The sequence below is a fragment of the Phocoena phocoena genome, chromosome 5, assembly GCF_963924675.1.
Source record: "Phocoena phocoena chromosome 5, mPhoPho1.1, whole genome shotgun sequence".
NCBI lineage: Eukaryota > Metazoa > Chordata > Mammalia > Artiodactyla > Phocoenidae > Phocoena > Phocoena phocoena.
This window is the reverse complement of record NC_089223.1, coordinates 135,078,738-136,224,686: the sequence shown is the minus strand read 5'-3', so window position 1 is coordinate 136,224,686 and position 1,145,949 is coordinate 135,078,738. Positions and strand designations below refer to the sequence as shown.

Sequence of the window (1,145,949 nt, the reverse complement as noted above, 5' to 3'; positions counted from 1 at the left end):
CTCCATGGGGGTGGCTCTGCCCCATCTCATACCCTCCTCCTGGGACCAGCAGGAGGCGGAAGCACAGTAGGGCAGAGGGAGCCGCCTTCAGCCTGGACTCAGGACTGGAACATTGTCACTTCCACCCGCGTGCCATGGCCAAGCCAGCCGCGTGAGCCAGCACAAAGAGGAGACCCTGGCGAGGGTGAGGCTACAGGGGGAGCCCAGACTCAGTTCATCCCACAGGTGTGCACACCTGGGCCTGGGAGGCCACTGCCCGGTGTACCCCTCTCTCTGGGCGCTGATGTTGGAACAGTTTGGGAGCCACTGGCCGGGGGCAGAGAACCTGGCTCCAAGTGTGTATCCCCCGTGCCCTTGACCCTGGCGTTCACGGGTTTTCAGGGCCTGGCTCTGCCTCTCTGCGACTCTTCCTGAGAATCAGTCCGGAAGGTTCCAGGTGGGGCTGGAACACCATCTCGCCTCACCCCCTCCCACCACATCCTCAGAGGAGAAGAGGGGCTCATCCCGCAGGGCCCAGGAGGGAAGAGAACTGCTTCCCCAGCCCCAGCCAGTCGTGGCCCCGGGATGGGACGTGCAGATCCGAAATTAGCATGAGTTCCTCAGGGTCCTGGTCCTCTGCTTTCAGACCACACCGGGGACCTTGGAGAGGTCATGGGGCAGGAAGCTCCCACGAGGCCGGGCGCCACGGCCGTGCCTCCCCATGGGTGCTGGCCACGCTGCCTCTCCTGTCCCCTCCGCCCAGAACCGACGGGCAAGGGGCAGGGCTCAGGCGCCCCCTCCACCCCTCGGCCCTGGGAACCACCTGAGGCCATGGGAGAGAAGGCCAAGGGTCTCTGGACCCCTGGACCTCTGTGGGTAGGGGAGGGGTCCCCACGAGCCAGGGGCGGCCTCCCAGGGGCCCGGCTGCCACTACAGATAGGGGAGCAAGGTGCGGTGGGAGCCGAGCTCCATGGGGGCGTTGGTGTGAGGGGAGGAGAGCAGTCAGCTGAGGGTTGGGCAGATGCCTGGAGAGGCACGAGCCAGGCCCTGGGCTGATTTCTACCCAAGGGTCCCAGGGGCCAAGAAGCCCCTACGCCAACGTGCCCATCTCCTGGGAGCCTCTTCTTGCAGTGTTGTGGCAGATGGTCCCATGCACAGGTGTCCTGGCCTCCGGCCAAGGTGGACAGGAAGCACCAGGCCCGTGGGGGACCCTGGTGGGGGGGATGCCGGCCCTGGGGAAGTGTGGCCCAAAGGCAGAGGGCTGGCCCCCTGCCGGGCGCTCTCCCAGGGAGCCAGCGGGCTTGGGGTTCGCGCCCACGCTGTCCTTGGGTGGGGCTCGTGGGAGGGAGAGCAGGTCCTTCCGAGGGTCCTTGTGACTGTCCAGTGCCGTGCTGTTTCCAGAGCCGAAGCAGCACCTGCCCAGTGGATGGATGGTACCCACAGCTCCTCCTGCTACAATTCTTTCAGACGCCTGGGCAAACCCTCAGCCTCCCTCGTTCTCAGGGTGACACCCATGCTTTGCGTTGGACTGTCCGTTGCCCTGGCCCCTGCCCACCTCCCACCCCAGCTCCGTGTAGCCGAGGGCGCCCGTCCTCCCGGGAATGTGGACTGGCCTCGCCCCCTTTCCAACCTCGCACAGGCCGTTCCCTCTCTCTGGCTCACCCTTCCAGCTGTTGAGCAACTAGCCGCCCCTTGGCCTCTGAATCTCCCGGGGTTCTCTCCTCCAAGGGATCCCCTCGACCCTCCGGGAGCTCGCTCTGTGTTACCCTCGATCGGGCACTGGTCACCCACCATGCTGCCCCTCGTTCCCCGTCTGACTCTCAGGTTGGGAAAGTAAGGACATGACAGTTCCTGTCTCAGGTGTGGTGCAGGGTATGGGGCTTGCTGAGTGGGGACTGCTGTCATTGTCACCGACACTGTTGTCGTTTCTGCCCTGTGCTGGGCACGGGCCGCAGGGCGTAGATAGCTGCAGAATAAACGATTGGAGAAACTCTTCTCACTTACAAGCACGAGGGGCTGCCATTCTCTGCCTGGGATACATCATCTGTACCCACTTGCGGGACCCGTGGGCCTGGCGGTGATGCTCTGCAGCCCTGGGGTTTGCTGCAGGGGTACTGGTTACCATGCCCCGTCCGCTGGGTGGAGAGCTTCAGGCTAGTGTGAGTAATGAAAGTCAGATCAGGCCAGGAAAGTCCCCGCTGGCTGCCAGCACCTGCTCCGACCCTTCAGAGCCGACGGGATGAGGTATTTTCTGCTGGGTGCTGGTGGAGGGGTGACGCGGCCCACCCAGGGCCTTGGCAGGCAGAGTGGTGGGAAATGTGACTCGGGCTTGAGGGCGTGGGCCTTGGGGTCCTGGCCCGGGTTCACTAGGCTCGGTTTGCACCCATCACGTGCATGATTAGCCAGGATAATGCCTGCGGGTTCTATGCTGTGGCGTGCTGGGGGCAAGGCGGTGCTTCCTGCTTACGTAGCTGACAGGTCACATCGCATTTCTGCCCCAGGAGATCTTAAAGCCGACTCTAGCAGAGGGGCACCGAGGAGAACGGGGGTCACCTAAGGGACCAGGCTGTCAGCCAGACCCGGGCAGGACCCCAGTGCTGCCTTCCATGCCCAGCGGCCTCCCGTTGGTCTCCCAAGCGTCCCAAGCCTCAGTTTCCCCTCTGGCACGCTGGGGCCGTGGAGTGGGTTAAGTAGGTCGGCCCCAAACCCGTGTCCACCTGGAATAGGGTCCACATGTGACCTTATTTGGACTAGAGTCTTTGCAGATGGAATTAACATAAGGATAGAGATGAGGTCATCCTGGAAGAGGGTGGGCTCTAAATCCAGTGACTGGTGTCTTTATAAGAGACAGAAAAGGACACACAGAGACGTACAGAGAGACGTCCATGTGAGGACAGAGGCGGAGATGGCAGTGATGTGGACACAAGCCCCCAGAAACTGGCCGATATAGGGCAGCTTCCTCCCCCAGAGCCTTTGAGAGAGCGTGGCCCTGCCTACGCCCTGGTTTCGGGCTTCTGGGCTTCAGGCTTCCGGGCTGGGAGAGAATAAATGTCTGCTGGTGAAGCCCCCAGCTTGTGGGGCTTTGTCGCTTTGTCAGGCAGCCCCAGGACACGGGTACTGGCTGGGAGGGGCTGGGAGGGCTTGCGGGCTGCACCTGGCACACGGGACAGTAGATGGTCCCGGCCCTCCCCCAGTCCCTCCCCCACTGCCTTTGCAAAGTCCCTTTCCCGGACGCCTGGGAACAGGTGCATTCTGGAGCCGGGTGGGAGTCTATTTCGGTGTGCTGGGAAGGGCTTGGCCCGTCCCTCCTCGGGCATGAGGGTGGGCAGCTGCCACGTGACCCTCTGGCATGTCCCTCTGGAGCCATGTTGGCCTCAGAGGCTCGAGCCCTCGCCCAGCTGCCACCGGCAGCCTCCAGGGTCCTGGCCCTTCGGGTGGAGGCCACAGTCCATGGGGATGCCCGGAGGAGGGACAGGTAAGGCCCACACTGCCCTGTCCACTGGGACCATCAGCCCAAGAGGATGGCTTCTTTTCTAACTAGAAGTCTCCAGTCCCCCAGATAAGCTCGGGGTCCAACACGAGGGGGGCAGCGTGAGCTCTGCCTCTGTTTATAAAGGCACAGAGGACCGGCGCTCACGCACGCCGACTGTATGCCCGGCCCCGGGGACTCTCTTGTGAACTCCTGATGACAGCCCTGTGCAGTGACCCGTTTTACAGATGAGCAAGCTGAGACTGGGGGAAGGGGAGGGTCTGGTCCAGCGTTGCACCGTGGTGAGTGTTGCAGTTGGATCCTATAGTCTGGCCGAGTCCCCGGGCCCTCGGCCTCTGCGCCTTCCCGCCTTCCCTTTCTTTCCTTTAAGGCGGTTCTTGGTTCTCGACCAAGGGTGGCTTTGCTCCCTGGGTGGACTTTGGCAACATCTGGAGACACTTCTGATGGTCACAGCTTGGCGGGGGTAGGGGTGCCACAGGCACTTGGGGGATGGAGGCCACGGACGCCGCTCACCACCTGGCAGTGCACAGGGCGGCCCCACAGAAGAGGGGTCCAGCCCAAAATGTTAGTTGGGCCGAGGCTGAGAAACCGGCCTTAAGGAATATCGTAAAAGACTTCAGTCCTTCCGGTGCTGACGCAAAGAACAGGGCCCACCAGGCTAGTTGGACGGAAACAATAAGTAACTTGTAATCCACTCAAACCCCACCTGTTGACAGGTGAGAAAGCTCTGGGGCAGGGTCGGGGTGGGAGAGTGAGATGGCGGAGGGGAGGGGGAGGGACAGGGAAAGGAGCTTGGACCCCCAGAAGCAGAGAGGTGGGTGGAGCCTCCGTGAGCCCAAGGTGTGCAGGGGCTCCAGCCGGGGTCCAGCCTCCAGGCTGAAATGCTCCCTGGTCCTCAAGCCTCCGTCTGGGCACGAGGCTCGGTGCCCAGTGGACCCCTCCTCTCTGGGCAGCCACAGCAGAGCCTTGCCCTCACTGGCGTCCTCCTTTCTGGCTGTGGAGTCTGTCCAGAGGCAGGATCCGGGACCCCTCGTCCATATGTCCCCGTCAGCATCCCACACGCTGAGAGATTCAGGAGATTTTTATTGAAGGAAGCAGCTCTGGGGTGGGGCAGCAGCAGTGGCTTTGAAGCCAGACCAGTGAAGCTTCCAGCCCTGCCTCTGGCCTGACCTCACTGTGGCCCTGATCAGGGTGCTTCCCCGCTCCGGGGGGGCTCAAGGACCCCCTCTGTAAAATGGGGGTGATTACATTCCTCCCTCCCAGGGTGCTGTGGACCAGCATCGCAGACCCTCCATCTTTGTCCCCCCAAAGCGTATAGCTGTGGGTGGCCCCTGGCCCGGCCAGGCTCAGCCCCCCATGGAGGTCTCACTCCAGGACTTAGAGCACCAGTTGGCTTGGGGTCAGGTAACATCCCCCAACCTGCTCAGTGTACTGGATTGTTCTGAAAATAGCGGCAGATTCCAGGAGCTGAGACATGTGACGATGTTCATTTCTCAAATGGAATTTCCATGCGGTGGTTGGGCAGGTCTCCCCGCTCAGCTGAAAACGCAATGCCCTTCACTCCCTGCTGTGCTTTCGCCAGATGATGGGCAAAGGGCAAAACAATATAATATTAAAAATTGCACAAACCCGGTGAAATACGCACTGTTGTTCCCGATTCACCGATGAAGAAATGGCATCTTGTGATAAAAATAGCAGTAAGGGAAATGTGATTCTCTTTATGTAAGATTATAATAAGAGCTAAAAGTAAAAAAAAAAAACTACAAAACTTTTAGAAGAAAATGTAAGGATAAACCTTTGTGATCTCGGATCGGGCAGTGGTTTTTTAGAAATGACACTACGTACACAGACAACAAAAGAAAACATAGATGAATTGGATTTCGTCAAAATTAAGCACCCTTGTGCGGCAAAGAACGTTATGAGGAGGATGAAAACACAACTCACAGAATAGGAGACAATATTTGCCGATCATATGTCGGATGGGAGGCTTGTATCTAGAATATGTAAACAACCCTTATGACTCAGTCAGAAAAGAACCAAATTCAATGGACAGACAAAGGATCCGAACAGACATTTTTCCAAAGAAGATATTCAAATAGTGAAGAAGCACATGAAAGTATGTTCAACATCATTAGTCACTGGGAAGTGCGGATCCAAAACCACAGTGAGACAGACTTCACACCCACCAGGGTGACTGTGATGAAAAGGACCAGCGGTAACTGATACTGGCAAAGGCGTGGAGAAGCTGCTGGTGGGAAGGTGAAAGGGTTCAGCCCCTCAGGAAAATAGGCTGGCACTTCCTCAAGTGGTTAAACAGTTACCGAATGACCCAGCAAGAAAGGGAAACGTGTCCACACAAAAGCGACGGTGCGTGACGCTCAGAGCGGCTTACCTGGAACAGCCCCAGAGCGGACACAGCCCCCAAATCAGCGACTCACGTAGTGGAGAGTTACTTGGACATAAAGAGGAATGAAGCACTGACACCTGCTGCAACGGGGGTGGACCTTGAAAGCGTTATTATGTATATATATCTGTAGGATACGGGCTCCCACGCCGCGGTGTCTCACGGCACACAGCCTGGAGAGTAAGGGTGCCTGGCGGGATTAGCTCAGCCCTCACAGACCCTCTCGGTGGGAGTTGACAGCTGGGGCTTGGGATCCTGCAGGCCTGGGTTCCAGTCCCAGCTGTGCTGTGTGCCCGTTTCCAGCTCTGTGACCCGGATCATGGGTGGGAATCGCCCAGCGCAGTGCCTGGCCCTTAGTCTGGGCACAAGAGCTGAAAGACAATAGGTATTGTCACTCAGACTATGAATTTTCACCCCCGCAGGGCCCTGTACTGTGCTCCGACTCACCGCATGCATTCCCTGTTTCCCATTAGGTTTAAGGAACCTTTACGGGGCATCTTCTGTGTGCTGGGCCTGAGGCATACATTGTTGGTCCAGTGGTGGCCGCCCTGGCTCACGGCAAGGTGACACCAGGGACACGCACTGGCCTGGGAGCCCAGAGACCCGAGCCCCGGTCCTGGCCTGGCCTCAGACTTGCCATCTGTGGCTCTCCCTGTGTGTGGGGAGAGGGGATGGGCCCAGGTGCCCACTAAGCCCTGACCTTCCGGAATGCTGCCCGTGAGATCCTCAGACACCTCTCCGGTCAGGAAGGGCTGCTCTTCCGGCGATGAAATAACACCCTCCAGGGACGTGGGTGGCCAGGGCACCTGGACCAGCTGCTAGAAGCTTCAAGAGTCTGTGCGTTGCTAGAAACTCAAGCTGAAGGTGACTGGGCGCCCCTGTGGGCAGCCTGAGCTTCCAGGGGGCTGTTCGCTGCCGTGTTCTCCCAGCTTCTGCCTCTGGAAGGACCCCCCCCACCAATCCAGCACACACCACCCCTGCCAAGCCCCTGCCACGTGCCAGCCTCCAGAAGCCCAGCCTGGGGCAGCGTCACTGGCCCACTCTACAGAGGAAGACAGGCTCAGACTGGAAGCGGGGAGCCGGCACATCCCAGGCCCTGCTCCAGCTCTTTCTCCCCACAGGGCTGGTTTCCTGGGGCCACCGTAACAAATAATAGACTTTATTCTTGGACAGCTCTGGAGGCCAAAAGTCCGAGATCAAGGTGTTCCCAGCGTGGCTTCCTTGGCTTGCAGATGGCCGTCCTTCCCCCTGTGCTTCATACCATCTTCCCTCTGTGCGTCTCTGTGCCCTAGTTCCCCGTTCATAAGGCCACAGTCGTATTGCATCCAGACCCACCCAAATGGCCTCACTTTAACTCAGTCACCTCTCTCCAAATCAGGTCACATTCCGAGGTGCTGAGGGCTAGGACTCCAGCACGTGAGTTTGGGGAACATAGTTCAATCCATCACAGATGAGTGCCTTTCTGTGGCCTCGTAGGAGCTCCCCCAACGTTTTCCAGCTAACACACTCTAAGAGTGAGGGAGACAGGGCGGCTCGCTGGTTTTCCTTTTCCTGCCACCCCTCCTCTACCGCCCGACCCCCAGCCCCAGCCCGGAGTAAGGCTCATTTCAGGCTCAGTGGGGCTGCTTGTGACCCCATGGCCATCACTATATGGCTGAGAGTGACTTTGTCCGAAGGCTCCCCTGCTTCAGGACAGGCAGAGTCCTGCGGCTTCAGGGACTCTACCGCACCTCACGGGGTCCCCCGGGGGTCTGAGCGGAGTTGGCTGGAATCTAGAAGCCAAACTCTTCTCACTCAGCTAGAAATCCCTTCTGACTCTTCGGCCTCCCGGGGTCAGTGGAATTTAACCTCGTGAATGTCCCCCCACCTCTCGGTCATGGGGGGTCTTGGGACCCTGACCTGCCAGAAAAGGACCCAAGCATCAGTACCGCCACTGTGGGCATGGAGACCCTGGATTCATTACCCCAACTGAGACACGTTGGATAGAATAATTGTGCTGGGACAGCAAGCAGCGCCCAGGATGGTCCAGGGGAACTGGGTCGGTATAGGTCTTTAGGGGGACCCGGCAAGCAGACAGGAGCCTCCAGGGGTGTCTCCACCTGGGGAGCCCAGACTACCTTCTGCGAGTCAGAGGCTTACTCACCATTGTGGAGAGGTGACCTGACTTGTCCAAGGTTGCACAGTCCGTGACCCAGGGGGACGATGGGCAAGTCCCCTCACCTGCTGTGCCTCGGTTTTCGCACCTGTAAAATGGGTACATGTTCTTACAGGATCGCTGTGCTATGGGAGACGCTCAGCACACAGTGGATCGGTACAGAAGAGGCCCTGGACGGGGGCCTTGAAGATTGAGCTGGGTTTTCACAGGCAGCGATGGGCAGACACAGCACCCCCAGGAGGGCATGGTGGGAGCCAAGGCTGGTGCTGGGACCCCTGAGGACAGCTTTGGGAGAGAGTCTGTCTGACCCCCACTCCATCACAGAGCTGTGGCTGCCCTGTACAGATGATAGGCGAGGCCCAGGGGTGAATGGCCGCCCAGAGCCCTTGGCCCACAGCTGGCCTCCCATTGCCCTCACTGGTTGGACCTTCAAAGCCTCCTGGGAAATCCACGGTGGCTCCTCTTCCTGGTCACTGTGGGGTTATCATGTCTGGCTATGGGGGTCCCCGCATGAAGCAGGAATCTGGGGTTTTCCCCGCAGTGACTCCACCTGAGCTCTGCCCTTGGTCACCGGGGGCCAGGACAGCTGACCTGCAGTCTAACCTGGCATCTCCCCGGACTAAGCAGCTGGCCCCAGGCGCCTGGGGGATTTAAGCGAGATAGCCTCGTGGGAACTGGCTAGGACAGCTCTGGTTGAATTTGGAGCAGGCAGGACCAGTTTCTGGAACCAGACCCAGAAGGTAATAAACTTGTCCCAGTGCAAAGAGAGCTCAGAGCTGTCTTCGCTGGATGGAGGACAGATGAATGACGTGCCTGAAGAGTCAGAGTGGTCTGGCAGTGCAGGGACAGCCTGAGACCCTCACAGCCAGCTGGCTGGGTCCAGGCCACTGATGGCCTTGGTGAGAACAGGTGGGAACAGAGAGCCGCGTACTGGCTCCTGGTTATAATTAGCAGTCAGCCCTTAAGGAGGCTAAGATGGAAGTAATGACGTGTGATTTGGCTTGATTTTCCAACACATAACGCTTGGGAGGGTGGGAAGTGAGCTCCCGGCCTATTCCTGAACCTATAGAGGACATCCTGAGGGCAGGGGAGACAGAACCCCTAAGGCCTTTGTGTCATTAACTCCATGTTTAGAAAACCAGTCTAAAGAAACCCCTGTGCTGGAGGGCGTGCTAGCTGCAAGGATGCTTGTGGCCACGTGGTATGTGAGAGCCGTCTCCCAGCCAGGCCTGGCTGAGTACATCTTGCTCTGTCTGCACTGGTACCCAGTCCTAGGGAGCCGCACTTCTCAGACCTAGCCCCTGGCCCTGGGGGACTTCAGGCCAGAGAGGCAGATGGCCAGTCGGCAAGGGCCACCCAAATTGGTCAGTATTGTGGTGGAGATGAGCACAGTGATGTGTGCTTGCTGCTGTCCCAGAAGGCACCTGTGCATCTTGTGTCACCTCCTCCTGGAAGCCCTCCCTGACTACACACAGGTTCACCTCCCCACCGCCCTGTGCCTCCCGCCATAGTTATGTGCTCATTGTCACGGTTAGAAAGAAAGGCCTGAGGGGAGGCGGGAACGGTGAGCCTGGGAGCCGCTCTAGGCAGATGGGACTCTCAGGAGAGGGTGTGATGCATGGTCTTCCAAAGCTTTCAACAGTAGAACAGAGTCATACAATGTGGAAACCCCAAGCCAGCTGTTTGCATAATACAGGGAGCAGGGTGGAGAGCTCTACAAAAGCTCCCCGGCTGATGGAGCGTGGGTTCCAGTTAAATCCCCAAGGATGCAGGGAGCTCTACCTCCTGATATCAAGGTGGATTTGCCTCAAGAGCAAACCCTGGAAAACAAGCTGAACGTGGGCTGTTGGTCTTTGGCCAACCCAGCAGTGCCTGCTCAGGGGTCCAGCATTAACTGGGCCCTTCGAGAAGGGACAGGACCAAATGCAGAGCCTTTGAGGGAGAGTGGAGATAAACAGTTGAAAAAGTCCCCAAGGACTACAGAACGACGTGTGCTGTGCTGTCTGGGAGGTGAGACATGAGATGAATCGCTGGAAGAAGAGGGGCACCTGCCCCCTCCATGCCCACTCCCTGGGCCCGGTATGTCCCCTCTCCTGCCGCTTGCCTACACCCGTGCCTGGCCAGTTTGCATACCCGCCTCCCCGGATGCCCACCAGCTCCTCTGTTCCTGTTTGGTGAACAGGTGAGCCCGTGGTTTGGGACTTGCAGACCAGCAGGTGGCAGAGGGGATGGTGGCATCAGACACCAGAGGGGAGACCCCAGCTGAGTCCCTAATCCAGCCCTGTGGCTTTGGGAAAATCCCCGTGCATCTCTGAGACACCGTGTCCTCATCTGTGAAATGGGGGTGATAGGCCATTCCTGTGGGGTGTGGTATGGACCAAATGATGGCCAGGGCTGGGTCTGTTTTGTTCCAGTGGAATCCGGGCACATAGTAGGTCTCAGACATTTGTTGGGTGAATGAATGAACAGCAAACAAGAAGAAGCAGAGCTTTATTGTTTGGTGTTTGGAGTTGAACGCACTTTGGCCGAGCACCCTGCAGTTTTGCCGTCAGAATGAGGTCGAGGTGACCTGCGGTTTCCGTGGTTAGGGCACCGGGAAGGGTCAGGGTAGACGCTCCTTGGCACCGTGAAGGGTCAGGGTAGATGCTGCTTGCCAGGAGAAGGCAGGGCCCGCCATGCTCCCTGCACAAGCGAGGATCCCGTGGAGGAGAGATGGTGGACACCTGTTCAGGTGGCATCACAGCTGGCTCCCAGGTCCCATGACAGGAGCACATGGCACATTTGCTTGTGTGTCTTCACTGATGCCAGCTTGGTGAGTTACTATGAACAAAGTGGGAAACCGCACCCAGGTGGGTCTGTGCGAATGGAGTGGAGGGGAGAATGGAGTGTTTGGTGGGTAACCCGGCCAGAGGCGAGCTCCCCCAGCTCGCTGGGCAGAGGGTGTTGAGGCCCCATCTATCAAAGTAAAGAAACCTACAAGCCCCCTGACGCTCTTGCCCAGTGTCCTGGGGGTCTGCCCACCAGGATGGACATGGAGCTGAGAACTTGACCTTGGCAGTGATGCCTGTGGGGCTCAGCCACCATGCCTGCTTCCCAAGGCAAGCACCAGCGAGGCCCAGTGCTGGATTTGGGTGGATCCCATTTGGAACATCAGGACTGGCCCCAGCTGGGCCAAGCGCAGGGGAGCAGAGGTCAGTGTCGAGAAGCCCCCACTGATCCAGAGATCGCCATCAGACCCTCTCTGGAGGGAGCAGCTGTGTCACCTGCACCCCCTCACAGTCCTTCCCTCCTGTGCCTGCCTTACCCAGCAGGCGCCCAGGTGGTCGCTGGCCTCATGTGTGTTCTCATCTGACCCAGACAAGGGTCCCACGTTTAGGAATACATACCCCCATTTTATAGAAGGGAAGACTGAGGCTCTGTATGGTCATGTTGGCCTGCCCAGGGTGACAGCCAGGGAGGGGGGCAGCTGGGGTCAGTGCAGGCTGCCCCCCCTTCCTGCTCATCCACCCAGCCGCGGACCGAGGCCAAAGACAAACCTAGGACAAGCTGCCGAGGAGGCTGCTGAGGGAGCAAAGGTGTGGCCCCCTCCCGACAGCCTCTGCCCCTCCCCACCCCCAAGTCACGGGTCTGCCTCTGAGACCCGGAAGGACGAAGCCAGCAGCTGTTGGTCCCCACACCTGTCAGGCATTGTACCAGAAGCTTTCTCCACTTCACTGGGTTCTACATGACGCCTCCTGAGACCAGGCTCCAAATTAGTCGTGAACACAGAGGCTTCTCAGAGCTCAGCTCTCAAGGTCACACAGCTGCCCCTGGATGGTGGGTGGGTTCCAAACCCGGCCCTGCCGGCCCCCGTCCTGGTTCCTCCAGGCCTCGTGTACCTGGGGGCAGATCAGGACTGTACCCGGAGGAATTATAGAGGCGGGATCACAGCGACTGCCAGGGCAGACCCGAGGAAGCCACGTCCCTCCACTGTGAACGTGAGCTCTGTGTTCATGTTACCGGTAATCGTTCTTTTCTTCCCAGCAAGGCTCCCCAGGCTGGGATTTCACTATCCCGGGGGGATTAAGTAGTCACGGCCCCAGGTGATTGATCCTTTACCATTTGACTTTATGTTTTACGTTATTATTATCATCGCAGTCAGAGACTTGTTAAATGAAATGTTACAGCCGATCCAGAAATCGTAGAGAAATGAGCCTGCTGCCTTCAGGGTTAGGTCTGGAGTGTGGTAGTTCGTGTCTCTCTCCGTTTCTTTCTCTCTTTTAAGTTTTTTCTTTTTAATAGACTTTATTTCTTAGAGCAGTTTTCAGTTTATAGAAAAATTGAACAGAAAGTAAGGAGTTCCCATATACACCCCACCCCAAATCCCCAGTTTCCCCTGTTAGCATCTGCTGTTGTGTTGTAATGTTTGTGTGTGCTCCATTTGTTACAACGGATGAACCAGTTTTGATATATTATTATTAACTAGCGTGCACGGTTTACGTCAGGGGTCGCTCTTGGTGTTGAGTGTTCTCTGGGTTTGGACCAGCGTGTAACGACGTGTATTCACCCCTGTGTACCACCTTATCCCTGTACTTATCCCTCCCTCCCCACCCCTCACAACCAACGATCTTTTACGGTCTCTGTGGTTTTGCCTTTTTTGATGACGTCATAGGGTTGGAGTCACGCAGTGTGCGGCCTTTTCAGACTGGCTTCTGTCACTTAGCAGCATGCATCTGAGGTGCCTTCCGATGGCTTCATAGCTCACGTCTTGATAGTTCTTGATGTAATGTGGTCTGGCCAGAACTGTCGCATCCCTGTCTAGGAGCCCACTCCTGTCCTGTCCTGGCACGTGAGGGTCCCGATCCCTCCTTGTTGCAGTCATGTACCAGCTGGGCCGCCGCTCCTTGGCCCCAGTCCACTCGCCGGGCGGCAGCAGCAGTGACCACAGCACTGGCTCTGACGGCTGCTGTGAGCACCAGTCCCCTTTGCAAAGCACCCAATCGGGCAGCTGCAGGAGGTTCGAGGAGTAAGTCCATCCTGAGGGGTAATAAGGCCCACACCTCAAATCCACAGGATTCTCAGGCTGTGATCCCAGGGCCAAGGGGGCAGATGCGGGTTGGAGGGAACACCTGCGCGGGTGGTACCTGCACAGACAGGCCCCCTCTGTGCAGTGTCTACTTCCCACCACCAGGGGGCAGCACCCTGCTCTCTCGCCCTGCCACCAGAGGCCCCAGCAGGTTGTGGAGGTCGCGCCAGGCGGGCAGAGTTGGTGCTTCCATAAAAACGATCCTCTTAAAGCAGCTTTCACCCCAAATCAAACAGCATTTCCAGTAACCAGGAAACTGGTGATGTCAGGCTGTGTATCCTTGAAAATGACAGTGGCTATTGTGTATTGAGCATTTATGGTCCGCCGGACCCTGGGCTGCTTGCTGGACAAACATTTCTTTCCACGGTCCTAGCATCCCCTGGGGCAGATGCTGTGAGCAGAGGGCGGATGGCAGATGGACAGACGGTTGGGAGTTCCAGGTTACTGCATGTAGGAGGTGAAGCCCGTCTGCGCCCAGGGCTCTGACACCGATCCCCCACCTCCACGCGGGTGGTGGGTAGACCTTGCCTGGCTCTCCATGGAGACATGAGGCACATGGTCCTTTGTATGCGTAATGGATGAAAAGATAATAGTGTTGAAGATCTTTGCGGCCACGCCCTCAAATCCTGATTTAGCCTCAGTGTGGACAGGGTGACTCAGGGCCCCATCAGCCCCATGTGAGCCCTGGGGCTGCCCTTGCACAGCCATGAGCCGGCTCCACCTGAGGTTTCAAACTTCAAGTCCAATGGCTCGTTCCGCACAGGGAGTCCTAAATTCCAGCCCGGGACATCCTTGCTCTCTGCCCCCTTTTACCCATTTTACTAAGTACTGGATGAGGCAGTTCTGTGATCGTCGTATGTTGCCGCTTAAACCAGAGTGGAAATGTCAGCACAGCTCCCAGGACGGCAGACAGAGCTCTGGGGCCCTCTCTGGGCTCTGCACGGTCCCGTCTGCCGTCTGGTCCTGACGCCCTTGGAAACGCAGGCAGGCCTTGACCCTGGGCCTGGGGTACTAAGGGCGACACCAAATGATTCTTTTTTGCCCATCGTCTCCTTTTTGGCACCTGTGTCTCCAGGCTGTGTGGCTTTTGTCCCCAGACAGCTGACACCTGCTACCCTTGGGGTCTTCAGAGCCTCCTCCTGGAAGGCCTGATGTCCCCAGCGTGGCCCAGGTCTTCCTCCACGGTCAAACTCCCCACCGCGGATGGGACCCAGAGGAGGGAGCCCTGTGCTGCAGAAGCGGGGCTCCCGGGACGGGACAGGGTCTGGTGGGCCTGGGGGGCAGGCTGGAAACTGGATGGAGAAATGTCCTCCTCTGTCTGACAGCCACTTCCTCCGTTTTTACAAGAATGAGGAGACCTTCTGGGGCTGATACTCAATCAGTGCTGGTGTTCAGCGATTTTGTAAATGTGTGTGTGTGCATGTCTGTCTCTCTGTGTGTGTCTGTGTGTATTTGTGTGTCTGTGTGTGTATCTGTATGTCTGTGTATGTGTGTATGTCTGTGTGGGTGCATATGTATAGTTGTGTCTGTGTATGTATGTGTTTGTGTGTGTGTATGTATGTGTATCTGTGTGTATACGTGTGTGTGTCTCGTGTGTATCTGTGTGTGTACGTGTATGTATGTCTATGTGTATGTGTGTCTGTGTGTCTCTTTGTGTATGTGTCTCTTTGTGTATGTGTATGTATGTATGTGTGTCTCCGTGTGTATGTGTGTCTCTGTGTGTATGTACGTGTATATCTGTGTGTCTCTGCGTGTGTATTGTGTGTGTATGAATGCGCTTAACTCTCCAATGAAGTGTGGTGTATCTGGGGCATCCCAGGTGGCGGGTGTCTTCTGGGCCCGCATCACCTCCCCTGGGCCCCCCTGTGGCTCCAGCGGTGTACAGGTGGGTGGTGCACCTGGGCCTGCGGACTCCCTGCCTCAGGTGCCCGCGGCTCCCTGGCTCTTTCAGCCTCTGCAGAAACCTCAGAACTCATTCAGCCCAGGAAAGGGAGACAGGCGTTCCAGCTTTGGGGCAACCCTCACCGGGGCAACGGGAGCAGGACCCGTGCCCCGGCCCCCTTCCTTCTGAGGGACACCCTGGAGGGGCTCCAAGGGGGTGTCCAGCTCAAAGCATGCCATCACTGCCCCCACTCCTTCCTGCCACCCGGGGTCCCCTAGGTGCACCACCTGCACCCCGCCCTTGCCTCAGCCTCAGGTCAGTGACCCCAGACCAAGAAGGGAGCGTGGGACTGGAAGATGTGGATCTAAGCGGAGACCCGCGCTTGTGAAAGGCAAGGGCTGTTTGCTCTGAGCTGGCTGGGCGGGGGGTCAGCCTTCGTCACGTGCCTGGCGGAGACCCAGAGGCAGGCAGAGGAGTGGGCGAGCTTCCCAGTGGAGAAAAGGGGGCTCAGGGACCTCTGATGGGGGCTGGGGGGCTGCTACAAGGGGTGTCCCAGGAGACTGGCCAGAGGCAGGCTGTGCCTTCTTGGGCTGGTCCTGAGTGGGGGGTGGATCGGGCTGCTGGGGCCCCGTCGTGGGCTGTGCTCTCTGCCTGCGGCTCTACCGCCTCCTTGTGCTGGGACAGAGCTGGTCCCCAGCCCCTAGGCATCCCCCTACCACAGCTCTGCCGCTTGGCTTGCAGCTGGTACTCACCTGGCTGCCGCCACTCCTGGGCTGGAGCTCCCCGAGCACAGACCCGCCGTGGGCCCCAGCGTCCCGCACGCCGGCCTCCGCGGGCACCTTTGCAGGATGTGGGTGACGGCCCTGCCTAGACCCCAGGAGCCCTACAGTCGGGCCCTTTGACCATCCACCTGACCTGTCCCTCTGGGGGTCTCCAGTGCCTCCTCAGCCATCCTAGGTCATGGCTGGCTCTAAGGTGGACAGTGACAATATTCAGGTCCCTGTCCCCAGGGCACAGAGGGGATTCAAAGCGAGCTCACAGGAGGATGTGGTTACTGCACTCTCAGGAGAGAGGACCTGGGTCCCTGGCTGCAGAAGGACTGGCCAGCTCACCAGACCCCTGAGGGCCACGGTCGTGCCAGGTCAAGGCCGCAGGGGCATTGGCTGCCCTTTGGGAGGTGGGGGACAGGACCGCTGTCGGGGTCTCACATTACCTGACCTCCGCTGGTCCCCCGAAGCCCTGTGGGTTGTGCTGGGAGATGCGTTGGGCCCCGAGTCCTCGCACGGTCGCTGATTTGCTCACCGGTGCCCGGCGTGTCCCACTTTCTAACACAGCGCCTTTTCCCCACAGTGTCGGAGCCCCAGGCTGCCCGCAGTGCCCCGGAGAAGCCGACCAGCACGGCGATCCTGTGTAACACCTGCGGGAACGTGTGCAGGGGGGAGGTGCTACGGGTGCAGAGCAAGTACTTCCACATCCAGTGCTTCGTTTGCAAAGGTGAGCGCCGACCCGTGTCCGCGATGGAGCCAGGCACAGCCCTGCCGTGTGGCCGAGCCCGCCTCCCAGCTGCCACGCTGGGCCCCAGAAGCTCGTTAGATCTGGGATGCTGGAAAAACCGATCCCAAACCTTCATACGACAGCGTGATCTTTTCAGCGTGGCCCGTGTCCCCTATGGGGGTGACGGGGGCATCTGCCCAAGGGGGAAGGTCAGAGGACGAGGTCCAGGTCCCGGGCAGTGTCCTCGGATGGCCGTAGCCATGTCCGTGATCCACTGGCCAGAGCAAAGTGGCCACCTGGGCCCCGTAGCCACACGGTAAATGGCCGTCACTGGTGGCGTGAACTCAGCACTGCAGGGTACGCAGGACCTAAGCTGGGCCGCGAACCTCGGGCGCCCCTGCAGCCTCCCAGAGCGGGACTGGGAACGTTACTGTTCACTCCAAATGAACACGGCTTTTTCTCTGATTATGAAAAATGACATGAATATCACTAAATTCAGATAATACCAAAAAGATAAGAAGAAAGTAAAAGAAATCACGTGAAATCCCTCTATCTGAGCCAGGCTTTGCTCAGAGCATCCTTCCAGCCTAACCTTTCTCCCTACGCTCAAGTTACTACATATTCTGTCGTGCACAATGGGGTTTCGTGTATTTGCATTTAGTTTCCTGAGGATAAATGGAAAGTAGCATTTTGGGGAAGGGATGGGCAGATCAAACCAATTTGACACAGTGTCCAAACCCAAAGAATTGGGAGTTTTAAAGAAAGGATTCTGTTAATGGCCCTGCAAACCCCTCCTTACCTCTGGACAGCAAGCAGTGTCATCACAGCCTGCTTTCCTGCGGGTTTGAAACGACGTCCAGAGATGCACAGACATTCGCATGTGGGCCTCGACGGGCCGCGGGGGCAGTGAGCCCCTGGGCTTTATGGGCAAAGGTGGGAAATACGCCACATGTAAGATAATCCAGCGATGTGGCTTTTATCAGCACCACGGGGCCCGTTAACTGCCTGAGTCCCCTCAGCCCACCATGGCCTCAGGAGGCCCTACTGTGTACCAGGCCCGGCTTTGGAAAGCGCGAAGTAGGAAGGCGTGAGATTTAGCTTTGACAGGTGAGGTCTGGTGAGGAGATCAATCTTCCAGCTCGCCGGGAATAGTGGTGGGTGTTAGTGGTAGAAGCCGAGTGCTGGGAAGGTGGCCCACCGGGAGGGATCTGGGAACTTCCAGAGAAGGCTTCACGGAGGAGGTGGCGTTTCAGCTCTAAGTTCAGCCAAAGGAAGAAGAGGAGAGCTGGGCCGTCGGAGGCGGCCAGGCCTGTGCCCGCGGTGTGGGGCGCAGTGTGGAAGGTGCAGCGGGGCCGAAGGAGGGGGACTGAACCTCAGGGGCTGCCAGGGAGCCTGCTGGTCCTGCCGAGGAGGCTTCCTTCTCTCACCTTCTGTCACCTCTGCTGAGTGCTTCCTGGGAGCTCAGTGCTTTCCGTGTGTTTTCTTCCAAAGTCCTCCAGTATTAGGGGGGCTGAGGCGTTGTCTCCACTTAAAGATCAGGAAGCAAGGGTGACGTGTGACTCGCCTGGTTGACACCTGTGGGAGCAGCTGGCGAGAGTCGGGGGAGCCCTTCCCACGAGCCTCAGCTCTGCCCCAGACCCGGCGTGGAGGGACGGGGTGCAGGGCCCCCAGCAGGGTCTGCATCCCAGTGAGGAGGGGGCGGACACGCATCCGCCCACCCACAGATTCATTCTGTGCCAGGTGCCGTGTCAGCCTGCAGGCATAGCGGGGCCCCTGCCCTCAGCAGGTGGCATGTCTGCTTCACCTGCTGAGGGGTGACAGGGAGCATCTGAGATTTCCTGCAAGCTTTTGAGAAGTTGTGTTTTGTGAAGCTTGAGGATTGCATAGTCTTAGATTGATCTTTTATCCAGGCTCTCATGAAAATGCAAAGTCTGTGAATCATTGAGGGTGCTCTTGGATGAATAAAAAAGAAGACCCAACTTATAGTGTCTTAAGTTACATGGATATGGATCATCTTAACAGGAATTCTGGAGGTAGCCTCCTCACCCCCAGAGCTGGTTAATTTAACAGCTCAAAAAAGTCATCAAAGACGAGGTTCTTTTTCCACTCCCCACCCCCAACTCCCCCCCCCAATCTTAAACATGTCAGCAGTAACTCTCCTCGTGGTCTTGAGATGGCTGCTGTAGCTCCAAACATCACATCCTCACAGGTTGACACTCAGCCCTGGGGAAGAAGTTGGGCAGGGGTGTGCACAGGCAAAGGGGCCCTCCCCCTGCATGATTACTTCGATTGGGTAATCAGGGTAATCTCCCTTCGATCAGGGAGGAGAACCTTTTCCCTGGAAGCCCACACAGGCTTCCTGTATGACTCGCTGGCTAGAACTAGGTCACACATCCACTCCACCAGCAAAGAGTAATGGGAGGATGGGGACTGACTGACTCCAGCCATGTTCATCCCTGGGTGGGTGTGTTGCCAGGCCAACCGAAGGAGGGTCTGTTAGCCCAGAAGACAACTGTGTCTAATTCTGATCCGGGAGATCCCGATGTGTTGGGTTCCTGCCACCCAGGGACTGGCTTGATGTGCCTTGGTTTACATCTCAAAATCTGAAAGTTAAACCTGAAAATCTGTGAAAGAAATCACATAATTCTCCAGACCGTCTTGGCTGCCTCAGGCTTGGGCTTTGATGCCAGAAGGTCTGGGTTCAATTCCCACCTCTTCCACTCCCAGCTCATGTGGGTCTTAGACATGATTTTTAGCCTCAGTTTCCAGTCAACAACCCGATTGGGCACATACTCCGTGCTGGGCAGTGTTCTGGGTGCTTGGGATGCATCCATGAACAAAACAGACATCCTTGTCCTTGCGGAGATCACATTCTAGGGCAGAGAGACAGACAATAAGCACTAGATAGAATAAACAAGCAAATTTCATCCTACGCTGAAAGCGAAGTGCTAGGAAGGGGAAGACAAAGAGCAAGATAAAGACGGGGCTGGGAGTGCCGGGGAGTTACTATTTTAAATTGGGTAATCAGGGCAGGCTTCGTGGAGGAGGTGACCTTTGCTTGAAGACTTGAAGGAGGTGAGGGAAGAGCACTGCAGCCAGAGGGAACAGCCAGTGCAGTGACACTGAAGCAGGGAAGTGTGCCTGGCAGTTTCCAGGACAGCACGAGGCCTGTGTGTCTGGAGTAGCATGAGGAGGGGGAGTGGGGGAAGGCTGGGGGGAAGGGGGTCCTCGTGAGGACCTGGGCTCCGACACCGCGAGAGAAAAAACACAGGAGGATCCTGTCCATTTTAGTTTCATGGACCACTGGATGCTGTGCTGATGAGGGGAGGCCAGGGCAGGGTGGGGAGAAGGGCCTGGGCCCCAGCCTGAGACCACGGCAGCTTGGACGAGAGTGTGAGGGGGCGTCTGCTTCTGGATTGTCTTGAAATCCAGCCAGCTCTAGTTTCACAATACAAAATGGGAATCTGTGTAAGATAGAAACATAGCAACATGCAGCACATAGCACATCCTCAAGAAAAAATGAAATCTGTTACCATTGCTACAACTGAAATTTGCACAGGAAAACAAATCTGGTTCTCTTGACCTTTTATGTGTAGTGGAGTTCTGCGCTTTTAGAACTTTTGTGGCGGGGGGCCGCACCACGCAGCATACAGGATCTTAGTTCCCGGAGCAGGGATTGAACCGGCGCCCCCTGCCAGAAGGTCTGGGTTCTGGAAGCGCAGAGTCTTAACCACTCGACCGCCAGGAAAGTCCCTAGAACATTTGTTTTCAACCAGGATCTTTTGTAACCCTGCTCGTGGTGCCTTGGAAACAAGGGCCCCGACTCTGAAATGATGAAAAGATGAGGCCACAACCATGTGTGACCTCAGGAAAGCAGGCGTTTTCTGATCTGTGTGGCAGCAGGACTGAGCGCGCTCATGGCTGCAGAATGAGCCAAGGAAACAGGAGGGAGGGAAGCCTGTGTGTGTGTGTGTGTGTGTGTGTGTGTGTGTGTGTGTGTGTGTGTGTTGGGGGAAGAGGCCACCAGCTCTGCCTGTAACTTGGTAACAGCAGGTGGGGTTGTCCACAAGGACACAACCCCATGGGGACCATGAAGAGACACACCCAGAGCTGGTCTTAGTGACTGGGGGTGACAAGGGAATGGGGCAAAGGGATTGCGTTCCAGGGACGTTTATGAGAACAGGCCCACATGGCAGAATTGTGGAAAGTCACGGCAGGAAGCCATCTCCGGTGACGTGAGCCTGTTATTTCCAGATGGAGTATCTGAGGCAGAGGTTAGGTCAGGACCTGGGCTGGCAGGGACCACGGTGCCCTGAGCCAGCTCCCTCCAACTCACATGAACGCCCTGGGGTTCTCGGGCTGCTTTGTGTTTTAACATCAATCACTCTCTCCTCTTCCCAGACACCAGGACAAGAGCATCCCTGAGCTGACCACCCCAGGGGAATTGCCGTCCGTATTTGGGTAGAGAGCCTTCCAATCTTCTCCTTTGTAAGAGTCTTTTCAATCTGAAGTCCTGTCATATATTTACTTCTGTGTCCCAATTTATCCTCTTTAAGGGACTGTGTAAGCCCTTTCCCCATCATACATCCTTCAACATCAATTTCAGTATATACCCAGATTCCTTCAGATGCCCGGCCTGCAGCAGACTTAGCCATTCCTCAGCTCTTAAACGTTTACATGGATTCCAGCCCGGCATTGGGCTAGTCAGTTTCCTATGCCTCATCCCATGAGTGATCAGTATGGTTAACCCTTTGTTACAGATGAGGACTCTGAGATTCAGAGAGGTTAAGTAACTTGCCCCAGGTCACACAGCCAGGAAGCAGCAGGAGGAAGCATTCATGCTCAGGCTGCCTGTCTCTAAAGCCCAGCGTTTATTTACTACATTATACTGCAGTGATGCTGTAGCCAACACCATGCAAGAAAGCTTCCGTGGAGGTTCATGGTCAGTTCCTTGGGACGGAGTCCCAGAGAGAGACGACTGGGTCAAAGGGTAGGAGCGGTTTTCACATTCCTTTGAGTCGATGCCAAAGGGTATTCCAGAAAGTGGTACAGATTGTCTTCCCACCATGGCCCGCCCCCTCCCGACCGTTTCTCAGAAGTGACCACAGTGACCGCCAAAGATAGGGGGCGGGTTGCTCCGGGTCACCCACAGCTGCTTGGTGCCCTTCACTGGGTCTCGGCTACTTGGACAGACAGATGGAATGTGAGGAGAATATATTGTCTTGATGAGGACGTTCAAAATTATTAACGAATTTGGACTCTTGATTTTCAGCAGGCAGAGGTCTGGGTTTACTGTCTGGCCCCAACCTTAGTGGACCCAGGCAGCTACAATCCGGTCAGTAGCAGAGATGACTGGGGCCGGGCAGGGAGGACGTAGCATTGGCCGGGCCCAGCTCTCGGGGCAGGAAAGCTGCTTTAATTCAGTCTCCTGGTGCCTCCGTGATGTAGATGCAGGTTATAGTGGGGCACTAGATCCCTCTTCACATTTTTCTCCTTCGAAGGACAGTCAATACGGTCATATCTTTAGGAAGATTAGAAAATGAGCCCTGGAGCTCGCACGCCACCAGAGAGAAGCCTGTGCACCTCAACGAAGATCCTGTGTGCCGCAACTAAGACCTGACACAGCCAAAAATAAATAAAATAAATAAACAATAAATCTTTAAAAAAAGAAAAGAAAAAAAATGAGCCTAGTACCGGAGCCAAGGGTGTCCGTGAACCAGCCCATCACTCAAGGGCTGAATTGTTACACGCAGCGTTTACTGAAAAAGACACTAATTCTCCTACAGAGGCCTCAGGGAGCCTGTTCTTCCCGAGTCGGGGTACATCTGCTTGGCCTACGCTGTGGTGGAAGATTTTCTTTTTTTAAATAAATGTATTTATTTTGGCTGTGTTGGGCCTTTGTTGCTGCACGCAGGCTTTCTTCAGTTGCGGTGAGCGGGGCCTACTCTTCGTTGCGGTGCACGGGCTTCTCATTGCGGTGGCTTCTCTTGTTGTGGAGCCCGGGCTCTAGGCGCACGGGCTTCAGTAGCTGTGGCTCACGGGATCTAGAGCGCAGGCTCAGTATTTGTGGTGCGTGGGCTTCAGTAGTTGTAGCACGCGGGCTTCAGAAGTTGTGGCTTGCGGGCTCTAGAGCGCAGGCTCAGTAGTTGTGGCGCACGGGCTTAGTTGTCCACGGCATGCGGGATCTTCCCGGACCAGGGCTCGAACCCGTGTCCCCTGCATTGGCAGGCGGATTCTTAACCACTGCACCACCAGGGAAGCCCTGTGGTGCAAGATTGAACAAAGGGTTTTCACTCTCGGGCTGGGTGAGAGGATTTAGAGCTGGGCACCGGCCTCGGGTCTCCTGGGGTGAGTGACGTCAGTAAAACGATGGCCTGAATGGTGGCCCCACACGACTTGGGGCTTATGTCACGCTAGCATAGGATGCGCCTTTGTGCTGCCCTTCTCACCTCTGAGTAAGCCCAGATGAGGACTTGGGGGCCCAGAGAGATCAGGGATTTGCCCAGGGGCACACAGCATAGTGCGCGAGTGGAGCCTGCATCCCCCGGGCAGCCCTGGAGTCTGGGCTTTCAGCTGCTCAGCTTTATGTCCAAAGAACCAACAGCTCCTTGGCGATGTGGAAGGAAGGATTTCCAGCCACTCTGGTGGCTGTAACCGGGCAACAGCACGGGCAGCCCTGTGGCCCAGGTGAGGGGACGGGGACACCCGGGAGAGGCCCGCCACCTCGCCCTGTGTAGGGGTGGGAGCTGAGCTGAGTGGGTCCCACCTGGCAGAGCCACCCGGAGCCCCCAGGTCCTGGGTCGTGTGCACTGACCGGTGCATAAGCTGAAAGGGCACTGCTGACCAGACCAAGCAGACCTGACCCCCGGGGACCCCAAGACCCTTGGAGATTCAGACTCCCACACTTGCTCTTCCCAAACTGACCAGCCTGAGAAGCCACCTGCAGTGGAGGAAGGCTGCTCGGCTGCCCTTGCCTTCCAATCCCCCAGGGCACCAAACAAGGTGGAGTTTAAAAGTCGGGGCTCCCTTGATCAGACACCAGGAGCTCCCCTCGACCACCACCATCCGTGCCGTCAAGGGCTGCACTGTGAAAAGCTTGTCCTCTATCCACGTAATAATAATTTACCAAAATTTACAACATACGTATTGTTTTGATAGCTTTATACTAGTAGCAGTCATAACAACACTACCCAGAATAAGCTATTAAATATTTAGAGCCTTGTGGCCATAAGAAATTCCTAATAAATCAATTTCCACGTAGACGGAGGGATTTTTGTTGCAGAGAGCCATAGGCGCCTTCCACCTCTAAAACACGTCACATGTGCACGCAGTTCTGTGGGGGAAAGAGATGGCAATAGGCTTTCCTAGCAAACGAGGAGCAAGGTGAAATGCCTGCTTTTACTCAGAGCCTGTCTCTGGGTTTTGTAAACAGAGGTCAGTGGTCTTGCTTCGGCATCTACGATCTACTAGTTAAATTTAAAGATGCCAATCCTCACAGTTCACCAGAAACTACAGCCTCTGCAATCAGTTAGTTTTGGTGAAAATTTTTAGGCGTTGATTCAAAGATGGGCTACATGGTATTCCAAGGCTCTGGCTAGGGGGCTGCAACCCACAAAGACCCCGCCCTGACGGGCTGGCAGGCTGGGTCTCCGCAGGGAGGGCGCAAAGGCTGCTCCTTCTGGAGCCAAGCCCGGTTCCCATGTGCCCTGGGGCCTGTCCTGAGGGCAGGCACTCCATCCTCCGCCTGGCAACGTCCCCCTGGTCCTCCCTGGGGCAGGAGGTATATTAGGGGTCAGTGTGAGTGTGCCCGGCCTCTCTCCCTTTTGCAGGGGGTCTGGCCTCGTCCATGTTGGGGGAGACGGGTGGAGGGGGGTCAGGAAGCCTCACTGTGGTCAGAGGATCCTCCCACCCAGAACAGGGCCTAGCACGCGGTAGGTGCTCAGGTGTGAACCGCCTCCCCATCTGTTGTTTTCCTGCTGGGAACAGCCCACCTGGAGGAGCGGGGGTTGGGGGGGGGCTCCTGGGGCATCAGCACTGCATCCCTGGTGGGCTCAGGAGGCGAGGAGGCGCTGGGCTGGCCCCTCAGCACAGTCTGCTTCTCATCCCGGGTCCGTGCCCCTTTCTAGAAGCTTCCACGAGAAAAGCCACTCGTCTCCAGGCTGAGGGGCCGGAGCTGGAGTCTGTGCTTAGGGCCTGGCCCCCCGAGGGTTCAGCGAGCCACCCTGAGTTCGCACCGAAGCCTGTGTGTAGTGAGGGATACGCCTGGGGCCTGTCGGGACTGGGGAGCTGGTGGTCACCTGCTACCTCGGCCCCTCCCGTGTGTCCCCAGAATGCGGCTGTGACCTGGCCGAGGGCGGCTTCTTCGTGCGGCAGGGCGAGTACATCTGCACCCAGGACTACCAGAGACTGTACGGGACCCGCTGCTTCAGCTGCGATCAGTTCATCGAGGGCGAGGTGGTGTCGGCGCTGGGCAAGACCTACCACCCAAACTGCTTCGTGTGTGCCGTCTGCCGGTGAGTGTGGGACCTGCAAGCGCTCCTCCCCAGCCCTCCCTCCTCCCGACCCCTCCCTCCCTCCTCTCTCCCTCCCCCTCCCTCCTCCCCTCCCCCCTCCCTCCTCCCCTCCCCCTCCCTCCTCCCCTCCCTCCTCCCTCCTCCCTCCCTCCTCCCCCTCCCTCCTCCCCCTCCCTCCTCTCTCCCTCCCCTCCCTCCTCCCTCCCTCCTCCCTCCTCCCCCTCTCCTCCCCTCCCTCCTCCCTCCCTCCTCTATCCTCCCTCCCTCCTCCCTCCTCCCCATCCCTCCTCCCCCTCCCTCCTCCCTCCTCCCTCCCTCCATCCTCCCTCCCTCCCTCCTTCCCTCCCTCCCTCCCTCCTCCCTCCTCCCTCCCTCCATCCTCCCTCCCTCCCTCCTTCCCTCCCTCCCTCCCTCCCTCCTCCCTCCTCCCCCTCCCTCCTCCCTCCTCCCCCTCCCTCTTCCCTCCCTCCTCCCTTCTCCCTCCCTCCTCCCTCCTCCCCCTCCCTCCTCCCTCCTCCCCCTCCCTCTTCCCTCCCTCCTCCCTTCTCCCTCCCTCCCTCCTCCCCCTCCCTCTTCCCTCCTCCCTCCTCCCTCCTCCCTCCCTCCCTCCCTCCTCCCTCCTCCCTCCCTCCATCCTCCCTCCCTCCCTCCTTCCCTCCCTCCCATTGTCTCATATGGCTGGGAGGGAGGCAGGACCCAGCCAAGGGATGGCAGGTGGACCCTGGCCCTGCTCTGAAGCACACCTTCATCCAGCCGCACACCTTGCAGGCCCCCACCCCTTGCCTGCAGCGCAGGACCAAGCCCTCTTTCTGGGATGCAGAGGCCCGTGGGTTCTGAGACTGCCAGCACGAGGCCTCTGATGGCTTCTGGAGAGGTGCTCTCCCCCCGCCTGTGCCTTCTCGGCCCCCCCCCAACCAACCCCTCTCCTGTCTGCAGCCTCCACCTTGTCTCCTCTCATGTTGGTGCCTGCAGTGTCCATGCTTTGGCCTCTCCGTGCCCACCCACTGTCGCTCCCCTCTCCTTCACCGTCCTGGCACATCCCACCTGCACACCCTGCCTCTCTGTACCCAAGTCCCTGATCTGTAGGTGGCACTGGCGCCCAACCCACCAGGCACACGGGCCCCAAGCATGGGCGTCTTCCCAGGTTGCCCCCCATGAACTTCCGAAATCGGCCCAGCCACTGCCTTACTCAGAACCAGAACTCACCTCCCTGGAGTCCTGCCAAGGCCTCCACACTGGGGTCCCTGTTTTCCCTCTGCCTGTCACTCCTCCACCCCACCCCCATGGCCTCCACGAGAAAGTCTGAGCCTCCCAGCCTGGCTGAGAGGAGCTTCACAGTCTGTTCCAGTCCCTTCATTCCTTCATTCATTCATTCGTCCAGGCTTTTCTAAATGCCTACGTGGGCCAGGCCCCAGGCTGGCTCTGGTGACTTGGAGCTGCATTAGCCCAGACCCTACGGGTGCAGCATCTGGGGACACAGCAGTGCAGCAAGAGCCACCTCCCCCAGCCTCCCTCCGGGAAAGCAGCCCCTCCCTCTCCCTCCTCGCGGCTCCCCTGCACCTGGGCCCTACAACCCTTCTGTGGCACCGTGTCCCGGAGCTGCTTGAGGGGAGCACCACGTGGGCAGGGACTGGAGCTGACTCCTCCGGCGCCTGCCGCCTGCCACGGAGCAGGTGTCCAGTGAATGGCCGCTAGAGACAGAATGAGGTCCTCAGCCCCGGCAGCAAGGCTACACCTGCTCCCCTCTCTGCCCTGCACCTCTGGGGCTTGGGGGCAGCAGCAGGCAGCCCTCCCACGTGGGCGTCCTGCCTCCCCCCTCCCCCCTCCCTCCCACCCACCACAGCCCCAGACACATTGCTCCCAGGGGGAATGTTCTGTCTAGAAAACAAAGAATGAAACCCCCAGGGTTTATTCTCTGTTCTCTCTGTCTCACCGCACCCAGTGGAAAGGGGACTTGTTGAGTGTTGTTACCGCTGTTTACTGTAGTTGTGGCACGTGCTCTAGGCGGAAAGGGAAGCTTTTGTTGGGGGTGGGGGTGGGAGGAGGTACTGGGCCAGGAAGGAGCAATGACAAGGGACATTTCTAACGGAAGAGTCACCGTGTGTCATTGCAGCGTGCGTGGGTCAAGGTTCCCCCAAGGATAATCTGCATGTTTGATTTCTGTGCACGTAGCTTAGAGACAAGGGGTGACATAATCACAGTGGGTTTGAAAGATCACCTCTGTAATCCGATATTTTAAAAATAATATCTGACAGCTCTGTCGTGCTGGAGTCACTGGGCCTGGACTTATCCACCCACTATAAAAAACTAGAAAACTGGAAAAAATATACAAAACAACTGTTTTGGGATACTGGGGCACAGGCAGCTCAGGACTAACAGAGGGAAGACGAAAGAAGGGACCCCTGTGACCACCCAGCTCTCTGCCTGGAGGCTGTTTCTTGAACCAGAGGACAAGAGGGAACCAGGTAGGGCATGGCATCCTCCCCAGGTTAAGAGACAGTGATGTGAGAGGCAGAAGAGCATAGCAGAGGGGAGAGAGCTATGCAGAACGAGACCTCAGGAGAGCTGCATAGAGGTGCCTTTGACTCTTGGGCTAAATACGAAGCCATGTAGACGGAGAGGAAATTTCACAGGGTTGGGTAAAAAATGACCAGGTTGCTGTAAGCTAAACATTCCCAGGGCTGGGAGACATTCGAGTTCTGGCCAGGTGGAGATTCCTTGTGGAACACCCAGGCATGCAGTGGGGACACCAAAAGCATCATGCCTTATTAGCGGAACTGAAATCGCCCTAGAATGAAGGCATAAACCTGCTTGAAGTTCAAGAACAAGCCTCAAAGAGATCACGCTGGTCTGCAAGTGAGCTAACTGCCTGCCAAAGTAAAGTATAACACTCTTTGTAGAAAGAGAAGAAAACCCAGCCCTCAACAACATAAAATCGACAAATGTGACCGGTCATAAGAAGCTGGAAAATGTGACCCAGGGCCAGAAGAAAAATCGGTCAGTAGCAACAGACCCAGAAATGAGATCAATGGTGAAACTAGCAGACGATGACTTTAAAACAGCCGATGTAAATATATTTAAGTATTCAGAGGAAAGCATGAACATAAGTAGGGGCATTAGAGAAGGCATGGAAAGAAACCAAATGGAAATTATAGAAATGAAAATGGAAATTTCTGAAATAAAAAATTCCCTCAGGGCTTCCCTGGTGGTGCAGTGGTTGAGAGTCCACCTGCCGATGCAGGGGACACGGGTTCGTGCCCCGGTCCGGGAAGATCCCACATGCCGCGGAGCGGCTAGGCCCGTGAGCCATGGCCGCTGAGCCTGCGCGTCCGGAGCCTGTGCTCCGCAACGGGAGAGGCCACAACAGTGAGAGGCCCGCGTACCACAGGAAAAAAAAAAATTCCTTGAAAGGAATTAGCAGTAGATTATATATTACAGAGGAAAAGATGGGTGAACCTGAAAACATAACAGTAGAAACTATTCAAACTAAAGCAATGACAGGAAAAAAGACTGAAAAATATGAAAAGAGACTCAGTGATCTGTGGATATAAGTTTTTCTGTCTAGATTGGGAGCGGGGAAGACTGAAAGTTTTTGAAGAAATAATGGCTGGAAAATGTCCACATTTGATGAAAACTATAGACTCGTCTCAGTGAATCCCAAGCAGAATAAACACAGCAAAAACCTACCAACTTCATCATAATCAAACTTCTGAGTGACAGTGATAAGAAGAAAATCTTAAAAGCAGTAAGTGGGGAACAAAACAGCCCAGTATGTAAAATGGAACAGAAGAATGCCTGCAGACTTCTCATCTGAAACAATGTGAACCAGAAGATGATGGAACAGCGTCTTTAAAGAGCTGAAAGAAAACAATCTATCAAACAGGTCTATACCAAGCCTTCCCGACACAAAAACTTTCAGAAATGAAGGCATGACTGCCAAATGCTATTGCATTTCTTTTGGGGGTGATGAAAAATGTCCTCAAGTTGATTGCGGGGATTTGATTGTGCATTCATGACTCTGAATACACTGAAAACCATTGAATTGTACACATTGAATGGTATGTCAGTAAAGCTGTCACACACACAAAATGAAGGCAAAACACTTTTGCAGACACACGAAAGCTAGGATTTGTTGCCAGCAGACCTGCCCTATAGAAAAGTGAAGAAAAATAATATCAAAAGACGTCAAGAAAATGAAAAAGCAAGCCATCAGCGTGATAGAGGATATATATCTGGTGAAACACAGGTGTCTACAATATATAAAGAACTTCTACAACTCAATAATAAGAAGACCAAAAAAACTATTAAAAATGAGCAAAGGAGTTTAGCAGATACTCCACAAAAATGTATGTAAATGACCAATAAATGAAATGATTACATTAACATCACTAGTCATCAGGGGAATTCCAATTAAAACTCGTTGAAATACCATCCAATGTCCTCTAGGATGACTCACAGTAAGAAGATGGGTAGTGTCAAGTGTTGGTGAGGATACAGAGTGAAAGGAACTGTCACAGGTCTCTGGTGGGAAGGCAAAGTGGTACAACCTCTACAGAGAGCAGTTTGGTAGTCTCTTGTGAAGTTAGACACACAGCACGTGGCCCAGCAATTCCACTCCTAGGTATTTACCCAGGAGAAACAAAAGCACACGTCCACACAGACTTGTCAGCAAACGTTCTTAGCAGCTTTATTTGTAACAGTCCCACACTGGAAAGAATCCAGATGTCCTTGGACATGAACAGCTCATCCGTGCAAAGGAGCAGCATTTGACGATCAAAAAGAACAAACCAGTGGTGTGTGCAGCCGTGTGAGTGAATCTCAAAAAAAACACGCAGCAGAACAAGACGTCAAAGACTGCGTACCGTGTGATTCCATTTATATGCAGTTCCAGAAAATCAAGTCAGATCCATGGCACAGGATGCCGATCACAGCCGCCTGGGGCCGGTGGGGGGGGATGAGCGTGGACGGTCACAGCAGGCTTTTTACAGTGGACAGAAATGTCCCATACCATGACTGTGGTCCTGGTTACATGAGTGTGTACATCTGTCAACATATACTTCAATGAAGTTGAATTAATAAAATAATAGCTACCATTCATTCAGCCCCTCCTGGGTCCCAGGCATAATGCTAGAACTTTCCACGCTACAGGTCAGATGCACGGATGGGTGAACAACAGCCTGAGACACAGGTGTCCTTAGTCCCATTTTACAAGTGAGAAACAGGAACTCGGAGAGGTTAGGCAGCTTGCTCTGGGTTACACAGCCGGAGATTCTCTCCGAGCGCATCCAGGGATGGCAAGGGACTCCCGCTGTGGCCCAAGACCCCCCATTACCAAGGCGGCTGCAAGACAGCAGGCGGGAGAGAGGTAGACCCCAGCACTAACCACGCATGATACAGCGCATGGCGTCAGGTAGCTGCCAGGGCAGCTGAAGGACGGAGAGCGGCAGGACCATCTTGCAAGTCTTGGGACGGGGGTCAGCTCAGCTTATATAGGTCCTTGCTCCCTATGAGCTGAGACTGGCTGGCTGGGGCCCTGCTGAATCCGCCTAGGGCCCTGAACGCCAGCCCCACAAAGTGGGGGGCTTCGGCGGGGCTTTTTCACGGGAAGGCTTGGCAGCCTCATGGGTCAGAAAGCTCTTCTGGTCGCAGAGTCGGGGCTGGACTGGAGCCGGCGTGACCCAGGCAGGCTCCGAGAGGAGGCCCTGCGGGGGAAGGCGTCTGAGCTAGGCCTCCAGGGGGACCTTCAGTTATTGACGTGTTCACGTACCGGCTCATTCTTTCACTGACAGTGACCTGTCGAGCACCTGGCTGTGCCTGGCCTTGTCCAGTCCCGAAGGAGGCAGGGGGGACACGACGAAGGCTTAAGCCAGAGGACGGGGCGTGCCCTGGTCCAGATAATTCAGAGACTGCTGCCCGCAAGGCTCAGGTTCTCTTGCCGGGCTGAACTGGGGGAGGAGGTGGCCCAGTGGCAGTAGGTGGCCTGACCCTAGCTCACCAGAGGCAGGCACTCGATCCACCTCTGTCACCAGAGGGGAAGTTCCGGGGCTGAAGCAGGTGGGCCGGCTCTGCTGCCCCCTCTGGCCTCGCTTGGGCAGCCCAGGGCCGTAACTTCACCTTGCCCCAGGGCTGGGACTAGGGTGCGGCCAGTGGATTATTCGCTTTGGATGCAGAGTTTAAGGGGAGGCCAAAAAAGTGATCAAGGTAAATGATATTTTAATGTGATATTTTAAAAATTGGAATTAATGCAAAAAACAAATCCATGATGAAAAAAATGCCAGACTTTAAAGACGGAATCCAGCATACAGTCTTGCATGCTCCTAGCGGCACTGCTTTCTGAGAGACCCAGGTAGGCAAATCACGGCGCTTTGGAGCCAGACAGGTCTTGGTTTGAGTCTGGTTCTGACGGGCAGCAGCCATGTGGCCTTGGAAAAGTCAACTATCCTCTCTGAACTTCAATTTTCTCACCCATAGAGAAAAACGAAGCAAAGACCAACCTGGGCAAGCATCTTAATGGTGATAGACGAGGCAGGCATTAAGGAATCTGTCATAGAACCTGGCCTGGCACCTAGTAGATGCTCAGTAAACGGTGCCGTTGCCATGAGTATTGAACTGACAAAGCATCCTGGGCGGTCAGAGGAGGCAGGGTTGGATGGAGGAGGCCAATGGCTGAGACTGCCCAGTTGATCGCCATGTGCAAGCACTGGCCGGCCCCCACTGCTCTGGCCCACTGCACCGTGATTCTGCCTGCCGGTGCCGATGAGGAAACTAAGGCTAAGATGGCCCAGCGGGGCCAGCGGGGCCATGGCAGCACCTGCACCTGCATGCAGACACCCAGCGTCCTGGGCCTGTGGTCCCCGGGGAGGTGACGGCATGGTGTCTAGGATGGGGCTCCCCCCACCCAGGAGAAGAGCCAGGAGGTGGTCCTGGCTGGTAATGCACTGTCTTATTTCAGGTTGCCCTTCCCGCCTGGGGACCGAGTGACCTTCAACGGCAAGGAATGCATGTGCCAGAAGTGCTCCCTGCCCACATCAGCGGGCAGCAGCGTGCCCCTGTCCCAGGGCCTCTGGAGTAAGTGGACGCAGAGCGGCGTGGCGGAGGGGGCTTGGCAGTGCTGGGTGGCAGGCCTGACACCACTGGGACCAGAAGTAGTGGAAGCGAATAACTGTGGATGAACACAACGAAGGGAACCAGGGCCAGGCGTCTCTGGGGTACTCCTGCCTCTAAGCCTTTGCTCAGCCTGTGCCCTCACAGCAGTCGCAGTTGGTGAGGCTGTTGCTTTGGGGTCTGCTAGGAGAGTTCTCCATTCAAAACTTTCTCTCCAGCTGAGATCTGGATTGATTAAATTTTTGAGAATTTGCTTCAACAAACAGCCCTATTATCATTAAGCCTGAAATAGTAATCAAAAAACTGTAGCAAAATTTGAAAAGGCAGGGATTAGTTTGAAGAGTTTGTCCAGAGCTTCCTGGCAGCCAAAGTAAAAAGGGAAATATGCCCAATCACAGACTCATTGTCTGAGACTTTTTTGAGATTTTTTAAAATGTCATGGGCAGAAAGGCTGCCCTCTCCAAATGGAAATTTATTTTAAAATATCAAATCTGTGTTTTCAAAGAACAAATGCTGCCCTCACCCCCAGATGGGTCTGTAACCCACCCCTTCTATAACCTATCCCTTCTCGCAGTCCATGGTGATAATCCCCAGCTTAGAACTGTTTTTGTGCCTGGAAGGCATTAAACATTCATCACCAGCTCTTGGCTTCTGTGTGGATGTCTGCATTGTCTTCCCAGATCCCACCTCCTTTTGTCCCCAGAGCAGCCTGGCCAGGCAGGAGTCCCTCCCTCCTTCTGCAGGAGCATAAGTGCCCTGAGCCTGGTGGAGAGCAGCGGAAGTGCTGGGTGCCCAGTGTCCAGCTAGGGAGGGGTGGGGCTGAGGTTTGAGCCAAGACCTTTAAAGTCCAAAGCAGGGGAGCCCGCCCTGCTGTGACCAGAGGCTTTCTGAAGAGGTGGCCTTTGTTCTGAAACCTAAAACACAGGTTTTCGTTAAGTAGGCATTGAGGGAAGGGCACTGCATGAGCTGGGCCCAACTGCCACCCCCGTGTGAGTGGACAAGGTGGGTGCTGTGTGGGAGCAGGGAATGGAAGTGAAGAAACCAGGCGGCAAAGCCATGCCAGGGAGCTCCAGCTGCATCCTGGAGGCAACGAGGAGCCATAGATGGCTGTTGAGGGAGGTAGTGCCGAGGTGGGTTGGGAGCATGCTAGGAATGTGAGCCTGCGCAGCGTGGTCTGCCCTGCAGGTGGTGGCAGCTGGGGGAGGGACGCGGCCCTTCTTGCATAGACAGGAAAGCTGCAGATGGCCACCTTTGGGGGCCGCCTTCCCTGGGGGAAGCAGAGAGTGGCCAGCTGCTCCCGTGGAAGTCAGGCTTGGTCCCAGGGACCTGAGCTTCCCTCTTCCGCTCATTGGCCTGAGCCTGTTGCTTAGTAACAGGATCAGCGCTTCTTGCTGGATGCCCACGCCTTCCCCGGGGAGGGGTGCACCACTCCTTCTGGGTGGCCAGTTCCTCCGCCGCACCTGAGCTTTCCACGTCGCTTCTGCCGTGGACTGCCTCCCCGACTGCCCTGGGGGGAGGGTCTCCTCCCGGAGAGCCCGCTGGGCGCCCGTCCAGGCTCCCCTTTTCCAGGCTCCTCCCGGACTCTCCAGCTCTGAACCGGTTGCTGGTTGGAGCCGGTCACAGGGCAGCCCTCAGAGAGGCCCAGCGCCACTCCAATCAGGACGCAGCTCTGAGCCCGGCTGTGAGGAATAGACCCCGCCACTCACCACCTGGGTGCCCTGGGCACGCTGTGTCCCCTCTCCAGGCCTTGGGAGTGGATGTGGGGTCAGCAGTGGGTATGGGCAGTGGCCCGGAGGGGCAGCCTGGTGTCGCAGCAGCCAGGAGCTGGGAATGTGGGACCTTGGACCGGGGCAGCCCTGTCCAAGCTGAGGAGCCCCCGTGACCCGTTCTTGGGCTTGACTCCACCTGCTGGGGCCCAGCCCAGCCAGGACGGGGTCACGCTGGGAACCTGGGATCACACTCGGAGCCAGGATCAGGAGGCCCACCGAAGTCAGGAGGGAAGGGGCAGGGCCCTGGCATCCAAGGCCTCTGCTGGCTGTGTGCCCATGAGGGGCCGTCCTGTGGGTGGGGCGGGTCCTCAGGCCTTTGGACGTGCATCCACCTGGGCTGTGGCCCTTGGAGCCTCTGTGTCTTTCGCCCATGTGGGGTTGCACTGTCCATGTGATCAGGGGTGGGTGACGGGATCAGAGCCCCGGTCCCTCTTCTGGAAATGGGGTGAGCCTTTCTTGTGGCAAGGCTGAGGTTAAATGAGGGGGTGACGTGGAAAGATGAGGAGGGGCTGGGCCCCATGGGGGGAGCAGGCATGCAGGCTGCCTTGTGGGGTACACTGGCTGCCTTGTGGGGTGCATCTGCCTTGTAGGGTGCTGTAGCCCCCAGGAACCAATGTCCCTCCTGGCCGCCACTCCCCGCCCCCAAGCCACTGCGTTGCAGTCAGGGGGTCGAGTCGCCAGTTCAGTACAGAGCCCAGTGGGTGGGATGCACTTGAACCTTTTTTATCTCTCCCAGCAGATGCTCGCAGCCCCTCCTGCTTGGCCCAGGCTCCTTAGAGAAATCGCAAGCCAAGCCCGTAACGTCTCAGGCATTTTAAAGTTAGAGCCCAGTCGGTTCCTTGCCATCAAAGGTCAATCTCAGATTCGACCCACACCCCCTCCCCTCCCAGTTAGATCTGAGGAGGACAGTGGGCGAGGGAGTCTGATCCTGCACCCCACTCCCAGCCCGAGTCCACAGCTGGGGCTCAGAGAGGCCCCTGACACGTCCTGGGTCCCATGCGAGTTAGTGGCAGAGCCGGGCCTTTGAACCCATGACCGCGTCTGCTAGAGGAGGGAGCACTTGAGGGGAAACAAGGAAACTTTTTGGAAGGTTCTAGAAGGGTCATGCTGGGGAAGGGGCCCAGGTCCATCCTGTGGCTGTGATGGCAGAGCCAGGCCCAGGGTGCGAGGATGAGTGGATGGCAGGCTTTGGCCCTTCCAGGCCAAAGTGTGCCCCCCTTCTGCCCCCGGGCAGTGGGGACACACTCCCTCAAGGACGTCTGCGCGTTGACAGCTGTTGTCGAGTGGATTCATCACAGATTCACCTGTCATTTGCAAAGCCCTGCGAAGCTATGCTGAGCTCCAGATGTGTTTAGAAAATGATGATTGCCGTTTCCATGACAACAGTCCTCGCACCTGGCCCTGGCCTCCACGTTCATGGCTCACTATTAGTGAGACTCTACCCCGAGTCTGTGGGGACGAGGAGGCGGTGTGGAGGTGCGGACCACGTCCCCCCTCGGCGGCAGGTGGCACGTTTGCCCGGAGCCTTGGACCCTGCCCTGGGGGAAGGCACACTGCTGATACAGGAAGAGGCAGAGCGGGGGGCTTCCTGCAGGGAATCGGCCCCTCACGAGGTGTCCCCCTCGAGACAACAGCGGTAATAGTTCGAGCGTTCAGCTCACGTGTGTGTATTCATTCCTCAAATGCGTCCTTCACACCACAGGCCTGTCTCTGTTAGCTCGTGACAGCTGCGTGAGGCTGGTACTGTTACTACCCCCATAAAATGCATCCCTGTGTTAGTGGGCACAGAGACGTGAAGTGACTCGGTCACTGTCACACAGCTGGCGGGGGCAGCCTGGCTCCAAGGTCCGTGTTTCCAGCCACTGCCGTGCCCCGCCTCTCCCCTGGCCCCGTGTGGTCCGGGATGCTCCTTTGCTTTGCCTGTCTACGAAGACCTGGACCGAGGCTCCGAGCAGGCTGTCTCCACTTCAGTGCTGTTGACACTTGGGGCCTGACGATTCTTTGTGGTGGGGGCCGACCTGTGCCCTGGAGGGTTTTGAGCAGCATTCCTGGCCTCCGGGCCCCTGGGGCACGACCCCCACCTTCCACGCCCAGTTGGAAGGACCAGAATTGTCTCCAGACACAGCCCAAAGCCCCCGGCAGCAAAATGGCCCTGGTCAAGAGGCGCTGGCACGGAGCGTACCGTGTGTGCCCGCGGTTACCCGCTAGGTGAGGGCCCAGAGTCAAAGCTGCACGGATCCAGCACTGGGAGGCGGTGTCGGCCCTGCTCTGCTGGGGACGGACTGAGGGGGCGGGAGGGGAGGGGTCTTGATGCCTCCTGAACTTGAGGAGGGAGCTTCCTCTTGGCTCCGATGCATTCAGGCGTTCGTTCACTGAGCTCTTCTCTGCCGCCAGCCTGGCTGGGCTCCAGGATCCTGAGATGGCTGGGAGGTCCCCTCTTCCCTCCCAGCCCTGGACCTTGGGGTTCGAGCCTGTTCTTCGGGTCTTTTCCAAAGTTGCCAGTGGATTTGACGGTGTGGTAAATTAAGAAATCTAGAGTTTGACCAACAGTTCTGTAGATATTAAATATTTTTTATTCTTAAAGATAACGTGATGCTGGCCTCTGCCCAGAAGGAGAGCAAATCCCTGTCAGAGCAGAGTCTGGCGAGCCCGCCGTGCGTCGGGAGTGTCCCGGCAGCATCAGCGCCTAGACGTGCGGGCTCTGCTGTCTTCATATGAGATCCGTCATTGAATGTGACTGCCCCGCCCCACCCCCCGGCTGGAAACAGGGCTCCACACGGAGAGGAAAGAGGCTTGTCCAGTGTGACCCCGAGGAGTAGGGCCAGGATTGGAGCCAGGCTGCTGGACCTTGGGCCCCATTCTTTCATCTAGGGTTGGCGGGGGGGTCCCTGCCTGGCTGAGCCCGGAAAATGCTGAGTCCCTCAGGGCACCCCCTGCTCGCCTCTCCTCATCAGGGCCCTTTGGGGTCCCCAAGGCCCCACCCTTGTCATGTCCCCGACACACACAGATATACACAAAAATACTAGACACACACACACATAGAGACACACGTGCAGCCACACACAGACAGACACACGCAGAGACGGACAGACCTACATACAGACATACACACATTTATGCACAGACACAGACACACACAGACTCACACAGAGACACACATGCATACACACAACACATCACACACGCAGGCACTAACACGCACACACATAGACACACTCATGCACACACACCCCTGCACACAGTCACATACAGATATACCTGTCTGCACACAGACATGTCACACATACAAGTGCACGTAATCAGACACAACACATGCACATAAGACACACGTGTACGTACTCGATACACATATGTGCACACACACGCACACCCCAGGCAGGTCATGCTGCCTGTCTCTGCCCCTGACGTTGCCCGGCCTGCTCCACCCCCTGGTCCTTCAGTACACGTGGCACTGACTGTGGGAGCCCCCGGTGTGGCTGCCCGTGGCTGGAGGGGTCGGGAGGCAGCAGGGCCGTGTACTGAGCACCCGAGACCCTGTGGGGGGGGGGGGCTTGATCAGGGACGGGCATGGCTGGAGGGCAGCGGGGGGACCGGTCAGGGGCCCAGAACAGGCTGGGGGCCATGGGAGGGAGAGCCCCCATCACCGGGGATGAAGGCGCTTCCTGGGGCCTGGCTCCGACCTGGGCTGAGACCGGGAGCACAAGCGCGGGTGGTCAATGTCCTATGTCCGGGATGTGGCACGGCTGGCCACAGAAGGAGCTCAGAAGCCGGGGCCGGAGGGCTTCCTGGGAGGGGCACCCTGGCAGGCGAGCGCTCAGAGGACAGGCATCGGGGCTCCAACCTCTCTAAAGCGGCACCTTTCCTGGTGGGGGCGCACAATTAGGTTCAAAGTCCACCTGCCAACAGAGCAGGACAGGCGAGGCCACCCAGAGCTCCTGCCATCATGGCACCCTGCTGCCCGGGCCATGCTTGGGGCAGTGCCCACTGCAGGGTGCCCCTGTGCAAGTCCACATCTGCTTCCGCAGGCCTAGACGCCCATCTCTGGAAGGTGGGGCCTCTGTCTAGTTCATCCTGGTATCCCAGGCGCGCGGCCCAGGCTGCACGCAGTCGGCACTCGATGCGCGCTCACGCTGGCCGTCGTGTAACGGCTGCGGCTGGACGGTTCCGTCTGTCCCGTCCCCAGGCCCGCTCTCACTGCCCCTGGGGTGTCTGAAGTCCCAGCGGTGCAGGGCCGCCACCCTGCGCCTCTCGCCCACGCCCACGAGGATGACGGCTGTGCTCCGTTCTTTCTTCCAGGTTGCAAGGGCTGCGGAGTGGAGATCAAAAACGGCCAGTCCCTGGTGGCCCTGGAGAAACACTGGCATCTGGGCTGTTTCAAGTGCAAGACGTGCGGGAAACAACTGAACGCGGAGTATATCAGCAAGTGAGTGGGCGGGGCTCGCTGACCTGTCACCTGGGGGCGGGGCAGGGCTCGTCCTGTGCCCACCCTCCTGCCAGCTGCTCCCGTCTGTGCCAGGGGAAGAGCCCCGGCCGGGCCCCTCTCCCTACCAGCCTTGCTTCCTCAGTGTGGTTTGCAGAGACTCCCATGCTCTTTCTGTTCACTGGGACAGAGACTTTAGCGCTCCCGCCTTTGACCTTGTAAAACACCTCCCCACACCGCCCCTGGTGTCACCCTCGCCCGTGGAATTCGCCCCTCTTGCTGGTGCCTGCATCCCCTGCAGAATGCAAAGTGGACGTCAGCCGAGGCCGTCAGCAGAGCAAGGAAGAGAGGGCTGACCGGGCTCGGGCGTCACGGGTGTGACAGCACAGCCCCGTCTTCTGCCGCGGGGCCATCGGCAGCTCCCGCTGGCCGACACGGGGTCCCTGATGTGTCCTCAGGATGCGGCGGTGGCTGCTTTGGGGTGCGGGGGGAGCACCGTTATCCAGAGGCAGTGGGGAGGGAGCTTCTGGGGATCGGGCCCTGAGCAGAGGCAGCTGGTCTGCCAGGTGCATTCTAATCCCTGGAGATCAGGAAACTGAGTCGGGTGAGCCCCCAGACAGCACCGGGGAGGGAAGGGTTACAGGCTGAGCTCAAAGGAGCAGCTTCTCTGAGTGCAGAGCGGCTCCCTCCTGCCAGTTAGGGGCTTTTCTGGCAACTTCTATCAAAGGCTGTGCTAGTTCTTGACGCTCTGAGGGAATAGAACCATCGCAGGAATTGACTGGGGTAAAAGACTGCTGCAACAAAGCTTCAGAGAATAAAACCCGCACACATACATGCACGTGCACGCATGTGCCCGCGAGAGCGGGTGTGCACCGGGGGAATCCGAACCGGGTCGCCGCGTGTGCCGGTGTCAATTTCCTGGTGGACCTTGTACTCTAATTCTGTAAGATGTGAGCCTTGGGGAAACCTGGGGAAGGCCGTCCTGGTTTCTCTGTCCCGTTTCTTACAACTGTGTTTGGATCCGCAATTATCTCAAAATCAAACATTGCCAGTGAGAGTCGCCACATCAAGACGAGCCTCTGTCCAGGCTGGGTCAGGCTGGGGGGGGCGGTGGTTTCTGGCTGCTTGGGCCAGGACCTGTTGCCTCTGTCATAGTAAAGGGAGGGGGTGAGTGACACGCCAAGGCAGCCTTGGGGACAGAGCACTAAAAATAAAATGATGCCCAGCCCCCAGGGCGCTGCAGCCCCTCTCACCCACACAGCGTGCATGTTACTTAGCAGCCTCTGGAACAGCCCGGAATTTGTGATGAGGGCGTGGTGGTGTTGCCATGGAGACGTTATCTTTGAACCTCCTGGATTTGCTGCATGTACAGCCTTTTTTTGGGAGAGGTTGGGGCCCTGAGGTCAGGGCATTTGAAGGTGGACCCTAAGGGCCCAATATACATGTCCCCTCCCCTGTGGAAGGAAGGGCTGCTTCGTTTCGGAGGCTGCAGAGAAACACCGGGACCTCACCCCTCCTGCCGTCATCTGTGTGACCCAGACAAGGTCCTGAGCTTTGAGGAAAAGAGGGCGCCGCTAGCTGCAGTCTCCCAACAGCTTGAGGAATCTCACCTTCTGTTAGCAGCTGAGCAAAAATCAAAACCAAACTAGGGCTCACACGGCAACTTCAGCAGTGCGGGGTTGGGGGCGGGGGGGCGGGGATGACGCACCAGAGTAACGCCCCCGACCCTGCACCCGCCGTGCCAGTCGCCTCCACATCCGAGTCCCATTGGGCTGGACCTGGGGCCAGGGGGACAGCCCCGGTTGGCGATGACAATGACAGTGGCCTCAGCCACCGGGTGCCAGGTGCCGGCCATACCTTGTCTTCCTTAGACCTTGCACTTACCGATCCCACTTTACAGCCAGGAAGCTGAGGCCCAGACAGGTTAAGTGGCAGCTGGGACTCTGGGCGTTTGAGTGCAAGCCTGATCACTCACCACTGCCCAGCAGGAAGCACTGGCACCACCTCCGACACCGTCACTGCCACTCGTCCCGTGGCGTTGACCCCATAGTGATAATTAATGAGCTCCAACCGCAGGCCAGATACTGTCCAGGCCTCGTGTCTGCGTTGTCTTCCGTCCACCACCTGCAAACCAGCTTCTCCTTACAGTTCAGTGAAGGGGGCTCGGCATTTAGGCAGCCCGCCCGCGGCTGCCCAGATATTCATGAGCAGTGCCCACGAGGCGTCCCGCTTGTCCCAATTTCCCAAAGCCACAAGCCACGCCCGTGGCGCGTAGTAAGCCCGCCATTGCCGTGCGTGGGGAGCGTGGACGCGTCGCTCCTTCCTGCACAGCCTGATGTCCCTCGCCCCTCGGATTTCGAGAGCAGGAAGCTCCCGGCCATGCCCGGGAGTGTGAGGGTCGGTCCCAAGGCACACCTGCCACTTGGCATCTTGTCACCCTCAGACCTGGTCTCCAACGTGGGCGGCTTTGTCACACCCCCTTGTCGGCTCACGTTTTTCTCCAGCGCCCCAGACCCCTTTCAGAACGAGCAGGAAGCCACCCAATGCGTAAACAGACTATTTCCCACCCTGGATGTTAAACACCTGACAGAATGAACTGGAAGGAAGAGCCACGTCTGCGGAAACGTCTTTTATTTCCCAGACGCAGCTTTGATTCCTTGGGCTCAGCCTTTGGAGCCCTCCACCAGCCCTCACTCGCCCCCTGGGCAGGCGGCCCCACCTCTTGCACCTCAGTTTGTCCACCTGTGATATGGGATGATCTTTGTGGTATTTCTCTTGGGGCTGCCCTGATGACCGAGGGGCCGTGCTGGTGCCCGTAAGTGCCCCATACACGCTGTTCAAGGGCTGTGCTGTTACCCAGAGTAGGAGGAAGTGGGCGTTTGCCCCTTGGACGTGGCCGCTCTCGTTGGCGAGGACTCTGAGGGCTTGGGGGTCCTGGGGGTGCCCCCGCCGTCCTGACTGCCGGCTCTGTTGCAGGGATGGGCTGCCCTACTGTGAGGCCGACTATCACAGCAAGTTCGGGATCCGTTGCGATGGCTGTGAGAAGTACATCACGGGGCACGTGCTGGAGGTAAGGAGGCCAGCCTGGAGGCTGCAAGCATGACACTCGCCCGCTCTAAGTTCTTCTCTGGGCACTGGGGTCTGCCCGCCCCCTAGGAGTTAACAGAGAGGATAAGAAGGTGCCTCTCGTGGCGTCTGTGGTGTATGTTTGTGCAGGAACCCGCACCCCTGAGCCTCTGCCTCCCAGCTCTGCCAGAGGACACCTTCCAGGGTCTGCCCAGTGAGTGCCACCTCCTCCAGGAATATTTCCCTGCAACACTCTCTCACCTGTGCCCTTTACACGTTGACAGAGAGGTGGGAAGAACTTGCGATCCTGGTTCAGCCCTTTGGCATCTAGATGGGAAATCTGAGGCTTGGCGGGTTGCAAAGGGAGCCCGGGGGGCAGGGCTGGGTCCACAGAGGCGGACAGGTCACCCAGCGATTTCAGGTTGGGGCATTTCTGGGGTGCTGACAGGTGCGTTTCTTGGTCTGGGTGGTAGTTACACGGGTGTGTCCCTTTGTGAAAATAACACGTGTTATGCACCTTACTACATTTGTTCAGTAAGATCAATTCCATGGGGTGAACAGGACCAAACCCACCCCCCTGATGCTCTGGCCCAGCCTGCCCCTCCACCCCACTCTGCAGCCCCTCCTGGGCTCTGCACTGGGGCGGGTGGATGGGCCATCCCTTGGCGAGCATATGGTCTGTTGGGGAGGGCAGAGGTAACCAGAGGACCTGGGGTGTGGGGAGGGGGCAGAGCAGTGGGAGAGGAGGGGCCCTGACCCAGCCAAGGGGCTTGGGAGCCTTTTCCAAGGAGGTCACAGAAGCAGCCTCTGGGGGTGGGAAGACAGGTTGGGGTCTGAGGCCGCAGGGCCCAGGCCACCCTCCCAGACAAGGGCTTCTGAACCCTGGAAAGCCTGGGTCGGATTTGCATACTAGAGAGCTCCCTCAGGCTGCCGCTGAGGCTGGACTTGAGGCCGGAGCCCGGGAGCCCAGCCGTAGGGAGCTCAGAATGCCTTGGTCAATTGCATGTTGAGCACTGAGCTGCTTTTCTTGAAATTACACTTGACATCAGAGCTGCAGGGAGAGAGTTGCCCCAGGGCCTCAGCTCCAGGTAGCCGGGAGGGGAAGGGGGTGGCCACACCCACCCAGGGGCAGTGAGGCCCTCCCCACCACCTCCCCATTTCCCAGATGCCACAGCGGGGATGGTCCCAGGCTCTGTGCAGAGCTGTGCCCTTCTATGCCCAGAGGCCCCTGCGGGGGGGCTGTGATTACACCCTCATTGACTGTAGAGAGTTTGCAAAGCACAAATAAGGGGGGAAGTCACTGACATGCGATCATATGTAGCTGAACTCTGGCTGGATTCCTTCCAGTTTTTTCTCTCTCCACATGTCAGAGTTGGCATCAAACCATTTATACATCATATCCTGATTTTTTTCCACTCCCACGTCCTATTTAATAGGTCCCTGTGTTTTTGTCTTGTGTTTTATGGGTCTTTTTGTAAACAGCCTTATTGGAACGTAGTTCACTTCACACGTGTAAAGTGTGTGATTCGGTGGCTTTTAGTATCTTCACAGAGCTGTGCACCCATCCCCACAGTCCATTTTAGGACGTTCTCATCACCTCAAGGAGAAGCCTGTACCCCTTAGCTGTCCCTCCCCTACACCCTGAGCCCGTGGCAGCCACCAGTCTACTTTGGTCTCTGTGGAGTTCCCTGTTCTGGACGCGTCCTATAAATGGAATCATCCACTACGTGGGGTCCTCTGTGATTGGATCTGTCTCACAAGATAACATTTCCAGGTGCATCGCACGTAAGAGTGTTTCAGCGTTGCATCGTATTTCGTTGTAGGAATAGACCAGAATGCTTTAGGCTGATCATTCATTGTTGGACGTAGCACCGTTCTCCACTTTTTTACTACGATAAATAACACTGAGATGAACATCTTCTTTTATTGCATTTCTAGTTTTCCTTAAGATTCATTCACAGAAGTGTAGAAACTGAGCCAACAGCCATGCACTTTGTCAGGGTTCTTGACACATAAATTGCTTTCCAGAAAGTTTATTCTAATTTACGTGCTTATCAACAGAGAACGATCTTTCCCATCTCCCACCCTGGGTGTAATCTTTATGAAATCCTATGTCAAGCTGATGGGGGAGAACGTGGGACCTCGCTGTGGTTTGCTTCCCTCCCACCCCTAGTGGTGCCGGGTCTTCTTTGTCATTTTTAGCCAATCAGAGTTCCTGCGTTTCGGTTATCTTCCGTCAGCATCGCCTGTTTCTACACTGGGGGCTCCATGTCTTTCCGATGGAGCTGGGCGGGTGGTCACGTGATGAGACTGTTGACATCTCACCTCCTGAACACCTTGTGTGTTTTTCTGGGGTACTGATCACGCCTCGTGTTTCTACCCCCATCCTCCGAACGTGCACGAAGGATGAGTCCTCCCCCTGTACCCCACGGTGACGTCTCACCTGGCCCTCCCGTCTCTCCAGCGCTCTCTCCTCACCCAGACCCTGCTGCAGACCCTGCTCTGGGGGAGTCTGGGCAGCCGCCACCTCCGGCAGCAGCACTGAGGCTTCTGGAGGATGCCCCGGCCAGGGCCCCACCTGCCGCAGTGCCTGGCAGTTCAAGCCTGTTTCTCTCTGTTCCCCCAAAAGACTGTTCCAGACCTTCCTCGCTCTCCTGGGCTGCTGCCCTCCCACCCCAGCCGGCCAGCCACAATGACCTTGTCTAAGACTTAACAGAGAGAGGGTCAGACGTCACTCAGGGCTGTCTGCGAAGCTTCTATCCCACCCGCTCCTGCCCTTCCTGACAGAGGCTCTGTCTCTCCTCCCAGCCACAGCCCCCAACCCTGTGCTCTGGTCCAAACCCCGCCTGCCTCCTCTAGAGCCTTACCCTGCCATCTCCTTTCCTCCCTGGGGGCCGCAAGGCATCCTGCTGGTGGCTTGTTGAAACAGCTCAAGTCACCCCCGTTTAAAGAGGCTAGAAACCTGTCACGCTCACCTGTCCAGGTCCACCAGCCGCTGCACCGTCTCTTCAAGCCGCTCCCCAGAGCACCGGCCCCCTCCCGCCCTGCTTGGTGCCCTCACTCTGTGGGCCCGTGTCTGTGTGTCTGGGAGAGCGTGTGCCGGGCTATCGGCCACACGCAGGGCCGAGCGCACTCGAGCCCAGGGGGCCCAGGCGGGCTCCCGGTGCCTGTTCTTGGCCCGACCGCCTGGCATCCCCCTGCGTAGATGTTGCTTTGTGCTCTGTTTCACACCACGCTGTGATACCTGATGGCCTTAGCGGGGAGCATCTTAGGCTCTGTGGGCTGAGCAGTTGTCGCTGCAGGTGTGTGACTGTAGCCTGGCCCGCTTCCGGCACCCTTTGGGGTGGGCGGGACACGCCAGCCCCGGCCCTGGCGGCCCGGTCACCAGAACCTCCTCGGGGATCCGAGGGGTCGTGTCTGCGGAGTGTCCCCCAGCTCAGCGCCGGCCACGAGGTAGCTGCTGGGGGCTGGAGGATAAAGAGCCTCCCAGGGAAGATGAATGCTTTTGTTTTCGCCCCTGCGGGCGGCGAGCTCCGCGGTGTGTAGCAGTTGAGTCAGCGGGACCTGCACAGCTCTGAGATTCCTCCCCAGCGAGGCGGCAGCTGCGGGCAGGCGGGCGGGGACAAGCCGGCTCCACAGAAGGGAGCAGCCACCGTGCTGGCACCACCTGGGCTCGGCCCAGAGCGTGCTGGCACCCAGCTGGGTGTGCAGTGGGCTCTTGAGGGGCGGCAGGTGGCAGGGGACAGGACCTGAAAAAGAAAGAGAAGGATCCAGACCGCTGGCTGGAGGGTGAGGGCATCTCTGTGCCCCCGCTCTCTGCCCCCGTCCTCACGGTCACACTGCCTGTTCCTGCCAGCCTGTCCCGGGAGCGGGGCTAGACAGGGGCCGAGGGGCCGACTGCTCCGACTGGGCTGTGGTGCCCGGACCCCGTGCAGGTAGGAAGCTCTCTGGGCCGATGGGGAGGCCACACTGGCGGCAGGTGGGTGGGATTGCAGGGAGCGGGGCAGATCAGCCAGGTGCAGGGCCCCCAAGGCACCTGCCACCCCACCCGGCTTTGCCTCCTAAGGTGTTTCCTCTCTGCAGCCTGAGTAGGGGAGCAGCCCGGGCCTCTTCCCCGCCCCTGCGGGAGCCCTCAATCTGTGCCGCGTCTGCATGCACCGGGCCCGGTGCCATCTTATGCTGGGCGCCCGCCCGTGAAATGTGCATTTGGTGGTAGTGCAGTTCCCCACACTCCCTCTGTCACTCTAAATATTTAACATCCTCCACTGCATGTTGTCTCGCATCCTGCGTGTCTGGGGTGTCTGTCCTGATGAGCCAGCTCCATGCCGGGTCTGGGTGTGGGAGCATCCTGGGTCCGGTGGGGACCTGGGAGGGGCTGACACAAGCCTCTTCCCCGTCGCGGGGTTGGCTGGCTGGGGCAGGGGGTGGGCAGGGCAAGGAGCAGAGGTAGGGGGCTGGGAGCAGCCCTGCTGCAGTGCTGGCTCCTGGGGATGGAGTCTCTCCACAGAGAGAGCTGGAAGGTGGCTGTGCATTGCCAGGGGACGGTGGTCTAAGCAGATCAACCAGCCCAGGGTTGGACGAGCGGAGGGGGTGTTGAGTGAGAGGGGGTCCCTGGCTGAGTCCCTGCCATCACGTTGTTCTCTACTGGTTCTCACAGTATTAGCAGGAACAGGTGGGCGGGGGCGGGGAATGGGGTGCATCTTGGCCAGCCCCATCCTCCTTATAACCCTGGCGGGGCCTCTGTCTGAGCCCCACCTGCCTCCTGCAGCCTGGCTGTCTCCATGGTAATGAGAAGCCCAGGGTCCCTCTGGGACCACTAATTAATCCCTCCCTCCCTTTGTTCCTTCCTCTGTGCTTCCCTCCCTCCCTCCCTCCTTCTTCCCTTCCTTCCCTTCTCCATCCACTACTCACCTTCCTGAAGGCTCACTGTGTCCCAGCCTGGCCTGGGGGCGGAGTTCCTGGTGAGGACGGTGGCAGGGGTCCCCCTGCCTGACCTGGAGGAGCCCTGGAGGGAGGGGGGCGGCCAGCTGATAGTTTCTCCATTTCAGATGGACCCTCTCCTGCGACTCCCCACGCTGGTGTGTTTATTTCTGCCTCTTTTCTTTTCTCCTTGGCACTTCCTTTTCACCCTCCTAAGCCAGCAGGACTTTTATCACTGGGAGAAAACAAACCCTGAGTTCCGAACAAATAAAGGCGTTTCCTAAGGACAGAGGTGAAGTCAGCTTCCCAAGACCCCAGCTTCTCACTCCCTTTTTAAAACTTAATGAACGTGTTTATTTTAAAAACACTCTCAGAGGGAATACCTGTTTATCCTAAAAGAAAAATCATCCATAATGCATGTCATCACCCAGAAAAACTACCGTTAGCATTTAGACGTCATCCTTTTGGATCATGTGCACACAAAGACACACACGGACGCACACACACACGAAGACACACACAGACACACGGACACACAGACACAGAAATACTCGCAAACTTATACACATAGACACAGACACACACAGAGATACACACGGATACAGACACACAAATACACAGATACACACATAGAGACACACACAGGGACACAAAAATACACACGCATACATACGCAGACTCACACACACACACAGGGACACACAGACACACGCGGACTTGCCTTCAGCCTGATGCCACGCCCCTGCTCAGCACCCAGCAAGGATCAGTGTGTTCTGTCCTTGCCCTTAACCATTGGCCCGTCAGCACATTCCCAGGCATCGGGGTTGAAGAAGCCCGGCAAGGGCGCCACACCGACGTCCTTACTGCAGGACTTCTCAGAGCCTTGATAGCTGACGTGCCCGGAGGTGGAGTATGTTACTTCTCTGCTCCCACACTCACTGGTCAGAACCCCCCTGTCCTCTAGGACCCCGTTATGCATGCCTGGTGGGTACTGTTTTCTCGTTCAGAACATCTTTATGGGACAGCCCCTCTGCGTGCAGCTCTGCTCTAGGGCCTGGGACAGCAGAGAACGAGGGGACAAGGCTTAGTCCTGGAGCGGTCACCCGAGTCCTGGAGCTGGGGCAGAGAGAGGAACAGAGCCCAAACACAGTCAGGGAGCCACGCCAGCCTCCATGTGGTCCCCCAAGACCCCGAGCCCAGAGCGAGCCTGTCCCGAGGCCTGTGGCATCAGCAATGGGGAGGAGGCAGGGCTGAGTCAGGGGTTCTGGGGAGGGTCTTTGCTGACATGGCACAGAGCTGGAGGGCTGCCAGATGTTCCCCCCTCCCCCGACTGCATCCTTCCTGCTACAGATCTTGATTAGCTTCTCGGTAAATTGCATTTGATCCGTGCACTCTGGAGAGCAGGCCTTTCAAGATACGGTTCCAGTTCTGGTCATTCACGAAGGAGACTAAAGCTTCAAACTGGGGGCTGTGCCAGGAGCAGCCACTGGGAGCTGGCTGGGCTGGGGGATGTGTGCCCTGCAGCGGGGACCCAGGGGAGGGCCCAAAAGCAGGCGGAGGCACAGCCGCTTCTCCAGGGAATGGAAGAGGCCATGGATGGCTTTAGGGAGGAAAAGTGGGTGCCTGCTTCCGATGGGGTAGGGGAGGTCCATCCCTCCGTGCTTCCCACAGCTGGGGGAGGGGGGAGGGGTTGGTTGCTTGTCTCTGCAGGGAGGGGAGGGAGTTGCTGCAGCCCAGAGACACTGCCACATCTCCACGGTGCCAGGCCGGTCCCTAATGTCCACGGTAGGGCCGCGCTCAGTGCCCTCCACTCTGCCTGGGTACCGCTGAGGAACAGCGCTCGCTCTGTGCCCCCGGAGGCTGCGTTCCCAGCGAGCCTGGTTCTGTCTGATTAAAGATGACAGCCGCTTGTCAGAAGGCACAAGACATCGTTTTCAAACCACACACCGCAAAATCTCATGGGCTTTTGATACACTTTCAAAATCTGCGCCATCTTGAGTCCCACCTGGGTAAGGGGCTGTGCTGCCTCCCGGGCTGGGGGCTGGGCTGATGGCACAGATGACTGAGGCCCTTCTACGACAGTTGTAGGGAGGGAAGGGCTCTGACGGAGCAGGGGCTGCTGCTGGGTTCCTATCACGTGGAACGCCCCGGCCACCGTGGCCACTGTGAGACAGAGCAGAGCAGCAGTGGGGGTTGATGCAAGGGGTGAGGACACTTTTATTTTGGACTTCACGAGCCTGTCTCAGTCGACTTGGGCTGCTATGCTATGAACTGCGAGGCTTAAACAACGGCTGTAGAGGCTGGAAGTCCGAGATCAAGGTGCCAGTGCACTGGGTTCCTGGCTTGGAGAGTGTCACCTTCTCCCTGTGTCCTCCCGTGGCAGAGAGCTCTGCTGTCTCATCTTGTAAGGACACGAGTGTCCTTATAAGACATCCTGGGGGCCCCACGTGGCTTTTCATGGCTGAATAATCTGCCGTTGTGTTTATCACACTCACATTTGGACATTTGGGCTGGTTCCACCTTCTGGCTACTGGGAATAATGCTGCTGTGAAGATTTATGTACGCGTTATCGTGTGGACCCAGGTTTTTTATCTCTTTTGTTCTCTTCCTTTTTCCTAAATACCTAGGAGTGGAATCGCTGGGTTGTATGGTAGTTCTGTGTTTAACTTTTGGAGGCACTGACAGTGTTTTCCACAGTGGCTGCACCGTTTTACGTCCCCACCACCGACGTGCAAGGGTTCCAATTTCTCCGTATCCTCATTAGCACTTGTTATTTTCCCTTTTGTTTTGTTTTAATTACAGTCGCCCTCGTGGGTGTGAGGTGGTGTCTCATTGTCGTTTGGATTTGCCTTTCCTGAATGACAGTGATGCTGAGCATCTCTGATTTGCTTCTTGGCCGTTCCTGTCTTCTTTGGGAAAAAAATGTCCGTCCAAGCCGTTTGCCTATTTTTTAACTGAACTGTTTGTCTTTTTGTTGTTGAGCTGTAAGAGCTCTTTATATATTCTTATCCTAAACACGTATCAGATCTGTGATTTGCAAATATTGTCTCCCATTCTATAGTTAACCTTTTCACTTTCTTGATAACGTCCTTTGATGCACAAAAGTTGTCAATTTTTATGAAGTCCAACTTATCTATTGTGTTGTTGCAGCTCACGCTTTCTGTGTCATATCCGAAAATCCACTGCCAAATCTGGGGTCAGCAAAATATACCCGTGTTCTCTTCTGTGGTTTTATACTTCTGTGGGAAAACTCTCTTACTGGCATGTAACACACAGAGGAGTCCGTGAATCTCACACACTGGACACACCCAAGCCACCAGCACCCAGACCAAGAAAACACATGCCCCGCACCCCAGACGGCCCCCTGGGGACCCCAAGGCAGCCACCACCCTGACTCTGACCGTATAGATTCATTTGCCTCGTTTTGAACTTTGTAAAAATGGAATCGGCTCCGCGGTGTCTGGTTTCCTTCCTCAGCCTTGAGTCTGTTCTAGGCCTCCAAGTTGATTGCTCAGGGTGTGGGGTTTGGGGGTGCGTGGGCATGGGGTGCACACCACAGAGTCAGGGACCACCCCCCCCCCCCGGCTGGGGACAGAGGCCACAAAGGCCAGACTCCTGGGCGCCAAGCCTGGCTCCACCCGCTCCTGCTGTGTGACCTTGCTCAGCTTCCTCCACCTCTCTGTGCCCTGGTGGAAACAAAGGTGGTCATGAACCTCACAGGCTGTCACAGGATGAAGGCCAGTCAGTGTGTAAAGCGGCTTCTTGCCTCTCCCTGTAGAAATAAGCTGTATCCCCGTCGCTGCTGTTTTGGGAGACCAGGGGCATTTGCCAGCTGCTGGGTTGGGGGGTGCTTTCCAGAGGGAAGAGTGTGGATGCTGGGCCGGCCCCTGGCGGTGGCCGCAGGGCTGTTTCTCTGCTCAGCCTTAATTCTCATTGGTCGGGCTGGGGTTTCAAGCCTGTCCTCTTACAGACTGTCCCCACGGCTTTCTCTCTCCACCTGACTCACGTGTAGACATGCTGTGTAGACAGCAGTGTGTGCTTTCTCCCCCAAGTGGCTGTCACAGAACTCCTGCTGTCTGATGTCAGGCACCCGACCCAGAGTGAAGGGGGTGCCTGCCTGAGGAAGGCGTGAGGACAGGTCAGAGGCCACAATGTTTAAAGCACGTGAGTCCTCAGTTGACACCTGGGACCTGATAGCAGGTGGTTAAAGCTACAGCACTGTTCCAATCCCCTGTTGGTACCTCAAGGACGGAGCTGCTCTGACCGCTCGGCATTTTAAGGCTGAAATGGCAGCTTCACCCTTACTCTGCCTGGGCCTGGTGCTGCAATGTGACCTGCTCCCCAGATGGATTCCTGAGACTAGGGGTTCCTGCAATGGCCCCATGCCAGGCCCTGCCCTCGAAGGCTCACTGTCTAGCAGGGAAGACTCACCCGAAATAATTGTCAAACCCTGTGAAAACGGGGCTGTGGGAGCCCAGAGCAGGGAAGCAATCGGGGGAAGCTTCCAAGAGGAGGTGGCGTTGGAGATGAGATCGGGAACATTCCAGGTGGTCCCAGGTGGGAGAGTGGGGAGGGCAGTCCTGGTGGAAGGGGCTGCAGGTGCAAAGGCCCGGAGGCCGCAGAGCCGGCAGGACTGAGCACTCAGCATTCTCACGCTTCCCCGAACCATCCCTTTGCCTGGAGACACGGGTGGGCCACGCAGACTGACACCTCCGGTCCCACACGCAGGAAGGGAGTCTGTTCCGGATTCTTCCTCCCTGATACTCAGGGGTCCCCTCGGGCCTGGTTTGCCCCAAAGGCACCGGTGGGGAAGGGAAGGAAAGTGAGGTGCTTGTGATGAATTTGCACCCCGTTACTTACTGATTCAGGGGAGTATCTCTAATTCAGTTTCAGAGAGTGGCAATTAACCTTCGCATCTCAGGAAAGAGTGAGGGGGTCACATCCACATCTAGCGGCAGGCTGCAGCTCCACCCCACCCAGGTGAAGGAACGGTCAGTTACAGTCATACCGAACACGGTATTTTGGGGTGATTTTTTTGGTACCATGTAGAAATAAGCCAAACTTGCCAATGTCCTTTGTTTTGGTTATTTCGGTATTAATATTTTAATCGATTTGAATGGGTTTCAAGAACGATAAAAACTGCAAAACGCTCATTGAGAAAACTGAGCGATACAGAGAGACAAAAAGAAAAGGATCTATCCCTTTCACCCCACCTGTCCTGTCCCTCCATCTGGGGAAATAACGTTAGGTCCTCCCTCCCCGCCCCACCAAGATACAGAGGTGCATGGGACCTGGCCCCCCTCTGCCTCCTGGGTGGGGCAGACCCATCCACCACTGAGCCGGGAGGAGCTGGCGACACAGCTGCTCTCCCGGAGGCCGGTCTCTGCTCCCAGGCGTGGCCCCAGCAGGCAGGGGCCACATTCACACACCCTGGACGGCCTGGGGCACCACCGGTCCCGTCCCATCCCCCTGGGTGTGGGCTCTCCACCACACAGCCCGCCTTCCTGCCTCACCTGAGCACCTGCGTGAGGACGAGCCGTGCCCTGAGCAGAAATGCCTGTGCTTTGTGCTTTTTGCAGGCGGGGGAGAAGCACTTCCACCCTCTGTGTGCGCTATGTGTCGGGTGCGGCCGGATGTTCGCGGAAGGCGAGGAGATGTATCTGCAAGGTAAGAAGGAGAGAGCGTGCTGCTCGGGACCCAAGGGCACCCAACAGGCGGCCCCCGGGCCCACGCCCCGTGCCGGGTGTGCCCTGGCGTGTCAGCGAGCTTTCCCGCTAGTTAGGGAACGCCGCCCCCCAGCAGGGATGGGGGTCCAGGGCCCAGCAGGCTCTCCCCACAGAGCACCCACCAGAGTCGGCAGAGTGACAGCCTGCCCGGTTTTGCATCATCCATCCACGTGATGTCCGTGAACCTGAGATGGACGCAATAAGCGAAAGGCCAAATTCAAGAGCAAGATGCGGGAGTGTTGGAAATTTGGGTCCCACCAGCCAAACGGAAATGGATGTGGTCTGTGGTCGCTTCAAGCCTGTCCTGAAAGCCCCTCAGCCCAGGGTCCATGTCTCAGGGCTTTCCCCCGCACTACCCTCCCTTGATTGATGAGGGAGTGTGGAGACCACAGGCCGCTCCTGAGGCTTTTCTCCTGGTCAAGGGAGTCGCCAAAGTGTCGGTAAAGAGAGTTCTGGAGAAAAACATAGCCAACCTTCTAACCCATTTCGTGGCATTTCATGGGAAATCCCCAACCCATTCACCATTAAAATAATAATAATAACCATAGAATAAAGGCGAGACGTTCTGTGGCCACCAGACCTGGAGAAGCAGCAGGTGACAGCCAGTTGCCCCCTCCCTCCTTCTGCAGTGACCCTGTTCAGCTTGTTCCTGCTTTTGTTCAAAAAACCACCAACGCTCAGACCGGAGCACCCAGCTCCCAGCTATTGCTTTACATGTTTATTCACCGGGGTCCTAGGAGTTCTCCTTCGAGCTACACTTAGTTTTATCATCTTGAAGACCCACCCCATCCCTGTGGCTTATTCATTCCCAAGCCTTGATAAAGAAAGATTATTTGGACACTTGTCAAAACGGTAGGAAGATGGTATATTCAGGACATGGCAGAAGGTGGGAGGGGAGTCAGGCCAACTCCGAATTCACAAGGACAGGGGATTTATAGCCAAGGAGGGGGTGGGGATTAGGGGGGGACGGGTGGATGGAAAATTACCAAGAGGAAAGGCCGAGAAGGATTCCTGCTGAAGACAGGCCAGCGGCCTAGACGCAAAGTCAGTGGTGGGGCTGAGGCTCACCAGTGCCCTCGCTGAAACTGGGCTCGCAGGTTGAAGGCCTTCCCCGAGGGGCCTGGGCAGGTTGGGTTAGATGCTGAGACGCCCTGTCTCTGTAGTCACATTGTCTTTTCAAGGACGTCAGTGTCTCCGTGACCCTGGAGGCAAGCTGAGTAGGGCCAGACGGGCCATTGGATGACCTCACCCGGCGTCCTTCTAGGGCCGTGTGCCACACAGGCCTCCCTTTCTGAGACTGAACCTCGTGGAGTGACATCAGCCAGGACTGCCTGGTCCCCAGTGTCCCCTCTTGTTCTTCAGTCTTGAGAGCTTATGAAAGGGGTCCTTTACGTATGTCTGGGTGGGGAGGGGTCACCCTGCCCGAGGCGCCCACGCCCACTCTAAGTGGCACCTTCAGGACGTACTGACGCCTAGCACAGTGACATCGAGCCGGCAGCTTGGGGACACGAGCTGGCCATCAAGGGGACCCAGTCTCAGAACAAAGATGCTCTTCATGGCCCTGGGCTCCCTGTTTCTAATGCGGGACCTGCCCTGACTTTCTGTGGGATGTCGCAGCCCAGCCCGTCCCCTCCCAGCCTCTTTCCCAGTCTGTGCCGGAGGGTCAGACCCGGTTGGTGATTTTCACGCCCCACTCCACGGAGCACCAGAGTCCCACGGTGAGGGGCCCCTTTGGGGCTCTGGCCCTGCCCTGCACGGACACCCCGAGACCCTCTGCCTGGTCCACCTGGATGCTGGGGCTCCAGGAGGGCCTATTTGACGGGTGAATCCCATGCAGTAAAAGTTCCAAGGGGCAGAGGTCCCAGTGAGCCCTTTGGCCTCCGAGGGAGATGAGGTGCCCCCCCGCCAAATACCAGCACTGCCACCCAGCCCTGGACTCACCTTCCTGTCCGCAGACTCAGTGAACATAGGCGGGGGAGTCTGACTCTCACTAATTTTCAGGGAGACCCAGATTAAAATAACGCGTTGATGTTATTTTTCCCACTGGGTTGACGAGGGTTAAAAGGAAAGACACATCCCCATGCTATGGAGATTGAAGGAAAAGGGCGTCTTACCTGGCTTGTGGGCGAAAACTGGGAAATTGCCAAGATGCCCCAAGAGCCTTAAAAATGCCCACACCTGGGCTTCCCTGGTGGCGCAGTGGTTGAGAGTCCGCCTGCCGATGCAGGGGACGCGGGTTCGTGCCCCGGTCCGGGAAGATCCCACATGCCGCGGAGCGGCTGGGCCCGTGAGCCATGGCCGCTGAGCCTGCGCGTCCGGAGCCTGAGCTCCGCAACGGGAGAGGCCACGACAGTGAGAGGCCCGCGTACCACAAAAAAAAAAAAAAAAAAAAAAATGCCCACACCCTCTGAGCCAAGACCCCACTTTTAGGAAGCCCTCAAGTAAATCAGAGAGATGGCGTGGAACTCATGTACAATGGACTCCCCGCACCTTTTTTTTTTAATATAAATTTATTTATTTGGCTGCATAGGGTCTTCGTTGCTACACATGGGCTCTCTCTAGTTGCGGCGAGTGGGGGCTACTCTTCGTTGCAGTTGCGGTGCGCTGGTTTCTCATCGCGGTGGCTTCTTTTGTTGTGGAGCACAGGCTCTAGGCACGCGGGCTTCAGTAGTTGTGGCGTGCGGGCTCAGTAGTTGTGGCTCGCGGGCTCTAGAGCGCAGGCTCAGTAGTTGTGGAGCACGGGCTTAGTCACTCTGCAGCATGTGGGATCTTCCCGGACCAGGGCTCGAACCCGTGTTCCCTGCATTGGCAGGCGGATTCTTAACCGCTGCGCCACCAGGGAAGTCCCTCCCTGCAACTTTATTTAGAAATAAAACTTTGGAACTAACAGGCAAGGAGCAGATAGAGACATTCTCATCAATCCGTACGATGCAATATTATGCAGCCCTTAAAGTTACAGTTTTGATATTTGATTACGGGGAGAAATACTAAGACACTTCTAAGCAAAAATCGCAGGATACAAAACTGTGTACCTACGTTGTATTTAATATGTATGTGTGCGCTGCAAGACAGCCCGACCCAAAGTGGGTAGGAGGTTACAGATGATTTTAATTTTCCTATATATCCTTTTTTAGGCTTGTTTAAATTTTAATCAAAAAAACAGCTATTACCTTTGTAATCAATCATAAACAATGTTTTTAAAAAAGGAAAGCTTATGCACAAACCAACCAAGGCCCGGTCTCTCTGGGAGCTCCGGGTTGGTGCAGCTATTTTCCCAGGGAGGAGCAGAAATAAGTTCCCTTCCCCGGCGTTAACTCACGTGACCTGGAGGCTTTGCAGGCGGAAAAGGGGTGTAGCTCCTTTCTGCCACCACACTTTTAAGCCCCTGCTGTGTGCCGGGCCCCTACTATGTCCACTCTGTGTGGCTTGTTCGGGGGATGTGAGAATGGGATGGACAAGGCTCCCACCTCCACGCGGGGCATGGGCTGTCCTGGCAGTGGTGGATGTAAACGCGGACACAGCAGCCGTGGCCACCCGCAGAGGGTGTGTGAGTGGAGTACGGATGGACGGAGGGAGAAAGGGGGCCGGGCTGAGGTTCAGGGAGGCCCGAGGGGGGAAGCAAGTGCTCTGGGCCCTGAAGTTATTACCCCTATTTAGTTATATTAAATTCTGCCAAAGGCCTGAACAGGTGGGATTATTGTCGGCCCTGTGTGCAGGTGGGAAAACTCTGAGACTCGGGGAGGTCGAGTTTGAATTAGAAAAGAGCAGGGCCCTTGGGGTCCTTGGGGTGCTTGGTGACCTGTTACCTTGAGGGTGGCGCCTGTAGCTGTGGAAGCTGGGCGGGGCCGGCATGAGCGAGACAGCTCAGACACCCCGCGAGTGAGTGCGGGGTCGGGCCCCCAGCCTGCAGCCCTCATCTTCACCCCACACCTAAGGTTCCCACCTGAGGGTCCCCGAGGAGAGCCCTGCCCCAAAGCCCTCATTCCCCAGGCAGGTCCCACTGGGCTCCAGCCCCCCACTGCGCCCATGGCTGGGCCTGGCCACTGCCCACCCGCACAGAGAGGAGCTGGTGCAGGTCGCACGGCAGCCCCTCTTCTCTCGCCTGCCTCTGAATAGAAGCCACCCGCAGAGCCCCTCCTCGGAGAAGCCTCGTCTGGGTGCCCGGGGTTCTGAGGGACCCCATGGGAGCATCAGCTCGTGGTGGGTCGTCTCCTATCTGTTTCATGTCCTTCCCCTCCCGGTGGGGCTGTGAGCCCCCGTGATCGGCCCCAGGCCCAGCCCTGACCTGTGACTCCGGCACAGACGAAGGGGAGTGAGGGTCCGAGTGTGGACGCCAGCTCCCTCCTCCTGACACTCCGCACGGCCCCTGCATCTCCGGAAATAACACTAACACTTCCCTCTTGGGAATCTGTCCACAGGCTCCTCCATCTGGCACCCGGCATGTCGACAGGCAGCCAGAACTGAAGACAAAAGCAAGGTTGGTGGAATTCAGTCTCTTCCGATGTCTTTCCCCCGGCTTTTGCGCTATCATCACACGGTTAAGAGGACGCTGGCTGCGTCTGCAGGCTTGCCGGCCAGTCCCACCAGGCTACGGGGCAGGTGGCCCGAGGCCTGGCGAGGTTGAGGTGTAAACAGGTAGATCTGCTGCTGGGTGGGACCAGGGCCCTTCCCGCACTGGCCCTGCCGACCTCTTCCTTTGTTCAGTGGACACTGATGGTTGCAAAAGTTTTGGGATAACGGCAAAGTTAGCGGGTCTCCAAACAGTCCCAAGACCGTCCATACTTCTGACGCCAACGGCTAGTTCGAGGGGCCCTCACAGTTGCCCGCAAGTTCATTAATGTTTCTGAAGGGCTCACAGAACTGTTACAGCCCCGGTTATGGTTTATCCCGGCAGGGGGCAGGGGGAGATACAGAGTGAAGTCAGCCCAGCATGGGGCAGGGTCCAGGAGGGGTCCGGACACACGGTGCCATCGTCTTCTCCCCGTGGAGTCCAGACTCGGCCCTTCCCAGTGACGGGTGACAGCGCACACGGAGTATTGCCAACCAGGGAAGCTCCGGGGCCAGAGACCTTATCGGTGCTCCATTAAATGACTGATTGGTTGGTTGGTTGGTTGATTGGTTGCCATGTGGTTGATTTCACTCTCCAGGTGACATGACCCAAGACCACCAGAATCATAGGGTTGGTCTTTCTGGCATGGCCAGCCCCACTCTAAGAATTTTGGGTGCAGTTAGCCCCCTCCCTAAACAGAGACATCCTATCGGGTACGATCACCTTCCAGAAACTAGAGCAAGACCACCCTCTAGGCCAGGCCAAATTCCTTGCCCCTCAGAGGCCCTGTGCTGGGCGCCAGGCTGCAGGTGCAGGGTGAGAAAGGAGGCCAGCATGCCTCTGACCCTTCCGGGGCTGGCGTCCCAGAGAGAGGCAGAAATCAACGCCTCGGCAGGTGGATCATGCAGCAGTGGTTGGCGGGGCAGGAGAGCGGGGGAAGGACCGACCTCACCTGGGATGGTTGGGGGGGTGGGGGTGCAGGCGGTCCTCCAGAGGAAATGAGCGAGAGCTGAGCCAGAAGATGAGACGGTGCCAGCCCTGAAGAGAGGAAGAGGGAGTGGGGTTCCAGGCAGGGTGGGGGTTCATGCAAAGGCCCTGGGGCAGGAACAGGGCAAGCTCCCTTTGGCTTGGGTGGCGGTGGGCTGAGCAGGGGAGGGGTCCCGCTGCCCCCGGGCTGCCGCGCCTCCGTGCTCACTGCTCCCTTTCTCCCCTGCGCCTTCGCAAACGCGTTCCTTCGGCCGGAGATGCCCTCTCGTGCCCTTGCATCACGCATTCTGGCAAACTCCTCCTTTGGGTTTTAAGATTCACCCAGAACGTCAGCCCCTGAAGACCTTGCCAACTCCTGCTCCTGCCCCGCGTCCACGGCTCACACCCCGCAGGCAGCTCCCTCTTCACTAAAAGCCTGGAGGAAAGGCTCCAGTCTCTCCGTCCTGAATTCCCGGCTCCCACACGAGTCCTGGCAGGTGACACACTCAAGCGTTTGTGGGTTGAAGGAACGAAGTGAATACAAGTGAACTGCAGCCCAGGGGACCACAGGCCCTCGAGGGGAGGTGTGTCAGCCAGCTTTGCTCTGTCAGGCACTACCAGGCCCTGTGCCAGGGGGCCCCCCACCCCTGCAGGACCCCCACTGGGAGTCACGCCCTGCCGGGCCCCGGGATAGCGCAGATGGTCCGCGGGCGGCAAGTGGTGTGTGACCCACAGGACTTCTGGCCCGGCCTCAGGACGCCAGCAACCCCTGGCTTTCCACTCTGTCGCTCATGTGTGGTGTCCCAGGCATGCCAACCCTTTTAAAGCCACCAGACAGGCTACGGATGAGCCGGGTGGCGGTGGGCCCTTGAAGACCCTGGCTACTCAAATGTCGCATAGCAGCGGGTCTGCATCCGTGTTTGGGAGATGGACAGGGAAACTGCTGCGGGGGGCAGGGGGACGCACGGGGTTGCTAGCGTGGCTGTGTGTGGTGTGCAGAGTGTCGCTGGGATCACTGCAGAGTTCAGACCCAGCCTTCTCGGACCCAAGCCCGTGGGATACCCAGAATTCCTTTCGGGGGTGAGGGGCTCGCTCTGCTGGTGGCAGCTCTGGGTCAAGAGGCCGAGGTGACCGGGGTCCCTGGGTGGAGGCGGGGAGGGGCTGAGAGGAGCAGAGGCTGGAGGGTCAGGCAGGTCCCCCGGGAAGAGCGTGGGAGACCGGCCGATCCGGGGGTCTCGGTGGCTCCCTGCGACTCTCCGGCAGCTGTGTTTGGCAGGAGGGACCGTTGCCCAGAGGAATTCTGCTCCAGGAGGAAAGGGGCAGAGCTCTGCCGTTGAGCGTGCTTTGCTCTTTACTGTGGACGCTGGTTCTGTTCGTTGAGTCCTTCACTAATACCTTGCACTGTGGGAGCGAGGGGTCAGGGCTGCAGAGTCCCCCCACCCTTGGCTGTGGGGGGTGAGCAGAGCCAGAGCAGAGACCTGTCCCCAGACCTAGCAGACACCGCGGGGGCTCAGGGCTTGGGAATTCCTGGTGGGGCTGGATGGAGACCCACCTCATGAGCTTTGGCCCACGAGACGTGATGGGGGCATGGGCTGGTGGAGGGGACCCTCCTCGTACCGGGCCCTCGGGCTGGGTGGGACCCAGCCCAATTCAGCACACTCTTGCCAAGCCCGTTCTGAAAGAACTGAAGAGGGAAATCCTCACATTCTCTTTAGCAGTTGATTTCAGTGGGTTTGGAAGCCGCTGCTTTGGGGGCATCTGCCCCTTCGTGATTCATTCATGGCACTCGGCTTGCGGCACCGAGGTGACTAAATCTCAAGCCCTGCTGTTCCTGATAGAGGCGGGAACAGGTGGGCTTAGGTGCACGTTACGTCCGAGGGCCGTGGGGACCGTCCTGCTACCCCTGGTGTGTCACGGCGACCTGGGGAAAGGTGACCCTGAGCCGGGGTGGGAGGGCTCCGCGGAGGAGGACCACGTGCCCTGGGTCCTCTGTGTCCCCAGAGCCTCCCCTGACCAGATCAGCGTGCCCAGCACCAGCCCCTGGATTCTGGACCCACTGTTGAGCTGGCCTCAGGCTGCTGCCAGGCCTGGTGGTAGCAGCCACCTCTGCTCCCAGCCTGGAGGCCACTGGCCCAGCGGAAGCGAGGCTCTCTGAATGCTGCAGGCTGGCAGGACAGGGAGGAAGGGAAGGCTTGTTACCCCGGGGGCTGGTCATTGCCCTGGACTTGGCTTCCTGGGCTTGTTTCCACAGATGCTTTGGGAACATTTGGGGCAGAGGCCAGCAGCCTGACAACAGTTGCCCTTCCGTGTCCTGGGACAGGATCCAGGCCCCAGTCATGCCCTGCTTGTCCCTTGTTTCACCCTCCCCGGGTCCCAGCCCCACCTCCGCCCCTCAGAGCTTCTTCTGTCTTGCCCGGGAAATGAGAATAAACTCTGGGCCTGGTGGGCCGGGCAGTGAGTGGGCACATCAATGGGTGGACAGGGCAGTGAGTGGATAGGGCAGTGGTGGGCGGGGCAGTGAGGGGGTGTGGCAGTGAGTGGACAGGGCAGTGGTGGGCAGGGCAGCGGGTGGGCGGGACAATGAGTGGACAGGGCAGTGGTGGGCAGTGCAGTGGATGGGCAGGGCAGTGAGCAGGACAGTAGGTGGACAGGGCAGTGGGTGGATGGGGAAGTGGTGGGCAGGGCAGTGGGTGGGCGGGGCAGTGAGGGGGTGTGGCAGTGAGTGGATGGGGCAGTGGGTGGACAGGGCAGTGTGTGGACGGGGCAGTGGTGGGTGGGGCAGTGGGTGGGTAGGGCAGTGAGGGGGTGTGGCAGTGAGTGGATGGGGCAGTGTGTGGACAGGGCAGTGGTGGGTGGGGCAGTGGGTGGGTGGGGCAGTGAGGGGGTGTGGCAGTGAGTGGACAGGGCAGTGGTGGGCGGGGCAGTGAGTGGACAGGGCAGCGGGTGGGCGGGGCAGTGTGTGGACAGGGCAGTGTGTGGACAGGGTAGTGGTGGGCGGGGCAGTGAGGGGGTGTGGCAGTGAGTGGACAGGGCAGTGGTGGGCGGGACAGTGAGTGGACAGGGTAGTGGTGGGCGGGGCAGTGGGCGGGCGGGGCAGTGAGGGGGTGTGGCAGTGGGTGGGTGTGGCAGTGGGTGGGTGGGGCAGTGAGTGGACGGGGCAGCGGGTGGGCAGGGCAGTGAGTGGACAGGGCAGTGGTGGGCGGGACAGTGAGTGGACAGGGTAGTGGTGGGCTGGGCAGTGGGTGGGCGGGGCAGTGAGGGGGTGTGGCAGTGGGTGGGTGGGGCAGTGTGTGGGCGGGGCAGTGTGTGGACAGGGCAGTGTGTGGACAGGGCAGTGGTGGGCTGGGCAGTGGGTGGGCGGGGCAGTGAGGGGGTGGGGCAGCGAGTGGACAGGGCAGTGGTGGGCAGGGCAGTGAGTGGACAGGGCAGTGGTGGGCGGGACAGTGAGTGGACAGGGTAGTGGTGGGCGGGGCAGTGGGTGGGCGGGGCAGTGAGGGGGTGGAGCAGTGGGTGGGTGGGGCAGTGGGTGGGCGGGGCAGCGGGTGGGCGGGGCAGTGGGCGGGCCGGGCAGCGGGTGGGTGGGGCAGGCACAGATGAATTTCCCTGGGCACTCAGGTCCCCTTGGAGATAGTTCTCCAGCCAGCTGACTGCTTCCGGCCCGGGGCAGGGAGAAAGCTGTACTTTTCTGTATTGTTCGCTGCCTGCAAGGTGACCAGTGTGCACGAACCAGCCAGCCCGGTCAGCTCCGGGTCAGCCCAGCGGGTCTGCTCAGGGGGCCATCAAGCCCTGAGAAATGCAGCAGAGGTGGCGTCGCTAACTCCCCCTGAGTCCGGCCTGTGGGTGGAGGCAGCTCCACCGTCATGTGGCAAATCCAGACGAGAGCTAACTCACTCGTCTGGAGGGCTGCCCAGCAGTCATCTAACTGGTGCCCCTCACGCCAAGCCCAGTGGGCTCCAGGACCCCCGGGAGCCAGCGCCATCTCTGCGTCCAGCAGCAGGGGCCGGCACCGGAGTCCGTGCCAGGCCGAGCCAGGAGAGGGCGGGCAGTCCTTCCGCACTGCCCGGAAGGCCTCCCTGACTGCGTGCTCCCCCGGGGGATGGGTGCCCCCCCAGACAAGGACGTGCGTCTGCTGAGCGTGCCCAGGGAAAACCCGTCGGAAGGCTGTGGTCCTAACTGCCCGTCCCCAGTGCATCGTTGGGCAGTGGATCACGTGGTCATTCAACACACAGCCACTGAGCACCTGCTGTGTCCCTTCTGGGCTGGGTACCGGGAACACAGAGGTGAATAAGACCAGCGGGTCCCTGCCCTACAGGAGGGCCCACGTCCTCTGGCGGGGGAGACAGATGGGCAGGCTCCAGGGTGCAGAATGCTTGCCTGTGACAGGGGGAGGGACGGGGCCAGCTTCCCGGAGCTGAGACTTGGCAGGTGTGCGGGAGAGTGGGTCCCAGGGCCCCGACCAGAGGAGCCGCGATCTGCTGGGGATTGCATGAGGGTTTCAGAGCCATAGCAGGGGCGGCCCCGTGTCAGCTGAGTGGCTGAGAGGAGCTCCTTGCGTGGAGAAGGTGTCCGGGGACAGCCGGGTATGCTCCAGCTCGGGTGGCAGCAGAGCGAGCCTGGACTGACCGGGCTGAGACCCTGGCTGCAGGTCTCCACGGTTACCATTTCAAGAGCCCATGTCCTTCCCCACCCCCACCCCAAACCCGGGGCACAGAGGTCCGGGCTGCTTACTGCGGGGGCACCTGGGGGGAAGCAAGAGCCCCTGCGCCGACTGTGAGGCCGCTGAGCAGGGAGAAGACAGGCTTGTTGAGATGGTCCCAGAGGCCCAAACACAAGGACGGGGTGACTGAGCATGAGTGAGAACGTTTTAGTGGAATTCGCAGAGGCTGCCGGGGTGGGAGAGCAAGTCTTGGTGTTGGACTCTGCCTCTGTGCAGCTGTGTGACCTTGAGCAAATCACTAGCCCTCTCTGAGCCTCAGCCCCTAGGCTTTAAGTTGGAGACGAGTGGGTGCTGACCCCTCACGTGGTGTCCATGCAGCTTGTTTGGGACCTTAATGAGAGCCAGGCGCCCCCGTCACTGTTGTAGGACGATGCTTCCCGGGACCAGGCTGAGCGGTGGGGACAGGGCTGGGTGAGCTGCCCGGCCCTTTGCTGGTGTGAGCAAGGCCCTGGAGGACACAACTGGGTATTGGGTTTGATGGTGAGGCTCCTTGGAACGAATTGGAGTCAGGGTAGGGAGAAAGTGAGAGAAAGCCCAGGTCTCCTGACTCTGGGAGAATCACCTGGACTTGGCCCCCTCGTGTCTGGGCTCCCTGACCTGTGGGACGCGGGGACGCCCTGGCCCTCTCCGGGGCTGGGAACCTGGCACAGGGAGGAGAGCACCGTGCCACCACCCACCTGCCTGCTCGGGACCCTGAAACATGCCAGAGCAAACCCAGGCGCCCGCTGCCGCTCAAAGAACCCAAGCCCCCTTCCGTCGGGGTCGTGGTGGCAGTGAGCCGGTGCTGCCCCGCCTGTGCCGGGAAGTGTCCCTCTCGGTCTGGGGGACAGTTCTTGTGTCACTGCTGCAGCTCTCAGCTTAGGGGCACTTTTCTTTTAAAACGACCGGTGTTTGTCGGCTTTGCAAAGAAGGGGCTTCCTGCCGTGAGCTGGAATAAACTGAACTGAAATAAAAGTAAGGACGATTTACCAGTGCCAAGCCCCTAGCAGGCTGTGCCTAAGTCCTCAGAAACAGAAAGCACCTTCCAAGCAGCTTTTTCCGTTTCATAGAGAAGGAAGCTGAGAGTCAAAGTTTTCTTTCAAATGTAGTAAATGTGTACGTACATCATTTTTGCTGGTAAAATAGGCAGCCTGGCCACAGGGACAGTGATAAAACAGACCCAGTGTTACTGGCCTCCGACGGTGCATCTCCTTTGCAACAGCACTTGACGTTGTGTTTTACTGGGGGTGGCCGAGCCTCAGGGGTCTGGCTGAGCTCCTTGAGGGACCCCAGCCCCTGCCTGCGAGGGGCCCGGGGAAGCAGGGCAGGCCTCAAGAGGATGCCAGGGTGATAACTGGGGCAAGGAGAGGGGATGGACCAGCTGGACGAGTGACCGAGTGCAGAGATGACCACGGAGCGTCACCCTCTCCCTCTTCTCTTTCCCTTCTAGATACAGAACCAGGCTCCCAATCAGGTTTACCCAGGCACCACCCCCTATGCCTTTCAGGTTTGTCCCTCCCACTACTGTGTCGGCCTCACATCTGGTCCTGGTGTTGTTCCATTCTCGCTGGTGTTGTGCTGAGTGTAGCCAGAGCTGGGGGTCATCCACTTGGCGGGGGTCCATGATGGGCGTTAGTGTCCTGGGGCTGCCATACAAAATGCCACAGACTTGGGGATCTTCAACAGCAGAAATGTATTTTCTCACAGTCCTGGAGGCTGGACGTCCAAGATCAAGGTGTGGGCAGGTTGGTTTCTCCTGAGGCCTCTCTCCTGGGCGTGTAGAGGGCCGTCTTCTCCCTGTGTCCTCACACGTTATCCCTCTGTGCATGTCTGCGTCCTAGTCTCCTGTTCTTATAAGGACACCGTCAGGTTGGATCCAGGCCTGTCCTAAAGACTCCGTTTAAACCTAATTGCATCCTTAAATGCCCTGTACCTCCAAATACAATCGCATTCTGGGGTACTGGGGTGTTGACTTCAACGTATGCGTTTTGGAGAGATGCAATTCTGTTCATAATGCGGCCCCTCCCAGGCTGCTGGCACCACTGCAGCAGGTGTGGACCACTGAGAGGGGCTGGACAGAATTCCAGGGGGTGGGAGGAAGGGGCCTGCTAAGAAAACAAGAAAGGAGCCGTGAGTGGGTAGGGAGATGGGGGCGCTTTGTGAAGATGGGTCCCATTTAGACGGGGCAAGTGGGAGGTGTGGAGAGTTAGGTACGTGGGTGGTCCCGGCAGGGGTGAGGACTGGACCAGGAGAGGGTCCAGGAGCTACCCGGTCACGCCCGACAGGTGGGGATGGACACAGGTGCAGCGAGAGGGGTGGGAGCTGGAGAAAGGCAGGGTCCTCGCAGTGATGGGGGGCCTGACGTGGGGGAGTGGAGGAGATGGACTGTCATCTCGGGGATGTCACCTCGGGGATGCAGGAGTCATGGTCAGAACCGAGGGAGGAGGGGCGGGGGAATGGTCCCAAGCCACAGCAGGCACGCGAGGAGCAGGCCACAGACGTGACGGCCGCCGAGTCAGACAACAGAGGCGGGGCTGGCGGAACGAGCTGCGGTACCTCCCCCGTAATCCACATGGAGAATAAGGTCTCCGAGCAGCACGGTTCCGCCTTTGCCGTTGGAGCGCGCAGAAACACGGAAACTGCATCGCTTGCTCTCATCCTCCGAAAAACAGATAATGTTGACGCCGTGAAAGCTTGGTGATCACGGGAGCGATTCCGGCCGGCGCTGAAAGCGTGGCTGTTTGCTTGCAGCCAGGGTCACCTGCTGTGTCCTCTGATTACAGCTGTGCTGTCGTTCATTCAAGCCTACATGCTTATTTGAAGAATTCTTTCAACCTGCAAATAAAAAGTATCTCGAGAGCCGGCATTTCTGTTGAGTGTCATTGCCTCTGAAAGGTTCTCCGCGTTGACAGTCTGCTTCAGCCTCCTCCTGTCTCCTCCTCTCCTAGGAAACCAGAGCCTCTTCAGAGAGCATCATTTCCGTCCCTGCTTCCAGCACCTCAGGGTCTCCGAGCCGCGTGATTTATGTAAGTTGGATTCTCTCTGTGGAGAGTGGGGAGGGGCCCCGGGGCCTGGGGTCGTTGCTGAGTGTGCCCTCGGAGTGGGGGGCCGGGGCCAGCACCCCCCGGGGGCCGAGGGAGCGATTGGTGCAGACCGTGAGGCTGGGTCGCAGCCTCCAGTGTGGATGTGCTGTGCGACCACGGCCGCCCCGTGATGTGGCGACAGGTGCGCAGAGAGGTGTGCTCACAGCTGTGGTCACAGAGGTGACGGTGAGCCACATCCGCATCGCCACAGCCAGGACTCACCTGCGTAAATAACGCTCGGGCCCGTGTCGCAAATAACGGTGCCGATCTGTGCCTGCTGCTGTGGGAAGTTCCTAACGTGTTTTTAGAAGAAGCATGTGAAGGGCAATACGTGTTATGTGATCCCATTTTCGTTTGTGCGTGTATGTATTTGTGTGCACATGTGTGTATGGGTGTGTGTGTGTGTTGTGGGTATGTGTGTGTGTATGTGTGTGTACGTGCACATACAAGTCTAAAAATGATTGCGAACATTTTAACGAATAGTTAGTAACAGTTACCTCTGGGTGGGGGGATTAGAAATGGAAGGTGATGGTTGTAATTATTTGCTCGTTTACTTGTCTAAGCGGCGAACTCCATTGCCTGGGAAAGAGCCTGTGCGGGGTGGGGGAGGGGAAGGGGGCGAGCCCTGGACCGGGTGTCCTGGCCCAGCTGCACACCCGAAGGACAGCCGGTGACTTGGGACGAGTCGCCTCTCTCATCCCCCCGCAACCCCGCCAGGGCCTCATTTTTCTCTCACACGATGGAGATGGGATTCGCTCTTCTCAACACTGCTTTTCACTCCCCAAACTCTCATTCTAGTTGGGCTAGGGCCATTCCTGGCCCTAATTCCGATAGGTGGTAATAACAAGGGTTCTAGTCCGGAGGGTAAATCGCAGGATGACCCTTTGCAGATGCAAACACGGAGGCTCAGAAAGGCAGCGTGAAGTCACCAGGCAGCTGTGTGCCCTTGGGCGAGATGTTAGCCTCTCTGAGCCTCTGGGAGCTCACCTGTACCTGGGGACCCACAGTGCCTGCTGTCCAGGGCCACTGAGGCACCGAGTGGGAGGCCCCGGGCACAGCCCTGGGCCCAGAGGGAGGACAGGAAACGCTCGCCCGCTGGGATTACTGTTATGACGTCTGTGCTCGTTTGCCGGGGCCACCGTAAAGCACCACAGACCAGGGGGCTTCAACCACACAAATGTATCTTCTCACCATCCTGGAGGCTGGGAGTCTTGAGTCAAGGTGTCTGGAGGGTTGGTTCCCTCCGAGGCCTCTCTCCTGGACGTGTAGACGGCCGTCTTCTCCCTGTGTCCTCACGTGGTCGTCCCTCTGTGCACGTCTGTGTCCTAATCTCCTCTTCTCAGAAGGACACCAGGCGTACTGGATCAGATCCCACCCTAGTGACCCCTTTTTACCTTAATCACCACTTTAAAGGCCCATATCACCAGATGTAGTCACTTCTGTGGTGCTGGGGGCTAGTGGTTCAACATAGAAATTTGGGGAAGCACGATTTAGCCCCTAATACCGTCATCATCATGAATAATAATAATAATGACTGTTGTTATTTGAATGAGAGAGTATCTGTGAAGCACTCGGCATGCGGCCAGGCATGGTCGTGTCCCAGACTGCAGCTACTGCTGGCAAACTGCTCATTAAACATGAACTATTATTTTTTGAACAAACTGGTGTTTGTAAGAGGCTCAGGTACGGTAGTGACCGTGTAACGGTGCAGTGAGCAGTGACCAGAGTCCCTGGGCTCTGTGATCACTGTTACTGTAAAGGTCATACAGCGGTAAGCAGTGGAGCTGTCTTTGAACCCAGGTCTCTGCCACCACAGAGCTTGGGTTCTTCCCAGGGAACCCCGCTGCTCAGCGCTGAAAACCAGCCCTGCTGGGTCCCTTCTTCCACCTGGCAGTTCTCAGCGCAGCCAAGTCCACGCCCCTTGATCGGGTCACATGGCCTCCCCGCCCTTGGGGAACACGAACTTGCCAAGGATGATGGTGGGCAAAGAAGTTGCCCACCAGCTGGGTGTACCTTCAGCCGAGGTAGATTCCAGCTGGTCGCGCCGTCCCAGCTGAGACAGACTTCTCGCTCAGCTAACACGAGTGTGCTGGATTCCAGTTTAAACAGAAGGCCTTGAAGTGTACACACTGCTATATTTTTTAAAAATTAAAAGTTTAAAAAAATAAGTAAATAGAAGACCTCGGGCGAATTAATTTAATCCTGTCTCCTGAGTCTGAAGCACCAGTTGTTAGTTTGACCCTCCAGAGGTGCCTTGAGTCCTGGGTACCAAGGAGTGCACTCTGCTGTGTCCTTTTGCCTCTCAGCATCCCAGTTAGATGCAGCTCAGAGAGGTGCAGAAGCTGGTCTGTGTCACAGCCTCTAAGTCATGGACCCGCCATCCAAGGACCTGCATCCATCTCTAACACATGGACGGACTCCCAGCACCATGGCCAGCGCCCAGCCGGGAAACGTCCCACCCTGGCCATCCCTCCCAGGTCAGGGTTGGTATCAACACCAGCTGGCAGTGCACATCCATGCAGTTCCTTCACTGAGGAGACGGGAGTCTGGTCAAGCAAGTGCCCTTCTTATCTCAGGCTCAGCCCCTCTGCTCTTCCTTCCATCTCCCTGTTGGTACCTCCTGTCACCCTACCGGTCACCCGACTCTGCTCAGCGCCGGGCACACTCAGGACCTCAGGACGGTGGTCCCAATCCGTGCACCAGCTCGGCGAGCTTAAAAGGATGCCAGCCGCCTGGTACCCGCCTGCTGTGGCATGGTTGTTCTCAAATGCAGCCTCCTCTCCCTGCCTCTCCCTTCCTGCCCATCAGGAAGAGATCGATTCCCCGCGATGTCCCTGTGTGCAGGAATGGCAAGGGAATTTAGCATGCGATGTGGCTACCATCTCCCACACGGGCTGTGAGCTCCTGGCGGGCAGGGGCCGTGCCTCACTCACCTTAGTATCTAGGATAAAACGTGCACACAGTAGGTGCTCAATAAATTGTGGGTTTTTAAAAGTAATCTTTTCACCGCCTTTTTCTTTATTACAAATGTAACCCACATTTATTAGCAACAAAATAGTGATTGGTGCAGAGGTGAAAATGAATACCATTTATAATCCTCCCAGCCAGAGTAGCCACTGTTAATATTTTGAAGCATGCCCTTTAGGTTTCTTTTCCTCTGTGTGCGTGTATTTTTTTTTTTTTAACAAAATGAGGTCACATCGGCTATATTGTTTTGTAACCTTTCTTCGGCATGGCGATAAAGCGGTGAATCGGCATAGCGTAAAAGCGGCATCGTTAGGTTGTATCATCGGTAGGATTATGTTAGAGCTATAACATCGTATACGGTCATATCTTTTTATTAGTTGTTATGCTGGTTACAGTGTAGGAGAGAAGAAAGCTAAGGGAAAACACTTGTACTTACACGCACTCCAGTGGCCTTCCGCCAATGAGACAACAGAGCCCGTTGTCATGGCAACCGCCCCAGGACTGGATGCAGGGAAACGCATCTGTGAGCCCCGCTGGGCAGGACAAGTGCCGAGGAGCCAGGAGCACAGCCACCTAGCCGGCCAGCTGGGGGCGGGCAGGCTTCTTTCTGAGCAGGGTCGTGTTGGTGGCAGTGGGCATCGTCGGGCTGCCTCCCTGATCCCCTGTGTCAGGGCAAGGCGGGCGCTGTTAACTGTGCACCAGGGCACTGAGCGCTGCGATCACAGCAGGACAGAGGTGGGTGGGCGGACATAGCCTCCACGGTGACCTGTGAATGCCGGCCTCTCCCAGCCCCTCGGCAGCATCGCCCTTTATATCGAGCTGTGTTGATGGTCACGAAATCCAGCAGATGGACAAGGCCCAGGTGGTATTCCCATTTTCAGGGGGAGACAAAGACCCAGAGAACCCAGCTGGCTTTGGCAAACGTGCCATCGATTTTAGCTCAATTCGGCATGCCTGCCCCGAGGACCTGTGCCGTGTCAAGCATGGAGTTAGGGAGAGGGACTCCATGGTGAATCGGTCCTGAACCCCCAGGAGCCACCAGCCTCAGGAGAAAAGGAGACAGATGCGCCAACGAAATCAGCACCTTTACTCACAGGAGAAGGGGAGGTGGTGGAGGGGAAGCGTGCTGAATCTGGAAGGACCAGAAGATGAGCCGGGCAAAGAGGCCTGGGAAGGGCATTTCGGAGGGAGGAAACAGCATGTACCAAGCCCTCGTGTAACCGAAAGTGCGGTCCAGCTGCTCGCCGCTCCAAAGCCAATAAGGAGGCAAGGCTGGTGGAAAGGAAACATTGCTCTATTTTGGACGCCGGCAACGAGGGCGAGGTAGAGGAGGACGGACTCCTGTCCAAAGGCTGACTCCCCCCGCTGACGATCACTGGGCAAGAGCTTTTGTAGACGGAGGGAGGGGCTCCACGCAGAAACAGCACAGGCAGCTCTGCCCGTCGTCTTGAAATTGGCCATCAGTCGTCCGACCGGCGTCATCTCGATGGCTTTAAGTACACTTAGTCTTCGGTTCCAGGGTCAGTTTATTCCCGTTTCCTTGAGGCCAATTCTTGGAATTGTGGCCACTTATGTCATGGCTACAGTCTGGTCATCATGTAGTTAACTTCTTCCACCTGGTAGGGGTTTCAGTATCTATAAGGCAGCTCCCAGGATACGGCTCAGAATATTATCTGTAGCCCTTAAGGAGGAGCTAAAGGTCTTTGACTTTGCTTAATGATTAAACTATTATCGTTTGGTCTCCTTTGACGGTTTTCCTTTGTTTCTGCATCTTCTCACTTCTCTGATTACACTTATTCTTTGGCTGAAGTTTTTCTACCGACAAAAGGCAGGCAGAGGACATGGGTGGAAGCACCATAGGGTCCTGCTCCGTTTCACTCAGGCTGTGGGTGTTCTGGAAACTGTAAGGGGTTGAGCGTGACAAGGGGCATGGGTGGGGGAGTGAGAGGCTTGGATGAGCAGACACACAAGGGCCAGATCCCCAGGGGCCTGAGTTCAGATTTCCCCGGAAGGCAGAGAGGAGCAGCTCAAAAATGCTGATCTGGCGGTATCACAGTTACAAACGACAGACTCAGGGTTTGAACTCAGGTCTTCTGAACGTTGCCCAGGGTTCCCAAGGGAATCGCCAGAGAGCTGAGACATCAGGTGTTCACTCTCTCAACCTACGTCACAGATGGCAGGGATTGCCCCTAGCATACCCAACGACTCACGTGAGCCTTGGAGTTGGTGGTCAGGGAAGTCTTCCTGGAAGAGGTGGGCTGCCGGACTTCAGAGGATAAAGGAAAGCTGGAGGGTGGAGGCTGAGCCTGGCACACTGGGGGAACAAGGAGGAGACACCTTATGGTGAATGGGCTGGAAACATCAGGGCCGAGTTTGGAAACTGCAGTGAGGGCTGTGTCACCCATCCCAGAAGGGGCTGCCGGAGGATGTGAGCTGGAGGACGACGGGGTGCAGCTGGAGTTTGAGCGACGTGGCCCTGGCGGGGAGGAGAGCCATGGTGGGGAGGAGAGCCATGGTGGGGAGCATGGCTCTGGACTCAGACAGCCTGCGTCTCCTCCCTGGCTGTGTGACTCTGGGCAAGTTACCTGGCCTCTCTGGGCTCCGGTTCTTCCTCTGTGAAGAGGACGTCCTGTGAGCGCCCCCAGTGCTGTCCAGGGTGGAAGGTGTAGTGTCATGCTGCTGTTGGTGGTGTTTGTTAGAAGAATTGCTGGTAGGACAGCCCCCCCAGAGGCTGTGGCTGGATAGGGACGCGGGCAGTGAGGGCCTTGACCAGAGCCGCCTGGGTCTGGGAAGGGGCAGAGAGGAGGGCGGTGGCAGCGTTGACCTGGCCGGGGGCACCGAGGGAAGCCAAGGTTGAGATGAGCGTTCCTGCTGGGTTTGGGGGTCGAGCCAAGCCAGCGGGGGCAGCCCGAGTGGCCAGCTTTTCCTGTGGCTGGCAATGCCAGGCTGAGATTAATCCTCAGAGGGGACCCGGGGGAAGGAGGTAACTGGTGTGTCAGCTCCAGGAGGGATGGGAGCCTGGGCATCCGCCACACCAGGAACTGGCTCGTGCTGGGAGCAGGCCGGGGACTCACGTCCTCTCTTCCGTTGGGCTCGTGGGCCATAAACATTCCGCCGGCGCTGGAGGGGTGCTGCAGGGACATGGGGACCGAGACCGGTGTTTGGGGGGGAACCTCGGCCCTGCTGTGAGAGCCAAGCTGAGGCGGCCACCCCGCTCCAAGGCCTGTCCAGTCAGTCACGCGCCCCCGGGCAGCCCCCGGAGCCAGGAGGAGGGGCCCGCGGGCGGTGCAGGGGAGGCGGGGCCCAATCTCAGGGGAGCGAGCACCCAGGTGGACCTCACCTAAGCAGATGTGGTGGCTCCTGAGTGTGTGTGTGTGAGTGGCTGGGTAGGGAGGTGTGTACGTGTGCACTGGGTTGTGAGGGTACGAGTGAGCGTGTGGAGGTGCGGGCGTGTCAGTGTCTCCCCTCCACAGCTGTAGGCGGGCATGTTCCCTGTGTGCGTGCATATGTATATTGTGTGTACGGGTCTGCATGTACGTGTTGGGTGTTTGCACGTGTGTATTTTATACGTGCACACGTGCGTATGTGCGTTGCACGCATGCAGGTATACTCGCGCATGCATCCATGTGTGCGTGTGTGTGTCTACATGTGTGTTTTCTGTGCCTACACACGTGTATTTGTTTACACGTACATGTGTATGTATGTATGCAAGCATAGATGTGTGTGTGTGTGGTTGTGTGTGTATTTAGACCACGGGCTGAGTTCTCACTGTCTGCGGGGACGCAGGTCCGTGTGCCATGAGGCTTCCCCATGCCTTTGCCCCCCGGCCCCACCTCTACCCACGGCTGCCGAGCGACCACGCCTCCAGGTGTGGGTCTGACCACCCCCTCGACTCTTTCCTTCCTCTCACAGGCCAAGCTGGGTGATGAGATCCTTGACTACAGAGACCTGGCCGCTCTCCCTAAGAACAAGGCCATCTACAGCATCGACCGCCCCGACATGATCTCCTACTCGCCCTTCATCAGCCACTCGGTGGGGGACAGGCAGAGCTGCAGCGAGGTACGGCCCGGCCCGGGGCCAGCCTGCGGGGCGTGACACCCATAGCCGGTCCCCTTGGCGTCCGTCCCCACGGCCGTCCGGCGGCCGCAGCCTACTTTACCCCCTCAGATAACCTGCGCCTCCTCTTTAAAGAATCCCCAGTGTGCTCTGGCCCCGAACTGCCCCTCGCAGACACACTGATGGGCCCCTTTGGCGGGCGCAGAAAGCAGGAATCTCGCTGGCGATCAGGAAAGTGACAGGAGCAAAGCGAGAGTCTCTTTATTTTCTTAAGTTGGGAAATGTATCCTGTTCCTTTGTCCAGAGCGCTCCAGGCCACGCTCCGGCTCTCCCCGCCCTGGCCCACTCCTCCGTCCCTTGAGTTCCCCGAGCTGGCTTAACCCCTGGTTGAACCCCAGACGACTTCTTCCCCTCTGTCCCGTGGGCAGTGTCCTTTGCTGGGCCTTCCTAATCACGGCCGCTCCTCTCCAGTTACCCTGGAATTTGCTGGTGAAGTCGCTTTTTCTTTTTGAGACTTCAGTGTGACTGGGCCATGGGAGTACCTGGGATGGAGAGGAGGCGCGTTTTGCCAGCTGTCGGCCACGTCTGTGTGCCGGTCACGTGTGGTGGCCCGGCATGGGCGCCCCACTCGGAGTCTCCCAAGGTGTAGCCGAGGCTCTGGGGCGCCAGGCTCGATGATGGGGTCGTGCAGGCAAGCCCAGCCTAGCAGACACCTGCTGCGGTCCAGCAGCTGGCGCAGCTGCGGGGCATGAGGGCAGGGCGGGGACAGCCCAGGGCTCCAGGGGTCCACGGCACGCTCACCGGTCATGCTGTAGTGGCTAGCCCTTGTCACTGATATCACAGTCATCACCCGTCCCTCAGGCCCGCTCTCACTCTGCACTGACACCGGGCTTCTGCGTCGCCCCACTTCCTGTGGCCCGGCACTTTGGGAATGACCGTCCCAGGATGTAGATGAGAAGACGAGGGTGAGGGAGAATGAGGGTGAGGGCCCAGGACCGTGCTGCTCACGGGGGCAGAGCTAGGGCTTGGGCCCTCGTGGCTGACCTTGGTCACTGCTGCCTCCGTGCCAGCTGCGGCCATTGCCCAGAGCGAGGTACTGGGGTTCTGTCCCTCCTCCATCTTGTGGGACCTGGAGGCCTCTGCCCTCCGCAGGCCCTGCCATGGCCCGGCTGGGAGGCTGCTCAGAGGTGTTCTCTGTGGGAGCCCTTCTGTGGGTAAATGGCGGAGTGGGCCACAGAACGTGGGTCAGTGCGCTGAGTTGAACAAACCCTGGCCTCGGGGCCGGACCGCTTCCCCTGCTCCTCTGGAACTGCAGCCTTCCAGCAGTGCATCCGAGTGTGGGAAGCTAGCAGAGGGAAGGGCAGTGGGCTGGAAGCACAGAGATCTGCCAGGCTTTCTGAGTCTCAGTCTCCCCTTCAATGAAATGGGAAGATTGGGAAACACTTTCCCCTTGCCGTTCTAATGGTACAAGAAAATGTCCCCAGTTGCCAGGGCTCCTCCTTGGAAACTCTCCACAGCGTCTTCCTACCTGTCCAGGAGAGGGGGAGACAGGTGAGCTTTCCTGCCTGGAAGCCCCGTTTCCAGAGCCCCTTCTGCCAGGCGCTCCCTCCCTAAGTCCTGGTAACACGTCTGTAGGTGGCAGGCGGTGCTCACCTGCTCCAGCGGGAGGTGCCTGGCAGTCACCACTCCCCAGGGCCCCGGTGACCCCCGTACCCCGCACACTGGTCCTCACCCCAAGCCCCGAGGCTCAGAATCGCACTTCCTTTCTCTGGGTCCCTTTTCTCTCTCCGGAAGAAACCCAAGGGTGATGGGCTCGCAGGGTGTGGCCACCCAACGCCCGGAGCCAACAGTCTTCCCTTTGGCAATGGGTCCTCGTGGGGGAGAGGCAGGGCAGGGGCGGGCCAGGATGAGACAAGGTCCAGACTCATCCGCAGAGAGGACTGTCTTGGGGACCTTTTCCTCGGGTGCCATGGACTGTGTGTCTCCAAAAAGGAGGTCTTGGGACGTGTGTTGGGTCTCGTGCTGGGGTTCCCTGCCGTATGGAGGAGGGTCCGTGGTGCAGATGAGCCTGGGCCGGGGTGCTCTCCTCCCTGAGTGACCACCAGGCACCGGGCCTAACGGGTAACTCTGTGTTGTGTCCACAGTCCCCGCGGCTGCTCTCGCCGACGCCGCCCGAGGTAACCGCCCCCGGCCCACCCCGTTTGCTCGTGGCGCTGCCACCCGGATGGTAAAGATAACCAACCGGGGCTCCCCTGGAGGGTCTCCCAAGCCCTTGACTGTGGCCTCTGACTGTGGCATCAGGCCGTGACCCTCTGAGGCTGGGGCTTCCTCCCCGGCGTTGGTTATTTTTATAATCATATCTCATCTGCATGCTTCCCTTGTGTCTGCCGGCCCTGCGATACGGACACCTGGGACACCTGTGTCTGACCTGAGGTCTGGGTCACGGCTTTCTTTAGAGAAAAAGTCCAGGGGCTGGGTTAGCCTGGGCTACGTCATGCGCCTCCAAGTGGGACTTATGGGAATATCTTGGGTCCTCGAGGATAAATGTGCTGAAAGCATTTCTCTATCAAATAGCATGGACTAGCAGCCCGCTCTTTTTTCTTGTTTCTCAAAACTGATCCGCGACATAGACAGCCACCAGTCAGACTCCAGTCTGCATGGGCATCAGACCTTGGGTCCAGGAACGCGACAGCCAAAGCCTGCACGTGGGCAACTAGCACCGAGCTGCCACGCCCATGTGTGGCCGCGAGCCCCGGGCACAGTGCAGGCGAGAAGATAGGACATCTGTATGATGTAAACTGGCCAGCGGGGCTGTGCAGAGGGTTCCTGGGGATGGAGGCTAGACTGCAGGGCTGTAGCCATCCCAGGGGAGAGAGTGTGCCCATGGCCGGGATGGGCCAGGCCGAAGGGGCTCGGGGTGAAGCATGGGTGGGGCCTGGCAGGTGTGGTCCCAGCGTGAGGGCTGCCTGAGTGGAGCGTGCAGGTGGGCACACAGGCAAGCTTTAAGGACAGTGGCTCCGTGGGTTCTGCTAAAGAGCAAGCCCTAGGAGGCGGGAGGTCAGCTTGGAAGGGCGTGGGAGCCGTGAGCGCCAGACCCAGACTCTTCCATTACTCATCCCACGCTAGCCTGGAGGGGCAAAGCGGCAGCGTCCACCCCACGGCAGGACGCTGGCCCGTGTCGTGACTCAGGCCAACGTGCCGAGCTGTGGCAGGCGGGCGGTCTGCTCTGCCCCCGTGCCACAGTGCCACGCCATCTCATGCCACCTGTCACCTGCCCTGACCACCCCAGACAGTGGCCATCCTGCTTGAATGGAGTCTGCGTTGTCAGTGCTGTGGGTCTGACTCAGCTGGGCTTCTGGGCCGGGACGGGGGCCTTCTTCTTACTGCCCGCACCTGGGGAGCCCCCATCAAGGCCGGGGGGGAATACAGAATCTCAGTGGTTCTCAAACTGTGTTCCGAGGGGCCTTGGGTGCCAGGAAGGATGGGGTGAGAGGGGATGTAGGTGGATGCAGGTGCCTCTGCCTCCTCTGTGGGAGCCCCAGCTACAAGGAGGGGCTGCTAGAGGCGTGGGCGGGACCCTGCCCTCCAGTACCTGGCAGGCACGGGGACAACGCTCAGGCCGAGGGGAGTGTCAGCACCAAGGCCAGCCCCCCGTCTGGCTCTTCAGATGTGCCCTGGAAGGTGGGGGGACTGCGTCCTGGGGCCGTGTTGAGTCAGCCTCTTGGGTCAGGAGAGCAAACGCTGAGTGGAGGGCAGAGGGGTGGGTGGATACGGGTGGGCGGTGCTCTCGGCGCCGGGGTTCACCAGGCTGTCTTCTCCCAGGGGTATCAGGATGACCGCTCCTACAAGCAGTGCCGGACCTCCAGCCCAAGCTCCACCGGGTCGGTCAGCCTCGGCCGTTACACCCCGACCTTGCGGTCGCCCCAGCACTACAGCCGTCCAGGTACACGCCCCCCGCGGCCTCTTTTCCCCCCGTGAAGCTGGGCTTCTTGTGGCTTTTCCTCTTATGAGTCTGTCTCTTACTTTAGCACCTGGAGAAACGACCGACAGGGCGTGGGATTGCCAGTGGGTGATGGAGAGCCCGTCCTTTTAATGAATGCAAAGGCCCTCTCGTGCCGGGGCAGGGAGGTTAAGTGCAGAGGCAGCTGGTTACCCCGTTGGTTAGAGGAGCCGTCCTGTGAAGCACACAAGGCAGCGCTGGGCACGTAGAATCCAGCTCATGTGTCAGTAGCAAGAGATGTCAGGAAGGTAAAACAGCACGAAGGCCAGGAGACCAGGGGTCACTTAGCTCCAAGCTCGCGTGGTTCTGGGAAGGTTTGCACTACGGAGACAAAATCAACGCACAAAAGCTAGAGTCAGCATACGCATTGACACTTCACCGGTAGCTGGGTTAGTGGCCCCAAAGACAGCTGTCCCCAGGGGCCACTGCCAGCCCCCTCCCAGTGGGGAGAAGCCCGAGGAGGATCCTCTACCCCATCCCACCTCATCCCCCGCCTGGCGCCCAGCTATGTATTCCATTCCTTTCCCTTTTAAAAATCCGCGTTGCCCTCAGTGTGTCCAAGCCACAGGGACTCCACACAGAGGCTGCTTCCTGAGGGATTTTTGCAAAGCATCTCCTCCTCGGCCAGCTGTTGCATGGCTCTATCCTCACCTCCATGGACTCAACTCTGATTTTTGCAGCCCTTGTGGAAAAATCAAAACTCATTCATTTGCAAAGTTATTTTCATGGACTCCCTGCAATGTGCCTGGTACTTACTGCTCAGTAGATGTTTGGAAAGTGGGTGAGTGAGTGAATGAATGAATGAATGAGCGAGTGACCAGGTGACCAGGTGACCAGGTGAGCCCAGGAGAAGGGCTGTCAGCCTCTGCTGACCCCTGCCCACCATATTTGGGTCTTCTGGCCTTGTTGGTTGTGCCTGGTCAGGTGGTCACCCCAGAGCTGAGACCCAAATCTCTCCTGGCCAAGGCCGGGGCACGTGTCAAGTGACAGAGCACTCCCCGGTCTGGCCATCTGCCCTCCACGTGGGCCCTGGATCCCAAGGAGCCCCCTAAGTGGGGCAGTGGGCAGGGCTCAGGGGCCAGCAGCTCCCACCCAGCAGGCCTGGGGGCGCTGCCACCCTGACCCCAGAGGGCAGGGCTTCCTCACTCGGAACCCGGGGCAGACTGGCCCAAAGTGTACTTAGCGGCGCCCCTTCAGGTGCCTCAGAAAGGTGTGCATTCCTCGAGAGAGGAAGCACAAATGTTCCTAGCAGAGCGGGGCCTAGGAATATTTTGCGGCTTTGTGGCCCCGAGCGCAGGGCCGACTCTGACTTGTTCTCTGTTGCCCGCAGCTGGTACTGTGAGTGTTGGTACCAGTAGCTGCCTGTCCCTGTCCCAACACCCAAGCCCTACATCCGTGTTCAGACATCATTACATCCCCTACTTCCGAGGTAAGGCGCTCAGGGCTGCGGGCTGTGATGCAGGGCCGGCCGTGCGTCTGTGTCTCGCTGTCCTGTGTGCGCCGCATGGCTTCCCCGAGCCCGTGTCTCACGCCCATGCTCCCCGCTTTGCGTCTTGTGTGTCCAGCTCTGTCGGCGTGTACACGTTCCCAGGAAGTAACTTGTGTCAGGGAGCAAGCAGCGAGGCAGGAAGAGGGGTCTCGGACCTACCCAGCGCCCACCCTTGGGCTGGTGCCCAGAGCCTTTCCCTAAGTCATCTCCTTTTCTTTCCCGTGTCAGCTCGGCAGGTGCGGGGACCGCTAGCCGTGCTTATCGGGAGCAAATGCTAAGGCACAGAGGGTGGAGATGTCCACGACCTCAGCTCCTGGTGGCCGGGCGGGAGGCATACCCCGCACGGCTGCAACTCCTCCCAGGGCGCAGACCTACCCGCCTTCCCCACCCATGCCCGGGCACGCGTGTGTGAGTCACACCAGGAAAAGGACCAATTCCTTTTCAGTCCGTATATTACGGGCTGAATTACGTCCCCCCAAATTCATATGTTGAAGTCCCAACCACCAGTGTGACTGCGTTTGGAGAAGGGGTCTTTAGGAGGTTATTAGGGTTACGTGAGGTCATACAGGTGGGGCCCTAATCTGATAGCGTGGGTGGCATTTAAGAAGAGGAACAGACGCTCTCTCTGCACGCGCTCAGAGGAGAGGCCACGTGAGGACAGAACAGTTGTCTTCAGCCAAGAGGAGAGGCCTCACCCAAAACCAAGCCTTGCCAGACCTTGGTCTGGGACTGCCAGCCTCTGCAGCTGTGAGAAATGAATGTCTGCTGTGTAAGCCACCAGCTGTGGTCCTTTGTTACGCAGCCCTAGCTGATTAATACATCATGGAAAGACTCCCAGGGCACGAGAGGAGCAGCAATGATCTCTTGCTGATTCCCCCAGACGCGTGTTAAGGTCCCCGTTCCTTACAGTTGCTGAGTGGTGAAAGTTTCAAGAGAACCTTCTGTCCCCGAGGGGCCAAGGGAGGACAGCTCAGCTGGATTATTCCATCATTGGATGGTCACCTGGCAGGGCTCCTTGGAACTTGGACCGTTCTCATTGTCATCATCACCTGTTTGCCTGACTCCATCAGCCTAACTGAGAAGAGAACCCCTGGTCATCGGAGTGCCTTCCTCTCCTCTTAGTGGACCTATCCCCACAGTTCATGGCCTGTTCTGGACGTACTGACTCTTCTGAGAAGCAGCAAAGCCCCAAATCCTGTGAGCGGGAGAGCAGCGCACAGGGCCTCTTGCACACCCACGTGGCACAAGGGTGTCGCGTGGCCGGGGTGTGCCCTCACCCAGAGGTGGACCGAAGACTCGCTGCAAACTGGAGTGAATTTGACCTTTGGACAAGTCACAGCAGGTCACCAAGGAGGGATGCCTCTTCTTCCTTTGCTTGAAGGTCAGAAGAGCACAGGGCTTTCCTCCCGCCTGACGTGGCCCTGCTTTGGGGTCCCTGGCAGAGGTGCGGCCCAGAGGCGAGGCCAGACGGCAGGACCCTTGCCCTCTTGGCTGCTCTAGCCTCGCGCCCCGGGGCAGCCCCTTGTGAGCTGGGCTGGCTGCCTGGGGGCGGTTTTGCCTACGTCCGTCCAGGCTGGGGCAGGAGCCAGAGCAGACCCGGTGACGGTCCCTCCGCCGCCCCTCAGGGGCCTCCACCTCGAGTTCTTACTGCGTCAGGCGACCTCAGCCCAGGACGGACCCCCTGGGCAGCTGCCCCCGGCCTGCAGCACCGCATCCTCAGCCACGTGAGAGAGGGCCAGGGAGGGAGGCCGAGGGAAGGGCAGCCCACTCACCTCAGGTAGGGGCAACGAGGCCCTTCCTTCCATCCTGTGCTGCGGGCAGGCGGGGCAGGCAGGCCCCCACCCCACTGCCCACCAAAATGTGGTTTAGAAACCACATTTCTAAATGTCATAGCCCTTCCAACGGTGTCCCTGAGGTCAGGGGGCACGGTGCCCTGCGGTCTGCTCCAGGTGGGCACTGGCCCCGCGGTGGGCAGGGCTCTGCTCCGGTTCCCTCCTGGCTGCTTTGGCCCCCAGTTCTCTTTTTTTTTTTTTTTTTTTTTTTTAACATCTTTATTAGAGTATAAATGCTTTACAATGGTGTGTTAGTTTCTGCTATATAACAAAGTGAATCAGCTATACGTATACATATATTCCCATATCTCCTCCCTCTTGCGTCTCCCTCCCACCCCCCATCTCACCCCTCTAGGTGGACACAAAGCACCCAGCTAATCTCCCTGTGTGATACAGCTGCTTCCCATTAGCTATCTATTTTACATTTGGTAGTGGATATATGTCCATGCCACTCTCTCACTTCGTCCCAGCTTACCCTTCCCCCTCCCCGTGTCCTCAAGTCCATTCTCTACGTCTGCGTCTTTATTCCTGTCCTGCCCCTATGTTCTTCAGAACCATTTTTTTTTTAAGATTCCATATATATGTGTTAGCATACGGTATTTGTTTTTCTCTTTCTGATTTACTTCACTCTGTATGACAGACTCTAGGTCCATCCACGTCACTACAAATAACTCAGTTTCGTTACAAATAACTCAGTTTCGTTTCTTTTTATGGCTGAGTAATATTCCATTGTATATATGTGCCACATCTTCTTTATCCATTCATCTGTCGATGGACACTTAGGTTGCTTCCATGTCCTGGCTATGAACTGCAGTGAACATTGTGGTACATGACTCTTTGAATTACGGTTTTCTCAGGGTATATGCCCAGTAGTGGGATTGCTGGGTCATATGGTAGTTCTATTTTTAGTTTTCTAAGGAACCTCCATACTGTTCTCCATAGTGGCTGAACCAATTCACATTCCCACCAACAGTACAAGAGGATTCCCTTTTCTCTACACCCTCTCCAGCATTTATTGTTTGTACATTTTTTGATGATGGCCATTCTGACCGGTGTGAGATGATATCTCATTGTAGTTTTGAGTTGCGTTTCTCTAATGATTAATGATGTTGAGCATCCTTTCATGTGTTTGTTGGCAATCTGTATATCTTCTTTGGAGAAATGTCTGTTTAGGTCTTCTGCCCATTTTTGGACTGGGTTGTTTGTTTTTTTGTTATTGAGCTGCATGAGCTGCTTGTAAATTTTGGAGATGAATCCTTTGTCGGTTGCTTCTTTTGCAAATAGTTTCTCCCATTCTGAGGGTTGTCTTTTCGTCTTGTTTATGGTTTCCTTTAATGTGCAAAAACTTTGAAGTTTCATTAGGTCCCATTTGTTTAATTTTGGTTTTATTTCCATTTCTCTAGGAGGTGCGTCAAAAAGGATCTTGCTGTGATTTATGTCATACAGTCTTCTGTTTGTGTTTTCCTCTAAGAGTTTTATAGTGTCTGGCCTTCCATTTAGGTCTCTAATCCATTTTGAGTTTATTTTTGTGTATGGTGTTAGGGAGTGTTCTAATTTCATTCTTTCACATGTAGTTGCCCAATTTTCCCAGCACCACTTGTTGAAGAGGCTGTCATTGTATATTCTTGCCTCCTTTATCAAAAATAAGGTGACCATATGTGCATGGGTTTATCTCTGGGCTTTCTATCCTGTTCCATTGATCTATATTTCTGTTTTTGTGCCAGTACCATACTGTCTTGATTACTGTAGCTCTGTAGTATAGTCTGAAGTCGGGGAGCCTGATTCCTCCAGCTCTGTTTTTCTTTCTCAAGATTGCTTTGGCTATTCGGGGTCCCAGTTCTCTTTGTTCAGAAATTAGACAAAGCCCCCTGCCCTCCTCTCTGGTGCAGGATGCAGGGGAGTCTGGCACCCATGGCTCTGCCCCCTGCCAACTTCAAGGGCCGTCTGTGACCTCAGGAGCCCCGGCCTTTTGCCAGGACTCACCCCTGGGGAGACCAAGGCTCAGGGACAGGTCGCTGGGCAGAGCCCAGAGGCAGGCCCTCGTTCACCAGGTGCGTCCACCTGCCGGCCGTGGGGCCACCACTTCTCCCCGACACCTCTCACTGAGGCCCACGGGCTCTGGCGCATCCCAGCCCGTGGGCACTCTGCAGCCAGCTGTGCCAAGGACCGCCTGCCTTCTTCTCAGCTGGTCACGGGACCTGGCATCCACCCACGCTCCGCGGAAAAGCCTTCCCTGGTCTCTCCTCACAGCATCTTCAGCTTCTTTGGCTCCTTAGGTGGAGATTTTCCCTCTGGACGGCACTGTGGGTGGAGGGCTCACCAAGGAGAGGCCAGCGCTTGCCCTGATCTGGCCAGATGCCGCTCCTTCCCACCCACCCCCATCCCAGACACACCTTCCCACCGTGTCCTGGTGCCCGGGGCCACCCTCCTGCCGGGACCTGCGTGCAGTGTAGGTGCCAGTGACAGCCGTTTACGCTTTAGTATGAATTTCAGTCCCCAGCGTCTCCCAGGACAGTGTCGGGTTTAAGACTGACTTCGCAGCTGTTAAGGAGAGAGGCCGCGGGACCGCAGGTGAAAACAAGCGGAAGTGATGCTGCCGAAATCGCCTTGCTGGGCAGTGACGGGAAGCGACTGCCGAGCCTGCTCCCGGCAGGGCGTGAGAGCGAGAGGAGGGGCTGCAGATGCGGAACCTCAGGTCAAGGCCACTCCCCCACCCACCCGCTGCGCCCGTAGCCATCTCTTCATCTCGCCCCCATTCTGGGGCCCTCCACCTGGTGGCTTTGGCTGACTCAGGTGGCACGTGGCAGTGAGAGGGGCAGGTGGAAACCCACCCACGTCTTGGTGACCCGTGGGGTCCCTGCAAGGGGCTGGGGGCCGGCCTCGCCTCTGGTCACCTTGAGCAGACCCACAGGAGCAAGTGAGGGGGCTCCCGAGGGCAGAGCTGGGATAGCTGAGCAGCAGAATGAAGGACGTGGTGTTGGATCGTAAAGCAAAGTACAGACGTCCGCGCGTCCACACCGATACAAAGGAACGACTGGACAAATAAGTAACTGGGGGAGAAGAGACAAACTCCCGGCAGAAGAATCCCCAATCATTCACGCGGACCCTCCACCCTCCAGGAGGGGCCCCCCGCCCCGTGTCAGGTGTGGGCTGTGCACGGCGGTTCCCTCCCAAGGAGCACAGAGTGGGGGTGTGGGAGGAGCTGGACGGGGAGAATCCTGGCCAGCACGACCTCGGCCGTGCGGTCAAGGTCAATCGCAGTGGTCGGCCACGTGGTTGGCGGTGCCCCTGACGTAATGGGAGGGGGGGGCGCCTCCCCTCTGTGCTCTTCCTCCCAAACCGTGAACTCCGTCCAATCATGAGAAAAGCATCCGACGAACCCCAGCTGAGGGACAGCCTGCGAAACACCGACCAGCACTTCTCAAAACTGCCAAGGCCGTGAAACGCAAGGAGAGTCTGAGGAACGGTCACAGCCCAGGGGAGCCTGAGGACGCGTGAGGACCAGTGTCGCCTGGTGTCCTGGACGGATCCTCAGATACAAAAGGGGAAAACGGGTGAAACCCAAATAAAGTAAGGCGTTTAGACAACACCTGCGTGGCAACGCGCCGGTGGTACGTAAAGTAACGGAGGGAATACTTGGGGTCCGCAGGAAGGCTCCGTGCTGCCCGGAACTGCTTTGCAACAAGGCATCAATCTGGACAAACAGGCAAGGTGGCCGCTCACCGGCCAGGGGCTCCCCGGCTCTGAGAGGTCCCCTTCCCGGCATCCTCGCGTCTCCCTGAGGATGCTGAGGGCCCCTCCCTGGCAGAGGTCAGAAGCGGCCTCTGTCCTGACCCATCTCCAGGAGAAGCCACGCACCTCGGCCCGAGGGGCTCCGTGCCTTTTCAAAGTTGCCGCTCAGCTGGGTGACCTCTGGCTTTCCCCCATCCCCGGTGACATCAGTGGTTGGGGGTTTTGCCCCCAAGGCCCACGGGATAAGCTGGCCCTCAGAGGAGCACCTGAGGCCGGGCCTCACCGGGACACCGGCCGCTGCAAAAGGCAGTCGTGGTGGCGTGGCCGCCGGGCTGTCGTAAGCAAAGTGCTGCGGGAGACCCCACGTAGGGTCTATGTGAGGGTGCATTTGATGACGATTTAACAACACAGTGAACGGGCAGGCAGGTGCGTGTCCAGAGGAGGGAATGGTCAGCTGGGCTGTGTTCTCTGGAAGGGCTTTGCACTTGAGCCTTGACCCAGGAAGGGTCTGCACAGGTGGGGAGGGCTGGAAAGGAAGTCCAGAAGGGGATGGGAGGCAAGCAGAGGCATCCTGGGTCAGGTCCAAGGTCTTAGGAGTTCGTTGACCGGTGTAGAGGCCCCTGGATGGCAGGTGTAAGGTGGGCCTGAGAGCCCAGTGTGGCCACCGCGTGGTGCCTCCTGACCCTGGTGAAAGCCGTGGGCCTCCTCAGATACGTGTGTGCGTATGGGCGTGCACACGCGTGCGCACACACACAGAGTTTTGCCTGTGAGGTCAGACACTGCACGGTGGGCCAGGGGACTGAGGCGGGGGAGGGGGCGCGGGCAGGAGTCCCGTGACATGTTAGAGACTCCAGCCACCTGGGCAGGGGTGGAGAGAAACGGGCCACTGGAAGCTGGGTCAAGACGTGCCCGGCACAGCGGTGCCGCCTTAAGTGAGCGTCCTCGGCTGCCCCGGGATCCGAGCAGATGACTGTAAAGCCCCTGCTTCCACCACGCTCCGTTGCCCCTGGAGATGCATGAGCCACGGCCGGCAGAACGGATCTGAGGTTTTCTTTACGTGCCCGTGGGTGTGGTCTCCCCGGGTGCAGGAGTCTGGCCTGGCTCGAGGCTCCAGGAGGCTCTGTGCCGTGCTGGAAGGTGGCAGCTAAGGGAAAAGCAGGGTTCATGCCCCGAAGAGGGGGGCAGTCATCTACCTGAAGCTCCATCCACGCCGACAGGCGAAGTTGGTGCCGCCCCCAGGGAGATGCTCAAGCTGTAGTCAGCAGCCCCCGTGTGGCCTCAGCCTGGTTCAGGCCGTGGCTGTGGTCTGCTGAGCCCGCCCCACCCCGCGGGCCCCCCTTTGCCCTCGGCGCACCCCTCCGCCAGGCAAGAGCGTCCCCCACGAGCCCGACTACTGCGTCTCCCCCCATTAGCCCACCTCCAGGTTGGGCCCAGCGCTCCGTCTGCCTCATCACCACGTCACCTCGGGGTCCTGCGGCTCCCAACCGGGGGTATTTTCACGCCAGGGGTGTCCGCTTCCCTTTGCCAAGCTGTCACATAACGCGGCGAGGGTTTCCCGGGGCTGAAGGGGAGGAAATGCCCTGTGCCTTTGCGTGTCTCGCTAAAAGGAGCCGTATGCCTTTCGTGCCGTGTCCGACGCCCGTCACCCCCTGTGTACCATCCCATCCCTCAGCAGGCGTGGTGGGGGGCAGGTAGGATCGGCGGGTGACCACGGCTGTCTAAATTTGTGACTTGATAATCCAACCTTGTTCGCAGAACAGAAATGACAATCCCGACGGGATAAAACTCGGGGCCAGAATCAGAGGACTCTTTCCATTTAACTGGGCAAAAAAAATTGCTTTATTTGGGAACAGGGCAGCTGATTAATACCAGTGGTCTCTTATTCTCCCATGGCTGATCGGATTTTACTCAGTGGCTCTTCAGGACAGATGTAGCTGAATTCTAGCCCTTTCATCCCGATTCTGAATGGCTAGTTTGTGAATTCTCCAAGAAATCAGCATCTTTTTACGCAAGGATACTCAGGACGTGGGCGTGGGGGGATGCTTACTTTTGGTGAATTTGTGACTTTCTGGGCTCCAATGGCAGCCACGGCAGAGCAACAGTGGGCTCTACCCGCCCCAAGGAGAGGGAGCTCTGCCGACGGCCAGGCCAGACTTTGCAGGAACTGGGAACCAATACGGGCTCTGCCCGGGGCGTACCTGTTCCCTCACCACGGGGCCAGCGAACGGGGCCCCTCGAGGTTGGATTAACAAGCCGTGGGGCCCACCTGGAGGTGTCGGTGAGGGTCCCTCTCCCTGGGCAGCGGGTTCGGGCGGCCCCGCCGGGCAGCGGAGAGGGGCTCACTTTCATGCTTGAAATGCTCTCCTCTGCTTTTCCCTTCCCGCCTTCTGTCTGCCGGCTTTGCTTTCCCGTCTGGAGGCAGTGAAAGTGGCCGGAGCACCTCCAGCCTCTCCGTGCTCTCAGACAGCAAGCCTCCCCCCTCCACCTACCAGCAGGCTCCTCGCCACTTCCACGTCCCAGGTAGGCGCCCAGGACACACGGCCGCTTGCCAGGCAGACCGTCTGTCCGCCCCTGAGCTGTCGGGGCAGGGGGGTGGGAGCGGGCTGCCATGCCTCTCGGGGGTGGCGTGCTCCCCGAGCCTCCCCGTCTCCCTCACCCCTAAATTCCGAGATGCTTTAAAAGTCCACAGATGGGTGTGCGCATCCCCAAACTGGCACGTGTTTGAGTTTCTCCCGAATCTCCACAAGCACCAGGGAGGCGTGGCTGCCCCCCTGAGAACGGGCTGGAGAGAGGGGGGCTGACCGGGTCACAGTCGTCGCTGGACGCCCGCTCCAGCCGCCTCTGTCCCTCTGCCCCCTTCACACGGCGGGTGGCATCGGGGCTGAGCGAGGCTGACGTGCAGTGTGAGGCCTGGGTGCCAGTCTCCGGGGCGGGAGCCAGATCCCTGCTGGGGACTCTAAGCCTGGGTGACGGATTGCTGCTGACGCAAAAGCGGCAGGATGGAAACCATCACAATTTGCTCGCTTACCCTGCTGTTCTCTCCTTTTTTTTTTTCTTTCTTCTTTCCCAGACACTGGCGTCAAAGATAACATCTATAGGAAACCCCCCATCTACAAGCAGCATGGTACATACAGTCGGATTCCTCTGCTGCTGTGTTTGCCCTGCATGCCTGTCAGTGCCTTTGCTACTGAATGCTTCCTGTCGTTGTGTTCTGACACGTGATGGGGAGGGCACCTCGGAGGCCCCGCAGTCTAAACATTGGGTGCAAGTTTGCCGGTAGGCTCCCGAGAGGCCCCTGCATAAATTACAGCAAAGGGTGTGTCCTACTGAGGACACCTCTGTGTGTCTAAACCCGGGGCTAACACACGTGGGCCGGGCTGGGGCTGGGGATTTGTAACCAAGAGCTGGTCTCGGTGTGTGGCTTCAGGGACGCTACTTTGAGAGAGGCAGCCAGACTGACTTTAGCCAAGATGATGAGGGACGGAGGTGCTTGGACCACAATCTGACGCAGCCTGGTCTTTGTAAAACAGGACAAACCAGAATCAGTCGTTTATTCCTCCATGAGAATTTAAGTCCTGTGTTCTTTTTGTTTTTGTTTTTGTTTTTGCGGTGCGCGGGCCTCTCACTGCTGCGGCCTCTCCCGTTGCGGGGCACAGGCTCCGGACGTGCAGGCTCAGCGGCCATGGCTCACGGGCCCAGCCGCTCCGCGGCATGTGGGATCTTCCCGGACTGGGGCACGAACCCGCGTCCCCTGCATCGGCAGGCGGACTCTCAACCACTGTGCCACCAGGGAAGCCCGAGTCCTGTGTTTTGAGAATTTCTGATGATAGAATAAATGACTTAGCCTTTGGTTAAAGGGATTTCCTGCATCAGCAAATAGGGGCTGGAGATGCTTGGTTCCAAGGGCGTCTCTCACCCCCCAGTTTCCCTCTCAGGGGTGACCAGCCACCTCTGCTCCCCCTGAGCCTGCAGGGGACAGGTGCACAGGGAGTAGAAGGCTCCAGGTCTCACCTCTGTTTCGTCCCAGAATTTCTGGTGATTTGGGGCTTGTTGCTTCACCATCCTGAGCCTCTGTTTCCTCATCTGCAAAACAGGACCGACCCTCCACTCGGCCCTTTTCGCAGGCTGGTTGTGAAGACCGGATGGGATAATGAACGTGGAGTCCTGTTCTAAACTGTCGAATGCGGTGCACGTGATGGGGGTTGTTATTAAGACGCTAGAGAGATGGGAAGAGGGATCCCCATACTTAAAGTCCTTGTCCAGATGCACCCAGAAAACAGCCACGTCCCCCGTTGACAACTGGATGGACGCTGTTGGGTGGAATCCATAAAAGTGTGTTTTCTGTGACTTACTGACAAATCCGTGCTCTAGTTGCGCGTGTGTGTTTTATAATTTTCTCCTTGACTGCAATAGGCCCTATGCCTTGTGTATTTCTTCCTCTTCCCAAGAAAGAAAAAGATGAATGGGAACTCCTGGGTTTCCGCAAGGCGATGCCTTTCACCGTTGCCTCTCAGTCGGAGAAGCAGGGAGCACAGATCTTCCCGAGGGGTCGGAGAGGGAGGGACGCGTAGACTCCAGGGCCCTCAGAGGTGGTCCAGACTAGCTCCCTGTGTTACCAGTGGGGAAACTGAGGCACAGGAAGGCAGGAGCAGGCGCAGAGCGGTGTCTTTCCATCGTGGCACCCATACTGCAGCCAGGAGGCTGTGCGTACTGTCCGCGTCCACAGGAAGGACTGCCTGACTCGGCCTTTTATCAGCCACTGGCTAACACATCACGTCCACACACAGGGTCGGAGGGCCAGCCCCTGGGAGGGGAATAGGCGGTAAGTCAGATTAGGAAATTGCTCACAAGCATCTGACGGAGCCCGATCTAGGACAAAGGACTTCTGACAGTGAGGCCCTTAACCAAATCGTGCAGTGGAGATTCGGTTTCTCTTCTTTGGCCATGCCGCACGGCACACGGGATATTCGCAGTTCCCCGACCAGGGATCGCACCCGCGCCCCCTGCAGTGGAAGCGCGGAGTCTTAACCACTAGACTGCCAGGGAAGTCCTCGTTTACTCTTACCAGGGGCAATCTTTGTGTTTCTTTTTTAATCTGGATAGAAACACCTCTTCTATCCAAAGGCAAGTGAATTCCTCTTTGACTGAACCCTGAACAATGACCCAGACCCTCTTAGCATTCTAGAATGTGGGTTTACTGATTATTTTATGAAATAAACTTTATAGAGCGCCTGCTCTCTGCCACGCGCTCAGCCACGTCGTGGGGATGAACGTGAATGCAGTCTGTCCCTGCTTGACTATAAATGGGCCATGAGTGAAGTTGGTACAGTGTAGTCCTCTCCACCAGCTTTCCTTAGACAACCGTCAGGTCATAACGGATGTGGGACTTCCCTGGCGGTCCAGTGGTTAAGACTCCGCGCTTCCACGGGAGGGGTTTTGGGTTCCATCCCTGGTTAGAGAACTAAGATCCCGCATGCCGTGTGGCACGGCCAAAAAAATAAACTAAGGACATAATGGATGTGATGGGATGCATTTGATTTCCAATAGATTTGAGATGTCTTAATTTTACAAGATTTGCCCCATCGAGCTGGACCATATCCGGGCAGAAGTGCATTGGGGTGGGGGGCATGCATGTGTGCATCATACATGTGTGTGAGCATGCGTGTGTGTGAGCATGCACGTGTGTGTTTAAAGCCCACGTGCAGCCAGCCACCAACCCCCGTCTCAGCAAACTGACCGTCCCCTCATCTGTCAAGGGAGAGAAGCACACACCTCAGGAGAACCCATCCTTTTAGCAGCCAGACTTTCCGGAAAAAGACTCCGGGTGACGATGTCGAGTTCCTGGACCATTTAATTAGCTTAAGATAATATTCTCAGTGAGTTTTAAAATGTTACGCTTTTTAATTAATGTATTTACTTTTCAACTTTTTATTTCCAACTCATCAAAAGTTGTTGTTTTTTGTTCTTTTTTTTAATTAGCAACACTCCTCTCTGGTGCTCTAGTCCCTCTGGTGTTTTTGGGAAATGAGCCTCCAGCGTGAGGATGGTCAGGCCTGGGGACTCAGCGGGGGTGGAACCCTGACGGTGAGGACCAGGGTTAGCTTTAGGATCAGCAGTCAGATAGCTGCCACTGGATGCATCGCGTGTGCTGGGGTTTCATCTCAACACAGCCCTGAGGCGGGTATTATTATAGACAAGGAGACTAAGGCCAGGGCCACAAAGTGACCCGTCCATGGCCAAGTCGTACCGGGTCTGCCTGACCCCTGAACCCACCACTCTTATTTTATATCATTTTGCATCATTAGAGACCAATAGTGTCTTCTTAGATTACCTTAGTTCCAATTCTACTTGGTTACAATTTAATGGCTTCAAAAAAGAATAAGAAAGGGAAGAAAGGAAGCAAAGGAACTGAATGGGAAATAAGAACGAAGGGAAGGAAGAACCACATCCCGTCGGGCAGAGATGCTTCAGGACCAGCGGAGGGCGTTGGACGGGCTGGGAGGTGGGGTGCGGGGGACCTCCCACCACCCGCTAAAGGTCCAGCTGCTATGGGGACATTTTGGGTGTCTTTCGAACGGTCCTGAATCAATCGCAGTGTTGAACCCAGGACTCTTTGGGAGGCAGACAGGATTCCAGCCGCAGCTGCTCCCCTGCCAGCTCTGCCTCTCGCCCTGAAGAATGGGGTTCTGGCTTCGAGGGGCTCTGCATGAGGCCCCGTGATGCTTGGCACAGAGCAGGGACTTTCCTCTCAATGGAGTGAAGCTGGCCCAGTTTTTAGACTGTTTAAAGTGAATTCAAGAGGAAAAAGTAATGTCTCCCCCAAATTTCCCAGGAAGCTGACTGTCCAGCTGCAGGGACAGACGTTTTGTTTCCTTGGTAAGCGCACGTGAGCCGTCAGATGGCAGTGTGTGCGGAGACGCAGGCCCAAGAGGCGGGGGTGGCGTCTCACCACCTCCCACACCTGCAGACGGTTGGGGGCTCGCTCCCACCTCCCAGAGCTGCCCACCCACGCCAGACGGTAAAGGCGACCCATGTAGCCTGTACTCTCAGCTCTTTCTTTGCCGCCTGGTTTAAGACGGGAATTAATCACATCTCATGTGTCTCTGGGATTCCTTTGTAGTGGGGTCGGGTCTCATTTTGGTTTGGGAGTGGGAGGAAAGGGAATGGCCCTGTATCCAGAAAGAAAATTAGAGACCTCCCCCTCTCATTGGGACGCTCTCTATAAAGGTCCCAAGGGACGCAGGGAGTCAGACGTCAGCCTTTCCCAAAAGGGTACTCACTGGTAAATACTTTCCAGGGCTCGGAAGGAGCTGCCTTGTGTGATAGGAAAGACACACGCAACTCGACTTCTCTGCTTGTCCTGAGTTGATCTGTCTTTTCCCGAGACTCTGGAACGGCATGTTACAAATTAGCGGCCCGGTTAGCCTCTCGTTTTATTCCTAATATTCCAAACGTGTAAGCTGAGCTCCCCATCATGTGACAGCACCTGCGTGTTATCTCATGCGATCCTCGTAAATTGGAGGCGGGGGGCGTCATTTGCCCATTTTACAGATCAGGAAACTGAGGCTCAGAGCTGTTAAGGAAGCAGCCCGAAAATAACACAAAGCTCCGGGTTCCTCTGTTTTCCTAGCCGTGCTCCATTTCTCGAGAGAATCCGTTGGGTGTTTTTGCGGACTGGCAGAGACTGGGGCTCTGGAAAGCCCTGGGTTTGAGTCTGGTTAGCGTGTGCACACCTCGTGGAGCTGGTGGCGTTTGCAGAGAAAACTGGCTAAATCTTGGTGGGATATCCCCCTTTTTGGAGGTGGGGCCCTTCGTTAAGCCCTGGGGTAGCTCTACAGGCAGAGTTTGTCTGGCCCAACGTGCTCCCCGAGGCTATGGAAAGTCCTCGGACCCAGGAGGGCCGCTGTGATCTGAACTCCTGGAATCTCACATTCCCAAAAGCCCTTTGGTGGGAGCCACTTAATTGTGTTTGCATCTGCAAATTACCCCAAGTGTGGCTGTCCGTTCGGCCCATTCGGGGGCCTCTGTGGGCTGTTCAAGCATCCAGCTAGCTTACTTTTACCAGCAGACCTGGCCCTGGAGGCCTTCTCTGGGCTGGACAAGGGCAGTGGTCTTAGAGCTCCAAGTAGCCGCCGGCCCGATGTCCCTGGGGCGACAGCGCAGCTGCCAAGAGTCCCGGCCGATGCACGGTCAGACGCTCAAGGCTCCACTGCCTGGCGACAGCCGTTGTCCAGGAAACGGGAGAGCCTACACTGACGGGCATGCGTCCCTCTGAGCCCCCTGCTCCCTGCCCCTCCTGCACGGTGCCCCGCACGCAGGCTTGTCATCACTTTGCCTCTGCAAGTAGACCCGGCAGGGTCTTTATCTTCACTTTGAAAACCACTGTCTCTCCTGGGAGACGGAGAAACAGGTGGCCGTCGGGAGTAATGAAATGTCAGTGCATCCAGAACCATCTTCACTTGTGGCCTTATCTCGTCAAGGTCCTGTAGCCCAATCCCCAATTTCCAAGCTCTCGGGCCTGATGTCAGTCTTGTCCTTGGTGGTGCACAAGGCAGGGTGCTCCAAAAGGCTAGAAGGTCCGAGCCCTCCGCAGGCTGCAGGTAAGGAGCCCACCCTTGGCATGTCCTTACTATGGCCTCGGTCTCTGTGGCAGGTGGCGAAGGACACTGGGGTCTCTCCTCTCATCGTTCCTTGCATGGGGGTCAGTGATTTAGCTTGGGAGGCACAGGATGGGTCTTTACCGAACTGTATGCGGAGAACTGTCAACCTGCCCTCGTGTGATTTATCTCATCATGCTTGGTTGGAGATAATGTCAGCCCGGCTGGGTGACAACCCCCCATCCCCAAACAGGCAAATGGAGAATACAGACACCTCTTGACTCAGCTCTAGGTAGTCTGCTAGACAACAGACGTTTGCTTGCTCTGTTCTGTCGAGCACACCTCTGGTTGTACGTTGTACCCTCTTTACTGCTCTGCGTGGAATTCTCCCAGTGGCATAGCTCACTCACCTTTTTGTTTTGCGAGCAGTGAGGTGGGGCAGACAGAGGAAGGGCTTAGAGTCAGACGGCCTGGGTTCACATGCCAGCCTCTGCCACCCGCTGATCCGTGATCTTGAGAAAGGCGCGTCCTGTCTCTGAGCCTCAGTCCTCTGATCTGTGAAATGGGTCAGGTGGGGATGAGCAGTAATGTCCGTGACGCACCCAGCTGAGTCTGACCCAGTAGGGGCTGGATCGCCGGGCCCTTCTGTTCCTTTGAACTTGGAAGATAGAAAGTATGTTCTTCGAAATGCCAAGTGGCCGCAGGGTGGTTGGCTGGAATGTAAATGAGGCATCACTTCGCACATCTGCTCTTGATTTAGTACATCCTGTGCGAGGCCCCAGGCACTCCCCAGGCCACATTCCTGCGGGGACCTTCGCCAGCTGGTCTGGTTCCTCAGCCCTTAAAAGTACGAGTGCTGGCGACTTTTCTTTGATTATTTTCCATCTTTGAGCATGACTGTGAAGTGGGAACTGACACATGGAAACCCAGAATCTGTGGTGCGCTGCCCTGACATTGATTTTTCCCTTCCAGCCGGGCGGCGATCAGATGGGGAGGACGGAAGTTTCGACGCGGATAACAGGAAGGTAATGCAGGGGCAGACCTGGTTCTGTGGGGACTACTCCAGCTTCAAGCCTCAGGCTCCTCCCCTTAGGTTGTGCTCCTTAGGGATTAGGCAGGGCCACTCGGAACGGGGACCAAATCTAAGAGGTGGTGCCGCCAGCTCCCTCACAGTTAGGACCAGCACGCCTACTACCAAAGTCCTCATTCTATGCCGTGTAACTTGGTCATGGTTCTAGAACCAAGGAGATGTCTGATAAGAAAGGAAAACAAATCAAAATGCATATTTTAGGGTTTGGCCCATGGGCTGAGTTTGCCCGCCCACCCTGGCTCAAGAGGTAAGACCCCCTTTGCTTGTCTTTTAACGAAGGTAGGTGTGTGTGGAAAGAGCCCAAGGCTGGCTTACCCTACTGTCCCCTTGTGAAGCCATGTGGGCCCTGACCTTCCTGAGCCTCCGTTTCCTCCTCTGTAAAGTGGGGCGATGCCACTGCAGGTGACCCCAAAATTCACTTCTGTTTTCTTTTCTCAGCAGAAGACCAACTGGCTGCTCCTCAAGGGGGACGGAGACACTAGGACCAACTCTCCAGACCTAGACAGCCAGTCTTTGGCCCACAGTAGCGGGGCTGATAGAGGCCCTCTCCAGACGATGCCAGGGGACAACATTTACTCACGTGAGTGGTTCTTTTGAGCAAGGAGCTGTCAGTGTGGCATGAAAGTCCTTACAGAAAAGGGGCCCACAACCTCGAGCCAATCCCCCCCAGAACTAAGCCTTGCTCATTAAAAACTACGAGAGCAAACCCACAGACAGAATGGCAAGCCCGCTAGGAAGCAGACCAGTAGCCGTGTGTCGGCTTCCCTTGGTGACACCCTGATTCAGCCAGCCTGCTGCCCAAGGGCCACGCCAGCGTCTCCCGGAACTCTCCAGAGCCGGCAAGAGGGCAGAAGGCCAACTCAGGCTCCTGGGCTCCTTTGGGAAAAGGGCTTTTGCAGGCTGCCAGGCTGGAAGTTGAGGGCCCGGCTCCCTCCGGAGCGGACGGGAGCATGGTCCAGGGGGGCGAGTCCAGACTCGGAGCCGAGAACGGCATTATCGTGTCTCCTGTGCTCATCTTGGGCGAGGGGCCGGGACTCCTCAGGGAGTGCAGGAGACGAAGACCCCGTCTGCCTGATCCGGGGGGTCGTGAAGCTGCAAGTAGGCGTGACCTTCAGATGCCGGGCCAAACTCCCCATATAACATTCTTCACGTCCAGAGGCTGTAAATTATAGGCGGAAACGACAGCAAGCTGCCTTCTGATGCCCGCGGTGGATGGTGGGCAGAGTCTTTGGGTCTCAGCAGCTGTGGGTGGGTTTCTGTGGACAAGCTGGAGGCTTAGCTTGGAAGCAGAGGCCAGGAGGGGATGGTTGTGGACGTGAGAAAGCCAAGGAAAGACACTGGCTTTGCCGTAAGACAGACCTGAGTTCAAATGTTGGCTCACCACTCGCTGGGCCCCATTTTCACCTGTGTGCCCGGCGGGGTCATTAGAGACCCGGAGGAGGTGCCACGTGTGCAGCCAGCACTTGGCCGGGCCCGTAGTAGATGCTCATCGTCATCACCACCATTCTCGTGACTGTAAACCGTCTCGCAAATGAAAGTGCGTGTGTTCCGACGTGGGAAGAGGGTGAGAAGCGTGGAGGTGATCACTTGGTAAAGAAGATGTCTAAACAGGGAAAGCGTGTGTCGTTTTGTGTGTGATCTCTGTAAGCAGATGTCTGTGTGCCCCGGACCCCGTCCGCCTGGGCCTCTGCTCTCTGAATAGGATCCAGAGCCGGAGCACAGGGCTGACATCCCCGTTGGAAGGTCACACCGGAGAGTCCCCCAGAGGGTCTCGTCCAAACGGAGACGTGCTTCTCCTGCTTAGGATCTGGAAGGGCCGAGGCAGGCTGCCCATCCCACCAGCGGCAGAGTGAGGGGTGAGGGGTAATGCAGGACTTGCATGTGGCCCCTGGACACTGGCCTTGACCATGGCCTTGTCTGTTTGGAACTTTGCTTTTCCTAATGCAATTGAGTTTGGAAGGTGGATTGCTCCTGTTTCGCCAGCCGGCCAGCAGCCTCCAGTAGCCCCCATGCCTTGAGGGCACCAAAGCGTTAGCCCCGGGACTCGAGAGCACCCAGGAAAGGACTGTCTTGGGTCCTCAGGGTGGTCTTTTCTAGCTTCAGTCCTTCCCTTGCTGGGAGGTGGGTGGGCCTACATCTGCAGCTCCCCGCGCTATCTCTCCTCGGGGGGGCAGCTGCTGTCCCCTGGGAGTCCCGCTTACCTTCTGGTCTGCCTGTGGCTTGGGGCTTAGGGCGGTGGGGACACCATCTGGGGAGAAGCCTGGGCAGGAGACGGGCTGCCCCGTGGGGACCTCCCCGTGCTGCGCTGACCCGTTCGTGTTTCCTCACCTCTGTGCACTGCTTCCTCATCTGCACGTGCCGGACGAGGCGCCCTGCGGTCGTCCCAGGCGTCCCCCAGGCGGTAGGCCCTGTGAGACCCCGCGCGAGTGTTTTGGCCAGTCACACGCCTTCAAGGTCTGTTTGTCAGCCCCGTTCCTTGCTGCTGTGTTCCGATCACAAGCTGCAGGTGTAGCCGCGGATGGGAATGGACCGCCTCCCATCCAGGTGCGCCCGGCCGGCAGGAATTGGAAAGCCTATGCTAGAATTCGTGCTCTAACTGGGGCGAACCCTCTGAAGTACAAACAACCTATGTGTGTGTGTGTGTGTGTGTGTGTGTGTGTGTGTGTGTGTGTGTGTCCTCCTCCTCCAGGGATGCAGGCTCACGATGGCCATGACAATGGTTCTGTCATCCCTTCGCTTTCTACACATGTTCTGACGTCAGTTCCTCCGAACGGGAAACCCACTGTGTCTAACAATTGCAACTGTGCCTTTATTTCTGTCCTGGTGGCATCGCCTTGTTTCCCAGTGTGCATGGAAGTAGCAGCGAGGACACAGGCTGCTGTCGTGCCTAGGTCAGGCGTGGCTTGCTATCTGCCGGCCTCTTGAGACATTTGGACGGGATGGGCACACTCTTAAACTGAGAAGAGAGGGGTATCCGCCTTCTTTTCTCGGGTTCCTTCCAATCTCACCATGTAGCCCCCAACCGTGAGTCCGTCGACACCAGTTTCGTTTGCAAACAACCGTTAATGAACCAAGTGTTTGCATGTGGCAAGGCACGCCTGCCTGCATCCCTGGGACATCCATCTGTAGCGCACCCGAGGAGGGTAGGATTGTGACACTCAACACAGTGGGCGCTCAATAAATGTTCGTTGAATTGAGATGCATTGAATTCAACGGGTATTTATTGAGCGCCCACTGTGTGCCAGACGCTGTGTAGGGCACCGAGGGGGAGACCGAGAAGAGCAGCCCCTGACCCAGAGACGCGTGCAGGGAGCTGGGACAGGCAAAGACGCCGTTGAGAGCAAGCGCGCACGCACCCTGCCGCCGCCTGCCTGGGGTCCTCCGTGGGCTCTCCGGGGCCACGCACAACCTCATCCCACTCATGACACCATCAGCACATCTCACCTGAGACTGAATTCACCATTCAGTCATTCACCAACCCCTTCACCAGACATTAACTGAGCACCTACTATGTGCTGGACACAGGGCTAGGCAGTGGAGAGGAGGCGGCGAATATGGCCCAGTGCCTGTTCCCCAGGGAAGCAGACAACTGACAAACCAGTGTGACATCCCTCTCCGCTATGGCAGTGGTTCTCAGCCAGCACTGACAGCCCCTCCGAAGGAGGTGTCATTGAAATCCACATTGTATGGCAGACAGCTCATTTTCCTTTATGCTACACTTAGGGCATTATCTGGACTATGCATGTAGGAGGTTATATTATTGACGAATCTGATTTCTGCACAGGAAAGGGATGGTATTGATTTTCTGTTGCAAGAAGAGGGTCTTGAGTCTTACAGGATGAGATTCACTGCCCCAGCAGAACACGAGGTGGTGTGGGCCCCCCTCCCCTGGTCTAGACCCTGTGGACCGGCCTGCTGCTGCTATGGGTCCCACCTTCCTAACCCTTCACGTCCTGTCCTCCCTTCTGAGGTTCCCCACATCCCCTCCAGGTGGTCACAGGTGTGTTGAAGTAAGACAAAGCCCCAGGCCAGCTGGAGACCCTTCCCTGAGGGCTCAGTGACCCGTGGAAAGGACCCCACCCTGCCAAAGGGAATAAGGCCCTCCCTCAGATCCCAGCACGTGAGGGGAATTAGGGTGGGCTTGGAGGTCGGGCTGAGGAAAGCTCCGCATTAGAGACCAAGGCACTGCAGATGGTTGGTCCCGTGGGGACCACTGCACGCCCACCCTGCCTGTGGTTTTGCGGTTTTACGTCACCCTCTGTGTGTCTGTCCCCATGGAGTCCCGTCCCCTTGTCTTCGCCTGCTGCCCACCCAGTCCAGGCCTGGTCTGGGACTGGGATCCGAGATTGCTTCCTGGGTCACCCACCCCCAGTGCCCACCAGTGTGAAGCTCGGGAGACAGCACCTCTGTTCCACTTTTCCTTCCCTGCTGGCAGGAGGAAAGCGGGTTTGAGGCCTGGCCAGAAGTGGCTTTCCTCACCCCCTGTTAAGTCCTCTGGAGTTTCCAGGCAAGAAAAAGTCATTCTCACATTTCTTAGTCCACGGCTGAAAGAGAGAGACCTGATTCGTTGTCTGCCAACTCCATGAGAATTTTGGGGGGGTTGGCCGTCCTCAGTCTGGGCATTGGGACCTGAGGACCCCAGGGGCAGGATCCATAAGCACCACACTGACGGGACCTCAGTCCTGGCCCTCATTTTTGGACAAGCAAGAGAAGGCCCAGAGACAGGGTGTGACCACTGAACAGGTCCTGGGGCCGGAGCAGAGGCCAAACAGACAGCACCCCAGACCCAGGAGCTGACGGTCCAGAGGAGGCGGGGACACAGACAGAAAGCACGTTAGAAAGTAAGGCCTATGGCGCGTGCAGGTCGGGGGGCCAGGTGCTGCCGATGGCTCGGGGAAGGGAGATGCTAAGTGAGCAGGCTCGAGGGCTGCAGGCTTGAAGGGGTAGGTGTGGGAGTGAGCCCTCCTGACAGAGGTGAAGCCTGGCTGCTGGGCTCTGCGGAAGGGCTGGAGCCTGGGATGCGCAGGGTCACAGAGGGCTTTATGGGCCTTGGGAGGGCTTGGCCTGGCCTCGGAGTGGAGGACGCACCTAGGGGTTCTCAGCAGAGCCCTGGCCGCCTCTGACTGAGGTTTCAGCTGGACTGTCGGGGCAGGAGGGGAATTGCCGTCATCCAGGCTGGGGGAGGGTTCTGGGGGAGGTAGTCTTTTGGGGGTGTCCTGGGGTGTTCTGAGCAGCAGTTTGGGAAACAGGAAGCCAGTGGGGAGGCGGGAGAGGGCAGCCAGAAACAGCTGGTCTGTGCGTGATGCTGGGAATTTTCCTCTCTGTCTGCTGGGGCCCGGGGTCGGTGCGCCAGGGCCGTGAGCAGGAGATGAGGTGATGTGTTTTATGTGTTCAGACACGGACGGACAACTTTGCAGAGGATAGACTGGAGGCTGCTGGGCTGGGGCTCAAGGGACTGGGGTGTCCAGATAAGCCATGAGGAGGCCCCCCTGAACAGTCTAAACAGCAGGACTGGTGCAAGCAGTCGAGGAGGGGTGGGGCGGGGGGCGCGGAATCAGGAATGACCGGGGCGTCCTGGCGCAGGTGGGTGGAGGTACCTCTGTTCGCAGCTGGGCAGGAACAAGGTGGGTTCTTCATGTTGAGGCCCAGGGATGAGAGAGCCTGGGCCAGCAGAGGGGGCGGGGGAAGGCTGGGAGGGAGAGGCCCGAGGGAGCTGGAGGGCTTGTGTCCGGCACCTGGCATCCAGCAGGTGGCTGGGACTCCCCTGGGGCAGAGCCCGCTGAGGAGGGCATGGCCTGCCTGGCCTCCAGCTGGAGGGACAGAGTACCCTCTTCCCCCTGCTCACGTTCGGCCCCAGCAAGAGCAGTGAGGGTTCCAGACGTCAGGGAGGGGACCTCGGCCCAGGAGAAGCCACCTCCAGGTGCGAGAGGGGGGCACCAGGACAGAGCCCTCTGCCGTTCCCTGGGGGCTGGCTGGGACTCTTCGCTTTTAGCAAAGGTCCCTGTGCCCCCCGTGATGGGCAGGCTTGCCCCCAGCTGGGGAACTGGACAGGGTGTGGCCTCAGATTTGTGGGCAGAGGCGCAGGCAGTGCCTGAGACCCTCAGGTGTCCGGGGGAAGGAGCCCACGTCCCAAGTCACAGCTCTCAGGGCCTCCTCTGTCCCCCTACACACAACTCTGCCCAGGTCTTGAGATGTTCCCACCCACCTGGGAGCTTTGTTTCCCTTCCCCCGACCCCCGCCGGGAGCACCTTATCTATGACCCTGTGTGTCCTTTTCTCCCCTGAGGACTGTTAGCTCCTGGGGAGCAGGGTCCAGATGGGCCCCCCGTGCCTCCCCCTGTGCCCACAGCAGCCCCCCAGTGAGTGCCCACGGGGTGGTGGGTGCCCAGGTCTTCCCTCCTTCGTGGGCCCCAGTGTGGTGGGGGCTGGGGGGGGGGGGGGCGACAGAGTGCATGAGATCACGTGAGGGGTCAGCAGAGATGGCTAGATGCGGGTGCGATCCCGCTGGGTTGAATCCTAGCCTCTCACTTGCTATGTGACCTTGGGTACGAGAGCAAACTTCTCTGAGTTTGGAATTGCCTCATCTGTAAAAGTGGGGATGTTCCAGTCCTCCTGGCAGGCGGCACCCGGGTTTCGGGGCTCAAACGTGGGCATCCTATGGGCTGAGCCCCGGGGTGTCACACAGAGCTGGTCAGATCCACAAGCCAGCCATGGTGAGTGGACCCCTCTCGCTTGCTTCTGAAGTCTGAAGCTCAGACGGCCCAAGGGGCCTCCTGTTCATGTTCCTAGGGGCTGAAGGGGGTCCCAGCCCCTCCTTCCTCAGACGGGGTTGCCGAGGCTCAGAGAGGGGACCCGAACCTGCACAGGGCCACGCAGCTGCAAGCTTACATATTCGCACATCAGTGAACTGAAAACCGTTCACCATCCCGGTGAAACTGACAAAGATCTGCCCAGAGAAATGGCTTCCTGACCGTTGTCCACAAAGCATCCTGGATGCTCTGATGAGCCGTGTGCCTGTAGCTGCACCTGGAATAGTCATCCACCTGCAAGGGGCCTCTCCTTGCCCATCCGTCCAGTGGTTCCTCTAACCTCTGACAAGCCAGCCCAGAAGATGGACAGACGCAAGGAGACCCAAGATCAATCCCAGCAGAATGCTGAGGGCAAGGTTGCCATGGGTGGGCTTCTGGAAGGAGGTGACGGGGAGACTAGTTAGGCTGAGCTTGGACATGGGGCGTGGGCAGGTGTCCAGTGGTTACAGGGCCTGATACAACTCGGGGTCACGAGTACCCAGCTGCCACCTGTCCAGGTCTGGCACACCTGCCTTCTCCCTGTGTGCCTTCTCTCTCTAATATACACACAGCACACACTCTTAAGGCCAGCCAATGCCACAGGCCAGGCAGGTCCCTAGAAGACTCCCACGCCTGCAAACCCTCACCAGGGCTGGAGCAGTAACCAGGGTTACTGGTTCCCGAAGCTAGGGTCCTGGGAGATTGTCTCATCCTCTTCGTGAGTAACAATTTGATATTATACAGGTCACTTAATTTCACTAGGCCTCAGCTTCCTGAAATGTGAAATGGGCTCATGTGTAATGCCTTGGCTTGTGACGGTCAAGAAAATCTCTGAGTACGTGAAGGGACCTTTTAAACGGGTGGTTCTCAATCTTGGCTACACATGGGATCCTGGGACCTCAGAAATCTACTGATGGCTGGTCCCATCCCAAGAGAGGCCAATTCTAATGGGTCTTGATAGCATCCCAGGGATGTGATCTCTCCCTGCTCTTTCCCACTCAGTACAACTGAAAGGCCCAAGAACAGTAGGGCAGTAGACAATCACAGAACTCTGGAGGGTAGAGAGAGGAAGGTGGACTGGTCAGAGAACTGAGGACTTGAGGAAATATGCGGGACCAGTGTCTCTCACCTCCCATGCAGTGGACAAGGTGACCAAGTAGATGACTGCCCTCCCTGGTACCCAGCAGAAGGCCCACTGGCACCCAGCAGCCTAGAGAATAGGCCCAGGGAAACACTCTCCATCCATGGCTGGTGTCTCCCACCCCCACCTCGGGGTACGGGGCAACCAGGGAAGCACCTTTCACCCCAGGTTGCTACCAGAAACACCAGGTGGACGGAGCAGACCAGAAGAGCACTTTAACTAAACTGACTTCGGACTCACAGCCCATAATAAGCCATGCCCCACATGTTAAACCTAAGCACAGGGACAGCCTGCTGACATGGAAAACTTAGCTAGGATCCAGGTCTCCCAACATAACATCCGAATGTCCAGGATGCAGTGGAAAATCACTCATCACACCAAGAACCGTGAAGGTAACTATTTGAATGTGAAAAGGCAATCAACACATCCTAACACGGAAAAGGATCAGATATTGGAATTATCCTGAGAAGGATTTTTAAGGCAGTCATCGCAAAACTGCTTCAACAAACAATTGCAAATACTCTTGAAACAAATGAAAAAGGAAAAAAGAAAATCTCGCAGAAGAAATACAAGTTATAATAAAAAGAATCCAATGGAAATTATGGGAAAGAAAAATAAAATAACCAAGATTCAAAAATTCACTGGATGGGTTCAATAACAGAATAGTGGGATTTGTCAGAGGAGAGAATCGGTGAACTTGAAGATAGAACTACAGAAATTATCCAACTTAAACAGCAGAGAGAAAATAGCAGAAAAGAATGGACAGAGCCTCAGAGACCTGTCAGACAACACTTGTATCACTGGAGTCCCAGAAAGAAGAGAATGGGTCTGAAAAATATTCAAAGAAATAACGCCTGAAAACTTAACAAATTTGGCAAAAGCCATAAACTTCACACGCTCAAGAAACTGAGTGAACCCCAAGTAGAATAAGTTCAAAGTAATCCACACCAAAACACACCATAATTAAACTTTCAAAAACTAAAGACAGAAAAAAATAATACTGAAAACAGCCTGAGAGAAAAGACATATTATACTCCCTACCGGGGACACCAACGCAAATGACAGCCAACTTCTCCCCAGAAACCGTGGAGGCCAGAGGAAGATGGCACGTATTTAACGTGCAGAAAGACATTTGCTGTGGATGTGAATTCTATCTCGGATGGAAATATCCTTCAGGAATGAATGGAAAATGGAGGCATTCTCAGACAAAGGAAAACTAAGACAAGTTTTCACTCGCAGACGTACTTGGCTCAAAGCAGTTCTCCAAACAGAAAGGAAGTGATAAGAGAGCTCGGAAATTCAGAAAGGAAGAACATCAAAACAGGTTAAAATAGGGGTCAGTATAACAGACTGTCCTTCTTGTGATGAGTTTCTTAAATCATTGATGATCGAAGCAAAAATTGTTACATCATCCGATTTGGAAACTCAAGGCAGGTAGAAGAAAGAGCGAAGACAGTCATAGTTGATGAGTGAGGAAGATGAAGTGGCCTGAGTGGAAGTAAGGTCTCTACACCTACTGTGAGACCAGAGGCCGGCAGCCTGAGCACTGGGGATTTTAGAAGCTGGCTAGGTGATTGCAGTGCATCCGGGTAGAGAACCGCTGGTTTAGAGCAGGTAAGGCTGGAGGTGAGGGCATAGTTGTTCTCGGGGCCCTAAGGGTTTCCAAGCCTTAGTGTGTATCAAAATGCCCTGGAGGGCTTGAAAAACACAGACCGCTGGACCCCAGCCCCAGAATTCTGAGTCTGTAGGTCTGGGGTGGGTCCCGAGAATTTGCCTTTGTAGCAAGCTCCCAGGCGTGGCTGGTGAGCTTATTATTGGAGACGCCACTTTGAGAAGACTACGCTGGCATCCCCGACTGATCAGGAGCTCCTGGGTCTCAGCTGAGGGTCACTTAGATCCTCAGCCCGACAGCCTCACATGCCCAAGTGTGCCTGGCTCTGGGTGTAAATTGGGAAGCAGGTGTGTCCTGGAGGGACCTCAGGACTGTAAGTCAGGAGGCCCTTGTCTTGTGTTCCAGGGCTGGGTGACCTTGGGCAGGTCCCTCTGTGTCCCCGGGCCTCAGTTCCCCTTCTGTGAAATGGGAGGAGCTGGCTAGGTCACTTACCTGGCGGAGCCCAGGGCAACCAGGAGGGGCGAGGGATGCCCGGCAGGCCTGGCCCGAGCGTCTGGCCCCGCTACTCTCCCTCCAGCTCCGCTCTCCTCTGTTTCATGTATTGGAGTTTTCACATCGATTTCCTGTGACAAGAGGGCTCCTTGGCTAAAACCAGTTTGAGAACCCTGCCCTTGATGTCGTGAAAGGCCCTTCCTGACACATCTGGAACCTTCCCACAGACTACCCTGGGACAAACAAGTCCCCGAGGCAGGTCCCCAGCTGAGGCCTTTCCTACGGGTGTGACCTGTACAGAACGTCTTCTCTGACCCTCCACCCCACAAGACAGGCGCCTGGATCGACCAGCATTCTGTGCTCAGAAGCGGGCCTCCCTGGAGTGGGCGGGTGGGTGGAGGGACAGGCAGTTCTGTGCACGGCGCCCGTCTCACCTTTGGAGGCTCAGTCCTCCGGTTTACAGCCTCGTGAACACAGAGGGGTGGGACCCGCCGACCGCTCTGAGCCCTCGCGGGCAGCCTGGTGGCTCCCAGGAGCCAGTGCTATTGCCTGAGCTGTGGGGCACAGGGACCCCCAGATGCAGCAGACATGGCCCCTGCTTTGTACGGGCCCACAGGCTACGGAAAGACAGTTCAGGCAGCCGGGAAAGGCCTCCTAAGGGTGCTTCTGAGGGTGGTGGAGGTCCCCTGCCCCTCCAGGGGGCCCAGGCTGTGCCCCTTGGCCTCCCTTCTGGGGCACATCCCACACAGACTTCTGAGCCAGGAGTTTCCGCTCTGCTCTCTCCAGACGTGGCATTGAAGCGGTTCACTGGGAGGTCTCAAAGTCCTGGGCTCCCCAGAGCAGCCAGGGATGTGGTCAATGGAGGGAGACCAGGTGTGGGGTTCCCACAGGGAATCCAGGGCCCAGTGTCTCAGACTGGCCCTTTGAGAAGCTAGAAATTAGGATTTTAATGTGAAATCCCCCAACTGCAGACAGCTCAAGGGTTTTGATAAAGTAGTCTGCAGGCCGCCTCTGGTGGTGCTGGGCCTCCGCTGGCCGCCTCTGGTACAGGTTAGCACAGCCCTACCCTGCATGGGGGCCCCTTCCTCCCTCTGCCCCCCGCTCTCCTGGTCAGCCAGGTGAGGAGCTTGGCCCGGTGATAGAGGCTTCCAGAGAATGCAGGTGCCTGCCAGGCCGGGTCGGGCTCCGTGACGTTCCTGGTGTCATGGGCGGGCTCCGGGACGTCCCCCACTTCCTGGCTTCATCCTCAGTCAGTGCCCTGGGGATAGAGGTCTCGAATGAGGCAGGTGGGATTTTCAGGGCCGTCCCATGTCACCTGCGCAGCCCCGCCGACCTGGCTGCATGCGTGACAGCTGTGCTGTGTCTGTTTCAGGGTTCCCCTATTCCAAGTCTGACCCTGTCCCAGGACATGGCAAGAATGGCTTGGACCACCGGGTAGGTACTCGGCCCCGCACGCCCTCCCCAGCACATGCGTACTAACGGCCACCGTGAGCTAGGGTGGCTCCCACAGCTTGGTGACCACACGGCCAGGAGGACGGGCCCTGGGGACCCTGCTCACCCACCCACGTCTGCCTGCTGCTCTACCCAGGGCCAGACCACCACCCGGCAACACCCCTCTTCCCCTCTGCTCCCAGCCCCCAGCCCCCAGGGAGACCTCAGTGTCGGGGGGCAGGGGCAGCGGGGCCACCCAGAGGAATCAGACCCTCTGTAAGGCCCTCCTGACCGTCCTTCTCCTGTGACCTAGAGCCTATAAGGATCTTAAAGGATGGAGGGGTTTCGTGAGCCATGTGGGCCCAGAATCCACTTCCTTCCCTGGAGCGCCCTTCCTCCCCAGCCCCCAGTGTTAGTACCATCACCATGGTTACCACTGATGATGCCCTTAGCACTGTGACCGTTCCGGGGGCCACACCGAGGGGCCAGCTTTCTCTGCCCACTCCCAGCCGAAGGCTGCTTTGACTGCCCCCTTCCCAGCTGTCTGAATCCGGGGACATGACAACGTGAGCCCAGACAGCGTGGTGCCTGACTTGTCCCCCGCAGCTGGGCCCTCGTGTTTGTCCCTCTCCCCACAGCTTTGCTAGGTCTCCAGTGAGGACCCCTCAGGTGGAGCAGGCGTGATGACACCAGAACCCCGCCAACCCCCCGCCACACACACACACACACACACACACACACACCACACACACACACACCACACACACACACATACACCACACACATACACACACACACACCACACACACACACACGCACCACACACACACATATACACACACACACACACACACACACACACACACACACACAGCCCCAGGAGACGTGCTACCATTGAGGCAGCCTTTTCCCAGTCGGAGGAAGTTTGTCCACAAACCGAGGCCATTCACCCCCCAAGAGAAGCCACTCAGACCTCAGTCCCCGTGTGTTGCCCTGGGGCAGTCCCAGCAACAAGTGTGTAACGCAGGGGACAGCGACCCCTCAGGCAGATCTCAAATCCAGGGTCGAGGCCATGGGGCACATCCAAGAACAGGGACGCCACCACGGAAGCTGCGGGTGTCCTCGGGCCTTTCTGTCATTCTCGAGCTCTGTGGGCCCTGCTGCTGTGTGTGTCCGGGGCCCAGGTGCTTCTGCATGGTTTGCTCGAGGGAACCCCGCCCATCCCACTAACCAGTCCCCCCGCCCCCCCGCCGTTTATTCAGAATGGGCCGAGCTGGAATGGCACGTAGCGTGCTTCTCTGAATTCCCTTGTAAGGAAGGATGCAGGGGACATGAGAAAGCAGGAGTCCACAGCGCCGGGGAACGTAGATCCTTGGGCTCAGCATGAGGGTCCGGAGGGCAGTAGCACCAGTCAGAACGTTCTCTGTTCACCCGGCACGGCTGTGCTCTGACTCCGGGGCCGTGAGTGCCGAGGTCACGGACTGGGCCATGTCCATGCCGAGGCGTTCCACCCCCCAAGCCAAGTCCTGGGGTTTCTATCAAAATGTGGGAGACAAGAGCCTGAACGTCAGCACTTCCAGGCTTGCGTCATTGGGGGCGGGGTTATGCATCCTCTAGGGAGAGTCCCTTCTTGGTTGCCAGGCTGGAAGGACGTGGGTCGATGGCTCCCAGCACCTGTGAGGAAGGCGTGGCCTCCGGAGGCTCCACCCCCAAGGTGTCTGGGAGCAGCCTATCCAGACACTCTGGCGGGGACACCATCTTCAGGCCTCTCCTAGAGCTGAGAGCAGACTCTAAGCTTTCCAGAGTCGAGAGCTGAACCCTCCGGGAATGTTTCCCCTGCTGGCCTCAGGGTGGGGAGCAGAGTGTTAGAAAGCCTGTGAGTGAGGCCTTCTGCACATCTTGGGGAGTCGATAAAGATGGAGTTCATCACCACATGAGGGTTTTTAGCGTTCCACATTACAATATCCAGGAGATGGATGAAAGTTATTGCTGACTTTTTCGGAGGATTCTTTTTTCCCTACTCATGTTCTTTCCTATTTTTTTTTCTTCACTCTTTCTAAGACTCTAATGTAATCGTACGCCTGCTTCTCAGCTGGGAAGCCAGGTGATTTGAGGACCAGTCTTTTACAGCTCAGCCATGTCAGATGAAGTTGTTTCTGAAAGGATTCCAGGTGACCTAAAGTAAAAGCCCAGATGCAGAGTGACCAAAAACCCAGTAACACCAAATCCCAAAGGAGAGGAAAAGAAAGCAGTAGGAGAACATTACATCAGAGACACACAGAACACTGTATGGGAAAAACCACCGACGCTTAGCTGTGAGCTTCCTGAGCGTGACCGGTTGTGTAGTTCTCTTATTGTCAAATGGAAGGAAGGAAGTCAATAAATCAGGGGAGGCAGAGATGTGCCTGGTTCTTGTTCTGGAAGGGATTTGTCACAAGGGGCCAGCACCATATGTCCCAAAGCTTGTTAAAATGTCCTGATAACTAGCCCGCCACAGAGCCTGACGCATGGTAGATAGTCACACCTCTCTGTAGAATAAATAGGGAAACAGCCACCTACTAAAGGCTTTCCTGTGGATGAGACAGCATTGGTTCCAACAGGTGCCACCCGGTCTGCTATTAAGAGACTGACCGCTGGTCACCGACAGATCCACACGGTAGCCCCTTGGAAGGAGTCCCATTTTGAAAAACCCTGATGCTAAATAAGAACAGACTGAATTTTCCTACTAAATGACAAAAACTGTCAGGTTAGATTTTTTTTTTAAATAAAAGAAGAAAAGCATGTATCATCATGAGATGAACACAAATTATTTTTTAATGGATTAGAAGTCAAAGGATGGGAAAGAGATACCAAAATCACAAGTAGAAGGGAAGCATGAGTGGCAGTATTAATGTCAGATAAGGTAGAAGTTAAGGTTAAGATGAATTAGTAGAATTTGTGGTAAAAAGAAAGAACACTAGCTCGTGATGACACAAGTTATAAAGCAGTTAACGGCATTCATAAATTTAAACGTGCCAAGCAACGTGGCAATGCCAGAGACCTTGATAAAACACAAGTATGGTAGGTCATTTGAACATGGCTCTTTTGAAATCAGACATGGATCTAGTGAAGGAGAAAAAAAGTATGGAGATCAACTTAATAGTGCAAACAGCGAACTTAATCTAATAGGCATATGAAAAAAATTCGTATATTTTGAATCGGGTTTTCACATATCCATAAAACATTAATAGAAAGGTTCCTGTATGTCACTACAAAGAAGACCTTAACAAATTTTAAAAGTCGGATATGCTGGAAAGAGCACATGCGTTATCATCAGGCAGCCCCGAGTTCAAATCCAAGCTCTGCCACTTCCTGGGTGTGTGTTTGGGCAAAAGTTACTTAAATTCTATGAGTCTCTATTTCCTAGTCTTTAAAAAAAGTATCCTTACCTCTTAAGGTTATTGCCAGGACACATAACGTTATAATTGTGAAATCTTCTAAGTTCTACAGCGTAGTTCCCAAACGAATAGTTATTATGAAAGCTAGTCTCTACTCCTTCTTACTTCCACCTCAGTGGCTAGTGAGTAAAATGACACACTCCAGTTTGAGCTTTAGCAAGAAAAGAACAATGGTGAGATGGCCACGATTTCCTTCTCACCGTTATCAATCCCAGTATAATTTTTGAAAAGTAAAATGCACGGGTTAAATTTTTTACAGTTGCATATATTAGCTGTGTGACCTTGGGCAAGTTGCTTCACGTCTCTGAGCCTCGGCTATTAAATGGTGATAATGCTCACCACTTGGCATTTAGAAGGCCAGGAGTAGAGAGCTCTTTCCCTGCTCTGGACTGACACGGTGAGCCCCCCCGCTCCACCCGGGGGACGCCCCACCATCCCTCCTGAGAGCCTCTGTCTAGTCTCAGAGCCTGGCGGACCAGAGGAAGCCGGTTCTGCTGCCCGGAGGTGGGTTTCCAACTGCCCAAGGTGGTGGCGGTGGCCGTGGAGATTACAGCCTGTGATGCAGGGAAGCGGGCACTAGGGAGCGGCATTTCTCTTTCGTATCGCAGCCGGGCCAGGTGGGAGGCAGGTTTGCCTTGCTTTATGCAGGAGCGTCCCTAACCAGGCAGGTGCACGGGGTGTCCTTGTCAGTGGCCTGAAAAAATGTCTGCAAATATTGCTCTTGAAAACTCCCAAGGGGAATCATTCAGTCAAGTGGAGGAGGTGCAGGGTCACGGAGAGTCACCGGTGGGTGAGGGGCTGCCGGGCTCTGGTCCCAGTGCTGGGACTAAGGTGAGGCATTCAGGGCACTTACCAAAGGACTCAGTAATCAAGGTAAACAAGGTAATACAATGTTTTGAAAAATCCAAATTAATGAAAAAAATCCATGATGGACAAAATATCCGAAATGTAGAGACCAGCTCCAACCCTCCCCTTAGGTGCTTACCCGCCTCGCCGCCCTCGTCCCGGCGTCTCTGGGCCTCAGTTTCCCCTGTTCAGGATGAAGGACTTTGGACTCGGTGCTTTCGGAGGCCTCGTCCTGCCCCCGCGCTCGCTAGGACTCTGACCAGCTCCTGGCTTATCACCTCCTGCAGTAAATTAGCGCTGAAAGCTCTCTCCCTGTAATACAACCCAAGGGTGAGGAATATAATCCCTTCTTTAACTGCAGAGCTCTCTCCATGGAAATTTAACCCCTGTGCCCAGTTCCAGAAGCGCTGGCCAAGACCCCTGACCCCGTGTCAGACTCTGTACCAGGTGCCAGGGATACGGGCACAAATAAAACATTGTTCTCCACCGTGGGCAGCGGATGCAGGGCCAAGACAGAGTCGGACAGGAGAGGGACTGACTGACCCTGCGGGGCCTCAGCACCGGCATAGTGGGGCAGGAACCCTCTGTCGAGGTTTGCAGGATGACTTTTTCAGGTGGGCAGAGGGAAAGAGAATTCCAGACAGCAGAGTTGGCTGCTGGTGCCATGGACAGGTGAGGGAGGCACCTGAGACAGGTGGCCGGGTCCATGCCCCCTCCAAATACCATCCCTGGACCTCATCAGCCATCACAGCCACAGTGATTGTATGGGGTGCAATCCGTACGGGGTGCTCACGACACTAGGGGTCTGTGCTGGGGACATTACAGACACCGGCCACCTGAGTCCCTGGGGACAGTGCGTCTGGAGGGAGCAGAGCCGTAGCCCTAGTGAGCCGCCCTCCGGGTCCAGGCCAGCTGCGGGCCGAGGGGCCGGGCGCCCTGGAGCTGTCATCACAACGGGAAGGAGCTGGCTGGACAGGCAGGGGCAGCTCAGGCCTGAAGGTGGCGGGAGGTATGTGAGCAAACCCGCCGCGTGGGAAGCCGGCAGCCCCGACGAGTGTGGGCGGCCACACGGCCCTTCCAGAGCCCGGCCTCAGTGGGCACCGTGGGCTGACCCTCCTCCCCGGCCAGGCCGCCAGGAGCCCGGCGACAGCCTGTGCCCTGCAACCTGCCCCCTGCCGCCCTCTCTCTTTCTCTTCCAGAATGCCAATCTGGCCCCTTGTGGAGCAGACCTGGATGCCAGCTGGGGCACGCGAGGTACAGGAAGCGGGGACCCCGTGGGTCTCTGGCTGGGGCAGGGGTCGCTAACAGGTTTCCACGAGTCTCGTTCTGAAACCACGCCCGACCAGGGCCGCTGGCAGAAGGCTCTGAGCATCGTGGAGTCGGGGAGCCTGGGGCAGTCATGTCCCTGCCTCTTCCGGTCAAGGATTGGTTTACCTCCATTCTAAAGTTGCCGGCGATGTTCCCTCTCCTCTCCCCTCCCTCCGGTGCTCCCCATCTCCTAACTCAGAGGCTTCTCCATTTCCTGACCCAGGTGTTCACCTCTTGAGCACTGCCAACCCCCCCCCCCCGACTTACTTGTCACTCCGGGTCACCTGGGGAGAGATCTGTGTTTGAATGTCCGTCCCACGCCAGGGCTGAGGCCAACCCACACCTACTGTTAAATTCTATAGCAATAAAGGAGGCAGAGACACAGTGAAAAGCCTGCGGGTCTGAAGTTGGGTCAGATGCTGCCCCAGCCCTGCTCTCCGTGTGGCCTCCCAGGGCTTCACACCAGCAGGGTGGCCTGCAGGGAGGTTGGTGTTACTAGAGAGACCCGGTCACGTGGCAGGCGCCTGCCCAAGGGCTCTGCCAGCTCTGAGCCGCCGGGCCCCGCGATGCCCACTCGTGATCGTCACCCGAGGGTGACCGGAGCCTGCTCTCTTGGGCTGCTTCGCGCTGGATGTGGGAGTGGAGGGAGCTCTAAGTGGCCTCCAGGGCCCCGGGCTCAGAGCCGGGGCGGCCGGGACCCTGCATGGCACATGGGGAAATTCAAGAGCCGGCCCCCCGGTGCCCAGCCCCTCGCCAGGGTCTCCCTCCCGAGACAGGCTTGCCTGTGGCCGAGATCCAGAGATGCTGCCCTGTGGTTTCTGCGTGCTCACGGAGGCCTCCCATCCGTACGACTTTAATTTTTAACAAGCCGCTTTTAGTCTGGAAGGAAAACCTTTTTAAAAAGCTAGCACGCGGAGCTCTGTATTGAAAAGGAGGAGCTAAAGGGTCATGAAGGAAAAACAGTAAGAGGCAGGGGGGTTCGACCCCAGCAAGGCTGCCTGTCTCCACGGGGGTAAACCGAGGCAGGCCCGGACCACCAGGGAGACAGCAGCACGGCTGAGGGAGAACACAGTGCCGCGTCTGGCTCCCAGTCTGGCCTGCAGCCTCCCGACCATGCCTGCTGCTCTGGCTTCCCGCCGGAGATCCCAGAGCCCGTCCCCCCGCAGCTCGGAGGATGCCGCGGGAGGGGATGGAGACCGCGAGGCCCGGCCCACCGCAGGGTGGGGGTCCTGGACGGGCTTGCTTCCACCTTTGGGCCGAGCTCGTGCGTGTTCTAACCCGGCCCCTGTGGTCTCTGCTTTCTCTTACAGAATACAAGGTAAGAGGGGCCGCCCGCTCCCGCGCTGACCTCCAGCTGCCGAGCTGTACCTGCCCAGGTTAAAAGTTCCTTTTGTGCTTTCCCTGTGAAATGTGTGTGTCAGATGCAGACGCAAGTATGTACCTCTACGCTGGCCTCGGGCTCGGCTCTTCTGTCCCCGCACATGCTTACTTCCCGGGTGAACCCGGACTTTCTTCTCCCCGCAGATCTATCCTTATGACGCCCTCATCGTCACAAACCGAATCCGCGTGAAGCTGCCCAAAGACGTGGACCGGACGAGACTGGAGGTGAGAGGGGCCCCCAGGGGTGGAGGGTCACGTCTGCCGAGCGAGTCTCTGCAGCTGCCTTGACACCCACAAAGTCGAAGTTCGTCGCCCCCCAGGTCCCCGTGGTGACCGCGCAGTGCCCGGCGATGAGCTTGGAGTCAGGTCCCTCGTTGTTTCAAAGACCGGAGAACGTGGTCATGTACCCAACAAAGCTGGCTGTGCAAAGGGGGAAGCCTTCGTCACTGTGCTTATAACATTCGCCTCTTCCCTGAGCGCTGATATTCAGAAAATCAGCCCAATTCATGGCTTCTCGTTTGACCACACTCACCCCGGTCTTGAATAATACTGAGCTCTGGGAGCAAGTGTATGTTTACAAGACCCGCAGGTCAAGGGCACAGACATCTGTTGACCGGGCCCCACCATGAGCCACGGTCCCAAGTGGCCAGAGTACGTGCTTCCTCCATCCTCACTGTCTTCCCAGGAGGAAATCAGTGGCCAGCAATGGACTTCACCTCCCGAGCCATGTCAGGAAGGTGTCACTGGGGTGAGGGGTCTGGAGGCTCCTGAAGGCCCAGGGCCACCCGCCGCGCCTGTGCCCCGGGGCTGGGGACACCTGAAGCAGAGTGTGTGTCCGGCCAGCGCCAGCCCCTGCCCTGCTGCCTCTGTGGGCGGGGGTTCAGGTGGCTGGTGGGAGGGAGCCGTAGGGGCGTGAATGTGGCTGAGGGGCACCAGCAGTGCCCCAGGGCTCAGGAGGGCTGCCAGGTGGGAGCCAATCTGAAAAGAAACGCCGTCTCAGGTGGTCCAGACAGTTGCTCTGGAGCCCTGATCTCCGCCCTTTAAGATGAGGGTATTGATATACACTGGGTTGGTGGCTGTACCCACGAGAGGTCACATAAAGCCCCTCCCCCAGGGTACAGGGTAGTGGTGGCAAGGAGGGGACAGGGACGCTGGTGTGGCTGCAGCAGTGGGGGGAGGCGTGTCCATTTTGTCTTCTCTGTTGCAATAGTAGGAACTTGGCCCGAAGTGGTTTAAGCTAAAAGGGAGTTGCCAGCTCCTACAACTGACGGGTCCCTTCGGGTGGGGCTTAATCATGTCTCCAGACCCAGATTCCCTCCCTCCATCTCTTGAATGTTTCCTCTGTGCCTGTTGGCCTGACTGATGGACAGATGTTCACCTCCCCTCCCCCGGGCTCAGCGTCTGCAGGGAAGAGACTCGGGGTGCGGGGGCTCCTAGAGGGGCTCTGAGACCTGGGACCTAGGGAGGGTGATGCTGGGCTCACAGCAACAGCAAAGGCTTAGCTGCAGGGAGGTGGGGAGCTGAGGCCGGGGAGGGGAAGCGCCAGAGCCAGCAAGCCCATGGATGCTGTGGTCAGGCAGTGCAGTCCACCCGCTGAGTCTTGGAGTCCCCAGGGTGTGGGGAGCATCTTGCCAGCAAAGGACCGCAGAGCCAAATGACCCCAGGGCCTTTGCTCAGGAGGCTGGCCACTTAGCAGGACACTTGGACCTCACCCCATAGAAGACGAAGGACGACTGGAATGTTCTGACCTGTTAGGAGGTGTGCGGGTCATTCCCGGGGCTGGGGGCGGGGCAGCGGGACCGGCTAGGAAGCTGGGGTGTGAGTGGGGGGCAGGGAGAGCACGTGGAGGTGCTCCGAGAGCAGGAATGCACAGAGCAGGCCCCGAATCAAGCTTAAGGGATGCCTGCCCTGTGATCTGGAAGACGAGGCCCTAGGCAGCCTCTTCCGGGGCCTCACCCGTGGCAATCCCCGCTGCCTCCGCAGGGGACACACTCTGGCTCCTGCTGAAGGTGAGCCCTTGTTGAGGGTGTGGTCTTGTCCCACTGCCGTAAAGCAGGAGGGTGTCGCGGCTGGGTGACTCAGTCAGGAGCCGCCTGAAGGGGTCCCACTGTTCTGCTTGTTTGTTCCTTAAGCGTGGGTGCCCTGAGGGCTCCTGGCTCCCACCGTGGGGGTCCTGACGCAGCAGCAGCCTCGGGGCCGCCCGCCCCTTGGGACTTGCTACTTCCCTCTTGGGTCTGGGGTTCGCTTTAACCAACTCCCATACCCCAACCCTTATTTTCCTACAGTACAGAGAGAAGGTGCAAAATATCAAGTGGTTAATACATGCAAATGTTTCCCTTTTTAAAAAGAAAAAACCTTGGAGGACGGGGTAACGGGTTTAATCACCCAAATCTCCAAGAACACACCCAAGGGTGCGTCTCTCTGTAATCATTCTCTTCCTGATCTCAGGCAAGCCGGGAGGCAAACTGGAAGCGTTTTCACAAACGGCATGTCCCACAGCCTTCAGGGTTTGGAGCTGGGGTGTGAGCCAGGAGGGGCTCAGAGGGGCTATATCCCAGCAGGAGAGAAAGGGACACCGCTGTTTTTATTTCAGGGGAGAGAGCTTTATTTTTAATATAAAAGCAGTTCATAACTCTTGTAAAAGTCCAGAAGAACACAAAGAACGTAAACATTACATGGAATTCCCCTGCCGAGTCAAGACTCCTGTTAGCTCCGGGGCAGACATGCTTCCGGAAATCTCTTTTTTTGCACAAATACCCAGAGATAACTGAATTCTCTCTTGGATAAGTAGCCTCGTACTGTTTATGCAGTTTGACATCTGCTTTTTCTCTCTTAAATGTTATGTGAACATTTTTCCATGCCATTTCATGGGGAACTGCCCGTCCTTTTCGATGGCTGCGCGGTGGTCCCGCATCCCGTTCTGAGGCCGAAAACTGTATGTCCCAACCTGGGTGGATTTGATGAGGAGTATTCTAGCAATGGTTGGTGGGGGGGGTTGCTGATAAGATTAGGGTGTCTGCACTCCTTTAATCTGGCCTCAGGTGGTCTTTTCTGGAATGAAGAATACTGACATCTTCCATTTATTGGGGTTCTAGTTCGATAAAGAGCTCAAAATATATTGTTATATGTATCCCTCGAGGTGGAGCCAGCGTTTCTTGGCCGATCTTCCCTTGTTTCTGCAGGCCGTCCCTTCCCTGATTAGCAACTGTTCGAGTCTTCCCTTTGGAACTCAGGGAAGGTCATGGAGGCTGGAGTCTGTTCCCTACAAACAAGAAACGGGGGGCACAGAAAGGCTTCCATGCCCAGGAACTGCACAGTGTCTTGCTCAGCTTCAGTTCCACACCGGGGAGGGTCCCAGGGGCCAGGCTGTGGAGTGACAGGCCGTTGGCTGGGGCTCGGTCACATGGCACAGCTGCAGGTCTGCTGTGTGCTCAGCAAGGGGAGAAGATGGATGTGGGCAGACAGCTGGCGGTTCCCACACACCTCTGTAGGGTCGGTCCCTGGAAGGAGGACCACTCTGTCCGTCCTTTACCGCCAGAGTGCTTGGTTGAGTCTCACTGGTTTGGTGAACACGTGCCAGGCATTGAGCTGGGCCCTAGGGGACACACAGTGAGCAGAAACCAGCATGAGCTCTGCCCGTAGACTCAGCTGGGTGGGAGGTAGACGTCAATCAACTGATGACCCAAATGAGTGTGTGAAGTTATACACCAAGGTAAGGGCTCTAAAGGAGAGGAGGGTGGGCCTGTGAGCATTTAAAAGGGGGTAAAAGTTAACTGGGTGCAGTAAGTGTGCCTGCGTGTGTGTGTGTGTGTGTGTGTGTGTGTGTGTGTGTGTGCGCGCACACGCACTTGCACCTAAGGTGAGTCATGGCAGGTAGGAAGAGAATTCCAGGAAGAGCACACAGCAGGTGCAAAGGCCCTGGGGCAGGAGGCAGCATAGGCTGTTTGAGAAGGAACTAGCTGTGCTTGAGTGGGTGGTGGGTAGGAGGGGCCAGGCCTCTGTAGGGCCCTGAGCCACGTAAGCAGTTTGGTTTCTAGGAAAGGCAAGGCTTTCAAGTTGCAGGACGACCTGATTATGTAAGTAAAACAGTGCCCGAGGCTGCACCGTGAAGCCTGAATTGGCCGTGTGGATGCAGGGAAACCGTTCTGGAGGTGGTTGGGTTATCCGGGCAAGAAATGATAGCATCTTGGAGAGGGTGGTGGCAGTGCGGAGGTGAGAAGCAGGTAGATTCAGGCCCTATTTGGGAGGTCAAAGTGGGAGGGGCAGGGACACGCCTGGCGTGACTCCGGGCTGTCGGGATGGGGTGCTGGGTAAGTGGTGGTCACTTGGTGCAGCAGGACGAACCCTGCTTCTGATAGCGTTTGTCGCTCTGGCCTCTGAGGCACAGACAAGGGAATACAGGATGCTCAGCCTGACAGAGAGGAAGGTGCCATATAGGCCCCCGGAAGCCCATAGTAGGTGCTCAGTAAAGGTTGGTGACTCATGGAGGTGTTTGGAAGGAGTGTGGCAGTCCTCCGCTGCTCTGGAAGTGCTGTCACATGGAAGGCAGTCAGATGACTCGTGTGATCCCAATGCGCAGAGCCAGGTTCGGGCTTCCCGGGGAGACCCGTCCGGGGCCAGTTTTACACCATCCCCGAGATCCAGCACTTTCTGTCCTGGGGGGTCTGGGTCCCAACGCCTACCCCTGGCACCCAAGGACCTCATGCCTTGGAGGGTCTCAGATCCTTCCTGCGTTTGGCTGTGCCAGGAGCTTCCACTCTGAGGGGGAAGAGCCTTGCCTGCCCCGGGCAGACTCAAGTGTCCTCTTACCTGAGGCCACTCCTGCAAACCTCTGTGCTGCCCGACGTTTGCCGAAAGACTGGCCATTTTGCTCGTGTATCAGCCTCTTGCCATCCAAAGGTGGCATCCTGGTGGAGGGAGAGAGCACTTAGGGTCGGGATGACCTGGGTGTGAACCCAGTCTCCATAATGTCTAGCTGTGTGACCACAGACAAGTTACTTAACCACTCTGAGCCTGACCCTTACTTGTCAGATGACATCGCTGTTGCCTGTCCTGCTGGGTGGTTTGAGCATCTATTCAGTTGTTCAGAAGTAGCCGTGAGCACCTGCCGTGAGCGAGCCCCAGGCAGGTGTGATGTGCACATGGTTTCAGTTATTTTGTCCATGTTGCCCCCAGTTTACCAACCTGGGAACCGAGTAGGCCAGTATGGATTAGACAAAGGTTTCCCCGGGGATGGGGTGCTATGGGCTGGCCAAACAATGATTGCTAAGAACTTAGTGGAAGAGCAAGGTGGCTGGCTGTGAATGGAGGTAGGATCAGCCACAGGCTTAGGCCGCCAGGAGAACAGAGGTCCCTCCTTGATGCCCGATATGGGGAAAAAACAGGATGTTTGAGAATTTATCAGATTTGGCTTATTTACAAGCCCTTGATCACTAGGCTGTCCCAAGCACTTGACACGTTCCTGTACTTGGTTTTCACAAGTTGGTGCAGCAGCTACAGAGGAGGCCTTGGTGGGAAGGGGTGGGGGTAGGGGAGCTGGAGGACATCCCCAGGCCCTCAGCTTCTGGGGGACAGACCTGGGGTTCCAGCTAAGTAGTCACACAGGGCCACTGTGCTGTGCATCTTCCTGGATTAATTACAGTATTAAAGTGAATTTCTAACCACCCTTCCTTGCCCCAACCTCCCAGAGCACACATTTGGCTCCTTAGGTAGGAAAGTGTATCAGCCAGGGCCTTCCAGAGAATCAGAACCAAAAGTGTATCAGCCAGGGCCTTCCAGAGAATCAGAACCAAAAGTGTATCAGCCAGGGCCTTCCAGAGAATCAGAACCAAAAGTGTATCAGCCAGGGCCTTCCAGAGAATCAGAACCAACAGGATACAGGTAGACAGACGGACAGACAGATATGGACATAGACATGTATTAAGAAATTTAATTTAAGGAATTGGCTTCCCGAGGGGCTGGCAAGTGTGGAATCCGCAGGGCAGGCCAGCAGCAGGCTGGATGGACACTCGAGTAGGAGCTGACAGGTAGAAGCAGAATATCTCCTTCTCCAGGAAGCCCTCAGTGATTGCCTCAACGGAGTGGATGAGGCCACCACATTATGGAGGGTCATCTTCACTTAAAGGCTGATTGTAGGCATGACCACATTGACAGAATACCTTCCCAGCCAACCCTAGACTAGTGTTTGGCCAAACAGCCGTGCACCAGGGCCTCTGACTCATGCAGAGAGCAAAGGCTGCCGGCTGAACAGGTTTGGAAGGAGGGTGTGTCCAGGCGAGTCCCCAGGGTCCTCCTTTCCGAGTGCTCAGCAGGGGCAAGGCTGAGCGGCTCCTCTGGGGCCACCTCTGCCAGACCCTGAGGCTAAATGCACACCTGAGTTTGCTCAAGCAGGAAAAGCCCAAGTTGTTGGAATTTGCCTGAAAAATAAGGTCCTGCAGTTAAAGAATACGTCCTTTGTTTAGACCCATCCAACCGGTCTGATAAGAACCTGACAGACTGATGGTGAAGTGTGGGTTCCCAGCCACTGGGTGTGCCTGGGAGATGGGTCTGCCACAGCCTCTGGGACCCTGGGGCCTCCCAGGAGAGGCTCACAGGAACAGTCCTCCAAGGCCAGGCCAAGTGGCAGGGACTTAGGGGTGGAGGGCGGGGAGGGAGGGGGGAGACACAGTGCAGAGTAGGGCAGGCAAGTGGAATGGGCTCTGAAGGAGGAGAGAGGAAGCTGGGAGGCAGCGTGGCCGGCAAGGTGAGAGCACAGATTTAGATTCAGGGATGCAAAGAGCACAGATTGTCCGTGGATGAGGATGGGAGACAAGCCCATCCTGCCCTACTGGAGCTGAGAACCAGGTGAGATCAGCAGTGGCTCCGTACTGAGGGACACACATGGCCTGGGGCCTGCTCGCTTGGCTAGTGCAATCCGGGAGGGTCCTCTGGAGGAGGGGGGCATTTGAACTGGTACCTGTAGAAGAAGGAGGAGCAGCTCTGTGCAGTGGAGGGAGAGCATGGCATGTTCCAGAACCCGTGGGTGCCCACCGTGGAGCAGAACGGTGGTGGAAGAGGTGGGCAAGGACACGGTGAGGCAGGGCCTCGGGGCCACCTGGCAGCCACGTCACTCCACATCTCGGAGCCTCCGTCCCCGTCCTTCCCCATACACTATGCACACATCACGAGCCTGTGATGGAGAGCTCCCGTCCCTCACCTGGCACAGAGGAGCAGTCTGCAGATGGCAGGGATCATTGTCATTATGGTGATGCTGTCGTTATGGTGATGCTGTTGTTATGGCGATGACGTCAGGGACCTCCGGCTAAGACGGCAGAAGCTTCAGAGCATGGACCCAGCTCAGCAGGGCAGGGCTCCCCTCTGCAGACAGGGCCTCCTTGTACAGTGTGTGGGGCAGGGAGGCACTGTGGGACCCAGGCCTCAGAAGAAACGTGGGCCCTTGCCGGTCCAGGATTCTCAGACTGAGCGGGTCTGGGGCCTGAGCCCACCCGATCAGCCCCCACTGGAGCAGGGGGCCTGGCAGCGGCCAGCGGGCTGGTAAAAATGAAAACTAGAATCTCAGGGCAGGTGACGATGGCAGCAACTGTCATGAAGTCCCTTCCCAAGCCTGGCCAGTGGTCCTGCATCAGTGCAGGAGGATGACGGGGTTCAGAGTCCAAACTGGGATCCCCGAGTAGGCCTCCTGGACCCGGACGCCGCGTGTATGAGTGTGCGTGATTCTACCAAAATGGGCCACTGCGTCATCGTTTCGGAGGGTCCGTGACCCAGAAAAAGTGGGGCTTTCTGCCCCAGAGGGACAGCATGCATGGCCCGGCTTCCAGGTACACAGGCCTCGGTGGGCCCGTCTGCCAAGGGGAGGGGTAGCCCCCCCCGCTGCGTGGACCTGCTGTTCTGAACGGCACGGTGGTCTCAAGGAACAGCAGGTGACAGCTTCTCAGAAAGAGCCCTGGACCCCCCTCCAGAAGGTCCGAGTTCTAATGTGCCACTTGCAGGCTGGGTGACACGGGAGACGTCCCCGTCTGTGGCCCGGTCCACGTCCTCTGGGCACCACCAGCTCCCACACTCGTTGCCTCCCTGGGTGTGAGTGCACGTGTGCGTCTGGCACAGAGCCGTGTGTGCCCTGGGTTCCCGGCTGCCGTCCCTTGATGAGCCCTTGCTGCGAGCAGAGGTTAGTGGCCGTTACTGATTCCTGTATTCAGGGAGCCCTTGGCGATGGAGCCAGGTTACAGGCTTAAGTCAGATCATGTCCCTCAGAAAACTACCTCTGGCTGTAAGATGCTGGTGGCATGTCATCAGTGCTTCACAAGGCATCAAGGCCTCCAGGTCCCAGGCCCTCGAATGGACTTAATTGTGCTCTGACCCACCTGCCCGGCAGGTGTGAGATCTCTGTGGGGTGGGCGCACCCGGTTTATTTCTGCGTCCCGGCACCTGAATGAGGAGAGAGCAGAGCGCCTGCATAGGACCAGCCCTTCCCCTCCCTTCTCTCCGCTCACCCTATCACCCAGGAGCGCCCCATGCAGGGGCCCGGGCACACAGGCCCTCTCCCTGCCCAGGGGTGCGCGTTACGGAGGGACCCCTAGTGCATCCGGCTTGCTCAGAGATCAGGGGCTGCTACGGCCGCTCGTGTTGTTATATTTTCAGGAATTTCCCACGCTGGTTGTTAAACCAGCCATTACTGAAAAACAAATGATGTAAACTTACGATTATAAAAATTACATTTAAAGCAAAGGTGATAAATACTCAACACTCCCTCCTCCCTAGTCTCTCGACTACATTTTACTACCATCTGTGCTCTCGAGGTTACTTAACCGCCATTGCATCTGTGCGCGGGAGGAATCATCTGTGCTCCGGGGCATCTCTTTCCAGCTCTGCATTCAGTGGCGTCACGTTGGAAGCTTGAAACTGGCCATGGTGTATTTACACCACGGAAAGGAAGCTTGCGGGTCTGGGAGCTTGGGGTGACGGGTGCAGTCAGGAGAGACTTCCTGGAGGAGCTGACACCCAAGCCCAGGTCTGGGGAGTGAGTAGGGGTTACGTGGGCAGAGGAGGAGGGCCCGGCATTCCAGGCAGAGGGAGAGTGGGCTAAGGCACAGACAGGATTATTCCGATTTTACAAACATCACAACTGAGGTCGTGTCGCTTAGCACAGCTGGACAGGCCTGGAGCCAGGACCGGATTCCTGTGTGTCTGGCTCCTGAGCCCGAGGTCTTTGCACGATGCTGCCCTGGAGGGTGACACATAGGCGGACCCCTGGCAAAGCGTGTGGGACCTCTACCATGCTGCAAAAACGTCCTCCTCCCCAGGGGCTCTCCCCAGTGCACCCCAGAAGCGAGGCCATCCCGGAACGTCCCTCGGCCCAGGCACCACGCCCTGGGCTGCCTTCCTGCCGGCTCAGGAGGGAATCTGGCCGTGCCGTGCCTGGCGGGGCAGGGAAGCCTTCCGGAGCCAGCGGCCGGGGGAGTTGGGCCAGGGTCAGAAAGCCGGCTCTGGCCTCTGGGGTCGGCCGTGCTCTGCCACGTTCCTCCCGCTGTGGCAGGCACTCGGGCGGGCAAGAAGAGCCCTGGATGGGGGGCCCTGACTCTGCCTTGACGGACATTACCAAGTTCCCAGCTGCCCAGGAGCGGGGGCCTTTAGCCCCTTCTTCCCTGGGAGGCCGTGGGATCAGCCAGGTGTGGTGAGATACTGGAGACCACAGAGCTGGAGCTGGGATGGCTGAACAGATCCCTCTGCCAGGCCTTCCCCATGTGACCCTCTCCTGCCCTCCAGAGCCCTCAGGCAGCCAAGTTTTGTTCTCAGCCTACGGATGGGGAAACAGGACCAGAGCCCGGGGGTCCCTGCCAGCCCCCAGGACTCGCCCTTAGCCTGAGTCCCCAAACCCAGCTGCCATCAGCTGCTCTGGGAGGCATGTGACACACGCGGGCTCCTGGGCCCCTAAGGCTGCCTTGGGAGGTTTTGGGGGGGCAGAGGGGAGGGTGCAGGCACTCTCAGATGTGACAAGCACCCAGGGTCATTGTGACAGGCCTGCGGGCTTGGGAACCCAGCTGGGACACCGTGCAGCACCCCTCCCTCCCTCCCGCCTCCGGCTGCCTCCCCGGCAACGTGGTGGGCTCCTGTGGCCAGGTGGGGGCCAGGCGCGGGGAGCAGGGTTGGGAGCGCCAGCCCCAGAGGGTCCTCTCCTTTGCCTCTCCTCCTGCCCGCTAACCCACCACATGTCCCCAGTTCACAGGTCCCCAAGGTCGGGTGTCCCCTTGCCCGTAGAACCCAGGTTCCTGTACAGCTTTTCGGACTCAGTTCTCAGGGCATCTTGGTCTGGAGGCTAGAGGATGGGCTGCATGGGACCTGCGGGGGGTGCCGGGGGTAAGTGACTCCTTGGGCCCCCTTCCCACCCCACGCAGGCCCTGCTGTGGTCCCCCTGCCGCTAGCGGGAGGCTCCCGGCCGGTGAGCACAGGGTCACCCTCACCGCGCCGCTCTCCCCTTCCCAGCTTAGAGCGCGGTGACCTGTGTCGCTGCTCTCCCTTCTCCTCCCCTCTGTGTGTCACCGCCTGGGAGACCCAACCCCGGAGACACCCGGTGGCCCTAAAGCAGGAGATCACAGGCTGCAGGGGTGCTGGGCATCACCCTGCCAGCCCGGCCCATGCCTCCCTGGGATCCCTGTTCGCTGTCACCTCTGGGCCCCTTCCCCTTGCTTCCACCTCCCAGGGCCCGGCCCTGGAGGCCAGCATCTCGCTCAAGCCTCATCTTTCTCTGCCCTGCCGCGCTCCCATTAACCACCCACAGCCATGCCCCCCGGGGCCTCAGGACCCCGGCCTGTGTCAGGCTCCCGCTCAACACCCAGCCAATAACAGGAGACACGATTTTCCTTTTCTCCTTCCCGTTGGGCGTCTTGGTTGACCCACAGTACTTGGGAAGGTTGTGACACGGTACCTGGAAGTGGGTGCCGCTGTCTGAAGTGACAGTTCTGAGTCCCCGTGGGCTGGGTTGTGGATTCCCCAGATCGGCAGGAAACCCCAGTGTCAGTGCCATGCAGGTGGCTCGTTTCTGGCATATGCCAGCACGTTCTTCCTGGTTGCAGGTGCGAGATGGCAGCAGGCAGTTCACGGCCCTTCCCTGGCGGAGACTAGCTTGATGGTGTGTGTGTGTCTGTGTGTATCTGTGTATGTCTGTGTCTCTGTGTGAGTGCGTGTCTAGTATGTCTGTGTATATCTACGTGTCTGTGTGTGTCTGCATGCCTGTATATGTCTGTGTATGTCTTGTGTGTGCGTGTGTGTTTGTGTGTCTCTGTGTGTGTGTGTCTAGTATGTCTGTGTGTACCTATGTGTTTGTATATGTGTGTGTGTCTCCGTGCGTGTCTGTGTGTGTCTATATATGTCTGTGTCTGTGTGTGTCCCCCATATCCTGCCAGCAACTGGGCTCCAAAGCCCAGGGCGTGCCACACATATCTGGTGATTTTTATGCAGGACACAAGTGGCAGTGACTCTGATGTTTCTGCTTTCCGTAGTTAACCATGTGTTTTCACACCGTTTTCTCTCTTGATTATCACAGTAACCTTTAGTATGAGGTGTTTTGTTTTAAATTTAAGGAAACCACTCTTTGAGGGGCAACAATTGGGTTTTTTAAATTATAAAAGTCACAATTTTAACCATTTTAAAGTGTATGACTGAGTGGCGTTTAATACGTTCTCAAGGTTGTACGACCTCCACTACCTCTATCCAATTCCAGAACACTTTAATCAGGAAACCGCGTACCACTGACCAGCTCTTCTCCGGTCCTTTCCCTCCCCAAGACCCCGGCAGTGACTACTCTGGTTTTGGTCCCCGTGGATCTGCCCTTCCTGGATGTTTCGTATAAGTGGGATCAGCCTAACGGCCGTGTCTGTGTTTCAGCGAACATCAGAGCTTCACGACTTTTTATGGACGAGCCGTGTTCCCGAGTCTGAATGGAGCTCGTTTTGTTTATCCGTTTGTCCTTCGATGGGCAGTTGGGTTGTTTCCGCTCTTGGCACTTGTGGGTGATGCCGCTGTGAACGTGGGTGTGCAGGTGTCCGCGTGAGTCCCTGGTTTGGGTCGTCTGGGATCTGCTTGGGAGTGGATCTGCTGGGTCGCACGGTGATCCTGCTAAGTACGTGGAAGAACGGCCATACTGGTTTCCACACAGCCACACGGAAGCCACACTTCTCAAATGGGGGCCAGAGGGGGATTTGAACCGGCTCCTCTGGGGCCGGAACCTGACCCCCGCTCCCATTGCAGACTGTCCCCCACCTCCTTTCCGTCTTCCCCTCAGCCCTCCCAGGCAGGAGGGGGACGGCCTCACTCCCCCTGGGAAGCCCTCCCGGGAGATGGTGCCGTGCCCACCTGAGCCAGGTCTCGAAGGACAAGGAGTTACTCAGAGCCTGCTGAGGAAGACAGATGTGGGGTTGATGGGAGCAGAAACCTGCAAGGAACAGTCTAGAATTCGGGTGGCGGTCAGGGGAAGCTCCACAGAGGTTGCTGTATCTTGAATCATAACAAACGTGCCCAACACACACTGGCCCTGACCGTGGCCGGGCTCAGCCCTGAGAGCTGACCTGCACTGACCCACTCACCCACACACCTCTGGGGTGGTTGCCAGGGTGACCCCACTTACAGGTGAGTAGACTGAGGCTCCAGAGGCTAGCTGGCGCAGGTGCCCTTGACACCGTGCCGTTCAGCTTCTCCATTGTGCCCCCGGGATCGGGCTCAGAGAGACAAAAAACTCACTCACGGTCACACAGCAGAGGAGGGGAAGAGGGAGGATTTGAACTGAGGCTCCTTTGCTCACCTTCCACACCTCAGCGTCCTCATCTGTGAAATGGGGGCGAAATAAACCACTCACTTCCGGCTCTCACACGGCGGCCATGAAAATTAAATGAAATCATGAATGTGCCCGCATGTGCAAATCTCGTGAAATCTCAGCCAGTTCCCGGCAGGAGGAAGTCCTCTCCCGGGTGTGCTTTCAAACTTTGTCTGCAGTGGGACACGTGTCTGTAGGTGTCAGGAGGCAGGGCTCTGGCCCCACTTCTGCAGCTGGTCACCAGCCTGGGGCCCTAACCGGATCTCTTTCCTCTGGGCTTGGTTCTGTCCACTGCAAAGCAGAGCGATGGGGATGCAGAGGGAAGGTGGGAAGCCCGAGGGCCCCGGGTGCGCTGAGGGGACCACCGCATCCTTGCTGCAGATCCCGCCTCAGGGGCCGAAGTTGCTGACTGCTCCCCTCTGGGTTTTCATTTTTATTTGAAGAGACACTTGTCGCCCGAGGAGTTCCAGGAAGTGTTTGGGATGAGCATGGAAGAGTTTGACCGCCTGGCCCTCTGGAAGAGGAACGACCTCAAGAAGAAAGCCCTGCTGTTTTGACGCTGCCGAGGCCCCTGACCACGGGCACGCCTGCGGGAACCACCAGACCCCTCCTCTTGCACTTGGCTTTGGCTTCTCTGTGTCTACGGTGGACGGTGGGCGCCTGGAAGGGCCAGGCTGGGCCCTGGGGGTGGGAGGAGGTCCCAGAGCAGGTGCAGCACCCCACCCCCCCGCCCCGTTTCTGCCAGCAGCGCTCCCGCCCGTAGTTTAGGGCCCAGACGCCTGGCTTTGCACTACTCCTTCCCCGCTGTTGCTTGCCATCACGGAGATGCTGCAAGGTCACTGCCCCGGAGATGGAGGAACAGACAAGTGCAGCCCACCCCCCAGGCCTCCGGGCAGTGCCCACCCCACGCTGGTAGGACAGAGGTGATGGGACCGGAGATTTGAGGAGGCCTGTCAATGACAGGGTCGTGGGTGGGTGGGCGCACGGCATGGCCCCCCTCACCCGCTCAGCCTCAGGAGGCATGGCCTGGCACATGGGCCCCCCACCCCCGAGGCAGGGGGAGTGCCACCCAGGGCTGCAAGAAGCATGGGGGCTCGGTTTTTACGGCCTTTGTGATGAATCGGTGTTTAGGGAGGAACTTCAGTCTAAACAGGCACCTTCTGCCAGGGCCCCCCGTGCACTGCATTTTTCTTCCAGATCATCCCTTAGATGCCTAAATGATATCTTTAGAGTAACACAAAAGTTTTTATTTTATTAAAAAGTAGAGCCTACTTAAAGACGCCATATATAAAGAGTTTAATTCTATGGTCCCACTGAAGGGGAGCACCTCCAGCCTGATTCTCCACTGTTCGCATCTGTGTGGTTTTGGGTTTGGGGGGTGTTCCTGACACACAGGACTCCTTGTCTGTTTTCTTTGTGCTTTTTTGCTTTTTGACCTGTCATACAGGTACCCCGAAAGGCAGACCCACTCCCCACCCCCCCCCATAATGCTGTGTGTAATTACACGTAAAGTACAGCCACCACTGTTTTTCTCGCTGTCATTTTCCAAGTCTTGGAGAGAAGACATCCTCCCCTGACGGCCAGTGCCCCAGAATGAAGGATTTCCATGCCCTCTTGGTGACGTGGCCAGGGGTGTCCCACCTTCCCCCCTTCTCCCTATAAAACACAGACACCCCCAGGGAGCGGTGCTCGTGCCTGGTCCTGAGACCGACAGCCAGACCCTCGGGGAGATGGGATGGGAGGTGCCACCTAGATCACAAAGTCAGCAGGGCATCCACGGCAGGAGGCCGGCGGGTCCCCCGCTGGAAGGCATCCTGCTTGTGATTAGGTGTGCGCTAGAGCGTGGTGCCTGACACGGAATGTTTGTCAATGCGTTGAGAGGCCTGTGAAACACTGCAAAAGTGTCCCCAGAGTCTGTCCCCCTCCCCGTCTTTGTGAAGCTGCATCTTTCTGTGTGTCCTCGATGTTCCCATCCGTGAGTCAACGTCAGTCACTCAGCTTCCTTTTGGCCCCGTAACACGCCAGTCCCTCTGCGCGCCCGGCTTCTCACCAGCCCAGCTTGGCCAGGGAGCGGAGTTCTCAGCACCTAGTACGCTTCCCTCCACTTTGCGATCTGAGCCCTGGCCACTGGAAACCCCCAGTTTCTCACGAGTGAACGTCATGTCGGACTAGGGGAGCCTGGAAAAATAAAGGATGATGTATTGTAACTTGTGAAAGTGAAAAGCCACTTCTTATAAAGGTGCGTCATTTCTAGGAATGGACCCCCTTCTGCCGACAGTCGTTGGGGACAGCGTCTGCCGAAAGTGGTCACCCCGGAAGCCTGCACAGAGCCGGGCGGGACGGCCCCAGAGTTGGCATCGGGAACGCCCTGGGACAGCGCTCTCAGGGGCAGCGCCTAAGGGTGGGGCCCTCTGCTTGCTCTAGAGCCCCTCAGCTAGGCACCAGGTGCTGACGGGAGGGATGCTTATGCCTGTCCCCGGTCAGCCTGGGGAGACAGGCCGGCAAACAGACAATGACAACAAGACTGACCCTTTGGAGAAGGTCCAGAGGAGGCCCCATATACACCCCAGAGGTCAGGGGGCCGGGCTCTCTGAGAAGGTGTTGCCAAACTAATTCTTGACAGATGAGGAGGTGTTCCCAGAGGCCAAGGGAGGGAAGGGTGTTCCAGGCAGAGGGAACAGCGAGAGTGGACCCTGAGCCAGAGGCAGCTTCCCCGGTTACGGAAACTTGGGTCGCTGGTTATGGCTGGAGCACGTGGCCGAGGAAATGAAGAGAATGAAGGCCGGGCTCCCTCCAGGGAGGGCCCAGCAGGTTGGCAGATGTCATCCTGGGATGAAATGCTTTATAATCTCTACCTTTGTTTGCTCAGACCGCTGTAACAAAAACCAGAGACTGGGGGCTTAAACAACAAAGATTTCTTTCTCTTGGTTCTGGAGTCTGAAGTCTGAGATCAAGGTGCTGGCATGATCGGGTTCTGGTGAGAGCCTGCTTCCTGCTTACAGAGGTGTGGGCTGTGTCTTCACAGGGCAGAGAGAGATCATCTCTCTCCTCATCTCGCTCAGCTTCTCAAAGGGCACTAATCCCATTGTGAGGGGCCCACCCGCACAACCTAATCACCTTCCAAAGGCCCCCTCCTAATCCGTCACACTGGGGATTAGGGCTTCAGCATATGGATTTGGGGGGACACACTTAATCCACAGCAGTTTCTAATCTTATTCCAATGACATTAATGACTCTCATAAAGACCCAGAAGCCTGTCCACGTGTACACAATCTGCCTCATTTTAGTACACCCAGGTTTGCAAGTCAGAAACCAGCACATTCCTTTGTCCCCAAGGACAGCCTGTCAGAGGTCCTGGTTCCACCCTGAAGCATCTCTCTGTATCTCTCCATCTCAAGCAGACACTGTCACGGAATTATCCAGATCAGAAAACATCCTGAGAGTGGAAGATGGCCCAATGACCCTTACCAATGACCCAGGGACTCAGCATACACCTGGCCTGTCCCAGGCAAACTGGACATGTGGTCACCCTGACCATACTCCCTCCACCCTCACCTCTCACCTGGGTGAACCCAGCTTCCCCATCAGCCTTCTGTCCCCACTCTCACCTCCGGACCCGTCATTTTTCACAGACAACCAGAGTGATGCTTTGCAGCCATCAGTTGGATCATGTCAAGCCTCCAACAGCACCTTCTATGACCCCCCGCTCCCCCCTCCCTGCTCCACACGGGATTGGCCTCTGCCCCATACATCACAGCCACGCTGCCTTACTTCGGCACAAGCCCTCCGCTTTTGCACACACTCTCCTCCCTCCTGGAGTCGGGGGTGTGCTTCTTCTCCAGGCAGGGCCCCTCTCACCCCTCTTGGTTTGGCTCTGAAGTTCCCACCTCACACAGGCCCCTCTGCTGACTCTAGGAATTTCCCCACCGATGCCCGCCCCTGTGTCAGCACATTCTTCTTTTTTTTTCTTTTTTTCCCAAATCACAGTTTCACTTTGATTTGGAGACATCTTGTATTTTCTCTCTTCTTTTAATTTTGTTTTAATTTTGAAATTTATTTTATTGAAGTGTAGTTGATTTACAATGTGGTGTTCATTTCCGCTGTGTGGCAAAGTGATTCAGTTATACCCATACGTACCTTCTTTTTCGTATTCTTTTCCATGATGGTTTATCACAGGATATTGAATATAGTTCCCCAGCACATTCTTCTTATCTGTTTACCGATGATTTCCCTCCAAGAGGGCTGGCGGTTTTATAACAGTGCTCTGTGACCCGTCATTGGAATATTTGGTAAGAGGACTGGAGCCCAGAGTTCCTCCTGGTATTGGTGCTTCTAGAGCAGCACAGCCCAATAGAACTTTCTGCAAAGCATTCTGTACCCACGCTGTCCAGTATGACAGCCACTAGCATTTGAAACGTGACAGGTGTGACTAGGGAATTAAGTTTTAAGTTTTCATTAGTTTAAAGGTCAGTTTAAGTAGCCACGTGCGACTAGTAGCTGCCGATTAGACAGTGCGGACCTGGAAGATTAGACACTTCCAGTGTCCTGGGCGGGAAGACCGGCTGCTGCTGGAGGCTCGGGACCTGTCATTCTGGCTAGTGGAGTGTCCGTTCGGTACCTGGTGTGTAGGGTCATTTAGAGTACATTTGCTGAGCCCCCGTCTGCGCCTGGCACTGTCCCGGGTGCTGGAGGTATGCACAGCCAGCCCGTGTCCCCCAGAGCTTACATCCCCACCTGAGCCCCAGCTGTCTCAGGTTCTAAGGAGCTGCCCACCCCAAAGTCCCAAGCCAAGTCCGGCCCCGTTCTCCACGCCAGCCTTGGTGTCTGCTAATGGCACCAACCTTCCCGAATTGACCCCAGCCTGGGCCTGTGTCAGGAGCGCCGAGACTGATGGGGCCGGGAGATGTCCGCCTACAGGCCTCCTTCCTGGACCCTTCTCCCCAGGGCAGCTGTGCCTTCTAAGCCGCTGGAATCTCAACCCAGTGCTTCAGAATTCACTGCTTTGAATGTGAGGATGAAGAGAGGCTGGCAGATCACGCAGCCCATGCTAGGGTTTGGCTCAGAAGTGACACGTGTCACCACCAGTCAGGCCCATTGTTCAGAGTTAGTCACGTGGCTCCACCCAGCTGCAAAGGCATCTGGGAAGCACGGCACCTGTGTGTTGAGAAGGGGAGAGGACCCGCTCTATTGGTGGGCACTCCCAGCTCTACAGCCCAGGCTCCCCGAGGCCTTCTTGTCTCCATGTTCAACCCCTCGTGCCTTCAGTGGCTCTTTGTATGAATCGTCAGGAGGCCCCCAGCTGCCCCGGTCACCATCCTCTGCAGGTGAGCTGCCCTCACTCATCAGTGCCCAGCTGCCCACCAGCAGCACATGGACCCCAGTCCCTCCGAGGCTTTGCCATGTTCCGTGCCCCCTCCTTAGTGCGCTTTACCCACAAATCACCATGTCCTGCCCACGACCTGCTGTAACCAGGTAACCAGACCAAGAATGGCCCCTGAGCGCCCTGCAGAGCAGACTCCCTGGTCACCCTGTGTGACATTTCTTCCCCAGCCCCAGCCCGAGAGGCTCCATTCTGCGTGGAGATGGTCTACCCAGTCAGCGCTCTCTCAGGGAGCCAGACTGTGAGATGCATGAGTCAGCCGGGGGGTGCACAGAAGCAGGGGACACCCAGCCACAGCGCAAGCCAGCAGGGGCCACGCGGTAAAGAGAGGGCGCAGAGAGAAGTCGGTCAGGAGAGCAGGAGGGGGAAGCAGGAAGGAGATGGAGCTGGAGTGGCCCGTCACAAGCGTGAAGGACATCGTGAGTGGCCCTGGGGGTGGCTTGGGGCTGGCCTTAAGCCCACCCACCCCTGCTCTAAGTTCTGAGCCAGGTGAGAACCAACAGGAGACGGATGAGGAACCAGGGACTGTATCAGTTTCCTTAACGCACCAGAGTCTGAAGCGCCAATGCAGAGCTTCTGGAACAGCTGAGTTGGAAGACGTTGCTTAGTGTGTTTTAGCTCAGAAAAGTCTGCAAGAATGGTCCACGTCCTACCCGACCCGCACCTGGACCTAAGGTCCCACCGGCTGACAACTGGTGGCACAGGGGTTGGTAGAAGCACCCTCACCGGCCAGCACCACCAGGAGGGGGCCTGCCTGTGAGCCCGCCTTCCCGGGGAAGCAGAGGGAGAAGGGCCTCCAGGCCCATCCCCAGGACGCAGGCCTGGGACCTGGCTTGGGCACAGCTCCTGCGGGAGGTGAAGAAGTGAATAGCGTCCCTTTACAGATCTCACTGTCTGTCCCGCCCTGTTCTGAGCACCTGAGGTCCTCACAATAATACTATGAGGCGGACCCTTCTGTAATCCCCACTTTGCAGATGAGGAAACTGAGGCACGGGGAATGTCAGATAAAAGATCTAAAGCCCGCCCTCTGCATTTGGATAAGGGGCGTGGTCTCCCGGGCGCCTGACCCGAGATTCCTGGGCAGAGTTTGGGCGCAGGTCGCCCTCAGACCAGGCCCGCAGCTACTCCGTCTCACCATCCAGAGAAGCCTCGGTCTTTGTGGACAGTCAGGGACACTCTCGATCCCTAGACAGCCCGCCGGCCCCGGCCCCGAGGGCACTGAGTGTGCCCTGCTGCTCAGTCTTCGGCAGGTGGAGGGTGGGCTCCTTCTGGCTGAGCCCCAGCTGCCCCTCCCACTGCCACTGCCCCCGCCTCTCCCCGCCTCCTCCAAGGCCATCACCCCCACCTTCCTTCTGCTCCTTTCCAGGCCCCCCTGCCCTACATCACCTCCACCCCTTGCCATTGTCTTTCTTAGTTCCCAGGCTGCCGCTCCAGAGGGAAAGCTGTCCACTAAACAGGTGAAAGTTGGATCATTCCAGAAGCCAGTTCCCCTGGCCCCTTGTCTCCCCCTCCCCAGCCTCCACCTTCCCCACCTTCAAGAGTGGGAGAAACCCTGGTATTGGGTAAGTCATCCACCTGGGCTACGCGAGCCAGGATCTGGCCCAGTTCCCAGCCCACGGGCTGAGAGGGCACCTCCCCACGTGTGAGAGCACTTCTGACAAATTAAATGAGAAAGGAGATCAGTGCCTCCCTGGTGACCGTCAGAGGCTGACAGGCTATTACTGAACCAGGTTTCATGAATAATAGAAGCTTCCTTTTCTCCTGTCTGCAGCCTGAGCGCCATGAGCCCTCCTCACCTGCACATCATTTCTGAGCGCTCCACGGAGCAGGTGCCACATCCTGCCCGTGCTTCCCGCCTCCAACACACCCAATCTCTCTGTCCTAATACTTACGTGCCTTGTCATTCCTCCAGTCCACCCTGTGCTCAGAGGCCCACAGCAGTTGGTCTGTAGTGCAGGCTTGACTGTGCTATCTCCTGCCTGGACACCTCACCACAGGGACGTCCGTGGCCTGTCCTCCGACTCCTTCATGGGCACCATGTGGCCACTGATTCCCTCTCCAGACTCTTTTACTCCTCCATTCTGGCAGCCTTATTTCTTGAGCATCATCTTCTCACCTCCCTCCCAAACATGGCGCCCTTAGCAAGGGCTCTTTTCTTTGCCCCATCTAGCAAACTCCTATTCATCCTCCAATACCCAGCTGAGATGTCATCCTCTCTGCAAAGACTTCCATGATACGACCCCCTCCCCAAACTGTTACCACCCTTCCTTCCATTCAGATAACCCTGTTTATGAACAAATATTACTGAGTTGGGTGTGACAAGGCAGAGATGAAGAAGATACTGTCCCTGACCTCAAGAACTGATCACAAACCCATGGAAGAGATGTGCTATGGACTAAATTGTGTCTCTCACACACACACACCCAAATCAATATGTTGAAAGCCTAACCCCCAGTGTGACTGTATTTGGAGATGGGCATATAAGGTGGTAATTAAGGTTAAATGAGGTCATAAGTTTGGGGCCCTAATCCAATAGAGTCGGTGCCTTATAAGAAGTTTTCTTGCACAGGCCCTAGAAAAAGGCCATGGGAGGACACAGGAGAAGGTAGCCATCTACAAACCAGAAAGAGAACTCTCTCCAGGAACTGAACCTGCCGGCATCGTGATCTTGGACTTCCCAGCTTCCAGAACAATGAGAAATAAAATAATGTTGTTTAAGTCCCTGTCTGGGTATTTTGTTACGCGGCCTGACTGACTGGTACAAGGGCCACAGGAACAGGCAACAGCAGCACAGGTAGAAGTGCTGTGATGGAGGGTGGGGGCATGGGAAGGACCCTAACTGGGAGCGGGGCGGGCATCTGGGAAGGCTTCCTACTCCCAGCCCCACTACAGCTGAGTTCAGAGGGGTGAGCGGGAGTTGGCCAGTGAAGGCCGGGGTGAGGACGGGTGGAAGAGGCATTCTAGGCCGAGGACACAGCACAGCAAAGGCTTAGGACCAGAGTCTGCCTGGAGCCTCCAGGAGCTGCACAGTGTATCTGGGGTTTGGGGCCCTCCCTGCCCAGGGCTCCACAGTAGCCTGGCTGTGCCTGGGATACTTTCCACCTCAGCTCATAATGACCTGTACACCCTGCCAGGGAGACGCTGCCGGGCCCTGCCTGGAGGCCTGGGGCCAGTAGGATCCGTGGATCGTCTGGAGGCTCCTATGAGACCATTTGCATCTCTGGCCTTGGGCTCTGCTCAGCCTACGTGAGGGGCAGGCCTGGAGCCCCAGGGAGTTAACCCACCTCCGGGGCAGCCCTTAACCAGTGAGGCTCCCCAGACCCTCCCCCATGGGTGGGACATCTCCGAGGTTGTCCACACTGGGCTTGAGTTCCCGCTGCCCACGGCGGCCACCTGCTCCTGGACACGCCTCCCTTGGCACCTTCCTTACCTTCCCCGACCCTTCCCTCCTCCACGCTTAAACCGTTTGTACAGAGTTCTGGTTTCTGGGGTTACTTCTGGGGACACCTGTCTTCCATCAGGCCGCCCCTGCTGGGGGGCGGGGAAAGAAAGGTCTACTCTTACAGCCAGCCTAGTGCTCTGGCCTTCCCAGGCGTAAGCAGAGTCACGTGGCACAACCGTGCAGGGCCACGGAGGGAGCGTGGGTGATTGGCACCGCTGCTGTTGCAGTAGGGCAGGGGCCCTGCGCCGTGGCCTCACCCCCACTGCTGATCCCAGACTCACTAACACACAGACCTCTTTCTCTCTCTAGCCTATAGAAAACACTTTCCGCATCTCATGATGGATCCTTCTGGGGTACCCCCAGGAAGCTTGGTAAACTAGGTAGTAGTATCTCCGTTTTACACCTGAGGCAACCGAGGCTCAGAGAAGTTAGATAAATGGCCCAAGAGCACACAACTAGTAATCGGCAGACTGGGATTCAGACCAAGCCCATGTCTGTATCCTCTGTTATTGCCGTGTTGGAGAACGAATTGCATGTCAGGCGTGGGGCTAGGAGTGTTACATACCTTATCGTCTAGCTTAACGAGCACCCATTTTACAAATGAGCAAACTGAGGCTCGGAAACATCAGGTGACTTATCTAGAGTCATATGGCCGCTTAGCAGAGGTGCTGGGATTCCAGCCCAGGACCACCGAGCTCTAACCCTCCTCCTTCCCTACGTCCCGCGCACAAGGCTCAAATTCAGCAACTTTGAACGATGCCTGTTATGTGCTTATTTTTTTCGATAAAGAGTCCCAAGGGAAAACTACTTATTGGTACAAGTTTCTGTGTGAATCATTTCCTTGTGTAAAGATGCACAGCTTACCACCGCCAGAAGACGAACATTGAATGAATGCACGCGTGCACCAGTGGGTTCACATTCGATCAGCCACATTCATCCTAGTCCAGAGCAGAGCGATGGTGGTGGCGTAGAGGACCTCGGAGACCAGTCAGTCCCATATGGGGATACGTTTAGGGCTTGGGGGACAAGGGCACCCCTACCTTTATTTTGTCACTGGTGGGCTGGCTGGTCAGAAATCTATGTAGGTACCAACGTGTGACTTAAACTTTTTAAAATAGTAAAATACAGCTTGGTGGCTTTGGTTGAAGTGGCTTAATCCACTTGCTGGGTCAAAAAAGCATGTAAGGCTCTGGACAATGTGGTGAGAATACTGAGAGATTTAGCAGGTCTCTCCCCTTCTGTACCAGTCCCTTCTCTGCACTCCAAGCTGATACAGACAGGGGCCAGCACCTGCTTTACGGACCAAGAACTCCTCTCGCCCCGATTCTGCTCACACAAGGCTAGACTTCCACTGAAGGACAGGGAGAGAGGCCAAGGGATGAGCGTCATGCTGCAACCTGGGGTAGTGGAGGTGCTGGGCGGAGGACTGGCCTCTGGACATCCCTGTTTAAAAAGTCGCAGGCTGACTATAGAGAACAGTATGGAGGTTCCTCAGAAAACTAAAGATAGAGCTACCATATGATCCTGCAATCCCACTCCTGGGCATATACCCAGAGAAAAATACGGTCCAAAAGGATACATGCCCCCCAATGTTCATGTGTTTTCATTAGCCAAGGCATGGAAACAACCTAAATGCCCATCAATAGAATGGAGGAAGAGAATGTGGTACATATATACAATACTCAGCCATTAAATGCCCATCAATAGAATGGATGAAGAGGATGTGGTACATATATACAATACTCAGCCATTAAATGCCTATCAATAGAATGGATGAAGAGGATGTGGTACATATATACAATACTCAGCCATTAAATGCCCATCAATAGAATGGATGAAGAGGATGTGGCACATGTATACAATACTCAGCCATGAAAAAGAATGCAGTAATGCCATTTGCAGCAACATGGGTGGACCTAGAGATCGTCATACTGAGTGAAGTAAGTCAGGCAGAGAAAGAGAAGTATTGTATGATATCGTTTACGTGCAGAATCTAAAAATAATGATACAAATGAACTTATTTACAAAACAGAAACAGACTCACAGACTTAAGAGAAGGAACTTCTGCTTATCGAGGGGGGGAAGGGTGGGAGGGAGGGATAGTTAGGGAGTTTGGGATTGACATGCACGCACTGCTATATTTAAAATGGATAACCGACAAGGACCTACTGTAGAGCACAGGGAACTCTGCTCAATATTATGTAACAACCTAAATGGGAAAAGCATTTGAAAAAGAATAGATACAGGTGTATGTATAACTGAATCGCTCTGCTGTACACCTGAAACTAACACAGCATTATTAATCAACTCTACTCCAATATAAAATGGAAAGTTAAAAAAAAAAAGTCCCAGGCTGTAACTGCCACTAGACATTTCCCAGCAACCAGCTTCCCGCTACGGCCCCTTTCCTCTTCTCTGCCCGCTGCCCTCACCCCTCTGCCGTCTTCATTTCCCCTTCTCTGGGGGTGCTCCCAAATGCAGCTGCCCATCCGTTCTTGTCCAGAGCAGTTTAGCTCTCTTTGTTTCTCTGCCTCAGCCCCTCCACTGATGACCAGTGGGTCTTTATAATCAAAGCTAACCTTCAAGGTGGCTTCCCATACAAATATATGTGCTTTTCTCTGGGAAAGGACTTTTGAGGTTTGCTCTTAAAGCACTATCTCCGCCCCCTTCCTTTGCCTTGGGCTGCTCCCAGGAGAAGAGGTTGGAGGGGCCAGGCCTTGAGGCAGAGACCGATAGAGATGCTTTTGCCGTGATGCTGGGGAGAGATGCAGCCTGGGAGGAGGTCGTGCCAGGGAGGCTGGGGTGGAGGATATGAGTACCAGAAGGAGATTCAGCAGGACCTGCTGATTGGGCTGGAGGATGAGGGGCCAGGAGGAGTGCAGACTGGACCCTGCTTTCCCACGTGGCAATGGGAGAGATGGTGGAGGGGTGAGGAAATGGGGGGGACAGCAGGTTTGGGGTGCGTGGAAGAAGACAGTTCTGTCTACTGTATGTCATGCATGAGGTACTCACCTCCAGGGGGACGTGCTCAGGAGACAGCTGGCCGTGAGGCTCAGTGGATGTCTCAAATGTCCTCACGGATGTCTGCGAGGGGTGAGCAGAGTCACGGGCTTGTGGGAGACTGTCCCGGGACATGGTACTGAGTAAGCAGAGTAAACCTTTCAGAGTTTGGTGGAGAAGAACAGAGTACAGAGGAGAGTAAGGAGGGGCAGCGAGACGTGGGCAGAGGACCAGGAGGGTGTGGTGTGACCGAGCTCAAGGGAAGAAAGGGGGTCCACGGAGGGAGGGATGCAGAGAGCAAATGGCGAGGTGAGGGCAGTCCGGTAGGACCCAAGGGCATCCTTTGGGTTTACTCCCAACGAGTTTGTTGATGACCTCGACAAGGAGAGTCATGTGAGGTGGGGGTGGGGAGGTGGACAGCAGGCAGAGTGGACCGAGGCTTGGGGAGGAGGCATCTTGGGAATACACATCTGAGTCCGCATGGGGGAGAGGCTTGGGGCAGTGGCTGGAAGGGTGAAGGGTGAGGCAGAGGGAGGGCCTGTTGGCATGGATGATGGTGTAGGGGATGTGTTCTTCTTTTAATGAGACCTGAGCATAAAAATACCAACGGGAAAGAGGCAGGGGTGTGATGGAGGGAGAGAGGAAGTGAGAAGAGAAAGAGAAACCAGTATGGACTGGAATCACGTCCAGTCTTCCAGGCAGACTGGAAACGATTTGAATCTCTTCAACCCTATGAGACTAACTGACTAATTCAGCAATTATTGAGTGCCTACTATGTGCCGAGCACTCTTTCGGGATCTCAAGATACAACAGTGAACAGGATAGATAAAAATCTGGAGCTTACCTTCTATCTGGGGTGGGAAGAGCAGACAGACAATACATGCGTCAGGAGAGGATAAATACTAAGGAAGAAACAAACAGGATAAAGGGAGAGAGTGACGAGAGAGGGTGTTTTTTATACAGGGTGGTCAGTCCTGGGGGAGGGGAAGTCCCTTCTTCCATAGTGACAGGGAAGGAAGGAGGAAAGGAAGGCTGAGACACTGCTTAGTTTGTGTCCGGAATAGGCTCAGCATAAGCACAAGGTCTGGACAACACGTTTTAACCCTAAATTGTTCCAATCAAATAACACATTTCCATCAAGCATGTACAATGGAGCCAGGTGCCTTGTGGGTACCAAGGAGAGAAGTATGAATCAGACACAGCCTGCCCTGGAGGAGCTTGCTGTTACATGGGAGAGACGGATCTGGAAACAGACCATGACGGTGCAGGGTGTTAAATGTAATAGTATAGGGCAGGTTGTTCAAGCAGCAGCGAGATCATGGTAGAGGCAAGGAGGCCTTCCTGGGGAGTGGAGGCAGCTTTACAGAGGCGATGACATTTAGCTGGGTCTTGAAGAATGAGTAGGAGTTTGCCAGGTCAGAGTTTCAGCTGGAAAGGAACTTACATCTATAAGGTGCCTACTAGGTGCCAGGCAATTTACATATAGGATCTCATTTAATTCCCAGAAAAATCCAGCATGGTGGGGATCATGCATATTTGACTGTTGTGTCTACTGAGGCTCAGAGAAGCTAAGAGACTTGCCAAGGTCATACAGGTGTTAGAGCTGGGTTTCAAGAGATGGTTGTTATTACTCTCAAACTTATTATTTCTCCAAACACCAAGCCACCATAATAACTTGATGGACCAGTGTTTGCAAAGGCACCAAGCAGAGCAGGAGAATGACATGCTTAGGACCAGCCGGGAGGTGGCTCTTTTCCCATCATGCCATGTGCATGAAGGAGACAGAAAACAGTGCATGTAAGTGGTTGTAGCTTTTGGAGGAGACGGATTAACAGTTTTGTTTTGTTTTTGTTTTTTCTTTCAACATTATGAGACTGTTATCCCATTGTCTTTTGACTTCCATTATTTCGGGTAGGAAGTTACCTGTAAGTCTTATTGTTATTCCCCAGAATATGGTGTTTGTTTTCTGCGCCTGCTTTTAAGATTTTATTTTATTTCATTTCATTTCCTTATTTTATTTTATTTTCCACCACGTGGCATGTGGGATCTTAGTTCCCTGACCAGGGATCGAATCTGTGCACCCTGCCGTGGAAGCGTGGAGTGTTAACCACCAGACCGCCAGGGAAGTGCCAAGATTTTATTTTAATCACGAGTTTTCAGCAGCTTGGTAGGCAGCCTCTGAGAAGACCCCCAATGATCCCTGCTTCCTGGTGTTCCCCCCCTTGTGTGGTCCCCTCCCATCGAGTGTGGGCTGGACCTTCTGACTTGCTTCTGGTTGAACACAGTGAAGTTGATGGTGTCTTCCGGTAACCTGTGTAGCTTCCATCTCAGGTGTTCTGGGGAAAGTCAGCTGCTGTGTTGCGAGTGGCCCTGCATAGGGTTCACATCTTGTGAGGAATGTGGCCTGCAAGAAGCCATGTGAGTGACTTGGAAACAGATCCATCCCCCAGTCAAACCTTCACATCAGACCATGGCCCCAGCTAACAGCTTGGTGGCAACCTTGTCAGAGACCTTGAACCAGAGGCCCCCAGTTGAGCTGTCCCAGATTGCTGACCCACTAAAACTGTGAGATAATACTTATAAGTTGTTTTAAGCCTCTAGGTTTTGGGGTAATATGTTATGTAGCGATACATGACCCGTGCGGCAGCCCTGTGGGCTTTCAGTGCCTTGGTGAACTCACATCACATCCTAACCTGGGCTTGGATTTCCCACAGGTGCCCAGTTGCCATAGATGATATGTTCTCCCTCTAGGCTCCGGAATCTAGGAAGACTGCATCAAAGGTGTCATGGAAATGCACCTTACCTTGTGACATAAATAGTTTGTAATTAACTTTCTTCCTCAAGAGATGTGTTACTGGAAGAATCTGGAAGAGATCTCTGGTCACTAACCCTACCTCATAGCCCTTCACAGTATCAAACTAGGTCATGAACTTCTACAAAGAGTGTTGGCCCAGCTCTTGGATCAATAAACCTTGATTTATTTTCCCATCAAATGAACACTCTCTTTACATCAGAAGGGCTGTGGTGGCAAAGAGGGATTGGACTTATTTTCTGAGGTTCAAGAGGTTCCAAAATTTCAGTTTTATATAGGGAAAAACTTTCTACTAGTCAGAGCTGTGCAATCATACCCTGACTGGTTTAATGGGTAGTGAGTTTCTTGTTAGTGGACATAAGCCCAAACAGGATGACCACTGATGAGGAGGGATGGTCAGGCTGAGTTTATTAATTTGACAAATGTTTCTTGAATGTCTGTACACTTCAGTTAGGAATTCTGTAAGTAACACAAAAATTGACTAACAGTGGCTTACATCAATAAGGTTTTTGTTTTTCCTACCTAATAGAGAATCTGGAGGTAGATGATTCCTGGTCTTGATTCAGTGGCTCAGAGGTAGGAGAGTCAGAATCTCTCTGATTCTGACTTTTTCTTGTCGTTGTGAGATGGCTGCTACAGCTCCGGACATCACATGTGTGTTCAAGGTACTAATCCCTGCTGCTTAGAAAAAGCTGTATCTATTCCTTTCCTGGCAGAGAAAAATCTTCCCTAGAAGATGTGCTGGTAAATCTTCAATTACCAGCATTCTAGGGGATGGAAGGAAGGAAGAAAGTCCTGACTTGTACCAATTACCAATTTCTGTGGTATAAATTCTCCTACCACATCTGATTTCAAGCTACCAACATGACATTGCTAGCTGCCGGTATGGGAAGAGATGACTGTAGCACACCATCATATACTATTTCTACTGTACAGTTACGATAGATGTAAAATCCTCAGTGGCATAGATCATTGTAAACTGCAGTGAAATATTTAGGAAGGAAGGAATTTTCAGTATTTATTATCTTGGCTTTTAATATGATTTTCATTGTAAGTTTATATAATTTAATTTTTGGGTAATGATTGGGTTTAACGGACTTGCAAAATTCCTAAACAATGAGCAATTGGCTCTCATGGTCTGGTCCACATTGGCTCCAGGCCACCACTGCTGGAAACATTTCTTCCAACTTCCCCTGTGTCTCACTGGCCAGGACAATAACACATGGCCACCTTGGGCTATAAGGGAGGTTAGGAAGGCAGAAAACTATTCGAGTGTCTCTGATGGAATATGCCCAGGGAAAAGGGGGCTGGGAAGGACAGTAGGGCCAGCCGACCCACTGATGGATTGGTCTACCTTTGACCAATTGCCTTAGAAGAAAACTGTGAGGCCATTTGAAGCACAACACACTCCATTTCTGTTCTCATGGGGCTTTCATGCTGGTGGCAACAGAGTGATGCTGAACAAATTAGTAGAATGGTGATGAACGCCAGAAAGAAGTACAGGGGGATATGAACGTATGTATTGGGGAGGGGACCTAGTATTAGTTTTTTATTGTTTCATAACAAATAACCACAAATATAGCAGCTTCATGTAACACACATTTCTTAATTCAGTTTCTGTGGGTTGGAGTGTAGCCCATGTTAGCTGGGTCCTCTGCTCAGGGCTCACTCAGTGTTTTGTCTGGGCTGCATTCTCACCTGGAGGCTTGACTGGGGAAGAGTCCTGCCAAGCTCTTTTAGGTTGGTTCCAGATGTCGCTTCTGCAGGCCTGCCTGACCGGGGGCCCAGCTCTTTGCTGGCTGTCAGCTGGAGGCGATGCTCAGGTCCTACAACCATCCACAGGTGACTTCTCCAAAGCCTGTAAGTAGAACCTCTCCTTATAGTCCAAGACAAATTCTTTTTTTAAATTAATTTTTATTGGAATATAGTTGATTTCCAATGTTGTGTTAGTTTCTGCTGTACAGCAAAGTGAATCAGTTGTACATATATCAACTCTTTTTTTAGCTTCTTTCCCCAAATCGGTCATTACCGAGCACTGAGTAGAGTTCCCTGTGCTACACAGGAGGTACTTATTAGTTATCTATTTTATACATAGTAGAGTGTAGATGTCAATCTCAATCTCCCAATGTAACCCTCCCCCGCCTTACCCCTGGCAACCATGTTTGTTTTCTACATTTGTAACTCTGTTTTGTAGATAAGTTCATTTGTACCCTTTAAGATGAATTCTTATGTAATGTAATATGACCCGGGGAGTGACAATTCATCACCTCTGTCACCTGTATTGGCCAGAAGGTGTCACAGGTTCTGCCCGCAGCCAAGAGGGGGAGATCATACAGGGGTGTGACTCATTGGGGGTCACCTCAGGGTGTGTCTGCCATGGTTGTACTTGGCGCAGAGGTGGCTACAAAGCCTTCCTGGGGAAATTGACACTGAAGGTGAGACATTGAAGGGTCAGTGGGAGTTGGCCAGGTAGAGGGAGAAAAGTGTGTCAGGCAGAGGGTAGCATGAGTAAAGAGGTCTGGGACTGGGTGCTGTCCTTTGCAGTAACTACTTCCCTTTCTGAGATTTTTTGTTCCTGATCTCTGAGTACATCCTCCAAACATGGGGCCTGGCTGAAGGGGCATAGGGAAGTTTCTTATCTCCAGGGAGGAATTTGGCAAATCAGACTGGAAACCGGGCTTTCAGTGGTGTGCGTGTGCACGCGCACGTGAGTGTGTGTGTGTGTGTGTGTAGGGAAATGGGGATAGGGTCTGCCCCAGTCACTGTCAAGACCTTATCCATGCATCCATTCCTTCTACCAGCAACCCTGAGTGCCTTCAGGGTGCCAGGCTCTGTTCTGCACAAGAAATGACTCAGACCCCTGCCTTGTCCTAGAGAGGTCACATTTCACTGGAGGTGGGAGGAAACCACTCATATGGAAACCTCCAGCTGGTGCTGTAACTAAGGTGGCCACGGATGCATGGGGATGCAGAGAAGGCAGGCCTGGCGGGTGGGGGGTGGGGGAAGAACGTAGTCCAGGAAGATTTCAGGTTTCAAGCTGAGCACCTGGGCAGATGGTTGAGGCCATTTACTGAGAAAGAAGAACGTGGAGGGGCAGGTGGGGGGCATTGAGTAAAGCACTTTGTTTTGATGGTGAGACATTTGAGATGCCTCCTGGGCGTCCAGCTGCGTAGGCAGGGGAGGTCAGGGCTGGAGATACAGAGCTGGCCAGTCACCGTAGCCTGTGGATGGTTGAAAGCCTGGGAGAGCCTGAGATTCTCGGTGGGAGAGTCCATGCCCGAGCCTAACACCCCAGCACCGAGAGGTTGGGCAGAGAAGGGATGTATCCCGGAGACTCCCGGAGGAGCCGCTAGTGATGGGGAGGAAAACTGGGAATGCGGGGTCACACGACGCCCAAAGATCAAAAAGACGGCGAGGACAGAGGTTTTATGGATGATTGGTACTTGGATATACGGGGGGTGACAGGTGGGGAGAGGGGAGCATTGCAGATGCGGAACAGCGTAGCCACAAAAGCTTTGAGGTAGGAAAGGGAAACAGCTCTGCTCTGCTCTGCGCTGCTTCATCGTGGGTTAAAGTGACTCCGAGAAATCTCTGGTCCTGCCTGACGGAGCTCCTTAAGGGAGGGCCAAGTTTGCCTCTACTCCACTCCGACCGCACACCTTACGGGCTGCGAAAATGTTTGTTTAATGAATAAAAGATGAACGAGTGAATGGGACTTTGTGACGTGGGGGGCAGGTGGTCTCGCTCCTTGGGCCTCAGTTTCCCTTTCTGTAAAGCAGGCCAATCCGATAAACTTGAGTTCCGGGTTTGGGATGAGCACGGCTTGCTGAGCGGATTCCAAGTGGACTTTACGCCCGGCCTCCCCGGGTCGGACCGGGTTGGACCGCGAATCCGCTCGCTCGGGTCTGGCCCCCGCGGGACCCAGCAGCCCAGCCCTGGAACGGCCCCGCCCCACCTCCCTTTGTTTCTACAGGCCCCGCCCTCTGCGCTCAGCTCCCTCTCCATTGGTTGGGGGGCGGGCCCCGAGCGCCGGGCGCCGCCGGGGGCGGGGCGGAGGGGCGCGGGTGGGGCGAGTGCGCCTGCGCGTCGCCCGAGCCCAGTTGCAACCTCTCGCCGGCAGCTGCTCCTCGCGGAGCGGGAGACGGAGCCGGACCCTGAGCGCGAGACGGGCTGAGACGGCTGCGAGGCGGCCCCGCCCCGGGGCTCCATTGTTGCGGCGACTCCGGCTCTGCGGGCTGCTCGGCTCCGTCTCGCTCGGCCAGGGCACCTCCGGCAAGGAGTGAGTGCTGCCCGGGAGGCGGCCTGAGGTGAGGCGGCGGGCGGCGGGGCCGGGCCGGGCGGGGGTCCCCGGCGGACATGGGTTCCGGGGCTGGGAGAGGGTCCCACGGCCGGGCGGAGGTCCCGGGGCCGGACGGGGTCCCAGGCGGCAGGGGTCCCAGCCGGGCGGGGGGGCTCCTCGGGAGGCAGGGGTCCCGGAGCCGGGCGAGGTTCTGGGCCGGACAGGGGTCCCAGGCCGGGCGGGGGACTCAGGCGACAGGGGTCCCAGGCCGGGCGGGGGTCCCCGAGAGGACTGAGGTCCGCGAGCCGGACGAGGTTGCCGGACGGAGGTCCCGGGGCTGGACGGGGGTCCCAGGCGGCAGGGGTCCTGGGCCGGGCTGGGGTCCCCGCCGGGTGTGGCAGGTCCGAGAGGGGCGCCGCAAGGTCGCTACCCGAGTTGGCGGCCGCCGCCCTGGGCGATTGTGGGACGGGGACGCAGAGGGGGACTGACCGGGCCGTCGCGCCTCTGGGCGCCGGGCATGGTCTCGGCCTCGGGGTGGCACCGAGGGGGCACCGCGCCTGCCGCGACTCCGCGTGGATCCGCGCGTGAAGCCCCGCGCGGGGCCCTGGTGACCCTGAGGGTGGGGGACTGTCTCGGTCCCCACTTACTCCGTGGAGTGGCTGGTTCGCTGTGTCACCGAAGGTAGCTCTGCGTGGGCCCTCTCGCGTGGGGATCCCGGACATCCTGAGAGTGGGAGACTGTCTCTGTCCCCCCTCCCCTTCACCCCTGGTGTGACTGGTTCGCTGTGTCTCCTTGAGGGTGACCGCGTGGACCCTCGATCGTAGGGATCCTGGGCACTCTGAGAGTGGGGCCTTTTCTCGCTCCCCACCCCCATGACTGGTTCACTGAGTGTTTGTGTGTCACTGAGGGTGGCTCTGCGTGGACCTGCGCGCGCGATGTCCTGGCCACCCTGCGAGTTGGAGGGCTGTGCCCCGTCCCCTCCCCCCGCATCTCGTCGGGGTGTGATCAGTGCGGGGGGCAGGCTCCCCTCCGCCCCACGCGTGCGTGCGTGTGTGTTGGGGGTTTCATGTGTTTCGGGGCGTCTTTGTGCGGGTAGTGGCGCCCGTCGGGCTGTAGCCGGCTGTGCCGTGGGGCACGCAGATGGCCTGCGTCTGACAGCTGACCCGCTGTTTTATTTATTGCCTTATTTGCCACTTGAGCAGAAGCGGCTGCACTTCCCCGGGAACCCGCTCCTCTCCCCGGCCCGGTCCCCGGGGAGCGCGGGGCTGTCACCGCGCCTGGGGACCGCGAGTCAGGCCGCCGCGTTTCCTGCTCAGGCGCGAGGCTTGGCCGGCCCGGCGGGAGCCGGCTCTGATTGGAGGGAGCCTGGTCCCTCTGCCCGGCGCTTCTTGATTTCTTCCGTTAGGATTGGGGAAAAAAAAAAAAAAAAAAGGTCTGGAAAGCCAGATTTAACTTTGCAGCTCTCTCAGCGCCTGGAGAGTGGAAGAAACTTTCCCAAGAATTTGGCGGGCTGGAAAGTGCGTTTGAAGGAGGGGAATCCACACCCACGGAATGAGGCCAAGGCAGTTACAGTTAGAGGTCAGGTTTACAGAAGGAATAGCAGGGGTGAGGTTGTGGATCGGGAGACTTGGATTTCAGCCTGATGGCAAGAAGATCTGCTACTACCCTGCAGGCTGTGTGTCTCTCAGCCACTTAAATAAACTGGGGTCATTCACTTACCCTTTTATCAAACTTATGAAAACACCTATTATGTTCCAGGGATGATTCTTTTCCCTGGGGAACGCAAAGTCTAACAAGCCTTGTTAGACTTGCAAGTCTAACAAGACTCTGAAAAGTCTTTTCCTTTTCAGAGTGTTCTGGTCCAAGACAGAAAACTGAGCTATAGGCACAAGTAGCTCTAATGCCCAAATGGAAATTCTTTGTGAACAAGATTGTGTATAAATAACAGGAATGCAAGATGAAAATGTGGTCCTAACTGCAGCTGTCGCTGTTATGAAGTCCAGACAGCCTGCAGGCCTTTCACTCTGACTTCTCTGCCCTCTCTCTTCCTTCTGCCCTACGCCCGGCTCCAGGCTTTCACCCGTTCTTAGAGTCTCAGTTTAGGTGAGTTCTTTCTGAAGTCTTCCCTGACGTCCTCATGCCCAGCCCTCTGAGAGCTGTGGTCTTCAAGGACAGGGTGGTTTGCTGTAGTACCCAGAGAGGAAGAGGTGTATCAAAATGAGAGGTCCTTCTAAATGAGAGGTCCTTTTTCCGTACCACGGAGCCAAGTCTTTCCTGTGATTTAAAATCTGCAATTCTTCAATTCTCCTAAGGGTTTTTAGATTAACATTTGCTGTAACTTCCTAGTGTTTGTTGTACAGTGTAGAGTACTTGATTTGAATTTATTTGGTCTGATTCTGGCTCTGGAATAAAGTTGCCATTTGTTCCTGCAGAACCACTAGGTTTCAGTTTCCTCACCTTTGAGGTTTTTAAACGAGGTAAGAACCTTGTCAGCCCTAAACCTTTAAATTCTTTCAACCAAATAAAGCAGAGGAAAGTTCTCTTAGTGGCAGTTGTATAAATAATGGGGATCTTTGAAAATGTAGATTCTAAAGTAGAAGTTCTTTTTCCTTCTTTCCTTTTTTTTTTCTTTCCACAGTTGCATGGGTGTATACTTTGTCTCAGAGTTGAAGGAGCAGGTCTATGATGGAAGCCTAGGCAACTTTTTTAAAAAATAAATTTATTTATTTATTTTTTGGCTGTGTTGGGTCTTCGTTGCTGCGTGCAGGCTTTCTCTAGTTGCGGCGAGCGGGGGCTGCTCGTCGTTGCGGTGGGTGGGCTTCTCATTGTGGTGGCTTCTCTTTGTTGCGGAGCACAGGCTCTTGGCATGCGGGCTTCAGTAGTTGTGGCGCATGGGCTCAGTAGTTGTGGCACGCAGGCTCAGTAGTTGTGGCTCATGGGCACTAGAGCACAGGCTCAGTAGTTGTGGCACACAGGCTTCGTTGCCCCGCGGCATGTGAGATCTTCCCGGACCAGGGCTCAAACCCGTGTCCCTGCATTGGCAGGTGGAGTCTTAATCACTGCGCCACCAGGGAAGTCCCTAGGCCACTTTGTGATATTGTCTTGCATCTTCTTCATAACCACATTTTGCTTGCAGCATCTGTGCTCTATCAAATTGCTTTGAAGTTTTCCTTAATGAAACTGTTGGATGCAGAACTCTTGGCAGGAGCACTCTGCTAATCTTTTGAGTGTCACATGAAGTCGGCCAACTGCAGGCTTCTTTTATGCCGCAGTCGCTAACAGAGATTTTAATTCGGAGACTCTGAAATAAGTGAATTTTGGGAGTACCTTGAGTAAGTGTATGTGGCTTTGTATAATGGTTTCAAGCATAGTTTAAAATTATTACTTGCAAAAATTTACATATGTTAAATGACCTATAAGGAAGCGCTACCTCTAAGGACTCTAGTAATAAATCCTTCAAAATATTAATCTCCCAATTTATCTGTTTGGCAAGATGGGAATTTGGAGTGCTCGATTATTTTGAAGCCACATGTCTGTCAAAAGGATACTCGATTTTCTCTGCTGTTCTTTGTTTCTTTGTTTGTTTGTGTTTTGGCTGCACTGCACAGCTTGTGGGGTCTTAGTTCCCCGACCAGGGATTGAACCCAGGCCCTCGGCAGTGAGAGCACAGAGTCGTAACCACTGGAGCTCCAGGGAATTCCCTCTCTGCTATTCTTATTTGGATCATTACAGGGATGCAACATAGACGGTAGCTGTTTGGTCAAGGAGTGATGCCATCAAATTATATTTTCATGTTAGGTAGGATTTTTGTCCTTATTTTGATTTGTGGTCTTTAATTAATTTTTAAAAAAGCGCTCTGTTACATACTGCATGTGGTTTGTTCTGTTAGGGATCTTATATTTTGGGAGGGGTCTTCAGAAATGCAAATGGATTTTCTTTGTGGTTTCTTTAGATTGTGTTTTTTCTTTGAAGTTTTCCTTAGACTGTCTTAATGTTTTCACTGAAAACTAGTTAATACTTGTTCTGCAAGAAGGCCTGATTTTTATATGGATTAAATGAAAAGGGTGTTTCATGGAAGAGAATGCCTGGGGATGGAGAAGATAGCGTTTGAGCTCTGCTTTTCCATGTTGTTCCTCTTGTTCTTTACTGGAGGAAGAGGGTTAACCAGTTCTTCCCTGGTGGCCTAATCAGAGCGCTGAATCCACCCCACCTTAAAGAACCGATGGTGCTTTCGCCATTTTTTAGATGATGATATTCTATAAATCATCTTGTTTAAGCATTGTTTGCCTAGAACTAGAAATTCAGTGATAAATTTTTTCTTAGACTATAAATCTAAGTCTTTGCTGTTACTTCCCCCCCATCCCACATCACCTACCGAATGTTTTTTTTTTTTTTTTTAAATTAATTAATTAATTAATTTTTGGCTGCGTTGGGTCTTCGTTGCTGCCTGCGGGTTTTCTCTAGTTGCGGCGAGCGGGGGCTACTCTTTGTTGCGGTGCGCGGGCTTCTCATTGCGGTGGCTTCTCTTGTTGTGGAGCACGGGCTCGAGGCACGTGGGCTCAATAGTTGTGGCACGAGGGTTCAGTAGTTGTGGCTCGTGGGCTCTAGAGCACAGGCTCAGTAGTTGTGGCTTGCGGGCTCTAGAGTGCAGGCTCAGTAGCTGTGGTTCACGGGCTTAGTTGTTCCGCGGCATGTGGGATCTTCCCGGGCCAGGGCTCGAACCCCTGCATTGGCAGGTGGATTCTTTTTTTTTTTTTTTTTTGGCAGGCGGATTCTTAACCACTGTGCCACCAGGGAAGCCTTACCAAATGGTTTTTTCTTCTTTCTTTTCCATTTTAAAGATCTTATCATGTACGTGTCTATCATTGCTGGCTACATCAAAACCGTTTTGAATGTTGACAGGATGTAATATGAATAGTGTAGTAAAGATAACTCACTCCTGTTCTTTTGCGCAGGAAAGCTGGCCCCAGTAAGGCTTTTGTTAAGTCCAAGTACTTCTCTGAACTAAAGTTCCCTCACTTGTAAAACGGAGTTAATCGTTGGTAGTACCTGCTCTATCTAGCTCAAGAGGATAAAATAAAGTCATGAATGTAACGTAATTTTGTAAGTTGTAAAATATTATGTTGTCAAGGATTTAAAAAAAGTGCTTCATTAAGAATGTAATGAATCTGGGTTTTTTAAAACTCCACATGTTTAATGTACAGATGATCCTTAACTTGAAGGGTGTCAGGCAACTTCATTTAGGATTGTTTTCTGTCTTTCATTGGCCCGTGTTGTTTGATATCTTAGCCTTTTGGGGGAGCATCAAATTCAAGTTTCAGAGACGTTAATCTTTTGTAAGTAAGGCTACTGAATGTGCAGAAACGTAGCCTTTAACAGTCTGTCTCATACGTTTGTTCCTATGAACCTTTCTTTAATGAAGCATAATTGCTGGGCACTTTAGTTCCTAAGTGCCCTGTCTTGAGGGCTGGCCTGTTCACCTCTGAAACTTTCAGCAGAGTGAGCAGCAGGCATCAGGGTGAACCTGACCTCAGCACCACAGTGTCCTTGGCCTCCTGTCCTCAAGCCACCTTGGAAACTGCAGTGCACTTTACACTTTAGATGCAGATGGCACGTTGCACCGTCATGTAGTTTGACAGCCATTCAGATAGATTACCCGTGATGTGCCCGAGTATGGGCTACATGCAGAGATTCGAAGGTGGGACCCAGTGCCTCACTGGAGAATCGCTGGAGGCTCACAGTGTAGCGGGAGAAGCAGACCTGGTATCCCTCAGTGCAGGTGGTAGGTGCTGCTAGGGGTACGCAGGAGAGTTTGGGAGCCGGGTTGGTTCACACAATCCAGCATTTATTCTCCTACGTGGCACTTCGAGTTTGCCAGGCAAGACAGGCAGTGAAAGGTTTATAAATGAAAGGAAGGGCAGTGAATGACCTGAAGCCTAGACTATGTAGATATTCCGGGCAATTTATAATTCCCCAAATCTGCATTTATCAGAACAAGTCTACGGTCTGTTGTTTTGGATGGAGTATGGCCATCCCTGTCTTTTGATTTAAGGAAGTCAGTTGACTCTTGTTGAACGTTGATGATGTGACAGACACTGCTGGGTATTTTCACATATATCACTGTATGAGTTTCCTGCTTCTGCTGTAACAAGTTGCCCCACACGGAGTGGCTTAAAACAACACAGATTTATTATCTTACAGTCTGTAGGTTAGAAGTCTGACTCGGGTCTCACCGGGCAAATACAAGGTGTCTGCAGGGCTATGTTCCTTACTGGAGAATCTGGAGGAGAACTGCAAGAAAGCTCATTCAGATTGTCCACCGAATATACCGATAGTAGCTGGCCCTTGTAGGACCGGGGACCCTGTTTCCTTGCTGGCTGCCAGCTGGGAGGCTGCCCCCAGCTCCTAGAGGCGTCTTCCTGGTCCTTGCTCGGAACCCCCTGGTTGCCAGAGCCGCGCCAGCTGTCTGATGTCCCCTCTGCTTCGTCTCTCTTCTTCTGCCTGGAGAAAGTTCTCTGCTCTTAAGGGCTCATGCAATGAGTTTGGGCCCACCTAGAATCCCAGGATAATCCCCCTGTCTAATACCCGTCTGAGGTCTGTAGCGAAGCCCCTTTAATGTGACAGATGTGACAAATCACAGGTTCCAGGGGATGCACACGGGCCTCCCACAATTACCCAATCCATTTATGACAGCGTCCAGTGACACTGTTATTGTCACCCTCAGTTCACAGAGAAAGAAAAGGCATAGATATTTTAAGCAAATTGGCAGAACCGTTAAGATCGCTGTTAAATGGCAAGACAGTTCTTCTGACTCGACATGGAGCTGATGGTGGGGTTTATAGCAGCAGGTCAGTCAGAAGCAGAGTAAACTTTGTGTTTTGGAGTACTTAAATGGGCCACTCTGATTACAGAAGTTTCACCAAGAAGTCATCAGAGTAATTGCTTTGTTAGAAAAAACACCCACCTGGGGGATTTGGGATGTGAAGGACTCTTCCTCACGGGGTGAAGAGTGCATAATTCCATGTCCGGTTCTAGAATGGAGACAGCTGAGTCAGCTCAACGGGGATTCACATTCCTGAGCTTTAGAGAACCTGTTTCAAGGCTGAAGCAAAGTGCAGTAAACGGAGTTCATACTTTAGTTGATAGTTAGGAACGAGGTGCATCTTGTGGCCAAGGAAACCGCAGGTGATGGTCACCAGCATCGAAGACCAAGCATGAGCTCATCTGATCGTGTAGGTGTTTTTAATAGTTTTTCATTAGGATTTCTTTTTTTTCCTTCTATAAGAAAGCAGAATCTAGAAATCCTAAGGCTTTTAACCTGGCCTTCAGGAATTTACCAACTGCCTGATACCCTTTGCAGAAATGTTGTGTGTCTGTGCCTGTGTGTGTGTGTACTGGGGGGAGGATTTATAGCTTTCCGTTCTTTTTCGAAGGGGTTGGATTCCAAAAAGTTTCAGAACATACCGCTTAATCTGATATTCTTGCCGGTCAAGTATCAGATTTTGTTTAAAAATTAAATACCCCATTTTAAACAAAGTTATACAGGCGCATAGTTTTAAGCGTCCAAAGTTCTACAGGATTTAGAACAAAAACCCAGCAGTCACTACCCCACCCTTCTCCACCCTGATTCCTGCTCCCCAGAGGCTTCCCCTTTCAACATTTTAGCTATTTCTTCCAGATTTGGGGTGAGAGACATCCTGCTAAGGAAAAAGGCGATTTAGGTCACCTACCCACTCCTTTTTGCACTGCCCACTTCTTTTTTCCTCTGTCCTCTCACTATAATTACGTTAAAGGTTTTGGTTAAATATTCAACAGCACTTATTATGATTATGGAAACATTATTCACAGCTGAGATATGTAGTCGATTTTGATTACATTTCCCTTCTTCTGCAGTTTTTTTTTCTTTTTCCTAGAGTTGAGAATTGCCCTGCTTTGTTTTGCTTCGTTTTCTGTGCTATCACTTCTCCCCCTCCACCCCCTAAAGTTGCAGTCTCCTCTTTGTATATTCACATACCACAGGGCGTCATCCAGTTTGTCCTTTTCTTTAAGGGATGATTCTTCCTGAACCGCTCACCAGCCTGCTTTCCTCTAAACCGGTTGCTTCCTAGACCTGCTGCACATTCCCTGTCACCCTGAGAATTCCTTTCACCTCTTTCCCGGGTAGGATGCCTCCTAAAGTTTCCTCTCGATTTTGGTTGAGTGTGTTCACCATAGCTTTACAAGAAATAATTGTTTTTGAGATCTCGTATAATGTTGGAATATTTTACTCTCGTTAATTGATAGTTTGGCTGAGTATAGAATCCTGGGTTAGAAATCATCTTCCTGAAGAATTGGGAAGGCACTGCTCAGTTGACTTCCAGCTTCATTGCGACAGGTGATGTGTCCAGAGCCATTCCTTTGTATGTGACCCGTGTTTTCCTCTGGGTGAGTTTTTAGGCTCTTGTAGATATTCCTCGAGTTTGCAGATGTCGTGGTGGCCACGCCGTGATGTGGATCTTGTCTCATTCATTGTGATGGGCACTGGGTGGGCGTCTTCCGTCTGTAGACTGCTGGTCCTCTGTTCTGATCCCGAATCTCCTTAAATGTCTTCTCTTTTCCCATTTCTTTGTCTTTTTGTTTTCCTTTTTGGGATTTCTCCAACTTCTCCTCTAAACCCTCCTCTGAATTTTGGATTGCTCTGATTATTTTAATTTCAAAGGCTCCTTTATAGTCCCTGAAAATATTTTTCAAAAATACCGTCTTCCCTTGTTTCGAGGACGTGGTCAGAGGTTTTATTACACCTGTATCCTGGAGGAAAGGTTTATCTTTTCATGGTTTTTCAGCTTGATTATCTAATAAAGCCCGAAGGATTTGAGAGTAGTTTCATGATACTTCCGTAGTTTGAAAGAAAAATTTCTGTTCCACCCATTATCTATTCTTTAATATGGAAAAAAGACTTAATTTTCAGCCCTTGGTGGTATTCGAAGGTAGCTTTTTTTTTTTGGCGGTGCCGAGTGGCATGTAGGGATCTCAGTTCTCAACCAGGGATCGAACCCGTGCCCCTCTGCAGTGGAATTGCAGAGTCCTAACCACTGGACCACCAGGGAATTCCCTAGAAGGTAGCTTTTGTATGTCCTCAAACACCTCCATTGAAAACACTTCTTTTCCATCCATGCCCACGCTGCAGCTGACTTCGCCTTTTGTTTTGTATACTTAAGATCGTCCGCTTAGTTTCCTGTGAGGAGCCGCCGCCCGTGAATTCAGGGTTTGGAAATCCAGTTTCCTTTTACCTGACCCAGTGTCCATGGTCTATGCAGCGTCTCTGGGGGCAGTAGCATCGAGAAGGCTCCTTTTTGTGGGTTGTACTTTCATCGTAAGTTTATCAAGAAAAGGAAAAAGTAGTAGTAAAAATGATGGATTCTTGCTCTGGATGTTAGAAAGTGGTGTGACAAACGAGGGTTTTTTTTTTTTTTTTTTTTTGGCCGTGATGCACGGCTTGTGGGATCTTAGTTCCCCAACCAGGGATCGAACCTGGGCCCTTGGCAGTGAAAGCGAGGAATCCTAACCACTGGACCGCCGGGGAATTCCCAAACGAGGGGTATTTTTTGCCATGGTAGGTGGAGCTAGGTTTGGGGACTGTCATCTAGTCTGGACCTTTCTGTCAGAAGTTTACAGAAATGGCTTGTTGGGAGCGGGACACGGTGCCTCCTAGGCAGGTATTTGGTGAAGAGGTTTGCGGCGGATGTCTGAAGAGAAAGGAGAATACATCTGAAAACTGTTCGGGAGCCATAATTTTGGAATGACTTTTGAAACCTGTACAGGGTTTTCCCAAACTTTGACAGCATGTGATTCCGAGTTCCTTTAACTGTGAGAGTCAGGATGGCTCTTGAGGACGTGGGGCGTGATGCTTTCTTTTTAAATCCCCTCTTCCCATGAATACAGATTTGTGTGTTGGGAGGTCCTAAATTATGTGAGATTTTTCTCTCCAGATGGGTTGATTATTTGAGTTTTCCTGTGCTTGAAGTGTGACCCTCTGTCTTAGTTTGTTCAGGTTGCCATAGCAGAATGCCATAGACTGGGTGGCTCATAGACAACAGAAATTTGTTTCTTACCGTTCTGGAGGCTGGAAGTCGGAGATCAAGGTGCTGGCAGATTCGGTGTCTGGTGAGGACCTGGTTCACAGCCAGCATATTCTTGCCATGTCCTCGCATGGTGGAAGGGACAAGGATGCTGACTGGGGTCTCTTTTTTTTTTTTCTTTTTTTTGTGGTATGCGGGCCTCTCACTGCTGTGGCCTCTCCCGTTGCGGAGCACAGGCTCCGGACGCGCAGGCCCAGCGGCCATGGCTCCCGGGCCCAGCCGCTCCGCGGCATGTGGGATCTTCCCGGACCGGGGCACGAACCCGTGTCCCCTGCATGGGCAGGTGGGCTCTCAACCCCTGCGCCACCAGGGAAGCCCTGGGATCTCTTCTATAAGGGAACTAATCCCATACAGGGGGACTCCACCCTTATGACCTTTTCATTTCCCAAAGGCCCCCCTCCAAATACTGAGACACTGGAGATTATTGGAAGTTTCAGTCTGTAGGACCCTCTAAGAAGCTCAGACGTGCTGTGTCTTCACGATAAGGGAGACCAAATGGTTCAAAAAGGCTAACATTTGTAGTCTTTTGGAGTTTGTATCACCACCCCCGTCACTACCGGCACTGTTTGCTGAGTGCTTACTATGTCCTAGGCACCGTGCCAGACACTTTACATCTGTATCTCTTCTAGTCTGTTCAGCAACTTTGTGGGGTAGGTAGTGTTCTCAATTTGCAGTTGCCAAAATGAGACGGAAGCCTCGTGGTGGCCAGGGTTAACAATACTGTATTGTGTATTTAAAAGTTCCTGAGAGAGTAGATCTTGCGTTCACATCACACACACACACACACACACACACACACACACACACACACACGCAAAAATGGTAACTACGTGCAGTGATGGATGCTAAGGAGACTTACTGTGATCCTTTCACAGTACACACACATGTCACATCGTTATGTTGTCTGCCTAAAACGAATACAATGTTGTTAGTCAGTTACATGGCGATAAAAACAATGAGATGAAGAGACAAGGAGGAACTCGCTCAAGATAACGTAGTAGCGTGTGGCACGGCCTCTTTCTTTGTTAGGGCTTTCCAGCGACTGACACCAGGTGACTGGTGTGCCCGAGAGCTGTTCCAATGCAACCTCTCAGAGCCGGCCAGACCTAGCTGCGCAAAGACGGCTGCCACCAGCACTGAGAGACGTTTCACCTGAAAAGACAAGACCCGGGATATTTAGTGTGTCCCCCGAATGGGATAACCTCCCGGAACGGAAGGGTTTCTACTGATTCCCACCCTGCCTCCTTCCCGAGACTGGACCATCCTTCATACCACAGCAGGAGGGATTTCTGAGGCCTCTGAAATACTGGCCATCTGTCAGCATCCATTGGGCCTTAGGGAGGGTGGTCAGCATCACAGGCCCTGTTGGACCGGGACTGGCGTTCCGGCTCTGCCACCCAGTCATCAACAGTGTGGAATCTTGGGGTGGTCCCTTAACCTTCCATGAGCCGCTTCCATAGGAGGGCAGTACAGTACCTGTCGCCAGAGGAAAAGGCCAGGATGGCCGGGCTGCCTCTCTGAGGGAAGCAGTGGACGTTGGGGGGGCGGGGGGGCGTCCGGTGAGCACTGAATGGAACGAGGCTGACTGGCCCTGTTGATAGTAGTTACAGCCTTTCCTCGTGAGGAAGCTGATGGGTTCTCCTGGCCAGGCCACCTCGAGGTAGGAGCCAGTGAAAGAGCTTAGAAGAAGGTTACTTTGGGGAGAGCCTGTGGAGGAACGAAGGGGGTTTGTTACTATAAATAGGTGAAGGTTGGGCTCTTCGCTAGCGGCCAGATGCCTGCTTTATCTCGGGACTCCCTGAGTCGTGCCCAGCAGAGCTGGGGGATTGTGTCAGAGTGGGATCGGTGGCAATTTCAATTCAGCTAAAGCTGCCGTTTGAAAAATGCATCGATATGATGTGAGAAAACTTGGACTGCAAAGCAGAGCTGAGTCCAAGTTCTGGGTCTGTAACTTGAACTGTGACTTCGTAGGTAAAGGGAGGTCCACAGAACCCAAACGTTTTGTATTATGACAGTAAGAAAGGGCTTGGAGCGTCGGCATTGGTTGTGTACCAGCTCATTTAAATGACCTCGAAGCATTTACACTGGAGCAAGACTTGATTTCTGGAATTTCGATTACTTTACCTTCCTGGAACAATCTCATTATGGTTCGAAGATTTGGGGGGTCAAAATCGCATGGTCCAGCTACCTGTCTTGGAGCAAATTTAAGCACACACATTTGTTTAAATATTTCGGGTGATACAGGCATAGACACATAGAGTAAAATGCTGAAGTCTGCACCCCTCCAGGGTAACCACTGTTACTAGTGAAGCTTATATTCCACACGTTTTTTGTGTATTATAAATATAATGGGAGTATACATATGTATTTAATAATATCTACCGTTTATTCGGTATTCAGGACGTGTCTATGGAGTTCCCTCTCCATGCCAACTCATTTTATTTTTAGAGCAGCCTTTTATTTTTTTAAATTTTTATTTATTTTATTTTTGGCTGTGTTGGGTCTTTGTTGCTGCACATGGGCTTTCTCTAGGTGAGGCAAGTGGGGGCTACTCTTCTTCGTGGTGCACGGGCTTCTCATTGTGGTGGCTTCTCTTGTTGCGGAGCACGGGCTCTAGGCACGCGGGCTTCAGTAGTTGTGGCACACGGGCTCAGTAGTTGTGGCACACGGGCTTAGTTGCTTCGCGGCACGTGGGATCTTCCCGGACCAGGGCTCGAACCCGTGTCCCCTGCATTGGCAGGTGGATTCTTAACCACTGCGCCACCAGGGAAGTCCCTATTAGTCACAGCCCTATTACTGTGACTGTTTTACAGTGAGGAAACTGAGGCACAGAGCGGCTGGGGGCCTTGTCCACATCACACAGCCAGGAAGTGTTGGAGTTGGGGTGTGAGCCCAGGCAGCCTGGCTCCAGAGCTCTGAGCGATCATTCTAGATTGCCCATGGAGACCTCATGCTCGCACACCTTGCCTCTAGCGAGAGTCCACGTGATATTTGTCAAGGGGGTGTGTCTACCTGAGGTTTCTTTACCTCTTTAAGCCTGAGCCCAAATCTTGGAATTGTTCTAAACACTGGCTGGGACCCCTTGAAGACTGAACAGAGGTGCTCTGCAGGTTAGTCTAGCTGGTGGGAAGGTGGAGGGAGAAGGGGTAATATTGCCAGAGAGAGAGGCCAAGGTAGCTGGGCTCACTCCTCTGACGAAGAGGCCCTGGAGCAGCCTCAAGACCTGGACCCCTTGGACAGAAGAGGAAGAAGGAGACCTTTACCTGTGATGGGTGACCTTGACTGCACGAACAACCTGTGTGCTGGTCCTTTTCCTGGAGCAGATGATACGAGGTGCCAATAAACCCAGCTTCTGACCCTGCCAGGGCAGGGCAGGTATTTGTCCAGCCCCCTGTGAACATAAGTAATGTTCTCACATTCTCACAGCCAGCCCAGTGTTCCAGGACTGCTTTCTTTTTTTCTTTGGACAAAAGTTCAATTTGTCTCATAGGTCCCTTTCTGCTTATAACAGCGTCACAGATTAAAGTTTTGTTTTTGGTTCTGAAGTGGATTTAGAGTTAATAAAGTCTGCTAAAAATACAACTATGGGGTTGTGTAGAAAAATTACTTCCTTATTATGGATCATATAATGTGAGTTAGAAGTGACCCATACCCAGTCGAACAATGGAAACAAATCTTGTCTTTTGGTAGCACTCTGGATACCACTGCGACTCGTGTGAATAAAAGGTACCCAGGTGCGGGGGTCACCAGTCTTCTCTTGGGGCGTCTTGTGTTTCTCCTTGTGGGGGAAGGTGGGCTGGGAGGAGGGGGCCCACACCTGCTGAGCACCCAGTACTCGTCAGCTACCTTACGTAAGTGTCCCATTTGATACAATCTTAGAGGTAAATATTTCTATTGCAGATGAAGACGGAGGCTTAGAGATGTTAAGTTGCTCAAGGTCACATAATTATAAGTGGAAAAATGAAATTCTTGATGAACTCAGGGGTTTGAGCTCAAAGCCCTTGATCTTTCCTTAACACTTGGTTACTTCCCTGGACGGCGGGGGAGTGACTGAGAGCTCAAGAAAGTGAGGTTTCGTGGAAAGAGGGCCTGGTGGACAGGAAGTCTCTCCAGACTTGGAATCTGCCTCACTGGGCTTCTAAATTAGGGGCTGACCATCTGGAGGGAAGCCCCTGGTTTAAGACTTTTCTTTGTGGAAATAGACAAAGAGCAGCCACATGGAAAAGGCAAAAGCTTTTTATTCAGAGCTGGCTTGTGGCAAGGGAGTCGGCCACGATCACTTGAGCCTGGCGGAGACCCAGAGGCAGGCAGAGGCGTGGGCGAGCTTCCCAGTGGAGAAAAGGGGGCTCAGGGTGCCTGATGGGGCTGGAGGCCTGGGGGAGGGTCTTCAGGGTGACTGAAGGGGGGGCATCCCGGTTGACTGGTCAGGGGGCAGGCGGGGCCTTCTGCGGTTGGTCCCGAGTCGGAGGCAGGATGACGATTAGGGAGGCCGTCAGTATTGATCGAGTCCTGGCCGATTGTCCAGCGGTGGCTGTTTGGCCTCCTGGCTTGTCACTAGAGACAGCAGTCTGCCCTCCTGCGGGTCCGTCTCCCAGCAGGCTGGCTCCCGGGGCGGCCCGAGGGTCAGAGCCCTGCTTTTATATGGTCTGGCCATTGTCATTGTATATTGTCTTTCATGTTTCTCTTGCTGCTAAAAATATTAAATGAAAAATTAGATGTGTTAGGAGTTGTTTGGATGTCACGCCTTCAGGAAGAAGTTCTTCACACTCACATTCAGAGTGACTCTAAACTGTTGGGCTTGATCCTATTTTAAAGACTAGAGAACTGAAGCTAAGAGAGATCGGGCAGAGCCCACAGTAAGTAGATGGTTAAGCTCAGACCTGAACTTGGTCTTCTAATTGCAAGTTTTGTTTTCTTTGGAGGCAAGCTGGTATGAAATATATATTGCCTTTGACAAGATAATACTTACTCTCTATTTAGTCCTTCTCCTAGATTATAAGCCTTTTTTGGGGTGGAGATTTTTTGATTTAGAGAATTTTTTATTGAGAGTCTAGGACAGTCCTGAAAAGGCAATGCAGATCATAAAATAATGTAGATTTTCAGCTTTTTACTCTCAAAACATATCTAAATTGTCTTTTGATGTTGCAAACCTTCTGCTATAAAGATATATTCTAAGGGAGAAGTCCAGGCCACTTGTCTTTTAAGGATTGCAATTTTCTTGGTAAGAGAAAGAGAACTTTGTTAGTAACCCTTTTAATTTGGGAAGGTCTTCTGTGTTCAGTGAACTATATTTTCCGTATGAGTTAGAAGATTGTCTTGAGACACAAATACAGCTTAGCAATGAAGTTCACTCCCTTGATAATTAAATTATCTTTCCTTCTTTCCTTTATCCATTATAGTGATAGCGTAAAATCTGCTTCTAAAGCCACTGGGTTTTGCTGTCATCCAGAGAAGGGTGACCCCCAAATATGGAGCATTGGATACCAAATTATAAATTTGGTCCAAAAAGATTGTGCATGGTTATTTTGATATTGTCAAACTTCCCACATATACGAACTGAATAATGGAATTCATATATGAATTGATTGTGTGTGTATGAGACTATAAACCTATATTTATTTATTTATGATGTAGGAATCTAATAACGCTGTGTAAGTAGCCTTTCTTACAAATTCCAGGTAGCCCTCTTATTCCAAAAATGGGGAAGTTTTGCATTCACCCTTAAAGTGTACACGCGCTTATCTGATAGCTCTGTATTTTAACAACGATGGTACTAGCGTCATGGATCTGTTTTGCATCTTTCCTACTCAGGTGGGGCTTCTTTGTTTGGTTTTTGTTTTGGTTATTGAGCTCCTGATAACCTGTGTGAGTTCCCTTCCCCATCTTGGCCACATTCTTTTTGTGATGGGTCATCCTTCTATCTCATTGGACTTTACTGTTTTTGTACCAGTGTGAGTTCAGGGCTCTGGGCCGAGCAGTTTCGTGAGAAATCATCCTCATCTTCTATAGTGGTGCATGTGTTCAAGGCAGGAGAAACAGCAGTTTTTATGGGACCGCTTATCAACCTGGGAGTCCCGAGACCTGGCTTTGCCCTGCTTCAAGCAGGTAACTAGTTGAGTTACCAAAAAAAGCCAGGTCCGTTCCCTGGTCTGTGTCTCTGTAAGTAGAATGGCAGATGGTGTGTTTCCTAAGGTGCCTTCCAGCGTGGTCAGCCGCTGACCTGTTCTCTGCGCCGTGCCAAGTACAGTGGAAACAAAAAGGAAATGTCAGGCGCATTTGTAACCACTAGGGTTGCAATCTAGTTTCAGACACAGGACGGAAGCTGACAGCGCTGGGCAGGGGTATAGACCGAAGGCATTTGGAAGGGCGGTTCCAAATCCCTCAGGGTGCTTGATGTGACCTGAGGAAGACACATGCAAAAAGGCACGAGGTTGCTGAGAAAAATCTCAGTGTCCGTGTCCTGGATTATCTCACCAGCGGGAAGGTGGAGGACGGTGTCCTGAGTTTGCAGAAAGATGTGCTGTGGTTTACAGGGGCTTGCCCAGTCTGGACTCGACACTTAGGTTCATTCAGTTTTGTCCTATGTTTCTACCTTCCTGATGCACCCCCTTGTTTCTCCAGAAAATTTGCAGTGAATTTTTTGGAAAAACTTGATAGAAGGAATAGATGCTCACTGAAGGTAATTGAAATAGTACGTAAGATGAAGAGCAAAGGTAAATCTTTCTTTTCTTGCTGTCTTTGGGGCTATTTTTTTTTTGTCTTTTGGCTGTGTTGGGTCTCCATTGCGGCACGCGGGCTTTCTCTAGTTGCGGCGAGCGGGGTCTACTCCTCGTGGTGTGCGGGCCTCTCATTACGATGGCTTCTCTTGTTGGTGAGCACGGGCTGTAGGCGTGCGGGCTTCAGTAGGTGCAGCACGCGAGCTCAGTAGTTGCAGCATGTGGGCCCTAGAGCACGCGCGCTTCAGTAGTTGTGGTGCACGGGCTCAGTAGTTGTGGCTCGTGGGCTCTAGAGCGCAGGCTCTGTAGTTGAGACACACGGGCTTAGTTGCTCCGCGGCATGTGAGATCTTCCTGGACCAGGGATTGGACCCGTGTCCCCTGCATTGGCAGGTGGATTCCTAACCACTGTGCCCCCAGGGAAGTCCCAGGGTGAGCACTATTTAACAACTGCTGGATTTCCTTTCAGCTCTTCTCCAGTATACATGCAAATATATATGTACATTTTGGGGATATTTTTAGAAAACAAAACAGTATTTGATACATGCTGTCCCACGGCTCTGCCCCAGCAGTACACAGGGACAGCCTTTTATGACGATACATTTGGACATGATACACTCCTTTTGCCCTTGGAGAGCCAGGTACTAATAGCTCATGACAGCCGGCATTTACTGGGCATTCGCCGTGGCCAGGTCCTGTTTGCTAAGCTTGCCACACGAATTAGGTCTTATGATTTTTCCCAACAGCCCTATGGATGAACACTGTTATTATTAAACATTTCACACGATAAAACTGTAGTCGAGAGCAGCTAAGCTGCTTGCTCAAGCTCGTGGCATTATTTCCAAGAGAGACAACACATTTTTAAAAAGTCTTGTTAAATTGAAGTAATTTACATTTGCTCCTTTCAGGAAGTATTTATTGAGGCATCCTGTGTGTTGGGTGCTGTCCTGGAAGCTTTTCTTGAAAGCACATTTGGGATGGGGTAAGGGGCAGATGTCCACAGGCACGGGGCCCCACTTGTGCAAGGAGGGAGGGGCCCTGTGGGGAGCAGAGGGCACGGGGAGGGGGTCTCTGGACAGTGCTTGCGACATCCATGTTTGCGCCAGTCTGGCCCAAGACCCAGTTCTTGTACAGATGCTTCCAGAGAGACCTGATTTTGATTTCGATATGGCTCACCTGAGACTGAGTGACCGTTGATTTAAAACTGCCTGAGTCATGGCCTCCAAGATTAGTGCTGGTGCCCCTGTAGCTGGCCTGCTGTCACCCCCCAACTCCTGTGGAAGGGGAGTCACCCAGGGACTAGCGTGATGTGCCTGCAAGCAGCTATGTGGGTGTCTCCTAGTAAGTGGATTTGATGATGTTGTGATGGATCAGACTCTCCTGCTCTTTCCCACTCGGAAGAAAATTTTTCACTTGTCTTTGGGTTTTGCTGCGGGGCTGCAGGGTTAGAGCAGGGCCTGGCATTTTGCTGGTTGATACACATGTTCTGCGAGCGCAATCACAGAGCTTTGGGAAACGTGGAAAGAAGTAGCACTCAGGGTAGCGGGGTCATTGGTTATAACTGTTCCTGTAGCAGCGGCATCAGACTTGCACACAACAGCGTGGGTTTCTGCTCTGTGCTTTCCCTGCTGTTTTGGCAAGTTTGATTTGGGTGTCTCCCGTACAGAAGCCATGACGTCAGCTTCTGCCATCAAGTATTTATAGCAGTTGGCGCCTCCTACGTGGGTCACTTTTTGTGCCGTGATTTCTGTGAGGAAGTTGTGGCTCTCCTGTCCAAAGCCTGCTGCCCGTTTCAAGGTGTTCCCGACTTCTGAGCCCCTTGGGAGATGGTGCTCTGGATAGAGGAAGTACCCCTCCCCGTTTGGTGGCCTCTGATGACTGTGCAAGTCAACAAGGCCTGTAATGAGTGTCGTCCGAGCATTTGCGAGGTGCCAGACCCCTGTCCTTCCTGTGCCTCCTCTTCCTTCTCCCTGTTTTCTTTCTTCCTTTCTTTCTTTTTTTTTTTATAAATTCATTTATTTATTTTTGGCTGTGTTGGGTCTTCGTTTCTGTGCGAGGGCTTTCTCTAGTTGTGGCAAGCGGGGGCCACTCTTCATCGCGGTGCGCGGGCCTCTCACTGTCGCGGCCTCTCTTGCTGCGGAGCACAGGCTCCAGACGCGCAGAGCTCAGTATTTGTAGCTCACGGGCCCAGCTGCTCCGTGGCATGTGGGATCTTCCCAGACCAGGGCTTGAACCCGTGTCCCCTGCATTGGCAGGCAGACTCTCAACCACTGCGCCACCAGGGAAGCCCCTTTCTTTTTTAAAAACATTTCTTATTAAAAATTGAGCAAGTATTTTGGTTTCCTTCATTTGCTGTTCTTTGCTAATTGCATGTAGAGTGAGCCTGGGACAGTGAAAAAGTTTTTATTTTCCTTCAATGATGATAATAGCTACTCTTTTTTTTTAAAATTATTAATTAATTTATTTATTTTGGCTGCGTTTGGTCTTTGTTTCCGTGCGTGGGCTTCCTCTAGTTGCGGCAAGCGGCGCCACTCTTCATCGCGGTGTGTGGGCCTCTCACTATCGCGGCCCCTCTTGTTGCGGAGCACAGGCTCCAGACGCGCAGGCTCAGTAGTTGTGGCTCACGGGCCTAGTTGCTCCGCGGCACGTGGGATCTTCCCAGACCAGGGTTTGAACCCATGTCCCCTGCATTGGCAGGCGGATTCTCAACCACTGCGCCACTAGGGAAGCCCGCTACTCTTAACTGAGAGGCTGACCTTGTACCAGGCTTTGAGAAGTGGCTTTCAATCCTCACACTCAATCAGCTGGGGTAGGTGGTGCTTACCCCCAGCTACTGAGGCGGTGTTTAGCTCAGAGTGCTTGAGAGGCCCTCCCAAAGTCACACAGCTAGAAAGTGGCAAAGTAGAACTAAACACAGATTGTCTGCGTCAGACAGATGGTCTGATTCCAAAATGGGCTCTTAAATCCTGGGGCCAAAGAGCTGAACTTGGATTGGAATTGCTATGAGGTAGAGGGCCTTTTTGTATCTTTGTTATTGACCCTAGACATTTCCTTGAACTAAACTTTCCTGCCTTCGATAAATACGAAGTATTTGAAAGTTTAAATTTCAGCCCTGAATTTTGCAAGATAGAGAAATAACACTTTAGGTTTGCTTTGGATATAAATATTTATTATCCAGTCACAGGGCTGTACAATGATGACCTTTTCCCCCACAATTAGTGGGAAATAAAACCCTAATTAATAGACACACATACTAATCATTTTAATTTTTATACATTTTTAGCTGTTGTTCAGGCTTTGCTTGTGGTACGCATGTCACCAGGATCTGATATCATAGGTAGAAATCAGAATATTTAGGAAAAAATACTTAGAGTTATATTTTTCAGACTTTCAAGCTAGACATTTTACATTGTTCAGTATACAGTTGCGATTAAAGCTTCACAAAACAGTACTTACCTGTAATATGGATGACGCAATAGCGTATTTTTAATTGCATTAAAAAAATGGAGCTCATTGCCTGGAGCAATTGGACATCCACAGACCAACAAAACAAACAAAACAAAACAAAACCTTGACCTAAACCTCATCACACCTTATATACAAAAATTAACTCAAAATGGATCACAGACTTAAATGTAAAACTATAAAGCTCTGAGGAAACAAAAACATAGAAACTCTTTGAGATTTAGAGCTAGGCAAAGAATTCTTCCTTGGACTTGACACAGAAAACACAGCCCGTGAAAGGAAAAACCGATAAGTTGGATGTATTGTAGACCACAGAGAATATAGCCAATATTTTGTGATAACTTTAAATGGAGTATGATCTATAGAACATTGAATCACTATGTTGTACACCTGAAACTAATTTAATATTGTAAATCAACTATACTTTAATAAAAATAAATAAATCAAACATGTCAGTTATCTGTGCAGAGGGAGAAGGAAAGACTGTGTTAAGAGGATGTAAAGACAAGCTACAGACCAGGAGAAAATGTTTACAAACCACATGTGATAAAGGACTAGTATTCAGAATATATATTTTAAAAAACTCGAAATTCAACAGTAAAATAAACAATCTAGTTAGCAAATGAGTAAAAGACATGGAGACATTTCATCCAAGAGGATGTACAGATGAGAAGTACGCACATGAAAATGTTTTCAACATCGTTAGCCATCAGGGAAGTGCAAATTAAGACCACAGCGAGGTATCACTACCCACCTCCAGGAATGGCTAAAATAAAAAATAGTGACACCACCAAATGCCGGTGAAGGAACATAAAGTGGTGCAGCCCCCCTGGAAAACAGCAGTTTCTCAAAAAAAACTAAACATGCGGGATAGTTAGGGAGTTTGGGACTGACATGTACACACTGCTATATTTAAAATGGATAACCAACAAGGACCTACTGTCTAGCACAGGGAACTCTGCTCAATATTATGTTAACAACCTAAATGGGAAAAGCATTTGAAAAAGAATAGACACGTGTATATGTGTAACTGAATCACTTTGCTGTACCCCTGAAATGAACACAACATGGTTAATCACCTATGCTCTAATATAAAATAAAAAGTTAAAAGACAACCAAACAAACCAAAAACGAAACATGCAACTACCATAGGACTCCGTATTTACAATCCGGGACAGATTTCTCCAGAGAAACGAAGACTGATGTTCACCCAGAAACCTGAACGTGAATGTTCATAGCAGCTTTATTCGTAATACCCAGAACCTGGAGGCAACCCAGATGTTTTCAGGGGCTGAGTGGGTTCATCCCTGAAGGGCTGTGGCACATCCGCTCCCATGGAACAGCACTCTGCAATAAGAAGGAACATATTAATACACACAACAAGCTGGATGAATCTCCAGAGAGTTACACTGAGTGAAAAAGAAAGCCAGTTCCCAAAGATTAAATAAGTATAGGAGTCCATTTATATATAGCATCCTTGAAATGACAAAATTGTAGAAATGGTGAACAGATTAGTGGGCCAGGGGTTAAGAAGAGGGGGAGGAGGTGGTTGGGGAGTGGGAGTGACTCTAAAAGGGCAACGTGAGGAATCCTTGTGGTGCTGGAAATGGTCTGTAATTTGACTCTTCTGATGCCAGCATCCTGGTGTGAGGTCGTACCACGGTTTTGCAAGATGTTACTGCTGGGATAAATTGGGCAAAGAGTATGTGGGATTACGTGTATATGTATAAGTGAATCACTTTGCTATACCCCTGAAACTAACGCAACATTCTAAATCAACTGTAGTCCAATATAAAATAAAAATTAAAAAGAAAAGTGTATGGGATTTCTTCTTCTTTCTTACAACTGCATGTAAATCTACAATTATTTCAAAATAAAAAGTTTAATTATTAAAAGCATGCTGGCTGCTGAGCATTCAACTGATTTCATCCTTTACCGGAAAACTCCTCTAGAGGAATTTAAATAAGAGCTTTTGGCTTTTTGAAAATCATTAAGGCTCTTCTGAGATTTTATTTGCTCATTATAAAGAAATCAAACAATGCAGAAAAGCACACACGTGAATGTTTTAAAAATCACTCCAGGGCTTCCCTGGTGGCGCAGTGGTTGAGAGTCCGCCTGCCGATGCAGGGGACGCGGGTTCATGCCCCGGTCCGGGAAGATCCCACGTGCCGCGGAGCGGCTGGGCCCGTGAGCCATGGCCGCTGAGCCTGCGCGTCCGGAGCCTGTGCTCCACAACGGGAGAGGCCACAACAGTGAGACGCGCGTACCGCAAAAAAAAAAAAAAAAAAAAAAAAAAAATCACTCCAATCCCACCCTTCGGAAATTACCATAAATTTGAAAAGTGTAATATTTCCTTCACCACACATTTAATTTGCTTTCCTTCTGACGGCTGTCATGGCAGTGATTACTCTCATTTTGACATTAGGAAATCAAGGCTTGGAGAATTTAGATGACTTGATCAAGGGCAAATGCGGAGTAAGTGGCCAGGAGCAGAGCTGGCTCCTCTGCGTTAAGACCCTTCCCAGTATCTTGTCTCGGGCCAGCCCTGCCCGTCCCTCTCCTCGTCCCTGGGAACAGTGATTCTCCAAGTCTGGTGCGCCGGCCCCCGCATCTCTGTCACTTGGGAGCTTGTTACAAACGCCCCCACCTATGGAATCAGAATTTTTGTTTTGATAAGGCCTCTGAGTGGTTCTGAGGATACCCTGAAGGGTATCGTCTTGGTGATGTTTGAACAGCAGGCTGGTGCATGTTTAAAAACAGAAAATGAGGGGCTTCCCTGGTGGCGCAGTGGTTGGGGGTCCGCCTGCCAATGCAGGGGGCACGGGTTCGTGCCCCGGTCTGGGAAGATCCCACATGCCGCGGAGCGGCTGGGCCCGTGAGCCATGGCCGCTGAGCCTGCGCGTCCGGAGCCTGTGCTCCGCAACGGGAGAGGCCACAACAGTGAGGGGCCCGTGTACTGCAAGAAAAAAAACAAAAAAAAAACCCCAGAAAACAAGAATGAACTTTTGCCACTGCTTCTGCTGCTCCTTCACTGCGCTTACTTCTGTTGTGATTCATGGATTGTCTGGTCATGTGTGTCTCTTGTTCGGTTCTGAGCTCCAGGTTGTGTGTAACAGGTTCTGCGGGGTCATTCAGGCACTCAGATAGCTGTTGACTACATAAAGGTGCCGGTGAACTTGACATTTTGATGATCGCTTAGTTTCTGTCCCAGCCTCCTGCATCTGGAGACTAGCCACCTAATGGTGGTTGCCACTGAGTTCATGTACGTGCCTTCCTTCCCTTCCACAATTTTAAGTGTCCAGTCTGGTCGGTGCTGGACTTGGGACATCAAAAATGATCGCACGTGTCCCTCACCTCGAGTTGCTCCTGCATCTCAAATGCAACCTATCCACATCGTTCTTCCAGACCTGCTTCTCCTGCCTGGTTTGTTTTTACTCAGTTTATGGTATCCTTACTCATCCGTCTTTCAGACTAGAAACCTCCATGTCCTTAATCTCCTTCTTTCACCTCTGGGTCTAATTGGACCTCACCGTACATTTCTTTCAACTGTATTTTTTTCCTCTATCTAGCCTCACTGGTATGGCCCCGGGCTAGAACTTCATCGTTTTGCATTTGTTGTAATAAACATTTAATTCCTTCTCTGACTCATCAGAGAATACTTGCCGCACTGCGTTTCCACATTGCCGCTAGAATGATCTTCCCGAAACGCAAACAAGCTCAGCCTATGTAACCATCTCAACAAGTGTATGCTTTTTGTTAGAAATTTTATTACCTATCTTTGGGCATCCCAAGGATTCTAGGGAGACAAACGTGCTCATGTCTAAGATCATGTAAGAATCCCCGGAGGGACCATGTGGGATGTTGGCAACAGTACTGGTTCTAGAATTGACACATACATGCCGCTGTATTGAAAATGGATAACCAACAAGGACCTACTGTAGAGCACAGGGAACTCTGCTCAATATTCTGTAACAACCTAATTGGGAAAAGAATTTGAAAAAGAATAGATACATGTATATGTGTCAATGTAACTGAATCACTTTGCTGTACACCTGAAACTAACACAACATTGTAAATCAACTCTACTCCAATATAAAATAAAAACTTAAAAAAAAAAAGAGGCCTCTTGTTCTGGTTCTTGTCCTCTTTGCTGGAAAAGTTACTTGATTTCTGTGAGTTTTGGTTTCATTCCCTTAGAATAGGGCTGTGATGAAACCTACTCTGCAATCACACAGGGCTGCTGGGAGGAGCAGAGGAGACGCAGGGCGGAAATCCTTTGCAGCCTGTAAAGCCTTCCGTGCATGTGAGGGGCGGAGCGGTGTCAACAGCATTTCTGGAATAATTGTATGAAATGCTTTAAAGCACGGTCGTAGGTCTGCCTGATGACACCCGTGGGTGCCTCCTATGACAGGGGAGGCCCAGCTCAGCTCAGAGTCTCTCTTGTTGCAGCGTCAGAGATGCCCAAGAGGATGCCCCTCCCCCGCCCTCAGCCTAGAAAAGAGGAGGCTCTTTCCTGCCTATATTTGGTGGCATCAGCTCAGTGCTTTAGGGACGATGGGAATGAGCGGTGGATTGTGGAGAAGAGAGCTCACTGCCCACTAGCCAGTTAGCCTGCACCCCACGGTGATGGGGCGGGGTGGGGAGAATGGGGAGGGGAAGTCGCTTCATGGTAACTTGCCAAAGGCTTTCTGAACCCGTCTGCGCACAGAAGTGACCAGCATGGAAAGTAAAAGGTCCGTTAGAGGCAGATGGACTGTAATAGCCCCGTACATTTATGGCTTCTGCGGCCTCAAAACAGCCCGTGGCAGAGCTGCCAGGACTTGATAGCTTTCTGGGGAATGCTGGGTCAGCCAAGGGGCTGGGGAAGGGAGGGAAGACCGTCCATGCTCTGCTGCTCTGACCTGGCTGTGGTTACTGAAAAGAGACTCCTAAGTGGGATCTCTCAAGTCCTTTTCTTAACCACTTTAGGCTGCAGTCATTTTCATCGGTAACAGCAAAGGGCTTCTCTGACAATTAGATGCGATAATGCAGTAATGTATGTGGAAGTTTAGGAGGCTTGCAGGAAATGAGCTTGAATTAGGGGCAGTGGGGAGCATTTGGCACATAGAAGGTACTTCAGATATTTGAGGAATGAATGAATGAATGCATGAATGAATGTGCAAATGAATGATAATCCCTCAGCTGTTGGGGTGAGAACCAGAGCGTGTGTGTCCCGCTGTCCCAGGCTACTAAGTAGGATGGGTGCTTAGTTCTCTGCTTTCCCTTTGGACTTTTTAAGAATGGGAAAAGGTCCTTCCTTGAGTCATTTTTCTGGTCAATGGCAGAAGCTCCTTTTTATCACTGTTAGACTCTGGAGCTTGAAGTCACACCTGTCTTCTTTTATACTTGACCCTCTCATTTAACTGTTGGCCACCCTGAGACCAGAGAGGAGGATGGACTTACCTATGGTGACATTGCAAATTGGCCCCAGGGCCAGGACCAGAGTCCCCAGCCCCTTGATTCCCAACAGCTCTGTTTTCTGTACTGTGCTGCTTTTCTGTTTCCGTCCTTGACAAGACGGTAAATCTAAATTGTACTGTGCTCTTTTAGCGGGGAGGGTGCACTTTAAGAATGGCAGGCGGCCCAGACCTGAATTTTTCTTTCATGCTGTGTTCTCATGGCTCAGAGTTAATCCCTGGCTACTGACGGGGAAGATAAAGGAAGTTGTTTTGTATGTAAACTGATACAAGAGTATTTTTCCACCTGGGAGTTTATTTGGTTTGGACTGGAATAAATCTCTGGCACTGCTTTCTTTATCCTAAAAGCAGAAAGAGCTGTAAACACTTTTTTAGGGGGTTGAGCCCGACTTGTCTTACTTGACCTGGGTCCCTAGTGCTTAGAGTCTCAATAAGTGTTGGTGAACTGGGCGGAAGTGTGCGAGCGTCAGGGCGGTGGCTTGCACCGCCTCTCCTGAAATGGAGGGTGCACGCTCACTGCACACCTGTTGAAACAGAATGGAGCCTGGGCATCTGTAAGTTTTAAAAGAGCCCCAGGTGACTGTGGTAGACAGGGTTGAGAACCCCTGTCCAAGGTGAGTGGGAGTCCTAGGTGACACAAGTGTTTTCTGCTTTCATCAGCTTAGAAGGGTTTTGGGTGCTTTGGGGTGATTAAAGAACATTGTGCAAATAGATGTGGAACTTACATAAACGCCATATCCTGCTACCATCTGCCATGGATATGTTTACCAGTCCCTCAGTTTATTCTGATGTCTACGCGTTCTACTTTCTCTTCACGAAATAACAATTTGGCAGTTAGTTATGCAGGGCTACTACAAGTCTGGTTTGATTGGCATGGAATGACCTGGGGTGAAGTGCTGTGTAGGTATTTGTTGCACTCCTGTCTGGTCCAGCTCTGTGCCCAGCAGCTGATAAATATTACCTCTAAGCAAGGGCTGTGGAGTCAGGCTGCCTCGGTCTTGCTGACCAGCCGTGCATTTTGGGGAAAGTTGTTAAACTTGTCTGAACCTCACTTTCTTCCTCTATAAAATGGGAAAACAGGTGTCACTATCATCTCACAGGATGGTTCAGAGGTTTAAGTGCAAACATGTATATAAGTGCATAGCGTAGCGCCTGTACCTAGCACGTAGTAAGTGCTCAGTAAAGTTGTCATGATTATGTCATCCCATCATAGTTTTTCTTTTTTTATTAGGTTTTTTTTTAATAGTTTAGTTTTTCAGTGTACGTATTCAAAGTTAATAAATTTGTCAAAGATAATTCATCCTTAGCCCTTGAACCAAGGATTTCTCTAGTTTTAACTGGTAGGGTTAATTCACCACTTAAACACGGGCCTCTTTAGCACCTTGTTTCAAACGAGTGTAGCCAAGGGATTTCACAACTGGAACCTTGCGTCTGAACGCTGATTTTAATCCGTATGAGTGACCAGTCCTGGAGCTCCATTTGTTTCTTTGGTTTCTTCCTGGACACTCGTCTGCGGTGAGTTCTGGTACTGAGGGGATGGTTTTATTGCGGCTTCCTTAGTAACCTTAGGGAATATGATCTCATGCTGTAGGAAGCGCTGAGATGGTGTCATTTATGTACCATCTGGGCAAAGTTATGTGCTTCCCATGGCTACCTGTGCTTTTTCTTCTTAGCTCTCTCTTGTCAGGCTGATATTTTTTTTGTCCGTTCCCCATTAGACTCGAAGTTCTATTTGAACCAGGACTCTGGTTGTTCTTGTCACCGCCAGGTCCTCCGTGCTTAGCAATGTCTCGCACATAGTAGGTGCTCACTAAATATTTAGCGGATGATAATCCAGCTTAACACAGGATAGATCCACAAGTTAAGATTTAAGCTGTGTGGTATGAATCCGACATCCACCCAACTTAGTACATCAGTTTTGTTAATGCAAGTTGAAAATGTTTTAGTAGCTAACTTACTTCAGTAGTCATTTATTGAGGGTCATACAGGGCAGGCATTGGGGATAGAAGGACGATATCTGATCCCTGCCCTCACGAACAAGCGGTCTGGTGAGGTGGATGGACACACAGCTGTGATATAAGATGGTACGGGGCACACTGTGTGCCCTTGGAGCAGAGGGTAGGGATTGTGCTTTATGAACACGGGTGACAAGTCCAAACACAGTGGAAGTCACTTGTTACATATTCATGCTTGCATATTTTACAGGAAGCACCTACCTTTAAGTAGGTGCTAAATAAACTCTCTGATGGCTTTAATATGGATTGCATGGCTTTTGGCTGGGTCTCGTTTTTCTTTCCTTCGCTAGGAAAAAAAAACACAGGGTAGCATTGCTGCAGGAGCTGTGGACCAGAGGCTAGGCGAGTAGCTTTTGTTTCTGGCTCTGTCACTAAACCAGACTATTTGCTTCCGTTACCTGGGCACCAGGAGGGCTGGGTCATCTGATGTCGAAGCACCTTTGAGTTCTGACTCTGAGACTGATCCTTTCAATCCATCTTCCTCGGGAGTGGAGAAAGGACAGGGCAATTTGGGAACTGTTTACCTCCGCTCCTGGGACTCTGCAGCCTAATTTTGGGTGAAGGTCGCCGTCAGCGAGCTCAGGGAGAAGCATCCGCGAGCTGTCTGCTTGGAGCTCAGCTGCGAGGGGTCCGCAGTGTCTTAACTTTCCTCGGCGTTAGTGGAAGCAGCGTTGAGGTCCGGGCGTTAGCGGGTGCTGAACGCGTTGAAGCAGAACTCACGGAATCTCTGCCCTGAATGTGTTTTCGGGATTCCACCCAGCGTGATGTCTCTGGATTCAGCACAGGAAATTGAATACCATCATGTGACGTTCGAACGCTCTTTTACCTTCGCTACAGGAATGTGCAAACACAGCCGCTGAGTCTAGCGGAGGCAGACCCCTTCTCTGCTCAGCCCTGCTCTAAGTTTGGGTAACTTCAAGCCCACGGAGGAGATAACACGTGGTCTTGTGTGTCAGCTCGCTTCTCTCTTGGAGACCTTGGAGGGTGTGACGCAGTGCCAGGCGTGGGCTGTTTGCACCCGAGCCCTAGACCCCGGCTGCATGTTCCGTTGCTTTCGGTTGGGAGAAGGCGGGGGTGAGGGAGGGGAGGCTCTCGTCTTAGCTCGGTTTTACATGCTTGTTATTAATGGTAACCATGGTTTCTTACATTTGTGTTTTGCTTCATAGTTCACTAGGAATTTTTGAATCCATTATCTCATCTTATCCTCAGCAGTTCTGTGAAAAAGGCAGGTCCGCGTTCATGCCTCTGTTTTCCAGTGACTTTACCGTGACTTGCGGAAGTTGAGAGCCTTGATCGAGGTCGTGGGCTGAGTTAGCGGCCGAGCTGGGAGTAGATCTCGGACCTCTGGTGACCCCGTTCCTTCCTTGCTGTCACGCCAGTGCTCTGCACCCCATAACGGCACACGTTCGGGTTAGTCTTCTGTGTGTCCCTTACATCTGGGGAGGGGTTCTGGGAGGTTTCAGTTCAGTTCAGAGCCTTTCGATGTCCCGTCCTCTGTCTCCTTCCTCCCGATGCGTGGGCATCCCTGAAGGCCGCAGGCTGACCTTGTGTGTGGGGCTGTGTGAACCTTCTGAATGAGCTGTAGACGGGGGACCCCACCCGGTGCCCACCTCCACATGCCCGGCTTGGACTGACCTGAACATCACTCTCGTTACAGGAATGAGGTTTGGTGTGTGCTAGGTTCTTTTCTTTTTGATTCAAGCTAGTGAGGGCCAAAGTGGAAACCAGTGATGGCAGTGAGCGAGCTGCCTTAAAATCGTGATATAGAATCTTCAGCTCCCCAGTGTGAGCTACTCAGGGCCACGGCCGGGTCACGTTCATCTGTGTCACTGCCGCAGTGCTACCTGGTGTCTGGGTCGCAGTCAGCGTGTGATCAGTGCTCTCTATGCCTGAGTGTAAGGCCGGCAAAGGTAGTAAATTTGGAAAACGGCAAGTCAGTTAAAGGAATTTTTACCAAAGACTTTGCAAAAGAAATCTTTTTAGAAAAGTGGACCTGCTTCTCGGTTGGGATTTAATTTCAGCTCCGAAAAGCAGCTGTGTGCCCAGAGGGCTCTGGGGTTTCACTTCGTGACACATGAACTTAATTCGATGTTGTATGACTTTGTTATCCTTTTGTGGCTTTACTGGACCTTTCTCCCAAATGCAGTAGATTTCTTCTATAAAATCACACTTCCTTTTTGAGAAGTGTAACAGTAATTTTATGGGACGATCTCCTGCTCGTTCAACCCGAAAGATGACGACCCGCCAAGAACCAGACACACTGCTTTCGGCTCTGGGAATGGGGTCTGGTTTCCGCCTCCGCAGCCGAAGGGAGAGGGATGCTGTCAGAGCTGAAAAACAAGACACGTGTCTGCGTCCTGGTCCTTCCGCATTGCCGTTCCATGCCCCTAAGCTGGCATCTCTTTCAGCTTTGAGGAGCTGAGTGGGTGTGTGTACACAGGCTGTAGGAAGTAAGGTGTCCTGGTTTTCTCCCGCCCGGATCTCTGACTTTGGATAAGTCACCTGGGGTCACTGAGTGACCTTCCCTTTCTGTCGTGCTTTCCTCGAAGGGTTTTTGGAAGAGTGAGTGAGGTAATAGGTGTGAAAGTGCTTTGTACTTTCTAAAAAATTGAAGTATTGTTGATGAACACAACTATATTAGTTTCCGCTGTGACGTATAGTGATTCAGTGTTTTTATAGATTACACTTCATTAAAAGCTATTGGAAGACAATGGCTCTAATTCCCTGTGCTGTGTGTACTTTTAAATTTTGGAAAATGTCAAGCCTGTGTGTATTTTTGAAGCATATGTAATTGGCTGGGCTCTGGGCACTTGGATCTCAGGACAGTCCCACCTCCCTACTGGTAAGGGCGCCTCCTGGGCCTTAGCTGTTGTGCAGACAGACAGTACGGTTCGTGCCTCAACACCTGCTTTCCGTCTGGGAGTCTGGAGCTTGACACACCAGGCAGAGGGGGCCTGTGGGACCAGCCGCCACTGAGCTCTGCACTGGGTCTCTGACGAGCTTCCCTGAGGGAAGCTCCACTGGGAGAGGATTCTGGAAGATTGTGCCTGGTTTCCTCTGAATTTCGCCCCGTGTGCCTTGTCGGTTTGCTGACTCGCTTTGTACCTTCCCGCTGTAACAAATCACAGCTCTGAGTGTGCCTGTACACTCTCTTGTGAGTCCTCCTAGCCGACCGTCGACCCTGGGGGTGGTTGACAGAGGGAGGTCCTTTTCTTTTCTAAGCATTAATAAATATGTAGATGTTTTTAATAAAATGGGTATTGTATCTTTTTGAGATCTCTTTTATTCAACAAATACCAATGAGCATTTTATCATATCATTAAATATTCTTTCAGAACATGATTTATAATTATCTCAAATTGCGTCTTAAAGGTTTATGTGATGTTAGGAGTTGGAATTTTCCAATTCATAGCGCTATTATAGGTAATGAAAATCCTTGTTTGTAGAACTTGGTGTTCATCTGTGATTATTTTCCTGGGACAGATTGTTCTTGGAGTGAGAAGGTGACAGGAGGTGATCACGTGTGCGATCTGATAGATATGCTACGTTGTTCATCAGAAAGGTGGTCTCCGTCCACACGGGCAGCGCTCTCCGTGCATCCTCGCTGATACTAAATATGATCATTTAAAACAGTTACTTGTCCATTTGATAAATAACTGATGGTATATTTTAACTTGCATTTTTGAGTGTCAGCGAGGTTGAGTGGTTTGTCATGTGTTCGTTAGCTCTTTTTTCTAACTCATCTGTTCAGATCTTTTGGATCGAGAGTAGTGGGATTTTCCACCTTTTGCCCCGATATTTTCTGCCTCTTATTCTGGGCTGAAGGCCCTACACCCTCCCTCTGCTGTGTCTGCTGTATGCCTGCACAGCTGGACGTCCACGGCCGGCGCTGGAGAAGTGGGCTTTGGTTAGGATGAGAAGCGTGGCATCTGTCACCCACTGACTCAGCGCATCCTTAAAAAAGAAGGCAGCAAGTGTGCATCGCGGTTAGTATCTGCCGTGGGAAAGAGCCAGTGAAATCCCGGGGACAGCAGTGATGGCGGTGGCAGCTCTTGGGAAGAGACTGGACAGGAGGAGGCCGTCTACATGTCACTGTTGCTGTAATGGTGTCAGTATCTCCACCAGGATGGCTCCACGCCTTTATCAGGAAGTATGAAAAAGACCCACAAAGGGAGAACCTGAATAAGTGAACTAATCCCGCAGAATTGTGAAAACAACTCAGGAGATGGTTGAGGGCAGAAGCGAAAAGTCAGTTGTGCTGAGGATGTCTTCAGGGGGAGTATAGATCCCGTTACGGCTGGGTTCTGCGGAGGCACATGTGGCTGCCGGAAGATGTTAGGGTCGGCGGCAAAGTATGACGCAGGCCTGCACCAGCTGCCAAGGCGCCCCCTTCTGGCTAAAGTGGCCTGGCCTTTTACCTCCTTTCGGGGGACAGGCGTCCGTCCCCACGGACCGTCTGTTACTGTGCTCATTTGAGGTGGTCTGGAGGTGCCTCGTGGGTTGTGGGAGTGTTGCAGCTAAAGCCCCCTCAGGCCCCTTGGGTGATACAGCAGGGATAGCGTGTAGTATTCATCCCACGTGTGTGCAGTTATTCCTGAATGCGAGGAGGACGCGCTGGAGGGACACGTGACGTTCTGTTACCATCAGCTGCCTCCGAGGATGGGATCGGGATTGGAGATTACAGTGAAGGGGGAGATTTCCCTGTCTTGTGTAAGTCTGAATGTTTATTGTGCTGTTTTATAATTCTCTGAGTCTCGACTACTTTTAAGTTTTGATAACATTTGCGACTGAAGCAAGATTTACTTTTGAAAATTTGAAAAAAAATACTGAATAACCTGTGACCATGGAGAAAATACGTGGTTGCCTGGTATTTTCCTCCTCGGTTTCCTCACCTATAACGTGGGGATGATGTGGGACTGATTCAGTAGGGTTGGAGCGAGAGGAAACTCAGAGCCTGGCACCTTGTCAGTGCACAGTAAACGTTGTTATTATTTCAGGTTTTAGAGGAAAACGTATTATGGGCTGTTGCCGTGTTGGAAAGAACTTGAACTCGATGCCGTATAAATCGTGTGGTGGAGAAAGCATCACGTTAGGCATCAGGAGACTGCAGCTGTGTAATCTGGGCAGCTTTCTGGATTCCCTGCTCCCCCGTTCTCTCACCTGTAAAAGGGAAGCATGTCTGTGTTGCAGGACTGCGGGGGAGGGTTACAGGACACGTGACAAACCTGAAAGTTGCCTGAGGTGATGGAGCAGGAAAACGCAGGAAGCAGTATTTATCGGGAGAGCAAAGTTTTGCCTGTGTGTGTGGCGAGCTGCTGCCTCCTGTTTTTCACGCGTCAAGGGAAGAGGGGTGGCCTCGTGCAATCCATCTGACAGCCGTCTGATGTGGCCACTTGTCGTTTGCTGTCATCAGAGCAGCAGTTGCCGAAGGGACAGCTTGCCCTGATCTGCATACTTGGGTGTTTGTGCTGTTTGTAAACAATTAGAAAAGACGTGGAAGCCTGTGTACGCAAGCCGGCAAAGGCAGCGGAACACGGACCGTCTGTTAGCCCGGGTTGCACGTGCGCGGGCATGAGGCAGTGAGATAAACAAACACGCTTGCCCCTATTTAAAAGTTTCTCTTAAAAAGAAAAAAAAAGGCATTCAGCCATCGGCCATACGGTTTCGAGATTTTTCCTTGAAACGTGTGAGTCGGACTGTCAGACATCTGAAATCTGAAGCTGTTTTAAAACATTGCCCTAATTTTGATGAGTTCCCCGCCACCGCCTCAGCACACATACACTTTTTTTTTTCCGTTGTGAGGAGGGAAGGATGGAGGGGAGGAGAGTGTCAGTTTGCGAAGGCTTTTGTTCCAGTCGGTCTGTCCTGTCCTCCCTCTGGTACCCTGTTCCCTGTTTACATTTCACACCGTGAGCCTCTCGGGGTCTTGTCCGGCGGTAGAGACATTTGTTCTCCCCTTTCCGGCTCTGTTTTTTCCTAGAGCATCTCTCACTCTCTAGGGTGTGTTTTGGTTTGTCTGTCTCCGCCTCTCTGAAGGCCGAGATCACTGTCTGTTGTGTTCACGGCTTTGTCACGGTGCCTGGCAGTAGATTAATCAACACTTGAATGAATGGGCTGAAAAAAACCTGTTCTTCTTCCTTCTGCCACGTCATGAAAAATGCTTTTGGACAAAGCTGTCTGAAAGGGAACGGGGAGCAGTGTCAGCAATTGGGGTTCTGCGGGTGGCTGCCGGATGGCTTTTCATCCCAGATACTTCACCTGGAGAAAGGTGTGTGGCTGGAGTACAAGCACGGAGAGGGGACCTTTGGGAAATTAGCTCAGTGCCCCAGCTTTGCAGGTAGGGCTGTGATGTTGCCGTCTGTGTTATGTGAAGAGCGGCTGGAGCCTAGAATCTCAGGCTTATAAAACCCAGTGCAGGGCTTCCCTGGTGGCACAGTGGTTGAGAGTCCGCCTGCCGATGCAGGGGACGCGGGTTCGTGTCCCGGTCCGGGAAGGTCCCACATGCCGCGGAGCAGCTGGGCCCATGAGCCATGGCCGCTGTGCCTGCGCGTCCGGAGCCTGTGCTCCGCAACGGGAGAGGCCACAGCAGTGAGAGGCCCGCGTACCGCAAAAAAAAAAAAAAACAAAAAAAAAAACCCAGTGCAGATGAAAATCAAGCTTGAGGCACAAGAAGGTGATTTGCCCAAGGTCACCCAGGTAGAGTTGGGACCAGGACCTATGCCTGTCTTCCCAGAACCTTTTAACTGCTCACCACACGCCCTCTTTACTGCTAAAGCCATCCGCCTTGACTCTGAATATGTAATAACAAGGGAGAAGATGTTCTCAGGTGTCCCAGGATGCAGAGAAATAATGTTCACAAAACTTGTATCCAGAGTGAGTGGCGGTTTTCCACAATTCCTTTACATTTCACAATGTGTTTCATTTTCTCATAAGTTTTACAAAACAAATAAGACCAAAGAAGGAGCTGGGGGAACAGCAACTTTAGAAAAAGGAAAATAATCAGATCAGAGAGTTACAATTTCTCTTTTATTCCCCCCATCTAGAGCTTGAGGCTCTGTCTGAGGTACAGCTGGGACCTGATGAGCTACTGTGTGGCTGGTCATCTTCCACGATTTTAGAACAGCAGATGCGGCTCCGACCCTGCCCTCTAATAGTGGTCTTATTAATTTTAAATTGAGATGACGGGGGAGCAGATGGCGAGGGGTGGTGCGTATTTAGCTGTTTGGCCATCGCTAGCTGTTACTTCCATGCATTGCACTGGGATTTGAGACTGGCTGAGCCCACGGAGCACTGGTGATTATCCGTCCCCTCACCAGCTGGGCTCTCTTTCGTCGCCTACTGGGTGCAGAAGGATTGCTTCTGTAGTAGTTAGTAAAGATAGATTGCTGATTGTTTTGAAAGCATGAAAGTTTATTTGCACCACCCCAAATTCCGAAGCAGAGCTATGCAAAGGTTGTCTTCTCTAGTGTAGTTCAAATCTGGGTGATTTTTAAAAATTACATTAGCAAACAAAAGTCTTCTTTACTCGTTAATCGTGTATATTATTGACGTGAGTGAGGTATACTCCACTGCAGAGGCCCTGGGACTTCGTTGACACGAAGATGTGAAACTTCCAACATAAACTGGATTCTCTAAACGATTATCCGGGCATGACGCCGTGCGCCAGAGACATACGTTTATTAAAGAGATCTCCTTCTGTTTTGTCTGTGTTCACAGTTTACGTCAGTGTTTAAAAAACAGCAATAGAACTAGTCCAGCCCCCTGCTCATACCTCCATAAAATCCAAGGGAGCTTGCAGGGTGGCGCGTTCCCTGCCTCTCAGAGTTGGATGGCTCAGTCATTGAAGGTCCTTTCCTGGCCACGCCCCTTCCCCCTCCACCTCTGCGCTCTCGTCAGAGGGATGGCGCTGCCGCAGTCTTCCGAGGCCCTGCAGGCCCGCGGGGTGAGGCATGGGGCTGCTGCAGCGCCCGCAGACCCGGCGGAGGTCAGACTTGCCGCTGCCGCTGCCTCTGGTCCTTGTGTAGCACAGTAAGCGTACGTCGTTCCGCCAAACAAGAGATGAAGGTGGTGGGAATGGGATCTCTTCATCACAATGCTCCGGGTATTTTAATCGTGGATGGAAAGCCATGGAAGAGTCTGTGATACCCGACATTTGATGTCAGAAGGAAGTCAGGGATGTGGAATGAGAATAGAGAAAGTTCCGGTGTAACAGGTGCACCAGCTTCCTTAGATGAGCCCTTCTTCCACCTCCTACGAGGCAGACACGGACGATTGCTCTATCTCACATCTTACTTATGACTTTGCCTTATAATCATGTGCAAAGTTACGTGATTCAGTGATACTTGTAATCATCAAGAATGTCCTTCTTGCAGGTTCTGAGAGGTCAGGATTTATTCAGTGTTAATTTGATATTGAGAGCTTTATTCCTGGTCAGACGTGTAAGTTAGATGTTCTCCTGGCAGGGTTGCTGCAGGTGTTCGCTGTGGCTCAGACTTAAGGGAAGTACATGAGTTTGGACACAGTTTAAACCATGAGTAACTGAAACACAGCCAGGTGCTTTGGGCCGTATTGTTTACTAATCACTGTTATGCTTCTCAATCAGGCCTAATGAATTCTTTTTTTTTTTAACATCTTTATTGGAGTATGATTGCTTTTACATTGTTGTGTTAGTTTCTGCTTTATAACAAAGTGAATCAGCTATACGTATACATATATCCCCATATCTCTTCCCTCTTGCGTCTCCCTCCCTCCCACCCTCCCTATCCCACCCCTCTAGGTGGTCACAGAGCACCGAGCTGATCTCCCTGTGCTATGAGGCTGCTTCCCACTAGCTATCTGTTTTACATTTGGTAGTGTATATATGTCCATGCCACTCTCTCACTTCGTCCCAGCTTAAACCCTTCCCCCTCCCTGTGTCCTCAAGTCCGTTCTCTACGTCTGCGTCTTTATTCCTGTCCTGTCCCTAGGTTCTTCAGAACCTTTTTTTTTTTAGATTCCATACATATGTGTTAGCATACAGTATTTATTTTCCTCTTTCTGACTTAACTTCACTCTGTATGACAGTCTCTAGGACCATCCACCTCGCTACAAATTACTCAATTTCCTTTCTTTTTATGGCTGACAGGCCTGATGAATTCTTGAGCCTTCCTACACACACACACACACACACACACACACACACACACTTTTTTAAAAAAAGTCCATAGCCCCCCGCCCCCCTCCCCCACTTATTTTAAAAACGACCGTAGCCCGTTGGGTGGCCACTATCATTCAGGCCCCTATTTGCCATCTCTGGTTCAAATGTATCCCAAGCCAGTGTTCCTTCTGTTTCTCTCTCACTGCCCTGGTATCACCAGTCCGCCTGCCTCTGACATCTGTCCTCAGCTCTTGGAAGCCACGGGGGCTGGGCGCGCCTTCACGATTACCAGGGTCTTATCCCGCCCTGGGGATGGGCGGGAGTCATCAGAGGCTGGGGCTTGTTAGGTGCATGTGCTATTTGTTAATGATGAGATTTTATTTTGTGCAGGAAACTCACAATGTGCTTAGTAGGGTGGGAAATGTTTTTGACTTCTGCCCTTCTTAGGGAGAGGGAGCTTGTGAACCACCCTTGCTTCCCACAAGAAGAATACGATTTGCATATCAGCACATCCTGTATTCCTGCAGATGACTGACCGCTGTTCTTGACCTCGTCATTCACTCAGCCACTGCTGAGCAGTGCGTGTGGTCCTCCCATGGTAGGTACTCTGCTAGGCTCTAGGACCAACCCTCACGAAACCATCGGTGCAGGGAACTAACATGCACAACGGTCAGATCTTTGTAAGTGCCGTTGTGGGGATGCTGCCAGGTGCACGACAGCTCAGGTATCACCTCATCGAGGAGGTTACACATCTTGTCAGCATGCTTCCACGGCTCTGCACACCCTGTAAAGTGCTCAACACGTTGTTTTGGAATTCTCTGCTCATGTATCGCTCCTTTCTGTTCAGTTGAGAACTGTCTAAGGACAGGCTGTGGGCTATGGATCCAGTTGTTTTTTTTTTTTTATTCACACTGCCTAGCACAGTAGGACAAGATAGGCAAGGGCTTGTTAGTGTTTCATGAAACAATAGATGGGCTTAAGGGAGTTTGTCCCCAGGTTGGCTGGGGGGGACACAGGATGGGTTCACAGAGGGAGATAGTGGGTTTTGGTTGTTTCACAGCTCTCCCATTTGAAATAATTCAGACTTACGGAAAAGCTGCAAAAACAGTGCAAAGAATTCTTGTGTGCTCTTCACTCAGATTCCCCAAACATTTTACAACATTTGCTTCTTCTCCGTCTGTCTGTCTGTCTCTCTCTGTCTCTATTTTTTTTCCTGAAATGTTTGAGAGTGGAGGATAGGTTACAGGGGTGGGGTGCAGAGGTGGAAGAGAAGAGATGAGTTGGGAGCCTTTCCAGATGCAAGAAGGTGATGGCTTGGGCCTGGCTGGGAACAGCAAGGGAAGTGAGAAGTGGAAGTGGTTAGGCCTGGTCCATATTTTGAAGGGAGACCTTGTAAGATTTGCTGATGGGTTGGATGACACGAGTGAGAAAAAGAAGTTTTGAGGATGGCTTCAGGAATTTTGGCCTAAGTAACCAGAAGACCAGAGATGCTGTTACTGGGATGCCGAAGACATGGGGGAGAGGGAGGGGGTTTTGGCAGTTTTTTGGGGGGGCATGCTAAATCTGAGGTCCAAGTGCAGAGGCCATGAAGTGTTGGGGCGAGAAGACAGAAAGCAGGACGCCAAAGAACACGGGCAATTCATAAAGATAGAATCAGCTGCTTTTATCATTAAGCGAAACAATACTCTGCACTTAGAGCGGCTCCAAAGCTCAGCTCTGGATACCTGGGGTGAAAGCTGCCGTCTCTATACATTTTCCCTCCAGTAGTAAACGGCGGGTATTCAGCTTGCATCAGCCATCGCACTGAGCTCGCTCTGACCTCCTGGTTTTCGCAAGTTGCCATCAGTTTCCTCTGACCTCTTGTTTTCATGATTTGTTGTCACCACCGCCTGTCCTTTGCCCCCCCACATGTGATGTGCCATCTCCTTCAGCATCCCGCAGGAAGGTTAGATTCAGTTCAGTTTCCCCACAGAAGGCGGCTGGAAATAATGAGTTTGGAGTTGAGGGCGAGGTCTAAACTGAAGGCAGACATTTAGGGGTGACCACTGTAGTTAAAATCATGGGCTTGGAGGAAATCACCCGGGGACTGAGTGTAATTAGGGGAGAAGAAAAGCCCAAACTTGGGTCACTTCAACATTTGGAGATGGGAAAGATGAAAACAGCAGGGGAAGCAAGGCGACAGAAGTAAAGGAAGGGGTGCCCGGAAACCAGGCTAGGAAGTGTTTCCAGAAGGGCGGGTGACAGGTACGCCGTCAGACGCCGCCAGGTGGATGAAGTGAGGGTGGGGCTTGTGGTGGGTGCCACTGGTGGCTCTACAAGAGCTGTGTCAGGAGGGTGAGGACAAAGGGATGATGGAGCCAGACAGAGAGGGGGACGTGACGTAGACGTCTCTGTGGAGATGGTTGGTTTGACCGAGTAAGGCTTATTTTAGATGCTTGGTCATGGTGGCGTGTAGTATGACTTAGTATATCTTTTAACCTCTGGACCCTCACCCTGGGGAGCAGATCAGCATCCTTTAGCCAGAAAGCTAAATGTGTATTAAAAAAATCTCTTTTAATTGTGGGTTGGAGGTGTTTTGGGCTTTACAAAGAAAATGGGGCTCTTTGGTTTAATTCTAAAAATAAATATTTTCTAGGAGGATACACATTTTATTATGTAAATGGTAAGGTGAGAGAGTGGGTTTTTTTTTTTTTTTTTTTTTTTTTTTTTTTTGTGGTATGCGGGCCTCTCACTGATGTGGCCTCTCCCGTTGTGGAGCACAGGCTCCAGACGCGCAGGCTCAGCGGCCATGGCTCACGGGCCCAGCCGCTCTGCGGCACGTGGGATCTTCCCGGACCGGAGCACGAACCCGTGTCCCCTGCATCGGCAGGTGGGCTCTCAACCACTGCGCCACCAGGGAAGCCCCAAGAGAGTGGGGTTTTTAATTGAAGCAAAGATTATTGAGCTGGTAGTTGCTAAAACTGCTAATATTTTTGAGAGAGAGAGACGTTGTTAATGAGATGTCAGTCTGTTATATGTTGGTTCTGTGTGCTTAGGTAAGTTATTTATGCTTTGTGAGAGTTTTGTCTTCTACGAAATGACAGTATCTACCCTGCAGATTAGATTGTTATTAAGTTTTTTTTAATGACTTGTTTGGAAGAGCAGTTCTCCTTAGGTTTATTTGTGGCTCATGAAATATACAAGGGAGAGTAGATTTGGTTTCTCTGGGGCACCAGCAGCTATAGTTTATTGAGCGCTTACTATGTGCTGTGAATGCTCTGTATTAGGCAAGCTATTTAAAAAAGAAACAACAAAAAACCCCCTAATACCTGTTGACAAGGCTCTGCTCACCCTCATTTTTTGGAGAGAGGGGTGATAATGTCCCCATGTACTCAAGGCCGCATCCAGGTAGCGGTGGAGCAGAATTTCACCCCAGTCCCTTCAGCACCAGAGTCTGTGCTCTCTCGCTGCACGGGGACCACGCTGTCCCCCCAGTCCAGCGGATCCCTCCCGGATCATGTGCATTCTCTGGGCGCTGCGGCTCCAAACCCTGAAAGCTCTTGTGAGACCACCCGTCTTCCTTAATTGGCTTCCATTAACACATGGACATATGTCACCCAGACGGTGCCCACTCCCTCCCCATCCGCACATCACGGTGCCGGGCCCCATCTGCCAGGGGAGCAGGGGCCGGGACACAGACGGCAGTCTTGCCGCCTCCCTGGGGGTGAGCCCGGCAGCCCCTCCTTCCCCTCCAGTTTGAGCCTCATTCTGTACCTGCTGTCAGGAGCCCTGGAGGCTTGCCCTCTTCTGCTGTCAGAGAGACCAGGATGGAAGAAGAGCCCGGGGCCTCAGCGTCTCATGCTGGCATGAGGTAGGAACCAGATTAATTCAGAAGCCCAACTTCAGGCTTGTCCATTGGAGGCCTGTCACATAAGGGGGCCGTGAAGGAAAGGATGATGGACCGGATTTCCATAAGGAGTGGAAACAGTTACGGAGGCTGGTGGATTCAAACACAGATCATCCTCTGTCTCCCTGTGACGCAGCGTCAGCGTTAATAGCAGGAAAACGACTGCACTTGGGCAGTGGACTGGGCCTCTCGTTTCTGACTGGCATCCCTGTGTTCTAGCTTTTACTAGGCCTGCCTTAAAATACAGTCCCCCCCCCATTTAATGCATGCTTTATTGGTTGTAAATATTGGTACATATTGAAATTTTAAAATTACTGCACCATGATTTTTTAAAATGAGTTTTTTCTTGTCCCTCTTATTGGACCTGTCACAAGTTGACTAAGCGCTTCAATTATGCTGTGTCCCTATGAGGAGAAGCCCCCTAAAATGCAACTCTTATCTGTCCCCGAGTTTGCACTGGTCTAGTTGCTTCTGCAATGTTGGAATTGTTTCCAGGGTCTTGGATTTGAGGTTTTCCTTTTCGGAGTTTATCTCCCTGAATACCCAGATCAGAGGTGAACAAACGTTTTCCATAGAGGGTCACATTGTCAATGTTTTGGGCTTTAGGTCGCTGTTGCCATCACTTCACTGTGCTCTCCTGGCGTGAAAGCAGCCTTAGACAATACATAAATGCAGGGGCGAGGATGTGGCTCAGTAGAACCGTATTTACAGAAGTAGCTTCCGGCCAGATTGGGCAGTTCCCCTCCACCCCCCGAGTTGAAGAAAGGAGCTCAGGGGCACTGTAATTCACAAACCTGCAGGGTTATAAATGACAGCTATCCTCCAGATTGGGCAGTTCCCTCCACCCCCCGAGTTGAAGAAAGGAGCTCAGGGGCACTGTAATTCACAGACCTGCAGGGTTATAAATGACAGCTATCCTCCAGATTGGGCAGTTCCCTCCACCCCCCGAGTTGAAGAACGGAGCTCAGGGGCACTGTAATTCACAGACCTGCAGGGTTATAAATGACAGCTATCCTCCAAAACAACCTGGATGAGGCTGAGGCTAAGCTTATGCATACATGGAAGCCGGGTGGCCCGTCGTTGTAGATCTGGTTGAACCTGACCGTTCGGAGAACGTCACCCAGATGCAAGCACGTCTTTGGGGGGGTTGTGCTCTGTGGAGCTCCCTCCTCTCCTGCCTGCTTTGCCGGTGCTTTGGATGGGGGTTCTGTTGAGGCCTCTGGTGCTCGCGGAGGCTGTGGCGGGAGGGTGAGTGAGGCAGCGACGTTCCCGCTGTCTCTTTAAGGAGCGTTATTGCTCTCCACGTCTGCATTGGACACGCCCTTTCCTTGGTGCATCAGAGTCAGTGTGGCTTAGGGCCTGGCTTCTCTACGTGGGAGCCGGGGACTGGGAGCTCCTGAGAAATGCAGGCTCTCAGGCCCCCCCCCCCAGACCTGCTGAGTCGGCATCTGCATTTTCACCAGTCCGCTCGGTGAGCCGTAGCCCATGAACGTTTGAGAAGCGCCAGTTTACAGTATTCCCGCCTTGAGGACGGAAAGGAAGCGCTGAAAAAGACCCTTTCGTCTTCACCCTTTAGTATTGAAAGTGTAATCAACTGTAGAGCTGTGAAGGCAGTCCTCCGTCTTTTCTGACATCCTATAAGTGTCATAATTGACCTTCTCCTGACCGGAAAGGGATGTCATGGCCCACTAGTGGCGTGGTGTAAAAATTCTAGACTCGTTAAAGGACCCCCCCTCGCAGCATGACCTGGGCAGATCCCTCCACCTCTCTGGGCCTGAGTGTCTCCTGCGTGGTGCACGACAGTTAGGACAGGCCGATGTGTAAAGCTCCTATTGGTTGCAAGTATTCTGTTTTATCTTTTACAGGCAGTGTGCTTTGATCCTTCTCCTGCCCCCGCCATCTCGGGGAGATTTGGAGATTTCCGTTCCCTGTTCTCATATATGCCCCCCTCCTCCCTTTCCACTTTTGACTGATGCGCTGCAATTTCAGCACAGCTGGCAGGGGTCAAGGGTGAGATCTAAGATGGGCTGTAATTGTAGAGCTTCGGAATTGCTGAAAGGAAAAGCCAGCATGCCGAGGAGTCGCCGTTTCCGTTTGTCGTTATGACATAGTTCTGGGGAGTTGCAGGCGGTTGAGGCTTGCTCACTGGGAAGGTCTAAAGTCTTGGAGGTATTGTCAGCATCCAGGAAGCCTCTGCCTCGACTTCATCCACCAGATCCAAAGGTCTAGCTTCAGATGACTTAATTAGGGCGGGCTTTTTGATTCAAATAAAGTAGTGGCTGCAGAGATGCTATAATCCAGTTGGAAGTGTGAAATGATGGCGTTTTATAGGAAATACCTTTTGCCTCAGTTATGGGAAACACGATATCTTAACAGCTGGCAGGGCATCGCAATGACCCTGGACCTCCCTCCCCTCTCCCCTGAGGGAGTGCAGAGCTCTGTGAGCAGCTTTCTCACCCTGGCACCTCTTGCCGCTCCTTCCTCCACAAAGCCCGCTGTCCCAGTGGTCACTCTGGACATCTGCAGAGCCTTAGGTGTTCCGACTGGGCAGCTGGTGGCCGCAGCGCAGGCTGGCAGGGCAGCCTTTCATTCTGAGCAGAGAGGCCTCAGTGTCTTTTTAAATGACGCTTCTCCATTTAGAGGTGGTGCCAGGGCCCCTTTTGTGCCCGAGGGCTTGAATTAGCACCGTCTCCAGGGGCTTTAGGGGCAAGGCGGTGTTATAGGAAGCACACTGTCGGAGCAACCAGACACACGCGTGTGCCGTCAGCTGGGCTGGGGCCTGGAAGTCCCTGTTCCTCCCTGAGCTTCCAGGGCTGCATCTGTGAACCCAGAGTTTTAGGTAAGGAGCCCTTGTCATGTCGGGAGAATTCAGCCAGTAGGATGGCAGACGCTTAGCAAATGCTTCAGCCCCTCGCCGCCTCTGTGTGAAATTGATCACAGGAGGGATGCGTGCTGGGGGTGCAGGGCTGGGGGCTGGGAAGCATCTCCCTCACTGCACACCTGGCCTGAGTTTCGCTTCCTCGCCGGGTCGTTGGGGACCCAGGGGTGGCACGTGGCCTGTCTCCCTGCCTGGTGGAGAGGGACCGTGAACTCATGTAGTCAGACGTCTCCCCTCCACCTGCCCAGCGGAGAGGTTTGCACTGCAACAGGGTCTTGTCACCTCTGGAAGGAGATAGAACTGGTTGGGGTGAAATTTGTTCCTTCCTCCCAGGGGTGTGGGCTGCGTTCATCCACCTCACGGGTAACACGATCGTAAAGCCTGTTGTTTCAACGAGACCATGTTTATACGTCCAGCCTTCCTTTCCTTTGCGCTTTGTTTGTATTCCTTCTTCTGATGAGAAGGAAAACTCATTCATGAATAAAGATACAATGCAACTTTATGGTAACGAAGAGAACTTGGCTCATTAGAGCTCTCTGAGTTTCTGCCTAAGATTAGGAACCCCGCTTTCTTCCTTGTAAATGCAGAATTAGCTCTCCATGTCCTAAGCCAGTCCAGTGCTCTTACGCCCTGTTTATTGCTGTTGTGTGGCAGAATCTTTTCTTAAAATTCCATTTACCTAGATTTTCTTACAATTCCATTTATCCAGGGTTATCAGATGAAATCTGCAGTGTCTTCTGTTTAATTTTACTTCACCTTCACTAGTTAGGTTTTTTTTTTCCCTCTGACCCTTAATTCCCACCTTGAATGTGCTTACCTTCAGCCCAGGGTCTCCGTCCATGGAGACACAGGAACGTGTCCATCACCCGCTCAGACCAAGGCAGCCACTGACCTGCTTTCTGTTAGTGCAGATTAGTTTTGCTGGCTCTAGAATTTCATAAAAATGGGATCATACAAGTATGCCTTTTGTGTGTCTAGCTTCTTTCTCTTAGATTCTTTTTTGAGATTCCTCTGAGTTATGCATTGGATAGTTTGTTTCTTTCTATTGCTAAGAAATAGTCCATTGTATGAATACTTTGTAATCTGTTACCGGTATGTCTGTTACTGGCTGTTTAGGTTTTGTGCAGTTTTTGGCTGGATGAGTAAAGCTGCTAATGTTTTTGCGTGGACACGTGCAATAATTTCTCCTGGGTAGATACCTGGCAGGGGAATTACTGGATCACACAGTAAACGTCCACTTAACTTTATAAGAAACTGCTAACTTTCCTAAAGTTGTACCTCGTGGACTCCCAGCAGGAGAGTGAGGATTCCGCTGCCCAGGCTTGACATGAGCAGTCCTTCCGCTTCCCGCCATTCTGGTGGATATATAGGGGTACCTCGTGATTTAAATTTGCATTAACCTGATGATTAATGATGTTAGCATCTTCTTATGTGCGTATTGGCCATCTGTGTCTTTTTGTGTGTGTGAAATGTATTTAGCTCCTTTGCCTGATTCTTTAGGCAAAGAATTAGGTTGTTTATCTGTATGCATTCTCAGAATTGCGAGTATGTGTCGATATAGGTGCTCTGTCAGCCACGTGCATCGCAAATACGATTTCTCTCAAAAAGTCCAATTTCTTAATTATTTTCTTTTATGTGAGTATTTTTGGTGTCCTGAGAAATCTTGGCCCACTCCAAAGTCATAAATAATTTCTCCTATGTTTTCTGCTAGACATTTGAAGTTTTACTTCTTATGTTTAGGTTTCTGGTCCATTGGAGTTCATTTTTGTGTATGGTGTGATGCACGGGGTGAGTTCAGTTTTTCCCACTTTGGGATCCACTCCTTGAGCACTATTTCTTCCAAGACTGTCCTCTCCTGTAGAATTGGCATCTTCGTCAGCAGTCATTTGGCCGTTTGTGTGGAGATTTCTTTCAGGACTTTGTTCTGTTCCGCTCATCTGTCCTGACGCCGAACCACACTGGTTGGTTATGTAGGTTGTACTGAGCCTTGAAACTAGGTGATTTGGGCTCTCCAACATTGTTCTTTTTTCTCCTCAGCGTTTGGCTATTCTAATTTGTTTCATTTTCACGTATTTTAGAATCAGCCGGTCAATGCACTTGTGCAAAAAAAGCTGCAGGGATCTTGACTGGGATTGTGTTGGGTCTATAGATTAATTTGGGGGGAGAATCTCTCAAATCAATGACTGCGGTATCTCTCCTTTTGTTTAGATCTTCACTATATTTTTTCAACAGCGTTTCATGGTTGTCAGTTTATAGGCCTCTCACTTATTTTGTTAAATTTATCCTTAAGTATTTCATGTATTTTAATGCTATTATTATAAGTAGTACTGGATTTTCTTTTTCTTTCACTTTTCAGTTGTCCCTTGCTAGTGAGGAGTTTATTGTTTTATAGACAAATTGAAAAATAAGTAAACAGATGGGGGCATTCCCTCTCCACTGAGTTGGTTTGGGAAGGCTCTGCAGAAGAGGTGGCATTTGGTTGCACCTACAGAAATCTCGGTTGGTAGAGAAGGTGAGTGCCAGGGCGAGGGTGTTTCAGAAAAGCGCGCGCTAAGGTCAGGCGGGAACACAAGGAATGTTCTGAAAATGAGTGGTAGCTGGATCAGGCCACACCAAAACACAAAAGGTGGAATATGGCAGGTGATGAGTTTTTAAGGACATTGGGGCCAGATTGACAAGAGGTTTACTGCTGGACAAGGTTAAAACTTTATTCAGTGGGTGCTTGGGAGCCCTTGTGTGTTTTTGAGCCCAGGAAATAAGCCATTCTTTTTTTTTTTCATTTATTTGTAAAAAATCATAGTAAATATATATAACAAAATTTACCATTTTAACCATCTTGAAATATATAGTTCAGTGGCGTTAAGTATGTCCGTGTTGTTGTGAGACCATCACTACCATCCATCTCCGGGACTTTTCCATCTTACCCAAACTGAAACTCTGCACCCATTAAACAGTAACTCCCCATTCCCCCTCCCCCAGCCCCTGGCATCCACCATCCTACTTTCTGTCTCCAGGAGTTTGACTACTCTGGGGGCCTCATAAAAGTGGAATCCTACAGTATTTGTCCTTTTGTAACTGGCTTATTAAGTTAGCATTATGTCCTCAAGGTTCACCCCTGTTGTAACATGTGTCAGAAGTTCCTTCCTTCTTAAGGCTGAATCATATTTCATTGTCTGGATAAAACACATTTCATTTGCTCATTCATCTACCGATGGACACTCGTGTTGCTTCTCCCTTTTGCCTGTTGCGTATACAGAGCCGTTCTTAAAAGCAGAGGACCTCTGACATGAAGTAGGGATTTGGAGCCAGAAACTCTGACGCGGAATTGTTGGTGGGTGCTTTTTTCATAGTATCCATCATAATTTCTGGCTGTTTTTATTTGCATACTGTTTGTCTCTCTGATGTGAATATAAGACCATGTTTGTCTTGCTTAACATTGTATACCCCACGATTATGCCCTCAGGTATTTTTGCGAGTTTTTTTTAGTAAATATTTTAAATATCTTACAATAAATAGAGCATCCATTTGCATTTTTCTTTTCCATCCTCCTATTGCTGTCATTCTCCATATCCTTTTTTTTTTTTAACGTCTTTATGGGAGTATAATTGCTTTACAGTGGTGTGTTAGTTTCTGCTGTATAACAAAATGAATCAGCTATACGGGTACATAGATCCCCGTCTCTCCATATCCTTTTGACGGAGTGTGCCTCTTCCTTCTCAAGTCCCTCACTACACCAGTTCATCCGTAGTGCCGCTGCCAGAATACATCATCTTTTCCGAGATAGAGCTCCATCGGTGGCACTTTTCCTGACAACCCGTGACTCTGTCTTTCATCGGTAATAGTTCTGTGAGTCCAGATGTTTAGCTGCTACTCTAGATTGTGAACCCTTGGATGTCAGAGACTTGCCTTTGAAGACATTGAGTGCAGTGTCTTAAACAAGCTCACGTTTAACAACTTGTTACTAAGTTAAACTGAACTGATGTAAGTGGAATGAAAATATTTGCTCTTGATATCTTATTTAAAACTATTGTCAGCAACCAGCTTGGATTTTGTCAAGTCTTCTTTTTATTTATTTATTAACATCTTTATGGGAGTATAATTGCTTTACAGCGGTATGTTAGATTCTGTGTCAAGTCTTCTTATAGCAGCCTAGGAATCAGGCTTCATGAATCAGGAAACCTGGTTCCTGTGGTGTTGTCAGGTTACACAGATGATTATGATTAATAAAAAACGTGTCCAGATCTAGGTTTTGTCTTTTACTTTCTACAAAACAATAGCACGATCTTTCTGTTAAGGCTTGCATCATCCATCCCTGTATTAGTCTGACCTTTGAGAATCACGATAATTTCCGGAAAGAATTTGTTCTGTGGATTTTCATACCAGTGCCTTTGGGGACTTCTTGCTGGCTGCGTATAACCCATAAGGGAAGAGTCTCAGGACTCAGAATGTACATGTACGCACCTACCCTTTTAAAGGCACAGACTTTCCCTTAGGATATTGATAAAGCTTTTAAAGATTCAGAGTCAGTGCTGCAACGAAGCTGTGTTTGTCCTAAGTCCTATTCAGAAACCTGACAAGTAGAGAAGAGACCTTATTTACTTTCTCTTTGCAGATTCAGGTTAAACTAGCCTTGATCGAATGTCCCTGAACTCCGGGGCTTTTATTCACAGTGGCTTCTGGATTCTCTGCTGCAGTCTTGCTGACACAGAACTGTTATTATCCCCGAGTTACAGACCGGGGCCCCAGGAGTCAAAGAAGCTTAGTGGTTTGTGCTCAAAGTCATCTGGTCACTCCAACAGCGGTCGCCCAGAGTTTGAAGGAATTTTAGATGTAGTCTAGCCGAGGGAAGCTTTCCAGCCAGACGGCATCTACCGCTGTGCAGCTTTTCTGAGATTTCTCAGATCAGCTTTTAGGCAGCCCATTTGGATTATCTGCGGAGGCTGTGGAAATATTTGGAAGAGTCTGCATGAAGAGTCTTAACTGCAACCCTGGAAGGGAAAATACGCAAGTGCTTTGCCCGAGTGTTGGCCACTTGGCCCAGTGCCACGCCAGTCCTGCCCCTAAGCCTCTTCCAAGTGCTCTCCTGCCGTGTCTCTGCAACCTTAGCAGAACAGGGCCCTGACCAGGTGCTGGTCAAACTGAGACCGTGAACTTGTCAGAACCATTCTTTTAACCGCTTTTGATGTGCACGCACATCTAAGAACATCCCGGGAGACGCGGTTTCTAACTGTGAGAGGACGATCCATGGCATTTTCCTCTGCAACTTTCTCCTCAGAACAAACCTCAGGAACTTTGTCTATTATGGAGATCCAGAAACCAGCAAGCGAATTAATTCACCAAACGCATCCTGAGTGTCTGCTGTGTTCGAGCTTCCACGTCAGGCAGTGTGCTCAGCGTTCTAGGTACAGAGAGAAGTCAAACGTGGTCCCCGACTTCAGCCTGCCTCGTGACGGGTGGAGGGAGGGGCAGATTAACCCGTCGTTACAGCATGAGGTGAGGACGGCGATGCAGGTGGCCTAGAGTCTCCAAGGGTAACTAGGTAAGAGGTCGCTGGTAAAAGACGTGCGTGGGGTGTATTGGGGACGAGACAGGGACCAGACAGGGACGCACAGGGTTAAGGCACAGCGCAGAGAGCAGCAGTGCGAGCCGAGGTCCAGGGCAAAAGCAGGCCTGGTGTATGTGGGAAACTGAGTCGTTCAGAAGAGCTGCGGGTGGGAGGTGGAAAGAGGCGTCTGGAAGAATAAGCAAGGGCGAGTTAAGATTCTGCTCCAAGGTCAGGAGAAGTCATTGAAAAGAAGAATGAGTGTCGGAGTCAGGGCACGTTTCTGAGGCGCCTGCCGCGTAGCCCGGCGGTCCTCAGTGAGAGGGATGAGATGGGATTTTATGAAACCAGTTCTCCAGGGTCCTGACCCTGGACCCAGCCTCTGGAGACAGTCAGCATAAAGGGCAGGTGCATGGCGGGCCAGGGAGTTTTCATTGGCCCCAGGAGTTTATGGGATGCACTGTCTGTGTGAGTTCTGTGCAGGGCGGGTGGAGGAGATGCAGTCCGTAATTCAGTCCTTATTCTAGGCGCTCAGACTTTTATTTTCTTATAGTCTCATCAGTCAGTCTTGTCTTTTATGTCTGATTTTGAGTCAGAGTTAGAAAATCTTTTCCCATACCAAGGTTACAAAGGAGTTCACCTACTCTTTTTTCTAGGACTGGAATGGTTTCGTTTACATTCTCAGGTATCTTTGGTGTTTTTTTCTGGTGTAAGATGTACTTAATTTTATCTTTTTTTTTCCCCCCCAAATGGCTACCAGTTGTCCTGACCCCAGTCATCAAGAGGTCCATCTTTTCCCCACTGATTTGAGATACTAGCTTTATCATAGGCTATATTTCTATATGTATTTGGGTCTATATCTGGACTTTCTTTTCTATACTATTGATCTTACTGGGAATTTATGTATTGCTATAACACCATTTAAATGATAAAACTTTTATATTATGTTTTAATAGAGGATATGGCTGGATCCTCTTCATTGTTCTTAGGCATCCCTTATTTTTCCCTGTGAACCTTTTAGAATCAATTCGTCTAGTTCGAGACACAAAACAAAACAAAACAAAATTTGTTATATATTTATTGGACTTGCATTAGATTTAGCTGTTACCTCGGAAAGAGTTGCCATCTTTTGGATGTTAAGTTGTTCTGTTCAAAGGCAAGGGGTACTTTCCGTTTGTTCAAGTTTCCTTCTTTGTCTTTCAGGAGTGTCTTAAAATTTTTCTTCTGTAAGTTTTGCATGTTTCTTGCTAAATTATTTTAAGTATTTCACTTTTTTAGTTGCTTTTTTAAATGGAATTTTCTGTTCCATTTATACCTTCCGTTTATTGTTTGGTATAAACATCACGTGCAAAAGCAATAGTTTTTATATATCCGACTTTATTAACATTTTTTGGCAGTAGTTTTATCATGGATTCTCTTGGGTTTTCTAGGTATACTTTCACATCAGCTGCACATAGAGATAGCTTTATTCTTTTCTATTCTGAAGTTTCTAATTGCATTGGCTAATACTTCCAGTGCAGTGTTAGAAGTGGTGGGGGAAATGGGCTTCCCTGACTTGTTTGCGACCTTACTGGGAATGCCCGCAGTGTTTCCTCATTAAGTAAGATGCAGTTTTTGTTTTATGTTGATGTCTTAGTCTGTTTGGGCTGCTGTAACAAAATACTACAGACAGGGTGGCTTATAGACAGCAGAAGTGCATTTCTCACGGTTCTGGAGGCTGGATGTCCAAGGTCAGGGTGCCAGCGTGGTCCAAGTTCTGTTGAAGGCCCTCTTCTACAGTCGTTGCAGACGACTGTCTTTTCGTTGTGTCCTCACATGGTAGAAGGGGTGAGAGCACTTTCTTGGGCCTCTTTTGTAAGGACACTGATCCTGGTCATGGGGGCTGCACCCTCATGACCTGGTCACCTCCCAGAGGCCCCCCTCCTGACGCCGTCACACTGGGGGTTGGGATTCAACAGAATGGCAGAGGGGATGCAAGCACTCAGCCTGTAACAGTTAGTGCATGCATTTCATCAAACTAAAGAAGTACGTATCAGTTCCCATTGTGTTGACTTAAAAAAATCAGGAATGGGCATTGAATTCTCTTGAAGGCTTTTTCATCATTTGTGGATGATGAGAATCATATGATCTTCCTGTTAGATCTATTAATATGTATATTAGTAGATGTATATTAGTAGATCTTGTAATGTGGAGTCATCCTTGCATTCCTGGAATGAATTTCATTTGGTCATGTGTGCTATTAAGGTAGTGTTGGTTTCTGTTTGCTAATATTTTATTTAGGAGTTTTGCACTTGATATAAGTAAGATTGGTCTTTGGTCTTCTTTTTTGTGCTATCTCTACTAGGTTTAGGCATCATTTTTTTTTTTTAATTTATTTTTGGCTGCTTTGGGTCTTCGTTGCTGCACAGGCTTTCTCTAGTTGCAGTGAGCGGGGGCTACTCTTCATTGCGGCGTGCGAGCTTCTCAGTGCAGTGGCTTCTCTTGTTGCGGAGCACGGGCTCTAGGCGCGCGGGCTTCAGTAGTTGCGACACGCAGGCTCAGTAGTTGTGGCGCACGGGCGCAGTTGCTCCGCGGCATGTGGGATCTTCCCGGACCAGGGCTCAAACCCGTGTCCCCTGCATTGGCAGGCGGATTCTTAACAACTGCGCCACCAGGGAGGCCCCTAGGCATCATTTTTATACCTACTCCTAAAAAAGAAAGAATTGGAAAATTGTTTATCTGTTTCCATCTTCTGGACCGATTTATGTATTGATAGTAGTCTTGATGTTTAAGGTTTGGTACAATTCCCCTGTAAAACCATCTGGGTCTGGTACTTTTTTTGTGAGGACAATTCTTTGATAACTTTCTTTGCTTTCTCTGTGTAAGCTTTCTGTAATTTGGTAAATAGAGTTTGGTAAATGATATTCTTTTCTACGAAATTGTCTGTTTCACCTAGTTTCAAATGTATTTGCATAGAGTTGTACAGAATAGTCTTTCATGACTTTTCTTAAGGCGGAGGTAGATATTTAAGGACTTGCTAGTTTTAGAAGACAGAAGTCATGGGTCATGTCCACTTGCTGTGTTTGTGGATCCCAAGGCTTAAAGTAAAGTTCTAATAAGATGAGCATATGCTATAATAATGGTAATAGCTACCGTTTGTGAAATGCTTGCCTCTGTATGGATATCAGCTCATTTTAGCCTCATTACAATCCTGAGGTACCTAATAATCATCTCATTTTAAGGATGACATAATTTGGGGGAGTTACCCACTCTTCCAAAATAGAAACAGACTCACAGACAGAGAAAACAAACTTATGGTTACCAAAGGGGCAAGGGAGGGGGGAGGGGTAAATTAGTAGTTTGGGGATTAAAATGTATACACTACTATATATAAAATAGATAACCAACAAGGACCTACTGTATAGCACAGGGAACTATATATAATTACATTTCCATAAAAAGTTTTTAAAAATGGCCGTAGCCACTCACCAGGCCAGCGTTATCTCAACGTAATCCATGGAGTGATTCTCATGAAATAGTCAAAGCAGGGCCTTTGGAGTCAGAACTGCGTTCAGATTCGTTCTGTGGCGTTCCAGCCGTGTGGCTGTGAGCAAGCATGTCATCACCTGGAGAGGCTCAGCCACTTATTTGCTTAGCAACCTTAGGCAACCTCCCCGAGCCTCAGTTTCTTCGCCTGTAAAATGGGGATAAGACCGGCTTCTACCTCCTGGGGTTGTTGGGAACACACACGAAGTCACACGTGTAAAGGGACTAGAAGTGTCCCATGCCTGTGATTGCCGTGTAAACATTTGCTTAAAGACAAGCAAACAGGCGGGCCGTGGCTTCTAATTCCCCCGTGTAGGGGGCCGATCACGTCTTTGCAGCATTATTGTGAGAATTAAATAAAGTGTCATGTGTAGATGCCTAGGACAATGCCTTTCACACAGCAGATTCTCAGAAACTATTAATTCTCTTACTTTATTAATTTGCTCACCAAAAATCCTTGCATGCTTTCTAGTGGCTTGTCCCGCTAGGCTGCTGTAAGGTACTCGGAGACAAGCAAAGCATAAAGCCTACTCTTAACCAGCTGACTAGCTATATTGAGAAAAGAAAAAAAAATAACACCTTAAGGTCACTCCGTACCCGGTTATCAGTACAGCTGGTAAGAGACAAAAGAATTCAATAACTTGGGAGGATTTTTTTGGGGAGGAGCTTGTGGAGGATGTTGAATTAGAGAAGGCTAGAAGAGAGGGGATGTGAGTTTAGGTGTTTGAAGGGCCTGTTGAGGGTAAAATGTGGTTTGTTTAGTCCATGCAGGTCCTAGAAAGGAGGAACTTTTCTAACAACAGCATCTCTCTGATTTGGGGATGTTTTGCTTTCTGAGGTGCAAAGAGCTTTGTTTGACAATCTTTTGGGTGCAGTTTCAGGTGAAAAGAAAACCACACAGTAGCTTAATAAACAATGAAGTGAAAATTCATTAGAAGGATGTAGATACCTCAGGGAATTCAGTGCAGCCCAGGTTCACAGGTAACTGAGAAAAGTCCAGGAAGGTCTCAGGAATCCTTCCAGTGCCCTGTCTGTGCGGCGCTTCCTCTCTCTTGCCTCTGAGTATCTGTGTGTGCTCCTGAGGGTGTTAACTTCGTTCTTTCTTCCTCTATTAATGACTTTCCCCTGCTGGCACATACATGCCGAAACGTGGCAGCTCCGTAGCTCCTGAGTTTACTCGTCTTCAGTTCAAGAGATCGCAACTGACTAAGAGTTCCTGTCCCAGGCAGTATATACAGGAAGGAGACTCTGATGGACCAGTTTGGGTTAAGGTGGTCCACTTATGACCTGGGAGCAGGAGGTGGCCTGCAGGGCCCGGTGGTGTAGATGTAGCTGCCAAGGGTCCAGCTTGTAGCTGAGGGCGCTGCTCTCTGAGGAGCGTGGGCCGGGCAGGAAGCTGACTATGGTTATGATAAACTCCCAGCCCAGAGGGGTCTCCGTAAAATCCCCGATGGGAGCTCTGTAAGGGAGGCTCAGGTTGAAGACGAGATAGGACAGATGCATGCAGTCTTTGGTCCTCTTCAGATATTTTGATGCTGCTAGGTGAAACCCAGGTGAAATCCTGCAGGATAAACATGATTTGGCTACATGCAAGAGAAGCATTTTTGATGAGTATACGAATGCGGATGGAGAATGGGTTCTGGAAGTTTAACATAGACCCATAAGCATTTTTAACGTTTTTGCTTATAGCTTTCAGCAGCCCTTCCATTTCTGGACAAGGTTGATTTTGTTTTTATTGTGGTAAAATATACATAGCATAAAATTTACCATTTTAAACCTTTTTGAGTATACAATTCAGTGTCACTAAGTACATTCACATCACCACCATCCGTCACCAGAACTTTTATCGTCCCTAGCTGCAACTCTGTCCCTGGCAAACGCTCATTCCCCATTCCCCGCCCTGCCCCAGCACCTGGCACCTACCGTTCTACTTCCTCCATGAGTTTGGTGACTCTAGGGACCTCATAGAAGTGGAAGCACGCAGGATTTGTCCTTCTGTGTCGGGCTTATTTCACTCAGCGGAATGCCCTCAAGGTTCATCCATGGTGTGGCATGTGTCAGGATTTTCTTCCTTTTTAAGACCGAATAATATATCACTGTATGGATGGACCACATTTCGTTTATCCACTCATCCATCAGTGGACATTTGGGTTGTTTCCACATTTTGGCTATTACGAGTAACACTAGCAGCCCATCATTTTTAAAGTATAGATGAGATTGTTTTCCACTTAGAGTCATCGGGAAATTGTTCTCCTAATGAAAAAGACCTTAAAGGCTAACTTAATCCAGCCCCTTCATTTCATAGAGGGGAAATTAGGAGATTGCCCAATTAGGAAAAGTGAACGGCCTCGGACACATCTCGCCTACTTTGAACTCATTTGCAGTTTCTCTGCCCACTTGTCTAAAATTATGAGAGCTTTGGTAGCTATAAAAGGGTGGCCTCAGTTAGGATCTTGTGTTCTGGAGTGTGTTGTAGACTTGTGGAATTGTAAATTTGGGAAGAATTCCATAGACCAGTGGTTCTTGAACTTTTTTGCTTAGGACTTTTTGGCCTCAAAATATATATTGAGGACTCCAAGAGCTTTTATTTATGTGGTTATATCTCTAGATGGTTATCCTATTAGAATTTAAACCTGACAGATTTTTAAGATATTTATTAATATATTTATGAAAAGTAACTGCATTACGAGATAATCTGTGAAAGAGTGGCATTGTTTATATTTCTACAAGTATCTTCAGTATCCGGCTTAACAGAAGAAAGCTGGATTCTCATATCTATTTCTGCATTCTGATTGTGATGAACCGCTGTTTTGGTGGAGGTAGAGAAAGACGATCTGGCCTCACAAAGCTACGTACTTGGAAAAGAGAAGAGTATTTTAGTGCCTTTTCAGAAAATTGTGAATATTCTTTGATACTACACCAAAACTCAACAAGTGGTAGTTTCTTAAGGTTAATTGCAACGTGGAATCTGGCGCTGTATCAAAGAACACTTCATTTTCTGTTACATGAGGATATTTCAGCTTATTTTACACATTAGATGGACCTTTACCCACGTGGGCTTTTATGACATCATGGTTTCCTGAGTTGTGTAGAGCTTCCAAATGTCAACACACTGCTTTATGCACCAGGAGATGAGGTACCCAGTGTCGTTTCTGATCTCATTGGAAAAGTCTCTGTTGAGAAGCTGTCATGTTCCTAGTGGTGGATACACGTGTTCAAAATTCTCTTTTCCCGCGGAAGCTCAAATTGTGCCATTGGCAACAAATGCTGTCATTGTTTACCTGGACGTGATAAGCTTACTTTGTTCATTCTTGAGAAAATGTCGCTCACATACTCAACTCTGAATAATCGCGGTCTGTCTATCATTTCTTCTTTGGTGCCTGCATGAAAACAGTGGCTTAGTGTAACTCACAGCTCAGAAGGTTGTACACGTGCTTCTTCTCTAGACGACCGCGGTACTTGAGTCCGCAAGAGAAGTGTTTCATGCGTGCTTCCCACCTCACCACACAGCACGTGGTAGAGGTGTATCCTCCAGGGTTGAGATCTAATGAAAGCAGTGATTTTTACTGCTTCATCAAAGACACTCTTAAGTGAAAGTAGCATTTTAAAACTTTTATTTATTTACTTATTTTTACTGCGAGTGTGTAAGTGAAGGATACAGTATAGCATAGTTTGGTGTCACTGCTTTGACTTGCGCTAAGATGCCAGAAGTTTAACCACCCCTTCATTTGCACCATTAGCGCAGGAAAAAGTGAATAATGTCATATGTTATGAAAATAGTTTGACCTCGCGGACACCCTGAAACGGCGTTGGCATCACTCAGAGGTTCACATCTTGGGGTAAAAATTGCTGACGCCAGCCCCCTGGTGCAGTCTTGTGGGTGTCAGAGGGGAAGTCTGCTGTAATCCCAGAAAGAAAATACACGATGGAAGTCAGGGTCTGAACTTACATCGAGGTCCCCCCCCGGCATCATGTGGTAACTGTAAAGCGCTCGCACTCTTCCTGGGGAGGGAGCCAGCCCTGCAAAAGCACAGAGTGGGGTGTCGCGTTCCCACGTCCTATAGTAGTTATCTGAAGCCTCTTTGGCATTTTAAACTCCCGTCTCCTTCCTGACACTGAAATTTAATATCACGCAGTTGACAGCAGATGATGCTGTCAGGCTCTTGGGTCGTGACTCCATCTGTTGGCGGTGTGGCTCTGGGGCTTCTCCCAGCCGAACACCTCTGCCTCAGAGCAGAAGTGATGGAGGAGCCCGTTTGTCTAGAAGATGACGCGTGAATCTTTTAGACGCCCCGGTTTCAGCTAACTCGTGTTTCCTGTTGGAAAACAATATTCAGCCGTCAAGCTAAAAACGAAATACTTCGAGTGAAATTTAGCATTCCTGTTTCGACATTTGCAAATTGGTGGGTCTCATAGAACCTTCCCTCTCTCCTTTGTTTTCAGCAATGGAAGAGTTAATCGTTGAACTTCGTCTCTTTCTCGAACTCCTGGACCATGAATATCTAACCTCAACTGTCAGGGAGAAAAAGGCAGTTATCACAGACATTCTGCTGAGGATACAGTCATCCAAAGGTACGTCTCATTCAAACCGCAAGCCTTTCTTCTTCCAGTCTCTTTTTGCCTCGAAGCCATCTTTAATTCTCATCTTTCCAAAACACATTCATGAATGTGCCAGGTACTGTGTTAGTCTCTGCGTTTAGAAAGATAAAGACCTTAAGGGGTTAGGCTTAAAGTAGGTGTGTTGGGCGGGTCCCTAAGAGCGCCCCAACACTGGGGGATTTGCTAGCAGGACTCAGCATGGAGTTGTACTTTCTCGTGCCTGGGATTCATCACGGGTAGTAAGGATTCAAGAAAAGATTATAAGGGGAAGAGACTCAGGCCAAGCCTGGAGGGGCCCATGTGGAGGCCACTCATGTTCCTTCTCCCACGAGGGTCACACAGATCACACTCTTCCCTCAGCAACAAAAATGCAGCAGCCTTCGTGCAAGGTTTCTGTTCAGGGAAGCTCCCTGGAGACTCAGCGCCCAAGGACTTTACTGGGGGCGGGTCACATAGGCACCCTCCCCCTGGCACGTACCAAAATCCCAGACACCCAGGAAAGCAGGTGTATTAGTCAGGGTTCCCCAGAGAAAGAGAACCGATAGGATAGAGGGATAGAGATAGAGATAAAGAGGAGATTTGTTGTAGGGATCGGCTTCTGTGATTACAGAGGCTCAGAAGTTCCGCAGTCTGCCCTCTGCGTACTCGAGACTGAGGAAAGCCAGTTCTGTGATTCAGTTCGAGCCCAAAGGCCTGAGCGTCAGGGGGACTGATGGTTCAAGTGCTGGCCAGAGAACTAAGAACGCCAGCGTCCGAGGGCAGGAGAAGATGGGCGACTTGGCTCAAGCAGAGAGAGTGCACCCGCCCTTCCTGGGCCTGTTTGTTCTGTCCAGGTCCTCAACAGGTTGGATGATGTCCACCCACACTGGGGAGGACCATCCCCTTTTGAGTAATGCAAATGCTAATCTCTTCCAGAAACATTCTCACAGATACACCCAGAAATAACGTTCTACCAGCTCTCTGAGCATCCCTGAGCATCAGGTTGGCACACAGAATTTGCCATCACAGCAGGTGTTTGGCGTGAGATCATGTTGTTTGCCCAAACAGTCTAGGCAGAGTAGACCAACCTTATTGATTAGGGGATGGTGGGAACACTTCTGAAAGCCACATTCCCAGATGCCAGCCCTTGTAAAGACAGCAGCCTCAGGCCTGCTGTGTTAACTCTTCTGTGCACAGTGGGTAAGACAGAATAGCAGGGAGAGGGCATCAGTGTTAAGAGAACACCCAAGAGGAGTGTCCAAACCAGTTTAGTGAGAGAGAGAGCGGGGAGGGGGGCGGCTGGGGGCAGTTCTTGGAGGATATGGTGTTAGAATCCTGACGGCTGGGTAGCAGATACCTGGATGAGATGTAGAGGTTTATTGTAAACAGCTTCACTGAGATGTAATTCACATACCACGCACTTCACCCATTTGAATGTACAATTCGTTGATTTTTAGCATACGAAGCCATGATTTGACACGGTAGATTTGCCTTCCAGAAAGCTCACCTTGTCAGTCTGGGCAGTGGGTTCAAAGATCTGGCTGCAGATGGAACGAGAGCTATGTGAGGCCCCGGGTGGATGGTGGGACCAATCCCTGAGGTAGGAGTGCAGGATGAGGACCATGTCTGAGGGGCAGTAGGATAGATAGAGACAGTGACAGAGATAGAGATAAAGATAAAGACGGAGATGAAAGTTCGCTTTGAAATGATGTTGCCGCTTCCCTGCCTGGACCCTTTCAGTATCTTCCGTTGCCCGTGGCTGAACCCCAGGCCCCTGTGACGCGTGGTCACGCCTGTCTACTGTACAGTCAAAGGGGCTTTGCTTTCTGTCTCTGCCTGTTACCCAGTCTGTGACCGCGAGCAGGTTACTTAATCCCTCGATGCTTCAACCTCCTCACCTGTAAGAAGGGCGGACAGTAGCACCCACCTCGGAGGGATGTTGTAGGATTGACGAGATCATATAAAACATTTCCAGGCGGTGCCTGACGCGTGGCAGACGCTCACCAGCTATTGACTGCTCTCTCCTCCTGTTGACTTTACTGGTAGAAGGAGCATTTCTTGCGACCTCATCTCCTCTGCGTACACCTGTTTCCCAGCCAGGAGTTTGGGAACACTGCAGTTTGGGCCTCCTACCTCCGGCGTTGCCGTTTGCTTTCTCGTGACTTCCCTTCCGCTCTTGCTCTGCCCAGTGAGTTCCGACCCCTTTTCTCTCCGTGCTTTGTTCTGGATGTTATTTTCCAATTCACTGACTTGTCTCTTCAGCTCTTTAATTTGCTTAAAACTCAGCCACGGATTGTTTGATGGTAGAGTTCCCATTTGTTCTTTTTCTTTCTTTCTTCTCTCTTTTTTATTGTTTCCAGGCCTCTGCCAAAATTCCGGTCTTGCTGTCGCTTCCGCAGGTCAGGGTCTTTGTCTTTTCCCAGCCTGCAGCGTCGTGCTTGACCCCATCATAGGTGGTCACTGTTGAGCAGTTATTTTTCTAGATCTAGAAAGGTGAGTCCTTGGCATGTAAATAACACTGTGCCCAGATTAAAGTAGTTTCCTCCCCTTTCCTGCCTTCACTGGTACAGTGCTCACCACGGTTTCTGAGAGTCTGTTGTATGTTTGTTTGTCTTCCCAACTTGAATATGATGCCCTGAGGGTATGAGCTTATTATCAGCCTTGTCAACAATAAGCGTGTCTGTTACAGCATCGGACCTTAGGAGGGTACTTGATGCAGATTTACTGATTCCCAGGAAAGCGTCTGCCCCCTTAGTACGTGGGTCAGTATCAGTACTAACCTGAGTGGACGTTCAGGAGAGGCAGCTCGCCTTTGAGAGGCTGCCTGGCGTTGGAAAGGATGTCGACCTTGGTGCCTGCTCCGTCATTTCTACCTGTCCGTGTTCCAATTAAGTACTTCAGCCTTTTGTTCCAGCATAGATCCTTCACCTGTAGAATGGAGAAGAAGAATACCTACCTTGCAGGACTGTTGTAAAGGATTAGAGAAAATAAAGACGTATTTGCGATGTATTCAGTATGGGGCCAAGGAGGTGGTAGCTGCCAGCCGTCGCCACCTTTGTCTTCCTTCTTCTCCTCATCCAGTTCTGTGGTTTTGGTTGGTACAGGTTTTGAAGTGAAAGATCATACTGCGAAGCCAGAGACCCCCAGCAGCCTGCCGGCCCCTCCCCAGATGCCTCTGCCAGAGATCCCGCAGCCGTGGCTGGTGAGTTCAAGTCCCGCCATCACAAGAATCGCCAGATGTCTGTGTTACTTTTGGTTCCAGGGGCAGGTGATAAAAGCCCAATTCTGGAAGAAAGGAGGCCACGTGTTGCCCAAGGCACTCCTTTGAGTGTGTGTTTTGGATGCTAGTAATGGCTAAGTGGGAGGCTGTAAACGTACCTTCTCTTAGGAGGCTGATGGCTCTCTGAAAATCGCTGGAGCTACAGGTCCATGGAAATCTGGTGTTAAGTTGGATTTTAAAAAACTCAGATGATTTAGCAGGCAAAACAGTGACAGTAGAGCGTAGGGACTTGCCCCTCCTTCTGGGTTAACTCTGAATTTGAATACCTTAGCCTGAAACTTTAACGCTCACTGCTATGCTTCTTCTGGGATTAAATATCTTTTCTTCCCCCCAAGAAGAAAAATATGTCCATGGTCCAGGAGTGTGTGTTTTATTTGATTTTCTGCATCCACAATTGGTTTTGGAGTTCTTTTACTATTTTTGCAATCTGGGGATACTCACGTACGCCACTCTTCATGGACCATTCAGCTTTTTCTGCCTTCTGCTATTTTCTAATTTGCTTACTCAGGGAAATTAGGCTTTTATTCAAAATCAGAGCAAAATCAGTTACTTAGCAACTCTCTTCTTAACATTTGCTTTCTCTATGAATCATCTGATTTTCTCTCTACCAGGAAAGGAACTGCAGGAAAGCAGGGCCCCATCTCATTTGTTTCTGTTCTGCCTGGGCCCCAGCACATGGCTGATGTCCAGCGAGGACTCAGTAATTATCATTGTAAAGGAGATAGAAGGGAATCAGTGCTTACTGGGTCCCTACCACCTGTCACAGATCATGTTTGCTCTTTTTTTCACTTATAATTTCATTTAATCCTTACAACCTGACCTCAGGGAACCCCTAAAATACCCCTAAACGTGTGAATAGTGTGTATTTCCATTTTCCAGAAAAGGAAGTGTGGGTCCAGTGAAGATGTGATTGCTCAAGGGCAGTAGGAAAGGCAAAAATACGATTTTTTGTAACGTATTCTTTTGACTTCAAATCCAGCCTTTTCTCAGCAATACTATTTGGGGAGGTATGGCAGCAACGCCGATGCCAACGTGACTCACCGACGGGAGAAGGTTTTCTTAGGAACCTAAGCCTGTTCCCGAGCTGGGCTCTGGGGAGGCCGCGGGGTCCAGGGTGTGGATGGGAGCACGGTTCCTGCGTCCAGGCACCAGCTCTGACACTTACTGTGTGAGTTCAGACCGCGGCTTTCACGTCTCTGTGCCTGAGATGCCTCATTCTGAAACGAGTGTAATAATAGTGCCCACTTAGTGCGATTCTTGTGGCGATGAAAAGGGTTGATGGGCCTCCAGTGCTTGGGATAGATGCCTTGCGTCTGTTAAGCCCCGTGCGAGAGCCAGCTCTTACTTTGTGGGGCTGTGCTTCTCAGACTTCCGGGGAGCGTGTTAAAAATGGACATTCTGATATGCTGGTAACGTGAATTATATCTTAGATATATTGAGTTAAAGAAGATGTATTAATAAGACCAATTTCATCCGTTTCTGTGGTACTAGAAAAATTTAAATTACGTATGTAGCTCACATATGTAGCTTGCTTTATTCTTTTGTTTTATACATTTAATCTTTCCACTGTGGAAAGCATATTGAATATATGATTTTTATATGCTGTTTTTATTTTTTTAACATTATTTTTCCTTTATAAACTTATTTTTAATAATTGCTTTCCATTTTTAAGAAATTCTTCCTGTTTCTTGTAGAAACTGTGACTCAATTATAGCTCTTTTTCATTGTCTCATTTGATGTTTTTAGATATAATACAGAATCATAGTATTAATCCTGTTTACTGATATATTGTTTGTCTACAAGGTAAAGAACGAGATGTGAGAAACCGGTGGTTCGTGAAGCTCCTGGTTTTTGTGCTCTGGTTTACTTTTATTTTTCTTTCTAAACTGACTTCATGATCTGTCTCAATACGCTGTGTCTCGTATTTCATCAGCGCAATGCAGGTTGGGAAAGGTGTTTCAAGACTGAAGGTGAAATGCAAACCTCTCGAAGCAGCCGGAACAGTAGCGATGGTTATAGGAATTTCATGGACTGTTCTTTAGTGGTACATGAAGTGCCATCCAGCCGGCCTGGACTAAAATGCTTGTCTTTGATGTGCCAGGCCAGGAGGAGTGAATCTCAGTTTCAATGCCAGTTTCAAACAGGGTACTCATTGGATGGTCAACATCTTGTACCATTTTTGACGGTTGAATAGTCAATCCCTTTCTATGGATTTTTCCTCGAATGCAGTTTAGTCTTCATCCACTATTTTCTCTCCCTCTTCTCTCCTTGTCTCCTGCCCATCTTTGGCTGCAGCGTGGCAAACTGCTGTGGTTTTAAGGTGGACGAGAAGCCGTCCTACCAGTGGAGTCGGAACTGGTAGCTGGTTAATTAAAAATGTTGGTTCAAGTGAGGAATTCTAAAAGGGGTATCGTGTGCTTTAAACATTTCAGATTTAAACCAATCATTTTTGAGTAGGAGTTTGACCAGTGGGTAATTCCTCCCTACTGGTGCCCGACATGGGTGTCAAGAGAGTTTTCCAAACTCAGCCTCTAAGCCAATGCTGTTTCTTGATATAAAACTCCTCAGACCTTGATGTAGGGCCAAGAGCTGCGTCCTTTGAGTGTGGGGCTGTGGGTTGTCTTTTCTGCATAATCCATACCTGTGATACAGGACTAATAATTCCCAGTTTTTGTTTCCTTAAAGTGGAGTTAAATTCAGACACTTGCGAAACGATCTGGTCTTTAGAGTCCCTAGAATTTTACCAGGGCCGCTCTTTTATAGCTGACTTGGCCACTCCTAATTGAATAACTGTGTGTTTTCTTTTTTTGTAGTTTGTCTTGACTGAACCTTTCTCAGGCATCTCAGAGAATCATCAGCTCTACTTTTGCACTTGTTTTTTCACTGATTTATTTATGTAGTAGCTAACCAAATAAAGTAAAATAAATAACTACAAGTGTAAGAATGTAAAGAACAAAGCTGACTGTTGGCGACAGTGCAGACTCAGCCGACGGCACTGTTTCGTAGGCACTCTGGAGAGGAGCCCGTTGGCCACGAAGGGTTAGCATTTTATGGATACCCGTCAGGGCGTCCTACAGACAGAATGAAGAACGTCTGTCAGCTCAGTGAGTCAGTGAAGTGGAGAGGGGTTGAGACAGCTCTGCTGTGTTTTCCTGGTAGTTTATCAGGGATTTCGTTATTCAGCAAGTAAGCCTGTCATTCAGTAAATTGCCTTTGATGACGTGGCTTTTGTCCAGTTGGTCACTCGCTGCTGGCACGTTGACTTCCAGGGGAATTAGCCGGTAGTGGACAAGAAGTGGGATTGGGTAGGAGGCTATGCCAGGCAGAGGGCGTACCACAAATTAAGGCACAGACCCGAGAAAGACCCCGACGACTAGAGCATTACAGGCCCCTCTGCGTGGCTGAATAATAGGATGTGGGTGCGCCGTCCACGGGTGAGGCCGGAACGCGCCACAGGGGTTAAACCTCGAGGGGCCGTGGGCCTGCAGAGCAGTTTGGAATGGTCCTCAAGGCAGCTGTGAGTGACCGAAGGATTTGTCTTTGGTGTAAGACTTAGGATGCTCCAACCGGGTATTATTTCTTACTCATTTGAACCACGATTGCAGTTTTTACTCTTCCATGGCATGTATTGAAGGAATACTGCCTTTTATCACAGCCATGTGTGTTACAGTCTCTGAGAAATGAGTCCACTTCTATCTTTTTATCCCTTTTAGTGCCGAGCAGTGCTTTATGCAGTTATTGTTAACTATCTCTTGACATCCTTTTTTTCTTCTGGACCCTCGAGAGGCTGGGCAGGAGGGTGGGGTCACACTGGCCGCTTTCCCGAGTGCGCTCGGCACCCTTCACCCCCCATCTCGGGCCTGGCGCACCCCTGACTGAGAGCCCTCACCCGGCTCTCTGCGGCGCTCTCAGGCATCAGCGCTCCCCTCTTGCTGGCTGACACCCAGGCGGGCCCCCCACACAGGTGTGGCAGAGACTGGACAGGTCTCTGTGCCCCGGTTGGCTGGTGAATTACACTCAGGTGGTAGCAGTAAAAGAAAAAAAAAAAGGGATCCAGTGGATCTCTAAAATGTGTCCGTTTTGCATAACTGAAACTTTATACCCATTGATCAGCAGTGCCTCATTTTGACATTCTCTTAATTAAACTAAACTTTAACCTTTTGGAGACGATGCTTGCTTCTCTCCTCCTTTGTGTTCCTCATGTGACAAAGCAGAAGGTGCCGACAGCCGCTCAAGGTCAGGAGCCACGTCAAAAAGTCCGTCTTGTAACGTTGATGACGCTTCTGTACAGGAAGGGAATAGTGCGTGTTTCTGTTTTGCTCTTGGAGTCAATGCGGCTGCAGCCCAGGGTCCCGGGCGAACCGGCGACCCCTGCAGTGTGGCCGGTGGAGCTTGGGCCGGGCAGCGGGAGTGTTGGGTGTGCGCCCCGTGGAATTCAGAACTTCCCTTGACCTTTGAGAGCGAGGTGCAGTGTGCAGCGTGTTTACAGACCCATCCGCCTCCCTTGCTTTCCAGGGGAGATTGGAGCGGGCCAAAATATGCGTATGCATAATGAAAACATTTCCGGGAAGGGCTGTGCTTCTCGACAGATTTTGGGTTTTGTTTCACACCGAGAGCTGTGCAGCTATCAAAGGGACGGTACTGAGTTAGCATGCAGCCCGTGCTGAGGGAGCATTTGCGAAGGCGGCCGGTTCATCCGGAAATGGGTCCCATCTGTGTTGACATTGGCCGCCAGGCCCCACCGCCCAGCCCACCAGCCGGCTCCGATCCAGACAGTCGGGAATTGTGCTTCCTGCCCTCCCCTCCTCCGCTTAGGGGAACAGTGGGTCTACGGGACAGGGAGACTTCAGACCTTCCTGGCTGAGAGAAGAGAGCAGGGAGACCCCTTTGGGGGCTGTATATGCTCTGTATGATAGCCCAGCAAGGCATTTTCTGGAAATATCTCTGATCATTTAAACGGCAGACGGTTGCACTGTGTTTAGGTGGGGTAGAAGACACAGTTTAGTGTTTGGCTGTTTTAAGGCTAGACCTTATGTAAACGCGACGCCTTATTATATCAGCAGGTAGCAGCAAGGTCGTGTTTTAAAAAATATTTATTTCTTTAGGCTGCGCCAGGTCTTAGTTGCGGCATGCGGGATCTTTAGTTGCAGCATGTGGACTTCTTAGTTTCGGCATGCGGACTCTTAGTTGCAGCACACAGACTCCTTAGCTGCGGCATGCATGTGGGATCTACTTCCCCGACTAAGGATCGAACCCAGACCCCTTGCACCGGGAGTGCAGAGTCTTACCCACTGCACCAGGGAAGTCCCAGGTCATTTTTTTATTGTGGTAAAATACACATAACACAGACTTTACCATTTTAACCACTTGTAAGTATCCAGTTTAGTGGTGTAAAGTACGTACGTTGTTGTGCAACCATTGCCACGATCCATCTCCACAACTTTTCATCTTTCCAAACTGAAACTCTGTCCGCAGTAAGCAATGCCTCGCACCCCCGTAGCCCCTGGTAACCAGCATCCTACTTCCTGTCTCTAGGAAACAATGATGTTTTGGTCCCAGCCCTTACCACCTGCCTGCTGATGGCATTTTATCCTTCCTAAAGTACTTTCACAGCAACTTCATTATCTCTATTTGACAGATGGGATTATGAGATTCTTTGAGATTGAATGACAAAATCAGGTATTTTATCAGTTGCAGAGTTTCGACTAAAGCTCAAGATTTAAAACAACAAAACCATCCCGGAGAAGTCAGATGTGATCCTTTTAGTGGCCATGAACCATCCTGTTCCTTTTCTCCTTGTCTTTCGATCGCAGAGTTTAGTGTCACGTCTCATTCCCGTGGCATCTTCATCTTGGATTTATTCCGTGTCCCATTGCCACTGCTGTTGCACTGTCCTGCCTTCCCTGTGGGAGCCCGCCTCCGGGTAGAGAAGGAAGGGAAGAACATGTGCCCCATGGGCTCTCATTCTTAGTCGTGTATAAATAAAACTTGAGAAAATATGTGTGAATAATTTCCCAGTGTTTACTCAAGTGCTGTTGGAATGCAAATTAAATAGTGATCAGAATGGAAGGGGGTGTCATTTGGATAAAAACTTTTATTTTGCCAAGAAGAGTATCTGCTCAAAATTCTGGACGTTAGGATTGAAACCATGTTTTGCACTTGAGGCCGTAAGCTTTTGCTATCTGTTGACAATCCCTCCCTCCCGTCCTCGGGAAGCTTAGGTGATGCTGTGGAGTGCTGCTACCGTATTCTCTCAGCCACAAAGGGCTTTGCCGATACGTGGCAGAGCTAGAGCGTGAACCCTCCCTGTCTTCTGTCAGATCATATCGTTTTTAGCTGCTACTCTTAACAGATTTTAATCACTGTAACCAGAAAGATAGAATCTGGATGTGTCACTGTATGTACAGAATTAAAGTCAGAAAGCGATTCCAAATTCTAGGCTGGCATTTTTCTCCGCTAAAATTAGGTCTCAGGTTCATTGGTGTGTCTGGTGCAAAGGACTGAGTGATTAATGGGGGCCGGAGGAGGGGAAGGTGGGGGGCAGCAGCAGAGAGGAGAGGGAGGAAGGGCAGAGTGGGCATGGAGGTAGAGCCGGTGTGGACGTGCCTTCCTGAAGAACGCACGGATCCCGTCGTGCTGCGGGAGCCGGGAGCATCGGGTTGGATCCAGTGGCCTTGGTGGGTTGCACGGTTCCTTCCCTGCATCCGGTCTGGCTCGGCCGCCGCAGCAGTAAGCGCTCGTCTGTGCCCACCCGGCCGACTCCTGGCTTCTCCACTAAGAAGCTCTGCAGCACGGGGGTGCTGGGCAGGGTCTTGCATCCCCCTCAGTCTCCTCGTTTGTAAAATCAGAATCAAAATACCAGTCTCTCAGCGTTGTTTTCTCAACAAGAGAAACAATATGTAAAGTGTTCCAGAACAATGCGTGACACACGGAAGGCAGACCGTAAACAGTCATTATTATTATTTTGTTGGAATAATAGCAATAACAGTCATTGTATTTATGCCATATAATTATATCTTAATATTTATTATTACTAATGGAAAAAATTTTCTATGAGGCTTTTCCTTAAAGTAGCAAAGACAAATATTGTGTTGGCCAAAAAGTTCGTTTGGGTTACGTGAACGAACTTTTTTGGCCAACCCAATACTAATGGGCTTTTCTTTCCAAAAAGGTAGAAATTAAATTATGGCCAATGTTGTGAGCCAAGCAAGCCTGTCGATTATATTCCTATCCAGTTGTAAGTGTTGGTCTTCTCTAATAAGACGCTGACACCTTAAAAGAGAAATTTACAATGCCTAAGGCAGATAAGATTTCCTGAAAAAAAAAGTCACATTCACGTAAGCATTCATTCGTGGGAGAAATATTTCAGTGAATAAAGGTTATCTAGTAACCGGTACCATGCCGTTTCTACTTTCCTGTCTAGGGCTCAGCACAGATCAGTCATCCCTTGAGGAAAACAGTTTCTCATCCTTCTTTGTCAGTACCTGAGAAGGCTGTGAGGGTTAGACTTGAGTCCCGTATTCTGTGAGCATGTGTTTTCTGAGAGCCAGTCCGGGAAGACTCTGGTGACCAGTGCCAGACGGTGCCGAGCTTTGTGCGCGGACTGGGTCTCTTCTAGCATTGAAGGGAAGCTGTCAGATCCAAAGTAGAGTGACGCCACGTGGGTGTGTAGCCTTGCTGTCAGAAGGTACATCTGAGTACGTGCTCTGGCCAGAGATGACAGTGTCATCAATCAGGTAGCAGGGACCCAAAGTCAACTCTCACTACAGTTTAGAAATGTGTAAAGTTGGCTTTGTTGACTGATGACCTGCAACCTTACAAGGATACTACAGTTGGAATCTTAGGGCCGGGATGGACATCAGAGGTTATATGATCCCACGCCCTCATGTACAGGCAGGAGATTGGTACCCAGATACAGAGGAAGGCTGCATAACCAAGGCCGAGGCTGGAGCTAGGCCTGCCACGTGCCAAGTATTGGAACATAGGTCTTCACCCTACACGCTAGTTTCCTGCCTGTGCCCTGGTTTCCATGACCCCCTCTGGAAACTTGCCTTCCTCATTTTGTACTGTTTAAGATTCCTGTGAATTGTGATTTCAGCGAATTCTGACCTACTGGAAGGGATCTGACAGAAGTTTTTCCCTCTGAAAGCAATGGTGCTAAATAGCGGTTCTGATCCACCCATGGCCTCTGTTCTCTTCCGTTCTCAGCGGCATCTTTCCTATTCGTTCATAGGATATAGGTGGTGTGAACTAGTTAGGAAAGGGAAAACATTTTTTCTGTCTCTCCTTCATTTGCCCTTTAACAGACCATCAGATCTCTGCCCGTTGTCTGGAACCCCTGTGGCAGAATTTCAAGGGCAAATGGTATTTGGGCGTGGAGTGTGAGATCCTTTTTGGAGAAAGAGAGTGCTTCTCTATAAGTATTATTTTTTGAGGGGTATTCCTTCAAATGAAAGTCATTTTTTTTCCTGATTTTAAAAACAATATTATGTAGAAAATGCAAGCTATATGGATGTGCATGAGAAAGCAGTAACCTTGTGTTAACATTTTGGTGAGTGACCTGCCCCTGTATAGACGTGAGTGTGAGTGCAGCTCTGATAGAAAGGCTAACAGTGCACCTGTTTTCTTCCACTTGGCAGTATCTAGTAGAGATTTTTCAAGTAAATGACTGCAGATGTGCACTATCCTTTTACATGTCTGCCCCTGGCTGTGTCAGGGTACCTAAGCATTCTTCTCTCAGGGAATGTTTAGATTGTTTTTAACTTGGGAGGGAAAAACTTCTGTTGAACACCCTTATACGTTTTTGCTTGTATGACCAGTTCACCTTCTTGGCATATATTTCTAGAAGTGGAATTGTGGATTTAAGGGCATACGTATCGAGTGGGTGTGTCGAATGCACGACCACCAGCAGGGTCTGAAAGTCTGCTGCGTCCCATCAGCTGAGAGTCAGCGCCTGCCTTACACACCTTTGCAGCACTAGGAAGGGGCCTGTGCTAATTCGTAAACGTTTGTTCGATCCAGCCACTTGTAATGCTTTTCTAGAAACGTGAATAATCCGACTGTTTCAACATACTAAGGGGAAGTTGAAACACCCTCATTTCATGAGTAAAAACACTCAGGGAATCAAACAGCCCCCTTCCCAAAAGCACCACGCGGAGGCTTTAACCCTGGCCTGGACTCCTGTTCAGACCTCACGCGGGGAGGACAGTGTGTCAGGTTACATTGTAGGCACCACCTCTCCTCTCCAGATGATAGGAGTGGATGTGGTCCAGCGTGAGAGCACAGGGTGATGGCGGGTGGGCCTCAGCCTGGGGAGGGGAGTGCAAGGGGATCAGGGCCCGGGGGTGGAAGGGAGATAACTGCCTTCGAGGATGGGAAGGAATACTGCGCAGATGACCTGGAGGCAATTATCTTCCTTCATCTGGCGAGAGGAAGGAGTGGGTTGAGTGCACAGCGGTGATTAGTCATTCGCAGAGGACTTCTTGGCTTCAGACTTGAGTTACAGGAGAAGTGGTGGAGTTTCATATTCTATGGAGCATTGTTCTTGGAAACTGCACGTGGTCGATCCTCAGTTTGGGGCCTCTGTTCTCTTCCACTCTCAGCGACATCTTTCCCGTTAGCTTATAGGATATAGGTGGTGTGAACTAGTTATGAAAGGGAAAGAGAGCGAGAAACAGAATATGAATATGAAAAAGCTCTTTACTGGACAGATCTGGTGCTCGAGAACCCCAGCTGGTCATGGGCCCGTGTCTGATCTTGAGCGTGAGGCTTTGGACTCCGCGCCTCACTTCCCATATCTGTAAAACATCGGGTGATGTAATATCGACCTTGAAGGATCCCTGGGTGGATGACTGATGTAGCTTGTAACCAGTGCAGAGGCTGCTTAGGGCAGTGACGGGAAGATAGCAGGCGTTTGGAGGATGTTGGCTTTCGTGCCCTTCACCTGTTTCTGTTGACCTAAGGACCAGTGAGGGATGGAACGAGCAGATCCCATACATGTTCACGGGAAGAAGAGGTGGGTCTGCTTTCGAGTCATCGGGGACTTCGGAGAGAGTGGTGCTTCAGCCCGTCTTGCTCGAATCTGGGTGGTCCTGAGCCTGCCAGCTCTCCATGCTCTGAAGTTACGGCTTCAAAATCAGGGTGCCTCCGTCTCAGAGTCTGTCAGATTCCTTCTCCAGAGAATAATTTCCAGTTTCTTTTAGAGGTGGGCTCATAGGTGATTTCCTCTTCTCTTTTTTGAAAAGTTTCCCTGGCACACACGAGGAGTGTGGTGAGATTGTGGGGAAACATACTCACGTGTTCAGCCGCTGTGTCCCTGGTGCTTGCCCTGTCATGAGCATGGGCGGACCTGAGCCGTCTCTGTGCCCCTCGGGGGTCTCCGGTGTGGGATGCAGGCCGTGAAGGGGAAAGTCAGCTTGGGCATCTGGGAGGGCGGTGGCGTGGGGCAGAGGGGAGGAGAGACGCCTGTCTCTGCTCTGGGGGAGGGGTCTGCAAGGGCCAGCGCGCGTCTGGTGACAGCCGGCGGGTCGTGTGGGTCGAGTGGCGTGGCCAGGGCCGGGTTGAGGGTGGCCGTGAGCGGGCGAGCAGTGGAGATCCCGCCAAGAGCGGAACTTTGGGAGCTCTGTGGATCATGTTCTTTTTCCCCAGGGACTTTACAAAGGAGGGAGGAAAACGCCCATCGACACCTGTTAGGTGCAGACCCAGAATTTCCCCCTAATGATCGTGCTCTGTTGTTTCCCCCTTTCTTCGCTCAGCCGCCTGACAGCGGGCCACCACCACTACCGACATCCTCGCTCCCGGAAGGCTACTACGAGGAGGCCGTGCCGCTGAGTCCCGGGAAGGCTCCGGAATACATCACTTCAAGTGAGTGGCCCCCCGACCTGCCGGGCTGTTGGGGAGCCCTCCCGCTTTTCGGGTGAAGGGGGGTAGGGGCGTTACACAACACCATGGAAATGTGGACTTCAGGAAATTCTGAACCCAAGGAGAGGGGGCTACAGAAAGGGTTTTGAAAAGTCTAAGGTGTCCACCAAGTACCTTCGGTAATTTCAGATTGTTGTCTTTCTTGTGACTCAGATTTCTTGTGAAATCTTGTTGCTGTGGGAGCATGCGTCAGCCAGTGAAACGTGTTCCCTGTGGTCAGAAGAGAATGACTTTCTGAGGCATGTTTTCATGGGGTCCCTCCCCGCCACCGTGACCAGGGCACGTCCCTCTTAGGCTGCATTCGTGGTGCCACCGAGAAAGCGTGTCTATAAAATAAATACAGAGCAAGCAGGCATCTCATCGTAGCTGTTTGTTTGTTTTCAATTTATTTTTTATTGAAGCGTAGTTGAATTACAATGTTGTGTTAATTCCTGCTGTACAGCAAAGTGACTCAGTTATACGTATATGTACATCCTTTTTCCTATTCTTTTCCATTAGGGTTTATCCCAGGGTATTGAACCTAGTTCCCTGTGCTGTACAGTAGGACCTTGTGTTCCATCTACTAATCACAAAACCCCACTGCAACCCTCCCCCACCCCCCCTCCCCCTTGGCAACCAGTCTGTTCTCTACGTCCCTGTTTCTGTTTCACAGACAGGTTCATCTGTGTCCTGTTTTAGATTCTACATGTAAGTGATGTCACATGGTGTTTGTCTTTCTCTGTCTGACTCACTTCAGTTAGTAGGATCATCTCTAGTTGCATCCACGTTGCTGCAAATGGCATTATTTTGCCCTTTTTTATGGCCGAGTCATGTTCCACTGCATATGTGCACCACATCTCCTTTACCCCTTCATCTGTCGACGGACATTTAGGTTGTTTCCTGTTTTTTGGTTCCCCATTCATACAGGTTTTACAAGAATGCTTTGGCCTACGTTAGGGCCGTCGTGACGTGATCGTTAGCTGCCTGCCGGCACTCAGAAGTGCCCCTTTGTAGGCAGCCGGCCTTCACAGGCACAGAAGGGCAGTGGCGTTGAGCACCTGTTGCAACTACGTCTGGAGTTTGTTTTCAGATCCTTGCCTTTGCTTTTGCTCCCGATACTCTGGCAGCAGGCAGCGTGCTTTGTCTCGCCATGAGGCAGATGTGGTATATCTGAGTGTGCTGCCTTAGGGAATCCAGCTTGCCTTTCCTGTAACACATGCGTGAAATGGGGAGGGAAAGCGTGATCTGCTCGTGTCACGGAGAGGCCTCCGTGTCTCCGCATCTTATGTCCCGTTCTCCCACCTCCTCCCTCTGCTCACGGAAGCGCTCTCCGTTGTCGCCGTCAGCCTCCCCTGAAGTCTCTGCTTCGTGCAGACTTGGAGTTTTCTGATCTTTCTCTCCCCTGGCAGCAAACAAGCAGGGCCATTTCAGCAAAGCGGAATCTAACTTGATCGTTCCAGGAAATACCCCCAGGATATTTTCTGACCGTGAAGAGGGACACACAGAAGCCAGGCGAGCGGGACCTTAGGCCCTGGAGGGCAGTGGCCTTTCCCGCTCACTCGTGCCTGTTTGCTCTGGAGCAGGCCGACACAGCCTCGACCCAGCATCAGTAGATACTTGAGGGCCTCTTAGTGAATTCTGAATGAGAGAAGGGACAGTTCTGACAAGGAGACTATGAAATACTGGGTTTTGAGATCCGAATATTAAATATTTAAATTTCTCTTTCATTTTAGAACCATTTGAGAAAAATGCATTCAAGTAATTTCTAAGTGTCCACTGTTTCAGAAGATAGTAAATTAATGAGAAAACACGGAAAATTAAACGGCTTGATATAATTCAAAATTTCAGTGGATTCCTGTCTTTCTGAAAACAATGAATAAAGGAAACCAGTTGCTGATGAGGGTATTTCCCACCGTTGGGAACGTTGGGTCCCAGCCTTCTCCCACCTTCCTTGTCCCGCTCCAACATACTTTCAAGACTAGAGACCAAGAGTAATTCTGTTTGACTTGCGGGGACCTTTGGTCATCTTCGGTCCGAGAAGGCCCACGCGACCGGTGTGTCGTGTCCTTAACTGCTGAGGTCGGGCCCCTTTGGTTGAGCTAAGCCCAGAGGGAGGGCCATGGAAGGACTGCTGCCTGGGGAGGGACAGTGGGTCCGCAGTGCCAGCACTTCGCTCAGACGTCTGTGCCTGAGCCTCGGCTGCCGGCCAGGACCCTCAGCGTGGGGAGCCGTGGCAGGGTCTGCGGCCGGGTCGGGCCAGGGTCGCGCCGCCTTCGCTTACTCATGGGTTTCTGGCAGCTTTGTCGAGCCCCGAGTCAGGCCCGGTTTACTGGAGAAGCAGAACCACGTCGTGGGGCAGGGGCGCGTTGTAGACGCGAGACCCTGTGGGGTCGTGGGAACTGGGGCAGACGCGTGCCGGGGGTCTGGCCGGCATCAAGGGGAGCTGCACGAGGCCCGGGGGCGAGGAAGGTTGCTGGGAACCCCCCTGCCTCTCACTCCCCGACGCGGGGCCCCGTGCGGGAGGCCGGACCGCGGCTCCATGGAGCCGCACGCGCCTGGCCAGGACCCAGAGGCGGCCGGGCAGGGGACCCTGTGGGAGCGCCGACGAGGAAGCCCTGCAGCCCAGCACTCGCGAGCGCAAGCTGCAGCGCCTGGCACCCTCCCGATGTCCAGGTTGCTCACAGACTTCTCTTGTGGCCAGTCCTAACCCAGAAGCATCCAGCAAAGGGAGCATGGGGGGATGCATCCCAGCCTTGCCGAGTGGATACAGCGTAAAAGCACCACCATTGCTCCTGGGTCGGCTTGACATCCATGCACCTCTCTTTACCCGCAGTGGATTTGCAAACGAAGACGGGGGCAGAATTGTGGTTCAGTGTAACACGGTTCAGCTATGACTGGTGTGACGGAAACTCCCCGACTCCCAGAGGGTATGACATCCTCTGTCCACTTTGGGGTGACCTCGTTCTCTTCTGGCCAAGTCACACTCTCCCCTTTGGGAGCCTGCCACTAGAAGATGAAGCCAGGGTCAACTGCTGTTAGCACTTCTCTGTTAGATGGTAGGGGATGTGAGAGGGGAAGAAAAGGATTCGATTATACGTACACAGATAGATCAAAATATGGACAAGAACCTCGTAAAGGGTTCAGTCCTCATTTCCACAAACGGTCCGTGGTCCTAGCTGGTATTTATAACTTCCTGCATGTCCCCTTTGCCTTCAGCAAGCACCTTGGTTGATGGTCCAATACAGTGGCTCAGCTTTCCTTCCTGAAAGGTCTGGGCTCCAGCAGGACTACCTGTACCGGACAGTGGCTGTGTCCCGCTGACTCGAGTGCTAAGGACATCCCAGGGATCTCCTGGACCTGGACGTGCTCTTCTCCCCATGTGTGGTCACAGCTTCTTGGTGGGCGGGACCAGTCACCCAGTCACTGCAGGGACCACTAGTTTGTCTGTTGTCTCCACTTCTGGGCCAGTGGAGCCATTGCTGTGTCCCTTAGAGGGGACATTCTGCCCCTAGAGAGTAAGACCTGTGGCCAGCAGAGCCAAAATTTCCAGGAATGGAAGCAGAATTTTAGTGAGCGGATGCCTAGGGGTAATAGTGAGTGGAGTCACTACCATTTCACCCCTGGGTTCCCAGACCTGTGCTTGGAGATATTCTGGAAGATCCCACCCCCAGTCCCACAGGTGTGACCAATCAGGCCGGGCCTGAAACGGAATATTCTGACGGGACTGCGCTGGTCTCTGCTGCGTTGGCTGCTTGTGGGTGACGAAGACAAGGCAAGACCAGTGAGCTTCGTGAGCGCAAACCCATTGCCGTCAACTTCAGCTGCTGTAAAATGAGTGCCTTGGTCAGAAGCAAGGTTTCAAGCCCACGGATGGCGCTTTCTGCAGGAGCACCGTAGACAGCGGGTTTACTTTATCCCCTCCAGTGAGAATAAAGCACTGCCCCTTCCATGGTGCACGTGGTCCAGGGATAACCTGTGAGTAGGCGGCTGGCTGACAGCCCAGGGAACAGTGTCGTGTGCAGGCAGGACACTCACAAGTGCCAGGAGTCAGACGGCCCTTGCTGAGAGGAAGTCCCTGTTGCCGAGTTCCACGTGTCACCTCCGCCCCTGACACCAGCTGCCTGTGCAGGAGTCCATTTGCACAAGAAATCTGGGCAAAGAAGCTCACTGACGTCTATGTAGTGGGTCGTGTGGTTACCTGATGGTGATTCTGGCGAGGTTGCCCTTTGCTAAGCACCCACCCGATGTGCAGGTGCTCACCTCGGGAGCCCGACTCACAGCCCCTTCCGCAGACCTCCTTGCTGCCAGTCCCTCTCGAGTCTTGACCGTCCAAGCAAATGCCAAGGCGTGCCCACGAACCAGTGCAGAGAGAATAGGGGCACAGGCTTCCGAGCCACTCGCTTTTGCCCCTCGCTTACGTCTTCAGGGCCCGATGGAGCCCAGCGGACACACGCCTGCTTCGATGCGATGCCACTTGCTCCTCGGTGGGTTGGATGACCCGGAGCCCTTGCGGGGCAGCTCAGGTTGATGGTAACCTGGTGCTCCGCGATCAAGTGTTCAGACTGTGCTAGGGCAGTGGCGGCGCGCCTAAGGTCATCTCTCAAAATGAAGTGGTTCTCAGCAGAGGCTGCCAACGCTGAGCCCTGAGATCCTGCGGGTTGGCACTGAGCTTCACCTGTGAGAGCCTGCCAGAGGCTTCTGTTTCCAATTTCTAGAGCAGGGTTTGAGCAGAGGAGAAGAAGCACCACGAGGTGGAGTGGGAGATTGACTCCAGGGGTTCGACCTCACACGATGGCGGAGCTGTTGAAGGCATGCCCGAGCACCTGGTCAGAACGGCCGTCGGGAAGGGGAGCTAGAGGAGATAAGGACACGCCGTCGGTGATTCTCTGCTCTCCTCCCCAGCTCTGTGTCTGTCTTAGCCTTCCACGGGGCCCTCGTTACCTCCTAATGAAATCCCGACCCCAGCCCTGACACCGGACCCCTTGACATCCTGTTACAGCCCCCAGGAGGAACCCTGGACTCTGTTGGTCCCAAGAGACTTGCCAGTGAGCGGGTCGTCCTGTGGGCTCAGACTGTGGCCCTCGACTGCTTGGCTTGCTGCTCAGTTGGCTGACGTTCTTGTAACGCGATTCCATCAGTCCTGCTCTCTCAGAAGAAGGTGGGCCGTGAACCTCCTGTCTCTTCAAGGCGTGGATCTCAACCCCTGGGTAGCCAGGGGCACGGTCTACTTTTTCAGTTCAGAATCAGGTTTTCACTTCATCCTTCATCCGGATGGGGTCTCGGATGAGTCACTGATCTCTCAGCATCCTCGTTCCTTTCCCCTGAGATAAGGATACTGCTCTGTGCCCTCCTCCGGGCGGCTAAGACGGCCAGCAAGGCAGAGGGTGTAAGTGCAGAGCTGGCTTCCTCTTTCCACAGCCTTATCCCACAGCGCACAGACGCAAGTATGAAAAATACTGCCTGACACATAGTGAGCGCTCAGTAAGTACTTGTTGTACGAATGGAATGAAGTGTTCCCGTTTCTCACTGATTTAGTCATTAATTCTTCTGTTCCTTCAATGTCTACTGAATTTGATGTTCTAGAAAGTGAGCTGAGCGCTGAGGGGTTCACACCCCGCCAGGCTGTTGTGAGCAGCATCTTTCCAGGATAACTTAGGACTTGCTCCACCGCCCGTCTGAGATCTCTCAGTGAGCCCTGGGCCGTGGAGTAGCACGTGGTCTTTCACAGTCGCATACTTCCCTCCCCATGTGCTGAACTTAAAAAACCTTTTATTATAAAATATATTTATCAAAAAGTGCATAAGATATGACTTGCCAGAGTTACCTCTTCGGTCGTCCTAGTCTCTTGCTTAAAATCTTTCCTTGACTACTTTATCAGGATTTAAAATTCGATCTAAACTACCAGTCTTTCCATTCCCCCCCCCCCCGTAAATAATTCTTTGTGGGGAGATTAACATGCAAGTGTGACCACGGAGTACAGAGCACAGCCCGGTTTCCAGGAGTTCTGCTCTGTGCAAGGTCAGCCTTTTCTGCCCCTTCTCCCGTCGCGTGCAGCCGGCTACTTCATCCATGGTTTCTCCTTATCTGTCGCTCATTCCTCGTCTAGGTGTTCATTCCTCACGTGTGTTATGAAAGCAGATGTATTCCAGATGTGTCCGGGGGTTGAGGGGAGTGCAGAGATGAATCAGACACGGCCTCCAGGACCTTATGATCCAGCAGGGCTGAAATTAATAAGATCACTCATAGTCACTAGTATTTATTCATCACTTTTAAGAAGCCAGCCGTCCTTCTGAGGGCTTTGCATTGAATTTCAGTCGATCTAACAGTCCTCCCTTCTGTAAATATTTGTTACTGGCCCTGTGCCAGGTAGTTTGTTAAGTGCCGGGACAATCACATCCAACGGGGTGGCCTCCCTTCCTGCAGGGGACTTAACAGCCTGATGTGGGACAGGCAGACAGACAGAGGTGACAATACAGTGAGATAAGTTTTGTGTTGGGTAGTGTGGAAGCAGAGGGCAGGGGCATTTCACCTGCTGTCTTAGCTCTGGCTGCCGTAACAAAATAGCATAGACTGGGTGATAAAACAGTAGGCATTTATTTTCTCAGAGTTCTAGAGGCTGGAAGCCCACAATCAGGGCTCTGGCGTGGTCGGCCTGTGGTGAGGGCTCTCTTCCTGGCTTATGTACATCCACCTTCGCCCCGTGTCCTCACACGGCAGGGAGAGAGTGCGGGATCTCCCTCTTTCTTTTCTTCTAAGGGGATTACGACCTCATTTAACCGTAATTACCTCCTAAAAGTCCTGTTGCCAAATGCAGTCACACTGGGGTTTGAGCTTCAACACGTGAATTTGGGGGGCACCCAATTCAGTCTATAGCAGTCAGTGCTGGTGATCCAGAGAGGGCTTCAGGGAGGAGGTGCTGTAAGTTAAGTCCCGAGTGATGAGAGCACGTGTCCAGGCAAAGGCAGGAGTCTGAGTGGGATGAGTGCGAAGCCTGGGTGAGAGCAGCGTGTGAGACTCCGAGGTAAGGGAAAGTGGGATCTAGCTGGGAGACTACAGACAACCTGGTATTTAAGTGTTGGTGCGTGGCAGAGCCAGAAGGAGGTGTGAACCTTTCTGAAAATCCCACGGATGACCTGAAGGAGAGGGGTGGCCTTGGGTTGGATCTCGAACCTTAGGAAGGGCTTGTGCGTGTGGCGATGCCAGGAAGGAAGAGCACATTGCAGACTTGAAAGGACTTTAACGTGAAGGTGTGGGTGGGAGTTTTCTTTGGCGAAACTCTCTGCGAGATGGGGGTCATGGTGCCCGGCAAGAACGCAGCAAGGATTCGACAACGTAGGGTCTGCAGGTGCTGGGCCCGTATAGAAGAGTCCAGAAGTGGTTTTTGTAAATATGGCATTCTTAGTCACTTCAGTTGAAAACTCTTCGTTGAGTTTCCGCTGCCCAAGCCGTAGTTATTTTTCCCTGTTTTTACTAACTAACGTTTCCCCAGTTACTCGAAGGCAGAAGCCTCTTTCTCGTTTATGAATATAATAATGTACCCTGCAGCCCGTAGGTGGTCCTCAAGATGAGGCTTTTGTAACCAGGTTTTTTACTTTTATTTCTTACTTTTGACAGATTATGACTCAGATGCAATGAGTAGCTCTTACGAATCATACGACGAAGAGGAGGAAGACGGAAAGGGGAAGAAAACGCGGCACCAGTGGCCCTCGGAGGAGGCCTCCATGGACCTGGTAAAGGACGCCAAGATCTGTGCCTTCCTGCTGCGGAAGAAACGCTTCGGGCAGTGGACCAAGTTACTCTGCGTCATCAAAGACACCAAACTACTGGTAAGGCCTTGCGACTTGGTTGCTCTTGTGTAGAGTCGGTAAGATGTGGCCGGCCGTCTCACTGGGTGGAATGTACACCCAGGCGGGTGGTGGTAACATCGGCGGGAGGGAGAAGGAACAGCGGTCAAGGGCTGGCCCGTGATGGGCCGTCAGTGAGCCCTGGCCGAGGCTACCATGGCTTTAACGCTGTTGGTTTCGCCAGCCCCCCTGAAGCAACCAGCGGGCAAAACCATCCCCATCTGGAGCCAGCGTCTGCGGTTCATGTCAGTGGAAATGCACGCTGCTTTAACTTGCCGGAGGTCGCAGGGTGGATTTTCTCATTTGTAGTGAGTCAGTGAATTCCTCAAAGCCAGGTCATCCAAGTGGGCCGGGCAGGCCAGGCGAGGTCTGGGGGAGAGTGCCCAGGAAAGGAAATTCTTTTGGAAAGCAAAAGGCTGACTCTTTTTTTTCTTTTCTTGTAACTCAGAGAGGCAGAATAGAAAGACAGAGTAAGTAACAGAGGAACGGAAACAGGAGGACAGAGACCCTTTGCTGTAGGCGTTAGTCTACCAGGGAACCCAGTAAGGAAGCAAGAGCCTTTGAGACACACCGTCTGTCCCTCCTCCTTCCTTCCCAGCTGTAGAAACCATGGCTGGTTATTGGCATTGTGAATGTTAAGAGTGTGTTATTGTATTTTGTTTTCCCTTCAAATTAACCTTGGGGAAAAAAAATCACTCAAAAGTATATTAAAACAGAACACATGAGAATGTATGATTCTGTACCTCACTTTTCAGTGGAGCAGATAACCCCCTTTTAAAAAAATAGTCTCATCTGTGAATTATGGGAATCTGATTTACTAGATTCTTAGGACATTGTATGTTTTTTAATTAATGGTTTTGTTAAAAAAAATTTTTTTTTTTGAGCAGTGCAAGTACATGTTTTTTCCACATGTGTGGCCTGAATTTCTCCCAAATTTAGAATATGCCAAAAGTGATGATGCCATGGGGGAATTTTAAAGTAAAGAACGAAAGAAAAAAAAGATGAGAAAGATTAATATGGTCCGTATTTACAATCTGACATAATGGCTGCAAGAAGTGGATATATTATATAAACATTTTAAAACTATACAGTCGACTCTCATGTAAAACGCGCTGTGGGCAGCTTGTGGTGGAGGGTAGGGTCAGCGGACATCGGACCCTCTGCCCGGCCCCCACTCCACCACCCCCGCTCTCGTCTCCTCCCTCCCTGCCTCCTCATCTTCTGTTTCTTGCATCACCTACCGGGTTTCCCATCTTCCAAACCGGGATGATAATGCCTGCCATTTAGAGGAGTCGTAAATATTTAAGAAGAGATTAATGGAGAACCACGTGAAAGCACCGTCTTTGATGAAATGCAGAATCAAAGTTTCATTACGAAGCAGTTTTTCGTTCAAAAATGACCTATGATCCAACCGCCCAAATGACCCCTGTTGATGGTGAAAAAAAAAATCGACAGAACAGAAAGCCGGCCTCTTCCCCTAAGTGCTCCTGGCCTGTCTTCACACAGGCACCACCATGACCAGCTGTTTTGAGTAGCCTTCCAGAACCTGTTCGTTTCTATGCCCAGGCAGCTCTCTGGTGGACGCTATCGTGTGCCCAGACCCCTTCAGTTCCCTCACTTGTGGGGACGGCTGCCGGCAGACAGCTTCCCAAGGTCACGTCCCTTCCCAGGGCGTCTGCATCCCCTGTGATGCCTGAGTGTGAATGCCCCGCCTCGTGGGACCAGCCTGCAGGCGCTGTCCAGCTCCAGAGCTCCCGTGCGGTTCTTCAGGGCCTTGTATTTGGACTGCACTGAAGCTTACCTTCTTCCTCTACCCAGTCCCTGTCCTCATACAGGTATAGCTCTTAAATAAATGCCCCTTAATAAATATCCCGTGTGCTGCTCTGTTTTACAGTCATCTTCCCTGGGAATCCAACCTGCAGGGAGCTCCAGACGTTACTGTATGGTATTACTGATAACATGTCCATTTTGAAGTGTTTAACTTAAGCAAAAATACAAGCTATAAAATTTCCTGGGACTCCCCTGGTGGTACAGTAGTTAAGAATCCGCCTGCCAATTCAGGAGACACGGGTTCGAGCCCTGGTCCGGGAAGATCCCACATGCCACGGAGCAACTAAGCCCGTGCGCCACAACTACTGAGCCTGTGCTCTAGAGCCCGCGAGCCACAACTACTGAGGCCCAAGCGCCACAACTATTGAAGCCCGCGGGCCTAGAGCCCGTGCGCCCCAACAAGAGAAGCCACCGCAATGAGAAGCCCGCGCACCACAACGAAGAGGAGTCCCTGCTCGCCACAGCCAGAGAAAGCCCGCGCGCAGCAACGAAGACCCAACACAGCCAAAAATAAATAAATAAATTCATTTAATTAAAAAAAAAATTTCCTTTCCAATTCCTTCTACTGTTAGTTTCCTTTTCACTTTTTTTTTTGCACATACCGAGAATGTGAAAAGTCTGGTAAATGGTAAACATTCATAGCAACCTGAGATTAGTTGTTTTTGGTGTATTTTTTTCTTCCTTTTTAGGCAGGGTGGCCATCAGTTTTACTTCTTAAAAAAGTGGGTATCTTCCATACCTGTGCCATTAAGGAGCCAAGGTCTTAGAACTGTAAAACAGGAAAGGGCTCTAGAAATCATTTCTGAAAAGAAGTATCTGTTCATTCATTCCTTCGTCAGTAGATGGATTAGGGTCCTGGGTGCAGGCTCTGCACTCACAAAGTTTGGGGCTAGAGCCCTGCCTCTGCCACTGTTCGGGATGCCTGATTTTGGACTAGTTTCCCAACCACCAGAACCTCAATTTCCTGATCTGCAAAATGGACAAACGTGACGATTAAATGAGATGTATGAAATGCCTCACATAAGGTAGACACTCAATATTCGGTAGCCACTGTTATTATTGCTAATTATTTAATAATAATGTAATTCAATAAAATAATAATAAAAACAGCAATAAATCATTTCACAAAAAAGGAAGCAGGCTCAGAAAGCTTAAACGACTTGTGGGAACCCAGATTAAATTAGTAGCAGAGCTGGGACCCAGATGCCTGAACTCTTAGAGCACGTATTGCCATTACGGGCTGTGCTTTTGGTCCCCAGTAATGCAGTGAACCCTGGGCAGGAGGGGAAGCCTTTGGACAAAGATCTGGTTTGAGAGGTCTAGATCAAGCGAGAGTGATGGGAACTCAGTGTCCGTGTCCCCACAGCACTGAAAGCTCTAGGGCGAATGTCAGTGATGCAGACGGAGCAGCGTGCGTTTTGGACCCTCTACTCAACCAGAAAGCACAGCTTTGCAGACATTTTTGTCCGTTATATGTTGATATGTATACTCTTCATAAAATCATTCACCTGTCTTTCAGAAGGAGGATAGGGATGGGATAGGAGGACACCAAACAACATAGGCTGTGGAGTAAAGTATCCGAGGTCCTGTCTGCCAATAGGGCGGCAGCGCCATTTCAGCAAATCTAGTATCTTCGTGTCGCTTAATGGGGAAGCTCCACTAGAACATAAGCTCCATCAGAGCAGGGACTTTGTTTCCCACCGAGTCATCTCCTGGGTGCTTGGTAAATTCTGCTGAATTAATGAGCAGATGTTTTTGCACGCACATGGAGGGGAGGTGCTGGTGTGGAGCGGTGCTCTCTATGTGAGTCCCAGTGTCTGCAGGTCGCTCTTCCAATCTCTGAGTATCTCCACCCTTCAGTCGGACCTCCAGGTGCTTCGCCAGTACTCCTGTTTTCATTGTGCCGGAGTTTTATCAGTGTTTCTGCTTGGACTTCCTTACAGCCTAACTTTGATTTCTCCTGTCCAATGCAGTGCTACAAAAGTTCCAAGGACCAGCAGCCCCAGATGGAACTGCCGCTTCAAGGTTGCAACATTACATACATCCCAAAAGACAGCAAAAAGAAGAAGCACGAATTGAAAATTACTCAGCAGGGAACAGACCCACTTGTTCTTGCTGTCCAGAGCAAGGAGCAGGCCGAACAGTGGCTGAAGGTAACTTGTTGCTTTTGTTTCTGAGACGTTTTCTTTCCCAAACCTCTTTCTGAGATCTGTTTTATTGAATTTGTACTTTTTGCCAAGCGTAGGTGAACAGTGGATTAACCTGAATAGTTTTGCCTTTGATAGTGGAATATTCTGATTACTTTGAGGTTAATCACTTTAAATTTTGTCTTCAAAAGGCAATATACCCCCTGTTTACAGGCTGCTTCTAGAGGTTTCTTTTTTTTCTTTTTAACATCTTTATTGGAGTATAATTGCTTTACATTGTTGTGTTAGTTGCTGCTGTATAACAAAGTGAATCAGCTGTACGTATACATATATCCCCATATCTCCTCCCTCTTGTGTCTCCCTCCCACCCTCCCTATCCCACCCCTCTAGGTGGTCACAAAGCACCGAGCTGATCTCCCTGTGCTATGCGGCTGCTTCCCACTAGCTATCTCTTTTAGGTTTGGTAGTGTATATATGTCCATGCCACTCTCTCACATTGTCACAGCTTACCCTTCCTCCTCCCTGAGTCCTCAAGTCTTTTCTCTACATCTGTTTCTTTATTCCTGTCCGGCCCCTAGGTTCTTCAGAACCTTTTTTTTTTTTTAGATTCCATATATATGTGTTAGCATACGGTATCTGTCTTTCTCCTTCTCACTTACTTCACTGTGTATGACAGACTCTAGGTCTATCCACCTCACTACAAATAACTCAGTTTCATTTCTTTTTATGGTTGAGTAATATTCCATTGTATATGCGTGCCACATCCTCTTTATCCATTCACCTGTCGATGGACACATAGGTTGCTTCCATGTCCTGGCTATTGTAAATAGAGCTACAATGAACATTGTGGTACATGACTTTTTTAATTATGGTTTTCTCATGGTATATGCCCAGTAGTGGAATTGCTGGGTCATATGGTAGTTCTATTTTTAGTTTTTTTTTTTCTTTGCGTTACGTGGGCCTCTCACTGTTGTGGCCTCTCCCGTTGTGGGGCACAGGCTCCGGACGCGCAGGCTCAGTGGCCATGGCTCACGGGCCCAGCCGCTCCGTGGCATGTGGGGTCTTCCTGGACGGGGGAACGACCCTACGTCCCCTGCATCGGCAGGCGGACTCTCGACCACTGCGCCACCAGGGAAGCCCTATTTTTAGTTGTGTAAGGAACCTACATACTGTTCTCCATAGTGGCTGTATCAGTTACATTCCCAGTGCAAGAGGGTTCCCTTTTCTCCACACCCTCTCCAGCATTTATTGTTTGTAGATATTTTGATGATGGCCATTCTGGCCAGTGTGAGGTGATACCTCATTGTAGTTTTGATTTGCATTTCTCTAATGATTAGTGATGTTGAGCATCCTTTCATGTGTTTGTTGGCAATCTGTATATCTTCTTTGGAGAAATGTCTACAAAGCTACAGTAATCAAGACAGTATGGTACTGGCACAAAAACAGAAATATAGATCAATGGAACAGGATAGAAAGCCCAGAGATAAACCCACGCACATATGGTCACCTTATCTTTGATAAAGGAGGCAAGAATATACAATAGAGAAAAGACAGCTTCTTCAATAAGTGATGCTGGGAAAACTGGACAGCTACATGTGAAAGAATGAAGTTAGAACACTCCCTAACACCATACACAAAAATAAACTCAAAATGGATTGAAGGCCTAAATGTAAGGCAAGACACTATAAAACTCTTAGAGGATGACACAGGCAGAACACTCTATGACATAAATCACAGCAAGATCCTTTTTGATCCACCTCCTAGAGAAATGGAAATAAAACCAAAAATAAACAAATGGAACCTAATGAAACTTAAAAGCTTTTGTACAGCAAAGGAAACCATAACCAAGACGAAAAGACAACCCTCAGAATGGGAGGAAATATTTGCAAACGAAGCAGCTGACAAAGGATTAATCTCCAAAGTATACAAGCGGCTCATGCAGCTCAATATCCAAAAAACAAACAACGCAGTCCAAAAATGGGCAGAAGACCTAAATAGACATTTCTCCAAGGAGGATAGAGCTTTCTCTTTTACTTTGATTTTCTGGTTTCACTTTATTGTGTCTGGATGTCAGTTCTTTTTTATTTATTCTGCTTGGGATTCCCTGGGATTTTTAAATCTGTGGATTGGTATTTTTCTGTTTTAGAAAAAATTTTCAGCCATTTCCCTTAAAATATAACTTTGCGCATTTCCTCCTCTCCCCCAACTAATTTAAATATGTGTTAGACTTTTTCACTATATTCCACTTTTACCTTCTCTTTGTGTTTTACTATCCTTTTTTTCCCTTTAGTCTGGTTAATTTTTTCTTGTTACTTTCCTGCTCACTATGTCTCTCTTTAGCTGGATCTAATCTGCTATTAAGTTTGTTCCCATTCACTGGATTCTTAATTTTGTTTATGGTAGTTTCCAGTTCTTGAATTTCTGGTTGTTTCTTTTTAGGAATGTTTGTTTGGCTTTTCTCTCCAATAACAAGCACATAACAGACATAATTGTTTTGACAGTGGTTTTGGTTGAGTTTGGACCTGGTTCTGTTATCTGTTGTGCCTCTTCTTGTTCATGTCATTTTGTCTTCTTGCATGCCAGGTTATCTAACGATCATGCTGGGCATTATATTTGGAAAAAAATATTATAATCATTTTTAATAACAGCTTATTGAAGTATAATTCACATTTCATGCAATTCATCCTTTTAACATATGATTCAGTGGTTTTTAGTATATTCACGGAGTTGTACAACTATCACCATAATCTAATTTCAGCACATTTTCGTGAACCCAAAGAGAAGAGCTGTCCTCACTATGCTAGCAGTCATTTCCCCCAGCCCCAGCCCCAGACAACCACTCATCTGCTTTCTGTCCCTACAGATTTGCCAATGCACTCATACAACATATGTCCTTTGGTGACTGTCTTCTTTTACTTAGCATAATGTTCTCAAGGTTCATCCATGTTGTATATGGATTAGTATCTCATTCCTTTTAATTGCTTTTTGTGTCATTTCTAAGAAGCCATTGTTTAATCCTAGGCCTTAAGATTTACACCTGTATTTTCTTGTAATAGCCGTATAGTGTTAGCTCATAACTATAGTCTGTGATCCATTTTGATGTAGTGTTTGCTTGTAGTGTGAGGTAGGGGTCCAATTTCATTCTTTTTCTTGTGGGTGTCTAGTTGTCCTTATAGAAATAATTTGATTCTCAGCACAGTGGTTTTTTCTATCCAAGAGCATTTGCCTGTGCCACATGCTTGAGGGGGCAGTAGGTCTCCAAAATCAGTTTAATTTAATTTCAGAGCTTGAGATTTTCAGAGCCATCCAGGTGACTTGAAGTCAGCCTGCAGTCCATTCAAGGGCAGCCTTATTTATTTATTTTTTTTGCGGTACATGGGCCTCTCACTGTTGTGGCCTCTCCCGTTGCGAAGCACAGGCTCCGGACGCGCAGGCTCAGCGGCCATGGCTCACGGGCCCAGCCGCTCCGCGGCATGTGGGATCTCCCCGGACCGGGGCACGAACCTGTGTCCCCTGCATCGGCAGGCGGACTCTCAACACTGCGCTATCAGGGAAGCCCAGGCAGGCTTATTTTTATTACAGTCTTACTCCAGCTACTAATCTTGGGGCCCTAATATTAAGCGTGAGGGTTTTGCCAGGGGCCTCATCCTTGGCGAGCCCTGGACTCCAGCTTTCGGTCCCTATTCCGCCAGAGCTGTCAGAGTGCTACCTAGCTTCTTGGCTACCTCCTCTGGGGGGTATCAAAGGCAGTCCCGGCTGCTGGGCTACTTCTCCGGATTCCCATATACTTCTGGATCATGACCGGGTAATTCCACACTATGATAATAGCTCTTTCTTGCTCTTAGGAAGATGCTGTGTTTATTTCATCTTGCTTTCCTCATTGTCTTTATCAGGAGAATTGGTCCAAACCTTCTAGTCCATCATTGCCTGCTAGTACTTGCTTTGAAAAACCGGTTGGGAGTGGGTAGGAAAGCCCGATGAGACATTTTATAACAATGGTTCTTGTAACATGCCAGCATCCTTTAAACTTTGAGCCTCACTTCCCTCTCGTCCCCCAGGAAAGTATAAGGGTCAGACTCTGTGATGACAGCAATGATGGTTTCTGTTGGGGCAGAGCACATAGATGTGGCTTTTCTCATCCCTGTAATTTGGGAGATGGAGCAGAGCATTTTTTTTTTTTAATGGGAGTCCTGTGATCAGGAGTTACTGCTGCTGAATTGGTTTAGCCTTCCAGACACAGAATCTTAATACGTTACATGTCAACCACTGGTGTTACCAAAGTACTTTTCCATCATTATTATCTCTTAATCCTCAAAACCGCTGCCTGAAAAAGGTGTTACTATTGGCCATTTCATCTCACAGGTGAGATACCAAGTCCCAGGTAGACGGGATGTCACAGTGATCAGCCAGTGATGGGGCCAGGAGTTGACGTCTGAATTTCCTGGCGTCATTTTCATTTTCATTCTGCTGGGCCGTCTTGACAATTTGCCATTCTCTCTTTTTATTCCTCACTTCTAGGTTCTTAGCACCATTCCTTCAGTAAGGAGGGAGAGAATGAGGAAGTAAACGAGGAGCCTTATATGTGATTCTGTTTTCTTCACCTGGTCCCAGTCTTGGTTACCTGTATCCGGCCTTCTGCATTTTTGTGTTTACCTGTTCCCTAGTGGGGAACCCAAGAAGGGACACTCTGAAACCTAAGCTTTCTTCTCTTTTCCATCTGTTCTCACAGTCTGTTGAGTATTTTATGCGTACTAAAGAGCAGCTCCCTTGTTAATGATATTGGTCTAACATGAAGTCATCTAGCGTTCACTGGGCTTTACTGTTTCACTGGGAAAAAGGAATGAGCGGACAGTGCAGCTCACAAATAGACAAAGACAAAACTTTTTCAAGATGTCAGGTGCTGACGGGGTGAAACAGTCTTACAGCTTATTTCAGCAGATGTGAGATACAGGTCACAGGCCCTCAGCTAATTACAGAATGATGACTGTCAATGGGAGCTTAACTGCAAAAACTTTTTAGCATTTGCTGATATTGCTTTAAAAAGAAGTAAATACTTGGTAAATTATCTTTTTCTAAAGGGTTTCACTTGATTAATTACTCCACTTAATGTTTGTGCTTTACTTCCATCGCATATTGTAATACAAGAACCTAAGAAGTCTTGATGAGACATGGAAGTCTGATGACAAAACTGCTTTCAATCAATCAGTTACAGAATTTTAATTTTTTAAAATCAGCAGAGACCTGAGACGTTTTCGTTTAGTTTCATCCAGATATTGTTGTTAGATTGGCTGCCTTATCAGAATCAACTGGAAATTAAAAAAAAAAAAACCCAATAAACAAAAAAACAATCCTAATCCCTAATGATTAGATTCATTTGGGACCTAAGAACTTTTTTTCTTTTTACTCTATATCTTTTACCCTTTTTAAGATCCAAAAAGCCACAGGTGTAATTGAAACATGCCTGCCCTATTAATTCTCTCTCCCTCGATTGTGTCTTTTTATTCTTTTTGAACCATTTATAAGGGCTTTATCATTAGTAAAGATGTTAATCATTAAAAATAAAAATTCTCTCCGTCTTCCAAGGTTACTTGTATCTTGAATTTGGTCTTGATTATTATCTAGGTATACTTTAGAAATACTTTTTACTTACAATGTCTGTCCTCATAAACAAGAAAAAATGACGTTATTTTTCATGTTTAAAATTTCCACGGAAATGGCTTCAGACTGCACGTGTTCTGCAGCCAGCTGTTTTCCCTCATTTGCTTGCACCCTCTCACCGTCACGGGCAGTGTTCGGTGAGCGTTCTCGTGCGGGTCACCTGGTCTCGGTGTCCTGGTTTCTCTAGGATGGAGACCGTATGTTGGAATGGCTGGTGTTGATATGTGCACACCTTCAGCATTACCAGAGCCTTGCAAATTGTCCTCCAGGGTGGTTTGTACAGTTGTCGTTCTACCAGCAGTGTGTGAGAGCAATCACTTTGTACGTCTCCTTTGAGTTTCTTTGTACCTATGCAGCAAATAGAAATGCAAATTTCAATACCCGTCCCCCCACCCTCATAAAAAGGGTGCAGAAACAAGGTTCTGCACCTTGGTTTTTTTTCCTAAATAGAGTATCTTGGAGACTTTTTTTCTCCAAGTTAGAGGATAGAGCACTTTTTCCCTTTTACAATACATAGCATTTCATTTTATAAATAGAATATACTTAAAAAAAATCTTATCTTCTCTTTGTGGAGATGGGGCTGTTGTCATTCTTTTGGTGTGACAGGGAGCTCTATAATGTTAATCCTGTACCCACATCGTCTCACAGTTTTGCTAGTCTGTAGACTGTATTTCCAAACAGAGGAATTGTTTGCATGAAGGTTATAAGCTATTGGAATTTTGAGATACAGTTGAATCACTTCGTAGGTTTACCAGTTTCCCTTCCCACCAACAGTGCGTTTCCCCCCACCAGTGTGAGTGCCTTTTCCTCCCAAAAGCATGTGAGTGCCTTTTCCCGCTACTGTCCTGCCAGCAGCCTGCGTTATCAACTTTTGAATTTTTGCCAGCCTGATAAGGGAAAATGATATCTCATCTAGTTTTAATCTGCATTTCTCTCATTATGAGTGACATTGAGCATCTTTTTATAGGGTTCAAGAGCCTATGGCTGTATTACTGTTTCCGTGAACTGTCTGTTTATATCCTTTGCCCTTTTTGTAGATATTCTGCTCAGAAATCTATTTTTAAGGAACCTCCCGATGCCCGAGGCCAAGCCAGGTTTGGTAATCACAGCTCTAGCTCAGCCTACTCATTTCCACTTGGATAAAAGTCCTCATGGAAGAGAGCATTTGAGAGCAAGTAAGTGTTTCTGCAGGCAGATATAGGCTGTTAAGGCAAATGGCATTCCACAGCCATTTTCACTAAAGTTTTATTTGACTCTTATAACTGCTTCTGAAATTCATTATAATAAATATAAAGGAGCCGGGAAGGAGAAGGTGATGAGCCAGCACTGTGTAGAAAGACAGTGTCGCTAGAGCGCAGACTGGAGTCCGACGCCGAGTTCTGACCTCAGCCCCGCCGTCACTCGCTGAGTGTCTTAGATGAGCTGCTTGACTTCTCCGTGCCTCAGTTTTCTCATCTATGAAAATGCGAGGGGTTGAAAGTAGTGTCTGCTTTGTAGGGTTGTGAGGCTGCAACCATGTTAAGATATAAAGTGTTTAGAAGAGCACCTCGCCTGTATGAGCACGTATGTAGGTGCAAGCTGCTGTTATTGGTGGTGTTAATAAACATACGAGCTCCTGTTGAAATCTGTTTGGAAATCAAGATGACAGCAGGATGTTTTTAGGGGCCAGAGCTATGAGTGTTCACAGCCCTTCCTCCCACCCTCCTTTGCCCAGACCTGCAGGGAGTCTGGGAAACATCTTCCTGTGTGCCCATAGGGAGGAAGCCATGTGCCAATCATCTGCCGTATCCCCTACTGCAAATAAATTAATAAACATCCCAAAACAACTCTTAAAGGTCTATACCAAAGAGAATGTTTAAGGGAAATTGGCTGCGCTGTAGACACCACTGTCCTTTTCTAATGAGAATCCGTGAGAGCCCTAATGCTGACCTTGGTAAACTGCATCCGTCCTTTTCTTGCTTTTTTCGCCCATTCCCTGCTGGGTAATGTAGGGGTTTTACAGCACCTCCTGGTTTCAAGCAGTTTTAGAGGAATACAGTTGAAAAGAGTTTTCAGCATGATTTAATGTGCTAGGAGACTATCGTTGTGGTTTTGCCAGACTTCTCAAGGAGGATCACAAACAAGTTTATTGTATACTTTAGCTCATAGAACCTGACCCTGTGTGTCCTTGAAGAAAGGTTGATCTTAGTTCTCCGACCAGAGATCAAACCTGCGCCCCCTGCAGTGGAACAGTCTTAACCACTGGACTGCCAGGGAAGTCCCAAGAAAGGTCTTTCGTACTCTCCCAGGCATCTCCCCTTACTTTACTTTGTTTCTTCCTGAAGAAAGGCCTCCATGTAGTGTCATCATTTCCTTTCACCCTAAAGAAATTAATAAAATAAAATGATTTCTTGTAGAGCAGACCTTCTGGAGATAACTCCTTTCAGCTTTTTGTTTGTTTTTTTCTTCTCCTTTCAGCTTTGACTAGAAATGTCTTTATTTCACCTTAACTTTTGGTGAGAAGTTAGCCATCACTTGTATCAATTGTGCCTTTGAATGTGATGTGTCATTTTTTTTTTTTTCGTGGCTCCCTTTAAGATTTGCTTTTTTAATCTTTGGTTTTCAGCACTTGACTGAGGTGTCTGGGTGTGGCTCTATAGGTTTTTATCTTTCTCAGAGCTTTTTTTTGGTCTGTGGGTTGATGTCTTTCATTGGTTTTGGACCATTTTTGGCTATTATCTTTTCAAATATTTTTCTGGCTCATTTTTTCTCTCCTCTCCTTTTAAAATTTGTTGGTACATGTTAGGTCATTTGGAATATCCCATGGATTTTGGATTCTCTGTTCTGTTTTTCTTCACTCTTCTGTGTGTTTCATTTTGGGTGGATACTTTAGATTTACCCATCCTCAAGTTTACTGTCCTATCCTCTTCTGTGTCCAGTGTGCCCTTAAGCCCATCTTATGAATTATTCTTTTGTGACATCCTATTTTTCATTTCTAGCATTTTTCTTTTGCTTTTTTTAAAAAAAATAGTTTCCATCTCTCTTCTGAAATTCTGTATCTCTTCGCACATGTCTTAATGCCTTTTTCACGATCTGTTTTGACTTCCTATCATAGTTATTTTAAAGTGTTTTGTAATTCTGAATCATCTCTAGGACTGTTCCTATTGAATTTGTCTCATGAGTTTACATTGTATTCCATCTGCTTTGTGTAAAAGAACAGTAGAGACTGAAGTAATTACTGTTCCCTCCAGAAAAGGGTGTGCCCCTTCTCCCGTCTGCTGCTCGTAGATGGGCTGCCTCCATCTCACTAGTTGAGGCAGATCTGGACTGGGCTGCAGCTTTACTTTGATTCACTTTGCTATTGCCTTCACATGGTTTCAGAGCTGGATCTGGAATTTTCCATCAGCGTGGCTTAGGTTCTGAGCTATGGTGGAAGTCTGGAGGTCTCTGTGTGCTACAGACACATGCTAGCTTTCTGGACCAGCTTGGTTTTCTTTTTGGCCTGATGCTGGCCAGCTCTTTGGTTTGCTGGGGTATTCTCTCTGTTCTCTCTGAAAAATTCTCTCTGAATTTTTTTAGAGCTCACCCACCTTGTTTTTGTTGTCAAGGTGAGAGTGGTGGCCTGCGTGCCTTTCTATGTGGCAACCAGAAGTCAAGATACCATGTGCTGCCCCTTTTTCTTCATCAGTCTTGCCAGAAGTTTATCTGTCTTATTAGTTCTTTCAAAAAAACCAAATTTTTCCTCTGTTGATTTTTCTCTATAGTACTATTGTTTTCTATTTTATTAAGTTCTCCTCTTCTTTCACTTTGTTTTGGCTTAATTTTCTGTAATTATCCCAACTTCTTGAATTGTGTACTTAGATAATTGATTGTTAGCCCTTTCCATATGTGTGTGTGTGTGTGTGTGTGTGTGTGTGTGTGTGTATGGATTTAAAGCTATGCATTTCCCTCTAAGTACAGTTTTAGCTGCATCCTCTATTTTGATTTTTTGTGTGTGTGTTTTTATCATTCAGTTTAATGGTTTTTTTGTTTTGTTTTTTGGCTGCAGTGGGTCTTTGTTATGGAGCGTGGGCTTTCTCTAGTTGCAGCGAGTGGGGACTACTCTTTGTTGCGGTGTGTGGGCTTCTCATTGTAGCGGCTTCTCTTATTGCAGAGCACGGGCTCTAGGCGCATGGGCTTCAGTAGTTGTGGCACGTGGGCTCTAGAGCGTAGGTGCAGTAGCTGTGGCACACAGGCTTAGTTGCTCCGCGGCAAGTGGGATCTTCCCAGACCAGGAATCGAATCCGTGTCCCCTGCATTGGCAGGCAGGTTCTTAACCACTGCACCACCAGGGACGTCCCCTATCATTCAATTTAAAATATTTCCTAATATCTGTTTTGATTCCCTTTTTTACTAATGGTTTATTTGGGAATATATTGCTTAGTTTCCAAGTATTCAGTGATTTTTTTAAAAATTACCTGATTGTTTTACATTTCTAGTTTAATTCCACTCTAGTCACAGAACTTTATATGGTTTCACAAAGTAGAAATTTATAGACTTGATGTATTGCTCAGCATGTAGTCGGCTTTGGTAAGTGTTCAGTGTCTACTTGTAAGGGATGTGTATTATGCATTTGCTTGGTGTACTCTTCCATATATGGTTGTTAGATCACCGTCATTAATTGTCATGTTCAAATCTTCTATATCCTTACTAATTTATTTATTTGTTTTATCAGTTACTCAGAGAGAGAGAGATGTGGGAATATCTACCACTTTGATTATGAATTTATCTATGTCTTTTTTATTTCTGTTAGTTTTTGCTTAGTATTTTTGAGGCTATGTTATTTGTTGCATACAAAATTTAAATGGTTATATTTACTGGTAGTTAAAACCTGAAATGTCCCTCTTCCTCTCAGTGTTTCTTGACTTAAAGAATTACTCTCTGATTAATCTCTAATTATCTTCCTTAATGGTACCTTTTGATGAACAGGAATTGTTAAATCTGAAATCTAGTGTATCAGTCTTTACTTCTGTAGTCAGTACTTTTTGCATCCTGCCCACCCCCCAATTTTAGCATATTCCAGGTTACCAAGATAGAACCTGTATTTTCTTCCAGAATTTTACTGGCTCAGTCTTACATTTAGGTCTCTGATTCATGCATATTGGTTTCCATGTACAGGATGACATACGGGAGTCAAGATTCATTTCCTTCCATATGCATAGTCGGTTGTTTTAGTACCATTGAAATGGACTTAATTGCCACAATTGGAAATCAGTTGATTGTGTTATGTGTGCGTCCTTTCTGGGCTCCTTGTTCTGTTTATTCGTCTGTTTGTATATTCTCATGTCAATGCCACATTGTCTTGACTGCTGCAGCTTTAGAGAGAGCCTTGAAACCCGCTAGTATGTGGCTTCCAACTTTTTTTCCCTAAATGATTAAAAACTTTGAAATCATCATTTTATGTGTAAGAAGTCAATGCTGTCATCATGTTTTTTTTATTTCACCTTGTCAAGGCCACATCTTTATGATTGAAGTAGACTCTTCTTCTTAAAGAACTATCGTAAAAGAAACAACCCTTCTTTATCTTGATGATAGCGTGTTAGGGTGACAGAAGATTGAATGAAAAGTCTGGAAATCTGGAGTAGATTCTGAGAATGCCTTTAACTCATTATAATATTTTTGGTCAGCAAACTCTTTCCCCTTTATCTATCAAGTGGAAATAATACTGATCAGAATGGTCAAAAAGCTAGAATGAAAAAGTTATATAAACGCACTCTTAGAACTGTAACAAACACTTGAAATTGGTGATTTATTAGTATCACGTCTTAGGATTCCTTCTGTGAAAATTCTAACAACTCTCTGTCATGAATTGCCTTGTAAAACAGATGCCAAGTCTTTTATTCATTTAAACTCCTCTTCTCCCGTACTGTCCTAAACCTATTATCCAGGTGTTCAGTATTTCGAAACGTGGCTTCAGTGTAACAATTAAAGACCTTTTTGGTAAGTCACACGCGCTCCCTCTGTCAGGTGTGAGAAGCCTGGGGCCTTTGTTGGGCCAGTACAGGACTTGACAGACGCTTCTTCAAGGATCGTTACCAAATTTGTTTCTGTCCTTTTGGTCTGCAGCTTCCATTACCAGCAGCTCTTGCCAGAGTTCCCCCTCGGTGTGTGTGTGCACATGCTGCAAACATGAACCATCTTGTTGGGGTCACTCGGAAGACAAGAGTCAATATTCCCAGAAATGGAGCGGTCAGATTTCCTTAAAAAATGTGCAGAGATTGTGTTTCTGGAGATGCAGGCTCAAGTTAAAAGCAAACAAAAATACCACAGAACATATAACAATTTGTATTTTGAGGGATTTGTGATTCTGAATTTGGATCCAGTTCTCTTTAATACGTATTAAACTTCTCACAGAACATGGCTCTTTCAAAAGAAGTATATTAGTGTAAAAACCTCATTTGCAGCTATTTGAGAAATCGGGTGATAAACCTTTTATTTACTACTTCCGAATGAACTCTGCAGGGGCAATATGGCAATAAACAGCAATCAGAGAAGAAAGACAGTTCCGTGAAGATAACCTGAAATAATCCAACCGTTTGATAAAACCCATGGAAAGAAAGACTGGTTTCTCTCATTGATCTTTTCAGCAGTGCCTTTCTCTGTACCTGGGATGTAACTACTGTTATTAAACAGTCTCATGTTGCTGGGATACCACGAATAACCCCACCTGGCCCCAGGCGTGCTGGGTCTCCTCTGGTCTACCGAATCCACCTCATTCTGTTCTCTCCACGAGGAATTCAAGTTCTAGAAGGGAGAAACTAATAGGGAGGAAGGGGTATAGTTTATCTATGTACAGCATTGTAAGCATGCGGGTATTTGGGTTGACTTCATCGGGAAAGGCTTCTCAGAGGGTTGACTGCATTTCGTGAGCTGGCTTTGAAGGCTCGGTGAGCTCCCCTGGCTTCGGAGCTTCAGAGATTCCTCGGTTCCCCAAACGTTTGTTTGCGGGAAAAACAGGACCTGGTATGGGCCGGGGGAGAGTGGAGGGGACAGCCCAGCGCCAGGAGTGGGAGGAAGTTGGTGAGGCTGGGGTGTGCTGTGCTGCAGGCATGGCTTTTAGCTGATGCTCTTTTTCTTTCTCTCTCTCTCTTTCTTTTTTAAATTAATTCATTCATTAAATTTTTGGCTGCATTGGGTCTTCGTTGCTGTGCGCTGGCTTTCTCCAGTTGTGGCGAGCGGGGGCTACTCCTCGTTGCTGCGTGTGGGCTCCTCATTGCGGTGGCTTCTCGTTGCGGAGCACGGGCTCCAGGTGTGTGGGCTCATTAGCTGTGGCTCTCGAGCGCTAGAGCGCAGGCTCCGTCAGTAGTTACGGCGCACGGGCTTAGTTGCTCCACGGCATGTGGGATCTTCCCGGACAGGGCTCGAATCCGTATCCCCTGCATCGGCAGGCGGATTCTTAACCACTGCACCACCAGGGAAGCCCTCTCTCTCTTTTATTTTTTAAAACCTCCCCATCCCTGAGGATTTTAGGAATCTATGCAGAGGACTAGGGAAACTTTGTTACAAGGCTTTACTTTTCTCATGTGACGGCCTAGTCTCTTTCCTTCTGTTTTTCATTCACAGCTTTTTTTTTTTTTTTCTCATAGGGAATTTCAGGTCGAATTTATCTCTTCATTCCCTCCTCTTTTTCTTTCATCAAACTTTTTTTTAGTCGCTGTTATGTGCTAGACATTGGGAATGCCAGCCTAAGTGAGACGGAGCCCCTTCTCTCAAAATGAGCCCGGCTTGATAGAAAAAGCAGACCTGCGGGTCCAGGATGCCCGTGACCAGGGCCTGAGTGCAATGCGTGGCCCGTGGAGGGGCAGCTGCATTGTGTTCCATGCGGGAGGGTCCGAGCAGGCTTCCTGGTCACGGGGGACCCAGGCTGCTCATGAAGGATGAGTCCTGTCCAGCCGAGAAGGGAGCACACCTTCTCCAGGAGATACCTGAGATCTGACTGGAGCTTCATAGAGCCTTCCCCCTTTGAAAAAAAGAAAAAAAAAAAGGAAAGAAAACAGACAACTGTGTTTTGCATAAAAGCTTTTGCCAGAGATAGGTTTCTGCAGGTAGTGTTTTGTGGGGTTTAGCCTTCTAGTCTGAAACAAGGACCTCGAGACCCTTAACAGCGTGTGTACAATTGAATGCATTTTCGCGGGAAGAGAGCACACGTTGGCATCCTCGTTGAGCTGTCCCAGTGGGCGTCACTTTCACACGTTGTGGGCAGAGATGGAGGCTCACAGCCTGGGTGGCTCAGCCGTGCCTCTGGAGCTGGTGGTGGCACTGAGGCTTCAGCCCCAGCTCCCGTCAGATGCAGAAGCCCAGGAGTTTTCCATTGCAGTATACCCTTTCCCAAGAGGGAAGAAAACGTCTCATCCTTAGGTCAGATAAAAGTGTGCCTTGTCAGCTGAAGGCTTGATAAACACAGGGGAGGTGAGGGAATAAAGACCTGCTGCAGAAAAAGCAGCAGTGAAATTAGCAAGAAACGCAAAACTGAGGGAACCTTTTCTGCTCGGAGACATTCAGGAGGTGCAGGTCACCTGGTTGGTGTCACCTTTGCTTACGTTTTCACACCTCAGACTCAACAAGGAGAAAAACATTGCAGCAAGCTCTCTGGGTTTCTTCTTTTCCTTTTTCTCCTGTTTTATTCTGCAGCGTGGACCTCACTCCATTGCTTTTTCGTAAAGCAGCTGGGCAGCAGGATGGCTGGAAATGCTGTGCCGGCCTCCCGTCCGTTCCTGGCTCCCATCCCAATCCCAGAGCAAGCCAAGGGAATCTGGATGTGTCTGCTGAGATCGTATTGCAAAGTTACTACACAGATAGCTGGGGCTTTGGCACTGCTTTTTTATTTTTTTCTCAGAAGGCACTTGGGTCGAACCCAAATTGCAGCTTCGTTCCAGAAAGAATAGAAGACGTTTTGAAGGCTTTGCCTGCTAGCTCTTCCTTCACCAGAGTGTAAGCTGCATCAGCCCGGGAGCTTGTCTGTCTTGTTTGTCGCACGTCCCCAGTGATCAGAACCATGCCCAGCTCCTTGCAGGAGCTCAGGAAGGACGGGAGGGACAGTGGGCGGCCGCAGAGGTGGCCGTGCTTGCCAGTAGTGCCGCAAGATGGTCCTGACACCTGCGGGTCTGGGCCAGGATCCCTTTCTGAGCTCTCAGCGTAAACCGTACAGGTGCTGGCAGCGATGGTGCTGGTGACAGTGTACACGTGCAGGTGCTGGCTGAGGCATCTTGCAGGCAGGGTCACGCTCTCTCTTCACTCAGCCATAAATACAAGGCAGGTCATGTTGATGCGCCTTCCTTTGCTAGTGAGGATGCCGAGGTGAGAGAGGTGACGCCTCTCAGCCAGTACTGCTGTGCCTACCTCACAGAGCAGTCAGGCGCCTTCTCAGACTCCTACTGCCGCCCGCCCGCGCCGGCCTTCCTGCGGCCTCCCCTGCTTCTCTAGAGCCCAGCCCGCCCCGTCTCTGCAGAGTCCTTCCTCTGCTCAGCTCCTCCCTAGGTGTCCCCTCCGGCCATGCCCACCGCCTCCCTCCCTCCTGCTCCCTCTTCTTGGAGGTGAGCTCTTCTGGTTTGCTTCTGGCTTCCCTGTCCATCGCAGCTCAGACTCTTCCAGCTGCTTCTCTCCTTTGGCCCCACCCCATGTACTGACTGGCTCGAGGTCTCCTCCTGGGTCTCCGTCCTGCTTTGTCTCACCCTCCGCCCGTTGGCTCATTCCATCCATGGCCATGAGCACCAGCCTGTTGACAGTGATCCCCTGGCTCCCGCTGGCCTCTCCCAGCCCATCTCCTGGCCCCTGGTACTCTGGGTCTTCCGTAAACTCTTCACATCCACCACAGGGCCTTGCACCTTGTCCCCTCTGCCTACAGCCCTTTCCGCCGGTTCTTCACGTGGCTGCATCCTTCTGGTCATTGAGCTCAGCTTTCAGCTTACATGTCATCCCAGGAAGGCCTCTCTTGATCTAAGTCAGCCACCCCTTTTTGTTAAAGACTCTCTTCTATTCTTTGTAGCGCTGACTGCTGTCTCACCTCCAGTTTCTGGTGATATTCGTTGTTTATCGTGGTACCTAACTTTTACTGGAGCGGAAGCCCCATGAGGGCAGGACTCTCACGTACACCGTTCCCTTCCGTATCCCAGAACCTCTGTCAGTACCAGGACGGGATAGACATTTGGTGAATGATGAGTGAAAGAATGAACAAACGAGTGCCTGGCATCCTGGAGCTTAAATCCAGATGCCTCTGACCCCTCGGAACTTTCCTACCGCACCTCCTGCCTCTGCTTGGACCCTTGTGTAACCATCTCTGCCCTTGTGCACTCACCACAGGTGGTCAGAGAGATCTACAGCGGCTGCAGCGGGCCGGCAGACTCGGAATGTCCTCCCCCCTCCAGCTCCCCGGTGCACAAGGCAGAACTGGAGAAGGTAAGGGGCGTGTTTCTTTCTAGGAATTAACCTTGCAGTTAGCTTGGGCCTTCCTCGGAGTTTACATAACACCTCTGATACTTTAGCACTTCTGGTTGAAAAAAGGAAAAAGGTAATGCAGCCCTGCTTCCTCTCTGCCTGCTCTGTACGAAGCTCACGCTGGCTGTTTTACGGACTGCATGGTTAGTTTTATTCTTCCCAGCTGTAGATGCAGGAATGGCTGTAAACGTGGCACAGGATCTAAGGTGATCAAGGTCACCTGCTGTTACACAGGCAGCTCTGTGTTCTTCTGGAATACAGCAGGTGCTTCGTCAGTGCACCTTCCCAGAGGTTTATTCCCAGCAGACGGGTAACACTTCCTGTCCTTCTCTGCTCTGTACTTGGGCGCCGTGAGCACGCAGCAGGTGGGTAGGGCTAGCCCTCCTGCCAGAGCACGTGAACCCGCCACTCCTGCTGTCTGCCTCTGATGGAGCTCTGTTGCCTGTATGTGCAGAGATCTCGCTTCCATGGAGATCCCTGGCTTTGTGCCCCACCGTGTTCTGTCGGTAGCCTCTGTCTCAGGAACTTTCTGCGCTCCCTGTTTGGCCCCTGCCCTACTGGTGAACAGATCCTTCTTTGTCTATTCTTGTTTTAGGCAGGGTTCTCCAGAGAAACAGAACCAGTGGGGTATGTATGTATGTGTGTGTACACAAATTTTATATATATTATAAAATATACATGAAATTTCAAGAAAGATAAAATTCCACATATACAATTATATGCATACTGAGAGATTTATTATGAGGAATTGGCTCACAAGGTTATGGAGACAGGTGAGTCCAAAATCTGCATCATGGGGCCTTAGGCTGGAGACCTAGGAGAGCTGATGGCGCAGGTGAAGTCTTTTGGAGGACTGCCCCCCACCACCCCTTGCTCGGGAGGCCCGTTTTTTATTTTTTTAATTCAGACCTTCAGCTGCTTGGGTGAGACCCACCTATACTGTGGAGGGCAATCTGCTTATTCAAAGTTCACCAATTTATTTTTTTATTTTTTAAAATTTATTTTATTTATTTATCTATTTATTTAGTTTTGGTTGTGTTGGGTCTTTGTTGAGGCGTGCAGGCTTTCTCTAGTTGCGCGAGCCAGGGCTACTCTTTGTTGCGGTGTGCGGGCTTCTCATTGCAGTGGCTTCTCTTGTTGCGGAGCACGGGCTCTAGGCACGTGGGCTTCAGTAGTTGTGGCACGTGGGCTCAGTAGTTGTGGCTCGCGGGCTCTAGAGCGCAGACTCAGTAGTTGGGGTGCACGGGCTTAGTTGCTCCACGGCATGTGAGATCTTCCTGGACCAGGGCTCGAACCCATGCCCCCTGCATTGGTAGGTGGATTCTTAACCACTGCACCACCAGGGAAGCCCCAAAGTTCACCAGTTCAAATGTTAGTTTCATCCACAAACACCCTCCAAGTTGACGTATAAAGTTAACCTCACAACCCTCACCCTGATATTGTGACATAGTAGGCCTATTTCTCTTTTTTCCTGATTACAAAACTAATGCCTGTTCACTGCAGAAAATTTAGAAAGTAAAGAACCAGAAATAGGATGGATAAAGTCACTTAGGAGTCTAGAGCTCCTCTCAAAGCTCTGCATGTTTTTAAACCAGTTTTCTTCTATTCATGTGTTTCTTTTACAGTTTGGATAATCTGATGCATAAAATTTCTTATGCTGCTTTTTCCTTTTTTTCTTTTCAGTTAACCTTTATACTATTAGTTTTCCAGGTTTTTGAAAACACATAACATGCAACGAGCATGTTTGCATTTTCATCACCTGAATAATATCAAACTCATATAACTCTGTTATTTATATACCCCCCCACTAGGCTCTCTTTTTTCTTTTTTGAGTCGTGTAAAATAACCTGACACTTTTGTGTAAATCTTTGCTGCTTCTCTGACTATGACCTGAGAAGAGAGTCCTAGAAGCTGGCTTACTAGACCAAAGGATAGAATTTTTAAAGATTTTGATTCATGGGACTAAGCAAGTTTCTTTCGAAAAGTTTGATCCTGTTCTCTTTCTCATCAGCAACACGTCGGGGCTCCTTTCACCCACTCACGCGGGAGTTGGCAGTTCTCTTTTACTGTCTTGGTTTCTAACGTGGCACTGTTAGTGCCTGGCCGGACCTGTTGACCCAGATCCCAGGGGCGCTTCCTGGCCTGAGAGCTGGGCTTTTAGTCCTTCTGTCACTGGAATGTGGCACACACTAGGATCCCGCTAAAGCCATAATTCTTTTACTTTGTCTCTTGCCGGTACCACTGGGGGTTACTGGCACCTGCCTGCCATCTTGGCCCAGCACTGCCTGGACCTCTTATCACGAGGTGAGCGCGTGTGTCCCTGTGTTCTGGTATCATCCGGATACTTTGATTGTCTCCCCGCTGGCCAGTCTCTATGACCCTGGGGTGTAATTTGAGGTTCTGAGGAGGGGTGTTCTGGAGCCACTTCCTTCACTGTGACTCCACAGGGTCTCTGGTTGGAATGGAAGAGGTTCTGCTCAGAACTATGTTTCTTCTCCTGAAACTAACCTGGAATCCTAACTAGGCTCCTCAAACCCGTATATTAGGATTAAAATAATTACGGGTATCCCTGTGCCCTTTGATGGCTTTGATAGTAACTCATCTCTCTGTGTATATTCTGACTGTATTGTTGTGAGCAGATACTTGACACTCGCCCAGTTATTGGTGAATGCTGGGAGGAAATTAAATGAATGGTGTAGGATTTATTTCTGGAAGGATAACGTGGCTTGGTGAGGGGGAATCTTTTATGTACTCCTAATATTTGGTTGGCCAGAAAAGTTAGTTCGGGTTTTTCCGTAAGATGTTACGGAAAAACCCGAACAAATTTTTTGACCAACGCGGTATTTTTTTCAAAATTATTTGCAAGAAAAAGTGATTTGATTGAAACAAGCTTGGTACCATAGCGTGTGTTAGTATAACCTCAGAGGCTTTTTTCTTTGCTCTTTCGATGTTTTTAAAGCTGTTGTAGCAAACCAACCAGGTAGTCCGTGTTATAGTTGGGCCCTGTCTCCAGATTATTAGGAATGTGGCCCACATTTTCTTTCACTTTTGAGATGATGTTTGATTGATCATGATGCAACACTTGGTCAGTGTGGCCATTGTAAGAATAACTTAATCTTTTGATCCTCACAGAAACTGTCTTCAGAGAGACCAAGCTCAGATGGGGAGGGTGTTACAGAAAATGGAATTGCTGTGTGTAATGGAAAAGAACAAGGTGAGTTCTGTTTGTGCCAAAAATATATAAAACAAAACAAAACAACAACAACAAAAAAACCCCAAACAAAAGCACTGCAGCCAGGTCTGTAAACTCTGTATGGAAAACGTCCTCGGTAGTTCAGTTATGCAGATGTTATCATTCCGTGTTACACTTGCAGAAATCCAGAGAAACCCGTTTGGTTGATACTACTCCTCCATGTCTTTCTTTCAGTCCTACCAAACGTTGGCCTAGGTTTTCTCCCTACTGTTTTGATATGGGACCTGCATGTATTTTAATTTATGACTTACAGCAGGTTACTTCCTCACCTGATTTATCACTGAGACAAATTTGCACTGGGGGGCCGCCAGCATCTTGCTGGGAGACGTGATTTTCAGGGAAAAGAGCTTTGGATGATGAGACCGGGAACCCCCGTGCCCATCCCAACGCTGCCTTTGCTGGAGAGCGAGATTGTGAACAAGTTTTTCCTCTTTGGTGAGCCTCAGTTTCCCCATCCTTAAAATGAGGAGGCCAGACTCACAGATTTCTGATCTTTTTAAAAAAGATTGTCTGGGGCTTCCCTGGTTGCACAGTGGTTGGGAGTCCGCCTGCAGATGCAGGGGACACGGGTTCGTGCCCCGGGCCGGGAAGATCCCACATGCCGTGGAGCGGCTGGGCCCGTGAGCCATGGCCGCTGAGCCTGCGCGTCCGGAGCCCGTGCTCCGCAACGGGAGAGGCCACAACGGTGAGAGGCCCGCGTACCGCAAAAAAAAAAAAAAAAAAAAATTGTCTGAAAATATCTTTATTTCACCTTCATTTTAAAAAACCTCTTTTTTAATTGTGGTAAAATGCAGATAACATGAAATTTACTGTCTTAACCATTTTTAAGCCCAGTTCAGCAACATTAAGTGTCTTCAGTGTTGTGCAGCCGTCCCCACCATGGGCCTCTAGAACTTTCTCATCTTGTAAACTGCAGCTCTGTCCCCACGAAACACTAGCTCCCCATTCTCCCCTCCCCCCCGGCAGGTGTCTTCTACCTCAGAGACACACAGAGGTCTCCTGGCCTTAAACCGAATAGCAATCCCGGCCACGAAGAACCTTGGAGCCTAAATCATCTGGGCTATTGTGATATTTCAAGGTTCACGCCAGAGGGTTGTGATCTCTGCCTTGGCCCATGCGATTCTCTAACTCGGTTGTATCTTGAGCGTAATTTTAGTTCTCTCCATCGGAAGTTATTCAGTGGAAGGTATCATCTGTGTCTTCACAGGGCACATTATGTGTAATCAAAGCCAGGAAAGCTATCTTTAAGTTTTGCCCTGAAACAGAACAACATACAATCTGAGGGTTCCTGCTCAGACGCTGAGGCTCAGCGGGCATTGCTTTGGCTGGTCTCTTTTCTTGTTTGTGATTTCCTCTCCCAGTGTCCCTGCATGAAATTAGGTCCTACAGAATGATATATATATGTCTAGATATACAGGTAAGTGAACATGTCTGATATTCTTCTGTTTCCTTTTAACAAGAGCAGCCTTCTGTGCTTTGTAAAGGTGACCTTGGTTCAGACACTTTTTGCCTGGCAATGGTGCTTTGCCTATAGTAGACCCCCAGTGAATAGTCACTGAAGGAAGCTAACAGCTTAAATACATTCCGACCGTCTACCGTAGCTTTTATCCTTGCTGTGCTGTCTTGATTAGTTTGCACTTGAGAAGTTCTAGTAATGTTCCCTTGATCCCAGCCATGTCGTGACTCAGACAGATTTCTCTGCTGGCTGCATGGAAGAAATCCCCAACTCCTGCAGTTTCTCCTAAATGTTAGACTGTCAACTGTACATGGACACGATCCAGATTCTGTGACCAAAGCCACAGGCAATGACTCTAAAACTCTGGTTTCTTCTATCAAGGTGTCAGGCCCTGGCACGTAATGAGCCAGTATGGTGTGATTTGGGGTGAATTTAGTAGAGCTGCTACGGGTACTGCAGCTGACGTGAGCAAAGAACATTGAGTCCCTAGGGCTGATCTGTATGGAAGTGACAGCTGTCCCCAACTAGCATTGAGCACGTGTACCATTTAATCGCAGGTTAACGGGTCTGTTGGTAGACATAGCATATCAGTAGTTTGATGGTATTCCTCCCACCTGCCTGAATACCAAAACACCTAGACTCCCATTTATGTAGGATAAGAGGGAACCATCTGGGTTTATGACATTTACGGCTTTAAATGCTGCGAATTAGCTTTGCTTCAGTGCCTGTCAACACCGCCCCCACCCCAGCGCGCCACGTTGACAGTGATGCCATTTAAACTCTGCAGCCTTTCTGTTGTACACTTCAGTGAGTTGAGAGTTCTGAGTTTTTAGGTTTTCCTTCATAATTCTATTATATGTGCTAAGTTTTGACTTTTGTTTATTGAATGGCATCAATATATTCTTGTGATTTCTTTCTCACGTTCCTACATCCTTTGGCTTTTTCTTCCAAGGACAGCCTCACTTTTCGCTTTTGCAAAAAAGCAGTGGACACTCAAGGAATTAAAAGTCTTCATCATGTCCTTTCTTTGTAGCCAGAGTCCAGCAAGTACTTTCCCAACAGGAGCAAATCCTAGTAAAATTGGAAGTAAATCTAACAACCTGGCTTTCTCACTTGTCACTTTGAGATGCAGGGAAGGACTGATTCATGCTGCTGAGCTTTGCAGAAGGTCCCTTCTGGGCACTGAGTGTCCTCGTTGAGAGAATCTTCTTTTCTTAAAGCTTATTAGCTTGAGTGGGGTTCTGGTCAAAGATCAACTTCAGGCTCTTTAGAAACAGCTAAGAAAGGTCATCCACTGCTGCTTTCACTATGGGTTTGGTTGAACTGAAGTCAATGATACAGGTATTCCAACCTCGGACTCCATGTCTGATGGCAGCTGGGGAGGAGATGTGCCTTCAGACCAAGAGATTAAAGTGGTTTCTTGGTGCTTTATTTTACAAGGGGTTGCGTGTGGTGGGAGAGTGTCAGGAGCGGGTGGGAGTGACAGTCCTGTGTTTCTAATATGACCTGATTTGTTTAAAATAACATAGAAGTGCTTGTATTAGTCAGCTCAGGCTTCCATAACAAGATACCCCAGACTGGGTGGCTTAAACAACAGAAGTTTATTTCTCACAGTTCTGGAGGCCAGAAGCCCGAGATCAAGGTGCCGTCAGTGTCGGGTGCTGGTGAGGGCTCCCTTCCTGGCTTGCAGACGGCCACCCCTCACTGTGTCCTCATGTGGCCTTTCCCCACGAGTACACCAATCCTGTCGGATCAGGGCCCCACCCTTAAGACCTCATTTAACCTTCAGTGCTTCCTTAGGGACCCCATCTCCAAATACAGCCACACTATGGGGTTAGGGCTTCAGCATGTGAATTCTGGGGAGATGCAAACATTCAGTCCGTAGTGCTGATTACCCTGAAGTTTAGTGCGGCTTCTTTTTAAAACTATAATGTAGCACCTCCTGCCTCAGACATTGTTAACTGTCGTTTCTTTCTAGAGAGGAAATAAGTGTTCAAGCACAGTGACTGGCCTCACGGGACCTCACTGTGTCCGTGGGGTGGGGTGGGGGGGAAGAAGACCTGCAGAGCCCAGATGAGGCAGACCCGGGTGAGGGTGGATGCGTGCTGGCCTCGTTCCCTGGGCGCGGGGTGGCTGGCAGAGTGGAGCTAGAGAAGGGGACGGCTTCCCCGCCCCCCACTGAGAGCAGCTGATGTGGTAGAAAGGAGGGGGGAGGGCGTACGCTTTTAGAGGGTAGGTTTAGGAATGAGGCCCATAGTTTACAATCTCACATCCTTGAATCCTCTTCCTCTGAAGTTATCCTGTGTGATGTTCGTGCATGTTCTGTGTCCACAGGGAGAGGGGTGGGGAAGGAATTCTTGACTTTCATTACATTTTCCGAAAGGTCCGTGCCACCCTCTGAGTTACAGAGGGGTGAGGGGTCCTCCTGGAGAGGACCGAGCAGGGGCCGTTGCGGGTCTCGGGGGTTCAGGTGATGGTGTCTGGCCGTGATGCTGTGGGTCCCTCCAGGGCCCTCCCAGCCCATCCACACTGAGCGAGGCCCTTGGCCCCAGCACCAGGCACAGAACAGCCCTCAGGTGACAGCTCGCCTGCCCAGAAGTGCTCTGGCGGGAAGGGTCTTGTCCCTCAGTCCTGGACCATCCTTAGCACCCACTGTGGTTCTGCACCCGGTCCCCACCCCCGTGATTCTGTCGGAGGTCGTAGACAAAGCCCGCAGGAGCTGGAGAGAGCAGATTGCCGCCACGGGTCAGGTACAGGATAGCAGCCGGCCGCTGGCGCTGTCAGCTGGGGTCCCCGGACTGTCGTCAGCTGGGCACGTAAGTCCTTGTGCACGGCTGTGGCTTCTCAGGCCCTGTCCCCGCCTGCTGTCGCTTACCAAAATGTGGGTTCAGAGTTGCCAGACTTTCCCGTTCTCCAAGGGGAGCCAGGAGTCATTCATCTTCATGCAGAACATTCATGAGTTTTGTGCATGTGGTTTAGCACTGCAGGCCAAACAGAACACACGGGGCTGGAATGCAGGCTGCTGGTCTAACAGCTCTGGGTGGGGCGGAATCCCACGTGAGTCTGACAGGGCAGTGAGGGGCTGGTGGAGGCTCGCTGAGTCCCCCTGCCCCCTCACCTGCCGGACCCCTCCCTGTGCAGGCCAGGTTGCAGCTGCCCAAGCCTGTCTTGTGTTTCTAGACGTGTCCGGCTCCTTCCAGCATCACAGGCTCTGTGTTAGCTGATGCTTTTCTTGCCCGGACGGCTCTTCCCTCAGGTTTCTGCACAGATGCTGCCTTGTACTGATACTTAGCTCCTCTGCTTCCTGACGGCCCGGTCACTGTACCACGTAACCCTAGTTTAGGTCTACAAAGGCCTTTCCATCATCCGACCTCCTTCAGGGGTGTGTGTGTGTGTGTGTGTGTGTGTGTGTGTGTGTGCGTGCGAGCACATGTGTACATGTGTGTGCGTGTGTGCGTGTGTTCTCAGCCTGCTGTGGAACACAAGCTTCCTGGGAGTGCCTGTTTTCTGCTTTGTCCTCTTGTATCTAGACGAGTAGCTGATGCACGGCAGGTGCTCAGTAAGTAGAAATTTGGGGAAAGAAAATCGGCCATGAGTCATGCTTTATTTTGATGTTTCTTTTCAGTTAAAGTCTATCGTTGAAACATGCTTTTTTGTCGTCACCTTTCTTCACAGTTAAGAGGAAAAAAAGTTCCAAATCAGAGGCCAAGGGAACTGTGTCTAAAGTCACTGGGAAAAAAATCACCAAGATCATCGGTTTGGGAAAGAAAAAGCCATCGACAGATGAACAGACCTCCTCAGCGGAGGAAGATGTGCCTACTTGTGGTAAGACGGGGGTGCGTGGGGTTGCCAGGTCTGCACCCTCTCCCCGAGCACGCGGAGACCCTCTCCGGGGACACCTCTGTATCATGTTCTTCTAAGTCTTACTGATTGGGCTCTTTGACGTTGGGCTTGTGATCAGTTAAATTGTGGAGAATGGATTACATTTCACTGCTTATTAGTGAAGGCCTTGCAGGCGTTTGAGATGATCTCTGAAGTTCTCTCAAAACAAAAAACAAATTCTCTCTTTGATCCCATGAGGTTCTTCCAAATCCCTTTTTCTTTTTTTAACTTTATCTTTTGTTGTATATTTATTTATTTAGTTAGTTAGTTAGTTGCACCGGGTCTTAGTTGCGGCAGGCGGGCTCCTTAGTTGTGGCTCAAGGGCTCCTTAGTTGCGGCATGGGAACTCTTGGTCGCGGCATGCACGCGGGATCTAGTTCCCGGACCAGGGATCAAAGCCGGGCCCCCTGCCTTGGGAGCACGGAGTCTTCACCACCGGACCGCCAGGGAAGCCCCCAAATTCCTTTTAAGCGTCTTTAAAGGGAAACGTACGCATGGGCGGTTGGCCAGCGGAGGCGGGTGTGTAACATGTGTAAGAGCGTTTACAGGGTCCCTGGCAGCCCCTTCCCTTGGCCTGACGTCACACGACTCACCTTTCTGGGGCTGCTCCACTTCTCAAGCTTCCTCCTCAAGTGCAGTCGGGCCGGCTGACCCCTCCCCTCGTGGGTCTTCGTCCAGTAAGTGTTCTCTGGGCAGCTGCTGGCAGTGGGGCTGCGTCAGCGGGGCAGGGGACGCGACGACCAGATGACTCCTGCGATCCCACTGCATCCAGTCTAGCCCCCGAAGGGCGGCCTGAGGCAGGGGGTCACAGAGACAAACGTGTGGTGACTGACTCTGATCACGAACACGGCGGGGATACGAGAGGGGCAGCGGGAGAGTCTGGCGGGGACGTGACTTACACGGAGGCGCCTCAGGGAACACCTCCCTGGAGAAGTTAGACCATACGTGCGCGGTGTTTCCTAGGCAACCATGTTTATGAGAACCGTGCGACCCCTTTAAGGAGAAACGCTTTAGAGGCTGAAAGATGGATATTTAGCCTTTAAGAAAAGTAAGAAAAAGAAAAATAAGAATGGGCTGTACTTTCCCTTGCGGACCACAGGGCGCATCACACGTCAGTCCCGTAATGCCTTTTATGCGTGCCCGCTGTTTACCTCTCTCTCTCTCTTTGTTCCCTCTCTCGTTGAGCATCTCTTCTGTCCACGGTTCTGGGTTACTGAGGATGCCAAAAGACAGCAGCATTTAGATGCTGCCCGTTAGTGCCTAAGTTGGGCCACACATGCAGAAATGCATTTGTTCAGCCGATATCACGCCCCAGGGTGTGGCTTGTGCTGAAAGAGCGCCGTGAGCTCGGAGCTGTGTGGGTGGGCAGGAAGGGTCGGTTGTGGAGTGCAGCCCAGGTAGACTTGGGGTGGGGGGCCTCCCGAGGGAAGGGCAGGGTGGACTCCCAGCTCCCCACAGGTGTGATCCTAGGAAGTCGTGATAGACTTTTGGTGACACGGTAACCCCCCTGGGGTGCTGTGCAGAAGTGCGTGTGGAGTGGAAGATGGCTGGGCGGGCCGCCTGTGGGTTGAACTGGGAGGGGAGATGGTGGCCGCAAATGGAGGCCAGCGGTCTGGGAGCCCCCGTGCATGCAGAGGTCGTGAACTTGCCCCTGGTCCGACGGCAGTGGGGTCACAGAAGCACGCTGACTGATGCTCTTTCCACTGAGAACAACCGCCCTGCGGAAGCTGAGCCAGCTGGACAGAGCCCTGGCGGGAGGGCAGCTGCAGGGGGGCTGTGGATGCCGGGGGCCTGTGGCCCTCTGCCTTTCCTGGGGCGGCTCACAGCACTGGGTGATCTGCGGTTGTTTCCCGCTGTCATTAGCCCTGGAGAGGAGATAGGAGTCAGGGGTTAGAAATGGAAAGAGGGAATTAGCCAACAAAAAGGGAACTCCTTTTTTAGTTTTTTGGGGTTTTTTTTCTTAAAACTGCCCCAGATCAGCAAAGGAAATAGAGGTTCTTTCATGAAAAACAAGTAAACATTCATATGGAAGACAACTTAGCAACTGTGGTCCAGACCCCTCATTTTACAATGAGGACACCGAGAACTCGGGAAGGTCGTGGGACTTGCCCTGAGTCACACGGCCAGCTGGGGACAGGGCCAGGCCCGCCGGCCAACCCTGTCGCTGTCCTGAAGCACAGGTCTCCCCCGTCCCCCTCCCGTCCCCCAGGGCTCGCCACCCTCGTGACTCCTAATGAACAGCTGTGTGGGCACTTGGCCTAAAAGCACAGTGGAATTGCTCAGAGAGCAGGCCTGGTGGAGCTGCAGCCCCGCATCCTCACCTGAGGGTTTCTGCCAGGCTCTCCGTGGACGTCTTTCGCCTCCACGAAGAGAACATCCTCTGTGCACAAGGTTTTAAAATTGTCATCTAGTTCTTTGCTGGGCCGGGGGACAGGGGAGGAGCCTGTGGAGAAATCGAGGGGGAGAATGACTGTCTTCAGTTACGTTAGGAGAGCTGCAAAGTCTCAGGCAGGAAAAGTAGCTGGATGAAGGCCCAAGACCCCCATCCTGCCCAGGGTGCCACGCGGACGGGGCACAGATGAGAGCGTCCCCAGGGCAACTGGGAGCTGAGTCCAAATCCCAGCTCTTCTGGGAGATGCAGCCCGGCCAGCTGGGGCTCTGGGTGTGCAGGAGAAATGCCGGCAGGTAGGAGAGGGCTCTCTGCAGGTTTCCCGCAGGCGGGGTGGGAAGAGGCGCCCACACCAGCCCCCCACTCCGCCTGTCCCGCCTGGCTCTCACCCCTCTCTCGGACCCTCAGCCAGCGGGTGCTGCCCTCAGCAGCAGCCGGGTCCACTCCACAAACAGCCACTTTCACAGGATGACCTGAGACTTGCACACAAACCCGTGAGCAAAGATGGGTCCTTTATTTTCCCATCTCCAGTGCTCAGGAGTTCCGGAAGTATCGTCACCGTATAAGGGCATCGGGAGATGCCTTTCACGTTTTTCTGTCTTCCCCAGCCCGTTTCCGTCTGTTGTTTGGACTCGTCCGCAAGCCTCGCGACTGTCCACCTTCTCCTCTGGATCCCTGCAGGCTACCCCGTGGGAGTTTGGAAACCTTGGATTAATCGTATCCTCCTGTGCTCAGTCAGTTCAGGGCCTCTAACAATCTCGTCTCACTGAATTTTCCAATTTCTTGTTCCTCTCATTACTGGATTAAGATGGAGGTCGAATTCACCCACCAGTTGTGTTCCCAGCACCGAGCACACAGCCTGGTGGATAATAGCAGCTCAGTAAACACTTGTTAATTGAATGAATTAACTTAAGCAAGTCACACACACTTCTCTGAGCCTCAGGTTCCCCACCTATGAAATAGGCTTATACTTAAACTACTTTCTTTTCCTTAGAATTGAGGATAAAATCATGAAACATTAAGCTCATTGCCTACTTCATAATTTATGCTCCGTAAATGGTCGCTATTATCATTCATTTGTTCACCTGAAAAAAACCTAAGCGTACCAGACATAGTCAAGCGGCCATGAGGGCAATGCCGATGAGTGGCACTGAAAATACCGATAATAGAAATACAGAAGCTGAGTGAAAGGCGTGGTCCCCAGTTGTTAGGATGGAGGGCTTCCCGAGGCAGGGTAACCTGGGCTAGTTGGAAGGACCTTCTGGTTATCTCTGGGGCCCCTTCTGGCTCTAATGGTCAGTGACTTTGTGACGTTTTCAGCAGTAGGATTTTTGGTGGATGTGCAGGAAAGTTATATGCCTCTCACTTTCTGTCGTAATCCACCCGACAAAAGGTCAGGTGACATTTAATCAAGGGGGAGGACACGTTCTTGACGTCAAGGGTGTCTCGGGTTCTTTGGGTGCCCGCTGGAGGACGCGTGCCTCTGGTGGAAGGGAGGGTTTCGGCGTCGCAGGGCGGGGGTCAGCTCTCTGAGCAGCCCCTTTCCTCTCAGCCGGTCACAGTCTGAGGCTGGCTAAGATGAGACGGGCAATTCAGTGAAAGTCCTCACAAAAGTGTGACCAGAGCACAGGAGACGCTGCCCTTCCCGTCCTAGAGAAGAAGTCAGTGGACGCGGGCCCCCCTTCGGCCAGGCGGCCCTGTCTGCTCGTCAGCAGCTGCTGGACCAGAGGCGCCAGGTCCCCACGCAGCTGACCGCGGGAGCGTTCACATCTGTCCCCTCCTCCTGTGGTTGTGTGTGTTTGGTCAGCCTCAGGCCGTCCTCATGAAACCTCATACGCACTTGTCACCAAGCTTTTGCAAGAGGCCTTAGAGTTCTTGCTTTAGAATTCGGAGCAAAGATAACCTCAGAACATCAAACCGAAATTCCCAGATGGTTACGATACCGTAACATCTCACCGTAACATGATAGGTGGGAACAGACAAACAAAAAATCAAATGATATTGGAATCACCTTATTAGCAGGGCGCTGACCTGACCCAGGCGAGCCTGCGAAGGGGCCCGGCTGCTCTTTGGTGCCACCTGGTGGTGGGTGTCTGCTCAGGCTGATCGTCTCGGGGCTGATGGGGTCCTGTGTCGGCAGGGATCCCATCACAGCCTAGCCATCACAGCCTAGCCGTCGTGGCGGGGAGAAAGAATATTAGGGGATATGGGACCTGCCCTCTGACTCCCGGGTGCTTCGGTGAGCTGCCTGCCATGTCCCTGCGTGGTCTCTCCCTCATCCGGGGTCCCTACCCAGAAAGTAGGAATTTCAGCCACCTCTTTGGAGAAGGCGGTGAGCCTGCTGGGGGAGGCCAAATGCCAGATATGGGCTTGTTTCCGTGGCGTTTGCTCTTTACAGAAACAGGCCTGTTACCCACTGTGATTCTCGTTTTGCTTTTCCCTTTTGGGCAACTGTAACTCATTATGAGGAAGGCGTTAAAATATGGTAATTTCCTTTGAAGTCATGCTCTAACTAAAGTGTGGATCTGTCCAATGTAATCATTCCTTTTGTGACTCACATGTCAAGAAACCTATGGCATTTGGTGACTTGGTCAGGGAAGAAAACCTGATGAGCACCTTCCCCTCTTCAGGAGATGTGTCATTCGCGTGGCTGGCCGAGCCGTACTCAGAAGCTGCGGCCCCCCTGCGCTGGGGACCGATGCACCCACGTGGTGAATTCTAAGAGCCAGAAGTCCTGTGGAAGTTTAGAGGAATCCCCTCACTGTTACTGAGGAGGCAGGTGTGCTTAAATTCCTCAATACACATCTTGGCATCTCCTTCCCCACTGTGACCCCCGCCATCTTCTGCAACAAGGACAGGCCCCTACAGTAGCTTCTGAGGTTTTCTGTGACCAGGTCGCTAGACGTCTCAAGTCTTAGTTCACCACGCTCCCCGCTTCTCCAGGCCTGAAGGGATCCTCCCACCCCTTAAGGCCCAGCTGAGGACCCGCCCCGGAGCACACGTAAGCCTCCACTCTGCCAGCCCCAGTGGTCACGTCCATCAGTGCCCTGGGCCTTAGTGCTTCCTTCTACAAACTGTTCACTCGCCTGTCGACCTTGTGTGCCCAAGTAGACTAAGTTCGTGGAAAGCCATCCATGCTTCCATTTGTCTCTTCTTAATTGTACGCCATCATACTGTCCATAGACCACGTGTGTCCATTCGTGCTCGGAACGTATTTACGATGGATCCGGTTGCCAGCTACTTCCAAAAAATCCAAAGATGTGGGCCTTCAGCGTGATTAATGACTTATAGACGGAGATATTAAATAGTTCTAATAGCTGTTACTCAGATGTTCAGATATTACATTTGACTATATGTTTTAAGTAGAGCTTAAAAAAAAAGAATAAGTGGATCAGAAGAACTATGTCATTTCCAAATAGTATTTCCCAGAATGAAAACAGTTCTTTCTCTTCCATCTTTAACTGTCCAAAGGGCTTCAGGTCGGTCTTCGCTGCATAGCCGTGAACAAGAAGGAAGGAGATCAGGGTGTGAGCCTCCTTTTTTTTCTGAACTCTGCTTCTCCAGCCTGTCTTCGCCTCCCTCCAGTCCCTCCTAATTGTGCAAAGCGCAAGGAACTTCAGGTCCCAGGCACTTAAGCTCATGGGCTCACTTCTCCATTTTCTCTGTAATTTTACAAATATGGCAACTTGTGTCCCAAACGGAAGTTTTAGTCCCAGGTACCCTTTAGGATATATTGGTAGAACTGATTTACATTCAACTGAACGTACATTTTTTTTTTTTGGTTTGTTTTTGTTTTTTGCGGTACACGGGCCTCTCACTGTTGTGGCCTCTCCCGTTGCGGAGCACAGGCTCCGGACGCGCAGGCTCAGCGGCCACGGCTCACGGGCCCAGCCGCTCCGCGGCATGTGGGATCTTCCCGGACCGGGGCACGAACCTGCATCCCCTGCATCGGCAGGTGGACTCTCATCCACTGCGCCACCAGGGAAGCCCTGAACGTACATTTAAGTATTATAAGCATTTTCCTAGTGAATTCATTGAGCTATTATGTATAGTAATGTCTATGCATAAAATAGCATCATTCTGGAACCTCTAACACCCCTGTTTGGGGTTTTGTTTTCATTTAGTTTTAGCCTTTATAGCATTTATCCATTGCTAATAAAGGAGCAATAGGCGTCGTCCAGATCCCTTTTGGAAAAAGACATTTAGAAAAATCAAGATCAGAGAGGATTTTATTTATTTATTTATTGAGCTGTGCGCGTGTGCGTGTGTGCACACGTGTGTGTGTGTGTGTATGTGTGAATCGAAAGAGCAGCCGAATGACTTAAGGAATCCTTGTTTCACTTCTTCCTTGTTGACCTGGACTCTATATGCTGTTCCACTCACTTCCACCGTCTTCCTAGCGTTATGGACTGCTCAGAAGTCACCCCGTGAAGTCTGTTTGTCCTGCCTTGTTATTTCCAGAAAAATGCACTGTATGTTTGTGACAGGTGAAAATGATCAGTTTCTTGTATTTGAGGTGATTTCCTTTTTTTAAAAATGAGGGCAGGGCTTCCGTGTTGGCACAGTGGTTGAGAGTCCGCCTGCCGACGCGGGGGACGCGGGTTCGTGCCCCGGTCCGGGAGGATCCCACATTCTGCGGAGTGGCTGGGCCCGGAGCCATGGCCGCTGAGCCTGCGCGTCCAGAGCCTGTGCCCCACAACGGGAGAGGCCACAGCAGTGAGAGGCCCGCGTACCGCAAAAAAAAAAAAAAAAAAAAATGAGGACAGCTCTTCTTGTAATTCCATCACATTCCATCCGTAATGCGCTGAGATGTAGTGCAGCCTCAGAGACATGGATGACAAAACTCCACATGCGTCAGACTCAGGCCTTTAGACTTCAGCAGTCAGACAGCATCCTCCCGTCGGAGGGCACTGAGGAAGGGCATCTCTGGCCTCTGGGCAGGAATCGCATCCTGAGGACTTGCCGTCATTTGCTGGAATACTTCCGGGGGTGGGGAGCTTGTCACCTCCCAGGGCTGCCTGTTTTGTGGGAAGCTTTCATTTTCAGGTAGTCTTATTCCTCATGTTAAGCCAAAATCTGCTGTCTTGTCACTTTTGCCCTGGTGGCATCATTTGCAGCTACTCGGAATGAACCCGAACCCTTTCCGGGGTGAGGTCCCTTCAGCTATTTGAGGACGGCAGTGTGTCCTCATAGCCTCTCTCCTGCCAGCCACTGATGGCGCAGTGACCTCTCGTACGCCGGGCAAGCTCTGGGTTCCCTCCATGGTCCTCAGCACGCACCACACAGTGCATTCGGGCTCCTGTCTCAGCCCCCAGAGCTGATGGAGGTCAGTCATCTCGCAGTGGTGGCTCTTGTGGCTCCCAGGAGCCTGCACTTGCAGACGTGCTGTGTGCAGGGTTCGTTCCGTCTTCGTGGCCTCCTGGGGCGCATCCTTCCTGGGGAGGCTGACGGGCCTGCTCTCGTTGCAGGCTACCTGAACGTGCTCTCCAACAGCCGCTGGCGGGAGCGCTGGTGCCGCGTCAAGGAAAATAAGCTCATCCTCCACAAGGACAGGGCCGACCTGAAGACCCACATCGTCTCCATCCCGCTCCGTGGCTGCGAGGTCATCCCAGGGCTGGACTCCAAACACCCCCTGACGTTCCGGCTGCTTCGCAACGGCCAGGAGGTGGCCGTGTTGGAGGTGGGAGCCACAGGGCATTTGCTCGCGGTGGTTTGCCTTCTAGGGTCCGGCCTGGACACCCCGTCAGGTCCTCACAGCCAGCTGATGGCAGCTTTGGTTCTGTCCTGTCCCACGTGTCCTGCTTTTCTTCTCCGAGGGGCCCCAGCTGTGTGGACGGCACAACCAGTTCTCTGCACAATGTCCACGGTAGACTGCCTGCCAGGTCACCTCCTTGTCTGATATCCTCTCTGTTCGTGTTTGCGTGGAAGTTCAGTACACAGTTCCAGGCAGTAGATTGCTTTCTAAAAGTGGCCACAAAACGACTTGTTTTAAAATTTCCAGTAAAACTTCTCCCCTAACCGTGGTCTGCCTCTGAATTGGTGGCATTTCCTTCAAGCTGTCCTTTGGAATGTTCTGGGCTTCTTCACCGATGGAGCAGGTGTTTTTTGACTACCACTTGCCTATCGACAGTGGCCAGAGAGCCAGATTACAAAAGAACAAAAAGAACACCTTTGGTTTTTAAGAACCCTTGGCTTTGCATGCGTTTTATTGTTTGGTTGCTTTTTCAGACCTCCTTATTCACAAAAGCAAAAAAAGGCAATTCAAACAAATTTCTTAGCTACACACTTAAAACTTTCACTTTTGAAATTAAAAATTTTTATTTATCGTCTGTTATTAATTTATTTCTACCCAATATTAATTCAGACCTTTTTTCCTTTGTCTTTTTTTTTTCACTTAGCATTATCATGATTAAGATACAAAGACACACACGCATACATATGTATGTCCACGCATACACAAATATCAGAGTGTAGAATTTCTGGAGTACGTGTAAGTATATTTATGCTATACAGTTGGTAGAAATGAGGATATTTTCGGTTTGGTGGCATGGCTGATGTGTGTTTTGAATTAATCAGATGCAGGGCCTAATCTAAATGCAGTGTCACTGACCAGTGAAGGAAAGGGCGTGGGCTTGTGACCAAGATCAAAGGGGCCCCTTTAGCCAACCTAGAAGGTCTTGGTAGGAGATAGGAGTTAGTTTCAGAGACTGCTTTCTTTTGGTGGGGACAAAAAGAGATTAACAACATAGTTCTTTCTCACACAGGGCTCCTTGCCCGATGGTTTGGATGGTTTGAGATAACAGGTCGAAGGGCCAAGCCTGCCCTTGTGGCTGACTTCCCAGATGGGAGGCCAGGCCTGGCTGGGATCAGGATATCTGGGCCCCAGTCCTAGTTCTGTTGCAGACTTTGATCACAACCCAGTCTGTTTTTCTCTCTCGGCTTCTTTATTTGTCTGTAAAACAGAGCATTGGGCTAGAGTCGGTGTGCTTTGTAATCATTTATGAGGGCTGAAAGCTGTAGGGTGGATGAGGGTGGAAAAGAGCCAAAAACGTAAATGAGGAAACTGTACACTTGATGCAAACAACTCAGGTGTCACGTGAGAGCTCTGGCAGCAGATCTGAGAGAGGCTGCGAGGACAGGAAGGCACACGCTGTGGGTTGGCACACGCTGGATTCGGGGGTGAAAAGTGAGACGTTGGCCTGGACACCGGGTGGTGACAGGAGCCCCCATGGGGAGGGCAGGGGCAGGGGCAGGGGAGGAGCTGGGTGAGAAGGGCCCTGTCCTGTCTTTGCTCCCATCCCTGTAGGTGCAGCCTCATGTCCCCAAAAAATGGGGGGTGTGTTTCATTGCCTTTTCCCTATTCCAGTTATTGAATCAAACACAGATACACACACACACACACACACACACACACACACACGTAACCACACTCAGTGTTCCAACATAAGCAAAGAGTTTGCCTGAATCAGTTAGGAAATGCAGTGATCTGACCAGTAAAGTTGTATTCTGTACTTTTTCTAAGACCATTTTATCTTAACTTTTGAGATAATTTCAGAATTACAGAAAAGTTGTGAAACTAGTACAAATAATTCCATATACCCTTCACCCATATTCCCCAAATACTAACATTTTACCATGTTTGATATCTCTTGCATGGTCTCTTCCCCTCTCTCTCCCTCTCTCTCTTTCTCTCTCTCTCTATCTCTGTGTAAATTTTTTCAGAACCTTTTACAGACGTGTTGCCCCTTTATCCCTAAACACTTCAGTGTGAAGTTGCTCAAAATGAGGGTATTTCTTTACTAAAACCACTGTATAATTATCAAAATCAGGAAATTCACACTCATGCAATACAATTATCTGACTTACAGATTTTAATCAGATTTTCCCAGTTATCCCAATGATGTCCCTTGTCAGCGGAAGAAAACCCCAGGTGGTGTGTTGCATTCAGCTGCAGTCTCTTTGGCTTTCTCTGTCTGGTTTCACGACATTGATACTTTGGACGGGTACAGACCATTATTGTGTAGACGGTCCCTCAGTTTGGGCATATCTGCCATTTCCTTGAAATTCGAATCTGGGGTAGGCATGCTTGGCAGGGGCACGTGGAAGCAGTGGTGTGTTTGACACTGCATCACTTAAGCAGGTACGCCCATCAGTTTGTCCCACAACTGGTGATGTTAACTTTGATCTCTCAGGTGGGATGTCTGCATGGCTTCCCCACTGCAAAGTTACTGTGTTTCCCGTTTGTCTTTAATAAGCTTCATGTGGGGAGATTCTTTGAGACTCTTTCAATATCCTCTCACTCACAATTTCACCCACTAATTTTTAGCATCCGTGAATGACTCTTGCCTGATACAGTTATTAAAATGACAGCTGCTAAATGGGGACTTTCTAATTCCATTATTCCTTCTACACTTATTAGTTAGTATCTACTATAAGGAAGATTTCCCTTTCTCTCAATTAATTATTCATTCATTTATATATATATGTATATCAGCAGGGGTTCGTAGATTATTGTTTTAATCAGTGATTATTATCCTTTATTGTCATGATTTATCCTGGTCAAATGAACAGAGTTGGTCAGCAGAAAGCCCTTCGAGCCACGTGGCCTTTGCTATGTCCCTGTGATAAAGACACCACAGTCCGCGGTACCCTTCTTTCTTTGAGCTCTTTCCTTATGTTATGATGCAACAAGATGTTCCGGGCTCATCTTGTATTCTTCTCTGCCCCAGGCCTCTTGGAATCAGCCGTGTTCCGAAGAGCTCTTAGTGGACAACTCCTAGTGGGTAATGGTGTTTAGAAACCAGGATCTGGGTAGAAGGTGTGCTCAGAGTTACTGGGGTGTCATTGCGCCTGGCCTTTTCAGTAGTCATAGGAAATTGTGTGTATGTGTATGTTTGTACATACGTATATTCAGGCATGTTTCTGTGTTATACATATTACACACATGTATGTGCATATATACATGTGTATACCTGCATGTATACCTATTTATATACTAAAAGCCACAAGATCGTAACTAATACTTCTAATTTTAGTCCAACACCACAGAGTTATTATTTTTTAAAAGCCTACGAGGAATTTCTTAAACAATGAAGAAAATAGTTAACAGTGTAATAGTATCAATAACATCTTAGATATTATGTTAACATACTTTTAAAAATGCTTAAATGAAATAGTTATAGATACATGGATATAGATTCAGTCGTAGATACATTCTTGACTTAGATTTCGTTTGGGGGAGGACAAAAGACCAGTGAAGAGAGCATATTTGTGATTTTTTTATTATCCAAGCACTCAAATCAATTCATTTCAATTTAGCAAACATTGATTACATTCTTACTCTCCGTAAGGCATGTAATTGGAATCCATTCACTTTGTCCATGGCCGCATATGATACTGTTGCTTGTACAGTATCAGTAGCCAATTCTATCAGCACACAAAAAACAACTCCTTCCTTGTCAATGGCTCTTCCTCCCGAGAGCCTGCCATGGGGTATATATGATTACTTGTATTCTGATCAGTGTTCAACTCATCAAGGTTATAATGATGAAACCCAGTTTTCTTTAAGTCTTGAAGCTAAACTTACACATCTCTCTTTATATAAAAAATTTGTAATTTTTGCAAAAAGCTAAATATTTATTTTTTCTTTGACATTCAGTTAACTCACACATTTGATAGCTCAGTTTCCCCTAAACTTTAAATATGACTTATACAGTTGATTAGCCAATAGTATTTAGACATTTGAAATACCATTATGAATGTAATGTAATTGATTTTCTAAATCACATAAGAAGGACGGCTTAAAATTTTAATGAACCCAATCTTAAAGATATATTTCAGACTTGCAAATTAGGCAGATGACATCCGGGGAGCATTTCAAACATCTTAAAGAATGACATGCACAAAGCAGCCCAACGATTATAAACATTACACCTATATCACAACTAATATGAAAGTGAAAGTAGGTTAATATTCTGTACCATCTAATCAGGGAAATAAAATTGCCCTTCCAGGCCCATTCAGGAGACCACAGCAAGGGCTACTGGTCACCAGAGTCGGTGACCTACAGGGGCCGTGGCCTGGTGTGGTTTCCAGGTTAAGCGGCTGTGGTTAGAGGGGCCTTTCTGCTTTCCAGATTTTGTTGCCAAATTAAGGAGCCTTTCTAAACGGCTTCTTTTAGCCGAGATTTAAATGATTCCATTAATTCCCATGTCTTCCACCCTAGTGCCTTTCCCCAAAATAATTGGGAGGCATCTTAGGACCTCGAGTTTTTATTTCCTTGGGAATAACCATTATGCAGCTTCCGCATTAAGGCTTGGAGTGGACGCGGTGTTAATCCCGTGGCTCAGGTAGTGGCTGCCTCCTTGTCTACATCCTCAGGTGCTTCGTGTTCCACCGCCTTTCCTGTTATGTTGTCTCTTTTTTGACATTTTAATGAAAATGTTAAAACTCTTTACTGTTACTTAAGTAAAATGCACTTTTCCCCCCTTCACTTCAACAGGCATCTTCTTCTGAAGACATGGGCAGGTGGATTGGGATTTTGCTGGCTGAGACGGGGTCCTCCACAGACCCTGGGGCCCTGCACTATGATTACATAGACGTGGAGATGTCGGCCAACGTCATTCAGACGGCCAAGCAAACCTTCTGGTAAGATCCACCGCCGTGCGAAGCGGCACTGAAATTAAACAACTTTATTTTTTCCCTAATTTTCTTTTCCTTTTATGTAAGTGTATAGCCTTCAAGGGGGGGGAAAAAACAGCTGAAGACTCTCCTTTTTGTATAATATTAACCCAAAGTTTGCTGAAATGTTTGTCATTTCAACCATCTGTGTTTTCTGTTAGAACAGGGGTTGGGAAACTTTTTCTGCAAAAGGCAAGATAGTAATATTTTTGGCTTTGTGGACCAAATGTTCCCTGTTAAAACTACTCAGCTCCGCCACTGCAGTCACACACGTAAATGAATGGACATGTGCCAATAAAACTTTATTTGCAAACACAGGCAGTGGGCCAGATTTGACCCATGGGCTGTAGTTTGCTGACCCCTGTATTAGGGGAACAGTTCTATAAAGCATAAATAATTCGACATATTGCTGTAGTGACGACTGAGTTTTCAGAGCCATCAATCATATACTTTTAAAACTTAAATGTGATTGTTTTTAAAGTGCTGTTATGTACAAAAACGTCCTTTTAAACTATGAATATTTCCTTAACATAATGACGGCAAAGAAAATTATAGCAGCAGTCCTCAAAGTATGGTCCACAGACCCCTGGGGGTATTCAAGACCCTTTCAGTCAGTCCCAGAGGTCAAAACTATTCTCATAATAATGCTAAGAAATTATTTTTCTTCTTCGCTGTAGTGACATTTGCATCGATGGTGCAAAAGCAACAGCAGGGCGGTGGTGGGGGATAGATTGGCAGGTGCCTTAGGACCATCAGTGGTCACTCCACACTGTGCCGTGACCATTGCCACTCGCTTGTAGTAAAAGGATATGCTGTGTTCACTTAAGATGTCCGTGATGGGGACTTCCCTGGCGGTCCAGTGGTTAAGACTCCATGCTTTCACTGCAGGGGGTACGGGTTTGATCCCTGGCCAGGAAACTAAGATCCTGCAAACCATGCAGCGCAGCCAGAGGAAAAAAAAAAAAAAAAAAAAGATGTCTGTGATGAAGCAGTACAATGATTACTTTTTCTGTGAAGGGCCAGATAGTAGATATTTTTATGAAATCTCTCGAGTACGTGTCTTTTTAACATTTACATAGTGGGCAGGACACACAAAGCACTTACATTGACTGAACTGTCGTGTTGTCTTGAGGAGACGCTCTTGTAAGACTGAGTTGCTAACTCAACTAGCCGCTCCCTAACCACACCACCATTTTTTCACTTTTACTTGAAAGAACAATTAACGGGTGAACTATGGTTATTCAGACGTTAAAGTATTTGCAGACACTTTTTCAGAAATGAACCGAGTGAGCCTCTCCCCTCGAGGAAAACGGTTGGCAGTGTTTGTCGCCTGCAATGGGGTTGAGCTTGCACTCAGAAATGAGAATCTGGGGAGATTTGTATCTGCCACTGTGAGCTGACAGCTTCCCCGTACTCAGACTTTTCTGATAAGATTGATGGTGATGTTGAGTGTGGTTTTTTTGATACAGTATAGTGAAGATTCTACATGGCAATGAATCATTAAGAAATTACTACTTGTCAAGTTTTGGTGTAGCATCAAAGAATATCTACCATGACCTGGAAAAGCTATGAAAATACACCTCACTTTTACAACTAGATATCTGCGGGAGGCTAGATTTTCTTCGTATGCTTCAACCAAAGCAACTTGTTGCAACCAGTTGAATGTTGAAGCACGTGTGAGAATCCAGCTGTCTTCTCTTAAGCCAAACATTGAATAGATTTACAAACATGTATAACTACCACTTTTCTCACTCATTTTCTTTTATTTTGGAAAATATAGTTAATTTTTATAGAAATGTGTTTAAATGTGGTGGATTTATTCCCATTATTTTTAAATGAATAAAAATGAATACATTTCTGAGTTTCAATTTCAAGTACAGTGAACACTGATAGCAAACACCCACATAAACCAAAGCTCTTTGGGAGTCTTCAGTAACTTCGAAGGATGTAAAGACTAAAAACACTTGAGGATTGCTGATGTGTAGGAATGGATCTGTGAAATTAAGAAGTGGCTGGTTCCTATTTCATGCTGTCCACTGTCTAAAGCAGGGGTTGGTCATACTTTTCTGTGAAGGGCAAGATGGTGAACATTTTCAGCTTTGCAGACCCCATGTTCTCCACCGTGACGACCCCTCTCTGTCGCCACGTTCAGCTCCGCATGGCCAGGCAAAAGCAGCAGGACGGTCCTGAAACCAGCAGACGTGGCCACGCTCGGCAGGAGTTTGCTGATCCTTGGTATAAAGCCGTGCCCGGGGGATTACGAGGGGACGCACTGGGCTGGAGGAAGGAAATCGGGTTCTGGTCCTGCTGCAGTAGTTACTAAATGGAAAGTCTGGGCAAGTCATTCCTAAGCTGTTAGTGTTCCAGCTTCCTTGCGTGAAAACAGAGTTTAGGCGACATGATGTCTGAAACTTCTAGCTGCCATAGCTCTGATCCCTTGATTCCCCCTTCTGTTTCCTTCGTCTTTAGAGAGTCTGGATTGGGGCTGAGGAGAGGCAGATTGAAACAGAGCAGGTGATGGAGTTACACAATCAGCAGGTGATGATAAACGTTCTATCAACTTCCTACCCTTTGAGTAGGAAGAAGATAAACTCAAATGTTTACGCTATCATTTGCCTATTTAATAAGAACAGCGCCATCTAGTTTTTCCACCCAAGTGGTGTTTATGGGAGATTGGAGCGTTCTTCCTTTGTATCTTGAATGAATGTTTATCTAATGATTGCCTGGGACATCCTGGGGTTGAGTAAAACGAAGATAACGTTTGCCCATCTTAGGAATCAAGCCACCATGTTACACCCAATTGAGGTAAATAGCCTTGAGAAAATGAATTAATCTTGTACGACTTTACTGAGAAACCTCCAGTAATGCTGGAGGACTTCTGAAGCACAAACTGCTTATTCTCGCTACTGTTCTTTTGTGTGAAAACCAGGGTGACACAGTCAAGTGCTGACTGTTCATCCTCGTTATTTTTTCCATAATAACATTCTATCTAATCAGCAAGGTGTAGGTAAATCACAGTGAAACTCCTAATCGTGCAGTAAGTAAAGCACATTTAAAGTAGCTTTTTAAGAAATGTAATATCCTTAAGTCCAGTTTTGCAAAATCTACCCATCTAGAGTGACATAAGAGAAAGGAGCTTATGGTTGTTAACCGTACTATTTTGGACCTTATTAGTTTCCAAAAAGCCTCTCCTAAGTCCACGTGTAACTTCAGCGATAATAAGCAAACTGATGACCACATCTAAGAGAAACCCTGACTAAAAATATTTCCCCTAGAGCACAAATGAGTGTGGAATATTCATCTAAACCAAACGTGGGAAGGTCACATTTTCGAGAAAGGAGTGTAGATTGCAATTCTGAAAACGGATTTATTAAAAGTATGCATGTAATGAGTTTGTGGCTGCAGGAGTCTTTGCTACCCCATTAAAACCTTTATAGGAAAAACCTTTATAGGAGATGTCACTTAGCAATAAAGTTTATTTTTATTTATTAGTTTTCTGCCAAACCTTCTGTAAAAATTGAGAGAAGAGATTTAACAAGGAAACAGCGTTCAAACTATAAAATATGGTAGCTTGCCAATGTGATAAATAATCTCAGGTTGAATTAATTTTTGCCTTTATGTAAATTGTCAGCCAGTTAATGAATCTTCTCAGGGTTATTAGGGGAAATTTTTGTACGTTGGATTATGTCTGAGGGAGAAAGGTCAATGGTGTATTTTGGGAAGAGGACAGTAAAAGAAATAATAGTCATGTAAAAAGTGGTCTGTTTAAGAGTGTTAATAATGGTAAGCATTTGAAACATGCTTTCCTGCGGCCTGTTTTTAAATGAGATGTATATAGATGATATGATACAGGGCAAATATTCTGAAAGTTTCTTCTGGAACTCTTTTCAAGTCGTGCTGGGTTGGAACCCCATAAGAAAGCTGTGACAACATTGATGGTGATAAAAGCGGTAGATCAGTGTGGACACAGAGAGGGGAGCAGGCAGACTGACAGGAAACCTTCACCTTGAGTCACCCTCTCATCTGAATCCCTGGGAGGTTTTATTCTAAAGTCTATTTCCTGAAAACATGACTGAACCTTGAAGGTATTAACGCTAAGTGAAATAAGCCAGACACAAGAGGGCACATACTGGGTGATCCACTTAGGTGAGGTACCAGAGTAGGCAAATCCACAGAGGCAGGAAGTGGGGTGCTGGGTGCGAGTGCCGGTGGTGGGGGAGACAGCGCTTCAGCTCTTTGGGAAGATGACAGGTTTGGGAGGTGGGTGGTGGTGATGGCTGTACAACGTGTGAATGTACTTAGCACCCCAGACCTGTACACTTAAAAGTGGTTAAGATGGTAGGGACCTCCTTGGTGGCCCAGTGGTTAAGACTTCGCACTCCCAATGCGGGGCGCTGGGGTTTGATCCCTGGTCGGGGAACTAGATCCCACGTGCCGCAACTAAGACCCGGGGCAGCCAAATGAATAAATAAATAAATAAAATATTTAAAGAAACGTTAAGAGGGTGACATTTCTGTTATGTATATTTTACCTATACTTTGTTTTTTTCTGTCTTACGTTTTTGGTTTAACAAGTGGCATATGGTCTCTTATCTCATTTCCACTTTCCTATTTGGCTAACAATCCTGTTTTAGGAAGAGTGCCAGGCCAGAAGCTGAGGGGCCTCTTACTCGGTCTTGGATCCACTCGCTGTTTCAGGCCCAGAGACTTGGTCTGGGGGCCCAGATCCCTCTCTGTGAGATGAGGGGCAACCTAGCTGGTGACCGAGGTCTCTTCCAGCTGGGACAGGACATCCTGTGTGTCTGTGACCTCCCCTTACGTTCCGTGGGTCAGAAGCATCCTGCTGGTGTCTGTTCCAAGTGAGTGAGCATCTGTCCTGCCCCTTCATGGTCCACGCTCATTCCTGGCATCTGTGTCCCAGTGTGGGTGCCAGGCTGGGCGCCAGAAACCAGAGACACAGACCAGGCAGGAGACAGTCCCTGGGCAGGGGGTCCGTCTGCCAGGACGTGGAACAGATCCAGGTATCAGTGCTCACGGGCAGTGGAGCGTCCTGGGACCACAGGCATGGGGAGGGCGTGGTCATCCCATGTCCTGCCTCTCACATGACCAAACCCTCACCCCCAAAATACCCTCAAACGGGATGTTTAAACCAGCAAACTACAAATATGTATCTAAAAACAAGGAGAATCTTTCGTTCTTTCTTTACTGTACATTTTCTTTTCCTAAATATATGTTGATATATATATATATATATATATATATATATATATATATATATTTTTTTTTTTTTTTTTTTTTTTTTTGTGGTATGTGGGCCTCTCACTGCTGTGGCCTCTCCCATTGTGGAGCACAGGCTCCGGATGCGCAGGCTCAGCGGCCATGGCTCACGGTACCAGCTGCTCCGCGGGATGTGGGATCTTCCCGGACCGGGGCACAAACCCGTGTCCCCTGCATCGGCAGGCGGACTCTCAACCACTGCGCCACCAGGGAAGCCCTGATATATTTTAAGTATAGGATAATGATATACATTTTTGTATCAGAAAAAAGCAGGAAGAGTTATTTTGTAAATTAAAGAGAATACCGTGTCCAGGGTGGGACTCGCCGTGCGTGCCGCGTTGTCCCAGCAGAGGGACACCTGAGCCGCCTTCCTGCAGCCAGGGCTGGGTGAGTGGAAACTGCAGCTTGAGCCTGGGGGCTGACCCTTCACGGCCCCTTCCTCTCATTCTCTTCAAAACCAGAAATCCCAGTGTAGTTTTGTTGTAAGACCTCTTGTCAGAGAGGCAGTTCTCACCTCCCCTCTTACTGCCTTCACTCTTTCTCATTTGCTCTCTTTTATTCATCTAGTTACCATAGAAATGTAAGATCCCAAGAAGAAGCAAAATTGGAAAAAAAACCCAAAACACTATTTTTTTCATTTCAGGCTGTCTTAGTTTTCCCAGTTAGGAGAAACGTGTTATCGAGGTGGTTTCTTCCCTAGGCATTGAGGCTTTTCGCTTACAACATCACGAGCACACCATTCAGGCATTCCTTCCTCCTTCATTCCCGTGTTCATTCAGCATGCAGCTCGTACTTGCCGAGCACCTTCTGTGTACTGGATGAACAGAATTGGCAAAGGCCGTGTCCTCCTGAAGCTCACGTTCCAGTGAGGAAAGCACACAGTAGACGCACAATCGTGCAACATGTTAGGTGGCGATTAGTGGTAGGAAGGAGTAGGGGACAGGACAGGGACGCAGAGGTGGGAGGTTGGGGTCATCGGGAAGTTCCCACCGAGACCGAAAGAAGGAGGGGTCTCAGAGAAGCGCTGTTGGCCAGCGAGCGAGAGCTGCCAGGAGCCTGGGGTGAAGGCAGCGGACATGGCGCTCGGAGCCTCGCAGGCCACGCAGCCCTAGATTGTTCTCGGAGCCACCGGGGCTTTGAGCAGAGCCGTGACACGAGGGATGGAGGTGGCCGCCGTCAGAGGCTCCCAGAAGTTCAGGGCCGTGCAGGGCAGAGGGGAAGGTGGGTAGTGATGCTGAGCAAACACTGAGAACTCAAGAAATGCTGTGGGATAGACGTTCTAAAATGCTTATAGAACAGGTCCGTGGACTTCTGAAAAAAGCCAGAGAGCAAATATTGATACTTCAGTTTTGCAGGCCAGATGGTCTCTGCCTTTGAGAATTAACAGGCTCATGAAAGAGGCACGTGAAAAATAAAGCAGCCACAGACGATTCGTCAGCGAAGAGTCCAGGTAAAGAAAGGTGTTCCAGTAAATCTCTGGTGACAGAAGCAGGTCGCTAACACAAATGGGTTATTTGCTGAGTGCCGGGTGTGTGCAGGCCTTGCTCTGGGTACCCGGCAGGGTCATCATGGGTCCGGGCCGCAGTCCTCCGGGCAGGTGGTGTCCTGTCCTACAGGTGAGGAGTCTGCCCCACGGCTGTAGGAACACGCGATCCTGCCTGGGTCCTGTGCTGACACTTCTGTACCCTGCGGCCTCGGACAGAGCCTGAGCATCCATCAGAGCTCCTGGAAGCCTTGGTGATCAACTGGAAGGTTGTAACTCGTTTGCTCTCTTTCAGTTTCATGAACAGGCGTGTTCTGTCCACTAATCCGTATGTAGGGAGCACCGCCAACGGCTACGCACACCCCAGCGGGACGGCGCTGCACTACGACGACGTCCCCTGCATCAGCGGCTCGGTGAGTGCGCCGCGTGCAGAGCGAGGTCAGCCGTGCGGGAAGGCGGGGGTCTGCGGATCTCTGTGACTTACACCCCTGCTTTCTGTCCAAATGAGAGAAAGCTTTCTTACGCTCTGGGGCAAGATGAAAACCCCACCCCATCTCTCTCCTTTTTGACACCCTGTTCATCTTAATCCGCGTGTGAACACGCAGGTAATCGGGCACCAGCAGACAGTTTGTCATTCCTGTCAATGCCATTAAACACCGTCAGAAATCACCATCGGAAAGGAGACCGCAGAGTAATGACCGTACTGCCAGCTCCAGACACTGTCCCGCATCCTCCGGGTGGGGTGCGCTTGGAGCTGGGGCCCCCATCTGGTGGAGAAGGAGGGGAGCCTGGAGGAAGGAGCGCGTTCAAGTGCAGATTACCGTGAAAGGGGCTCATGTTAGGACTTGGGTGTCGGGGCGCGGGCACACATTGAAATCCCGTCCCAGCTGCAAAGCCCATGGGATGGCGTCCCCTCTGAGTCTGGGGTGACTGGGACATGGGTCCTGTCCCACGGCAAGAACACATTAGGCCCCTTGCCCCTCCCCATTCTCACCACCACCTTCGCCTCAGGGTCTGCAGGGCTGGAGGGGCTCTGGTACCCACTGTGGCCGTAGCCGTCCACCCTGCAGAGAGTCTCGTGGGAGCCACACACTCGGGGAAAGCCCGCGGTGGCCCGACAGGAGCAGGTCCCAGTCCAGTCTCTGCGCCCTGCGTCCTGGTCGCTGTGCCCTTACCAAGAGGGCCCGGCTCTCGGCCTCTGCTTGCTGGTCTCGGTGGAACCTGCCCTCGTCGTAGACCCGACCGCCACCTCATCCTCGTGGGACAGTCTGCTCCTCTGAGCCTTGATCTCAGCGCCAGCTTTTTTGGAAAGATAAAACACGCAAACCTGTCTCTGACTCTTCTGCCCGAAGGCCCACTCGTGTACCTTTCCCCAGAGGGGTTTCTCCCCGTGCACGTGGTTTAGAGAAACCGTGGACCTACCCAAACGCTGGTCTAGTTCCCCCATCCCTTCATTCCTGTGAATACTACACAGGTTCAGGCACCCCCAGGAATGAGCTTTCTTTAGGTCATGCACAGCTTAAGCTGGTTTAGAAATGAAAAGCTGCCCTTCTCCAAGGCTCTGCATTTAGGAATCGTTTCTGCGTGTACATCGCTGGGCGGACGGCATAGGTGATTAAGACAGAACGTCCAGTGTGCAGCGTTTGTGGCTCATTTGCTTGTTAAGGGCTTCCTTAAGGTTCAGGCCTCTCTTTAAACTGTTGTTCTACTTGCTGGGCTCTGTGACCGGGCCCTTTGTTTTGCGAGAGCCTGCACTTCTCAGTTTTATAAGGTTCATACATTTGAGCCAATACCTGACATTTTAGCAATGTTTCAACTTCAGTAATTCTTACCCATTCAGCGTTCCCCCTGAGGCCTAGATGAAAGTGAATCTCAAAAAGGATCTTCTGACGGGCACACACACACTTTTAATCTAGAAGTTCTTTGGTGTTTGTTTTCTAAGTCTTCCATGTGACTTAATCCTTTGGTATTTTAGGAAAATGATGGTCTGGTCTAGACCATTTTAATAACCCTGGACAAATATATGCTAGGTTGTCATTATGAAACTCACATCCACGTTCGTCTACATGTAACATTATTTTTAGGTTGTAGATGGGTCCCCGGCATCACAAAAATAGACACACTGAAGTGATTGCAAAGGGATAAAAAGCACTCTTACTATGAAATTTTAAACCTTTTCTATTTTCATAACAAAAGGCTGTAATTACGTCCTGGCAGAAAGGAGCTCAGCAAGAAGGATATAAAAATAGAGTAAGATAACTATAGTATATGAATTAATATTTTCTCTTTTTTGAAAAAAATGAAAGCAATTCCTTTAAAACTTAAGAGAATCTGGCTGTGGTTGTCAGTTTCGGATTTAATTTATACTTTAATGTCCATGTTCTAAGGTGGCTTGTAGCTATTTTAATCCTTTGTAAAAAGGTTTTTCCACTAAAGTAATGCCATTCTGTCATTTATAGTTTGAAACATCCTATCTTCTGTGATTATTCGATTTCTTTCTTTTAACAGCCTGTGTCTTTGGTTACTGCGCTTTCTTCAGGCATAACCAAGTGTGGAACAGGGGTGACGCTGACAGTCACCCATACAACTTAAATCCCCGATGCCCGCATAGCAGGCTTGGAAGGGTCCAGAGGTGTTCTGGCATCGAGCCCCTCGTCCTATCCTGGAGGAGCCTGAGGTTCAGACCCCAAGCAGTGTGTAGTTATGAGCATAGCTCTAATCCAGCTCTGCCTCTCAGAGCTGTGTGACCTCTCTGCCTCAGTTTCCCCCTACTTCATAAGATTGCTATGAGAATTATGTGAGTCATTTTTACTGTGAAATAAGATAAGGTGCTTTGGGGACTTCCCTGGTTGTCCAGCGGTTGAGAATCCACCTTCCAATACAGGGGATGCGGGTTTGATCCCTGGTCGGGGAACTAAGGTCCCATGTGCCACGGGGCAGCTAAGCCCGTGTGCTGCGACTACTGAGCCCACACCTCACAACTAGAGAGCCTGTGTGCCGCAACTAGAGAGAAGCCTACACGCCTCAATGAAAAGCCTGCGTGCCACAACTAAGACCCAACGCAGCCAAAAGAATAATAATAGTAATAAAATACAGATAATAGTGTCTGTCAGTATTAAAAAAAAAAAAGGTAAAGTGCTTTGCTGGGATCTTAATGTGTTTTCTCAGTAGAATCAGAGCCCCCGGTCTCTGGACAGACCCCAATCCAGCATTCCTTTCGTCACATCACATTGCTTCAGCTTTCTGGGTCAGGAGGACTTCCGAAATCCAGTTCTTTAAAGAAATGTCAAATATATATATATATATATATATATATATATGTTTTACCTGCTTTCACAAACAAAACAAACAAAATTATCATAAGCCAATGGCCCTGGGAACGATTTAAGGAAAAAAGAATCCTTAAGTCCCCAAAGGTAGAAAAGTTCTTCTGAATCAGTCCACTTAGTTGAGTGTGTGTGTTTTACTGGGGGTATGTGCACGTTTTTTGGGGGTGCTTGCTAATAACATCTCAATGTGCTTTGCTTCCTGTGGCCGAGGCTCTAACGACAAGCTGTGTGTGTTACAGTGGGGACCCGACGGTGGCTTTCCCGCTCCCCGTGGCCGAGGCCTGGGAGAAGAGGCGCTCTATGATAACGCGGTCCTGTACGATAACTTGCCGTCTCCGAAAATCTTTGCTCGGTACCCTCCTGCTGACAGGAAGGCCGCTAGGCCATCTCCTGACAAGCTGTCCTGTAACCACTACAAACACCCTGCCTCTTCCGGCCCGCCGGCCTCCCCGTCTGTCACTAACACCTCTTCTCTGGGGAGGGCATCTCTCGGGCTCAGCTCACAGGTACAGCATCTCATTCTGTCTTCTAGAATCGCCTTAAGTCACGGTCCTCTCTCAGGGCTTTGCAGTGAGAGTCTGTTCACCAGCTTGTGGGCAGTGAACCCCATCAAGGGTAAAGCGCAGTTTTTTCCCTCAACTAGGATAGAATCTGCAAATACACAACGTTTGGCCACCCAGGAACAGATTAAATACAGTAAGTCCCCTACATACGAACCTTCAAGTTGTGAACTTCTCAAAGATGCGAACGTGCCCCTGTGTGCCAGCTGTTGTACTGGGCTACTGTCCTTTCCAAGGGACTGTACTGTAAGATGAAAAATGTGTTCTTTATTGTTTGTGTTTGTTTCTTATGTGTTATTTGTGTGATTATAAACCTATTATATAAACCTGTACAAGTACTGTAAACCTATTACAGTACAGTATTTTTAGCCGATTATGTTCGTTGGGTACCCAGGCTAACTTTACAAACAAATTGGACTTTACAAATGCGCTCCTGGAACAGAACTCATTCGTATGTAGGGGACTTACTGCACACCTAACCAGCTCATGGTTTACGTTCCGTATTTCTTTGCCTGTGCCTGGCTCTCTTTCCATTCTTGGGAAGTTCCCCAGTGAATTTTGTGAATTACGGCAGTTAAAGGCAAAGATGTTAAAGAGGACAGGGACGGTGGGACAGTAAACGTTTTCAGAATATTTTTGAGCTGCCAGTTCCTTTCCTGTGTTTCCATAACACGTAAGTGAGGAATGGTGGGCTTCACGTGGCAAATGCTTTTCGGGCTTTAAACATTAAATAGGATTATTCCGAGAACTACAGTATTTTCCCATAATGTACACCCTAAAACCAAGTAGATAATAAGGATTTTGGATTATAATTGAATGGTCAGTAACCTTGATATTGAACTATTGTCCATCTCACACCTCGTACTGGTGGCAAAAACGGTAACATTTCGGTGTAAATATAATTTCATGTTTTCATGCATGTCAACCTAAGATTTTCTTACGCTTTGAGTAAAGATCTAAGCGCCACATGGAAGAATGTTCTACAAGCATAAAGCAGAGGGGCACATCTTTAGTTATTTTCTTTTCCTTCCCTTTTTGGAGTAATCTTAAGGAAATGATGAATGCCAAGTAAGATTCTCGAAATTCAGAGAGTTATAGCAGTTCTTCGAAACCAATCCATTTCATCAAAGTCACGTGAGAAGATTTTTGTTTGTTTGTTATTTATAACGACTGTTAGAGATTCTCATTCACTGAATCCGAGGGGCCCAGGCCGATGTATGGTCAGACATGGGAGCCATTGGCTTCTAGTTTTTTTGAGTATTTACTAAAAGGTCTGGTAGGTCATGTGCTTCCCCCACTAAGTGAATGTGTCTCTGGCGATGTATTTATCTGTCTTTTTATTGGTATTAGAGTTCCCTTGGGTAAAAATTACGGGACGAAATATACTGTCTTGTACATTTGGATTGTCCCAGATTAGTTTGGAATCAGTCATTCGATATGTGGTTCATGTATGTTTGTATTTTGTTCATTTTTATTTTAAGTAGGAAACACATTTGCAAGCCGTTTACCTTTAGCTGTCGTGTCCTCATTTGGCCGTTTGAATGGGGGACCTACTGTTTAATGGAGAGAGCTCACACTCCCTACACACCTACCGTATGTGGGCTGTAGGTGTGTGTGCTGTGTCAGTTAACCTTCTGAGGAACCGTGTGGGAGACATCAGTATCTTTATATTTTTAAATGAGCACACGGAGGCTCAGAAAACGTTAATGACGTGCCCAGCGTCTCCTGTGACGGAGCGGGAATTTGAAGCTTCCAAAACCCAGGCCCACAACAGTAAGAAACGTGGTACGGCAGAGAGGCTCGGGCTTGGACGTGTACAGTCAGCCTTTGCCGTTCGGCTGGACTTATGACCCAGCCAAGGTACACGTGCATCACTTAAGCAAAATGCACCATGGGTCGGCTTGCAGCCACCAAAGAAGTGAGGGGTATGTTGAATTTTTTTAAAAACCCTGTGGTTAGTTAAAATTTAGTTCATGCTGTTGCTATATTTTGCCTCGTTTGCTTCCTTCCTCAGACCCCGTCAGTGAATCAACAGGTACTTATTTATCCAATTAGGACATCAGTATAGAAACCCCGGAAGTTGAACTCTTAAGTGCACGGCCATGCTACTTCCCCGAAGAGCGCTCCACCAAAATTAAAGCTGTTGATCTTTGGAAACACAGACTTTTAGTAAAATGTCAGCCGAATGCTCTCAGATACCCACTGTCTGTGCCAGTGTCTTGGTCGGCGTGTGTGATCTCCTGGTCGAAATAGGTGACTTTTGGTGCGTTCCAGCTGAAGACATGCTAGTGTACCTCGTTTGTTTTGAACCTCGGTGCTAGAACCTTCTTAGCTGCTCTGGGAAAGTCACAGCAGTGCAGTGTTGGGAAACCAGATTGGTTTTCTACTACCCGCATTTTTTTCTGCCTGTGCTCCGTTCTACTTGAAGAGCTAGGGACTGAAACAATTTACTGCAAAAACCCCAAGGTTTTTGTCTGTTTGTTTTTAATTCTCTCATTTGTTTATTTCAACAGTTGAAGGGTAAAAAGCCGCCCCCCGTGGCATCCAACGGGGTTACAGGAAAAGGCAAGGCTCTGAGCAGTCAGCAAAAAAAAGCTGATTCAGCGGCTGGCGTGAAGCGAACGCCTTCAAGTAAGTTGAACCTTCGATTTCCCACGTTCTAGCTTTGGGTGCCGTGTGCAGAGTTGGGGCTGTCTAGCCACCTTCCTCCCTCACCTGAGCAGGCGGAGAATGCCAGGTTGGGGGGCCAGCTGGAGAGGTGGTACCATTTGCATCCGATCCTTCCTCGTTTGCTGGATTGAGGGATGACCACGGTTTTTAGCCCAGCTTTTGTTTTATAACCGTTGCATATACAAGGAAAGACAAAGCTGGCTTGACTGTAGAGTTGGCTGTGCGCACTTCCGTGTGAGGCAGCTTGCGGGCGCAGCTCGTAATGCTGCTGAGAGTGGCCCTGGACAGTGGGTCGGGACACCTCGGTTTGTGTCCCTGATCTGAGTGAGTGAGTGACTTGGGTTGAGTCACATAGACTCTCTGAAGCCAGCCTCTGCGTGTTAGAGGCGTAGACGTTTCTGAGGCTGAAATAGTTGGGGTAGCTCGTGTACCTCAGAGCACGGGAGACTGTCAGGGTCTGTAAGGAATGAACATTGTGGTACATGACTCTCTTTGAATTATGGTTTTCTCAGGGTATATGCCCAGTAGTGGGATTGCTGGGTCGTATGGTAGTTCTATTTTTAGTTTTTTAAGGAACCTCCATACTGTTCTCCATAGTGGCTGTATCAGTTCACATTCCCACCGACAGTGCAAGAGGGATCCCTTCTCTCCACACCCTCTCCAGCATTTATTGTTTGTAGATTTTTTGATGATGGCCATTCTGACAGGTGTGAGGTGACACCTCATTGTAGTTTTGAGTTGCGTTTCTCTAATGATTAGTGATGTTGAGCATCCTTTCATGTGTTTGTTGGCAATCTGTATATCTTCTTTGGAGAAATGTCTGTTTAGGTCTTCTGCCCATTTTTGTATTTGGTTTTTTGTTTTTTTGATATCGAGCTGCATGAGCTGCTTGTAAATTTTGGAGCTTAATCCTTTGTCAGTTGCTTTGTTTGCAAATATTTTCTCCCATCCTGAGGGTTGTCTTTTGGTCTTGCTTTCTTGACACAGCTCACCTGCGCTTCCCTTCTCCTCGGACACACATTCAAGCAGCCAGTTGGGCCAAACCCTCCTCATCATCCGTTTACTGGGCTTCTTTTTTCACCTTATTTTTCTGGCAAATCTTATTTCGCTCATGCAGTTGGGTGTATTTATATTCCCTTAAAATTTGAGTGTTGTCCACCAGGGGAGGGGCAGGTGGGGGGAGGGAGTAACGTGTCTGAAAAGCTGTGTTATGTGAGACCTGAACCGCAGGAAATCTCTGTCTGCATAACATCCCTCTCTCTCTCACCACCTGTGCTTATTTTATTTCTTAGATGATGCATTCCTGTGTTTTATGAGGGCTTCTGTAGGGAATTTTTATTAACTTCGGTGACATCCAATGACGAAAAAAGGGGAAAATCATTGTGCTCCGTGTTTTTGCTGAGTTCTGGCAGTTGCTTTATAGCCTGGACGGGGTTCATTGCATGGGGACCAAATGACGTGGAAGGTGGTAAGCGATTGCACACAGGTTTGTCAGGGAAACATCTTAGATCAGAAATGAGTGGACAGAGTTTGGACTGTGCTCTGTTTATAGAACATGTGGTTACCCAAGCCACTAAGAGCAGGGATTTTGTTTCAGGTTGTTGATTTGGTCACCCTCATGCTGCGATCCTTTTAATATCATTCTGTGGGTGGGGTTAGTTGGTTTTAGAGAGGGGAAGATGGAGCGGGGAGTGATGACCTTGTACCTGCCTTCATAACTTGCAGTTTTCATGCAGTCACGATGGTTTGCATTGTAAGAATCGGCGAATTCGGTGTTTAGGACAGGCGCTAGAAATCGTTAGAAATGGCTCACCATTGTCTGGCAGAGTGGACAGGGTTCCGGAGGCTCCGTTATCACTGCCAGGGATGAGAGCTGCCAGGGAGTGTCCACCACGGCCCGGGTATCACATGATTCTGTTAGGTGGGTTTTAGTACATGTATCGAATTTTTTTTTTTAACTCCACAAGCTAGGCCTTAGCACTTCTGCTTTATAGAGGGTGAAGCTGAGCCTTCGGGGGATTAATTGCTTGTCCACAATCATGGTCTCTTTCCTGGTCAACTGCCTTTATTATTAACCATTACACCGCCCTCCATGGCTTCTCCCCAGAAGTCGTTTCTAGTCTAATAAGGGAGTCAGACATGCAAATAAACCAGCATGGTATATACCATGGAATGTGAGCTCACAGGTGCAGTAGGTGCAGGAGGCCTTGGGTCGTCGTCAGGTTTGAGCCGTTCGCTGTCAGAGGCCGTTGGGAGGCCACAGAAGCTGCAGAATCGTGAGCCCTTATTGCTATTGAAAGGCCAGAATAATTCGAGGACAAGAGCGTTGGGTCGGGATTTTAACGCACTATTAACTAGTAGTGTGATGTTGGCCAAATCTCTAAATTTTGCTTAAGGCTGGTTTCCTCTTCATTCATTTATCCACTCACTTTATTTAATGAGCATTTACATAGTGCCCATTCTGTGCTTGCTCAGAGCTCTGTATAAGTGTTACTTTAATCCTCATAACAGCCCTGTGAAGTACCTGCTCTTATTACCCCCATTGCACAGATGAGGAAACTGAGACACGGAGAGATGAAGTGCTTTGTTGAAGGTCACAGCTCAAGTGGCAAGCTGGGATTCCCACCTGGGCGGTCGGGCTGCAGACACTGCTCTGGGTGCCCCTCCATTTTCTCATTTCCTCAGTCACTCACACAGCGACTATCTATCGTGTGCCCCATCCATGCCAGGCACCCACCCCGCTGGAGGTGGGGATAGCGCCGTCAGGTCAGCAAAAGAGTTGGACGGCACAGTTTTAAGGGTCAGACGTGACAGTGTAATGGAAGTGTTTTGAAAACTACAGAAAACTACACACATCAAGAGATTGTTTCTGATGTTGGTAGACGCTCTCTTTTCAGATGACAGAATGTTTTGTTCACTCTCGATCTTGCTGAAGATTATATGTTGCATGCCTCAAAGGGAGGCATTAAAGGAATTTCCTAACATTCTATTTTCATTTTAAAAATTGGTTTCAAAGGGGCAGTGGTTGAGAGTCCGCCTGCCGATGCAGGGGACACGGGTTCACGCCCCGGTCTGGGAAGATCCCACGTGCCGCGGAGCGGCTGGGCCCGTGAGCCATGGCCGTTGAGCCTGCGCGTCCGGAGCCTGTGCTCCGCAATGGGAGAGGCCACAGCAATGAGAGGCCCGTGTACCGCAAAAAAAAAAAAAAAAAAAAAAAAAATTTGTTTCAAAGAATATTGGATAATCTGAAACGGTCACTTTTCTGTTTGGTTCAAACCTGTCCTGCTGTCTTTCTTGTTGAATTAACAAAGTGACTAGCTTTGAGTTTATTTCACTGAGTAGGCTGATTAAACAGGCTTTATCATCTACTTGGTTAAACCTAATTTCCTGTTGATGCTTTTTCTTTTCAAGATGCTGACCAGTACAAATATGGCAAGAACCGGGTGGAAGCGGATGCCAAGCGGCTGCAGGCCAAAGAGGAGGAGCTGCTGAAGAGGCGGGAAGGCCTGCGGGACAGGCTGGCCCAGCTGCGGAAGGAGAGGAAGGGCCTGAGGGCCGCCATCGAAGTGAACACCGGTACGAGGGGCCTGCTTCTGCTGGCGCCAGAGTCTAGGCTTATCCTCTTGCGCCCTCGGGGTCTGAACCTCGTGAGGCTCTCCTCTAAGTAAGACCGTGTCATTCCATGCAGTGCTTCTTGCAGTTCGGAAGCCTTGGTGGTAAGCCCAGGGCAGGTGCCACAATGTGGAATGATGGACCAGGCAGGAGGAGGCCGGGCCTGGACCTCAACTCGCTGGCTGAGGCTGGGTAGGTGCCGGGGAGCTGTCCCAGCCTTGGGGGCTGACGGCAGAGCTCGTTGGGAGCACAAGCCTCGGGGCTCAGGAGTTACGGTCACTGTGTGTGAGGGGCGGTGTCTCAGCAGGAGGACGGGTAACACTCAGAAGCCCAGCTGAGAGGTCTTTGCGTGGGTAGAAGGAGCCCTCCGTTCCCTGAGGAGGGACTGGTGAGGGCCAGACCGTGATGGATTCGTGGAAGGGACCCGGGGAGGGGGGACAACCCCAGAGAGGAAAGAAGAGGGAGACGCGGGTGAGGACCACAGCCGTGTCTCTGGATCAGCCCGTCTGTCCTCCTTGGCAGGAGCTGGCCGTGTGGTTCCTGGCTCCGGCGCTGGGGCTGCTGAAATGTATGTCTCCTCAGCTCAAGACTGAGTCAGATCCTGGGGCAAGGCCGACTCTCTAGGTTTCAGTGTCCGGCCTCGGGGGTTAAGGAGGAGGAATGTAGAGACCAGGATGATCCCGAGAGGAGGAACCTGCTTTCCAGCGCTTCTGTGCCGGAGGAGTTGGCGTGTTACAGCAGTTAGTCGTCAGGTCCAGCCTTCCCTGACCTCGTGCCTATACGGTTTTTAAGAAAGAAAGTGCTTTCAGAGTTTAAAGAACGTGAGGCTGGGTGTGGGCTGAGCCTGTTCGAGACAGCCTGTAGGAGGGTCAGGAGGCGGCAATCTCCCATGAGGCCCTGCCCCCGGGGGATCAGAGGCTCCGTCAGAGAACTGGATGGGAGCCTCCAGGTCGGCAGGACAGGAGGAGAATTTCTCCCCACCGTTGTTTCCAGTTTGTAGGACAGAGAAGATGCAGAAAGACGAGATCAGCTTTGGGCCTTGAAAAAGAGATTGTCGCCTGCTACCAGGTGGTCGGCCAGGGCTGTGCTCTCAAGTCGATTAACCCTCTGGATCGCTTTCCTTATCTGCCCGGTGGGCAAATTGCCGGCCTTCCTGTGCCACTGTAACACGTTTCCAATATGATGAGTAAAGCGAACGTGCTGTGGAGATGCGAGCTCTACTGTACTGTGACCATAGGGGCAAGTAAGCCGACTCAGAGTAGAGAAACATATTCGGACTTGCAAGTCGGTGGCACCTTTGGAAGCCACGTAGGCCAAGTTCCTCATTTTAAAATGAGTGTATTCATATGTACAATGGAATATTACTCAGCCATAAAAAAGAAATGAAGCTGAGTTATTTGTAGTGAGGTGGATGGACCTAGAGACTGTCATACAGAGTGAAGTAAGTCAGAAAGAGAGAAAAACAAATACCGTATGCTAACACATATATATGGAATCTAAGAAAAATAAAATGTCATGAAGAACCTAGGGGCAGGACAGGAGTAAAGATGCAGACGTAGAGGATGGACTCAAGGACACGGAGACGGGGAAGGGTAAGCTGGGACGAAGTGAGAGAGTGACAGGGACATATATACACTACCAAGTGTAAAACCGATAGCTGGTGGGAAGTAGCCGCATCGCACAGGGAGATCAGCTCGGTGCTCTGTGACCACCTAGAGGGGTGGGATAGGGAGGGTGGGAGGGAGACGCAAGAGGGAGGAGACGTGGGGATGTATGTAGATGTGTAGCTGATTCACTTTGTTATAAAGCAGAAACTAACACACCATTGTAAAGCAATTACACTCCAATAAAGAGGTTAAAAAAATTTTTTTAATGAAATGAGGGACTTCCCTTGTGGCGCAGTGGTTGAGAGTCCGCCTGCCGATGCAGGGGACACGGGTTCGTGCCCCGGTCCGGGAAGATCGCACATGCCGCGGAGCGGCTGGGTCCGTGAGCCATGGCCACCGAGCCTGCGCGTCCGGAGCCTGTGCTCCGCAACAGGAGGGGCCGCAACACTGAGAGGCCCGCGTACCAAAAAAAAAAAAAAAAAAAAAAAAAAAAATGAGTGTATTGGGCCCAGACCCCAAACTCCTGGCATTTGTGAGAGTCAAGGTCCTGTGCTTCCTGGTCCGTATTCTTCCAGCTGCAGCAAAAGAGAACAGTTAGGAAGGGACCCTGCTCCTTCCAGGAAGAGCTGGATTTGAGTTTTGTGGGAAGGACCCTAGGCAGGGGAGCTCAACCCCCAGATTGTGCAGAGCTCCTTTCAGGGGCACCGCATGTCCGTCCTCTGTTATCTTGAAACCTTTGTCTTCGGCTGGAGCAGTCGTGTTTCTCTGGGATTTCAGGCAGGAAGACCCAGGTGATCCTGGAAGAGAAGCTGAAGAAGCTGGAGGAGGAATGTAAGCAGAGGGAGACGGAGCGCGTCAACCTGGAGCTGGAGCTGACAGAGGTCAAGGAGAGCCTCAAGAAAGCCCTGGCCGGCGGGGTCACCCTGGGGCTGGCCATCGAGCCCCGGCCGGGGACGTCGAGTCCACAGGTAACGCCTGCCGGCGCCCGGGAGAGAGATGGGGGTCGCTTCCTCAGGTCACTGCTCCTCCGTCGTCCCCAGCATCAGCACCGCAGAGACGCAGCTCCCATGTCCATTTCAAACGCTCTTCTTGGCTGTGTTTTAAGTTCATGGACGTGGAATTGCCTTATGTCTTTCACTGAAGTTTTTCAAAGGTGGTGGAGACACTGAGGCTCTTCTTTCCCGCCTGTGCAAAGTCTGAGTGTAACAGTACAGTTCTTTTGATCTCTCCGGAGCCACGTCCTCACTTGATGCCAGTGCATTAGATAGAAACCTTTGTTCAGTGTGGTGGAGTTTTACAACACGTCTAGCGTGTCTGTCCTGAGAATGATGCCAGGTGCTGGGGACACGGAAATGAGTGAAACCGTCCGTAACCTCGGAATCTAACAGAACGAACGAATTAGACACAAATTAGCACCTCGAGTGATTTGCTGCCCACTGTCATTGGAGAACTTGCTCTTTTCCACGAGCTGTTCCGTTGAGTCAGACGTGATGGCTTCTGTTTTCCACATGAGGAGCCAGAGGCCCAGAGAGCTTTTGCCTAAGAGCACAGCCCTGGGCCAGCTCCTCCCGCGTCCTGGGGCTTGGGGGGACCCACAGGCAAGGTTTCTGGGTTACGGGTGTGTGGCACCACTGAGGTCCTGTCACCCACCCTCACCGCCCCCCCAGGCAGTGGTCACCTCATTCTCCCATTGTCTGCAGAGACCATCTCAAAACTTCTCCAGTCGCCGGTCCCTCTCCAGCGACCGCCCCTCACTTCCAGAGGATTCCCCCCTCCACCCCCAGACCTCTTGGCAGGGCAGATTCCAGAGGCAAAGTGCGGGCTTCCACCACCAAAACCGTGACATCAACCGAGCCGCCCGCCCTTTGGGGCACAGCACAGCACAACAGGGAGTTGAGGAAAGCAGGCTCTGTGAGCAAAGAGGCCAGGGCTCGAGACGACTTCCCTTCCGCAGGCCTCGATTTTCCATCTGTGAAATGTGGATGGTGCTGTCGCCTCCTGCGTGGGCTCGCGTGTGCGAAAGCTCTGGGCATGGTGCCTGGCCTGCGAAAGTGTCCATCCACTCGTGTGTTCACCAGCTCGTTGATATGTAGTCACTCATTCAACAAATTAGATACATGTGTGCTGTGCCCATCTGTGTGCCGGAAACGGTTCCAGGTGCAGCAGTGGACCTCGTGGGTGAGAATCTCTCTTTCCGTGGAGCTCGTATTGTAGCAAGGGAGGACCGCTAGGCCAGGGAAAGACACTCACATCAGGCACTGAAAGGTGCTGGGGGGAGCAGTCCAGCAGGGGCTTTTCAGCGTCCGGCCGAACCAGGGACCGAGGGTGTACTGAGGTGGCCACTTCTACCCGAAGAGTGGTGGCAGGGCTGTGAGTGCTGGCCCATGCGGGGCAGGGGTCTGTCCCAGGGGCCCCCGGGGACCCGTGTCGGAGGCAGACTGGAGGCAGGAAAGCCTCTTGACCTCCCAGGAGGGGCCTGAGGATTCGCTGGCATCGCCATCCTTGGTCCCATTGGATGGAGATGTGGCTCCAGATCCACCCCCTGCTGACCTCTCAGGCATCTGCCACGCCCTCCTGCTGTATCTTCACCTCTCCCCCCTCCTCGCTTCCTTCAAAGCATTGACAGAGTCTGTAGTGTGTCCCATCTTACAAAACAGATTCTGCCCCAGCCCCACGTCCCCTGCAGACGCTGTCCTGTGTGCCCAGGTGTCCACTCGCCCACCTGCTGCGGTTTGGCTGCCCTGGAGCTGCCTCCCCTGACGTGACCTCCGCCCTCACCTCCCCAGGTCTGGACGTCTCCGGGCACCGCTCACCGCTCTCTGTGTCTGGGGTGACTCTGCATTCTCCGGGGCTCTCTCTGCCCCTGTGAGGGTCTCCCCCTCGGCCCCCTCTCGTCAGCTCTCCTTCCTTTTGCCCTGTGCTCTTGAGGGTACGGGCCTGGCTTGATGAAGCTCCTGCTGTCAGGCCACGGGGCCGCTGCTCCCTTCGCAGGGCCCCTCTTCGGACCTCGTGCCACGCTCTGCCTTCTCCCCACCCTGACCACGTCCTTGGGCCAGCAGCTCATTAGCTGTCCTAGGGGAGCGCCGTGGGCCGCCCTCCTCAGAGCCCAGCTTAGCCCCCCGGGGGTGGGCGGCGTGGTCCTCTCCTTCCCACCGGCCACGGCACCCACAGCCCGGCCGGCGTGGCCTTTGGAGGCATTTCCGAGTGAGCGAGCACGTGCGGAAAGCTGGCTGCCGGGGACCCGCACTTAGTCGCCCCCAGAGGGGTTCTGAGCAGCCCGTTTGAATGATCATTAAGACACCGTTCTCCTCACACGACGCTGCGTGCCACCTAACCGGTATTCTAAGTCACACGTGAACACAGCCAGAGCGGGGAGAGGTCAGTCCGCGGAGACCTCCTTTGGGGGGGGACGTACAGCGGATTGTCGACTTTTTCCCCAAAGAGCAGCTTGTAGTCTCCCGTGGAGACTTGGCGACTGCAGACTCACTTTGTTCCATCGTAAGTCTTGCCTTGACCTGCGGAGACCGTGCTGTAAACAGTCGGGAATCCTCGGTATCCATGTGTTTGGTCGCTGCAGGGAGCCCCACCCTGAGGAAGTGGATCCCGTGAGCTTGTGCTCCCCCACCGGTGGTTTCTGCCCCTGGTGCTGTAGCCTAGGAGCAACCTGAAATCAGAAAGGTCTTTACAGGCCTTCATGTCAGAGGCTGCCCCCGCAGGGCTGGGAGAGCCCGCGCTGGGTGTGAGGCAAAGCGTCCTTCAGAGCCTCAGTCTCTCCAGCTGTAAAATGCATATTTTAAGGGTGCTTTTAGAGTGGGGCTCTGTGAGGTGGTCCTATTACTGTTGTTATCGTTTTTGCCTATTTCCAGAACTTGTTTTATTCTTTAAGCCATTTTCCTAGGGGAAAATACTGATGACTTGGAAACCATACCTCACCCAACGTCTTCTCTTTCCATTAACAGTCTCCAGTTTTTAGGCACCGGACTCTGGAGAACTCGCCCATGTCCAGCTGTGAGACCAGTGATGCAGAGGGCCCGGTGCCCGTGAACAGTGCGGCCGTCCTGAGGAAGAGCCAGCCGGCCCCCGCCAGCTCCCCCTGCCGGGGACACGTGCTTCGGAAGGCCAAGGTGAGATCCTGCCCCTCCTGCTTGCGCGCGGGGTGGGGGGGTGGGGGGGGAGGCCAACACTGCTGGGGAACGGGCATCCCGGGGCGGGTGGGGGACGCCAGCACTGGCACAGGCAAGGTGTGGTGGAGGCACTTCAGCCTCAGACTTTGTGGGTGGGGTGCAGGAGCTCAGTGTGGCCTCCTGTTCCAGTTCTGCAGCTTCTATATTAGATGCCATTTCACGAGTATCTACCCAGTTTTTCCTAAAGTCAGACCCTCCTACAGGAATCCTCCTTTTGAAAGGCAAAAAAGACCAGAGCTTGTCTCTAGGCCTGGACCATCTGTTTTCAGGAAAACCAGCAGCATGATTCTGTGTCCTGGCTTCTCCTGACCTGTCCTTTCATTGGTGAAGTAGAGACTGGCCAGTGACCGCTGGGATCCTTTAAAAAATCAAAAGTCGAGGCAGACTCTTCTCCATACCCTCTGCTTCCCAGCCCCACCGTAGCCTGTAATCCTGTACCCGAGGGGCCATTCTGTAGTACCTTCCAGTCTTCTGATGAGATTGGCCACTAACGATTTTTGATGCTAAGCTTTAAAATCTCAGAGAATTTTTAAAAACTATAGTTTATCAAAGCAAACAGCTCCTGACGGCTTAACTGAAAGTGTGTGGTATGAAAAACTCGTACTTGGTACAGTCAGGCTAATGCATCCAGATGTGTTTAATTTGTTGTGATGAACGTGGAGGCCAGACATCCTCCCCTCACTGTCTCTGGGACCCTCTCTGGCTGTCATTACCTCCGTTCTTTGGCAGCTTTGGAACCCATTCCAAATTGGCTAGAAATCTGTTGTTTTCTGACAAACGGATGTGGTGTCAGATGTGAATGTGCGTGTTAACCTCTGGCTGCTGTGTTCACGGAGGGTCCCTGCCGATGAGGGTTAGAAACGGCATCCTGGAATATCTGTCTTCGTAGCGTGTGCGTTTGACTGAGCCTGTGTGTCGATAAATTCAGGGAAAAGGAGAATTACTGCGCATCACTTGTGACTTTCCCTTGGCCTGCGTCAGGTGTTCTTCGTTTGCAGAGGAGTATGTTTTGCCTGAGAGATGTTTAGAATAGGGCTGTCCCATAAAGTCCCCCTAATTATTGGCAGAAGGGAAATGCAGGAAAAATAGTTCATTTATTTCTCTACTGTCAGAGAAATCAGTTTCCAGTTTTGTCAGTCCAGCCTCTGAAAGGGCTACGTTTTCCATGCCTGCTCTCACCGTCCCAAGGCTCAGTACTCTGCACTTCCTGCCCCCTTTTCACAATAAATGTAAAACGTGTGGTTTTGGCCGGTTCAGGTGCACAGCTGGCCGTTCAGACTGGACCACATCCTCCCTGAAGGCGTGGGATCGAGCAGGGGTTTCCCAGGATTCCTGAGAATAGTGGCAGGGGACCCACGGCTGGAGGGGGGGGTGGTGGCCTGGCCTCTTGCCTCTGGGAGCGTCCGTCCACCTGTAGATGCATCACACACGTGGCCTCCTCTTGCACCCTGGCCTTTTTTCTGAGGACCTTTCTGAGTCTGACTCGTTCTGGGCTCGGAAACCGTTACCCCAGGCTGTATTCCTGGAATAATTTCCCATCCCCGATGAGGGATGCTCTGGAGTGTGAGAGAGCGCGCTTCTGAAACTCAGAGCGTTTCAAGTCACCTGTCACGGGGTTTCCCAGCCGAGAAGGGGGCTGAAGGGCCCCGACGTCCAGCTCCAGGCCCAGCATTCTCCCCGCAGCCTGGGAACTCCGGGTGCCGAGGGACGTTCTGGGAGCCGGGGCGTGGTGGCTGCAGTGCTTTCAGAGCTGACACACGTGCCCCAGGTCCCAGCGTACCAGGACTGGGCCATCCCGAGCACGGGACACCCGCCTTCATGCAGCCTTCTCAGTGAAACACACAGCGGCCTTGGGTCCTCCCCATGCCCCCTGGCTGGGCGTGTCTGTGGAGCTCCCTGCTTGGTGGCCAGCGTGACCTGTGCTTAGGTGTGAGGCTTTGGCAGCGTGTGCAGGCACATACACACGACTTCTCTCCAAGCCGGCGCCGCCCCAGAGGCTGGCGGCTGCGGAGGGAGGCTTGCCGGGCGCCGGGCTCCCTGCCGCCCGGAGCATCACCTCTGCGCAGAGCAGCTGAGCACCCTCTCTGGGGAGCCCGGAATTGGGGGTGGGGCAGGGGGAGAGGCCACGAGGTCGCCCACGCCTCTGTAGGACCAGCGGTGCAGGCGGCTCAGTTTGGGTTTTGTTTCTGCCACGTTGGCTGACGCCACGCTTTTAGCCATTAACGAAGCAAGCTTGTAGTTCGACGCTAAAAAAAAGGGGAGAAATTCCTAATTTGATACAATGTGAGAAGGTGTGCAGTGTACTCACGGCCCAGTTAATGAGCCCCTGGGGTACAGTGGGAGTCAGGCACTTGCGTCAGACCAGCGCTGCCGCGCTCGGTGCCCCCAGGGCAGGCGGGAGAGCCCTGCTTGGCGCCAGGCCCCGTGTGGGGACCGCCACGCCACGCGCACGTTCTCTAGATTTGCAGAGTCCTTAGTGGGACTCAGGCCCATCGCGGTTTGGGCCGTGTGGTGATCCTCAGCCTGTTGCCGGGGAACCTCGGCGCTGTTTCCACGGCAGCTGAGTCCTCACCCTCTGGGGCACAGGTGTGGATGGGATGCAGCCTGACGTGTCCCAGCCCCGCACGTGCCCTTTTGATCTGTACACGCTTCCTCTTGCCTCGCTTGGCAGGAGTGGGAGCTGAAGAACGGGACATAGAGCTCGCGGACGCCCAGCTCGCACAGCGTCGTCCCATCGCGTGGCCGCAGGGAGCTGGCCCGGGCGCTCCAGCAGCAGGACTCGGGGTTTGCGGCCGGACCAGGACCCAGGACCTGGGTGCCAGGACCCGGGCCTGCCCGCTGTATCCTCTCTACTGTATAATGGTTCCCTTTAAAGAGATTTACTTGTAACACTTTGGCTTCCAACTTCATTTGTTTAAAGTCAGAAAAGGGACGGAAGGTATTGTGAGAGCCTCCCCTGGCGGATGGAGAAGCTTCATCTTCCCACGCAGGTAACTGATTGCTTTCACCAGTCTCGGCACTCCCAGCCCAGACCGAAGATGAACGGCCGACAGGCCCTGGACGTGCTCCGTGCCCCGGCGGGGGTGTGAGCGTGAGGCGTGGGCCTTGGGCTGCCCGCCCCTCGGCCAGGAGGATCCAGGGATGTCGCTGCAGCGTGAACAGCAGGAACCCGCACCCCGAGTCTCCGCCTCCCTCTCCCCACATGCCCGGCCCCCTCATCACTAGGGGTAATGGTGCCACAGAATTGTGCTGTGAAGCATTTTTTACCTTTTAAAAAAAATTTTCTGGACAGTTGCTTCTGTCGCCAGGATATGAAAAGCTGCCACTCTTCTTTAAACTTTAAAAACTTTTCTCTTTTTCTCCTGTGCCACGCTTATAGCTGCAAGGGTTTTTCAGAGGTTCTGTGTCATATTGTGTTATTTGTACGGCTTTTGAAAGGCAGCAGTGTTTTCGATATTTCACGCATATGTGTCCTTCCCGGCTTTTCCCAGCATCCAAACCCCTTCTACCCCTTCAGAGCAAGCGGGTGGCCCTCAGACACCTGGTCGGCCTCGGGGTGATGGTCACACTCATTCCCGAGGGGCGCGTACGCCCTTTGAGAGGCAGCAGGTTCTGGGAACTGCGCAGCTTTAGGGCAGAAGAAGGACCCCCGAGAGCTTCTCTCCCACCCCCGCCCCTGTGACCCACCAGGGGACTTGGTTTACTGTTTCCCTCAGGGCGCGGCCGCCAGGCAGGGCCTCTCTGAGTTTCCCCGTTTGCCTCCAGAGGGGTGTTTCCCGAAGCCTTCAGACACTAAGGCGTGAAGGGGACAGGCCAGTTCACAGGTAGAGGTAATGTGGGTCCAAGAACCAGGCCGGCTCTCCTCTGTCTGCAGAGGGACCTCTCAGGAATTCTCCTTGTGCAGCCACTGCCCAGAAAATACATCTGTCACCCCGGAGCCCTCGGCAGACTGACCGATGGGACCAAATCACACGCGGGGATGGGCTCTTTCTGCCTGCAGTTGGTGTAGGCCTGCCGTCCTCTGCTTCTCATCAGATACAGGAGCAGGAAGCAAGAAAACCGTGCGCTGCGAGCACATCCCGGGGCGCCCACGGCCTCCGGGCCTTGCCAGTCAGGGTTGGAGTGGCCCTCGAGGCCAGCACGGGCCCGTTTGGTTTCACTGACCAGAGGCAGAGTGCGGTCTCAGCAGCTAAGGAGGTTCTGCAGCAGGGCACGAGGGCTGTTTAGCTGGACTCCGCCTGAAACCTGGATTGGCTGCGAAGCCGTCTGCCAGGTCCGTGGGCTGCCCGCTGGCGGCCTCACCTGCACGTAGCACGTTGGGCCCCCCAGCCCTGACCCCGGGAAATCCAAGTAGGAAGCGGGGAGCGAGGGGCCTCCCCAAGCCTCAGGCCCACCTTCCCGGCCCTGCTGGGGAGGAGGAGCCCCTCTCCCCGTGTTCTCCCATCAGCGTAGGAAGCTAACTTTCCGTAAAGGGGAAAAGTGGGGTCCTGGCTGCCTTCCAGTCGAATGAATGTTCCCCAAATAAGGCTCTCAGGCTATCCTGGTTGGCAGCCAGCTTGGCCCACGACAGCAGCCAGATTTTGATGGTTGCTCAGGAGGGAAGACATGACCTTAGCCCGGGAGCAGATGGGCACAGGTGGGTGGGCCGTTAGCAGAGGTCACCACAAATGTCACCTCGACCATCGCTGTGGGTCACGCCTAAGGACACAGCCAACTGGCACCAGAGCCGGGATTTGCACCCTGGCCTTAAGGCTCCTGGTGTACATATTCTGTGTTGAAAAACACCAGGTTTTTAAATTCACTTTCACAGCCATAAGCCTTTTAAAGAGGATGGTGGATTCAATCCTGACGTCCCCCGGAGCCATTTAAAACGGCCCCGCGGAAGCCATGGCCGCCAGCGTCGGGCTCCTTTGATGCCCTTGAGGCGTTCCCCTCGATGTCTTTAGATTTGATCAGAAAGTTAGTTTAAAGCGTTCGCTTCAGAATAAGTTATTTATTTGTATTTGTTCAATAAATATAGTTTTTAATTTATATCTGTACATATTAGACACACCGTGGACATCCTGCCAACACCCTGGCAGTGATCTCATTGCCCCCCCTTATCTCAGGGCAGCCGGGAGACAGCGGTGACAGAGCCAGGCTGCGGGGGTGGCCCGGCCTCGGCCCTCGCTCCGGGGTGCAGGTCACCATCCCCTCGGAGAAGTGGATTCTTGAGAAATGTCCCCATTCCTCTGACAGACAGTCATGGTCACAGAGTGCTGGCCAAACTGTAACAGGATCCTAACTGAAATGAGACACGTGTGGTGGCCAGACCGGGGGCTGGCGTGAGGCCGCCACCCTCTGCGGGCCACGGGGCCCTTCCCTTAGGACAGAGGCCACCGTCAGCCTCAGGCGTCTGCTTCTGGCTTTGGTGAGGGGTCATCAACTTCAAAGTCCTCTCCATTTTTATATTTTTATAATGTTTTTCATTCACTCACGAGCCTTTTGCACAGAGATACATTGATGGTGAGAGGGCGCGCTGGGTCACCCCTGACGTGGGCTCAGGTGCAGGTGACCACCCCCTGCCCAGAGGCCACAGATGGTCGGCCAGGGCCGGGGAGCCAGCAGCCCTCCCGCCCAGCCCCGGGACGGTCCTCTGTGGGGACCCAGTGGGTCTGGGGATGCTCCCAGCCTCTGGGGCTCTGCACAACGGTCTCCCCGGGGCTCTTCTCTTGGCCGCATGTGTAGAACTAGTCGTGGCCCCTCGGTTCAGACACCTTGGCGTTGTCCAGCTTGACCGTCCAACTTATTCATCTCGCTGGTCCCTGAGTCATTTTGGGCTCCTTCTGAAAACCTGAGACGACTCTGATAGGTTGGAATGTGCCGCCTTTGAAAAGTGTCTCAAAAACTGTGTGTCCTGGGCCCTGAAGACCGCCCCCAGGCAGGAGTTTCAGATTCCTGTTAATCGTGGCAACAGTTTGGAATTTGTGTACAGGTTTCCAAGGGGACAGCTTTGCAGCTGGGGTAGGCCCGATGGTCGTGGGCAGAACTCCGTTGTTGGCGGTCCCATTTATTCTTTCCAGAAGAGTAACTCTATCAGCACGTAAATTTTGCCTACAGACCTACTTCACCAGGCAACGTTCTCTGGTTATTCACACGTCCTGCGACAGGAACCTTCCAGGGCTGGGCACGGGGGTGGGCACTCGGGCAGGACCTCTCCCGCCAGAGCAATCAGGCGTCTGCGGCGGCTGCATCCCAGCCCGGCCCCCGCACAGCCCAGCGGATGCCTTTTCCAGGAGCAGGGGGCCTGCCCGTCTCCACCGCGGCCCACGTGAAGGTCACGGCAACACCTCAGTGTTAAACTATGGCCTTCCTCTTTTCTTTCTAAATTAAGTTCCTTAAATGATTTCAGACTGTGGCATAGTTTTAAAGAGGGTAATTTTATTGTTCTTGTTGTCATTACTGTCTTCTTATCCCCACGACGGGCTGGGTTGATGCTGTGAAGTAAACTAAAAATAAATAAACTAACATTTTCAGGCCCCCCCACCACGCACACGGTGCAGCATCACAGAAAGCCCCTCAGTGACGCCCGAGCCATAGCGGGATAGCGTGTCATTTGGGAAGGTGAGGGAGCTTCACGCCCAGGGAATTGGTGGCCTCACATGCACCCTCTTACCCATCTTTTGTGAAATAATTCACTTACGTCCTTCCAGAAAAGCCCAGCTTGACAGCATACAAGTATTACCAGGTATTTCTGTTAGTTGCCACGGAAAAAATTTTCGAGATGGGATCATCAGATCATAATTCTTAGGGACCAAAGGTGTTTTTAATAAGATAATCTTTGTATTTGCTTTTTTTAATGAGAAAGGAAACATTAACTTTAAACTTTAGCATCAGCTTTTAAATTATAGAGATTCAGCATTAATTGACCATGGCTATAAGTTGTAAAATGTTTGTTTTCATATTAAGAATGTAATTATTTCCTTATTGTATTTTTTAAAAACTAAAGTCATATTTAAAATTCTCCTTGAAAGAAACAGGCAAGAAACAGGAAAGATTTTTTTAATTAAATATGTTGGCAGTGTCCATTTTAAATAACTGTAAATACATTTTCACTGTGTTTCGCAATGTATTTAATTCATAAAGTAAAAAATTTTATCAGAAGAAACTTGCATTGGAAATATTCGTTTTCAGTCCATTTGCCCGGATTTTGTCGTAGCCTCACTGGAATTTTCTGCTTTACTAATGGATTTTTCTACAGTTTTACACGGTGTAGCCCGCAGACTGGCGCCCTCGGGCGTGCCTCATTTGTGTATTCTTAATAAACTCGCTGTTCCAACTCGGCCTCTGCGTCTTGACCAGCTAGGTTTGTGGGCAGACGGAAGGTCTTTCGGATGAACGGAGGCATTTTGCTGACAAGGCATTTTGCTTGCCAAGTAGGGAGGGATGTAAGAGGGATCAAGGTGGGGCAAGTGTTTTATTTCTTTGACAAGAATCTTCTTTCACGAAGGAAACGCGTATTTCATCTTATTTATTTATTTAATTTCTGGCTGCACTGTGCGGCACGCGGGATCTTAGTTCCCCGACCAGGGATGGAGTTCGTGCCCCTGCATTGGGAGCACAGAGTCTGAACCACTGGACCGCCAGGGAAGTCCCAAACATATTAAAAGTTGCTTTTAGGCCAAGGACCCGAATATCCGGGTCAAGGAGCGTCCGTGCTCCTGCTGAGTGCAGCTCTATGCCTAGTGCCCGAAACAGGACCACATGGGATGTGACTCTGCTCTCAGGACATTCACTCCAGCCAGGGACACAGACGTGTCAACAGGTAACTCTGAGTGTGGGACTGGAGAGTTCTGGAACCACAGGAGAAAGAGCAGCTGCCTTTCAGGCGGTTGGCGGTGGGGTTTGCGGGTATGGGTTTTTGAGCTGGGTTGTGCTGTTTAAATAGGAGTTCAGCAGGGAGAGAAGCAGGGGAGGCGCAGCAGGAGCCCAGGGTGGAGGGTGAGAACATGAGCCACACTGGAAGGTGGCTCTAGAAGAGCGGGCTGGATCAGCCGGAGGCCTCCTGTCTGCAGATGGTGGGGGACTCTGTGGAGCGCATGCAAGGCTTCTCTTGGGGTGGGGGCGGGGGGGTTGGCCAGATTTCTGGTGTTAGAGAGACCACTGCCAGCGGGACGGGAGTGAGTCACACTGAGACCCAGGCAGGCATATGTGGCCACACTGGCCGGGAGCAGAAAGGCCGCCGTGGATGCACAGCCCACCCGAGGGCTAATGGAGATGCAGACGGCAGAGCCCCGAGGAGCTGGCCCCGCCACTAGCCAGTCTGTCACCGACATAGGATACGGGTGAGCAGAGCTTGGCCAGAGCGGCGAGGATAAGGTGTCATCTTGGGCCCTGCAGAACACCTGTGTCAATAAACGGGCGGCCAGGTCTGATAGCGGGAGGCGTGGCCTGTGTGTGACTTGGGGACGTCAAGGTGACACATTACGCACCTGGAACCACCTTTCAGCGGTTGAGGACCAGGTGAGTGGGTGGTGCCTCCTTCGCCCCCATTCTTCTCTCCCTGGGGATGGGGGTGGTCATTGGCTGGCCATGTTCCAGGTGATGAGGGGCCTCTTCCGTTGGCAGAGTGAAGCAGCCGCCCTGAGTCGGAGGTGAGGTCATTTCTCCAGCCCACCTTAGATGACAGGAAAGTCACTGTCTGCGTGCTCTCAGCTTGCCTCAGTGTCCTATGAGCAATCCTCAAAGGCGGTCCTCTGCCCCAGTATTCGCTGTCCAGTGACGGGTCATTCCTCTCAGTGAGGGGCCTGGGTATGCTGCATTAGACCTGTTTTTGTGGTACACGGGCCTCTCACTGCTGTGGCCTCTCCCGTTGCGGAGCACAGGCTCCGGACACGCAGGCTCAGCGGTCGTAGCTCACGGGCCCAGCCGCTCCACAGCATGTGGTCTTCCCGGACCGGGGCACGAACCCGCGTCCCCTGCATCGGCAGGCGGACTCTCAACCACTGCGCCACCAGGGAAGCTCAGACCTGCTTTTAATTTATGCTCCTCCTTGGGCTTGAACATGGGGCACGTCCCAGTGGGCTGCCAAAGGAAAAGGAAGTGCCTCTTTAATTTCTTTTAAAACTTAGCAAAAGGACACCAGAGCTCTCGGTTTTGCTTTTCAGAACCATGGAGATGACTCAGGGATATCACGCAAGTTATAATTTTGGGAGCAGGCAACACAGCTTCGCCGGCATAAATCAGGAGCCCAGCTCTTTAATGGGAAGCAGGGAAAACGTTAGCCGATGTCTGTGATCCAGAAATTTTATGATGGAAGCTTCATCGATTTTATGATGCTGTTTAAAATGGCTGGCTTTTCACACAAAGGGACTAATTAGTTAGAAAACAGGGCAGGAAACATAGCAGGGATGAAGCGGGTCAGGTATACTCACCTCCCCACCTGGGGGGCTATTTTGAGCTGATCCTGAGAAGTTGGTCTGTCCTGGAACCACCCCCAGGGGTGGGCGGGCGGGGCAGCAGAGCTGAGAGCTAGCCGCTTCCTTCCTCAGGGAGGCTGGCCTCTGGTTGGGGGCGGGGGTCTGCCCATGTGCTGCGCATCTCTTCTTTTTCTGATGCTTTGACATCCTGGGACCTTGTTGACCATGGAGGGACAGCCCTTGCCAGGGCCACCCAGTTCCCGGAGACGTCAAGGACTTGCCTGCAAACAGGCCTTTCATATGTGAGCCAACCAATGCAGAGTCCACAGCCCAGCCAACTCCTTTATGAGGTTCACACATGCTGGACCACTATCCCCTGCCCTAATCACCCCCGGGTCAGGTACCCGACAGCTGGGACGGCCCCTGGTCCCAGAGCTTTTACTGAAATTATTCAGACCAGCCCATCCTAAGCCTGTTTGCCCTGCCTCACCCATTCCTTCCTGTGAAAACCACAGTAAAAGCTCTTGTTCCCACTTTTCCCCCTCCCTCCGCCTCCTGCCCTGCCCTGGTGCTTCCCCATGTGGCCCTGTGTGGCCTGGCGTGGCCTGTTGTGGTGTGGCCTTATGGGGAACGGGGAGTGTGACAAACTTTCCTGTTCGATGGCAGGCATCTGCTGATCTGTTGGCCCTCCCTCCATACTGTGGGATACGGTTTAAACGCCCCCGGTCCTGTGGAAAGGGCATGGGCTGCGTTTCCTGCGTATCAAGGGATGGAAGATGACCCATCCGTGAAATACCCTGCAGCACCCGTTAAGACTCTAATTGAGCTGAAATCCTTTTCTCTGGGGGTTACCTTTCCAGCAGGATAAACACTGCCATTTTCTTCAACTAATCATTCGTTCATTTATTCATTCGGGGACTACTTATTGAACACCTACTGTGCTTGGGGCACTGGAGACACAAAACTGTAAACAGAACTGTCAGCACCGGTTCCTCACTGCTGCTGGTAATCGGCACGCACCTGGCACAGACGACCTGGTAATTATAAATCGTGAAAAGCCATGAAGAGCGACACCCGGCTTCTGGTGGTGACAGATTCGAGCCGTGGACAGCCCTCCGTGGGACACCAGGAGGAGAAGTCTCCCCGGGCGTTATCATCAGGGACCTTGCGGGTCCCAGGAACACTCCTGCACGAGTGTTGGGAGAAGGTCCCTGGCACAGGGGGTGTTCTTCAAAAGCTCCGTGGTGGCTGCTTTTTGCAAATCCGAGCTGAGAGTAGGAGCTCTCACCCCTGAACTTGGGTCCCTGAATTCCGTGGGATGAAGAAGATTCTGGAGGAGGAGAGCCCAGGTGATGTCAGGGTGACTCATTGATCATGGTGTCCCTAGGATTGGGATCCACGGACATCCCACTAAGTTCCCAACTTGACCGCTACAGAGAAAACTGCAAACACACTCCGGACCTGGTGCTTCAAGACCAACTTGAGTCACCACGACCGTTGGGACCGTTAACACCTCCCAGACCTGGATGGTCACACACCTGGAGCCCCGGGAGTCCAGGGGAGGTTGCATCCCCTAGAAGCCTCATGGCAAACTGATTCTGTGATGTGCATCCCCTCCTAACCCTCCCCACGGGTGCGCACATCGGGGGAGACTGCGCTGGGGGTTGGGGGAGAGCCCGCGCACTCCGGTGGGGGTTGATGGACACTGACTTCCGTCCGAGTCAGGTTCCTGGGGATCTCTAGTTCCACTGAGACCCTCCGGCCAGAGCAGAGTTTGTGAGGATCGGATTCTTGGTGGAGCTTTGGCCCCTGCCTGCGCCACAGGGGGTCTGGTGTGATGATTCCCCTGGTTCCTGAAAGTGTGGGTGGAATACAGCCTGGGCCACGGGAAGAATCCCCTCTTGGTTTCCAGACACAGTCGGTTCCTGCGGTAGAAAGCCCCCCCGCCCCCGCAAAGTCCTCTTCCTCCTAAAACAGTAAACATAGCGATCTTTCGACCCTAGAGGAACTGCAGACAGTCCTGCCATCCGGGACCTGAAGGTCACAGGGCAGTGACTCCGCCCACATCCCCATCCAGTTGTCCATTTTCCGTGTGAGAGACGATGGTGAGCAGGTTGCAGCTGCTGATGCGGACGTGGCACCTTTTACGGCAATATGCACAGCTCCCAGCGCCTGGGATGCAGCTGACCCTTTTGGTTCCGTGCCTGTTGGTGAAGTTGCTCCCACCTGGAGGGAATCAGCGCATCTCACAGGTCTAGGCGAACGCTGCAGCTCTTTCTAAGCGGCCAGGGAGGCCGGCATTTCCTCCTTCAGAACCTCAGCAGCATCAGCCACGCTGACTGGTTCTGGTGAGGAGAAAGCAGCAAGTTCTCTCCAAGCCTTCGTGGGGCACAGATGACCAGCGGCTCTGGGCATTGTGCACCTGGAGGATTTCGGAAAAGGGAGCTAGAGGCTCGTGCAACCATGAGAAAGGCTGGTGGCAAGTAAGTCAGGAATCACCTTTGATTCCCTAAGTCACTGGCGCTAAAGAGGGCAGCTCTCGAGAACCAGAAGCTTCTGCAAATCTCAGGAACCTCTTGGGAATTCTCCGTAACTGCCCGAATCTATGGCCGCAAAGCAAACGTTCCCAATCTCGTGTCCACCCGTACATCTACCTGTATCCAACTCCTGGGATAACAGGGCCCCAGTCTGTCCAGATCCACACACGTGTCTGCTCGGGCAGATGCCACCTCTGTCTCAGCTTCTCAGGAGACCTTCCGAGGGGATGTTAGTGATGCTGGGTGGGTGATAGTGCAACACGTGGAACAAGTAAAGGCAGCGATGCATCACCTCGTGGGCCGTTCCTGTCCCGACGCCAAAACAGAAGGCGCAGGAGCCAATCTAAGCCCCACTTCTCACCCTGCAGTTGTCCTGAGTCTCACACCAAACCTTGGGTCTCAGGCAAGTGCACAGGGATCTTTGAGCTTCTTGCTCTCTTGTTTGCACATTTATTCCGATGAATGTTGTCACGTGGTACTGATGCCACCGCCATCCCCTTCTGCCTCCTAAATTGTCCACAAGGGGGGTGCTTGCTTTTGAACCACCCTTGGTTGATAAAAGGGCGTCTTTGAGGGTTTTTTCCTTTGGAAGGTGCACAAATGATACATTTTTGAACCCTTCAAATCTACGTGTGCCCTACTTCCTTTACAACTGAGTAAAACCCAGACAGAGCTGAGTCATCACAACCACCCCCCCCCCACCCCCGATATCTCCCGGCCTCCGGAACAGTAGAGAAACCTCAGCCCTACTCATTCCCCCTGGTAAGTATTCTGTTTAGAACTTTGTAGGACTTTTTAATCTTTACGGTTCAAATTGTGAAATTCTTACAGGATGGACTTTGGCCCAACACTACATAGGCCTTTTGATCTGTGGGCTCAGAATTTTTCCAGCTCCGCTTGTGTGCCCCGATTCCCAAGGAAGCCTGTGTTTCATGCAGACCTCCTTCCCTCTGTCTCTTACAAGGCTTTTATTTACTCTATCTCTCATTCCCTTGTTATTTTTAGAGATTCGTAATCCGTTCTCTTCCGTGGTGACATGTCTTCCGCCTTCTGCTCTTTATTATCTTTAATGCAAATAAATGCTAATTCCGCTCCTGCCTTTTCACTTTCCTTCTCACTCCAGTGACTCCACTCCTACTCAGCCTGTGAACTTCTACTATCTGGTTTCAAAGAGGGCATATTTTCTGGCATTCATATCGAGACACGATGCATACAATTTTGAGCTGTGGCTGTGTTTCTCTTCGGTTACTTATCCTTGGATGAGGTGCACTCCCTCCAGGCCAAGTGTTTTCTGGTTCACGAGCTGTGTCCTGTCTCCTCCTCGCTGCATTCTTAGCTGCTGGTAGAATCCTCCTTTTCCACATTAATCTCAGAGGCAGTGTGATGTGTACCCCAGACGAATTGTGGGTATCTAGCAGGGCATCGCTGTGTGTGCACCTCTGGAATCGACCCCGTGGTCTGGGGTTAAGACTGCAGTCGAGCGTTTACATCGGCATCATCGTCAGCCCTCTGCGGTGGTTCCTTGTCCCAAATGCAGGGAGACGTGGTGACCCCATCTCTGGCTCGGGGTGAGGGTGGGGGAACATGTAGCTCAAGATTAAGACAGCTACAGGGATTCCTCCAGGATGACCATGTGACCTGACCAGAGCCTCTAGACTTTATGAGAGGAAGATGCCCAGGCTGGAGCTGCTGCAGCCATTTTGTGACCTGAGGACACCTACATGGCTCTGTACCCGAGCGGTGGACTGTGGCTTGGAGAAACAGAGCCATACCGAAGATCCCCACGTCACACTGTGATGCAGATCTTCAGTGGGGCCTCCGCACTGCCGGCAGTTTTAACAACTTCCTTAGCCAATCCGCTTTCTCACTCTCCAGATAAAATTTCACACCTTTGGGACTTCCCTGGTGGCGCAGTGGTTAAGAATCCGCCTGCCAATGCGGGGGACACGGGTTCGAGCCCTGGTCCGGGAAGATCCCCCATGCCGCGGAGCAACCAAGCCCGTGCGCCACAACTACTGAGCCTGCGCTCTAGAGCCCGCGAGCCACGACTACTGAGCCCACGTGCCACAACTACTGAAGCCTATGCGCCTAGAGACCATGCCACTCGCTGTGACTAGAGAAAGCCCGCGTGCAGCAACGAAGACCCAACGCAACCAAAAATAATTACTTTTTAAAAATTTCACACCTTCTCCCTTTCCCCTGGCCCCTTTCCCTCTTCTCCCTTTCAGGGATGACCTTACCTGTAACTTCCCTGAGAACACAGAGCAGCTGGAAGAGAAGCTCCCACCCCACGTGCTTCTAAGCCCTCCAGTTCCCCAGGGTCAGTGGTCCCCACTCCCACCCGACCTGGCCCCTCAGCTCACGCTTGGTCTCTGTCCCACTCACGCCTCGAGGACTTGCCGCTGGGCATTCCCTCCTCTCCCTCCTGTACCTTCTGTCTCTCCACGTCTATTAGCTCGTTCTCGTCCACATGCCCCCTTAGCTGCTGCCCCAATTCTCTGCCCTTGAGTTGCCAGAAAATTCCAGAAAGCATTATTACGTGCACTGGCTGTCCAGTTCCTCACCTCCCGTGATTCCCTCGACTGGCCCCCAGGAGGGGTCTGTCCTCACGCCTGCCTGTGCTCTGTCCTCACGACTTGCCCTCTTGGCAGCCCTGGCCCTGCTGACCCAGCCCTGCTCTGAAGCATCCTTCACGTCCCGACACGGGGTCCTCCCTCTGCAGAAATGCTGTGGTCAGCGGAGGGCCTGGGCTGCCCAGGGATGTCCGCCTCAATCCCAACTCTAGATGGCTTTGCACCTCGCTGCCCTCGACTCTGGGGCACCTATCTGGTGGGCTTGCTGTCAGCGCGGTTTACGGGCCCGTGCTTGGAAGTTGCCCACATCGGACTTGATACACGGTGGAGACTAAGTGGGAGCTGCCGTCACCGCTGCGGTCACCTTGGCTTGTGGCTCTGCTGCCGGCACGGCCCCTCCCACGCCTCCACAGGCAGGTACTGCTGGGCCGTTGACAGGGCTGAGCACCGGGGCCGCAATCTGTGACCTGCCAATGATGAGAATGGTGCTGTGTCCCAGTGTGGAGCCAGGGAGGGTTTTGGAACAAACCATCTGCCCAGCCCGGTACTGTCGGAGATTAACGACCTAATTATAACATCATGCGAAGGCCAGTGGGCTATGAGCACAGGCTATTAAAACCCCTGGGCTGGTGCACTTAGTGCCTGCAACGGGCAAGTCTGAGCCCGATGGGCTGCCAAAGCCCCTGGGCCTCGCTGGCCCCGGTTGTGGAGATGAGGCAACAATGGGCCACGCGCAGCCGGGAGAGGCTGGGAGTGGCTGGGCCGGCCCCTGGGCATCGCTCCGTGGTGGAAACAGCAGCGCGTGGTGATCGTTGTAGCAGGCTGGGGCTTGTGAGGTGTTTTCACATCTAATGGGATCGGGATGAGCAGGGGCTGAGCTGCAGTGGCCGGAGCCCCGACCCGGCCTTACCCTTACCGCATAAGCCGGGTGGGCGCACCTGGCCGCCCTCCTTGGAGCTGAGCTCGGGGGACGTGGGTCTCTCCTCCGGTTGGTCCTGCTGAGTGGACAGCAACCGCCACACAGAGACTGCTTACCCCCCAGGGCCACCCCTGTCTCTTTAGGACCAAGGATGCTGCCATGGGCACAGCTGTGGCTGGACAGCCTGGGCTGGTCCTCATGAAGCGGGGGGACCACGCACCATGGAGGCCCAGGGTCGGGTGGGGGTCCCAGAGGTGCTGGGAAGGCCTGGCCGAGGGTGGGCCTGGGGAGGGGATTTGGGGAGGATGGAGGAAGCCGGATGCCTTGTTGTTGGGAAGTGGGGCCACGCGGTGACTGGGCGGGTCCGTGACCTGGTCTGGAAGGAGGGGGCTTGGGGCCTGAGCCGTGACGGTGAAGGAGCCGCCCCCGCGTGCTCAGCTGGACGGTGCGCAGTCATCAAGGTCATCGCCGGCTGGTCTGTGTTCAGATGTGATAACGGCTGGCTCTCAGCTCTGTCGCAGAGGCCTGGTCTGCCGCCGGTGACCCTGTCTGTGTCGGACGGGGGAAGGCCCAGCCCCGCGGTGTGTGCCCGGCGGGGCCCGAGGTCAGGGACCGCCATGCTCTCTCTCACCTCAGTGGGGTCCTTCTCGAAAGGGCCCTGACCCTGACTTTACACGAATCCCCACCAGAATGGGATTGGCCTTGACACCAGACTTGGCGCCTTGCGGGGGAAGCGTCACCGTGTGCCAGGGTGTCTTCTGCAGGGGTCCATGGGCTGTGTCACACAGGAAGGAGGTGACCACCTCCCCATGGGGATCCACCGTGGGCAGGGGGTGCCCCTCCGGCCCACAGAGTCGCCCGCTGGCCTTGCAGCTGCTCCCTGGCCGGAAGGAGGCCCCCAGGTCCTTGGAGGGGGACCCTCTGTTATTGAGGATGTGAAACTGGTTGGGTTTCCGTTTTAGCGACAGCTGGAGGGACGAGCCCAGCGGGTATCTGAGGAAGTATTCCTGCTCCTCTGATCCCAGTTTGTCAAGGGCGTTGCATGTCTCCGTCTGTTCCTTTGAGATTCGTTGCTACCTGATGACTCTGGACGCCAAACTTGGGGGTCTTGGGTGAAAACCAGCTTGAGTCTGCCTGGCATCTGGGGTGTCTCTGGAGCTTTAGAGCAACACCTCTTATTTGGGCTAAAAATAACTTCCCCCTCCAAGCGCCTCAGTCTCCTCTGTGAGCAGGGCACACTCATACCTGCCCCGCTCACGGGAAGCTCAAGCGTGGTCACAGAGCCTGCACTTTGTAGCCGGCCACGTGGGCAGGTTTGTGTCCTCGAAGTCCTACCACGAAGCCGTCACTGCTGCGACGTGGGGCGTCCTGAGAGCCAAGGTCCCTGCGTGGCTCCCTGGCCCCAGTCTGGCCCATCGTTCCGGAAAGTGTTCCAGATGGATCGACATGGGAACAGCAAACATCTTATCACACCCACCAGCCTCTGCCGGGGAGAAGGCCCCCGACAGAGCCGCCACGCATGGAAGTGGGAATCAAGATCGCCCACCAGAGGGGGAAGGAATTCTCCCTGCCCCCGAGCACCCCGAGGCCCAGCAGTGACGACAGGAGAGGACATGGCCAGTTTCCAAAGCTCTGCAGACACACCGTGGGCGCCAGCTCCCGGGTTCTGTCTCTGTCTCTCCACGCACACCACAGACACACACACATACACACATGCCTAGACACACACACCTAGACACACACACACCTAGACACACACACCACACATCACACACCACACACACGCAGACACATACCACACACCACACACACACACCACACACACACATCACAGGTACATGCATAGACACACACACCACACATCACACACATACACACCACACACACGCCTAGACACACACCCCTAGACACACACACAACACACACACGCCTAGAAACACACACACCCCTAGACACACACACATACCACACACACCCCTAGACACACACACACACACACCACACACACACGTCACAGGTACATGCATACACACACCACACGTCACACACACGCATAGACACACGCACGTACACACCGCACCCTGGCCTCGGCACAGCACCCCCTCCTTCTCATCCTGCTGGCCCCGCTCATTCCATGGCCTCCGATGGAAGGGCTGGGTCGGGTCACTGCCCCTGGCCCTCACCTCCCTGTTGGATCCTGTGGTCATCGTCAGCTTCCCCGCCGGCCCGGGGCCTCCTTCAGGCCCAGGGCCTTCGTCTCGGGCGCTCACGGCCCCGGCCCAGGGCCTGACGCCGGTCTGGAGGGGCGTGAGATCTGGCAGGAAGTTTCTGAGGACGTTGATACTGAAGTCCACATATTATGATCCAGAGAAGGAGGGCGGTACCTGTGTTCGTGTGGGTCTGAGTGTGTGCGTGAGTGTGAGTGAGCGTGCACGGGCGTGGTGAGCTGCCACGTCCGGCCTTCTCCCATCTGCCCCTGACTCCTCTATCTCCTCAAAGACAGGCAGACGGCATTTCGGGGACAAGGGGCTTCCGTCCGGCTGGGGTGCCCCTGCCAGGCTCTCAACCCCTGGCCTCTGCGCCTCACCTGGCAAACGGGCTGTGCTCCAGGGCCCCTCAGCCGGCCATCAGGGGAGAAGTGAGGTGACACGGGTGCGAGGATGTGGTGACATCACTGCTTTGGGGGTGGCACGTCCCGATCCCGTGATGGAGACGGTCAGTGTCAAGGCACCTGCCCCCCAAAGTGCGGGAATTCCTCCCGGCCTCTCCCAGTGTCCCTGACACCGAAATTCTAGGGCCCTGGGTGAGTGTTTAGGGAAATGTTGACAAATAGCTTCATAATAAGGCAAACGCTGACCGTATACATTTAATCTTTGTTAAAAGCATCACAAATGATTTATTGTTTTTTAAAAAGGAAAAATAAGAAAGAATCGATCGCATCTCTGTTATGTGCATATACGAAGTATGGGCTCAACCCGGTTGAATGAAACGTTAGCTGCCCAAGCCCAGCCCGTTATTCCCAGGTGCCGGCGTGTGTACCTGTACATCAAATACACAGAACCTCAAACGTAGAACCAGATAAATCCATAGACCTATGTGTTGATCGATATGATTATGGGAATAGGAAAGTATCAGGATATAGGTGCCGACTTATTCCCAGGTTCTTGGGTCCACGCACCCAAAATGCTCTTAATAGAAATAATGACATAAAATACATGAAAAACACAAATAGCGAAAGCGAAAACCCTACCCCGACAGAGAGAATGAAGCTGAGGGTCAAGGGGGGGCAAAGGGCTCGTCACCCGCAGGCACTGCTGAGCTGGGGGCTGTGTCCTTGCTGACCTTGACCTTGGACCTGGACAGTGCTGACACATGTCTGACCCTGGTTCTGACACTCACAGGACGGGCCGGGTGCGGGTGGACAGCAAGACACAGGGTTCCTAAGCCGTCTTTGGCGACCTCGGGCAGGCTGCGGAGAACCCAGCCTCTCCCACACAGCCCCCCAGCTCCAGTCTGGGGTCCGCTGCCCCAGCCCTTCCCCGAGGAGGGTCTTGAGGACGGCTTGCAGGGCGAGCTCTGCAGGGCTGGGCCAGGAGCTCCAGGCGGTGGGCCGGCAGGGTGGGGAGAGGGACGCCTCTGTCGCCTGCCCCGTGACCTGCAGTGACCCCTTCTGAGCTGGTTTCAGGTGGTCTGAGTCCCCGTTTGTGACACAAGGAGCTGGACTCCAGAGGTCCCCCACTCCACAAGGATTCAGGGCCTCCCACGTGTTCTGGGTGTGAGGGTGCATCCCTGGTCTCCCTCCCGCAGGCCATGTTTCTTTTCTGGGCAAGTGGGCTAAGGCCCCCCAGGCTTCATTCCGGACTTCCCACGGCCAGCGAGTTCCTAGCCTGGGCTGTGATGTCCCCGCCTCTGAGGGGAAGGCCCCGGCCACCTGAGAGCCCAGCCTGCGGGGTGGGTAGGGGGAGGAGGGAGAGGATGGGGAGGGGATACTGATTTCCAGTTTCAAGGCAAAAGGTGAAAATCTGCCCCCATATATCCCTAGTGTCCCTGATTCTAGGCATCTGTGAGTGAGTGGAATCCCACTGCACGGGGAGCAGGGGGGCTGGCTCCTGGGCACCTCTGCTGCCGTCTTGCTGTGTGACCTTGGGAAAATCACTCCCTCTCTGGGCCTCAGTTTCTCCATCTTCAAAACGAGGAGCACACTACTTGGCGGCCCTTCGGGCTCTGCCATTCGAAACCCCGCCTGGTTCCCGGTTCCTAAGTGCGTCCCAGGCTATGCGGAAGCACAGAACACTCTGGGCATCTAGAGGCCGTTCCCACCGCGGCCACTAAGACGGGATCCCGCAGGCGGGAACCCCCGTGCGAGGGCGCCGCCTGCTGGCTTCCTTCGGAAGTGCAGGCGCTGGATCCCTAGGACCCTGTGTGGGGCTGGGGCGAGCTGGGGGAGGGGGGAAGCCAGGGAGAGCCTTTGCCTTGTGGGCCCCAGGAGAGAAGGCTGCCGAGCATCCCTGGGCATTCTGGGAAAGGGGTTCCCGAGAATGGGGCTACTGCCTGGCAATAAAAATAGGAAGTTGAACATCCCCCTCCCCCCCCAAACGCAAACAGCTACCTAGAGAGGTATTTACATTACCTGCAGTTTAAAAAGAGGAAGGACAGCGGCAGGTGCGGAAGGCGGTACTGGGGGGCCTACCGCTGGCTTTCTGGATTCTGGCGGGGCGGTGGACACCCCTGCAGAGGGACGGCCCTGCGGTGGGAGCTGCCTTCCTGGAGGTAATGAGGAAGGAAGCAGGGCCCCGCTGTCCCTCTGCTGGGACGGGAGCCCGCGGCACAGGTGATGGGGCGGGTCTGCGGTGCTGAGAGCCCGGCTTCTCCCAGCCTCTGGGGGACCAGCCTCGGCCACGAGAAGTCAGGCCCGGCTGCGGTGACCAGCCGTGGGCAGCCAGGGCGGCCGTGTGAGGTCCAGAGAAGTGCCCAGAGTCTGGGAGGGCGGGCGGCGCAGCGGGCGGCACGTGGGCCTGGTGTCCGGGGAGGCAGGAGCTGGCGGGTTTCCTGGGCGGCCGTGGGCTGGGCGGGCTTGAGCTGGACAGAGGTGCATCTGTCGTCTTGCGTGGACACAGCTGGAGAAGGAGGCTTTTCCGAGGTCTCTGAGGGGACGCCGGTCCCAGCCCCGTGCCGGTGGCACGTGTGGTCCTGTGCCCTCCACGGGGGATGAAGCGGCGGAGAGGATAGAGCTCTGGGCGCGGCCTCCAGCGGCATCAGCCCACCAGGTAGCTGTGCATCTCTCGGGAGTTGACGCTCAGGACCACGCCGGAGTGATTCCCTGGAGGCACAGAGATGCCAGGTGTGAGCACACGCCCGGCCGAGGGGCAGAGAGAGGACGGAGGGCCGTGCGGGACACGGTGTGGCCTCAACCGGCGTGCGGGGCATCCCGCGCTTCCTGCAGCCCTGCGGGTCGTGCCTGGACGCGGACGCGGAGGGGTGGGCGTCTCTAGGTTTCCTGGGAGGAGGGGTGACTGAGGGTGGGCTCTCCTGGTGCCGGCACAAGCAGTGGACCCAGGGGCCCTCTGGGGGTGAGGCCATGCCCGCCAGCAGCCACCATACTCACTGCACTGCAGTGGCCGGCCTGGCGTCGGCGGCAGGGGGAGGTAGGAGGGGCTCTGTGCTCCCCGGGCAGGGGCACTGCAGGGCGGCGAGACAAGGCCCCAGGAGGCGGCCGGAGGGAGAAGGGCACAGTGACGGCCAGAAGGGCAGGGGTCTGCCGGGGTCCTGGGCGGGGCTGTGTTCTGAGCCTGGGGGCCATAGGCGTGGCCGGTGGAAGGAGCCAGCACGGGCTGCCCAGAGCCCCCCAGACCCCCCAGGCACGTGGGGAGGAAGCGGCCCAGAGCTTCCAGTGGGGCCGCCGGGGGGCATGGGGTGGTGAGCCCCGCGTGCCGGGGGAGACCTCATCAAGGCGTGTCACCTCACGACCTCGGTTTTGTCATCTGTAACTTGGGGACGATGATATGGCCTCCCCTAAAGGATGGTAGGGGGTGTCCGGAAGGGACTGCCCCTGAGGATTTGGGCAGGGCCTGGCACACACTAAGTGCTCCATTAAAAGAATCCCTTATTATTACGCTATCGTTGCTCTTCGGGGCTTGACGGCAAAGAGCTGCGGAGGCAGGAGGGCCGCTCTCTCATCTCCCTGGGACGCCCACCCCTCTGTCCAAGCTTGGGAAGCCCGGGTCCACCGGGAGCCTCTGCCACCACCTTTCACGTGGGGTGTGACACCGCCTGATGAAGATGGGGGTGACCACCCGGGAGGCCGCGTGGGGCCCCGACGCTCTCCAGCCACTGCTGGCCTGGGCTGAGGGGTCTTGGGGCACACGGGGGAGCTGGCCCCGAGCCTGGGCTGCAGCGCGGGGGAGGGGCACAGAATCGGCTGCGTCTCTTATCGGCTAAGTGACTTGGGAGACTGAGTGGCTGCTGTGAACCTCAGCCGTCCCATCTGTCAAATGGACGCACGGCCAGGGCCTGCCTCCCAGGCCGGCTGCGAGACTGTGCCGGGAAGCAGTGGGCCTGTTGAGGAGTAAGTGCCCGGGAAATCGGGGCTGTAGTCACCGTCCCGGGAGGCTGCGGACCACAGCCCTGAGAGGAACCCGGCTGGGCCAGCGGCTGTGGGAGACGGTGGGGCTGCGAGGTCGGGGAGCTGTGGAGGACAGGAGTGGTCAACTCCCGACCACTCCAGGGACAAAAGAGGGATGCGGGCTTTGGGGTCCGGCAGGCCCGCGTCTGGGCCCCAGGCCAGCCGCTTGCCCGCTGCGCTGCCTGGGTGAGCAACGTCACCTCTCTGAGCCTCACCTCCACTCATTTAAAAGGTGAGGACAGCCGTTCCGCCTCCCACAGCTCCGGGGACACAGTGGATACGGGGTGGGGAGGGATAAAGGGGCGGTGACAACACAACCCACGACGGGGACACGTTTCTGGAGCGTCCTCCTGGCTGCTTGTCTGGGGGCCTCACAGCAACCCAGGGGTGGGGCGGTCGCCGTGTAGGGGGTGCAGAGAGCGGCTGTTACGGGTGGGGAGAGCCAGCGGGGATGGGCAGGTGGCGAGGGAAGGGGAGGAGGTTTCGGGGCGGGCATTACCTAGAGTCTGTGAGTGGAGCTCATCATCTATAAACTCCTCGCCCTGGATGGCACTCTGCACGTCCTGGCTGTGGCTCACGGGGCTCGTCATCTCCTGTTCCTTCTCATTGTACATCTGGGCGTACACGGTCCTGCCGGGGCGTTTCCTGCGGGACGGAGGTGGGGACTCAGGGCTCTGCCCAGGATGCCTGTCCCCAGAAGCCCCCAGCGGAGCCCTGGGCCATCCCTCTGTGTGGTGCTGACATTGCTCCTGGGCCTGCCTCCTGCCCTGTCTCTGCTCCAAGCCCCCTCCTCCAGGAAGCCCTCGTCCGTGAGCTCCGGCGGCCCTGGGTTTCCCTCTGCCCCCGCACACGGGGTGCTCGCTCTTCATCCGTCTCCCCTCGGCACGCTGCAGGGAGAGGCTGTTTTATTTTCTTGCAGGTCCCCGTCACCTTGCACCTCAGGGCTCTGGGTGGATTGGCGTGCGTTCCCACATGGCATGTGATGTTGACTGGCTCTGAGAGGTGCCTGCTGAGCTCTGCCCGGGGTTCTGGGGCTGGCTGCACCATCCTCAAGTTCCCATACCCTCCAGGGCAGAGGGAGAGGAGAGCAAGGGCACAGCCCCCTCTGCCCCAGCTGGGACTGGGCTCGGGGCCCCTGGACCAGGCTCCTTCATGTTCAACACCCCAGTTAGTTGGAGCAAAACCCCAAAAGAGCCCATGGTCCCAATTTACAGAAGAGGGAACTAGACTCAGCGGGAGAGAGGGCTTCCTCAGAGCCACTAACCAACACTGGCAGTTCTCTGGAAATATTGAGATGGCGGGATGCACATTCAGGGCCCAGGGTGGGTTGGGCCATGTGGCCAGACCCAGTGGACTGCAGCACTTGATGGCTGTGAGCCTCTGAGACTTAGGGGCTGTTTGTTACGCAGCCGGGCCCAGCCCACGCTGACTGCTGCGTCAGTCAGGAGAGCCCAGCTCCCTGGGCTCCACAGAGCTTAAAGCCTCTGGACAAGTGGGGCATTTCTCTCTGCAGCTGTAAGGTCCTCCCCTTGCTCCTCCCTCCCCCTCCTCTGGGGACAAGGTAGAAGGTTCCTTCTGGGCCATTTACACTGTGTGTGATAAATCTGGAGCAATTTGTGGAAACTGCAATCTGGCCTTCGGGGGTCTGAAGAAGGCAATCGAAAGAGAACGGAATTCTGCCCCTTTCACTCCCGACCTGCCAGGCCTGCCTTCTGCCCTCCCCCAGGCAATCCTGCCGCCCTGCAATTCTCAAGTGCCTCGAGAGAAGCCCAAATGGGTGCACGCAAAGTGTGGTCCAAGGGGAAAGAGAAAGGGGTGGGGGCAGGTCCCGACTCCAGCCATTGCCTCCAACTCGGCTCTGACTTGGGAGGCGGCGTCTAAATCGTTTTCTCGTTCAGCCTCTCAGGACTCACACCCCGTGGCCTGCCTCAGCCAGGCCTGAGCCGGGCGGTTTTCACAAGGTCCCAATTAAACACGGCGTTATGGCAACAAGGGAGACAGGCACAGGAGAAGGTCCGCAGGAGCTGGGGGCCTGCGTCTGCTCCTGCCCACCCCCCTCCCCTCCCCATCTTCCCCTCCTTGCCCCCTGCCCCTCTTCCCCACCTTCTCCCCCTTTTCTTCTTCCCTCGTCCTATCCTCCTCCTGCTTAGTCTCCTTTTACAGATGAGGAAACTGAGGCTCAGGGAGGGGAAGAGACTGGCCAGGACCACAGAGCTGGTCAGCAGCAGGGCAGGATGGTGGCCCGGTCTTCGAGGCTGACTCAGCCGTGCTGCGATCTGGACTGCCCTGCAGGTTGGGGGGCTGCCACCCAGTGTGAACGGTGCTGGAGGACAGAGACCCAGAAGTGTCCAGGGCTCGGGGGAGGAAGGACCCTCGGCCTCAGAGGAGCAAGGGGAGGGTCAGCTCCGTCTCTGGACTGTTCCCAAGGGCGACCCCAACCAGGGAGACCCCAAAGCCACTGGAGCCAAACCAGCAAGACGGGGAGAAACAACAGGCTCAGATCTGGCAGCTGCGTTTTGCAGGAAATGAGTCTGGTGACAACTTTCTGGTCGTTTCGCTCATTGCCAGGCCCTCGAGGGTGCCCATGAGTAATCCCAGCACCGAGGGTTATTAAACCCATTTCACAGCTGAGGACTCAGGTAAGAGGGGGAGAGAGGCACCACAACCCCTCCCAGTGACCGCACGGTGTGCTTGCTGCCCACCCAACCTCGGCTCAAGCCCCCGCCTGCTCCCACCCTGGGTGTCAGCCGCCCCCCGCTCCGGCCCTGGGTGTCCCGTGCAGCCACTCCATCTGGAGGCTGGAGCCCCCTCCCAGTGGAGTGCCTGGCACATGACAGCTCTGGATCATGCTTGCGGAGGGAAGGGGTGGATGAGTGCTGGGGGAAGCGTGGGGATTGGGCACAGCCTGGGGTCAGAGCCCCACTCCTCAGCTGTGTGGCCCTGGGAAAATCACTTAACCTCTCTGAGCCTGGGTTTCCTCATCTGTAAAATGGGTGGGTGGAGCAGAGAGGAGGATGGGGGTGGAAGAGGCTCCTTGGGTTGTGAGCGGTCGGCTGTCTCCCTCTGGGATCAAGGTGACTCAGAACCAGGCTGTGGGTCCAGACAAGGCCCCTCCCCACCCCAGGACCCGTCGCAGGCACAGCCACAACCCTCCAAGGCCCTGCTGGGAAGCTGCGCCTCCCCACCAGGCCCCGCCCTCACGCCCGGTTAGCCCAGGGAGGCCAGGTGACCTTGCCTTTTGAACTTGTAGAGGATGAAAGCTCCCACCGCGAACAGCCCTATGAGGACGACTGCCACCGCCCAGTAGCCGCCACCTCCTCCCAGGCTTGGAGAATCTGTGAGCAAAGCAGCCTGTGAGTGGTCAGTGTGGGCACCGGCCAGCCTCCTGGCACCCAGGACCCCCACTGAGTAAATCCCGGCCCTGGTCCTTCCTCCTGGAAAGTGGACAGAACTCCTCCGTCCGCATTGATGCTGGCGTGCACACATGGCTGCACAGAGCAGAACACAGCTCCTCAGCTCCTGCAGAGATCGTTGCCCAAAGTGGGGAGGACAGTCCACGGTGGGGGGCGGGGACAGAGCCACCTGAGACTCTAAATGACATAAGTTAAAGCAAGAGCTCCGCGCTGTGTCTGCGGAGAGCACCGTGAGGCCCTTGGTGTGACGGGGTTTTAACCGGAGGCAACCACCCGTCCAGGAGGAGCCTGTGTGCGGGCGGCAGAGGGGGGTCCCTCTGCCCCCAGCGTCCACAGTGATGGGTGTCGTCTGAGGGGCCTGGACACACGCCCACCCCACCCTACGGAGGTGAGCTCAGGCCAGGCGTCTCACCTGTGTCCACGTCCCTCACGGCCACCAGCACCCGGACGCCACCACGCAGGAGGAAGCTGATTTTCTGTGCGTCCAGCACCTGCTGGATGGCCACGAGCCTCTGCAATAACAGAGCGGGGAGGGAGGGGGTCCTCGGGGATCCAGCAGAGGAAGCGGGAGAGCTGGGCAGATGTCCGCCCGGACCCTCCAGAGCCATGGGGCTGGGGGAGGGCCACTCAGCCTCTCTGGGCCTCAGTCGCCTCCTCTGTAAAATGGGAATACTAGCCACCGATGAACTCTCACCAAGAACCTACAATGGGACACAGGGTGACCCAAATGTGGCCCTGCCCTCACAGAGCTCTAGTTTTAGTCAGGACCATGGAGTGTGCTAAAGTTGGGGAGACCCAGGGATGCTCCAGGGGGCCCCCAACCCCAGAAGTAATCAGGGGAGGCCTCTTGGAGGTGGAAGACCAGGAAGAAGACAAGACAGGGACAGGAGAGGTGACCCAGGCAGGCGAGCGAGCCCACACCTGAGGCAGAGAAATCCCAGGAGGTGATGTTGCCGGATCATGGTGGGGGGGAGGGGGCAGCTGGCCTCTGGGGCGCCCAGCTGGCTCGGCAGTTCAGGAGGGGGGAGTTTTCCTGGTGTTCAGAAGGGAACCACTCAGCCCACGTGGGTGTCAGGTGTCACCCTCTGCACAGGTGGGTGCAGATGTGTTGGGGGAGGGGTCCCTCTCAGGGGTGGGGTCCCCGTGGCTCTGCTCCCTGGGCCTCGGGGGGATATACCCTGGGGACTCTGCTGGCTGCTTCCCTGAGCGGCGTTTCAGCACCCGGGACTCCACGAGGCCTGTTCCCTGCTCACGGAACGAGGGTCCTGAGTCGGGAACTGTGCAAACGACAGGCCAACAGCCCCAGACCTGAAGGGTCCGGGAAGACACCTGGTTCTGCCCCTTGACCTGATGGCCTGGAGGGGTCGCTGCACCTTTCCGTTCTCAGGTCAACGCGAGGATTCCTAGGAGCGTGGTCCGCACGCAGAAAGGCAAGGCTGCTGTCAGTGGCCGTGGCGCGTGGCTAAGTTTGCTCGCTGACTTCGGGCACGTGGCAGACTCTGAGCGCTCAGGACGATGGGGGTGGGGTCCCCCCGTCTCTCACCTCCTTCCCTTCCAGCCCTCACTCGGAAGCGCCCCGGGTGGGTGCAGCCCCCGAGCCCCGTGCTGGCACCCGGGACCCCCGCAGCCTTCCCCTCTGCCCTCAGCTCCTCGTCTGAGAAGTGGGTCGATGCCTCTCAACCCGCCACTGACCCACCTCCAGAGACACCGCATCAGCGGGGGCTGGGGGTTTGGCCGGGGGCCCCCAGGTGCAGACGCGGATGCCCTTTGGGACGGGCTGTGGGTCAGGTCCACCAGGAGGCCACCCGGGAGCGGCTCGAGCACGGTTTGGCAGCCAGAGTGACAGTGGGGCTCCACGCCCGCGCTGTGCTTCCTGGCGGGGGCCTCACTGAGCCTCACTTCCCTCGTCTGTAAAATGGGACGCTGCCACCCGCCCACAGGGGTCCTGCTGGTCTTGCTGTATCCGTGCCTCCATGCAGGTCGCTCTTTCCAGACCATCTGCGTGAGCACCTGTCTTCTCGATTAGCTCAGAGCTTGGCTGCAGTTCTGATCCATCTTTTCTTGAGATAACATTTACTTTCTTCAAGTGTACAATTCAGTGTTTTTTATAGCATATTCACAGTCATGCCCACCACCACTATCTAATCCCAGAACGTCTTCTTCCTCCCAAAGGAAACCCCTAAAACCGTGAGCAGTCACTCCCTAGCCCCCAGCCCCCAGCAACCAGCAACGCTCTGTCTCTGTGGATTCACCTATTCTGGGCATTTCGTATAAGTGGAATCACACAATCTGTGGCTTTTTTGTGACCATCTTCTTTCACTTTACATCATGTCTCCAGTGTTCATCCAAGTTGCAGCCTGGATCAGAATCTCATCCCTTTTGATGGCTGAATAATATTCCATGTGTGGATGGCCCCCCTCCTGCTCATCCACTCATCTGTGGAGAACATTTGGGTTGTTTCCACTTTGGGGCTGTGCGTGTGGACATACATTTTCAGTTCTCTTTGGCACACTCCCGGGGGTGGCGCTGCTGCCTCATTCGGTAACTCCGTGTTTAACTGTTTAAGGAACCACCAGACTGCTTCCGCGGTGGCTGCACCATTTTCCACTCCCCCCAGCAGTGAATGAGGGGTCAGTTTCTCCGTCTCCCCGTCCACACTCATTGCTGTCTGCTTGGTACGGAATTACAGCCGCCCTAGAGGGCGTGAAGTTCTTCCCATTCATCTTTTTCCTTTTTTGCTGGGGACCATTTTTAAAGTCTTTATTGAATTTGTTACAATGCTGCTTCTGTTTTATGTTTTGGCTTTTTGGCCGTGAGGCATGTGGGATCTTAAATCCCCGACCAGAAATCAAACCCCCAACCCCTGCATTGGAAGGTGAAGTCTTAACCGCTGGACCACGAGGGAAGTCCCCCGCCACATTCATCTTTTGATTCCCCGTCCTAGTTGGATGTTCTGAAACTGTCGCCCAGGATCCCCTGGTCGGTGCTCACCCCTCGCAGTGAGGCTGGGGCGGTGTGACCAGCTCTAGCCAATGAAATGGGAGTGAAAGTGGAGCGTCCCCCTGAGGGGTGGTCCTGCCCAATGCCCTGGTCCCCCCCACTCCCCCTCCATTGTGACCTTAGGGTAGCCACAAGGGGGAGGAGGGACAGTGATTGGTGAGAGATAAGCCTTTACGCGATGATGAGAGGCTGAGGTCCCCGTGCTTGCCGGGAATCACCACCAAACCCTCGGCGGCGTGGGGAGGACCCGGCCCAGTGGCCACAGGAGATACCTTGTCACTTGTGAGGCTCCTCTTCCTCGTGGGCCTGGGAGGGGGCAGAAGCACGTGCAGGTCGGCCAAGGTGGGCAGCCCCGGCTTTACAACGGTCACCAGCAGCTCCTCGGGGATGCTGGTCTCCTGCGGGGACACAGACGGCCACTCTGATCCACTGGCCTCCTCTGTCCCCTGCCACACTCCAGGGGCCCAGGAATACCCTCTCTCCCTGAGTGGCCTGAGTCTTGGCCATTCCTGACCCCTGTACACCTGGAGTCATGGCCCCATCAGCTTATGGCACTGCCTTCTACCTACTGCAGCCCAGCACTCCTGGTCCCTCAGCCTGTGGCCACAACCCCGGCCTCCGCTCAGCCAGGCCTGCCCCCTTCAGCTCATTCCTCCCACCGTGCCCAGGTGAGCAGGCCCCTCCCTGGCTATTGTCCTCCCAAGTGTCAGGGCTCCTGGCCATGCAACTCCCTCAACCCACAAAGCTCTGTCTCCTGAAAGTCCCACTCCATGCATGTTCATCTGGCAAACTCCTATTCATCCTTCAACACCCAGGACAATATTACCCGAATTATTAATGGGCCAAAGGGAGGCATGGCCAGGGTGGGCCTCAGTCTGTGACAGCCTTGGCTGACTCTAGCGGGCTGGGTGTTCTCCCACTGGGGGCCCAAGGGCCTCGAGTGCCCTGTGCCCACCCTGATGCACTGCCTTTGCTTTCTGTGAGCTCCCTGAAGGCAGCCATCATACTGACTCATCTCTCTGTCTCCAGTATCCAGCCCAGAAGAGAAACGTAGTGAGTAAATGAAAATCCCTTTAAAGAGATCCTGTTGTAGGACAGCAACTGTGTCTTGTGCAAACAGCTGGTGCTCACTAGATGTGCATGGAAGATGCAGTCCTGTCCCTCCTCTGCAAGGTGACAGTCTGGCTGCATGTCCCCCAGGGCCAGGTAGGAGGACCCTACATGGCTTCCAAGCACCACTGTCAGCCAATGTGAAGGACAGAGCATCAGGACTGCAGGGCAGCCCGCCTGCCCTCTCCTGGGGACTCCACAGCCCCCGCTTCTCTGGGGCACCCACAACCCAGAGGTGGGCAGGTGGATTTGCCAGTGGTGGGCTGGGGGCACCTTGGAGAGGAGCCGGGACACCACGAGGCCAATGTCCTCCCTCCACTCGGGGGTGTTGGGGTTGTGAGCGTCCAGGTCCTTGGAAAACTGCAGAGGCATGACCTGAAATTGATCTGGAAAGAGGCAGAGATGGGAGAGTGGGTCAGTACTGGGCGCCCGGCCCCGCTTCCTCTGAGGACGGTGGCCACACCCCCCGGATGGTCCAGGGCTGGCCCTGGGTGTGGATCCTGCGGCCCACTTTCAGAAAACAAGATTCTTCTCAGTGTGTGTGCCAGCAACTGTCCCGGGCAGGGCCCACTACACCGGCTGCCATTTAATAATAATAATAACAACGACAAAGATGACAATGACGAGGACAGCAGTGCTGCCCTGGAGGGAGGGCCAAGCCTGCTGTGTGATTTGCCCCATCAACTCACAAGGACATACACACCCTACGACGTTGACTTCTCGTCCCCCAGGGATCCATGGACTTTGACTGGGCTGGTTCCCCCACCAGAGTAAGAGTCCCTGGAGAGCAGAGTCCCCACCTTCTCTGTCTCTCACATTTCTCAAGGTCTGCAACTCAGAAACCTATTCTAGAGCCACAAGCAGCAGGTGGTAAAAATAAAAAAGACCCGGCGCCAGGAGTCTCAGAGTGAACTGCAACCTCTCCGCTTACCTCCCGAGCCTTGGCTTCTTGATTTGTAAAATGGGAGGGGGTTTTGCAGGGACGAGGAGCTCAAGGGACAAGGGCCTTGTGAATTGCGAGCATGCAGTGCAGGTGGAGATGACTTTCAAGGCTCTGGGCTCAGGGCCTGCTGCCCACATGCTTGTGAATGAAGGAATGGCTGAGGGCAGTCCCCTAAATATTTAACTGATGGCTGCTGTCCACAGGAGAGGCTGTTCTTAAAGCAAAAGGAGTGCTTATCAGTGTGGTGATGAGGGCAACATGGTGCCGGGGTGCGGGGGTCTCTTCCATTCTTAGGACTAATTTTCTATCGTCAATGTCTCCTGGGGGGCTCAGAGCCCCCAGTGAGCCAATAAATGGGACACGGATTCAGAGCGGGACTCTCAACAAAAGTGATACAATCACGTGATGATCCTCAGATAACGGGGGTTGAGGACAGGCACCCGGTGGGCAGGCAGACCCGGAGCCCGACCCCAGCTCTGTTGCTGCTGGGTGACCTTGTCAAGTCCCTCAGCCGCGTCCTCATTTGTGTCATGTGGAGCCTGTGAATGCCATGGACATAGGAGTTGTCGGTATTTATTTTACAGATGGGGAAATGGAGGCCAGCAAGGCCGGGGGCGTCAGAGCTGCGTTTGCTGGCCCCTCTGCCCCGCTGGGCCCTGCCTGGGATGACCAGGACATCGGTGGCATATACACCGCCTGCCCCCGACCCTGAGCTCCTGAAAAGGAGGAGCTGTGCTGCCTGTCCCGGGGGGCGGGAGGGGGGAACTCACCCAGCACGCGGACCACCTTGGAGTCCTGCAGCATGGAGGTCCCGCAGGCAGCCTGCACCGTCACGCGCACGTCCCCTGTGTCCCCAAACCGCGTTGTCACAGAGTTCTCCAGGGACAGCAGGGGCTGCGGGCACGAGCGGGGGTCAGGGCTGGGCCGGAGAGCTGGCCCCGGTGTGCGGCCGGGGCTGCACTGACAGTGCTCACTGAGAGCCCCCGGGGGGTATGGAGAGGGCCCCCCAGAGACGCCCGGTCCTGAGCTCCCCACCACAGACACCGTCTCCCAGTGCCCCTTCCCTCCAGAGGCTCCGAGCCCCCCTCCGTGGATGGTGTCAAAGGCGCATGGTGGCTGCTAGGCAGGGCCTCCACCCTGATCCCTTTCACCTTCTCACCCCCTCCACGCTCAGCTGGGCTATGGGACCTTCTTCCTTGGACCCCAGCGGTCAGCTCAGCACCCACCCTGTGGGGTGGGCACACACATCCGATTGGGCCTCACTATTGCCTCGGATCTTGTAGACGGGGAGGCAGAGGCCTGGGGAGGTGTAGCAACCGGCCCCAAGAGCTCGGCTGCAGGGGGCTGAGTCGCCATTCGAACCCGGAGCCCTAGCCCCTTCCTCGACCCCCGCCATGCCAGGGAAACACAGTCTGGAGCCCAGGGCCCCTCCTGGTCTGGGACCTCAGCCGTTGTTTGGGGCTTTCTGCTTGGCGGTGAAGGGCTGCCGCTTGCTGAATAAATGAAGGATCCCCCTTTGGGTCTTGAGGCACCCCCCAGCCTAAGGGTGGGCAGCTTCACCTGCAGAGGCCCTCAGGGTCTCCTACCAGGCATCTGCCCTTGGCTCCCCACTGCCCACAGGATACAACCCACAGCCCTGGATGAGGCTTCTGAGGTTGGGTCCAGCCCCAGGGACCCCCTCCTCCATGAAGCCTTCCCTGACTACTCCCATGCTATAACTAGAAATGGCCTGATCTCTTCTGGAACTTTCAGATGCGTCACCTGTCTCCTCCCTGTGACACCTGTCACACACTAACTTAGGTCACCTACTATGTTCCCACATCTTTCCCTAGGAAAAGGCAGGGTCTGACCCGATTCATCCCCCATCCACCACACTCAGACATGGCCGGACCCTGAACAGATGCTCAGGGTGAAGGAAGAGTCAGTGTGTGCTTTCCTCACCTCCATGGTGTCACACACTGTGTCCTGCCCAATATGAAGGGTGGGGCCTGCCCTACTCTCCACCCCAGATGGGAGCCTGTGGGAAGGAAGGGCTGCCAGGGGCCTGGGGCCAGCATACCTGCAGGCTGTGACCAATCCACCAGTAGAAGATGGTGAGGTTGGGGTTCAAGGGCAGCAGCACAGCTGTGAGGGTCACCTCCTGGTTGATGCCAATGATAGGAACCACTTCGAGGTAGAGTGCCTGCAGGGGGGCTGCAGGGGCCAGAAAAAGGTTAGGGTTAGAGGGCATCAGGGCACTGGCCATGGCACAGGCTGCTATCAGTCACTATCACAATCAACCTCATCACCACCATCACCACCACCATCACCACCATCACCATCACCATCATCACCATCACCACCACCATCACCATCACCATCACCAGCATCACCACCACCATCACCAGCATCACCACCACCATCACCATCACCACCATCACCACCACCATCACCATTACCACCACTACCATCATAAACACCATCACCATCACCACTATCCCCACTGCTGCACAGACCACCATGGGTGTGGACTCGAGCCCAGCCTGCCTGCCTCCCTGCCCTTGGGCTCCCCGTGCTTCCCCAAGAACCAGGTCTCTGTCACAGGGAGAGACACTTGGCCTCAAAGGGACGATGGACTTACAGTTGACCTGGACAAACAGCACGGCTTCGTCGTGTCCCGCCATGTTCTCCGCCCTGACGGACACGCGGTAGACGCCAGGGTTCTCATAGCGGTGCCGGATGGGCTCCCCGGTCAATGTGAGGTTCATGTACATGGCCTTGAAGCCGTCCCCCAGGTCCACCTGGTACTTGGTGGTCAGGACATCGCCCTGCAGGAAGCACCACAGGGCCACTTAGGAGTGGGTGCAAAGCTGGGGGCCAGCGATGGGGCATTCACTCATTCATTCAATCGTTCATTCCCTCACTCCTTTCCTCAAAGTGAGTGGCCTGGGGACCCCAGGGAACCAGATCTGTTCTGCCCTTGGGGCTCCCAGCCCGGAGGGCTGGGCTGAGAGCTGTAGGAGGTGGGTGGAAGCAGGGGCCAGGGCCAGGTTTGCATTAGAAAGATCACGCAGCTGCAGAGAGGGATAGGGGTCAGGGCTCACGGGCGAGGGCAGGGAGGCAGTGCAGGGGTGGGGGTAGGGGCCAGGGAGGCCCACCGAGGCCTCAGCCAGGAGCCGGGAGGGCGGGAAGGGGCCTAGCACACTGCTGGACAGTTTCAGTAACATGTCTAGGAAGACATGTGTGTGTAGGCAGACCCTTAGTCTCCCAGGAAATTAAGAAAACATTATTTTTCCCTCTCTGACGCTGCGATTCCTGCATTTTTCTTTGATCTCATTCTACGCGGTGCCAGGAGTGATGCTGGTATGCACGGCTCTGTGCAGGAAGGGGCTCCCGCCCACTGCTGCCTCTTCCGGGCGTTTCCCCCCCGACACAAGCTGCCCAGTCATCCGTATACTCCCCGCCACAAGCCTCGTCCTTCCAATAACCAGATTTTCCTCATAGAGGCGTGGGGAGGAAATTGAGTGAAGGGAACAATAACTTTTTCAACTTTCTGGCAAGAAGTTCTCATATTGAGTCTCATGTTCTCCCTCCCTCCCCCCACCCCGCATCGTCCCTTCCTGCCACCCCTCCCCCTGCTGCAGGAACACCCAGAAAACCATTTCCTAGTGATCAAGCACGAAGAAGATCATCACTGTTTAGCAATCCTCTTATCTTACACCTGCCAAACCTTAAAACTCGATAGAACACTTTTAAGTAAAGTATGTTCATCGAACTTTCTTCACAAATATGGTGTAATAGGTTGAAGAGTGTCCACCCCTGCCCCCGCTCCAATTCAATCCACTCAAAACCTCAGAATGTACCTTATTTGGAAATAGGGTGTTACAGATGTAATTAGTTAAGATGAGGTCACACCGGATTACAACAGGACCTAAATCCAGTGACTGGGGTCTTTATAAGAAAAAGGAAGGGGATTTGAGACACAGGGGAAGCTATGTGAAGACAGGAGGAAATGCGGCCACAGCCCAGGGATGCCTGGAGCCCCCAGAAGCTGCAGAGACAAGGAAAGATCCTCCAGAGGGAGCCCAGCCCTGCTGACACTTTGATTTTGGACTTCTAGCCCCCAAAACTGTGAGAGGAGAAATGTGTGTTGTTTCAAGCCACCCAGTTTGTGGCCACTGTTGTGATGGCCTCAAGGACCTTATACAAGTACGTTCTATTATCCCCATTTTACAGGTTGGAAGACTGAGGCTCTGTGAGCCCAGAACCTGCAGGCTGGCCCACGGGCCGGTGCTCTCTCCGTTTAAGGGCAGTCTCATGGGGGCCGGGTGTCTCAAGTCCGATTTGTTCCGAGAGGGAGGGGTTTCCTGTATTGCATCCTGGGAGAGGAAGGTGCTTCTGGCTGAGTCGGGACCTGCGGCTTTGATGGGCAGGTGCCACCCCCTCCTGGGGACCCTGAGTCCTGCCTGCAAGCAACTAAGACAGGTGCAAGTTTAACTATTGACACATTTCCTTGTTTAAAACACCTCGTCATAAGCAGGAAAGTAATACAGTATCAACATAGGACAAGGAGAGAATACAAAAGGCAACGCGAAGGAGCTAGAAAGGAAAAACGGTGACGTCACTGCAACACCCGCCACCCACGCCGTGGTGTTTCCAGGCAGATGTGTGTGTGTTTATCACTGAGTGCTTCAAAAACACTCAGGTGGGGGCTTCCCTGGTGGCGCAGTGGTTGAGAGTCCGCCTGCCAATGCAGGGGACACGGGTTCGTGCCCCGGTCCGGGAAGATCCCACATGCCGCGGAGCGGCTGGGCCCGTGAGCCATGGCCGCTGAGCCTGCGCGTCCGGAGCCTGTGCTCCGCAACGGGAGAGGCCACAACAGTGAGAGGCCCGCGTAACGCAAAAAAAAAAAAAAAAAAAAAAAAAAAAAAACACTCAGGTGCTTTATGCTGAGCCACTGCCAACTCACATGTAACTGCAACGGATAACACGGAGAGCCCCAGGTCCCTGGTACCCAGCTCCCCCTGTGCTAACATCCCGCAAAACATCACTACCACAAATAGGGAATCCACCGGGGTCCCTCCTGCCGCCCTGTCCCAGTCGCACCCGCCCTTCCATCACACCCCTGACTCCATGGGATTAGAACCTGTTCTCCATTTCTATAATTTTGAGGCTGTTCTCTAAATGAAATCAGAAAGCATGGAGTCACTGGGATTAGCTTTCGCATTCAGTATAGCTCTCCGGAGATTCCCCCAGCGTGTGGTGTGTAGTCTGCTCCTTTTTATTTCGGGGTCCCACCCACGGGATGGACGTGCCACCACGTGTTATCCGCTTTTCCATCCAGGACATCTGGTTGTCTGTGGATTCTGACTGTTAGGAATAAAGCTGCTATGAACCTTGATGTATAGGTTTCCCTGTGAATGTAAGTGTTTATTTCTCAGGAGCGTAATATGTTTAGCTTTTAAAGAAACGGCCGACTTTTCCAGAATGGCTGTAGATTTCACGTTCCCATCAGCCACGTAGGAGGGATCCAGTTTCTCTGCATCCTCGCCTGCGCTTGGTGGTGCCACTAGTTTTTAGTTTGGCCGTTCCCGCAGGTGTGCAGTGACACCGCTCTGAGGGTTTGATTTGCATTTCCCTGATGGCTTATGTTGCTGACCATGGTTTCATGTGCTCATTTGCCATCTGTACCTCCTCCTCAGGGAAATGTGTCTCCAGGTCTTTTGCCCACTTTCTGATTGGATTGTTTGTCTTCTTACTGCTGAGTTCTGAGTGTTCTTCATGTGTTCCGGGTACTAGTCCTTGGTGGATGTGGTTTGTAAATATTTCCTTCTGCGGCTGCCTTTTCATCTTCTTAGGGTCTGTCGCAGAGCGAGATGTCGCCTTTTGACGAAGTCCAATTTATCAGATTTCCTTCGTGGATGGGGCTGGTGGTGTCAAATCTGAGAACTCTCTACCTAGCCCTAGGTTCCGGCTGTTTTCCTCTCTTTTTTCTAAAAGGTTTATAGTTTTCCATTTTCCATTGAAGTCTGTGATCCACTTTGAGGTGATTCTGCGTCGGGTGTGAGGTTCATTTTTACCGGCTCTTCATGTGCTGAAGCCCATCCTCCGTCCACTGAGATGCTGCTGTTCCTGGGCCAAAATCAGCCGGGACTGCTTGTGTGGGTCTGTTTCTGGGTTCTCCAGCAGATTTATTTTCAGTCCTTAAATATTTACAGAACTTGGATCCCCCTAAATCCAGCGCTGTTTCCACACCTGGGTTGGGTGTGTGCGTCTGTGGTTGTGTTACGACGTGAATACGTGAACACGTGTGTGTGTGTGTGAGTGTCCGTGTGTGTGAGAACGAGTGTGCCACCGTGTGTGTACCCACCTCAGCCCTGCACCCACTCCTTCCGACGCGGGAGCCAGCGGCGTGCGCTGGACCCTCTCCCCCCAGAGCATCTTTCTGTTGCCCCCTCACCTCCGCCTGCTGCAGTCAAGAGTACCAGCCCGCCCGGTGCGCTGCCAGGCGTATCCTTTCCTGGCTCTGGATGGAGCACCGCAGGTGTGACTTAGCTGCTGGGACTCCAGGCTCTAGGGGGCAGCAGGCAGCCGTTTTTCTCACAAATCTGTCCTGGAGCTCCGGGAGGCAGCTGGGTCCACTCTGAGGGTCCAGGTGGTCCCAAGCCGGGCAGGGGGCTGCGTCCTCCTCTGCTGTGAACGGAGTCCCCCACCACCCCAGGGCTGCCCGAGGCTGCAACGTTACTCTCGGGACCAGGCTCAGTCATGACGGGGACGGGGACAGGCGGGAAGGGGAGGCCACCCCAGGATCAGCTCATTTCTGGGGGCCGTGGACCAGGTGCTGTCCACACGGAGCCCCAGGCCTGGACCCAACGGCACTGTTACTCTGTGGCCTCAGGCGAGTGGCTGCCCCTGTCTGAGGCTGGGTATCCCCAGCTACAAAGCCGGCTGATGGGAGCACAGCCCTTAGGCATGGGGAGGGATGACACATGGGTGCCCACGAGTACAGCTCTTTGCTCTGGACCAGAGCCCCCGCTTTCCAACATCAAAGACCTCTGTCAGCATCACCCTGCCCCACCTGGGCACATTCTGAAGGACATCTTCTAAACGAAGCACACACAGTTACAAAGCCGCACTCATTTCACGCTACATATTTGTTAACCGAAGACCCAAATGCACAAGAGAGCCGTGCGCCGGGAGAGGCTGGGAGCCTGGGGTGGGAACAGAGGGTTCTGACGTCCCCTTTGTGCTTTTCTGTCATTTTGAATTTCCTGCACGTTTTTCTAATTTCTGCTTTTGAATGTTCTACAATGAGCATTTGTTACTTCTATAATCAGAAAAATAAGCATGCTGCATATTACTTTAAATAGACTAGAAGGAAATTTTAAAAACTAACAGTGGCTACCTTTGGAGAACAGGATTTTTGGTGATATATTCTTATGTTTTTAATGTGGTTTTCCAACGTTCTACAGTGAGTATATACTGTTTTCAAAATCAGAAAAAAATGTAACACTTGTACTAAAGAAAAAGAAAGAAAGACTAGGAGGTGGGGAGGAAATTTATATATTTATATATAGGTATGTGTATATATATATTTGTGTGTATGTATATATGTGTGTGTATATATATATATATATATATACAGACACAAAATATTTCTATATCCATCCATCTGTATTTGTATCTATGTCTATCCATTATCTATCAATCAATCTATCATCTATCTATATCTGTTTATCAACGATATCTGTCTCTCCATTTACCTATCCATCTATCTATCATCTATTACGGAATTTGTCTTTGGCTATGAGATTATAAGTAACGGTGGGTTTTTTGTTTTTTTGTTTGCATCATCGCATTTATTTATTTTTACAGTATTTTTTTAAAAAACTTCCTGCTTTTCTTATGATTCCAAAATTAACTAAGTATAATGAGAGTTTCAAAAAGTTTTACGGCGCCCACAGGAAGGCAGAAATCTGACGTCACCGCGCGGTGAACACACAGACACAGAGATGTTTGAAGCCACGCCCCCCTGGGCCTGTGCTCGCTGCACGCCGCTCCGTTCCCACCCTGCCTCTGCCCTCTCTTCCGACTTTTATGTTTCATTGTTTCAGTGCTGGTCTGGACCTGGGAAGGGGCCCCCGGCCCACTCTCCCCTCCCGCAGTTCGGAAACCGCTGGTCCAAAGACGCTGCCCTAACCGACGTGGAGGCGGAGAGAGCGCCGCCCGGCGCCCCGTGTGCCCGGTTGAAGCGGCGCCTCACCTGTTCCTGCCGTACCACGAACAGCACGTCCTCCCCCGGCCGCACGGCCACCGCCTCGCCGAGGATGCTGACCTGCAGGCCCCGCGGCGGCAGGAGGGGGCACTGCAGCTGCGCCGGGCTCTGCTGCGGGTCCACGCCGCCCTCGCACACGTTGGACACCACCTTCCGGTACCTGCGGCCAGACAGCGAGTCAGACAGGCGGGGGTGGGGCGGGCCCTGCTGCCCCGCCGGACCTGCTTGCCGAGAGGTGGCTCTTGGCTTGGCGAACTCCATTCTTCAACTCCCTCCCTTTTCCCGACTCCACCTGTTTGCTGTTTCTGCCCCATTTTGGAGATGGGAAAACTGAGGCTCAGGGGAGGGAATGACCAGTAATGGCAGGACCTGCTTCCGTCACTGGACGTTTCCTTGGTCTGCTCGTATTCTTACAATAACAGTAACAGCTGTTGTTGCTGAGGGGAGGATTGAAGGAGTCAGTCGGAATTTTGTGGCTTTGCTGGGAAATACGGTCCTGGGAGGACAGAGTGCCCAGGAGGGGCCGGGCCTTACCGCTGATGCGCCACATGGCTGTGAGCAAACATGCTCCCAGGGGTCTCCTCTCCCTGTTACGTCAAGAGAGTGGGACCAGATGACACCTGATTCACCAGCTCATTCACACAACACGAATTTACTGAGCATCTGCTACGTGCCAGGTGCTGGGGTACGAGGTCATCACTCACAGCCCTGCCGTTGCAGAGAGGACTGTCTAGTGAGGGAGGGAGCCCTCACCGAACCATCCCCCACATCAAGGCAACATCACAACTGGGACAGGTGCTGGGGAGGGGCTGCACCTGGGAATCTGGTCCCTGAGAAAGGGCCTTTCAGCTAAGACCAGAAGGGTGAACAGGAGCGGGAAGAGCATCCTGGGCAGCGGGAACAGCATGTGCAAAGGCCCTGTGGTGGTGGTGGGGGGAGCCAAAGCCCAGAGTGGGCAGCAGGTGTGGGATGAGAGTGGGGAGGGGCTGGTGGGCAGAGCCCAATGGGCTCTAGTAAACATTTAGGAGGCGACAGAAAAACCACTGCTCGGGTTGCATCTTCAGACTCGCCACTTGTGATGCTCCCTCGGGCAACACCGGGATTCTGGGTCTGCAAAACTCACATCACTGCCAAAGTGGCTGGATCTGCCCACCCCCTGTGCCTGGTGCCCCGCCTGCCCTCACGGCTCTGCCGCTGAATGTGTTTATCATGCAAAGACGCATGTGATTAGTTTGGAAGAAAATACGCTCCCTACGAGCTACCCAGCCATGGCCCCTTGGCACCCGGAGTGTGCAGGTGGTATGAAATGAAGCCCTCTGCCCTGGATATGGGTCCTGGCTCTGCCGTTTCAGACGAGAGTTCCTGCTTGCCAAGCCCTGGTGGGTGCCCTGGAGCAGCTCCTGTGGCTCCCTGAGGGAGGGAGGGAGGGATGGATGATAGACGGATGATGGATGAACGGTTGGAGGGATGGGAGGATGGATGGATGATGGGTGAGTGAGGGGAAGAATAAATAGAGGGATGATTGGATGGACGGATGGATAGATGGATGATGGATGGGTGGGTGGACGGATGAATGGATGATGGATGGATGGAGGAATAAACGGATAGATGACTGGATGACTGGATGGATGGATGGATGATGGATGATGGGATTTATGCCGCTGAGGTCCAAGCCTGCTTTTCTGCTTCAGCTTCTTTCTTCTCGGGCTTTGCCCTTCCCCATCCCCAGGGGCAGTAATGAGGATTTTCTAATAAGTCCATAGGCAGTTTACTCGCTCTCAAAACTTCCCCAAAGGGAAGCAGAGACTTTTAGATAAAGCTTGTTTAGGGCCTCTGGAGCGGTAGGTTCACAGCCTTTACACACCTAACATTGTTATATGACGTTCATCCTTGACACGCAACGTGGTCAGCCTCTGGTGGGGGAAAAGTGTCATAACAGCTCACACCTGTGGAGCACTTAACCCTCACGTACAGCGTGTGTCCACCACACCACACACTGAGGGACCCGCTATGTGTTGTGGAGCTTACCGTCCAGTCGGGGGGAATGACTGGGTGAGTGTGACAATAACTGGGATATGTGCCTTCACGGGGTAAGCTCAGGGCCCAGGGTGAGTCAGCGAGGCCTTCCTGGAGGAGGCATCATTCAAGCTGAGACCTAAAGGGAGTGTGAGCACCTCTGGCCCAGCTCAGGCCTTGCCTCACTCAGTGTTGGTAAATGCGGAAGGGTCCCAGCACGGCAGGGGCTCAGACGGACCAGGCCAGGAGTGTTACTTCTCTGGAAGGGCTCAGCCTCTGCAGCAGGTGTGAGCTACAAAGCCCTTGGACCTTCTCGGCCTGTTGTTCTCTGTTCGGAGCCAGCTCAAGGCACCTCTTCTCCCTGACGCTGACCCACACGGGCTCTGATTGGAGAGCCCTGAGGGCTCAGTGCCTGGGGTGGCTCTCAGGAACCCCGGCACACAGGGCATTCAGCCCGACTTCTCTTTCCCTGACTCCATGCGGGGAGCCATGGGCACCAGGCAGGAAAGCAAGGGGTCACCCTGGTTCTGCCCCGCGCTACTCACCCGAGACTGCTGGTGTAGGTCTGGCCCAGGACACAGTCGTCAGGCGGGGACAGGGGGTTAAACCAGAAGTTGGCAAAGCACTTGTCTGCGTCGGACTCGGAGGAGGGGGTGCGCTCAAATCCGTAGTCACTGGGAGGAGGGAAAAACGGCTGTCAGGAGACAGCATGGGTCAGGGGTCTCATGCTGAGGACGCAGAAGCGGATCCACAGGGCCCTGTCCCAGAGGGAAGACAGGACTGAAGGCCGACAGTTACGTTCCAGGTGAGAAGGGATGCAAAGGGGATTCCAGCAAATCACAGGAGAGCACTGAGCCCAGCCTGGTTGTCCTGGAGGGCTGCCTGGAGGAGGTGGGCTGAATCTCAATGGAAGATCAAGAGGCAGTCAGGGGAAGAGTGGGGGAAGGGCACTGCAGGCAGGGACCAACCCCTTCAACACTGGTGCAGGGAGACAGTGGTGAAGGTGGCTGACGGAGAGAGGTGAGGTTGGCTGGGGAGGGAGGCAGGTTTCAGAACTCGGACATCCTCCTGTGGGCAGCAGGCGGCCACGGGAGTCCTTGAGCAGAGGCAGGGGAGCGGTCAGGGGCCTTTCTGGACCGAGGAGAAGGGGCTGGGTGGTACACCCGGCCCCCAGGATGCCCTCCCTGTTCCTCAGTTTCCCCGCCCACCTGTGAGCAGTGCCACGTGCACTGGTTTTGAAACGAGGCCCACGAGTTCTGTAATGCGGGCTGGACCCAGTGGCTGGGTCCTAAGGCACAGAGTAGGGGGGAAGTGATGGAGGGTGACTCTTGAGCCCTCCCCCGGCATCACCTGCGGGGACAGCGGCTGCCGGGTCACCAGGCTACTCAGGCAGCCCCAGGGGCCCGGGGCAGAGCGGGACCCTCACCAGAGAAAGTCCGAGTCACGGCACTGGCACACGCGGGCCGTGAGCGCCGCCGTGAAGCTCCGACCCTTGACGCACCAGGACGTAGGCTTCCTCCTCCGGAAACTCCTCTGCTGGCCCAGGACGCAGCGGTCGCCCTGCGCAGGAAGGCCAGGGTGAGGGGCCACTCTGCACGGGCTCCCACCGCCACCGCTGCCGGTTCCTCACTCGCCGGCCAGCCGTAGGGGCCGGGAAACCGGATCCCGGGGGAGGGGTGTGCGTGTCTGAGGCCAACCTAGGGCAGCCTGGCTCCCATCCCACCCGCCCTGGCATTCACTGAGCTCTCACTGTGTACAGGCTCCGTCTGGGCCCTGAGGGGTGGCAGGGCTGCTGGAAGAGGCCCCTTGCATTCACTCCTCAGGCCTGAGGGTGCCAGGTGGGCCCTGTGCAGCTGGGGTGAGCCACGGCCTCCAGGACACACAGTAGGTCCTCAGCCAATGATCAGAAGAGGCCACACCTGTGTGAACGGGAGCCGTGGTGCAGGCCCCCCAGCAATTCCAGAGCCCCCCTCGCTCCGAAATCCTGTCCTGTGGCCACACCACCTGCTCTGAGCTGTACTGGGAGGCCATTTCGAGTCCTCATTGATTCCTCTCTGTGTGAATATGACACATTTTGCTGTAGAAACATGTATGTGTTTGAGATTATGGGGTGGGGCTGCCCCAGACCCACTGGGGTGTTACCTAATATATGATACACGTGCCCTGTTACCTTCCCTCGATCTGAAAACTCCTGGACCCCGAGCACGCCTGTCTCCAGGCTGGCTGGGGCCCTGTGCGCCTGTTCCCCTGAGTATGACTGCAGACTCTGGCCCAGGCAGCCCCGGGCCCCAGAGGGGGCCGGAACACCGCGAAGAAGGACTGGGCATCTGAGGGAGGCCCTCGGTCCCGCAGGACAGGGAATTTGGCAGACGGGGCCCTGCATGGTGCCCACCCCTGGCCTGCGGCCAGGCCCACCTGCAGGTTGGTGAGGTTCCAGGAGCTGTAGTCTTCCTCGCTGCACTGCCTGGAGAACCAGGGCCGGAAGTCCACCTTGACCAGCTCCCAGTCTGAGCGGAAGCTGATGTGGCCGAAGACGCTGGGGAGGGGGGAGAGGGAGCGGCGGGAAACCGCCTTAGTCTGGCCCGTCCCCCAGGTGCCCACCGCTTCCCCTGCGGGCCCCTGTTCCCACCTGCACAGCGGGCCCTGTGGTCCCTCCCCTGCCCCCACTGGGCTGCCCTGGGACCAGGCACCTGCCCTGGGCCCGGCTGGCCACGAGCATTTGGGCGTCGGCGTTAGTATTCCCACAGTCATCACATGTAATCTATGGCTCATTGATGGTGTTGGTGGGGGTCATCCCACCTGGCCCCCCGGTGGACGAGGAAGCCGGCCAGGAGCCTGGACCCTCCCACATCCCCCACGCTAGTCCTTGCAGAATTGTTTTGCAGAATGATTCGTGGTCAGGTGTCTGCGTCCTGTGCTCTCCGGCTTCTCCTCGCCTTTCTTCCCACCTGACCACTCCAGGAGGCCTGAGCTGCAGCCAGCCAGCTCCGCCCGGCTGGGCCACAGCCTTTTCACCCCAAGCAGAGCCGACAGTCCAAAGAGAAGTAACGAGTCATCACACCGGCTCAGAGCGACGGGGTGGAAAGGATCTCAGTGTGGTCCTTGCTGCGTGGCCCCGGCCTCGGTGGGTGGAAGAAGCAGTGGACGGAGCACCATGGAGCACAGGCAGTGTGCTGGGAGCCCCGTGTATGCTATCTGGTCTACCTCACCATAGCCCACTCTACAGAAAGGAAAACTGAGGCACAGAGAGGTTGACTAACTTGCTCAAGGTCACACAGCTTGTTTGTGCCATTTCTTCTCCCTCAGCAGGCATTGGTGGAGTGCCTACATGTACCCAGATCCCTCGCCCTCTGGGAAGGCTGCTGCTTAAGGGATTTCCACCTGATCCTCCCAACACCTCACACTTGGGCTCCAGATACCACCACGGAAGAGGAGACCAGCCTGTATTTCTCTGGTCCTTCTCCAGTCCACCCTATAGTACCCAGGCCATATTATCAGAGGTCAAGCATGGAGGAGGTGAAGCACCCCTTCCACGCACACCGACAGGAGCCGGATACTTGGGGGAAGCCAGTGACGGTCTGAAAGGGTGCAAACCCCGTTCTAGGAGAGTAGTTGAGAAGGCCCTTGGAGTGTGTTCTGGGGGATATGATGGCTGGCTCTGAATGTCTGAGGCTGATACTTGAAGAGGAGTTTTGGAGTTTGGGCTCCATAGGGCACCTCTGAGCCAGGTAGGCCTGGGCTGATACCCATGTACTATGTCTGTGACTTTGGGCAGGTCCATTCCTCTCTGTACCTCAGTTTCCTTGGCTCTAAAATGGGGACAATAACACTGGCCTTCCAGGATTGATGGTGGATTAGCAATGGTTTGTGTAGGATGTTTGGCACTTAGTACGAGATTTATACACACAACGCACGCTCGCTTGTGCACATACGCCCGTGTGCTCACACATTCTCACGTGCACACACATTACCTCTACCGCCCAGAACACTCCCCCGAAGCAGATACCATGGTCTTTATTTTACAGACAAGACCCCGAGCCTCTGCAGGGGCCTCCTCTGATCCGAGCGGCCCCAGAGCCTCCCTCTGTCTCGGCCTTCACCTGCCTCTGTGGTCCGCCTCTCCGTCCTCCCGTCCTGCGCTCCCCGACCGCCGGCAGCCCTGGCCTCTCGCCCGCTCGTGTTTGGTTGTGAATAATCCATCCTGCCCGAGGTGCAAGTCGGAGCCCCCGCCGCTGTTTCTCAGCCCGGGGCCTCTCCTGATGCTGGTGGATGTGGCCCAGCAAAGTGACTGGACGGCCCGCTTCTCCTCCGCCCGGCCCAGCGGCTCCCGCAGGTGCTGTTTCCAATGGCGAGGTCGTAGGAGGCCCGGATGGTGGCGACCGTGGCCGTGAAGGTGTGAAGGTGTCGTGCTGGTCCTCTGTCCCGACTCCCATCCTGACGCGGACAGCCCTCTCCCTGGGAGCGTCACCACGTGGGGATCTTCTTTGTCACAGTGTCCCCTTCTCCCAAGCAAAGCCTGCTGGGTTGGTTATTGAGAACGAGAGGGTCCGGTCCCTGAAAGGACGTCTCTAAGGGACAATTTCCAGGTCCTCACACAGCCTGAGCTGCGTCTCTTGCTCTTTTGGAAGCCACGTTATAATGGAGGTGACAGCAGCAGTAACTACTGGCCTGTACTCTGTACCTGCTACGCACGCGACCTCCCATCCTCTCCTCACCAACCCCGTGCGGAACGTACCGTTAACATTCCCACCTTACAGACGAGGAGACTGAGGCAAGGGACCCCCTCGGGATGGCACGGCAGCCGCCCACCTCCCGGGGCAGCCAGGGTCGGTTCCTGGGTTGGCGACCACAGGGCTGGGATGCTTTGCCCAGGAAACACGCACTGGCCCGAGCGTGACCACCGCGCAGCCTCCCAGGTTGGCGGCACAAGCCCCGCCGGGGAAGTCCCTGAAAGGAGGCTGGCTTGCTTGATCTAACTAATCCCCTCCGTGTCTTTGAAGTCCTGCCTTCTATGAAACCCAGAAGCTCAGCTGATACTTCGAGAAGTATCTGTCATCCGGCTGACTCTGAGTTTTAGGAAGGAGACGCCAGAGGGAGGCTACTTATTGCTTCACGATTAATAAGGAAAATGTGGGCCGGCCTCTGCAGGTTAAAGAGGAGCCCCACGCCCTTCAAAGAGCTCACTCCCCTCCCCTAGTGCAGCCCGGGGAGGATCTGGGAGCCCCACTATCCCCCCCCCCAGGGCCTGGGGGGCCCTCACCCCTCTGAGGCTGCACTGGTGGGGGTGGGAGGCTGAGCAGGGGTGATCCAAGCTGAGGGAAACATCCCCAAAGGTGACTACGGTCAGCTTGGATGTGACCTTTGGGCAGATTTGGATAAAGAACCATCTGGGGAAATGCTCTCAACTGTGCAGGAAATAGGACAGCGGGGGATAGAGAGAGAGAGGCAGAGAGACAGAGGATGGGGAAGGGAGGGAGAGACAGAGAGACACAGAGAGAGGGAGAGAAGGAGAGAGACAGGAAGGGAAGGAGTGGGAGTAGACAGGATGCTAGGTCTGAGCGCTTCCAGCAGTCTGGAGAGATGAACCTTTATTCTAACACGCCAGCATGTTCCCTCTTTCAGGGTTTGAATTATTTCTGTGTCAACCGGAATTTGGAAGTGGTCTGATGATGTGACACAGTGAAGTAGGAGGCCCGTAGGAACAGTTCTGATGCTTTTTCAAAAAAACCTTGAGGTTAGAGCATCTGGCTCTGAATTCTGCCAAGAGTGTTCCAGGAATAAAACGCCCCATCTGTTGATGAGTGCTGAAAACCGGGCTGTTTCTGGGGCCAAACCCAGCACTGATGCAGTGACAAAGGGCTTGACGTCCTGAAGCTCCTAGGTTAACGCCCTGGGGTAGAAAGTGCGCCCATTTCTCAGCTGGGGAAGCTGAGGCCTCAGACCCAGCTGACTTGTTCAACCTCTGCAAAACCAGCACGGGCCAGCCATCTCCCCTGGTGTTTCTGACGCTTCCCTTCTGCTCCGTGGACTCCAGTCCTGGAAAACTGGTCAACCAGCAAAGGGTCCAGGCTGAGCCCGGCCGCCACACCACAGAGAGCCCTGCATCGGCCCAGGCTGGAGTCTTCCTCCCTCCCCGGCCCACGCCAGAACGAAGCCTCCAAGAGCACGAGGGGAGCGTAAATACGTGACGTCCTGAAGGATTTAACTCATTCCAGGGCCAGGGAGGAGAGGAACTAGGTGTGCAGGGAGAAGCACAAGTGAGGCGTTTAGGGAATTAGAAAGGTGATGATTCCTGACCCAGTTTTTATAGGACAGCCTCTGGGGTCCCCCTTCCAGCTCTGGCTCTCCAGGAACCATGCAGAACTGATGTGAGGGGTCCCCCTTTGCCACCACTCCCTCAGTGCAGAATTATTGAGATTTTTAGCACTTCTAGAAGAAGGGGGAATAAATCCTCCCTGGAGATTTCCTATAAGAATAAAATGAGAAAACGTAAAAAAAATGGACCCATAACATATAGTATGTGCTTAATAAAGCTTCATTACAGAACTTGTCGCAAGAGGCCATACTGGGAAAGATGTAGGGAGGATGCAAGGCTTCCTCAGTCCTGGTGGCAGGGGAGGCCCCCTGGAGGGGTCACTGAAGCCGGATTTAGGTCTGGCAGGAACTTAGATGGCTCTCCCGTCTCAGACGTCCTGAGAAAGGAGTCCGCACTACCGTTTCCACGTCCCTTTGCTCCATCTTCCGTTCCCAGAAGCCTGGGCGGTAGGCACACAGGCGGCCGTGGTCCCCGGTGGCCCGCAGTGGGGGGCTTACCGGAGCTGTACTCCCAGCCTCCATCCCAGGCAGCCAGAGGAGCCTGGCGAGGGGGCGTTCACATGAGCATCTACGGGAGCCCCAGGGCAGAGGCGGGCCTGGAGGGGTAATGTCCACTCTGGGCGGTTTCCTTCCAGTTCAGGCCTCGGGCTGGGGGCCAGGCACCCCTGGGGGCTTATCTGAGTGGCATTCAGAAGGGTGAAGACCTGGATCCTCACAGGCGATGGGGAGCCGGCCGGGGCAGGGGTGTGAAAGCCATCGTGAGCTGGAAGGGCAGACAGGAGGGCATGAGTTGTTCTCTCACCAGGGACTCGCTCCCAGGCAATGACTCCAGCTGGGCACATATACCTGGACATGCTCTCCAGGCCGAGCGGGCAGGGTGCGGGGTCCTAGCACCCGGCCACTCTGCTGGGAATGGACGGAACCGGCCCGTCTGCTCCAGAAGGGCTGAGCCAGAGCTGGGGCACAGTTCAAATCCTCACGTGGAAAAGCATCAATCCTTCTGTACCCACAGCTCGTCCTTGGGCCTGGGTCTCACTGGCCCAGTCCTGGTTCAAAGGTCAGCTGCTCCGAGACTCCTTGATCACCACCCACCCCAAAAGCGACCCTTCAGCCCCCAGCCCCTCAGCCGGCTGGCCCTGTTGTATCAGCATCTTTCACGTTAACGAGGAACCATGTCACTCTTGGTTATATTTGATCTGTCTGCCTGGGCCACCAGCTCTGTGGGTCCTTGGGGTCCCTGGTGCCCAGACAGAGGGTGGCACATGGCAGGCCGGGCTGGAATGACTGGAGAAGGGCTGGCCTTGAGATAGGCTGGGACCTGGGACCCTTTGCTGCAGTGCTGGCACCTGGACAATCGTCTCCTTGAGCCACAAAATACAAAGAAACTATAAGGGACTGAAAATAACTGTGTGTAGGCCCAGTTGGGGCAAATTATGGACAACAAGATACAGAAAGACCAGAAACCCAACTGCCACTTCTGAAGAGCCGGGAGCAAAAGCAGGGGTGGGCAAACCTCCTAAGCCACCCCTCCAGCTGACCCCCGGACACACCTCTACCCTCACCCCATATAAGGAAGCAGCTCGCCCCCTCCCTCCGCAGTCCTCCGGGAGCGAGCAAGGGAAACTCTTACTTGTTTTCACTCCCTACTGCTACAGCAGGAGCCTTCCTGGGCTGGAGACTCAGACCCAGCCCTGCCCCCTGGAAGTTTCCTCAAAGTCTGCTGGGGGGAGAGAGGAAGTAACTTGGGAGGCCAACCAGAGACCGAGGTGTCCAAAGTGCCGGGTCCCCTCCCAGCGTCAGTGGCCCTGGCCTACATTGGGCTGTCATGAGGGGAAGAGTCATGGGGCCTTGGGTGGCTTCCTGGGGCCATCTTAACTCATGTCCACAAACTCGTGCTTCAAACAATGGAAACGTATCTCCTCACCGTTCTGGAGGCCAGAAACCTGCGATGTGGGTGTTCACAGAGCGGGCTTCCTCTGCAGGCCCCAGTGGAGGGTCCTTCCTGCCTCTTCCAGCTCCTGGGGCTCCAGGCGTGCCTGGGCTGTGGTCGCATCACGCTGGCCTCTGCCACGTCTTCACGTGACGGTGTGGCTGTGTATCTAACCCTAACCCTCTTCGTATACGACGCGAATCATTGGATTAGGGCCCACCTTCCACCTGTGTGACCTCATCTCAACTAAGCACGTCGGCAAAGGCCCCGTTCCCAAGTAAGGTCACATCCACAGGTTCTGGGTGGACGTGGATTTGGGGGGACACTGCTCTCCCCAGTACGGGCGTCATCAGTAAAAGCGAAGCAGAGCGCACAGGGCCCGATCTCCCGCACCCAGTGCAGCCAGGCATGCACAGCATCGGCGGGGCTGCTAGAAATGCAGAGTCTCAGGCCCCACGCTGGCTTGTGAATCAGCTCTGCCTAGACGGGCGAATCACCCAGGAAGGAGGCTTCCAAAGGCGGACCCTCATTTCGTGGTTTCTGGGTGAGCGCCTTGTCTCCCCAGCGGGGCCACAGGGCACAGTCAAGCCCTGGGTGCCTTTTTCAATCCCCACCTGCTCAGGCTCTGCTCCTGGGCTGTGAGCCACTCTGAACAGGGATGCGCTTGACCTGAGCCAGGGTCAAGGGGCTGGGGTCACAGCCTGGATCTGCCCTTCACTGGCCCATTTGGGTCTTAGGTCCTCTCTGTGCCATGTGCCTACAAGTTCTTCACAGGTGCCGATAGCCAATAATCACCGCTACCATTAACACCCTCACCACAGCATCACCTTCACGATCACCATCACCACCATCACCACCACCATCACCACCATCTGAAAGGTTAAGTGGACAGTGACCCAGAGCTGACCCTTGACTCTTGGTTCCACCCCTCACCAGCAGGTGATTGTGGGCAGGTGACAAATGTCCCTGACTAAGGACAGAGTGGCCACTTCCCAGTGGCTGAGGATGAGAGGAAACAGTAGATGGTAAGAGAGAAGGAAGCAGGTGTGAAGATGGAAGTCAAAGCGAGGAGGCTGGGGGTCAGTGTTGAACCTGCCTAGAGCAGCAAGGCCCACGGTGGCCCTCCGCCACGGCCCGCCTGGGGTTCGGCTCTGACCTGCCTGCCCACCTCCCGTGGGCACTCACGTCATGACCAGCGTCTCGTCCCCCGGCTCACTCAGCAGCCCGTCCACAAACACGGAGGTGCTGGTGAAATTGTGCGTGCTCCAGGTGAGGCCCTCGTCCACACTGAACCTGCCGAGAGAAGGGGAGTCACCACCTCGGGGCAGGTGGGAACACATCCTGTGTCCGGGATGAGCTGCCTCGCAGGACCCAGCCCTGCCCATGCCCAGGGACCAGAGCTGTCCAGCTGAGGCGGCCGGGAAAACAGGCAAGAGCAGTGGCCAACCCCAGGGCCAGTCCAGTGTCTCGGCCACAAGAGGATCCCTGACCTCACGCTCTCCTGGGAGGTCACAGCAGCCACCCACCACCAGCAGATGGCATCCACATCTGCTCGGTGACACCACAGTCAAGGAGTCCTGGGTGTGTGTTCTGGGTCCCAAGCTGCTTTGTACCCCTTGAATTGCAGTTATCCAGGCCTTGGACACATCCAGGTCAGCCCCACCCAATGCCCGAGGCCAGCCCAGGGTTTGCCAGGTCAATGATGGGAGCTTACTATCTCTCAGTGAGGCATATCAGTACAGCCAGCTGCAGTGCAGAAAGATCTTTTTCAGACTAAAGTGATATTGGCTTCCTGGCAGCTCCGCCAGCTCTGCCTTCCAAGTCCAGAGTTCGTATCTGCCCTCACTTCCCCACAATAAACCTTCACCTGTCTGAAGCTGATGCCAACCCCACTCTCACCTGGGCACACGCTGCTGGCTTCCTTCTCTGACCCCACCTCCTCCACTGAGCTAATTCCTGTCCATGCATAAAAGTCACCTCCTCTGAGAAGCCCTCCCTGCTTCCCAAGGATGAGGTGGGTGGGGGCCTCCTCACAGCCCCAGGCTTCCCTCTGGCCCACCCGACCATGCTGGGTCATCATTCCCCATTTCCTCACCTCTCCAGGCCTGGCCAGAAGCAGCTGTTGGGTGGGGGGACTGGGGACTATTCTGAGGGGTTCCCAGGTGGGGAGAAAGAGCCCCTACCACCCTGCACCCAGCGCTGGCTCCCGATGGCCTTACTTGAGGATTTTCAAGGGGATGGAGGTGTCCTTGATGGCCACGATCACGCCGCCGTGGTCCAGGTAGAGGATGTGATGCTCCTCCTGGAATACCTGCAGAAGACAGCAGGTGGGGGGTCTGAGGAGGGTCGGAGGTTGTTCAGGGTCTGGGGTCGCTCTCCAGTGGGGCAGAACTGCCGACACGCTGCCTGGGGGGCAGCAACAGAGTCCGGTTCCCTGAGGCAGGGCTGGCCTGAGGGCTCCTGGTGTCCCCAGGCCATCCCCATGCTCCCCCAACCACCCAGACTCAGTACGTGCGGGATGAATGGATGCAGATGGCGATTTCTAGACCGTTGACAAGGGAGAAAAATAAACACTGCAGGTGGTCCTGCCTAAAGGAAAACCTCATACACCAAAAAGGCCGACACGTGAGGCTGAGAAATAGTGGAACTTAGAAAAGCATTTAGGATACGCGTCACCAGTAAAAGCAAACCTCTATTTGACATTAAGATACTCCATGTGCCACCTCCTTCAGGAAGCCCTCTCTGATGCCAGGGTGGGTGGGGAGCATCTCTGGGCCCCCTGCCCCAGCACTTACTGCACTAATTTGTCACTGTTTCCTCCAGCCAGGGAGCTCCTCAAGGGCCGGTCCTGCCTCTGAATCCTTTCTGTGGCCCGGCACATGCCTCGGCTCACAGCTGGGGTTGCCTGTGCTCAGGGAGTGTGTGGGGGATGAATGAATGAACGAGTGAATGAGTGAATCTCCACCAAGTCCTCAGGGGACAAAAGGTCGAGTGGCCTGGACAGGGCTCTTGCAGGAGGAAATACCTCTGGTGGCCTCGCTTGTCTGCAAACAGCCCTGGGATGGGGTCCCATTTTACAGATGAGTAAGCTGACGCTTGGAGCTGTGGGGGCCAAGCCAAGGCCTCAGAGCTGGTGGGTGGCAGAGCCGGGTGTGGCTCTTTAGTCCTGCCAGGACACCGGGCGTCCCCCTCTAGATCTTCCATGAACACAGATACCTAGACGGCCAGCCTGTGTCTTGACTCCACACAGAGAAGGGCACCAGTGCCCTCTGCCACGTCCCCTGCAACCCTGTACCTCGTCTACAGGACGTGGCCCCATCACGACCACCTGCGGTGGGCCAGGGCCCCATTCACCGCCCACCCTGTCTGACTGTCTCAGGGCCTGTGGGTTCTGTAGCAGGGGTGCAGGGGAACTCAGGGGGAGATGGGATGGAGCCAGGACCCCACACCCACAGCTCCTCGCCGGGGCCTGCGCGCTCACGGGTGTCAGCTGCTCCGCACAGGGGCCTGGCTAGGCCTTTGTGCCTGTGGCTCTGGGGCCCCTCCTGGGCCGGGGAGGCAGCTGCTGCAGGGCTTGGTGCCTGCCGAGCGAGGGCGGAATAAGTGCATCTCCAAGCAGATGTAGACCCAAACGAGGCTGCATCTGCCCTTGCCCTGGCAGAAAGAGCCCCGAAAGCTCCCACACCCCAGGGACCCTGTTCTAGAGCAATGAGCGACCAGGAACGGGGAAATCATTAAAAAAAAAAACCCACACACACCCACACAACTATTAACTAGCATCTTCCCCCTGATCTATCTCGAGTCTTCCTTTGTCTGAATGTCTGTTTTTCCAGAGCCAGCGGGAGGCACTCGGGGAGGACCCCAAGCAGAGGCCTCACCTCTTAGGAACGGGAACTTCAGCAGAGCTGGTGGTGCCTCAAGGCCAAGCCCTCAGCCCTGACATCCCATTACCCCCACACCCCCTAACCCCACCAGAACCTTCCAATGGCCCCCATGGCCCTTAGAATCACATCCACACCCTTTCCTGGTCACTGGGGCTCTGTATGAGAGGCCCTTGCCCACACTCTCCCACCTCCTGTATACCAGTCACCCTGGCCTCCTTTCCCTGAACACGTCTCAGGCCCTTTGCACGTGCTGTTCCCTGCCTGCAAAGCTCTTCCCCAGATATTTCCACCTTCTCATCATCTTGCTGGCTTTCCCGCTGGTCACAGGAATTCTCTAGGAAACCCTTCTGGCTTGACCAAAGAGGAGAGGTCCCTTACGAAGAATGGTGGAAGAGACCTGGATACCTGCGAACTGTGCCCTTAAACATGTCTGATGCGGGGGAGGGGAGAACTGGGTGACTGGCACGGGGGCCTCTGCTGTGCGTACAGAGCCTTGTTTAATAGCAACCACGCTCAGAGGTCACCTCCCCATTTTCCAAAGAGAGACCAGAGGCTCGGAGACACACAGTGACTTGCCTGCAGCCACATAGCTAGCAACTGGCAGCACTAGGGTAGAGACCCCGGGTCTCTGATGGACCGCCTGCCACATCCACCAGGAGCTGCTGTCGCCACGAGCAGGACATTTTCAGCAGGAGGAGGATCTGTGTCCTGCGAGTGACGAGGTCGCAGGGTGGGGTGAGAGCCCAGAGCACTAGCTTGGGACCTCCCGGATCCACCCCTGCATCTCCCTCCCCCCAGATTCCATGGCCGCGCCTGCCGGGGTCAGAGGAGTCCCTGGGCCTGGGTGTCCTAAGCTCTGGCAGGTGCTCTGGGTGGCACTCTGGGTAAGTGTGCTGCCTGCGGCTACGTTAACTCAGATAGCACCTCCTGGATGAGGGAGGTGACGTCGTGCGGATTTAGGTACCGTGGGGAAGAACTTTGCACAATTCCCCTCCCCGTCTCTCCACCCGTCAGACACACCCAGTGTGTCAGGTCCTTTGTCTGGGTCCTGGGAGCCAGAGGTAGAAATGAAAGCTTAACGCCCCAGAAATTCATAGCCCGGGGAAACACGCGCCCTCCGCCCGCCCCGTCGCAAGGAGACAGACCACCTCCACCCAGTGACTCAGATGCCAACAAGCAGCCCATCGAACCCACCCTCTCTGCCCAGCCCAGGTTCTGCCACAGTACAGAGCTCCCAGCCCGTGTTCTGGGGGTGAATGATGTGCTCCAGTTAAACTCGAGACCTGAGCCAGTGGGCACCCCGGGGGTGGGGGTGGGGGGGGTCACAGCACATTGGGCGGGGCAAGGGCATTACGGGCGGGGAAACAGCGTGTGCAGAGGAGGTTAGAGAGAGCAGTGTGGCCAAGTGGCGGGGCGGCACGAGCTGTTTGCTGGGGCTGGAACTGCGGGCAGATGGAGAGGCCCGTGGGTGGGCCGGGCAGCAGGGCCCGTGGGTCAGCCGATGGTAGGGACTTCCTCCCTCCCGTAGATGGTGGGGGACACCGAGGTTTGCTTGGGGAGTGAGGAGAACAGATTCCCCTTTTAGAAGCTTCCTGGGGGAGGGACGCGGAGGGGGAGGTGCAGCCAGCAGTCTTCTCCTCCTGGAAACAGTGAGCTCTCTGTCCCGGGGATTATTCAGAGAGAAGCTAGAATCCCTCCTGGGACCTCCGGGCTGCCGGGCAGGGTGGTGGAAACCACGCTGGGTCCCGTGACGTGGTCCTAGAGGCACATGGCATGCCGCAAGCACATCCGTCTCTGCCTTTGAACTTGCAGAGGTCTCTGCCCACCCGCCCGGTGGGAGCCCTCCTCCCCACTCCGCTGGGGGCCTAACCCGCTTCCCTTCCTGGGGAGATCCGCAGGGGTGGAACAGTGAACGGTAAGCCGGAAGTGGGTGCTGGGATTGCCCCCGAGCAGGATTTAGCTCCGGGGCGCGGCCCCGAACGTGTGCTCAACCCTCACTTGTGCTCAGACCCCACATGCTTTGCACCCCCCTCCCGCAAGGACAGGCAGGGGGGCGTTTGTCCTGTCCATCCACTGAGGAGATGGGGTGCCTCCCAGCCATCCCAGGGGACCCCCATGGGCAACTCCACTCTCGTTAGCTTGGGACTCAGGAACAAGGGGGCTCCAACACCCACCACTGGACCACAGGGTCTTTGCACACCCTTTGCTATGGTTTTCTGTGCCTTGACCATCGCCTAGGCAGGGGTCCCCCAATCCTTTCTCTCCCACGCCCTGAGTTCTAGAGGGGGCTCCTTAAATGTGTTCTATGTTTTGATCATTCCAGGGAAGTCATGTTTTTAAAATGATACATCCTCCCCCCAAAAATAAATAAAATAAAATGACACATCCCTCAGGCATCTAAGAGTTTTCCTGTAGAGACAGCTCATCGCATCCTTGACAAACCGGCCTGAGCTCACCTGGTCGCCTGGCCTTCGTGCCTCTGTCCCACCCTGGCCTCTGCCTACTGCCCCCCACCAGTAATCGCCCTCCCTCTGACAGGCACGCACACACACGGGCACCCCCCGCTCCTCTGCCAAGCACCCGAGCCCCCCCATTCCCCCAGCCCGCCCCCATCACTGGGGAAGAAATGGGTACCTCAGCTCAGTCTCGAACAGACATTCTCCCATTTAATTCTGACAAGTTCCCAAGTTGGAAGCCTAAGCGCATTGCTTGACCAAAGTGGCCACCGTGAATACCTTTTTCTTCTGTTTCACCTGGTCTGTAAAGTCTAACAAGCCGGGAGCAGGGGGGCGGTTTCTCTAATCAGTGGACAGGTGGTGACCTTTAAGAAAGTTTAGACATGTTTCACTAGTTTTAGTGAGATAGGACTATTATAACACAATAAATCTCTTTTGCCCTTTTCAAAATTCCTTGTTTCTTGCATATTATTAAAAAACGCCAGGGCTTTAAACCCAGGGTACAGGTGAGCTTCACACTTTGGGGGTTAACATTTGTCCAGTGTGGTACCTGGGCAGGGGGCTCTAAGTGGGATACTCAGGGGTGCAAAAAATTGACCTGAAAACAGAGCTTCTTACATCCACCGAAAGAGATGCACACGAAAATTTAGTGCATTTTCTTAAAGTAGAAAATGTCACTCCATGAAGCCGGCAGACCAGATGAGGCTTTTTTTTTTTTTTGCTGGAAAGAAATAGCAAGGGTAGAGGGCGACGGGGCCTCTCCTGGGGCAGAGCGCGTGGGTTCGGCTCCTGGGCTGCCTGACTGCACAGGGCGCCGGACCGTCAGCCTTTGCTCCCCACCCGCCCTGCTCTGCGTGACACCCACTGGCCGGCAGCATCCCACCCTCCAGTCTGAGAATTTGAGCCACATGTGGGCGCAGCAGGGAGGGGTCCTCACAGTGTGACCCCCCAGTGCTGGGGGCCTTTCCCTGCATAACTGCTTTCTCCTGTTTCTTCTCCCTTTCCTGCTTTTCCTTTTCTCGGGCCACACTGAGCGTCAAATCACCATCCCATGGATGTGTCCCAGGAGGCCCAACCCAGACTCACCGTGGCCCCCCAAAACCTGCTCCTCCCCATTTTCTCTTTCTCTCCCAAGTCTGTGCCATCCACTCAGCAGCTGCCCCTGCCAGGAACCCGGGGGTTGTCCTCGGGGCCCCCACTTCCTGGCCTTTGGGCTCAGCCAAGCTTCTGAGTCCCCGTGTGGCTTCCTGCCGGAAAGCACCTCCAGCCCGTCCCTGGCATCGATCCCCATTGCTTCGATGTTCACGGTAACCTGTCTGACCGTGGGAAGATGCGTCAGATCTGGAATTCTCCAGCAGTGGCTGCTGAAAGAACAGCAGCAGTGTGGGCAGCCTGGCCTGGGCTCTCTTTTCACAGATGGTGATGTAACATCTGCTAAAGGGAGCTGTGTGCAGCCCCTCAGGCCGGGGAAGATGAAGAAGTGTGTCTCGGAACTCCTCTGGGAGGGAGGGGATGAGGGAACAGACTCTCCCAGGAGCCTCGGCAGAGTGAGCATGGTGGGCTCCGGGCCCCCCCCCGCCACCTTACCTGCCTCCAGGTGTGCCCACAGTCTGACGTGATGTACATTTCTTCTTTATATTCCACAAGCTGGGAGCCCAGGTTACCTGGTCCGGAAGCAAAGTGGCAGCGTTGCTCTTAGGATCGGCCACTCTCCCCCTTACCAAGGTCTGAGTGCAGCCAGGTCCCCAGACGAGGTTGGTGCTTGATGTGCTCTGGGTCTACACCTCCCAGCACCAGAGCCACCGGTGGATGCCCCTCTCTGCCCTCCTGCTGTCACCACTACGGGTCCTAGTCTGAGCAATAAAAGATTAACTTTGCCCAGAGAAAGCCAGCCTCAGGCAGCTCTGGCTGAGCCCAGGTGCAGGCAGAGCCTGGGGGCTTCAGGGGGACCCACGGTGACAAGTGTGATTCAGGAAGAAAAAGCATGGAGTGGGGGTCGGGGACAGGCTAGAGAGGATGCTGGCCGGGTGGGCAGTGTGGGGACACGGCAGCCCCTGACGGGAACTGCGGCAGGACATGGCTGGGCTTGCGTCTGGAGACCCCCTGGGGGCCGGGTGCGGGGGAGGCCGGAGGCAGGTCCAGGGCAGTCTGGGGCAGTCCAGGTGGGAGGCAGGGTAAGCACAAAGTAGGTGCTCATTAAATGTCTGTTGAGGGGATGTTCGGGAGGATGGTGAGGTGGGCACCAAGCCAGCTGGGCAGCCAGGAGGATCCTCCTGGGTCCCGGTTCACTTGAACCCACACCAGCCTGGCAGGTGGGTCACCAGCCTTGAAGGCCACTCTGAGGGGTTGGCACTTAATCCTGGGGCTGCTGCCAGAGGGAGAAGAATCCCCACTTAGCATCCAAGGTGATTCCAGCTTACAGATAGGAAACTGAGTCTAAGTGGACCCCTACAGATGGCCACCTAGAAGACGCAGCTGCGGGACAATCTCGGTGGTCTCTGAGCTGGGCTGGATGCCCCTAAACAGCCTCCCGGGAAGGGTCTTGGACAATGGGATTTTCTGATGGGTCAGATTGGGCAGGCTTCCGCTGTGCCCACATGGTGATGGCAGGGACCAGGGGCCTGAGCTTCCGGGATGAAGGGGACCTGTTATGAGAACACTGAAGCCATTCTGGACTCTCTCCCGGAGCCCCTGACCTGGGCAACGTGTGCACCACTTGCACTTTGGACACTTATTCATGTGGTGCTGTCAGGAGTCTCTCTTCCAGAGCCAGGTTTAGATGTCACTGGAAAATCCCAAAGGAGATGGATTATCCTCAAAAAGATGAGGCAAAGTGAGTTCAAGGCGAGTGGCAGAGGGATTGTGCACCTGCCCTTTTTTTGAGGTCCAACCAACCACCAAATCGTCCATCCATCCATCCATCCATCCATCTTCAATAATTTATCGTCCATCCATCGATCCATCCACCACCCCTCCATCCATCCTTCAATAATTTATCGTCCATCCATCAGTCCATCCGCCATCCCTCCATCCACCCTTCAATAATTTATCGTCCATCCATCAGTCCATCCGCCATCCCTCCATCCACACATCTGTCTCTTTTTCATCCATGCCACCCACTCACCCACTGCCACACAGTCATCAGTGTTTGCTGAGTGGCTGCTCTCTGCCCAGCCTCGTGCTGAGCTGTGAGGAATCCAAGCTGAGTAACCATGTGCCTGCTCCCAGGGAGCTCTCCACCTAGCCGGGAAAGAAGGATGCCCTGCAACTGTGCACAGAGCCAGGATGCCTGCGAGCCCAGGGAACTGTGAAAGCAGAGAAGGGAAAGCTAACGGACCCGTGCAGGAGGGGAAATGAGGAGAGATTCCCGCAGGAAGTGACCTTTGCTCTGTGTCTCAAAAGACAAATGCCACCGGTCAAGGGAAAGGGGCAGGTGTGCCAGGCAGAGGGACCGGCACGGAGGTGGGAGGGGAGGTCAGTCAGGGGAGGTGGGGCAGAGGGCCAGGTACTGAGCTGGGTTCCCTTCCACCCGCCTGGCCACCAAAAGGTGCCGAGGAAAGGCTGCTGAATGAAAAGAGGGAGAGGAGTGAATGAACGCAACAGCTGGGCATGGGCAGAGGAAGGAAGGCGAGCCCTTTATCCCCCCATCCTTCCAGACGCCAGTAGGGACGCCAGGACCCGCGCGTCAAACCCAGAAGCCGTGTGGCAAACGATGCAGTGTCAGCTCAACGTCCCAGGCAAATCTGCAGCCCATGATTTCAGGGGTGCGATGTCTGTCTTTTGAGTGACGCAACCTGTTTTCCTTGTTCCGTCTACCAAGGCTGTCAGGCTGCCGGTCACCTAACAGGCACCGGGGAAAATTAAGGGGAAATTCACAGAACGCATCCACAGGCCACCAGAGTGGGAGGCTCTGCAGGAACACGGGGGCTGGTGCCCTCACTTTATGGAGGGGAAACTGAGGCCTGGGGATGAGACTAAGAAAGGCCTCCCTCTACGTCCCCTCCAGGCTGTTCTGGGGTCTCCTTGGGCCTCCTCCCCCGACCCCCCGACCCCTCCACCCCGCTTCTGTGCTCTCAGGGCCTGGTATACAGTAAGTGCTCACTTACTGCATTTCCTCTCCCTCCTTCCTCGGTCTTCAGGTTGCGGAGTGGCTCAGGCCTCAGGGCCGGAACAGAGCAAAGAGACAACACAAGAAGCGGAAGGTGGCCTGGACCCCTCACCGTGGCCCCCACCGTGGCGGAGCAAGCCCTGCGGCAGCTGGAACAGGAGTAAGGGGACCGCCCCTCTGGTCCTCCGGGTGCTGCCAAGTCCCCGGCTTCTAGGGCCCAGATGACCCCACCTGGCTGATGGGCCTCGGGTCGGCTCTTGACCTCCTCCCGGCCCTCGGCCTCTCATCTGGGATTGATGAGGTTGATTGATGGGATTGAAGGGACTCTGCAGGAGGGCCAGCAGGCTGGGCTCCTCCGGGGAGCCCCGGGGTTCTTCCTGGCACAGAGCGGGGGTGGGGGGGGTGCTCCGAGCGCCCCGTCCCGGCCCCTCAAGGTTTTTTCAGTCACGTGACTGTCAGAACCGGCGTCCGGGAAGCGTTTGCAGCCTGTGCTCTGTGTGGTCCTGAGGGTTCACGTCCAGACAAGGAGCCGGAAGCAGCGTGTGCTGCGTGGTGGCCCAGGACGGGCACAGGGCAGTGGGGCAGGGAGGGCCTTCCACCTGCATCAGACCTTTCAGTGCCCCCAAGTCCGAGATTATTACCCTCATTTCACAGATGAAGAAACTGAGGCTCAGGGAGGTGTAGAGCCCCAGGGCAAGAGCTTGGAAAGGCCCAAGTCAGAATTGGGCCTGGCGCCCTCTGTCTCAGCCATCCGTCTGTGATTTGCTACCTCTGCAGGACGCATCCCCTTGACACGCCCAGTCAAGAAGAACATTCCAGCTGGCACTCTTGGCCTGCTAGGTTTATTTCTGGGTTCACTATGGCTGTTTCTAGACCCTGGCAGTTAGAAGCTCGAGTTCCGGTCTTTTTTTTTTTTTTGCGTTACGGGGGCCTCTCACTGTCGTGGCCTCTCCCGTTGCGGAGCACAGGTTCCGGACGCGCAGGCTCAGTGGCCATGGCTCACAGGCCCAGCCGCTCCGCGGCACGTGGGATCTTCCCGGACCGGGGCACGAAACCGTGTCCCCTGCATCGGCAGGCGGACTCCCAACCACTGCACAACCAGGGAAGCCTCTGGTCTTTGCTTCTTGAACCATCCTTTTCCCTTTCTCACTGGAGTCATGGCTCCATTTTCTACATCCATCTGTGGGTCTGGCCTCTGTCCACTGAACCGGAGGGCAGGTCCCCAGTAGAAGGGCAGTGGTGTCCAGCCACTGTTCAAATGACAGGGCCACCTGTAGAAACACACCTGGTGTTGATGCTTTCTACCTGATCCCCAAATCAGCCTTACGATGGAGGTTTCATCCTCTGTTTTGCAGGTGACGAAGCTGAGGCTCAGAGGGTCCAGTAAATGCCCAAGGCCAGCGGCTGGAGGTGTAGAAACTCGGGCTTATAACTCCCAGCTGCCTGCCTCAGGGTGGAATGAGGGATGGATGGCGGGGAGATCAGGAGAGAGACTCCCTGGAAACAGGCAGCCATCGCCCATGGCTGCCTCGGGAAGCTCAGCCAGGCACAGGCCGTCACGTGGCCCCATTGCTCCTGCCACATCGTCCAGCCCATTGTGGGGACCGCCAGTGGGAAACTGGTCGCCGCTCAGCGGCCGCAGCGGTGCCCGAGGGAGCCCAGCTCATTCCACCTTCCCCTCTGTTCCCAGCAGACGCTAAGGGCTGGAGCGGAGGATGTAAAACATTTACACCTCAACTGGCCCACATTGCATGGATGGATCCATCTCAGGAAAGCCAGGGCGGGATGAAAAAGCAGCAGAATGAAATATAAATGTAGCATCCTGCCCTTGGGGGGACAGTGAGAGGGAGGGAGGCTGCCAGGTCACCCCCTCCGCTCCCCGTTCTCCGTGTGACTCGCATACAATGAAGTGAACCTCCTGCAGAGCCTCACAGCATCCCTGGGGGGCTGGAATGGTCGTCCAGAGCTTTCAAGGCCTTTGAGCGGTGGAAACATTTGAAATTCCGCCTTTTGTACTTTGGTCAAGAATTTGGGGTTTCAACCCATCACGAACATGCATTTTAAATACACCATTGAGCTCATCTCCCTGTGGGATGCGGCCGCTTCCCACTAGCTATCTATTTTACATTTGGTAGTGTATATATGTCCACGCCAGGTAGGATAGGGAGGGTGGGAGGGAGACGCAAGAGGGAGGGGATATGGGGATATATGTATATGTATAGCTGATTCACTTTGTTATAAAGCAGAAACTAACACAACACTGTAAGGCAATTATACTCCAGTAAAGATGTTAAAAAAAAAATACACCATCGCCTTCAGGTCCAGGGAACAGAGTCCACAGGACAGGGGGTGTCTGACATGGGCAACCCAGCCCGTCCCTGCAGGGACCTGGAGCCCCATGAGCTGCACTGAAATCGAGGCTGATGAGTGATTTTTCACTGATGGACGCACGTCCGTCATTGAAGCGGGCAGACCCCGCCCCAATCGCAGTCATTGACTAAGACCCCCCGGGGCCGTAGATGAACAGGACGCTCAGAAGACGGAAGGCTTTACTTGCAGTCTTCTCTGTCTGGTTGTGTCGCTCGCTCCCCTACTGGAAAGCCACCCTCTCCAGGATAACGGGAGATGCCCCTCGGATAGCCAAGGTCTCCCGCCATCAGAGACCCACAGAGCGGACAGGGGATCTCACCTCCCGACCCCTTCATGGGCTCTGATTCGGTCGTTCTGAAAAACACGTTCCCGCCTCTGCCTGGAAGGCCATTCCTGCCATCTCAGCATGGCCACTCATTTATTCATACACTCATTCACTCACTCATTCACGCTCTCACACACAGCCAGGCCTGGGCCTCAGTGCTGGGATACGTCTGCTGAAGGGGCGGATGCGTCATCCAGCTCAGGGTCTGGGGCGCAAATCCTCCGGGTCGCAGATGGTGCTGGAGTAGACAGAGGGAGGGAGCCCCTGATTCAGGAAGCTGTGAGCCCCGGCCCAGGCCTTGGTGGTCCCCGCCGTGTGATGGGCAGAGACACTGTCTCTCCGACTGCCACTCGCCCCATCTGGACCCTGGCTGTGCAGAGCCTCAGCCTGGCCGTTCCACAGCCCGGATGAGTGGCGGGCCTGATGGGCCCGCCCCAGAGCCTTGCCTACTGCAGGTTCAAGGGGCACAGCAGCCCCTCCTGGGGCTGGGGCTGCCCTTCCCTGAGGAGCCTGGGGTGGGTCTCAAGCTTCCTGATGGTACCTTGCAAGTTGCGGGCAAGTCTTCCCTCTCCTTGGGCTCCATAAAGTAGGGGTACTGACCTCTCAGGGTTGTCATGGTGATTAGAAGGGTTCAGGGCCTGGCCGGGGAGAAAGGGCCACTGTAGCGACTGTGGACACGACGCACGTGGTCCTGTCCTCCCCGCCTTTGTCTCCATGGCATCAGGGACACTTCCCCGGCCTTAGCTGCTGAGAGCTGGTGAGGCTATCCCCACGCTGATGGGTAAAAGGAAAACCAGACGCCAGCAGCTACCTGGCAATGGACTTGTAAAACATGTGATTTTATTTGGAATAATTCTTCTAACTCACATAAACCTTATTTTAGAGTTTTCTTAGATCAGCATACATTTAGTGATACCTGAAGAAGGTTCTAGTTTAATGGGGTAGACAGACACAATCACAATGTATACTTCTTTTTTCCCCCCTTATGTTAGTTGTATATGTGTCTCTCTCTCCCCACTAAACTAGAACCTTCTTTAGGGACCAATAAAAGTCAACCATGATGCAAATTGTCCTCCCGTCCATCTATCCATCCACCCATCCATCCATCCTTCTATGTATTCATTCGTCATTTTGTTATCCATTGGGCCATCTGACTATCCATTCTTTCAACTATCCAATTTTCCTTTCACCCATCCTCCCACCCATCCATCTACCCATCCATCCATCCATCCATCCATCCATCCTTCCTTCCATCCATCCATCCATCCATCCATCCATCCTTCCATCCATCCATCCATCCTTCCTTCCATCCACCCATCCATCCATCCTTCCTTCCAACCATCCATCCATCCATCTATCCTTCCATCCTTCCATCCATCCATCCATCCTTCCATCCATCATCCATCCACCTTTCATTTAGTCAATGCATATCAGGTGCCCACTCTGGGCTATGCAATCACCCCTCAGGGTGATGTGCCAGGTGAGCTGGCTTCCTGGAGGTACTGTGGCACTGCCCCCAGTGGATACACCATGGCCCCAGGCCCGTGACCATCAAGTTCTACCCTTGAAACTGGAGCGTCCTGCAGGCAGTGATGGCTCCTGACCGTAATGGCCACCTCTTACCTGCGCCCATGATGAGGCCGGGGGCGGTGTCCTTGGTGTGCACAGTGCCTGACACGTAGGGGTTGTCGGCCCAGCGCAGGTGCAGGTGCAGGTGGCAGTCCGGCTGCGGGGGGAGAGAGGGAGCCACGGTCAGCACTTGGGAGGGAGAAGTGACCTGAGAAAAAGTAAGGCTGAGGCTGAATCCACCCCTGTGGCTTTTTGGCTGTGAAGGTAGGGTCAGGAGTGCTTCAGAGGGGTCGGGGGAGGGCAGGAAGGAGGCTTCCTGGAAGCTGACGGCCAGGTGGGCTTCTCCAGTGGAGGGTTCTCCCAGCCTGGGTGCTGGAGGGTGGGCTCCCCAACGTGGCTCCTGAGTGCAGAGCTGGGCTGCAGAACGAGACTCCGGGAGGGAGACTGCACGGTCCATGCCCACGTTCATTCATCCATTCATCCGCCCAGAACATTTACTGGGGGCCTCTTAGGTGACCACGGTAGCCTGGGCATCGGGCAACAGCTGCGGGACACCCTGTAAGCCCTGCGCCCTATGGGAGAGGCAGGGGGTAAGGTGGGCACGCTAGAGCCCAGTTTACTCACAAGCATCAGTGCAGCCCTGACGCAGCCCCGGCTGGTGCCCTGGCTGGAGGGGCAGAGACACTGGTTGTAATAAGACATCCAACGGCAACTCACGTTGCTGTCCGGCTGCCTCTGGGCCAGCACCGGTACTTTACAAGGTGTGCGTCACTGAACGCTCTCAGCATCTGTACCATCATTCCTTCTGCGTTGATGGGGAAACTGAGGCAGAGTGCACTTAAGCAACTTGCCAGGGCAGTGGTGGGGCTGCGACCACAGCTGAGGCTGCCTGGTTCCAAAGTCCATGCTCTGAGCCCCGTGGCCGGTCTGGTACTTCCAGGTAAACTGGGCCAGCGGCCCCCAGACGAGGAAGCACCAGCTGTTTCCTGCCCGGTGCTGCCACACCCCTCATCTGTCTCCACCCCAGCTGCCTGCAGCCCCACCCTCTGTTGAGATGGCAGAGGCCACAGCCAGCTCCCCTGGCTGGGGCTGGGGGATCCCCAGGGAACAGACGAGCTGAGAATGATATGTCCTCTGGACTGACCTTCCCAAGTCTCCTCTCCCCTGGCCTCGGTGACTCAAGGCCACAGTCCCTCTGTCACACCCACAGTAGACCACAAGGGCACGGGACAAGGCCCAAGGTCTCCGCACAGCTCCCTCCAGGCCACCGGACACGGCACCGGGCAGTGACCCGCCAGCCATTAGCCGGAGCTGCCTGTTGCCCACACCTCCAGGGTCATTGCTATATTCTACTGTCTACCGAAATCCACCCGAGAGATGTTTTTTCTCTACAGTTTATGTTTCTTTAACACTTTCTTCTGGTCCGTGAACAGAGTATGTTTTATACAGATTATCTGAAGTTAAAAATGAAACCGATCAGTACGTTGGATATGGATCTCGGTCAGATGCCACCAGGGCCTGATCCAGTGTGCGATGGGCTCTATTTGTCTGTACTAGAGTTTTAAAAAAATGTATTTGTTGCATCACATACTGTATGGTTCCAATGACAGGAAATGTCCAGTGCAGGGAAATCTATAGAGACAGAAAGTGGATTAGTGGTTGCTCAGGGCAGGGGGTGGGATGGGAGATGGGGGGTGGTGACTAAAGGGTACAGGGTTTCCTTTTGAGGTGATGAAAATGGTCTAAAATGGACTACGGTGGTGGTTGCACAGCTCGTGAAGATACTAGAAACCACGGAATTGCACACTTAAATGGGTGAATTGCATGGGATGTGATTGGTACCTCAGTCAAGCTACGAAAAACAAACAAAGTAAGAGGTGGCAAAACGCGCTGAAAGAGGCCCCTTCTGAAGCAGACTTGGTTGGGCTACAGACCCTCCCCGGGGCAGCCTGGGGAGCCCCAGGCTGAAGATGGCAGGGCCCCGTGGCAGGGGGGAGCCTGGTCACGGAATCACCCCGGAGGAGAGTCCCCATCCAGGAACACCTGGATTGAACGGGACAAACTTGACCCATTGTGGAAGGTTAAGCTGTCCCCCCTTCTGGATTTCTCTTGGTCTCTTACAGCTGACAAGCAGGTTGGTGACCTAATACCTGTGGTGACACCCTTCGGCCCCCCTCGCCCATCCAACGACCAGGCAGTAATGGGGAGGGCGTGTCCAGGGGGAGGGGTGCCCATGACCTCTCTGAGCAGGGCCAGTCTCTACCTGCAGAAGGAAGCTCTACGGCAGGAGGAACAGGACCCTCGGCAGGGACGTGGCCCGCCCTCCTGTGTCCCACTGGCACGCTCCCGGGCTGAGAAGGTCCGGCCCAGGCATGGCCCCGCTCTGGTGCCCCAGAGGTCCCAGGGGGCCAGGCGGGGCCTGGAGTGGCCAACCTTCTGGTCTGGTCTCCCCAGGCTGCAACCAGCCTTTTCCGCATTCCCGGACGCGCTGTGCACACAATATCCCTGTCTCTGCGTGCAGTGAACAGAGGAAGTCTGAGGCTGTGGCTCATAGAACCTGGCTGCCCCTCCCGCTCCCTAGCCCACTGCTGCTCTGTCCTGACTGCTGGTCGCCTGTTGCAGCTAGAAGTGGAACACTCCTCAGCGTCCCCTGCGGTCGGCAGTGGCCCACAGACAGAGCTGCAGTCCCCTTTGGCGCCATGGAGGGCCACACAGGTGTCTTCCAGCCGGTCCTGGAGCTGTAGCGGGTGCCCTGCTGGTACCTGACAAGCGGATGCAAGGCCCAGCCAACTGAGCTGAGCTGATAAAGGGCGTGGAAGGCCAGGCAGGGCTGGAGAGGCCGACCCCCAGGGCACTGGGCACCTGCACACGTGACGGGACGGGAAGCATCGAGTGCCAGGCTGCTCTTGGGGTGTACAGTCAGACACGGCAGGGTCCCCTGAGGACACCCAGGCCAAGGGTGGGAAGACCTCGAGGACAGGCTGGTGCCCGGGGAGTGGGTGCTGAATGCCTTGTCCTGGTGGGGTGGCCCGGGTACCTGCAGCGCTTGGGTGGATGTGACGCGGACCCAGCTGGGAGGCCCACACTGTCCCAAGGCTCCCCCTTCTCGGCCCCTCTACATGCAGGGGCCGGCTGGTGCTCTCAAGAGGCGTGTGGCAAAGACTGCCGGAGGGCTGGAGGGCCACACCGCCAGCCGCCCCCGCCGGACACCCCACCGCTCAGTTCGGCCCGGTTGCTGAGAAGCGTTACCACGGGCAGCAACACGAATGGGTTTTCCTTCTGAGTCCATATGTCAACAGATGCAAAACCGTCTTCCAAGGGCCATTTCTCACCCTAAAACAGGTCTGATCCACACTCATCTATTCCCTGTCACTGGGAGGAAATCTCCCCAGCCAGAGAGCTGGCCAAATGGCCCGGGAAAACCTTCACGACCCAGAGTTAAGAGAAAAATGGAAGACTCAGAAATCACACACGTGTCAGGATCCCAAAGAGGACTTTTTAACGTGACTGACCAGGAAAATGCCCGATGACCATTACTTCTGGGTGACGTGGTTACAGGTGTAACTTATACCCCTTTTTATACATTTCTGCTTTTTCCAAGTATTTGGCAATAAGCAGGAATCACATTTCTGATGAGAAAGAAACCCTCAAGTGTAGCTTGCCCTGTGCAGTTGGAGGCTGCGTGGCTGAGTGGACCCAGAGAAGAAACCCAGGAGAAGGGCCACGCTTGCCCACCTGGCATGACCCCACCCGCTGCTGCCAGGTCTGCACACACAGCGTGATGGGCCTGCCTGCAGCCACGCGCTTACCAGCCGACCCCTACTTTTATTATTTCAAGGCCAGGACATAAATCTTGAAAGGTTATCTCCTCGCTGAGCTACATAATTGCAGACAAGAATCTATTTTTAGCGAGAACTTGCTTTGACAGATTAATATGGCTTAACTTTGTCGATGATGATACGAAAATTAGCCCTTTCACAGCAATTTTTTTTCTCAGAAGAGCTTTTACAAGGGGCAGGTGATTAATTCTCCCCGGTGGTCGACAGGTGTTATTATCCCGTTATTAGCGGGAGGGGGGCTTGCGTAGAGGCCGAGCGCAGGCCCCTAGTCGGTGAGGTTAGGGAGCGAGGGACTGATACTGCCCAGGCCGAGGCTCTGCCCGGAGAGCACAGAGCCCCACCCCGGCCCTGGCGGGTGGTCAGTGGCTGTCCAGGCAGGGTGCCTACCATCTTCAGGGGCCCTGCAAAGATCCAGGCAGATCTCAAGAGGGCAGGATTATTCCCTGTTTAGTGCGCTGATATATTCCCAACACCCAGAACAGTGCTTTGCACATAGTAGGTCCCCTTACGCGTTTGTTGCATGACTATCCCCGTGAAATAGGCACTGTTATTCTTTCAGTTACAGAGGCACAGCAATGGATGGGGGTCCTTGACTGTGAGGGACTTCCGGTCGAAGCCAGGGGGAGATAGAAGTAAGTGTGCCCAGTGAAGCCTTCTCAGTGGAGGGGACATCTAGACAGGGTTTTCAGGTGTCAGTAGGAGTTCACTGAATAAGAAGAAAAGGGCATTCCAGCCCTCTCCACCCCCAAGGCAGTGAAGACACTGGGGCAGCCTATACTCATATTCATGTAGAAAGGCACCCTTGGAATAGCTGGACTGGCTTAGGGCTCATGGCATTTGGGCTGTGTCCTGGCTCCCCCTCACTTATCCAGCCCCCCACTTCCACAGAGTGTACTTCCTGGCCCTTGACATTGGCCAACAGGGCTTAACAGATGCGCACACAGGCTTGCAGTGTTCTTGCAATGTTTCTGCTCACTCTCTTGCACCTCCACTGTTGCCTGAGAATATGCCTGGGCTGGTCCCAGAAGGAGAACACTAGATGCCTTCCTAAATCGACCAACTCCCAGGTGCATGAACGAGCCCAGCCTGCCACAGATCTCGAGAAGAGTGATTGCTGTTTGGGGCGGCTTGTTACACAGCACTGTTGTGGCAGGAGCTGACTGATACACTCCCCTCTCTGACTTCCAGTTAACTCTTCTGTAAAGCAAGGAGTTCCATGTGGCCCTCTCCACCATGCCCAGAGAAATAGGTGGTTCGTATCTCCCAGATGGCCCTTCTCAGACATCAGCATCTCTGACCCCTGGGTCCTGAGGTAACGTCTAGTGCCCACCCCGGGGAAGGTGTATGAAGTGAGCAGGGCACTTACAGGCTTGCAGTTGGTCGGTTTCCCGTTCATGTCTGTGCTGGGAGGCCTCAGGTAATCCCAGTCTCGGCCCTTGCTGTAGGTTATAAGCGTCACCACCTTCCCGTCGACTTTTTGGTTCGCCAGAAAGACTCCTTTCACCCCTCGGACCTGGGACAGAAGTACAAGAAGGATGGCAAAAGCCTGCCCAGCCCCTCGCTAAGAGCTCTGTGTGCACGGCCTCATTTCACCCCAAGAACAGCCCAGAGCTGAAGCTGACTCTACGCCCTGGAGGCAAGTGGGTCTGCGGGGGAAAAGGGACCAGAGACGCTGGCCTGAGCTTTGACTGGGAGCCGGTACTGTCTGACCCCAAATTCCGAGTGCGTTTCACAACACTGAGCTGTCCTCCCAGGTTCAGACCCCGGCTGTTGGACGGCGAGCAGAGCCCTGGTCCCCGAGGTGCCTGTGCATTTTGGTCACGCTGTCTTTAGCCGGAGCTCCTGATTCAGAGCCCTAGCCCCTCGCCTCCCTCCCAGTGGACCCACAGGGCCTGGACCCATGGAGTCGCTCTGGGCTTTCCTCCGGGGACGGCCTCAGCTCAGCCCCACACGCAGATGCCACACGCAGATGCCAGACCGTGAGGACAGGGTCCGTGCCGGCCCCAGCCTGCCCTGGATGGGGGTCGAAGTTCCCTGTGCCCCCTTTCTCAGGGTTTCTTGAGGGGCCCAGGGCAGTGACCACACACATCCCATAATCGGTTACTGAGTTCGCGCACAAGAAAGCGTCAGATATCGGCAATTCCCAATTGTTCAACCTCCTGGTTCCACAGAAATGAACTTTTTTGGCAAGTTCCTTGGGCACGGAAGACTTGGACCCAGTAACCGAGGCCCGCTGGTGTGGCCTGAGTTCCTCGGAGCCCCCGTGTGCCCGAAGCAGCTTTTGCTGCTCTATAAATAGCATGAAGCCAAGGCAACTGAGGCTGAGTTGTGGGATTTACCTGAAGTTCCACGGCCAAGGGTGACGAGTGATAATACACAGTTGTTAAGTGCCTTCTACGTGGCGGGCAAGGGAATTGATGTGCCATGTCATTACATTCTCAGACTCCAGGAGGTTGGTGCTTTCCTAAGCCTCAATGCCAAGTGTCTGACAGGTGGGGAGCAAGCCGGGGCAGACCCCAGAGGTCCGGACGCTCAGTGAACTGTGTACGAGCCCCCTGTGGCTGCGGCAACAGGTGACAGACAGAGGGGCTTAAACTACACACATTGATCGTGCTATAGCTCTGGAGGCCGGAAGTCCAACACGGGTCCCACCGGGCTGAAAGCAACCGGAGTCTCCGGGGGAGACGCGTGTCCTTGTCTTTCCTCGTGTCTAGGGGTGCTGGGGTGCTTGGTTTGTGGCCCCTCCTCCTTCTTCAAAGCCAGCGGTACAGCATCTCCCTGGCCATTCTTCCACGATTCTGTGTGTTTTTCTGCCCTTCCTTCCACGTGTGAGGACCCTAGAGATTGCAGTGGGCCCCATGGAGAATTCTGGAAAATCTTCCCATCTGCCAATTGCTATAACCTCAATCCCCCTTTGCCTGTGTCTTCTGCTAGGATGCTTCTCTCTGGGTTGGAGACCAGGGGTCTGGCCCTCACCTCCACAGATGAGGATTAGGGGATGGTCCTTCTGGGGGACAGCCCCAGGGGCAGGAGGACCGCAGCCCCTTCTCTCACTCATGGTGACATCACTCTGGCTCTGGCTCACCTGAGGCATCCCCAGGGGGCGGGCATCTGGCCTGCTCGGTGCTGAGTCTAGATGCCTCCCCTGATGTCCTGGGGGCAGACACGTTGCTGATTTGCCCAGTGATGGCTTGCTTTATTTGGAAAGCGCTCGTTTATATCCCGACTGGTCTCCGTGAAAACACTCAGCAGTAAATGACACGGACCCTCCCATCCCAGAAGAGGTAGTAACAGGCCGCGTTTCCCTGGGGAGGGTGTGATCAGCTGAGTACTGGCTTCCGGCATTGATGTGCCCACGTCACATAACTGCCCCCGTCATGGCTGTGCTCACTTCCTGGGGGCTGCCGTAACAAAAGCATCACGAACTGGTGGTGGTGGGGGGGTTGGTGCTTAAAACAACAGAAATTTGTTCTCTCACAGTCTGGAGGTCAGAGGTCCAAAACCAAGGCATTGGCAGGGCTGCCCTCCCTCTGAAGTTTTTCAGGGAGGATCCTTCTTCGTGTCTTCCAGCTTCAAGTGGTTGCAGGTGTTCCTGGGCTGTGGCCACATCACCCCACTCCCTGCTCCGTCTTCACAGGGCCCTCTTTCCTGTGTGTCTGCGTTTCCTCTTCTGATACTTATCAGGACACTTGTCATTGGTTTAGGGTCCAGCATGAGCTCATCTCAAGATCCTTCAGTTCATGACAGCTGCAAAGATCCTTTTTCCAAATAAACTCATGGTCACAGGTTCCAGGGATTCGATGTGGCTGTAGCTTTTGGGGGCCCCCGTTCAGCCCACTACAATGACCGTCTCCCAGCTGCGGCCAGGGTTCCTCAGGGTCAGGGCACAAGACTGGAAGCCCCCTCAACCCCCTTCCTAACCCAAGCTCCAACACAAAGAGGCCCTCAGAAAAGGGTTGCCGTCTTGTCTGGAACCAGGACCCATCCTGCAGAGGTCAGAGCTCACAGGCCCTTGAAAGCCCAGGCCTCTCGGGGCGGTATTTGCTTGTGACGTCTGGGATAAGACATTTTTCCTGGCTCTGACATCGGATGAACGATAACCATGACAGTGATGGAATTGGGGCATGTGTAGAACCTCTAGGCCAGGCCCTTCCTATTTCGAATCCACAGGAAAGGCACCGGCAGTGAAAACTGTCGAGAGCCTGCCGAGCACTGAGCTGGCACCAGGTGCTGCCGTATGTGTTTAACGGAAACGGAGGCCTCGAATTCACACAGCAACCCTCTGAGGAAGGTACTACTGTCATCCTCATTTCACAATGGGGACACTGAAGCACAGAGTGGTTAAGTAATGTGCCCAAGGTCACACAGCAAATACATACCAGAACTGGGATTTGAACCCCGGCAGTGGGGCTCCCGAGTTGTGCTTGTAACCACTACCTGTGATCCCCATTAAGTGGATTTCAGAGAAGCACAGTTGCTTGCGAGGGGGCCCAGCTTTGGATCTGGCCACTGTGAACTCCCTCCCATCCCCACGGCCTCTCACTGCCTGGTCTTCAGCGTGAATCACTGTTCCCTGGCGACACAGCTGGCTAACTTCTGCTCAGCCTCAATTCGGTCTGCACCCTTTCCTCCAGGAAGTACTCCCTGACTTCCACCCTGGGCTGGCCGACTGCCCCTCACGGTGTCTTCTAGAGGCTGACACACCAGGTGGGAGCTGGTCTTCCTGTAGAGTCCGGAGCCCTGTGAGAGGTGGTCTACTCCTCCCTGTGTCCCAGGGGTAGGGCCTGGAGCCTGGCGTGCGGTACAGGAGCTACATATACCCGCAGTGGGCCGCGGACGTTCCCGCTCGAGGTGCCCTCCGTACGTGTCGATTACACGCCTGTCCTGTGCGTAACTTTCAGCAAGCAGCAGTGAGCCACAGGCTGTCCAGCTCGGGAAGTAAACCCTGACAAATGGGTTCTCGTTGTAAACAAATGATTACATTCATTACTCCCTTGGTTCTGCTCAGCTGTTGACAACTCAAAGAGGAAGGCTGCAGCCCTGGCTCTGTCCAGGAGGACGCCTCCCACCCGGGTTGACACGCACTGATGCCCAAGGCTCAGCTCGCCACCCACGGGACACCCTCCCCAGCTCCGCAGGGACAGCAGAGCCTGGCAGGACCGCCACCGGCGTTTGCTACGAGAACACATGGCCCCTGCAGGTGAACCCACTGGCTGGGGGCTCCCTGAGGGCAGGGCATGAGGGAGGAATTTAAGGGTGAATGACCTGCCGAGGGAGTGCTGGCCAGGAGGATGGATGGAGCTTGGACCTACAGACCTGGGCCACTTCTGGTTTTTCGCTGACTTCTGGTCTACCTGGGCAGGTGGCTTGCCCTGTCTGAGCCTCAGGTTCCTTACCTGTAAAGCGGCTGAGGGACCCCCTCCCCGGCTCTGGTGTGGACAAGAACAGAGGAGGTGACCGTGAAAGGCCAGGTCCAGGCTGGGCCCACCGTGGGTGAGGGATTGACATTCACGGAATCCAAGTACAGGATGGTGCGTGGGTGTTTTCTCGGGGGAGGGAGCCCGGCGTGGGAGCCGGAAACCCCAGTTCAGAGCCTCTGACCCGCCCCTCGGTGTCACGTGACAAGAGCAAGTGGCTTAAATGGGACACAGCTGGGGGTGGGGCCCCAGGGAGGGAACAGGGAGGGCTGAGGACTGCAGGCAGGGAGGCCTCAACCCCCAGCCTCAGAGAGGGGAGCTGCAGGGCCAAGGGAGAGACAGAGGGAGCAAGAGACAGCCAGATGGCCATGGGATACGCAGAGGGGAGGGACAAGGAGAGCAGGGCTGGGGCCGGGGAGGCCACGAGGCCAGAGATAGACAGGGGAGGGTCCCAGCTTCTGTCACCTGCCTGTTTCATGCAGTGGCGTTCAGGGCAGGAACGGCTTTACAGATGACAGATGGTGATCGAGTCGATGATGGGGACCACCAACCTGAACCCCAACTCAGCAGAATGTTATCCCCCCCAAATTCCGTTCTTCTCATTAGCAGACCCGTATCACACGGTACTCCATTACTGTTACTCGAATTTCATCACAAAGAGCAAATTTTCTCTCCTGTTCTAAAAGTACCTGCGTGGCACCCTTGTGATTGGCAAAGACTAAAATATTTGCCCCTTGACAGAATTTTGGCAGGTCCCCGGGTTGGAGCAGTGGAGATGGGGAGGGGGGGGGAAGCCGGGACAGGGGTGCCACCTGGCCCACCACAGCCCGCACTGAGGGTCCCACCTCGAGGATGTCGATGACCACACTCTCCTCCGCCTGCCGCAAGCTGCGCACGTCCCCCAGCACGAGCGAGTAGCGTACGCCGCGCGGGTCCGACTGGTAGAGGTTGTAGGTGTCGGTCTGGTACCACTCCTGCACGGCCACGAACACCTGGCTCTCGTCTGTGCTGATGACCTGCAGATCCTGGGGACGGCGGGGGAGCCGGGGTCAGAGGCGGGCTGGGGGCCCACGCGGGACGGGGAATGGGGGGAGGGGGGAGCAGGCCTGGGGGGCGGGGCAGGCCTCAGGCCTGGCGGGAGTGAGAGGCTCGGCCACACCCCTCTTGGAGTCAGGCTGACCTAGATTTTCATCCTGGCTCTGCCCTCTCAGCTCTATGACCTTGGCCAAGTCCCTTTACCTCCCTGGGCCTCTGTTTTCCCACCTCCGAAATGGGAATGACGTTCCCACCCTCTATGCTGGGTGGGGCGCAGTGATACCTCCTCCCCTCTGCCCCTGCAGCGAGGAGGGGGAGCTTTCCTCCACGCACCCCCAGACCGTCAGAATGCAGCCCAGACCATCACCTCTGGGAGGTGGGGATGCGTCCCTCCCGGGCCCCTCCCCCCTCCCATCTTGAGGATCAAGCCCGTCATCTGTCCGTTCATTCATTCAACAACACGTATTCATTAAGCACCTACTGTGTGCCAGGCACTGTTCTAGGCCCAGGGCTACACCAGGGAGCCCCACTGGCCTCCGCCCTCTGGTAACGTACACTGGTGGGAGGGATGGATTAATTCACTCCAGACTCACGCCCAGGACCGCATCACCGGCCTGCTACGGGAGCTGCCCTTTGCTCACATCTCCCCCTGGCCAGGCCACCATCACCCCTGGCCCCCGCCAGGCACACAGCCAACAAGGCCCCCTCCCCCAGGGCAGTGGGCTGCCCAGGGCCCTATGGGAGCCGAGGGCAGGCGCCTGGCCACTAGGCAGGAGGGGGGCTGCCCTGAGCAGCCAAGGCCAAAGCCCAGAGCCTGGGGTCCACCTGGACCAGAAGGTCGGGCAGCTCCTGAGTGGGCCGGGCAGCCGTCTGGGGCGTCAGCGCCAGATTTTACAGTTCAGAATTAAAAAACAAAAAAAAAAAAAATTGAATAAAAAGGAAGAAGAAGAAACCCAGGGCTAACCTTAGTTTCTCATTTTTCTTTTCATTCCCAACCAGCACCAACTACTGCATGGGAGGCGCGTGAAAAGGCATCCGAACCGGCCCCATTTCAAAGCCATAGGAACTCTTATTCTGCAGCCTCTACTGTTTGCCTTCTATCACTCCGAGACTTTTATTGCCCCTCTGGCAGTAGAGCTGCCAAGATCCAGGAGCTGAAGACGGATGGCGGAGGGAGGGGGCTGGCTACCACCCTCCGTCCCGCCCACTGCAGGTGGCGCAGTTTGGGGGTACACTTCCTTTTGCATTTCTCATCTGATGTTGGGGCACAGAGACAGGAAATGTTTCTCTTTCGCTAACAGCAGATGGGGTCCCTATTCTGTGCGGCCAAGCAAGACCTTCGATTGTGAGAAGAAGAGGCCGCCTGGGCAGGGCACAGGCTGGTGAAGGCCCCTTCCCCTCCTGGCCTGCGCCCACCCACCCCCCCGAGCTGTACAGCCAAAAGAAGGGGCTTTGCAGAAAAGGGACGCAGTGCCGTGAAACACCTGCAATGCACCTCCGAACCAGGGAGAAGCCTGCAGCACGAGCGGGGCATCGGTCCAGTCAGTATTTACTGTTATTGTATGAATTCCGACTTTCCTCCCCCGCACCTGCGTAAATGTTTACTATAATCCGGGAAACAAAGAAAAATGTGTAAAGGAGCAAACGTTTCCTGTAGTGCTACCCCTAGAGAGACCTGACATTAACATTTAAAAATGTTTACTTCTGGGCTTTTTCCCAAGTGGGATTCATATAGTTTTTCATGTATGGTTTGCAGCTGTGCCCTTGCCCATTATATGGGGAGCATTTTCCTCTGTCATTAGCATTATTTATAAACAGCACTTTTATGACTGCATGGTATTCCCTTTTGTGGATGTACCGTATTTCATTGAATATTTCCCCACTGGTGCGCTTTTAGCATCTCCAGAATTATGTGCAAGACAGTCATAAACATTCCCAGACATAGATCTCTGCCCCTCTGTATTTCCTCACCGTAAATCTAAGAAGGGAAATTGCTGCGTCGGAGAGTAGGAACATTTCTAAAGCTCTTGTTACGTGTTGTTCAACCATCGTCCTGAGAGTATACGTTCCTTCCCCACCAGCGGGGCTAGAGGGCGCTCATTTAACTTCATGCATTGAAACAGGCTTTTGAAAATCTTTGCTGATTAGAGAGTGATAAATAATATGCATTTTTTTCTTAAATTTGCCTTTACGTTATTCTTTTTGTAAAAAGTTAGAAGCAGAGACATGTGTTGACTCCATTTTTAAACAAAAGACATTAAAAGAACTACACATATGTATATGTGTTTGCATGTATATATAGCTATATGGCCTAGAGAAATATGTGAAAAGAAACACCAGAGTTGCCAATGTTTGTTATCAGGTAGAATTAGGTTTGATTGTAAGTAATAGAAACTGGGGGAAAAAGTGACTCAAATGAGATAGAAACTCATGTCTCACGAATGTAAAAGAGGTCCAGAGATAGACATTCCAGGATGGAAGCTGGAATCACCAGGGACAGAGGTTCCTTCTGGGTCACCATTCTACTGTCCCATGATATGGCCCTTGTCCTCATGGTTCAAGATGATTGCTAGAGCTCCAGCCATCTTGTCAACATGCAAGGCAACAGGAGGGAGGCAGGAAAGAGGGAGAGAAAGGCTTGCCTTTAAAGGAGAACTCTGAGAAGTCTCCCAGATGTGACAATTCCACTTAATCTCACTGACCAGATTCTAGAAACAACCACATGTAGCTGCAAGGGAAGCTGGGAGATATAGTCCTAGCTGGGAAACAATGCACCAGCTAAAATTTGGGGTTTGTTAAACTAAGATGAAGAAGAAAAACGAATACTGAGATGTCAGTTCCTACAACAGTTATGCTGAGGAATGAAGATGTGAGATTGAAAAGGAGGAATGGAGAGGTAAGCGGGTAGAAATGGTATATATTTGCATTATTCCATTCGTTGTAGTGAAAACATTTTAAAGAAGTAACTTTGGAAAGTTTAAAAACATTTTTAGCAAGCATGATAGGGGAAATTTCCCCATAGATTTTTACATCTATGTTCCAGGGAACAGCCGAATGAACGAACACCTTCACCAAATTCTTTCTTTGTCTTTCTACAGTTTGATTATGATGTGTCTTGGTGTGGAACTCTTAGTGTTTATACTACTTGGAGCTCACCAAGCTTTTAAAGATATCTGCAGTCATGTCTTTCATCAATTTCAAGGAAGTTTTGGGCCACTATTTTTTCAAATAGATTTTCTGCCCCTTTCTCTCTCTCCTCTCCTTCTGGGACACGCATTATGGAATGTGTGTATTGGTCCACTTGACGGTGTCCCACAGGTCTCTTAGATGGTGTTCGCTTTTCTTCAATCTTTTTTCTTTCTTTTCCTCAGATATTGTAATTTCAGTTGTCTTATCTTCAGGTTCTCTGACTCTTTCTTCTGTCTGCTCAAATCTGTTTTGGGATCTCTCTAGTGGAGTTTCCATTTCAATTATTGTTCCTTTTAGCTCCAGAATTTCTTTTTGGCTCCATTTATGTGTTCTATCTATTTTTTTGGTACAGGCATACCTTGGAGATACTGTGGTTTCAGTTCCAGACCACCACAATAAAGCAAATATCACAATAAAGTGAGTCACACAGATGTCTTGGTTTCTCAGTGTATATCAAAGTGATGTTTACACTATACTGTAGTCAATTAAGTGTACAATGGCATTACGTCTCACGAAATGTACACACCTCAGTTAAAAAGTACTTTATTGCTAAAAAACGTTAACCATCATCTGAGCCTTCAGCGAGTCATAATCTTTTTGCTGGTGGGGGGTCTTGCCTCTCGATGTTGATGGCTGCCCACTGATCAGGGTGGTGGGTGCTGAAGGTCGGGGTGCCTGTGGGAATTTCTTTAAAGAAGACAACAATGAAGTTTGCTGCAACAACTGACCCTTCCTTTTATGAACACTTTCTCTGTAGCATGCACTGCTGTTTGATGGCATTTTATCCACAGTAGAACTTCCTTCAAAATTGGAGTCAATCCTCTCAAACCCTGCCACTGCTTTACCAGCTAAGTTTATGTAATATTCTAAAGCCTTCGTTGTCATTTCGGGAATCTTCACAGCATCTAAACCAGGACTAGATTCCATCTCAAGAAACCACTTTCTTTGCTCGTCCATAAGTAGCACCTCCTCATTCCTTAAAGTTTTCTTGTGAGGTTGCAGCAATTCAGTCCCATCTTCAGGCCCCACTTCCAGTTCTAGTTCTCTTGCTCTTTCCACCACATCTGCAGTGACATTCTCCATGAAGTCTTGAGCCCCTCAAAGTCATCCATAAGGGCTGGAATCAACTTCTTCCAAACCCCTCTTGATATTGATACTTTGACCTCTTCCCAAGAATCACAAATGTTCTTACTGGCATTTAGGATGGTGTATCCTTTCCAGAAGGTTTTCAATTGACTGCTCAAATCCGTCAGAGGAATCGCTGTCTATAGCAGCTATAGCCTTATGAAATACATGTATTAACTCAGAAGACTTGAAAGTCAAAACTGCCCCTTGATCCATGGGCTGCAGAATGGGTATTGTGTTAGCAGACATGAAAGCAACATTGATCTCATTGTGTGTCTCCATAAGAGTTCTTGGGTGGACAGGTGCATTGTCAAATGAGCAGTAATATTTTGAAAGGAATCTTTTTCTGAGCAGTAGGGCTCAACAGTGGGCCTAAAATATGCAGTAAACCATGTCGTAAACAGATGTGCTGTCATTCAGGCTTTGTTCCATTTACAGAACACAGGCAGCCTAGATTTAGCATAATTCTTAAGAGCTCTAAGATTTGGGGCATGGTAAATGAGTACTGGCTTCAGCTTAAAGCCACCAGCTGCATTAGCCCTTAACGAGAGAGTCAGCCTGTCCTTTGAAGCTTTGAAGCCAGGCACTGACTTCTCCTCTCTAGCTATGAAAGTCCTAGATGGTATCTTCTTCCAGTGGAAGGTTTTTGTTTACATTGAAAATCTGTTGTTCAGTGTAGCCACCTTCGTTAATGATCTTAGCTGGATCTTTTGGACAACTTGCTGCAGCTTCTACACCAGCACTTGTTGCTTCACCTCGCACTTTGATGTCATGAAGGTCGCTTCTTTCAGGGGTCGGTTTAAGTAAGTGTGCCCAGTGAAGCCTTCTCAGTGGAGGAGACATCTAGACAGGGTTTTCAGGTGTCAGTAGGAGTTCACTGAATAAGAAGAAAAGGGCATTCCAGCCCTCTCCACCCCCAAGGCAGTGAAGACACTGGGGCAGCCTATACTCATATTCATGTAGAAAGGCACCCTTGGAATAGCTGGACTGGCTTAGGGCTCATGGCATTTGGGCTGTGTCCTGGCTCCCCCTCACTTATCCAGCCCCCCACTTCCACAGAGTGTACTTCCTGGCCCTTGACATTGGCCAACAGGGCTTAACAGATGCGCACACAGGCTTGCAGTGTTCTTGCAATGTTTCTGCTCACCGACCCCTGCTGGCTTCAAACTTTCTTCTGCAGCTTCCTCTCCTCTCTCAGCCTTCAGAGAATGAAGAGAGTTACAGCCTTGCTCTGATTAGGCTTTGGTTTAAGGGAATGTTGTGGCTGATTTGATCTTCTATCCAGACGACTCAGACTTTCTCCATATAAGCGATAAGGCTTTCTTATCACTTGTGTTTTCATTGGAGTAGCACTTTTAATTTCTTTCAAGAACTTTTCTTTTGCATTCACAACCTGGCTGTTTGGTGCAAGAGGTCTAGCTTTTGGCCTGTCTTGGCTTTCAACAAGCCTTCCTCACGAAGCGTCATCATTTCTAGGTTTTAATACAAAGTGAAACAAGTGTTGACTTTTCCTTCCACTGGGACACTTAGAGGCCATTGTAAGGGTATTAATTGGCCTAATTTCAATGTTGCTGTATCTCAGGGAATAAGGAGGTCCAAGGAGAGGGAGAGAGATGAGGGAATGGTCGGTTGGAGGGGCAGTCAGAACACACACGACACTTATCAATTAAGTTGGCCCCAAACAATCATAGTGGTAACTTCAAAGATCACTGATCAGAGCTCACCATAACAAATATGGTAATCATGAAAAATTTGAAATATTGTGAGATTTACCAACTGTGACACAAAGACACAAAGTGAGCAAATGCTGTTGGGAAAATGGCACCAATAGACTTGCTCCACGCAGGGCTAGGGTTGCCATAAACTTATAATTTGTGGAAAAAAATACAATATTCACAAGGCACAATAAAGTGAGGTATGCCTATATATCTAATTTGTTTGTACTTTGTTTTCTTGATTTTCTCCACATTTCCTTTAGCTCTTTGAGCATCTTGAAGGCAGTTGTATTAAAGTCTTTGTCTAGTAGATCTGCCATCTGGTCTCTCTCAGAGACAACTTCTGTTGGTATTTTCCCCTTTGAATGGATTGTACTTTCTTTCTTTGCCTTGTGGTTTCTTTGTTATTGAAAACTGGATGCTGGAATCTAATAATGTGGTAACTCTGGAAATCAGATTCTCTCCCTTCCTCGGGGTTTGCTGTTTTTTTAGTGTTTTATTTAGATTTTATGGCTGCGGGCTCTCTGCATGCCGGGGATCAGCCTGAGGTGTAAACTGGAGTCCTCAGGTCTTTTCTCAGCCTGAGCTTTTTCCTGGGCATACTTGGTGACTTTCTAAATTCCTCCATATGTGTGGTTGCTTTTGAATGTCCTAGTCCTTAAATGTTGGCTCCAAAAATGAAAAGAAGGAAAATAAAGGTGGGGTGGCAGTGGAAACAGGTTCTGGCTGTAACTGAGCAGGACCCTGTGGGGACTTCCCGGGACAGATCCTTCCTCCATATGCTCTGCTTTAGCTCCTCTCTAAAGGACATAGATAATAGTAGCTGATACACACTTTCTGAGTTGTTTTGTAGATGCTAATACCACCACCAAATGGGAGAAGTTAACTACTTGATCACGAGCACGTTGCCCCAGAACTACTGGTGCCCAAGGATTAATAATGTTAATCCCCATGACCCCGCCCTGTTACCTCGCCATCAATCACGAGAATTGTGCACAAGCTGATCACATACCCTGGGATGCCCCTCCCTCACCTTGCCTTTGAAAATGTTTTTGCTGAAACCTGTCAGGGAGTTCGGGTATTTTGAGCCCTAGCTGCCCGGACTCCTTGCTTGGTGCCCTGCAATAAACACCGCACTTTCCTTCACCACAACCTGGTGTCAGTGGGTTGACTTTGTTGCACCTGGGCGAGCGGACCCAAGTTTAGCTTGGTAACATGGCCCTTTAAATCCCCTGGAAGCTGCTTCAGCTGGTGGTGGCTGCGATAATAGCTGTGTGCCTGGGTGTCTGCATGCGTGATCAGAAGCAACAATCAGAGCACAGACTCCCAATATTGGGGGGCAAGGTCCAGTATTGAAGGACAAGGTCCTATGCCCACCCTGGCTCCGGCAAGCTGTGTGCCTGCTCTAGGAATGCATACACAGCTGCCGGCCACGCGGCTGGGGGGCAGGAGTGGGAGATGGGTAGCTGCTTCCTTGGGAAGAGCTAAAACTGTGGATATTAACCTTGATTTATGGTGCAAGCCTTCCCCTGGAAGCTACAAGCCTTTGAATAGACTCCGGCGTTCCAAAACAATTACATCAGGCAGATTCTGGCAGTGGATTGTTGTCTAAGTGAGAAGACAGACTCCTGTGCTTTCCACTCCACCCTCTTCCCTGGTGTCACTTCCTCCTTTATTCTTACGCTTTATGGGTTTTATTTTACTTTATGTAAACATATTACAGATAAAAGACTATTTTTTACTTTAAAGTAAATTTGCATTTACTTTATGCTTATGAATATTTTTATATAATCAATAGTTACTTGGATTTTCCCCCTCTTTTGTCTGTTCATAGCCTTTGCCTATTTTTCTTCTTTTTCTGTTAGGGAACATGAGTAAATTTTTTTTTAAATCTCTACAAGTAAACAATTTAAGCAAAGGCTGCTGGCAAATATAATAAAAACTGTTTACCCATTACAGGTTTCAGAGATAGGTGAATTAAAACAGCAGAATGGTACCTTTTATACCTTTTTAAGTACAAGGAAAATAGAATTGATACAACACAAAATTTGGCGAAGCTGTGTCGAAACTGGTCTATTCTAACTTTGCTGGTGGAACCCTTTTAGAAAGCAGCTAAGCTCCAAAAATATTTATATCCTTTGTCCAGAAGTTTTTCTTAGACTGACTTGAGAAAATAAAAAAAGAAATACCTGTGGGCACAAATATATTCATGGCAGCACTGTTTATAATTATGAAATATGGAAACAACCCAAATGTCTAAACAACAGGAGTCTGGCTTAGCTGAACAAGGTACGGTCTCCTGAGTTGAAAGTTTTGCAGTCGTTTAAGGTGGATATCATGTATCATTTGGGAAAAATTCTCCTGAGACATCGTCATGTGAAAGCCAGGCTGTAGACAGTGTCTGCAATGATACAGCTACAGCAGTGTTGCCTTGGCTTGGGGCCCAGGATGGAGGGAAACCAAACAGGGCTCGGGAGGGAGGGAGGGAGGGAGGCTGTGGTGAGCTCCCCTCTGCTCTGATTTCTATTGTTTCCATGATGTTACTTGGGCAATTAAAGAAAAAAAAAAAAAAAGGTGGGGGTGGTTTGTGGGGAGGAAACAGGCAGGAGTTACAAATTCACCTTACAACAACAAAATCTGATTAGGGAATTCAATTAGCTAGCTCTCCTTGTTGGTGGGAACACTGGCGTCTGGCTGCTCTCCTGAATTTGGTGGAGAGGAAGCAGCCAGGTCCCTGGATGGGCAAGGTTCTCAGCAAAGACCAAGTGTGGTCTTGAGGACCCTGCAGGGCTCGGGGTGGGGGTGGGTGATCCCTGAGAGCAGCCTGACTTGTGCATGGTCCTCCACTGCCTGTCACTGGGTCCTGGGCAGGACCCCCGAGCGAGGACACGTAGTGCCAATGCAAATGCCAACGATATAAGTGGGTTCCTGGTCATCCCTTGAAAATGGATGACAGGAGGGGCATGTCTGTTTCTGTCATCACTTATGATGCGGGGGCAGTACTAACATCACAGCCTCACGACTCTTTTCAATGACCCCTGATTTCTGCAGAAACGGGAAGCTAGCAGGTAGCACGTGCTCTCAAGGGCCTGCAGCGGGACTCACAGTGGTGCTTCCTGCAAACCTCCCCCCCGCCAAAGACCAAGAAACACTCACTGCCGTCTCAGCCACGGACCAGGGAGGTGCAGCCAGGGCTCAAGGTCACAGAGGTCATGACTTGTGGCTGCGGTCTCCTCAGAAGACCCTCAGAAATGGCCTGGCCGCTGGTCCAGCCTCCCCCGTCCCAGGAAAGGGGCAGCATCTGCCCAGGTCCCAGTACCAGAGGGGAGCAGGGAGAGACCCAGGGGTCCACTCAACCCACCCCAACACTAGGACAAAGGATGCAGCTGATGCTGCAGCCCTCAGTGGCAGAAGAAGAGCCTCTCAGAAGCTGAAAGGCCCCCCACCCTCCAGAGATGCCAAAAGCACTTGCCATAAATGAAACCATTAGCTTTTCATTTATTTACTCGGCCAACACTGGAGGGACTTTATTAAGATTCCTTCTTTTCTTTCTTTCCTTTCCTTTCCATTTTTTCCCCCCTCTTCCTTTTCTCTTTCTAAAGAGATGCTTTTAAAAGGTTTTAAAAGTCTCAGAAACTTTTCCCATTTCTGGCTCAGGAGGGGTCTGTGATGTGCCGAGCAGCAGCTCCTGAATCCAAGTCCTTTCCAGCAAGCCACAGCCCCCGGGCCTGCAGGGGCCAGCGCATTCACCTCCTCTCCACCCTCCAGCCAGGTCTCTCCTGCCCCAGGGCCTTTGCACCTGCATTGCCCTACACCTGAACAGCTTTCCCCCAAGCGCTGGGCTTCAGATGAGACATGGCCTTTAGGGAAGCTTCCCCCACCCCCCATCACTGTCTGCCTCGGCCTCTCATTTCCTTCTCAGTACAAATCACAGCTTGCAATTATTTTACACATTTGTCTGTCTGCTTGACTTTCTGCCTGTTTCCTCTGAAAACCCAGCCAGGGCAGGAAACCGGGGTGTCTGACTCACAGCTATAGCGTCTGTTCCTAGCTTACATTTCATGCTCGATAAGTATGTGGGAGAGAAGGGCTGCTTCAGTCTGTGATTCTGAATTACGTACATGGGATGGAGACCGTCCTCTGGAGGGAGATGTGGCAGAAGGCTGGTCTCAGACTCGCCTGGACCTCGGACCTCGGTTTGAAACCTGCTTTGGTTTCTTACAAGCTGTGTGACCTCAGACGGGATATTCAGCCTTTCTGACCATCAATCACCTCCTTTGTAAAGTTGGAATAAAATATCGGTAGGGAGGGGGCTGTGGAGTTCACCCGGAGGCAGGGCAGGGGCAGGGTCTGGACAGCCTCCACGTCCCCCTTCTTTGCCGGCCAGGCAAGGGGGAGGAAGTAGCATTAATTGAACACCTACTATCTACCAGGCACTATGCTAGGCAGCTGGAATGCAGAGGTGAATAAAACAGAAACGGCCCCCCCAGCCCTGGAAACTCTAGCTGAAAGCAGGACAGACACGGGGGGTTCCCAGCACCCTGAGTGTCAGGAAGGAGCAGGGTGGGGTGTGAGCAGGAAACCGAGGCCTGGACCAGCCTGGAGGGTCAGTGGGAAGAGACATTTGTCTGAAACGTCACATGTGCAGGAGTCTGGGGAAAAGAAAGACCAGGCAGAAGGAAGAACATTGCAGAGGCGCTAAGACAGAATGAAGCTGGGCACGTGTGAGGATGGAGTGCAGGGGGAGGGGCAGTAGCTGGAGGGGGAGGGGGCAGTAGCACCAAGCACAGGTGCAAAAGCCCTGCAGGCCCACGAGTCAGGGCCGGCTCAGCACCGGCTCAGGGCCTGGTGGAATGGGGAACCCACTCATACCTTTGGCAATGCATACTTCGGCAGCTTCATCGGGACAAATTCATTGCGACGATAAGAGATGTAGTATTTGGTCTGGTTTGTTGAGGTTGCCTAACAGGAGGGGAAAAACAAGTTTTTAAGGGACTAGGTTTCTTTCCTTTTTTTTTTTTTTTTTTTTTTTTTTTTGTGCGGTACGCGGGCCTCTCACTGTTGTGGCCTCTCCCATTGCAGAGCACAGGCTCCGGACACGCAGGCTCAGTGGCCATGGCTCATGGGCCCAGCCGCTCTGTGGAATGTGGGATCTTCCCAGACTGGGCCACAAACCCGTGTCCCCTGCATCGGCAGGCGGACTCTCAACCACTGCGCCACCAGGGAAGCCCGGGACTAGGTTTCTTGTTGAGCCAAATCCTGGTGAAAATGCCCTTTTACTTTGCTTATACATGCCCTGTCTGAAATGGGCAGACTCCTATTCATCCTTCAGAGCCCCACACCAAATGCCCCACCTCTGGGAAGTCTTCGTCCACCTCCCTCAGTTAGAACTAACCTCCTTCCCCATGCTCTCTCAGCACCTGGCTTCCCTACGTCTGAGTTACAGACAAGGTGAAGAAAATTCTGTTCCCTAGAACTCCTCTTAGGGAGAGTACTTGGTGAGCCACTGAGTGGAGGAAGAGACAGGCCAAAGGTAAGCTCAAGCCACAAAAGATGACCACCAGACCACGAGGCAAGAAAAACAAAACGAGAGGCAACACTCCGGAGACAGTCATGTGGCCAGCACTGTCCCAAACAGCTCATCGGTATCAAAACCAACAACTCCACGACCTGTGATCATTTCCATTTTAAAGATGAGAAAAGTGAGACCCAGAGATGGAGTAACTTGTCTCTCATGGGATATAATAGAAGACCCAGGAAAAGAGCAGCATGTGCTTCTTTGGGACAGTGGCAAGGAGGAGGGGGTGAGAAGGGAAGACGAGGAACAAGGGGGCAAACAGGTATTGGGAGAGGGAGTGGGCCAGGAGCTGGACAGGGCACAGTGGCCCCTGGCCTCTGGCCCCAGCCTGGCATGCACTGCGGGCTGCGCCTTCCCCCATCGGATACAGACAGTGTCACCAGAGGCAGACCAGGCCTCTGCAACAAAACTGAGAGCCAGCTGTTATCACATCTGAACACAGACCAGCCAGCGATGACCGCGCGCCGTCCAGGCTGAGTGCGCGGGGGTGGCTCCTTCACCATTACGGCTCAGCCTCCTAAGCCCCCTCCTTCCAGACCAGGTCACCGAGCAGACCAGTTACAGCGTGCTTCCCGACAGCACCCGATCCGGCATCTTCCATCCTCCCCGAGCCCCCTCTCATGGCTCACCCTCGGCCAGGTCTTCCCAGCACCTCTAACTGAGCCCCGCACCCCATCCTGGGGCCCCGTGGTGCATGGTGCCTACTGTTGCACAAGGATCAGCCCAACCTGTCCAGCCACAGCTGTGCCCCCGGGGTCTCAGGCTCGGGGCGCTGGCAGACCAGACAATCACAACATTTAGAAAAGACTCAACGTGAGATACGGTTGTCAAAGAAGCCAATTGCTGTCATTGCTCCAACCCTTGGGAGATATTTGCAGAAACACAATGGGAGGTGCTGGGAAGACAGCGGTGCTGAGAACAGACCCGGAGCCCCCACCCGCACCGGACTGCAGGGTCTACGGTAAACAGTAAAGGACGACAGCGTGGCCTGGCTGTGACGGAGGAATGCACAGAGCTGGGGGCGCTCCGAAGAGGCAACCTGTGGGCCTGAAGTAGAGTGGAAGTCAGGGAAGGCTTCCTGGAGGAGGTGGTGCACGACAGTGTTGGGGGAGGAGGTGGAGAAGGGGGCACAAGTGGTCCACGCCCAGGGAACAGTGGGTGCAAACACACAGAAGGGATGGGAAGCTGTGGGGCTGGGCATCTGCAGAGGGTGAAGGAGAATGGGGGCGGGGCTGGGAGTCGGGGGCAGGGCTGGGAATCAGGGCCGGTGGTGGCAGAAGCCTCTTGCCTGGCCTGCTCTAATGGGGGCCGTGACACACCCTGCCAGTTCCAGCCCCCAAATCCTCAGGAGGCCCTTGTACACTCTGTGTGTGGAGAAGGGCACCTGGGGTGATGAAACGTCCCTGAGACGGGGGAGCCTTCAGGGGAGAGAACACCAGCAGCTGCCCCTAAGGGGCCATCTTCATAGGAGCCTTTGGATTTGTCTCATGGGGTCCTAGAGGGTAGAGCAGGGGTCACTGGATGAGAGTAGAGGAAACACTTCGTCTCAGTACTGGAATGACATTTCCAAAGATTTGAGCTATCCAGGAGAGGGGTAGGCTGTTTTAGAAGGAGTGAGCTCCTCGTTGGTGGAAGTAATCAAGAAGTGGTATGACCAGCTGCCTCCCGGAGTGTCTGAACCATCAGACCACACGGTGATCCCAACTGTGATCTGAGTACCTGTGTGTACAGGCAGCAGGGCTTGGTCCCTGGGCTGTGGATAGCTGATGCCTGGTGGCCAAGAGAAATGACCAGAGACAACAGCTTTGAATATCATTTCAAAGTCGCCGGAACCAGATGGAACAAAATGGGTTTGGGCTTGGAGGCCCTGGGCTGTGGGAAGTTCTTAGTGGGCAGAAGGGAGGAACAGGTGGCATCCCTGTGTTTTGGCCTTACGGGGTTTGGGGGGTGCCTTCCACCACCATCACAGGGGCAGGGGAAACTGAAGTAAGTAGCACTTGAAAGTAACATAGCCATTTTATTGCTTCCTGTTTGAATGATTCCATTTTCCCCCAAGTGGCTTATACTACACATCACCTATTGCCGATTTCCAAGAGCCCCAGCAGGAAGCTCACCTTAACGAAGATGTAATTGTCCTGCACGGTCAGAGAACTGTGGTCAATGGGGCCCGCGAACGGCACTGTCAGCGTCTTCTCGGAGCAGTTGTGGACCTGGCAGGTGACGTACCGAAAACCTGCAGGAGATAAGAGCCAGCCACGCGCTGCATGAAATCTCAAAGACTCAGACTCCAGCTGAAGGAGTCAGACACAGCCTCAGGCGTGACAAAGGGCTGAACCTTTTTGGCTCGGTCTGCGTTCCGATACCACTGCCGCTGGTTTTGTTTGTGGGTCTGAATGTTAAACGGTGCGCCCTGTGATTGCACCTGCTGCTGAGCGGGGCCAGCTCTGTGCCAGGCGCTCTACTGCGAGGAGTTCTTTTAATACTCAGGACCATGCAACGATGGTCCCATCTTCCAGATGTGGAAATTGTGGCTGAGCTAGGAGACTTGTCTACCTCAGGGCCACCCGGACTGCCTCCAGCTCTTCCTGGAGGAAGTTTCACTGGAGCACAGCAGTGCCTGCCGGTCTACGCGTCACCCACGGCGCCTCCACCATACAATGGCAGTCACTGGCAGGGGAGACCACACGGCCAGCCAGGCTAAACCGTTTACTGGCTGGCCTTGACGGGAAGCGTTTGCTGACCCCAGGCTAAAGCCGTGCAGGGGAGCACTGCCGTGTGAGCGCAGGACTTGATCAACATTCTGTCCCACGCGCCCTCTGCCCCGGCTTAGGGTTAGGGTTAGGGTTAGACACGGCACCTGCACATCCGTGGCCACCTGTATCCTCTGTCTGGGAGAGGGACCTCGGAGCAATCCGGAGAGATGGTGGGCAGGAGACCCCACACACACACACACACATCTCCCACCCACCAGCCGGCCCTGGGCAAGCTGGGTGCGTGTGGTCACCCAGGGAAGGGACACTGCAGGGCCGTGGCAGGCATCCATGGCACCCATCACGACTCGGGACCCCTCCCACCCTCCTGGAGTCCCTCCAACTTAAACGGGTGGGTGTGGGTAGGACTCAGGGGTTCTTTCCCCCCTAACTTTAGACAAACACTTTCATCCCTTTAGAAATATCTACGATTAAGCAAGTTGAACCCCTGTTTTGCCAGGCAGCCGCTGCTCTTACGTCAAGCCCTCTGTTTCCCGGGTTGGGGGCCCCAGCAGACCTGCGCAGAGGCCTGGAGCTGTGCCCCGGGGGAGCTCGTCTCTACCGCTTTTGGGCAGGAGTGGCATTTAACCACGGGGACCAAATGGAGCCCAGCCAGGGCGCTCAGAGACATCAGCGCTTTCGGGGCACGCCCTGCCCACAGCCTTGGCTGGCCGGGCAGCATGGAGAGTGCCAGGGGGCGGGGCTGGGGGCCGGAGGACCTGCCCTAACTCACCGGCAGGGTCCCCTGGGTCTCAGCTCCTCCACGGTAACGTGGGTATTAATGCCCACATCAAAAGAGCAGGTGAGCGTCTAGGAGACCGTGCGCACAGTAGGCCCGCAGTCAGCCACGGCTGTGCCATGGCCCCTCCTGCACCACTTCCGTCTCCCCTCTGAACGGCCCGGTCAGTCCCTGTGGCCAACACTGAATTTCCCGTCGTGGAGACTCAAAGTGGACCGTCTGCTCACTTACCCGTTCGTTCATTCACTCACTTGCCCACTCACGCATGCATGCATTTGTTCACTCATCCCTCCCTGTTCCAGCTCTACTGCCAACGAGACAAAGACCCCCTTCACGGGGCTGAAGGTCTGTGCAGTGGGAGAAACGCCGATCCACATCGCTTGCCAATTTCTCTGGTGTAAATCACCACCCAATCCCGGTGGGGGGGGGGGGGCGTTCTCAAGCTGCCGAGATGAAGTTTCTGACCACGGGGCTGAGAAGGGAGGTGGACGCTTGGCTCTCGTGAACCGGCACCAGCTGCAGCTCTGGGGAGAGGCAGACGGACCGACAGGGACAACATGGTGTGACAGGCAGTGAGCGTCCTCGTGTCCACGGCACGGATTGTGGCCGCAGGGTCCTGCCACGTTAGCGCAGGGGCCCAGCGTCTGCTCAGGGCGACTGGCACCTGGCCATGTGCTTATTCATTTGGTGGCTCTACTGAGGACACAGAGGTGAATCGATCAGGCCCTGCCCTGTCCCCAAGGAGCTCCAGGCCCGGGGAAGTGTGCAGAGCTGTGACGGGGCAGTCCGGGTGCTGTGGAGCCCAGAGGAGGTGGTGGGCAGCCCAAGAAAGACGTTCAAGGTGGACAGATGGGGAGCAGCCTTTCCGCAGGGACGAGGACAGGTGTAAGGCGACCTTGGGGAATGGCCCGTAGCTCAGGCTGGCCGGAGGGCAGGTGGGGCCAGTGAGTGGGGTGGGTCCTAAAGGCCCGGATGCTGTGCCACCAAGCTTGGCTGGACTGGGTTCTAACAGGGCTCCCGGGCTGGGGTGGCTGGAGGCAGGGGAGACGGGGGAGGGACGCTGCTCCGTCCTGGGGGCCTTTCACGTGCACGTCACAGCTGCTAGGCTCAGGGTCCCTCCTCTCCCGGGGAAGGTGGGCTGCATGGAATCATCGCTGGGTAGAAACGGCGCCCCTTGTTGAGGATGGAGGCCTGGCGTTCCTCCTCGCTGGAGGTGGGAGATCACGAGACATCACCCGCCTCTGCTGTGTTGAGCCCTGCTGGGGATCAGGTCGCCGTGAGCGTGGCCAGGATGCTTTGGGCTTTGTGTGTGGAGGATGGTTGGGCTGTAGTCTGTACCAGCCCGTGACCCTGTGATTTTGGGCAAAGCCTGGAGCCTCTGTGAGCTTTCTCTCCTGGTCAGTGAAGCTGAAGCGACAGTGACATCCCCGCAGGATGGGGGTTGGTCCGGGGAAGGGTCAAGGGCTTTGGACGTGGTAAAGAGACCCACCACACGTTGACACACAACGTCCCCAGGCTGAGCACCACGTATGGGGCCCATTTCACAGACAAGGGGGCCGAGGTGCAGGGTCACTTCCAGGCTCATGTGGCTGGCACGTGGCAGGCAGGGAGCTGACGCCAGCGCCTCTGTCGCCAGCCAGGACCCCGGTGCCCGGCACCACTGAACCTACACTCCACATAGTATGGCCCAGCCAGGGGACAGCTGTTGGCACTTGTCAGCTCCCACTGTCGGTTAAGTGTGACCCTGCCCGGGTTTCCACTCCTAGAGAAACCACCAGGATGTCCCACCAGGCAAGGGGCAGGGCTGCATCTTGTTCTTGACCCTGCTGGGGACCCTGCTGCGTCCCCAGCAGGGTCAGCCCTGGGCCTGGTCCACAGGGGACTCAGTGAGTGTTCGTTGAATGAAGGCACAATCTACAGGTCCTCTCGGCTCTGATATTCTAGAACATTCCATGGTTCTGACGCCAGTGCCACTCCTTCAGGAGCACAGAGGACCTTTCTCACAGCATGCGTGGCCCCTGGGCTCATCGGCCACGGAGCTCCTTGCCCCACTGGAGTGGGGGGAGCCACCGGAGGCCCTGCCCCACCTCAGCATTCAGCAAGCTTGGTGGGGGGCAGGGTGGGCGCTGAGAGATGGGGAAACACTCAATGCTCAGGGACCAGAGCAATTCGTCCTTTCGATAGACTTTGCCACTGGAGCGGAGCTCCTTGACTTCAGTTTATCTCCGCTTGGAAAACAAGCACATTTAAAATTACGCCACATCGTAACACAGAAAGGTCAGCCGTGCAGGGCCAGCCACGAAGGACGAGGGCAGCTGAGCCGGCCACGGGGCGAGCAGACGCGGGGGCGCCTGGCTCCTGTACCCTCCCGGCTTACCTCCTCCGAGCTCTTGGGCCTCCACGTGGACCAGGTCTGGGTCAGCGTCCACTCCAGAGACAGCCCTGGAAAAGAATAGCTGAGGCTGGTGTCGGGAACAGAGCCCCCAAGCCCTTCTCGCGGGGCCTGTGTGGTCCCCGAGCTCCAGACAGCCATGTGGCCTCCAGGATCTGGGGCTCAGAGGACACAGTCCTCCCCGAGAGCCCACCTGCTCCTGGGAGGCCGATGGAGCCCCAGCCTCTGCCTTGCAGGGCCCAGGGTTTGCTGGGCATTCTTCCATTTAGAGTAGTTTAGAGAAGACTTTCACATCCGTGCGCGTAGGTGTGTGTGTGTATGTGTGCGTGCGTGCGCGTGTATGTTAGTGACCAGAACAACTCCCCCGAGGGTGCAAACCCGGATTCACACCAGGGTCCTTCTCCCTTGTCCCTGCTCCCCTTCATGCCCCCTTCACAGTACATCCTTGGGAAGGCTCTGCTCTCAGCCACCAGCCCCTCCCTTGACCACACTGCTCCAGGGGTTCAGGCAGTGCATGGAGCACAGGGGGACGGTGGCTGCCCACGACGGAGCATTCAACAAGGCCCGAGAAGAACGGGCCGAAGACACACCCTGGGGGGGCAGGGACTGGGCTGCATCCCCCAGGGCAGCTGGGGACGGCGCTGACCTCCGCCAGCCCAGCACAGGGCCCGGCACCCAGGAGGTGAAGCGCAGGTTTCTCAACTGATGATGTGATGTGGTCCAGGGTTTCCCAGATTTTACCGGTTCCAGGTATCAACTGGACTGTCATCTCCTGCCATGTTCTGCATGTCAGCTCCCTCAGCCATCTCCGGAGCAAGAACCCCCCGGGGCGTCATGGGTGTGGGGAGCTATTACATTTTTTATAACGTACATTCCAGCCGGTCTGACTATTAAACTCCATCCACCAAGCCGACCCTGTCATGGACAGTAACCTGAGGAAGCACATTGACTTTGCCAAAGACAAACCGAGAGTCTGATGCAGAGGTCACTTCCCACGGCCACTCAGCACCCGGGACGGGCCAATGAGATGTCCCTGCCACTGACTGCTCAGTCCCCACCACTCACAGCCCCCAGAGCTGGCCTCTCTCAGCTCTCAGCCCGATTCCTAACGGGCTTGGCACCAGGGTGCCTGTTGGCTTCACCTCCTCCAGGGGCCAGGTGGTCCCAGGTGGACAGGGGAAACCCACAATGCCCCCCGTGGCGGGATGTGAAGTCTGCGATGTTTCAAACGTGGGTGCCGGCGTCAATCACTCTGACTTTCCACAGAGTCTCCATCGGAAGGTGAAGTGTTGATTTAGGTTTTGTGAATAAACCATTTGTAAGCTCCTTGGAAGGAGGTCTCCTGCCTGACATTTTCCTCTCTTTTCTGAATAAAGAGAGACGTCGTTCCCTTTACCAGAAGCACGGACCGGTCCTCAGCTGGGCAGATGGAATTTTAGTTTGACCATCCATCATCTGTAAATGGGGTCATGACACTCGGCCTGTCACTCACTCTCTCATTCCCTCTGTCTCTCCCTCTCCATCGGAGCCTCTCCCCTGCCACTTCCCAGCACGCCCACACCAGGCCCTGCACGAGGCAGGGAACACAGTGGACCTGAGGTCCCTGCCCCAGAAACCCTTGGTCATGGGTTTTGAAGACCACGTGAAACTCTGTATTTACACACCTCAGATGAAGCCTGGCTCCCCGTGGGAAATGACAAGCATTGAGCCCTGGGCCTTCTTGTTTGTCAAGGTCTTGTTTGGAAGGCCCTTGGTCTATTGTTTAGAGACAGCAGTCACGTGAGAAGACCTGTGGCCACGGGCTCAACAAAGCACGGGGAGTTGACTCCTACTCCTTCGGACGCTAAGGGAAGCTCTGATGCAAACAGCTCTGGTAATCCCTCTAAGACACCGCCACCAGGGCTGTTGTGGGATGAACTCTGTCTTCCCCTCACCTCCCTTCAGGACAGAAGTACTGCCACTTGCCTCACACCTGGGCAGGCACTGGAGCTCACGGAAGTGGAAAGCTCAGGCTTTACGGGTGAGGTTGGGTTCGAGGCGGGAGGAAGAATTGGAAACGCCTGGGGAAGTGCAGGCGGCCAGACTGCCCGGCAGAGGGGCCAAGGGCAAGGTCACTGGCTACGTACAGAGGCAGCCATGGCCCGTGACCTAGGACAAGTGCCCTGGCCCCTCTGGGCCGCCGTTTCCCCCTCTGTAACCTAAGGGGAAGACAGTTGGGTGCCGCTGTGTGGATCTCATAAGAGGATGCACTGGGACCCGAGGTCTGGTGCCCGGTGCACAGCCAGTGTTCACAACGTGGTTGCTGCTGGGCGGTCCTGATAATTTTGTCCCAGTGCCGTTGAGAGACTAGCAGGGAGGCGACGCGTCAGGGCATTCGTGGGCCCAGAACATAGTAGGTCTCCCAACCCCCGGCCACGGCCCCACGAGGCCAGTCTAAGGAGCTCACTTGTTTAAGCTTCTCAAAACATTAAGGGTCTGAGTCTCAGACACAACACGGGGCTTCGGCGATTCCTGCTGTCAGTTCAAGGACAGAGAGCGCCTTGGAAGTGCTGTCAAAACAGCATTATTCACTGTTTACAAGAGGCGCCGTCCCCGTGTTGTCACCACGTTCCCAGGGAGACTCCCGGGCCCCCGAGCAGACAAGTGTCTGGCATGATTACCCCTCTCGCGTGACGACTTGGAGCAATTTGAGAAACCCGAGGGAAGACATAATTTGATCTGCCCGTGATAACAACGTGTCTGAGTGAGCACCAGCTTCGGTTTCAGTGTCTGCGGGCTGTTTCTCTCTGTGGCCCCAGGGGTCTCCCTGGGACTGGACAAACAGGCAGAACCGCTCCCCGCCAGTCCCCCGAATCCTGATCTGCCAACTTTCCAGGCCATCCTGCTCAGAAACCCCACCTCCTGTCCCCGCTCCCCACCTCCTTGAGCCCCTGCGGGCTAACAGTTGACAAGAATGACAGGGCCTGTGATTGATGCCGCGCTCCAGTTTCCGAGGAAGGACCCGGGACCTCTCGAGGGCGGCCACGTGGAGGGAGCCCTCACCGCTCCCCACCCCGCTGTGGAAGGCACACCCCCAGGCCGTTGTTCCAGAGGCGAGACCAAAGCTTCCCTTCAGCCTGTGGCCCTAAGTCCGCAAACTAGTTCCTGGCCCCGATTAGCATGAAGACGCAGACGGAACAGGCCGGGACGGGAAGCTCTTCCCACGGTGTTTGTCCTGGGGACGCAGGGCTGCTCCTGGCTAGGAGGCCTGGCCGTACGTGTACAGCCCAAATGAGATAAGAAAGGAGAGGACGTGAGTGTGTGTCATTTTCACACTCAGGAAAACGCAATTTGGTGGAAAGAGCACGTGTGTCACTGCACGCATCTCCAGAGGTAGTTTAGGCGGGGGGCGGGTGGCAGCTGGGTCAGGGGCGCCAGCGTGGGCTCTGAGCCCTGCCTTTGGCTTCTGCTCCCTCCGCAGAAGCCCTGGACCTCGTCCGTGTCTCATCCTCACGGGCCTCACTTGCTTATCCAACAGGCGTTTCCTGAGCACCGGAGCCTCTCGCTGGGGCAGTGAGACTAGAGCTCCATGCAAATCGATTGTTGAGTGGCTCCCAAGAGATGACACCAACGCGGAGTGGGCCCGGGCACCAGCTGGGGCAGGAGTGAGGGTCCAAGACCGGCAGAGGCCGAGCAAGGCATGGGGCAGGGAAGGCTGCACCGCCGGGCCATCAGTGGGGGGCTGAGTCGGGACCAGGACAGGAGAGGCAGGGGCAGGGGGGCGGGGGTTCCGTGGTGAGGGGGACATAGGCCCAGAGAGGGAGATTCACGCGTGCGAAACTGCACAGCTGGTTCGTGGGTGTGCGCGTGGCCTGAGCGACACCAAGCCGCAGCTCTCAACCCTTTCCTACGCTGTCCCAGCAGAGCAGAGAGGACGCCCCGGAGGCCCCCCTGGGATGAGGAGGGCAGGGCTGGGGCAGAGAGGAGAAGGTGGGGGACCTGAGCTGGGGACCGAGGGGGCTGACTTGGCCTCGCCGGGGCTCCCCGGGTCCTGGCGGGGGCATGCTCACCAGAACACATGGTCTTTGGTCACTCGCTCCTGCAGAAGAGTCCACTTCTTCCCCAGGTCAGACGATACGTAGAGCTTTAGGGCAGAAGGAGGAGAGAGAAAAGTTCGGTCGTGACATGAGGAGTGAGCCTCTTCTGAGAGCTGCATCACCCTGGGTGATGTCTGCCCCGGGGGAGGCTGGCCGGTCCTGTCCCACCTGGCGAGGACCTGTTGGGGGCAGGCCCTGTGCTCCAGGTGGGTACAGACCAGCCTCCGAGAGGCGGAAGGTCAGGCACGGGGGCTCCATAAAGGGCCAGTCTCGACCCCAGGCCGGCTGGTAGGAGCCCAGAGACAGGGGCAGAGGTCCCTGGAGGAGGTGTGTCTGAGTGCAGGCACCCAGGAGGGACCTGAATGTCCTTTATGCATGTGGGGCGGAGGGAGGGCGCTCTGGAGGAGGGAGCAGGAAAGGTGAGATGGTCAGTTCAGGACACAGCAGAGACGTCTGAAGCCTGGTTGGGGCCTTGACCACTACGGTAGCCCAGGGCCTGTGCTTGGGGTTTAATGCTCTGCGGTCACTAACTTGAAGGACCTAAGTTTTTTTTTTTTTTTTCGGTACGCGGGCCTCTCACCGCTGTGGCCTCTCCCGTTGCGGAGCACAGGCTCCAGACGCGCAGGCTCAGCGGCCATGGCTCACGGGCGCAGCCGCTCCGCGGCACGTGGGATCTTCCCGGACCGGAGCACGAACCCGTGTCCCCTGCATCGGCAGGCGGACTCTCAACCACCGCGCCACCAGGGAAGCCCGAAAGACCTAATAATTTTATCTCGGAACTCGAGATCTGTGAGCAGAGCCGGATGGAGCAATGAGCTGGTGTGGCTCTGCCAGCGCCTCCAGGGCCGCTGCCGCCTTCCACCCGGGGTCGGGGGGCACCTGGGCCTGGGGAGGGTCAAGTTTGGGTGGCTGTGCGCTGAGTCCTGAGGCCCTGAGAGCCTGGGAGTTCTGCGTCCACCCTGCTTGTGTCCCTGTGCACAGGGAGTATGACATTAGTAGCTCGTAAAGACACCGTGACAGCTGGAAAGAGACCATGGAAGAAAGGGTTTGTCCCAATTGTTAAACGTTTCTCATTTTGCACTGGACCCTGTAAAGTACACAGCCAGCTCTGCCTGAGACCACCAGACCGCTGGACAAGATGAGGCTCTCAGGAGGGCTGAGGCCAGCTGCCATGGGGCAGAGGCAGGGAGGTCCCAGGGAGGCCAGGCCTCGGTCCGGCCCTGGGCTGCAGGCTCATGGAGAAGAGGAAAGGGCTCCGGAAGGGACCTGTTTAGAGAGCTGAACAGGTCCTGGGAGGAGGGAAGGGGGAGGCGGCGTCTAGGGCTCTGACCTGGGGACCTCGGGTGGGGACAGCCTTGAACGAGCAGACTGGGCTTGGGAAACGCCTGCAGGGGCCACAGGGCAAGATCTGAAGGGGAGGGAGGGGACAGCTCTCTGAGGATCACAGGACAGGGCAGGGGGAGGAGTACCCACACTGGAGCACCCGCTCCATCCTGCACCAACCTCCACTGGGACTCAATAGCTCCATTTCTTTTCTTTTCTTTTTTTAAATAAATTTATAAATTTTATTTTATTTATTTTTGGCTGCGTTGGGTCTTTGTTGTTGCATGCGGGTTTTCTCTAGTTGCCGCGAGCAGGGGCTACTCTTTGTTGAGGTGCGTGGGCTTCTCACTGCTGTGGCTTCTCTTGTTGTAGAGCACGGGCTCCAGGCACGCGGGCTCAGTAGTTGTGGCACGCGGGCTCAGTAGTTGTGGCGCACGGGCTTAGTTGCTCCGCGGCATGTGGGATCTTCCCGGACCAGGGCTCGATCCTGTGTCTCCTGCATTGGCAGGTGGATTCTTAACCACTGCGCCTCCAGGGAAGCCCCTCAATAGCTGCATTTCTCAAACCAAGGCCCTGGGAGCCAGTGTGATGTGCAAGAGGTGGCCGTGATAGGTGTGAGCTTCCCCATCACAGCCCTGGTGCTTCCCCAGATGCGTCTCCAAGCCCTGGAGGCCAAGAGAAGCCAAGTACAGCACAGGCTCCCCGGCCCAGAGCTCAGGGGCTGAGCCACACCCGGCCCTGCGTCTGCAAAGCTCGTGGTCCAGGAGGAGAAACGACAGACCCGAAGGCAAAGGATTGCCCCTGAGCACAGACACTTGCCAGACGCTGGGGGAGCAGGAGGGAGGATGGTGTCCAGGGCCCTGGGACAGCTCACACAGAAACACGTGTGCGAGCACCCCTACAATGCATACATGTACTCACAGACATGCACACACGGAGACAGACACACAGAAGCCCACGTGGGCACAGATACACGTATACACGCAGGCTCACACACTCAAGCATATATACACAGGGAGACACGCATGCGCCACCCGGCCCCCAGACACAGACGTGCACGTGTTTACACACAAACACAGAGACACAACTACGCGTGCACGCACCCACAGACACACACGCACACATGCGAGCAGACACGTACTTTCACTTGCCCCCTGAACCCCCAGTCCTCGCTGGAGCCTGGTGGTAGGCGGGGAGCTGGTGCCTGTTGGGTCCTGGCCCCATGGGGCTGGAGCGTGCATACACACACACACGCGCGCGCGCATGTGGGATCCTGGCCACCACACACCCCTCCCCTCCGCTCCAACCCGGGGGAGGCGGGGATGTCTGCAGCCTCTGTTCTGGGGGTAAACCGCCATCCTGTTCTGCGCCTGTTGCCCGTTGCCTTTGTGACCAACTCCCTGGGTTAGGGTCCCTCCGTGAGCCATCTGGAGGCTCCTTGTTCCTCCCTGGACACCGCCTGTCGCCTGGCGTCAGTGCCTCATCAGGGTCGTGGGGATGTCTGCAGGCAGAGGAGGGCAGAGGCCCTCCCAGGGGGAGGGAGTTCCCGAGCACAGGCCTGCGAGTAGGAGGTAGGGGGGTGGGAGGTGCTCGCTCAGCAAACAGCAAGTCGGCCTCCAGGTGCTGGGCCTCAGTCTGTGCAAAAGTGAGGCTCACAGCCAGGTGCTGAGGACGGGGCAGAGCTTTGACTTCACCTCTCAGGTATGGGGAGTCAGGGAAGAGTTAAGCAGGTGGTGGCAGCTCTGCTCACGTGGTGGCCCTCTGTCTGCTCTATTTGGGAGGCTAATGGGATGGGGAGTGGTCCTTCTCCTGCTGGAGGAGGCCTGGCCTCCTCCTTCCTCTCCAGAATGGCTGGGCAGTCCCCAACGGCAACATGGAAACCCAGGCTCCTGTCTCCCAAGTTTGGGGCCGGCACATCTGGGCTCAGATCCCTGCCCTCCCTTTCTGGAGTCACCCAGGTGAACCTTGGCTTTTCTCAGTTGTAAAATGGGTGACATCCTCCTTCAGGAGGTCAGGAGGGTTCAAGTGGGTCCCGCGTGTCAGGACTTCACGCAGGCAAGGCGTGCGCGGAACTGGGGCTCTGAAGCCCCCGGACTGAGCGTCGTGCCCACCGTCCTCCTAGACAGAGCTGCCCGGGGCGAGACGGAGACTGCGGATGTGAGGGTAACACTCCCTCTTGGCCCCGCAATCCTGTTCAGTCCCGCTCCTGCCCACATCGTCACTCTGGGGTGTCCGAATCGCCTTTCCCCCTTGCCAACAGCAGCCCTGAAAACTACAGATTCCCCAACTGCCTAGGAGAGAAATTTCAGGAAAACTGAAGACCGGCTGCAGGACTGCAGACCGGCCCCTGCGTGAGTGATTCCTCCTTGAACAGGTCATCTCCTAACCTCGGGGTCTTGTGAGAAGACGCCCCACTTCAGGATGGCTGTCCCTACCCATAAAAATCACCGGGAGCCTCTAGAAAGAGAGTCACTCTGAATAGTTGTCTGACTGACACTTTGTGACCCGGTGACAATTGCATAACTGTTGTGTCCCTTTTTCTTAAACTTGGCAGTTTTCTTTGTTAAGCTCCAATCCTCTGCTCTTATCTGCAGGGAGAAAACACTCAGGCTGCGAGATTTTCTTACTCAAAGAGGCTGAGAGTCTGCATCTTAGTCTGTCTTCCACCTGGTGCCAGCCACTGCCCCCAGCTACCCCTCCAGGGCTCCCCAAACCCTGGCTACTTAGAGCCAGTGTCCCCTCCCCAAATCCCTCAAGCCCCAGGCTCCTGCTGTACTCAACTCTTGCTGTTTTCTCACGTTTGCACAGACTGAGGCCCAGCACCTGGAGGCCGACTTGCTGTTTGCTGACCCACCTTTTTTCTCTCTCTTGCCTCTAGGCCTTCGTACATGTTGTTCCCTCTGCCTGGAACACCCCTCTTCCCCTCTCCCACCCCCCGGCCGACTCCTTCCTCTCAGGACAGTCTCACTTTACTCATCGGCAAATCGGGAGAGCACAGCTCATATCCTCAGGCAGTAAGTGACTAAAAAGGAGTCTGAGGCCATCAGTCTCAGGATTATGTAACCTCCGGATTAACGGATGGCGTTCTCGTCGCCATCACCACCGACACACTTGCATTTATGACATCTGCCCCAGAACTTTATGAAGCCTTTCCAATTTGCTCTCATGGGAGGTGATTGCATAACACACAACCCACTGCTGCAGAAATAGGACATTTCTGCTGAATAAAGGACAAACACCGGCAAATAAACACAACAGGGACATCCTAGTTACTGCAGCTAAAACCCTCACAGCAATGTCCTGGGGAAGGGTCGACTTCCTCTAGACCACTCCTCTAAGAAAGATAAAATGATCGGAAGATATTCTGATCTGATGTAAAGGTAAAACAATCAGAAGTGAGAACAAGGGAGGGATAAAGGGAAAGGAGGAGGGTGAAGTCAGAGGGAAGGTGCGTTCCATTCACAGACATGTGTGCCATTAAGCCTCACACAATTATTAGAAGCACGGCAATTCCACCCGGCTTTCAGTGGTAGGTTGGGTATGATGGCTGGAACTCAGCATCCTTCCTTCCCTCGCTGTAGGGCACCTGGGCATACTGCAAAGGCCGAAAAGCTGAGATCCAACATTGCTCAGACTCCCTTGCAGCTAGAATTCTGGGTCAGATAGATGCGTGCATGTGAGGTTTGGAAGGGGACAGGCCGTGGAGGCAGTTCCCTGCTGCCTTGGGCCATTTATTTTATTATATTGGAGTAGAGTTGATTTACAATGTTGTGTTAGTTTCAGGTGTACAGCACAGTGATTCAGTTTTATATACACACATATGTATATATGTACACACAGATCGTTTTTCAGACTCTTTTCCCATATAAGGGAATAGATTACAAAATATTATTACAAAATATCGAGTACAGCTCCCTGTGCCATACAGTAGGACCTTGTTGTTTATCTATTTTATATATAGTAGTGTGTATATGTTAATCCCAGCCTCCTAACATATCCATAGGTTTGTTTTCTACGTCTGTGGCTCTGTTTCTGTTTTGTAAATAAGTTTATTTGTATCTATTTTTTTTAAGATTCCACACATAAGTGACGTCACACAGTATTTGTCTTTCTCTGTCTGACTCACTTAGTATGATAATCTCCAGGTCCATGCATGTTGCTGCAAATGGCATTCTTTTTTTTTTTTTTTTTAAACCCCACATTTGTTTATTTATTTTTTTTGGCCGTGTTGGGTCTTCGTTGCTGCGCACAGGTTTTCTCTAGTGTGGCGAGCGGGGGTTATTCTTGGTTGTGGTGCGCGGGCTTCCCATCGCGGTGGCTTCTCTTGCTGCCAAGCACGGGCTCTAGGCATGCAGGCTTCAGTAGTTGTGGCACGCGGGCTCAGTAGTTGTGGCTCGCGGGCTCTAGAGCGCAGGCTCGGTAGTTGTGGCACACGGGCTTAGTTGCTCCGTGGCATGTGGGATCTTCCCGGATCGGGGCTGGAACCCGTGTCCCCTGCATCGGCAGGCGGATTCTTAACCACTGCGCCACCAGGGAAGCCCAAGACTCATCCCTTCTTAAGAGAACTCTTGCCCACCCTACCTCACCCCCTTGATAGCACTTCTCCTCCTTTTCAGCCTATATAAACGCAAACACGGCTTCATTTGGGCTGGAGGATTGCAGGGGTTCATTTTTCTTTCTTTTCTTGTGTGATCATCTTTGTGGTTCTGAAGTTGTATTAAAAAGTAAACTTACATCCTGACTCATTCTCTAAGCCCCTGTTCAACCCCCCTCCTCCAGGAAGGCTTCCCTGATTGGCCATCCAAGGTGTCTTGTCTCCTCTACTAAGTTTCTGGAAGGCAGTCCCAGGCTCAGACCGATTTCTCACAGCGCCGGGAAGCAGAGGAGGTTCTCGATGGGAAGCAGAATAAAACATGAGTGGGTCTATTGATGTTTTAGAGGTAAGTGCCCCGGGCTCTGCCTGTGAACAGGTCTGAGGTCTGAGCAGAGGGGAACAGGCTGGTCAGTTTCATGCCAGGGGTCCCCAGCAAGCTGGCGTGGGGAAGGACTGCCCAGCTCTCACATCCTTTTGATCCCAGGAGCCTGATGCAATTTGCTGAGCCTTGAAAGAAGAAAACCCACTGCATTCAGCTCTCACCCAAGGAAGCTGTCCAGGCTCCAAATAAGGTCGCCTCAGAGCACCCCAAATTCTAATGACACAGTAAAGGAGGGAACTAGAGGTAGGGAGACAGGGCAGTCTGAGGGGTGGAAGGACAGTCTTTGCTAGAGGAAGGGGTAGGCATCTGGGAGGAAAAGGAAGGGGAGGGAATAGAAGAGAGCGTTCGCTTTTGTAAAAATCTGCAAGTCCTTGTGAGCGAGACATTTAGGTCCAGCCTGTGGACTCTGGGTTTGGCATATGACTTGCTTTGCCCAGCGGGAAAGGATGTGATGTTTTCCAGGTCAAAGCAGACACACGGAGGTTCTCATGCGGTTTCCTCTGCCCCTCGGAGCCTTTGCCCTCCATCACGAGAACGGCATGTCTGCAAGCGACTGCTGGTTTCAGAAGAAGAGACCTGAACCCTGCCAGGAGGCATGCCTGTCTAGTCAGTCCCAAGCGAGCCCGGCAGGACCCCCGCGGACTCGCAGATGCAAGAATAAGAAAGAATGCTTGTTGCTGTGAGCCACTGAGGTTTGGGCCTGTGCGTTACTCAGCATTACAGCAGCAGACGCCTTCCTAACACACCAGGTCTGTTGGCGTCAAAGTCAGTGTTGTCCGACCAGCCATCCTGCTGAAACCATCATGCCTAACAAAATAGCCCTGCTGTCATTGTTATTAATGTCCTCAAATTCCTCATTCCTTTTACAACCACAGTGAAACCTTTCTTCCCTCTTTTTCCTTTCCTCATAGTCACAGAAAAGACCCAAAGAAAATAACCGAGATTTCAGCTCCATTAATTTTTCAGGGCCCCATGAATTAAAGAGCAATTGTAATGCAGTCAGTCTCTGTGGGAAAATAAGTCTCTGTGATTGTGCTTTAGTCTGAATACATGGAAGGCTAAGTAGCACTGTTAATACCCAGAATACATGCTGTTCCAAAGGAAAGCACCCAGAGCAGAGGCAGCCCACGAGGCCAGGGAATTTCAGGGACATTCTGAAATTCAGTCAGTTAGCAAGGACCAGACCTTGGCACAAGACTTGCTTTGGCCAGTGATGTGTGAGTGCGTGTGATGTATTCCAGGTCAAAGCAGATACACTAAACTGAGGACCAGCGAGGAGGCCAGGTCCTGTAGACAGCCATGGCTCAGGCCAGCCAGGAGTCTCCATGTGGAGGTCCCTGACCTGGGTGATCCCTGTCGGTAGAAATTCATTCATTCATTTATCCATCCATTCATCCATCCACCCCCATGATCCACCCACCCCCATGCATGTATCCATCCATCCATCCATCCACCCCCATGCATGTATCCGTCCATCCATCCATCCACCATCCCTCCATCCATCCGTTCAATATTTTCAGCCAGGTACTTGAGGTAAAATGGTGAAAAAAAACCAGGCATAGCCCTTACCCTCAGCGAGCTGACCCCAAGTGTGTGTGTACGGTGCAGACAATAACTAACTAGTGGCACAAATACATAATTACAGTCCTGGGAAAGAGAGGCACTGGAATCTGGGAGAGTGTGGCACAGTGGGTCCCAAGCAGGCCTGGGGAAGCTCCCGATCTGGACAGCCTCCACCTAGTCCAGACCCAGGCTCTGCCTTCTCCACCTTTTTCCAACACTGGGGGCTTGCCCTGTGTAGACGGCATCCACAGGCTCCTTCTCTCTGGCTTCTGGTGGGATTCAGACCACGGGAGGCACCAGCAGAAGACCCCAGGGCGGGAGGGGAGAGAGCTGGGTACCATGACTCCTGTTCTCCGACTGCCCAGCCGCAGTCCCTAGGGGCTGAGCGACCCTCTCCTGGACCAGCCTCCTCCTTGCCCGTTCCTTATGGCTCCGGGGATCCGGCCTCCTACTGGGCAAGGTGGTTGGCTGAAAAAGGCCCCCCGGAAACATCTACGTCATAATCCCTGGAACCTGTGCGTGGGACCAGATGGAGGAAAATAAAGACTCTGTGGGTGTGATTCAGTGAAGATGTTTAGTTGGGAAGATTATCCCGGGTCATCCGGGTGGGGCAGAGGGAACTTTCACACACCCACGCACACGCGCGCGGCAACGGGAAGATGCAGCTGGAAGGGTTGAAGACGCTGCCTTAGAAGATCCGAGTGACCCCTCCACAAGCCACAGAATTCCAGAGACTGGGAGAGGCAAGGGAGGGATCCCCTCCAGAGCCTCCAGAGGGAGCGGGGGCCCACAGACACCTTAGTGTTCGCCCCATGAAGCTGATTTTGGGCCTTTGGTCTCCGAAACTGTGAGAGAATACATTTCTATTGTATTGTGGTCATTTCTTACAGTGGCTGCAGGAAACCGACACAGGCCTTTCCTACAGCCAGGGGGGCCCCTCCTCCACGGGCCCTCAGCAAGCTCCCCCCTCAGCCCACCCACGCTGGCCCTGGAGACAGCCCCCCATTACGCTCTCCTCTGCCGCCCTGTGAAGGTGCCCTGTGCTCCTGGGGCCCTGCTGCTCTGCTCCTCAGAGGAGGGGACGCTGGTCTGGGGTCTGAAGGACGATTCACTCTCATGGTGGTGGTGGGAGAGGGGGGAGGGGAGGGCCTGGTGTGGGAGGGTGCGTGGAATGTTCTGGAAGTAGAGGAAGGCCCTGTGGCTGGAGTGCAGACAGAGGGGGACAGGGTGGAAGGGTCCTCATAATCATCCACTATCCATTGACCGGCTCTCGGGCCCATTTGTGCCAAGTGCACAGCTCACCTCCCCCGCTCGGTTCTCCTGCAAAGCCTCGAGCTCCTGGTGGCATCCAACCACACGGCCCAGGGGAGAAGGGGATGATGGGGGGTCCCGGGCCCCACGTGATGGAAAGGCTCAGGCCTGCTTACCTTGCCCTCCCGGGTGTAGGCCAGCACCTTGTCCTCTACCCGGGGGTGGAAGATGAACGTTTCCACGGAGAAGGGGATGAGCTGCTTCTGGAAGGTGGCGCCCTCGTCCGTGCTAAGGAACAGGCTCTGGTCCCGGTCGCTGAGAGAGGAGCTCACAAGGATGATCTGAAACACACAGTGGGGCGTGAGGCCTCCCCGTGGAGATCAGGCGATGCGTCTACAAGCCAAGGGCTGCTGGAGCTGCCAGAAGCCGGGAGGAGGCCTGGAACGGGTTCCCCGCAGCCCCGAGAGGGAACCAGCCCGGCCGACACCTGACTTCGGATTTCCGGCCTCCAGAACTGAGACGACGGATTCCTGTGGTTCGAAGCCTCACCTGTGGTACGGCCGCCCCAGCACACTGACCTGCCCGGCCGACAGCTCTACAGTGGGGAGGGCTTACTGTCAAGTACACCCAGGAGGCAGGGGCCATTTGGGAGGCTGCCTCGCCCTGTGCTCACTTGGTGGAATGACAGGGCCCCTCGGAGGGACACGCAAGAGCTCCTGTGTCCCTGGTGCCAGAGAAGGTCGACCAGCCGGGTGGGCTGCGACAGTGCCAGGAGCGCCGGCACGCGGGGTGGAGGGGCCGCGAGCCACGTGGTTCACCCTCCAGCGCTGTGGCCCCGACTCCCACCTCCAGCACCATCAGAAGGTCCGTTCCCCACACAGGAAGCCAGGGGGTCTCCTACACACGGGCCTTGTAGAAACTTCATGGTTCCTGGGAGCCTCAAGGAGACACCACCCCCCCATCAGGGTCCCCAGGCCCTTCCTGGACCGGCCTCCCTCCCAGCCTCCACTTGCACCCTGGCCATGCTCAGCATGGGCCACAGCCCCACCCTGGGGTGGGCCTTCCTCAACCCAGGCTGGGCTGAGCTCCTGACACAAGGCTGCTGGGGACCCAGGACTTGCCCATCACACGTTCACCCCATTTCATGGAAGCGGCCTCCCCCCCAGGGACTGAGGCCCTGTTGGGCCAGGGGCCATGTCTGTGGAGGTCACTACTGACCCCCTCCCCAGCCCACCCCTGCAGGGCCTGGGCACTCCACCAGTCAGATGAATGAATGAGGGAATGAGGGGATGAGTGAATGAACCATGTGTGCTGGTGGAGTAGGGGGCTGGGGGCACACACTCCGTCTCCAGATAACCCAGTTCAAATCCATGTCTCTGTGACCAAACACCCTCTGTGCCTCAGTTTCCTTGTCTACAAAATGGGTGGCTTTCCCCGGGGGGGCGTGGGGCAATGAGATGCCCCCTCCCAGGATGGCCTTCCTCAACCTCCGACGCCGCTCTAGAAGACAATTAAACACAGAGAGCACAAATCAAGGAACTGCACAAAACTCCTGTCTCCTGTGAACAAATGATAACCCAGCGTGTTCTTTCTTTCCAGGGAAACCTAATGAGCTCCCCAGGGGCGGTCATTCATCTCCTCCAGCACAAAAGCCTTCTGTCCCCAGCAAACGGCGGGTCGTGGAGCCTGATTCCTGCAAAGATGTGCTCGGAGATGTTCCTCATGGTGTGATCTACATGCAGGAAACGTGGGGCGGGGGAGAATGGTCCGGGGAGCCAGAGAGCGTGTACAAATGTTTACAGAGAATGTTTAGTGACAAGAGAGCTCATGCACACGTGACATTTAGATAGCAGGGCACAAAATTATAAGCGAGTCTAATTTCTGTACATTTCACACTGACAAAATTGTAAGGAAGTGTATTATAATTTTGTCAATGGTAGGTGTATAAAGGTAAGTATAATTTTATCAGTGGAAAATGCATAGAAAGAGGAATGGAAGGGTTATTATTCTGCCATAAAAAAGAATGAAACTTGCCATTTGTGACAACATGGATGGACATTAAGGACGCTATGCTAAGTAAAATAAATCAGGAGAAAGCAAGTACCATGTGATTTCACTTATATATGGAATCTAAAAGGAAAAAGGGGAAAAAAAACAAGCTCATAGATACAGAGAACAGACTGGTGGGGGGAGGAGGGTGGGCCAAACGGGTGAAGGGGATCAAAAGGTACAAACGTCCCGTTATAAGATAAATAAGTACGGCACGGTGAGTATAATCAATAAAACTATACGGCATATTTGAAAGTGGCTATGAGAGTAGATCTTAAAAGTTCTCATCAGAAGAAAAATAATTCTGCAACTATGGTGACAGATGTCAGCTGGACTTACTGTGTGTTCACAAGACAGACATCGAATTATTACCTTGCACGCCGGAAACTAATTAATGGTGTATGTCAATTACATCTTCATTTAAAAAAGAGAATGGAAAGAAACACAGGGGGATGTTAATAGTGGTGGGTTCAGAAGGAGTTTTTAAACATTTTTAAATAAACTTTTTAGTTTAGAATAGTTTTAGATTTACAGAAAAGTTGCAAAGATAGCACAGAGAGTTCCCACATGACACACACCTCGCTTCCTCTTTCATGAACAGCTGACGTCAGGATCATACATCCGTCACCACTAAGGACCCAACATCGAAACTAAACTACACGCTGCATTTCACTCGTTTTTCCACCAACGTCTTTTTCTGTCCCTGCTCCGGGTCCCCACGTGACATTTAGCTGTCACGTCTCCTTCGGCTCTTCCGGGTGGTGACAGTTTCTCAGGCTTTCTTTGCTGTTAATGATGCGGCAGCTTTGAGGACTGGCTGGCGGTTCTGTAGTAGTTACCTCCCCATTTGGGTCTGTTTGATATTTTTCTTGTGCTGATAGCGTGGTTCTGAGTTTTGGGGGGGAAAACAGCAAAATGAGGGGTGCCTCCCTCATTGCAGTGGACGTGCAGTGGACATGACCTGTCACTGACGATGCTGCCCTCGCTGGCCAGGTGGCACTGGCCAGGCGTCTCCCTGTAACGTTACTCCATTCCTCCCTGCTTCCATCCTGTCCCTTTGGGAGGAAGTCATCTTGCGTGGCCCACACCTGGGGGCAGGGGGAGGGGAGAGGCAGGCGGCCCTCCTGGAGGGTGGAGTAGCTACATACATTATATGGAATTCTTCTGCCTGGGAGATTTGTCTTTTCTCCCCCATTTATTTACTTATTCAATCACGTATTTATATCACTATGAACCCACAAATATTTAGTTTATGCTTTGAGTTGTATTTCAATAATATTTTCTTTTTTTTTTTTTTTTTTGCGGTACACGGTCCTCTCACTGCTGTGGCCCCCCCGCCGCTGCGGAGCACAGGCTCCGGAAGCGCAGGTCCAGCGGCCATGGCTCACGGGCCCAGCCGCTCCGCGGCACGCGGGATCCTCCCGGACCGGGGCGCGAACCCGTGTCCCCTGCATCGGCAGGCGGACTCCCAACCACTGCGCCACCAGGGAAGCCAATAATATTTTCTTATTTTGCTGCCCAGATAGGTCCAGCTCTGGCTACTGGGAGGTCTTTTGGGGTCCTGTGTCTCCTTTGACATCGTCCTTCAACTCCTAAATGTTCTGCACAGCACCCGGCTTCCCTGGATAATCAGGAAAAATGAAGTAAATCACCAAGACTCCTTCCACATCTTTCCCGGATACAGCACGGTTCATTCAGTATCCACTGGACACTCTCGGCCTGGCTCTGCGCCCCACCCCAGGGCAGCAACTCTCACGCCCGGCTCCATCCGGGCCGTCTGGCCAGGGAAGCTCATTAAAGCACTTTGCTTGTGATGCATTTTCCACAATGTTTTTACAATACAACTATTTGCTTATTTACCTCCCCCACTAGACTGTGCCCCCCTGATCTCAGGGGTAGGGAATCTTCTGGTTTCTCCAGCACCCTGCACAGGCCCGACCCCAAGCTGTCGGTCAACAAAGCCCTGCTGGATACACGAAGGAATGCACGCACGCATGCATACACGAGCAATTCCAGCTCAGTTTGTGACTCTCATAAGAGAACTGTTTGTTTGTTTTGCTCCTCTGGGAGGAAAACATCCTTAGGGATATTTAAGTAGCCTGGAGAGCAGAAGGCATAAATAATCTCACTCACTTATTCCTGTTCACCACTCCAAGCTTCTCACAGCAATGAAGGCTCATTCGTTCGTTCATTCATTCATTCTTCCACAGCTGCTAAAACTGCAAGGTCAAGCAAGGATTTAGGTATGCCCAGGGCTTTATGGGAGCAGAGCAGGGGGAAAATATCATCCAGGTGCAGAACAAAAGGAAGGGCTTCCTGGAGGAGGTGATATCCAGACGAGCCTTGAAGAATGAATGGAAATTTGATCCAGACCCAGGGGAGGGTGTTTCAGGCAGAGAGGACAGCATAACCAAAGGCAAACAGGCGGCATCCCAGCTGAGACCGTTCACATCCTGACCACCTCTGTGTGTCTTGTCCCCTTTGGCTGGAATGTACAGCAGGATCAGCACACCCCCAACATCACCACTGGTAATTCAGAATTGGATTATTTTTTTTTTTGCGGTACGCGGGCCTCTCACTGCTGTGGCCTCTCCCGTTGCGGAGCACAGGCTCGGGACGCGCAGGCTCAGCGGCCATGGCCCACGGGCCCAGCCGTTCAGCGGCTCAGCGGCATGTGGGATCCTCCCGGACCGGGACACGAACCCGCGTCCCCTGCAACGGCAGGCGGACTCTCCACCACTGCGCCACCAGGGAAGCCCCAGAATCGGATTTTAAAATCTCAGAACGTCACAAAATCCAAGTGTGATAAAATGAAAATGGTTTCTTTGAAATTTTCTGAGCCCTGAATTCTGGGCAACTTCAACAAAGCTGAATGTTTCTCATTTATTTTTGGCGTCCCTGCTTCACCAGTGTCCCCAGCATGAGTTTAGCCTGTTTTTATGATGGGACATCTTCCCCCTTTTATCTGCTTATCAAACGCCTCCTCATCCACCGAGGCACCTTTGGAAGGTCACCTCCTCCAGGAAGCCTTCTGTGATACACATCCTCCAACAGAGTTTTTCTCATGCCTCCTCTGCCCCTTCCCCCAGCATCTTGTACAGTCATTTGCTCCAGCCCAACATTCTGAGGGTTCTCCGCAGGGAACCCGCGAGAGCCTGCCTTTCCCTCCAGGTGGGGAGGCTGTGCAGCCTGGCAGGGCCCAGGTCCTCATCATTGCCATCCAGGCCGGAGCACGGGACCTGGTCCAAGAAATGGGTGTTGGTTTTCCCACACAGAATGAGGGCTCTAGGTACCGGGTCACTTCTCCATGAAAGCCCCCAGTTACAGCCAAGGCCCTACGCATGGTGGCAACTGAGGCAGAAGGAAAAAGAACCTGAGGAAGTGATTCTGGCCGGGGGCCCAGCAATCTGTGGTTGTGGGCTATTTTTGGCCTCAGAGTGGGACAAGCCAGGAAAGACGGGGGAAGGAAAAAGTGCTGACAAGGAAAGGATTATTGGAGCAAAGAAAACAAAGCAATTAGCATGGTGCAGAGAGGAGGCCGGCAGATTGCTCTCCCAAATTGGGAACCGGACTACTTTAAATGGTGTATTTTCACTGCTTACTATTGTGGGGAAACATATGGCACCGAGCTAGGTTCTGGGGGCCCTTGAGGCTGAGTGTCTCAAAATCAGAGGCAACACAGTTGAAGACAAATATTTGATAGACTCATTGGACTAATGGCCAGCCCACCTGAAGCATGAGTTCCAGGGTTTAATTTGCCAGGCCAAGGACAAAGTGCAAAGGTGGGGCTCCTTGTTCAAAAGGAATTAGGAATTTCAAGATGGTGCCAGTAGAGCATCAAACCAAGCACAGATCCTCCTGCGATGGCCTAGGTCACACACCCATAAAGTGGGCTCTTTCCAAAGCTACTCAGTTAATAAACTCGGACCAGGAGTAGCAGCCTCCCTGGCACCTGTTAGGAACACAGTGTCTTGGCCCCATCCGGACCTGCGGGATCAGGGTCTGCATTTTCTCATGGCCCCCGGTGAGCTCTGAGCACCCTCCCCTTGTCAGCGGGGGAGCTGCTTTCGGCCGCAGCTCCTGCGGGGTTCAGCCCTGTGTCCGTTAGCTGTGCAACTCCGAGCACGCCGGTGGACCTGGCCTCTGCTCCCCACCAAGAGACGAAGAAATAACCATTGTGAACTAGAGGGATTTTACACTAGGGATTTTACTCCTCCCCGCCCTGCTCTCAGCCACGCTGATGGTGTCCTGCAGGACGGGGGTGCCCGTGATGGCCCCGGGAGTCCAGGCCGCGCTGCTCGTGGAACACATAGCCCACAGCAGAGGCCCGGTTGGACGGGAGCAGTGCAGGCTCTGGAGGCCCATGGAGCTGGGCTTCAGCCCTCCTTTGCTCCTGTGAGCTGTGCAACCTTGGGAAAATTACTTCATGTCTCTGAGCCACAATGTCTTCCTCTGTAAAATGAAGATAGGAATTACCATGGCAGAAGCGAGTTGAGAGTTAAAGGAAACAAAGTATATAACAGACTCCCCCGGCAGTCTGGTGGTTAAGACTGCGTTTCCACTGCAGGGGGCAGGGGTTTGATCCCTGGTCAGGGAACGAAGATCCTACATGCCATGCAGTGGGGCAAAAACAAAACCCACAAAGGGCTTCCCTGGTGGCGCAGTGGTTGAGAGTCCGCCTGCCGATGCAGGGGACACGGGTTCGTGCCCCGGTACGGGAAGATCCCACATGCCGCGGAGCGGCTGGGCCCGTGAGCCATGGCCGCTGAGCCTGCGCGTCCGGAGCCTGCGCTCCGCAACGGGAGAGGCCACGACAGTGAGAGGCCCGCGTACCGCAAAAAAAAAAAAAAAAAAACCCCACAAAAAAACCAGACTTAGCATAGCCCTGGGCCATGGAGAACCTGCCATAGATGACAGTGGGTTTATTATTGCAGCATTCTTCAGAGAAGTTTGCTTCACCAAACACCTCCGTGGTTCAGGGTCCCAGTGCTGAGGCAGCTCAAAGGCGGTGGTAAGAGAGACAGTACAGGGAGCATATGATTCCCTCGCACCAGGAAACCCCAGGACAGATGAGGACAGAGGCAAAGAAGCTGTCCCCAGGGTGAGTGCGCCGTGTCTCTGGGGGGTGAGAGGTGGGCCAGGGCACCTGAGTTTGAGTGCCTCCCTAACTTAGAGCCTCCCTTGCCTTGCCCCAGGCCTGATCTTGGGCTGGGGGCTTCCTGGAGGGGGTGACACCTGAGCCAAGAGGAGTTCGCTAGGGGAAGCCAGTGCTGGTGGAGCTCAGTGGGACCGGCACATGGATTCTAAGCGGGAGTGGCAGGGCGCTTCTTCTGAAGAAAGTCACCGGCTTGGGGAATTTTTTCTTTTCAGATCACATTATTGACATGTGCTTTATTGGACATGCTTCCCCGACCACCAAAGTGTATCGGCAGATCCGCAGATTAGATTTGCTTCCCGCTACGCAGGACTCATGGTAGAGATGGGCGGTGGAGGCCTGACACCGGGCAGCGGGCACAGAGGAGGGCCAGTCCAGTGCAGGACACAAACGTGGTACAAGTCACAGTGACACAGAGTAACAGGAGCCGCCATGGAGCTGGCATGCAGCACGGATGCGGGCAGAGAGAGAGAGAGCTCCCCAAGGTCCCATCCCGCTGAGAACGGGGCAGGGGTGCTCGACTCCCCAAAGGCCGAGCTCCCCGGGCCAGTCTGCAGGCGGCTGGGCAGACAGGCCATGTCTTCCCCCAGCCTCTGCATCACCCCCACGGAACCTGTGTTAAAAACAGATCTGCTGGGCTTCCCTGGTGGCGTAGTGGTTGAGAATCCGCCTGCCGATGCAGGGGACACGGGTTCGTGCCCCGGTCCGGGAAGATCCCACATGCCACGGAGCGGCTGGGCCCGTGAGCCGTGGCCGCTGAGCCTGCGCGTCCGGAGCCTGTGCTCCGCAACGGGAGAGGCCACAGCAGTGAGAGGCCCGCGTACCGCAAAAAAAAAAAAAAAAAAAACAGATCTGCTTAGCTCTCTCAGCTGGGATGTGCTGGGTGGGAAGCCTGCAAAGTGGCCGGGGCTCGGATGCATGGTAATTAACAACCCTTCTGTTATTTCCCATCCAAGCCTGGCAGCCAGCCCCAGGGCCCTGCCAGCATCTGGTTGGAGAGATGCAGGAAGTACTAGCAGGGCAGCTCTGAGGCAGTGTAGAGATGATGGGCAGGGGCAGGTGAGGGGTGGAGTGCATCGCTTCCTGCACTTAATACTCACAGCACACCTGCTAAGTGGGTGCGACCATCCCCATTTCTCAGATGGGGAAGCTGAGGCCAGACAGCCCTTGTGGGTTCACACCCAGCTCTTCCCCGTGTCACTCATCGGCATCACGTCATGGCCAGTGATGTGACTGCATCAGCCCGGAATGTAGCAACAACACGGGGGTCCTGATGCAGCAGACTTGGGAGAGGCCAGACAGATTCCCCCCACTCCCATCCCCAGGACAGTTAGGCATGGCTTCCAGACGTCTGCAGGTCCGTCCCGAGTTTGGGGGATGATTTCTGACCACATGAAGGGGCAGAGGAGGGCGGGGGGCAGCGGGGGGAGTGCCTTTCTCTTCCCCTGCATCTTTGCTGCCTCTCCTTGGTCCACCATCCTATTCCTTAAGACCATTCACTGACTCATGCACCTGTGCCTCGGGCCCCAGGCTGGGAGATGAACCTCACAGGATCCTTGCCCCGGCGGAGCTAATAGCAGACAAGGGAAGTCATTTACCGGTGTGAGCAGTGCCCTGGGACAGGGGACCCCGAGAAGGGAGGCCCCTCCCCCAGGCGGGACTGGAGGAGAGGAGAGGCCGTCTGGAAAGTTTCCACGAAGGTGAGCCGCACGCTCAGGAAGACGGCGGGAAGACTGCGTGAGACGCCCGCGTGGGCCTCCTGTCTTCCTCTTGGCCAGGTCGGGAGACCTGCCTGAACCTGGCACCCTGGACGCCCTAACGGGACCCTTCAGCACGGGCCTGACCCTCCCTGCGTGCCCGGATCACGTGCACCTGGCCTCCTGCTTGGACCTGCCTGCCCGAACCAGGTGCCAAGTCACCTTCCCTGGTCCCCCGCTGGGCTTCTAACCCATCTCCTCCAAAAGGTGGTGCCAACGTGCCAGGCTGCCTCGCAGCAAAGCTCATGCAAATCATAGCTGCGGAAGCTCCGAGTTAAAAAAGGAAAACGAACAGCACCCAGAGACTGCTTCTCACCTCCGCCAGGGCTCGGGCTGAATGCGCCACAGATCTCCGCTTTCCATCCAGACTCTATCGAGGAGAGGATTTGCTTTTAATCTTCTCTTTACCAAGGGGAGCCCTAAAAGGGTTCCCTCCCCACCCCTGGGGATGGGGGTCATCTGGAATTACCTTTCTATTTGAAACCCAATCGCCCGGTCTCTTCCTTGCCAGACAGATGTGCCCAGCTGGGGACACAGAACACTTGGCTTTGACGCCAGGAGAGGCAGACAGTGGAGACAAACAAATACAGCGGCATCCACCCCCGGGGCTCAAATTAGAATCTGCGCAGAGCGTCTTATACACGCCGGTGCGAGTCACGATGGGCAAACATAACTCTCCCACCCGGCGCTTCATTCTTGTGGATGAATGCATCTCGCTGGGCTACTCAGAGTTTTAGGAGAAAATCACTCCAGGCGATGGTTTTCCGTCTGAGTAGCCATAAGCAGAGGAGAAGCCACAGGATATGAGTCTGACGGAGATGCGGCTTTGCTCCGTGACCTTGGGCGAGTCACTCTCCTCACCTCGGAAACGGAGGCAATCCTCTCTCTGGGTAGAGGTTCCAAATCAGGCACAGTATGCGAAGCTGCTGCAGAAACAGAAGGGCTCTTCACTCCTCTTGTGCTTCCTTAAACCGGAAAGGTCTGTCCTTGAGGACCTTACGGAGAATGGGGATAGACGTACACGCAAGCGTGCGGTATCGTGTCCCTGCTTGAAACACCTCAGGGCCTCTCCTGCCCCTGCTCCTGAGTCTGGCGTTCACGCCCCCCTCCCATGACCTCACCCTGCTGACCTGACCTCCACACGGCCCGGGGCCAGCCAGCCCGGCCTGCTTCCAAGTCCCCAAATGTCTGCTGTACCGTCACACCCCCTTGGCCTGGATGCCCTGGCTCTCTCCCTCTGACTGCAATGAGGCCTGGAGGGGGCAGGCCAGAGGCTGATTTGGAGGCCACGGGGCTCACCCAGGTGAGAGAACCTGGTGACCTGGACGGGGGCAGAGGTCATGGAGAGGAGAGGGCGGGTGTCCATGACATTTCATAGTCGGAGTTCAGCAGGTTTGGTGAGGAGGAAAGAGACGGAGAAACAAGGAGAACACACCTAGGTTTTCAGCTCTGGCAAGTGTGTGGAGGGAGGTACTGTGGATGGAGATGTGGACACAGGAGGGAGAGCCGGCTTAGGGGAGATGAAGAGGAGGCCAGTTTGAGCCTCACGCTGGAGCTGAGCCTCCTGAGGGTCACGCAGGTGGAGGGAGGGGCTCGGGAGGTTGGGATATGGGGTGAGCTCTGCAGAGAAGTCTGCACTGGGGTAGGTGTTCGGGGTAGGTGCACAGACATGTGACTCGTGGTCCTGGGAGTGGACGAGTCCCCCTAGGGGCTGCGTAAAGTGAGAAAAGAACTGACCTGGGCTGGGGAGCAGAAGGAACCTCACAGAGAGTGTGGAGGGGCAGCTGGAGGGGGGGATCTCCTGAGGGCCCCACCCCCTCCTCCTGCACTCGTACCTGGGGCCGCCGGCACCCACAGATCTCCCTGCTTGTCCCCCTCGGCCCTCGGTCCCGTGTGGCTGGCCCTGATGGGCTTTGCTTCACACCTGCCACCCCTCTGTCACTTCGCTCCGGCCAGCCTGGCCTCGGACTGTTCCCGTTCCATGGTCTGGCTCCAGGGGGGACCCTTTCCAGAGGCTTCGGGGCCGCTTCCTTCTTCACTCAGCTCCCAGACCACCTTCTAAACCGGCTGTTCCTGAGATCCCACGGTCTAAATAGGTCCTGACACCAAGGTACCCTTTTACTGTCTTAACAGCAATTATTAACACTTTCCAGAAACATCCATTTGCATGATTTTGTAAATTGTGGCAAATATACAGAATGTGGAATTTACTATGTTAATAAACTCTCTCGAGCAGATAGTCCAGGGACATTTGCATCGTTCACACGGTTGTACAATCGTCACCACGTTCCGTCTCCAGAGCTTTGCCGTCCTCCCTCCCAAACAGAAACTCTGTCCCCACGAAACACTAACTCCCCACCCTCTCCTTGCACGTTCTTGTGCCCACTTTCTTCCGGGCCAGGTCCCACACACAGCCTGCCGTCAGGGAACACACGTGTCTTGCCCGTTGCACACGTGTCTTGCCCGTTGCTGAGTCCCAAGCCCTCACGTGGCACAGAGAACATGCTCTGACATTATCTCCTGATCGCTGTGGTTGGAATGTATTTAAGTCTCATTTTGGGCAAAAGTTTAACATATAAGGGAAGGGCATTCTGTCTGTGCTGATACTCAGGCCATCTCAGCCCTGCCCAGCCACCCCTGAGCCCAGGAGCCGGACGCGCGGAGACCACATTCCCGGCCTCCCCAGTGGGCGGCCTTCACCTGACAGCCAGTAAGACGAGGAAGCCAGAGGCCTCCAGCAGCGTCTGCAGGCAGGCGCATGGCCGAAGGTGTCTCCAGCATGCCCCGGACTACCCACTCGGCTGCAGCGGGCAGCTGACATCGCTGGCAGTGGTTTCCCGAGGTTCCTGGGCTCCTGCCGTCAGCAGCGCCCCCCTGGCCTCCACCCCCAGCCTCCCATCAACTGCGTCAGCCTCCACGCGTCTGCATTAAATCCCTCCCCACTCCAGTTGCCTCGAGTGTTCCCGATCAAGCTCCGACTGGTGATGTATCTAGAACCGTTTTACCGAATACAAGCTGATCCCACTTCCCTTCCTCATACCCACCCCCGGCGGCAGGACTTCACGTCAGCCACCGTGTCTTCCGAACATTTTTTGGGCTCACTCCTGCCAAAGGTCTTAAGACTTCTCCGCTCAAGGGCCAGGAGCTTGGCTAAGACCCTCCAGTGCCTCCTCAACCAACAGAGGCACAGCGTGAGTTAAAGCACACTTCATTGCCAACGAAAATATTAATACGATCCCTTGGTGAACTATAAATCAGGGCAGGAGAGGCCTCCATTTGTTCAAAACACGGATCCTAAAAGAGCCTTGCAAAATATATCGAAACAGGAAGGCGAGCCCCCTGTCCCCCGTGGTGCGCTCATCCGTGGACACCTCTTGGAAACGTATTAGGAGCTCAGCAGACTGACGTCAGGGCTTAGGTGGGTGGTCTTCCCCTCCGTCCTGGAGCAGGGATATTTAGAGCCTGCCGTTCTGACTGCCCTCCGCTTAGCCGAGGGCATCTGTAAGAACCCAGGGGGCGGGAAGTTCAGGAGAAATACGCCCCAAAGACCCACATCACCGAGGGGGAGGAAAGACATTCAATTTGTTGATTATGTCAACATAAATTTATTGAGCACCAGTGATGATGGTGAACAGGACGGGACAAAATCCCCCTCCCGTGGGCCTGAGTGCGAGAGACAGGGAGGCAAACCAAGGCAGGAATACGATGATTTCAGATAGTGAGAAGTACTACGAGAAAAAGAAAATCAGGTGATTAAATGACTATACGCACATATGTGTGTCCATGTATACACACGCATGAACTCCCAGTATATATGACACACAAGCTTCCATATGTGTATGGGTAAGGAGGTATACATAGGCATAAATATATAGAAAAATAATGAATGAAACAGTCCAGAAGGATGAAAGCCCTGTGTGTCTCTGGCTGATGACACTTCGGGTATTAAGTTTTTTCTTTCTTAGAATATGTTTCTGGTTCCAGTCTTAGTGTGTAATATGTAATCTAAGATGGGAGAGGTACTCAATACATATTTTTGGAGTGAATAAATACATTTTATAAATAAATATTTTAAGATGCAAATGTGTCCAATGTGTAACCAGAAAAAAACGATAGTATACTTTTACGAGAAGAAGAATTTGCTTGTGGGCAAAGGCCTAAGAATGTGTATTCAGTTCTCTATTGAGTAGACAAGATAGGAAGAGAATTTTTTTAAAATGAAGGTTTACTTCTAGATAATCCGTGAATAGTTATTAATATTTTAGTTCAACTGTATTTCCTTCCCTCTCTCTACCCAACATCCAACCACCCATCCACCCATCCATGCATCCGTCCATCATCCATCCATCTTCTATCCATCCATCCATCATCCACCATCCATTCATCCCCCACTTAGCCAACCATCCAATCTTCCTTCCTTCCTTCCTTCCGTCCTTCCTTCCTTCCTTCCTTCCTTCCTTCCTTCCTCCCTTCCTCCCTTCCTCCCTTCCTTCCTTCCTCCTTCCCTCCCTCCCTCCCTCCCTCTCCCTCCTTCCATACCCCAATTCACCATTCATCCTCCATCCATCAACCCATTGAAAAGAGCTCACGGGGAGGGAATGTTGCACCCTCTGAGCCCTGTGCACACTTTAGTCACCGGCTGTAACCATCACATGCAGCCAGCCCTGAATCCACCCTTCTTGGTGTGGGCACCAGTAGCTTGCGCCTCCCAGTCTTGTCTCTGCATAAACTTGAACTCCATCAAGTAGGGGTGGGGAAGTAAGAGGGAAATAACATTTACTGAGCACCTACTATGTACCTGGCCCTGCACTAGGCACAGGCATTTTATCATTTTATTTTCACAACAGCAACAACGTGGGTGTTTTTGTTTCTATTTTATAGACAGAAAACCCAGAAGCTAGGAGGGGTGAGATGACCCACTCCAGCCCACACAGTCTGTGCGCCTTGGCCCCGGCATGGACCCGACTCTGATGCTGAGAGCCCTCGTCCTTTCTCTGTGTCTAGACCGACAAGCATCCAACACGATTTACTAAAACATCGACTCAAACACAATCACGGAACTGACTGTCAGGAAAGGATTGGCTCAGTTTTAATTACCAGCCTGACAATCACTGAAATGCCAGGAAATATCCCTGAGAACGTCTGTAAATTGAACGGAGAGGCAAACCTTTTCCCTTTGGCCGTAGGCTGACTTGGAAGATCTTGTGTCTGATCGATAGTTACCATATGAGGCAAACATATTTCAGGACATATAAAAACAATTCATCGCCAATATTTTAGAGGCTCGACTTATTAATAATCTTGTCTGTAGCATTCGTGAAATGAGAGGCCCCCGCCTCCATAATTATTGATGATCTGAGCTCTCTAAAGGGGCGTACGCTGAGGCTTTGGTGTGAGCGTGATTGTGTTCTGTTGGGCTGCCTGAGGACATTTTGCAGACAAAGCTAAAAAGCCTTCTCGCTTGGGCAGAGCGTGGCGGACGGTTCATTTTCTGGAGTGACTGTGTTTGGGGAGACTGTCTTTTATCAGGACAGTTGTATTAACAATGCATGATTAGATCTGTGAACAACTTATTCATTCATCTGCCCCTAATTGAACAGCAGAAAGCAAGGCACGGGATCTCAGTACCTTCGCAGGGTGGCTTTTCCATGCTGGCTTGCTTTGGGCAGCCTCCTGGGTAAAGATGATAGCTTTCGGAAATGACTGTGGAATCTCCAAAGGCTCTCTCTTCAAATCTTTGTGATTACAGACCAAGATATTGCTGCCGTGCGGGTTTGGCAAAGCATGGCCAAGGCCACGGTCATCAGTGCAGGGACTTGATATTCTGTGCTCGTAGGATCAAGTAAGGACACAGCTGAAAGGTGAGTTATCGCGGCTTCCTGGTATCTGGGGGAGGAAATTGACTCTCTACCTGGGGGACCCCCAGTCAATGTCCCATAGCTGAAATCACCTGTATCGTGGTTTTCCTGAATGAAACATCATGTGGAGCGGATAACAGCATTGGTAATAAAGTAATCTACGTGGCATTAATTGAGCACTTACTGTGTGCCAGGCAGTGTACTGAACGCTTGACTCCTGTTTTCAACAGCCCTCCGATGAGGTGGTTGCTGTTATTATCCCTGTTTGATGGATGAAGCCGATGAGTCCCAGAGAGGGCAGTGACTTCCCAAGTCACACGGTGGGAGCTGAGGCCAGGATGTGGCCAAGGGAACTTCCTCCTTGCACACCGCAGAGATGGGGAGGGGCACGCGCTGCCCTTCCCTTGCTCTTTACCTGTGCATCACGGAACCGATGTCGGCTGGTGATGGGGACACAGTGAGCACGGCCTAGCTGTCCTTGGCTTCAAGGAGCACACAGTGCAGTGGTAAGACAATGACCAAAGAAGCATTTAACTGGGCGATCATGGACTCTGGGGAAGGCCCAGCCACTTAACGACGGTGAGGGGCAGGGAGGGCCCTGGCAAGACCACAGAGAGAGTGAGGTGGGCCGGGTCCAGCAGGAAAGGGATGGGAGGCCGAGGGTGGGGAAGGCAGGACCGTGGGAGACGTGGAGAAGGTAGACCTGGGGGACTGGACACCCACTGGCTGGGGCAACAGGGAGCCTGGAAAGACCCCCTGCTCCTGCCTGGGATGCTGGGAGGAAAGCAGTGAACCAAATCGACCCAGTGCCTCGCCGGTGGCACTGACAGTCTCCCCGGTGGAAGGGGTGTTGGAGGAAAGCTGAGCCAGAGAAGGAGACTGAGAAGAAGTGGGCACACAGGTGACAGGAGGACCAGAGAGCACAGGGCCAGGGGAGCCACGGGCCAGAGGTGATGGGCACAGGGCAGTGCCACAAAGAGCTCAGACGTGGGGAGGATCCAGCAAGCACCACTGACCGTCACAGGTGGGGCATTTGTGTCCCAGAGGAGGGATGGTGTAGGGATGGGGCCATCTGCCATCCCTTTTTTCTGTCCTGTTAACCATGTGCCATCAGTCACCAGTGAGTCCTGTGGCTTCTACTCCTTAGGGACAAGGAGTGGCCCTGGGGTCTGGCCCACGGCCCATGTCGGAACAGATGCCTCATAAGTGGTAAATGAATTGGAAAAACACGCGGCGATACGGGAGAGATGAGTAGTCTGTCTAGTCAATTTCTTCTCATCCGTTGGACCGCAAATGAATGATGATTTAATTAAAGTTCCTGGGGAAGGAGCTCTGCAGCAGGAGATTCCCGAGGGCTCAGGATCACGTGGAGACCGAGGTGAACCCAGGCTCTGGTCTCCTGTGAGAACACCATCAGTGTTGATGTTTCTGGATCGAGAAGTATGGACATCCATCCTGCATGAAGGCGCCCGGGACCTCTCCCCACAGCCCTCCAGTTGGGGGCCTGGCCTTCCCCCCACCAAAGGCACAGACCGAAGAGACGGTGGTGGGTGGGAGGTGGGATGGGGCAGATCCAGCCCCTCCTGTCACTCAAGACACAGTGACGCCCAGAAATAGGTGGTCGGCTAAGCCACAGAGCCTCAGAGGTGGCCGCAGTCCCAGCTGGACTGGCACAATCTCTGACGCTGGAATTGCTGTGATACGGTCCCTGTCCCTCTGCTGGACACCCTGTGACAAGGGGCCCCTCACCTCACTCACTGGACCATACTGCATTTGCCACAATAGCATCCCTGCCCCTTTACTTGGTTACCTCCGGTGACGAGGGGCTCCCTACCTTACTGACTGTGTGTTTGTCTTTGAACCAAGTTCAACGCTGCAGGACACAGAACAAAGGGTTTGCGGTCCAGCAGACCTACACTGAGCTCTGGCCCTGCGCATACAGCAGTGTGACCTTGAGTCAGTTCGGTGGACCCGGGATCCCAGACACCACCCTTTAAGAAGGAGGGGGACACCCTCCACCCTTCTTGCTCCCCTGCCGGTCTTGTTCTTCTACCCAAGCCTCAGGATGAGGTGGGAGAGTGGGCGACAGGAGGAGGCCCCTGGGACGAGCACGGTCGTCCTGAACTTCCCCCACAACTACTCTGTGGGCATCTTTCCCGGGAGCCGGCCTGGGTTAGGGGTTGCCGTCTGGGGAGGCTGCGGGCATTTCCGGGCCCTGCTCAGACCAGCATGTCATTACAATCCCACACTGTCCCTGATTACGTTGATTATTAACTCACAGGCTTGCTGTCACAGGGTGCGGATGTGACAGTTACAGAACTCACCAAGCCAGGCGATGATCCTAGCAATTACAATAACCACACAGCAAAAACAATAATAGTAACAGCGCGGTGGGCGCTCATTCCGGGCAGATGCTGGTCTGAGTGCTTTACGTGTGTCCAGTCACTGGCTCCTCCCGAGAAGCTGTCCTGTTATTGTCCCCGCTTTCTGGAGAGGATAACCCCGTGCCCAGAGGTCCCCCGGCTCACAAGAGGCTGAGCTGGTGACAGGGACTCTCCAGGTCAGCAGCCGAGCCGCCTTCTCTGACCGGATTTTGCTCAGCAAAAGGTACTGATGTTAAAAGAAAAAGACATAGTTCACCGCATTGATTTTGTCCAATAACCATCACGCCACACACACTCACACATACACACACCCCACATTTTACAAATGCGGGGAAGGAGTGTTTAAGAAAAGCTTCTTCAGGAGAACCAAGGAGATTCCTCTGCTGCTCTGTGCTGGGTGCCACCCACGGGCCGGCTCTGGGCGGGGCAGGCTGCCCACATTCCCACTGGCCCTGAGCGCAGCGCCCAGGGCGGACCCACCTTCTCCCCATAGGGGACGTATCTGACGTTCAGAGGACCCGGCGGTCCCTTCACCACGGTGGCCAGAGCTAGATGGGACCCAGACCTGTGTACCTGTCTAACCCACAGCCAGTTACCTTCTCTCCACTGGCCACTGCCTCCAGCGGTCTCAGGCTGGTGGATTAACTATGGGGGTGGCAGACAGGAGAAGGACGGTGGGAGGTGAACCACTCAGGGTGGCCTGGAATCCTCGGGGCGGGCCTCTTGGCCAAGAAGCAGGAGAGCCAGGGAAGAGACCCCTGCCTGGGGACCCTCAGTCCTGGCCTTCCAACTCGCCAACCCCCAGGCCCATGCTTCAGTGTCTCATCTGTAAGAAGAGGGCAGATAACTCCCACCTTGCCAACCTGCAGGCCGGCCTATGGGAACCGAGACAAAGCCGGCTTTGTCACAATATCAAGCTTGTAACAAACGCCCACCTCGATGGTGCCCTGAGCCTCATGGCTGATGCTGTACTGAGTCCCAGACCCGTTAGCCGCCAGCCCCTTCCCAGAAAACTGCCCTCAGCTGATGAGAGCCCCGGCCTAGGAATTTATACCATCCCCCGGAGGACCCCAGACGGTGCTGCATGGACGGGGGAAAGGCTACCCCTGCCTCAAGGAGGGGCGGCTCTGTGGTTCATGCCCCTGAACAGATCATGGACAGGGCCTGGCCAGACTCCGCCTGAGAGCACATCCTCCTTCGGCCACTTCTTCCCTCAGGTCCTTCCCCAGAGCTCCCCCTCAGTACACTACGCGCACCAAACCCCTGCCTCAGGCTCTGCTTCTGGGGAACCTGACCTAAGCCTGCTGCATTCTCTCCAAGCCGTGGTCTCCCGAGGCAGGGCCAGGTCCTGGACAGCGGGGACCTCAGCCACCCTGTCCTCATGGGCCTGGCACATGGCAGGTAGGACTCCATTAGCGTGGGCTGCAGAAGTGAACGAGGACCCACCGTGAAGACTCAGGTCCATAAAAGGCTGAGAAGCCCCAGAAACCAGCGGCCACACACTGAACCACGACAGGATCAAGCAAGCCTCCGCTCTCAGCAAAAGCCCAGGACGATTGCCTCATGTTTTTAAGATGGAGGAAGACAACAAAGAGTGATATTGTGGCACGGGCTGGTCCAGGAAAGGTCTTCTCCAACCGGAACAGAACCTTCAGCAGCTGAAGAGCTTTCGGGGGTGAGAAGTGCCCAGTGGTCCCCAGCACTGGGGCTGGGAGGTAGGGCAGGCAAGAGACTCCATGGGGCCGAGCTGGGCCCCCAGCTACACGGTGCTGATGCCAGGACAAGAGACTCTCCCCCGTCCCTGAGCGTGGACTGCAGAGGTGGCTGGGCGGAGTGAGGTACTGCTGGCCTGAAGCTTCCGGGCTGGTCTAAGAAAAATGCCTGCTGGAGGGACATGGAGGCATGGGGGTGGCTTGGGCCAGGGTGCTGACCGTGGGGTGGGAAGTGGACAGGGCAGTGCGGTTTGGACACATCAACGTGGAACTTGCCAATGTACCTGATGTAGGTGGTGGGGCAGAGGGGTCGAGGGTGACCCCGAAGCTCTTGGCCCACCTGGGGGTGGCCCCTTGGTCCGGCGAGGTGATGGGAGGAGTTCCGGCTGCAGCTGACAGATTTGAGATGACTGTTAGCGATGCCCTGCAGGAGTCATGGAGACTGCGGTAGATCTGAGCGTGGAGTCTGAGGGGGACACTGGCGCTGGGGGTAACTGGGGGCATACGTGGTACGTGAAGCCATTAGACTGGGTGGGATCAGGAAGTGAGAGGGAAAAGCATGGGGATCCGGGAACATTCCACGCCCACCGCCGTGAATCCCAGAGGGAAAGTGAGCTGAGAAAGTGAAGCAGAGCTGGCATGGAGGCCAGTGGGAGGTGAGTCTCCCCTTTTACAAGTGAGAAGACTAAGACCCCGTTCCAGAAACCCAGCCAGGGCTGGCAGAGCCAGAGTCTGAACTCAAGGTCCTTGATCTTAAACTTCAGAATTAAAAGTATTGCTTAGAATGCCCTCCCCTCTTCCACACGGTCAACACCTATACATCCTTCAAAGGCCAACTCAAATGTCCCCTCCTCTAGGAAACACTCCTTGTTCCCTTCTGGTGCCCAATCCCCCATCGTAGTTCCATAGAAACTTAGACACACCTCCACTTCAGAACTTAGTCTACCTCAGGATCGTGGTTCATGAGCCCCCTGGGGACCGTGAGCTCCTTGAGGTCAGGGAATGGGTTCTGTTCCCGCCCCCCTCCCTCCATTTGCCCAGAAACTCAAATGCAAGGCGTTCTATGAAGGTGTGTTGAATGGGTGGATGGATAAAGGGATGGATGGACGGGTGGGTAGGTGAACGAGTGGGTTGGTGTTCAGGTGGATAAATGGGTGGATTTAATGGTGGGTGAACATATGGGTAAGTGGCTAGATGAATGGATGGGTGAGTGGATGACGGATACGTGGATGGATGGATGGAGGGATGGATGGATGGATGGATGACGTATAGATAAATGGCCCATGGATGGGTGGATGGTTGGATGGATGGATATATGGGTGTGTATCTGAATATATATGGATGGATGGATGGATGGATGGACATACGGACGGGTGGGTAGTTGTATGGGTGGATGGGACCATCAATGGGTAGATAAATGTACAGATAAATGGCACTTGGTTCGGTGGTTGGATGGATGGATGGATGGGTGGATGGGTGGATGGATGGATGGATGGATGGATGGATGCAGGCATGGTAGAAAGACAACAGGATTTGTAGGTAAAATATTCAGAATTTTGTCCTGGCCTCACTCTTATGAGCTGCCTGGCAAGCACCACAAAGCCCTGTTGCTGGTCCCTCTGTCCCTCACGTTTCATGTGGAGAGGGGTGACAAGCTGGCTGCCGGCTGGGACTCTGTGAGAGCAGCCTGGGATGGTCTGGGCCATGTACGTGCGAGGCAGCCTGGCACAGTCCGTATCACCGCAGAGTTCCCTTTGCCAGAAATCACCTCCAGGACGTACATCGAGGGAACATACTTTCCACATGGCTGGTTTTAAAACCAAGTAATTAAGTGGTTTTACAGTTCGTTTTTAAAACAAGCTCTTTAAGTTATGAGTATAAAGCATGTCCCTGTAATAGCCAAGTTGTTCTGTTTTGTGATTTCTGCTGAAATAAATGGATTTTCTAATTAGGCAGAAAGAAAAATCTATCCAGGGCCAAGGCCACTCTGCTGAACTCACATTTTGTCATGGTGTGATCTAACCAACCCACAGAGATGGGACTCCCTCAGGACCTGGCCCACGTGGAGCCTTGTTAGGGGATTTGCGGGGTAGAGGGTGACTGACAAGGACAAAGGGCAGCCCAGCTAGGATGGAGGGAAGCCAGGGGCCATGGCTCTGTGTGTGTGTGCACGTAGGTGTGCATGGGTGTGCTCAAAGGAGGGGGGCATTCAAGGAAGCCTACAGATGAAGGCTATATCCCCAGCACCTACAGCAGTGCCAGGTAAATCTCTGATAAATTACTATTGAGAGGGGGCGGGTGAGTAGATGGATGGATGAATGGGTGGATGGATAGATAAGTGCATGGATGGATGTATGGATGTATGGATGAATGGATGAATGGATGGGTAGATGGGTGGATGGATGAATGGGTGGATGGATAGATACGTGCATGGATGGGTAGATGGGTGGACAGATGAAGAGATGAATTGCAAGTTTCAGGATGGCAGGGCCCAGACCTTCCCCCTGAACGGATGGAAGCCTCCTCCCTCCCCGTCCTCTCCCTGCTTTTCCTCCTTTCTTTCCCTCTTCTCCCGCCTTCTTCCCCCTCTTAGGGTCACACCTATCATTTTTCCAGGTGCCTACTGTGGGTCAGGCCTGTACCAGCGCTTAACTTGTATTATCGCCCTTGTCCTGGCAGCTACCCGCGGGGCAGGATTAAAGGCACCCTGGATGTGAACGGACATGGTAAATTGGAAATTACTGCAGTGATGTGAGGGGTTATTACCGATATTGCTTTCTGCCAACATAAGAGGCCCTTGATGGAGAGGTAAGGTGTGGAGAGGGGGCGCACCTGCAGGGACCTAACACACCGGCCCAGCCACTCCTTCGCAGAGTTCATGGAAGGGAGGACGGGGACAGCAGAGCAGGCCTGGTTCTTGGGGGATTCAGGTGGAAGCTCCAGGGGCTGCAGACGTCACCCACCGTCCCCAGCCCAGCGGCATGCCTGGTGCGGGGCCATGCTCCAAGGGACACTGAGGTGATTCAGGCAGAGGAGATAGCCCAGTCTGCTCCCCTAACACTGGCCGTGGACCAGGCAGGGGGGCAGCAGGAGGGCACGGTTGGCAGAGCCCTAGGGATGTGCAGGAGGGGAGTGTCTCTGCCCCAGTCGCTGTCTCCACGCCCCTCTCTTCCCTCCCAGGCCTGAGCCACCTTGCCTTCACCCCTCGGCCTCCACGAAACCATCTTGGATTCCTGTTCCGTCCTGTCCGGGTGATCTCATTGTTTTATGAAAAAACTCCAACATCCTGGCTGTAGCCACTCAGGTGGGCCTCCAGCCCAGCCTTCTCCTGAGCGCTGGACAGCAACCTGCCAGCCCTCGGGCACAGGGCGAGACTCCTGCCCCGGACCATAGGTAGTGAGCAGCCCAGGACCAGGCTTGGTGACCCTGCTCTGAAAGGACCAGAGACTCACCCTTTTAGCCTGCAGGCTGCACAGCCTCGGTCCTAACTACTCAGCTCTGCTGTGGAGCGAACGTGGCCTGGAGGAGCCACGGGCAGCAGGTTGACAGACGGGGGTGGTGTGTGCCCGTAAAGCTTCACCGCTGTGCTGACACCAGACATCAGCTCGTGTGCTGGGAAAGATGGATCATTCTTTTGATTTTGTTTCAACCACTTAAATTTTGGTCCAACCGTTTGTAGAAAAACCGCGCATGTCCCGATCTCCTGGGGCTGGCCCTCTGGAGGGACGTGGGCGGGTGGGGCGGTGACGCCTCTGACCCGGACATTAGGGCGAATGAGTGAAAACACCACGGAAGGAGAACTCCTCCCGAGCGCCTCCTGGCTCAGCACCGCTGGGTACTTCCATCCTGCTGGCCCAGCCGATTCCCTAAAGGGACCTGGGCGGTGGGAGGGACCCCATGCGCAGGCAGCCCGGAACTCGTCTCGGTGCCCCTCCCCCGCCCCCTCAGCCCAGACTTGCCCGCCCCCTCCCCCACCCGTTGCTCTGGCTCCGAGGCCCAAGTTCCTCTGGGTCTTGCTGACTTCCAAGTTCCCGGCTTCATTCAAGCCTCCTTCCAATGCTAGGAAGCGCTGGTCCCACGCAGCCTCCACGCAGGGTGCCGAGTGGTCAGTTTCTTTCTTGAGATGCATAGTGCTTTGGGGAGAACGGTCACTCAGCCCCAGGGTGTCTGCAGTCTTCACAGCTCCAGCAGCTGCTAGGAGTGGGGCACTTACTATGTGCCGGGCGCGGCGCTACTTAGGGCCCACACCCCCATTTCTCCTGCAACCGCGTGTGTGCACAGCTGCGGGGGAGCGAGCGGGTGTGAGTGGACGGCCAGGTGCCCATTGACCAGAAATCTTCACGCACCTCCAGTAACCAAAGGACTGCATGAAATAACACATCAAAGAGCCCCAGCTCCAGGCCCTGCACACCCCTGTGGATTAAGTGCTTGACAGTCCTTGCGTCTCCCTCCCCCTCTGCCTCTCTTCCCACAGGACACGTGCCAATCACAGCACCAGCCATGTCGGAATATTTATTATCTCTTCACTTGGTAGAGCCTTTGTTAGGTCGGGAATTCCTCACCTTTTATGGTTCTAAACCCTGAGAGAATCCGCTGGGAGTGAGGGACTGGATGCCTAGGAAAAGTGAGCATCCAATATGCCCCTACACACACACCTCACACACACCATGCACCACACACCACCTACACACACACACACACACCATACACCACACACCATATACACACAGACCATACACCACACATCACACACACACACACCATACACCACACACCATATACACACAGACCATACACCACACATCACACACACACACACCATACACCACACACCATATACACACAGACCATACACCACACATCACACACACACACACCATACACCACACACCATATACACACAGACCATACACCACACATCACACACACACACACCATACACCACACACCATATACACACAGACCATACACCACACATCACACACACACACACCATACACCACACACCATATACACACAGACCATACACCACACATCACATACACACACACCATACACCACACACCAAGTAACACACATCACACACACACACACCATACACCACACACCAAGTAACACACATCACACACACACATTACATACACACACACACCATACACCACACACCACACACACATTACACACACACACCATACACCACACACCATATACACACAGACCATACACCACACATCACATACACACACACCATACACCACACACCAAGTAACACACATCACACACACACATTACATACACACACACACCATACACCACACACCACACACACATTACACACACACACACCATACACCACACACCAAGTAACACACATCACACACACACACTCCACCTGGCCTGCATTTTTAAGGCACTTGAGGACCCTAGGGACCCGCACTCACCCAACCGCAGGAGAAGGGGCCTCACTGCACACTGGGTGCTGGTCTTGGGCGCCCCAGGCAGCACAAGAGAAGAGCCAGCTTCCACTCTGCAAACACGTCATGGAGCGAAGCACGTGGGCCTCGTTCTGAGCGCCACCCAGGCAATGGCAGAGGCGGGTGCGACACGGGGACAGACAGTCCCAAGAGAGGACGACGTCCGCAGCCTCCAGGGCGCAGCCCCACACGCTCACCACCAAGCGCACCCTCCTGTAACGGGCAGCTCGGTACGACCCGCCCCGCCCCCTGTTTGGGGAGGGCCCACGGGGGCCTGGGCAGTGGGGTGGCCATGAGCCCGACTCCCAAACTTTCCTTTTCCAACAAGTCCCCACTCGACACAGCTAATTGCATCTTCCGAACGCACTGACACTCAGTAATTTCAGAGCTGGTAAGATTTCCAAAATTCCCCGACACCGTGAACTTGACTTAGCACGTCTTGCAATAATTAGTCTGGGGGCCCCAAGGAGGCAGTCCAGGGAGAGGGCATTAGTGGGCCGATCTTCAGTCCTGTGATCGAAAAACGGGGCCGTGGATGATTACGGTCAAAAAAAAATTCACAGGAGCTGTTCGCCCAGAGCACAGTTGCTAAGTAATGAAGGAAAATAAGACGCCAGGTTGCATTAGCCCTAAATAAAATACAAAGCGAGAAGCAGGTAGCTTTTGTGTTTAGAGTCTGGTGGACCCCATCCAAACAGGCTGGGGCTGGGGGCACTGACCAATGATGCTCTAAAGACATGTCACCGAGGGGGTGACCAGCAGAGCCCCTCACCCTCCTGACTCGGCCCCATCTCACCTCCCAAAGCTTATCCTGAGCTGATGGGGTGGGGTGTGACTTGAACAGCTCCCATTCCATCCTCTGGGGCCCGTGTCAATGCTCACGGCCCCTCTGGCCCTGATGCTTCCATTCTGATCATTTATCTGCCAGGCTCTGGGCCAAGGACACAGAGCAGGACATGGGCCGTGCCCTCCGGAAGCTCAGGGTCTAGAGGAGGAAAGCCCTTTGTAGCACGGTGGGGAAAGGGCGAGGGAAGGAAGTCCAGAGGTCGAGGAAGAGCCCAGAAAGGGGAGGATTTAAGTCTGTAGGGCGTATCAGGGAGGCTTCCTGGAGGTGGTGACAGCCGAGGGGGATGCTATCTCTCACCAGGGAGAGCAAAGGATGGGGGAAATGGGAGTGTCCTGCTGGGATGACCGGTGACCTGGCAGTGGGAAGGCACGCACAGTGCATTGTAGGCACACCTGCAAGTCTGCAGGCTGAAGGGGCTCTGTTCCCAAGCTTTCAGGTTCTGTGGACTGGCCATCACATTCTATGAGAACAGAAGTGTTGTTTGGGAAGCAGTGGGGTGGGGTGTTTGGGGAGGGCGGAGAAAGGGGAGGCTGAGAAGGGGCAGGGCCAGTGGGTTTGAAGCAGGGCAGGGCGTGGTCAGATCTGGCTCTGAAGCAGGGCTGACACCTAGAGGGTGGATTAGAGGCCGGCTGCTGGCCCAGGGTGCAAGACCTCTCTGCCTGCACTCAGGAGCGGGCCGGCAGGCTCAAGCCCGCTCAACAGAATGAGCAGGGGGGGTCAATGCTGCCCTGAGATCCCATCTGCTCTGAAATCCTGGTGACGCAGGGTGGCCCAGAGGAGAGAACCAAAGGGACTTTGCTGGCACCTCAGATCCACCAATGATTGGATGGAGATGCCCTGAGAAAGTCACTTCCTTCTCTGAGCCCCAATTTTGTCTGTAAGGCCGGGATACGGATTCTTGGCACATAGAGCTGTCGTAAGGATGAGATGAGGTTATCCCTGCAACAGCAGGCGTCCAGGTGGTGCTTGGAACCAAAGCAGGAGGGGCGGCGGGAGGATGGAGGGCTTCATGGAGGAAGAGTGACACGGGCCGAACCGGGAGGAGGGGACAGTCCATAAAATAAGAATTCTCCCAGGTGACTTCTCCACCTCACCCCGAGGACCCCACCTCCAGAGCAGAGCACGTCTCCAAAAACTCACTCATTTAAATGCCGGACACAAATTTCTTTCCATTATTGCAAGGCCAGTGAAAGATACAAATTAACTAACACCAGAAACACAGAGAGATCACTTTCAAGGATGGCAATGCAGGTCTTCCTAAGTGTGAATCCGTGGCCAGACCACACAGTCAATTAAAATACCAAAAGTCAAAAGCTCTCAGCAGGGCTTTTCATCAGTCAGCAGGTGACAGGAAGATGGATCCTGGTCCTGGGGCTCTCAGGCACTAAGCTCACCGCTCACAGTTAAATAGCTTCCAAGGAAAAGCTCAGTACGGAGGGGTATGATTTAGCAGCCCCAGCCGCAGCCCCACCCCATTTATTCAGGAAGGCAGTCAAGGGGCCCCCATAACATTTTCATGGAGGATGTGATCGCAGACGCTAATTATACACAGTGGATGCTACGCTCGGGGTCGCGATCAGCCGCTCAGCCCTCACCATCCCGGCGGCAGCATCGCCACGTGCCGTGTCTGCTCTGCAGCACGCAGGATGAAGCGGGTGCAAGTGGGGCAGGTCCAGTGGAGCCCGAAGTGACAGCCCCGAGGACACCTGTCCCTGTTCTGGAGAAGGTGCAGAAGCTACGCCTTCTTGGAAGCCTGCCACCAGAAAGGCACCTTGGAAAATTCTGAGAGGGGCGGATGGATCTTCAGGTCTGGGACGCAACCATTCCCAGCAAAAAGCCAAGAGTCAGAAAGAGGTGCTAGAACGCCAGGGAACCGTTTCAGTGCTTGAATTACAATCGCTGGAGTCTTAAGGCCACAGAGACAATCCTTTAATAAATACCAAAAAAGTGCAATCCACAGTCAAATGGGTTTGAATGGATATTAGCCATCGCTGAAAAGACCCAAGCCTCTCTCCTCCAACAGCCCATAAAGTGCAAATTGTTCTGTGATTTAAAGCAGCTCCTCATTGGAGTAACTGCAGCTCAGCTTAAAGAGTCATAAGATCTTTATATCCAAGGCATTGAAACTCAGCTCTAAAGAGTAAATTATTACCAAGAAAGGATGGCTCATGGGAATGGAAATGGACTGGTCCAAGTTCAAGGGCTAGGAATTAAAGAAGCAGTGCTGTACCCCAACTCATACAGCTGGCGTCCCCTCTCTGGCACCAGGGCACCCCACTCTCCGCACCCTGGGTGCCCCATGTGTGTTCTTTCAGCATCTGTGACTTTGCTGAGGCCGGTCCCCCGACCATCTCCACCAAGACCACCTCTGGAGGACTGTTCGTGGGCTTTCGAGGCTGTTCTGCTGTTTGATCGCCTACTCGCAGCAGCCTCCCACCCCAGGCGGGTCTATGCGACCCAGCTGTGCCTTTCCCACCCCCGACCCCAACTGAGGCCCCACCAGGATCGACATGGAGATGCACATGTGTTTGACCACTGTGTGAGGAACGGAACTGAACAGAGTAGAGCCAGGTGTGAAATAGCAAGTTTTCCCCAAAAAGTCCACCTGGGGGGCTTCCCTGGTGGCGCAGTGGTTGAGAGTCCGCCTGCCGATGCGGGGGACGCAGGTTCGTGCCCCGGTCCGGGAAGATCCCACATGCCGCGGAGCGGCTGGGCCCGTGAGCCATGGCCGCTGAGCCTGCGCATCCGGAGCCTGTGCTCCGCAACGGGAGAGGCCACAACAGTGAGAGGCCCGCGTACAGCAAAAAAAAAAAAAAAAAAAAAAAAAAAAAGTCCACCTGGGGAGACTTCCTTTTACGGGCGAGATGGCAGACTAAATGGCACTGAATTCCTTACCACACAAACAAGAACCAAGCTTAATTAAATGTACCTTAAAATATTTTAAAGTGCATTGCTGAGCTGGCAAACATAGGAAACTTTAGAGGTCAAAACCCAAAGTAGTCACAGAGCTAGCTTTGAGCCAGCTTTCCTTCAGTGTATCCACCACATCCTGGAGTGGCAGGCTCCCAAACTGCACACATCCTCCTCTTCTTCCTAACAGCAGAACTGTCAACTTTCAGCTGGACATAGGACCACACAGAATAGAGGCCACACTTCTCAGACTCCCTTGAAACTTGGGGTGACTATATAACTAAGTTTGACCCAAGAACACGAGTGGAAGTGCTGTGTGAAGTATCTAGGAAGCGTCCTTAAAATGACCGCATGTTGTTCTGCGTCCCCTTTCTCCTTCCCAATAATTGGAATATGGACACAATGGCCGGTGCTGCAGCAGCCATTCTGGACTGTGAGGGACCTTGAGTGAAGCATAAAGAAGAAACCTCGATCCCTTATGCTGAGGATCAGCAAACCAGCCCTGCACTGACCACTGCCAGATTTATTGGTCATAAGAGAGAAACAGACTAGGAAACATCTATCCTAAGTAAGTCGAAGTGGTTTGGGTTTGTATGCTATTATTCATGCCCGAAATGAATCCTAATACAATGGGAGATCTTGGATCTCTGTTTTGATGGCCGCAATGAAAGGTGGGGGTCAGGAGACAAAGCCAAGAAAGGGAACCCAGTAAGAAGCCCTCTGCTCAAAGCTGGGACCCCAGAGGGCTATATCTTTGCTGTAAGGGTGAACTAGAGAGAAAATTATGATGTAGAAGGAAACCTGCCCATCTCTACCTTGTCCCTGGGAAGAGTAAAGTACATACAAACAGACACACACACGAGTCACACACACACACACACACACACTCCAGGCAAAATCATGGCCAGACGGATGAAAGTTCACTAATTTAATGATAAAAGGTTTAATTTAAAAGAAAGACATAACAGTATATAATATTCTAACCTCATAATAGAATATAGCCTCAAAATAAATAAAGCAAAGGTTGACAGAACTACAAGCAACAAAGTCACAAATCTGCATTCAGTGTAGAAATTTTAATACATCTCTCTCAACAATCAGTAGTCAAGCAGACAGAAATCAGTGAGACTCCAGGAGATTTGAATGACAGCTTAAACAAGCTTGATCAAAGGAGATGTTTGCGGCACTCTAACCAGTTCTTTCGGACACTTAGGGAACAGACAGCATAATACACCACGCACTATGTCAAAAGGCAAGTTTCTTCTCATTTAAAGGACTCACGCAGGTCACATTCTCTATTTGGCCACCTGGGGGTACTGGCAGAATAATGCCCCTACCCCCAGAGAACCTGCAACCTTGCGATGCAGGATCCTTGGAACCCGTGAGGATGTCACCTTCCATGGCCAAAGGGACTTTGCAGATGTGATTAAATTAAAGATCTTGAGAAGGGAAATTATCCTGGATTATCTGGGTGGACCTCATGTAATCACAAGGGTCCTTGTAAGAGGCAGGCAGGAGGGTCAGAGTGAGAAGAGGAGGTGTGACAATGGAAGCAGGGGGACTGAGTCAGAGAGACAGATTGAAGATGCTTTGCTGCTGGCTTTGAAGGTGAGGAAGGAGCCGCAAGCCTAGGAAGGCACCTCGAGGCTGGAAAAGGCCAGGAACAGAGTCCTCGCCTAGAACCTGTGCAAGGAGCATGGCCCCGTCCGCTCACTGAAACCCCTTTCAGGCTTCTGGGCTCCAAGCTGTGAAAGAATGTTTCTGCTGTTTCAAGCCACCGCCTTTGTATTCACGTGTCATAGTAGCTACCGGAAACTAGTACATGCCATCAAATCAGAAACGGATTAAAGAAAGGTTACATGAGAACCCTCATACCTTTAATCACTTAGAAAGCCTTCCCTGGCCCTTGCTGCTGTCCTTAGAGTGTCGTCTAAGCTCTAGAGCAAAGACCCCGCTCTCCCCATAACCCCGCCCACACCCATCCGGCCCTCGCGTCTCGCCCAGCTCTTCCCCATTAATGCTCTGCTCCAGCCAAGCTCCTCAGAGGGAGGAGGGAGCCGCCCCTGGACTGTACCAGAATCACAGTGAGAGTCGCCACAGGGAACCGTGCACGTAAGGCATGTGTACAATTTGTGGGGCGGCCTGGGGGCAGAAGTTAGAGCAGCAAAGGAATCCATGCCCTGGGGGAGCTTCGTGGTCCACGGCTTGGGGGCCGGGGTGGCCCAGTTTTCCATTTGAAGGCCCCCGTGGCACACCTGTCTTCACCTGGTGCCTGCCAGCACCTCCTGCTCGTGGACCCTTCCTCCGAGGTCCACATCCGGGTGCAGGTGGGCAGGCTGGCGTGAGGATGGGCATTTCTAAGACTGCCAAGGAAACCACCTGTGCCAAGTGCTAAGTGCCTGGCCTGGTGCCTGGCGCGTGGACAGTGGTCACTTCCATCGTCACAGTTGCTGCTCCAAGGCCACACCAGTCCCCTCCCAGCCCCAGCTGGCTAGGATGGCAGTGGCTGAAGGCCAAGGCGGGTGCATTCTGGAGTCGAGCCCTGAGGACCCGGGGGAGCCAGAGCCCAGGCTTCCAGGCCACTGTGGGTATTACTTTGCAGAAGGAAGCTTTGTCCTCTCCTGGCTTAACAGCCGGTGTCCCTAGACGGGTCTCAGCAAGGCTCCCGTGCGTCAGCAGCCTCTCCTGGCCCCTCTTCTCCCGGCTGCCTTCCCGGAGAGCCCGTGCTTCAGTCCTGCAAGGGCATCATCGCCAGGCAACATCAAAGCCCAGGAGGTGGCCGCGGCCCCCCACGCGGCAGGGGCTCCACGTGCCGCAGCAATGGCACCTTCATGGCAGGACCCAGAGCAGCTCAACACTAACCCGGCTCGAGGAGATCGCCCCCGCCCCTCGCAAGGTGCTCACGGCCAGGGCAGGCTCGAGGTGGCTTCCACACTCCACTTCTGAGAAATGTGAGAATACCGCGTATTAGAAGAAACCACTGCAGGAGTTTCTTAGGGACAGAGCTCAAGCGAGCTTGGCAGGAAGAATGTTCCAGTCGCAGAAAAGTGGGGTGGGGGGGGCACGTCAGCCCCTGTCTGCCTCTCGCCTTCTGCCACGCTTCTCCCCACCCCTCCAGGAGCCTGCCTGTGAGCGCGCCCTGCACACAGTAGGTGCACCCCTGGCACATTTACCCACCCGCCCATTTCTGCACGTCCAGCCTGTGCCAGGCTTGGTGCGGGCTGGCCTGATGCGTGACCACGAGTGCAGATGGCTCACCAGCTCCAGATGCAGAGGGTGGCTGGGATGCAGAGCCCCTGGTCGCGTTGGACCAGCGGCACCCTGAGCCCCTTGGAAGCCCCTTCCCGACAGACGTACAGAACTCAGAGGGGTTTGGGCGGACGGTGGCAGAGCCGACACATGCCCCAACCCCAGGTGAGGAAACTCTTCCTCTGACCCCGCGAAGCAGCTTGACCATGAGTCAGATCAGCGGCCCTGCGGCCTCCTCTGAGGTGACAGCGTTGAACTTGACCTGAGCCTGTGCTGCGGGAAACGCCCACGGTGAAACCCCTGCCGTCTGTGCTCCAGAAAACAGCTACTGCAGGAACCCCTGCCCGTGTGACTTACAGGAGATGCGGGTGCCCCCTCGTGTACTTGCGACACAGACCCCCAAGTTCCCATTCTCTGCTCATAAAAGAATTGCCAACCTGCGGACCCCACTGACCAAGCTGGACAAATGCCGACAACGCGCCTTGATTGGCTTCCGGCAGGCCTCTCTCCCGCCTACAGGCTGGAACTGACTCACCCGCCGAGGTGAGCGAACTCGGGGACACAGAACGACCTCTCTTCCACAGCCCTTCCTGAGAGTCAGCTGACCTGCTCTCGCAGCCCCGTTCCACTCCTTCCGCCCCATTTACTCCTCCCCAAAAAGAAACCCTCCCCCCTCACCTGTGAGATGCTCCGGGTCTCACAGTCAGAGCCCTCGCCCAATTGTAATAGCCCCACCTTATTGTAACAGCCCCTCCCCTTATTGTGATAGGCCCTCCCCCACTGTAATAGCCCTGCCCAATTGTAATAGCCCCACCTTATTGTAACAGCCCCTCCCCTTATTGTGATAGGCCCTCCTCCACTGTAATAGCCCCACCTTATTGTAACAGCCCCGCCCCTTATGGTGATAGGCCCTCCCTCACTGTAACAGCCCGGCTCCATTGTAATAGTCCCTCCCCCTATTGTAATAGCCTCTGCCCTGTCGCAATAGCCCCTCCCCCTACTGCATCAGCCCCATCCCCCGACTGAGACAGTCTTTTCAAATCAAGTGTCTCCTAAGTCTGGACTTATTTTTTAGTTGACAGAGGAAACCCGCCCCCAGGCACAGCGCGGTGTCTCTTTCGCTGTGTGACACTGTGTCATGGCTGCCTGAGGTTTCCTACTGGGATTTTCCAGATTCAAAGAGCTGAGTCCCTTTTACTCTTTGAAAATCCCCGGGGCGTCCCGTGAGCCCGGCACCACCTGAGTAGGGGCTGAGTGCCGCCCTTCCGCCACAGGACGGCTTGGACTGGCCTCTAGGGTCCCCCGACACCTGTCCACTCAGCTGCCCCGGGGTGGTGCATGCCGCCGGGTGCCAGGACATTTCCTGTAACTCCGGGTCGAGTGGGTGTGGACAGCAGAGACCCCAGCGCAGCGCCAAGCCAGCGGAGCCCGGGAGGCCTGGGCAGAGACGCATCCATTCCCGAGAGCCACGAGGTACCGGAGCAGCTGTGCCTCAACTGCTCCCCAAAGGAAGGTGGCTTCCTCCTAGAACGTTCCTTTTAAATTACATTTAAAAATTAACGAGCTTGTCACAGGGAGGATGGAAACAGGTTACTGCACAAAAGGAGAGAAAATCTTAACAGGTTCTTCCAGACCAATTTACCTGGAAGAACTGGGTATCTTTTTGAGCCTGCCAATTAAACAGCGCTTTCCCTGAGTCAAAGAGCTGAGTCTTGGCACCAAAGACACTCTGCAGACAGAATGTGACACGCAGGTCTGGCAAGGCCCTATAAAAAACCACCCGAGCAGAGAGCACTGTCTGTGCGTCAACCAGGAGAGGAAGCTGCCCTCACGCGGGGGAGGAGGCGTTAACCACGCCCTCTGCCTTTAGCATCTCATCGGATCCCTCCGCATCCGCTTTCCTCGCAGAAGGTCCTTGAACATCCCCCGTCGCACATATCTGTGCCAAGCTCACAGATCCACTCTTTAATATGCTCGGTTTCTGCTAATCCAACGTCGAGTTGTTTTATGTCTTCTGAAAGCAGCAGAACCGACTAAAAGGTGCAAAATGCTGATTCAAATCTGTGAGGAGGGGCGCTGCTCGAGCCAATGAAAGCCTCATCTGCAGTCCTGCAGACTTAACAGACACCTGTCAGTTCCTGTAGCAGTAACGCAGGATGGGGGAGATGGAGAGAGCAGTGCCGGACACTTGTGCATCCCCACAGGCCCAGGGCAACGCAGACGCCAGACCGCGACCCCCGAGGGCAGTCACTGGCCTCCACTCCTGGTGCACCATGAAATATCCAGGTGCATCCCGGCACCTGGCACCTAGCAAGCATTCAGTGAGCACCTGTGAGCGCGCGGACACTAGAATAAACAGACCGACTGCCCACCTGTACCGCTGTATAGGACAGCGAGGAGATGGCGTCTGGGTACTGTGGCAGAATAAGAAGTGTCTACTTGGTCTTTGTTCGGGTTCCTGCCACACAAGTCCTAAAACCTTGGGAATCTCTGGAGGGATAAGAGTTTCTTTCATATGCTAATGAGAGGATTGGGGGCTGGGGGCCTGTGGATAGTTTCAGGATGGGGGCTGGTCACCAGCAAGACCAAGGCGAGATTAGAGGGTCCAAACTGTCAACCTCCCCCCACCCTTCTCTCCATCAAAGCGAGAAGGGCTGGAGCTTGAATTCAATCACCAAGGGCCAAAGATGTAAGCAGTCGCGCCTATGTAATGAAGCCTCCATACAATCCCCAGACAGTGGGTTCCAGATCTTCTTGGTTGGCGAACACATCCAGGTGCTGGGAGGCCCCAAACCCACCCCGCAGAGCCCACCTTGCCCTGGGGAGCTCTTCACCTGCCTGTCCTGATTTGTGTCCTTTATAACAAACCAGCAGGAGTAAGTGACGCTCTATTCTAGCTCTGTGAGTTGTTCTAGCAAATGGTCAGCCCTGGGGAAGGGGGTGTGGGAAGCCCCTGAATTAGTAGCAGATCTGTCAGAAGCACAGGTGACAACCTGGGACTTGGAACCATTGCCTGAAGGGGGGCAGCTTTCTGCAACAGAGCCCTTAACCTGCGGGGTCTGCGCTGACCCCAGGTGACAGTGTCAGAACTGAACGGAGAGTTGAGAGGCGGTGCTGGGGAGCGCGCCTCACGTGTTGATCTGCTACAGCTCACGTCCCATCTCCTTTAGTCCTTGAAACAGCTTCTCGAAGTTGCCACTGTCATTGTCCCGATTTTGCAGACGAGGAAGTGAGGCACCCGGACGACGCATCCCTTGAAGGATCAATGGTTAATGAGGCAGCATCAGACCCCAGGGCACACCTCTTAGATGCTCAGAACTCCACCTGGAACCCCCGTGTAAGGGCCGGTGTTGACGAGGAAAGCCCCCAACACCCCAAATCAGCACCCCCTCTGTGACCCACGAGAGAGGTGGGCAGGCCTCCGTTCATTCTGTAATTTCTAAAAGTGCATTCGCTTGATTTCCCGCTCAAGGCCACGTGCAGGTCCTGCGGCAGGTGATGACCATTTGTGTTCGTGAACCCCCCGACACCGAGGTAGACAATTGCACCTGTTTTACTGATGGGCAAACGGAGGCACAGGGCGACTGCAGCTCAGGGGCCAAGGTGCTTCCCCAAGGCGTACAGCTGTCGGCATCCGCACTGGGATGGGGGCCCGGCACGCTCACTCTGGACAATCCATCCCATCCTTCTCTGTCCTTGTTTTATTCATATTTCCCTAGAGACCGGGGACATCTGAAGCCAGGAATTGAGTGTCTTTATTTTGGTATCACCTGACCTTTCCCAGGTCCAGGCAGACAAACGTGCTCAAGAAAGGCCTAATAAATGAACAAACTGAAAACCACCTCGAAGTGGAAAATGTCAGGATGGTTCCAATAAACGCCCATTTGGTCTACCTTCTGTGCTTTATGAGCAGTGATTCTCCACATGGCATCTTCTCCTGCACAAGCTCCTAAGAGGGGCAGAGGTATCGCTGTGGTCGACGAGTGTACCCATAATGACAGTATTATTCCTTTAAAATTGGGCAATTTCTGTACAGTAAGTTACAATGGTTCAGCTGTAGGCTCCTGTATTAATTGGCAAATGGCATCTCCGCCTGCTACTGCAGAGCCTGGCCTTGTTTTCACTCCACCTGTGGCCACCCCCGCCTCACAGGCGCCCTCGGCGTGGCCCGGTCTCTGCAGGGTTCTGAGCCGCTGCATCACTTGGAACCGATCTGGTCTTTAAAGGGCTGTGAGGCCCGGCCAGAGGCGAAGACGGCAGAGCCAACACTTGGAGAGTGAGAGGCGGGGGACCAGGAAGGAAGGCCTGGAAGGGGACCAGGACAGCTGGGTGAACTTACGCCCCCGCCCCCACAGGATGAGTCCACATGTGATGACATCAACAGGTGTTCTTGCCCCTTGATTACAGGCACCTGCAGCAGACTGCATTTGCCGACAACGACTGCTGTGGTATCTCCCATCTCACCTGCTCTTGTGAGGCGTGACCTGGCTGCCCCCCGACTAAGTGGCAGAGCCTCTTTCCCCTCCCCTGGTTCTGGGCTGGTCTCGGTGACTTCCTTGGTCAAAGGAACGCAGCAGAAGTGACGTTCCGGGGCTTCTGGGGCTTGATCAGAAGAAGTCTTTCACCTGACACATCTGTCTGGGCCTCTTGAGATGCTTAGAAATGTCCTCTGTCAGAACTCAGCCACCAGGACACCCACGCCAATGCAGAGGTCACATCTAGGTGTATATGTGCTCCGGCGGAGTCCAAATGAGCCCTCGGCCACCTGCCGATATCAACGGAGGGAGCGAGGCCGTCCAGCCCCGTCGAGCCTTCAGATGAGAGCAGCCCAACCAACATCCAACCAAAACTACACGGGAGACTCAAGCAAGAGCCCCTCAGCTAAGCCCAGTCAACCCACAGAACCCTGGGAGATAAGAGCCAATTGGCATTTTAAGCCAGTAAGTTTGGTGCTTTGTTATGCAGTGGTACAGAACCAGAGCTGCCCCTGTAAATTGGCATTTACTTTCAAGTGGGGAAATTTCTAGCATTTATGGCACACCTACCAGGAGCCGGACATTCTGCTTGGTGGTTTATGTCGTTCATTCATTCATTCAACAAATCCTCACAATAGTATGAAATAAGGATTGTATTTTAGAAAGGATAGGATAGGTTTGGCTGCAAATTCAGGCTGCAGTCCCAGCCACCTGACACATCAAAGGTTTTTGTGCTGTTTGTGTCAGTCGAGGGCTGACAAAGGCTCTGCTCCAGGCAGCCATGCCGGGATCCAGGCCAGCAGAGGCTCTGCTCTCTGGACCCTTGCCCTTCCCAGTCGTTAGATGGGGAGGGAGATGGGAGATTTGCACGTGGGCTTTTCACGGTGCTCCCCTGGAAGAGACCCCCATGACTTCCCCTCCCACATGGCCACACCTGCTGTGAGGGGCTGGGGAGCTCCGACGTCCACGCAGCCGAAGGAAAGGTGAACTGGAGGTGGGGGAAGCGCTAGAAACGTCGGCCCCTCTGTCCTCCTGCTTTATTCAAGGGGCGGGGGATGCCCAGGCGGGGGAACCCAAGTTCATTACTGTGGTCATAGGATTAATGAGTCGGTTGTAGAACTGACCTGTTTGGCTCCAGATACACCGGTGTATCCCAGTGCAGCTTGCACTTAAAAAAAAAAAAAAAAAGATCACCATTAGAGTAGCAACAGAAGGCTGAAAGTGGCCAGTTGGTGGAGCCCACAAAAATAATGAACAGGACCAGCGTTATAAACAACTGAGCCCTGGAGAAAATGAAAGGGGCTTTGTTGAGAGGTCTAACCCCGAGGCTGGTCTTTTCACACCATAAAGAAGAGAAACTCAAGGCTACATGTGGTGTTGAAAAACCTCGAGCACGACGGCCCGGCGGCTTCCTGGTTGCTTTGCCAATTGAAAGGAGGCTTTTTTCCCTCACCCGCAGCCTGCTGGGGTTTTCTGTTTGTCCGCTGAAATGGCCCCATATAAACCTTTGAGGAGGTCTTGAATGTCCCTTGGAGGCTGACAAAGAAGCCCAGAGAAATGGAAGCGCTGATCCGAGTGCCCCAGATAAAAGTAGACACGGCCGGAGGAGGGCAGCGGGCGTTTGTAGGAAACCCACCCACCCGTCCGTCCCTGACCAGAGACCTGCGGGGCTGCAGGCCTGCACCGGGATTCCAGGGCCTTGGGGATGCTTCGGGGAAGCCCTGCGGGGTAGGGTGGGGGTGGGATAGGATTTGCATCAAATCTAACACCGCCTACCCCACTACCGTCCTCGTGAGCCAGCTTCCAGAGGGCTGCTGGCAGGAGCCTATGAGCGGCGGGGGGCTGATGGGGCTGGAGGCTCAGCCCCACGAACCCACCCCAGCCCTCCAATCCCCTGCCCGCCAAGTTAGGACGAGTGTCCGCTCCTCCCGGGCCCAGGGCTGGAGTTTCCTGTATTAATGGCTGAACTTGGGCCTCACTAGCTGTGCCGAAAACCACCCCCCAAAAGCCTTCCAGAGGCTCCTCCAGAGATCTCCCCGCTGGACCAGATGGAGCAGAGGGGCCGCCAGTCCTGGAGGGACTCCAGACAGCTCCCAGGCTGGGCTGCAAAATGGGATGACAGCTCTATGCTTTGGTGAAAAGTCAGGCTGTGGACACACCCGCAGGAAGCGGGAGGCGGGAAGAAGGGGAGGGAAGAAACGTAGGTGGTCTGGAAGAGGGAGGAAAGAGGAAGTGGAAGCTGGAGTGGGAGAGGACAGAGGGAGGAAGGACAGAGAGAGAGTGTGGCTGGGTCCAGTCCTGGCTTCACCGCCATGTGCTTGGGGGCTCTTTCAACTTGTCTCCCCGACAGAGAGCCGGCCTCTGGACAGGATACATCACCGAGCGGCCTGGGGTCCCATAACATGGCCACGCTAACGTCATGCCTGCAAAACCACTTTTGGGTTTAAACTGCCGGCAAGCCGCAAAGCAGATACTTTCTACATTTCAACGATAAGAAAGTTAACTGCTTTAAAGACGGTGCTGCTTTAGTGTTCTTGCTCCCATGACAAATGACCACAGGTGGCTTAAGACAAGACACGTTTATTATTTTACAGTCCTGAAGGTCAGAAGTTGAACACGGTCTCGCTGAGCTGATGTCAAGGTGTGGGCAGGGCTGAGCTCCTTCCAGAAGCTCCGGGGAGAATCCGTTTCCTTCCCTTTTCCGGCTCCCAGGGGCACCTGCATTCCTTATATTCCTTGCCTCATGGCCCCCACCTCCATCTTCAAATCCAGTAACGCACACCGGCTCTGCCATTCTTACAAGTCACGTCTCCCTCCAACCAGGCCCAGGAACGGTCTCTGCTTTTAAGGACCGGTGTGAGAGGACGGGGCCACCAGGATCCTCTGGGATCATCCTTCTGCCACGTCAGGTGACACAGGTACGGGTTCCAGGAAAGAGGGGCCTGACTCTGCCTTCCAAAGTGGGCTCTGCCAACAGTGTGTAAATATGAAGTCAAACGCCAAACCGCTGTGCTTGCGCTTAGGCTGGTTTTCTGCTTATAAACGGTCAGGCGGGAAAGGGGTGGGGGACCCAGTTTATCCAGGGCAGCCTCTCCCGTGGGCAGAGCACGAGGCTAAGAGCTCAGTTCAGATCCACTCAACTCACTTCCACAGGTATTTGCCGTGAGCCTCCAATGCTGGGGGCACCGTTAGGCAACCGTTGCCCTGTGCCCCTGGTGGGAGCCCGGTGACTCCGGTGGATTGGATGAGGGAATGGAGGTCTCCAGGGCAGTAAAGGGTCACAGGATGAGGTGATGCTGAGCCCAGCCCCATTCCCTATTAGCAGCGTGTCTTTGCCAGTTTCTCTCCCGCCTCAGTTTCAACATCTCAAAAATGGGTACGTTTATCTACCTCCCTCATCCACTGTGTTTGGATGTGATAAAGCACGTGAAAATGATTCACAATGTACCCAGCGCCCCACTCCCAGCTCCTGTGAGGAGAGTCAAGTCCCTGGACTCACAGGCCCGCGGAGACTGTTCACAAGCCCTTTCCTTCTTAGAGTTAGCAAGTAACAAAGAGAACCCAATTGGCAAGATGAAAGCGCAGCCATGAATATGCATGCCTCATTGAGTAATCAAACACCCCGAGTCCCTCCCAGAAGAAGGGATCACAGCGTAATTTTCTGCCACATACTTAAATTCAAATTAGTCATTATTTAATATTGGGGCAAATCGCGGGAGAAGGTCGCGTTTTCGGTCTACTGTTTCTTAATAAGCAAGGCTGACTCCCCAGCAGGGCACACATACCCCAGTAAAGCCGTGTTTCTTTCTCTTGTTCTACTCATGCTGAAGAGATGCACCCTGGAAACAGTGGTAAACGGCCACTCCCATTCCCGGCTTCCTTTTCTCAACGTCCTGCCAGTCCTTTCCCACCACATCTCCTGGCTCCTCCAGTGGCATCATCTCTCCCCCCGACCCACCCCGGTTCACGCACAGATCTGCCAAATCTTCCTGTTTGTCTCCAGACAAATCCAGACCATCTGGGTTCAAACCCTGCTCTGCCATTTCCCAGCTGTGTGACCTTAGCTATATTACTTAACCTCTCTGAGCCTCAGTTTCCTCATCTGTCAAAGGGGGATAATAGTAGTTCCCACTGCTTAGGTCACTGTGAGGATGACTATATGCAAGATGCTTAGAAAGGTGCGTATCCAAGGGTCACACCCATAAATGTCACCTATTACCACATGCTAGTATTGTTGCTATTACTGATACAGTCAGCCATCAGTACAAATATTCCATGCCCCAAGTCTCTCCCAACCTCTCCGCCCTCGTTGTCAATGCCAGATTTCACCCCTGGGCTATTGCAATGGCCTAACTGGCCTCCCACATGGAATTTGTGGGCTCCGACCGGGACAAAAAGCCCACCAGACTCTTTGACACAGCGTTCAGGGCCCTCATAACCTCACCCTGCCCTGCTGAGTGCTTCATCCCACCCCTCCCCCTCCTGCCAGGGCACCAGGCTCACTGGGAGGCTCCCCATCTCCCAAACAGGCTACACTCTTTCAGTCCTCTGTGTCTTTGCACATGCTGTTCCCTGGGCCCACAATGCTTATCCACTTATCTCTGAATTGCCAGTGACCCCCAGAGAAGCGACTTCATCTTCACGTCCTCTGTGAAGTGTCCCAACCTGGGCTGTGTTAGTAGCCAGCTCCTCTGTGCTCGGAGAGAAAAGGAACAGAACAAAATGAAAGCAAAATAATACAGAAATCTTTCCCACACCACTGTCTGAGCATTCACCACTCTGTGTTGTGGATCGATGGATGGATGCATGGGTGCATGGATGCATGGATGGATGCATGGGTGGATGCATGGATGGATGCATTGGTGCATGGATGCATGGATGGGTGGATGGGTGGAGGGATGCATGGGTGGATGCATGGGTGCGTGGATGCATGGGTGGATGCATGGGTGGGTGGATGCATGGGTGGGTGGATGCATGGGTGGATGCATGGGTGGATGCATGGATGCATGGATGGACATGTGTCCATCTTTTCTACCAGATCCTCCTCCTCCAAGGCAGGAGTCCTGACTAGTTTCTTCCTGAAGGCACGTCTGACACCAGTTTTCCAAGATGGAAAATAAATGCCTTTACAAGGACTTTTACACCAACTACTGTCTGTGGACAAGGCAAGCCCTTGCAAGTCCCCTGAAATGCAGTCAGAAGGGGGGTCTTCAACCACAGACAAACCTTGGTCCTCTGGGTATCATTCAGCAGATTCCAAACTGGGTTCCCAGCTGCAGCTCCCTTAGGACCAGATCGACCCTAAAAGCTCTGCAAAGCTGATTCCTCAGGTCCTCAAATGTGCACAGGCCAGAGCGAACCCCAGGGCCTGCTCCCTGAGCCCAGCGACCCCAGGACACATGGAGAGATTTCCACGTATAAGAGGCCACCTACTCAGAGTCCAAGTTAAAATACAGCCTTTCCTTCTAATGCAAATCACACCAGCAGCCGCACGCTTCATCAGCCTACAGAAACCCAAGGCGAGCTTCGCCCAAGACACTTCACAGCCCCAAGCTGCCTCTGGCATGACACTTGAGAGATGGGACGTCACTGCGGCTTGGCTGCTGAAAAAAAGAGAGGATTTGCTGACCCCGGAGGACACTCACTCATCAGCCAGTTCCTTATGCAGAGACCAGACGGGCAGCCATTCTCATGCCTGCTGGCTCCTCTCCCTGGGGACCCCGGAGGGAGGACAGAGGACATCGTAGGCTGTCAGACAGACAGGAAAACTCTGTCTCTGGGAGCTGCGACAAATCCTCAGGGCCACCTTTTACAGTTAAAGAAACTGGTTTTAAAGGCCTGAAAAAGTGCATTCTGTTGTTACAGAAAAGCAATTCATCTTTTTTCGTTGTTGGCATTGAGATGACAGATTGATTCTTTAAAAAAGATGTCTGCTCCGTATCCCTGAGGACAGTCCAGCTCGTAAGACACGGCACTCGAGGGAGAGGGTGCTGGAACTCTCCCAGCACAGGCCAGATCTGCTCGGAGGACCCCGCCAACCCGGGCAGGGGTGGGACCAGCTGAGCCGCTGTCATCCTGATAGCCCCACGGGCAGGAAGTAGAGGTGGCAGGACAGTCTCCCTGACTGGCCACTTCCTATTTTCAAAGTGATGGGGAGACAGGCAAACAGGCTGGAGCCAGACTGAAGTGGTACCCACCTTCTCCCCTGCTGTGAGCGCCAGACTGGGGTGCCTGGGGGGCAGTGACTCCAGGCAGAGTGGGTCTCTATGGAAACCCTGCAGGCAACCGCCTTGGGCCTCACCAACCCACCGCCCCATGGACCAAGTACCTGGTTGAGCATGGTCCCCACCGTCAGAGAGGAGACCCGGGCTCACCCCAAGGTCACAGAGCAGCTGAGGAGGCGGCAGTCACCCACAACCCAGAAACCCTCAGCCCACCTCCTCTTCCAACCCAGACCAACACCACAACCCAGAGACCCGACATCTGAGAGCTCGAGGACGTCCGGCCACCATCCAAGACCAGACACATTTCCACGACATTGTTCCAAGGGGTTGCCTGGCCTCTGCTTGTACACCTCCCGTGCCTCGTGCTGGGTTCAAATCCCCCTCTGCCATTTATTGGTTGAATGAGCTCAGGTGAGTTACTCAATATCCCTGGGCCTCAGTTTCCTCTTTCTGGGACAGGGATAATAGTGGTCCTTGCCTCGCAGGGCTGCCCTGAGCGTTGAAAGTACTCCTGTGGGTGTCCAGAACTGGACCTGGGTGCTGACATCCATCGCAGAGGCCCCTGGCATCACACGGAGGCTCACAGGCCTTCAACATTGTTAAAGAGTAATGTTTATCTGAGATATAAATCCCCAAAGAATTAAAAACGAACAAATACATGCACATTTAGAGCACCGTTGTTCCCAAGAGCCCAAAGGTGAAACGACCCACACGTCCATCAGGGGATTAGTGGATACACAAAATGCAGGGAATTCGCGCAATGGAACATCCCTCGGTCGTAACAAGAAGTGAAGTTGTGACACTTGCTACAATACGGGAGAGGCTCAAAAAACCTGAGGCTACGTGAAAGAAACCAGACGCCCAAGGCTACATGTTCTGTGACCCCATTTCTATGCCAGGTCCAGAACAGGCCAATCCAGAGAGACAGAAAGCAGACGGCTCGTTGCTGGCGATGGGAGGGGTTGCTTACTGGGGGCAGAGTGCTCTTCCAGGGAGATGAACGTTTCTTGGAACTAAATACAAGTGGTGATTGCACAACACCGAGAACGTACTAAATGCCACAGAATTGTTCACCTGAAATGGTTAATTGTATGTTAAGTGAATTTCACCTCAATTAAAAAAAAGAATATTATAGAGAGAGTGATAGAGATATGGGTCTAGTCCTTTCTCTCCAATTAGAAGAGACGCGTTAATTACTGGTGACATAAGAGAAGATGTAAAGTGGAAAATGAAAATGAGATATATTCATATATTGAGGCATTTTGTCTTTTTCTTGGTACACATATCTTACTTTTGGTAAATTAGGAGACGGACACGCATACTTTCGGTTCCAGCTTTTTCACTCAGGTACGTTCCTGGGGTCTTAAACATTCTTCAAAACATGCTTCTAAGCAACTGGACACTTAGCCCTCGTGTGGAGTCAGCAAAACTATCTAACTTGAGGGGCTAAGATAAAGCCCCGCTGAAGCAGCCACGTGGAGAAGCGTGGTGACGTGTGATGAACCCGACACCACGCTTCTCCACGGCAGCGCCCAGCACCCGGTGCAGGCCACATTGCCATCCGCTGGTGACCTGCAAAGGAGGGAGGGGACAGCAGGAGCGGCGCTGGTGTCAGCCAGTACAGACCTGGGTCTGCGGAGCTGTCCCTCTTCACAGTCAAGGATGCTTTTCTGAGAAAGGGACCTCAAATCCGCTCACTTGAGACTGTAGACAAACCACTCACCTGCCTTTCATTGCATCTCTCATCCCTCCCGAGATCTGGGGGAAGGAGTGGGGTCTGAATCTCTGAGTACTTCTGGCTTGTCTCTGAGGGCTGAGTGTCACTTGCTGTTTTTATTATTTTTAGCTCTGAGCATGGCCTGGCCAGCTTTGGGGGTGTCAGCCAAGCAGCCAGTGGAGGACTGGGGCTGGGGTGTCCGTTGTCGCTTTCCCTCTGGGAGAACAACGGGGGCACGTGAGGAGGGTGAGGGAGGCCCTACCACGCGCCCAGCAGAGCTGGGGAAGAGATTTCTGCCCTTGTACTGGGTTGTAAGAAATGATTACTCTTAATAATATTTTTTTTTTTTTTTTTTTTTTTTGCGGTACGCGGGCCTCTCACTGCTGTGGCCTCTCCCGATGCGGAGCACAGGCTCTGGACACGCAGGCTCAGCGGCCACGGCTCACGGGCCCAGCCGCTCTGCGGTATGTGGGATCTTCCCGGACCGGGGCACGAACCCGTGTCCCCTGCATCGGCAGGCAGACTCTCAACCACTGCGCCACCAGGGAAGCCCCAGTGCCTGTTACTAGGCACGTGATCTCACTGGCATTTTTTGTGGTCGTGGAGGCAGCCTCATTCCCTGCAGTAGGAACGGCAGAGGGACCGACTTGTTACCCCCAGCACCTGAATTATGCTCATTTCTGTCACTGTACAACATTGAGCAAGTCCCTTACGTTCTCCAGACCTCAGCGTGCCTCCTCTAAGGTGAGGGCTGACACGGGAGCATCTAAGTTCCTGACTAGGACTAAATGTCTATTAGACATCTCTCTTTCAGCCTGCCGTGGCATGGAAGCAGCTTTTTCTGAAAGGTACTCTCCGTTTCCAAAGCATGACAGGTGTTGGACACAGACCTAGTTGTAGGGTCGGGAGATGGTGCCTTCAGATGCCTAACTCCACTTTATCCATGCTCCCTCCATGCCCAACTCAGAGGCCACTGGAATTCCCATTCTCTTGTCACTGATAAGAAGGAATTCCTACTTCTTATCAGCGGCAATGATTTGTTATTACTACTAATAACGGTTTATTCCACTGGCATTTCCGGAACACCTGCCACGGGACAGATACCATGTTAGGAGCCGGCATATGGATTGTGAATGAAGAAGACGAAGACACTGCTTTAATACAGACACTTGTATGTTAGAGTCTGCAAAGCATGGCCACAGACACTGTCTCGGTCCTCCAAGCACCTGTCTCTGGAGCAGGTCTTATGAATCCTATTTTACAAACGAACAAGTGAGGACATCGAGACATCGGGGCTGCACGTAAGACACAGCACATCAGAGGCGCAATCTGGGTCTTCTGGCCGCAGACCCTGTGCTCTCTGCACTGTACCGAGGCTGGTGATGAAACTGACCGCATATGAGCCTCAAGGGGACAAGGACCCCTGGGCTGAGCGTGACGCCCAGGGTGTAGCTCTGCTTTGCTCTTACATGGCGGGTGACGTGTGCGAATCGAGTCCATGTTTTAACCTGTTTAAGTCCTCTAGAGAGTGGAGAGAGGGGTTGGAATTCATAATAATGTCTTATCCGGAGCAAACCACTGTGTTGCCTGCCCACTCCCGAAAGCAAGCTCTCCAGTGGCGCCCCTCACATCAGAAGGAAAGGAAGACTCGACACTTGGGAATCATTTCAAACCCTAGGACGCGCCTGAGGTGGGGTCAGGATGGTGACAGGCAGGTGTGCTGGGCCCTTCCACAACCCCTGCATCTTCGCACAGGGCAGCTGCTGTCCCAGGCTGACCCGTCTTTGATCTGCTTGGTGTCCCAGGCAGAGGTGTTTCTGGGCAATTCTCTGGAGCTGGGTTAACTTTGCCAAGGTCCTCAGGAACACGGAGCCAATTGTCTTCACGTCAACAAATGTGTATCGAGCATCTGCTCCGTGCCAGGTGCTGGGAAGCCGCAGCCCCATGTTCGATGGATGAGCCCAGGGTGGGCGGGGACCTGACCCGAGGGGAGCCCATGCATAGGAAGGACAGTGAAGTAGGGTGTGGGCGACCGTGATCGAATGGACCACTCAGACTGCTTCTAGGCTAAAGCCACAGCTGTAGTTGCTAATGGAACTGACTGGTCCAGGCAGCGGATTCAGTGGGAAGGGGGGCATTCAAGCAAGGCTTCACACTCTCTTGCTGGACATGGCATACTCATAGAGGGGGAAGTGGAAAGACATCAATCATGCCTCGGGGTCTCCAAATCTCAAACTTCTATGATCCTTTCACCTTTAACAATATTCTATGTGACGGCACAAAGCCATCTAGATGTCCAACTACCCAGTGATGGGTAAGTGAATTATCATATATGCATGGTTTATTTAACCATTTTATGTAAAGGATTGCTGAAGGCAGTGTGGTGCAATGGCAAGGTCATGGCCTTTGTCATCAGACATCTACTGATTCAAAACCATCTCTGCCCCTTACTGAGCTGTGTGATCCAGGGCAATTTACTTACCCTCTCTGAGCTTCAGGTTCACGATCTGTACAGTTGGGAATAATAACACTTTCACTTCGAAGTTCTTTTGTGTATTAGAATTAATGTTTGTAAATACCTTAAGGTCATGCTGAGAACATAAAATGCCTCCAGTATATGGCAGCTAACTGTAAAAATGGCTACATCATCATTACAAAGCATTCTTAATAATATGGGGAGAAACTCATATGATGAAAATTCAGAGTATAAAAGTGTCTCAATGACATACTAAAGATTCCTAGAAAAAAGACAAGAAGGAAATATATCAAAATATTACAAGAGACCACCTCTAGGTGGTGGATTTACAGGTATAATACTATTTTCAGTGTTTGAGTTGCCTTCAGTAAGCAAGCGATGTGCAGGACTCAGCGTCAGGGTAGGTTTCTGGCAGCAGGAGTCCATGCTCAGCACGGGAGGACCTGGCTGGGGCTCCTAAGGGCACCAACCAAGTGGCATAGAGGCTTAGCTGGGTCAGCACCATGGACAGCGCCCAGGGCAGGCCCAAGTACTGGTCAGCATGGCGCTCCTGGCCCTGGCTGGGGAGGTTTGATGGGCCTCAAATGACCAGGTCCAGCCACCGTTAGGCAGGCTCTCCCTCACAGCAAGTGCTTCTGTGCCCCAGATGTCATGCCAGCCAAGAAGACGACAGATGCCTTGTTTCTTCTTTAGGACAGAGTCTGCTATGGTCTTTGATTGAAAGATCACCGACCTTGGATTAACATTCTGTTTTCAACATAACAATAAGGTGAGGAGAAGCACATACTGCCAGAACTCCTATTCCCCTATACCCTGGTCAAAAGGGATATTATCGTTGGTGGTACCTCAGTTTTTTACCAACTTAAGAGCTAATAAAAAAAGTGCATCAGCCGTTTGGTTTGCTTTTCGTTAAGAGGCTGAACATCTTTTCATGTGTTTATTAAAATCTGTATTAAATTTGTTATTTTTCTGTACAATGCTTTTTAAATGTCTTTTTCCTTAAAAAATTCTTATTGTAACTTTTTTAAAAAAATTAAGGACACGGGAAGGCCGAAAGACTTTGGTGTTAGATCTGGGTTCAAGTCTCAGGTCCACCCTCTCTCGCTGGATAAACTTGGGCAAATCTCTTCTCTGAGCCTCAGTTTCCTCATCTGTAAAAGGATGATAGGTCTTCCCTGTAAGGCTGTTGTAAGGATTTGTGTATAAAGCAAAGAATATACAGCCCAGCACATAGGTAATAGTGACATTTGGGAATGGTCTCCTACTGTCCTGCACCTCCTAAGACTGGCCCACAGGTCTCTAACTTCTACAGGATGCAAGAAATCCACCCTCCTCAGGCGTTTGGGATTCGTGCTTTTGTCACGCTTGGCTCCTGCCCCGGACACTGTTCCAACTCTTCCCCCATCTCCCCAAGCCCCACCATTATGCGGGGACGTTCACTGATGCCCCAAATAGCACCCAAACAGGTAGATATTAGAGACGATGGGTTCCTCCCTTGAGACTTTCCATGGGAGAAATTTAAAAGATCAAGAAATAACTTTGTAAAGAAGTGGGTAAATACGCAAAGCAATTTCTATCAGCTGAGAAAAGGGACTGCTTGTCGATGTGCATAGGAAGTGACAAGTTAAACCTACCTGCCGTAAAATTGGAAGAGTTTGCGTTAAGCCTGGGTTTTGGAAGCCCAGCCGACAGGATGTAACAACAACCGTTTACATACCTTCATGTGCACATACGTCTAACTGCATGAAAAACTCATGCCCAAATCTTACTATGAGCACAGCTGCCTCCTCTTCCAGGAAGCCTTCCTGGGTCCCTCCAGGTGGAAGGGATCTTTATCTAAGCTCCCCTGGTACTTTGTGTCTCCATGTTCTGGGAGTCCCAGAACATGCATCGGTTTGTCTCCCTGACTAGAAGGTGAGCTCCCTAAGACAGGCCATGCCTCATTCACCTCCACACATTCAACGTTTCACACAAGGCCCAGGGCAGAGCAAGAGCTCTCCAAGTGCATTCTACTGAGAGCCAGGATGATGCAGAAGATGTAACGAGAAGCCTGGCTCATTTCTTACTGGCTCGAGGATATTTGAGGGAGTCCTAAAAGATGAGTAGGGTTCGGGAGGGCTTGAGGCGTTTAAAAGAACCAAGCCTCGTGTCTTAATCCTGGCTCCCCTATGTACTGCTACACGGAGAAAATAAGTTCTTATCTTATGTGGGTGTAGGTGTAGAGGTGGCCTAGGAATTTTGTAGGGACTTAGCAGGTGGTGACTAATATAACATTTAAAAATAATTATAATGATACAAGTAAACTTTAAAACCACCCATGCGTCATTATTCATGCATGGGAAAAGTCAAGAAAGATGGGAATTCCTCACTGAGGGATGTCGTCTGGGATCCGGGCAGCCCCGTGTGGCGTGGGTCTGAGGGGTTGGTGGATTCGTGTTGGAGCCGAGAGGGGGCTGCTCGGGCTTGGTCGGGCTCCATGAGATGGGCTTATGCAGTAAATAGAAATGTGAGGTTTAAATCATCAACCTTTTCCAGGAAGTATGAGACTGAGTACGATTCCAGGACTGGGGGAAGCTTTGAGGCCAAATACTCCACTTCGTCCACTTTATAGATGGTGAAAGTAAGTCCCACAGACGTTATGGGTCTTGGCCAAGGTCACCGGCCAGTCTCGGAGCTGGAACCGGAACCCAGCTGGTCTGGCCGGCTCTGAGGCACCCAGCACTCACTCTCGGCTCTGTTTGCCTTTGACACACTTCAGAGGCACGGGGACTGAACACTCCCTTGAGCATACGGTCAAAATGAAGAAAACTCCTCGACTGGCTCGAGCTGAACAGCACAATTTAACTGGAAGTTACTGTGATAGATAATTTGGTCGTGATTCACAGGCGTGAACGTGAGCTGCTGGCCGTTCAGTGTAAGCCTTTCAAAGTACTTTCGATCAAGTGCCCCTTCATTTGTCTGCTCACCTGACTTCACCTGTCTGCCCATCCGACTCCATCCATATGCCCCCCTGAATTCATCTTATGCCACCTGACCTCACCCGTATGCCACCTAAGTGTGTCTGTATGCTCACCTGACCTCACCTGTTTGTTCACCTCAGTTCAGCTCCATGTTCACCTGACTTCACCTGATTTCACCTGTCTGTCTGCCCACTGGAAAGCTGGTACCAGGAGATGAAAGGTGCCCTGCCTTTAAGGCACCCAGTCCTCCTCACTTACACCTGTCACCTCCCTTCTCCCCTTCCTGCTCTGGAAAAATGCCGTGATCTCCTACTTGGACCCACCTGCAGCTCACACCCTCCACGTGAGCCTTCTCACCGCAGTGGCGGGCATCTCTCCAAAGCAGGAGCCCGACTTGATCAGGCTCCCTGAAACCTAACGGACACAGCAGACGGGCTGCCAGATGACCCCATCTGTCCTCACGGAGTTTCAGCAATTGCGAAATTTCATGTGAACATCCACAATTCTGATCTCTCTTGTAATCTCAGAAGATGGTGGCAACCGGGCCCCACTCCCAGATGGTAAAAACTGAATGGACCCGAGTAGCTGCTGCCCTCTCAGGCGGGGCACACACTCTCCACCGCCACAGTCCCAGCTGGTGCCCGAGCCAGGCCAGCTCCACTGACCACCCCTGTGGCCACTGGAGCTGGCATCCTCTAGCTCTACTGCACAGAGTCTCAAGCCCTTACCTGTCTGTTCCAGGTACTTCCTCTCTGACGCTTGCTCCATCTTCCAGATTCTGCTCCCTCCCTCCACCCCTCCATGGCCACACCTTACAAATGGGTCCCTCTGTCACCACTTTTCAAATAAGCACACCTCTGAACACGACTTCTTTGGATCTTTTTCTGGTCAACCCTCAAAGCCCAGTGTAAATGTCACCTCTGTAGTAAGATGCACGCCAGGCTGGATTCGACCTCTTCTCGGTTACACAGAGCTTGACGCCCAGCAGGCACTAATCTGGTTGGCCCTCTCCTACTGCTTTCTTTTGTTAAATCCAAGGAGATGCTAATATTAATTGATGTCATCAATTCTTTTTTTTTAAGGTCTTCCAAAAAATGATTCCTGAAAGCAAGCTCCTATTTTTAGAAGGAGATTACTCATTGACAGATTCTTACTGACTTGTTACGACGTGTAGGCAACCAGTTCCTCCCAGCCAATCACGGGGCCCGGACACACAGTTTCTCTTCGCTACTTTGGCATTTTAGCTGAGCTTGCGGCTTTGGTCAGAAAGGAGGATGTGGCGTGGAGCTCTCCCTGGTGCCTAGTAACGCTCTTTCCAGGGAGAACACCCTGCTGTGGGAGCTCAAACTTGTCCTTCCTACGTCACCACATCCTAACACACAGCTGTGCACCGGTCATTAAAATCTTGTCTGTTCATTGAGATGTGACACCCCGCCCCGAACGCCGAAATGTGGCAGCCTCAACCCCATCCGTTCACGAACAAATGGAGCTCTGCGAAAAACGAATTTCTCGATTACGAACTCAGATCGTTCATTCGTCAAATTACCGGACAGAAGCAGAAACAACAGAGAGTTTACCTTTCTCACCGCACGGCAAACACTGGACCATAAACATCTCAGCAGTCAGACACGGATGCCTGCTTGATTCAGCTTGGAAAATGCAAAACAAGGGCAGCACGGGCAAACACACTGGCTAGTTCACTGGATAAAAAAGAGCGAGCACGGTGCCATCCAACTGGACGCGCCCGTGTGACTGAGGAACCGCCATTTTAATTTAATTTAATTTAGATTAATTTAAATTTAATTTTTTAAACTGACACTTGCTTGGGTTATTGGAAAACTCAAGTATCTTTGGAGCAGCTCGGGCACGCGAATCCACCTTTTCAACTGCGAATTCTATGAACTCTAAACGTAGATCAAGTCCTTCCAATGAAAATTTAGAAGCTGAATTGAGATGTACTGTCAGAATAAAATATAAACTGGATTTCAAAGACTTAGTGTGAGAAAGAGAGTGTGAAAGTCTCCTTGGTTAATTTTACTTCAATTATTCATGGACCTGAGAATCCTGCCTTAAATAAAATATACTCTTAAAATTGACTTCACTGTTTCTCCTTACTTTTCAAGTGTGGCTGTCAGAAAATTAGAAATTTCGTATGTGGTTCGTATGGAATGTCTATGGACTGAGTTGGCATGGAACTGGGATGGGAAAGGTGGATGGAGATCTTCCTTTAACAGGAGAGCGCCTGAGGCAGGCTCTAGGGACTGGCTCCCTCTCCTGGGGTCTCCAGTGGAGGCCTGGGCTCCCGACTTCAGCCCCAGGACCTACTCGGCGGGCCATCACACCAGGACCCCTCTGTGGTCTGACTTTGTCTCACTGTCTACTCCGCTCGAAGGTCAGACAGCAGGACTCTCAAACCTCGGAAATGTGCACGGCGGTTGGCCCAGGCCAGAAAAGAGCCACCCACGGTCAGGAGAAGGCCATTTCTCCATCTTTAGGAGGAGAGCTAGCAAGAAAGCCTTGCGAGACTGAAACACTCACTCCAGGTGTCCTGGAGGACAGCCAGCACCAGCACGGCCCCCTGCATCTTTCACCCGAACACTGCCACCTCCTGGGTTTCAGGCAACGAAGCTACAGGTTCTCCTGCTGATGTGGGCTGACCTTTACGAGTCCTGAGCTGGGGGGAAAGGGCCTCCTCAGTAAGTGACCTCCCTCCCTCCCATTTCTCTCTCTCCTGTAACAAGACATGGTCCCAGGTGCTGCCCCGCCCCGGGTATCTGCATCACACGTGTGGTCAGGGCTGGCAGGAACTGTCATGACAAGCTTGCGGCCAGGGCAGGGGAGTTGGAGAATTTCATCTCCCCTTTAAGACCTGAATGTCAACAGCTCCCTGTTCTCTAAGTGAAGACACGTATTTGGCTCTAAACGTGCAAGCTTGTGCTTCAGCTCCCGGGGAAGAACCCTCCTCCCTCAGTCCATCTCTGCAATGGGCAGGCGGGTCGCCAAGGTCATCCGTGGGGAGAACGGCAGAAGAGCCACCAGTTACATCTTGTCACTGGGGCCGTGAAGGGACACAGGACAGAGCCCACCTGAGCTTGGCTCACACCTGATCTTCGGGGAAAACCGACTGAGAACAAGGAAACACACGAACAAGATCCAGTCGGCCCTCTGTAGCCGTGAACGCGGAACCCGCGGATACGCGACCCGTGGATGCGGAGGGCCGACAGTAAGGGACTTGAGCATCCGTGGATGGTCCTGGAACCAATCCCCCGTGGATACCGAGGGACAACTGTGATTTCCAAACATGACGAGAGCTTTGAAGAAAATGGAGCAATGGAAAAGGGCTGGAGAGAACCTGGGGGAGAGATGGGGGCCATTGCAGACAGCTTTCTGCAGAGGTGATGCTTGGGAAGAGACAGGAGGAGGGCTGAGGAGGGGGGCCTGTGAGGACCTTTGAGACGATGTGCCCTGGGCAGAGGGAGGTGAGTCCCAGAAGCAAGTCTGTGCTTTCCAGGCACAGCCAGGAGGCCACAGGACCCTAGTGAGCACAGGGCGCACGGCCCTGGGGACCAGGATAGCAGTTTGAAATTAATCCAGTGTGTGTCAGTTGAGGATTCAGAAGCCTGAAGCCACCGGGGCAATTCTTTATCCAAAAGAGATCAGGAAGCTTGAAGCCTGGCAGGGGCACTGACATGTAGCTTCTGATCAGACACTTTGCAGGAAGACTTTCCTTTGTCCTTGGAATTCCTTGAGGCCGGGGGAGGGTTATGCAACAAGAAACTAGCAGAACTCTGTTTATGGTTATTTGATCTGAAAAGTAAGGAAGAAATTGGCTTCCCTTTAACTGGATCGACAATGGTGCCACCACTCTACCTGCCTTGTCACATGCAGTGACCAAGGTCTTACTACTGTGACCTGTTGACACTGACCTGCTAAGAGGTGTCCCAGAATTTAACTTTATAAAGACAACATCCTTCAATAGAAGACTTATTTTTTCTTTTTTGGCCACGACGCACGGTATGCGGGATCTCAGTTCCCTGACCAGGGATCGAACCCTTGACCCCTGCAGTGGAAGCGCGGAGTCTCAACCGGTGGACCTCCAGGGAAGTCCCAGACTTTTGTAACGAGATGTGCGTGGCCGCGGAGAGCGTGTGAACTTGCCAAAGTCAGGTGAGCATCTCACAAACATGGAGCTTTTAAGAGCTGTTGAACTTGAAGATGAATTCTGCATATTTTTTTTTTTTTACTGAAAGACACAAGTTCCAAATGGAAACCGAATGCAGGCTGTTATCACCCGCGGGCTACTTAGCTCACGTTTTCAAAAAGCACCAACACAGGCAACTTATCCCCTCAAATCAAAGGCTACTTTAATAATAAGTGAGAAAATCCCTCTTTTCCAAAGAGATTCAGGCTGTAGTAGGAGTGCTTTGAAAAGGGATGTTTGGCAGTATTTCCATATGAAATGATGTATATTGCTTATAAAATCTCTCAAAGGTGCTACCTTAAATTCTTGGAAACAAAAATATCTAGCCTGTTTCAAAGTGTTCCAAAGGAGCTCAGTATGTGTCTTAGCCCACTTGTTAAAAAATATTAACAATGCAGCACTTCTCAGTGCATTTGCTGTGCAGAGGGAGGGAAGGATGTCCGCACCCTGCTCTGGGGGGCATTCTCTTCTGCTTTCCCTTGCTGTTAGGATGACCACCCCCGCCCCCCAGCACCAGGGGAGGACGCCCATCCCCTCCACCATGCACCCATTCAGCCTGCAGTCACTGGGTGGACAGGTGTAAAGCCACACAGGCTCTGACAAGGCACTGACAAGGATGGGACCAGCCGTGAGCCAGACCAACACGGGCCCTGATCTCAGGGAGCAAATGGGCTGGAAGAAGACACAGGAAAGAGCCTCACTGTGCCGTCAACAGGTGGAATAGGAGCTCGCAGGGCCCCACCAGGGGACCAGGCCTGGTCAGGCTCTGGAAGGCTGCCTGGAGGAAGCGGTCGGTTCTGAGACCTGAAGGTGAGAAGAGGGGGTTAGGAGGGGAGGACGCAGGGCTTCTCACCCCCGTGCTGGCCTGATGCAGTCAAGGGCCTTCCTGAAGGACAGAGACGAGCCCAGACGAGGTGGTGGGGCGGGGGATGAGGCCTCAGAGAGGGTGGGGCTCGAGGTTGGTTCTGCGGAGAAAAAGGCAGCCCCTGCAAGGTCTCTAGCCCGGGAGGAACAGACAAGCAGACCTGCATTTGGACCTCCCGCTGTGGCCAGACCTCGCCCAGTGCCTGACGGAACTCCGACGCACCCTCACTGCACCGAGTGAAGGAGGCTGAGAAACGCTCCAAAGAGCAAATAAGTGATGGCCCATCACCGCACAGGGGCTGGTGGGTCCCAGGAAGCCAACTAGCCACACCTGTTAACAGGATAAACTTGTCCTTTCCATCACTGATGATAACCGGCACTGTTAACACGGAGCGAGGCTCGTAACTTAATGCTGTGCCTCCTCTGGGGCTGAGGCTTTGAAGCGGCCTGCCTGGGGGCCCTTCTCCCCATGACATGTCCTGCTGGCTTGCGCAGACCCCCGCTCTCAGCCCAGCCCCCTCCTGCAGCCCTGCACCACCGCCCTGCCCCTGCCCACTCCGGCCGCCTCTTGCCATTCCCCGTCGCCTCTTTCTCCTTTGCAACTCACACTGGGCTGCTCTGATGGGTCCCGGTTCTCCTGTCTCACTCATCTCAGACTCCACCGCAGCTACCCACACGGGCCTGGCACCGAGCTGCAATCAGCGACCCTGGGATGAGCGGAAGTTCCCATCCAGGAACTGGTCCGGGGACCAGCTCTGCGCCTTTGCCCCGGCCGTGCCGACCCCCGGGAGGCCTCCTGCTTATTCCCCACCCGGCTCAAGTCTCCCCCTTCACCGTCCAGCTTAAAGGCTATCGTTCACGGTTTCTCCAGCCAGCAAAGACCTCTTCCCTTGTCTGCCTCTCCTGAGGCTGGGCCTGCATCTGCTCCACTTCCATGTCCATGGCACACAGCTCTAGGCAGGGGTCATGCACAGAGAGCGTTTGCTGAAAAAAACTAAAAGAACAAATATTGCAACGGCTCCTTGCCATTCTCTCTGCTTCTTGAACAAACAGGATTCATTATTCTAATAAACACGGGATGCTCCAGCTCGGGAGATGTGGACAGCTTGGCAAGATGCTCATTAAAGCTGCGAGCACAGATTTCCATGGAAAGCAGCTCCCTCTGAAGTCTCTCCGGGCTGCCTGGGGATGAAAAGAGGCGGCCTGCAGCCGGGGACACAGCCTTCCCCCGCCAGTCAGGCTGCACACGTCGCAAATAAACTCACCACATCGTTTTCTCAAAATAATAGCTCTCAGGAATTCTGTTCTCGTATCACTGCTCCCCCGACCCTGCCCACATTTGAATGCTGGACCATGGCTTCCTGCACTGATGAAAACCCCCTCTTCTGGAAGAAAGCTGGAGCTTCCCGGAGACCAGAGGTTTGGTGCCAAAGCACGGCAGATGTAGTCTGGCATGAAGGAATGGACTAAATCAGTGCCAGGAAGCCACTTTCCAAGTTACGGCACCTCTCTGCGTGCCCTGCCCCCGCCAGCATCCCCAGGGTCCCCGCCGGCCACCTGTCCCCATTAAGGGGGGCTGGTCCACAGGGCAGTGTGGGAGGCTCATGGGATCAGATTCACTTCCCTCTGAGAACAGTGAGAATTGGGGGATGTGGAAGGGCCACTGGCTTTCTGGTGGCATCTCCAGCCTGCACAGGAGGGTGGGTCTCAGAGGAGGGGACCAGTGTGGGCATTGAGTGGGGACAAGCTGCCTCCATCAGTGGGCGCTGAAGGACCCGAGTCACCTGCAGTGCCTGGAGTTGGGCCAGGGCTCCCCCTCCCCCACCACGGACACGCACGTTCGGTGCCCGCCTGTCCCCCCGCTCCACCGGCCGCTGCTTTATGGGCCCATAAATCGGGACTCCACAGGAGGCAGGCCGCTTCTAATCCATTACTCACTGCCATCCCCTCCGCGGCCATCGAAACCCAAAATAATGAACTTCCCCGCTCCCTCTGGCTGGCTTTATCAATAACACCTTAGACCAGGCAATTAGCATTTAGAGCCAGGGTCAGATCTGGCCGGCGTGGCCATTGGCGGCGGGTGTGTGTGTGTGTGTGTGTGTGTGTGTGTGTGTGTGTGTGTGTGTGTGTGTGTGTCCTGGTCTCATCCCCTGTAGCGGGGGATTGCGCCCCTCCCTCCTGGAAACAGGCTGCCCCTGTTTCTGCCGGCAGGGCTGGAGAACAAAGCACCTTGTGCCCCACTAACAGATCACCCCAACTGTCTTTTTTTTTTTTAACATCTTTATTGGAGTATAATTGCTTTACAATGGTGTGTTAGTTTCTGCTTTATAACAGAGTGAATCAGTTATACATATACATATGTTCCCATCTCTCTTCCCTCTTACGTCTCCCTCCCTCCCACCCTCCCTATCCCACCCCTCTAGGTGGTCACAAAGCACCGAGCTGATCTCCCAGTGCTATGCGGCTGCTTCCCACTAGCTACCTATTTTACGTTTGGTAGTGTATATATGTCCATGTCACTCTCTCACTTCATCCCAGCTTACCCTTCCCCCTCCCCGTGTCCTCAAGTCCATGCTCTAGTAGGTCTGTCTTTACTCCCGTCTTGCCCCTAGGTTTCTCATGACCTTTTTAATTTTTTCTTAGATTCCATATATATGTGTTGGCGTACGGTATTTGTTTTTCTCTTTCTGACTTACTTCACTCTGTATGCAGACTCTAGGTCCATCCACCTCACTACAAATAACTCAATTTCGTTTCTTTTTATGGATGAGTAATATGGAATATTACCCAATTGTCTTTAAAAGCCCATCGATCCGGGTGGGCAACAGGAGGTTCCAGAGTGGCTGCATCCACCCCGTGGCTCAGAAAGGACAATTTACTTGGGCTGAGAGCAGTTAAACGCTGCCTCGCTGTTTTCAAGATACTCTGTGTCCTATATCACCCGGCCTCCCTCGGACCACTGCCCTGGGGTAGAGGGGAGTGCCTTGCCGTCCCCCATGAGGTGGGCTTGAGAAAGTCAAATGGACCTTGAGGAGGCTTTAAAAATCTCTGCAAAAGAAGGACCACCCTGTTGTGTGTGCAAGACACACACATTTTACAACTTTTACATTTTACGTCTATGTGTCTACGTGTCCCTGTGCTCCAGACACACATAATACTATATGCATGGACACACATGCCCGTGTATGACATGTGCAGTGATGGACAGGATGAAATGTACATTCTTTTGCAAAATAGAACCTTACAGCCTTCGTTCTTTAAAGCTCCAGCCTCACACTCAGCAGGCGGGGGCGGCCCGTGTGATAGTCACCCTGGGGAGGCTCCAAGGGCAGAGGCTCGGGGTGGGGCCCCTCACCACACGCGCGGCACCTGTCCCCTGGGGCCGTGGCGAGCAGAGCCCGTGAGGCGCCGCACCTGCACCCACGTCCCTTCCCACGGGCACACGCTTGAGTTCTTGTGGGTTAAACACGTGGATAAGGCCACTCGCCTGTATTGTCACACTTCTGCGCATCTTGCAGAAAGTAAACTGAGGCTCAGGGGGCCTGGGTAGCCACCTTGCCCAAGGTCACACAGTTAGAGAGTGGCAGAGCCCAGCCCTAACAGAGGGCTCCACGTCTGCTCCTCCCCCAGCTCCCAGCTCCTCTCAATGACGACATGCTCCCTGCGGTGGCCTCTGGGCTCAGCCGCCACCCCACGACTTGAACTGGAAGCACTAGGTGGAGGAATCGAGGGAGGTGGTGTATGACCAGGATGTGAGTCCGAGGTCTGAGAAGGTGTGCAGTGTCCAGCAGGTGCACGCATCCCGTCAGCAAGTAATGGTGGAAAAAGAATGAAATGATGCCATTTGCAGCAACATGGATGGACCTAGAGACGGTCATACTAAGTGAAGTAAGTCAGACGGAGAAAGACAAATATCGTATGATATCGCTTATATGTGGAACCTAAAAAAAATGATACAAATGAACTTACATACGAAACCAAAATAGACCCACAGACATAGAAAACAAACTTATAGTTACCAAAGGGGAAAAGGGGGGTAGGGATAAATTGGGAGTATGGGATTAATACATACACACTACTATATATAAAATAGATAAATAACAAGGACCTGCTGTACAGCACAGGGAATTGTACTCAATATTTTGTAATAACCTATAAGGGAAAAGAATCTGAAAAAAAATATATGTATAGCTGAATCACTTTGCTGTACACCTGCAAGTAACATAACATCGTAAACCAAATATACTTTAATTAAAAATTAATTAAAAGTAAAAACAACAGAAATTTAAAAAGTAAGTAATGGGGGAGGATGAAATGAAAATATTATATTTTCTTTCAATTGATGTGTATTTTAAAAACGGATTGCTATGTTATTAGGGCATATATACTTATTAAGTTGTTTGGCCCTAACTACTTAATAAATAGTACTTTTAAGGTTATGGGGTTTTTGCTTTGGTCTAGGCATGCTGTGAAAAAATTACTGAGGCATTAAGTGTACCATGAACTGGGAAAATCTAGGAACCTCTGGTATAGTGGGGAAAAATCACAGGTGTTGCCTAGCACTCTAATCTTGGTTTCTAATATCATTCTTCAATAAAAGGAACCAGGATTTCTTGGAGAAATGGCTGATTCTAGAACTGGGGTGGGAAATATATAAGGTGAGCCTGGAGCATCCTGTAGGACCAGAAAGTGCGGGAGCGCCGAGCACAAAAATCACAATGATGGGAAATGATGGGAGTGTGTCGAAGGGACACGGGAGCCATCTGAAAGAGCACCCAATGACCACAGCCGGGACCACGTGAACCACAAAATAACGCAGTACTGAGTTATAACCCAGAGGATAAAATAAATATTCATGTTCCATCCTCATATAAATAATCGATGGAATGAATAAATGGGGGAGAAGTCACAAATCTTTGTGAAGAAGAATTCTAAATAATTCATGTAGACCTTCTGCCCTCAAGAAGAGGGGGCATAAATCCCCACCCCCTTAGGTGTGGGCTGCCCACGGTGACTCCCTCCAGGCACGGGGAACTATACTCGATATTTTGTAATAACCTATAAGGGAAAAGAATCTGAAAAAAATATATAACTGAATTATTGTGTTGTACACCTGAAACTAACACAACATTGTAAATCAACTCTACTTCAGTTTAAAACAATTGAATTGGTAACAATAAAACCGCATCACCTATGTAAAGAAATACAAAAAGACAGGATGGAAAGAGAGCAAAAAAGAACTAAAGAGGAAATAAAACAATAAAAACAAAAGTTAAGAGGAAATTTACTGTTGAGAAACCTAAAACACAGCATCTCAGCCAGGTGATCAAGGTCAATGTCCACAGTGACAGGTCATGTTGACAGTATCTACCTGGACATCATGTGATGAAAAGGGCACTTTACCTCTGTGGGCTTCCTCCAAAGAGGCGTAACTCAAGTCTAACAACAGAAAAACGTCAAACAAATCCTAATTGAGGGACATTCTTAAAAACAAAACCTGACCAGTACTCTTCAGAAATGTCAAGGTCATCAAACACAAGGAAAGTCCCAGACCCTGTCACACTCTAGAAGACTGTAAGGAGACATGACAACTAAATACGATGTGGTGTCCTGGGTGGGATCCTGGACAGAATAAGGACATAAGGTAACAACTAAGGAAATCTGAATATAGTGTGGAGTTTCGTTAATAAGAGTGCATCAGTGTTGGTTCCTTATTTGTGACAGATGTACCAAAGATATGAATAATAGAGGAAACTATACTAGCTTTACAATTTTTGTGTAAATTTAAAACTGTTACAAAATTTAAAACTCAAAAAAAAATACGCTTGAAAAATAACTATGGGTGTTGAAGTCAGCAGGCCTGGGTCCAAATCTAAGCTCAGGTGCTTCCTAGCTGGGGGGGGGAGGGGAGGGACCAAAAAGTTAGCATCCCCCAGCCCCCCACGGGCCCACGGCTCCCAGTCTCCCTCAGGTCAAGCTGGGCCGCGTGACTGGCTCTAGCCAATTGGCTAAGAGACAGCACGCGTGTCACTTCCTGACCGAGGGAGCTAAGAACCGAGCGGCCTCAGGCTTCCCGAGTGAGAAATGGATTTGTGTTGAACAACTGAGATTTGGGGGTTGGTCTGCACGGCAGCTGGTGTAAATTACTCCAGCTCTACCCAGCTGTGAGACCTCTGCTGGTCATTTTCCTCTCCCTTAAAATGGTGATAAAGATGGGAACATTAGGTGGCACACAGGAGGCTCAGTAAATGATAACGGTGATGGCGAAGACGCGGCCCATAGCCTTTATCCCGAGGACGGGGCAAACCTCTCACCTCTCACCTTTCTGTCAGCCCGAGAGAAGGGTGGGAGTTCCCGTCTTGGGGGCAAGGCAGGAATCCGTTGTAAAACTCTTCTTCCTCGGGGACTAGTTTTTCATTTTGAAAATCGTGTCTCATCGATCCTCAGTCAGGAGAAGCAAGTACGGCCTGAGCCAGCAGAGTCTCCACAGAATCCAGCGATGTCAGGCAGCCCCTGCCATGTCCTCCCTCCGAGCTCGGGGCAGCGAACAAATAAGCCATCAGAGTGACGCGAGGAGTAGTATCACAGGAGGGACATTAATATCCAAAGCCCGCCGGGGCACTGCGTCGTGTCGGAGAGAGCCGCGGGCCACTCCCCAAGGTCGGCTCTTACGATTAAGCGTGGGGATGCAGGAGTAAGCCAGACATCTGGCTTACTCCTCTCTTAAGTACTTTCTAGAACACTCACTGTAGTAGCTGCCGTGGTCCTGGCTTTCCTTCTCCAAAGAGCTTTGTGTAGCCCACTGCTGTGGAGACCAGCACAGGGTGAAGGCCTCGTGGGGCCGTTCCCCATCTCAGCAGCCTCTTCCCAGCCGTGAGCTCGGGCAGCCTTCTCACCTCCCGGGGCGTGGTGTCCTCATTCGTGAAGTGGGAACCCCACCATCCAGGACCAACGACGCTGTGAGTGATGTGCGCAAATTCCTGTGTCGGAGTCCTAACGCCCAGCACCCCAGAATGTGGCCTTTACAGAAGGAACCAAGTTGAAATGAAGTCATTAAGGCGGGCCCTGATCTAACATGACTGGTGTCCTCATAAAAAGAGGCAGTTTGGACACAGACAGGCACACGGCGGGGAGGCCATGTGAAGATGGAGGAACAAGTGAGGGTGATGCCGGCTCTGCAGGCCAGCAGCCTTCCTTCTCTCCCTCCCTCTCTCCTGCCCACCCCTCCCCCTTCTTCCTTTTTCTCCCTACCATGACTATTCCTAGGTCCAGGCAGCAGTGCAGGGGCGGGGTGCCTCGGCCGACACGACAGACGCAGGGACATAACAAATGATCCATTCACTGCCTAGCTGTGTGTTCACCCTCCTCGGGGAATAGAGCCCAGGGACGCAGACCCACAGACACGCGGTAGGCCTGAGGGTCCCGAGTGTTCTGGCAGAAAGAGGCTCCCTGGAGACGGTGAGGAGCCCACGGGGCAAAACGCAGGAGACAGGCGCGGGGAGGGGCCCGAGGGAAGGAGCAAAGGGCCACGGATTCTGGGGCCCTGAGGATACCAGGGCTGGACCCCGAGGGGGTGGGGGTGTTGAGGGGCTGGAGAAGGTCTCAGGAGGCAGTCCTCGGGGCCTTGGGAGAGCCAGAGAAGGAGTCCCAGGGCCAGTGCCGAACCCTAGGGAGGTGAGAGGAAGCAGAAGGCCTGTGCAGTTGCCCCTGATTCATCCCCTCCAGCCCCAGCCCGTCTGCAGGATGCAGCCCCTTCTCCCTGGAGGGAGCCACGGAGGGCCCGAGCTTCATCCTTTCATGAGGCTATTTCAGGGCAGAGGGAGTGGCGGCATCCCTGAGTTTAGAGGGAGGCGTGCGGCGGTAGGAGGCAGCTGCTAGCAGGGGCTGGCATGACAGCGCATCCCCTGAGATCTGAAGAGGAAGATGGATGAGACAAAGACATGGGTGGGACCTGGGAACCAGGAAACAGGCTGAAAGAGCTGGCCATCCCGGGCTCAAGCAAGAGATGCAGAAGGGAGATTCTATCTTGAAACAGAGTGGAGAGCGGCTGGGTCCCGGAATCCAGGTTCTTGAGACCTTGCCCTGCAGCATAGGCAGGCAGGGGGAGAGGGCCTGAGGTCTGGGGCTGGAGGCGCTCTGCTCGGTGCGACGCCCACGTGGGGGTGGGCCTGGCGGGTGGTCTCTGTGGGCAACAGGACGTGGGAAGCTCCTCCCCCCCCACGCCCCGAGATGCAGCCACACGTGGGGTTCGTGGCCGCCTGGCTGCTCTCTGCCACTCGTGCTGGTCCCGTGTCTCATTCCCTCTCTTTCACACTCACCTAAGCGGCTCTGCCTGGGGATGCTTCCCTGTCTCTATCTGGGGTTCCTTTCTCTGACCCTCATGGGGCTGCATCACCACCCAGGGTCCCGGCTTTGTTACTGACTGGAGGCCTCACAGAGCTCCCATTCTGGGAGGTCCCTGCTTCTCTTGGTGACAAACAAGCCCTTTTCTGCTCTGACCGCCAGGGACCCACTGAGACCCCTGGGGTGAACAGGGTTGGGGAGGGTTGGTGGGGGGAGATTCTGTTCTAGCCAGGGGTCGGGGCAGGGGGCTGTCCCTTGATGGGGGCTTCCACAGATGGGAAACATCCATGAGCTTCTCTCTTGGGGACCCCTCACCCCAGGTTCTAGGCACCCATTGGCAGGAGCTGCCTCAGAAGGTACAGACTAGGGCAGGGGCGTGAGTCGAGGCCCTGTCACTTTCTAGCTGTGTGGCTTTGGGCCGATCACTTGACCTCTCTGAGCCCCTACTTCCTCATCTGAACGGTGAAGAGGTAAGCAGATGCACCAGGCCACGTAGGTGTGGGCACCCCTCCTCAAGAAGACCCCAGACAGGGCTCTGCACATGGCACCTGGCTCATTGTCATGGGCTGTCAGCTCAGAGACAGGGAGGGAATGGGGGCCGGGGCTTCCCGGAGGAGGAATGGCTGCCCGTGGTCCCTCCCCCTCAACGTGGCAGAGCGCCTCCTCTGACTGCGGCCCACCCCAGGGTGCTGAGGGTCGGCAGGGATTTGGCCTAGTCACTCAGAGGATGCTTGGCCAAAGCAAGTGAGGGCTGTGCAAACGGTCCCCCTTGTTTCTGAGCGCCCCGAATTTTCCAGAATGCTCTGACGGATGAGGCTGTGTTTACTCATCAGGTATGTGTTGAGTGCCTCCTTCCTGCTAAAGACAGCTCCCCGTTCCAGAGACACAGGAATGAAAGAAATCATTGTTCTTCCCATTCGAAGGTGTTGAGTGCCTCCTTCCTGCTAAAGACAGCTCCCCGTTCCAGAGACACAGGAATGAAAGAAATCATTGTTCTTCCCATTCGAAGGTAATAATCCACCAAAACAAGTGTTTTTAAGGAGAGAATTTGCTGAGCATCAACTCTGTTTAAGGAGACACGGTGCAGTTTCGCATATAATCATCTCTTTTCATCCTTGAACCGCCCAGAAGGGAGGCAGAAAAATCTCCTTTTCACAGATGGGCAGCCTCAGTTGTGAGACTCACCGACTCCTCCACCACCAGCTGGACAGAGGACGGACAGCAGAGATTTGCAGCTGGGTCTGCACCCCACAGCCCTCCCCGTGCAGGACATGGCCCGGCCCACAAGTCCTCAGCAAAGCAGGGAGATGAAATTCTCCCCATGCCCACCGAGAAGTATCCTTCGAGCTTAAGCTAAAGTCCTATGCCGTTGCCCTGGCAGGTTTCTTTCTGCTAAAGCAAAAACACCCAACTTGGAAGAAAAGCAAAGGAGAAACATGTTATCAAATAAATTAAGCTGACATTTTATGTTTCATAATCTGTAACAAGTATTGTTTCACTGGAATTAGGTGGTTAACATTTTAGCCAAATTGTTCCCACTTGCCTTGCTTAGCGATAGTCAAAAGCAATAAAGCCCTCTGTGTTGACAACAGTTTAAAAAATGACAAGACCGTTTGGGATTCTAGAACACGTAAGTGCACATCAGATAAACAGGCATGAATGTGTGCTGGTGTGGGAAGTGGGAATAAGCTCCCTCTTTGTAAACTAGAACGTGCAGGACTGAGCTTCCCAGCTGAGCAGTGCGTTAGAGGCAGTGAGTCCCCCGTCAGTGGAAGTATGTAAACAAAGGAAGATGGCATCTGTTCAAGGGGAGTCCTTCTAGGAGGCGGCTGGGGCTGGTCAGACTCCCTTCCAAACCCTGGGGTTCTGGGAGCGTGCTTCCCATACCAGTCAGTGGTGATGCCCACCCAGCAGGAAGAGAAGAGCTCCACCTGCAGGGGAAATAATCTCCCCAAAGACTTTGCTCTGCATGAAGATGGTGAGACCTGGCCAATGGGGAGATGGTGCAGGGTAGTCGAGACAAGGTGTGTGGACTCAGTTAACAGTCGGAACTGGGGCCAGTTCAAGCCACCTCCTGTACTGCCTGCTGTACCCTGCTTGCCCTGGACAGGTCACTCACTCCCCTGAGACTCAACTTTCTTGTTGGTAAAATGGAAGAAAAGGATGGAGGCTCCAAGAGGGTCTATTGTGCACGGTGTTGACTGCTCTGTTCCCAGTCCAGAGGGCAGGCCTACGGCGACACACGGTAACTGTCTGCACAATCCCTGAGGAGAGGGAGTGAGATGGGACCCTGCACGTCGAGCTTCCCCTCATGGTGCCCACCTGCAAGCCCATCCCTCGGCCCCTCCGTCGGCAGAGAAGGGAGGACACCCATTCTCGGCTTCTGTTCCTCTAAACCAGGGGTTGGCAAACTGCCCCCTGCTGGATGAATCTTGCCTGTGGCCTGTTTTTATACAGCTGGGGAACTAAGAATTCTTTTTACATTTTTAAAGGGTTTTGTAGTGGGTTAAATAGTGTTCCCCCCAATTCATATCCTTTCCATAACCTCAGAATGGGACCTTATCTGGAAATAAGGTCTCCACAGACATGATTAGTTAAGATGAGGTTATATTGGAGCAGGCTGAGCCCTACATCCAATGACCGTGACCTCATAAGAGGAGGTGGATTGGGACACAGCCATACACGAAGGAGGAGAAGCCATGTGATGACAAAGCAGAGATTGGAGGGATGCAGCTACAAGCCAAGGTTTGCTGACACCACCAGAAGTCGAAAGAGGCAAAGAAGGATTCTTTCCTAGAGTGTTTGGAAGACGCGTGGTCTTGCCAACACCTTGATTCCAGACTCTGGCCTCCAGAACTGTGCGAGAATAAATTTCTGTTGTTTCAAGCCACCCAGTTTATGGGACTTTGTTACATGGTACCTTGTTACAGCAGCCGCAGGAAACAAATACAGGTTATATATTAAAAAACTACAACTCAAAACAAAAAAAGAAAAGAAAAACACGCAACAGAGACGGTGTGGGCCCCACAAAGCCATTATTATTCAGCCTTGCATGGAAAGGCCCACCCCTGTTCTTGAGTAAAACCAAACTCGCTATCACCACCACAGCCTCAGAGCTCGCTGACCTCCCAGCCCCGTCCCAGGTGTCTCTGCACCCATCTCTCTGGCCCCAGGGCCTTTGCACATGCTATGATCACAGACCACACACTTCCTCAGCACAGCCCTCTCTCCCCAGCTGCTCCCAAAGTGGGTCAAGTGCTTTGCTATATGGTCACAGAGATAATTAAGTACAATTAACAGTGAGGGATAATTACTTAAAATCGATAGTTAATTGTAATTAATCAGGCAATTATTCAGTCAATGCTTGCTCTCACGCTAGGCTCTCAACTCCACGGGGTGGAAGCTAAGTCACTGGTGTCCACCACAGTGCGCCGTGCAGATCAACTAAGCTCTTTAGAAACAGTTGAGGAAGGAAGGAAGGAAGGGAAGAAGGAAGGAAAGGGGAAAGGAAGGGAGGAAGGGAAGAAGGAAGGAAAGGGGAAAGGAAGGGAGGAAGGGAAGAAGGAAGGAAAGGGGAAAGGAAGGGAGGAAGGGAAGAAGGAAGGAAAGGGGAAAGGAAGGGAGGAAGGGAAGAAGGAAGGAAAGGGGAAAGGAAGGGAGGAAGGGAAGAAGGAAGGGGCTTACTTCCAGGAGCTCCACATCTTCAGGCCTAACCCTGGGTTCCTACCTGGCTGGAGACTCACCTGAACCTCAGATTCGGCAGCTACGTGGGGCTCGAGTTCCCAGGGCCTGGTGGCTCTGTGTGACTATATACAAAGCATCACGGGTTCGAACAAGGTGACAGGAGACGCCCGCTCTGGTCCAGGCTCCCACTGTGCCCCCATCACCAAGAGGAAACGTTTGCTGGACACCAGCTCTTCTCTCGGGAGACGCGTCTTAGATCACCCCGACCTGGGCAAAATCTGCCGGGTGGGGGGAATGAGGGTGTGGCTAAAACTGCCTGAGGCAAGGCTTTAGGGAGGAAGTGCCATTCAAACTGCTCACCGGGTGGGCTGGGAAGAGTCAGAGTCCGGGTTCCAGCTTAGGTGTCTGCGCCTGTCACCCATTCACCACCATCCCCGTCCCCGAAAACAGCGCCCAGATCCATCTCGCTTCTCGCAGCCACTAACCAGAAGGCTTTGCTTCCATCTCGCTTGGCAAACCTCAGTCTCTCTAACTACCAAGCCTCTATTTTAAGCCACACCAGCCTCTGTGGATAGGGAAATAAGTGTCTATCGACAAGGGAAACAAGTGTCTCCGAGATCATCCGCATGCTAAAAAGGACTTATTATTGGTCCTAAAAGAGCTGACATCAAAAGAAGAAGAAGGATCCCCACTACAGCAGGCGTGCGGAAGAGCCATAGGAAGGTGACAGCCTGAGGGTCTCGGCGGCCGGGCTGCCCATGCCCTGAGCCGGCTTCCTTTCCCTCCTTTGAACCTGGCTGTGCCCGGGCAAGGGCGGGGAGAGCCCCGTGATTCGGGGGCTGTGCACGGCGTGCTGGGCAGCATCTTGGATGCTGTATGTGAATCCTCTCCTTCCCTCCTCCCAGTGGCTCAGGGAATGAGCCCTGGGATCCCCTTCTCCCCTCTTGATGGCTGAGGCGCCTGCCATCAAGGAGGGGAGGCACAACCCCCGTCTGCCCAGCAGCTGGGTCCACCTTCTTCCTTCCCACGACCATCCTGCCTCCAGCCGAAGAATTCCTCAGAAATTACCTTTCGGGTGAATAACAACCAGTCTTCACTCTCCCCTTCCACCCACGATCCCACCCTCATCCTAAGATGCTGTGCTCTTCGTGGCTCCTTAGACCGTTGAGTAAATAAAGACAACCAAACCCGGACAGTCTGCCCGAAGCTCCCCAACCCCGGCCAGCCGGATAGGGATGAACGAAACAGAACAAACAGATCAATAAAGGTAATTACCAGCTCTTTCGGTGGGCTCGGCGGCCAGCATTTTTCCTGCACTTCTCAGCTGCCAGGACGGGAGCATTTGTCAGAGCATTACATGTCCCCGGAGTCCTGGCCAGGCTTCAGCAGTTCAGCCAGCCTGTCACCAACAGGCATGGAAAGGACAGTCGGTCCTGTGCCTGCTTCCCAACCAGAACGGCAAGGAACGATGTCCCAGCTCCACAGCGTCTGTGGTATGGCCGAGGGTCGCACCTCCTGAGCACAGATGATGGCAGATGTGGATGTCTGTGAGTGGTCGCTGGTACCAGCCACCGGGCTAAGCCCGTGTGGGGGCAGTTCACTCCTCTTGTACAACCACCCGGGGGACGGTACTGCTGTCATCCCCATTTTACAGATGAGGAAGCTGAGGCACAGGGCAGACGGGAACTTGTCCGAGACTGCACCGTGGGTCACAACCCAGGCCCTTAGTGCTGTGCCACCTCCCGCACTCCAGGGGTCAACTGGCAATCTTTGGAGACATTTTTGGTTGTCACCTGGGGAGGGTGGTACTGCTGGCATCTAGTGAGGAGAGGCCAGGGATGCTGCTAAACACCTCCCAGTGCACAGATCAGCACCCTGCCCACGTCACAGAATTACCCAGCCCGGATGTCAACAGTGCCAAGGGAGAGCCAGACTGGCCCTAAGGACATGTCTTCAAATGGAGTTGTTTATTCATCCTTCCCCCATTTAAGTGTCTCTGGTCACCTTGGCCAGCTGAAGGCGGAGTGTTCCAGCACCCCAAGGCAGCCTTGGGAGGAGGGGACCCCTCCTCCCTCCACAGACACCCACCGCTCTTCTGCTGCAGGAAAAACCAGAGGCTTTACCAGGGAAGCCACCTGGCTGGACCCCGGCCCCATTGTTTCTCTTCTCTGTGTCTGTAGGCAAGTCACCCTACAGACTCCCCGAGCCTCACTTCCCTCATCGTGTCGTAGCATGAAATGTGCCAATGGATACAAAGTGCTTAGAACACGGCTGTTGGGAGTTGCTCTTCATCTGATGCCAGCCGCTGTGCTCCCAGCTCCACTCCTTCTCCAGCGAAGGCGTCACCCACACAGGGGGCGGCATCACGTGGACTGAGTCTCAGCTCCAACCACTACATTCTCCAGAGGAGCCCCGGTACCCCCTGTGCTTTTCCCAGAGGCATTTGCAAAGCAAGGTGCTTCAAATGGCTCATCCATAGGAGGACGGACCCTTTTTAAAGGCACTTGACACGGGAGAAGCGCTTGGTAAATATTCATTGGGTGAACAATGATTATCATTATGATAATAGAATCTAGCCCAGAGCAGTTAACCCAATTCTCAGGCTTCATGCTTGGCTATTCATCTCTATCTACTTAATCAGTGTGATGAAGAGTCCTTGCATTGCCAGGACGCTGTACAGTCTATAAAGCACAGACAGTCTTCAGAGCCTTTTCTTATCTGTATGTCATTTGTATCACACAACAGGCAGAAGCCGGAACAGTGCCACCCACCCCAATTTACAGATGAATTAATGGAGGCTCAGGTACGAGAAGAGATATGCCTCCTCTCCATCCCCATCCTCCGCGCAGCTGGGTGATGAATCTGAGATCAGTGTAAGAGGAAGGAACACGGAAAGACCTCAGGTGCTTTCTAGGGAGAATGACTAACTGACTGAGTGGTTGATTAATTGAACTAAATGAGTGAACTCAGTGACTCTAGGCAGGTAAATGATAATTTAACATACAAGTCCCTGCAAACACTTTAGAAGCACCAGTTGGCTCATGAACAATTGATAAGCTAATGGCAGACTCTTCTGATCTACTCCTTGTCAATCGTCAGCCCTAAGGTGAGCCAGACCCAACCTGGGCATTCATCTCTCCGAGCCGCCACAGAGGCAGTTCTCTCCAGGATCCTGAGTACCCTTTCTCCTTTTCGGTCTCTGATAGATCCTTCACAGTCCTGAGGAGATGTCCCTCATCCAATCCCTTACCCCTACAGACAAGGCAGGTTAAACTGCCCCTCCTCTGTGTCCCCACGGGAGGACCACGTGGTGACAACTGCCCTTCTTGTATGTGATGTTTGCACACTTGTCTCTCCATTGAGCAGAGAGTGTCTCCGTGGTGTACCTGGCACAGGTGAAATGGGAGAAAGGGTGGATGGATGGGATGGATGGATGGATGGAAACAAAGAAGGAAGGGAGGGAGGGAGGAAGAGAGGGAAGGAAAGTGGATGGGCGGATGGGTAGGTGGGTGGCAGATGGATGGATGGATGGAAAAGTCAATGGATGGATGATGGTGGATGAATGGATGGGTGGATGGGTGGGTGGATGGGTGGGTGAATGGTTGGTTGGTTGGATGGATGGATGGATGGATGGATGGATGGATGGGTGGATAATGGGTGGGTGGGTTGATGAATGGATGGTGGATGGATGGAAAGGTGGATGGGTGGATGGATGGGTGGGTGGATGGGTGGATGGATGGGTGGGTGGGTTGATGAATGGATGGGTGGATGGATGGATGGGTGGATGGGTGGATGGATGGGTGGGTGGATGGGTGGATGGATGGGTGGGTGGGTGGGTTGATGAATGGATGGGTGGATGGATGGGTGGGTGGGTGGGTTGATGAATGGATGGGTGGATGGGTGGATGGATGGATGGGTGGATGGGTGGATGGATGGGTGGGTGGATGGTTGGTTGGATGGATGGATGGATGGATGGTGGATGGATGGATGGGTGGGTGGATGGTTGGATGGATGGATGGATGGATGGATAATGGGTGGGTGGGTTGATGAATGGATGGGTGGGTGGATGGTTGGTTGGATGGATGGACGGTGGATGGATGGATGGTTGGTTGGATGGATGGATGGGTGGATGAACAGCAAATTCTGGAGCCAAGTTCTGTGACTGCATCTTCTTGAACTCTTCTTCTTGTGCAGACTGGACTTGTGTATATTTCCCACCAGCCTAGGACTGGGTCTGGGTCTCTTCTGTCTTTGCACAGTGTCTAGCTCAGCCCGTCAGCTCTGGGGCCAGGCGTCTTCCTCTCTGGCTCTCCACATCCCCTCTGGGAGGATTCCTCGGTGCCCAAGTTCTAGCTGACACACGCTGCACAGGCGTCTCCAGCCCAGTGCTTCCTCCAAGCTCCTCACTCACACATCCAAATGTCTGCTTCCCACTCGGATGTCTCAAGGTTCTCCAAGATCAACGCTCCAGAGAAAATTCATTATTTTCACCCACAAACCCACTCCTCCCCCAGCATCTCCAGCTTCAGAGGGGTGACCCCACTGTTCCCGTTGCTGAAACCCGACTACCACAGTCCAGACCTCCATCACCCCTCACCTGGATGATGGCAGTGGCCTCCAGCTGGGTCTCCTCCTACCCCACCATAGGAGACCTTTTCAAATACAACCCCAGTGTTGTCATTCTCTGTTTAACACCCTTTACTAGCTTCCATCTCTCTTGGGAGTCAGTGACTGTTAAGATGTTAGTGGAGTGTGTAATACACAGACTGTTTCCAGAACTCTTAAACCACTTTAGATGCACCTTTTGCTAGTGGGCAATTGCTATGTTAATTGCAAACCATCTCATCTACTCCTTCTGAACAGTTTCCCCAGACGGCTCTGCAACCACGCTGGCTTTCCTCCAGCTCTCTCCGCCTCAGGACCTTTGCACCTGCTGTTTCCGCCCCACCTTTCACCTATGTAACTCCTGCCTTCGGATTTTGGCTCAAGTGCCCCTTTTGCATGGAGAACTCCCCATAACCCTCTACCAGAGCGACTTTTAAAGCAATGTGTTCTCCTAACACTTGTGCATTACCTCCACCACCAGCGTTTGCTTGAGTCAATGCCACTTTCCCTCAGGGGAAGGAGAGCACGCGTGCTGTCTGTTTTGTTCCCTTTCTTATCTCCAACACTAAATAATTGATGGATGAGTGAGAACGGGGTGCTTTTCCCAAATGTTGGCTTTGGGTGGAGAGATTCCCAGGGCACCACTGAGTGGACCCCACTTTGGACCTTCCTCACCCGCCTGCCTGCACAGGCTGGTGAGGGTGCTGGCGTTTTCCTCCGGGTTCCGCCAGCCCACGCAGGTGGGCGGGGAGTTGTGCGTCTCTGCTAGAAAGCGCCATCAGAACGCTGCCCGCGGTAAGTCACTCCTAGACAGTTTCGGAGGCGGTTGTACATAACTGCTCCTCGGGAAAGTGGCTATTAAAACGAGGCAGTTTAATAGCGACCCACTCACCCAGCCGGAGGTTCTGAAATGATCCGTCTCATGCAATTACCGTCACGTTCATGCACGGGGTGTGTTTATCCTGAAGGGGTCCCAGCAGGTCGTCTGCGTGTTTTGGATCTGAACTCCGGCTTCCAGGAGAGGCGTAAACAGGACACCACCTGGATGATGCTTCTCCGTCCTCCTCCTGTGATCAGCCCAGTGATCTGCCAGGCCAAGTGGAGGATTCCAGGCAGAGTTACGGCTGTGACGACTTCTCTGCATTTTCCCCTGAGCCTCAGCACCTCAGCCTCCAAGCACTTAGCTTGCATCCCTCACACCTGTCCACACACACCCGTCCCTACACGCCCGTCTCTACACACCAGAACAGTTATGTCATCAAGCCTCTCTCAAGTGCCCTGATCTCCCTGCTTTCCCTCGCGTGGCCAGCTCAGCCCACGTGGCATTTCTCTCAGGGATCTGGCCTTCCTTGAGGCTCCCACAAATCTCAACGTTGCAAAGCTCGACGTTGGCACTTAATTTTGTGTCTCTGCCTGGTATCCAGATGCCCCGCTCTATCCACAAGCATACGTAAGCATTCAAGTTTTCCATCTCCTTCAAGATTTGAGCTTTGTCTTGTTGGAGAAATCCTTCCTTATAACAAGGTCAGGAATTCTCCTGTTTCATCTTCTAAGAGATTTATGGGTTTGTCTTTCATGTACAAGTGTCTATTTCACCGGAAATGAATGTTACGTAGTGAGGATGGGAGTTCAGTCTCACTTATTTTCAAGGGCATCACCCACTGCTCTGCCACCATGTTATATACTCCATCCCTACCCCCGCCAACCAGCAGGGCCTAAGGTTTCTGGACGTATCTGGGTCTGTCTCTGGGCACTTGATTTGGTCCCATCGGTCAATTTGTCTTTCCAAAGTATGCCAATCGTTGTGATAATTCTGGGTGTTTTCAGTAAAGCAAGGTACCTGCTTTGCTCTTCAGGGGCGTTGAGCCTTCTTTGGCCATGCTCGGTCCTTTGCTCTTTGATATTCATTTCCAAATCCGCTTGCTAAGTTCAAACAAAACGAAACGACCCCAAACCTATTGGTGTTTTAACGCAGAACTGCATTGTCTACAGATACGTTTGAGAAGAACCGACTTCTTTGCTAAGTTGGTTTCCCCCCCATCCATCAACACAGTATAGTCCTCCTTTACTGGCATCTTCTTAAATGTGTTTAAATAACTTTCTATAATTTTGTTCACAAAAAACATGTCCTGAGGACAGCGCAGGCACATTTTTCATCTTTCTATTTCCACATGTTCTAAATAGTTTACCTCTAACTACTTCAAAGGTGTTTGTTAAGTCTACCTGGGGACTTGAAACTTTAATGGTGGTACGTCTAGCACCACAGTCACCTCCCAGGGAAGATGTTCTCAGAAAGAGGGCTGGGATGGGCCAGCATGGAGAGGATATGATGGGGGAGGGGGCGGTCCTTCTCTAGTCCCTCAAATAATATCATAATGTCATTCACTGGTGTCATCTACCCATCCGTGACAAGAAACACCTTTCACACGTCACAGCTTGCAAAGCGTCTTCCAGTTCACAGTATTCAATCCTCCAGCATCAGAAGCGCATCAGGGGAGACCCCCCCCGGGAGTATTTTAAAGCAGGTGAGGCTCCCCCTTTGGCGTCCTGTGTCCCTGGTCCATCCCTCCCAGGAGGCTGAGTGCTCAAGGGCAAGGAGTCAACGTCTACTTCACGGTCATGAGTGATGTGTGACTTACATCAGCTACGTTCTTCTAAACACTTCCTTGCTGTGTCACGCACTCCTGTCTTTGGCCACGTGGTTGTTTTACTTGCATTTATCTTCTCCAGGGATGTGGGCAGTGAACTCTCTGATTGGATTCCACTAAAGATTATTTAAAGTTTCTAAAGAATATTCTTCAGTTTATGTTTTTTCCAAAATAAGGAATGAAGCGTGGCTTTGACTTCCCTCGATGTCTGGAAAGGAGTCCGGAAGCTTCTGTCCCACCTTCATCTTCCTCCTCCCGTCTCCCAACATCACAGTCCTTATTACTATTAACCAGATTTCGGAGGAAAGCTTTTCCTTTCCAAAAAATATATTTTTGACGTGTGCCTTTTGTTTCTATCCATTGTTACAACACCTGTTTGAGCTGCATGTGGTGTTTACCTGGCCTCAGTCCTCCCCTGCTTCTACGCCAGACCTTCTCGGTCTTCAACCGCCCTCAGCTTAACTCATCTCTCTGCTGCCAAAAGATGTCTTCAGGGCATTTCCCTTTCAAGACTGATGCCTGGCCATGTAAGTTAGAGGCCTTGGTATTCCCTAAACCTACACGTGAGAGCTGAGCTGGGGATTAAATTCTGAGATCCCAGCTTTTCCGTACTTATCTGCAGACCTCGAAATCCATTCTATTATTTTGAAATTTAATACTGAAAACATGTCTGTAGTGGCCTGGCTTTCATTCTTATATAAACAATTTTTCTCTTTTGAGAAAAAAGACATTTTCCCCTCGTAAATAAAGAAAACCATTCAGAATGTGAGGGAGGCTTAACAAAGGCTTTTTTATTTCTCTGAAAAACTCACCCACTCCCCAAACCCCACCCCTCAATCTTTGATCACTGCTTCCGGTCCCATTTCTCCAGACTCTTATTTGGATACACCTGTAGTTCTCAGGTAGGCCCTCTCTCTCCTTCCCTGTGTAGCATCTTCCTTCTTATGACCCTGTTGTCTCCAGCCTCTTTTTTTTTTTTGCGGTACTGTTGTGGCTTCTCCACTGTTGTGGCCTCTCCCGTTGCGGAGCACAGGCTCCGGACGCGCAGGCTCAGCGGCCATGGCTCACGGGTACAGCCGCTCTGCGGCATGTGGGATCTTCCCGGACCAGGGCACGAATCCGTGTCCCCTGCATCGGCAGGCGGACTCTCAACCACTGCGCCACCAGGGAAGGCCCTCGAGCCTCTTTATTTGCGAGAACTTCCGGAGTTTCTCCTCCGCGTCACTGATTCATTTTCCCCACGGTGTCCATCCTGCCTTCTCACGCCTCTGAGACGCCCTTGGTCTGTCATTGAAATTTTGGTGTCTTACAAGTGTTCCTTAACACCCTCGCTCCCTTCCCACTTCTTCCTTCTCTCTGGGAGCTGCATTTCATCACTGTCCTTTCTCCTAAACTTCCGCCTTCCACCCACACTGACTGTCCTGCGGGAACCGCGAACCACAGGACGGAATCTCCCCACAGAGGTACCCACACCCCACTCCTGCCTTATAGGCTGTGCAAGTACAGAGGCTCGGGGTGTAGGTGGGGCAGAGGGAGGGAACAGCATGCCTTCGCCAAGATGCCCACCCAGCTGGGCCTTTGATGGAGGGTTTCCCAGCCTCTTGCTGGTGGGCAGGGCTGCTCTGGTTCACGAGCGCTCTGCTAAGTGGAAGGTCTCAGGTCCTAGCTTGGTCTCAGGTCCCAGCTTGGTCTCTGTTTCTGGCATTTTATCTATGCTCCTTCTTCCTAGTCGGTTTACGGGGAACTTGAGGAAGCCTGGGGCAGTGGCTGACACTGTTTTGTCTGAGAAATCAGTGTCGTGGTCTAGAGGTACCCCTACCCTGGCAGCCTTCCTGTCCCCATCCAGGTTTTTTTTTTATTTTTGGCCACTCTGCACAGCATGGGGGATCTTAGTTCCCCTTCCAGGGATCGAACCCATGCGCCCCCCCCCCCCCCCGCATTGGAAGCGCAGAGTCTTAACCACTGGACCACCAGGGAAGTCCCAACCACCAGCCAGGTTTTAGCACAAAATTACCCTCTATGCCTCGGTGAAAGTGCTGGTGGCCAGGGGGGCAAAGACTCCTTCCTGGGGATCTTTATCTTCTATGCAAAGGCCAGGAAAACGACTGGTCAACTTACAGAACAGAAACCCCAGTGACATCACACACACCACTGAGGACCCTTAGAAACTTCCTGTGCTCGTCTCACGAGGGCCCTCGCTCTAGGGGAGAAAAGGTATTTATTTCCTTGCCGGTGAGGGAGATGGCCACATTTTGCTAAAAGTATCACAGGACTTTGGAGGACATACACTGGCTAATTGATGTGGGACAAATAACGATTTAATAGCTTTCTAATTACATGACAATTAGAATTCCTATCTGGCTGTGTCCTTAGGTATCTATGGGCTGCGTGGAGCAGTTACGGTGCCTGCAACCATTAAGAGCACCAGGATCCGTGGGGCGGGCAGCGCTGACAGCTACAGAGCATAATTATCCGTGTAATTATTCTCCTGTACCTGAGTGATTGCGTGGTGGTATTATTTGTGTGGTATTCCGGTTTATTCATAAACCTAATCACAGTCTCCTTTCACGAACTGGGACCCGGCCCAGGAGGTGCTGATCGATTTTTTAAAATAACATAAAAGTCATCTGATGAGAAGCTTGGCTACCAGGCTGCCTTGTGTTCACACGGAGAGGCGGCCAAGGTCTGGGGGCAGGGAGTTGGGAATTCACGCCAGACACCAAGTTCATGGCGGCAAAGCCCACCCAGCCCGACCGTGAGACATGAGACAGGAGGACGGCTGCCCTTGGCATTGTGCCCACTTGGGTGGGCTCTTCGCTGCTACGTGGTGCCGTGGCGTCTCTGCTTGGTGCCTCTCTGCAGGTCCCAGCCCTCGGCCACCCTCTGGCCCAGCATGCATGACCCACCTGTGTTAGGACCGCCCGTGTCCTTGTCTGTCAGCTCTCCTGGACTTTGAGACTCACCACGGCAGGGCCTTAGGAGGGTCCTTAATTTTTTCGGTAGCGCACAGAGTAGGGGGTCACCGTGTACCCACCAAACCAGGCAGGAGGGACAGGCCCCACCGAGCTCTGGCCCAAGAATCCCATTTATAAAAGCAATCCTTTCTCGGGGTAGGAACGAGGGGAGGATGGGCTGAGAGATTCAGACCAGCGATAGCAAAGTTATTTTCCCTTAAGAATTTCAATCACATTTTTTATAGCTCCATCCAGCATCTCTTGCATGGCAAGCTAAAAGCAATCAAGGGGGTGGCCAAAAAAACTTCAGGAACAGAGTCGCAGGAAGGAGAGGCCAAGTCCCTGGTAGTCGCTACACCTGTTAGCGCAATTATCAAAGCTCAACCTGGAATCAGACACCCCAGGTAGAAAACAAAGGCTGAGACAGAAGCTGGGCAGGTGGCCCCCTGGTCCCCAGCAGCCCTGTCCCCACCCTGGGGCTCTCTTGCCGGTCCAGGGCGCTAGATCTTTGACCCGAACAAGGATGTCCGCCCACAGCCTGGGAAGTGCGGGTCACGGTTCCCCATTTAGCAGGCTCACCGCTCTCTCCAGACTGCAGGAGGAAGGGCCCCTCCAAAGATGGTGAGTGGCAAGCGTGTGCCAAAGGTTAGAACTTTCTCAAGGTGACAGCACCAAGGATGGTGGGTCTCAGGTCTGCAGTCCCTGCCTCACGGGTGGGAGCCTCTGTGGCCACAGCACCTCTAGGCGTCCCTCGTATGGAGAAAGGGTGGAGGAGGTGACATTGGTTGGGAACCTGCTGCGGGGCGTCTCTCCCACTGAAATGCTAGGGAAGGTGACAGCGGGTGCCGGGAGCGTGTGATATTTCCTGTAGCTGCTGCAACAGCGTCACAAACTTAGTGGCTGTAAACAACCCCAATGTATTACCTTACCGTTCTGGAATCAGACGTCTGAAATGAAGCTTATGGGGCTTAAATCAAGTTGTCAAAGTGTCAAAATGTCAGTGAGGCTGGTTCCTTCTGGAGACCCCAGAGGAGAATCTATTTCCTTCCTTCTCCAGCTTCTCGAGGAGCCCGCATTCCTTGGCTCGTGGCCCCTCCTCTGTCTTCAAGCCAGCAGTGCAGTGTCTTCACTCTCTCACTCGGACCCTCTGATAAGGACCCTTGTGATGACATTGGGCCCACCTGGATAATCCAGGATAATCTCCCATCTCAATATCCTTAACGTAACCCCGTCTGCAAAATCCCTGTTCCCACTCATTTATGGTGACATTCATAGGTTGTGGGATTAGGATGGGGGCGTCTTTAGGGGACCTTATTCAGCCCCCAACGGTGCACAGCGGCTATGCCCCCATGGACCTGCCGTCATCCGTCTGTCACAGAGGAACCAGGAGGCCCAGGCGTTACGTAACAGGTCCAAGGGCACCCTGGCTGACAAACAGGAGGGTCACGTTGGAACCAACGTTGTCTCTTACCGTACCCTGTGGTCCCCTGTCAGAAAGACGGACAGAGGGGCTCGGACACTTGGACCTTTTATTTCCCCCTTAGGACAAAGGATGTGTGGTCGCAGGCACCCACTCCCGTTTATTTGGGGAGACTCTCCCACCTCCCACTGTCACATGGAGACCATCCATCAAGGCCCCTCTGCCTTCGCAAGTGGCAAATCCTCGATCCCTCGGAGACACGGGGGTGGGTGACGCTGGGTTCTTTGCCCCTGCAGCCTCCCTGCCCTTTGCCGGCCACTTTCCCGTGGTTCTAATTCCATCTGACGTCTTTCCAGTAAAGATCCCTCTGCTGCTGCAGCCTTGCACTGGCTTCTGCTGACCGCCACCAAAGCCCCACAGCCACAAAAAGCTGCAGTGCTGGGGGGCCGTGGACTTGCAGGAGGCTGGCATTCCTTTTGCAGGTGCAGAAGCTGAGGCCCAGAGAGATGCTGTCCTCTGCAGGCAGCCCTGGAGGACAAGGCGGGGGCAGGCCCGGAACCCAGGTCCCCACTGACTCCAGCATTTACTCCCCACAGCACAGTGTTAGGGTTGCTCAGGGCCAGGGAGCCCCCCTGGTACACACACACACACACACACACACACACACACACACACACGAGGAACAAAAAGACGCTGTCTCCCTGCATTGTAAACAGGAGCAGCCTTGCAAACAGGTTCATCTGGACCATTTTTCTAGATTCCAAAGATATGCGTTAATATACGATATTTGTTTTTCTCTTTCTGGCTTACTTCACTCTGTATGACAGTCCCTAGATCCATCCATGTCTCTACAAATGACCCAATTTTGCTCCTTTTTATGGCTGAGTAATGTTCCATTGTATATATGTGCCACATCTTCTTTATAGAGACACAGACATAGAGAACAAACATAGGGACAACACCAAGCGGGGAAAGGGGGGTGGGTGGGATGAATTGGGAGATTGGGATTGACATATATACACTAACTAATAGTATGAAATAGATAACTAATGAGAACCTGCTGTGTAGCACAGGGAACTCTACTTCACTTCGCTGTACAGTAGAAACAAACACAACATTGTAAAACAACTATACCCCAATAAAGAAAAAAAAGAGGAGTAGCTATCTCCAGTCGCCACCAGCCCTCCCCCAGCCCTGCTCACCAGCAGATCTGTGTTTGAGCTATGCTGGACTCATTCCAGCCTCTGGGAACAAACGCTAGGGCTCACTGCGTCTCCTGATGCCAATGCCCCCAGCGCTGGGAGCTGATGTGGTACACTCTAGTCAGTTCCCTGGGGCCCACGATGTTGTTGTCCTGAACGGGCCTGGGCAGTAAAGTTGGATAAGACGTGGTGCTGGCCCAGGAGGAGCCTCCACTGGTCTGGAGAGAATGGATGAGATGGACCCTGACAACGAGCCTTGTGCATACAGTGGGCTGTGGGTGCTCATGGGAGGGAACAGGCGTTAATTGAGCACCTACTACATGCCCAGGCGGGTGCTGGGCCCTTCATAAGCTTTGACATATTTTTTCTTTCCTGTGCAGAGCGCATCATGTCACATTGAGGACACAGGGTCTCGAGAGGCCAGTGGCTGCCCAAGTTCACCCCACCCCAGTAAGAGCAGGGCAAGTAACCAGTGACAGGTAGATTATCAGTGCCCCAGGTCCTGGCCTGGGTTCAGGGTCTGCTGGCATGGGGAACCCTCCCCACCTCGCAGCTCCTCACAAAAAGGCCCCCCCACCCTCACTGGGGTCCACATCTGGAACGCTGTGAGGGCAGGGCACCTCCACGGGAAAGCAAGTTGTGACAAGGCTGGCTGTGAGGTCTTTCTCTCAAGCTAAAAATATACACTTACTGCTGAGTTAAAAGAGGCAAGAAGAGGGAGTTTGAGATTTGAAAGAAAAATTCCTCAAATAAAGAATGATTTTTTTTTTAACAGTATAGTTAGAAGAAACTCAACAGAAGCAATGTCAGTAAATGCTGGTTGATGCGGACACATGGGCTGTTCTTTCTTCCACCTGCTCTTGTTCACAAAACCTTGCTTGCCTGGATTGGGGACCCATCTTCCCTTCACTATATTCCACTTGGGTGGGCTGACCCTGCCCCCCAGAGAACACATGACCAGACCTGGCCAATCAGAGCACCAGCTCCCTCTGGCCACACCCACTGCTTCAGGAACAGGTCACATGATCCCAGCCCAGCCAATGGGAGTCTTCCTTGGGATCTGTGCTGAAACTACTGGGAAAGGACCCCTGCTCCTTCTGAGATCATGGTGCCAAGGATCCCATGTGCCTGGGGCTGCCAGAGGTCATCTTTTCCACCAAACAACCCAACTGTGCCTGAAACTCAAGCCTAAGCTCAGGAGAGCAGAGCCGAGAGGTGGGGAGAGACAGACTGATTCCTGATGTCTGTCACTGTTAGAGGCCCCGGATCAAGCTGTGTCTGAAGGAAGCCCTACCCCTAGTCTTCACAGTTACATAAGCCAATGTATTACTCTTCTTGTTTGAGTGACTTCATATTACTTGCACTCAAATGAGTCAGCATGGTGGGGGGTATTTATTTGGTGGCTGGTTTGTCAAAGGAAGACAAGTAGAACAGAAAGCACTAGAAATAAAAGGCCCCACAAAGGTCACGTGCAGACAGCTGCTATGTGACATGGGTGCTGCCACTCTACCCCTTTGGCACCCAAGCCTGACACCACTGACCAATCAGGCCTCCTTCCCACTGCACTAACACGGCCCCAAGTCCTTCCCATAAAGACCTTCAGAGAATGACACAGGTCGGTGCTGATATCCCCATTTCCAACCAACGTCTAGTTCAGAGAGGGGTGAGGTGGCTTGTCCCACTCTCCTCACTAATCAAATCCATGTACGTACATGAGACACTCTGTTCCCTTGATTTGTATTTTCCCTTGTGTCTGACAATTTCTCCTAGTGTGGGCAGCCACCGGATAAACCACACAACTTGCCGGATTCCCGGAAACCGGGGTATTTGTACATGCGGGGAGGCGAGGCATGGTCAGTACCTTTGTGAATTATAGAATGCAACGGCCAAAGCCGGGTGACAGGCGCATACCGAAAATATGCATACAAAGCGCTTTCCCTGGGCTTCCCTCTGCCTCACCGTGGATTTGCCCTGTACCCTCCACAGAGCCTGGGTGGCAGGGAGGGCACAGTAAGAACCCCCGCCCAGACGGGGCTCCAGCTCCTCCACGCCTCCCACACTGCCCTGACCCCGAAGAATCACTTCATCTCTCTGAGCTGCAGGTGGAGGACACCTGTGGCTCAGCTGCTGTGTGGCTTCGGTGAGTAATGATCCACACACACAGCAATGCTCGCGGAACGGCAATGGCTCGGTGCCCGACCCCGTGCCCGGGACCCCGGAAAGCACCTCGTTCAACCTTTACAGAAACCCTGTGATGAGGAAGCCCATTTTACCAACAAGGCTCAGAGGGGCCCAGGAGATATCCCCAAGTCCCAGTCCTTCCTAGATCCAGGACCTGCGTCTCCGCTGCTGGGATGTAGAGGAGCCGCACCCTCCTCTCGCCGGGGCTGCTGTCAACGCCCCACCCCGCCTGAGCCAGCATCACCACGCCCTCCAGTGTCATCCACGGCCACACGCCTGCCCACTGTTTTCCGTCCAGGCCCTCACATTACAAAGCTCCTTCCATTCCCAGGAGAAGCCCTTCGACCCTCACCCCAGATGGCAATGGGACCAAAAGGGTGTGGGATGACCTGGACCCCAGTGGAACCCGATGGTGCCTGGCTCTCCACGGGCTCAGACACCGCGGTATTCTCAGGACCCTGGCAGCCTGGGGACCCTGGGACCCTGGGTAGTGCGTGAGTTTCTCATGGTTGCTGCGGTAAATTACTACAGCTTCAGGGCTACAATAACAGGTGTATTGTCTTACCGTTCTCCAGGTCCGAGTCCCAGATCAGTGTCGCTGGGCTGAAGCCCAGGTGTGGGCAGGGCCGCTTCCCTTCTGAAGGCTCCAGGGGAGAACCCACTCCCAGCCTTTCCCACCTCCTAGAGCTGCCTGCGTTCCTTGCCTCGCGGCCTCTCCCGTCTTTAGAGCCAGCAGCGCAGCATCTTCCAGTCTCTCCGCTCCCTTCTCTCCCCCTACCACCCTGTGACCTTCTGCTTCCAGTGTCACGTCTCCTTCCCTCTTTGCCACGAGAAGTAACATATTCACAGGTTCTGAGGATTCGGATGTGGACATCTTTGGGGGTCATTATTTGGCCCTAGCAAGGGGATGGAGAGGTGTCGTCTGTCCTAACTGCCTTAGGGGAGGTGTGGCCCGGGGAGGGTGTACCCTGAACTGGAGGAACACGGGGAAGGGCCTGAGCTGGAAGGGATCACCACTTCTGACGGCCAGCTGGTCAGAGGGCACGGGCCTGCGGGCTGGGGAGGCGGGAAGTTTGGGCTTCACACGAAGAACAACAGAAGGCCAGGCGGCCCGGGCCGAGCTGAGCTCTGGAAGCTGACGGACGCAGGTTAGGGGGGACTGGGGTGATGGTGGGAGGTTACTGGGCTGAGCCAGGTCAGAGGAAGGGTAGCTTGGGCAGGGGTGGCAGAGGACATGGAGAGAGGCCCAGGGCGCTGGCAGGAGTCCACAGTGGGTGGGGTGTGGAGGGTGAGGAATTTGGCAGTGCAGAGGACCACGCTTGGGCTTCTGCCCGTGTGCCCGCGGGGATGCGGCACCAGCTGTGGATAAAGGCCTGGAGAAGGCCAGCTTACACGGCAGGATAGGAGTTGATCTTGCAGCCACGGGGTGGAGCCATGGGGAAAAAAATTCAACAAAGGTGCTGATGCAAAAAAAAGAAAAAAAAAAGATTCCAGAAGCTGGGGGCGCTCTTAACCTATCCAGGGCCTCCTCGTGGTGACTGGGCTTCCCCCACTGCGGAAACCACTTTCAATTTTAAGTCGTTTTTACCAGGCTATGGTCCTTCAAGTTTCCTAAGAGCCTCCATGCATAAGGACAAATGCATCATCTACCACTCTTTTCTGAGCACTTGCCTTTGAAGGGAAGAGGGGTGAAATTCGGGCTGCGGCCAACAGCTGATCGGAAGCAGTTTCCTTAAGCCCGGCTCTCACTTAACAGGGATGCTGGGCGGGGGTACCATGGGAAACGAGGATGAGGTCTGCACTGAGTCAGTGTACTCAGCCCGGAGGCAGCATCCCTCCCCACACCGGCTGCACAGGACACAGTGGATGACCTGCAGTGCCGCGCTGCGTGGTCAGCCTGGGTTCGTGGGTCCCCCTGGCGGCCCTCGGGCACGAGGGAAATAAACCCATCACCTGCTCTCCCATCCAGAGGACAGCACCATCCATTATGTACCTCGTACTGAGCCCGCCAGGGCTTCTGTCACTGCGATGGAGGCCACGTCCAATATAGAGACGGGGCCACGATGGGCCAGGAGGGGGGTCCACGCTACAGGTGAGGAGGAAAGAGCTTTCCCATTCCGGGGTCCCCCTCTGGGCAGGCCGGCGATGCAGCTGAGCAAGCACCTCATCCCCCAGCCATCCGGGGCGGGGGAAAAAGAGTAGGACCAAGGGGACCGGGGTCAGTGCCCACTCGCTGTCGGCCGAACTGGAGACCAAGCCCGAGCCCCTCAAAGTGTCTGAGCTCCCCGGGATGGCGATCCCCCACCTCCCAGGTCTCTGTGATGCAGCAAAGGTGGTTCTGGGCCAAGGACACACACCCTGGTTTGCCCTGAAGACAGAGCCAGCCAAAGGCTTCAATTTATGGGTCAAGTGAGGGCAACAGGTCTGGCAAACACCAGGGCCTCCCAGGGCCTGCAGCGACGGGAGAGTGGGGACTCATGTGACGTGGGGCCCCGAGAGACACGTGCACGTCCCGCTCGCCACCCCATCACCTCACTCCGTGAGCCTCTGTTTCCTCATCTCTAACATGTCAGCTGCAGTCACTGCCTTGGGGTGCCACTGTGCCCCTGGGTGACTCCCCATCGCTCTCGCCTCCCCGGCCCCAGCCCGGCCTCTCTCCCTCTCACTCCACCCGGCCCGGATGGACGGACACGTGCATACACAGAGCACTGAGCAGAACACAGTAGGTGTGCATCAGGGGGTCCCTGGGATCCCGCCGAAGAGGATGAAGCCCCTGACACACAGGTGGGGGCCCCGAGACGCCCCCGGGATGGCCCTTTTACATTCTACTTGATTTTGTGGTTGTGGCATTTGGGGTTTCAAAATCCACACCATCTGCAGAAGACAGAGTAAATCCAGAGTCTCTTTCCTGCTCTGTTTATTAGTTCCAGAGGCCGCAGCCCAGGAGACGTGTTTTCTGAGAAGTAAGGCTTTTCCCCTTTCTCTCCTCTCTCCTGCAACAACCTACTGGCTTTAAGAGGGCATCATTTTCCACACATTAGCTGAAGTTTCGAGAGTTTCACACTTTCTGAGACAGAAGCTCTGTATACCGACAGGCCCAACTGAGCCATTTTTCTCATGGACAGGAGAGGACACTCGGTGCTCTGGGGAAATGGAGCACGGAGCACATCGCTGACTGGAAGTGAAGGCCTGTGCGGCACTAGGTCTACTTCCCAGCCCCCGCAGGCCCCCGCAATCGGGTTTGTCTTCCCACCGGGCCTGGGCTCCCACCCCTGGTAACTGATCTCAGGGCATCTGGCCATGTCCTGAGCGCCAATCCGGGGAAGGGGGTGACACCTGGGCACCGTGCGGGCGGGGTTCGGGAGTCCTGGCTTTACCCTCAGAGAGCTGGGGGTGCTGGGGATCAGACTCCACCCCATCTGCCTCGTCCAGTGTGCCAAGGCTGACCAGAGGACTCCGGAACAGGAAAGAGGCCTGCCCAGGCTGAGGGGAGCCCCCTGAGAGCCCACCCCATGGAATCAGAACCGCAGTGGGCACACACAGCTCTTCTGTGCTGCCAGCCCTGACCTGTCTCCTGCTCTGGCCTGGCCACGCTGAGGGCCTCCTGGGCATCACCTCTGGAGGCTGCAGGCCAATGGACACAGTATATCCCATCCTGGGCTCTTCATGCTCCCCCTAAGGTCTACCGCCTCTCCAGGGCCTCCCCTGTACCAGGAAACAGCACCCCCATTCACCCACTGCTCATACCAGAAGACTGGGGGCATCATCTAATCACAACATGTCTCCTGACCGTGTCCCTGCCCACCCAGGATCAGCCTCACCATTGCTCACCTGGACCCCACAGGTGCTGGAGCCACACAGATGCCCATCAGATGGCTGAATGAGTGGATGGATGGGTGGGTGGGTGAGTGGATGGATGGGTGGATGGGTGGGTGGGTGGATGGGGGTAGATGGGGGGGTGGGTGGGTGGATGAATGGGTGGGTGGATGGACAGGTCAATGGATGGATGGGTACATGGACGGGTCGATGGATGGATGGGTGGACAGACGGGTCGATGGATGGATGGGTGGATGGGTGGATGGGTGGGTGGGTGGATGGGGGTAGATGGGTGGGTGGGTGGGTGGATGAATGGATGGGTGGGTGGATGGGTGGGTGGATGGCTAGATGGGTGGGTGGGTGGATGGATGGGTGGGTGGGTGGATGGATGGATGGGTGGGTGGATGGATGGATGGGTGGGTGGATGGATGGATGGGTGGGTGGATGGACAGGTCGATGGATGGATGGGTGGACGGACGGGTCGATGGATGGATGGGTGGATGGGTGGCTAGATGGGTGGGTGGGTGAATGGCTAGATGGGTGGGTGAGTGGATGGGTAGATGGGTGGGTGGATGGGTAGATGGGTGGATGGGTGGGTGGATGGATGGATAGATGGGTGTGTGGGTGGATGGATGGATGGGTGGGTGGATGGATGGGTGGGTGGATGGATGGGTAGGTGGATGGGTGGGTGGATGGGTGGGTGGGTGGATGGGTGGGTGGGTGGATGGATGGCTGGATGGGTGGGTGAGTGGGTGAATGGATGGATGGGTGGGTGGATGGATGGATGGGTGGTTGGGTGGATGGATGGATGGGTGGGTGGATGGATGGATGGGTGAAGAGTGGACTCTCCTTCAGTCCATGCCAGCCTCCCCACCACAACAAAAGAACTTTCTTAAAAGATAAGCAAACCAGCACATCTGATCTCATCCCATGGACCCTTCCAGCCTTGTCCTTGAGAACAGCCCACTCGGGGCTCCCAGGGAGGCCTGGGTCCCCCCACGGCCTGCGTGCATCCTGCCTGGAGAGTGTCATCCAGGCATGACTTCAATTTGCAAGCATGCAGGAGCACAGGGTGCCATGAATGCTCCCTGGCAGGCAAAAACCTACAGCAGAAACAAAAATCAACAAGACCTGCGCACCTCCCATCCCACAGAACTAATGCTGTGGGTGCCCAGCCTCTCCTCCCGTCGATGGAGCACACACCAAGAGGGTGCATCTGGCGTCTCCCCGAGTGTTTCACATTCAAGTGGCAGCCCCGGTCCAGGCCCAGGTCCCAGGGTCTGGCGAGGCGTCCTGAGTGTAAGCGCTACATGTGAAGGCACTGCAGCAGGGCGCCCATGTCCCTGTGCCATGGAAAGCCACAGACGCAGATGTGGCCAGCTCTGCAGCAGCCCAGATCAGATATGGACACCCCTGAGCTTGCTGCCTTACGTTCAATGTGCATCTCAAGCCCATTTTCTGACAGTAGGGAGAAGGCAGGTCCTCCCAGGATGACGGGAGGACAGAGTAGGGGTCCAGGCTCAGGCCTGATGGCACTGTTAGGCCTGGGAAGGATGCGCAGTGGCGAGGTTGGTCCTCTCAGAGTCCCCGCTGTGTGCCAGGCACTGTGCCTGGCTCAGAGGTGGGGGCACTAGCCCCCCGATGCTGTACAACGCAGACGCTGCATCTTCGACACAGGGGCCAGGCACTGTCGTGCATCGTGCATCACCTCATTTAATCCCCAAATTACACCTCAGAGAACCAGGAAGGGGAGACACCAGGAGGCGAACCCCCTCAGAGCTGGTGCCTCGGTCCCTTCCTCATGGCATGTCCTTGGTCAGATGTTTGGGCCGGAACAGGGAAATGCTGGTCAACCAACGCTCGGGAAGAAGATTTCAAAGCAAAGTATAACACAGTTGCACAAGCATGTCAATGAGAGGAGAAACCAACAAAACGAAGTCCTTGCTGCTTGGAACGCTTTTTAAACACACAGGCAGATCCTGGGCTTCCAAGCTTCTGGAAACAGGGTCTGGGGATCCCGCAGGACACAGCGGGCAGCAAGTCTGCCAGGGGCTGCTACTCTCCATGTGAGGGGAACCGACAGAGATCGCCCCACCGAGCAGTCCTGGTCTGCAGGTGGCCGTGTCCATGGGACGGAGCTAACCTCGGCTCCCTCCCAAGGGCCGTCCACCACCATGCACCGCGGGGCCAAAACAGGAAACAAGACAGGGACTGATCCAAGACGTCCGCTGCCAGGGAAGAGGGGCGGGGCTCCACCCAGAAAGGGGTGGGGCCTCAACAGCAGGCCGGTGCCTCTGCACTAGAGAGGAGGGGCCTCCACAGCAGGGAAGGGAAAGTGCCTCCATACCAGAAAGGGGCGGGGCCTCTATACCAGGTAAGGGGCAGGGCCTCCACAGTAAAGGGGATGGGCCTTTATACCAGGGAGGGGGCGGGGCTTCCACAGCAGGGAGGGAGTGGGGTCTCCACACCGGAGGGGAGGGGCTGCCAGGTAAGGGGTAGGGGCCTCCACAGCAGGGAGGGCCTGGAGGGGCCTCTATACTAGTGAGGGGGCTCAGGGTTGGAGACCAGGTTTGGGATAAAAGGCAGGGGAACTGAGTAGAGGAGAGAGAGACAGAGGCAGAGATGGAGAGACAGAGAGTGCCTAGGACCTGTTCTACACCTGGAACAGAAAAGACATCCAGAGACAAAGAGTGGAAGAAGGTGCTTACTTTCATGTTTTCACACACTGAGAGTCCCACGGAAGCAGACATGCCACGGGCTGTAGAATAATTCACAAGCCCCGGCCTCACCTCAGCTGCAGGACACAGTTGCACCAATGGGGCAGCAGGGGCGGGAGACAGCACCACCCGTCTCCCCAGGGAGAGCTCTGAGGTCCAGAGAGCTTGGTTCAACTGCTGCACTGGGATCTGAACCCGGCTCCCAGGCCTGTGCCCTCTCTCTTAGGCTTCCCGCCGCCTGGAGGGGGCGGCCTCGGTGACCCTGAGGACAGGCTGTTAGGTGTGGGAACAGAGCTGCTCAAAGGTGGACCCGGCAGTGGGAAGGGCAGTGACAGTAGGGCCACCTGGGCAGGGTGCAAACCCTGACTCAGCTGTCCACTGGCGTGTGGCCTCGGAGAAGCTCCAGGACCTGTCTGGCCTCGGTCCCTTCTCCTGTGAGATGGCGCACAAGCCCTGACTCTGCCAGGGGTTGCAGGGATCAGAGATAACGTACATAACGCTCCTAACACGGAGCCCGATACATAAAGAGCCTCTGCAGCTCGGGCTCTTCCTCATCGCGACCAGCCACGGTTCGCTGTCTGCGACACTGAGTTTCTCGAAGGCAAGATTTTGGTCAGATTCGGTTTTTGATCCTGAGTGCTCGGCATGTGGCATTTTCTCAAAACGTCTCAGATGAGTGAGCAGAATGAACGAATAGATGAATTGATGGAGATCTTGTCCTGACCTTGTGCTCCTCCAATTAGGAGTCATGTACCCAAGAGGGTCCACGCTGGTGGCTGGGCCAGGGGTTCTGAGGCTTAAAACAAGAGTATTGTCCTGGGTCATCAGGTTAACAAAGACTTTTTGTTGAAAATGTGTGTGTGTGTGATTTTAGTATTCAAACCGACACTGATATATCATGAAGTAAAGTGAAAATTCACATGACACCTGAAAGCAATTCCATGCCGCGGCCAGCTCCCCCGGGCTGTGCCCTCACACCCTCTCCCCGTGCCATGGGGTTCTCATGCTGCGTCAGAAATGTGCTGGTAGTCCAAAGCCAAATCGGGTACCCAGACAGCACGGAAGGCATACGGGGGATGCTGAGGGATCCTCAGGGCCCCCAGGGTCTCAGGTCACGCCATGACAATGGTAGAATGCCTCGCCCATGGGCATCAAGGCGGGAGCTCTGATTATACTACAGGCAAGACAAAAATAAAAGGGAATTCATTTTGTAAGACAGGCTGCAAAGTGGTCTCTTACGAAGCTATAAAGTACTGCTTAGCCTGTCGTCGTTGAATGGACCCCTAATAGCATTCACATCTCCCTGCAAAGCCTATCCATTACCAACAACTAGAGAGGTAGACCCTCCGCCCGGGCTGAAGCAGGCGCCCCTGCAAACGAAGAACCCCGTCTTTTCCCAGATCACACTCACTCCGGGGTAAACCTGTCCCGCTAGAGGCCGACTTTGGCCCCTTTTCTTGTTCCTCCCACAAAAAAGCAGCAGGAGGGTTCGGTTTCCCAGGGCTCCACCAGAGCCTCAAAGGTTCAGGAAGGATCAAGTTGCCTGTCCAGTTCACCTTCACATCCCAGCGCCCAGCAAAGGGCCCCAGCACATAGTAGGTGCTTAATGTACAACTGATATTTACAAGATTGGACCCAGGGTTCTCACCCTCCAGCACCAAGCATGCAGCCTGGCACACAGTAGGACCTTGACCCACATCTGCTGAATGGATGGGGGTCGGATTGAGACAGAGCTTGGACATCTGGTGAAACCTGCCCTCTTGCGGAGGAGAAGCCAAGACACGTGGTAAACAGAGCAGAGTCTGGGCTCTGCCCACGTGCCTCTCATTCCCCAGCTGCTGCTCTTCCCCTGGGAGGAGACCAGGAGAGCCCAGAATGCCGGAGATGGAAGGGGCTTTGGAGAACCCCCAGTTCAACCTCCTCATCTTATGGAGGGAGACACTGAGGCCTGGACAAGAAACAGGATCTGCCCTGAGTCACACAGCTCAGCTGTGGTCAGATCGAGCCCTGTCCAGCCACAGCGGGTTACACACTCCCCACTTCCAGCACAGCAGGCTGCGCTGGGCTTGCACAGACGTGGGGAACCCCATCTGCCCCCTGGAACTTTGCCCCAGGGTGCCTGGTGAGTTCAAAGCTATGACAGAGGGGGCTCTGGCATCTAGCAGAACTGGATTTAAATCCTTGCTCAATGCCAAGTACAGAGACACAATATGTTTGATGCGTTGGTGACAGCTTTGCTACCTACCAGCTGGGTGACCTGGACTATTCTCCCAGCTTCCCCTGAGCCTCTGTTTTCTCATCTGGGCAATGCAGGGATGATGCAAACCCCCCAGTCATTCCCCACCTCTGCACAAATAAATGACTATGATTGACGTCTGGTTCTGGCCTAGGGCCTGGCACACTGAGAATGATCGCCAGTGGGTGGTTTAGGAATTGAAAAGCTACAGATGAACGAAAAAATGAATGCAATCACGGGGAAATTTTTCCTTTTATTAAATGGAAATCTCTTTCCCTGAAGGGGTCCCATCCCATCTCCAGTCCAGCCCATTGCACCCGTATTTCCTGAGTGTTGGCTGAGTGCTATGGGCTGTGCACAATTGAGGAGATGGACCTGAGTAAAATCCAGTTTCCACCAAGCAGTCTGCCTGGACTGCTTCCCGATCCCTAGGCCCGCCCTTCAGAAGTTGGAAGGCCAGCCCGTGGCCCCCAAATCTCCCCTCTACCTTCTCCAGCCCCTGTGGCTTCCAGTTCTTTACTTGACATGGTCTCACATCAGCTTTTTCTGTGACAGGGACTGTGGCTTTTCTGCTCCTACATGCATTTAAAACATAAGGTGACATTCACAGGTGCCAGAGATTGGAAAGGGGACACACTTGGGAGCCATGATTCAGCGGATATCTTAAGTGGCAGAGTAATGAGTGAGGTTCCTTCAGCCCTCACCTGTCAATCTCCCCTCCATCATTGCCCCCGTTAAGAGATGAGACACCTTGGGACCTCCCTGATGTCCCCTCACTGGAGGGTCATGGCAGAACTGGACTGAGGACAGGGCTCCCCGGCCTGGGTGCTGTCCCCCAGGCTACCCTACAAATGCAGGGTGCCCCATGCAACCCCAGGAAGGAGCCTCGGGCTCCACGCCTACAGGCCCCATCCAGGTGCAGGTGGAGTCTGCGGGTCAGGTGGGCGACTCGGCAATAGCGTCCACTCAGCGGGACCGGCCGCAGCTTGTGGCACTCGCTCATTCATTCATTCATTCATGCATGCACGCATTCATCCTTTAACATTGGCTGAGAGTTTGTGCTGGGCACAGCGGCCGAGCAGACCCAGCCTCTATCCCCAGCGATATTTCCAGGCTAAATGTCCAAATTATCAAATAACCTCTCACAGGCATCGCCGATCATGTCCTATCTTTTTTTAAAGATGCACACGTCTCCCTGCCTGCATCCCTAGCCCAATGTGGCCTGCAGAGGAGGTTCTGCTGGGCACCCCAATCAGAGCCCCCAGCTCTCCATCTGCCCCGAGCCCCCAGGTAGCCAAAACTGATGCTTCACTCCTGGTGCCCTTTGCCTGCGCGGATGCCCTACGTGACCTAGAAGCCCCTTTGCTGAGCCCCCGCCCATCATCTCATTAACCCCCAGCCACCCCCTTCACAGCAGGACACAGGCTCAGCAGCGGCTGCTTTGCGCAGGACCAGGGTCTGTCTGGCCTCACTGCTGGCAGCCCGGCAGCCTTCCCTGACCTCACGCCTCAGAGACTCCCCGTTCTGTGACTGCCACTGTTGCCTCTGCCTTTCTCGTTTCCAAAGGAGGACATGGTGTTTGGGGCCGGCCCTGGAGCCACTGTCACATCTGGGCACCTGTGGGTCCTCCCAGCTGGTGAGGGACAGCAGGGTCAGCTTGGAAGAAGCTTCCAGGTCCGGGCTGGCTAGACAGATAGAAATTGGAGGACGTACAGGAGATGCGCGGCATGGCCTCCCGTGTCCACTGCTGGCTGGAGTTTGGGGGTGATGGCGGGGCCTCTGGCTTGGGTCAGCACCAGCCCGCGGCAGCCCTCCCTTGTCTCGCATCCAAATCACAGTGGCCCCAGGGAGAGAGATGACAGCGGGCAGGGAAGCAGGATGTCTGTCCTTGCCCCTTCCAAGCACTCAGCTCTCCTGGCCAACGAAGGTCCCTGTTCTATGTACATGCCGCTGCACCCAGGCCTGGGCTAGGGTGCCGCCTGGGCGTTTCCCTTGCTGACCGCCCCCCCCACCCCCCAACAGAACCCTGTGGCTCAGAGAGCGGGGACGGCACGCGGGAAAAGCACTGAGCTCCCAGCAGAGCAAGGGCTGCATCCCAGCGCTGACCCCTCACCAGCCCGGGATGGGGCCGACCAGACACGGGACGGGGACAGCTCGGGGAGCACGCAGGCTGAGCTGCGGGGAGTCGGGGTCGGGTGGTAGTTGGGGGGTCATTCCCCCGTACTTGCTCTCACTCCTGCACAAGAAAACCCCTCAGCTCTGAACCCACATGAGGCTGGGGTCAAATCCAGACCTCCTAACACCAGCCGTGTGATTAAGTGCTAAGTCTCACCTTCCTATGCCTCAGTTTTCTGCCCTGGAAAATGGGTTAATAACACCTACTTCCTCGGTCCCTGTGGGACAGAGTGAGATCGTGCACGTGAAGTCCCCGAGCAGGGCCCAGGGAGACCCGGGCAAAACCAAACCCCCGCCTCTCTCTGTTCAGTCCCGAGTCCCCTCCGGGCAGGCACCGGTGTCCCTGTGAAGTTCCCCCCTCTCCAGCAGCCCTCCCCACCTCTGCATTCCAATTCTGTCCATCAGGAAGATTTTACAGCATTAAAAGTCCAGGAAGGGTGTTGGCAGAGGGAGAGACCTGTTTTAGAAAGCTGACATCCCATTAAAAAGTGCCAATCAAGATTCCCTGGACAGCTCCCAGGGAACGGCAATGCACATCAGTCCTCACGTTCCGAAACCTCTGCGATGGGGCCTCGGTCCCTGCAGAACCTGCCCAGTTCACGCACACACCGACTCCTCTGAGCCCAATAATGTGCCGTCAGCGTGACCGGCAAACCCTCCAGTGCCCTCCGCATCCGGCCATCTGGCAATGATGACTCTCTTCCCGGGACTCCCGTCAGTCTACAGAGGTTTTCCGGGCTCTACGTTGCGTCAGGGCATCTATCGGTGCCCGTGGGCTGGGCTCTGGGTTCTAATCCCCAACGTCACAATTCTCTGGCGTGACATCCCATTTCCCAGGAGGAACCTGATCTGTCCAAGTTCCTCTCTGTGACAATGGTCTACTTCCCTGCATGGAGTCAAGTGCACAGGACGGCTCTGCCCTGGGTGCTTCCTCTGACCTCAGTCTGGGGTCCCGAGGTGGCTAGGAGGCAACCATGGCTTTGCAAAAGGGTCTTCTCACGGAACCTGGTGGAGGCGGCCGTAGCCTGGAAACGACAGAGTTCCCTGATCCCACAGTCAGGCAGACAGCAGAGTCAGAAGACACGCTCAGACGGAGAAAACAGAAAGTAAAGCTCAGATGAGACACCAAAGCCAAATCAAAACCAAATCAACAACTGAAAGACCCTGCAGGAGATCGGGACCGCTCCTCGCTGCTATCCAAGGACGCCAGACCAAAACGAGACATTCTTTCTCCCCTCCAGAGTGGCCACCCCTGCCCCTACCCGGCTCTACCTGGATGGACACTGGCCCAGGGCAGGGGAAAACAAACGCACCAGGACAAACTTTCTCCCAAGGCCCAGCTGCTGCTTTAAAACTTAATTCATCCAAATGATTTCAGGCGGAAGCGGGAAGGGTGACGCAGGCAGCTGGGAGGTAAACACCTCTGCCCCGCCGTCAGGATCCCGGAGAAGCAAGGCGGCAGCGGCTCCCGCCGTGCAGAGCCTACCTTTCTCTTGTTGGTCGGGCAGATGTAGAAGTTGTCGATGACGGTAGTGATGCCAGGCTGAAGGGTAAGCTTGGTGTAGGACGTCCCGAAGTCCGATGACCTGGGAGGACAGGAAGACAGCTGTCAGTGACAGGCCCCTCCACGTGCAGAGGTAACCAGCCCACACGGTGTCCCCCGCCAGTGTGGGTGCAGCGCCCAGGACACCCTCGGGTGTATCCTCTCCCTTTCCCCGGAGCAGCATGCCCCAGGGGACCAGGAGGAGACTGGGGCTCCCTCAGGGACACCCAGCACTAGCATAGGTCTGGAGCTGCGAATGCCAGCCTGTCTTCCCACAAGCCACCTGCCCTGGGCGGTCCACGGTCTATGTTAGCTTTACTGTATCTGTGTCTCACTGGTTACAAAGGGTCTCATATGTACTGGCCACGTCTAGGTCCTTCCATCTGTTTGATTCCTCGGAAAACCTGGACAGATTACATCACTACGTCCATCTCGAAGATGACCAGAGGGCCAGGAGGAGGCTCGGAGGGGATACATTCTGGCCTGAAATCACTCAGCTGACAGGTGGCCGACTCAGGATGCGAGCACGGGCCCCCCACGAGCAGCTGGAGCCCTGCTTGCTCTCTAGAAGTTCCCCGCTGCCCTGAGGCCTGTCTGCTTGTCTGTTTCCCTCTCTGGACCCTGAGTTCTTCCAGCGAGATGCACCCTCCGCCCTGACCACGTGCACCCACAGGGCTGCAGTGGCGGCAGCAGGTACCCAAGCTCCAGAGCTGCTGGGAATCAGACCCCAATCCCCGTGCCGGCCAGTGGGTGTCAGCATCCGCTCGCCACAGCCGAGCCGGGACCAGTCCCTGCCGCCCAGGGGGGTGCCCACTTTCCCGTCCGTAAGGCAAGAGCTGCAGGAGAGGATCTCTGAGATCTAACCTCCGCCCAGAGCGGCCGCAGCAGTGAGAGGGAGATAAGACATCACGGGCAATATCACGGCAACCAACGCGTCGGGACATGGGATTAATTCCATGCTGAAGCTCAGCACCCAGCACTCCTTGTGCCCAGCTGGTTCAAACGTGCCGCGGCCGCAGAGAGCTGGACACACGGTCAGGCCCAGGCCGCACTTTGCCTCCAGTCCTTAAACCAACGTGCGTTATTCCAGAGACCTCAGCTTCTCCCAGGCTGTCCTGTCTTCTGACCGGTCAGGAGACTCACCCCAAGGCGGGGACGGGGCCAGGAGTGGGAGCCCAAGGCTACTGAGGCCTGCCGTGCCGGTGCCCCCTGGGGCCGTCCATCTTTCTGATCATCACTGAGACCGGCCTGCATGGCGCTGAGCTCCAGGGCCAAGGGCGGCCAATCCCAGCTGATGGGAGGTGGAAGTGGGGCGGGGCAGTCACCTGGATTCCTGTCCTCGGACCCTAGCACCGTGTGGAGCCCGGCCTGCAGGCGGCCCAAGCAGCCCCTTCCCCTCTCTGGGCCCACGGAGGGGCTGGACCGGGGCCCACGGAGGGGCTGGACCGGGCCGTGAGTGTCAGACTTGCCCAGTGTAGCCTGGGCTCCTGGGGGAGGCCTGGAGCTGCTCAGCGTAAACACCGCACCCCACTGGCAGTGTTTCAATTCCATCCCATAGTACATCCTCAGCACTTTCTATAGGGCGGTGCTTCCTCCCTGCTTCTTCCCCAAGCCTTCTGTTTCACTGAGGCTCCAGGAAGATGGGCTGTGTTTGTGGCCTTTGTGCTTAGTGGCCCCATGTCCCTGGAAGTCCTCAAGCCCCAAGGTCCTTCCCAGGCCAGGACAGAAGGCAGCCCCTGCCCTCTGACTCCCTGGGAACTCCAGCAGGGGCCACCCCGCCGGACCCCCAGCAGGGTCCCCTGGGCCTCTGCCCGCCCCTGGCCTCCCCAGGGAGGGCCCGCTGGAGAGAACAAAGCAGCCCCACTGGAGGTGTAATTGGGGAAGCACTTACTGTCAAAACCTCTGAGAACTGATTTTCTTTGGGAAGGAGGGAGTCAGAGGCCCATTGGCAGAGGGCTGATCCAGAGACCCAGGAAATTCTAGAACCGCCCCCGCCCCCGACACGAACAGCTGTGCTTGGAGCTCGGTGCCTGGTAACCTCTGAGCCTCTTGGCCCCTCACCTCACACCAATAAGCATCTCTAAGACCTGCCATCGATTCTGCCTTCCAGACAGCGGGCAGTCCACTCCTTCCCTCCATCCTGTTTCCCTCTCCGGCCCAGCTGCCTCCCCAGGGTCCAGCCTGCCCCCTAGTCCCCAACCTGTGGCCACAGCAGCCTGTTCATACCTGCTCACTCAAGGGCACCTGCTGGTGTGGGTCCACAGCAGGGAGCCAGTGGGATCTAGGTCCTGCTGCCCGGGAACCTACATTCTAGTGGGGCCCGGGGAGGAGGGTGATAGATAGATAAGCAAAACTATAGCCGTGTCAAAGGAGACAAGGTCTGGGAAGAAGAATAAACAGGGTAGGGGGATGGAGGGGGCAGTGGATTGCTGTCTCAGAGAGCGTGGCAGGGAAGGGCCCTCAGACCGGTGATGTCTGGGCTGAGACGGGAAGGAAGGAAGAGAACGTGCTAAGTGCCTGGCTGTGGGAAAGTCACCTGTACTGGGTTAAGTAATGTCTCCCCCAAACTTATGTCTACCCAGAACCCGTGAATGTGACCTTTATTTGCAAATAGGGTCTTTGCAGATGGAATTAAGTTAAGATGAGGTCATACTAGAGTAGGATGGGCCGCAATCCAATGACTGGTGTCATTGAAAGAAGGAAATGTGGGCAGAGACACACAGACACACAGGGAGAACGTCATGTGACCACGGAGACAGGCAAAGACACCAAGGATTGCCAGCCACACCCAGAAGACTGGAGAGGGGCATGGAGCAGATTTCCCCTAGATCCTCCAGAAGGAACCAACCCTGCCGACACCTGGATCCCAGACTTCCAGCCTCTAGACCGCAGACAACAATTTCCATTGTCTAAAGGCAGCCAGTGTGTGGTACGTTGTATGGCAGCCCGAGGAACTAGTACAGCATCGCAGGTAGAGGGAAGGGCAGGTACAAAGGCCCTGAGGACAGGGGCCCCTCTCCCTTCTCTCTGGACAGGGAAGGAGGGATCTGTTTAAAGCAAAGTCCTGCCACTGCATCACCAGCTGTGGCAGCGTCCGAAACACCTCACTCCGCCGGACAATGCAAATCCAATTCCTCAGATAGCCCTTAGCCCCAAGTCCCAGGCCACCTGCCAGAGACTGGGACATCAGTGCATTCATTCATTCACTCTTTCGTTCAACATTTGTTCAGCTCTTTTATGCTTTAAGCATCACACTGGGACTGGGAATTCAGATTTCTTTATTTGTTCAAATTCATTCCTGCCACATATGTTTATTGAGTAGCTACTATGCGCCAGTCACTTCATCCCCTGGTGAGTAGGACAGACACTGTGTGACAGAGAGAGCAGACAGATGGACACCTCCAGAGAATCTTGGGAGACTCTAAGGGGGACGTCACACCGCCCGGGGCCAGGGGCCATCCTTAGCTGCCCCGCCCCCATACTGCCCCCACTGCCCAGCTAATCCATCTTGCTGACTCTTCCTCCTAAATCATTTACATTGCATCCCAACACCTCCACCGCCCCATCCCAGGCCCTCTTCATCTCCCACTGTCCTTGAGGGGTTCCTGGTGGATGACAGGCTCCAAGGAGAGGGAGGCCGATGCTGGCTGGGGGGCCGTCACCAAAGAGGGGACTGTAGAGTTTCCAGTGGGGGCTGGAACAAATTACCACAAACTCAGCAACTTAAAATAAGACACACGCGTTATCATACAGTTCTGGCGGTCAGGAGTCCAAACGGTCTTACGCGCTAAAGTCAAGGCCTCTGCACCTCTGGAAGCTTCAGGGGAAAACCTGTTCCCTTGCTGTTTCCAGCTTCCAGAGGCACCTGCATTCTGTGGCTTGTGGCCCACCCTCCATCTTCGAAGCAAATCCTCCGGTCTCTGCTTCCATTGTCACATCTCTTTCACTTGTAGCCAAACCTCCCTTGGACTCCTCCTCTGAGGACCCTTGTGATTACACAGGGCCCACAGGGCTAATCTAGCATCATCTCCCCATTGCCCCATCTTTTTTTTTTTTTTTGGCCTCTCCGCGCACGTTGCGGGATCTTAGCTCCCCTAGGGCCACGGCAGCGAAAGTGAGGAGTCCTAACCCCTGGACCGCCAGGGAACTCCCTCCCAATCTCCCCATCTTAATCACACCTGCAAAGTCCCCTTTGCCACGTGACATATTCACAGGCTCCAGGGATTAGGACATGACATCTTTGGGGGGTATTATTCCTCCTTCCACAGGTGGGCGTTGGAGCCAGGTCTAAGGTAAGGCTTTGGAGCAGGTTGGGGGCAAGAGTGGCTACAGTGAACTGTGAGAGAGGTGACGGGGCCAGAGGCTGGCAAGGTGGACGGGGGCAGGTGTGAACAAACCCAGAGGCCACAGAGAGATCTGGGCCTGCTCTGGATCACAGCCCCCGCTAGTAGATAAAAAAGAATGTAAACTATTTTGGACTTCCCTGGTGGTGCAGTGGTTAGGAATCCACCTGCCAATGCAGGGGACACGGGTTCGAGCCCTGGTTGGGGAAGATCCTACAGGCTGTGGAGCAACTAAGCCCGTGCGCCACAACTACTGAGCCCGTGCGCCACAAGTACTGAGCCCATGTGCCACAACTACTGAGACTGCATGCCACAAGTACTGAAGCCCAAGTGCCTAGAGCCCGTGCTCCGCAACAAGAGAAGCCACCGCAATGAGAAGCCCGTGCACCGCAACAAAGAGTAGCCCCCGCTCACCGTAACTAGAGAAAGCCCACGTGCAGCAACAAAGACCCAACAGCCAAAATTAAATAAATAAATTTTAAAAAAGAGAATGTAAACTATTTCATTATAATGTTATATTGATTGCATGTTGACCTAATATTGTGGATATACTGAGTTAAAAAGTCCATTATTAAGATTAATTGCACCTGTTTCTTTAATTAATAGAGTTAAATTTCTAAGAGAAGTTTGGGGTTCACAGCTAAACAGAGGAAGGTGCAGAGATTTCCCGTGTCCCCCCGCCCCCAAACGTGCATAATCTCCATTACGTCATGCACCTCCCTCCCCCGCCAGAGCAGCATGTGTGTTACAGCTGATGAACCGATACTGACACACCATCATTACCCAGAGTCTATAGCTTATGTGAGGGGTCACTCTTGGGTTGACATTCTATGGACAAGTGTACAGTGACATGTGTCCACCATTATAGTGTCATACAGAGTAATGTCACTGCCCTAAAATGCCCTGGGCTCGCCTATGCACCCTCCCTCCCGGCCCCGCTCCCATAACCACTGATCTTTTCACTGTCTCCATAGTTCTGCCTTTTCTAGAATGTCATCTATTGGTCTGTAGCCTTTTCAAGACTGGCTTTTCTCACTTAGTAATATGCCTTTAAGTTTCCTCCAGCTCTTTTCAGGTCCCCGGTTTCTACTTTTTAATGACAATCCACGCGTGGTTTGCATCCTATTCCTACCGGACTCGCTGGTCTGGACAGGCTGAGGCTGTGGGTGGAGTCTGCAGGGTGTTAGCGGGGTTCTGCAGGGTCAGGTCTGTGCCCCCATCTGGAAGGGCGTGAGCCGAGTGACCGTGGGAAAAGTGTTTGACAGTGTCTCAAAGCCCGCATGGTAGGAGTTTGTCATCGCTACTATTTTAGGAAGACTGGGGTGACTGCGGGTGGGACAGGTGACTGAGGCGGAGGGAGTGGCAGTGGGGAGGAGAAGAAAGGAAGGGCAGGGCACACGCCCGGAAGCTGGGGATGGCAAGGTGTAAGGTCGAGGGAGGAGACGGAAGGTGACCCGGGTGACACGGAGGATGGAGGATGCTGCTTCAGATGGGGTGTGGCTCGGGGAAGTCAGGTCAGCCCCTGGGTGAGGCTCACTCACCGGCACCCACTAAGCCTGCAGGACACGGTGGGGCTCGAAGATGGGCGAGTTCAGAGCAGCACGTGTTTCCCTGTGTCCACGGCCTGGGCCACCTCCTCGCCTGACACTGGTCGGGGGAGTCCTGAGATCCCATGAGGCCAAGAAGAAGGGGTCTGGGGGTCAGGGGTCTGGCCATGCCCCCTCGCTGCTACTGAGACTGAGCTCCCGGGCACACACTCAGGATGGGGTATCGGTTTCCCCTCGAGGCATCGGAGAGCTGGAGTCCCTGGGGTCCCCATGAATGGAAAAGGCAGTGGTCACATGCCTTTCACCTGCAGTGTCCTTGCCTGTTCCCTGGGCTCCTGGCCTCCCCGACCCCGAGACCAGTGCTTGGGGAAACCCTTGCCCAGGCAGACCTCGTTGCCTGGGGCCACGCAGGTATCCATATTTCACTTCATTATTTCCCAAGACCGCTTGTTTCTCAAAGACTTCAAGTGAAGGAACAAGTCTAGCACCGATGGTATCCGTGTTATGAAGAGTTATTCCAAGAAAGGAAAGTAGAAAGTGACGGAGTGTTATGTGGTCCCTGCCTCGCCCTGTGTGTCTGAGGGCTGCTGAAAATAAGCACCACTTAGGATACAAACCGGAGATGCCCAGGGACGCTCAAGATGCCCGACGTTGGAGGACGCTGTCTCTTTCCTAGAGTGCGCAGATCTCTGTTATGAGCTCACCAAGCTTGAGACAAGGATGACTCAATTAAATGTCTCACATTCCTGACTCTTATCTAAATCCCTCACAGCCCCAGGGCACCAACCCTGAATGTAATGCCGCATCCTCCTCAAGTCCCTACAGATGACCCAGTTGGAGTGAGGAGAGCGGTCACCAAGATCATGCAAGAATCCACAGGTCAGGCACGCAGCCAGGGCTCAATAAATGCTTGCTGGATGCCTATGGAGGGGCACCAGGTACCAGACCCAAAGGCTGTGTGACCTCGGGTGAGAGGGTATCCCACTCTGGGCAAGTTTTCCATAGAAACTGTGAGGATTGGATTTGATTAATGTCTGAGCACCAGCCAGACCCTTGAACTTGCCTGCTGGGGAGAGACTCCCCCTCTCATCTCAGGATCGTGAAAATGCCTGTGAGAGCTCTCCATGTCCAGAAGGAAGGATAGAAGGGAGGAAGGAAGGGGAAGAGGGAAAAAGGAGGGTGGGGGAGGGGAAGAGGAGGGGGAAGTGCGGAGGAACAGCGCTCACCCTGGGTCTCCTCTGGGCCCGGCGTCCTCCCCACACCCACCCTGAACTTCCCCAGCACTAATACCACCTCCAAGTTCTTCTAACTGCACCTCAGGAAGTGATCATCCAATCTAGATTTAGTCAAATTAAAAATTTTGGGAAAAAAAAACCAGACTCTAAAATCGGGTACATAGACACATGGAAGACAAGCGCAGTTGGAAAATTGCTATTTGAAAATCGGCCGCTTAACTGCTGAATGTCTGTACATATTCACTTTAAAAAAATTATTTAATTAAGCCATTTTCATATTCTATAATTATTTCATTGGCAGGGACGTAAGTTCAGCTCCGGCCCCTCCCCCTGTGCGGATGAGCCCCCAGCTCCCACAGTCTCCCGGCTACTTTGGGAAACCACACAGGTGGGAAAGGGGGCACCCCCTGCGTGGTTGGTATCACCTGCAAGCATGTGGCTTTGGGCAAGGCCTGGACCTCTGCGAGACTTGGTTTGTTTATCTGTAAAAGGGGTCAACGGCACAGACCTCAGATGCCCACCGTGAGACTGGAGCCGGTGTGTGGAGGGAGAGTACAAGGTGGGCTCGTGGTCACGGGCAGGTGACAGGTCCCCGCATCATGGGAGCCTCCTGAGGGGCACTGATGCCACACCGTATCCGTGTGGACCTCTCTCTGGCCGGAGGCGTGGCTGTGTGGACTCCCCTCGTGCGCCCTGATGATTACCCAGAGGACCAGCACTAGCCCTGCACCGTCGGTGTGCAAAGCACCCGGGCAGACCCCAAAGCCACACCAGGGATGGGAACTCCCACCTGCACTGTTCACGCGGGGAAGCCGAGGCCCGGCAAGGAAGGGATGTGTGCAGAGTCCCCTGGGGATCCGTGGCACAGCCGGGACTCAATCTTGGTCTCCGGGCATCCACCCTGGGCCCTCCCACCAGAGGAGGTAATGTGTGTTAGGATGGTTTCCCAGCTGAACGCCCTGCTGAACTTTAGTCTGTGATGTGAGATGAGAAGGGACTGATGTCGAGAGGCCACCACCCAGGGGCCACCCTTGTCCTCAGGAACCGACAACTCCAGGGGCCCTGGAAAGACGAGGCTTTGATCCACTGCCCGGGATTGACAAGTAAACCCTCTTGGGATCAGCCAGGGAGAGAGAATTAAGGTGGCCGGTCAAGTCATTCAAGAAAATTCCGTGACGTGGCTTGACATTCTCAGCGTGAAACGGGGAGTCGGGTGCCAGCCAGGTGGGTGAGCTGAGGGAAGGGGTCTCAGCCTGCCCTCAAAGGGGCGCGATGGCAGTAGTGGGGCGACGCCAGGCAAGTTGCCCCGAGGATCTGAGAGCGTGGTCTCCCTGCAACGGGAAAGGCCTCTTGGGGGGATTAATAGACACAGGGGCTCACACGCTCTGGACACCAGGCCAAGGGCGGGGCTCGGCCTCCCGGGAACAGGACGATAGCATCGACCAGGAGCATGCCTTCCCATTTTACAGGTGAGGAAACTGAGGCTCGAGGCGTATCACCTGCCTTGCTCAGGGTCACACGGCAACTACAGGAAACTCAGTTTAAGCCCAAGCTGTTGCTCAAGTCTGCCTTCTCTGCTGCATCCCGGGCCGTCCCCCGGGCGTGCACTCCTGTCCCTCGGGGATGCTCACAGGGCCGGGCACCCACCCTGCGTGACTGGACTTTCTGACTCTATTTCTCCCTCTCGCAGAGCCTGGCGGGTGATGCTCTATTTGCACACTGACCACAGCCCTTCCCCACTCAGTAGCCCTGGTAGTATTACCTGTGGGTTTTCTCCCTGGCTTAGGGCTTCTCCTTAACTCAAGCCCAGTCTTTTTTTTAAAATTTATTTTATTGAAGTATTGTTGATTTACAATGTTGTGTTAATTTCTGCTATACGGCAGTGATTCAGTTATGCATATATATACGTTCCTTTTCATATTCTTTTCCATTTTGGTTTATCACAGAATATTGAATATATTTCTCTGTGCTCTACAGGAGGACCTTGTTGTTTATCCATTCTCTATATAATAGTTTGCGTCTGCTCATCCCAAACTCCCACTCCAGTCCTCCCCCAACCCCCTCCCCCTTGGCAACCGCAAGTCTGTTCTGTGAGTCTCTCTGTGTTTCGTAGATAGGTTCATTTGTGTCATATTTTAGATTCCACATGTAAGGGATATCATATGGTATTTTCTTTCTCTGTCTGACTTACTTATATGATCATCTCTAGTTGCATCCCTGTTGCTGCAAATGGCATGATTTCATCCTTCTTCATGGCTGAGTAGTACTCCACGGCATATATGTATCACGTCTTCTTTATCCATTCATCTGTCGACGGCCATTGAGGTTGTTTCCATGTCTTGAACTCAAGCCCAATCCTAAAAGAGCCCGGGCAGTGTTCTGTGCTGGCCCAGAGGAGCACCCCAGCAGGGGCCCCAGGTTTTCCACGCTCAAACTCACAGTCACGTCCCAGTGCCCATCTCTCTGAGTCCAGCCCAGGAGCTCGTCTCCCAAGCAGCCCTTCCACATGTGCTTTCTAGCCCCCCTGCCATGGCTCTGCTGATGCTCTGGGCCCTCATGTGTTAGGTGCTGTGAAGTCCGTAGATCTTTCCAGAATGTAGCTGGGCTGGGCTGGGCAGGGCCTGGTCCCAGGGACGGCCTCAGTATCCCTGCCTGCAGCTCTACCAACAACTTAGGGATGGAAATTGGTGCAGAGCCAGGGACCAGGCCACCCTGCAAGGCTGCTTGCAGGACGCTCTGCTCAAGCCGGCTCCCAGCCAGCTGCATCTCCTTACTCCACAGTAAGGGTCACCTCCCTTTCAGTGAACCCCTGAGATGAGTGATTTCCCTCAGCTCAAGAATGCCTCCCAACACACCTTTCCCCCGCGCCGATTCTGTGCCGGCTTTGTGCCGAGCGCGGAGCGCAGAGTGGGTGGGCGGGCGTTTCTGCGGCTGGTGTTGCCAGCGCCACTGTACTTCCTGTTCAGATCCTGAAATAATTCCACACCCGTCAGTCAGCAGACACTGCCCATACCCCTCCTCCTGGATGCAGTCCCTCCCAAGACCTTCTCACAGACCAGGAGGAAAGGGCTTACACCCAGCTTAGCAGGGGCCCACCAGGAGCCTGCTCTGGGCTGTGCCAGCGCCCACACTGAAGGAGCAATGCTCCTGCCACATCTGGTGTGCATGCAGCAGGGCAGTCGCCTCTGGGGAGCCCCAGGGCCTGGGGGCGGGGCTGAAGCACTAGAAAAGGACCTTGGATATGCAGCCAAAGCGGAGGTCAGAGCCCAGAAACGTGCCAGGAGCTCTCAAAGACTGGGGAAGGCGCCAGGGGCTCGCAGGGAAACTGCGGAGGCTCTGTATGTGCCTGGGGGTCTGGGGAGGCCTGGCGGAGGAGCTGGCAGGAACTGAGGAGGGAAGGGGAGGGAGAGGGTGCTGGACAAAGGGGTGGAAGCGTCCCGGACAATCAGCCTCAAGTGCTGCTGGGGAAGCTGGCTGTTCCTGCCGCTGTGACGAAGCAATGAGGGCCCAAGTCCCAGGCAGGGGCTACGGAGTAGTCCAGGCCCAGAGCCCGGAGGAGACACAAATAACGCACGGGGACCTCAGCCCCGACCAGGCGGCCAGGGCTGAGGCTGCTCCAGGCCCAGGATAAAGACGCTGGGTGAGTGACCTCATCTCATCTCCGTTCCAACCAGTGACTCTCAAGGCACAAATGAAGAAACTGAGATGCAAGCAGATGGAGTCCCTTGCTCGGCTCATAAGGGACAAAGTGAGACTGTGTCCTACTCGGGTTCTAAACTGGGCAACTTCCACCAGCTTCCAGCTCTATGAATGGCTCTGGTGGTTTTATTTCTGGAGGTTTTAAGATGACCCGAGGTGGGACCTTTGCCGTGGCTCTTTTCCCAGATGGTGGGGTCTTTAGAACTGGGTTGCAACCGTCGGGACTCAATGAGGCCTGTGTCCCCGGAAGTGTCCCTGGGCACTGTCCTGGGGTGGGCAGGGCTCACCTGGCACAGGCGGGGCTGCCTACTGCTCACCTTAACACACAGGCCTCATCAAACCCCAGCAGATGTCCCTGCTTTTACAGCCGCTCTGCAAGCCCTCAGCCGGGCACACCTGCAAAGGCCAAGGCGAGTCTGGAGACCCTGACGCGGAGAGGGCGTGGAGAGGCTGGGAGAGCGGTGTTTGTCGCTTTGGATTTTGTCGGGAAGGACACACAAGCACGTCCTACAAACGGGACAGGCCAGTTGCTACCCAGGAACAGGCCCTTCCGTGTCCAGCTTCTGTCCCCCGCTACCCAGGGTGAAGTGCACTGATGCACATGATCTCCCAGGGAACCCGCCAATTTGGGAGGATGCCAGCCCCCTCTAAAGCCCAGAAGGGTCATTTCAAATAGGAAGCACCCAAATATAATGAGACAAATAATAACACAAAATGACCTGTTGCAGACCAGATAACGCAGCTCCGAAGGGCTTCCCAATCCAGCAGCTGCCTCACTGTGGAACTGGGGGTGCAGCTAGGAATCCCCAGCAGGAATGGGGAGGGCAGAGGAGCTGGAAGAAAGCTCAAGCTGGGGGAGTGGGAGCCCCAAAATCTGGAACCGAGGCTTAGCATCAAAGCCGGTTGGGGGCTGGGCTGGGTTACGTTTCCCTTGTGAACTGGAATCTATCCTGCAGAAAATTCCTAAAATTTAGCAATCCACACCCAATAAAATTTCCTTCCCTCATATGCTGATACACCCTCCACTCTTCTTGGAATCATTTAAAAAATAATAGAATAAGAACAACAGAAGGCAGCTACAACAATAAGAAGAAAAGAAGCTTCTCTTTCAACCATCAGCTGGGTCCCCTGATCCCTCTGTACCTGTCCAGCCCTTGTCCACAGGTGAACATATTTCTAGTACGGCCATTACAACATGAGCCCAAATTTTGGTCTGATTTTATAACTAAACGGTCAGCGTTTCCTGCCTGCTGTGTAATACTCCATCCAGTGCGTGTGACATTACTGACAGGCCATTGGTTAGGATGAACTTTTTTAAAGCCTCTCTAAAAATACTGAGAGCCTACTATGTGCTGTGCATTTGGGAAACTGACTTCTTTCTATTTTCCTGCTATTTCTATTGCAAGTCCCTCTGCCCTTTATAAAAATTTTCATCCCTTTAACACGTCCCGGATCCCTCCCTAGGATCAAGTGCCAGGAGTGGGGCTCTAGCTTCTGCATGGCTTTTCAAAAGTGTATTCTCAGATCCAAGAAACTCTTACAAGTCAATATTTTAAAAACAAGGGTCCTCATTTATTCTTAGGGGGTCCTGGCATAAAATGGTAACATTTTTATATGCCAATTCCCGAGTTATAGAATCTGACACTCTAAATTGATGTTGAGTAACTGTTGACGCTATCCAGTTTCTATTAAAGGCAGCGCAAATTATATACTGAACATTTTTAAAGAGGAAAAAGAATGTAAAGAGACGTTAGCAGATGAGATATGGGCAATCGGGAAGGAAATTCTAGTTTTAAATGTTCAGAGGAATATTTCAATACAAAGTCCAAAAACTGAGCAGGAAATAAGACAGGCTGAACACAACTCGGGATCTCAGTAAACATCAAAGAAATGCTGTAAGTCAAGAAATCGGGGGCATTCTATTGACACTTTTTAATGACAAAAGGATCAGGGAATACAAAACAAAGGTTGATTCAATGACAAAACTGAATAGTTAAGTCAGCAACCTACAGATTTCCATTTCTAAACTGTGTCCTTAAAGACACACTCTCCCACATCTGCCCCTGGGTTTCTGCAGGCCCTTGGCCTCTCATTCCCCAGCAGGAGGCCCCTTGACCCGCTCTGGGTTGAAGTTTTGAGATCTGGGCTTGCAGATGCCCCCCGTCCTTTTCTAATCCTGGACCTTGGACAAGTCAATCAATATCTCTGAGACTTAACTTGCTTGTGATATCAGGTGGCAGTCATAAGAATGATGGTAATCATCATTAATTAATACTCATCAATAATTATTCCCCCATACGTCAAGTTCCACGCTGAGTGCTCTGGACCGACCAGCTCTCTTAATCTTCCCAACCCTCTACATGTTAAGCACGAGGCCCCACCCCATTTTCCAGAGGAGGAGGCTGAGGCACAGAGAGGTGAAGTGGTAAGTGGCAGAGCTGGGTTTGAACCCCGGCGGTCTGGCCCTGAGCCCATAAACTTCAACCCCACCACGTGTAGCTCCCCAGTCCTCACCAGGAACCACTTTCCAGAAGGGAGGGTGTGAAAGGACCTGTACCTGCACGCGTGGCTGTAGATGGGGTGTCGAACAGGGAGACGGAAGCACCAGAGGAGGAGGTGGGGACTCCTTGCAATCGGGAATTTCCCCTTCCTGGTCCAGCCGGGGGCAGGAGGTGAGCCTGGCCCAGTTCCATCGGGGGCGGGGGGCACGCCGTCTCCCCAGGAAGCACCCTGTCCTCCCATTCACACAGTCCTGCGGGGGCCCTGTGTGCGTCAACCGTATGCAAGGACAGGGCCCTCCATGGAGGGTAAGAAGCACCGCTGTGTTCACACCCGCACGGCCTGTGTTTTCCCAGCTGACAGGACAGAGGCCCACAGCGCTCTCCGTCCCTTCAACCTGCGCTAGTTTCCTCTTCTCTCACATCATGCAAAGTACCCTCTGAACAACCTCCAGCATGTCCCTAGCGCCTTCAGGATGGAGCCAGAGTGCCTAACAATAGCAGGCCCTGGAAAAGCACATGGAGTGGACGCTGTCAGCTACCCATTCTGCACAGGAGGGAAGCGGGGCTCAGAGGGGAGACCCTTGCTCATGGCAGAGCCTTCGGCAGGGGAAGACAGAACGCGGGAAGCCCTTGGACCCTCCCTTCCCTCCCCCGCGGGTCCCCTTGCAGCTCGTCTGCATGCCCACAGCCCCCGTGACACCTGCTCCACCATAAATGGATTTCCTGTTCCTTTGATCCACCTGAATGCTCTTTAATGGCCAGGACAGTATCTGGCCAGCTCTCTGGCCCAACACCTCGCATGAAGTGAGTGCCAGTAAACGTTGGTTGAACGAGTGCATAAATGAATGAGTGAGTGAATGAATGGATGACACAGTGCTCAACCAGACGCCATCAGAGTTACTGTCGACGCCCCACATAAGCTCTCAGCACCCAGCCCTGCTGTAAGAGCCAAGAGGGTCCTCGAAACCTCTGGGCCTCCGACCGCACCCCTCCCGTGAAAACGACACAGGCCCAGAGAAGAGCAGTCACTTGTTCAAGTTCACACAGCCGCTGAGCAGCCAAGGGGGTGACTCTGACTGAGGTCTCCTGGCCCCAAGGTCAGTGTTTCTTTTTTTTTTTTTTAATATTTATTTATTTATTCATCTGGCTGCGCCGTGTCTTAGTTGCGGCACGCGGGATCCAATTCCCTGACCAGGGATCGAACCCAGGCCCCCTGCACTGGGAGTGCGGAGTCTTAGCCGCTGGACCACCAGGGACGCCCCCGCCAAGGTCAGCCAAGACTCCAGGCTGTCTTGGGCAGACAGCTACAGGGCGGACGTTAGAGTCCTTCCCCACTCCTGCCTACAGTCAAGAAGACAAGACAGACCCGACCCCTCGCACCGTCAAACTCCAGAGGCTTCTTCAAAATGCATCAGGTGAGTAATTTGGGAGCAGAGCACAAGCAGGTTGCGGCAGCGCATCTGTCCCTGCAGCCCCGGGGAGTCGGCAGGACAGACAGGCATCCAGACGTCCTTCTCTGAATGTGCAGAGGAGACAGCTTCGTGTCCACTGGGCAAATGCCCGAGCCTGCGCACCAGGTGCCCTGGGAGAGGGTGCGCTGGGGCCACAGCAACAGCCCGGGAAGGTGAGTAGCTCGGCCGAGGCCGTGCAATAGAGCGGGCCCTGCAGAACTCCCTACCCCATCCAGGCACTTTCCTGCCTGAGCCGGCGGCCAGCCCAGGAGAGGGCCACACCTTCCCCAGAGCCAACCTCCTGCAGGCACCTCCATGGTTAAAGCATCATTTTTTTTTTTTTTGCGGTACGTGGGCCTCTCACTATTGGGGCCTCTCCCGTTGCGGAGCACAGGCTCCGGACGCGCAGGCTCAGCGGCCATGGCTCACGGGCCCAGCCGCTCCGCGGCATGTGGGATCTTCCCGGACCGGGGCACGAACCCGTGTCCCCTGCATCGGCAGGCGGACTCTCAACCACTGCACCACCAGGGAAGCCCTAAAGCATCATTTGAAGAGAGCATCCGTGGTCCACGTCATGCTCACGTGGAGGGGGCGTGGTGACAGTCTGACATCACAGGCTGTGTGACCTGGAGCTGGTCACCGGAGTTACTGGACCTCAGGTGTCCCTTCTGTACAATGGGGACACGCCTTCCGCCCCAGGGTTGTCCCAAGGGTTAAAGGAAGTGACAAACCTGAACCTCCCAACACAGTAACTGGCCTGGGATGCAGCCCTTCCCTTCCTCCCCCTCTGCTCCCTGCCTGGGAGCAGAAGGTATGTGATGATGGTGCAGTAAGGGGTTAACTCAGCGGGTCTGGGTTGTCCAAACCCCGCACATTCCCAAGAAAAGTTTGGCCCTTGACTGGCTCCAGGAAGGTCACCTCTAAGCCTTGGAAGGTCCTGCCTGTTAAGAGTGCCTCTGTGTCCTGAGGCCTTGGGCCGGCCAGTTAGTCTATGCTCACAATGTGATTCCTGGCGGGGTCTTGAGTCAGCGGGTCTCAGCTTTACCTCTGGAGGGGCTGGAGGCTAAGGCCAGCCACAGGGCTACATGACCGACCCCCAGTAAAAACCCTGGACGCCAAGACTCGGGTGAGTTTCCCCGGTTGGGGTCCTTCCTATGTGCTGTCACATGTCATTGCTCAGAGAATGAAGCCCGGTCCATATGGCCCAGGCAATGCGACCAGGGCCTCTGCACGTGCCGCTCTCCGTCCCAGATGCCCACAGGGACTGACCCCTCAGTGCATTCCAGGCCCTGCTCAAGTGTTACCTCGCCGAGGAGAACGCCCTCCTCCTCCTACCCCAGGAACTCTCCCGCTTGGCTTTTGCCCACGGCGCACATTGCTACCTGACACTGCACACGCATCTCGCTGATTTACTCTCTGCCTCCCTTCAGGACATCGGCTCCCGGGAGGAGAGCGCCGGTGTCTGGTTTCCCTCCACCCTGGGAAGCTGCAGCAACATCTCCCCGCCCTGGGGGCCCCATCACTGATGCTGTCTTGGGGTTTTATTTCATGTGTGATCCAGGGTCAAGTTCTGTCTTCCCCCAGGGGCTGCTGCACTTACTGAAAATCCTCTTTCCCTCACTGCCCTGTGTAGCAACCTTGCTTGTAAGTCAGGGCTGGTCTGAGCTCACTCTGGGCCCGTGGAGCCGCCGGCCCCAGGTTTGCCGCCTGTGGGTCTGTCCCCCAGCTCCTGTGACCCTGTGAAATCTGCAAGACCACGGCCCTCACCTCTGTGTCCCCTGCTCCCAGCCGAGCAGACAGTGAAAGTTTGCTGAAGTGAATGAAGGATGCCCAGACTATTTCCATCATGGCACTAAGTGACAGTAAAAGTGCGGCAAGGAGCCGGCAGCGCCCCCCCTCCCTCAGGCCCTCTCTCTGCAGAGGGGCCCCCTTGTTCCACCTCCACCCACGGGTGCCCTGTAATAACTTAATGCACTTGGTTCTCCAGGCAAGGAAACCAAAGTGGGTGGAAATTGGCAGAAAGTATTTCTCCAATTCCTAAGAATCCCATTTGAGAGTTAAATAACGACAAGATGCCTTGAAGCCCTTGAAAATTTTGAGCTAAGCCATTCTCAGGGAAGGCACGTCATCCAGCAAGAATTGATGGTCTGCAGGAGGGGCGGGCGGGGAGGGAAGGCTGTGTACGGGGCGTCGGTCAGGCTGGGATCGGCTCCTCCGAAGCACGCGGGCGTCACCCGGACCCGGGAATCCCACCCCACCAGCAGGACCTGCCGCCCCTGCACTGCATCGCCCTGGCTGCCTGCCAGCCTCTCTGTGCCCAGGGGTGCTAGCCGGCAGTCCCTGGCTCTGGCCAAGGTCCTAGCAGACCCCCTAAACTCCAAGCCCTGTGAATGCAGAATGTGGCCCTTCATCCGCGCCTCACTCCTAGAACCAGGCTGAAACCGGGTTCCCCCTTCCAGGGGAGCTTCTGCTAGCAGTGCCATCTCAGCGGGGTGGGGTGTGAGGGCTTCTGCTGCTGGGGCTGGAATGCCCACTCTTCCACAGCAAAACTATTTTTAAAAGTCATGCAACTTACACCTGTGTGCACATCCTACTTTTTCAAAGTGCCCTCCTGCACTGTGACCACATAGGGTCCCATTTTAGAGACTAGAAAATCAAAATCAGAGAGGTTAAGTCACTTGCTCAGAAACCCACAGCGAGCAGGTGGAGAGGCAGGGTGGACCCAGGCCTGTCGCATCCTACAGCCCTCGACCTTCCCCTTCTGCCTGCAGAGAAAGTAGCGGCTATGGTCGTCCGAGCACCCCTGTGTTCCGGAAACACTGCCGCGGGTTTTACCTGCAGACTCTCATCTCACCTTGGAGCCCGGAGGGAGGTGTGAGAATCTGCCATGAAAAAGGAAGAAACAAAACAGAGGTTCTGGGACCAGAAGCAGTGTGGCCAAGGCCCCATGGTCACTGACGGCCTCTGGGACAGGCTCCGATTTGGAAGAAAAGCTCCCACCACCTGGGGTTCTGGCCTTGTAGAGATGCAGGGGTGCGGCTCACAGGACAGCCACACCTGCACATGCCCATCAATAGAGGGCGCGACTCCTCCCATGGTAACATGGAAAAGGAGGTGAGCGTGGGCCTGAGTGGGTCCTGGGAGGCGGGGATGGGGAGGGACGGAGCCGACTTTCTCTCACGTTCTGCCCTTAAAAAGCCTGGGGGGCAGGTAGATGGTGGTGAGGATGGAGTCTGAGGGGCGGGGTTCTGGGGAGGGACCAATCCCGTGGATCTGCTCTTCCTTCCTTCCTTCCTCCCTTCCCTCCCTCCCCCTCCCCCAGCTCACACACCACACATTACTGGGTCCCTGCCCTGTGCTTGGCCCCAGGTTGGGCTTTCAGATGGGGACACAGGGCTGCCCTGGAGAGGCTCTTCCTCCAGGAGCACGGGGGGCATCTGACTGGTGACTGAGGGAGCCTTTAAGATGCTCTCCCGGTCACCGCCTGCCTGAAAGGTCATCACTGGTGCTCGTTTACTCCATCATTGTGTCCCCTGTATCCCAGGACCTGCCCCTGGACTGATTCCAGAATGTGACTCCACTTTTCTATTTTAAAGGCACCAACTTGCCACCCGTGGCGTCCTTTGGAGGGAGCGCGTGAGTGAATCCGAGGGGCCCACACTGCTGTCCAGGTGGGCGGCATCACGTATCTTCAACAACAGTGCGCCACCTCCCAGGACCTGCTAGAGAAGAATGTGATGGGCCCGGGGTGATGTCAGTTCTGTTTTCCTCCCCATTAAGGAGATTTTCTCCTGAGGACAGATTCTTACCTGGAAACGGGCCAGGGCAAAGCTTGTCTGAATTTTCTGCGTCTGAGTGTCTGGGGGAGTGGCAGCTGACGCTGGAATACCAGACACAGCGAAGGAGAGGCGCTGGTTTTTCAGCGCCGTGAAGAAACAGCCGTTCCGGCCTTTGTCCGGCCCTGCTGGCTCACGCCTCCCAGCCCCCAGGGGTACCTCCGGCCTTCACCAGGTGCGCCTGGACCGTGTCTGCAGAGACAATCCCCAGAGCCTGCCTCTCCGTCTGTCTCTCTGGGCGTGGACCTCTGGTTCTCTTATGCACCTATAAATCTGTCTGTCTCTCTGTTGGTATCTCTGTCTCTCTGAGGGTCTCTTCACAGGTGCAGCTCTGTCCTTGCCTCTCTTGATCTGTCTGTCTCTCTGTCCACGTGTCTCTACTTTTCTGTGTGAGCCATTCTCTCCTCCATTCACCCCTTCCACCTCCCCGTTCCCTTTCCCCTAAGGCCATCTCAAGAGCAGACGTCCCGTGACAGAAAGGTCTGGGGACAACACATGGCATCTCCACTCGGCCACAGGAAAGCAGATCTCCCTGCAGCACTCCTCATGCCAGGGGGCTGACGGATGCCTTGGAGGAGCAGGCAGACGATAAATAAACAAATAAAGTGAATTCTAGTGTTGGGGACATTGTGTACTATGAATAAAAGAAAACGGAGAGGAGACTTGGGGCAGGGGGTGCTATTTCAGGCAAAGTGGCCTCTCCTCAGTGAAGGGACCTTTGAACAGAGACGGGAACGCATCCAGGAGTCAGAGATGAGCACGTGCAATGGCCCTGAGGTGGGACTGCATTTCCCGGGCGTGTTGCCTCTGGAACAGGACACGTCCTCTCCCTGGCTCCTTGCTCATGGTCATTGCATTCCAGGGACCTGGAGTTGGCCTGTATCATGAAGCCAGGGCCCTTTAGATTTCAACCTCAGCTGGTCTGGCCACCGTGGTGACTGAGGTGCAGGAGACGGGGCTGGCGGCCGCCACACACACACACACACACACACACACACACAGGAGCTCTGACAGCTGGGGGGCAGGGGCACCACCCGCTCTCCAGGACAGGACTCCATTATTCAACAGGGGCAGCCTCAGCCCCTGTCCACCTGCTCAACCTCCCCTGCCAGCCCGGCACTCAGGTAGGGCCCTACAAGCCCTCGGGAGGGAAGGCTTTGTGTCCATGTCAGTCTCAACCCGGGGCTATGAACACAGCAAGGCCGCTGAACCGATCAGACCGCTGGTCGAAACCCGCTCCGCAACACATCCCCACGCTTTGTTCAGACATGACATCCACGCTAATAAACAAACACGGCATTTAAAGATCAGAGGCACCGCAGCTACAGTCTATTAAATCAAACTCAGCGTCAAGGGTGAAAGAGAAGACAGACTGGGATTATTCTAGTCATGGCAATGCAGACAAGAAAAAAAAAGGGGGGGGAAGAAAGGGGTGTTTTGAGAGATGTAATTTCGCGGTCCCTGAAGCAGTGCTGGCGGCTGCCTTGCCGCAGTCTGTGGTTGGGAAGGCGGGGCTGGAGTGGGGGGTCTCCTCTCCCCACATTCAGGCTCCACACGCCCGGCCAGGGCTCCCTCTTGAGACACAGCCACATCCGGGGCCCCCAGGACACAGCCCGTCAGGGTAGGGAGGCCCAGCCTTCTCCCCAGAGCCCGGTGTGTTCCTTGCCAAGCGGCGAGCATGGCTTTCCCGGCCTCCCCACAAGGCTGTCTGCTCTCCTCGTCCTACACAGCCTCCCTCCGCCGGCGAAGCCCTTTCCTGGAGGTTTCTCCAGCCCTCCTGAAACTTCACGTTTCCCATCCGTGAAATGGGAATGATGAGGGTGCCCTCGGTGTCTACTTCAGAGTCCTGTTTATGCGGACAAGCAGAACGGACTCGGAAAGGTCTTCCCTGGCTGTGCCGGACACCCTCCTGTCTCCCTCCAGGTCCATTCGCTGACCCACTCTGCTCTGAGCCATGGGAGCCCCACCCCTATCCCAGCCTGTCCATTTTCCAGCTGACTTCCTGTTGGGCTCAGCCAATGGGAGGCTCTGGTGGGAGGTGGGAGGGCGGGAGGAGGGAGAAGCTGGGGTATTTCTCCCTCTGCCCTCTACCTCCAGTGTGTCTCCCGCAGGGGCTGCGTCTGCTTCTGCTCCAGGCCCTACTGGGCCCTGGCTCCTGAGCTGCAGGAACACCACCCTCTCTCTTCATCCTGCTCCAGAGAAAGCCGCGAACCCCACAGCCCTCACCTCCAGCTGTCTCCCTGTCCCTGGTGGCTCCAAGCCCTCACCACCACCGTGTAGCCCACTCTCTGTCCCAAGTACTTCAAGCAGGTGCTGATTTCCTGTTTGGGCCCTGACATATGCCATCTCCACCGAAGTTAACAGTGACTGACGATGCTACCGTACGTACTCAGCGTGTCCACTGTCGTCCCGGGCTCCTTCACTGCCCTGCTCAGCGTGACACGCATTCCCAGGGAACGTGCTTCCCTGACGGTTCACGTCCAGACTTCCTGTTAGCCCTGCCATACTCTAGCCCTTTCCTCCTTTTTCTATTTCGTTTTCTTTCTATGCTATTCTCTATCACTTTTTTTTTTTTAAATCAACATCAGGTTTAATTTCAATCCTTTGGGTCTCTCCTCGGAGCTCCGACACATGGTATAGTCATTGTTTTCATGCAACGAAAATAGCTTTGTTGTTTAATTTCTGGTTATGTCAGTCACACTTGGGCATTGTAGAAACCTGAGTAATGCACACACATATAAGAAAAGAAGGATAAATAGTCTGAAATCCCACTGCCCTGATGTAACCACAATTGTAGGCGAGCTGGCAAGTGAGGATTGGGACCCACCCTCTATGCTCCTCTCTCCCTCCTTCCCTCCCTTTCTACACCTTTTATAAAATTCAGTGCCCCCGTCCACTGGCCCCTGCCTATAGAGTTTCCCTCCACCCACTCCCAGATAAGCAAGTCAAAACAAATATCCCAGCAAGGACCCCTCAGCATCTTCCTACAAGCTCACATACACGTACACACAAATGTCAACACCTGGGTGGCTGTCTTTGTTTGTTTTCTCACTTAATAACGCAAAGTAGAAGCCCATCCACGTCGCTTTAGAACACCCCCCTCCATGGCTGCCTAAGGCCCCCTGATGTGGACACACTTCCCGTGGTGTCCTGTTTATCCACCTTGTTCCCTGTTGTCCATGCTTGTTTTTGTCACTGTCAACCATGCTGGATGGAAGAAACATCCCCACCAGTAGAACCTTAGAAGCTGCTGCTTTTGCTGCTCCAGGAGAGACAGCAGGAGTGGGACTGAAGAATGTGTGTCTTTCCTGTTGGTAGATGTTGCTAGCTGGCTCGCCCCACCAGGAACACGAGGGATGCCCGCCTGCTCCACTCACACTGTTTCCAGAAGCTCACTGAGAAGAGGATTCCTCTCTCTCTCTCTCTCTTTCTGTCCCCCTTATTTATGCCTCTCTGACGGGCAAGTAGACAGTGGCAAAATCCTCTCTTTACTTTGCATCTCCCTGCCTGCTGGAGACTGAGCATCTTTCCCCTGGTAATTGTCTTTCACCAGGTAATCCTGCTGTCCTGTGACTATCTGGCCACCTCCCATCCTTCTGCTGTCCCCTTATAAGAGCTCTCAAGAAACACATCCGAGCTAGTTATCATTCGCTATTAACCCTGTCCTCGTCAGAAGCGTTGAGTTTCTCATTCATCCATTTTATCTGTGGATTTTAGTTTCAGTGTTTTCGTCTTACACGCAATTATGTTTTATATATCGAATGTGTCTAGATTCTCTCTTACAAATTCTGGGTTTCCTGTCTTGATTAAATGACTGTATGTATTCTCCTTTCCTTACAGTATTCTTTACGGTGTCTTCCTTACAATCTTCTCCAAATCCTTACAATAGTTGGATTTTCCTACTTTAATTTCACTGATGTGTCTGAAGTTTTTTGGGGCACATGGCTTCAATCTGGACACATTACCCCATGTTCCCACCTAGTCCCTCGCCAAAAACAGGGCACAAAGTTTCCCCCATTGGAAGTGCCAAATGGGCCGGTGACATTTTCCCCCACTGACTTGATAAACTACCTTCCTTGTTAATTCTTGTCTGTCCGTGTGAGTATGTCCATTGGAGTCTACTTCAGGGGTCCTCATTCACCCACTGATGGGATATTTCTGAAGGCAGCTACTTTACGGTAAGTTTTAACAGCTTCTAAACGAGTTCCCTTTCTTTGGTATCTTTTTCTATTTTCAGAAAATTTTGTTACTCTTGACTAGTTATCCTTCCACATAAACTTTCAAGAGAACTTTATCCACATTCATTTGTATACAGTAAAAGATCTAAGCCTGTGGTTAAATAAATGTTGGGTTTAAAATGCCACAATCTTTGATTAAGCCAGAAATGCTCAGGAACACACTTAATTCTAATAGTCACAACCTCCTGCCAATTATCACGGAATTTGAGGGTTTTTTGGACAATTAGATGCTGGTGCTTTCATTGGTTCAAGTAAAACCCAGTTAATGCGGAGGAAATATTCCTAAACTCTCGATACAGTAGATTAATGCAGTCTTCAATCTACGGCACTTGTACTGCTTCGTTTTCTACCTATGTATTAAGGAACAAGTGTCTATCTACCTCCTAAGATCTGTCTCAGGCTTTGCTCCTCCAGGAAGCCCTCCCTGACCACACCAGGAAGCCCTCCCTGGCCACACCAAGCCTCAGGTGATGTTTACGAAGCTCCTACTACATGCACATTCCATGCACTTTATCGATGTTGTTCCATTCACACCTCCCAGCAGCCCTGCGAGGTCAGAAATAAGGACTCACCCTTTAGAGGTAGGAGCATTGAGGCTCAGAGAGGGGAAATGACCAGCCCGGGACACACAGCCGGTTTGTAGCTCCCTCTCGCCACTGGTCATCTTGCTGCCCTAACAGACTAAGATCTCAGTAATGTCCGCTGAGGAGTGAATGAATGGATGGATGGACGGATGCACAGGTAAAACAATTCTGTCTGCAGCTTCTGGAAACTGCCACGTGGAAAAATACAAATCCCTTGCCGTGGGAAACAGGGAGTTAATCCCCCCCCACCCCAACAACCATGCCAAACGCAGCTGGATGCCAAATATTTACCACCGGCCACGGCGTCCACTGTTGACATCGTCAGGCCTCATTAGGCTCAGACCATAGCAGCCTCCTGCGCTTTGGTGGAAGCGGTTTATTCAGATTTTAAAAAGTTCCTTTTCCCACACGCTGTTTCCTGAGGTTCAGGCAAGTAAGTCACCATGGCTGACAGCAGATGTAGCCCCCGGGCTGTCCCCGATTGTCCCTCCTGGCTCCCAGCAGCCTCCCCTGAAAGTTAACGCCTGACTAGAGAGTGGGGATTTAACCCTTAGCTGGGCGCTGCGGGACTGTTTCCTTTGCCTCGCATCCTGGCAACAACTCGGGGAGTTAGGCGCTGTTACCCCGACTTTACAGACGGGGAAATGGAAGCAGAGAGGACTCAGGGGTTCATAACGTTCCCCGGCACCTCTATTCTAAGTGCCGTTCACGCACCACCACCGAATCCTCACTCTAGTTCCGGGAGGACTGTCCAGCAATCAGCCTATTTTTCCTACGAGAAAACTGAGGCTCTCGAGGTTCGTTCGCTCATGAAGGTCGCACAGCAGAACCGGGCTTCTAACTCAAGCAGCCTGCGGCTAACCCCTCACCATGCACCTGCTGGGAGAGATGACCTCACGTGCCAAGCTCTGGGTGCTAACTGCTTCCGTGGAGGACTTTTTCTTCCTCTCTGCAACCCCAGCAAAGGGGGCTGGTCTACACAGACCGTTCAAGTGTCCTGGGCCTGGTCAGGGACAGCCTAGGTGGCAATGCAGAAGGGAGGGTGGCGTGCCAGCCTGGGGGTCAGTCAGGTGAGCAGGGGAGGGGAAGAGTGGGTCGTCCCACAGCAGGGCCAGGAGCTGCCTTTGGGAACTAGCATGAAATGGGTGGGGAGATTCTGAGGACAGCAATGCTATAGGGTCTGAGCCGTGGAGGGACAGGAAGAGGCTGAGACTCTCGAAGAGAAGAGAGGCCAGACCTAGGTCCAGCGTGGGGCAGGGTGGCTAGGGTCCCTCCTGGTGGACCAAGCTGTCTTCACGGGCACACGGGGTAGATGTGGCCTGTTTGCCGGGAGGTGGCTGATGAGACAATTCACCGTGGACCGGCCCCAGGCCAGTGCCTGGCCCCGGGCAGGCGGGATAAATGGCAGCTCTCACGCCCCTGCCCCACCCCCGTGGACCCTCCCCCGCCGCGACGTTGGATTCCCTGCACACCTTTCACGGAAAGTCCTCTGGCCCGCTGATGCAATCATACTTTCTTTTAAAATTAAGTAGGTCTCAGCGGAGGGAAACCTGTTCATCGATTTCTCACCTTAAAGTTTCCGTAATATTCGTCGATTCATCCAGTTTTTGCCACGGGATCCATGATCATGACTCCAGTTCCCACTTTTACTCCGGATTCCTGCCTTGGTGGACCCTGTTTACCTTGCTTTACAGGTGAGAGGCCAGGGTTTTGATCCTTTGATTGGCTCGGGGGTGGAATTTCTCCACTTCTAGAAGGAGCGTGTACATCAGGTTGCCAGGAGAACCTGAGTCCCAGGCCCATCAGATGGCCCCAGGCCTTATCCTTCTCACCACTGGTCTCTCCCGGTCCCTGATGGTCAGGACCCCACAGGTCACCAGCCCCGGGGCCGGGAGTTGTCGGAGGGGTGTGGGTTCAAATCCCAGCACAGCCACTTGTTAACTGAATGATGGTAGCAGTGACTTAACCTCTCCGAGTTTGGTTGCCTAGTTTATAAAATGAACAAGGGTTAGTACTAAAGTGAAATAAATTGATTTATGTCAAAGGACTTATTGCCATCCCAGCACCCGATAGATACCTAACATCAATACGTCTCTGAGCCTTCGACTCTGTACCCGCAACAAAGTCACAGGAACAAGAGAAGAACTGAGATGAGTGTCAAAGCCACTTGAAAACACGCCGGGTTCTGCACTGGGCTCTAGGTTCACCAAACGCATGTGGGTTTGAATTTATGTTGACGAATAACTGAACAGCTACTTCAACAGCACATGCGGTAAAAAGAGCCTCGAGCAGAAGCCAGGACCCCCCCCCCCCCCACCCCGTCGTTCCCAACTCCAACCTGATGGCTGAGCTTCAGAGAGCTTAGGCTGAGACCACGACAGGCTGCATTGCAATGAGGCCCTGCCCCTCAGCCCTGGCACTTGGGAAGCAGTGAGATGACCTAGGCGGAACCAAGGTGAGGTCTGCAAGGGCTCAAGGCCAGTGGCAGAAGCTGATAACAGCACCAGCTCTTTCTCTCTGCCCAGGGCCTGGGGGATGGGGGGAACACCACACAGTTCTGAGTCAGAGGGGAGGGGCCGGCAAAGGGAAGCCTCTCTCTTCTAGGGCCTCAGAACAAGCTTCTGAGGGGCCTCAGAGCCATCCCCCATGGCAACCGAGAAGCCCCTTGCACTGGGCCTCTAGCCTACAGTACTCCGGGGAGTTTAAAATGAGAAATATTGAAATATGATACCCAGCCAGCCAGGGGTCAGGTCAGTCTGCTTAGTTCAAAGACTGCTGCACGAGCATCTCTTCTGGGCCTGGGGCCGTGTTAGTCCCTGGAGAACACATGGTCATTTCCATCTGTATCTGTACCTGCATCTATGCCCATCTGCATCTCCGACTCCATCTCCACCTGTATCTGTATCTCTCCCTGTACCTCCATCTATACCCATCTCCATCTGTCACTGAATGTGTAGGTGTGTCTGTGTCTGTATCTGTGTCGGTATCTATATCTCCGTCTCATCTTCTTGTGGTTAGGGCTGAGGGATCTGTGTGGACTAGATGTAAGTCAAAGTCACCACCGACTTTGTATTTCTGAAAGATAATAACATTTGTACCAAAAACTGTTACTTTATTTCTAAGCAAGTAGTCTCACTACTTTCTTTCAACAGGCCAGGAATCCCAAGGCCCTGAATATGAGAGACATATGTCTGTGCATTCTTTTCCCCCATTGAGTTTGGATTTCCTTGTTCTATGAAGGAATAGTTTTCCTATCTGGGGCTTCTGAAAAGATGACAAAGATAATATATATAAGTTTATGTAAAACATACATTTTTAAAAAAAATTTATTATTAGTTTTTGAATCCCCAAACCCTCAGCTGACTTTGGGCTCATGTACAGAGAAAGGCCTATGATCTAAATGCCAGGATGCTATTACGGGCAGAGCCTCTCTGCTCGGCTGTTTAATTTTAAAATATGAAATCGGGTGGAACTTGTCCAGTTAATGCACTGAGAGATAAAGAAGTAGGCAGATTCTTTTTTAAAACATGAAATAGCATTTAAATAGGTTGTACTTCCCATGGGTCACTGCTAATCTAATGGTTTTCTAATATTCTTTTCTCTCTCGGTTGCCGAGGCTGAAGAAATAAACCTTGAAGCAAAGCGTATCAATGGGCTGCCTCAGAGGGAAGGGCCAGCCTCTCCTTCTCCTGCACAGCGAATCTGAGTACAAGGATCATATCGGTAACATGGCTTCAAATTCCAGCTTTACTCCTTCCGGCCGAGTGGCCTTGGGCAAGATCATTTCCATTCTCTGCACCTCACCTGTGCTCCCTGCCCTCAAGGTGGTGTGGGCCAGAGGGGAGACAGACCTGTAAGCGGGAGTCATGGGGAGGGACGAGGTGATCATGGCCGCTGTGACCAAAGAGGAGAAGTAAGAAAGGCTGCCAGTGGTGGTCCCACAGACAGACCAACTGAGTCCACACAGCTCCTCTTTATAAATGGTAGTAACTATTCTGATCACACCCCCGACCATCCCATTTCCACATTTTGACAGCTTTCATTTGCACTCACACAAATTATCCCTTTGAGAACAGAGACTGCTAACCAGCTCAGGGTTCGGAATTGTTGATCAGCCTCCTGGGGACCACTAGGACCACAAGATCGTCTTCCCCGACAAGGGAGAAGTCATCCTCAGACAGAGGTGCGAGGTATGGTTTGCTGAGCCCTGCAAGGCCTTGCTCTGACCTCCCAAGAAACTTTTCCCTGGTAAGCCCCTCTGGTTCTGAGCTCACACATTCCTTGTTTTGATGGACAGTTAGACCTCGAGAGCCAGAGCCAGCCTACAGGCCATCTATCTCCTCACCTCTGATGGTGCTCCGCATCATGTGGGACAAGGACAACCCCAGCTACCCCGGGCTGCCTCACGAGGGCCGGAGCAAGGACACGCTTAGCGCATTTGGGCCAAGCGTCTGTCTTGAGTCCACAGACAGATTTCAGGCTCCTCAGACACCCATGTTCGCTCCTGGAGCCCATGCTTCCTTCCTGGGAGATCGGGGTGACTGTTCTCCCAATGTAATTACAGTGGAAATTGAGAAAATCACTAACCCTACTGTCAGGTGCATAACTAACTTGAGAAACTTAATTGTGTCTCAGCAGTGGAGGGTCTCCCTGGTCGAGATGTACTTGAAAAAGAGAGAAAGAGGAAGAAGGGAAAATACACCTCCAGATTCCTTCAGTCTCAAGGCATAGAGACACGGTCAGACAACAAAAAGGTCCCCTCTGTAGGCGGGGATGCCGGGGTGCAGAGAAATCTGCTGCCTTGCCCTGTGCCCAGTTTGGGCATATTTGCCATGGAGGAAAGCACCCAAGCCACAGTGCCCCGCGAGCCTCGGCTTCAGTCCTGGCCACTAGCGCCAGCCCGATGCCCGAAAGCCGGATGGTCAAACTGCACAAAGGTCCCACCAAAAACCAGGATTCCAGGAGGGTGGCGATGGCTGGCCCCCTACCCACCCCAGGCTGTCCCCTGCTAGAACAATCCAGGGCAACCCTCCCACCTCCCTGTCTTAATCCACGCACCGCCCAGGCCAGGTGGGAACCACAGCAGAAAACCATCTCTCAAAACTGTTCCTCCCATGCGCATTTATCTGCCATTTTTACAAAGTTTCTGGTGGCCCTCTGGCTTCTGTATTTCATGGCAGGGAATTTTCTGGACAGACGATAGAACAGGTCTCCCGATTCTGAAAGTTTGTCGTATGCCACTCCGCGTTTACAAAAGATCTACATGAGTACCTGTTTTCGCTAACCGAAAGAAGTTGATTTTCATGGGAAAAAAAGGTGAAAAGAGAAAATAACATTCAACATGTGTTTGCAGTTAGCTGTTACAGAGGCAGTGCACCCCCCAAGCGGCAAGAGCGGCACCGCCAAGCCCCTGCCCCGGCAACTGCACTCAGCCGCCAGCCGCCAGAGCTGAGAAACGCGTCCGGGAGCCTCTGTGCTTTATCTCAACGTGCATCCGTCAGCGAGACGCGTCCTAAGGTAATTGTTATTTCACTTTATGCCATTTGGGCTTAGGAAAGGTTTCGTAGCCAGGCTCCACTTTGGATGAGCAGGGAAGCCTGTATGGGGTCTGGACCTGGCTGTCCCACTAGGCCGTGACCTGGGGCAAGTCGCTTCCCCTCATGATCCGCTCTGTGCAATGGGATCACGGAAGCACCTGCCTCCATGGGTCACGTGGGAATGAAATGTCTCAGTTCCCAAGTGCAGGGCCCAGCACAGAGCGCACCCTCGCCGTGGCAGGGACAGTGACTGTGAACTAATGGAGGAATCCAAGCTGGGATTCTTTGGAGGTGATGGTGTGACCTTTGTGACCCTCAGCTGGGACCCAGCCAGGCAACGAGCCACCGGGGTCAGGCTCTTGCTGAGGAGCTGGGATGCTCCTGGCACGAAAGGCAGCAAGACGGCCTTGGCCTCCACTCGGTGTGAGCCAGAGCCTGGCAAAGGGAGGAGCCCCGGTTGACGAAGTTGCACAGCCCTGGGCAAGTCCTGGACCTTCCAGACCCTCTGTCTCCTCATCTGACAATAGCAGCAATCCCACAGCACTGTGGGGAGGACTGGAAAAAGACCCTCCTCGTGGGAGGAAGGGCTGGGCGAGAGGTACAGCAGGCCTTCCCCATCCTCCTTTCTCTCCATCCTACGGGGACATACAATGGCCTGACCAAAGGAAGAAGGCACGTCAGAGCATGGCAGGGCGGGGAAAGACAGTGGGATGTGGCGTCCTCAAGCCTGAGGCCTGAGCCACTGAAACCAGCCACGCGATGCTGCCGTCTCTCCACCACTCTGACCCTCAGTGTCGTCTTCTACGGAACGCCGATAGTCATTCACAGTGTTGATGTTTGCAGTAAATGAGGTCACGTGTGTAACGATAAGGGCCCCCACCTTATTTGGCCCTCCTACTACGTGCAGGGAACTGCACAATCCAAACCGATGAGCAGGCACTGGGTACCGAGGTGCCGAGCCTGGCATTGATGGAGCGGCAGCCCTGGCCCCTCTGATAGAGCTCAGCTGTGTTTGCAGCCACGGGATGTCCACAGCCCCTCGGCCCCCTTCCCTGATCAGCAGGTCCCTCCCCGTGGCCACGTCCTTCTGCCGGGCTCCCTGTCGAGGCCCCCTTTTCAGCCGCGGCCCTTCCACTCACACCCACTTCCTTTCTGTGGCTTTGGCCTTTTCAAATGTGGCCCATGAATAATGAATCCCTGTTATAAATTTAGAAAACGTCCTTTCTCCCTGCAACTAGGCCTTTCTCTTTATTTTTATCATGCTGGTTTGTAAGAAAAGGAATCTCTTGAAAACATGTTTCCCTCAACTGATTTCCTGACAACAAAAATTAAGTTGCTAATTTTACAGCGTCTCTGTGGAGCTCCACTGGCTTGCTGCCCCGAGTCGGGGGTCAGGGAAGGGGTGGGGAGGGTCCCAATAGCTTTCCAGAAAGTTCTAATTCCTGGGGGCAGGGTGGTGCAGCGGGAAGGGCATGGGCCTTGGAGTCAGACCCGGATGGGAATCCTCACTCCCTACTCCCTGGGCGGCCTGGGTAAACGCCTCATTTCTCTGAGCTTTGGGTATCTTATCTGAGCGACAGGGAGAAGAGGACGTTCTTTGCAGGCTAGGGTAGTGATGATGGTGACGATGATGGTAGTGACGGTGATGACGGTGGTGATGATACTGCCAGTGTGACGTGTTGGCGGAAGGTAAAGGGAGCCACCGCTACTAAGGACCTCTTTGTGCCAGATGCCGCACCGGCTGTTTTACAATCATGTATCAAAGTTCTGAGCTTAGGGATGCCCTGATTCACTGGGTGGCCCCAGTAAAGGGCCCAAGCCCTCTGGGTCTCAGTTTCTTTCCTGGGTCCTTTGGTCTGAAACTCCTTCACAGGGTTGCCATGCAGCTCAGATAAGGAAGCAGAGAGTCAAGTGCAAAGGGCTCCTGTTGAACCAGAGCCTGGGCCCAGGCATCAGGACTGCAGACACCAGAGGCCACTCCCCTCCCTGCTGAGTCTCAGTTTCCCGTCCGCACAGTGAGGCGGCTGATGTCCGCGATCCGCCAGGCCCTCCTGCTGAGAGATGCCACGAGCCAGATGGTCCTCGGGGCAACTATTTATTTCCAAGATGAACAGGGGATACTGAGGCTTGGGTTGGAGGGGATATCAAGGAGGGAATCTTCACGGGTGCCACCTGCGCTGGGACAGCACGACCTCACGACAGCTGCTGTTCCCATTTAATAGATGAGGAAACTGAGGCCCAGAGAACAGGGGAGAGCTGCCGAAGGACACACAGCTGGTTGGGACAGAATCTGCCCGCAGGTCTTCCTGGGCTCATGTAGATTAAGGAGGATGTTTGAAAGGCAATCCCGGAACGTGCCCAGCTCTCCCCTCACGGCCCCACGCCTGCCTGTCCTGACTTCCAAGGCCTGTGCTTCTCATTTTCTGCATTTTCGATTCCAGCCTGTTGGGTCCACCCCGTGCAATCGTGTCTGATACTGGTAAGGGGAGGGGGAGGGCCTTTCCCAAAGCACTGTGGGCGGGCTGCGAGGCCCGGCGCCTGGAGCGTATGTGCGGGGCGGGTGCTCTGGGCTCTCTCCACTCCCAGCACAGTGAGGGCAGCCTCCTCTCCTCTCCCGTTTCTTCTAGATGCTAAGCATCTGCGTGTGCTGGCTGACTGCACTCAGGAACCTCAAAGGAAGCAGAAGACCATCTCGCATCATTAACGGCCCGGCCAGAGCAGGCAGCCTGGGGTCCTGGGGCTAGCGCCGCACTGGAGCCAGACAGACCACGATTTCATTCCCAGTTCTGCAGCGAGGCAGCTGTGTGACCTGGGGCAAGTCGCACACCCTCTCTGAGTTCCCACTGCCGATGGGGCTCCATCACAGCACAGCCTCGTGAGACTGCCTTGAGGCTGAAGGTAGGGGGCACACTTCAGGGCTTAGCGTGCCCTAGGTTCTCAGCAAATGAGAGTGCCCTTCCCCGACTCCTCAAGGGGCCACTGCCAGGGCTAAAACATGATCACTTTTGGACAGTGCTTGGCACAGACTAGGGGCTCAGGGAAGGGCACTGCCCACAGCATCTACCATCCTTCTGAAGCCTGTTTCCTTTGTCAGCATCAGAAGTGGAGGAGGTCCCCTGCAGGGTGGGTACGCCACTGTGGTCACCAGGGCCCCCCACTTTCCAGTCCACGGGATGCATCCACACACACCACCTCTCCTGTGTGAAAGGCCAGGCCAGCCCAGTCATTCCTGCTTTACAGAATAAGATCCTAAGGTTCGAAGAGGAGCAGTGACTTGCCCAGGCTCCCAACAGGGCAGGACTAGAGCAAGGTGTGGGCTTGGGTCTGGGGAAGTCCAAACACCAAGCTGGGCCATCTCTCCAGGGTCAGTGGGCACATCCCAGTGATAGCTGGAGCCAGGGAGGGCACCAGAAGGGAGGAAAGGGTGGCCGAAGTGGGCAGCCTCAGAGAAAGCTGGAGGAGGCCACAGCCCGACAAAGACCTGGCCCAGACCTGCCATGCCGGTCTCGCTAGGAAGCAGGTCATGGAGGCCAATGCCAGCCTGGAAGTCCTTCCCCCCAGACCTCAGCTGACTGCAGCCCCACCCCTGACCTGGGAGAAGATTAGCTTTAAAAGACACGAGTGCAGGGCAGTGTGTTTGCATGTGAAGGGGATAAGAAGTAACATCTACGGAGCCCAAACCACATGCTGGGTATACCCGGTGGGCGCTCAGACCTGGAGCAAGACGTGAGGGGCCCCATTTTACAGAGGACGAAACTGAGTCTCAGAGCAGCGTGGAGGCTTACAGGGTCACACAGTTGGAGAGAAGTAGGTGACCATTCGAGCCCAGCCTCGCTTCACTCCCAAGTCCTCCTGCTGCGTGGACGCTAGACACCCTGGGGCCTGAATCACTGCAGGTCCAAGTAGAGACAGATTCCTAGTAGTTTCCGCTGTATCCGGCATCTTATCTGGGCAAGCGAAAGCACGGCACTGAGGCTGGATTACAGTCCAAGAGCCCACGCACAATCTCCAAGCCCACTGCCCTTGGCCTGTGGGACCCTGAGCCAGCTGGGTCTCCCTGGTCCCCCTAACCTTATCCGACAAACAGGGATAACAGTAACACTGCTGCCCTTGATGATGCTGTGAGGCGTAGATGAGTTACCGTGCATGCAGAAAGGGCTCAGAGGAGCATGTGGAACAAGGACTTAGTAAATGCTTAATAAACACCACCTGCTATTGCCAAAGGAGGGTTCCTTTTACAGATGCAAACACGCGAGCTCAGAGAAGTTAGGTGATGTGCCCAAGGTCACACAGTATCAGGAAGAGTCAAATCCAAATAGGTCTTAATCACAGCAATCCCTCTGCATTAGTTCAGTCAACAAGCATGAGATGAGCACTTACCATATGCCACACCCTGTGCCAGCGCCTGGGTATCTGGGGACACCAACGTGCAAAGTACAGCTGCTGTGTCTGCTCTCAGGGAGGACGTGCTCTTATAGGGACCCGGGGACAGAAGCTGCGGGTATGATTCATAGTCAAGGGCAGGAAACCTTGTGACCAGGGTACGGAGCTGCTGTAGGAGCAGAGGCGAGGGTGGCCCACACTAACACAGCCTCAGGGGCCACCTAGCCCCACGGACAGCCTCCTGGGGGACAGGATATGCACGCAGGACTGGATGGTGAGTACAGGTTACTCAGGCGAGAGGGTACAGGGAACAGCATGTGCTGAGGTCTGGAAAAGAAAGCCAGCATTGTGTCCTCAGAGGACGTCGAGGGGGTTCAGGATATGGGAGGAGCTCAGGATTGGGGAGGTGGAGAGCTTGGGGGGAGCATTTGGTTTATACCCACAGGAGAGCAGAGGGAAACCAGTGAAAGGGTTCACTGTCAAGAAAGGCAGCACGGTGAGGACGGACTGGAAGGGGAGGACGGGCAGCTGGTAAGGAAGGGGACACGCAGCCTGTCCCCCATTTCACTGGATACCTCCGATGGGGCGGGCAGATGGGTAGGGTGTGGAAGGAAGCAAGCTCCGGGGGCTGTGATGCTCGTGGAGCTGTCTGTCTGTCTTTCCCCTGCATATTTGCCATCCCCACTCCTGCTGGGCATGCCCCCTGCCTCTTTTAGGGAAAGGCAGTCTCTAAGCTGGGTTCTCTGGGCTGCAGTGGCTCTGAGGCTGGTCCCCCGACAGTGGCTGTCCAGAGATGCCAGCATGGCCCCTAGGATGGATGCTTTAGAAGGCCAACCCAGGGGGCAGGGGCATTCCTGCAAGCGAGCTCTGTGGCCTCCTCAGAGGGCACCCCTGGGCTCTACCCGTCCCAGGAGGAGGGCTGCCCATGGAGGTCTCGCCCCCTATACTGGCCCTGCACTGCCCAGGCCGGGCAGAGGGACACGCACGTGGGCCCTCACCCGGCCCTGATCTGAGTCGGGTTCCCCACACAGAATCAGAAGGGAAACGGTCGTTTCCACAGTGAGGGGAGGCCGGCGCAGCTTCCGGGACCCCCAGGCAGGCAGGGCCCAAAGAATGAATAACCAGTGTGGAGAACTGCAGGTCCTTCTGCAGAGTCCGGCAGTGGTCAGCACCCCTTCCCCAGCTCAGTCTCGGGCTCACAGCCCCTCTCTGTCCCACCCCTGCTGCCCGAGTGTGGCCCTTGGGGGTCTGGGCTCAGGGACCCTCTTGGTCTGCCCTCCCAGGTCCCAATCTTGCCCCTGGCATCGTGCCCTGCTGTGCCTGGTGCTCACCGCCCCTTCACACCGCCCCTACCCCTCTGACCCCCTCCACGAGGCTCAAGAGCCCTTGCCGAGTTCACCCTGCCCAGTCCACGCACTTACCAGCAGGACTTCTGAGGGCTCGAGCGCCCCAGCAGGGGAACAACTTACACGTGCTTCCCTGAAGAGGAAGGTTTTTCACTGGGCTTTGATGGGGCACCTGTGTTTCCCCAAACACAGACTCTGAACGTCAGAGATGGGGCATTGATCCAAACCACATGTGATTATTTTGATTCTGAAATTCCATGCCTCACTTTTTGTGTACAGACAGAATTTTCAGATCTGAAATAACAGGGTTCTCAACACCAAATCAACCACAGGACGCCGTGGACGGGGTCCAGGGGGGCCGGCGACACGGCGTGAGGACTGTTTGCCGCCAGGAGGAAGGCGACGTCTTGAGAAAGAATTCCCACGTGCGTAAGACCCTCCGAAATCGTAACGCTGCCTGGAGAGCCGCAGTGATCGGCAACGGGGGCTCCTGAAATGACGGTGCTTAGAAATAGTGGCGCCTGATAGACACATTACTATGTAAAAGATAGATGATGAATGAGAGCCTGCTGTAGAGCTCAGGGGACTCTCCTCAATGCTCTGTGCTGACCTGAATGGGAAGGAAACCCCAAAAGAGTGGATATATGTATACGGTATACGCAGAGCTGATTCACTTCGCTGTAGAGCAGAAACCAACACAACTCTGTAAAGCAACCCTACTCCGATAAAAATTAATTTTAAAAACTTAAGACACGTTGAAGACTTTGACATCGTCGTCACTTGTTCGATTTTTAAGAGAAGGCATTTTAGTCAATTGTATGAATATTCTAAACTAGTAATTAAGATTTAAAAAATGTGTTCTGGCTGGTCATGGTAGTCAGATCGCACATAGGCGTCAATCTCAGTTCATTGGGGTTACCAAGGGGGAGGGGGGGTGGGGGAGGGATGGTGTGGGAGTTTGGGATTAGCAGATGCAAGCTATTATATAGAGAATGGATAAAGAACGAGGTTCTACTGTAGAGCATAGAGAATGATACTCAGTATCTTGTGATAAACCATAATGGGAAGGAATTTTTTTAATGTGTATATATATACATATATATGTATATATATATGTAACTGAAGCACTTTTCTGTACAGCAGAAATGAACAAAACATTGTAAATCAACTATACGGCAATTAAAAATACAAAGAGGGCTTCCCTGGTGGCGCAGTGGTTGAGAATCCGCCTGCCGATGCAGGGGACACGGGTTCGTTCACCGGTCTGGGAAGATCCCACATGCCGCGGAGAGGCTGGGCCCGTGAGCCATGGCCGCTGAGCCTGCGCGTCCGGAGCCTGTGCTCCGCAGCGGGAGAAGCCACAACAGTGAGAGGCCCGCGTACCGCAAAAAACAAAACAAAAAAACCAAAAAAAAAAAAAGATACAAAGAAAAAAAAAAAAGAAACTGCAGTGTCTGGAAAGGCAAATTCAGGGAGGCAAACTCTAGGCAACACACACCCCTGCCAACCGGCTACTGGAGAGAAAGTCAAGGAGCTGCACGGTCCCGAAAGACGGCTTCCGGCTCCAGCACTGCAGGAGTTTGAGGCTCCTTCTTTCCTGCCTCTGCAATGATTTCAAATAATTACCTAATGAATGAATGAATGAGAAATGCATGGCTACATGAAAGAAGCCAGTGACCCAGTGACCATTTACCCTGAAAGTAAGTATGGGCCTGTGGGATGACAGAGGTGGACGTACCTGCCCAGCATGCTTTAACCATGGAATTCTGTGCTCATCTATGCGGCAACTTTATGAACTGACACGAGATTGTGATTTATAATGAGGAATAGATATTCTCCCTCCATTCCTGGCACAGGGCTCCTGAAGCCCTGGGAATTTCCCACATGACAGAGTCATAACTGTGTTTTTTGTTATGTCAATGAGGTGACTTTTGGAAAGACCCTAAGTCACCTAAGGATGGGAGTTGCTAGCCAGTGGAGATGACATGTGATTGGAGGGTTGGAACTTTCAGTCCCCCCAACCCAAGCTACTCCCTCCTGGGAGAGGGGCTGGAGGTTGAATCAATCAGCCAACGGCCAATGATTTGATCAATCATGCCTGTGTAAGGATGTCTCTATAAAAAGCCCAAAAGGACAGTGTCCCAAGAGCTTCCAGTTGGTGAACCTGCAGAGGTGCAGGGCTAGTGGTGCCTGGCGGGCATGGCAGCTCGGGTTCCTTCCCCAGGCCTTGTGTGTGTCTCTTCCATCTGGCCACTCCTGAGTTATACCCTTTATAATAAAGGGGTGATCTAGTAAGTAAAACGTTTCTCTAAGTTCTGTGAGCCATTCCAGCAAATTACTCAAACCCAAGGAGCGGGTGTTTGGAACCCCTGATCTGTAACGCATCGGTCAGAAGCTGGTGTCTGAAGTGGGGAGCAGGGGGCAGTCTTGTGGGTCTCAGCCCTCCCCCTGTGGGGTCTGACGCTCTCTCCAGGTAGACAGGGTCAGAACTGAGCTAGACTGTAGGATACCCAGCTGGTGTCGAGAACTGTTTGGTGTTGGAAAGAACCCACACATCAGAACTGGTGTCAGAATAGCAACTACTCTGCAAGGGTCTAAGGTGCGAGGGTCTCCTCTCATCTCCTAGGTGCTCAGAAGACAGAAGAACGGGCAGCAGTCAGGACAGATTACACGTCCACAAACAGGGTGTGACGCTTTGACATGAAGTGGCAGTGACGTGGGTGCCACTGGTGGTCCCTTTGTAAAAGGAGCAGGGCTCTATGGGCCCTTCCCAGGACAGACCTGCCCCCGACCACGTCCTCCACCTGCCTCTTGTCTATAGAGAAACTTTAGCCAAAGAATAAATTTAATCGGAGAAGTGAGAAAATGCAGAAGCAAAGGAAAATAGTCGAATGAGAAAAAATAATAAGAGTTTAGCCATAAAACAAGGACCTTTAGTTCCTCCTCAAGGGCTCTAGATAATAATCTGAGCCATGTCCTATCTTGTAGATACTAAAACCCCCATCAGGTGGAAGAAGTTAACTACATGCTGACCAGACTGTAGCCATGACATAAGCAGCCACAATTCCAAGAACTGGCCTCAAGAAAATGGGAACAAACCGACCCAGGAACTAAAGATTAACTGTACTTAAAACAATCAAGAGGACGCTGGTCAGACCACCAACAACGAATTTCAAGATGACTGTCAGAGCCGACTGTGCTGTTTCTGCGTGGAGATCCCCTCCTCCGCATGTGCACCCCTGAAACTCCCCTTTAAAAGCTCTTGGCCCTGTCAGCAATGGGGAGTTGGTTCTTTGGGACGTGAGTCCACCTTCTTTCCAGGACTGCCGGCTTCCTCAATAAAGCTCTTTCCTTTTACCCAACATTTGTCTCTCAATATTGGATTCCCGAGCAATGAACAGCCAAGGCTGAGTTTGGTAACACCTTCGCTGAGCCTGTAAACAAGTGGCCACCCCTGTCCTGTGAGTCTCAGGGGCTGTGGAGCCCTAGGCAGGGAGGTCTGGGAGGTGCTGTATAATGGGTAGGGGCACACCACGGAAATCGGGCAAATGGTCTGCAGGAGGCCGGGTCTACACCAGAGTGGGTCTGGGGGCCTACATAGGTGAGGGCGTCTATATCACATGGTGGGGGGGGAGCAGGGCACGTGGGGACAACTGCCCCTTCTTTCCAACCTGATTTCCCAAACTCTGAGACTGAAGCTGACCCACGGGGCCCCAATCAGAGCTCCACGACCCACTCTGGACCCTAGCTGTGGGACCCTCCCAAAGACTGCACAGCTGTGGCCACCACTGTGGGTCTCGGTGAGCTCTGGTGGGGCTGGAAACACTCCCTTGGTGACAGCAAACCAGGGGGCCAAACCCGAAGGACTTGGCCACAAAGGTAAATCGATGGCGCACGAACCCCATAGCCCTCTTCCTGAGTCTACGGCAGAAGTCACTAACTAACCACCACGCTGTCGCTGAGACTGCCTTAATTTCAGAACCTCTCCCGGCACAAAGTCCAGGCACCAGACAAGCTGAATGACCTTCACTGCCGAAAACTCTCACCCCCTCTAGGCTAAACTTCTGGGGAAGAAGGCTCAGAACTTGCCCGTGAGCAAAGCCTCTCTGCCCTGGATTCTTTCTCCTTTGTCCCTGGGTGGAATCGGGCCGTGCCTCATGTCTACAAAGCGGAATTTTAATAGAATCGTGGCAAGCCTGGGAAATACTACCATTCGCCATGACCCCTAATTAAGACTCGGAGAGCACACAGCCAGCGTCGCTCGATGCCATAGCTGCTGGGACTTAATTGAGGGAAAGAGAAGCGCAGAGGTAGGTGGCCAGGCAGCACGGGGCTGGGGCGGGGAGCTGAGCCCCTCCAAGGCGGCTCTGAGCTCCTGAAATGGGGCCGGACCATCACACTGAGTCTCCTGGAAGCGGATATTAATACGCGGTCTCCCCGCAGGCTGCTAATCCCCAGACGGCAGGAAGGGCAGAGGCCAGCGGAATGCTGCTTGGTCTCTCCAACACAGGCGGGTGAGAGAGAATTTTAACAGCTCCATTTTCAAATTTTCCCACACGATTTAGATCATGGCCAACAAGCCACCACCCAAGTGTCAATGCTGGCGGTGATTTTCGGGCAGCCTGGACAAGGGGCAAGGGTCTCAGGTTCAAGACCATGCTCTGCCTCTCCCCATGGGGATCCTGGGCACGTCACGGCCCCTCTAGCTTCCATCCCTTCCCCTGACAGATGGGGCAGCTGGACCCACAAGTGAAGGTCCTTCTGATGTCATGGGCTCCTTTGTTCAGGGAAGGGTCACACTGAGGCCCCTCGTGCACACACGTGGAGGGTGAGTCATCCAACCCCACCTGGGGGGGGGGCAATGGGGCTTTTAGCCCTCTGAGCAGGCCCTTGGGGAGACAGAAGAGGGGTAACACTGGGGCCAGGGAGCATCCTGGACAGGGAGGGATTGTAACATCAGCCTCTTCCCTTCGGGATTTGTAGGGGGTTGAATAGTGACCTCCGAAAGATACGTCTGTACCCTAACCCCCAGAACCTGTGAATGTGACCTTATTCGGGAAAAAAGGTCTTTGCAGATATAAGCAAGTTAAGCATCTCACGACAAGATCATCCTGGATTATCTGAGTGGCTCTAAAACCCAGTGACAAGTGTTCTCATAAAGAGGCAGAAAACAGGACACACAGACGCACGAGGAGGAGGCCTGTGAAGATGGAGGCAGAGACTAGAGTGGTGCGGCCACAAGCCAAGGAATGCCTGGGGCCACCAGAAGCTGGAAGAAGTAAGGAAGGATCCTCCACTAGGGCCTTCGGAGGGAGCACGGCCCTGCTGACACCTCGATTTTAGATGTCTGGCCTCCAGACCTAGAGAGAAGTCTGTTAATTTAAAGCCCCAGTTTGTGGTAACTTGTTACAGCAGACCCAGGACACTGACCCAGGCTCAAAGTTATCGGGGTGGGGCTGGGGGTCTCAGCTGGGCCAGGAGGGGATGGCTCAGCCCCAGGTGCCCCGAATGGGACCCCCTCGTGAGAAAAGGGGCTCCATTCTGGTGACCCTGCCTGGCGCCTGGGGGGCCCGGAGGAGGAGCTGGTCTGGAAGACCCTCTGCCCCCAGCCGCCCTGCAGGCCTGTGTGGACTCAGGGCAGCCTGTTGAGGGTCCCTCAGACTGGACACGGCTCGTTTTCAACCACTGAGGAGAACATTCGGAAAAAGCCTCAAGGATGCTGGAGACCCTGCTGTTATAGGCACGCAGAGCTCCAAGCAATTCAACGGAACAGTAAAGAGGTGTTTCTTCCCGCGAGTGGGGATCCAAGGCGGTGATGACGGTGACCTCGATGGGCCTGCGGTGCCTGGTACCCGGCACGAGCTATCGGACAGCGGCCAGGATGGTGACCGTGATGCAGGCAATGGTGACGGGGATGTGGGTGCTGGCTGGGTTTAAGGAACTCCCAGGGGCGAGCGGCCACACCCAGTCCAGGTCCGGAGCCGCCTGACGCCCAGCTCCGAGCCTCATTCCTGTCTCTTCCAGTTCCCAGGCTCTCAAGCCAGCATCTCGTCCTCCACCTCCGGGCCTTACCCAAGCCAGCTCCCCTGAGCCTAGGGCAGGCTCCCTCCCAGAGGCGCCTCCCTCCTCTCCCTCCATCTCACAAGCTGTCCCCATGGCAACCGTCCTCCCTGGAGAAGCCAGCCCTGGAGCCCCAGCTCCCCACCTCTACTGCTGTGTCCACACCAAGGCCTGATGAGTAGGACCCGGAGGCCAGCCGACCCCATGACCCCTGTCTCCCCTCTCGTGTTTTCCGTGGTGAGGAAAAGTAAAGAGAGTGCTGGGACGTTTAAGGGAAGAGCCGCAGGAGGCGGCTGGCTTCCCGTGGGGCTCAGGAGGCTGACAGGAGGCTGTGTGGCGAAGAGGTCCACAGAGCCAGCCTGCTGTGGATGAAGGGGTCTCTGCAGGGCCAGGCTGGAGCCCCGTGTGATGGGGAAGTCAGGGGGGCAGCCCCCAAGGCTCCGGGCTGAGATGACCCTGGTGCTCTGCCCAGAGCCCGTCCTGCCCAAAGCAGCCGTGTTCCCCGTAACCTGGAACATGCGACAGTGGGACCCGGCTGTCCACGGCAATAAAAGGGGCGAACAGGTCTCACCTGGAGATCGGGACTGCGGGTAGACTCAGGAGGGCTGTGAGGACCCCGGAAAGGGAATGAGGGTATGCGGGTTTCTGGCAGGACCCTCGGGAGCCTGTGCCCCCAGAGAGGTCCTGCCTGGGGCCAGAGCCCTGCATAGCTCTCGCTCACTCATTCATTCAGCAAATGTCCCCTGAGGGACTTCCCTGGCAGTCTGCAGTCCAGTGGTTAAGACTTCGCCTTCCAATGCAGGGGATGCGGGTTCAATCCCTGGTCAGGGAGTTAAGATCCCACATGCCTTGCGGCCAAAAAACCAAAACATAAAACAGAAGCAACACTGGAACAAATTCAATAAAGACTTTAAAAATGGTCCATATCAAAAAAAAACCTTAAAACAAACAAAAAAGCTAGCAGTCTCAGGGCTCTTATGTTAAAAAACGAAACAAAACAAAACAAAAACGCCCCTTAAGCATCCACCTCCAGCCCCTGCAGGAACCAGCCAGCCAGGCTCCACACTTGGGGAGGGGCCCCCCTTGCAGCAGGAGTGGCAGGCAATACACACACACACACACACACACACACACACACACACACACACACACACACACGAGAAAGGAAGAGGGACTGGCCAGAGGGATGGGGTCGGGTGCAGTGAAGGCGGTTCTTAGGAGGTGACGTTTAATCTATAACGTCCCTTCCAGCTCAGCATCCTCTCGTTTAAAGATAGCATCATTTTGTTTTTTCCTTTTAAGTAAGATCAGAGCGGAAAAAAGAGGAAAACCCCCGCGGGAGTGTGAGCGAGCCGCGGACTGAAACCCTGTTTTTTCCACATCACCATCAGCGCTTTCTGGCCAAAGCCTTTTAGATCCTTTTGGGGCCCGCACCCCTGTCTGTTCCACAAATCTCACTAAAGCAGGCTTCGCCGCGATAGTATTCCTCCTCACGGCAATGCTACCGTAATCCCCAGCCAGCCACTCTGTCCTGGCTCCATCAGAAACAGAATCCATAAAATATCCCATCAGAAAAAGAATCCATAAAATATGAAGAAGATAAACTTGATATGGTACAGATCACTTTGGTTCCTGACTTGAGAAATATGGGAGTGTGTGAGCCGGATGACAGGTGCGGTGGCCTTTCACAGGGAAGACAGAGATGTAATTCTCAGCGCGCCTAAATCAGTCACCTTGGAAAACACACTTGGATGCAGCAGGCGGCAGGTGAGTTCCCGTGAGTAGATGATGGGGGCTTTGGGGCTGGATATCTCTAAGATGCCTCTCATCACATGTTGATTTTTACTGCACGATATTTTCTAGGAAACACCGGCAAAGCAAAGAAAGGTAAAGCACCTGAGTGCTTGAAAAAAAAAAAAAAAAAAAAAGCTGGGAAATAACATTTGTAGATATAGAACAGCCCGGCTTTCTGACTTCCAGAATTGCTACTTTCTAAGTCAGCGGGGTTTCAACCTTTTTGGTTTCAGTTTCCCAGGTATGGAGACTCAGTGATACCCCCTTTTTTAAGGGGCTGACAAGGGGTGATGTCAGCCCCTTAAAAGAGAATATACTCGGGAGGTGGTTGGCCTGGGACCTGGCACGTAGTAAGTGCTCAATAAACGTGAGTTTCCCCTCTCTCTTCCCTGTAAGCCCCACCTCTGATAGATGAAAGATTTGCATTAGATTATCTCAAAGTCCCCAAATTCTAAGAATCCAGGTGGAAAAAGTTCTGCTTAGACTTGATCTCAAAGTTATTTTCCTATTTATCTTAGTGGAAAACAGTACAAAAATGCCTTACCTTTCATTCACTCATTTATTAAAAAAAATACACACGCGCACACACACATCAGGGGCTTACTGTGAGCCAAGGTACTATTCAACTTTGGTTCACTGGCCCTTTCTAGCAAAGCCATGAGGCTGGCAGGGCAGCTGATACAATGACAAGAAGCGCTGAAAGCCCTGAGGCCATATGGCAAATTGGTAGGGGGCAAAGATGGGCTACTTGAGTACCCCATGCTTGTATTGGGTTGGCCAAAAAAGTTCTTTCGGGTCTTACGAACATTTTGGCCAGCCCAATATTTCCTGCTGGGACCGCACACTGTTGGAAGGACTGTGACAGAAAACCGACATGACATGCAGGGGATTCCAAGTGCTTTTCACCGTGTTGATGCTTTAACAGAGTATCTCATTTTCCTCCATCAGCCCCCCAAGAGGGAGTTCTAAATACCCATCCCTGTGTTTCACAGACAAGAAACTGAGGCTTGGAGCTCTCCAGGTCCATGCCTAAGTCTAGCGGAGATGCACGCGATATTCTCCAGTCCTTTCCCCTCGATGAGAATGCCCCCCCACTCCACCAAGGAGGGCTCTAGCTGAGTGAGCACATGCTACAGGACCCTGCCCATCTGGCCACAGCTGGCTGTGCCAGGCCTGGACACTGGCCCTCAGTGAGTGTGTCATAGTCTCTTTCCTGCCCACCTGGAACTAGGTCTGGAGAAGCTGGCCAAGCGAGTCCCTGAGCTGCTCCGTGATATGGACACTTGGTCCAAGGCTGCCGTGTTGGACGGGGCATCTGCGGAGCAGGCCAAGAGCGCCCGGATGCGGGGGCCAGCGGGGGAAGAGTTAGTCCCCCAACGGGAAGAGGGAGAAGCAGCCGTTTGATGAGGGAGAGAGAGCGGACAGGTCCCACTCTGCTTTCCAAGCCCCCGCACGCATGCCACGGTGCTCGCCCCCCAGGGCGTCTGCCCGTGGGATCAGGAGCGCGTCTGACTTCCTACTAGAGTCAGTTTGTTTTGCAACCCGCAGAGCCCTGCTAGGACATGAAGTGTGGCTCCATGGTTCAACCTCAGCTCTTTCTGCTCCCAGATGCTGCAGGATTATACATCAGGAGAGAGACAGAGAGGGAAGGGGGGCAGTCCCAGAGGCGCATCCTGGCTTTGGCCGTGGCCTCAGGGTGGGTGGCGTATTTGCCTCCTTTCCCACCCCGGTGCCCAGTATCCTATGTGTCCATCTTCAGAGTTACCTGATTTCATACCTGCTAAGGGACAAGTCCAAGTTGTGATCAGCCTGTCATTATGTGGTCCCTCCCATGCACCCCTGTGACTGCCTGGCTAAGCTCCTCCTCCCTCAATCCCAGGGACAGGCATCAGCAAACCTAGACCAGCTCTCACACCCTGCCCTGCTCTGCGCAGGATTCAGTGCTGGCCCAGACCTCGGAGCTTCCCACCCGGGTCAGAGCTGGGATCCAGATGCCCGCATGCCCTCACCCCTCCACGCTGGGGCTGCCCACCTGACCGTGTGTCACTCTCCAACTTGCACACTTCCTCACCACCTTGGGATCAACTCCAACTCCCTCCACTGGAATGCAGGCCTCTCTTCAGGTGACCCCAACCTGACATTCAGGCCTCACCTCCTTCAGCCACCACCACGCCCAAACAGCACACCAACCACTGGCCCAGCATTTTCCAGCCTCCCTGCCCCTGCATGTTTTGTTTTCTGTTTCCAAAGACGATGTCCTCCAGGTTGGCCTGGAAAACTCCTACACATCCCCCAAAACCCTTCTCAAATGTCACCTCGTCTTTGTGGTTCTCTCTGAAGCTCCCCAGCACACAATCCCAGCCAATATTGATTGCTCTTTCATCCCTTCTACGACATCTCACTCTAAAGCACGGTGACAGTGCATAAGACTTCTTGGCATGTGTGTCATCCCCTCATTAGACTGTGAGCTCCTGGAGGACCGGGGACAAGTCTCTTGTCCGTGTTGGGATTCCCCAGGCCTAGCGAGCCCTGGAATGTCACAGGCACTCCAAAAGTGCTGTTTGAACTAGATTAAATTACTCTGTGGGCTCCTGCCCAGCAGATAACTTTGAGTTTTGTTACCCCAGGGCTGACTTTGAATTAGCTGAGGTGATCACTACGTCAGCCTCCACAATTCAGGGCAGGAAGAGAAGACAAGGTCCAAAGCCCGAGTCCTGGGTCCAGCACGCCTTTCTCAGGAAGGGCAGGGGCCGGGGCACAGCATGTGGTTTGGGGGTTACCTCCCTGCCCACCTCCCCCCAGCACGTGCTTCACCCCCGATCTCATGGTTTCACCATCCTCCCCGCTCCAGTAACCCCCTGGCAAGGCCATCTCTGACTCTATGACACGGCAAAGGTGGGGCAGCGTCTTCTATCCAACATGGAGCGAATCAGACCCAGCGTCCAAGAACATCAAACAACAGGTTCTAACCAAGCCGACCCACTTCTGAGACCACCCCTCCCCTGACAAAGATGGAGAGCTGACTCGGCCTGCTGGGCGGGATGGTACCGATACTTACCTACCCACGTGGTGTGACCTGCCCAGGCCACCGGCCTCGGACCCCGTGAACAGGGCAGCCCCCTCCCAGCACACACCACCGAACACTTTGCAATCCCACTTGGGTAAATTCTCGATGGAGGACCTCCAGCAAGTCTTTCTAACAGGACAGGGTTTGGGGGTAGCATTGGGAGTGCACTTCATTGAGGAAAAGTAGGCCGGGCTGGCCTCACTGCCTGCCCCTCGCATCGGGGTCAGGGGTTTGGCACAATCTAGTTCAATAACGGCCACATGTCGGGAAGAAACCGGGTTCCTGGTAGAGGCGCTGACCCAGGAGAGAGTGCCCGTGACAGCTCGGCCTCTGCAACAAGCCAGGCTGATGCAGCCAAGGGCCACACGCTGGGGCTTCCAACGACACACATTTATCCCCTCACAGGCTGGGGCCGCAAGTCTATCAAGGTGTCCCCAGGGCCACACTCCCTCCGGAGGCTCCAGGGGAGGGTCCTTCCTGCCTCTCCCAGATGCTGGCGGTCCTTGGCTTGTAGACGCGCCCGTCCAACCTGCCTCCGTTGTCCCCTGGCCTCAGCCTCTGGGTCTCCTCTGTGTGCCCCTCCCCTTCTTATCAGGACCCCAGTCACTGGGCTCAGGGCCCACCCCGCTCCAGTGGGGTCTCATCTAAGTTACCTCTGCAAGGACACCATTTCCAAATACGGTCATGCTTGGAGGTTCTGGGTGGGCAGGAATTTGGGGGGAAACTATTCATCCTAGTGCAACAAGCAAAGTGTGTTCTTAGCAGGGAAGGAGGTCTGAACAGAAGCTGATGGAGGAGACAGAGGAGGAATCCAGCAAGACTCCCGGGCACGGCCGGGTGACATGGCTGGTGACACACTCCCGTCTTCACTGTGCACACCCTTCTCCCTTCAGACAGTCTCTAACACTGGCCTGGGCTCTGTCCACCCGGGGCACCCACTCTATTTTCCCACAAAGACCCAAGTATCCTGACATCACTTTCCCCGCCGCAGGGGCTCGGAAGGCCCTTCCCTTAAGGTTCCAGAGGAACACCTGAACCGTGGCCCGAAGTTAACTTCCACATGTTGAAACCCAGCATCTCAGCGTCCCCAGTGGGCTCAGGGGTGGGTCCTGACCAGGCCGGCCATGGCTACGGTAACTCACATTCAAGACCGCCCTCAGGTCCCCCAACCTCCCCAAACCTTCAGGCTGGGGATGCCGGCCCCGACTCTGCATCTCTAATCTCGCCAGGTCCCCCCTGCCGCTCGGGCCTCCAGGACCGCGGCCTCACAGAATCCCCACGCCTGGAGTTGTCCCTCCCCGACCACAGAGCCCACCCGCCTGGCACTCGTTCTGTGCCCTCGCTCCCCTGTGTGCTGTGATGTCCCCAGGGGAGGGGACGGTAGGATGAGGTCTAGGTGCAGTGAAGACCCCTGTGTGCTGAATAAAATGAATGGGATCACCACGGCGGGTGTAGACTCTTTTCAAGGTTGCAGACGCCCTGGGCTCCGTACTCTTCCCTGCAGACATAGCTCCAGGGAGCTCACGCCCCAGCTCACAGCTGGGCCTTGGCGAGATGGGCCCGTGAACTGGTCTTTCTTCCGAGCCAGGGTCAGGTGGAGGGCGGGGCGCTCAGCATCTTCCCTGCGGCTGGGCCACCAGGAGATCACAACAGCGGCAGTAAGCGCACACCTCCGAGTGCCTCTGCTCTGCATCGGTCACATGCAGTCCCACTTTAACTGAGCAGCCACCGACAGACAGGGAGGCCAGGGCCCCAGCAGGGCCACCGTCGGCTGACACATGGCCTCGGGGGAGTGTGGCTGATCCGTCCCCACAGCCCCGTGGCTGGCCCCGGCCTCAGAGCTTCGGGTCCCTGCCGGGTGGCTGTGGGTCCGCTGGGGCAGGCTGTCTCTGTTTTGTGCAGCAGTTACGGGGAGGGGGGCAGGACCTAAAACACACCTGGCATGTGCCCCTGCCCCCTCTGTCTCTTCCGTACCGGTCACAGGCAGCGGGGACCGCCAGACCACTTCCTCCACGTCCTGGCCACTGACCGAAGGGTCATCAGGCACCCACAGCCGGGAAGCCCTGTGGCGCACGGAGTGGACCTGCCCCCCCGCAGGGAGAGGCCCTGACACGTGTGTTGGGGACCTGCCAGGTGTTTGGTCCTCACACGGGGGAGAGAACAGGACAGACCCAGCCCCTGCCTCCTGGGAAGGACAGGAGACATGCAATGAACAGCTAGATCACAGAGTCCAGAGGTGGCCGGTGCCGAGGAAGGGAAGGGATGGGTGACGAGTGATGGGCAAGGATGGTAGCAGCTGGGCCAGGGATGCTGTTTTAAAGAAGGGGGCGTGGAAGGCCTCACCCAGAAGGACATTTCAACACAGACCTCAAGGAGGTGGGGCAAGTGACGCAGGGCCGGGGGAAGGTCTCCTGGGCTGGTCACAGCACCCAGGAGGAAGCCCTCGATGCAGAGTTTCCTTGGCCATCACTGAGTCTAAACATTTCTTTCTGCTTGTCACTCACATGTTACTGCACACCTACTCTGCACCGGGGCTCTTCTCAAACTGCCTCACTGAGCAGACATTCATGCCTCCATGTTCACCAGGGCTCACGGGGCAGGCGGACCTGCCGCCAAGGCCCTGAGCCTCTCGCAGGCAGGGTGCTTAGTACGCTGCCCTTCGCTGCGCCCCTGTACCCGTCTACCTGCGGGCTAGAGGGCCCTGGGGGCTGGGACTGGAGGCCTAAGGGCAGGGATGTGGGTCCCGGGGCTCGAGGTCACGTACACGGCTGCAGGCCGGCCTCCTCCACAGCCGACACTGAATCTCTGCACCCAGTGTCACTCTGGGAAGGGTGGTGGCTACACCCTCTGCCGGGGGTGGGGGGACTCCGTGAGGAAGCGTACTGGGGCGTCTCCGGCATCCCGGATCAAAAGCCCCCTCCACTCGCCATCCCCAGTCACTCCACCGTCACCCAGGGGAGGCAGCGGTGCTGCCTAGCCTCATCCTCCCTGGGGTCCAGAACCACACTGGGCTGAGCCCTCACCCAGCACGGACCAGGGATCTGCTTGCTTAGCTGCTCTGCTCTCCCTGCTGGGAGCCCTGGGCCTCCATCAGCCTGCGCGGCCGTAGGGTTCACCACCCGGCTCCCCTACAAGCTCCCCCATGGCCACCGGGATCGCCCAGTGGCCTTTGCTCTGACTGACGCCCACCAGAGACTCATACAAAGACTACGTCTCATACAGACTCACTCCCGAACACCAGTCCTGCCTCTGACCCAGCCGGCTGAGCCCCTCCCCAGGGCCCAGAGGGGACCCTGAGGGCTGTTTCCAATCCTTGATGGTCACTGATGGCCGTAAGGCCTCAGGTCGGGGGTGTCGGCACCCCAGCTATGTCCCCAGCTGGGCCCTGGGGTTGCGGCGTGGCTAAAAGGAGACGGGTAAGTTCACAGCATCTTAGGGAATTCTTTTAGATGCCAGGAGAGCCAAGCAGGTATGCGTCTCTCTGACCCAGCCCTAAGACAGGCTTTCTGAGCTGGCTACTTGAGAAAAACCTGCCCTTCCATTAAGGGAAGCAGACAATAGGCCAACGCCCGGGAATAGGATGCGAAGCCGTGACCAGTGTCACGGGGACAAGGGCAGTGCAGTGCTCGGAGTGGGTGCTGGATGGAGCTCTGCAGGGAGGGGCCGGGGGTGGGAGGAGGGGCCTGTGTGCCGTGGGCCAGCATCCTGGCTTCTCCGGGGCATTTTCCACTTTGCTTTTCCCCAGGCCCATGTCCCCACTGCTTGTTGTCAGGGAAAGTGGCAGGCCACCTGTGACGGTTCACTGTCGACTGCACCAGGGCACAGCCCCAGTGATTCTGTCGAACATGTGTCCAGGCATTGCTGTGAAGGTTCTGTTACCGACCAGGGTCCTTGGCCTCCTGTTTCAGTATTGTGTCAACGTGGTTCACATCTATGGTCAGTGAGGAGATTATCCTTTATCCTGTGGAGGCCCCTTATCCAATCTGCTCAAGGCCTTAAGAGCAAGTCTCCCAAAAAAGAAATTCTGCCTCAGGACGGCACCATGCACTCCTGCCTGAGTGTCCAGCCTGCAGACCTGCCCTACAGCTTTCTGACTCACCAATCCCCAATTACAGGGACCAAGTCCTTAAAATAAATCTATTAACCTAGCTTTGCCTATGGGTGTAGCTATCTGTCTATCTTTCTATCATCTATCTATCCATCCATCCATCCATCTACCTATCCACCTGCCCATCCATCCCCTCTTGCTTTTGTTTCTCTGGAGAGTCCTGGCGGACACGCCACCTGTGCCCCATCCACCTGCGGAGCCTCTCAGGAAAGAGAACCCACTGGACACTCACCAGAGCCTGCCCTCAGCCCCTGCCCGCTCCCCACTGGGCGCTGGCACGGTGCCCTTCTGCAGTGCCTCGTTCACTCCCCCGGGCAGCCGCAGAGCCCCTGATCCCAGCCGACGGAGGCCAGGGTCGTTTGTCGTAGCCCTGTGTGAGGGTCAAGAACGTGAAAACGGCAGTGGCGCTCAGGGCCAGGGACACAGTCTCTACTCCTGATCAGTGTTTTCAGATGCTGAGCCACTGTCTGACCTCCCTGAGCAGTGGAGGAGAGTCAGTCGCTGTACTGGTTTCCGAAAGCCGGGGCCAGGCCCGTTGTAACCGCAGCACCGCGGTCCAAGCCTGAAGCTGTGTGTGTGTGTGTGTGTGTGTGTGTGTGTGTGTGCGCGCGCGCGCGCTGGCACACACGTACGTGTGCACTCAGGGCCCTTTGTGAACCGATCCCTTGTTCCAGCCTCATCCCACCAGGATCCCTATAATATGACCCCTAGACTTCCGCCTACCCACCTACTAGAAGGTTCCAGGCATCCCGCCTCTGCTCGGAGCAGCCACCCTCCAGCCCGACCTGAGCCCACGGGTTGACCCCCATCTCTGAAGCCGGCCCCGGTCAAGACAGGCTCTTCCCCACACGTGCCTCCTGACATGCCCATCCCCTCGTTGGACATCGTTGTCGCTTTAGGTATCTGAGTCACCCCACCGGCCTCTGGGCTCCGGGGGGACACACCCTGTCCCTTGCACCTGGGTATGCCCAGCATGTAGCAGACCTTCCCCCCTCTCCCCTGGGGCTGCTGACCCGGTCCCTCACACTCCATTCAGCAAACACACATCTGTTGATGTTTTAGTGACGGGATGTTTGTCCTAGAAACAGTTTTTCATGTTTACTCATTAGCTTTGGCATTCCTAGTAACATTCCTCCTTCAGATACTTTAATACCAAAAAATTAAGAATACACGTCCAGAACAAAGGTTGGCTGACGTCGCGAGCCTAAAGGTGTTAGTTTAGCAAATTCCTCCGCATCCAGCATCCAAAACCACACGCGCCAGGGGCTCATACAAGTTTTGTGAAAGCAATCAATGAAACGAAGTACCTAATGGACAATGACGGTCTCGAGGAGGAAGAGGTTTTTTTCTTATTAACCCTTTCGCCCCACGCAAGTCGTGCTTTCCTCCACAGTCTGAGATGATGACGTTTTGACGATGAAGTTAATCCTGTCCCGCCTCCCAATCGAACCGGTTCCAGAGGGCGGGAGTCCCCCCAGCGGGATGTTAACTACGCACATGACGAATTCCTGCCCGCCCCGTCTCAGGGAGCCCTTTCCTAATGGGGTCGGCGGGACGCGTGGCCGGATGCCCTCTCTGCCTCTCCGCACAGCTCCCGGCTCCTTCCGAGACGTGTGCGCACGTGGGGAGGGGCCGAGGGATGGGCGGAGGGTCTTTGTCCACCCTTCACTCCCCTCACGGGCCCCTCCTGGAGGGCAGCGACCGAGCACTTGGGTTTGGCACTGACGTGCAAGGTCCTTCGAGACCTGGGCTCGTCCTTGCCCCCTGCTCCCCCATGCCTGCCCCCCAACCCAGTGTGGGCTCTCTGGAGGCTCCAGGTCCCCTCGTCTCCCTAAGGCGGGGAGCCCACCTAGCTCGGCCCCCTCTCCTTGACCCTTCCCCATCCAGTGAATTCCCACTTGGCCACAGCCCCTCCCAACCCCTTCCCTGAATCTTCCCCAACCAGCAGGTGAGGGAGGTCCCTCTGTGCAGCCAGCCGCCGGCCCTTCCCTCTGTCCCAGCACATCCTGCGCCTGTCCAACCTCAGTAGGTCGAGGGCTCTCTAGACATGCGTCCCAGGCCCCTCTGCCGCCAGCAGCCAGCCCAGGGGGCTCCGGGAACAGCAATGGTAGCAGGGGCATCCTTGTGTGCCCTGGGCTACCTGCCGGTGTCCCAGCAACCCATGGTGGGGACGCTCATCCCTGCTCTGTAGACAAGGAAATGGAACCTCAGCCGTCAGGGTCCGGGAGCTAGTGAAAAGCCAAGCAGACTCGGACGCCCAGGTCTTCCACCAGAGCTCGGGCTCCTACACCTTAAGTCCCAAGGCCTGGAAACCCGTGGGCAGGGGACAGGGCCGAGACAGCTTAGACCTTGGCCTGCAGCAAAGCTTGTGTAAAGGCCGTCCATCGAGGGTCACTCTGCAAAGCAAGACCCAGAGGAAGGAGCCTCGTTGCTGACCTGGCCAGCAGCACCAAGGACCTGCCTCGTCTGCACACGCCCGCCCAGGCAACGGCCTCCTCCCAGCACCCACGTGCATGCAAGGGGACGAGACCCGCTCAGGCCTCCCGTAGGTGCCCGGTCTACATGCTGCAAGACTGTGGCGGAGGGAGCCCAGCAAGCCTCTCCTAGGAGCACCGCTGCCCCTTCCCTAGAAGGAAGGTGACGGTGACGTGGCCAGGATGCCCAGCCCGGTCCGATCACTTACAAGTGCCATTTAGAACAAATCAGGGCCCTCACATGAATTCATGAATGGAGCCCCGGCAGCGTCCGGGGTTTAACTGAAAACATAATCACGGGGGAGCACAGAAGCTCCGTACTCACGAAGGGAGAAGGCAGGCAACTGCTCTCTGGAATCTGAAGTGGGCCCCGTGAATCTGAAGAAGGTCTCTTCCGAGCTGCCTCTGACCCTGCAGGACCCCAACCTAGAGCTACAGAAACACGCCCCCAGGTCCCCAGCCTTTGTCTCAGCTGTTCCTTGGCCTGGAACTCTCTCCCCTTTGGCCCCTCCAGGGCTGGCCGCCTCCCTCATCGAGGGCCAGCTCAAATGGCTCCTCCTCGGGGGGAATCCCTGACCGTCCGTCTGAAACACCACCTCTTGTCCCCTCCGCCGTGGTCACCTGCCTTCTCCACTCACCACGTTGACGCCGTGGTCACACTCGAAATGTTCACCCGGCACCGAGCACGGCCGAGGGCTCGGGGTGACGCCGTGGGGCTAACGGGGTAAAGCGTCAGTGTGTCTCCTTTTAATGGGCTGATGTCTCCTGCACGGGCTCGGGAGCCCTGAAGGGCCGGGGCGCCTTGTTCAAGCGCTCAGCCCTCATGGCCCTCCTCCCGGCTCAGAGCCCGGCGCATGTGTCCCCGGGCCTCTCTCCAGGAACGTGACAACAGGCCCTCCCTCTGAAGCACCCCGTGGCTCCCTCAGCCCCAGGCAGACCAACTTCCCGCCCGGCGCGAGCCAAGGCCACCACAGCATGGCCGCGCACCTGTCCAGCCGGCCCCTACCTGCGCATCCACTCCCACCGCCCTCCGGACTCAGGACGGCCCCAAACACCCCTGCCTTCTCTTTCCTGCCCAGGCCGTCCCTCCCGCCCAGACCCCCCTCCTGCAAACCTATCCAGAGACTTAACTCAGGTGCCGCCTACCTACGGTGACCTCTGAGATCAGTGCCACAGAATCACTTAAACAGCTCGGCTGCCATCCAATCAGCACCTAAAATAATCACGCCCTCTCCGAACAGCCCAGGGATGGGCCCTCATGATGGCTCCAGTGAAGCACCTCAGTGCGCAGTTGAGGAAGAGGAGGCCCAGAGAGGTTGCGGTTTGTGTCCTGAGACACACAACCCTGAGCTGCTCTTCTGAAAGCCGTCTGCGCCCAGCCTCACTCCCAGCCCCGGCTCCCTGCCTGGGTGCCTTCTGCTCTGCATCTCAGACAACCCTGATCACACTCCAACCCGTGATGCTTATACATGGTCTTTTTGCAGAGCAGACTCCGAAAATCGTTCTGGAACACCTGCTCTATTCCAGTCCCCAGGCTGGTCCCAGGGATACTGACATGACTGGGATGCAGATGAGGGAGATAAAGCAAGTTTAGGGGCAGCCATGCGCAAAAGGCTTTGGGCGCCACGGGGCAGTGAGGCCAGTGCGATGCAGTGCAGGACTTGGCCACCATACACAAGGCTGCAACCCGAGGCTACGTTAACAGACACAGCTCTGTAGCTAGAAGGAGTGTGGGTCGTCCCACTGGGACCTGGGCTATTCACACAGAAGCCTCTTGACCAGTGACTGGGGAGAAACGGAACTGGAGCATGTTCACAAGAGGGTGACAGAATTATCTGGGGACAGAGATCCATGCCCTGCGGTTGAGATGGAGCCAGGCGTGGAAGCTGGGCGGGGATAGCATGAGGGGCACAGACCTCGCTTCTGAAGCCAGGAGGGCGGAGCCTTAGACAGGAGTCCACCCTTAACGAACCCTGCAGGCATCTCCAATGTGGAGCACCACTGGGCTGGAGCTGCCAGGGCCCCATTAGCAGGACAGACAACCGAGTGATGGAGTCACTCAGGGAGGATGCACAAGGGTCCCTGTGCTGGCAAAGGCCCCGAGGCCATGGCAGCCAGGGGGTGGTGGTCTCCTCATCTCATGGGGTTGAGGAAAAAGAATGATGCATCGGAATCTTCCTGGGGGAAAATTCCAGTCTGCTGTTGCCATCCCTGGATGCAGACGATGGTGGCAGTGTGGGGTGACAAGTCACTCGGCCACACTTGGCAGCTTCTAACAGCAGCACGCAGGCCCTGTGGATCACCCAGCCTGCCGTCCGGATGCCCAGGGGCCTGTGTCACCTGATGTAGCCCAGAGGGCTGCAGCTGCCCGCACCTGGACAGGAGCCAGGCTGGCTGAGGCAGGGACCGCAGATGCTGGGGTGACACTAAACCATGCCACCATGTCATCCATCCATGAAGCCTCGGGCACCCACGAGCCTCACACATCTCCAGAGCGAAAGACAACAGTGTGTTCCCCGCACCCCCTGCACCTTTCAGACCCTTCCCAGTCGGCGCTCTGTCCAGACACACCCCAAAGAGAAGCCAAGTGATGGTGTCTGGCCAGGGTCCTGGGCCCTCCTAGGGTCTCTGTCTCACCAGACTCACAGCCCACCCGGGGGATGGCTTCAGGAGTCTGCCCAGAGCCCCCTGCCCAAAACTGTGCTTCCAGACTCTCCCCACAAGCCTTTGTCCACCAGCAGTCAGAGGGATTTTACAGACATGATTTTACAGACATGATTCCACTTTGGGAAATGGGATGAGTGTAGGTGGGTGGGTAGGTGTATCAAAGAAGATGCAATTTCCCTAAACTGTTCACTAAGCTGCCCCCCACCTCCCCTGCCCCCGCACAGTCCCAGACCACACCTCCCAGACCACCTTGCATGAGGTATGGCTGAGTGACTGGCCAGGGGGATGGGTGCCACTCCAGACTGGGCCATTAAGTCCCCCACCCTCGCCCCCTTCCCCAGGACCTCGAGGACCTCGAGCAGGGCACAGGAGCCACGAGATGGAAGGAGCCTGGGACCCTGAATGACCACAGGGAGTAGAGCTCAAGGCCCCACCCACCCCACAGGCCACGCCAGGCTGGGAAGGCCAGGAAGACACCTTCAGGTTGGGGGTTGTTCGTTAGAGCAGGTAACACCCTGAGACAATGTTTGGCTTCATGTCTCTGTGCATGGAAAATAACTGGAGGAAGGTTCCCCAGGTGGAGAGCGGTGGTCTCCCACCAGTGAAATTTGGGGCCATTTGGTTTTAATTTCTAACAAACCGGACTCTGCAGTCTGACTTCCAGCCCTGGCCCTACCCTGGCCTCTCTGAATCTCAGTTTTCCTCATCTGCAAAATGGGAACAAGAGAGAACCCCCTCCCATCCTCAGGACTGTCATGCAATGACCCTGTGACTGTAGTTCCAGAACAGGCGCTGCTAGTAAGTCATGCTTTCTGCTTGACTTGGTTTCTATCTTCGTCTACAGAGATCATATATTAGCCCTATTTAAAAATGCATAATTGTTAGAAGGAGCGAAGCCTCTATCTTTGGCAAGTGCGATTAAAGGTGAATCTTTTTTTTTTTTTTTTTTTGTGGTACGCGGGCCTCTCACTGTTGTGGCCTCTCCCGCTGCAGAGCAGAGGCTCCGGAAGTGCAGGCTCAGTGGCCATGGCTCACGGGCCCAGCCGCTCCGCGCCACGTGGGATCCTCCTGGATCGGAGCACGAACCCGTGTCCCCTGCATTGGCAGGCGGACTCTCAACCACTGCGCCACCAGGGAAGCCCAAAGGTGAATCTTTTTCTTGTCAACATTTCTTAGGTTTTCTATAAAGACTCTGTTTTTATAAAGGAGAAAAAAACAAACTTTAAAGAAAATGATGAATGCATCTGTAGCACAGCCCACTGGGGAGGGAGACGTGTCACTTCAAACATCAAAATGAGCAGAAACAAGAACACTTGGTACAGCCCAGCTCCTCCCACCGGCTCCCCACCCCCCAGCGGACTCACAGCCTCCCTGTGCTTGACCCCATGTTCCACCTGGCTGTGGAATGAAGCCACATCACCACGCATTTTATACGGTAAAGAAACCGGCAAGGTTTGTGCTGTTCTGCTAAATTAAAAAGAAAAAGAGTATTAGCAGCTCAAAGGAGAATCGCAACCACGAAAATTAAATATTTATGCCCTGGGGACTCTTTGGGGCTAAATGTAGGAGAACATTCCAGACACTGGGAAAGCTGAAACTAGCCTCATTTCAACTTCGCAAAAGTCCTGTGAGGGGGCGCTTTGAGTCCTCCTTTTACAGAGAGGTCAGGTAACTTGGCCAGGACCCCCAGGACCTGGGGCAAAGCCCCCAAGGGCTCCCTGGACCTCAGCCCGAAGTGAGGGGTAGCCAGGGGATGCCCAGGGCGCCGTGGGACCGGCCGCCCACCTCTCCCATCCCCAGGCGTACGCTTGGGCTCCTCCCCCTTCTGCACCAGGCCCTACACCTGCCGGAGCTCCAGAAAGTCTGGGTACCGGAGGAAGTTTAGGGTGGGCTTTCATTCTGTTTTTCATTTTTCATTGATTTCAATGGAAGTGGTCCCAGCACACTGTTTCTTGGGGTCCCTATGAATGTGTGTCCCCCCAGTTCTACCTCTCACCACCACTGAGTGGATACAAACACCCTAAAATAATCCATTCTTGACGCAACACATACCTTCCCAGATGACAAATCTGACCACACCCCTCCTCTGTTTAAAATCCTGCTGAGCCTCCCCCTGCCGTCAGGACTCGGCCTTGGCTCATGGTTACCACAGCATTCAAGGCCTCTCATAGGCTACTCTCTCCTTATTTCTCCCTCCACTCCATCCAGCCTACTCCTCACACACATGCCTCTCCCATTTCCCTGAATAGACCACAGTCCCTCAGGCACCCTGAGCTCAGGCTGCACCGTCTCCTATAGCACCCGATTTTCCCCCCAGTGAACTTCTATTCATCCTTCAATGCCCATCACAAAAGACCCCACCCGTCCCACTCCCATGGGGCTTCTCTGACTCCCTCAGCTAGTCAGCAGCTCACACACGAGGGTTTGGGCAGGTTCTGTGGTTGGATCCCAGCACTATGACATCACATGACAGTGAAGCTGTCTGGGTTCATTTCTCTCCTCCAGACTGGAAAGTTCTGGATTGTAAGGATTTATCCCATTCACTGTGACATCTCCGGCTCTTAGCTTACTTCTGGCCAGAGGAGATGCTCAACGCGTGCTTCTTGAGTGCAATAATCGAATTAATTAATACTGTGGTTCCAAAAACCAAATCAAGAAATAAGGCCCTCTTGCCGCTTCTCATTCTGCGTCCTGAGACCCACCGGCACGGGGGTTCAGGGTGGCCCGTTTGAGATCACAGCCGCCCCACGTTCTGCTCTCTGCTGCTGTATCTAGGCTCTCAGTGCGTCCACTGGGAAACCAACGTCATGCCAGTCTGGTGCACATCTGCAGGTGGTGCAGGCCTCCTGCTGAACAATTAATCAGTCCATCTGTATGCGCCGCGCGGCGCTCTGGGACCGCGAACCAGCGGCACTGCCGTCTCCCCAAATCCACCCAACTTTCCTCCCCACTATTTCTAAAGTCAAAAAGCACAAATCGCTGATCTAACTTTTTCCCAAAGTTAAAGAGCAAATTGCTTTGCCGGCTCCAAGGTCTACTGTCTTAACAGGACGTGGGGAAACAGCAAAGCATTTACGAGTGGATGGGGGTTTGTCCCCAGAGGCCCTTGAACCGGGCCCCCCACCCAGGGAGACCAGATAAAACTCACACCTCCACTCTGGGAAGGAAACGTTTACTAAGCACCTACTATGTGCCTGTGTCTCTTTTTAAAATACATGAGTGGGGCTCCAGGGAAGCCAAGTGACTGTCCCTCCTCCCACCCCCAAAGCCGGACACCTGGAATATGTCCAGGATTCAGATCTAGGGCTCAGACATCAGGGCCCCATTTGCTTTCCACTAACAGGCCACGTGGCAAATCCTAACAACGTGGGACTGAATTCCCCGGAGCCCTCGTTGATTCCTGCCATCACTCACTCAGAAGGGCTCCCCAGCCCCAGTGTGGCAGTCAGAGCTGGCCGGGGGGCTCCAACACTGCCCCTCGCTCCCTGGGTTATATAAGGTCAGCGACTCAGTTTCCTCGCCTGTGCAACGGGGCTAAAGACAACAGGACCTCCCGGGAAGGGTGGTGGTGAGTGCTGCATGAGAAGCACTTAGAAGCATGCCTGGCACACCGTGAGTGCCCGATACATGCCATCATTATCCATCCACTGGACAACCACCGGGCAGCTGCAAGATGCTAAGCGAAGTAGGCACCGGGGACCAGCCAACCTCCCTTATTCATTTAGCTCCTCCTACGTGCCAGACCCAGAGCTGGGTCCTGAGGTCACCGAGTCCTGTCCTTGGAGAAGGTCACGCAGGGCAGCAGAGGGCACCCTGGAAACAGACCCTAGTCACACGCGTGCCGAGAATGTACGTGGCCTCCCCAGTGGGGCCACGAGCCCAGGATTTTGATCCGATCATCAACACAACATTTCTGGAGTGTAGACCGCGTGCTAGGTGCTGTGTCTGTTTTCACCTGGTCTCCTGAACGTCAGGGATCCCCAACCTACCAATCGTCCTGGAAGAAGCACAGAGAACACTGCAGCACTCTGAGTCCTACCCCTGCCCCCCAAGCCCATCTTTAGATCTCGTGCTGCCCTTCTCCCCATTCCACAGGTGAGACAACTGAGGCTCACAAATGTAAGTAATTTGCTCACAGCCCTAAACTGACTCCAAATGTTCCCCACCCGCCTGCCCTTCATAGGGCACCTGGTGGGAGAGCTGGCCCCTGGTACAGCCTCAGCAAATGCCAGTCCCTGCCCTTCCTGCGGTTTCACAGTTTTCACCTGAAAACATAGGGCGCCAGCAGAGGGGGAGCCAGTGAACACACTCTCTGAGTGTCACATCGGGCATCCTCTCTGTGGCACTCGTGCTGTGGCTTTTCTTTTTTTTTTTTTTTTTTTTGCGGTACGCAGGCCTCTCACTGCTGTGGCCTCTCCCGTTGCAGAGCACAGGCTCTGGACACGCAGGCTCAGCAGGCATGGCTCACGGGCCCAGCCGCTCCGCGGCATGTGGGATCTTCCCGGATCGGGGCACGAACCCGTGTCCCCTGCATCGGCAGGCGGACTCCCAACCACTGTGCCATCAGGGAAGCCCTGGACGTTCCACCTTTTTCCTAGTGATCACATAGAGTCTGCGACCATCATGCAGAGAAGGAATGGCCGGGACGGCGGCTCAGAGGCCAAGGGGAAGCTAGGCCACTTAGGGGTGGTGGGTGAGGCCGAACCCAGGCAGAGAAAGTCAAGGTGTAGGGGGCGCAGAACTGGCCCTAGTTCTTGGCTTTAACTGCTTCTTTCACATTCAGACGGGAAGTAAGTCCCTTTAGAGCAGGGGAGAAAAACAGCAGCAGTAATTACTTTATTAAGGACCAGGGAATAATGAATAATTTACTTTGCAGAAAGGATTACACCACTGATTGAATCTCCACGTCCTCAGGCCTGACATTACCTTCTCTCCAATTTCTTTGGACATTTCTGGCAGGGGGGGGGGCTGTGGGGGTGAGGTCGGCGGGGCCCTCAGAAGCTTCCGGCACACTTTAGCTCTGCCTCAGGGTGGGCATTCCTGACAATACCCTGGTGGGAGGTGGCCAGAAAGGAGAAGAGGAGGCTGGAGAGGGCAGAGTGGGGAGAGAAACAAAGTCTTTATGAAACGTGGTGCCTTCTCTCAAGCGTGGGGACATGAAACATTTCAACAACTCAGCGCGTATACTGAATGCACCGCCCTAGGCCTCGGGAAGGCCAAGGCGAGTTCTTAGCGGGGTCGAGGCCGGCCGCAGTCAAAATACAGCATCAGCTGGACCAGGATGGGGGATGCAGGATGGGGGACGCGTCAGTCACTCCCAGATCCGAACATCCAGCCAAGTGGTCTTCCCTTTCCCACCAGATTCCCACTCACAAGAAACGAAATCTTGCCCGATCTCGATTACACAGCTCTCCGCGTGTAATCCCAACAAGCCTGCGGCTGTTCCCACGCACACGGAAATTCATCGTGCCGCTGAGCTGCCCAGACTGCCGCGAAGGGCCCTGGATGCGGGGATACGACAGGGCTCGTTAAAGCCAAAAGGGAAAAGTGCTTTTGACGTCGCATGTAATTTAATATAAATCGGACCCTTTATGGGAGTCTGGGATTCAAGTTGCGACTTCAGGCTGCTTTTCCACGGTGCGGCAGCTCTGAAGGGCGGGGCTGGCCCCCAGCCATCTGGGCCTCAGATGGAGCGTGGGGGTCTCGCGGCTGCACTGGCCACAGACTGGGGGCTGCTGCTTAGTGCCCAGGTGGGTCCCGGTGGAATTCAGTGCATGAAGTGCCCTGGGATGCATGCGCTGTGCCTCCCTCCTTCTGGGGGTCTGAGATTAATCAACCCCCACCGGGTAGGGGGGAAGCTGGGCTCCAACACCCACCCCGGCTCTGGAAAGCTGGAGGAGGGTGTGTCACCGGGTGGGCGGAAGGGGGTGGGGCGCGTGTTTGGAGGGAGGATATTCACGCAGCTCAGTGCAGACAGAAAGCAAAGGCCAGAGCCACCGGCCTTTCTTTCCACCTTCCTAGACATGCGAGGGAGCCCCTCTGTAAAATGGGGGTGATAAACATGTGTCCTCCTTGCTTCCGGCGCCCAGCTCAGTGCCTAGCACACAGCAGACCCACGGGAGATGTTTGTTGAATGAATGAACGCCGGCTGGATGGATTGAAGAGGCTCACTTACAAATAAGCCTGACTCGGGGGCGTCCAACGAGAGCAGCTCTGGGTCGCTGAGGTGAAAGGGTCTTGGTCTCCCCGCTCAGCGTCGTTCTGGGCATCTGCTCGGTGCGTGTTTGCTGAGCAAAGGGGCAGGGGGATGGGAGGTGGTCTTTCCCGTCTGGCCGAACATGGATGTGGAAAGCTGGCTGGGGACAGGCCGCTGGAGAACTTCAACAGGACTGTCTGTGGAGATTCATCCTTCCTCAGGAATCTCTCCTGCTTCTCTGAGGCCAGATGCCCTGAGGGGTGAGAGGCTGTTGAGGTAACAAGGGTGCCGGTTCCAAAGGGCGGGGCCCCAGCAGGTTGTCTGTGTGAGTCTCTGGGTGTTTGTATGTCTGCGAGGCACAGACCCAATACAGATAAGACACAGACCAAAGGAGACTGGATAAGTCGGCCTGGAATACAAATCGTAGGTGTGTTGGACCTTTCCCGAGCAGCCCACACAGAGACAACAGTGCTTTAGCCTCGGGCAGTGGGAGGTTCTGGGAGCTCCTGGTTCAGCTGGGAGGCCCCTGGGGAACATGTTAGCGTAGACTCCAGACTCCCCATGGAAGTCCAGGGTGAGAAAATCCGTCTCAGTCTCATAGGTAGGTCCCAGGCGAGCAGCGTACAGTCAGGGAGCCTCTGGGGCAGCCCCGGGCTGGGACTCAGGCTGGGGGTGTGACTGCAGTCCCCTGATGCCAGCCTGCAGTAGGGACCCCAAGGAGGAGGGCCAGGCCTGGAGGGCAGTGATGTTGGCAGCCCGGGGTGGGGAGCCTCGTGCTCCTGCGGATGGGCAGGAGCTCAAGGTCAGCCCAGTGTGTGGGCTGGAACCGGAGGTCCTGGTCCTGCCTCCCTGACGCTGAGCAGACAAGACCCCTTGAGCGTCCGTCCCCATCTCAGAGTCGGGCGAGTTAGGCCAAGCTTCCTGCCACGTGAGGGCCCTCAGGGACGGCACGTCCCTCACGTCCTGCAGAGACGCAGGACAGGAATTGTGCGGCATAGGTCCTCTTGGATTCTGGCACTGTGCTCCTCAGCGTGGGGACCCCAAGATGCCACCGACCCAGCTCCCACGGGCCAGCCCAGGAGTCTGCTGCCAGCAGAGGGCACGGGCGCCCCAGCACGCTGCTCAGACCGACCTCCCCCAAACTCACCGCGCACCCAGGAGGGAGAATCTGCAGGGCCCCTGGGTCACAGCTGACGAGTTGGAGGAGCGCCGAGCACCGCGCCTGGCGCCCCACAGCATCATGGCCTCCCTTCACACCCCTTCCACTAGCTGGGGCGCTGAGGACACCAGGCCCTGCGTGGCGGCCCTGAGCGGCGGCATCGACACAGATGGAGGACGTGGTCCTCCGCCCTGTCTGCTCTGCCCAGGCTCCCGGCTGCTGCCTGCCCCCCTCCATCCCCGCCAACCCAGAGGCAGAGGTGGCCTGCCCCGGCACTTCTTCCCAAGTGGACGGCCACTGACTAATGTCCTTGACGTGACCAGTTGGCATCACACAAACCCCAAGGCTCTTGAGCCCAACCAGGCCATGTCCCTGGATACCCCAGCCCTGTCCTGTCCCCTCTACTGCCCCAGAGGGTGAGAGGAAAAGGCACTGGCCCTGGGGGGGCTCATCCAGAGGTGGGACACTGGAGGCCATGCTGGGAAGTCAGATGCCCCAGGACAGGGTGGGACAGCTGCCTCCGGGGAACTCAGAGCACAGAGCCTTGTCCCAGGGGCCAGGTGGCACTGCAAAGGGAAGGCTCAGATCTGACCCGGGTGTGGCCCAGTCCAACGGCACACAGTCTGCACTGCACGGTCTCGAGGTGAGACCCTGGAGGGCATCCACTTTCAAAACAACGCTGAGGAGCAGCAGGCTCACTGCCTAGACAGTGGGGAAGCTTCCAGGGCTTTGCCTTACAGCCCCCCCAGACTCGCTGCCAGCCCCTCCATATACCCCCTACTAATCCATGACTCGGACCCTGTACTCCACAGGCCAGAACCTGTGTCCTCCCCCAGCAGGCTGGTCTGTCCATCTCCAAGCCTTTGTACATACAGTCCCACCTCCATCTCCTGCTCTTTCTACAGGGCTTTGGGTAAGCATCACTTCCACCAAGAAGCCTCCCAGGCAGGGCCCACTGTCCTGGTGCTGGGGCTCCCCTTGGCTCAGCCCTGAGCCCTGGAGCCGCCCCACAAGACGGTGGGCTCCCCTTGGGCCTGGACCACAACTTGGCCATCTGACCCAGCACTGCCCAGCCCAAACCTTGGAGGAAGGAGGCTCAGGGCACGTGTGATGAATAAGTGAAAATGGAATCATACCACATCAGTCTCCCTTATCAAAGGATTTTAACAACTTCTAAGCTCTAGGACCCTTTGTCCCAAATAAAGTGTTACCCAGAAGCTCATGTATCAGAAATGAAATAGATGAAAGTGAGCCGCTTGGCTTGAGGACAAAAGGCTGAGCAGAATTCAACCTGGCTTCCTCTCATCCTGATCAGCTCAGTGGCCCCCAAAGGGCTCAGGGGAGCACAGCTGGGAAACTACTACGGGAACGCGTAAGACTGGCTCGATATGCAGCCTTCTCTCGCTCAGCAACATTCAGTATCTCCCCAGTACCCACAGTGTCTTGTCCTCGCCTGTTGTCCACAGCTCCCACCCTCCGGCCTCAAACTTCGCTACCAGCCCAGCACTGCAGCCCCACACGCCCTGCCCGCAGCAAGGCTTCCGTGGGACCCCCGGCTTCACGCAGGCTGGTCTCTCTCCTCTCTTCCTGAAATGCTCTTCCCTCCCTCAGATTTTTCCACAGCAGTACTGTGCCATCCACAGTGCCCCGAGGGGGGTAGGGTATCACCCACCCAGGTCAATGGCCAGGTTTGCTTCAGGGTATCCCCTTCTCCAAGACACCCAAGCCCACAGGCCAGAGACCCCCTGCCCTGCCCTGGAGCTCAGGCCCTCTCTGCAGAGGCCCAGCAGGCAGCCGGAGCACGTCAGCTCGGAACTGAAGCCCAGGGACCTTCCAGTCTCCCTTCCCGGCCTTTCCCGAGGCGGAGACACGCAGACACACACGAAAGGAAAATGCATTTGCTGCAGCCCCTGCTGAGTCAGGCCCCCTGCCCCAGGCCCATGTCTGTCACTCAGGATGACACTTGGGGTACTTAGCTGGCTCGCTGGCTGAAAGCCGCTTGGGGCCATGGTGTTGCCGTCCCCTCCCCACCCCTGGCTGGGCCTCCGCCTCCTGTCCTTCCTGGAATAAAGTCACCGGCTCTGAGGACAAACCACGCTGAGATGAGAGGACAGAATTCAGGCCGAACAAACAGGATGCTCGGGAAGAGAAAATGCCCTCCGGGGAGGGCTGGGGTGGGGGGCAGGAAATGTGTCTGCAGACCTATTAGGTGCTACATGTGTTGAGCACCTACTGTGTGCTGGGCCCCGGGAAGGCCTGGGGAAGACACAGAGAGGGATGGACTGGAAGACTGCATCTACATGGGGCTGAAATGCTGGGCGCCAGGCTTGGGCCTTCACGCTGACCCCACAGCTCAGCAGCAGGCACCCCTTCTCTTCTTTGGGGACAAAATGGACCCAGAGCAGTGGAGGGGTCAGCCTAGGTCAACACCCAGGAAACACCAGGGTGGAGCGGGCAGTGAGGTCGGAGGCCCCCGTGCCCAGCGTTACCAGGTGTGAGCGTGGCGTTGTGGCCAGGCACCCACCCAGGGTCTGGGCCGCTGGGTATCGGGTTTCTCCATTTCTGCAGACCCAGAGTTGAAAAGTCTTCCATTCACCTTGGCGAAGATCCAAGCACTTGCAGGAAGAAGCGCCCTTCCTACTTCCCTCTTCACATCCCAGGTGGAGACGGAGCTGGTGGTCACAGAAACCAAATCCTCCAGGGAAAAAGTGCTTCCCCCCCTCCCAAAAAAAAGTGGCTGCCTCTCTCCTATCAAGGTTTCTCTCCCGCAAGGAGGTCCCTCCCACCCACATACACAAACTTAGGGGTGGGAAACAGAGTGGAAAAAATACATGTAAAGGCAGATTTGTAACTCGTCCCGAATGTAAAACAGAGACACAAGCTCCTTGGTGCTTCTGATTTCAAGGAAGGAAGTATCTCACTCACTCATTCACCTCACAAACAGCAGGGAGCACCTGTGATGGGCTGAATCGTGTCCCTACCAAAATCCATTATGTTGAAGTCCTAACCTCCAGCCCTTCAGAAAGTGGCTATAATTAGAGATCAGGTCGTTGAAGAGGCGATTAAGATTAAATGAGGTCATTAGGGTGGGTACCAATCCAGTCTGACTGGTGTTGTTATGAGAAGAGGTGATTAGGACATAGATATGCACAGAGGGACAACCACGTGAGGACAAAGGGAGAAGATGAAGACGTCCGTCTACACGACACGGAGAGAGGGCTCAGGAGAACCAACCTGTTCCCACCTTGATCTCAGACTTCCAGCCTCCAGGACTGTAAAGAGAGAAGTTTCTGTGCCACCCAGTCTACGTACTGTTATAGTGGCCCCAGAAAAATGATACAGCTCCTGAAGTGCGTGCGCCAAGCGCCTACACTATAAGGTGCTACTCTGATCGCTTTACCTGTGTTCACTCATTTCATCCTCCTGGCAATCCTATGAAATAGGGCCTGTTATGAACCCATTTTGCAGAAGCAGAGACTGAGGCACCGAGCAACTGAGTCACTGGCTAGGCACTGAGGATAAAGAGATGGCCATGACATTGCCCTGCCCTCAAGGACCTCGATGTCCCATCCAGGAGTCCGGGGTGTGGACAAACAACTAGCAGTGGCTCAGGGCTGGGTCAGAAACTGCACAGGTGGGGCCACTGTTTGGGCTGAACCCAGAAAAGCATTTTAGTTTTTGGCAGGCAGAGGGGGGGTGGGTGGAGCCTTCCAGATGGAGGCATAGCAGAAGCCGAGGCTCAGCAGTGCTGGGTGCATGGCGTGTTAAGAAAAAGATGCCAGAAGGAGCCCAAGGAATAGACTCTTGGGGTTAACCCAGAGGGGCCCCCAATGCCACGGCCAAGTGTGCACATGCCGAGAGCTTTGGGAGAATCCCCTCTCGTGAGGGAGGAGGAGGTGCCGTGATGTCCAGGCGGGGAGTGTGGGTGAGGTCTCAGCTGTGTCGATGTCATGGGGGGTGGGGAAAAAGGGGTGGGGGCAGGGGTCCTGAGTTGAGCAGGAATGACAGGGGAGGGGAGGGGAGGGGCAAGTTCCGGAGGGTGGAGCAGACTGTCAGAGCAGGGTCTGCAGGTGGCTCCTTCCACCCAGCTCCTCTAAGGTGGAGAAATGGGAGGCTCAGAGAGGCTGAGCCACCTGCGGGAGGTCACACAGCACTGGTGGCAGGGCCTTCCCATTGATGCCTGGATAAGCCTCTAAGGAAGGAAGGAGAGCGCCCTCAAGAGGCCCCTCACCATCCACGCTGCCCGTTCAGCTGTGCCCATTCCCCACCCAAAACAGCCCACCCCGAACCCCATCTTCTGGCTTGGAATGTTCTCCGCCTTGAGGGGGAGAATGGCTCGCCTTGTCACCCGCCCTTCAATCCTTGCTGTCATGCTGCTGGCTCCTTGGGGAGAGTAAAGGGAGGTGGTACATGCCAATCTGAGGGAGGCTGGGGTGTGAGCAGAGGGGAAAACTGACCCAATGGCCTGTCTGCCACTGAGGCTACCTACATGTCCAGGGGACACAAGAAACTCCTACCTGGCGGCTCTGAGCAGCTCTGGGGGGTGGGGGGAAGGTTAGACACCTTGTTCCTCGGGGCCCAACTGGAAACAGAGCATCTCCTTTTGCTGTCCCTCGAGAAGCCTCGAGCTTCCTGGCAAAGCACCCTTTGTGTCCCAATTCCTAGGACTTGGGATAACTAAGATACAGGAGGAATCAGTTTAGACAAACCAAAGGTCAAACCAGCTGGTCTGGGCTGACTCTGGCCCCAGAAGGGCAGTTCTGAGGGGGCTGCCTGTGTGTTGGGGGACACCTGGGCTGATCATCCGGCCAGGGCCTGCGGTGGGCCAGACTCCGGGCTTCCCACAAATGCCCTGCAAGGAGCACACTGGCCCCATTTACAGATGAGGAGATTGAGGCCCAGCGTGACCAGGGGCCTTGATTAAAACCTACTGGTTGTTCAGAGTAGAGAGCGGGAGGAGAGAGGAAAGCAACCCGAGTCAGGACACAGACTCTGAATTCTGCCAGAAAATCACCTGCTTCCCGGGCCTCAGTATCTTCACCTGTAAAATGGGGCTAATAACATCACCACGGCACAAGGCAGCTGCGAGGATGAAGGGGGGCTGGTCAGCGGGGCCAGCACCAGGGGAGAACTGGCTGGCCGCTTTTCCCAGGCTCTGTGCCCGGCATTTGAGCCATTCTACTTTACTTCCTCCCTGCCACGAGCCTGCCTCTGAAGAGACAGAGCTCAGAGGGATCGGGGTTCTCCTGAGGCCACGCAAGGAGGGAAGGAGGACAGAGAGAGGGAGAGTGAGCTGAGAGAAGCCGAGGGGCCTCACGGCCTCCCCTCTGCCGGTCAGCTGGGCGGGTGGGCCGCCCCTCTGGGCTCTGTGCCTTGGTCTGGTCCCCTCACGCCCTGCACTCCTGCAGAGGTTGGGCCTGGGACTCACAAGGCCAACCCCACCTGCTCCTGCCTTCAGCCCCTCGTGGCTCCCACTGCCCTGGAGACAAAGCCCAAGCTCCCCTCAGGGGCCATCCAGGCTCGTCCCAACCCAGCCTGGTCACGGCGGCTGTGTGTACCGCTTAGCCGTCCGCACCTCAGAGCCCGGCCTGTGCTCTTAGGGGTGGGGACAGACGGGCCTGTGGGCGGGGGATTCCTAACGCCCCACGGTGGGTCCCACACAGGGGTGCCCTGTGGCTATTTGTGAGTGGGCAGAACCTGGAAACTACCTTCCCTGTGCCTTAAGGGTAAACTGAGGCCCAGTGTGGGCCGTGGCTTGGCCTCGGGGCTCCAGGCCGGTCTGTGGCGGAGCCTCCCAGCTGCCAGGCCAGGCTGCGTCTCCTGCTGAGACCTGGGTCTGGGCCCAGGTCACGTCATTCATTCACCTACTCACCTGGTCATTCATTCATTCACTCACGCACTCGTTCTGTGGCTGATGGACACCTCCCAGGTGCCGGGCCCCCTCCAGGTACTGGACACCCGAGAGGAGAGCCCTGCATGACGGGGCCACATGTGTTGGGAGAAGCAGCGATGGATTGGATCATTAAGCAAACAGCTTGCAAACGTGGTGAGCGCTACCCAGCTGGATACAGGGCCTCCAGATTGTGTAACTAGCTGTGGGGGGGGCTGGGGGCCCCTCACGCGGTGCGGGAGAACTTGGTGTGTAGGAACCAGGCTGCTTCTGAGCAGGAATAAGAGGAGATGGTCTCAGCTGAAGCCCTGTTCGTGAAGCCCGACCCTGCTGGGAACCGCAGGGTCCCAGGCAAGGGCGGGGGAGCGGGAGACCAGGGCCACTCCCCCTGTTCCAGCCATGGTGCCTCCGGTTTCTCTAGCTCTTCCCCTCGGCTGGGGAGGTGGCCTGGCACCACCAGTGGGACACCGGGGAGCCCAGCTTCACCGGGCGGACCTCATGAGTCAGAGAAGACCCTTCGCCAAATCCCCCAGACACAGATGAGAAAACTTAGGCCAGGGAGGGCAGACAGGCCTGGGGTCACAGCCGGTCCGCAGGCCGGGAACCAGAGCCCAGATCTGTGGCTCTGCAGGCCCCGCCCACATCCATATGGGACCCTCCATCACCACGAGCAGGAAGATGCAGCCCCCCAGTGCGTCCCCTGGGCCCCATTCTCCAGGTTGTTTGAAGGGTAAAGCGAAGAGCAAATGGTATTTGTTTAACGAATTTCAAGGATCAAGAATTTCCAGATGTTTCCCCGGGTCCCACCCCTCTGCCTGGCCCCAGGCCCCTCGGGGAGAAGCAGCGGCTCCCTTGGGACCCCTGGGCGTGGCGGAATTTCTGGCTGTCGAAACCCCACAGGGAGGAGGCCGTCAGATTCCTGGAAAACTGGAGTGATTTTCCAGGCCAAAGACCGCCAGAGACAACACAGAATCCACCTGAGAAGCTTGACCTCGGGGCCCAGCGCGGGGAGGGGACGTGCAGGAGGCTCCAGGGAGCCTGGCGGGCAGCCAGCCCCCCCACGCAAGCACTGAAGCCTCAGGGAGTAGATGGATGTATGGATGAATCAATGAACGAACAAATGACACCACCGACATCTACTGAAAGCCGTGCCCTACGCATCACCCATCTGAGCGAGACTCCGGGTCCCAGGGGCAATTATCACCCCACCTTACCTACAGGCAAGAGACAGAGGCACAGCACCACGTGGAAACTTGCCCCAGTTCACCCACCAGTGGGTGGCAAAGCAAGGATTTGCATCCTGGTCAGTCTGTACGAATTCTACGCTGCTCTATCATGCAGGTGCCAGGGAGGGGTCAAGGGAAGGAAGGAAGAAAGGGGGGAAGGGAGGGAGGCAAGCAAAAATCTTCCTCTGAACACATGAACTGGAAGTCCAATCTTCGTCTCTGCCGGGCTGGCACAGGGCTCTGGAGCATACCTTGGCCACATCCAGTGACTCAGGAGATGCCCTGTGCTCCGAGCAGCAGTCCACCTCCAGAGGACCACACCTGAGATCCTGGCTGGCTCCCCACGCAGGTGTGCCAGGAGACCCACACCAGGCTGTTGGCTGTGGAACCGGCCAATATAGCAAAAAAAGTGGGAGGAACAAAACAGTGTCCCTCTGAAGGGAAACAGATTGACTGTGGGTTATCCATACAACGGAATCGCGCCTATCAACAGGGATCCATTTCATAAACACAGCACTGAGTGAAGAAGAACGAGCCACGAGCAGAGACATCCAGCGTGGGGCCACCGGTGCAGATTTAAGGCGCACGATGCAACGGCATCCCTTGTTTATGGACACAGACAGATGTGGTGAAACCATGAAAACACGGGTGAGGATAGACCACATCAGAGTGAGTGCGGGGGTCATGTGGGCGGGGGATGGACTGCCTTGGCTGTGTCTGCAATGCTTCCCTGCTCTCAACGATCTGCAGCACGTATACAAGACGTTAACATCTGCCTCATGTCCACGGACATACAGGGGTCGGTGACATGGTTTCCCATGGCCCGAACTGTTTCATAACTGCAATGTTTTAACGTTAGGATCCACCTTTGATGGCAGCAGCGTCTTCCTGGCAGGTGGCAGAAGCCGGGGTTCCTGTCCTGAGCCTGCTTCCCTGGATGTGGAGCCCGGAGGACCCCAGATGCTGGCTCTGACTGCCATGGTTTGAAGTCCACATTCCCAACATGTGGAATCATTTACTTGTCAACTGTGCGTCTATCCCTCCATGGAAAATAGAACATTTTCCAAGACGGGATTAACAAACAAATTAGAAGTGACAGGATCCAAGATGGTGGCTGAACCTGAGGAGAGCGGCTCGACCTCTCCAAGCCTCAGTTTCCCCATCTGTGCAATGGGTGAGAATGGACACTGCGATACTGCCCCACAAGGTCGTCCTGGAGAAGCGGTGACCGTATTCAAGGGGTGAACAGCTAGCACAGGGCCCTGTGTGTCCTAAGTGACCAGTTAAGGGGAGGACGAGGCGCCGTGAGGTGGGTCCCATGAGCCGGAGCCCTGGCGACATCAGGCCCCAACAGTGAGCACTGTCCATACGACAGCCCCTCTGGGGGCCCAGAAAGGGAGGCTCTCAGCCAGGCGTCTCCATCCAGGTTTGTCAGTTGTTTCACAGACCCTCCCTCTCCTCCCAGAACGAAAGGGAAGCTCCTGCTGTGGCATCGGGGCTGCTTGGGAGCGGGCAGGGACAGTGGCTGGCGGCCCTTCCACCAGTAGAGGAAGTGCCTTGGCCCCCCCTCTAAGGAGGGATCTTCTGGCCGTGCCCTGGTGAGCAGGGCCTGTGTGCCCCCAGCCAGCCAGTCTCCCAGCAGAGCCCGGGCCTGTCTAGCCCCACCCCACCCCCAGAGCAAGGCCCTCCTGTGCTCAGTAGCTCCCATGGCTCCCCAGTGCCCTGCCAGGCCCTTCTGGATGGAAGAAGGAGAGAATGACCTGGATCAGGAAGGCGGGGGCCCATGCCTGGGAGCGTTCGGCCCCGGTTTCCTCAGCGGGAGGACCAGTATAACCCTAATCTCTGCCCCGCTCCCCCGGCTGCCACGGGATCCAAGGAGCCCAGTGTGTGGAGAGACAAGGAAGGCTGAGGGGCCGCAGGGAGCCGAGGCCGCGGGGCCTGGGGACCCAGAGAGGGGCTGCCTGGTGCATCCCTGGCCCCAGCTGTCTCTGTGACCACCAGATCTCACCTTGAAATGGGGCAGGCACATGCCTCCCTCCGGGCTGCGGGGAGGACTTCCCAGGGGTGCACCTGGGCAGCTCAGCACAGCACCTGGCGCGGGTAGGCCCTACACAACCCCGTGGGCAGGACGGCTATCCCATAATCCTACATATGGCAATGGCAAAAGCCCTAGAACAGACCAAACGATTTTACAAAAGGAGAACTTTAGAGGACTTACACTGCTTGCATTCAAGGTCTACTATAATCCAGACGGTACGGTACAGACGGGAGAATTGACGTATGGATCCATGGACAGAACAGACAGTCCAGAAATAGAGCCACCCATATATGGTCAATTGAGTTTTTCCCAAAGCTGCAAAGGTCACTCAACCGAGGAGATGTTGAAATGAGGTCATGCTGGAATAGGGTGAGCCCCTATCCAATATGACTGGTGCCCTTCTAAAAAGGAGAAAAGCTGGGTAGACAGGCACACAGGGAGGAGCCCCTACCCAATATGACTGGTGCCCTTCTAAAAAGGAAGAAAGCTGGGTAGACAGGCACACAGGGAGGAGCCCCTACCCAATATGACTGGTGCCCTTCTAAAAAGGAGGAGAGCTGGGTAGACAGGCACACAGGGAGGAGCCCCTACCCAATATGACTGGTGCCCTTCTAAAAAGGAGGAAAGAAAGCTGGGTAGACAGGCACACAGGGAGGAGGCCAGGTGAAGACGGAGGAAGAGATGGGGGTGATGCTTCTAGAAAGCAAAGATCGCCAGCAAAGCCCCCAGAGGCCAGGGCAGAGGCCGGAACAGAGGCTCCCTCACAGCCTCAGAAGGAGCCAACCTTGCAGACACACGGATCTCGGCCTTCCGGTCTCCACAACAGAAGACAATAAACTTCTGTCGCTCAAGCCCCCGGCTTGCTTTGTGATGCAGCCCAGGAAACTAACACGAGGACAGAGGGATGGAGAGGATGCCGCAGGCTGGGTTCCGAGGAGAGAAATCGGGTCCTCCTGGGAGGTGGTCTGGAGAGCTGGGTGGAAATGCGGCCACGCCACAGTCGAAATCTTCAAATCCCTTCCACGCCCCCCTCCCCCATCAACCATGGCTCCTCTCCACCATATGCCTGGCATATTCTCAACCTCGGAACCTCAAAGACCACCCAGAGGCTGCGAAGCCCACGCTTTCATGCCGGCCTGGACCTCCCCGCTGAGCTCCGACTGCCTGTCCCAAAGCCGCTCTCACCCTCGTCACCTCCATCCAGGGGTCACCATTTGCCGTCCCCCACCCCACCCCTCTCCTCCTGGGAGGAAGGCCTCCCCCCATGCCCTCCTCCCCTGTCTCACCACCCCGGGCGAAGGTCCCGTCCTCAGTGTCCCTTCCCCGCCCTCCATGCCATGCCCTGGGTCAGGCACCTGCCTCTCGCCTGGATGTCACAACAACAGGCCAACCGGTGTGCCTGCCTGGATCCGCCTCCCCCAGACCAGCTCCCAGCCGCTCAGGTCAAACATGTCGCTCGTCCCTGGCTCCTCCCACTAACGGTTCACATTCAAACCGGCAGCACATCCTGTTGGCTCTAACTTCAAACAGATGCAGAATCCACGGCCGCCACCCACCCCTGCCACTCAGACCCTCACCTGGATCTCACCTGGGTCACTGCAGTGACCTCCAACTCCTCCTGACCGGCGTAGTCTCCTTGTTGTTCCTGCACCCACCTGCCACAGGGCCTTTGCACGGTCCCTCTGGAGCACGCTTTCCCCAGACACCCACCTGGTTCTCAGCCACACCTTCTCAAGGTTTTACCCTGATATTCTTGAATCACTGATCACCCCTGCTTCTGACCACCCCCATGTAATTTCCCTCCTCCTCACTCATCACCTCCTTCCATCTTACAACACCTCCTGATGTATTATAATTGTTGTTTAATTTCTGCGTCCTCCCACTAGTTCCAGGAACATGGGGTTTTTCTGTCTGTTTCATTCATTCAAATGTCCCCAGTACTTAGAACAGCAGCACTGAGCCCACAGTAGGGGCTCAGTACACAATTGCTGACTAGGCACCTGAAAGTAAAGCAAAAGAGACACGGTGTGGCCTGTCTGCCCTTAGGACCTTCTTATTTTCCCTCTTCTAACAGAGTAAGAGGAACTCTGCCCACATCACCAGCCTTCTCCCTGCGCCCATGAGGATGAGATGACCTACTTCACCTGCCGGGAAGGCCCTGCCAGCTCCCCCAGGTGCCCCTCCTGCAGCTGCCACCCGGGGCAGGCCGGCCGATTGGGGCTTGTTATGTTAAGACCGTCCTGGAGCTGCAGCCTGGCCTGGGGAGGTGGCACACTCCACTGGGCGGGAGGGTGCCTGCGGGAAAGTACCTGTGCGAGCTGCGGGACGTGCCAGGAGGAACAAGCACTCAGGGGGAGGCGCACAGGACCACCCCGAGCTGCTGGGCACAGGGAGACACTCAGCCAACACCGACGCCCTGGGCCCGCAAGGGAAGGTCTCCGGGCTCTGGAGGCTTGTGTGTCGAAGGCCCTGGCCATCAGAGTCCCACACACTTGTGTCTACACCCGCCCCCCACGCTTCCTGGCTTCTCTGGCCTCCCTTCTTTATGCCCACCCACCCTGGGGGCTATGTCTTCACAGCCTTCAGACAGGGGTCCTAAGTGCCTGGAGGTGGAGGCCACTGGGGCTGGAAGATCCAGTGCCTCTGAAGGCTTTTGGGTTGTGGGGACCAGGAACCAGGGGCTGCCCTTCAAAGGCCCCTGCCGCTCAGGCCTGTGTGTCCTGGAGCCGAACTCCAAACCTACGAGACTTGCCAGGGGCTCAGAAAAGCTTCACAAACGCGTCCAATGGCTGGCGTGTCACAGGTTCTCCACCAACACCCAGGTATCTCGCCCCAACCCCAGAGGCTCTCCGTGCAGGGGGGTCTCTGCCCCAGGCTGCCCAGGACCAAGGCTGGATCCAAACCACAGCCAGTGTTTAAGGTCAAGGTCAGCAGTGCCCGGAACCCCTCTGCTGTGGATGGAATGAATCGTGTCCCTAAAAGACAGGCTGAAGTCCTAACCCCAGGACCTATGAATGTGACCTTATTCAGGAAATAGAGCCTTTCTAGATGTAACCAGTTAAGATAAGGTCACACTGGACTCGAGTGGGCCCTACTCTGATGACTAATGTGCTTATAAGAGGAAATTTGGACAGAGAGACACAGATACACAGGGAGAAGGTCACGTGATGACCGACGCAGAGATTGGAGTGACGCAGCCACAAGCCAAGGACGCCAAGAAAGAGGCAAGGAAGGACCCCTCCCCCACCCCAGCTTGGCCCTCCCAACACCTTGTCCTCAGACTCTGGTGGGGGCCATGTTCTCTTCCTCTGTCGTTACTGTGAAGCCGCGGCCCCAAGGGGGGCTCTCTGAGGGCAGCTGGTCCCCGGTGGGCATGTCAGATTCAGCTGGAGCGGGAGATGCCGAGCCCGCCTGCCCTCCGCATCATGCATCTGTGAAATGACAGTCACCCTGTAGCCGCTAAGGCCCGGGAACCACCCCTCCAAGAGCACATGCGTCTCAACGCGAGGGGCGGCGTGGGCAAGCTGACCCCGTTCTTGGGAGTTGGGGGGCAGGGTTGATCTGGGCTCGGCTGACTTGCCGGTCCAGCTCCTCTCTGGGGCTCAGAAGATGCTCCGATGGCATCATGGCATTCCCCACAGCTCAGCCCTGCTTAGGAATCCCACGGCCTCTCCTCCTGCCCTTTAACTCTGCCTGGCCCACCTACACGCACACCCCTTTCGGCTCAGGTACGAGTCCCAGCCTCCCACTCAGCTCCCTGGCAGCTCTCACCTCGCCCTGGCCGCCTCCACTCCCTGGCCGGCTCTGCCAGGCCACCCCGGGCCTCTGTGCTGCGGAGGCCTGGCTGTGGGGTGGGCCTGGCTTCCCGGGGGCTCTCTGGTGGGCTGGGGTGCTCTCCTGGAGGACACCCCGACCCTGGCCCTGGGATCCCCGCCCATGCTTGTCACCTGGGCGCCCTCTGTCCCCAGACCTCACAGAGACGGTACTTGGGTCAATCCGACCTCCACCTCTCGGAAGCAACAACGACCCTTGTGAGGGCGCTCGCTGGCTCCGGAGGCCCATCCGCCTCACGCTCTCGCCCCCTGGCCTGGCCGCTGCGCCCACAGGAGCGGGCACCCACCACCGGCCTCTGCCCCCACCACGCCTCCCCCACTGCGGAGCCTCCCCTGCGTGCTCACTGCATCCAAACGCTGTGCTCATGCCACCTTCCCAGAGGGCCACGCGGGCCGCCCGGCCCTCCACCCCGGTTTAGCCTTTGTCCCACTTTCCTGCACAGAAGTCATTTCCACCTGGCGTTAGAAGGGTCGTTGGCACGGTTTGTCCCCAGGACCCGAATATCCGCTCCTCATTCATCTACTTCCCTGTTAAGCCCCAGCTCACAGCAGGGGCTGCAAAAATACACGGGAAATGAGTGATTGCGTGAATCCCACACCTGGGTCCCAGCATGGCCGGGCAGGTTCTGGGCAGGGACAGGAATGTCACCCAAAAGGGGCAGGAAGGGCCAAGAGGAAGAGAGGTGGCCCTGAGAGGGGCAAGGGGGTGTCAGCATCGGGCAGGGCCGCGGCAGAACGAAGGGAAGGGCTGGGAAAGGCGGGCAGCGCTGTGCTCAGAGATTCCAGAACACAGGCTGGGGAGCTCCGCTGGGCTGCAGCCTCTGTCACTCTGCGTGGGCAGAAGAGCGAGCAGGTGTCAGTCACCCTGTACCTGGGGACAGCTCCTTCCGGCCCACACGGCAGGGCGGCCTTGGGGGCTGGTGGTGAAATGGCGGTCAGGGGGCTGGGCGAAGTGCTGAGAAACGGGCCATGTTTTCTGTCCTTTGAGGCATCAAAACCTTCCTGGTTCCCTCCCTCTCCAAGCTGGTCCTCCTGGAAGCAGGCGGCCAGCAAGCTCCATCCCCACCTCCTGTGCGTCCCCTCCTGACCTTGGTTCTACATAAGGATCCCACCCACGAAACACCCCCCTCTCGCCCCCCAATCCCAGGGGGACCAGGCTTATCTCTACTTGGGAAGAAAAAGTAAATAACTGCCAGAGAAACTTTTTTAAACAAATGGAATTTATAAAAAAATACAGCAATCACTGCCCTTTGTTGGACTGTGGGTGGAGGATGAGCGCCGGGCATGTCGCTTCCAGCACTTTGCGCAGGGCGACATCAGAGCCGTGTGGAGCAGCGCCGCCATGTCAGTGCCTGGCGCATCTGCTCCGCACACACGGACCCCACGCCCCAGGAAGCACAGAAGTGCTCCAAGAACGGTGGACGCACATCAGAGACACACAGGCAAGCTCGAAGGGACCCACTGATCTGATCTGAAGCCACTTAGGCATCAGAGAAATTGTAGTCATGGATTACAATCTATTCAATAAAATAAACATTCACGAGTCCATGTAGGAAGGAAGGGAGGGAGGGAGGGAGGAGGGAAGGAAGGAAGTGGGGGAGAGAAGGAAAAACTCTTTTTTTACAGAAGAATTCCAACATACATACAGAGGGAAGATGGGGTTAGCAAATGATCAGTGATGCTAACAGTGGATAAACATTTTGGTGAGAACAGAGTAGTTACATACTCTCAAAGTACCTTTCTAAATAGTATTAATTACAAAAAGAAACAGTAACTTCACAGAGGAAGAAACAGGCAGATCTTCAGCAAGTGACCCCAGATCAGCAGTACCGCGCTGGTTCACAACCACCCTTCTCACGCGGCACACGGAGGGATCCTGCCACATCCGACTGCGAGGAAACCTGGGCAGACCAAGCGGAGGGCATTCTGCAAAATAACCCGCCTGGACTCCGGTGTCACAAAGGACACGTGAAAGCCGACCGAGGAGCCGTGACGAGCACGCACAGCCCGCGACCCTGGAGCTGGGACGCGGACACAGAGCAGACCTGGGGCCACTGTGCAGTCTGAACGTGGGCTACAGGTTAAACAATAGTGCTGTGTCAACGTTACTATCCTTGATGTGGATGAAGGCACTGTGAGTATCCGATAAAGTGTGCTTGTCCTCAGGAAACACACACTGGTAGTTGGTTGTGCACGAGGACGGATGGGTGGGTGAGAGGAAAGCGGGGAGGGGAAACCACAAAGCCAATGGGGCAAACATGCCTCAGTGACGGGTGGCCAGGAGTTCCTTGCTCTATTTTTGCGACGGTTCTCTAAGTGTGAAATTACACCAGAATAAAACACAGCCTCTCCCAACCAAAGCACACGTGGAGCAACGAGAACCCTCCGAACGCTGCTGAGTGGGGACTGGTACAACCACCGTGGGAATTTCCGTGTGCCGTGGAAATCCAGCATCTACTGGACGTCTGCCCGCTGACCCCCGCAATTCCGCTCCTTGAGAAAATCCAGCAGAGATGGGGACACGCGCGCCCCTAGATGTGCACACAAATGTTCGGAGCGGCACCGTCCACGCCAGCCCCACACTGGACATGACTCAAATGCCCACAAGGGTTGAGACTAGATTAATAAATTGTGAATTCACCCAACAGATTCTGCACAGAAATGAGGGCCCGCCCAGCAGCACGGATGGATCTCATAGGTGCAATATTGCAACTTGGAAGCCGGACACGAAACAGTCCAGTTCCAGGCAGGGGTCGGGGCAAGGGTGGCCGGAGGGTGCACTGGGGCTGCCTGGGATTGACACTCCGTCTGGATCCGTGTGCTGCCTCGCTTTGTGGATCTTCACTGACCTGAGCACTTAGAATCTGTATCTTCTCCTGTATACATGCAATTTTTTTTTTTTTTTTTTGCGGTACGCGGGCCTCTCACTGCCGTGGCCTCTCCCATTGCGGAGCACAGGCTCCAGACGTGCAGGCTCAGCGGCCATGGCTCAGGGGGCCCAGCCGTTCCGCGGCATGTGGGATCTTCCCGGACCGGGGCACGAACCCGTGTCCCCTGCATCAGCAGGCGGACTCTCAACCACTGCGCCACCAGGGAAGCCCCTACATGTAATTTTTAAATAAAAATTTTTAAATTAGAGGGAATTCCCTGGCGGTCCAGCGGTTAGGACTCTGCACGTTCACTGCCTGTGGCCCAGGTTCGATCCCTGGTCAGGGAACTAAGATCCCGCAAGCCGCACTGCACGGCCGTAAATAAATAAATAAATAAATATTTTAAAAAAATTAGAAAGCCCAAGAGAAAAGTCTCCTATATACTTTTTCAAAATAAAAAACAATTCTGGGTTTCATCAGTGAGGAGAAGGTTCTGGGCCTCTGGGAAGGGCAGCACTGGGGGGAGGAGACCAAGGCAGCAGTGCTAAGGGCTAAGCAGGAGGTCAGGGGCCGCCTGGCCAGGGCCCTGGCACAGGCTGGTCCAGGCCACGGGGCAGGGCCTCCTGCCTGCCGGTTCCAGTGCCCACAGTCCTCGTAGGATGCCAGTAGGTGCTCGGGAACCTCAGGCAATGCACTGAATGAAGAGCAGGCACCTGGAAAGTGTGTTGAAGTACCTGTCCCAGGGAACAGGAGATGGGGCACCCACACCTCCAGACCCACCTTTTCGCGTGAAACCCGGGAGCCGGGCAGCCGCTCGCCTAGGCTCACTTCACCCCAAAGGCCGTCCCTCCTCTGGTCCAAAGGAAGCACAGTCCTAGGGCCGGTGGGAAGAGCTCAGCAGATCCTGTTTTCCATGTGCTCTTCTCAGCCCCACACCCCAAAGGAAGGCAAATGGAACCAACTGGCCACATTCCTCCACCGAGGCTGGTGCAGTCTCAGGCCCCAAGGCCTGACCCACATAGCTGGGGGTGCGCAACGCCCCCTCTGAACACTCAGAGCCCCAGAGTCTGACAGATGGCACCACGCAGGGGGCTCACACCCACCGAGGGACTCGGGCGGCCCCAGGGGAGCCCCTACCCCCAGGTCCCTGACCCGTCCACCCCTGGGAAGGCCCCATGGGGGCGTTGAGCTGTGTGGAAATCAGGCCAAAGACAAGGCTAGCTCCGGAATTCTCCATTTTAATGAACAGGTCCAGCTCAGGACACCTGTGTGCATCTCCCCAGCGCTGACTCTCTTGCTTGATAACTCATTTAAAAACTAAGGAAGAAAAATGATAAGATAAAGAGTGACACAGGAATGAAAGAAATTCCTTTCATGTGCGTGTACTTTCAACCAGCACTTTCATATCAACTGTGGACCAGCCCACATTCAGCCAAGTTTCCAGAAGGAAGAAACTGGGCCCAGGGACCCGTTTTCTGGTGCCTTCCTCACACGTGGCTATCCTGGGTGGCCGATGGCCACCCCCCGGCCCCTGGGAGGCCCTCATGGCCCCGAATCCCACAGGAACCCTCCAAGGTGGGCTGGAGCACGCTGACTGCACTGCCGCCGCCCAGCACCCTGCCCCGACTCTCCATCACAGTGCTCTGGTTGACGGCGCGCGGGGCCTGGCGGTGGCCTCTGGTGCCCCCTGTACACCTTGCTGACGGGCCCTGACTGGGGTGAGCAGTGGCAGGGCCGACTGCGGGGGGAGAGGGGCCATCAGGGATGGAGGCCCACCCCCCTGGTCAAACGGCTGGGAGGGCGGGGCTTGGTCTCATCCATAGGCACCACCATTTACTCAGGCCAGACCTCACTGCTCACTGCTCAAGCTGGGGTCCTGGGGGTGGCCTCACAGGTGCATATGATGTGTGAGTGTCCGTGGACCTTTCTGGGGAGGAGGCTGGGTCTTTGACTAAATGCTCCAAGGTGTTCTTGGGCTCAGCGCAGTCCTCTGATGTCCCTGCCCGCTGTGGGACCCTCTCCCCAAACACTAGGCTGCCCTGGTGAGAGGCAGAAGGAAAGCCTGTGCTGTGCTCTAAGTAGGGAGAGGAAAATGGGACATGTACGAGCCCACGGGGACAGCCCAGGGGGTCAGGTGATGGTAAGCAGATCCCTCCACCCGTTGGAGCCTCGGTTTTCTAATCTGTAGGATAGGGGTGATCACACCTGTCTCATGGGGATGCTGAGGCAGACCATTAGAGGAGATGTCCATGAGCTCCTTTCCCCCAAAGAACCAGCATCCATCAGTCTGCTGGGGCCAGCAAGACCCAGCTCAGTGGTCCCTAGCAGAATCTGGCTGTGCAGGTACTGAATAAACTGCAAGCTTCCTCCACATGGCACTTGCTGTGTTTTCATTCTCATGAAGCCCCTGGTCCACGAGCTGCTGCAGCGCCGCCTCTTTCTGGCCTCGCCCAGGCGTCTCCTCCTCCAGGAAGCCTTCCTGAGGCTCTCAACCCAGTTTAGGCGCCCACTGTGGTTTCCCCTCATGCCATATTTTCATCATCGGTCCCCCCAGCACACTGTGAGCCCCTCTGGGGTGGCCACGGGGTGTGAGCCCTACTGTGTCTCACGCCCAGCACAGGGCTAGCACACAGTAGGTGCTGAAACATTCGTGGGACACACACATGAATGTTTCAGCTGAGGCCTGGCCTGGAGAGGCCCAGTGGTCACTTTCAGATGAATTCCTCTGGAGGAAGAGGGGAGCCCAGGCCTGGGTTAAGAGACCTGAGTGGGCGCTCTTTTCTGAGAAGGCAAACCTGGGCTCTTAGGTAAATCTCCTGGGGGCCCGCCATCACCCCAGGAAGACAGGTGCACTTGGCCTGAGTTTCCAGACTCAATGCAGGTGCTTGTTGGCTGGGGCTGGGCCCACTGGTCCACTGGTCAGCCCTGTCCAAGTCCAAGAGGAAGACCCCGTCCAAGATGGTGATCATACTGGCCCACTGACCTCAGGGCCTGGACATGGGCAGGAGAAGGCAGCTCATGCCAGGTTCCCAAACATGGATGCCTCGTGATGGAGGGACTTGGAAATTGTTGGACTGTGCATGAGTCACATCTCCGGGAACAGCCCTAGAGGCTGTTGGTCTGCTGGTGCACGTCCCTTCTCTGGGACAGCGGGGGACTGCAGCCCCTCCTCTGGCCTGGCTGGGGGACACCTGCTGACAGTTGCACGGCAGATCTCAGCTTCCTGGGACATCACTGGCCCCACATGGCGGGCTGTGAGAGCCCAGGAGGGCTGAGCACCATGTCTCACAGGTGCCCCATCCATGCGGAGCTGAGATGCCATCCCATCACCGTCCCCCCAACCCAAAGCAACCTGAAGTGGGCAGTCAGGGCAGGGTCTCCACATGCCCCTCCCTCTGCCCGCCCCACACCCAGGTCTGGGAACCATCTGCTCCCACCAACCCACTTCAGAGCTGTGACTGCACATAAGCCCAGCCACACACCCGGGCACGCAGGTCATCCAAGGACGGTGACCACCGATCACCTACCGAGGGCTTCCCACCTGCCCCTGCGGGGCACTGCCCCGAGAGCTCTGCCTGGCTTCACTCCTCACCCTCCACAACCACCTTGAGGGAGGCAACATTGTCACCCCATTTCATAGAGGCGGAAACAGGGACCAGAGAGGTTCAGTAACTGGCCCATGGTCACACAGCCAGTAGGCAATGAAGCCAGGAGTCCAGCCCAGGCAGGAACAGGCTCCAGGGCCTGTGTTCCTGACCCTCACACCCGTTGGTAGAGTTCAAGGCCTGACTCCACCAGTCCACGGCCTCTGCCTCCATGTCCCATTCCTGAATGGATGCTCCCACCTCCAGGGCCCTCAGCAGGACCAATGACAGTGCAGGAGAAGGGTCGGCTTGATGGCTGCACCGCCAAGGATGGGGGCTTTAAAACCTCTTCCTCCCACTGGGCACGTCTTTCTGCGTTTCTAGGTTGCCTCTTAAAATGTGTTTCATTGTTTTCTTTTTGCAAATCCTCCTCCCAAGACGCAGTGAGATTTCCTGATCGGATACGGCTGATTTACTTTCCCCGAATGAGCATCTTAGCCACTCCCTGCTGTTTTCTTATCGCTTCCCTCATCAAGTTTCTTTTTGATTAGAAAGCTGGGGGCCGGGTTGATTGCTGCTGCTGAGGCCATGAGAGCGAGCGCGCAGGGGCGCCAGGATGCTTGGCCGCGGGGAGCCCGCCAAGGTCTCTGCCGGGCGGATGGAGGGCACCAGGGGAGTACTCGCTCAGCCTGGGCGCTCGTGACCTCACCATCACCCCCAGACCTCTAGGCACGGCGTGTGTTGCAGGCGTGTGTCTGTGCTCACACTCATGTGTGCACAGACGGTTTGTGCAGAGCCCTGAGTCAGGGCTGGGCCAGCCCCATCTCACCACACCCCGGGGGGATGGGGGGAGCAGGCCAGCCCTTCATGTTCCTTCCTCTGCTTTAATCTCCTTGTCTGGGAGATGGCCCCAGCAACCCCAAAACGAATCCCGGCAGTGGAAGTGCGTCACAAGCCAGCCCCCTGGCTCGCTGGGACCAGTGCAGTAGACACCACCAACCCGGGTCTTGCTTCCTGCATGGCTCCGCCTCACCCCATCTGTCCTCATCTTCATCTGAGTGACCCAGGCCTCTGCGAGGGTCCCTCCTTCCTGCGGACCTCCGTCCCCATGTCACCTCCCAGTGAGGTCAGGTCTGGTCTGGTGCCCAGCTCGACACTTCCTAGCCCTGCTTGCAGCTCAGCCTCTACCTTAGCTGTTACCACCCTGGGACCGCCTGTTGATTTCACTTGCCTATATCGTCTGCGGTTTGTCTCCCCTCGGGCAACATGACCCCCCGGGGGGCAGGGATTTCTGCCTCAGTGGTCCTCGATGTGTTCCCCTCTCCCAAGACAGAGGCAGCTTAGGCCCGGGCCCCACGTTTGTCGGGCGAATTAATGAATGCTACGTGACCACCATCTTCAGCCTAAACCTCCCTCTGCCCTGCCCTTTCTGGGCAGGGACCACCAGGGCTGAGCATCTCCATGAAGTCAGGTGGTCCTGAAAAGGCCCAGCCACGGCCGGACCCCTCAGGTATAAAATATGGCCAGTCCATCCTTCAATTAACGAAAGTGAATCAGTTCTACTCAATCCCAGCTGCCTTTCCAGGGGCGCTATGAAAACAAGAGCATCCTCCATGGCCTGGGGGGAGGCCGTGGCCAGATGAGCTGCAGCCCAAGGACCCACGGCTGCCAGCTGGCCCGGGCCTGGGTGTGCACAGCGGCTTGCTTCCTTCCCAAACAGCCCTCCAAGCAGAGCCCCGGGCGAGTGTGCCCTTGCCACCCTCTGCCAGCATCCGTACTCATCCCCGGCATCATGGTCACTGTCAAAGGCTGCTGGGTCCCTGAATCCGGGCACACTCCAGCTCCTGGCCCCTCCCCACTTTCCCATCTTCCCACCCCACTGCTATCCCCACTTGTCCTCACTTAGACACTCTGGCCCATCCCACCCCCGCAGGAGCTCAGGGGTGGTGACAGATGGTGGGCCAGGACCAGAGGCTACCCTGGACTTGAGTCACTGTTAGTTTTGCTTCACTCCCTGCCGGGGTCGAACGCTGCTAAGAGAAGAATGTTACAGATGCCCAGCCCAGCAGGCTCAAATCTCTGTGGCCCAGAAAGGGATGGGGTTCTATCTGGGCCCCGCCATGGGGTTCAGGTCCCAAGCTTAAGCCTCGATTGCATTTAGGGTCTGGCTCCGATGCAGGGGCTGAGGTGAGAAACAGCTGCATCCGATCCATCAAAGACCCGCAGGGGCCTGAGTGCCCCCCTCCACACACATGAGGATTTGCTCTTCCCTTCCCAAGAGGCCCCCGACACTGACACAGTTGCCCGTAACACTACCCTGGAGACCCAGTCTGTGCCAGAAGTCGCCTCAGGACAGCCAGGACTCTCCAAACCCAGGCGCTACTGTAGAGGCCGTGCTGGCACCAGGCAGCATCCGTCATGCCAGGCCCAGAAATGGCCCCATTTCCCCCATCTCCTATCACCATGGAGACCTCCCTTGTCTGGACGGCCCAGCTTCCATGGACCAACCCCGCCACCCTGGGAAGGCTGCCCTCAACACCCCGTTGCTCTGAAACCCCCCAGATTCACCGTGTCCCCACTGTCACTGGGGCCGGGCGTGATTTAGCACAATGGGACATTTCTGGAACAGTCACGGAGTCTTTGGGGCCACTCGGCAGAGCAGAGAGAGAGCTCAGGCTGTGCAGAGGGGCCCGTTCAAGCCTGGCTTCACCACTCACTGCTGTGTGACCTTGGGCAAGTTCCTTAACAAGTCTGAGCCTCAGTTTCCCTGTGCATACAACTTGTAAAGGTACCCCTCCTGTGGCATCTGCTGGAGGATTTATCGAGGTACCACATCGGAGATGGGCACACATGGCTGCAGAGGCCTGTGTTACCCCATCGAGTTATGACACCAACCCCTGCCTGAGCTGAACGTCTGCAAGTCCCTACAGCTTGGAGAACACTGGAAGTCGGGCCAAGGCACGCCGCCCAGAGGGAAACCCGGACCCGAGATCACCAGGCTAGCCTTAGAGAATCTGTTGATCAGAAGTCCTGGCCACTCCCAGAAATCTGTTCCACCGGGTCAAGACTAAATGCTGAGGTTGGCTGGGAGATTCTGACGGACACAGGAATGGTGGGTAGTGGGTAAAGAGAGAGAGGAAGTGAAGGAGACAGAGAGACAAAGAAGGAATCTTCCCGTCTCAGTGAAGTAGCCTGTTTTCCCTCCAGAAAGTGGCATGTGCGACACTTTGAAAACATATGCTTGATAACTGACCCCCGAGGGCCTCGCCCAGGTCAGCCGTGTGTGCTGGGAAGGTCTTTTCCAGAGGAAATCCCAGTGGAGAGGCCCACACAGCCCTTCCAGCTCTCCACTGGCTCGGGGGCACCCACGGGCCAGCCCCAGGATCCAAGCACGCGCTCGCTGGCCGTGGGAAAAGATGCCCCGGGAACAGCAGGGTCGACCCTGAGATCTCTCCCTGAGATAAACTGGGCCCTGGTCCCCAGCCGCAGTTCCTCAACCATCTTCCCGGGTCTGCAGCCAGACAGGTGAGATGCTTCCTGCTGAGGGGTTAAAGCCACAGCTCTGAAAACCACCACGCTACCCCTTCCTGGGCCCCGCGGGGAAAGGGCAGGGTTGCCCCACTGTGGACCTGGGCTGTGGGCCCGACTCTCGGGACCGGACCACTGCTCCTCTGTACCTCAGTTTCCCTTCTGTAACCGGAAGAGGTTGGATGAGATGGGGACAGAGCGCAAACACCCCAGGGCCGGGGGGTGGCGGACAACGGCCGAAGCTAGGCCCCTTGTAGGGGGCAGCCCCGTGGCCCATTTCTCCAGAGGTCAGAACACCAGGCTGCCTGTGGGAGATCTCGAAATTCTTAAAGACTGAAAGCACAAGAGGCTCATTTTAAAGGCCTCTTCTGGCCAAAGCAAACATGTCTGAAGAGGAGGCCTGGCCCATAGGGCCCCAGCACGTGACCTCCGCAGGCCGAGAATCTCCTGCTGGAATTCAGCACCCGGGCCTCCTGACAACTCCGTGATGCTCAGAAGCCCAGCCTGTTTCTTTCTTTTTTTTAATTGAAGTAGAGTTGATTTACAACGTTGTGTTTAATCTCTGCTGTACAGCAAAGTGACTCAGTTATACACACATACACATTCTTTTCTTAATATATTCTTTTCCTTTATATTCGATATCCAGGCTGTTTCTTTCCGATTCCTCACCCAGTCCCTGAAGGCGCTGGAACCCCTCTGGTGTCAGGTTGCTGATGGGAGCGGATTATGTTTCATGGAGGACAGCGGGAGTGATCACAAAGGAAGGGAAAACTTCATCCTCCCGAACCAGTTTCTCAGGTTGACCTTCCCAGGGGAGGGGCTAGATTAGGAAACCAGGGACAGAAGAAAGGGAGACAGGGGCCTTCCGGGGGCTGTCTTACCTAAACGTCACAGGGGTGGGATGGAGAAGCTATGTACGTCGCCCAAGGCCACTCTGGCCAGTACTGGGAGTGTCCACACTGTCACTCCACAGCCGTCCAGGGCCAGGGATGGGGGGCACCCAGCAAAACGGAAAACGCAAGGCTCCAGCATCACCCTGCTGGTTGCAGGCAATGTTAGTTTAGCAGAACCTGATGCTCTGGAATGTGACCCAATGAAGAAAGCAGAAAAGGGGTCACAGCGGGCCTTGGAATCCTCTACGCAGGGCTCCACCCTCACCTGTGCCCGCAGCCCCCAGGCTCCTGGGCTCAGCCCACACAGGGCCAAGGTCAGGGGCAGGGCAGGGTCTGTTCCACCCTCCTGCTGGTCCCACACCCCACGTGGGCCAGAGAGCGCCCCCCGAGCTGTCCCCAGAGCCAGCACCTGTACCTTCAGGAGGCGGGGAGCACAGGGGCTGTGGTCTGAGGTCACTTACACCCCGACTTTGGCGCTGGCTGTGATGGGCACTGGCCGGTGACCTTCCTGGGACAGGTGGGAGCCACTTACCAGGTCTCGTGTGCACCCCTTAGGGATGACAAAGCAGTGGTCCCTTGCCTTGCTTCTCCTGCTGAGACCTGCCTGGGAAAAGCTATCACCCACAGGGGCTGTGAACCGAGGAGCTGCCAGGAGCCAGCCCCGCTGGGGTGAGGAAGGGGAAGCCAAGAGGAGGGGCTGCTACAGACGTGCTGGGGGACTTTGGGCAAGCCGCTGGATTGCTCTGTTCCCCACCTAGTTCAGAGGGCTGTGTAGACCCGGGTTCTACAGCCAAGAGGCAGCCCCAGCCTCCACACTGGCAGACAGAGGCAGTGAAGCCAAGAGAGGGAAAGGGACATCTCGGGGAACCGTGGCACTCAGGCCAGGATCACCCAGGAGCTCCCCAATCCTTTCTGCCCTTGGCACTCCTGCTGACAGAGGGTTTTCTGAAGAGGGGTGCAATTATTACCCCATTGTTCAGAAGAGGAACCAGGGGCAGGGTCCAGTCCCCACCACCTCCTCCTCACACACAGCTGGGAAAAATGTGAGGCACCAGGGTTACGGGCCAGGGCGAGGGAGACCAAGGTTCCCGGGAAAAGCCAGCAACATCCCGTCTGCTCAGCTGGGTCAGCAGCAAACTCCCAGCCGGCTGTAATGGTAGACCTACAGACCCCTAGAAGGCTGGAGGGGTCCGGAATCTTCCTAAATGACAGGGTGCTGGTGCCGGCTCACACCAGCACCACCAGCACCTCCAGCTCACACCAGCACCACCAGTGAACCAGAGCTGATGGAGCTCATCTCCTCCCAAGGCTGTGTTCAGTGACTTCCTCCTGGAAGCCTGAAATCGACCATGGTAGGAAAAGTTACACCAAGGACACCAGCAAGAACTTCACATTAGGTGGATTTTTGTTTTGTTTTGTTTTCTGTCTTCCTGGAGTGACGACTGTTAAACATTTATCACTGTTCCTAAAGCTCTGGAATTCAAGAACCGAAGCCAGCCTCACGTCCCCGCGATACCTGCCAGGCCTCTCCAGCCTTCCTGACTACTGACTCTGCCCGACACTGGGCAAGCGTGGGCACTGGTCCCAGCCCAAGGCAGACCTGCCCCTCCGCCCCCAGAGCGGCTCCCAGACCAGCCAAACAGAATTGCCAGTCTCTCTGCTTTCAACTCCGCGGGTGGACCTCCTGTGTGCCAGGCACTGTTCTAGGCACTGGGACACATGCGTGAACCACACAGGCAAGGCTCCTCCTCCCTAAAGGCTGCTGCCTGATGGGGGCAGACAGACAAGCCATCTATGAAAAATAATACCAACGTTTGGAAATGGAAATTTCATTAAAATAATATCATCACAAATAATGCAGTAAACCCTGAGAGATCACGATAAATGCAATGCAGAGAAGAGAGCATGGAGTAACAGCATCTAACGGGAAGAGCTACTTAAGAGAGGGGTGTCAGGGACGGTGGCTCTGTGCAGGTGGCACTGAGCCAACATCTGGCTAATGGGAGCCTGCTATGTCCAGGGAAGGGCTTCCAGGAGAAGCTGGGGCAAAGGCTGGGGAGCGGGAGAGCGGGGCGGGAAGGTGGGTGAGGCTGGAGTGAGCACCAGGGCCACGGGAGAAGTGACCCAAGAGGTAAGAGGCATTCCTTGGGGATCCCCGCGGGACGCAGGGAGAGGCTGCAAGGACCTCCAGGTGTGATGGAAAGCCATGGGCAGTGATGGATCCCCTTTGCTCTGTGAAGTTCACGTTGGTGGCGGGTGGACCCTAAGGGGGAAGGGAAGGAGCAGGGGAGCCAGAGCAGCGGTGGTTGCAGGTGTCCAGGTGCTGGAGGTGCCACGGGGACGGAGGGGGCAGGGGTCCAGGTTCGGGATATATCCTGGAGGAAGAGCCAACAGGGCTTGCTGGTGGCTTCGGTGGGGAAGAGATTTCAGAGGATGTGAGTCTGAGAAAGGGTGTACAGAATGGTCCGAGTCCTAACACATCCTTCTCCCAACACACAAAGGGCCTGGGGCAGGAGCACAGATGGGGGTTGGGGGCCACCCACTTCTCCCCCCACCCAGCTCTGCCCTGCACTGCGAGGGACCTTGGGCACGTGTGCGGACCGCAGCCCGAGCTTCCCCTCCGCATCCACACACACAGCCACTGCAGCGCCCTTCCCTCAGGAGGGCCGGGGGAGGGGCCTGCTCTGGCTGTGGGAGGGGGCAGGGCCTCCACTCTCCCAGGGCTGCAGCACATCCCCTTGGCCCGTGGGACCCTCATCCTGTGGGAAGGTGTGGCCCGAGGAGGCCCCAAGAAGGGAGCTCTGAAATGAAGGGGGCCCTGGCCGCCAGGTCTAGTGGGGGGACTAGAGGTGGCACAGTCCATGGCGATAAGGAGGTGCAGGGCTGAGCACAGGTCGTGGGATGCGGGGCAATGGGGTTTGTTTCAGACACGTCAAACCGAGGTCGCCTGTCTGGTCAACCTGCACAGTTTGGCGGGCTCCGTCTCCAAAACGAGGGGTGCAGGAAAAATGATGGAAGGTGCCATCGACCAGGTTGGTCCGTCATTTCACAGGTGAGGGGTCAGGGGTCAGTGAAGGCAGTGAGTGGCTGAAGGTCACACGGAGGGAGAGAGTGGCCTTTGGGCCCACCCCTCTGCCTCTGGCCGCCCTCTCCCGCAAACCAGCCCTGCCCTATGGATGTCCTTCTCAGCAAGAGGACTCAGGCCATGACCTAACCAGCACAAATACCCAGGGGACTGGAGGAGGCCAAAGTGGAGACAGACTCAAAGTGAGCCCTCAGCAGTCGTCCAGCGGAGAGATGATGATGGCACAGACGAGGGGGGCGGGGACACAAGACATGGTGACAGAGCCTCCGGACCCCTCGAGAGCCATGGTTGTGGTACTCACCCCACTAGCCCCAGGACCTGGTGGGCAGAGATGCTGGGCCGGTGGCTTTGGAGGCCACAGTCACTGCACTAAGGGACTGTCAACAACAAACTGGCCCTCGCCATCTCCCTCTACAAGGATTCAACGATGCGCTGTGGCAGCTGCTGACTTTCAACACCCGCTGAAAGGAGTTCAGCGTGGACAGCAGGAAGGAGGCCCTCTGTGCTCTGGGAAAAACTGGCCGAACAGGTCTTCAGGGAGTTAGATATTCTCAGGAGATGATCTTATCAGCCCAGTTCTCGTATCTCCTCATATCTAGAAAAGCACTAAATTCTTTCGTGGTGACGTCTGTTCCTCGTGACTAGCAGAGACCTGCTGCAAAAAATATGTGCTCGATTGAATGTACTCCCCCTGCACCAAAATCACAGTTATACTGGCCTTCCCCCCGCACTGTCTGGAGCCGTTTCTCAGAGCTCTCTGAGATGCTGTCCCCCGGGCTACAGTCCTCATTTTACCCCAGATACAACTGAACTCACAACTCTCACGTTGTGCTTTTTTTTTTACAGTCGACAGGACTCAAGCCTGATTCAGTGACATCCCCTCTACACTGCCTCAGCCAAGGGCAACCGTGCTGCTTAAAAAAGGACGACGAGGACATAACAGCCAACGCTTCCTAGGAGCCAGGCACTGGCTTACATATTTTCCATCCATGACCTCATTGGACCCATTTTACAGAGGGGGTAACCTGGGCTCAGAGAGGGGAAGTGACTTTCCCAAGGCCACACAGCTAACAAGACAGAGCCAGGAGGAACTCATCTCGGGCCTGAAAGCCTGGGCTTTAGCACCTCTCGTGAAGGCTTCAGGGGAGAGAAAGCTGCAGAGGAGCTGTGAGAACAGGGCGTCTCTTGGGAAACGTGTGACATAGTGGCGCAGGGTGGGGGCTGTTCCCTCTGACACACCACTGAGCCCAGAGCTCTCTCGGTGCCTGCAGCCAGCATCCTGCATGGGGACCCAGGCAGAATTTCAACTTCACGTACTGTGTAGGCCAGGGAAGGAGCAAAGCAGTGGCAGGGTCCCCAGTCTCCAAGGAACCGAGAACCAGGCCCGGGGCTCTGTGCCCAAGGAGGAAGCAAAGCCTGGCAGAAGAGACGGCAAACATCTGCTGGGCACCCCGGGCACGGTGCCCGCCTCTCCCACGGCAGCGTGCGGCTCGGTGCCAAGCCGCGGACCCACTTAAGCTCTGTTTGGCATCGCGCATGCCATGCGGGCTCTGGCTGGCGGCGTATGACAGATGGATCACTCCTGAATCCCACCAACCCCCCTGAGGGATGCTCAGCGCTGTGATCTCAGAGGGCACTGTTTCCCTAGCACCTGGGCCTGCCGCCTCCTCCCCAACGAGGCGTACACATCCTTCCTGACACTCACCCCCTCCCCCCGTGTCCGAGGTCACCCAGTCCACGTGGGGGCCTCCACCATAGAAAGGCCCCCCGGGATGGAACCCCAGATCCTAGCTCTGCCTTCTGGGTGCCCCCAGCACTGCCCACTTCCTGGGCCCCAGGACAGCACTTGGTAGTGTGGAAACAGCCATCATGCCCTCCTTAAACCTTCTCGTCTCCAGACCAAGCCCCCCTGTTGCCCGAAATGGCCTGCATGCATGCCCCTTTGCAATGGCCCTCCCCTCCAGAGATGGAGCTATTTCCCTAACCCTTGAACGGAAGCTTGGTCTTGCCCCTGCTTTGGTCAATACAACGTGCGGAAGTGACGTCATATGAGATTCAAGCCCAGGCCTGCAGCCCCAGGTATTTCCCTTCTTTCTCAAATCTCTGTCCAGCTGCCATGTGTGCAAGCCAGGGCCAGCATGCTGGAGGACAAGAGGGACAAGTGGACCAGTAGCCCCTCTGCCCCAAGCACCGGCCAGTGAAGCCCCGGAAGCAGAGCTGCCTGGAGGACGGGGCTGCAGACACACGAGGGAGCCTGGCCGAGAACAGAAGCCCCGCCAGGTTCACCCACCCGCACTGTCCAACCACAGAAGCATAAGCCAAATGGACGGTTGTTATTTTAAGCCACTAATGTGGGGGGCCGGTCGTCACGCAGCAAGAGCTAACCCATACACCTCACCAGCCCCGCTCCGTCAGCGGTTTGTCCTGCAGAGGGCACGGCTTCCAGCTCCCTCAGGGTCTGAGCTAGACATCTCTGAGACGTGACGTCATTTTTATAAGGTCCCCTGCAGAGTGGAGACCACGGCCTCTGCTGGCCTCCACACACCTGCCTCCCTGCTAGCACCAGCTGGCAGTGTCCCTCCCGCCCTGTGTCTCCAATTCTCCCCGCTCTCTCCCGTGCCAGGATTTGGTGTGGGTGGTCCGAATCCCCCCCCAGCTGCTCGTTCACTGGGGTTCAACCCGAAGTCTCTGCTGGATGCTGCTTCCTCCAGGAAGCCCGTCTAACCTCTGGTCTAGTGTCACTCCCCTCCTCTGCACCCCACACACTTCCTCTGTGACAGACAGCATCCTGGCCACCTGTCTGCCTCCCCCTTGAATGGAAGCCCCGGGAGGGCTGGGGCCAGGTGTCTCCTGGAACTCTGAGTGCCCCAGGTCTAGGAAAGAACCCGGAGCGGGTAAGCGTCCAGAAAAACTAGCTGAGGGAGGGAGGGGGCATGGAGAGGAGGCACGGGTGACAATGTCTTAGGTTGGTAAGGGCTTCGGGCTGATGGCACCTGGTAGGTGTTTCACAGTCAGGTCTGATTGTGTGAAACCAGTCCAGAAACTCAATCTCATTCGGGATCCTCCGAACCCTCCGCGGGCTTTTTCCCGTATGTTCCCATGTCGTCAGCTTCAGATACGCCAGCACCAGAGCCCCTTGAGGAGCCGCTCCCCACAATCTTCTCCCACGGGCCCGTGGGGAGCCTCGCTGACCCTCCCACCCAAGGCAACAGGGCGGTCCTCGACCCACTCCCCACGGACCTGACCAAGGCTCTTGCCCCTCCCAACCCCCCAGCACTGGCATCGGCCTGAGCGCCGGGACTAGATGTCCAGAGTCGAGACATAGGTAAAGGGTCACGCCCGGCAAGGGCAGCTTCCTGGAGAAGCGCCCCCCAGCAACCGCCGCCCCTGCTCTGCAGAGCTGGGGGAGGGAACAGACCCATCTTACAGGTGGGCAAACAGGTTGAGAAACGGTGAGCCGCTTGCCTGAGGCCAATCATGAAGGGCAGAGCTGGGACCTCCAGAATTAGGTGCCACAACGAACGTTAGTTTTTAACCCAAAACAAAGTAACATTCCTAGCGTCATAAAAATGGCTCCGTGGGATGAAGTGAGAGAGTGGCACGTACATATACACACTCCCAAATGTAAAACAGACAGCTAGTGGGAAGCAGCCGCATAGCACAGGGAGATCAGCTCGGTGCTTTGTGACCACCTAGAGGGGTGGGATAGGGAGGGTGGGAGGGAGAGGCAAGAGGGAGGAGATATGGGGATCTATGTATACATATAGCTGATTCACTTTGTGATACAGCAGAAACTAACACACCATTGTAAGGCAATTATACTCCAATAAAGACGTTAAAAAAAAAACAGCTCCGCATCTCGGACCCCATGCTAAGCAAACTTTACCAAGAGTATCTCGCACTCCACCCCAGCAGGTCCCTTTTTGTAGAAGAGGCAGCCAGGGCCCAGGGAGAGGGACCAACTATCCCCGGCACCGACCGGTCCTATCCCCGGCACCGACCGGTCGACGACGGCAGAGCTGGCCAAGCCCCTTGATGCCGTTCGGCCGCTGCCACATTCCCTGGACGCTACGCGGCCCGTAAACAGGTTTATGGCTCCATCCTTCAAAGCACACTCAAGCGAGGTTTATTACATAATAGAAAACAAAGATGGGTTTTTTCATATGTTTCCCACTCAGGGAGTTTTATTAAAATGCTATAAATCTCCAAGACAGAGTGTGACTTTAACGCAAAGGGCAGGAGATGCAGACCGCAGGGAAAGGCGGGGTGGGGAGGTTGCAGGATGTGAGCGCGGGGAAGGAATGCAACATTCTGGGTCCTGCCCATCCCAGGCTCAGCGTCCCCACCCCAAGAACCTCAAGGAATGGGACTTTGTACTCAACTGGGTCCTGGAGGACAAGGAAAAGGAGGCTTTGTGGTCCAAGCACCTTGTCAAATACCACCTCCCTACTCCATGGCTCTGCTAAACCACGCCCCCCTACACCCTGCAGTCTCGCCATCCCATCTCGCTGTCCCCTCCGAACGCTGCAGCCCTGCGCTCGCCCTAATCCACAAGCCCCCGCATAGCGCCCCACCACCTGTAAGACAGAGTTCAATGCTCTTGGGCTGGCACACAAGGTGTCCTTGGTCCAAGCCCTGCTGGACTCCCCAGCGTGGTCTCCCACCTCACATTTTCGCCACTCCAGACTTCTTAGGATTCCTCTCACACCAGGCTGGTTTGTGCCTCTGTGCTTTTGCACATAATGTTTCCTGTCTAGAAGGGTCTTCCTCTGCCCGACTGCCTGGAAAACTCCTGTTCATCCTTCAAAGCCCAGTTCAGATATCACCTCCTCTGAAATGTCCAGTCACCCTCTCCCATGGGTTCCTTAACAGTAGATAGATGTTGGTCCCTCCTTCAGCTCCTTCCTCTCTGACAAGGTTGGTGTCTCATTTGTTGCCAATCCTAAGGCCTGGCAAAGTGGCCTAGAGAAAAAGAAGATGCTCAAGAAATATTTACAGAATTTGATTATCTGAAAACAGTCTTACTATCTCTTGTTCAATCTTGGTGTCCCAGCCAGGCCTTCAAGTGACCAGAAACAGAGACAACCTAAGGGCCATCACCTGTGGATGCCTTCATGCCCTGTGTGGTCAAAAGAATAATGAATCTCCAAACGTGTCCACATCCTGAAGCCTGGAGCTTGTGTGTTACCTTGTAGGCAAAAGGGACTTTGATGTGTAAATTAAGACCTTTGAGATGGGGAGATTATCTTGGATTATGCAAAAGAACCTAATCGAATCCCATGGGTCCTTAAAAGGGAGAAACTTTCCAAGTGATGGCTAGAGAAAGAGATGGGGAAACAAAAGAAGGATCAGAGGGAGGCAACACAGAGGAAAAGACCACAAGCCAAGGAAGGCAGGCAGCCTCTAGAAGCTGGAAAAGGCAAGGGAAAGAGCTGCCCCTAAAGCCTCAGGTAAGGAAGTCAGCCCTATTCGCACTTTCATTTTAGCCAGCGAGACCCATAGCAGACTTCGCCCTCCAGAACTGTATGATAATAAATTTGTGTTGTTTTGAGCCACTACGTTTGTGGTAATTTGCTACAGCAGCAAGAAAAAAAACAATGCATCCTGTGCACCAGCCTGCTCTTTACCACGGGTTTCTCCCAACCCCTGGGCGTTGCCCAGCCTCTGCACCATTGCCCCACTGCCTAGATTGCCTGCTCCCCGTCCCCCACTTCACCTGCCCTTTTCTGCCTAGTGAACTCCTATTTATCCTTCAGAACCCACTCCCCAGGTCCCTCTGATGGGACCCTGTGCCCTGCGGTAGGCCTGGGCACCACATCCCCTGAGGCTCAGCCGTGCCTCCCAGTGCACACACTGTAGGGCACCATCTTGGATTCTCTGCTCTCCCACCGGTTGGCCAGATCCTGGATGGCAAGGGCCTGCGCTCTGTTGACTCTGCATCTTTGGTGCCAAAGCAGTTCCTGACACATTGTAGGACCTCGGGAAGCAACTGGTAAGTGACCAGGGCTTGGGGTGGTCAGGGTCAGAGGCCTCCACCCATTTGTGGAATTTGTAGGACAATAAGGAGGACCTCACCTTGCTGCCGAAGCTTTCCTTTAGCTGGAGGTACATTTGCGTCAGGAAAGAAGGCACATTTATCTTATTTCCTCTTGCCTAGATGGCTCTTTAATTTCTCTGCTCCCAGTACAATCAGTAACAACCTCAGGGACAGACTCTCCATACACTCAAATATACGGCGGAATCCCAATACCCTGTAATCCGACAGGCAGGAAAGAAAGCCACGCTTAAAATTCATCCTAAGAAAATAATCAGAAACGTGGAATAATGTACGTACCAGGCCAAGAACACAGCTTTCTTTACATCCTTACGTTAGTGAAAACTGAAAATGACGCAGATGTCTAAAAATGAGGATTTGGCTAAATAAATAATACCTCTTTCATCTGAGGGTATATTACATGGTCACTAAAAATAGTGGTTTTGAAAATATGTGGGAGCATAAGAAAATGTTTAATACGTAATATTAAATTGGGATTCAAAATTTATAAAACATGTATATATTTACATCTTAAAAAGACTGGTGAGGGGACTTCCCTGGTGGTGCAGTGGTTAAGAATCCGCCTGCCAATGCAGGGGACATGGGTTCGAGCCCTGGTCCGGGAAGATCCCACATGCCATGGAGCAACAAAGCCCGTGCGTCACAACTACTGAGCCTGCGCTCTAGAGCCCGTGAGCCACAACTACTGAAGCCCGCGTGCCACAACTACTGAAGCCCACACACCTAGAGCCCGTGCTCCGCGATGAGAGAAGCCACCGCGATGAGAAGCCCGTGCACCGCAACAAAGTGTAGCCCCTGCTCGCCGCAACTAGAGAAAGCCCGCGCGCAGCAACGAAGACCCAACACGGCCAAAAATAAATAAATAATAAAATTAAAAAAAAAAAAAAGACTGGTGAGAATATTCATCTTAAACATTAACATTTGTAATCTCATAAGGTGGCTTAACACGGGATTGTTTTTATGCTTCGTTTATTGTTTCTAAAATTTCTGTGATGATCATGTACTATTTTTAAAAAGGAGATTTTTTTAGGGAGAATTTTCTGGAGAGGAATTTAGCAACACCCTTACCAAGAATACCTTTTAAAACGTTTAATGGCATTATACAGCGTCCTATTTTGAGGAAAGGGTAGGTGGTTACCACTGAGTTCACCGTAGCTTTCAGTCAAGCTCAGTAAATCCCTGGGCACGTCCCTGTTGCGAGTTTCTGCCAGGTGCAGAAGCCACAGGAAACCCAGATCCCAGAAGAGATGGGGAGGTGGCTGTGGGCTAGGGTCTGGGAGAGCCCAGAGAAGGGGCCCGACCCAGCCACGGCAGGGGTGGGGATGGGGGACTTGGCAAGGACAGAGGGGGAGGGGACACCTGGGCACAGAGGGATGGGGAGACAGGGAAAGCAAGAGGGGTCCTTCAGGGGGCTGCTGCCGAAGCCCGGGGGGTGGTGCGGGCTGCTGCCCTGCCGGAGGGGTGAAGATGAGGGTGGGGGAAGAACCCTAGAGGGAGAAGCTGCAGTGTCAAGAGGACCCACGAGATGGTTCTTAGCTAAACGCAGGCCCGAGAAACAGCACATCACCTCAAAACTCATAGGCCGCCCCTCCCCACTAAGCATCTGTCTCCCATTTCTCAAAAAGGCGTCTGGGACGGTCGTATGGGTTGGGAAGCTGTGCGTGTGCTCAACGTGTACAGGGTCGCCTGCGTGGGCCGCGCCGTCATCATCGCTGCAAGAGAAACCAGATGCCCCTGCAAACCATCAGAAAGCTAAATTCAGAACCCGCACTCTGCTCGGGGCCCTCCTGAAGAACCCGGAACCTGTGTGCTTTCTGATCTCGTCTGCTCTGCCCCTGAGAACTCTTCTAGAGCCCAGGGAAGTCCTTTCCAGCCTTCAGGAATGGGGTTGGGGGAGCAGGATGTAGGAGAGGGAGAGAGGAAACCACAGACGCACACGGCACGCAGGTGAGCCCAGGCGGGCAGGGGCTCCCTAGAGGTAGGTACCACACGGGAAGCTGGGACTCGGGCCTGACTGCGATAGAGGAGGCCAGATGTTCCCATCACCTCTCCAAGGCCAGGGGCTGCACTCCTGTGATGCAGCCTCGGTGCAGAAGGAGTTTCGATATGTGCTGCACGTGGACCTGGCAGAGCTTGGCGGGCTGGATGCCGGGGAAGGTGACAAGGAGCACGCATGAGATGCCACTGTGGCCACAGCAACGTGGAAGGCACTGTGTAGTAGGGAGAGCTGCCCCGCAAGAGCAGGGAGCCTGTGGTGCCCGAGGGCCTGGGATGAATCTTCTTCCAGGAAGTCTTCCCTGACTACCACTTCCTCTGCTCAACAGGGTGGGGCTGTCCAGCGCTCCCCTGGTTCTCTCAGCCCCATCACAGTGCAGATTACCTGCATAACCATGGGTCATTTGCTTACCTGTTAACGCTACTCAACTATGAGTCTTGGGGGGCATTACCGTACCTTACTCAAATACAGAGGCTGCACGGAAGGATGGGTGGACCCATGACGGATGCGTGGGTGGATGGACATGCACAGATGGAGAGATAGGGGATGGATGCACCAATGGATGGATGGATGATGGATGGGAGAGAAGAGGGGAGGGAGGCCAGGGGGATGAGGAAGAGAGGAAAGAGGCAGAAGAGGAGGAAAAGCCAGTCGGTAGAGAAGCCAGTCGTCAGTTCTAGTGACCGGCGCGGGTCGTTGGAGCTGGGACAGAGGATCCCGGACCTGAGGAAGACCAGGTGCTGGGGTCAAGATGCAGGAAGAAGAGGCCCGGGCGTTGGGGATACTGAGGGATTTCCTCAAACTTCCTGTGACCTCCCGGCCACCCCAGATCTGCCCCAGAGTATTTTGCAGGCACCTCGAGGCCTTGGAGGCTGACCTCATCCAACTGTTGATTCCAATTGCATTATTTATTGAATAGACTCAAATCCTGGAAGTTTTCAAGTCAGCACCTCCCTCTATTCCTATCTGCTCTGAGTCTTGTTTAAATCAAACTCAGATCTCCATGGTGATACTCAAGCAAACACAGAGAGAGACTGGCCCAGGGGCGGAACAAGGCGGGTGGAAAGCCAGCCGGACACTTCAGGGGAAGAGGCCGAGGCAGGAAGCGGCCCGCTGACACCTCCTAGGTGCCAAGCGTCGCGCACGCAGGACGTGTTGTCACGCTCACGGCCACCGCGAGGTCTGTGCCATCAGTCTCATGATATAGATGACGCCCGGGGAGGGAAGCCACAGAGCCAGAATGGAAACCGGATCTGCCTGGGGACACTGACCACGCAGCCACCCAGACCACAAAGGACTCCCAGTACCTGCCGTCAGCCTACTGTCTAAGACTTTCTCTCTAAAATAAGCCCCGCTCTTCCGGGCCACAGAGGGTAAGGCTTGCCCCCTGTTTAAAGTCCCTCACGAACGCTCCGCACTGTCTACCTGTAAGGACCCTAACAGCACAACAGCTCTTTGCCCAGACATTCGGGGCCCCTAAGACACAGGCTGTGATGACCGAGGCTGCCCATGGGCTTCTGGAACGCTCTGCACACGGCCTGGCTCTGCCCACCTCGCCCTCAGGACAGCCCAGCTGGGCAGACGTCCCCACCCCCAGGCCACCATCCGCCTCCACAGAGAAGGACCTTGATGCTTCTTCACGTTAGTGAATGTCAAGAGGCCATCGTCTGGGGACTTCCCTGGCGGTCCAGTGGTTAAGACTTCGCCTTCCAGTGCAAGGGGTGTGAGTTCTATCCTTGGTCGGGAAGCTAAAATCCCACATGCCTTGCAGCCAAAACACCAAAACATAAAACAGAAGCAATGTTGGAACAAATTCAATAAAGACTTTAAAAATGGTCCACCTCAAAAAAAAAAAAAATCTTTAAAAAGAGAAAAGAGGTCATCGTCTAGCTGTGGTTTGATGGCTCAAATTCCCTAGACTCTGTATCCTCAACACATAACCCTACAATTCTCTATGTTAAAAAAATGGAGAGAGAGGGAGATACCCTAGGACCGTAGAACCAAATCTGGTTTGAAATGAAATGGTATCAAAACACAGTAACATTACAGGTAAACAGAAGTGGTCTGGAAATCTCAAAGGCCAGCTCGTCTGGAATATAAAGTCTATACAGCAGTGCTTCCCAAAGCTTGTTGTGTGGAAAACCAACCCCAGGAAATGCTCAGAGGAACAAAAATAAAATAATACGTAAAAATTAAAGTGTATAAATAAAACAAAATTTAAACAAGTGATTGATGCAACTAAAAATTAAATTAAAATTTAAAATAAACTAAAATTTTTTTAGAAATGAAAGCTCACGGAATCAGTTGGGATGGAGAAATGCCACACGACCTTCTCCTGGGGATGTACGACGCCCATTGGTGTGTTAGAGACTCCAGTACATCCTACTGCAAAGGACCCTGATGGGTTTTCTTCCACCTAAGTAAGTTTACTACCTGACTTATATGACCACAAAACATGTATTTTCTGGAAACACCTATGACCACCTGTGATACTTTTGACTGTCATTCAGCAAACATTCACTTCACTCCCCTCCCCTCCCCCACTGGTGTTGGGTTTGACCTGTGACGTGCACTGGCCAAGCCAATGCGATTTAGCAAATGTGAGGGAACAGAAGCCTTATATGTTCTTGCGGGGCGGGGAGGGCTTGACTCTCTTGCTCCCGTGTTGTGCATGGGAAGAACGGGTCCTGATGGCCTTTGGCCGGTCAGCTGGGCTCCCAGCACAAATGCAGATGTAGCAGAGCCAAGACCGCCAACCTGCAGCTCAGGTGCAGCTGCCCGGCCACCCCGGCCTAAGGCAACCAAATCCCAGTTGCCCCAGGGGAGAGAAGTTCCCGGTGTTTGCCACCGAGTTCGGGGTGACTTGTTACACAGCATCACTGTCACTGCGGCCAAATAGCACGCCAGCCTACAGAAATACTCTTCTAAGAATCGCACTTCTAAGAATCGTGTATTAAAAAATAGGACATAGAGGAACATTCTTAGGAGGAAACATTCTTAGAAGGTGTTGGGAAAGAATGAATGGCACATAGTAGGAGCTCAGGACACAGTTGGAGGACACCCATCTTAAAAGTAAGGGTCCTGGAGAGGACTTGTGTTATTCACAGTGGAGAGGCAGGGTTGAAGAAAAAATTAAGCAATAGATGGGCACGAGATATGAACAGGTTAAGTCCCAGAGGAGGAGGCTTGAATAGTCAATAAACAAAGGACAGTATGTTCAATTCCATGAAAAATCACGCAACTGCAAAATAAAATAATATTGAACTACGCTCTCACATCTGCTTGAATGCAGACATGCAAAGTCTGCTGATTCCAGAGACGTGGGGCTGGAATCACTCTGCAAACAGATTGACAGAGGAAGAGAAAAAGGAAGGTGGAGACGTGGACAGACAGTCTCTGCAGCCCTGATGAGAACAGCTAAATCCGGGGGATAAAAATCCTCGCGTTCCCACAGCAGGGGAAGGCTTAGCTCGACCAGCTTACGTGGCCTACAGGGATAAATTACCAATTACTCGGCGGGAGTATCAATCACACTTCTAAAGGCGGCACGATGCCAGTTACATTAATTTTTAAAACACAGTAAACCGTAGAACATATCGATTGTGGATAGACTCGTACTTGTGTACTTAACACACGATGCCCCCGTGGGGACGATCCAGGCAGGGTTACTGCTGGGATGGGGATGGTGGGGCATGGGGGAGGTGGAAGGAGGGAGGAGAGAGCTGGGCTGCATCAGAATCTCGAGCGGTGTGTTTCTTTAAGAGCTGGAGGTCCCAGAAAGAAAAAAGAATTAACATCTATCACAGCTAGGGAACCGGTACTGGGCCAGACTAGTCCCTGCTGCGGTAACAGCTGAAGCCCGAAATTCCAGTGACTTAACCCATCTTATTCCTGCTTACCATCCACTGGCTCAAACAAATCAGATGACCCCAAAATAACCACAGGGGAGACCAGGGAAGGGAGGAAAAGCTTGGATTATTTGGTGAGCACGCAGTTGTCTCTGGCACGTGGGTACCCAGGGAAGCTGGCACACCACATTCCGCGCTTTCTGTGCGTGTTAAAGATCTCATGATCAAAGTGAGGACGGCGGGAGAGAATCGCCCTCCCCCCACCCCAGTAAAAGGGTGGGAGTTCCACCAAGGCACTCAGAGAAAACCTGAGACCCGCCCCGTGGGTATTCCCGAGGTTGCCCCAGCCGAAGGTCCTGCCCGAGGTCACAGGTGCGGGTAGAAGGGCAGGGCTGGCACGGCCTTCACACCGTCCAGACACGGTGTGAACGGGGCCGTGGACCAGGGGCTGCATCACAGCAGAGGGAAGGTGGGCCGAGGTCCACTTTCTCTCTGTCTCAGAATGCTCCCAGCCCCTCTTGTTCTGTCTGACGGTATCGGGGCCAACTCTGTGCTTCTGGCTCCTACACCACCTGCAGGGAGGGCCTCATAGATGCGAACGGTCTTGTAGGTCCCGGCGGTGTTTCCCAAGGACCGCGTCTCCATACTTCCATCCATTCATTCATCTGTCATCTGTCCATCCATCCCTCCATCCTCTCAGTCGTACGTTTATCGGTACATCTATCCCTGCATCTGTCCACCCATCTGTATATGCATCCATCCATCCATCCACCCAGCGCCCAACATCACCTTCCGTGCCAGATCTGATCTAGGTTCTAGGCATCGGGAGACCATCAAGGTGGACCCCACAGGTCTCCATTCTCAATCAGTGTATGTTCTGCCAGGCAGGTGGAGGAGGGAGTGGGGAGCACGGAGAGACAAACTACATACACAGGAACCCCTACACTCAAGGAGCGATGCGATAAGGAATGCCTGGGGACTGCTGTACGCTGAGTAGTGGGGTGGCTTTTCTGAGGAAACGAGGTTTATGCTGAGATTGAATGTCCACAAGGAGGCAGTACCCAAGCGTCAGCGCCAAGCGTACGCTGTGCCAGCTGCCACAGAAGGGACGGGCCCTTGCACGGTCAAGTTTCAGCCAGCAGGCCGGGTGGCTGGAGACCGAGGAATAAGGGTGGCGGGGTGGGGGGGAGTGGAGGAGTTGGGGTGGGGGATGGGATAGGAGTCAGGGGCTCAGCATCTCTGCGGGGGATGTGACGTGGATGCCAGTCCAAGAGCCCTGGGAAGCCGGCAGGATGCTAAGCCTCACTCCCAGCCAGCCCAGCCCCTGGCTACTCAACGCGTGGTCCCTGGACCAGCGGCCTGGGCACATCCAGGAGCCTGTCAGAAATGCAGACCAGGGAAGTCTGAGGTGCACTGCTCTGGACCAGCCCTTCTGGGGCTGTTCTCCCCTGGGGCACTTCTGAGATGTCCCCACACTGCGTCCACATCTTCCAAGGCAGGGCCTGAGCGGTGGTAGTTTTTAAGAGCTTTTTCGGTGACTTTTACATACTTCCCGCTAAGGGCCCACCGTCTACCCACTGGCCATTGCTCAGCTCTCGAGGGCTTGCGTTTACCTTGTTAGGAGCATTTATGAGGCAGCCGAGTCTCACTGGCCATTTGGGATCCAGCTTCGGAGACACAAAATGGGCCTCTCAGGACCCCAGCCCGGGTTGGCCAGCGGCAATCTGGGCTCTTGAAACTCGGCCCTGCAGTTGCCCAGACCAAGTCATGCGAGCCGTGAACACTGCCCAGCACTGCTCAGAGTTTGCCTAGCAGCCCAGCAAGCTCAGTGTCACCTGAAACTTGTTAAAAACGTGGCGTGTCAGGCCCCGCCCAGACCTGGGAATCGGAGTCTGAATTTCAGCCAGACCCCAGGTGATTCACACGCCCCTGAAAGTGGGAGAAGCCCTGCTTTGGGAGATGGATTTTTCAACTGGGGACAATATCGCCCCCAAGGGGGCACAAATTGGTTCTTGAGGGGTGTGAAGATTCTTACCGTTCATGTACAAAGCACATATCCCACATAGAACTTAAACAGAAATACAGTGATGGGCAGATGAGGGACTGGGAGGAAGATGTCTAAGAAGGCTCCTCGCAGGGAGGGAAGGGGCAATCATGGAAAAACAGTGGGTCCCCGTTTTCACACTGAAAGGCCGGCCTCCTGGAGCCCCCTCAGTTCCTGTCTGTCACCCACTCTGCCTGAACTCCCTTGGCACCTAGCAGAGAGCCCTGAACTACGGGAAGAACCTCTGACGTCCTCCTGCAAGACGGGGTGCAGGAACACAGGGGGACACGTACAGATCATTTCGTTTTAATTTTCATATTTCTAAGACTATTTATCCTGATCTTAAAATCGTTACAGTTCTATCAGGAGGAGATACAAATTGCACGTGAGGCCTTTAGATGTGCCATAAGCATCCTTGTTCTTCTATACTTGCCGCTGCAGCTCCTGGCTCTGCCCACTGAAATCCCCCCGCCCGGACTTGGATGGGGAGTGGTGGCGATGCACGGGTGTTGGCCACGGGGGCTACCAGGGCAAGTAAGCAGGACAGGACGTGGGCGTGTGTGCATGTCAAGTCCCTAAGGCCTTGCAAGGAGAGGGGCTGGGGGGTGGAGGCAGTGAGGTGAGCTGGGATCCCCTGAGGATGCAGAGGGGAGTGTGGCTGAGGGGACAGAGGACAGGGACAGGTGCAGGAGCCATCGAGGCAAATAGATCCAGGTGTGATCCCAGAGCTTGGCGATGGACTGTGTACTGGGCTGAATGGTAGCACCAGAAAGATCTGTCCTCATCCTAACCCCCAGAGACTGTGTGCGACCTTATTTGGAAAAGAGGCCTTTGCAGATGCAATTAAGTTAGAGATCTGGAGATGAGATCACCCTGGATTACCTGGGTGTGTCGTAAATCCAAAGACAAGTGTCCTTATAAGGAACGCACAGAGGAGAGACACGCGGTGCTGGGGGGAGGCCAGGTGAAGATGGAGGCAGAGATGGGAGAGATTTGGCCACTAGGGGCGCCATGAGGAGCTGGAAGAAGCAGCAAGACTCCCCCTCCAGAGCCTCCGGCGGGAGCCCGGCCCTGCCCGCATCTCGATTTCAGACTTCTGGCCTGTAGGACTGTGAGAGAACAAATTCTTCTCGCTGTAAGCCCCCAGTGTTCAGTCATTTGTCCCAGCAGCCCCAGGACATTTGCACAGACTGGACATGCAGGCCAGGGCAGGGTCAACCGGCTCCTCTAGTTACCATTCGCCTCAGGAGGCTCCAGGAGGGGAGGTGGACCAGCTCTGTTCTCGTCCGACCCCTGAGGCCAACCAGCAGCTTTCTCAGTGGTGCGGGGCTCCCTCCCTCCCACCCACGCCTGCACTGATGCAAAGGGGCCCGGAGGCTGAACAGAGAACAGCACCCACGCAGAAGGAAGGGGCAGAGTGCTAGACCATTGAAGCCAGCCAGGGAGAGACACTCCTGACAAGTGGCCCATGAAATGCAGGACAATTAAAAATGCATTCAGCTTCGATTTCGGAGAGCCATTTCCAGAATGTAAATACCATACCTGTCATTAAAAATGTATTTATTGCAATTACACAGGAGAATTCTTGGGAGGCTGGGTGCACGTTCAATAAGTGTGTCTTTAATAACCCCATCGAATACGTGTTGCCAGGCACTGACACCCTTAACCTCCACGTGCACCCCAAACGGCAGACAGAGGGTGGTGGCATCCCCCAAAATGACGGATGCCAATCTTTCCCCTTCCAAACAAACTCGCACAAGTCTCAAAATGGAGAGGACATGAGTAGACGATGCTCACAAGAGGAAATGCGATTAAACACAGAAACTGCCCACCCTTGCTAGGAATCACAGGCATGCGAATGAAAACGGCACTGCAGTCCCTTTGGGCCGGTAGGTTAGCAAGTTTCAGAAAAGCTGCCAGCCTGAAGCCGGCCAGGAGGCAGGGCCCTTGCCCCAGGTGGAGAGCTGCTTTCCTCCTGAAAAAGAATTTGGCACTTCAGCATGCCAGCCGTAAATCTGCTCAGTAAAGATGCGTCTCAGGGAACAAAATGGAAAGGGAAGCGCCATGCTGAAACTTCTTACGGCAGCAGCAGCGCTAAGTACTAGAATGAATCGGTTCAAGGGGCGAGGGCAGGGCCATAAAACATGACGCAGCCCGTGGCGCAACATGGAAAAACGGGAAACATCTTGTATGTGCGAAAGAAAGAAGAGTCACAACTTTATTCTACCTCTCGCTGTACAACTCTCTCAGCATAAGAGGGATGAGATAAACAAAGAAAGCAATTGGGCCCCACGCGTGGGGATGTGGGTGAACTTTCTTGAAACGACTGATGCTTCTGCGTGTATTTTTAATAACGGAGAGAAAACGTCTGAGTCTAGAGACTGTAATGAGAAAGGAATGTGGAAAATTAACATCTGTTAATTCGCTTTGGATTAAAACTAACTTTAGAGGGTGTGCTGTCCTGGGGACGATTCACAGGTAATCTCCTTCAGCAGCACAACCTCCCATCCAGGGATATTTTATCCCCATTTTACAGACAAGGAGACTGAGGCTCTCGGGAGGAAAAAGAGGCCCCTGTGGAGCAGCTCTGAGGTGAGTGGTTTGGCCTCCTTGAGACAGGCTGGGACCTGGGACCCTTTGCTGCAGCCCTTGCCCCTGGACAAACATCTCCTGGAGCAACAAAATACAAAGAAACTACAAGCGGCTAAAAATAACTGTGAGCACGTGCAGTTGGGGCAAACTACGGACAACACGGATACAAACAGACCAAAAACCCAACTGCCACTTCTGAAGAGCCGGCAGCAAAAACAGGGTGTCGACCAGCAGCAAAAGCAGGGTCCTGAGCACGCCCCCCTGCCCCCCCTGCACTCAACCCCAGGGAAGGGGTGGTCAAACCACTTAAGCTGCCCCTTCTCCGGGACCTGCCCCTCCCCTCACCCCATATAAGGCACCAGCTCTCTGCCCTCAGGGAACAGCAAGGGAACCTGCTGTTTGTTTTCCATCCCCCCTGCTGCAGCAGGGGCCCCAGTAAAGCCTTGCCTGAATTTCTTGTCTGGCCTCTGATCAATTTCTATTGATTAAGGAGGCCAAGAACCCTGGCCGTTAACATCCTGATTTCCCTACCTGCTTCTGAAGAATTCTGAGTCTGGAGGCCTGGTCCCCATGCTGTGGGGCTGGCCAAGGTCTGTTCCACCCGCCATGCTACCCCGGCTAGGCCTTGCAGCAAATTTTAACTACACCCAGCAACTCTGTCTGAATCAGCACACGTTACACCAGGAAGGCCCCTTGACTACCCGAAGCAACATTTCCGATAACCTCACTTTCTCCGTCCCTAGCGGAGCTGAGATGCTGCGGGAGCAGAGGGAAGCTGGTACCCACACTCAGCGTGGATTAGCGAACATTCATGAAGATCTGGGCTGACAGACAGGAGTTGGGGAATGCGTTCGTTAGTCGAGGAACTCCGCTTGGAGGAAGAGAAGACAAGTGCCTCTCTCCACTTTGCAGCCAAGGGGACCTGGCCTTGGACCGTCCACCTGGCAGAAGGGAGCCCTCCAGGGGCCGGCCCTTCCCAAGGAGACTGGCCCTGAAACCAATCCTCAAATGTGAATCTTCGAAGGGCAGCCGATGAGATGTCACTGGAGCTTTAATGTTCTCACCACTTCCCGCTCTCCTCCCAAACGATGAACCGCCTTATCGGACCCTGGAGGGGCATTTTTGAAAGCAACCTCCTTGGTGGGCGAGTTGATTCAAGGCACGAGATCAGAACAGTACCAACACATAAAGAAGTTGGGGGTCGCAGCAGGAAAACATCTATCGCAGACTGCTTGTCCCGAGGCCGGCGATGGAATTGGAAAGCAGGCTGGTGAGTTTGGGAGGCAAATCCACAGGTGAGAGGGGCAGCCTAGGAAAGGTGCTTCTGTTGGAAAAGGGAAGGAAAACACACGGCTCCCCAGACCCCACATCAGCAGCAGGGCGACCAAGCCGGCTGGTCCAAGGCAACACTGTTCCTCATCTAGCAAAGAAAGCACCCAACTCGAGGGTCATTTCGGCAACTGGCCAAAGCATTACGAATTCCCTCAGTAAGAACCAACAATGAATCATGGAGCGCCTTCACTAAAAGCAAAGCCAAAAGTCAAAAATAAATCAACTCAAGGTGGTTGCACATAAATCAGGAGTCCTGATCAGCCGCTTTCGGCGTTTTTAGTGGATTTCAAACTTAAAAACCAATTAATTATTACTCAAGAGACACATCTTGGAAAGCAAAACGGTTCAACACGCAGACAACATGGGAATGGCGCACGGGGCTCGGCGGACACGGCATCCTTGCCCGAGAGAAGCTTTGAAAACACAGCCCAAGATGCTGGGAAACTTCCTTCCCCAGGGTGAGGATAATCGGTGTGTTTGGGGGACTCCAGGAGCCGCGTCGGAAGCTCAGAGCAGAAGCAGAGGAGATTGTGCACTGACCTGAATTCACAATGCAAACCCCCTTCCCCCGGGGGAGGAAAAAAAGCCAGGGCAGAAGAACACAGACAGAAAGGAAAGAAAGCAAAGAAGCCTTCTGAATGGCTGTCTGTTCTCCAGCCCTGTCTGTGTCACTGACGAAACACTTCATTAGTTTCAACTTCTGTATGCGTTTTCTAGCCAAAGAGAAGTCGAGAGGCCGCCAGCCAATGGGGGCTGCTCCAGCCGGGCCTTCGGATCTCAGACCCCGGCCTGGGATACGCGCAGGTATGGGAGGAGAAAAGGCCCACCCTCGGGCTGACTTACCGCCACAGAGAACTTTCCAGAACCTTCCCCATGTCTGCATGGTAATACTTCGTCAGGATTAAGATCACCTGTGGCGGCAACAAAGACAAATGCAGAAATCAGTGGATTTCAAGGTTCTGAACGGGGGGATATCATACAACACTTCCCGCACCCAGGATTTGGGGTCTCTCCAGTGTCAGCCGCCCGGGCCTCTCTAGCTGACCCCGGAGTCCCGGCCACCTTGCCCCAGAGCACTCCGACCCGGCGCTGGTTTCTGCTCTGCAGAGTGATTTGGGGAACCTCCCCGTCCTGTGAGGTCCACCCAGTAGCTGCCACTCGGCAGGAATCACTCCAGCTCGGGCCTGGACGGTCTCAACTGTGGTCCAAGGGATGCTGAGGTGGTGGTCCTGGTGGGCACAGAACGCACGGGGCGAGGCTTCCAAAGAGGGGCTGAGTCCCCACCAGCGCCTTCGAGAATGACCAGAAGCTGGCCAGCACGCAGGACAAGGGCATCCCCGGAAGTACATGGTGTCATTACGTTCCCCGGAGTGGCGGCTGACGACACAGCCAGCGACGGCGGGCTGGGAAGGTGGGCGAGGACAGCTGGGACGGCTGGAGGGGCCCATAAACCATCGACGGCACACACACTTTTTACTGGTGCTGAACTATGCATCGCACACACTGGGCCCTACTTAACAAGACGTCTTCATTTCATACCTGTGCGGGAAGTGCAACTGCTTATAAAAATGAAAATCAACGTGTGTAAGAGCACCCCAAAACCCTCCCCTCAAAAATGTAACGATCACAAGGAAACAAGGCTTCATTCACCTGCTGGGCAGCAAGAGAGCCCCCTCCCCCATGACTTCACGAGCCACTGCATTTTCCTGGACATCACATTTCATTTCACTCACTGCCAGACCCTATTAGCTGCTCCCAGCATTGCCGTTGCCATGGGAACGCCGGGAGGTAAAGTGGGAACAGCCCCTGGGTCCCAGCGGTGCCACTGGCCTGGATAATTTAGGGTCACCACACTGGCCATCCCCAAGTTTGGCTGGTCTTTCTTTCCCTGGTGATTAAAGCAGGGAAGATATAAGGAAGGGATGTCAAGTGAAACAGGCCAGTGTGCGTTTTAGAGGCAGCGATGATTAAAAAAAAAAAAGAACCAGAGGTCTCGTCACTGGAGGCGCGATCAGCCTGCCTTGCTGGGGAACAAAGCTATTTTCTCCTGCCGCGCTCTCGGGCTGCCCTAGTCAAGCAGGAATCCTCTGAAGATTGGGGGAAGGCAGCAGAATGACAGGCCCTGGACGCGCAGGAGACAAGCGTATTTTTAACCTATTGATTTATATTTTATACTCTTGCTGTTCCCAGAGGGGATTTCAAGAAGTGGGAGTATGACAGCTGGAAGGGACCTCAAAGTCTGTTTAATCCGGCCCCATCCAGGGTGAAATCCTCACCCCCGCAGCCTTCTCGAGCACCTGCCATCTGGGCTCTGCTCGCACGCCTGGAGGGGTGGGGGACTCAGCCCCTACCGTGGTGCCCGGGCCCCTGCGTGGGCTGAGCCCAGTCTCCCGGTAACTACTGCCCGTGTGGACTAGTTCTGCCACTGTGGACGATCACCAAGGGGTTCCCCCTCCCACTCCCTTCTGGGTGACATTCCCCACTCATGCCCACCGCCTTCATCCTAAGCTCCAGCCATTCCCGGCCTTTGCACAAGCTGTTTCTCATCTTGGGACCCTCTTCCCCCCACCACCTCTAATGCCTTGGTTAAATGCTACTCAGCTTTCAGATCTCAGGCTGATTGACACCGCCTCCAGGAAGTCCCCCAGGCCCCTCCCCTGGATTCAATGTCCCCTCCCAAATCCTTCAGACCCTGCGCTTCCCGCTGCCCCAGCACAGCTCACGGGGCCTGTTACCAACACTGGGTAATGAGCCCTTTAGGGAGGGGACTGTGTCTTGTTTTACGCCCCAGCGCTGGGCATAGCGCCTGCTGTATCATGAGCGCTCACACCGCTCACGGGAGGAAACAGGAGGTGGCATTTCCCACAGTGACGATAAATAAGGCAGTGAAGCCAGGCGGAGGCGATGCCCTGAGCATCCATTCACAAGCCACCCTCTTCTGTCAAGAGGGCACCATCCCTCTTCGTGCAGGGGGATGGACTCGCTCTCCTGGCACCACCCTGACCTGCTAAGCCCGGGACCAGGACCCGGGTCGTGCCTGCTCGGGGCTGACGCAAGGAGCTGCCCAGCTGGTCAGCCTGGGGGATGCAGAGAGCAGCGGGAAGGACCCCTCTCCTTTGGGGGCAGAACCTTCAAGCCCCAGGCACCTCGGTTTCTGGATCTACAGTGAGGAAATAATACCCAGCATCCCCTGGGAGGATGGGGATAAAGTTGTCAGCAGCACCTGGGAAGTGAGCCCCACACACCTTGTTAACACTCGCCAACGCCAGCTCTGTCACCGACGTGTGGGCACCGGGGCACGCGGTTCACCCGCATCAGCTCTACACCCGGCGATCCTATGGGGCCACCGTGTTACGATCCCCGTTTGACAGACGAAGCAACTACAGCAGAGAAAGCTTAAGTACTGCGCCAAAACTGACTCATCCAGGAAGCAGACGAGCGGGATGCCTGCTTCCTGGACGCAGAAACTATGGGACTTCAGAGCTTAACTGCCAGGCTAAACCCACGTTCCATCTATTCAACGTCATTTCAAAGAGACGTCTATTCAACGTCGTTTCAAAGAACTAAAATGTATGACATGCCTTCTGGGGCCCTCAGCTAGTGGGTTTGGAAATGAAATATCCCAGGAGCTATTTTTCCAGCGGCTGGTGTGTTAACTGCAGCTCTGGGGCGCTTTGATCTGGGTGGGAGAAAAATCCGGAATGTGAGTTGGGGCTTCTGTGTTCGGGCCGTTGCCAAGGGTCTCCTCCCCGCCTGAGGGGCCGCCTGAGCCCACTGGAGTCTCAGGACGGTAGGAAATCCAAGGAGAAGACAAGGATCGTGAGCTGCCCCTGCCCGCGGGAGGACAGGCCACAGCATCACTATTACCACACTATCCCACGTCACCCCCGTGTCCTGCTTTCTGCCTTCCGGTCCTCTGGGCCCTGGGGGGGACAGGCTCATGATGGGGGTGCTGGGGGCTTACGCTGTGCCAGCTCAGCACGTTTGTCATCGGATCCTCACTCGCCCCCCCCCAGGGAGGGGTCGCTACTATTGTTTCCATTTTACTGACGAGGAAACTGAGTCACAGAGCTGACAACTCGCTCATCTGACATTGTACACAACAGAACCAGGGCCTCTTGTGGCCAATCCAGGGCTTTCATTGGCTCTGTTTCCATCCCCCGACTTCTCCGTGATGTCCGCCTTCCCAGCGTGGGACGCAGAGATGCCCCTGGCTGCGCCCTCACCAAGGTCCAGCCAGCAGCCCTCCACCCCGAGAGACCAAGCCGTGACCCCAGAGGAGCCAACCTCTCTGGACTTTCCCCAAACCTGCCTGTTCCTGAGGCCGCTGGGCCAGAAACTCTGTGAAGGCAGAGGTTACGGTTAGTGGCCCTTTGATCCCCCCAAAATTCCCGGAGCTTAGGTCAGAGCAAAAGTTCACCAAGTTTTGTTGAGTGAGTGAATGAATGAGTAAAGGAATGAATATCCCCGGACAGAAGCTGATGACGAGAGGAACCAGAATCCGTCCTTCAGGCCAAGCCACAGCCGACCCCACTACCCTGGTGTCTGGGCTCCCTCCAGAGCCCGTGTGCCTGGACCACCCCTCCTCTGACCCCAGCAGACACCGCCCGAGGGTGCAGAGCACGCCCTGTTCTTGAGCCCTGAGGCTCACTCACAGCAATGCCCAGCCCGACCCTCAGGGCAGGAAGCTCAGGAAGCCTGGTGGGCGTGAGATCCCCCAACCCCCTTACCCAGCAAGGGTGTCCCCGGCAGCCGGGCCGGTGGGCAGGCACCGACCTGTGCAGATGTTCGGGCCTGCGCTCAGGAGGCCCTGCGCTTGGGTTAATTCTCTGCTGTCACGTCTTGAAATTCTTTAAAAGTTTGAACAGGGGCCCTAGGTTTTCACGACGCAAGGGACCCTGTGAGCAACGTAGCTGGTCCCCAGGCAGCTGCCCGCTCCTCTGACGTCCCCAAGTTCAGTGCCCCTCCAGCCCTCCCCATGCCCTGGAGACAGCGTGTCTACTGGACGCCCAGTTCTACCAAGCCTGCTGAGCCCTGTATCCCTAGTCAGGGAAGCAAGGAGGGCAGGTCAAGGTCAGGGGCTGGAAGGAGGCCCACATGGGCATCAGATTAAACACCAGAGCCCGTGGGAACCTGGGACAGTTTCCTCCAGTGCCTCACCCTAGAAGTGGGGAGAGTGAGGTTCAGAGAGAGAGAGGGGCTCAGTGGGCACAGACGCTGGTCCCTAGAGATCCCGGTCCAGAGCCCAGCCACGCACCCACTGCCCCTCACGTTAATCCAGGGCCCGTGCCAGCCTGCTCCCTCACTGTGGGTGGCCAAGGGCTCTCTCTCTAAGAAGGAAAGGAAACCCTGGCGTCCATGATCAGCTCATGGAGAGACACCCCCAGCTCCATCACCACCAGCCTGTCTCCGGCCCCCACTCCACAGTTCAATTCCAAACCCAACAGTGAGTCATTCAATGCGCTCTTCTCTCTTCTGTCCGGTGAGCCTGTTATATTCACCTTGCAAAAGGGCGCCGGGCCTGTGTCTCAAAGCGCCTGAAAGGGGCTTACAGTAACAGCCCAGTAGGTGGAGGAAGCCCCGCCCACCAGCCGAGGACCCTGATGTGTCATGAAGGGATCTCTTGCTCTGAGGGCAGGCTGGTCTGGGGGAGTCTCGGTGCCCAGGGCTGATGGAGGCCAGTCCCACCTGGGAACAGCATCCACTGTGCCGTTTATATTTTCTCCATCAGGTCTCGCTGGCACTGCTGGCACCGCTTCTCAGATGCATGAGAATAAAATGAGGCGGGGGCAGTGCAGCTGGACCACCCTGACCAGTCAGTTAAACCCTCTGAGCCCCGGTTTCCTCATCTGTGACATGGAGCTGATTCACGTAGGACCTCATGAGGCTGCTGGGAGGGTGATGTCTATGCACACGAGCTTATACCAGAAATCAGAACACAGACGCCGGGGCTAAGGTCCCGCCCCCTGAGCGGCCCCCAGCACGTTTCCAGGTCAGTTATTTCTGGAATCCTGGGGTTGGATTTACAAGAACATCACCACTGATGGAAAGTTGCTGGAGCCTCTTCCTCTCGGTCGGTACCCATCTGGGTCGGAGTCAGCAAGGCTGCGATGGCTCGAGGGACAGGCTCTTTGAGGGGCAGAGCGCTGAGCTGTGAGCTGGTCTAACCCCGGCACTGGCGTGGGTCTCACCGAGCTTCATCTTCACCAAGTTTGCCGTTAGGAGCGCTCAGCGCTGCCACCCAAGACGTGCCCATCTCAGAATGAGAAACATCCAGGTCACCTCCAACTTTGGGCCCTGAGCCTTCTAAACAGCCAATAGGAACAGACTTTCAATCCTCCTTACACTTGCGGGCCTTCCAAGAGGTCAAGAATAATCAGAAAAAAATAACAAATACTCAGGCTCAATTCTGTGGTCAATCAATAAGCACATTGCAAAAAAATAAAGAGAGAGAGGGAGGGCAGCAAGAACTCAGGGCTAATTGTGAACTCTGAAATCAACTTCCCATCAGAAAAAGGGAAAACTTTTCTGATCAGAAAAAGGCATCACTGATGTCCTCCAGGCCAAGCAGACAGAGCCAGCCATGGGGTGGACTAGGCTGGGGCCTCGCTACTCACGGTGGGGTCTGCACCAGCCACACTGGCTCACCAGGAGATCCTAGAAGTGCAGAATCTGAGTGAGGCCCCACCCCAGACCTGCTGATTCAGAATCTGTGCTTTAATATTTGAGAAGCTGCACTGGCAGGTCCTCACCTCCCCAGGCCTCGATCCCCATCTGCTCAGCGACATGAGAAGCTGGGTCTCCTCATATCGCTCAAGAGGGCCCTGTCTTCTCCATTCTCACGCTGCTGACCTGGCAGGAAACATACTCTACCCTCAGGCATGCGCTCACTGCCATGACTTTCAGTCACCCCAGGGCCTTTGCATATGCCGACACCTGTATGTAGAGCACTTCTCTGCCCCTCTGCACTGTCTCCCTCCCGCTGTTGAGTGAATTAATCAGTTGAAAACTGGTTCCAAAAAGCCAAGACCATCTCCTGGTGCGGCCTTTCCCCACACCCGCCCCACCTGTCCACTTGCCCAGGTGTGGAAGTTGACTCTGGAATGTGTATGACATTCCATCATCTTGGAACCATCTTGTGGGTTTAGGAGCCCACCTGAGGACTGAGGCCAGAAAGGGGAAGTATCCAGCCCAGGGTCACCTGGTAGATACGTCCTCTGGCAGAAGCCCACTCCTGGCTCTCTGCACTGTGACGCACTGCTCCCTATAGGGAGATGCTGAGGGTAGGAAGGAGGTCAGGGTCTTTCACCAAAACCTCCAGTGATGACAGCAAATGCTTACACACCACCCACTCCACACCTTACATGCACCAACTATTCCATTACACAGATGAACAAACTGCAGAACAGAGAGATAAAACAATGACCCCCAGATCATAACAACTTGTATCAACACGTGGTGGGCCTTGGATGTGGGAACAAGTACAACAAATCGGGAATCAAACATTAGGAAGAGAAAACACAGGTCAAAAAAGAAGACAGAAAATAAGATTTTTTTATGGTGACTTCGAGTATTCATTCAGCAAACGGTCTAATCTCTCAACATGCCAGGCATGAAGATCCACAGAGAAGAAAGTAGCCAAGGACCCAGGGCCCATCGATAATGACATTGCCTCTGCACATGTGCTTCCGGGACGCTCGGAAGAGCACTGCCCAGGTGTAGGTATGTTTTTCACTCTCTGTAAACATGTGTTCATGTGTAGAAGGTGTGGGAGGCCAACCACACGTGGGGATCTTTACATATGATATTACGGCGGGACTGCGGATCACACCCACACACAAAGGGATGCTTTCTGTACCGAGCTGTAAGCTAAAGGCATACCCCCCGCCCCCAGGGGAGCCTTTGTGGAGGCCTGATCCAGCCATGGCATCTTACACCCTGTTCCAAAGAAGATGAGAGTCTCAGAGAGGCCGTGGGAGTCTTCCTGGGCCCCAGCAGGGGGACCCTCATGATAAAGAAGCCCCCGGCTTGTTTCATCTGTCCCACTGCTGGTCATGCCCCACCGGTTGGGCAGATTCTCTGTTCCCTTGAGTCTCAGTTTATTCATCTAAAAAATGGGAACAAAAGTCCCTGCTCTATCCACCCTAACCTCGTTGAAAGGTGACGGTGCATCGGAGAATGGACAGATATCAAAGGACTGTAAAAACTGTAAAGCACTCGTTTACAATAGCCAAGGCAATGGAAGCAACCTAAATGTCCATCAGCAGAGGAATGGATAAAGGTGTGGTACATATATACAATGGAATACTACTTAGCCATGAAAAAGAATGCAGTAATGCCATTTGCAGCAACATGGATGGACCCAGAGATCGTCATACTGAGTGAAGTAAGTCAGACAGAGAAAGAGAAGTATCGTATGATATTGTTTATATGCGGAATCTAAATAAAAATTATACAAGTGAACTTATTTACAAAACAGAAACAAACTCACAAACTTATGGTTACCAGGGGGAAGGGTGGGAGGGAGGGATAGTTAGGGAGCTTGGGATTGACCTGTACACACTGCTATATTTAAAATGGATAACCAACAAGGACCTACTGTAGAGCACACGGGACTCTGCTCAATATTATGTAACAACCTAAACGGGAAAAGCATTTGAAAAAGAATAGACACGTGTATACATATAACTGAAAAAAAAAGACTAAATAAAGAAGATTCACACCTGGTCATAATCAGGCAACCACTTTACTAGATTCCTATTTTTAAAAATAAAAGTTATTTACAAAAAAAAAAGAAAAGAAACTGTAAAGCACCATCCCAGGGGAACGGGCTGATTACCAAAATCCAGGAGGGGAGATTTTCATATCGTTGACTGAAAAGAAAAATCACGCAAATATTCACAATGAATTGGGAACTGGACCGGCTCCATGAGAGACCTGCATCTGCCCACCCTGCATTGGGCAAGGAGGCTGATCTACAATTGGTGGACGTCGGTGACCGCCCTCCTGCGCAAAGTCCCTCCTGGAGAAGGGGCTGCAGCCTCGGCCCAGTCAGGGCACGTCTGGGGTTGGCAGCTTGCTGGCTGACCTGGTGTGAGGCCCGCGGGCACCTCCCTGCCTTATGTACCCACTGTCAGGGCCTGAGACCTGCCTCGTGTCACCATGTCCCTTGGCCTCTCTGAGCCCAGTGCCCTACTCCGACCTGGGGGATGGCGCAGGGCTCGGCAGATTCCTGGCCCAACAGCAGAGCTGTTCCTGGGCCCACGTCTTGAGGATGAAGACGTCCTACCAGACAAGCGCCAGCTGGCCCCGGTGTCCTCACTACCTGCACTTAGAAGGATGCCAATCCAGGGAGGGAAAGGCTGGACCAGGACAAGGGAAAGCCGCAGGCAGGAGGGGCAGGAACCAAACTCACTCACGATGGAGCCTCTTTCCAGGCCCCTGGGACCCAACAGCCAACAGAATTACAGCCCATCTACCCCGTGGCCCGGCAATTCCACTCCAGGGAGCTCTTCTGTAGATGTCCTGTGCACATGAACTGAGGGATGTCCAAAGTTACCGCCCGCGATACTGTTTATAACAGCTGGAGACCAGAAACACCGAGCAGATCCACCAACAGGCCCCGCCCACTCGCCAGGGCACAGCTACCCATGGAACACCGTGTAGCCGTCCAAGAGCAAAGATGCCCCACGGACAAGGCAGAAATGGCCCCAGGATGGTGAGCTCAGTGAGAGGAGGGTGGGGGGCGGGGTGTGTGGGGAAAACCACAGTGTCACTTTTGTGTTAAAAACAGGAGAGGCAAAGCCACTGAATTGTACACTTCAAAACGGTTAAAATGGTGGCTTTTATGTTACTTGAATTTTACCTCAATGAAAAAAGTGAGGGTGGGGAATAAGGATCGATATTCGTTTCCGCTTGAGGATGCATGATGACACGCTGGAAGGGAATATAAGAAACTTTTTAACGCGGTGGCCTTTGGAGGGGGAGGGGTGGCCTTTGGAGGGGGAGGGGTGGCCTTTGGAGGGGGAGGGGTGGCAGGAGGGGGCGGTTTCCCCTGGGGACCTTTTACTATCTGCAACCCTTGGAGCTGTTGGCCTATCACCTCTTCCATCTGCACACATCAGGGGTGTGCATGCCTGTCGTGCATAAGTGTGCGTGTGTGTGTGTGTGTGTGTGTGTGTGTGTGTGTGTGTGTGTGTCACTATGGGCCGCAGGGCCACTCCTGTGCCTGTCACCTCTGATGAACGAGGCCGTCATGTCTGGCCACAGTCCCTCTCCCTCCTGACCTCAAAACATGCGAACGATGCCCATTTTCATGCCGGTGTTGCTGGCACACGTGGCGGACATAGACTAGACCCCGATGAAAGCATGCAGTTGGCGCTCAATAACTGTCTGCTTCCACTGCCCCAGTGAAGACCACTGAGAAATCCCTTCCTAAATGAGCAGCCTGCCTGGGCCCTGGAGCAGTCCTGCTCCCTCCGGGGCAGCGAGGTGTTGGACCAGGTGACGAAAAACTGAGGGAGGGCCCCCCCCCCCGCCACGCAGACATGGCTACGAATCACGACGCAGGGGAGGGCACGGACCCCTGCCCCCGCAGCAGCACAGGGCTCTTCCCCAAGGGCTTGCACACGGGGGCCCAGGAGAGAATGATGCACATTTTCCCATCTGGTTCCCTCAACAGCCCTGTAAATGGGCATCGTCATTCCCACATCCCAGATTAGAAGCTGAGGTGGGAGGAGGGCAGTGGCCACCCCAGAGGTGCACTCGAGAGACAGCAGAGCTGGGACCAGACAGGTCGGCCTGAGGCCAAGACCGTGGCTCTTTCTAGAACCGCCCCCTGCGGAGTTCTCCCCAGCCCGAGCACAAGAGGAGGGGGCTTCCTGCTGACCCACAAGCTGGATGGACAGCCCACTCCCCACTCCCCCGGGAAGGCTGCCAGGCTCAGCACTGGGCGCCTTCACCCCAGATACACCCTCTGCAGAGGACTCCTAAGGGAATCCCTTAGGCTCCGAAAGCTGGGCAGCAGGCACTGGTTCTCCAAAGTCAGGCCTCGGTCAATCCCAGAGCCACCCGGCAGACACCCAGGGCTGCTGGCAACGGCTGCCAACCCACCTGGCTCAGCGACGCCACCCCAGGAGCCTCACCCACCCTCTCCCCCTGCTCCTCGAAGCCCTCCTTGATATTCCAAGCTGGCGGGGATCCCCACACACTCCGGGAGCCTCCCTGGAGGTTCTCACTCCCAGTGGGCCAAGAAAGTACTTGTCAAAGCTGTTGACGTCACCAGACATGTTCCACCAGAAGAATCTTCTGCAGGGCAGAGAGCCTGGCTCCCCCCACCTGCCAGACCCTTCCTCCTGACTCAGTGCCCGGGCCCCGCACCCCCAGCTCCAGGCTCCTCTGCAGAGCCTGGAGGACTTCACAAGGGGCCGACCATGCTCCTGGAGCCCGAAGGGTCTTGTCTGAATCCTGGCCCCACGGTGTACGAGCCGTGTACTCCCAGGCTTAACCTCTCAGGGGCTCAGCGTCCTGATCTGTGACACAGGGACGATGCTGCCGGCTCCCAGAGCTGAAGCAGAGGTGAAATGAGTGTGGTGGGTCCATGGTGAGCTAGGGTTGGGGTCTAGGATTAGAGTTAGGACTAAAGTTAGAGTTAGTGTGAGGTTTAGGGTTAAGGATAGAGTTAGGGTTGGGTTTAAAGTGTGGGTACAAATAGGGTTACAGTAAGCACTAGATTCGTAGGGACTAGAGTCGGCATGGGCTCTCTCTGTGAAATACCATTCTGCAGCTGGTGGTTCAGGCAGTACTTGTTTAGTGATATTTATGAGAAATACTGTGCGTAGCCCTGTAGGTGAGGTGCTGTTGTGTACAATGAAATACTCAGGGAGAAGTTTGTTAAGTAAATAAATCAATGAATGGTCAGACCTACCTACTCACCACCATAGGCTCATCTGACCACCTCTGTGCCCATCCTCCTTTCTCCCCTGGCCCAGATCCCTGCATCTTTCCACCTCCTGGGCCGGCGTAGCTGCCACCTCCTCCAGGAAGCCTTCCAGGATGTCTCCAGACTAGGTTGCTGATTTGATTACATCTGATTTTCCGGCAGGAGGCGTGAGCTCAAGCATGATGTTTTGAGGGCTGGGCCCCATCCCCTATCTGCTCTGCCCTGCAGCCCAGCACCAGGGTGAGGCTCTTTGCAGGGGAAGGTGCACAGCCTTGGACCGGGCCCAGCCCAGCCCACGTGCGAACCCTCAGTGCCGTGTGGCGTCCCTCCCTGTTCTAGTGTCACCTGCCCGTCAGCAACACTGGAGGATAAAGGCCACACGTCTCCGTCTCCAAGTGGCTGTGATGATGTAGTGTGATAACATGTGTGGAGGGCCTGGCACCCCACTGACTCGACCAAGGTGGGGCAGGGCACTGACTGTCCCTTCCCTCCTCAACAACTAGCGTGAGCAGAGGCAAGCTGACCTCGGTGATGCCTTGCCGCGCTCTGAGTCACCCGACCCCAAACAGGATCCCTTTCTTCCCACAGAGCTGTGACCTCATCCGGCCATCCTGTCTTGGGTCCTGGGGGCCTGGCAGCAGCCCAGCTGCAGGAACAGAAGTCAGAGGCCACCCAGCGAGTCCTGAGCTGGACCTCGATCCGTCTCGCTGGTGGTGATGTGCCACCTCCCCCCACCCCCACCAAAAGGCTTAGGAGAGGCGGGAGGGAGCGGCTGGTGCTTCCAGGAGCAGGGGAGGACCTGGGAGGATCTGGGAGGTCCTGGGAAGGCGAGACCGCTGCTCTCTGTAGATGCAGAAGGAAGATGACCCGACGCAAGGCCCCTAGTTCCAGAAGCTTTGGCCAAGACAGTGAAGCAACCCGGGGATGGCATTTTGGTGGCTTGGGGAGAGCAGAGGAGGATTTCTGATGAGGGTCTGGGGTGGGAGCGCGCTGCTTCCTCTCCCTTCCAGGAGGAATGACGTAGATGCACTTAGAGGATGTTGACCAAACAAGGCAGACAGGGCAGTCTGGACCTGAGCACCAGCTTTAACCCAAATGCAGGATTCCCTGCAAAAGAGGCTTGACGTCACTTTCCCGGTTCTGACAGTGGGTACATAAAGTAACGTCATCGGAGGAAGCTGGGTGAAGGATACATGGCTCTCTGCACTATTTCTGTAACTTCTTGTTATTTTTAAATAAAACAGTGCAATAAAGAGAGAGGCTTGAGGGACGGACCAGCTAGCTGCAAACAAAAATAAACGGTTTGAGACTATGCAAGCCTCCCCCCTCCCCCCACCCCGAGGACCTCAGGACGTGCCCACCTGGAGGGCCCCCGAGACACGGCCGGGCCTGTGGCCGCGCTCGAGCCTGCTGTCCAGCCGGCACCGTGTTGGAGACCAAAGCCCATCACAAACGCCCATTGGGGAACAACAGCAATGGTGGGGTCCCTCCGCATGATGGGAAGGCCCTGCCCAGGTGTCCCCAGCACGTGGGGACCAGACACTGCCCGGGATCTAAGAAGTAAAAGCCGAAGTTGGAGGCAAAAAAGAAAACAACGCACAGGAGCCATGGCCTTGAACCCATTCCCCCGCCCACTGGTGGCCAGGGCCCCTGCTCCCTAGGGGAGACAGTAAAAGATGCACGGTCCCCAGCGTAGGGTCCTGGGGGGGCCTTCTCCTGGCCCCTACGGTGTCCACACTGGCAGCTGAAGTGCAGTCGTCTGCAGAGGCACATGTGCTCCCCTGAAGCCGCTTCCTGACGCAGCTGCCTGGCCTCCCTGGGAAGCAGGCGTGGCTTTTGACTACCTTCCGGCCCACAGGGTCCACAGCACACGGGCAGCGGCGTGTGTGTCTCTTGCGTGCCTGAGCCACGTAAACCTCTTTATCATCACGAGCGTTAAAATCATATGGGTTGGGCTTCCCTGGTGGCGCAGTGGTTGGGAGTCCGCCTGCCAATGCAGGGGACACGGGTTCGTGCCCCGGTCCGGGAAGATCCCACATGCCGCGGAGCGGCTGGGCCCGTGAGCCATGGCCGCTGAGCCTGCGCGTCCGGAGCCTGTGCTCCGCAACGGGAGAGGCCGCAACAGTGAGAAGCCCGTGTACCGCAAAAAAAAAAAAAAAAAAAAAAAATCCTATGGGTTTACGCTGTCCTGGCCCCGTGCTAGTTCATTTAACCCTCCCAGGAGCCCTGGTTGCTGCGAACCCCTTTGTCCCCATTTTGCAGGGGAGGCACACAGAGCGAGGCTGCTATGACTCCAGAGCACAGCCCCCCGAGGCCTCTGGGGGCCTGGCTGGGAGAAAAGGCGCCCTTCGCCCTATGCGTCCCAGTGGAACACGCCAGCGTGGAGCCAGAGGGCAGCGAAGCATGCTTCGCACTGGAACCAAACTCCCGTCCCAAGCTTTGGCCTCCGGAGGTGCCCAGTAAAGCAGGCTCAGGGCCACCTCCCTCACAGTGGAGCCCGGGGCTTATGGGCCCCAGCGCTGCCCGACGGCCGACACACTCACTGGTTCAGTGCTGGACGCCCCACGCTGATGGGCTTCCCTTGACCTTAGTGTGTCAGGTCCCAGGAGCCAGGCTGGGCTCGGGGCTTCCCGGGGACCCCAGCACCCCTCCCACCCCAGCCCGCCACGAGCTCGCTGTGACCCGGCCAGGTCCCCCAGCAGCCCCTCCACCGGCTTTGCACGGGATGTTTTACGGCTCCAATTTCAGACTGCGGCGTGGCAGTCTTTCACCACTCCTCCGAGAGCCCTCATCCAAACAGAATGCTGCATTAGCGTTGATTTATTCATGAGGCCTTGATACCACCGCGCAAACAGGCTGGCTCCCAGTGCCTCTGGAGCCGGGGCCGGGTCTCCAGGCCCCGCCTTTGTGGCAGCACTTGGCAGGGTTTGGGGAATGAATGACCTAACGGAGGAACAAGAGCAGGCTCAGGTGGACAGCACGCGCCAATCAGGCAGGACGGACAGCCGCCCACCTGGAACAGGCCCCGCCCCCTCCCACCTGTAGTTCTTCACCTTCACCCCGCTCTCCTCCGCCCAGCCTTCAGCTCGCTGTTCCTAAACGTCCTTGCCCCCCACCGCCTGTCCTCCTCCCCTCACCGGGCACATCCCCACTCCCACCGTGAGCCCACCGCAGGCACGTCTGTCTGGAAAGCCTTCCAGAACCCTCTGCCCACCTCCAGCTCTGAGCCCCCTCAGACCCCGGACGTGGTGGGTTGGATGCAGCCCCCCAAAGGATGTCCACCAGAAGCCTGTGAATGTGACCTTATTTGGGAAAAGGGCCTTTGAGGATGTATCAATGCTTGGAGACCTCAAGATCATTCTGGATTATGTGAGTGGTCCCTAAACCCAGTGACAAGTGTTCTTATGAAGAGGAGGAGAAACGATACACAGGGAGAAGGCGATGTGAAGATGGAGGCAGAGATCGGGGTGATGCATCCACCAGCCAAGGAACCCCGAGAATGGCCAGCAAACCCTCAGGAGCCGGGGGAGACGCCTGGGACAGAGTCTCCCTCACGGCCTCGGAAGGAACCAACCCTGCCAACTCCTTGACCTTGGACTTCAGGCCTCTACACTGTGGGAGAATAATCTCTGCTGTTTAACCGCTCAGTTTGTGGTACTTTGTTATGGCGGCCCCAGGACCCTGATACAGGCACTCGCCCATTTTCCAGACGGGGACATTGAGGCTCAGCTTGTTGGAGGGGACAGCAGGGAGCGGGCAGGGCTGGGGTCTCCACCAGGGGCTGCTTGACTCCGGTCAGGGGCCACTCCCACTGCCCCAGGTGCCCCTGCACACAGAGAGCTGGCCTCAGACAGAAGGCGGAATTGGGAGGCTCCACACAGCAGCCCAGCTCCCCGGGGGTCCCTACTCACTCCCTCCCCGAGATCCCCTCAGGAGATGCTGGGCTCCCGCCATGGGCTGCACCCCAACGGAGAGCCAGTGAGAGAGAGCCCAGCTCCTCCGTCAATCAGCCGCCTTCACAGGCACGAAGCCCAATGTTTAAAAAAGGAGTTGAGAACCAAGCTTTGAAAGGCTCCCTATAAATCGAAATCAGCCAGCAGAAAATAAATGTAGGAACGTTACTGATCTGTGGAGAATGGCATTTTTCCATCAAATCTGTTTGAGGGATAAAGTATATTTTAATAGGTGGGTCTTCGTAGACGGTTCCACTTCGGCTGTCTTAAAAATATTATTTACTGTCCATTTCTCATGACCTGATTGAATTTCAGCCACCCCTCCTTTTTAATAATCACCGTTAAGTAAAATTTTTTTATGAAATGACAGGATTTTTTTTTTCTTTTGGCCGTCGTTATTCAAAATGATGCTCTGTGTTTCTACCTGGAAGTGTGGGCATTTTTCAGATCTATTTATGGTGATGAAAGGTAATTGCAGAAGCTGTGATGCTGCTGGTGCCTCACTTCTCTCAACATAAAAAGTGCCCGGGGTATCTCCTGGAGGTGGGTGGAAAGTGCCTATCCTGTTTTTAAAACAGAAATCCTTCCCCAGGCTCCAGTGCCCTCCCCCTTCTCCCCACCAGTCTCCAGCCAGGAAGCCACATGCACATTACTTCCAAGAATTTCCCTTTGGAAATTATCTTGTCACATCAGAATAGAGGAGCCCGGAACAAAGGACACGTAGGTGATGGGATAGTGAAGCCTTTGGCTGCATCCAACTGGGAAGGCTGAGATTTTGGCCACAGCAGCCCCTGAACAAGCTCCCTTGACCTTACGGAGTCCAGACAGGTCGATCACCCACAAAGCCCTGTCCGTCAGGAGCGTCAGGAAAGCAGGGGGATTGGTGGATCAGTTACCAGCTTGGGAAGAAGCCAGCAGGGCGCATCTGAGCCCTGCAAAGACTAATTTATCTTCTGAGAAAGCCAGCGGGAGAGACCAACAATGGATTCTGTCCTGGTTTCCAGAATCTGCTCCCCTGAGCCATCTGGGGTGCAAAACGACTTCTGGGGGCCCGAGGCATTGGGGCCTCCGTGGACCACTTCCTCCCTAAAAAAAATTAACATTCCTATTTTTCACCTGCACCGGTATAAAAAAAAGAATATGTTCCTATTATATATCAAAACATTTCCTTGACCTAAAACTTTCTCTTCTTCTGATTTAAAAGGAAATGAAAACATTTTTGTGGGTCTCTAAAGGTCTTGTGGGCCCTGGCACGCAGCCCTGTGTCTGCAGGAGACCCCCACTGGTCCACCACAGTCCAACCCGTCCTTCGCTCCCTGGACCCCTGGGCAAGCACCCCATCCCCGCTCTCCAGGCCTGCGGCCTGCCCCCCAGCCCCCCTTGCCTGCTGGTATCCGTGATACCCGTCCCCTCACCTAGGAGGACAGTGCCTTTCACATCTCCTCTGGAAGGGCACCCGCTAAGAATCTCAGGAAATCTATAAACGTAGAGGCACGTAAGCACAGTTTTTCACCCCATTTCAGGGTTTACAGACCAGTCTGGGACCCAATCAATCCATGGGGCCAATAAGCCCTTTCAATTTCCCCCACAGGGCAGCGAGGAAATCAATTCCAAACTTCATCTCGGTGGCCTTCACCTGCCTTGGGGTCCTCTCCAGAGGCGCCTGGTCTCTGTGCCTCACTGGGCCATTAAGCGTAGGGACAACCTGGAGATGTCACTTGGGAACTCACTTTACAACCAGTGATGCTCCATCAATGCAAATGAGGATGACGAGGCCTCCACTCCGTAAGCACCACCGGTGTCTCCCGCTGCCCAGACACCTCACCTGCACTCAAGACCTGCGGGACAAGACCCCCCCCATCACTCCCCCACTCAGCTCCAGGCACCAGCTTTACCCCACTCCTCGCCCTGAAATGCCTTCCCCAACCCAAGTGACACCACCCACCCTTCAGGGGCCTCTGGAGACCTTGGGGCCTCTCCCGTCTCGGGCTTTCCCGGTGATGCCGTGTCTTCTGACCTGAGTCACTTTCTTCCTCGTATCCCACCCTTGTGCACTGGCCCATTTTCTCCCTGGAGGCTCCTCGAGGGTGGGCTTTGTGCCCACCGGCCTGGCATCGGGAGGGGCTGGTGCCATCAAGGGGGTTTGTTCCTCACCATTGCTACCGACTGCATGGCATCCTGCCTCCCGGGATGGTTCACAGGTGGGATCCGTCCCTCCTGCAGCGCAAGGACCAAGGGCTTGCCTGTCCTGCTTCCCTAGCGCCTGGCACACAGTAGGTCCTCCCGCTGCGCGTGGCTGCAGGCCAGGGTTGCTGCACCAGTCTTGGGCTGTCACGGCAGAAGGGGGCGGGAATGACCCTGCCCCTCCCACTGGGACATCTCGGGAGGCTTGGGATTCGACGTGTCCACTAGTCCAGGACATTTTTTCAAAGAAGGTTTCAATCGTAATTTGAGTAAGAAACGGTGGAGTAGGTGGGGCAGCTGGAGGAGCCTTTCCTTCTGCACCAAGACCCCTGTCGCTCCCCCCACCCTCCATCAACAACGCCATGCGTGTGGGGAATCAGCCTGCCCCAGGGAGGAGGAGAAAGTGGAGGAGGGTGGCTTTGGGAAAGTGGGCTTTCTGTGGAAAGGGGTCAGGGTGGGGCGGTGGGCAGGAGGACCCTTTGATGTCACCTCCTGGGGAAGGCTGTCCCTAATTCGGGGTGGCCTTGAGCGCAGCCTGCTCCCCCCTCTGAGGCTCATCTCCCAACTCTGGGCTCCCTGTCTCTCTGGCAACACCTGAGCCCGAACGCTCTCTCGGCTGGGCTGTAGGTCAAGGTGGCCACCCTGTCCCACTCAAACAGGGCCAGGAATCCTTGTCAGCGTCGGGCAGCTGAACGGCTCGAGAAACCCATGTCTGGCCATTCAGGGGCCCCTTCAGCATGTGCACCAGAACCACCTCCCATCAGGAGGGCACCTTATGAAGTTTTTTCAAATCAACCCACTGCTTTTACTTAAACGGGAAATTTTCACACCATTTCTATGAGTGGAAAAGTGAGCATGTCTGACTCGGAAGTCGATGGAAAGTAACCACAAGACAAATACAACTTCAGCTTCTGTAAAACCAGGCTGAAAACAGAAGCCCATCCCCTACAAATGCTATTTCTGTGAATCCAAAAAGCTGTGGGAGCTCGCAGGCAAGATCCGTATTCGTGGGCAGAGATTCTCTTCAAATAGAGCCAGGCTTGCATGGCGGCTCAGGGTAAGCCCCAAATCCCAGGCTGGTGTTGAGTACGTCTTTGAGAATGGTGACCCGGCCTCCATCGGCCCCTATCGGGGGCAGCCACACGAGCACCGTCACCGATGCAGCCTCTGAAAGACTGTGTCCCTTGGGAGGAGACTCTCCTGGTGACATCCCCAGAAACCGCTTCCCTGGGCAATCTCAGATGCCCACACCTTTTCTGGAAGTGGCTGCTACTGAGAAATCTTCGGGGGCCTGCGACCAGAGATGTCCCACATCTCCTAACTGTGTCCCGTATCTCCTAACCCTGGCTCGGGGCAGGTGGGAAGGCAGAATGTAGCCAGCAGACCGGATGTAGGGGGGACCAGCTCCAGGAAGAGGCAAACCATCACAGTCATGCTTTGAACATCTGAGACTAAGTATTTTAAGAAAAGCGTTTTTTAAGTAACATTTGGTCGTTTTTAAAAAGCAAATGTCTACAGCTGTCTTCACCGTGTTTTCTAAGCACACCACAGCCTAAAAGAACGCGGGACGTTCTTAGTGGTCTTAGTATAAATCCTCCAAACAAAGCGACATATTTCTAGTGAGTCCCTTGCCTCTGCTTAGAAAAAGACTCGCAGAAATATCTCAAGGTCTACAAGGTTCTGTCCCATTCTAGCCAAGCAGTCTTGGCAAGTTGTCCAGCACTTGGAGCCTCAGGCATACCATCTGTAAAACGGGACTCCGATAATATCTGCATGCCTATTGTGAGAAGAATGTTTAGTGAGGAGACTAATACCATGGAAGTCTCACCTGTGGATGGCGAAGCCTCATTCATACACCGTTATAATTGCAGCACCCCAGCCAGCGGCCTTTTAGCTTGCATACCTCATGTGATGGGACGCTCCCCACTTCCCGAAGCCCCTCCTCATCTTTAGCTGAACACGTTTCCCCGAGTTTCTACCCATCAGTCCCAGCTCTGCCTCACGGGACCACACAGGCTGCACCTGCTGCCTGAAGTCACTCTACAGACACTGAACAGCAATCCTGACCGAGGCTCGAGTAGCCCAGCTCCCACTGAACTTGCCACAAACCAATAAACTAGGGAGTAAACCACAGCCCGCATGTGATTTCTAAAACAGTCCTTATTTTCAAAGCAAGTCCACATGGAGAGGTGGCCCGATCTCCAATTTGCCTCTCTCCAACCCGGGCATCCTCAGCTACCCTCCCAGGCACGGGGTCCGGGGCAACAGACTTCCATGATAACTGCCCACTTCCGTTTCAAATGTGTGATTGGCATACTGATTACACCAGATCAAACAAAGATGGGCTGTGTATGATATTGGAAAACTGAGAGGGATCTGACAAAAGGCTCTGTGTTGCTCCCTATCTCAGCCAAAGTCAATTACAAATGCCAATAATTTATGTGAATCCATGCTGGACAATGGGACCAGAAAAGAAATATGACCCTTCCTCTAACTGGGACAGTCACAGAAGGGACCCAAGCCTGGGTGGGATGCCACGGGCAAGCCTGGCACACGAGGTTCTCTGAGCAGCGGGGAAGGGGAGGCGTCCCATACAGGTGCTTTAAGTTATCTGAATGACCCCCTCCCCCCAAGAATAAACATTAGCCAGGAGAGAAGCGATCCAGTAAACCTCAACAGAGATGTTGGTTTCATTCAAGGTAACTTTCATCAACCAAATTGGTTTCATTTTCATGGCCAAGAAAAGTCACCATCTTCCTACATTTGTATTTGATATAAATATACCTGTAATAAATAAACATGACCCTGCTTCTCTAAATACTTCAGGTTAGCCTAAGGAATTCTAGCTAAAAGCAGAGGAAAAAAAATTATATATATATGTACATATATATGTATATATATATAATTGAAGGATGTATATATATTGATGAAGGATATATATGTATATCCTTCATCGTGAAAACTAGCATATATTGGTAACTTGTTTGAAGGGAAGAAAATGTTGGAAGGGTTGGGTTTCTGAACACAAAAAAGATCTCCATTTCTGAAATCTGATTTACAAGCTCTCCCCAGGGTGAAGTCACTGTATCTTCCCCCAAAGGACGAGGCTGGGAACAATTCTGTTGCGACCCAAACATCTGGCTGAAGTGCACCTTATGTACAAGAGGCAGAATGCTCCCTTCGCAGGAGTGACTTGTTATAAAGCAGGACTGTCAAATCCAGTTCCACATGTAAACTTCCTGAGCTGATTTAGCTAAATCACAAGACTGGAAACAATCACAAGCTGTGTTGGAGGGCGTTCTACCATCCTGAGGGAAGGAGCACCGTGCCACCATCACACCAGGGCTAAAAACAGACCCATCTCCATCAGCTTGACAAAGACAAAAAAAAACTTGAATTCAGAGCCCTGTCTAAAATTAACAGTGATTGAAAGTTAATGATGGGGCAAATTTGGCCAGAATGATTTCAACATGCATCAAGATGTGGTCTTGGCTTTCAGACCGGAAGCTGAAGCGGTAAATGTCGCTGGAGCTCCAGCTGAGACCTCGGCCGTGTGGCTTTGTGAGATCCTTCCTTCCACTAGAATCAGACCCTCGGCGGAAGGTCTGACCTGTCGGCCCATCACCGCCCTCAGCTCTGGCGCTGGGCTGACACATCTGCTTGTCAAACATTCAAAGCTGTGTCTGCGTGTCATCTCAGCACTATTGACTTCGAATAGCAAGCCTGGAGCAGTGTCTATTGGGTGAATAAACTGTAGCGTAACCATTTAACTCAACCAGCAAACACAAATCACGGGAACACAGTCAAACAACAGTCCGAGAACATACTCATACGCAGTATCACGAGAGGTATTTGAGATTCTATACACAGCAGGTCCTCTCTGCACTTTCACAAACACGTTGAAAACCTCTCTGTGTGTCTGTTTCCTCCACGAGACTATAAACGCTTGGAAGGCAACCACCACGACCCACATCCATGTTCCGATCCCAGCCCTAGTGCAGGGCCAGTACCCAGTGGAGGAACCACAAACTCTTGATAAACTAACTGGGAATGCTGCTCCTTCATACACGCGCACCTACGTGCGGACCCACAAAGACATGGGCGCGTACACACAGAGACGCAGAAAACGAGCCGGATGGAAATGTGTCTGAGTGGAAGAATGGGTGTTAGTGAATTGCTTTCTTTTCTCTTTTGCACACTTGCAGGTTCTTCTGTAACAAGCATGCTTTGTATTTACAACCTGGCGGGACATTCTGTGACAGCAGAGGTCGTGCTTGGTACAGCTACGCACACTTACAGAGTTCTGTCCAGATGGGCTTTAAGGCGGCCAGAGGCGCAGACTCCACTAATCCAACTGCGCCCCTATTACGTACCGAGAATCGTCTCCACATCTGCATGCGTTGAATTCACCCAGCTCTTGTGTTTATGTCAAAGGCACTTATCTAGAACTTTCTGAGCTATAAGCATTCACCCAAACTAATCTTCATGACAGCCCTGTGATTAGGTACTAGGATCCCCATTCACAGCTGATGCTCAGAGAAGTTAAGTAATTTGCACACAGACACCACACAGCCGATGGTAGAGAAAGGGGCGTGAATGAGAGCGACAGAGCGGCCAGGTCTACTGGACGAGAAATCAGACCCAGCTGTCCCTACCCCTACCCCCATGCCGTGGACACTCGCAGTTCTGGTCGCCCGAGAGCCTCACAGACACTTCTAAGGATTCTTGGGCGGGTGGAGGTTTATTTCAGCGCAGCCGAAATATGCAAACGTGCGCGCTGCTTTGCTTGTGTTTTTGTTTGGCTGTTGTTACCGTTTCCGCTGGGCCAGCCCAGGCTGGCTCTGGGTGGCCACGCCTGCACTGAGACACTCCTCCACGCAAACCGATGTAGTGGGGTTTGGGGTCCCCTCGTGATCCCCACCACTGTTCACGAGAACTGGATGAATGAGACGAGGATCCCCGCCCGCTGGCCCTGGCAAGCCCCCCACCTTCAGAAATCCCACAGCAGTGCGCTAACCACCAGTCCCGGAAACAGATCTCTTACCCAGCCCAGGAAGTGGAAACGTGGGAGTTTTCATGCCCTGAGACACAGGTCCATGGAGCCGGCCTTGATGCTTCTGGAATTTTTCCATTTATCATCTGAATGAGACACTGATACAGACACCCAGCGCCCCTTTTCCATGATTCCGCATCCCCAGCCTTGACTCGGGGGTGGGAAAAGACACAGGCGTCCCATCTGAGGCTGAGTGTCCCCTTGATCAGAGCAGTGAGCTCATCACCAGGGGCGCGCAAGCAGGCACCTAGGCAGGGGCCCAGGGGTCTGGGGGGGTGTCCCATTACTGCTGCCTACGTGGCAACCAATTTCCACGGGAGAAACTCAGCAGAAACAAGCTACCGAGTGACGGGTGGGGACAGAACCCACGGCGAGCTGACGGGCCCCCCACCTCCGTGGCTCCTGGGGCCTGCGTGTAGGCAACCCCACGGAAGCTCAGTTCATCTACACGTCATTACAACCTGCAGCTCCCGAGCCCGTGGGGCACGCCAGGAATTCCAAATTGCCCACCGGCATCTAATAGTGTCCGGGCTCCTTTTCGAACACAGCGATCCTTGGTCCCCAGGGAGAAGGAAATAAGTCCGGCTCTGACTCAATCCGTTTTTTCTACCAGATAATAAGTGAACAGAGTCCTACCAAGACATCGAAACCTGGAGGCTGAAGAAGGAGGAGTGCCAGACCTAAGTATGCAATAATGAGTTTATAATCCCTCTCAAGAGCAGTTAGAATGGAAACTGACATCGCCATGGAAACCAGGGAAATGTCATGACTTCTCAAACCAGGATTGGCGGAGGGGGGGGGCCTCGCGCCCTCAGAATCTGCAGTCGGTACACAAGTGAGCACAGCCCCTTGCAAACCTCCACAGAAATGCAGCAGAAGGGTCCTCGGGACACCGCGGACCTTGGGACAAACAGCCCGGCTCTGTGCCTGAGGTTCCGAGAACGTTCGGCAAACGCCCGGCTCTCCTTGGTGCCGGGGAAGCCTCTCTCTGTCTTCAGGAGCCCGTGGAGTAGGGAGAGAGCCCTGAGTCAGACCGAGGCCCGGGGCAGGTTCCTGGAGCGGAGACACCCGGGGGAGGCTTGACCCAGCAGCAGAGCCCATGTGCACAAAGGCAGGGACTTAGCTGGGCTAAAGCACAGAAGAGAGCAGAAAAGCTCTTAGAGCAGAAAAGCAAGCAGCTCCAGGCAACGGGCAGACGGAATACAGTCGGTTTGCCCAGAGAAATACCCCCTCGGCTGGTCATGAGGGTGGTGCCTGGGGCTGCAGAACCGCATGGGGTGGGTGCAGTGAAAGATGACTGGGCAGGAGACGACCCCGGAGTTCCAACCGCAACCCTGCAAACCGGCTGCGTCTGCACGCAGGCCATGGGAAGACGAAAATAGTTGCCTGATGGTGATGGGCGACCTTGTTTCTTTTCGGAAAAGCTTTGATAGTATTGATGTATAATTTTTCAATAAAAATTAGTCACAGCCAAACTGCCAAGGACCCTCATTTTAAAGAGTCTGACTCGAGTTGTTAATCCTATTCTCAGCTTCCTTGTAACTAATTATCGAGAACTGGAACGACGAAGCTCCCAGATGGCCCGACCGTCCTCTGAACACAAACTCCTCCCCTCATCCTCGTCTTCGCCCAGAGCCAACGTGCACACACAGAGCAGGTAACTGGGGGGCCCAACGCCACCCCTCCCCCTGCCCAGGCTCATACGTCAGAAGAGAAGAGCAACTCTGAGGCAATCCGAAGTGTTTCTCAGCCCTTTTGGTGCCATGAACACAGCTCTGGCTGGAGGTCAGAGCTCAGACGTTAGAAGCTGGTGACCTCGAGTGAGGCCTATGCCCTCTCTGGGCCACACAGTCTCCCCCAGGCCCCTCCTGGGCGTTGAAGTGGATGATCTGAAAGGAAACTCCAAGCCTGACAGTCCTGGGCGCCCTGTGCACACAGCAGACACCGCACGACACGAGCTGCTCACACTCAGTGTGCTGAGCCCTGAAGGTGAGGCTGAAATCTCCCCTAGGAGACCAGGCCCTACTGTAGAATAGAGCCCCCTGCTTGGTCTCCCCTCCCCCGACACGTGAAAAGGGGACACGTAATCTGGGGTAGGCGGTGATGTCTGGAAAGCCCTTGGTAAGAAGAGGGATCCTTCAGTATTTAAGCTGCCCTCCAATCCCCCGTAAATCTTCACGCAGCCCAGAGCAGAGGATTTAGGTCCATAGGAAGCTCAGCCACTCAGAGGCAAAGCTGAAAATGCAGCCGACACACTGCTCCCGCCCTGAGCGTTGTGGGAAGGCGGGCAGGCGGGGGCGTCTGTCACCAGCTTGAGCTCTAGAGCTGGGATCTGGGGTCAGGTTTTGGGGCCCTGCCAAAGCCTTCATTATGCTCAGAGAATGTTCTTTTTAAATTGTCTCTTTTTGTTTTCCCACTCCCCCAAATTTATTTAAAAATAAACGGCATGAATTCAATGCACGCTTTCACAGCCCCATAATAAGCAATTTCCTAGTGAGTGTCAGAGCCAACGCCACCTCCTGAGCGCACACGCACCCGGGCCTGTCAGCGATTTGCAGACCTGAACAACCAACCCCAAGGCCAGAAGGGTGACAGGAGTCCACTCGGAGGACTCACTTGGCGCCCACCGTTTTCTGTTGTGTCCTGTCCACTCTTACTGTGCTAGCCACCTCCACAAAGATGCTACTGTTTAATTCTCCAACAACTCCGAAGCATAGATAAGATCATTCCTATTTTACAGATGAGGAACTCGAGGCTCAGAGAGGTTAATGAACTCGCCCAAGGTCACACAGCTAGCAAGTGGCAGAGCAGAAACTCAAGCCCAGGTTGTCTGAGTCCAACGCTCTGTGCCTCACAGCTGTGTATATGAAATTGCTGGTTCCCCATTCTAGCCACTGTGTTCTGGATACCCTGAAGATTGCCGTCGCCCCTCTTGAAGTGTGACCTCACCTGAACAGTACTCAAGGTGTAGTCAGGTCATTGAAAAGTACAACAGACTATCCCTCGCTTGCCGTAGACCCTATACTTCTGTTAATGCGGCCTGGGGTGGAAGTGTCACATGACTCCCCTATGGGGAGCCTGTACTCCACGGAGACCACGGGGCTCTTCTAACTTTCTGCTGCAGCTTGGAAAGGATTGCCACCGGCTTCTGGGACAGCCGCACTGGGAACCTGGATGCACAAATTACATCCATCCTCATAAGACTGCTTCTGTGACTTTTAAGTCCCTCCAGCCAGGTCAGGCTCTTCCATTAACCTATGCGTGGACTTGAGGCAGGGGCCCCCCCTCGTCTCCCAGGAGCCTCTAGGCCATGGTTTCCTCAACTATTAAAGGGGATCCAAAGGCTCAACCGAGTGGCTGCCCAACCGTGGCCTCTGAGGGGCAGGTGCTCAATCAGTGCTTCAGAGAATAAGTGAACAAATGAATGAAGGAATGCTTTCATCCAACAACTGTATCTTGAGGACCTGCCGTGTGCCCGGCTCTGTCGTGAACCGACCCCGCAGAGCAGACTGTCTCTCAGGAGGGAGGTAGACAAGCACACAGACTAAGGAGCACACAGCCTGCTGATGGCGACAAAGTCCGTGGAAGTGCCAGGGTGAGGGGCATGGACAGCGTCTGGGGGAGGGGGGGGAAGGGGATGGGGGAGGGGAGAAAGGAAGAGAAGAAGGAGAGAAAGATCGGGGTGGGGGGGGTGCCCCAGCTTTCTTTCCTTGTCCACAGAAGGACAGGAGATGCAGGACATGCCGAAGAGGACGCGGGTGCTGTGCAGGGATGCTCGGAGAGCCCCACCCAGGCCCAACCCTCTGCGTTTGCCTCTGGTACAGGCTTGAGTGTCCACGCTGATGGACGCTGCTGTAACACACAGAACAAGGGACACAGAGCCCACTTCCCTTACCTGTCGGTGGCAAATCGCACACACTGACAGCCCTGGGCTTGTTTGGTCTGATGGTAGGGGCAGGGGCGGTCCTGGCAGTGGCGTCTACGGTCCCTGCCAAGCGAGCCCACTTCCCGTACCTGTCGGTGGCAAATCGCACACACTGACAGCCCTGGGCTTGTTTGGTCTGATGGTAGGGGCAGGGGCGGTCCTGGCAGTGGCGTCTACGGTCCCTGCCAAGCGAGGCAGACGGGCAGGCCAGGGGGTGGCTGTGAATTTATATGACACTGCAAAGAAAGTGCCCCGTTTTCTCTCCTGGACAGTCCCAGCGGAACGGTCCACATGTCGCTCATTATCACTAGTGCAGCCCTGGCTGCAGCGAGTATAATAATGAACAGCAGGTACATTTCGGGTTCCCGGGGCCACAAAGCTGCCCCCCGTACAGACGGGATCCCCGCTGCCACCCCGGAAGGCCTGGGGCTCCACACGACACCCACGGGCAGGGCCGGCTGGTAGACACGAGATCTCTGTTTTGCATATCAGGCTCTGTTTGAGATCCTTTTTTAAAACAAAAAAAATTAAAAGAATTTTATTATTTTTTATTTTTTGGCCGTGCTGTGTGGCATGTGGGATCTTAGCTCCCCAGTCAGGGATCAAACCCGCACCCCCGGCACTGGAAACGTGGAGTCTCAACCACTGGACTGCCAGGAGAGTCCCTGAGATCCTTTTTGAAGAAATGGCTTTGGATTTGAAAAACATTTGAAAGCTGCTGACCACCGTGTCCAAAATGGACCTCCTAACTGCACCAGATGTCCCAAGCCCAGCCCTCGTCTGGGTCCCCATCTCAGGCTGCAGTACCATCCACCCAGGCACCCCCAAACAGAAGCCTGGGGATGCTCTGACACCCCCTCCTCCCCCACCTCCTGCCCAAGGTACCACCAGCCCCCATCCATTCTCATTTCCCCCGCACCCTCCACTTCCCGCCTGCTCTGCTGAGGTCACCCTAGGGGAGCCCCCGCCCTCTCTCTCCTAGACCACTGTAGCTCTCCCGGGTCCTCACGGGCACACCTGGGCCCCCTCTCTTCCCATCTCCCATGCTGCAGCCAGGGCCACGTTTCCAAAAATGTCAGTCTGATCAGGGCCCCCTTCCGTGGCCCCTCACAGCTTTCATCCCGGCTCGTAAAGCTCTGCCCGCCTGGGTCCGCCGACCTCTCTCCCCGCTGCGGTGACAGCACAAATCACGGCTGACGTTGCTGAGCTACCGAATTACTCGTAAAGCCTGACAGCATCTCTACCAAGCAGGGCGAGCTCCACCCCACTCCACCGATGAGATCTGAGAGGCACAGAAAGATTATGAAGCATGCAGCTCGGATGTGGCGGAGCTGGGAGTTGAACCCAGACCAGCTGGCTCCAGGGCGGGCTTCTCCCAGGCTCCTTCTGCCCCGGGAACTTCAAAGCAGAGGAGCTAGAAGCGCCATTGGTGTGAACGCTGGTGAACCCATGTTCTGTCACTTATGTACTGTGTGACATCGGGTAAGGTTGTAAGCCCCGTGCCCTAAGGTGTCTCTTCTGTAAACTGGAACTAACAACGCTGGCCTCAGCAGTCACTACCCTGTCTAAGGAATCAACGTGACTGCCGTCCGCACAACAGGGTCTGGCACATAGCAGGCACTCCAGCCAAGGTTAGTTCACCACATTTCGTTCTGTTTTGTAAAGGGAAGTAAGCAAAAGCCATTCTCAAAGGGAGAGAAAACGTTATTGCCAAGACTTCTTCTCTGCCTGACCCTTTGCTAAATCGCCGTGTATCACCCTGAGCGGGAGATGGCGACAGCCCAGCAAATGCAGCACCTGTAGGCCGACACCACGAGAGGTCCTCCCCAGGCCCTCAGCAGCGGGCCGCCTGACAGCACACCATGTGGACAAGTGGTGATCTCCAGGGACTCTGGAGCCAGCCCAGAGAAAAGGTCAGTCACGTGGCTTTTATCACATCGAGGGAAACAAGAACAAAATGTCACCACGAAGACAGCTGCCTTTCCCTGTCCAAGGCCAACCCAGAATATTCCCACGTGGAAAGAAAGATGCTCACACGTAAACTCAACTGATCTAAGATCAGCCTGGCCGTGTGAGGCACCTGCTGCTAACAAGACCTGTGCTGGACCTGACTCTAACCCCCAGCCTGTGCATAAGCCTTTACAAGTTACGTAGGTGGTGGTGATGTTGGTGGTGGCAATGTTGATGCCATCGTGCTGGTGGTGGTGATTAAGATGACGACTCTGGTGACGCTGACGGTGGTGGTGGAGGTGACGGTGGTGGTGACGGTGATGACGATGCTGACCGCTAACGATTACTGAACTCTCCGCGCTGTGCAAAGTGCAGTAAATGCTTTGTTCCACTCAACTCTCACAACAACCCTGTAAGGGGGTGGATACTGTTATTATTCCCATTTCACAGATGGACACACGAGCCCCAGAGGACTAGGTGTGTTTCTCAAGGTCACATCCCTATTCACTGGCAGAGCTGACACTTGTCCACAGGTCCGTCTGACCCCTGACTACCTGGATGTAACTGTGGGGGTCTGCCGGTTGAAGAGGCGGGCTGAGGAGCTGCAACAGGGTGAGAAGTACGTTTACAAGGAGTCACAAAAAGTCCCAAGGTGTTAGGAGAGCCTCAGGAAGGTCCCCGAGCTGGGCGTTAGTACGGGGGCTTCTGGGTAGAAGATGTGGCTAGAGTTGGCCAGGAAAGCCTTGAAGGCCAGGTCACGGGGCTCAGATGTCGTGGCTTGGCAGTGGGGTGCCAGCAGGGGAGGCCAGCAGTCGGCACAGCCCGCGCCCTGTCATGGCAAGGTTGGCCTCAGTGGCCATCCTCCACCCGGAGCTGCAGCTCTGCAGGGCAGGACCCTCTTCCTTGGCCCCAGGTCTTCGCCCCCAGCAGAGACAAGCTTGCCCCAGAAGCCCAGAAGCGGGTCCAGTGGCTGGATGGGTGATGAGCGCATAGAACCAGCTCAGTGAGTACCTACAAATTAATCCATCATGAAAAGCCAAATAAAGCAAAAAACGCCAATGGCAGCTTCTCCAGGGCCCGGGGCCAGGTCTCTGATCTTCAACGTGGCGGGTAAAATTATCTACCTGGAAGAGGTGTGAGATACAGGGGGATTCGTTGTGAGGACACCGTTTCTTAGCAAGCCTTGAGCCCAGTTGTTAAAATGCCAGGACCCCTCACCATGCCTGCCTGAGATGCGCATTCAGAGGGTACCAGTCCGCATCAGGCCGGCAGGTTCCGATATTTGGGATACGGGTTCGTTCACCTCAAGTCGCATCTTGCCCTCCTGTTCTCTCAGAGCCCCCTGCCTTTGCATAGGCTGCTCCCTCTGCCCTTCCACGTTCTGTCTTCCTGGCCCAAGATCACAGAGTCGGTCCTGGGGTGAGGACTCAGATCCAGGCTTCCCGACTCCAAGTCCAGTGCCCTTTTAGTCCCACGCCTCCACCTCTCAGACAGGTGACATGGGGAGCTCGTGTCACAGACCAGGTCAGCACCAAGAGGATGCGTGCATGCCGCTTCCAGGCAGGGCCAAGCCCCGCTGGCTGTGCTGCGTGCCTGCCCCTCGGGGCTGCCTCAGGAGAGCACGGGGTTCCTGGAGCACCTGGGCGTCTGCGTCAGCCTCAGCATTCAACCAAGGTTTCCGTCATTAGCATTCAACGCGCAGGGGCTCATCAGTTTCTCTCTCCCTCCTTAGCCATCGCGTGAAGGGCAGTTTAATAAAAGCCTTACAGCTGCCAGCAGCAGGACCCCCAGCACCCGGATGCTCCAACACCCCCTCTCTCCACGTGGGGACAGCTCCTATTGTTTTGGAGTCAGGCAAGCAGGTTCTATATTTTTTCTTTATAAAATGTTATTCATAATCACTGACTCCCTGGGATTGTAATAACAGAAGCAGGGGGCCAATGCTGCTATTATGTGGTCCAGCCCACATCAGGCAGCCGATCGTGAGACTGCACCAAGGGCCTGGCAGCCAGGCCGTGCTCCCGGTGAGAAGCTGCTAATTTGGGCAACGGCAGTAGGCGTTCACTTCCAAATGAACGCGCTGAACCCAAATCAGATCCCGCTACCTTGCCTCTCTGCTTCCTGGCAAGGGGTGACATTAATGGGGGAAGCAGTCACTGGAGACACACGCTCATTTCCAAAATCATCGTGTTGACAGTATTTCCACGAGGAAACTCATAAGCGATCATCATTTTAAAAAACTGCTTGGCATCTACGTGCCGCAATTAGGCATAATGAAGTCACCTCCAAATTATGTATGTTGTTCACTAAAATAATGACGCTACTGACGGGGAGTATGGGGGGCAGATGGGGAAGGGGTGGGGCCACCACGAAGAGTCTGATAAACACATGAAGGAGAATTTGTAAATCCCCGTGTGGCTGCGAGGAAGCCGAAGGAAGGGGGGTGATGGGCATGGAGCCCAGGGCTGGGACACGGGGAGGGGACAGAGAGACAGAAACCAGGGACCAAAGTCTGTCCTCTCCAAACTAGGGGACAGTTATCATCCCCAAGAGCAGAAAGATGCATGAAGAAGGGACCAGGACGGGGTTTGTGGAGCCAACCCAGCTCCATCAGTCTGGCACCAAGGTCTTCCAGCAGGAAGACAAAGCAGTGACCGTCTAGAACCTTCAGCCTCCAGGGACTCGCCCCGACGGGCTGGGATAACATGGAGGAACCACCACGAACCCACGTGGGGAAGAGGGAGACGGTGGGAGGGAACCAGCATTTGGGAGCTCTCCGTTCCCCGGACGTTCACCCACATGACTCATTGAACGCTCACCCTCCACCCTTGGAGGTGGGCACTGTCATACCCATTTCACAGATGGGAAAACTGAGCCTCGGGCTCTCGGTCCAAACTCAGATGACCGGTGGCTGATCTGGGACTCCGACTGGATCCGGCTGACTCTCTGGGCCGTGTCACCTGCTCCCAGTGAGACTGGGGGGCTGCCAGAGGCCCAGAGAGGGGTAAATGTCCCCATTTCTTTAAAAAAAGAGGAAACATCTGAATCCAGAAATAACGGCCTAGTGACCTTAGCATCAATCCCAGAATAATAATGGAATCAATGTAAAACAGAGAGTTTTGAGAATTCAGAGAGAGAGAAGCCATCAGGACTCAAATATATGTTCTCGCCAAGAACATATGGTGCCTTGGGAGTCAGTCGGGGGACACGGGCCGAGTGGACCATGGACTCAGAGATGCGGTGGGCCCAGAACCATGCTCACAGGACCTGCACGTGGCCTGAACTATGACCATTTAGATCTGTCCTCACGGCTCTTGCATCTCTGTCTATCTCACCTAGCCCTCACGCAACACAAGGGTCCCAGCAAAGTCCCTTAAACTGAGTGCTGCCTTAGAGGGAAGACGCAGAAAGATGCACCTGAAGGTGAACGAGACGAAGCTCAGGGGTCACTGTGGCTTCCTGTCCACGTGGCCCACGGGAACGCCCATATCTGCCTCTTGACAGTCAGAGGCAGGACCCAAAAGCACATGCAACTCAGCAGGTGGGGACTCTGAAGCCAGACACAGATGAGTTCAAATCCCAGCTTTACAACCTCCTTCACTGGCCCGTTCATCCATTCACCCCTTATTAGCTGGGTGACCTTGAGTAAACCACTTAACTTCTCTGAGCCTGCAATTCCTCATCTTAAAAGGGAGATAAAAACATCACCTAGTACATAGTCAGGTGTGTCGTAAATGCTCAAAGATTTTTAATTTCTTTCCCCTCCTTTTGCTGTTTTTATAATCCACAAACAACTTGTGAAACGTGGCCTCACGGTAAAGTTTCAGAGGGGAGTGTCTGCCCCCGTGCCTGATGCCTGCCTGTACGGACCCCGTGGGGCCTGACCGCATCCTCGTGGTACCCGGCCTGCACAGCGCTGGCCTAAAGTCTCGCTCAACACATCGGACGTGGGAAGTTTCAGTGTCCTATGGTCTGACACCTTCCATCCAACTGTCAAGTGAAGGGATTCCCTCCCGCCAGGCTGCAGACCACGCCCAAAGCGAAAGGGCAGCTGCCCTGTGCTTCCCCCAGAGCTGGCAGTGGAGGACGCGGGCCCTCCAGGATGAGGGACAGCTCTTCCCTGGCACCATGCTGGCCCCACGGGCCACGGCGCCATCTGTCCAGCCTTGGGAGGACACAGAGGGCCCATGCCCATCCTCTTAGGAGGAGACAGGAGGAAATGTATCACATACCCTCCCCCCAGGAGCCCCATCCATCCAGGCAGGTTGGGGCTGATCCGTGAGGGTGACGTCAACCTGGTCCCTGTTCCAGCCACAGGCCGGGGCGGGATTGTGTGGCCCTGTTGTGGGTATGAGGATGGGTCGGTCATCAGACAGTGTGATGGACCACCTCCTGGGGCCCTTCCAAGCTGGGCTTGCCCCCTGCAGGTGTCCAGGGGAGGATGCCCGGATGGTGAGGGCAAGGATGAAAGGGGCCAGGGAGGGGTGACCACAGTCAGCAGACCTCGATGCTGTCCTGGGGCAAAGGACGTGGATGGCTCTACAAGACTCCAGGGGGCCCCGGGGCGGGAGCTAGAGAGAGAGCCGCCCAGGATGGAATGTGCCTTGCAGGGGATGGGAGGCCACACTGGACCACCCAGCAGAGAGGGCGGGGGATGGGGGGATGAGGTCAGACAAGGCTGGATCCTTTCCCTGCCACTGTCCTGCTGGGACATGTGGGCCATGTCACCTCACCTCTCTGAGCCTCAGCTTCCTTGTCTGTAAACTGGAAATAAAGCAAATACGACGGTGATATTATGAATACTGCATAAGCTAACGCAGAAACAATGCCGTGTGTCGTCAGGCAAACAGTAGGCAGATCAATGGCATTTAGCACTGATCAATGGCGGGAATATTAAAAAGGTAATTATCCACCTCATGGGACATGAGCTAAAATAATAAAATACTGTGAGGATTAATTAAAATAATGCCTGTGATCATTTGAATACGCTGGCTGTTACAGGGCACACTCTCAAAGCGATAGCCACTCTTACGACCGCTCTGCGTAATTACTATGCTCGCTGGCTCTTCCCCAGTGACAGCCACAACAGCAGGCCTCCTGTGCCCCAGGTTGCCGTCCTCGCTGTCCCTCTGTCACCTCCTGCAGCGGGAGGCCCTTGGGGACACCATCTTGACACCAGCTGCCTCTCGGGCGAGGCTGGCCCCTTGGTGGCCCACTTGTATTCTTCAGGTTAAAGTGCTATTTATACTCAATGCTCTCGACCTGGTTTTAACGCCAGGTACATTGATGTCTACAGCCCTCGAATGGAATACATGCCATGCAAAAATAAATCATTCTCACAGAATGACGCTCTAACAGCAGCCGGCAAAGGTCAAAGACAGAATGCATTTTCTACCAGCTGTCAGGATCTCCAGCGTCGATCTTTAGAAACTCAGTGGACCCTTTCGAAGCGGGAGCACAGATGAGGAACTCGGCTGGGGTATTTTTAGATGCTGCCGTGGCCCCTGCTTACACAAAGCCAATTAAACAAACAGCGGCATCCCTGAGCACTTTTCCTGAGTGGTTTTTCCTAAAAATAAATTACCCGGCGTCCGCGAGTGCCAGCAATTGTCAGATAAAATATCTTGGTGGAGAAGCTTCAACACGTGCATTTGCAAACGGGGACCCTTCAGCGGGGTGTGCTGGGTCTGAGATTGACCCCGATTCTCCAGCCCCGCCGGGGACTGGACATACTATTATCATCAATGATAAAGAAGACAGCCCGTCGAGGGGAGACGGTGTGCACAACCCAATGTTCAACCGCATTGGGTCACGTGCTCCCCACCGAAACCCCAAGAGTGGAGACCATGTTGACGGACGCAGCAACAAGCCTTCGGAAGCTTCTGTGACTCGCTCGAGGTCACTCAGCTGTGATGTGGGATTTGAATCTAGGTCTGCCGGACCACAGAGCCTGTGCCTGCAACCAGTGTCCCAAAGGTCACACAGTGATGCATGGCGGGGGCGGGGGGGCAGGAAGACCCCACGGGCGAGGTGGCCGGGGTGCAGGGCCGGTGACAGCTCTGAGACGGTGCTCAGTGTGGCTGGACTCTCCGGGTTTTCAAGAGAACCTGAACGTGCGGACTCTGAAGCAACAGCTCCCACTTTTTAAAGGTTAGTAACTATTATGAATTGAACTGTGTCTCCCCCCAAAATTCATCATATCTTGATGCCCTAACCTCCCAGCACCCCAGAATGTGACCTTATTTGGAATAAGACTGTTACAGATGAAATGAGTACTATGAGGTCATGCTGGTGTGGGGTGGCCCTAATCCACGCTGACCAGCGTCCTCAGACAAGAGTAGGCGTGTGAAGAGACAGAGCGCAGACGGCATCTCCAGCCAAGGAGGGAGGCCTGGAACAGACCCTCCTCCATAGCCTTGAGGAAACCAGCCCTGCTGACACCTTGGTCTTGGACTTGCAGCCTCCAGAGCTGGGAGAGAATGAGTTTCTGCTGTTTAAGCCACTGGGCTGGGGTTCTTGGCCCTGCAGCCCTAGCACACTGATAAAGTCGCTAATTCTCAAATGTCTGAAGTGCTGTGGATGACAGACAGCAGCACTGTGGTCCACGGCTTTGCAGTCTCTGTCCTGTTCTGACCTGAGTGGAGTCCTGGCATAACGAGTGACGTCACCTTTACAGGGTGACAAAAAAGACTTTCAGGGCTTCCCTGGTGGCCTAGTGGTTAAGAATCCGCCTGCCAATGCAGGGGACACGGGTTCGAGCCCTGGTGCGGGAAGATCCCACATGCCGCGGACCAACTAAGCCCGTGCGCCACAACTACTGAGCCCTCACGCCACAACTGTCGAAGCCCACGCGCCTAGAGCCCGTACTCCGCAACAAGAGAAGCCACCACAATGAGAAGCCCGCGCACCGAAACAAAGAGTAGCCCCCGCTCGCCGCAACTAGAGAAAGCCCGCGCGCAGCAATGAAAGACCCAACGCAGCCAAAAAAACGAAAACAACGACAAAAAGGAAAACCATAGTGTTAACTGGTAACTTAAAGCAAAAACACAGCAGCTTTTCTATTGCCCATCAGACAGCCACAAAAATTGACGCAATACGGGCCACGAAGGAAACCTCGATACGTTCCAAAGATTCCTTCCAGAAAAACGAAGGTTGCTGTTATCAAGCTCACCCCTCTGCTCATCAGATGGTCAGACTGAAATCTGCATCTGTAACTACAGGTGCCTCTTAGAGGGTGGGAATCAACGCACACTGGTGTAAAGGCCGAATATTTAAAAGCGAATAGTTCAAAATTAAATTGAAAGTCAACCTCATAAAGAGGAAAGAACACAGCCTCAGTTTACTACGGGTGGACCCAGAAAATCCATTACTTTCCATGCCTCAGTCTCCTCTCCCATGAAATGGGAATAATTATAACCATAATAACAGAAGGGCTAGCCAGCCCTCAGGATCGTGACCTCTATGGGTCTCAGCCCCCTTTTCTGTGAAATGAGAATAAAGAGAATTTAATCATAATGACAATGCCGCCAGCCTCTCAGGATCGTGACCTTGGGAAAGGTAACCTCTCTGAGCCTCCGTGCTGCCATCTGTAAAACGGAAAGACTAACATCAACCCAGGCGGCTACTGCAGAGATAACGTAAACCAAGTGCCCAGTGCGCAGCAGGTGCTCGCAGACGTCAACCAGTGACCCCTCCCCTTAACCAGGTCACACCAGCTGGTCTCCTCGCCCACGCTGTCACCGCGTGCTCCCGGCAGATCTGAAGCTGCACCGATGTTAAGAAAACTTGTCTCTCTGGGACCCTTCCGAAGAGAACAGATCCCACATCAGCTGACACCTGGTGTAGTATTTCCTTTCTGACCTGCTCAGGAAACCCGAGCCTGCTTTACTCCCTTCCTTGGGAACAGGAGATATGCAAATATTTTCCATTGGCAGCCTGAGTGGAAGCAGAGTCCCAAGGGGCCCACCTGGAAATGGTCCCCAACTGGAAGAACCACATTCCTGCCCGAGTAGCCATCTGAAGCGATGCTGGCAGACAGCATTGTCCACAGACGCCCCAGGCCCAGCCCCAGAAGGTACAGCAAGCCAGGGGGCAGGGCCCGGGATCTCCCTCAGGCCCCCGCCCAGCCTGCAGCTGAAGGCCTGGACGGCAGGCGTCACGCCAAAATTAAACCTCTCATTCCAAACCGAGAAAGGATTTGTATTTCCCTATTTTCCCCCAACAGAGCTCACATTGCATTATCTCACGGAATCTTCTCAAAAACCCTCACCTCTAAAAGGTTAAGTCACCTCGAAAGAACAAAACTGTCCCTCAATTAGCAGCGCTGACGATTAGCGATTATTATCACTTTAAGTGTGCAATTAGCACCTCCTTCAATCCAGTTCCTTAGCTAAGTGTCCCAGCCCCCGGAGTCTGGCAGGAGCCAGGCCACTCAGAAAGCCACTTCAGGGACCTAGTAGCACACGTCACCATCAGCTGACGTTTTTTAGACAAACTTTCAGAGAGAGCGGTCTGTTATCTGCTCTCTCCCTGCATTAAGCAATCCAAATTTTCACATCTGGGATTAGGAACCAATAATCATGCCAGTGTGCGAATGTTTTATACTTTTTATTTAGATTTTTCAAATAAAAGAGCAAAGGCTGAGCCCTGAAGGCAGATTTGAGCCGGAACCTTCCCAAGTGCCAGGGGCAGGCGGTCAGAGACAGGGCTGGAGATGTCCAAGTGGAAGGAACAGAAGTGCGCGCAAGGTCACGGACAGAGCAGCCAGGGCTCCCGCCAGGCCCAGGGGCCGAGGGAGGAGGCAGGGTTCCGGTGAGCTCCAGCTCTCCCCCAGTTTCCTCACCTCTACAACGGGGCTCAGAATACCTTCTTCTCAGTTCATTGGGAAGATTCCGTGAGATAATGGTTATAAAATGCCCGGCCCGCATTGGGGCAGAGCAGGTGGCTGGCTGGTCGCCTCCAGGATGAACCTGGGCCCATTCAGCAGGGCAGGACCGGAGGTGTCTTCAGAAACCCTGGGATCATTCATTCACGGACACATCAGCTCATTCAGCAAACATTCCTGAGGGGCCACTAGGTGCCAGGGGCTGCCTTAATCCCTGAAGACGTAGCTTGGAGCAGAATCAACGGGTCCCGCCCCTCTTGTCCACATCGCAGTGTGCGCAGAGGGGGCCGCTATGGACTGAATGTTTGTGTCCCCCTAAAATACATCTGCTGAAGCCCTAACCCCGCGTGTGGTGGATTAGGAGGTGGGGCCTTTGGGGGTGATTAGGTTTAGATGAGGTAATAAGGGTGGGGCCCGCATGCCCGCTGGGGTTAGTGTCCTTATAAGAAGAGGAAGACAGAGAGATAGCTCCCTCTATGTGATGAGGGGAGGCTCTGTCAGCAAACAGCAGGACAACAGCTGTTAACAAGCCAGGAAGAGGGTCCTCCCCTAGAACCAAAACACCTCGAACCCCGTCTTCCAGCCTCCAGAACTGCGAGAAATAAATATCTGTTGTTTAAGCCCCTCCATCTGTGGTATTTTGCTATAGCAGTCCGTGTAAACTAAGACTGGGGCCAAGACAAAAAACAACCAAATAAATAAGCCAGATACATACTACGTCAGATGGTGATAAGCTATGGGGGACAACAGCAGAGAAGGGGCCAGCTCTGCAGGGTGACTAGCCCTGAGGGCCGGAGGACAGCCCTACTCTGAGTGGTCTGATGAGAAACCTGCTGAAGAACTGACGCTGGAAACCTACAGGAAGGAGCCAGCCACATGCAGGCTGTTCCAATCAGGGGAAGTCAGTGCAAAGGCCCTGAGGCAGCTACATCCAAGCTTGGGCAACCCAATGGACAGAAAGAAGGCCGGAGTGGCGGGGGCTGGGAGACCAGGAGGAGAGTGAGAGAAAGGGAGGTCAGAGAGAATGTAGGGCTTGGAGAGATCCCAGGGCAGAACGCATCAGCCCCTGCTGGCTGGCCTAGGCCCCTTGATTTCTTGATCTCACTCAGGCAAGAAGAACTGGCTGTAAATAAAGTGTTAGGTGTTTCCCAGAGGCCATTCCCTCCTCCCCAGACTCACATAAGACCACATTTCAGTCTCCCCTGAAGTTGAGTTGAGCCCTGGGGTTAGAAAGAACGGGAAGGTGGTTTCCCCAACATTCAGCCCAAGGCTCCCTGTGATGGGAGGGCCCCCCGACAGGTTTCATTCATAGCCGCCTCCGCTGGACCTTCAATGCCTTGCTACGAGCCCCCGCAGCCCTGTGCGACCCCTCCTTCCCACCCACTCGGGGGGAATGGAGGACACAGCAGAGACGCAGGGTGAAGGCACCTGGGTCCCCGCGTCCCCACCTGCAGGAGCCCCAGCCCCCCAGGACCACCCCACCTGGTTGTTGCATGAACAGAAAAGTAAGCACTTCGTGCGTAAAGCTGTTAACTTTGAGGGGATGTTTGTTACAGCAACAAGCCTCCGCTGGCTGATAGAGATTGTGTGGCAGAGGTATTTGTCCAAAGGTGTTCTAAGATTGTCCTAAACCAGAGGGATGTGCCCTGAGGCCAGGGGAGGCCAGGCACATCATCAAGCCAGAGGAGCATGAAGGGGTTACCTGGAAGGTCTGTCTGAGGCGGACAGGGGAGAGGGAAGAGGGGTCTCACATTAGTGTGGCTCCTGGGCCCAGCTCGGGGTCCCTCCAGGTGAGCCCAGGGTCCCTCCTACAACTCAGGAATTATGCAAACCAATGAAACATCATTAGCTGGACAGATAAACAGAACAGACCGAGTACTGTCAGTAAAATGTGGGGCTTCTTTTCTTTGTGTATGTCTGTGTTTTTCTAGCACTTGATATTGTCTGGAAACAAAAGATGAGATTGGGATAAACAAAAGATTAATAAAAGCCACATCGTATTTAACATGGAGGTAACAGCCATCCCCGACAATAAACCTCCCCGTTGTGTAAAAAGAGTCAATCAGTGGTTTGGCTGATTAATGAGGTCGAATCTGGTTTTCAAGTACTTTGGAATTCAGATTTTCCAAGTGAGCCCCAGGATCCACGGGCTATGGGTCCATGGGGTCCTTCACCCCCTCGCTCCTTCCCTCGCTTGCCTTTCAACCCACGTCAGGCATGCTTTCTTATTTAATTGGTGCAGGTTTCCTCCCTGCTCTGGTTTGTAAAATGCCCTCGGAGCCCTCTGAGGAAGTCCCACAAATAGAAACCAGGCCTCGCTTTATCGTGGGTGGATGGGTTCAAGGTCTGCCTTTCCATCAAGAGGTGTGCGTGTCCCAGCTGCCCGCCTCACCCCAGGCGGCTGCGCTGTCCCCTCGCTGCTGCCCAGCACTGCCCAGGTCTGCAGCGACTGTAGGAACGCTCGCCCCCGCTCACACGGCACGGAGCTGCCACTAGAAGCATGTTGTCACCTGAAGAGCAGAGACGTGGCTGCTCAAAGCTGAGGATTCCAGAAATGGACAGAGAGAGGGCTGGGCTTGGGGTAAGGCCTGTGCACCCTTCCAGGGCTGTCCACACGGAGATTCCCAGGCACGTGCCACTCCCAGACCCCCCAGATCCCGAGCACAGACGTCTACACACCAGAATTTACGGAAAGCTGTGATATGCCAGGTACCTCTGTACTAGGTGCTGGGCATTAGGACATAGAAAAAGACCCAGCCCAAGCTCTGGAAGCATTCAAAGTCTGGCGAGAGAGGCGGAGCTGCACACAATATTTCACAATTTAAAAGTGATTAGGGGGCTTCCCTGGTGGCGCAGTGGTTGAGAGTCCGCCTGCCGATGCAAGGGACGCAGGTTCGTGCCCCGGTCCGGGAAGATCCCACATGCCGCGGAGCGGCTGGGCCCGTAAGCCACGGCCGCTGAGCCTGCGCGTCCGGAGCCTGTGCTCTGCAACGGGAGAGGCCACACAGTGAGAGGCCCGCGTATCGCAAAAAAAAATTTTTTAAGTGATTAGGATTGTGAGACGTGGATACACAGAAGGGTTCAGGGAGCCAGAAGCCTATCTGCCTTGCCCGTCACTGTGTCCCCAGCATCTGGCACAGAGTAAGCTCAGGAAACGTTGGGTGGACGGGCAGATGTGCATGGTGGGTGGGAGAGAGGACAGGTGAGAAGGCGTACGGACAGACAGGGTCTTCCGTGACGTCTCAGAGGAGCATGCGCTGTCCCCTCCTCTGTGGCCCCAGAGAAGCTCATTCAGTGAGAACTGCTGTCCAGACCCTTTTAACAAGACAGAGAGACAGACAGAGATAAGGGAGAAGAGACAGATAAGCCAAAGAGAGAAGGAAAGGAGAGAGAGGTGGAGACGTAACGAAGGGAAGCGGAGCTGGAGAACACTATGGGAGACAGGACAGAGCTGGAAGGAAAGCAGAGAGAGGGAACGTGCCGGCCGTGTGCAGTGGGCAGTGGGGGAGGTGAAGGCGGCCAGGTTCCACCGTCCACATGGTTAACTAGGCGGCAACCCAGAACACCGGTGTCACCGATGACCAGGTGACATTCTGAGCAGGCCACTGTTGTGCTGTTTTATGAAGATCTGTCAGGAAGCAGCAAATGCTCCGTCCCAGGCTTACAGTTACACGGCGGGTGACAGCGACCTGAGCAGCAGAGAGCTGGTGGCTCCCTCCAGCCAATGGGCCAGGGGCTGGGAGGGACTAAGGGTGGTTGGGGGTTGTGTGTGCTAGCCACGAGGACACGGTCACGGCCCCCCACCGCCCTTACCGGCCACCTGGTCCGAGAGGGGCACACAATATGACACTACGGGCACCCGATTTGCAAACGCCAGCCTGGGACACCCCGACACGACCGCAGGAGGCCCCAGGCTGGCAGAGCACTCCCGCCCCCCTTGCCTCCCCTGCTCGGCCCCCGTCAGTGCCCCCGCTCCCCCTCCCCCAGACAACACAGTGAGGGAAGATGCGCCCGCGTGGGCCCCCGTGTCCAGAGGAGTGCAAGGAACAGCCACTGTGCCAAGCAAACACAGAAGAAGGAAGCCGAGCCCTGGGGTACCTTCCAAAGTGAGCCCGACTCTAATAGGGAGATGAGTGATTACAGTAGCAATTAAGAGCAGTGAATTTCGGGGCTTCCCGGGTGGCGCAGTGGATAAGAATCCACCTGCCAGTGCAGGGGACGTGGGTTTGAACCCTGGTCCGGGAGGATCCCACATGCCACAGAGCAACTAAGCCCGTGCACCACAACTACTGAGCCTGCGCTCTAGAGCCCGCGAGCCACAACTACTGAGCCCACGTGCCTAGAGCCCGTGCTCTGCAACAAGAGAAGCCACCGCAGTGAGAAGCCCGTGCACCACAACGAAGCGTAGCCCCCGCTCTCCGCAACTAGAGAAAGCCTGTGCACAGCAACGAAGACACAGCGCAGCCAAAACTCAATCAATCAATCAATAAGAGCAGTGAATTCCTCAGAGCCAATTAAAGTATATATGGAATCTAAAAAAAATAAAATGGTTCTGAAGAACCTAGGGGCAGGACAGGGATAAAGACGCAGACGTAGAGAATGGACCTGAGGACACGGGGAGGGGGAAGGGTAAGCTGGGACGAAGTGAGAGCGTGGCATGGACATATATACACTACCAAATGTAAAATAGATAGCTAGTGGGAAGCAGCCGCATAGCACAAGGAGATCAGCTCGGTGCTTTGTGACCACCTAGAGGGGTGGGATAGGGAGGGTGGGAGGGAGGGAGACGCAAGAGGGAAGAGATATGGGAACATATGTATATGTATAGCTGATTCACTTTGTTATAAAGCAGAAACCAACACACCATTGTAAAGCAATTATACTCCAATAAAGATGTTACAAAAAAAAGAAAAAAGCAACTGTGGCCAATAGGCTTACGTGTGGCCTTGGTGAAAATCTCTACCGCCCAGCCCTCCCGGTGGACCTGGCCATGCCAGGCACAGGCTCTCCCACACCTGCCGCCCCAGGTCTGGCCTTTGGGATCCCCCCGACCATCCGCTGGGTCCACCCAGCAGCCAGCGTGCGCCTTTGAAACACGCCTACCTAACGTCCTGGGCGGCTCCGTCATCTCAGCACGCTCTCACGGAGCCCAGTCGCATCCTGGTACTCAGCCGGCCGCCCAGAATCTAGGTCCAGCCACGCCACCCTTCAGCAGCGCACAGCCTGCCAGGGGTGAGGGCCTGCAACCCAACATCGGGGGTCAAAATTCCTAAGCATGGCATCCGACACCCTACTGAACCCGCCCAAGGACGCACCCCGTTATCCATGTATCATAAGCTCTTTTTCCATTGTATGGTCTTCAAAGGATCATTTGAAATTACTTAAGACCGATCATCACGAGAAGTCAATTGATTTACTTATGGACAGCCCCACGGTAGGGCATCGACATTGCCTCCTAATCGTCGATGCCGTAAATAACACTGATGTGAACATCTTCCTGTGGAGTGTCTTCCTGATTGTGAATGATCCATTGTCTTCAGAGAAATTCCCAGAGTGGGATTCTCCAGTCACAGGGTGAGTGCACTTCTTAAAGAGGCTGCGTCAATTTACAGCAGTGCAGAAAAATGCGTGAAAATGCCCTTCCCATTGTACTTGGGCCAGCTCTAGTTACTAGCTTTGGTTCACGTGCTCCCAGCCCCTTTTTAAAAACTTGCCATACATTTCTGCCGCCAAGGAATCCAAGAAAATGATAACGTGTTGATTAAATGCATGTGGGGAAGGCAAAGGGATGTGCAGTGGGTTTGCAAAGGGCCCCCCCCCAGGGTGTTTAAAATAGAAAGGCTGAGACACCTGCGCAGCTGATCTGCAATTGTCCAGAACAGTCACCGAGGCAGAGCGGCCCTCGGTCCCCCAGGCACAGAGGAAAGGGCAAGAGAGTTGGAGTGAGACGGACGAGGACTTAAATCCCAGCAACTCCGCTCAGCTGTGCCACCCCTGGGCCTCTGCTTCCCCGCATGACAACTCCTCTCTCAAAAGTCAGGATGAAGCATCTCACGTATTCGGAGCGCTAGCTTATCAACTGGTACAGGAGGTAGGTGTTCCATGAAATTGAGTTTCTCCTTTGTAGGGTAGGTAAATGACATGTATGCAGAGGTGTGTGATCTCTGCATCCTCTGTCTAGAGCCGAGGAGAATGCTAGTATCATATTCCAAATGTGGTTCCAGCAATGCAAACCCTGTCCTTTAATAGTAGCTCACTTTCTGAGAGCAAAAAGGCAGAAAACGATAACTTAAAAACACAGGGGCTTCCCTGGTGGCGCAGTGGTTGAGAGTCCGCCTGCCGATGCAGGGGACGCGGGTTCATGCCCCGGTCCGGGCAGATCCCACATGCCGTGGGGTGGCTGGGCCCATGAGCCGTGGCCACTGAGCCTGCACGTCCGGACCCTGTGCTCCGCAGCGGGAGAGGCCGCAGCAGAGAGAGGCCCGCGTACCGCAAAAAAACACACAGGATTCAAAACTGATCCCAACCAGCCATGTGACTTGGTCCAGTTACTCTGCAGTTTCATCAACTGCAAAGTAGGGGTTGATAAAGGAGCCAGGCTACTGGGGTCGGGGGAGCTGAATACAAGAATGCACCACGAACATCTGATTTCAGTGCCTGACATATTGTCAGAACGCAAGAAATACGAGTTATTTTTATTATTCCTCAAGTTCACAGAAGAACTTCCTCACACGATTTGCTTTCTTGGAATGAACTCAAATTTCCTAGTTCTTGCAAGAGAGCCAGCAGCGTTGGAAGAATGAGCTGCCTGACGGACACTCAGTTAATGGTGAATAATTCCCCCAAGAGTTCCAAAAAGGGCAACCCAGGGAGGCAAGCTGATCTCACGTCAGCGGCTTGGTCTTACACGCAGGACTCTCTCAACTAACTCCATCTTTACGGCTAATCTTAGGACATCATTAGACAATTGCAGAAATCATCCTCACTCCAGTTCGTCAAAACTGGTTGCCTGGGCTTCCCTGGTGGCGCAGTGGTTGAGAGTCTGCCTGCCGATGCAGGGGACGCGGGTTCGTGCCCCGGTCCGGGAAGATCCCACATGCCGTGGAGTGGCTGGCCCCCTGAGCCATGGCCATTGAGCCTGCGCGTCCGGAGCCTGTGCTCCGCAACGGGAGAGGCCACGACAGTGAGAGGCCCGCGTACCGCAAAAAAAAAAAAAAAAAAAAAAAAAAAAACTGGTTGCCTGTTCGTTTCACACGATTCACAAAAAGTTGTCCTTTTGAACTAGCATGGTTTCTGGGTGTTAACTGCAAGTCTATTAGCACAGACTCTGTAATAATGAATTGAAATTTACATCGTGTGTAACCTCATTAATTGTGCAATCATATCGGGTTTGACAGTTTTAATGCATCACTAAGGGAAAATAGTCTAATACATGACATTAAAGATCTTATCAAGGTTAATTTGCCTTAAAATGTTGTTACTACGTAATTTTTCATCTCCATTTTAGATGCTGTGGTTTAAACACACGGCGCTTTGATCTGGGAGGAAAGTATCCACACACACCCACAGAATCAGAGTGGCGTTCCTCACCTCTCAGGGGAGAAGGGAAGAGTGGAAATGAGCATGGGATTTGGAACCACTCTGGTGAGTTTTTCAGCTCTGCACTTAATGTGCTGTGTGACTTCGGGCAAAATGCTGAACCTCCCTGGGCCTTGAATTCCTCATCTGCAAAGGGCTGCAGGAATCCCTATTTCACTGGATTGTCATGAGGCTGAAACAGGTACAGAGACGGCCCAGCAGAATGCCTGTCACATAGTAGGTACTTTTTATTCTTATTCACCATCGCATTGCCAATAACTGACACAAGGCATGGCACATGGGACGTCCACTTTAAATGGATCCAGGGTTGCCAAGGAGACCACGTGCAAAGAGACAGATGGACAACATCAACAGACGAGCCAATGACAAATCAAATCCAAAGAGAGAGTGGGGGAGACTGGGGCAGGTGCCCCACCTCAGACAGGTGACACTGAGTGGTCCCAAACACAGGAGACCTGGAGGAGCTGCCCTGACAGCTTCCCTCGGGACTAAGGCTTTATCCTAACTCAATTCTGTTCCAGAAGCATTTATGTGGCACCTAGGTGGACTGGGTCATAGCTGTGCTCAAGCACTAATTTTTTTCACATGTTTGTAGGTGAAGACAATGCTGCATGACAGGAATAATAATAACCAGTATTTTTTTTCTTTTTTTTTTTTTTTTTTTGCGGTACGCGGGCCTCTCACCATTGTGGCCTCTCCCGCTGCGGAGCACAGGCTCCGGACGCGCAGGCTCAGCGGCCATGGCTCACGGGCCCAGCCGCTCCGCGGCATGTGGGATCCTCCCGGACCGGGGCACGAACCCGCGTCCCCTGCATCGGCAGACGGACTCTCAACCACTGCGCCACCAGGGAAGCCCAATAATAACCAATATTAATAAAATATTCCTCATAGACATTATCTTATTCATTTGATCAGCAGATATTCACAGAGCTCCTATGACTACGTACAGGCTCTATGTTAGGTGTTGGGCATGAAGAACTGAATAGGTTTGACATGCTCCCTGGCCCAATGGATATTTCAAGCAATTATAATACAGTTTGGTGAATGTTATGATGGGGAAAATACAAGAAGTCATAGGCAATGATGGCAGAGGAAACTGGGGCCATCGAGATCTGGGAAGACCTCTCCGGAAAAGGGACATTTAAGTTAGGCTGAAGGATAAGAAGGGTCAATCCTTCAGGAAGACATAACAAGTACAAATGTATATGCGCCTAAAAACACGGCCCCAATATACATAAAGCAAAACTGTCAGAATTGAAAGGAGAAAAAGTAAATTCAACCATCACAGCTGGAGATTTCAAGACTCCATTTTCAGTAACAGTTAGAACAACTAGACAGATCAGTATGGATATAGAAGACCTGAACAACACTGTCAACCCACCCTGATTGGCATTTATCCAACCCTCTACCCAACAACAGCAGGAAAAAACAGTCTTTTCTAGGGCACAGGGAACATTCTCTCATATGCTAGGCTGTAAAACAAGCCTCAGTAAGTATAAAAGGTTGCAACCATACAAAATATGTTCTCTGACCACAATGGGACTAAATTAGAGATCACAGCAAAAAGAAATTTAGGAAACCCTCAAATATTGCAAAGCAAATAACATACTTCTAAACACCGATGGATCAAAGAGGAAATCAGAAGGGAATTTAGAAAAGATCTTGACCTGAATGAAGATGAAGGACAACACGTCATAACGTATGGGATGCAGCTAAAGCAATGTGAAAAGGAACATTTTTAGCTTTAACCGCTTATATTAGAAAGGAAGAAAAATCTGAAATCAACCATCTAAGCTCCACCTCAAGAAGCTAGAAAAAGAAGAGAAAATCCAACCCAAAGTAAGAAGAAGGCAGGAAATAATAAAGATAGGGGCAGAAATAAATGAAATAGAGGACAGAAAAGCAACAGAAAGAAATCAATGAAACCAAAAGATGGTTCTTGAAGAAAATTAGAAATGATAAACTTTTAGCTAGAGTGACCTTGAAGAAAGAGAAAGAACTGGGCAGAGAAAAGAGAGCAGGAAGAAGATGAAGAAAGAAGGAGGAAGAAAATGTTCCAGGCAGAGGAACCAGCTAGAGTAAAAGCCCAGAGACGAGAGAGGATGGGGGATGTGGTGACACTCCAGAAACGGAAGCACGGGGTAGGGGAGAAGGCTGAGTCTTGTGGCTTTGTCAATGTGCTTAGGTTCACCTCAAATGCCATAAGCCATCACTTGAAGGTTTTAAGCAGAAAAGAGACACAGTCAGAGGTTTTTATGGTCATCGCATCTCAAAGTTGGGAAACTGAGACGCGGAGAGGTCTTGGGACTTGCCTAAGGACACGCAGCTGGCCAGTGGCATTGCTGGAGCACACAGCAATTTCCAACGAATCACCCTGGACAGAGTACTGGAGGGGCAGTCCGGAGAGCCCCAGGTCACCACCCATCACTGGGGCGGACTGTAGATTGATGGAGCTACTGGCAAAGCTCCGGCCCTTCCTTCCAGCACCGTCATGCACAATTCTAAATAAAGAGACCAGCTCTGCTGTCCTGAAATCATATTTAATCCGTTTTGCAGGCTTTACACTGGTCTTCTGAGCACAGCACAACTCAACCTTTCCTGTGCCACACGCTATGAGGTTTTAAGATTTCAAAACAGACACCAAGCAGAATAAATACCACAATCTCTGCTCTCTGCAACATGCTTCAGTGGCTCCCTAGTTCTCCTCGGAAAATCAGGCCCCCACACGGTATAAGGGACCTTTTTATCACAAGGTAAAATCCCCACCCATCCCCATCGAATCCATCCAAATCCCTGGAGAAGAGTCACAGCCTACTCTCCCAGCCAGGGACACAAAGGAGGGCGGAGGAGGCCCCAGGCCCCCCCCACCGCCGGAGCCAAGAGCAGCTTGGAGGGGCTTCGGGAAGGACCACCACGCCGTCCCCTCCCACAGCGTCGGCGTGATGCGGGCTCTGCGTGGCCCTCGGAGCTGGAAGGCAGAGCCTAAAGCTTCCGAAGCCTTCGACCCCCACCCCAGAATCCTGGGCCTCACCCCGGTTCAGCCGGGCTCCTCATAGAAAATGGTCCCGAACGGCTGTCTGTGCAGATAAACGATGAGTCGGGATGCGGGGAGTCGGGTGTAAGCGGAAGGGGCTTTTCTATCAGCTTTGCAGCGTCTGCCTCACTTCCAAACCAGAACCCATTCTCCCAACTTCTCATCCGGCACGGTGCCCCCTCCCTACCTCCTGCCCCCGTCTGGAAAGGGCCGGCTGGGCAAGGGCACGTTTCTGCCCCTCATTTCATGCTTCCCCCTGGGCCCAAAGGGTGGCAGGGACCACCCAGACAGCTCCGCCTTTTCCCGGTGCGAGGAGAGTTGAGCGGGGATACCTGTCTCAGTCGTCTGCCCGCTCCTTGCTGCCCCCAGCCCTGCGGGAGGGGTGCTGCCATCTGCTGCATCTACTAGGGCTGTTCTGACCCCCAGCTGACTAGGGCGGACCCCCGCCATAACAGAACGGCACCCTAACCCTGACCCTGACCCTGACCCTGACCCTGTCTAACCTTCTCCTTCCGGCCAGCAGCGGCAGTAAAGGCCTGGGGGTGCTGGGCAAGTCGCCTGGTTTTCCTCCATTTCTACAAGGTTCCATGCGATAAGCCAGGCCCAGCCTCCTGGGGGCCCAGTGTCCCCTGGAGGACACTCAGCCTCTACTCTGAGGGCAGGCCCGATGACTGAGGACTCAGAAGAGAGAGCTCACTGAGACCCCCAGGTTGGGGGTGGGTGGGGGCAATCTCACTGGCCTGATCGTTGACCAAGCCCCAGCGACTTGTTCAGGTACAGACTTTAGAGATGGCCACTCGGGGGTTGCTGGCAGTGCCACTTCCCAGCGGCAGGCCTCGAACCAGTCACTGCTCCTGGAAACCTCACGACCCCCCTAACAAGATCTGTCTGCCCCTCTCAGGGACACAGGTGTGACAAGGCAAGGTGCTTTGTAAGCGGAGAGAAGCTTCCAATTTGAATATTCTGTGTACTGACTCACTGAATCCTCCAAACACGATGGACGTAGGTACTAGTACTAGTGGCCCTATTTTCCAGATGGGGAAACTGAAGCAGGAAGGTGGGGAAACGTGCCCAGGGTCACCCAGGTAGAAACAGCCACTCCGGGCTCTGCAGCCGGAGCCGGAGGCCTCATTCTCTGTGCTGTACCGCCTGCCACCGATGGAGGTCAAGTCTTTCTGCAGAGGTAGCGAGGAAGAAGGATTCATGAGCACCCCTCCCGTGACGGGCACAGGGCTGTGGCGGCCACATGCCGGATTACACCGGCCCCGGCCCGGGTGTTGGGACGGCTACGTCTCCCTTACGCATGCCGAGGCTGAGGCTCAGCTATGTCACCCGCTTCAATCTGTGTCACTCAGCTGACCGAGTGGACATGCTGGGAGCCGAACCGAGACCCGCTGGTTGCAAAGTCCCAGGTGCAGCGTCACCCTGGCCACTGCCACTCAGAACTGCCCAGACCATCCGAATCCCTTTGAAACGTGCGCTCCTGACCGTGCTCTCCACCGACCCTGCAAACGGCACGGTCCGACCGGGCTCACGCCTGGCGCTGTCCTTTTAGCCGGGCGATCCTGGGCCGGACGCTTAGCTTTCTCAGGTGCAGTGTCACTCTGTCCTGACGGCGGGGCCACGTGACGGGAAGAGCCTTGGAAGAGGATGCACACGGCGGTGGTCAAACGTCCTTCAGTTCCCAGCCCCACCTTCGCTTTCCCACACCGGTCCACACCTGTCCGCGGCATCCACCTCACACGCCCCCGGGCCCCTCCACCGCCAGGCCGGCACCCCAGGCAGCAGGCGTCTCCACCTTCAAGGTCACTGCGTCTTCTTCCTGCCTTGGCGACTGCAATTTCCAACTGAACATGTCACATCGGCTCCGTCTTCCTGCTCACAGCTCCGAGGGTTAGTTAACAAGCGTTATCATCACTGCCCACATCAGCGGTCCATTACCCAGCTCGGGCCATTCTTTAAGGCAGATTACTTTATATGAAATTTTATAGGGGACGCTTCATTACCCAGGCTTTAGAAATCCGGCAGGGAGGGAAGTCTGGAAAAGGGAGGATGAGAAAAGCCTCGCGAGGCCTGCTCTGGGTACTCCGCTCCGGAATGCCGAGGGGGCTGAGCCAGGGTCCTTGCAGGCACCCCGCACTGCCCTTTCAGACCCACAGCTCCAAGGACACCGGGACACAGCTTGGCCTGCAAGACAGCCCCTTCCGCGCATCACCGCCACACACTGCGCTTGGCTATCGTTCGCTGAAGGAAGACCGAAGACACGAAGGCGGTCATACGGCCCCATTGGATCCATCCAGGGCCGGCTGCATAGCTTGTGAGCGTCAAGATGGCAACAGTAGCGTAAACTAGGCCCTCGCACGTGTGGGGCTCCCCTGAGTGCAGGGACCTGCAGGACAGCCCAGTCTGCAGGTGGAGCAGCCCTGACAGGGGAACAGAAAGTACTGCCTAGAGCCAGGGTCACGGTGCTCTGGCCACAGACCACTTTTGAAAGATGACCACTTGGTTCTGCCCATCCCCGGCCCAGAGAAAGCTTTCTGAAAGTCATAGTGCACGATGCTCAGACGCAGAACCAGGAAGGCTTCCTGGAGGAGGGGCCTTGGAGCTGGGCTTTGGACAGGTAGAGGGGGAAGGACCAGCTAGACGCTGGAAGAATTCACCGGTTTCCCACAGATGCTCTCCGGGGTCAACCCCACGCCACTGACACGTTTCCATTCAACAAACACTTCCTGTGCACAGATGCAGTGCCAGGCAAGGAGTTAGGGTCTGTGACCCAACAGTCAACAAGACCATCCCTCCCGGGCTGTGCATGGCTTTCCTCTCTGAGAGGTGGGACCACTTCCTCCTTGCTCTTCATGCTTCCTTTGCTGCTCGCGGCTGTGGCCTACAGGCTGGGTTTGTTCCAGCTGCCCTGGCCATGCAGGAGGGTTGAGGGCCGCCACTGTCCAGTGACAGGGCTCAGGGGTGAGAGAGGAGCAGGTCCTCTTGGCTACAGACCTAAAACCACATCCTCGCAACGACCCTTGACAGCAGTAAAGCTGCCATTTGATCTCTGACGTTTGCCTCCTGCGTCTTATCACTCAACTGGTCCCGAGCTCAGGACGGGAATAGGGGGTGTCACTGAATGTCCGTGGGACCCCACTTTTCCTGTTGAGGGACACATTCGCCTCTTCCTTGCCTGGCCTCTACCTCACTTTTGGCCCCGAGGTGGGCCTGCAGCCAGGCCCCGTGGCGTCGACACCCACAGGGCTGGAGGGGAAAGGTGTGCACGTACCACGGGCCTGAGAGCGAGCCTGCAGAGGGATAATCACATCTGTTTCATCGGGAGGACGTCGCCTTCAGACCCAGCAGGGAGTGAGGAAGGCCGCAGAGACCGACGAAATTCACGAAACCCACACGGGAGGAACCTTTCCAAGGGGGAAACCTGGCATCTCTCAGGTCAGGCGCCGGCTGAGAGCCGGGCCTCTCCCACAAACACGAGGAGATGCAGAAACACTGCCGCGGCTCAGGCGACTGTCCCTGTCCGCCTGGGACCTGAGAACCACGCAGTCCCGGCAAAGCGCCCCCGCCCAGCCCCCCGACCACGACAGCACCGGTGAGCACGTTCACCCTCCACTGAAGCGCCATGTGGGTCTCGGGTTCGAGTCCTGACCCGGCCTCTTACTAACAGTGGGGCCCCGGGCATTGGCGATCTGCCTCCCAGCCCCAGTCTCCATGCCTATCGGATGAAGATAGGGGCACCAATCAATCTTGCAGGCGTTTCTGGGTCACAGAGACGCAGCGTGGCAGGGCTGACATGGCTCCTGGCGCCCCGTGGGCCTGTTGTAGGTGGCAGCCTAACGTACGGCCCAACGGGCAACTCTGCTCCGAAGGCCGCCCTTGCACCCCCATGCCCTCCGTGACCACCCAGGTCTGTCTCGGCCCTAAGCTGCTCCGTGGGTCCTGCCCTGCTCCTCCCTCCTAGACCCTTGGCCTTTAGGAGACATTCATCCCAAGACTTCCCAACCCCCAAATTTACAAATATGGAAAAGTCTGAGCTGGTTTTTGGCTTTCTCCTGTTACGGGTTGAAACTCCTATTAGAGCCCTAACCCCCGGTTCCACAGAACGTGACCTAATTTGGAGACAGGGCCTTTACCAAGGTGATCAAGTTAAAATAAGATCATTAGGGTGGGTCCTAAGCCAATATGACTGGTATCCTTATAAAAAGGGGACATTTAGACACAGGCACACAGGGAGAAGGCCACGTAGACCAGGGCGATGCGTGTACAAGCCAAGGAACCCCAAAGTTTGCCAGCAAACCCCTGTCAGCTCAGGGAGAGGCTGGGACAGATTCTTCTAGCCTCTGAAGGAGCCCGCTCAGCCCCGCCACTGATCTCAGACTTCTGCCTCCAGAGCCAGGAGACAGTAAATGTCTGTAGTTTAAACCAGGGGTCCCCAACCCCTGAGCCACGGACCGATACTGCTCCGCGGCCTGTTGGGAACCGGGCCGCACAGCAGGAGGTGAGAAGCGGGTGAGCGAGTGAAGCTTCACCTGCGGCTCTCCATCGCTCCCATCACCACCTGAACCATCGCTCGCAACCCGTGGAAAAATTGTCTTCCACGGAACCGGTCCCTGGTGCCAAAGAGGTTGAGGACCACTGGTTTACACCACCCAGTCTGAGCCACTTTGTTACCCAGCCCTGGCAGATGGATACACACCCCCGGTCACACTCCGGCTGCAAGTCGTGCTCCTGGGTCATGTGACAGCTGCCTGGTCAACTGCACGGACCTCCTCCCCCGCGGGATGGCTGCTTCTCGAGGACAAAGCTGCTGACCGTGTGAGGAGAGGCTCGGGCAGGCGGCACTGGCACAGCGGTGGCTGGACTTTCTCCCCAGCAGATCGACACGCCATCCCTGAGCCCCTCTGGGCTGCTCCCCAACTCCAGGCTGCAGCAAAACGACAGGTGACCCCCAGGGTCACGCACGAAGCATCCAAGTCGCAAAGTCCAACCTGCTGGGAAGCCCTCAAGTGGGCCGAGGGAAGCTGGGGAGGCCCCTCTGAGACGGGGTCTTCATGGGGGTGGCCGACGGGCGCTGCCGTGTCCCCACAGACTCTGCCCGGAGGCATCGCGTCTGGTCTGGCTGGGTCTCCACGTGTCTTCCATGGAGGCAACGGCTGCTGCTGTGGGAAGGGCTTCGGGGCGGCACGGGCCATGTGCTTCCGGAGGAGCTGCAGACCCACCTCCAACAGCAGGTCTGAAACAGCCCACGGGGGCCCAGGAATTGTAACCAATCACGGCGGCTGTCTGGTGCCCCGCCACTTGGGATTAAATAACTGGCTTCCAACTGTGATTGAGGCAGTGCACAAAATTAATTTTTAAAGAATAAGTGAGGGTATTGACATTTTATGTGCGAGCTGAGAGATGGGGACAGCAGCATGGGGGGAGGGGTGGACAGCAAAGTGCTACAGAAAGAGCACTGGGCCAGGAGTCCCAGAGCCTCGCATCCGGCCCCGCCCAGGCCGGCGGGTGACTCTGGGCCTCGGTTTCCACAGCAGTTCAGAGACGCTTGGACCAGATGGCGTCCTCGTCCGTGAGCTCTGTTCAGCACGCTTTTCCTTCAACCTTGCAGCCTTCCTTCCTTCCTTCATTCAACCAGCGTGCACGGTGCCCCTCCCAGTGCCAGGGAACTCAGATCCCAACAGGGACCCAACTACAGGGTGGGGTGGGGTATAAAGGCAGCTGCAGAACATCTGCAGGGACCCACACACCCGACCCCACGGAGAGCTCGCAGGTCAGAGAAGGGTGTTTACAGTGGAGGAACAGCATGTGCAAACGCAGACACGCGGAGAGGATGCTTCCTCCGGAAACTCGGAGGAGCCCTCGGTGCCTGGAGGGGAAGACGGGAGGGAAGGCTGCAGGGCCAGCTCTCGGGCCACCACAGACCCCCTGCTAAGGAGTGCAGACCTCACCATACACGCCGGCTGAGGGCGCTCAGACCCCGATCTTCCATCAGGCTCTACACCCTTGCAAACGTTCTCCGCACCGCAGCCAGGCTGCAAAGCCGGCCCTGTCACAACACGAGGAGCCCCTCAGGGGCTCCACGCCATCTTCAAAGTCCAAGCCCCTTACTGTAGCTGGAAGGCACACTGCATGGCCTGCCTGCCACCCCCCGGCCAGCCAGCTGACCTCCTGCCGGTGCCTCCAACAAGCCAGATTTCCCCACCACAGGGCCTTTGCACTTGTAGTCCTGCTGCCTCGAATGCCCCTCTCCTGACTCTGCTTGAACTTCTAGCACGTATCTGTCCACAGGTCACCTTCCCAGGAAAGCCCTCCCTGTCCAGCTCCTGCCCCACCGCTGCATCCTCTCCTTCCTCCGAGCACCAATCCCTATGTCACCAATTACCTGCACAAGTAAGTACCTGCTTAGGTTCCCTCCCGGCCACCAGACTGCACTTTCCAGACAGGCAGGGACACACGCCTTCCCATCAGTACTGTGTGCTGGCCCCTCCCACCAGGCCCTGCACAGAGCAGGTATCTACTAAATCCTTGTGAGTGAATGAACGCATGGACGAAACGAATGGATTCATGGAAACCCCTCTGGTCCCAACATTCTGAGATTCTGTGACACAATGTCTGTCGTACAGTAATCCTCAGGCAGATGGGGCTCTGACGTGTAGAACTGGATCTTGTCAAACTAAGCCTCCCTCCCGCTTCAGACAGGCGTATTTATGAAACTCCTCGTGTGTGCTCAAGCCCTCTGACACATCATCTCAATAATCGCCACCACCGCGCCGGCCGTAACAGCCATGATTCCTGTTTCTCAGGTGGAAACAGGGGCTCAGGGCAGCTTCGCGATGGGTCCGGGTCCAGGGCGGTCTACCCCCAGCGCCATGCTCTTTCTGACTCAGCCAGTGCGGCCCTGAGCCCAAAGCACAGCGATCGTCTGAACTCTGAAAGCTGCCTCACGTCTCGGGCTTCGGAACAGCACCTGGGGCCCGGCTCACTCGAGCTGCTCCTGGCGGCTCCGTGAGGATCTGGGAGAACATCCTGTGACCCGAGAAACCCCATCCTGGGAGACGAGAGCCCTTCAGCCGCCTGGATCCTCTTGGCCCAGGACAACGCCCTGCAAACGCCCCTCCCTCCCCAGCCCCGAGGAGGGATTACAAGAGGTTAGGGTCTCCCCCGACCCCGGGAGCACAGCCGTCACAGGGAGGCCATGCTCACCCCTCCTCCCAGGAGCCCCCCACCCGGTCGGAGCCAGTGAGTATCACTGAACTTTCTGCCAGATACACTGTCACCTCCCTTCCTCCAGCAGAGCAGGGGGTTCACAGAAGGGTGGGTAGGGGCCCCCCTAGCTCATCTAGTTTCTTCCCTGGGGAGGTGGGGCGGTCCATCCCCTCCAGGACAGGAGGGCCTTTAGCTCCCGAGGCCGCCGTCCACGCCCTCGGATGACGGCACAGATCGGGGCACAGAACGAGGCAATTGTCCCCTGTCTGAGACTCCAAGTTAAAACGTGGACCTGAGTACACAGCCCGGGTGGGGAAGAAGTGGGTTATCAGTTACCATCCCCCAAATCGCACACAAGGAAGCCAGGCCAACCCCAGTCAGTAGCGGGCAGAGCTGAGACGTGAGTCAGGCAGCCTGTAAACCCAGCGGCTGAGGTCCCCTCCCAGGCCCCAGCCCGTCCTCCGCCCCCTGCACCACCCCAGGCACCCCTACCTGCAGGAAGAGCCGTTCGGCCGCGCCCAGCCGGCTGAGAACCTGGATCTTCTGACCTCACCAAGCCTCAACCTGCTTCCAGGTGAATGGGCTAACGCAGCCCACAGGGCGGGAGGCTTAGAAAGACGGGAGGGGCTGCGTGCGTCTAAGGAGAGGGCAGCTGATGCATGGCCCTGGAAATTCCGCCTCCCACCAGCCTCTGGCAGGACACACCTGCCGTCCTGAAACAGCCACCTCCTGTTTGCAGGAAGACGAGAAAGTGGCGAGAGGAGAGGGAAGCCGAGCGTGAGGCCCACGAGGGAGAGAGAAGCGTCGCCCGGGAGGCGGTCTCAGCAGGTCTGGGGTCTGATGGAGGAGCTGCTCTCACGTGTTTTGGTTCTCTGCAAAATGCTCAGGTTATCAAAGCACCCTCCCACCCTTTAAAACTCCCTTCACTCCCAGGGGAGGGTGCAGAACAAAAAGCAGGTTTCTTTCTCTTTTCTTCTCCCCCCTTTCCCGGACTAAGCGGAGACCTGTATAAAAACGAGACATCTCGTGCCCTGTTGTTGGGACTCAGGGGCTGAAACTCAAAGAGCAAGGAAGTGAGAACTAGAGAGGTGGGGGTGAGGAGTGTCCTGGACAAGAGTTTCCAGGAATCTGGGAATTTCAAGCATGAACTTGGATCTGCCTTTGCACCGTTTACCAGCTCTGGGCTGGGTGAAGGAATGTAGATGCTCTCTGTGTAAAACCCTCCATGGCTCCCCACTGCCGCCAAAATCTAGTTCAAAGTCCTTAAGCTGGCAGATTGCATCTCACTTCACCTCCTTAGCTTTATTTCCTCCTAACCTCCAGCCACAGAGCTCTCCTCTCTGTTCAGAAAATGCCTGGTACCCTGACCCACACTGTTCTCTCTGCCAAGAATTCCCACACCCACCAGCTTCACCAGCCAACACCTACTCATCCTACAAAGCCTGCTCAAATGTCACCTCTTCCGTGAAGCCTTCCTCAGCATGTCCTGAAAAATAGGTCCCTCCCTCTCCGTGTCCCAGGGCACTTTATCTACCACCACTACCACCTGATCACAGTGGGCTACCATGATCTTGCCTCGTCCCACCTTCCACTATGGACGGTGAGCTCCAAGAGGCCGGGCACTGTGTCCAGCTCTGCTCTGTATCCCCAGGCCTTGGACACATCTCCTCAGCTTTGATGCTTTGTTTGTGGCCCAGGGCCACGTGGCCTCCTACAACAACCAGTGAGGTCCAGGTCGCCTACCTGGCTAAGCCCAGGATCCATGTGCATCTATGAAGGGCTCCAAATTACTCACAAATAAAGCTCAGCCATGAGACTGTCCACTCACTCACCTACCCATACAACCATCTATCCACCTATCCAGCCAGCCAGCCAGCCAGCCAGCCACCCATCCACCATCCATCCATCTATCCATCCATCAACCCATCCATCTACCCATCCATCCATCTATCCATCCATACATACATCCATCCATCCATACATACATACATCCATACATACATACATACATCCACCCACCTACCTTTCATCCATTCACCCGCGCATCCACCTTCCATCCATCCATCTGTCCACCCACCCATCCATCCAACCATCTATCCAACACACGTTTCTTGAGCAACTACTATGTACCAGACCCTGTGCTAGGCCTGGGGGATAAACACAAGAGGCAAGTCCTGGCCCTCACAGAATTCACAGCCTCAAGGGTCTGACAGACAACAAAGAATCGAAGGGTGCAATGAGCGCCTGACAGGACCACCTGGGGGCTGCGGGCACCTGGTGGGGTCTGGGGAATCAGGAGTAGCAGTCATGACTGGCTAAGGGAAAGGGGAGGAGGGGGTTCCAGGTGAAGGAGCCAGCACAGAAGAAAGCGGGGCAAGAAAGGAACCCCAGGATGGCTGAGCTAGGGAGGGGAGGGTTGGTGAGAAAAAAGCAGGGCCAGGACCAGGGCCAGGACAGCGAGGCAGCAAGGGTGCAGCGTTCTGAGGGGAACCTTTGCCCCCAGGCTCCATCCCTGAGTGAGTACCTCCTCGCATCCTGTGCCCCAGATGCCTCACCCCGGGCAGGCTTGGGGGGGGCAGGGGGTGTCGATAGGAACAAGATGATGGGGGATTCAGACGTCAGTCCAAAACACCAGACCGTGTCCGGTCAGCTCTGGTTTTAGAAAGCTCCCCTCGGCTGTGTGGAGGCGGCACTGAAGGGGCAGAGATGGGGGATGTTAGCTCAAAGGCCAGCCCTGCCGTTTCCCGCCCCATGAAATGCAAAGCTGGCTTCTCTCCGCCAGTTTCAGGCCCACAGTTTCCCGGGCCCCCCTCCCCAGCCCAGCTCAGCGAGGAGAAATGTTTTGACAGAAAGAAATGCTGACCACAAGATACAACTTCATGTTAAAGGTATTTCATCTGTAAGCTGCTTCCTATTACTTTCAGATGGTTTGAAATAACTGTCTTGGAGCCTTCGGTGGGGGAAACCTGGACCGTGGGGCAGGGGGCCAAGAGGCGGAGGCTGGATCTGGGTCTCAGGGAAGCACAGGCACACGGGTCTGGGCCCTGGCTCAGCCCCAAGGGCCAGGGTCATGTGTGACCAGCAGTCCAGCAAGCGCCTCCCACCCAGACACACGGGGGTCCCAGCAGCCCCCAACAGAGCAGAGAAGGACTTGCCGTCCCTGGGCTGGAGCGCCAGCCGGCTGTTAGAGGGCCTGCAACCAGGGGAGCTGGCCTCGCATGGAGGAACTCACCACCTTCTGCAACTGCATGGGTAACGGGCAGGCCCTGCAGCCCAGCCAGCCCGCAGGGCACTTTCCTTAAATTAACTCCACCCTCCACGGGCAGGTGTGGGCGCAGGGTCCTGGCCTGGCTTCTCCTTCTAGTCCCAAGGCAAGTCGGAAACAGGAGCCCTGGTGGGAGTCCTGGGTTGGGGGCCGTGGGCCGAGCTGCCCTCCTGCCTGCATGGCCTCGGCCAACTCATTCCCTCTGCCTCCTGTCCTGGTGTAATGACCACAGTCAGGACGATGCACCGTGTGAAGGACGGCACTTCCCAGCACGACCCTGCGTGGGTCACTCCCGCCCCCGGCGCCACGCTGCCACCAAGCATGACCTTCTCCTGGTCTTGCTGATATAGAAGCTGAGCCTGGCCCAAGGGCTGAGTTGGGTAAAAGGCAGTGCCTGGGGCCACAGGCAACCAGAGAGGCTGAGGGTCTTGCGATCAGGTTGTGCTCGTGACGGCGTGTTCGGTTAGAAGTTCTAGCCCCACCCGTGGCGCACTTTCCCCATCCGCCTCTGTCCAGTTGGGCCTGGTGGGTGCAGTGAGGATTAGGTCCTTCACAGGGGGCCCTCCCCATGTCCTTCCAGACCCTTTGCAGGGCTGAAAGCTGCCCCGGAGGAGGTGCCCAGCCAGGAGAGCCACTGTGACATCACCGAGGTGTGTACTCCAGTCACCCGGCCCCAGGGCTGCGAGCAGGTGGGGAAGGAGATTTCTCGAGGCTCCGTGTGACCCCCTGGCTCTCCCCTTGAGCCCGAGTGGAGGCAAGTTTAGTGTGACAGCCAGCCGACCCACTCCCCTGCGACACCACCATTTCATCTGGAAAACGGCCACCAGCTGCAGGAGACCACGGGCGCCTGGGCGGCACTGATCCTCGGGAAGCAAACGGCATCAGAGAAGCCGGGAGGCCCACAAAGCATCTGACAAAGTCACCCAGGCTGCTGGCACGTCCAGCAGGTGCTTCTGGCCATCATGGGCCTGGCTGGGAGATGCCCCGTCATCGTGACCTTTCCTGAGCACCTACTGTGTGCTGGACGCTGCAGGAGCCAAGAGAAAGCTGCTGTTCCTGTAACAAGGATCAACAAGGTAACACACAAGGGGCCTGGCACGTAGTAGGCGCTCATTAAACACGGTTCTCTTCCCGCTTCTCCAGAGCCATGGTAAGCCTGTGGATGTTGGTTCATTCAAAAGCTACACCCTGCAAGCCGTCCCCCGCCACCATAAGAGCCTTTGCTGGGCTTCCCACCTGCCCCCCTGGACTGACCAGGCGACTTGGGCAGGCATCCTCTCTCAGGATGGCCTGGTGGGGGGTGGACGTTGGAGACGGTCCTGCGTTCAAGCCCCCAGCCCACCCCTTCCTGTGAGATCTCCAACAACTCACTTCCCCTCTCAGAGCCCCCGTGTCCCCATCCGTCACATGGGGCTCCAGAGGTCCACCCAGCAGGGTCTGGAGGTTTACACCAGATGAAGGACTGAAGCCGCTTGACCCTCGGCCTCTCACAGAGCCCCACAGAGCAGCCTCACCGGTCACCTGGGAGCTCATCAGAAACAGAATCTGGCCTCACCCGGACCCACTGAATCAGAGCCTGCGTTTTAACGAGATCCCAGGGGATGGTGGGCGCATGAAGGGCTGAGAAGTGCTGCTAGGAAGACCCAAAAGGGTGGGCCCTTCCCTCTCACACCACGCTTGGGTTTGAAACCAATCCCCGACTCACTCCAGTTCCTAAGCCCTCTCCTCCCACCTGTGGCTGGATTCCACCTCAGCTCTACAAGCACCTCTCAATTCCCCAAGCCCCTCACGTGTGGGTCCCGTCACTCCCAGCTGCGCAAAGACACACACTGCCACCCACCAGGCACCGGCCCCAGCTCCCAGCTGCCTTGGCCGAGCTTCACGCCAGCAGCCCTGGGCTCGGAGAGAAAGACCCTGCCCCAGCCCTGCCCAAAGAACCTTCTTAAGCCCGAGGCTGCTGGCATGAATGGGCTGGGGTCACACGAGTCCCACACTGACCACGCCCCCCCCCCCCCCCCGACCCCGGCGGTTTCCAGACCAAGGAGAAAGAAACCCAGACTCCTCCGTGTGGACAAAGCCTCCACCGTGTGCCCCGACCTTCCCCCCTCCTCCACCCTGTCCCCCAGCATCCGGGCTCTGGAACACACCAAGCACAGACTCCCTCAGGCCTCTGATCTGCTGTTCCCTCTGGGTCCCACTTGTGGTATAAACATGGTGGGAGAAACCCAGCCAGCACAGGCTCACCAGGGGGGCTCTGAGAACGTTCCTTCTCTCTGAGGCTGTTTCGTCCGTATCATGGGCAAAACGAAACTTGCTTCTCAGGGCAGGGGCAGGGCTCCCAGGCTGGCATGGATGCAAACTGCACTGCAGGGGCCAGAGGCCTGTCCACGGCGGTACTGATTTCCACTTTCAAATTCTACATTTTATTTCTAAATTCTTGTTTTGCTTCTAAACTCTGGGGGCACTATACCAAGCAGAAGGAGGCAGAGGACCCGAATCCGAGGCCTGGCTGGCACACTACGTGCTGTTTCCCCATCGGGGAGACGGTGTTGGACTGGGTGTGTCCAACACGGATGCCCCACAGGCCAGGCGCGCGAGTGGTGGTGGAATCAGAGTCCCACCCTCCAGGGGGAAATGCAGACACTTCTGGTACAGCTGCCCTGGCCTGGAGCTGGCCAAGAGGCTCTTTGCAGCCAGCTAATGGCCCCAAAGATGTCCACATCCTAATGCCCTAAACCTTGAATATGTCACCTCACGCGGCAAATGCAGTTGATCTTGAGACAGGGAATTATCCTGGATGACCCAGGTTGGCCCCAAATGCAGTCGCAGTGTCCTTACAAGAGTGAGGCTGAGGGAGATTTGACCACCAAGGAGAAAGCCGGACATGTGACAATGGAGTTCGGGGATGGAAGCAGTGTAAGGAAGGGGCCAAGGAATGCAGGCGTCACCAGAGGCTGGACAAGGCAAGGCTCTGCCCTGGAGACTCCAGAAGAAGCGGGCCCTGCACCACCTGCATTTAGCTCCTTAAGACTCAGTGCAGACTCCCGGCCTCCAGAACCGCAGGAGAAGAGATCTGTGCTGTTTTCAGTCACTAAATTTGGGGTCACTTATTACAGCAACCGCAGGAAACTCATACATTCTTCACGTTTCCCTCCTGAACGGACTTTGGCACCAGATTTTGGGTTGAAGGTTTTCACTAAAGAAAACTGGCTGGGGATTGACACAGACACACTACCATATAGTAAATCGATAATTAATGAGAACCTGCTGTCTAGCACAGGGAACTCCACTCAGTACTCTGTAATGGCCTATATGGGAAAAGAATCTAAACAAGAGCGGACGTGTGTATATGTAGAACTGATTCACTTTGCTGTACACCTGAAACTAACACAACATTGTATCATAAATCAACTATACCCCCATAAAAATTTTTTTAATTAAAAAAATAAAAGAAAACTGGATGTGAACTGGGCTCTCCCACAGGTTAAACTCCCGTGTTCACAGTGGCGGGGGGGGGGTCCCATGACCGGTGGTTCAGAAGACCCCTCAGCTGCATACATGACCAGCAACGCAGACTCTAACCGTCTGCACGTGGCTCCGTGCGGCTGGCGGGAGCTGTCCTCGGTGGGTGGCGGACTTTCCTTTTGACATTTGGCCCCGCCCCAAGCTCGTCCCACTCCCTCAATTCCCGGACCCTCCATGGGTCCTCCCAGGTAAGCCAAGTGTTAACTCTGCTTTCCCTGTGTGGGCCGCCGACAGATTGCCCTCCCAGCAGCCGGGTCCCAGTGCAGGCGAGTTCTCAAAGCCCCTATTGAGTGCTGGAGCTTGACCCAGTGGCCTTGCTGGGGAGCTCTGAGTCACAGGACTTGGAAAGAGCTTACGGATTCTTTCCCAGAGCCAGGATACAGGCCCGGAGGGACTCAAAAGCCACTTCTGCTCCAACTTGGTCTTTGTGCGTGAGGCTTCCGAGTCTGCCAGGGACTCAGGGAGAATGCACCCCACCTGACCACTGTTGTCGGCCAGCATCAGTCTGTCTGGAGCCTCTCAAGATGCAGGACTCCAGTCCTGCCTGAGCTAAAGGACAGGGTGGATGCAGCGAGCAGGGCTGCTGGATGCCCGAGGCTCATTCTCAGGCCGAAAGGGCCCACGGGGATCAGGGACCAAGGTCCCCAGAGGGGCTGCCCTTGGCCAAGCTCACAGAAGTGGTCAGTGGCAAAATCAGTGCCCTCCACAGTGTGGTTAATGATAAGGCATTTGTGTTTCCACCCTCACAGACTGTAAGTCCATGAGGGCAGGATAGGGGCTGCCAGCTGCCCGCTAGGTCCCTAATGCAGAGCACACGGAAGGCGCTCAAAAAACAATTTTTGAATAAATGAACCAATTCCAGACTCTCTGCCTGGGGCTAGTCCTAAGACAGCCCACGAAGGTCACTCACTGATGGACCTGGACAGAGCTGAGTGTCGAACCTGCTAGCCTCAACCCCACTGGGCAAGTGATAACCTCTCGGAGCCTCAGTCTCTTCATCTGTAAAATGGGAAGGACAATAGCCCTGCCTCCTGGGGTGGCCATGAGGACTCAACAGTGAACATACGTCAAAAGCCTGGTACGATGCCCGGCTCAGAGCAGGTGCTGGACCTGTGCGGATGGGGAGGAGAAGGAAGTTACTGAGAATGTCAGGGTGCGTCCCCAGCCTCAGGAGCCCGTGGTCCAGAGGGAGACAAGAGAAACCTTTGCACACCTTCAACAGGGCAGAGTACGGGCGGCGGCCCCACAGACGCCAGAGTGAGATCCGGGGCGTTCACACGTGAAGGGTCCGCCCTCACGTGCCTGGGAAAGAAAAGAGGCTTCACGGAGGAGGCCACGTGAAGACTGAGCCTCAAAGGACAGGGAAGCTTCCGACAGGCCACCCGAGGGGGAAAGCGAGAGCGCACGGGTGGTTCCAGAGCACAGAGCGGTCTAGGGCGGAAGGAACAGCGACGCCGCCGGGCCTGGGTCTGGACGCTGAGTGTCCACCCGGGGCCTCAGGACAGGAGCTTTTTCAGAAATGGCGTCTTTGCAGATGTGACCACGTTAAGATGGGTCCGTGCTAGATTAGGGTGGGCCCTGAATCCAATGACTGGAGTCTCATAAGAGCGAGGACGGTGGAAGGGGCGGGGGTCCCGAACACAGGCCCTGGGGGAGGAAAGCCATGACGCAGCTGCAGGACAAGGAAGCCCAGGAAGGCCGGGAGCCACAGAAGCCGGACGAGCCACGGAGGGATGCTTCCCAGAGCCTCCGAGGGAGCGCGGGTCGGACAGCGCGTCTCAGACGTCTCCCCGGACTGTACAGAACGAATTCTGCTGTCTTGAGCCCCCAGCTGTGGGGTTGTTCATACGGGCCTCCGGCTCTCACGTGAACCAGGTCAGAGCAGGAACAGGATGGGTGGGTCTGCGGCGAGGGGACGCAGCCCCGGGAGCCCTGGCCAAGCAGCTGTGAGCAGGGCGGAGGCCCAGAGGCCCCTGAACTGCGGGGGATGGAGGACAGCAGGAAGGCCGCCGTGTCCCCACTCCCACCTCCCACCCGTCAATGGGGCCCTTCACGAGCGGCCCACTGGCCCCGCTCCAGCACCCTGCCCTTCCACCTCCGCAGCCCGGGGAAGCAAGGCTGGCCTCCGGCCAGACCCAGTGGGACCACACTTCAGCATCCCTCCTGTCCCAGGCCAGGAGGGTGACAAGGACATCAGCCTGTCATCACTGTCGTCACCAGCCTGCCTGGGTGCCTTGAGGGTCTAGAGGGGCCTGGTGGGGAAAAGTGAATGAGGCTGGGGTCAGGCCTCGGGCAGGCAGTGTAGTGGGCCCCAGGCCTCAGTTTCCGCCCCTGTGGAACGGGGAGAATTCCTCTGTCCAGGGTTTGCCGGGATCAGAAGAGGCAGCACAGACTCAGGGCCTCCCGAGCCCCACACGCGGGACGTCTAGTTCTTTTGCCGCCATGTGCCTCGGTTTCTTTATTTGTAAAACCCAAGTCGAGGGGCCTGGATGATGGCTCCACGGTTCCCGAGGACACACGCTCATGGCTCCAGAGGACACAAGCTCACACGCTATGGAGCCGACCTTCGCCGTCCAGAAAGCGGACGCCGGATGCTGAGAACCATGACGTCTGTTTGGGAAGAACCCTCCACCGTGACATCCCCCATCCCGGGGGCCCGGCCTTGTGTCCAGCACAGGACACAAAAGCCCCTGTGTCTCACGCCCCGGGGAGAAGGCACAGGGGCGACTGTGGACACCCAGCTCTGTGGCCTTGGATGCCAAGCAGAGCCTTTTCGGGAGCCCCACGGCCCAGCGTGGAGTCGGCACCCCAATACTCAGCCCCCCAGTAGAGGCAGAGTGAACACACCTTTCAAGCTCACACATCGCATCTCGGAGCTGGGGGCCCTGGGGCTGGGCTGGGAGGTCCATGCTGGCACCCAGCTCAGGACAGCAGGTCCCTCTGAGCCCCAGTACCCCTCAAGTGACTGACAGCAGCTCCACTTTGACCGAGACAAGAGATTCAGCTCAAGTGACCAAGTTGCCCAGGAAAAAGACCTGCGCAAAGGCCAGTGTACGCGTCGGTTTCAGCAGCAGTGATGTCACAAGCTCAGGCAGAGGAAGGGAGAAAAGTCAACGGCCATCAGCTCGGGGCCACACGCCCTGGGCTCCACTGCTGCCTCCCGACAGTGGGGGCCCTGCTGTCCCCATTTGGCGGGAGAGGAAACTAAAATAAATCCCAGGGTCTGCTCGGGAGTCACTCGGTGAAACAGATCCTGACACCCCTCAGCTCAAGGTCCCCTGATGGACACGCCTACCTGCAGGACAAGGTCTCTTTGTTTTAGGCCCCCAGTGACCTGGCCCTAACCTGCCTGCAGCCTCCCGGCTCCCACTACTCAGCCTGTGATTCGGTCCAACACTGCTCCAGGAACCACAGGACACAGACTCTCATCACCTGCCTCTGAGCCTCTGCAAGCGCCAGGCCTTCTATCCAGAACACCCTCCCTTGCTTCGACATCCCATGAAGGCCGACTGGCTGTCAAACGATGCTTCCTCTGAGAAGCCCTCCCTGCTCACTCCCATGCCTCTCCTTGGGGGTGTCAGGGCTCCCACCCTCCCCTGCCACCCCCAGGGGTGGACCCCCGAGGGCAGCGCCTGGCACACAGTAGGTGCTCAGCACACATTGGCTGAACGGTGACGGGTGTCATTGCAGGGTGATCCGCATCTGTGTGCCTGACGAGGGGAAAGCCCCAGAGCTCAGGCTGGGGGGAAACCGGTGGCCACTCAGTCTCCCGATCTGAGAAGGACTGTGCCTGAGACGGCTTGCCAAGGGTGCTTCCAGAGCTGTTTGCATAATCCCAGGGATGGTGAGCTCACTCCCTCTCCAGGAAAGCTTAGTCCATATCCATAGAGTTAAAATTGTAAAATCACGGTTCAATGGAGCGGCTCCTCTCAGCCCCACCCCGGCTCTCAGGGCACTCAGCAGAGGCCCCTGTGTAGATCTGTGAGGCCAGCAGGATTCCCTAAACTTCTCCCTTCCGAGATACAGAGAACCAGTTACTTTGCCTGTTCCTTCCCGCCCACTTTCATTCATTCATTCATTCATTCATTCCCGGGGGCTAGGGACCACAAAAGGTGTCTTCGCCCACATCATCTAATTTAAACCTTATAATGGCGACAAGCCCCATTTTACAGACGGACACGCTGAGGCTTGCGGGGGTAGGTAGGTGTTGGAGCCACACCTGCCTCACCTGCTACTCCCATCTTACCCCCGCGCTCCACCCCATCCTCCCAGCATCTGCTGGTTTTTGTCCTGGTGGAAAAGCCCCTCCACCAGGCCCCGGGCCCCCTGTGCCTCCTCGTCTATAAGTGGAGCTCATACCCATCCCACCCAAGAGCTGAGAGGGTCCAGGAGATGGTACCAGCAAGCCCATCCCCACCCCCGGGGACCACACCTGTGAGCCGGCCAGTCCTGGCTTCACCTACACCAACCCACTTCCTCTGACAGGGGTAGGAACCCACCCCATCCTCTTTGCCACCTTCAGAGAGATTAACCCACTCCTCCCTGGACATGCAGCTCAGCAGAACCAGATTCAAACCCAGGAGCAGGACACCAGCACCCAGAGCTCAGCCACGCACCGTGCTGCCACCAAACGGGGACAAAGGCCCAGGCCCAGGGAAGGGCAAACCTCCATCCCGTCTGTTTCGGAGGAAGACAACAGCTCTTGCACCTGTCACTCACACGTGGCAAGTCTGTGACTTTCTAAACCCTGGTTCCCACCCCCATACCCTCACTCTGAAGCTGCCTTTAAAAGCAAATGGAACTCAAGATGGGTTTGTTTAGGGAGGGGAAGGAGGGGAGCTCCTGGCAACCAGTCAGTCACACCCCTGGTGCCACGGCACCCAGGCTGGAGTGGCCCCGAGGGCAGGGGAACACGCCTGTCCTGTCCGTCCTGTCCCGTCCTGTCCTGTCCTGTCCTGTCCCGTCCCGTCCCGTCCCGTCCTGTCCTGTCCTGTCCCGTCCTGTCCTGTCCCGTCCTGCCCTGTCCCGTCCCGTCCTGTCCTGTCCTGTCCCGTCCTGTCCCCGTCCCGTCCTGTCCTGTCCTGTCCCATCCTACTTCACTGCTATGCTTTGCTGAGAGAATGAGGCAGTTGCGGGGAGGTGGGAAGGGGGAGAGAGAGAAGGGGAAAGAGAAGAGAAGAGGGAAAGAAGGGAGATCCCCCTTCAAGGGCTCAGCTGCAGCTCCGAGCTGATATCCTCTCTGACGCTGGGAGAGCATTTAGGAGCCCTGCTCATTGGCCCCATGAGGATCCAGCACCTCTGAATCCCTCCCCGCTCTGCAGCCCTGCCTCACCCCTGCCATATGACAGGCCATCAGTGCAGTGACACTCCCAGGTGGGCGGGGGACGGGATAGGGACCAGAGCAAAATCCAAAGCTGTCTCACCGAGGACTCTGCCGAGGCAGCCTGGCTTAGTGGAAAGGGAGAGAGCTTTAGAGCCAGACTGCCTGGGTTTGAATCCCAGCCCTGCCACCTGCTGGCTGTGGGGTCTGGGCACCCACCTCTCTGAGTCTGGAGCACCCCACCCATCACACAGGAGATCCCCGAGGGAGGCACCCCACCCAAGGTCAGTGTGAGCCTCCGACAACAAGTGGCACACAGTGGGCCCCTGGTGAAAGTCAGTCCTGTCCCCTCCCACAGGACATGTGGTGCACACCTATGTCAAGAGCACAGTCCATCAAACAACAAGCACTTAAGCCGAATGATGCTTTCAGTCTCCTTGACCTTTGAAGACAATTGTCCCATCCTGGGAGGAGAAGGGGGTTCTGCTCCCACTTCCCAGATAGGGAGGCTCTGGGGGGGAATTCACCTGCAAGTAGCAGACCAGGACCGGGCACCAGTGGGGAGAGGGCTGACTCCCCTGGCCCCTGGCGGTGGGCTCCCTTGTGACTGTTGGGATTCCTAGGCCGGAATCCAGGAATCAACCTGAGACGGAGTTATTAATGACCCTGTCCCTCCTTCGTGGGCTGGGGCACACTGCCTCCTCAAAGGAGCCTCCCCAGATCCTCCCAGCCACCCTGATATTCTGCCCTCCTCGCCTTCCTTCAGCTCCAGAGCCACGCATGCGGGAGTCTGAACCTGCCTCTTCAAAGTCAAGAGCTACCTCTTAATTAATCCCTTGGGCTAACGGTGCATCGTGAGCAACTTCACACTGTGCCCCATCAGGAGGCCCACAGGCTGCATTTCACTCAAGCCCAGTGTCCGAAAAAGCTATGCTTCTCCTGGACAGTCAGCTTGCTTTATCTATGGGCCCCAGGATGTTGTAACCAATCCCGTTACCCTTTTTGCTTTGGTTTCTAGGATGCTCATCTTACATTTGGTTTTTGTTCTTTTCCTACCATTACGTGCCCTCCGTACTAATTCCCTCAACTACTTGCTATTTTCAAGTATAAATGCATATTTTAAGTAAGCCCCCTAAAGCCACTTGTGGAACTAGGCAGTTATGAATACGTAAATAATATTCAATATCATTGCAAACTGTGTAATGATACAAAATTTACAAAGACTTTTCCTACATGTTGCAACATCCAGCAAATGCACAGCTATGGGGACTAGAACTATCAGGACGTCGTGGAAGAAGAAGGTCGAGGGGGTCTAAGGACGTGGCAGGTTTCAAGGGCAACAGAGCCCTTGGCCGCAGGGTGGAGTGGGGGGTAGCAGGCAGGCTTAAGGCGGGCAGGGGCTTCTCGGTGCCCCCCAAGCCTTGGCGCTCTGCGGAGGGTACTGGAGCTCCAGACTTCCTTTCAGCACCTGATTTGCAAGTCAAAACAGGTCCTCCTCTATCTGAATCCAAAGCACAAGTTCTCCAAGAAAAAATTCTCTTTGCAAAGCTTAACGGAGTCCGTGCAGACTGGGGAGCGCCCAGGGGCTGCGACTTTTGAGGGGCTGGACAAGCGGGAGTGGGGTGTCACAGCCTCTCCCAGGACATCCCTGCCCCCTCCCTGCATTTCCAACTTCCTTTCCCTGTTAGTCATTTGATGACGTCCGTCCAGCGGTCCTCGAGGGCACAACTCCCAAGACCCTGGCAAAGCCGAGATGATCCAGACACGGGCTACCCTGGAGGAAGCCACGATGCAGTGGGGAGCTGGGCACGTCACAGACACCGAGGCCATGAGGCTGACGGGGCGGGGGCAGGGCCGACAGGAGACAGGAGTCAGGAACACGCCGAGCCACGTGCAGCCAGGCGGAGAGAGGGAGGGAGGGAACACATTTTGTCCAGAGGAAGAGCCTGTGCTAGGGCCCAGGACAGAGGAGGGTGCCATGGGGCAGCGAACAGGGCAGCGGGGAGGCGGGCTGCTCCCTGGAACCATAGCTTCATTCTGCAAGTGGCAGAGAGCCACACTTCAAGCGAATAAAGGACGCGGTCTGAATTACTCCCAGGCATGTCCAGTTATGAAAAGGCCTGGCCTCGAGGGCTCGTCTCCGAGGGCCCCCTCGCTGTGCCCCCCAGAGTCCCTCCGCATTGCCTACTGCCCTCTCGGCTCCATGCGCCCCCGTCCCTGCTGCCCGTTTGGACACTGCCCTCTGGCCACCCGCTCTGTCCACCACACCCGCTTCCTCGTCTTCATTGCCCTCTCTGCTCCTGAGGACGAGCGGCGGGTCACTTGTCTGGCCATCAGATCTCATCCCCTCCGGCCAAGCAGCCTCTGGTCTGACCAGCCCACCACTGGCCCAGCCCGTCTGATGGCAGGGACGCACGGCAATGACCTGTTTCTTGGTGAAATCTCACCAGGAATGAGCCGAGTGGCCCCGACCGCTTTGTCGTTTTCACCCGAGAGCAGAGGTCAACAGAGTCGCCCGAGTGAAAAGCACGTAAGTCATGCTACTGCCCCACTGCCTCCTCTTGCACTTGGAATAAAATCGAGCACCTTCCACATGATGAAAACCCCCCTCACACCCTGACTCACCCCAGACACGCACCCTGGCACTGAATATACACTGCATGTTCCCGCCACAGGGCCTTTGCCCAAGCAGTGCCCCCACCTGGACAGTCTCGCCCCACATCCGCGGTGCTGGCTATGCTTCATCCGGGTCTGGCGGAACCACAGACCCCCTCCTTACCCCGCCCTGCTGGTCACCCTTCAGCTCGGATCAACGGATCTGCTCCTCAGTTTCTACAGCACTTAAGTCCATGTGAAATTACCTGTTCACTGACTTGTCTGCCTCCTTGTTTTCTTTTCCCTGTTAGAACATGAGCTCCGTGAGAGCAGGGACTTTGCTCTGTTCACCATTATGTAAGAACAGTAAGAACGGGGCGCTTTCTTTAAGAGAATGTGCGAACGGAGCGCACGGGGGTGACCGGACGGCACAAGCAGACCGGTGTTCACATCGCTCCACCCAATCCGCCCCTGACCCTTTCCAACCTTCCGCTGGCAAGTGACAGTGACATGGGGGCCCCATCTCCATGGTGTTCAGAGTACCTCTGGCCAGCGTCATCAAAGAGTCACACACTCTGCCCTTCCTTCCGGAAACAGAGGCTCATCCAAACACGTGGATGTGCTTGCGTTTCTAAATCCCCCACGAGTAGCCGTCCGGCATACGTCAGCCGTGTCTCCAGCCATCTGGCAGCAGACTCAAAAAGCTGCGTCCTCTAAATAAACTGTCAAATGTGGGTCTTCCCGGCAGGTGGAGGTGGAAAGCCCGGGCTTTTCCGTGTTCTTTGTTTCCAGACATCAGTAAAAAGCCTTCTCTTCTGTGGGGATCGGGGTCCATCCCTAAACCCTCAGCTTGGATGGCAGAGGGTGTGCGATCACCCGTGCTCTGCACCGAGCCAACCCAGAGAGAATCAAGAAAGTGAGGCTTCCCTTGAGCCTCCACTGTATGGAAAGAAGGGATCCCTGAAGCTGAGTTTTCCAACGCCTCCGGCATAAACCTCTCTAATTATTGCTTTAAATCTATCCAATGTGGTGGAAATCTATTTTTAAGTGATGCATGTATTTCCCTTTCTTTTTTAGAAGAGTACACGGAATATCATTCAGTATCTGACACCACAAACCCAACCATCTGTGAGGACCAGGAAGATAGCCTAGAGGAGAAGCAGGGTGGGAGGGCACATTAGGGAGTAGGGGGGCCTGCAGCAAAGCAGAGAGCACAGGCCCTGCCCAGTGTGGGGTGGCCACTACACCGCACAAGCTGACATGTGGTAATGAAGGACCAGTGCTACGAAACACTGGACTTACCAGTCTCTTGATTTTTCAAGAGAAACCAGAATTCCAAATTTTTATGTTAAAGTTCACGCTTTTTAAAAGCTGGAAAATGCCACACTAGCTGGTTAGGACAAGTCAGAGGGTCCAGTCTGGTCCTTAAGCAACAAAACTCAAACCCAACTCAATTCCTGACTAGAAGGACTGAACACTCCACACTAGCAGCCTGATAAAGGAGGAGGCAGACCCATTTCCAGGTATAATACTATCTACCTCCAGTCTACAAACAATGACTAGCACTCAATCAAAAATTACAAGACAAGTTTTTGTTTTTGTTTTTTTTAAATAGAAGCAATCCAAATGGTGAATGGAAAAGCACAAACTGTGGTCTCTCAGTACAATGGAACACTGTTCAGAAGTGAAAAGAAAAAGACAACAGATACATACTACAGCATGGATGCATCTCAGAGGCATTGTATTAAGTGAGAGAAGCCAGACTCAAAGGCTACATGCCATAGATTCCACTTACACGACATCTGGAAAAGGCAAAACTACAGACAAAAAGCAAATCAGTAGTTGTGTGCCTGGTTGTACACAGTAGGTGCTCTGGCACACAGTACGTGCTCCATACCTACTTGCTGAAGACATGGCTGGTCTCCCAGCTTCTGTATTTGGAGTCATTGGAGGTTTATGCCAACCTAGCCTCCTGAACTTTGTACAGACAGGAAATTCCAAATAACTGAAGCCCAAGGCTCTACAACATCAAAGACCTGGGCAGGGACAGAAGGGTTAACTTCCCATAAGGGCTGAAGCAGGAGGGAATTCACAGTGCGGTCAACACAGTCATGCTAGATGGCCATGACCTTTCACCCTGATCAACACCACCACCTGCATCAATTACCCCAGACAGGCAAGCCACATGCAGCCTTGCCTGCTGGTGAATTTAGAAATAATGACCTGTGCCCCCTCCCCTCCCCTCCCCAAGTCCAGAGGGCTGAGGCTCCCGCAAGACCGCTCGCGCTGGGCGGGTGGGTGGATACGAGACATGTACCAGATGTGCCGGAGAACCCCTCCTCCACCAGCTACCTGGGCCTCCCCCTGCACCCGGAGCTTGTCTGAACCACTGTGTGAATCCCACCTGTGTCATTTACAGACTCCAGAAGCCCCGTCCTGAAGGTGAAAGGGCTGTCGTGCACCCATGGGGGCAGCTCCATGGAGCGCCCCCCCGAGACACCGAGTCAGGAACGAAGTGTTGGGGGCCTTCTGCTCACCCACATTCCCATCACAGTGTACAGGAAGTGGGGAGGCCCCGGGCTCTCAAACGAGGGTCCTGGCCACCCAGTGGTATGGGGGTGTCACATCACGCCCGCCCTGAGGGCCAGGCCATCTTGGACTCAGGAGTGTGGACCGGGTAGCAGGCTCCAATCCTGGTTCCCCTGCCCACCGGCTAGGTTGCCTGGGGCAAGTGGCTCAGCGTCTCTGTGCCTCAGTTTCTCCAGCAGAAGATGGAGAGAATCCTGGAGAAGGTCGTAGGTGAGAGGGGAGCACAGTGAGGGAGCATTAACCGTCAGCGGCTACCAGCAGGTGCATTTCAGGCCCAGGTAAACTGTGCTCCGGCCCAACTGTCATTGGAGAGCGTGGCTTGGGGCCCAGGGGTATCAGTTTGCCAGAGCTGCTGCAACAAAGTACCCCAGACCAGGTGGCTCCCACAACAGGAGTTGATTCTCTTGATTCTGGAGTCTGAAAGCCCAAGGTCAAGGTGTGGGTAGGAACGATTCCCTCGGGCCTCTCGCCCTGGCCTGGAGATGACCACCCTCTCCCCAGGTCCTCACATGGAATTCCCTGTGTGTGTGTCCTGATCTCCTGGACTGGTCATACTGGATCGGGACCCACCCTAGTGACAAATTTTACCTCAATCGCCCCATAAAGGCCCTCACTTCAAATAAAGTCACATTCTGAGGTGCCAGGGGTTAGGACGGTCCCATGACTGGGAACCCCTTCTCGCCTTCAGAACATGCACCTGGGGACCTGGAAGGGACACGGGTAAAACCCACATTTCACTGCCTCCCAGACAGTTTAAGACAAGGGGGAGACTTAGGTCCCCGAAGTCCTAACCTTCAGCCCTGGAAAAACAGGATGGAAGAAGCCATGATCCCCACAGTGTGTTGGGGAAACAGACAGACCCCCAAGAGGCACCCCCTACTTATGCGGAAGAGGAAGAGCTGGTGCAGAGGGCGCTGGAAGTCAGGGCTGCCATCAGGCTGGGGGCAAAAGTGCTGGGTGATGCCAGGCCTCGTGGACACACAGACACCGTGCTGCGTGCAGCTGTGCCCACCCCAACAGCGGTCGCCACCCAGGCCTGAAGGAGACATGCCAGCCTCCGTGCATGCTGGTCCCCCCACCACCCGCAGGAGCCATCCCCTGCCCTAGCCCGTTCCCCGCCAATGCCTTATTCATCCATCTAGTCTTAGTTCAGAGGCCCCCAGGCTGGGGCCCTCCTCCGGGCCCCCCCATCCCACGTGCATCCATCACTCCGGGTGTTACTACTGCCACGGGCAGCTCTGACATTGCCGAGCCCGCGGCCCACAGCACGGCACCAGGCACATCATAGGTGTGCTAATATTTATTGAATGAGCAATCTGTTGATCTGTAAACACTCTTTTCTCAGGGCACTGGAGACCCCTGAAGCTCTGCTCTGGTGCCCTTAAGGGTCTCTGATGCCGTGGCTGCTCGGGGAGAGTGACAAGGACTCTGTGAAACCTCCTGACCCGGGGGTCTCCTGTGAAGGGCGGGCTGGCTCGGCCACTGTCACCCCTGTCACTGCACTGTGGCCGCATGAAGGAGTCAGACTCGAGGTGGAAGTCTGTCTGCTTCGGAAGGAGCCAGTTCCAGTGATGAAAATGGAAGCCTGAAGAGACCCCAGTTCCCTCATTCGAAAGCTCCAGAGCCTGAGGGGTCACCGGCCTCTGGGGTCTCACCTCCCTTCCACACGAGGTGGACACCCCTCTTACCCAGCTGTGTGTCCTGCACAGGGGACTGGGGCTGGGACTTCCCGTACCACGTTCAGAATGGCCGGGAGTTATTCAGGGACACCACTCAGAAGCCACAGAGAGGACTCATGGGAGTAGAGGGCAGAGGAAGCTGAGGGACGCACGGGAGACAAAAAGCCAAGCCTTCAGAGGTGAGAGAGAATCCTCAGCACGAGGAGAAAGGAAGGCTTCCTGGAAGAGGCGGCATTCGGGCTGCACCTATAAAAGTTACCGAGAGATCTAGGGGAAGGATCGTCCTGGAAGGAAGGAGGACATGAGCAAGGTGACAGGGTAGGAGAGAGGTGACATGCACCTTGGAGTCACCAGCCTCCTCACCTGGCTCCCTCCCCCGGCCCTGAGCCCTGTAGGTCAAGGTCCACTCACGCCCCTCTCCTCCAGCAGCACCAGTGTGGCCTGACCCAGGGAGTGCGCTGACAGGTGGTGAGGACTTACTGCCCTGGGCCACACGGCCAGGGGCTGGCAGAGGCTGGGCCGGAGCCCGGGCTGGCTGGCTGGAAGCCCCCGACCATCTACGACGGGGGCAGGAGAGGAACAGGGTGAGCGGTGAGGCCCGAGCACAGCTACACACTGGCCTTCACGCCCACCCCTGTGCGGCACAGCAACGTCACTTTACAGGACCTCCGGGGCCCTGCTCCCGCCCCACTCAACACTTCCTAACGATTCGGCAGGACGCATTAAGAAAATCCATAATGGCCTCAGGAATGCCGGAGGAAGGAGCTGTGTGAATGAGCCACGCATCCCGTTCTGCTGCCCCGTCCTGCATCAGTGCAGAGCCGTGGACGAGGCCAGCCTACCTGGCCTCCCCTCTCACTGTCACCCCTGAGCGCCCGCCGGGGTGGGCTCTGGGGTCTGGAGGAGGTAAACATGCTGCCATTCCTGCTTCCAAGAAGATGTCTTAGTCTGTTTGAGCTGCTACAACAAAAATTCCACCACTGTGTGGCTTAAACAACAATCATCCATTTCTCACAGCTCCAGAGGCTGGAAGTCCACGATCAGGGTACCCGCAGACCCAGCCTCTGGTGAGGACCTGCTTCCATCTCACTGTGTCCTCCCATGGTGGAAGGGGCAAGGAAGCTCTCTGGGGTCTCTTTTGTAAGGGCACGAATCCCATTCACGAGGGCTCCAACCTCATGACCTAACCACCTCCCAAAGGCTCCACCTCCCAACGTCATCACACTGGGGACTGGGATTTCAACACACGAACCGGGAGGACACAAATGTTGAGTCTGTGGAAGAGGTCCAGGGCTCTGAGGAGTCAGAGACCTTTGGCTGGCCCAGGTGACGGGTGTGTGGACTCATTGCTGCGGACCAGGGAGAGGACCCAGCTTTGTCGGAGGGCCCAGGATGCCCCACAGAGGAGGCGATGCTGGAGTTTGCTGAACCAAGGAGGAAAAGCAGGGTCTTCCAGGCTAAGGGGACGGTGCGTCAAAGGCAGGCTTGTGGGGAACGACCAGGGGAACTTGGTGCCTAGGAGGGACTGAGCGGGGAGATGTCCTGAAAGCCGGGCAGGGCCCAGACTGGATCCCATAAGCACTGGGGAGCCACTGAAGGCCTTGGAGCAAAGGAGTGACATCGCCAGAGCCATCTTTGGAAACATCACCCGGGACAGCGTGAATGTCGGGGAGGCTGGAGCAGCAAGGCCAGTGGTGATGAGGCAGGAGATAGATGGGTCCCAGGCTGAGCAGCTGCCACTGGTCTCCTGCTGCATCAGGTACCAGCAGGAGCATTGGGCCCCGATTAGGTGAAAGACAAAGCCACCGCAACTTCCCCACTCTTGTGGTCAAGGGGATTTCCCCGCCCGACGCATGTGCGGAAGAGGTCCTCAGTCTAGGGGAAGGACCAAAGGAGGGAGGAGACGCCAGCCCATTATACGTCCTGCCAACCTCCCAGACATATTCACGCTGGAATCCATCTTGGCTGAGAGGTGTGCGTGCACCCACCAGGAAGGACCCTGAGTCAGACCAAACGTGGGCATAAGCGAGATGACTGGCCAGAGACAACCCAGAAAACTGCCCCCATATGAGCAACCTAAGCCACCCCTATTGCACACAGCTCACTCCGAGTTTGCCCATGTGCTTTTCCACACAGGCTTTGCTTCTAATAAACACTGTCTCTATTTCACAATTGTGGTTTCTTTGCTGAATTCTTTCTTCAAAGAAGACAAGGACCGAGGTCAGGAAATCCCTGGTCGGGGAACTAAGATCCCACAAGCCGTGCAGTACAGCCAAAAAAAAAAAAAAAACACAAGGACAAATACCGAGGTCCTTCTCCCAGCCATTGCATTGCAGAATCAGTGAGGCTGCTGCAAACAAACAGACAAAGCCATGCATGTGTCCAGAAAAGAGCTCTCTGGGGTCTCTTTGGTAAGTGTACTAATCCCATTCATGAGGGCTCCATCCTCGTGACCTAATCACCTCTCAGAGACTGCCCTTAGTGACCTCCAGCTTGGGCCAAAGGGGTCTTTCTGTCCCCAAGGCTCGCCCCCTCCTTCCTCTCCATCTTACCCCCGCCATCCCCCTGCCAGGCATCCTCTCCCAACCTCCACTCCCTGCCCGCCCCAGGGTCAGCTCCTCTGCCCTTCATCCCCAAGTACTTCTCTCTCCTGTGCTGTTCTCCTCCCTGAAAAAGGAGGGCTGTGCCCTCCTTTGCTGCCTTTGTATTCCCAGGGCCCAGCACACAGTAGGTGCTCCGCGATTTCTGAATGACTGAATGGGTGCTATATGAGCATTCCACCCAGTTGGTGCCACGTGGTGTATTGATCTGAACCAACTGTGTTTACACCATTGCTTTGCCACACACTGGAGTGCGATCAGTGTGTCGGACATGGAATCCATCATCAGGGCACCTCATCTGCTTGAGAGACATTAACCATCCTGTCCTCCTCCAGTGTGGGTGCTGCACGCAGTAGGGATCCACAATTACAGGGTGGCCTGGCGGCCACAGCACCCTAAACAACCACACTGAGGCCCCTCGGGCCCCAGCAGGACTCCACCTGGCTGCACACCCCATTCATGAGGCCTGGGGAGGCCGGCCGGCCCGGAGCCCAGCTGTGCGGGACACTTACTGCTCAGCAGGCTCCGGCTCAGCCCCGAGGCCTGGAGATCCACGGGGACACCTGGCGCCGATGCTGGAGTCTCGTGATGTCCAATTACACAGAACCCGCGTCACGGTGAGGAGGAGGGCCCCTGATCAGCAGAGTGGCCAGCTAGAGGTCTGGGGCTTCGGCCGGGACCGTGCCAGAGCCGAGCAGGGTCGTGACTTTGCCCCATCGGGCCCCCAGGTGGGCAGCAGAGTGGCGCACAGTAGGACATCTGTTCATCCCCTACCAACTCAGAAGGGTCCAAGGGCAGGACACCGGCGTGGGCTGAGCACCAACCACCTCCTCCGTCTGTGTCGCTCGTTTGATCCTTACAGCGTCTGCACGGGGCTGGTATCGTGAGCCCAACTTCAGGAAACTGAGGCTCAGAACCTGGAAGCCGCCTGCCCAGGGACACGCAGACAAGAAGTGGCTGCTGCACGTGTGGCTTTAGGCACCATCGCGGCTTCCCGAGGCTCTCGTACCAAAACACCGCAAACTAGGGGCTTAAAACAACCGAATGTGTTCTCCCACAGTCTGGAGGCCAGAAGCCCCAAATCAAGGTGCTGGCAGGGCCAGGCTGCCAGTGCAGGCTCTCGGGGAGGATCTTTCCTGCCTCTTCCGGCTTCCGGGGACTCCAGGCGTCCCTGGGCTCGTGGCCACATCACCCCAACCTCTGCCCCCATCTTCACACAGCTTCCCCTCTGCGTCTACGTCCAAATCTCCCTCTTCTTATAAAGTCATCGGATTAGGGCTCCCCCTACTGCAGCATGTCCCCCCTCTTAACTAGATCACATCTGCAAAGGCCCTATTGCTAAATAGGTCACACTCACAGGTTCCGGGTGGATGTGAACTTGCGGGGAACACTGTTTGCTACTGTGAGCAAACACTGTTGCCTGCCCTGGTCCCCGCTGGACCGTTCACATGGAAGACAGAGGCTTCTCCACGGCTGGGGAGCTCATTTCGGTCACACCCGCCAGCCTCCCCACAGAGGTCTTCCGTCTGTCCCCTCCCAGAGCTCAGAGCTCCAAAGCCTCCTTTCCAGAGTTCAGGTGGGCTCACGGGGGGAGCTGGTGACTCTCCAGCTCCACTGGGGTCCCCACATATCTGGAACTTTCTGGGACATCTGGAGGGGAGGCTCCTTGCCAAGGAGGAAGCTGTTCACATCCACCACTGTCCTCGGGGAGCTGCACCTCGTGGCCGTGGCCAGACCAACTCTGTGAGGCCACGTGGGATCCCAGCTGTGGTCTCTGGCTGACCTTTCCGTGGCCCCTGTAGACGTGAAGGTTTCGGTGTCCCCAAGCGGGCCCAGGGTTTTGGGGGGAATTCGGCAGCACCTCTACATAGACAGGGCCCATAAGCTCAGTTCCAGCAAGTTCTTCCTGTGAAGGATTGACAGGTGCTGTGTGGAAATGGGAAGACACCCCCCGCGGCCGGGCCCCGGGCGGCAACAAGGGGCACAGAGAGGCTCCCTGAGATAAAGGGTGGGGACCCCCCTCGGCACATCCTGGCTCCACAGACACCCTGCCCAGAACCGCAGCAGGAGGTGACAGCACAAGTCCCAGGGATGGTGGCCCAGGCTGGGCACCGTGAGACGCAGCCCTGGAATGACGCCTCGGGCCCTTCCTTCTTCTCCCAACTTAGCACCTCTTGTAAATGAATCAAGAGGCCAGGGTTCAAATCTCAGTCTACCACTTAGTAGCTGTGTGACCTCGGACAACTGACTTAACCTCTCTGTGAATCAGTTTCCATGAGTTGCTGAGATTAAATGTGATGCTACAGGTGCAGGGCTTGGCAGAGACCAGGCCAGGGGTGGGGCTGGATAACCGTTACTTCTGCACGCCAACATCCCTCTGGCCCTCCCACGTCCTGCTGTCATCCACGCTGCTCCCTGTTCCGCCAATGCCTCTCTCCCCACTCCAAGTTCCCCAAATCCGCCCATCCTTAAGCCTTCTCTAGGAAGCCTTCCCCGCGCCATAGAGTGGAAAATCCACGTGTAAGAATTCCCACCATTTCACAATGCCGTGATCTTGGTCAATTCAGCCGCCTCCCTGAAGCCCCGTTCCCCCCTCTGCCCCTTGGGGTGACACCCCAGGCTTGCAGAGCTGCTGCAGAGAGGGAACAAGCAGACACACAAAACCGCCTGCCTGGTGCTCACCGAGCATATGTGCCAGCGGTGCTCCCTGGATGATCTGATCTGGACCGCGTTACACAGCTCCGTCCCTCTGCCCAAGACGGAGCTACGCAAGGTGGGGCTGAGTCCCTGCCTCCCCCTGGAACCCAGCCCAGAGCCGAGAGGACAGAAGATGCATTTGTAACCCCTGATTGAACAGAATTCAATTCACACAGCTTTGCAGCTCCACTTCAGAAGAACTCAAAGAAAAATGTCTCAAACACATTTAGCAGCAAAGCAGAAGCAACGCGCCTATGTGGAAGGTTCAGTTCACGCTCCCCTTTCAAATGCTTCAGAAAAAAAGCCCCACCCTCTCTGCTCTCCTGGTGTCAATGAGAAGTTCAAACTGGCCCCTGACTGGGGCATCATACAAGGAAGAGGCCTGATCTTTGGCTGTCAGGAGGGTCAAAGTCCTTGTGTAGTTTTCAGGTGCATAAAAAGCGCTCTGAATCCCCGAGTCCCCCGTTGCTAGGAAACAAACCCAGAAGTCAGGCCTAAACTCCATCACCTACGTGCCTCCTATTTGCTGGGCCACCTAAGTGAGTCACTTGACCTCTCTGGGCTGCTTGCACATTTGTACACAGGAGATAAAGCACCCAGAACTTCAAGGGAGTTCATAGCCGTGCACCAAAGTGCACATAGTGCCTTAGACCCTACCAGGTGCTAGTGACCACACCATCAAGGGCCTCCAGGCTGGTGGGATGCTAGACCTGGAAGCCCACCACCCAACGTGCAGGGCCGGGATGGGTGGAAGGTGGCAGAGGGAGGGATGATTCGCCGGGGGCTCCAGGAATGCTCCATTAACAGAGGAGGTCACCAGGTGAGCCTCGCGAAGGAGGAGAAAACACAGGGTCCTGTGAACAGTGGGCGCCGGGGTTCAGGAGGAGCTTTGGGGGCAGGAGGCCTTGACATAGAAGGTGAAAGGTCATGGGCGTGTGGACAGAGCCGCTCGCACGGACCAGGCCAGGGTCTGTGGGTTTATCCTGGAGAGACAGGAGGAAGGGCAGAGACAGGAGGGTGGGGCAGGGGCAGGGGGAGGGGTGGTACACGAGGACCAGACGTGCTGGGGGCCGGCAGGAGCTGGGGGCAGGCGGGACAGCCAACTGACTCCTTTAGGGACAGAGATGCATCCAGCCCTGAGGTTGCTGGTGGGTCTGCAGCCTAAACCCCAACTCCATCACCCTCCACAGAAAGTCCCCAACTCTGCAGTGCTCCGGGTACCAAGCCAGTCCAATATTGTTCTACAGACGAGCAGGCGCTCGCCCCAAATGCAGAACCCAGCGCCCCCCTTTGGCCTCCATGGCGGGGTGAGGTGGGCGGGGCTCAACCCCATTAACCCCAAGTATGCGGGTCGGTCGGAAGAACACCCAGCTGCCCCCTGGTGCCCACAAAGGTCCTCAGTGACCAGGAGGCGGCTGAGCAGCAGGGGAGGCTGCTCAGGTAGAGCCCAAGGTCACCAGGTGAGGCCGGCACAGAGGAAGGGAGAGGGGAGGTGGGGGGCAGGTTCCCACGTGAGGCCAGCCAAGCATCCACCATCCTGGAGCAGGGGAGCCGCCTGGGCCAGAGATGAGGAAGCGCCCCTGAATGGGGTGGGGGGGTGAGAGGGGCCAGAGGGGCGGCTCCCCTGACACCCCGACTTGGAGCAGGGTCCACACGTCCTACCTGCACCAGAGGCATGAACAGAGGGACTAGAGGGGAGCCACAGACAGCTGGTGAAAAAGCAAAAAGGCAGAAGCCCACACCCTCACAGTACGCTAGCCCGCGCGCGCGCGCGCGCACACTCACACACACACACACACACACACACACTCACTGGTCTCAGCTCCATGCCCATCCAGCCCGGCTGAAGCTCTGCTCTCCTCCCCCGGTGTTTACAGAGCAGCTGTCAGCACCCACCCGCAGAAGTTCCCTTCCTGTGAGGAAAATGCGGAAACAATGAACAGCTCAGCACCGAGGGAAGAAGTGGGGCAAAGCCTGGAGGGAGCAGTGGTCGAGGCCCAGTGCCGCGTTCCTGGGTGGCCCGCGTGTTCCGGCAGGCACCTGGCCCCCCAGCCTGCACTGCCTCACCGGCAACGCGAGGCGACGCTCCCCGACGGGAGTGGTCTGAGAGCATGCACAGGAAGGTGTGCACATCCAAGGGGCTGCCTTTCTTCTTTTCTGGATGAATTAGTTATGGAAGGTACTTCCAGGCTGCTTGGAAGTGAAGGAGAGGTGAGTCGTGCATGGAATCTTCCGGAATCCCCTCCCGGGGCCTGTGTGCATCCTTCCAGCACAGCATGGTCTCTGTCTGGCTCTGAGAGCAGTCGGGGGCCGGGAAAGAAGGGGTCTGCACAGCAACAGGTCCTCGGACTTGGTCAGCCAGCTGCTCTGCCCCTTCCTGGGAATCTTTGGTCAGACCCTGCGCGCTACCACAGCCTCAGCCTCCCCAAAACACAGCAGACCCTCGAGAACTGGATTGTCTTGGGAAACCCAGGAGGTGGACAGCGTGACCGCCAGGCATCAAAATAGCTCTGACCCCCCAGGGGGTGAGGGTCAGACAGACCCCTCCATTGTCAAGGAACTAACTCTAGGCGCTGGGCGTTGGAAAGCCCCCCCCCCCCGCATCTTAGGGGTCCCCTACAAGTTCTCCCGCCCACCGTCCCGCTGACCTGACATCAGACCTGGTTGTCTGCACTGTGCCCGCACCCTCCAGGGACCAGGCCACCCCTGGCCTCCGAGCAGCTCTGCACAGCACCCTGAGCAGAGCCCTTATCTGCAGGAATGACGCCCAGACCGGCACAGAACACATCTGACCTCCCCCTTCTCCTGGAACGGAGAGTGACCCCCCATGCATACGCCCAGCCCCGGGAGCCCTCCCTCCTGTGGGCCCACCGGGAATCCCGGCCCTGCTCTGCTCCAGCGTCTCTGCCCTCTACCCAGCCCAGGTCCAGCTCTTTGGAAAAGAAACCCGAGAGGGGGCCAGCCCCCACTGAATACTCACAGCGCATCACAAACACCACACCGCTCACACACTCCTGAGGACAGGAACAGGGCCCGTGGACAACGTAGCCTCGAGAACCATCTGTTCGATGAGCACACTGCACAGATGGGAGGAAGACAGGCCGCCCATCCACCCACATCCCACCTCTTCCCCATCAATCCTCCCACCGGCAGAGCCTGGAAAAGATGCTAAACACGTGTTTGTGAATCAATGAACGAAGGAAGGAAGGGAGGGAGAGAAGACAGAGGGACGGAGGAAGGACGTCTTCTCTCCCCAGAGTATCGACCATAAACCGTCCCTATTCCTAACAAGGAGGAGGGTTTTGAGTCCGACAGGTCCACCTGTCTAGCCGTTGATTGTTTCTTTATTCCTTTGGTCTTTTATCTGTGTCCTCCATCCCCAGATGAGAATATGAGGCCAAAAAAAAAAAAACAGGAAAGGTTTGGTCTTTTGCCCTTCGCTGCATCTCCAGCACTGAGACCATGCCTGGAATACAGTAGGCGCTCTATAAGTGTGTGGTGAGTGAATGAATGAACGATATGGAGTCTTAGTAAACATACTGTGCATTGGTTTCCAGATATAAATTGAGACTGACAATTGCATTTCCTCCCTAGAGTTCTTAGGAGAAAGCCCCCGAAATCACTGTGCACAGGGCCTGGCTAACCGGGAGTACCCAGCCACGGTGACCCCTTCCCCCTCCTGCCTCTGGCCTCCCTCCCCCAGGGTGCTCTCACAGCGGGTCCCACAGTGAACGTCGCCGTCACCTGCCAGGGTGGTAAGCTCTGCTGAGCTCTGTGCCCAGGGCTCGGCTGGTTTACATCGTGTTTTTCTTTGTCCATGACTCAGCAAATGATGATTAAGCGCCTACTGTGCTGGCCCCATTCAAGGCCCAGAAACGAGGAGCGGGCGGTGGATGATGAAAAGATACTCAGAATTCAGTACCACAAACCCTCAGCTCCCCAAAGAGTTTGTGGGGTACGGAGGGCACCCCAAATGCCAAAATGAAGTCTTCTTCCAAAAGTCTCGTTCGACTTGGCAGTGGCACTAGGTCACCGCAGCCCAGATTAAAAAAAAAAAAAACAAATGCAAAGAAGAACGAAGGAGAAGGGACCAAGAGGATTTGATTGCATCCCGGGATGGCGCAAATTCACACCTAATGCATTTCAAGGACCAGCAGGAGGCGAGGAGGAATCTTAAAGCAACAGAAAGCGAGGAGCTGGCTTTCTTTTTAGAAGAGGAACAACGGGAGAAAGGAAAAGAGAAAAAGCATGAAAGACATCATCGTCACCAAAGATGAGATCCACTAACAACTCCTTAAAATTGAGTTCCCAACACAACTTAAAAGTTGCAAGAGGGGGGCTTCCCTCGTGGCGCAGTGGTTGAGAGTCCGCCTGCCGATGCAGGGGACGCGGGTTCGTGCCCCGGTCCGGGAACATCCCACATACCGCGGAGCGGCTGGGCCCGTGAGCCATGGCCGCTGAGCCTGCGTGTCCCGAGCCTGTGCTCCGCAACGGGAGAGGCCACGACAGTGAGAGGCCCGCGTACCAAAAAAAAAGTTGCAAGAGGGAAAAGATACGGGAACATATGTATACGTATAACTGATTCACTCTGTTATAAAGCAGAAACTAACACACCATTGTAAAGCAATTATACTCCAATACAGATGTTAAAAAAAAAAAAAAGTTGCCGTCTTTACTTAATGAAGGCGGGGAAGTCTCATTGGTTTGGATACTGTGTGTCCCTGGGGAGGCGCCTCCCCTGCTCTGGCCGTCTTCTCTGACCCACCGCACCAGCTCCTTCTTGAAAAGGTCCTCCAGGACACTAATTTTGGAAAAGTGAATTAGATTTGCTTTCCATTACTCTGTCTAAGCTCTGTTCTGCACACGGGAAGGAGGGCCACGAGCGCCTGCTGCGTTAATATCTCATCATGAACACGGCACCCAGCCCACGGACACCCTCGGCCACAGAGATCTGCTGGTGAAATCACTGTCTGGCTGAGACCCTCACACAGTCGGGGACACGAACCTGAGCTATTAATGCATGATTAGGGAAGCTCTGAAGTGCCAATCAGATGATAGTCTTATATTTATCGACACCATAAAACGCTATTTGATATCCTTATGATATAGCGTATAAAAAGAGACACTCGTATATACACACACACGGATTGATTGCCCACTGTGTGCTAGACATCATTCTAGAAGCTGTGGGTACGACAGCAGACAAAATGGACAAATGAACTTTCGTCCACTGGGGGAGACAGACGGTAAACAAACAAACGGGACATGGTTATGTGTAACTGGCAAACGCACGGAGAAAAACCGAACGGAGGAGAGGCCCAGAGCAGGTGGGGTGGGCCCTGGGTTGTGATTCTAAATAAGGAGATAGGGAGACCTTCCTGAGGAGTGACACCTGTACAGCGCCTGAAGGACGGGCAGACACTGGGCTGCAGGAAGGGCATTTGGGTGGAGGAAATGGCAAGTGCAAAGGCCCTGAGGCAGGCGTGTAGTCAGCAGAGGCCCGTGGGCTGGAGCAGGTTGTCACAGGAGATGAGGCAAAGGGGGGCGGTGTGGATCTCAGAGGCCCGGTGATGAACTTGTCTTTCTGAGATGGGAGCCACTGCACAGAGATTAGTCATTTATGCATCTTTTCTCCAGCCACGTGCAAGCTCTTTGACGGAAGGGACCACAGCTGACTCCACCTGCAACCAGCATCCTTGCAAATGCCTGCCCCATACATCCCGGGGAAAGGAGATGGTGCCTGCAACCGGGCCCCAGGGACAAGACCAGGGACAGGAAATAGTGAACGAAATGCCACGTAATTGAGTTCTGAGCCGGGAAAGATGTTCTGCAGGTGGAGACAGTACAGTGTAGAAGGCTGGCCCACCCACCCACTTTCTGTGCCGCCTGTGGTTCCCAGGTGGGCCACAGAGGCCCCCGCAGGGGTGACGGGAGAGGCCGGCGAGGGAAGGTGAGGACGGAGAGCGCGGCACGTACGTGGTGCTGTGTCCGTCTGGTTTGCCCAAGAAGGAAGTGAATGATGCAGGAAGAAGGGTCCTAGGTGTTAACCACATCCCTCCAGATCACCTACAGTGCAATCCAGAAACGTGCTGAGTGACAACCCATCTGGGAGGTCAGCTCAGCTAATGGAAAAAGAGTGGAAACTGCCTGTTGTCGCCTCGTTTTGATTACTTCAGGAAGCACTCTCCCCTGCGGCCCCCCCGAGGATTCACAGCACGCAGAGCAGGCGGAGGGGGCAGCTGGGTGGATTTCGACCAGCCCCTGGGCTCCTGCGGCAGCGAGGGCAGCCTAGGCCTTTGGCCTGGGGGGTGGAGGGGTCGGCGAGCTCTGTCCACAGGGCTCCCTAGGCCAGGCCAGTGTGCATCTCTGCCACAGCTGGGACCACAAGCCGGGTGTCAGCCTGGCCCCCCGAGCCCCGGGCTCAGCCCTCTGGGACGTAGAGAACAGCCTCTGAGAACCCTGTGTGACACTGATCCAAGGCCCATTCGCTCGTTTGTTTGTTCATTCTCGGGGGTGTGTGATCACCCCATTTCCATACCCCTGGTCACCCCGAGTGTGTGTAGAGGATGAAGCATTCAGCACCGGCTCCCTGACTCCCCCACCACAAGGTAGGCGCCGTGAGAGTGGGGGGTTCTCTGTTTTGATCGCTGCTGTATCTTTGATGCCTGGCACATAGTAGGTGCTAAACAAATATTCGTGGAATGAACGAATGAGGTAGGTGAAAGGACACTGAAGGCCGAGCTCTGGGCTATGTCGTAGGACCCAGAGATGAGCCAGACAGTGCCCAGCCCCCGCCCCCAGGAAAGGGGCCTCCACTCCCACCCAGAGTGCCTCCAGCTCCATCCCTTGGAGAGGACCCTCTCCTCCCTCAGGCCCTCCCACTCCTGGGCCCCCTCCTCCAGGAAGATCTCCAGGCTCCCACACCACAAGAATCCAGCTCAGCTCCTGATCAACACACTAGTCAGTGGCTCTGAACGAAGGGACAATGCCTTTCCCATCTACCAGCCGACGGGGACCAGCAGAGGGCAGGTTGCTCTCACCTGACCCAAATCTGCCAGCCTTTAGTTGTCGTATCAGCTTCCAACGAGAAAAGCCGGTTCCACCTGACCCTCCCTCCTGCCCTTCTAGCTCAGAGGGGTCTCTAGAATCTACCTTGCCGCCCCTGCCCTATACTTTTGCCTCAGCTCCGAGGGCAGCCGGAGTCAGGGCAGGGTGGGTGTCTGGCGTCTCTGGGGAAAGGATGAGTCAAGGTCAAGGCCAGCTCTCTGGCTCACGTGCCTGGCTGGGTGGTGAGATGGGATCACGGAGGGCTCAGAGGTGGGTGTGCCGAGCTGGAGCCCAGGCAACACAAACGGACCGCAGGCAGCCGGCCCGGCCCATCGGGCCCCAGGGGATCAGATGAAGTGCTCGAATCAGGGGTGCCCACGAGCAGAAGTCCTGGGCCACGGGGTTCCCGATTCCACGTTTTTCAGACAATTAGACAACCAGGGCTGTCTAAAGGCCCTCGGCGCCTTTCCCGTATACCTTTAAGAAGAACAACAGAAATCAACCGGGTAGAAAATTCTCCAGGCTCTAACACACTCTCACTTCACAGAAGTGTGGGTGCTTTCGCCTTGTTTTAAAAGCAAGGGAATAACATTATCTCCAGCTGTTCTTTGATGTTCCAGGCCAGATGGTCTCGGAGAGATTTACCCGGGGGCCGCGCAACCCATACCGAAAGGAACTTAGCCTTGCTCGGAGGGAGAGCCAGCTGAGGCGAACCTCTCTAAGGGGAAGGCGGTGAGTTGACTGGGGCGCAGGGCTCATCACCCACTGCTCATCACGGCCCAGCCCGCCAGCCACTCAGACGCACCCGGCGCCCACCTCCCGGGGGCTCCCAGCTGCCAGGGCAGCCCCTGCCCCCCGCCAGGCCACCCACTTTGTCTGCAAAGTCCCTATTCATCCCTGCAGACCAAATCACAGTGAATCCCACCACCGCAGGGCTCAATCCTCCTGCCCCCTTTTCTGCTTACCTCCCCACCGGCTCACCACCGTTCGGCTTTATGTGCTGAGCTGGGGTTTGGGGGCTGGGAGGGGTGGCAGGGCCAGGGTGGCCCTTTTGTGAGGCTTCCCGCTAATGCCCCGCTAATCCCGCAATTTGCACAACTCTGCAGTGCTGGGTCACTTTTAATTATCTTCCCATCAGGCCCCGTCCGGGAGGAGGACAAACGCTTGTGGGAAGGGAGGCCATTGGCTCTGAGAAACACACTGCCCACAGAGGCCCAGCTCCAACACATGGGGCTTCCAGGCCACTGGTACTGACGCTGGCCTGGGCCGCTGATCCCTCCGGGAGCCGGAGAAGGCTCCGGCCACCCTCCCCAGAAAAGTGTGCATTGTTGCCCGCGATTTCCGGGTATCCTGGCCTCAACGCTCAACCCAGAAGCCAGATGTGACCCCAGGAGAGACCCAGCCTGACCTCTGGCCTCCCATAACTCCCTTTCCAGCACCCCAGCCCTTCCTCGTTCACCCCTGCTGGGGCTCCTCTGTGCCTGGAACTCACCCCTGCCTCCCCCAAACATGGGGAGAGCCCTGGATTCGAGGACAAGTGGATGCCCCCAAACCCCCGCTCTCTCTTCCCTCCACAGCCCCGGCCTGGACCCCGAGCGGCCTTGCACACACACGCGTGGACACCGGCATGGACCCCAACTCCATTCCCCTGTGCACCCATCTGTAACCTCCCTCGGCCAGACCCCGGGCTGCAGGGGCACACACTGGCTGCACAGCCCACTCTGGGAGGACAGACCCAGAGAATAGGTTTCTCAGGCCCTGGAAGCTAGCTCGGACTATCTGGGCACAGAATCCCAGGGTCCCAGGTACCCCAGCTGTGGCTGGAAGAGGGACCATCTCCAGGAGGCCCATTCTCCCGGCTCCCACCGACTCTTTGGCCCTCAGAGAGGTCACGACTCGAGGAAAGGCAGAGCTGGGCCCCCCAAGGGGCATTATGGGTCCCCCGCAACTCCTTAGACAGGGCCTAAGTCTGGGGCTGGCCTGGCCCTTGGATTCACAGAAAATATGTCTCACGCTCCCTCCTCGGCAGGTCTTCTGTCGCTGGGTTGGAAACACAGATTCTAAGCCTCCAGAAGCTCAGACAGGGACCTGGGAAAGTGGGCCCCGTGAACACCAGACCCAGAAGGGAACTTCGAGTCACTCAGTACAACCTCTGCCTGCGACTCAGCCAGTGGCAGCAGCTGACCCAGGGCCCCAGAGCCTTAGGGGTCAGCAGGACCAGAGTCGGGATCCCCCTCCCAAACCAGCACACCCCACCCAGCAACATCCCCGGGGAGGACAAATACAAAAGCAGCATTCATGCAGGGACGGGGCTGCAGCCTGATGACGAGAGAGAGGCGGGCGGATGGCCGGCTTCTCCTCCCAGCCCGACTCGCTGGTTCCTCCCGCAGCTATTGAGCACCGCGTGGGACCCCGAGATGGCAGCGGGAGTGCGGGGGTGACTCAGCCGGGGTGTTCGCTCTCCAGGAAGTAGGGAGCTGGCATGAGGAATCCCGGCCCCCTCCACCAGGCACAGAGCGGAGGCCCGGAGAGCGAGCTCACAGGCGTCCGGGGAGGTGGGGAGGACACCCCCAGAGAAGGAGAGAGGTCAGCTGAGTCTTGAAGCCAGAAGACAGTGGAGCAGGGGCGCGTCAGAGGGGCACCTGCACGTGTGAATCCAGGGCCTTGAAGACACTGATGTGTGGGGAGCCAGCAGCCACAAAGCTGGTTCTGGGCATCTGAGACGCGGCCAGGCACGTGGTGGCCGAGAAGTAGAGACACCCGTGCCCCACCTGTCCCCAACAGACAGGGGCTGCCGAGTGCTGAGAAGGCCGCTGCGGGCTCTGCCTCTAGACAGAGTTTGCTGTTTTCGGCTGCTGACCTGCAGGAGGGAGCTTGGCCTTGTCTAATGTTTGCAAGTATTAACACATTCACCGCCTCCCCACAGCCCTGAGTGGCTGTGATACGGATGCCCATTTGACAGGTGGGGACACCGAGGCTGAGAGAGATCCAATCACCTGCCCAAGGTCCACACTCCACCAGTGTGGAGTGTCCGCAGGGGCAAAAGACAGGGGGCCACTCGGGGTCCTAGGGGGGCCTTTGGAGGGCCTTTGGAAAAGAGGCCGCACACAAGGCTCACCACTGTCACCACTGGAGAGGAAACAGTGTCCGCCAGAGAGGAAGAGACTTCCGGCTCCTAGTGGCCATGATAGGGCAGGGGTTCAGCGGGGGCTTCCTGGGCACCAGATGGAGGAGCCCCGGCGACGGGGTCAGTCCGGGGCTGGCCAGCAGGTGGCACTGCAGCCACAGTGCTGGGCAGGCGCTGGGTTCCAATTCCCCCGTGGAGATCCCCCGTCCATCCCCATGCTGATCAGATCCGTGCTGACCTCAGGGGAGGCTGGGAGCTGCTTCCTGTCTGCAAGACAGAACTGCCCCGGCCATGGAAGGGTTGTCAGCTTTGCCTTCAAGTGTCCTAACAGAGCACCTGCCTTGTGCTCGGTCCCTTGTGTCCACCACCCAGGCGGGCGTACCTCAGCCCAGCTGCGGAGGTGTTAGGAGGCCCGTCTGGCAGGTGAGGAAACTGAGGCTTGGGAGCAGGAAGTGTTCGCTTGCACAGCGGGGGCACCACACCCACTCTGGGCACATCCCACCACCTACCCCCCCCCCCCGCCACCATGACAAATCAGGGTGATGGAATGGTCCTGTCCACACGCGTGTACCGGGGCCGCCCTGCGGGTGCCCCCACGCACAGGACCAGAGCAGGCAGTCTCAAACCAGAGCGTGCAGTGCTTCACCAACACCTCCCACCCGCAGACCCCTGCCCTGGGCTCCGGCCCCTGCGGACCACTCCCACGGCAGGGCGGCTCAGCCTCCGCTGGGCATCCAGCCCCCACTGCCAAGGCAACGTGGCACCCAGCCAGGGCTCTTCATCCGCAGACAAAGCCCCAGAGCAAACCACCCGGCCGGCCGCCCCAGCTCAGGTTGCTGCCCGCAATGGCCCTGGCCGGGACTCCGCTTGTTCATGGAAATCAGGCCTCCACCATGTTCCGGGGGTTTCTGTGGGGCTGGATTCACAATTGCCTCTTTGTGTGGGTGGCCATAATGGTGTCTCTGGAGGGGAAGAAGGAGGGAAGGAGAGGAGGGGGAGGGAGGAGAGATGGGGGAGAGGGGGGAGGAAAGGAGGGGGAGGGACAGAGGGGGGATGGAGAGGAGGGAGGGGGAGGAGGGAGATGGAGGAGGGGGAGGGGAGGGGAGGGGGAGGGGAGGGGAGGGGGAGGGGAAGGGAGGGGGAGGGGAGGGGAGGGAGGGGGACGGGAGGGGAGGGGAGGGGAGGGGGAAGGGAAGGGAGGGGAGGGAGGAGGGGGATGGGGAGGGAGGGGAGGGAGGAGGGGAATGGGAAGGGAGGGGGAGGAGGAAGAGAAGGAAGATGGAGGAGGGGGGAGGGAGAGCCAGCAGCTGGGTGAGGGCCTTCCCCTTTCCCATGGCATTTAGGTACTGGCTGGGCCAGAGGGCAGAGCAGACTCTCCCCTCCACAGTTCCAGAGCCCTGCACCCACACCACCAACAAGGCTGGGGTGACAATGCTCCCTGACAAAGGTGCTCCCTGGACGCTGTCAGAAGCCACACTGGTGATCTGAAGGTCTCCGTGCCCCCTCCCAGAAGGCCTCAGACGTACCTCCCAGGGTCTCCATTCTAGGGGGACGACGGCCGTGGGAGACCTGGTTCTGGCCCTTGCGGGCTTTATGTGCAAGCAACGTGGTCCAGGACGGCTGGACGGTTAAAGACCAGAACAACTCCCATTCATCCAGAATCCGGAGGGCCAGGAAGCCCAAGGAACCACAGTGGTTTTAGAGGATAAAGAAACGGGGTAGGGGTTTATTTGTTTTTCAAGTGAACTTCTGGGAAATGAAGTCAAATCAGGCCAGAGAGCACACTGATAGCATGTTTGACACCTGCAGTCAAACTCAGAGACACCTCTATCCAGAAACCGTCAACAGCTCTGCATGACCTACAGGGTAAAATCCAAACCCTTTGCTTCAGATTTTCTCTCTCTAAGAAACCCACCACTCGGGGCTTCCCTGGTGGCGCAGTGGTTGAGAGTCCGCCTGCCGATGCAGGGGACGTGGGTTCATGCCCCGGACCGGGAGGATCCCGCGTGCCGCGGGGCGGCTGGGCCCGTGAGCCATGGCCGCTGGGTCTGAGCGTCCGGAGCCTGTGCTCCGCAACGGGAGAGGCCACAACGGTGAGAGGCCCGCATACCACAAAAAAAAAAAAAAAAGAAAAGAAAAAAGAAACCCACCTCATACCTGTCCATTCACACCGCTTCCAAGAAGCCCCCCCAGATCACCCCTTCTCCACTTCCCCAGCACCACTTCTTGGATGGATGAGTGAGCCGTGTGTGCGTGTATGTGATGCTCAGAACCTCTCGGTCAATGAGGATGCAAATGAACCGCAGCCAGCCTTCCTCACCCGCTGCGTGGATCTGAAGGCGACAGCCGGGCCTGGCGGGAAGGCAGCACTGCAGCCTCGGAGCACGTGAAACCATGAACAAAAGCAAAGTGGACGCCCGGCAGCAGTAATGAGGATATGCTGAGCGCCTTTGGAAGGAAGGAAAGATCCCAGCAGGCCAGGCCGTACAACGCGACCTGCAGAAGGAGGCCTCGGCATGGTTAAGACCTAAGAAGTTTACACCAGCAGTGCTAAGGAGAGCCGCTCGTGGGAAATGAGCCCTGTTGTCCTTCTCGGCCAAAGAAAGTATCGCATCTCGACCTCGGGGGCCATCCAGGGAGCAGCTCCTGGAAGGAGGGTGCCTGCGCCAGCATCAGAAACATCGGCCCATGTCCGGCAGCCCGGGTGAGACAGAGCCCTCCGGGGAGGTGGGCTTTACACACATCCCCCAGATGGTCACACCTGTGACGGGTGGCTCCACTTCTAGGAATCTCTCCTAAGGAATGAGTCTTAAACTCCAAAAGTGGTATATCCATACTCGTGGAGAGCTAAAAATAAGCAACAGCGAAGGAACAGTGGAAAAAATTGTGGAATATCCACTAGATGGACATTTAGGCCGCTGTCATAAACAGTATCTGCAAGGACCTTGGAGGGGCGTGGGGAATGTATATGATACAAAGCGAAGTGCAAAATAAGTCAGGACACAAATGCCTGCGGTCAGGAAAGTCTCAACCCCCAGACTCCTGCAAGGAAGAAAGACTGGAAGGAAATTTACCAAAGATAACCGGCCAGGGGCTGTCTGCATGCGGTTGCCATGGCCACCCTCCTTCTTCCTGCTTTTCTGTATTTCCTAATGAGCACACACTGTTTTTCTTTTTTAATTACTAAGTGTCTTCTGGACAAACACATTCAGCACCCTGCCAAGTTTCATGGCAACTTCATCTTCATTTCCGGCACCAGGACAACTTTTCCAGGAAGCACTGGAGATTGGCGGCCCACCAGGACCACCATGCAGCCCCCTCCCAGCTCTGGCCAGCCCAGCAGGTTGCAACTGGGTGGCAGACAGATGTCACGGAAGTCCGCAAACCCCTCCTTTCGTTAGCTCATTTCCTCAGTGGCCCACCTCCTCTCCCTTCACAAGCTACGTGGGATGATAACAGAGAAAAGAAACAAGGACAACCTCAGACACATACAGCCTTTTTCTCCTGCGCGTCCTGAAGACACAGAGATTGTCCCTCCCAGGTGCAGCCGGGTCCCCGTGAGTCTGTCTGTAATCGTGGCCTCCACAGTGGCCGGCTTGGGAAACGCAGGAGAGAGTGGCCTCGGTACATCTACTGTGAGGGGAGGAGGGGCTCAGCTCGCCTGTCTCTGCGGTAGATGGGGGCACCCAGAGCACACTGGGTGTGTGAAAGCCGAGTCCTGGCATCCCTCGGCCTGCGAGGTTGGTCCGGTTCTCCAGGCAAGTCCCGGCCCTGAGGGACATCCTCCCCAGACCACACGCCACGTCCCCACACACTGTCTCCTGCCCCGTTCCTCGGCCCTGTGGGACCAGTGTGGACACATCCCCAACCCGGCTGTGGAGGCATTTAGGTGAACTTGGACAAGCTGAGTGGCCTTCCTCTCTGGGCATCAGCGTCCTCATCCGTAAAGACAGAATTTACGCTGCATTCTCTGGGCCCTGGTGAGAATCACACGCGAAGGCCCGACCGTGATGGGGACACAGCAACTGCAGCATCTCAGTGACCTTCCTCCATGTCTCTCCATCCTCAGACATTCTGGTACATCAGCTCTTAGCCCTCCCCAGACGCAGTTCACTGGCCCTTTCCACTCACGCCGAGGCGTTTCCGCTGCTCTAGAAGAAATGCTGGCCTGGATACCCCGGGGCCCGGTCCTCAATCTCCACGAGACTCTTCTCTCCCAGGAAGGGCACCACTATGCACCCGGGGTCCAGTCAGAAACCCGAAAGCCGTCCTGGAAGCCTCCTCCTTCAGGGGGCCCCCCACTCATCGCCAGTCCCGTGGATTCTCCACCCCGTCCTCCTCTCCCCATACCCCCAGCCTCCAGGCTGGCCCAAGCCCCAGGCCTGGATGGACAGCAGTGGTTGCCTCACACCCAGGGCTCAGGGCTCCGGCCTCCTCCCGAGGCCTCACTTCACCGGTTGTGCACCTGCAGCCAGAGGGATCGTACGGAAAGCAAGCCTGATCATACGTCCGTCCAGCTGTTCAACCCCCTCCCTACTTTTTACTGCTTTTGCTTAAAACTTCTCTCACTGGCTACGTGACCCTCGTGCTCTGCACCCCTTCTCCCGCCCCAACTGCTTCGACTCTATTCCAGCCACCTCTGCCTTGAACAGCCATGGTCGTTCCCACCTCAGGACCTTTGCACATGTCACGCCCTCTGCCTGGAACACTCCTCCATGTGCCGCTTCACTCAGCCATCTCTCTTCCGTCCCTGGGGAGTCTCTGCTAACACGGCCCCTCCTCAGAGAGGTCTCCTGACCCCCAGGTGAACCGCTCTCCCAGCACCGTGCTCCTTTGCAGCAGTGCTCAAGGCTGGCGTAATTAAATCACTAACCGTGAAATTAGTTCTTTAACGTCAGCATCCCCTACCAAGCAGGTCCGGCCGGGACCACGTCTGCCTTGTTCCTCATCATCTGCTCAGCGGTGCCAGGCTCAGGGCAGGCCCTCAACCTTCACTCACTGAACAAATGAAAGAAGAAGAGATGCTGGCTTGTACAGCCACTTCAGTCAACAAATCAACTCAGAGACCAGCCCCTGCCCCCACTGCCCCGCACGTGCACACGCGCTCACACGTGACAGCACGGGAGGGACACCGGCTGGGAGTCCATAGACCTGGATTCCGGGCTCCAACCTCTCACTGAGTCACTGTGGTTCGCAGCAAGCCCTTGGCCTTTCCAGGCCTCAGTTTCCCCATCTGGCCAATGGGTTTGTGGGACCAGGGGATCCCTAAGGGCCTCTAAGCACTAAGCTTCCATCGACGATGCTAAAACCCCTGTGGAAGGCACAGGGGACCCAGCGGTGCGGAAGATGCACCCTGCCCTCGGGAGCTTAGAGCCCAGCAGTCCGCACAGGAAGTAGGCACAGGTGGGGACGGCCCAGGGGGGCAGCCGTGGAGAAGCCTTAGTGAGGAGAGCCCACTGGCTGTAAGGTGAGCACGGAAAGGTGAGCATTTCACAGGTGAGGAAACTGAGATCTGAGCAGAGTCAGCAGCCACGTCTCCCCTCTCCAGGCCCCTCTGCCCCCTGGGCCCTGGCTTGTGGAGCCCAGGGACAGAAGAGCAGGGAGGGTGGGACCAGAGGAAATGAAGGGAGGACCTGCCCACAAGGCAGAGAAGGGGAAAAAAAGATCTCCCACAAGTGGGAAATGAACCCAGGAACAGGGCTTTGTCCTCAGGTGAAGGGATGTGTGTAAGCCCCGGTAGGTCCCCCTCACAGCCCTGGGATCACGTGACAGTCAACACTGTGCACAGCCAGGTGATGGTCTGTCCTCCTTCCCTGCTGTCTAAAGGGCTGAAGTCAAGGCCACGAGGTTCTGGAGCCACACGACGGAGGGGCCCAGGTCACCGGTCACTCCCCACCTGCACGAGAGCAAAGTCAACAGTCACCGTGTCAGCACACAGAGATGCTTGTTACAGCAGCCAGCGCTGCTTGTCCTGACTAGTACGCAACAGACGGCAGTAACCCTAACCCCCGAGGGCCCTCCCTGTGGGCCTGCCATGCACCGTGGCCTGTGTTTTCCAGCCGCTGCTGTACTTAACCCTCACAACCGCACTAGGCAGTAGGGGCCATTGTCTCCGTCCTACAAATGGAGAAGCTGAGGCCTGGAGAGGTTCAGTGGCTCGGCCGAGGCCACGTGGTAAGCGTGGACGTTCTCCTCCGTTGTCCCTTTGACTCTGCCCTCCGCGGGGAGGGGGAGGAGGGACCATATTCAGCGTACGAAACAAGCACAGAGAAGAAGTCCAGGTTCACAAGGATGAAAGGTTCAAAGAAAGTTGGAAATGGCAGTGGCTGTCACACCCACCCCACGCCAATGCCCCACTCTAACCCGACCACAGCTGGCGAGGGAGGGGCAGGCCTCAGCCCCTCCCCATCACCCCAATATCAAAAATCCTGTGACAGACATAGAGAAGAGACTGGTGGTTGCCAAGGAGGAGGGGGGTTGGGGAGGGATGGGGTGGGAGTCTGGGGTTAGCAGATGTAAGCTTTCACATAGAGAACGGAGAGACAACAAAGTCCTACTGTACAGCACACGGATCTACATCCAATATCCTGTGATAAACCATAATGGAAAAGAATATATTTTTTATAAAAGGAATATATATATATGTGTATATATACGTGTATATATGTATATATACACACACATATATATACATATAATTGAGTCACTTTGCTGTACAGCACTGTAAATCAGTGATATTTCAATAAAATAAAAAAAGGACATTAATGCAAAAATACACAAAACGTGTGTCATTAACGAGTGATGCATATCCCGTAAACGTAAGATTACTTTAATGTTTGAAAAACAAACTTATGTAATTCACACACAGACAGAACAAAGGAAAATAAATAAAATTTTCTCAACAGAGGCAGAAGAAAGAGTCCTGTGACAACCTAAAAGTCTGGCCCAAGTTTGGAGCAGTAAAGTCTGACACACACCCTCCCGCCCGCCCCCCCCGCCCCCCCCCCCCGTCAAAATAGGAAAGGGCTGGGGGAAAGGGGGAACCGCCGAGATGGTAACAGGGGTTGCGTCAGCCTTAAAGGGACAGCTGCTCTGTGAGCAGACACAATTATTCTAACGACAGCAGGAAATCAGACAAAGAGGCCACTCGGTGGGGTCTGGGGACAGGGCTAAGTCTTCGAGCTCGTCCCCCGGAGCTGCGGTTCTGCGGTCCTGCTGACCCTGCTCTCAGTGACAGTGGGGATGAAAGCCTCGTGGACTCCCCAGTAATTCCCGCCAAATCCCAGACATCTTGGGGCTCACAAAGCTGGGCCATAACGGAGTTGACCGGCCTCCCCTGGGGCCAACCGTCAGGACCCTGCAGCACGGGGTCACGCAGCTGCCTACAGCCCACCCCCACGCAGTGCCCTCCCCCAGATCCCCAGGAGGGTCAGGAGCCGACTCTGGGGGCTGCTTTTCTGGCAGTCGGAAGGGGGCTCTTGTCCTCCTCCAGTAGCAATCAGGTGGCTCCAGGTCACGGTGGCGGCGAGGAAGTTATGTGTTAAGGGTCCTTTACAGGCCCGAGCGTGGGCGGGGCCTCGCCGCATCTCCGGAGGAGCCGGCTGTGCCGACTTCCATCTCTATGTGGGATGTGCAAATAGCCCGTGTTTGTTCTCTGACACCCGCCTTCTGCAGCTCACAGCTTTCATCCTTGAAGAGCTGCTGATAAGAGAGTCTGAAAAATGCTAATACCAGAGGAAACTCCCTGCAGAGTTATAATGAAAAGCTTTACATAAATTGTGATATTTTACGAACGTCCCAGGTCTGGGAGGGCTTTATTAACTGCAGCTCTATCTTTTTGGAGGTTGCCACGGATCCACGTTGCCGACTTCAATGAATCCAATTCATCAAACACGTACTGAGTGCCCACTAGGTGTCAGGCACAGTTCCAGGCGTGAGGGGAGGCTTCCTTCCATCAACAAATATTTACCCGGCACCCACTCGGTGGTAGACACTGAACAACAACGGGGAGGAGAGCCAGACCTTGTCTGCAAGGCACTGAAGACAGATAAGTGACTGCTCAAAGGCAGCATGGTGGGCTCTGAGCCGTGCACTCCGGAAGACTTCCTGGAGGAAGAAACATGAGGCCGAGTCCCAAGGAGAAGTGGGCCAAAGGGAGGGGAAAGAGGGCATTCCAGGCAGACAGACAAAGGCCCAGAGGCATGAAGCCTCACAGTGTGTCCAGAGCGTCACAGAACCAGATTAGCTCAATCACTAATCCTGAAAGCACCCAAATCTCCAGGAATACTCCCCAAACTGCATCTGGGTTGTCTGAATGGGAGATACCGGTGTACCATCCACCCTAGATAGATGGTGATTTCCAACTGTTAGCCCCTCGGGGTCTAACATTAGTGCCAAGCCCAGAGGGTGAAGGACTAATTGACCCATAAACTCAACACAGGGCTTCCCTGGTGGCGCAGTGGTTGAGAGTCTACCTGCCGATGCAGGGGACGCAGGTTCGTGCCCCGGTCCGGGAAGATCCCACATGCCGCGGAGCGGCTGGGCCCGTGAGCCATGGCCGCTATGCCTGCGTGTCTGGAGCCTGTGCTCCGCAACGGGAGAGGCCACAACAGTGAGTGGTCCACGTACCGCAAAAAAAAAAAAAAAAAAAGTCAACACAGAAGGCCACAACCCAGGACAGCACAGGGCACCCCAGAAGCCTAGAGGAGAGAAAGGAAGGCTTCCTGGAGGTGGTGGTGCCTGGGCTGCAGAGCAGCCACCTCAAGCAAGGAGGGCCTCATACCCACAACTCTGCGATAGACCGAACTGTGTCCTCCCGCAAATTCATATGCTGAAGACTTAACCCCCAACATGATTGAGGTAATTAAGGTTAAATGAGGTCACTCGGCTGGGACCCTAAACCAATAGGACTGTGTTCTTACAAGAGGAAGAGAGAGATCTCTCTCCACCATGTGAGCACACAGTGAGAAGGCGGCGTCCGCAAATCAGGGCGCAGACTCTCACCAGCTACAGAATCGGCAGGCACCTTGATCTTGGACGTCCAGGCCCCAGAGCCGTGAGAAATAACTGTCTGTGGTTGAACCCCAGTTACGGTCACAGCAGCCCGAGCAGACTGAGGCCGACCCCCCTCAGCCCCCTCTCTGCCTCCAGGGGCCTCCAACACAAAAGCAGTCTGGAAAACGAGGGGGACCATGAGGCCAGGGTCCCCGGCGGGGCACCTGCTTGCGGTGGGAGAGGCGCCTCCGGGGCCGGGTGGAAGGTTCAGGTTCTCACGGTCCAGTCGGCCTTTTCCTTCAGGTGCTGGTCTGAGAACACGGGTGACGATTCTGGCTCATTCATCGAGCTTTTCCGTGGATTAACTCGTTAATTAATACACCGCACTCTTGAATTTTTAAGCAGTGCATCAGAGCCCCAGGGACGGCTGTCTGAAACCATCGGATGCAGCCGAGTGGCATGAATTGGTTTTCATAAAGGCCCCCTGCCTCCCTGAGCTGGATTAGTGGGCCAACAACCCGGGATCCCCCTCCACACGTCCAGAGCAGCCACAACAAAGCCATCAGGAAAGGCTCCGGAGCCCCGGGGATCTGATGGGGCTTTCAACGGACAGTTTAATGCTTGCCTCCAAACAAGACACCATTTTTAAAAGAGCAGAGGAAGCGGCCTTACCTTCAAAGCGAAAACCACCTTAAATAAGTCTACTGTGTCCTTCGCTCTTTTATGCCCTAAGACGGGAAACCCACCTCCGCCTGCAACGAGGATCAATACTCTGAATTCCTAAGATGGTATTTTTTTCTCTCAGTCAAGTGTCAAATTAAAGACAGTCAATACTAGTATTGTAGTGAGTAAGGAAGGGAGGAAGGGAGGGAGGGAGGGAGGGAGGGAGGGAGGGAGGGAGGGAGGGAGGGAGGAAGGAAGGAAGGAAGGAAGGAAGGAAGGAAGGAAGGAAGGAAGGAAAGACAAATAATCTTATTGGATGAACTCTAAACCTGTATAATTAGACTTTTTCCCCAGAGGCCGGCGGGAAGCAGCTGGTGTCCGGGCCCGTGCGCTGCTTCCGTGGATGCAGTGGACATGCAGCGGGGCTCCAGCACTGGCCTTCCCACGGCAGCAGAGAAACCTGGGGACCCCCACAGACACCCCCATTCCTGCCCTCAGGGAGTGTGCAGATCAAGTCAACACAGAGGGCTGGGGCCCAGGACAGCACAGGCAGCTCGCCCCCCAGAGGAGAAGGGAAGCCTTCATGGAGGAGGAGGCCCCCAGGCTGGGCCGCAGCCACTGGCAGCAGGAAGGGCCCATACCAACGTCCCCGGGCTCCCGTCTCTGCCCACAATGACCAGTCCCTCCTCAATCAGACCCATGTGCATCGCCAAGTTCACCTTCCCGAAGCTTTCTCACAACATTCGCCTCTCACAGCCTGTGTGGATCCTGATGCCTGAGATGCCCCATCTCTGCAGCCTGGGACCCAAGGCCCCTCCCAGTCTGCCTCAGTTAGCATCCTCTCTGCCCGGGCCTGCTCTGCTCTGGTCAGCCGAGGCCCATGAACACTCAGAGACCTGAGTTCCAGTCCCGACTCTGTCCGGACCTTTGTGCCCATAAGCAAGGTTCTCTCCGGGCCTGCGTTCTCCACCTCTGCAACTGGGGGCTGGCCTGGGACCAGTGGCGGCCACGCCCCCTTCTGGCCCTGGAACCAGCCCAGCTCCAGGCCAGACCAGCCTGCCACCCTTTGTCCTGCCTGGCCCCCTCGGACCTGTAAGAGGAGAAGGGAAACCGGCCTGGGCAGACAGTGCGGCTCAAACTTCAGGCCTCTCCAGGACCCCTCCTTTCTCATACACCCCCTTCCTCTCTGCTTCCCACAGCGCCCGCCTTCCTGGCCAAGCCCAAGTGGGCGGCTGCCTCGCCTGCCCCCCGGGCACAGGCTGCTTCCACGGCTGCCCTGGCCTGTTCTCTCCTGCAGCATCTCCTGTCCCGGTGCCTCCCAGGAGGCAGGGCAATGTTGCCCCCGTCACACAGGAGAAAACTGAGGGCCCGAGCGGTACAGTGAGAACAAGCACAGGCCTGGGGACCCGCTGGTGACTCTAGGAAATTGTTTACAAGCCCACGGGCTAGTGGAGGGGTGGACAGTGACACCTACCCAGGAGGGGACCCAGGAGGATGGATGCGGGACAGTACGAGGGCAGCTGGCCTTCAGCAGGGCACGGGAAGGGCACCTGCTCATGGTGACAGTTAATGGGGGGCCAGTCCCAGCACCAGGACCCCCAGGTCTGGATCCCGGGAGCCTCGTCTGAGCCACCCAGGCTCATCAGGGCCACACTACACATCTGAGAAACTCACCACCTCAGCAGGAGAAACTTTAATTTGCTCTCAGTTTTGCTTTAAAAGCCAGTGGCCCATGTGCTCCCGGCCCCCTTGGGACTCCGGAGCCTGAGCCAGACCAAAAGAAAAAGGGGTTTGACTCGGGCTGGGACTGCTCTAGAAGGCTCTGCTGGCGGTCTTGTCTCCCTGAGAAGGAAGGGCTGAGCCCCGAGGCAAACGCCCCCACCACCCCTCCTGGGCTTCCCCGCCCCCGCTTGGCCAGCTGTCAGGACCTGGAGGGCTGGCTGCAAAGCACAGGGAAAGCCTGGGAAGGCGGGGCTCCAAGCCGTGGCTCCTGGCAGCCGTGTCTCTAGGGAGGGAAGCTGCAGAAAATTCAAATTGATCCCCCACTACGGCCAGGCTGTTGCAGCGTGGAGCTCCTGCAGGGTGTGTGAGACGGCAGGCAGGTGTGGTGGGCCGAATGGTGTCCCCTCAAAGATACGTCCACGTCCCAAGACCCAGACCCTGGCCATGTGACCCGATGTGGACAAAGCGTCTTTGCAGATGTTAAGATGTTAGTAGAAAACCAAATATCGTATAGTAACTCATATATGTGGAATCTAGAAAAATGGTACAGATGGTCTTAGTCGCAAAGCAGAAATAGAGACAGAGACACAGAGAACAAACATATGGATACCAAGGGGGAAGTGCGGGCAGTGGGATGAATTGAGAGATTGGGATTGACTTATATAAACTATCGATACTCTGTATAAAATAGATAATCAATGAGAACCCGCTGTACAGCACAGGGAACTCTCCTCAGTGCCCTCCAGTGAGCTAAATGGGAAGGAAATCCAAAAAAGAGGGGGTGTATGTATACGTATAACGGAGTCACTTTGCTGCATGGCAGGAACTAACACAACACTGTTAAGCAAGTATAGACCAATAAAAATTTAATAAATAAAAAGATGTTAGTGGAGGATCTCGAGGCGCGAGCACCCTGGCTTCTCAGGTGGGCCCTGAATCCAGTGACAAGTCATCAGCAGGGCAGTGTCCTGCCCCCTTCCTGTAGCTGCTCACAGGCCACCCAGGCAGAACGGTACAAGGTAGCCGTCTCACCTTGCGATGGCTCACCAGCGCCTCGGGCCTCCCCAGCTTAGAGCACACAAGCCGCACTCTACTGGCCCCCATCAGGGCGGCCAGTGAAGGAACCTACAAACAGATCCCTGGAGGCCAAAGGATGAGGCCCACAGCGCAAAAAGGATCCCCTCACTTCCGTGGCCCAGGTCCTTCCACGGCTTCCCAGCCCCATCAGAGGAGCCACACCTGGCCTCCAAGGCTCCCCACATCCCTGCCCCGCCCGCTTCTCCCACCTCCCTCTCCCTGGACTCCTCACCCTGGGTGCTCCAGCCAGACTGGGCTCCTCTCAGCTCCCGAGGGTGCCTGCCCTGCATTTGGCGGCAATCGCAGGAGAGACGGATGGGCATGAATCGCCCGCCTGAGCCCCTGGGCTTCAAAACCTACCTTTGACTTAACTTCAGCCCACAGGGGTGGGCACGGCCGAAAGGGAAGGAGGCCACTCCGCAAACCTCCAGGCGACGGCCCAAACGAAATGAGCCTGGAGGAGGGAGGCCTTCCCTAGGCGGATGCCCGAGAGACAACCCATCTGGGAGTTGGGAGACATGGATCATCACTCCAGCCCCTCCACTGCCACCCCGAGCCTGGGTGGCTGGACTTCAGAGTGCCCTCCACTTATTCATCCATTCACCGTGCCCTTCACTCACACATTCATTCGTTCACCCGTTCATGCCTCACGGCCTCCGTTCACCCTTTCACCGCGCCTACCGTGGTCTGAATGTTTGTGCCTCCCCCAACCCAAATTCACGTGTTAAGATCTAATCCCCACTGTGATGGCGTTAAGAGGTGGGACCCGGGGAGGGGGGCGCCGTTAGTGAGGTCATGAGGACGGAGCCCTCACGAATGGGATTAATGCCCTTATAAGAGGAGGCCAGACAGCTAGCCCGCCCCTTTCCCGCCACGTGAGGATACAAGGAGAAGGCAGCTGTCTGCAACCCCGAAGAGGGTTCTCACCAGAACCGGGCCGTGCTGGCACCACGCTGTGGGACTCGCGGCCTCCATGACTGGGAACAAGTACGTTTCTGTTGTTGATAAGCCGCCACGCCTGTCGCATTTCCTTATGCAGCCCAAACAGATGAACACGGCACCTTCCCTCCACTCAGTCAACACAGACACAGGCACTAAGCGTCAGACATTTGTCCCACCTCCCCCGCAGCCCACGGCCACTCCAGATGAGAACTCCACTGCCGGCTCCACCTCTCACTCCACTTTCTCCCCCATCCTCTCCCGCTGGGCGTTTGTACTCGCACTCCCTACAGCCCACAGCTGCCCTACACCATCTCCCCCGTGCTCCTGTCCACTATCCGTCCTCCCCACTAGGACACAAAGCCCAAAGAAGCAGGGACCTGGTCTGGTTCATCACGGTGTCCTAGAACAGTGCCTGGTACACAGCGGATACTCCACTTACTGAGGCAGTGAGTGAATGAGTGAGTGAAGGAATCCACGCATCAAGGAATGAATCCTCACCTTGACTTTCCAGCGCAGATGTTCACACCCTCCCTCCCCGGGGCCGGCAGGGACAGGCGAGCTTAGTGGGTGGTGTTTGCTGACGGAGGCCCTGGCTGCCGTGTACCCAGGGGCTGGGAACAGAGGCCTCAGGACAGACCACCTGGTTTTGATCCCAACTTCACCACCTGCTGCTGGGTGAGCCTGGCAGTGAGATTATTTCACCTCTCTCAGCCTCAGTTTCCTCATCTGTATACTGGGGACATCCAATCTGGGGGCCTAAGGCCCTGACGTGACTGTCACCGCACACAGACAAGCACTGCTGCCCTTAACCTCCAGCTCTTGCCAGGAGGAGCTGAGAATAGACTCTGTGATCCAGGCTGCTTTGGTGTCCCCTATAATATACAGCCACATCCTCATTAAGTCAGAATAGTATATGGCACCAAACAGTCCAGTAATACAAACTGAGTTCATTTATACCTTGTAAGCCCAAGTCCTTTGCATTCAGAATTAACAAGGTATACGGGCTTACGCATTCAAACCTTGATATTTTTCCCCGAATGTCATCACATGATCTACTTTGTAAGGGGTGGAGGGGGGACATTGTTTCATAAACATGTCCATAGCTCTGACAAAGCTCTAAGCCCTCCAGAAAGTGCTTGAATAATTGTATGTTGATATTTAAACATGCATTGGGAGGCAAAGGCCCCCCCGGCCAGACACAGATGTGGCAGCAACCTGCGGCGATAACATCACCCTGTCAGAAACATCAACCTTCATCTCTGGGCCACTGGCCAGGCCTGGGCATGGGGCCAGGAGGGTGGCCCAGGGCTGAGTAACACGGGAAGAACCGGGTAGCGTAAGCAGACTCTGTGGTGAGAAGGACTGCAGAGCAAAAGGGGAGCCCGATCAGGTTCCCTTCCTGATGGAGCCCCTGGGCAGAGCAGCTGCCCCAGTTCTGAGCAAAGGAGGCACTGTCAGAGCTGGAATGTGTTTGTGAGGCCTGGAGCAAACGCAGCCACTGAGGCACAATGAGTACTTGAAGATGAGGATCCTCTGCATTGATTTCTGGCCCGAAAAGGAATAAGAAGGAACCAGATGCCCCAGCCCCCACCAGCGGACAGCACTGAACCTCAGAGGCCCCTGCCATTACAGCACATGAGGACTCACGCCACAAGGGAGGGGACAACAGGTGAGAGGAGGGAGGAACCGACACAATTATTCCCAACAGATCAGCCCACCAGGCTGCATCACCACGGTCTGGACACACTGCCCACGCAAATGGCTCAACGGAGGCTTGAAAGTTCTCCAGGTTTGCAAGAACCGGTTGGCATGAAATGAGCGTTCACGACACGGGTCTGTGAGGGAGGATGGAAAGTTCTAGAATAAGAGCCAGATGACCAGATCCACGAACAGCCCAGAGCTGGAGAGTCCAGAGAAAGCCCTTGTGCTCAGAGGCTGAGGGGAAGGGGGGCAAGGGCAGGACAGGGGGACCTGGGCTTCCAGCAGGCAGCCGCTGAATTAATTCAGACCTTCAGCAGTCAAATGACACCCCAAACCCACACGAGGGGGCTACAAAGGAATCAGGTTTGCAAACATGTCAGGCAGTACTCGGCTGACAAGCAGAGACAGGCGAACCGGTCCACTCGAAAGATAATGATTTCTCGCCGAAACTGCATTCCCATCTCGAGAGCAGGGCGGCAGCTGTCACAAGAGGGACCCTCACACTCCGATTCCATCAGCAAGACTGACAAGTGAAAACAGTTCTGTGCAGCATGTAGAAGGCGGAAGGCCTCTGATCGTCCTCTGCTGCGTTTCACCACGTGCCTGCTTCCCCAGCGCTGTGTTCCTGCAGTTCGGGGACGTTCTGGATGGGGGCACAGTTCTAAGAGTGGCTCGATCTGTGGTGCGGCAGGGCCACCCTGTTTCCACGGAACTAATTAAGCTCTCGCACCAGGCTCTGCAGGAGGTGGGACGGACGGCCTCGATCATTCGGTCGCAGGTTAACTCATTTATGTAGCTCTCTTCGGATGCCTGCTGCCTGCCTGCTAGTGACAATCCCTGGGTACCAGGCGCTGGGCGAGCGCTGTACTCGGGTTAAATCCCTCCTTCCTCACCACAACGGGACAGGGTCAGTACCGGTCATCTCTGCATTTTACAAAGGGGAGGCTGAGGCACTAAGAGGTTAAGTGACTTAGTCAAGTTAACTGAACCCCAGCAACTGCCCCCCAACACATCCCAATCCACCTCCACCCACATCGCCACGTTGAATCAGACCCAAATATCCCACTAAACATTGCCCTCCCAGAATTAGAAGCAAGGTTCCCTCCCATTTGGGACAAAAGAGAGACAATGAGTGAAAGATGGTGTTATCCTGCTTTAAGAAGGAAAAGAGAGGGGGATCCCCAAATACCCATTCGGCCACAGTTTAAGAATAAAGACACTCTTTCATATAAACTCTGGAAATGCCAACCACGGTTCCAAAACCCAGGCATTTTTCAAAGGTTGACTTTGGTCCAATCCGTCCATCTTCACCTCTTGAGAATGCAATTGTTTTTAAAGATATGTCAGCACCACCAATCCTCTTCCTAAAGGGGCACAGAAATAAGAAGGTGACCTCACGCACGTGGAGTCCCTGTTGTTCTGTGGGTGCCTGATATGAAACTGCGGCGGGGGGTGGGGTGGGTGGCCAGGTGTGCTCGTCGCTCTCCGCCCGAGTTCCGACTTCTAGTCCTTAGGGAATATGAGTGACGCCACCCAAAGAGGAGGAGAGAGGCCTGAATTCCAGGTAACTTCCTAGTACCCAGAACGTCCCAAACGTGTCAGGAGCTGCAGCAGACGGCCATTTGATCTGTGTGCAGCCTGTTTTCAGAAAGGTTTGAGGTTCGAAGGTTAAGGGCAGCTTGTAGTGTGAGTGTGAAGACAATGTCTCCTGGGCAGTGATCGCACACTGGAGCTGAAAGTTGCAGAAATGCAACACGGAGGACTCATCGGGCAGGAGGCAAGTTGGAGGGGAGGGGGAGACCCAGAAATAAACACTTTTAAACCAAATTTTATTTTGAGTTTGTCCTACTAGCTATAAATACAAACGTAACCCACGACAGGTTGATGGGCATACAGAGTGCTCTCTTCATCCGTGTCTCCAAATGCGGCAGATCTGTATCCCTGGATACGGGCTCCCGCAGCACCTATCCCCTGATCCTTCCGGTGTGTCTCCCTGTGGTGCAAGGCTGGACAGCTACCACCTACGTTTCCTACACCACATGGAGTGGAATGCCTTCACCGTCCCTTGACAACGCAGAGACTGCTGCCTTTCAACTTGTTGTCCTGGTTTCTGGCAGAGCCACCCTGCTAAACTGGGATTGGGGATTAAGCCACCAAACTGCATTTTGAGCCTTTATAGGTAATAAATGAATGAAACTGACCATTGCATTTTCTGCAAGGATATGGGATCACCCCAACAGTCACTGGTATCACCATTCAGTTCAGAAAAGCTCTCCTTACGTGCATCTGTTCTACTTTCCCTCTTTACTCTCACTGCTAGGAAGCTCAGAGCCACATCTTTGGCCCCCCTTTAGCAATACGGCAAGTATTTTATGCGCTGAGCCTGTCCCTAGCTCCATTTTTTTTTTTGGTGGTACGCGGGCCTCTCACTGTCGTGGCCTCTCCTGTTGCAGAGCACAGCCTCCGGACGCGCAGTCTCAGCGGCCATGGCTCATGGGCCCAGCCGCTCCACGGCACATGGGATCTTCCCAGACTGGGGCATGAACCCATGTCCCGTGCATCGGCAGGCGGACTCTCAACCACTGTGCCACCAGGGAAGCCCCCCTAGCTCCATCTTTTTTTCTCATTTTTTCCCTTGCTTAGTTTGATTTTATGTTGCTTTTATATTTTTGTAAGCTACCTCAATTCCTCTTTTCGAAAAACAACCAGAAAAAGAGAAGGTACATTAGTAAACAGAAACATTTAAAATACATTTCTAGGACCCCCCCCCCCCTTACAGCTAGGGTCACAGCTGGGATGTCAGTTCTCAGAAGCACTTCAGCAAAACTTAAATTAGTGGCTGAGTTGGGTGCGGGCGGAGGTGGTGTGTGGAGGCAGCTGCTTTGCAGGGGTGGATGGTGACCCGCGAGGGTGGCTCCACAGATGGGCTTACTGACCACTGGCTTCCTGACCGCGGGCCAGGAAGGGAGTTTTCTAGAAGCTTCATCTTGGAGATCCAAGCTTTGGCACGCTCTTCAAGCCTTTCCATGGATTTTGAGAGCAGGTAATCCCTGCGTTAGATATCCTTTCAGGAAGTCCGATAGAAGGGCCTCCTTTCTCTGCAGCCGCATCCCGACTGATCCATTTGGTGCGAAAAGAGGGAACCTGTGGTAGCAGCAAAGGCAAAGCATAATGCCAGGCTGCTCTCTGTGCTCTAACGCCCCATGCCTGGTGGGCAGAGCTGCCCCAGGGCTGTGAATACGGGTCCACACAGCAGAGACACTCCATAACGCCTGTTGAAGGAGGGGAGGGAGGGATGTCCCTGGATCTATAAACAGCTGTACTCTGGAACCTCTAACATCACAAGCCCAGCACCTTGCCCTGTTTCAAACATTATCCGACAGGCTAGACCCACGGAAAGGAAGGGCTAAGAGGACCGTGGGTGGCTGGCATCTCTCAGAAACCGCCTTCCTCGTGGACAGCTCTCTTGAGGCATCGCCATAGTCCTGGCCTCTCTCTCTTTAAAAGTAAATGCAAAGCCAGCACGATGCCCGAGAAGATGATGATTATGGAGACCCCGTCACGTTCAGGGAATTAATTCCCACCAGATAAATGCCAGTTTAGGCAAAGCACTGAGACTCCAGGTTGCTCAGGGGAGGGAGGGCTGCAGCTCCCGCCCAGCCCGGGATGCAGCAGGGGTCTGCGGGGAGACATGAGCCCAGGAGCGCCCGGACGCGAGCCCGGCTCTCCCACTCCTGCACACCCGTCAGCGGGTCGTTGAGCCTCGCCGCCCCGGTTGCTTCACCTGTCACACGCGCATAATGACAGGGCTTCCTTCCCAAGGGTGAGGGACAAGAGAAACACCCTGAGGTGTGCACAGAGGCATCCAGGGCACAGGTGCGTCCCCCCATAGCCCCGCTCCACAAACACTTCAGAGGCCAGAAAGCCAGCGCTCGGCTCTCAGCCCTCTGGGGGCCAGAGCCCCAGGGCACAGACGAGCACAGCTGGGCCCTGGAGGAACCACCACACCGCTGCCCTGCGGGAGGAGCTGGCAGGTGGACAGGCTGGCTCAGAGCGTCCCAGGACGGGCCATCAGTCTGCAGACCTGGCCCAGAGGATGACACGCCCTAGCCTCCCCACAAGCCATGGCAGGGGGACATCCCACCAAGACGCTAGTCGGCATCACCCAGGAGGGGGCCTGATTGGATTCGGGGCTCAGTGAGCGCCTCTGCCAGGATGCCAGGGGACCAGTGCTCACAGGAGGTGAGAACTCAGAGGCTGCAGGGGTGAGAGCGGGTCCTGAGCAGGACAGCACCGCTGCCACCTTCAAGCTGTGTGACGTCTGTCAAGCCTCAGTCCCCTCACCAGTAAAGTGGGGCCGTGTCGCTCTCCCAGAGGCCACCGTGAGAATGAACATGACCTTGGACGTGAGGGGAGGCTCATGAAGTGCTGTGTACGTCCAGGGAAGTTTCGGGAGCAGCCCCCAAGCACAAGGCGCTGCCTGCAGCACATCCTGCGCTTACATTTACTTCCTGGTGACCTCAGGCAAAGCCATTTACACCCAGGCCTCAGTCTCCTCCTCTGTGAAATGGGGAGGATGCCAGAACCCGGGCAGGTGAGTGTGCCGACAGGCCCCGCGGGGTCTCAATGAGACACGATTTGCTCACAGTACGTGTTCAGTCCAGCCTCCAGATCAGAGAGCAATCTTCTATAAAAAAAAGAAAACCCCAGAGCAAATGCTACTGCAGGAGAGGATTCATGTATGGTGCCAAGAAGGCTGTGAGGATCTTGGGCTAGAGGAGGGGGGCTGGAGGGTCCAACAGGCTGGGACCAGACTCTGGCACTGCCCAGCCCAGCCCCTTGGCCTGGTACCATGGGCTTCCGCTCCAGTTTATGCGGTGGGCAGTGTGGGCTCCCTGGTGGGTGGGGTAGGGGGCATGGGTGGACAGGGACTTTTTTGCTTCCAGAAGTTCAGCTGAGAGTTGAGGAGAGCAGAGTCCAGAGCCCAGGCTAATCTAATCTAATGATCTTTCCTTCTGACCTTCAAGCAAATCAACAGTTTCCTGGGCGGATAATGAGACCCTGGTTTGCCCCAGGAATTCCGAAACACAAAGGGCATGTCAGATCCTCAAAGCTCTACATTCTCCCTGGGACTCCCGGTTACCTTTTCAGGGCTGTTTTTCTTGTCTTCCTCACGTCAAACCTGTCTGCATTCGGCAGGCAGCCCACATAGGAATCTGCTTCCATTTGGGGGCAACGCAGCAGCCATCAGCTGGTGATGGAACGCCTTCGGCCCAGGTCACAGAACCCTTCGGCTTTAAAGCGCCCTCTCCTCGATGGTACATTTGTATGTCAGAAAATCTACCCCTGCCCTGGCCCCTCTTCACCTCTGCTTCCCTCCTCAATCCCCTGCCTCTGCAGTCAGGTTTAAGCTGGGATTTTTTTCTTTTTAACATCTTTATTGGAGTATAATTGCTTTACAGTGGTGTGTTAGTTTCTGCTGTATAACAGGTGAATCAGCTATACGTGTACATATATCCTCATATCTCCTCCCTCTTGCATCTCCCTCCCTCCCATCCTCCCTATCCCGCCCCTCTAGGTGGTCACAAAGCACCGAGCTGATCTCCTTGTGCTATGCGGCTGCTTCCCACTATAAGCTGAGCTTTTGGAAGCCAAAAGAGGCCTCCACCCACCCATGCACTAACCACTCACCCGCTATCCACCCTCCACTCAGCTGAGGGAGCCTGGGGAAGCCCTCGCCATGCCTGGGGGGCAGAGAAAGATTCCTGAGGGAGATGTCGCTGAGCTGGGTCTGGAGGGGAGCTATTAACAGAGCCCAGATGTTTAAAGGCCCAGAGCAGGTACCAGGCACTTGGTCATTCCAGTGTGGAGAGTACACCCAGAGGTCATGGGATGCGGGGCTGGAAGGTCCCGAGCAGAGAAGTGGTTTTTAGAAGCTTCCTGGGTGCAGGGTAAGTTCTGTGGGCGAGAACCAGGCCTACCTGAGTCCCCCAGGTTCCTGGAGGGAGGGGAGGCCGGGAACCAGTTGGGGGCCTGGGGCAGAAGCCCTTCACCAGATGCCGGGCCAAGGGGCTGGCGGGTAGGAGACGGCTTTGATAAACAGGAGGTTATCAGAAGTGACTGGTCTGGGGAATGACCCAGGACCAAGAGACATAAAGTCCCTTCGGGTGGGTGCAGGGACTCCTGCTGAGTTGGAGCTGGGAGTTCAGCCCTACCCGTGTCTGCCGGCTGGGGCAGCACCGGATGCGGGGCCCGGGGCCCCTTGCACCCCAGGGTCTCCTGCACGTGGTGTAGGGGGGGCTGCCTTTCGAGCCAGGGGGTAACAGCAGTCTTTCCAATGTCCTAGGACATCTCAGCGGCATTCTGGACGATTCTCCGCACCCCCAGCAAAGTGGGGCTTGCCTCTGGGAGTAACAGAGGCCACGGGTGTCCAGCGGCTGGAAGGCAACCTGGACAGTCAGTGCTCAGCTCACACGGGGCAGGGCGGGGGGAGTGTTAACTTCCAGTAATTGACAGAAATCTCCTGGTTATGCGGTTGGAGCAGCGGTACCCCTCCCTCACCGGGGGTTTTGCACCCAGCACGTCACACTCTCCAAGCCGAGGGTTTGGGCACTTGTGTGGACGCCCTTGGCCTTGCATTCTTGCACTGGGGCGCTCAGTGCAAGTACGAGGAATAGAGAATGAGGAAATAAATAAGACAGGACACAGCGGCCAGACCCTGGAGGGAAGCCCGATGCGTGTCACATCACTCCCCCCGAAGCTCACCTACCTCCATCACGGGAGAACTACCTCAAACCCTCAAACCCTCCCTCAGAGCCTATGTACTCTTAGTTTGCTCACAAAGATAGTAAATTTTGCAGTGCAGGTTTCCAGACCACAGGAGACCAGAGGCACAAAATGGCAAGGGGATGGAACTCCAGAGGCCGCAGGAAGTGAGCGCTGAAAGCCCGGCCACTTCATCCTAAAGGAAAGGCGACCCGTGAACTTGATCCACAGAGAAACACAAGACTCCAACCTGCTGAGATCTGCTTCCCCGGCACCTGCTGGGTCCCAGGCTACGTGGCCCACCTAACGCTCACAACAGCCTAGAGACGCTCAACCCCGCTTTACAGATGAGGAAGCTGTGACTCGCGTGAGATAAGAGCCAGGACGCACTTGGCAGGCGACAGAGCTGCCCCGGGACTCCCAGAAAAGCACATGAGGCCTACTGAAAATACTGTCAGCAAAAGGCATTACAAGAAAAGAAGCACCGGCCCTGAACGTTTGCACTTGGAGAGCCGGGGTTCACAGGCACGCCCTGTTCACCTCAAGGCCCCGGGCACCCCGAGAAATGCACACCAGCACACCCGTTCTAGGGAAGAAGAAGCCGCGCTCGGCGAGGGGCGAACGTGGTGCCGAGCGGTGTGGCCAGGACACGGACCCAAGGCTCTGAGCCCAGTGCAAGCATCTCGGTCGGGCCGGCCCGCACCTCACACTCCGAAGACCACTGGCTCGTGCCGCGTGGAGCAGACTCTGTACGCAAAATTTTAGGATGAACAAATGAATGAACGAACAAGCCCTCCCTCCCCGTGACGGAGAAGTGAAGTGCAACCATATTCAATTCAAAACGCCTCCAACCTTCAATACTTCACAGCCACTGGCCACGGGGAAAGGACGCCGAGTAACGAAGCTGTTTGCAGGCTGACTGGGCAGTGACCGGACGCCAAGAAGAGAGCAGAGAGGGGGTGAAAGGTCACAGCAGGGAAGACTGCAGTTAATAAAGCCCCGGTCGCAGGGCAGCCAGGGAAGATCCAATTTCGTTCGGAAACTTGGAGCGCTGGATATTAAAACACGGTGTCTGAGGCATGGTGGCTGGGCGTCCGTTCCTCCCGGAGGGGTCTGCTGGAGGCCAGGCCTGCGAGCAGTGGAGACCAGGGTGCTCCCACTGGTCCCTTGGGCTCCCGCCCCCCTACCGGGCACCCAGCTTTCTATGACCAAGCACCCAATCTTCCCAAACAGCCTGGGAAAGAGGACTGTGACAGAACTCTGTTCACACACGGGACACCGAGGTCCGGTTCAGAGAGGCTGGGACGGTGCCCAGAGTCACACAGCTTTCAAATGATGGAGCCAGATTTTACCCCCCAGCTGTCCTATTCCAAAGCCCCTTGATAAAGGGCCCCCTGCTCCTCGGCTGGCACACGCAGTAAACCCTGGAGATCCAGGGGCTGCCTGACTTTCAATCAGATGCCAGAGGGAACAGTTCAGCAAGGCAACTTGGCCACCCTACCCCGCAGGTCCCGTTTGGTGGCTTCTGAGGTTCTAAGAGCTTTGCGCCCCCAAATGTGCACACAGCCCTGGGTCTTCCCTGCAGCACCTGCTGCCCGGCACACACCGGGAGGTGAGCGAGGCATCCTCTGGGGCTAACACTCCCCCTTTCCGTGTGCTGCCCCCCACCATTCCCACAAAGCCCTCCTACCTCACAGTCACGGTCAGCATTGAATTGAATCTCCCCATTTCGCGGATGCGGAAGAGGGGTTTGCAGGAGGCCACGCGGGGACCCGACTGCTCCAGTCATAGTTACAACAGTATCAGCAACTGTGATACTCACAAGCGACGTCTTTTTTTTTTAACCTTTTACTTTATATTGGAGTAGAGCTTGAATAACAATGTTGTGATAGTTTCAGGTGCACAGCAAAGGGACTCAGCCACACATATACACGTATCCATTCTCCCTCAGACTGCCCTCCCATCCAGGCTGCAGAGTTGAGCAGAGTTCCCCCGTGCTCTACATTAGGTCCTCGTTGGTTAATCCATTTTAAATACAGCAGCGCACACCTCTTGATCCCAAACTCCCTGACTATCCCTCCCCTATCCTCCCCCACCCCCGACCGTAAGTTCCTTCTCTAGGTCTGTGAGTCTGTTTCTGTTTTGTAAATAGGTCCATTTGTATCATTTTTTGGATTCCGCATATAAGCGATATCATATGCTAATATCATACACGATTTGCCTTTCTCTGACTTCACTCAGTATGACCATCTCTAGGTCCATCCGTGTTGCTGCAAACGGCATTATTTCAACGTCTTACACTTTCAAAGTTTGTGCATCTACATGCCTCAGAGGGGAGATGCCGAGACTAAGGACCGAGCAACTTGGCATCCCCCTCACGTCCCCCTCCGCCTCACCTCACACCTGAGACCAGACACACCTGAGACCCCCGACGCGTGTTCCGCACCGTCTCCCCAAGTCCCGAGGGGACTGAGACCCAGTGCCCACAGCAGAGGCCGTGTGGCCCTGCGTGCCGCTCACTCCCCACTCCCCTAACTTCTGGGGGAAGTGAACCACAATGGGGAAGACACAGGACTGGCAGGTCGTTGTCGGCCAAGCCTCCATGTGGGTCCCTGGGGCAGGGGAAGACCGTGTGGAGGATAGGACATGCTTCCACAGTCCCAGCAGGCAGAGAGCACCCGTGTTCCTTCCCTCCACCCACCTCCCCAGCCTTTCCCAGACAGCTCACGCCCCTGATCCTGGAGATACTGCCTGCTGGTCTTCGTTTTCACTGTTGTGCCTTCGCATCTGCTTTGTGTCCTCCTAACTACTCCTAAGGGTATCGGGAGATTACATCGCAAGTTGCTGGCCAGATGCCCTTTTTTTTTTTTTTCTTTTTTACATCTTTATTGGAGTATAATTACGCTACAACGGTGTGCTAGTTTCTGCTTCATAACAAAGTGAATCAGTTATACATATACATATGTTCCCGTATCTCTTGAACAAGTCCCGTCCCCACCAGGTTCTAACAGCCACTTAAGACAACAGCGAGCACACAGCTCATCCCTTATCCCTGGATGGAAGCCCGGCACCTCCCACTGCACGCTGCTCCCCTCACCCCACACTTGGCCATGTCGGTCCAGGGCTGGCTGGATGGGAAATACCAGCCCCCAGGGGGATGAGTAGAAATGATGACAGAGAAGGGGGGGGCGGGGGGGGGGCGTCTCGCAGAGCCCGGGCCAGTGGGGGAAGTCGGAGTAGAAATGCTCTGGAAACTTTTGCTTCTCTGAACAACCTTCCGGCCTCCTTGGGAGTTCAGCTTACGCCCCAGAGCACAGGATCTGACAGCGATTATCTCAGGCCCCCTGCTGCAGACAGGATTACTCCATCTCAAATGGCCCATCCCTGGGAAATCCCAAGCCCGCTTCATACGGGAGGAGTGCCCCACTGCTCCCTGCCAGGTTTCACCCTGAGGAAGCCTGCACACATGTACCCAGTGTTTTAGGGCTCGTCTAGCTTGTCTGGTCTGGTTTACCAGAACATCAGTTTGACCGGATGCATTTACAAAAAGAAACCTGGCACGCTACCCCGCATATCTGTACATTCCATTACTACCGTATCTCATAGATTCTAAGACCTGTGCACTTTTTTTTTTCCCCACATTTTAACTTCTTTGAAATTGCAATGTGGCTTATAATCCATGCCATTCCTTAAGGCTAAGACTGCACCTCTTTTTCTTGCTGACACCCCACCTTGCCGTATCCAGATCAACTCACGGCAGGACTTTCATACCCTCCGCGGTCACAAGAATGGAGTCCTTTAAAATGGACTTGCACTGGAGGGAGAAATGCTTAATAAAAGTGGCAAAAGTGACCCTGGCAAATCATAGAGACACCCCCCAACCCCATCCACATGACCTCAGCACATGTTCACACACTTCCCCATGCCAATCTTGCTGCCTCCGTGCTTAAATGCCCCAGAAACCACCCGCTGCCCCTGGGTAAAGTCAAGACTTCTTACCAAACTCCCAGAGCCCATCCCCCTCTGAGCTGGCTCTGCAACCTCAATCTCCCATCCAGGGCCCAGCCCCCGCTTCCCTGAACACACACACACTCTTTCTTGCCTCAGTCCCTTTGCACATGCTATCCTCTCAGCTCTTCTCCAGCTGGGAAACTCCTATTCATCCTTCAAGACCTCAGGCTACTCATCACGCAATCGTCATTTATTCAGCACCTGCTATATGCCAAGCCCCGTCCCAGGCACCGAGGAAGCCACAGCAAACAAAACAGGCAGAGTCCTGCCCTCCTGGAGTTTGCATTCTAGAGCTGGGGAGCCACAAGGAAAACAAGCACTCTGGAGTGAAGCCATTGGGAAGAAGCATAAGGGCTGGGGTGTTGACATCTTAGATACAGCAGCTAGGGAAGGCTCCCTGAGAAGGTGACCTTGGAGTATAGACCTGAAGGAGGTGGGGAGGGGAGGCATGTGGCCATCAGGGGAGGGCATTCCAGGCTGGGAGAACTGCAAGTGCAAAGGCCTGAGACGGGATCATGCCTGGAACATTCAAGCAGTAGCGAGGAGGCCAGTGTGTTTGGGTGGGAGAGAAGCAGGAGACGGGACTGAATAGGAATGGAGACTGGACCCAGTAGGGCCTTGTGGTCCACTGGGATCATGTGACTCTTTCTCTGAGAGAACTGGGGAGACCGGGGAAAGCTCAGAGCATTGCCATCCTCAGTGCTCAGGGTGATATTTTCACAGGATCCCTGAGCACAGAGCAAACCAAAGGGACCAGGGCAGGAGCACGGAGACCAGCTGGAAGGCTGTCGCAGTAACACCTACCTCCATCATAAAGCTTCCTGCAAAAGCCTCAGCATTTGGAGTTTGGCCTGTTGTCGTCATGGAAATGCCCGGTTCCCTTAGCAAGAACTGTGCTTCACCCTTCCAAGTGTCTGCCCAGTGCACGTGACCGCGTCAGGCGCAGGTGTGAATGAATGAATGAACTGATGAACAAATGAAGGGATGCCAGAGAGGACATTATTATAACCAACGCTCTGCTGTCTCTCGGTGCCCAAGAGGAAGGCCAGCTCAGCTGGGGGTGGGGCGTGGCTAGTGCAGAGGGGCTGGGTTTCTAACCATGAACTTCATTCCTCGGTGGGGTGTACGGTTCTAGCTCAGAAAATAGAGGGTTTTTTCCCTTGACGTCCTGAAGCTTCTTTCTACTTATTTTGCATTTGGTAAAATGCTTCACAAAAAGAACACTAGAGCTCTGTTTTGGTCCTCACCTCCTTGACAGTGGCTTTAAGGAGAACTGTTGGATCTAGGCAGCATCGTTTTTTTCATGGAAAGGCACATTTTCATTTTAGGTTAAGTTTTCTAAGCAACACTTTTCATAGCAACTATCAGTCCCCAGACGTGACTTTAAAAGCATCCACGTGGCAGAGATGTGGCGGCGGAACCTGTAAGTGACTGGGCTGGACCACCACGCTGCGGGTCAGAGGGACGGAGGGAGGGGTCGGGGTCCCATGCTGGAGGGGCCGGGCCACGGGCCACGCCGTCATCACAGTACCGGATGTCACGGACAGAGGGACAGGCACGGCGGCTGCCAGGCCCTCCTCCTGCTGGAGTTTAGATCAAACCCGCTCAGCGAGCCCTGTCAGGGTGAAGGCGCCAGGAGGGAGCTGTGATATTTCTGGAACACAACGTGCTTGCACGGCACGCCCGCCCACACGCACGCACTCTGCTCCCAGGCAGCCTGCTCTGCCTCCACCGTTCATCTGTGACCCAGCACCCACAGATGTCCCTGGATGGGATGACGAGGCTTGAAGCCCACATCATGTTCATTTCCCCCCGCTGCCGTACAAATGATCACAGACCGGGGGGCTTAGAACAACAAAAATTTCTTTTCCCCGCAGTCCTGGAGACCGGAAGTCTGAAAGCGGCATCCCTGGGCAGAATCCAGGTGTGGGCAGGGCCGGGCCCCCTGAGGGAGAAGGAGCTCCCGGAGCTCTAAGCCCCTCCTTGTCTTCGGTGGCGCCCAGCAATCCCAGCGCTTCAGGCTGCATCCTTCCCATCTCCACCTCCGTCTCCACACGGCCTTCTCCCTCTGCATGTCCCTGTGTCTCAAATCTCCCGCTCCTTTCCCAGGTAAGGACACCAGTCATTGGAGTTAAGGCCTGGTTGATGTCCCCCCTTAATGTGATTAATTCCTCAAAGACCCTGTTTCCAAACAAGCTCACGTTCGCAGGTACCGGGGTTGGGACGTGAACACATCTCTGTGGGGGACACTGTTCAACTCACTACACCCACCATCAGGCCAAGGGGACATGAGCCCCGGTCAACACTGCAACCCTACCCCTGCCGAGCGTAGGTCCCTTGCACCGACCCCCAACTCCCTCTGCCACTGGCTGCTCGCCTGTCTCACCTACTCCAGACCTCTGCTGTTTCAGAGAACGATATGCCATCCTCCCAGGACACCACCAGCAAGCACCCTGGTGTCATCAGGTCCTCGCCCCAACACTCAGACATCAGCTCCATCAGGCAGTGGCCCTGGGGACTGTCGCCGAGCCCAGCACAGGGCCTGGAAGAGGCGGTGCTCCATGTGGCCAATGCTGGATCAATGGCCAGTGTAGCTCCTGGACTCTGCTCCCCTCCGCCGCCACCTCCCCTCTGCCAACCACCAGGTCCCGACCCCTTTGCTTCCAGAAGTCTCCCTGCCAGGCCAGGCTTCCTCTCCCAGGATCCCTGCACTTGCCCCTCCCTGGAGTGCCAGCCTCAGTCCTGTCTCCTCTCTCCTTCCCTCACTAACCCCGCTCCATCCTAGAATGCCCTGATTCCCCTGCCCCTCTCCCCACTGACATTCTAACTCAACAATCATTTGTCACCCCTCCCCCCATGCCCCAGACTGGGGTCTCCTCCAGACCCTTCCTCACACTGACCCCTCTCCCTGGAAAGCCCATGGGCTTGCTACCCTCTGCATATGCTTTAAGACACAGTTCCAGCATCACCTCCTCCAGGAAGACTGCCCTGATTCTTTTCTGTCCCCCCAGGCTGGATCGGTACCTCCTCAGTGCTCCCGCCACCTTCCCAGCTTCCTTCACTCATAGCCGGGTCCCCACTTGTCCATCAGGGAGGCCCGGGGGAGAGCGCTGAGGCTCATTCTCTGCAGAGCCCCGCCGATAAGCAGCAAGGCTGTGCCCGCCTCGGGCCCTAAGCGATCGCTGTCACTGCTACTAACGATAGTACGCAACCCTGTGTGCTCTGGGCGCCAATGCCTTCCATGAGTTGGCGGCCATTGCTTGACAGGGGGGCCGTAGGGGAGGGTGACTGACAGATTGGTATGTGGATGAACCGGGAGCTGTCTGTTGGAGCGAATTATCATCTCCTTCCAGAGAAAGCACCTTCACCAACTCTCCCAGGAGCTCCCACTAAGGGAAGGGGTTGCACAAAAGAAAGGAAGCTTTAAACAACTCGGCAGGATCCCCTGTGTGTTTGCTGAAGGACTCCCAGCCTGCATCAGCTGACCCCTCCCCCTTTTAGCTCCCCTCCCTCCACAGACACACAGACACAAGACACGTGACGTGGACCTTGCCCCATCCAGGGGCCTGAGTCTCGGGGTCCTTCAAGGATATGGACCACCCGACAGCAGAAGACCTGAGGGGTATGAGGTTCACTCTGGGGGCCCTGCAGGGCTCCAGGCCCGCTACTCAGATCACGTTTCAGGCCGTGTAGACGACCAACCGGGTTCCCTCCCGGAAAGCCCCTTCTCCACACGGCTGGCGCCAGCTGGCTCCAACATGCCCAAGGCAGGTGGTTTGCCAAGTTTCTTGAGCGTAAAGGTCACCTACCTGTGGAGCTGTCACAAAGGCAGACCTTCACCAGCAGCAGCTGTTCCTATTACTAATTGACAGATGGACTGACAGCCCCGCACCCACCGTGCCCAAGACAAGCCCACCTTTTCATCCTTTCAACCTTTCCCTCCTTTATCCAACAAGCAGGGCCACGGGACCAGATGCAAGACCAGATGTGGGGAAGCATGTCCCCAGTCGGCTCCAAGAGGGGGAGACAGATCCCCCCTCTGGAACAGGACCCTCAGAGCTGGAACCAGCGGCGGGAGCTCTCCAAGGACCCCAGGCTCTGCCCTTGGTTAAGCAGGTGTCTTGTGCAAAGAATTGAAATAAACATCTGTGAATTTACATACCACTCTTAGGTGAAAAGGGAATAAAAAGTTAGCGGCCGTAGTAATACTAAAAAAACAATGAGATTTTAAAGGCTTGGGGGAAAGGAAATGCTTCCTCGTTTCTAACAATCCCTGTGTCTGTCCCTTGTGGGAGTAATTTTCCAGCTAAACTAGGGAGGAGGCGCTCGTTTAACCCATTCATTCAATCAGTACACATTTACTGAGAAACTATCAATACTAAGTGCTCCGAGGGGGCTACAGCCCCGTGGCGGCCCCAGTACCAGCCACGCCCACTGGCAGTCCCAGGGATGCCCCAGCCCGCCACGCCTCCTCCCACCGAAACTTCGGGACACCCCGTGAACCAGCCACAGCGAGGGGGACACTGCGGCTCGGAGGGGGTCATGACCTTGCCTAACGGCCCCACCACAAGTGGTCGAGCTGGGACTTGAGTGCAGGCAGCCTGGCTCTGGCATTGCAGGCTGAGCATGGCAACGCTGGACAACTGAGGCAGAAGGTGACCCGTGTCTTTACTGACACCCAAAGCAGCAGAGCCTGAACGGCCGCTCCTATAGGTCCCGGGCAAACAGGGAAGGCCTCCTGGAAGAGCTGGCCCTGAGGACACGGGAGGTGAGACCTGCTGAGCGACAGGCCTGCTCGTCTCCACACCCTGGTAACCAGGCCGGAGCCTGACACACCGGAGCCCAGGGAGGGTTTGTTGAATGAACGAATGAATGAATCACAGCAGACTGGTGTGGAGACAAAGAAAGAGGTCCTAATGCTGTTTTGGGTAGGAATCGCTGTTTCTGTGTCATCTTAGACACATCCCAGGAGACGATGTGACGTCGTCCTGAGCCAGCTCAGAGCACAGCGTGCATGGAAGGTCTGAGCAGAGGTCCCCTGAAGGAAGGAAAGAATGAGGGAGGGAGGGAGCGGGAGGAGGAGTCCGCAGCCTCCCATTCATTCACAGCCATTCCCCAAATCAAGGCCAGATCTCAGATATTTCAGCCACTGAGTCCACAGCCTTCCCCCAACTTCCACTGAGAAACCCTGAGCCACCAAGCTGCGCACCCAGGCCAGGCCACCAGCTCCTCTGCAGCCCTGGTGGTGACGAGCACAGGCTTTGGGCCGAGACCCCAACTCGCGGGTGGCAAGAAAGCCCCCCCGCGTGCGCGCACACACACACACACACACACACACACACACACAGCTCTGCAGCAGCTTGGAGGGTGGGGTGCAGGACCCCAGTAAAGGGGGAAAATGCAGGGTGGGTCTGCTGAGCCCACTGCCCTGTGGAAGTGGGGCTGGGGGGAGGAAGGAGAGGAGTCTGGCTTTCCACAAACGACTGCAGCCTTGGCCCCGGTCCTGGGCTGAAGACAAAGACAGAACAGAGCCCCCTGCTCTTGGCGGAGAGAACGAGGCCCTGCGGTGGGCAAGTGCCCCCCACCCAACATACGACCACATCCTAATACCCCAGTCCTGCCACGTGACCCGATTTGGACAAAGGGTCTTTGCAGATGCTAAGACGTTAGTGAAGGATCTCGAGGTGAGATCATCCTGGACTACCCGGGTGGCCCCTAAATCCAACGACAAGTGTCCTTATGCGAGACGGAAAAGGAAAAGGCAGAGTAGCAGGCCACACGGGAACAGAGGCAGAGACTGCGGTGATGCGGCCACAAGCCGAGGCACACCTGGCGGCACAGAAGCTGGAAGACACAGGAAAGAGCCTCCCCTGGAGCCTCTTGACGGAGCCCAGCCCTGCTGACGCACCGACCTTGGAGTTCTGGCCTCCAGAACGGTGACAATAGATTCCTGCTGTTTACATCACCCTGTGTGTGGTGCTTTGTTACAGCATTTGAGAAAAGAACACAGTCAGGCTGGACCCTGACATGGGAGCGCGAGACCAGAAGCAAACAGAACCGGGCCACCCCCGAGGCTGGGCTCTACCTGCGGGCAGGGGCCTCCTGTCCCAGCCGGGCAGCCCGGCCTGGTGGTCCTCACCCTGGGGCACCAAAGGGCAGGACGGCAGGAAGCAGAGCGCTGGCCTGTGGAGGAGGTTCCCTTGTCAGAGGGGCCCTGCTGCACCTGCCCCCAACCCCAGTGTCTGAGGGCCGGGGAGAGACCCGCCTATTTTCAGTCACAGGAGGAAAAGAACACCCTCAAACAAATGCGCTGCGTGGCACTTCACCGAGAACCGCGCAGCCTCGCCATCTGTAAACATGAAGCGTGCCCACTTCCCAGGGAAGGAGGATGCTCCCCTCGCTCTGTGCACAGCCGGTCGGCACGGGCCACCGCAAAGGGCTGGAGGGGGAGACAGAGGGGTCCAGGTGACAGCGGCTTGTGCTCTGGGGACACCCGAGGCCAGGCCACTGGGGGGGGGGGCGGCACCCACACCTGCAGAGTCGCGCACCCCACGCCCGTGGCCAAGTGTGCGGGCAGCGGCCTGCCGCCTCTTTCTCACCCACTCACTGAACAACGGCAGCTCGAGGGTCACCTCCAACGCGCCTCCCTGGGCAGGAGAGCTCCGGCTCCCCTTCCACATCCCGCAGCCCCACCGCGATCCTCATCTCAGCGCGGGGCCCAAGGCTGCCTCTGTGTTTACCTGTCTGCTCCCCGACCTGTCCGGAGCCCCGAGGACGCTGCCTTAGGCCTGGCACACACAGGTCCTCAGGACACGTGCGGAGGATGAATGAATGAGAGCGTGAGTGGACGAATGAAGTTCTCGGCCGGCTCCCAACATCCCCGGTGTCCCCAACGTCCCTGACATCCCCGGCGTCCCCGGCGTTTCCAGCATCCCCGACACCCGCGACGTCCCTGGCGTCCCCGACACGCCTGACGTCCCCAGCGTCCCCAACGTCCCTGACGTCCCCGGCATCCCCAGCGACCCCGTCGTCCCCGGCGTCCCCAACACGCCTGACGTCCCCGGCGTCCCCGGCGTCCCAGACGTCCCCGGCGTCCCCAACACGCCTGACGTCCCCAGCGTCCCCATCGTCCCCGGCGTCCCTGACGTCCCCGATGCCCCCAGCGTCCCCAACGTCCCTGACGTCCCCAGCGTCCCCGGCGTCCCGGACGTCCCCAGTGTCCCCGACGTCCCCAACACGCCTGACGTCCCCAGCGTCCCCAACGTCCCTGGCGTCCCCGACACCCCCGACGTCCCCGGCGTCTCCGGCATCCCCGACACGCCTGACGCCCCCCGCGTCCCCGCCGTCCCCAACACACCTGACGTCCCCAACGTCCCTGGCGTCCCCGACACCCCCGACGTCCCCGATGACCCCGACATCCCCAGCGTCCCCAACACGCCTGACGTCCCCAGCGTCCGTGACGGCCCCAACGCCCCAGACGCCCCCGACGTCCCCGACGCTCCCCGACGTCCCCAGTGTCCCCAACGTCCCTGACGTCCCCGGCGTCCCCGGCGTCCCCGGCATCCCAGACGTCCCCGGCCAAACAGCAGGGAGGAGACACAGGCCGCGGCAGGTTGGCTGAGCGACCCGCATCAATGCCAAGTAGAGCCTGGCCGCAGGCCCCTCGCCCAGCCCGGTCTGGAGGAACCCCAGGAGGTGGGTGTCTACTGTGCACCCTGCCACTCCCTCAACCCCAGCACAGAGGAGGGGCAGCCCCAGGATGGTCGCCGGCCCCCCGGCCATGGCCGCCTAGAAGCAGCGTGAGTGGAGAGGATGGGTTTAGTGACAGCCTCTGCCCGCAAGGCTGCTCGGCCGAATGCGGGAAGAGAATCCCCGAGCCAGGAGGGGACCACGCGAAATCCACGCCGAGGTCACACACGTACAGCAGGTTAAACCAGGTCAAGACGTGCCCGGCTCCTTCCCGGGACAACGGGGAAGATGACAAAGCCCAGGGCGGGTGTCCTGCCCAACTTCTAACACAGCGGTCACAGAAGCAGAACTTCGGGGCCTCCCTTGCAGGATCCTGCCAACCTCTCAAAGCCAGGCTTTCCACAGGTGAGGACACGGCAACCAGGGCGGAGACGGGGCTTCCCGAGGCCCGTCGGGGTGAAGCCAGACTGTGCCCTGTCTCCCGATTCCTGCCCCACGTTTCCCTCCTACACCACGTGGCCAGCCTCACTACTGATTCCAACGATGACTGGAAACTCTCTCATCGCTAATCCACACAGCTGACACTGAGTATCTACCACAGTCTGGGTATTCTGCACACACACGTCTGCCCCTCTCGGGGTCACTGGGCCCATTTCCCAGATAAGGAAACTAAGGCTCACTAGGGTGACATGATTCAACCCAGTTCAATCCTGGGTCTGGAACCTCTGGTTCTCTCTGCAGTGTTCTGGGAACAGCAGGTAAACGTGTCAACTGTTGGGACGGGTCCCTGGAACCCCACGGGACAAAGATTCCAGCCACAGACTGCCCAGAGTTCCTCCAACGCGGATGACAAAATCCCACACCGGCTGGCTGAGTGCCGCAGTTATTTCGCCAAGAACTTCTGGGTCTGAAGGCAGGCCCAGACTCCCTTCACCTCCCCGACAGCCAGGCAAGGAGAGCAATGCCCCAATCCTGGCTGGAAGGCAGGACAAGACCCCAAATGCCCAGGCCGGAGTCACCTTTGTCCCCACGGGACGAAGCCTTCCTGGTGGCCAAGGCTTTCCCAGGACGGGAGCAGGCCAGGGCAAAAGGCCTTTCCAGTTCGCCCTCAGGTGCCCAGACACTGACCCGCAGACGTCCCTGCAGGTGGAGGTCACGGCTGCCCTGCACAGGCTTCCTGGGAGATGCTGAGAGCAGACCGTACCCACTGAGCTCCTGGGTCTCCTGGGAAGCCCCCGGGACCCTGCAGCCTGGAAGCCTGTGTCCTGGGCCCAGCCCTTCTGCCTGCAGCCTGCATCAGCTGGGCCTCAAGCTCCCCGCCTGTGAAATGGGGGTGCTCTGCAATCCTGTCTTGCCGTCTCACGGGGAGTGAAGGGAGAACGTGGGGCACGGGCTCAGCCCAGAGTCGCCACATGTGACTCTTCGTATGCCATCTAAGGGTGAAGACCCCGAAGCCCAGGGAAGGTCGGCCAGGTAGCCCCCCCCCCGACTGCCGTGGTCCACCGCTCGCCGCTCTCCTGGTCTGCAGCTCGGCCCCCCAACAGCCCAGCCACACCTGCTTCGAGGAGACAGTCCCCACCGGCGCGGGACCCGGGCACCTGACTGCAGGTGGGATCCTCTCTCGCAGATGGAGAAGAAAATCAAATGAACTGGCTGCTGTTGAGGGGGACAGGGTGGGGGGAGCCCCGGTGGCCCCCGTATTTCAGGCTGGGGGTGATGGCGATCACTCACTCACGTCCCAGGAAGCCAGCACGGGGAGGCTGGGTCACGGGGCCAGCAGCAGAGGGGCTGGGGGAGTGGAGTGTGGCAGAAGGGGCCCACGGCTGGGCAGGGAGAGGAGGAGGCCATGGGGACAAGCACGCCTGATCCACCATCTGAGTTCCTGGAGCCTCTCCCCGAAGAGGAAGCTAAGGCTCAGGAAGGTTCCGGAACACACCCAAGGTCGCTGGTCAGTGGAGAGGCTGGCGGCAGACGGTCCTTCCTCCACACCGCCTGGCCTCGAGGGGCGGCACTCGGGGGAGAGACAGTGCCCACCCGCATGAGGACACTCCAGAGCCTCCTTCTTGGCCAGGGGATCCAAGGGGGTCCTCCTGGCAGCCGCAGTCCCTGGGGGCACCGCCCCCACTGCAGATCCGCCCGGCCTCGGCCAGCCCCACACACCACGTGCAGCTGGACCCTCTCTGCTGCTCCCTCGATTCACGTGCAGACACACACTCAGCCAATCCACCCATCGGAGGGACGTGATAAGCCACAGCCATGCAGTTTCCACGGCCACAGCTGCTAAGGGGTATCCTGGAGGTCGGTACCACAATGTGCCCAGTGGTCCCCTCATGAGAACCCTCAGGAGGGTGGCCACGTGCACGCAGGGACCCTCCTGGGCCACCTCACCAAAGAGCCCCAGTCACCATCCAGCCTGTCTCCTTGCAGATACAGCTGACCCTTGAACGATGCGGGGGTTGGGTGCCAACCCTTTGCACAGTCAAAAATCCGTGTGTACCTTACGGCCAGCCCTGCACGCCCACAGTTCTGCATCGGCAGATTCAACCAGCTGCAGGTCTGTTACTAGCACTATTTACTACTGAAAATAACCTGCGTGTAAGTGGACCCACAAAGTTCAAACCTGTGCTGCTCATGGTTCAGCTGTATTTCCTTAGTAAAACCTATCCCTACCAGCAGTTACCTGGGAATCCTATTTGTTGATTTGTTTCTTGTTTTGTGTCCCTCATACCGGACTGAAAGCTCTGAGAGGACAGGCACCTGTAACAGTCTTGTTATTTCTCTATCCCAGAGCTTAGACAGTGGCCTGTAGGGGGAGGCCCTCAGTGCACTGTGGATGGATGGATGGATGCATGGCCGGGTGGATGACAGATTCGTGGATGGATGGATAGGTGGGTGTGTGGATGGATGAATGGGTGGATGGGTTGGTGGTTGGGTGAATGAATGGATGGTAGCATGAGTGGATGGGTGGGTGGGTAGAAAAATGGGTAGATGGAACAGACAGATGGACGGACGGATGGGTGGATGGATGGAAGAATGAATGAATAGAAAGAACAAAAGTCAGGAATAAAGGAAGGAAGGATAGAAGAAAGGAAGGGAGTATCAGCATCTCCTGCCACTCTTGGCAAAGAATAACAATGGAGTGCCGCACAGTTTCAAAAGGAAGAAAGGGAAATCCGGAGAGCTTCTTGGAGGAGGTGGCCTCTGAGATAACCCCTGAATGCTGGGCACAGGTTGGCTGGATGGAGAAGGGGAAGGTGCAATCAGATCCTGCATTTCAGTTGAGGCCCTTTGGAGTTTTCATTATCACCTTCCCACTGCATTAACACCATTTTTATAAAGCTAATTTCCTAATGCACCTCCACCCCCAGGACTCCTATATCTTGCTCACATCTATCTTGTATACACATAAAATGTATTTATCCATATTGTTTGGGTTTTTTTTCCCCTGGAATGGAATGTAAATTACATTTCATACATGATGCAAATTCTCCAGTCCACGCAAATCAAATGAAAAGGACCTTGGATGGCTGGTTCTCCCGTTTCTTTACAACGTCAGGATGCATAGAGGGCCACATTCAGGGAACCCTGGCCTGCGCATAGCCTCTGCGCCCTCTGTCACCACGAGGTAATGCTGCTGTAAAGGGTGTTTCTTCCTTTTATTTTTTCTCAACCCAGTGTCTCAGGCAGCTCGCTGAGGACTCAGATTCCCAGTCCACTGTAACTGAATAACCAATTGCTTCTTCCTTAATAACTAAATTTATTAAATGCAGAATATACACAGCTGATCATTCAAGGAACTAATTTGCAAGTCAGAGCTTTTGAGGGATTGTTTAAAGAGAAGATCCATATGTTTCATAAATCTGGAATGTGGAGGAAAGAGGGAGTAACAGGGAAATAAATTTCCATGGCGTGATTTGTGTTCGATAAATACAATGTCATGCCTTGGCCCTGGGGGTCTTGGCAGACAAACGAAACACTTCCTAACAAAGCAGCACGGACTGCCTGGACCAAAAATCAAGACGTGGTGCATTGGGGCACTCACGGAGCCCCACCTGAGCTGCCTGGAGCCAGACCCTCCCTTTGAGGGACCTCCGAATTTCAGCGCCTAAAATCCTCTACATGGGAACTGCCAGCCCCCACGGCCTTCACGGGCTGGACCAAATACCTGCCTTAAAAACGTAACGTTAGAGGGACTTCCCTGGTGGTCCAGTAGTTAAGAGCCTGCGCTTGCACTGCAGGGGGCACAGGTTCAATCCCTGGTCGGAGAACTGAGATCCCACATGTCATGTGGCCAGAAAAAAAAAGAAAAGAAAAACCAAACCAACAACAACAACAAAAAAACACATAAGGGGAGAGAATGTAAGAGAACCCCCAGGCATCCCAGCTCCTGTCACAGTGCCCGGCACTCACAGAGGGAGACAGGCAGTGAAGGAACGTTAGGACTCTATTCTGTAAGTCAGCCTTTCGCAATCTGGTGTGTCCTACAGATGTTACAGGTGTCCTGGGGTGGGGGGGAAAACCACGGTTTCATGATCAAGTAAGTTTGGGGACACTCTGTTAAAGTTAATACACTTCTCCACTACAGGACTTGTCAGAGCCTTTAAAGGCAGCTGGGCAAGCTGAGGCTATAGGACACCCTCCCGGCTCCTCCCGACACCTATTAGGAGAAACTAGACCCGCTGTTCCCTGGCACTCAGCTCAGGAAACGCTACTGAAAGAGACTGAGAGCCACCGAAGACTCGTCTCCCTGATTCAAAGGACGCCTCCCATCACGAACACTCCCTTGCTTAGAGCAGCACAACACCGGGCAGGCAGTCACACCAACTGGACCCAAGCACGTGCGTGCTCTCCAAGGACAAAGGCACCCAGACTAGGCCAAGCCAGGAAGCTCCGTCTCCCACTGACCCAGCCAACCTGGGTCCTGGGGCAGGTCTGGGCACCACACGGCTGACATGAGCTAGGGGGTCACACGTGAAGCCAGCCTCTCTGGAAGGCGGGAAGGGCACGCAGTCATTAATCCTGGAAACCCTCAATAGGTGCAGAAATGAAGAGCCAGCCCAGGGCTCCCTTGCTGGGGAGGTCAGGCTCCGGCCCAACCAAGGGAGCCCACCCATGGCCAGCCTGGGCTGGATGCTGCCGACACCCTAACTGGACCACCTATGGCCTCCTCTATGGGATTCCTGGTATAAGGAGTGCCAGACAAGCCCAGAGGCAGTGATCACACTCACAGAGCTGGGATCAGGGCTAGGAGGGGCAAAGGGTGCAAAGACAGAGGCTGTGGGAGCTCAGAGGCTGGGCCTGACCCAGGCATGTAACCCAGGGAGGTTTCCTGGAGGCTGCATGGGGGGCAGAGGTGAGGAACTCGAAAGATCCTGGCCTGAGAGGAGCCCACGGTCCAGCTGTGGAGACATGAGAGCAGAATCGATGTCAGGCCTCGGGAATTCTGGGGCAAGTCCTGGTACCCTTCAGCTCTTTGCCAGATGAGAGGCAAACAAGGGGGCCCTGACACCGGGTATCCCCTATTTCCATCCCAGACCCCGAGACCGGAGCCCAGCCAGGCACTGGCTCACAGAATCATCTGGTTTAGTCTCCCATCTGCTCCAACCTTGGTCCAGGCCCAGGTCCCACTGCCCCCTCACACCCCACCCCACCCCATCCCACCCCTGCACATGGCCCAGCAAACCAAGCTGCCTGTCACTCTCCCATGCTCACTTTTGCTCCTGCCTCAGCAGGGAATGCAACTCCACACATCTTAAGCCTTCAAGGACCTGATGAAATGCCACTTCCTCCAGGAAGCCTTCCTGGTTTTCGTCTCCTCACCACACTGTTCCTTCACTCTGAGCTGGAGCAACCTCCCTTTCCCCAAAACCCTCCTGACTCTCTCTCTCTCTCTCTCTCTCGTAGGGGGGCAGAGTGCTTTCCTGCCTGGTTTAGGGTTACTACGTTGGTGCATCGTCCCCAGAACAGCCCGTGAGCGTTTTGGGTAGTAATCATCTCAGCTCTCACCCACCCATTCATTCACTCCTTCCACAAACACCTGTTGAAGACCCTCTGGTGCTGGGGACACAGTGGTGAAGGCCAGGCGGGCAAATGGTGACACGCTTCTCCTCATGTTGCCCCTTCCGTCCTCACGACGCAGCGACATGAAGGAGGAGAGGCAGCCTCCCGTGGGTGGTGGGCCCGGAGGTCCTGGGGCATCCAGAGGGGCAGCCCTCATTGCTCATTTCCCCCACGCTCACAGGCAATGATAACTTCCTGCATACGGGGCTCTGTGTGTGCCGAGTCTCGGAGGAAACAGGCAGGAGGGGCTCCATCCTACCCCTCCCAGCTGAGCCTTCTGGGGCCAGGAGAGGGGCAGTGGGTGTAGGAGGCAGCAGCAGCAATCACAGATGGGGGAGCCTTCTGCTTTCCCCCCAAATACCCCTCAACACCTGCCAGCTCCAGCCTGGGCATCAGGGGAAACCCTTGTCCCGCCCAGCAGGCTGGGTGGCCCAATGGTGAACACTCAGGGCTTATAGTCAGCCCAATATGGGAGCAAATCTCTGCTCCAACCTCAGTGATGCAGGGAGCTGGCTGCTCCTCTCTGAGTCTTGGGTCCTCGCCTGCAAAACAGGGAAGATGCTACAAATACCAAGGGATGTGAAGAGTGCGTGAGATGATGACTAGGAGAGAACCAGGAATCACAAGATAGCTGGGCACACGATCATCTCCTTAGACGCTGCAGGAGTGAACCTCTACCCCAAAGAATGGAGAGGCCTGGGCAGGGCACGGGAAGCAAGCGGGGTTCTGGGAGGGGCAGCACCAAGGACTCAGGCCACTGCTGGACCATACAAGGACAGCTCCTGTCCCTGGGCAGCTCCACTGCTCTCACGGAGAAGCACACAACAGAGCATCCTTCCCTGAGCTCCTCCTGCAGGCTGCGAGCCTGGGAATAAAACCCCTTTGAGCCCCCACGACCTCACCGGCGGGTGTGCACATGGGCCCTAAGGATGTCCTGAGTTCGAATCCCCCAGGAAAGTAACTTCACTGCCTGGCCTTCAGAGTCCACGTCTAAAAGGTGGGAGATAATGGTGCTTTTGCACTGGGAAGAGATATTGTGAAGATTAAACAGATAACAGGTGTCAGCTGGGTCTGTGCAAGAAACCGCAGGCCCAATCAAAAGTCAACGGCAGGAGCTTCCCTGGTGGCGCAGTGGTTAAGAATCCGCCTGCCAATGCAGGGAACATGGGTTCGAGCCCTGGTCCGGGAAGATCCCACATGCCACGGAGCAACTAAGCCTGTGCGCCACAACTACTGAACCTGTGCTCTAGAGCCCGTGAGCCACAACTACTGAAGCCCGCATGCCTAGAGCCCGTGCTCCGCAACGAGAAGCCACCGCAATGAGAAGCCCGCGCACCGCAACGAAGAGTAGCCCCCGCTCGCCGCAACTGGAGAAAACCCAAGCACAGCAACAAAGACCCAACACAGCCAAAAATTAAAAAATAAATAAATATATATATATATATATTTTTTTTTTTTTTTTTAAAAAGGTTAATGGCAGAGGATCTGCAGCACAAGGATTCACAGGGATGTGGGTGGCGCTGGGGCAGAGCAGGGCTACTGAAGCGCCCTGAGCCCACAGCCCGAAGCCTCACCACCCAACACGGAAGGGGGAAGATGTCCGAGCAGAAGATAAGGGGGCCCAGGTGAGCAAGGGCACAGAGCAGGATGGAGACAGGCAAGTGGCTCTGGGGGAGACCAGGGGAGCTTGAGCCCCACAGAGTGTAGAGTGCCTGGCACCTCACAGGAGCCCCAAACGTGTCCAGTCAAGGAGGTTAAGAGACTTGCTCGAGGACACACTCCCTCCCGGTCAGTGAAGGAGCCGGACGCCAGCCCAGGCCCTGCTCCTTGGACAGCACGGAGCAAAGCAGCCTCTTCCGGATAAGGGTTCTTACCGGCAGGTGCCCCGAGCCCAGACGTGCAAGCCTGACCTCCAGATCCATCCCGCAGGTTAGGTTACTGCCCTGTGTAAGGGAAGTGGGAGATCACTCCTCTGCATGAAAACATCACTTCTGTCCTCTGGCCAGCTGCCCACCTCCAGGGCCGGAGGGAGAGGGCCGATGATGCCCTGCCCCCTCTCCCACCCTGTGGGCCCCAGATGTGAAAACATCAAAACCTGCTCTGTTCAAGAAGGACTGAGAAATTCCCACTGAATTTCTCAAATCACCAGCAAATGCCCCACAGCTGTAAATTAATGATGATGCCACGTGATGGGTGACAGACTGTCTCCATGGCACCCCTGACGCCCACGTCTGCAGGGCACTGGAATGAGTGGTGCCCACAGGCTGCCAGTGAGCGCCGAGTGACAGCGTGAAATGTAGACAATATTTGGGGGGGAGCAGCAAGCAAGGGTGAGGGAGATCTCCCGGGTAAGAGCGCAGCCCCTCTCACAGCGGGGCTCCTTCCTCCGTGCCCTGTCCCGCCGCAGGTGGAGAGCCCTGTGAAGCAGCAACTGCCCACAGCGACTCACAGGAGGCCTCAGTGCTCCTGCAGGAAAGGCCACTGGCACACTGGGTACAACCATGCCCTCTGGAACTGGACGGCCTGGGTTCAAAGCTCAGCTCAGCCACTTGCGAGCTGTGTGACTTGAGGCAAGCTGCTTAACCTCTCTGTGCCTTGGTTTCCCCACCTGTACAATGAGCCTGATAACTGCAGCACCTGTCCCACTGAGGGGGTGTGAGGATGAAATGAGTCAGCTGACCGTAAGGCCTGGCACACAATAAACACTCAACAAACGTTAGTTGTCTGTATCATCTTCCCCCTGAGCCGCTCATCATTTGCAAGCAAGGCAGCGTCTGCTAGAAAGACTCAGGTGCTGGCACGGAACCGTCAGCACTTAGGTGCTTCTCAGCCAAGACCAGAAGTCGGCCTGCATGGCATCCTCCTAGAGCGAGAGTCCTCAGCTTCGGCACTACTGACGTTTGGATCCAGGTCTTTCTTTGTCGTGGGCGTGCACTTCAGCAGCATCCCTGGCGGCCTCCACCCACTAGACACCAGAAGCACACCCTGCCCGTCGTGACAACGGAAAACTGCCCTCAATTGAGAAGCCCTCCCTGATCCAGACGGAGGCAGGGCTCCAGTGCGTCTGCATCTAGCGGGAGAGAAGGAGGTCGGGGGTGGGGAGGAGGAGAGGGGGAAGGGGGAGAGAGAACGTCTGCCAGGAGCCACATCTCCATTCACAAAAGCCAAGTTCAAATCCTACGACCATCCTTGGGGCTGGTTCTGCAGGGGGCCTATGAGGGGCTCTGATACAGAGGGGGCTTTGCTTTGCCCCTGGACCAAGTATGGGAAGGGATTGATCTGGGGTGTTTTGTTTTAAATAAACTTTTTTATATTAGAAGGTTTTGGAGTTATAGGAAAGTTGCGAAAATAGTGCAGAGAATTCCCGAGTCCCACGCACCCAGTTTACCCCAGTGTTAACATTCTACATTTCCACGGTACCTTTGTCACAGTTAGTGAGGCAAGGTGGATACATTATAATTAACGAAAGCCCACACTTCATTCAGATTTCACCCGTTTTCCCCTCACGTCCCTTTTGTATCTGAGGATCCGTCCAGGACACCAGGCGACACTGGTCCTCACGCGTCCTCAGGCTCCCCTGGGCTGTGACCGTTCCTCAGACTCTCCTTGCATTTCACGGCCTTGGCAGTTTTGAGAAGTGCTGGTCGGTGTTTCGCAGGCTGTCCCTCGGCTGGGGTTCGTCGGATGCTTTTCTCATGATTGGACGGAGTTCACGGTTTGGGAGGAAGAGCACAGAGGGGAGGCGCCCCCCCCTCCCATCACGTCAGGGGCACCGCCAACCACGTGGCCGACCACTGCGATTGACCTTGACCGCACGGCCGAGGTCGTGCTGGCCAGGATTCTCCCCGTCCAGCTCCTCCCACACCCCCACTCTGTGCTCCTTGGGAGGGAACCGCCGTGCACAGCCCACACCTGACACGGGGCGGGGGGCCCCTCCTGGAGGGTGGAGGGTCCGCGTGAATGATCGGGGATTCTGCCTGGTTTGTCTCTTCCCTGGTCTGGGTGTTTCTGAGTTGAGTCTCTCTGGACGACCAGCCTGACTGAGCACCGATCTCCCAAGCCCCAGACCAAGGACCCTGAGTCCTTTCTGACAAGGAGAGGGGTCACTGTGGCTGGCCCACGCCCAGGCCGGAGGCCACTCGACGAAGAAGTCGGTCCGAGCTCTTCAGCGGGACATCACAGCCTCTGGTCACGTTCCCAGCACCGCCGATCCACTCTGACCCCGCCTCACCACTGCCCCAGCCCCTCCAGCCAGACAGGGCTCCCTGCCCCTCCCCCCCAGAGACCCCCCCACTTCCCACCACTGTGCTGTCTCGCCTCTCTCCCGCCACCCCTTTCTGCAACAACCCACCGGTTCTGGGATGAGCTCGGGACCCTGGGGAGGATGGCACGGCCTGGTGCCACTGCTCAGTGTAAACTGAACGTGTCATTTCCAGGGGACGGAAGAGGCAGGACGCGGCCATGGATTCAGGATGGAACCTCGGGGCCTTCGCACCCAGAGCCAGCCTGGGGTCCCTCCTCCCGCAAAGCCTGAGCGTAGCAAACCTCGGTGGGGGGGACTCCTGGGGACGAGGGACTTGGATGGGGGGATGGTAACAGGCCGTCCAGGAAGCTCACAGGTGGGGAAGGCCGGCGGGTTCACTATTTAAATGCCTAACTGCCGTCATGACCCCCCAGGTCTTCCAGATGTCTCTTGGCTGGGAGAACCCCGGCCATGGGGGTCTGAGTCCAGCTGGGTGAGGCTGAATCCGAGCAGTGCAGGGGGGTCCAAGCTGGGGTCTCCACCCAGAACGCTGGCGCTGAATTGGGACCAGCCACGCAGCTCCCCAAGGCTCCATCTGGCCAACAGAGATGATGCCGCTCGGCCCAGTGATCTGCTGGGGGGATTTTCCATTCGACTGCTTCGAATATTTCAAAACGAAATACAGCAACGATTTCAGATGCCACCCTTGAGGACCCAGGCCGGCTGGAGATTTCTGTCTGTAATAAGTTGTAGAATTGCTCATCTACTTGGAGTTCGGCGCGGGGAGAACCAGGCGTCCCTGCAGTGGTCCCTGTTTACGTCTAAAGTTCCACCGACACAGGAACATTTTAAAAAGGGGGGTGAGGAACACCCTCCTGACCCAGCCCCCCAGAGTGGACATTTCACCCCAGACACATGCACTTCTGGGCCCAGTGCCCTGAGCTCTGCCCTGCCCCATCCAGGCCCCACCCGTACTACGGCTGCGTCTCTCTCTATATCCCAGCCACACCTGCAAGCTCCCCAGAGCTGCCTAGCACAGGGCTTCGGCTCAGGCAGCACCCTCCCAACCCCTCCGGAGCAGTGGTTCTCAAACTCCAGGAGCGTCAGCAACCCCCAGACGGCATGAAAACACACTGCTGGGCCGCACCCTGGAGCTCCTGATTCAGCAGGTCAGGGGGCAGGGCCGAGAGTCTGCACAGCCCAGTCGCAGGCGATGCTGCTGCTACAGCTGGTCCAGGGAAGCCCATCTGAGAACCACTGTCCTAGAAGGCTTCCCCCACACCCTCCCCGCCTCTGTCTCACAACAGAGGAGGCCCCGAGATGGGGCCCAGGGCCCACACACCCCTCCACTCTGCCAGGCCACGGTGGTAACTCATCAGTTGCCCGGGGGATGCTGGGTGGCCTGGGCTGTGTCTCTCCTGGTCACTGCTAGTGCCTGCAGACCTGGGCACAGTGCCTGGCAGTGGAGGTCAGTACGTATCTTCTGAGTGGAGCAGAACTTCTCAGAGTATGTTCCGTGAGGGGGAACGAGGAGTGATTGGAAAAGTGTCCCATCATCATGTAAGCCTGGGAGACAGCGGGTTAAGTGGAGGTAAACTGCATCTTTACAGGACTTGTCAGGGCCTTTATGGTCACTGGACAATGCGCCTCTCGAAGAGGGCACAGGACCCAATCCCCATGCTTGCCTGACCGTGGATCCCTTTTTACACAGAGCAGCTTATGGGGTTCCTGTCCCAAGTAACCTGTTGTTTGGGAGGGCTGATGGCACACGCTCACTCACACACACACAAGCACAATGCAAGTTTACATACAAAACCAAACTAAACCGACACCTGTGCATCAGCTTCACACTCACTACCACGCTGGCGCCCGTTCCCGGGGCAGAAAGACACGTGCTATATCCATGGCTGCAGAGACCTCATTTCTTTAACCAGCCCCGTGCGTGAAACCATGTGGGTTGTTACCAATTTTTCACCATCCTAAACAATTACAAGAGGCGTCTTCTTATCTGCGTGCATCCGGTTACTTGCCCAAGTGTCTGGGCTGCTTTGCAGAACTTCATTACACTGAAAAATAAAGTTCTGTCCGATTATGCGTGGTAGGTCTGGATACAAACAATAAAACACGTACCCTGGAGTCGCGGGTTCATCAACGGGCCTCGTAGCATCCCCGGACCCCTGACGCGGTACCTGGAACTGCAGGAGGGAGCTGCTGCTTCCAGAGAATTCTCGAGGGAATGTGGAGCCCCCAGCAGGGAAGGCTTGCCCCAGAGTCTGCCCTGGAGCCCATGGACGCCCCCCTCGCTTCCCAGTCATGCTCCCGCCCGGCCACCATCCGGCCAGCCGGCCCACACAGACAAGTGATAATAGGTGACGACATCTCAGCCTCGACGGCCCCTGTGTGCCCGAGACCGACGCTGGGTGTGCCCGTGCGGCTCAGAGGACACGGGCCTGCCCCAGGGGCAGTAGCCTCACCCTCTCGCCCCCGCTGCTGGGCGTCTTGTGGGGCCCCCTCCCGGGGAAGCATCTTGGGCAGCACCCCGTCCTCACCCACTTCGTCTCGGAAGGAGCTCCTGCACGCGGTGGGGCCTCTCCCTACCCTGTTCCTCTTCCTCCGCCCCCTTTTCTGTGATGAACCTGCCCAATTCCACCCCCTCGGCGACCTTCCACGGAAGCAGCTCTGAGGGAATTTCACAGATGTGCTCAAGGCTGCAGGGGCTTGGGAAAGGAGCTCTTAGCAGCGCGTGGCCTCCGGACCCCAAGTCTCTGACTAACTGGCAACCGGCTAAATTGAACACCCCCCCCCAATCCCTCCCCACTGCACAGATGGGGAGACTGAGGTCTGCAGATTTCCTCCTTGCCGTCCTAACCCCGTTCTGTCCTACGAGGCAACGTGCACAGCGGAGACCCCAGCCTCCCCAGACTCCGTGGCTCTGGGGGTGGCCGTGAGACCCAGTTCTGACCCAAAGACAGAAGCGAGAGTCACTGGGTGGGGCTTCTCAGCTCTTTTAAAGGGCGAGGCTCTCTGAAGGCTTCCCTTTACGCCTCACCTCCCTACCGGCTCCTTCCTGCTCAGAATACAGACGTGATGCCTGCAGGTAAGACAGCTGCCTTGTAAACCTAAGGATGAAGCCACACGCCGAGCCAGCAGAGCAGGAAGGAGAAGGAGCCTGGGACAGAAGCTGCCACCCCAGCACCAGCTGGCTCACCCCAGACATTTTCTAGTGTGGGACAAATATACTCCTAGCCAGTTAAACCACCAGTGGCCAACTGCCCCCCAGAGCAAGGGGCTTAACTAAATTCCAATCAGATGGACAAGAGGCAGCTGGAAACTGAGGCCAAAGGGACCAAGACAGCTTTGAAGCACACAGATGTCAGGGAGAGAGGTAACATTTGGGGAGCACCTGCCACACCCCAAGCACCAGTCGAAGTTATTTCTTCACAACTACCCAATCAAGGCACCAGTAGATAGTATTCTATCAATTATGGAAAGGAGCAGGCTTAAGGAGGAGAGAGCTCTCCCACCTGGAGTCTCAGACGTTGTGAAAATACCAGAGCAAAGCTCAACACCGTGGTCATCTTGGCCCAAAACTTTCTTCCCCACTGCGTTATAACCACCCCTTGTCCAAGAACAGCATCTTATGACTTGTAGTGAGGCCTCCTACACACCGTGAGGTGGGATCCTCTAACAACTGGACAAGGCAAAATGTATCCTTGGTCCCCCAACCCATCCTCCATGTTGTTAATATACGTGTGTATATTTCTTAAAAAATGAAAACCAAAGAACTCCTGTTTGTTCAATTCCTTAGGAAATTTTTATGGTGACTCCTCACAAAACAAATTCCTCTGGAATTGGTTCCTCCACTTAGCAGAGACAGAACAAGAGAAAAAGACAGAGCTCAGAAGACATTGTTTGAGCCCCTGGATCAAGCCATACCTGAAGCTAGAGCTCTACACACATAAAAAGATATTACCCTAATGCACCCACTTTAGAGATGAAGAGACTGAGGTCCAAAGAGCTCTATCTTACCCTGAGTCAGTCAGCTTTTTGGCGGCAGAGAAGGGACTCCGCCCTAACTCCTGCTCCAGGGTCCTCGCCGTCCTCCACGCCACCTGGGGCCGCTGCCCTCCGCCGACTGGCCAGCGCCCTGGTGCTGCGGCGGCTCAGGCAACCAGTCTCTACTAAAAGGCCCAGTTCTTTTGGATTCAGTGAAAGCCTGAGCTCCTCTTATTAGGCGGCAAAGCAAAAGGGAACCTGCTGTTCTTGGCAGACATACGCCGACATTTAAACAGCCCCAACCGCAGGTGCGACAGCCCCATGTGCTCAGATGTTCCTAACCTCTTTGTACCCAACATCTCGCCTTCTCAAGGACACAAAAGACCTCAGGCTGGCTACGTCCACCCTGTCTCTATTTCATACCCAAATATCCCCAACATCTGCCTCTCAGCCGGGGAGACCTGCGGAATATCAGGGGACGTCTGGAAGATAATTATTCCACGGGATCCAAAGATACATCTCACGGACATAAATCGGGAAGTCTCTATGGAAACACACAAAAATGCACGTTATTTTATTAATACTCACAACGAAATGTCTCTGGAATACGCTGCTCGTTTTAAACCACACCAGAAGAGCCAGCGTGTTTCTTATTAAAGAGGATCTGTGGGGGTTTTTAAATTACAGACGGAGCAGCCTACAGAGAAAAGAAATCGTGCAAGTCCAGGAGGCCCAGGTGATGGGATAACTGCTAGGCTGAAGTAGACTGTCATCCCTTTCTTACATAAGACACGTTCTTGCCTGAGCCTGCCAAGGGCAGAGTCCTGCACGCAGGGCCAGCTCGGGGCCGCTCAGGATAAACGTCCGTTCATAAATCAGCTCTTACCGGAGAAGAGGAGTCAGCAGTCCCCAGAACCTTCTTTGTTATTGTTCACACACATCTGTGCTGCAGCGGAAAGGGAGACTGGTTCGACTCCGACTCCCCCACGTACCCCTGTGAGGCCCTGAGCAGGTTACAACCCCCTCCACCTTTATTTCCTCATCCATAAAATGGGCATCTCACAGTACCTATCTCTTGGAAACTCTGAGGCTTAAATGAGGTGAAAAGTCTTTGATGGGTATCTGGTCCAGGGTAAACTCTCGCAGATGGTGGCTGCGGACGAATAAAAAAGGCCACGAACGCTCTGGCATCGCTCCCATCAAGAGGTGAAATCCAAATCCCCCTCCCCTTGAACCCGGGCCGGCTCTGTACCTTCTCCAACCAAAGAACACAGCGCAAGTGACACTGTATCCGGGTCTGGCTTCAGGTCTTAGGAGACCAGTGGCTTCTGCTTTTTGCCTTTGGGGACACTGGCTCTTGGGACCGCCATGGTGTGAGAAGTTCAAACCCATGAAGAGGCTGCGTGGAGAGAGAGCGACACCAGCCTGCCCCAAGCTGCCCCGGCCGTTCCAGCCCAGGTACCCAAAACAAGAGTGAGGAAGCCACTGTGGACGTCCAACCCAGTCGTGCCTTCAGACAACTCCAGCCCCACCGTCATCTGACTGCAACCAAGCAAGACCCGAGCCGGAGAGTCCAGTCTACCCTCATAACTGTTATAAGAAGTGGCTGTCTTAAGACAAGGAGCTCGGGGGCTGTTAGTTTCTAAAGCATCGTCTAGATACCCTGATTGATGAAACCTCATCATTCACGTACCACTGCCAAAGTGACTTACAACAGCAGGTAAGGGGACCGAGATGCTTCAGAAGCAGATGGCTAAACTCTGCTGGCCTGGGGACGTCCCTGGTGGTCCAGTGCTTAAGAATCTGCCTTCCAATGCACGGGACGCAGGTTCGATCCCTGGTCGGGGAACTAAGATCCCACCTGCCGCGGGGCAAATAAGCCCACGCGCCGCAACTACTGAGCCCGCGCGCCGCGACGAAAGATCCCGCGTGCCGCAACCGAGACCCGACACAGCCAAAAATAGATAAATGCTTTGTAAAGAAAGAAAGAAAGAAAGAAAGAAACTCTGCTGGCCCACCAAGTCATCATCCCTCCAGCCCCAGACACAAGCTCTCGGGGGTCCCGCCCCCTCAGTTCTCTCCACATCCTGGCCTAACCCAGAGGCCAGTCTTTCCCACTAAGACGACGAGTGGAATGCTCCATCTCTGCAACACCGGCCCTCTTAAGGTACTGACGTATTTTTGCAAAACTCTGATTAAAGCATAGGGCTTCAAATACTATAAATGCAACAGAAGAATTATATACCAGGGAAGAGAAATAAAATTAAATAAAGGACAGAGACCTTCAAAACTCAAGTCAAGATGAGAACACTGAGAACGAGACGTGCCAGGTGCCCAGCCAAGGTCACAGAACGTGATACTGAGAATCACCACCATTTCCAAAATGCTTTCGCACGCCAGGCACTTCAGGAGGCAGTCTCTAATTCTCATCAGAAATCGTCCAGAAGAGGCCGTCATCCTCTTTTTTAGAGATAAGGAACCAGAGGCCCAGAGAGGTTAAGCAACTTGCCCAAAGTCATACAGCTAGGCCACACACCTGGCATTTGGGTGTAAAGTCTGATTCCAGCCCACTGCCCCATGCTGCCCTGTACCTCACCAGAACGAGGGGTGTGACCTTGCGACCTCAGTCAACATAGGTAGAGCGCCTTCCAACTGGTAAAGCCTCCGCCATGCACCATCTCTCCATCCAGCCCTACCTGTGGGTCACGGAACGGCCCCAGTTTACAGATGAGCATCCTGGGCTGGGGAAGGCTCCGTTGCCTGTGGCCACACACGGTGAGCAGCTGAGCCGGGCCGGGCGACTCTCTCCAGCGCAGCCTGGGGCCTCCCAGCTATGTAAGTGCTGGGCTCAGATCTCAGGTCCGGACAACCCTGCCCAGGGCTCCCCTTCCTCAGGGCACCTCTTCACGTAACACAGGGAGGGAGGAGTCTGGCTTCTTAGGTGACTGGAGCGCGCGGGGGGTAGGGGTTTGGGGCAAGAAGGAATGGCACCCTCCAGGGATTTGGATTCGGGCTACAAGAAGGGTTTACAAAGCACTTCCCCGCCCCTACCGTTGTATTTGACCCCTGACGGTCCTCAAGGTGGACTCCCAGTTGACATCACTGGTGACAAGGAGACTGAGAGCCAACGAGGGAGGAACCCTGGCCATGACCGCTCGTGCGGACACGGCAAGGCCAGCCCTCCCTGGGCCTCAGTTTTTACATCCATCAAGAGAGAGTCGCCAGCCCTCCGGCTCTTCTAAGACTCTCTATGTTTACGCCCCAGATCCTCCAAAGAAAACATATAGGAAACATCCCCATGAAGACTAATAAATTTGCCTCTTCGTTTTGTTTTACGACACCATTTAGGGTTGGCCAAACAACCAAAACGCTCCAAGTGTCGAAGAAATGTTTTTAATTATATTTTAAAGGAATGTTTGGGTACAAATATTGCATTGTTTATTCATTCCAATAATTTTCTCTTCCAAGTATTCCACTGAAAACCGGATAATGGATTTCATTACCCAGAAACATGAAAGCTTCCAATGAGCGCAAAAAAACCGCTGAAGACAGCATCGTCCGCCTAGAGGATGTAATTCTCACTCAGCCACATCAGCTCCACTAGAAACAGAGCCTTCCCGGCTCTGCACTCAAGCTGTGCCCTCTGCCGTGCGCACCTGCTGGCCCCGGGGGGGTGTGGGGTTTCGCTAGAGACCAGTGCCGTCAGGGCGCACACACCGAGGCAGGGCCAGGGCAGCACGCCACCCCCCCATCCCACCAAGTGCCTCTGGCCTTCAGAGCAAGGTTCTCACCTCTGCTTGCTTTGCACACAGCTCCTGAGCACCAGCTGTGTGTCCCGTGGAGAAGGCTGGGACGGGGGACATCAGAGCAGGCTCCCTGGAGGAGAAGGGAGTGGGCAGTGCACGGCAGGATAGGGGTCCTGCCCGTGGAGATGGCGGGGTCGCAGCTGGACAGCACTGCTGGCGGGAGGAACAGCAGGGTCGTGGGGAGAGAGTGCTGGACGCTCATCACCGTCTCCGGGTGGACATTCACCTCCACGCCCGAGACGCAGGGACGGGGTAACACCGCCCTGTGGGCGTCTCTTGCAGGCGAGGCGGGGCTCTGCAGGGGAGCTCAGAACGGCAGCCACGGACTCCCCTCTGGCCCTCACCAACCCTGCCCGGTGCCGTCCATCCACAGGTACCAAGGGACCCAGAGGTATTTGGTGCCAAAGAGGACAGGAAAAAGCCAGGTGGGCGGTGTGGTGCCGTGTGACCTGTAACCTCTGAACCCTGAAACCTGCAGATTAGACACAAGAATGCAGCTTCCAGCGAAGAAAAAAGGACAAGATGGGGTACAGATTCCTGAGTGGATGTGGCCAAGTACCCCAAACACAGACTCAGGGGCACACGCTGGGGCACAGAGGACCCAGGCCGTGGAACCTTTCGGCGCTCTCTCCTGGTGTTTTCTACACGGCTGTGGCTTTCAGTATTAGCCCAGGACTGAAACTATACAGTGTGGAATTGCTGGTGGGCAGCTTGGCGGCCCCTTAAAAGGGACTTCAGAAACTCCTGGTAGCCAGGCCAGGACGCATCCAAACCCCTGTGCAGAAAACCAGGCTGGGGTGAGCATCACGGACCTCGGCCAATACTTGGGCACTAAGTGCAGCCCGTGGTCCCCGGAACTGGGAGTCAGGCCCCACGTCCCAGCCCCGGCCTCCCCAGCACCTTTGGAAAAGTCCCGAAACCTCCCTAGGGCTCGCTTTACTCATCTGTACAGTGGGACACTGGTGCCCCTTGGCCGGCCCCTCAGCACTGTTGGGTAGAGGCTGCCTCCATGCCTGCCCTGCCACCCCTCCAGGAGACGGTGTCCACCTCCCGTGTCACCCTGGAAGGAGGAACGGCTGCCCTTCTCGGAGCACGTACTGCACGTCGGGCCGGCACATCTACTGTGCCCTGTCATCCGCCATGACCAGCAAAGGAGAGCACAGCAGATGTGCAGGTCCGACTCCCACCTTCCAGACAGAGTCCCAGACGCACAAGACTCGAACCCTGGTACCTCTGACCCGGACCTGGGCTCTCTCGCAGCATCGTTGGAAGCCACTACTTTTCCATCTCTCTGATGTTTGGAGGCAAAACATCCCTGACAGACCTCAGATCGCTGCAGGGAGAGCAGAAGCAAAGCTGACTGTGGCCAAATTGGGGTTCAGTGTCCTGCTTTCAGCAGATCCTCCCCATCCCACTCCCAGCTCAAGGCCCTAATGGGGTCTCCCAGGGGCCAGAGGTCTCCCCAACAGTCAGAGGTCACAAACCAGGACCCCAGGCCAAAGCTGGCCGAAAGTCAGGGTATTTTGACAAATGCACGGTCTTAAATTCTTTTAGGTTTGAATACCTTAAGACAGGGGGTTCTGTCCAGTTAGCCCTGCTCCCCACCACTCTCTATCGTCTCCCCCAGCCCCCTTCACTCATTTACATGACCCACCAGCATCTCATGGGCAACCCCTCAACTATGGCCTCTGCCCAATACTGGCATTTTTTTAGAGGACTGTGGGGTGCTGTGGATGGGGAAGCTAGGGACAGAGTGGCTTCAGCATTCCCTACAGCTGGCAGAAGGGACCGCGGGGCAGGAGCAGAGGGGTCCCGGCCTCGGGACAAGGGCCTTTTCCCTGATGTGCTGGTGGTGGTTTCACTTTGCAATCAGAGCTCAGAGGATACAGGGGTTCCTCTGTACTCTCTACACACCCTCAAAAGCCGGGGGAAACGCCCTGATCACGTCCTGAGTTCAAGTCCTGGCTCCCTGCTTGTTTGGAGCCTCTACATTTGCGTGTTTGGTCAAGTGAGCCCCAGTTTCCACATGTGTAAAACAGGGACACCAGTAGTTCCCGCCGTGCTGGGTTACTGTGAAAATAAGTGAGTTCACGCTCATGCCGCTGTTAGCGCTGCACCCGGCCCGGAGGAACAGGTGAGCGTCCTCTGAGAGGTGGCCGTTTATGGTAACACTACACCAGGATGCAAGCCCCTGGACAGCAGGATCTTCACCTCCAGGAAGTCTTCCCTGACTGCCCCGGCCCTTCCTGACGTCCATGTAACATGGATGGTCCCGCTTGCGTGACCCTGCCTTGGGACTTCACCTCTCGGGGCCTTGGCTTCTTCGTTGGTAAATGGGGGACAGCTCTTCCCCCCACGCATTGCCGTGAGGACCAAACGAGGTCCTGTGTCCATGTCGAGTGGCCTGTACTGAGCACACAACGAGGGGTCAGAGCACAGTTCCAGGTTGATTTCCCAGAGTCTGCTTACTGTGAGGGACTTGACGCTCCCACCCGCCCTGGAGCCCCCAGCAGCCCCGCGTGGATCTCTAAGTGAGGCTCTTGGTCTTGGCCAAAGACAGCAAGCTCGACGGCTGGGAGGGTGCAGCAGGCCCGCGGTCAGGGCCGGGCTTGGAGCCCATGCTCGGCGTCTTCCTGCGCCCTGGCCCCGCTCTGGGCACCAGGGAACTCCGGGAGTCAGAGGAATTCTACCAGGCAGACCTGCCCCCGCTACAAAAGCATCGTAATCCTACTCCCTCACTGGGGCCTCCAGCCCTGTCCCCAGAAACACATCAGAGTCTCTGAACTCACTCACTCCCTTTGCTGTGGCATCTCCCAGGCCCCGTAACGGGTCCACGTGTTAATGGGCTCCACTCCGGGGAGCTCAGTGGGCACTTCTCCACCTCCCCTTGTTTCCGAATTAAGTCTCCTATTTCTGGAGCCAACTGTGCCCTCTCCAAGCCACCCCATCCTCTGATCCCTTGGCCCACCGAGTTCCAGGGTTCAGCCAGAGGCAGCGAAAGCCAGGGTCGTAACACAAGAGCACCTGACCCCTTTGGTGCTGCCAAACCAGTAACCTGGTGGCTGTGGGCACATCTCCCAGAGCAACAAGGAAAATATCTGCCAACGGGAGACTCCATCGCGGGATGTCAAGGGCTCCTGAGTTTCTGGGATTTGAGGAGAACCTCAGAAAAGAGGGTTCAAGGGGCCACCAGCGTCACCCCAAGACTCCCTAAGCGCCTCGAGGGACCAAAGGGTCCTCCATCTCAATTAGCGGGTCGCCTCCGAGCTGAATCCCAGCCCCAGGCCCCTCCATCTGTCTGTCTGGCTCAGAACCAGCCCTCCTGGCCTCACTCGCAGCCCCCAGGCCTTTCTCAACCCCTCAGGCTGGAGCAGCTGGGACTCCGTGGTGACCTCGGAGCCTGGACTTCAGTGCCTCTCCCCACCTGTGAGACTGTCACTGTCCCACACCCTCCTGTGCATAGAAAACGCTCCAGCCTCACCGCAGGCCAGACACGGATCTGTGGTTTCTGTTAAGCTGACAGGTGCAAATGGTTTCCAAAGGCCAGAGAAGGCCATCTCGGCTACAGACGTAAAGCCTGAGCCCAGCTCAGAGGCAGTGCCTTTTAGGGATCCTAACTCTGCTGCTTCATACCCCCCATCCATGGTCGCTCAATCCCGCGGGAGTGTCCCTCAGCCATGCCAGCAATAACCGTGACAGTCCACTCTGTCACTTACTGAATATTCGCTGAGCACACACTCTGGTGCCAGCGCCGCAGCCCTGCACGTTTAACCCTGAGCGCTGGAAGCCCTGCACAAGTCAGTCACTCACTGTTTCCTCATCTGGAAAGCAGGGTGAACCTGCCTACCCTTCAGGCGCCCCAACAGGGGCCACGCCCAGGCCCCCAACCCCTGGCGGGGACATATGTGTCCACGCGGCACAGGGCCAGTCACCTGTTCCAGCCCCATGCTGCCTGAGCACTTGCCCACCCCAGCCTTGCTCTGGCACCGGGGGATGGGGAGGAAATAGAACACGACCTCCCTCAGCACCCCGTGCACATCTGAAACCCTCCCCACAGGCCTGTGCGGAGGCACTGTTCCCATTTGACAGATGAAGAAACAGAGGCTCAGGGGAATAAACCGAGGCCACGTGTGCAGTCAGAGCCAGAGCTGACTCTGGGTCTTTCTGAGCCTAAAGCCCGAATTATTGCAGAGAGAAACGAAAGCAGGCGGGACTAACGGGTCTGTCCTACAGCCAAATCCCACATCGGTCCTAAAGCAGGTACTTAGAGCAACGGCGGGCGCATCCAACACACTACGGTAGCAAGAGTAAGGGTGTTTACCAGGCGCCAGGCCTGGCTATGCCGAGTGTTCTCCCCACCAGCCGGGGGGTCGGGGTGGGGTGTGGGCACTACCATAATTCTGTCCATTTTCTGGTCAGGGAGACCCTGTCTGTACAGGTTCCCAGCTGGTAAGAGTGGGGTGGCGATGGGGACGAAAGGGGCTTATTCCAGGCTCCTGTAGAACTCAGGTTCGGGGTGGAGATGGCCTGACCTCCCCCGCTACTCCCCCTGTCCCTACACCCTGGTACCTCCAGAGCACAGGGGGACCCATGCCATTGACACCTGCTGGAGCCTGAACGCACCTGGGCCCGGGGTGGGGAGGGCGGCCACCTTAGGTCCCCATGGCTGCTTCCTCCCCTCCCCGTTTCCCACACAAGGACAGGCCCAGGGGCCTGGCTGACTTGCATTTAAGGTGCTCTGGCTCCCTCCCCAACATTCTGGAACCTTCCGCCGGGCAGAACAATACAGTCAGAGGAGCCTGTTTGGGCTGCAACTGCCCTTTCCTAATTGCCTCAAAAGGGTTTCCCCTAGTGGTTTAAACAAGAGTTTGGGGGATAGGCAGGGGTCGGGGTGGGAGTGGGTGGAGGTACCGGGGGCAGCAGCTCAGAGGCAGGTCTGCCAGGGCTTACGGGCTGCCCGGCTGGTTGAACAGGGCCTCGGTGCTCAGAACCGGGGCTGCAGTGCCAAGGCCCAACTCGCACTCGCCTGCCCCAGGCTTTCCTCGCCTCTGAAAACACACGGGCCCTGAGGAGGGCCTTGGCAGGTCTGCCGGTAGGCACTTCACATGCAGGGCGGGGAGAGCTGCGGGGGACGCCACGCCCAGGGTGGATGTTATCAGCTCCTAGAGGGACAACGTCGTGTTCAACCGGCAGCCAGCAGCAGCAGCAAAAGCCGAGGCCACAGAAAGCCCCACACGTGAATCCTGAGAATCCTCTTGGAGATAAATCCCCATGTGGGTTAGCGCCTGACTCGGGCTGCATACAGAGGATGGACGGGGAGCCAGGCTGAACCAATATGGCAGCTGGGTGCAGCTGGGTGCGTCTGGGAGGCCGAAGCCGACCAGGTGATGAAATAACCGAGAGAGACATCCCAGCAGGTAACTTCCTCATCGGCCGAAGTGGCAGCCTCTCCCTGGTTCTGCTGTGGTCTCTGCCAGTGTGTCTGTATCCCCAAGAGAGGACACACAACATGGTCAAGAGAGCCAAGGGGGGGCGTCCCAAAATTAACCAGACCTGCAGGAAGACTTCCATTCCTCTGTCCACCTGCCCTCCCATTTCCTCTGCAGCCCCATCGTATTAGCAAGCAGATTCGGAGAACACAGAGAGATGTGTCCAAACCGGCGAGTGGAGGATAAAATAAAGCGGCCTGACCAGGACCACTCAGAGAGCTCGTGGTCACCAGAGGACAACCAGCCCCAACTCCCGGGCCGTTGTTGTCCGGTCCCTTCCCCATGGTGCTGGCCAGGGTCCAAGAGGGACATGGGGCAGCGAGGCCTGGACTGAGGGGAGAAGCCGGGACTTTACAAAACTTGGTGCCCTCGGCCCACCAGCCGGGCCCCCAAGAACGCCTCTTTACGTACCCCACCGCATGAGATGGGAATCTCTGCAAGGAGTTCTGAGGCTGACAAGGGCTCATGGGGTGGATGGGACAGCAAGATGGGCACTTACAGATGTGTGCGGGGTCACACTGCCTCACTGCTTCCAGCCACTCTGGGGAGTAAGTGTAGCAGAAATTATCACCCGCCCTCCGCTGCGTGCAGAAGGGCAGAGACCCGGCGGTTATGCAACCAGCCAAGGTCCCAGGCTGCTAAGGGTAGGCTGCAGATTGCAAATAAAAATATAGGACCCACAGTTAAATTTGGATTTCAGATAAACTACAGAATATTCAAGTCGTTTCTTAGTATAAGTATGTCCCTTGCAAGATATGAAGTTTGAATAAACATTTTTTAGTAGAAGCACATCCCAAATATGACATGGGACACACTTACACTAAAAACATATGCGTTGTTTATTTGAAATTCAAATTTAACTGAGCATCCTGTATTTTATCTGGCAACCCCAACTGAGGGTCAAGCCAGGTCTGAAACCCATGACTCCTGCTACAGCTGCTGTCTTTAAGAACAGAGTCCGGTGTGCAGGGTCTATGATGGCTAATGTCATGGTCACCACCGCCTCTCCAGGGAGAAGTCTATCAGTTACAGCCACAGGATTCTAACAGGAACCAGGGCTGAGAAGGTTAAATCCTCTTTAAAAGACAGCACCCCGTGATCCAGCCCAGAAAACAAGAACAGGACGGAACTCATCAGGTAGCAAAGCCTCAGAGCAGGGCCCAGGGTGGCCCACCTCTGCTCCATTCCAACCTCGAGAACCAGGAATGGAGAAGTGATCTCGCAGAATCAGGGGCAGATAATCACTTCTAATTACCATCTCTCCAGTCTCCATGCTCCCCAGCAAATTAGAGTTTATCTTTCATTCCAGCTGACACCCTGATGGCTCCACATTTTGTATCAAACAAATTACGAATCCCCAGGAAGGGCTCCTCACGGTAATTTCTGGTAAAACATTTTTTGCAGAAGTAAACCCTGATTAGAACAAAGCTTGCCCGTGTGCACCTCTCCTCCATCCTCCAGGGCAGCTGAAATGTTAGTTGCCACTGTCAGGGCCCAGCGCTGGGTGACCAGGGTCCTCCCCAGGGAACGAAGGCTCCTCCCCAGCAGGGACGATGATGCTTGCAGACACCTGAACGCACCCAGAGCATACCTGTGACGCCATCCCCTGTGGCCCTGGGATCACTGCCCCAGCCTTGAGCTGTGAGGTCAGGCCACTGGTCCAGTCACACCTTGCAGGGGCTGAAGCTGAAATGAGAACCCACGTCCATTGTGGAGACCAGACTCCTTCCCGCGACCGGAACAACCATTCTGCTCACAGACGGGAGACCAGCACGGTAGCTCTCCGCTAATGGTTCCACAGCGGTGTCTGTCTTCCCAGAGCAGTTCACCAGATGGATGGATGAATGCAGCATCGCCCCCGTTAACCCTCTTTGACAAATACTGGGGTTTTTATCTTCAGAGACAAAGGAATCAAAGCGTTGTTTCTTTTCCCTTTTATTCCCTTTGGTAACATCTGAAAGGGCAAGGCGGGCTTCTCAGGCCTTCTCACCCAGAACCTCTGGCTTCTAGTTCACAGGAAGGAAGCAGCACGCAAAGGGCTTGACCCACTGCCAGGGTCAGCTCTGGCCCAGAGGCCAGTCAAGCCCCGCCCAGCTCCTGGAAGGCCGTCCTCTCTAAGTCCCTTCCTCCAGGAGATCAGCAGCCCAGGGCCCACTTACATCTGGGGGAGGGTACAGGGAACAGGAAGATTCCAAATGGGAAACTGAAGCCCCCCCCCCCCCGGCCGCCCCCCGGAAGCCATCAGGGCAGAGGCAGACAGAGAAGCTCAGCTTCGTGAGGGTCACTCATTAGGGCCTTGAGAGTTCCAATTAGACACACTGTATCAGCAAGGCAGCTGTTCTCAGCAGAGAGCATCCCCCGCCCACAGAAGGCCGGGTCACCTCGCAGCCACGGCCCAGTCCCTCGTTCCCGGCCTGCGTCGCCTCTGCGGAGGCCCAGACACTGCTACTGTGTCCATGCGGGGCCCTGCCAGTGGGGAGAAGGGCTCCCTGACACTGACCACGGGTCGAGCACAAGGAAATGCCCCGCAGGGAGTGGGGGGCAGAAGACCAGAGCGAGAAGAAGGAAGTGAGAGACAGGACACGGAGAAAGACACTCCAGGAGGCAAAGGACAGGGCCACAGACGCAGAGAGGACGACAAGTAGGTCCCCGGGAGGAACGGGGGCAGCTGTGTCCCGGCTCCCGGAGCAGCGGAAACCGGAGTGGCAGGTGCCCGCCCGCCAAGAGAAGCCCAGGATCCGGAGAGCACGGGTGCGTGGGTGGCCGAGGGGGGCTAGGAAACAGGCCACACCACCTGCTCGGCTCCAACCAGGCGGCTGGGGGAGAGGGGGCCACGCACTCCAGACAGTGCAGGAGGCAGAAGAATGACAGCACCGTGCGCGGGTCACGGGAGCAGCTGGATTCATGCGCTGACGCCACGCGGGGAGACAGTACAGCCCACACGCCTCACCACGCCACCAACACAAACACCTGAGACACGTGCTCCGCCCCAACTCCGCCCTCCCCCTTCCACGCACGCACGCACGCACATTCACGTGTGCGCACACAAGCCGGCCCCCTCCCTGCCGAGAGCAACCAAGCTGTTCTGGGCGGACAGCGCCACTCAGTGGTCCACAAAAGAACTGCCTACCCTGCTGCCTCTCGGACCCCAGCCGGCCTCCTAACAGCTGAGTGGGTGTATACCTTATTTCTTTTTTTGTTGTTTTTTGGGTTTTTTTGGTACGCCGGCCTCTCACTGCTGTGGCGTCTCCCGTTGCGGAGCACAGGCTCCGGACGCGCAGGCTCAGCGGCCATGGCTCACGGGCCCAGCCGCTCCGCGGCACGTGGGATCTTCCCGGACCGGGGCACGAACCCGTGTCCCCTGCATTGGCAGGCGGACTCTCAACCACTGCGCCACCAGGGAAGCCCTATACCTTATTTCTTTAAAAAACGGTCGACTCAGTCTGGATTTGGTTTTATACACAGTAAAGAACATCGCCGGCAGCATCTATAGCCCTTGTAGTTCCCAGGGAGCCCCTTCGTATGCTTCGCAAATCCTCCCTCTACCCCTACCACCTCTTCTAATTAAATCTGTTTTCCTCAAGCCCCACAGCAGCCACAATTAATAAAACCGTTGTTTCCTCTTTTGAGTACATCTGGGCCACTGAACAGTCGTGTTCTAATCATTTCATTTTGCCTCCGCAAACGCAGCCTCTTCATTCCCACCACCAGTTAAACAGAATCTTGTCTACGTTGCCTCTGCATCAGAAAGAGCATTGTTTCTGAGAGAAAATGCATTTCACGTTTCAGACGACAGACATTCAACAATACCCTTGGTCCACAGTCCATTAGTATCTTTAAAACCCCTGAATGTTTCGGCACCGTGTTCTTTCACTTGCGTTCTCTAATTCAGAAGCGAAAGAGACCCCAAAAAATCACGTCAGGTGGATCGTGGTGCAGATCTTAGAGAAATTCAGCTCAACGAAATGTCCACAGTGGAGCAACTGAAGGAAAAGGAGGAACCGAAACTCCCCATCCTTGGGACCAGCACCCAACTGCTTCCAAAGGGCTTTCTCATGTGTGATGTGAGGCGAACCCGCGAAACTCCCCTCCCCCGCCCCGCGATGGGTATTGTTCTTCCCACTTTACAGTTGGGACCAGAGGCTCAGAGACACAAGACTGACCAAACACTCCAGGATACAGACTCACCTCTGCTCTCCTCACAACAGCATCCATGGCACCAAGCACGATACCTGGTCTGCAGGAAGGACTCGATAAAATTGCTGAATAAATACGTGAATAAATGAAAACAGAAAACTGCTAACACCAGAGTCAGACCCCAGTCCTGGGACTCCCGGGTTCGCTCCATTTGCTCCCTGGCTCCACTCTGTTGAGACAGATGGGTGGGGTCCCATCAGAGGAACAGCCGGCGCCACTGTTGACGCCTGTGAGTCAAGAGGGGTCTCTTCTGCAGGGAGCTCGTGGGCACGACTGGAGAGCCATCAGAAGAATGAGGTCTTTTCCCTAACCCGATAAAAATTGTTTTAAGCGGGAATCCCTGTGCATGACGAGCTTTCACTGGGCATTTTGAAAAGGCCATCTATTTTTATTGCCATCAATTCTGTTAAAGTTGGATTTCCTAAAGAAGAAGAGGGGAATTGCCCACGTTATCTGCTGCTTGTCAGAAACCACATTTCTATTTCCATTCGCGCTGGACTCGAGGCCCCTGCACCTCCGCCTGTGACTAAAAATAGCCGCCTGCCACCGAGCGGCCGGCCACAGAGGCCCGTGTCGTCAGAAGGCTGAAACGGAGCTCGGCGGGGGCGGCGGGGCGGGGGGGGGGGGGCCTGCTCACCCCCAGGGGAGCCGTCCAACTCCCCAAAAGCTCGGGATCTCCATCTAGAAAATGACACCTGCTTCTCACTCCTGTGAGCTGTGAGCCTGCATCAAAAAGTTAAAACCACAGTTAACGAGCTGTTCACAGTAACTGCAGGGTGACACGCTGAGGGGGCTGAGAACACAGGCTTCAGCCCCCGCTCACCTCCTGGCCTTGTCTCCTACCATGCTCAGCCCCTCACTCACTCCCCTTCACCGACTGGCACTCCACTGGTCCTCACACAGACGGACATATTCCTGCCCCAGGGCCTTTGCACTTGCTCCCGGCCTGGGTGCTCAGGCTGCAGACACCCCTGCGGCTCATTCCCTCACTTCCCCACAGGGATGGCTCCTCTGGCCACCTTCCCTAAAGTGTCACCTGCACTTCCAGACGCTTCCTTCCCATCCTCCTCCCTTCCCCCTCCTCTTCCCCCGTCCATTTTGTTTTCTCCATGGCACATTACACACCCTCACACGGGTGAATGCATGTACATGTGTGTGTGACTGTATGCAGGCACGTGTTTTCTCGTTCCCGTGATTGCAGCAGGCCCCTTCCCCGCAAGGATGCCAGGAGAGAGGGAGTTTCAGCTATGTGGTTTCCTGCTTTGTCGCTTGCACCTAGGACAGTGCCTGCACGCGATCAGTGCTCAGTAAGATTTGTGGAGGTGTGCACACTCCCTCAGGGCTGGGCAGTACCTACAGCTGGTACTCCACAGGTGCTCATGTCCGTCTGCAAATCAAATTTTGGCGCTAGCCACGTGACCAAAAGGGCTCGCCCACCCGGGGAAGCTGCCCTTGGAATCCAGACAGGTGCCTCACCCTTGCTGTGAACTCTAAGTGTCTCGGCCCCTGAGCGCTCATCAGCGTGGCCCCAGTGGACCCCAAGGGACAAGGTCAGTCCCTGCAGCAACCAGCGCCTCACCTCTTGCAGCATGGGGGGTGGGACCACACCTGCCTCTGGCCCATCTACCTCCACCACTGGCGGGCTACGGCATCAGACCCCTGGGTTCAAACCCCAGCCCTGCCACTCCCAGAGGTGTGACCAACCCTCTCAGCTCCTCAGCTTCCCCACCTATAAACAGGTGGTGATACAGTAATGCCGGCCTCGTGGGGCTGTAATCGTAGCAGATGAACTGACCTGAACCACGGGAGTCCCAGAGCGGGGCCTGGCGGAGCAGCCGTGAGGTCTGGCTACCACAGTGCTGTACCCATCACTCTGCCCCGCCGTGCCTCACCGTGGCCATGCGGCCGTGTCCCCGTGGGACCCCATGATCCCCAGGGGCAGAGCTTTGCCCAGCCTTGACCCTGACACCTGGTGCCTGACAGTCCATTAAGTGGAATTAAACTAAGCACCTGGGCTCCTCCACCGCGTCTCCCACAGGTGGGAGGGGACTCACGGCCTCCCACCCATGGAAGGGGCCCACAGTGGCCCACCCCAGGAGGGGGGAAGGCAGGCGTCTACACAGCATGGCGCCTCCCCCGGAAACGGCTGCAGCTGGCCCAGCGGGAGCCCACACCTCCTGCAAAGGCCGACGGGCTACCGAGGCCTCCACTGAAATGTCGGAATGTCGGAGCTGAGCGGGAGTCTGAAGGTCACGGACCACGGGCTCGGCAGGGAAGCAGACTAAGAGCTCGGGACCAGAACCCCGGAGGGCTTCAGAGATGATGAAAAGAATGAATCTGCCGTCCTGGGCACCGTGGTTCTGGCATAATGCGGCCACGCACCATGCCTCGCTTGCTAACTGGAGCTGTCCGGTGACCAAGCGCTGGGCCAGGACCCAGGGCCTGGACGCCCTGGGCAGCTCACCCAGGACGGGAAGGGGCACCGCACCATGACCAACCACGGCAGCCTCCCAGGGCGGAGGCCACGGCGTCATCGGGGTCCCACCTTCCTCCCCTCTGCCAGGGCGGCCTTCCCACCTGTTCCTCTCTCCTCCTTGCTGGCCCGGCTCCCGGGGTGGCAGGGCTGGCAGAGGCTCTGCCCCCGCGGCCATGCTACCAAAGGGGAACTGGGCTCCCGACCTGAGCGTGTCACATGGGGTGACGTCGAGTGCCCTCTGCCACCTCCCACCAGTAAGGCCCACCTCACTCTCAGGCCCCGCGAAATGCGGTTTCCTAGAGAAACTGAGAACCACGTGGGGTTTCTCGTCCCAGTCTCTGCAGCGGGGGCAAAGCCAGGGCCGCAGAGCGGAACGCAGAGCCAGCGGTGACCAGAGCGCCAGGCGCCCCGACGTGCACGGGAACCACGGAGGCCTCCTGCCCGCAAGGCAGTTTGAGCCGGTCTCGTCTAGATGTCAGGAGGCAGGAAAGCCACAGCCGCCGTCTGGCTTGCATCTCAGGCTTGCTCAAGTAGCGGGGAGACCCGCTGGCCGGTTTCCTGAGCGTGTGTGAGTGTGCACGGGCGGTGGAGGCGTGTGTGGGCGACGAGGACACACTCATCCCAGCCCGCGATGCCCGGCCCGCTTCCAGCTACGGCCCCATGAGTCGCAGAGCTAACTTGCTAGCAAAGAGCACGTCATTCAGTTTAGATGCTTGTGATCTTGGCGATAAGGAAGCCCAGAAGTGAGAAAACAAAGACAGGAAAAGCCGGCGCCCTGGCGCTTCCTGGGGGTCCTCGACGACACAGAACAGCTGTGCCACCCATCCGCCCCCCCCCCCCGAGAAAAGAGCAGGGCCTGGCCATGAACTCTCGACCAGCGAGACTCCCTGCCACAGTGGAGCCACTGTGTCTTACCCTGAACGGTGACACTGAACAGGAGGTAGCCTGTGAAAGCAGGGACAGATGGCGGTCTGGACTAGTGGGTCTCGGGGGAGGGGCCGGTGCGTTCCTTGTCTTGCACGGCATGTAGCAGGCTGTTAGGGCCTGCAGAACCATGGCCCTGCGCCCTCCACCTGTTAGGAATAAATCCGGTCATAAATATCCCCTTGCTGGGTCCGTCATAGACATCAGGACTTAACCCTCCAGCACACAGGATGGCACCAGCCACAGCTATGGGGCACATTTAACACAGTTCCGTCACCTCCCACCCTGGACGCCCCCTGCTGGAGGGGCGTGTGGGAGCCGAGCAAGCCCGGGCTGTGGGGCAGGTGGACTGGGTTCAGATCCAGCCTCTGCTCCTTAGGCTTTGGGACCTCAGGCCAGCGACATGGCCTCCCCCAGCCTCGGCCGTAAAGGAGGTGAGCGATGCCCGCCTCCCTGGATCCGGAGCAGAGACGGTCGTGCCTGCACAGCCGTGCTCCAGCACACACGCGCAGACATGACCCAAGGCCTCTGACCCTCCCGGCGCGATGGAAAGCCGTTACAGGAGATCAGAGGTTGGGCTTCCCTGGTGGCGCAGTGGTTGAGAGTCCGCCTGCCGATGCAGGGGACACGGGTTCGTGCCCCGGTCCGGGAACATCCCACATGCCGCGGAGCGGCTGGGCCCATGAGCCATGGCCGCTGAGCCTGTGCGTCTGGAGCCTGTGCTCCGCAACGGGAGAGGCCACAACAGTGAGAGGCCCGCGTACCACAAAAAATAAAAATAAAAAAATAAAGATCAGAGGCCCCTGGACTGGGGATGGGAGGGGATTGCAGGGGAGCTTCAGATCTGACACAGCTGCGATTTCTCACCCTGGTGGTTTGAAAACACAGCTCCAAATGCTCCCATGGCCTATGTTCCCTCCCCTGAACCTGGACAAGCTTGTGGCAGGTTGGCGGTGGAGGTAACACGTTGTGACTTCCAAGGCTGCGTCCCAAAAGGCCACGGGGCCTCCGCTTCTCTGCAGGAGCCCTGCGCTGGGGCCCAGGACGGCCACGCGCGCACGCCACTGCTCTGAGGCCACCGTGCCAAGAGGAAGCTCAAACCGGTCCACGGGCAAAGCCCTGAGAACCCTGAGAGCTCGTGAAGAGAGGGGCATCTACACCGACCCCAGGGACCCCCTTCAGCCCCCAACTGTGGGAGCTCAAGCCGAGGCTGCCCTGCTTGACAGCCTGGGAACACAGGGGCGTGCCAGGGTCTCTGCCGCTTCCCAGGACTGGACCCAGCACACACATGGTTCCATCCTGACAACTGCCAGGCTGGCTGAGTTCAAACGACGAAGAGGAGAAACGAGGAAGAGTTCAGGAAACAATGCAACAAGCATCCCTGCCGTGCTCTGTGTCTGGCCAAACGCTATTGTCAGTATTCCTTTCCATTCAACAGTGGTTGTGGCCCATTCTTAGCCAAGAGCAGTGCCGCACAAAGATGAAGACGCAGTGGTCCCTGCCGTTCAGAGTTCCCGGCCCAGACGCCCAGGAACCGTGATGACAGTTGGGTATGACCCAACAATGACAAAACCGTGTGTGCAGCAAAGCACCGGTGTGAGCAATCAGTGTGACTCTGTCCAGGAGAATCAGGAAAGGCTCCATAGAGAAGGCGCTACCTCGTTAGGGTTTTGAAGGATGAACAGGAGTCTGCCAACATAGTTTATATAATTGGATCCTACCCTCAATCACTCCCTCTTCCGCCCTCTCTCCTTCCCCACCCGCCTTCTTTGACGCATTTTATGGGACATAACATTTGCACATCACTCCTCCATCACTAAGGTGGACGGAAGACTGGTCTGTTTACCATCATGTAGACGAAACACCCAAGCAAAGAGGGCAAATGTCTTCCCTAAATAAAATGCATAATGAAGCTCAGAATCCTCGGATCGGCCCATGTGGCCCCCAGGAAGCTGGTGGGACAGGTCACAGCCTCAGGACTGCCCTGGAGGGGAAGGGAGGGCAGGCAGGGGAGGGGAGGGGAAGAGGACCTCCAGTCCCTCCCTGATTTCACGCTTCCACCGCCCACCGCCCCCCCCTGCCAGGACCACCAGGACCACCAGGATCACGAGGTGTGGGCAGAAGAAGGAGGTGACCAAAGCAAAAGACCAAAAGGCAGGGTTTTTAAGGACAGAAAAGACAGCCGCCTAGTGCCTACGGATGCAGATCCCGTGGATCTGGGATCGCAGCTCTGCCTTCCACTCACCCCACCCCCATCACAGATTATTAAAAAGTAATTCCGAGTCGCCTGTTTGGCGCCTTAATGGTGCATCGCCTCACACTAGAGGATTTGGCCAAAGGAGGCAGATTTAGAGCACAAAGTTAAACGCTGTCAAACCCGCCTTCCCCAGCCTGCTCAGCCGCGCCCTGCGGGGCTCCTGCGTCACCCGGCTAGGGCTGAGCTTCTCCGGAGCTTCCGTCCTCCCAGCAGGTGGGTCAGACTCGGCCTCCTCCCCGCGGGGCCTGGGGGGCCCTGCAAACCAGCACGCCAGGCCACCGCAGACTTCCCCAACCAGCCCAGGGGTCTCCCCCCCGTCTCCTGTGGCAGCCCCACTCTCGTTGCACATCTCGATTCATTTGCTGATACAATTAAGAATAATGAGATCGAACAGCCATCGAGCTCCTACGCTGTGCCTGGGAGGCATCCGTAACCCCGCTGAACACATGAGAAAACTGAGGCCCAGAGAAATCACCCGCCGCACAGCTGCCTAAGAACATGGATTCTGGAGTGCGGCGGCCAGGTTCAAATTCCAGGGCTGCCGCTGAGCTGCAATTTGCTTCACTCCTTGTGCCTCGGCTCTTCTAACTGCAAATGCGGTGAGGGCAGCAACCGCCTGGTGGGATTGTCGCGAGGCCTGAACGAGTTCACTCACGCAAAGCCGGAGCACGGACCTAGAGCGACAAAGCACTGGGTGAGCGCGTGTTGGGGGCTGGGAGGGAGAGACCCCGGCCCGGCCGGGCCACCCCCATCACCCCTGGAGCCCTGGTCTGCCTGCTTCCTTGGGCCCCTCACAGCAGCCGGGCAGCAGCGGCTCAGACCTAGGCGGAGGGTGGGCCGAGAGGAGGCTCCCCCTGCTCTCCCCAACAAGCCCCTTCTCGGCGGGTCCCAACCTTCACTCCAGCAGGCCTTTCAAGCAGGGGCCTCCCAGTTACAGAGCTTGTCCTGTCCAAGATCACACCTGGAATCAGACACACGGCAGCCTAGCCCGCTCCCCAGGCCGCCACTGCCTTCCAGGGCCGTCATGTCATCCCCCTCTCCCAGCAGGCGTGTACATACCAGCACTCCCCAGGGGCACCTACGTGCGTGCCCACTCGCAATCCATCCACGTCTTACCAACCATCAACTCGAGTCCTTTATCTGTGGAAACCAGAGGCCCACGTGGGGGACCTCTATCTTCCCAGGACACTGGAGTGACCGCTGCCTGCTGGAGCAGCAGCTGAGAGCCACGGCCCGAGCACTGGGGGCGGGGAGGGGGGGACTGTGTGTGGGTGCATGTCCAGGGGCCCCGGGAACCTTCTCGGTAACCCAGCACCCTCCTGTGATGAGCACACCCGCCGGACCAGGCTCTGACCAATGAATGACTCCTGGAATATGCAGGTCACTGGTGAATAGAACCCGGATGCCTTGCTGACCGGCACTCAGAACACTTCCAAACACTGAAGGACACAGTCTGAAGGCTCAGCTATGCAAGTCATAAAAGCCTTCATTCAGTAAAATTCCTGGATTTCTGTTTTAATCTTCCAATAAAACTTCAGCAAAGCCTCGGGCAGAGAGGGGCTGTAGGGTAACCACAGCCACTATGAGATCACAGGAGAAACACTTCTGGGCTGGCTTCACTTCCCCAAAGTGAAGAGGCCAAACAGGCTGTAATAAGCGCAGGCCAAGGCTGACGGGCTTCACCCACGTGCGAAAATAACTGTGGGGATCCAGGCCCAGCAGGAGCCCAGAGGCCAGCCTCGGCAGCCACGCCCACAGAGGCTGGAGGGTGAGTCGGGGTGCTGGGCAGGGAGAAGTGAGCGGCCGGCTTCCCGGCCTGTCCAGCACCAGGGGACCACTCAGCTTTGGATCCCCAGCTCCCTCACTCCCTCCCCCAGACAAAGGTGTGTGTTCCAGCCACGGAGACTTTGCACAAACTGGTCCCCACTGCACCATCCCACAGCGGGCCTCGCCGGACCATGCAGCCTCCAAGAAGCCCTTCCCAAGCCCAGCCCTTCGCAGGAAGGGACCAGAGAGCCCGTGTGACACCTGCACTTGGAGCCACACTGTGACTCTGGGTCACATCAGCGGATCTTTCCAGAAAACATCTGCATAACGGCTGCTGGCGGGTTCAAGGTTCATGACCTTTGACTAGTGACCCTTTCCGGGAATTTGTCCTAGGAAACTGTCAGACACATGGATAAAGAGTTGCCTCCAGAGGTGTCGATTTGGTTAATGATGTCGATACCATTGTTCATAATGAAAACTGAGCTTCCTTCCAAGAATACAACTGTAGGAAAACAACAAAGAAATGACTGCAGGGCTGCCCTGGGGGCGCAGGGGTTGAGAGTCCGCCTGCCGCTTCCAAGAATACAACTGTAGGAAAACAATAAATAAATGACAGTGTGGGCTTCCCTGGGGGCGCAGTGGTTGAGAGTCCGCCCTCCGATGCAGGGGACACGGGTTCGTGCCCCGGTCCGGGAAGATCCCACGTGCCGCGGAGCGGCTGGGCCCGTGAGCCATGGCCGCTGAGCCTGCGCGTCCAGAGCCTGTGCTCCGCAACGGGAGAGGCCACGGCAGTGAGAGAGGCCCGCGTACCGCAAAAAAAGAAAAAGAAAAAAAAAAAAGAAAAGGGTAATAGTTCATTCACTGTAGTTTTCGAAGGATTTCCAACGATGGAGGAAAATGCTGACAACAACATAATGTTAAGTGTACAAAGAATTCCAAACTGTATCACCGGGTTCTAATCTTTGCTCAGAAAGGGAACGATCAAAAGGTTGCACACTGTTATCTCTGAGGATTATTGGTAATTTCAGGTTTCCTTTTTCTTAGAACTTTCTTCTTGCAAGGTCTAAGATGAGCACGGGTTACATCCTTAATCGATCGTAACATGAGTCCAGATTTTCTGCTGTTCGGCGGGTCGTTGGTTTTTAATGAACTACACACCTTGGTCAATTCAGGGCTCCGGAGGTCTGAGATGTCAGCATCTGGGGGCCCCAGGAGGGAGCAGGACCAAAGCAGAGGAGCCCTCCCTCCACTGTCCCGGCAGGGGTCTGCCCGAGTAAGAGACAGAAGAAGCCCCTGCAGGGTAACTAGTGGATTAACTGAGGCAGAGTGGTGAAAGACGAGCAATGGTTTTCCAGCCTCCATTTGGCTCCTCTGCAGCAAATCTCTCCAGGCCTGCCCTGTGACCACATCTGCTGTGCCTGGCCCCACCCACCTGTGCACTTCCACACCTACCTCTGCTATCCTGAGCCTCTCCAACTGTTTCCTGAGGCTCCAGCTCTCTCTAGCCACTTCCCCAGGGTGCCCTTTCTCACCCCATCTGTTCCCCCTGCCTAACCACAGCACCCGCCCCGCCCCCGCTCTGCTCCAGCCATGCCACCTTCTTTTTAACAGTTTTGTTGAGATAAAATTCACACACCATAAATGTGTCTGTTTACAGGGTACAAGTCAATGGTCCTCAGTGCATTCACAGAGTTGTGAAAACACCACCATATTCACCTCAAAAAGAAACCCCATACCTCCATCCCTCCATCCCCCTGGCCCCTGGCAGTCACTTCCCTACCTTCTGTCTCTATGGATTTGCCTGTTCTGGACATTTCACACGAACGGGACCACACAACATGTGGTCTTGTATGCCTGGCTTCCTTCACGCTGCATCGTGTTTCCGAAGTTCATCCATTTCATGTATCAGTACTTCATTTCTTTTAACGGCCAAATAACATTCCATTTATGGGTATAGCACATTGCTAATCCATTCATCAGGTGATGGGCATTTGGGTTGTTTCCACTTTGGGCTACTGAGAACAACGCTCCAATGAACACTCACGTACACATTTCTATGTGGGTTTTTACTTCTCTTGAGTAAAAACATAGATATACATATATCTAGGGGTGAGATTGCTGGGTTGCGAGGCACTGCCCTTCTTTCTGTCCCCCAAACCTGCCAAGCCCATTCCCAGCTCAGACCCTGGTCTTGCATGCAGGCTCCTAAGCCATCCCTGATCACCGCAGGTCATTGTTAGTTTGATTTTCTCCGTAGCATTTACCACCATCTGAACTTACTCTGCTGGCTTTAGGTTATGTCTCTCTCTCCCCCTGATAAAACGCAAGCTCCACAAAGGGGATTTGTCTGATTTGGTCATTACTGAATCTCTACCACCTAGCACAGGGCTGGAGACTCGGGCGATACTCAATGCATATGGGCTTAATTTAATGTAATTTAATTCCCCACATCTCAGTGAAGGGCCTCCTCTTCCAGGAAGCCTGCCCTGATCCTGCCCCAGCAGCCCTGGTCACTGCTTACCTGTCCATCTGCTCACTGGACTCGGGGAGGCTGGCGGGCAGGGCTTACATGCCTTCTTTCTCTGTCTCACGTGTGCCCACGCGGGCCTGGCACATAGCAGGCGCAGGTGAGTTTTGCCGGATCACGGGTCCCCCTGACACCACTCCGCCTTGCGATGGTTCATACCGCTCAGAGAACTGGGTGATTTTCTCACCTGTCCCCCGATTCAACTCGCCCTCTTGCACACCTCGAATTGGAAGGACACGGAGTGTAACCCTGGCCACTGAGGAAGCCCCGACTGAGTTCTCTGATCCTGCTGGCCACTGCCTGAGAGAGAGCGCCCCATGGAGGGGTGCAGCCCAAGAGCTCGTGGAAATCCAGGCGCTGGGCCCGCCCGCCGACTCCCACTCAGGACATTGGAGGCGAGTTCTGGCCTCTGCCTTTATAACAAGCTCCCCCAGGAGAGTCTGATACACACCAGTTTGGAAATAAGTCTTCGAGGACATCAGTTCAGCAACTCGGGGGGAAAACATAAACGAAAAAGAAGGTGATACTATTTGCCCACCAGAACGTGGGGACATCTGGTCAACCCCAGGGGTGGGGAGCCGGCTCTGCCAGGGTGAAGGAGAAAGTCAATGTGATTAGGTGCTTAACTGGGCACCTCCCTGAGCTGGTGCACTTGCCCACATAAGTTATTATGATTTCTTAAACATCATTCTGCTTCTTAAAGCCTTCTTTCCTCTCTCTGACAAATCAGCGGGGCTTTACTTCGTTTTGGAAAATCATTCCTTTTTTAAGAAACTGTGTGGGTGCTACTTAACTAATCATTTACTTTCTATAGCAACTTGGAAACAAACTGAGTCCGCAGTGTGCCGAAATCATTTCTTGGAAGGTTCACGCAAGCTCACCCCCTAAATCCCTTCCCACTGCACAGTCCCAGCAAGCACTTGGGAAGGGACTAAAACCAGCAGGTCTGAGCACCAGCCTGGGGAGGGCACCCCACAGTGCTGGACACAGCATAAGGGCACCTCCCCTCTGAGCCCGGCAGCAGCCCCAGCCCTTGCCTGAATCAACCCCACCCACCGAAATGAACACCGAGCAGATAGGTGTGTCCAGAAAATCAGTTTCAAGGGACACCAACACGTAGGCCTGCCTGAGACACACCCACGGCCCCACTTGGGTGTAGGAATCAGGAAAGCAGTCCCCTTCCTTTCCTTCTTCCTCTCCTCCATCCATGTATTCCTCTACCCCAATTATTTTCTGAGGTCCTACTATGCACCAAGCCTTAACTTAGGTATTAGGGTGCAGAGGTGAATTGGAGGCCCCTGTTCCAACACTGCACCCTCCAGTGGTGGAAGGTCACACCAACACCGATATGTACCGCACACCAGGAGGGCGTGGCCCGGTCCCCTCTCGTCCCGAGCCTCCGTCTCTGCTTCAGGAGCTGGGGAAACAGCACGGAGCTGGCCCTCCTCACTCCAGGGCGGCCTCCCCACATCAGGGCTGCAGCCAGGGCTTGATGACAAAGCCAGACTCAGAATCGGCAGCCCCAGCCCACCGCCAGCGGCGCTAAGCCCGCTGGGCTGAGTGGCTAGTACTGGCTGCTGTTTTAATGCTGGGAATGCTTTTCGTGGAACTAGTACTAAAATGCATTCCACAAATCTCTGGCTTCTTACACCAAGTGAGCCAAACGCTCCTTTATTTTCACACGGACGCGGAGGCGTGACTCTGAGGCCGCGTGGTGGCCCCTGAGGGGCCTGGGCTGGGGCTGCTCCTGGCTCCACGTCGGGGTCCCATCTGTCCTGCAGGGCCTCCCGCGTGCCCGCCAAGTTCCCAACCCGTGACAGCAGTTCTCAAACGTGGCTGCAGGTTAGAATCATCCAGGTGCCCAGGCCTCACCCCAGTCCCGCGAAACCAGGCTCCCTGGAGCGGGGCCCAGGCAGCAGAAACTCTAAAGCCAAGTTAGGGACCCCCAGATCCGGAGGACTTCGGCACCCGGGGCACCTCAAACTCAACGTGGCCCCAAAGTCTGAAACCGTCCCTGCATTCAGGAAACTATTTCTGATAGAGACAGAAAAACAAATAGACAGACATGCAGACAAAAAGATAAATCAAACAGAGTTTTCACAGTGTAATTAAGGAAACGGGTGGAGATTAAAAGGACACGTTTAAGGAGACGGATGGGGAAGTCTTTGCTGCAAAGACCCCCAAAGTGAGACGGAGGGAATCGCGGGGACACGGAGGCTGAGGTGGGGAGGGCCTGGCATGTTCCAGAAGCTGAAAGAACGGGGCTCTACAGAGTGCAGAGGGCAGGGTGAGTGGAGGCCAGGCAAAGAGTCTGGATTTTATCCCAGGAACAGTGGGAAGCCCCAGGATGGTTGTCCACATACAAACGTGGGTGGAGGGATGCGTATCAGAAACAAGACACGACACCCCCATCAGGATCCATCGTCACAGTATTAAAGGGTTGCCTTCTCGACCTTTATCGTCAAATTCCCACCAGCTTCAGAGACTTGAAAACACACATGGAGTATGGAATCAACCATTAGTTAAATACAGGAAAGGTATCAAATCAATTTTAAATTCCCTAATCTCCTATTTCCATCCCATATGCCGAGCAGAAATAGAGAAAAAGAATATGCGTTATGTTTAACAAGGCACAGCGTTTTAAATGTCTTTAATCTCTGGAGAGAGGAATTATTTCAGTGGGCTGAAGCCGATACCTATAATTAATATCTATGAAAAGTTGAACCCAAGAAAAAACTTTTTCAGGCTAAAAACCCTCATGTGATTTCTAGGTAATTAACAGTTTGGTCTCCACCACGGTAAAAATAGGCTTCCACCTGAAACTAATTCCCTTCTTGGCTACCAAGGCCATTCTTTGAGTGATGGAGGAGAAGAAAGCTATTTGAATCCATTTACGCAGCACAAATAGGAAGTGACACCTGGTCGAATGGGAGGTGAGCGGGCCAAGTGCAATTTGGAGCACAGAATCTCCTTGTTTGGGTTTCTTTCACTGTTTAGCACAAGCTTCTACTTCAGCCAAGTCCGACGGCTCACAAACCTCCAAAACTGAGCTTCTGCTTCTGGAGGGGCCCTCCTGAGTCCTGGCCCGTCCAGTGGCTCAGCCCACCCTGGCCATTCACCCTGGTCTGCAGGGAGAGCTCCGCATCACACGCGGGGCGGCCAGGCCACCGAGAGGTGCGACGGTCTGCCCGAGGTCACAGATAACCAGCGGAAGGCGCAGGCCTGGGACCGTGTTCCCCAAGTTCACCATGACCCCAGCTCAGCTTAGCTGTCCCCTCTCCAGGGCTCTCAACTGTCCCCCAGATCCCTCAACGCTCGCCATCCTAAAATCCAGGCATCCAGGCAAGACCCCGGCCCTGCAGAAGGAGCTGCCCACCACCCCCCTTCCGTTTCATCCATTTGTGCACCGTTGTCACACACACATCCGCACACAACTAAATAATAAGTAACTTGAGAGCAGAGGGCACAGGCCTTGGGCACTTTGGTTGTGGGTATGAGGGCCATACCCTTTCACCCACCCCGAGGGATCCGCCTTCTGTTCGCAAATGTTCAACGAATATTTGCTGATTCGATATCATTCAAAGTTAGCCACGAGACCTCCCTGGCGGTCTAGTGGTCAGGACTCCGTGCCGTCACTGCTGAGGACGCCAGTTCGATCCCTGGTCAGGGAACTAAGATCCCATAAGACACGCAGCGCGGCCAAATTTAAAAAAAAAAAACAAAAACAAAGTTGGCCAAATTTTACCTCCAAGTGGCTTTAAAACCTTCATCTTAAGTAAAAGCATGCAGATTCAGGCCCCTGGTAGGGGCTGTTGGTCCCGTGGACCCCCAAGCAGGTCTACAGGCAGAACGACGGACCCGAGAGGCCGAAAAGCAGCCAAGTCGGTTAAATGCGCTTTTAAAATAACTTTCATTTACCTGCAACTCACTACGGACTCTTCCACTCGCCCGTCTGTTCCACAAACATTCACTGAGACCCGCTATGCCCGAGGGCTCTGGCAACTGCAAGGCTGCGGGGTCCTCGGGCCCCAGGCGGGGCCACGGTGTCCCGGGGAGATGAGAGAGGGCACGACGCTGCGGTCTTGAGTGTGGGCTCCGATGGGGGCAAAGCAGGGGAGGCCAGCAGTTAGGAGCCCCGGCTGGAAGGTTCCAGGTTGAGGAGACGCGGTCACCGGGGCAAAGGCCAAGAGACGAGGGGAGGGAGGGACCTGAGGACAGTCGGTGGCAGCTGCAGCATAAAGGCCAGGCAAGGCTGGTGAGAGAAGAGGCTGGTGACAGGCTGATAACAGCCCCCAAAGATGCCCACGTCCTAATGCCCAGAACTGGTACCCATGCTACCTCGTAAGGGACTTTGCAGGTGTGATGAGGGATCCTGAGATGAGCAGGTTGTCCTGCATTATCCAGGTGGGCCCAATGTACTCACGAGGGTCCTTGTAAGAGGGAGGCGGACTGGACTTCAGCCCGGTGAGACTGACTGTGGACTTCTGACCTCCAGAACCGTAAGAAAATACATCTGTGCTGTTCTCAGCCACCAAGTTTGTGTTGTTTGTTACAGCAGCCAAAGGAGGAATCAGTGCAGAGAAACGTGGCCTTGGGAGAACGGCCCTAGCCACAGACCCCACCCGTCTGTCCACCATTGCTGGCCCCAGGTGGACCAGTCCTGGGCTGGGCTTCCACTGGGGGCGGTGCTCACCATTCACAAAGACAAGGCAGGCTGATCTCACCTTCACCTCTGCTTTCTAATGTATCACCTGGCAGCAAAGCTGGGGCTGCTCAGCAGTGCCGCGCATCACCCTGCTTTCCCTGAGGTTCACGAGTCAACAAGACTCACAGCCCAGAAAGCCAACCAGCAAAGACAGGCATCCTTCGCGCCCATCCGGATGACACACCCTGCTTGCAGCACTGCCTTCTAACACAACCTCAACTCGGTGCTGACCTCAGCTGCTCTCAGCAAGCCCAGACACCCTGGAATGTGCCGTCCCGGGAAGGGGGTGAGCCTCCCATCACTGGAAAGATCCCAGCTGGGGCTCGGTGGTCTCTGAGCATGCTGGAAGCTCTGAGACCTCTGAGTCCACCCCGGGACTCCTCCTTGGCAGCCATCCTGGGCACAGTAGGCGCCCACGTGGCATCTGCTGAATGAATCTGCCCCGAGGGCCTTCCCACCCAACAGCTGTCCTTTTGGTGGAAGAAGCTGACTTCCTTCTCGAAGACAAGCGGAGGCCCATCTGTGATTCACCTTCGCCCACGAGTCCTGTCAGACACCAGGGCTGGAGACTGGAGGCAAAGACACCAAAACAAAGAGTCACAGCCGACTTCCTGCCAGAGGGGAGCCAAGCCCTGCCCGCGGCTCGCTCACCGCAGGGAGCTTCTCCCTGCAGCTCAGGGTAGAGACAGGAAATAAAAGGCTGGGGAGGCTGCTGCAGCCACCCCAATCCCTGGAGGCTCAACCAGGGCTGCTCCGGCATCTGAGAGCCTTTCCCAGGGTCCACCCCCAGGCCCTCTGGGTCTCCATCTGGAAAGAGCCCTGGCCTGGGACCCTGCAGACCTGGTCTAGCCCCACTCTGCCACCCGCGGCTTTGGACTCTGTTCAAACCACTCGACTTCCCAGGGCCTCAGTTTTCTCACCTGTAAACTAAGGCCACGGGGCTCTGAGATGCCTTACGACACCCACAGCCCTGCTTGAACTCAGCGGCTCCTGACTTCTTTGGATTGAGATTTTGCCAGCACAGGGACGGAGAGACTCAAATCACAGCCAAATGATGGAAGCGTGGGGCCCCACGGCTCCAGGCCAGGATGACCACGCCAGACACGGCCCACTTCCCTGACCGCCTTCCATCCATGTCACCATCTGAGAGGGCCGCCTCCAGCCTGCCTGGGCTGTCCTGTGGTCCACGTCCAGGGCGCCAAGACCTCGGGTGTCCCAGGAAACACCCGCCCCTGCCCGGGGTGGCATTGGCTGCCCCCTGCACTTCACCCCACGTCCAGCCACCGCCGCTAGGCCCCAGTGGACCTACAGTGCGCACTGACCAAGAGACAGCACAGGTAGCCCGCAAAGGAGCATCCAGGCCACTGTGAGGTGCGGTGAGTGCCACACACCAGGAGTCTCCTCTGCTCTGAGCTACGTGGACGTGGGCATGGGCCCTGGCAGAGCCGACAGGCCTGGGGCTTCACCGCTCAGCACACCATAAAAAGCAGAAGTGTGGGGCTGTCTTGGCCTTGACCATGTGGAAATCACGCAGCCCATAACTGACCCCTCTGGGAGTGCAGGGCATTGGGGGAGGGAGTGGGGTGTCATCGGCGGCCATGGGTGTTCTCCCAACATGGGAGGATGACCCTCCAACGACAAAGCCGGGAGAGACGCGACGCTGCTGCTGGGCCCCCAACTCATGACAACGCCCTCTGCAGGGTCCTACCCAGAACTACGCTCTCGGTCTAGTCCGCATGGGTCCAGGGTTGGGGCCCTGGCCTGACAATCAGCATAACAGCCCTCTGGCCGAGGTGATGGGTCGGGGTGGGCATGTGACCCATGCCGGCCAGTGGGTCTCTGTTCTGGACTTCCACTGGGAAGGACTGGTGGACGGCAGCATTCTCCAGCCTCAGGTTCTCAGGGAGCCGTGACCCGGGTGGGCTGTCGGAGAAGGGAGGCCAACACACAGGGAAGCTGAGCCCAGGGACAGGGACAGAGGCTGAGGGACAAAGGCTGAGAGACTGCAACTGGGGCCCCTGGAGCCAACCACACCTGAAGCCAGAACCCTGGACTTTCTGGACCTGTGAGCCTACGAGTCCACTTTTTCACTTAGGCTAGCTGGAGTCGGGTTTCTGTGACTTGTGACCAAGAATCTTGCTCAACACACCCGCTTCTGCGCACAGCCTTACAGAAGCCATGGGAATGGCAGGAAATAAGAACACACACCACACCCTCCTGTAACCTTAGACCGAACCAGGAAGACCTGACCAATCGGCCCAAACACACCAGGTGGGGACACAGGATGTGACCAGTACTGCCCATTAGAGGCTGGGGGAGAGGAAGACCCCGGAGGGCCGAGTGGCAGAAGCCAGCTCTCACTCCTGGGCCGGCCCCCTACACTCTGTGCTTTCTCTTCTTTCCACAAGAATTCCTCTCCCCACTGGGGGGACGGGAACTCCACCAGGGCAGCCACGGAGATTCAGGGCACTAAAGGAGATGTAACCACACATACTGCTGGGAACGTTCTTGAAAAAACTGGACAGAAACAGACACCAGATAACGTTCATTATATACTTGCACTGCTATAGAAAATGGACATTACATTTTCCTCCAGGCGAAGCAAGAATAAAAGGGATTAAGGATTAGCTGACAGAGTCTTCGCCCCTCGCCCAGGCCCCCTCCACCTCGTCACACCCACTTCCCTCCTGACGATCTGGGGACATGTATGCACTTGGTAGATGATCCACGTCTTCCAAAAGGCACCATGACATACAAAGTAACCTATCTACAAAAGAGAAACACTCACAGACATAGACAACAGACCTGTGGTTGCCAAGGCGGGGGTGGCGGGGGACTGGGAGTTTGGGGATGATAGATGCAAACAATTACATTTAAAATGGATAAACAAAAAGGTCCTGCTGTAGAGCACAGGGAGCTATACTGAATATCCTGTGATAAATCATAATGGAAAAGAATATAAAAAAAGAATGTCTCTATGTGTATAACTGAGTCACTTTGCTGTACAGCAGAAAGTAACACAGCATTGTAAATCAACTATATTTCAATTAAAAATTTATTTTTAATTAAAACACGAAGAGGGCTTTCACTAGTTAGAATTGCTGTTATCTCTTTGTTAAAACTCTGAGAACTTTATTTGATTTCTTTGATGTAGCATAGATGAAAAACAAACAAACAAAAATAAAAGGCACCATGACAAATGTTAGGTAAGTGACCATCCAGTGTCACCGCCTGGCTCCTCCCAGGGACCCTCCCTTCTGGGTTCTCCTTCCCCCACCCCACCCCAAATTCCCAAACTCACCAAGCTGCAACAACGGGCCCAGCCTTTGCCCTGCTGTTCCCACTACCTGGATGCCCTCCTTCCTCCCACCCTCCTTTCCCGGCCACACCTCTGGGAAGCCTTCCCAGATTTCTCCAGGAAGGGAAGTTCAGGGGGAAGTTTTGTTCCCTGCAGTAGGATGAAGACTCAAAGTCAGAATTTATTGACTTCAAGAAAAAAATGCAGACACATGAAATTTCATGCACAGTGAGTTTGTGGCCCCGACTCAGCCCTGCTGTAAACTTTCAGGTGTTCTGAGGAGCAGAGGGAGCTCCTGGAAGAGCCCTGTGGGCACCGAGGTGCTGGCAGCTGGCAGGCCACCACCACCTCCCCCAAAATGCCTCTCTCTCGTAGGCTCAGGAATGGCCGATGCCACTCAGCAGGTGGGAGATCCTTGTACCCCCTTCCTGGAACAAGAGGGGTGCCAGGCTCGGTGGGGTCTTGACTGGGAGAGGACAGGCGGCCCTGAGCACCACAGCTACCGTCCCAGGCACCCCCAGGTCCAGAGAGGACGTCGGACAGAGAGAGGGAGGGAGTATGCACCAAGGACAAGGGCAGCCTGGCTGCCTTCCCTGAGCGCTCCCCACAGCAGCCCTGCACAGCACCGCCCAGGTCACCCTCCAGACCTCCTGGAAATGCCACCCCCTCCTTGGGACCCCTCCCTGACCACTAGCTCAATCAGGCCCTTGCTTCCCCTACCCCAGTTGGAGACCCCCATCACCCGTGCCTTCCTCTACAGCATCCCTCCCACCTGCCCCTGTCTTTGTGTCCCCAGGTCATCAGGTCATCGTCTGCCCCTCTCACCAGGCAGGGACCATGCTTCATCCTGGCCACGTCACCCCTTCCACCTGGCAGAGGGTCTGGCCCATAACTCAGTATCGATGAGCGAATCAACCACTGCAAAAGCCTCTCTGAAACACTCTGGGGCAAATGCAGACTCAGGCCAAGCCCCCACGGGCATCAACGAAAGCTCTGGATTCGCGGGTGAGTGGGGTCATCTGGAGCTCGGCCCTCCTCCATCACGCTGAAAACAAGCTGAAGATGGCATCGGGGTGAGTTAAGAGGGAAACACCAGACTAGAAACGCTGACCTGTGAGCTTGGGATCACCTGCACGTCAGGCCAGCCGCCACAGTTAGGGAGCTCTGCCCACCCCGTCCCCAAACGTGCAACCCATCGGGGACCGAGCCTACCCACAGCATGCCAGCAGAGGGGCACGTGCCGGCGCCTCCAGCCGGCCTCACCGCCGGCGGGCCACCTTCCAGCGGAGGAGGTCCAAAGGCTTCCTACCCAGCAGGGGCATCTGGCCCAATGGTCCACACAGGCCCCGCCCTCCGGTCGTCCCACCCACCCCAGGATGGGCCAGCCAAGCCCAGAAGGATAGGGTGGCCTGGAGGGGTCGAGCAGAAGCTGCCGCCCAGCATGGAGCCGAGCCCTAACACGCACCGGCCTTCAGTCCACAAGGCCCGAGCGGGCCTCGTCACCCCTTTTAGGATGAGAAAGACAAAGGTCCACGGGATTCGGAGCGGGCCGGGGCCACACGTGGCCGAGAGGCGACAGAGCAGAGTGGACACCCCGGTGGAGGGCGGTGGGCGTGAAGAGCACCTGAGTGTGGTCGGGGGCAGGTGGGTGAGGCAGACAGGACCACCCTCCGGGCTCTGCCCGTCCCAAGCCAGGGCAGGGGAGCCAGGCAGCTCGCAGACCCAGCCAGCGTCTCGGAGCTCCTTCCCGTGCTCACGAGACCCAGACCGGGGCACGGCCGCAGGCGCATCCAAGAAACTAGAGAAGATTCATCCCCACAGAGGACCCTGGGGACCCTGAGGGAGACGGAGCACGGCAATCCCAGTCCGGGGGTCCTGCTCGGCCCCACCTGAGGCAGAGAGGGGACAGAGCCACAGCCTCTCATCCTTATAAAAGGCTGCATGGGCCCTGCTCGCGGGCTGCGGGGCTCAGGGGATAACGGTACACGGGCTCTGCACTGGGCACAGGACAGGCAGGGCTGGGGCCCCATCACGTGACAGGAGCCTCAGCCGGAGCCCCGCCCCCGGTCCCCTCCCACCAAGACCCTGCCCCGGCGATAATTCCCCATCACTCCACTGGACAGCGTCGCTTGGATATGCTCCAGAAAACAGGACTCCCAGGAGCCCTGGAGAACTGAGGGCAATCCGCTTCCTTCCCCCATGTGCCATGTGGATGGCCCCCAGCCCCATCCTTCTCCCAGGTCAGAGGTCAAGGTGGCCAGCACCAAAGTCGGCCAAGTCTCCACAACCCAGAAGAGCGAGGTGCCAGGTCAGGCAGGGCAGGGCAAGGCCACCTCAGCGCCCAGGGTCCGTCTGCTTGCTCCTCTGTGTCAGGGAAGGCACATGTGACTGCAGGGCCGGCTCCCCTCCCTGGGGCAGGGGAAGCTGCGGGATCTAGGGGAAGCAGGTCCCAAAGGGCCCTTCCCTCCAGACCCCGCCCGGAAGGCCATGGGTTTCGGGTTTCCCCTTGGCTGCCTGCCGGGCCTCTGCTCCATGAGATGGAAAGAAAGTCTGACTTGACCTCAGGAGGTGAGCATTTCAGGCGATAATTCGTATCAGGAAACTTGCAAAAAATAAACCAGACGTCAACGAGAAATACTCCCTCTAAAAGTGGGCCCTTGGAGCCAACACTGCTGGGCTTGGCTGTGCTTTAGCAAACTACTCAGGAAATGGGAGGAAAATGGAACCACATAAAACTCCACGGTGGATGCCACCCCCAGCACATCAGGGGTTCCCTGGCCAGATGCTGGGGTGAGCTCCGAGCCCACACATCCCTCAGCCCCCCAGGGTGTAAGGGGAGGGTGCAAGCACGCAGCCACAGCCTCCAAAGGTGGCACCTTCTCAAGCTTTAAAAAGGTAACATGCTGGGACTTCCCTGGTGGTCCAGGGGCTCCCAATGCAAGGGGCCTGGGTTCGATCCCTGGTCAGGAAACTAGATCCCCCATGCCACAACTAAAGATCCCACACGTGGCAACGAAGATCCCACGTGCCGCAACTAAGACCCGGCTCAGCCAAATAAATAAATAAATAATTTTTTTAAAGGTAACTTGCTGATGTGACTTTAAAGAGAAGACATAGGCAAACACAGAACGAAGGTGACAAGGACCAAAACCATTTTCGGCGGCTCCCCCCACCCCAGGGCTGATATCAGAACCTAGTTATCCCCGTGAGGCTGGCCCAGAGGAAACGCTCAACGCAGGTCTGATGGATGGATGAATGAACGAGTGACCAAGTGAGTGACACTTAGAAAGACGCCCATCAGAAAGCCGACCTTCCCAGTTTCCCCCAAGGTGGCCCTCCAGGAAAGCGCCTCCATGTTTAAACCCACCCAGAGTTGCTTACCTGTTGCAAAGCTGAGCCACCCATCTCCTGGGTGCTGTGTTACGTTTTATGTGAATGAAATGAGGCTGGGAGCAGAGAAGCGATTTAAAAGCGCCAACTTAATTTTGGGATTGATGCTCTCTCCCCACTGAGCACCCTGGCTCCTGGCTGAGCCACCCCGGCCGACGGGCAGAGGCCCGGCCAGGGGGAGGCACAGGGCGCCGTGGCCTGGCTGTACGGCCACTGCTGCCAGTCAAAGCTTCTGGGCAGAAAGCTTTGGGCAAGAAGCAGTCTCTCCATCTCCCCCAAAGGGCTCTTCCCTACGGGGAAGGCTCAGGACCCTCACTGAACACAGGTGGGGACAAATTAGTGCTTTACAGAGCTTCAGAGCTCACATGGGGAGCGGGCAACTGAACAGGGAGGCCAGCTCTGTCACCCACCGGCCACGGGGCCCTTCCCAGATCCTCAGCAGAGAAGGAGGTGGGCCGGGCCTCTGAGCTGATAGCCCTTCAGGACCAATGAGCCCCTCCTATCCTACTCATCTGGTCCGTTGCCGATGTTTACTGAGCGTCTGCTAAGTACCTAGCACTGGGAGACAGCAGAGAACAGACAGACCAAAGCCCCGCCCTCCCGGGGGCCACACCCTTAGGGGCCTGGGGGAGACAGGACACTGGGAGCAGGCACTGGGATGGGGGTGGCGGAGAAGAGAATCATCCCCACGGTCCCCTCCCTTTCCCAGGAGCCACGTCCTACCTGGCTTCTTCACTTCTACTCACTTCACTTCTACTCACCTGTGATTCCCCGCCAGCTCTGCTGGGACCACAGAATCCAGGGGCCTGTGAACTTGGGTGGAGAAACAAGAACTGGGTTTATTTTCACCAACTGCGACTGAAACTGGGCGTTTCCTTCACCGTGAAGCAACACGTCACAATGTTGTCATTAGTACCTGGGACTTTGTCACCAACAGAAATCACAGGTGTTTTCCCGGGCACGTTGACAGCTGTTGCCGACCCCGAAATATCGTTTACGTCCATCACAACTTCAAAACTGTGGTACTTACCACACTTGCTGCTAACTCTTGTTGATGTGTTACTAAAGAAATTCGCTTTAATATTCTGGTAACTTTATTGCCATAGAATTTATTTTTTAATAATCATCCTTTAATCCTATCTATTCTATGTTATGCTGGTTATAAAAACTACATTCTGAGAAACTTCATGGGCTTCTCCAGACTTGGGGTGGGGAGAGTCTATGGCACAGAAAGAGCTGAGAACCTCTGTGCCAGGAATGGGGGGGGGGTGGTCCTTGGAGCCGGGAAGCCCCTCCGCGTGTGTCCCGGGGCAGCCCGTGGTGTGACACCCAGCAAGGCACCCAGCAGCCACCTCAAACGACTGAGATAGAACAGCTGCAGGAATTAAATAAAAACCCCTAAGCCCCTCCACGGTCAGGTGATAAATCAGAACATAAACTTGGATGGGGTTAAGCAGTATCGATGGGAATAGATTGAGAAAAACGTAAGATTTTTTATTGAGTGCTTCATTTTTACGGAGTGAAAATTGAATTATTTAACTGGTCAACGAGCTAGTCAACAGGGAAAAGGGCCTAAACGCAGGGAGGAAGTGAAGTGCACGTGAACTTGAAATACAAACGGCAGGAGCTCCAGACCACGCCCCCCTGGACCATTTCCTACCCCCTGCAGGCCCCCCACCGCCAGACCAGTCAGCCTATTTCTGACTTTCCAACGTTGATAGATCTGGATGTCCTGGGCTCCAAGCAACAGCCCCTCCTCTTGGGTCACACATAGCAGAATGGGGGGTTATCAGAAGAAACCAGAAACAACACCACTCCCACCCACTGTACTGTCTCCCTGCTGTGTCCTTTCCAGGTATGGGATGGCCCTTAGTGCTGTGAATATTTCTCCCCCAAAACCACAGGGCAACAAATTTCTTTGGGGATTGCAACCATGCAACTAATTAGCAAGTGGGCAAAAACTCAAAGCAGACACAAGAACGATGTCTGCTGTAGTTAAGACCTCAGGCTCAATCCAAAAACTAACACAGAATTCCGCAATCCCACTTCTGAGTATACACCCAGAAGAAGAGAAAGCAGGGGTTTGAACAGACATTTGTACCCCAATGTCCACAACAGCACTGTTCACTATAGCCCAGAGATGGGAGCAGCCCAAGGGTCCACGGATGAATGAACAAGAAAACAAATGTGGCCCATCCACACAGTGAAATATGATTCAGCTTTAAAAAGGAAGGAAATTCTGACACAGGCTACAACGTGGATGAACCTCGAGGACATTATGCCCAGTGACGTAAGCCCGTCACATAAGGATAAACACTGTATCACTCCACTTATATAAGGTCCCTAGAAAAAAGAGCCAAATTCACAAACGGAAGTAGAATGGTGGTTTGCAGGGAAAGGGGGAGACAGGAGGCGATGGGGGGCTAGTGTTTAACGGGGACAGAGTTTCCATCTGGGAAGATGAAAAAGTTCTGGAGGTGGACGGTGGTGATGGTTGCGTAACACTGTGAATGTACTTCACGCCACTCAACCGTACACTTAAATTGGTTAAGAGGATAAATTTTATCTGTATTTTATCACCATTAAAAAATAACAATAAAGAAAAAAGAGTAGAAATATTTCTTGCGCTAAAAAAATAGCACTCAGGGACTTCCCCGGTGACGCAGTGGTTGAGAATCCGCCTGCCAACGCAGGGGACACGGGTTCGAGCCCTGGTCCGGGAAGATCCCACGTGTCGCGGGGCAACTAAGCCCGCGCGCCGTAACTACTGAGCCTGCGCTCTAGAGCCCGCGAGCCACAACTACAGAGCCCGTGTGCCACAACTACTGAAGCCCGCGTGCCTAGAGCCCGTGCTCCACAACAAGAGAAGCCACCGCAATGAGAAGGCCGCACACCACAATGAAGGGTAGCTCCCACTCGCCACAACTAAAGAAAAGCCCACACGCAGCAATGAAGACCCAACGTAGCCAAAAACAAATAAATAAATAAATTTATTTTTTAAAAAATAGCACTCAGGCTCAAGAGGGAAGGAGGAAATCGCATCTCAGACCCTTTTTAGCTGTGTGACTTTGGGCCAGTCCCCTGGATGCTGTGAACCTTTCTTTTCTCGTCTGTAAAATGAATATAATAATCGTATATTTTTTTAGGACTGTCTCCAGGACTAAATGAGTTAATGCCTGTGATGTGCTCGGCACAGCCATGGACACATAAAAGGGGACTGTGATTATTAACTTCATTATTACTAATCAGAAGCAATATGTAAATAATGAGAAATTGTTATTATAAGATAAAATTACCTCCGAAGGAGAAGCACGGAGGCGATCCTAAATGCCATCTCTCCAGCTAAGGCCTGGAAGATGGTATCTCTACCTCTGACGCCTCGGAAATATGCACGGCACAGAAAACTCATAAAGAGCCCTTTCTGAATTAAAAGTGATCTGAAGAGAAGCAGCCACACTCGGCCTGGCTCTTTTCTTACTTTAATCTGAACTTAATTTATCTCTGAGCATCAGGAAACAGCGTCATGCAAGAGATGTGCCCTGTCGGAGTCAAGGCGAGCTCAACATTGCGGGAAATGATCTGCTTTTGCAAGAAAATCACGAAGGAAGGAGGGTGCTGTTATTTTAAGATCTTCGAGCTGGTGTGAGAAGAAACTAATTAAATGATTGTAATTTTCTGTGCAAATGCAGTAACTTGACTACTGCAGAGATGCAAAATAAGAAGGAACTTTTCCACCTCAAAAGAACATCGGAGTCTTAATTTTTTCTTCTTTCCGGTTCTCCAGCGACAGCTCACATTCAAGTACTCCTATTAAACGTTTAAAACAACAAACAGAGCTTATGCGGGACAAAGATGATGCGCACACTGTGTGCTCCGGGAAGTGTCCTGGAATCACAGGGCTGGAGCAGAAATGGTTTTGTTGCTCCCCTCAGTGGGCTGCCTGTCAGTCGCCAGCTCACAGCGCAACTGGGAACAGGTTGCAAGAGTCTGTGCTCTGCAACCCACCGGAGGGATGGCTGCACCGTGGGAACCCGCGTGGGGCAGAAGCGGGGCCTTCGCCATCCCCACCATCCACTGGACAGAACCGGAAGGGCCACGGGTGCATGTTTCCATGGCAGTTTTATGCCCAGCATCCAAGCTCACACCCAGAATGAGGCTTTCAAAGGGCTCCCACGAGCAAGAGCAGGCTGGGGACAGACCCACACGCATGCTTCACCCTCCAGATGCTGGGATGGAGACCTTGTCGTGACCACGACGAGAGCCAGAGTTCCCCTGCTCCCTGAGCTTCCACACCTGGGCACACGCTGGCCAGGAACAGGGCTGCAGTAACAGCTGGCTTCACAGGTCATCACATCCCTCCGTGCTCCATAAAGCACCCATGCAAACTCGGGAATTAGGAGCGCGAGGGCGAAACGGGCTATTGGTAAGAATCTATAAATAACTCACTCTTTGGATGTTAAAAAAAAAAAAAAAGAAAAGAAAAATGAGGAAGCTCCCAAACAGAAGGCAGTTTACAAGCTCGCCCTCCGGGTCTTCCCGAAATGGAAACGCTCAGGGATGCTCAGCGTGTCGCCAGCGCATGTTCTCATGGCTCCAGCTCTGCACTCCCACGGTGTCATCCTTGGGGGCTTAGCCTGCCTCTGACAAATTATAATAAAGTAACATGTTAAAACAACAGGAACTCTAAAGAAGACCTATGCAAGCACTGGGCTGCCTTCTAATCTGAAGGGGCGTGTAGAAGAATCAAGTTAATTTATGACCTCTTTAAAACACTCTCAGGAACCCTCATGCAACCACAAATTAAATAGCCACTTCATTAACGTAAACGTAGATCTGTGCGATGTGCTCGGGAACGTTATTAACAGGGCTGTTTTGATGCCTTTGAGCCAAAAGCTTCTTGATTGACGGACCTGTTCTTTCTCTGCCTGGTGCTCTGGGGTCTTCAGGACCCCGAGCCTCTCCCTCAGCCTGCACAGTCTCACCATCCCAACCTCCTCCTCAGCCCAGGTGACACTGACTCTACCCACCCTTCATAGCTGCTCGATCATCACCTCCTCCAGGAAGTCCTCCCTGACCTCCCCAGCACAGATCCTTAAAGCACCAGAATTCTGTAATGAATTCCTGTCCAGTCCCAATGTCCTGCCAGGACAGGGGCCATGAGTGATTTTGCTTGTCACTGTAGCCCGGCACCTAACAGACCCTCTTAGAAAGCAGCTGCTCTGAAGGCTAATATGAGGTCTCTTCTCACCTGGGGCTCTCAAACTTTGTGTGATCTCTCCAGGCACAGACAGAATGCAGAAGACCCTAGGTGGTCCCGGGCACAGGGCAAGCATACCCCCAAGTACAACACTGCCATCTTGCATGCCAAGACTTCCCCAGGCTCTGCCCACTGAGCATACGTGCCCACTGAGCGACACCCGTCCCACAACACAGGCTGCCCTCGCTCTCTCATCATTCTTGGTCCAGCCGCCAGGCCCAGGGTCCCCGACAGGTGGCACAGCTGGCTTCCTGACAACAAATGTGACAGGCACTCAGTGCTGGTCACAGCATCCCGTGACCTCTGTCTGCCTCTGTCCATCTCTGGGTGGCCACTGGCCACCCTTGGTGAAGCTGCCATGACAGAGAAGTGCTTCATCTGGGGGCAGAGGCCCACCAGCCAAGCACTGAGCAGTCACAACTCAGCCACCCATGAACCAGACCGCTCTATCCAATGGAGTCCCCACCCCAAAACGCCGGGAGGCCCGCACTGTGGTGGTCTGGAATCCCAAAATTTCTCACGGAAAGTTCAGCAGACTTGGAGCCACCAAGCCCGCCCACAAGAGCGGAGCGGAGCCCTCACCACGAAACCACAGCCGTCAGACTCGAGGCTACAAATCAGCTTTGTCACTGGATTCATTCAAGAACCTGAAGGGCTTTCCACGAACGCCTTCATGGTCTTTGGACGCTGGCGCCTGGCCGTGAGCCGTGAGGCCTCCGTGGGGGGTTGGGGAGCCATGTCCCGTCCATCCTCACCTGAACCCTCTCTCAGACCTGCTCTTCCCTCCCTCTGCCCCCTCCAGGGCCCTGGGCCAGGCCTCACCATCACAGCAGCCTCCTCCCCGAGTCTCTGTACAGGTCTCACTTCCATGGCCCCTCACCAAGCCCACCGTGCACACTGTCTCCGGGTCACTGGTTGAAACTCAGCCCAGCCCTGCGATCACTCCCTGAGCACCTGTTGCAGGCCAGACCCTGTCCGAGCACCTTACGTGGATTATCCTACTGAACCTGCACCACAGACAGACCTGTGAGCCTTCACCTCCCCCAAATCTAAGACACTGAGGCCCAGAGAGGTCAGTCCATCCACCCCGAGTCTCAGAGCCAGAAAGGAGCAGGGCCGGGTACAAGCCCAAGGAGGCTGAAGCTCAAGCACCAGTAACCCCCCCCCCCTCCACCGCACTGCCACGCTAGGCTGTTCAGCCTCATATTTGGGACCCATTAGGAGTGGACTTCAACCAGTTTTTTCCAAACTTCTTTCCTCTGATTTCTCTCCACGCACAATGCATTCACTGTCTCCGTGTATGACACAGACATACCTTCAGATTCCCACCTCCCAGACCTTGCTCAAGCAGTTCCTCCCCCAGAATGTTCCTCTCCATCTCCCATATACTCCCCCTACGCGTTCCATAAGTCCACCCTGATGCCACCTCTTCCACGCAGTCTTCCCTGATTTCCCCACTGGGGAAGATGGTGCTCACCCCTCGTATCCCAACTGTTCACATCCATCCCTTTTCTCCCCACAGGACTACTCTGAGCTCCCCTGCATTAAGCTCAGGGGATGCAAAAGCTATTGAGATCCCTCCCCTGCTGTTACGAGCTGAACTGTGCCCCCCTCACCGCCCCCCACAAATCATATATTTAAGTCCTAACCCCCAGGGCCTCAGGATGTGACTATATTTGGAGATACGGTCTTTAAAGAGGGGATTAGGGTAAAATGAGGCCACTGGAGCGGGCCCTGATTCAATATGGTTGGTGTCCTTATAAGAAGAGATTAGGACACAAACACAAAGAGAAGACAGCCATCTATAGGCCAAAGAGAGAGGCCTCAGGAGGAACCAACCCTACTGATCCCTTGATCTTGGACATCCAGCCTCTAAAATGGAGAATGCATTCTGCTGTTAAAGCCGTCCAGTCTGTGGCACTTTGCTGTGGAGGCTAATACACCTGCCCTCAAGGAACCTGACATCTGACAGCTGTGTTAGGTGTGACCCATTTCACACCTTCAGAAGCTCCATGCTTCTGATTTGGAGCTCTGGCTCTCTGGGTATAAAATATGCACAGATATCAGGTTCCTGAAGATCCCTGAGCAGAGAGCATGAATAGTCAGGGCAGAATTACCTCTGCATACAGCTCCCCTCGACATCCTCAACCCTGCAGGACAGCACAGAGCAGACGTGGAGCGGGGGTGGGGGACATGCCGATCTGCTGACCACCAGCGACAAAACTGAACCAACTGGGCCTGGCTGCAGGAAGCTCACATTCTAGTCCACTGACGCATCAAAACTGAAGTTCCAGTGCCGTGAGGGAAGGCGTACAGGTGAGTTGTACTTCAGTATGATGAGCACGTGATTTCCCAGAAATGGTAAAATTGGGACAGGGCACAGCACCATCCCATTGGGGTAGCATGAAACCCTGACCTCGGAGGCAGGGACCTGCATTGTCGTACTTGTCTCCACATCACACCTCTGCCTCTGAGGGCAGCTCGGGAGACCCAGAACCTGGAGCCTCCGTGCATGACCCGTTCTGGATCCATCGAAGGTAACACCAGTTGGTTTCAATGAAACACTCATTTCACACCTAACAATTCATTTCTACAGCTAAACGGCGGACAGAAAGGCAGTGTTCGAACTTCCAAGCTAGTCCCCTTCTGTATCTCCATGGGAGCGGGAAGAAACCAAGCCTTTGGAAGGAAAACGCACATATGTTCTCAGTGCTACAGCGACGGGGCCTGTCCTGGAATAAGCTCGAATCCTGCCATTCCTTTCTGCAGATGCTCTAAAATACCATTTTAAAAAGTCTATCCCTCTCCAAATGCTTTTTTTAACTTTGTAAAACACCTGACATGGGAAAGCAAACACCATCTCTGCTCTTGGAGAGCACATCCGCAGAGCGTAGCTCCTTGGGTTCGGATACCTGTGCAAATCAGATGACATAAAATTTTTTAAAGACTCTGCTCAGCAAATCAGCCTCAAGTTAAGTGTCTTTTCCGTTTCAGCTTCCAAAGATGGTGCCTTCAAGCGGAGGTGAACCACGTGCAGAATCCCGGCTAAAATCCTTACCCTGTGGCTGCCAGAGGGACCGAAGCGCATTGCTGAGACACTTCACGTGCGGAGAAAACAATGCAACGCATGCGCGGAGTGCTGAGAAAATAATGGTTTGAAAAAAGGGTTTTCCTTGGCTCTCGGTCACAGCTTTCACTCCTCTTGAGTTCTTCCCAGGCAAGTGAAACTCTTAAAGCATCACCTGCTCCCCAAGTCAAAGGATGATGCGCTTATCCAGCGAGAACTCCCGTCTCCCCGACTTCCCAAGCTTGAGAATGGGTGAGGTGGGGGGGGGGCGGGGCTGGCAAGAGAAGTGGGAGGTGCTTGAGCGAAACGCCGGGTCAGCATCTCCAGAACCACAGCCGGTAACAGTGATGAGTACTCGGGCTTCGCCTCCCGTCTGCTGGGTGCCAGGCCACGCCCTGCTCTCCACAGCCACCCCTGCCCCCCATTTCCCAGCGGCCAGGGGAGAGCTGCCTCTCTCAAAGCTCCTCCCCGGATCTGGACTTCCCACCGCCCACTAAAGAGAAGTCAGCCCCTCCCCACATTCCCACTCCCCACTCCCAAGCCCCCCCTCCAGGCATTCAGCTGCCGGCAGCCAGGAGACAGTCACACAGGAGTCACTCAGCTCAGCCACTGTCCCCCAGCAGCAAAGCCAGGTGGGCTCCTCTGCCAGGCCCCGCCCCCAGGGCCCCGCCCCACTGGCCCAGACTCCTCCTCAGTCTCTCCAGGGGAGCTCTGCTCTCAGGATGGGGGTGGGCGGGCGGGCTGGGTGTCAGTGAGCCCTGAAGGTGCTGGTCCCACCTGGGAGGCTGCTCTCCACCCCTCTGTGTCTCCCTAACTTCTCTCACCCCTACCGCCCCCCACCACGAAGCTGAAAAGAGTGAGCTTCTGGAGGCACAACCCGGGGGGAGGGGGCTTGGTTTGGATGTTCCGGCTCCACTGGTCTGACTGTTAATGCTTACTGGTTCCTTTGAGTTACTGGTGTCCGGGTTACCTTGCAGTCCCTGAGTTACAGCTTACGGTACATAGGACACGATTTGCTCCCGAGTATTGGGAAGGAAGGAAGAAGGGCGGGATCCAGCTGCACGTCTGGGGTCTGACCCCTCTCTCCAGATGTACGTGGGGATGTTCCCCCAAGGGCTCTTCGAGGGAGGGGCGCCTGCTCCCCTCCCTAAAGCACCGCCCCTCAGGGCCCTGCCTGCCCCCTGCTGGCCGGCGGAGCGCAGGGGGTCAGCGCCGACCCGCCCCTCCCCCCAGGGCTTCCAGTCTGACTGGAGACGGCTGAGGTGACCAAGGACCAGAGACCCGGCACATGCGTGAGAAGCTGGCTGGGGAGGGGGTCCGGCAGGGCGCCGCGCTCTGGACCAATCAGGCCCATCCAGTGCCGCCCCTGCCCCAAGAAGTGCATCCACCCGCCCCTCCCTTCTCCCGCAGAGTTCCCCAGCCAGCGGGGCTAGACAGAGGAGGTGGGTAAAAGGGCCGCCCAGCCCAGGCTACACTACTACACCCCTGCGGTGACTAGAGAAGCACCTGCATCCCCGCCCCTCCACTCCCAATGGATGCAGGGGCCCTGGCCCAGCGCGGCTTCCCCAGAACTTTGGGAAGCCTTGGTCAAGGAGAAGGGTCGGGGCTCAGCCACTGGACAGTGAGTGGACATTTATGGAAAGGAGTGAGGAGGGGCTCCCATCTCTTCTCCCCATAACCTCGTGCGCACACACAGCTGCCACCTCCCTCCACCGCTCCCTCTCCCAAAACTAGAGATGATCCACGTGGGGCTGCCGACAGGTGACCCCAAGATAGATGACCATGGGTTATCTGCTCCGGCGGGAATAGAGAGGGGTGGGAGGGAAACGACCCTGTGGCAACCCCCCGCCCCCCGGGGAAGAATATGACGGTATCCCCATGCCGGGGACACACCACCAAAAAGGAAGAGGCGGGATCCAAGAGGGGGCAGGACCCACAGAGCTTGTGGAAGGAGGCGCCGGAGGACCTTAACAGAAGTGTGTTTGCAGGGCAAGGGGTGTCCAACTTCCAGCTGGAGCGAGGCCGAAGTAGCGGCCAGGGTGGGGGAGGGCAGGGAGTGCAAGGAGCTGGCCTCCGCTCCCAGCCCCGCGGGTAAGCAGATCCCGGCGCATCCAGGTGCGTCAGCGGCGGGTCCTCAAGGCAGCCGCGGGTCGCCCTACGGGAACGCGGGGAGAGCGGTGGCCCCAGAATCGAGGGTCCCAGAATCGGACGCCGGGCTGACCGGGGAAGTCCTAGAGCCCGTGGAGGTGCCACGAGCGGGGTCCCGGGTAGACCAGGGTGGAACGGGTCCTGGAACCAAAAATCCCAAAGCAAGGCTGGGTGGACCGGGTGGAGTCTGAAGGCGATAGAGGCACAACACCGAGTCGTGAATGATCTTAAAGGGCCTGGGGGCGCCCCAAGGTGGCCGGGGTCCCGAAACCTCTGGAGACACCCACTCCCCAACCTGCGATCTGGAGGCCAGTGGGGCCGCCCCTGAGGTGGCTCAGGGTCCCGGAAATCAGCGGAAATGCCCCCCGAGGTGAGGCAGGGCGCTCACGTATCTGGTTCCCAAGTAACCAGTGGCCAGGGGCCAGCAGGGGCGCCGCCGAGGTGACTCTCGTCCCCAAGTCTCCGAGAATGCCCGGGGTGACCGCGGGGCCGTCCGGAAGTGGGGGCTCCGAGGTGTCCGGGGCAGGGCCCGGGGGGACGCGCGGAGGTCACTTACGCTGCTGTTCTCGCCCGTCCAGTGCACCATCGCCTGGTTGTGCGTCGCGTCCCCCTTGAGCACGAACGACGTGCTGATGAGTGAGACCTGCGCTTGCGAAGCCGCTCCGGCCACCGGAGCCGCCCGTGCCCAGCGCCCCTGGCCCGCGGCGGGGGCGCCGTCCTCGCCGGGACCCGGAGCCTGACCGGGACCCGGGGCGCCGGGTTCCGCGCCACGCGCCTGCCGGTCCTCGCCGCCGCCGGGCAGCGCGCGCCCCGCAGGCGGGCTTGGCGGCGCCCGGGTCAGCCGGGCGCGGGGACCCAGGCGCCAGGACTCGGGGGAGCGCCCCGCCGCCCCGCAGGCGGCCAGCAGCAGTAGCAGCAGCAGCAGGAGCGGCCGCGAGCGCGGCGAGCGCGGCGGCGGCGGCGCCCGGGGGCTAGGGGCTCTGGCGGCGGGGCCGGGGCCCTTCGGGGCGCGCGGGGGTCCCCGGTGCGCCATGGTCGCCGAGGGGCGGCGGCGGGGCCGGCGGCGGGGCAGCGCGGGCAAGGGAGACCGCGGCCGGGAGAGCGGAGAGCGCTGGGGAGCGCGAGCGAGAGCGCAGAGAAAGGAGCCGTAGAGGGGAGGGAGCCGGCGGGAGGAGGGGACTCGCCGCTCCGCCGCCGCCACCCGCGCAGCCGAGGGCGCACCGCCACCTGCCGGCCGGCTCCGTGCCCGCCCGTGCGAGCGCCAGCCGCTCAGGAACCGGGGGCCGGAGGTCCTGGAGCAGGCCGCCACCCTCCAGGGCCACAGGCCACAGACCCCTCTCCTCCCTTCCTTGCTCCTTCCTTACTCCTTCCCGCCTCTCCCGCCCTCTTGCCTTCCTTCCGCCCTTTCTTCTTGTATTTACTGACCACTTACTCTGGGCCAGCCGAGTTCCAGGCAGTGGGGACACAGGGGTAAACACAGCCAGGTGCCTGTTCCCACTGCTGAGAGTCTGATATGGGAGAAAGACCACACCTAAGTGGACACGTTCACGGACAAAATCACCCCCAGAGAACCAGAATGAAGCCAGACCGTAAGTGGGGAGGTGGTCTCCGGAAGGAGCCTCTGAAGGAGTAACAGTGGAGACAGGACCTAGCTCCTTGAGGGTGAGGAGGAGGCCTTCTAGGCAGCCGGAGGGCCCTGCGAAGACGCTAAGGCAGCTTCCAGATGACCTACAGGTGCAGCCACTCCTGTGGCTTGGGCTTCAGGACTTGCAGACAGTGGCTTTACGTCCCAACCCCGGGGGCCACCAAGGGGGCAGTCCCTGAACATAAGGACAGACGCCTGGGTGAGGAGAGGGTGTGGGACAAGGTCCCATTCAGAGCCTGGCAGCCACGGTGCAGAGCTGGGGAAACAGAGGCTCAGCGCACCAAGTCCCCACCCAAGGTCATGAACCTACTTTAGGTAGATTTCAATATAACTTCACTGAGCACCCACCATGTGCTCCGCACTGGCCTCAGGGAAAAGACACAGGAGCAGGAGAGTCTCCGAGGCAAGGCCAGGGTCAGAGTAGCTGTGCATCCTCAGCCAGGGGCCACCCCGCCTCCTTCTTCCCCAGTGGCCCCCACATTAAATAAAAATCCTCAGGCTCAGGCTTCCCTGGCGACGGCACAGTGGTTAAGAATCCGCCTGCCAATGCAGGGGACACGGGTTCGAGCCCTGGTCCGGGAAGATCCCACATGCCGCGGAGCAACTGAGCCCGTGCGCCACAACTACTGAGCCTGCGCTCTAAAGCCCGCAAGCCACAACTACTGAGCCCGCGTGCCATAGCTACTGAAGCCCACCTGCCTAGAGCCCATGCTCCGCAGCAAGAGAAGCCACCGCAATGAGAAGCCCGCGCACCACAACGAAGAGTAGCCGCCACTCACTGCAACTAGAGAAAGCCCGCACGCAGCAACGAAGACCCAGTGCAGCCAAAAATAAATAAATGTTTTAAAAAAATCCTCAGGTTCAGCATCCCCGTCACACTCACCTCCCGGTTGGGTCTCTTTGCTTCAGAGAGAGAGAGAGCAGAGTGAGAGAGCCTAACGGGGCCAAGGAGCAAAGGCTCGAACGTTTGGGAAAGACAGACAGTGGGGCTTCCCGCTGGCCCCCAAAGAGCTGAAGCACCCAGCACCCTGTCTTCTGCTTGCTCACCCAGGCTCACCCGGAATTCATAGCCAATAACAGACTGGGCTTGCCCTCTGCCCAGTGCTGGGGTGGGGGGCGGGGCTTGGCTGGATACCTATGAAGTCTCCTACCTTGGAATGTGCCCTTGCCCCCTCCGTGGTGTAAATTCCCAATCTGTCAGAGTCTAAATCTCCAGCTCAGGCCCAGGGTCGGGAGAGAAGGGGGAGCCAGCAGCTGTGGGAACATCTGGTCTAGCACAGGGAGCAGAGAAGAACAGAACAGGGTCAGTGCAGGGCTGAAGGGAGGGGAGACAAAACAAAGTGGCAGGCGGGCACTAAAAAGACGCTTACGAGCAAAGCAACACTGCAGACAGTGGCTGGCGGGAAGGTGCTCGTTGCACGGCGGTCAGAAGAGCTGGGTCTGTCCCGCCTTAGACGCAAATTCACCAAGAGGCTCCCTGATGCTGGCTCAGCCTCCATCTCCCCGGCTGTGAAGGGGAGGGGGCTGCACAGTCTCTAAGGTCTCTTCCAGTTGTTTGTTTGTTTTGTTTTGTCTTGTTTTTAAATAAAGGAAGGCCTCCAAGTACTGTCCTCAAGAAAACTTGACAGCGACACATGATCGAGCACCTACTATGTGCTGGGCACTTTCCTAGGGACTGGCTGCGTCCTCGAAAAGAAGATGGGGGCCTCTGCTCCTGGGGTGGGTGATGTTGCAGTTTATATTTAACTCTCACCATCAGGCTGTCCCCATCTTACAGACACGGAAACAGACTCAGAGTGATGACTGCCCAAGGTCACCTGGCCAGAGTCAGGGGCCAGACTCCAGACACGTTTTCTGGCCCCAAGGGGGCGCTCTTTCCACCCCACCCCGGGTTACTTGCCATCTGTGCGTGTTACCCCTCCGAGGCTTGGAGAGCTCAGCCAGGCAGGGAGGTAATGTGAACACACATCACCCCAGGCTCAGACCGAGGCCACATCATTAGTGATATGGTTAATGTCCCAACAAACCGGGGAGAGGGTCCAGGTCTGGAATGCAGAGGCCATGATGCCTCACCAGTGCTCTTTCCAGAACAACTGGCTGCCTCTGCCCTAATAAGGCCACAAGGCATTCGGAAGAGCAGGACTGATTCATCCCTTTTCTGAATCCAAATCCAGAGAGGCTGTGATTCCCCGGATCTCTCAGCTCACAAACATCACTGGGCCCCCAGGAACACAGTGATGAGGGAGACAGACAAGTTCCCTGTGCTGGGGAGGAGCGTCCGTCCTCACGCAGCTTGACAGATCCGGGGGAAAACCTAGACAGTGCTGTGTACCCAGGAGAAAATAAGGCAGGTGTGCGATGGCAACGAGGAGGTGCTGGGGGCCAGGTGACTTGGAGCTGAGAGGCAGAGGACCCGGCATGAGCCTGGCGGGAAGAGCCATCCCAGCAGAGGGGGAGCACGTGAGCCCCGGCCCGGCCCAGAGCAACTGGGTATTCGGAGGAGGAACTGCCGGGCTTCATTTGTATCCACAGACCGCTGCAAAGCCCCTGGAGGGTTTCAGGCAGGAGAGTGAGAGCAGCGGCGTTCTTACAGCATCACTCCGGCCGCCAGGAGGACAGGTGCAGGAAGGCGCTTAGGACACGACGGTGCAGGACAAGAGAGAAGCTGTGGCAGCTGGGCACGGGCAGTGGGCAGCGACGGAGGAGGGGGGAGTGGAGGGAAGCCCGCTTCCGGGTGCCTCCCTCACCCCAGCCTCACTCCCCCTACCCCCGCGCTCACCCTCCTTAGTGACTCACATCAGGGACTCAGGGACGCAGGTGCAGGGGAAAGGTGCAGGCAAGTGTAGAAAGCAAAGGAGAGCTTCGATCAGGCATCCTGTCCGACACCCCCGGTGCAGTGGGGTCTCCGGAGGCCACAGAGGCAGTGTCTGCAGCTCCCACCGAGGTGGCCGACAGCTCAGCAGGTGTCTGGGCATGAACACATGGAGGCAGGCCACGTGCAGAAGCTGGGGTTCAGCGCCTGGCATCGGGGTGCATGCGTGAGATAAACATTAAACCCTCTCCAGATCTGTAACACCTGATTCTTCACAACAGCAAGATCCTAAGACGGGGAAACCAGCACCAGTCATCCTCCCTCTTCGCCTCCATGCAGGACACCGGGCTCCAGACCGAGTCAGGCCTGGTCCTGCTCCTGGAGAGCTCACAGTCTGATGGGGGAGGCGCACGGGTGAACAGTGACGTCAGAGAAGCAGGCGATCCCAGGGAGGTGTCTGGGGGCCTAAAGGAAGGGGGAGCCGCCATCTGGCCTTCTGCTCAGAGGGGGTGCTCTTCCACTCATCCCTCCAGGTAACAGTAACGATAACAACCGAGACTGCCACTTGAGCGCCTCCTCTGGGCCAGGCACTGTTCCTGATGGAAGAACCCAGCGCACCTCTGACTCCCCTAGAGGGTAAGTACTGTTTTCCCCCAATTTAAAGGTGAGGAAGGTGAAAGCACACAGGGGGCAGTAATTTACCCAAAGGATTCAAAGGCCCACGTCCTCATGTACCAACTGGGTGTCCTGAGCGTGGCCCAACTTCACCTCTCTGTTCCATAAATTGCTTCACCTGTGAAATGGGGCCAGCACGGCCCTGACTTGGTGGCTCTCAATGTGTCATCCCTGGACCCGCAGCATCTGCGTTAATGGGTTGATTTCTGGGCCCACTCCGGACCTACTGAACCAGAAACTCCGGGCTGGGGCCCCGACCTGTGTCCAACACGCCCTCTGGGCGGTCCTGACGCACCCAGTGGCTCTGGGCCCAGGCTGCACAATTGGCATCACTTGGAGGACTTCAGAAAAATACCGATGCCCAAGCCCCACCCCTGACCGCACCATCTCTGTGGGGCATGTCTAAGCTCCCAGGTGATGCCAATGTGCAGCCAGCCGCGAGCCCCTGGCCTGCAGCACAGCTTTTTATAAGGATTCGTGAGAGGACAGATGCCAAGTGCCTGGCATACGGCTGGACCACAGTAAATGGTGCCTTTCCTGACAGGTACGTGGGGGCCCCTGGAACCCCAGGCCAAATCTTTTAGTTCCAGGATCCAGCCTTGCTTCCCGATTCCATGACAATGCTCTCATCCAGAAAGCAGAAGAAATACTTTGTCACTCCAACTTTTTTTGTTTGTTTGTTGGTTGGTTTTTTTTGCAGTACGCGGGCCTCTCACTGTTGTGGCCTCTCCCGTTGTAGAGCCCAGGCTCCGGACGCGCAGGCTCAGCGGCCATGGCTCACGGGCCTAGCCGCTCCGTGGCACGTGGGATCTTCCCGGACCGGGGCACGAACCCGTGTGCCCTGCATCGGTAGGCGGACTCTCAACCACTGCACCACCAGGGAAGCCCACTCCAACTTTTAATCAGACTGCTTGCTCATTAAAAGTCTCAAGCTTTTTGAAATGATCAAAGGTCTCTAGTGATATTTTAATTTCTCTTTATAATCGTGACGAAGCTCAGCAGACGCGGCTCCCTGAGCAGGCCCGTCTCAGAGACAGTCAAGGAATCATGAGCGATGCTCACCAGGGACACTGGGGGACCCAGCAGGAGGGAGACTGAGGGAACAGGCTTTCGGGGTGCTGGGCTCCACAGAGGGGAGCCCCGGCCACTCCCTCAGCTGCCCAGCTCAGCCTCAGGCGACGCTGAGAAGCTCTCTGCCTGCTCCGGGGCAGGAGGGCAGCGGTGACTTGCAGACAAGGGTCCTGATGACTGTCAGGGAACAACAAGGGTTCGAGGTACCGGCTTTGCGGAGAAGGATCAACCAATGCTACAGCCTCATCACCAGGTTGGCCAGGGAGAAGGCAGTGGGGACAGCTGGTCGGGACACTAACTTGGACCAGGACAAAAGTCTGCTCCCGCAACGGCAGGGAAACACGTCCAGACGGAGGAGGAAGACGAGGCCCCACAGCAAGACAGACAGTGCGCAGGCTGCCCCGAGCCAAAGAGGGCGGGGAGACAGGGAGGAAACGGCGGCAGCTCCTTGGGTGGTGCCGCGTAGGGGTGCATTATAGGCAGTGGTGAGGGTGGTTGCTTTTTGGTGGTGGCAGGGATTTCCATCCCCGGAGCACTGGCACTGTGGGCCACCAAAGCCCTGACGTGTGAGAGGCTAGCCAGGTAGTAGGCCCGAACCGGACAGAGAGCAGATGACAAGTGGCCCTTTCCCGGCCACCAGGGCTCTCTTTAATCACAGACACCACACAGTTAGAGCCTGCAAACAGCTTGGTTCATTTCTTCCGCTCATCAAACGTTTACTGAGCACCTACTGTGTGCCTGGCACGAGTCTAGGCCCCAGGGAGAGAGCAGGGAATGAACCAGACCAAATCCCTGGAGGCATTAAACAGGAACTGGTGGTGAGACCGGGAAGAGTGGTCCTGGCAGAGGGACCAGCGTGTGGTGCGAGCTGGAAGAAGACAGCGTGGGTACCTTAGAGGAACCAGCGGGCGAAGAGCTCCAGGGCAGCTGAGTGTAGGGCAGGGCGGGCAGGGCCAGTGAGAGCGGAGGCTCCACGGTCCCTCAAGCGTCCACCACAGTGTCGGGGGACCAGGCGATGACCAGAACCAGTGCCCAGCCTCAGGAAGGTCAGCGCCGGCGATGGGGACAAGGACGTCAGAGACACTGCAGCAGAGACGTAGATACCTCCCCAGCATGAGGCACCAGCCCTGCTCCAGGCCTTTGCAGGGCTACCTTGCTCCCCACCCCGTAGCTGGGGGCAGGGGTCCATCACCATCTCCTTTTCACACAGGAGGAAACTGTGGCACAGCATAACCAAGCAGAAGGGCTCGCCCAAGTTTACGTCAGCAGCAAGAGGGTGGCAGTGGGCCATGAACCCATGCTTCTGCATGTGCCAACGAGCTCCGGGGCGCCCCACCTCTCCCCATGCCAGGCTCCTCTGCCTCAGCCTTCACATCTGTAGCCCTCCCGACCCTGTGGGGCTGGGTTGACTGTCAGCTCCACTGATACCCGGTGAGACCAAGGCTCTCGGCGTGACAGTGCCCAGCCTACCCCGTGCAGCAGGGAAGCACAGGCAGTGGGGCCTGAGCCTGGGCCCCCCAGCGCCCTGCTGCTGCCCACTCTCCACGTGACACAGGACACTGTGGAGACAGAGCAGGGGTCGTGACCACGCTGGCCAGTGCAGGGCAGATGCCACCCCATACCCTGCTCTTACTGGGTTGGAGTGTGGCTCAGAAGTGAGCCCTCAGGGCCTCGGGGCACTATAGTACCTGACCATCTCCTGATGGGCACCAGGGGAGGCTGGGAAAGTAGCCCCCACGGGCCCAGGGAAGTGGGATCCCCCGTCTGTCCATCTGGGGCCAGAGCCCGGTTTGGTCACCGTAGTGGGCAGGGCAGAGAGGAGAAAGGCTGGACCTGGAAGTGACATACAACCAAACACAGACCATCCTTGGGGAAGACGGCAGAGGCCGGAGTCTTACCACTGAAGCCGAATGCACAGGCCCTGGGCTACAGTAGGAGCCCAGTGAAGGTCTAGGGACCAAAGCAGGGAGGTGGGAAACGGGGGGGACACAGCCAGCCCCGGGGGGCACAGCCTCCCTCAGCCCCACCCACACGGCTGAAGGCAAGTTCCCCCACCCACCCCCTGCCCCACACACCAGGGTTCACCGGAACTGGGGAGGGGGCAGAACTTGCCAATTGCCTCCCATGTGCCAGTGTTGGGGTGCATCGTTATTTTGATGTTAGAAACGGAGGAGGAAACAGAGAGGCCCAGAGAGGCTAAGTCACCTGCCGTGGGTCACACAGCTGGAGAGCGACAGCCCTTGGGACAAGGATGCTGACAGTAGCGTTTCAGGTGCCGCTGGCAACACCTGCCTCGCAGGTAGGTGTCCTGTGTCTGAAAGCGCCCACCTCATCAGTGTGTCATTAGCGTGCACTGGGGGGAGATGAGCTCAGAGTGCGGGCGGGAAGTGAGGCTGGAGCTGAACTCCGTCCCAGCCCTGCAGGGCTCTGCGTGAGTCACTGAATGTCTTTGTGCCTCTGTCTCCTCATGTGTTCTATAAGAATGGTCATGGGTCGTTGTGCGGATAAATGAGTGTCTGTAAGGTGCTCAGAAGGGCATTTCTGCAGAGTGCGCTGCAGAGAGAAGGCCTTCACGGGGGACAGTGACAGAACGGCCCACAGTAAGTCCCGTGTGTGTCACACACACCTCACCTACGGTCTGTGACCGTCCACTCTGAAGACTCAGACCAGACACCCAAAAGCCCCGTCTGGGATGCAGCGCACATTCATTCATAACGGAAACGTTCCCCGAGGCCGGGGCAGAGCAGTAAGTCCCAGAGATGCTCAGTGGGTGGGGGTCTCTAACTCAAGGGGCCCCCCTCTGCCCGCAGGGCAGCCCCCTGGGAAGCCAGCTGCCTCAGCCCGGCCACTCGGTGCTGTGTGCCTGGGGCCTCAGTCTCCCAAAGGGTGAAACGAGGGGGTGAGCTACGTAAGAACTTCAGCAGGACACGAGCCCAATGAGACACCCTCCAGAAATGTACCTGTGGTTTAGGAAATGCCTCTGAGTCTATCCCGTGACCTATACGTATTAAGGACGGAAAAGTTCTGCAGTTTAAAAATCTGTTTGATTTTGATTACTTCAGTTTTCCCCCCAACTTTCTGACCCTGTAGTTCTTTACTTCTACTTAACAGCACGAACACCCCAGAGAACACGGGCTATTATGGAAATATGAGCACGGAGGGAAGAAATGGAGGGAAGAACGTATTCTGTCAGAAAAAAATACACTTGAGCAGGTCTTGAATGATGAGTCGGGACCCAGCTGGAGTAAAACAGAGGGTGCGGTGCACACAAGGGACAAAGGAATCAGGGTGCCTGGTCCGCTCAGGGTGGGCACGCGGGCCTGGCCCTGCAGGACGGAGCCGTGGCTACCAGACTGGAGGAGAAAGCGGGCCCAGGAGCTATGGGCTTGCGCCTTCTCCTGAGGTCAAAGAGAACCTTCTGGGGTTTTCAGAAAAGGAGCAACAAGATGAGATTTGTGTTGCGGAAAGCTAATTCCGGCAGCTTCTGAAAGCTGGAGCTTGGAAGAGAGACCGAGAGACCAGCTGGGGGGCCATGGCGTTGGTCCAGGAGAGCAATGACGAGACCTAACCAGGATCGTGGGGAGCCATGGAGAAGGAGAGGTAGAGGTGGGTCCCCAGAACCTCTGATTATGCAAGAGGAGAAAGGGGGAGGAGTCAAAGAGGCTCTGAGATATTTGGGAAAACAAGGATGCCATGTTCCTCATTAGGGAACAAATCTGAAGGAGAAGGTATCTGTGGGGCATCCTGAAGGTATTAGTCAGGTGAGGCCAGGTGGCACCGCAGTAACAAAGAACTCCAAGTCTCAGAGGGGTATAACCCAAGAAAGGTGTATCTCACCCATTCACAAAGTCTTATGCAGGTCGACTGGGCCCCCTCCAGCCTGTGGCCCCGCGGTCTGGAACACATGACCTCCAGGGTCATGTGTTCTGAGGTAGAGGAGAGAGAAGCACACAAGATGTTTTGTGGGGGTCAGACCTGGGAGGTGCCCCATCACTCACATCCTACTGGCCAGAATCTGAGTTGACGGCCTCCACCTACCTGCAGGGGAGGCTGCAGATGTAGGAGCACGGGGACATTTGGCGAGCCCTACTCGCCACGGTCACACTGCCAGGGAGGCTCAAGAGGCCCTTGGAAATGGTGATCAGCGGAGTATCAGGGCCTGAGACGTAGATTTGGGCATGACTGTTGAATGAGACCACCCAGGAAAAGAAAAACAAACAGGAAAAGCGAACAATGGGGTAAAAGAGGTAACACCTCCAAGGTTGTATTTAGGAATTCCCAGAGGATGACAAGATTTAGTCCAAAGTCTCTTGTTTCCAAATATCTGATTATTTGTTGTCACGTAGACAAGGCATCCAGAATTTTTGCTGAATTTTTCAGTTTCCATATGGTTCCTTGGCATCGCACAGGCAGCTAAAAGCAGTTGGCAAGTGTCTGAGCACCACACCATCCATAATGCTCTCTCTGTGTAAGGCCAAGGGCCTCACGATGACAGATTTGTCTGGAGCAGAGGTTTTCAAAGCCTTCAATTTCCATAAACGTTTTTTTCTTTTTCTTTTTGCGGTACGCGGGCCTCTCACTGTTGTGGCCTCTCCTGTTGCGGAGCACAGGCTCCGGATGCGCAGGCTCAGCGGCCATGGCTCACGGGCCCAGCCGCTCCGCGGCACGTGGGATCTTCCCGGAGCGGGGCACGAACCCGTGTCCCCTGCAACGGCAGGCGGACTCTCAACCACTGCGCCACCAGGGAAGCCCTCAATAAATGTTTTGAAAGAGACCTCACCGTATTCTTGCCTTTAAGATTCACTTCAGAAATCAAAACTTTTGCTACAAAATTCATGAAGATGAAACTGATTTTTTTAGTTTAACTGCTTTGTACGCTTAACATTTTTTTCAAAAATAAAATTGTCCACAAATAAAATTTTGGTTGAAAATCACGGTTTGAGGGAAAACTCACTGTTTTCCTTGGAAAGTGCTCCTGCCTTAATCAAGACTACCAGAGAAGCAGGGGATGATTCTTCCAAATGGCTCCTGCAAAGCCTTTTCCTGAGGCTACGGTCCCAACTCGGAGACCATGAGCTTCCTGAGCCCTGGGACTGTGTCAGTGCTTGTTCTCCACTTATCCTCACTATCCAGCACCGAGCTGGGCACAGAGTAGGCACTCGATCCATATTGGGTAGAGGGACGGAGGGGTGGAGGGATGGATGGGCCTTACATTGAAAACCCCTAGACGTTCCGACTTCTAAACTACAACTGCTAAAATGAACAGCAATTTGCTGGAAGGGAAAAGCATTGGACTGGGAGTCAGGAGACCCAGGTCCCGTGTCAGCACTCCAAGGACTGAGCTTTGACAACTTGGGAAAATCCCTTTCCCTGTGGATACTACTCTTTTCCTCCTCTGCTAAATGAGGTCTCACCACTCAAGCCAGCCTTTATACCCTCATATCCCGTCACTTCTCCCCTACCCACATCCTTCCAAGGGCCCTGAACTGTGCCCCAACATTCCTAGTCGAAAATGCGCTTCAGGGAGGCAGAACTTGCACTTACTGCCAAGCGAAGAAGTTGGCAAATCCTCTCCCCAAAAGTCAATTATGAAACTGCACAAATTGATAAAAACAACCATTTCCACACTCTGGAAGTCAGCCAAGAGCGTGCAGCCATGGGAGAAGTGTTTATGCTTGAAAACGGCTGAACTTCAGGTACAAACACTGAGTCTGCAGCTTTCTGGCCCAGGGCTGCTCCCATACCACCGTCCCAGCTGGGGAGACTCAGAGATCCTGCAAGGTGGGGCAGGCCCTGAGGGCCAGCAGCTGCCGCGCCACGGGGGAAGGGAAATCACACAGTTTGGAACAGTGGGTGATGGCCAAGCCCAGCAGCATTGTCCATGGCAATTACCATCTTGGAGGCTGTGCAGAATGACTTACGACTTGAGGCTATGCGACTCTGGAAAGGGCCCAAGCCAGCCACAGACTCCTAGCTGACCCTCAGGCCATGTATATGCACACAGGAAACATCCAAGGCCTAGTGAAAAGGAAAAGCCGGGCAGACTTGAAAATGCCTAGATTTTGAATGTGTTCCTCTTCTCTCCACACACAGGTCTTTGAGCTGTGTCAGACAGATAGATAAAGGCTTACTAGATCAAGGTGTTTCAGAATGACGTCTGATCAAAACCCGGCTGACCTCTAGGCTATGCAGAAACAGGGGCTCAAAAGCCGGACTTAAAAATAAAAATTAGAAACTTAAAAAAATCCCCAGCAGCAACTGCACACAGCAAGGGAGATGAATTTCACAGATTTAACCCAGACATGTTACTAAACAAACAAACAAATGAGCAAGCAAAACATAGCAACGACCTTCTGGAGGAAATCAAAATTCAGAGCTGCTACAGGATATAACCTGAAATGGTCAGTTTTCAACACCAACAAAAATATTATAAGAAATGCAAAGAAACAGGAAAATGTGACCAATATCTGGGGGTGGGCAGCCTTTAGAGGTCTCCAGAAATTGGATTTGGTAGTGAAAGACTTCAAAGCAGCTATTAGAAATATGATGAAAGAATTAAAGGGAAGTATGACAATAATCAGTCAACAAGTGAAGAGCCTCAATAAGGAGGAGAAATCATGTAAAAGAACCAAGGGCAGATTTGAGATAGCAGGAGAATCAGTGAACTTGTAGAGTAATGCAAATGATCAATAGGAAGAACAGAAAGAAATAAAACACTGACGAAAAACGAACAGAGCCTCAGAGACCCATGGAACAACTTCAAGCACACCTATGTGTACTGTGGGTCCTAGTGGATAGGAGAGAGAGAATGGGGCTGAAAAAACACTTGAGAAGTAATACCCAAAAAGTTTTGAAGATTGATGAAAATCCTTAAACATCCAAGAAACTCAAGAAACCCCAAGTAGGTTAAATACAAAGAGATGTGCACCTAGGCACATCATAACCTGTTGAAAGACAAAGAGAAAAGCATGAAAGAAGCGAGAGAAAACCAACTTACTAGGTATTGAGGAACAATATGATCAACAGGAAGAAAAACAGGACAGACACTGTGGAATGACATATTCAAAATGCTCAAACGAAAAAAACTGCCACTAAGAATTCTATATCCAGCAAGACTATCCTCCAAAAGAGGTAGATGAAATCAAGATATTCCCAGATAAACAAAGAGTGACAGAATTCACTGCTAACAGACTTGCCTGACAAGAAATACTGAAGGAAGTCCCTCAGGCTGAAAAGAAATGACACCAGATGGTAAGTGAAATCGGTAAGAAGAAATAAAGAGCACTGGAAATGGTGAATATGAGGGTTAATATCAAATACTCTACAAATACTCTCTTAAATTCTTTAAAAGGCATTCATAATAATCACAACCCTTGTTGTTTGGTTTATAACATTAAAAATGTAATCTATATGTGATAATCTTACCACAAAGAGGGGGAAAATTGAAACTATATTAGAGCAAAGTTTCCACATTTGATTGGAAGTTAGCATTAACCTGAAGTAGATTGTGACAAATTAAAATGTATCTGGCAGTCTCTAGAGCAACCACTAAGAAAATAATTTAAAATATATTATTTTTTTAAAGGGATTAAAATGGGACATTAAAAATATTTCTTTGATACAAAAGAAAACAATAAAGAGAAGAACCAGACAACAACAATAGCAACAACAAAACCCACAGGAGAAATACAGAAAACAGCAAAATGGCCAGTGAAATGACATATATATATAAATTACATTAAATGTGAATTAGACTAGGGGACTTCCCTGGTGGCGCAGTGGTTAAGAATCTGCCTGCCAATGCAGGGGACACGGGTTCAAGCCCTGGTCCAGGAAGGTCCCATGTGCTGCAGAGCAACTAAGCCCATGCGCCACAACTACTGAGCCTGTGTACCTAGAGCCCGTGCTCTGCGACGAGAGAAGCCACCGCAATGAGAAGCCCGTGCAACACAACGAAGAGTAGCCCCCGCTCGCCACAACTAGAGAAAGCCCGTGGGCAGCAATAAAGACCCAATGCAGCCAAAATTAAATAAATAAATAATAATAATAATATTTTTTTTAAAAAAAAGAAAACAGAAAAGCAATAGAGAAAATCAATGAAACTAAAAGCTGGTTCTTTAAAAAATTAACAAAAATTGACAAAGTTTTAGCCAGATGAACAAAGGAAAACAAAAGAGAAAAAGAGGCACAAATTCCCAAAATCAAGCATGACCGATAATAGAGAAATTAATGCCAACAAATTATACTACTTAGATAAATGGACACATTCCTAGAAATACACAAATTACCAAAACTGACTCAAAATGAAATACAAAATCTGAATAGACCTGCAACAAAGAACCTGAGTTAATAATTTTAAATCTTCCTACAAGAAAAGCCCAGACCCACACAGCTTCACTAGTGAATTCTACCAAATATTTAAAGAAGAAATTATCAATCCTTCACAAACGCTTTCAGAAAATAGAGGAGGGAACACTTTTCAATTCATTTATTCCTCAATTTACCCCTTATTAAACTGATACCAAAACCCTTAATCAAATAGCAACAAACTGAATCCAGCAACATGCAAAAAGGATTCTACACCATGACCCAGTGGGATTTATCCTAGGAATACAAGGTTAGTTTACATCCAAATATCAATTAATGTAATACAGCGTATCAACAGAATAAAGGGAAAAAATCACATGATTAACGTATAGAAAAAGCATTTGAAAAAACTCAGTACCCACTGATGATAAAAACTCTCAACAAAGTAGAAATAAAAGGGAACTCTTCAGCCTGATAAAGGACATCTACAGAAGTCCACGGCCAATATTATACTTAATGATGAAAACAAACCAACAACAAAAGACCTGAATGCTTTCCCCTCAAAGATCTGGACTAGGGCAAGGACATCTGCCTGTACCACGTTTATTCAGTATTTTACTGGAGGTTCTAACCAGAGCAATAAAACAAATCATCAAAAGCGTCCAGATTCAAAATGAAAACATTCACCTATCTTTATTCACAGATGACACGATCCTTTATGTAGAAAATCCCCACAGATCCATAAAAACTCTATGAGAACTAACAAACAAGGTTAGCGAGGCTGTACAGTACAAGATCAATGTACAAAAAACAATTGTATCTCTACGTACTAGCAACAAACAATCCAAAAAGGAAATGAAGAAAACAGTTCCATCTATAATACAATTGTATCTCTAGTACTAGCAACAAACAATCCAAAAAGGAAATGAAGAAAACAGTTCCATCTATAATAACATCAAAAAGAATAAATTTCACAAAAGAACTGCAATACCTACACTGAAATCTACCAAACATTGCCGAGAGGGAGAAACTGAACATGTTCTAAATAAGTGGAGAAATATTCCATGTTCATGGATTGGAAGACTCAATATTGTCAAGATGGTAATTCTCCACAAATTGATCAATAAACCCCATGCAATCCCTGTCAAAATCTCATTAGACCTTTTAATGGAAATTCATAAGCTGATCTTAATTTTATATGAAAATGCAAAAAGACCTAAAATTGCCAAAACTAGTTTCAAAAAGAACAAAGTTGGAAGACTTATTCTACCTTTCAGACTTCCTATTAAGCCTCAGAAGTTAACACATTGGGGCGTTCATGGAAGGACAGATGTATAAACCAATGGAACAGAATTAAGAGTCCAGAAATAAAGCCTTACATTAGGTAATTGATTTTTGGCAAAGGTGCCAAGAGAATTCAATGGGGGGTAAAGGATAGCCTTGGATCCAGAACATATGGACTCTTAAAACTTGAGAAGACCCCCCCAAAAATAAAAAGCAATTTAAACATGGACAGAAGAATTGAATAGACATTCCACCAAAGGAGATATGCAAATGGATAATAAGCACATAAGAAAACACTCAACACCATTAGTCATTAGGGAAATGCACATTAAAACCACAATGAGATCCTGCTACATACTCACTAAAGTGACCGTCATAAAAAAGACAGACGTGAAAAAGATATGGGGAAACTAGAGCTGCGCACATCGCTGGGGAGGGAATGTACAACGGCACAGCCACTTTGGGGGAAAAAAGCTGACAGTTTCTTTAAAAGTTAACATGGACTTTGCATAACACACTCAGTGCCCCGGAGCCTCACTCCCCTCATCTGTAAAATGGGGGTGACTATAAGCACGCCCACCTCGCACGGATGTGAGAGCAATTTCACTCCTAAGAATCCAACCGAGAGAAATAAAACATCCACCCACACAAAGACTATACGTGAAAACTCACAGCAACATCATCCATAATAGCCCCAAACCAGGAGCGACCCAAATGTCCATCAAATGAGCGGTGGATAAACAAAATACGGCAGACGCATCCAAGGAAATGCTTCTTTACCAATGAAAGGGAATGAACGGATAGCTGAGGCCTGCTACACCATGGACAAACCTCAGAAACATCACGCCAAGTGCAAAGAAGCCAAACTCCAAATACGACATAATGTATGATTCCATTTATTTCAAATGTGCAGACAAGGCCAACTTGTAGGAACAGAATGCAGACCAGTGGTTGCCTGGGGCTGGGGTGGGGATGGGGACTGACTGCAAATGGGCACAGGCTGGGGTGGTGGCCTTGCTCCGAAGCTGGATTGAGGGATGGCTGCACAAACCTAGGAACGTCCTGAAAGTCGCCGGATGGTACACTTAAAAGAAAGAAAAGTGCTTCGGGCTTTCATCCTTCACTTGTTTAACCACCATTTCTTGAGCGTTTCCCCCATGTGGCCTCTGCTGGCTGCTGGGCACACGGGGTGAATTATAGTACAAGTAGCTAACGGAGACGAAAAGGCCACTGCTTATCTTACCTCGCCTCTCATCCCTCACAAGGGCCCCGGGAGGTGGGCCCTGTGACCCTCACCCCCAATTTACAGATGGGGAGAGCGAGGCTCCCAGCGGGAGTGCTGTGCAAAGTAACCCGGTAACTGTCAGCGTCAAGGTTTGAACTCTCGCAGCCCGCAGCCCGGCCCTCACTCCCACCCCCTTCACCTCCACCTTGGTCCTCACACTTGCCCCTGTTCTGATCCAACACAGCACCACAGAGGCAGCCCGAAAGCCTTCACCCTGGGAGCTGGCCTCCACCCCTCTGCGGGACGACCTCCCCTTGCTCCTCTGTCCCTTTGCTCACACCCCTCCCACCCTGCAGCGGCCTCGCCTGGCCGCCTCCCCCAGTTCCCATCTGCCCTTCAGGACCTGCTCTGGTGTCCCGCCCGTCCTGAACTTCGTCCTCCTCCAGCACGGGGTCCCACTCAGGGGCCACACCTCCTTGACTTGGCCTGACATTGGGGTCCCTGTCTTCCCCACCCCCCCCAGACCTTGGGGGCTGGTCTAGGGGGTGAAGGTCTGTAGTGAGTTGACTTCTGTCCCCCAAGAAGATCCGTCCAAATCCTAACCCCCAGAACCTGTCCATGTGACCTTATATGGAAACAGGATCTTTGCAGATGGAATTATTTAAGGATCTGGAGGTGAGATCATCCTTGTGGTTCTAAATCTAACCACCAATCTCCTTATAAGACACAGAAAGAAGGGGACGGCCACGTGGAGACAGAGGCAGAGATCGCAGCGACGCGCCTACAAGCCAAGAAATGCCGCAGGTTGCCAGCAACCACCAGAAGCCAGGAAGAGAGGCCTGGAGCAGGTTCCCTTCAGAGCCTCCAGAAGGAACCAACCCTGCCCACCCCTCGACCTTGGCCTCTGGCCCCTCAACTGTGAGAGAATAGCTTCCTGTTGTTTTCACACGTGCAGTCTGTGGTCATCTGTTACGGCAGCACCAGGAAACTCAGACAGGGTCCATGCCCCATGCGTGTCTGCACCGCCAGCCCTGACACAGCGCTGGCCCCATCTGGGAGAACCAGAAACGTGTTTGAGTCTCAACCTCCTCGTCTCTCTGATTCATCAGTTGGAGCTTCCTCCCTGAGACGGTCAGAGCTGCTCCAGGGATGGTTTTGTCTTTTCTAGAAAATCGGATACTGCATCCAGTGATCTGCGCCCTGCCCGCCTTCACTGTGAGCTCCTTACCGCTTCAGAGCAAGAGGCTCTGTTCTCACAGCAAAACCAGTCCAGGACAAAGGCCACTGAGAATGAGAACAGAAATCAGCATGTCTGGTGAAGGGCAGGGGCGGGCACGTTAAGTTACAAAGGAAAGAACAAAGAAGCTCAGGGGGGCTCCTGGAGCAGACGGCTCTCCTTCCTGCGCTGGGCGCCGGGACACAGGTGTGTTCAGCCAGAGAAACCACAGAGCTGCTTCCTCGCGATACCTGCCCTTTGCAGGCTGTATACTTTACTTCCATGAAACGTTTTACAAATGGAGCCGAGAATTACGAACATGAACTTATTCTGCCCTCCATGTAACAAAACCGTAGATATAATTGGACTAAAAGGGCTGATTTTTAGGACCAGTCAAACAGAAGTCAAAGCTTGCACTGGGGTATTTTCCGCTGTGATTTTTTTCTAAGAAAGTTCTGTGATGGCGAAATACAACATCCTTCGCTTTGGTTTTTTTGTTATGGCTGGCCCACTTGACACCCAGAGAGCGGGTAGAACGTTACTTCTGGGTGTCTCTGTGAGGGTGTTTCCAGAAGAAAGTAGCATTTGCAGCAATGGACGAAGGTAGATGGTCCCCCTGGACACAGGTGGGCCTCACCCCATCCACTGAGGGCCTGAATAGAGCTACAGGTGGAGGGAGGGGGAATTTGCTCTCCGTCTGGCTGCTTGAGCTGGGACATGGATCTGCCCTCGGTGGCCCGGTTCTCATGCCTTCAGACCCGGACTAGAATCTACACCTCTGCTCTCTGGTGCCCAGGCCTTCAAACTACACCACCAGTTTTCCTGAGTCTCCAGCAGCAGACAGCAGGTTGCAGGGCTTCTCAGCCTCCATAATTGTGTGAGCCAACACCTAGAATGAGATTTCTCATAAGATACAATATATATTCTACTTGTTCCGTTTCTCTGGAGAACCCCAATAGAACAGCGAAAGCAGGTCCTTTCTCCAGCATAGTGGAGGGCTTCGCCACCTCAGAGTGTCCTTTTGGGAGCATCGTGCCAATTCCCTGTTCTTCTGTCACTTGCTGTCTAGTAGCACCAGGCTCTCCTTCGCCATGTGCTTGTGACCGAAGCAGTTCCCTGACCTCACCTGCAGGATTTCATGAAACTCTGCACCTTTTCCGAGAGTCACAGCCTTTGCTGTTGGTCTGCATTGTGTTTGCCTGACTCTGGAGAAGGTCCAGAGTCCAAGTATCAGAGAGACACAAGCCACGCTGACTTGGCAGGTGAGAGCGACTCCCGCAGTCAGACACAGGGTGGTGATCAGGAACTACCTTATAAGTGGTCAGGTCAAAGTACCAGAAACTTGGGGTTTAAAACAACAAATTTTATTCTCTCACAGTTCTGGAGACCAGAAGTCCAGAATCAAGGTGTTGGCAAGGTGGGCTCCTTCTGAAAGCTCTAGAGGAGAATCCATTTCCTCAGCTTTTCCAGCTTCTAGAGGCACCCACATCCCTTGGCTCATGGCCCCCTCCTCCCTCTTCAAAGCCAGCAGCCTGGCATCTTCCCATTTGTCTCTGTCTGACCTCTCACTCAGCATCACATCTCCTTCTCAGACCTCTTGCCTCCCCCTCAGAAGGACCTTAGGCCACCTGGATAATCCAGGACAATCTCTCCATCTCAAGATTCTTTTTTTCATACCTGCAAAGTCCCTTTTGCCATATAAGGCAACATCATCACAGGTTCTGGGGATTAGGGTCGGATATCCTTGGTGGGGGGGGTATATTCCATATTATCAGCCACCTTCACCCCCCCCAACCCAGCCACCCCCTGCTCCTTGCTCTCCCCTAATTGCCCAGAGCCTACCCCATACCTTCCTCCTTCTCTGGCCAACCAGCCGCCCGTGCCCTGCAGCCCCGCGTCCTGCTCGGGGATAAGTTCATCCACGCTGAGGACTGGATGATTTCCACCACCAGTCCGTCACCTACTCCCTGGGTGACTCAGGAGGAGGTAACTGAATGTCCAAATCTCCACCCCAGTCTCTCAACGACAAGTCTCGTCTGCCTGCCATGTCCATGGCGTGCGAAGGGACATTTTCCTCTCTTCAGCCCCTCCTTAACCGCACCCCCCATTAGTCAAGGTCCAGGCAGGTGACAAGGTCACATGGACAGGTGGGCAGGGCCCGGACATCAAACGTTGTGCAAATCTGCCTGCTGTTTCTGCCATCCAGGTGGCGGGTGGGTAAATGCTCGGGACGGGGCTTCCCATGTCCGCCTTCTCCAGCGGCACCCACTGGAGTGGATGGTGAGTATGGTGAGTCCGCGACTTAGAATCAGAAGGAGAAGGTCTCACAGCGGTTTCGACCCCAGACACGTCCACTGCCCCAGCACTCACGGGAACCGCACGTTCTGGTGCAGGACATTCATGTTGAGACGGTGAAGTGGGCTCAGGAGCCCCAGGAGGAGGAGAAGGGCGCGGCGAGCCCCAAATTGTGAATTTCTGGGGCCCTGGCTATTCAACAGCATCAAAACCAAAAACTGCTACTCCTGTATCTGCCCACCAGGGCTGTCGTGGGACTAAATGAGACTGAGGGGGGCTTTGTGAGGGGCATAAACAAAGTACAAAGCCATGACGGACCAAGTGTCCGTCGAACGATGGATGGGTAAGCAAAATGTGGTCTGTTCATACGATGGAATATTATTCAGGCTTAAGGAGGAAGGAGATGCTGGTGCAGGCTGCACCCTGAGTGAACCTGGAGGACGTGTGCTTGGTCACACAAGCCAGTCGCACAAAGACAGATACTGTAGGAGTCCACTTGCATGAGGGACTTGGAACAGCCACGTCCACAGGGACGGACACCGTAAACGTGGTCACCAGGGGCTGGGGAAGGGGCGCGGGGAGTTGTTCACTGGATACAGTTCAGTTTTGCAAGATGAAAAGAGTTCTGGAAATAGATGGGGGCGATGATCTCACAACAACGTGAACGTGCTTACCGTTTTCAACTATACACTTAAAAATGGTTAAGATGGTAAATTTTATATGTATTTTACCACAATTTTATAAAAACATAATAAAGGGCTTCCCTGGTGGCGCAGTGGTTGAGGGTCCGCCTGCCGATGCAGGGGATGCGGGTTCGTGCCCTGGTCCGGGAGGATCCCACGTGCCGCGGAGCAGCTGGGCCCGTGAGCCATGGCCGCTGGGCCTGCGCATCCGGAGCCTGTGCTCCGCAACGGGAGGGGCCACAACAGTGAGAGGCCCGCGTACCGTAATAAAAAATAAATAAATAAATAATAATAAATTACCACCACCACCTTCATCCTCTTCCCCATCTTCCTCATCTTCATTCCCTCCCCACCGTGGATTCAGGCCGGGACAGCTAACAGCCTCCATCCACATGCTGCGATCCAATGGGAGCGTCTGCCTGGAGCTGCCCCCTGAGATCAAGGCTTAACAGGACCCTGTGCCTGACCGATGAGTGATGTCTGCTAGGGGATTGTCAGCAGCTGTGTGGTTCATCCATCTTGGTTTAAGGTGTTGTGCCTCCCGGGGCATTTCACTTTAACAGGAGGCTTTGAGGGTTATATGTTCAAGGGTGGAATCTGTAGCACACGTGTAATGGGAGGAGCCATCTGGGGGAGGGAACTTTCCTAGGAGCTCCCACCCACCGGTGAAACTACAGAGTGATTTCCAATCCCACGGAGACATCAGGTCTGCCAATGGAACTTTCCACCATCCGGCAGGACACCTGATTTTCCATGCCAAGTTGTGGGTGATTTTCCCAGCGTCCTTTTCAAATCGCTGAAATCAGACATGGTTTGACTAGAGAAAGATTTGCAGGGCCGTCGAGGCAAAAGTCCATTTCCGTAATCACATGGAGATCCTAATAGGTAAGTGTGCCGACAGGTGAGTGACGGTGTGATTGAAACACATTTGTACTAAAAATATTCTAAAAGCCCTTCTCTTGATTTATACCCAAAAGAAAATACTGCAAAGGAGAATGAGTTTTCAACTCAAGGAGCACTTATGCTTGTTCTCACTAAATTAAGCTCTTTTGAGCAGGTGGTTTTGTTCTGTTGCCTTTAATGAAGATAACAATAATGTGCGTTTGGAGGGTGTTGCGTGCTCTCCAGAGCCCAGATCTTGTGCAGTGTACCGCCCCTCTCATCCGTGCACGTGATCAGCGGGGTGACGGGCAAGGTGGGATGGGGGTTTGAGGGCATGAGTTAACAGCAGCTGATCACATTTGGTAAAATCAGCAAATTTCAAATACCCAGGAAAGCCAATGTCACAGTGCTCTGAGGCCTGGCGATAGAGAGGCCAGAAGCCGGGTCTTCCCCTCGGTACAGACTAAGTCATTTTCCCCCCAAAATTCAGACGCTGATGGTATTTGGAGGTGGGGCCTTGGGGAGGTGATTACGTTACATGAGGTCATGAGACTGGGGCCCACAGGATGGAATTAGTGTCCTTATAAGAAGAGGAAGAGGGACTTCCCTGGTGGCGCAGCGGTTAAGAATCCGCCTTCCAGTGCAGGGAACACAGGTTTGATCCCTGGTCGGGGAACTAAGATCCCACATGCCGGGGGGCGACTAAGCCCGCGCGCCGCAACTAGAGAGAAGCCCGTGCACCACAACAAAAGATCCCGCATGCCGCAACTAAGACCTGATGCAGCCAAAAGTAAAAATAAATAACTCTTTTAAAAAAAAGAAGAGGAAGAGACATAGCCCTTCCTCTCTCCCGCGGCCATGTGACGATACTGTGAGAAGGCAGCCCCCGCCAGACACTGGAACTTCTAGTAATCTTAGACCTTGACCTCGTACTCCCCAACTTCCGGAACTGTGAGAAATAAATGTCTGCTGTTTAAGCCCCCTAGTCTGCAATAACCTGTTTTGGCAGCCTGAGCTGACCAAGGCACCATCTCTTCTCCAAAGTTTGAGCTTGGGGCCCTGGTGTAGAGACGTCAGGAGGTGTAGCTTCGAGTCTCAGGCCTGAGCTGACCAACAGCAGCCTCGGGACGCATCCCCTCCCACCTGGAGAGCGCTGCCCTCCCTCTGGCTGGCCCACCCAGAAGTCGCACGGGTAAAAGGCAGGGACTGGCCCGACACCGAGCTGCTTGCAGTTCGCACCACTCCTCTCCCGTGACCCACACGTTGTTGCCCGATTTCAGGCGGTTCCTATGCACACATTCCCCGGTCCCTTCACCGCGGTGAATTCCTTCCTGCTTAGCTTTTAAAACTGATGCTCATTCAATACCACCTCCTCCAAGAAGCCCGTCCTGACCACCCACCCCTCAGAAGAGTGACGACCCCCTGCCCTCCTGCAGCCTCCTGCAGATCCCAGCACTCACGGTTGTCACTGTCTTTTGCACATCAGCCTCCCCCGCTGGAGCGGGAGCCATCTGGGGCAGAGCATGGGAGTTATCCCAGCAGCCGGCACAGAACAGGCTCGACAGATGCTTTGAGACCTCAGTTTAACGTGAGGCTTGCTGGTCCCCACCTGCAAGCTCAGCCCTGTCACAGGTCTGGGGGGACTTGAGGAGCCTGAAATCTATGCCAAGTGGCTTTTCATTAGTCCACAGCCCAGCCTGCAGTTCAAGGACCTACTATTGTGACTTTGTAAAACAAGCCCCCAAATCCAAACTCAGCCCAAGACAGGGACTGGGGTCCAGCTCTGCCCCTGAATACCAGCCCTAAATCACAGCCAGGACCATCTGTGGAGTGAGTCCTACATGCCAGCCCATGTGCCAGCTCTTTACATGCGTCACCTCCCTCCATCTTGTAGGACAAGCATCATCACCCCATTTCCCAGATGAAGAAACTGAGGCTCCTGGAGGGAACTGTTTGGGCTCCCATTGCTGACAAGTGGCTGGGCTTGGATTGAATCCCACCTGACTCCACAGCCAGAGGTCCCCACCAAGTGTCTGGACCACCACAGGGGCAGCTGGGTCCAGGGGAAGAAGGGGGTAGGGCCCCTGCCAGAAAGAGTCCAGCATTTTCTACTGCTCTGGAATGCATGCTCTCCTTGCAGACGCTCTCACTCATCACCAAGGAGTGAGCTCTTCTCTCCTCACACTTGACATTTTTCTGTGTATTGAGATTATTTTGATCGCAAGCGAGGGCATCCCAGCCAGAGTGCACAGCATACGCAAAGGCATATGGAGGTGTGACACGGGATGACAGATTTAGGAAGCTATGAATCATTCGGGGCGGGGCTGCCAGCAGTGGGCCCGAGGCTGGAGAGGCAAGCCCAGGCAGAGCAGTGAAGGGCTTCAGATACTATTCCCCAGGTCGCGGGAGTCCCAGTGGGTCCGACACGTTGCCCTTCAGGAAGCGCCCCCTGGTGGCTGCTCAGCAAGGGGGTTGGTGGGTGATTCTGTGCCATCCCTAAATTACTCACCCAGACCTCTCCTCCAAGGAGTGTCAGCCCCAGGGCCATGCCAGGAGTAGCTGACCACAGCCCAGCCCACCACAGCACCTGGGGACCCCAAACCTGGACTCATCACCCTTCCCCTGGGTTTCCAGGCTTTCTTACCCTCAGACAGCCTCTCTCCCCACCCTCCCCATTCAATGCAGTGATACAGAAAACACAGGTAAAGAAAACACAGGCTGGGACACGGAAGGGCATCAGCTTTCATTACAGAAAACAAACGAGGCCCCAGAATGCCAGGGAGCTTACGCTGCAGAAATTCCAAGGCTCCGTGGATGAATAATATATGAATAATCATATAACTTTGCGTTTTTAAAATGCTTTAATCCAAGGGTTTCGGGCCCTTTGAAAATCACACATTTGATTCAGGGACCATCCCCCAAACACCTCCTCTCTAAGCTGGGCACTGGGCAATCCGGAATCATCTGTGCATTCAGGAAAGACCCAGGGGTGCTGCCTGGTGCCTCACTCAGAGAGGTGATGACAATGGTTCAGTGAAAGGGCTTTCACACAGGCACGGGCTGGGGTTGAGGGATCCCCACAGGAAGGTGTAGCTCTCCAGGGTCAACAGCAGGCAGTGTCCCACTCCTAGGCCTGACTGTGGACAGTGACATCTGCAGCCATGAGTGGGGCCTCCGGACAGGAGAGCACAGCCTCCTCTAGGACCAAGGGCAGGCAGGTAGGAAAGCAGGAGGAAATACTCCGGCCTCTCTCTCACCGGGCCTTCCAGCCTCCCACTGGTGAATCCCATGGGCTGAACACGACTGCCTGGATGGGCACATCCACAGAGGTCAGCTTCTGGGGCTGCAGCAGGGTTGGGAAGGGGGATTGAGGGGGTCCGAGGGTGGCAAACAGACGATGGCCCGCACACGGGAAGGTCCAAGCACTAGAGGTGCAAGGGCGGCTGCTGGGCCTCGTGGCATCACTAAGAGATGGATATAATTCTTACTGTCATATTACAGTTGTAAAGGATGTTATCGGCTGAACTGTGTCCCTCCCAAATCCACATGTTGAAGTCCTAAGACCCCAGCACCTCAGAATGTGACTGTATTTGGAGAGAGTGCCCTTAAAGAGGTGATTAAGGTAAATGAGATCATATGGGTGGGCCCTGATCCCACAGGACTGGTGTCCTTATAGGGAGAGACTAGGACACAGACACACAGGGATGACCATGTGAGGACACAGGGAGACGATGACCGTCTACAGGCAAGGAGAGAGGCCTCAGAATGAACCAACCTACCTTCACCTTGATTTGAGACCTGTGGCCCCCAGAAGTGTGAGGAAATAAGTCTCTGTTGTTAAGTCAGCGGTCCTTTGTTATGGTGGCCCCGGGAAATGTCCTACAGAGGAACTCACCAAAAGCAGCACAGCCACAGAGTGGGATCTGGGAAGGCAGCCAGGGCGCCTCATTCCCAGTACTCCATAAAAGGCCCTTATTAGGAACGATGTCTGGTACCTCTCCCGACACCACTGGTGCTAGGCAGACATGCCTTATTTCTCTGGGGCGTGGCACCAGAGCAGCCTCTGCTCCCCCAGGTCAGAATTCCAGGGGAGTGGGTGACCCTGAGCCAGGAATCACCAATGAGGGCTCCTCTCTAAACCCACAATGGCCCTTCTGTGGAGAACAAAGGTCTGTTTGGGGCCTCTCCCACCCAAAGAGGTGGTGAGAGTGACCCAAGGAATTGGAGTTGGGGGCACAGGTTCCATTGTTCACCCTAATTTATATAAATTGAAGCACCCGGCCCAAGACTTGAACACAAGCCTTTTTTTCTTAACTTTTCTACTGTGCAGTATTTATTAGTTTCCCAGGGCTGCTGTCACAAAGTATCACAGATCGAGTGGCTTAAACAACAGAAATGTATTGTCTCCTGGATCTGGAGGTTAGAAGTTTGGGATCAGGTGTCAACAGGCTGGGTCCTTCTGAGCCAGAGGGAGGATCTGTTCTAGGACTCTCTCCTAGTTTCTGGGGCTTTGCTGGCCATCCTTGGTGTTCCTTGGCCTATAGATTTCTTCCTTCGTCATCACATGGCTTTTTGTGTGTATGTGTGACCCCATATCCAAATGTCCCCACTTTTAAAAGGACACAGTCATGTTGGATTAGGACCATCCTAATGACCTCACTTTAATTTGATCATCTGTGGAGACCTTGTCTCCAAATAAGGTCACATTCTGAGATCCTGGGGGTTACGACTCCAGCATATGAATTGGTTGGTTGGGGGGGAGATGCGGGAACCACAATTAAATCCGCAGCACAGTCTAATATACACACATAAGAGTACATGAAACGGAAATCTCCGGCTTCACCAGGACTCTCACCCAAGTGACCACAACCCAGGACAAGAAGCAGAACATGGCGGTCCCAGAGGCCCCTGTGTCTTTCCCGAGGTAGCCAGGATCCGACTGTGATGTCATGGCAGCCTTGCCGTGCTGTGTGGTTCTGCACCCACAACCCATGTGCATCTAGACCCAGAGCTCAGCTGTTATGACATCACATAAATGGAGTCACACACAGAGGCTAGCTTCTTTTGTTCACCATGTTCGTCAGGTTCACCCTGTCACCGAGCATGGCTTCCCGCTGCAGGAGACTCACCCAGGGCCCCGTCGTGTGAACACAGCACCGTCTGCATCCACTTCCACTGTGTGGACACAGCACCATCCCCCCGGGCTGTCCGTGCATCCCTGTCCTACATCCCTGCCCACGGAACATCAGGGTGGATCTGCTGGATCCGCGGAGACGAGCACCTTGACTTCCCTGGAGAACGGCAAACTGTTTTCCCAAGTGGTGGCGCTGCCCGAGAGCAAGTTTCAGGGAGAGAACGGTGCACGGCACCCAGAGGAATTCGAACATCTGTTCTCCAGAGCTGGGTTGCCGGCGTTCTCGGGAGGGGGGCCCTTTCTGGGCACCAGCTCTGGGCCAGGCATCCATCCACTTTGTCTGGAATCATCTCCTAACGGGCCTGGAAGGTGTGGTCCACATGTCCCCACTTCCCAGGTGAGAAGTGAGAGGGCGGAGTGACTGGTCCAGGGTCACATGGCAGATCTGAGTTTGGAACCCAGACCTGTCCGCGCACGTGTGAACGTGAGGGAACGCACAGAAGGCAGTCGGGAAGAGAGAAGCTTTCAGATCTAACACCCTCATGCCAGGCGTAAGCTGAGAGGAGCAGAACAGGATATGACATCTCTGAACAGGCACGATATCGCTCAGTTCTCCCCGGCCCCAAATCCCTCACGCTGTTAGCTGCTGGACACGCGGAAGCCCGTGCTCGGACTCCAACGAGCTGCCCTAGATGTGTTCAAACCTCGGGGCGATTTAAATGTGCTTTGTGCTACATGATTTATAGATGAAGGAAGCCCTGCAGAAAGCCTGCTCAGATGGCCACAGCGCGCATGTTCGTAGAACAGCATTCACGTGAGTTATTTCTGGTCTGCTGGGCGGGAAGACCACACTTCTCCCTTCTGCAAGCCTTGGAGGATCTGTCCTGACCAGGGGAATCTCAGAGAATTTATTCTTAGGTAGAATCTGGGCTTTGCTCCCTGCTTTCCTAATCATCCCTCACGCAGTTAATTTTCAACCGTTCAGAGCAGTGAGACGTGCCAGCGATTAACTGGAAACATTAATTCTCTGGAGTCCCGTTTTCAGCCCCTCTTGGCACCCTGGTGAAATCGTCAACATCAGCTAAGTCTGTCCTCGTGGCTCTGGGCCTCTCCTTCCCCGATATCAGGACCTGTCCCCCAAGCACCACGGTGGCTTCCAACCCAGGATAAGTTACCCTCGGCCAGCACTTTTCAGGTTACAAAGCCCATTCACGGGGGGGCGGACATGTGGGTCACCCCTTGGCAAGGAGGCAACGGGTAGCCCCGTTCTACCAGATGAGGAAATTGCGTGTCTGGGAAACAAGCCACCCGGCACAGAGCTAACATCAGGGCCGGAGCCGGGACCACACTGCTCTCCCCCATGGCTCATCTGAGCGCTGTGGTCACAGGACCATGGATATCCCAGTTTCCAATCTGCCTAGGAGACTGACGTGGGGGGAACAGCTTCTATCGAAGCGGCGAGGTTAACAATGCTAACTGCCTGGGATGGTTTGAATTGCGTCCTCCCACAATTCACACACTGAAGTCCTAAACCCTGTGCCTCAGAATGTGACCTTATTTGGAAATAATAAGTTCCATTGCAAGAGTAATTAAGATGAAGTCATGCTGGAGTTGGATGGACCTAATCCAACACTGACTGGTGTCCTTCTAATAAGGTGACATTTGGACACAGACAGGTACGCAGGGAGGAGGCCATGTGACAATGCAGTCAGAGATAGGGGTGACGCTTCTAGAAACCAAAGATCACCGGCAAACCCCAGAAGCCAGGGCAGAGGCCTGGGACGGAGGCGCCCTTTCGGCCTCAGAAGGAACCACCCCTGCTGATACCTTGATCTTGGACTTGCGGCCTCCGGAACGTGGTGTAGGCCCCCAGCCTGTGGACCTCGTGACAGCAGGACACCAGGGCACCGCCCCTTAGCAGTGCGTGCAGGATCCTGAGGCTGGAGTCCAAACTTGGGCCCTGCGCTGCTGGCGGGGTGCCCTGGGCTGTGCCTCCCACCCCCTCGGAGCTCCAGAGTCTTTAGGAATTAAGGTTGCCTTTGACAGCAGATTCTTAAATCTCACCCCCAAATGGCTTAAACAATAAGGAAAAGGTACTATCCTCACGTCACAAGAGGTCTGGAGGAGGGGTCACTCGGGGGCCCTGAGGGGAGACCCAGCTCACCCCGTGCAACCCCCTGGCCCTCAGAACCAGGAGACAACGAGTGTGCGTGGTTTTAGGCTGCTGAGTGCGGGGCCATATGTTACGCAGCAGCGGGAAGCTCATACAGTGCGGAACAAGGTGAAAACGGAAGCTAGCTCACGGTCCCTCCTCGTGGGAGCCGGGAAAGCTCATTCAGACAGGAGATCACAATTGAAATGAACTAGATCCATGTGTATCAACACAGACACATCTCCAGAAACATGGTGTGCAGTGAGCTGGGCGAGTTGCTAAGGGGATAACTGTGCGGCCCTCTATGTAAATATGGGCGACGGCACGTATCACAACAGCTAAAATGCCCTTCGGTGCAAGTGCCAAGCCTCCCTGCGAGTGGCAGCATCACCCAGGGAACAGGGGCAGCTTCTGGGGATGGGAGGAGGGGCAGGAGGGATCGGCACCCATGCTGTGTCGGCAGCACTCAGGTCCACAGGCAGGTGTGGAGAGAAAGAAGTCTAAGACTGTAAACAGTGTCAATGGTGGGTACGTGGGTGCTTTGTGGTTGTTTTCTGAATTCTGCATGTGTTAAGAGTTTTAAAAACATTTACATTGGTTCTAGTACCTGGGCCTGCCACTTATAATCCAAGGATCTGGCCAAACTTGGAGAAAATCTCCAAATGTCTTGTAGACCTATGGGTGGACCCATCCCTCCATCCCTTGGCTCAGCACCGTCGCCCCCGCCCCTTGCCCCTGAAGCCCTCTCACGGGTCACTGTGGTGCCCTGGCTCCTCCTCATGGAGAATCGGAGCCCTAGGTCTCCCTGAGGTTGGCACTGGGTGCGAGGCGGCTCGAGGACGCACAATGCCGCCTCCTGGGGTTGTGCAAGGTTCACGCAGCACAGCTTACAGGGCAGCCCAGCCCGTTAAGATCTGTGTCCAGCGCTAGCAGTTCTAAGGGATGAAGGCGGAGGGTCTACGTCATCAAGGCCATCCAAGGGGCAAGATCAAGCCCCAACCCTCCCACCAGGGCATGGGACTCCATGTCCTGAGCCCCACCACAGGCCAGCTTCTCCTTGTGTGGTCTGTTTACCCTCCCCACTCCTCCCACCCGGGGAAGAGATGAAGCTGCCCCTTACTCCCCTCTGCCTCTGGAACACCTCCTAAATTGCTCCACCCCACTCCCCTTCTCCCCCATCTGCCTGGCTAAGGCCTCGAAGACTCAGCTCCGGAACCACCTCCTCCAGGAAGCCTGCCCTGATCTCTGAGTGCAGGACTCTGGGCCCCTCCCCCCGCCAGCAGGGCTTATGTGTCACCCACATGGAATGAAGGATGTCAGTGTGTGTGTCGTCTTCTCCACTAGCCTGTGGGCTCCCTGAGGGCAGTGGCCACATCTTATTCCTCACACCCGGGGCCCAGTGCGAAGTAGCCCTCCGGGGGGTAATGAATGAACAAATGAATGAACGAGTGAGCGAAGTGACTTGCCCAAGGTCGCACGCACAGTTAATGGGCAACCCTGTACCCCTGATGCCAGGCGCACCCTCCACCCTCACAGTGACAGCTCAGTAAACACGCCAGCCCCACCGGAGCAGGCGTCCTGAGCTGTCTACACGCGGCACTCCACAAGATGCCCGTTCTAGAAGGAACAGAGCTCCACTCCAGCCAGCCTCCCCGGGCCAGGACACCCAGGGCCCCAGAGGGCCAGCGCTCCCCAGGAGGGGCCAGCCTGGCCATGCTGCCCAGGGTTCCTCTGACCCCCGGGGCCTGAGCTGAACTCAGACTGACGGTCATTCTCCCAGAGCTCAAGTTGGACTTCTTTCTTAAATTTAGAAATAAATTGTTCAATGTAGAATGTAGAATGCATTCCTGCTGAAAAAGAACCTCAGCGTTCAGATACATGTAAATAAGCACATAAGAGTAAGTGTGCCCTCCCCTCCCCCGCCCAGCCATTGTGAACAAGTAGGTGTGGATCCTTCCAGATGTTTGCTCCCTCCCACCTCCACACACACACACCAGTGTTTACTTCACGATGCCTAGATTTCAACATTGACATTCTGCCCTCTAACTCCAACGAAGCCTTGTATGCTTTGTCTAAAAGTAGATTCTAAAACACAGCGTCCAAGACACAGCCTTCGTAAAGATGTGGTTAAATAAGTATTATCCACTGCCCAGAATCAAGAAAGCATTTAAGACGCATAGAGAAAAAATGTAATGCAACGTCATTAAAACCACCACTCCAAAAAGACTCTTCTTTGGGTCAATGAGAGAGAATCTTCTTTCATTCTTTCGTTGAACAAACATTTACTAAGTGCCTATCACGGAGCGATGCTTCTCTAACTGCTGGGGGCAATCGGCACACCGCAGGAATCCCTGCCTCCTTGAGCTTCTTTTCTAGTGGAGGGAGGGAGACCATAAACAGAGAAATAAACAAAACTCTATCGTGTGTCAGACACTATGTTCCAAGGGAAAAAACAAAGGCAGGAAAGGGAGCCGGGGGTGCAGCGAGGGTCTGACAACAGACTTTGGGCACCGCTCCAATCACTGGCCCGTCTCCTGCCCCCCTCTCTGTTGGCACCCACCTGTGCCCAGGGCCCATGCACTTTCAGATTGGGAGAAAACATCACACGCTGAGCCTGGGATCTGGGTCCCTGAATGGCCAGGGAGGGCTGGATGAAACAACACAGACCTGTGAGTGGATGAACTCCCTGGGCGTGAACCTTAACCTGTGAGAAACAGGATGGAGAGAAAAGGTAGGCAGACCCATCCCACCTCTGTGCCCTCACCTGTGGATTCCTCCAAAACACGACCCCTTCCTGCAAACGTCCTGGAGAATTCCTGTGCACCAAGCGGCCTCCTGTGCATCGTCACGGTTCACCATGAAACCCGTGACACGGTGGTCCCTTCCCCCATCCTCGCTGGTTCCCTTTCCCCTCATCCCCACCAGCCTGGACTGGCACCTCCCAAATGAAGCACGAACACCGCAACCCTAGCCTCAGGCTCTGCTTTCTTTAGGACCACAAGATGCAGTTTTAAACATTCCAAAAGTCACTATCCTCACTAAGAAAGGACATTTGCCAAAAGCCTCAAAGAGGAGAGAGGAGCAGCCATGTGGATATTCGGGAAGAGAGCGTTCTAAGCAGAAGACACAGCAAGTGCAAAGGCCCTGAGGCAGGAGCATTTCTGGTGGTTTCTAGAGACAGTGTGGAGGCAGGAGAACACGTGAGCAGGAGAAGAAGCGGGGGTGGCGTCTGAGTGAAGCAGGAACCAGCTGGAGGCCTCAGACCGCGGGGCGACTTGATCTCCCAGGGTGCCTGGCTGCTGAGTTGAAAACAGACTTAGGGGGATGCAGGGGGGAGGCAGGGAGACCCGATAATTCAATAATCCAGGTGTCAGAGGGTGGAGGCTTGAATCAGGATGGACGTGGCAAGGAGAGGAGAGACTAGAAGAGGGATTCTGGATAGATTTGGTTGGTAGAGTGAACAGGCTGTGCTGACACACTGAAGACGGGGCACAGGAGGAAGATAAGATTCAAGGATGAGCCCCAAGATGTCCTGTCCGAGCATGGCAAGGATGGAGTCACCACCAACTAAGATGCGAAAAAAAGAGGGAGGAGCAGCATGTGGGAAAGGGCAGAAGTCTGCGTTTGGAAATGTTAAGTTTGAGCATCAATTATACTCCCAAGGTGGGAAATCACGTAGGCAGCCGGACATACAAGATTTGAGCTGAGGGAGGCAAATGAGGATGGAGATGGATATGTGACAGTCCATGTTCATGTCAGTGCTTTAAGACTAGATGAGATCACAGCGTAAAAAACATAGATTAATAAGAAAAGAGTCCGAGAATTGGGTGGGTGGAAGAATGGATGGATGAATGGTGGGTGGGTGGGTGGGTGGATGGTGGATGGATGGATGGATGGACTGATGGGTGGGTGGATAGATGCATGAGTGGATGAGTGGGTGGGTGGATAGGTAGATGGGTGGGTAGATATTAGAATGGATGGATATCTGTTGGGTAGATGTATAAACAAGATAGGTAGATTGATGAATGGATGTTATGACAGATGGGTATTTGTTGAGTGGATGTTATGACAGATGGGTATTTGTTGAGTGGATGTTATGATAGATGGGTATTTGTTAGATGGATGGATGCATGGATAGATGTTAAAATAAATGGGTTTTGCTATCTATTTGTTGGGTAAATGGATGGTTGGGTGCATGCACGAGTAGGCGGGATGTTTAAAATGCAAGTGTTCAAGAAAGTTCACTGGCCAGCCTCATTTCCCTCAACGAAAACGTCTCATGGTTCGGTAGTTATTTGTGAAAAGAAAGAGCACTGGGTTAGGAGTATAGGGCTGCTCTCCGGGACTGGGCCAGGTGGCAGGTAGATGGTTCAGGAGCCTACACAAACTGAGCACGAACTGTATGCGAGTGTCCTGCAAAGCACACGCGTTACATTGCTGTCGTCACGAAGCCCCTATGGTTAGGATGACGGTGAAATTCGTTGTCCAAACCCAGCAGGGACACCGCTGAGATGAAAGTGAGCATAATTACTCTCAGTAGTTACGCCGTGATAGCATGCACACAGCAGGACTGTCTCAGGCAACAGGACACATGGTCACCTATCTGTGCTGTAATATTTGTCACCCCCAATTTAAAGATGAGGAAACTGAAACTCAGGGCCATCAAGCAGTGTTAGAAGGTCCCCTCCTTCTCACTGGCCCCCTTCGCATCATTCCCAGCACTAAATGCACCCACCTGACTGGGCAACCCCCTCACCAGGGCCAGCACCACTGACCTCAGACACCACTGCCCATTCGGGGGGCTTGCCCACCACCCCTGTGCAGGCACAGACATACTTCTCCACGCGACCCTCCATGGCGCTGAGACCCTCACTTCCACTGGCCCTCAGCTTGGAGGAGGCTAATCCATGCTGCTCCCCGTTCTGTTCTCGGCCACACTCTTCCCAATGCCTGTGTCTGATCCGGGGGATGGAGGATGTCCTGACGAGCGTCCCTTGCCACCCTCGGGCCCCCCACTCCAGGAGCAGCTGAGAAGGGAACTGAACAGACATCTCTTCTCCAACACCATATCCTTACTTCCCTTTTTTGAAGAATAATTTATCATGAGTTGAATAATTTGTCAAAAATTTATCACAAAGTGAACAACACTCATGTAACCTCCACGCAGGTCAAGAAATGGGTCATTGCCAAGACCTCGAGCGCCCCTCCTTGAGCCAGGCCCCCCTCCCGATACAACCCCTATCAAAAGGTAACACGCTGTGAACTCCCAGGCAGTCCAGTGGTTGGGACTCTGTGCTTCCTCTTTTGGGGGGCCAGGTTCGATTCCTGGTCAGGGAGCTAGCATCCCGCGAGCACACAGCCAAAAAAAAATTTTTTTAAAACACTTCTCTTAATGGAAATAAAAACAAAAATAAACAAATGGGACCTAATGAAACTTCAAAGCTTTTGCACAGCAAAGGAAACCATAAACAAGACCAAAAGACAACCCTCCGAATGGGAGAAAATATTTGCAAATGAAGCAACTGACAAAGGATTCATCTCCAAAATTTACAAGCAGCTCATGCAGCTCGATAACAAAAAAACAAACAACCCAGTCCAAAAATGGGCAGAAGACCTAAATAGACATTTCTCCAAAGAAGATATACAGATTGCCAACAAACACATGAAAGGATGCTCAACATCATTAATCATTAGAGAAATGCAAATCAAAACTACAATGAGATATCATCTCACACCAGTCAGAATGGCCATCATCAAAAAATCTAGAAACAATAAATGCTGGAGAGGGTGTGGAGAAAAGGAAACTCTCTTCCACTGCTGGTGGGAATGTGAATTGGTTCAGCCGCTATGGAGAACAGTATGGAGGTTCCTTAAAAAACTACAAATAGAACTACCACACGACCCAGCAATCCCACTACTGGGCGTATACCCTGAGAAAACCGTAATTCAAAGAGTCATGTACTACAATGTTCACTGCAGCTCTATTTACAATAGCCAGGATGTGGAAGCAACCTAAGTGCCCATCATCAGATGAATGGATAAAGAAGATGTGGCACATATATACAATGGAATATTACTCAGCCATAAAAAGAAACAAAATTGAGCTATTTGTAATGAGGCGGATAGACCTAGAGTCTGTCATACAGAGTGAAGTAAGTCAGAAAGAGAAAGACAAATACCGTATGCTAACACATATATATGGAATTTAGGGGAAAAAATGTCATGAAGAACCTAGGGGTAAGACAGGAATAAAGACACAGACCTACTGGAGAACGGACTTGAGGATATGGGGAGGGGGAAGGATGAGCTGTGACAGGGCGGGAGAGAGTCATGGACATATACACACTAACAAACGTAAGGTAGATAGCTAGCCGCATGGCACAGGGAGATCGGCTCGGTGCTCTGTGACCGCCTGGAGGGATGGGATAGGGAGGGAGGGTGGGAAGGAGGGAGACGCAAGAGGGAAGAGATATGGGAACATATGTACATGTGTAACTGATTCACTTTGTTATACAGCAGAAACTAACACACCATTGTAAAGCAATTATACCCCAATAAAGATGTTACCAAAAAAAACCCACTTCTCTTCTTTATAGATTTCTGTCTAAGCCAGCATCCCAAGACACTACATACTTTAACAGCCTTATCGCAGTATCATTGACAGATGACAGACTGTACTTACTTAAGGTGTAAAATCTGGTAAGTTTTGACCCTGTACAGCTCGTGAAACCATCACCATAAGCAAGAAAATAAATCCATCACCCCAAATGTTCCCCGGTGCCCTTTGTAATCCTCTCTCCACCGCCCCCTCCTCCCCACCGCCCTAATCCCTGGGAAGCCACTGACTTCCTCCCTACACACCCCTGAGGTTCCCCACCAAGCCTCTGCTCCCTCTGCAGCCCCCATGCGGCTCACCTGCGCCCCAGACGCCACCTTCTCTGTGCGGCCACACCGTCCGTGTTATCACCGTGTCCTAACTGCTGCCTGCTCGCCCAAAGGCCCCAGACCGGCTCTAGGTTAGGAAACCCAGCCGAGTTCTCTGCTGTCGGGTAGGCTGAGCCACACGCGCTCCAAGGCAGCCCTGGCGGGAGAGGGGCCCTTCCAATTTCTTCTTCCTGATTTCTCTCTCAGCCCTAAGCTACCATACAGAGTTTCCCTATACCTATGGGCACTCTTTCATGAGAGTTTAACTGTTCTTTACATTCAGCTTCTCTGTTTGACGCACTGTGTGGTTTTCAGCTCCTGACTGGACCCAGACTGCGGCAGTGACCTTGCCCTGAAATTGGAAGGACGTTCTCTCTTGGGATGAAAGTCTAGGTTGCTGTTTACTGCTGCCAGCTCTTCAGGGATACCGTTCGCTGTCTCATGGCTTCCACTGTTTCTGTTGACAAGTCAGCTGATGCTCTAACCATTGCTCCTTGGAAGGAAAGCTGTCTTTTATAGCTGGGTGTTTAAGAGTTTCTCTTTACCTGTAGTTTTTGGAAGTTTTTACCATGGGGTGGAGAGATGTGGTTTTCTTTTACTTATCCTGCTTGAGGTTCACAGAGATTCCTCAATCTATGGTGTACTGTCTTTGTTATGGCTGAACTGTGTGTCCCCCAAACAAAAAAAAAAATTCCTGTGTTAAAGCTCTAATCCCCAGGACCTCCGAATATGATGTATTTGGAGACAGGATCTTTGAAGAGGTGATTAAGTCACAAGGAGGCTGTCAGGGTGGCCCTCATCTAATATGACTGTTGTTCTTATGAAAATAGGACAGTTTGATACAGACACACACAGAGGAGAGGCCATGTGAAGCCACAGTGAGAAGGCAGCTGTCTGCAAACCAACAAGAGAGGCCTCAGGAGAGACCGCCCCCGCCAACACGTTGGTCTTGGACTTCCAGCCTCCAGAACCATGATAAAATAAAGTTCTGTTGCTTAAGCAATGCCCTCCTCCAAATCTGGCATTTTGGTACGTCGGCCCAAGCAAACTAATATCGTCTTCCATCAGTTCTCAGCCATTACCTCTTCAAATATTGCTTCTACCCCATTTCTTTCCTTTTCTCCTGGAATTTCAGTTACACGTATGATAGACTTCTAACCTTATCTTATCCTCTGCTTCTTTCTCTCTTCTATTTTCTATCCTTTGACTCTGTGCTTCATTCGGGTTATTTTCTTTCAAGCCTTCTTATGTCACCAATTCTCTCTTCAGCTGTGGCCAATCTGCTGTTAAACACATCCACTGGGTTCCCAACTTCATTGAGTATACTTTTGAGTTCTACAATTTCCAGTGAGGTCCTTTTTTTTTTTTTTTTTGTGGCACGCGGGCCTCTCACTGTTGTGGCCTCTCCCGTTGCGGAGCACAGGCTCCAGACGCACAGGCTCAGCGGCCACGGCTCACGGGCCCAGCCGCTCCGCGGCATGTGGGATCCTCCCGGACCGGGGCACGAACCCGTGTCCCCTGCATCGGCAGGCGGACTGTCAACCACTGCGCCACCAGGGAAGCCCCCAGTGAGCTCCTTTTTATAGTTTCCAGATCTTCACTGACATCCTCAATCCTGTTTTTTATCCCTTTGAATGCAGGAAACATCGTTATTTTAAAGCTCGTATCTGATAACCACTCCATCTGAATTCCCCGTGGGTCTGCTTCTTCACTCTGTTGTTTCTGTAGCTTTTGTCATGCTGCCTTGTCTCCTTGCGTGCCTGGTAATCTGTTATTGTGTCTAAACACTGTATTTACCTAATTGAGGTTTAGGATGATATCATCTCTGTCCAGAAAGGATTTACATGTGTATGCTGGTTGTCTGGGGCAGCAGCTATCCCCACAATTTCAGGGATTAGGATTATGTGAAGTTGGCGTGAAGTGAAGTCCTGCAAGGGTCTGTCTACTCCTGTTCACCCTCACTTATAAGGTGCAGCCCTTTGGGGTCCTAACTCAAAACGAGGTGGGTTGACCAGGTCAGGTTGCCTTGGAGGGTCCCTGTACTCATTTCCTGTGGCAGCTGTAACAAATTACACACAAATTTGGTGGCTCAAGACAACATACATGTATTTTCTTACAATTCTCGAGGCCAGAAGGCTGAAATCAGTTTCTCTGGGGAAAAGTCAAGGTGTTGACAGGGTTGTGCTCCCTCTGGAGGCTCTGGGGAGAATCTGCTTCCTTGCCTTTTCCAGCCTCTGACATCTTCCCACATCCCGTGGCTCATGGCCCCTTCCTGCGTCTTCCAAGCCATGAGTGTGGCATCATCCTTCAGTGGCCACACGGCCTCACCTTCTGTCTCTGTCTTCTCCCTCTGCCTGCCTCTTATAAGGCAAGTGTTAGCACTTAGGGCCCAGTCAGATAATCCAGAACAATCTCCCCATCCCAAGATCCTTACTCACATCTTTAAAGCCCCTTTGCCATGGAAGGTAACACTCACAGGCTCCAGAGACTGAGACCTGATGTCTTTGGGGGGAGCCGTTACTCAGCCGACTAGAGCCCTGGACTCCCGCTCCTGTCCCGGCACCGCGTGAAGCTGTCGAGGCATCACTCGACATCTCACAAAGCGTGCTCCGGGATAACCGTGGCCCCAGATGCCGCGCTCCCCTCCCCGAGCCTGTATCTACCCGGAGACCCTGCCCCATTGTTAGTATTGCCCCATTTTCTGGTTATCCTTCGTGGGAGGGATCGTCCCCCTAACGCTTCTAGGAAACAGAAGTTCACCATGCTCTCTCCATGAGGAGGTGACAGTGGGCAGGGGTCAGGCCCCGAGTGAGGTCTCCCTAAGGGCTGGGAGTTAGGTTTTCCTATGTGCCAGCCTTGGTCGTGGATCATAAGGACCCTGGCTTTTATGTTTTAATTATCAACCCTTTCTAAGTATAGAGCACTTTCCTATTAGTTCATATTAGTCACTCCATTTAGTAATATTTATAGCACTATTTATTAACCACGATCTACGTGCCAGATTCTGGGTAAGCACTTTCCCAATTATTCGCACTTTTAACGCTCATGCTGAGCCTTCAGCGTGAGCACAACTGTCACCGCTATGAGATGGAGAAACTGAGGCTCAGGGGGCACGGACAGACTGCCCAGTCTTGCACAGCCAGTGGGCAGCAAAGTGATGCTCTGGACACAAATATTTCTGACTTGAAACCTTTATGCTTCCTCACGTTGCGCCTAGGAACACAAACACGTGAGTGTCTTGAGCGACGCAGCACAGCAAATTCCTCACTTCAAATCCTCCTCCTTCCTGTTCTTAGTTCTTTCCCTGGTAAAATGCTTTCTCTGGCCCAGGTGAGTCAGGGAGGGGGTCCTAGAACTTGGAAACAAGACCAGTTTGACCTACTTGGACAGAAAATTGTACCTCCTAAGAGTTTCCAGAAAACTTGGCTCACATAAACCCCGACCCCCAATTAAGGGGAGGTGACCCTCCCAGGGACAGAGACAAGGTGGGAGTCTTTGGAAGCCTCCAGGGGCCCCAGGCATGGAGGTAACTCTTGAAAGCTGTGGCCTAACCCAGGACAGTCTCTGCTTGCTGGGGACACCAGAGAGAGGAGCCGATGGGGACCAATGAGGGATTAGACTGTGTTTAATCCAGCAACGTCTCTGCCAGGACAAGGGGGATCTGCTTTCAGAAAGACTCCCTGGGGGAAAGAGAAGGGTTATTCCTTAGGGGTTTCAGCCTGATAGAAGTAGCTGTTGAGAACAACTAAATCCATGTGTCTCATTCCAGGGCTCTCCTGTGAGAAAGGAGGAATCAATCATTGCAGCTCGAAACCTTTTGATAAATGAGTTCAGATAACACCAAGACACTGATTTCTAAAAACCACCCTCTGAAAGGAAGCAAAGCTCCTAGGAAAAATGGCTAACTCCAGGTCTCGGGCAAAGGCGGTACACGGTGGGTCTGCAACGTCTTCCTGGTATGATAAAGAGTAACAGAGAATTCAAAATTCATGGGGACGGTACACTGCAGGGGGAAAAGGAATATATACATTAGGTGTGGAGTGGCGGAGGGAGCACTCTGTTCAGAAGAATGGACACGATTAAATGGAGACAGAAAAATACAACTAGAAAATCACCGCTTTTTGGGCATCATTGTACTCATTGATTCAGGCAAGGACCACAGATGGATGCTGAAGCCACTGGTGAAGGGACGCTGGGTCATGAACTATTCCCACAGTCTCAGAACATTACCTGCTGGGTTACCAATGAATTACCAAGGGAAAGGCATCTTTATACTGGAGAAACCAGGTGGAGACCACCTTAACCAGGTGACCAAAGGGGACAAAATGACTTCATGTGCCTCCCGGCGTGACGTACCGGGAAAGACACAACAAATGTTTGACCTGAATCTACAGTGAGGAAAAAATCAGCTAATCCAAAGCGAGATACACTCTGCGAAATAAGTGGCCTGAATTCTTCTAAAGCATCAAGTTATAAACCTTTTATGGGGGTGGGGCTGTGCTAGGTTAAAGCAGAGCAGGAGGCGTGGCGACTAAACACAACCTGTGATCCCTGACTGGATCCTGGCTTAAAAAGAGAGCCGTAAAGAATATTACTGGGGGACTTCCACTGGTGCAGTGGTTAAGAATCCGCCTGCCAATGCAGGGGACACTGGTTCGAGCCCTAGTCTGGGAAGATCCCACAGGCCATGGAGCAACTAAGCCCGTGAGCCACAACTACTAAGCCTGCGCTCTAGAGCCCGCAAGCCACAACTACTGAGCCCACGTGCCACAACTACTGAAGCTGGCGCGCCTAGAGCCCATGCTCCCAACAAGAGAAGCCACCGCAATGAGAAGCCCGTGCACTGCAACAAAGAGTAGCCCCCGCTCGCCGCAACTAGAGAAAGCCCGCGCACAGCAACAAAGATCCAATACAGCCAAAAATAAATTAAGTAAATAATAAAATTTTTTTAAAAAGAATATTATTGAGTGGGGAAATCTGAATATGGATTTATTCTAGAAAATAATACTGTATCAATGTTAAATTTCTGGAGGGTGATCACTGTTGTGATGGTTAATTTTATGTGTCAGCTTGGAGAGTGTTTTGGGATAAGATTAACATTTATATCGTTCAGTTTGGGGTAAAGTACGTTGCCCTGCATAATGGGGGTGGGCTGCATGCAATCAGTTGAAGGCCTGAATAGAACAAAAGCAGGTCTCCCCAAGGACCAGAGGATTCTCCAGCAGATGGCCTTCAGGCTCCATCTGCACCACTGACCCTCCTAGGTCTGCAGCCTGTGGGCCCACACTGCACCCATACTGCAGACTCTGGACTTGCCAGTCCCCATAATCACAGGAGCCAGTTCCCTATAAAAAAATCATGTTAGATAGATAGAGAGAGACAGAGAGAGAGACAGAGAGAGAGAGAGAGAGATCCCCTTCCAATTGCTTCTGTTTCTCTGGAGAACCCTGGCTAATACAATCATACTGTGGTAGTGCAGGAAAACATCCCTGTTCCTAGGAGACGTGGGCTAAAGGATTCAGGAGGGAAGTGTCATATGTCTGCAACTTGCTCTCAAATTGCTCCGCAAACAAGAAAGTGTGTGCAGGATGTCAGGGGGTAGGAGATGTGTGTGTGTGTGTGCATGTGTGTGTGTGCATGTGTGTGTGTGTCTGTGTCTGCGTGTGTGGGCGTGTGCGTGTGTGCAGAGAGCGCGAAGGCAGCTGTGGTTCAGTATTAACCATCACTAGCTCTAGGGAAGAGCACACAGTTACATTGTTCTATTCTTCCCATGTTTCTAGAGGTTCTAAATGTTTCAAAATAAAAATACAAGGCGGGGAGGCGGACTCCTTTGATGCCTTCCTATTCTCTTTGAGTCTAGTTAAGACTCAGCACCTTCTGGGAGGCTGCTGGGTGTCGGGGACCCAATAAGTGGCACCCTACTTCCCTGTCCTGGTGCTGAGCAAACTGAGAAAGAGGCACAGGAGTGAGCAGATAGGAAGCAATATATCAGCTCGGCTATGGACAGCTGATGACGCTGGCAAGGAGGAATGACCTGGGAGAGCGGCTGGCCCCCCACTAACGCCCGGCCTGGAAGCAGCCCCCCAAGGAGACGGAGCCTGCAGAGGAAAGCTGCCTTCCTGGGCGCTGGTCCAGGCGGGGGAGGGAGGGCAGGTCCAAAGAAACCACCCCCCCACCCCGGACCTTTGATAGCAAGAAACGTGGACCAGAGAGTCAGCCCACCGGCAGGGCAGCCCTCCTCCTCCCGGGGAGCCGAGGACGAGGCCGGGTACGGGTACTCGGCAACAAGGGCCTCGGCCCCCCTCATGCTGCCCGCGCCCACCTGTGCTCCTCGGCCTGCTCTTCCTGGGCTTCTCGGGACCCAAACCCGCCCTGGTCTTTCTACTCAAGCACTGTGGCTTCCCAGCCTCTCCCTGCGTCTCCCTGGGGGCTGCACAGTGCTGCGTCCCTCCCCCGCAGTCCCCATCCCTCCCCCCCAGTCCCCGCCCTCCCCAGTCGCTGTGTCTGTTGCTGCCCTTGCCTGTGGACATCTGTCTTGGTAAGGGGACCAGGGAGGTGGCTCAAGCCTGGCCGCCCTCCACGGTGTCCACTTGGGCACAGAAAACTCACCACTTTGGCACTGCAAATCCCAACCCCGCCCCTGTGACGCTGGCTAAACCAAGCGCTAGATGCAGCTGCGACGTGGGTGTATATAAATCTGGGGATGAAGCTGACCTTAGGGCCAAGTCAGCACATCTGCTGTGGGAGGGGCTCCTTCCCTCCAGGTGAGGCCTGGGGTGTACCATGTGTCTGTCCCTGTCCCTAAATTCTTCTGGTCTCTGGCCCCCTCTTGGAGCCCCAGCTCTGACTCTGGCGCAAGGGGAGACACCCTGGGCAGCACCTGGACCCAGGTGGTGGGCCACCCGGTGTACAGATGCTCACTGAAGCCACCAGAACCTCTGGATGGTTGGAAGCAGACAAGGGGGCTACTCTGTGACCAGCAATCCATCCCTGGTCATGTGGGCCCAAGGAATCCCCACACGGCTCGTGAGGGGACGGTGCGAGCCTCCTCCCTCAGCACTGCCGGGGTGCTGGGAGCAGGGGGGAGACCTGCGGGCCTCCGAGGGCTCTGTGGCGGCTTAGGCCACAGAGCACGATGCAGACTGAGGGGGAGCAGAGGAAACGCTGGGAATGCACATGTGGACGAGGGCCAGAGCACGTGCGAGAGCAGGGCTCTGACCCTCAGCCCGCAGCCGCCAGCCCCGGGAGCCAGCCTGCTGGGAGTCGGATCTGCAGGAGGGCAGACTGCTGTCTCTAGTGACAAGCCAGGAGGCCAAACAGCCACCGCTGGACAATCGGCCAGGACTCGATCAGTACTGACAGCCTCCCTAATCGTTATTCTGCCTCTGACTCGGGACCAACCCCAGAAGGCCCTGCCTGCCCCCTGACCAGTCACCCGGGATGCCCCCCCTTCTAGATCCCCCCAGCGCTCCAGGCCTCCAGCCCCATCAGGCACCCTGAGCCCCCTTTTCTCCACTGGGAAGCTTGCCCACACCTCTGCCTGCCTCTGGGTCTCCACCAAACACTAGTGACAGTGGCCGACCCCCTGTTCAGCCAGCTCCAAGCAAACAGACTTCACTTTTCTCCTTTGGTTCCTTTGTTTATTTCCTCAATGAACAGAGTAATAGGGACAAAGCTTTAAAAACACAGAACTTGGGACTTCCCTGGTGGTGCAGTGGTTAAGAACCCGTCTGCCAATGCAGGGGACACGGGTTCGAGCCCTGGTCTGGGAAGATCCCACGTGCCGCGGGGCAACTAAGCCCGTGCGCCACGACTACTGAGCCCGCATGCCTAGAGCCCGAGCTCCGCAACAAGAGAAGCCACCGCAGTGAGAAGCCCCCGCTCGCCGCAACTAGAGAAAGCCCGCGCGCAGCAGCGAAGATGCAACGCAACCAAAAATAAATAAAATAACTTTTATAAATTAATTAATTAATTAAAACACAACTTAGCGAAACCACGTGAGCCATGCATCACAACTTCGCTGGCGTGAATTCAACTTACACGCACACACGTGTGCTCACCAGAAGCCCTAGCTAACCAGAAGCAACCCACAGACCAGCCCCTGTAGAATATGGAGGGGAACAAAGGGGCTTTGGGGGACGGTGTCATTCTGTTTCTTGACCTGGGTGCTGATCACATAGGTTTAGTAAATATTGTGAAAATCCTTCTAGCTCTACACTTAAGATCTGTGTACTTTTCTATGTGGATTTTCTATGTGTGTGATTTTTCAATTAAAAGTTTACTCAAAATCCATGCCCAGAAAAAATCTGTGCACACTTTATAAAAATGAAGTGTGCAAGTACATTAAACACTTACAACAGTCCTCTGGGGGGAAGGGGGGCAGGAAGGCGAGAGCGGGGAATGGGGATAGGGGATCACGGGCCATGAAGTGAGGACCAGCCCAACCCGGGGCCCCTCCGGACGGAGCAGAGGAACCAAGGGGTTGAAGTAGAAAAGGAGATTCACGCCGTATCACGAGTGTCCTGGGTTGTACTAAGAGCCTTCACTCCTCAGACAATGAGAATTGTAAAAGTTGCCAACACTCAGAGCCGTGAAAGTGTGGCTCGACCCTCACTGGCAGGCGATTTTTTGATCTCCATCAAAGCTTTAAACACGTGACTTTTTTGACGCAGCAATCCGTTCCACTTCTAGCGAGACATGCGGTTGAGAACCGGCGGGCAGGCGGTAGCAGGCAGGCACCGCGGCACGGCTGCGGCGATGTCTGTCGGCCAGGACGCTGGGAAACGCCGACGTGTCTCTGAGCATCAGCCTCAGGATGGGCACAGGGGACAGTCAGACCCAGGCCCAGCCGGCTCCGGGCCACTGCGGAATGAGGTGGACTCCCACCCACGGGGCAAAGGCCCAGGACAGAGTGAGCACGGATGGCAGGTGAACGGGAGGCACCACGTCCTGCTTCTGGAACACAGTTCCACATTCACATAGGTACTGAACAAATCACAGCAAATCTGAAAGTCCCCGCCAAGCTGTGGGGTGGTCACCTCGGGGCAGCGCTGGGTGGCCGGGGAGGGTCCCCCTGTACTCTCCGATGCTCACGTCCTCACGGCGGATGCACCGCTTCTGCAGTTTTTAGATGAAACCCGGCTGGGAAGGGACAGGCTAGCTGAACACGACACCAGGTTCCTTGTCGTGAGAAGGGCCTGGAGAAACACGTCCCGACTCCGTTTTGTCCTGTGTTTGCAGAAGACCCAGGCCAGGAGCAGGGAGCTGGGTTCTCGACCGCAGTGGGAACTTGACCCGGCCCCTGCTCTCCGGGCCAGGGCTCACTGGCCGATCGTGATCCCGGGAGCTGAGCAAGGTCATTTCCTGCTGCCCATCAGAAGCTGCTCCCAGTTGCCCTCTCCCCTGGCCACCTGCGTCCAGCCTCAGAAAGGCCTGCGGTTGCCCACCTGCCTGCAGGCCATCAGCCACCATGAGGACAGCAGCGGGCGGGGAGACACTGGCCCGGCCAAGCTCACCCGTGCTGAGCTCGGAGCAACCGTTTCTTGGCTTCTCACGTCTGACCCTGCCTAGGCGGTTCCCTCTGGGTCCAGAGCAACCTGCCCCACCTCCTGCCCCTTCTTGCCTGGTGGGTCCCCCTCACCTTCTGCCACGCACGGACCAGCCCTCCAGCCTTCATGCGTCTGGCTCATCATCCAGGTACTTGGCAGCCAGGCCCGCGGGTCTGGAGGCCACCCCGGTGTAAGGGTGTCGACGCATCTCCTTATCCCTGGGGGTCAGATGCGGTTACTGAAGCAGGGAGGGCCCTGCAGGTCCCCTGACCCCAACACATCCCTGCGAACGGTGCCCTCATTAGCCCCTGTCCGGTCACTCCCCTCTGGAGAGGGGTTAAATGGGGGCCCCAGAAAGATATGCCCACATCCTCACCCCCAGAACCTGCGATTATGGCCTCATTTGGAAACAGCAGATGTAATTCAGGCTCTTGAAACGAGACCATCCTGGATTTAAGGTGGGCCTAATCCAATGACCTGTGTCCTCATACGAGAAAGGAGGGAGACTGGAAACACAGGGACACACGGAGGAGACCGTGTGAGGACAGCGGGAGAGCCAAGCCACCCCGAGGACTGCTGGAAGCGGCTGGGAGCTGGGAGAGGGGCCCGGAACAGACCCTCGATCGACGTCACCAGAGGAGCCACCCTGGAACAACCTTGGTGTCAGACTCCTGGCCTCCCGGACTGTGAGAGCAAATCTCTGTTATGTTAAGGCCCTTAGTTTGCGGCAAGTTGTTCCAACAGCTCTAGGACACGGACGTACCCTCTGGGGCCCCGGTGAACACAGGGCCACGGAAGAGGGGCTGCGGCCCCCTCTGCTGGGGGCCCCACACCCCAGAGAAATCACAGCACATCCAGCATCCAGCATCCAGCGGGTCTCACTTTCCCAAAGCTGACGCCACCGGGACAGATGACAGACGCACAGCTCAATGGACCCTCTCTCCAAGGCGACCCGAAAACCTGTCTCAGAGGTGTCCCCACTCTGCGTGGTGTGTGACAAGCCGACGTCATCCGTCGACAGCGCTGCTCAAGACGCCTTTGGGGGAGGCCCACAGAATCGTGTGGCCAAGACGGGGGCCAGTCCCGCCAGCCCCGCCCCGCCGGCTCCCAGCGGCTTCTCCCTGCAGCTCTCGGGCTCACGGACGTGGCCAGAACTCGGCCTGCGGGGCGGATCCAGGGCCTCGTGCCAGGACATCGATCTCGGCCGCTGCAGTTTTCCCTTGTCCTTTCCTGGCTCAGAACAGTGTGAAGCCGCATCTGGAGATGGACACTGTTATTTAGCAAAAGCGAATGTCCTGCAGGGTCTTTCTTGTCAGGAGAAAACACAGCTGAAGCCTCTGGGTTTGGCCAATTTCATGTTCTTTCTCCTTCCTGTCAGTCTGTCATTAGTCACTGTCTGAGTCAGCTCGGCCTATCACGTAACAAAATACCACAGATCGAGTGGTTTAAATAACAGAGATATATTTTTTCACAGTTCCAGAGGCCAGAGGTCCAAGATCAAGGTGTTGTCAGGGGTGGTTTCTGGCGAGGGCCCTCTTCCTGGGGAGCAGACGTCCGTCTTCTCGCTGTGACCTCACACGGTGGAGAGGGAGTGAGCTCGGTGTCCCTTTTTCTAAGGACACTAACCCCAGAGGGTCGGGGCCCCACCCTCATGGCCTCATTAAACCTTAATCAGCTCCTTAAAGCCCCCATCTCCAAATACAGTCACACTGGGGGTTGTGGCTTCAACATGTGAACTTGGGGGACACAATTCAGCCCATAGCAGGAGTCTTTATCCTCTTGGGATTTCATCTTTTGCATTTGGTCCAGTACACAGGTCTCTGCAGATGGAGACAAAGACGGGCTCTGCTGTGGACAGAAGCCCCCTCCTCCATGGAGGCTCACCCCCACGAGAATCCCAAATCCCCACCTGGCTGGTGACAAAGATGCCCTCCTCGACCCAACTCGAGACAGCCTCCACAGAGCCCTTTCTCAGGCCTCAACCTGGGCCAGCAAAGACTTGACCAAACACCACTGTAGTTTCTAACAGCTCAAGGCAGCCTCCCTAGGAGGACCCCAGGCCGCCTTGAAGAGCCTGCTTGGGAAGCTGAAGGCTGACAAGAACTGACTGTTTTTTCCAGCCCATACCTGAGGTGGGCCTGTATCCCGGCCTCCGTGGGAGGGGAGGACCTAACTCCAGAAGCACAGTCAGCAAATCCAGATGGGTGTCACATGGACCCATGCCCCATTCCACTCGTTGTAACTTTCAGCTCCCCAACTCCACCAAGCCCCCATCTCCCTACTCCCTCTAAGCCGCCCAGTCACCTCTGCACAAATCCAAGTGAAGCTCGGGACACACTGGGCTCTTCCCTACTGTGACGGTTATCACTGGTTGAAATCTGTCCTTGCCACTGCGGCCAGTGTCCAGCTTTGTTATCTTTGACACCGGCCACCAACCCAGTGCACACGGGGTCTCCACAGTTAAGCCTAATTCTCATGCCAAACCGCAGGTCTGAGCACGAAGAATCATCCACTCGCCCATCCCTTCAACAACACTGCCTCCTACTGTGTGCTGGCATTCGCAGTGGACACACTTGAACTTGAACTGCTTACACTGGCAGGTCCAAGGCAGTGGGTGCTGTTAGGAGGGGGCCAGCCAGCAAGGGGCTGGGGTCGCAGTGGGTGCAGAGAGCCAGGCTGAGCACGGCACATGGCGGGTGACACATGGTGCGTGGAGGCCCCCGTACACACACACTGCTCCTGCCATGCTGACCGGCCTCTCCCTGACACGCCAGCAGAGTTCCAAGGTTCTTCCCCCACTGGAGAAGCTGCTCTCCTCACCGTAGTCAGGCATCCTGACTGGCTCCCAAAAGGTCCAGAATGCCTCCCAGGGCAGCAGCCCACACCCGTGAGCAGACTGTGACCGTGGACATGACATGAGCCTTTGCAACAGGGACACGCCGTGTCCACTGCCACGCCCCGTGAGGGGCTCCGCCCAGAACTGCCTGCTTCCCCAGGCGCCAAGCTGGGGGACGTGTGTTAGGGCCAGGAGCGGGGGAGAGGGCAGGTGGAGAGCCCGGCCCCAGGCCCGCATCCCCAGCACAGCGTGTCTGGGGCTCTGCCCCCATGGCTGTGTGCCCTGGACAGGTTACTCAGCCTCTCTGAGCCAGTCCACACAGAGGAGCGAACACCTGCCCTACGAGCCAGTGTGGACACACGTGCTGGGTGACAATCAGTGCACCTGGGCCCGAGGTGGAAACTATGCTCACCTTTCAAGGGACAGGAGCTACTTCTCTGAAACCCAGTGGCCTGGCTGTGGCTCATGTGGAAGGGGTGCCCCGGGGGTGAGGTAAGAGTTGTCTCTCTTTCCTCACAGGCCGAATATATTAACCCACCAAGGCCACTGTCATTATTGCTACTATTTTATTATAAGCTGAAACCTGAACCAGGAAAGGAAGCGTCATGTGCAAAGGCCCAGAGGCAAGAGAGACGGGCTTCACCCTCAGAACCACCGGGGCGGGACCCGGCTGGAGCAGGGGCGCATGGGTGAGTGTGCCAGACGGGCCTCCAGAGTCAGGTGAGGACAGGGCCTCATGACTGCAATGGGGTTTGAACAGACATGGCAGAGTCAGATTTCCCTGTGAGCGGACTTGCTCTTACTAAAGTGTGAAAGACACACTGGGGTGTACGAGGCCAACGAGGAAAGAGAAGGCTCTGAGGATTCAGGTATGAGATGGTGGGTGTCCAGGCCTGGGCAGGGCCAGAGGGAGGATGCCACAGAGACCAGAGCTAGCTAAGAGGAAGAAACAGCAAGGCTGGCACGCATCAAGGTGGGCGCAGTGCGGCTGAGGGGGCTGGAAGCATAGGTAGCATCTTTCATCATCCACGGCACCTGGAGGCCCAGCCTTGGCTAGACAGAGCGCTCAACTCCAACTGGCCAAGGACACTGGGAATGGGTGTCGGGAGACAGACTCCTGCACCACAGAGCTCCGAAATCCTACAGGGCCCCGCCTGCACTCACGGCACAGTAACTCTCATCTCCCTGTACACAAATGAAGACAATCAATCTCCATCTGGGGTAGGGAAAGGGGATAAGCATTGTTACCCACATGAGAGAAGTGAAAAGACCGCTCTGAGAGACAACTATGATTAATAGCAGGGGTTTTGATTTATGAGGGGAGAGTAAAGGAACCCAATCTGGATTGCTAGAGCGGGTAAGATGGGCCAGAGCTGAGGGACGTGCAGCCCTGAGAAATTCCATTTCGGGGCTGATCTGTGGGGTAAGAAGGGCAGGAAAGCTGACAGATGAACACGCAGTTTGAAAGTAGGAAATGACTTTCCAAGGTTGAGAGGGGATTTCCTGCCAGGAGCGGAGAATCGCCCCACAAGCAGCAGAGAGCAGCAGCTCCCTCTCTGGACGTGCAGCTACCACAGCACTGCCCACACGCCTCTCTGGTGTGGAAGCCAGGCCCTTGGTGTGCAGAGGTCACTCATCCAGGGGGTCATGCAGGACTCAGGCCCTAACAGAGGTGACAGGAGGTTCTCCGACCTGGCCCTTGAAGGGCTCCGTAGCCGTCAGGGCTCTCCAGAGACACAGAACCAGCAGAGTGAATGTGCGTGTCTATGCACAGAGAGAGAGGAGAGAGATTTATTTTAAGGAATTGGCTCATGTCATGGCGAGGGCTGGCAAATCCAAAACCTGCAGGGCAGGCCAACGAGCTGGAGACCCTGGGAAGAGCTGAAGGCCGTCTGCTGGCGGACCTCCCTCTTCCTTGGGGACTTCCGTCCTTTTCTCACTAAAGCCTTCACCTGATTGGGCGAGGCCCACCCACGCCACAGAGTGTCGTCAGCTCTACTGCAAGTCTGCTGATTTAAATGTTACTTTCATCTGAAAAATACCTTCATGGTGACACCTGGACTGGTGTTTGACCAAATATCTGGGCGCCACAGCCCAGACAAAGTAACACGACAGGCAGACCCTAGCGCGTGCAGGGAGTGGCCAGTCCAGGAGAATCTGGGCTCCAACGTGGGGGCAGGTCACCTGACAGCTCTCTCTCTCCTTGACACTGGGCTGGGGCCCCAGCTCTGCCACTTACAGGTGTGTGACCTATAGGCAAATCACTGAACTCCTCCGGGCCTCCGTGTCCTCATCTGTAAGTGGGGACAATCACAGTGCCGACCAACAGGGATGGCTCAAACGAGATCAACACACACAGAGCACTTTGAGCTCACCTGGCCGGAAGCGAGCCACCGCTCGCTGCTCCGTTACCAGGCTGCCCTGTGGCACAGTTTTTCTGTTCTTAAATCAGATCTAAACTCTTACACTTTGGGAAATAAAAACCAGCTGGAGACGTCCCTGATAACATTCTGGGTATTTTGAATTTATTTTTCTTCCCACACATGTATCATATGGTATAAATAATTTTGCTTTTTTCACTTAAAATGTAACCATAAGCGTTTTCCTATATTATTAAAATTTTTCATCAGCCCCATTTTTATGAAAACGATCTAAAATCTTCTAGCACATAAACACATAATAACTTATTTATTATCATCTGTTGTTTCCAAATTTTTACTATTGTAAATGGTTTTCATAAACATCTTCTCACCTCTTTATTTCTTTGTCCAAACTCTTTTTCCTCCCTTAATTCCCCAAAGTGGAATCCCTAAACCAAAGAGGAAGGCTCTTGAGAAACAGTGATGAATCACTTCCCAAAGACTTGTTTTAATTCAGCCTAAAAGGTGGGTAGCGGCCTCCTCTGCAGCTGCTCTGACCCCACAACGTGCATTTTAGGGGCTACTCTCTGGCATCGTCTTAATCTCTTTTCTTTCTTTTCCCTTTAATGCCCACAAAGTTCTAGTTGTGAAAACGTTCAATCCCAGGCAGAGCAAGGTGGCACACACCTGGGTATCCATCATTCAGAACTCACAAATGATAGATTTTTCTTACAGTTTAAGAAAGTTCCTATAGTTTCTTAAATTCTTATAGTTTCTTACATAATTATATATGTATAAATTCTTATAGTTTCTTACAGTTCTTACTGTCATTGCTTGAGGTCTTTTTATTATAAGAAACAAAACACTGCAGACACAGGCCTCCTTCACATCCCTGGGGCCTGTCCTCCCTCCTCTCCCAGGGCAACGATTACAGTGAAGTTGGCACGTGGACAGCTAGTCCACACTCTCACTACTATGTGTCCATAGGGAAATTAGAGAACTGTTTTGGTGTTTTTGAAATGTATGTAAACGACGTAAAGCATTAATTCTGCACCTTGCTCCGTCCTAAATGTTGCATTAAAACAAACTAAAACGCGAAATAAACAAAAAACGCCTCTTAAGGACCCCGGCAGGACCTATATCACCTGCACTAATAACATGATGTCCCACCATTTCCTCTCTTCCAGAAAACAAAGTTCATCATGAGTCCAGTAAAAAACATACAGATGTTTTTAGTTCCCAGAATCACATGGTAATGAAAATGCTACATATCAAAACTTGTAGAGAACAGCTAAAGTTGTTCTTACAGGGAAATGTGTAGCCTTAACAGTTTCCACTGGAAAAGAATGACTAAGACCAATGAGCTTTAAGCATCTAACTTAAGACATAAAAGTAACAGCTGAATAAACCCCCCAAAAAATAGAAGGAAGAGGATAAATAAGTCAAACAGAAAACAAAGAAAAATATAAATAACGAACGTCCATTATTTGGGAAGGCTAATGAAATACATACACTGATCTCTGGCAAGAATGATCAAGGAAAAAAACACATAACTGAACGATATTTCGAATTAAATGGATACAACTATAGATATATTTGAGATTAAAATACTAATAAAACAATATGATAAGAATCTTCATGACAATACATTTTAAATTTAAAATAAAATAGACAGGACTTCCCTGATGGCACAATGGTTAAGAATCCGCCTGCCAATGCAGGGAACACGGGTTCAAGTCCTGGTCTGGGAAGATCCCATGTGCCGCGGAGCAACTAAGCCTGTGCACCACAACTACTGAGCCTGCACTCCAGCGCCTGCGATCCACAACTACTGAGCCCACATGCCACAACTACTGAAGCCCACACACCTAGAGCCCATGCACCGCTACAAAGAGTAGCCCCCACTCGCCACAACTAGAGAAAGCCCACGCGCAGCAACGAAGACCCAATGCAGCCAAAAATAAATTAATTCATTAAAATAAATAAAATAAAATAGACAAATTCCTAACAAGAATTATGACAACTGAACTTACTGAGGAAAAAAATTAAAATTTGAAGAGCCCCATGATTTAAAGTAGGATAACTGGGGCTTCCCCGGTGGCACAGTGGTTAAGAATCCACCTGCCAATACAGTGGACACGGGTTCAAGCCCTGGTCTGGGAAGATCCCACATGCCGCGGAGCAACTAAGCCCCTGTGCCACAACTACTGAGCCTGCGCTCCAGAGCCCGCAAGCCACAACTGCTAAGCCTGGGCGCCTAGAGCCCGTGCTCCGCAACAAGAGAAGCCACTGCAATGAGAAGCCCACGCACCGCAACGAAGAGTAGCCCCCGCTCACTGCAACTAGAGAAAGCCCGCACACAACGATGAAGACCCAACACAGCCAAAAATAAAATAAATAAAAAATTTTTTAAAAAGGATAACTGAATCAGTAGTTTCTCATAAAGAAAGCACCAAGCTTGAATGGTACCAAACTTTCAAGGAACAGATCATTCCAGTCTTATCCAAACTCTCCCACTCTGTGAGACTGGTATAACATGGATGCCAAAACCAGAGACAAAATGCATGAGAAAGAAAAATTTAGCTGATTTCACTCATAAACAAAGATGGAAAAATCCTAAACAAAACATTAGCAAGCAGAATCCAGCCTTATACACAAAATAAAGGTAAAAGTAAAGTGTAAATACACCATGACCAAGATGGGTTCATCCTGGTCACGCAAAGATGACGTAACATCAGAAATTCTTAAGTGTGCTTCACCATATGATCAGATGAAAGGGAAACACGATCATCTCAACAATGCATACAAAGATTCTGATAAAACCCAACAACCATGATGTTAAATAAAACAAAACAACATTTAGTAAATGAGAAATGGAAAGACATTTTCTTCACTTGAGAAGTATATCTACCAAAACCTAAAACAAATGTAACCTTTCCTGGGAGAAAACTTCAGAAGGGCATTCTCCCTGCTACTCCAGTAAGGCAAGGAAAATAAATACAAGTATAAGAAAGTAATAACGACTCTCATTCACAAACAACATATCTACATAAAGAACACAAAAGAGACCTACCATCAAATTATTAGAAGTACTAAGAGAATCCAGAAAGCTTTTTGGACGTAAGCTTTATAGAGAAGACTCAATCCTATTTGAATACACCAACAACAAACAGAAAATGTAATTTTAAAAAGGTACCATGTAGAACATCAACACAAAATATTAACTACCTAGAAATAAATCTAATAACTATGTACCAGACTTTTATGGAAAAATACTTTTGAGATATAACGCATATACAGTTAAATCCCCCCGTTTCGGTGTACAGTCCTGAGCCTTCGTCTAACCACCAGCACAATCAGAATGGAGAGCATCTCCATCACCCAAAAAAGTTCCCCTGTGCCCCTGAAGCTGTCCTCTTGGGCCCAGTGTCCTGTGTACCCAGTGGAATGTGTATGGTACTTAGGACAACACCATCCAGTACCAAGGGGCTGAGCTAGGGAAGGGTGAGTGGTAGCAAAGAACAGGGTACACAGGAACGTCCCATTAATGGGACCCTGCTGGACAAAAGCTAACAGGTTCTTGGGCACAAAGCAGTTGGATGTTTTTGTTCAGTGGGACAACAGCTTCCCCCACACCCAAGGGTTTCTCCAACCTCCAGCCCTGAAGCCCAGAGAGGTTAAGTCATGAACCCAGAGTCACAAAGCACCTGGGTGGCAGAAGTCCCAAACTCTCTGCCCTCCACGGCCGCAGACCCCCCGCTGCCCCCCGCACAGTCACAACCTCCCCACCATGAACTCTGCTTCCTGGCCTTTCTCTTCAGCCCAGAGGCCCAAGGCGTAACAAGAGGCGGCGAGTGCCAACGCCACATGAGCTTCACACTGACTTTTAAATGGTTTGGTGAAACGAGGTCTCCAAAGGCAGGTCTAAATTCTACCAGATGAGGTCAGGAGGGAGGCGACTTCGCAGTGGCTGCAGCGAGCGGGGTGGGAGGGACTCGGCTGCCTCTGGGCCTCGGCGCCAGGTCCACACCGCCGAAGCCCTTACGTCCCCAACAGAAGGGGTACCTGGCTTCCTGGCCCACCCCACCTGGAGATCCGGTGGGCCTCAGAGGAGAGGACTCCATGCCCCATGCTCCTCCAGGGCTCAGCCCCAAGTCACTGGCAGTGGGCCTGCCCTTCCCACTGCCCTGGTCCCGGAAGAGCCCCCAAAGGGCAGGAGCCAACTCCGTTCAGGCCGTGTGCCCAGCTCTCAGTGCAGTAACCACAGGGCATGTCTGCAGGTGAGTGGGTGGCGGGCGGAGACAGGGCACCCTCAGGCCTCCCCACGTAGACCTTCCCCTCTCCCTTCCAGGATGGCCGCCCCTCCATGCATCGGCCTGCCAAGTTCCCACCTGGGTTCAGACTCCTCAGTGTTCCCCGGCGATCCCGTGGCCCTGCATGGTGATGGACGGACTAGACCATGAACACCTCCAAGGCAGGACGCAGCTGGGCTCCAACCCTGTCTTCCCCACTTATTTGCTGTGTGGTGACCTTAAGCAAGTCACTTAACGCCCCTGTGCCTGTTCCTCATTTGTAAAATGAGGTTAATAACAGCACCTAACTTACCACCTCACAACAGTCAGAACGGCCATCATTAAAAAGTCGACAAATAACAAATGCTGGAGAGGGTGTGGAGAAAAGGGAACCCTCCTACACGGTTGGTGGGAATGTAAGTTGGGGCAGCCACTGGAAAACAGGATGGAGGTTCCTCAGAAAACTAAAAATAGAGTTACCATATGACCCAGCAATCCCACTCCTGGGCATATATCCAGACAAAACTGTAATTCAAAAATATACATGCACCCCTATGCTCATAGCAGCGCTATTCACAACAGCCAAGACATGGAAGCAACCTAAATGTCCATCAACAGATGAATGGATAAAGAAGATGTGGTACATGTATACAATAGAATACTACTCGGCCATGAAAAAGAATGAAATCATGCCATTTGCAGCAACAGGGATGCAACTAGAGATGATCATATAAGTAAGCCAGACAGAGAAAGAAAATACCATATGATATCACTGATACGTGGAATCTAAAATACGACACAAATGAACTTATCTACGAAACAGTCACAGACATAGAGAAGAGACTTGTGGTTGCCAAGGGCAGGGGGATGGAGTGGGAGTTTGGGACTAGCAGCTGCAAACTAGTACACAGAGAATGGATAAACAACAAGATCCTACTGTAGAGCACAGGGAACTATATTCAACATCCCGGGATAAACCATACTGGAAAAGAATAATAACAAGAGCAACGAACTTGCGTGCATTTTACTCTAGCAAATTAAATGAGCAAATACATACAAAACGTTTTTGACATTTATTATCTGTGTCCCCAGTGCCCAGGTCTCAGAAACACTTGTTGACTGACTCACTGACTGGGCAAACAACTTTGCCCCAGTCACCTCGCCGTGGCCCCTTTCTGGTAACAATGCTGCAGGTGCCGAGCAGTGATGTGGAGGCCACAGAGTATAGACTCTGGAGCCAGGCTGCCAGGTTCCAATCCTAGCCCCACCAACTTCTCGCTGTGTGACACCAGGTGGCCCCTCAACCTCTCTGTTTCTGGGCTGTAAATGGAGGTGGTCATGTTTGTGCCCTGAAGAACAGCTGGGGGACGGGACAGAGGATGCGTAAAAGGTGCACGGTGAGCCCTCGAGAAGTCACTGTCGTTGCGGCCATTAATAAGGATACCTTTGGGCTTCCCTGGTGGCGCAGTGGTTGAGAGTCCACCTGCCGATGCAGGGGACGCAGGTTCGTGCCCCGGTCCGGGAAGATCCCACATGCCGCGGAGCAGCTGGGCCCGTGAGCCATGGTCGCTGAGCCTGCGCGTCCAGAGCCTGTGCTCCACAACGGGAGAGGCCACAACAGTGAGAGACCCGCGTACCGCAAAAAAAATAAATAAATAAAAAATAAGGATACCTTTCCTTGCCCTCCTCCCTGGAAAGGCTGGGAAAGGGAGGCGAGGAAGCCGAGGACAGGAGAGTGATGAGGCCGTGATCACCCCGTCAGAAGGGACTGATAAATGGAGCCGGATCCAGAAAGGATTTCACAAGCCCCTCAAATTGGCTGTAAATAAGGTGCTGGAGCCCAGGAAGGGGCTGCCTCGGCAGAGATAAATAGAGACAGACGGCCCACCATCTGTCGCCAGCAACCCCACCAGAGGCCCCAGCTCCGGGGCTGGCGTGTCCGTGGGCTTCAGGAGGCTCAGAAATTACCCCCCTTTCAGTGGGTGCCCCCTGAAGATGGGGGGCAGGGACAAGCCAGGCTGGAGGGGACAAGTAGAGAGACTCGGCAAACAGTGGAGGGGCCTGCAGCCCCCGAACCTCCCCCAAGGCCCAGAGACGGTGGAGATGAATATGGCCCAGCCCCATCCCCAGGGAGCCCACAGCCTGTGAGAGACATCAGGTGAGAGCCCAGCCCTGGAGCGGTTGATCCAGGGCCAGACGCTGCCTGGAAGGAGAGCCCCTGACAGATCTCGGGCAGACCTGGCAGAAGAGCAGGTGCTGAGCATGGGGAAGGGCCTTGGCGGGGTCCCCGGTCCTGTCCAGAGGGGGAGGCGGGGCAGGCGGACAGGCCCAGGTCACTCCCGCACTGCCCTAGGGCCTCACATCACCCTGGGGGCTGCTCTTATCCCCACGTACACCTGAGGAGACTGAGGCACACAGAGGCTAAGAAACTTGCCCGAGGTCGCTTGGCTAATACGCTGACTGAGCCAGGATGTGACCCTGCCCCCAACCCCCCAGGTGCCTTAATGCCTCTCGGGCAATAGGGAGCCACCGAAGGTTACTGAGGGAGGGAGGGGCCTGGCTGCCCTATGAGGGGCTGGGGGGAGGGGGCACGGAGGATGAGGCTGGAGGTGGAGGCCTGAGCACAACCCAGTCCGTGGCAGCAAGAAGCAGCTCCGGGACAGCAGAGCCGGGGCCACGTCAGAGTTTGGCAGTGATAGCAGCAGATCTGCCAGCCCTGAGGGCGGCAGGGGCAGGTCTGCAAGCCTCCTCCGATTGGCATTTCCCACCCCTTCCTCACGAGGTCAAGCACGGTGGCCCACAAGTCCACTTCCCAGCTCTGCTGCCAGGCCCAGCTGGTGCCCACTTCCTCTCTCTTCCCAGAACCCACATCCCCGGTCCAAGGCTGGGGCCTCCTGGCTGCTCTGAAACACAGCGATGTTGATGATGTGGCTTGGGACGCCCCATTTTCAAAAGTCCCCACTTTACCTCTGCTGGGGGAGGCTGGCCCCAGTCTCTGCTGTTCTGCCCTGTTGCTCACCTGCAGCTCAACTATCCTGAAAAGTCACAAGCTGTTTCCCTCCACCGGGTCTGCGATGGGGGCAGGGCGGACAGGTGGGTGGCGTCCTCCCAGCGATGTCTACGCAGCCCCACCCTGCCTGGCACAGACCCAGCTGGGTGCAAGAGTAACTAAACATGAAATTCAGATTGATGTTCTGTTTAGTCAGGATGTGACTTTCAAATCAGGCCCCGAGCCCACTCAGATGGACTGTAACCCATCTCCCAGAGCCCGTCAATCAGCGCCTGGTCCCCAGGCCCACCAGCCCCTTCGGCATCCAAGCAAGCGGCTTTCGCAGAGAAGCCCAGCGCATCGAGACAGGGGGGTGGGGGGTTTTGTGCCAAGACAGGCGGGTTGACACGCCCCAGGCCCTGCCTTCCAAGGTCAGGGTCCCCCCCAACCCCGACCCGGGCTTCCACACCAGCCTTCCCCCAAAACCTCCGGTTGATGTGGGCTTTTCCAGCTTTATTGAGGTGCAACTGACAAATGTGTAAGATATTTAAAATGTATGTCATGGTAATTTGATATACGGATACACTGTGGGACAATTCCTCCTATCTAGTTAATTAGCACAGCCGTCACATCACACATTTATCATATTTGCCTCTCTTTCTTTCTTCTTTTTTCCCTTTTTTTTTTTTTTTTTTTGCTGAGAACATTTAAGTTCTACTCTCTTAGCAAAGTTCAATTATACAATACAATGTTATCAACCATAGTTACCATGTTTTATGTTAGATCCTCACCCCTTATTCCTCCTACAGCTGAAAGTTTGTAACCTCTCACTAACCTCTCCCTCTTCCCCTCTTCCCCCACCCCCCAAGCCCTATTGCCCTGGCAACGACTCTTCTACTCTCCGTTTCTATGAATTTGACTTTTTTTTAAGATTCCACGTGTAAGTGATACCAGGCAGTATCTGTCTGTCTCTGTCTGACTTATCTCACCTAGCATGGTGCCCTCAAGGTCCAGCCACGTTGTCACAAATGGCAGGATGTCCTTTCCGTGGCTGGATGAGATTTTGGTGGGTTTTTTCCCGTTAATTTTGCTGTACTTTGCCATCTGCTACCATCGGTCCACACGAGAGCCAGGAGAAGATGCAGTCACTGGCCCCTTCGATGCATTCCCCTTTCCCTGTGGCCCCTCCAGGCCTGGCACTGGCCAGCTGAAGGCTGTCCCTGCACTGGGACACCAAAGACACTGTGACCTGACGGTGTGCCCTGTTCCTGGCACCTCCTATCTCACGCTCACCTTTGGCAGGTGCTCGACTCTCCTGACAGCCATTTCCGCACCTGAGAAATGGGGCGACACCACCTCCTGCAGAGACCTGGCCATGCCTGCGTGTGATCAGCTCAGCGACGTTCAGCACGTACTTATTCAGGCCTCCCGTGTCCCAGGCCCCATCCTGGGCAGGTAGGGCGGTCAGGGGTGGACACCAGAGTGAACATGCGGACCAAACTTTCTGCCCTCACGCAGCTGACGTTCCAGGCAGTGGTTCTTAACAGGGGTGGGTTTCTTCCCCCAGAGGCCACTTGACAATGTTGAGATGTGTCTGGTATTCACAAGTCTGGGGGTGGGGCTGCTCCTGGCCTTGGGTGGGTGGAGGACACAGATGCTACTCAACATCGTCTAACGGACAGGGCAGGCGCCCCACAGAGGGTGACGCAGCCCCAAACAGCAAGAGTGCTAAAGCTGAGGAGCACCGTTCTAGGGCGAGAGACAGAAAACAAGACAAACGAAGAAAGCGAACAGATCGCTGGGAAGTGCTAAGAGCTAAAGAGTCAGCCCCACACATGGAAGCAAGAGCCGGGCTCCATCTTTGCCAGCACAGCAAGAATGAGATTTCGCAGGCAGGAAGTGCCCCCAAGCCTGAGACCCAGAGGCAGGCTGCCCACCTGGCACGGAAGCAGGCTGGAGATGGCCCATGGTGGCTGCCGGTGGACGCGCCTGGACCCCCAGAAGCCCCGCTGCAGCCGTTACAGCAGGCCCCGGGACCCAGAAGTCAATGGGGCCAGGCCCCTGCCTGCCGAGACCACCAGCCCAGCAGAGAAAACACACACACCGTGCCCAGTGCCCTGGCCACCTGTGGGCTGTGTGCTCTTCAGCAGGTGGCCTGACGCTCTCTCTCAGCCTCAGTTCTCCCGTATGTAAAATGGGGACAGTGGTGGGACTATTTTAGGGTCAAATGGGACCTAGTCATAGGAGTTGCTCAGTCAAGGGTCACTGGTGTCATGGTACACAGTGTGTGTGTGGGGAAGGTTCTGGAACACTGAGAGGAGGGAATGGTGAGTATGCCATCAGGACACAGAGGAGCTCAGAGAGGCTTCCCTGGGAAGGGACACCCACCTGGGGTCTCAAATGCAGAAGTTCACCAGGTAGTTAGATCAGGAAGGAAAGTAAGACCAAGGGACCCACTGGGTGGGTGTCACTGGGGCGTACATGTGTGTGTCTGGGAAGAAACTGGGGGACAGGGAGGGACAGGGCAGGAGATGACACTGCAGCCCAGCACCTGCAAGGCCGTGATTGCCATACCCAGGACTTTACTTCATCCTCACCTCCTAACTGCCCCCGACAGTCTGCTCTCGACTCAGCAGCCAGAGGTTCCCCTGAAACCCAAAGTCTGACCTTTCCCTCCCATCACAGGCAGCGAGCAAACCACGCCCTTACAGAACACCACAACCTATTGGGACTGACATGCACACACCGCTGTATTTAAAATGCACAACCAACAGGGACCTCCTGTAGAGCACAGGGAACTCTGCTCAATATTCCTGATAACCTAAAGAGGAAAAGAATTTGAAAAAGAATGGATACATGTATATGTAAAACGGAATCACTCTGCTGTACACCTGAAACTAACATGACATTGTAAGTCAACTATAGTCCAATGTAAAATAACACTTAAAAAATAAAGCCCACAGCCGACACTACCCAGACCTCACCCTCTCAGCCCCTCTCTCTTACTCCCCCACGCCCCCTCCACTCCAGCCATACTGGCCTCCTTGCTGTTCCAGAAACACTGCTGGCACACTCCTGCCTCAGGGCCTTTGTATCTGCTGTGCCCTCTACCAGGAGTCCACTCCCATCAGTACTCCAGGGTTTGCTCCACCCTCCTTCAGGGCTTTTGCACAGTCAGTGATGATGTCAAAGAGAACATGACCTTTGAGCTGGGCCTTGAGAGAGAGTAGGGGTTTGTCAAACGGAAGAAGGGAGCCCCTTCCAGGCAGAGGGGTCCTGCATAGCTGGAGGATGCTGTGTGGGAGAGCACGGCAGACGGAGCTGAGGCCCAGCAGGGAGGCCTGTTAGAGATGATACAGAGGAGAGAGGCAAGGAGGAGTTGCCACGCCTCAAAGGTGTGGAGCTCGGAGACCCGGAGCCATCAAGGAGGGGAGCTCTGAAGGTCTGGCCCCACCCAGAATGGAGAGACAGAGGTAGCATCCACAGACACCATCTCTATCCCATGTCACTTATCCTCCTTGGAAATAGAGGCCAGCAGGGCTGGACTTTCCTGGTGGTGCAGTGGTTAAGAATCTGCCTGCCAGTGCAGGGGACACGGGTTCGAGCCCTGGTCCGGGGAGATCCCACATGTCGCGGAGCAACTAAGCCCGTGCGCCACAAGTACTGAGCCTGCACTCTAGAACCCGTGAGCCACAACTACTGAGCCCGCGTGCCACAACTAATGAATCCCACATGCCTTGAGCCCGTGCTCTGCAACAAGAGAAGCCACCGCAATGAGGAGCCCGCACACTGCAGTGAAGAGTAGCCCCCACTCGCCGCTACTAGAGAAAGCCCACGCACAGCAACGAAGACCCAATGCAGCCAAAAACAAATAAATAAATTAATTAAAAAAAAAAAAAAGAAGCCGCCTGCCAATGCAGGGAACACGGGTTCAAGCCCTGGTCTGGGAAGAACCCACATGCCGCGGAGCAACTAAGCCCGTGCGCCACAACTACTGAGCCCGTGCTCTAGAGCCTGCGAGCCACAACTACTGAAGCCCACCCGCCTAGAGCCCGTGCTCCCCAGCAAGAGAAGCCACTACAATGAGAATCCCGTGCACCACAATGAAGACCCAACACAGCCAAAAATAAATTAATTAATTAATTAATTCTTTTATAAAAAAACCATCAGGGCCAAACGGCTTGCCCCCCCTCCAACCCAAGGTAACCCTGTCCGGATCCGGCTGCATCACTCCCTTGCTTTCCTTCACAGATAAGTCGGCATCATTGCCAAAAGCTCCCTATTTTGTTTTTGGATTTGTAAGTTACGGCGCTTATGGACTCTATAATCTTTTAAACGTACCTTCTCTCGCAATATCATATGGTTAATTAAGATCATCGGTTTCGTCGCACACACCTGCGGCTGTTCATTTTGCCGGCCGTGTGGCATTCCACTGGGTGACTATTCCGTAGCTGACTCGTCCAGTCTCCGGGTGACGTGCACCGGGCTGGTTCCCAGGCTCTGCGAGGGAACAAGGAGCTGCTGAGAACACTCTGCTGCGTGGCTCCTCCTGTGCGGGTGGAACTGCTGGTCCTGAGGCACTGAAGGCCCACCTTTAGGAGATCCTGCCAAGCCTGTTTCCAAAGGGGTGGCACCAACTCGCACTCCCACCTGCTACGGACAAGCCTCCCGATTGGTCCACATGCCTGCCAATGATTGGTCGGGGCATAGGCACGTAATGTCCATCCGGCCAATGAGATTGAGGAGAGGGCTGCCCCAAAGGATGCCGGGAGATTCCCTTAATTCCGGGAATGACGCGGAGGGGAGAGTACCTCTCCTCTTCGTCTGCGCATCATTGTGTCCAGATGTGATTCTCCAGCCACCTTGTGACCACCAGGAACGCCCAGCAGAGCAGAGAAATGGAAAGATCTGGGTCTTAGCGTCCATCAAGGAGCCCCTGAATTAACCACCCCTGGAGCTGCCCTGCCTTTGGATTTCCGCTTGTTACCGGGAACTGTGAATTTCTTTGTTGTTTTAGTCATTCTGAGCCGAGTTTGCTATTACTTTCCGTTGAATGCGCCCCAGCTGCCTCCCCACCTCGTTGTCGAGCAATTGCGTGGTGCCTTACTCTCCTTTGCAGCAAATTCTTTTTCTGCTTAAATCGGTCAGAGTTGATTTCGGTGACTTACAGCTTAGAACCCTGATGATACAGAGGAGAGTCTTAACGCGGGCCTGTCTGCCAGCGAGCAATGGCGTTGAGACAGAAATGAGGGAGTTTGCTCGGAGGTGGAGATGAGAGAAGGTGGAGTTCCGAGGGTTAACCACCCACTCTCAGGTGGGAACCTGGGAGGTCAGAGGGCAGGAAAACAGCAGGGGGCAGATCCTGGAAGGACTCGAACACCGAGCAGAAGAATATTGAGTTTATTCTTAAGGTCATGAGATTTGGACCAAAAGGGTCACCTACTGGAATTGACATTTCAGGGAATTTGCCTGGACTTAGGGTCCTTGGGGAGGGGCCTCTGGCATCCTCTGAGCTCCTCCAGAGCCTCCAGAGCCAGTCAGGTCCCCACACCATCTCCGCGAATCCACACAGCTCCGTTCTGAGGGAGAGATTAATCTCTTTTCCAGGTGAGAGGTCTGGGGTGCAAATCGGGAAGCGACCTGCCCACGCTGGCCAGCTGGGTAGGGGCACAGCGAGAATTGACAGGCACCAAACCTAGGCTCTTTCAATCACATCCTGCCACGAACCCATGCATTAGAAGAGAGTTTGCGCTCCAGGTCTGATCCTACCAAAATCGTCTGTGCTGCTCCAGGAAGGGAGAAACCTCTACACCGATCAGCAAAATGTTTCTGGAACTCTTAAGAGCCAGTGACCAGGTCACTCGCTTTAAGGCTGTCTCGTCACACGGCTGCCAAGGCCAATAAGTGATATTCCATCTTTTTATGCAACGTTAATTTAAACAAAGCCTTTGCCAGATGACGATGCTTGTTTGTGTGTAATAAAGGCAGTTGAAGACATCTTAGAGCAACGCAGGAGCACTGAGGGAGAAAGGTGGAACTTCGTCAGGGTCTCAGGGCAACGAGGGGTAGCTCTTGGACCCTGGCCTGGGAGGCAGAGTCCAGAAGCGGTACTGCTTCTGCCGGGAAACGCCAAGCTGAGCTCTCTGCCAGCCTCTTCCCGGCCTGAACAGCGTGCACAGGGCATGGGAGCTGTGAGGCTTTTGCAGAAACTCAGGGACAGTGATGAAGAGACAGCAATTCCTGCCATCTGCAGGGACCGGGCACTCTGGGGATAGATGCTATTTGATTCTCTCAGTCACCCCCTAAAGTATAAGTGCTGCTCTTACCATCCTCATTGTATAGGTGGGAAACTGAGACCCAGGGTTACTGGGGGACTCGCTCAAGCTCACACAGCTGACAGGGCCTGGACGCGAGCCCAGGGCTGTCTGATTCTGAGTCCAGTCCACTCACCTGCCCCTCACTGTGTGAGCACGGAATGACCAGGGAGACTTCGTGGAGGAGGAGGCATTTGTGCTGAGCCCTGAAGGGTAAGTAAGAGCCAGAGCGGTTTAGGGCAGGGAAAGGCCTTTCTCAGAAAGGGGAGAAGGATGAGCTTAGGCAGAGAGGTGAGCAGCCAAGAGGCAAAGCTGCAGGTCAAAACAGAGTCCTTTCAACCCTCCATGGTTCTCCCTTTTAAATTCACCTCAAGACGGGGAGCTGGAAGAAGCTACGTCCCAAAGGAAGATTTGGGGTTCACTTTCTCCCTGGAACAAAACTCTTAGGCCAAAAAGGATTTTTTTTCATTTATCTATTTATTTATTTTTGGCTGCGTTGGGTCTTCATTGCTGCGTGTGGGCTTTCTCTAGTTGCGGCGAGCGGGGGCTACTCTTCATCACGGTGTGCGGGCTTCTCATCGCGGTGGCTTCTCTTGTTGCGGAGCACAGGCTCCAGGCACGCGGGCTCAGTAGTTGCGGCACGCGGGCTTATTTGCTCCACAGCACGTGGGATCTTCCCGGACCAGGGCTTGAACCCATGTTCCCTGCATTGGCAGGCGGATACTTAACCACTGCGCCACCAGGGAAGTCCCAAGGCCAGGATTTTAAAATTCTTTTTCCTCTTGGAAAAACATCTCTGGTTTCAAGCCTGCATTTTTGGCAACCTCATTCCCAGAGCCTCTCGCCATTCAGGAGAAACAGTGCACTCAGACTGAAGGCACACAGCATGCAACGGGGAGAGAAGCCTGGGAGGCCGTGAACAGACAGGGTGGGTACAGAGAAGGAAAAGGATGAAAGGAGGCCTGTGAGGGGCTCTGATCCGGAGGGGGTGCCACCAGCAGAGGGAAGGAAAGGAGCACCTACTACGTGCCAGCACCGCCGCCAGGGCCGCTGCCCACGCCTGCCTGGCAGCCTGCTTGGCCCGGTTGCCACCCCAAACCCCAGTCCACCTTCCGGCCAACTTTAAAAACGCACCTGCTGGGTGCATTATGCCACTGTGTACCCGAGGCCAAGAACTCAGCCTCTGTGACTCCGTCCCCATCAGGAGAATGAATTTACTTCCCAGATCAGAAGGAACTAACATAATCAATAAGATAAGTGAGGAAGGGCTTCCCTGGTGGCGCAGTGGTTGAGAGTCCGCCTGCCGATGCAGGGGACGCGGGTTCGTGCCCCGGTCCGGGAAGATCCCACGTGCCGCGGAGCGGCCGGGCCCGTGAGCCATGGCCACTGAGCCTGCGCGTCCGGAGCCTGCGCTCCGCAACGGGAGAGGCCACAGTGGTGAGAGGCCCACGTACTGCAAAAAAAAAAAAAAAAAAATAGGAGACATTCATTAATTGAAGACATCCTCAATGGAAGGAGGACTTGTGTGGACAGACCTGGCAGCTGGTGAGGGTAGCAGCAGGCAAGCAGGTGGCCCCAGGGGGTGGGCACCCTCTGGGCACCCACTCTTCACTGGCGCTGGGACCACGTGAGACTCAGGCACAGGGCATGAGAAGCTCACGGTCCAGTGGAGGAGCCAACACACCAGCAGCATGTGTGGAGGATACTTCTCTGCCCTCTACCAGGTTTGGCTTGGGGCCATGGCGTGTTAGAGGATGGGAGGCAAACAGAGGCTTTAAATGCACCTGTGTTGTGAGACTTGGCCTCTTGTGCTCTGGTGATCCACCACAAGCCTGGCCCCCAGAATGAGACATGTGGAGGAAACCTGAAACCAACCCAAGGCTGGGAACCAAGCCCTACTGACCCACAGCCTTGGCCAGACTTCTGCAGCCATCCTGAAGACCCATGAGTGAGAAAATCAGTACTTCCTGTAATAAACTACCTAACTGGGGGATGATTTGTTATGCAGCATTATTGTAACCATAACTGAGTGATACATAATGACGTGGCACAATCAGTGCTTGGTTAGAAGGATACCCAGGTGAGCTCAGAGGAAGCCCTGAGCAGTTAGAGAAGACTTCTGGGAGGAGGTGACATGTGGACTGAGCCTTGAAGGATAAGCATGAAAAGAAAAGAAGTCTTGCCAGGCCGATAGAGTAACCACAGAAAAGGAATGGAGGCAGGAAAGAACATGGGCTCAGTAGGGAAGCTGCACTACCGGATGCTCAGTGTAACCAGAGCACGTGGGACATGACCGTCACAGTACCAGCCCAGCAGGACCACGGCGGAACAGGAAACCCACAGAGTCCCTGGCCACTGTCGAGCCTGAGCGGTGATCCTTCCTTGGGGAGCCAATGGCCACTCTCGTACTGCACCTGGGAGGTGTTCTGTTGCCCACGATTCTCCACAGCCGTGGCTCAGTGCTCTGTGGGGAGGGAATCTGCTGGTCCCTGGGTCTCCACGGCCGCCTCTGAGATGGTCATTGGAGAGAATGCCGTCATTCCTGGGGGCCAACCCCTTCGTAGCCTACCTGTTTCTGGTGCAGCTTGGTTGGGGAGCCCAGGGACAGCCTTAGCGCTTCAACAGCCTCGAGCCCAGACAGATCTAAGGCTGCTTTAGTAACAGAATCCCTTCAGAAACCTAGAAAGTGCCCAGTCCATTCCATGTGCACACGTCCACGGTCTCGCCTAGGCTCAAAGCATGAAGACTCTACTGTGTCCACCTTGTGCTGTGCCCAGGGCCCCAGCCGTAGCCCAGCTGTCTTCACCTTGAGGTCATTCAAGACACCAAGCTCCAGAGAGAAACACCACCCTCAGCTGGATTAGTACTGGGTTGTCCTCTCAAGAGTGTGTGCTGGCAGGAGGATGAGGGCATCTGGCCCATTTCCTGCTACACCCGTGCCCCACCCCCAGGTCTGCCCACATCACTTTCAGTTTGCGGTAGAAAAGCACTGACCCCTTCACCTCTGGGAGGCCTGAGCTGGTCAACATAAATGGCGGGCACAGCCTCACACTCACTGGTCCTCCTGCATCCCTCCTTATAGATGGGCTGGCTCTAGTCTCAGCTCACATGTCTCTTGAGGGACCTTTCCCAAAGCCCCGAGGAACCAGCCCATGCCAACGTTCTGAAACTTTCCCTCCACCCTCCTCACGCTACGACCAGACAGCACGTGGCCTTTGTCCAAAGCAGAGCAGAGGACCCTCAGATAGAATATTTCTCCACCGCATCGCATGGCTCACCAGCTTTCCAGCCTGCGACGAGTCTGCACTATCATCCCCTCCCGCCCTTTTCCATTCAACCAAGTCCACATTTTCGGTGGTGTTACTCAGGGCATCCGCTTCCGGGCACCAGAGTCCGCTTCGGCCAGGATTCCATTCAGCTGCTTGTAACGGCAGCCTCCTTTCCACGGCCAGAGCTCCAAGGCAGGGCTGGGCTGCGTGGGACGCTGACTGTACCCGTGGGCACTCGGGAGCCTCCCTGGGAGGAGGACAGGCCCTCGGAAGGGCACTGGTTGGGGGGATGGCGGGGCGGGGGAGGGCGGGGACTTCCTGCTTTCACCAGAGGGTAAGATTTCAAGAACCACATCGGGGGAACTGACCCTCTAGGGTAGAATGGAGATCACCCCCCAGACTCCCCGTCAAGGAAGGAGGGAGCCAGCCTTCAATCCCCGCCCCCTCAGGAAAGTCCCCGGCTGCCTGGCTCTGTGCCCAAGGCCACGCCCTTGCAGGGCAGCCCACATTCAAGGATGGTCCAGGCCGGAATAGAAGGCCCTGACCATTCTGACCCAACATTTAACAACTCTGAAGGGCCTTTTAGCTCTAGAGCCCTCCATCAGGCTAGACAGGGCTGCCCCTGGGCCTGAGCTCAGCTGGGCTTCTGCCGAATCCTGCTTCCCTCCCCTCCCTTTCCCGGGGCTTGGTTCCCAAGGGCACTCCCTGATACAACCCCGCACAATGACACCACCTCGGAGTCAGCTTCCTGGGAGGCCCTGCCTGGGACACCAAGGAGTAGCAGGTGCATCCCCAGAGGAGTGGTAGACGCTCTCAGATACAGCACTGGAGGAACAGCCGTGTCCCGACAGCGGACCCAGGAGGAAAGATAAGGGCGCCCGCACGTCTCAGGGGCCAGAGCTGCGAAGCCCCTCCAGCATCCAGGAAGGCCAGGTCCTGGAGCCGAGGGTCCTATGAGCAAAAAGCCCAGCAGTGCAGCGGTGGGAGAGGAGGGGGTGGGCGGCAGGGGCAGGGCCTGACAATCCCAGCCTCGTAGGCAGAGCACGCACGTGTGCACACACGCACTTGTGGCTGCCGTGGTGTCCCTCCAAACCGGGAGAATCAGGACAGTCCTGTCTGTGTGCAGGAATGAGACCCGCAAGAAGGCTGCCCAGGGAGGTGGTGCTGGGCACGGTACTTCAGTCATCAGGTGTTTGAACAGCCATGCAGTCTGGAGAGGTGCAGCAATCCATCACCCCCACCTGCCTGGATCGCAGCCCCTGGCCAGTAGGAGTCCGTGGGCCGCCTGGGATGCTGGGAGTCTGTGAACCCTGCTGCCACGTTATAAATGCTCAACCCCCCTCTCTGTGCAGCTGCCGTGTCCTGGGTCCAGGAGCCTGTACCCTGGGACTGAGAGCCCGGCACACTTGGGCAGCAGCCTGGGGTGGCAGAGGCTTTGCCTCCGGTTGGGGAAGAAGAAAGGACTCAGAGGGGGGTTTCAGGGCCGTCATGGAGGTGAAGGGGCCCTCAAGGACACAGAGGGGCTGAAGTTGGAGATGAGGGCCGGGAACAGCAGGAGGGTGAGGCTGGTCTCTCCTGAGTTCATCCTGGGAGGGATAGCAAGGGCCAGAGGAAACAGGGCAGACTGCCTCAGGCAAAGAGCCCGGAAGACCTGGGGATGCATTCCATAGCTGGCCTCTCCAGCTATGTTCTTATCTCCATTCCTTGGAACAGGCTGTTTCCTTCACTGTAAGGCTTTAGAAGGCTCTCTCCCATCACCTTTTCTCAGATAACAGGCAGGCTAGATAGCAGCAGTCCAGGGATCGTCGGGAAGTTCCGGAGCTTGTTCAGGGACCCAGACTCTTTCTGTCTCTAGGATCCTTGGGATAGTGTCTCTTCTTATGGTCACAAGATGGCTGCCAGAATACCAGGCATCCCCTTGCCATTCCAGGCAGGAGGGTAGAGAAGCCCCACCCAGGAACTTGCACACACATCTCACGGCCAGCACTGAGTCCCATGGCCACCCAAACTGCAACAGACCCTGGGGAATCTGCGTTTTATCTGGACACAATGCTGCCCCCACACAACATCAGGGTTCTGCCTGATGTAAAGAGGGAAGGGACTCATCGCTGGGTAAGCAACTCATCGTCTTCCAGCTGTGTGGAGGGTGGGCGGGAAGGTTCTGAATGGAGGCAGGAGCCCAGGGAGGGGCTGGGCAATGGTCTGGAAGAGAGCTGAGAAGGCCATGGGGCAGGAGGAGAGGGCAGCATGCCACACAGCAAAGCCACCTCCCACTGGTCCATGGGAGGAGCGAGCTGGCGGGGTCTGAGCCAGCGTGCAGGTGCCCCAAAGCCCGTGACCTTGCGAAGCTGGTGGTTTGGGGCCGTGAGCACATTCCCATGGCAGCCTGGCCCAGGCCCCCTCGCGCAGCCCCCCACCCCGGGCCCTTCTGTCCTCCTTGCCCCAGTTACCCTCCTGGCTTTTCCCTGGCGTCCTTGTGCTGGGTGCCCAGCCCAGGCCCGGAGGAGGGGCGGGCAGTGGGGAGGTTGGTAGGACAGGCCCAGGGAGGTGCTGTTGGCCCTGCACTTGGGGCTGGGAACAGTCCTTTTCTAGGAATTCCCGAGTCAACTCCTTTCCCTGTGCGGCGGCGGGCACGTGTTAAAGCCGCCTTAGACTGGAGGGCTGTGGGTGTGGGTTGTTTGGGTGGTTTTCTTAACATCCTCCCAGGTTCTAATTCTGCGGCGTTTGCCTAAACCTCTGCCTCGGAAGCCACCGGCTTGGGAGATCTGCAGGGGCTGCTGCAGGGGGCAGCTCAGCTTTCTTCCCAGCCCCGGTGGGACCGCCCGTGACCACCGACCACCGGCAGAGGGAGCGGAGCGGCCTGGCCCGGGGACCTGAGCCCGGCCTTCTCCCTGCAGGGCACTGTTACGACCCCCCTCACCACCCCCAAGTCAACCTGCCTCAGTTTCCCTCATCTGCCGTCATCCCTTCCCTGGCATCTGCCCTGCAGCCCCACCAGCGGTGCCTCTACCTCTGCCGCCTCCACGTGCCCCAGCCCTGAGAGGACACACGTTTACACACAACTTGCACACACGTGCATGTGTACACATACACTATGCATACGTGTGTATGTGTACACGTGTATGCACAGGTACATGCTCACACGTGCACGTGTACACACTCACATGTGTGTGTGCGCGCGTGCACTCATACACGCTCAAGTGCCCGTGTACACACACAGGTACACGCTGCACACATCCCCACACGTGTGTACACACACGTGCCCGTGTACACACACGTGCATACTCACATATTCATACACACCCTCTTCTCCACATGCTGGCACGCCCACCACAGCCCACACCCACCCTGCCAGGACCAACCCGGCTCTGGCCCAGCGGCCCTGCTGCGGCCCCGACACACAGCCGGCCTTCTCTCCCTCCCCCTTCCTCAGGGCAGCGCAGGGGCCCTCACGCCTCCTCCAGCTGCGCCACCTCCCTGGGCTCCTTTCCTCGTGCAGGCGCCGTGGTCCTGGCCCGTGACTCCAGCAGACTCCCCAGACAGTAACTCTGTTCCAGCCGTCCCAACACAGCCAAGACCCTCCACGGGCCGGTGGAGGAGCTGTCTGGCTGCCTCTGTCTCTGTCAGAAAGCTCTGGTTGTGTTTGGGGGTCCCACTGTGGCCCACCCATCTCCCACCCCAGGGCCCTTCTCAGGTCAGAGTCAGAACTCCACCATCACTCCCTCCCTGCTGGTGGTGTCAGGGTTCAGCCTCCTGCCCCTCCCTTGTAGGTGCCACAGCCTTGGGGGCCTCTCTGGTTCTGGTCCAGCTGTGTGTCTTAAGGCAGGTCACTTAACCTCTCTGAACCTCAATCTTAGGACAGGGATACTGGACTCTGTTTCTGTCCTGCGTTCAGCTTTGGCCCAATCATCCGACCTGCCTGTTGAGGTCTTGTGCCCACCCTGTGGCAGGGAGGTCACGGCCGCTCCCTGACAGTCCCACTGGAGCCACACGGAAGCGTGGGGGAGTTCCCAAAACTCAGGGGTGCTGGACAGACGGATGTGCCTCTGTCTCTCCAGCATGGGGGTCGTGAGGATCTTTGGTTCGGTGCCCATGTAGGGCTTTCTACCTCTAAAGGGAGATTTAGCTCACCCACTTTTCTGAGAGATAAACAGCCACCCCTCCCAAATAAGAGCTCCTCCCATGGCCCCAGGCTGGCTGCTGGCTGGAAACCTCTTGGTTTTAACTTAGTCTCCAGAAGGTCTGTTTTCTAGACTTGGGTCTGGAAGGAGGTGTGGACCAGATGGAGGGAAATGGGCCTGGACGGAAACTTGCTGGTCTGCAGAAGGTGCAGGCAGGGCCCCAAAGCAGGAGACACACCACAAAAATCCCACTTGGCTGAGTTACTGCCAAATTCTCACTTCCCCACAAACGGTCCCTCTCATGTGTGCATACACACACACACACGCACGCAGGCACGCACTTCAAGGTGGCGTTTGCGTTGCCAGGAGAATCAGGCAGTCTTGTGTTGTCCTCATGCGCCCCGTCGGGGCCGGGGCCTTGGTCCCTGTTACCTTTTCTATGCACGCTGGATGCACCGTACACGTGGGGAGGCACCACCCAAAGTTGCGGCGAGGGCTTGCCCTCAGCCTCCCAGCCCCCCAGCTCGCAGGTGGAGGCCACATGGAGACCAGGGAAGCAGGGGAGGGGAAGGAAGGTGGGGAGAACCCGAGAGATATAAAGCTTACAGGGGTCCCCAGGATAACACACTTGCCTGGAAGAGATTCCAGAATGCCCAGGCACAGCAATGAAATTGAGCTCTTTTTCTAGGCAGTCATTGAAAGGTACAATCTAGCAGAAACCCATTCTCCTGCAAGTATTTCGTATGAAATGACCCAAGAAAGGGGTGCTTTGAATTTAATGACATGCCCCCATCGCCATGCTGAGTTTCACATGATTGTTAACGCTTGGGGCCCATTTTCAGAGTCATTCACCTAACAAATACATTGATTGAAAGATTTGCTCTGTCCTTAGGTCCTGCTCTGGGCACTGGTGATACAGCAGTGACAGAGACACGCAGGACCCCTGGTCTCATGGGGCTGGTGTTTTAGAGGAAACCAGTGAAGGACATGTCAGGGGAGGATGCTGTTACTGTAGCTGTTCTCTTAGCAGCTTGGGAAGAGCAGCTGTGGGGCTCGGCATCTGCCTTTACTACGCTACGGCCCTCATGCAGTAGGTGTCTCGGTTGAATGAATGAATAAGCAAATGGAAAATAAAATGAGATCTGTAGGACCAATTTGCTAGATAGGAATAAAGTAACCCAAACATAAATCATCAGGAACACAGCTGTGGCCCAGAAGTAGCTGATCCACCCCAGCCCTTGTTTTATTCCCCACGCTGAATCTCTCTCTCTCTCATGGGCCTCTTTGTCTCCTTGGCAGGCTTTCAGTTTTAGCAAATAAAAATACAGGATCTTCAGCGAGATTTGAATTTCAGATTAAGCAATGAATGATTTTTAGTAGTAAGTATGTCCCATACATTGTTTGGGATATATTTATACTAAAAACGATTCCCTGGGAATTCCCTGGCAGTCCAGTGGTTAGGACTCCACGCTTCCACTGCCAGGGACCTGGGTTCAATCCCTGGTCAGGGAACTAAGATCCCACAAGCGCAGCCCAAAAAAAAAAGTCTACAACTCAGTAAAGTAGTCATTGAAAGAAGCTAGAAACCATCAAAATAAAAATCCTACTTTGAAAAAAATACATATTAAAAGAAATTAAATAGGGCTTCCCTGGTGGTGCAGTGGTTGAGAGTCCGCCTGCCAGTGCAGGGGACACGGGTTCGTGCCCCGGTCCGGGAGGATCCCACATGCCGCGGAGCGGCTGGGCCCGTGAGCCATGGCCGCTGAGCCTGCGCGTCCGGAGCCTGTGCTCTGCAACGGGAGAGGCCACGACAGTGAGAGGCCCGCGTACCGCAAAAAAAAAAAAAAAAAAAGGGGCTTCCCTGGTGGCACAGTGGTTGAGAGTCCGCCTGCCAGTGCAGGGGACACGGGTTCGTGCCCCGGTCCGGGAGGATCCCACACGCCGCCGAGCGGCTGGGCCCGTGAGCCATGGCCACTGGGCCTGCGCGTCCGGAGCCTGTGCTCCGCAACGGGGGAGGCCGCAGCAGTGAGAGGCCCGCGTACCAGAAAAAAAAAAAAAAAAAAGCCCTCCCCGCCCTGTGAGGACTCCGTGCCTTGCCAGCCTGCCTGCCTCTCCTCCCTTACGCGTGAGGTCTGCCGGACCTGCCAATCCAAAATCTATCTTCCTGACACATGCCTAGCTCGAGCCCAGGCCTGGGAACCAACTAGGCCCCAGAAGGTCTCCAAAGATTGGCCCCCTGGGCCAGGAGGGCTGAGGAAGCTCTCTCTTACTGTGGGATCTGAGTTCTGGGAACCACGGAAACCTGGATTGCGGGCAGTCAGCTTCCCCAGCTGCCCGGAAGAACTGCTCAATAAAGTCGAGGCCCAGTGGAAGGCAGACCCGGGAGGTGGAGAGAGAAGCGCACACAGCCCTGCCGCCCCCAGGTTCAGCAGATCCCGGGCCAGCCCAACACCTGGCCTTGCTAATTACATGAGCCATCAACTCCCTCGCTGGAGCCAGCGTGAGCTGGGTTTCCGTCACCTGCCAGTGCAGCCAAAAATTCTAAAACTAGCTGCGTGGGAGATATTGTTTTTGAGAACAGCTTGGTGAATTGGGCTCCATTTACCTGAATTCTGGCGCTAGCTTCGCGACTAACCAGGTGATCCCAGCCAAGGCATGGTATCTTCCCATGACTCGGTTTCCCAGCTATAAAATGGAGCTGATGTTCATAGCTGCTTCTCAGCACCCGTGAGTAAGTGATGAAACAACAGAGGTGAGAGGACGCTAGAAAGTTAAAGTGCTATGCAGAGGACTGGTGGGCGTCTCCCACCCAGCGGCATTACCTGTCCACTTCCCCTTCCCCCTCCGGACCACGGCTCCCTGACAACAGAAACCTCAATCTCCTCAGCTCTTTGCCCCCGACACCTGGCGCCAGACATGGAAAGTGCTAAAAGCCTGGGTGGGTTTACAGCCAAAAGAACCGAAAGCAGGGACTGGGACAGATGCTTGCACACCCATGTCCACAGCAGCGTTGTTCACAACAGCCAAGAGGTGGAAGCAGCCCTGGTGTCCCTGGATGGATGAATGGATAAGCAAAATGTGGTCCATCCACACAGCAGAATAACATTCAATCTTAAAAAGGAAGGAAGTTCTGACACAGGCTACAACATGGATGAACACTGAGGACATTATTCCCAGTGAAATGTCAATCACAAAAGATAAATCCACTTATATGATTCCGCTTATATAAATCCCCAGAGCAGTCAAATTCCTGGAGACAGAAAGTAGAATGGTGGGGGCCAGGGGCTGGGGGCAGGGGGACGGGGAGTTGTTGTTTAATGGGGACAGAGTTTGGGAAGATGGAAAAATTCTGGGGATGGATGGTGGTGATGGCGGCACCATCACGCCAGGAACGTGCATCTGTGAGGCCAGCACGGCTTCTGTGGCTGAGCCGTCATCGTCCAACTGGAACGGAATGTGAGCCCAGGGGCAGCCCAGCAGCTGCACTTCACAGTTCCAGGAGCCAGACCTTCTCTTGTCACCTGGCTGCCTCCCACCTCCCTGACCTCTGACCTCTGTGCTCCTTTCACGCCTGTGTCACGTGAATGCACTTGATGTCGCTGAACTGCATGCTTGATGGTTGACGTGGGTTTCTGTCATGTGTATTTTATCACAACTTTTTAAAAACCTGGAAAGCAGGACTTGAAACACACTGAGTGGGAGGCGTCAAGTAACTTCAGCAAACAAAATAGGGAATCCCAGCGCAACTTGTTTGCCATGAAAATCGCTCTTGGAATCATAACACGATTCACGATGTTTGGGGCCTTCGCAAAACGCTGGTCGAGAATCACGCCTGCTCAGTACATGCGTCTCAGGGCTTTGAAACCACAGTTGTGGAGCAAGCCGACACTGCCTGTGACAAGGCTAAGCCTAGGAAATATCATTCAATCCCCGCACAAAAGGTAGAGACGGTTCTCCTCCCCGGCGTAAACTTGGCAAAGCCGAGGCTCGGAGAGCGTCTGGAGCACGCCAGGAACATGCAGCAGGGAGGCCAACACGACTTCTGTGGCTGAGCCTTCATACTTTCTAGATGTTTCTGCGTTTACCGCATGAACAAACAATGTTAACAATGGTGAATCTTGGGATTTGGAGAGAAACCTTTTCCACTTTGTTTACCAGCTTGCATGTGGCTCAACCTTTTTCAATCCACATGTTTTAGTTTTGCAATTAAAAAAAGAAAGTTTAAAGAAGAAAATTTCATTTACTTGGGAAGGTAGAATTCCATAAATCAAAAATGGGTGCAGCCTTTGTTATTTACAGAGACCTGATACAGCCACTGTTCTATTTGGTCTCCAAAACGACCTGGGAGGAAGGATTAGCCCATGTTAGAGATGGGGGAGGGGTGGTGATAAGATTTCAGTCATCTTCCAACTAGAAAGGAATGAATTTGGCTGAGCCCAGGGCCAGCCCAGCACCTGCACTTCACAGTTCCAGGAGCCAGACCTTTTCTTGTCACCTGGCTGCCTCTCACCTTCCCGAACTTCTGACCTCTGTGCTCCTTTCACGCCTGTGTCATCACACCACCTTTGGTGCCTGCTTTGGAGAGAATTGGAATAACCCGTAAAGACCATAACAGAAGGGCAGGCGGGTAGCTCGTTCATCCCTGAACCCTGAGTACGTCACATCAAAATCAGGGACTTAAATAAATACGGAAGGATGGGAGGGAGGGAGTGGGGAGGGAAGAGGGGAGAGGAGGAGAGCGGATGGGGGGCAGGAAAGGGAAGGAGGGATGAAGGGAGGGGGAGGGGGAGGGGGGAAGATTAAGGGGGCAGTTGGCAGCCTGGTATTGACCCCGCAGGGGCTTTGCACATAAATCTCTAATTGCCAGTCTTTTAGGCAAAATAAAGTAGTTATCAAATCTGAGTCACAGGAGCATGGAAAGGAGCCAAGGTGTCTTTACACCTTTACAGGAATTCCGCACTCCAAGGGCCAGGCAGCAAGCGGACAGCACGGTTTCTGACCCTTCAGCACATGCTGTCCGAGCCCTGGCTCTGGCCAACCCATGGGGTGGACGAATCACAGCTTTGCCTTCAGGGAGCCCGTGTCTGTACGATCAGAGGACAGACTGCCTGCGAGCTTCCTTGACTGCCCACAGAGCCAGCCCGGCTCACACTGCGGACACTCCTGGAGCTACCGCGGGGGACGTCCGAGAATCACTTAATCCTCACAAGCTCCCCATCGGGTGGGGGGGTGGGTGGCGCTGGAAGGAAGCAGAAGCAGAGGATGGGCATGGGAGAAACCTGCCAGGTCTCCAGGCTGCGGAGGAGTTGGGATGTGAACGGAGGCAGCCCAGCTCCGGATCCCCGCGTGGTGCTGACCTGCCTCTCCCGGGATGGGGCGGGTGGGAGCCCAGGACACTCAGGAGCCCCAGCATGGAGGGCCCTGACCCAGCCTGGGTGGGAGGGGCTGGGGAGGCTGCCAGGTGGCTGGGGCCTGAGTCAGAGAAGCAGAGGGGGGGAGGGAGGAGACAAGCTCTCAGCTGGAGTGCAGCCAGGGGCCCGAGCCAAAATCCATTCCATTGGCCTGGTGTTTAGGGAATTGGGCAGAGGAGAGGTGATCTCACAGAGGAAAATGAGGACCAGACGCTGGGCCCCTGAGACTGTGTGAAGCGGAGGTATTTTACCCTAAAGGCAGTGAGGCGGCATGGCAGTGTTGGGGCAGCTGGCTGCCAGGGTCAGATCTGCCTTTTAGAAAGATGCCTCTGGATACCGCACGGAAGGTGAGTTCGAGGAGAGAGGCGAGGCTGAGGCCGGTAGAAGCCACCTAGACCACCAGGACAGTGGCCGTGAGGCTGGACAGAAGTGGACACGCTCAGGTGGACCATACTGGAGACTTCCTGGTGACCGTAGAAGCTGCACTGCACATGCCCACAGCAGGCTCCGGCCTTGCCTCTGCCCCTTAAGCCATCAGCGGTAAAGAAAAGATCACCCATTGCTTCCCACCAGCAGGGAAAACAAAAATAGCATGTGTTTCCGGTAAACGAACAAAAGCAAGAGAGGGCTTGCTTGGCACTCGGTACTGAGCCCGGAAAGAAGGGGGGTCTCCTGTGCACTGAATGTGTCCCCCCCAAATTCATATGATGAAGCCCTAACCCCCTCCCTTCCCCATTCCACCCCCCCCAGCATGAGATGGTATTTGGAGGTGGGCCTTTGGGGTGATTAGGTCACAAGGTCATAAGGGTGGAGCCCCTGATGGGGTTAGTGCCCTCCTAAGAGGAGGAGACACCAGCGCTCTCTTTGTGAGGACACAGGGAGGAGGTTGCCATCCTCAGGTCAGGAAGAGAAACCCACCAGGAGCCCAACCATGCTGGCACCCTGATCTTGGACTCGTTGTCTCCAGAACTGTGAGAAATAAGCCTGTGCTGTCTGAGCCCCCCAGTCTGTGGTATTTTGTTAGGGCAGCCGAGCAAAAACAGGCATGACCGCAGCAGCCTGGGGTGTCTGCAGAGGGCCTTCTGGTCCAGGCTCACGTTCTCATTTTGAGATGCACAACCCTGGGGGCCTGTCCCCACTTGCAGATAAGGAACTGAGAAGAGAAAAGTGACCTGTGCAAAGTCACACATTTACTGAGGGGCAGAGACACCCCTCTAGGAGATACTTGTCATAGAATACGAGACCCAGGCTCAAATCCTGGGTCACCCTCTAATGGCGTCACCCTGGGAAATTGACTTAACCTTGAGCCTCAGTTTTACTCATCCATAAAATGGGAATAATAATATTAACCACAAAGAATCATTTCAACATATAAATGAAATTACGTATAAGAAATACTGTTGTAAACCGCAAAGTTCTAGGCATCCATGAGTTGTGATGCATTTTACTTCCTGAGGAAGGATGACTTTTTTATTTAGGTGTCTTCTCCACTGGAAGAGCTCTTAGCCCTCCTTCAAAGCCCCTCCCCAACATCCCCCCCTCTAGGATGTTTATCGTGACTCTACCCTGCGGGATTCCAGGGTACAGACCCCAGACCCAGCTTTCCCCCAGCACTGCGATGATGGGCCAATGTAGCTGTCCTCACCAGTCCGAACTCACGGAGGGCAGGGACTGGCACCAGCTCCGTGCCTGATCCCCCAGAGGGGCTCAGAAAGGTTTGCTGAATTAATGCAAAATAAAGAAATTCACATTTACCTGGCGCCTACGTGGCATAGTCCCTTAAGCTACATGCTTGCTCGCTTGCTATCACACTTGATAGACTCCTCCCCCAACCCCAGGTGAGGACTGTCATCCCCCCCCAGGAGGACTCGGGGGCAGGTCCCAGTCTTCAGCCAATAGAATATGAGCACCAGTAGCCCCCATCACCTCTGGCGGAAGCTTCAGCACCGGTACAGGACATCTCATCCCCTTGTCCCGCAGAATCACCGGCAACTCTTCAGGGAGCGGGGTCCCAGTCGGCCTGGGTTCTGGAGCAGAGCAGACGGGGTTGGTGCCCATCCTCGGTGTCACTGGTGCTTGGGCTTCCTTCCAGGACCCCGGCTCTGTCTCTGGGTGCTTGGCCTGGGTTTCTTTGCAGGTGGGTGAAAGTGCTGGGCAACCCACCTCCGGGGCCCATGATGGACAAGACTACCGACAGTAACCTTGCCTTTGGGTGGGCGGTTCTATACCTTCTCCCAGGGCCCTGTGGGATTGAGTCCATTGTCCACAGGGGTCGTCTGCCCCCAAATAAAGCAGCCTCGTATGGCTCCTTCCCTCCCTCTCGCCTTCGCCTACTGGCACTTCCTGCTGTCATCTCCCAGGTAAACTGCTTGCATGCAAAGCTTTATCTCAAGGACGGCTTTTGAGGACCCCAACCTCAGACAAGGGATGAGAAAGACGTCTTTCTTTTTTTTTTTTTTTCCATCCTGACCCTTTTGTGGTTGCAATTAAAAAATAAAAGTTACTTAAATACAATGGTGAACACATAGGGCGAAACAGAATCATAAAATTTAATGTTGAATTAAGCAGTGAGCTGAATGTTTGGGTCTCCAAATTGGCTTTGAACCCAAAACCGCTTAAAAATGGGTATGTTCACAGTTAACGGCAATTGGCTTATAGGTGAGAGATGAGGGTCTTGCAGGGCCCTCATCTGGCCCCTGAGGGCCGTGGGATTTGAGCAGGAGACAAGCCTTTGCTTCAAGCCCCTGGGATGGGGGAGCCGCTTGTTACGGCTGCAAAACTCAGCCGAGCCGGGAACAATGAGCCAGGTTGGAGATGCAGACGCAGGGCTCAGGGAGCGAGTGGCAGGGGAGGATCGGCTCACAGAGGTGTCCCACTCCAGGGCAGGCGCCCTTAGCCACCTACTGGTGCAGGAGGTGGGTGGGGAGGGAGGTGACTCCTCCCAGCCTGCAGGACCCACGGGGCCCAGGGCTCCTGGCTTCACTGTGAGCAGCCAGGGCTCTGCCACTGGTCCCTGCAATCCTGCATCCTGTGACCGCTGCTGTCCTCCCCACCAGAGGCCGTTTCTGCTCTTCAACCAGACCTTGCAGACCAGCACACACGCTGGCCCAGGGTCTGGAAAAAATGACAGTCTCCTCTGGTGTTCATATTCTCCCCCGCAACGGAGCAGTATCCCCTTTCTCATCCACCTGGGGGAACGCCCACCAGCCTCTACACAGAGGCACCCCACTGAGATCGGCCCTGGTGCCCCTACTTTGGACCCTCCTGGGGACGGGGTTGTGTCTTTGGCGGGGAGTTTGGAAGGAGGTTGAGGGTGAATCTTTCTTCAGACCCTCCTTGGTCGGGCCAAAGGATCATTGCCAACTCTTTGTTTTCCAGACTCCGCAGTTTTTTTTGGCAGCTCCGTGCTGGCTCTGGAAATTCTCAAGGTGTTTTTTGTTAAGTACTCTTTTAGCTTTAGTGAGAGAGGAGAGAGAAGAGGGGCGAGACACAGAGACAGAGAGACAGAGCGGGAGACATCCGAAGACCCACTCGGATCTGGTTTATCTCTCACAGCCATGGGCACAAGGGCAAACCTGAGGCCGGGGGGAGGGCTGCAGAGATCTGCTTAACAACTTGAACGCCAGGGGCTGGACAAGTCCACCCCCTGACCCCTGGGCCTGGCTTGAAGGCTACATTTTTATAGGCTCTTCCTCTAGACACCATGGCCGGAGTGCAGATGTGCATAAAACTTTCCTGGATGAGTTTCCATTGTTTGTTTTCCGGCCTCCTCAGGGACTGAGAGGTTCTCCCTGTTCTCACAGTGCCTGGCCAGAGCCGCCCGGCCTGGACTGGTGGAGAGCTCCCCGTCGCTGGAGGCATGCAAGCCAGGGATGCCTCCGATGGAGACGGCTCCCAGGCACCCAGCTGGATGTAACCCTGCCTAAGTAACTTCTCGCGGGGGGCACTCCCTGCCGGAGTCTCGGCTCCAGCATCTGCCAGGGGAACGTGATCAGGTGTGGACACTGGTGGCTTGGGGCAAGTCCCCACCAGGTGTGACTGTGTCACCTGTCCTCTTTTCTCCATCTTTACAAGGGACAGGGGCGGCTCCTGCCTGGGTAAGGCCACGTGTGCCCAGACTTGCCACTGCCTCTCCACCCCGGCCACTACCAGGCTGCAGGCAGCACCTGGAGCCTTCAGGATCTCAGAAAAGGCAGGTCCACCCGAGAAAGGGGTGAGTCATGATCGGTCCACACCAGTCCTGGCATCACATTCCTCTGGCCTGCAATTGCTTGAAGGGTGGGCATGTATGACCCGGTGGTGACCGATGAGATATAAGGGTACTCTGATGGAGGAGCTTCCCTTCTTGACCCCAAAAGCAAAGACCATGGAGGGAAAAGGTCTTCTTCCTGCCTGGGACGTGGATGTGATGTCTGGAGACACAGCAGCCTCATCCCTGGCAGGACGATGCGGCAGCCAAAATCATGCCAGGGGCCACTCCCTCCAGACTTCTTGTTCTGTTCCTTACAGGAGGAACATAAACTCCTATATGTTTAAGTCCCTGCTGGTCAGGTTTTCAGACTTGCAGCTAAACTCATTCCTAACTGACCTGCGAAGGGCCTCCCCAGACCCAGTGCCTACCGAGGCAGAAAGCCCAACGTTCTCACTTTCTGGGGGCCACACAGCCTCAGCCCTGGGAAGATCAGGGAAGTGAACTTCCCAAGGAAGAGACCCAGCCTTTAGAAAAGCCCCATCTCCTTCCACCACGGGGAGCAGTGTCCCTCACACGTCACTGCCCACCATCTGCCCTTCTCTATCTAACCTCAAGGTCACGCCCTCTTACAGATGAGGACCCTGAGGCTCAGAGTGATTAAGCAACTTGTCCAAGGCCACACAGGAAGGGACAGAGCCTGTTTCAAATAAACTAACCAAGCCAGCCTTCTCTCCCTCTACTGCCTCCCCAGAGAGGCCAGCTGCAGGGTCCGGATCAGAGGCCAGCTCCTGAGCTTCTCAGGGGGGTCCGCATTTCTGGAGCATCTGGCCACGTCTTCGCCCCAGTACACGGCCCTTCAGGGCCAATATCAATAACAGTGACCGCTGTTCTGTCTCGAGCACTTGCTCTGAGCCCCGTGCAGTGCTGAGACCCTTCATCTCCCTGAACCTGCACAGCAGCCTGTGGGGCTGGTTCTGCTTCCCCTGTGTTTCTAGGGGAAGACGTGGACGCTCGGCAGTGGGGGCTTACTAGCCAGGGAGGGGTGGGGGTGAGCTAAAACTTGAGTCCATCAAACTCCAACACTCACGCCCTCGCCCTACCTCAGACAGCCCCAGAGAAGTTCCTGCAGGTAACAGAGCCCGGGGTGCACCCTAGAGTGGCAGCGGGTCACTGAGAGGGCAGAGGGGAGGCGCAGGGCGGCCCCTGCCCCAGCTCCCCTCCCTGCCGTTTCCTCAAGACTTTTCAGCACCTCCACTGGGCACACACGCAGCCAGCGGAAGTCTGCACTGGCTGCAGTGGGCAGCCCACCGCGTCCCACCCCTGACTGCGTGGAAGCCAGCTTTTATTAAGTTAGTTCAACGTGACACTCGTGCACCTATACCTTCCAGGTGCCTGGCCCCATGCTGGACGTTGGGGCTACACAGAGCACAAGACAGAGTCCTTGGCCTCAAGGAGCTTGTAGTCCAGGGGCCGGGCGGGGTGGGGAATGAACCCGCAAAAAGGGCTGGCACTGCGCGTGGCAGGTGACTCCGCAGAGAAGGTCCTAAGGAAGGGTTCTGACTTACACAGTGCTTTTCTGACTGTCTCACCTGGGGCACTTTGAGAGCAGGTGCGGGGCATCTCACCACCTCCTCCAGCGCTGATACCCACAGCCGTGCCCGGCACAGGGCGGATACCCGTCGTGTTTGTTGAACAGGCGTTGGCCCTGGGATGGGCCGGTTCCCAGGCGCTGGTGTACGTGGACGGTTGGTCCCGGAAGCCCAAAGCGGACCCGGCAAAGAGAAGCGGGTACCGGGAGCTCCAAGTCAGGCCGGCACACAGGCCACAGCCCGCGGCCCAGGGCTTACAGGCGCCGCCCACTGCCTCCACGCCCCAAGCAGCTCCCAAAACAAAGGCCCTCCACTGCAGTCCGCGATTTTCTGCAAGTTAGACTTCTGCCACGTAAATGACCCTGTATGTTGCCTTTTTGAAACTCATAACTGCGTTGCGATCGAATACAGAATATTCCCTCTCAGAGCTGCAGGAAGCACTTAGCTGCTTTTCTCTGCCTGATGATCAGGTGTCGTGTTCCTGCCATACAGGCTTTCCTGCTGAGGTGGCTTCGTGACACAGGGGCACGTCCTCTGCCCAGGCTCGGGATCCTGCAGGGAGGGCCCTTCTGAGGGCCTATTGTCACGTTGTTCACTCAAAACCCTCATGAGCCCAGAGGTACAAATAATACTTCCCCGGCTGCACAAAGCAACCAGAATGCCTGCTCCCCCCTCCGCTCTCTGAAGACAAATTCCAAACGCCTGCAGTCATTCTCGTGGTGGACTTCATCAGCCCAGATGCCTCCCCTGCTGGCAGAAATAGAAATGCACCGGCAGAAGGAAGTCCACCTTTCCCACCTAAGGAGTGTTTGTAACATCACTTGTTGCATGGATTTTTCAAAACATAAATAGCGTGTGTAAGATATTTCCAAGAACAAAGAAAAATTGGGGGCCACTTATTTAAATCATCCCTCTGGGCTGAACTCTTGGCAGAGTTGGGAGTGGCAGTGGGGGAAGCAGCAAGGAGGCTTGGGACTGACCCGGGAACCACAGCTGGGCCGAGGCCCATTGGGCCACATTTATCACCTGCCCACTGAGCCACGTTTATCACCTCGAAGCAAACCGCTTGCCTCTAGACAGGACCCGGCAAATGGCCAGACCTATCCGGTAAATCACACCTGGTGTGGAACTGAAGGTGGGGGCAGCCCGGAGAGAAGGCTGGACTCCGAGACGGGGTGTCAGCGGCGCGGAAGGAGGCCGGCCGCTTGCAGCTCTGTCATTATCCCGGAGGAAGGAAGGGACCAGTAGGGGACAGTGATGGGAGAAGGACGGGAGGAAAGACGGCTCCTTCTGTTCAGCTCAACGCCCTGAGAGGAGTCAAGCTGGACCTACAGCCTCAGCCAAGACAAGAGCAAAGACGCCCACACACGCAAACACCTCTGTGTGGCCAGGGCCCCGACGGAGGAGGACACAGAGGGGAAACCTAAAGCAGCCTGGGCAATCTGGGCAAGGCTTCCTGGAGGAGGTGATGGCCCGGTTGGGACCTGAATCAAAAGATAGCTATCAGCCAGGCAAAGGGAACTTGGGGTGGGGTGTTCAGGAGAGGAAGGAATGCTCCAGGCTGAGGCTCTAGAGACCAGAGAGTCTGCAAAACGTCAGTTCACTGTGCTGATTGGGGTCTGGAGGGGCACGCAGGGAGTTGAGGCTGGCCATCCTAGGGATGTGAGCTTCATCCCGGTGGCAGCAGGGAACCACCTGTAGGCGGCAAAAAGGAACCACAGGATCAGATGTTCCCAGGGGCCCAGCCAATGGCTCCTCTCCTATGTTTTCAACAAGAAAAGGTGTCAGGAAAATGACATGGCAGATAGGAAGCCAACATGGGAAACCTCTGTTGCTGGGGAAGTTGATTTTGGGCCAGTGGGTCTCCTGACAGCGGGCCCCAGGCCTCCCCAGTGTGGGCAGGCATCCTTCATCGGGCCAGGAGAAGTGTGCTCCGTCTCTGCTGCCAGACTTCATGGACTAGGACAGCCACCTGTCACTGGCTCAGAGTCCAGAAGCAGAGGTCTGAGTTACTGCTAGTCAGGGCTCTGCAAAAGAACAGAACCAGGGATAGAGAGAGATTTACAGAAGAGGAGGTTTATTATAGGACCCAGCTCACGGGGTTATGGAGGCTGAGAAGCCCCACAGTCTGCTGTCTGCAAGCTGGAGACCCAGGAAAGCCGATGGTGTAATTCAGTCCAAGGCCAAACGCCTGAGAGCCGGGTGGGTGTCAGATGTAAGTCCTGGTCTGAATCCAAGAGCTGGAGACCCAGGAGCGGGTGCCTGAGGGCAGGAGAAGATGGACGTCTCAGCTCAAGCACAGAGATCGAATTCCTCCTTCCTCCACCTTTTGTTTGGAATATTCTGGAATATTATTCAGCCATATAAAAGAATGCAATACTGGGACTTCCCTGGCGCTCCAGTGGGTAAGACTCTGCGCTTCCCCTGCAGGAGTTCGATCCCTGGTCGGGGAACTAAGATCCCACATGACACACGGTACAGCCGAAAGTAAATAAATAAATAATAATAAAATAAAATAAACATTTTTTTTTAAAAAAGGGGCTTTAAAAAATTGTTTTAAATAAAAGAATGCAATACAGATACATGCTACAATACAGATGAACCTTTAAAACATTCTGCTAAGTGAAAGAAACCAGTCACAAAAGACTGCATATTATATGATTCCATTTTAGGAAATGTCCCGAATAGGAAACTTTACAGAGCCAGAAAGTAGATTATCATTTGCCGGGAGCGGGAAGAGGAGGAAATGCAGAATGACAGCTGATGGGCACAGGTTTCTCTTCGCAGCGACGAAAATGTCCGAAAACTAATTGTGGTGATGGTTGTATACGTATCTATGAATATACTAAAACCACTGAATCGTATACTTTAAAAGAGTGAATTGTATGGTATGTGAATTATATCTCAATAAAGCTGTTTTTTAATCTTTTAAAGAAAGGAAGGAAAGTGAAATATTGACCTCAGCTTCTACCATAAGCAACGAGAAATATAGGAAAAGTGAAACCCAAAATAAACAGAAGAAAAAGAATAATAATAAAAATAAAAATCAGAGTAGAAATCAATGAAATAGAAAACAGAAAGCAATAGAGAAAATCAAAAGTTGGTTCTTTGAAAAGGCTGATAAATTTTATAACCTCTAGTTAAACTAATCAGTAAAAGAAAGAAAGAAAAAAAAAGACGACATAAATGACCAATATCAGGAATGAGAGGTAACATCATTACAGATCCTACACACACTCTTAGAAAATTTTTTGCTCAGTTTGTGCCCAAACCACAAGCTTTTAATGAAAAACACTTTCCAGTTCTAAGAGATGTAAAATCTCAGGAAGAAGAAACAAAAATTCAGTGGAAACCATTTTGCTTTGTTTTACAAAATGCAATTGTGGGCATTTTTTAGATTGTTTCAGGTAAACAGTTATAAAACAGTGTGATAAGCATTGTGATAGAAGAAGCCAAGCATTACATTTTGTTCAGATTATGTATTCATGTGTTAATTTTCCCCATCAGACTCAGGGATTCTGTCTGATTTATCTCAGGATCCCCAGGAGCAGCCCACAGTAGGTGTGCAGTGAACAGTGAGTGAGTGAATGAATGGGTGTGGAGGTACCCATTCCCTGAGCATCACCTCCGTGCCAGGTCTGGGACACAGAGAGGAGCACAGATTTGGGACTTTTTTTTTTTTCTTTTTTTGCGGTACGCGGGCCTCTCACTGTCGTGGCCTCTCCCGTTGCGGAGCACAGGCTCCGGACGCGCAGGCTCAGCGGCCATGGCTCACGGGCCCAGCCGCTCCGCGGCATGTGGGATCTTCCCGGACCGGGGCACGAACCCCTGTCCCCTGCATCGGCAGGAGGACTCTCAACCACTGCGCCACCAGGGAAGCCCTGGGACTTTGACTTGATGGTATTTAGATGAGATTTTGGACTTAGAATTGATGCAGGAATGGTTTAGACTTGGGGGGATATTGGGATAGTGTGAACGCATTTTGCATGTGGGAAGGACGGAATTTTGGGCAGCCAGAGGGCAGACTGTCATGGGTTGAATTGTGTCCCCTCCAAAGATACGTTGAAGTCCTATCCCTGCCCCAACCCCATGCCCGTCAATGTGACCTTACTTGGGAATGAGGTCTTTGCAGATGAATTAGTTAAGATGGAGCGAGGTGGGCTCTGATCCCATTTGACTGGTGTCCTTTAAGAAAAGGGAAATCTGAACACAGTCACAGAGGGAAGAAAACATTTCTGTTGTTTTAAGCCACCTGTATTAGCTCCCCAGGGCTGCCATAACAAAGTATCATAACAGACTGGCTGGCTTAAACAATAGAAGCTTATTGCTTCACAGTTCTGGAGGCCAGAGATCAAGGTGTCATCAGGGTGGTGCCTTCCCAGCTTGAGGGAAAATCTGTTCTCTGCCTCCCTCTCCCGGCTTCTGGGGGTTTGCTGGCAATGTTTGGCGTTCCTCGGCTTGCAGAAGCATCACCCCAATTTCTGCTTTCATCTTCACATGACATCTCCCTGTGTGCCTGTGTCCAAATGTCCCCTTTTTATAAGAACATCAGTCATATTGGATTACAGCCCACCCTGATGACCTCGTTTTAACTTGATTACTCTGTTAAGACCCTGTTTCCAAATAAGGTCACATCCTGAAGCACTGAGGTTTAAGACTTCAACATATAAATTTTGAGGTGGGGGGGGAGGAGACCCAATTTAATTCATAACACCTGTTCAAGCCTGGTTTATTTCTCATCTCAATTGAAGATTTACAGTGTAAATGGGCCGAAACGTTTATCAATCCTGTTTTTGTGAAAAGCATGTTGCTGGTCTTGTATGTTCTGTTACTCAGAAGAAATTGAAATTGACTAAGCGGGAGGTCTCAGAGGGGTTTAATTTGCTTCCATTCCTCCTGATACTCTGCCAGGATTTTCCCAAGCATGTCCATGCCCATGTCTAGTAAAATGTTTCCAAACCCATCCTAGGTTTTTTTTTTTTTCTTACATTATTAATTGTTTTTGATTGTGGTAAAATATAGATAACAAAATTTTCCATTTTAACCATTTTCAAGTACACAGTTCAGTGGCATTAAGTACATTCACTTTGTTGTGTAACCGACACGACCATCCATCTCCAGAACTTTTCGAAACGGAAACTCTGTCCCTGTTAAATAACCACTCTCCATTCTCTCTCCCGTCTCAGCCCCTGGGAACCACTATTCTATTTCTGTCTCGATGGATTTGCCTATCCCGGATATTTCCTGTAAGTGGAATCATACAGTATTTGTCCTTTTCTGTCTGGCTTATTTCACTTAGCATAATGTTTTCAAGTTTCATCCCTGTTGTAGCATGTGTCAGAATTTTCTTCCTTTTCAAGGCTGAATAACATTCCATTGTATATACAAAACACATTTTGTTTAGCCATGTATTTGCCAATGAACATTTGGGCTGTTTCCACCTTTTGGCTATTGGGAGTAACGCTGTTATTAGCATGACTGTGCAAATATCTCTTTGAGTCCCAGCTTTCAGTTCTTTCGGGTGAATACCTAGGAGTGGAATTGCTCATCCCAGATGTTTAACTGTCAAAAATCTTCAGGTCTGTGCACTTGGGTCTTACCTGATTGTCTAATACATTAGTAGGAACCAAACAGTTCCCCGGGGATTTCTACTCTGAAACTCTGGGAAACTCACCGTGTCCCCTGGAGGGAAGGATGTGAGGACTGACCTCTGACGCTCCTCCTGGCACCTCTGCTCAGCTTGACTCAGCTTTGATCCTTCAAGGAGGTGGGGGTAAAGTGGTAACCACCTGGGTGGCTCCAGACTGGCTTGGGGTGGACTCGAGGGTTTCCACACAATCAGGTTACAATGAGCACAGATCGAATTCAGTTGGGATAAAAGCCCAGCAGGAGTGCTGTTAGGTAAAGCATCCTGGGTTGAATAACGGGCAGCAAAAATCACAGGGGAAGTCAGACGTCTGTTCTATTTGAAAAGTAAGACAACACCAGGATTAAGGCTACCAGAGCCAGGACACACACACACAGACAAGACGCACACAGACAAGACACACAGAGGTACACAGAGATACACACACACACACACTCAGGAGGGGCCCCTGTGTGGAGCGCCCAGTGCGAAGTGAGCATCAGAGCCGTCGAGGCGAGTGAGAGAAACCAGAGGCTCCTCTGCGGCCTGGGAGGGACCAGGTGGGCGGGTGGTGACAGGCGTGACCGAGCAGAGACAAGGGAGAGGCCAAGGTGCCCAGAGGCGGGAGCAGCAAACACGGCTGCACAAACCAGCGGCCCCGTCACCGCCTTCACCCACCTGCTCCTCTGCTCCTTCCGGTCGCCGCTGAGCCTGCCCCTGAGCGCCACCACCGGCTGGCCCCCGTCTGGGTGCTGGCGGGACGGCTGAGGGTGCCCGCAGGGGAACCACCTGGTCCAGAGGCCACGCCTGGGGGCCCCGAGGCAGTCAGCGGGCCGCAGCCGGTCTGGTGGGAAGACTGTGCAAAGCCGCCGGGGAGGCCACACGGCCCAGATGGTGGCACCGCCCGACGGCAGGCCCTTGTCCCTGGGCTCCTGGAGCCCCCGCCCCTAGACACGGGCCGTGAGCACAGAATCCCCCTCACCGCCGCATGGTCGTGATAAAAGAAATATTCACATGGTAAGGTCTGGGGAAGTCATTCTGGCTTATCCGTGGGTCACCTTGGATTTCATGCTAACTCAGCCTGTTTGTGGCCTGTCAAACATACGTTGTCCATCTGTTTAATTACTGAGGAAAAGGGCACATTGACCAGATGTAAAGAATGTCCACCTTAAAAATAAAGGTTAAATGCCTCTGTTCCTGGGACGCCAACACTGGTCCTCCTTCTGCAATAGGGAAGAACCTTTCTGTACTCCATTACATGTTAATCAATAAAGGGATGTTGTCTATAAGCTTAAATTACACATAATTGTCCATTTCTGGGAACCCTGCTTCCCAGATAATGAGCATTAAGCTAAAATACCTTTGTTCGGCTCACAGGAAACATCCTGACCGGGGCCCACCTGTGAATGGCTGCAGGGGGAAGAAATGAACACATCCCCTCCAGAGGCTGACGGGAACCAGGAAGTGTTTGACTTTGCTCCCTCTTCTTTTAGTAGGAAAGGAGCCTGAACTCAGATTCACACAAGATGGTTCTCTGGGGCACGAGCCCACCGTCTTCTTGGTCAGCTGGCTTCTGAATAAAGTCACACTATTCTTTGTCCCAACAACTCCATCTATTGGCCTGTCTCGCGGCAAGCAATACAAGCTTGGCCCCGGTAACAAAATGAGACATAAATAACAGAAAGGAAGATCTAGAGAAGTCGTAGCTGACTATACAGTTACTTGAAAAATAACGCTAATCAACAACTTGAAATAACCATTCAGTAAGTTGTAGTGAGTGAGGATCTCAGCGCGAGGAAAATGATCTGACCTCAAGGTGGCAGGAGAGCGGGATGAGAATCATTTGGGCTGCCTTTGGTCATGGCTGGATGGGGGGGGCGGCGGGCGGGGGAGTCCCTCACAGTGTGAAACCTTCCGGAGACTGCAGCCCAGGGCCACCAGCCAGAGAGGGAGGAGGGCACAGGACCTTCCGGGGGGATCACTGGTGTCACTCAGCATCGTGTGGGACGTCTCTGGGCCAGAGGGCTCTGAAGAGCCGCAGCCACCTGAAGGCCCCTTTGCTGGCAAATTTCACATGTGCGAAGGAGGCAGGCACCAAATGGCAAAAATATGCTTATTTGGCGTATATTTAAAGTAACTGGATGTGTAAAACTTTGAGCTCGAGGCCAGCAGGCTTTGAACTAACGGTCCAGGCTGCCGTGAGGAAGTTAAGTAACCCAGGGCCAATATGGGGCCACCTTCAATCCATTTACATAACATGAGGTCAACATAGGAACACCATAGGCTCCCTACACACCAGTGGCCCATTTGCACAGAACAGCCCTTTCACACAAGCAGCAAAAGGAAAACCCTCCCACAATATATGCGCGAGAAAACAACAAAACCCCTCCTAAAGAAAAATTTAAGAGGATCTAAACACAATGATTGTATCATTTTTCTGGAAGAGACAATTTAATATTATAAAGATGCCAGTTTTCCCCCAATTAATCTATACATTTCAACCTAAATATTCCAGTTCACGGGACTAAGAAGCTGACCCTAAAGTTCACCTGAAAGAGAAAAAGAGTAAGTATAACCAAAACATGTGGCTTTGATGATGAAAAAAAAAGAAACCACCTAGATACAATATATTCATCATCAGGGAAATGGTTAGGTAATCAGCAGTTACCGGCACGGAAATCAGTCTTTTTATTAAAAAAAAAAAAAAAAAAGGCAAGTGTAGAACATAGAAATAACATGAGGAACCCATCTTTATAAAACCAAAACTATTAGCTAGTGGGAAGCAGCCGCATAGCACAGGGAGCTCAGCTCGGTGCTTTGTGACCACCTAGAGGGGTGGGATAGGGAAGGTGGGAGGGAGACGCAAGAGGGAGGAGATATGGGGACCTATGTATACGTATAACTGATTCACTTTGTTATACAGCAGAAACTAACACAATATTGTAAAGCAATTATACTCCAATAAAGATGTTAAAATAAATAAATAAATAAAATAAAGAGACGCAGGGAAGACGGAAAAAAAATTTCTATGCGTTTACCTATATATCTACCTACCTATCACCTACCCACATACACACATATGTAAATGGCTAGGAATGTATCTGGAAGAATACATGACGACCTTTAAAAGCAGTTGACCGTTTCAGGCATGCAGACTTTCATTCTGCGTTGTTTGGATTTTCACAAGAAAGTATTCATTGACCACTTGTGTAATCAAAAAAGAAAGTGTCTTTGATAACGCAGAGGATTTTACCCTGCCCCTGATGTGGTGGGTCCTTCTCCTGCCCTGAGCACTAGGTCAGAGGGACATGGTTCTCCCCGCCACCTCTTCCCACCGATCCCTCTGACACTCCATCCCTCGTCTGCAGGACGGGATGAAGCCCCGCCTCGCAGAGCTGCTTCGGGCTGAGACCAAGGATCCCCTGCCCAGGGCCCAGCACGCGGCTGGTAGGTGACGTAAGCAGGAGAGGGCACGGAGGCCCCTCTTCTCTTGAGTGCCATTGTCGTTGCTGAAGTTACCCTCATCACACCAATAAGACGATAGTGAGAATTTCAGTGGAAGTAGATCGCGGGCAGTGCCATCACTCGGGGCAGGTTGTGGGTGTCCTGATCTCTGTCACTGCACATCACGCTCGGCCACTCACACACCTGCTGAGGTCCTCCTGCTGGCGTTATGTGTAGCGTGGGGCAGTGGGTGGCACCGTGTGGGGGGCAGCCCAAACTCTGCCCCACAACTGTGCGTCGTCTGGCTCCGAGCCTCGGGTTCTTCATCTAGGAAACCCTTGCAGGGCTATGATGAAGCTGTCACACTGAGGTTGTCGTGATGTAATTACACGAGAGACAGTGTGTGCTGCAAAGAGCACGAGGTCCGGAGCGAGCGAGATTGGCATCGGGATCCTGGATGCACCACCTGCTCTGTCCGTTGGGGTTACGGCCTTGAAAGTGACTGTCAACATGAATGTTAGTGAGAACCATGGGTTCTAAGGGACAGAAGACCAACTCAAACCAGCTTAAGCAAACGGGGCTAATTCGTAGTTGGTTCTCAAGGCTGGGACGGATGCTGAAATGCCTCAGGAGTGAGGAAAAGGCTGCCAGAAGTGAAGATTTGGACACTGGAACAGGGACTCAGGCCCTCAGACTTCAGTCTCCCCACCTTCTCTCTCTACTTGTCTCTGCTGGTTCCCTCTGGCGGGGGGGGGGGGGCCGGGGGGCAGGGATCACAGGGTCCAGATCTGTCTCCCAGCATGAGAACCCTGACAGTGAGAGAGCTTCCTCCAGCTTCCATATAGCATTGCCAGGGAAGGATCTGATTGGCCCTGCCTGGGTCACATGGCCAGTCCTTGGACCAACCACAGTTGCCAAAAGGGTGGGCATCTATAAAAGCCTGGGTCTCAGGCACAGCCTTCTGCCCAGTCTGTCGCAAAAAGAAGGGAATTGAAACACACGCTGGGAAGTTCAAACAAAACAAAAAAAGCCAGTTGTAATTGTTTATTACAAAACAAGAGAAAACAACCACAGGGGCCACAGGATTCAATGAGTGAAGGTTTCTGATGCACTGGAAGAGGCCCTGGCACACAGTAGGTCCTCAACATGGGACAGAGAACATGCAAATGAGGTTCCCTTCCCCCAGCTGTCACCGCCACCCCCCACCAGCAGAAAATCCTCCTCAAAAAACACTTTAAAGCATTGTGCATGTTTTTTGAACCCAATTTTAGAGAAACAGTATCTGGACTGAAGCATGTTTGCTTTGTACTCAAGACGCTTCTTGTTCAGAAATGAAACTCAGAACCGGCCATCTGTAGAATATGAAACTGAGCAGATGGGCCGAGGCCCAGCAGGAGGGCAGGGAAGCCGGCGGGAGTGGATGGGCTTCTCCCTGGGGTCCCAGCCCCAGCCAGGCTCCGATCAGCTTTTCTACTGCCTTGGAACACTGGCCTTGTCTCTGTTGAAGGGAAAATCTTCAGTTTTGAAAACTCACCTTAGAGAAAGTGCTTTCCGGGGCTCCACACCTCAGGGAAACGCAGTCAAGTCCATGAAGTAGCTATAACTTTAATCATATCATGGAGAGGGAAACAATTCTCACGTGGTCATGAAAGGGATGTTTTCTCCCCAGACTTCACGAAGCCCTAATTCATACATCCATTCACCTACGGGCGCTTGCACTGAGCCCCAGGGGCTGTCATGAGCTGTTGAGATCCGCAGCATATAAAACAGACCCCTCCTGCCCTCATGGAGCTTACGTTCTGGTCAGGAGAGGCCCACGGAGGACGAGACGAATAAGCAAGACAGATCTGCAACGGGATGGACTGGTGGGGCAGGGGGATGTGGACAGGGGGAGCAAATGCTGGAAGAACCAGGCTGGCTGGCCAGGCACATAGTGACCCAGTGTCCCAGCTTGCAGCCCCTTCCATGGCCCGCTGAGGACAAAAGGGGGCTGAGCTCGGGGCTGGGCTCCCCCGCCAAGCCCTGCAAGCCACGTCCTCACGGAGAGCACCTCTTTCTAACTGGCACAAAGGTACCCCAGGGGCTAATGGTGGCCACCGTGCCTGCTGTGAGCTAGTGGACGTCAGAGGGCACAGAGGAGAGGGCAGGTGGGTCCCAGAGTGGGGCTGACCTCGTAGCCGGGACTGTGTGGGCTGGGAGCGCTCTGTACGGCGAGGGTCGGAGCAGAATAGACTGGGTGGTACCACCGGGGGCGGGTGTTGGCAGGGGCTAGAGGTGAACCTGTCCCCAAGGCCGAGCAAAAGGACCTGCTGACAGACGGGGTGTCAGGGGTGAGAGTGGGAGGACCCCAGGGGTTTGGGCCAGAGATGGGGGCTGTGGTCAAGCGGGGTTGAAGGATTAGGGGTGGGGTGTGGGCCCGGGACAGACCCGGGCTCAAACCCTGGTTCCAGCACGCATTGGCTATGGACTTCACCTCTCTGGGCCTCAGTTTATCAATCAGTGGGGTGGGGAGATCGAGCATAGCCTAGAACTCGGGGGGGTTGAATGAGTGGATGGAGAACCCACCCTCGTGGCCTGGCGAGAGCATGGCCCTGGCTCGTAGGAGGGGTTTGCTCCAATCCCTGGGATGTCAGGGAGGGGGTCCCCCATACCCAGAGGGAGTGGAGGGTCACAGAAGAGCCCAGGTGGAGCTGTTGCTGGTGTCCCCAAGCATCCTTTGTCCTCTGCGGGACTAGAATTTTAAGCTGGGAAGGGATCACTAGGAACAAAGACCTCCTTCCCAGACTCCCTTGCAGCTAGGTGTGGCCATGTGACTAAGACCAATAGGGAATGAGCCGATATGGTACCTGGCATCCTGGCAACCTCCTTAGAAGACTGCTGCAGTGCGGCCTTTCCCTCCCCTCATCTCTGCCAGCCTGCTGTTTGAGATATTGCTGTCAGGACCAGAGATCCAACCTCACCATGAGGGCGAGGGCCCTGCCCTGGGGAGGGCAGAGCTGCGAGCAGGAAGGAGCCTGGGCCCCTGAGGACCTGAAGCCACAGAGCCACCTGGACTTTTGCAGATGGGGGAAATAAACTCTTCTGGTTTGCTTTGGTTCCTGATCCAGGAGGGCTTAGGGTTAAGAGTAGGGGCAGGTGTGCCCGCTGCTTCCATGGCTGCCCTGTGTGCACCCTGCATCCATGTCCACGTTTCCAGACAGGCACCCGAGGCCACCAGTGGCAGGGGAAGGAGGTTCCTAAGCAAGCCGGGTTCAGCCACAGCTCCTGGGAGCCCCTCTGCCCTGGAGCCCTGCTCGTGGGAAGCCCGGGCTTTTCACAATAAGCGTCATTAGCCCCGTGATACAGGCAAGGGACCCAATCGTCTCTGCTCATCACAGGGTCATGGCTGTCACCTCAAGATGCTTCTGGCTCTAGTTCTGGGTTTGTGATCAATCCAAGGTCAGGGTCAAGGGGAGACAGAGTGCAGGTGCCCAAGGTCCCAACAGGGATGAGAAAGAGGAACTCAGGAGGGAAAGGCTGACAGTCCTACACTCTCCTCCCATTTGCATTTTGTAACATTTCTATGATGAGCATCCATTATTTTTATAATGAGAAACTGTCCCTCCTGCCACCCCGCAGGCTTTGCACCCTTCTGACCTTTCTTCTGGCTAATGGCTGATTCGACCGACACGCAGGAGGGCTCCAATCACAGTGTGCTTGTGATGAACGATTTAGTCAGCCTCGGATTCAAACTCTCCCTGACGTCCAAGGGCTCTTTAAGACACTCTCCTCGGGATTGGGGAGTTTGCCGCTGCTCTCTCCTTCCCTGTCCTTCCAGCGTCTCTGTGGGAGGAACTGATGGTGCCCAGGGCTGCGCCTGAGCCGTACCTGGAGGCCGCTAGTTCCAGGCGGCTGCCGTTGGCCTTCAGATGCTCTCGGGGAAGCGGCTGCCAGTTCACGTGCTTGCTCGTTCCTCGTGCAACTGATCTGGCTCCTTCTGCAGAAAGCGATTTCAGCTTGAACGTCTGTGGCCCCTTCTGGTGGCATTTTCTTACCAAGAACATGCATTTCAGTTTGGCGCCCGTGTGCTTGGGAGGAGTGTCGGTGAAATCTGCTGCCGGTTTCAGGTCCCTCTTCCAGCAAAGTCTCTTAACCGGGGAGCCCCTGTTTCCTCCAGGTGGAGGTTTTTATTTGGTGGGGGTCTCCTGTAGCACGGAAACAGATGAACAAACAAACAAAAGTGAGCCAAGAATAAGACCCCATGACGGGAATGGGAACAAGGTATATGGTTACTCCATTCTGTGTACTGAGATCCCAAATACAGATAAAGTGGAGAGGAGAGAAGTAATGCCCCTCAAAAGGCCGGGCTGGGCTGTGGTCTGGGGACCCGCGCAGATGGCCTGTGGAGTCTAGTGCCCTGAGACAGCAGACCTGAGGCCCTCACGTCCTCGCTGGTGGCCGGAGGGGCTCCGCCGTCCGCTCCCTGAGGCCACCTTCTCACTCCCCCGTCCGTCTTCGCACCAGCAGCAGTGATTCGAGTCTTTCTCTTGCTGTGAAGCTCTCTGCCTTGGCCTCCTGGAGGAAACTCTCTGCTTTGAAAGGGCTCACCAAGGTCAAGCCCACCAGATACTCTCCATGAAGGTCACTGACTTGACACACCAACTACATCTGCAAAGCCTCTTCACAGCAGCACCTAGATTAGTGTTTGACTGAATAACCAGAGGGTGGGTATCTTGGGCCCATCTTTAGAATTCTGTGCACCACACCCATCATAGCCATATATATATTCTTTAATTTGCTTATTTCAGAGTTAAAGGATGAAATTCCATGCTCCGGCTGAGGGACAATAATTAATAATAATAAAGGTGACGACGCACCTTATGGCAGCAGCCAACATTCTGATGAGGGTTCTGGCCCTGATGGTCACACGGGCTGGGATTAGTCGGGAAAAACAGGCAAGAGCTCTGCCTTTTTCCAAGTGTGTGATGAGCCTGGCCCATCCCCCATCTCCCCATCACCGCAGGGCAGGCTGGTCCAGGAGAGGACACCTGCGCGGAGCCTGGCACTTGTGGGCACTCAGCTGTCATGAGCATCACACGCACAGCCCACATGCTGTTGTTTCTGCACAACCTTCTCCTGAGGACATTTTCTTTTTAACACAGCCCCATCCTTTTTGGGGGCACCATGGGCTGTTTAGCTTGCTCTTCCTGCACCCCCTGTCTGGGCCACCCACTCTCTTGGCTAGAAATTCGTTCCAAGGGTTGATGCAGGAGTCTTCCCACACAGGCAGCTTCATCTCTGCGTACTGATGACTTGCAATGTGGTGACAAAGAAGTTCCAGACTTCAGGGAACTACCTGAGCGGGCTCCCAAGGGCGTAGTTCCCAATGCTGCCACGAGGTGGCAGCACAGACAGGCCTCTGTTCCGGAAAATCTGCCGTTTTGGACGTAATAGATCTGGGGCCTGGCCTCTCGGCTGTCCTGCAGGGACCAGGGATTCAGTGTCGCAGAAACATCGCCACTGCAACAGCCAGTGCCTGGCTCTGTCTCAGGACACAGCGGCTACCACTGTTGATCGTCCCCATGCTGCACTGTGAGCTATTTACGGCAGGATTCCCATCTGATTCCCTTGAGCCCTAAGAGTTAGAAAATGAATAGTTGTACCTCTTTAAAACCTCACAATAAATGATATAATCCCAGGTCTACAGGGAGGGAATCAATGCTGAGAGCAATTAAATGACTTGCCCAAGGTCACCGCCAATGAGAAACATGACATGTTTTAAATTTTTAAAAAAAATTTTTGGAGTATAGTTGATTTACAATGTTGTGTTAGTTTCAGGTGTACAGCAACGTGATTCAGTTATACATATACCTATATTCATTCTTTTTCAGAGTCTTTTCCCATATAGGTTATTACAGAATATTGAGCAGAGTTCCCTGTGCTCTATAGTAGGCCCTTTTAGGCTATCTGTTTTACACATAGTAGTGTCTGTATGTTAATCCCAAGCTCCTAATTTATCCCTCCCCGTGACATGTTTTAGATTTTGTTACAGAAAACTTCGGGGCTTCCCTGGTGGCGCAGTGGTTAAGAATCCGCCTGCCAATGCAGGGGACACGGGTTTGAGCCCTGGTCCGGGAAGAGCCCACACGCCGTGGTGCGACTAAGCCCGTGCGCCACAACTACTGAGCCTGCGCTCTAGAGCCCACGAGCCACAACTACTGAAGCCGGCGTGCCTCAACTACTGAAGCCCACGCGCCTAGAGCCGGTGCTCCGCAACAAAAGAAGCCACCCCAATGAGAAGCCTGCGTATCGCAACGAAGAGTAGCCCCCGCTCGCCGCAACTAGAGAAAACCCGCGCGCAGCAATGAAGACCCAAGGCAGCCAAAAATTAATTAGTTAATTTACAGAAAAACCAAAAAAACCCCAAATATGACATGCAGGCCGCACCACACTTGGGACACCACGGGCTCCAGCCCAGGACACCTCCTCTTCCAGCACCTCGGCTCCTTCGTGGCACGTGATACGGTAGCACTGACCTTTGATAGATTAACGAAAACATTTGTATTTATGAGCTTTGGCTGTGTCCCCTGAGCCTTCCTCGGCGCTGTTCTTGCTTTGTGTTTTACTCTGATAAAACTGAAGGTGAAAGAAGAGGGAAAAGAGAAAATAACACACACCCAATTCCCCTCACCCAGCACCAACGCCGCCGTGCTGTGTCACATCTGCTTCCTGGGTTTTGGTTTTCGCGTTAATAAAACTGACAGGTAGCGACGGAGTCCCCTCCGGCCACCAGCCCTCGCCCCTTCCCCCTCCTCCGCGGCCGCCGCCGCCGCCGCGGAGCCGCAGGCAGGACGGGTGGTGCTTCCCTAACACTGTTGGGTTTTTTTTGCGGTACGCGGGCCTCTCACTGTTGGGGCCTCTCCCCTTGCGGAGCACAAGCTCCGGACGCGCAGGCTCAGCGGCCATGGCTCACGGGCCCAGCCGCTCCGCGGCGTGTGGGATCCTCCCGGACCGGGACACGAACCCGCGTCCCCTGCATCGGCAGGCGGACTCTCAACCACTGCGCCACCAGAGAAGCCCCCCTAACACTGTTTTAACCGACATTTTTTAAAGTCCTGCGGTTGCCCGTGGACGTGCTTTTGTCCTTGGCCTATTTACATTTAGCCCACACTGAGCGCCCCGTGCCCGGCACGGTTCCAGAAGCTCACGCTGCAAGGGAGAACAGGACAAATGCCAGCCTCGTCGCATCACCGACTCCCAGAGGAAAGGGCGGCCGGAGACATGCAACATACAACCTGGCGGGAAAACCGACTACAGACTCTCTGCTCTCCGAAGTCCGCACTTCCGGCGTCCCACCCCCATGCTCCCTCCCTATTGGTTCTTCCTTTGACCACGCCCCTCCGCGGAGAGTCTCCTCCCACGGTTTCCTTCACCTTTCACCTCCTCACCTTCTCGGGCTCTGGAAGGCCTCAGACCCCGCCCACCGGGGGAGGGGAGAGTGCTCCTCCAAGGCCGGCAATTAGTGGTGAGTATGATCTGTCTATCAAAGGAGAAGCGGTGGTGGATTGGCTGAGGGGAAGTAGTTGGGAGGGGGAAGGAAGCACAGAGTCTGCGCGAGTGTCCTAGTGGCCGAGGGGAGGGGCCAGCCGCCTCCGCGCATGCCCCGTGCGCATGCAGACCCCGCGGCAGTGATGGCGGCTCGGTGCGTGAGGCTGGCGCGGCACAGCCTTCCGGCTTTGGCGTTGTCTCTCAGGTAAGGGGCGCCGGCTGCCCGGGCGGAGGAAGGGCGCGGTGTGCGTGCCGCCCCCGTCCGCTCCGACCCGAGTCCTGCCCGGCTCCGGCCCGGGCGCTGTGGGCGGCGGTTCCCCCACGCGGGGCGCGGACACCGCGGGGTTGCCCTGCGGCCTCGCTGCCCGTGCTGCCCGCGCGGCAGACCCGGGGAGGGTGGGACGGCGCCCCGCGCGAGCCCGAGGCCGCGCCGAGCCTCCCGCGAGCCCAGGCCGGCGCGAGGCGGCCGCGTGTGCGGGTCCCCGGGGCGCGGCGCGGCGGCGCGCTGGCTCCTTCCGCTCGGCCCGAGTCCTCGTCCACCTCCGCGTGCCTCGGAGCCTGAGGTCAGAAGGGCAGCGGCGCCTGCCCCACCGTGGGGACAGCGGCTTATTTATACAAGAGCGGTGACTCCGCGGCGGGGGTCACGAGGCAGTGCCCTCACCTTGGCCTAATTTCGTGTTTTTTTCTAAAACCGGTGGTTTCTGCTTTTTCAAAGTCTAGCCTCATAAGTTAGTTTAGCGAGTGCTTAGTACCTTCTGCGTTGGAGGAGCTTCCCAGAACCAGGTTATCTGGTAGAAGACAGATCGGGTAGAAGCTGCGCAGAGCAGGAGGTGGGCTTTCCCCGCAGGAGCTGCTTGAGGGATGGGGAGACCGGGCCGGGCAGCGTGGACTACGGTAGTGCGCGGGATGCAGCTGCGATTCCAGCCCGATACACGGTGTAGAACTGTGTGGGAACAAGCCCACCTGGAAAGCCCGAGTGAAAAGGCCTCTTTGCTCAAGTAATTTGTGATTTTTGTATCTGGAATTAATTGGCAGGACAGCGTGAATTTCTGCTCTGAGAACTGGGTTTGTGGCAAGAGGCTCAAGTTGGGGAGTTTAGAGAGCTGAATTGTATGCGTAGCTTTCGGGGTAACTGAGCCTCCGGAGCCTCCGTCTCCCTCCCTGCAAAGCAAAGCAAGACTCGCGGGAGCCTCTGGCGCTCCAGGAGGGGGTCGGCAGAGCGGAGGTGAACTGCAGAATGGTGGTGACTGTCGCACCCAGAGGTCAGGACATCTAGGAAGAAAGGCAGGCTTCACAGCAGCACACGCAGTTTTCAGATTGTCAGTTTTTTTCATCACGAAAGTAAAAAGGTTATTGCGTTTCACCCCCAGGGTAACAGACTAGGGTAGTGAATCCTCTTATCGCTCTCTGCTGGCCTCAGACACATGTACCTACACAGGATTTCTGGTTTGAGTTTATAAAAGCGGGGTCGTGTTTTGTGCATTTCTCTAAGTTGCATTTCTTGCACACTCAGTACACCCGTGGTGTAGCCAAAAGATGGCAGTTTAACATTCTATCTGGTAGCTGCTCAGTATTCCAGATCATGGAAGCAGCAGCTTGTTCAGCCGTCTCCTTCTGACAGCGATCTGTCTCCAGTTGCTGTAAACATCCTTGTACATATGTTCTGTGTACTCCTAGCTTTCCTGTTCATTGAGGCAGTTTGTTTTAATCTGGGAAGAAATCGCATGTGGTTTATTTTCAGGTTGGACTGTGGCATAATTAAGAGCTCCACTGGACCTGGTGCAGAGATGTGTATCATTCCTTAATGGCTTTGTGGCCTTGAGTTTATCACTTAACCTTTTTCATGTGGGGATCAGATTGGGTAATACTTTTAAGTCCCTTGCAGCTTTAGTTTTAGAGCTCTTGGTATTCCCCCTGTACATACCATCCCCATGCTTTCCAACCTCCAGTCCTTCCCTCTTCCTGAAGTGCGTCTGTCTCATCCATTCCTGACTCTGTATGTGAACTCTTACTTATCCTTCAAAGCCTCGCTGCACAAACCCTTTCATTGCCTTCCATTTACCCAAAGCTAGAAATATTCTACTCTGAGCCTCCCAAAGTGCATGGTTCCTCTTTTATCACTTTCAAACCCCACATTACGGTTCTTCGTGTGTAGATATCTTTTTTGCATGCCCGAAGTACCGTGTGGGCAAGATCTCTGCCCCTCCAGCTTTGTAATCAACATCAGCACTGGGCCTCACCTCCAGTAGTAGCTACTGCATTGCTGTGTGGTGGGCCTGGGTGACCATATCTCAGAAGGAGATGTTTAAAGTGGGAAGAAGAGGAGATTAGTACCATAGCCTTGGTACACTGACATGTTAGTTTAGGCATGTGTTGCAGAAGACTTTATATCAACAAATAGCTTCTATACGTCATATGCCTTTATTGGATCTAAAATAAATCCTTTCTCCCCCATGGGTCAGTAGCACATATTTTAAATTCTGATTTCTTAAGTCATACATCTGACTTTAAGAAGCAAAAACACATGATCTTAATTTCTAGCGTGTGGACTTGTCTCTAGGCCCTCTCCTCGGCTGCTGTGCACAGCTACAAAACAGAAGAACAATGGCCAGAACTTGGAAGAGGACATGGGTCAGAATGAACAGAAGACAGATCTGCCCTCTGCAGAGAAGACGCTGACGGAAGAGAAGGTCAAGCTGGAAGAGCAGCTAAAGGAGACCACGGTAAGGTTGCGGGCTCTTGGGGGAGCGTGGTCGTTCGAACTCCAGGTGAGTCTTTTCCGAGGACGTCTGGCCAGCCTCCGTGACAACAGAGACGGAGCCCAGACAAATCCCATCGTTGTCCAAGGACTACGGCTGGGTCCTATAACAAGTTACTACCGGAGAAGGGATAGAACCCAAAGCCTGTGTGGCTCTGGTTGTCGTCAGGGTCATCTCTATGTGCTACCTGGATCATATTGAATTGAGGCTTAAAATGGTCTGTACAGGTGAGGACTATTCAGTAGGCCCTTTAAGCTGGTCTTAGGGAAGGACAAGGGTGGGGGGCAGGGGTACGGCCACGCGGTGCTCTCCTAGGGAGGTAGGAGTTCTGTGAACTGATGAGTAATATGGATTATGACCCCATGTGGAAAAGCATGAGGGGCACAAATCGAGCTCTGTACGCATTTAAGAATGGTAATATCAAAGACTGTGTGCTGGGGCTGTTCTAACCCCTTTATTTATATTAATTCTCACAACAACCCTGTGAGTCAACCGTTAATATCCCTGTTTACAGATGAGGAAACTGAGGTCCAGGATGGTTTGGTAAACTTCCCAAGGTCACTTGGCCACTGAGTGGCAGGGCGAGGGCCTGAGCCTGGGAGCCCTTGCTCTTAACCACGGCTCTGGAATCGCCTGAAGGCTGAACACGGGAACCTGGTGCACACGAAAAATAGAAATTCCGGGAGATGGACGAGATTACAGGAAAAGTTGGTGCAAAATGAGGAAGATACCAGAATTCAGATGACTAGTACACAGTAAATGTTTCGACTGAATCATATCTGGGCAATGTTAACAATACCAGAGGCTCATTGATGGGGTTTTTCCTCTTCTGTGGCGTAGAGGCCAAAGCTGTCCACTCAGGTTCGTTGTTCTCCTAGACGTCTCTTCAGGGTGTGGGAACTGAGCGGGTCAGCCCCTAACTGGGCTTCTAGGATTCCCTTAAGTTGGAGATTCTGCTGAAGAATGAATGAATGGTCCTCCCTGGAGGAGAGCCATCGGAACCACGAGAAATGAGAAGCCTCTCCTTGTCCTTCCCCAGCTGCATACTGAGTGAGAATGCCCTTGGGGTCTATGTGAATACGCGACACCGGGCCATCTATTCCCCACTTGCTGGAAACAGTGACCCGGGTTAATGTGTTTGTGTTTATTAAGCAGCAGCTGTCTGTAACCCAAAATTTCAAACGTGATGATAGCTGTTGTTTGTGTTTTGACTTGGAGTTTGTTACATCAGATATGCTTTCCTATGAATTTGTTCCGTATTTAATTCACGTGAATCAGTCTTTCTTTCTCCCTTTCTTTTTTTTAAGGAAAAGTATAAGCGAGCTTTAGCAGATACTGAGAACTTGCGGCAGAGGAGCCAAAAATTGGTGGAGGAGGCGAAACTATATGGTAACTTTCAACGTTACATGACATTGACCGAGGGAAACACGGGGCAAGGGAGGGGGGTATCAGAGTGCCAGGCAAAGGGGCCAGCCCCGTGAGGGAGGTGGGGAGCCTGCTGCTTGCACTCCCTCCAGTGTTTGAGATGGGTCAGCCGTTGTCTAGAAGGAGCAGAATTGCCCTTATGACTCGCACTCGGAGCGGTGAGCATGATCCCTTCAGTGAGGAGCGTGTGCTTTGCTCTTCCACACAGAGACCTTGGTGTGAGCCTGCAGGTAACTAGCAGGTCAGCTCCGTGAGCTTCGGCTCCTTAGCTGGAGCAGCCCTAACATCGGTCTCACTTAGGACCTCCTCAGATTCTGTTTGCATTGTCACCTTTGTATGTTTCTGTTATCGTCTTTCCCGTTTTTACGGTTGAGATCAGTGAGGTTGAAATGACTTGCCATTCAGCACAAACCTGGTAATGGCGCTGGCACTGAGGCCCGTCTCCCAACCCCAGATGTGTTGTGTTGATTACCCAAAAGGCTACCATTTGAGTACCTATGGGGACGGAGCTTTCAGTCCCCCTGTTGTAGATGCAGAACCTCAGGTTCACAGTAAGACCTTGGGTGCTCACAGTGGAAACTTGATAAGATCCGAGTTCAACACAGAGAACAAATCTCTCTTTTTTTTTTAAATTTTATTGCAGTATAGTTGATGTACAATGTTGTGTTAATTTCTGTTGTACAGCAAAGTGATTCAGTTATACGTGTATATATTCCCTTTTTTTTTTTTTTTTTTTTTGCTATACGCAGGCCCCTCATTGTTGTGGCCTCTCCTGTTGCGGAGCAGAGGCTCCGGATACGTAGGCTCAGCGGCCATGGCTCACGGGCCCAGCCGCTCCACGGCATGTGGAATCTTCCCGGACTGGGTCACGAACCCATGTCCCCTGCATCGGCAGGCGGACTCTCAACCACTGCGCCACCAGGGAAGCCCTATATTCCCTTTTTTATATTCTTTTTTTATATATATATATAAATTTATTTATTTATTTTTGGCTGTGTTGGGTCCTCGTTTCTATGTGAAGGCCTTCTCCAGTTGCGGCAAGCAGGGGCCACTCTTCACTGTGGTGTGCGGGCCCCTCACTGTCGCGGCCTCTCTTGTTGCGGAGCACAGGCTCGAGACGCGCAGGCTTAGTAGTTGCGGCTCACGGGCCCAGTCGCTCCGCGGCATGTGGGATCTTCCCAGACCAGGACTCAAACCCGTCCCCCACATTGGCAGGCAGACTCTTCAACCCCTGCGCCACCAGGGAAGCCCTCCCTTTTTTATATTCTTTTCCATTATGGTTTATCACAGGATATTGAATGTAATTCCCTGTGCTCTACGGTAGGATCTTGTTGTTTATCCATTCCATATATAATAGTTTGCATCTGCTCATCCAAAACTCCCACTCCATCCCTTCCCCCCCCCCTGCCTTGTCCACCACAAGTCTGTTCTCTGTGTCTGGGATTCTGTTTCTGTTTCATAGATAGGTTTATTTTTGCCATACTTTAGATTCCACATATAAGTGATATCATATGGTATTTGTCTTCCTCTTTCTGACTTACTTCACTTGGTATGATAATCTCCAGTTGCATCTGTGTTGCTGCAAATGGCATAATTTCGTTCTTTTTTTTATGGCTGAGTCATATTCCACTGAATATACATATATACCACATCTTCTTTATCCATTCATCTGTCATTGAACATTTCCATGTTTCCATGTCTTGGCTATTGTAAGTAGTGCAGCTGTGAACATAGCAGTGCATGTATCTTTTTGAATTATGGTTTTGTCTGGATGTATGCCCAAGAGGGGGATTGCTGGGTCATATGGTAATTCTAGTTTTAGTTTTTTGAGGAACCTCCATACTGTTCTCCATAGTAGCTGTACCAATTTACATTCCCACCAACAGTGTAGGAGGGTTCCCTTTTCTCCACACCCTCTCCAGCATTGGTTATTTGTAGACTTTTTAATGGTGGCCGTTCTGACTGGTGTGAGTTGGTACCTCATTGTAGTTTTGATTTGCATTTCTCTAATAATTAGCAACGTTGAGCATCTTTTTGTGTGCTTATTGGCCATCTGTATGTCTTCTTTGGAGAAATGTCTATTTCGGTCTTCTGCCCATTTTTTGATTGAGTTGTTTGGTTTTTTGTTATTGAGTTTTATGAGCTGTTTGTATATTTTGGAAATTAAGCCCTTGTAGGTTGCATCATTTGCAAGTATTTTCTCCCAGTCTGTATGTTGTCTTTTTGTTTTGTTTTTAGTTTCCTTTGCTGTGCTAAAGCTTGTAAGTTTGATAGGACCCATTTGTTTATTTTTGCTTTTATCTCTGTTGCCTTGGGAGACTGACATGAGAAAACATTGGTAGAATTTATGTCAGAAAATGTTTTGCCTTTGTTCTCTTGTAGGGGTTTTACAGTGTCTTGTCTTCTATTTAGGTCTTTATTTAAGCCATTTTGAGTTTATTTGTGTGTATGGTGAGAGGGTGTGTTCTAACTTCATTGATTGACCTGTGGCTGTCCAACTCTCCTAACACCACTTGCTAAACAGACTGTCTTTTCTCCATTGAATATCCTTGCCTCCTTTGTCAAAGATTAGTTGACCGTAGGTGTGTGGGTTTATTGCTGGGCTCTCTATTCTGTTCCATTGATCTATATGTTTGTCATTATGCCAGTACCATGCTGTTTTGATTACTGTAGCTTTGTAGTATTGTCTGAAGTTTGTTCTTTTTCCTCAGGATTGCTTTGGCAGTTCTGAGTCTTATGGTTCCATATGAATTTTAGGATTACTTGTTCTAGTTCTGTGGAAAATGTCATGGGTAATTTGATAGGGATCACGTTAAATCTGTAGATTGCTTTGGGTAGTATGGCCATTTTAACAATGTTAATTCTTCCAATCCAAGAGCACGGGGTATCTTTCCATTTCTTTGAATCATCTTCAGTTTCCTTTACTAATGGTTTATAGTTCCCAGCATGTAAGTCTTTCACCTCCTTGTCAGGTTTATTCCTAAGTATTATTTGATGGGATTTAAGAGGTATTTTTTTTACTTTCCTTTTCTGATATTTCATTGTTAGTGTAAAGAAATGTAACCAGTTTCTGTATGTTAATCTTGTATCCTGCTACCTTGCTGAATTCCTTTATCAGTTCTAGTAGTTTTTGTGTGGAGTCTTTAGGGTTTTCAAAATATAGTTATCATGTCATCTGCATATAATGACAGTTCTACCTCTTCCCTACCATTTTGGACACCTTCTATTTCTTTTTCTTGTGTGATTCCTGAGGCTAGGACCTCCAATACTATGTTGAATAGAAGTGGTGAGAGTGGGCATCCTTGTCTTGTTCCAGATTTTAGCAGGAAGGCTTTCAGCTTTTCACCATTGAGTATTACGTTGGCTGTGTGTTTGTCGTAAATAGCTTTAATTATGTTGAGGTGTTTTCTCTGTACCTACTTTCATAAGAGTTTTTATCATGAATGTTGTTGGATTTTATCAGATGCTTTTTCTGCATCTACTGAGATGATCATGTGGTTTTTGTCTTCTCTTTTGTTGATGTGCTGTATCGCATTGATTGATTTGCATATGTTGAACCATTCTTATGACCCTGGGGTGAATCCAACTCGGTCGTGGTATATGATCCTTTTTTCCGTGTTGTTGGATTCGGTTTGCTGACATTTTGTTGAGAATTTTTGCATCTGTATTCATCACAGATACTGGCCTGTAATTTTCTTCTTTGGTGGTGTCTTTGTCTGGTTTTGGCGTCAGGGTGATGGTGGCTTCATAGTGTCCTTCCTCTTCAGTCTTTTGGAAGAGTTTGAGAAGAATTGCTATAGGTTCTTTGTGTGTTTGGTAGAATTCGTCTGTGAAGCCATCTGGTCCTGGACTTTTGTTTGTAGTGAGTTTTTTATTTTATTTATTTTTGGCTGCATTGGGTCTTTGTTGCTGTGCACGGGCTTTCTCTAGTTGTGGTGAGTGGGGGCTACTCTTTGTTGCGGTGCGCGGGCTTCTCATTGTGGTGGCTTCTCTTGTTGTGGAGCACGGGCTCTAGGCGTGTGGGCTCAGTAGTTGTGGCACGTGGGCTCAGTAGTTGTGGCGCATGGGCTTAGTTGCTCCTTGGCATGTGGGATCTTCCCAGACCAGGGCTCGAACCCATTGGCAGGCAGATTCTTAACCGCTGCGCCACCAGGGAAGGCCCAAGGCCTGTTTTTAGTGTGGATGCCTGCCATCTCTTTCCTCATCATGTCCTGGCCATTATCCCCTTGACAGGAGGTGTGACTGGTGATGTGGTGACCAGAGTCTGCACTGGATTTGAGCGGGGCCTCCTCTCTGCTCTGTGGTTGTCACAGCCCTGTTGGGGGCAGGTCCTGCTCCCTAGTTGTTGGAATAGAGGCCCCCAGATCCGTTTCTGAGCTGCCTCGTGGGGCAGGCAGGATTGGAGTGCTCCTGCTGGAAGGGGAGCCACTCAGTATCCCTCCACCAGAGCCATCTACCAGGGAGTGTGCTGTGGTGCCGTCTGTCACCTGTTGTGCGGGCTCACAAAGTGCGCTGTTGTCACACCGCCCTCGGCCCCGCCTGCACCGTCGGAACGCAGGCAGTTGGCCCTGGGGTCCCTCAGGTGCTGTGTGCACAAAACCACCAGCACAGATCCACTGAGGTCAGGTACCAGGACCGGAGTAGTCGTGTGCCTGGACCTGCCGTGGGAGCTGCCCAGACCCTGGCCCTGCTTCTGTGCGTGCCCACAGAGCCCACAGCTGCGAAGGCCGGACCTGTCCCAGCCGCGGGAGCACCCTTTCCACTCGGACGTCCCGCACGCGCTGCCGAGTTGACAGAGTCGGCGGCAGTGGCGTGGATCACACAGCCGCGGGGAGGGGGCTCTGTTTTCAGTCTCACCTCCGCGTGCGGGCAGCCCCCTGGCACTGGTGCTCCCAGAGCTCATGAAGGCGGCACCCAGCAAGAGGCTTCCATGGCGGGCCCCACCCTTTCCTCGCGGACCCCTTAACGGCGGCGCTTCACCTCTTCTGGGAACTCTTCGTTCCTGGATGCGGTCACCTCACCTCCTGTTGCTCCTTCTCTTCCGGGTCATGGCCTGCGCTGGCTGCGTGTCTGTCGCCCTCCACGTGTCTGGGTTCTTCAGGGCTCGGAGCAGGCCTCCCCCCTCCTCTCGCCGTCCCCCCTGCTGACTTGCCCTCCCACGGGTCTGAACGGCATCCACGCACAGGTTCTCTTTCCAGTTCAGACGTTTCTTCTGCGTTCTAGTCCTGTATGTCTTTACCCTGGACGTCTCAGGGGTGTTTTAAACTGGATTCTCCCCTCCACCTGTGCTTCCTTTCTTCCTCATTTGAGTAAATTATGCTGTTGCCCGCCCGGGTGTCTAGGTCAGGCATGTGAACTGCCCTCTCCTCCCTCAGCTCACCCCTCCCACCCAGTGAGTGGTGGTGCCTGGACTCTGCTGCCTGCGCTGTGGTCCAGACCAGCTTCAGCTCTTGCATCCCTGCTCCACACCCCAGGCACAGTGGCCACAGCAGACCTCTGCTCATTGCACTGCCCCATCTAGAACCTTCAGCTGCTCTGGGTCTGCATCTTCCTGGTAGGCTGGCCGTCCTCAGTTCCTCCAACGCGTGGCTCCCTCCCGACTCTCCAGGCCTTAGTTCCCAGAACCCTCCTCTGCCTACCCTGCTGAACCACGTCCCTTAGGTTAATCTGTTCTCAGCACTCACGAGTGCGCCTTGTGTAAGCATCACTGTGACTGTACTTGCCACTTGTGTGACCATTTCCTGCGCGTCTCAGAGACCATACGGGAACTAGCACAGGGTTAGTCCTTAATGGACGCCCCCATCTTTATCGGATAGGTGGAATTTTAATTTCATTTTAAAGCAGTGGGGTGAAAACCCTGTGTGAAAGAGTAAAGCCTAAAACGAGCGCTGCCTCCTTCGAGGCGCACAGCCTTCAAGACCCGAGAAGACTTGAGTGGGCCGTGCTAGAGCCTCACGGTCGCTGCGCTGCCAGGACCAGGGCGGGGCGGGCCGGGCGAGCTGAGCCGGTGTGCGCCTCTCATCCGCCCCGACCTCCTTCGTACAGCTGAAGCACCGTCTTGGAACCACAAACGTTTGTTTCTGTGCGAAGTCTTTTAACACGTTATTTCTTCTGTTAGATAAAGGTTAAGGCTTGGGGTGTGTCCCGGTGACTTTTACCCCACGGTGCCAAATACTTGCTAACGTGTATTGAGTCCTTAAGTGTTCTAGGTGCTCTGAGTGTGTGTGGTTTTGTCCTCATAACCTCACTGTGTTAGGTACTGTTATCCCTGTTTTATAACCAAAGAAGCTGAGACCCAGAGAGGTTAACCAGATCACACGGCAGTTCCGTGACAGCCAGGGATGTGGCCCCAGGCCCCGTGCCCTTTAGCTGAGGCGGCCACCTGCGCCCCTTCCTGGCTCTACTGTCTGCGGGGGTTGCACGTCCTCTTAGCCTGGAGCAGGACTGATGGTGGTTCTGCAGGTTTTCAGCTGCTGGTCTTTATACCTCATTGGCTTTTGTCTAAACCCCAGAAAAGTTTGTCTGTTTTTTAATCCAGCCATTGAAATTCTAGGGCAAACTAGTGATTTGAGAAGGTGTCATTAAATAGCCCGTGTGTGACGTAAACGGGGCTTACAGTGTTGAGTTGCCCGTGCAGTTGGTACAGAATGCAAACGCTGTTCTTCTTTAACTTCGTGTAGGCATTCAGGGCTTCTGCAAGGACTTGCTGGAGGTGGCGGACATTCTGGAGAAGGCAACACAGTGCGTCCCGAAGGAGGAGATTAGAGACGATAACCCGCACCTGAAGAACCTCTACGAGGGGCTCGTGATGACTGAGGTCCAGATTCAGAAGGTGTTCAGGAAGCACGGCTTACTCCGGCTGAACCCCGTGGGGGCCAAGTTCGACCCCTACGAGCACGAGGCCTTGTTCCACACGCCGGTTGAGGGCAAGGAGCCGGGCACGGTGGCGCTCGTTAACAAAGTGGGGTACAAGCTGCACGGGCGCACCCTGAGACCCGCCCTGGTTGGGGTGGTGAAGGAGGCTTAGCGGCCCTCACGGGCTCCGGGGCTTCGTTACGATCACGCGCTGACTCAGGCCACTTCACCTTTTCTCAGCCGCGGGTGCGCGTGACCTTTTCCTAAACCTTGTTGCCAGGCTCTAGTGACCAGTGGCTGGACAGGAAGTAAGCCAGTTGCACAGTTGTGTTAATGACCTTTCGGGAGTTACTAGTTCCACGTGCTCGCCGGACAGGCCGGCAGGATGCTACCGGACCCTAGGGTATCAGGAAAAACACCGTGTCTGCTCAAACTCTGGTGACGTCAGAGTATTTCAAATGAATAAAAGGTCTTCAGGAGTCCTGCTGTTTGCTAGATGGCTGCGCCGGCTGCACTGCGTCCTCTGCGTCTCACTGTAGCACGCGAGTTCCTGGAGTTCCTGGAGTTCCTCACTGTAGCACGCGAGTTCCAGCCACCACCCGTCACTCAGTGAAGGCAAGGCAAGAGTTTAAACATTTTTCTTGCTAAGAGAAATTGTACGACGCCCTTGGTGAAGAACGTGTTTGCGTTCGTTATGATCAGTTACTGTCTCGCTGCTAAGAGCGCTCGTCTTCTGGCTTTGGGAGGTGTGAGACCAGCGGGCACACCCTAACGTCCTCACCTCCGTATTTTGCCAGTAACTGAATTTGACACACTCAGTTACTTTCGCCCTGTTTCGTTCATCTCTATAGAAAGGTTTAAATCTATACCCAACTCGTTACTGATGACCAGAAGGTACTTTCCCCCTAGTAAGATGGACTTCCTTAGAAATCTGAGGGACTGTGTGCTTGGTATGTTTTAAATGTTAAATCTTATTTCAGAGGATTGAAGCCCTGTTGTTTATTTTCCTACGCTCTGCCAGCTGTGTGCTTTGGTGGAGGAGATCCTTACTAAGCAGAGAAGTGTGGCTTAGCTTTCCGGGTCTTTGCTCAAATCCTGCAGCTGTGTGCCTGACACACGCAAACGTGTTGGCTTCTGTCCCGGAAGGGGACCGGGGACACTTGGAAGCAGCAGCGAGGACACACAACCAGCAAGCGCTGGCCCTGTGACTCGCCGCCGGACCCTCCATTCCTCGCTCGAGGGGAAAAGTTGAATGACTGAGGTATTCTTATAAACGAGGGGAAAAAAAGTAATCTTCCACTAGCTTTGCTTCTAAGAGGTACTTCTAGGATTAAAGGTCAATACTGTTACTTCGATTTACTATGTAAGAAAGGTGGGTAGTCGATGTGAAAGGTGTAGGTGATATTCCCATAATTAAAATTCCAATTTATACCATTTCAAGAAATTTCCCCCCCTTTTTATAAATTTATTTATTTTTGGATGCGTTGTGTCTTCGTTGCTGCGCACGGGCTTTCTCTAGCTGTGGCGAGCGGGGGCTGCTCTTCATTGTGGTGCGCGGGCTTCTCATTGCGGTGGCTTCTCCTGTTGCGGAGCTCAGGCTCTAGGCGCGCCGGCTTCAGTAGTTGTGGCGCACGGGTTTAGTTGGTACACAGCACGTGGGATCTTCCTGGTCCCCTACATTGGCAGGCGGATTCTTAACCACTGCGCCACCAGGGAAGCCCGTCCCCCTTTTCTATTAAGCTGCTTTAAATAACTTGGTCAAGAGCATAGCCCAGAACTAAAGGCAACAGTACAGCATATTGAGAAACAGCCGAGAGTTACGCCTGCTCTTTACACTGTGGCTGTGAGCACAGCCTTTCGCCTCCCTGGACTCATCTGTAAAATGAGGGTGAATAAGAAAAGTAATTTTCAAACTAATTTCTTGGAACGTGTGCAGTCCCATCCCAACCCTTTTCACCTAGAGCTGCGCCTGCAGAAAGGTGCTAAACCTAGAGATGGTCTCGCTTAAAGGTGATCAGCTATTTGTTTACTGTTTCACTCATCCAGTCACCGCTAACGGGAAAACATTTAATTCTGTACACACTGACACTGGCAATTAAAGACCCGTGGGCTGCACTCTCGTCGAGTTCCTGGGTTTGCGCAGTCGTGGCCTGGATTCATAGCACGTGTAGGTGACACAGGCAGCGCTGTCTACTCACCATCGGTTCTCCCGGCCTGGCTCCACGAGAGCTCTGGCTGTTCCGCTTCTTTCAGGGAAGGAGAGTGGCGTGAAGGCGTTTCTGCTTAAGTGAAATCTATGTTAACTCCCCACAGTCTGGAGGAAAGACTGGTGTGACACGGAAGTGCCGCACTAAGACGTCACGGGCTGTCCCCCATCCTGATTTTGAAGGCTGGCTCACACCATCTACGAGACTGAAAAGCTAAGGCTCCAGGGGCAGGCGGTAAAAAGCAAGCAGTGACACTATTTATTTGGTTCTCAACCTGTTTAATATGTAAAAGGGAAATTAAGAACAGTAGGCAGAGTTTCGGTTTTAATACATTCTCGGAATGTTGGCCACCCAGAGCATTATTCTGAATAGCTCATTATCTTTTGTGACTCAAAGAGTTTAAATTCTGAAAAGACCTAATTAACTCCATGGGATTATGGTGACTAATTTATCATGAGAATTAAATATAGAAATTTAAAGGCTCCGAGCTAACAGCAGGGTAAGGACTAATGTGACAGTAATAGCTGGAGTTGATGGGATAAGAGGCAACCAATCATAAAATTACATTTCCCTTGTAACGAAGCGTTAATACTCTAACATAAATTATACATTCATTATGGTGTTTGTTTCAAAACAGTCAAGCCTAAATAAATTCTTCATACCATCAAAGAGATACACATACTGAAAACCTGCTTAAACACAAAAGTTTTTCACTTGACAGCTCTCAGCCAGGGCCACGCACATTTACAGGGAGCTTTTGCTTCTCAAGCTTAATGAAAGTCTGGCAATCATTTTATATAAAAATAAGACTAAAGTTAAAACCTCATCAAACTAGGAATCTGATGTAGAAAATCAATGACATCAGAGTAGCTAAAGCCAGTAGTTCTCAAACTTCAGCCTGCATCCCGGTCACCTGGAAGGCCCGTAAGAACACAGCTCCGCGGGCCCCACCCCTAGAGTTTCTGAGGACTGGGGCGGGGCCTGAGTACCTGAATTTCTAGCAGGTTCCCAGGGAGTGCTGATGCTGCCAGTCCAGGAACCCCAGGTGAGAACCACTGGCTGGAACACCTGCGGGAACGTAGCACCGCCTCCGTCTCTGCTCAGCGGTGGACGGGACCCGCTCTCCGCCAGCCGCCAGCCGTCGTCCTGCGGGGCACCGGGAGCAACAGCGCGGCCCGCCACCGCGTGCGCACAGACTCCCTGGACTCCTCGCTAGGCCACAGGGGGCGCTTCTCTGCCAGCGTGCCATGCAGTTTACAACTAAAGCCATATACAGTGTATCTGAAGGGCTTGCTTAATGCTGAAAATTTCGCCCCTAGAGGACAGAAGAACGTAAAGAGAAAGGAAAAGGCACCGTAATTAAGTCGTTCTTGGAAATGATGAGGTTTTCTTCCTTTTTCTTTCAAATGACTTCACTTTAATGTAACTTCAAGCCCAAACACTCCGGGAGGTAAACAGTCTTGGTAGCTAGGAGGGAGGAGAGGCAGGACGCGCCCCAGGAGGAACTGACCGCTGGGCTCTGGCCACTCCACCAACTCTAAAGCAGGGCCTTGGACACAGGAGCCCTGAGCAGCGGGAAGACGAGGGACTCCTCAGGTTCCGGAAGGAAGGTACCGTCCAGGTCCACGAAAGAGCGCCCCTGGGAGCATCTCTAAACAGGGCCGGGCAGAAGCCACCTCTGAGTGTGGTTCAAGACGGTGACCCAGAGAAGCGGTGCCCAGGCCTCGCCCTCGCCAAGCTGAGCGCCTGACACCACCCCAAGTAAGATGCAGGGCCAGAGTCGCAGCGAAAGAGGTACCTGCAACCAGGATGAAAACCCTGGGGGGAGCTAACACCAGAACCCAGAGAACTCCCAACCGTGAAACTTCTAAAACGACTTCTTCCAAGTAAAACGCATGCAAGTTCCCAGAGCAGCAAAAAGCAGCCCCAGCATTCTGGCAGTCCGTGCTGGGCCCGGTGCCCCCGAGACCCAAGGGAGCCTGCCAAGGGCCGCTGCTCCTCCCACGGTGACCCCCTCACCCCCGGGAACAAGCCGGGGCGGTCGGATTTGGGAGGTACGGACGCTCCATTTGGGCAACTTGTTCCACACCACATTCCTCCTCTCCAGTCCCTGCGGACGCCCTGTCCTGTCCTCCCCCGGCCTCTCTTCCACCTGCCCTGCCCGGCCCCCATCTAAAGTGCCACGTGCCGGGCTGTGCCGGGGTGTCAGGTCACAGGGCGGAGCTGGCAGCCCGGCAGGGCAAGGAGTCCCTCTGCCCACAGCACAACAGTCAGGTACCAAAGGGAAGAAACTCACAAAGGGAAATTACCCAATCTCGTAATTCTCCAAACTGAACACTTAAAGGCAAATCGTCATCTTAAAGTATTACTTTCAGGACTAAGGTAAAATAGATACTTGTCTCCCTCATGATCTGATATAACAGTTACTATTGCTTCTAAAGAGGACCATAAAAAGAATTTATATCCCCCAAAAGAGAACTCAATTTGTTTAAAAAAGAGCAACGGGGGAAAAAAGCGTTTCCTCGCCCCTCCCCTACCCCCCCTCCCCCGCCCCGGGTCATTTTGGCTCACAAGCTTTTCAGCATCACTCCAGGTCTCACAGGGACTCGCCTTCAGGAAGCATCCCTGGAAATCCAACCACTCTCCGTGAGGAAGTTTAAAATCCTTTTCTTCAGGACCTTGTCCAGGTAGCTGGGCAGGCGGCTTTTGGAGGGGATGCCCTGCCGCTTCTGGAGGTGGTCCTTGATGATGATGGTCTTGACGGTCACGTAGCGAGCGGGGCTCAGGTTCACGGAGCTACAGAGCACCTTCTCGCGGTCCGACAGCAGCTCGAAGCCGGGCAGGTTCTCGATGGCGGCGAATTCGCTGTCCTTGCCGTCCTCCTTCCCCCGCTTGGAGCCGGCCGTGTTCTTGTTCTCCTTCCGCTTCTCCCGCTTGTGCCGGGCCGCCTCGTACTCGGCCGATTCCTCCATCTTGGTGATGCCATTGCGCCGGTACCGCTGCAGCTCCCGGATCTTGGCGCGCAGCATCTTCTCCTTGTGCATGTTTTCAAAGAGGTCGTCGAACTCCTTACAGGACATGAACTGGTAGAGCGGCCGCAGCTTCAGCCGCAGCTCCTTCTCCTCCTTGGTGACCTTGCGCTTGGCCGTCTTCTCCTTCTCCTTCTTGTCCTTGCCCAGGAAGGCGGGCACCAGGTTGTAGTCGCGCGCGATGTTCTTGCGCCGCTGCCGCTCCTTGAGCTTCCGCACGTACATGTCCACGTGCGCGCGCTTCAGCTCGATCTCCACGTCGTCGTCGTCGTAGTTGACCGAGAGCCCGCTGATGAGCGTCTCGGCGTCCTGGTCGTACTCGATCTCGTAGTCGTCCCGCAGTGGCATGTAGCCCAGCTGCTGCTGCTCGGCCACCGAGATGTCTAGGGGAGGCAAGGGAGTGGTGAGGCTGGGAGACAGGGGGCCTCCACTGGGGCAGGTGTGGTCTGTCACCCGATTGGGGATGGTGTCGGGGATGCAGGCTTTCCCCAGGTTTCCGTGGATGTACATGCTTACATAATGCTCCATCACTTCCTGGGGAGTCCGGGAAGCGCCAACGTGAGCAGCCATATCCTCCTACAAGGGCAAAGGTCAGAGGTCATTTCCAAAGTCAGAGTGTCAGACTCAGGGTTCGCGCGATTCCCTTAACGCTTTCGCAAAGGTTCACCTGAACTACTTCCTATGGCATCATCATGGTCCCCCCCTCCCTTCGCCCCCGGAGACACTCCTGCACGTTCTCTTGGGCTGGGCTGATCGCATGGAAGTCAGCGCTAGAGGGAACTTCGAGGATTCCACCCGCGAGAAAGTGAGGACCCAGAGAGGCACCAACGTGCACGGGGTCACGGTGCAAGCTGGCGGCAGAGTGGGGCTGGAACCCATGTCTGAGACCCCGACTCTCCTCCGGGCTCCCTAGGAGGGTGAGCAGAGGCCCCTGGCACGGGCCGATCTGCCCGCCGCACGCCCCGCACTCGGGGCGGCTGTCTGGCTGAGGGGCTCACAGGACGCGGGCGCACAGCCAGAGCCCTGGGGCGCCCGCCTCATCCCAGCCCACCTCTCCATTCCCACACCGGACAACAGACGCACCCGGGTCTCCAGCGCGCTGCCCGTCTCCCAAGAGAAAGGGCCGAGGCCCGGTCTTTGACACCCCGGCCCCGAGGGTCCGCCTGTCCCTTTCCTAGGGGGCGGTCGGGTTGAGTGGGAAAGAGCCTTTCAAAGGGGAAGGCGAGCCACCACTTCTGACAGCCCCCGTGGTCTGGCAGCTGGAAACGCCCAGGCTGCAAACAGGCGTTCATTCCTACAGAAGGTAACTGCCCGCGAACACAGGGTTATTAATGGGAGGAAATCGTACAACTCCCTCAATCTTTTCCTCCTGCCAAGAGGCCTCTTCCTCAAAGTCAACCGCTAAAGCCACTTCAGAAAGTTTGCCCAGAATGCGCACTCATTCACCGGCAGCCACTCAGCACCCCGCAGGCCTCGCTCACCCCACGCTCTGCCCTCCCCGCTCTGGCAGCCGCCGGGGCGTCGCACAGGCTGCCTTCCGCCCCAGAAACTCGCGCCCCCCCCGCCCCCCGAGATCAGGATGCTCCCTGCACCCCGAAAGGCCAAACTGGAACCCAAGAAAACAGCCGGCCCCCTCGGGCTGACGCTGCTGACAAACTGGGCACGGAGGGGAGGGGAGGGGAGGGGAGGGAAGGGAAGCATTAGGAAGGATCCCTGGTACAGTGACCAGACCCAGCGGCCCTCCCGGAGGTGCCGTGCAGAGGACGGGGCTGAAAGGCACCGGAACAAAGAAGGCAGGACCAGGACCTAACTGCAAGGCCTCTTTCTGAGCACCATGCAGGGAAAAGGGAGGACCAGAGCTAAAGTTAGACTCTGTCTCATGGAGAAACTACATGCTTTCTTCTTTAAAAATCACTCTTAGCGGGCTTCTTCCCTGGTGGAACAGTGGTTGGGAATCCGCCTGCCAATGCAGCGGACACGGGTTCGAGCCCTGGTCCGGGAAGATCCCACATGCCGCGGAGCAACTAAGCCCGTGCGCCACAACTACTGAGCCTGCGCTCTAGAGCCCGCGAGCCACAACTACTGAGCCCACGAGCCACAACTACTGAGCCCACGAGCCACAGCTACAGAGCCTGCACTCTAGAGCCCATGCTCCACAACAAGAGAAGCCACTGCAATGAGAAGCCCGCACACGGCAACAAAGAGCAGCCCCCGCTCGCCGCAACTAGAGAAAGCGCGTGCGCAGCAACGAAGACCCAACACAGCCAAAAATAAATAAATAAATTTATAAAAACACTCAAAAAGAAAAAAAATCACTCACTCTTAGCATCAACTCTGTCATTATCCTACCCCAGGAAGCATTTCGTCCAAAAAACAACGAAACAGGGCTTCCCTGGTGGCGCAGTGGTTGAGAGTCTGCCTGCCGATGCAGGGGACATGGGTTCGTGCCCCGGTCCGGGAGGATCCCACATGCCGCGGAGCGTGGCCGCTGAGCCTGTGTGTCCGGAGCCCATGCTCCGCAAGACGAGAGGCCAGAACAGTGAGAGGCCCGCGTACCGCAAAAAAAAAACAAACAACAAAACAAAAGCAAGTCGCAACCATTCCCAACAGCTACTGTCACTGACGCAGGCTGGCCCCGCCCTCCTCGGAGCCTTGAGTCCCACAGTAAAGGAGCAAGAGCCCCCCTCAGCGGCCGGTGAGGCTCTCGTGGACGGTAACAGTCTTCCTCCACCCCACTCTGGGGCCCAGGAGCCCCTGGAACACGCTAGGAAGACATTGTCCCTGACCCACGCCCTTTCGGGAGCATGTCACCCTGGTGAGCGTGTCGGGAGCGGGACTGCCCGCCTGCGCCTGGTCTGAGCTGCCAGCTCGGGGAGCCGTGCCCCTCAGCCTCTCCCCCTCACTGCAGCTTCCACCCAGGCTGCGTGCGTAGGAACTTGGGCCCCAGATCTGGGCCCCGTCCCTGGTGCGGTGCAGACCCGCTGTGAGAGCTCTGCCCTCCAGCAAGTCCGCTGTCCACCCTGAACCCCAGCGACCTGCCTCCCAGAAAGCATCAGATGCTCAGAGCACCACACTGAGGTTAAAATTTAAACCCTGAAAGAACAGAAGGATTCTCGGCAGTAAAGCTGCATCTGACCAAACCAAGGTATTTTTACTGATCTAAGGTTCTCTCCATCAATCCCGACACTCTGGGAACAGAGAGCAGAGGCTGTGGAGGCAGCAAGGAAGCCTGGGGGCCGCAGGCCAGGGATGCACGGTGCATCCTCCCGGCGAGGGCTCCCGGGGCCTCACCCGCGTTCGCTCCCACATGGGGCAGCTGAAAACACGCAGCAGAAGGGTGTGTTCACGCTGCTGCCCTCGTGCCCTCGTGCCCAAACAGCTGGGAGACAGAAAGCTCTCCGCCTGTGGTGCGTCAGACACCTTCTAAGGACACACGACTCCAGCCCGTCCCCCAGGGCATCGGGTGGGGTTGGCAGTGGGCCACTTCACTGCACACCTTCTTACGGCTTTGCGTTTTCAAGTTATGAACGTACTGCCCATTTCCAAAACTAAGGAAAAGTCCCAAGCAGAGGGAAGCATCAGGAGAGGGGACCCTGGTCGGCTCTGTTCACCACTGTGAGGCCAGGGCCCGGCAGCCAACCCCAAACTACAGATGCCCCACAAGCACTGGGCCAGCACTCCCCACAGGCGTCCCGGGCCCAGAGACACGGAAGGAAGTGTGCAGACCCAGAGAGGACGAGACGTGGCAGCTACCTCAACGGGGGTGCTGGGGGGACCCCGGGCCTGTCTGCGGTGAGCTAAAGGCTCTGGGCCAACGCTGGCTTCCTGCACTGAGCAGGTGCAAGATGCGCACATTTCGCGAGGGATTCTGTGTGCTGGTTTTTCACTTCTTCTGAGTAAGACTACAAGTATTTTTTAAGTAAAGTTAAATTCTGCCTCAATGCTCTGTTTACACAGGTCTAAGATTTTCATCCAAAATGTGTAAAGGAAAAACATACAGAGCCCTTAAAAGACACGGCTCTTGGGCTTCCCTGGTGGCGCAGTGGTTGAGAGTCCGCCTGCCGATGCAGGGGACGCGGGTTCGTGCCCCGGTCCGGGAGGATCCCACGTGCCGTGGAGCGGCTGGGCCCGTGAGCCGTGGCCGCTGCGCCTGCGCGTCCGGAGCCTGTGCTCCACAACGGGAGAGGCCGCAACAGTGAGAGGCCGGCGTACCGCAAAAAAAAAAAAAAAAAAAGACACGGCTCTTGTGTTCCAGGGGACGACACCCCAACGCTTCCGTGGCTCCACGCCTCGCTCTGCAAATCTGCAGACACTCCCACGCTGCGTGGGGGCCAGGCAGTTCCCGGCCTCGCCAGGCAAGAGGGTCACACAGCTGCGGGCCCTGCGCTGACATCTCAGTTATCCAGCTCCTCTTCAGGTAACAAAGGGGGTCTCTGGCTCCAGATGGAGCCGGGTGAGGGGTTATTTATGAAGCCACAGATCAGTGGGGCACTGTGGGGCTAGCGCCCTGTCACCAGGAGCCCAGGAACCCCCATCAGCAATCACGCCAGCCACTGCCAGGAGAGACACTGGCCACCAGCTGCTGCTGAAGAGAATCGCCCCCCCCGGGGCCACCACGTGAACTTCACGAGCACTGAGAAAGGCCCGGGAAAGCACGCAAGATCCTCGTTTCCAAGGACCCTCAAACAGGGAGGGTCGTAATGGAACAGTCTGAGTGACAGCGACGACCCAGCTCTGATTCTAACAGGAGTCCACAGAAGGCAGACAGGTTCAGGGAAGCGAAACCATAGAAAGATGATGGTTAAGAACAGCAACGGCACTCCTGCCACAGGCCCAGCACCCTGCTCGTCACCCCCTTCAATCTTCACGTGTCAGTGGTCACACAAGTGAGAGAAGTGTCCCATCACCAAGTGACAGCGTCCCATGTGACAGCAGGGGAACGAATGGGAGGGAAGTTCTTTCCCTCACACATTCAAGGTCAAAGTTGTTGCTTAGTCCGGATGGATGGATAGACAGATGGACAGATAAGATTGACAGAGGATGGATGGAGGGACAGATGAACAGAAGCATGGATGGAGAGACAGACAGCTGGGCAGGCAGAAGCAACAAAAGTGAGTTTGGGGGAAAGAGATTTAAAGAGAAAGTTCACTTCAAGTACAACTAGAGCTAAACAAGGAACACAACCGTATCCTGCGGTTGGTTCCGCCCCCACAGCAGCATGCAGTAACACACCGCAAGTAGCCCGAAATCTAACGCTAAACGCTTAGAAAGAAAGAGACTCCCATCTTTGCAAAAAGGTAAGGAGAGGTAGGGATGCTGCTCCCTTAAGTCCTCCGAAAAATAAAGGAAAACGTGTCTCTCAGACACTGAACTGGGCCCGTGAAGTCTACTTTCCAAAGTCACTAGACCCAGGCCAGGATGCGGCCTCTCCAGGAGAGGAAGGAGGCCCCAGTGGGCAACAGCTCCACCGGGATCTCTGGCTGCTCTGCACGCCCTCCGGCCTTTCCAGGCGCACGCATGCCAGCCTCCAGCACCTGAGCAGGGAAAGGGAGAAAGAACCGTCCAGAGAGCCGCCAGCACTGCGGGCCGGCCCGCTCCCGCCAGCGGCGCCGCCTCGGGGTCTCTGCCCTCCGTGCTGGCCGCTCTCTCCCGAGGTGGCCTTGGCCCCTCCTGACCTGAAGGTCTGCCCGCCGGGCTGCTGTGCCAACCATCCCCCACGTGCACAGGCTGGGGCCGGGCCTCGCGACCCACTCCTGGCTCCACCCCTGCACTGCGCGGCCACTCAGATGAGTCACTTCTCTGCGCCTCAGCCTCCCTGTCTGAATTACGGAGGTCATGCTACCACCTCCTTCACGGCACAGAAGAGGGAGTTAATGAGGTAACGCACGCACAGTGCTTGGCCCAGTGCCGGGCACAGTGTGCCCCCAGGGATGTTGGCTATTGTTACTACTACGAAGCTGTCAGCGTCACTTCCACAACCTGTGTTTATTCTCAAGACCCAGATCATCTCCTCCAGGGAGGCTTTGACGATCCCCAGAACTAGGGTCAGATTCTGGCTCAATTACTCACTAGCGTGGGGTCCTTATCCTCTCAACTTCTGCTTCTTGATCTGTAATTTCTCCTCTTAAAGGGTTTGGTCAGGATAAAACAAAAATCATCATGAATAGCGTACGACCCTTTACATCTGTCACCTCGTTTCATCCTCCTAGCAGTTCCCACAAGGTACCATGACTTTTACGGACTGGGAGAATAACCCTGGGTGAAGCTACTACCCCCAGGGCACCGGCCAGCACTCGCCCACCCGGTGGCGCAGGGCACAGCAAGAGCAGGCCATGCAGTCAACTGCTTTCTGAGACGTTCAAAAGGCAGTGCAAGGCCCCGCCGCCGGGCTCCCGCTCTCCCTTCCAGACGGACCGCATCACAGAAGTGCGACCGCGGCTCCCTCTCTCCCCTCCGGGATGTGTGAGGGCACTGCACGACCTACTTCTTCCCGGGCAGAGAATTCAGTCCAATCTTTGTGCACAAACCAGTGCCTTTAGCAGAACGACTATCTTTAGCGTCACAGAGCATCCTTCCTGTGCAGGTTGGCGGTTCTGCTCTAGAGCATCCTGGAGAGTGCACATCCTTTCTCGGCGGCAGCGTCTGCCTTCGCTCCGGAGGCGCAGGGGCCAGGCCCGGGGCGGACGTGCGCTGCATCTCCCCAGAGAGGCCCCGCTCCAGCTTCCTTTCTCTTTAAGGGAAGAAGCCTCAAGGGGACAGAAGCAACCCGGCAGTCCCGGGGGCTGGGGCAGAGACCCCGGGAGCAGCCAGGACGCTGCAGGGGCCCCGGGGCAGCAGAGAGCGAGTGGCCTGCAGTGCCGGGGGAGAGTGGGGTCCAGGGCCGAGGCGGGAGCCTCAGAGCCGCGGGCCCAGGAGGGCGGACTCAGAGCCCGGAGGGCGCTCTGCGGCCGGCTCCCCCCACGGCTCTCCTCGCGCCCAGAGGAGCGCCCGGGGCCGCCCACCACGGGGACAAAGGGCCGGAGCCTGTGACAGGGACGCGAGCAGGAGCCTGGGCACCGGCCTCCCTCAGTCACTGCTTACTCTCGTCCGCCTGCCCCGTGGACTAAACCTGGGCTTCGGACCCGGACCCAGACCTGGACCTGCAGCCCCGCCTGGGCCTCTGCGCCCCCACGTGCACATGTGACCTTCTCCTCGGACCGGCTGCGAAGACCCCGGGCCGGGCCAGCCCCCTGTGCGCTCACACGGGGCCCTGGACGCGGCCATTGCCTCCTCCAGCCCCGGCCGGTCACCTTTCACACTGAAGAGAACAGCCCGCCTGCCTCTGGGGGCTGGAAGGATGCCCTGGGCCGCCCATCCCGCATCGTAGGCCCCAGACCTTCCCCTGCCTTCCAGCCCGACCCCTCCTCCGGGATGCGCTGCTGTCCGGGTCAGGGCCGCCTCCGACCGCAGAGGTCGGTGCCTAACACGGGTCTCTCGTCTGTGCTTCCAGGTCATCAGCCATTCCAGGGGCCCTGTTTCCCTGGGCCACTAATCCTGTCTGCTAGGTTTTTTAGCTGGAAAGTTCTGTAAGCCTCCCCCCAGTTCCAGGTTCCCTGTCTGCCTCCCTAAACTCACTCAGGATTCACCAGCTCACACAAGGGACCGGCCCTCAAGGGGACTAAAGCCTCTCAGGTCAAATCAGGCTACCTGTGAAAGAGCCTGATAAAGCTGTGTGCCCCACTGCAAAAACAGAGCATGGCAGGTCCTCAAAAAAAATCACACGGATCCAGCAATTCCATCTCCTGGTGTTTACCCAAAATAGTAAGGACTCCAACAGATACCTGCACACCTACATTCACTGCAGCGCCATCCCCAACAGCCAGAAGCGGAAGCCACCCAAGTGCCCATCGGTGGGAGGCTGGATAAGCAAAAGCTGTCCGTCCACACAGTGGAGTATCATTCAGCCTTGAGGAGGAAGGAGTCCCGACACCGGCTACAACCCTGACGAACCTGGGGAACATTATCCTAAGTGAAACAAGCCAGTCACAAAAGCACAAACATTATTACGTGAGGTCCCCAGAACAGGCAAACCCACAGGGACACAAAATAGAACAGCAACTACGAGGGGCTGGGGGAGGTGGAAACGGGGGACGGAGTTTCTGTCTGTGAAGATGTTCTGGGGACGATGGTGGTGATGGCTGCCCAACGTGAATGTACTAATGCCCCCGAACTGGACACTTACAACTGGTTAAAATGGCAAAGTTTACATTATGTATGTTTCACCACAATAAAAATATACACTTTTTTTTAAATAATAGAAGTTTTAGAAGTCACAGGCCGTGCTCCACATCAGTGGTCTTTAAGGAGGGCCCCTGGGCCAGCGGCAGCTTCACCGGTGAGGTGGTGAGAAATGCAGATTCTCACACCAAGACTCACACCTGTGACTTCAGAACCCGGAGGGGGAGGGGGGCAGGACCCGCGTTTAACAAGCCGACCAGGCGCTCTCAGTCACACCGCTCTGGACAACCGTGCCCATCCTGGCTGGTTTCTCCATCCAGGCTCTCCCCCCGCCGCCTCCTCCCCATCCGCAATGGCGACTGAGAACCCCGCCGTCGGGAGGCTCACGGGATGGACTTGCCCGCTCCCGCCAACACAGAAGGGACTTGCGCCTGGTTGAGAAGGTGACAGTTCTCATGGTCCCCAAACGAGGCTCTGCTGACCCACTGCATTAGGACTCCCAGAGAACGTCTGTAAACACCTATTTCCAGACCTCACCCAGAGGCTGCTCTGTGCACCTAGCATAGGGGCTGACATAAAACGGGCCCCAGGGCTTCCCTGGTGGCACAGTGGTTGAGAGTCCGCCCGCCGATGCAGGGGACGCGGCTTCGTGCCCGGGTCCAGGAAGATCCCACATGCCGCGGAGCGGCTGGGCCCGTGAGCCATGGCCGCTGAGCCTGCGCGTCCGGAGCCTGTGCTCCGCAACGGGAGGGGCCACAACAGTGAGAGGCCCGCGTACCGCAAAAAAAAAAAAAAAAAAAAATGGGCCCCAAGTAAGTGCCAGATGAACAAATGAACCAACGACTGCACAGCACAGCGATCACCTACATATCCGGCATCACCCAGGCTGCCGGATGCCTCCTGTCATCTACAAGCGTACAACTCCTTGTTCAGGACACCCCACCTGCCTCCAATAGTCAGGCCGAATGCATGTGCGCGAGCACAAGCCCCCGCAGAGTCCACGGAGAACTTCGCGTCCTTTTTCAACCTGAAATCCAGCTTCAAGGCCGGCTTGAACCCACCTCCCCCTAGAGTCCTCCTGACCACCGTCTGCAGGAGCCCGGGCCTCCCTCAACCGATCAACAAACGTAGAATATTTCACCCCTGTGTTTACATCTGTATCTACATTCCTGCAGGATCCGCGTCTCATTCTGAATCTGCACGGCGTCCACAACACAACCGGCTGCCCTCGGGGGAGGAGGTCTCAATACCCACGGTGATGAGACCCTGTGGGCCCACCCGCCAGCCCTTCCCCAGTCTCGTCGTCACAGCTGTGTGTCCCCCCCGGCCCCCGCGGCTCGTCCCCAAACCCTCCCGGCCTTACTGCCAGTACCCCTCGGCTGGGCCCGCAGCCCTGGGACACGGCGTGAGCAGATGGCCCGGGGCTTCACGGCAGCCGGTCCCCACAAAGTCCCCACGACCCCGCGCTCACACGAACCATCGGAGAAATCGGAATGAAGGCTCTCACCTTCCTCCGCACCACCGTCCCCACTGCCTTTCTCTACACTTCGCACTCAGCCCGTGAAAGCCGGTTCCTGCACGCCGCCCCGTCCCACCCACCCACCTCCCGCCGAGCCGGGTCCAGACCTGGCTCCTCACGTCGCTCGTTACCCCGGGGAGGCTAAGGCCCAGGCTCCGGGGTCAGGCCTGTGTCTAAACCCTGGCTCCGCCGCGTGGAAGGCTGGGGCATCCTGCACGATGAAGTTCTCAGAGTCGCTGCTCTTCAGCTATGAACTAAGAGCCATCCCACAGGGCCGCTGGGAGGAGCACCACCCAGAACCGGCGCTCGCCAACGACGGCAAGCATGGGACACACCGCTTACGAGCGCACACCGAGCGCACACCTGGAAACGACACACATCTCAGAGCAGCAGAGGAGCTTCTGACGACGCACAGTGAAGCTCAGGGTAAAGCAGCCCCAGAGAGCACAGCTACAGACACTGGAGCCGGCGCCTCGGCGTGGCCTGTGGACCTCCAGGCCTGGCTAGCCTCCCCCAGAAACCCACCCCCGGTTCGGCAGGGAGAAGCACCCGGCTTTGTCTCTCGTAAGAGCTGAGCCTGCTGCCGGCCGGGAGCCGGAATCTGCATTTGTAACAAGCTCCCCAGGTGATTCATGTGCAAGTTGAAGTTTGAAAAGTACTGCTTTCCAGAACGCCCTCCCAGCTTCCTCCGATACACTACAAATGTTTTAGTCCCCGGCTCGTTTTTCGAGCATTTTCCACAGTGCCGCAGGGCAGGCAGTGTAGACAGTGCAGCTAGGAGCACAGCCTCTGAAGTCAAACTACTCATTAAAACCTGCCGCACTGGGCTGCCGGGAAGATCTCACAAGCAACGCAGGAGAGCTCAGCACGGGGCCTGGCGCCCAGCAAGGCTCTCAGTCCACGCTAGCTATTCTGAGCTGCTACTGTAGAGATAAGAGCTGCGAGAAAGAAGTGGGGAAGGGAAGCCTCTCTAAGGCACTGATATACAAGAAGAAAGACTAGTCACGAGCCATGATCTGGGGGAAGAACTCTGTAAGCAGAAGAACTAAAAAATGATCAAGGAGGATAGCAGCTGGGATCCCAGGAGGAGGCAGGAAATACAAGGCCTGCAGGCCCTGAAGTTTCACCTGCAGAGAACTGGACGCCACCGAAAGCTGGTGTGACGTGACGTGTCCTCAAAGATCACTCTGATCCTGTTGCCTGGAATGGGCTGCAGGGCACAAGCATGAAGCAGAGAGGCCGGTGAGGAGGCTCCCGAAGTGCTCGGGTGAGAGGTAAACATCAGCCCAGACTAAGGCTGTGGCAAGAGGTTAGATTCTGGCAATATTCTGAAGACAGGCCTGCTGCTGAACTGGACCCAGAAGGCCCTGAGGATGGCTCTTCATGTGCAGCCCGAGCCACTGCTCGAGGTGTGAGATCTGGGTCAGGGAACGTCGAGGTGTCCGGGAGAAGCACGAGGGTGTCTGGGACGGGTTCACGATCGAAGGCTGGAGCTCAGGGCAGAACTCCAGGCTCGGGACCAGCTGCTCACAACACTGTAAGCCCCTGAAGACCCACATGAAGCCTTTCTGTAACATGCACAGAGCAGATGCTCCATACACATCAATAAACGGCATTTCAGGACAAAGTGAGAAGGAAGGTTTTGGCGGGTGGCAATCGTGACGCTGGTGCCTAGGTGAGAATTTGTACAGCAGCGTCTCTAAGGAGCTGGGGAGAAGAGTAAAGATTCCAGGGCTGTGGAACGGGTACTGGTCCCTGAAGACTGGCTCACTTTACAGAAAGAAAAGCAGACATAAATAAAGGCAGGGTGTGTTCGGGAATGTGGGGAGAAGTGTGGAATGTCTTCCAGTAAGCCCAGGAGGAGAGGTGTACGGTCGGCTCTTGGTATCCGTGGGTTCAACCCCGCTTCGCCATTTTATACAAGGGACTGAGCACTGGAGGACTCTGGTGGCCTGGGAGGGTTCTGAAACGCATCCCCCATGGATACTGAGGGCCAGCTGTACTGCTGGAGAAGTGGCAGCAAGATGAAATACTGGTTCGGGGAAGCCAGGGGACCATCAAGTGGAAGGGTCTGGAAAGATGGGGAGCTGGGGTCGGGTCTCTCCTCCCTACTTCTCACAAGGCCTGGAGGTGGCCGCACATCCTTGGCGGATGCGGCCCGGAGTACAGCCAGGCTTTCCCCTTCTAATAGGGATGAGAGCTTCCTCTTGCAGAGTGAAAAGAGCGCTCCTCAGGGACCACCTAGAGAAGCGCCGCCACGTCTCTCTCTCTCAAGGAGCCCGACGTGAACGAATCCAGGCCAGCCCTCGCCTTTTCCTCTCAGATAAGTGTCCCTGTAGAAACCTCCTGACAGAGGAAGAGACCAAAACCCAGGACGGGACGCTCCTGTGGCGGAACCCACTGAGTCCTCCTCACACGAGGTCCTGGTGTCGAAAAGACGACAGGATGAACAAGTGCCTGGCAGGGGACACAGGCCACAAAGCGAGCGGGGCCATGAAGGCAAGGTGAGCGCCTGCGAGGCGGTGGGAGAGGCCGCGGGCCCGTGTGGAGCTCGTCTGGCCTTCACCACCACTGTCCTCCAGGCAAAACCAACTCCTTCCTCGGGCGCCTACTGCTGTCAAGTCTGCGGACCTGCCTGTGTCCCCCGACTCCCACTCCGTCCGGTGTCTCGCCCAAGGGGTGCACTCAGCAGACACCTACGGAAGGAATCCCAAAGGCGGGGAAAACGGCCCTGGTGTCAGACAGCCACGGTCCACATCCCCGCTCCGCTACTTCCTGCTGTGTGACCTTGGGCGGGTGGCTTAACCTCTCTGCGCCGGGTCTGGGGCGTGAACTGGCCCTGTCCCCCCGGCCCTCCGCGGCCGCGCCGAACCCGCAGGTGCGCCGGCCTCCCGGCCCGCTGCTCACCCAGTTTCCGAAGCCGAACTGCTCGATGGCATCCAGCAAAAGCTGCTCCTCGCGGCTGGTCCAGCCGCCCTCGGCCTCGGGCCCCCACAGCGTGAAGCGCCCGCCGTCCACCAGCTGATAGCCGTGGTAGCGGCGGTGGTGGCCGATCTCGGCGCCGGCTGAGAAGCACTCGGGGCACAGCTCGATGTCCTGGCACTCGGTGCAGCGGAAGCGCAGCGGGCTCACCTCGGCCAGGCAGTACACGCAGTACTTCTTACCGAGCTCCGCCATCTTCCCCCGCCCGCCGCCCGCGCCCGCCGCCGCCGCGCCCGCCGTCAGCGCGCCGCCGCCCGGGCCCGCCGCCGCGCTCCAGCAACCGTCGCCCGCCGCCGCGGCCGCCGCCACCGCGCCGCCCCGCCCAGGCGCCGCCGGAGCCGGCCTGCCGGGCCGCGTCCCGCCTCAACACGCAGGCGCCCTCGGGCCGGCCCGGCCGCCGCCGCCGCCGCCGCCGTCGCCCCGCTGCACCGCGCAGGCGCCCCGCGCGCGCCACCGCGCGGGGGCCCGGCCCGCCGCTCTGCGCCTGCGCGTCCTTAGCGCCGGCCGCCCGCCGCTCCCCCAGTCTCCCCGACGCCCCGCCCCAGGCCGGGCGCGGGGAAGAGGGCGGAAAGGAAGCGCGGCACACGCGCCACGCCCCTCGTGGAGCGAGCCTACGGCATACCCCAATCAACGCTACCCGTCGTCCGCTCGCGACCTCCCATTGGCCTGCTCTTGCCAGGAGGCGGGGGGAAGGGGCAGGGCGCCAGGCGGACGTCCAGCCAATCGCCGGGCCCACCGCGCGCGCCCCTGGTTGCCCCTGGAAACTTAACAGCCTGCAGCCGGGGTCCGCGGCGCCGGCCCGGTGGGAGGGAGATGGTCGACCGCTCCGACCACAATGGGGACCCCGAGAAGGAAGCTGGAGATGTGGAGAGCCTGGCCTCACGGCTGTCCGGGACCAAAACCAGCTCTGGCCCCCAGTCCCCGGCCGAACCCGCGGGGCCGGCGCCGGAGGCGGAGGCCGTAGAGGCTTCAGAGGAAGACGCCGAGCCGGCCGAGTCCCAGGAACAGCCGGCGGCCACCGAGGTTGCTGGCGAGAAGGGGCCCGGAGAGCCGGAGTGGCCGGCCGAGGCCGAGCCAGGGGACCTGGCGGAGGCCGAGGCGGAGGAGCCAGCCAAGCCGGAGCCCGAAGGCGGCCCCGAGGAACCAGAGGAGGAGTGGGAGGAGGAGGACGAGGACGAGGCGGAGGTGGCGGCGGAGCCGAGCAGGAAGGAAATCCCGTCGCAGGTCTGTCTGCAGCAGGCCACGGCCGGCAAGGAAGAGGCTGCGCCAGACCGAGAGGCTGAGCGGGAAGGACAGCTGGCGGAGGAAGGAGAAGAGAGCGAGGAGAAGCTTGTGCAAGGAGGCCTGGGCAAAACCGAGGACGAGCTGGGGGATTTGGACGAGGGACCCGAGCTTGAGAGCTGCGACGGGACTGAGGAGGTGCAGAAGCAGCAGGAGCAGCAGCTGCGCGCCGAGCTCCTGGCACAGTTCCGCTCCCTGACGGCGGAGCGAGAGCGCCACCAGCGCTACAGCATCTACCTGCAGCACAGGATCCTCGAGGCGCTGCGGAAGAAGGGCCTGGATGCAGCCGAGGTGCCCGAGAAGGGCGCGGAGCCTGAGGCCCCAGAGAAAGAGCAAGCGTACCTACGCCATCTGGCCATGCTGGAGGATCTGAAGAAGCAGGCGTCAGATGACCTGCGCTGGTACCACCGCGAGCTGGACCAGCTGAAGCGGCAGTGCGAAGAGAAGCTCTCCCGGGTGCAGGAGGAATGGCGACGCTTGCAGGCACTCAAGAAGCAGGTGGTGATGCAGGCCATGGGCAGCTGCCGGATGAGGGGTGATCGCCAGGCCGCTCTGCGAGAGGTGGAGCAGATCCAGGCGTCGGAGGATAAGAAGGAGAAGGCGATAAGCGCTGTGAGGCTAGAGAACGTACAGCTGAAGCGGAGTTTGGTGCACTTTGAAAACAGGCTGAGGGCCCAGGAGGGCCAGACAGAGGGCCTGCTCCTGATAGATTTTGAACAGCTTAAGACTGAGAACCAGACCTTGCATGAGAAAGTCGAGGAGAGGAACGAGGAGCTTTTGAAACTGCGCAGCAAGGTGACCAACCATGTGCAAATCATAACCCATGTGAAGGAAAAGTTACACTTTGTGGACATAGAAAACGCGTGTAAAAAGTCAGAGCTTATGGAGATTGAGGCTCAGGTGGCCCTAAAGAGGGACATCTTGACCAAGGCTAAGCAAGCCCGGGACAGCCTGCGGATTGACAACATCAAGCTGAATCAGAAGTGCGGGCTTCTGGGCAAGGAAGCACTCCTTCGGGACATGGAAGAGAAGGTGGACAGGACTGAAGAACTCAGCCAGCACTTGGAAGCCCTGAAGCACCATCACGCTGGGCTTATTCTCTCCTGCAGAGGCGTGAAGCAGAAGCTCAGGGAAGCCAAAGCCTTTCTGCCTCCTTGACGGGAAAGAGTCGGCAGAGCGTCTTCGATCTCGGCCAACTTCATCCTTCGTTAACTCTTATTCTCCATTTCTTGCCATTCTTAAGGCAGCCTGTGATGTTTGGGATGGAACTGTGTTTTGTCTTCTTAATTCTTCAGCTTCCCAATTAGTGCTGTGCACAAAACTGAGTTAGCACTCAATTCATACAGGCTTAAGTAAAACAGGTACAGAGGAACAAACAGGGATGACTTACTCCTCATAAAAAGCTGTCAAAAGCCCTTTTCTGTCTGAGCAATTCCATAATTTCAGTGCCCTGACACTGAGAACTTCTTCCTCCATGTGTGACAGGGTTCGACAAAGGGGCAGGGTGCCAACAACATTCCTGTACGTTAAGCTCAGTGTGAAATGCCCTTTGAGTGCATTGAACTGTGTGGTCCTGAGTCTCCCGGCTCCGTTCGAACCTCACTAATTCCCTTAGTCTAAAATTGTTTTGCATGTAAGTAGCACTAGCTTCTGGGGTAATAAAAAAAATACCCAGGAACAGGAGGAATGAGAACCAGGGAAAGGAGCTGACGTTCCTTCGTCTCTCCTTTTCCAGTGAAAGGAGGCTCAGTCTGTCTGCTTAACTGTGAATGTTTGTTTCTGGCTCAACGAGTCTTCAATTCCAATGAAACGTTTTCTTGGATCCACAAAAGAAATGCATTGATCTGTACCAAAAAATGAAATTTTGTCTTCCAATGAAGACAGAGTGGTGACTGTATTGTGTATTTTGCCAGGTGCAAAATATATAGACTGGTGACTGCCGACTGTCTGTAAGCCTTTTGTTTTCAGCGAGATATCTTCAGATCTTGGACCCTCACTGTGCACATGATGTTACTCTGTATCAAATACTAAAATGTCTCTCATTCCTTGAGTTCATGTAAGAAACACCTGATAGGTCTATCTCCTTAACCTGGAATCAGTGATGAATATTTTCCGGTTTCTTTGACGCTTTGGGGAGCTAGGGGCTTGGTTTTATTTCTTCTTAATCTTAGCTTGAATTTTGAGATGTGCAGATTTGGGATTAACAGTATTCTCCCATCGCTGAACTTAAGAGTAAGAAAGATCATAAGAAGGGTGCTCTCTTTTCTGGTGCTAAACCCCTTTAGAAACCCTTCTCTAGGCAGGTGACTCAGTTGGTCGTGAGAAAATCACAATAACTTTCATCTTTTGATGACATGATTTTGTTTTCTAAAGTGTGTTCCCTTTAAAGCCAATAAAGGTTGGTTAAAATCCCTTTTACTCAGCACACTTACACACTTTTTTATAACACTGTACTTATCAGAGCACACAAATGTAACAAGCAGGGGAGTGAAAAGTTTTGCCTTCCTACTTCCCTTCTCCTCAACCTCTACAATTTCTGTCTTCTCTCCACCCTATTCATCAAGACCAAGGTGAAGCAGTGAATCACTGACAAATGGAACTTGGTTTTCCTGGTGTCTCAAACTGAAAGCGACACAGGCGCACTAGGTTCTGTTGTGGCTGAGGAGGCTTGAAAGTCAAACTGGCAACAGGCTCGGTGCCTTCACCAAGCGAGCAGCTTTCATTATCAGTAACCAGCCCCTTGGTTCACTAGAGAGAACAGGTATTTTCAGCTGACTCTGAACCACTGGCAGTTACCCAGGTGGATCCAAACCTTTCCTCATAAGCCTTCAACCCAGTGACTTGCAGGTCTCTGCGAGCACAAAGATACAAAATAGACTGATGCGGCTGGCCTTGCTTTAAGCAGCAAAGCTGCCGATGGTCTCTCAAAGTACATGACCTGTGCTGGAGATGTTCCAATTGACTAGACAAATCATCTGTTGATTACAGAAGCCAGGACCCTAAAGCATCCTCTCCCCCGTCTTACTGACAGCCCTCTGCACCCCACAGCAGCCTGCGTTTAGCCCCATGCCAGCCTTTGACCCACGGCTTTGTGACTGTCTGCTTCGTCCTCTGTGCCCCCGAGACAAAGGCCCCGGAAGACAAGGACTGTTGGCTTACCATCCTCCTTAGTGGCCAAGCACAGTGCCAAGCACACAATCAATGTTGAATAAATTTGCTGGACTAATGCATGATGTCAGTCTCATTTTCTGAAAATAAGGGTTACTTGAATGCCTATTATATGTCAGGCACCAAGTTCTATGTCAGATTCAGAAACAATTATAGGCAGAAAAGAGGATTTCTCACGAAGTAGAACCACTGAGGAAAATGACAGGGGAGCAGGCTTGCAGCCACGGAAGAAGGACATACACAGAGTTGTCCATTCCAGCAGAGACCCTGCCTTCCATGAGGGGAGAGTTAAAGAGTAGTGCCTGAGTTTGGACTAGAAACCCCTAAAACTAAGATTATTTTTATGAACACTAAAAGGCTAAAGATTTTTTTTTCATCTCTGTGTCAAAAAGTACAGGGCTTGGGGCTTCCCTGGTGGCGCAGTGGTTAAGAATCCGCCTGCCAATGCAGGGGACACGGGTTCGAGCCCCGGTCCGGGAAGATCCCACATGCCGCGGAGCAACTAAGCCCGTGAGCCTGCGCTCTAGCCCCCGCTCTCCGCAACTAGAGAAAGCCCACACGTGCAGCAATGAAGACCCAACACAGCCAAAAATAAATAAAATAAAAGTACAGGGCCTGAAAAATGCAGGCACGAGAAAATTCGAATGAGGTGTTACATGAAACTAGCCTTCTGGGTTTTTTTTTTGTTTTCAACACTTTATTCTAGTTTCGAAATACAAATGTACAACCACTTCTAATCTTCAGGTAGACAGCCAAGGCCTTCCCTTAAGGGTAGATTGTTTGATTCTCGAATGACTGCACCCATTTTGAATTGTCTATGGATTTCAGAAACTTAAATTTCTTGTAAAATAATCTCAGCACAGACTCCATTATTATTTTCTTTCAAAATCCTGGCCACACCACTTCCTAAATCAGGCAGGTTGCTCAGCCTCTTTGTACCTTGGTTTTTCTCGGTACCCATTTCAGAGTTACTGTGAGGATCAAACAGATATTTTATATAAAGGCTTAACGTAGTGCCTGACACACAGTAAACACCCAACAGATGTTAACTATTTTCCAGTTGTGTCACCCACACCCAATTCAATAGCATTTTAAAGAGATCTGCCTTTATTGAAACTTTTCAAAGCTTTTAGTGTTCTTAGAAACAACAATTTCTTTTTGCACCATCGGTTCACGTAACATTAAATTATGTAAATACAGTAACTACTACCATTGGCATAAACAAACTTTGGAACAAGAATCACAGTGACTTACACTCAACTCGTAGATGTGGACGTGCCAGAGAGCAGCCTACTGGGCCAGGAACATTCAGGGTAAACTAGCCTTTTTTTAAAAAATTGGTCTGAGTCGGATGTGTCCACTGTTACAGAGGGTTTTTTGTTTGTTTTTAGCAGCAGTTGGCAGGAGTGAAGCAGGCACTATCTGGATAGAGCTCCAGGCATCTGAAAAAGAAACGCTTTTTTACTGGTAAATGAAAATCATTTTTTGGTGACATCACATTGGAAATTTTTTACTACGTAAGTGGAAATACCTGTTCCTCTGCAGCCATAATTTAGATGTTTGCCACTCAACAGGGATGCCTGTCTATAAAAAGAGTTAATGCACCCCGATTTGGTACTGTTGATGTTTTAAACTTTCAGGTAAGTCTTAAGTCAGAGTGATGAAGCATACAAATGCTATGAGTGAAAAGGACTCCAGGAGCGTACCTCCGCCGCTTCCCATCTGAGGACTTCCTTAGCTCTAAGTTCCCTCCGCTGGCCGCGCCCTTCCTCTGGTCCACCTGGTGACCAACAGCTCACCCCAAGGCCCCACTGGGTGGCCGGCGCCTCCCCACCCCACTGGCAGCACCTCGTTCCCTCTCCTGCCTTCTCGGCAGGCTGCACACTGCGGGGGCGTGGTTTCTGAACTGTCAGCCCCCAGTTTCTCTCGGGAAAACGGTCCCCAACTTCCGCTCCCACTCACGGCTCACGCGTTGCAAGGGGGTCCTCCCCCAGGGGCCGGCCGTCGGGCACGGCTCTACCTCCTCTGAGCTGAGGTCAGAGGTCCCAGAGGAAAGCTTCCGAAGGCCCCAGAGCAACGTGTTCTCTGGGGAGGGGTGTTTCTGAGCAAGGGCTGGGGAGCCACAAGGCCAGAGTCTGAACCCCAGCTCTGCCACCAACTGGCTGCAGGGGCCCAAGCAGATCACTTCTGAGCCACACCTCAGAAATGGGGCAGTGACAGAGCCGCCGTGGACAGGAATCAGGTCAGCCACGGAGCACTCAGCCCAGAGCCCGGCACGGGTGGAGCAGTGAGCGAGCCCCCGGCAGTCAACCCTCGAGCACCCTCAGCCTGCGGAGGACGGAGACCACAGGGCAGTGGCCCAGAGCGGTGAGGCAGGTCACTCGCGGAGAGAGGGCACCGTTTCTGAGCGCCGTGTGAGGGCCCAAACACCCCATGAGCCGCGCGCCTCCGAGCACTGGAAGGAAGGGCGCACCGAAACGTGGGCATCGCTCTGCCCAGCTCTGCGGGACCTGGCGGCCTGCTCCTAGCCCACCGCCGCCACGGGCGGTGCTGCTGGTCTCCACCCCAGACGGGAAGGGGCCACGGCCGCCCACTGACCTTACGAGGCTCCCAGCAGGGTCGAGGTAGTGTCAAGAGCCCGGCGGCTGGCCCAGAAAGCCCGATGACCTGCTCGCACGGGCGGCAGGCTCAGGGACGTGAGCAGGTGAGCGTGGCAGACACGTGGAGACGAGGGGCTAAAGCCACGGGCGCTCAGGCTCGAGAGGCAGCAAGGCTGGGGCTCCCCTCCGCCTAGAAGGGGTGCAGCGCTAACTTTCCAGCCCTTGACTAAATTACCATAACTGTACCATCTTCCTTATTTAACTGAGACTAGTAAGTGGATTTTAAAATATTCAAACAGCATGGTACTCGAGATTTTACCATACTTCAGGGTGAGAGCTCCAACTTTAAACCAAGCTGCCGTGAACGTAAGTAACAATTTTACATGACTTTTATTTAATAAAACCACATATTTACAATTGAAAAAGCCCTAGTTTGATACACGTTACTAAATAAAATTAAAGGTTAACTGTACAAGCAATTAAAACATGATATGTAGAGCAAGTGTTATCAGGGGTTTTCTATCAGCAAACTATTTAAAATAGTCAAAAACTAAGCAGTTAAAAAGTACCCTTTAAAGTGAACGTTTCTCCAGATGGGATTTCAATGACTGGTGGGGACACAGCATCCGACTCTGAAGTGCCAGCTGCACAGAGGTCCCAAACCTGAAGTCTCACATCCTGAAAATCAATGGCACGGGAATTGGAGAGGGCAGGCTTCCAGGGGCTGCACTTCAATTTCTGCTTCCAGTTTTCCTAAACGAGAAGGTCACGCAGAGAAGCACAGCCCTGTGCTGTCCGGCAGCCCTCTGCGGAAAGGTGCGAAGTGACCCTAGACTTGGACTTAGAACTTCCCGGCCTCTGAAGTGGACGCATCAAACCAGCAAGAGCTTGTGTGGTCCCTGGACAGGTCAGGAAAACCTCCTTTGAACTAAAGATGTGGAAGTATTCCAGATTGGCCTGGAATCCCGTTTAAAAATGTAATGCATATATGGTGCTATCCGAAGAGATTTATGTCAAACTGTCTGACAATAATGTTGAGGGCTGGGGTCTGACTACACATGAAGTTGAGCAAACGCATTCTCAATAACTTGCCCACGCCCCCTGCTGCATCGCTTTCTGTCACCACTTAAGGAACATCTTTATGTACAGTAAGAAAATATATACATCTTTCAAGAACAGAAATCCCATGTCATGGAACAAAACCAAGTACATCCGTGAGGAACGGCGTGACAGGGCTCGCGGCCCATTTCCCAGGCCGGGCTCAGCCTGGGTTATACTCAGCCGCGTGAAGTCAGGGAACGGCTGTGTCTGGAAGGCTGCCGAGAGCTGGGTGGAGACAGAACACCTCCTCCAAGAGGTCAGGCAAGTCAGCGTTCAAAGGCTGAGGCAGACAGTGTACGCAAGATGCTCTGCAACCTCCCTGGAGAGTTCAGCCAGGAACACGAGGGAAAAAATGACACACGGAACAGAGCTGGGACGGGGGGCATGAGGATGGCCACTGGCTCGGCACCTTGCTTTGTACCTGAAGTGTCATCGGCGGATATGGCAGATATAGAAAACCTATAAAAATAATGCTGTAGTTAGGCTCTACCCCAACCCGCGTCTCCCTGCCGCACGCTATGCTCTCAGAGCCGAGGGCGCTCCCGACATCAGGAACCAGGTCAGCTGGGGGCACTCCCTGGGGGTGGGACAGATGGCTGAGAAGGGCTGCGGGGCAGCAGGTGCCCTTGAACCTGGCCTACTGAGCGCGCCAGAGACCAACATGCCAACGCGTTAGCATGGAACCGGTTTCCATGGAGACTGGCCTGTCCTTTGGACCCTTCTGTGCCAAAACTCTTCATGTCTTTGAATTTGGATAACCAAAGTTCTCAATACAAAGTTCTCCAAATTAGTCAAGGAAAAGCTAGAACAAAAAAGTTGCTCACGAACTGGGGGAAAACCAGCTATGTGTGGGAAAGGCTACCAGCACGGATACTGAGAATCCTGACAAGACGTGCGGGCTGCTGGATCCTCGGTCCTTACAACCGTCCGTCTGTAAGTCAAATGCGTGAGGCGGGATCACCGCACGCAGGACTGCACCTGCCGTTTAGGGGACAAGAGGAGTGTGCTGGCAGAGCAAGGGAGCAGCCCCCGACCCCGCCGTGCTGCGCCGGCCTCCACAGGAGCCAGGAGGGTGCACGAGGGGGTGGGTCTGAACACCCTCTTGCCTCCCCTCCGGCTCAGAGAGGCCACCGCCATCTGTTTCCCACTAGCGTGAAGCCCTTCTCAACTGTCGCAGCGTCTCCGTGCGCACCTCCTCCTGCTTGGACCCGTCGCCACTGCTGGACAAACGTGGGCGCAGCCTCTGGGACAGCAGGGCTCCCACTGCAACCTAAGCATGCACTGTCAGCCCTCCTGCTGGAATTCTGTCAAGGCAACATGGTAGAAGGTCAACCTGAAGGTCAGATCGTGTCCCGGGGAGCCCATGCGCACTCGTCAGCGGCTGTCCTGTGAGAACCCATTTTCCTGTAATGTTATCTTTGGTAGTTGGGCTTTAGAAACATGACCTGCGGCCCTCGAAAGATTATCTCGGTAACTAAATCAGTAATCCCTTTCTGACGAACATATGAGCCAATAACATCTCTGAGGTTTCCCAAATAACATTTCTCATGCACCCTGGCTATGAAAAATTGTAATGTACTTTCCATTAGTTGACATAAAAGCATTACAATTTAATTAACTTTTGCTGAAATGAGGGGAGGGGATTAGCCACTGCCCTATTTTTAAACCATGCAGAATATGCAGTGGTTGGCCATGGCCATCATTCCACCGAGCTTCTTAAGGCTTAGCCTTGGTTTAATTCTTTTAAAACTTTTTTTGTTTGTTTTGTTTTTGTTTAAGGCCAACTCCAGCATTAGGAATCAAACGTGAAAACAGCCCCTGTTCTTCGGAGCTGCCAGTGTGTCCGCCTGTAACAACACAGGTGCCACTTGGAGAACTGCTTCAGTGCCGAGCGCAAGTCCACCTGCCGCCTCAGTGTCTGAGAGATGGGCTTCCTTTCTCCATCTCCCGGCTGTCCTTCTGCAAGGCGGTCAGTACCTGGGAATCACAGGAACACATCGGTGGGTGATCTGCAACACACACTGAACACAGGTCCTGACAGCCTCCTGTCACCTGCCACCTCTCTGGTCCGTGTGCCACGCCTGCATCCAGACCCACCCTTCAGCATGGAAATCCGAGCACGCCGCCGCCGGGCTAACGTCCACGACCACTTCCCACCAGCCAGCAGGTACCAATGGCGAGGCAGGGCTACGGGGCCCTGTTCCTTCCACAGTCTGGCTCCAGCCCCCGCCCGCCCCACTCTAGAATGCCAACATCCTCTGGGGCCTTCTCACGCAGCTGCCCCCGCTGCCCCGCCCCTCTCTCTCCACCAGCAAATGGTGCATCCTTCTAAGGCCTAGGAGACATCAGCTCCTCGCACGCCTTCCTGGGAGTTCCCAAGGCCACTGAGCTCATTCAACTGGGTGCTCAGCTCTTAGTTAACACCTTTGTTTTTAAAAACATGACATTCCACTCTGATTGCTTTATAACAGCCGTGACGTAACAATAGGCCCCATTTATCGCACGCCCCGTCTAGCCAAGCAGGGCCCTCACCGGCACCTCCAGGACAGCAGCTGTTTAATCCACACAACACTGTAAGTCACCTGAGCAACAGACACTCATACAAGTGACCTGCTAAAAGCCAAACAGCTCATATGGACTCAAACCCAGATCTGTCTGATTTCGAACCCAAGGGACTCTCTGTAGCAGCTGTGCTAAACTACTTGGGCCAGGCACTATGCCACTTTAACTGAATTACAAAGTACACGGGGTAAAGCAGAAACATCTTCTGTGCGTTTCAAATAAATTACGCAGAAGGGCTAAAGGTAGAGAAAAGTCCCTCTCTCTACCTCTAAGTAAATGACACTTTCAGCTAAACATAAACCTTTAACTGTTTTGTGAAGCTCACCAGGATCTTAACCTTAAGCACAGTGTTTAAGAGAAACGTGCATAAAGCACAGTTCCCGTGGGACCTGGAACTAAATAGCCTCGCTGGTGCCTACCATCAGGCTAACTCCTATTACTGTCCCACCGTTAGACAATGTCCTACTATTTAATAACCTTTGACCTGGTTTTAACCAATAATTTTCACCTAAAATGCAAGGAGCAAAATGACAGATCTGGATTCAGTCCTTCTCCCTTCGCGTGTCTCTGTGGGTATGCGGGCCAGGGTGGGGATAGAGGGAAGGACCAGTGAAATACTGGGAGGGCCAAAAAGTTCCTTCGGGTTTTTCCGTAATCTTACGGAAAAATACTAATACTAATTAAGGATTTCAAGATGCAGCCCCGTATTTTCATTCTGCGTTAATCAGAGAAAGGCTCTTCCCTCTCGCCAGACCCCTGGTAATCACACAGCCAGTCCCATTCTGCGTTAATCAGAGAAAGGCTCTTCCCTCTCGCCAGACCCCTGGTAATCACACAGCCAGTCCCGCTCACACATAAGCTGAGCTGTCTTAACGGCTTTGCCGAGCTACAGTTCACACACCACACAATCATCCACTTAAAGTGCACAGCTCAGTGGCTTTGAGCATATCCGTAGATACGTGCGACCCTCACCACAGTCAATTTTAGAACATTTTCATCACCCCATCCTCCAGCTATCACAGCCCTGCCCCCCACCTCGCCCATTCCCTTGGCAACCACTAATCTACTTCCTGTCTCTACAGATTTCCCTTTCTGAAATTGCATATGAGTGGAACCACATAGTATGTGGTCTTCAGTGTCTGGCTTTGTCACGTAACATAATGTTTTGAAGGTGCATCCATGTTGTAGCACGAGTCAGTACTTCATTCCTTTTTATAAACTGAACATATTTATTTCAGAAATGCAACTCATGTCACACGAATTACAAAATAGTGGCCACCCCGCCCTGTAAAAGCAGGGGAGCATTTCACAGTACCACCCAAGGGCCCACTATAGCAGCTGTCACCTGTCAGCTTCCCAAAAGACCCAGATAGGAAGGAAGACCACCAGCCAGAGAGCATCATGTAACAGGACAGGGAGGTGAGGAAGGACTAGCCGCGAGGCAGACCAAAGGGCCCAGGTGAGAGGGGAACCTCTCTCTGGTTAATAAGTAAACAGGAACTGAACTGTACACTTTTAAAAAGGTGAATTTTATGGTATGTAAATTAATAAAGCTGTTATAAAAATAAAGAGGCTGCTAACTAAGATCAGAGGGAGGGAGTCTAATCACCTATGAAGTAATCTGGCCAAACGTAAAAACTGACTGAGCCTTCAGATCTGTCAATTTACAGGACACACAGAGTAGAAGGACCACGTTAAACACCACCACAGGGGACTTCCCTGGTGGTCCAGCAGTTAAGACTCTGCGCTTTCACCGCGGGGGGCGCAGGTTCAATCCCTGATCGGTGAACTGAGATCCCGCGTGCTGTGTGGCAGGCGTGAATGAATGAATACATTTTAAAAACACCACAGGGACAGAACCAGCGAAATCCAGATAGCGGGAACTGCTATGGGACAAATGACCTCGTTTCCTCAATAAATAAAGGGGGAAGGGAGAAGCGGAAAGGTGGGTAGCCTATACACACACACAAAAAAGACTTAAAAGACCTTTCAACCAACTGCAATGTGTAGATCTTATTTGGATCTTGACTTAAGCAAACTATAAAGCTACTGCTGACGTCTGAAAACAGAAATCTGAAACTGGAGATTTGACAGGCACATGGGGGTTCGTTATTCTATTTTATTCTATTTTTGAATGTACTTAAAATCTACTAATAAAAAAGATTAATCAGGAACAAGCATTGTATGGCATACTTGAGCAAGTGCAAGCCTCCCCTAGGACCTGATGCTCAGGCAGACTGAGCATACGCTGAGTCAGGAAGCAAGGTTTTATTTTTTCCCTTTCGGAATGATCAAGACTAGAACCAGACAACAACAGCCAATCCCACAGGGGACAAAACCTAAGAGGGGTGTCCAGAGGAGAAGAGAGGAACCTAGAAGAAGCAGGCCCAGGGTGGACGCGCTCCCGCGCTATCGGCTCAGCTGCTCCGCTAACAGCTGCTAGAGCCTAACAGCTGCTAGAGCCGGAGCAACAAATCCCCACATCCAGGGAAGCCCTCCTCCCGCCCTCCCCCTCCTCCCCCCACCCTTCTCTGCCTCTGCAACTGCTGAGAACACACAGTTCACCTCTCTGGGCCTCCCTTGTTTATCCATGAGATGGAGACAAGTTAGTTCCCTTTGTTTACTGTCTCTGACATTTAAAAAAGGGGGGGAAGGCTTGTTTTACAAAACACTATCTGACACGCAGAGAGTACTGGGACGGCAAACCAGAAGTTCTGACCTCCCAGTGCCACTGCAGAATGGGTGGGAAGGCTTTTATTCTCCAGCCCCTTCTTCTGGCAGAGACCCAGAGGGGAAGCGCCTGCCCAAGACCCCCCTGTGGCAGAGCCGAGCCTCAAGCCCAGGTCACCTCACTTCCAGCCCAAGAACTACTCCAGAGAGGGCTGTTTCCTCAAAGGGCACTCGGCATAGCTCACTTCCTGAATCAGACCACTGAGCCGTCACTCTAGTCACTCTACAGAGTAGAGAACAAAGGACCCGCTTACCTGAGCCCACTTCTTGTTTCGACTTTGCATCTGAACTGTAGCTATGGAAGCAAAAAGCTCCTCTGCAGGCAAGTCCTCGGGCAGCCGCGTTAGGAACTGAGCTATGTGAATGAAGTCCATGTGGGTCAGGATGTCCTCGAACAGCTTCAGGAGGCCCAGGGCCGTGCGGAACAGAAACTGCTCCCCGTCACGACAGAACACATCCCACACACGACAGGCCAGATCCAGGGGCAAAGATTTGCTATATAAAGTAAAGATCCTGGAAAAAAAGTTTGAGTTGTTCACATTCTGGATGGCACAAAGAAAGAGCTCTGAATTCAGGTTGAATCCATTAAAATGCTCCCTGAGTTAGTCACTTTCATACTTACACTGCGGCGGGGGGGGGGGGAGAGGTGGAGAAGCCCTAAGCCTGCATTAACTCTGACGGTCAATTTAAACATTTTATAGAACAGCATTATCAGGGAGCTTCCCGGGTGGCGCAGGGGTTAAGACTCCGTGCTCCCAATACAGGTGGCCTGGGTTCGACCCCTGGTCAGGGAACCAAATCCCACATGCATGCCGCAACTAAGGAGCCCCTGAGCCACAACGAAGGGGCCCTCCTGCCTCAACTAAGACCTGGCGCAACCAAATAAATAAATGAAAAACAAAAACCAAAAAACAGCTTTATCAGCTTTCACAGAGAATCTCAAACAGCGTACAGTTTCTGAATTAGACATCAATTACTTCTACGTACAACACATATTTACCGTGCACCTACTGTGTGCTTATTACTCTGAGGTAAGTGCCAGATATAAGGTTAATAAGGCAGACAGAGCTTAGAGTCTGGTGGGGAGTAAAAACAGTACACGGAAATGTATAATTCAGGGACTTCCCTGGCCGTCCAGTGGTTAAGACTCCACGCCTCCACTGCAGGGGGCACAGGATCGACCCCTGGTCAGGGAACTAAGATCCTACGTGCCACGCAGTGTGGCCACAAAAAATACACACACACACACACACACACACACACACACAATTCAGCATACACAAGTACCCATTACTTCTGAAGAGAACCATACACTTTTCTCCCAGTAGGGGTCAGCAAAGGAACAGAGTAAATTCCTCCAAATAAATTTGACCGTGGATTACAAGAAATTGATCTTATATTTAGCAATGCAAACCATCAGATGAAAAAAGTAAGTGAAACACAGATATGTACTCCCTTAGAAAACTGGGATGATCACAAATCAAACTACCAAACAAATACAGTCTTAGGTGAGCAAATAGGTCTAATCATCTCTACCCTGGACTTGGGCCTATGTCACAAAGCAAGGCGAGTCCAGGGTGAGATGCAGGCCAAGCTGATTCTCTGTGAATCCGCCCTCCTCCCGCAGCTGTGAGACGCAGCCCGGGTGCCATCTCCGGGTGCTTCCTGACCCCCACCCGCTCCGGGCCCCGCTCTGCCCCTGTGCTTTGACCGCGAGCTGTTTGCTCCTGTCCTCCCCACGGACACTGCCCAAGAGCAGGGACCCCACCCACTGCATCTCCACCCGCAGCACCTGGTGATCTCTGCCTAGGAAGTGTGTCCACAAACTCCCAGCCGCTTCAGGACGGCACAGGTGTTAGTGGTTCTCACTGCCTTCTTCCCAGTATTAGTCCTCATCACAAGTGGGGATGTTCTCTAGCCCTCCTGGAAAATCACTTGTCCACACGTTTCAGTATTTCCTCAGTGCCCATGCTGACGCGAGACCCACAGGGCCTGTGAAGGCAGCTGAGCTCAGGTGCTGGACTCAGACGGCAGGGCTGCCTTGGTCAGGAGGTAGTGTCACCAGGCCTTTAACAGCAGGACTCACTCTCCTACAACAGATCCTACCAGAAACATTACACCGGGACCTCGCTGGTGGTCCAGCGGTGAAGAATCCTCCTTATAATGTAGAGAACGCGGGCTCGATCCCTGGTCAGGGAACTAAGATCTCACATGCTGCGGGTCAACTAAGCCCGCGTGTGGCAACTACTGAGCCTGCACGCCTCAACAAGAGCCCGCGAGCCGCAACTAAGACACGACGGGGCCAAAAGTAATGAATAAAGTAAATAAATAATAAACCTTAAAAAAAAATAAAAGAAATGTCACCCCATGCTGGCAGACCTGCTCACAGGTTTCACAGGCACGGGCTCCCTGTCTGCCTCCCTCCCCCGGGCAGGATGCTCTGTGGAGAAGCGTTCACACAGCGTGCTGGCTGAGACCCAGTAACCTTCAGGGCTACCCCCGTCAGTGCTTTACAAGGTTCAAGAAAGGCATAATAATCGAGATTTCAACTCAGATGATGGAAGAGGGAGACAGATGTCAGAGAAAAATCACTCCAGCTCCCGCCACCAGTGACACAACCAGACCCTGAACCCGTGCCCTGAATGTCCACAATGGGCCACGTGCCCTCAGGCAACATGCTGGGGAGGACAACCTACCTTTAAAAGGTACAACCAACCTTCAGCCTGAGGGTTTTACTGTCTCAAAAGACAGAAAACCATCTCATTACTCAGTCTAGAAAACACAGTTCAAGGGACAGCCAAGAGATCTGTTTCGCCTCTCAGTCTGAACATTCTCCATTCTATCTAGAAGACATTTTATTTTTAAAAAATGAAAAAGAACTGACCTAATCCATGCCAATTCATCAGTGGAAATCAAACCTTTACATCTTAAAAGCAGAGTCTTGAGCAAAAAAAGATGGGAAAATTGCGTAGCTATAGGCAAAGAGGGAGAAAAACAACAAAAGACATTTCTCAAACATAATATTCTTGAGTTCAGATTTGTGTGTGTGTCTTCATAAACTACTTCAGATATATTTTGAACTTTACAAAATTAAGCCAACATCCAAATGATGGAGAATGCCACATTCATCTGGGACACAACAGAAGTTCTATACAAGCGTTATTTATTATTACATTTTTTAAAAATGTATACCAAAAATGATATATATTAAACACATTCGAAGTACTGTCTATGGAGTGGGGATGGGATAAAAAGGAATAACGACAGACAAACAAGAGTAGCCTTGCATGAAACAGTAACACTAGTTTACCATGAACTCAGAAGTATGATTAATTTAATCCTCTTCAATTTACATTTTTTAAAAAATTCACAAGAATTTACCAATCAAGCTGTTATCAACCATTTGCTTTACTGAGTTGGCAAATACGGATTATTTGCAGGTAGCATTTGTAGTAAGTCAACGGTTCAAAGTTCAAAAAACTCATCCTGAACTTAGGATGAACTTCAGATATAAAAACTGGACTTCCCTGGTGGAGCAGTGGTTAAGAATCCGCCTGCCAATGCAGGGGACACGGGTTTGAGCCCTGGTCCAGGAAGATCCCACGTGCTGCGGAGCAACTAAGCCCATGCGCCACAGCTACTGAGCCTGCGCTCTAGAGCCCGTGAGCCACAACTGCTGAAGCCCGTGTGCCTAGAGCCCGTGCTCTGCAACAAGAGAAGCCACCACAATGAGAAGCCCGCGCACCGCAACAAAGAGTAGCCCTTTCTCGCCACAACTAGAGAAAGTCCACACGCAGCAACGAAGACCCAACACAGCCAAATAAATAAATAAGATATAAAAATTACAGCCAAGCCCCGCCCACCCCAAAAAGAAAAACAAAAAGGGAGCACCATCCTTAATGTCTGTGATGCCCACCTGCTCCATCCTGCCAACCATCCTAGGCATCCCATTACTCCATGAGGTCACTTCTGAGATCTGAGCCCTGCTGGTTCTCATCAGGTCAGTCCATTCATCATAAATACTTTTCAAAGCCTGCTCTAGGCCAGTCCCTGTTCTTTGTGCTGAGGCTATACAGCACAGAACAGAACAGACAAGTTTCCCTGCCCTCAGGGGTGGAAAGGATATGCACAGAATGTCAGATGTTGATTTAAACAGAAGCAGGGGTGGGAGATAGGGACTGCCAGTGTGGGTGTGTAAACAGGACGATCAAGGAGAGTGCATCACTGAAAAGTGACACTTCTATAAAGCCCTGAAGAGGAAGTGGCAAGGCAGGAGAAAGGGTCAGGGAAGTACCCAGACAGAGGAAGTGGTGAGTTCACGAGCTCTGAGGCAGGAGTGAACCCAGCAACACCCAAAGAAGAGCAAGGAGGCCACTGGGCTGAAGCCAAAAACAGCCAAGGGGAGAACACGAGGGTGCCTGTGGGGACCAGGGGCCCAGCACACAGGACTTACAGGCTGTTTACAAGGCCTGCAGGTTTTATTCTATGAGTGGAGCATCTGACCAGGGGAGGGGCCTGTCCCCTGCGCTGAGAAGCGCCTGCAGGGGCACGCAGGCTTCACTGGGCGACCACTGAAACACAGCACAGCACGGCAGCACAGCACGGCAGCAGTGGAGGTGGCCTGAAGCAGAGAGACTGTGGACAGACTCTGCGACGGATGTGTCTCACGGGAAATGCAATGGAGGGGTCTAAGATGCAATTCAAAGGATGGAGTTCTCGTTTAAGGAGATGTGGGATTGCTGGTTTGGACAGGAAGGTCAGGAGGTGAGTTTGAGGCATGTTACGTTGGTAAGCCGGACATCCAAGCGGATAAATGAATTAATCCGGAGTTCAGAGGGCTCTCGGCTGGCGAGTCTGTGTATAGATAGTATCAGATAAAGGAAGTATTCTACAATCAGAGAGTGAAGAATGTCAAATGCTGCTGAAAAGTCAAATAAGACTGAGAACTGATCACCAAGCACATACTTCATGCAGAAAAGTATGAACTGTGCCATACACTGTATCATTTACTATTTTTTATGTACTGAAATGGAATTATTAAGGCCTTGAATGTACTATATCTTAAATAAAGTGTGCCTTTCAAATAAAAACATTTAAAAATTTTCCCCTGGCAAATGTCTACTCATCCACAGCTCAGCCTAGATGACCCTCTCTGGGAAGGCTGTTTCCCGGCCCCTGGGCTAGGCTGGGTCTCTCCCATTAGATGTTCACACTGCACCTCATACATCCCTTTCATAACATTCATCGAATGGGGATGGGCCTCCCACCCCAGCTACCTTCCGTGCTCTGAGCCTCACAGGCTCTGGGAGGCCTTCCAGCAGTCAGCTGCCGGCCCCTGGGATCCAGCCCGGGCCACCTCCCACTCGACACCAAAAGTCCAGGGTCACTGCCTCCCGGTCTCCTGCTCTGGACGGCCAGCCTCTGAGCAGGGAGGCTGTTCTCCCCCCTCCCCTTCAAGCAGGGCTGCTCGGATGTGCTCCAGTGTCCGCAGGCTCCCTCCGTCTCCTCCCACCTCCCCTTTCACTGGAAAACCATTCATTCCCAGCAGCTTGCAAATGTTTGACTGTATTCTAAACCACATTTAGACTCAGAACCAGCTGTGAACAGGACACTGAAACAATGCTCTCCTGGTTTCCTCTTGGAAGAGTGGTTCATCAGACTCCATTCCTGCTGGTGAAGAGCCACTCAGCTCCCGTGGGGCTGAGGTGAGCCGCACCAGCCCACAGCCCACAGCCCACAGCCCAGGAACACGAGGGCTGCTGTGTGCACAGGGCCCTCCCTGCCTGCAGTCCTGCAAGTCTGCTCCCCAAGGTGGACTCTGGGCTTCACCCTGCTCCAGCCAGGATGCGTGTGGAAGAAACAGGGGCAGACGGCGAAAGCCCCACGGGCCTTCCCGGGACTGCTGGTGGTGTTCTCCCATGGAGGAAGAGAGAATTCGAGGATTTCTCCCCCAAGACACGTTTGCTTTGCTCCCCTGGACCACTGCATATTACTGCACTGTATATGAAAGATGACAGTTTCAGGTACCGATTCAACTAATGCATAAAAATGTCTTTTTATATTGCTAAACCAATGAAGTGGCTATAGGCTCATAAAAGACAACAAACACAAATTGTCTGTATCTATTTCCCCCTTAATGTATGTAAGAGGAACAGTTTCTTCCCTGTCAAGCCTTCACAATTTCCAGAAAACATTCTTATCTGGCGATGCCTAATCTAACTGCTTGCCTGCAAACAGGGAGCACAGTCAGGGAAGGGAGATGGGGAAGGAGCCCACCACTTCCAAAGCCAGGCATGGAGGCAAAGCTCCTTCTCAGGAACCAGTGGTGGGAGAACGGACACCCACCCTGGTCTGCTTCTCAAAGGCCCTGGCTGCAGGTAAAACGGAGCCGCCAGGAAGCACATACTTCCCGGGGCTGGGCGCTGCTTTATAAGCTCCTACCTGGATTATCCAGTTTATTCCTTGAGTACAATCATCTCCATTTTACAGGTGAAGAAACCACAAATAAAGGGAGGCTGTAGGAACACAGACTTAGCCTGAGGTAAAAGGGCAAAGGTCACCTAGCAGTCTCCCTCATGGAGAAGCCACGATCAGAGACGTGGACCTTCATGGCCTGACATCACCGATTTCCAGCTGTGCCCACATTTTCCCATCCTGACCAGTTCCTAAGAATGAGCCATCGTCCCCAGAGCTGGCTTAGGAAGTGGCCCTGAACCCCACTCCCAAGCCCACCATGGTGCTCCAGAAACTCAGACAAGCAGGGAAGACGCTGCTAGATAACTACCTAGCCTCCTTAGATGTTGTGAGGATTAAATAAAACAACATTAAACACCCAACGCACAGCTGCATTCGTTAAAAAATTGAAGGCAGCTGTATGTGTCTCGGTTCAAACTTAATTAATAAGCCCAACCCCTGACCCAATCCTGGAAGCCATCAGCCGGATCCACCTCTGAGCCCCCAGAGCACCCTCCAACTTGAGCCCGAAGGTGTCCTCACCTTAGGTGCCAGCACCAAGCAGCAGGTAAATAATGTGACCCCTGCATTAGCACCTAGGCTCCATCTCAGCCAGGCTGCGGTGCGCTGGTGACCACAGGCTGTGCGGGCCCTTCCTACGAGCAGCTTTCCCACCTGCGGCCTTGGAACCCTCCTCCAGCCCTCCACACGCGCTGAGGAGGCCCCCGCGTGGGCCAGATGCTACTCCGGATGCCGGGAGCTCAGCGAGACAACCCGACCCTAGAGGAGCTCTCAGGCAGACCCGGAAGTTAGAAGCTAATGGGTGAGGGGCTTCCCTGGTGGTGCAGCGGTTAAGAATCCACCTGCCAATGCAGGGGACACGGGTTCGAGCCCTGGTCCGGGAAGACCCCACATGCCTCGGAGCAACTAAGCCCGTGCGCCACAGCTACTGAGCCTGCACTCTAGAGCCCGTGAGCCACAACTACTGAGCCCGTGTGCCACAACTACTGAAGCCTGCGCACCTAGAGCCCGTGCTCCGCAAGAAGAGAAGCCATCGCAATGAGAAGCCCGCGCACCGCAACAAACAGTAGCCCCCGCTCGTGGCAACTAGAGAAAGCCCGTGGCAACAACGAAGACCCAACGCAGACAAAAATAAAATGAATCAATTAATTTAAAAATAAATAAATAAAAGCTAATGGTGAAATGTAGGCAAGATGTGATGGAAACTAAAATCTTCCGGCGGTAATTTCACCTTGAACCTGCCTTTAAGGTAGAGACTGAGTGTAATGACAGGATCTCCAAGTATCACCAAACATCATTCAAGAAACATTAATCAGGATAGAGAAAGTTCTGCTTGACTCTTTTATTAATTCAGGATTATATATTACAAAACCTACTCACGCCTCCGAATAATTCTGCCGTTTGAGAGCAGTGGGAAATGTTTTTGTAAGTTAAATGACCACATGTCAGTCCTCTGCCTGAACACTGGAAACTCTGTAGGAAAACGAGCACAGCGGGCAAGACCCTGTTGTGACCCTCCCGTCTCCGTGTGAGCAAAGAAGAGCAACAAGCACACTAAATAAGACCCCTTTTCAGGAAGGCGGCATCAGCAAGTGAATCTAAGTCTCAGCTGTGAAGTCTCTGTAGCACTGGGCAGACGGCAGCCCCCAGTCCACGTGGGGAGGCTAGCAACCGAGTGAGCCTCGGGCTGGACTCCATGGATTTTAAACCCAGGAAGGGCCCCTCAGGAACAGATGCATTCTTGGCTCTAGGACTCTGAGCCCAGCACGGGGCCAGGCACTAGGGACACAGAGGGGACTGACAAAGCTCAGTCTGGGACTCCCCTGGTGGTGCAGTCGTTGAGAGGCCGCCTGCCAATGCAGGGGACGCGGGTTCGTGCCCCGGTCCGGGAAGATTCCACATGCTGCGGAGCGGCTGGGCCCGTGAGCCATGGCCGCTGAGCCTGCGCATCCAGAGCCTGTGCTCCGCAATGGGAGAGGCCACAACAGTGAGAGGCCCACGTACCACAAAAAAAAAAAAAGCTCAGTCTGTTACCGGAGCAGCAAGAAACCAACGATCCTCTCAGTGGGTCGGCGCCGTGATGGACGGTAGCGTCAACTGCTGGGGTGGAGGGGACAGAAAAGAGGATTCTGGAAGAATAACTCTTTAACTGGTCAAGACAATGTCCTATAAAGCTACGGTGTTATAATCCAGGGGGTGGAGAAACTGTCCTGGGAGTGAAGAAGGACAATTCCTAGATGGCCTCTGGTGGGCAGACGGCGGGGCAGGAGAGGAGATTTTGTCATCTAATCCGAGCACCTACACAGCTCACCCAGGACACTCGGCGGCCGAACCACAGGGGCTCCACAACCCTCCGACACGGACAAGGAGAGTCAGCCATCTGCAGACCACACACAGTGCAGCTCCCCCAGGCGTGTTCAGCTCAGGCAGGCCCTGATGTCAGGGCTGTAGACGCGGCTTTGGGAAAGGGATGTGATGTAGCAGAAGCAGCAACAGCTCTGGAGAGAGACTGATCTGGACCGCTCACTACGGGTGTGACACTGGGTAAGGGGCCTCAGTGGCCTCCTCTGTGCTAAGACGGACCTGCTCCAGATGCTGTGAAGGTGAAACAAAGCAATGAATGTCTCTGAAATGCCAGCGTCTAGGGCAGGTCCTGAGCAACACCTGCTCTTTCCCTGGGCCTCCTTCCCATTGCCCACCCTGTTTCTGATCGGAGCTTTTACCAAGAGCCTGAATCACTGCAGACCATCTATGAATGTGGACTGCAAGGAATAAATCATGAATGCATTCAACTCAAACAGTTACTAAGGCCTGCGCTAGGACTGCGGATACAGGCAATGTTCCACTTGGTCCTAATTCCAGAAAGCAGTCAAGCACTTCACCAGGAATAAGCCAACAGCAGCAGAGGCCTAGGCATCAAAGCACAGCGGGCAGCCTTCACGAGGCATCAGGCACCGACCGCATCACATCACAAAGGTCTCGGCAGAGGAATCCTTGGAGCCCCTCCGTTCAGACGCCCAGTGCTCTGCGGCACACTCACTGCCCACGTGTCTGACGCACACTGTGCGCTCTCTCGTCAGAGTGCTGATGCGTCTCTGAGCGCTGGGACCCACCTCGTGGGCTATGCTGCCTTGTAACTAAATCCCTTAGCGAGGACTCTGTGGGGAGGCGCACAGGCTCTGGAACACGAACACCAGCGGTGCCACCCAGCTGGCCGTGTGACCTTGGGCAGGTCGCTCTGCCTCTCCGGGCCTCAATTTCCTCACATGTAAAACAGAGGTGTTACAATTCACTCCAAGGGCTCATCCTAAGGGTTAAATGAGATCACGTGAGAAGCAGTGGAGTCAATCAGTGCGAGTCCCCTTGGCCTCTGCCCCCGCTGGATTACAGCCATCTTCGGCCTAGAAAAAAGACAGATAAGCGCTCCCCGGGACAGCGCTCTTCACACTGCCCGTCGTGACCATCACTGATCTCTTGCACCGTGACATCATCAGAGTAGATCAGCACCAGCTCTTTTTATGAACCAAGAACAACAGGAAATCCCAGAGCGCTCTGCACATAGTAAAGGCCAAGTGCTGCTTCTAAACACCTGTCTCAGCCATATATGTATGTATACATATTACACTGCTGGGCACATGGCCACACACTGGGTCACAACATAAAGTTTATTTCCTTTTGCAAGTCAGGGTGAAAAAAGTTTGAAAGACACTATTCCAAGACAGTGTTTTCCAAACCTCCCTTTAACCTGGAATCCTAACTTGGGGGCCTAAAACAGATAAGGTAGAAGCTGGAGACTCTGGTCCCACGTGATCCTCTCCTAACACCCTCCCCGAGGGGTCACGGGCCCCAGGCCTGGGAATCTGTGAGGCCAGGGTTCTTAGTCAAATTACAGCACAGGCGCACCAACAGGGGTGCAGAGGCACAGCCTATGCAAAAGTTGACTGTTCATGGTGTAGAGAAATCATCTGTTGGTTAAATTAAGGCGGCCTTTCAGGCAGGCCCCAAACACTCCCACCCGGCACAGCCAGACAGGTGAGCCCAGCACCCCAGCAGCGGCCACTTCACGGCCTGATGTCTATACTATTCTGTAGCGACGTCAGCACTTGTGGCCTCAGCTACGAGCTCTGACCTCCAAATCCTTGTTCCCAGCAAGAATTCAGCGTAGTCAGAACAGTCTCAGGGTTTAGAACAGAAGTAATGAAACGCCGAAAGTCCCAAAGGCTCATTCCCACGGGTGCAGACAAATCAGCTTTATTTAAGGGACTGAGCCCCGTTTCAGGTGACATTCGGACTTTACCTTCTAGAAGTAAGCCTTTTGTCTCCTGAAAAAGTGAGCAAAAAAAAAAAGTCAAACCAGCTACACGTTCCCAGCAGTTTTAGATTCACTGCGCAAATTAGTGCTGGAGCCCAAAAGGGCCTTTCAGTCGAAGTACATCTTTCCTTCTGCAGAGCCCCTTCTGCAGGGCGGGGCAGGGGGATGTAGGGTGATCACCTTACAAGGCCCTGAAAGGCTAACCATCTGGGTAGACAGATGAGGAAACAGGCTCAGAGAGGCTCCACGGCCCTCGCTCAGGCCACAGTTAAGTAACGAGAGAGGCCGGGGGTCGGGCGGGACTGTGGGACCCCGGAGCTGACACTCCTCCTGCAGTGGGGCCTGAGGCACCGCTCCCTCTGTGCCCCCGGCTACCGCCAGCCTTCTCAACTGGCCCCCTGCGGGTGACATCCCAGCCTTTCCCCAGGCCACCACATCCACTGTGTGAGAAGACTTGCCGGTCTACCGCTCCACCCCGGAACTCTCTGGAAGCCTGCCAAGTATACTCCGAGGTCCGACAGGTTCCCTAAAGCTGCCCTGTCGCCGCATCCGGCCCCTCTGATCTCGGCCGTCCCTGGTCCCGCAGCACTTGCCCTGGGGCCCCAGCCCGCCCTCGCCAGCGCCCCTCCCTCACCCTCCACCCACTTCTGCAGCCTCGGCTCAGGCCCTGCTCTTCCTCCCTTATTCTGTCCCGCCTCCAGGCTCCCCCGCCTCCCCTAACTTAAAACTCACTTCCAACAGAACGCACCTCCATCCTCACCCCAAGCAAAGGCCTTCAACTGCTCCCTCTGGCCCCGGTAATCCTGCCCGAGCTCCTCAGCTTGGCATCCAAGATGCACCAGGCTAGGCCTCCTGGGCTCTCGCCTGCCATTCTCTGCCCTGCACTTCAGGCGCCCACATCGCCACGCCAACTGCTGCTGCCCTGATGATGCTGCGGCACTGCACGCTCACGTCACGTCTTGCTCAAACTCCCGTGTTGCCTTGTGTACCCTGACGCCTCGGCCCGCCTCCAGGCCTCGGTCCTCCCCTTGTTCCAGCGACGGCGTCCACCACATGCCGCGCTGCCTCGCTGTGCGCGGACAGCCTCTCCCCCGAGACAGAAGCTCCGGACGGGCAGCTCCGCCTGCCTGTCTCCGATCCCAGCGGAGAGCCCGCACAGACCTGGTGCTTACTGACGTCTCGCAGAAGGAATGGGTAAACGGCACCTTGGAAGCTGAGAGTCCAAGACAGCCTTCTCCCCCGGAGGGAGTTCAGGAGGACCAGTCACAGTCACAGGCAGCGCTCAAGAGAGGAACAGAGCCGAGCAGGTGACCAGCAGCACGGGGCTGAGGACACGGGGCGTACCGTGCTCAGGGCGGCTGCGGAGACTGTAAGGCAGGACGCGGGGCTCAGGTGAGCCCTGAGAGAAGCTGGTGGTGAGGAATGAAAAATGGGGGCACGGAGATGAGAAAACACTCTGAAAACACATAAAAATGCAGTCTTACCAATCGATTAGGTAGATGTCTGGAGTTAAGTTGTTTTTCTTGAAATGAGCAAATAATTTCGGCAAATTTTCTTCAAAGAATACCTCAAATGCAGCAAAATAAGTCAACATCTAGGGAGATAATGTGAAACACACTAATAAACTTGTTATCAGCGCACGTTTCCAATCCACCAGAAACAGTCAATATACTTCCACCTTTAGAATCTAACAGTCATCTTCGTATGTAAATTCTCCCTCACCTTCCTCGGCAACCCGAAACTAGGCACTCCACAGGCAATTTCTAATAAGCTCACTCTCTAACCTCATATAACGTTACCGACTACACCTTATTATTTCTTCCACTTGTAGATAACTGAAACCCAGAGCAGTTACGTAGCTTGCCTAATGAGGTCACATCACCAGCGTGTGGCAAGGCAGGGCCCTGAACCCGTGCCTGTCCCACAGGCTAGGCTGACTCCTGATGGGCTCAGTCTTTTCTAAGAACCAGGAACGAATTAACTGTCGAAAATGATCTCAAAAAACACGCCTGCCTCCCTGCTGACCCGCAGCATTTCCAGAGGGCATATAATGCTAATACTGAGGCAGGGCAACAGCGCTCTGGCTCAAAAGTGCAGCTCTTTTGAGCCACTGAGGGAGAAAACGCTGAAGGGGAAGGAAGCGGCCACAGCCTGTTTTATGAGCACATGCTTTTCAACTTCTTACAGGGTTTGCAGGGAAACGAAACACACAGAGCAGCGGTGCGGTGCTGAAACAGAAAGAACAGCTCCAAGTGGGTGGGAGCGATATGATCTGAGAGGCTGGATGCACGTGGGCAGATGGCAACTCCCGGATGCTGTTTGCACATCTTAATGAAGGCATGTACGGTAAACCAGGGGTTCCCAACTGGGGGGAATCTGCCTCCCGGAGGACATTTGGCTGTGCCTCGGGACATTTCTGGTTGCTCCATCTAGAATGGGGGGGGTGCTACTGCATCTGGTGGGTAGAGGCCAAGGATGCCGCTAAACAGCCTCGATGCACAGGACAGCCTCCACCACGGCTACCCGGCCCCAAATGTCCACAGCGCTGCTGCAAAGAAACCCTGCTGGAAATGCAGGCCCCACTCAACGTTATGATTCTGTGATTTTTCCTTAATAATATAAGCTAAAATTTTTAAGCACAGTTTTTATCATGTGTTTCCAAAGAGGAAGCTGGGGTCTTATCTTCAAAATGAGCAGGTATTTAGAAGTAAGTCATTTTATTATATATAAAGAGTTTTTTCCTGACTATGAAAGTAGTGTTAAGATGCTCACTGTGGAAAACTTATGAAGTACAGAAATGAATAAAGATCATCCGTAAACACTGTTACGATTGTGGTATATTTCCTTTTATCGTTAAATATGGTAGCTGTTATGGAATACGTTCTGTTATACATGCTTTTGAAAAACTTAGCATTTTATCTTAAATAATTCTCCAATACAATTCTTTGCGATCAGTACTGCGCTGGATATATTTCCAGATTTTAAGGAACCATTCTGCATTCCCTTAAATCCCCAGTTTTAAATGTTTTCATTTTTTACAATGAAAAATAATTTTAAATTTTATTGAATAACTAAAAACAACCGTGTAATAACCACCTTTGTGCAGAGTGCCTTACCCACACTTGAACTTTCTTAGAACCGATTCTTACGAGCAGAATTATATACCAACGCCATTTACTGCTACTGACATCTAACACCAAACTGTCTTCTAGAAGAACTCTGCCGATTTAACATTTCCCTTCACAGCCAGCATTCAGCAGCAGCTTTAAAACACTTCTTTAAAAAAAAAAATGTATGTACGGGCTGAGCAAGAAATACTCAGGAGTCCTTAAGGTGTCAGGGAGAAAAATTGCCTAGCTGATCTAAATCGTTAGATCGCTTTGGTCCCAAAGCACTGACGATAAATTAATTATCAGTGGACTATCAACAAATGATCAGCAAATCAAGACAACGTTAATTAAAAAGCTGATGATCTGTTGAACTGGTGACTCCTCGTCTGGGCTACGGGAAGCAGAAGGGGTTCCGACGCCAGCTGCTCGCGGACCAGCTATGCGCCTCGAAGGAACCCCGTCACTCCCAAGCCTCGCTTCCTCACCGCGCCAGGAGCAGGTGGGGCCTCCCCAGGGCAAGGACTGCCAACTCCTTCCTGAACACGCCGCCGCCCATGGAGACGCTGGTCTCAAACGCGTCTCCCCTCCTGCATACCAGCCCACCGCGTGAAGCAGAGCCCTGCGTGGCAGCGGGCAGCCACAGGGCCCCACTATGTGACGGGCTATTTGACAGGCCCTAACATGGGGCCTGCTCCTGAGCTTCTGCTTGGACACAAAGTGTGTACGTTTGTGCAGGAGTCTCCCTCCTCCCTCACTTAAAGAATGTATTTTCAGAAATACTTTCTGAAAGAAGGTACTAAGAAATTCATGCGTATGGCTATTGACCACGCTTTTAAAGTCCAACACAACGCCCCAAATGAGCCGCCATGTTACCTAGGGTGACTTATTCTAAGTATCTTAGTGGAGGGAGAATGCATTCTTTATCCCGCTGAAGACAATGATTAGGCAATGCTTGCTGCGTGAGGACACAGCACCCAGGACACAGCACACACAGGGGATACTTACGAGGCCGTGGTCCACTCGGAAAAACGCCATTTGACAGGGTTTATTCAAAAGATTAGAAAAAGCAATGAAGGCATCTGCAGTATCTAAGTTCAAGATCAACACGGCTGCTATAAAGGACATGCCCTGAACCTGAGAGGAGAAGAGAAAGGGGCGTTAAATGAACGGCAGCCGCCACGGTCAGAGCAGCTCTTCCACCTTATTGAAAGAGGAACCCAAGCACCCTCATGCTGGAAGGTCCCACACTGCGCCCACCCATCGCCACCCACCAGAGGCTGGACCGACAGCCTCATGGATCCCGACCCGCCCTGACTCGGAACCAGCGCCCTGGATCGCCAGCCGCCTGTGTGAGCTCCTTCAGTCCCACCCCTAACACGTGGGAAACCGTAGCCCGCCCCCCCACCTCTGCATTTGACACGCTGCCCTGCAGAATGTACAGCTTCCTGGTGCCGCAGAAATGTACGTCTGAGCGAACACGTCACTCTTTCTAAAGCCATGCATGCACACGTCTGCTAAGCCACAGAAACGTCAGCAGCATAGCTTTAAAAACTGTTATTGCTAAAAGCTTTCCTGATTTAACGCTGAGGAAAAAAAAATCACATGCAAAAAATGAAAATCAAACCCAGTTAAAATGTAGTCAATGCCACAGAGCAGCCATGTCAGCTCAATTTCTCTACGAGGAAACTGAGGCAAGTCATTTACCGTGAGACTTTCCATACCCAACAAAAAATGGCATTCAACCCGACATCCGCACCTACGATGTGCCGGGCAATATTGTGACTTTCTCTCTAGAGGAGAACATTATAAAATATTGGAAAAGTTCACTTACATAACCCACATCCGGTCGGTAACAAGTGTAAGCGCCCAAAATGCTGTGCAACATGTCGTGGTACGGGCCACCCTACAGGGACCAACACACCAAAGACATGCGTCAGCCGTGTTAGTGCTTGGGTGATGGATGTCGCCGCCACCAGGCACACCTGCTGTTTCTGAGCAGACCTCGTGGCCAAGCATTATTAAGCAGCTCGGCGCGTAGCGCGTGACTGGACAAACGCTACCTACCAACCCACAGCTGACCAGGTCATCTGTAGCTCCGCCTACGAAGCTGCGCTGAGCTGGTGGGCCAGGTGTGAGCACTGCGCTAGAACAACTCCCTTAGCTTGGCTGCTGCTGTGTAACTGCAGTTCCCCCACCCCCCACCCCCGGCAAGCTCAGCAGGTGACCAGGTACCCAGGCTCTTCAGAGCCGGTGCGTGCCCACCGGCGCTCTGCCCCCCCACCCACGGCACGCCCCCCTCCTGACCACCCTTTCTGCCTCCTTTGCCCTAACGGCCACTGTCTGTGTTTCTTTTGTATTTTTCAGCATGGCAGGTGCAGGAGATACACTCTAATTCTTAAGTCCTAATAGCTACCTTTTTATCCTAAACATTCTCCAGCTCTTCCATCCCTCCAAGATTTCCATTTGTTCCTGTAACTTCTTCCAAAAACTTAATTTTGGAATTTCTTCTTCCTAACTGAGCACAGAGGTGCCTCGCACTGATGCTAGCCTGTCTGAAGACACGGAGCTGACGGGCTCAGCCCACGTCACGTGCTTGCTCACTGTGCACGTCCGCGGTGTGGCTACATGAGAATGCCATGGCCCAGCCATCCCATCCTGACGTATAAAAAGAAGAGGCACTTCCGAATCACAGAGGGACAAAAGCAAACAGCGATGGGAGGGTAAAAAGACGACATCCAGGGCTAAGCGGGTAAGAAAAGAGGGGGGGACAACGAGGGACCCTGTGGTAGCATCAAATGTCCACCTGAGGATTAGTGTCGACTGTCACCAAGTGAAATCGAAAAAAGCAAAACCACTATACTGAACTTTCCTTAAAGCTAAATGTTCTTAACTTACAAGATTTCCCACCACCCTTCTGATTATGTCCCTCTAACTTTGGGGCTAAATGGCCGTTGTCTGGTGAAAATATGGTGCCAGTAGGTGGCAGTTCCTTATTTTAAATGTCCTTAACTTGTTTTGGACATTTCATAGTTTCCCCATTCCCCTTTGTTTTTTTTAACACCGCCCATTTATGAAATCCAGAACTCTGGGAACCACAGACTGAGAGAGACACGCCCGAAGGAAGCCAGAGCAAAGAGGAAAGCCAATTGTCCCCAGCCTCACCGGAAAGAGATCCCTAAAGCTCTCCTCCTCTTCTGAACACGTCTTTCAGCACCAAGTTAATCAACCGGTGACTCTCAAAGTCAGTGATGCCGAATCCCCAAGAGATGTTCCATGGAAAACATTCTGGGGCCTGGGTCTGGGAAAGGCTGGACCTCGGTGCCCACAGGGTGCAAGCACCCTCTCAGACCCTGTCCCAGTTCTGTGACGGCCCTTCCTGGCTACACTCCAAGTGTGTCTCAAAGCTCTGCCCTTACACTCTCTTTCCTCCAGAGCAGGGACTGCCCTGCAGCTGGTTCCTACCTCAAATAGAGCAGCCAACAGTCAGTAAGTAGGGTCCACGGAATTGAGCCGTATCCTCTCTGTTCATTCCTTTAGTGAGGTTCCCTCTCTCAAAAGGAACCGGGGATTCCCTGAACCGTAAGCTGTTTGATGCTTCCATTCTGGTCCTCCTTCTGCCTGGAATGTCTTTCCCATTCTCTGGTCAGACTGTCAATTCAAACCTAGTCCAACCACAGCCCAAGAGCCACTTCCTCAGTGACAGCATGCCTGATGCCTCATCCCTGACCTCTCCCGGCTGCCGTACGTACTACCAGGAGAGTACCTGGGACACGCCACACTTTTGAAAAGCCCAGCTGTGTCTAAGCTCTACAACTCCTGGCTCACTCTAGGTGGTCGCTAACTGATCTGTTGTAATTTATTCCACTGTCCTTTACTGGTTACCTAGTTATGTACAAGGCATGATGCTAGAAACAGGGGCATGACAGAATCAGATTGGGTATTCCTAAGTCATATTAAATATTTGTTGGAAAGGATCAGTTACCCTTATTTTTAAAAGTCTAAATGTATTAACAAAGGACCCTCCCTCCCAACAAAAATCCCTAGTACTTTTCAAACTTGATTACAAATACATGCAATTTGACATCTGTGAATTTTAGACAAAACATACTTAGAGCAACAAATCACTGCCACCACCTACTTGCTGGAAAATGCAGAGATTAGGGAATGTTCTGGAAATGTCCAGCTTAATTAGCTCCAGACTGGCTTCTCTGTCTGCTGCTGAAAAACCAGCATCTGTCAAAAGATCAAGAGTCATCACACCTCTCAGAGGTGAGTGTGTGGAATAACTGCGAGGCTTAGAACTTTTACAAGAATGAAACAAGGGAAGGAAGTTCCTCAGAAGCACACAGGCCTAATTACAACTTGAACCAACAGGATCAACAGTTTGTAGGATTTCTTGCTTTAAGAGTAAAAATCTCAGAGCACCATCTAATGTTAGCTCATCATCAGACATTTTCTAGAGTCTGAAATCAAAATCTAATTTGAAATTACCTTTTATCAACGACTGTCAGTGGAAGTAAGGGCAAGTCAGGGAACAGACACAAATGAATTCCAGGCACAGGAAACACCAAAAGAATCATTATTTAATCCAGAACATCACTGGTATGAACGTAGAATATGTGTGGGTTACCGCAGTATAACACTCACGTGTACTATTTCTAACAAATAATTATGAATAACTTGCTTTACATTTTTTTAAATTCCAATACCACACAGACAGTATTAAGAAAGAGCGGCAAAAAAGATACTAGTTAACCAACAGAAGTAATCATAACCATTCTTGTGTGTCACAGAAAATTCTAAAAGCATAACCTAGGAAATACGCAGTGTTCTTGTGTCTTTGGAAGTAGCTCTGATGCTCCTATATAAACCAACACTCAAGCAATCCCGGGTGCCAGGCTACTGTACATCACTGAGCAGTGAATAAAGGAAAAGATATTGGTCATGACCAGCCCTCCAGCATGCTAGGACACTAACAAGTCTCAGGAACTCGTATAATCTTTCTTACAAGAGTTTTCTTCTTTAACCTGTTTGCTCTAAAAACTCCCTTTTCGGGGATTCCCTGGCGGTCCAGCGGTTAAGGACTCGGCACGTTCACTGCTGTGCCATCCCTGGTCAGGGAACTAAGATCCCACAAGCTGCTCTGCGTGGCCAAAAAATTAAAATAATCCCCTTTCCCATGAAGCTTTTATAAATTTGCACCAACCACTACTTCAGTGAAGTAAACCTTCCTTGTCATGTACTAAATAATGATACGCGTAACTGATCAAAGGAGCCCACCGGGGTTAGCGTCACGTATACCTTCATTCTCCACTTCAGAGCCTCCCGTGCTAAAGCACCGCCACCGCTCCTTGGCTCGGGCAAGACAGATGTCAAAGAGCTCTGGAAGAAAAGCCTTTGGGTAAGTGTCACGTGCACACGTGTGTCCTCAGAAACACCAGAGAAGACACTGCTGCCTCGTTCAAATATTCACAGTTCAACTACACACCACAGGCTTGTTACAGCTACTAAAACGATCCCCCCAGCTTAGCCAGACGGTACTTCTATTGTCTATAGACATCACTATATACAAAGAAATACATAAAATGCCTCCATGCCTGGTATTCACTCTGTTACACAACCCACCCATAAAGCAATATTGTTTTGATGTGTTTGTGAGTCTCTCGCCTTACTAGACTGTGAGCTCCTTGGGGTAAGACCATGAGGGTCTCTCATTCATGTCTGTATCCAGAGCAAATAGCTCTGGGACTGACACAGATCAATATAATCAATGAATATCTGACTGATGAAGAAAGGGAGAAACAAGCAGAAAGCCCAGAACAAGCAGAAAATCTGGTTTCAAATAAAGACAAGATGGAACCGCTACCCCCTGGCCCAGTCTTCCTGAACTTGCTGCCTGAAAGTGGGAGAGGGGTGCAAGCAACACAGGCAGAAGTTTCAAAAAATAAGGATTCTTGGTGGCAGAGACGTATCAAGACAGGTCTCTCACAAGACAGCTTCCAAATCTCCTCCATATTCAGAACTTATTTTTTCAATAATTCTTCTCTTTGGGTAGTTAGGTAACAGTTAAATAACTCACACTCACAAATCTCACTTTTATACCCAGACCTCCAGGGATATAGCCATGCCCCACTCCTCCTGAAAGACGGAACCCACAGAGAGAGGCCTCCCAGGCCTCTGCTGGCCCACCCGTCCGGTGGGTGCCGCCCACTCCCCTCTGGCTCCCATGCCGCCCAGCCATCGGTTGCCCTGGATCACGAACGACCACTAGTCAATCACTAAGACTTTAATTGCAGCTACCCAGAGAATTTCGACCACTTTATTTTCTCCATCAATACTTCTGGAAAATAAAGCAGAGCACATCTGCCTTCCAGACAGTATGTGCTATTTTTTTAAATACAAGTTAAATTCTAGTAACACTGTTGTGTTCCAACAAGCTAAATTTTGATTAATGACCTTCTTCTAACCTTGTGAAGGATCTGATTTACAATCTACACTAGTCTGCAAGGGCAGTACAATTATGAAATATAACTTCATACTAACGTCATCACCTGGAAGGACTGCATGCATCTTAACTCAAATGCTTATGGAACAAATCTGGAGGTGTGCTGAGCTGGAGGCTAGAGGGTCTGGGGAACTTCCGCCCACTCCCAGTTTCCAGGAGGTGGGCTTAGCTTTGCTCATTTTGGCAGGAGGTGGAGGAAAACAACTGTGTGGCCCCTGACCACTGGGAACAACTTTCCAAATGAGGTTATTTGACAGTTAAAGCACAGATGCTGGCAGCCTCAGGGTAAAATGGGTCAAAGCGTCAGTTTTTAAAACACCCGCATGGTTTTACTGGCGTGTGTCTGTGGGGGGAGAGGGAGTTAGAACAGTGAACACACCTTCTTTCCAGACGAAGCTTCAAAGTACAAGGCTGACTTCCCAAAGAGTGAAGTTTAACAGTACGATTAGGTTGACCTTCAGTGAGTTTCCAACTGCACAGCCACAAAAAGAGCAAAACCCTGGGGCTTCCCAAATCGCAACACAGGCTTCAGAGTCAGCTGGTGGCTGACGTTCTCAGTAGGGAAGTAAGGTCAACAGTACCCGCCCCTCAGACCGCTGCCAATGTTAACTAAGACGCGAGTAAAGAACCTAATCCGATGCCAGGCCTCAGCAGCAGACTTCAAGATCATCTGTGTTGTCACATTGGCTTGAATATGCAGCAAAACTGAGGTTAAGAAGGACCCAATAAGGTGGCACTCATTCATTCATTCATTCAGCAAAGACTTCCTGAGGGCCTGACTGCACAGAGAGCTGTGCTGGGCTCGGGTGACGGAAAGGAAAGCATGACAGGTGAGGCCCCAGCTTCCTGAGCATCAATTCTATGGGGGCAACTGACACTAGGCAGCTAATTATACAAGAAAGACACAATCTAAATAAAACGAGCCAATATCAAAATTTAGACAAACTTTCAAGGCATGTGACTGATTAATTAGCCATTTAGCCTGATATACTATGATGATACGGTCTATGAAGGATTCTAATTTAAATAAAATCAGTGCAGCCAAACAGTGAGAAACAAAAATTAAAGACACACACACAGAGTACCCTGCATTACACCCAACTGGTGTAGAGTTGTTGATACAGTTTAGAAATTTTCAAGAACAGGGATTGAGATAAATGGTCATCCATTTCTCCAAACATCTACTTCCAGGGAAGCTGCTGAAAAACCATTTCCACAAGTTAAATGCTATACATCTTCTCACGTACAGATGTTAAGTTTGGGGCAGGTATGGATTAGCCAAAAAAATGGAACTTTGAGGAGATCACAATGAAAGGAAACCAGTCCCCATTCACCCAACCAGCTGTCATTACTCAAGACGGAGCACACTGCCGGCCAAGGCTACCATCGCACGTGGTGAGATCAACACCTGACAAAATAAAAATTACAATCACGACACGAGCCCGAGCCACACAGAGAAGATACACATCAATCTATTTTAAACTCAGGGGCCTTCAACAGGGTGAAAACTGCCACCACCAACTCCACAGCTGGGCACTGATACGAAGAAGACAAGGAAGGAGCTCTTGTCCTGAGCAGCTTAGACGGCAGACAGGGAGGAAGAGGGAAAAAGGAAGGATTACCATTTCTTCAGCACTTAATTGTAAGTCTATGAGCTCCTAGCGTCAGTTTCACCCTGGGTCACAGCCTGCAGAGCGCTGGGCAGAGAGGGGAGTGAACCAGTGAACACAATGGTGGAGGAGAAGCACATCCAAACTGTACGAGTGCGTATGGCGGGACAAACAGCCCTAAGAAAGGAGGGTACAGAGCTCGCCTCCCTCTGGTCTCAAGCTACTAGACCCTCGAGGACCCAGTCCTAGCACAGTATGCTGTCCCCTCTAAGGTGCTGACGTATAAGATGCCTGGGGGAAAAAAAAGTCACAAAAAACCGGAAGTACCCCAGATACAGCACCTCCACAGAAAGAAACATCCTTCCCTTCCACTTTCACGTCCCCATCAAGGCTCGCTTTCTGCAGGACTCTGAGAAGAGATCCGAACATGGCTCAGCCCACTAAAGCTTTGAGCCCCATGTATGCTCCCCATGTACTCAGGGAAGGTGACAGCTATCAGGAAGAAGGCGGGCGTCCGCTCTGAACTGACACCAGATAACTGTAGCACCCAGGAGTGAGCCCCGGCTCCCCACCGGCTCCGCTCCTGGAAGACACACTTACCTGGCCTCTCCAAAGACACAGGGGCGTGGCGATGGCTGCCTTTCTTCCTAATGGGGCAAATGGGACAGGAGAAGCCACAGGACCCAGGGGTGGATTCCCCAGGCCTGGGATCATGCAAGCTACTCACCGTGGGTGATGTTTAACTCGTTGCCAATGGCTAAGCTCCAGACTTTGCCTCTCACGCTGGGAGGGATTCCCTGCCACCATAAATCTCGAACTTTTCTAGAGCACCACCTGGACAAAAACGGAAGCATGAGTTTATGAGTTTGTTCTCAGTGACGAAATATTTGTCTACCCACGTGCTTGACCCCAAACCACAAAAGCGGGGGAGGCCCAGTCGTTATGTCACAGCCCCTGGCCTCAGGGAGCTTACAGTCCACCGTTCCAGACAGACAGACCAGGAGGTCGACGACTACCTTCCACTGGGTAACTGCTGTGCCAGGTGTGCCACAGGCACTGCACACGCAGAGATGGGCGCCACAAACCAGGAGCCCAGAGCGCTATTGTGGAGCCAAATTCTCAGTGACCAGTAGCAGTGGAAGCAGAGGAAGGGTGGGAAGGACGTTCTGCACAGAAAGCACAGCAACGAGAAATAAGCCGGCCTGCTCCGGGAACGGCAGGCAGCTGGGCACGGTGTGCGGAGCCAGCAGGCACTGCCGCAGAGCTGCCGATGGAGGGCAGGCCCCAGGGGGCCTCGAGAAGGGAGCCCGAGGGCACAGCCGCCAGCCTCTGCACAGCTGCACACACAGCTGAAGCGCTCAGGCAAGGCTTGCAACTCTAACGGCAGGACAGCTCTGCTAACTCAGAACATTCGGAACTGCAGGGTCGCTGAGGTCTGCTGGTCACAATGAACACACACTGCTGACAGACTGGGACAGACATAAAGGTGCCAAAGGCTCCCAACACGGGGCTCCTCGGCACAGCGCAGAGGGGAGAGCACGGCCTGACGCTGCAGAAACCGGGGCTGCAGCCCCATAACACCCTTACCTGGGGAACCTGGAGCAAACTCCTTCTCCTCTCACTATCATTCTCCCTAAACCAAGATGATGGAACCTTCCCCCTGACCCCAAAGGGCTGCTGTGAGGATTAAGTGGGACAAATCAGAAAGGTGCCCGGCACCCAGCTGGTGGTCATTAAGTGGCAGTTCCTGTACGAATGCACGCGTCTGGACCACATCAAGCATCAGTCAATGGAGGGTGGGCCAGGGCTCTGCAGCCACACAGGGAGTCAGTCCAAGGGTTCTGAGGACCTTAACTCTTGTTACTGGGCCCCACTGCCCAGAAAAGCAGGCTCTGGGCACAGCTTGTGTTCCCCGTGCAGAGCCTCAACAGGGCAATCTCTGCTCCCCCCGGACCCCACCTCCACAGTGGGAGTGAGTAACACCCAGGTAAGTGCCAGAAGCAAGTCCCCAACAACCTGACACACGGTTCAGGTTGGAAGAGAAAAAAAGGAAACTGGTGTCCAAGCTCCCCCAGTTCCTGCTGATAGGGGGAGGCCCAAAAGGAGTCACCAGCCTCTGTGCATGGCTCCAAGACTGCTGTCCAGACACCGGTCCCTAACCATTCTGACCACGCAGGAGGAAAGACCTACAGCTGTCCCTCAGACGCAAAGGAGACAACAGTGCCAGACTACTGTGTACCGGCTACTGGAGGCTGTCACCAAAGCACACCCGGCGCCCCTCCTCAGACAAGACAACAGAAACTTGAGCAGACAGATGCAGTGTACCCAGCGGGATCCTCTACAGGCACCTGGAGCCAGGGCGAGGGCAGGAAAGGCTTCTCCAAGGAAGACTGCGCTTTAAAGAAGAAAGTGTTAACCGAATGAGGAGATACAGGGCAAGAGCACTCGATGCAGAGGGAATGGAACATGCAAAGGCCCTGAGGCTCCCTAAGGAAAGGGCACTGTCCAAGCAAAGGAGAGATGAAAGGTGAGGCTACAGGGAAAGGGACGTGCTGTCCCACGAAGGGTCCTGTCGGCTAAGCCAAGCAATTCCAATTTTACACCGAGAGTCATAGGAAGTTACTGAAATGTAAAGTATGGAAGTGACACAGATTCGTGCCTTAGAAGATCCCTCTGACTGCTGAGCAGAAGACAAGTGGAAGGGGTGGGAGGGGAGCTGTCACAGTACCAGGTGAGAAACGACAAGGGCTGAACCAAGGCAGGGGAAGGAGACTCTGTACAACTTAAACTTATCAGATAATTTCATCAGGGGCTGTGAGAGGAGCTACAATTAATACAGCTGCTTCCCATGAATTCTGCAAAGAAATGTAGAGTCTAGAGAGCTTACATTGTTTCCCAGTTAGGCAAAATCTCATTATTCCAAGTGAGGACGGCATTTCCAATACTTTCTTCTAATCTGCATCTTTCTTCCAGCTGCTTTTTTCTCCTCTGGGCTTCTTTCAGCTCTAGAAACCACAGTTAAAAGAAGGAAACATCTATTAACTGATATCCACTGATTTCAAGCTAGGTGATTTTTCTCAAAGAGCCAGGCTGCAAAAACACCAGGAAGAGGGCAATGAAGTAGAGCACTGAGACCTGACCTCTTCCAAGACTCATTTCACACCTTACGGAGTTTAGAAAGCTTAGGCGTTATCCATCTTTTAGTAAGCTTTTTTGTAACATAATACAGTATAACATATACACAGAGAAGTATACAAATAAGAACCTAATGAAATTATCACAAAATAGACAAACCCATGAAACTACAGCCCCAGTCAAAAGACTGAACAGGAACAGACACACCAGAAGCCTCTCTGTGCTTGCCTCACCCTTTCCAATGGAACCTGCAACTTCACTTCTCACAGCTTAAGAATAACTCTTAGGGTATAACAGCAACTCTGAGAAATACCATGCATTTTCATTTATATATACTTTTTTGTGGTAAAATACACAAAACATGAAATTCACCATTTTAAGTGTACACCCAGTGGCATGAAGTACATTTCACATTGTTACGCAACCATCACCACCGTCCATCTCCAGAACTTTTTCATCTTCCCGAACTGGAACTCTCTCCCCACGAAACACTAACTTCTCACCCCCCGACGCACACACCCCGCCCTGCTCCCCAGCCCCCGGCAACCTCCACTCTACTTTCAGTCTCTATGAATCAGACTCTTCTAGATACCTCATATAAGTGGAAGCACACTGCATTTGTCCTTTTGTGACTGCCTTATACCACTTAGAATAATGTCTTCAAGCTTCACGTTAAGTGTGTGTCAGAATTTCATTCCTTTTTAAGGCTGAATAATATTCCATTGTACAGACAGACCACATTTTACTATACATACTTTTTAAACGTCTAAGAATCATAGGGTTTTTAGGTGTCACAAGGCACTTTATCAAATCCCATGACATCTTCTTGTAAATAAGGAAAACTGAGCCCACAGACAGAAAGAGATCTGCCTCTCCAGCATCACTGGCTAAAGCTTTCTCCAGCCTAGTACTTTTATCCTACACAGTCTCTTTCCTTGTATAAATTCAAAGCGCTATTATCTTGAATGAAGTAACCAGGAATAAGTAGTTAGTGGAAACATACGTTTTCGATGAAAAATTATAAATCTCAAAATATTAAATAAAGCATCCACCAAAGTTCAGGTTCTACAGCTCCATCAGGTAAAGAGAAAATATCCATAAAGACACAAAATCTTGTGCTGACTTACATAACCAAACACATGTGAGCTCCATTACCTCGCTTTTTGGCCTGAACCACCATTTCTTCATACTGTTGCCTGTGTTTCTGAGCTTCTTCAGCTGGCTTCGCCGGGAGATTTCTTGATAGAAAAGAAATGATGTTTCACCATTTTAAATATTAAATAAGAGAAACTTGAAGCATCATTTACTAACAAATGAAAAGCTCAAAGACCAAAACCACATTTGTTAGATGATAAAGACGCAGCTCTTTCATGAACTAAAAATATTTTTTTACAAAAGTATTAAAATAAGCTCATTTTTAAAAACCTGAAGTCTAAAGATTAGCAGAAAGAAGAAAATAGCAATTAACCGTAACTCCAATAGAAACAAACACTTAATCTTTGGGTGTTTTTTTTTTCCACCCCAGTCTCCAAAGAAACTTGGATTTGACCACACCGCAGGAATACAATAATTGTCAACAGCTACCCTTGAAGTAGAGCACCCTAATGGTATACATTATTGATACATCTATGTATGAATACAGTCCCTGGCCAGTTTTTTTAAGTAAGTTTCATACCAGCTATGTGGTTCATCTCATTTATACACACACACACACACACACACACACACACACACACACACACACAGATTCATACAATAGTTCTAAACAACTAAATATGGTATACAACTCTGAATCCCGGTTAAAAAAATAAAACGCATGTTCTCTTTCAGAAACGTGCTGGTGAATTTGCCGGTCCTTGAAAACTGGGAGGGCGGCAGTGTCTGGCTGTCTGTGCGCATCACAGTGTTTCTGCTGCAGGAGAACAGGGCACGGCTTCCCACAGCTCATGTTTTAGACAGCATTACAGGACGGATCCTCACAGTACGGCGGCTTCTACCAATAACCTCTACCTACCTTCTGAATCCTCCATTTCAGGGTTTCTCTCCCCGTCTACCCACACATCCACAATCTCCAAGGACCGAAAATTAACATCAGAAGACACATTTCTTCTGCAGACTTCATCAATTTTAAATGTCAGGGTTGGCAGGGACCTTAGGGATCCTAGCCGAATGTTTTACAATCTCTCTTTTTCTTAAAATCTGTGGATGGGATTCCCTGGTGGCGCAGTGGTTGAGAGTCCGCCTGCCGATGCAGGGGACGCGGGTTCGTGCCCCGGTCCGGGAAGATCCCACGTGCCGCGGAGCGGCTGGGCCCGTGAGCCATGGCCGCTGAGCCTGCGCGTCCGGAGCCTGTGCTCCGCAACGGGAGAGGCCACAACGGTGAGAAAAAGCTATGGAATCTTTCTATTCAAATACAGTGTTCTATGGAAACTCGATGCTTAAATAGAGATAAGCTATGGCCTGGTACAATGGAGCAATCCCTTTCCCTTATTAAGGTCTCCAAACACGATCTACAAGCCCGTCATCAAAACCCATCTCTCCTCATCAGATGGATGGAAACCAGAGGCCCAGAAGGGAAGGGAACTTGCTGGGATCACCCAGCCTGTTTTCTGCAGATCCCAAAGAACCAGTAGGCTAGTCCAGGAATTGTTCTACAACACTGGGGTGCCTCCAAAACACCCACTTCAGAGTACACTTCCTGGTGCTTCTTACTGTTACAGGCCAGACTATAATTAATAACAGCTATTTAAGCATTTGGAAATGCTAAATTAAAGTAAAAAATCACCTGAATGGAAAATCCTGATCAAAACTTCTACGTTAAATGAAAGTTTTCCAAATTAGTCATGCTATCATATAGAATACACATTAGTGGAGGGAATGAAGAGGGGCCCCGCATTTTTAGTAAGTGACGTGCTAATTTTTCTTCCCCTTTTCTAATGAAAAGGTGACTAGCAAATGTACTTATCCCTGAAAACAAACTCTCCACAGACTCTTCTTCAGACTCACGCTGGTCTGTCTTCCAGGATGAGTGCGGTGGTGGAAAGAGGCTCAAAGTCAAGATGCTTCCTCACATTCTGCTTTGGAGAGGGTGGCCTGCTAGGTCGTCCAGCCTTGTCTTCATATTCCTAGGACAAAGAAACCAGGGATAACTCCAGGTCCGGCCAATTCTGATATTACGAAGCCCTTTTCAAAGTAAGCAAGGTGTTTTGTTATGAAGTCCTTTAAGTCGATTTTGAGGATGATGCACTGAAAATATTTCTTGCTCTTTAGAAGGAAAAACTGCCCATGAAAGGGGTTCAGCTCTGCAGTTCAGGCCATCACGTTACGGGGACTGTGCGCTTCCCATACTGGTCGGGAAGTCACTAAGGATCTCATCATCCCAGCTGCTCCGCTAAGGGCCCGCAAACATCGACTCGGGTCTCCTAGGCTGCGTCTGGGTAAGAGGTGTGTATTCTGTCTTCTGGACACCGTAAATTTGAACTGATTATTGCAGTGGTCACAGGGAAGCTCAGAGTCAGAGTGATAGCCAATTCTAGCATTCATCTGACCCCCACCCCTGGCTTCATCTCCCACTCCCACCCTAAATTTCTAATGCATTTCCTTTTACCCCACAGCATTTTATCTATTTTTGTTTGCCTTTCAAACCTTGCCTGAAATGAGGATGGGCTTAAACATTAAAAATCTTTTGCTTAAAGATGATTAAAGCTGTTTCATTTTCTTAAAGCAGAAACGTCAAGAAAGAAATTCTTTAACATCTTTGTGTGAAGCCATCACTGCAAGCTGTTACACGAATAATTGTGCCATGCCCTGGAAATCTACGAGCGCCCTCCACACTTCCAGGTCATTAATTCGTCCTATGAGCTGCAACCACAAAACCTCAGTCACACCTGGTGACCCACATTCCAAACACCCAACCAGCAGAGTTCAGGAGAGCCAAGTAATCTGTGCCAAAGAGTCCAGTTTCTGAAACTGTGTGTGTATGCGTGCCTGTGCATGTGTACCCTTAGCCCTCTGCAAAAATAAAAAAACAGTGTCCTCTTGTTGCCTATTATAGACAAGGCTCTCAGGACCCTCCGTTAAGGGAAGGCAACCTAACTGGGAAGACAGGACAAACAACCGAGTAGTTTAAACTAAGATTTAAATAACCACTCCCGATACAATAGAAGCAGTATCAGGAGTGGAAAGTGATGAATTGCTAAATGAATTTTATTAACACTAGTTGTCAAGTGGGGTGTTACTGGTAAAATTACTTGGCAAGCAATTATTCTCTCAGTCAGGAAAGCCTATAGAGGCTTCTAAAAAGTTAAAAGAAAAAAATTTTTCCTCAAAACCCACAGGCTATGAGAAGCGTGTGCACCAAGAAACAGGTGGGTGGGGCAGTTTCTGTACATCTGGATGTACAAGGTTAGGTGTCTTAACATTGTTTACCCTGGTGTAAAATGGTTCCATTAAAATCTAAAACGACCTCCACTCACCCAAAGCGGAGAAAATGGACTCACTCTGTCGTCCATTCAAACATCTGAGCACCTCCACGGGCCAAGCGCTCAGCTGCAACTTCACACGCTACTGAACAGCCGTCCGAAGTATCATGTGTAGCCATCAGATTCTACGTATGTACCCAACGTAAAATCTTGTATTTTACAGAAAATCTACCAAGAGTTGTGTGCTGAGAAAGATCCTGAGGCACGCTGCATATTAACAAGAATTGTTAGCGAACGCCCTGTAAGGTGCTACTTACTTGCTGATGCTGGTCTAGTGAGCTATATGCCAAGGCCAAAGATGCTGAGCCCCGAAGTCAGATGCCCCAGCATGCGGATGCCCACCTCCGCTTGCTTTGTGTGCTTTACACATAGTTTAACTTTATCTCCATAACGATCTCTATGGCAAGTGTCACCGCATTTGACAGGTAGGGCCACTGAGGTTCAGAGTGAAGTGACTTGCCCCCAAGTCCACAGCCAGCAAGGAGCTGGGCCTGCAGGACTCCCCACTCCGCCACTCTGTGCAGGCCCAACCTCTCCTGTGGATATACTCAACAAACAGGTGTGCAGTTCTGGAGGGAAAAGGCCAGGTCCTACTCGAGTTAAGTGTGGTCTTCGGGGCCAGACGGGCCTGGGAGCACATTCAGATCCACCAGGAACTAGCTGTGACCCCCGGCAAAGCACAGCTTAGAATCCCTGCACCTCATTTCCACATCTGCAGAAAGGGAAACAGCACCTAGCAGAGAGGGCTGTCTAAGGAGTGGCAGAGGCTTGTGAAGCAGTCAGCACAAGCCTCTCGGTGCAGAGGAAGCGCTCCGCAAAGGCTGGCCCTGGCTGCTGTCTGCCGTGACCCTTTTTCTCCTCGGGCTTGAAACTGTATAAGGCAGAAAAAATGCTCTATGGCCAAACAACAATCAAGGAGCCCTGCAAGGTCTGCAAAGAGCACAGATACGAAGACGCGTTGTAAAGTTAATTAAATGCCTTGATTTGTGATTTTAAAAAAATCAGTCTCTTCAGTTAGAGCTCGGAGGCTCCATCACAAACGGTAACAAGCAGCACAGTCACAACGGGCCAAGCACTTTACACACACGGAATTGGCTCAACTTGCCCTTCACACTAGCTCCCCACAACCCCGAGACAGGAGCTGCCATAAGGTGGAGGCCGGGCTGGGGCTGGAGGAGCTGGACCAGAGGCAAGCACCCTGGCTCTGCCCCTGCACTGCTCACCGCAGACTGCCACTCGCTAGAATGCATGATCCAGTTTAATCATTTATATTCAGTCTAAATGAAGCTTTCAACTATGACACAAACCTGTAATAGTGAATTAAGTGCAGATGCAAGGCAAATACTTATGATTTAACCACATAGAGCCCTGCATGATTTAAAAAAAAAGGAGGCCTGGCCTGTCCATACTTGAAATCCCAGGGAAAGCCTTTTCAAAATTCTAAATGGCATTTCAGAATACGAATGGCTCTGGAAATTGTTAACAGATCCTACTCCAAATGTAGTTCTCACACTGCTACCTAGAGGGGTCGACAGTAAGCTCATCTTCCAAGCCAGACAAAGCAACTTCAGGAACAAGAAAGGGGACGATTCACTCTCAGGGCAGACAACTTTCAGCTGTGAGTTATCCACACCGAGGTCAGCATGTGATACGGCAAGAGCTAGGGCTTTGGAAGCGAAAAGACTGAGTTCTAAATCTAAGTCCTGGCTCTGATCTGGGGCAAATCATCTTGCTACTCTCTCGGCTATAAAACGGTAGCAACTGTGAAGACTCCTGTGATGATGAGATCACGAGACAAACATTCAACGGCTGCCCATGAAGTATGAGCCCTTTCTGTGTGCCAGGCAAATGGTGGGGTCGGCCCAGCCCCGGTGCAACTCATCCTTCCAAAGTTTCTGCTCCTCTTGGGGCCCTTATGGGATCAAGCTGAAGTCTCTTGGTTTAAACCAAGTAACAATACCATTCATTGCTGTGCTCATCAGAAGTCCTGCAGGCTAAGCAGAATAAACCATTCAAGGAACCACTACAGATTCCAACACGCTGCAAAACCCTAGAGGCGATTTAGAATAGGGCTCTGCAAATTCTAGCGGCAAATCAGTTTTACTGGTCACGACAGTATGTTTTTTAAATCAAACAACACAAAAATACAGAGTGCACATAGTAAGGACAGTTTGTTTCAGTTCTATACCTCCTTATAGCTATGCCTTCTTGAGAGAAATGAGTCTCAACCTAAATTTTCTAACCTGGGGATGGGGGTGGGGTGTTGTGTCAGAATAAAAAGTTTACAAGTCACCAATTTAGAAGAGGTCACAGTCCCTGCCCAGAGTGGTGTGCCTTGTATCCTGCTGGGAAGGTAAGACCAACACCAGAGAGGCAGCAGCAAACAAAGCCTACTGCACCCAACTGGGGGCTAAGTGCGGCTGTGGTCTGATAATGCAGCAAAGCTTCAGGAAAAAAGCAGTACACCAGGGCAGCTGAGCAGAGCCTCAACTCCACACAGGGGCCAGGAGCTCATTTGTGAAGGGGCCTGGCACTTTAGCAGACCTGCAGACCCCACCTTGAAGGGCTCACTCACTCTAGCAGGGGCAGTACGATGCCAGCAGAGGCTATGAAACCAGAGCAGACGATAAAAAATGTGGGAGCCCTAAGGACAGGACACCTATGGCTGGAGAGAATCAAAGAAAACAGCTCATAAAGGGTGCCATCTCAATGGACAAAGGACACGGGAGAGCTGGGCTGGAAGCCGTGAAGGAGGGGCATCCCGACAGCACAAGCAGCAGCCAGGAGATGACGGCAAACAGGCTTCTCTGTGAGTGAGCATGAACGCTTTACGTGGGGAATGACGCCGAGTCCAAGTTCTGTTCTAGACTTCATGGTCTCAACAACAAGCTTCCCAGGGCTGACGGGACAAGCCAAGACCAAGCGAGAGAGAGAAAGGAAGAGCTAGACTGGGGTAGAGCCAGAAAGTAAACAGTGTGAGGTGTGATGAGCCCATTAGATACATCCAATGGCAAGGCCTACATCATGTGCATGCTCTGAACAGTGCTGGAGATAAGGATGGGGCATTAGACTCCTAAATAAAGTTATAATCGGCCAGTTGAAGAAGAAGAGAAAAAAATGTCTACCTCGACAGACATTTGTGTAAGAGGAGAAGATCAAGATCCTCAAACAGTGAAAACAAAGCGCTCCTGGTAGGATGACAAGAGGGGTGTCACTGCTACTCACAGAACTGGAAGAGTGCTGTAAAAGACAGCCAATTACGCCCAAACGTGGTAACAGAAGCCCCCTGGCTTCCTGGAAATCTATGTTAGCTACAAGGAGAGAGGCTCATCAGTTAAAACCTGTGCGTAAGCCTTGGATTCAACTGGTTACAGCATCAAGATTAGCCTTTTAGGGCTTCCCCGGTGGCGCAGTGGTTGAGAGTCCGCCTGCCGATGCAGGGGGCGCGGGTTCGTGCCCCGGTCCGGGAGAATCCCACATGCCGCGGAGCGGCTGGGCCCGTGAGCCATGGCCGCTGAGCCTACGCGTCCGGAGCCTGTGCTCCGCAACGGGAGAGGCCACAACAGTGAGAGGCCCGAGAACCGCAAAAAAAAAAAAAAAAAAAAAAAAGATTAGCCTTTTAAAATAACCAGGGGGTTTTAGAGGTACGTCTGGAATAAAGCATAGCAGGTGACCACGTGGCACCATTAACAGACTGACGTGAAACCAGCGTGAGGGACAGAGAGTACGGCAACCCTGTGGGCACCGGCTGAGGACCTGCGGGGGAAGCACTGTGAGTTGGCGGCAGGCCTGGGTCTGAACCATCACCTCCAGATCATCACCAACGGCAGCGTGACCTTGGGCATGTTCCTTCACCCCTCCAAGCCTGCTTCCCCACCTAAATGAGAATGAATTAACGAAAGACACATGGCCATAGCAGGTGCCTCAAAATGACAGGGAGTATTACTGTCATTATTTTGCTGCAAAATTACTTTTCACAACACTTCCCGCTAAGAGCGGTGCTTAATAAGGTTGTGAAGAGTAGATGAAAGTAAAGAGCCCAGAACACTGCAGCTGGCGTCACACTTTGCCATTTATAACAAGCAACTTTTGGGGGGAGAGGGGTGTTGTCTCACAATCTGGGACAAGATCTGTTCTATTTTGCCATTTTTGGTGGTTAAGAGTGGCCTGAACAGGTCTTACAAATGCTGGGACTTCCAAAACGACAGTACTGGTGACCAATGAGGCTGACCTCACAGTAAGAAGGACCCTCCGGAATCCTCTGAAGGGCTCCTCAGACTTCAACTCTTTTCTCTCCTCACCCACAGTCTTCTTCCCAGAAAGCATCCTCTAGGTTACCAGAAATGTTGGCATTTGGGACAGCAACTCTCAGCGGGCCTTTCTAATTGTCATGTTACTTACAAAACATGTAGAACACATAAGTTCACCTGTGGACTGGTGAATGAAATGTGTTAAAACTGAACTGTGGGTTTTAACAAGCTTGGTTACTGCTACGATCTGACCACCTTACTCGGACCCTGAGCAAACGGGGTACAGCCTGAGCTCCGTACAAAGGCTTCTTGCCCCCAGGATCATGAGCAATGAATGCCATTCAGGCCTCTAAGAGGGGTGCCTGGCCTGGACTGACCTCAGTCTGAACACAGGGTGCGATCCCCCTCTGGGTGGTAAGAATTAGGACGCGCTGGCTCTCTCTCCTACGGTCCCCCACTGTACCCATTAAAACTCAACCCTGTGAGGAAATTACATGGAATCACAGACAAAGAATGGCAGGGGGAGGAAGGCGCATCACCGCAGCCACATGCAAGCTTCAGCTCGTTGGAACAGATGCGTGTAACACACACACACACACGCACACGGGCGCACCCACGCTGGGGCCTCCGGCCGGTGACGGACAGGCAGACCCCCGGAGGGGCGCGGGCGGGGCCCCGGCCCCACTCACCATGAACGCCGCGGGGCTCAGAGGCGCGCGGCCGGCGGCTCCATGCCCGAGTGAGCGGGCGAACGAGCGAGCAAGCGGGGCTCCGCGGCGGGACCTCGGGCGGCGGCTCCGGCGGCCGGGCGGGGGCGGCAGGCCGCTCAATCGCGCGCAGATGCCGCGCAGCCGATCCGCGGCTCGGTTTCGGCGCGTCAGGCCTGGCTCGCCAGGACCCTGGGCGCCGGGCGGGGCTGGGGGAGGACCCGGGCCCCCGAAGTCCCAAGGGGTTCGTCCTCTGGCCGCCCAGGTAGGGAAGGTCGCGCGGCGCCCTCCAGACACCGGACGTGCCCACGCAGGCGGGGAGTCCAGACGCGGGATGTCCGCCCGCGATACAAACCGGGCCTAAATGCTCGCGCTAAGCGAGTTAGGCTGCGTCCTCAGCACACAAATATCACGCTGGAAAACGTACACTCCAAAAAGGAAGCGGTGACACGCCAAACAACGTACGCCAGAGCTCTGCTTTGTGAGATTTTCTAAAAAAATGACACAAGTACATTACCGGAAGGCACTACATAAAAATAGTAACACTAGTAACCTCTGGGTAGTGGAGTGATAATGAGCCATTTTATTCTCTTCTTTATACGCTACTGCGGGTCAAATGTTTTCCACAGTAAGATCAGTTCAATCAAAGCGTCAGGGTGCACACAGAAACACCTAATGATGGAAATCTGCCTAGTGACTGCTTCTCGGGGGCTGACTGGGACGGGGCAGAACATATCCCCAGGGGAGGTGCCAGAAGTATCTTGATAAACATTCAACAAAACTAACTTAAGAGTACACTTCGGATGGCAGCATTCCACTGTTTGGAGCGCATACCTCAATGTTTTAAGTCTTTAAAATCTGCATAAGGTCAAAATTATTTCTGGTCAGCCCATGGGTCCAATGTCCAAGTGCTGAACAAACTGGGCTTGAGACAACACAGACTCTCCTTCCGGAAGGGAACTCACAAGTCCTCAGACCATGGTACCACGCTTTCCACAGCTGATTTTCTGGATGATAGCATTACCAAGTTGCCACCAGAAACTTCTTCACTCAGAAGGAGCCTACAATGTCCATCAAGCTATAATCGAGAAGACAGACAATGACAAGTGATGGCGAGAATGTGGAGAATCTGGAATTTTCATAAGTCACTAGTAGTTGCAGCCATTTTTGAAAACAATCTGACAGTCTCTTACGTAGTTCAATATACACCTACCACACTCCTAGGAACCTACCCAAGAGAAATAAAAAATACATCCACAAAAAGACTTGCCTGCAAATGTTCACAGCAGCATTATTCATAAGAGCCCAACACCAAAAAAAAAATTCCAAAAACCCATTAAGTGAGGAATGGATAAACAGCACTGACGCAACAATGAAAAGGGCACTGATACATGCTACCACATGGACACCACACGGGTGAGCCTCAGGGACATTGTGCTTAGTGAAAAGATGCCAGACAAAAGGTAATGTGCATGAATCCATTTATATGAAATTTCTTTCTCTAGAGAGAAAGCAAATTGACGTTTGCTTGGAGCTGGAGGCAGAAGCGGAGATCCACTGCAAACAGGCGTGAGGGGACTTTGTCGAGGGGTGAAAATATTCTAAAACCGGATTGCTGTGACAGTTGCATAGCGGCATAAGTTTATTAAAAGTCATGAACATGTACAATGAGTGAATTCTATGGTATAAAAATTATACCACAATAAAGCCATTTTTTAAAAGTAATAGGATAAAACTGGAGAGGCTGATTCTGGCTGGAATGATTAGGGAAAGCCTTGTTATAAAAAATTATTCAAAATTTGGAAATAAGACAAAAGCATGGAGGAGAGGTGCCTTTTCCATTTATACCTGTGCGTTTTTAATATGCCTGCCTGAGGTTTATTTAATTCTCTAGGAGAATGTGCCTGTGCTACTTACTACTCTATTAGAGCTCAGACACTGTGAAGTGACATATTAACTTGTGGATTTATGTCCAATAGAATAGATAACTCTGAAGATGATGTTTTCTTAAATCTAATGTAGCAACCTTATTCTAACTTTTTTGGTTTTATGTCTATAAATATCTAGTTCCTCAAATGCCTTTGGAATCAACTTTACCATCTTACTGGTTCATTTAACTGATTTAATGCTTCTCCTCAATGTGTTAAATGAACCTTTAACTAACATGATCATTCAAAAAAAAAAAAGGTAAATGTCATGAAAGAATGGTAGAGTAACTGTTTTCTATTAAGAGAATAAAGTGACAAATAACTAAAGGCAACACACAAACCTGATTGGAGGCTGGTTCATAAAGAACAGTTTGGTGTAACTAGAGAAAGCAGAACATGATCTGGTCACGAACATGGTCTGAACATGGTCTGAACATGGTCATGGTAAGATGCTGTTATGGAAATTAACTGATAATTTTCTTAAGCCTGATAACACCTTCATGGTTGTGTAGAGAGCTGAATGAATGCTGATGTATTTATGGATAAGATGTCATGATATCTGCAGCTTACTTTCAAATGATTCCATTTTTTAAAACTAGAAAGAGGCACAATAAGTGAATATGGAAAAATGTCAACAACTGTTCAATCTAAGTGGAGCATATATGGCTGTTCATCATTAAATTATTCCTTGAACCCTTCTCCAGGTTTGAAATTTTTCTTCACAAGGGGAATAAACCAGTAAGAAGGCTGATGACCAATCCTTTAGATCTCATCTTAAATACACATCCCCACAGAAACACTTCCTGCCCTACCATGTAAACTACAGCAAGGCCCTGGTTCCTCTCTCTCCTAGCATCAGGTTCTGTTTTCTCATAGCACTTAATCACAACTTGTAATTACATGACTCTCTGATTAATATTTATTTCCCTCAAGAGACTGTGAAACCTCTGAGGGCGGGGCCTTACTGTAGTCTTCTCCGCGCTGATTGCTAACAAAGTACACGGCACAGAGGAGACGCTCAGCATCACTGTTCCATCCTTCATTGCACCCATCCAATAAGCACTTATGGTGCTTGGCCTTATGAATAAAGATGAACAAGGTCCCTGCCCTCAAGTCCCTCACAGACCAGCAAACAGACAATTACCACACTATACGGGTGCTCGGTCCTATGACTGAGAGAAATCTGAGGGCTCCAGGAGCCCCAGGAGGCAGCTGACCCGGCCTGAGGAGTTACTGGTGACTTTCCAGAAATAATTCCTGCAACTGGAAGAGAGCTGGCGTCCTTCTCACAGCGAGGCGTGGGTTCTCAGCCCCTCCACGCCTCTTACCAACACGTAGTGCTATGTATACTGTAGACATCAGCCAACCGGGGCCCACAGGCTCACTAAAAGTAAATATGAGACAGACGCATTAAGCATGTGTTAAATACACATTAAGATGTGCTTCCAAAGCACACAGCTTATCTCCTCTGACAAGCTGTAACCTGCAGGTTACTTTAACAACAGTTTCCATCCCATATTTCGGAACTGGGTACCATTCATAAAGGTTTAACTATTATACCATGTGATGACAGGTTGACTTTTACTAAATTTTGAAACTTAAAGCAAAAATAAGACGTTAACAGAGGCTTTTTCTCTATCTCAATCTGGCATTAGATGTGACTTCTATCTTAATCCACCTGAAAAGAATTCTTCCTCCTGAAGTTTTTCAGTTAACCAGCACTCATCCCCCTGCTTCCTGTATCTCCACCAGCACACTGGATTTACTTGCTTATTTGATTAACCTACAACATTGTTGTCTCTATCCTTTGAGATCAAGGAGGTAAGACTGGGTGATTTGTTTGATGCAGCATCCTAAGAGACAAGCTGACAAACCCAACCTTGCTAGACCACCAGGTTTCACAGGATCAAGAGGTCACTGAAGGGCTTCCCTGGTGGCGCAGTGGTTGAGAATCTGCCTGCCAATGCAGGGGACACAGGTTCGAGCCCTGGTCTGGGAAGATCCCACATGCCGTGGAGCAACTGGGCCCGTAAGCCACAACTACTGAGCCTGCGCATCTGGAGCCTGTGCTCTACAACAAGAGAGGCCGTGACAGTGAGAGGCCCGCGCACCGCGATGAAGAGTGGACCCCGCTCGCCGCAACTAGAGAAAGCCCTCGCACAGAAATGAAGACCCAACACAGCCAAATAAATACATAAATAAAATAAATCTATTAAAAAAAAAAAGGTCACTGAAGGAACGACTTCAACCTGGGAGACTGGTTAAGTGAACCATGATACAGCTACACAAAGGCCATTACTTAGTAAAAACGAGATCATGGAAGAATATTTAATGATATGGGGAAATGTCTCTGTTGTCATAGAGATAAGAAGAAAGTCTACAAAGTGGAATGTTTTGAAATTTTGACTTTCATCCACTTAACAAACCTGTATTAACCATTCACTAAAGCTAGGTACTTACTATTCTGGGCCCTGGAGATAAAGTGAGAACCAAACAAGGTCTGGTACTAGGTTTCATGGGCTGTGCAGAAAATACCTGAGAGTTCTGTGACACAGTGACAACGGATGGGGCGACAGTGGGTGGTTCTTCAGACAGGGTGGTCAGGGAAAACTTCTTAGAAGACACCACCTAGGAGGGAGCATCTGAGCTAGGACCCGATGAGTCTCATTCAACCCTAACAATCCCATGAGGTATGTACTGTGCTAGGCTGAGTGACGGCCCCCAAACATGCCCATGTCTTAATCCCTGGGACCTGTGACTGTTACCTTACATGGCACAAGGGACTTTGCAGATGGGATTAACGTTATGGACCTTGAGATGGGGAGATTATCGTCGATTATCTGGGTGAGCCCAAAATAACCACAAGTGTCCTTAAAAGATGGAAGCAGGGACTTCCCTGGTGGAGCAGTGGTTAAGAATCCGCCTGCCAATGCAGGGGACACGGGTTCGAGCCCTGATCCGGGAAGATCCCACATGCCGCGGAGCAACTAAGCCCGTGCACCACAACTACTGAGCCTGTGCTCTAGAGCCCGCGAGCCGCAACTACTGAAGCCCACGCACCTAGAGCCCGTGCTCCGCAACAAGAGAAGCCACCATGACGAGAAGCCTGTGCGCCGCAACGAAGAGCAGCCCCCGCTCACCGCAACTCAAGGAAGCCCATGAGCAGCAACAATGACCCAGCAGAGCCAAAAATAAATAAATAAATTTATTTAAAAAAAAAAAAGATGGAAGCAGAGGGAGATGTGACTACAGAAGGGGAAGGCAGTGTGTTGATGGGAACAGAAATTCCTTGGCCACAAGCCAAGGAACGCCAGCAGCTTATAGAATCTGGAAAGGAAAGAACAGATTCTCTCCTGGAGCTCCTAAAAAGCCCAGCCCTGCCCAACACTTTGATTTTAATCTGGAAGACTCATTTCATACTTCTGACCCCCAAACTATAGGAGAATAAATCTGAATTGTTTTAAGCCACCAAGTTGGTGGTAATTTATTACAGGAGCAACAGGAAACGAATATAGGTACTATCACCATCATCCCCCCTACCCCCCTCTTCTCCCTAGATGCAGCAACTAAGGCTCTGAGTAACTTCCCCAGTTAAGTAAACAGCTGGTCAGATGCAGGGTGGGATTTAAACCCAGGCAGTCTGGCTCCAGGGCCTCTTCCTATCAACTCCCCTGATGCACTGCCTCTGAACTAGGATCCCAAAATAGTGTCCCCTTTGTGGCCCTAAGGCCTTGTTAACTACCAGACACAGGCATAAGATCAAGGAACAAATGCACCACTTGCCTATTAATTAGGGATATCACGGAGTTTCCAGCACCAAAGAGAAGACTCCACCCAAAGTGCTTCCACACGCTGACAAGATGTTAAGTAATATTCTGAGTCCAACTTAGACAAGCAACTTAAAGGGGAGTTCAGGGGAAACTTAACTCGAAGGAAAGCAAGGTTAACAGCCTTGCTCTTCTCAAATCTGAGGTTTCTCCAAGTCTACGCAGGCGCTTGCCGATGACGCCTCCTCAGGAAGGCCAGCTGTGCTCCGGGCCCTGCACCACGCACCACAGCCCAAGACAAGCCAGCCGGGCCTGGAAAAGACCCAAGAAGCGTCTCCCCTGCTGATCCAACAGTGTTTAGAGATTATCTAATACTTTAAAATCTCAACCTTCCATCGGGAATTAGATCAATGTGAAAAAAAGCAGTTTTCTTTGGCTGTCAGTATTTTCATATCAACACATTAAAATTGCTCGGGGAAGGGCAAAAGCATCTGAAAGCTCCCAAGGGCCACCTCCCCAGGCCTTCCTAGGAAGCTGCCTCGATTCAGCTACTTCCAGGAAACGTGCTTTTCTGGTTCAGCTTATGCAACAGGCCACCCAACTGCAGACACTATCGCCTGAGCCCAGAGTCGGTCAGAAAGTGGATTCAGAACACGGACGGTCGCTTCTGAATAGCCCCGGCCACAGCACCTTCAAGGTCAGTGCTGGGCAGGTCTCCTGAGAACCGATCGTGTACACACCAGAGAGAAGCTGCGCAACTCTCTCACAAACGTATGCATGTGAGTGAAACGTACACAAACGTAATCTGGCTCAGAGAAAGGCCTGGGCGGGTGGGCACTAAACGGCCAGAGACTACAACCAGGAAGGGGCTGTGGAGTCTCGGGTGAAGAGGGCTTTCCCGTTTGATTCTGCCCACCTCTATCCTTTGGGTATTTTACAGGTATTTTTTCATGAGCTATTTTTTATAATTTGAAAAAAAAAACAATTTTTAAGCCATTTCAGATGGAATCCAAGACTGATTTTGGCAACTGCGAGTTCCCAAACACACTGAACATGCCTGAGCAACAGCAAAGTTTTTGTTTTTATCCACTCAGAGGAGTAAAGATGTAGCCATGATGTAAGACCAGAACGAGAGAAACCACTGACCTTTACCGAGCTCCCACTGGACACCAACCACTGCTCCAGGAACACCCACACTTCATCCTACTGAACCTTCATGAGCACAGGCAAGATGGGCATTATCTTTGCAGAGGAGGAGACCAAAGGTCAGACAGGCAAAGTCAAGTCGGCGGCCTAAAGTCACACAGCTGACTATGAGTGACAGAATCAGGACACAGACAAGGGGCTCTGTGATCCCAAAGTTAGAGTCCTTCCCAGGCCCCCTGCCTTCCCAAGCCTGAGACCCCTCTGACCCCAGCACTGTTAGTGGTCCCAGTAAAGGTCTGTCCATTTCCTGTTCTCTGAACTCCTGTCTCTTCCTGGGAGCCACTGCGGTAAGACTGAAAGTGTGCTCTGAATGCTGCCCTCTCAGACTGACGGGGAAGTGTCCACATTAGGAAAAACAAGCAAAACCTTAAGAAGCGCTATGCACTAGAATTTCAGTTTATATTATTAAGGCATCTGAGGTAAGAGAGTTATAACTCCTCAGATCAAGTAACTGTTGCCACGACAACAGTCGGAGACAATCTACCCATAGAATAAAACCGAAGTTCAAATTAAATGACCACGCTGCCATTTCCCTTTCTTCTCTCTCCCTTTTCTCTTCCAGAAAGGCATCATGTAGAAATTTGATATGTAATTAACTTGCTGCCTCTCTAAAATCCAAAATTAATAGCAATTAGACATTTTATGAGGCGATTTCCTGATAGACTCACCCTCACCCGCAAGGTCCTGGTCCTGTACACGCGTGCCACCTACCACCTGGACAAGCCAAACTTTCCAGAACAGGCTGAGCTTTCTACTCTGGATCACCACTCACTGGGTAAAGTTGCCCTCTTTGCCCTACTGCTAGGAAGCTCAGTGTCAAATCGGTAGTGTGCCTCTACGAGCTACATGGGAATTTGTGAGCTGTAGTTTGGGGTATCCATTAGGCTCTTGTTTCGTCTGGTGGTCCTTTGCCCAGATTCCTTAACACTTGGTCGTCTGCCATTCTGCATACTTTTTAAAAACTGTTTTTAGAGTAGACGTGCACACAAAATAAAATCCACGAGGTATAAAAGGGTCAACAGTGAAAGTCGGTCTCCCTCCTCCCCCAGTTCATTCGCCTCTCCAAAGCAATGCTATTATTATCAGTTTCCTAAGGGGCCTTCCTGATACAGTATCCGCGCTTACGAGCGTATGCGTGTATCTCATGCATACAGAGCACACTGATGGCTATTCAGCTTGCTTTTTTACAGTATGCAGTGTATTGCATTTAGGAATTTAACCAATTCCCTACTACCAGGCATTTAGATGGCTTCTGGTCTTTTCTAATCAATCTTTTTTGTAATCTTCCAATCTTTTGCAATCAATACCCTTATAAAACCATCAGTTTACCTACGCAGTAACTCATCTGTAAGATAAATTCCTAGAAGTGGAAATGCTGGGTCAAAAGTACCCTAACTGCTTGATTGATTCATTCATTCATGTTAGTTTTATTCTTTAAATTAACATGTAGTTAGCTTTTTGGTGTGTAAGTTCTGTGACTATTAAAACACGCTGTCTTATAGACATCACAGTCAAGATACAGGACAGTTCCATCCTCCCCAAAACCTTGTCCATGCGCTCCCTTAGTACCCACTCCTGGCACTGCAGCTTTATCTCTTCAAGCATATCACACAAATGAAATCATACAGCACATACGTAACCTTTTGAGACTGGATTCCTACAGTCAGAGAATACCCGTGAGACCTGCCCAAGATTGTTAAAACAGTGGATTACACTGATTGATTTTCAAATAATAAACCAGCTTTGCACTCCTGGATAAATGCCACATTTCAATGTATTGCTGAATTCAATTTGCTGATAACGTGTTGAGGACTCCGTGTGTCTTCATAAGGGATACTGGCCTCCGATGTGCTTCTTTTGTACTGTCCTTGTCTGGTTTTGCTATCAGGGTAATACTGGCTTCATATTATGAGTCAGTCCTTCCTCTTCGAAAATCGGTGTTATTTTTCTTCAAATATGCAGGAGAACTCATCAATGAAACCCCCTCTGGGCTTGGAGATATCTTTTGCGGGAGGCTTTTAACTAAAATTTCCATTTCATTAATAATTACAGGACAACTTGGGTTATATATTGCATCCTGGGTGAGTTTTGGTGATTTGTGATTTTCAAGGAAATGGACCATTTCATCTAAGTTATCAAACTTACGTACATAAGAGTTATTCATAACATTCTCTTACTATCCTTTTAATTTCTTCAGGGTCTATAGTAGTATCTCCTTTTTTCATTCTTCTTACTGATAATTTGGATCTCCTCTCTTTTTGTCAGTTTTGTTAGCATTTGATTTTGTTGATAATTTCCAAGAACCAGCTTTTGGTTTCACTGACTATTAATTTTTCTGCTTTCAATTTCAGTGATTTCTGTTCTTATGTGTATTATTTTCTTCCTTGTGCTTGCTTTGGGTTTATTTGCTCCTTTTACAGTTTCTTAAGGTAGAAAATTAGATTGGAGAACGTTTTTCTTTTCTAATCTGACTGGTTTAATGCTATAAATTTCCTTCTAAGCACTGCACCCCACAAATTTTGATAGACTGTGTTTCTGTTCAGTTCAAAATATTTTCTCATTTTCCTTGTGACATCGTTATTGTTCCAAAACATATTCAGAAGCATGTTGCTTGTTTAATTTCCAAGTTTGGGGAGATGTTCTTGTTATCCTTCTATCACTGTTTTAGTGTAATTTCATTGTGGTTAGAGAACGTATTTTGTGTAATTTTAATCCTTTCCGATTCAGTTTCTTTTATAATGCAGGTTACGGTCTATCTTGGTGGCCATCCACGTGTGCTTGAAAAGAATGTGTGTTGTGCTCTTGTTGGAGGGTGGAGCGTTCTCTAAATGTCCGTAGCCTGGCTCGCTGACGGTAGGTTCTTCTATGTCCTGTCTAATTCTGTCAATAGTTCTATCAATTACAAAGGGGGTGCTGACACTTCAGTTGTAACTATGGATTTGTCTACCTGTTTCAGATCTGTTGGGTTTTGTACCATGTATTTTTGCAGGTCTTTTATTAGGTACACACTCATTTAATAGCATTATGTCTTCACTGGTAATTACCTTACCTTATCCCTGGTAATTTTCTTTGCTCTGAAGTCTACTTTTTCTGATACTAATCTTCATTTTGGCTAATGTTTTCATGGTGATGTTATCTTTTTCCATCCTTTAATTTCAACCGCCTACTTTATATTTGAAGGGAATTTCTTTTCTTTTTCTTTTTTTTTTTTTTGCGGTACACAGGCCTCTCACTGTTGTGGCCTCTCCCATTGTGGAGCACAGGCTCCGGATGTGCAGGCTCAGCGGCCATGGCTCAGGGCCCAGGCGCGCCGTGGCATGTGGGATCTTCCCGGACCGGGGCACGAACCCGCGTCCCCTGCATCGGCAGGTGGACTCTCAACCACTGTGCCACCAGGGAAGCCCGAAGTGAATTTCTTTTAGACAGCAATCTGGCAGGACTGAGCATTCAGACACACAACTGGTATGCTCACACAATTTACATTAAGGTAAATTATTGGTATCTTTCAATTTGGGCCTACCATCTTATTTGTTTTCTATTTTTCCTTCTTCTATTTCCTCTTTCCTATCTTGATTTCAGTTCTTGGAACTTTTGAGAATTCTATTTTAACGTACTGTGTTTTTCACTCTCTCTATGTGTAGTTTAGTGGTTGATCTGAGATTTACAATGTATATTTTTCACAATCTAATTAGTATCAATATTTTAGCACTTCAAGTGGAATGTAGAAACTTTTCCATCATATCCCCTCCACCTTCGTGTTTTATTTCTAATACGTATTACATCCACATGTGCCGAAAACCCCATACAACATTATACTTTTTGCTGAAACCAAACATATTTAAAAGAACTCATTAAGAGAACAATGGTCTACTGTATTCACGTGGACATTTACCATTTCTGTTCCTCTTCCTTCCTAATGTTTCAAGTTTCCTTCTCGTATAATGTCCCTACTGTCTGGAAAACTTCCTTTAGTAATTTTTTTTAGATCTGCTGGCAACAAATTCTCTCAGTTTTCCTTTATCTCAAAAGATCTTTATTTCATTCCTGAAGGGCATTTTTGCTGGATACAGAATTTGGGGTTGATAGTTCTTTTCTTTCAGCACTTTAAAAATACTGAAATCACTTCCTGCTGGCCTCCATGGTTTCTGATGGGAAAATCACAGTCAGCTTCCTTTTTCTTAATTTGTTAATATCTTATACATCTTTTACACGTGAGTATAACCGAGAAGTATTACTAATTTATCTAAAGGAACCCCTTCCCCACTTCCCAATAACGGACCACAAAGCCACAACCACCTCCTGCCAAGGCTACACCAGGAGCACCTCTTTAAGAAGATTTCATCCACACGAACTCACTGGAGCAGAGGCTCAAAATTTCCCAGCAAGTCACTACTTCTCAAACCTTACGGCACATCAGATTCACCCACAGAGCCTAAACAAAAACAAAACACCTGTCAGACTGGAAGCGAGGTATGAGAAAGAGAAGTCAAGAGCAATTCTGAAGTTTCAGGCCTGAAAAAGAAGGCTGAGGCTGCCATTCACTAACATGGGGAAAGCTGCAAAGGGAGCAGGTCTGACAGAGTGGAAAAAGAAAATCAGAGTCGGGACTTCCCTGGGGGCGCAGTGGTTAAGAATCTGCCTGCCAATGCAGGGGACACAGGTTCGAGCCCTGGTCAGGGAAGATCCCACATGCCGTGGGGCAGCTAAGCCCGTGCACCACAACTACCGAGTCTGCGCTCTACAGCCCGCGAGCCACAACTACTGAGCCCGCGTGCTGCAACTGCTGAAGCCCTCGTGCCTAGAGCCCGTGCCCTGCAACAGGAGAAGCCACCGCAATGAGAAGCCCGCGCACCACAACGAAGAGTAGCCCCCGCTCACCGCAACCAGAGAAAGCCCGTGCACAGCACCGAAGACCCAACGCAGCCAAAAATAAATAAATAAATTTTTAAAGGAAAAGAAAGAAAGAAAATCAGTGTTTAGCTCGGTGCTTGTTAGCCACGAAATGTCTATCAGACGTCCAGGTGGAGCTGTCCAGTAGGCAGCTGGCTGCCTACGTCTGGAGTTCAGGGGTGAAGGCCTGGCTGGTGGTCGGCGTAGGCATGACATTTACAGCCTGAGTCCAGCGCAGATCTCCCAGAGGCGCCCACAGATGAAGAAGCGCTCGAGAGGCACCCTAATGTTCAGAGGGCTGGAAAGCTGAGGGCACCCAGCAAAGGAAACTTAAAAAGGAGGAAGAGTGTGGTGACCTGGAAGCCACAGTTAGAAAGCCACCCAAGCAGCAGAGAAGTGGACACGGGCTGAGGGAAACAACCACTGGACCTAGCACCTGGGGGTCACCTGAAAACCAGTCTCAGAGAAACGTGCTCAGTGGTACAGGAGCGTCTCAGGACGGCTGCACTCTACTTTTCCTTCGCAACATTTATCACAGCTACAATTATCTGTAGAGTTATTTGTTCAAATCTTTCTTTCCCCGACCCCTGGTAAGTTCCAGTGAAGGCAGGGCCCGAATAAGTCTTTGCCCTTCATTATAATAACCAGGATTGATCCACACAGTGTCTCAAATTTGTGGAACACGTGAAAGGACCATGGAATCCAAGAAAGAAGGTTCCTCTTCATTCACAAAACAAAGGACTGTACTTCTGAGACAGCACCGCCACCCGCGCCAATCTGGCCAGAGCCCTGGTCCATACACACCCAACGACAGGAGACCGGAAGGCAGCTATCTTCAAATACCTTCTCCCCGGCTTTATTCTCAAGAGCTTCGCCAGTCCACCAGCAATGGCCGAAAGTGTACACGGCATACCTGGGCCCTTTATTTAACCCGCTGTGGGCAAAGACGGCTATTTTCCTCCTAATAGCCAGCATTCCCTTCTCACACGGCAGTGGTTCTTAAATTTTGGTGTGCGTTAGAACAAATGCCTGGAGCATTGTTAAGACACAACTTGTTGTGCCCCAGCCCCAGAGTTTGTTTCAGTGTGTCTGGGGCGAGAGGCCTGAGAACTTGTGTTTCTAACAAATGCCCAGGTGATGATGATGTGAGCTTGGGGACCACAATTTGAGAACCACTGGTTTAGTGTGATTCTCATAGTTATTCTTGGTCATTTTTGCTTCCCCTAGGAAAAATCATAATGCAAGCTGACAGAAAATTACTTGCATTTCAAAATTTTTATGAAATTTGAAAAGTTAACTGAAAGTATCAATAGCATTGCATCATTTCCTTAAAAATGGCAACCAAAAAAGAAGGCCCAAACCAAGAGAATGTGGCCCAGTTACAGTGAAGTCAGCTGTGCCCCAGAGCACCCTGGGCAAACCACATACAGCACCCAGTCCACTTAATGGACCAATTTATTAACAGAAAGTCATGACCGCCACACCCGAGTACTAACTCTGGGCCACACACTGTGCTAAACATTGGGCAAAAATACTTCACATACATTATCTGTTAATTTATAAATTAACAGGCCCATTCTGCAGATGAGGAACCAGAGAAGTCACTGGCCCAAGGTCATGCGGACAAGAAGAGGGGACGCCGGAAATCAAACCCGAGCCTTCAAGTCCAAAGATCTTGGCTGGTGTTCGTACCTGAACCCTCGGCTCACCACGGGCTCCTTGAGACATGTCCACCCATCCGCTTTTGTGTCTCCAGTGCCCAGTACAAGACCTGGCCCCAAAATGGCGCAAGGTTTGCTGAACAAGCAAACTAAGGGATCTATGGAGGGCACAGGCTCACCCCCTCACACTGTGGTCCATTTCTCAGTCACAGGAAACGAACAATGATACCAGCAGACACTTTCTAGCACTTGGGACATTCATAACTGCTGGCAGCACATGATGTGTAGTCACTCATTTAATCCTCACCACCTCGGAGGTAGGTACTGTTATTCTCCTAACGTTAAAGAGCAGGAAAATGAGGCTCAGAAGGGTTAAGGAACCTGCCCAGAGTCACACAGCCGAAGTGTAGCAGAGCTGGGATCCAAACGCAATACGTCTGACTCCAGAGTCCATGCTTTTAAATCACTACGTGATGCTACCTCTCTCAAGTATAAAAAACTTCCAAAGAGAAAGGGAAAAGGAATTAGAGTTTGCTAAATATCTCAATTATGCTTTAGTTCTAGCTAGAGTTATTGTCACCATTTGGGATCACAAGTCTGGACACTCGGACCCCAGTGATGGGCTCTCTAAAGTGGGGAGGGGAGGCCGTGTGAGCCGACACCTGTGACAGCAGCCAGCTCGAGCCTGGTGCCCAGGAGTTCCTCCCAGGGGCAGGTCCCCGGCTCTGGATCCCTCTCAGGCCTTGCCAGCTCGGGGGAGGAGGGGACAGGGTGACAAATGAGAGGGCCAGAGACACAAAGCATGAGCAAACAGGACAGAGGCAGGATTGTATGACGCATGCAGGTACGATTACATCCTTTATTATTGATGGTTAGAGCCAGATGGCCCTCTTCTTTGCAGTACTGTGTTACTACATAATTAGCTGACCTAGTCACTTCAGTTCACAAAAATCCTTTAAGTCCAAGAACATAATCCATGTTCACCTTAAAAAAAACGGTACGACACAGATAACAAAGAAATTCAAACATGATGCAAGTGACATTAAGAATTTCCATGGGAAATTCTATTTAGCATAATGGTTACTTTTTTGAGAACCATAGATTTCTTTAAGAATTTTATAACAGCTCAGCTACTGAGTTTCCTAAGAAATGCATAGCTTAGCTCTGCATACAAACACATCATATTTTAATTGTATGCTATTTTAACAAGCCTACACAATTAGTGATTCAAATTCAAACTCTAACAGTCTATAAAAATGAATTCCAACACTGATTTACTTTGTGAGTTTCCTAGGTCCAGACAACTGCTATAAGGAACACTACACAACATTCAAAACACCTTTAATTTGACGAGGCATAAAAAATGAAATATGTGCAAAGCCAGCTTGCTGTCCAAGCCAGAGCCCCAGCACGTGCTCACACACTGCAGCCCTGGACCTCACATGTTTATACCCAGAGGGCCGCAATACTCTGCAGCCCCACTGCCACCACTGCACTGAGCCAGACCCCACTGTTTCTCACCTGGACTAGTCCAAGAGCCACAATCTCACCAGGGGGACCTCCTCACTCCCTACATGAGTAAAACCCTTCAGGGGCTCCCCAGAGCCTCCAGGTTAGAGACAGGTTCCGCATGCATCACATCCCACCCCACAGGCCCCATGGACAGCCCCTCTCACTGCTCCCTGGGTTCACGCTGCACGAGCCGCCCAGCACCTGCCCCTCCCTTCCTGCAGGGGCACAGCAGCTGCGAGGGTCCTGGAGCCCAAATGCCTGAACTCCGCTGAACTCCAGCTCCACCGCTTACTAGCCGCACAAGTCACTCAGCCTGGTCTCAGGGCTTCTTTGGTAAAATGAAGACAGTAACAGTGCCTTCTTCATAAGGTTGTTGCACGTTTTAAATGAACTAGAAACCCACGTGCTGGCTCATTTATTGCCAGGACGTAGTAATCACTCAGTACACGATCCCCATTACTAGTAATTCTCTGTCACACCGTTAAACTCAGACTTCCGTGCCGCGTCGCCCATCAGGCCCGGCCTCCCTGCCCACGCACCTGTGCTGCTCCCCACACTGGAATCACTCCCTCACCAGAGGGGTGCTCTGGAGCCTGGGTGCAGTGCCATCTCTTAACTCCAGTGCTGGCACTTAGAAGTGTTTGTTGAACAACTGTCCGTGAATACAAAACTGAGGTTGGGGGGTAAGGCTGCTGCGGGGCAGTGTCACAGCACCGGGCAAGCATCGCACTGTTAGGATGGCTGGGACTCAGGGCCAAGCAGAAGATGCAAGTGGTAACAATCAGGGCTGCCGAGGCCGCTGACACCCCCGGCCTGGCTGAGTCTGTGCTTGAGCCCCCCTCCCTGTAAAGATGAGCGCATGCCTCCAGCAGCTAGCATCACTCCCTCCGTGGGGAGTGAAGTAGCCCAGTGGTGGTGAGATTCCACACGCCTGGCCTGGCCCTGAACCCCATCTTCTCCCCCCAAGACATGTGGGCAGCGTCGGCCCGCGAGGGGAAGAGGTCATACTGCAGCCTGGGTAACAGTGGCCCTAGGTTTCCTGGTCCAAGGAAGCACTGGAAGGATTAAGTCCTTCCCAAGAAACCCCTGGGATCAGAGAGGGAGAATTCTTTAACATCAAACACAATTAATAAAAATTAGATAGTAAACACATTTGCAACTCTTATTGAAAAAAAACTGATTAAATTTCATCAAGTTATAAATATCTAAAGCCCAGCTCTGTCAACTGCACTTTCCTATGTGTGCATACGAGCTATAAGAAGTGAAAAAGGTTAAAGTCATCCACATTCTGAAGACAGACTCAGATTTTAGGTACTTAGCATGCAAGTGAAAGCAAAGCTTTCCAGTCTCAAAGCCTCCGTAATGGTCCTTCCTGCACGGTTCACAAATGCATGCTGTGCCGCACATTGCTGTGTTTTTGTATCGTGTATACCTTTTGTATTTTCTTTGACTCTTTCTGAGCATTCTCTCGGAGTGGTACTTTTCCAAATAACTTCCATCCCAAGTCATTTTGTTTGTCAAGTCTTGCATTTTGTTTTCTAGCAAGCAAATTCCTATAGGAAGAAAATAAAAGGGTTAGGGAATTGTTGGGTATTTACAGAAACACTAGGACAGCCAGATCACTCTCTAATGAAAACAAGTAGACTTTCCTTTGAGAGAACAATGTGGTGAACCACAAACTTTAATTCTGCAGACTTGATTTTCATGTCGACAAAGAATTATGAAGCAGGTGAAAAGACCTTGACCCACAGCAAGCTTTTTGTTATTCACCAATAGCATGTACAAGTTCTATCATTTAGAGTAAGGAAATGTATTATAGCGTAACAAAGCATATCCAAAAAAGTGAGCTTTGAAGTCAGACCAAACTGAATTGAAACCCTGGCTCAATCACTCACTAGCTGTGTGACTCTGACCGGTATATTAACCTCTCTGAGGCTCAGTTTCCTTATGTCTAACAAGGGTCACTATATGAATTAAAATTACAGGTACATGATCAGTGCTCAAAGGATAACAGTTGTTGTAGTACTTAAACCTCTAACTTAGTTTAAATTATCTATAAGGTAAATTTATACTATCTATTTATAAAGAGTCTCCATGTATCATAAAAAGAAAGCCACTCATGAGATAATCACAAGGTCTTCTCTCCCAACAACATGTAAACAAACCCAGATAACATAAATAAACCCCAAATGGTACTACAAAATAAACTATGTTTTGGAATGCATTGTATTGGTGCATTCATTAAAAACAAATGGTTTCTAGGGCTCACTGGAAAGTATAAGATGAGCATGAAGCATCTTGCGTGCTAGAAAGAAGGTGCTCAAAGAAATATGGGGACAAGTTTCATGAAAACAGTACCCAGCTTGAAAAGGGCTCTCACTAGCTAAATCCGGAACAATGTAATCATCAAAATAAATAATGGGATTACAACCCATCAAATGAAAAAGAAATCCATGAGCCCAAGTGGATATGGATACAAATACACAAACAGAGGAGGAAGGAAAACTCTTAGAATGTCCCCCTAATAAGTAGAGAAAGATTGATGGGGTTAGGAATTAATCAATGGATGCTGAAACTAGTAGGTGAAAGTTGGATGAAGAAAAGGAATTTTACATAGTTTGAAAGTATCTCCCACAAATTACTTGTAATGACAAAGGCAAAAATAGTTAACTTTACAGTTGAGAAACCTCATTAGCCAAGTGATCAAAGCTGGCATCCCCAATGTCAGGATGGACAGCACACGTCACCCACCTGCTCTGATGCTGAGAACAACACACCATGTCAATGGCAGTTACCAAAAATGCATCACCTGAATATAACCATGAGGAAATGCAGACACACCCAAACTGAGGGACAGCCTATGAAATAATGAATCTGACTCTAAAAATGCCAGTGTCACATGTGGACAAAAAAATAGTGCCTGTCATTTCGGTAAACAAAGAATGTTGCAGCCATCCAGCCATCAGCCACTGTAGCCATCTCAACGGTGCGCGCTAAGGGGATTCTGGATGGAGAAAAACTGGGATACTGGCCCTAGATAGTGAAGATGCATACCAAAGGAATAATTTCAATCCGCCCAGACTCTACATCTTCCCATACAATCGTTAACTTGAGAGGTCTGTTTTTTTGTGATTAGCAGTAATCTTTTGATGTTCAACTGCATGGTTTTTTGTTTTTGCTTTTTTCAGCAAAAACTCCTATATATCCTGGCTCCTTGCTTATCTCTTTGGAACAGTCCCTCAGAGCTATCTGCGAGGCTGCCTTCCTGGGCTATAGACCTCAGAAAGGCCACCAAATAAAACATAATTCTCAACTTTTAGGTTGTGCTTTTTTTTTCAGTCGACAAAGAAAGGCTGAAGAATTGTTCCAGATTAAAAGGAGGCTAAAGAGACCTGACAATTAAATGCAGTAGGTGGATCCTGGACCACATCCTGGACCACGGGCCAAGACAGGTATAAAGAAGACTACTGGGACAATGGACGCAATTTGAACATAGAGTATAGAGGAGAACAGCATTGGGTTAATATTAAATTTCCTGATCTTGATAACTGTACTACAGTTACGGAAGAGGATGCCCTTGTTCTTAGGAAACATACTGACATACTTAGGGGTAAAGGGGCATGATACCTCCAAATGATTCTTCTAATGCTTCCTCAAAATTCTTATACACTTGGGCTTCCCTGGTGGCGCAGTGGTTGAGAGCCCGCCTGCCGATGCAGGGGACACAGGTTCATGCCCCGGTCTGGGAGGATCCCACATGCCGCGGAGCGGCTGGGCCCGTGAGCCATGGCCGTTGAGCCTGCGCGTCCGGAGCCTGTGCTCCACAACGGGAGAGGCCACAGCAGTGAGAGGACCGCGTACCGCAAAAAAAAAAAAAAATTCTTATACCCTTACATAAAATAGATACCACACTCACAGAATGAATAAAACAATGGAGTAAAATGTAAATGGCTAGTGAATTTGGGTAAAGGACATAAGGGAGTTCCTTGTATTTTTCTTGCAAAGTCTCAGTAAATTTGAAATTATATAAAATAAGTTATTATACAAAAACTTTCAAACAAGGTTTCTTTGTATTCTTCCTTGTTTTTCTGTTGTGGTTATAATAGAACCTATTTCAGAAATGGTTTCATACCCCAAGGCAATTTCTATTTACATTAGTAAGAAATGAAGTCTGAGGTGTCTCCAGGCCCAACCTGTTTAACATCTAAGATTCAGCCAGCCGTGAAAGATTTAACGCAATTAAAACCAAGCTAAAACCTCAGCCACCCAGAAAGGTTCTAAGAATTTGGGCATCCAGAGCCTGCATCCACTAACGGCTAACATTTTGTTAAAGAGGAGTTGCCTCTGAGGAAGGGAACTGGGTGCAAGGGACAAAAGGTGAGGAAACCAAACGCACCCAGAAAGGGGAGGGGCCAGGAGTGAGAGGTAGGCCTCCCAAAGGACCCTGACCTTACTCTGGAGGGACGTGAGTTGCTGAGGGTCTAGAGGGGTAACACTAGAGAACCGCTCAGAAGGGACTGGGTACGGGGAAACTCAAAAGAAGCCTGGGCTTTGTGATCTGGGAGGCTGGGTGTAAACGGTGGTGCTATTCGCTGAGACCGACCAGCAGGAGGTGAACCGAGGGGAACAGAAACCTTGGTTTCTCTGCCCACTGCTAAGGCTACATGAGTTCACACCAATGTAGTGCAGATAAAGTTTATCAAAAATCAAAGTTGTGGGACTCCCCTGGCGGTCCAGTGGTTAAGACTCCGCGCTTCCAGTGCGGGGGGCGCAGGTTCGATCCCTGGTCGGGGAACTAAGTCCCACATGCCGCATGGCGAGGCCAAAAAAATCAGAGTTGCAGAATTATTTTTAGCATAAGAGCTTAAGCTATACATAATAGGCCATGACTTTTGAAAGGTCTGTAAAAGGTATCCTTGGATGTATTACTTTTTGTGAAGTTGCAGTCACCACACGTACCAGGAGCTCTGAGCACAAAGGAATCCCTCCCCAGCTTCAGCTGCTGTGCCATCTGCAACCCTGGTGCAGGCACAGGGAGTGGGGAAGCCCACCAGAAAACGGTTCCGGCCCCCGGCTCCCCTTCCAGGTCGAGGGTCATGGGGAGCCTGGCATGGAGCTGGCTGCTGGGCCCAGGAGCCAGGTGGCTCCAAGGACCCGCCTCTGCCCATCACACGACCCAACCCCACTCCGGGGGCCAGGTGCAGTGCGAGAACACGGGCGGCGGGGCGAGCCGTCCCTTTGGCACCTGTGCTGCCTTCCTGACTGGGTCTCAGAGGAGCCCTCAGGGACGCCCGCAAGTGCGGAGGCTCCTCCCCAGTCCAGGAGGGCCCGGAGGGAAAATGCGTCTGTGGATCCCTCGGAAGGCCCCGGCATGAGCTGTGTAACCACAGCGTCGGCCCAAGCCGGGCCCTCAGATGCCTAAGAGTGCTCTCGTGCTCCTGGGGAAGGCAGTGGTCACAGCCGCTGTCCCTGACACTTCACCAGGTGGCAGAACACAGGGGCTGTGTGACTGAAGCAAGTCCTCTTACTGAACATGGGTTACTCTGCAAAGCCTTCCCTGTCTGCCTGCCACCAGCCCAGCCCCCAGGCCTGGGCTCCCACACCAGCTGTTTCTAGAGCCCTCACCAAGTTATTCTGTGTTTGTTGGAGGTACTCTGTCTGCTCCCCTCTCCACACACCTTTCCCCTGGGGTGGGGTGGCCCAGGCGGCAGGGCAGAGTCATCTCTGCATCCCCAGCGCTCTATCCAGCATGTGTCTGCTGGCAAATGGAGCAGCCAGCATAGGTGTCTGCAGGGGACGCGAGGAGGCAGGGTGGGAGCCACCCCAAGGCCAGCGGGGGCCACCTCCAAAGGTGGAGCACACGCATGGGCACCCTCAAGGCAGGGCTCAAGGCAAGAGAGACGTATCTGGACAAATCAAAGCCCAGGACTGAGAATTACACAGAGGTAGCCTCTGAGCAGGGGCAGGAGTCCCCCTGGAAAGGTGGGGCAGTGGAAGGCGGGGGGCTGGGAGAGGCCGGGGCAGGGGGTGGCAGAGGACAGCACGGCAAGCTGGCTCCTGGGGGGAAGGCAGCCAGCGGGGGGTGATGGCTCCGGGGGAGCACCTGAGCACCGTGCCAAGGAGGCGATGAGAAACGGGCACCCCAGTAAAGGGCCCTTCGGTGCGAGGGCTAAACTCCTTCGCCATAAGGAAAGCAAGCACTTCCTCTATTGGCCGCGCTAGGGGCCTCGGCTGATGGCCTCAATTCGGACTCTGACTGAAGGGCAAAAACAACATGGAAGTGGAGGAGACTCTTACCTGCACCTGAAGGGAATCAGACCACCAAGGGCTAATAAAGAACCCGTGCCGTTCCTGGATACGTCCCCTGTCTCCAATCCACAGGGCACAATGACAATCTTACCAAGACTGTCCACGTGGAGGTTCCCTGAGAGCCACCCAGGACCCCAGATGATGAATCCTGCCCCACCTACCCGCACACACGCAGACACAAGCACACCAACCTGGCACCCCTCACCCCACCTACCTACACACACACACACACACACACGAGCGCGCGCGTGTGCGGGAGAGGGCATGGCTTAACTCCTCACTAGCCCCCTTCCTCCAAGCGGCCACTCAAATCCACTCAAATCTACCCTCCCACAGCTGGCAGCGGAAGCACCCGAAGACTCTTCCGAAGACAGAGGACAAGCACGTCTCCCAAGAGGCTGATCGTGGCGTCTAAGCCTCCAGCAGCCCTGCCCCAGAAGCACCCCCTACAGGCAGGGGGCCAGAGTGGAGATGCCTCTCAACAACCCACCAGGCCTCATTCATTCAACGAATACACTCTGAGGGCCTCAACTATACTGAACAACAGAAAAGGCAGCCCTATGTGCTTAGAAACCTTCGGCCTCTCCTCAGGCTAACGGCAAACCGCTCGGCCCGATGGCTATGGTCTGGCCGCCCCCTCGGGCCCGGGCCTTTAAGGGCCTGTGGTCCCTGTCCCTTGGGCACGGCTCCGTGACCCAGCAAGCCCTGGGCACCTGCAGAACTCCAACACCATCTCTTCACACAGCGGCCGGGGCCGTCTCTTGAAAGCACGGATGGACCACGCAGCCCCGGCCCCAAATCCCTTCAGTGGCTTCCAGCTGCTCGCGGCACCGTCACACATGCTGTTCCCTCTGCCCTCAAAGTGCTCCTGAAAGAGGAGCCAGGAGTGCCTGCCTCACGGGCGGTCGTGAGGATTAAACGAGGCACTGGACCCCGCAGGCCGTGCACAGGGACTTGCACACACACTTGGCCACCGAAACTCCGCCTGGGGACGGAGTGCCGGCGCGCAGGGAGTGACTGTCCCCAGGCTCAACGCCCTTCAGCCGAGCCAGCCCTCTGCACCCGAAGGCAAGGCTTCAAGAACTGCGGGCTGAAGGAAGGTGACCTAGGAGGCTCCGGCTCCACCTCAGGAAACACACTTAGGGGGCTGTCAACGGTTAAGCCACACCCAACTGCAAGGGAAGAGCCTCATCCTGAAAGCCTGAGGGAGGCAAGAAAAAGGAGCCAGGGTCTCCCCCGGCATCTACCCCAGGGCTTTTTGCACATTTATTCCTGTCTCAGTACGCACCAACTCAGAGGACAAGATATGGGACACCGGTGACAAAGCAGCGTTCGACATAACAGCGCGTCAGGTCCTGCCAGCTCCCCCGTGAGGCTGGACGCGCACAGGCACCGTGGATGCCATGCCGCAAGAAACCAGTGCCATCCGATTGAGGAGTCAGCTTGCCTGCTGACGTTTAGCTGGGACGAGATGGACCTGTAGGATCCCAGCCCTCAACAGGAAGAGTCAGGTGTGCGCCTGCTCAGATCCTGACCACACCTTCCCTTTTCTCAACCTCCTCTGCACTCTAAGTCACCAGGATCCTTACTGCTGCAGGCTTGTCCCCTGTGCCCCACTGACAGGAGGTACAGGCAAAAGCGGCTGAGTGTGAGTGGGGAAAGCAACACCTGGAGACCTGAACGCCCCTCACCTTCTGACAAAAGGTTTGGCCCTGCACTGACCAACACCAGAGCCGCTAGCCACATGCGGCCACTGACCACTTGAAGGGTGCACATGTTGAAATGATGTATTGGCTTAAAAAAGATTTTCTTTCAAGTGTCACAAAAAGACTGAAACAACCCCAGGGTTCATGATCTACTCAAAGGCAGGCTTAAAGGATCAGGAGAGCCTTGAAGCTTATACAATTTGGGGAATCCTCTTTAAAGAAAGAAAAACTCATTAGGTACAAGTGAGAGGTCCTGAAGGTTAAGTATCATTAACGTTGTCATAAACCCAATTCTATGTCTTTGGCTTCTGAAACCTGGGACGAGTGTCGCAGCGGCTGCCGGTGTTCACAGGTGATGAAACTCCAGCAGGTGAAACTCCAGCACCAACTTATGTCCAACGTTTCATGTCTCTGTTTTTAGACAAGCGATCATAGAGCCAAAAAACCAATAATACCCTTTCTTCGTAGGTGTTGTGAGGCCGAGGCTGTTACCTTCACCTCCACCCCACACGAACTTAACTTTCACAAGTTACTGAAGCCAAAAGAAGGCGATTCCAGGAGCAATTAAAAATGCTCGCTGACAGGGCTTCCCTGGTGGCGCAGTGGTTGAGAGTCCGCCTGCCGATGCAGGGGACGCGGGTTCGTGCCCCGGTCCGGGAAGATCCCACATGCCGCGGAGCGGCTGGGCCCGTGAGCCATGGCCGCTGAGCCTGCGCGTCCGGAGCCTGTGCTCCGCAACGGGAGACGCCACAGCAGTGAGAGGCAAAATGCTCGCTGACAAGATTATGAGGTGTTAGACCTGGGTCCCTGTGCTCGCGAACATCAAGGCGCTGTGAGTGCGCTGATAGCAGTGTGGGCCCTCCAGCAGGCACTCAAGTACATTCCTAGATACTATTGACCTGTGATTTTGTCTTCTGTCACCAAAATGTAAAGTCCACGAGGGTGAATGCTGTCTCTTCTATTTACTGTGGTGCCCCTAGTGTCTGGAACAGTTCCTGGCATATAGGAGAAGACTCAAACTTACTAAATGTATGCTTTTTTCAGGGAATTTTCATAAAGATTACATGAGAATTATTCCCGCCCATTTAAAATAGGAGAAGCTAGGATTCGGAGAGGTTGAGGAGTCCTGCCCAGAGAGACACAGCTAAACGGCACAGAGCGAGGCCGCTCCCTGGCAGGTGTGGAGTCAGGGCTGTCCCAGAAGACGGAGGACAGCTGGGATGGAAGGACGCAATCCTCCCTGACCTGGTGGAGCAGGTTCCACAAGCCAGCGGCACTCCTCAGGGGTTTCTCAAAACTTCTCAGAGTCTTAAGAAATAAACCTCTAAAGTCCTCCTCCTCCAAGACAATGTACGCTTGAACTCCCGTTTGTAATTCAGTAATTACTTGGGGCTTCTTGTCCTCCCCTCCTGTCTCATTAACAAACTGTTAGCAAATCCTGCTTCCAAAGCGATCAGAAACAAGCGGAAACACCAGCTGCCCCGAGAACTCCCTGGCCCAGATGGGTATCTTCTCCACCACTTCCTGCATCACAGATCACCTGTCAGGCACTGGTCCTGCACCAAGCACTTCTAGTGTATCTTATGTGTGAAACAACCCTACAAGAAAGGTATTATAGTTACTACCACACAGACAGGACACAGGCTTGGTGAGGTTAAGCAAGGGACATATCAATCGTGACGCTCATCTGAGGCAGAGAAGGGAAAAATCTCCACTGATTGCACTAAAGTTCCACCTCATAGGTATTTTTTCCAGACGTCCACCCCTCAAAAACTGACATGCTCCACTGCCACATATACTTACGCTGCGCCTGACTCCGCTCTGAAAACGCAAGGGGAAGAGGCTAGCTCACTTCAACTGCCACAGAAACACCAAAGATAAAACAGCATTCTGCAAAGCAAACCTCCTGTGTGATAAAATTCTCCCTCCCCTGTGGGAAATAGGAAGTGAGTAAGAAAGACACGGAGGCGTTATTACTGCGATCAAAATCATTGTGCCAAAAATTCCTAGTTCCACACACAACTAAAAGTACCCGGAGTCTCTCCTCTTTCAGAAAATGTTACCCAAGTAGCATCTGACGCTAAACATTTAATCCCCTAAAAACAGTGATAACACACAAGGGAGGGGGGCGCAGGCAGTGAGCACGGATGTAAACACAGGCCCGAGAACTCGGGCACACACACACAGCAGACCCTTGCTGGATCAGACCCATTTTAAACGGAGGAATATCCAGAGAAACAACTCTGCCCCACGGTGGGGTGGGCGGGCTAAATCATGTTAAATCCTCCATAACGTGGTAGAAACCTTGCTCCAGTTAAGTCTCCAATTACAAAAGCAAGAAAGGCAAGACCGCAACCACAAACCTGTCCATTAACAGGAGCGCAGGGGAGCAGGCCATCACATCTACGGTAAGCACCCGGGTCTGCATGGCCAGCCACAGAGGCGCTGACCCTCCCCTGGAAACATTCCTGCCCAGCTGGAGCCACAGTCCCAGGAAACACTATGGGCGCCCTTCCGAGCCCTGCTCCACACCGTCTGGAAGACTGAGGCATGCAGGGCGGAGCGGACCAGCTGGAAAGGCAGGCAGTGCGGGTAGGCTCTGACTCCTAACTAATCACAGGGAGGGAGGGTGCGGGGAGTCTCGGAAGCAAAGCTGAGTGACCGGGTTCCTGGGCCCCAGCACAGCTCTGCTCCCGCATCTCAGCACCCTGCCAAGACCCAGAGCCACACCACGCCAGGATAGGCGAACGACCACCGAACCCACGGCCACTGCTGACCGAGAGGCAAGGCAAAATGTATCTGGAACCACTTTGAGCTACTCCTTTGGGCCAGACCCTGCACTTTGTAAAGATGCAACTAAGTATTTAGGTGAGTCACAAACACGGTCACATCAATCTCTGTCCAAATACCTGCATTAGAACCACCACTACGGGATTCTCCCTCCATGACTCCAAGTAGGGTTCAAAAATTTTAAAGGACAAGATCTAACTAACAACTTCAAGGTCTATGGAACTGATCTATTCTAAATCCACAAGAAGATACTATAGGTTGGCTGGCCCTTGGGGCAAGCATCGTTCAATTATGTGTCAACAATTAGCCCATGGTAATACAATCCTCCAGGCCCCTTGGCCAGGGTCCTCTTTCTAATAATCGGCTCCACCGTCCCTGTAAAAAAAAAAAAAAAAATCTGTCGGCGTGTCTGCAACGTTTGAAACTACACAAAAAAAAGTCTGACTGGAGACAGTCATTAGATGGACACCTCTGGCAAGAGGAGGCGGTGAGGACCAAAGAGGGAAATTTTACTTCTACATTACAAATATCTGTACTGCTTTTTAAAAAAATCAAACGTTGGCAACTAAAAAGAAAAGACAGACAATCAAATATGGGAGATAAGAGGGCACAAGAGTGGTACCGAGCACGTAGCCTGTGCCAGGCCCTGAGATCAGTGAACAAAACCGACAGAAGTCCTGCCCCAGGGCAGCTGACACTAACGAACATGCTCTAACAATGCGGGGGACCCCAAAGTGGGGTGTCTGGACCAGAGGCAGCATTACCTGGGAGCTGGCTAGAAATACCAATTCTTGAGCCCCATCCAGACCTACTGAATCAGAAACTCTGGGGTAGGGCCCAGCAACCTCTGTTTAACGAGCCCTCCAGGTGGCTCTGATGCTGCTCAAGTTCGAGAAGCACACAGTTCTGGACGATGTTTCTACGCTTAAAATTCCTGCTTTGCTACTTAAAACTTCTGGTCAAATTCCTCACTGCCCAAGGAGTCAAACTGACCTTCCTGGGTCTGGCACATCAGCAGCTCAGGGTGAGCGCAGAGTAATCACTGACAAAGTGACCACAACGACAGAGGAGTCAGCCGCCCCCAACACACGGCCGCCTTTCTTCGGCTTCATCTTCGGTCTTTCTCAGGATGCTTTCTTTTCTCCTACACTACAGAAGAAACTACAGCTTCATGTTCCTACATCCTTCCAAATTTTTCCTCAACCTGCAGTATTCATGTTTTATAATTATACCTCAGCAAAAAATTTCCAAAAATACCCATAATTTTAAAACTCACAGAGAAAACTCAGGTCCAGATGGTCTCACTGGTGAATTCTTCCAAACATTTAAGGAAGAAACATTACACACTCTTCCAGAGAACAAACCTTTTAATCCCCACACACCCGCTCCCCAAAGCAAATTTATTAGGTCACTCAATGGATACATTTATAGGTATTATTCACCAAGAAAAAAAACAGGACTTTCTGATGCTCCTTCAAGGATCATTTGACATGGAGTGTGTGTGTGTATATGCACGTGTGTGTGTACACTTTAAAAAATTCCCATGAAAGCTTTTAATTATTTTTTAAAATTCATATACAGTAAAACTGACTTTTCGGTGTACAGGTCTATGAGTTTTAACACACTGGTCAGTTCATTTAACCACCAGAGAAAAATCTTACAGAAATTCTTTGAGAAAACAGAAGGAAGAACATTCCTCAACCCGTTTTATAAGGTCAGCATAATCTTGATACCAAAACTTGTCAAGGACATTATATGAAAGGAAAATTACAGGCTACACTCTTATGAATACAGAAAATTTTTTTAAAAACACAAAATATTAGCAAATCACATCCAATAACAGATAAAGGATGGTCTATCAAGAACAAGTTGGGATTATTCTAAGAATGCAAAGTTAGCTTACTTAACATTAGAAAAATGTTATTAACCACATAAACAAAATAAAGCAGAAAACACATATAACCATCAATAGATGCAGAAAGAAAGCATTTGATAAATGCAACATATTCATGATTTTTTTAAATCATAAAACTAGGAATAAAAGGGAACTTCCTTAATCTGGTAAAAATATTTATTATAAAGTAAGATATCTGATAAAAGGTATCTTACCGCAAAAATCACACTTAATGAGGAAATGGTGAAAGCTTTCCCAGAGACCAGCACCACACAAGGCTTTCTGCCAGCATCACTTCAATTTAGCACTGTATGGGAGTTCCTAGTCATGCAATAAGGCAAGAAAACTAAATAAAAGGTATAAGAATTGGAAAGAAACAAAACTCATCCACAGACAGCATGATTTTCTACAGAGAAAACCCAAAAGAATCCACAGATAAACTATCAGAACAACTGAATTTAGCAAGATCATGGGATTCAAGGTCTACACACAAAAATTAACTCCACTTCCAACTAACGTTTATAAAATGACATTTAAAAAACCATCCAAAAATAACAAAAATCCTGGAATAAATTTAATGAAAGAAACACAGGACCTTTACATTAAAAAAAACTATAAAGTACTGTGGAGAAATTTTTAAAAACCTAAATAAATGGAAGGACATACTATATTCAGAGATCAGATGTCTTCATATAGTAAAAAATGACCAACAGATTCAATGTAATCCCAAACAAAACCACAGCAGATTTTTTGTGGTAATTGCCAAATTGATTTTAAAATTTACGTGGAAATGAAAAGGACCTAGAATAACTAAAACAATATTAAAGAAGAACAAAGTAGGAGGACTTACTCTATAGATACTAAGACTTATTACATAGTAATAGTAATTAAAAGAACATTAGTGAGAGGACAAAGAGATGATGGAACATATACAGTCACCTGATTTATTTCAAAGGCTCAGTGGGATGGACAATCTTTACAATAAATAAACATCAACCACTCACTACCTCACACTATAACAGAAAATTAATTCCGACAGATCATGGATCTAGTTTGTAATGACAAAACAAAGCTTCTAGAAGATAACACAGAATTTCTTAAACAGAACACAAAAGGCACTAACCATAAAAAGAAAAATTCTATAAAGCAGAATTCATGACCATTAAGAACTTTTGTTAGTTAAGAAAACAAAAGTTAAAAACATTAAGAGAATTAAAAGGTAAGCCATAGTGCAGGAGAAGATACTGCACTCCATATGTCCCACAAAGGGCTCTCCTCCTGGATACAGAAAGTATACCTACAAATCAGTCAGACAACCCCAGATAGGCAGGTCACAAAGGAAGGTGCCAAACGGCCAATAGGATATAAAAAAGTACATCAAGTTATTAGTCATCAGAGAAATGTAAATTAAAACCAAATACCCTTACCCTATTATCAGAATGGCAAAAAGAAAAGAAACAGAAAATTGAAAATTGCTAGTCCAAGTATATACTGGTACGACCACACTGGAAAACCACTTAGCAGTGTCCACTCAAGCAGACCCAGCAATTCCACCTGAGGTATATGTGCACCAGAAGACATTATGATTAGCATTCTCCCCAGTGGTCAAAAGCGGAACAAATCAAACATCCATCCACAGGAGAACATAAAGAGATATATTTGTTCAGCTGAAAACTATACAGAATGAAAGAAAACAAATACTGCTGCCACACAATGACCACCTGGGTGAACCTCAGACAAGGTTGAGCAAAGAAAGCCAGATGAAAAAGTATACGCTGGGACCTAGAGACTGTCATACAGAGTGAAGTCAGTCAGAAAGCGAAAAACAAATACTGCATGCTAACACGTATATATGGAATCTAAAAAAAAAAAAAAATACATGGTTCTAAAGAACCTAGGGGCAGGACAGGGATAAAGATGCAGATATAGAGAATGGACTTGAGGACACAGGGAGGAGGAAGGGTAAGGTGGGATGAAGTGAGAGCGTGGCATGGACTTATATACACTACCAAATGTAAAATAGCTAGCTAGTGGGAAGCAGCCGCACAGCACAGGGAGATCAGCTCGGTGCTTTGTGACCACCTAGAGGGGTGGGATAGGGAGGGTGGGAGGGAGGGAGATGCAAGAGGGAAGAGATATGGGAACATATGTATATGTATAGCTGATTCACTTTGTTATAAAGCAGAAACTGACACACCATTGTAAAGCAATTATGCTCCAATAAAGATGTTTTTTAAAAAAAAGTATATGCTGTATGACTCCATTTACCTAACATCCAAAAAAAGCAAAACTCATCCAGGGAGATGGAAGTCAAAACAATGGTTGCCCCTGGGGAGTGAGGTACTGACCAGGAAGGGGTGTGACTGGGGGCACTGGGGATACTCTCCAGGGCACACAAGAGAGGGCTCACATTGTCCATGTTCAACAAACACTAACAGCTCCAGACGCTCTCCTCTGGAGCCTTCCGGGCTGATGGGCCTCCTTCCTCCCGAGTCCCTCCTCTGCGCCCCCAAGAGCACTTTTACGTTGATTTTACATTGATGTCTGACAGAGAGCTGGGGACTGTATGTTAGTTATGTATGCATCACCTCCCACTACATGGGGAGGGGTCCTTCTTGGTCTTTGTACCCCCAAGGCCTGGCATAAAACCTGCTGGATTGGGCTTCCCTGGTGGCACAGTGGTTGAGAATCTGCCTGCCGATGCAGGGGACACGGGTTGGAGCCCTGGTCTGGGAAGATCCCACATGCTGCGGAGCAACTGGGCCCGTGAGCCACAACTACTGAGCCTGCGCATCTGGAGCTTGCGCTCCGCAACAAGAGAGGCTGCGATAGTGAGAGGCCCGCGCACCGCGATGAAGAGTGGACCCCGCTTGCCACAACTAGAGAAAGCCCTCGCACAGAAACAAAGACCCAATACAGCCATAAATTAATTAATTAATTAAAAAAAAAAACCTGCTGGATTTGCTGCATTAACAGGTAATTCATTAACTAACCCTGAAACGCACTCCCGCCTGTGTGCCTCTCACTGATAAGTCAGAGTGCAAAACAAAACCCACTGTTCTCCTGCGTCACGACCTCCTTGAAATCTCCTTCGAACGCTCCCAACATCTAAATACAGGAAGGAAAAATTAAATAGAGATGCCTTCTCTAACACCAGCTTAGATTTTTACAAGGAGAGAAAGAGAAGGCAGGGTGAAAATGCCTATGTAATGTAGTACAGAACGTTGCTAAGGAAAAAAATACAAATTTATTCTTAATCTCGGACGGAATACCAAAGAGGAGAGGAAAAGCAGAGTTGCTAGTAACAGTCTGTAAGCATCACAGATCATAAGTGGTCTGGGACCGCAGCGACAAGTTGAGAGAAGGGATGAAATGGCCGTGTTCTTTCAATTTTAGGGAACATAACGAATAAGATCTGCCCTGCGGCGGAAAAAGCAAACACAGGACTCCGCGTCAAGCAGATGTGGCCTCAGATCCCAGCTTCACAACAAGTTGCCTGACTCTGGGTAAGAAATGAACCTCTCAGTTTTCTCAGCGGAGCAGAGGCACCACCACTCAGTTACCTGGTTTATGACTGTTAAGTGTGCTTATCAGTAACACTGAAAGCATTCATTCATTACACAGGGCCAAGCATCTCATCTCATTTCATCTTGACCCGCGTCATACATGTTATTCTTTTCATTCAACAAGTACACACTGAGCACCAATCATGTCCGAAGCTGTGACAAGTTCAGGGAATACAATCGATGACGACCAGAGACACAGGTCCCCATTCCCGACAGGCTTACATGTGACTTTCAAGACGAGGAAATTCAGAGACATAACCTTGCCTAAGGTCACGCAGTAAACCGAAAGGCTTGGATTTGGACTTAAGCCACCAGTATTTTCCCCTGGTGGTTCTCAATCCTGGCTGCAAACTAGAATCACCTAGGGAGCTTTTGCAAAAATCCTATGCCCAGCTCTCACCCCAAACCAATTAAAACTGATCTCTGAGGGCAGGGCCTGGACACTTTTTGTTTGTTTTTTAAGTTTCCCGAACAATTCTATCGTGCTGCAAAGGCTGAGAACTTTGCTCCTTAGCTAATAAATGTTCCCTTCCCATTCTATCTCGTTTCTTTAATTGATGCTTTAATCTACACATACAAATTTAAGATTAACTCCTTTCCAGCAGTTTCCATGAAGAGTGAATTACTTTTAGATTTTGCTTTAAACGATTCCAACAATTCTACTCACTAAAGTAAAACCAAACTGGGAACACCTGCCTTACAATGTAAACTTTTCTAGTATCTTCCAGTCTCCTCTGTTTCCACTGACCAGGCTACCTGGTCAGGTAGCTCTGGAGTTCACCTGGTGTGCCCTCTCCCTCCACTGCAGCATATCCAGGCCATGTCCCCTGGATTTTCTGGAACCCAGCAGATCCCTATCTTTTCTCAAGTGGAAAACGCTTAGTTCCAGGGCCAATCAAGAACAGTTGGGCATCAGGGATGACAAAGACCCAGGCCCTGTCCCTGAGAGGCTCACAGTAAGAGCAAGACACAGAACAAAACCAGACTAAGTGAGGCTGCAGGAACAGAGAGCAGCAAGCCAGGAGGAGGCTGCCTCTGCCCTGGCCACGCTGGGAAGGCTTCACAGAAGAGGTATCAGCTATGCTGGGCTGTAAGGCTGTGCAGAAATCGGCCAAGGGGACACAGAGCGGAGGGGAAGAGAGAATCTCAGGTAAAGGCAGGGCAGTGTGAACCAGCAATGCTGGGCTCAGAGCATTCAGTCCCATGAGCCAGAGCAAGGGTCCAGGAGAAGCAGAGGAGGAAACCAAAGGCATCTCTGCATCTGTAGACCGTATGACCTGGAAGGACAAATCCTCCTAAACTTCAATTTACAGGAACCTGAAGCCAGAGCTACGAGCAATTCTAACAGTCCATCAGCTCTCGTTGAGAGTTTCCTCATTCATAAAACAGAGGCTGGACTTTCACTGCAGTAAACTTGCACCAAGGACAGAGGACTCCCAGAGGTTTGCCGTCATCACCTCAGGAGAAGGCAGATCAGAGCTGACTGGGGTCAGGACCGCGGTCAGGAAGCAAGAAGCACTCTGGGAGTCTGTCCCAGGGAATCACCTGAAATGCACCCAATGCACACTGAGGTGCACACAGGTAATTTTATCATCAAAAAGCAGGAACAAGAACTATTTCCTTATTGTTGGATAAGTAAATGATTCACTGGGCGGAATACCATAAAGATAGTAATAACTGTATGAACGATTAATTTTTAATCACGTGAGAAAATGTTTTCTATGAGTAAAAAAGCAGGATGCCAAGCTGTAGAAACAAAACCCATTTTTATGTTTAAAATTCATAGAAAGTCTGTAAGGGGATAACAGTAAAAAGGAAAATTAGTAGTAGGTGTAAAAGTGGAAAGGACAAAAACAGAATGATGAACATAAAAAGCACAAAATTTTCCTACGCTTTTGTTTTTTGGTTTTTTGTTTTTTGCGGTACGCGGGCCTCTCACTGTTGTGGCCTCTGCCGTTGCGGAGCACAGGCTCCGGACGCGCAGGCTCAGCGGCCATGGCTCACAGGCCCAGCCGCTCCGCGGCATGTGGGATCTTCCTGGTCTGGGGCATGAACCCATGTCCCCTGCATCGGCAGGCGGACTCTCAACCACTGCGCCACCAGGGAAGCCCCTTCCTGCGTATTTTTAAACAAAGAGAAGCTTTAAGAGAACATAGGTAAAAAAGGTTTATTGTCAAAAACAAAAAACAAAAACCTCTGAGAAGAACATGCCAGTTTCGCAGACACCCCAGGTGTGGATGCCAAATGTGCAGTCTGAAACCTACTTTGATGGGTGACCTGACAAGGGAGACCAAACTGTTGGGGGGGGGAGGGTCTTCTCCCAAATTCTAGAACAGTAATATAGCCGAAAAGGAAAATATTTAGATTTTAAAAGTTAAGTACTCCAGATCTCTTTATTACTGTTTTAGACTTACAGTCTGCCCCTCCATCCCTTAAGGTTATTTACTGAACATCCACTCAGCACCTGCACTGGCTAGGTAAAGAGAATGAATAAGACGCAGCCCCTGCCTTCAAGAAGCTCGTGAAGAGGCTGTGGCTGCTGTCGCAAAAGGGGGGCCTGCAGAGGTTGTGGGTGCTGTCTGAGGGCTCTGGAAGGGGGTAGGGTGACCAGAGAAGGCATCCCAGAGGGGGTGTCACTTAAGCGGAACCCTAAAGGACAACAGGAGTTTGCCAGGCAGAGGGAGCAGAGCGGGCAAAGGTGCAGGGGTAAGACAAGGTTGGTTCAGAGAACTCCCTTTTTTTTTTTCTTTGGCTGCGCTGCATGGCATGCGGGATCTTGGTTCCCTGAGCAGGGCTCGAACCCACGCCCCCTGCGTTGGGAGCGTGGAGTCTTACCCACTGTACCGCCAGGGAAGCGCCCAGAGAACGCTGAGTAACATTTTGTTGGGTCTGTGGCTGTAGCACAGGGCGGAGCTAGGGGCCTGAGAGGTGGGCAGCGGCTGGATCCAGAATGCCCCTTACAGTCAAGTAGTTTGGAGTTTATGTTGCAGGTGGTGAGAACTACCATGTAAGCAAGAGAATGACACATCATTCAATTCATGGACTCCAGGCATCTAATTCTCATGAAGAAGGGGAATCAAAAAAAATGACCCCAGGGCTTCCCTGGTGGCGCAGTGGTTGAGAGTCTGCCTGCCGATGCGGGGGACACGGGTTCGTGCCCCGGTCCGGGAAGATCCCACATGCTGCGGAGCGGCTGGGCCTGTGAGCCATGGCCACTGAGCCTGCGCGTCCGGAGCCTGTGCTCCGCAACGGGAGAGGCCACAAAAGTGAGAGGCCGCGTACCGGAAAAAAAAAAAAAGAAAAGAAAAATGATCCGAAAAATGGCCGGCGAGGCTCCTAGCTCTTCACCAAACCCATTTTCTCATTACCCCAGGAACTGGTCCCATTTCCCAGCCTTCTTTACAGGTAGGTGTGGCCACGGGACAGCTCCAGACAATAAACTGTGAGTGGAGTGATGTGTACCACGTCAAGTGTGCCTATAGCCCAGAAAACCTCCCACGGCCAGCGCCTTCAGGCTCTTTCCCCTCTTTGGCTTGATGCAAAGGAGCCCAGAGTCCGCAGGTTGCAATCGACAGAGCCACAGACGGAAAGAACAGGGCAGAGTGTGGAAACAAACTTCCACTGTGTCTGCGCCATGATATTTCAAGTTTGTTACAGCAGCTGGCACTCATCTAAGTAAATATCAATACATACTGTGTGTTCTCCTCACAAACTTTGACCACCACTCAATTTCTTCTACTTTAAAAACAACTGCTGTCAAGGGAACTTCTAGAAAGAATGAAACCTGTTCATTCCAGGGTAAAGACTTAGAGTAAATGAACCGTCAGGTGCTAGCGTGAGGGTGCATCAGGAAATATTTTTCCTCATGTGACTGGCCTCCTGCCCCTTCTTCCTCTTCATACTGGGCTCCCTTCCACCTGTGGACAAAAAAATGCTGCCTGCCATTGCAGTAAACAAGGAACGTTGCCGACCATCAAGCCATCAAGCCACTACGGCCAACCCTCTGGTGCGCCCTGAGGGGCTTCAGGATGGAGAAAAACAGGATACTGGCCCTAGATGGTTAAATGCATATCGAAGGAATCATTTCAATCAGCACAGACACTTGTATCTTCCCATACACAGAAAAGCTCTAAAATCATTAACTTGAGATATCTGGGGTTATTTTTGGTGATTTAGCAATAATCTTTTGTGCCTCGCTGCAAGTTTTGCTTTTTTCCCCAGCAAAAAACTCCTATATATCTTGGCTCCTTGCTTATCTCTTTGGAACAGTCCCTCAGAGCTATCTGAGAGGCTGCCTTCCTGGGCTGTAGTCCTCAGTAAAGCCACCAAGTGAAACATAATTCTCAACTTTTAGGTTGCGCATCTTTTTTCAGTCAACACACCTCTGCAGGACGTGGACCGGGAGGCAGAGCCCATGCCCTCCTGACCTTTTCCCCTGGGCCTCCCCTCCTGGTGGGAAATGTATTTAACCACCCAAATCTGAAACCTAAAGGAAATCAGGACTTAATTCCAAACCCTAATTTTCAAACCCCTACAAACATTTACTATTCCCTGTAACACCGTACACAGAGCCTGGATTCTAAAAGGCCTCTGGCTGCAAGCAAAGGAGAATTAACAGGAAAACTGGACGCTTGTGGGGCCCAAAACGGCTATTAGGCAAGTCTGCCTGACTCATCATTGTTCCATGTACAGAGCCTTACAGGAATCCTGAGACAAACCACAACTATTCACAACAAAGAATCAGCAAAACTGGAATTGAAACAACTCTCGGTTACACACCCAGTTCCCCTCACATAAACAGGAACTAGCTGATTTGATGTGGCAATCCAGTAGGATGTGTACCACGAAAAACGCAGAAGGCTCAGATGAGTTTAATGTTAGCTATATCAAGTACCCAGTGTTCTACGAACAAATACATAATCATTTTAGAATAGGCACTACTCGAGGTAGAAAACAGAATAAGGCAGTTTTCATTGTTGTACCACTCCACTCACATTTTTTACGTAGAACAGATTTTACACCCACCTGGGCAAAGGGAAGTTAATGTATGAGTAGAAAGTAGCTGATGGCTGAAGAACTGCTTTGCAGGAATGCGTTTTGCCTGTGGGTTTCTCACAATCCCACAAACTCCTATACCCCCCGCCAAAGTGTCCTGCATTTCACAGTGAATCACCCCTCCCAGGCTGACCATAACGTCAAACTTCCACAAAGACGCAGTGTATGATTTCCCGATAGCGCCAGCACACTGTTGCATAAACTCAGGAAGCCAGATGAACCTTGCAAAGAACAAATACATTCTCCTCACCCCCACTCCCCCAAACTACCCTGCTTATGGCTGTGAAACTTCTAAGGACGTGAACACCTTCCAGAAGCCAGGGCAGAAACGCGGCAGAGAAATCAGCGCAGCCTGTGAGGTTTACCAGAAACATACATGGTCTGGCTACTGAATAGGACACATATGCGCAGGCTGAGGACATTCTCTCTTGGTTCTGTTCAGGCCGCTCCTGAATTTACCGACTCCGGCACTCTGCAGCGAGAAGCCCCTGCCCTTCCCCCCTGGGGCCAACCGGCATTTCAATGTCAGCACCCAACAATAAGTGGCTGAACTTAAAAGGTTTCTTTCCTCAGATACCGACAAGTTTCCTAACCCACAAACGCGAAGGAAACAGATCATCAAACCCAGCTGGGATCTCCCAGAATATCTTCCTGTTCCCTTAAGTTCCACACCTAACAGAGAACTGGCGAGACCACACAAAACCAACCAGTGGCCTGATTTTAATCAAGTCCATCAGTAACGTGAAAGAAATCCATTGTGTTCACCCTTCAGGGCTGACTGGATCCATTGTCTCTGTTTTCCCTTTCCTGCTGCTCATCTCCTGGGCACACTGGCACTTACTTACTAGCATTCATTCATTCACTCAACCAAGAAGCAGGGAAGAGACCCCTAATAAATTCTAGAGAGGGTGCAGTGGTGCCACCGTGCCAAGTGCTTTATTATATGCATTGCCTCCTTATCGCCACTTCAGAGATAAGGGAACCAAGGTTCAGGAAAATGAAGCAACCTGCCCGCCACCCAGCCAGAAGGGCAGAACATCTTTGGCTCTACAACTGCACGCTCTGAATCCCCACTGAGTTCACTGGAGGCACAACAGACACCTTCAGGACATACCTCTGAGGGGGTAGGCTCCTCCCCATCTGCTCTTTTTTTTTTTTTAATACTTATTTATTTACTTATTTTCTTTAGTTTTTTGGCGGCATCGGGTCTTAGTTGCAGCATGCAGGATCTTTTGTTGCGGCGCACAGGCCCCTCGCTAGTTGTGGCACACGGGCTCCAGAGCGCATGGGCTCTGTAGTTTGCGGCACGCGGGCTTAACTGCCCCGCGGCACATGGCACCCGACCAGAGATCAAACCCGCGTCCCCCGCATTGGAAGGCGGATTCTTTACCACTGGACCAGCAGGGAAGTCCTCCCCCTGTCCACTCTCAAGTATCTGGGGATATTGAAACCTGCACTAGAGCTCACAGGCAGCGTCCAACAGGGCCTCTGGGCAGATCCTCAACACCCTGCAAGCGGCTCTCGCCCCCCACCCCTCTGTTCCAGAGGAGGAAGCAGGCCACCCTGTCTGTTTCCTCCCTCTCTCTAGGGGTCCCGTGGATGGTTCTTTCTACAGGCTTCCCTTGGCTTCATACACTTCGTTACTGATTCGCTTGTTTCACAACCACCATGTGCTGCTTTTACACATGAAAACAAAGGTGAAAAATCAAGTCACAGATTGTCATCTGGACGATCTAGACCAGCGCTGGACAACAGAACATCCCACAATGACAGGAATGTATAAATCTGAGCTGTCTCATGGGACAGACCCTGGCCACGTGTGGCTACTGAGCCTGGAATGTGGCCAGCGTTACTGAGGAACCAAAGTTCCCATTTAAATTCAAACAGCTACGTGTGGCCAGTGGCTAACATGCTGGACAGCTCAGGTCTGGACTCCAGCAGAAGCACCAACTGTGTCCCAACGTAAGGACCCAAACAACGAAGCAGGGTGCCTCTGCTGAAGCATGCACAAGCTGCCGGGGAACCAGGGACATGGACCCACTGGTTTGCTTCTCAGGGAGATGGGTACAGGCCAGTGGAGCCCGTAAGACACACACATCAGAGAAACAAGGCAAGTCCCCACCAACCTCAGCACCTCTGTACCTGCCGTGTCCTTCAACCAGAACACTCTTGTTCATCTCACTCGGATCTCTGCTCAGATGTCACCTGCTCAGTGATGCCCTCCCTGACCTCCCTATTTAAAACGGAACCTCCCGCAGCCCGACCCTACACCATCCCTCATCCCTCTCCCAAAACGGTGCTTTTGATCTCTCCCCAGCAGTTAAAGCCTGACATGGAGCATCTCCTGCAACCCTGTGGCCACAGTAGACTGTAAGTGCCACTTGGTACTTTTACTGGGGGAGGGGTTGTCGGCTGCTGCATCCCCAGCACCAGGTCCTGGGTGGCTATTCACTGAGGAAATGAACGACATCTGAATTCAACTATCAGACAAGCATCTACTGAGTTCTAACTAGATGCCAGCTTGGGATGAGTGAGATGTAGTCCCTCGGGCTCCCAGGCCGGGGGAGGGGGGGAACCCATTGGATGACATGGCAGCTGCCATAGCAACAGCACGAGCTGCGAGCCCTCCACCCTTCCCCGGGAACCTTCGGTAGATTCTTCTCGTTTAAAGTGTGCGCAGCAGTGAGGGGCAGAAAGGGAACCTACTCCAGGAGGGGTCGGCAAGCCTGTGGGAGGAAAGCAGGGGCTGCACGCAGGTGAGACGCTGATTCAAGACGGCTCCTCCCGCTGGATCAACCGCCTGGCCCAACTCTGCATTTCACACGTGGGAACGCAGCACCTGCAAAGCGACTTGCCACAGGTGCGGAGGGGGTAGGCGGCAGAGCTCTGAGGAAGAGGCCACCACCCGACGTCTCGGAGGGCTTCAATCAGGTTCCCACTGCCCCTTCCCACACGTCACTCCAGCTGAGCCCACGCCCCACCCCACCCCGGGAAAGGGTAGCCGCTAGTGTGTCACTGCACGTCCAGGCCTTTACTTGTGCAGTCCCCATGCTGCCCTCGAGTGGGCTCCAGCCCCGACAGACATTCTGGGAAGTGCTATTGCGGGGCGAAGGGGGGCACCCACGGACCTGGAACGGCCAGGAGATGGGGCCCACCAGGCGGAGGGCAGCCAAAGCCCCAGCACCGGGCAGCTGCGATGACGCACACAAGCTCCCCGGCCCCCAATATCTTCCGTGAGCCCCCCTCTTGTGTGAACACGGGCTCCTCGGGGCACACAGAAGGCCCGTGAGGCTGGTCCCCACGTGGAGGCTGGACCGGCCCCTGCTGACACTGGCTAAGCATCTACAGGCATGCTTCAGGGTACAGATCCTCAGAGGAGCATGGAGAAGGCGTCCCTGAGTGAGCAGGCCTGGGCCTGGACAGGGGGGCCAGAGGAACATCAACACAAAGGCGCAGGCAGCCAGCGGGAGGGAGGGTGGAGTCCCCTGCAGACCAAGGACTGAAGAAGACAGAGGGATACCTCGCGTCCAGCCCGACAACGGTCACGTTCCTCGCAGACCTTTCTTTGTGGCATTTCTTTCCCCTCTTGCTATCCTGGCCTGGGCGGCCACTCCAGGGCACAAAGCCGCAGAGCAGGGCACCATTGTCCCATGCAGCTCCTTAGCAGTGGGGCCTGCAGTGAGCCCCGGGGAAGGGGGAGCCACACGGCCCATTCAGTGCTATTTCCCACGGTTCTCCCCCGGCCCCAAACACGGGACCCCGCACCCCACACCAACGTCTCCCTGAGGATGGGGTGCTGTTCACAAATGGGGGTCTTCTTATACCCATGGCCAGCCCACCAGAGCAGTGCCGATCATAACCCTGGGACAGAAGCGCTGCCTCCCTCTCCCTCCCCAGCACGCGACAGGAGTGGGACAAAGGCACTTTGCTGCCTTTCTTCAGCCTTCCCTGACCAGTCATCAGACAGAGCTCTAACGGTGTGGCGGCCCAGAGCAGAGCAGACAGACTGGGGCTGCGGAGGAGGCGGGCTGAGCCCCTCCAAGCCCCACTGCCAACTAGCCATGTGACCCTAAGCCCGTTTGCTCACGAGGTGAAGACACCCCACCAACCTCGAGCCTTGCGTCTTTCCAACTGGCTCCTCTGATTTCCCCACCCACCGGAGTCTCTGCTGAGCCTTCCACCTTTCACCGACCCTCACCCCCCAGACACCCCCTACCCCTGGCTCGGCTCCAAGGCCAGGTCACACTCTTACACATACCCTCGGCTCCCCTGCCTGCCTCTCACTTCACTGGACCCACTCAACGATACTACGCCCCTGCCCCACGTGCGTACCCGTGCAGGGAACCCACGGGAGAAGAGGCACAGCTGCCTGGTCTCCAGCCACGGGCCAGACCCCTGACGCCCCCGCAGTCACGCTGCCCTGCCCTTTACTCTCCCAGCCACCTGGATGGTGTTCACACCTCTTCCCTGCTCCTCCATCGCCACCCTCGCTGTCAGCTGAGGATCTTGCTTCCTACTTCACCGAGAAAATGATGCAACAGAAAGAGAATTCCACTGACAACAGCAAATGCTGGCGAGAACGTGGAGCAACAGTAACTCTCGCTCACTGCTGGTGGGAACGCAGAATGGTGCAGCCACGTCGGAAGGCAGTGTGGCAGTCTCTTCCAAAACTAAACGTACCCTTACCATTCCATCCAGCAATCAGGCTTCCTTGGTATTCACCCAAAGGAGCTGAAAACTTACTTCCACACAAAACCCCCCACACGCATGCTTACAGCAGCTTTACTGGGAATTGCCAAAACTTGGAAGCAACCAGTATGTCCTTCAGTAGGTGAAGGGATAAATAAACCGTGGTCCATCCAGACAGTGACTGTCACTAGGCACTAAAATGAGATGAGCCAGCAAGGCACTGAAAGCCATGGAGGAACCTTAAACGCATATCACCAAGTGAAAGAAGCCAATCTGAAAAAGCTGCGTACTGTATGATCCTGATGATGGAAAAGATAAAACTATGGAGGCAGTAAAAAAAGCAGGCACCGGGGGTTAGTGGAGAGGGAGGGATGACGAGACAGAGCAAACAGATTTTTAGGGCTGTGCAGCTACTCTGTCTGATCCTATAATGGTGGATATATGTCATGACACATTGGTCCAAACCCACAGAACGTACACCACCAAGAGTGAACCCTCGGGGCTTCCCTGGTGGCGCAGTGGTTGAGAGTCCGCCTGCCGATGCAGGGGACACGGGTTCGTGCCCCAGTCCGGGAAGATCCCATATGCCGCGGAGCGGCTGGGCCCGTGAGCCATGGCCGCTGAGCCTGCGCCTCCGGAGCCTGTGCTCCGCAACGGGAGAGGCCACAACAGTGAGAGGCCCGCGTACCGGTGAACCCTCACGTAAACTATGGACTTTGGGTGATAACGATGTATCTATCGGGTTGGCCAAAAAGTTTATTCGGGTTTTTCCATAAAATGTTATGGAAAAACCAGAACGAGCTTTTTCGCCAACCCAGTATCAATGCAGGCTCATTGACTGCAACAAAGGTACCACTCTGGCAGGGATGCTGACAGTGGGGGTCTGCGCAGGTCCCGGGGGAGGAGGTATATGGGAACTCTGCTTCATGCTGCAGTGCACCTAAAACTGCTCTAAAAAATAAAAGTCTACCTTTTAAAAAGCAAATATGTTGATTAAAATCTATATTCACACACACACACACACACACAAAACAATGAAGCAGCATTCAAAACAATATAGTCTCTATGCACTGAAAAAGAGAGGGCTTCCAGTCTCCTGTGGCCACGTCTGGCCTCCAGCATCTGTGCCCACACACTCTGCTCCGCCGCCTGTCTATCCAGATGATGCCACCCGGCGGAGATGAAGCCAATTTCTCTGTCTGAGCCCTAGATCCCACCCCGGCGGAGGCAACTCACGGACAAGGCTCCAGAATTCTCTACTCTCTCTGATATGTTCAACTTCTACTCTTTTACTTCACAGTAAACAAAAACAGTAACAAAAACAAAAACAAAAGGATTCCTCCAATCTTAAAAAAGAAGCAAGCTCACACCACTTCTTCCTCCAGCTATCACCCCGTCTTTGCCCCCGATGCCGCTAACCCACCAAAAGAACTGTCCGTGCTCGCTGCTTCCAGCTTCCCTCCTCCCATTCCCTTAACTTTGCTCCAGTTATGCTTGGCCCTGCACGGCTCCACTAGAACAGCTCTGGCCAAGGTCCCTTAGCTAAAGTCACTTGTCTGTCCTCATCTCCCCTGACCCTCGAGCACCCTCGGCCCAGCCGATCACACCCCACCCCTGACGCCCCGTCTGGTCTGCGCCTCCTGCGGGGTTCCTCCTCTCCGCAGGCCTCTCAGCGCTCCGTGCTCGTTCCTCTTGGTGACCTCACCTTGTCCCAAACCCCCTACAGTGCCAACAACTCCAAACTCGCATCCCTGCTCAGATCCAGCTCCCCAGGTCCAGACTCCTCCGTCACCACCTACAGCAGCCTCCAGGCCCGCACGGGGCCTGGTCCCACTGACCTCAGCCCCCTCCTCACTGCTCGGCCTCTTCGCTCACCGGCCTGAGGCGCTCCTCCCCAGGCATCTGCTCTGTGAACTTCCTTACCTGCTTCAAGCCTTTGCTTAAACCTCTCCTCTTCATTCACCCGATGGGCGCTGCTTCGGTGGGAAACCCTGACCTGCCTTCTCCAGTCCCCCTGCGCCTCTTACCACCTCTACTCTCTCATTTTCCTCCCAGCACTCATCACTGCCTGCTTCACTTATATATTAATGGTGATTATTATCTGCCTCCCCCCACTAGAATGTAAGCTCTCCGAGGACAAAGGTCTTTCTTTGGCCCACAGATCAATCCCAAGCACCTAGAACAGTGCCTTGGCATATGGTGGCTGCTCAGTAAATATTTCTGGAAAGAACGTATGATGAGAAACATACTTAAGGACCTAGCTCAAGGCTTGGTACACTGCAGGCACTCAATAAATAAATTACTATGGCTGCGACTTGCTGCCAGAAGAAAACAAACAAAGCCTAGCAAAGCACAGGGAGGCAACGCACCCTCAACAAACCCAGCTGTTCCTTCTGAGCACAGCTGTATCGCCGACAGAAGGGCTCTCCAACAGTGCCTGCGGCGGCACCCAACCTCCCCCAAGTGTCCAGCACAGACGGCCGGCCTCCTGGGGTTCCCATCACATGTCGGCAGAGGGCCGCTATCTGCTGCATCTTCTCCGAACTCAAAGGACAACCTCAAACTGACCCTCACCTGGAGTGAGAGAAACATCTCTAGTCAAGGTCACCGATGACCTCCCAGGTGCCTAAACACCAGTTGGTGAGAACTGAGCTGGGCAAACAGGGGTCAGAAAAGAAGTGCAGGCATTCCGTAATCAAGGGGGCTGAGCTACTGAAAATCCATCTGGTACAAGAATTCACATCGGAGGCGCTGAAAACCCTGGGGTGCGGGTTTCAAAACAGGGTCAGAAGCCCCAGGGTCAACGTGTGCCTGTGAAAACAAGGCACACAGAAAGGGCAACACTCGGAAAACGGAGACGCCTCACAGACCTTTCGTTAGGGACGTCGGAACCACCCTAGCAGGGTCCTTGCCTGCTAGAGCCCCCCTGCTCCTCCGCGCTCAAGGCCAAGGCGGCGCCTGGCACTGGCACTGACCCTGCTCTGCCGCAGCCCCCCACACCCCCGCCCGCGAGCCAGCAAGCCTCGGAGCTGACCCCAGCCCTGAGGAAGTGCCACAGCCCTGCCCCCCGCCATCCACCCGGCTTAGTCTCTGCTCCTCCACTCCTCTGGCCTGCAGAGTCTCCACCTCCTCTCCTCCTGCCCTCCCTGCCCAAGTCCCCCCTCAAGGGGCAGGGCGGTGTCTTCTGTAGAAAGAGCAGGGACTTCGGAGTTGGACAAGTGAAAGGTCACAATCCCTACTCGAAGGGCTGTGAAACAAACGCCTGAGGGAGAGTGAAGTGCCTGGTGTGTGCTCAGAACAGGGCAGCTACTCCCTCCCCCAAGGGGAGCCCCTCCCATAACCAGGTTCAACCCTCTCTTGTCAAGGCAGTCACCAGCTCCTGGGCAGACCTGCATCTTACTGTGTGTGGCTCTTAACGTGCTCTGAGTGCTTTGAGCCTGAATGTGGGTCCTAAAGGCCCCGCCGAATATGAGCTCCTGCCCACCTTTCCATCTCCTCTCCCACCTCTGCTCTCCATCCTGAGCACCTCCTGCTATGGGTCTTTCCCAGAAATGCTGGGCTTTTCCCTGCTCCTGTGACGTTGACAAAGAAACACTGTCTCAACCTTGTGTACACGGAAGACACTTTCGAAGGCCTGCTGGCGTGTCAGCCCTGTATTTCTTTCTGGACCTCCCCAGGGCATTTGCTGCTGTGCTCGTATCTCTTTCCAAACCCTCATCACACGGCACAGTATAGGGATTTGCACAGCCGCCTCCAGCTGTGTCTGCCCATCTTCGTATCTTCTTGCCTGGCGCTTGAGTTCGACACCTTGATCAGGTCCCTCCTTTCATTTTCACAACTCAGAGGAGGACACCCTCAGCTCATTTTGCAGACAAGGACACTAAGCCCCAGAGAGGCTGAGTGGATGGCTTACCCAAGACCACACGCCAGCAAACAGGTAGATCAAGAGAACACCAACCAGCGTTCCGTCCAGGTATCACAGCGGTGCATGTGTGTACACATACACACACCCCAGCAGCTCAGATATACAGCAGGTGTTTTCTGTATATCACTAATGCCAGGTCAAAGTCACCAAGAATATTGGCAAGCACATTTTACAGAAAATTCACAGTTACAATGTTATACCTCAATTCACTGATGCTAATTCTAAAATGGTCAAAGCAGTAGAAAACTACAGTCAGGCAAAAAAAAAATAAACAAATAAATAAATTAGACATTAATATGCCTGCCATGTGCTGGGTGCTTCCCATCCATGTACATTTATTTCCTCCCCATTTAATCCTTTGAAGCATGAACTTATTTCTGTTTTCCAGAAAAGAAACCTAAGTTCAGAGTCCCAAACCCCCTATCATCTTTGCATCCCTTGCTAGCTACTTAACCACCTCTTGCCTCAGTTTCCTCACCTATAAATGAGAATTATTACGGTACTTACCTGCATCCATCAGCTTTCAGTGCAGCATACAGAACCCACTCTAGGAATTTTAAGCAGAAAGGGATTTAACTCAAGGAATTAGATGATTTCAAAATCGTTGTAAGGGCTGAGGTAGGCGCCTCTAAACTGGGCCCCCAGGAACGGCTCCCTGAACAACACAGAACTGACGCACCAGGGGAGCTGCCACATCTGAACTGCCACTGGAATGGAATGCAACAGGATCAGGAAGCCACCACAACTCCTCTCAACCCTGGGATGCAGAACGCAGCCACCTCCTGCACCGCAGCTGCCTCTACACATTCGGGAAAGGGACACAGGGAGGATGCTGCAGGGAAGCCTCACATCTCTATGACATCACTAAACAGCAGAAAACAGCCAAAAGGGGAAGAAACATGGTCTCCGCCTGACTTCGGCCTCAAATCTTTCACAAACGGGACCTAATTCATGCCTAGTACCCTGGCTGCAAGCATCTCTGGGAAACACACATTTTTAACTCTCTGGCTCCACAGTGCAGGAAAGGCCCCTAGAAGGATGAACAAGCCAGCCCATCGAATCTAACACACGGCACTCCCTCGTGTGGCAGTTGAAGATTAAACAAGGTGACCCCTCAGAAATGCTGAGAATGGCACCCGGCAGGCACTGGACATCGTCGGCTCCTCCCTGTGCCAAGGGCTCTGGCTGTCACGTGTCTCTGAAGTGCGTCCACCCTGTTGGTAAGCTAACTCACCTCGCTAAAAAGAAAGCAGGGGGCAGATCCGTTCCTTACCACTGCTCATGTCGCTTTTCAAATGGTCAAATCCCAAATGCCTAGATCAGTACAGGAACTAAAATTTTAGTTGAGCACTTTCCCACTGAGTCAGAGTGCCCATCTAAAGATTTATTTTTCTTAAGCCAGTGGTTTCAAGTTTTTTCACACTCCCTTTGTAAAAAAGTGAAATCTTATGCGAAACCCAACAAAAGCAGAGAGCAGGGCCAGGAATCCAACCTGCTCATGCTGGGTATGTGCTCTGCCCAGAGCTTCACCTGGAGGATGTGGTTTAACCTCCACATCAACTCTTCACAAGAGGCACAATTAACCCCCTGTCACCCAGTACACCCTGGGGACTACAGAGGTTATTAAGGAAGTTTCTCGAGGTCACACAGGTCAAAAATGGCAGAGCTGAGGTTCAAACCTGGGTCTGAGCAGCTCCGGCTCTGAACCACCAACTCCTCTGTCTCTATCTTTGAATTACAACTCAGTGCCAGGGCGAACCAGACACAGACTGTGCCCACAAGGACCTCTCAGCCAGGTCGGGAAGCGGACCGGAAAAATGCTTCATTACACTCCTTTAAACACACCCAGGGGCTCCACAGCTCCCAGCCGTCCACAAGCTGTTCCCTCTGCCCCACGTCTTCGCTTGGCGAGCTCCTTCTCACCCTTCAGATGCAGTTCAAGCATCGCTTCTCAGCAAAGGATACTCAGGTCATCTCTTCTGAGAGCTTAATAAAGGGCTGCACAAAAGAAGGTGTAAGTGGTCAAAGCTAATTACTACCTTCCAGCCCGGAGCAGGTGAGTAGCCTTAAACCCCGGGCTCCACAGAAATCCCAGCCCTATCTCCTGTGGAAAACAAGCATGTTACTGAATTCCTCTCATATTTGCTGTCCAGCTTTTTAGATAAAGGCTCTTACACTACACTGGGCTCAGAGGAGCCCTGAACACAGTCCCTCTCTTCTATATAAGATGAGGATCCTGGGCTTCCCTGGTGGCGCAGTGGTTGGGAGTCCGCCTGCCGATACAGGGCACACGGGTTCCTGCCCCGGTCCGGGAAGATTCCACATGCCGCAGAGCGGCTGGGCCCGTGAGCCATGGCCGCTGAGCCTGCATGTCCGGAGCCTGTGCTCCGCAATGGGAGAGGTCACAACAGTGAGAGGCCCGTGTACCACAATTAAAAAAAAAAAAAAAAAAAAAAGCTGAGGATCCTGCTTAAAATATATTACATCAGTGGAAGATAGCCAATATTTTATATTAACTTTTTTTTTTTTAGTATTTATTTATTTGGCTGCACCGGGTCTTCGTCGCAGCACATGGGATCTTCGTTGAGGCACGCGGGACCTTTAGCTGTGGCACGCGGATCTTTGGTCGCGGCATGTGGGATCTAGTTCCCTGACTAGGGATCGAACCCAGGCCCCCTGCATTGGGAGTGCAGAGTCTTAGCCACTGGACTACCAGGGAAGTCCCTATAATAACTTTAAGTGGAGTAAATCTATAAAAATATTGAATCACTGAAACTAATATAATATTATAAATCAACTAGACTTTAACAAAAAATATACATATGTATACAACATTAGTAAATTTCCTTCAAAGAAGCAATTAAATACCAACATTTACAACCTGCTAGCTCAGCAGTCCTCAACAGTTGGGCGATTTTGCCCATCTCCCCACCCCTGCCCTGCAGGGACATTCGGCACTGTCTGAGGATATTTTCGGTTGTCACAATTGGAAAGATGCTACTGGCATCTAGTGGGTAGAGGCCAGGGATGCTGCTAAACAGCCTTCAATGCACAGGACAGCTCCCACCACAAAGATTCACCCCTCCCCAAATGTCAACAGAGCCAAAGTAGAGAAATCCTGATCTTTTTCAATCCGGATTGATCAAAGTAAAGCACAATATGGGGATAAGAACTAGAGAAAGCTTTAGAAAACATATTTTTTAGAAATGATAATATTTATGTTAGAATCACTGATAGCTACTACTTACGGAGGGCCAGGAAGTGTGCTAGGTGCTTCACCTATTTGATCTCTAACCTTGCACAGTAGTTTTATGCCCCATTTAAGGCTCAGGGAGGTGAAGTAACTTGCCCATGGTCACACAGCTATTAAGTAGGACAGCTAACACGGAACCCAGCCAGCCCAACTCCTGAACCAGTGCTCCTGACCTCGGTACCCCCATCACGCACGCGCCTGCGCACACGCACGCGCACGCACGCACGCACACACACACACACACACACACACACAGCCCCATGTCAAGACTCGTGCCCCCCACCCCTGCAGTGTGCGTCCATCTCCCCCACTGGAGGGAGCTCCTTACGGGCAGGACTATCTCTAAACTCAGGGTGGAGTCTCCACAGGAGGTGCTTACCGCAGCCTATGTGAAGGAGGGGCCAAAGGCACAAATGGGAGCTGGGCCTGGGCTTCCGCGGGGCAGTGGCCGGGCTCAGCCAGCCCTCCTGGCGCTCCTCTGCTCCTGACTCATCCAGGCCACCCTCATCAAGCAGTCAGGTTCACCAACAGGTCTGCTCCCTCAGGCTCCAAGTTCCCTGACCACCTCCACTGCTTCCTCTGAGCCCCATTCTCCTAGACCGGCCTTCCACAATGCCGCCCACACTGCTTTCTACAACCCAGAAGTGGACTCGGTGAGGACAAGGACAACAGACGGGCACGAGGGTCAAGGGAGTCGCTGGGTTGAGGGAACAGAGTGGAGACACAGGATGACTCCTGGATGACTCAGAAGCCTGGGCTGGGAAACACGAAGGACCAGCTCCAGCCGCAGCCCTGCCCTCAACAAGAACTCACACGGTCCACCGTCCTCGAAGTACCTGCTGTGTGCCAGGCCCTGCCTATAAACTCACCTGTAAAATGTTTAGTGGGTTCCAGACATTTTTGCACAGAACCCCCCATTTTCCTCTCAAAGGAATTATGGACTGAAACTCTTCTCTAACACTTAAGACTCCAGGACAAAAAATTCACTACACTTGGCCCACGATATCACACATCTTGATTCATTTGTCATTAATATGCCACCTGCTTCCCAAAGGTACTTAATAATGGCTCACAATAATAATGTCACAGTCATCAAAACAAGGGGAAGGAGATAAGAATTAAGAAATAAAACAAAGAGGAGACATTTGATTTCTGTGGCACAAAGCCGAAAAAGATTTTCAAGAAACAATCTGCCGTAATTGATGGTGTTTCCTTTCAAAGGAAATGAGGCTCCAACACAGACAGTAAGACAAAGGCAAGCAGACAAAGCAAGACGCAGTCACGACCATCCCAACAAGCAACTGACGCTGCAACTTCACTCTGTCTGGGTCCGTACTAAGGTCCACACGTGTGAGCCCACTTCGTCTCCCTGACCACCGCAGGAGTAGGCCTCATCATACCCATTTTATAGATGATGAAGCTGAGACAGAAAGCAAATGACGATGGGAACAATGCAGGTAAGACTACAAACACAGTATCAATAAATCAACAACACAATAGGCATCGGCATCGTGTGCTAGGCTATTTACTAATGCTACTTTAGAGATGAGAAAGCTCAGAGAGGTGAAGTAACCTGTTCAAGGTCACACAGCTAGAATGTGGCTGCAGATCTGTTGAATTCCAAAGCTAAGTTCTTTCCTCTATGCTGTTTCCCAGCCACCCCCATTTTCGAGCAAGGTTTCCCAAATTTGCCAAGAACCTCAGATGATTCTAAAAACCTGTCTCCAAAGCCCTTCCCCTGAGATTCTGATCCTGGAGTTCTGGGATGGAGCCTAAAGAGCCGTATTTAACAGGCACCCAGGCGGTATTCATCAACAGGCAAAGTTGAAGACACCGATCTGAGCAAAGGGAACAGCTCGGCCACACAGATCTGATCTGCAGCAGCACTGTTTTAGGGCTATGGCCTCAGTGAGGATCGTGGGTCTCCCCCACGGTTCTTGGGTTTCTCCCACTGAAGGCAACCGTGAAGTCACTGAGTTCTGGGGCCAGGAATTCTCCTGGGAGTAGCACAATACCTGTCTGCGGGTGCATCAGAGAGAAGAGGTGCCCCATAAAACCACAGCCGCCATCGGAGAGCTTCTCACTCAGGACTGGTCTCGGCTCATCCAAGACGACCCCACCGTCAGACGATGAGTGAGCCAAGGCAGCCGTAAGTGGACGTGCACGCCCACAGCCGCAGAAGCCCTGGCTGATTCAAGCCAGCACATCCACCACCTCGAAGGGACACCTGTACTGCCAAGTGTCCAACACGGGCTCCGCTACAGGCACAGACAGGGGCAGCCAGGTGGACCATGGCGGTGTTCCTACCTGCCAGGCCCTGGGCCCAGGCCCTCCAGAGAGCTGCTGGGGAGCAGACAGCCCTTCTGCACACAGTCTCCAGGGCCCTCGGCCCTTCCCTGCGGCACTCCACAGTTTGGGAGTTCACGTTTGCCTATGTGACTGACTGATATGTCCACTTCCACCACCCCCAGCCTGCAAGCCCACCCAAGGTCAGTACCGAATTACTCCCATATTGCCTGTCAAGGGCAGAGCCCAGGACGCAAACACAAAACACTTGTTGAACGGAAACACGAGGGCACAAAAAAGAGGCTGTAGGAAGGGCTGCACGGGGGCTTAAGGTGAGACACAGGGATGCCAGCATCCCGGTTCGGCGCCTGGGGACAGGGCACCACGGGGAGTGGGGTGGATGGCCTGGTCCTAACACAGGTGGGAACGTGTGTGGCTGCAGTGCAGTGACAGCACACATCTCAGAAGCAGGCCCAGGGCCAGAACACGAACAAAAGAGCACAGCCAGGCAGGAGCACAGGGCACGCGTCCAGGGGCACCCAGAAATACCAGCCCTGGGTTGTGCCAGCGGAGGCTGGAGTTACTAAGACCGATATCACCCTCGCCAGCACCCTCTGCTTGGCCCAAGAAACTCAAGTTATCAGCATAAAGGGCCCTTCGGAGGATAAAGCTGACAAAGGCTGCTGATTTGGTAACAGTGGCCACTTACAGGTCAGCCTCAGCCACAGCAGGTCAGAGGCCAGGAAGTGACAAGGGACTGTGCGAGTGACAGGGACACAGAAGTGACAGCCAGCAGTGAGGAATCGAACGGCAGAATCACCAGTCCTCCGCACAAGTCCACAGGACTCTGGGCTACTGGAAACGGCATAATTATCTGTATGACAGTGTCTGCTCTGTGGGCAGGAAACACAGGACACACTGCAGACAAGAACAACAACGCAACTGGTCTGAACTGAATATGCTGGCTCTTCTAGAGAGATAAAGACGACATTACCTTGTAAAGAAGTTACTAAATGGTCCCAATATTTTCAATTTCCTCCCCTCCTCAGTTTCATCAACACAGTCCTGCTGGCGTAGGTCACGGGTTTCCTTGATGGAGCTCAAGGTGACATCAGTAAACTGTGGGTCATCGTCATTCTCCAGGGTCACGATGGCACTGGAGCTGCTCGTGACCACGAGGTCCAAGATGTCCTCATTGCTGACGGACAGCGTGGTTGACAGCTCTGTGCCGAGACTGGACACGCTGCAGACTGAGACATTGTCGCTGCGGTTCAGGGTTTTGGAGGTGGGGCTGTAGAGCTTCACTGAGTCATAGCCTGTCCTGGGAAACGTGGAGGACTTCCGCACACTCTGTTCCCGCTCGGCACTGGTGGGAGCTGGTGGCGCATAGGAAGGCAGTGGGCACGCGCTCTGGCAGGCTCGCTCAGGGATGATCTCCGACTCGGACTGTTTCCTCTTCACGTGGACCACGCTGCAGGGGACAGGTTCCGGGTTGCCAATCTCTAGGGTAGGGATGCCTGAGTCCACCGATTGAAGGCTGTGCCGATCTTCCAACGCACCAAGTTTCAGCTTGGGCCCGTACTCAGGCAACGAGAGGGATCTGGGTGCCTTGAGATTCAGGGGTTGCAGGTTCTGAACGCAGTTTCCTGGTCGACCGTCCAGAATGCCCACCAAGGCTACGCCATTTGTAGTGGTGGAAAGGTTTCCATCAGTCATCTTGGTCCACGGAAAAACTAGAAAAAACACCAAAACGGAAATCAGGACAGTGAATATAAAAGCCAAAGATGCAATTCCTCTGACGCACGTTCAAATGTTCTGACACCCCTTTTAAAAGAGGAATCCTTGAAACAAGCCCTACATACACAAGTTTTAATTCAGGGCCAGAAGCTAGAGTTTTAACGTATATTATCATGATATAAAACAACAGGGAGATAATTCAAACAGGATACACCTAGGGTAAAAATATATAAAATAACCATCTTTATCATCCCCATCACTGCCCCCAGTCACATCTGTGATCCTCAGGACAGCACTGGGAATGTGAGGGCTGTGCCGGGCAGAGAGAAGGGGTTTTGTTTTCCATGTTTTTTTAGATGATAAATAGGATACCTCTGTCAAAAGTATGTGAATTCATAACCCATACATAAGTCAAGGTTCAACTTGCTGTGAGACAGCACAGAAATCGAGATGCCTTCATCATGACAGAAAAGAAGATGAACTGTGCACGCCATGTGCAGTGAGATTACCCCAAACACATTCAAGTTAGCCATGGGTCTCCACAATGTTTTAGTCACCTTACTCAGGTCTACAAGGCGGGGCATATTATCCCCTTTACCATGGAAGAAACTGAGGCGCAGGTCAAGAAACGGGTCCACGGGACTTCCCTGGTGGCGCAGTGGTTAAGAATCTGCCTGCCAATGCAAGGGACACGGGTTTGAGCCCTGGTCGGGGAAGATCCCACATGCCGCGGAGCAACTAAGCCCGTGCGCCACAACTACTGAGCCTGCGCCCTGGAGCCCGTGCTCTGCAACAAGAGAAGCCACTGCAACGAGAAGCCCGTGCACCACAACAAAGAGTAGCCCCCGCTCGCCACAACTAGAGAATGCCTGCGCGCAGCAACAAAGACCCAAGGCAACCAAAAAAAAAAAAAAAGAAAGAAATGGGTCCAGGATCACATTGTTATTTAGCCACGGAGCTGGGATCTATAGGACTGACCCCAAAATGAGCCATAGTAGTGGATGAATGGTGTAGTTTGGGGTTATAAAAACCCAGGTCAGAAGGCTGGCTCAGTGAAGACGGATGTTCAATAAAGGAAAAAAATAAAGGTCATGAACCTGCAGTAAACACACAGGCCCTGCCTATGGTTCTCTGGCCTAAGACTGGGGTAGGAGGCGCATCAGCCTGGACAGCACAGTCCCCTGTGCTCTGAGAACCCTGAGGTTTGTTACATTACCTTCTCCTGTCCTTTTAAAACATCAAAAACTAAAGAAACCTGGTGGTGCCTTTAAATTTGATCCATCGAACAGAAACCACATAAACAAGGGAACTTTGGGCTCAGTCCTTCCTGGGTTCTAATCCCAACTCCACTAGATGGCCTTGGGAGAATTAAATAAAGTGCCATGAGAAAGGCATTCAGCAGGCGCCCCCCCACCGCAGGCACTGTTAGCAGCTGCTATCATACAATAGCAAACAGCTGAAGGTCTGAAGCCTGGCAATAACACTGATAACCACCCCCTTTCGGGTGTTATTTTAGCTTTTGCAATGAGCTTCCCGCTCCCCTTCAGGAAGCCTGGTCTGCCTCTCAATGTCAACACAGCCAAAGCAAATTCATTAAAAGCAGAAAATGGGGGAGGGGTAATCTCCCTCCCTCCCAGACATGAAAGGAACCAGTCACACAGTACAGCACTGGAGCAAAAACAGAAATAAGAAGGAATGAATTCAATTGCGGAATTCAGAAATAGACTGAACTGGGCTTCCCTGGTGGCGCAGTGGTTGAGAGTCCGCCTGCCGATGCAGGGGACACGGGTTCGTGCCCCGGTCCGGGAAGATCCCACATGCCGCGGAGCAGCTGGGCCCGTGGGCCATGGCCGCTGAGCCTGCGCGTCCGGAGCCTGTGCTCCGCAACGGGAGAGGCCACAGCAGTGAGGGGCCCGCGTACCGCAAAAAAAAAAAAAAAAAGGAAGAAAGAAATAGACTGAACTATGTATAAAAACTTGAAATATGACCCAGTGAGTAAGGAAGGATTATTTAATCATGGTGTCCTACTAATTGGTTATCAATTTTTCTTGGAAGGTAGAACTACACCAAAACAAAATTACAAGCAAAATTACAACTTAATACAAAAATGAGATTATAAAGGTATTGCACAAAATAAAGTGCTTCCCTAACATACAGAGCAAAAACTCAGTTCATCCTCGGAAAGGATCTGGGCATTCACCTCACCACATGGAAACCTGTCTTAACTGTTTTGCAGTTCACACTGCCCTGAATTTCCTGGGCTGCGGCCCCTACCCTGAGTCCCCAGCCAGGAGTTCCTCCCAGGCAAGGCCACAGCAAACTGTCTCTGGAACCCTGAGCTGGGAAAACTCCCGAACCAAACTATGATGTGAAACAACAGGATTCACAACGGGAAGACACAGGAAGATAAATCTGTATACCAATTTGAAAGTTCTACTTTTTTTTTTTTAATTAAGAGGAAAATCCAGTAAGAAACATTTTTAGCACATAGTTAAGAGCTAATCTTTGGCAATGTCAAAGGTAATGAGAATTATCCAAATACCATCAACACACCAACAGGTCAAACTGGCAAAAAGCCATAAACACAAGAGGAAAAACTCACAGTAAGCAGAGCTGAGACCCTCTGACAGCCCCAGCTGAAATTCTGGCCCTGCCACTTACTAGCTGGCGAGATGCTCAACCTTTCTGAACCTCAACTTCCCTCCTCCCCAGGAGTAAAAGGGGGCGATACCATACACCTCACAGGCTGGCTAAGGATAAATGAAATGAGGTTTGATGAAGCACCGGCATACCTGTACCTGACACACAGCAGGTGCCCAATAAATGTGAATTTCCTCCACTTCAGCCACATAAAGAGCCTAAGTACCTGAAAAAAAAAACCCATGAATTTAAACTGAAATTTTGACACTAGAATAGGCAGCAACATGGAACAAGTGTGTGATGTGAACCCAAGGACCCCTTCTCCTCTGAGTCGCCAAGATGGAAGCACAGGGAAGAAAGAAACAAGGTCGGACAGAGTCCGAAGCCGCTTGGTGGTGGCCTTGTCCTCCGTCTTCTCTCCTCTGCCTTGGGGCCACAGAGAGAAGCCCGAGGGCCTGTTCTAGGGAGAAGCTGAGGGACCTTTGGGGCCTCCAATGGTTCCAAGCCCAGCTTAAGTTCCTTAAACTTGAGGAACAGCCTCAGAGAACAGCCTTCGGAGAAATAAACCTAAAAGGGAAAAAGTACTCTAAGACCAAACTCCGCAAGGGCCGAGGCCAACCGTCCTCAAGCCCTTTCACCTGGTGCTACCAGTGCCAGAAAACCAGAAGCCACAGGCCAGAGCACCTGCCTTCCGACGGGGCCCTGCAGGGGGAGGCTGCACAAAGGGGGTGCTTCCAAGAGAGGCTGCAGGGTGGACTCTGGAAGCCAGCCAGGAGACCAGCTGCGGATGGCCTGCCTCCAAATCACACGTTCTCTAAAGACAGAGTAAGCCTAAATTCCCCAAGCCGGCCCAGGGCCCTCTGGATCCGTCCCTGCCAGCCACACCAGCCTCATGCCGTCACCCTCACCTCTCAGCACCCAGCCGTCCTGCACCACTGCCGCAGGTACTCTCCCCAGCTCTGCCATCAGCGCCCCTGGGGATCCGGGAGCATGTGCCACAAGGAGACACAGCACCTCCTCTGAGAAGCCTTTCTCAACGCCCCCAGGAGGCTGCAGGCCCTCCTTCCTCCTGAGCTCCTTGCGGCCACACCCCACCTACAGCAGTTTCCGTATCTCTCTCCCCTGGCTCCTGTCTAAGCATCAGGCGGGCACATGGGAACAGTTTCTGGATACCACTGCCTGGTCAAATGCCTAGCATGGTTAAGGATTAAAAAATCTATTTGCGGGAGTCCCCTGGCGGTCCAGTGGTCCAGACTCCGCGCTTCCACTGCAGGGGGCATAAGTTCGATTCCTGGTGGGGGAACTAAGATCCCACATGCCGCGCAGTGCAGCCAAAAAAAAAAAATTCTATTTGCTGAATTAATTATTAGTAACAACTACATTCCAGTTGTGGGCAGGTTTCGGGGGCAATCCATCCAAGAAACATCTGTTGCGAGCCGGATTGTGTTTCAAGAACAAGGTGAGCAGGGGAGGTCACAGAAGAGGAAGAAAATCCATCACGCTCCCAGCCGTGCGTGCAGACGGCAGACCCAGGAAGTGAGCGGTGACTGCCCTGTGCGCCGTATCCACTGCTAGACTAGACGGCGACCAACACTGTCAACACTTGACGGCTCAGGAAAGTAAAACGAAATTTCCCTCTGCAATTGTTTCCCCAAGTCTCACACGACCCCCTGCGCAGCGGCCGCCACAGCATGCGACCTGGGCTCTCAGAGTCACCCAGGCACAGCCCGGCACCAGATCCAAGTCTGAGGATAAGCAGCCGTCACCGTCCGGAGGAGAGAAACACACAAGCCATGACGCACAGATAAGACGAAGACTTTTTATTCCAGGCAGCAAGGCCACCTGAATTTTACTTTACCTGCCACAAAACTGAGTTCTGCAGGAAGCAAAGAGGAAAAGTGCCCAAGAGACTGAAACAACCTTTACTCCCAGGGGCCCGTCTTTAGTTTAATACGAGTCAGAGTGGAGAGCAGCTCTGCCAGTGACTCTGAATAAGGCTTTGGAAAACAAGTCCATCTTGAAGCAACAATTTAATTTTCTCCTCCTTAAAAAGAATGGGACTAAGTCTTGGCCAAGTCTTCGTAAATGAAAGAAAGAGTTTATGAAACCAAAACTAAATGATTTAGTTAGGGTCCCAGGGGAAGAAAACTCCACTCACTGGTGACTTCAGGGAGGGACAGCTCTGCCCGTCCATGCAGACATCCTCTGCACTCCTCTCCTCTCCTGTGGCTCCTTCCTGCCCACGGGGCGCGTGCTATACACAGCCTCCCTCGTCCCAGCTCTCCCCTCTGGACACCGCGGAGGAGAGCGGCCCCCTCACACCCCCATCAGCACGGGGACAACGCCACTCTCCCTGATCCTCCACGGAGGGTGCGCTCGTCTTCGCTGCCAAGCCTCCTCCTGTCAACCCAGGCCTGCCGCTGCTCACAGTACCCTTCCGCTTAAGAGTCAGGCGCACATGGCCCCTTTCTATCAGCCATGGCCTGAGGGCACATCTGTCACAGATCCAAAGTTTCCAGAGGGCAGGAACTCGGTCTGCAAGTCCTTACAACACCAGAGCACCACGATAAAACTACAATTTCATGAGTACCAGGCACCGTTCTAAGCTCTTAACATGCCACTCTGTGCCAGAGCCCTCAGCAGCCCTCTGCGCCAGGTATTACCCCCACTGCACAGAGGAGGAAACTGAAGCACACAGCTTGCCCAGGTCTCCACTTTCACGTGGCAGCAGCTGGGGCCTGAGCCCAAGTCTGTGACCCCAAAGCCCCTCGGTAAGCTTTGCTACTTATAGCCCTAATGCAGACAACAAGCACCTCCTCAAATCCTTACCCCTCCCGTGAAAGAAGAGGATCTCACGGATGGGAACAACGCTGGGCTGAGCCAGAGGCAGCAACCTGCCCAAGGTCTCGCAGGGAGGGTCCCATCTGAGTCTTCTCTCTCCAACACCCGCGTCACCCTCCAGAAGGCCTCTCAGGGGTCCTTCACGTTTCCTGGTGAGGATGCTGGTGGGACCGCCAGACTCGCCACAGGAGTGGCTCTCTCAGGCCTTCACCTCAAGCCTAGACCAAACAAAAAGGAGAACCCGCTGACCTATGAGACATCTCCCATGAGAATCAGACATTTGTGTAGAGGGCTCACAAGCACCAACCACTGTGAGTCTCTTTCTCTTTTTAATTCAAGCAGTGGAAAGAAAGGCACAGGACGTTCTGGATCTCAGGCGCCTCGGCATTAACAATTAACGCAAGCAGCTGCCTCTGCTCACCGGTGCACGCTGCACGTGGCGCACTGTGTTCGGTGCCCACGCCCACCATCTATGATCTACGTAACCTCCCCAGCAACCCCCAGAGCTGAGGACGCCGCCATCACCATCTCACAGACAAGACCGAGACGCAGATGGAACGCAGGCTGAAGTGGTCCTGCTGGGGCTGACCTGGAGCCTACACTAAGGTGCTTACTCTTTCCACTGCCGCACAAGCGGCCTAAAATAATGGACTAATGTGCATTACATAGAGAGGGAAAGTCGGGACTTCCCTGGCGGTCCAGTGGTTAAGACTCCATGCTTCCAGTGCCAGGGGAGGGGGTGGGGTTGATCCCTGGTCAGGGAACTAAGACCCCGCATGCTACGCGGCACAGCCAAAAAAAAAAAAAAAAAAACCACAGAATGGGAAAGTCAACTAGAAAAGTAGTTTGTTTTTTTAAAAGAGTTATTCTTTAGGATAAAAACAATCCTAAAAAAGAATTTACTAGAAGCCCAATATATTCCTCTGGAGGGTGCACGGCAACTTTGAGGCACCTGGAACTCAACACGACGTAGTTCAATAAGTTTCCGTCCATCAGCAAACCAGGCAGAAACGGGCGTTAAACTGCTGAGGGTCCCCAGAGGCTCCTTCCCAGCCCTAAGGAACAGATATTTAACTTACACCGCCCAAAGGTGGTGATGTTTAAAAGGCATAGGTGGGACATTTTAAATTAAGGACTTTCAGTGCACAGGGGAGGTTTCCCCTCTACCCCCAAATGTTTCAGCTTCATATATTTACCAAAACTAATCATCATAAGTACCTGTAAAGTGACCGGAAGGCAACTCACAGGTTCGGAAGATAGTCCATTTAACAAAGCCAACACAATTTATAATCTTAATTATTAATAAGTCAAATAATTTACTGAATATTTACCAAACAACATACCAGGAGCTATCACATGCTCTAATCATCACAAGCCTGCCAAGTACACCCAAGAAACTATGAGATTCAGAGAAGCTGAGTGACACACCCAAGGTCACACAGCAAGAGAAACAGGATTCAAACCGGGTCTGACATCAAAGGCCAAACATGGCTTGCTGGAGTGCTGAAGAGTACAGACCCTAAACTTTGTGATCATCGATAGGTTAAATACAATATTTAGACTTCTCTGTATGTATGTTAGACTTCAATAGAAAAGTTTTAAAACTAAAATACACAAGGGGAAAAAATAATGCAGGTTCTGGAGGTAGACAACGTAAGTTCAAATCCTGGCTCCTCCGCCTAGCAGTTGTTGGACCCTGGACTAGTTTAACTTCTCTGTGCCTCAATTTCCACGTAGTAAGAGGGGGACAATAATAGACCCTATTTCATTAGGCAGTTGACAAGGTCGGGGAAGAAATCTACATAAAGCCTTTAGAATCGTGCCTTGGAAGATGCTAGCTGGCATCACTCTTCCCCGGGCACCCGACACGGCCGGCCATCTCAGGCCCCCTATTTTAGCAACTCATTTGCATAAGCAAGCCCAGACACAGCCAGTCTGCACAGCCTCACTTTACGGCTTCGCCCTGTCACCAGCATCTCTCCTCGCACCTCCGCTGCGGCACTGACCGAGCGCTGGGCCTCAGCTTCCCCATCTGTCAAATGAGGTGACTAGCCCAGCCAAGCTACCCGAGGTCCTTGCAACTTGACAATCTAGAATTCTAAACCCAGACCCTAGAAACTTTATACCCTCCCTACAGCAAACATTGACAACACGTACCCATTTTCCTAAAATCCTCTCTTACATATTAGGTATAAATGTCTGGTGTGATGACATCTCCAAGGTCTCAAAGCTCCGTGAGCACCCACGCCATGCTGGGCAGGCATCCTCTGTGCTGAGGGTGAGGACGTGACAGAAGCTCTGACCAACAGGGAAGACAGATTCTTAAGCATGTTGCTCTGATAAGCTGTGTCCTCTCTGTTGAGAGGCCTTCAGCAGAGCACAAGCAAGGGGAAGTGGAGGTATGACGGGCAGGAATTCACCCGCTGGACAGAGGGAAGTAGCGCAATGGGAGGGAGAGATGGAGAAGTGGAAGGGCGGAGGGGTGGAGGGGTGGAGAAGTAGAGAGAGGTGCCTGAGGGGAACTGCAGGGACCCGTGGAGGCCAGGTGAGGCAGCCCTGATTCGGAGCATGAGAGGGTGGGCTGGGGGCAGACTGTAAACACTCAGTCTCGCGAGCATGGAGCAAGTCCACCTCGGCGCCACGCAAAGTGCTAAGCAGGGACCTGCCAGGACCTGCTGGGGCCGTGAAGGACACTGAGATGAGCGGAGCCTGGCCCCGTGACCTGCCTCAGTGTGAATGTCATCCCTGCCCCTCTCCAGCTGGGTGACCCTGAACCGGTTACCTGACCACCCTCGATGCGGCCCAAAGGGTGCATTCACTCAATAACCCTGAGCCCCAAGAACATGCCAGCTTCTCACAAGGGCTGTTACTCAGGTGGAGCCCACAGTCTCAAGGGGTCAAACATACCACCACCAAGACAGTAGTAAGACAGCCTTGGTTGCGGGGTGGGAGGGCAGAGCAACCCAGGTGGGACACGGGCTAAGCAGTTGGGAAGAAGCCCTATCCAAACCTGAGACACAGGTTGGTACTGGCCAGATAAACCGGGCAAGAGGAAGGGACTGCTGTAAGGTCTGGTCTGGTCCATGCACAGCTCCTAACAGTGCCCAGCAGCCACCCATCCTCTACAAAGGCAGCCAAGACAACGGCGAGGTGCCAACAGCATGCAGACACGGGCCCTAAGACACCGCCCTCTCCCGTAAACGAAGGGCGTGAGTCCGTGCCCAGGAGCCTCCTGCCCACAGAACTTCCCAAAGCCAAGCTTCCACTTCTACATCCAAGTTGGAGCAGATGGCGCCTGTGCAACTTTGAAACGCACGCGGCTGCCTGTGGCCCGCTGCGCAGGCGCGGGGTCTGGGGTCCGCCGGCCGGCGCTGCGGCCTCGTGAGGAAGAGCCTTCCCGGCGGCCGCCCCCCCCCCCCCCGCCCCGCTCCTTCCTCGGGGCAGCTCTCTGTCCCCATACAGCTCCTGCCCCTCAGCCTCCCGCTGGGATGCATCCCGAGGCGCGGGTCCCCGAGGCTGAGGGGGCTGTAGTCCAGGTACGGGGGCCCCTGAAGCAAAAGGGAGTCCCCGGCCTGGGGAGTAGGCGGTCCCAAGAGAAGGGGGCGTCTGCGGCCCCAGAACAGGGATCTGAGAAGCAAGGGGGTCGGGAGCTGCCAGGTGGACCCAGAGGTGGAGGGGATTCCGGGCGGTCGGAGGCTCCGAGGTGTGAGGAGAGGGGCTCTGGCGAGTCGGGGACTGCAAAGTGCCGGGGATCGCAGGAGTCGGGGGCCCTGAGGTGGAGGGGATCCCGGCGGCTGGGGGCGCTCCGAAGTGGCGGGATCCCGGTGTTCTGTGGCCCCGACGCCGTGGGGGCTCTTATGGGTCGGGGAGCGCCGAGCCGGCTCCTCTCCCGGCCCGGGAGCCCCGCGCGTCTGAGGGGGAAAACTTTTCGTCAAGTTCCGGGAAAGGAGCGGGTCGGGGCGCGCGTCTCACCAAGGAGCGGACGAGCCGAGCACCCCCGGGCCCCGCGATGCTCCCCGTGCCCCACGCGCTCCCCCTGCGCGGGAGGAAGCGGCGGCCGCGCGCCGAGGGGGCGCGCAGCCAGGACCCGAACCCGCGCGGCCAGCTCCGCCCCGCCTCAGGCCGCCTCCACGCTCCGGCCGACGCTGCAGCAGGTGGCAGCGGCCCCGCGCGCCCCGGCGCCCTCCCTCCCTCGCGGCCCGGCCCTCGCCGGAGGCCCTCAGTACCGGAGTTAGCGCGGCTCCGACGCCATCCCCGGGGCCAGCGGGCCCGCAGCCCAGGCCCTGCGGGACCCGCAACTTGCGCGGCGAGGACACCCGGCGCTGCAGGCGGCGGGCCGGACCGCCAGGTGCCCGCGAGCTGCCCGCAGCCAACAGCGGCGCGCGCCCTCGCCCCGCCCCGCGCGCCCTCGCCCCGCCCCGCGCGCCCTCGCCCCGCCCCCTGCCTGCGCAGGCTGCTCTTCCGCCCGGGCTGCCGCGCCCAGCCGGGCTGCTGCCGCTCCTCAAGCTCGACGCTCGTCCCGCTGCCCCTCCTCCGGCCCGCTCGCCCGCCCGCCACGGGCTTCAGAGCGGCGTTGCCGGACCTTTTCTCTCCCGAAGGGCAAGAGGAGCCTGTGGGGAGGCCTGAGGGGATTTTCATGCCCGCAGACCCCCCCGTGAACACCCATCAGGGGCTTCCTTACCTGGTCGGCTCCACCCGCGGCCATCTTGGAAGTGGGAAGCGCCCGGGAGGGGGAAGGGGCACGAGCGGGCAGCGACAAGGCGTGGGGAGCCGAGCAGCGGAGCGCATCGATGGGCGCCCTGCCCCCGAGCAGGTGCGCAGGGGAGGAAGAGCCCGGACCCCACCTGGCCGCCTGCGAGAGACCAGGTGGGCAAGATCCGAGCTCGGGCCCGGGACGTGCAGCCTCGGGAAGGTCGCTTTGAGGTTTTCCCTGCCGGGCCTTAGTCTCTTAATCTGTAAAACGGGCTTTTCTGTTAGTTGTCTTTTATCGAGCTGTTACGCAATGCATAGCGCCGTGCCTCCCCAAACTTGTCTGCACTTCAGCATCTCCTGGGGATCTTTGAAAATTTCAAAGCCCAGGCCACGCCCCAGGCCAACTGAATCAGTCTCTGGAGGTAAGGTACAGTTTTGGAAGCTGTGTAATGTGAGGACAAGTTTAGGAGCCGCTGGCCTAGCGTTCATGTGCATTACTTCCCGTCAATATCGCAGAAACTCCAGAGACAAGGTCTGTGATCAAAACCGTCGTACAGAGTGGGAGGTGAAGTCACTTACCCGAGGTTCAGGGCTGGTCAGTAGCTGAGAGGGGTCAGAAACCAGATGCCCCGCCCCAGACCGCCTTCCAGGATCGTGGAAGGCCCTGAATAAGAAAGGTCTTGTTCGCTCGTTGTTGACCCCTACCTCATCCCCCTCCTAGAATGTAGGCTCCCTGAGCCAAAGCGGGCTTATCTTGTTTATTGGTATGTTCCCTGAGCCTGAAAGATTATGTTCTGAGGACATCAAGGCAAGAGGAAAGACTCCAGTGGTTGGGAGCTGGAAGGCCTGGGTTCCAAGCTAGGATTGGCTCCTGCCAACCAGGACCCCTGAGGGCTGTCACGGCCAGAGCTACCACAGAGGAAACCTCAGAGAGACAGCCAGCTACATCTAGCAGGGCCGTCGGGGACAGGAAGGGTGATCTCTCCATCACAGCGTCTGGAAGCATGCAATGGAAGACTAATTTGGGCTGTGGTCATTCGCGTTGGGCCGAAGAGCCCCTGACTTGTGTCTCCTGCCTGGGTCATGGCTCTAATAACTCTTAGCGCCTATTACGATAGCAGGAGGGGTGAGAACTTTACAAAGGAAATGTGTTAATAGAATACACTAACACCCTTCACAGTGCTTCTGTTATGCTTAGAGCATAATGGAGGCTTTATAAATGCTTACATTTCTGGATGTCTTAAGGAAAACTAATAGCAGGTCTCTTTCAAGCCCCGCCCCCCCAGTGTGCCCCCCTGAGCCTATTTTAAGGAAACAGGAAAGTACAGACTTGCTTCAGGCCTGACTTAATTAGCAATTTAATACATCAGGTTAATAAATCTGCCTTTACAGTGTTCTTTGCGACTCCCCAAATCCCTTGGAGCCCTCATTGTCAGTCTTAGGGTTTTAAAACCCCACAATGACAGGAACCAATGTTCTACATCCAGAACCGAGGAAGTTTGTGGTCCGTGGGTTTGCATTTGGCGCCCTCTGTCTGCCTTCTCCTCACCCTCTCACCACCCTGCTGCCTCCCTGGCTCCCGCCCCTCCCCCTGCCGCAGCCCAGAGCCCCCCACTGGAGCCCATCTGTCACTTAACACCCTCAGTGTGATTTGACCTATTTCTTACCCCTTGTCATCAGCACCCAGGAGTGTTCTAGATGAATCCTCATTGCAACTTCAGCCTAACAAAATTTAAAATACAGTGAACAAGATTAGCTGCATGGCAGTGGGCGCTCAGGTCACCTCTCAGAGCCTCAGCACCTCCCAGCCCCCGTCTCTGATATGGAGATGAGAACTGTATCAGGGTGGTCGGTGCCGTGTCCCCCTCTGCTGGCTCACTGCTGCCTGCCTGGGGGAAGCCATCCCGGCTCCCCTGTGCAGACCTAACCGCCAGGGTCCCAGACTGATTCTCGCCTGGTCGCTCCTTTGGGGGCTGTAAAGCTGCCGCTTGATGTAGAGAAGCACCAGGCCTGCAGCTGCCCCACCTCAGTTCCAGGCACAGGACTGGTGGGTGGTGGCCTGGCCTGGATCAGCCCTGAAACCTTCCCTCCCTCCCCTTCCCCAACTTTCCCCATCTCAACAAGGCTCTGAGCATCTCCGCCTCCCGAACTGTGTGAGGATTAAATGTAAAACAACTGTCTGGGGAATTCCCTGGTGGTCCAGTGGTTAGGACTCCGCGCTTTCACTGCCGAGGGCCCGGGGTTCAATCCCTGGTCGGGGAACTGAGATCCCACAAGCCACACGGCACGACCAAAAAAGAAAAGAAAAAACCCAGCTGTCTGGTTTTGTCAGTTTCTGGCATATTTGAGGGAGCTCTTCCTAGCAATATAATGTAGAGAAAGTCAACCCGCCAAGGTGAGGAGAGATGCTAAGATTCTCCAGGGACCCCGCAGAGGGACTTCTTCAAGCCTGACCTGTGAGCCTTCCCCAAGCTCGCCAAGCAGGAGTGGGAAGCCCTTCCCAGGGTGACCGAGTCCCACGGAAGGCAGCCCTGAGCCCACTGTGGGCCGGCGCCCTGGGCTCCGGGAACAGCAGAGTGACTGATAGCCCACAGTTCCTGCGCCCACGGAGCCCCCGTCCCGAGGGGCAGACAGACGTGGCACCTCGCAAATGCACTCACATCCCGTCACCAGGACAATAGGAACTCACCAGGGGCAGACCCCAGGAGGGTCACCAGCAGGGTGTCGGAGCTGGCGGGACCCTCTGGAGTCCTCAAGCCCACCCCTCTCATTATTCAGTGGGGAAAGTGAGGCCCAGAGACAGATGTGGGGAGCCCAAGGTCAGGTGGGGAAGGGGGTGGGCACAGGACCCTGGCCAGCAGCCTCTGCCCCGCCAAACGCCCTGTGCACCTCTTCTCGGGAGATGTGGGGTTCTAGTCTCCCAAATGCATATTTTGCCCCCGACTCTTCCCCAGCCCCAGGAATGCGAGAATAAACCTTTGTCATACCTGCACTCGCGTGCTGTGCTGGCTGTTTGACCCCATCACCACACCTACTGGCACGTTGACTCCTGCTTTACAGGTGGGGAAGCAGGTGCGGGGAGGTGAGGCCGCTCAGCTTGGCCCTCACAGCTTGCCCCCCACTGTCCAAAAGCTCCCGCCCACTCGCTATCCTCCCTCCCACCCTCCTTGCCCCCAGCTTCTGTTCAGGGCCACCGGGGGCCCAGGGTGGGAATGAAAGTACCGGCGGCGGTGGTCACACTTCACTTGTGAGTGTCAGCGGGCCGTCCCCACCAGGCAGAGGCAGATTGAGCAACCATCATTTATTTCCAAAGAGCTTTCCGCTGGCCCAAGGGCTTTCAGAAATCCAGGAAAGCCCATCTTTTCTGTCTTCATTCCTTGGAATAAAGGAATTCACTGTGGAGCTGGAAGTTCTCATTTTTAGGACACAATGCCTGGAACTTGGGTTTGCCTTTTTGCTTCTGAAAATTGATCAAGATGAGGAAAAAAAACAAAGTCAAGAGTAGCCCAGGTAGCTGGAGGTAAGCCTTCCAGCAACCTCAGGCCCAGAGAAGATGGCCAGAGACACGGAGACGGAAAAGTGTCGTAACAACCAGAGTAGTCACCACGAACCTCTGCAGTTTGCGGCAAAGAAGCAGCATCAGACCCTCACAACCAGACCATCAACTCGTATTCTACTCAGTTTCAACAAGGGCAGTTACCTGTTTCTTACCTGCAGAGGTGAAAATCAGTGCATTCAGGGAGGTGGAACTCCTAGAAGTATTACAGCACATTTATAAAAGGGAGAAGGCGTGGCTCCAGCAAAAGAGAAAATTATAACACACTGAATCCTTTTCATCTAATAGTGCACTTGAAGGGAGCTGTCCTTATAAAAAAAAAATACCCCCAAAGTCAGGCAAAGACTGTTGTAAAAATATGCTCACTGAAGTGCTACTTACAACAGTGAAATGGATATGATGTGGATGTCCAATCATGGGGGAAGCTTCACTAACTGGAGGGACTTCTATGCAGCCGTTTAAAAAATCTTTAGGGGGGCTTCCCTGGTGGCGCAGTGGTTGAGAGTCCGCCTGCCGATGCAGGGGACATGGGTTCATGCCCCGGTCCGGGAAGATCCCACATGCCGCGGAGCGGCTGGGCCCGTGAGCCATGGCTGCTGAGCCTGCGCGTCTGGAGCCTGTGCTCTGCAACGGGAGAGGCCACAACAGTGAGAGGCCCGTGTAGAGAAAAAAAAAAAAAAAAAAAAAATCTTTAGGGCTTCCCTGGTGGCGCAGTGGTTAAGAATCTGCCTGCCAATGCAGGGAACACGGGTTTGAACCCTAGTCCGGGAAGATCCCACATACCGCGAAGCAGCTAAGCCCGTGCACCACAACTACTGAGCCCGTGCTCTAGAGCCCACGAGCCACAACTACTGAGCCCACGCGCCTAGAGCCGGTGCTCCACAACAAGAGAAGCCACCACAATGAGAAGCCCGCGCACCTCAAGGAAGAGTAGCCCCTGCTCGCCGCAACTAGAGAAAACCCACACACAGCAACAAAGACCCGATGCAGCCAAAATTTAATTAATTAATTAATTTTCAAAAATAAAATTTAAAAAATCTTCAAGTAGTTTATTATAGCAAAGAGGAAATGCATAAGTTGTAAGAGTGATACTGAATTTTAAATAAAACAATCATAGAATATGGAATGTCATCCACAGAAACAAACAGAAACACTCAAATGATATCAGAACACACACGATTACCTTCTGATTATGTATTTTGAAACTTTTAGATTTCCCGCAACAAACGAATGCTCTATTTATAATTTTTTTTTTTTTTGGCCACGCCACGTGGCTTGTGGGATCTTAGTTCCCTTCCACTCTGCAGTGGAAGCGCAGAGTCCTAGCCACTGGCCATCAGGGAATTCCCCTGGAATATTATTATTCTATTTATAATGTAATAATATTATTATTATATTATTATTACTATATTATAATAGTATTGCTATTATAATATTCTATTTATAATAATATTTAAATATTATTCTATTTATAATGAGATGTGTTAAGATGCTGACTGATGGGTAACTGACAAGATTCAAGAGGCACAGTAACCTGAGGGCATCGGATGAGGGCTCTGCACCCTGTCCCTTCTCATCAAAGCACGACAAGTCCTGTCACCATTTTGTCAGTGGGAACACGCATGCTCCAGGGGGTTAGGTAATGAATGCACAGCCAAACACACTTGCTGTGATGGGAGTGCCGACCACAGAGCCCTGTGACTACGGTCTGTGTGTTCTACCGTCTGTAACAGCGTCTCTAGCTGCCCTAGCAGCCCCATGACGCTGTATTGTTGCCCCATTTTACTGGGGACACTTGAACCAGTGGGGTCTGGTGCCCAAATCAAAGGTCACTAATTCTCAGAGCATCCCAAGTAATTGCTTGGAGGAAGTAAGTTATAATGAAACCAACAGACCCTGCAAAGTATGGAATGCACAACCTGGCGATGGTAGGTGGGGGTGGGGGAGGTGTGGTGCAGGGGACCCCTGTGGCTTGCGGCTCACTGATGCTTAAGAGGAGCCCAGGGCTGGAGGCCTTAAGGCTCTAGGTACTAAGAAACCACAGAAAGCACGTGGGGGTGGGGCTCTGCGTTACAGCACACCACAGTGGAATTTTCCAAATAGCCTTGTTTTTTAAAGGCATCGCCCCGTTGCCTTCTGCTGCCGCCACCCTCAGAAAGCGAAACCCGATTTAGAAGCTGCGGGATCAGGTCTCCCGTGGGAGCCACGTGAGATGGATGCAGAGGGCAGAGGTGGCAGGGGATACAGATGCTTCTCACGCCCGACCATCCACTGCGGGAAACTCTCCCGCCCCTTCCACGCGTGAGGCTCCCCGGAAGCACCTCGAACTCTGTCAAGTCCTCCCCATTGCACCTGCTCTGCCCTCTGCCTGGACCTCCTGGGATTCCCTTCTCCTCTACTTCCTAGTCCCCTCTGGTGTGTGGCTCAGAATGGTACCCCAGGTGCTCTGACCCTCAGAATAGCATCCCCGACTCTCACCCAACTCCCACCCGAGGCCGTGCAGGGCTCCAGCAGCCCCTGGGCCACCTCCCAGATGCCTTACCGCCTTGTCTGGTCTCTTTGCAGTCACCAGGTCCCCAGCGGGTAGCCAGGGCCCACACGGAGGAGGGGGAAGAGCGTAGCCTGCCTGAGCCCTGCGCAGTGTGTGTCTACCCTCTTCGTCCTCGCAGTCACCGAGAAGAACTGAGGCTCATGCGGGGGAACGTTACATGCCCACGGCCCCATAGCTGCGAAGGACACCAGCAGGATTGGCAACCAGGCCGTCTGGCTCCAGGTAACATACAATGTGGTGCTTGTTTGGTGATGACAGACGGGGCACCTGGGGTGAGGCCCTGCCCATGCCACACTCTCCCCACCCCTCCTTCCCCACTGCCCCTCCACAAGAGACCCCATTTTTTTCCAGCCCCTGAGAAGCAGTTGATGATAGTAGAGAACATCAGCTTTCACGTCAGGCAGATCTGGGCTGGAATCCCAGCTCTGGTGTTTACTGTGTGACTTTGAGCAAGTTACTTAACCTCTCTGAACCTCGGTTTCCTCTTTCAGAGGAAGGGGTGTCCCACATACCTCAGGTCGGGGAGGGGTTTCATAAGTGTTGTCTTTCTTCCTGACGCATCTACCCGCCCTGACCTAGCGACTTCAACCTCTCCCTTTGCTCCTCTGTCCTAAGCCAACCTTAGATATTGCCCACTTTAGAGGAACCTGTTGGATGCACTCCATGTTCCTCTTCTTGCCAAACCTCAGCCACTATTTTCTCCTAACTCATCCACCCACCAACCAACAGCTCCTGAGACACACACACACACACACACACACACACACACACACACACACACACACAGAGTTGGGCCCAGCTCCCTCCTGGCTACAGAAGTTGGCTTCCTAAATGTCCCAGCACCAAGTCCAGCTGCTGTCCTGCCTCCGTCCTGCACCTGGAGTGGAGGATGTTCTTAGCTCTCACAAAAACGCCCCTGGTGGCTCCTTGCCATTCCCCCTCCAGAGCAGCCACCCCTCCTCTTTGGGGAGGGAGCAGGCCTCAGCCTGCCTACCCCTGGGTCTCTGCCCTGAGGGGCCTCACACAAGCCTCAGGCTGGCTGACCTTCCTCCCCCTCCACCAAGTGTCACCCGTCAGGAGACCTTCCCTCCCGCTGCCACTCCACCCCCACCCCCCAGATACTGTAGGCATCCTCCCTGCACCAGGCTCTGATGCCCAGCTGATACCCGGTGCGCGCCTGAACGAGGTCCACCTCTGCCCTTCAAGGCCTCAGAAGTCTCCAGGAAAAGCCTTCAGCTTCTGCCGGGTCGCGCTGATTCTCTGAGCACTGGCTGCCCACTCCCTCCTACGGAGGATGAGCTCATGGCTGGGAGACAGTTGGCTGCGAGGCTTTTGTTCTTGTTGAATCTGGGCGGGGGGGACTTCCCGAGGACAGGCCTGCAGAGGTGAAGGTGAGGGTGTGTGGGCCTGAGAGGAGCAGTGTAGCAGCCAGGGTGACAAGTAGACAGAGGGGGGCGGATCCACCTCCAAACTGCTGCCTCTTCATTTGCACCCACCCCCCTACAGCCACCAGGCCACCGGCCCCGATCTCTCCAGGACCCCCTCCCAGATCCGGCCCCAGCCTAACCTTGCAGCCCCGCCGCCCCCTTCCCATCCAGACTGGCGTTTTCCGGACACGTCACAGTCCTGGCTGCACAGACCCCGCCTTTGCTTGTCCCGTTCCTTCTGCCTGGACCCCCTCCTGCCTTCTCCAGCCAACCCTGGTCCCCTCGGCCACGCGCCACCCCCGGCCCCCACACCTGGCAGAGCTGGCCACGCCCTCCTGAGAGGCCCGGGAGCCCCTTGCTCTCCCCCGTGGCCGTCGTGCTGGGCACGTGGCAGGCGAACCAGATTATCCGAGGGGGTGGCAGCCGCCGGGTTAGGGGTCTCCCAACCCCACGCAGCCTGGCCTGGGGCGTGCTCAGTCGTCAACACCCGCCCTCCTCCTGCCCTGCGGGGGTGGGGCTGGGCTTGGGGGAGGGGCTGCCCCTAAACTCTAAAATGGGCCAAGAGATCGGCCAAGAGCCACACGTGAGGTGTGCTGTCTGGAGCCGCAGGGGGACCAGGCCGAGCACCCTGGCCTCTGGTTTTCTCCTGGAGATCCCTCGCTGGGCCCTCTTGACATAGCCTCAGGTCCTGGTCAGTGGCCTCTAGAATTGTCTGTCCACCTGCCTCCCCGTTAGGCTGTGAGCCTAACCCTGGCACACAGGAAGTGCTCAGGACGGTTTGAGGATGGCTGTTCCAGGCATCAGGGTCCCCCCTCCGGGCATCCCCGATCCCAGTGGGCCCAGCCCTCCAGGGAGATCCAGGCTTCACCCAGCAAGCACAACCACTCCCTGGGTGGGACGTCCAGAAAAGATGGGCCTGGGGCTGCCCAGGGGCACTGAGCAGAGCTGGGTTTGGGCTTCAGGGGCGAGAAAGAAAAAGCTGGTCACTCCCCCAGGGTCCACCAGGCTCCGGGCGCCTTCCCTGGGGGCCTCTTCGCATGCAGGGCCAGTCCCCATTTTCCTGTCCCCAACTCCAGCTCCTCCCCTGGGCCCATGCAAGGCTCAGCTGCCTCCTGTCCCAGAAGGAGACAAACCTCTTCCGAGGCCTGCTCCCAGCTGCCACTACCTCTTGCCAAACCTGCACAGCCGAGCTTCCAGAAAGAGCGATCCGCACACTCGGGTCCACACTGCCTCGCACCCTCTCACTGCCCTTGACATGCAGGGCCGGGCCGCCCTGCTCTGCCCGCCTCTGCTCCCCCAGCACATGGTGGCGGTTGGAGACACCCGTCTGGCACTGGCTTGTCTTGACTTTGCCCTTCTCTGAGCCTCGGTTTCCTCATCTGTAAAATGCGGATGACCGTCGCCACCTCCCTGGGCTCTTGGGAGCCCGTGGGGAGGTGCATCCCTGGGGAGAGGCGGGGCTGCAGTGGCAGGTGGGGTTCTGCGTGGAAGGGGCAGGCGTAGCACCACCTAGAGGAGGTGAGCGGGGGTGTGCCAGGGAGCCCTGAGCCGGGCCCACATTCTGGGGGACACAGAGCCTCCCTCAGCGCCCCATCGAGGCTCCCGGCAGATGTCTACATTGGAGACATAGGAGGGGCCCAAGAAGCCGCCCTGAGCCCCTCCAGAGGCCTATGCAGGGAGACCACGTGGGGTCAGGAAAGAGACCCAAGCCAGGACACTGGGGTCAGCACCCCATCCCAGTGTGACAAGGGGGTGGCATATTTAACATGCCTGAACTTCAGTCTCCTCATCGGTGAAATGGGCACATCAGGAGGTGTACGGTTTACCCAAGGCACGGAGTGTGTGGCACAGACAGAGCTCTCACGTGTGTGTGGAGTGAGGCAAGCTAGAATTTCACAAGGATGATTTTAGATGTACAGGGATTAGCACTTGCATTTTTATGTGTTTTCCATATTAGAGGAAGGGACTTCCCTGGCGGTCCAGTGGTTAAGACTCTGAGCTTCCGCTGCAGGGGGCGCATGTTCGATCCCTGGTTGTTGAAGTAAGATCCTGCGTGCCATGCAGTGCAGAAAAAAAAAAAAAAAAAAAAGATATTAGAGGGAAAGGCTGGCCTTCCGTTTGCAGAAGATATGAAGCATCTTCACAGAGACCCCGAGTGGCCCTCGAAGGGGCGAGGGCCCAGGTAGTTTGTGTTCCTGTTCGTTAACTGGCTGGTGGTGTGATTTTTACCCTAGGTACTTTTTACAGGTTAAAAAAAAAAAAAAAAGGATCTTTTATCATTACTAAAATATTTACCAAATTATCTCGTGCGTGCCAGGTCATGTGGGAAAAGCTTAGGACCAAGAAATGATTCAGAAACAATCTCTTCTCAGTTTGTAGAGGAGACGTGTAAAACGATATTTTATTTTTTTCAAACTTTTACTTTAGTTCCGTGTGAGAGTAATAGCCACCGTGGAAAATTTGGTGAATGCGGGTGAGTCCACAGAAGAAAATACACGGTGCCTGCCACCCTCCCTTCCAGAGAGAGCCACTGGCGTGTGAGCCACTCAGACGTCCCCTCTGTCTTCTCCCTATGGACTACCCTCTGTGAGTGACAGTCAGCCCCGACGCGGTCCTTCTCTGCTGTTTATTCGGTGCAAGCCGCCTCTGTGAGTTGCACCTTCCTCATCTCTGAAACAGAGCTTAAAAAGCGTTCCCTCCCCCGTGGGACCGTGTGGGGGCGAGTGCGGCAGTGAATGTGGAGTGGTGTAGCCGGCGGGGCGGCAGGTGCTTGGTGGACAGCGGCTGCTGTGTGACGATGAGCAGAATGTCTGTAGGCTATTAATTTCTCTTTATCGCCCTGCGACGTCACAGCCCAACCTCTTGCTCTCCGGATGCAGAAACTGAGGCCCAGGGAGGAGAGGGTTACAGGAGTGAAGATGAGAACCCAGCCTTCTCCTCTCCTCTCCATGGGACCCACCATGGCCGGGCACGGCCTTAGAACATCTAATCCTACCCCTTCTGGGCCGTGGCCCCTGCAGTAAAGAGTGAAGTTTCTCGAAGGCGCCTGCTTCCCCACAAAGCCTGCCTGTTCGTCTGAGATGGTTGGCAAAGCATTGCTTTTGCGTAAATGACACTGGTTCTCGAGCCCCAGTGGTCTCTGTGGAGAGTCTAGGGAGGCGGGGCTGCTTCTCTGTCGGAGGTTTTAGAACATCTTCCTGGTGTGAGACAATGTTTTGTGAACTTCCACGGAAAGCACTGGGTGTAAAATCAAACCTATGGAATGGTGTTGACTGTGAAACATACCTATAGAAATTAGCCTGTGGTGGGGTTTTACCACATACATGTTATAATTTGTTAACTTTCAAAATTTCTACAATCTTATTTTTTCTTTCTTTCTTTTTATTTTATTTTTTTTTTAAGTTGCGGCATGCAGGGTCTTAGTTGTGGCACGTGGGATCTAGCTCTCTGACCAGGGATCGAACCCGGGCCCCCTGCATTGGTAGCGTGGAGTCTTAGCCACTGGACCACCAGGGAGGTCCCTTATTTTATCTTCATAATCAGAGTTTTAAAATCTTTACTAAAATAAGGTGGTGCAAGGGAGCAGAGTGACAGGTCTGCAGGGAGATTACACTACCCCCCACTGCCCCGGTTCACACATCCTCTGGGAGCACCCATCCTGAGTGTGAGGGGCTCGTGGGGAGCAGAGGCAGGCACAGTCCCAGTCTTCGCGAAGCCTGTGGTTTTAGGCGGGGGAGACATGGATCAAATAGTCACACAAAGTAGAGATACGGAAACGGTGACACATGTCACCAAAACATGTACTGGGGTTTGGGGAAGGGGGTTGTCCTGGTCCAGGAGGCTGAGACCTGAAGGCCGGTGGGAATTAGTTGGGGAAGGGGTGGAAAGAGTGCCCAGCATAGGGACAGCATGTGCAAAGGTCCTGTGGTGGTGGCGGGAGCAACCGTGGGGAGGGTCCACCAGCACGGCTGGGGCTGAAGAGGGGGTAAATGTGAGCGGTGAGGTCAGCTTTGCAGTTTGCAAAGATCGCCCTGTCTGCAGTGCCAGGAACGTCCGGGTGCCTTGACAGTACAGCTTCCAAAGGCCGGGAGGAAGCCATCTATGACGTTAAGCCACCCCTCGAGGGACGCGGGCAGGCGGAGGCAAACGAGAGTCCAGCGGCAAGAAGAGGTCTGCGCAGACCCGTGGAGCCCGCAAGCGCTGCTCCCCTGGCGCCCAGGTGGCTGGGGGGCGGCCCAGGGAGGGTCTGGACCCTGATTTTACACTCCATTCGCAAGCAGCAGGGCTTCGGTTTTAGAGTGCTGATGGGGAACCGTCCCCGGGCCAGACAGAGCGAGGCTGAGCGAGCTGTGCATTTGCCTCTGGGAGGGGGCGTGCCCTGCGTGCGGGGGCTGAGAACCCGCCGGCTCCCTCCCTAGACGGTGCAGAACCAGCGGAGCTCCTGTCTCTGAGACAGTGGGGGACGGAGGCCCAGACGTCGCCTGCCACGCCTCCTTCGGAGCCAGCCGGACTCTTCAGAGTTAGGCTCTACTGCTGACTGCTGCTTGCTGTGTCCACTTCTAACTTATTTGTTTTTTAATCTTGAGATTCTTTTTTTTTTTTTTTTAACGGTACGCGGGCCTCTCACTGTTGTGGCCTCTCCCGTTGCGGAGCACAGGCTCCGGACACGCAGGCTCAGCGGCCATGGCTCACGGGCCCAGCCGCTCCGCGGCATGTGGGATCTTCCCAGACCAGGGCACGAACCCGTGTCCCCTGCATCGGCAGGCGGACTCTCAACCACTGCGCCACCAGGGAAGCCCGAGAGCCATTTTTATTGTGGAAAATTTCAAACATATACACAGTGAACCGTAGAGTGATCCCCTAGGTACCCATCTCAACACTGGTTATATTCTGCTCTTCCTGTCACCACCCCATATTCTTGTTATTTTTATTTTTCCTGGATTCACTTAGAGTGTATCTCAGATATATCAGAACCCATGAAAATACTTCAGCTTGTTCCATGCACATCTTTAGTAGTAAGGTTTTTATTTTTTGAGGCATAACCCTAATATCGTCAGATACCTAAAATTAACAATAATTCCTCAATGTTTTATAATTCCCCAATTATCTCTAAAAATGTCTTCTTATAGTTTGCTCAAATCAGGTTCTGGGAAATTCCCTGGCAGTCCAATGGTTAGAACTCTGCGCTTCCACTGCAGGGGGCACGGGTTCGATCCCTGGTCGGGGAATTAAGGTTCTAAATCAGGTTCCAAAAGCAACACACTGCACTTGGTAGATGGGTCATTACGTCTCTTTTAGTCTGAAATAGTTCTCCCTTGGTTTGTTTTTCCTACGTGATATATTTGATGACATTGTGTTATTTGTCTTGTAGAATTTTCTGAATTATGGATTTAGAGGACTGTACATTTGTGGTGGTGTTGAACAAGCTCCTCTAGCCCCAGTATTTCCTATAAACTCAGTTTCATCCCAAGCAGCGGTCCTCAATTTTGCCCCCAAGGAACATTTTGCAGTATCCTCTGAAGAGAGTCCCTTAGGAGGCACTGCGCTGGGGATGGGAGTGGGACCAGTAGAGTGGTCTGCATCTAGGGGTCACTCCCAGCATCCACGCATGTGTACTTCCTACATGTCCCATCAGGAGTGGACAGCTCATCCCATTCTTAGCAACATCGCCTTGGACTAGGGGGTCCTGGTGCTGTCAACACATCACCTGATGATTCCGCAGCCATTCGTAATCATGGTCTAGATCAACCATTCGGGTTGCGGGATGGTGAGACCTTTTTTTTTTTTTTTTTTTTTAGTGTAATGCAATTATGACTTTAATACTTTCTCACATACTGTTTACAAAGGGCTTTCCCATCCAGGATCGAATAACCAAACTCACAGCTATGCTGGAGGCGGGCCCAATAATCTTCCTCCTTTTTTTTTTAAATTGATTTTTACTGGAGTATAATGTACAGTGTTGTGTTAGTTTCTGCTGTACAGCAAAGTGAATCAGTTATACATATACATATATCCACTCTTGTTTAGATTCTTTTCCCATATAGATCATTACAGAGTATTAACTAGAGTTCCCTGTGCTACACAGTAGGTTTTTGAAAAAACTAATTAATTAATTATTACTTTTTTGGGGCTGTGTTGGGTCTTTGTTGCTGCACGTGGGCTTTCTCTAGTTGTGGCGAGCGGGGGCTACTCTTGGTTGCAGTGCACGGGCTTCTCATTGCAGTGGCTTCTCTTGTTGCGGAGCACGGGCTCTAGGCACATGGGCTTCAGTAGTTGTGGCACGTGGGCTCAGTAGTTGTGGCTCGCGGGCCCTAGAGCGCAGGCTCAGTAGTTGTGGCACACGGGCTTAGCTGCTCCGCGGCATGTGGAATCTTCCCAGACCAGAGCTCGAACCCGTGTCCCCTGCACTGGCAGGCGGATTCGTAACCACTGTGCCCCCAGGGAAGCCCTATACCGTAGGTTCTTATTAGTTATCTATTTTATACATAGTAGTGTGTCTAAGTCAATCCCAATCTCCCCATTTATCGATAATCTTCTGATAATTTTCTGCAGACAAGGAGGCTGAGATCAGAGAAGGGAAGGGGCACAAGACCCCACAGCTCAATAGGAGAAGCAGGCCAGGCCTGGGCAGGGCCACCGCCCAGAGCTCCATTCACTGGAGGATGCTGAGCTCATGCAGCTGCAGAGAAGGGAGGAAAGGCCCTGTGATCTTCTTTTAAAAGCTACAAAAGTTCTAAAGGGTTCTCTGCTGTGCATCAGCTGTTTCTAGCATCCCTCTCCAACCTCAGAGACCACTGCTCACCCATGACACAAAGGGTGGCCCGGCTCACACCCCTTCAGGCCTCCTGCCAACTCCAGGATGAGACCCAAACCCTCTCAAGCCCCTCCCACATCTGTCTTCCCATCTTTTCCCACATCACTGTCCCCACCCCAGCCAAACCCAACTGGGACACCGAACTCGGATTCTGATACACTAACAGGAGACTTCTGCTAAGGCTTGACCAGCTGCTCTCGGTGGGCACTAAGGAGGGGGTTAACCCCTGTCCAGCACCCATGTGTGCAGGCACCTTATTGCTTTTAACACTGGGGAGTGGGTTTCACCTTTTCAGCTTTCACATGAGAAAACTGAGGTTTGGAGAGGGTGACCGGCTTGCCAAAGGGGGCCGGAGCTCATGAGGAGCCGTGCAGGACAGCCTCGGCCCGGACTTCTTCCAGGTGGCCCCAGGCAGCCACCTCCCCGGGGCTGGGAAAAGGTGGGCCCCAGAAAGTGTGGCGGAGAGCTCCACTCCACACGCCGTCGGAGCTCCCTGTGCCGGGCCTTGGTCTCCCGTGCTTTCTGTCATCTGCAGCGCACTGGAGAGCGGTCACTGCCAGGAAGGAAACCACGCTGTTCACGGCCAATCTGCAGAGTGACGGGGTGGAAACGGACCCCAGTATGTTTCTTCCAGATGAAATGGGTAACTCATTCCACAGGAAGGGCCTCGTGTATGCCCTTGGAGTGTGTGAAATTGACGACTGCACCGCCTTCCTCCCCCTGCCCTGCCCTGCCCAGGGATATCACGTGGCCTTGCCAAGGCCACCCAGCTGTTCAGGGCAGAGCTGGGCCCCTCATGCGTCACCCTGCACCCCTGGCCTGCTGACTTCCGAGGCCCCTGAGTGGGGCGGGGCTATCTGGGGGCAAGATAAGAAGAGCCAGCCTTCTAAGGAAGGGGGCTGCCTGGGCTCGGGGGGCTTCACCGCTTTCCTTCAAACTGCTGAAAACTTCAGATGGCCAGAGCTCAGGCAGGCTGCAGAGACCCTCCGAAGTTTATCGAGGAGAGACGAAAGAGGAAATTGTGGTATCTTTATCACCAGACAGCTAGGGCTGAGGGAGGTTTACTGACTTAGAAAAATAAAATTCATACCATTGTTATAAAGCAGGAACTAACACACCATTGTAAAGCAATTATACTCCAATAAAGATGTTAAAAAAAAAAGATTCATACCAACATCAGGTTGAGGGCCTGGCACATTAGTAGGCTCTTAACATGTGTTTGTTGAATGAATGAATGTTTCCAAACCCTATTTTTTGCGACCAAGGCCCAGAGACCTCCTTTTCTTCCCAATTAGTAGCTTAATGCCAACATGAAGACACGCTGGCCCCCAAAAGGCCCCAAACTGCTGTCCCTACTTCCACGTGACGGCTCAGTAAGGTCAAGGTGTAGACTCCAAGGCTCCACTGTTCTCCAACCTCATCCAGGTAACAAAACACCCTCCCAGCGCGATGGCACCAAGCCTGGGAGAAGTGTTTCTGAGCGGGGGACCCGAGTTCAGCATGAAGATATGACCCAGAGGCTCAGGTCTCCCCACTTCCTCCCAAGCTCAGGAAGGGGAGGCCCGGTGGGGAAGTGGGCCTGGGGAAGTGAGGGTCCCAGAAGGAGACCACCTGAGACCCTACCAACACCTGCTGGCAGAGAGGCCAGGCTCACCCAGCACCCCCGGTAGGGCCTTACTTGGGGGAGGTGGGGCTGCCAGCGGGACTGAGTGCCACGCAATTTCAGGCTCCCAAGGCTGGGGCACGGAGACAGGCCCAGGTGAGTGCGAGGGGTGATGACCAGAGCAGTGCAGCACCGCTGCTAAGAGCCAGGGCCCGCCACTGTGAGTGTGCCTCCCAAAGGATCCCCAACCTCTCTGAGTAGTCCTGGGGTCTGCGAGCGATCGCTGCAGGCTGCAGTGATGCCGGGGGCGCACGCAAGCCCAGAGGGGGAGCCGCTGAGGGGGCTGCTGCCCATCGCTGGCTCGCAGCTTCCGGTGTGTGGGAGGACGCCGTGGTCACACCTGACATCTGTGACCGGCAGGAATTGGGCCCTGAGCAGGGCCACAGGAGGTGCCCCCGGGGCTGGGAGAAGAAGAGTTGAGAGTCAGGCCCAGAGGGGCCAGGATGTGCTCGAGGCCCTCAGTGAGCCTGGGGTTTTCGGCACAGGGTCCAGGGTCCCTCGTCGGTAAAGGGAGGAAGCGCCCTGAAGCTGGCCTCCCGGCTGTCGCCCTGGGGCTCGCGGCCTGCGGCCCCCAGGCCTCCGTGTGTCCTCGAGGGGACCCCGAGCCCGCGGTGCTGCAGTCAGCCCAGGCTCCTCCGGGGGCTCTTCCCTCTGCCGAGGGTCTGACGGTGCAGGGGCAGGAGCACGGGAGCATGGAGGCCACACAGCGGTAGGCGGCCCGACCTGGAAGTGACAGCCCAGGCCTGCTCACCCCGGCTAGCGTTGCTCCTGGCCGGGTCCCTGGACTTCCCGAGCGAGGGAACGGAGGGGACGGGCACGTGGCAGGTCTGCTCTGGCCACGGCGGCGGGTCAGAGCAGGAGCTCCTGGCGCGGGCCTGGTCTCCTCCACCCGTCCCAGACCCGGGCACGTCCCAGACCCGCGCGCTGGCTCGAGGACAGAGAGAAGCGCATGCGTGCGAGGGGAGGGGAGGGGAGGCAGGTTTACCTGCCCTTCATCAGTTGGCGGAGAGAGTGACCAGCTCAGGGTCACACGGCTGGCCGAGGTCACTTCGCACCTCCTCAGGTGGGCAACAAGAAACGGGGAAGGGGCTTCCGTGGTAGCGCAGTGGTTGAGAGTCCGCCTGCCGATGCAGGGCACACGGGTTCGTGCCCCGGTCCGGGAGGATCCCACACGCCGCAGAGCGGCTGGGCCCCTGAGCCTGCGCATCCGGAGCCTGTGCTCCGCAACGGGAGAGGCCACAACAGTGAGAGGCCCGCGTACCGCAAAAAAAAAAAGAAGCGGGGAGGAAGGGGCTCTGCTCAGGTAGGCCGGCCTCTTCCTTTGAGAGGCCCAGCGGTCAGCGTGCCCTCCTCTGCCCCCTCCGCGACCGAGGCTGGGGTTCAGGGGAGCCAGGGCCTGTTGGGATGGCAGGCCAGAGGGTGGGGCCTCCTCTGTCCCTCCCACACAGGCCTCCCCAGCTCTGGGTCCCCTGGACTGTGACATGAAGTGGCCAGCCCAGTGTGAGCTGCAGCCGGCCACGTGCCTGTCCCCCAGGGAGACAAGTGTTGGCCGGATCCCAGCTGCCCTCCTGCCACCCTGGCTCCACTCCGATGGGCACACTTGGTTCTGCTGCGGCCCCGGCCCCCGCCAGGAGGGACAGTGTGATCTCATGAGGGTGACCGGGTAGGACTGAGCAGGCCACCTGATGGCCACGTGACCGCGGTGAGCGCCCAGGGCCACAGGCCTCTGCAGGGCCTGACCCTGAGCCCAGGGCTTTGCTGCCACTGGCTGGAGGGAGGGGAGGGGAGGAAGCGAGGGGCACCCTGCAGAAGCTGTGATCTTCCTGAGCCACAGGGCTGGGCACGGCGCTTCCGGGAGGGGTCGTGACGCTCACTCTAGCCCGTGCGGCTGCGCTGTTTCATCTTTACAGCCAACCCTGACGAGAGGTCCTGTCGTGATCTCCACTGACAGCCGAGGACACCGGGGCGTGGACACTCGCCCAGGAGCGCACGGCCGGCGGGTGGCAGAGCCAGGACTCACCCCCGGGCATCCTGTCGCAGTCTGGACTCCTGGAGATGACGCCCTTACGATTACGTAACTCACGAGGACTAGAAAGAGACGGCGGGGCAGAGGCGGCTGCTCAACACCTCCCCTCCCCCCCCAGCACACTTTTCATAGTGGCATTTTGGCCAGATGGAGGCTTTGGGATGGGCTCCACCGTTCACGAGGCGTGAGACCTAGGCAGGTGATTACCTCCCCCCCCGTGTATGCTTTCTCACCCGTAAAGGGGGCCAGTTGTACCTACCCCACGGCGCTGAGAATGAACACCGAACACTGTCTGCGAGAACGCCCGGCACGTGCTCGGCTGGTACTGGTGACGCCGACCCCGCCCGCGTGTCAGGAGCTGCTGTCAGTTCACTGAGGGAACTGTCCCCGAAAAATGCTGTCAACTAGCCGCCAGCGACGAAAGGCCAGCGGCGGGCTCCGAAGCAGAGGCTCGGGTGCTGGTCTGCGTGCTGGCAACAGCCCAGCCTGGGAGGCCGTCCACCAGCTGCTCCCGAGGGAAACGGGGGCGGGGCCCTCCTGCTCCTCCACCGCTGTGCAGCCGCCAGCCTCCCAGGCCTGGTCACAGTCACTTCACCCACGGGCCCAGGGCCGCCGGGACGGCGTCTGCAGTGGCAGAAGGGGCAAGGCCGGCACCTCAGGGACATCTAAGCAGGGGCCTTCACGCCCCTCCCTTCGCTCTTCACTCGGCTGTGACACCACGGTTCCTGGGGACAGTAACAGGCCAGGGCCCCGCCTCCAGCCGCTGTGCACAGGGCGGCCCCGTTTCAGTCCAGCTCGACACCCCACCCTGCTTCTGCGGGTGAGGGCACTTGAGAAGCTGTTACGCTCGCAGGTCTTCAAAGAGCCACGACGACAGGTGGGGCCAATGGTCGGCGTGGCCACGAGGCGCACACCCGTGCAAGGAGCTGGCGGACGGGAGAGGTCCTGGACGCGGCAGCGGAGGGCATGCTCCTGTGACGTCTCCCGTCGCGCCCGCACACGGGGCCGCCCCGTCAGCCTCCGGCCCTGCCTCAGTGCCTCCGGCAGGGCGGCCGGCTGCCACCACACCGCCCAGCTGGGCGCCGCGGCCAGACCAAGGAAGACGTAGTTCGGCCAGTTCAGCCAGGGAGGATGCAGACGCATCCCGGGATGACGCCCACCCGCTGCTCAGCCACGAGAGAACGCTCGGGGGCTTGCTGGGCACGAGGCACTGCTTTAGGTGCTCAGCCCTGGGGTTCCCTTTACAGATGTCACTCACCTCCAGTCGGGTTGGGGAAGGATTTCACAGACAACGGTGCTGAGGCAGCCGCTCAGCTAGCTGGGAAAAGTGAAGCTGACTCCTTCAGCTTTGGTCCTTGTCTGCAAGATGCATGCTCCAGAGATTTGCTCTACCTAACGCGGGAGAATATTTTTTTACTCTTAAGATGGAGAAGACATTTTAAAAACGTGCCTACACATCCCAGAAACCAGAAAAAAAAGATGGGTAGAACACAATTCGAATCCTCCTGTAGAAACCCACCTCTCCTCCGTGCTGACGAGAGGCAAGTGCTCAGCTTAAGGACGGTCGAAAAAAAGGATGTCTGAGCTTTCTGAGGTTGGCCGTGGGTAACTGAAACCCTGGAAAGTAAAACCACGGTAAGGGTGGGCAGCTGTACATGAATTTATACATGTGATAGAATGACACAGAATTATACATACATATTTTATCGACACATATTTCCTGACTTTGATATTGTACAATAGTTACAGAAGATGTAGACATGGGGTAAACGGTGAAAGGTTCATGAGCCCTCTCTGTACTATCTTTGAAATTTCCTGTGAATCCGTAGTTATTTTCAAATAAACTATTTTTAAAAGTCAAAAAAAAAAAAAGACCTTGTGTCAGTGTGACGTGGGCGACACCACAGCACCGGCAGCAGGCATCCCACGGGCTGGAACTGCCCTTTCGCAGCCATCGTCCAAGGAGACCCATGTTTAAGGAAGTCCACAGAAATGTTATTTAGAATACTGAACAAATGCGAAAGGAACATTCTAAATGCTGATCCATGGACTTCCCTGGTGACGCAGTGGTTAAGAATCCGCCTGCCAGTGCAGGGGACACGGGTTCGATCCCCAGTCAGGGAAGATCCCACATGCCACGGAGCAACTAAGCCCGTGTGCCGCAACTACTGAGCCTGTGCCCTAGAGCCCGTGAGCCACAACTACTGAGCCCACATGCCGCAACTACTGAAGCCCACGTGCTCTAGGGGCCACGTGCCTCGACTACTGAAGCCCGCATGCCTAGAGCCCGCGCTCCACAAGAGAAGCCACCGCAACAAAAAGCCCGCACACCGCAACGAAGAGTAGCCCCCGCTCGCCACAACTAGAGAAAAGCCCCTGCGCAGCAACGAGGACCCAGCGCAGCCAAAGAAAAAAAAAGTTGATCCACAAGGAACCTGTTGAATTCATATAATAGAATCATACAGCTATAAAAATGACGCAGATCTATCATTACTGACATGAAAAGATGTCTGAGAAAAAAAAACCTATTTCTGAAGTCACAGAAGAGCAGGTATAGTACAACCCTTTAATGTAAATTTCTCTCTCTCTATATATATCCATATATACATTCAGCTGTCTAGAATGGTGTTTTGCACAAATGTTAGAAGCTACCCTCTCAGGGTGATGGAGGTACAGATGAATATTCCTTTATACTTCTTTAATAATACATTGATTTCTTTCTTACAGTGTACAGTGATCACGTTAATATACATACATGGAATTGTTTTTTTTTCTTCAGAACAGAAAGATTAAGCTTTGTCTACCACCACAAGACAAAAATGGTGTGTTCTTTGCAAGGGTCAGGCAGTCGTTCCTAGGGGTGGGGATGGGGGATGTGTGTGGACTCTTTTCTCAGCAGGCCCCACCCATTTTCTTCTCCAGCAAAACAGACGCCAGCACTTTCTGCAACGCCTATAGGAAGAGCTAAATAACCTTCTTCTGGAATGATGTGACCTTGGCACACATAACTAAGAGGAGGCTGGGGTTCTTTATAAAAGAATCTTTGCTATGATAAATAAAGACAACCAACGGTTTTTAAAATTTTTTATTTGGTGTTAACTCCACAAGAAAACAAAAAACCAGTTACTCTGGTGTACGTGAAATCAGAACAATACAACCACGGGGAAAAAAATAGCCCAGGAATGGAAAACCGATACTTCAGTGCTATGGATATGCAACGCGCTTCATACCACAGTGCGTTTCAGCGTTTTGCCAACTTTTTAAAAAATGCTTTTTCTTTGTGATCATCCATTTACAAAACTGAAAACCATACTTTCAGCTCTGTCGCTGAAAGCCTCTGGGCTTCAGCCACTTAGCTATGAGAACAAATAAATACATCATCTGTTAATCCCCTTGCCCGCTTATAATCCATTCCCATTCCCCCGTGGAAGGTGCAATGTCTTCCCACTGGCGTGTAAGGAAGTCTGCACCTTGACCACCTGGAGCCCTTTCGTGATAAAAAGCAGCTGTCCAGAAATCAACTGAGCTAAAGGCTGTGTCTGAAATATATTTATTTGGTCGCGGCTACGTAAGCAACGGTTTCTAGGATGGCCGTCACTGCAGTGATTTTAGGAATTTACAACTGCCAATCCCTTTTGCCTTTGCTGTTAGACTACATTTCAGTGCAGATGCTAATCAATGTTTAGGAAGCTCTGGAAGAAAGAAAAATACATATAACCTTATAAAGTCTGTAAATAAATAACAGCAACATAAAACCTTACACGCGCACACACGCACACGCACACAAACCCACTTTAAAGTGTCAAAGATGTGCTGTATAAAAACAAACCCTGACATGTGGTGAGACCAAACCCAACGGCCCATCAGGTTTCCCACAGTGAGGACAGACAGCGCCGGGGATGACTCCACAGCCCTGGATGGAGTTGTCCGTGTCATCAATTAAGAAAAAGGCAACAAAACCCAATGCTCGAAGCAAATGATGTATTTCTCAGCCAGTTCAGCTCCCAGCTAGTAAATTATGTGTTTACTGCCTGCCAAAATAGTGGTGAAGCTGTCTCACCCATATTAGACTTCCTAATGTTAGACATGCTAAACTGATGTCACACATTGTTTCTTGTTTTTAAAAAAAACAATGAGTTGGTTAAAAAAGAAAAACAATTTTAAACGTTTAGGTTTTGCAAATGTTGCCCCTTCTAACTCCAGCCTGTGGCCTGGCAGCGTGGAAGCTCAAGGAAGCGACCGTCACGAACGGACGGGACTGGATGAGAGGGACTGACCCCTGGGTTCCCGAGTGACCCGGGAAAGCGGGTCCCGTGAAGCAATCACACAGGGATGGGAGCAATCAGTACTCTACCCTCCGACCCGCCACACACAGAACTTGCCCAGAACATTCTCTCAAACACAAAATGAGCTCTAAGCTACACTAAGTCACAGCCACAGGGGCAGCCCGCTGCAGCAGCCAAGGTCTCTCTGGGGCGCTGGGATGGCCTTTACTGCGTGCCAAACGTGTACAGTCTCAAGTTCTGGGGGCTTCGATTCAGTATCGGTCACCAGAAAAATCTCATCTGCAACTAAGGTCCTCGTCGAGTATTGTCAGACTCACCGCAAATAACCCCGAGCGGTGCCTGGGGAAAATGTAACTGCAGCGTTAAGAGCAGGTCGGGGGTGCGCTCTCACCCCGCTTGGCCTCAAACGCTACCCCGTACCTCAAAGCCTTGGCTGCCTCAGGTGACAAGAAAGTCACAAACCATGGTATTGTCCATGATACTCTAGGGGGAAAATCCTAAGAGAGAAAACACAGTATTTTGTAAGTCTCTAAAAGCACACCCTTGTGGTTCCTACTTTAAATGTACATGAGATTTTACTGAATGACGACCGGGGATGAGTCACCCATGCTGCCCTCTTGCCTTCAAGAAAGGCACTGATCCACTGCAGGGTAAGTATTCATATCCCAGTTCTTGGAGGACAAAGCCTAAATGTTCCAAAGCTAAAGTCTCTGAATAGCGGAAGTGGTTGCTGACACTGCGATGCTAATAAGGTGATAGTGATGTGACTGCAGCTGGAAGGAAGGTAACTGCAGTGAAGATGCAAAAGGCAGTGATGCTTCTAAGACGAGCACATGCACACCCATTCTTGGTATGACAACACATCTAGTCTATTTCAAATAGCCAAGAGTTTAACAGCTTGAAAAACAAATCTTCAACAGGACAGCTGTCCTCAACTCTAAAATAAGCAAGAAGAGAAAGATAATTACTGATCTGAACCAGTTAATTGAAGAAGAAACCTTAGAAACCTAAGTTGTTGTTTTAGATGAACAGGCCTCACAAAAGGGTACTTTTCGCTCACATATCAATTTTTAAAAATAATTTGTACTACACTCTGCAGGTTTAGAGATGAGTTCGGGAAAAGAGCGCCTCCTCTCTGGGCTCCACCCACGCACCGCCACCTTCCGAGCCCGTGTCCTCCGAGGCGGAGCTGGCACTGGAGTACATCTTTCTGCGGAAGCCGTTTGCTTTTGCTCCAGAATTTCTCTCTCCTGTGCACCTTGCTTCATAAACAGAAGACACCTAAGATGAAAGGAACAACTGTCAACAGGTCAAAAGCCAGATATTTTTTCAGAAGGGCTATGTGAGACACTCTATATATGCAGAGATTAAGAAACAAATCGTTGATGTTTTCCAGTGGAGAGTTACAAAAATCTGAAGAGTTTTCCTGTTTGAAAGCAAAACAAACAAGCTTTCCTCCCTGATCTATACACGATCCCAAGCCCTAATTCTCCACGTTCAACCCCTTGGACAAAAGGCTGCCGATGTCAGGGCTGGATGGAAACGAGTCTCTGAGCGGGGACTCCACCGGGAGGATGGCACGGCCTTGCCCTGCTGGGGCTCCCGTCCCAGGGGAGAGGACAGCAAGCAGACAGACCAGCACAGCTTCCCAGCTTCCTGCTGCGCTGACCAGCTGGGGGAAGTGGTTGCCGGGGCTCTCCAGATAGGAGCGGCGGGGCATCCTTGCCTGCGGCCGAGAAGCAAGCTGTGCCACAGAAACAGCCAGAGCTGGCTTGGGACTTCGGGGCTGTGCTTCTGAGTCGGGGGTCCATAGGTAGATGGTACCTTTTGGGGATACTTTTGGCTGTGTGGGACTCTCCCCCACCCACAAGATGGTTAGCATCTCTGGCCCCTCAGGACACCAAGTGCAGTCATAACACCTGGTGGTGCTTCCCCGCACAGCAATTAGCGACATCATCCTCCCCGCCACGGTGACTAGCAATTCTTCCCCTCCCCTAGGTGACGAGCAATGCCTCCCTTATCACCCAGTCACAGCGACTAGCAAGATCCCCCAAGCACCCGCCCACCCCCATTTCCAGATGGCAGTACTGTCCCTGGTTGAGAGCCCCCGAGGAAGGAGGACAGAACGACCACCACAGTCCTGAGGGGGGAGCAGAGCACGCAGGATGAGAGAGGCAGGCGAGGGCAAACACACACGGCCTGGCAGCGAGTGCGCGAGGGCGGAAGGCCATGGCGGTCGGCAGTGGGAGTCGGACTCAGGGCTGAGGGTCACGGCTCAGGTCTGCACTTGGGCTGTGGCTGTGTGGATACACGTTCTGAATCTTTGCGGGCCTTTAGTTTTCTCTCCCGCAAAACAACAGCACCTACCTCCCGGGGCGGCTGTGAGACTAAACGAAGTAACCCTCGCGAGGCTGTCCTGCCTCACGGTGTGGGGAGAAGACTGGGGAGGGGAAGGCGGAAGCAGGAAGGCCAAGGCGAAGCCCACGGCGAAGCCCACGGCAGAGGTCCGCAGGGGGCGGTGACGCGGAGGAAGCGCGAACGATGGAGCCGGCTGAGAGGTGGGTGGTCAGGACGGGCACACAGACCGCGTGTGTAGGTGAGAGAAGGAGGAACGAAGAACGAGTTCTGCGGCTGGGGACTGACGCTGGGGGGTGGGACATCCACGGAGATGGAGAGACGCTGGGGGACGCCCCCAAACGTCTGCCTGGATGTGCTCGGTCTGACAGGTCCACGGACACCAAGACCACAGGGCGCTCTGGGAGCAATTTCTCACGAGACTTCAACTGACAATGACAATCACACTGAGAAGCCAAGGAAGCTCCCTTCGACTCATTCACCTGCCTGCCTACCGGGGCGAGGCACAGGCCCAGGCCCTGTCCCTGCCCCAGGGGGCTCACGGGCGGGCGAGCAGAAAGTGCAGTCAGCTGAGGGGCAGGAATGAGCACCAGAAGGGCTCCCTGTGGTCGACACTTTGATGGGGAAGAGGGCGCCCACCCAAGGAGTTTAAGGGGAGTGACAGGGTCAGATTCGCATGGAGAAACTCCCTCTGGCGGCAGAGTGATGGACAGACTGCAAGGAGAGAGGGAAGCCTTGGCAGTAAGTGGGAGGCGATGCAGACCAAAGGGCCACGGACGAGAAAGGCCACACCCACAGAGCTTGGTGACAGGGAAAGGCAGTCACAGGACTCCCAGGCTTTGGGGGTTGTGGTGGCCATTTGTAAGTTAGTAATAAGGAGGAGGACAGTCCACTTACCCTATTAAAATCTAACAGACGCTCTTCATTACTGGGCATCTCTTTAACATCTGGATATTCTTCTATACCATTCTCTCCCTTGGCATTTGTATAACATTCTTAATCATTTTGAATGGAGAAGGGAAAAGAGGGAAAGGGGGGGAAATTTCATTAAGACACAGTTACGAAACATACATTCTTGTTTCATTTTTCAATGAAAAGTCAGATCAATTAGGTCTACAGCCCTTTGGGGATTTTAAGAAGTCACTAAAAGCAGACATGTTCAGCACCAGCCAGATAGGGGTGTACGAGGAAAATGTTAGGCCAATTTAAAAATTCTTCTAACAAATTGTTCATGGAGTTAAAAAGAAAAACAAAAACCAAGAAACACAGGCCAGCATAACCATGCATTCTTGTTATCCCACCATGAGACATTCATTCAACAAATACGTACTCACACCTCTAAGTGACAGGCCCTGGGAAAACAGGATAAAAAGACCAGCAAGGTCCGAGCTCTCAAGCGCGAACGTGGTGTGGAGGAGGACAGATGATGCACCACGCGTATGTTCACAGAACAAGTGAGCAAAGGCATTTCAGACAAGAGGGGGCGCAACGGAGGAAACAAAGCAGGGCAACATCCTCTGTTCCTCCTCAGCTCGGCAGCAAACTAAGCCGCCCGTGGAACAGGGAGGAGGAAGGTGGCTAGCGCTTTGACTGGGTCAGCGGCTCTCGGAAGGGGACAGGACTGTAAGCTGGAACTGGAAGGAATCAGATAAATCATTTAGTCTAAAGCTTCTCAACCCTGCTTTCGCATTCAAATCGCCTGGGGAGCTTTAAGAAAAGTCTGGAAGCCCGGCCCGCACCTGAGATTCTGACTGACTTGGTCTGGGTATGGGCACCTTCTGAGAAGCTCCCAGGTGAGTCTGAAGTACTGCCAGGGCTGATGCCCACCGGCCTTAACCGGCACTGGCCCCCCAGTCACCTTAACTCTACGGAAAGGGCGTCAGGATTCCACCCCGGCCTCCCGCAGCAGTCACCGCGAGGTGCTGGATGAGCTGCGCGCCACCCCACGCGTCACAGCAGCGGCAGGGCCAGCTCCACAACCACGGGCCCTCCTGCCATCACCGGGGGCGGGCAAGCCTGGGCCCTGCTGGGCCTCCCACAAAAGGCTGTACTCTGCGTGACCTTTAGTTCTGACAGCCTCAGGCCCTCAAACTTCCTAGCGTAGGTTCGCGAAGAAACCCAGGCTCTGGGGTCAGACAGACGCCAGCTGATGGCTGATGACGCTACTCACTCGTGGTGTAACCTGGAGCAACTTATCGAACCTCCTGGAGCCCCAGTTCTCTCATCTCTACAACAGGATCATCATTTGCGCTCGCAGATTTCTGTGCAAGTTCATCAGAGATCACCTGTATGCAGCCTCAAGTTCGGGCTGGCACACTCACTAACACCTTCCACAGCTGCTACTAACGAAAGCCCTGGGCTTGGGGCCGGCCCGCCGCAGGACAGCTGGGGAGGACGCCCTGCTCTCCCATGAGGCAGGGAACCCCTCACCCTCACCCTTTCTGGGCCATCACCTTTTTCTCAGCTCACCTACCAAGCTCTCATCATCTCCGCGCCCCACCGCGTTTGGTCACCACTCGTACGAGGTGGGGAAGGTAACCATTTCCTTGGCTCGGATAAGCCCACAGACGGAGCGGATCCCCCCCACTATTACCTATACTGTTTCCCTGCAGGGCTCTCTCTTTAAAACTCAAATAACACAAACACTTTTCTAAGTGAGCTTTCCAAATGTTCTGAATCCAGTGTATGAACTCTGGAGACGGACTCGTGGGACAGACTGTGGCACACAGCCTGCGAGGCCCTTGTGGTCGGAGTCCCTGCTGCCCGCCTGACGTGCCCCTCCCCCCGGCCCACGTGCTGGGCACACAGGGGCCACAGCGCGTGCAGTCCTGCTGCTGCCCCGGCCGGCGCCCCTGCCCGGACCGCGCCCCAGCCGCCAGGCGCTTGTGTCCTGACTCCCTCAGGTCCTGCTGAGAGGTGAGCTGATCAGGAGCGCAGGGACGCCGCCTCTGCGTCCCCAGCCCCTAGAACAGTGCCTGGCAATGAGGCAAGCATGCATGAAATATGTGCGGAGTGGGTGTGTGTGTGGGCACACAGCAGGGCGGGGGCTGGGCCTTCGTGCCGACGGGGCCCTCGCTGCCCCTGCTCCGGGGCCACACTGCCTCCTCCTCCTTTGGGGCCTCCATCTCCTGACTCACAGGAGAAAGGGACAATCCTCCTTGCCCTCCTTCCCGGGGAGGCTGGAGCTCCCAGCTCAGACTCAGAGCTGCACAGGCTTCTCAGTAATCATCGGCGTGACGTCAGAAGTTTCTGGAGCTGGGACGAGTGTCGGGAGTCACGGCTGCTGAGTGGGTGAGAAGGCCACCTGCTTCCCGGCTAAGCTTCTGCTGAGTCTATGCCCCCACCCCACAGGCTGAAAGCACCACACTTCGTAACGGCACTCCGAGGAAACCGTGCAAGGATTTAACTCACGGTCGTGAGTTCAAGGTCATTCAAAAGCCTGGTCACCACACTTATCCACTGAGAGTTTCCCTGCACGCCACTCCACAATATATAAAAAGCTGAATGGACTACCACGTACAGCACCTACAAGGCACCGTATAGATAACCACGGACCTGGAGCTGACAGCTGAAGCGCATTCCTCACTAGCAACAGAAAACCAGATGGAGGCTGCAGACAGCCCGTGACACAGAGATGGAGCCCCAACTCAGTGTGCTTGGAAGTCACCCCAAGCCGCCCCCCACCCTGGCCCTGCCTGCTCTGCCACCGCGTCCCTCCTTCCCTCTGGGTCCGTCCTGCGTGTGGGTGTCCTCTTGCTGCACTGCTCCAGGGTCCCCGGCCCTCGCCGCCCGCACCCCCATTAATTGCACTTGGGACGCACTCAGCCAGTGCACTGGACTGCACTGAGGCCTATCATCCTGGTGTCTCCCGGGCACCACCTGCAGACAGCTGCTGTGGACAGCAAGCTTCTGGACCACAAGGAGACAGCCTGGACTCAAGCCTGAGCTGCATGGCTGCTGCCTGATTCTGGGCATTCAACCTGAGACTTAGCTTCCTCATCTGAAAACCAGGCTCTCACAGGGCTTGTATAAAAGACTGAAAGCACCTCGTAAATCATGTAGAGCAACCCAAATACTAGCTAATGATGGAGGAACAGGCCTTTAATAAATGCTGTTAAATAAAAAAGATGCTGAAGGGCTTCCCTGGTGGCGCAGTGGTTGAGAGTCCGCCTGCCGATGCAGGGGACACGGGTTCGTGCCCCGGTCTGGGAGGATCCCACATGCCGCGGAGCGGCTGGGCCCGTGAGCCATGGCCGCTGAGCCTGCGCGTCCGGAGCCTGTGCTCCGCAACGGGAGAGGCCACAGCAGTGAGAGGCCCGCGTACCGCAAAAAAAAAAAAAAAAAAAAAAAAAAGATGCTGAAAATAAAGACTCTGCTCTATGCTCCCCTTATGACCCTTTAAGGCAGGGCTGGGGAAGCCGTTTCTTGGGCCCACACAACAGAGAGAAGCAAACAGTCCCAGCCTCCCCCGCAGTCGTCTGAGGCCAGGCTGCGAGGGCAGGCCAGTGCAGGCATCTGGACATCACTGCTCCAGGTTAACTACAAATGAACTGGGGAGAGACACACACTGGAACATGCAAATACTAACAGGAGACTGACCTGCCCCCAGGGCTCTGACCGGAGAGACCACTGACGAAGTGCTGCAGCTGACAGCCCAGGGGACCACGGAGGTCTGCACAAGCTCAGAGTCTTGAGTTGACCACTCGGGCTGCCTCCTTAGTTCTCACTTCTCCCGACATTTCAGATCAGGATCTTTTTATAGCTTCTGAGTATGACCACCTGGGCGGCTCACAGACTAAAATCATCTTCACCAAATCTGCTACTGCTCCGATGTCCCTCTCCACCCGGTCTCCCCTAACTCCCTCCTGCTGTTCACTACTCACAGAAAGTCACCCAGCAAACTCCGGCATCCTCCACAGAACCTCTCGATGCTGTTCCCTATGCCCCTCCCCCCACCCACCGAGGGCCTCAGTCCAGGGCTTTATCCTGTCACACCCAGATCACTGCAAGAGCCTAAGAACCCCAGCAGGGGCTCTGCAGTTTTTCAATCCCTTCCCCCCTCCATTCTGCTGCTAGAACTGTTTTAAAAACCACACCTGGGCTTCCCTGGTGGCGCAGTGGTTCAGAATCCACCTGCCGATGCAGGGGACACGGGTTCGTGCCCCGGTCTGGGAGGATCCCACATGCCGCCGAGCGGCTGGGCCTGTGAGCCAAGGCCGCCGAGCCTGCGCTCCACATCGGGAGAGGTCACAACAGTGAGAGGCCCGCATACCGCAAAAAAAAAAAAAAAACCACACCTGACCTGATACCCTCCAACGTGTTTAAGTGGCCCTCTCCTCCTGCCTGTCCAACTCCGCCGAACTCAGCGCTCCCCCTGCCTCTCTCCAGCCTCAGCTACGACCCAGCTGGGCCCAGTGGGTCCCTGTCCCTGAGCCCGACTTGCCGCAGACCCTCGGCCTTTGCTCAGGCCACTCCTGTCACGGGGACTACCTCTCCCCAGCCCTCCCACCAGGGCCCCTCCTGCAGGCCCCCCAGAGCTGAGGACTCCCCGCTCCACCTCTCACGGGGAGCAGGCACGGAGCCCATCAGGGCCGGTGCCTCTCCGTAGCGTTTCCACGCCCCGCCCCTCCAGGCTGTGATGGGGGTTAGAGCAGGGTCCAGTCCTCATGCATCTCTGCGTCCCCAGTGCCGGACAAACGCTGGCCACACAGAATGTTTTTGGACTGATCTTTACAGCAAAAGAATTTACTGCTCTTAATGAATTAGAAATCTGAGTGGATGAATCAATGACCTAACGCAGGTCTTCTTACCTTCACATTCTGAGGCAGGAAAAAGAGGAGAGTACAAGGCTTTTTCCCACCAGGTCTGTTTTTCTTGACTTCTATTCATTCCTTGTACATCAGTGTTCAATACAGGAAACTGTTTAGATCAAACCAAATATAGACAAAGTTCACAAACTTCCAAAATAAAGGGGAAAAAATTCAAGCGTTATTAACTATGGACTACAAACCCAGGATTTTTTAACTGGTGAGGTTCTTTTTTGACTTTTTGTTTTTACTGTTCTAGACAAGGTGAATACAGAAAGCCAATGTGTTCATAGCATACAAAGGAAGTTTTTCTTAAAAAGCACTTATATTGGAAATGGAATAAAAAGTCTTCTCAAAAAACACAACAAAACTCTTACGAGGCAAAAACATAAGGAAACAGCCTCAAGTAAGGCAAGTTTTTAGATTCTGGAAGTACAGAGATAACGGGGTGGCTAGTGTGAGGTGCTCAAGAGAACGTGAGGAGGACCCTCTTCTCCTTCACACACTCAGGCAGGAGGGAGTCAAAGAAGAAATGGGACAGAGGAAGTTTTATAGGCAGAGTTACCAACCTAATGTCTTTATAACAATTATCTGCTTCGATGAGAACCAGAAGGAAGTTGAGGCTAAAACCAAGTAATAACACTGATAGTAATTCAAATTCAACACAGGAAACAGACATCGAAATGAGAGGAGGGCAGGACTCCTGAGAGCAGGAATGACCCCGTACTCCGTGCACATCCACAGCCCTGGCAGAGGGGAAGGCGCTCACGCCCACCCCTCGCTGGTGGAGCTCTCAAGTCCCAGCTGGACGTGCCCACCTGCCTGGGCAGCAAGGACTAGATGCAGTGTGGCTGTCACGCGTGATCGAGGAGTGTCCTCATGAGCGGTCGTCAGAAGACGTGGCCAGGGGCAGCCACCCGGGGGACATCCTGGTATGCTGGGGTCTTCCACGCTGCTTCCTCACTGTGCCTGACAACAGGCCCTGCCAGGCTAAGTAAAGCCTGCTTTCGGCATCTCTGTAACTCCCATCACCCACCCCACTCTCAGCAAGTGTCTGCTCGATGCATACGACCTGTAAACACTGCATACACCTTTGTTTCAGAAGACACTTCATTACATGTTCAAGTTCAAAACCTGAACTGTCTTACAACCGATGACCTTCAGTTCTCTAACAGAATTTTGTTACTCTCCTAAACAAAGTAAATTATTTTACTTTATCAAGAACTTTTTGATTCAGTAATGTGTGATTTTTATTACTTACTAAACGGGAAATATATTTCAGATTCTGATTTTCATGTAACTTTTCAGAAATACCCCTCAATCAGAAACTGAAGAATTGTGCTGTCTACCCAGAGTGGTCAGTTAACCTTCACCATTTTCTCCTGCAGTGTATTCTAACAATAAAAATTAGTAAACCTATTAAATAAACATATACCAAGGGCAACAGCGACAACGAGGCCAGGGCCAACGCAAATGAAGCCAGCAACGTGCCAGGTCTGCAGTTAATTCAAGGCTGACTCCCACACCTGGCACGTAACTCACAGCACTACGAGGCCCTTCTGGAAAGGCTTCGCCTTCTCTCCGAGGCGTACCTACCTATCTGCGGACAGATTACTTGGTGCTATCCAGGAGGAGCAAGGATGGCTCCCTGGACAGAAGTCTCCCGATCGCCCCCAAGGCACTATCGAAGAGAGATGGATGTGAAGGTAACAAGTTCCTATTTGAGAAGGAAAGTGTGTGGGGCAGGCTGAGGAAGGATCAGTGTTTTATTCATGTGAGTGCAGTCAGACTGCTTATCTTTAACCCTTTCTTGAGACTGTGCGAGTGAGGTAAAGAGAAAGAAAGGGGAGAGAATTCACTGGGACAGACAGGACACGGTAGGTGAAAGCACGCTGGAGAGGGGCCGAGGTGTAGCGGGGGGCTGGGCCAGCATGAGCAGCAGGAGGTGAGACACGGGCAGGACCAGATGTGTGTGAGCACAAGGTAGCAAGCGCGCCTCACTGATCTTCACACCTCCAGGAACAGGGCCTGGCACAAGGCAGGTACTCCAGGTCTGCTGGCCTCAAGAAAAGGCTCCCCCTGGCCAAAGTCCCTGATTATCTAGCACACCACTTTCTCTCTCCCTCCCCTGCTGAAATCACTGTTAGACCATGCCGACTCTGGCATAGTTTTAGGATTTTTTCTGCATCCTCCATTTGAATGTCAATTCCAACAGCAAGGAGTTATTTTTCCTGTTTTATGTTACACCGAATACACGTTATGACATCTTTCCACTTAGCTATTTCCAACTTTTAGGCTGCAAAAGATAACCAGGCTTTGCTTAAATAATGTCTGTTTAATGTATTAATTCAACTTCTGACTTGGTTGAGAATGAAAAGCATGAAGAAAGAATGGAAGAAATGGAAAACGGACCAGAACACAAGCTTGGGCGATCCAGGCGCACCTCTGCCTTAGCAGTGCCCTCCCGCTCCCTCCGGGTAGCTTCTTGGCTCACGTGCCACCTGGAAGCCTTTCTTCAGTTGTACCTTGGCAAGGAAGCCTGCCCTTACTCCGCAATTATCATGGCAAACCCCTCCAAGCACTCCCATCCCACCACATCCCTTATCCGGCTCTTCTTTTCCACAGCACTGGGATTCTAACATACTGTGTAACTTCATATTTTTGATTGAATATACCTCCACAAACGCAGGGGTCTTTGTCTATTCCTTTATACCTAGCACCTAGAATAGAGCCCAGACATAGTAGGTTCTTAATAAATATTTAATGTATGAATGAAAAAAAAAATTTAAAAAAAGAGAGAAGAACATGAACTTAATCCAGAAAGGCTTATCAGAAACGTCTTTAGCCACAGATGTAATACTTAGAAATTCTTTAGAAGGCGAAAGTTAGGTAAAGGCTCGCCGCTTTAAATGCTCACTAGACAGTCCTAGTTCTGGTGAAGAGAAAGGTGAGTTCTGTTCTGGGAACAGAGCACTGAACAGTGCCCTCTGACACAGTCAGCTCTCAGTTATTTACATCACAAAAGGAAAAGAAAGCCTCCTATAATGAGCCTCGTTCTTTGGAAAAGGAGAGAAAATGTGAATGAGGAGGTACCCCGTGCAACAGAGGCCAGTAAGGGACACTGCGGTCCTAAGTTTTCCTTTACTGACAGGAAGCGCCCGTTCTGGAAGCAACCTGGGCTCTGCCTTACACTGGGGTCTGGGGCAGGCATCCCACCCTCTGGGCCTACGTGCCCGTAGCCGCCACGGGGGGGATAAGCCCATGGCGGCAAGTCACTACAGGCATTCAGTAGGGTAGTGGTGGCACAGCAGTAGGCACAGAGCCAGCACAGCGGGGCTGGGACCGAGCACCCTCCACTCATCAGAGCATTCCAACTCCCCTGGCACACTCCTCGCGGGAGGCCTCCTCTCCTGGACTGGGACTGTGGTTTCCCGGAGACAGGGCGGGGCCTTCTACTGCTTCTCTGCGCCTTAAAGCGCACGACATGGAGGCAGCAATCAAGCAAATGACACAGAGAACACTCTTGCCACAAACTCACGCACAAATAACGGACACCTGGCGCACTGCTCCTCAGCTTTTAGCTCCTGCTTCAGCAGCCACGACCTAAACGTTGGCAGCTCCCCTGCACACGTGAGAAATCTCAAGCCCCTCTACCTTCGTGTGCGCTGTCGCTCCTGCCTAGAGCGTCCTGCCTCCTCCTTTCTGCCCTGGATGCTCAGGTACGTGCAAAAGCCCTCCTCAACTCTCACGGGCTGGGTCGGTTCTCCTCTGGGATCCCACGGCACCCTATGCTCACCCTCCCCAAGCCACCCACCATGTTACCCAAACAGCCTAAAAGATAAGGAGCTGGCTAGGAAATTTTGGTACATCCGTACAATGGAATAATATGCAGAAAATAAAAAAGCAAGGGTGATTATAATAAAGTCATTTCAGTTAAAAAAAAAAAAAGTAGGAGGAAACGTATGTGAACAGGTATTTGCTCTACAAGCACACAGTATCCTCGGAGGATACACACCGGGACTCACACTCATGGCTGCTGCTGGGGAGGGACCTGTGCACTGTGTACATACCCTCCTGTAACTCCTGAATTTGAACCACAGGCGTGAATTACCTAGGTCAAGGAAAAGAAGTGATCTGTTTGCCAACTGGTCTTCAGTACTAGACTGAACTCTCCCAGGGCAAGGTCAGTGTCTTGTTCATCCAGGTCACTTACCTTAGCGATGGGAACAGAACGTGTAAATGTTTAATAAATGCTGAATTGAACTCAACTAAATTTTTGAAAAGGATCATAATTCATGTTCCTGGGTACCAATTCTATTAGAAATCCTACCTTCTAGACCACTTGCACTGAAACAGATTGGCAGCTAGTGACTTTTAAAACAGAGCTTGGCCCTCTGTAAAGACTGCCCTCACTCAGGAAAGGAGGGGAAGACGACCCTGGCAGGAGCTCCCCAAGACCGACAGGCAGTGTGAGAGAGTGAAAAGGCACAGATTCTGGCCCCAGCCTGTCCCTTCAGGCCACCCTCAACCTTTCTGTACCTCAGATGAATCTCCGAAGTTAGCTCCAACCTGGCTCTGAACTGTAAGCGATGCTGTTGAGAGACCAGGGCTGTGAGGACCGAGGACAGCCAGGATATCGGACAACCCCAGTGTCCTCTGAGGACTTTACTGGCAGCTAAGACCTTTCAAGACAACCCAGAATTCTCGTAACACGTAAGTACGTCAACGTACTAGAAAGCTAAGGAATATGGTAATGGTATGATGCAGAATCTCACTCCTTTCCTCTTTTTCTTTCTTCCCAATCTGGAACCAGGTGAAACACAAAGTACATAAAGGAATTTTTAAGGAAGAAAAGTGGGGCAATAAACAAACAGATAAAACCTAACAACATTATTTTCTGTTGTTGTTCTGAGCAGTTCAGACTTCAGCGTTTCAGTGGGGTTCAACTCATGTCTAAACATCCCCAGGCCAGCTCATGGGAGCACTGATTCTCGAGTTGCCTGTGGGGCTTCCGACCATCACATGCACTCAGGTCCACACCTCAGCACCTAGCTGACAAATGAGTAAGGCATGACCTGTATCCATAAGGCGCTTATAATCTAATGAGGAAAGTACATCGATGACTCATGAAAAAGGGCAAATGCAATTAAAAGAAGAGGCACAGAGCACATGAAAATTAAAAGAAGGGAGAAATGATTTCTGATGCAGGTGGGGATGCAGCAGGGGAGAGAAGAGGAATGAGGGATGCGTCAGTGGGAGACGTGGGAGCCTGAGGGAGCCTCATGGTACCAGTGGGACTGAGCCATGTGAAGGGGGGTTGGAGTGTGCGGGGGGGGGGGGGGGGGGACAGATGGGAGGAAGGGCGACACAGCTGCTCTCCAGCCACAGGTGGCCTGACTTCTAAACACCTCCAACTGTCTTCTTAAAAGCTGCGCCTGGAAAAAGGCCAGGCACTGCTATATCAAATAATGGCTGCAAATGGGCAGAGCACTGTGCTTTTTCTGTGAAACAGGTTATTGCCTTAAGTGTCATCTCTTGGACACTCACCCAGTTTAACCTCAAATCACTTCTTAGGAACAGTCAAACGGCACAATGACTCCCATTAACAAAGCTATTACTATTAACCTCATTTGATAGGCTGACCCATATCATTCGTGTAACCTCCGGAATATGTACTTTGTATAAAGCAAAGTCCACCTGTACGGGTCTTGTAGAAGCTATTTTGTTGCATTTGGATTGTGGCTTAATTTTTCCATGTACCACGACAAATTTTAGAGAATTCTGTAGAGATGTCATTTATTTTACATGTAAAACATAAGTTTCAATAAGCTAATCAGTGCTTCAGAGACAATGAGCCAGGCTTCCTATGTAAAGAAACCCTTTGCTGCCACTTCTGAAGAGCAAAGGACCGTTTGAAGAGTAAACAGCGACTTCTGGATTCATCAATTTTTGAAAGCTGGAGCACTTATACGCCAGGCTTTGCTTTAAGCATAGTACGTGCACCTTAAGACAACACGGAAACATCTCATATCCTGATTTATTTAAAAACGTCTTTGCAGAAAATGTCTACTGTCCAGTTCAAATTTATGAATATCAAATCCACGTTAAGTCCTTCTGTAAAAATCCTCAGAATGCTAAGTTTTAAGACGTTTAAACTAAATTCCCAATAATTTAACCCTATCTTTCACTGTCTGAAATGACTGTTCTTTAGAATTAAAGTCTGATCAAATGCTTTTACCAAATACCAATACACACTGACACATACCTCTTCCAGCTGTCCTGAAGAAACTGGATTATCTTCGTAAGCAGGGAACTGACAACCTGCTTTGCAACTGCAAAAATTATTAATTTCTTCTTCACATTGTGCCATTATTTTACAATTTGCTTCTGAGCTTTCTAAATCGATTTCCAGAGACTCATTCAGGCTACATTCCAAACACTGATTCTGCTTTCCTACTGGCAGAATCCCAGCTGACTCCTCCTGGGAATCAAGGGATGTTTGAGCACTCTTTTCCATTCCAGATTTTTTTAACCTGGGAAGGAATTTTCCAGACTCAAGCTCTGATTTTCCATAGTAATGGCCTTCCTTCTCTGCGTCTTCTTCCAGTGGTTTGAGATCTGCCTGTGGATCTTCAAATGCATCAACTTGAGAAGGAATGGGGATATTTGCTTCATCTTTTTCAGATTCAAATTCTGACTCGCTTCCTCCTCCTGGGGACAGTTCAGATGCAGAAATTGGGCGAAAGTGAGTCCTAGGAGAGATCCGAATAGCCCTGTATTGTGTTCTGTCAACGCCGCATATCCTGGGGTGGAGAACTTCACTGTCTGAATCAGAGCAGAGGATTGATTTCGGTTTAAAACTAGGACTGAAAGATGCAATCCCTTCGGGTTCAAACGAACATTCTACATGAAGAACTTGTGAAAACGGATTGCTTAAGTCAAAGGAAGAGAATGAATATTCAAGTCCAGGATCTTCAACTTGAAAGTTACCACAAGCTCCTAATAAGTCTTCACGGAAGATAAAAGAAAACCCCTTATTCAATCCGTTTTCCCCACTCTTCGGCTGGTCATTCTGTTCAAATGACACGAAGGGTTTCCATAACTGCCTGTGACCAGGAGCAAAACTGTTTCCTGGGGTCATAAAGACGTCTGTGCCAGCTATCGTCACCACGTCGGAAGCTGTACACTGTAACGGACCTCCTTCCGTGTGACTGGGCGGCACTACTGCCCACTCCCCGTCGCTGTTAAAGGTTTTGAGCTCTCCGTAAACTCCTCCAAGAATGAATGAGTTCTCTTTATCTTGGGCCACATCCCACGGTTTAGAGGGGGTAGTATAATCGCCACCGTCCACCTGTGATAGCTCACCAGAAACAAAAGCTCTCTTCTCTGGGTTCTCTTTCTGTCCCTCCCACAGACGGTATTCTGATCTCTGCACAGCCTTATTAGGCTCCTGGAGGGGCTCCACTTTAGCTTCAGCATCCAAACAGCAGCAGTAGTTATTTACATCTGTCGAAAACAACTCATCGTCGATCCTTTCTACTTCTACCACAGCTACAGAATTGCTATCTGCCATCTTTGTCCAAATGTCTTTAATAACCCCTGAGCTGTAGCCATCTCCACGTGGGCTGCTTTCACTACATACCTGTGTAGTCTCAAAGCTTTTGTTTTCTGTTTTTTGTTCTAGCTGAATACCACAGACAGATTCTAGCTTGGATTTTTTTTGGAAAACTAATGTCGGAATTTCTCCTAAAGTTCTACTGTTCTGCTGGCAAGTTTCATCTTGCAAAAAATCCAGAAGTTCTTCATCTACATAATTTGACGAGACTCTAGGAACTACGTAATTCATGTCGTCTGCGTTAAACTGTGTGGATTCTTCAAACTGAATGTTTAATGTCTCATTGTCTGAACGTGTTTCTTCTGAATGGGACCATGGACTACAAGTTCTTGTTGAAAGATTAGAACAGTGTTCATTTTCTTCAAAGGCACTATTTTTGGTCCATATTAGTAATCTAGACTGTGTTTTTCCAAGCACATTAGCACTAGAATCTGTATTTTCATTTCCCAAGTTGAGTGTTTCAAAAGAAAATGGTAAAACAGAATTACTGCATTGCACTTCAAACACTGAAAAACAAGAGTTTATACCAGATCCTTCATTAATATCTGAGAAGAGCTCTTGATTGCCAGCAAGCAAATGCGGATTGAGCACTGTGCTGTCTAAGATCGGGGAGAGTCTAATTGGAGAATCTCCTCCAAAACTCTCTCCATCGGCATCGCCAGAGCTGGATGAACAGCACTCCCAGAACTGAGCCAGACTGCCAAGGTCTTGCAGGAATAAGCCCTCAGCACCCACAGAGCTGGTAGAATCTGTCCATATTGCACGTTCCCCTTGCAACTCCATTCCATCTAACACTATGCAACATTCTGCCTCAAAATCTGTTTTCTCTTTGCTTTTTTGTCGAATCATATTCAAAATCCGACTTTCTCCTTGCATTGTTTCTGAGGCACCAGGATCCAACATGGATTGGTCAATGTCCACTTCATAGAAGTGTGTTAATTCTGATAGATGAATGTCATCCAAGTATCTGCTGTCCTCCGGTAGAGGACAGAATGAGGTCCCCGTGAGGTCAATATCCTCATTTATAACTGCAGGCATTTCTACAAAATGACCATCAATGAAAGTACCTGCTGCGAGGTATGTTTTATGAATATTATTGTTGCTGATACGAAGACCATGCACTGATTCAGACAATTCTTCTACTGCTTCTGAGGTCAGATCACTTGTTTCTTGCCTGTTTCGGTATGTGGTCTCTAGTTTACTTTTCCTGCTCAAAGGAACAAAATACTCAGCAATCGGTTCGGTATACCACAGCGGCTCCTCTTTGTACTCTCTGTCGGTTCTGCTCTCCAGGTACAGGTCTCTTCCTTCAGCGCTCCCGGCGTCTTTCCTGCCCGTCTCCTTCAGCGGCCTTTTAGCCCGCTTGCACAGCTGTTTGATGGAACCGCCGCTGCTGCTGCTGCTGCTGCTTCCGGCATGCGTGCTCCTTTCCGCCTTTTCGCCATGCTTCAGTGAAAGCCTGCTCTGCCCATTCCGCCCTTTTCTGTTTCGGATTTCTCGTGTCTTGTGTCTCACCTTCACACACTTCATGGATGCTTTTAATTCTCCCTGATTACCACTTGAGCTCGAGCCTCCTTCGCTGGAGCCGGAAGACCAGGAGCGAGGGCGCATCTTTCCTTCAGGCTTATGTCGGATTTGCTTTTTGTACAAAGCAGGCTTCTCCTCACCTGTGCCGTTCCTAAATTTGTTCTCCTTCTCATTTTGACTCTTGCTCTGGGTTTTCTCGTGCACAGTGGTGGGCATGTCGCTGCTTCTCTCCTTGATGAGCTCACCTTCGCTGTTGCAGTCCTTCGGGGAGGACGTGTCTGTGCTAGCTGGTGGGGCTGTGGACGATGAAGAAGAGCTAGGGTAAGAACAGACTGTAGACTTGTTCCACACAGTCAGGATTTCTTGCAGGCAAACTGGTTTCTCAGAAAGTGGTGGAAATGCTTCATAGTACCTGAAAAACAAGTAGAGAGTTCAAAAGTGGGCGCTCAGACGTATCAGATGCAGTAAAAACAACATCACCGATCAGAGAAATGGGATAATTCATTTCAATAGAGTCAGTGTTTACGTCACCCATGAATGAGTAACTTCTTAAGAATTAATAATACCGTAAGATATACTTTATACTTAGTTCTATGGCTCAAGCACCCTTACATTCAGCAGTGAGATAAGCACTACAGGAATATTTAGAAAATACGTTAAGATGACTTTGATCTTTAAAATCTGGATTTTCCTAAGTCACTAGCTACAAATTTATACAGTGGGAAGAATGTAATATTTTGATACGAAATACCTGAATTTGACTCTCAGCTCAGTCACGTACTAATGCTTGCGACCTTAAGCTGATCATGTAATGTCTTGGTCCACTTCCTCACCTGTGAGATGGTGATACTATGACTTCCCTCACAAGGCTGTTATGAGCACTGCAAACAGATGTAGGTGAAAAGTTGGATAGCAAAGCAGTCGAGGGCATGAGCTCTGAAGCCACACTCCCTGAGTTTCAATCCTCACTCTGCTATTGCCTAGCTATGTGACCTTAGGCACGTCCTTAACCTCTCTGTGGCCTAGAAAACGGGGTAATTATAGTACCTATCTCACAGAGTTGTGAGGAGTAAAGGAATTAACATGCGAGATGAGTCAGTGACTGTTGTTATCGAATCTTTTCTCAGGAGGCAAGTGCAATGCCCAGCATTAAGCAGACCCTCAGACATGGCAGGTTTCTTGGAATTCAAGTGTTCAGAAAAGGGGATGCTGGTGAGGCCTAGAACAATCAGACAAAGCGGACCACAGCTGAGCCTTGATGTTCCAGATACGCAGCGGTCTGGCGAGTACTGTGAGGCATGGGAACCTGTGTGAGGACACGAAGATGCTGTGCCTCATTAGCCCAGCAACCACTGGAAACACAGGGCAGGAAAACCAGGGAGGCTGGCTTCAGAGGGCTTCAACAGGAAAGAAGCGTTTCCAGTTTGCTAGGAAACTGGTAGCCACTGAAGATTTCAGAGCAAGACAGACTGACAAAGGAACACTCGAGAGTCAGGACGGCTACCGAAGTGGGTGGGGGTCATTCTGGAGGCAAGTCAAGCTCACACATGAAGTGATAAAAGGCCAGGTGTTCAAAGGGCCTATACTTGACTCTCCTTTTCAGTCTAGACCAGAGCTGTCCAATAGAAATATATTATGAGCTTCTTAAGTACTTTTTAATGTTCTAGGAATCCCATTAAATGCGAAAGAAGAAAGTGAAATTAATTTCAATAATATATTTTACTTAACCAAATATATCCACATTATCGTTTCACATGTAATCAACAGAAAAAACTATTAATATAGTGTTTTACATTCTTTCTAAATGAGGTCTTTGAACGCTGTATGACACACACGGCACCTCTTAGCCTGAAACAGCCACGTCGCAAACGGCCAACAGGCCGCACGTGGCTACGGCTACCGCGCTGGACAGCACAGCAACACAACCAAGTACTCTTTTTCCCTTAAGATTTAGAAGTTGAGAAGATTCAAATAAAATGTATAATAAGGAAGTCTCCTAACAATGCAGTCAATTTAAACACGAACCATCTACAAAGAAAGACAGAAAAGCATCTTTAGGAAACAAGTCGGACAAGGTCAATGACTTGCCCAGTTCCTTCTGTAATCAGCACGGGGAACTTGGCTTCCTTGTGTATAAAACAAGGACAAAGCCTAATTGCTTACAGCTGTCTCAAAGGACTGGTGTGAATTTCAAAAGTGGTATATGAATGGACCATAAATGGCCTTGTTTGTGTCAGTCCATGAATTTCACAAATATTGATTCAATATGCGTGAAAAAGATAAGACCTTCTTATTCACCTTTGAATTCTCAGCGTCAAGCACACAGTAAGTGCTCAATAAATTCCTGAGTTATAAAATATCAAACTAAATAGCATATGACAAACAAAAAACTGTAAACCATGTAGCAGTCATTAGTCTGATTTTAACAAACACATGCTTTATTACTGAATACAATCTTACATACATTTCCACTTGATCCTTTGCTGTAGGGGATAATTCTGCCTCTGGAGAGGGAGACCCCTCTAACTTTTTGTGAATCTTCTCTTCTGTTATGAAACAAAAATTCAGAAAGATTTGTCTTATATTTAGTTAATAAATGCTCCTGTCTTTTTCTTAAGTAAATTTAATCAGAAATTACATAGGCTTTTGTGGCTTTAAAGGAACTCTACACCCGTTTATCTTTTTAATAAAAATCTATTTCTTAAGTGTGCCAGAGGGAACTCTGGCTAAACCACATTAACTTTGGGCTGAGAACGGAGAGAGGTTCACCTCATCACTGACAGAGGCTCTAGAGGCACTTAATTAAGAGAATGAAATTCCCTGTGTACTTATTAATTACACCAGAAGGAGAGAACACCTGTTTAGATTCCAAAAATATTCTCTCACAAAATTCTGCACTCACAGACTTTATACTGCCTCATCTTGACTAACACTAATCTGTAAAGAAAGTGATTACAATTAGCTCTCTGCCACTTAGCATCTAGGTGAGGCTATGTCTCAACTAAAACAGAAGCAGCGGGCTATACTCTTAGCTTAGCTCATGATACTGCCCTCAGATTAGAAACAAATAAATTGTGCCCTTATTAAAAAGAAGGCTCGGGCTTTGCTGGTGGCACGGTGGTCGAGAGTCCGCCTGCCGATGCAGGGGACGCGGGTTCGTGCCCCGGTCCGGGAAGATCCCACATGCCGTGGAGCGGCTGGGCCCGTGAGCCACGGCCGCTGGGCCTGCGCGTCCGGAGTCCGTGCTCCTCAGCGGGAGAAGCTGCAACAGTGAGAGGCCCGCGTACCGCAAAAAAAAAAAATAAGGCTCAAGGCTTGGTGGGCAGCACAATGACCATGAGGAGGACATGTAAAATAAAGATCCTTAACTTTAATAGGTCACTCTATTCTACGGGCTTGCAGGAAAGTTGAGAAAAGCAGCTGTGAGGGTTCACGAATCAAAATGACTCAATGAGCTTGTCAAGCCTGCCTTTCCAAGAACTTCAAGAGTAAAGGCAAAAGTTCCTTCCAAACCTGAAATAATTAGCTGACACCTTTGCAGGCCTTGATGTCAACAGGCAAATATTAACTTCGGGGGTGGGGGGGAGGAGAAGGATGGGAAAGGTAAGAGATTATTGCTCCAGATCCCTGAGCTTCGGTTTGAAGACAAACACAATGAAACCTCTCCTTTCCATGAGGGCACTTGTGGATTAAGTCATCCCTTTGAGGGCAGGGATCTATCGACCAGTGATGGCTGTGGAATGACCCAGAAGCCACGCACAGCTAAAGACAGAGCGTGACACTGGCCTGGTGACACACTGAATACCAAGACTTTGCTCCTGTTGCCTTTTCTTTCTGATCAATTCCAAGACCTGGTGACTCTACCCCCCTGTGCGTGGATAGTCCTTGGGGGCGGCACTCTCACCTTGCTGGCTCTGCAGGTCCTTCAGCCTGGAGCAGAGCTCCTCCACTAAAGTCTCGATACCAGAGCTCTGCGTGGGAACAGAAAAGCACATGGTTTACTGGCAGGTATGTAAGAGTCAGGTATTTGTATACTTTTGTCTTAATATAAAAGCTTTACAAATCTTCCATGCTTCAAAAGAAACAAATTATGAATATTTAAATGAAGAGTTTAAAAACTATAGGTTTCTAGATTCAATTTAGTATACGTATTTTACTAATAAAGTATATTCACCGGCACTTACTGATAAAATGTGAAAATACTAATGTACCTTCCAGAGTGGCTTCTGTCTTCCCAGGGATACAGCATCTTGCTCACAGGGGAGCCTAAGGACCTAAATGCCCATCTTACGGTTAGAAGTCAGTCGCTATCAAAACCATTATTCAATATCTGTACAAGCGAGGGCTTGTTCGAGACTCAATACAAATTAAAATCACAAAAATCTCCTCGTGGTCCTCTAGGAGTACATGGTCTAAAGAAAACAGGTGACTTTTTTTTTTTTTCTCTTAAAGTGAACACTCATGACTGGAACAAACAGAGCAGGTGGAAAACATATGTCATTACTGCAAGCGAATGTCAAAGCTTTAAGGGTCATGAATAGGGTATTAGCCTTTGTACAGAACTGGGGTAAAATTTAAGGAGAGTGCGTGGAAGAGTCTGAAATTGGGAGGAAAAGAATAAGAGCCAAACTCTAAAGAAAAATGAATGATGGAAACAGGCATAAGCAAATCTTTTACTACGTAGACTTTTAAACTTTTAAAGTTCTCTATTTCTCACAGGAGGAAAGAAAAATCTTTTACAAGGTACAAAAAAAGTGAACGTATTTCCTAGGAACTTTTTATTTATTCAGTGGCTGAAAGCCCTACTTAAATTGGAATCGAGTCTCTCTAGGTGGTCACCACCCGAACAGGCACAGGACTCTGCCTCCTGTCGTCCTCACAGGGCCTTGAGGGGCTAAAAATAGATGCTACCCCATTCACCTCACACAAAATGACTCAGCAAAGTATTACAGATATCCTCAACAAGAAACTGCAGTTACACAGTTTGAGCAGCAAGAAAGATTACAATGAAAACAGCTAACTGTAAACATTGATAGTTACAGTCTATCCACATCATATCACAGCTTTTTACAGGAGACAGGACAAAAGAAGAAAGGGAAATGGGCCAGAGGAGAGCTGTCCTTCCCTTAAAAATTCCTAAAAACCATGGCAGATATTAGTCATAAGCACAACTCTGACTACACAATTCCATCGGAAAGATTCTGCTTACCATAATGTTCAAGGTGTGATGAGTATGGCCGTTTTATTCCACTTCCTCCAGACCATGAACCTAACACCGGTGTCAGCTGACTCGCGGCTGCACGCTGGTCTGTACAGCAAGCCTGTGTCACTGTGTTTCTAAAGCCGGTGCCGGTCTCCAGGGCAGAACACCAAGCCCTAGGGATTGCTTATACGACTCTGCTCGATCCTCTGCAACGGCGGGCCACCTACTATGCTCCACAGAGCGCTCATTACAACAGTCACCAGATGTTACTTTTTACGCTTTGTCTTGGAAATCACTTCCAAGCAACTGTAAAATTTAGCTGTCTGGATAGTAATGCAGCTTAGAAGTATATACACTCGCTCTCATATATAAATGAATAGACAACACGCTTAGTCCTCAACCCTGTACACAAGAGCAAGCTCTACCGACCCCGCTTCTGTCTTCCTTCCTTGATTCCTGAAGCATCATAATTGTATTTTTTCAAAAAAATCATTAGACCACTGGGTTATCATGATAGCAAACTGAGCAACAAGAAGGGGTGTCAGAAGCAGCACCGGACCCTGTCGTCTCCTGGCAGGCATTCTGAGGTGTCGACTTGGCGCTGTTAATCAGAAACTTTGTCCATTTTCCCAACTATGATATTAAGTACTAGATAATTTTGTTAATCATATTTTAACAGTATACCATATCCGCGAGGGCATTCAAGAATACTGAGAGCCTGCAGTACATTATACTCATATCTTAGTGACAGCTCTAAGGGGAAACAATGCCGTAGGTGAAAAAACACTAACATTCTACCACGTAACTCATGAACTGCTTTTCCCAGCTGTAAGATGGCTAATACCCACTTACCTCCCAGTACCAAACCAACATGAGAAACTGCTCTGCAAACCACAGGACCACTCTAAAATTCAAGTTATGGTATCCAAATCTGAACACCGGGGGGCGCACACACAGAGCCGGGCACTTTTCAGGAGATGTTCAATAAGCGGTCTTCCAGACGCATGACCATTCACTCGTGTACACTTCTCACTCACTCACTCACTCACTCTCAGCAAATGGTCAGGGCCCCCGACGGCCAGGTAGGACACCCGGAGAGATGAGCTCCCTACCCTCAGGGAGTTTACCCTCGAATAACTGTTACTTCTCACAGCTGGGAGATGGCCGGGGGCAATGTATCTGGGCCTGCATTCCTGCCTTGCCCATACTCACTGGGCAGTAGGGTGCAGCACCACTCCTGGTCTCTGAACACCTCCCTCTCAAGATTCCCGAGGGTAAACTAAGGTGATGTACGTGTGAGGCACCCCTCAGAGTGCCTGTCACATGGGTCACCTAAATACTGGTGCCCCCTCTAGACTGTTGATACGTTTCTCACTTCCCAGAGTCTCGGTTTTTGATTCACTGCTTTTTAAAATGCCTTGAGCGCTTGCTCTGATTTGAGTTTGAGGGTGGAGGAGTAGGAAAGGTAACTAACCTGATCCAGACACTGCAAAGTCCCCTGGATTCTGGGGACTCCACGGTGCTGGCACTGCTGCCTTCCCTCTCCTAGGCTACAGGGTGGAGCCACTTCCATGATGATGCAGCCCAGGTCAAACACTGCAGCTACTGTCCCACTGCTTCTGGGAAAGATTTTTATTTGTTCCCTGATAAGTTTCCATCACGTCCCATACCACAGCATTTCCAATGCTTCTCCCCCCTCTGCGCTTCCCATCCTTCTCAACTACTGAACTTAATCATCAGCATCAAGGAAACAAAGGCAATCTGACGTATTCTGCCTCATTCTCTCTCCTCTCCGCAGTCAAAGGCTTCTGTAGCTGTGTTAATCATCTCAAAGGTTAATCTTTTACGGAGAACCCTTTGGGACTGGATATTGCCTAAATGCGTTGACAGGCAGTTCCACACCAACCCTGTGATCATTAACCAATGTGGTACTCCGGGGCACTCAAGCGGTCCATGCCGCTGGGAGTCAAAAAGATGTGGGTTTGAACTTCACCTCAGGGTTAGCCACATGGCCCCCCTTAAGCCAGTCACCTAGCAAAGCCTTACTTTTCACAGCTGGAAAATGGGAGCATACCAATGACACTTCCAAGTAGCTGGGTTTTGAACTCCTTGTATCGGTCCCCTAATTTCTTTTTTCTTTCCTATTTGCCATTTCTTCGTTTTTTGCTTTTACTTCCTGGGAGATTTCCTCAGCTATACCTTCCAACCCTTCTGTTGAGTTCTTTCATTCCCATTATCGTGTTTAGAATTTTCAAGAGATCATCTTGTCCCTTGGATTGTTTCTTCTTTGCAGCAACCTTTTCCTCAGAGAGAAATTCCCCAATCTTCAGAGTTCTAGCAGACAGGGAGAAGAAAGGGATGGGGGTTCAACAATTTGCTAACTTTCATTTAGTCCCCAGTTTTCATTATGGTATCTCATGCTTTCCCTCAGAGGTGCCTGGTGTCCTAAGCCTGTCTGGCTTCCATCTGTCACGAAAGTACCTGTCAGGATGGGGAAAGCCTGGTACCCTCAGTGAGCCACGACTCCTGGCACTCACCCCTAGTATAGGCCCCTCCCCCAAATGTGCTAGGATTCCTCATTGAGACACTAGCAAGTGTGATGCATGCCCTCTCAGAATGCTAACTCCCGGGCTCCATCTGCCGTAGACAGAAGCCTAAGCTAGTCACGCGGAGAAGATCACAGCTCCTAGCTATCCCTCCTGAGGTGCCAGACAAGCTAAGAGAGCAATCTTGGATGTTCCGGTTCCAGGTGCCAATGACTGCAACGGTATGAGACCTCAGACAAGACCAGCAGGGGCTTCCCTGGTGGCGCAGTGGTTAAGAATCTGCCTGCCAATGCAGGGGACACGGGTTCAACCCCTGGCCCGGGAAGACCCCACATGCCGCGGAGCAGCTAAGCCCGTGCACCACAACTACTGAGCCTGCACCACTACTGAAGCCCACGTGCCTAGAGCCTGTGCTCTGCAACAAGAGAAGCCATGACAATGAGAAGCCCGTGCACTGCAACGAAGAGTGGCCCCCGCTCGCTGCAGCTAGAGAAAGCCCGCACACAGCAACGAAGACCCAACACAGCCAAAAATAAAAACAAATAAATAAATGTATTAAACAAAAAAACCAAACAAACAAGACCAGTGGGACTTCCCTAGAGGTCCAGTGGCTAAGACTCCGTGCTCCCAATGCAGGGGAGCCGGGTTCGATCCCTGGTCAGGGAACTAGATCCAACACACCGCAACTAAGAGCCCGCATGCCGCAACTAAAAGATCCCACGTGTGGCAATGAAGATCCCGCACGCGCCAACTAAGACCCAGCACAGCCAAATAAATAATTATTAAATATATATATATATATCAATAGTTTAAAAAAAAAACAAGGGCTTCCCTGGTGGCGCAGTGGTTGAGGGTCCGCCTGCCGATGCAGGGGACGCGGGTTCGTGCCCCGGTCCGGGAAGATCCCACATGCCGCGGAGCGGCTGGGCCCGTGAGCCATGGCCGCTGAGCCTGTGCCTCCGGAGCCTGTGCTCTGCAACGGGAGAGGCCACAACAGTGAGAGGCCCGCGTACCGCAAAAAAAAAAAAAAAAAAAAAAAAAACAAGACCAGCAAAAGAACCTCCCAGCTGAGCCCTACCCAACCCACAGACTTGTTAAGTCAATAAATAAAAGAGCACCAGTAAGACAACTGAGAATACATACCAGGGTTCATAAACTCATGTCTTCAGTGGCCAGGGAAGTAATACAAACATGTGACAGCCAGGTATAATGCAATAGGAAGCAGTGGGGCACGTGGCTACGTGGATGGAATAAACATCCACGGCCTACAGCCATTTAAGGATAATTTTTAAACAAAAAATCCAAACAAACAAAAGGCTGTCTCTGCCAAGGCACCTGCATGAGGGCTGTGATTCCCATCCTTAAACACAGGAGGATCTACAAAAATCTACCCAATGGCTTGCCTCCAGCTCTTATTTATATTCGCTCTCTAGAATGTGGTATAGAGGAGGAGGGAAGTATGCAATGGATCAATATTACTGCACACCTACTATAGGCCAACGAGGCATAGAAGAAAAGATAATCTTTCTGGCTAGGTCCATAGCTTTCATCAGATACGCAAGCCTGTGATGCTAAAATGGTGAAAAAAACAACTGACTTTAATGTAGCAGTCTGACGCCTAAGTATATACTCTAGAAAAGGCACTGTACATGTGCACACGGGTGGGAGCACAGGAATGGTCCTTGCTGTGTTCTTTATAACAATCAAAACTGGGAAACAACTGAAAAGTCCATTACCAGAAGAATAAATAGCTTTACAGTGTTACAATGGACATTTAGCAGTGAAGAGAAATTATAAGATCATACTAGTAACATAGATAAATCCTTCAAAACGTTAACTAAAAGAAGTTACAAAATACATAGAGTATGATACCATTCATATAAAGCTAACATGCAAAATAGTCACACATTTGTGTATCCCCTCAAACAACATTTAGTAAAAGTATAAAGATGTGCACGGGAGAGAGGAAAACCAAGTTCAGAGCACTGGTAACCTTGCAGAGAGACGGAGAGAAGTACCACGAGGAAAGGGCACTTTGCGGGACTCAAGCTGTTTTCATAATTATGTGTTTCTCAAGCCACGTACACAGGTGCTCACTGTTCTGGTCTCTGTCCCTCCCCGCGTCTGCCTTCCCGCCCTCGCACACTCGGTCTGTCACACCCCACTCAATAACCCCCACGTACGTCTCTTTTTATGCCCTTTTGCTCACCTCACCCTCAGATTTTTAGAGCAGCCCCTCCCACTTGTTTCCTTTTCTACACCCTCACTTTCAGCATTTAATAGTGTAGGAAATTTCCTATAAAAATCCCAACTTTCTACCTTTTCTAAAAAGAGAGAAGACCTGGCACCACCAGGACGGCGTTTCCCACAGGCCAACCCGCTCCCCACCACCTCATTCATTTAGCGTCCTACTCAGCCCCTGGAGACACGCCAGAGGGCAAGCTCTGGCCAAACAAGCCAGTGGTCTATTGTTCAAGCTCCTCCCCCAAACCACGCAGCCCATCAACCCCAGACACGCATATCCAACTGCCAACTGCGTTTTCAGAATCTCCACCGGTCTCTCTCACAGGCATCTCACACCCATCCACCCACAAATTAGTGCTTCTTCCCAATTTCCTTTTCCTCAGTAAATGAAGATTCCTTTCTTGCAGTTGCTCAGCCCCAAAACCTTGGCTACCTTCTCTGCCTCTGCCCTCTTCCTCCACCCTAAATCCAGTCTTGTCAGCTCTACCTTCAAAATACATTTAGAAACAAGGTCTCGCCCTCATCGGCCTGCTGGACTAATAAGGTAATAGCTCCTTACCTGCTTTCTCTGCATCTGCCTCTGCCCCTCCATCTACCCTGCCTCGCCCCAACCCATCTACTCTTAAATGCAGCAGCCAGCAGCACCTTATCAGCATTTAAGTCAAGTTACATCACCCCTCTGCTCCAAACTCTCCAACTTTCGAGGCTTCTCAGAGGAAAAGCCAAAGTCCTCATAACGGCCTACAGGCTTCCTTGAATACCCAGCTCTTTCTATGCCCAAGGAGATAAGGCCTAGGCTTCCTCAGGCAGGGTTGGCTGTGACAACACAGCAATTGTGAACATTCTTGGCTTTAATAACCACTGGCTTCTCAGGGGTCTGGCCTGTAGAGGGAGCACAGCGTCACCTCTTACAATGTGGAGAGCACACCCAGACGGGCACTGCACACCTCTAAGGGCTCAGTAAACGTTAGTTACCATTGTCTTGATGCTCATTATCCAGAATGGATAAGTTCAAACGTCAGCATGCAAAGAAACAATGTATATGGTCAAAATTAACCTTGAAAGTAAATTGCCATAAATGACTTTACATGTATTTTATATACAACCCTGTACAGCATATAAACAAAACATACGCAAAATACTGAGATGTACTACGTACTTTTACTGGCAAAAAGAATTTTACTGGTGAACTTAGCTGAATGTAAAAATATGAGCAGTTGCAATAAGATTTCACTGTACCGAGGACATAAATCCTCTACAAGACGCTGAATAACCACAGAGCAAGTCAGTTACCCAGGGTAAGTTGCCGTGCTGTTACCTTCAAGACTAACTTAATCGAAAAAAGTTATCATTGCATCCTAACTTTATTCCCCAAACAGGGCCTTGTTGAGCTTCTAATATCCTAACCATTCCCAAAATGGGAGATGAAATACTAGCCCTGATTCAGTTTTAAGTAGCTCAATAAAAATAAAACAGAAATATAACTAATTATTAAAAACAAAAACAAAACAATATGAAAAGCTCCAACTCTGGGGAAAGAGAACAGAACCAAGTAAACTTGAGGATTCAAAAAACAACAGTCGGCACAGTTCCACTTTTTATGTTTTTAAAAGGGAGAAAGGGAGGTGTGGATATATGTAACCACATCAGGCATGTGCCATGTCCACTGGTAAGAGAAACAGAACAGCTTAGAATAACATCACGTAACTATAAAATGCCCACCTGGGGGAGGTCTGAGTGGCCTATCGCTGAGTCACAGCACCATTCTTATTTACAGACCCCATTACTAACTACACTCAAATCAAATGCAAAATGTTATAGCAAAAAATGAGTACCAGGGCTTCCCTGGTGGCGCAGTGGTTGAGAGTCCGCCTGCCGATGCAGGGGACACGGGTTCGTGCCCCGGTCTGGGAAGATCCCACATGCCGCGGAGCGGCTGGGCCCGTGAGCCATGGCCGCTGAGCCTGCGCATCCAGAGCCTGTCCTCCGCAACGGGAGAGGCCACAACAGTGAGAGGCCCGCATACTGAAAAAATAAAAAAGTGAGTACCAAAGAATTCCATTTTATTTGCACGTGTAAACCAAGAGTATTAGCAAAGGCAGTTTCAGCTGGGACTTAACAAACAACAAAGCCCATTAAAGGTCATGGTCCCCAACAGGAATAAACAATGGCTCACAGATGTTCACGGGTGTTGCCAAACTACCGTCAATGTATAAAATTAAATTTGGACATAACTGAGTTTCCTTATGGTTTTGGTGACGTTTCTCAGATAAATATTGGGCTGAGCGGGTTCAGAGACGTGCTGAAATGTGGGTACAACTTGATGCAAGGAGTAAGCGGAGGCACAGCGTCCCACCACAGGGATGTAAAACTGCAGTCAGAGAAGTCTACCATTCTATTTAAACCATGGCGAGCAAAGAGTCTGATAACTCTGGATGCTTTTACAGAAACAGCTAACACTGTAGCTGTAACAGTCACACATGCACACACGAAAGTAATGAGAAAAGAATTCATCTCACATGTAACTCAAAACATCACCTCTACCTACCTACCTAATAGAGTGATAGCATCACCTATGTTACTGTCTTGTGATTATGTCATTAACATTTTAAGCAATTAGACTGTAAACTTGTTAGTGGCTTTTGACTCTGATCAGTTAGTAGTGACTACACAGAGCTGCACGAAGAAGGGGTCTAAGTTGGCATTAGAACTGGGTGGGAAAGCAAAGCACAGAATCATTAACATTACCATCCTCAGTATTTAGGGAATGAACAACACACCCACGTGCAAACATTCACTGTGGCAAAAATATAAGATAAAATAGAACTCTGCATTATAATTTCCTACATAGGGCCTTCTTTGCTCTCTTCTTTTCACTGAAGCCACCAGGCAGATTCTAGGGGAAAAAAAGCCAGCCTACAGTTCATAAGTGACCACAGTGAATCCCTTCCATTGTTACAGGCCATAGTTAGAGAGGGTTCTTTTCAACTTCTTTCCATTGGCCCCCAAGAGCCAGGTGAGCTGTCCTAAGGGGGCTGTGCACTGATGTACACACAGCAGGCGGCTCGGGACAGGGCTCCGGGGCTTGAGGACTTCCTACTTCCTTTTCATTCTGTCCCCAAGCACTCGGCTGAGCTCCTGGTGTACGACTGGCACATTCACTTCCTCAGCCAGCTTTAATTTGGTAAGATTAAAAAAACAATCCTTATTAGGAAAAAGAACGCAATAATTTTTAATAAAATGAGAAGGAAAGAGTTAGGACAAATATGCTTCATTGGGTTTGAAAACAAAAATCCCGCCTTTGACAGCCAGGCAAAGGAAAGCATTTTCTAAAGCAACAACTTAAAGAATCAAAGATCTGCGCAAGCCACTCTCCTCCCCTGCACTGTTTCTACCTGACACCAGTCCTTTGTTGGCACACATCATGCTCAGCTAGGATGAATTACACACACTCAAAAAGCTGTCAGAGGAGAAGGGTCTTGCACTGCACACAACAAGGTGCCTGTGCTCCCCCTTTGCCCACAGCTGATTTCAGCTGTCCTTGTTTTTCAGTCCACTTCACCATGAGTCGAAGGCTAGAGTCATTTCTCAGCAACTTTGGTCCAAAGCAGAAATAAGATCCTTTCCCAGATTGAAACTCCCTACTAATATTTTCCTCCCTACCATGACTCAGCAGTAGCTTTTTTGGATTTTGCTCAAAGAATTTACCTGAACTAACCTCTCACTTTTAAAAACCATCTCCATTTTCAATTCCTTTAAAAGCTCTGAAATCCTTTACCAATCTATTACCCCCTTCAGTGTCACACAGAAAACACCTTTTGGGTAACTGTCCAACCACCCCCTCTTCTCTGCGGACTGCCCATCACTCAGCCCCTGTTGAAGGAATGGACCTGCAGGCAACTCTGTCCCCTCGCCACAGCTTATCAAAGCACAGGTGGACAACTGGCCCAAGCCTAGCAAATCAGATTCTCCCTCAACTGAATGGGGCTGGGTACCAGACTTCAGCAGTCATGCTGGGCTGGGGCTAGAATGGTCATTTTTTCACCATGCGTCTGCCGAAGCAGAGAAAGCCAGACTTCAGGTAGAGAGGGAATGACCCAGAAGCACAGAGAGAAGCAAATGAGAGACTGTGGGTCATTAGAGAAAATGACTTCGGCTGCCAATCATTTGGTTCCCAGTTCAGGTCACTCCCCAGGCTGCTGCATTTCCAGCACTGGGTTTCAGTGAGATATTCCTGTAACCTTTATGTATATTTCCATTTTCTCCTAAACTAGGTTAATTATGTTCCTTCTCTTTGTAACAAAAAGGTACCTAAGATAACCACATGAGTGGTAACTTCCAAATTCCTATCCCATAGTCTGTGAGGCAGCAGCTTCAAGAAATCAGAAGTTAAAAAAAAATCCAAGAGGTGAGGGAGAGGAAAACAGTGGGAAGGGGAAAAAGAAGGACTGGATGAAAGTGGAACACGCTTTGGAAACTGAGGTTCAACTAATTCAAGAGAAATGCAGTACCTTCTACACAACAGGCACTCACTCTGCTAGGCACCAGGAGATGCAAAGATGGGGAACTCACAGTCCTGGCGTCCAAGGAGCACAGTCGTGAAGGGAAGACAGAAATGCACAACTGCATTTAGGATGTGAGGGTAGGCACCAGGTACCATGGGCACAGGCCAGGGAGTCGGGCTCCCACAGACAACTCTGAGCAGGATGAGAACACACAGCTGGGAGGCACTGAACAAGCTTTCACGGCCATGTGTGGTAGGTGGGAGACAAAATAGAACTTCTGCAGATTATCAAATGCAGCAAAGCTGGTTACCCCCAACATCAGACCGCTTGATAATTTAGGAAGGAAGTTTCTGCAGGTCGGAAGCTTCTCTCCACCACACCTTGTATGAATCTTCTCAATTTAACTTTGAACTGTAAAGGTGCTTAAAGCACACTATCTCAAATAGCATGGTAAAAGCAAAATAATTTTCCAAGCAGTTATGATCGCAGAGATTTTATCTTATAGTGAGCAACAAAGAATCAGAGTATTAAGTTAAATAGCGATTATGCTCTAAAACTATGGCGTTAGTTCAGGATGCTGAAGGACATAAGAAATATTTTACATGAAACGTTAAAAGGTCACTAAAACAATCTTATACTATTTTCCTTAAAAACAAACAAAAAATAATGAATCAAGCAAACATAGTGTTCTTAATGTTAGAACTGTTTTCCCACTTCTAGCAATATATCCAAAATATATACATATATACCATGGAAAAAGCCACGCATGAAAATATTCTGGAAAGCATAACAAAAAACCAAGAGCAATCTAAATATCCAGTAATAAAGAATATATTAGGCGGCTACTGGAATATTACTTGATGAAACGTAACTTAGCCACTAAAAAGAATAAAGATAATGTATCAATAATAACAAAATGAAATACATGTTAAATGGGGAGAAATATATATAAAATTTTATGTATTCTCCAATTACAATAGTACATAAAAAAGAATATATTATATAAAACTCAATATATATAGAAAAATACTATAAAGGAAAACATGGCAATGTTTACGTAACGGTGGTGAGATAATGAGTACTTTACTTTTCTAAGGTTTTTTTGGTTAAGATGTACTATCAGTAAACTTTTAAGACACACCGCCTTTTTTTCTCCCCTAAGTATTGGAAATCAAATGTAAACTTACTTCATCAGAAGCAGATCGAAGACACTGGACAGCAGCCTGTTTTTTCATTTCTTCTAAAGTTAGATCTGAGCACTTTTTCTTACTCTTTCCCCATTTCTTATAAGCTCCTTTTTCCCAGCCCAGGAAGATGTCATTCTCCTAAAATAAGAATGGACGAGTTTCAATGATCAACGCTGAATAACAAGTTTCAAACACTATTATTTCCCACATACTTACACATATATTCCCCTACCAAATTATTTTCATTCACAAATCGGTACACACTAATAAATTAAGAGACCATAGGACACTGTCAATCAGAGCACTTCAGAATAATCCATTTTTTTTGTTGTTGTTGTTGTTTTGCGGTACGCGGGCCTCTCACTGTCGTGGCCTCTCCCGTTGCGGAGCACAGGCTCCAGACGCGCAGGCTCAGCGGCCATGGCTCACGGGCCCAGCCGCTCCGCGGCATGTGGGATCTTCCCGGACCGGGACACGAACCTGTGTCCCCTGCATCGACAGGCGGACTCTCAACCACTGCGCCACCAGGGAAGTCCTAATCCATTATTTCGATATCTGTTACTGAAGTAATTATTATTTAGGATTTATGATCTCAATAAATCTGACCCATTTATATTTATAGAAAATGCTAATAAACTCATTCACATGTAAATTCAAGTGTTATCATTTAAATTTCAGTATAAATTCTAAACTATACACACAATTAAATGTCCTCTTTTCTGTACTTCCCACTCGTCAATAATGACTGCTCATGTTACCAGCAGATTTTCTTTTCTTCCCCGCCGCGCCACACGGCATACAGGATCCTAGCTCCCAGACCAGGAATTGAACCCGTGCCCCGTGCAGTTGAAGGGCAAAGTCCTAACCACTGGACCGCCAGGGAAGTAAGTCCCTTACTAGCAGATTTTAACATTTAACAGGTGAATGGTTCATTCCTATATCTTGCAGTCTAAAAAACAACAGATATAAAATATTTTATGTATTTTAAGCTTGTTTTCCCCTTGATTATATATGCCTGTTATAAAAACTAAGGAAAACTGGAAAAGCAGGAAGAAAGCAAATCATCCACGATCTTACCACCCAGCGAAAATTATAACAATTTGGTCTGCTTCATTTGGTCTTTTTCACATGCTTTAAAAAAACACATGATTGGGGCTTCCCTGGTGGCGCAGTGGTTGGGAGTCCGCCTGTCGATGCAGGGGACACGGGTTCGTACCCTGGTCCGGGAAGATCCCACACGCCGCGGAGCGGCTGGGCCCGTGAGCCATGGCCACTGGGCCTTCTCATCCGGAGCCTGTGCTCTGCAACAGGAGAGGCCACAACAGTGAGAGGCCCGCGTACCGCAAAAACAAAAAACAAAAACACACATGATTGGATTCACACTATTTGTACAATTTTGTACTTAACTTATATTGTAAACATTACCCCCATGTTACTACAAATTCTTTGGTTATACAATATTCCAAGATGTAGGTTTACTTTACCTCCCTAAACTGGGACTTGAGTATTTTTAATTGCTTTGCCACTTCATTTTGCCCTTCATTTGGTAAATTATTATTAAAGCCAGTGGACAGACAAGAGGGGGAAAAAAGATTAGAATGAAAGACAAAGGCAAAATTAAGAAAACTCCTTAGAAGAATATTTGGCCTACAGTGGGCCCTCAGGAAATAGATATGAATTAATGAATGAGATGGAAGAAAGGAAAAGCACAATAATAATAAATTCAAAAGATCTCTTGGATCAAATCATACACCATCAACTGTGTAGCCAATCTTTACTGTGATCAAATACATAAAATTACTTTCATGCCACCAGATAAGAGTGGGAGGACCCCTCCCCTCTATCCTCATCATGATTAACACACTTTTTACTTTATTTCTTGGGCATGTTTGCAGATCTTGTGAACCCGAAAAACATATTTGCTGGCTGAGTGGTGTCAATTCCATTTGCCAAGGGAAAATGTGCTTGATGGCCAAGTAAGAACTCTCAGTATATTTCCATTTATCTAATGTGTTTGGCTGGACAACACCTGAAACCTGACGTTCCTTATCAGTGATATCTTCTGGAGATAGAGCTTGTCCTTTCACAGGAGCAGAAACAGAACCATAACAATGTAGATTTGAAGCTTCTGAAGACAGAGGAAAATGTTATAATTTTCCTCTATTCACAGCGTATAAAACAAAGAAGGTAGAAACGTTCTGTGTAATTACTGAAAACAGGACTCCTTTCTGTTTGAGTTGCTGAGACTGGCTTTCTCTTTACTCAGCATTATAAACATGTTTCTCTACTGAAGCTATATATATATATATATATATATATATATATATATATATATGTTTTTAATATTTATTTATTTTGGCTGTACCAGGTCTTAGTTACAGCATGCGAGATCTTTTCGTTGTGGCATGCAGGATCTAGTTCCCTAACGAGGGATTGAACCCGGGCCCCCCACGTTGGGAGCATGGAGTCCTACCTACTGGACCACCAGGTAAGTCCACTGGTGGTCCACTAGTGGAAGTCCACTACTGCAGCTATATTAAAGCTCAGCAGGGTTAATAACACATTCAAAGGTCCAAATAAAGTTTTATTATACAGGCAGGAGGGACTTTCAAAATTCACATGGACACACAGTCCTTCTTGAGGGCAGTTTGACAATACATATCAAATATCTTAAACATGCATATGTATTTTTGATCAATAATTCTACTTCCGGGAATTTAGCCTAAGGAAAAAAAATCACCAAAGTGTGCATAGATTTAGCTACAGTGATGTTGATCATATAGCTGTCAATAACTGCAAACATGTAGAAAAAACCTAAATGTCAAATAAAGAGGACTTGGTTAATAAGTTATAATTCATCCAGGCAATTAGATATTACAGCCATTAAAGAGATTATGAAGTGTATTTACTGACATGGGAAGCTACTCACAATACATATAAGAGAAGTAGTTTATACAACAGTATGATCTCATTTTTGGTTAAAATACACATGCACACCTATTAATGGGCATTAAAATGTCTGAGAGAAATGTACTAAGAGGCCACCAAGGAGCTTGTCTCTTGGTGAGCAGGAACAGGAATCTATAACTTTTCTTGTAACTAGGTCATACTCCTTTAACAGTCGAAAGTTTTTTGTTTTTTTTAATGGAATACTCGTAAGTCAAGAATCGAGAAATGAGAAGAGTTCCTGTAGCTCTTCACCTAGAACACGTGTCTGGCACTCGCTTTGTCTGTCACATACCATAAAATTTGCTTTTTAAATATACAATTCAGTGGTTTTTAGTATAATTCACAGGGTTATGCAACAAAACCATTATCTTATTTTCCTTTAAATTTATTTATTTATTTATTTTTGGCTGCGTTGGGTCTTTGTTGCCCACGCAGGCTTTCTCTAGTTGTGGCGAGCGGGGGCTACTCTTCATTGCGGTGCGTGGGCTTCTCATTGCGGTGGCTTCTCTTGTTTCAGAGTTCGGGCTCTAGGCATGTGGGCCTCAGTAGTTGTGGCTCGCGGGCTCAGTAGTCGTGGCTCGCGGGCTCAGTAGTTGTGGCGCACAGGCCTAGTTGCTCCGCGGCATGTGGGATCTTCCCAGACTAGAGATCGAACCCGCGTCCCCTGCATTGGCAGGCGGATTCTTAACCACTGCGCCACCAGGGAAGTCCCGCCATTACCTTATTTTGAAACATTTTTCATCACCCCAAAAAGAAGCCCTGTACCCACTAGCGGTTACTTCCCATTCCTCTCTCTCCCAAGTCACTGGTAACTACTAATCTGTTGTCTCTATAGATTTTCCTATGCTAGACATTTCATATAAATAGAATTATACAATCCATATCCTTTCCTGCCTGGCTTCTTTTGTTTGGTGTAACGTTTTAAAGGCTCATCCGTGTTGTGGCATGTATCAGTACTTCATTCCCTTTTATGACTAAATAATATTTCACTGCATGGATGTACCACACTTTGTTTATCCATTCATCCACTGACAGATATCTGGATTGTTCTCACCTTTCGGTTATTGTGAATAATACTGCTGTGAATGTTCATATACGAGTTTTTGTATGCACACATATTTTCAATCTTGTTGGGGATATACCTAGGAGTGGAATTGCTGGGTCACATGGTAACTCTATATTCAACCTTTTGAAGAGCTGCCGGACTATTCTTCAAAGCAGCTATACCATTTTACAATCACACCAGAAGTATATGAGGATTCTAATTTCTCTACATCCTCACCAACATTTGTTATTGTCTGTGCTTTTTATTTTAGCCATCCTAGTGAGGATGAAGTGGTATCTCATCATTTTCCCTAATGACCAATGAAGTTAAGCATCTTTTGAGGTGCTTATTGGCCATTTGCATATCTTCTTTGGACAAATGTCTATTCAAATCTTTTGCCCATTTTTAAATCATCTATTCTGAATACATATCCCTTATCAGATATAAATGATTTACAACTATTTTATCTAATTCGTTTTTTAATGTTCATTTTATTTATTTTCTTTATTATTATTATTATTATTATTATTTTGGCTGCGTCGGGTCTTAGTTGTGGTACACGGGATCTCCGCTGAGGCATGCAGGATCTTTTGTCACGGCGTGGGCTTCTTTCTAGTTGTGGCGTGTGGGTTTTCTCTCTCTAGCTGTGGCACGCTCTGTAGTGTGCGGCAGGCGGGCTCTCTAGATGCGCGCAGGCTTAGTTGCCTCACGGCATGTGGGATCTGAGTTCCCTGACCAGGGATCGAACCCGAGTCCCCTGCAATGGAAGGCGGATTTTTTACCACTAGACCACCAGGGAAGTCCCTATTTTATCTAATTCTATGGGTTGTCTTTTCACTTTCTTGATGATACCCTTTGAGGTATAAAAGCTTTTCACTGTGAGGAAGTTAATACATTGATATCTTCTTTGGCTGCTTATGCTTTGGTATCTAAGAAACCACTGCCTAATACAAGTCATGAAGATTTACTCTTATGTCTTCTCCTACGTTTTATACTTTTAGCTCTTATATTTAGGTCTATAATCCATTGTGAGTTAATATTTGTATGTGGTATGAGACAGGAGTCCAACTTCATCCTTTTACACGTGGTTATCCTGTTGTCCCAGCACCTTTTGTTGAAGACCATTCTTTCCCCCATTGAATGGTCTTGCTGGAAACTACAAAGGTTTATTTCTGAATTCTCAGTTCCATTACATACGGCCAGCCATATGTATGCCAGGATCAAACCATCTTGCTTACAGGAGCCTTGCAATAAGTTTTAAAACTGGGAAGTGTTAGTCCTCCAACTTTGTTCTTCTTTTTTCAAATTCTTTTGGCTATTCTGGGTCCCTTGCATTCCGTATGAATTTTAGGATCAGTTGCCAATTTCTGCAACAAAGGTAGCTGGGATTCTGATAGGGATTGCCTTGAATCTGCAGATCAGTTTGGGGAGCACTGCTATGTTAACAATATTAAGTCTTCTGATCATGAACACGGGATGTCTTTCCATTTATTAGATCTCTTTGATTTCTGTCAATGATGTTTTATAATTTTTAGTGTGCAAGTCTTACACTTCTTTTGTTAAATTTATTCCTACATATTTTATTCTTTTTCATACTATTGTAAATGGAATTTTCTTAATTTCATTCCTTAGGATTTTCTATACACAACACCACGTCAGTATGTCAATAGAGATAGTTTTCGTTCTTCCTTTCCAATCTAGATGTCTTTTTTGGTTCTTACCTAACTACCCTGTTAATGCTGATTTTTAAGATTTTACGTATTTCATCTTTGAAAATGTCTTTACTGATATTAATCCACAGGCATGGGTTCAACGGAACAGATTAATTGCTTAGAAGGAATTTATAAAATTCTGTTAGCTTCTTCCCTTGATACGTACATTTTTTTTTTTTTTTTTTTTTTGTGGTACGCGGGCCTCTCACTGTTGTGGCCTCTCCCGCTGCAGAGCACAGGCTCCGGACACGCAGGCTCAGTGGCCACGGCTCACGGGCCCAGCCGCTCTGCGGCATGTGGGATCTTCCCGGACCGGGGTACGAACCCGTGTCCCCTGCATCGGCAGGGGGACTCTCAACCACTGCGCCACCAGGGAAGACCGATACGTGCCTTTTAGCATGTCATCATATTGCAGATCAATCACTCCCAAGTGAAAGTTAGGTGGGAGCTTCTCACTGAAGTTAAACAGATTCTGAGATGCAGACATTTCCTTTGCACTGTGTCAAGGTGTGAAAAATGCTGCTAGAACTGCAGTTTGACCTTGGACAACATATCCAGTGCAAATTTGTGTGGGAATGGAGATTTTGCTTCTTGTTTTAACTTTTGACATAATGAAAATGCATAAAGCAACTTGACATTATTTGTGATTCAAACAATGTTAGCTGTTAGAATGACTTTACCACATTACAAATTTTGCCTATATGTGCTACTTTGCCTTGCAATTTTAGGCTGAATCCATTAAGAAACACCATCAAGTCTATAGCAAAAGCTATACCAACACTAGTATACTAGATATATTTTTATGCATCCTGCTCTTGCCACTTACTGTATTTGAGAGCTCCCTTATTCTATTTTTTTCTGCCTTCATGTACTGTGTGAATGCGTTATGACTTATTCATTAACCATTAGCATTGAACTAATAATTAGACCTTAAAAGAACACAGTATAAAAAAGCTCAAGATATTTCTATTTTACTTGCTATATTTTCTGTGCTATACTAATTAAAAGTCCACTTAGACATAAACATATAATATTATGCATGTGTCAAATATTTACTAGGTAAACTCAGCAAATCAAGTATGATTCTTCAAAGTCATAATCTTAAAGACAGAGCACAATTATTAAGCACCAAAAGAAGATGTGGCTAAAGGACTTTTCAGGCCGAGAATCTACTGTCAGGCGCTTTTCTAGACACTACTGTGAGGTAACATAAGGCTAGAGTTTTGATTGACTTTGTCTTGCCGTCTTCTATCAAAAAGGAAACTGAGAACTGGAGGAAGGAAAAGACCAGGGCATTGTGAAATGCAGCTGGAATCAACGACTGCTGTTCGCTGCGGGGCACCCGCCTCCCACAGCTTCCCATTAACAAGAGTCCTGAAAAACCAAACCACCAAGAGTCTGAATGGGACTAATGCCACTCCCATCTGTGGGCCTTAGTCCCTCTGACCACGAAGACTGGCTCAGAGAGAGGCACGTGACCAATGAGAAATGAGCACTTGAAAATGGGCCCTCCACACAAGATTTCTGCTGGGAATGCAGGGAACACACCCTCTGCAGTGTGAGCGCAGGATGCTGGAAACGTGCTCGTTGTCATTCGCCCTCCAGTCCCCAGCAGTGGCCGCAAAACCAAGCTGGTGCTGGGAGGCAGGCGGTCGCCCTAATGACACTGTGAGCTCTGAGCTGAGCCAGGCAGGGCCAGTCCTCATTCTGGACTTGCAGCTGTACGAGACTTTCTTTTTTTCCAATTAAGGCGATTTACACCAAATTTTTGGTTGCTTGTGAATGAAAGATATAGCCAGAATCTGAGGAAAGGCCTCAGTAATAAATGCACTTCTCACTGCTCAAAGGAACTGTAAACTGCCTCTAAAAAATGAATAGCGCCAATTAAATGAGAACTTCAGGTTAAGTGCATCCTTTTTTTTTCCTACTAGGTCTTCAGCCAACAAGTTCCTCATTGGCCTCCCTGCTTTCAGTTGCCCAACCCGATCACCCATTACCATGCTTGCCATTTGGTACTGCTGACTAAATATAGCAATGGGTCTTTTTGTCTCCAGGACTAAAATACAAATCCTCCAGCAGAGCACATCAGGTTCTTTGGACTCAGCTTCCTGCTCGCCTCTCTCGGTCTAATCTCCTCCCTCTCCCTCCCTATCCTCCTCTGGCCTCCCAGTATCAGGCCCCTTCCTGCTCCTGTGACCTCGCACACACCCGCCTTTTCTTCTTCCTTCACGGCTGTTCAACCGTGATCTTGCCTGTGGTTCCCGCCGCCGCTGCCCCCCAGGCCCACGTCCCGGACTGTGCACAGCCAGAGCACATCACAGACCCGAACCTGATGGCCGTCTCCCAGAGCCCACCCCCCCCACCAGTCATCTCTGCAGTCCTGGTGCTTGCTGCTGTCTAGCAAGCACGTCATGGCCATTCATGTGGTGAGTAAAAACCCAGGCATTAAATGCAGTACTGATATTCAAAACATCTTCTCTATTCCATGAAAAGATTTTACCAAACCCACCCCCACCCCTTTCACTATCTGAGGGAGTCTGTGGACATGAACTTGTGCACCCACCATTAGTACTAACTCCTATTCTCAATTTTTTTTCACACTCCTTATGTGTAAAGTTAATTTAAATTAATGTCTATTGAGTGAATGATTGTTGAAATACAGTATATGCAGCAAGACACCTGAGGAACCCAGGATGGGTCCACTGTTATTGTTAAAGGAAAACACTGCAAATGCTAGCTTTTCCAAGCAGTGAAATGCTACACTAATGGGGATATACTGTAAAGTAGGTTACAAGTGGGCTGAAAGAACAAGTTTTGTTGAATACAGAAATGATCCAACTCAACTAGCAATCAGTACAAGGATTATTCTTATTTAACCTGTGGGCAAAACCAGAAAGTGCAATAACCCAGCTACATTTCTAGAATGATGGACTCTGAGGTAGAAGATACAATTAATCAGGGATTTAAAAGAAACTGCAACAAAGCTACAAAAGTCAAGACAGTGAGGTACTGGCATAAAGATAGGCATATAGACCAAAGACTAGAACAGACAGCCCAGTAACAGACCCTCACATATATGCTCAAATTATTTTCAACAAGTGTGTCAAGAGCATTCAATGAGGAAAGGACAGTCTCTTCAACAAATGGTGCTGGGAAAACTAGACACCCACATGCAGAAGAATGGAATTTGAGTCTTACCACATACCAAATATAAAAGTTAACTCAAAATGGATCAAAGACCTATGCATAAAAGCTAAAACTATAAAACTCTTGGAAGAAACATAGGGCAAAGCTTCTCAGCATTGCATTTGGCAAAGATTTCTTGGATGTGACACCAAAGACACAGGTAACAAAATAAAAAATAGACAAACTGGGCTCCATGAAAAATTTTAAATTTCATGCACTGAAAGACACGATGAACACAGTGAAAAGGCAAACCCCGGAAATATTTGCAAATCATGTATCTGATAAGGGGTTAATATCCAGAACCTATAGAGAACTTCTAAACTCAACAACAACAAAACAACCAGATTCAAAAATGGGAAAAGGACTTGAAAGTCTCCAAAGAAGATATGCAAACAGACAATAAACACAAGAAAAGATGCTCAACAACATTAATCATCAGGGAAAATGTAAATCAAAACTACAATGAGGGGGTTTCCCTGGCGGCGCAGTGGTTGAGAGAGTCCACCTGCCGATGCAGGGGACGCGGGTTCATGCCCCGGTCCAGGAAGATCCCACATGCCGCGGAGCGGCTGGGCCTGTGAGCCATGGCCGCTGAGCCTGCGCGTCCAGAGCCTGTGCTCCGCAATGGGAGAGGCCACAACAGTGAGAGGCCCACGTACCGTGGGGAAAAAAAAAAAAAAAAAAACTACAATGAGGTACCCCTCACACCAATTAGAATAGCTACTATGTAAAAACAAACAAACAAACAAACAGGAAGTAACAAACGTTGGTGAGGATATGTAGAAATGGAACCCTGTGCACTACTGGTGGGAATGTAAAATGGTGGAGCTAGTGTCACTTCCTCAAAAGATTAAAAACAGAATTATCGCATGATCCAGCGATTCCACTTCCAGATATATACCCCCCAAAGCTGAAATCAGGGTCTCGATAAGACATTTGTACACTCATGTTCATAGCAGCATCGTTCACAGTAGCTAAAATGTGGAAGCAACCCAAGTGTCCACTGAGAGATGGATGGATAAGCAAAATGTGGCATATCCATATGATGGAATATTATTCAGACTTAAAAAGGAAGGAAATTCTGACCTGCTACAACATGGATGAACCCTGAAGACATTGTGCTCAGTGAAATAAGCCAGTCACAAAAGGACAAACACTGCATGATTCCACTGATACGAGGTACTTCAGAGCAGTCAAAATCATACAGACAAAATGTACAGGGCTTCCGTGGTGGCACAGTGGTTAAGAATCCGCCTGCCAATGCAGCAGACATGGGTTTGAGCCCTGGTCCAGGAAGATCCCACATGTGGCGGAGCAACTAAGCCTGTGAGCCACAGCTACTGAGCCTGCGCTCTAGAGCCCGCAAGCCACAACTACTGAGCCCACGTGCCACAACTACTGAAGCCCGTGTGCCTAGAGCCCGTGCTCCGCAACAAGAGAGGCCATCGCAATGAGAGGCCCGCACACCGCAACGAAGAGTAGCTCCTGCTTGTCACAACTAGACAAAGCCCACACACAGCAGCGAAGACCCAACACAGCCAAAAATAAATAAATAAAATAAATTTTAAAATGGGAAAGATGGTGGTGGTGATGAGGGAAGAAGCTACAGTAACTTCTCTGAAGGGCAGGCAGGCCCCAGTGTGTACCTATGACATCTGCACTCGCCTCCATCATGTTTCCCCCTCCACACACAAGTCATACACCTGAGAAAGAAGCACACATCTATTCATTTCTTTAATAAATCTCTGAGCATCTTCGACATCCCATGAATTGCTTTAAGGGCTGGGAATACAGCAGAAAACATGGCAGACAAGGTCCCTAACTTCATGAACTGTATATTCCAGCAGAGGAGACATACAAATAAATATAAAATATCACAAATAATCATACAATTCCAGGTAGCAACAAGTGTTATGAGGAAAAATTAAGTAGAAAAGAGGACTGAGAATGGAAGGTTTCTTTTTAAATATGGTGGTCAAAGAAAGACTAAGGAGAAGATAAGCAAAATAAACACCAAACTAAACAAGAAAACAAATGAACACCCTCTTTAAAAAGTAACTGGTGGACAATCCATGAAAGAGAAAATGGGTAAGTTGGATTTCACTAAAATATAAACTGCTCTGTGAAAAACAATGTCAAGAGAATTAGAAGACAAGCCACAGACAGGGAGAAATGTTTGCAAAAGACACATCTGCAAGAACTGCTACACAAATTCACAAAAAACTCTTAAAACTCAATAATAAGAAAACAAACAACCTGATTAAAAGATAGGCCAAAGACCTCAACAGACACCTCATCAAAGGAGATATACAGATGGCAAATAAGCATATGAAAACATGCTCTACATAATGTCATCAGGCAAATGCAAATTAAACAACAGTGAGATACCACTACACACCTTTAGAATGGCCAAAAACTGGAACACTGACAACAGCAAATGCTGGCGAGAACGTGGAGCAACAGTAACTCTCCCTCACTGCTGGTGGGAACGCAGAATGGTGCAGTCACGTCGGAAGGCAGTGTGGCAGTCTCTTCCAAAACTAAACGTACCCTTACCATTCCATCCAGCAATCAGGCTTCCTTGGTATTCACCCAAAGGAGCTGAAAACTTACTTCCACACAAAACCCCCCACACGCATGCTTACAGCAGCTTTACTGGGAATTGCCAAAACTTGGAAGCAACCAGTATGTCCTTCAGTAGGTGAAGGGATAAATAAACCGTGGTCCATCCAGACAGTGACTGTCACTAGGCACTAAAATGAGATGAGCCAGCAAGGCACTGAAAGCCATGGAGGAACCTTAAACGCATATCACTAAGTGAAAGAAGCCAATCTGAAAAAGCTGCGTACTGTATGATCCTGACGATGGAAAAGATAAAACTATGGAGGCAGTAAAAAAAGCAGGCACCGGGGGTTAGTGGAGAGGGAGGGATGACGAGACAGAGCAAACAGATTTTTAGGGCTGTGCAGCTACTCTGTCTGATCCTATAATGGTGGATACATGTCATTACACACTTGCCCACACCCACAGAATGTACACCACCAAGAGTGAACCCTCATGTAAACTATGGACTTGAGGTAACAATGATGTCAATGCAGGTCTGTTGATTGTAACAAAGGTACCACTCTGGCAAGGGATGCTGATGGTGCGAGAAGCTGTGCATATGTGGAGGCACAGGGGATATGGGATCTCTATACTTTCCTCTCAACTGTACTATGAATCTAAAAGTGCTCTAAAAAAACTGCCTTAAAAAAAAACAAAACAAACAAAAAAAACAAAAACTGGCAGCAGATCAACTCTCCTGCCCAGACTAACCAGAAAAGCCAGATAACATACCAAACCAAACCAAACACCCAACGCCCACGCTAAGTCATTAGTGACCTATTGAGCCACCCAGGCCTCGAGAAAAGCAGGAAGGACCGTTCCAGGGAGGGACAGCTAAGGCTGCTTTCTCCCTTGGGAAATGTACCCATTCCAGGCCCCAGACAAAAGGCTGAGAAAAAGGTAGCCTTTAAGAGGCAATAAACCAGTGGAGCTGGGGGTGGTCTCTCAGAGCTGGAGAGAAAAAACTAGAGATGTAGGCATCAGGATCCCAGAAAAAGGAAGGAGTGGAAAACAGAAGCCACAGTCTGCTGGATTCCCCTCTGGACACGTGAGGAATTCTAAAACCGTGTGGGGCACAGGTGGCGGCGGCTTCTGTGTCAATGGAATGTTCTATTTATTTTTCTGGGAGTAATTACATAGATACAAGCTTTGTGAAAATTCACTAGTTTGTACCCTTTCTGTATGCATTTTATACCTCAATTAAAAGTTTAATTCTTGTACAGAATCCAGAGTTGCTCCCTATCTGCAACAGTTAATGAAGTTCTTGGGAGCCTTGGGACCTAAAAAAAAATCTAACATCGTAAGAACATCTAAAGCAATCACACAGGTTAAGGGTCTATCATGAAAGGAAATTTCAGAGGAGCTCTGCAAAGATAAAAGTCCTAGAAGTAGCAGAGAGAACAAAATCATGAAGAGAGTGGATAGCATTAGCAAGTGGTTTGTTTGAGGCCCAAATCTTAGCATGTAGTACAATCAGGGAATATTTACTAAAATTTAAATTTATAATAAGAAAGCGTGACTTTGTACACAGGTATTTAGAGAGCGCTTCTTTTTGATGGGTCAGCACCCTCATCATCCCAGATTTCCTTGGGAGCCCACCCTCTCCAATTCTGAGTCCTCATGGTTCCAAGTGCTTGTAGCCCAGGCACCAAAGTCCCCTCATCCTAGCAGCTGGGTCAGGGACCGGTCATGCACGGATGAGGGTGGGAGCCTGGGCTTACAGTGAGGAGGGGAGAGGGGAAGCTCGAGAATAACGGCAACAGAGAAGGCAAACTTCAAGATGAGGCACTGATTCTTTGAAGGCCCCTCAAGCTGCCGCTGAGGCCAGCCCTACCCCATGGACATTTCAAGCTTTAAAACCAATAAATGCGCCAATCAATGTTTCCCAGCTGTGTGATGCTGGGCAAGTTACTTAGCCACTGTGTCTAAGTACCACCACCTGTGGAATGGGGACAGCAGGGTGGCTGAGGGTTAAATGAGTTGCCGTGTGTTGGAAGTGAGTGCTCCAGCTCGAGGCTCACATGCGGTACATGATGCACATGGGCTTGTGTTTTACCATTACTTCTGTTTAAGACAGACCAAGCTGGGTTTTCTGTCATAATCAAGGACCAGACAAACAAAGCTTTCATGATGCTGAGAACATTAAAATATAAAGACATAAGAAGTGTCTTAATAAACTCTTGGATGGTGGTTTTAACGTAATTGGCTACATAGGAAAACTAAGACTGCCTGGGGTTGTGTAAGAATGACGTGGTGAAAGGCAGTTCCACCTTCCTAAAATAATTCTTCCTACTCATGACAGGTTATTGGGAACTTGCTGTTGACCATGATCCTCAGGACAAGAAAAGTTAACTCCCACCTTTAAATTACAGTTTTACTATAGCTTTCCTTTCGGCCATTTTTAATAAGACTATGAAATATTTTGGAATAATGTAACACAGTCTGTTTTAAGAGTTGCAGGAGCCAGGCTAATGCTCCGAGCCTCCTAGCAAAGCACACCGCTGTCTGCCGCTCACTTCTGCTCCATGGGCACTCAACTCATAGTTCAACTGTGAGCTGAGAAGACAAAGCGATCCTTCCCCACCTCTAAAGCCCACAGTGCATTAAAAAACAGTAAACCAATTCCACGTAGTTTCTAAAACTTGCCTTTACAGTAGAGTGTTTTAATGTTATTCATTCAACAATTATTTGTTACATACAAAAGCCAACAAAAACAAAACTCTGACATAACAAATGGTCACGGGATCTGGCTGCCAGACATGAGTTTAAATCCTGACTCATTACTAACCACCCGGCCTTAGGCATGTCACCTAACCCCTCCGAACATATATTTCCAGGTGAGTAAAAGCAGGGAAAATACCACTTAGCTTCAAGATGTGGCAGGAAATGGCCGGCAGTGTTCTCTACACAACAAGGAGACTAATTTTAAAAAGATGGAAGGCACTACAGCACACGCCAATGACTAAATGTACATGGGATAACCAAGTTAGAAAAAAGATCATCATTTTGCGACTATCAAATTAATAATTAATTCAGGTGGGAGTCATCTATGGGCGGCAAACTCAAAAGTCTCCTCTGGACAGGTGACCCGAAAACTACACAGAGAAGTGTTCAGCTTTACGGTGCAGAAACCTGGCGGCCACCATCTGAACCAAAGTCAGCATCAACAAGAATGAAACAGACTGACATCATGTGCTGTCCACCGTGATGCACAAAAAAGAGGGAAACTCATCGCTTCAGTAACATTACACAACGTTACTCCCATAAATCATAAGCTGACTCTAAACAGGAGGAAACATCAGACAAACCCAAATAAGGGATATTCTACAAAATAATAACTGCCCTGTTCTCTTCAAAACTGTCAACATCATGAGACACAAAGGAAAGATGAGGAACTATTCCTGATTAAAAGAAATTAAAGAGATGTGACCACGAAGGTCAACGCAGGACCCTAGATGAGGGAAACAATTACAGTGGAGGACATCAATGGGACAGCTAACAATAACTGAACACTGACAGTAGATTAGATAATAATGTGTCGGTGTTAACTTCCTGAATTTTACACCTGTTCTATGGCTAAGAGAAAATCCAGTCTTCAGAAATAATATGCTGACATTCACAGAAAGACAGACAAGATGAAAAGGCAGAGGGCTATGTACCAGATGAAGCAACAAGATAAAACCCCAGAAAAACAACTAAATGAAGTGGAGATAGGCAACTTTCCAGAAAAAGAATTCAGAATAATGACAGTGAAGATGATCCAGGACCTCAGAAAAAGAATGGAGGCAAATATCGAGAAGATGCAAGAAATGTTTAACAAAGACCTAGAAAAATTAAAGAACAAACACCTAGAGGCACTAAAGAACAAACAAACAGAGATGAACAATATAATAACTGAAATAAAAAATACACTAGAAGGAATCAATAGCAGAATAACTGAGGCAGAAGGATGGATAAGTGACCTGGAAGACAGAATGGTGGAATTCACTGCTGCAGAACAGACTAAAGAAAAAAGAATGAAAAGAAATGAAGACAGCCTAAGAGACCTCTGGGACAACATAAAACGCAACAACATACGCATTACAGCGGTCCCAGAAGGAGAAGAGAGAGAGAAAGGACCCAAGAAAATATCTGAAGAGATTATAGTCAAAAACTTCCCTAAAGGAAATAGCCACCTAAGTCCAGGAAGCGCAGAGAGTCACAGGTAGGATAAACCCAAGGAGAAACAGGCTGAGACACATGGTAACCAAACTGGAAAAATTAAAGACAAAGAAAAATTATTGAAAGCAACAAGGGAAAAATGACAAATAACATACAAGGGAACTCCCATAAGGTTCACAGCTGATTTCTCAGCAGAAACTCTACAAGCCAGACGGGAGTGGCATGACATATTTAAAGTGATGAAAGGGAAGAACCTACAACCAAGATTACTCTACCTGGCAAGGATATCATTCAGATACGATGGAGAAATCAAAAGCTTTACAGACAAGCAAAAACTAAGAGAATTCAGCACCAACAAACCAGCTCTACAACAAATGCTAAAGGAACTTCTCTAAGTGGGAAACACAAGAGAAGAAAAGGACCTACAAAAACAAACCCATAACGAGGAAATGATAAAAGGAACATACATATCGATAATTACGTTAAACGTGAACGGATTAAATGCTCCAACCAAAAGACACAGGCTTGCTGAATGGATACAAAAACAAGACCCACATATATGCTGTCTACAAGAGACCCACTTCAGACCTAGGGACACATATAGACCGAAAATGAGGGGATGAAAAAAGATATTCCATGCAAATGGAAATCAAAAGAAAGCTGGAGTAGCAATACTCATATCAGATGAAATAGACTTTAAAATAAAGAATGTTACAAGAGACAAGGAAGGACACTACATATGATCAAGGAATCAATCCAAGAAGAAGATATAACAATTATAAATATATATGCACCCAACATAGGAGCACCTCAATACATAAGACAACTGCTAACAGCTATAAATGAGGAAACTGACAGTAACACAATAATAGTGGGGGACTTTAATCCATCACTTACACCAATAGACAGATCATCCAGACAGAAAATTAATAAGGAAACACAAACTTTAAATGACACAACAGACCAGATAGATTTAATTGATATTTATAGGACATTCCAACCAAAAACAGCAGATTGCACTTTCTTCTCAAATGCACACAGAACATTCTCCAGGACAGATCACATCTTGGGTCAAAAACCAAGCCTCAGTAAATTTAAGAAAACTGAATTCATATCAAGCATCTTTTCTGACCACAACGCTATGAGATTAGAAATCAATTACAGGGGAAAAAATGTAAAAAACACAAACACATGGAGGCTAAACAATACATTACTAAATAACCAAGAGATCACTGAAGAAATCAAAGAGGAAATCAAAAAATACCTAGAGACAAATGACAATGAAAACACGATGATCCAAAACCTATGGGATGCAGCAAAAGCAGTTCTAAGAGGGAAGTTTATAGCAATACAAGCCTACCTCAAGAAACAAGAAAGACTTCAAATAAACAATCTAACCTTACACCTAAGGGAACTAGAGAAAGAAGAACAAACAAAACCCAAAGTTAGCAGAAGGAAAGAAATCATAAAGATCAGAGCAGAAATAAATGAAATAGAAACTAAGAAAACAATAGCAAAGATCAATAAAACTAAAACCTGGTTCTTTGAGTAGATAAACAAAATTGATGAAACTATTAGCCAGACTCATCAAGAAAAGGAGGGAGAGGGCTCAGATCAATAAAATTGGAAAAGAAGTTACAACAGACACCGCAGAAATACAAAGCATCCTGAGACTACTACAAGCAACTCCATGCCAATAAATTGGACAACCTGGATGAAATGGACAAATTCGTAAAAAGGTATAACCTTCCAAGACTGAACCAGGAAGAAACAGAAAATATGAACAGACCGGTCACAAGTAATGAAACTGAAACTGTAATTAATCTTCCAACAAACAAAAGTCCAGGACCAGAGGGCTTCACAGGTGAATTCTATCAAACATTTAGAAAAGAGCTAACACCCATCCTTCTCAAACTCTTCCCAAAAATTGCAGAGGAAGGAACACTCCCAAACTCATTCTATAAGGTCACCATCACCCTGATCCCAAAACCAGACAAAGATACTACAAAAAAAGAAAATTACAGACCAGTATCCCTGATGAATATAGATGCAAAAATCCTCAACAAAATACTAGCGAACAGAATCCAACACCACATTAAAAGGATCATACACCATGATCAAGTGGGATTTATCCCAGGGATGCAAGGATTCTTCAATATACGCAAATCAATCAATGTGATACACCATATTAACAAATTGAAGAAGAAAAACTGTATGATCATCTCAATAGATGCAGAGAAAGCTTTTGACAAAATTCAACAGCCACTATGATAAAAACCCTCCAGAAAGTGGGCATAGAGGGAACCTGCCTCAAAATAATAAAGGCCATATATGACAAACCCACAGCAAACATCATTCTCAATGGTGAAAAACTGAAAGCATTTACTCTAAGATCAGGAACAAGACAAGGATGTCCACTCTCACCCCTATTATTCAACATAGTTTTGAAAGTCCTAGCCACGGCAATCAGAGAAGAAAAAGAAATAAAAGGAATACAGACTGGAAAAGAATAAGTAAAACTGTCACTGCAGATGACCTGATGCTATACATAGAGAATCCTAAAGATGCCACCAGAAAACTACTAGAGCTAATCAATGAATTTGCTAAAGCTGCAGGATACAAAATGAATGCACAGGAATCTCTTGCATTCCTATATACTAATGATGAAAAATCTGAAAGAGAAAATAAGGAAACACTCCCATTTACCATTGCAACAAAAAGAATAAAATACCTAAGAATAAACCTACCGAGGGAGACAAAAGACCTGTATGCAGAAAACTATAAGACACAGATGAAAGAAATTAAAGATGATACAAACAGATGGAGAGATATACCATGTTCCTGGGTTGGAAACATCAATATTGTGAAAATGACTATACAACCCAAAGCAATCTACAGATTCAATGCAATCCCTATCAAATTACCAATGGCATTTTTTACAGAACTAGAACAAAAAATCTTAAAATTTGTATGGAGACACAAAAGACCCCAAATAGCCAAAGCAGTCTTGAGGGAAAAAAACAGAGCTGGAGGAATTAGACTCCCTGACTTCAGACTATACTACAAAGCTACATTAACCAAGACAATATGGTACTGGCACAAAAAGAGAAATATAGATCAATGGAGCAAGTTAGAAAGCCCAGAGATAAACCCACGCACCTATGGTCAACTAATCTATGACAAAGGAGGCAAAGATATACAATGGAGAAAAGACAGTCTCTTTAATAAGTGGTGCTGGGAAAACTGGACAGCTACATGTAAAAGAATGAAATTAGAACACTTCCTCACAGCACACACAAAAATAAACTCAAACTGGATTAGACACCTAAATGTAAGACCAGACACTATAAAACTCTCAGAGGAAAACATAGGAAGAACACTCTGACATAAATCACAGCAAGATCTTTTCTGATCCACCTCCTAAAGTAATGGAAATAAAAACAAAAGTAAACAAATGGGACCTAATGAAACTTAAAAGCTTTTGCAAAGCAAAGGAAACTACAAACAAAACGAAAAGACAACCCTCAGAATGGGAGAAAATATTTGCAAACAAATCAACGGACAAAGGATTAATCTCCAAAATATATAAACAGCTCATGCAGCTCAATATTAAAAAAACAAACAACCCAATGAAAAAATGGGCAGAAGGCCTAAATAGACATTTCTCCAAAGAAGACATACAGATGGCCAAGAAGCACATGAAAAGCTGCTCAACATGACTAATTATTAGAGAAATGCAAATCAAAACTACAGTGAGGTATCGCTTCACACCAGTTAGAATGGGCATTGTCAGGAAATCTACAAACAACAAATGCTGGAGAGGGTGTGGAGAAAAGGGAACCCTCTTGCACTGTTGGTGGGAGTGTAAATTGATACAGCCACTATGGGGAACAGTAAGGAGGTTCCTTAAAAAACTAAAAATAGAATTACCATATGACCCAGCTATCCCACTACTGGGTATATACCCAGAGAATACCATAATTCAGAAAGACACATGCATCCCAATGTTTGCAGGACTACTTACAATAGCCAGGTCATGGAAGCAACCTAAATGCCCACTCACAGACGAATGGATAAAGAAGATGTGGTACATATATACAATGGAATACTACTCAGCCATAAAAAGGAACAAAATTGGGTTACTTGTAGAGACATGGATGGATCTAGAGACTGTCACAGAGAGTGAAGTAAGTCAGAAAGAGAAAAGCAAATATCGTATATTAACGTATATATGTGGAACCTAGAAGAATGGTACAGATGAACCAGTTTGCAGGGCAGAAATTGAGACACAGATGTAGTGAACAAATGTATGGACACCAAGGGGGGAAAGTGGTGGGCGGGTGGTGGTGGTGGGATGAACTGGGAGATTGGGATTGACATATATACACTAATATGTATAAAATGGATAACTAATAAGAACCTGCTGTACAAAAAAATAAATAAAATATAATTCAAAAACTCTAAATAAATATAATATGCTGATTTATGTAGGATAAGCAGGCATAAAAAGGAGAGGAGAGAAATAAAGTAAAAGTGGGAAAATGTTAGCAACTGGGGCTGACTGAGGTTCTTTGTCGTACTCTTCCAATCCTTCTGATGTTTGAAATTATTTCAAAAAATAAGTTTAGGGGCTTCCCTGGTGGCGCAGTGGTTGAGAATCCGCCTGCCGATGCAGGGGACACGGGTTCGTACCCCAGTCCGGGAAGATCCCACAAGCCGTGGGGCGGCTAGGCCCGTGAGCCAGGTCCGCTGAGCCTGTGCGTCCAGAGCCTGTGCTCCGCAACGGGAGAGGCCACAACAGTGAGAGGTCCACGTACCGCAAAAAAAAAAAAAAAAAGAAAAAAGTTTAAAAAAATTTTTAAGATGAATATATGATTTCCGCCATTAAGCATCTTATAAACTACTGGGAAAGATAATACACTCTAATAACTATAATTAAGAGCTCTATAGCAGAAACATGGTCAAGTTTGGAAGAAGAAGCCATTGTTTTCATCAGGAATTATCAGAAGTGGATTCAGAGGAAGGTGACCTGGACCTTGAAGGATGGGTTAGAAAAGTAGTTTATATTTACATCTAAAAATGATGTATAGTGAATTCCTGATTTATCTAAGCATACATTTATCAGAATATGGTAATCTTGACAAAAAGAAAAAAGAAAAAATAGAATTTGTGGAAATAAAATTACTAAGACCCACCTATAATATCTACGTATTAAAAGGCAGTTGTTCTCCAGCACTACGCAGTACACAGCTGTCGCCACAACTGTATTTACAAACCTGCCCAAATCAGAGGTTTACATGTAACTCTGTTTGTTAGTCAGCCTCAACCAAGACCAGGGCCTGATCAGCTGTACTTCCTACCCAATCACCAGGGGCTGCTGAGACAAGTACAAAATCTGTTTCTCAGAACTCAAGAGCTCTTTGTGTGTTTCTTTTAGCTAAAACTGTGAAAAGCCATGAATTCAACATGACAAATAAGGCCAGTAGTTGAAGCAATGGCCTTAAAACTAGGCATTTTCAAGTCAAGGTTAGACTAATTCAAGGACTGAGGGGTGAGAAAAGATGCAAGGAAACAAACACCCAAAAGTGGAGTCACTTGGCCTCCAAATGAGGGGTGAGCCCACCCACAGTGTGACCCAGGGATCAGAAGAGTGGCACGCTTGCTCGCCCACAGCAGGCTGGTGAGTATGCCCATTAGGTGGAGTCTGAATCACAGAAGGTCAGCTCAGGCCCTTCCCTTGGCTCTATGCCCTGACTCTCTCTGGGGGGATACAGTGAGCATATCCTCCTCCTTGAGTCATGGAAAAGTTATGGGTCATCTCCTATGAAAGGTCATTTTCAATTTGACCTTCCCCATCAGCATGGGACTTGGCACTGTGCGAGCCAGGGCTGAGCAGAAAAGGATTTTAGGGCCCTTTTAATTCCCTGTGGATTCTCCTTGTAATTCCAGACATGCTCTGTTTTCACTAACCTTTATCTGTCCTGTGTCCTAAAGATGAACCAGAACAGGGAGGATCAACACAGTAGGCCACTGACAGCTGCCAAGACACCCACCCCCCGCCCTCCGCCACCCTACAGCGAACACCGAGACCAAAGGGATTCACAAACAGGTCTCATCACGGAAGTGTTCACCATAATCTTAATAGCAGGCCTATGTTTTACCCCTTTTTCCATGTACTATAGCACCTAACACATAGATACTCTGTGCTAATATATTTATTGGTGTTGATACTGTTAATACACAATTTTAAGAAGAAGCCTTATTAAACTCCTACTAAAAAACGATTTGTTTCCTACACGTACATATTTACAACTGAAGTACATGGTTTTTGAGTAAAGAGGAATATCTTCCTCATTTCTGGAAATAAAAATTCTTCTATGTTGGTAGATTTAACATGTTACCTGCCCTTAAAGTACATTTACTGGAAGTATGATGGAAAATAATAGAGCTTTGGTAAGAAAATTATGCAAAATACTGACCGCCAAAATAACACACTTTCTGATTATTAGGTTTTAAGTCAACCCCCTCAAAGCCTTACTTGACCTAATAATCACCAGCCAGGGCAGTAAGCAACCTGGAAGCAGGGGAAATGTAGTTGTGTCCAGCTAGAAAGGATGCGGAACACCAGCAGTGGGAAATACTCTGCTCAACTGACATGTGACAGAATGTTAGGCACGCTGTGAAACCCCCTGTATGTACAGGACTCTGAAACTGCTCTGTAGTTTGGAAGGTCAAAGCCAGATTCTTCCGTCGATGAAACTTTGCTCCTGTTTTCAGTGTTAGTAACAATGGTTTAAAACAACAACAACAAATACTGCCCACAAAACACTCCCTTTTTAAAAAACTGTTTATCTTTTGGCCGTGACACAAGGCATGTGGGACCTTAGTTCCCCAACCAGGGATCGAACCTGTGCCCCCTGCAATGGAAGTGTGGAGTGCTAACCACTAGACCGCCAGGGAATTCCCAAAACACTCCCTTTTACATGAAATTTGTACCCAGAAGTCACCCAGAGCTCATTGGTTCAGTGCTGATGACTCTGCCTCCCTTTCAGCAAGCCTCACATTCAGGAGCTTCTCTTGGAGAGTGAGACTGAAGTTGAGATTTTTTTCAAGAACATAGATTTGGTTGCTTTCTTCACTTTAAGCACCTAAGTCAAGTAAAATGTATATTGGCCACTTTAAAGTTATATGCTTTACCAAAATTTTAAGTCTACTGATTGAAAACACACACTTTGATTAATAAGCAGCTTGTCATCATTCTTAGAGATAAAATGAAATATTAAACTTTGGACTGTTAAGAAGTGTAACAGACCCAACGATTAAAACGTCTAATCACAATGTGGGATTTTCCTAAATAGCAGAAACCAACATTCCGGAGCAGTGCTAACTCAAAGGCAGTGGGTCATCAAACTATTACCTTCTGTGACAAGATCCAGAGTCTGTGCCAGAATGCAATCAACATCAAGAAAATGTCAGAGAAAATGACTGAACCAAACAGTGTGTTTGGTAACGCGGCTCATCTATATTCACTGACAGCTTAAAAAGTTTGTGGACCCCAGCCGTCTAACTTGTGCTGGAATACGAAAGTGCTCTTTGAAGGAGAATGTAAACACAATCATAAATTTTCACAAAACATTTACAGTATGTAAATACCTGTTCCTGCAGGTCGTAGTCATAGCTGTCATGCAGCAGAAGACTGAGGACGTATCGAGTATAAATCATGGCATCAATGCCACATTTCTCTAGCTCTTGTCCCAGCCAGGTCTGCACTGGACCCAAAGCATGAAGCAGAGACATTTCAGAGACAGATACAGGGCCTGGATAAGAGCTTGAGGAGCTTTCAGGTGGTAAACCATCCACAACAACTGTACAGACAGGGCACATGAATTTAGGTTGCTGACATCCTTAAAATGCGGAGCATGTTCTGCAGTGATGTTCTGTTGGTATCTGGAGGGGATTTTCACTCCAGTAAAAAGGAGAGGTGCTTGACATCTAGGGTAAGCATTTATTTTTGCTGGCAGTCAGCCATCTAGAACTGAATTTCCCTCTTCAGGCATGACCAATGAATCAACATCCTGATAGCAACATACATGTAGATGTGATTTTCTACTTTAATTTCACATTGAGGCCAAATGTAAGTCTCCAGCAGAACCTACAAAAATAAGAGAGAAAAAAGGTATGCGTTATGTATAGATATAAATTACGTTATTGATCTTTTGAAAAAACTCCAAATGAACCATTCCTCTTTATTAAAATACCTTTGGTATCTTGGAACATTAATTTTTTTTTTTTACTGTAATCGTTGACATTTTAAACTAAGTGACATTTTAAACTTTTAAAAGCTTAATATCATTTAAAGATAAGGAAAACTCAGAAATCTGTATTTTTGTACTCATGCTCAATTATACTGATGTTTATTTTGCTATGTCTCAAGAGACTGGACTTGTAAAATTTTGCTGAAAGAATTTCTCGTAACAAATCACTAGCTCATTTTAAAGTAAAACAGAAACAAGCAGCTAAATGGTAATTTCACTGAAACATTGGTAAAAAAAAATTAGTCCCGGGCTTCCCGGGTGGTGGCGCAGTGGTTGAGAGTCTGCTTGCCGATGCAGGGAACATGGGTTCATGCCCCGGTCCAGGAAGATCTCACATGGCGCGGAGCGGCTGGGCCCGTGAGCCATGGCCGCTGAGCCTGCGCGTCCAGAGCCTGTGCTCCGCTACGGGAGAGGCCACAACAGTGAGAGGCCCGCGTACCGCAAAAAAAAAAAAAAAAAAAAAAATTAGTCCCATAAACGTAAGTTTTACACAGGTAATCAATTTTTGTATGGCTAAAAACTTTGGACTGCTCATCACTTATTTCATAAAAATTAAGATGAAACACACATTTGTCTTATAGCCCTGCCAGGCAATAGTTATATCTATTTTAACTTTTCTTCTTATATACCTAGGTTGACTTTCTGATTACTCGTGATAGATGCCATTTTCCACTAAAATAACATACTTTCAATACGTCATACTAATCTAACAATGGCTTTATTAAGTCATAATATTCTTTATGCTAGAGTTCTGATTAATTTATGCCACTAGAAAATGAAAACTAACATAGTGATAGGCAAATCTCATTGGATCAGCTTTTGCATGAATTTTAGCAGATAATAAGAGGGTTACAAAAATGACTTTTTAAAAAGTATTAATAATTATTTTTAGTAAGAGCATCAAGTCAGAAAGACAGACACTCTTCACCAAAGATTTAACGCTCAGTTTCTTGCACTTCATCTAGAACTACACACTAAATGTTACAAACATTAAATATAAAGAAAATATGTTTAAATCCACCACAGGATGAAGTTACTAGATCAATGTACCACTAATATGTATTCTGCTACTTCCTAAAATCTTCTCTATAATTCTTTTCTGAATTATAAAAACTAGATAAATTAAAGCAAAGATTTTCTATAATGTTTACTTGCTGAAATTTTCCAGCTGACTCTCAAAATTAAAACATTTTCCATAAATTGTTTAATACGTGTGGATCTCAGGATGCCAGACAGATCATCAATTAACCAATACATTCACTTCTGGGGACATCACCTGAAGCGAGTGGATAGCCAGCACTCATTCAGTGAAGGTTGCACCAAGACAATGAGGAGACATGAAGCGGTGGCTGAAGGAAGTAGGTCAGAGAATCTAAGGCAGCTGGAGATCACAGGAAAAGTACCCAGAGGAGAGAGCTCTCCAGAGGAAAACACCAGATATCTGCAAAGGGTTGCTCCTAAGCCTTCAAAAGAGTGTTAATCGGGGCATGCATGTGAGGACCCAGCCAGGGCACAGGAAAGGGTCATCATAAACGAAAGGAGGAAACACGCCCTAAGGCTCAGCGTGGCTGGGGATGGTGCCTGTTTTCTACCAGCCAGACTGGAAAACCTCATAATTCAGGGCACACTAGGTAGAGTGCTCAGAAGGGTCTCGACTTAGTAATGGGGAATAATTAGCCCTACACTAAACACTGCTCTGGACCTGCCTAACAAATCTTAAAATCAAGACCCAAAAGACCAAACTGTTTCCAACTGTTTTCACTGTGGCCCCAGAACAAAGCTCAAGGGATACAAAATATCCACCACCCAAGAAGATAAAATTTACAAAGTTTGGCATCCAATCAGAAATTAGCATGCATGTGAGAACTCCCCAGTGGTCCAATGGTTAGGACTCCCATCTCACTGTCGAGGGCCTGGGTTCAATCCCTGGTACTAAGGGGAACTAAGATGCCACAAGACCCGCGGTGGTGGTGCGGTCTAAATAAATAAATAAATAATTAGCAGGCATGCAAAGAAATGGGACACAAAGGGAATGGAAATGAAGAGAAAAATTAACTGAAACCAATCCAGAATCAACACAAAGGTTAGAATTAGCAGAAAAAGACTTTAAAAGTTATCATGATTATATTCCATATGTTTGAAAAGATATAAAATCAAATATCTAAAGATGAAAACTACAATGTCTGAGATTAAAAATATAGGACAGGACTAATGGCAGATCAGACATTTGAGAAGAAAAGATTACTGAATCTTAAACCACACACATACACAAAACTATACAAAATGAAATATGGAGAGAAAAAGAAGTTCAAAAAATTAACAGCACTTCAGTGAGCTGTGTGATAACTTTAAGAAATCTAACATACATGTAATTGGAAGAGAGAAAGAAGGACAGAAAAAAATATTTGAATAATGGCCAAAATTTTTCCAAAACTAATGAAAACCAAAACACACAGATCCAAGGAGTTCAATGAACTCTAAGCACAAGAAACATGTAGAAATCAACACATAATAAAACTATTCAAACCAGTAATAAAGTCGCCAGAGAAAAAAAGAAACATTAGGTAGAACAGAACAAAGATATGGATGACATCAGATTTCTTGATGGAAACCATGCAAATGAGAATGGGGCAAAAACACTTTAAAGTATTGAAAAAAAGAACCTGTCAACTGAGAATCCTGTACTCATCAAAAGTATATTTCAAAACAAAGGTGAAACAAACACTTCTTCAGACATGGAAAAACTGAAAGAATTCATCACCAGCAATCCTGCCCTAAATGAAATGTCAAAGGAAGTCCTTTAGGCAGAAGGAAAATGATAGGACAAAATGTCCTATCCACACAAAGGAACAAAGAGCACTAGAAACATTAACTAAAATCTTCTTGTTATTTAAGTATCTTTAAAAGATAACTGAGGGACTTGCCTGGCAGTCCAGTGGTTAGGACTCTGCGCTTCCAATGCAGGGGACGTGGGTTCTATCCCTGATCAGGGAACTAAAATCCTACATGCCTTGCTGCATGGCCAAAGATTTTTAAAAAAGAAAGAAAGAAAGAAAGAAAGAAAATAGATAACTGACCATTGAAACAAAAACAACAACGTATTGTGAGGTTTATAACATATGTATAAATAAAATGTATGACACAACAGCATAAAGACCAGGAGTGGGAAACTGGAACACTATTATAAGGTTCTTATACATCACATTAAATGGTATGTTATCTCTTGAAGACTGTGATAAGATAGCTGTTAATAATCATAATAAATTTAAATGGCTTAAACAACCAATTAAAAGGCAGAGATGGGTCTTAAAACAAGTCCCAATTACAATATAGTAAAAATTCTACAATAAACATAAAGTCACAAATAGGTTAAGTAAAGGATGGGACTTCCCTTGTGGTCCAGTGGTTAGGAATCCACCTGCCAGTGCAGGGGACACGGGTTCGAGCCCTGGTCCGGGAAGATACCACATGCTGCGGAGCAGCTAAGCCCACGACCCACAACTGCTGAGCCTGCGTGCCACAACTACTGAAGCCTGAGTGCCTAGAGCCTACACAACAAGAGAAGCCTGTGTACCACAGTAAACAGTAGGCCCCGCTCTCCGCAACTAGAGAAAGCCCGCACGCAGTAAGAAAGACCCAACGCAGCCAAAATTAAAAAAAAAAAAAAAGTTAAAAAGAACATATTTCTACATAACCAATAGGGCAAAGGAGAAATTAGAAAGTATTTTGAATTGAATGAAAATAAAAACACAACGTATGAATATTTTTAGGTTGCCACTAAAGCAGTATTTAGGGGAAAATTTATAGCACAAGGAGAGCCTATATTAGAAAAGGTCTCAAATCAGTTTTCATCTTAAGAAACTAGAAAAAGAAGAGCAAATGAAACCTAAGCTAAGCAGAAGAGGGGAATAAAAGATGAGAGCAGAAATCAATGAAATAGAAAATGGAAAAACAATGAAACCAAAAGCTGGTTCTTTCAGACAAGATGGACCTCTAGCCAGACTGTTCAGGAAAGAGAGAAGACAAATTACCAATATCAAGAATGAAACAGGTGAGATCACTACAGATTCTACAGATATAAAAAAGACAATAAGGGGATACCAGAAAAATTTTACACCAATAGAATAAACTTAGATGAAATGGACAAATTCCTTGAAAACACAAACTACCAAAGTTCATTCAAGAAGAAATAGAATTAATGGCCCTGTACCTATAAAAGAAATTGGGTTTACAGTTTAAAACTTTCCCACAGGGGCTTCCCTGGTGGCGCCATGGTTGGGAATCCACCTGCCAATGCAGGGGACACGGGTTCAAGCCCTGGTCTGGGAAGATCCCACATGCCACGGAGTGACTAGGCCCGTGTGCCGCAACTACTGAGCCTGCACTCTAGAGCCTGCAAGCCACAACTACTGGCCCCCACTCGCCGCAGCTAGAGAAAACCCACACGCAGCAAATGAAGACCCAACGCAGCCAAAATAAATAAACAAACAAACAAAAACTTTCCCACGAAGAAACTTCCAGGCCCAGTTGGCTTAAAGGTGAATTCTACCGGATATTTAAGAAAGTATAATGCCAATTCTATACAAACTCTTCTCAAAAATTGAAGAGGAGGGAATATTTCCCAAATCATGTTAAGAGGCCAGCATTACCCTAACATAAAAACCAGACTAAGATATTATAAGAAAACTACAGACCAATATGGCTCATGAACACAGATGCAAAAATTCTAAACAAAATTTTAGGGAATTGAATCCAACAATATACATCAGATCCAGGGAGTACAGAGGTATCAGAAGAATGTCTTTAACGAAATGTATATAATTGTCTTTGCCAGAGAACTTCTAAAACTTAGTTTCGCTGCGAACAACTTAGTATAAGGCTTTTTTCCATTATTTAAATGAATAAAGGCCTTAAAAATTCACATATGACAGACCTGGTTCACTGTTAAGACTGATAAAGAAAAACTGTTTTAGTTTACTATGTTCACTTTAAAACATGGTATCAACCAAACCATGGGATTCTCTCTGTTGTCATTAAGAGATATGGACAAATCAAAGGATTCAAGAAGTAGGTGAGATGCAGAAAAGAAAGCAAAACACATTGAATGCCCATGATCTCATCAAAGCCAGTTAAGACCTTCCCTTGCATCATTACCACTAACAGAACTCCTGCTGTGACTTGTTCAATAGCTGATGCCATATAATTTTTAAATTGTCCATATCCCCAGAGTCATTAGTGACTATATTTTGTTTTTACTCTCTACATAGAACAGACTCAGAGGACTGAGGAAAAGAGAGGAAAGGCTGGTAAGTCTGGGAGCGTAAGCCTATGTAGTCATCTGGGCAGCACCTGTAACTGGACACCAATAACAGGGGTCTGAGACAGAAGCACCCCAAGCTGGCTTCCTCCTGTACCGTGATGACAGGTCTAAATGTTCCTGGAGCTTGAGTGTCCATTCTCCTTACTGTGAACATAAACTGTTAACAGATGGCCCAGGTATAAATATTGGGTCATAACTAAGCTTCCCCTCCCCTAAGCTGCAAGCCTTTGGTAGCAGAGCACACACACCGAACAAGAGGCTCTTTATTTCTAGTTCTGAACTGTTTCAGAAATAAAATTATCTGTTTAACTTACTCCAGGTGTGATCCACCATGTGGCCAAAACAATGGAGGGATCTGACAAGCACATGCAAGACCCACTTAACATCCACCTGGCAAGTTCAAGAACATGGCTGGCAAACACCCATATGTCAAACTCTGTCTATTCATCTTCGTACTCATTCCAAATGTGAAGTTTAGTCAATATGAAGTTAAACTGCATTTTAGTTTAACTTCTCTAAAAGGTTTGTTTTTTTTTTTTTTTTTTTTGCAGTACGCGGGCCTCTCACTGTTGTGGCCTCTCCCGTTGCGGAGCACAGGCTCCGCGGCCATGGCTCACGGGCCTAGCCGCTCCGCGGCATGTGGGATCTTCCCGGACCGGGGCCCAAACCCCCGTGTCCCCTGCATCGGCAGGCAGACTCTCAACCACTGCGCCACCAGAGAAGCCCTCTCTAAAAGTTTTAAAGAAAAAGCACCACCATATACACTCAAAGGTTCTTCATTTTGTTTCGTTTTTTCAACTTTTCCTTCTACAAAGGTTTACACTGAGAAAAAAAGACCTTCCACAAATTGTCTTGAGCATCTTTTCTCTCACGTAAAATTATCCTAAAGACTGGGCTGTATAAATGATAATTTTAAAGGTCCAAAAATAATACACTTATTTTAGAATTTCTCGTCTTTTTTACTTTAAATTTTAAATGGTTTCTATTAAGGATACCAAAAAATATATATAGCGGATTAATGCCCATGGAAGCATGCATCTTCTTTAATTCAGGAAGGCAGGACGGAAGAGTGCAAAGTGCACCAGCCCAGCAGTCCATAACATGTAGGTTTTTGTAGTCAGTATCACTTCCACTACTGAATAGCTGGGTTTTCTGCCCATAACTCATCTGTAAAGGAGAATAATGAATACTTGCTTTCCCTGCCTCTCAACTTCTCACAAGGTTGTTTCAATGAGCAAGTGAGAAATGCATCCAAGTATTGATATTTGTGGCCTTTGTATTTCACAAAATGTCACACCAATGGAAGGTGCTGTTATTACAAACTACCCCCTCAAATTGTTTATATTTGCTTACTCTAACAGGGTTCTTCACTGATATGATTATCTAAAGAATAGTAATTATGTCAAATACATTAGGCTTCTAGTACAAAAAATAATTTCCTCGCTATCCTTAAAAAAAAAAAAGAACTATGAAATCACCTTCATTTACAATAAAAATCTAGTTTTAGTCATACCAAAGCCGTTCCTCTTTTTAAGTAACAGTTTGGTCTCTACTACAAATTCCAGTGCGACGCTGCTAAGAACTCAAGGTGGTGAAGTGCAGAGGATGAACACAGAAATACCATGGCTGCTGTTTCCTGTCTTTTGGAATGTGCACATCTGCAGAGCAACCTCTGCATTTAAGCCGCACTATCCCCAAACGGTACAGACTCAGAAGCTTAGCACACACCGCTTTCCTTCTGTGGCCTAGTGTGCGATTTCTAGACATTTTAAGGACTCTAGAATTATACACAGCCCTGCTGGTGAATGAAAATCACCCCCCAAAGATTTGGGGATGGATGAAAGCCTCCAAGCTTAGTATTAATGTGAGCCTGGAAGTGAAAGTGGAGGAATGAGGGGGGAACATCTATCAAGCCCCACCCACGCCCATGACACCACCCCACATACACACCCCTCCACCCCTGCAAGAAACCCCGTGTCACCCTCAGTCTCCAGGAGTGAGGGCCCTGGGGCCTGTGGTGCTTATGATCAGACCTGGAACTAGAATAACAAACTGAATTCTAAAATCGAAAGCATTTAATTCTTTATCTAGTCCACATGTTTTCAGAGTGATAATTAGTCACAAATGATTTGTCTATTAAGGAGAAAAAAACAGATCTAGGTACTGAAGTTATTACGTAAGTACCTTTTCAACAATAGCCAGCCAAAACATAGTAATGCCACAATCTTCAAGTGAGTAATTTAATAATGAAGTGGGATTTTGGGGGGGGGGGGGGGCAGGGTGCTGAGGGGTGGCGTTTCTTTTTTCTAAATTTATTTATTTTACTTATTTATTTTTGGCTGCGTTGGGTCTTCGTTGCTGTGTGCGGGCTTTCTCTAGTTGCGGCGAGCAGGGGCTACTCTTCGTCGCGGTGCGTGGGCTTCCCATCACGGTGGCTTCCCTTGTTGTGGAGCAGGGGCTCTAGGCACGCAGGCTTCAGTAGTTGTGGCACACAGGCTTCAGTAGTTGTGGCTCGCAGGCTCTAGAGCGCAGGCTCAGTAGTTGTGGCGCACGGGCTTCGTTGCTCCGTGGCATGTGGGATCTTCCCAGATCAGGGCTCGAACCTGTGTCCGCTGCATTGGCAGGCGGATTCTTAACCACTGCGCCACCAGGGAAGCCCTGAGGGGTGGTTTTGAAGAAGCTCATTGATCTTCCAAAATCTCATCCCCTATGTAACAATGTGCTAAGAAATGTAGTGCCATCTTTTTATATTCTTTGTAACACCACATACATTACTGAAAATTATTCAAGTTACAGCTCCCGTGAGTGTCCTTAAATAGCTGTAAGAGACATACACTCAATCTATAGCTCAGTTTCCTTAGTGCTCAAGTAGAGCAGACATGTGGCAGACATATTAAGGTACTTCCCTTCATTTTTGATAATATATTGTACATATTTTCAGGTTTGCTCAAAACTCATAAAAATTATTTCAAAAAGCATAATGTCTTTCTGACATGGTACATACAATATTATTTGTGGGTTGTTTTCTCAATTTACTTGTGTTACAGCACAACTGATGATAAAGAGCACCAGATAGTAAAAAGTTGTAAAGCTGGCTTCTTCAGGCAAAATGTACTGAATAAAATGTAGATCTCGTGAAGGAATGCCTGTGCAGCTCTGTTCAAGCAATACATTCACTCGTTGAAGCATTCTTGTAGTCTCAGAACACTTTTTCTTTCTGCTCATATATACTTTTATTATAAAAGTTGTTTAAAGTATTCTAAAATATGAAAACAGAAGGGCACCCATACACAATTTCTCTACCCTAATACAATTCACTGTTAGTATTCTGGTGTGATTATCAGTGTTTTTTCCTTTGCAAAGAACTTAAAATTTTTCAATATTTCAACATGGTAAAAACAAATATATACTTTTGTATCCTGCATTTTCCACCTAGCATCGTCATCCCAGTGTTCTAGCGTCTTACTACACTGTCAGACACAGTAGTCCCTAGTCACATGTGGCTACTTACATTTAAACTAAAAATCAGTTCCTCAGCCACACCAGCCACATTTCAAGTGCTCAATAGCCACACACGGCTAGCAGCTTCGGTGCTAATATAAAGTATAGGACATTTCCATCATCACAGTTCTACTGGACAATGCTGGCAATGATTATGCTGGGCTAAACCAAGAACTGTTAGCTCTTTTCAAGAGTTCACCATGTCCCTCCTCATGTGCCTGTAGACTGTACGAGACACTCTTCCTTATACCCGGAAGGTAGGGTACCAACCACAGTGTTATTTTGAGATAATACTGTGCCCAAGAGGAATCGTGTGAGGGAACTGGAAAAGATTTACCTTTATGTTTGAGAGGCCTCAAATGTCAACAAGTCAAATTTCGTTATGGTAGAATGCAATCATGGAAGGTTTAATGATGAAGCCAGACTGTTTGGAATGGCAAGAAGAGATGAAGCTTATCAACAGAGCAAAAAGAAAACTGAGAATAAATAGAATAGAGGGCCAACGGACAAAACTGGGAGGAAAGGTTATTTAGTCCAAGGAGGGTAGGTGTGTGGGCTTCCCTGGTGGCACAGTGGTTAAGAGTACTCCTGCCGATGGAGGGGACACGGGTTCGTGCCCCGGTCCGGGAGGATCCCACATGCCGCGGAGCGGCTGGGCCCGTGAGCCATGGCCGCTGAGCCTGTGTGTCCGGAGCCTGTGCTCCGCAACGGGAGAGGCCACAGCAGTGAGAGGCCCGCGTACCGCAAAAAAAAAACAAAAAAAAACCTGTGTCTAGCCAAATACTTTCCAAATCTAATGGGGGGAATGAATTCCGAAGGAGAAAGTTTGGGAAATAAAACAATATTCATAACACCAGCAGGGAGGGTTGGGGAGGGACTCAACTCTAGTCAATGTCTAAACCCCCCCGGAAGGGAGTAACCCTCTAAGCCAGGGCTCTCACTCATTCTCTCACCACCCACACACCTACTGGAGGCTTACTGTGTACCAGGCACTGTGCTCGGTGTTAGTGACACACAGACGGAGACCCTTGGGGTTTTTCCTTCGGTGTCACCACCCTGAATTAGTGGGCTTTGGTCTTCATCCTTAGGTAACCAATTTGGACTTCTTCCCACCGAAACCCACTGCCCTCCCTTTGACCCGGTATGGTACTTCTGCAAATTATGCCTTCATGGGGCTTCCCTGGTGGCGCAGTGGTTGAGAGTCCGCCTGCCGATGCGGGGGACACGGGTTCGTGCCCCGGTCCGGGAAGATCCCACATGCCGTGGAGCGGCTGGGCCCGTGAGCCATGGCCACTGAGCCTGCGCGTCCGGAGCCTGTGCTCCACAACGGGAGAGGCCGCAACGGTGAGAGGCCCGCGTACCGCATAAATAAAAAAAAAAAAAAAATTATGCCTTCACTCTATTTTTAACTGGTCCTTTTTCACCACAAATTTCATCAAAAAATGGTTAAAATGCTTAGTATTCATCAAAGGCCTACATTACCTGCAACTATCTTTTCATAATTCTTCAATTTGGGTGTCCATAGGATTTTCACATAAAGAAAAGCCTTTGAAGGGGAAGGGTAAAGGGTATAAGATAGAAATAGACAAAAGAACATAGAAAAGAGAAGAGATGTCTGAAATAGTAAGACTCTGGCTTTTATATTCTACTACTCTCACAAATTTCCTAAATAATATTTGCCAAGCAAACCAGAGAGTGCACTCATACAATGAGATAGTTATACATATACACACAATCTTTGCCTGTTAGTTTCAGATCTCAGTGCATCAACTTGGAACACAAGGTATTGCTTTTCTCTTTAGTAGGTAGCCTGGCTCCAGAGCCAATTTACGGCCAGAAGAGAAAATCCACAGAGAATCTATAACCTAACCTACAGCCCTATCACTGAAGACAGGACCAAGGGCTAAAAGCTGGTCTTGTACACCTGTTTAGCCACGTAACTGGAAAACTGTATGGAAATGGACAATCAGACCTACAGTCTCTTCCCCATCTAGAAATGTATCAAATCCTAGGAAATGAATAAGGCTCCATTTAAAAATAACAATCAATAAATCTTGTGTGGGACATGAGTTCCTTCTGTGCAAACAGGAAGAACTGCGTAACAGACTAAGAAATTCCATTTTTACTACAGGTTGTCAGAAATGAACTGATAAGTGTATATTCTCCAGTGACAAATAAAATGAATTTTTTTCATAAATGTAGGATTGTTCTTATAGATAAGACTACTACTTGATAGTAACAGGAACTAGCAGGTGTCTTAATAAATTACAGGCATGTAACAGACCTAGGTCAATATCTATGTTTAAAAGATAAGAAAAAAGGAAGAACCAACTATATGAAGATAAAGTATAGGTGAAAGCACTCAGTTCTACATAAGAATCAGAAGTACTAAACAGACTTCCATTAAAGCAAAACAAATGAGATGTAGATCAAGTGTGTAATGAGAATGAATAAAAGGGAAGAGCTTTCCATCTAGCTTGGATGAATTCCCCTCTACTGACCGTGCTGTTGTCAAATGCTTACAGAAATGAGAGTTTGGATCAGCCTCTACGTTCTTATAGCTTTAACTGGGCTGAATATTGAGGAGATGAACTGCTTATGTAAAGTAACATTGCTTTATTTCTAACTTTTACTTGATGGGCAGTTATTTGCTGATTCATACTCATCTGTTAATATTTCTGGTTTGAAAAGCTGAACTGCTTTTCAAAGGTTATAATTTCTTTGCAGGTTATCACAGTACAGTAACCAATGAGGTGTTTAGTTCAAGATCTATTAGATGTCAGAATTCTTTAGCAGGGCTACAAAACGATAGTTTTTATGCCTTCAAAAAAGTCCTATGGAGATTTTTTTAAATGCCCTTTTTCCCTGAAAGGGGAAAACTTCACGTCACACAGTTTACAGGATAAAAAAACACGCAAGAAGCCATTTGGGTCAAAAGGGAGGGGGAAACGTATACACTTACATCTGAAATAAAGAAACAGTGTAAAAGATTACAAACCAGCTACCAAACAAAATCCAAAAATCAAAACATAGTTCACTATTATGAAATTCTAGAAAGCTTTTAGAAAAATTGTTGGAAAAGTGATGGAACAACTAAATTTTAGAAACCTAAAAACTTCAATTAGGAGAAACTTAAATTGATCTTCACTCTAAGAAATGCAAATTTTCACAAGCCCAAAGCAAGTTTATTTGGAAACAAAAAATTAAAACAAGTAGATTTTTAGAATTGTTGAAAATGCAAAAAGCTCTAACATGATGAAACCCATTTCGTCAAGGATGAAATATTTTATCAAGTAAAATACTAGATCATTGTGTACTAAAATAATTTTTCAAAGTGATATTGTTGCTTGTCAAAATGTCTGTGCATAAAAATTTTACAGCTTTCAACTTCTTGTCTCAAAACTACAAAGTGATCTGTCTTCTGAGTTTCAATGAGTGGGGGGAAAAAAATGGCCTGAAATTCTACAACTCACTGGTAAGACAGTGGGTCAATTCTTTTTTGTTGTTACTATTAAAAGCCATAATTTAAGTAATACATATTACAATTCTCTAAAATGAACTTAGGTAATAAGCAATACTTTGGTGATGTTTTAGTATCTGTTAATAAGAGATATCTAATTCAGTATAAAAATTTTATATGGATTATCTGACTCATATCCAACTAGTTATAAATTTTAAAGAATCAGAATAAAATTCTCTTTGATCTTGCAAAAAGATATATATTTGAGAACTCAAAATATGTTCAAAGTACATATTTTCATTTTGCATCCATTAATTATTCAATACATGCTTCAAAGATTAAATCAAATTTTTAGATGTGACTTTTTTTTTTTTTTTTTTTTTTTTAGATGTGACTTTTTTTAGCTTTAAAAATGATCTTTTGGGGCTTCCCTGGTGGCGCAGTGGTTGAGCGTCTAACTGCCAATGCAGGGGACGCAGGTTCGTGCCCCGGTCCGGGAAGATCCCACATGCCGCGAAGCGGCTGGGCCCGTGAGCCATGGCCGCTGAGCCTGTGCGTCTGGAGCCTGTGCCCTGCAATGGGAGAGGCCACGACAGTGAGAGGCCCGCGTACCGCAAAAAAAAAAAAGATCTTTTTTTTTAGCTTTAAAACTGATTTTTTTTAACCTTTTACTTTATATTGGCGTATAGCCGATTAACAATGTTGTGATAGTTTCAGGTGCACAGCAAAGGGACTCAGCCACACATATACACGTATCCATTCTCCCTCAGACTGCCCTCCCATCCAGGCTGCAGAGTTGAGCAGAGTTCCCCCGTGCTCTACATTAGGTCCTCGTTGGTTAATCCATTTTAAATACAGCAGCGCACACCTCTTGATCCCAAACTCCCTGACTATCCCTCCCCTATCCTCCCCCACCCCCAACCGTAAGTTCCTTCTCTAGGTCTGTGAGTCTGTTTCTGTTTTGTAAATAGGTCCATTTGTATCATTTCTTTTTAGATTCCCCATTATCGTACCATATTTCTCTTTCTCTGCCTGACTTACTTCACTCAGTACGACAATCTCTAGGTCCATCCATGTTGCTGCAAATGGCATTATTTCATGCTTTTTAATGGCTGAGTAATATTTCATTGTGTTTATATACCACTAGATGTGACTCTTAACATAACGATAGTTATAGCCCCTAGGCAGCTATTTAAATGAACAGTGTCATCATTTAAAAGATAACCTGCTACAGTTTCCCCAAGGTGTATTCCAGGTGATATAAAAATGTATTATTTTTGTTATAGAACTTCTTCTTTTTGCAAAAATTAGGGAAATACCAGAGCTGAAACAAAAGCAGGTTTGTTTATTTTAGGACATCTTGAAACTTTTAATATGGTAATGTGCCTGTGGAACCTCCCTGAAGGAAACAAAGTAGAGAGCATTTTCCATACTTGTTAAGGATCCTTTCTGTGTTCCTCAGAATATGCTTTGGTAAACATAATCTTCTAACCAGAAAGAATTAACACTTTCTCTAAGGTCCACATTATAAGCAAGACATAGATCACCTAGGGTCCTTACAGTCTCAACTTCCCAGGGTTGAAAAGTTAAACTGAAGATATAATTTTAGGAATGAGACCATTAAGTATATCCTTCTCCTTTTCTTTAAATAATCTGCATAAATTGTACTGTTCTATACAGTAAAATCAATCAGTACTCCTTTTTTAATAGTGTCAGAAACTTCCAGAATCTCCCTTTTCCCCTGGGCATGCCTCATCCTCATTTATTATCTTTGATTACATACACCTGGAGGCTCTTGACTCCTCAATGCATTCTCTGCCGCACTGCAAGGGCAGGGTCCACTGTGACCTACCTACCTACATGACATGTGCAGCAGCAAGGCAGGCACCTGAATATTATGTGGGTGCCTACAGCCACTGAAATGGTCTTGAGCTGTTCCTATTTCACAGAACAACCAAGCTATCTTGTAGTGGATCAAGACAGACATCTGACAACAGGATGTTCATAGCAGAGCCACCACCAAGAGTGAATCCAACTGACCAGTGGATCTACAATGGAGGAAAGAGGATGGCGCTCAGAGGGCACACTCCTGGGGCTGGTGGAGACGCAAGCTAAACGCGAAGTACCCGTACTTAACAAACTTTTGCTGGATATCAGGCACAGCTGCTAAAAAATTTAGAAATGCTACCAAATTTAAGTGTACTTTGAGGCATTCCTGAATCTGGGAAACATGCTGAGAAGCCCTACTACACTTGGAGCCCAAGTGACTACTTACGTATGGAATTCTCCCTAGATCAATGAAATAGACATACTCTTCGAACCTAAAATATAAGTACTTTAAAGACAGGTTAGGGCTTCCCTGGTGGCACAGTGGTTAAGAATCCGCCTACCAATGCAGGGGACACGGGTTCGAGCCCTGATCGGGGAAGATCCCACATGCCACGGAGCAACTAAGCCCGTGCCTGCGCACTAGAGCCCGTGAGCCGCAACTACTGAAGCCCGTGCACCTAGAGCCCATGCTCTGCAACAAGAGAAGCCATGCGCCGCAACGAGAGAAAGCTGCGCAGAACAACAAAGAGCCAAAGCAGCCAAAAGTAAATTAACAAAAAAAAAAAGACAGGTCAACAATGCAACATTCCTGAAAAATATATTTAAAATACTGTACTCAGCCAAGTATGATACTCAACAAAGGTGATACATTTGAGATTGGAATTTTACACTAATTAAAACTCTTCCCCTCAAAAAAACAGACTAAAAGACTATCTATAGAGCCGAATACAGGTCAAAACTCTTTAAAACTTCACAGATATGTTCAAATCGTAAGTATTACGTTACAAAGGTAAATGTAAAGGAAGGAAAAAATCAGCAGAAATATTAAGCAGCATGGTTCAGAAAGGCATATAAACAAAGATGCAAGAAAAATAGCTAACTATCCAAACACTAAACAAAAAAATCAACTTTCAAACAACTCATGTCAAATATGAAATTGATTATTCCTTTCCTATAGATTCTGTTCAAGTTTTCTGTCATGTGAAATAGCTGACCTGGGGGTTAGTAATGAGTATTCCACTCAGATGAATATGAAATTAAACAACTCTAAAAAGAAAGAGATTATCATCCCTTGAAATATTTAATAAATTAGAGTATCTTGTTCTAATGCATCTTTCAGGTACCAGTAATCATAACTACTGGAGTGACTTTTACCTAGAGTTGTGTTATAGACCCTATGAACATTTATGTTTCAACTATTCAATGACAACGTTAAAGATCTGTGTAACTTATGCAAATGTCACCATCTACAAATCAATTCTCCTACTTTGACCTCTCAGTCTAATAATATTTCCAACTACCCAGAGGATATTTCCATTTGAACGTAAGTTAGCTAGGCCTCAATTTGTACAAGAGTTGCATATACATGCAACTCATTTTTTAAGATTTTTTTTTGATGTGGACCATTTTTTTTAAGTCTTTATTGAATTTGTTACAATATCGCTTCTGTTTTATGTTTTGATTTTTGGCCAGGAGGCATGTGGAATCTTAGCTCCCCGACCAGGGATCGAACCTGCATCCCCTGCACTGGAAGGCGAAGTCTTAACCACTGGACCGCCATGCACTCATATTTAACTGTTATCCTTCCTTCAATGTTCTGTCATTCTTTCCCTGAGATAATCTCACATCAATTAATTTCATTCTTCTGCGCTCCCTACATCACCAATCTACTTCGCCTTGCTCTATACCTGAATCACCACTGTGTATCCTCTTATGTTCCAGCAAAATCCCGTTTGTGTCCTTATGTCCTTGGGGGAGGGATGAAGATGAAGCACAGCACAGCCAACACCACCCAGGCCTCCTACAGAGCTAGCTAACTAGTGCTCTGGCCTGATGGTTGCTCAGAATAATGAAACTCTGAGAAAGGGTTAACTGAAATAGAAGGATGCCTCCCCAGGGATCTGTGATCTTTACTAGAGGAGCAACTGAAGTTAGGAAGGGAGATGGTCACTATGAGGGTGAACTTTAGGTGCCAACTTGACTGGGCCATGGGTGCCCAGATATTTGGTAAACGCGTTCCTGGGCTGTGTCTGTGAGGGTGTTTTCTAGGTGAGATTAGCATTTGAATTAGTAGACTAAGTAACACAGACAGCCCTCCCCGACACAGGTGAGCCTCACCCAGTCCACTGAAGGCCGGAGTACGACAGAAGTCTGAGTAAGAAAGAATTCTCTTTCTCTCTGCCCGTCTTTGAACTGGAATACTGGTCTTCTCCCGCCTTCAGACTGAACTGGAGGTACCCCATCAGCTCTCCGGGGTCTCAGGCTTCCACGCGCAGGCTGGAACTACACCATCAGCTCTCCTGGGTCCGGACTTCTCAGGCTCCACAATCACATGAAACAGTTCCTTATCTCCCCACCCTCCACCCCACCCCTATCCCATTGGTTCTGCTTCTCTGGAGGACCCTGACTAACACAATCACTTAAGACAAGAGCAGGCCTGTTTCTTTCATCTGTCTTCTAATGGAGCCTACTAGTGGTATTAACGTTTGCTTTTATTACAGGTAAAACATCTATGCACATAACGCTTTTCAGTTATAAAACACAAAATGGTAGTAAGTACCACCCAGCCTAGAACACATTACCATTTATTTGTCCACCTCCCCACCCCGTCCCATCCCATCCCACTGCCTCCCCATCCAACAGTGGCTACTAAGCTCTGTCATTTCTTTGATTGTTTTAAAAGATAAAACTTGTCACAAATGCAGATTTGCTTAAACAATATATTTTTCAGTTGTATTTATTCTTGGGCTCTGTAAAAATGGTATTACAATGTATATAATCTCCTGGGACTTCCTTTTTTTACTCAGCATATGTTTCCAAAATTCACTCATGTTGTATGCAGAAGTTTATTCACTCTTACTATTTTATAATACTCCATTGTACAAATACCATATTTCATTCACTCTCCTGTCAATGAACATTTGAGTTGTTTCCAATTGCTATTATAAACACAACAGCTATGAACAGGCTGGTGTATGGCTCTTGGTACACATTTCTCCTGAGGATATATACCCAAAAGTGGGACTGTCAAGGTACAGGATATACAAATGCTGAACTGTACAACATAATGTAAACTTATTTCCCAGAGAGGCCATACCAGCACGGCACCCCAATCAGCAATGTATGTAAGTTATCCCTTAATCTACATCCTCTCTAATACATGGTACTCAGAGACATGAATTTTTGTCACTAGTGAATGTAAAAAAAGAAAAATAGCTCATGGAGATTTAATTTGCATTTCCCTTATCATTAGTGACAAGCACCTTTTCATATACTTACTGGCTATGATTCCTCGTATCTGAACTACTTGTGCACAGGTTTTACTCATTTTTCTGTTGAAATGTTTCTTTTTTGTGGCCTTCTAGAAGTACTTCATATAATGGACACTAATCCCTCACCAGTTACATATGCCAGAAGTATTTTTCCCAGTGTGTGGCTCATTATTTTCTTTATGCTGTCCTTTGATAAAAAATTCTAACTTTAATACGCTGAGTTTATCAATCTTCCCTTTTTATGGCTGGCACTTTATGTGCCTTAAAGACTTTGCTACTCAAAGTGTGGTGCATGCACCAGCAGCATCAGCATTCCCTGGGAGCTTGTTAGAAATGCAGACTCTGGGACTTCCCTGATGGCGCAGTGGAGTGCACTCCCAATGCAGGGGGCCCGGGTTTGATCCCTGGTCAGGGAACTAGATCCCACGTGCGTGCCGCAACTAAGAGTTCACATGCCATAACTAAGGAGCCCACCTGCCTCAACTAAGACCCGGTGCAACCAAATAAATAAATAAAAAGATTAAAAAAAAGAAATGCAGACTCTAAGACGTCACTCCAGATCCACTGAATCAGAATCTGCATTTTATCACGTCCTCCAGATAACACATATACTTTAAAGTTTGAGAACACTGTCTTCAGATATCCTTCCTTACCTCAAGATCAGAAAGATACTTGTCTGCATTTTCTTCTGAAAGTATTCAAGTTTCTCTTCTCGCATTTGTGGCAGACTGCAATACTATTGTTCCCAACTATCCTTTTCCTTCCCTTATCCTCCCTTTACACAGCAGGTCTCTACTGTCACCACGGGACAGACTGGCAGCACCTCCCTGAAGCCTCAGTATATGCCCCTGCACTGCTCCCTATGACTGGTCAGACGTAACATACACCAGGTCCAAAAAGATGCTTTAAAAGTGATCATGGGAGCTTCCCTGGTGGCGCAGTGGTTGAGAGTCCACCTGCCGATGCAGGGGACGTGGGTTCGTGCCCCGGTCTGGGAGGATCCCACATGCCGTGGGGCGGCTGGGCCCGTGAGCCCTGGCCGCTGAGCCTGCACGTCCGGAGCCTGTGCTCCGCAATGGGAGAGGCCACAACCGTGAGAGGCCCGCGTACCGAAAATAAATAAATAAATAAATAAAGTGATCATGGGATTCAGCCTGGCCTCTTCTGGTATCACAGAACAGCATGGGCCCCAGAATGAGAAGACACCTAAAACAGAGCCACAGCAGCCAATTCACAGCAGCCAGTATGTGATGTGAACCAGGAAGAAATGTTTGATGTTTTAAGTCACTGAGATTTGGGGGTTTGGTCATCAAAGTACAACCTTGTAAAGTCTAATAAAATATTCAAGTCCTTAACCCATCCACAAGTTACCTATGTCTAGAATTAGTGAAGTGGAATTGTGAAGAAGGCATCTAATTTCATTTCTTTTCTACAAGGAAAATCAACTGCTCAGCATCACTTACGGATCAGCCCTCCACCCCCATCTGTAGCACCACTTCTCTCCCGTATCAAAGTTCCACATAATCACAGGTCTTGTGCTCAGTATACTCATCCCACGCCAGCACCATGCTGTATTCATCACTAGACCTTTCCATGAAGTCTCGAGATTTTTCTCCAGAGGTGTCTTCCCAATCTTGGCCCTTTGCTTTTTCTTATAATTTTAGAATCAACCATCACATTCTATGAGAAACCCTACTGGGATTTTAATTGGAAATGCATTACATATACAGATCAATCTGAGGAGAACTGACTGCTTTGCAGTACTGAGCAAGGGCCATTTCTCCATTGAACTGGATCTCCTTTTATGTCCTTCAAATAAGTTTTAATTTTCAACACACAGACCATGGCTATTAGATTTACTCCCAGATACTAGGTTACAGATTCTCTTAGGTCTTCTACACAATCACTGTCTGCGTATGACAACAGTTTTGTGTTCCCAGCATTCCAATCCCATTAACGCTGTTCTCTCCTTGTGTGGGCTGGTGCTGGGGACCACGGTGAGGAGAAGTAGTATCAGTGGGGCACCCTTTGTCTTGTACAAGATTATACAGGAAATGTTTCCACACTTTCTCACTAAGACAGATGTCTCTCTAAGTTTTCTGTAGACATTCTTTATTAGTTAAGAACATTTCCTTCTACTTGACATTTGCTAAGATCACAGATATAGCTCAGTCACCTATATCTAGAATTAGTGAACAAAGATACTTTCTTCCTTATAACATAAGCGTGGTTTTCTTCCAGCAACGGCAGAAGCAGCTTACGTTTACTGAATCCTTACTATCTATGTGTTCCCTTTTTACAGATGATGAAAATGAAACTTAGGAAATCAACTTCCCCAAACAGCAAGAAAAGAGGAAGAGTTCGGATTTGAAAGCAGACTGAGCTAACGCCAGGGTCAAGCTCTTCACCACCACAGACCATCTGATAACAACTTGCAACAACCCAGAAGGATCCTTCTGGCCCCAAAGGGGACGACTTTAGCAGCAATGGTCTCATCTAACTCTGGCTTTCCAGGAATTACACACTTCGCTCTAATGGAGTCCAATATGACCACGGATTCTGTAAAGGGTCCTTCAAATCATCAAAGCAGGGCAAATCAACAGGGGAAAGAGAGAAGTAGCATAAAATGAGATGAGAATTTAAATTCACATTAAATAGGTTTCACATTTTTGAGAATGAGCTATTGCTCTGAGGACCTCAATGTCACTGATAAATACTTGAAAACAGGCAGACAGATGGCTAAAGAAAACCAAGGAAGTCTCAACCACACCAAGAAAATAGCAGGTTAGCATCGATACCACGTGAAATAACGTAAGTTTAAGGAAACCAGTGTGTCTGCCCTGGCACAGAAAAGCTTACGGCGAACTGTAACTCTGTTCACCACCCGAGCCCACCCCGCCACATATATACATACACGTTACATACACGTTACATACACGGTGGGGAGGGGGGAGGGGAGTCACAAAGGGGACAGACTTATCCCGTATTTCTCCAGAAGGCTAACCAATGAATCAAAGCAAATCAATCAAAAATTTTCTAAGAAAAATACTGTCCAACTGTGGCAGATGCTGTGATGTACCAGCCAGACCCGCAACTGAAGGACACGTTGCCAGCTGCTGGGAGTGCTGTGCCAGCCCCTCAGGGACTGCCTCAGCTGCAGGGAGCTGTCCCTTCCAGCGTCCTGACCCTTCCCAGGACCGCCCCACATCTGATGACTGACTGTCATCAGGTCCAACCTGGGGCAACTCTGAAGGGCTGTTCTAGCTCCACAGCTCCCCATGGGGGGCGCCAAGGCTGTGACTGGGCCTGCAAAGCAGCCCAGCTTCTCCCTTCCTTCTGCAGGTTCTGCAGGTGTGGCCCCCAGGCGTACTTCTTTTTTTTTTTTAATATATTTTTTTAATATCTACTTCTTTATTTGGCTGTGCCGGGTCTTAGTTGCAGCACGCGGGATCTTTGACCTTCATTGCAGCATTCGGGCTCTTTAGTTGCGGCGTGCGGGATCATTTAGTTGCGGCATGTGGGATCTAGTTCCCTGACCAGGGATCAAACCCAGCCCCCCTGCGTTGGCAGAACAGTACCTTAGCTGCTGGACCACCAGGAAGTCCCTCCCAGGGGTACTTCCTAATCAACATTCTGCATGCTAAACTGTCTGCAGCTGCTTTCCAGAGAACCCACCTACCAAAGAACTCATAAAGGAACCAATTGCCCCAACAGATTCACGACCCCCTTAATCATAGTTAAATATCAGAAACAACCACCATTTGGTGTATGTTTACTCTGTGCAAGACACAGTGGGGGACACAAGGCAGCTTAACCTGGAAGGTAATGGTGGCGTGTTGTCTAGTAATTTTAAAGCTAAGAGAATGTGATTTCAGCGCATGCATGAGATGATCATCCTCACACATCGTTTGCTCTACAGAAAAACCAGAATCCACCATTCCACTCTATGGAAACTCTTATGTTTAAGAACATGAATACGCTTATCAAAGCTCTAGGCAACGTAATCACTTTCAATTAGTAACTCTTCTTTGTTCTCTTACAAGCACTACTCATTTTCAATCTACCTCTGTTCAGGCCCTAATCCAATGACTGATGTCATTGTAAGAAGAAGAAAATGTGGACAAAGACACACAGAGAATGTCACACAAAGACAAAGGCGAAGACGGGACTGCTGTGCCTACAAACCAAGAAATGCCAAAGATTGCCAGTAACCACCAGAAGTGAGGAGAGGGACACAGAGCAGGTCCTCCCTCAGAACCTCCAGAAGGAACCAACCCTGCTGACAACATCTGGACTGCAGACTTCTGGCCTCCAGAACTGAGAGAGAACGTCTGCTGTTCTAAGCCACCTAGTTTGTGGCACTTTATTACAGCTGCGCCAGGAAACAATACAGCACCTCTGCAGCACTTCCTACCCCACATATGACTGCAACTGCATTTATTCTCCCACAACTTTTACCTTGGCACAAAGTATACAGGGATGTGACAGCGGGGAGCATCGGAAGCGTGCCGTCTTCACGTTCAGAGATCGGTCTGCTAACCCAGTGTTGTGCAAACATTTCTCAAAGTAGCAGAACCCAGTACCGTATCTGAGACAGGCTGAAGGAGCACAGGTGAGGGGGGGGGCCTGGCCAAACACGCCTCCCCGTCGCCCCATCCTCTGCCTCATGCCCTAAGTACCTGGGCTCTCTAGAATTCTTTTATTCATCCGTTCATTCAATAAATCTTTGAGCACCTACTTTGTGCAGACACTGCTTTCACAGCATGAACAAACCCTGAGCTCAACCAAACCTCCTCATTTTATGGATTAAGAAACTTAAACATGTATTCGGGGTCCCAGGTGAATCAAGACCAGGGCCACTGTGGGCCTAGGTCCGAAACTGGTGCCCTTTCCATCACACCATCCTCCCCTCATCTAACCTGTAGCCTTGCCATCAGATAATTGTAAAGAATCAAAGCCAAGCCTTCCTACTTTGCATTTAGCATCTCCTTTGAATCAGTTCCTGGTTCAGCCATCTCTGCTCACTGTCCCCACAGGCACAGAGGCATCTCGAGAAGCTGACAGACCTGACTCCCAAGCCAGAAAGGGAGACCAGCCCTGCCCCACCGCAGCCAGTGCAGACTGCAGGGCGCGACCTGAGCCTTCTCAAGGTGATCGCCAGCCTACCCTGGCAAGGCCCAAGTGAGTTCCACTCAGAGGAGCTGCGGGTTCCGTGACAGCTTCTATCACATGGCTAGTGAAAAAACTTGGAAACACTGTCCTTAGATGTGCAAGTGTGTTTTTGGAAATAGGAGAATGAAATGCAGGGGGAAAAGGTATAAGATCTAAGGGCAAAAACATGTGCCTGACACACATACCAACATAGTAAAAAGAAGCCCCTGAGCGGCACCGGAAGGTCCTCAGACAGCCTGTTGCCAGTGAAGGGCCAAGCCTGTTCCTCAGCTCTGGAGCCCTGTGCACTGATCAGGCCAGAAGTGGACTGGGGCCGCGGGCGGCAGGGAGGGGACGCGTGCCAAATCATGTGACTACCACAACAGAACGAGCTGCGTGTCAACCAGAAAACCCACTTACAGGTCTAGATAACGGACGGCCACGTGGAAGCTAGGTCCACTCCCCAGCTTAGAACTGGGAAAAGGAAGGTAAGAAATTCTCACAGTTGTTTCATCAAGGGAAGGTTGCAAGATGAAAGAAAGCCCTGAGAGTGAGCCTTTGAAGGTCAGAGTCACTTGCCTGCATTAACTGTGTCCAATCTTCTAAATGTGTGCTTCTTCCTACTGCGTGGCTGCATCCACAGAGAGGCTACATTATAACTCTGGTTGAAAAGGCTGTATTCTTGTCCTGATGAGACTCACTTAAAAAACAAAAAACAGTATAGGGAAAGATCCCACTCTACAGACCACGTCCAAGACTCGTTCACTCCTAAAGCAACGGCCATCGGTCACATGGTGGCAGGCCTAGTTGCTCTCTGGTACTTTTCTTTCGCTCAAGCTCCAGAGACCACAACTGTTACCACCCTCACTGCCCCGCCCTCTCGGCCCTTCCTCTGCGGGCCCCTCCTCTTCCCCAGCTCTCCGCCCAGGCCTCACACTTCTCTGTTTACATTCACTTCCTCCTTTGAAGCCATCCAATAGCAAAACCTGAGTCACGCCAATGTAATTTAAAAGTTTCTAGCAGCCATATTAAAAAAAAACAGATGAAATTAATTTTCATAATATACTTTAACTCAATAGACCCAAAATATTATCACTCCAAATATATAATCAAGGTAAAAGATCATTAATGAGCTATTTTACATTCTTTTTTCCGCATACTAAGTCTTTGAAATCTGGTGTGTATGTGACACTTACAGAACATCTCGAGTCAAACCAGCCTCATCTCACATGCTCAGAAGCCGCATGTGGCTCATGGCTACCTTACTGAACAGCACAGGCCTAGCTGATCTCCACTCCCATGACTGTAATCTCTACATCTATCTAGAGATTACTCCAAACTTTCTCTCACCCCCACTTCTCTCTCATGAACCCAAAACTTACAGAGCCATCAAGCTACTAGACGATGTCTGAGCGGCATCTCAACTTACAACATCTCTTAAAAAACACAAATGGGGCTTCCCTGGTGGCGCAGTGGTTGAGAGTCCCCCTGCCGATGCGGGGGACACGGGTTCGTGCCCCGGTCCGGGAGGATCCCACATGCCGCGGAGCGGCTGGGCCCGTGAGCCATGGCCGCTGAGCCTGTGTGTCCGGAGCCTGTGCTCCGCAACGGGAGAGGCCACAGCAATGAGAGGCCCGTGTACAGCAAAAAAAAAAAAACACAAATGAAAACCCACAAATTCTTACCACCAACAACCTTGCCAGGACCTTCCCAGTGTCAGTCAAGGGCAACTCCGTGCTTCCACTGCTCAAATCAAAAGCTCTGGCATCATCCTTAACTCCTCCTGTTTCTCGCACATTCCAATCCAACCTGTCAGCGAATCCTCTCCATTCGTTCCACCTTCATAACGTTAACGATGCACGATCGGGTCTTCCACTTGCTCTGCCCTCGCCCTGAATAATGCTCTGCTCCTCAGACAGCCCCACACCTTTCTCCCTTTTCCCCTCAGGTCTCAGCTCAAGTATGTCTTACCAGAGAGCCCTTTCCTGCCCACCCTAAACACACAACACCCCTCCGGCCTACTTCATTTTCCCTCTCAGCACGCATCTGCAGTTGACCCGTGTACCCATCTGCTTGCTTCCCCCACCCGCCCCAGTGCTGAATGGTGTGGTGGCCATGGGCTGGTCAGGCGGCCCCTCGAGACGGCCTGCCGTGGGGAGCCCAGCTGACTGAGAGCCTCCACTTGCTACATGGTGGCAAAGACATCAGGCCACGTGCCCCTCAGGCTGCTCCCAGCAATGCTGACCAGGAGGGGGTACAGATCTGACCTGCCGAGCAGCCAGCAGCCTGGCCAAGATAGTCTCCAAACTGCCCTGGCCTGAGGCTGCTCTGGCCTGCCCTCCCCCATCTCTCCTCCCCCAGGATCACACCTGCAGGGAAGCCGATGGCTCTTCCTCCCCCCCTCCTGCTCCCTCCCTCCCGCCCCGTGTAAGTCTCGTTCACGTCTAACCATCTTGGCATCTAGGCATAGGACACTGTGAGCAGACAAGTGCCGTGTGAACCAATGAATCTCTAGGAAGAGCGGGGCAGTGGGAAGTACGTTAACTTTAAGTTGCAAAGATAGAAGTTGGGGCTCCTGCCCTGCCATGTATTACGTGTAACCTTTTAGGGAAGTTTCTTGAGACCTCTGAGCTGCAGCTTCATCATCTGCAAAATGGAGATAATACCTCCTCTCTCAAGAGCTGTCAGGAGGATTAAAGGAAACACTTTACCTAAGGTCCCTAACATGTAGGAAGTGCTTTAACAAGCGTGAGCTCAGACTCCTCCTTACCCGTTTTCTAATAGCTACTTCTAAGAATCCCTTACCTTCCCCCTTCACCACAAACTCTGACCACTTTTAAACTAAATAATGCCCAAAAAAACCCTAAATACCTGTAGGACTACTTCAGAAAAGAAAATACCCAGCCTAATGTCTAAAATTATTAAATATAATAAAGCTGCCAAGAAAATTTTCAATATGATCAATGATAATTTAGAGAAGTTAGAAACTTGTTCATCAGTTTTTGTTTTGTTTTGTTTTAGGCTGCCTAGGTTAAGGAGGTTTCTCACACAAGTTTACCAAAACATGTATAAAAATGTTTACTGTGTTACAATAACAACATGGAAACCCACTCCATCAACTAATCAAATAAATTCTGGTGCATTCATACCACAGAATACTGGGCACATTAAAAAAAAACAGTGGGGCTTCCCTGGTGGCGCAGTGGTTAAGAGCCTGCCTGCCAATGCAGGAGACACGGGTTCGAGCCCTGGTCCGGGAGGATCCCACATGCCACGGAGCAACTAAGCCCGTGAGCCACAACTGCTGAGGCTGTGCTCTAGAGCCCATGAGCCACAGCTACTGAAGCCCGCGAGCCTGGAGCCCGTGCTCTGCAACAAGAGAGGCCACCGCAGTGAGAGGCCCATGCCCTGCAATGAAGAGTGGCCCCCGCTCGCTGCAACTGGAGAAAGCCCACACACAGCAACAAAGACCCAACACAGCCAAAAATAAATTAAACAAAACAAAACAAAAAAAAACAGTGAAGTAGATCTGTACACGAGGTAGGTCTATACATGCTGATACGGAAAGCGCTCCAAGATACAAAGTTTAGGGTTTGTTTAAACGAAGAACACTCTCTACCATGACTCCAATTTTTAGAAGTACAGGCGTAATTTTTTTTCTATGACATCCGAGAAGCTTATCAGTGATTTTTCAAAATGAGTACAGGATGGGAAGGCGAGTGAAAGAGAACACTTACTATTCATCTTATAACTTACTGCTTTTTTAGATTTAACATGGACTCTTTAAAAAATAAATAGGCTTTATAAAAGTTACTTATATTCAAAACAATGTTTTGGTAAATCATACAAAACATATTTTGATAGCTTTAAATTGAGCTTTACATCTTATAAAAACAAGAAACTCCTTCGATGGCACCAGCAAAAAACTATTAACAATACAATCAGTAATAATTATCTATGGTGGTAATCAAAGGAAGCAGTGGCAAAAACAACAACCAAAAAAAGGACCAAAAATGTGTCTATTCAATTTCAACTTTCTCGTGATCATTTTGTAATGTATAAAAATAACTGAATCACTATGTTGTGTAGCAAAACTCATATAATATTGTAAGTCAATTATACTTCAATAAAAAAATTTTTTTTCAACTTTCTCACCATTAAAATCTTCAGGGAAGATGCTAACAAGGAGCTAAATGTTAATCAGACGCCCAAGAAAAAGCTATAGTTACTGAAGAAGACAAGTAAAGAGCCTGGGTAAACAGTTTTGAAATAGTTATGTACTGGCTATTAAGATTCCACAGGTACTTTGCAAAATGTAGTTGAGCTAGAAACAAACTCCTGGCTGAAAGGGAAAATAAATCCCTCCCCACTTTCTACCTCCTCCTGTTATTGAGGCAACAACCACATTACCAAAAGAGAAATCTGGAAACGTGCTGAGGCCCATTTCTTTACAATTATTTATCTCCACGTGTGACTGACTCATCTGACAGTGTGTGCTGAGTGACCGCTCCCTGCGCCAGGCACCATAAGGACTATAGACACACAGTGCCTAGGTTCGCTTCCTGTCACCAGAGAACCACATACATGTACAGACGTGTACACACACACACACACAACCTGCATTCACAGACTCACATTCCTTCATCACTCTAGCTAGGAACACACACACAAAGCAACACATTCTCAAGCATCTTTGCAATTATTAATCTTCTAACTGTCCTACTGCTTTTATTTCTAATTGATACTAACTCATCCACTGGGATAGGCCTATCATCCCCAATTCTTTGGGGCAGGTTTTAAGAGAGATTTATTAGGAATATAATAATTCCTAAGAATATAATATTTCCAATGATTTTTTAAAAGCTTATAATCATCAATATAGTCAACGTAAGTTAAATAGCAATTAATACATGTTCTTATGTTGCTGCAAGTAGGGAATTCCATATTTTGTTAGAACCAGAGGTACCATTTTTAAGGTTTCTGGATACAACCTGTCAATCAGTAACACATATAAACTTAAAAATAGTACCTAAATACTTAATTAAAAGTTTCGGGCTTCCCTGGTGGCGCAGTGGTTGAGAGTCCGCCTGCCGATGCAGGGGACACGGGTTCGTGCCCCGGTCTGGGAAGATCCCACATGCCGCGGAGCGGCTGGGCCCGTGAGCCATGGCCGCTGAGCCTGCGCGTCCGGAGCCTGTCCTCCGCAACGGGAGAGACCACAACAGTGAGAGGCCCGCGTAACGCATAAAAAAAAAAAAAAAAAAAAAAAAAAAAAAAAAAAGTTTCAAAATGATAGCTGGTTTTCCTCCCCTAGGTTCTCCCTGTCTAGTCACAGGGCAAGACTGCTGAGCAGACAAAGGAAAAGATAGAGAACTACAGAGAAAGCCTAGTGGCAAGAAAAAGCTTTGGAGATGACTTCAAAAACAAAATTTCAACATTCTAAATACTAAATAAGAAGATTCTACTGCTTAATATATAATTACAAGATACAAGATTAAAACGAAAGCATGTGTTTTACAGAAAAATAACATATAGTATAACAACTGACAAACCATTTTCCACTTTCTTAAGCCACTGCAAAAAACCTGGCTCACTTACAGAAAGGTTTCCTGTCTTCAGAATAATTTAGGACCACCATCATGAATCTGCTTATGCAAAAGCTCCCTCCAACCAAATACTCACTTTTCTGCTAATTCCCAAAACTAACGAAAGAGTGAAGATGGAGAGACCAGACGATTTTTTTCCTTTACGCAGAAGCCAGTGATAAATCTGTGAGTACTGTTATAGTAACCAGCATATACAATCAATCAACATACCGTGCTAACACATATGTATGGAATCTAAAAAAAAGGTTCTGAAGAACCGAGGGGCAGACAGGAATAAAGACGCAGACGTAGAGAACGGACTTGAGGACACGGGGAGGGGGAAGGGTAAGCTGGGACGAAGTGAGAGAGTGGCATGGACATATATACACTACTAAATGTAAAAGAGATAGCTAGTGGGAAGCAGCCGCATAGCACAGGGAGATCAGCTCAATGCTTTGTGACCACCTAGAGGGGTGGGATAGGGAGGGTGGGAGGGAGATGCAAGAGGGAAGAGATATGAGGATATATGTATAGCTGATTCACTTTGTTATAAAGTAGAAACTAACACACCATTGTAAAGCAATTATACTCCATAAAGATGTTTTAAAAAAAAAAATCAACATACCCAACCACTAGTGTTCTCTACACCTGCTCCAACTAACAGCTAAAAGCTGCCACTTACTGGGCACTTACTACGTGCTGGGCCCTGTTCTGAGTATGTCGTGTGGATTCATGAAGCTCTCACATAAAGCCATTCCAACCTCACTACCCCTCTGCTAAATTCAGAATGTAGATTGATTAACTCAATCAAGCATTTAAATCAACAAGTACTATGTGAAAGACTACTTTACACACTAGAAGGAATCAGCAATGGATAAGATTTTCCTCTCTTCCCTTAACGAGTCTGTAATCCATGTAAAGAATAATCTAAAAAGTCAAAAAGAAAAAATAGCTGAGTGGAAGTATCGTCAAGCACTGTGTGGGAGAATAATGAAGAGTTAATTCTGAAAATCAGGGGAAGCTTCTTTCATAGAAGTAGAAGCATTTAAGCCAAGCCTTCATTCAGTATTAAGGATTTTGATAAGAAGAAAAAGGCAGAAAGGTCATTCAAGAGTAAAGAAGTCAGACCAACAACCATGAAAGTGGCCAGAGGTCTAGTGTTGAAATACCAGGTAACAAGAGAGATGCAGTAAAATATGAAGCTAAAAGTTAGAATGAGGCCAGATGGCACAGGTCTTAGAATGCTTTCCTAACCCCTTAACGCTAATTCTCAACCGGCCAGGTGGTGATGCCTCCAAGGTGAAAATCTTTGTAGGAGTAAGCCTACTGGACAGCACTAGGTGATAACCCCAGGCGTGATGGAACTCGGGGGTGGGGGGATGTCAAGAACCGCTGGTATATACCTGGGGGGCAGGGCATGATACGATTTGATTTACATATTGAATAATTCTGGGAACAGAACACAGGAGGACTAGAGAGACTAGATACAGGGAGGCCAGTCAGCAGGCCTACAGGAACAACCCCCATAAGAACTGACAAGAGCCAGGGAGGGCAGCGACAGGGGAACTGTGGAGAAAAACAAAAGCAAAAACAAAAAGGTTGATGGAAAAGACACATGGAGGCAGACCTGGTAAAAATCTGGTCAAGAAAAGGAAGCCTCAAGAAGTTTCCAGCCTGGGTGACAAGGAAGACCAATGTGCTGTGAAAGTAATATCATCTCATTACCTTTATCTGAACAAGGGCACGCAGTACACAAAAAATAGCCACTCTAAGTGACACCGCAAAGCATTTCACAAAATAACGAATCTGAAGTTCCAGAGAGATTTAACCGACCTGCCCATGGTGCCCCAGGGGTGAGGAGATGAGCCAACACACAAACCTGAGTCTTTTGAATCCAGGTCTAAATAAGCGCCCTCAAAAGCAGTTTACTTTTTATGAGTATAATAAATCTCCAAAAAAGTTTCAAAGAAAAAGCGTGTAATCTGCTGAGGGTGCAATTACATTTTAAAGGTAAGGAATATTTTAAAACGTATGCGCTGATCCCCTCTCCCAAGAGACAGGGTGCAGTGACTTCAGTCAGCATTGCTGGTCCATGGACCCTGAAAGTTTCCACACACGTGGGAGAGGTGGTTGTTTGTACTTTGTATGAAAATACCACTTGGTATTTTGTGAGAGATTAAAAATAATTGGAAAGAAATATGCTAAGTATTAACCATCTTCAATATAATAAAACCTCATTCCCAGTGCTGTGGTTGGTACTGATGTTTGTTATTAAAATCGTTTATAATAATAAGGTGGATTACAGACTTTGACTTTATTTAGCAAACATTTGAACATTTTCATGGTTAAACCCCTGAGCAAGGTGTTGGGGATAAAATAATGACAGGGTCACCACAGCCAGAGTATTACATACACAACACGTGATATAGGCAATAACGAAAGTAAAAATAGAAGATTATGACTGCAGAAATGAATAATTCACTTTGACAGGATTTCCAAAGGGCTCCAGAGACGACATAAAATCAGATGTGGACTTTTAAAAAGTGGAGTGGGTGGAAGTGAGACAGGGCATTGCAGTCAGAGAAAAAGTTATAAGGGAAGAAGGGAGGAAGCAGCCTGGCCTGTTCAGAGAACCAAGAGTAGTCTCATTGGGCAGGACAGTGTGGAAGGGGAACAGAGAAGACAGGTAAAGTTCAGAGATGACTAGGGCCAGACTGTGAGGGGCCTTGAATGTGATGCTGCTGAGTCTGGTTCTGGCCTCCAAACAACAGGCGGTCAGTCCTTAGAAGCATTCTGAGGCAGAGGCTGACAAGATGCAATCTAGATTTAGGAAAGGTGACCTGACAGCCAGGCAAAGTGCAGACACGAAGGGAGGGGGAGGGGCCTAAGAAAGCTTTAAGCCAAGAGAGGAATCTGAAGCATGGACACACTAGCACTACCTAGTATTTTAAAAGGGACTGAATGTTGCCATAACAATGTCACATCTCCCCTCACTTGATCATTCCAACCATGCCACGGGACAGTTATCAACACTCTTCCCATTTTAGAGACGAGAAAACTGGCCCAGAGGCCATGAACTGCTCCAAGTCAAATGCTGCTGAAACAGGGAGAACAACCCAGGCTCAGTACTTTCCACACAATGCAAAATAAAAACAACCCTACTGCTTTTGAAAAGTGCTACTATAAAATAAAGCACGGAGTGATCTATGGTATCATTAAAGAAGCGCTAAAAATCCATTTAATTTTCTTAAATGTTTGCAACTTGTGTAACAAATAAGCTAATTGCCTTTGAAATACTTACAGATTTGCCTTATGTTGATGCCATGGTAAAGACTGGTACTTTTCTTTAAAAACAAAACATTTGTACCTCTAATTCTACTTTCTACAAAGTTAAATATTGAAGAGTAATATTCTCTCCTTCCTTCAATGTTTCAGTGGCCAAACTGGCATTTCACTGATGACACAGGCTTATATAAAAACCGTAATATATGTGCCCAAACTGAAGCAGTAAATATTTTTTGAATTATTAAAAATTCATTATTTATCAAGTACAGCCACTGAATATAGAACATTGCAAGAAGCTTACCTATAGGTATGCAAAGGCACAATTTCAGAAATAATTTTTGCTACCAAGAAATGCCATAAAGATCCTGAGAACCATTTATGAGTGGATCAATCCAAAATAACCGATGAGAGAATATTTGACCTTCAGGCTGCAAAGTGATAGATTCCCGCCCCCGACCCCGCCACGTCGGATTCGAAATCTATGAAATGTCAAGGTGCTCGGGCCCCGGTCTTATCGCACAGGAGAAACCTACCTTAGGGATTAGGGATTTGATTGTATAGTTAGTTTTATCCACGGCATCACCTATTATCAAAACTGCTTGCCCCGACCTCTTCACCAATCTCCTACTACAGTTTTTTTTAAACAAGCAAAGACCCAGACACGTAAAGCTCAATCTTAGGAACCTGGCCGAAGTAGCCGACCTAGATATCCAAGAATCCAACCCAGATATTATTAGCAGAAACCACATTTAGTTAAACCATTCCAAAAAACCACGTCCCCCTACCCGCTTAATCTCCTACACTTTGTACTAGGTGAGGTCTCCACTGCTTGTCTATGGAGGGCAAAAAGTGAAAGGTGGAGAAAGTGAAATCAAAACCGGCTTCTGCCAGGATTTGGGGGGGTTCGCCACCAACAGTTCGGCAGGCCCGTTCAACTGCGCACCGCCCGCTAAGTCCTGGGGTTGCAGGCATTTCCCTCGCGACCAGCCGTTCCTCGGGCGCGGAGGAACGGGGAGCTCCGAGAGGCTGCCGGGGACGCGAGTGCTTGGAGCCGGCCCGAGCCGGCTCAGGCCCTCCTGCGCCGCGGCCGCGGGTGACTTTGCGTGCCAGTCCCTCCCGCGGGCGACCGTAACCTTCGCCGAACCTTGCGCCTCAGGGCCCGCCCCACCGGCAGGGCCCGCCCCGCGCGCGCAGCGCCACAGGCCCGCGCGCCCGTCCGTCCGCGCCGCCCCGCCCCTCCCCTCCCCCGCCGGCGGCTTCCCTTCCCGGGCCCCTAAAGGACAATGCAGGAGGGGAGGGGGCGGAGGAACGCAGCTGGGCGAGGGCAGCGCCGCGAGCGCCCACCGGCCGGCCGGCCGCTCCAGGTGTCCCGCGGCCGCCGCACTCTGGGCGCCGCACCCCGGCCGCACGTCCGCTCCCCACCTCGCCGCGCCTCCCCCCAGAGAACCGCTCCCAGCGCGGCGACACCCGCCCATTGTGCGGACTCATCGTCCGCCCCGTGCGCCGGCGCCCGGCTCCCCAGGGCCGGGGTCCCCGGGCCGGCAGCCCACCGCACGCCCGGGGTCCGGCCGGGGTCCTCGCGGAGCCCGCGGCCCGGCGGGGCGGCCCGGCCTCCCTCAGGCCGGTCCCGGAGACCCTCGGCCGCGGTGGCGGCCCGCCCCAGACGCCCGAGGGGCCGCGGCCCGCTCAGCCCGCCCAGCCCACCTGCGGTACCTGCCGAGCGGCCGGGCGTTGCGGCGGCTGGCGGGGGCGCCTCCTCGCTCCGAGGGCTCCGAGCGGCTGCCGAGCGCCGGGCAGCCCTGGCCTGCGCCTTACGTAAAGCGGCGGCGGCTCCGGCGCCACTCGGCGGAGGGCGGGAGGCGGCGCACCGCGGCCGCTCCGCTCCGTTACCCGGCAACTGGCCTCAGCGCCCAGCCAACCGGGCGCGCTCCATATCCTTCCGCCCAGGAGCCGGGATTACATCAGCGCCACCGCCCCGCCCCGGCCCCGCCCCTCCGGCCGGCGCTGGGCTTCCCGACGCGGGCGGGCGAGCGGAGGGCCCTGGAGCTGGGCGGAGCCCTGCTGCTGCAGGTGGGCGCTGGGAGTTGCCGGGAGGTTGGAGGACAGGAGGCAGGAGCCCACCCGGTGTGCGGGCCGTAGGAGCGGAGACGCCCCCTGCGGAGGGGCGAGTGGGGCTCCTGAACTCCGCCGCCGCCCCTCCCCGCCTCCGGGCTGCCTCGGTCCCCGCCTTCCCGGCACACGCTCCACCTGTCTGCGGCCCCCTCCTCGCCGCGTCCTGGGATGGCTGGAGTGGGCGGTTTAAAATACAGGCTTAAAAAAAAAAATTTTTTTTTTAACCCAGAAGACAAGCTAAAGAAATGTGACATGGCTCTTTTTATTAAGTAGGCAAAAATAAATTCTGGAAGATTCGGAAGTGGGAACCAAAAATGTGCACTAACCTTTTAATCAAAGTCTCTTCACACCCACCCTCTTTTCCTAAATGTGATTCGTAGGTCTGTCCTTAAAAAGGCAAATAAGTATCACAGGCGCCAGAGAGAAAGGAGCCTTGGAGATTGCCTATTAAGAGGGAGCGTGACCTGCCTGGGGGTCATTCTTCATTGATTTATTTGTTGAGCATCTACTAAGTGCCTGGCACTGAGCTTTCCTTTCAGAACTTGGGAAGCAAGTTTCCCGCACCAGCTCCCCGGTAGGAGAAGCTGACGTACAGGCTGGGAAGGGGCAAACTGGATATCACGGGCTGGGTGGGTGCTGGAGGGATGGACCACGAACTATTTGCACACTTTCTACAAAGTGCTTTTCTGTACACCTGTGTTTTGTTCTTAAGAAGAATCCTGGGTCAGGCATTATCGTTCCCATCTCACAGGAGAGAAACCCGAGGCTCAGAGAAAGTAAATGATTTCACCTAAGCTTTCCTGCTCCGGAAGAAGTGAGGTCTTCTGACTTCCCCAAACCACACTGCCTCTTGTAGGATTTGAACCCAGGCTCCTGGCTGTGAGGTCTGGGTTCTTCTCCTTTACACAGCTCTCTCCCTTCATCAGTTTGCGCCCAATTTTATTCTGTGAGGTTCATCTCAACTGAATGTGTCTCATCATGAATCACAGTGCATTCAATCGTGTCTTCTGAGCACCTGTTCTGGGCCTTGCTGGATGCCAGGCAGGGGTGGCCCTGCCCTCTTGGAGATCAAACTCTGAAAAGAGGGAGAGGATGAAAGGGTGTGGGAAATCCAGAGTGACCTGGGTGCAAAGAAGGGGCAAGTAATGGAGCTTCGGAGTCTAGTTCCCAGGTGCCCTCGGACCTGGGATTCACAGACCAACCAGCGAAATTTACCCCCCAATATAGGGGATTTGCAAAGAGTGGTCAACTTTTAATTTTTGCCACGTTAACTTTGTCGTCATCTACACTCATCATTTAGTGAAAAGGACTTATTAACAGTAAAAAATAAAAATACAGTCAGCCCTCTGTACCCGTGGGTCTGCATCCGTGGACTCAAACAACCATGGATCAAAAATACTTGAGAAGGGCTTCCCTGGTGGTGCAGTGGTTGAGAGTCCACCTGCCGATGCAGGGGACACGGGTTCGTGCGCCGGTCCGGGAAGATCCCACATGCCGCGGAGCGGCTGGGCCCGTGAGCCATGGCCGCTGAGCCTGCGCCTCCGGAGTCTGTGCTCCGCAACAGGAGAGGCCACAGCAGTGAGAGGCCCACGTACCGCAAAAAAAAACAAAACAAAAAATTACTTGAGAAAAAAATTCCGGGAAGTTCCAAAAAGCAACTTCGCCACAACTATTTACATAACATTTACATTGTATTTATAACTATTTACATTGCATTAGGTGTTATAAATAATCTAGAGATGATTTAAAGTATGAAGGAGGGGAATGTGCATAGGTTATATGCAAATACTGTGCCATTTTATGTAAGGGACTTGAGTATCCTCCAATTTTGGTATTGAAAGGGTCCTGAAACCAATCCCTGCCGAACGGAGGGATGATTGTAGTAACAATATATCTCCGATATTCTCAGAGAAAGGTAACACGGTTGGCAACTTTTTAGTCACACACACACACACACACACACACACACACACACGGGTTTTCTGACATTTTTCTCATTTTGCCACAGACCAGTTTTTATAAACCACGAACTAGTGGGACCAGAAGGCTTCTTGGAGGAAGAAGTATTTAAACTGAGTAGGAATTAACTAGTATTAGTATGATTTTGAGGTGGTGGGGGAAGATTACAGGTTAGAGAATGAAAATATCTTGTTTACTTTGTTTCCTTAACAAAACAGCCCCCCTGGGAATTCCCTGGCCGTCCAATGGTTTGGACTCTGTGTTCTCACTGCTGAGGGCCCAAGTTCAATCTCTGTGGTGCGGCCAAAACAAAAACAAAAGCAAACAAACAAAAAATCCAGCCCCCTTGCCTTCAGATTATTTGTTTTTTGCCATTTATTTATTTACTTGTGGCTGCGTTGGGTTGCGTCTTTGTTGCTGCGTGCGGGCTTTCTCTAATTGCGTTGAGTGGGGGCTACTCTTCGCCGGCTGCGGTGGGCGGGTTTCTTATTGCCATGGCTTCTCTTGCGGAGCACGGGCTCTAGGCACGCGGGCTTCAGTAGTTGTGGCTCGTGGGCTTCAGTAGTCGTGGCTCGCGGGCTCTAGAGCACAGGCTCAGCAGTTGTGGCACACGGGCTTAGTTGCTCTGCGGCATGTGGAATCTTCCTGGACCAGGGCTTGAACCCGTGTCCCTTGCATTGGCAGGTGGATTCTTAACCACTGTGACACCAGGAAAGTCCCAGATTATTTGTTTTGATGAAAGTCCTAGAAAGCTAGGCTGACTGCAGCCTCAGGGCTTTTGCACTTTCTGATTTCTCTTCACAGAACCTTCTCTCCCCAGATGTTTGCATAGCTGGCTCCTCCTTGTTCAAGGCTCAGCTATAATGTCACCTGCTAAGAGACACCTTCCCTGATCCCCACTTTAAAGTAGCCAGCCTTCCCAGTCACGATGCCACCATCCTGTTTCGTTTTGGTTTTTATCCATAGCTCTTATCAGTATCTGAAATTATCTTGGTTGTATGTTTGTTTACTCTTTAAGCTCAGCCTCCCTTCCACCGAAGACCTGGATCCCAGGAGAGCAGTCATCTTGTCCACGGTGTTCACCGACCCACCACAGGGCCTGCCAGTTTGTAGATGAATGACTGAAAGGTCATCTGTAATGTAGTCCAAGTAGACACACATGAGAAAACAACCCCGTGTTCATGGGAGCCGTCGTGAACTGGGTTCTCAAGCATGAACCCACACTCTTTTTTTTAATTAATTAATTTATTTATACTTTATTTTTGGCTGCATTGGGTCTTCATTGCTGCGCGCAGGCTCTCTCTAGTTGTGGCGAGCGGGGGCTACTCTTCGCTGCGGTGCGCGGGCTTCTCATTGCGGTGGCTTCTCTTGTTGCGGAGCATGGGCTCTAGGCACACGGGCTTCAGTAGTCATGGCATGCGGGCTCAGTAGTTGCGGCTCACAGGCTCCAGAGCGAGCCACGAGCTTCCAAAGCTTTAAGGAATGTCAAAGGCAGGGTGGCACAGTAAAGAGTGTGGGTTCAGACTTCCCTGGTGGCACAGTGGTTAAGAATCCGCCTGCCAATGCAGGGGACACGGGTTCAAGCCGTGGTGCAGGAAGATCCCACATGCTGCAGAGCAACTAAGCCCATGCGCCACAACTACTGAGCCTGCCCTCTGGAGCCCCACTTCAGGATTTTGTAAAGAGAAACCATCTTGGCCTCTGTGTATGTCTGTGATCATTCATTTCTCCAGTCTGAGAGCCACCTGTCTAGACTCTTTAACCCCTGCACGAGGACAAGGCAATGAGAGGGGGAATGTGACAACTTCCAGTGCCCTCTGACTTTGATGTGCTGGATTCCAGCAAGGATTTCGATGGATGCCAGCTGGGGCAGTAGTTTTGTAACCCCATGTATGCGTGGTGAACAGCAGGATGAGGCTGAGTCCGGGATGCTTGGTGATGCTGTGCAACCCACACTGACTGATAGAAAGCAGGGGTCAGGCCTCCTAGGCTCTGTGACCTTGGGTATGTAATCTCCCTCTCTGGGCCTCAGTTTCCCCTTCTACACAGCAAGGGACTTAGGCAGGAAGGTTTCAAAAGTCTCCTTTTTGTTTTTTTTCTTTTTCCTGTGAATTTTGGAAACAAAATTTCAATGAAGCTACACTTTAATACAAATGGGAGGCTAGGGAGGGAGGGGTAGGAGGCATATGGGAAATTTCTGTCCTTTCTGCTCCATTTTGCTATGAAACTTAAATTTCTCTAGAAAATAAAGCCTGATTTTAAAAATCAAAGAATGTGTACAAACCTCAGCTGTGTCCAACACTGACAATAGCAGCCCATTTACTGAGCCCCCAGCTGTGTGCCTGGTGCTTTACTCACACCATACTGATCCCACACATCAGCCAGCAGTGGAGAGGTTACCCCTATGAGCAGTTAGAGATGCCGAAGGCTCTGGAGGGGTTAGGTGGCCTGCCCCAGGCCATGCTGCTACTGTGTGGCAAGCACCGGGATTTGACTGTAGCCCTGCTCTTTACACTGTGCCCCGCTGTGTCTGAGAGTCCATCCCGAGCCAGCTTTTCAGTGAATGATCCCCTGACCAGAGAAGCTCCCCACTGACTCCCCTTGGGACCCATCCCCTCCTTCAGGATTCTAACGTTCATCTCAGCTTGGACGTTGTCACTCAAGGCGGCCAGCTGGGCCTACAGCCCCTCCTGACCCACCGCCCCTCCTCTCAGCGGCCCTGCATTCCTCTTGGGGGTGCCAGATACCCTTCCAGCATCTGGAGAGTTGAGGTCAAGCTTCTGACACAGCCTCACAGTACGACCTTGAGGAACCCACTGACCTTCACAAGGCTTCCATTTCCATGAGAAGATGGAGGGGTAATAGGCCTGCCCTGCTTGGCTGTTAGCTGTGCTCAAGGCCAAACCAAATCAGAGGCGCGGTCTTGCCATTATTCTTCCAACTTTGTTCTGATGGCTGCTGGCTTTTTCCTCATTCCTACCCCTTCACCCCAATCCACGGAGAACTCAAGAGTGGCGCCGGCGACGGGCCAATCTAGAGGTCGGGTAGTACGATGGTTAAGCCCACTGGGTTGAAGCAGAGCTCCACCACTTATTAACTTGCTGACGTGGGTAAGCTATGTAGCCTCTCAGTTTTCTCATCTGCAAAATGGTGTAATAATAATAGTATCCACCTGGGACTTCCCTGGTGTTCCAGTGGATAAGACTCCAGGCTCCCAATGCAGGTGGCCCGGGTTAGATCCCTTGTCAGGGAACTAGATCCCGCACGCATGCCACAACCAAGACACAGTGCAGCCAAAATAAATAAATATATATTTTTAAAAAATAATAATAATAGTATCCACCTGAGAGGGTTGTTGTGAGGGGGATACGTGAATCCATGTAGAGGATCAGAATAGTGCCCGGTGCACAGGAAACACTCCGTAAACGCCAGCCCCAGCTCCGGTCCCTTCTTCCTCTGTCCCATCTCACTCCACCACTTCACCCCATCACTCAGCAGGCTCCTGGGGAAGTTCCATCTACTCCACAGCTTGAACTAACATGGAGATGAGGGACACGTGCATCTCTCTCCTGACTTTTCTCTGAGGCCCCAGACTTGCCTCCTGCACTTGTCACCTTGCTGGTGGGGACCCGCACTGCAGCATGTCCACAGCTAACTCATTGCCTTCCCCAAATAATCAGTGCCCTCTCCCCAGCCACTGAGCTAGAGCCCTCATGCTCTGCCCTATTAAATTTGCTCCAGAAATGACCTTGCAGTCAGGCTCTGAGGTCCGGCGACCAGGGTGGGAGTCGACTGTTGCCGCTCGGCAGCTGTGCAACCTTCAGCAAGTTACTTCCTCTCTCTGAGCTGGCTTCCAAACCTCGAAGGTAGAAACAACAAGAGGACCCTCCAGGAGCAAACACCAGTCTCTTGATTGCCCAGGATATGAAGCCCCTTCCTGCGATTGGGGAAACCGCCTCCCACTTGTGAGTCTGGGTGGGAAGCAAGGCTGACGTCCCTCTGCTGGAGCCTGAAGGCTAGACACTGACCACACCTCCCGACCTCCTGGCCTCAGCACTGATGGTTTGTTATTATTAGTAACAGAGGCTTCCTCTGCACTGGTTTGCCCTTCTACGCCCAGGAGGACCCTGCATCTGGGCGACTGACATGCAAAGGGCTTGGAGGTGATTTTTAATCAAGGTATTAAACTGTGAGCATAGCCTACCAGCAGCTTGTCAGACACCAGGCCTTCCATAGGAGAGGGTGCTCCATCCAGGTGATATTTAAAAGCCCGGAGCAGGTCAGCTGGAAGGTAGTCATCCCCTGTTCTCCATCAGAAGGGGCTCCCCTGCTGCCATACCAGGAGGAGGGGCCAGGAAGGGGTTGCCTTTCAGGAAAGCAGGTCCCATCACTGGGAAGCCTGGGCAGACCGAGATCCTCTCCATCTACCTCCACGTCTTGGGCCAGACAAGTTCTTGCACCATTCTCGTCAGTGCACAGTGTGGGGCAGTTCCCAGCCAGGGAAGGACGACAGGAAATCGGCCCTTGTCTTCCAAGCGCTAAGGGCACAGGGCCCTTACAAGGTCACTGATGTGTTTGACTCCCACCTCCTGCGCTCTCAGGCCAGGGCTGTGCTATGTGGATCAGACGCGGACACTTTGAGGACCGCACCGTCTCCCAGGGACTACGTGTACGTAACAGAACATGATAGAGCAAAAAGGAAGGAAGACACACTGACCTGACATTTGTTCAGTGCCTACTGTATCCATTTCCTAGTGCTGCTGTAAAAAGTGCAACAGAAATTTGTTGTCTCACAGCAATGGAAGCTGGAAGTCTGAAATCAAGGCGTCAGCAAGGCTGTGTCCGTCTGAAGGCTCTAGGGAAGAATTCTTTCTTGTCTCTTCTAGATTCTGTTTTTCGTTTTGTTTTGTTTTGTTTTGGCTGCGTTGGGTCTTCACTGCTGCAGGCAGGCTTTCTCTAGTTGCAGCGAGTGGGGTCTACTCTTCGTTGCAGTACGCCGGCTTCTCATTGCGGTGGCTTCTCTTAGGCACGTGGGCTTCAGTAGTTGTGGCACGCAGGCTCAGTAGTTGTGGCTCGTGGGCTCTAGAGCGCAGGATCAGTACTTGTGGCACACAAGCTTAGTTGCTCCGCAGCATGTGGGATCTTCCCGGACCAGGGCTCAAACCCATGTTCCCTTCATTGGCAGGTGGATTCTTAACCACTGCGCCACCAGGGAAGTCCCTAGCTTCTGTTGTTTTCCAGCCATCCTTCACATTCCATGGCTTGTAGATGCATTACTCCAATCTCTGCTTTGGTTGTCACATGACCATCTTTCCTCTGTCTCTCTCTCTTCTTATGAGGACGCCAATCATATTGGAGTAGGGGCCCACCCTACTCAATATGACCTCATCTTTACTAATTACATCTGCAAAGACTATTTCCGAATAAGGTCACTGAGGTACTGGGGATTAGGATTTCAACATATCTTTTGGGGGGAACACAGTTCAACCCATAACACCTTCTATGTTCTTGGTCTTGTGTATTACATACACTATCTCATTTAATTCCCACACGAAGGGAGGGACTATTATTATCTTTGTTTTACAGAGGGGGAAACTGAGGCTCAGGGAATTGAAGTAATTTTCACAAGTTTACAGTTCAGCTGGTTCACAGATTCAGGACTGGGAAACAGCCAGGTCCCTGTCAATCCCACATCTAGTTTTCTTCCCTTCCATCTTTCTGTCCATTGATTCAACAAACTTGGCAGACACTGTGTTAGACTCCTGGTACACGTTGGTAAGTAAAGCGAGCATGGCTCCATGGAACTTACAACCTAAGTATGGAAACCAACTATAAAAAAAATAGAAATATATCATTACTAACCTGTTAAATGCTCTAAGAAGAAACAAACAGGGGGAATCTACTTAACTATCTACTTAGACTTTTATCAGCAAAAGGTTTCTCTGAGGAAGTGATATTCAGCTTGAGGTTTGGAAAATGAAAAGGACCCAGGTCTTTGTGATCAGTACCAGAAGGTAGGTTGAAGGGAGTATTCCAGGCAGAGGAATAGCACATACAAACGTCCTGAGGCAGGGGAGGTCATAGTGCACTGAGAAAATGAAAGCAGTTTGGCATGGCTGGAGGATTCCAGGTGACATTGGAGAGGTGGGATGTGTGTGTGTGTGTGTGTGTGTGTGTGTGTGTGTGTGTGTGAACAGAGTGCAGATCAAGCCTGGCCTTGTAGGCTATGGCAAGGAGTTTGGAATTTATTCGTAGTGTAGGTGGGAGCCGTGAATCTATGGTGAGTGTGCTATGGAAGAATTCATTTACCTATTCAACACATTTGGATTGAGCACTTATGATACGCTTCATGTTCTGGAGGTGTTTGCATGGCGGGGGGTGGTGGTCTCAGGTCTCCCGGGTGCCAGACCAAATCTCAGTTCAAAAATGTGCCTTCAGGAGCTGTGTGTCGGAAGAAGGAGCCAGGCTTCGGCTCTCACTTGCTGGTGATCCTGGGCAAGTTATGTCCTTCCTTAGGGCTCCTGCTTCCTCCCTTGCAAAGTTGTCAGTGCCATGTGTGCACCCGCAAAGGAGAGAGAAAAAGGAAGGTCCTCTTGGTGACCCTCTGCCCTTGACTTCTAACCATATCTGAGATTCATGGGAAGTGGCAAGTTTGTACAGTGCCAAGAGCCAGACTGTGGCCAAAGCTGTCTGACTTTGGGTGACGACTGAGCCTCAGTTTCCTTATCTGTAAGAGAGGGTTAATAATACCTACCTGGGGGAATTCCCTGGTGGCCCAGTGGTTAAGAATCTGCCTTCCAATGCAGGGGACATGGGTTCGATCCCTGGTCAGGGAACTAAGATCCCACATGCCACAGTGTAACTAAGCCCACACGCTCTGGAGCCCGAAAGCCACAACTAGAGAGAAGCCCATGCGCTGCAACGAAGATCCTGCATGCCACAGCTAAGACCCAACGCAGCCAAATAAATAAATAAATATTAAAAAAAAAAAACATACCTGGTGCAGGGAATGAGCATTCAGAACTCTTGCTATACCTGGAATTGCCTTCAGGAAGGTTGTACATATTTGGACTGTGAGCAATGGAAGCTTTTACTGAGCACCTACTATGTACATATTTTGTGCAAAGAACTTTCACCTGTACTATTTCCTTTCAACCTCATCCACCGTCCCACGAGTCCCCATTTAACAGGTGAGGACGCTGAGGCTCAGAGGGCTGAAGTGACTTGTCCCAGGTGACTGGACCCAGCATTGGAAACCTACTCTCCCTTCTAGTGCTCTGTCCACTTTAAACAGCCATGGGTGTCCCAAGATGGGACTGACCTTCTCAGGAGTTGTGAGAAACTTGTAAGGGGAGCATGTGTGTGTGGCCTGATCACTTAGCTGAGATCTTGCAAGAGATACTGAAGCACTTAGTATGGTCTAGACAGGCTGAGCTCCAAGGACCTCTCCAACCCTGCAAGTTTGGGACGATAGCATTGAAGGCTGGCTAAAGAGAGCATCTATTTTTAATTATTTTCTTTTCACAAATGCGTTTTTTTTTAAATATATAAATTAATTTATTTATTTTTGGCTGCGTTGGGTCTTTGTTGCTGCGCGCGGGCTTTCTCTAGTTGCGGCGAGCAGGGGCTACTCTTCGTTGCGGTGCGTGGGCTTCTCATTGTGGTGGTTTCCCTGTTGCAGAGCACGGACTCCAGGCTCATGGGCTTCAGTTGTTCTGGCACGTGGGCTCAGTAGTTGTGGCACAGGGGCTCAGTAGTTGTGGTGCGCAGCCTCAGTAGTTGTGGTGCGCGGGCTCAGTAGTTGTGGCTCACGAGCTTAATTGCTCCGCGGCATGTGGGATCTTCCTGGACCAAGGCTCAAGCCTGTGTCCCCTGCATTGGCAGGCGGATTCTTAACCACTGCACCACGAGGGAAGTCCCAAGAGAGCATCTATTAAGCCACAACCTGAGGAGGAAGCAGGGAGGGTGGTGGTTACAGCTGGAGTCTGGAGGCCTGAGTCCCGATCAAATGGGATACACCCAGAGGCCTGGAAACTCCTGATACCAGATAGGCCACTGTTGAGTCTCGTGGCTGCACTTGGTCACTTCCAAGGCCACTGTGAAAACCCAGTGAAAAGGGTGGCTGGTGGATGCCTTTGCCATTTCGTGCCCATGACATACATAATGACACTTCTCCAACCTCAGCCCAATTGATGTTAAATTGACTTTCCAGCCATCCTTGGAATTCCATGGCTTGTAGATGCATGACTCCAAGTTCAAGGGACTGACTCCTCCACTTGTCAGTTGCATAGCCTTGGGCCCAGTCCCTGCCCCTCCTGGGCCTTAGCTTTCTTTTTTTTTTTTTTTTTTTTTTTTTTTATGCGTTACGCGGGCCTCTCACTGCTGTGGCCTCTCCCGTCGCGGAGGACAGGCTCCGGACGCGCAGGCTCAGCGGCCATGGCCCACGGGCCCAGCCGCTCCGCGGCATGTGGGATCCTCCCAGACCGGGGCACGAACCCGCGTCCCCTGCATCGGCAGGCGGACTCCCAACCACTGCGCCACCAGGGAAGCCCTTTAGCTTTCTTATCTGTAAAATGGGTATGAGGGCAATCGTGTCCATCTCCTAGGTCGTTGTGAGTTTAGAGGGAGACAGATAATCTATGTAACATGCTTGCTCACTGTCTGGCACCAAATCTGAACCATAAGCAGATAACGTTGGCAATGATCATCGGAAAGTCTGGAATCATTTCCCGGGGTTTTCAGGAGGCTTTGTTTGGCTATAAGAGACTTTGCCTGGAGAGACAAAGAACCAGTAGCTTCTATCGGAAATGTGTTCAGAAGGGAACTGAGATGTTTAAAGGGGACAGAGGGTAGCATTTGTTGGGTGCTGTGCCATGCAATTGCCCTTTCTATTTTCCCATCAAACCTTCACTAAAACATGAGACCTTGATGATGCTTTTGGAATTGGATTTGACTCGGGGGTCACGTCAAGTGGGCTTCCACCCCCACTGCCACCCCTCAGTCTACTCTCATCTCAGCTGCCAGAGCAGTGTGATTATAAATCACATCAGGTCATGTTACCCTCCTCTCCCAGCACCTCCAGTTGTTTCCCACATCATTCAGAGTAAATGTCAAAGTTCTTTTCCCACAAGGTCCTCACCCACCAGGCTGCTTCTGACCTGCTCTCACATCCCACCCCCCAACCCGGCTGTAGCCATATTGGCCTTTTGCTATTCCCTAATTCTGCACAGTCAGCCTCAGGGCCTTTGCACCCGCTATTCTCTTGACCTGTAATGTTTTTCTCCCACACACCTGCGTGATTACTTCCTCACCGCGTTCAAGCTTCAGTCAGAAATTATGTGTATGCGTTTCCTGTGTCTGCTGTAACAGATGGCCACAAACTGGGTAGCTTAAAACAACAGAAATCGATTTTCTCACAGTTCCCGAAGCCAGAAGTCCAAAATCAAGGTGTCATCAAGGGCCCTGCTCCCTCTCAGGGCTCTCAGGGAGAAGCCCTTGTCTCTTCCAGCTTCTGATGTTTCCAGGCATTCCATGACTTGTGGCCACATCATTCCAGTCTCTGCCTCTGTGGTCACACTGGGCCTTCACGTGACGTTCTCTGTGTATCTCTGTCTGTGCTTCTTCTTATAGGGACACTTGTCATTAGCTTTAGGGCCCACCTGGATAATCCAGGATGAACCCATCTGGAGACCTGTAATTTAATGACACTGGCAAATACCCTTTTTCCAAATACGGTCACATTCACAGGTTCTGGGTGGACATATTTTGGGGGGAATGCACCGTTCAACCCACTACATTATGGCCCTAAAAATCTTCTATGGTCACAGAATAGCGCAGCCACCTGTCCTTCCAGCTGTGGTATCTGGTTTTGTCCTTCACAGCACTAACCATCACGTGCTTTCTTGCATATGTCTTTGTCCCTGGCGCTCCTCTCTGCTCTAACTGTAAGCTTCAGGAGGGCAGGCAGGGCTTTGTCTTTTTTTAAAATTTTTGGCCACACTGCACGGCCTGTGGGGATCTCAGTTCCGTGACCAGGGGTCAAACCCGTGCCCCCTGCTGTGGAAGCACAGAGCCCTAACCACTGGACCTCCAGGGAAGTCCCTAGGGCTCTGTCTACTTTGAGCACTGCTGCATTCCCAGCCCCTAGCACAGGACCTCACACACAGCAGGTGCTCACAATACATACTGGTTGAATGAATAAGTAAAGATCAGAGAATGCCAACGATTTACAGTCCGATTTGGATCATTCCTAAGAGACAGAATTGTTCCTAACAGCTCACGATACTGTGGTGTTTACGGGGGGAATAGATATAATGGATGCCTGTTAAAATGGATTTTATATTTGTGTTTATGTGCCATAATTATGTCACAGTCTGATGACAATGCTTAAATATCCTTAACAGGAAGCTGACATCTTCCAGGAAGAGGTGACCTTAGGCTAGAAGATACGTCAGGTAAAGCTCATGGCACAGAGCGTGCCACACAGCAAGCCGGCAGGGGCAGGTGGTTTACTTCTCAGAGCCTCTGTTTCCCACATGGAAAAGTGGGACTGGGTGACGGATCCCTAAAGCCCGTTTGGCTCAGACTGGGAGACCTCGGTGGCAGGAACGTCCACCTGCCCTGCCTGTCCTGACCCAAAGCCTGGGGTGCACTTCTCAGCTCTGTCTTCCAAAGTCCTGCTCATGTGTCCTTTTGTCCAGGAAAATCTCCTGTGAGGTGGTCTGCCGCCCTGCTCTCCTGCCCTGTAGTTATGTGCGATGTGTTTGTTGCCGTGTCTGTCTTCCCCACAAGACTGGGCCCCCGAGTTCTTTATCTCTCGTACCTCTGGTTGGCTGGGACAAAAGTTGGGGACCTAAATGCCACCTTCTCCAGATGCCTTCGTGGGCCCCAACCAGAGGGCTGCCTTCCCTCCCCGGGAACTCCCGGGAACATTGGCCCTGTCAATGAAAAAACCCTACCATATTATTCATGTTTCTTTCTTCATAGTCTCTCTTTCTGGTTATTTACTTGTCTATTGCCTGTCCTCCCCAGTAGGACATCAGCCCCAGGGCAGGGACCTGGCCCAGAATAGAGCTTGGTACACGGTAGGTACCCAAGTGAGAAGGCAGTTCCCAGCACCCAGCAAGGATCTTCAGATGGCAGAGGGCACTCAGGCCTGTTGGAGCTGTCAGCATGTATCTGGGCATCTCATCTCGCCCCTCCCTAGACCTTAGAGCTGGAAGGATCTGGATGCCCTCCTGACCTAACGCTCATACAGCAGGCCAGAGAGGGTGAGTGGTGTACCCAAGCTCACACAGCAGAAGTCGTCTGACACCGCATCCTCCTGACTTCATGCCCACTGACTGCTCCTCTCTCCTGGGTCCCCTTTCGTGTTTTCCCTCAGTAAAGTATTCAGCTCTCTTTCTGAGCGCCACGCTCTTCCCCTGAATTGTACCCACTGAACAGACATATGGCAGGGAGGTTTGTGTTGGGGAACCACTGGCTGGGAGGGGTGTCACTTTGTCCTGAGTCTGAATCCTGCCTCTCACGCTTCCCAGCAGAAGGAGCTGGGCATCTTGGGTCATTTCTTTTTCCTTCTGAAAAATTTTCAATGGCCATAAAATACATGTAACATAAAATATACTGTCTTAACCACTTCTAAGTACACAGCTCAGTGGTACAGCTCAGTGGTATTAAATACATTCACAGTGCTGTTCAACCTTCACCACCATCCATCTCTATAATCGTCATCTTGCAAAACTGAAACTGCAAATTAAACAATGACTTCCATTCTCCACGCCCGCTGCCCACCCCCCCAGCCCTTGGCAACCATTCCACTTTCTGTTTCTATGAGTTTGACTACTCTAGAGACCTTGTTAAGTGAAATCATACAGGGTTTGTCTTTTGGGGACTGGATTATTTCACTTAGCATAATGTCCTCAAGGTCCATCCATGTAGAAAGTGTCAGAATTCCCCTCCTTTTTAAAGCTCAATAACATTCTATTGTATGGATCCACTTTGTTTATCGATGGACACTTGGGTTGCTTCCACCTTTTGGCTACCGTGAATGGTGCTGCCACAGTGCGTTTCTTTTTTTTTTTTTTTTTTTTTGGTGCGTTTCTTTTTAAGCCTCATTCCTAATTTGCAAAATGGTGTCCCTGTCCTGATATTTTAGATGAATTAATTTCCCTGCCATTGCTTAATTAGCCACGGAGGCCTCGTAAGCAGTCCTAGTATTTGCCGAGCACTCTCTGAGTGCCGGGTGCCCTTCTGGGCTTTACACGTGTTGACGCATCAAATCCTCACAATTCTGCGAGACAGGTGCCGTTGCTCTCCCATTTTACGGAAGCAGAGAGAAGTAGCAACCTTGCCCACGGTCGAACAGCCGAGAAGTGGCTGAGCTGGGACGGGACTCACTGACTCCAAAGCCTGGTCTCCCTCAGTCAACGTAGTTTCCCACGTGACTGGGCTTCTCCCACCCATGGTGCTGGGGGCAGTGTGTTCACAAATTCCCTGGTGACCGTTCCTATGACCACCCCGCCCCCACCACCACAGCTGAGTCCCTGGCTTGTCCCAAGCATTCCTGGTGGTGGGAAGTAAGCCACCGAGGGGGTCAGTCCTGGTTGCCCTGGGGAAGAAGATGGAGAAAAGCACTAGAAGTCTCTGCAGACAATCTAGTTGGCAGAAAGTTACCCAGCTGTTCCAGCAAAGTAGATGTTCCTTCAACCCAACTTTTGAAAAACAAAACAACAACGAAACCCACTCAGGAATCGTGGAAATTCCTATTTCATCCATCTCTCTTGAACAAAAGGCTAAAAGAAAACCACATTCCATCCAATTGACATGATCAAGGGGAATATCTAACAATATTCACATAGAACAGCACATTAATGCCAAAAAACATCAAAATCCACCATCTAACTTATTTCCACCGTCAAATGGAAAGAAGAGTACACATGGTTCCGTGGAAGACTTACCTGAAGGGGAAAGTTGCTATAAAGTCAGACACCCTTCCCATGCGTGGCTTGATTTATAGCATTTCAAGGAGCTTTTGAATTTCTACCTCAAGACCATCGGGCCTAATTACCCTGGTAGCTGACCCAGGGCCCACTTTTGAAGCAAAGGTGCTTGTGGGTCCTCTGAAGAGCCCCCTCCTTCTCCCATGCTACCCCAACATTTCAGCTACCTTCCAGAGGGCATCAGTGTTATCTGGGATAATCGTCAGTTGCACCAGGCTTGGAGAAATCAGCTGGTTCTTTGCATCCAGGAAACAAACAAACTTCTTCGGCCCCTAATCAGATTGGCAGTTCAGGGTGGTAGCAAAGCACTTATTTATTTATCATTAATATTTTCTATAAAAAAGATGGTAACCACCTAGGGCTAGAGCCACCTGGTCTCTGAAAACAGCTCTCATTTCCTGAGAGCCTACTGTGCGCCAGGCACTTCCCACCATCAACTCTCTAGCCTGCTAAGTCACCCCTTGGGGCCCCTCACACCTTTGTCAGGTGAGGACACCAAGGCTCTGAAAGGACCAGTGAGTCTCCGGAGGCCACAGAGCAAGGAAGTTGCAGAGGCAGGATTTGAATCCAGCTCTGGCAGTGACCAAAGCTGTGCCCTTTTCTCCATCCCAAGTGTTGCTCCAATTCTCTGCCTAGCTTTTTACCTCAATTGTCCTGGTTTAAGAGAGACTCCAAGAGCTGCGGGCAAGGCCTTGATCAGGGGGTGTGGACTTTGGAGGAGGTAATTCAGGGTGAAAGTTCAGCAAAACCCAATGTCTGTTGGAGGCTGAACTGCCAAGACTCTCAGAGAAGGGGGAGCAATGTCGACCAGAGCTGGGGCACGTGCAGGGGAGCGAGGGGCTCAGGATTAAGGTTTGAGGTTCTTAGTTTGAGGCCCCTATCAGACCTTGGGGCAAGGATTCAGTGCAAATGTGTTAGTTTGGAGGTGAGGTCTGCAGAATAACGGCTCCCAAAGCTGTCCACTTGCTAATCCCAGGAACCTGTGAATCTGTTACATTACATGGCAAGAGGAACTTTGCAGACGTGAATAAGGTTACAGACCACAGATGGGGAGATTATCCTGGGTTATCTGGCCAGTAATCTAATCACATGAGTCCTTAAAAGTGGAAGAGGAGAGGGACGGAGGAATGGATCAGAGAGACGCGATGTGAGAAGAACTTGACCTGCTGGCTTTGAGGACGGAGGAAAGGGCCACGAGACAAGGAATGCAGGAAGCCTCTAGAAGCTGGAAAAGGCAGGGAAAAGATTCTCCCCTAGCGGCTCCAGAAAGGAACGCAATCCTGCAGACACCTTGATTTAGGGACATCTGTGCCAGACTTCTGATCCCCAGAACTATAAAATAGTAAGTGTGTGCTGGACTTCCCTGGTGGCGCAGTGGTAAAGAATCCGCCTGCCAATGCAGGGGACATGGGTTCGAGCCCTGGCCCGGAAGGTCCCACATGCCGCAGAGCAACTAAGCCCGTGCACCACAACTGCTGAACCTGAGCTCTAGAGCCCGCGAGCCACAACTACGGAGCCCATGCGCCACAACTACTGAAGCCCATCCGCCTAGAGCCCGTGCTCGGCGACAAGAGAAGTCACCTCAATGAGAGGCCCGCGCATGGCAACGAAGAGTAGCCCCGGCTCACCGCAACTAAAGAAAGCCTGCGCACAGCAACGAAGACCCAACGCAGCCCTAAATAAATAAACTTTCTAAAAAAATAAATTAAGTGTGTGTTGTTTCAGCTGCTATGTTCGGGGTCGTTTGTTATAGCAATGACAGGCAACTAGCACAGTACGTGACCCTAGGAAAGGCTGGCAGGAGAAAAGGCAAGCAAGACGGACGAGAAGGCAGCCAGTTCAGGTGCCTCATCGAACCAGTGGCCAGGGAGCGCCTGGCACTCAGTCACCCCACCTGAGGCGCCAGGGCTCCTGGTGGGAGTGAAAGGAGGTGGGGAGGGGGCATGCATTCCGGCAGCCAGAGAGAGCCCTCAGGAAAAGAGCTGCAGGTGCCCGAAACTGGAGGAGGCCTCCGTAGCGCCTGTGGCAGGAACATGAGAGGCACAGATGGTGGAGTCTGAGCCTCGGGGTGACCGTCTCTTTGAGTTCAGGAACCCGCAGTCTTTCTAAGATGCTGATCCGACGTCTCACCCCTGCTCCACACCCTCCCTTGGCTCCCCGTTGGTCCACAGTCCCATCTTGTCCTTACCATGGGGCCTGCCTTCTACCCCAGCCAGACCCTCCTCCCCTCACAGTCACCCTGCCCACCCAGATGCCCAGCTACTTGCCCTTCCTGATGGCTCACACTTGTCATACCTCTGCCTTTGCCGATGCTGTTCCCACTGCCTGGCACGTGCCCCCATACACACGCCTCTTCTTTTTTTAATTTAATTTTATTTTTTTTAAACATCTTTATTGGAGTATAATTGCTTTACAACGGTGTGTTAGTTTCTGCTTTATAACAAAGTGAATCAGTTATACATATACATATGTCCCCATATCCCCTCCCTCTTGCATCTCCCTCTCTCCCACCCTCCCTACCCCACCCCTCTAGGTGGTCACAGCTGATCTCCCTGTGCCACGTGGCTGCTTCCCACTAGCTATCTATTTTACGTTTGCACGCACCTCTTCTTAATTCCTGCATTCACCCATGTGACCTATTTCCGGAAGCCTTCCCTGCCCCACCCCTGTGACTGGGTGAGAGGTCCCTCTTGCACCGTCTACTGCACCTGGCCAGTGCTAGCCCCTCCCCGGCCCCGCCCGCCACAGTGCTACCCGGGACGTGTCCCGCCCCAGGCAGCATTGCCTGACTCAGCGCTGCCTCCCAGGTGCCCGGCCCAGGGCCCCGCACGCAGGAGGGCTCAGGGAAGTC

The 1,145,949-nt window shown here is 53.1% G+C and overlaps 8 protein-coding genes across 8 annotated transcripts; 4 read left to right on the top strand and 4 right to left on the bottom strand.

Moving 5' to 3' along the window:
* The first annotated feature begins 12,887 nt into the window (after nt 1–12,887).
* Nucleotides 12,888–124,840, top strand: ABLIM2 (actin binding LIM protein family member 2). The gene is made up of 23 exons (XM_065877288.1): nt 12,888–13,033; nt 15,254–15,290; nt 15,717–15,825; nt 16,326–16,469; nt 24,799–24,982; nt 31,935–32,050; nt 38,152–38,278; nt 41,252–41,345; nt 51,841–51,928; nt 56,406–56,464; nt 65,147–65,224; nt 72,161–72,307; nt 76,127–76,247; nt 77,635–77,733; nt 85,776–85,877; nt 86,428–86,481; nt 92,927–92,979; nt 93,483–93,624; nt 104,449–104,510; nt 109,990–110,044; nt 111,409–111,416; nt 111,623–111,703; nt 124,727–124,840. Exons 1-23 carry the CDS (start codon nt 12,888–12,890, stop codon nt 124,838–124,840), a joined length of 2,220 nt encoding a protein of 739 aa, XP_065733360.1.
* Nucleotides 124,841–200,377: 75,537 nt separating this feature from the next.
* On the top strand, nt 200,378–289,699 carry AFAP1 (actin filament associated protein 1). The gene is made up of 17 exons (XM_065877405.1): nt 200,378–200,504; nt 203,615–203,712; nt 214,545–214,653; nt 222,304–222,515; nt 226,337–226,516; nt 242,486–242,581; nt 245,753–245,834; nt 251,005–251,154; nt 259,069–259,280; nt 264,102–264,247; nt 271,335–271,452; nt 274,608–274,874; nt 277,442–277,559; nt 281,010–281,174; nt 283,595–283,785; nt 286,777–286,941; nt 289,673–289,699. The coding sequence occupies exons 1-17, from the start codon at nt 200,378–200,380 to the stop codon at nt 289,697–289,699; spliced, it is 2,463 nt and encodes an 820-aa protein (XP_065733477.1).
* A 17,984-nt stretch (nt 289,700–307,683) lies between these two features.
* SORCS2 (sortilin related VPS10 domain containing receptor 2) lies at nt 307,684–776,966 on the bottom strand. The gene is made up of 27 exons (XM_065877287.1): nt 776,490–776,966; nt 593,430–593,497; nt 485,491–485,590; nt 391,888–392,052; nt 382,572–382,645; nt 378,508–378,572; nt 374,756–374,874; nt 371,936–372,025; nt 360,845–361,024; nt 355,949–356,095; nt 350,798–350,900; nt 343,959–344,035; nt 338,251–338,342; nt 337,217–337,324; nt 330,202–330,322; nt 329,213–329,346; nt 328,332–328,460; nt 325,759–325,930; nt 320,137–320,323; nt 319,576–319,709; nt 318,287–318,410; nt 316,847–316,959; nt 315,736–315,861; nt 312,876–312,975; nt 312,286–312,385; nt 309,550–309,695; nt 307,684–307,748 (listed from the first exon to the last, which is right to left on the bottom strand). Exons 1-27 carry the CDS (start codon nt 776,964–776,966, stop codon nt 307,684–307,686), a joined length of 3,516 nt encoding a protein of 1,171 aa, XP_065733359.1.
* Nucleotides 776,967–875,899: 98,933 nt separating this feature from the next.
* Nucleotides 875,900–886,967, top strand: GRPEL1 (GrpE like 1, mitochondrial). Its single transcript, XM_065878268.1, has 4 exons — nt 875,900–875,961; nt 878,317–878,479; nt 879,823–879,904; nt 886,621–886,967. Exons 1-4 carry the CDS (start codon nt 875,900–875,902, stop codon nt 886,965–886,967), a joined length of 654 nt encoding a protein of 217 aa, XP_065734340.1.
* A 4,647-nt stretch (nt 886,968–891,614) lies between these two features.
* On the bottom strand, nt 891,615–904,944 carry TADA2B (transcriptional adaptor 2B). Its single transcript, XM_065878194.1, has 2 exons — nt 904,675–904,944; nt 891,615–892,607 (listed from the first exon to the last, which is right to left on the bottom strand). Exons 1-2 carry the CDS (start codon nt 904,942–904,944, stop codon nt 891,615–891,617), a joined length of 1,263 nt encoding a protein of 420 aa, XP_065734266.1.
* A 618-nt stretch (nt 904,945–905,562) lies between these two features.
* On the top strand, nt 905,563–907,188 carry CFAP184 (cilia and flagella associated protein 184). Its single transcript, XM_065877286.1, has one exon. It carries the CDS (start codon nt 905,563–905,565, stop codon nt 907,186–907,188), a length of 1,626 nt encoding a protein of 541 aa, XP_065733358.1.
* Nucleotides 907,189–914,810: 7,622 nt separating this feature from the next.
* On the bottom strand, nt 914,811–1,004,928 carry TBC1D14 (TBC1 domain family member 14). The gene is made up of 13 exons (XM_065877430.1): nt 1,004,207–1,004,928; nt 969,172–969,292; nt 946,344–946,462; nt 944,493–944,575; nt 943,090–943,207; nt 940,930–941,036; nt 937,389–937,469; nt 936,226–936,320; nt 933,919–933,990; nt 933,093–933,221; nt 930,462–930,571; nt 918,446–918,704; nt 914,811–914,876 (listed from the first exon to the last, which is right to left on the bottom strand). Exons 1-13 carry the CDS (start codon nt 1,004,926–1,004,928, stop codon nt 914,811–914,813), a joined length of 2,082 nt encoding a protein of 693 aa, XP_065733502.1.
* Nucleotides 1,004,929–1,038,546: 33,618 nt separating this feature from the next.
* On the bottom strand, nt 1,038,547–1,093,975 carry KIAA0232 (KIAA0232 ortholog). The gene is made up of 8 exons (XM_065878276.1): nt 1,093,745–1,093,975; nt 1,070,435–1,070,572; nt 1,058,654–1,058,720; nt 1,057,214–1,057,295; nt 1,051,873–1,055,161; nt 1,045,611–1,045,719; nt 1,040,698–1,040,795; nt 1,038,547–1,038,726 (listed from the first exon to the last, which is right to left on the bottom strand). Exons 1-8 carry the CDS (start codon nt 1,093,973–1,093,975, stop codon nt 1,038,547–1,038,549), a joined length of 4,194 nt encoding a protein of 1,397 aa, XP_065734348.1.
* Between the last annotated feature and the right edge of the window lie 51,974 nt (nt 1,093,976–1,145,949).

Coding starts and splice junctions, on each gene's coding strand:
- ABLIM2 (XM_065877288.1), top strand. CDS start 12,888: ATGTACCAGCTGGGCCGCCGCTCCTTGGCCCCAGTCCACTCGCCGGGC. Junction 16,470..24,798: donor CCAGTGCTTCGTTTGCAAAG/GTGAGCGCCGAC, acceptor GTGTGTCCCCAG/AATGCGGCTGTGACCTGGCC. Junction 65,225..72,160: donor CTCCGAGCCGCGTGATTTAT/GTAAGTTGGATT, acceptor TTCCTCTCACAG/GCCAAGCTGGGTGATGAGAT.
- AFAP1 (XM_065877405.1), top strand. CDS start 200,378: ATGGAAGAGTTAATCGTTGAACTTCGTCTCTTTCTCGAACTCCTGGAC. Junction 200,505..203,614: donor GAGGATACAGTCATCCAAAG/GTACGTCTCATT, acceptor TGGTTGGTACAG/GTTTTGAAGTGAAAGATCAT. Junction 242,582..245,752: donor ACAAGGCAGAACTGGAGAAG/GTAAGGGGCGTG, acceptor TGATCCTCACAG/AAACTGTCTTCAGAGAGACC.
- SORCS2 (XM_065877287.1), bottom strand. CDS start 776,966: ATGGCGCACCGGGGACCCCCGCGCGCCCCGAAGGGCCCCGGCCCCGCC. Junction 378,573..382,571: donor ACCAAAGACCATGTGTTCTG/GTGAGCATGCCC, acceptor ATTCTTTTCCAG/GGCTGTCTCTGGAGTGGACG. Junction 361,025..371,935: donor CGAAGTATGCATTGCCAAAG/GTATGAGTGGGT, acceptor CGCCGTCCCCAG/GATCTGCAGGTCATCAGCAC.
- GRPEL1 (XM_065878268.1), top strand. CDS start 875,900: ATGGCGGCTCGGTGCGTGAGGCTGGCGCGGCACAGCCTTCCGGCTTTG. Junction 878,480..879,822: donor AGCAGCTAAAGGAGACCACG/GTAAGGTTGCGG, acceptor CTTTTTTTTAAG/GAAAAGTATAAGCGAGCTTT. Junction 879,905..886,620: donor GGAGGAGGCGAAACTATATG/GTAACTTTCAAC, acceptor AACTTCGTGTAG/GCATTCAGGGCTTCTGCAAG.
- TADA2B (XM_065878194.1), bottom strand. CDS start 904,944: ATGGCGGAGCTCGGTAAGAAGTACTGCGTGTACTGCCTGGCCGAGGTG. Junction 892,608..904,674: donor AGTTCGGCTTCGGAAACTGG/GTGAGCAGCGGG, acceptor TTGCCCTTGTAG/GAGGATATGGCTGCTCACGT.
- CFAP184 (XM_065877286.1), top strand. CDS start 905,563: ATGGTCGACCGCTCCGACCACAATGGGGACCCCGAGAAGGAAGCTGGA.
- TBC1D14 (XM_065877430.1), bottom strand. CDS start 1,004,928: ATGACTGATGGAAACCTTTCCACCACTACAAATGGCGTAGCCTTGGTG. Junction 969,293..1,004,206: donor TTTAGTAACTTCTTTACAAG/GTAATGTCGTCT, acceptor TTCTTCCTATAG/GAATTTGCTTGCTAGAAAAC. Junction 943,208..944,492: donor GGTTCAGGCCAAAAAGCGAG/GTAATGGAGCTC, acceptor TGTGGTTTCTAG/AGCTGAAAGAAGCCCAGAGG.
- KIAA0232 (XM_065878276.1), bottom strand. CDS start 1,093,975: ATGTGCCCTGTCTGTACAGTTGTTGTGGATGGTTTACCACCTGAAAGC. Junction 1,055,162..1,057,213: donor GCAAAGGATCAAGTGGAAAT/GTATGTAAGATT, acceptor CTTGTTTTTCAG/GTACTATGAAGCATTTCCAC. Junction 1,045,720..1,051,872: donor CTTCAGGACAGCTGGAAGAG/GTATGTGTCAGT, acceptor TGATCTAAACAG/TTTCCTGTATTGAACACTGA.